Raw genomic sequence first — 919,936 nt, 5'->3', positions numbered from 1 at the left:
TATAAGGCCCAGAGTCATACAAAAATATGTGGGGCTCGATATATTCAAAGGATTGAGTGGATTATTTCAAAACATGGATGACAAAGAAAAAAATGAATATGGTAAGTAAGTTGTTCACTCACTTAAAGGGTTTTATTGAATCATTTTCAAAAATGTGTTTACACTGGATGAAGTAATAACAATCTTTCCAAAAATTTTACATTAGAGAACAATTACGAAAAGGATGGATGCTGTTCGCCGTACAAATGACATGTCGAGTTGCAAACAGGTGCAATGAAAAGACTGCTACACATTTAAAAGGAAACCCTTGTGTGCGAGCTCACAACTCCAGTCTTTAATAAGGCTAATTTGAAACTGTTGTGTTAACAATTATGACAGGAAAAATATTAGCTGCTAATGATGCATCAGGAGGGCAACAGAAAATAAGTGTTCAAGAGGTGTGGAGATCAACTTGTTATGGGATTTATGTATTGTACTTCACAAAACGGACATTGTGCACATTCAAGACATGTTCAAAACAAATCATTAACTTGCACCATGAACACCGAGAGTGAAATGGCACACCACAGTGGTCACAAAGGTTTGCACCATCAAGACTGAAGGCAAACTCCTTGGGAGTTACAAACTGTGTAGGGTGTTCAGGTAGGTATCGACTCTTAAAGAATGCATATAGAATCATATTGGCGCAACGTAGTAATGAGAACTGATGGGATGCAACCGAATGCAAAACTGTATTTTGTGGAGCGTATCCTGAAACTGGCTGTCCTTTAAGGCGTAGCCACAGGCAGTGTGATAATATGTTTTACAGGCACAGAAAAAGCAAATGTCCAGAAGCTCAATATATCCAGTGGTTCCAGGTGGCATGAATTGCAGCAGGAGGAATAGTTTGCTCTAAATAAGTATGACTTTTATATGCAGACCAGGAATCAAGCAAAAGCGAGTTATTTTGACCAGCTATTGGCCAAAACCAGTGCTCATACCATAATTATAATGCTCTTACAACCATTTTCCCATTCTTGCTTACTGATGTAAATATTCCATACTGCCCTTGCAAGATCATGCACACAAGAAAGAATCATATGGAGCAGAGCACCTTCAACTTTTCATAGCACAATAAGTAACTTTACACCGAATTTACCATCCAGTTTAACAACTGGCATAATCGTATACAAATCTGTTAAGGCACTGATCTTACTTGATCTTGATACAACTCTCTTGGCACCTCTAATTTCCAGGGTTCCTTTCATGTGCATTTCCTCTTCAAATTGTCAGAGTTGAACACTAATTCCTTACTGAATGATAGGATAAGTTTGTTTATCTCGCCTACAAATTTTAGGGCTGACTTTGCAATTTGCTGTGCATCATCAAGTTGACCCTTCGGTTGAAATTTTGTTAACTTACATTGTCCAATTCTGTTGCACTGTTTGAAGTAATGCAACCAGTCACTGCTTCCCTTGAAATCACTGTAATCTATATCACACACAATTTGATGCGCATAACATAGTAAGTCAGTATCATGCACATTCTGTAAATTTTATTGAGCTTACTTGATATGCGCAGATACCAGTTTTTGTAACTGTAGTATTGATCATTATCTGGTCAGCCATACTTTCAAATATGCATGCCACCAGTTATGCTGCTGTGTTTCCAGCCACCACTGCGGCATGAGGGCACTGCCACAAATGATTAGGCCGCTGCTAATGAGATACAAGCATTCCCTCTCCAGAGCTACTGCGGGTGGTGTACTTACATGTTCAAAACATTCATGCACTAAGCCATTTTATGTGCTTGCCAGTTCAATAACATTTACAGATTTTGATAGTGGCCAGGGTTCAAAATCCTCTGAATAGACATTGGACTGAAGAGTGACAGATTTATAAATCTTTTGTATATTTATATATTTCTACATTCAGGTCTACTGTTGGCAACTGACACTGCATCTACAGCAGCAAATTTATGTATTATTTTTACTATTTGATATTAGATGTAGAATAAATTAATATCTGAATTTTCTGTTCATGATCAGCATCTGCTCATCACTCCTTTTTTGTCCACTAAAAAATCACACAGGGTGCAAAGAAAGATACAACTGTAACACGTGCATGTTGTCCTTCCTTGAATATCCACTTTTTCTTATGCATTACACATTCATATTGCTGTGTACTTATTCAAAATCTGTTCATAATTGTTTTTTTTACTATGCTGTGAATGATCTTCCATGTACATAATTATGTTTAGTACCCGCTCCCTGGAGAACAATTTCCTTTACTATGTTTCAGTGAAACAGGATTTGTGACTTCTTGTCCAACAACGATGACGAACTACATGGTTCAACACCTGTTGCAATATCACTTTCACTGGTTAAGCATGTATCATCATCATTGTACTCCTCACGTACATTGTTCACACATGCATGACACCATACACTGCATTGACTCATCTTGCACAAATGCTAATATTTCATCTGCCACTCCTTTCTCAGTCAGCGAAATTCCTTGGGTTCCTTTCCAATGAAATGTCAACTTCAGCAACTGTTGCAGTGCATAAAATGCAGTCTGTGATCCCCCCTCTCCCTACTTCTCTGCTTTGTATCGACACCACTAACACTGTCGCACTGTTTGAGCTACTCATTGGCCAAACAGTTCCAGTATGCTCTGTAGCCTCATGCTTTGCTCGCCATTCGATACCTCCAGTCCCACACCATTGCCATTAGCAGCCAATATTGTGGTTGCATGGTAGACAACATGTGGGGTGTTGAGTGCCAGAAACACCATTGGCCTTTTGTGACCTCACACACAAGGGGTTCCTTGTTAGCTTTCAGCCAAAACTTTCTTCAAAAAAGCAGGCCCACCTCGTGTATACGTGGCCACTATCACCTGCCACTACGAGCTGTTGTTGTTCTTCAGCTGAAAAAATGTAATTTAATGGTTATGTTAAGGTAAAAATATTACTCAAATTAATACCTTCTGTCACCTCGGCTGCTTCAGACAATGGTACTGCAAGTGGCTCTTACAGGTCATTTGTCATCTGTATTAAAATTGTCGTCAATGTTGGAGCACGATCCTTTGCGTTGCTGGCTCATGGTTCTCATCCTATCTTTTTAATAGTTTGTGTCTGTATCAGGCTTACCTCACCACAAGTCATTCAAAATATGAAACCACCAGACAAGGGATGCCCAGGGCTCTATTTTAGGTCCCTTGTTGTTCCTATTATATATTAATGACCTTCCATATGCAGTGCCACAAAATGCAAATTTTGTCTTATTTGCAGATGATACAAGTGTCGGTATAAAAAACATTACCCGTGATCTCACTGAGCACTCAGCTAATGAAATATTTGTAAATATCAATGGGTGGCCCACAGCAAATGGATTGTCACTGAATTTTGACAAGACCCAGGACATACAGTTTAGTACCTCACAAAGAATACCTCACCCTATAAGTATAATGTATTCAAACAATGAAATTAAAGCAGTAGACAGTGTCAAATTTTTAGGGCTACAAATTGACCACAACCTAAACTGGAAAACCCACACTCTAGACTTAATTAAATGCCTTAGTTCAGCTACATTTGCAGTACTCATGGTAGCAGAAATAGGTGATTTAAAAATGAAGAAGTTAGTTTATTTGGCCTGCTTCCATTCACTAATTAGTTATGGAATCATCTTTTGGGGAAACTCCTCTCACAAAGACAATATTTTCAAAATTAAGAAACGAGTCATTAGAATTATATCTGGTGTCAGCCCTAGATCATCATGCAGAGACTTCTTTAAGGAACCTGGTATTCTAACTGCTACTCAGTACATTTACTCACTGATGGCCTTTGTCATTTCCAACATGTCTCTTTTTACACAAAATAGTGCAAAACATGATAATAATACCAGAACCAAAAACAATCTGTATAAGGACTATAAAAGCTTAACATTAGTGCAAAAAGGAGTCAAATACATGGGTACTCATATATTCAATAACTTACCAGAGCATATCAAAGTTCTTGTAAGTGATAAAGATCGGTTTCAGAGTGAATTAAAGAACTTCCTGTTGGCCAATTCCTTCTACTCCATCGATGAATATCTTCACAAGGATTATAGCTCATAACTCTGTCTGCATTAGATTGTACATCATCCATGTAACTAAGTTAAAAAAAAAAAAAAAAAAAAAAAAAAAACCACCTTTGACTCTTTCCACATACCAGAGACTCTTCTCCAAGGGATCCATGGAAAACGATAAATGTAATGTAAAGGCACAGTTCCGTGCAGAACAGTCTTACTGACCTATACTCACGCTATCCTTGGCAACCTACCTAACATTTGCTTAAGAAACTGCCCGGGAGCTTACTGCTCTGGATCCAAGTAGATTCCAAACCACTGCCACACATAATGGGAACTGTGGAAGTGTGCTGTTGAGCTGGGACATGTGGAAGCTGTGTTCCCTGATGCCTTGTAGGCTGGTGACATGTATTGCTTGTAACTCAGCTTGTTGAGATTTATGGTTGGGTGTCTACTCCCATAAAAGGCAATCAGAAATTTCCTTTGGACAGTCTGAAAGATCAGCAAATTTTGTAATGTACGATTCGAGATCTGTATTTTTGGAGTCTTCAGTAATTTAACCTCACTGTGGTTGAATAACGCACAAGCTGTGTTGCAACCACTCATTGCAAGTAGGAAGACCATGTGGTTGGGAACACTTCTCGATTGCACTTCCCAGACAGTAGAGGAGCTGTACCTCTCCCTGGTTTGAGAAAATATACAATGCAGAGAGTTTTGAGACCTAGCTTTATGACCAGAAGGTCAACATCTTCCGCCAAATTTCCGACATTCTTATGAGCCGAAGCCAGGGATTCTGCCATCCAAACTATCAATGCATCTGTATCAGCTACCTGCTTGGAGGCAATTCCATTTTCATTGCGTTTTGCCATCAGCATGGTAATATGATTTGGCTCTTATTATCAAACTGAAACCCCACAGCTCCAAAGAAGCTTTTTCAGCTTATATCTTGAAAATGCAAGGCAGATAGCCAAAGTCAGTGTAGGAGTCGGCGAGCAGGAATGTTCTGCACAAAACTAAGTCAGCGATGTGAAGGGTCGTGCTACAATATCGACAACTTTGATACAGAAGGCAAACACACTGGAAGAGCCCCTTGCAGTACCACTGTCTGAAGCAGTATAAGCAACAGAATGTATTAATTTGTGTAATATTTTTTATAACATGTACTATTTTCCACGTTCTACAGGTGAGAGTGGGCATTTCTGACATTTTCACAGAGGTGCCAAAAAATCACTGCTTTTCAGTGCTGCTCTAGCAGCGACACTGCACGGCAAAAAATCAAACCGCACTCCGAAAAATGACACCTGACTAGCGCATTTTCGAAGAAATTTTCTGTGCTTTAATTGTGTATCGAGTAGCCGTCTTCAAAAAATGCATAGTTTTCGAGATATAAACAAGAAACTGAGAAACAGTGCTAAAACGCAGCAAACATAAAATTCAAATTCAGCGCCCCAAGAAAGACATAGAACGCAGCTCCTGCAATTTTGTTATGGTAAAAGCACTACTTGACTGGACTATAAGGCACGCAATGCAAGAAATGCAATGAGATGCTCTTGAGGTATGCACTTTCATTTTCCATCCTGTATCCTGTGCTGTGTACGTCAGGATGGGATCTGAGATCCTGTCTTGTAGGTTGACTGCATTCTCTTCAGTATGTAGAAAGTATTCTTCCAAACATTGTTCACACTCAAAAAAGAAACAAACATCAAAGATGCTGACAGTACTTCATGGTCTTATGTGGTATGATTTTTGTATAAAATTGCTTTATAGTTAACAAACTTGTCAGTTTGACCAAGCAAGATCTATTCTGTTTGAGATTTTGCCCACCACACCTAGAATAGCTTCTCATCACCCTCCCATTCTCCGCAATATCCTCGTCACACTCTATGCTCCTTATGCACCCATCTCCCTACCCTATGGCTCCTACTCTTGTGACCATCCCCACTGCAAGACTTGCTGTATGCACCCACAAGCCCTGTAACTGGCAAAACATATACTATCAAAGGGAGAGCAACCTGTGAAACGACACGTCATATACCAGACATTATGTAAACACTGTTCAGTATTTTGCATCGGCATGACTACCACCAAGTTATCAGTCAGAATGAATGGGCATTGGCAGGGGGTGTATACTAGGAACAAAATATCCTGTTTTAGAGCATGCTCTGTAACATGACAGTCATGACCTCGGTGTCTGTTTCCCCACACGCACCATCTGGATTCTTCCCCCAAACACCAGTTTCTCAGAACTCTGCAGGTGGGAACTACCGTTCCACCACCCACCCGGCCTTAATTTATGTTGATTCCTTCCGTCTCAGCATTTCTTCACAGTAATTACTCCTTTCTTCACTCCATTTTAGTTTTGTATATCTTTCATTTTGCGACCTGTCTGTTTTTTGCCGTCCCCCTCCCACATCTGTTGCGCACAATGTACTTAGCTCTTCACTCATATTAACCCTTAAATGCACTGTGTAGCTGATCAGCTACAAACCATTCCTCTTCGATTCATAGCGCATGAGACGTTTTCGTTTGTGTACCCTCTCAATTCGACACATAGTACAAGAAAATTGCAACAGATGGCACCACAAGGCCGCTACAATTAATATTTCGTACAGTTGTGTCGCTGCTGTATCGCACTTTTTGTTTGCGAAAAAGGAAGTCCAAAAAGTGTATTTGTACGCCGATTACTGTGTTTAAAAATTTTTGGGAAATGAGTAAGGTATGTGGAAACTATTTAAATCATAATATGTTTATATTCTAATGTATAAATACTGTTTGTAGCTAATCAGCTACAATGTGCATTTACCGTATTTCAGAACACAACCTAACATGACAAGAAGAGATCAGGAGAAAGATATATTAGAGTGGGTGGAGATCCCTTTTCGCAGTGAAGATAGTTTGGACTCATCAACTGATGACTCTTCACAAGACTCAACTTAAGCCCGGTCCACACGCAACGATCTGTCTGCGCAGACATCGGTGCAGATGTCTGTACATGCAAAAGATCGCTGCAAATGTGGTGTGTTCACACGACACAAACCCCAATCTACTACTCGCCCGCCATCTGTCGGTGTAGAAAAGAAATATCAGTGGCAAGCGACTACGCTCCCCGTAAACGTCAAACATTTAATTCAGTTATTTTGAAATATAGAAATGGAGGAAGTTCTGTTGTGGTCTGTGTTCGCAACTTGTGTTGCAAAAAACATTCAGACCAACCGCAGGAAACAGAGAAAGCGGGCAAAATGGTGTAGACAGTGTCTGCTAAAGCGAAAGCAGTTTTCTCACGTAAATTTACTGAGAGAGTTGCAGGACGAACCTAACGACTGACGAAATTATTTGCGGATGGATGTCGAAACTTATAATTATCTCTTAAAGCTTGTAACCCTTCATATTACGAGAAAAAAAATACTTGTATGAGAAGGGCAATTTCTCCTCATGAACGGCTGGCGCTAAAATTTGACACTCCAATTTCATCTTCAATTGTACTCCTGCTTGGTCTTGGCGTTTCTTGATCACCAAGAAAGTCAAGCAGATCAAAATACCATAACGTTGGCTGGTATACTTGATCTACTCCTACACCATATCTAGATTTCTGAACTTTGGATAACTCAATTAGAGCATTGTATGCTGCAGTCTCTCTGTCTCGGTCACTATTTTCTTTACTTTTAATCTTCCACAAACATGGGTGGTTTCTACATATTTCAATGAATTCACTTACAAACTCTCGAGAACACTGACGAGTATCAGCCAATTTAATGCCCTGTGCGCACAAATACAAACACTAGACTGAGCAAACAGCTGTTTCGCGCCAGATTTACGGCGATCTCCTGTCCACACGCTCCAACTTGTCTGCGCAGATGTGGTTTGAAGCCACAGATTTGAGAGGTTTCGCTCAAACCTCCAACTCCAACTTCTAGGTTTGCACACACCTCAGGTTGGTGCAAATCTTCTGTCCACACGCAACGATCTGTCTGCGCACATGTGATGTGCGCAGACATTTGCGCAGACAGATCGTACCGTGTGGACGGGCCTTTACTTTATGCAAGAATATGAAGTTTCTGGCAATAGCAATAATAATGATAGACGAAGTGTGGGAACACTGCAGACTTCACAAAGCTTACAATCTACTCCTGGGACAGTGCTACCTACATCTTCCAGGCATAGTGCACCGATAATATCACCATATAGTAAAAGAAATAATCAGGAATCTGCAAATAGTAACAATTAATCAGATTTCACACGTATGAGCGTGCCAAAGAAATGCAGGAATGTTGTTTGGAAAGAGAAACATTTAGTTATTTCTGAAAGCCAGTCAAAATTTGACGGAACCACAGAGTTACCAGCTGAAATAATTAACTTAGACACCCCTTATCAGTTTTTTTCCCACATCTTCCCTCCAGAATTATTTTTGAAACAATTGGTGGTAATTTCCAAGAATGATTGCCTATTGAAGTCGGAGGGGTCCAAACGATACACATCGAACGTGCGATAGTAAATCGATTATGGAAGTTTCGTGGCGGGCGTTATGATCAATTATTTGTGATTGTCATTTTTATCAGTTTCCTTTGTTCATTTAGTTCGTGTATATTGCGTTCGCGCCGTAATTATTTGTGATTTGATTGGGAAACACACACGGTTTCTGTCGATAGCGAGTGTAATGTCTTCTGTTTCTGACGTTTCTTCTGCGGATTGCCTGACATGGAAAACTCTAATTCCATGCATATCCAGCATAGGCAAATGCTTGACTTATTGCGCAAATATGGACTTCTCCCGGACGAGGAAACGAGCGACTGTGTTGACTGTGGTGCTGCTAAGTCTGTAAAACTTCATAAGAGGAATGTCGACACTGAGATACCGTTGCAATTTCATTGCGGAAAGCGAACCAGCATCAGGAAAAATTCGTGATTCGAGTCCTCCAAATTATCCATTCAGACGAACGTAATTCTTGTGTCGTGCTGGATTCGAGATTACTAGCAAGCCACAGCATCAGAAACCGAGTTATCCGCAAATATCGCATGTGACTATTTCGGGTTTCGCCAAGAAATCTGTTACATGGTAGTGACAAATGATAGGCCTAGTGTGCCTTTCCTCGTCCGGCAGATGTTCATATTTGCGGCAAAAAGTCAAGCATTTGTCTATGCTGTATAGGCATGGAATTAGAGTTTTCCATGTCAGACAATCTGCAGAAAGACATTACACTCACTATCAACAGAATCCGTGAGGGTTTCCCAATCAAATCACAAATAATTACGGCGCGAATGTAATGTACACGAACTAAATGAATAAAATTGTAGAAGTAGACGAATCTCATATTGCTAGATGAAAGAAAGTGAAATGGGTCATATCTGGGTATTCGGTGGGATAGAAAGAGAGTCCCGATAGTGTTTCATTGTGAGGGTATTGTCCCAAAACAAGGTGACTTTAGTCTGTCTCATAAAACACTTCATACTGCCTGGAACAAAAGTCATCACAGACGGGTTTCTGTCGTACAAGACTGTAAAAGCTGAAGGGTTCGACCATAAATTCGTGACCCATTCTGTGGAGTTTATCTCTTCAGATGACGCCAGTGTCCACACCCAGAATATTGAGCGGCTGTGGAAGTCTTTCAAGCCCACCATAAAAAGAAAAGGGCGTCCAGGACAGAGAGACGAACTGTACTTGTTCCAGTACCTATACTTCCACAACTTGCGTTTGCAGGGAAAAGTCGATGCATGCGACACACTGCCGATATTCCTGCGCAATATTGGCAGAGTTTACCCCGGCTACGGGAAAAAAGGAATTGCCCCTGTAGCTTATACATCACATGGACTGTCACAAGACGATAACACCAACGACGAGTAAGGTAAATCATCTCCTTTGAATTTACAAGTGCTTCTCTAATGCTTTTCTTTTGTCATTGCTGTATTGACAACTTCAAACATACTCAAAAACATACAAAAACAAGAATAACAATGCCATGTCCTCAGTTGATGAAGTTGTACAACAAACATATGGGGGGGGGGTGTAGATTTATTAGACAGTATATGGGCAAACATAAAATTCTTATGAGTGGTATCTTAGAATACTCTATCACGTGTTAGATATGGGCTTAGTAAATGCATGGATGATGTACAGAAGAGTAGCAGAGTGTAAAGAGAATCAAAAGACTATAAAGCTAAGCAAATTCCGCATTGAGGTTGCTGAATGTTTATGCCTTGCTGGGGCCACACCACCAAAACACAGGAGACCAAGCAGTGAATTGGAACAACAAATCCAAGCAAAGAAGAGTAGGATGTAAGACTGGACCAAGTGTTTTTTTCCCATCTCACTTGGAAATAAGGCAGAGATGTACGTTTCCTGGATGTAATGGATTTACATGAGTTTATTATGAAAAGCATGTAGTACCATTATTCTTTCACAAAAATAAAAATTGTTTTAAGGAATATATGCAATAAGACTGTTGCACATTCCAAATTAAGTTAAAAAAATTTAAATTAATTCTGTGCTACATGTAAATGAATTTTTCTGTTACTTTTGTGACCTACAGAAGCTCATGTAATTTTATTATTATTATTATTATTATTCTTTCCTTTCTCAGACATTATGTCTGGTTAAAAATGGAAAGTAACGTGGACCTTGATCAAGCGTGACTTCCTTTTAACTATACGGTATATGTTACATTGCATTTAGGAACTTTCGGGTAATTGAACATGTATCAACAATTACAGATTTCTGTAGTTGTATATATACGTTTGGATGTAGCCGTATTGCGTTGATGTACTGGTGGATATTGTGTGGTATGACTCCTGTAGTTGATAGTATAATTGGTATAATGTCAACTTTATCCTGATGTCACATGTCCTTGACTTCCTCAGCCAGTTGGATGTATTTTTCAATTTTTTCTCCTGTTTTCTTCTGTATATTTGTTGTATTGGGTATGGATATTTCGATTAGTTGTGTTAATTTCTTCTTTTTATTGGTGAGTATGATGTCAGGTTTGTTATGTGGTTTTGGTTTATCTGTTATAATGGTTCTGTTCCAGTGTAATTTGTATTCATTGTTCTCCAGTACATTTTGTGGTGCATACTTGTATGTGGGAACGTGTTGTTTTATTAGTTTATGTTGTATGGCAAGTTGTTGACGTATTATTTTTGCTACATTGTCATGTCTTCTGGGGTATTCTGTATTTGCTAGTATTGTACATCCGCTTGTGATGTGATCTACAGTTTCTATTTGTTGTTTGCAAAGTCTGCATTTATCTGTTGTGGTATTGGGATCTTTAATAATATGCTTGCTGTAATATCTGGTGTTTATTGTTTGATCCTGTATTGCAATCATGAATCCTTCTGTCTCACTGTATATATTGCCTTACTTAGCCATGTGTTGGATGCGTCTTGATCGATGTGTGGCTGTGTTAGATGATACGGCTGCTTGCCATGTAGTGTTTTCTTTTTCCAATTTACTTTCTTCGTAACTGTTGATGTTCTGTGATATAAAGGGTTGTAGAAGTGGTTATGAAATTGCAATGGTGTAGCCGATGTATTTGTATGAGTGATTGCTTTGTGTATTTTACTAGTTTCTGCTCGTTCTGTAAAGAATTTTCTTAAATTGTCTACCTGTCCATAATGTAGGTTTTTTATGTCGATAAATCCCCTTCCTCCTTCCTTTCTGCTTAATGTGAATCTTGCTGTTGCTGCATGTATGTGATGTATTCTATATTTGTGGCATTGTGATCATGTAAGTATATTGAGTGCTTCTAGGTCTGTGTTACTCCATTTCACTACTCCAAATGAGTAGGTCAATATTGGTATAAAGCATAAGTATTTGTAGCTTTTGTCTTGTTTCTTGCTGTCAATTCTGTTTTCAGTATTTTTGTTAGTCTTTGTCTATGTCTGTCTTTTAGTTCTTCTTTAGTATTTGTATTATCTATTCCCATTTGTTGCCTGTATCCTAGATATTTATAGGCATCTGTTTTTTCCATCGCTTCTATGCAGTCGCTGTGGTGTGGTTATCCAATATGTAATCTCCTTGTTTAGTATGTTTTCCCTTGACAATGCTATTTTTCTTACATTAGTCTGTTCCAGAAGCCATATTTATATCATTGCTGAATACTTCTGTTATCTTTAGTAATTGGTTGAGTTGTTGATTTGTTGCTGCCAGTAGTTTTAGATCATTCATGTATAGCAAATGTGTGATTTTGTGTTGGTATGTTCCAGTAATATTATATCCATAATTTGTATTATTTAGCATGTTGGATAGTGGGTTCAGAGCAAGGCAGAACCAGAAAGGACTTAATGAGTCTCCTTGGTATATTCCACACTTAATCTGTATTGGCTGTGATGTGATATTATTTGAATTTGTTTGGATATTAAGTGTGGTTTTCAAATTTTTCATTACTATGTTTAGAAACTGTATCAATTTAGGATCTACTTTGTATATTTCCAATATCTGTAGTAACCATGAGTGGAGTACACTATCAAAAGCTTTTTGGTAATCAATGTATGCGTAGTGTAGCGACCTTCGTTTAGTTTTAGCTTGATATGTCACCTCTGCATCTATTATCAGTTGCTCTTTACATCCTCGTGCTCCTTTGCAACGGCCTTTTTGTTCTTCATTTATAATTTTGTTCTGTGTTGTATGTGTCATTAATTTCTGTGTAATGACTGAAGTTAATATTTTGTATATTGTTGGTAGGCATGTTATGGGGCGATATTTTGCTGGGTTTGCTGTGTCTGCTTGATCTATATGTTTCTGATAGGTTATTCCTTGGGTAAGTGTATCAGGGAATGTGTATGGGTCTGCAATGTAACTGTTAAATAATTTATCTATATTTTATTTAATTTATATTTATATTGGCTAAAATGGCTCTGAGCACTATGGGACTCAACTGCTGTGGTCATTAGTCCCCTAGAACTTAGAACTACTTAAACCTAACTAACCTAAGGACATCACACACATCCATGCCGGAGGCAGGATTCGAACCTGCGACCGTAGCAGTCGCACGGTTCCGGACTGCGCGCCTAGAACTGCGAGACCACCGCGGCCGGCTATATTTATATTAATTTATATTTAATTTATCTATATTTTTTCCACGTGGAATGTTTCCCTCTGTTATGTTAAATAATTTAGTTAGATATGAATGTGTTGAGGTGAACTTTAGCCAGAAATTTGCTATTTTATCTTTTCCAGGGGCTTTCCAATTGTGCGTAGAATTAATTGCTCGGGTGACTTCATGTTGCAAAATTATCACTTCAGGCATTTGTTGTATCATCTTGTATGTGTCTGCTTCTGCTTGTATCCAACGTGCATGTCTGTTATGTTGTACCGGGTTTGACCATATGTTGCTCCAGAAGTGTTCCATGTCTGTTATGTTTGATGGATTGTCTATTTTAATGTGTATGTTATCTATTGTCTGGTAAAGTTTCTTTTGGTTTGTGTTGAATGTTTGGTTTTGTTTCCTTTTATTTTCACTTTTTTTGTATCTTCTAAGACGTTTGGCCAATGCTTGTAATTTCTGCTTCTTTTCATCTAATTGCTCTATCGCTTCTTGTTGCGAGATTTTACCTAACCTTTTTCGTTTTTTGTCTGATATTTCATTTCTTATAAATTGTGTTAGCTGTCCGATGTCTTTCCTCAGTTTTTCTATTCTGATCTGTAGCCTGTGTTGCCATGTTGGTTTTGTGGGTTTCTTCTGTGTGTTGGTTGGTTCTGATCTCTGCCTAGTGTGTATATTCAGTGTAGCGAGTGCCCCTATATAAACCAGTAGTTGTTATCCTTCCATAGTTGTATTTTCATTTATGTTGTTGTGTATGATTGCGTTGATAGTTGTTATTGTTGTTTCGACTTGTGGGTTATTTGGTGGTCTATGCAAGAATGGTCTAATGTCTGTATTTGTGTCTTTGTATTCTATATATGTCAGCTGAAATTTTTCTTCTATGTCTAACCTGTGTGTCACTTCGTGTTCTATTTGTGCTTGTTCTGGTGGCTGTCTTAAGATTTCGTTTTCGTCTGATTGTTTAATTGATGCGTGTTGTTCTTTGCTCTGGGATGTTTGAGTCCATTACTGTATTTTCTTCTTCTTCTGATTGCACATTATTTTGTTCCAGTATTTGTTGTACTTGTTGTTTGATGTTTTATAATTCTGACTGGGGTATCCTGTTATTTTTTATTATTACACGGATCCGATCAGCTAGCCATTGTTCTGTTAAAAATTTTAGTTCTGGGTATCTGGTAATAAATGTTGTGTATACTTGTGATCTGTATCCAGTTGTGTTGGTTCCTAAGTTTGTTGCTTGGTAATAACAGAACATGAGCTGTCAGTTAACTTCATCTGACCATCTCATCCTCTGCCTTTGTTTTCCTTCTAGAGTGGTTGCAGGAAGCATATCCTGCAAAACACCTCTATTTAGATTTAAATCATTTTCCATGTGGCTAGCAATGTCGTTACCATTGTGGACGGGCATAGGGTTCAAGCGTCGTCCCCAACCATGACACCATTTGTCCGAGGCTTCATTAGTTCTGTCTTGGACCAACTAATCACACTAAAAGGGGGGGTTATCCCTTTTAGTGGTTTGTTCTTTTCGTCGCCTTTTATGACTGGCAGAACATACCGGAGGCCTATTCTTTTCCTGGGCCTCCACGGGGTTTATTATTATTATTTTTTTTTCCTTGCTTAATGTCAATGAATAAGTCTCTGTGAGTGTGTATGGACAATGTTCACTTTTGCAATGGAGCAGAATTCCCAACCACTGTTTGATGTAAAGTTGTCACAGTGGTAAATCAGTTAACTGCTAAATGCATTTTGTAGCTGATCAGCTACAAACCAATAATTTGTATCTGTTGTTGTTGTGGTCTTCAGTCCTGAGACTGGTTTGATGCAGCTCTCCATGCTACTCTATCCTGTGCAAGCTTCATCATCTCCCAGTACCTACTGCAGCCTACATCCTTCTGAATCTGCTTAGTGTATTCATCTTCTACAATTTTTACCCTCCACGCTGCCCTCCAATACTAAATTGGTGATCCCTCGATGTCTCAGAACATGTCCTACCAATCGATCCCTTCTTCTAGTCAAGTTGTGCCACAAGCTCCTCTTCTCCCCAATTCTATTCAATACCTCCTCATTAGTTATGTGATCCACACATCTAATCTTCAGCATTCTTCTGTAGCACCGCATTTCAAAAGCTTCTATTCTCTTCTTGTCTAAGCTATTTATCATCCACGTTTCACTTCCATACATGGCTACACTCCATACAAATACTTTCAGAAACGACTTCCTGACATTTAAATCTGTACTCGATGTTAACAAATTTTTCTTCTTCAGAAACGCTTTCCTTGCCATTGCCAGTCTACATTTTATATCCTCTCTACTTCGACCATCATCAGTTAATTTGCTCCCCAAATAGCAAAACTCCTTTACTACTTTAAATGTCTCATTTCCTAATCTAATACCCTCAACATCACCCGACTTAATTCGACTACATTCCATTATCCTCGTTTTGCTTTTGTTGATGTTCATCTTATATCCTCCTTTCAAGACACTGTCCATTCCGTTCAACTGCTCTTCCAAGTCCTTTGCTGTCTCGGACAGAATTACAATGTCATCGGCGAACCTCAGAGTTTTTATTTCTTCTCCATGGATTTTAATACCTATTCCGAACATTTCTTATGTTTCCTTTATTGCTTGCTCAATATACAGATTGAATAACCCTGTCTCACTCCCTTCCCAACCACTGCTTCCCTTACATACCCCTCGACTCTTATAACTGCCATCTGCTTTCTGTACAAATTGTAAATAGCCTTTCGCTCTCTGTATTTTACCCCTGCCCTGCCACCTTCAGAATTTGAAAGAGAGTATTCCAATCTACATTGTCAAAAGCTTTCTCTGAGTCTACAAATGCTAGAAACGTAGGTTTGCCTTTCCTTAATCAATTTGTAGCTAAGAGCCTCAAATTTTGAAATAATTTTTTTAACTATTTTTCTGGCTTTTAACACCCCTAAACCAAACAGTGGGCATTTTTTTAATAAAAATAAAAAATTCATGCATTTAAGGATTAACTCATGCACGATGTTTTAGTAGTCTTGTAATCTCCGTCTTGCATATTACCCTGTCGTCCATCTTTAAGCTCTCAGGTTTTCAAGTATTGTCCTGAGCAGTCCCCAACAATCAGCCTTTCCTTCTCATCCCATCCAGTAAGTCTCAACCGACCTGGGGCTCTGGCCGACTTTTCTGAACTGTTTCTCTTTCCCTAAACCTCTCCAGTCCTTTTCCTTCACCACTCTTCCTTCTCTTCAACTCTTCTACCAGAAGAAGGAGCCACTGGCTCCTAAAGCTTACAAAAGTTAAACCTTTTTGTGTGTGTGTTCGCCTGCAGCCACTTGATGAGTAGATTTTTTGTCTATACATTTACATTGTATTGTCAATAATTGATTATTTTTGTTGTTAAATTATGGAGTTTGATAATGAATTCAGGCATTACTATTGTAAAAATCTGTACAAGATGTTTTTACATTTTACAGTGTTTTGAATTTTTTGTCTGTTGCTATTGGAAATTTCTTTCTCATCTTAACACCATCATAAACACATAGCATTTTTTTTTCCTTTCAGATAATTGATAATTGTCATTCCTGTTTCATGGTAACTGGAAGTAACTGCCATATTGTGTGCTGATGTTAAAAATGTCTATCTTGAGACAAAGAACCCAGCTGTCATTATTACCCCACAATACACCTCTTATCATATGTTGCTCTGGTAGATTGTAATAATATTGTGCAAAGCTCTGGCCAATATATGTTGAAATCATTGTACTTGTGATAAATTGGTTCATTTCATTCATCAGAAGCTGTACCATAGGAAGCGTGTTACGAATTATTTTGGTAAAAACACCTCAGGGTATACGTGCATAGGCTACAGTGTACAAAACACTTGGAAGATTCCCATTTTCTATCAGCTATGTAGTATCTCCACTGAAGCCACTCTCTTATGAGAAGGCTGGGGAAAGTGAGTGTGTGCATGTGTGTGTGGGGGGGGGGGGAGGGGGTGGCTAATGAAGGAGGAAAAATATATAGAAAATGGTAAAAAAAGAAGGCGACGAACAACAACAGTTGAGAAAAGCCGAGGCAAAATATCTATAACGAAATGTACACCAATCAAGATACTAAAAAGGGAAAGTCCCCATCGCACCCTCCTCAGATTTAGTGGTAAGGGGGACCAGCGGACAGCCCATCAAAACCTGAACACAGATACAGCATGAAAACAGGAAGAAGGTGAACTGTGGAGAAAAAAAAGCAAAATAGAAACAGTGAACAGTCCAAGGACAAGAGCTGCAACATATATCAGTCTGGAATATGTCTGTGTCATGGTGTGATATCTGTCTGCAACAGTGAGGTGTACGGAAGGGACCTATAATGAGGGTTGAATCTGCACAACTCCTCTATTAGCAGCCAAAAGGAAGTGGCTTTCGAATGGGAACTGCAAAGGTTTGATAACAAGGCAACAAGTTAACTGAATCATCTACTGGAAAACATGTCTGGTGTGTCATACATGGCATTAGTGACAGTCGTGTGTCTTTTGACAAGAATCTCTTATCGATGCACCTAATGTGTACGCCTGGCGAGTGAGTGATATATGCCTCCTTGAACAATTTAGGTGTTTGTACAAATGTAAATGTGATCACTCCCAACCAAATGATGAAAACATAACAAATTGTCACATAAGCTGCAACAAATGAATGCAACAGTTTCACAATCATGCAGTTTCTTTGAGCTCTGTCAAAACACGTTTTTAACTTTTTTTGAAGTTGCATTCCATTTTGGAAGTTTTGAGTCTTGAATTGCTTTGTTGTAACTAGTTGACACCCATTTATTTGTTGTTTTCATTGCTGTGAGACATCTATGTGGTCTCATGCTTGCTCTCACTATTCATCACATTTACTTGTGACATTAATTTTATTTTGTTCCACAACTCATGTATAGTATAACTGCCAAGACTACAGAAAGAGAACAGTCATTTCATTGATGGGACAAACAGTTCATAATGTTGTGAAAAAAAATTAATAAATAAAAATAAATATCACAAGAGAGTTTTGAACATGGCTCTTCCGCTTTGCAGTCCAATGCGTGGCTCTTCCACTTCTCTCAGTGTTGGGCAGTTCGCTGTTTCTATTTTTTATTTTTTTATTTTCACAGTCCACTACACCTTCTTGCTGTTTCTATGCTTGATCTGTGGTCAGTTTTTGATGGGCCATCTTACCAATAAATCAGGAAGGGTACGATAGGGTGTTTCCCTTGTAAGCTGTGTTCAAGTGTAGTTCTGTATTAAAAGGTTTTGGTAATGAAATTCTTATTTAATAAATATTTTTATTTAAATGTCACAAAGATGTAGTAATATAGTTGCTGGACTACTTTTATCAGGCATTATTGACTGTATGGCTGTTATGTAACCAAATGCAGTAAGATGTCAGGAAAACATTTTTTGTTAGTAGTTGCTACGGCAGGGTGATGTGAGTTACTTCTTTCAAAGTATTGAAAGAAGCTGTGCATAGACTAGCATCTTTTCATTTAAAAAAGTATAAGAGCTCCAATATGGGTCAAAAGTCAACACTTTATCTTAAATAATGCAGAGTTAAATGTCTTTACACTAATGAATCAAAACCTTATGCTCACCTGCTTAACAGCTTGTTGATCCACCTTAGGAATGCAATAAAGTAGCAATTATGTGTAGCATGAATTCAAAAAGCCCTTGATTCGTTTTGTGAGGGAGTGGCATCAGATACTTCAGCATAGGTCACGCAGTTCCCGTAAATTACAGGCTGCTGGTTTGTGCACATGGAGCTGGTGGCACCTGATAACATTCCAGATGTGTTTTATCAGGTTCAGATAAGGCAAATTTTGTGGCTAAAATATTGTGAATTCACTATTGTGCTCCTCAAACCACTGTAGCACAATTCTCACCGTGACATGGACAGTTATCCTGCCGGATGATGCCATTCCCATCAGAAAAGACATCAAGCATGAAGGGATTCAGATGGTTTACAATAACGTTCATGTAGTCCACAGTTGCCTCTGTGCCTTAATTACACCACACGTCCCACAGAAACCAATGCAAATGTTCCCCATAGCACAGTACTGCCCCCACCAACCTTCATCCAGGGTGCAATATGTTTCGAGCAACCGTTCGCCTCGATGATGGCATGTCTGGAAACAATTATCAACCTCGTGTACAAGAAATAAGAATAATCTGACACTTCCACTGATCTGTGGTCGAGTCCTGATGATCTAATGCAGTTTTAATTGCCACTGTTGTTGGGTTAACATGAGAACATACAGGGGTCATCTGCTTCAGAGGTCAAAAACGTGCGCTGAATGGCATATCCCGAAACACTGGGGCCTCCACTTTCTGTGATGAGACATGCATGTCCAACACTTCTTTGCCTACTCTTATTTTCTCTGTCCTTCAACCATTTTACAAGATATTCACAACAGTAGCACATGAACAGCTGACCAGCTTTGCCATTTTCAAGATGCTCATTCCTGGTGTCAGGCCATAACAACCTGCTCTTTGAGAAAATCACTTATGTCAGTAGGTTTCCTGCTTTGCAGCCAGTACTGTAACTGGAATGATTACTCACTTTGTCTCTGCTTAGCTTGCATGCTCACAGGTCCACTGGGTGGCATTCAGTCTGACAGTGTGGGGGGGGGGGGGGGGTCATAATGTTCTGGCTCATCGGTTTATACCAGTGTGATATAGGAGTGGTTTAAACTGAGACTGACCCTTGGGCATTTCGGATTTAAATTATTTACTTACCTCCTGCAATAACACCGCATAGCTTTTTATACTGGTATAACTACCAACCGGCTGTCCGCCAGGATGAATGGACATTACCAAACTGTGGCCAAGAGCAACGTAGATACAACATGCAGCTGAACATAACATGCTTGAATTCAGTAGCTGCTTCATTATCCAAGCCATGTGGATCCTCCTCTCGAACACCAGATTTTCTGAGCTGCAGAGATGGGAGTTACCCTTACAACACAGTCTCTGCTCCCATAATTATCCCGGCCTCAGTCTACAGTAACATACTGTTCCCACAACCTCCACCCAACAGTTTCCATCACCTCTGTCCTATCACCTCCTTCCCATTCTCGTCTCCCACCCTCTTTGTTTGCTGCCCTTTGCCAACACAATTACCCATCTTTCTGTGCTCCTCTCCTTTTTCACTCTTTTTTTCCCCACACATCCTGCCCCACAACCTCCTGTTACTGTGCCTTTTGGCTGTCTAGTCTCTGCAAATTCTGCCAGACCGCACTGCCTGTTGGCAGTCTAGTCTCTGCAAACTCTGCCAGACAGCGCTCTCTCCAGCTATCCATGCATTGCTCTCTCTTAACCTTCCCTGCTCCCTCCAGGCTGCTGCTTCCATTTCACGTGCAATCTGCTGCATTCTGGTCTGAGCTGCCAGATTTGGCAGTCGTGTGTGTGAGATGTGCTCTTGCTTATGTAAATGAATGGCGTGTCTTTCTTATTATTTTTCTGACATAGGCTGTGGCCAAAAGCTTATGTGTAAGTGTCTTTTAATTGTGCCTATCTGCAACTTAATGTGCCATCTTTATGCTAAGTAGCAATCCATCTTTTCCAAAATTGTAGGTCTTTTGAATGTTCAAAAATAATACATTGGAAGAGGCCACTGAGTGGCTTGCCTTACCTAATTAAAAGTCCATAACCCCCGCCCCCCCAAAATACCAGTTTAAGTAAGGCACCATCCTAAATACAATCATGTAAAAGCCAGTGAATTTCATATGCTAAATTTTTGTATAAAGCAAAACGTGCCGAACACGGAAATGGAATGAAAATTTTAAGACCGAATTAATAATTCATTTTGTAGTTAAAATATTTTAACAAGATTGCGATGAAGACTGTTTTAAATTTTAATTTTAACTACTTTTATAGATTGCTGAATATGTTTTCAAACATTTCAAAAATATTGTATAGTGCAGAAAAGAGCTTATACAATACTACTGTACTACAGTATACGTAAGTTATTCACGACTCTACCACGATGCTACTTTTAACACAAACATTGTATAGTCTTGACAATGCCATTATGTGACACAAAACCAAGAAAAGAAGTTTGGCACAGAGCAGCACTGAAGGTGTGGACATCGAACTGTGCCGCTCTGCACAACAGTGAACAAGTTATAAACAGTGTCAGTACAGCAAAGGAAATGGTTTGTTTGTGAGCACTCTGTTTGTTGACATTTCTCATTTTTGTTACTATAGATGTGCACAGGTGCACAGTGGAACACTGTCGTGCACCTACAAACATTCTGCTGCAATCTGAGCAGTATAAAAGGTGGATGTCGTTCTGCTGAACAATAGTTTAAACGGCAAGGTCAAACATTCAGAAGAAATGCACTATCTGCATTATTTTCTACCAGTTTCAGTTGACTTGTAGCACTTTAAAAAGAGAACATGATGTCAAACAAAAGGTATGAGTCGCAAACACTTACCGAAAAGATTAAGATAATTCAAACACTTACCGAAAAGATTAAGATAATTGAGGCGAGTTAAAAGATAAATTCTCTGTGTGCAAAATAATGTTGCATTTCAAATACAGTAAAACACAAATTTTTAATACTTAAGAAGCAAGAATACATTATGGAATGAATGGATGAAAGGGCACGGGCAAAGGAACAGAAAGGCGAAGAAGACGGAAATGAAGAAATCAACAGGATAGCATGGAAATGGTTCGTAAGTGCATGGTAAAAAACTTACCTTCGCCTGGACTCATGTTGCAGAGTGAGGCACTGAAAATCACGAAACAGATTGGAAATACTGGGATTATGGCATCCACAGGTTGGATGCACAGTTTCAAAGCTAGGCAGATCATCGTGTGGAAAGAAGTGTGTGGGGAAGCTAAGAACATGCAGGAAAGCGTAGCAACAGAATGGAAGACAATACTTCCCACCTAACTGCAAATTATGACCCAAAATATGTTCAATGCCAATGAAATGGGACTGCCCCCTCCCTCCCCCCCCCCCCCCCCCCCTCAGGGCGCTGCCTTCAAAATCTCTAGCAATTCAAGGTGAAAAGTGCACCAGTGGAAAAATGTCCAAGGAAAGACTCAGTGTACTGCTGTATGGACATGTGTTAGTTGTAATGAAGAAGCCACTGTTGAATGGAAAGGCATCAATACCGCATTGTTTCAAAACAGACATCAGTAAGCATCCAGTCACATGGCGCAGCAATAAAAAGGTGTGGACGGTGAGTGGTCTTATGGCAAAATGGCTGGAGTCTTCCAATGCCAAAATGATAACAGGAAATCACCAAGTCCTCCTTTTCCTAGACAAATCAACCCACCATCTGAGAGTTAAGTTATCATGACAAACTGCCTATTGGCTTCTGTCTCGGGTTCTTCGGCCGACGTTCATCTAATGATTTTTCTGACGTTTCGCCAGCACGAGTGGCTGGCATTGTCAAAGCTTCACCCTCCATTGCCGGTGGTGAACTGGAGCCGAGCTCGCGGGCGCAGGCTATATGTACCTGGCGCGCCAACGTCCGAGGGCTTCTCCGCGGTCATTTCCGGTGCGGTTCTCCTCTTGCTACCTGCGACGGTCGTTCGCTGCAGTACGGGAAGCCAGGATCCGTTGACCTTAAGGCTTTCCTCTTTCTTGTTCAAACTGTTCGGGTGTTTTTGTATTTCTCCGTCGCAGGTAGCAAGAGGAGAACCGCACCGGAAATGACCGCGGAGAAGCCCTCGGACGTTGGCGCGCCAGGTACATATAGCCTGCGCCAGCGAGCTCGGCTCCAGTTCACCACCGGCAATGGAGGGTGAAGCTTTGACAATGCCAGCCACTCGTGCTGGCGAAACGTCAGAAAAATCATTAGATGAACGTCGGCCGTAGAACCCGAGACAGAAGCCAATAGGCAGTTTGTCAACAAGTGGCCACGAAAGCCTCAACAATTTTGTATTAAGTTATCATACTTGAAATTGGCTTTGTTCCCGCCAGGTTCAATCAACTTCACACAATCCATCAACAAGTGGGTTATTTACACATTCAAGTCCAGTTGTAGGTGCTTACTGATGCACTCTCTTTTTAGTGCTGATGAAGCTGAAAGTGCATTTGCTCTTGCACAGTCAGTTTCTATCCTGGATACAGTAATTTGGATTGGCTTGTCAGCAAGGGAAATAAAGCCCAAAACTGTTACCAAGTGCTTCAACAAAGCAGGGTTTGGAGGTCAAGAACAAGCTGCTTCTGTGGCCATTGAAGCTCAAAGAAATGCAGCATGAATTGCTGAATTAATTAAAATGCAAAACTTTTCATGAAGTGCAGATGACTACATTTGAAGTGATGACTTTCTGTCAACTCACTTCACTTTAATTCCAACAATAGATTTAATAGAAATCCACAACACAGAAAATTATTAAGGCGGAAACAACGGAAGAAGAAGGGGAGCAAAATGGTGTCCCTAGGCATGGTGGTGTGAGGATCCCCTCAACATACCTCAGTCCCCTCACACCCCCAATCCTCCCACCACCTCCAACAATCAGCCACGAAGGAGTGTCCCCTTCATCATCCAGTACCACCCCGGACTGGAACAACTGAATACATCCTCCGCCTTCCTTCTGAATACATCCTTCACCTTTGCCTATTATCATCCCTGAAATGAGGGACATCCAACCCGAGATACTTCCCACACCTCCTAAAGTAGTGTTCCATTGCCCATCCAACTTCCACAATATCCTAGTCCATAATTATGCCACTCCCAATTCCAACTCCTTTCCACAAGGATCATATACCTGAAGGAGACACAGGTGCAAAACCTGCCCAATCCACCCACCAGCACTTACTACTCCAGTTCTGTCACAGGTTTTTCCTACCTCATCTGTGGCCAGGCCACAAGTGAAAGCAACCATGTCATTTACCAGCTCGGCTGCAATCATTATATGGTATTTTATATTGGTATGACTACAAACCAGTTGTCTACCAGGATGAAAGGCCAACACCAAACTGCAACATGCAGCTGAATATCATCCACTTGATTTCAGTGGCTGCTTCACTACCTGAGCCATCTGGATCCTTCCCTCCACCATCAGCTTTTCTGAACTGCACAAATGGGAGTTACCCTTACAGTCCTATCATCTCCTCCCCATTCCCATCTCCCATCCAGTTTATTTGCAGCCCTCTGCCAACACATCTGCCTGTCTTTACCTGCTCCTCTCCTTTTTTTGCTCCTTTTCTCCCCACCTCCCTGCCCCACAACCTCCTGTCATTGCACCTGTTGGCAGTCTAGACCCTGCACACTCCACCAGACAGTGTTTGTCTCTCTCCCCACCTGTATGCTACAATCACTTCCCCTTCCCCGCCCCCTCCAGATTGCTGCTTGCATCCCATGTGATAGTTGCATTCCAGCCTGAGGTGGCAGTCGTTTGTGCATGAGGTGTGCTTGCTTTGTGTGTGTGTGTGTGTGTCTATTAATAAAGTACATGAACATCTACTGTGTAGGAGTGAAGGGATGTAGACATGCGCATAATTTCAAATTTATACTTTTGTGCACAATACCTGACAAATTTTATGTAGCCTAGTGAGTTTTGTGTAATCTGTAAACTTGTCCAACTTGGAAAATTATTTTAGTCCCATGTAATTCTGTTTTGAGCAAGTTTTATTGTATGTATTTCCATTCATACAGGCACTATGAACCACATGACCATAGTAATAAGTAATATGCTGCATTCATCTTATTGTTGACACTCCCAAATAATGCAATAGCTATAACCTTCTGACGAAAAGGACAGTAAGTGCCTGGAAATGGTTAAGGAAATAAAAAAATTCTTTCATACAACTTGTTGCTGATTATTTTGATAAAAACAACTACAGCTGCTGAAGATGGATAAAATACTAAATTGGCAGTTGTGCTACCGTATATAACTTACCTCCTTTTACTTACATTATATGTCCCAGTTTTTTCTAGAAATCAGAGATAATTGTTACAGAAATATGTGGTGTATCTAAAAATTTCGGTAAATGGTGTCATATCTGAATGGCAACTTGGTGCATGTGTGCGTTCATGCGCATGGGTCTTCAGAGACATGAAAAAGAATTGCTTCTTGGCTTTTTGCAAGATCAGTGTGTGGTTTTTATTTATGTAATATAGTGAAGGATAAAGGCATGGAGACTTTTTAAATCTGTTGGTGATATCACTCATCATTATAGAAATTGAAATAAATTTCCCTTCCTTTTACCTGTCCTTTATCCTTATCTTATTAACGTGGCGCGTGTGCATGTGCATGGGTCTTCAGAGACTTGAACAGAATTGATACATGACATGCACTGCATGTGACTGGCTGTGTTAACAGACTGCGACCAGTTGAACATAGTCAGTGTGAGAGGAAACTTCACAGCACAGTGGAGCTCCAGTCCTGCAACAAATTGGGGAAGACTGCAACAGGGACACATGGAATGTTGGTGTTGATACATGACATGCACTGCATGTGACTGGCTGTGTTAACAGACTGCGACCAGTTGAACATAGTCAGTGTGAGAGGAAACTTCACAGCACAGTGGAGCTCCAGTCCTGCAACAAATTGGGGAAGACTGCAACAGGGACACATGGAATGTTGGTGCAGGTGTACGGGAGGAAAGCTGTGAGCAGAAAATGTGTTTACGAATGGTTTAAACGCTTCTGTGAAGGGAAGGAAACAACTGAGGATGAGCCGTGTTCAGGCCAACCATCGACAAGCAGAACCCCCGCAAAGATCGAGAAAGTGCGACAAACTCTGGCACGAGATCAGCAACAGACTCTCAGATTGATTGCAGAGGTATTGTGCATTAGCAAGGACACAGTGCACACCATCGTCCGCGATGATTTGGGTAAGCAGGAGATCTGCTCCCGATTTGTGCCGCACTAGCTCACAGATGAGCAGAAAGCAAAACGAATGGAAACTTCTGATGATTCCATTTCCATGTGTGACCAGGATCCATTGCCTCAGAACACCATCGTCACAGGAGATGAGACCTAGTGCTACCAGTTCAATACAGAATCAAAATGGCAATCGATGTCATGGTGTTCACTGTCTTCCATAAGACAAAAAAAGAAAAAAGCCGTCTGCAAAAATCCAAGGTGAAAACACTGTTGACGGCCTTCTTCTACAACAATGACATCATCCACAAGGAATTTGTCCCTGCAGATCAAACCATTAATGCTCCATTTTACCAGTCCATTTTGAACTGATTGCAACAACGTATCTGGTGGGTTTGGCCAGAGTTGCAGAGGACTGGAAAACGGATGCTGCTCCATGACAAGGCCCCTGCACACTGCGCGACCCGTGGGTACCAATTCCTGGCACAGAAGATGGTAAATGTTCATGAACACCCTCCGTACTCCCCTGATCTGGCTCCTGGGGACTTCTTCCTGTTTCCCTGCTTAAAGATGGCCATGAAAGGTGAATGTTGTGTGGACGTGAATGCCATCAAAGATCATGTGACAGCCGTCCTGCAATCGATTTCACAGGAAGCCTTCACTGACAGTTTCCAAAACCTGTATGAACGTTGTCAAAAGTGTGTTGTAGTGGGTGGCAACTATTTTGAAGGGCAATAAAGAACATTTGTTTGTATCTTTTGTTTTGTTTGTTATCTTATAGCATTCACCAAACTTCTTAGACACACCACGTAGGTATAACTACATAACAAGCCTTAAGCTGTAATTGTACATATGAAAACTGATAAAAAAAAGAGAGATTAGAAGGGGGTGGGAAGGGAATAGGTTAATATCTGACACACTTAAAATAAAGCACATAAGACCTTCTGTGGCTGTATGATCATAAAATTGTTTTCTGTAAATAACAAACATTGTAAAATGTCATGGAGCAATGAAAAGACGGGGGAGGGGTGGTAAACAAGATTAACCTTGAACTAATAAAAAAAATCCTTTAAAACCGTCTGTCATTCTATGACTACAAATGTTTTATAAAATGAAAACTTTAAATAAAATAACACAAAATCATGGAATAGCTATAGTAGTAGTGCTGTTGGCTGTTTAAGGGGTTTTCAGTTTGCGCCATGTAGCGTCAAGCGCTGAGTAACAGATTAAGAATGCTCTATTGGCCTATGACCAATACAAGCAAATGAGCCTATATTTGTTGTGAATAATCATTTACTCATCTTATGTAAGAAACGAAAAACAAGGAGGATCCACACAAACATGCCAAGCCATGGGGGGTAAGGTACAGAACGGTACAGCACTTGTCACAAAAAGAATGCTGTGTAGCAGTGAACTGTAGTGCGTCGCCAATCTCTCAAGGCCCTACAGAGCACTTATAGTTCTGCCGCCATACTAGGGCCTCGAGGGGCAGCAGTGCACTACAGCTTCCTGCTAGACAATATCCTTTTTGTGACAGACGCTGAACTATTCTGTATTTTACCCCCAAGGCTGTGCACCTTTGTGTGGCTTCCCCTGCATGTTTTCGCTACAAATATAGCCTCATTCGCTGTATTGGTCATAGGCTGATAGAGTACTCATAAATTGTTAGTTAGCACTTGACACTCCAAGGTACAAACTGAAACCGCCCTACAACAATGCTACATAGCTGTTCCATAATGCTTTCGTGTTATTTTCTTTAAAGTAGTCATTTTATAAAACATTTGTAGTCATAGAATTACAAACAGTTTTAAATGATTTTTTTAATACGAGGGCGGTTCAGAAAGTAACCTCCGATTGGTCACAGTGCGGGTTGTGGGGGGAGTAGCGACGCCATCTGTGCGTTCACGCACTCAACAGGTCAGTCGGCATCAAGCCGTGGTCGAGTGAACGTCGTACCTGCGCTAGTTTAGTTTTTGTGGCAGTTTGAAATGTGTGCTGCAATAGAAAACCCCGCCAAATGTGAAGTGCGTGCTGTCATAAGGTTTTTTACAGCCAAAGGATATTCTGCAGCAGCTATTCATCGTGAGCTTTGTGCCGTGTACAGACCAAGAGTTATGAGTGAAGGAGTTGTCCGTGAATGGGTACGTTTATTTAAAAGTGGACGAGAAAACGTTCATGAAGAAGAGAGGAGTGGTAGACCATCATTGGTGACTGACGAACTCGTTCAGACAGTTGATGCAAAAGTTCGTGAAAATCGACGTTTCTCAATGTCGGAGTTGTCTACTGGTTTTCCACAGATTTCTAAGACTCTCTTGTACGAGATAGTGACAGCAAGATTGGGTTACCGTAAGTTCTGTGCACGATGGGTGCCCAAAATTCTTACCGACCACCACAAAACTCAAAGAATGGCCTCTGCATTAGACTTTCTGTCACGTTATGAGGACGAAGGAGAACCATTGTTAAACAGAATCGTGACCGGTGACGAAACCTGGATTAAGTACGTGAACCCTGAGACAAAAGAACAATCAAAGATGTGGGCACATTCAAATTCGCCTACCAAACCAAGAAAAGCCTCGCAAGATTTTTCTGCCAGAAAACTGATGGCAATGGGGCAATGGTGTTTTGGGATGCCAAAGGGGTGTTGTTGGTTGAATTCATGGAACGTAATACGACCATTAATCAAGACGTGTACTGTGAAACAATAAAAAAGTTACGACGGGCTATACAGAACAAACGCCGTGGTATGCTGACTTCCGGTATCGTTTTTTTGCACAATAACGCCCGTCCTCACTCTGCTCGCAGAACAACGGCCCTTCTTGAGTCCTTCAAGTGGGACGTTATCAACCATCCACCTTACAGCCCAGACCTGGCGCCAAGTGATTATCACCTCTTCATGCATTTGAAGAAATGGCTCGGGTCACAGCGGTTTGATGACGACGAAGAGCTCAAAGATGCGGTCACAGGCTGGCTCCAGGCACATGCGGGTGATTTTTATGCAGAAGGAATTTCAAAGCTTGTGAAGAGATACGATAAGTGCCTCAATCGCTATGGAGACTATGTAGAAAAATAGTGCAAAGATGTAGTTGTAAGATGTATATATTAAAATATTTTTATTTAACTTGGTGTATTTTTTTAAATCAACCGGAGGTTACTTTCTGAACGGCCCTCGTATGTCAATATTAATCTTGTTTACTCCTTTCCTCTCCCACCCCCAGCCCCTTTTCATTGCTACATGGCATTTTACAACACTTGTTACTTATGGAAAACAATTTTTGGTCTTAGAACCACAGATCTTATGTCATTATTTTAAGTGAGCCAGTCTTCACCTATTCCCTTCCCACCTCCTTCTAATCCACGTAATTTAAATTTTTTATCAAGTGCCATACCTATAATATAATTACAGCGTATGGTTTGTTATGTGGTCATATCAATTTCTGTAACAGTTATCTCTTATGCCCAGAAAAAACTGTGACATGACTATAAGTGAAAGGCAACAAGTTATGTAAAGCAGCACAGTTGCCAGTGTACCACTAGCACTAATATTACACTAGTTTTTAGATGATTGTATTTTGGATGGTGCTTTAGTTAACCTGATGTTTTTAATCAAATAAGGCAATCTGGAATGGTTGCCATATACTATTGATGGAACTGATGTATGTCATTTAGAGTTGCACCTTTTCAAATTGTTTAACTTTCTTGATGGCGCTTACAAGTTTGCTCCTATTGGCAGGAATGGCAGTGCACGAGTGCCACCTATGCTTCGTGAGTGAGTGCTACAGGTCTCAACTGGTATTTCTATACTTTGTAAATTATTATGAAATATCATTTATATGCTGTATGTTGATAAAACCTGTTTATTAACAAACAATTTGGCTGATGTACCTTAGCACCACTCGGCATCCTCTTCCAATGTATTATTTTTGACCCTTCACAAGATGTTACACATTTTTTTGTAAAAAAATTCGTTTTTGTAAAACACTGTAAAGTAAATTCCATGCATTGTTTACTGATGAAATTGTTTTATAGAATGTAATGATGAAACTATAATTGTGAACAAAAAAATTCAGCATGAACCACATGTCCAGCACTGACTATCAATTTAGTCCACTTGGTTTCCAATTTTTTCCTTGCTAACAGTTTGCACTTGTCTTGTGATTGAGGATGTTGACGAGATACAATGTACCTAATGAACAATTTTATATGACTAACTTAACATTGGTAAGCCAGAAAATCATATTCTACTCATTATCAATGGTGAAATATAACAGTTTTTCATATCTTTTTATATCCATTTTGTGATGTATTTTATAGCCTTTGAAAATGATGCAATGTCAAAATGCTTAAGGTGATTTTGGAAATAATAATAAGTGTGGCCAAGACATCTGAAAGTTAATTGAACATCCAAATGGCCATTTGTCTCATAGAACTTTCATGCAAATTGCAACTGATAGTAACTTGAATGGGATGTTGTTGATGAATGAAGTTTTAGGATTTCAAGAAAAAATCCATGAAAGAAAGGCGATCTGGGCAGTAAGCAGATGCAGCATGAAATATTTATTCTGAAAATTAACACTAGAAGGACCGAGGGGCCAAATTGGCCCCTTTTCGATCTTTTCACTTATTTTCTGAGCAAATCGTAAGTTCGACTGACTTGATATTTTGTGATTTTTCATCAGTCATATGAAATATTAACCACTGCATTTTGGAGTGTCCTATTTTTATTAGGTTGTGAAATATGAAGCTTACCACCTAGAAGGACGGCGGGGCCAATTTGGCCCCTCCAACATTTCTCTGTATTTAGAGGCTACTTCTTTGTAATACTGCGTATGAAATCACATCAACTGTTGTCCCTTTGTTGTTCAAATATGCGACAACACTGTCATTCAATCCAGTGCTGATTGTTGGTTAGTTGATGCAAGGATTTCAGTTATTGTCTGTTGTGACAGTATCTGAGAGTCGTCCCTGCAGTCATGAGCTACAGATGCAAGAAGTGGCTAACAGACGCTGAAATACTAGCAGAACTGAGAAAAATAGAAGATGAAAGTTCAGGTGAAGAATTTGAGTTTTCCGACAGCGATCAGGACAATGAAGAAAATGTAGTAGTTCCAGTGTGTGAGGATGAAGAATGTGATTTGTGCAACGAATGTGATGATGTAAACACAGCTCAGGACAGTTTTCCGCTAAATTTAGGGGAAAATGAAGCTTCTACATCCAGCATGCCTTCTGATGTTCCAAATTCTAGCTCTATAAGATCAACAACCCGGACAACATTTGCTTCCCCCGGAAGTCAGTCAAAAACTGATACCGGGCAACCTACTGAAGAAAAAGAAACAGCAAAAGATGGAACTGTGTGGAAAATTGTATCAGTGGGTTCTAATGCAGGTCAGTAATATTTCTGCTCTTTGTGTAGAGTTTTAGTTTGTAAAATTACAAGAACAGATATACTCATATAATATCAGTACATTACATGTTCTAAAAATACTGTTCTTTTTTCATATGTTTTTAGGTCGTTTACAAAGTCATAACATTTTGCGGGAGAGATCAGGACCAACATCATATGCTAAAAGGAAAATTCAAAGTGGGAAACTTCTTAGTGCTTGGCGGTTAAGTTTCAGTGCTTCCATGATGCACCACATCAAGCACTGTACTGAAGCTGAGGCTTCAAGCACTGTACTGAAGCTGAGGCGCTCGTCGTTGAACAAAAGACGATTCCTGGACAGTAGACACTGAAGAACTAGATGCTTTTGTTGCCATAATGTATGCAAGAGGAGTGTATGGGGGCAAAGAATTTTCCCCTCAAAAGCCTATGGTCAACAGTATGGGGTCCTACGTTTTTCAGACAAACTATGGGACGAAACAGAGTTATCGAAATAATGAAGTATATGAGGTTTGACACCAAGTCCACTAGATCTGAATGCCTCAAGCAAATTTGCTCTCGTCTCAGATACTTGGAATGCTTTTATAGAAAACAGTGTGCCATGCTATAAAGCAGAACCTTATCTTACAGTTGATGAACAACTTTTGCCATGCCCATTCACACAATATACTGCAAGCAAGACAGATAAGTTTGGCATAAAATTCTGGTTACTTGTAGGTGTTTCTAGTAAATACATACTGAATGACAGCTGACCAAGGTGTAGGTGAAAATGTTGTTCTTAGGCTTATGGGACCATACTTAGGCAAAAGTTTGAAAGTCACTACTGACAGTTACTTTACTTTGCTAAGCCTTGCAAACCGTCTAAGGGCAGTATCCACAACTTTAGAAGGTACTTTGAACCATAATTGAAGGGAGGTGCCTCCTGCTGCAAAGACCAGAAAACAACCACTCCACTCGACTATTGTGTATAAAAATGATGATGGAACAACACTAACAGTTTATCAAGGGAAAACAAATGAGAATGTTTTGTTACTGAGTTCACTTCACTCTCATGTATCACTGTCTGATAGTCAGAAAAAGACTCCTGAAACAGTGCAATTCTAGAATGAAACAAAATTTGGGGTCGACATAGTTGATCAAATGACAAGGATGTACTCCACAAAAGCCAGTACAAGACGTTGACCAATGCATGTATTTTACAACATCCTTGATTTGGCTGCCATAAATTCCTGAGTGTTGTATAAGGAAGTGACTGGTATGCGACTTAGCAGGCAGAAGCATATTTTTGATTTGTGTGAAGAGCTTCAAGCGCAGTATGTATCATCAAGAAATAAAGAGCCAGACCAGACTCATGCAGACACTAAAGGCAGACCACAGAGGGCAACTAAGAGAGAGAAGTATAAAATTCATACCTCATGTAAAGGAAACCATACTGCTACTGTTTGTTCAGGTTGTGAGAAAGCAGTATGTGGCAAATGTGAGAAGACGAGTGTGGTGCAACAAGTGCAGCAGTAAACAGCAGTGGACTACGGTGGAGAGAGAGAGAGAGAGAGAGAGAGAGAGATTAAAAGATGCAATGAAACACTGTAGTGTGAGCAAGCGAACTGTGTTTTCCACAATAAGAGCAGCAGTGTGCTATGTTGTTTTGTGGTATTCACTTCATATAGTGTGTGTACAGACTAGCAGGTTTCTTTGTAACCGAAACCCACAAGTTACATTCTCACACATAATCAAGTACACCATTTGGCACATATTGCTATGTTTTTTCTTTCCTCCGACATTGCTCTCGGGATGACAGAAAGTTATTCTGAGTAATGCTGAACAATTCAACAATATGTTAACAATTTTCTTCACTGTAAACCTGAAAACACTCCAATTCTCACATGTGTGACTATAACAAAGTAATGCATAATTCATATGACTACTATGTGATGAGAAACCCTTGTATGTCATTTCCAGATACATTTACTGGCCAGTGTGCTCAACAGATTTATCTCTATCAGATTACTTCACACACAATTCAGGGAAGGGTCTACATAAATTAACAACACAACTGTTGAACTGATGCAGGGCACTCAGAGGTACAATTACTCATCACCATCTTGTACAGCAGGGTCTGCTTGGAGCATAAACCTCTTCAACTCTGATATTCCCACCACCCCTCTGTCGCTACTCTGGCCTAGTCTTCTCCTCTCCTCTGAATACTCGTTTCCACGTCTTTTAACCAACTTTTACTTGGCCTTCCCCTCTTACTTTTGTGTAAGTACTACATAAACTTGTAAGTAAATTATTCATATCCTTTAAGAATTAATCATCATTGAAATGTCTCCGCCCCACACAAAAATAATGAAATGAGTATTTGTATGTCAAAATTTCAAATTAATTTCTCTGTGCTGTATTCATGTTATATAGATTGTTCCAAATGGACACAAATATATCCCATACAAAGCTTAACACAGAATGGAGGGAAAACAATTACAGATGTAAACAAACTCTTGAATCCTCCACTGAAAAATAAACATTGATACACATACAACATTGTGTACAGCACTGTACAACAAATGAGAGTTTCTTTTTTTTTCTTTCATTATTGACTGGATACTGATTAACAGCAGCAGTGTGTATTACACTTTCATTTTCTTTGGCAGCGTCTACCAGTGTGCTACTGTGCACGTAAATCACACAATGTTTCATAATTTATGTTCTCTTACATGTATGGTTTTACAATTCACTGGAACATAAAAGGAGTATTCTTCTGTAACAATTACTGCTTCAATTACAAACTAAATTGTTGTTGGTATGGTGGATTTTCACAAAAGGAATTTGTCTACTTCCAAGGAATTTTAAAAGTTATGATATATGAATATTAACTTTCAGTAATGTGAAGCAAGATTCTGGGGTAAAGAAATGGAAAGAGTCATGAAGATTCATTGCAGAAGAGAAGCACAAGATAAATGCTTATTTTCCATGTATTTTCATTTGTCAATACAATAAAAAAATGATATAACTCAGACAGACAAAAATAATCTTGTACTTGAAAATAAAACAATAAAATAAAGATATACATCATTTGCCTCCTGAGAATGCAATGTTAATTTTTACCACCAAACGTAGATCTCACAGATGCCTCATGTTAAAATTGCCATCAGTCTAGTAACCTCTTCATACATCATTTTGATCTGTGAATTGTAAGGCAAATAACTCATAAATTAAGTTTGCTTACTCACTTTTACCCATTACGGACTTTATTATAGTTGCAGAGATAAAAAATAATAATATCTGAAATTAAGCGACTAATTTTGACTTTTGTGTAGAAAGGGACGGACACGACAAAGTTAAAATAATATTGAAAAATTAGAAAAGCATAAACACATCTTACAAACAAAACAATATTATACAATGCTTTGGTGCAAGAATTTGGAAGCACGTCTGCATAACAGAGCAACATATAAGAGCATAAAGAGCATCATGTAATTTATTTGTGACGAGAGTGAGTAGTAATACAGCATGATACCTCTGCGAAATTAACCTTGTTGTATGAAAGTAGTGTTTAATTCATTTAGTTTTGTTACACAAGTTTGAGATTTTCTCAGTTACCTGGCTGATACTTTTAACACAAAGCTGTTTTGTCCAAAACAAATCCAGAATTAAAGCAGGCTCTGCATAATGGGTACTGTAGACATACAGCTTAAAAGTCCAAAACAAGTTAATTGACTCCCAGTGACAACCAAAAGGCACTGATAAGAAAATACGGTCCTCTGAACAATTACATGCATCCACAGTTTACTTTCACATGTGACAGACAGGCAACGTATTAAATGGTATGAAAATTTAAATGATAAATGTCGGATGTTTATATGACATGTATCAAATGATTTTTAAGATGTTATAGTCTTCAGTGCTGTGTTCATTAGAATACTGGAACAAAGAAAAGTCGGTTATAGAAAGAAATATGTTGTTACAAGATACTCTGAAAGTCTCAACCTGTTGAGACATCAGAGATGATATGTAATCTCTGTTACGTGGAATAAAGAAAGGACAGTTACATTTTACTCACTTTTTAAGGATTCTGCACACAACATTGATACACTTAATATCATTCTCGTGACATACAATTTTTTGCCTACAATTCAATTGGCTTTCTCACCATAAAAAAAGTACACAATACACTTGCACTGTTAAAAAGACAAACCGAGTGTCATTCTGAATACAGATATGCATTTGGTGCTTATGAATAATTTCTGTTGCCATGTGTGCTTCCGGTTACCTAAAGTGTTTGTAACTGTTTGCCAACTTTATGCTGTAATGATGTATGTTGCTGTTAATGTCCACTTATAAATCCTATCCTTGCATTAAATAAAGAAATGCAGTAAAATTATATTTTAAATTTCTTTTGCTTCACAGAGTTATTAATACAGTGGATTTTGTCACATTTCACTGAACATTTTAAACGAGTTGTATATTAGGTTGTGGGGTAAGTAAGGTGTTGAGTATCATAAATTTCTGTAAGAACAAGATTCAGTCACTTGCTAACAGCAAAGCATATTAACAAGTGCTTGAAGAGTACTGAATTTATATTTTCAGTAATTATGTGTGTGTGTGTGTGTGTGTGTGTGTGTGTGTGTGTGTGTGTCACTTTTAATCGGTCTTCTCTTTTGATTTCTGAAAGTTTGTAAGGTGAGACATAAGCTGGTGTTCTGTTGTGTTCACTTTGCATCACAGTCTTCTATTAAATAGATCCACATATTTCAATGTGGAATACACACTTACCCAGACAGGTGTTTTGTGTATTTTGATGCATATCCTACCAGAAGCTTATGATCTTGGAATCATTCGATATTGTGCTGACTTGCCTTTAAAAAATTGCTACTATTTATTTTGTTGGGAGAGAGTTGTGCAATGTCTTTATTCCACGTGCACAGTGATGCAATGAATAAGAAAACAAATCATAAACTTAATAAAGTGCCCTCTCAGTACTATGATCATTATCCATAATGACAAAGTTGATCATTAGGAAATGAGCCTGTCTTAAATCATATCCAGCATCTTTCTTTACTTGTTCACAAATCAGATACAGTAATGGTATATATACATGTCACTTAAAAAAACTTTCATTCCAGTAACCAGAATGAGCACAATGTTTTATCATGGAAAACAAAAATCAATATGTGTTTAACTGCTACTTAGCAGTCTTGTACACATGTATTCATTCTCCTAATTCTTTTTACACCTTATCTGATAAGTTACAAAAAATCTATAACCCATTAAGTATTACGTATCTATGTTTTCCCTCCACACTATAATTACATACAAAAAATACACAGTTTCAACCGCAACAATTCACTAAGGACACTTTACTGAGTAACATTCATTATATGAACATTCCTAATACTAATACTATTAATATTTGATGCCTCCTGCAACAGAAATCGAAGTATAAAAAAGTAGATAACAATTCCCCATATTTAAAACTGTAATACCCTTAATAGAATTTTATCATTCTTAGGCTGCTTCTTATAATACTGTGAAATAAACTGTTCACTGTTATGGAATGGCAAGAAGTAAATAATCTTCCTTCAGGTTTTTCTGCACTAAATGTGCAAACTTTGATTGTGGAGACCACTTATTGTTTTCTATATCAATAATCAGTCTGCATACCTGAGGAAAAGTGAAACCATCCACGAAATGATATGCTCAGGAGTCCAACAAATAACCAGTTTATACTAAAACAACATACCTTCTGACAAATTTAAACAATCTAAAAATAATAATAATAAATACAGTTCCAGTAATAAATAGTAGTGTATAAGTTTTGTATGTTTCTTTATAGTAACTGTTGTTTAATATTTTGAAATCTTACTCTGTTTTCATTTACAATAAAATATTTATAACCAACAATTAACCTAAGAACATTGTTGCAAAAACTATGAAACTATATCTTACTAAGTTTTAAATATTAATCTTAATAACAGGCCACAACTGTTATTAAAAGTAGACTCAGCACTCTCTTTTATTCAGCAAGAAACTGATCAGTAATTCTAAAAATTTTGGAACAGTAACGAACAACAGTCCTACCAAGCCTCTTGCAAATATTTATGCATTATCCAAACAACACATTACACATTAAATTCTCCCTCAAGTGGAAAAATCAACCAATTCAAAACTGCAAAATTTAAAAGATGAAGGCATTTGAGACTATCACAAATGGCATAAGGTATGAGAAGTGCTGAGTGAAAACCATCTGCTCCAATTCCTAAGGTCAATTATTTCTAAATTTCCAAATTCAGTTTTAATTTTTCATGATGCTATTGATTTAGGCACAATCTTTGCATTTAGTCAGAATGGCCTTTCCAATTTTTTGTACAGTTGTGGGTTGGTAAGGTCAACTATTAATCAATGTATCCCAAGACAATCAATATTACAAAACTTTTAGTGAACACTTGGAAACACAGCACAAGTTAACAAAATCTCTCGTCTTTCACAAGACAAAAAAACTGGACGTAATACTATGATGTGTTAATACAAGGTGAAATTGTGCTCAAATTTGTCATATTTTGTTAATGGTCAGAATTATATCCTAGAAGTCTGGAAACTTTAAGGCTGAAACTAATTAAGTACAATTATAGTCAGTTCTACAGTATCAATTAAGTACTATTCATTTTATCACTAATCATAATAATGATTAATACTGTTGATAACAAAAACTACTGCAAAGAAAAAGCAGAGCCTACACAAATACCTAGAAACATTTAAACAGCCTTTATTCCAGCTGTAATAATACACTTATTTCACAAAAGGAACTGCCTTTAGTGTCCGTATTTGCTTCATGGAAAAATGTTTCTCTTTCACTTATAGCAATGAACAGATATGATTATTAAATAAAACAACATAGCGGATCACACTTTTAAAAAACAGAGGAAAATTTCAAATAACAGAGTAAAATTATCTTTTGTTTCCAAAACAGGGACAACATCAAAATAGGAATGAAAGAGATCCTGACATCTGAATCATATAAAAGGAAAATTATTTATTTAATAAACAGAGAGACTGCAAATATTAGGCATGTCAAACTTAAAAATGCATTCTGCTACTGAGCAAACTTTAAATTGCTGGTGGAGAGAGTGTCTTAAAAATTAGAGTGAACAAACTCAGGTAGTCTTTTCTGTGTAACATGAAAATTTTTTCATGGAATTAACACAGTCTTTGCTCTCATAAAAGATCATGATACTCGTTCACTTATTTGCAAACAGACCTGCAAGGACATTGGGCCTGAATATGACAGTGCCAGTAAACTGTAAACCTCATATTTCAGTAATACACTTTGGGACAAAATATTTTTATAAAATCCACCAGACTAGAAGCAGACAACGCCAATTGTCTGCTGTACACACAAAGGAGTAAAACTTCACTTAACCAGCTCTATGGAACACTAGCTTATAGGGACTGACAAAATGTCACACTTTCTCATCACACACTGAGAAAATGATTATGCATAATACTCAAATAACAATGCTCAAATAACAAACCCCAAAACCACGACAGTACAATCCTATTCCAACCTGGATTCGCAGATAGGCGTCTCTAAGGAATCTTTTTTCTTCTAATTAGGGGGCTTCGCACAAATTCATGTATTGGAGAACAACAAACTCTCCAATCAACATTAAATACTCTGCTACTGCAAATCAAACTCTTGCCCAATCATACTAAGAAATACCTGTCGTATTAATAATGAGTCGGTGTTCACACTCTCAAAAGTACATACCCGATTCATTCGAAAAAACTGATTCTGCAGGCAAAATAACTACCACTGAACCAATTATGCACTGTGACAGTCAGTACAGGGTTGAGTCAAAAAGGACTTAACAACTTTGGAATGATATAGAAATTTATTGAGATCACTTATAGAATCGGTAGATGAGTCAGTTTGTAGCAAACAACCTCAAGTTACAGTTAAAATGGCTACTTTCACTGGTTTGGAGCGTGCTCATAGTGTGTTTTGGTTTCATGAAACAAACTCTGCAACGGCTGTTCCACAGATCAATGATGACATGGGATGGTCTACCCCAGCAAGACAGTTCATCACTTCATTTCCCCATGAAAGTTCAACGTTTCCTTGATAATCGCTTCCCGGGTCAGTGCACTGGCCTCGAAGGGCCAATCGCATGGCCAACTCACTCCCCACACTTGACACCACTGGATGTCTTTCTCTGGGATTTCATTAAAGACTGTGTATATGTTCCCCCACCACCAAACAATTTTGCCCGTCTGAAAAATCAAATTTACGCTTCAGTTGTGTAAGTTATGCCGGATCTGCTGCAACAAGTGTGGAAGACATTGATTACCAGTGGGATCTTTGCCACATCACTAATGGTAACCACACCAAACCAAAATGACACTTGACACTTTTACATGAAACTTGAGGTTGTTTGCTACAAAATGACATCTACTAATTCTGTAAGTTATCTCAATAAATTTTTATATCGTTCCAAAGTTCTAAAGTCCTTTTTGACTCATCTTGTATGTAACTGTGTAACTTTAGCAATCAGACATGCAAAGAATATTAGGCACATCCATACAGTCAATGTCCTTACAGGTCTGTCCACATGAAAGGAAACGAGGGAGAGTACTTCAAAGTCTACACTATCTTTTACAGACGAAAAGAACTTTCTTTCCATTGGAGCAGGATGTAACTGCAGTAGTTATTACTTATCACACAGTGGCCATTGAAGAAAGAATACCACACTGAAAAACACAGCATCTGAGTGAAAAATCAAGGCATTTTGGCAAGTATGTGATCCTTTTTTCCAATTTGCTACTGGTAAAGAGCCTGCATTGGTAAATTTATGTTGTGTCTCAACGGATGCCTCCACTTAGCACCTGACCATTTCTTTATGGGGATGAACCACTGATGGCAAAGCAGACATGAGAATGGAGTACACTGGTATGTTACCAGCATCTTAGATCTTCCACTGGAGCCATCAAATACCCTGCCCAAAACACCCAGCACGTCATTATTTCAATATGCTGACAATCTGATACCAATTTACTGTTTCACCTACATTCCTCTGATTGGAAGGTGCAAAATTCTGCATGGTGGGCTAGTAGGCTCTTACCTCTTTGAGACCTTATTAATGAGTTTGCGAAATGACGAGGTCCACTTGGAGCGATGCAGGGCGGGAGGACGATCGGAGCCATCATGCACAGCATGGAGTGACCTGTGGCCCACAGACAGTGCTCCTGCACTGTGTCCACTCGTCTCAAATAGTTCTGACGAAAAGCCCGAGTCAGATGAGAAGGCCCTCGCCCCACCTCCCGAGCTGCCCACTCCTGCAACACTGACACCGTTGCCACCACCGGGGTCAGCAGAAGACGCAGAAGTCAAAGATACATCAGCAGGCACCGAGGCTGAGCAGCGCCGACGTGGATGGTGTTGTTGGCGGCTGCGGTGTAAGCAACAGTGTCGTCCACGTGGGAAGCCGTCGAAAAAGTCATCACAACCACGGCCCGAGTCACTGCCAGAGTCGTCGTCACCTTCGTCTTCTGAGCTAGCTTCGTCAATGTAAGAGATATAGCCGGCGCTGGTACCAGCAACACCCGCTACATCAGAGCACGGTGTGGCCGCACACGATGACACTGTCTCAGATAGTCCCGCAGCTACTGCAAGAATACACATTCAGAGTAAACAAATTATTAATGCCATGTCTGGCAAAATAAATGCACTAACTAAATTAAAACTGTCATCTCATTCCATCAAAGATCACCACATAAATAATACTGATTAGTCAGCCTACATTCTAAGAGAGGGGAAAAGTCAACAGGAAGTACCAATGATTAGAATAGGCAAGGAGATTCAGACAAAAGAATAAGAAAGCTGACAATGTAAGGAAAAGATTGTTACTCACCATAAAGGTGATACACTGAGTTGCAGACAGGCACAACAAAAGACAGTTACACATTTAGCTTTTGGCCAAAGCCTTCTTCAGAGAAGGAAACACACACACATTTATTCACACGAGCAATCACAACTCATGTAAACACAACTGCCATTTCTGGCAGCTCAGATTGGAATGCAGCTATCACATATAATGGAAGCAGCAATCTGGAGGGGATGAGGAAGGGATAGCAGGGTATGGATGTGGGGAGAGAAGAGTGCTGTCTAGCGGAGTGTGCAGCGACTAGACGTCCAACAGGTGCAGCATTGGGAGGCTGTGGGGTAGGGAGGTGAGGACGGGGTTGGGAAATGGAGAGCGAAAAAGGAGAGGAGCCGGGGAGTGGGAAGATGAGCTGGTGCGTTGGCAGAGGGTAGCACACAATGATGGTGAGGTGATGAGAATAAGGAGTGTTGACACGATAGAGGGAGCTGTAAGGTGGAAGGGGCAGGGGACAGTACATTACTGTACTGTCCCCACACCTTCCACTGAACAGTTTCCGCCATTCTCTCCAGTCACCTTCTTCTTATTCTCGTCCCCTCATCCTCTTTGTGCGCCATCCTCTGCCAATGCCCCCATCTGTCTCCCTGTCTGCTACTCAACGTGTTGTTTTCACAGTGAGTAGCAATCTATCATTTCCTTACATTACCAATATTCCAACCTGGAGTTTCCATTGTTTAATAAGAAAGCTGAGTTAAGTACAGTACCCAAAAAAAGAAGACACATAATTCACTTGTAAAAATGCTTTATATCGGCAGGAATGTATTTGTATTGCCTCCATGAACAGAGAATCGTATTAACTTGAGTTGATCTGGAAGTATCACTATTTGCAAAAGTTGAGTTCAAAGTGCCCAAAAATACCACTGATATTTACAAATTTTTCAGTTTTCCCATCTATAACGTACCATAAACAAAAGTATATGCTTTCTACTGAACAAGTCAACAGTTGCCTTATAAAAGAAAAGCATTATCCTTCCTCATACAGCTATCTAAATGTGTCATTTAGACACAACACAAAAATTGTATAACTACACAGCGAGTAAGTATTTTTACTTATAAATTAAGTTGCAGCCACCTAAAATCAGAATACACTAAAATATTAAGAACTGACTTACATTCAATTCCAAATTATAGCATGTACACTTTCCATGTTTTAATTCCTAATTGAAAATCCTTTTTGTAAACAGACAATGTGACCAGTAATAAGAAGCTACTTTGACACAAACACAATGTGACCTAACCAAGTTAAAACCAAGCTGTTTAAAATAATAAGAATTTTATGAGCAATCTGGTGGTGTTGTCATAGGTCCACCCTTGACATCACTAGCAGCTGAAATTTATACGGAACGTTTTGAACATGCACCTCTAAAGCCTTCTTGTTGGCTCCACAACGTGGACGATACATAGATTCCACTATTTCTTAAATGAGATTTACTATAAAATCAACTTCACTTTCAAGGCAGAGAATGAGGTTGGTCTCCCATTTCTAGACATTTTGGTATATAGAGGATCTGACAACATTCTAGGTATGCAAAGTGTATAGAAAGCTAAGTGACACAAATAGGTATTTCAACGCCACCTCGCAAAAGCATCCAGCCCAGAAGAGAGCAGTGCTCAACAATATGTCTTCAATACCAGTTACAATAACAGCTTGGAATTGAGTTTGATTTCATTAAGAACATACTGATGGCCAACGACTAAAGTGGTTTGTCCATTGACAGGGTTTCCACATGAAATATTAATTATGTTAATATGAAGAACAAGGAAATGTCTTTTTTACTCTGAAGCTGCTGACCACATCAGCAGAATTCCACACATATAAAAAAAGTTTTGCATCACCTCGGTTCTGAGAGTTCCGGAACCTGTACAGAAAACTGGAATAGAGACCAACATAAACATCATTTCTGTCCTTTTTACTGCTCATGAAAATCACACATTGCATGTTGTACCACCATATAGCGAGACCTTCAGAGGTGGTGGTCCAACACCCAGTAGGACGTCCTCTTGCATTGATGCATGCCTGTAGTTGTCATGGCATACTACCCACAAGTTCATCAAGGCACTGTTGGTCCAGATCGTCCCACTCCTCAACAGCGATTCGGCATAGATCCCTCAGAGGGGTTGGTGGGTCGCATCATCCATAAACAGCCCTTTTCAATCTATCCCAAGCATGTTCAATAGGATTCATGTCTGGAGAACATGCTGGCCACTCTAGTTGAGCGATGTCATTATCCTGAAGGAAGTCATTCATGAGATGTGCACAATGGGGGTGTAAATTGTCGCCCAAGAAGACGAATGCCTTGCCAATATGCTGCCGATACAGTTGCACTATCGATAGGATGATGGCATTCGTATCGTACAGCCATTACGGCGACTTCCATGACCACCAGCGGCATACGTCAGCCCCACATAATGCCACCCCAAACCAGCTGGGAACCTCCATCTCGATGCACTCGCCGGACAGTATGTCTAAGGCATTCAGCCTGACCGAGTTGCCTCCAAACACATCTCCGACAATTGTCTGGTTGAAGGCATATGCGACACTCATTGGTGAAGAGAATGTGATGCCAATCCTGAGCAGTCCATTCGGAATGTTGTTGGGCCCATCTGAACCACGCTGCTTGGTGTCATGGTAGCAAAGATGGAGGTCGAGAGTGAAGTTGCGCATCATGCAGCCTGCTGCACACAGTTTGAGTTGTAACACAATGTTCTGTAGCTACACGAAAAGCATTATTCAACATGGTGGCATTGCTGTCAGGGTTCCTCCGAGCCATAATCTATAGGTAGCGGTCATCCACTGCACTAGTAGCCCTTGGAAGGCCTGAGCGAGGGATGTCTCGACAGTTCCTGTCTCTCTGTATCTTGTCCATGTCGAACAACATTGCTTTAGTTCACTCTGAGATGCCTGGACATGTCCCTTGTTGAGAGCCCTTCCTGGCACAAAATAGCACCGTAGATACTATCGAACCATGGTATTGACCATCTAGGTATGGTTGAACTACAGACAACACAAACTGTGTACCTCCTTCCTGATGGAATGACTGGAAGTGATCAGCTGTCCAACCCCCCCCCCCCCTAACAGGGGCTGCTCTTATGCATGCTTGTTTACATCTTTGGACAGGTTTAGTGACATCTATTAACAGTCAAAGTGCCTGTATCTGTGATGATATAATATCCACAGTCAACGTCTTTCTTCAGGAGATCTGGGAACCAGGGTGATGCAACACTTTTTTTTATGTGTGTATCAAAATATGGTACACAGTCCACTCTCTTCAGTCAGAACAAAATACAAGAATCTTTCTGAAACAAAACAGGTAGACCTGATTATAGTGCATTGCGAGAGTCTATGAAATGACATACAACTGTGACAGAATGTATAGAGGCAAAATGCAGTTAAAATTAAGTGTCAAATCCGTGGCCAAGACAATGATTTCAACAGTGTTCATGTACTGGCCAAGGAAACTAACATTTATAGAAGAGAAGTCCAAGAAGTAATGAAGATTCCCATGGGTCTAAGTTCAAGAGAGAGGAGGCTATATGTTTCCAGCTTCTTGGCTTCCTGCCATCAAAGAAGTGAATACGTAGCCACGGTGCACGAGGAACACAAAACAACATAAAGGAAACCACCTCCATGGGAAATAATATTTTTTGTAAGCATTTCCCCATCTTGCTCTGCCTGTTTCAATTCTATACAATTACGACGGATCACCAACTGTAGCCAGAAGACTTTTAACCAATAACTCTTTTTCAGCTTAAGACCAGGAAAACTCCCTTTCTATCCAATGACAATGGCCTGCCAATGGTTGCAACAGGAATTTTACATAATAAAGCCATTTCTTCAGAATGAGAATGTGAATGCCGCAAGATCCTGAAGAAAATCCACAGCAGATGGACACAAAGTGAACCTTGGAGGGAAACATGGCGTGGCCTAACAACTTCGAAGATTTTACCTTCCATGACAACAGCCATGAAAGTCTGTAGACTTACACAAACAAATGTTACAGATACAGGTCAGTGTCACAAGAATGTAATACATCATCAGGATAGCAAGAATATAATATAGGTACATCATGTTCTGGGCTTAAGTGACTCCCACACCAGAGTTAGTTAGGCTAATTCAAAAATTACACAAAATTTAACATGCCATAATACTGGCACAGTTATCAAAGTAGAAGAAAACAGATTTCTGAGACTGAAGGTATATGGCTAACTCTCATAGGCAGCAGAAATTCATAATCTCCTGCAATAGCTGCATGCAGCTACCTTTATGATTAGAACATGACCCACAGCCAGATATTTATTATGCATGCATAAATGGGGTAACTAGTCTGGAGGTTCTACCTTTTTTGTTTACCTGCATTAGAAATAGACAAGTTAGAAACACACTGAAGATAGCAAACTGAAACATTTATGGGTAAGAAAGGTTGCATAAACCAAAATCTCCATACCAGTTTCTTTACTTTTTCTTTTTGTAAACATGGAACTCAAGGGGTAAAACATGACTGTCTGCATACATCATTGTTTTTTGTCACTTTCCTAAGTTTCACAACTTCTGTGTCAAAACCAACAGCCTCCCTATTGATTTTTAATAAATGCAGGACCATGTGTGAAATTCCTGTATCATTTAGCAGTGGCATGTTCATTGAATGGGTTTTTACATCTATATAACCACCAGTGAACTGGGAACAGACAAGATGGATACACAAAAATTGTCTGGCCTGTATATATCCAGCACTCTATTGCTAAGAAAACTATACAGCAAGAGTCAAGACACCCTGGCGCTTGCTATGACAGGAGGGTTACATGGATCTCTCCCTCTACACTATTTTCCTTGAACTCTAGAGATTATTCTCAAAGTGAAAGTGGCATAGTACCTACTGATGTATTTTATATGCACTCGCTGGTGTCTTTTCCTTCCTTTGTGCCTCTCATGGTCTACAGACAAGATGGATCCCTTAAGCCTGTGATCTGGGTGACCCAACCTCCTCCAATTACTTCTCTTTTTTTCTGCTGCACAGAAGCATGGAACATCAACATTTCTGCAGCAAGAAGACTGAGTTACACTCAAGCACACACACAAGATGAGACCCAGTCACATGGCTAAATGTACTGATTGTGATCATGTTTTAAATAGATCCTCATCCAAAGAGAAAACAGGCTTTTTTAACTGATCCAGTCATCATAATTTGAGTTTTCCCAAATTATTTCATATGAATTCCATGATTAAGTAATTCCTTACATTGTATGTGTATAATTATTACTACTGCTACAATAAATGGCTCATTGTGAGTGGAAAAATGGTTCAAATGGCTCTGAGCACTATGGGACTCAACTGCTGTGGTCATCAGTCCCCTAGAACTTAGAACTACTTAAACCTAACTAACCTAAGGACATCACACACATCCATGCCTGAGGCAGGATTCGAACCTGCGACCGTAGCAGTCGCACGGTTCCGGATTGCGCGCCTAGAACTGCGAGACCACCGCGGCCGACATTGTGAGTGGAAAATCACCTGAAATACACCATCAGTGTGATTTTTACTCAGACGAAAGTGTGGATGAACAGAGAAATGTTCTCATTGTGGTTACATGAAACATGTATACCAGCAGTCCACCCTCTCAATAATCTGGTCCACTTCTGACATAGCTCAAGCAGAAATGATGTGCAAACCAATGAACTATCATGTGCAGCTATGTTGTTAGTTAATAACATAGTTAAACAATGTTACACATATTTGAAATTATATCTTTCATTACAGTTCAGTTTTATGGCTTCTAAAAGGAAAACATGTTATGCTAGTAGACCCCAAGCAAAGACTGGAAATTCTAGATTAGTTGAACTGAGGTTCAAACTAGAAAGCCATTGCTGTTGGGTATAATGTTTGATGAGCAACTATTTATGACATCAAAAAGAAAGATGATTTTATTTGACAGTATGTAATTCAAATGAAGAGCATGTTGGGAAAATGGAAGGTCATGCAAAAGGGTGAAAATGAAGAACTGGACATAGCTCTTTGCAGATGGTTCACACAACAAAGCAGTAAGAGAATTCCATTAAGTCGCCCAGTAATAAAGGAAACAGCAATTGTATTTAACAAAGAACTAGGCAGGAGAAACTTGATTGTACCAAGCAGAGGCTGCCTATCAAACTGTGAAAAACGACATGGCACGTGGCAGCTGACATCACTGGGGAAAGTTGATAACTAACAAAAAAGATGCAGAAAGGTTTGTAAAGAAGATATGGAAGATAACAGATGCAGCAGATGCAGCAGATTTACCTGCTGATACTTTGTATGGTGCTGATGAAACCAGCCTCTTTTACAAGACACTTCTTTCAAAGCACGAACGAGGAGAATGTTTGCAGGTACAAACAACAGAAAGTGTGTGTTTTGTAATGCAAATTGGAGTCATGAACTACTGTTCATTGTGAGTGGAAAATCACTGTGATCTGAAGACAAATCTTATACTACCTGGCCACCAACATAGTTAGAAAATGCTTTCCTCTTGAACTCTAGCTGCAACAGTTCTAATCATTAGTTCTTCTAGTTCTTGGAAAATATTATATTGTGGACCTGAAATGTAAAATAGAACTTCTTATTTTCAAGTGTTTAATAATAACACCTGGTTCATCATTATATTTGACCTTGTTTTATTTTCAAGAACAGAGACGTAGTGACTGAAACCATTTCGCACAGGAGTTATTTGCATGATGCTCACAAATATAGTGTTATGTAGGTAACGAAGTGATGCACAGTTTCAATGGGGCAGTGTACCATGCAAAGCATCAGCTGTTAGTGTCATTCTACCATGTCTGTCAAACAATGGGGGAAAGTGTAGGAAAGAGAGCAAGAGTTCACTATGGGTGGGCATACAGCAGTCAAAACAATTAATATGTTAAAAAGTGACACTGAGTGTTTTCTGAGCATACAATTTTTTGTAAGGGAGCCAGAAACGGAAACAGTCGCCACACATGGCACTTAACCCAGTGTTGCGAGTTACCAGGGTACACAATGGCTAGAGGATGTGGTGTGGGACACAGACAGACAACACACTGGTGACACTGAAAACTAATCTTCATATCTCTCAGTGCAAAGCAAATCAAGCACCTACCTTCTTCTCTGCATGTCACTCTAGTATTATGTAGATCATAAAAACTGTAAGTAGATCATAAAAATTGGTATGCCATCACAGGGGGTAAGAGATGACATCTCAAAGAATAGCTATAACGTTACACTGATTCAGTACACTAGCACTAATCAACTTACAAGGGAAGTAAACAATTTTTCTCACAATTTGCACAACTGCAGTACATACATATACACAAGAAATGTTTAACGGTGGACTTTTGGGTGACCAGTCGAGTTGTTTCCTTTTCATGCACAATATTTTGTTGACATTTTGCTGTTAAAGAGTACTCTCAGCCTGGTATCCAACCAGAGTAATTGGAGTGCAGGAAATGAGTACACTTTAAAGCAAACCTCACAGCTTCTGGCAAAGGCGACTGAATTGCCCATCAAAATGTTGTGCTTAAAATGGAAACAACAAATTAGCTGATCACCCGGAAGTACACTATTAATAAATCCTGCCCAGAAAATCTGAGAGACTGTATGACAAATGCTGCTGTAGTATCAATTGATTTTGAGGAATCAAGGTTCACGGTTTTATGAGGCAGTTGACTACTGTTTGAGAACATTATCCACTGAGCAAAGGTGTTAGTGGAACCAGCAGTCTACTGTTTGCCCATACTGCATACCAGTCTTGTCAATTTCTTTCTTTCTTTTCCCCTCATCTCCCATCTGTTTCATGTTTCTTTGGAAAGAAACAATAATATTGATAATCACTGTTGTATGTCTGCGAGAAGGCATAATCAAGGTATAATAAGGAAATGTAATGAAATGAGCAATTATTTATCAATATATTCATACATTTATCACAGTGAAGTGATACAGGGCTATACTTTCTTTGAAAATGTGTTGCAATTGTGATATAAACATGAATGTATCAATAAATATATGTTCATTTGATCATGAATCCTTTTTTTACCTCACCATGAGTGTACCACAATGATCATCATCATCATCATCATCATCATCATCATCATCATGTTAGACGTATGTCATCATTTAGCACAGTCTACAAAGTGTTCTTGAAGATTCTCCAGAAAAGATTGGAACTATATCTTAAAAGAGGAAATGGATGAGAAATAAGTGGGGAATTTATGAGAAACAAATCCACCACTGATCAGATGTTTGTACTAAAAGCAGCCATATCAAAATATTGAAAATACGACAGAGCAGTGGTCACATTGTCTGTTGATTTTTTTTAAAAAAAATACAACAGCATAAACAGAGAATTAAGTGGCAGAAATTGCACAAGTTTTGAATACAAAAGAAGATAAAAATTCCTTGTAAAAGATGCACTGGAAGGCTCAAACAGGATCATGAAACTGGACGCAGATTATTATATCACTTCTGATGTAAAACCAGGTGCAATCAGAGAGAAGGAATTTCACCACTCTTGTTCAACATAATAATACAGGAAGCACTGGATACAGCAAATGAAGCAGAAGAGGGAATCAAATATGATAGCACTTGCCTATGGACATGACACGGCATTAAGCTAGATGACTTGAAAATACTGGCAAGAAAGCTATTTAAAAAAGGAAGGGAAGTTGGAATAGAGGTAAATTATGAGGAAAATCATGAAGGTGGAAAGAAATTACTAGACAAACGGGCAGGAAACCATGTGGAGTGTTTGAAGAAGCAGATGAGTTTAAATGTCTGCGGTTGTTAGCAAACAACAGAAACTATGAGAAACAAGAAATAAAAGCAAAGACCAAAGCAGCACCCAGAGCATCATATTCCCCCGACAAATTACTGTTATCCATTTTATTTTTTTCAAGAGAAAACAAACAAGAATATATAAAACCATAACTAGGAAAGTGTTATAATATGGAGAACGGATAAGTACAAAGGAAAAAAAATAAAATGCTGCAGAAGAAAATTGGATCAATTTATATGAGGTAGGAGACTGCTGAAGAAGAAATAACAGGAAGCTCAGGGAGATATATAATGAGCCAGCCTTCGTTTGGGAAGCCAAGATAAGTAATTTGAGATTGGTTGGCCATGTCTATAGGAAAGAGATAGGATCAAGATAGAGAGAAGTGTCAGAGAAGAAACCTGAATGACAAAGACCTTTCATCAGGCTAAAAATAAGATTCACAGACCAGGTAGCCAAGGGTTTTCGGACACTATGAACAAGGGAATAACATCCCAAGCAAAAGATGCTGTGGAGGACCTACTCCACAAGACCAAGAACTGACTGCTGTTCTCAGGGCCAGAAGAGTAATTAATAATATTATTACCAATCCTTTCCAAAGAAACACAATTTGTTATAGCAATACTAGTGTTTGGTGGAAGATTTGGAAAAAAAAATGATGTAACTGACTATCGGTCTACCACTTTAACCAATTGCACTAATGCTGCTGCACGACAGCTGGCACTCTCGTACGGTATTCGACACATATGTAAACCTTTGAACCTCAATTTTTTGAAAATGCTTGAGAAGTGCATAGTGCTAGAACAGCAATTGTTGCGTGTAAGTATGTGTTACAATTGTGCAAAAGATGAGTAAAATCTGTGATCTGTCCCGTGTGTGGCTTCCTCGATTAGTGGACAACATTCTGTGTACGATGACAGTCAGACGCGTACCCCGTCTAGACGCGTCTGCCTCTGCCGGAAGTGACGGTGTCGGTGACGGTGAGCTGCCCGTCTCATCGGCGTCGGCATCTGGTGAGTAAGCACGCCGGAAGGAGTACTCTGAACGCGTGGAGGGCAGTGGCGATGGCAGCGGCAGGCCCAGTGAGTAGCCGGCACCACCAGAGCCACCACTGCGTGTGCGCATACGGCTGCTGCCAGCCATGGTCCGTGCCCCTTCACGTGATAGCTGTGGGCACGACGCACCCTCATCCTCCGAGCAGCTTGCAGACAGTGGCACTGGCCGGATCCAGTTGCGCAGGTCCTGCAGCGGCGCTTGGAAGCACGACAGCAACTTCCTGCTGCAATAACACACACACAACCACTCTCATCGGAACTTCACTTCACAGATTCAAGATTGACATGTACACGGATGGAACATTACGGAGCAGGATGGGATGGGACGGATTGTTAACAGGCTGTGAATATCAGGGTTTCTTGTGAGAAACAGGAGGGAATCACGGAAATGTTGAAAAACCTGGAAAGCAGATACTTGAAGTTAGATGCAATTATACTGTGAAAGACTACTTACAAAGTTTCAGGAATCAGTATTAAATGGAAAAGTCTACAGATATTCTTCACCCCCCTATGTATTGCTCTCGTAGGGAACATCAAATGAAAATTTGATGAATTACAGCATGCACAGAGGCATTTATGCAATTTCTTCCCACAGTCCATACACAACTGAACTGGGAAGAAAACCTAACAAATGGTAGGATGCTAAATACTCTCTACCATGCAGTTCAAAGTGGTTTGCGGAATATGTGGAATAAAGTTTTGAAGTTCATGGGGGGACAGTGGCATCATCTGGTAACATCGGAATTTACCCTATTCTTGCCATGTCAACTTGTGTTATAGTTGTGCATTTTGTGCTTTTGAGTCTTCCTAGTTTTTATCTTGTTGTCTGCTTTGTTTCCGTGGTACACTGTCAAGGTTCCATGATGACTGAGCTACTTTTACACTAAACAGCCCAGATACAGTACTTTATTTTACTTTATCGACCATAAGCTTGCTGTATGAGCCTCTTTCATCTCAGTCTGTCAAGTGGATTGGTTGCTCGAGTAGGTATGCATCCTAATTGTACCATCTCAGAGCTTCTCTCACTACCTAATTCAGAATCTTCCTCTCGGTCCAACTATTGTCCTAGAGAATGCCATTGTATGTATTCTATTCTCCAACATTCTTGTTGTGTGAGCAGCCCACCTCAACTTTCTCTTCTTTACCACTTCAATGTTGTAAAGGTCTTTGTATAACACCCATAGTGATTTATTTTTTCGTATTCTCCATCATGTGTTATTTTCATCGATTACAGGTACAAAATCTTTTCTTAATATTTAATTCTGTCTTTCTTTCTGCATAGTAAAATCTCACATTCATAAATATTACTAGTACAACAGTTGACAGATAAATGTGATTTTTGAGGTTAGTGATCTTTTCTTCAAGATACTGATACAACTGTAAAGTGTTGTATTAGCTGTTGTCAGGTAGGTAAATATTTCTATATTCACTCTGTTGTCTTTACTAAAAAGGGAATCCATCTTAGGATCTTTCAAAAAGCACACCTGTTTTGATATATATAATTAAACTTTATTTTCTTCAAAACACATGAGCAAAATACACAAAAATGTTCACCACCCCTTCCTGTTTCCGGTAAGGAAAATGACATCTGGTATATCACCTCCTATACTAGGCTAGCATGCAAGAACTTTGTAAAATTCGCTTTGACTGCCTAATGAGACTCTTTGTGTTTCGCCAACAACACAATGAATTTCCACCTTTAACTCGCAAATGTTTCAGTGTCTACATACACCATGGTTTTAAGATAAGCCAAAAGAAAAAAAATTGCAAAGGATTATGTCACATGACCCAGGTGGCCTTGTCAATCACCATTATGGAAGAACAGGTGATCCAAGAAACTGCCCATGGAGCAACCCCATTGTTTCACAGGAACTATCACAGGTGGCACCATCCTGCTGAAACAACTCTTTAACATTGATTCCACTGAAATGAAGCCACAAAAATCTCTTGTCATCATATGGTATTGGCTTCCATTACTTGTCATGCATCATTTTCCCTCTCTTGAACCATGCTAGTATTCACTGACCTCTGTTTATTCACAAATCCATTTAAATGGAAGTGTGCCCCTTCACTAAAGATGATGATCCTTGCAAAACTGGCATCTTCTGGGAAACCAGACAACAAAATCTCATTATCGACTTCTTTTAGCTGCTGCATTAACAGAGATCTGTAAGGGTAGTAATGGAGATAATAGTGGAGAATTCACCGTACGAAAGAATACCTTATCCCAATTCTTGGGAATGGCAAAGAACCAGCTTCATTGAACTGTCACACTGTCATGAACTACCACAATGTTTTGCACGAACTGGTCCTGAACTCTTTACATCTGCTGTAGAGCCCATTTCATCGAATGCAAAATATTGATTCATTTGATGCTTCATTGCACCCCAGAGTCACGTGAAGACATCTCACAGTTGCTGCATAACTTTCTACAGTCTGATAAAATGTTCTATTACCACATGCTATGCAATAATAAACCGCTCCATGACCATACACACAATGAAGAATTATGAGAAATTCAGAACAAAGTAATAATGGAATGTTTACAGAAAACAAAATTATACAAAACAATGTGGCCAACAGACAAACAAAAATATACAACACAATTCAAAAGCAGCATGCTTTTTGAAGGTGCATAACTTTGGATTTTCTTGGAGATATCTGAAAGCAAAAAATGAGTAAAGTGTTTCAATACCTGAACAAAGAAATATTTTGGACTGTGCATAAATAAGAACATAAACTGATAAAACAATTTTTATTAAATTGCCTTAGACAGTGATAAAGCCATCTCTCCTGAATGGGAAAAATGCAGTTGGTTCGGACATTATGTGGTTCAGGGCTTCAAAATATGTCCGACATGTGAGTAAGTATATATTTGGTGAAGCAAATATATGTCTTTGTTTTCAAGCATTTGAGTGACACTTTCCCTGTTCTTTCACTTCTCAACAGTTTATCATGCCAACACTGTCAAATAAGTCAAAACCTTGACCGTTAATGAAGCTTACCATAGCTTGTTCCTCAATTATTTATGTTCTGATTTTTTTGTTTCTCACAACCTGACTTTCAGCGTTACGTATTGGGCTAGGTGAAGTAACACAGTATTGACATTTGATCTAGCGAGGAATCACCCTGTATATGGGTATGTGGTCAAAACCGAGGCGCAATCATCCCAATGGAAACTGCTATGACTAAAAAAAAATGACAAGTTCTATCACAGGTGAAGGTTCTTCTCACTGTTTTCTTCAATTACAATGGGACAGTGCACAATGAGTTCGTGCCTTATGGTTGTACAGTCAATAAGGAATACTACCTGGAGGCTATGTGCCCTCTGCATGAAGCAAGCCAGAAAAAAGGACCAGAAATGTGGCAAGACCATTCATGGAAACTGTATCATGATAATGTTCCCACTCACACCTCAATGCCTGTTCTTGATTTTTTGGCAAAAAACAAAACCATTATGTTGCTTCATCCACTGCTTTCACCAGACATGGTCCCCTGTGTCTTTTTATCTATTCCTGAGGCTGAAGAGAACTATGAAAGGATGTTGTTTCTCCACCACTGTCAAGATAGAAACAGAATCGCTGAAGGAACAGAACCCCATATTGGAAACTGAGTTCCAGAAGTGCTTCCAAAATTGAAAAAATGTGCTGACGCAGTTGTATTATATATGGGGGGGGGGGGGGGTTACTTCGAAGGGGACAAAGTTGAGGATGATGAACAAATAAAGGTACTTTGCGAGAAACTAAAATTCACATCACTTTTTGATCACACCTCGTATGGTAATTGGTTATTAAGTCACCTAGTCACACATGTTACTTTTAATAACTTCACATTTTATACAATATTCTTATGAATAATTACATGCTTTTGTACATAGATGTAATGTACTGAATATAATAGAGGGAAACATTCCACGTGAGAAAATATATCTAAAAACAAAGATGATGTAACTTACCAAACGAAAGCGTTGGTACATCGATAGAGACACTAACAAACACAAACACACACACACAATTCAAGCTTTCGCAACCCACCATTGCTTCATAAGGAAAGAGGGAAGGAGAGGGAAAGACGAAAGAGTGTGGGTTTTTAGGGAGAGGGTAAGGAGTCATTCCAATCCAGGAAGAGGAAAGACTTACCTAAGGGGGAAAAAAGGGACAGGTATACACTCGCGCGCGCACACACACACACACACACACACACACACACACACACACACACACACTTATCCATCCGCACATATACAGGCACAAGCAGACATATGTGCAGATGGATATATATGTGTGTGTGTGTGTGTGTGTGTGTGTGTGTGTGTGTGTGTGCGTGCGCGCGCGAGAGAGAGAGTGTGTATACCTGTCCCTTTTTTCCCCCTAAGGCAAGTCTTTCCGCTCCCGGGATTGGAATGACTCCTTACCCTCTCCCTTAAAACCCACATCCTTTCGTCTTTCCCCCTCCTTCCCTCTTTCCTGATGAAGCAACCGTGGGTTGCAAAAGCTTGAATTTTGTGTGTGTGTGTATGTGTGTGTGTTTGTGTTTGTTAGTGTCTCTATCAACATACCAACGCTTTCGTTTGGTAAGTTACATCATCTTTGTTTTTAGATGTAATGTACAGTATTGTTTTAGGCTGTGTGCAAGTACAGCTTTTCGATTGCTGGTAGTCAGTCCCCTAACAGGGTGTTAGTGCAACCTTTGATTAATAAAATGAACTGCATTATGCTGACTGCCCACCGGACCAAATAAGTCACCCTCTTAAAAGAACATGCTGGTCACTTAGGAGTGCCACAGATGGTGTAAAACTATCAAGCAGTCATGTGACCATGCATTATTGATATAAGTCATGACAGTACCAGCTGGTTGTACAGAATTAGTGCAGTAAGCTGTAATGTTTGCTAAAGTGTCCATAGCCACACTGTGAATAAAGTTGCACAATTTGTTGTTATATAAACCCTGACTGTCCAACGTGTATCCCAAGAATGGAGAACCCCTCATCATCAGCGGAAAGTTCCACGGGACTGGAAGAAGGCCCAGGTCATAGCAATCTATAAAAATGGTAGAAAATCGGATGCACATAATTACCGGCCAATTTCACTGACATCAATTTGTTGTAGAAACAGCAGTCATGCGAGACACAGCTGGCCCTCTTTGTGCATGATATACAACAGGCTCTAGATTCCAGCTCACAGGTTGATGCCATATTTCTTGACTTTCGAAAGCATTTGACTCAGTTCTGCACTGTCGCTTGCTTCAAAAAGTGCGCACTTGCAGTCTATTCAATGACATATGTGGTTGGATAGAAAGTTTTCTAACAGACGGAGAGCAGTATGTCGTCCTGAATGGTAAGACTTCAACGGAAACAAGCGTATCATCAAGTGTGCCCCAGAGCAGCATAATAGCTCCACTGCTTTTTACGATTTACATAAACAATCTGGTTGGTGGTATTTACAATGGCATTAGATTGTTTGTCAATGATGCTGTAGTCTACAGGAAAGTAGTGTCACATGAAAGTTGTGAACAAATCAATGAGGATTTGCAGAAAATAAATGTGTGGTGTAATGACTAGAAGTTATCTCTCAATATTAGTAAGTGTAACCAACTGCGTATAACAAGGTGAAAATCCCCATTAATGTACAAGTACAAAAGAAATGCCCAGTCTTTGGAAGCGGTTACAAACGTCAAGTATCTGGATGTGACTATTCAAAATGATCTCAAATGGAATGATCAGATTACACAAGTAACGGGCAAGGCAAACTCCAGATTGCGGTTTATTGGTTGAATCCTGAAGTGATGCAGTCCTTCAACAAAGGAAATTGCTTTCAATATGTTAGTTCGTCCAGTCTTGGAGTATTGTTCGTTTGTATGGGACCCTTAACTGTTGGGTCTCATTCAAGAGATTGAGAAGGTCCACAGAAGAGCAGCAAGATTTGTGACTTGTACATTTAGCCATCGCAAGAGCATTACAAATCTCATAGAAAGTTTGAAGTGGGATGCACGTGCAGATAGATGACACGCTAAACGGAAGGGGCTGCTCACTAAATTCCGAAATCCGAGAGGGGGGAATATGCCTTTGGCGTGAATTGTGCCCTCCACCACACACCACTTGGTGGCTAGCAAAGTATATATGTAGATGTAGACCATGTTGTATGGTGTAAGAATAGTAATTATAAAAAGATCCAAACCAACAAGGATCAGAAGTGAGTGTCACTCCTTATCAATAACAATCAGTTTAAAACCTGACAGGAATTGCTAATGACAGTGAACGCAGGTTTTGAGTGAACACTGCAAAGCGAACTGCATGCAATGGACATTTGCAGTCAGGTACCTCACAGAAGACCACTGATCACAGTAGAATGTGAAGCTGTAGGTGGGGCCACAAATACGACTGGCTGCTGAATCGCCCTATCTTAATCCTACAGATACAGAAAATGTCTGGTACCATTAGGAACAGTGGGTGAAATACAGCAATCAGCACACTAACAATCTCGCAGTTCTGTGGAATGTAATCCTCAATGAATGGCATCAGCTAGATGTAGTATACCTAAACTTGTGGATTATCTTCCCAGCCAGACTGAAGGCATTGCCAAGACTAGAGGCAGTGTTAAAAGATATTAGTATGGCATCTCTCACTTGTTACAACTAACACAATTTTATTTATTGACAAGGCAGATGATTCGGATGCTCGTATGAGATTGCGTATTTTGAGACAATTTTTGTTCTGCCACAAATGAGAATATTATAGGTTCATAAAGAAAGTAGTGGAATCAACTCACTCATTTCGGTCTGCATATTCGCCAAATGTCGCCTTGGTGTACACACAGACAGAACATTTCTTCCTTTTACAAGTGGCCAGATGCTTCATCCCCTTCTTAAATTGGTTGTTTAGTGATGCACTCTGCCGGGCAATGAATTTAAGTTCTGAAACCTTAAAAAGCGAAAACTGAATGCAGATGTCAAAGTTCAACACTAATATGTCATTAAAAAAACAGGTCAACCACAATCATGAAAAATAATAGCTAAGATGTGAATATAAAATGACAAAGATATGTAAATATGAGATAAAATACACGGGCATAAAAGCAGATGAGGGAAAAATACTTACTTCCTTCTCCAAGCCACAAACATTTTGACTAATCCGCTTTTTCTGCTGAGATAGATCAACCAAATAGTGACCAACGCCCTTCCTTTCTTCTTTCAGGGTCTCCTTGAGTTTCTCATTCTACAACAACATCAATGGTTCATTTAAAGCACTAAAGTTTGTTAAACAAATGTCAACTCAGAATAGGATCAGAAGAAAATTTTATTACAGCATCTATTTGTTGTTTAAAGCATCCCAGAAAATTACACCATTTTGGCGAGGGTATATCGTTTATAGCCTGGAATTCGTGTGAAATGGTTTAGACACTGAAAACTTCAAAGATAATGACCAGGCAGGACTGAAATCTGTCTCCTGCATGTTAGGAATCCAATATCCTAATTACTCCACTACTTAGATCACTGAGAACTGCAGCCTATGATAATGGCATTTGTCTGTTGTGAAATTACTTCTAAAGCTCCCCCCCCCCCCCCTTACGCCGAAGTGAACACAAGTGAATGTGCAACAGCAAACAAGAATTCTCTCTGGTGAAACGTTGGTGCATGGTGTTCGGTCATACGCAGGTCACATTCGCAAGTATTTTCTTGTGATTCGCTGGGTGTCAGTTTCAGAGTGTGAGACCAAAGGAAGTTCATGTCCTCTCCGCTTCGGCACTAGTTTCAATGATAGACACAGTGCATCCACTTTGCCACATGTGCCATTTCTTGCACACGAACTGTTGTTGGTGTTTATTGCAACTGGTTTTTGTAGTGATGGTGTACTTCTCTTGATAGAAGAGGACAGATCACACAGGTGCTTGTGGGATCCTAAAGATCCACACAAAAAAAAAGATGTTTGGCAAGAAATTGCTGAAGGTATCTGTTTTAACATTGCAGTTTAGCTACTATTTTACAAAATTTAAATAATGTAATGGAGAGTGAAATTGTTTTCGCTCCGATCTTTGTTTCACATTATATTACTCATTTTTAATAACTGTACCTCTACTGGAATTAAATTTATAGAATCTATGAGTACTTCACATATGGCACTACATACTTCAGAAAATATTTGGAACACAGATGTGGTCGATATACGATTAAATGTTTGAGGCTAGCATAGCTGTGACCTGTTGATAAGAATCACATTGTTAGTGCTCGTTTCTTTCTGCTGCTACGGATCAACAAAGCTTTGTGTCCTAATTTGAAATCTTCAGTTCAATTGCACCTAGAAGAAGGCAAAAAGGATGAGGATGATGTTCCAGAAAAAAGCAAGCGATGGTTGCAGCTGCAAATCGCTAATTAGAGTCAAACCACCACTTCTTTTGCGCCTGCACAAATACTCAGACACACACATTTTTCTGTGTCTATGCTGTTTTGCTTTCATGACAAACAGTGTGCCCGCTATACAAAATGAACCAAGTTTTATGTTTCTTCTCTACATCACACTGTAATGAATATAGATTACATAACTCCACCACGACAACATTTTAGCACCAAAAAACAAAACACACAGTACACTTTCTCTTCCATTTGCTCTAGTGTAAATGCTTATTTGCAGGTACAAGTCAATGACTGTGCACACAAACAAACCCTTGCACATTGCTTGTGAATTTGCATTCGCTTGTGTTTACTCATGTTCGCTTCAGTGTAAAGGGGACTTAATATTACCTGACCCATGATCGTTAAACTGTGCATTTGGTGTTCATTCCTTCCCCCTAGGAAAAAAAAACAGTAATCATTTCCTTGCTATCATTTCATTAGAGTTCTTAAGATGTTAATGAACAAAAACTTTAAGACACCCACAAACATTCTTCCAAGAATGTCAAGTATTTGCTGCCACACGCTGAAAATATTTTGATGGACACCATTGAAAACTAAGGAAAAATGAAAATCTTATACAGAAATACACAGTTTCACATTCACAATCAGAATGCCACATAGGTGGGACTAATTTATTTACACCCATTAAATCAAAATAAACCTCCTATTCCTTCCGAATTAACAGCACGTTCTGTTCAAAAATCACATTCATTTGATATAGGATATTTACATGACTGATTTTCTGATAATGGTGTAATTATTGTTAAAGTTTCAGCAAAACAAATTGAATTAATTTTGTACAAACTATCACTTTTGCTAAACTACACCTACATCAAACGAAAAAGGCTGTGTTGAAGAGCAACATTCACCTGGAGTTAATAATGCTTAGCAGGTGTTAAACTACTACTTTATGATATTTCTATGGTAGAAAGGACTACTCTCATCTAAAACTTATTACAAAATCATGGGCATTCAGCTACTTTACTACAGTAGACTACTGGTATGACAAGCTTGTGTTTGATAATGCTATTATACACGTCTCCCCTTACGTAATGTTAATACCAGCTTAAGCAAACAAATACATAAAAATAGATACAGCAGTCGCAAATTCGCCATAGAAGACATCGCCTGTAGAAGTGAGCTACCACAGAGGAGCTAATGAATATTGTGTGGGCATCGCGTGGAGCAGATGCAAGTATGCCGCCTAGAACAGAAATATAAGTCACAAAACTGAAAGTCACTGCATCAGAATCCTCAAAAAAGAACTATATCTATAACTGAAAAGACAGACTAGCTACAACTGTATCAGAAAGACGAGGTAATTCAGTCGCACATAGAGGATGACCAAGGGAATAACGTAAGAGCATTAAAGAAAGGAGTAAAAAAAAGAATATACAAAGCAGAAATGTGATGCCTCAAAGCAGTTTCTTACTGTTGGAAACGTATATTTAATTATGCCTTGAGCACAACAATTTCGCAGAAATATTTATCATTAATCAAAGCTCCAACTAAACATCGTTGATGGACCCTATTATTGGATAACAAACTACTTTTCTTCCATTTTATAATAGATCTTGCTCAATCTGTCTTCTGTTTTATAAATATGCAAGTTTTGTTGCTAATACTTTTGTCTGATAGTGTATATTATCGTGAATATTACTTCCAAACTTTTTGTCAACATATCACATAAATTTGTTACACAAATGTAAAGTTCTGTGTATTTCTCTTTTCAAAGCAATGAAGTAACAATTTTTTAATCAACTGAATCAAAAATAATATTGTGAAAAAGATAGCAAAATGTGTCATTTGAGGTCCAAAAGTGCTTCAGTCTCTTTTTCACTGCCCTGAGTTATTGCAGTTTTCCTTTCTCTGAAACTGCCTGCAACAGGTAATAAAGAGACACCTTCAGTAAGTATTTCAAAGACCTTGCTGCTGTGGTGATACTGGTTCCCATCAGATCATCGAAGTAAAACACTGTTGGGCTTGGATGGGTGACAGACTGGGACTGCTGCGCATTGTTGGCAAGCAGGGTGCACTCAGCCCTTGTGAGGCCAACTGAGGAGCTACTTGACTGAGAAGTAGCGGCTCCGATCACAAAAACTGACAACTGCTGGAAGAGTGGTGTGCTGACCACATGGTCCTCGATGTCGGCATCCAGTGAAGTCTATTGACCGAGGATGACATGGCAGTCAGTCGGTACCACTGAGCCTTTCCAAGGCCTGTTCAAACAGAGAGTATCTTACAGTAAGTATCAAAAGTACAGGGTGGGCCTAAAGTCTTTGCATAATATCAATATATACTTTACAAAATCTACAGTACTTACAAGTTTGCAGTTTATGGCAAATGAAAAAAAAAAAAAACACCATATTTTTCTTGCAATATCAATAAACTTAACATGTGCACCACCTGTTACTTGAAGAATATCTAATTGATATTTGGTTTCATGCCAACTTTTGGGAACATTCCTTGTTTAACACCAGCAGCAGCATCTATTATCCTTCTTCTTAATGTATCCAGATTAGGTACTTGTATAGTGTAAATCCTGCACTTTAAGTAGCCACACAAAAAGAAACCCAGAGATGTTATAACTGGTGATCTTGCTGGTGAGGCAGTAGGATTGTGACTTGCCAGGAAATGTTTCATCAAGAAAATTTCTAACATTTAATCCCCAATGTGATAGTGCACAATTTGTTGCAAAATCAAATCAGGCTGCAAGTCGCTCAGCAAACCCAGATAAATGTTAGCTGCTACAGATTTTTTAACAAAAAAGAAATGGCCAATGACTGTTATGCATTAAACAGCACAAACATTCATTTTAGGAGAATCCCTAATGTGATCAATAGCAACAAGTCAACTTTTCGAACCCCATACCCTCACACTGTGTTGTGGAAAGCGGCCTCATCTCAAAAGCAAATTCATTGAAGATACTTGTTGCTGGTGTCGATTTGTGCCGATATATCAGTCAGAAAAGCTGTTCACCAAGTTTCATCGCCTGGTTGTAATGTGTGTCTTATCTGGCTGGACCTTATATACATGCAGAGGCAATCTGCCACACAGAATTTTTCACACTGTGGTTCTAGGAATCCTTAATTCATGAGATGTATGTTGAGTAGGTTTGGAAGGGTTGTGCAAGAATGCCTGTTGTACAGCTCTGAAGGCCGCCCTGTTCGCGAAATATCCGACACATTGCTGGTCCGTTCAAACTTCACGTACCAGGGAAAAATACTCATATCAGATGAATCTCTTGCATATTATCTTCAAAAACTTCACAACACAGCAACTAGAGATTCTGTCTCATGATATCACACACTGCACCTTCTTCATATGTGAGGCAATTTTACAATAGTGATTGTAGTGCTCTCTAATCAGCTTCTACCTGTGACAAAGATATGCAAACAAACTTGATGGTTAATCCTTTTATTTGTCACACACCACAAATCTGTAACTTCTACAGTTTCTGTAAAATAAACATCAATAACTGTACAAAGATTTTAGGCCCCACCCTGTATATTTTAAAGCCATCCTGCTATTCTCATATGTGCTTTATTAACCACAGAATACATATCATAGGGTTCATAGGCTTTGGGCAAGAGGTTATGTTCTCCTCTGGCTGTAGTCGCTCATGGACGACCTTGCCCTAGAGTTCTCCAAAGGTCCCTCAGCAAAATTTCATAGAATTCGCTAGGCATATGTTGCTATACGCCACCTACTATCCTTGACCCCTTGCTTTGTCTTGGGAGCTCGAGTACTTAAACTTATCCACACCCCATCCACTCGTCAGTGATTAGTACTTTTGACATACCTAGGTGCCTGTAATGACCTTATGGTTTATTTGATGTAACTGTGATGTTCCACTTTACACTGCTCCGGATTCAATGTTTTGTAAGCATATATCCAGATGCCTGGACTCAGGTCCATATGCACAAGGTAACTGTGGTACTGCAATAATGTGGGGCGTGTTACATTTAATGTGGGGCCTGCCAACAATGTAACACAAACAGAATGATGAGAAGCAAGGTATACTGGAAAGCTGGCTATGGACTGCGATGCAATGTACAGTATGTGTCGTCTCACTGCTGCTGCTGTACAAAAGTCATTACTGTAAAAAGTATGACGACCTTGTGTGACAAAAGCAGCATGCAAAAGAGGTTCCCATACTGTGGATAAGGAATCCAGCATAGTTTGTGGTAATGCTCCCCATTATCAGACAAGCAATTCTGGATATCAGCAACAGTCTATGTTGGTGGTGTCCAGACCATTCTCTGACCTAGAACATCCCACATATGTTCGACCGGATTTAACTCCGAAGAGTGAGCTGGACACTTTAAGCACAAGAAGTCGTCATGTTTCAGGTGTGCTATATGGTAGAACATTACCATCTGTCAAATGAAACCCACATACATACACTTGTACCGTTGCAAAATTGTGTACAACATGAAGGTGGCCAGGTCAAATCCTGGTGGTGGAAGAAATTTTCATAGCTATTATTGGGCCAGAAATGGGAGGAGAGATTGTGGTGTAAAGTTCTTGACGAGCAGGCTTAGTGCCAATGTCCTGGATTAAATTGTACTGTGTCTCACAGAGTGAGGACATGTGATAGTGCTGGTGATGACATGTCTGTCAGACGTGACGTTAACACCAATTTTTTTTATTTTTTATTTTTAGTTATTTGTTCAGGTGTTACATTTCAAGCATATTAATCCAACTACTTTCCTGCTTTGCTGATGCAAGTTGCAACCCTCTGCTGGTAGAAGGCTCTGAACTGTAGCATGTAACAGGGTGGTGTGTAATTTAATTATGTTTGTGCGTGAGAAACATTGTTCTGTAATAGAGTTTATAACTGCAGAAAAGTGCCCCCAACTGAAACAGAAGAGACTGGACACCTGTCAACAATTTCTTTTGCGTTTTAAGCATGAGGACGATTGATTCAATAGCAACAATGAGACAGGTGATGAAAGCTGGGTTCACTATTTCAAACCAAAACACAAGGGGGTCATCAACGGAGTTCCACCACAAAATATCAACACTGGCACAAAAGTTCAAGATCATGCCATCAGCAGGTAAAGTCATGCTCCCAGTTTTATAGGATGTTCAAGGTGTAGCGCATTTGGAATTTGTGCCTAAAGAAACCACCAAAAACTCTGTAAGATACTGCAAGACCCTCAGAAAACTGAAAGCATGAATTTGAAGAGTTAGTCCACACATGGAGTTCATCCTTCAGTATGACATTGGCACAGCACACATGAACTCTGCAACACGTGTAACAGTCCAACCCTTGGGATCATCATCATCGTCATCCATACATTCATGCACTGGTCCCATTCGTACACATTCAAGGCCTTCATTCTTATAATGAAGGAGCAGCGCAAGCAGAGGTGAAGTTGCAGCTGTGTAAACAAAGTCATACATTCTATAGTGATGGTATCCACCAATTGGTCTCTCATTGAGAGAAATGTGTTCATTGCCAGGGCAGCTGTGTTGAGAAATAAATATCTGGACATTAAGAGCACGGGTGTAGGATGATGATAAAGTTTGTTTTATTTAAAAAGCTTTAACGGTTTGCACACAAAAATTTGGAGGCATTACTTTTCAGCACACCCTTGTATTTCTTATTTTGAAATGAGTAAAGAAAGTTATCCAGGACTGTGAAGACCATGCGTCAGATGTGGCTTTGTAGAAGCACAAATCGACTGCCAGCCCTGCAAGAGGGAACTGGGGCTTGGTCCCTAAAAACATTCCTCATCCCTCTGGCCGTCAAGATCTCGTTCGTTAACAGTCATGTCTTACTACAGTGTTTACGTTTCTGCACTGTACTTTATGTACAATTGTACGTGAAAAAATCTAAATGGGATGATCAGGTGGGGATATGAAATTCATTTCTTCCAAATATCTTCACAACTGTGTCATCTCACCTAGGGACACCATGTCAGACGAAAGGACCATACTTTTTACCCACATGTAATATTGTGAGAAAAAAACTGTGCTCATAAAAGTATCTTCAGTCTATCCATCTATGTTTTTAAAATCTATCTAAACAGTGAGAGTTAGTCAAGTTCACAAGTTTTAAATAGATAATAATTGCTTAAACTAAGCAATGATTTTATTTCATTACACACAGCAATTTTTAAAAATTTGAAGCTTTATACCAAAACGTATGTAATACCCTATTCACCCTCTTATTACATTGTTAGGCAAATTATTTTACCTTGCTGTTGTGATGGAGTGTTTTCTTAAATGCTTTTTTGTGTTTGAAGAATGTCACGAAGAGCTTAAATTATGTTAAAAAGATTTAACACCCCACTTCACTATCATCCAGTTTATTAAAATACTGTCAAGTTCCACTATTGTTAGGTGACTTTTTGTCTGCTCATTAATTTTTTCTCTCAAGCTATTTTAAACAACAACAGAAAAATAAACAAGTAAGTTGAATCAAGAAAAAAGGGGGACTCAGTGTGAACAAACTGCAAACAAAATTTTGCCCAGATTGGTGAAGCATCACAAATGTTTTTGTACGCTCACTTTGTTGCTTGCATGAAAACCACTCATTCAATTGTTGGCCACTGGTGCTTATGCATTCAATTGTTGAGTGTGCTGAACCTGAGTCATATGGCCAAGATTTTGGTAAATAATAAAAATTTAATAAATAATTACTAGGGTCATTTTACATGAAACTTACATAAAGTAATGAGGTGAGTGAAAGTATAGAGTAAAAAATTATCAATATGAAAGTATTTGGTATAATGATAGTTTTTCACCTCCCAAGACTCAAGCACTCTTGGAGTGGCAGTCAATTTGCCTTACAGCTTTTCCTTATAGCTCATATGAGCTACCAACATTTGAACACCAAAGCCAGACAGTCTTCTCCAATGTTGGGACACACACTTGTAATGCCTGCTTTGCTGCAGTGCCACAATAAAACTCTACCCTAAACCCTTCGAGGACCACTGTCCACCAACATTCATTTCTAGATACCTGGCAAATCACACGACCATCAGGAGCCAAGGACTACTCTCTGCACACGTCGGCTGCACTCCTCATCACCTTACAATTGCTTTCGTCCATTATATAGCCTTAGAGGCCTAGATTATAGCACTACCTAAAGCAACAATGGACAGAGCTCATGTTGACTGTGCAAGGAGATATATGAAACCTATAAATCAATGGAAGGTGGAAGTAAGAAGTTTTGAACACACAGTAACAGCTTCCAAGGAAAAACGCAGGGGTTGGATAAAATATAGAAACACCAAAACCACAACACACTATCATGAATAGTACAGTGGAGTACAATTGTTGGCATTCAAAACACCTTCCAGCCGTCTCAGAATGGATGGATACAAGTCCTGTACGGTATTCAAGTTAATCTGTTCCATTCTTCCTGCGAGAGAGTAGGAAGTTCAGGTAACGATGATGGATTCAGGCAGTGGTCACGCACTCTCGCTTCCACAGTAGGTGACTGTGGTGGCCAATGGAGATGAAACAGTTTGTTCCCATACTCACAAAACCAGTCCCGGATGATGTGAACTGTGTGAACAGCGCCTCTGTTGCCTCGGAACACAGTATCGTCACTGGTAAACAATCACTATACCACGGACTGGACCCGATCAGCCAAAACGGTCACATAACCCTCGGAAGTAATGCGATGTTGCAGAGTACCCGCAGGGTCCGAGGAATAGCACGATACATCTGCCCAAATCGACACCAAATGACTGCCACGTTTCAGTCTCGGGACGTAAACTCGGCCGTAAGTTGGAAACACGTCCTGCCAAATGATGTTTTCCAGTTAGGGGTATTTGCACCACTAACGTGTGGTTTTCTAATCCCGGCTCGCCCTGCAATTCCCAGCTTCCGGAGCGCCCTTCACCTTGTGGTGCTGACAGAGTTTGCGAGTGTGACATTCAGTTCCGCAGGGACTTTTGCAGCTGTCGTCCCCTTATTTTTCATCACAATCCTCTGCAACAACCGTCTGTCACGGTCATTCAACGCACAATTTCGTCCACATTGTGACTTACTGGACGGTACGTTTCCAGCTTCCCCGTATGCGGTATAAGCTTTCAATCTGGTACCTCCCTAAACACAAAACACTTTGGCTACCTCGGTTAAGAAGCACCCACTGTACAAGCACGAACAATTTTTGCACTTTCGAATTTACTCAGATCAGACACAATCTACTCACGACGACACAGAAAACCGTTCGGCCCGAGACCGATACTCGCAACGTACTGAGAACACCGCTCGGGAGCTGCTCGCGGTCAGTCGCCACGACGCAACCTGCAGTTTCGGCTAGTGCCGGCATTTACGTTCGAGCGTGCATTTCCCACGGTGTTTCCATATTTTTGTCCAAACCCTGTATTTCTTGCGACTAATGGCACATAAACAGACGAAAGTTTGCGTCACAGATGCTACAGAAGATGGGAGACAGGACAATTAAAAACGGCTGTGTACAGAAAACGTTTCCAACTTTAAGAACATCACACACGGACCGGAGACCACAGGGGAAAGCAGCGACAGAGATGCAGACAGTCGGGGTGGAAGGAGGAGAAGGGACGCATACGGGTCTGGGCAGGGGAAGCGGTTGGACGTGCAAGGTGTCCGTGCACTGGTGGCGTGACGTACTGGCGAGCCCAGCGCTTGGGCCTGGCTGTTGGGAGCAGTCGCAGCGGCGGCTAGACGCACCTCCCTCTCGAGGCTGTCCTTCTCGGCGGCGATGGCCGTCACCTGCCGCACCACCTCCTGGCGCGCGCGCTCCAGCCCGCGCCGCGTCGCCTCCGACTCCATCGCCTGCCGCTTCAGCTGCAACACCACACACACCCTCTTCAGCTGCACCGCCATTCGTTCTCAACACTAACAGGGACCCACGTTAACAAAGGTTCTCCCCAAAAGATAACGCAGCACGTAATTCACTCGGCGAATTGTTTATCACAGTTTGGTTAGTTATAGATTATCAACAGCAACGAGAACTGTGAAGAGGGGGGGACAGATAAGAAAAACGTCATCTGTTACCCCCTTATCCGTATCTGCAAGTATTTTTATCCGCACATGAGAATATTAAAACTTTGCAAACTACTTCATCCCTAACAAGTTTGTGTGGCCATCCTCCGCAGCGAGCATATAAATACTTGAATGAGATTTTCACTCTGCAGCGGAGTGTGCGCTGACATGAAACTTCCTGGCAGATTAAAACTGTGTGCCCGACCGAGACTCGAACTCGGGACCTTTGCCTTTCGCGGGCAAGTGCTCTACCATCTGAGCTACCGAAGCACGACTCACGCCTGGTCCTCACAGCTTTACTTCTGCCAGTATCTCTCAGTATACTTGTTTTGCAAATCAAACTGCCTTTTCCTGCTGCTAGTTACTTTATTTATCCCATACGCGTTTCGCCTTCTCCTCTTCGAAGGCATCATCGGTGCAATCTGTAACGATACAGTGTTGTTAGTTATAAATATCAAACAGTTCACTTCGCGATTTTTTGTAAAAAAGTTACAAAAAATCGCGAAGTGAATTGTTTGATAATTTATAACTAACAAAACTGTATCGTTATAGATACCACCGATGACGCCTTAGAACAGGGGAAGGCGAAATGCGTATGGGATAAATAAAGTAACTAGCAGCAGGAAAAGGCAGTTTGATTTGCAAAACAAGTACTTCATCCCTATCTGTACTCTGAAGACGGGCTTGCGCCTAGCCTGAATAGTCATCTACTGAAGTTGGATCACGTAATTCACTTTCAATAGACCAAACGATACCAATAACTCCGCCACCCTCTTGAATTCTTTAAAGAATCAAGCTTCCGTACACAAAACAGCTTCAAACGCCTGATTACGTTACAAATGATTTGTGTGCTAAATATTTTATGTAAAGTATACAGGCGAGAAAAAGTTTGGAAAGGGTTTGAAACTACGTTTAAAGTTTGTTGGCAGTCGCTTAGTGCTTTCGTTATCGACCACTGGATGACAATAGCGTGGGTAATTTGTGCCCAGTTTCGAACAAAAGCTAATTTTCCATACTCTCAATGTCTACGGCGCCATATTTCCTGTAGTGTGTGTCGTAAAATAAAATAATTTTGCACGTGCATTCGGTGGTATCTCTGGCTACTGTCCGCAAAATACGTTGCATACAGCGTTAGTAGCGAATAATTAATAAATTAGAACTTCCTGCGAGATGCTGCAGGTTTATCACATGAACAAAGAAAATTTAGTAAGTCATAAACCTTTCCTTTCAGTTCGAAATTATGTTGTAAGTCGTTAAGTGGTCTCAAGATAAGGTAAACAATATGAAGTTGCGTGTGCAAGCTATTCACGACAAGAAATTTAGGGAACTTACAGATAAAAGCTTCATATCATTCGAAAACATGTGGTGGTGGTTAGTGTTTAACGTCCCGTCGACAACGAGGTCATTAGAGACGGAGCGCAAGCTCGGGTTAGGGAAGGATTGGGAAGGAAATCGGCCGTGCCCTTTCAAAGGAACCATCCCGGCATTTGCCGGAAACGATTTAGGGAAATCACGGAAAACCTAAATCAGGATGGCCGGAGACGGGATTGAACCGTCGTCCTCCCGAATGCGAGTCCAGTGTGCTAACCACTGCGCCACCTCGCTCGGTATTCGAAAACAGTTCCAATACCTAACGTAAAATTTGCAGAACGAGTAGTGAATTTAACATATATCGTTCTTAGTCAACAAGAAGAGGAGTTGCGTAGCAAAGGTTTGCAATACAGTATTCCGCAAAACTGTAGCTCTAAGCAAGTTAGCGAAGTCGTTGCTGAAACGAAAATTGCGTTACAAGTAGCACGTTTAAAAGAGAATGAAGTAAAGGCCACAGCTACCATGGTAGCTAAGATATTGGAAGATAGTACGAAATTCCGGACTCAAGTAAGTAAAGAAAGTGATACATTAAATTGTGTAAATCAAAAATTGATAGAAAATCGCGGTATTGCCGTCCCTGCAGGTAAGTCTAAGGCCACAGTCATCATTCGGGAAGCTTGACTATGTTTCCAAAACAGAGCAATTTTTTCGCGAAAACAACATCACGCAAATGACTAAGAATCCAATTAAGTTTAATACAGAAGTCAGGAAAGCAAGAGATCGGTCGCATTTTTTGCTGGGTGATAAAACTAGGCACGATTTAAAAATGATGTCGGTCGAATTACCTAAGCTTAGGGCACAGGTTAAGACCCACAAAGTAGAAAAAAAGCATTAGGCCGATCGTGGATGGAAGGCGAGCTCCTAATGCCTAGTTGAACAAATATCTTAATAGTATGTTGAAAGAACTACACGTGTTTGAAACCCCGTACAGTTTAAAGAAGAGTTTTGAGTTGGCAAGTTTCCTTAAGGATGTAGCAGTACTAGAGGCCACACGTCTGGTATCTTTTGATATAAAAAAATTTATATACTAACATTCCAGTTACAGAATGTCTTGAAGTGGTAAAGAATAATTTGAAAGCTGAACCAGGCCGAACTTGTGGAATTTGTCGAACTACTAGAAACGTCACTTTCATTTAACTGCTTTCAGTTTATTAACAAGTGTTACAGTCAGCGTAACGGCTTAGCAATAGGCAATTGCGTAGCTAGTACACTGGCCGATATATTTATAAACAGCCTTGAAAGTAAGTTATTTAGGGATAATATAGCGCTAAGAGAGAAAACGGTTTATTATAAGAGATATGTAGATGACATTAAAGCCCACGTGACAGGTGATAGAAAAGACGTCAATGATTATTTAAATGCGCTGAATGCTATGCATAAGCAGATCATATTTACAGTAGAAGTTGAAAGTAATTATAGTATTAACTACTTAGACCACACTATTACTAAAGCAGCCGGCCGTCATACATTTGGCGTTTACAGGAAACCAGTAGCTACAGATCTTATTCATGCGCAATCTAACCATCCATCTAACTATAAAAAGTCCTATTTTTACTCAATGATACGCCGGCGCAAAAAAAGCTGCCTTTGCAACGGAGCAGCGTTAGGCATGCCCTCAAGTATATAGCCGGTAGCAATGGTTATGATGCGGCGATGGTATACGAAAATTTTAAAAAAAGCAAGGATAAGAAGGAAAGGCCATCTAACAATAGCAGGGGTAAAAAGTATGCTCCAATGACATATCAAGGGGCCGGTTTCTGACAAAATAGACCGATAGTTTCGTAAGTCCGGCGTGGGCCTGGCATTTAGCACGAAAAATAGTTTGCGTTCGAAACGTAGGCATACGATTGAAGACAGCACTGATACATTTAGAAACACTGGGGTATACAGATTACAATGTGGTGGGTGTCTGCTAATCGAATACCCATGCAAAGAACACTTGCGCATACACTTACTATACATACTACATATACTATAAAGTACGTCAATTACAGAGTAAAAACATCTGAAGCAAAAGCATTATCCGTATTAGCGCCATACAAAACTACGTATTATAATTTACCCTTATTGTTATATGGAAGTCAGGAATATACACATGGGGCAAACAGGGAGATCGTTTTTTACGCGTTTTCGTGAGCACACGAGTGCCCACTATAAGTCCGCTTTGGGTGACCATCTGCGGGGCTCGAACCATAAAATTACTGATATGCAACAAAGTATGAAAATCTTGCATAAAGCACCTAAAGGAAGCAAACTCAACGTTTTGGAAAACATCGAAATTTACAAAAACAGAGGTTTCCAAGCAAGTTGTTGAACGACCAATTATAATCGGCAGACCATAATTTCTTTGACATTTTTGATGCGGTGCTCTAGAGATACTGGGCGGCCTATTCACACACTAAGAAGGGTGTTGCGTATCTATTATGCTCGGAAAACTACCTATAGAATACTGCTAATGTCATTTATCGGCCACGTTTTTTGCAGGGCGTGGCCTGCCATGTTAAGGTAAATGATTGTTATGATGCTTGACGTGTAGTTCGTCAGCCCCGCCAGTAAATCTTTGCTTGATCATTACCACTGCCCACCAAATGTGTCTTCGTCACGTTTCTATATTCCGCAGATACATCTGTGTATGGCCAGACAGAACGGGTGTTTTCTTGGTATCGTAGTAATATGGTTTTCCATTACTCCCCATTCGGTGAGTTGAATGGACGGAACGAGTGCCATGCCGATGGGAGCGCACGTGGAGTGGCTGTGCATCTTGGTACGTATGTCTGTCCCCCCCCCCCCCCCCCCCCCCAAGTCCCCGTGCCCCATCGGTTTGTTTCTGAGCTGGCATTCCTTACTTTCACATGCCTATGCAAGTATTCATAGTCGGTCCATTTGGTGAGAGCCTTTTATAGCAAGTTAGTACTGTTTTGGAGCTTACAATACCTAAGACCGTAGTGCCCAGACAGGTAAAGCCCAGCATACAGGTTTTAATCACTCGTCACATTGTATCAAAGTCGTGTTATGAACAGCTTACTATGTGTATATTCCTGACTTCCATATAACAATATGGGTAAATTATAATACGTAGTTTTGTATGGCGCTAATACGGATAATGCTTTTGCTTCAGACGTTTTTACTCTGTAATTGACGTACTTTATAGTATGTATAGTATGTACAGTAAGTGTATGCGAAAGTGTTCTTTGCATGGGTATTCGATTAGCAGTAACAGTAAAGTTGTATTGTACGAGGGCAGTTCAATAAGTAATGCAACACATTTTTTTTTCTCGGCCAATTTTGGTTGAAAAAACCGGAAATTTCTTGTGGAATATTTTCAAACATTCCCGCTTCGTCTCGTATAGTTTCATTGACTTCCGACAGGTGGCAGCGCTGTACGGAGCTGTTAAAATGGCGTCTGTAACGGATGTGCGTTGCAAACAACGGGCAGTGATCGAGTTTCTTTTGGCGGTAAACCAGGGCATCTCAGATATTCATAGGCGCTTGCAGAATGTCTACGGTGATCTGGCAGTGGACAAAAGCACGGTGAGTCGTTGGGCAAAGCGTGTGTCATCATCGCCGCAAGGTCAAGCAAGACTGTCTGATCTCCCGCGTGCGGGCCGGCCGTGCACAGCTGTGACTCCTGCAATGGCGGAGCGTGCGAACACACTCGTTCGAGATGATCGACGGATCACCATCAAACAACTCAGTGCTCAACTTGACATCTCTGTTGGTAGTGCTGTCACAGTTGTTCACCAGTTGGGATATTCAAAGGTTTGTTCCCGCTGGGTCCCTCGTTGTCTAACCGAACACCATAAAGAGCAAAGGAGAACCATCTGTGCGGAATTGCTTGCTCGTCATGTGGCTGAGGGTGACAATTTCTTGTCAAAGATTGTTACAGGCGATGAAACATGGGTTCATCACTTCGAACCTGAAACAAAACGGCAATCAATGGAGTGGCGCCGCACCCACTCCCCTACCAAGAAAAAGTTTAAAGCCATACCCTCAGCCGGTAAACTCATGGTTACAGTCTTCTGGGACGCTGAAGGGGTTATTCTGTTCGATGTCCTTCCCCATGATCAAACGATCAACTCTGAAGTGTATTGTGCTACTCTTCAGAAATTGAAGAAACGACTTCAGCGTGTTCGTAGGCACAAAAATCAGAACGAGCTTCTCCTTCTTCATGACAACGCAAGACCTCACACAAGTCTTCGCACCCGAGAGGAGCTCACAAAACTTCAGTGGACTGTTCTTCCTCATGCACCCTACAGCCCCGATCTCGCACCGTCGGATTTCCATATGTTTGGCCCAATGAAGGACGCAATCCGTGGGACGCACTACGCGGATGATGAAGAAGTTATTGATGCAGTACGACGTTGGCTCCGACATCTACCAGTGGAATGGTACCGTGCAGGCATACAGACCCTCATTTCAAGGTGGCGTAAGGCCGTAGCATTGAATGGAGATTACGTTGAAAAATAGTGTTGTGTAGCTAAAAGATTGGGGAATAACCTGGTGTATTTCAATGCTGAATAAAACAACCCCTGTTTCAGAAAAAAAATGTGTTGCATTACTTATTGAACTGCCCTCGTAGTAGTAATGAGTGGTTATACCGTGGGACTGTGTGCACATTGCTTGGACAGCGCTATCTAGTGGCCGGTTGCGAACCATTAGAATCGCAACAGGTATACCTGCGCGGAATAGGGCGGTGCGATGCCGACCGTTAGTCGTGCAGCGGTCATGTACCAAATAGTTTTATGTTGTGGCTGCGGTTTTACATATCTTATGGAAAAGAATGACCATGAGAGCAGTTGTTTTTTATTTTTTGTGACAATGATTTTATATCAGCTGGTCTCCCTCATGTATCGTTATATCCAAATGGTTTACAAATGTTAATCTACATTCAGGTATGTGGTACTGTACTAATAGTAATGTATATAGTGTAACTCGTGTAAGCCCTCCCTCAAACCTGTCATGTTACATCTTCACAGATCCGATGATGGCACCTTTAGAGTGTTGAAACCTGTTATCCAGTAAACAGTATTTAAGCGATCTTGGCTTTTGAATTATTTCTATAACAGTGTGATCGCCCCACTACGCACTGTGTGTTCACTGCAAAAAATGATAATTAAAGTCATTCCGATAACGATTTGAAAATAAAAAAAACCTACTACAACTGACGAAATTCGAGCCCACAACTTCCTGCATGCAAAGCTGTTATCCTATCCATTACACCACGCAACCAGACTATTTACTGCCAACTTTTTAAACGCTCTTGAATATCGCACAGAATTCCGAATTTTTTTTCGTCACATTTTTTGCTCACAAATGAGGGCTCAGCAGGAAGAATAACTGTAGTGAATGACACATGAGTTCTTTACTTACATCACCGAGCAGATAAGTTTCAAAACGTCGATCGCACCGCTGGGAACCTCTCCTTGTATGTGTGAACAACGTACAAAGAAGTACTACACGTTAAAATAGTCTGAGTTGTCACCATAAATATAATGCGTTAACGCCAGTATCAACAAAATTAACAAATAAACATTGTTGTTCTAACCTGCAAATCATGTTGATAATACCGCCAAAGAAATAGGACTTTCACTTTATTAATCGAAATAGAACCACATTAAGAGCACTCTATATAGGTATCTAGTAAAATTTGGTATTGCATCCGTACACATACTATCATCGTCTTTATCAGTATCTCAAGTGTACTGCATAACACACAACCACTGAAACATTATCGAATGTAAATATAACTGACTGGTTGGACTATCATCTATTCATATAAATTAAAGTCCTCCGCCGCGATTTTCTGTATGTGTCTGAAGTCTAGTCTCAGGAACTGCTGTGGGGATTTTTAAACGGTTTCCACTAATTGATAGACTGATTCACGGCGAATGTTGGTGCAGAAGTTCATAGCGTTTTTTCCTTAAGTTTAATAAACACAATAGAGACACATAACAAAGAATTTAGTCATCAATAATATACTGTCTTTCACTATTTACAACCGTCTACCAACGCTGGGGTAACTTTTGGAGTCTGCAACTATAGACAACACGTGGTTTTGAGGTGAAGGACTCGTCGAGACATGTGTGGAGCGCATTTTCATTCGGAAAGGAAATTCCTTGAAGGCTGTTCGATATACAGCGGAAAATGTGAAAATCTGAGGGCACAATATCAGGTTCCCAACCCATTTCCCGTACAGTGTTTTTTATCAGTCTAGCAGAACGAGGGCATCACTTCACACAGTCTTCCTGGTCGTTGTTCTTGGACTGCGCCTGCAAGACGTCTCAGCTGTTGACAGTAGTGATGGTTACACCTCGGGGAAGCAATTCGTAAAACACCACACCGTCGCTATTTCGCCAGGTGCATAACATTATCTTTTGTGGATGCGCGCAGGTCCTTGTATGGGGTGTTGCTGCTTTGTCTGGGCTCAACGATTCCTTTCTTTTCCTCATGCTGGCGTAAAGACATCATTTCTCGTCACCACTAACGATACAGAATAGGAATGGCCAATGTTGTTTACGAGTCAGTTGATGAGGAGCAAGCAGAGATGCACTTATGGCCACCTGCTGATTTTTGTGAATTTGGCTTTGTTCATGCGATATCCATGCACCCGATTTTTGAATCTTCCCCATCGCATGCAAATGTCACATAATGGTGGAATGATCACAGTTCACCACATTTGCCAGTCCTCTAGTACACTGATGCGTATCATTGCGGATTAATGCGTTTCAACGATCTTCATCAATTCCCGAATGTCTCCCTGAACGTGGAGTGGTCGCTAATGTCAAAACGATCCTCCTCAAAACGAGAAAACCATTTTCTTGTCGTGCTCTGTTCAACGGCATTATCCCCATACACGACGAAAATGTTTCTAGATGCGTCCGCCGCTGTCAGCCCTGTATTGAACTCAAACAGAAGAATATGTTCCTATTTCACTACTTAGCATTCCATTTTCTAACGTCCACAGCTCCACCCAATATCTCCAAATGACGAAATGACAACACGTAAACTCAAATAGTGACAGTGACTTACGAATAAAAAATGACCACCGATAAATAACCCCATAGCAACCGGAAGATAACATGCAAAACAAAACCGCTATGAACTTATGCACCAACCTAATAGTTTATTACTGCTATGCCAGACAAGATGTTTGGCCGTAGATATCCCTGTGAATAATTAATATTTTTAAATAAAAACTTGTTTGCAATTGTGTATACTGGATCAAGGCTAAGAAAGGGTGTGTGTGTGTGTGTGTGTGTGCGTGTGTAAAACCTAGTGCGACAGACTGTGAATGCAATACGGTATCTGAATTAGGAGCTTCTGCGTGTTTATTTACCTGTCTGTAGGCCTCGTTCTTCTCCCTCTCCAGCTGGTCTTTCCACTGTTCATATTTCTCCTTTTCAGTCCGCAACTGAAACAATAAATACAGATATTAGATTTTGTTGTATGTTTCTCCTCTGATGAGGTTATTTTTATCGGCTGACATTATTATTCACTTTGTACTACATAAGTAAACTGATGACTGTTATCTTAACTTAGATTTAACGTAACAGATTCTTCTAACAACTGCAACTGAATAAATGCAATTACATTTTTCCAGTCTCGTATCGGCTTCATTTATTAATGCGTCTTCAGTGGCCGAAAATAAGTACACAATTTCACTTAAATGCAACATTTACAAACATCTCAGGTCCTGGCACTTTCTTGTTCAGTGCGTACTGTAAGCAATAAAACACATTCATTTAAAAAAAAATAGTTAGGGGCAGAATTGATTGTAGCTTCTGAGCATAATTGCCACAATATGTGTTATTTAAGTGAAAATGTATATGTATTTCAGGCCACTGAAGACGCTTTACTAAATTAAGGCAAAATATGTCTGAAAAAAAAACCAGATTAAACTTATCCATTATGGATATTGTGGAACTCCGTGACTGCATATTAGCTGAATACAAAAATGATAATTGCGGCTACTCACTTATGAAATACTTGCTTATTTCCATTAACTAGTATACAAGGCTTTTCAGGTTCATCTTTAGAAGAGGGATGCAGGGGGGGGGGGGGGTTCATATTCACGTTTGAAGCATGATTTTGGATACTGGAGTTCGTTTCTTACGGCAGGATTGTAGCACACACTTAATTGTAACATTTGTTGGTCGAAATGATGCAAGACACGAAGGAACTAAAGATCTTAGCTGTCAGTGGGCATTGATTTATATCAATGGAGCAAGTAGAAATTTTGAGCCTGAACAGGATTCGAATCCGGGTCTCCTGCTTACCTGGCAGATGTGCTGACCACTATCCATCAGGACACAATGGTCACCGCAACGACATAGACTACCCTAGCAGGCCTCTCGTCACACTCAAATTCTCAACTTATACCACATATTATTGATGTCGTGCCGATTCCCGCGGGAGTTGGAGCTTGGTGTTCACCTGCACTGAAGGAATCACTGGCCGTCTTCGACTTAATTATGTAAATGTGGTATTTGTTCTTTTGGACATGTCCAAAAGAACAGACACAATTTTGATCCTGAAGCCAGTATGAATCAAGACGCAAATGATTTAAGGACATTAGCTGCCAATGGGCACTGATTTACATTAATGGGGCACCTAGAAAATTTATGAGAGACCGGTACTCAAACTTCCTAGGCAGATTCTCAAACCTCTGGATGACACAATGGTGACCACAACCGCACAGACTTCCCCAGTACGCCTTCCGTCAGACCCAAATTCTCAGCTGATAACTGATGCCACACGCTACTGATGTACTGTCCCTGCTCATTAGGCTCATTACTTGTGGCATCTCGCCGATTCTCATAACGATTCGATTTTGGTTTGCATTTGCACTGCAGTAATCACTAGCACTCTCTGCTTTAATCATACGAAAGAACGGACACTGCACATGTAGAATTAACGCGAAGACAGCCAATGATCCCTTCAGTGCAGATGCACACCAAGCTCCAACTTCTACGGGAATCGGCGAGATGCCACAAGTAATGAGGCTAATGAAAGGGGGCACAACATTTATTGTGAATGGTCTAAGTTGAGAATTTGCGTTTGACCGGAGGCGTGCTACGGTAGTCCATTCATGTCACCACTTCGGAGACGAAGGCCCACTCGTGTACCTCTGATGAATGCACGTTACAAAGCTTTACGCCTCACCTGGGCCCGTCAGCATCGACATGGGACTGTTGAAGACTGGAAACATGTTGCCTGGTCAGACGAGTCTTGTTTCAAATTGCATCGAGCGGATGGACATGCACGGGCATGGAAACAACCTGATGCCCCGCATGTCAGAAGAGGAATGTCCACGCTGGTGGAGGCTCTGTAGTAGTGTGGGACGTGTGCAGTTGGCGTGATATGGGACTCCTGATACGTCTAGATAAGATTCGCAGAGGTGATACCTACGTAAGCCTTCTGTCTGATCACCTGCATCCATTCATGTCCACTGTTCATTCCGGCGGACTTGAGAAATTCCATCAGGCCAACACCCCATAGGTCTACAATTGCTACAGAGTGGCTCCAGGAACACTCTTCTGAGTTTAAACACTTCCCCTGACCACCAAATTCCCCAGAAATGAACATTATTGAGCATATCTAGGATGCCTTGCAACGTACTGTTCAGAAGAGATCTCCACCCCCCTCCCCCCTCACGGTCTCTTACGGATTTATGGACAGCCCTGCAGAGTTCATGGGGTCAATTCCTCCCAGTACTACGTCAGAAATTAGTCGAGTCCATACCACGTCGTGTTGAGGCACTTCTTCGTGCTTGTGGGGGCCCTCCACGACATTAGGCAGGTGTACCAGTTTCTTTGGTTCTTCAGTGTATTATCTCTCATGCGGCAGTACCGTTGTGTCACTTTTCAACAGGGCAGCACTCGTTCACGCATGGCACGATGTTGAGGTGCTCCCGTGGCCAGCAAGGGCCCAGATCTGTCCCCTATGCGGGGCTAGCTCGGACGTCGGCTCCCTTACAGCGGCCGTATTCACAATATCAAAGACCAGTTACAGCAATACTGTGGGCCAACTTGGCTCAGGCGAGGGTACAACGGCTTCATGCGAACCTTCCGAACCGAATCAGTGCATGCATCCGCGCCAGACGGCTGATAATTTGGCTTGCAAGCGGCTGACCTTGAGAAAGTTTGAAAGGTTGCCAGACGAAATACAAGCATAAGAGTTAATAATATCCCAGATGCACTCCCGAAAAATTATGGAATATCACGTAACCAATGACGTTTCGTTTCTTTTCCTCATTCCCTTTTTAGGTCTTCACTTTTTTGCAGGCAGTGCCGTTAATGGAAATAAAGAAATACTGTATTTGATAAGTGGTTGGTGGCAGTTATCAGTACAGGGTGTCCAACTCAAACCTCCCAGTTTTCAAGGACCCAGGAGAGAAAACCCACAGTACATACGCAGTGAAAAATGCACCACATTGTAGAGCATCTCAAAGAATTTATATTCCTGTGTCAGAAGTGCTGCTCGCGTTGGTCGAGATCCAATGAGTGTTAGCAGAATATGGAATCGGTGGGTTCAGGAGGGTAATACGGAACGCCGTGCTGGATACCAACGGCCTCGTATCACTAGCAGTCGAGATGACAGACATCTTATCCGCATGGCTGTAACGGATCGCGCAGCCACGTCTCGATCCCTGAGTCAACGGATGGGGACGTTTGCAAGACAACGAACAGTTCGACAACGTTTGCAGCAGCATGGACAACCAGCTCTGACACCATGGCTGCGGTTACCCTTGACGCTGCATCACAGACAGGAGCGCTTGCGATAGTGTACTCAACGACGAACCTGGGTGCACGAATGGCGAAACGTCATTTCTTCGGATGAATCCAGGTTCTGTTTACAGCATCACGATGGTCGCATCCGTGTTTGGCGACATCGCGGTGAACGCACATTGGAAGCGTGTATTCATCATCGCCATACTGGCGTATCACCCGGCGTGATGGTATGGGGTGCCATTGGTTACACGTCTCTGTCACCTATTGTTAGCATTGACGGCAGTTTGAACGTTGGACGTTACATTTCAGATGTGTTACGATCCGTGGCTCCACCCTTCGTTCGATCCCTGCGAAACCCTACATTTCAGCAGGATAATGCACGACCGCATGTTGCAGGTCCTGTACGGGCCTTTCTGGATACAGAAAATGTTCGACTGCTAGCCTGGCCAGCACATTCTCCAGATCTCTCACCAACTGAAAACGTCTGGTCAATCGTGGCCGAGCAACTGGCTCGTCACAATACGCCAGTCACTACTCTTGATGAACTGTGGTGTCTTGTTGAAGCTGCATGGGCAGCTGTACCTGTACACGCCATCCTAGCTCTGTTTGACTCAATGCCCAGGCTTATCAAGGCCGTTATTACGGCCAGGGGTGGTTGTTCTGGATACTGATTTCTCAGGATCTATGCACCCAAACTGCGTGAAAATGTAATCACATGTGAGTTCTAGTATAATGCAGGGTGGCGCAGGGAAACGGGAAATTTCGAAATAACGTCATTTCCATGAATAAATTCATAAAACTAGTAATTTATTAACGAAAGTGAATGTATTCAGTATGCCATTATTCAGTATGTCTTTACAATGAAAATGTCCAAAAGTGTGTCTTTACTTTTTAAAGATGACATCGGAAAGATGTGCTCCCATTCGGCATTCACTCTCTAACGGGCTGTTATGAAAACTCTGGAATGCAAATCTTGGGGAATGGCAGTGATTTCGTTTTCAATGTTCTCCTTCAGTTCATGGATTGTTGCAGGACGTGTACGGTACACCTTGCCTTTAAGATATCCCCACAGGAAGAAGTCGCACACACTAAGATCAGGGGATCTCGCAGGCCGTGCAATGTCACCGTTACGTGAAATAATGCGTCTTCCAAACAATTGACGAACTACTGCCATCGATTGTCGAGCAGTGTGTGACGTGGCTCCGTCCTGTTGAAACCACATGTTTTCGACGTTAAGATTAAGCTCGTACAGTCTCGGTGTAAAGAACGTTTGAAGCATTTCAACATATCGAGCGGATCTTACTGTCACTGCACTACCATCCTCACGTTCAAAAAATTAAGGGCCGATTACACCATGACATGATACAGAACACCATATTGTGACCTTGGCGCCATGTATTGGTCGCTGGTGAAACTCACAAGGATTGTCCTGTGCCCAATAACGAAAATTCTGTGTGTTCACGAATCCGTTCAGGTGGAAATGGGCTTCGTCTGATATCCATAAGTTACCAAGGAAATTCGCGTCCTCGTTGATTTTAGCCAATATCTGGCTACTAAACTCCATACGTGACGCTGATAGGGATGGAAGTCTAATTCGAGCAGTATTCTTTGTAAGCTTCGTCGCTTAATCCCTTGCGAAGATGCATACTGTAAAACGGAGCGGCGAGGACTTCTCTCGATTGCAGCTCTATCAGCTGCAATGTTCTCTGGGGTACGTACCGTTGGAATGCCACCTGAAGGTTTCTTTTTCAAGGCAGATCCTGTTTCTTCAAAATTGCGCACCCACGTTGTAATCGCATGCGCAGATGGGACACGTCCATGACGTCCAAGCTGGTAACGCTGTCGAAATGTTCTCTGCGCGGCAGTCGCACTATCACCATTTTTGTAAAACGCTCTCACAGCTACTGCACGTTCCGCACCAGTCCAATTCTCTATGATTACTAAATGGCATTGCGTTCACATCAATTGTGCAAAGTTTCGAACATATGCCGGCGCTACAGTGCTGCCAACTGTAACGTTCAAAATTTCCCGTTCCCCTGCGCCACCCTGTATATTTGTCCAATGAATACCCGTTTATCATGTGCATTCCTTTTTGGTGTAGCAATTTTAATGGCCAGTAGTGTAAATTCTTTGATTGCTCTACAATGTGGTGCATTTTTCATTGTCGAATAGACTGTGGGTTTTCCAAATCAGGGAGGTTTGAATGGGACAGCCCGTATTTCCATTCAATTTAAGACTTGGACAGTGCCCTGCGCTGCGGGCGTCTGGGGATGAATGCGTGGCCACGGGCCGTCCTGTAGCGGACCGCTGCCCGGACAGGATCTGATCGGATCGATGGCGGCCGCCCTGGACGCGCACTTGTGAATGGCCCGCCTCTGAATGGGACGCCGCCCAAGAGCCGGCGCGGCGCGCCGCTGCCGACCCACAACGCCCAGCGGCGTCGCCGGGCTGCATGCCTACCTAGGCGCAGCGGCTGCTTCCGCGCTCGGCAACGGCGGTTCTCTTTAAAGGGGACTGCGCCTAGCCATCACCGATTTGCGCCTAGCCATCACCGATTTCGTCCAGATTTATGGTACACGCGGGCCTTGGTCAGAAATTAAAGTGATAGAAGTGAGGGTTCGAGACCATATTTAGAAAAAAAATAGCATTTTTGGCGCGAATCGGAGGACGCATGAACCACTTACGTTAGTTTAACTTCGAGGCAGAATTTGGCACAGCCGAAAGTGTACACAACGGTAATCCGAAGGTCGTGGTACTGCCGTCCATATGGGAAGACTTCTTTTTTTTTTCAATTTTTACGTCACTTGCACTACAAATAAACCGAGGTAATGCTTATTACTTATTGTACCTGATGTGATGAAACCCTATTTGTAGGGCAACAAATTTCTTCCGGTGGTGGTGGTGGTGGTTAGTGTTTAACGTCCCGTCGACAACGAGGTCATTAGAGACGGAGCGCAAGCTCGGGTTAGGGAAGAATTGGGAAGGAAATCGGCCGTGCCCTTTCAAAGGAACCATCCTCAGGATGGCTGGAGACGGGACTGAACCGTCGTCCTCCCGAATGCGAGTCCAGTGTGCTAACCACTGCGCCACCTCGCTCGGTTTTCTTCCGGTAATTGATTCGTGAGGAGAGTAAGCAAATCCACAATTATACCACGACATTTCTCAAAACGATGATGGACTGTCATCGTCAGCTAAGAATTTGATCAAAAAGCTTCAGAACCGTTCTTATCTCGTCTAGAGAGAAAAAGAAAGCACACCCTTAGAAAACTGCCTCAAAATATATTGTACATGGCAAGCTATCCTCGCCAATATTTGGTGAAATGAAGGGTTACTGTGGTTTACTACCAAACTGTAGGATGAGAGGGAACAGTGTATGAATGTAAAACAAGCTTGTTTTTGTTTACCAACTTATCAACTGTAAAATAAAATGATAATCGTGAACGCCTTAGAATCCCTTCCTCGAAATTTATTTTCATCCCAAGTTTTCCTTGGCCTTTCCTTTCATGCCTTTTGTGAAAATATTAATAAATACAATATATTGAGAGTTTTTTGCAGTGTAAGTACAGTAAAAATCGAAAATAAAAAATCTGCATTATGACTGGAACCCGCGACCCTCGGATTACCATTCTGTAGTCGTCCCGCTGCGCCAATCGCTGCCTGGAAACCACGCTAAGATGGCTCATGCTTCGCCCGACCCTCGCCAAAAATGCTGTCCCCCCTCTAAACTCTTGGTCACCTGGAGCGCCTACTTTTTCCGCTTGCATATCTGGCCAAGCCCTGCACAACATTTGGACGAAATCGGTGATGATGAGCACGCGCGGTCCCCTTGTAAGTTTCTTTCCTGTTTTGTAACAGTGGACAGCACATAGCCCTACCGGTTCACAATGGACAAGAGAGTAATTGCGTATTTGGAATGAACAGATCCCACATCACAATTACGCTATCCTGATAACGTTGGAATAACAATGAGTGGTAAAACGGAATATCTGAACACGTCTTGTACCACTGCTTTACTAGATCGCTAAAAATCAACAGATCATTTACTACTAAAAATTAAATTTCCTGAGACTAAATAAAAATGAAACTAACTTGCCTTGCAAGCATAGACACAACGTAAACAAAGCATTAGGTGCAAAACATTTAACAATATTCACAATTCACTTAGAATGCCTTAATATGTAGTATTGTGTCACGTAATTACATTCGCAACATCAGTGTTCAACTGACGGCGGACTGTCATTTCAAAAACGAACTACCCACATACGTCAACAGGTAGCATAGTTATATCGTTGTAGTGGCGATAAAAGCATACATTATAAGTAGACGGACAAATTAATAACAAAAACAGTGTTAGAAAAATGTAAACAGAAGAAGAGAAATTAAAAACGATAGTTAAGAATTTACGAACAAAACTACACGTTTAAATCAAGTAATTCATCTGAGGGCTGAGCGCAAGGGAACGAAGGGGGAGCATATTGGGACAGTCACAAGCCAGTCATAATTCATACATGTGAGAGGTAATAACGTATAGCATGTTACAGTCAATAATGTAAGATGTATTTCATTCGTGTGGAAGTCTCACGGAAATGCTGAAAAATCAAACAGATACAATCTATACTCAACCGATCTAGCGAAATCATATTATCAAATCGTTATGAACCTGTAGCGGCAGCTAGAGAGTGAAAGGTACGACTATATTTTCAAACCAACGGCTGAATGGAAGCCTGGTACGCAGCTCAGTCACCTTGTTAGCTAGGCTGCAGGCTGACAGTTGTCCGCGTTGTGATGGTGATGGAGGTTACGTGTTCACAGCTCCAGGACACCGACAAAAGTGAGGCCGAGAGACCGCGCTAGGTCCTCGGTACCAACGTGAAAACAGCAGATCTCGAATAGCCCGTTGCACTCCCAGGAGTGTCACATGCAGTTCAAATCAAAACAACACTCCGTTCAGAAACATGTACACATACATACAACATACACACACTATTATACAAACGTTATAATTTCTCGCTGAAACAGCGGCCCGAAAAGTACTCCAGAAGTAAATTAATAAGCTTCCAATTCCCCGGTTCCGACCAAAGCTTTTGGGAGGTTTCTCTTGGTTGTAAGGCGTATGATAACCCCAAGTGCCACATTGTCAGTTTGTCTAATACCTGGGGCTGAGTATCACTGCAACTCTTCTTGGGCCCTATTACGGACAGCCCGCTCCATTCCTTGGGTGGAGAATGGAAAGAGATAAAAACATATACTCCATAACAACGATAATATAAATCCTACAAAATTGTTGTGAAAGCAGTAAGTAGTTACGTAATAACCAACAGCAATTTTTTGTACATCATACTTGCCGATCATTACGAAATATAAGCTACATTCACTGTGTGTTTGTAATATTTGGTAACTTGTTGTTTATGCATTTGTATTCGTCCTTCTGGAGTATTGAAATGTGTTGATCCGAGCGCTAGATTAATCAATACTTTCCATAATACATGTCCACTACATTTAGCGCACGACTAAAACACACTGATTCTCATCATCACAAAACAGTCTCTCAGCGTTACCCTTAGAGGATCTAAGAATTTAATTAACGTGTTATTCGACCTATGTTGTTAGTACTCGTTGCATAACACAGGGGTGACTAAAGTAACATCTGCTCACAACTAGTAGGCCGGACGGTGTGGCCGAGCGGTTCTAGGCGCTACATTCTGGAACCGCGCGACCGCTACGGTCGTAGGTTCGAATCCTGCCTCGGGCATGGATGTGTGTGACGTCCTTAGGTTAGTTAGGTTTAAGTAGTTCTAAGTTCTAGGGGACTGATGACCTCAGATGTCAAGTCCCACAGTGCTCAGAGCCATTTGAACCACAACTACACTCCTGGAAATTGAAATAAGAACACCGTGAATTCATTGTCCCAGGAAGGGGAAACTTTATTGACACATTCCTGGGGTCAGATACATCACATGATCACACTGACAGAACCACAGGCACATAGACAAAGGCAACAGAGCATGCACAATGTCGGCACTAGTACAGTGTATATCCACCTTTCGCAGCAATGCAGGCTGCTATTCTCCCATGGAGACGATCGTAGAGATGCTGGATGTAGTCCTGTGGAACGGCTTGCCATACCATTTCCACCTGGCGCCTCAGTTGGACCAGCGTTCGTGCTGGACGTGCAGACCGCGTGAGACGACGCTTCATCCAGTCCCAAACATGCTCAATGGGGGACAGATCCGGAGATCTTGCTGGCCAGGGTAGTTGACTTACACCTTCTAGAGCCCGTTGGGTGGCACAGGATACATGCGGACGTGCATTGTCCTGTTGGAACAGCAAGTTCCCTTGCCGGTCTAGGAATGGTAGAACGATGGGTTCGATGACGGTTTGGATGTACCGTGCACTATTCAGTGTCCCCTCGACGAACACCAGTGGTGTACGGCCAGTGTAGGAGATCGCTCCCCACACCATGATGCCGGGTGTTGGCCCTGTGTGCCTCGGTCGTATGCAGTCCTGATTGTGGCGCTCACCTGCACGGCGCCAAACACGCATACGACCATCATTGGCACCAAGGCAGAAGCGACTCTCATCGCTGAAGACGACACGTCTCCATTCGTCCCTCCATTCACGCCTGTCGCGACACCACTGGAGGCGGGCTGCACGATGTTGGGGCGTGAGCGGAAGACGGCCTAACGGTGTGCGGGACCGTAGCCCAGCTTCACGGAGACGGTTGCGAATGGTCCTCGCCGATACCCCAGGAGCAACAGTGTCCCTAATTTGCTGGGAAGTGGCGGTGCGGTCCCCTACGGCACTGCGTAGGATCCTACGGTCTTGGCGTGCATCCGTGCGTCGCTGCGGTCCGGTCCCAGGTCGACAGGCACGTGCACCTTCCGCCGACCACTGGCGACAACATCGATGTACTGTGGAGACCTCACGCCCCACGTGTTGAGCAATTCGGCGGTACGTCCACCCGGCCTCCCGCATGCCCACTATACGCCCTCGCTCAAAGTCCGTCAACTGCACATACGGTTCACGTCCACGCTGTCGCCGCATGCTACCAGTGTTAAAGACTGCGATGGAGCTCCGTATGCCACGGCAAACTGGCTGACACTGACGGCGGCGGTGCACAAATGCTGCGCAGCTAGCGCCATTCGACGGCCAACACCGCGGTTCCTGGTGTGTCCGCTGTGCCGTGCGTGTGATCATTGCTTGTACAGCCCTCTCGCAGTGTCCGGAGCAAGTATGGTGGGTCTGACACACCGGTGTCAATGTGTTCTTTTTTCCATTTCCAGGAGTGTAGTAACAATAAGTGATATACCGTCAAAGAGGACGTAATTATATTTCTAAAGTTATTTGTGGCTCTTCATACCGCTAACTGGATGCAGATTCCTTACGGAGTAATACTACTCTGCAAATCTGTGTGTCAAATTAGTCTACATAAGAAAGTAGAAAAGCGTCATCATATTAACTTGTATACAAACACTCACCATCTACCGTAAACCGTCCTTTCCGTTAACGCGTCTCGTCGGTGTGTGTGTGTGTGTGTAAACACCGTTGACTGTGGAGCCCAACACGTAACACAGTTTGCTGAACACCATGTTGGTTCACTCCTCCCTGAAATGGACCGACAGCTGTTCCACTACAGCGCTTTTCGTTGACTAGAAGTCTACTTAGTTTGCCATTCATTCACAATACCACTGTTATGAACACTTTCATCAATGTGGCACACAGATCTTTCTCAGACTTCGCCTTTGAAATGCTGCTACCTCTAGAGCCGTGTGATGGCACTAGTTAGCAAATTAGGTTACCAGCGGTCTGTCCCCACAATAGCAGTGGTCGCAGAATGGATCGGTTTTCTGCACACACTTCCATGAGGTTCAAAGGATGAAGTAACAGAGGAAGGATCAAGCGCCATGACACCTCCTCCACAGTCAATGTTGCTGCGAATGTTCTTACCACTGGATGGTAAGTTTGTTTACGTAATATTTCAAAAATTTCGTTGTGGACACGAATACCTTAAATCGAAGATGATGTTATCAGTGCACCAAAGACACGGCCGTGGTCTGATACGCTGGGCGAAAACAATAGAAAAGTCCTTGCAATACAGAGTGTTTTCGTCAAGATGAAGGAAAAGGCAAATACATCAATTTGAGATATGGAACCCTGATTCAGAAACGACCAAGTAGATAATTATAAGGGAAAATTTCAAATCTTCCATTGACATTACTGTAATATTTTTGTCTGCATACGACGTTACGCTTGAAACAATTGTTCAAAATGGAGTCCCTTAGCGTCTATTCACGCAAGACACTGCCGTATAAATTCTGTAGTATCCATCAGTACAACCCCGATGTTAAGTGAATAACGTCACGGGCAGCGAGAATTCTTGCCGAGAAATCCTCTTCGGTCTCGATAGTTATCTCGTACGGAAGACTTTTCACGTAAGCCAACTTAAACAAACAGAGTGGAGTCAAATCAGGCGAACGAGCTGGCCACCAGAAGGGACGTACTCGTCATATCCACTTTTGAGGGTACGCGTCTCGCATTTCTTCACGAGCAAAATGTACAAATTAATCCGTTCTCCATAGGTCTGGAAACATATACCTGGACAGGGATCAAGTGAGGTATGTTTTATCAGCTTGGGAAGCATGTGCCCTATAAACACAGTGTACAGGGGCGCAGATAAGCAGGAAGGTAGCCTCTTAACCATTCTCTGACTACGCCCCTCAAGAAGTCACTACCAGTGGCTCTTGACAACCGTAACGTAGGGACTATATGCTACATATGACTGCTGTATGATGGCAAGAGCTCTGATAGAAGGCTAGTACTAAACAAGAAAGGGTTAAGTTGAAAGACGGAAGGAATATATACAGGGCCTATACAAGTGAAACTGAACTGAAGGTAATGTTATAGAAAAGCAAGAAGAAGTAGATGAGTATGAGATATGATACTGCGAGAAAAATTTGACGTAGCACTCCAAGATATAAGTCGAAACACGGCCCCTGAAATACACATTTCCTAAGAACTACAGATGCTTGGAAGAACCAGCCATTACTAAACTATCTCCCCCCCCACCCCCCACCCCGTGTGCAGAATGTGTGAGGCAGGCGAAATACTCTCAGATTTCAGGAAGACTGTAATAATTCCAATTCCAAAGAAAACAGATGCTGACACGTGGTGCATATTACCGAACTATGAAGGCGTGCTAAAAAGTAATGCCCCTGAGTTTATTCTATTCTCAATATGGTTGATTGTAGTGTGTTAACAGGTGGCGTGTATGTGACTATATCGGTGCGTGATCAACATGGTGCTGTAATCGAGTTTCGAACCACAGAAAACGGAGCACACGCTCCTTCAGAACGACAATACCAGATCACACAGAGCGCTGTGACACCTGCAACAAACTGACGCCTTGTGTTCACTGTTATCTATCATCCTCCGCACAGTGCCGACTTGGCCCCCTCCGATTTTCATCTGTTTCCAAAACTTAAAGAACACCTTCGAGTACCTCAGTTTGTTAGTGGTGGAACGGTGCAAGCAGAGGTGAGGTTGTATTGGTCTCTCGTTGGCAGAGAGATGTTCGTCGCCAGGCTATGTTGAGAAATAAATATGTAGACATGAAGAATAAAGATATAGAATGTCAATGACGATTGTTTTATGTAAAAAGCTTTAAGAGTTTTCACATAAAACTTCGGAGGCACGTCCTCGTATTTTTCTAAGTAACGGCTGCAAAATATCGACACGAATTATTGACAGAATAACGGAAGAACTATTAGAAGCTGACCTCAGGGAAGATCAGTTTGCGTACCGGAGGATTGTAGGAACAGGCGAGAGAATATAGACCGTACGCGTTGGGCTGAAGAAACGCAAACCAACGTTTATAGCACATGTAGACTTACAGAAAGCTTTTGACAGTAGTGACAGGAATGCATTCTTTAAAATTCTGAAGACATCAGGGTAAAATACAGGTAGTTAAAGCTTACTTACAACTTGTTCAGAGAGCAGATTGTAATTATAAAGAGTCGATGGGCATGAAAGGGAAGCAGTAGTTAAGAGAGTGAAACAGGGTTGTAGACTATCCCGATGTTGTTTTGTCTCTACATTAAGCACGCTGTGTGTGTGTAATCAAGGACATATTTGGAGAGGGAAAAACCAAAAACATTGCTGATGATATTTTTAATTCTGGTAGCGGCAGCAAAGGACTTGGAACAACAGTTAAACGGAATGGACGGTGTCTTGATACGAGGATATCACACGAACATCAACAAGGCAAAACAAAGGTAGCTGAATGCAGTCGAATTACATCAGATGATTGTGAATAAATTAGATGAGGAAATGACACACTACAAGCAGTAGATGAGTTTTACGATTTGGGCAGCAAAACAACTGATGATGGCTGAAGTAGAGATGAAGAATGCTGAAGATGAGATGGGCAGATCACGTAACTAATGAGGAGGTACTGAATAGAATTGGGGCACAACTTGACGAAAAGAAGAGATTGGTTGATAGGACACGTTCTCAGATATCAGGGAATCATCAGTTCATACTGGAGGAAAGTGTATGTGTATATGTGTGTGTGTCGGGGGGGGAGGGGGGGGAGGGGGGGAGGGGAGAGGAGGAGGTTAATACTGTAGTTGGAGACAAGAAGAGTAAGCAGATTCAAATGGATGTTGATTACATTAGTTATTCGGAGATGAAGAGGCTTGCACACGTTAAGACTAGCGTGGGGAGCTGTATCAAATCAGTCTTCGGTCTGAAGACAACGGCAACGGCAACGACAACAACTTTCGACTATGTCATTGCGGTTTTTCATCACCCCTGAGAATAACTGTTAAGTACGTTTCCCTGAATGAGCCTAAGATGCTAGTAATCATATATGTGAAGTACACAGGTGGCACGCACATGAAAGTGCGTAAGAATCCTGTCTTATAGCCCTACTGATCAAAGTATTCCGCTTTGTTTACCGGCTGCTGGAGCGGTACACGATTTCCGACAACAGGTGCGTCTGAGACGAGAGAGGCCGGAGGACGGCCACGTGCCGCGCTCGGCAGGACCGCTGGAGCCGGAACACTGGAGCGTTCCGCCGGAAATAACGTCGCCACGGTCACACTAAAAGCGTCGTGTCCGCCGCTCGCATCTAGGTTAAAATATCTGCCGCACCGGCCCGCGACATCGCCGTCTCGGCTTCTGATGCGGGCTCCAGGATCCGCCCGTCTGACGCGACGCGCGACTGAATTATCGCCCGCTACTCAAAGGAGGAAGCTAATGTCAAATCTCTACTTTGAATGTCCTTAAGCATCGGTTCCAAAACTTCTTTGGCTCCCGGCGCTACTAATAAAACAGAGCTTCTTCACGGCAAAAAGAAACTCGAAACAATGGTCTATTTAATGCAGTTGAAGTGCGCATTTGATGCGGTTAGGTTAATTTAACATTACAGCGTCCTTCAAAGACGTTCGTAGTACGAGTTCGCAAGAGTATAGCTTTTACATGAATGAAGATAGAAACGTGGAGTAAATTTTAACATACGCATCGGTATTAGAAGTTTACCTTGGCGCCAGATGTAAGATGCCAGTTCTTGTGATTGCCGGTACGAGTCTCGCTCGTGCAGTTAGCTCTCACGCTCATTCATTCATTTCGAAATGTGGCGGGGACACAGCAAATAAAGGTGACTAGCGATCCCTCGTTCGGAAAGTGAAATCCAGTTATAACTGTGCGGCGTGGTTTTCGTGGAAAGTACGGCACAACGTCCCCTACAGAGCAAGGAGCGTGCATAATGTTGATATTATCAGCCGCTTAAACAATTTGTTCAACATGAGCACCGCAGACATCGACGAGATGTTGTACAGTGCCAGGTCTGGCACTGGTGGCCAAAATAGGAACTATTTTTTTCCAGTGTAAATCGGTTCCGCATTAACGTAGTCTTCCCCCATGAACCATGGACCTTGCCGTTGGTGGGGAGGCTTGCGTGCCTCAGCGATACAGATGGCCGTACCGTAGGTGCAACCACAACGGAGGGGTATCTGTTGAGAGGCCAGACAAACATGTGGTTCCTAAAGAGCGGCAGCAGCCTTTTCAGTAGTTGCAGGGGCAACAGTCTGGATGATTGACTGATCTGGCCTTGTAACATTAACCAAAACGGCCTTGCTGTGCTGGTACTGCGAACGGCTGAAAGCAAGGGGAAACTACAGCCGTAATTTTTCCCGAGGACATGCAGCTTTACTGTATGATTAAATGATGATGACATCCTCTTGGGTAAAATATTCCGGAGGTAAAATAGTCCCCCATTCGGATCTCCGGGCGGGGACTACTCAAGAGGACGTCGTTATCAGGAGAAAGAAAACTGGCATTCTACGGATCGGAGCGTGGAATGTCAGATCCCTTAATCGGGCAGGTAGGTTAGAAAATTTAAAAAGGGAAATGGATAGGTTAAAGTTAGATATAGTGGGAATTAGTGAAGTTCGGTGGCAGGAGGAACAAGACTTTTGGTCAGGTGAATACAAGGTTATAAATACAAAATCAAATAGGGGTAATGCAGGAGTAGGTTTAATAATGAATAAAAAAATAGGAGTGCGGGTTAGCTACTACAAACAGCATAGTGAACGCATTATTGTGGCCAAGATAGACACAAAGCCCATGCTTACTACAGTAGTACAAGTTTATATGCCAACTAGCTCTGCAGATGATGAAGAAATTGATGAAATGTATGACGAGATAAAAGAAATTATTCAGGTAGTGAAGGGAGACGAAAATTTAATAGTCATGGGTGACTGGAATTCGTCAGTAGGAAAAGGGAGAGAAGGAAACATAGTAGGTGAATATGGATTCGGGGGAAGAAATGAAAGAGGAAACCGCCTTGTAGAATTTTGCACAGAGCATAACTTAATCATAGCTAACACTTGGTTCAAGAATCATAAAAGAAGGTTGTATACCTGGAAGAATCCTGGAGATACCAAAAGGTATCAGATAGATTATATAATGGTAAGACAGAGATTTAGGAACCAGGTTTTAAACTGTAAGACATTTCCAGGGGCAGATGTGGATTCTGACCACAATCTATTGGTTATGACCTGTAGATTAAAACTGAAGAAACTGCAAAAAGGTGGGAATTTAAGGAGATGGGACCTGGATAAACTGAAAGAACCAGAGGTTGTAGAGAGTTTCAGGGAGAGCATAAGGGAACAATTGACAGGAATGGGCGAAAGAAATACAGTAGAAGAAGAATGGGTAGCTTTGAGGGATGAAGTAGTGAAGGCAGCAGATGATCAAGTAGGTAAAAAGACGAGGGCTAATAGAAATCCTTGGGTAACAGAAGAAATATTGAATTTAATTGATGAAAGGAGAAAACATAAAAATGCAGTAAATGAAGCAGGCAAAAGGGAATACAAACGTCTCAAAAATGAGATCGACAGGAAGTGCAAAATGGCTAAGCAGGGCTAGAGGACAAATGTAAGGATGTAGGGGCTTGTCTCACTAGGGGTAAGATAGATACTGCCTACAGGAAAATTAAAGAGACCTTTGGAGAGAGGAGAACCACTTGTATGAATATCAAGAGCTCAGATGGCAACCCAATTCTAAGCAAAGAAGGGAAGGCAGAAAGGTGGAAGGAGTATATAGAGGGTTTATACAAGGGCGATGTACTTGAGGACAGTATTATGGAAATGGAAGAGGATGTAGATGAAGATGAAATGGGAGATAAGATACTGCGTGAAGAGTTTGACAGAGCACTGAAAGACCTGAGTCGAAACAAGGCCCCGGGAGTAGACAACATTCCATTAGAACTGCTGATGGCCTTGGGAGAGCCAGTCATGACAAAACTCTACCATCTGGTGAGCAAGATGTATGAGACAGGCGAAATACCCACAGACTTCAAGAAGAATATAATAATTCCAATCCCAAAGAAAGGAGGTGTTGACAGATGTGAAAATTACCGAACTATCAGTTTAATAAGTCACAGCTGCTTAAGAAAAGGCAAACGTACGTTTCTAGCATTTGTAGACTTAGAGAAAGCTTTTGACAACGTTAACTGGAATACTGTCTTTCAAATTCTGAAGGTCTCAGGGGTAAAATACAGGGAGCGAAAGGCTATTTACAATTTGTACAGAAACCAGATGGCAGTTATAAGAGTCGAGGGACATGAAAGGGAAGCAGTGGTTGGGAAGGGAGTAAGACAGGGTTGTAGCCTCTCCCCGATGTTATTCAATCTGTATATTGAGCAAGCAGTAAAGGAAACAAAAGAAAAATTCGGAATAGGTATTAAAATTCATGGAGAAGAAGTAAAAACTTTGAGGTTCGCCGATGACATTGTAACTCTGTCAGAGACAGCAAAGGACTTGGAAGAGCAGTTGAACGGAATGGACAGTGTCTTGAAGGGAGGATATAAGATGAACATCAACAAAAGCAAAACGAGGATAATGGAATGTAGTCAAATTAAATCGGGTGATGCTGAGGGGATTAGATTAGGAAATGAGTAAAGGAGTTTTGCTATTTGGGGAGTAAAATAACTGATGATGGTCGAAGTAGAGAGGATGTAAAATGTAGACTGGCAATGGCAAGGAAAGCGTTTCTGAAGAAGAGAAATTTGTTAACATCGAGTATAGATTTAAGTGTCAGGAAGTCGTTTCTGAAAGTATTTGTGTGGAGTGTAGCCATGTATGGAAGTGAAACATGGACGATAAGCAGTTTGGACAAGAAGGGAATAGAAGCTTTCGAAATGTGGTGCTACAGAAGAATGCTGAAGATAAGGTGGGTAGATCACGTAACTAATGAGGAGGTATTGAATAGGATTGGGGTGAAGAGAAGTTTGTGGCACAACTTGACTAGAAGAAGGGATCGGTTGGTAGGACATGTTTTGAGGCATCAAGGGATCACAAATTTAGCATTGGAGGGCAGCGTGGAGGGTAAAAATCGTAGAGGGAGACCAAGAGATGAATACACTAAGCAGATTCAGAAGGATGTAGGTTGCAGTAGGTACTGGGAGATGAAGAAGCTTGCACAGGATAGAGTAGCATGGAGAGCTGCATCAAACCAGTCTCAGGACTGAAGACCACAACAACAACATTAACGTAGTACAATACGTACAAGGTTTCACTGTCGTATGATAATTACAGTCCACATTGGACTTCTGTGAGTAGCTGCATCTGAATTATAACCACCGGATATGTGACGAGTTCGACAATCTCTGGATGTCTGTCGTGCATGCGATGGTGAGCATATGAAACATCTGTGAAAGATAAACTAAAGCTTTTAACCTACAAATATTTGCAAAAAGCGCCCTACGGTGATTGTGTACGAATGCTAAAAGATATGTAGACGTAGACACCGTCCACAGGCCCTGGTGGGCACATCAACACCGATCGAACAATCGACCGCCAGTCATCCTCTGCAAATGACGTCATTGGATGGAGTACAAGGAGCGTGGGGTCAGCACACCGCTCTCCCGGTCGTTGTCACTTTTCGTGAGCTGGAGTCGCTACTACTCGGTCAAGTAATTCCTCAACTGACATCACCAGACTTAAGTGCATCCCGTTCCTATCCTCGTACTACAGAAAAGACCCCTGTAATATAGAATGGTTCTGTGCAAACCAAAAATTTGTACTGTGGAAGTTAAAATTTACCTCAAGTTTCTATCTACAAGGAGCCATCAAAAAGTTTACGTTTGAGGGCGTTGCTCCAGCGCATATTCAACAAAGCACGACTCCGAGGCGGGTGTATCAGCAGTGACAAGTAGGCAAGGGACCATTGTGGCATTCATGTCTTTCCGACGTGCGTGCGGTAAATGTGGAAACGTGGACTATTGCGGCGTTATTACCAAATACGTCCGAACAGGACCAACGTGCCGTTATTAGTTTCTTGGCTGTCGAACGATAAACACCGATAGACATCCGTCGGAGAATGGAGAATGTGTAAGGGGCAGCACGTCTGTTGAAAACCACCGACAAGGGGTTCTGCTGCTTCGTGATAACACACGTCCCCATATCGCAAATGTTGTAACGCACAAGTTAGGACTACTCAAGTGGGAGACACTCGAGCACCTGCCCTACGGTCATGATCTCTCCCCCAGGCGATTATCAAGACTTCGTCCCGCGAAAAAAAAAAAAAAAAAAAAAAAAAACAACAACCTTGAAGGGTCGACGATTCCTGTCGGACGAGAATGTGCTGTAGGCAGATATTGGTTTCTTCATACAGCAGGACACGATGTTTTATCAAACGGTATCTTCAAACATTTGCGTTGCGGGGATGATTGCTTCAATGCTCACGGTGATGTAGCCTGATTGGCATGCCGATTCTTGACTGTTCGGCCTTCGAACAAAAACTTTTTGATAGTTCCTTATGTATTCATTCATGTAGCGGACACTGATTTGTGAAATCGGGTAAATGTTTTGAAACACCCTGTGTAATAATGCATCGAAAACGTATTATAAATGCACGAAGAATTTACTGGAAATATTGTCATTAATATAATAAATGGGCTGTATGAGCTTGTCTAATATAGAATTATTTCCGCGGTGCGCCTTCCCACTGTGCCGCCCACAAGGGAAAATATAAAAGACATATCCGTGGGACACTTCTGTTGCGGTTATGTGTAACTGGATTTATAGTGAACAACGTAGATATGTAGATTTAGATGACCTGTTTCTCAGACTTGTACGCTCATGACAGTGTCAAGCGCTTGAAGCATCATGGAATCGTCAAATTGGTAATGGAAGCAAATATGTGTGTGTGTGTGTGTGTGTGTGTGTGTGTGTGAGAGAGAGAGAGAGAGAGAGAGAGAGAGAGAGAGAGAGAGAGAGAGCACTATGGGACTTAACATCTGAGGTCATCAGTCCCCTAGAACTTAGAACAACTTTAACCTAACTAACCTAAGGACATCACACATATCCATGCCCGAGGCAGGATTCGAACCTGCGACCGTAGCGGTCGCGCGGTTCCAGACTGTAGCGCCTAGAACCACTCGGCCACTCCGGCCGGCGGAAGGAGGTAAGATTTGTAGGAGACCAAGAAGGCTTGAAAACAATCAGCGGGTTCAAATGGACGCATATTGCGGCAGTCACGCAGAGGTGAAGAGGCTTGCACAGGAGAGCTGCATAGGACGCAGCAGCCAGCAGTCCCGTAACGGCGGTGGACGGGCCTGAAAAACGTTTCTGTCAGCAAGTCGTGGCTAACGAAGCCGCCAAGGCAGGGCAGTGGGAGGGGGGGGGGGGGGGCTGCCGATACGATGCGCCGCCGGCGACCACTGCGGCGCCTTCCCTCTGTGCTGGACCACACAGGGCGCCAGATGAGACGCGGACGCGCGTTTCTTTCATCTGCTTCTGCGCGTGTCGCTTTATGTGAGCCCATCATTGGCTCCGCAATGGAGCCAGTGGCCCTGAAGGAATTCGCTTTGAAAAGGCGGCTTCGTGAAACACTTTTTACAAAGTACACCACGTGAGTTTCTACAGGATATCTCAAAACATTTAGGGTCGAAATTATACATATGGCAGAGCATCCTAAGCTGGGTACTCTCAGATAAGGAGAGAATCGAAATAAGTGCACTTCACATCACCGCGGTCGAAAATACCTCATCCATGGACAATACGAAGTGTCAAAAATTCGGCATTGGGATACTTCGCTGGGTGATCTACTGGTAGAACTGAACTCTGGGTTGGAAATTATTTCGTTCCACTGTTGGCAACGTTTACACAGCGCATTTCAAAAACAGAGTGCATAATTTCATGTATATATTCCCCATATGTAGATAACTAAAAAAATAATGTGTCCGGAAATGCTTCTCTTCCGAGCTATGGACTTTAAAATAACTATAAGTCACCGGAACGTTTCTCTTGCCGCAGGTACCTGCCGTGACGGAGGATACTAACAGGACTTTTATGGTTCAAATGGCTCTAAGCACTATGGAACTTAACAGCTGAGGTCATCAGTCCCCTAAACTTAGATCTATTTAAACCTAACGACATCACACACATCCATGCCTGAGGCTGGATTCTAACCTGCGACCGTAGCAGCAGCGCGGTTCCGGACTGAAGAGCCCAGAACCGCTCGGCCACCGCGGCCGGCACAGGACTTTTAATTCCGAGACAAAGGTACACTGAGTGCTGTGTTTGGCGTTCGACAGGTACTCAAATTAGGAACTGGCAGAAGTGCACTGCCTGTGCGACAAGGCGGACGGCAACGCCGCGCTGGGTAGTCGCTTGTACTGGATTGTTATAATTACTAAAGTGCATCTACTCACAGATGTCCAGTGTAGGCTGTGCAACCAAACTTCGTAGATTTTCAAATCCGTAAATGCGGAACCGATTTATGGTGGAAACCATTAGTTACAATTTTGGTCAATAGATGCAAATCAGGTATTGTGAGTGCAAGAAAGACGTACAGAAATGTTTCCATACGTAGGCCTAACGGAATAGGAAACTAACGTGGGGCAGGAAAAGTTAAACAAGTGAGAGAGACATAATGTTGATTTTATTATTAATTGTCGCTTACACAATTTGTTCAATACGAGCACCGGAGACCTCGAGGAGGTGACGTACAGCGACAGGTGTGCACCTGGTGGCCAAAACTAAAACTAATATTTTTCCAGTGTAAGTCGGTTCGCCATTAACCATTAGCATATCTACCAAGTTTCGCTGCCATATGACATTTACACCCCACGCTGGACCTCCGTGAGTAGCTGCACTTCGATTATAACCACCCGGTACCAAAGTCGCCAGTGAGATGTTTTCTTTCCGAGCGTCGCCAGTTACGTCGCACATCGTAACAGAGCGCGATGCGGGGGGAGGCAGAGGCGCATGGAGTCACGACGGCATAGCGGGAAGAAACTTGTCAACATGCCGCTGAAAACGTAAGCCATCAACGTTTTCACCGCACCGTAATTTCGTGTTGGCGTCGTTGACTCGGCGGTACGACGGCTCTAAATCTGAGAACAGACCAGTTTGACAGCTTTCTAACTGCTTTTCATATCAATGCATTCAGAACCGCAAGTTGCGATGATGTGGGTCAATCTGTGACAAGGTTTACGAAATGTATGAGGACGATATCGGATTCAGGAAAGCGTACAAGAACTGGCGGACAAACAAAGAACAGTATAATTTAAAGCAATAATAATAATAATTATTATTATTATTATTATTATATGCCCTAGACTTGAAGGGGAGCTTAGAGCCATTTGAAGAAGAACTTTAAGGGGAAAATTCGCCAGCAGTCTTCATTTTCATTTGGCGTATTTCGATGTACGCCCCTCAACCAGTTAGATAAAGATTTTTTTTTTACCTAATGTATTTACCTAAAGCGTCCGCTGAAGATTTGCAGTTAGACGATGAATAAAACCATTTAAACTTCTGTAGTCGGTCACCAGATAAAGAAGTAGGTGGTTCGAATCATGCTGACAGACGAAAGGAGTCCCAGGCCACCAGGCGATGTTTGAATGCCCAATCCTCTTCACACTTTCTAAAGAGAGTGATGATGTGTGATATATGATTTTGATCAGTTATTTAGATAGGGCAAGCTCGACAATCCTCAGTATGAAATTGTAAAAAGAAGAATGGTAAACATTAATTTCTCGTCGGAACTGACGTCATTACTGATAGGACACACGCACAGGCGACAGATAAAGGAAGAAGGGATCGGTTGGGTATATTCTAGACAAACCAACCCAGTATTACCCTGAGTGATTTTGGGAAGTTCGTTAGAAACAAACTGTACTAACTGAGAAGCGGAAAAATCACATACCTTTGTTAAAAATCAATGAAGTGTGACAACTGCAGAAAGTGTACAGTATATGCGATGAATTACAACCAAAAATCTGATAAATTGAGTTGATCACGCTTATGAACGAAGTAGTGCTCTAGCATCTACTGAAGCTTAAAAAATCATACATAGTGTTCAAAATAAACATATAAAAAAAAGGTTACACGTTAGGCCAAATTGTAAACGGTCGGTCAAGCATAAATTAAAATTGCATAGAAATGCAGGAAAAGAATTCTGTTTCAGTAACAGCTGATAGTCGAGCCTATGGCTGACGGACTAGTGGCAATTCATTGTACTTCTCAATATTCTGGAGAACACGCTGGCAGTTCAGGTTACGATGCCGGGAAGGGAGCAGCTGACGACTGATTTTTAATTTAGTGAAAAGAACGCGCACCGCAGCTGCTGAACAACAGCTACGAACAAAATCCTACGTCCTGAGACTATGGACTAATTCAGAGGAACCTTGAAAAACTTGGGGTACGTCCGAGAGAGTTGGAGCTGTGGGTGAGACGGACCACTTGCGTATTTCACAAATGCGCCGCTACAGAGCAGCCCCCGCTACTTGCGAGGAAGTTCCTTTATGAAAAAGCGTGGTGCAAACGCGCTGAGTCGTTTTCATGTTAGTTCTGGAGAAAAGTCACAATCTCTGTTCTGGTAACACGAAAAGTTTTATAGTATAGTTGCATAACTTTAGTATTAAGGCTTAATTTGCACAATGTGCAGTTTTTTTACTGCGAGCTTGGCAAACGTGTAGGTACGAAACTAACCTAAAATGGCCACCGAGTTTGCTGCCTGGAGATAGAAGCAGGGGAAGTAGGGATGGTCCATCTCCCCCAGACAGTCGGGAGAGATGGACCAGTGTTGTTTGGGAAAGATGGACCAATTGTTTTAGTTCAAATGGCTCTGAGCACTATGGGACTTAACTGCTGAGGTCATCAGTCCCCTAGAACTTAGAACTACTTAAACCTAACTAACCTAAGGACACATCCATACCCGAGGCAGGATTCGAACCTGAGACCGTAGCGGTCGCGCGGTTCCAGACTGAAGTGCCTAGAACCGCTCGGCCACCCGGCCGGCAATTGTTTTAGTGTGGGAATGATGGGGCACAATTTAATTTAGCTTGACGGCATGTGCAGTAAGCCCACTGAAGGTGGCCACAAACCCAGACTATCCTAACTTCCAAGATTACCACCTCAGAAGTGACTACTCCTAAGCCAACGAAGACAAAGCTTTTGGAAAATTTATAACCTGTTACTTCTACTGATAAAATCATGAATTTTTAGAGGAAGGCAGCAACTGTACCCAGTGGACTACACTCTGTTGAAAATATTGAAACTGTACGAGAAAAAGAGGGTTAAGAAAAGAAACAGAAAAGAAAAATGCTAGTGCAGAGAAAAACAGACACTGCAGAAGATTACGAAAATAACTTTGATGAATTGGATGGAGATGAATGAGTTGGGTGTCGCGGAATCTATTACGAAACTAATACAAATGACGATTGGATTCAACGTGTTTCCTGTTATCTATGGTCACATGAATATTGTTCAACACTTGGTAATAAGTGTAACTGCTGTTCTGAGAGAAAGACTGGCTAACGCTTTAACAAAACCAAGAACTCATTAAAAAAGTCTATGTTCAATTAAGATTTATAATAAACCTATAAAACTGGTTTTGGACTAAAAAATATAGTAGTATAATTCAGTGATCATTACAACACACCTTCAGATAAAACTATGTAACTTTCATTCACTCTTTTCTACATGTATAGCCATTTTTATACGGTCCATCTCTCATTTAGTACATTGGTGCATCTCACCCATACACCTATGGTTGAGATGGAACACGCATATTTATTTTCCATTTTATCATATCTCTTGTATTTTAAGTGGCAGTGCCTCCATAATATATTGCACTTAAGTTTACATGACACACTATACGAACATGCTGTCAGAAGTAAGAGAAAAAGTTAAGCAAGACTCAAATTTTATGCTGGAAAAAATGCGGTCTAACTCTCCCGAACGTACCCTAAATGAAGGAACTTGAACCTGCTCCTTCTATTTTCGAGTCGATAACAAATACTTTGTGATTACATAAAATCGCCGGTGCAAAATTGATAATATTTAATCCACACTGTTACCTAAAGACAAGCTTGTTACCAAAAATCTCGAAACGTCCTTGACAGAATTACTTCAGACTTTCACACGAAAGTCTAATAAACGTTTGGATAAACATTAGCTACATATTTTTAATATACAATGTATATAAACACACATTTTATATACAAGCAGGCAACGTTGTTAATAGAAATCTCGAAAAGCTCTTCGATTTACTTCAATGTTTTACACGATACTCTAATAAGTACTGGGACGGACACGGCTATTTATATTTTATATTATATACAATATATACACAATACACTCTAAAACAAAGAAAAAACGACGCACCTGGAAGGAATTAACCGAATGGGACGGAAATCGGTACATGTGATGTATATGTACAGACAGACAAACGGTTACAATTTCGGAAAAAATGGATGATTTATTCAAAAGAACGAGCTTCACAAATTGAGCAACAAGGCGTTTGTGCACCTCTGGCTCTCTTACGCAAGCAGTTGTTCGGCTCGCATTGACTGACTGAATTGTTGGATGTCCTCTTGAGGGATATCGTGCCAAATTCTGTCCAACTGGTGCGTTAGATCGTCGAACTCCCGGGCTGGTTGGTTTAAGTCCTGCCCGTACTGCTCCAACCGAGGGACCCGACGACCTTGTTGGCCAATGAACGGTTTGGCAAACATGAAGACATGCAGTAAAAACTATCGCCCGGTGCGGCAGGCATTATCTCGCTGAAATGTTCAGCCCAGGATGGCTTGTCATTAGCGGCAACAAAACGCGGAGTACAATATCGTCTAAGTACTGCTGTGCTCTAAGAGTACTGCGGACGACAACCACAGGGGTCCTGCTATGAAAAGAAATGTCACACCCCGGACCATCACTCCTACTCGTCGTGCCGAAAGGCGGTCGAGAGTTAGGCTGATATCTCACCACAGTTCGGGGGGCCTCCAGACACGTCTTCGCTGTTCATGGGGTCTCATCACTGAAGCCAATTCTACTCCAGTCAATGAGATTCCAGGCCGAAGACGCCCTGGACAGCTGTGCGATACCAACCCGACTGTCGCCCGCCCGCCATATGGCCAAAGAACCACGAGTGATGGTCTGGGGCGCCATTCCTTTTCACAGCAGGACCCCTGTGGTTGCCATCCGCGGTAACCTCACAGCACAGCGGTACGTCCACGTCTCGTTTTGTTGTCCTTCGTGGCAAGCCATCTTGGTCTTACATTTCAGCAAGATTACGCCCGCCTTCACACAGCGAGAGTTTCTAGTGCGTGTCTTCGCGCTACCCAAACTCTACCGTGGCCAGCAAGGTCGGCAGGTGTCGCCCCAATTGAGAACATTTGGGGCATCATGCGCAGGGCTCTCCAACCTTCTCTGGATTTTAACGATCTAAGGCTCCAATTGGACAGAATTTGGCACGATATCCCTCAGCAGGACATCAAGCAACTTTATCAATCAATGCCAAGCCGAATAACTGCTTGCATAAGTGCCAGAGATGGATCAACACGTTACTGACTTGCTCAATTTGGGGAGTTCTTTCTTTTGAATAAATTATCCATTTTTACTGATAGGCTATTTGTTGTTTTAAAACAACAAAGTGCTAAAACCGACTACAAGAAAGGAAATGCTGCACTGTGAAAATGTGCGGTTTCGTTGTATTTCCCGGCCGCTGTGGCCGAGCGGTTCTAGGCGCTTCAGTCCGGAACCGCGCTGCTGCTACGGTCGCAGGTTCGAATCCTGCCTCAGGCATGGATGTGTGTGATGTCAAAAAATGGTTCTAATGGCTCTGAGCACTATGGGACTTAACTTCTAAGGTCATCAGTTCGCTAAAACTTAGAACTACTTAAACCTAACTAACCTAAGGACATCACACACATCCATGCCCGAGGCAGGATTCGAACCTGCGACCGTAGCGGTCGCGCGGTTCCAGACTGTAGCGCCTAGAACCGCTCGGCCACCCCAGCCGGCTGTGTGATGTCCTTAGGTTACTTAGGTTTAAGTAGTTCTAAGTCTAGGCGAATGATGACCTCGGATGTTAAGTCTCATAGTGCTTAGCACAGTCTAACGTAACAGTCGCGACACTTCGCCTTGATTTTGTTGCCTTCAGCGCCAGCAGCGCCCCAAGCGGCCGGTAGGTTGAACTGTGAGTTCGGCGCGATCGTGAAATCGAATAGTGACTGTTTATTTTGATTTACACAATGGTTTCTACCATCGGGAGCGTTTGTAGCGCAATAAATTGCAGCAGCAATAGGAAGAAGACACCACAGCTGTCTTTTTCAGGTTTCCTAAGGATCCTGAGAGGTATATACCATCATGTTACTAAAGTGTATCGTCAGGATTCACTTGCAAACTGTATGTGTATAAATGATGAATGTTTCGTTTTAGGAGCAAAAAATGGCTAGTTAATAGCAGACGAGAAGACCTTATGAAGAAAGTCCCGGTTTACCTGTATAATAATATTAGGTTTTGTTCGCTACATTTCGAACAAAACCAGTTCATGAACGCAGACAATAACAAACTCGTGTGGAATGCAGTACTCACACTATTTGACATTCCAAATAAGGCACCTCAACTGACGATGAAGAGGAAACTGCCACAAAGGTTCGACCGTCAATTTAAAGCTGTAAAACAGTCCTATGACACAGAAGCAGCCAGTTCAACTCTCCATGTATTAGTGCCAGATTCGTGAGAATCATCAACACAGACCTGCTTTGACGATGAAGTGGTTAGATTAAGTGCAGCTGTTCGTGTCTTACAAAAGCGTGTGTAGTGTCAGAATGTGCAGATCGCTAGACTTCGAGCGAAACTATTATGGGACAAGGAAAGTGCCTACAGACAGACTGTTTGAAAATTATTCAAATATTTGGTTTTGCCTGAAATGTAATATAATCAGGTCATTATAATGTTTTCAGCATATTTCTCCCACTATTTGTCAGTTGCTTGTTCCACTTACAATAATATAAAGATGAAGGTCGTGGAAACAAGTGACAATGACAAACACAGTAGGCCTACAGAACGATAAACGAGCTGTCCATCGCTTTTGCATGTAGAGGTACATGTCTGTGCTTCTTACATGTGATTCTGTGTGTTTATATTCTTTTGATATCGACGTGGTAAGCTGCAATTCTGTCCAATGTCACAAGTGTTTCTTCACGAATGTGTTGTAGCTTGCCACTATATTCATGGTTTTTGTCCATACTTGCGCTTATTTTAGAATCATTTTTAGAAACATATATGCCTTCTGATACTACACAAACTCTTGGAGGCAAGAAACTAACTCGAATAATTCGGAAATAACGTAGGAAATGGATGCAAACAAACATTATGCTTACGACGCATCTGACGTTCACCTTACCTGCCGCTTGGAGCGCTAGTGTCGCTCCACCTGTCAAACGGCAACAACTTTTACAGCAGTGTGTGTCGCGACTGTTCTATTAGACTGTGGTGCTTAGTGCCATTTGATTTCGTTGTCTTTCTCGCAGTCAGTTTCAACTAAGATAGCAGGTCATTAAAACCATTACAACAAACAGTTTCACCTACATATGTTTCTAAGATATAATTTTAAACAAAAATCGTATACACGAGAATGTGCTGTTTTCTTTCCTTCCTTGCAGTCGGTTTTAATAGAATGCAGGAAAAGTTGTATTTATGGCTTATCAGCTTATGATCAGAATCTACTACGGAATATGAATCGGCAGAAACGCAATCCTACGCGTTCGCAGATGAAAAGCATGCGAAATGTTGTCACTGAAGCTACTATCCTTACACACAGTCTGTTTTATACGCCGTATACCAACTATCGCAACCGATTAACCCATTCATTTTAATCTACTTTAATTCCGAATCAAGGTTTCGTATGCAATAACAATAGCGAAATTCAGAGAGAGGAAGAAGAGGAGATGGAGAGGGTGGGTGGTGCAGGAAATGGACAGGAAAGGGGAAGAAGGATATGGTCAGAGCGGGGCGGGGTAGAGGCGGAGGAGGAGGAGATGTGCAGAAAGAGGGGAGAAGCAGATTAGGACGTATCTGCAATTCCTATACATATTTAGCAATTGCGAAGCACTGCCAGGTCCGCAAGTACCGTATATAAAACAGAGCGTTTTGGTTCCCGCGGTTGGATCCTGCTGTCCCGCAATGCCGCTCTGCAGCGTGGTAGGTTATTGGTGACAGCGGCTCTCAGGCGCAAAATTAAAATCTCAACTTGACGGCGGGGGCAGTTATTTTTTTGTTCTTGTGTCCTAAGATTTAATCTTGCCTGTGCTAGCCTGGCTGGGAAGACAATTAGGGAGCGCACCACTTCCGTACGGACCCGGGAGAAGACTCGGGAACAGAAAGAGCTGCATCGATCGCATAAAACACTGCCGTCCGCCTGGTCTGTGTAAACCGGCCAGCGCTACGCACCTTCTTTTTCTTCCCCAACCGGAGCACGTGTCCGGCAGCAGTGGGCGGACCTACTTAACAATACACTTCCACACTAATACCTGCCATTGTCTGTCTTTTGAAGCGGCAGCGACGCACTCTATAGCAAACAAGTACGACAAGCTTGCATTACGAAACTTACCTTGCTCAGCCTCCGCTACTTCTTGCACACGATAATCTATTATGCCATCCACGTCGGATCTTGTAGAACTCAGCGGCTGTTACTCAATTAAAATCGTTGAGAGAGACGGCAGTCAGCCACAAATAATTAGCTTAATTTCATTGTCATGAGTGTTTGGGCCCACTATGCCCATCATCATAACGCCACACTTATTCCATTACAGCGTCAGATCATTAGCTTTTCCTAACGTTCCATTTTTGTTCTAAAAAAAAATGGCTCTAAGCACTATGGGACTTAACAGCTGAGGTCATCAGTCCCCTAAACTTAGAACTACTTAAACATAACTAACCTAAGGACATCACACACATCCATGCCCGAAGCAGGATTCGAACCTGCGACCGTAGCAGCCGCGTGGTTCCGGACTGAAGCGCCCAGAACCGCTCGGCCACCGTGGCCGGCCATTTTTGTTCTCCACAGCTCACTTAAGCACCCGCTGTTACGACATAACAGGTGTCGGTAACCTCTGGTGACGCATAGGCCTCATTTACATATCGGGTGGTTATAACTAATATATAATTATATAATAATAATTAAAGTGCAGCTACTCACGGAGATCCAGTGTGGGTTGTAATCAGCTATACTAATGCGTTAATGTGGAACTGGTTTACCCTGGGAAAAAAAAATTAGCCCCGATTTTGGCCACCAGGTGCAAATCTGGCGCTCAACAGCTTCTCGTCGACGGCTCCGGTGCCCATTAGCAGCAGTTAGTACTAAAATCAACATTTTGCTTTTCTCACTTGCTTGATCTTCTCTGCCCATGTCTCGTTGTTCCTAATCCATTAAATATGCAAACATTTTTACACATCTTTCTTGCATTCACAGCGCCAGAATTGCATCTGGTGGCCAAAATTTATACTATTTGTTTCCAGCGTAAATCAATTCCGCATTAATGCCTTAGAATATCACAAAGTTTCGCTGCTATACGACAATTACAATCGAAACTGGACCGCTGTGAGTAGCAGCACTTTATAACCAACCAGTACTACGTTAAGTTGTCGGGCAGTCTCGTCAAGTACCGCGACACGACCGCTGCTCGTGCATAATGTCATAGCGTCCGTGACGTTAATGTTTATGGGGCGACGTACCGATATAAACTGCACCCCGCTGCCGTTGTTCAAATGGACATATTTCACAAGTACTTGCCACTGTCGCCTATTACCAACACCACGCGCGCAAACCACCTCTCCCCCCCCCCGCACGCAAGTAAACCAATAACGTCACGCTCAGACTGGAAACATGTTTCTCTCTGCTGTTGAATCTAGCGACGGTGAAATTTCATTACGCAAGCGCGGAGTGAGTAAAACACTGGTCTGTGTCGTCAGTTGAAAATCCGAGGTGAGCCGAGCGTTGGCGAAAATATACGAAAACTGGTCCCGGACGGAGAACAATGCTCACTCTCCCGTGAATTTCTTCCGCAGGTCAATTAAACGAATCAACAGCAGAATGAGCGTACAAACTTTACCAAGGTTAGTGGTCGGCCGTGCGGCAGACAGACAGAGACAGGCAGACACACACACACGTGGAGTGGCGCACGTGGTAGGGGCGTGGCCGCCCGGGCCCGGCGCCTCTGGGCTGGTCGGCGGAAGCCCCGTATGTATTTCCGTGCCCGACACGCTTCGTCCGCTGTCCGCTCTGCAGACAACTCGTGTCTTTCTTGTCGCAGTCTGCCTTACGTATACAAATAGAAAATTTTGTTCCCGTGGCAGTAAGAGTATGTGTTTTCAAATTAATTGTTGCATTTATTTATCGACGTAACGCCTTTCTAGGTCAATGCACGAATCGAGCGTAAATGAGTACATTCCATCGCTCAAATGAGATAGTGGAAAGTCTTCCAAGTTTCCATCTACGGCTGCCGTAAATTCATCGTTAGAATCAATATGTTTTCTGGTCATATTTTTCTTTACGTGTGGTAACACGTGGAATTCGGAGGCTACCAAGTTTGGTGAACAAGGTGCGTGTTCCGTAAAGACTCTTTATTCACCAGATTTGGCGATCTCCGATTCCCACTTATACTTCCATACATAGATGTATCGTCATGATGAAATACCTTTTTTTCATCCAGTTGGTCCAAAATACGAGGGCAGTTCAATAAGTAATGCAACACTTTTTTTTTATGAAACAGGGGTTGTTTTATTCAGCATTGAAATACACCAGGTTATTCCCCAATCTTTTAGCTACACAACACTGTTTTTCAACGTAATCTCCATTCAATGCTACGGCCTTACGCCACCTTGAAATGAGGGCCTGTATGCCTGCACGGTACCATTCCACTGGTCGATGTCGGAGCCAACGTCGTACTGCATCAATAACTTCTTCATCATCCGCGTAGTGCGTCCTACGGATTGCGTCCTTCATTGGGCCAAACATATGGAAATCCGACGGTGCGAGATCGGGGCTGTAGGGTGCATGAGGAAGAACAGTCCACTGAAGTTTTGTGAGCTCCTCTCGGGTGCGAAGACTTGTGTGAGGTCTTGCGTCGTCATGAAGAAGGAGAAGTTCGTTCTGATTTTTGTGCCTACGAACACGCTGAAGTCGTTTCTTCAATTTCTGAAGAGTAGCACAATACACTTCAGAGTTGATCGTTTGACCATGGGGAAGGACATCGAACAGAATAACCCCTTCAGCGTCCCAGAAGACTGTAACCATGACTTTTTCTTGGTAGGGGAGTGGGTCTGGCGCCACTGCATTGATTGCCGTTTTGTTTCAGGTTCGAAGTGATGAACCAATGTTTCATCGCCTGTAACAATCTTTGACAAGAAATTGTCACCCTCAGCCACATGACGAGCAAGAAATTCCGCACAGATGGTTCTCCTTTGCTCTTTATGGTGTTCGGTTAGACAACGAGGGACCCAGCGGGAACAAACCTTTGAATATCCCAACTGGTGAACAATTGTGACAGCACTACCAACAGAGATGTCAAGTTGAGCACTGAGTTGTTTGATGGTGATCCGTCGATCATCTCGAACGAGTGTGTTCGCACGCTCCGCCATTGCAGGAGTCACAGCTGTGCACGGCCGGCCCGCACGCGGGAGATCAGTCTTGCTTGACCTTGCGGCGATGATGACACACGCTTTGCCCAACGACTCACCGTGCTTTTGTCCACTGCCAGATCACCGTAGACATTCTGCAAGCGCCTATGAATATCTGAGATGCCCTGGTTTTCCGCCAAAAGAAACTCCATCACTACCCGTTGTTTGCAACGCACATCTGTTACAGACGCCATTTTAACAGCTCCGTACAGCGCTGCCACATGTCGGAAGTCAATGAAACTATAGGAGACGAAGCGGGAATGTTTGAAAATATTCCACAAGAAATTTCCGGTTTTTTCAACCAAAATTGGCCGAGAAAAAAAAAATGTGTTGCATTACTTACTGAACTGCCCTCGTACATATGTAGTTATTCCAAGTTATTGCTGTACTCTTTGCAAGATAACCAAGAAAAAGAATCTCATCTACGTACCCAAAACACCCGTCAACGTTTCTGAAATATGAAGTTAGGTATCGTTTTCTTCTCAGGTGCACCGGTTTCCCTCCACTGCTTTGTTGTTTCGTTTCCGTCATGAAGTCGTGGAACCGTGCCAAGTATACAGTAATGAGCAGGGGCATAAAATCAGTTCGATTCCTTTCGTAACGGTTGGAACGCTGTTGAGCACTTCGATTCCACATCTTATTTCTTTATGGTCAGCATTCAACACAATAACGTAAGACCCGTCTTGCAGAACTATGGCTCACTGTTAGTTCTTCACGTTTTCTGCTTACATGCATGTGGTATCAACACTATCACACTTCTTTAATTTCCTGTCGTTCAGTACAATAATGTGCAGTTTCATGTTTTCATCTGAGGTTGCTGTTTGGAAATGTTCTTCACGTTTACGCCTAAAAGAAAACTACGAGACGTTGGAATTGACGCATTCATTTCCTAACAATTTGAAAATTACCGGCAAACACGTTTTCTAGTCATATTATTCCTTACATGTTGTAATAGCTGAAAGTCGGAGATTGCTAATTCTGGTGAATAAGGTGCGTGTTCCATAAAGACTTAAGAAACCCCTTCTTCATTCACCTCCGACTTCCACCTATTACTTCATTGTGAAATACCTCCTTCAATAGAAACGAATGCATTTCCAAACTAGATACATTTCCATCTGAGATAAACTGTCCAAAACAAAGAATTTCATATGGTGCATCCATATGAACGAAATACATACAATACAATTAGTTTTTAAAACCCGTATCCACAAACCATTACAGAGCTCAAGCTCACTCTTTCGAAAGAACGCATGCTCAAGTTCTGTATCGTTTGAGTTCATTAGATTGACGGTGTTGAATGTTTGTGTTCACTGCGACACTAGCAAAGATGGTACAATATCTGAGTAAAGTGATTAACTTAAGCCTTTACCGACGACATGGGGCGTCAATGGTAGCAAGACAGCTGGCCAATCACAATTCCAGTCAAGTTAGTGCACTTCTACGGCTGTTCTGTAGTTTTCAAACAGCAAGAAGTTTACGATTAATTGGTAAGGTTGTCCACAATAAAAACGTCGATTCGTAACTCTTGTTTAAAGCGCAGTGGAACTGGCGACACGTGCAACTGGCTACGAAGAACACAGCGAACGGCAATGGAACTCGAAAGATCCACCCAGAATATTCGTAGTCGTCATGGTGACGTTGGGCGCTGTGGATAAAGAATCTTATTGTGATTCCCAACACAGCGCCAAACTATCCAAAGACATGTCCATCTGTTCTCTCCAAACCACGATGAAGTGGCGGAGGGTACGTTCCATTGTACCAATTATTAGGATTTTTGTCCGTTCAATCCACGTCTGGAGCGGGGGAAGATTGACTGTTTAAATGCCTCCGTACGCGCTGTAATTAATCTGATCTTGTCCTCGCGATCAGTATAAGAGCGGTATGTGGGGATAGTAGTATATTCCAAGAGTCATCATTTAAAGCCGGTCGTTGAAACATTGTAAGAAGACTTTCTTGGGACAGTTTACATCTTTATACAAGAGTCTGCCAAGTTCAGTTTCTTCGCCATCTCTGTGACACTCTTCCACGGATGAAGCAAACCTGTGACCATTCGTGCTGCCCTTCTCTGTATACTTTCAGTATCCCGTGTTAGTCGTATTTGGTGTGGGTTTCACACACTTTAGCAATAGTCTAGGATGGGTCGCACGAGTGTTTTTTAAGCAATCTCCTTTGTAGAGTGATTACACTTCCCCAGTATTCTACTAATAAATCGAAGTGTGCCACGTGTTTTACCCACGACTGAGTCTATGTGCTCATTCCATTTCCTATTCCTACAAAGTGTTACACCTAGGTATTTGTACGAGTTAGCCGACTCCAACTTTGACTAATGATATTATAGTCATAGGACACCGCGTTTTTTCGTTTCGTGAAGTTGACAGTTTTACACTCCTCGGCGTTTAAAGCGAGTTGCCAATCTTTGCACCACTTTGACATATTATCAAGATTTGACTGAATATGCATGTAGCTTGTTTTAGGCAGTACCTCACCACAGATAACGCCATCACCTGCAGAAAGTCTGAGGTTACTATTAATACCGTGTGGGACGAAAGATTTGGTTTTAAGTCCCGTAGACAATGAAGTAAAGGAGAAACTCAGCTGAAGACTATCTCGTCGCTGAAGACTATCTCGTCGCTGAACAAACAATACCACGTAACTGACTGTGTCGATTTGCAGGAAGTGCGTACAGGTACAGCACGTTAGTATTGCTTGTTACGTGCTGCGAAACAGTTCTTGCGTCCAGGCTTGAATTGAAGGAAATGGATACAGTTTAACAAGTAGAGCTTTTCACAAAGAAAGAAACCGCTGCTTACCTGCAGGGCCCGTATGAAAGCGGGGGTTAGTTTTTGATAGCGACTGACAGCTGCAGCCATTGCAGCAACCGTCGACCCTCAACAGTTCGTCCTGTATTTCTCTACAGTATCCTCGCGCTGAAACCTGCCTACAGGTAACAGCAGCGCCCGCGAACAGCCTCGAAGAAATTTTTTTTTTTTTTTTTTGCAGTTACGCGGTGTTTACAGGCTTTTCATTGCAAACAACTAAAAATTCGTAATTCCCGAGGCAACATCGAGTATGCGAACCATATATATATATCGGTTGTATTGCGCAACTTTTAAGTACACGAAGATTGCACAAATTTTGATATGTTGTGTGTCAGTCCCTGCGAGAGGCCCGCATGGAGGACTTCCACACATTCGTAGTCTCCTTAATGACACGCAGTTTGTTGTGCGTACGGAGGTTATGCCATTTCGTTTCCCAAAGCCGAAAAACCTGGCGGCGAAATAATGAACGCAGGTCAGATTCAGAGATGTCTATCTCCAGAAGCGGTTTCCGCGTAGCCTGTTTGGCCAGCCTGACAGCAAGTTCGCTGCCTGAGACTCCGACGTGTCCCGGGGTTCCAAGCAAACACCACTGAGCGACTGGACCGTTCCAGGGCAGAGATGGACTCCTGGATGGTCGCTGCCTAGGGATGACTAGGGTAGCACTGGTCGACAGCTTGCAGGGTGCTCAAGGAGTCAGTACACAGAAGAAACGACTCCCCAGGGCATGAACGGATATACTGAAGTGCAAGAGATATGGCCACCAGCTCTGCAGTGAATACACTGCAGTCTTCGGGCAAGGAATGCTGTTCAGTATGGCCTCTGTGGACGTAGGCGAAGCCAGCATGACCATCAGCCATCGAGCCGTCTGTGTAGACCACTTCTGAGCCCCGGAACACGTCAAGGATCGAGAGGAAGTGACAGCGGAGAGCAGCGGGAGTATAGGGTCATGCGAAAGGTCCAGACGAATCTGCGGCCTAGGTGTACACCATGGAGGTGTATGCGGATGGACCTGGTGGGAGGTGGTACAGGGAAGGACTCCAGTTCAGATAGAAGTGGTTCAAATGGCTCTGAGCACTATGAGACTTAACTTCTGAGGTCATCAGTCCCCTAGAACTTAGAACTAGTTAAACCTAACTAACCTAAAGACATCACACACATCCATGCCTGAGGCAGCATTCGAACCTGCGACCGTAGCGGTCGCGCGGTTCCAGACTGCAGCGCTTAGAACCGTTCGGCCACTCCGGCCGGCTCAGATAGAAGTGATCGGACACGAATCGCAATCGTGAGCCCTGACCTGGGCCGCCGATGCGGGAGATGAGCCGCCGTGGGTGGGAAAAGGAGACGGTGATTCGAATGCTCAGGAGAACTACGAACATGTGCAAAGTAACAGGCGAGCAGTTGTGGACTCCAGCCTCCACCAGGACGCTGGTCACCGGACTCGTCCTAAAAGCACCCGTCGCTAGACGAACGGTACACCAGCGAAGACGTATCTGGAGACACCCCAAACAGCGGTGGGATACTAAACTGACTGTCGCGCCAATTTGACATAATTTGGCACGATATCCCTCAGGAAGGACACCAACAACTCTATCAATTTGTGCCAAGCCGTATAACTATCGAAACTAACTGCTCAGGCAGTTAATTTTAATTACAATTTATTATAATATGTTTACTGCTCAGCAATCAAATTTCTTCATGTCCAAAAATTTATATAAAACCCTCAGGACGCCCTCAAAACTAGGACAAATCCGGGGAGACGAAAGGCAGACCTAGGCAAATTCGAAAAATCGGAAAAGACATTCAGACGGTATTGTTTCTTCAACATCGATTTGTTGACGGCGACGAATCCACAGAAATATTGTCAACTTTTCCAGTAGTCACACAGTATGATTTCTGTGGGTTTTTTTTCCCTGCTGCCAATATTCTTAAACCGATTTTGGCACCAGACTGATTTGATGGCGCTGTGTCACTTGGAGATATAAAATCACGATTTAGGGATCATTTTGTTCGTAAAGATGACCAAAATGTGTGTGTGTGTGTGTGTGTGTGTGTGTGTGTGTGTACGAATACATTGAAGACCTATGACTGAATGCACTACCGGGTAGCCTTAAGCAAATGCAAACATGTAAAATAAGGGAGAGATATTTGGCACGAGGGACTGAACTCTGGTAACTGTGTTCTGGGGTGGAAATGTCCAGCACCCAGCCAGTGCAAGCAGAGGAGAGTGCAGTGCTGCAGAGAGCTGCACACACACACACACACACACACACACACACACACACAGAGTGGAGCAGCTGGCAGCGTGCCGGCGTGGCGCGTTAATTACCCAACCGGCTGGAGCGCACTTCCGCAGGGCCAAGGGCGTCAGCCTGGCCCAGCTGCAAGCAGGCAGAGCTGACAAAATGTCTATCCCAAGGCTGGTGATAGGCAAAAGAGACGGGAAAAAAAGAAAAAAAAAACTCTGATTGTTAATGGGCACTAACACGCACAATACAGTGCCAGAACTCTGTATTTTCCAAAGTATTGGATGTACAAATGTGACTGATGCACTAGGAGAACCGCGAACTCACAGTTTATGATTTTGCGCTCTACAAATGTTCTGTCGTTCCATACATCCTGCCACTGATCATCACAGCTGCACTGATGCGTTCTCTGAACAGTTCCAGTGTTCTTGCCAGTGGGGGTACATTAACACTGTCCTCAGTGTACATCCATAGGAAAAAGTACAAGGCGTTCAATCGGGCGATCCGCCCCGACTTGTGCGAAGATGATATTCTCGGAATCAGCAGTCAGCTCTGGAAACAAACACAACTGCTACATTTCAAGATAAGCGGTGCTATTCACAGATTCGTCACAGCATCGTCTGTGCCACTGCACAGAAAGCATTAACCTTGGGCGAATCTAGTTCATGGTCCACAATTTCACGAGACTGTTCAGTGCCTCACATTGCAGACAGTGCTGTTTGAAATGCAAAAGACCGTCGCAAGATCTTCCACACATTTTGCTGCGGTATTCGAGGTTCGTAGTTTGAAGGGACCGTTTGCTTCTCTTTAGACTGCATGCGGAACGTTCCCTCATCCTCTCCACTGTTTTATCTGGCACAATTGGTGCACAGGCCTTTTCTGTTTACAGAGACAACTAGTAACCCAAACTGTCGATAACAACACACAACGATCTATTTACAAGGCAGTTCGTTTCCTTAATTCCTTCTGACTGCACGCTGCACTGCTGTAACAGACAAACATCTCGCATATCCCAACACAAAAAACTCTTCTTGTTTGTCGGTGCACTGCACTCATACGCCAGCTGGTAGGCACAATACAAACACTGTGAGCTCACGATTATATGCATGCATCAGTCTTATTTGTACATGTAATACTTGGGAAAATATAGAACTTTGAAAATGAATGAATCATTTGTATCAGCCTTGTACTGTTGACAATAATATTCTGTCAATGTACTGCGCGTAAGGGCGATGCAAAGACTTAATTTAACTTGTAAATGATAGATTTCAGCTATCAGTCGTCCTTTTGAAATTTTATTGGCAGATTTAGATTTCAGATAGAAAGTAGCCATTCTCAATGCACTATCATTTTTGATCAATGCATATAATGCCTGTTGGTCGGGCTTCATCCACAGTTCATTGAATATTCAATGGCTACTTTCTAGCTGAAATCCAGATCTGCCAATAAAGTTTCAAAAGGACGACTGATAGCTGAAATGTATTATTTACAAGTCAAAATAACAGCCGCTACGTGCAACAGCCTTTTGAATGGAAGGTAACCTGATAGAGACTTAATGTGTGTGTGTGTGTGTGTGTGTGTGTGTGTGTGTGTGTGTGTGTCTGTGTGTGTGTGGAGCTTACAGTCTCTGGACGGCAAGTTTATCAGCGCCCTCACACTTATGAACATAAAAAATGTGAATAAAATCCTTAAAATTGTTGCACGCAATGAGGAGGTAATCTATAAAAGGACACTCGTTCACTCATTTCCACCACACTCGCATTGAGCCGCACGCCAACTGAGAAAGGATGGAAGGTGCTACACCTGGGAATAAAACAGATGGAAAACCGTAGAAGGGCCAGTCACCCAGTTAACACATTAAAAATATCTCCCTAACATTTTCGGAAACGAACAACAACACATCACAAAACCTTGAAAGCCGCACTACATCCGTCTGAACGTCACTTAAAATAGGGGGCAGATCTTCCGGCAAATCCGCCGCTGCTCTCTCGTCCGAAAATAAAATGCAGTCTAGTAAAATATGACGCACCGAGATCTGTACGCCGCAAGCACCACACATTAGGTGGTCCCCACGCTGGAGCAAGAAGCTATGCGTCAGAGGACTGCGGCCTATGCGAAGACCTCATCCCGTCTTCATGGCTGACAGGGCAGCTTATTATCGGTCACTTCCAGCCACTCGTCAAGCCATCAACGCATGATTCTGTACCTAAGCTGCGAGGTAATAGCATGCACGGTGATGGCACACAGGAATAACAGAGAATCACGACACGCTTGACTGAAACATCTGCCCTTTCATTCCCCGCAATACCCATATGCCTTGGTACCCAGTAGAAGAAATATATCTCCTTTCCCAGCCGTTGTAGTTGGAGGAGGACGTCCTGGACGTTCTGGACTGCCTTATCTGCTACGTGCACGCGCTGGAGAGAGAGAGCGAAGGGCACTCAGAGAATCATAACAGACAAGGAATTTAGCACTCGAAGCACATCTCACATGCTCCACTGCCTGCACGATCTCATATAATTCAGCGTCAAAGACAGTAAAATACCGAGGCTGTCGGACCTTGGGGTCAGGCTCATGGAAAACGACAGAGCAGCCAACGGAGTTCCCCTATTTCGACCCATCCGGAATGACAGCGGTTGAGTTGTGGTGCTCATTTAAATTGTCATAAAATAATGTATTAAAACATATGCAGAAGCGCAATCTCTCCTGTACTGCACCAAATCTAAAATCTCTCTGGACTCTTGCAATAACCACGGTGGCAGACGATTAAAACCCTGGATTAAGAGTAATATTTTCTCCACTCCAAGTGACTCCAGCACATGCCACACGCCGATCCCAAATGGCCTTGTTGCTCGTAGATGACTGGAGGAAAAGCGCTCCAGAGGTGGACGACCAACAGTATGGTATGCAGGTGAATTCGGACTGCAAGGAAATTGCATGCCTAACGCACCACGACGAGTTGCCGTCGGATTGTAAGTGGCGATTCACCAGCCTCAGCCAGAGACTGGGTATCGGGATGGTCCTATAAGCACCCGTGGCCAGCCTAATCCCCTCATGGTGGAGAGCGTCAATGATCTTCAAATAAGGCGGCCTCGGCCTCGACCTCATCAATCCATAAACCTTCCACTCACAGTCCAGCCGCGAACGCACGAAAGCTCTATAAAACGGAAGCAGACGCTCCCTGTCTGCTCTCCAAGACATGTGGCTAAGGCACTTTATGACGTTCATTGCCTTCAGGATTCTGGTTTTCAGGTCTTTCACGTGTGGAACACGACACTTGGGGAGGTGGCCACGAAAGCCCCACTGATGCAGTTGCGCGAGAACTGTATCTCCAAATAGTATCATACGCTTTACTGATATGAAAGAATATGCCAATACAGTGATGTTTACATGGGAAAAACTGCTAAATAGCCGCCTATAGCAGGGTCAGGTTGTCAACAGGGAGACCAAAGTCTTTGAAACCCACACTGAGAGCGGCTAAGGAGTTGCCAGATCTGTAACAATAGGCCAGGGTCTTTCCCACACATCTCGTTAAGGCAATACTCCGGTAGCTATTAGGACATGTGAGGTCCTTTCCTGGTTTGATGAGATATATCAAAATTGCCTCTCTCCACGAGTTGGGAAAGTGACCTGTCCGCTATACGAAAGTAAAACATTCGAGAAGGATTTCCTCTGACACTGGTGGCAAACGTCGAAGCACGCAGTACCGGATTGGGTCGCGACTGGATGCTGCGCCGATTCCAGCTCCCACATGGAGAATGAGTAGTTGTAACACCCAGAATTGTTGTATCCGAAGTCCAACTTGCCCCTCTCTACAGTCGCACGGCAGCGACGAAACACCGGACGCTAGCATTAGTTGGCAGTAGTTTTTGCAAAATGCTCTGCCAGCGTCTGAACGACGTCTCTGGGCGTTGTTTGGAGACACCGCTGTTTGAGCACGGCTGCTATTGGTGAACGACTGTGTTTAACGGAAATTCTCCGGATGGCTTCCCATACTTCTGTAAAACAAGTAGAACGATTGATAAGACTCCAGGAACGCTTGACATGAACTTTTCATGCTCTCCTTAAATAAGCGTCGAGCTTTGGTACTCGCGACTCGAACGGCTGTGAGGCATTTAAACCCGCGAAGAGCGCAAGTCTGTCCTGGTCTGTTAAACAGCACTTATCTGTCCACCACGGTACACGTCGCCTCCTAAAGTAAAGAATGTCACAACATCAAGCAATATTTTTGACTTGGAAGCGTCAGTTAGAAATCTCCCCTCATAGCGAACATGTCTGCGCTCGACGATGTGGAAGTAACATGTGTTGCGATTTAATTGTTTGACTTGCAAAACACAAGCAGAGATTATGCAGAAAGGGCGAAACAAGTTTGCAAAGCTTCCAGTGAACATTTCATTTAAGGCTGCATATATTCATCAACAACAACAACGAATTACAAATTAAACAAGTGAATTGTGAAATTTATCGTGCATATGTGCTGTTTAATATGTACTTCTTTAATGAACAACTGTTGCAAACGAAATAAAACAATTATTTTGACAGAGGGCTTACATGAATTTTATGTCTCTGTTGCGACAACTGTTGCAAGAAAAATGTACGCTCACTGAAAGCTGACCTGATCTTATGTGCCTTGGAAACAAGCAAAATAAACATTTTGCTTATTGACATGACACCCCGACCTGCTATTGTGGACAACGAGGTATCCGTCATTTCCTGATCAATAGGGAAATTCATTTATCAGAGTACAGCTTGATGGTTTCATATACATCTTCCAGTCAACTTTCTAATCTTTCGACTTTTACTTTCTTCAGTTATTCGCGTAATTTCTCTCGGAGCGAATTAAATTTGTCTCGGTCTCGGCAGGAACTGCGTTGTATTGTGCAATAGCACTCTTGTACCCCTAACCACACATTCAATGAGAAACGTCGTCGGTGTAAAGGCTCATGCACAGCATGTGGGTTGAAGCCTAGATGACTCCACACGTGAGAGAACACAACACCGCAAGTGAACCCTGCTTCATCTGTAAATAAAATGTTAATGTCAAACTTGTCTGGCTCATTCCAGGAATTTGTTTGGCAAGTCTCCTTGTCGAGTTTCCTCGAGACTGTTCAACTCTTTCCAGCAACACAGGTGTAATCCGTGCATGCTTACCCGCTCCGGCAGCATGTGCAAAACTCCCAGTTTTTCGGAGACACTGATGCACCCTTGCAAAACGTCAAACTGTTGGGTTGCATTCGGGCTAAGTATGCTTCTTGCTACAGGCCTGCAGGCTCCTGTGCATTGTCATTAGACCTATCATACATGAAATGCGTATCTGCATACTCCTCGTTACAGCAATGTTCCATGCTACCTCCAACACAACTGACGCTCCGTAAACAACTGGCATGAATGGTGTTTTGAGTGAGTAATGAACTGTCGTATTCATTCTGTTTACAGCTCTGCGTTTCGAAATTGTAAACAAAGACCACATCACGGACTGGCATGCGATGTTTACACAGAATCAAGCCAGTAGTGGCTGATAACCACAAAACCTGAATTATCTCACAAACGGTTCGTCTGCGGACCAACGTTTACTGAGACTTCTTTTGCTTCTGGTACCGTGTACTTACAGCTACATGCGTTACCGCTATTAATTATGATACAACCCGTATTGGCCACTGGTCATCGACGGAATCAGGAAAAACAGCAGTAACCGTCGGGTATTTCTTCATCATGACAATTCCAGCAGTCACAAAGGATGTCAAACAATTTATTATTTGACGAAGAAAAACCTCGAGTTTATGTCTCATTGGCCGTGTTCACATGACTTATATGTCATGTATGTTCGCCGGCCGGTGTGGCCGTGCGGTTCTAGGCGCTTCAGTCTGGAACCGCTTGACCGCTACGGTCGCAGGTTCGAATCCTGCCTCGGGCATGGATGTGTGTGATGTCCTTAGGTTACTTAGGTTTAAGTAGTTCTACGTTCTAGGGGACTTATGACCACAGATGTTAAGTCCCATAGTGCTCAGAGCCATTTGAACCATTTTTTGTTTGTTCCCTTGCGTCAAAACAAAAAGTGTTTAGACAGCGACTTTTATTCTCAGGATGCTGAATACTTCCAAAACCAAATTTTTCACGTACCAACACCAAGAGGGGGAAAATGTAATCATATGATAGCATGCGGAAGTATATAGATTTTAAAGGCGATAATTTTGAGAAGCAGTAAAACGATCTGTACTAATAATAATGTTTTTCTTCCACTGTCTTTGTAGAAAATTATAAAGCGGTCCTAGTACCTCCAGTGATACCACACACTGCAGTATGTGCCTCATTGCTGTTCGTGCAATTAACATTTGTCTTGATGCTGCTTGTGCTACACCAAACTGACGCATGCATTTAATATATTTCAAGAGTGTTACCAGTTTATCATAGCTCGTTTGTGTGTGAAAATGTTTTCATGTTTTCTTTGTGTGCGTCGTGTGTTCTTCGACAGTTCTGTCGTAATACACAGGGTGATAATAAATTATATTTACAAATTTAAAGTCCGCAGCTCGTGGTCGTGCGGTAGCGTTGTCGCTTCCCGCGCCCGGATTCCCGGGTTCGATTCCCCGTGGGGTCAGGGATTTTCTCTGCCTCGTGATGACTGGCTGTTGTGTGATGTCCTTAGGTGAGTTAGGTTTAAGTAGTTCTAAGTTCTATGGGACTGATGACCATAGATGTTAAGTCCCATAGTGCTCAGAGCCATTTGAATCATTTTTTTACAAATTTAGACTTTAATAGCTTTACAACTATAGTAGATAATGTTATAACCTAGCGAAACTACAATCTTCTGGTATAACGACATGTTCTTTGACTGCTCTGGGAGATGGTGGAATGGAACTACAACATATGAAATATTAGTTCACTTTATTACAATAATGATACAGGAATATGCCAAATATTTACAACTGTCGCTGAATATTGAAGCATCACTTCATGCACACATTTACTAAACTCTTCTCTTTAAGTACAATGTTCACGAAGTTCAGAGTGACAGTTCAATCTAGGACATGACTAACACGTGTGTCCTAACTGGACGATGTTATCTGCTTCATCGTGCTGACTTTGTTACGGCGCCGTGATCTTTGGACGATACCATCGATAACAATAGCTGGTTTTCAGCACGTGGCATGATAACAATAAAGTTGTGGACGCCACAACAGAAAGCTCAGTGCGTAGCCTAATTCACGGTACGAAGTCCGACACCTAAATGCATCCAAACTTTCTGTCATAGTATGGAAGGGAACCGCCATCTCGACCAAATTTGTGTTTGGCATACATCGTTTACGGCAGCAGGCAATATTCCCAATAGACAGAGTTTGGGTCGCCCAACTGCTTCAGACGCCGAAGTGGACCACTGCATCATTGTGTTCGTTTCCCAGGGAGTCTACCTTCAACAGTGCTGTTTACCTCGATATGTTACGATAGTTCGCTGTGCCACAGTTGAAACAACTGCAACCTGACGTCATATCGCAGCAAGATGGGGGATCAATGCTCCCCTATATGTCCGACAATTTCTGAATGAAAAGTTTCCAGATAGGTAGACTGGACGAGACAGTCCGAATCGGTGGCCCAAGGATCACGTGACGTCACACTACTGGACTACTGCTATAGGGTTGTGTAAAAGATAAAGTGTACCGAACCATGGTTACAGACTTACAGGACTAAAAGACACGCAATCACAACGCATTCGAACATGTCGCCGTGGGGTCCTTAAAGCGTACGTTGAGAGGAACTCAATAACGATTGGAAGTCGTCCGTGCCACAAGGACGCACACTTCGAGCATGAAAGATGATACAAAATTTCACGAGTTATCTTTTTACTTACTGAATACCCCTTATTATTATCTATGGGCAATGGCCTTGCCGCAGTAGATAAACCGGTTCCCGTCAGATCACCGAAGTTAAGCGCTGTCGGGCGTGGCCGGCACTTGGATGGGTGACCATCCGGGCCGCCATGCGCTGTTGCCATTTTTCGGGGTGCACTCAGGCTCGTGATGCCAACTGAGGAGTTTTTTTTTTTTTGTCATCAGTCTACTGACTGGTTTGATGCGGCCCGCCACGAATTCCTTTCCTGTGCTAACCTCTTCATCTCAGAGTAGCACTTGCAACCGACGTCCTCAATTATTTGCTTGACGTATTCCAATCTCTGTCTTCCTCTACAGTTTTTGCCCTCTACAGCTCCCTCTAGTACCATGGAAGTCATTCCCTCATGGCTTAGCAGATGTCCTATCATCCTGTCCCTTCTCCTTATCAGTGTTTTCCACATATTCCTTTCCTCTCCGATTCTGCGTAGAACCTCCTCATTCCTTACCTTATCAGTCCACCTAATTTTCAACATTCGTCTATAGCACCACATCTCAAATGCTTCGATTCTCTTCTGTTCCGGTTTTCCCACAGTCCATGTTTCACTACCATACAATGCTGTACTCCAGACGTACATCCTCAGAAATTTCTTCCTCAAATTAAGGCCGGTATTTGATATTAGTAGACTTCTCTTGGCCAGAAATGCCTTTTTTGCCATTGCGAGTCTGCTTTTGATGTCCTCCTTGCTCCGTCCGTCATTGGTTATTTTACTGCCTAGGTAGCAGAATTCCTTAACTTCATTGACTTCGTGACCATCAATCCTGATGTTAAGTTTCTCGCTGTTCTCATTTCTACTACTTCTCATTACCTTCGCCTTTCTCCGATTTACTCTCAAACCATACTGCGTACTCATTAGACTGTTCATTCCGTTCAGCATATCATTTAATTCTTCTTCACTTTCACTCAGGATAGCAATGTCATCAGCGAATCGTATCATTGATATCCTTTCACCTTGTATTTTAACTCCACTCCTGAACCTTTCTTTTATTTCCATCATTGCTTCCTCGATGTACAGATTGAAGAGTAGGGGCGAAAGGCTACAGCCTTGTCTTACACCCTTCTTAATACGAGCACTTCGTTCTTGATCGTCCACTCTTATTATTCCCTCTTGGTTGTTGTACATATTGTATATGACGATAGGTTACCCCTACTTTTTTCAGAATCTCGAACAGCTTGCACCATTTTATATTGTCGAACGCTTTTTCCAGGTCGACAAATCCTATGAAAGTGTCTTGATTTTTCTTTAGCCTTGCTTCCATTATTAGCCGTAACGTCAGAATTGCCTCTCTCGTCCCTTTACTTTTCCTAAAGCCAAACTGATCGTCACCTAGCGCATTCTCAATTTTCCTTTCCATTCTTCTGTATATTATTCTTGTAAGCAGCTTCGAGGCATGAGCTGTTAAGCTGATTGTGCGATAATTCTCGCACTTGTCAGCTCTTGCCGTCTTCGGAATTGTGTGGATGATGCTTTTCCGAAAGTCAGATGGTATGTCGCCAGACTCATATATTCTACACACAAACGTCAATAGTCGTTTTGTTGCCACTTCCCCCAATGATTTTAGAAATTCTGATGGAATGTTATCTATCCCTTCTGCCTTATTTGACCGTAAGTCCTCCAAAGCTCTTTTAAATTCCGATTCTAATACTGGATCCCCTATCTCTTCTAAATCGACTCCTGTTTCTTCTTCTATCACATCAGACAAATCTTCACCCTCATAGAGGCTTTCAATGTATTCTTTCCACCTATCTGCTCTCTCCTCTGCATTTAACAGTGGAATTCCCGTTGCACTCTTAATGTTACCACCGTTGCTTTTAATGTCACCAAAGGTTGTTTTGACTTTCCTGTATGTTGAGTCTGTCCTTCCGACAATCATATCTTTTTAGATGTCTTCACATTTTTCCTGCAGCCATTTCGTCTTAGCTTCCCTGCACTTCCTATTTATTTCATTCCTCAGCGACTTGTATTTCTGTATTCCTGATTTTCCCGGAACATGTTTGTACTTCCTCCTTTCATCAATCAACTGAAGTATTTCTTCTGTTACCCATGGTTTCTTCGCAGCTACCTTCTTTGTACCTATGTTTTCATTCCCAACTTCTGTGATGGCCCTTTTTAGAGATGTCCATTCCTCTTCAACTGTACTGCCTACTGCGCTATTCCTTATTGCTGTATCTATAGCGTTAGATAACTTCAAACGTATCTCGTCATTCCTTAGTACTTCCGTATCCCACTTCTTTGCGTATTGATTCTTCCTGGCTAATGTCTTGAACTTCAGCCTACTCTTCATCACTACTATATTGTGATCTGAGTCTATATCTGCTCCTGGGTACGCCTTACAATCCAGTATCTGATTTCGGAATCTCTGTCTGACCATGATGTATGAAATCTTCCCGTATCTCCCGGCCTTTTCCAAGTAGTTACTCCGGTCAAAGAAAACCATGGTAACGACCAGGGGAGCGGTGTGGTGACCACACGCCCCTCCTATCCACATACTCACCGGAGGATGACCCGGCGGTCGGATGGTCCCGATGGGCCACTTGTGGCCTGGTGACGGAGTGCTTATTATTATCTATAATACTGTTAAGGTTATGATAGTCTAAAGTTGTAGAGATGATTTATGGACGCCCTGTACAAATTTCTGAACTGAAACGTTCTGTGCGCTGGGCTGGTACTCGAACCCATATGCTTACCTTCCGCGGGCAATGCTCTTACAGGCCAGACTATCTACGCACGGTCCACGATCCACCTACATAGCTCTTATAGTTGTTCAGTACATCTCACCTATTTTCCAAACGTCACAGATGTTCTACTGCATACATTCACTGAACTAGCACTTCTGATACACAATTCGGAGCTGCCAGGTTGTTTCACAACGGCGCACTCTCTGTGTAGTGCATATGTACATTCCCAAGCCAAGTATTAGGCATATTTATGTGATCGGGAACGCTCAGCAGCAGCCAGGCAACATGTACATTTAACAATTAAGCGTCATCAAGGAGCATTAGTGATGAAATCATAGGAGGCAACGTTGCGCAACCTTAGTAGGGACAAGATCCGACTATTCGGGAGTAGGATCTTACAGCCTGACACTGTGTCCCGAGACAAACTTCCGTCACAATGTCCTCAAACGTGACGTCAGATCCGCCTAGCAACAGCGATCTGAACGCCCATGCCCATTGGCTGAAAGTTTGGAGATATATATAGGAAACGAGAGAAGTGTCCTTATTGGCTGAGGGAGAAAGAGGGGGGGGGTCTCTCTTGTCCTTCGGGAAGACAGGGCGAGTTAGTCGCGAGGAGCCACTCAAAACGCACGGTCCAGTAACCGGGGCGGCTCTAAAAGAACGGTCACGAGCACATATTTCAGCTGTTAAATAAGATATAAAGTGAAGTTATTAGTTATCATAACGCCACGTGTCGTGGGCAGTGTCTATCATTATGTAAAGTCAGAAAACTGTTAATATGTTGCAAAGGGTCGAACATAACGGCGTAGCCCAGAGCCGCCATATTGCAAATTCTCATTCTATGACGTGTGTGACAAAGAAATTTCTGTATTAAAACAAGTATACCACAAACGTTGTTGACAATTAACAAGTGGCATCCCTAAACACTCCACTTCAGCAGGATCACCACCTACACGAGCCTGGCGACTGAGCGCTACTCCTGTGCTACGAGGGACTTACCGAAGCAGCAAGACACCAGGTTAGTGATACCGCCCAGAGAAGCACTTCCTTCTCGCTACAACGTCACTGAGGGCGTTGTATCTGCTACAGAGCAAAAATTCACTCCGGGGCTTTCCGAGTTATCGTTATTTTTGTGAGTTCTCTTGGATTTGTAGTAGCCAGTGCAATTCCTCCAGGTCTTTTGAGCCACTGCTACAGTGCCGACAGAGATGAAAGCCAAAGTTACGCAGCGGCCGAACCAGTGGCGCAGTGAAACTACCGCGAGGCGGCATCTGGAGGGAGGTCAGAGTGAGTCGCCAGCCGGCTGGTAAGCCCGAATATGCAATAACCGGCGCCGCATTCCACGCCGAGGCCCCAGGCAGGCGACATCGATCCCCCGGCGGGGCACGGCGCGCCACAAGCGTTCTGCTCTGCCCGGTGTCTGCTCCTCACTGCCAGTTTATATATCTACATCTACATCCATACTCCGCAAGCCACCTGACGATGTGTGGCGAAGGGTACCATGAATACCTCTATCGGTTCTCCCTTCTATTCCAGTCTCGTATTGTTCGTGGCCGGCCGAATGGCCGTGCGGTTCTAGGCGCTGCAGTCTGGAACCGCGAGAGAGCTACGGTCGCAGGTTCGAATCCTGCCTCGGGCATGGATGTGTGTGATGTCCTTAGGATAGTTAGGTTTAACTAGTTCTAAGTTCTAGGGGACTAATGACCTTAGAAGTTGAGTCCCATAGTACTCAGAGCCATTTGAACCATTGTTCGTGGAAAGAAGGATTTTCGGTATGCCTCTGCGTGGGCTCTAATCTCTCTGATTTTATCCTCATGGTCTCTTCGCGAGATATACGTAGGAGGGAACAATATACTGCTTGACTCATCGATGACGGTATGTTCTCGAAACTTCAACAAAAGCCCGTACCGAGCTACTGAGCGTCTCTCTTGCAGTCTCCCACTGGAGTATATATATATATCATCTCCGTAACACTTTCGCGATTACGAAATGATCCTGTAACGAATCGCGATGCTCTCCGTTGGATCTTCTCTATTTCTTCCATCAACCCCATTTGGTACGGATCCCACACCGGTGAGCAGTATTCAAGCAGTGGGGGAACAAGTGTACTGTAACCTACTTCCTTTGTTTCCGGACTGCATTTCCTTAGGATTCTTCCAATGAATCTCAGTCTGGCATCTGCTTTACCAGCGATTAATTTTATATTTTAAATCACTCCTAATGCCTACTCCCAGATAATTTATGGGATTAACTGCTTCCAGTTGCTGACCTGCTATATTAATATATAAACCGCCTGTGCTACAGTTAAGTCACACACACACACACACGCACACACACACACACACACACACACACACACACACACACACACACACACACACCAATCCTGCCAGCAGGCGCACGGTTAACACTAATTATGCGAACGTCTGAGAAGTCGCCTATAACGAACAGGTCTGGAAAGACATTTTGATAAACTAAACGCACTGATGACAGTCCATCTATCACACACGTGCGTTACCTAATACGTTCCAAAACGCCGCGCATAAAACCGGGAATTTTCCGGGGTTCAAACAGGCTGTTTCACAATGTTCTGACGATTTCAAATTTGAATAACGCGCACTAAAGACAAGATGCAGCGGCTGGTGACGCCGTCTATTAGTAGTGCGGAGTGTCGAGCTTCATCCCATATGCAGGTCAGAAATCGCGTCGCACTGGGTCGAAGCAACACCGTGCGTTCGAAGTGGAGTGCCATTTTCGCTATGGCGAATTCGTCGAGCGCGTGCAACGTGTCTTTCATAAGCGTTTCAAAGATTCAGCTGCAAATCCAATTCCTGCTCGCCGAACAACATTGAACTGGTTAAGAAATTTCCGTACAACTGTCGAATCGAAAATCAACCGGTTAACGGAAAACCGTCCGAACTCCCTAGAACATGGAATGGGTACGTAGTAGTTTACACGCCAGCCCTCGTCCTTCGTTACGAAAACTTAGTACAAAAAGACGCTGCAAGTTCTCCGGGAAGCGTCCGGTAACCGCACAACTTCCAAACATGCTTGTGTCGAATGGCGGCCATTCTCGCCTCATTTAAGCGTGCCAGACTTTTACTTATAGGGTTATTTGATGTGCGTCCTGACACGCTGAGAAGCTTGCAACACTTAAAAGACTGAATTCACGATGAAATTTCCAGAATTCCTCCAACAGTTACGAAAGATGTGTTCAAAAACTGGTCGAAACGCCTTGGGTATCGTGTAACTGCGAATGGTCGTCATTTGTCCGATGTAGTATTTCATAAGAAAACTGGAATAAATGCTGTACCTTGTGTAAAATGTTCAACTTTTGTTTCGCGATTAGTTTCTGCGTTATCCAAATCTCAAATCGTTAAAACATTGTGAAACACCCTGTACCTCTGGTCCTATTGGCCACAGATTATACAAAATGATTGTTTCAAAAAAGTCACTTGATCGTTGTAAATCGGCGTACCTGAGTGACGAAGTAAATTCGTATGGATGAATGGCTTGGAGTCCCTCAAGAGGGAAGTCAGCCTCCTGTTTGCAAGTCCTTTCACCTGGATGCCACTTCCGCAACTTGCGAGCCATTAGCCTAGCTCATAGCCCCAGTAAGCCTGCCGGAGAAAAAAAAATGGCTCTGAGCACTATGGGACTTAACATCTGAGGTCATCAGTCCCCTAGAACTTAGAACTACTTAAACCTAACTAACCTAAGGACATCACACACATCCATGCCCAAGGCAGGATTCGAACCTGCGACCGTAGCGGTCGCGCGGTTGCAGACTGAAGCGCCTAGAACCGCTCGGTCCCCTCGGCCGGTCCTGCCGGTGAAAGGGAACCTAATGTATAACGTGGAACCCGAACCACGCGTCGTCCCTTACATATTTTCACATCAAAATTCCTGTGTCCGACTACGATTCGATCCCGCGACCTTGCGCCCTCCAGGCTCTTGGATTATAGCCTGACGTGACAGGCGGCCATTACTGCACGGGCACTGGTACCACAAACTCAGCCGGCGGCCGCTGCACACCCAGACGTCAAGAGAAGAGGCCGCCACTCTGACGAAAGCGATGCCGTGGCGGCCGCATAAGCCGCATGGACGCACGGCCGATTCCGTAAACAGACGATTATCGTTTGTTTCTTCCTCCTGTGGAGTGGTGTGGCGGTCTCAGCACACCACATTTGCAACCCAGGAACTGGCAACCCCGTAAGTCATTCTGGATTCCGCAAACAGAGATCATGTGAAACTCAGCTCGCCCTATTTGTCCAAGAAATTCACAGTGCCGTAGACACTGGCGAGCAGATTGATGCCGTATTCCTGGACTTCAGGAAGGCATTTGATACGGTTCCGCACTTACGTTTAGTGAAAAAAATACGAGCTTACGGAATATCGGACCAGGTTTGTGATTGGATTCAGGATTTCCTAGAAGAAAGAACACAACATGTCATTCTTAACGGTTCAAAATCTGCAGATGTAGAGGTAATTTCGGGAGTACCGCAAGGAAGCGTGATAGGACCTTTATTGTTTACAATATACATAAATGACTTAGTTGACAACATCGGTAGCTCCGTGAGGCTATTTGCAGATGACACGGTTGTCTACAAGAAAGTAGCAACATCAGAAGACTCGTACGTACTCCAGGAAGACCTGCAGAGGATTAATGAATGGTGCCACAGCTGGCAGCTTTCCCTAAACGTAGATAAATGTAATATAATGCGCATACATAGGGGCAGAAATCCATTCCAGTACGATTATGCCATAGGTGGTAAATCATTGGAAGCGGTAACGACCGTAAAATACTTAGGAGTTACTATCCGGAGCGATCTGAAGTGGAATGATCACATAAAACAAATAGTGGGAAAAGCAGGCGCCAGGTTGAGATTCATAGGAAGAATTCTAAGAAAATGTGACTCATCGACGAAAGAAGTAGCTTACAAAACGCTTGTTCGTCCGATTCTTGAGTATTGCTCATCAGTATGGGACCCTTACCAGGTTGGATTAATAGAAGAGATAGACATGATCCAGCGAAAAGCAGCGCGATTCGTCATGGGGACATTTAGTCAGCGCGAGAGCGTTACGGAGATGCTGAACAAGCTCCAGTGGCGGACACTTCAAGAAAGGCGTTACGCAAGACGGAGAGGTTTATTATCGAAATTACGAGAGAGCACATTCCGGGAAGAGATGGGCAACATATTACTACCGCCCACATATATCTCGCGTAATGATCACAACGAAAAGATCCGAGAAATTAGAGCAAATACGGAGACTTACAAGCAGTCGTTCTTCCCACGCACAATTCGTGAATGGAACAGGGAAGGGGGGATCAGATAGTGGTACAATAAGTACCCTCCGCCACACACCGTAAGGTGGCTCGCGGAGTATAGATGTAGATGTAGATGTAGATGTACTCAACTTGAAAGTTGGTTGGACGTGACGGTATTACTGGCCATAGTCCTATTGCAGACGATTTGCTCTTGGCTTCTCTGATCTGTGAAATGACTTGATTATCCTGTTGGGGGAGGGGGAGAGGAGCCGGCGGCACAGGTAACAACCACGCTGCTACATGATGGATCACGGAGAGGTTTACTACTGAAACTTCGAGAGAGCACTTTCCGGGAAGAGTCTGACAACATGCTTACTACTTCATCTCACATACATCTCGCGAAATGACCAGGACGAGAAAATTCTAGAAGTTAGAACCAATACAGAGGCTTACCGACAATCGTTCTTCCTATGCGCTATTCGTGGGTGTCACAGGGAAGAGGGATCAGTTAGTGGCACCAGAAGTACCCTCTGCCACAGACCGTTACGTGGCTTGCGAAGTATTATGTAGACAGATGCAAATTTTTCCACACACAAGTAAATCATTGCTGACGAGCAAATTGTGATAATACAGGGAAAAAACCTAGCATCGACAGTGGATCGCGCTATGTATTTATATTTGTGGCAAGGGACTCAATCGTACACCCACCTGGCCGCACGACGGCCTCACCGCGCTTTTTCTTCTGGTAATGTTTTTGTGAAGGGGTACGAGTGCAGTAAAATACGATAATCTTCAATAAGTATAGCAATATTTTTTTTTTTTTCAAAGCAGTGTGGTTCTATTCATGTTACAGTTCCCCAATTCTTTGGCTATAAAATCCTATTTTTCGACGTAATCTTCGTTCAGTTCTATGGCCTTATGCCATCTTAATGTGAGAATCTGTACGCCGTCATGGAACCACTCTACTGGTCTGCGTCTCAGGGAAGTTTCTTCAGCATCAGTAACTTCTTCCCCATCATTGCTGTAGTGCATCCCGCGGAGTCCACCGTTCAGTGGGCCACATGGGATGAAGTCAGAACGTGCGAAATGTGGGCTGTTAGGAGGATGAGGTAAAACAGTCCACCGAACTTTTTTGATCTCCTCTCAGGTGCACAGACTAGTATCTGGCCTTGCTGTATTGCGGGGAAAGATATGTGCGTTTGCATTTTTGCGATCATGAACATGCTGTAATCATTTCTCAAATTTCCTAAGAATCCCACGACAGACTCTGGAGTTCTACGTATGGACATCAGAGAGAACATCGAACAGAATAAGCCCTTCAGAGGCCCATAAAACTGTAGCCACGATTTTACCAGCTGACGTGCTCTTTTGAACCTCTTCTTCGAAAGAGACGTTTCGTGGTGCCACTCCATGCATTGCGGTTTTGTTTCAGGCTAAAAGTGGTAAATCCGTGTTTCAGCGTCTGTTACAATGTTTGACACGAAATTATCCTCATAATGAGCGAGGAATTCGGTACAGATGTTCCCGATTTCTTCTTTATGCTCTTCACTTAAGACTTCGAGCGACCCACCGGGCACAAACCTTGGAATACGCTTGCTCGAGGACAAGTGTGCCAGCACCACAAAAAGAGATTTCAAGTTGAGCACTGAGCTGTTTGATTGTTATTCGTCGATCACTTCGAAGAAGAGTGTCCGCATACTGCAAGATGCAAGAGTCACAGCTGTATATGGCCGAGCTGCGCGTCGTAGGTCAGATAGATTTCTGTTCTGTTAACGAAAGACGCTTCGCCCGGCGACTTACCGTGCTTGTCTCCATTGCCCGGCGTCAGCAGACAGTCTGCAAATGCATATGAATATGTTATGGTCTGATTTTCCGGCAAAGGAAATTCAGCATCTGCTCTCTGTTTGCTACGCATCTCAGTTACAGATACAATTTTCAAGAAAGGTTATAACGTTGCCATCCATCCGGTGTTACTGGAAGTATATGAGTTGACGTGGAAATGTTTAAGAATGTCGCAAACAAAATTACAAGTTTTGGAAATCAAAATTGGAAAAAAATGAGAACATACAGTTGCAAAGAGAAGAGCTCAGAAAGAATACACGTCTGGGTTTAGCGTCCCGCTACCATCGTCATCATTATAAGACAAGGTCAGCTGGGGGAGGGGGAGTCATCGTAAACATTCGGCCCAAGTCATTTGCATATTCGGGCAAAGTATTTACTGGGATGGCTAAATTGGGGCGGTGGGAATCCTGTGTATGCGAGAAATCCAGAGCCAGAACGGTAGCAAAAAGGGAAAAAAGTATTAAGAACTGTGGGATGGGGCGAAGCTGTAGAAACTTTGTTTTTGCAGAAACATCCTGCTAGCGAAAAGGGCTCATTTCGCAGTTGGTGTGCCGCAAAGTGCTTGCTTTAATTAGGACGGCCAAGTTCGCAACACAGCATCGCCTTTTATTCCGCCTCATATCAGTTTCCCTGCGTCTTCCAAAAAGCCTTACTTAACTAAACACGACGGAAGTCATATACTTAATGTGTTCCAAGCAAAACCGGCAGCAATTAAATGCTTTATCATCTCTCTGAATCGAACTGGTAGACCCGGTAACATGGATACAGCGATACGAAGATTGCTGAGTGACGTCGCACGTTAATTCATATCGATGTTACAAATAAACGTAAACGGAAAATCTTTTCTTTTTTACATTCCAAGATTTACAGACAGGAAGATCAAGTTAACGCCAAACCACTAGGTTGCGCTTATTGAGTAACTGTTCAGACTTCGCGTAAGGGTAGCTCATATTGTACTATCGCGAAATAGCGAAGAGTGTCACGAACATGATACGCGACTCGAGATGGCTCTCATTAATATAAAGGCCTTTTTTGTCGTCGTGAATTCTACTCACGAAATTTAAATCACCCTCGCTCTCCTCCCAATGGCGATATATTCTGTTGCCAATCGCCTACCAAGGGAGACACAACAGTCGTAATAAAACAAGAGAAATCAGAGCTCGCAAGGAAAGACCAAGTGATCATTTTTCCCACGTTTTATTAGAGAGTGGAATGGTGGAGAAATAGTCTGGAAGTGTTTCTATGAACCCTCTGGTAGACACTTCAGAGTGAGTTGCAGAGTAGTCATGTAAATGTAGATGCCGGTCCGTCCACATGTATAAAAACACGATATTATGGTACAGTCGGAAAACATCGTACCGTATCAAGCCGAGTGGTGACAGCTACAAGCCGTACCGTTCTAGTAACACTTTGTATTGCAACTGGTGTATTTATTTCACTGCATTAGCCCTCAACACTACTTTAGAAATTTTATACGAGCACTTGAGGTGACAGGCCAGCTCTCAAATTAATCATACTGTTCATAAAAATTTACTTTTTCGTACCTGTGGTGTGTTCACTATATCTGAAAATTGTAAACAGACAATGTTATCGCAATGATGCGTCAAAAAGTTTTGGAATCAGAAGAACAATGTTTGTTTCTTTGTTAGGTCGAGACGTGCCATTGGTGGGGTAGACACTACAATAGTACTGCTATGTGATCTGAAAACATGTTAATGTTGTAACTGTGTGAAATTAAAAAAACGGAAAGAAAGATATGACTATGTAGCTAAGTTGTACCTAGAAACTACATGTGAACTTTTACCTCAAGGTGGGACACTGTTAATGATGATGGTTGGTTTGTCGGGCGCTCAACTGCGCGGTCCCAATTTTTTCGCAGTCCAATTTTGTACACAGTCCAACCTATTCACTGTCACGAAAGATAATGATGAAATGAGGGCTACACAAACACCCAGCCCCCGGGCAGAGAAAATCCCCAACCCGGCCGTGAATCGAACCCGAGACCCCGCTATCCAGAGGCAGCAACGCTAGCCACTTGACCACGAGCTGCGGACAAGACAGTGAATCAAAATAGTTTATTCATATGCGTGTAGACTGAGAGATTCTGCGGCGGTGAAGAGCACACTACACATATGACTGTCACCAAAATGTTTACATACTTCAGGTGAAGAGAGAAGCTGTGATGTGTCGGTCTCAGGAAGACCACGTGTTAACGCATAAAATCGCGTGACCTTTACAAAATCACTGTTTCTCTACGATACTATGGATTCACAGACTATATAAGAGTCTTGTAATTTAAACCAACGGGGCTTTGAAGGCGAAAGGAGAGCAATGAGAGAAGGGAGAAAGAGCAAGGCATAACATGAAGTGAGGTCTTGGTCATTAGAGGCGGAACACAAGTGCACACTGGCCTTCACCTTGTTTACCCCATTCACTACGATTGGAACGTATGTTACCAGAGAAGACGTGGAAGTTTGCTGCATGTTATTGCTCTGTATCAAGGTCCCACAGGTAAAGGGAAGTCTGCTAATGGTCTGTACAATTCTTACAATTACAGTTTGCATCTGAAGGATGTGCTGTCTTCCAGTTTGACTGTTAATCCTCTGCTCCCGTCCGTACTGTCGCATCGAATTAGTTTGAGCCTGGAGATAGGCAACCCAAAGAACAGATTTAAAGAGCGGTTTGCTGTCGCGCCTCCCCGGACAATTTGCGTCGATGAATTGCAGGCACGCACTGACGTTTACCGCGTCACGACCAGTGCCCATATAAAGCAACTGTAATGCGACTTAAAAACTTGTTGGGATGCTATATCCACCGATATGTGCCTGTTATGTATAAATCTTGCAGTTTTTGTGCAGTAGTCTTCTGAAACTACAAAGGTACTGCAGTGGTAAGACCTGAACTTACCTTTCCCGAGTTTGAAAACGGAACTGCAGGAACTAGTTTCTTTTTTTTTTTTTTTTTAATTTATGACGTTATTAACTAAATAATTGTACACTGGTATCGTCAACTCGGGAAAAAATTAAGGGGCCACCAACGAAGCACTTCGGCATCAATGCTCAAGTGGTTTTGGGAAAGCACAATAAAAACCTAATTCACAATGGGCAGACATTTGATGAAGCTTGCTCCTCCTGAATAAGAATCCGTCTGAACTACCGTACCAACTTGATCGCTAGAAGAATAATAGTGAAAAGAGGAGCTTATGGATTGGCCCTCTGCTATTTTCTTCATACAGTAAAAACTCCTGAATCAATAAGCTGCATTTCTCAAAAACACTCAAAAAAAATAAATCTTTAAAACTTGACGATCCGAGCACCGCTAAGTATAAACAATTTCGAGCATTATTTCCGGCCTGTGTGGCCGTGCGGTTCTAAGCGCTTCAGTTTGGAACCGCGTGACCGCTACGGTCGCAGGTTCGAATCCTGCCTCGGGCATGGATGTGTGTGATGTCCTTAGGTTAGTTAGGTTTAAAACCACCGGTACGAACGTCAGCAGCTTTCTAGACTTGAAGTCGTAAGATCTGTAGTTGGATTCTCGTCTGGTGTAATAATTTTTCACGCGATTAGTGATTAAAAAACAAAAAATATTATTTTCTTGGAGGATTATGTTACACCTTAGGAGAATCTTCAAACCTTGAAAGTCGATTTTCCAGAGTGTTTCTGAGGACTGCACAGTACTACTTTCGTAAACTGATGTCCGAGCACTGACCTTCAAAAAGCCTATAGGTGCGAAAAAAATCGCAGAGAACCAGTCCGCGAGGTCTCCTTGTAAGGTAGGTAAGGAAATTACTCGTGTAACTCTAAACTGTCAAAGAGAACCGAATGAAATAATTGTCAACTTTGTTTCTAAGCCTGTTGTCCGGTATTCGCAAGGAGAAGGGAGACTTGAATGGGTTCCGGAGATGCCGGCGGCGGTGCGGGGCGTGAAGACGCATAAGCCGGGCCGAGAGCTGCTTACAGAGAAGGCAGTGCTCGTTAGACGCGACGGTGCTCCCAGCGCCCTCTCGCCGTCATCCCCGGAGCCGCGTGGCTCTTGCAAGCAAGCGATCACACTGCTCGGACTCGTGTTACGAACAAATAGCTCGAAAAAAGTATGCAGGAGAGCTTCCGTGAGGTTTGGAAAGTACGGGAATGAGGTACTGGCACGACGGAAGCTGCGCGAGTGGAACGTGTTTAGTGTCAAGATTACGGATAGCTTACAAGGAGACGACACGACCGTGGGGACGGGGATTTGTCCGCAATTTTTTGTGTTGAAAGAGGATCCCTAACACCTCACGTGGTTAAAATATTAGGACGCACTACTCGGAAAATCGCGAGAAAAATTGACCCAAAGTTTCTTAGGTGCCGTATGAGTATAAAATGTTAGTCGATTGCCGTGCCGCCGTTTGGCCTACTGCCTGTCCGTTCCGGTGTGGAGCCGTAAAAAAAAAAAGTTTGCGTGCGTTTGGACCACTATGCCAAAGGTTTCGAGTTCGATTCCTCCTCCAGCACATTTTTTTCTTCTGTTGCTTGCAAAATTGCAGCGCATTGTTACAGGAGAATCGTGAAATTAATTCCCGGGAAGATCGTAGTATAAAAATTCATTCCATAATTCACCATCAATTATCGTCACCAATATTCTGAGACATGATTCAATATTCCTGGTTTGCCTCAAAATTAACAGAAACTCAAAACATTTTCGTAAATGTTAATGGGGCATGTTTTTGTACAGATTTATTGCAAACGCCCTGTGACTGTAAAAAATCCGTTTTCATATGTTGCGCAGGATGTCGCAAAAACTATTGCTTTATTTGTTTTTTCGATAACTACCACTGCGTTTCTTGTTTATAATTATTATATGTATAAAAATTGAATTTTTCCCAATCGACTTTGTTATTCTGATTAAAAATCCAATGTTTCTCCTCATATACTTTACAATGAAAAATGGAAAACCCATTGCCATGAATTGTGTTGGACAAAAAGAAAACAATTTTTATTCAATAATGTAACTAACTTGTTAAAAGATAATGTAAGTTTGGGAAACTTTCTGAATAAATGGTGGAATAACAAAAGAAAATGAAACGGAAGGAAAAAAAAGTGCCGGAGGAGGAATCGAACCCGAGTCCTTTGGCGTAAGAGTCCGAGCCCTAAACATCTAGGCCAGACGGCGCCTCGGCAATGCACTAACATTTTATACTCATACGGCACCTAAGAAACTTTGGCCCCGACCCCACGGTCGTGCCGTCTCCTTGTTAGTCAGTAAGTCAAGGTTCTGGATTCGAGTCCTAGTTCGGCACACAATTTAATCTGCCAGGAAGATTCAAAACAGTCGTGATCTTTTACGGGTCACACTGAGGCTCACGGGCGTTGTTAAATTGCGCCGCGTGACAAAAAAAGTGAAGCATCCAAAAGTGACGGGGGAAACGAAATGAAACTTCAATGGTTGAGAGGGTATGAGACGTTATTTTAATGATTACAGAATCGTACGAAGAACTTGGCAGTACGAGTCCACTTGTCAGTACGACGTTGTACCCCGTCTGACCTGGATGCAAGCACTCATTTGTTTGGGAAAGGTGTTATAATAGCCACTGTATCCTCTCTTACGGCAAGCTCGCTCGTAACTGTTGTAACTGACGTTCGAGCTGGTTCCACATGTATGGGGTCTTCGGCTGACCACCAGAGTATCTCAACATCATACAGAAAGTTCACAGAGACGCGTGCCATGTGTCCACGGGTGTTGTCCTGCTGAAGATGCAGCACGATACTGCTGCATGCAGGCTGTTCGTGACGATATACTTGGTGCACAATACGGCGATACTCCCTTGCGGTGGTCAGACACTTGACGAGTGTGCCTGCCCTCAACGTTCCCGTGCAATACAAGTCCGGACACCTACTACATCATAATGCTCCACTAACCTGGATACTGCACGATTCGACCAGCCGGCCAAATGAAGCCCCACAATTAGGGCCTTCCAACCGCTGTCAGGTGCTAATAGCGCTGTCTCGCACGAGTACACGGCATCTCCACGTCCTTCCCAGTGATAATTCGACATTTGACATTGTGCATGCCCTCTTTAATTATGGAACATGTTTGATGCAAGAATTATGACGTTCTCGGGACAAAAATCAACATGGATTCCGTAAACAGAGATCCTGCGAAACTCAGCTCGCTCTGTTCCTCCATGAGATACACAGCGCAGTGGACAAAGGCGCTCAGGTTGATGCTGGGAGGAGGAGGAGATTAGTGTTTAACGTCCCGTCGACAACGAGGTCATTAGAGACGGAGCGCAAGCTCGGGTGAGGAAAGGATGGGGAAGGAAATCGGCCGTGCCCTTTCACAGGAACCATCCTGGCATTTGCCTGAAGCGATTTAGGGAAATCACGGAAAACCTAAATCAGGATGGCCGGAGACGGGATTGAACCGTCGTCCTCCCGAATGCGAGTCCAGTGTGCTAACCACTGCGCCACCTCGCTCGGTAGGTTGATGCTGTGTTCCTTGATTTCAGTAAGGCATTTGACACCGTTCCGCACTGCCTTTTAATGAAAAAAATACGAGCTTACGGAGCATCGGAGCAGACCTGCGATTGGATTCAAGACTTTCTTGCAAATAGAACTCAACACGTCGCTCTTAACGGAACTAAATCGACAGGTAATATCCGGAGTACCAGTCAGGGAAGTGCTATAGGACCGTTGCTGTTTACAATATATATATATATAAATGATCTAGTAGAAAGAGTCGGATGCTCTTTAAGGCTATTCGCATATGATGTAGTTGTTTGTACCAAAGTAGCAACGCCAGAAGATAGTAAAAATTTGCAGAACGACCTGCAGAGAATTGATGAATGGTGCAGACTCGGGCAGCTGACCCTGAACGTAAATAAATTTAACATATTGCGTATAAATAGGAAAAGAAAACCACTACTGTACAGCTACACTACTAATCACAAACAGCTGGGGACAGCGACTGCCGTAAAATATCTACGCGTCACTATCCAAAGCGACCTTAAGTGGAATGACCATATAAAACAGATAGTGGGAAAAGCAAACACCAGACTCAGATTCATCGGAAGAATCTTATGGAAATGTAATTCATCCACGAAAGAAGTGGCTTATGAGACGCTTGCTCGCCCGATTCTTGAGTATTGTTCATCTAGCTGGGATCCCTATCAGGTAGGACTGATAGAGGACATAGAGAAGATCCAACGAAGAGCGGTGCGTTTCGTCAACGAAAAGCGGTGCGTTTCGTCACAGGATCGTTTAGATGGCGAAAGAGCGTTACGGAGGTCCTAAACAAACTCCACTGGCAGACGTTACAAGAAGGCATTATGCATCACGGAGAGATTTACTATTGAAATTTCGGGACTGAACTTTTGAGGAGGAGTCAGACAACATCTTACTTCCCCCACACATACATCTCGCGTATTGACCACGAGGAGAAAATTCAGAAATTACAGCCAATACAGAGGCTTACCGATAATCATTCTTCCCACGCACTATTCGCGAGTGGAACAGGGTTGGAGGGATCAGATGGTGATACCGAAAGTACCCTCCGCCACACACCATGAGGTAGCTTGCGGAGTATGATGAAGTAGATGCATATGCCCTACAGGCCTGCTAACAACACTAACACGAAAACACAAGTGCAATCTGGTGGCCATTCCTCCTGTCACAGAGAACTGCAACTCTCTTCATGTACAAGTCCACTGATGGTGTGTACGTGTACAAAGTTACAGTGACATCCGACTATGTCTCCTATGTAAAGTGTCGATACTTCTCGTTCGATGTCGTGTCGGTACTTGAGAGGCCTTGGCAGGTGCAGCCGCTTATCCCGTAGCGGCTGGCAAGTCGTCGGGTCCTTACCCCCTGCGGCCGTGGCGCGTGCTAACGGGCTTTCTAATTGCAGGCCGCGTGCCGGAGCCGCCGATTGACCCGGAAAAGGGGGAGGGTGCTGGCTGCTGGTAGTCGAGGGCCCCCGCACGGACAAACACCATTAGCTGCCGAGCGCATCTGCATGCCGCAGCCGAGCGTAAATAGTCTGGAGAAACATGCTCCATTACTGTCTGCTCCAGTTATAGAAGGGGTACTGCGGTGAGGTCCGTGGTCGGGTGTTAAGTGGCATCGGGAATCGACTTCCCGCTGAAAGTTATGATCCGCATTTTCAGTTCTTTTCCGTTCTGTGCATCGGGATAAACTGCAGTGGCGATCAAGTACAGGGTGGCACAGAAAAACGGGAAGTTTGAAGTAATTACAAAAAATGAAGGAAACTTATAAAACTAAAATCTACAAAAGTGGAAATTTTATTAGGCTTCATTTTTTAAAAATTTCATCATTTAAGTGCTGACCATTCCGCCGTACGCATTGAGTATGCGAATTCTGAAGAACTTGCACAGCACGGTACAGTGTGTTCCAGTGCATGTTGCTAGAGTTTCCTTCAGTCTGAGTCTTATTTGGGGCAAGGTTTGTTGGTCTACTCCGGTGCAAAACGCCCTTCATATGTCCCCATAAAAAGTAATCACTGACTGAGAGGTCTGGAAATCGTGGCAGACAAGTGATGTTAGCATTCCATGAAATTTTCCGATCCCCAAACAAACGTTTCACTGCAGCCTAGACAGTTGGGCAGTGTGTGAGGTAGCTTCATTTTCCTGCAACAAGGTGTGCTGAATGTCAACAGGAGACTGGAGCCCTGGAATCAAGCGTCTGTTGTCACATTAACATTACGTTGAAATTCACACTGACAGCCGAGCCTCCTCCATCTTCAAAGACGGAAGAGCCAATCACACCACGACACGACGCTACAGACCACACAATAACTTCAGCACTCCAGCGGACAATGGTGAAGCGCAGCTGGATTTGTTTGAGCTCAGTAACGCACGTTCTGGTTATTCACGTATTCACTTAGGTGAAAAGGTCTTCATCTAACATCCGAAAAGTTTCAATAATGTTAGAGTTTATTTTAACCAACAGATTTCCACAAAATTGTACTTGCAATGCACAATTATTAGGTTTCAGTTGTTGAGCAATATGAAGCTTCTGAGGATGGAATTGACGGTGATTATTCATGAAACTGACATATATTTTCAGGAGGTACTCAGTCGTTATTTGAAGGTTAATGCTATAGCCCCCAGAATTCACAAGAGCGGAAGTCGTATTTTCCGAATTTGGATTTTTTGCATTGTCAGTGTCCTTTTTCAATTTCTAGAGTTTCTTGAGGAGTTCCACCAATACTACCTTTTTTCCCTTGTTCAGTTATCAGAATCCTCAGTTGTTACATTATTATTTCACTGTAGCATGAGTACTTGTCCAAAGTTTTCAAATGTACTTTACATAAAATTGTAGGCTGCTGCTTCTTTGTTTTCCAGTTTCGAGGGTTATCTTATTCTTTAATAGAATCTTTAATAGTAAGACGGTAGGAGGCTTTTTCCCTTATTTTTAGTCCTCGCCAAGTGAAGCTAATACTTGGTTCTCAGGGCAGCACATTTCAAATTCTTATTCAAATAATGTTTAGAAGCGGCGTTCGATATGACTTCTTTTTGTCTGTAATCAAATATAAATTCCTACGTGCTTTGTCTGCCCGCCCATTCCGAAGAAATCGCCTTAAAGCCTAAGCTCAATACACTACACAACGAAACACACATGGGCCCCAGCTGCCTGTCGTCTGCTAAACAGCGCAACAGACTGTCACCAAACCGAGTAAGCACTGCGCTATAACGCATGCGCAAAGTTGAACATATAAAAGGGATGGTGTGGACGCACCTTGAGATTGTTTCTAAAGCAATAGTCTTAAGAAATCACGGAGACCACGGTGAATTTGCAACTATCAAGGAGCGTTTATTAAACAGGGTACTTGACACAAAAACACAGAGAGAGAGAGAGAGAGAGAGAGAGAGAGCGCTCGATGACTTGGACTATACACAGAAGAAACTGCTACAGTACAGTGTAGCAGAAAGGTAACTGAAAGAAATACGCAATGAGACTAAAAGAAAAGGCACCTTTCATTCAAAGACAATAATTACAAAGAATTCACCGTGATTTATAGTCGTCCCCTGGACATTACAAAAGGCGATACATGCTTCTTAATAGGGTGCTTCATCAGCTCGGACGGCAAAGCATGCTCTGCACCGTGCTCCCTTTCTAGTCACAAGGTTGGCTCGGAGTTGTCGCGGTAGAGCCTTCCATACCTCGACAACTGCTGGATGGTTGTTGGTGCGTGTTGACATGCTGCAGTATGTCTCCCAAACACATCCCACACCTGCTCGATGGGATTTAAGTCGGGAGAAAAGGCAGGCCAGACCATTCGCCGAACATCCTCTCGTTCCGAGGGCTCCTCAACCTACGCTGTCCGATGCTATTGCGGATTGTCGTCCATAAGAATGTAGTCAGGGCCTAATCCCCCCTCAAAAGATGCACATTTGGAGGGAGTACAGTGTCACAACAACGCTGAGCTGGGAGTTATCGTGTTCAAATATTTGGAGGGCAATAAGGCGATGCAACATTACCCCTCCCCACCGAGTAACACCCGGACCACAAAACGATCATGTTCGACAGTGTTTCTGAGTGCATCACGTGTTCCCACCACTCCCCATATGCATTGCCGAACATTATGTTCTTGATGGCCCAGGTGTTATGGTGTGGGGAGGGATAATGTTCTGTGGGCATACTGACCAACAAATCTTTGAACAGGATACACTCATCTGTCAGTAATATTATGACACTGTACTGTTTCCCCATGTGCGTCTCTTCATCTGCACCTACATCTACACAGATACTCCGCAAACCACCGTGCGGTGCGTGGCGGAGGGTAGCCTACACCCACTACTTGTCATTTCCTTTCCTATTCCACTCGTAAATAGAGGGAAAAACGACGGTCTGTATGCCTCCGTATGAGCCCCAATTTCTCGCATCTTATCTATGTGGTCCTTACGCGCAATTTATGCTGGCACCAGTAGAATCGTTCGCCAGTCATCTTCAAATTGCGGTTCTCTAAATTTTCTCAATATTGTTTCTCGAAAGGAACGTCGCCTTCCCTCCAGGTATTCACATTTGAGTTCGCGAAGCATCTCCATAAAAATGGCTCTGAGCACTATGGGACTTAACTTCTAAGGTCATCAGTCCCCTAGAACTTAGAACTACTGAAACCTAACTAAACCTAAGGACATCACGCACATCCATGCCCGAGGCAGATTCGAACCTGCGACCGTAACGGTCACGCGGTTCCAGACTGTAGCGCCTTTAACCGCTTGGCCACACCGGCCGGCGCATCTCCATAAGCTTACGTGTTGTTCGAACCTACCGATAACAAATCTAGCAACCCGCCTCTGAACTTCTTCGATGTCATGAGCGCATTCGGCATAGATTTCATTTTAATGGATGACAGTGGGCTCCCGCATCGAATAGCGCAGGTGGAGCAGCTCTTGGAACGAGAGGATATTCGACAAATGGACTGACCTGCCCTTTCTCCCGACTTAAATCCTATCGAGTACATGTGGTATACGCTACCGAGACATATTACAGCACACTGGACTCGCATTCGGGAGGACGACGGTTCAATCCCGCGTCTGGCCATCCTGATTTAGGTTTTCCGTGATTTCCCTAAATCGCTCCAGGCAAATGCCGGGATGGTTCCTTTGAAAGGGCACGGCCGACTTCCTTCTCCATCCTTCCCCCATCCTTCCCTAATCCAACCTCGCAGTTTGGTCTCTTCCCCCAAACAACCCAACCCAACATATTGCAGCCTGTCCACATGCACCAATGACCATCCAGCAGTTGTCACCCACGCTGGTGGATGTATGAATCGTCCTACCACAAGAACTCCTTATCAAGATAGTGGCCAGCACGTTGTAGAACGTGCACTGCCGTAAGCAATGATCGTATACCCTATTAAGACCCATATGGCGCCGTTCGCAAGGTCCAAGGGGTCGTCGTCAATCACGGTGACTTCAGTGGAATTATTGTCTTTAAGTAAATGTGTCATTTCTCTTCGTATAATAACGTATTTCTTTCAGTTACCTTCTGTACTATACTGCAGCAGTTCTTTCTACGCCAGGCCCCAAGTTTCATGAAGCTATGTTGTGTCGCAATGGCACGTCATGCAAAAGTTACTTTCGTCCTTAAGTTTTGCAAACCGTTGTATAATTTTCCCTTGCTGCTCAGTTTTTCGTCGTTATCCGAGTTACTTCTTGTCCCATAAACAGTTGTATGGCTGACGCACGACAGGACTCTCTCGTGTTTTGTGTGGTGCTTAACTAGAGCGGGCTGTCGAACATATCGGCTGACGTGCAGTGTGAGAGGAGATGCCGGCTGGCGCCGTGATTACAGGAAGCAGGCGACGGGCGACGGAAATAAACGAGACGAGACGAGGAGAGGAGAGGAGAGGAGAGGAGAACGAGCGCTGCTGTCTGCCGCTCGCCGTCGGCTCACACTACACCTCGCCGTCTCCCCTTCAATCTCGTAAGCTTTCTTCCCTGCAGAACAGCGGTGCTCAAACAGCGGATCGCTATCGACCAGTCGATCGTCATGCTTTTGTAAGTCTATCTTCCAAAAGCTTTGTCCGAAATCTATTTAAATGAGCTGTTTTTGTAAAATACCAGTTTGTCGACAATGAGTGTTTCGCACGGTATTTGTAGGCGGTAGGTGTGACAACACTGACTACGTCTCTTTCGTCTCCATCTGCATTTCACCCCCTTTAACGCTCTCGCCACGCAACAGTTATTCCTCCCACATGGTGAGGGCATCTAGTAAGCAACACAAACCTTGAAACGCCTCTTTGGAGTCGTTTCATAAGACTCTTGTCTCACTGGATACTGTGCATCCTATTCTGTCCACCGCCTGATTGCGGTTTAGTTTATCAACTCTCCCAGAAAGACTGAGCAATCAAACTAAGGCTTATTAAATGATATTATGTTTGATTTTTTTTTTGTTTTTGTGTTCCATAGGAAATCATGTCCTGTATGTATTACGTCTTTCCGTTCACACTACCCCACGTGTGCGTGAATGTGACTGAATGAGTGATTTTACGAGTGGTTTCGGTCTTCTTTTGTGGGGAACGCTGAGTTGGTTGTCGTCTGCTAGGAGCAGGTGATGTTTGCTTCTCGTTTGGAGGGTATCAGTGGATGACCAACTTAGGATCCCAGTACCTGGACAGAGAGGTTTACCCCTTTTAGTCTGAGGTTGGTTTGTCTGTCAGGTTGGTGGCGGAAGCCTACCCCTCTGGTACCTTCCGTTGCACCGGTAGTTAGGCGAAGCTGTGGAGAAAGGACACACCGCAGTTAGAGTTTGGTGAGTACAGTTCGTAGCTCCTAGAGAGGGTTTCTGTTGATAGGAAGTAGGTCGAATCACAACTTCCCTATGTTAAATTCATGGCACATTTAAGTACTTCAGCTTAACTGAAGCGTGTGTAGTTATGTATTTTCGGAATGTGGCATAATTATTTTGTTAAAAATCGGCGATGATGGTGGTTGAAATTAAAAGTGCTGAAGTTGCTTTGTTCCTTTCGGACAGTCGTGGGTATGTAAATGGAATGACTGAATTATTGTGTTCCACTTCCCTTTTGGGTGTTTTTCCTTTTTAATTTCGCGATTCTACAAATTTTTTACTAATTATTTAGCTAGACTTTTTTATACGGGCACCAGTCATGTGTATTCATAGGATGTGCATCAAATTCAGTAATGAAATAAATGTGCTACGTAAAAGATAAACTCTGCGTCCTTTATCTTTCTCATTGATGCCAGTTTTCAAATTAATTCTCTATTCCCTGATTTTTTTAGGTTAATCTGCTTGCTTGTGATGAACAAAAATGGGGAAAAAATCAAAGTGTACTGTCTCAAAATTAAGAAATAATCACATTTAATTAAGCTCATTGATACACAACATAAAACGCTGTTCATCTCGTTAGTTTCTTTTAAAAAATTGCATTCTTATAATTAAATTCTTAATTTAATTAAACTGATAATTTCCAGTTCGGTCTTTTCTTAATTGTTAGGAAGGGCTTCGGCTGGTGGCGACCCTGTAATTTCTAAATTTATAATTGTCCTTGTGAGGTGGCTTAAGCAGAAATTGTGCACAAGGGTTACATCTCCATTATTCTTGGTATGAACGTATGTCGAGCCTTGGCTAGGATCCGTTTACAGTTCTTCATACATACTTTACAACCTCTGTTTTCGAGATTTCACAAAACAACAATGTGCACGACGCATGTAATGGTCAGTTAAATCTCCGTGTTATTGAAGCCTGATATTGCTGTTTGTACTCGCATGTCAAATAACAGCCTAATCACTCATTTTCGAAACAGTGAAACAACGCACATCACAGCGACAGCACAGCTCAGGGCCAATGCAGTCAACACCGGAAATTATATGCTGTACAGTTGGCAATTTCGGTGCGAAGTCTCCCGACCGCTGACAAGTGCAACCGATCAGAACTAGGGAGTCCACGCGCCAAGTTCTTACTTGGTAACGTGTTTGTGAAAAATGTGTGCAGCGAAACACACGAAAAATGTTACTTCTCTGACGAGTGCGAAGAATAGCTTTTTGTTATAATGCATATGCCTGATATGTAATGCTACTTTAGCCGTACCTAAAAAGTAAAACACTGTAGGTCGTTTTCTTTACAAAAACGACTTTCATCCAACATACCATCATTTCGTGTATCAGAAGTAATGACGAGCATTTGACGATAGCACAGTTGTTAAGGAGTGCTTTCTTGCAGCTACCGAATCTTTATTTCCCACATTTAAAAACAAGTCTTTGATAATATCAGCCATCAGAGACACGCGTCTGTCAAAGTCTACTATGACAAGAAAAGTAGCATTAACGGCGGAAAGCAAAAAAGGTCAATTGAAAACAGACTTGCAATCGTGCTTGTGTTTCTTGTGGCAGTTAGGCAACTTCGTATATGGAGTCGACTAACCTCAAGTTATGATTTTTGTAAGATTGATATTTTCGGATGTCAGTGTAAAATAAGACTTGTCTACAATTTTGACCTTGAAAGGCCAGCCGAAGTGGCCGTGCGGTTAAAGGCGCTGCAGTCTGGAACCGCAAGACCGCTACGGTCGCAGGTTCGAATCCTGCCTCGGGCATGGATGTTTGTGATGTCCTTAGGTTAGTTAGGTTTAACTAGTTCTAAGTTCTAGGGGACTAATGACCTCAGCAGTTGAGTCCCATAGTGCTCAGAGCCATTTTGACCTTGAAAGGTACTACACGAGGAGACAGTTTTTACAACGCATTCATTCAAATCCTTCATTTCTGAACATGATTTCCAGTTCAGAAGCTTGCGTCTGTTATTACTGATGGAGAGCCTTGTATTGTAGGCAAACACAGAAGAATTTGTTATCTTGTGTGCGAAAGACTAATCTTTCAAATAGTTCAAATGGCTCTGGGCACTATGCGACTTAACTTCTGAGGTCATCAGTCGCCTAGAACTTAGAACTACTTAAACCTAACTAACCTAAGGACATCACACACATCCATGCCCGAGGCACGATTCGAACCTGCGACCGTAGCGGTCGCTCGGTTCCAGACTGTAGCGCCTAGAACCGCAAGGCCACTCCGGCCGGCACGAATCTTTCCCGCCTTTCTGTATCATTGTACAGTGCACCAGCAAGTGCTTTCTGGACGTAATTCGAAAATGGAACATCTCGTGAGTATTGCCACAAAAAATTGTGAATTCAATTCGATTATAATCATCAAAGAGAAGAAAATTAAGAGTGCTATTAGAAGAATTGGACAGCAAGTATGGAGACCTCATATTGCACACCGAAATTCGATTGCTTTATGCTTCCAAATAGATTAAGGGAACTTCTACCAGCGATAAAATGTTTTGTGTTTGAAAGTGGGGAATATTTATCACAAATGAATGATTTGAGCTGGTGGTTGGACCTGCTATTTGTAACTGATATGACAGTTAAATGAGTTTTAAAAAATCTAAAGGATAAACCAAACCATCATAACTCTTATGTCTTCTATGAAGTGTTTCAACGAAAAACTTGACCTCTGACTAGCATAGTTACAGAAACTAAATGCGAAACACTTTCCTCAAATACAGTGAGAACGGCCGGATCGAGGAACACGACTGAACCAAGACGCTGAAAAGAAGTACACAGTCCACCCGACACCACTGACGACTGAATTTGAAAAACCTATTTTCAGATTTCAAGACACTGGAACCTGTTCCAGGTTTCATAGCTCAACGTTTTCAAAAAGTGGAAATGGAAGATATTTCAAGTAAAATGAGTACTCTTCCCTCTTGTAGTGAGACTGAACTTGAAGAGGAAATAATTTGATATTGAAAACGACATATCCTTAGAAAACAATTAACATAACTCCTGGTAGTTAGTGAGTGTGAAACAACATTGTGAAAGTGGCAACATATATTTCATCGTTTTTCGGATCAAATTATCCATGTAAGGCAGCGTTTTCAAAGATGAAGATATTGAAATCTAAGTGTAGAAATAAACTGACTGATCCTCGTCTTTCAGACTGTGTAAGGTTGGCGCTGAGAATTTATCAACGAGATTATAATAAACTAGCCAATGATACGCGAAGTCAATTATCTTACTGAACTTTTTCAACATTTATGGTGGTGTATATTTTATTTTTTTCACAAGTGTAATATCGAGACAATTGAGCGGTAGGCCTACAACCTTTTATGAAATTGTGTGGTTAAAATGGTTAGTTTTGGCTACAGTGTTCTTATGCGCTTAAATCTTTATCAATTTTTAAGTCAGTAGATATCTAAATGGAGTAAGTTGCGTGCAGTAGATCTCAAGCTCAAAAAAAGGTAGGGCGTCCCCGCTGTAGACGGAACCCAACTAGCCGGCCGTGGTGGCCAAGCGGTTAAAGGCGCTACAGTCTGGAACCGCGCGACCTCTACGGTCGCAGGTTCGAATCCTGCCTCGGGCATGGATGTGTGTGATGTCCTTAGGTTAGTTAGGTTTAAGTAGTTCTAAGTTCTAGGGGACTGATGACCTGAGAAGTTAAGTCCCATAGTGCTCAGAGCCATGTGAACCATTTGAACCCAGCTGGTGTGAGGCCACAAACGAAGTGCCCCACTTTTGTTAAATCACGCTGTGTATTTCACAAATGCAAGAATGCAGGAAAGTGATCCAGGCCGCAGACTGTAATTTTTAAGTAGTTGCACAGTCGAAAGTACAGTGGCGGTACCTCGATGTAATAATACTTAACTCTTGTAAGAAGGCTAGAGTGGATACTCTACCGGCTCCGCCGCCGGGATAGCCGCGCGGTCTTGGGCCCCTTGTCACGGTTCGTACGGCTACCCCCGTCGGGGGTTCGAGTCCTCTCTCGGGCACGGGTGTCTGTGTTGTCCTTGGCGTAAGTTAGTTTAAGTTAGATTAAGTAGTGTGTAAGCTTAGGGACCGATGACCTTAGCAGTTTGGTCTCATAGGAACTTACCACAAATTTCCAAAATTTTCTACCGGCTCCTATCTCTCCACTTCTCTAAATTCTACACTGTCTCATTAGACGTACCTAGATACGCTATGTACTGTGGAATTAACTACTAGACCTCGCGAGAGGTGGTGTGTTGTTAGAAGAGATGCAGTAACAGCAGAATGGGTCGGTCTGAAGAGCTCAGTGATTTCGGAAGTGGACTAGGCATTTGATGTCACCTGAGTCAATAATCCTTCAGAGACATTCAACCTCTCTAAGGCAGCTCAAGTGTCGACTATTGGTGATGTGACTGTGAAGTGTAAAGGCGAATGAACATCAATTGCCAGACCTCATCTACTGATAGGTAGGGGCCGTCAAACATTGCAGTGGATGGTTTCAATAAATCGCACGAAACAGTGAAGAAGTCGCTTATGAGTTCCAAACTGCTAACGGCAATACACGTAGCACAGTGACTATGCGTGGTCAGTTAAAAAGTATTTGGCACAATGGTCGAGAAACGTAAGGCACACCTTACTTTAGTCAATGCTAAGAAACGCTTAAGCTAGTGTAAAGAACATCGCTACTGGGCAGTGGATGACAGGAAAATAATAATTTGGAGTGATGACTTACGCTGTACTCTTTGGCAATCCGATGGAAGTCTTTCGGCTTGACGAATCCCTGGAGATCGTTGCCTGCGACCGTGTGTTGTGCCAACAGTGAAATAATGACGAGGTGCTCTTACGGTATAAGGGAATTTTTCGTGGTTAGTGTCTGGTCTCCTTATTGAGTCCCGATCTCAACTAAATGGAAGACTTTGGGGGTGAATTAGAACGTCGACTTTGCTCCAGACTCCAGCGTCCAACATGATTTACTTCCTTCGCAGCGGCTCTTGAGGAAGCGACATACATTCAGATACCTGAAAGTGTCGTCATCAGAGTTCAGGCCGTCTTAACAACCGACATACACGTCCACTAACAAACATCCGTATACTTTTGATCTGGTAGTTTATGGCGGGAGGGAGGGGGGGGGGCAGGGGAGAGGGAGAGGGAGAGGGAGAGAGAGAGAGAGAGAGAGAGAGAGAGAGAGAGACGATTTTTACAAGTTTTAAATAGAACATAATCGTGAAATTAGCCGACACTTTTATTTTCATTACAGATTACAAATTTTAATGTTTTGGAATTTGGAATATGAAACGGCAGAACACATTAATAGAAAAAAATCTGAATAATTCCTAAACGTAAATAAATTAAAAGTTACCCTAACTTACCGGTCACCCTCCGTACAGTCACCAAAAACAATATTTTGTCCCGTCGTTTCGCTGGTAATCTGTAACGTGACTAGGAAAATAAAAGCTCAGAGGGCACTGATGTCGCTGAAATTGTCGGGTATTTACTCGTTGGCTAGTCTATACAACTGATGGAACAGAACTTTTATGTCTTTCCACTGCCCAAAGTGGTTACACTGGTCTTGTCCAAGTAAACAAACAAATAATAGAAATGTAGTAATTTCGTTACTAGGACCATTCGACACTATACCATCTACAAAGTACTGATTTGACAAGTCGAAAGCATCGAGTACAAAAGTATCTGTATCGACACGGTGGCACTCGACACCAAGAACTACCGGAACTTTTTAAGGATACAGGGTACTTACAAATGGTGGAAACATAGAATTTTTTATGACTTTATTAAATTCTATAGTCTTTCCCGATGACATTGAAATATACATTATAAAGCTTCAAATGAAAAAGTACCTATATACTCCAAATTTTTGAAGATACGGTCATGTACGCCGCCATGCCCCCTTTATTTCTGTTACAGAAACTAGATTTATTTCGATAAGAACTAAAACTTTCTGTTTCCAGCGATTATACGTATGACACATTGTATATGTTGGTAATAGTGCAGGTTTCTTGTGTCTGTAAATGTGTGGTATCGGGTCTGTCAGTATTTACTTTTGTTTCGCTGAAGCAGCTTGTTCACGTGTTACTGAATGTGTCTTGCCCAAGTGCTACATATATTTGTGGAGGTACATATCCTTTAGTGCCACACTGTTGAAAGTAACTTATGTATCAGTTCTTCAGGGAACAAACTCCCACATGGCACGCCTCCTGATGATTCAAATTTTTGTGTTAACAATGACTCTGTTTGTAGTGGATTTGTTGTTGTTGAAGTGGGCATCTTATCTCCTTTGATAAAGGAAGTGACGAAATGTAAACAATGTGATGGTGTAGGCTATCTGGAAATAACAACAAAAAAGCAGGAAGGGTTTAGCGCCAAAATTAGTTGTTCTGTGTTGATCCTGCAATAAATCTACCTCGAAAATGACTTCGAACATTGTGCATAATTCATATGATGTGAATTTGAAGTTAGTGTATGCAATGCGTGCAACAGGAAAAGGAAAAATGGCTGCTCGAACTAATTTGTGGTTTGATTGCCCTGCCTCCTCCTCCTCCTCCTCCTCCCAGTACATTCAGCATGTACATAGAAATATTTTAAGGTGCCTTGACGGTTGGGCCTAAAGCACCTACGACACGTGCAGTAGAAGAAACTGTAATATTAGTGGAACCAGGGACATTGCAACGTCTAGGACATCGTTCCTTGAATGGTGTTTTAAGTGCTACTTCTCTGGAGAATGGAAAAGTTGTTGATGTTGAGTGGTTATCTAAGTACTACCACACTTGCCAAGGACATACTGAACATCAGTGTTCTAAGAATAATGATGGTTACAGTGGATGTATGGAGTGTGATGGAGCTCTAAAAATATTTCAGAGGTCGGTGCCCGTTTATAACGTTAGATATACGAAGTACCTAGGCGATGGGAACTCTAAAGCTTTCAATAAAATTAATTAGTTCAATGTTTATGGTGATACCTTGGTAACAATACTGGAGCAATGTGGACATGCGCAAAAGAGGATGGGTGCTAGATTGAGGAAGCTACGAAGAGAAATGAAAGGAAAGTTGCTATCTGATGAAAACTCTGACTGGCCGAGGCAGATTGACAGAAACTGAAACAGACCTTCTTCAGAGTTATTATGGATTGGCCATTAGACGAACTGCACCTCTGAATGATGTTACAGAAATGATAAAAGCGGTATGGGCCACCTATTTTCATTAGTTGTCCACAGATGACCACCCTGTTCACGGACGTTCCCCTAAATGAGCAGCTTCTTGGTGTGATTACCAAAAAGCAAAAGAAAGTGGTCAAATATATCATCACAAGCATTCTCTTCCTGAGCCTGTTATGAATTAAATAAAACCAAGGGGGAAAATGGCACTAGCACACAAAGTATCCTCTACCACATACCAGACGAGAAACCTCTGAGCTATGTTAAAAGCTTGAAGTCTCGATCTCATCGGGAAATGACAGTGGTAAACAAAGTACCTTCTGTTACACGGTAGACAAGACAGTTAGTTAATACTGCACTATTATCCAGTTCTGAGCCATGATTAAAATTTCAAGTCTCTAGCATCAGGAAACTAGTTTAAAGTCAATTGCAAAATTTGTTCCGAACAAACAGATAGATAAGAAAGCGATATCAATCTCCTCTTCCCCCCCTCCCCATCTCTCTACTAAGCAGTGTCCATTCACTCGCATACCGCCTGGTTGGTTGGTTGGTTTGGGGAAGGAGACCAGACAGCGAGGTCATCGGTCTCATCGGATTAGGGAAGGACGGGGAAGGAAGTCGGCCGTACCCTTTGAAAGGTACCATCCCGGCATTTGCCTGGAGCGATTTAGGGAAATCACGGAAAACCTAAATCAGGATGGCCGGACGCGGGATTGAACCGTCGTCCTCCCTAATGCGAGTCCAGTGTCTAACCACTGCGCCATCTCGCTCGGTCTCATACCGCCTGGAATGCATTCCAATACTATCCACACAACACGCCAGTCCAGCAGGGCAGATGAGATGTCAGGCGTTATCAACCTTTTCACACCCAACCCCCAACCCCTATGAATTAGACAAGAAAAGGAGTTAATATTGCACTGTCATCCAGTTCTGAGCTGTTTTTAAAATTTCCAGTCTCTAGCTCATCATCAGAGAATTAGTTTAAAACCAACTACAAAATTTGTACTTCACTGAGAGACAAACAAGAAAGTGACAGATGTGCATCCAAAAGTAGAAGCATGACCTGTGTCATAGCAAAAGATCTGCACGTACAAAAGAAATGAATCCGAAGTCCCTTCACAAATTCTGCGAGTATTTTGCCCACGTCCATGGATATTAAAGTTTTGTAAAGCTTTTTGATCAGTTTGGTGTGGCGGAATTCAATGTGTAACGATCTAACTATACTCGAATTATTTCTGAAACGCATGTTTGCCGCAAATGCAGGAAAGAAGTGATTAAGGAACTGTTAAGAAAGAAAATGTCAATGTGTTACGAGAGATTATTTTATTTTATTTAAATCTGTTCTATATCGGGTACCTTAAACCTTTTTCGATATTTGTCGAGGGACATTTGATCACCCGAAAAACTCAAGAGCTGACAGAATTGGTTAATATATTTCAAATGAACCAGCTTCTGATTTTCCAGATTTCTTAACCTTTTCAGTCTTTTTTTTTTTTTTGTTACTGCTTCTAATATTGTTCATTTTGTAAACTCTAGTGGATACGGTGACTGCAGGTTCTGTATCTTTCAGTTTCTCTAATAACTTTGAGCAAGCTACTAGTTTCCTCTTGCGATCGTAATAATCTGTCATATGCAACGTTCACGACAGTTGATTCCAGTCACTTCTTGGGCATTTGTTTTGGTTTCATGCGCCAGCCCACTGTTTACGTACACACTGTGATTTACCTCAACAGTCCACACGCACACGCTTGCTTGCTTGCTTGTGCAGTTAAGACCGGCGCACTCCAAATTTTTGCTCCGGTCGCCTACGCAGATGAACATACCTTAGCAATGTAGCTACACAATCGTTTAGAAATAACTGTACAGAAGCACTTAGACGGGCAACCCTAACCCGCTTACCCGTAAGTGTTTACCGGTCTTAAGAGGACGCCATTCTTCGCTGAGATGAAGGATCAATTACCATCGAAACGGATGATAGCCTTGTCGAAATGCGGACGCAGCAATAGCGCAGGTTACGGCGGCAGGCGTCGTAAAATTCGACCAGTAAAGGGAGCAACAGCATCAGCAACGGCGAGATGGTCTCCCTCGGGTGCTGTTCAATTCGCGTGTAGTTCCTCCAACTCCACTACGAGCAGCAGTAACTATACCCTATAGCGGAACAACCAATGACTAGAATGCTGTTTCCTGGGCGTAGAACACACGCCTTTCAATAAATTCTTTTATTTTAGATGCCGATACAAAGTAAAAAACAACTCGGGTGAAGGGAGCATTTTTTTCCTGCTATAACTTCTGCCTTTCTGTTATTGAGAAGTTCAATTAAGAGATATTCATCCGCCAGTTCGAGGTACACGAACACATTGATTTCTATTCTCGCATAACAGTTCGGTATAGCTTCCAATCCGTTTACAGGTACCGCGTGGATAGAATGACTATTCGGGAGTTTTTTTTTTTTTCCACTATAGCATCTGCGTTTCTATTATTGAAATGTTTATATAGAGGTTTTCATCCGCCACTTCGGTGTACGTCAACACAGTGTCTTGTATTCTGGTGTAACAGTTCAGTGTAGTTTTCAATCCATTTTCGGGTACCGTGTGGACGGAATGAATGTTCGCAAGCTCTATGTTGATCTTCTAATGCTACCTTTGAGCTGGTTGTATGGAGCCAGTAAGACAGCGGGAACGTTTAGAAAGATCACAGATAACGAATTCCTTGAATTGTGAAACCATATTTTAACAACATAGAGCGTCCCCTATTGGTGAAAACAACAACAGATAACGTGTATTTCTGCGCAATTCCATCAAAACCGCAGTGCATGTCGACTGTACTTTAAACGCTGCGAGTGCCTTTCATTCTGCAAGGTTGCTGTGTTCAAAATGAACACAACATAAACTTGATATTGATGAAGATGTTAAAGTATTACGCCAGTTCAGGATGTGTGAAAATCCGAAACGCGTGTTGGCGAAAATAAAAGTTACGCAACCCGATTTTTCAAAATGGGGGCAAATTGCAAGAAACGACCCATAACAGGATAACGAGCAAAAACGGTCATACAGACATGCGGAAATGCGTTCCAAGGGAGGTACACCCATTTGAAGGTGCAGACAGGGATCCCAGCATCAGGCATATGGTCCGCCAACACAGACAACAATGTGAAACATTCTCCACAATTGTCACTATCTGTGTCACTCACAATGGCTGCACGCCGTATTTCGTACGGACTCGCTTTCACGGCGACAGTTTTATCGCTGACTCATCGCTCAGGCCACCATGATGCTGGGATTTCGATCATTCGTCCTATTCACACGATCGGGCGGCGTTATCAACCTTCACAAAACCCACCTGTAGGGTACGGAGAATCCACACGGTATGGTGGCAGCAAACCATCATAATTAGTTCAGTCTCAATGTGTCGGCGGGGATCATTGGCGAGCGCTTCTTGTGACCAGTGATCTTTCCATAACGCCTCGTATGCGAGTCACATCTGCAGTTCCTGCAGGTGACCCCGCCTCCCATGATGGTAGGCGTGTCTTCTGTGGTACGAAGGGTGATATGGCTACTGCATGTTGGTTGCTCCAGCTCACTGCCCTCTTTAGTGAGGTGCTGAAACACTAGTACAAGCAGAAAATTCCCACCTGCCTGGTCTGTTCACAAGCGTTCTTCCAATCAATGAACCCTACACTGTGAAAAATCTTTTTACATACATCTACAAGTGGGTGTAGCTCTCTTGGAGCGCATTTCCGGCCACATGCCCGTATGACCTTTTTTGCTCATTATCCTCTCAGGGATTGTTTCCTGCAGTTTTTCCCCATTTATCAAAATCATACTGCATATATACATTTCTTCTTGTAATTTAATATACAGCCAATGAGATCAAAAACCACCGTTTGTAAATTAATATTAACTGCATTACCTGAAATGGAAAGAGTATCTGTGTGAAAAGCTAAGATTCCCATAAAATCCCAACCTAGATGAAAATTGTGGAGCGCTTGCCACCTAGTGCCAACGAAAGCTTAACTATTCAGGTATCTTTGATGAAAGGACTGAGGAAAGGAGTGAATCGGGTACATCATGTGCGAGTGTGACAAAGACTAAACCACGAGCCATACGTCTTGTGTTCACTTGTACTGAAGACGAACAGTTTCTGGTAACGAAGAATGTGCACGACACTGTGAACTAATGTTCCAACGTCTTATAATATACACGTATGTTTCAGTCTAATTTTAATTGCGTAAAAATGTTTCCAAAGGAACAACAACATTTAACATTGTTCGCATTTTTCAAGGATTGTGCATTAATTCATTTCCTTAAAGACAGCTTAAAAATGATGTAAACTTCTTTTTCAAACAAATTTTCTATCAAACGTTCACATGGTGTATCCAGCCTGGGATCAATAAGACAATGATAATTACAATAATATAATGTACCTCCTGTTTGGATATAGAGCCGCAACCTCTTTGCTAGAGGCAACTGCTGACAATACTTCAGCCACGACTGCTCCTGTCAAGTGAAGTATGTTTGCGTGTGTAGAATTATACAGCTACGAGTCTGATGGCGCAACGGGAAAACTAGCGCATGCGGGAGGACGGCTGTTAACGTTTTCCGCGGTTTCCTTCACGCGCTTGACGCACATCCTAGTATGATTCCTTCGTAAAGGACATGGCCAATTCTACTCCCGCCTGTGCTCCGCCTACGACCTGGCTGACAATGGGACGTTTCTTCGAACGTTCTGTAGTAATGATAATGATGATAGGCGAGGAAAACAAACGAAAAGTTAACGATTTGTCGGTTTTGTCTGCAGCGTAACTTAGCACGCATAAACAATAAATTTCGAAATTCTGGCACAATCGAAGATTTTTTTATAGGGCATCCCTTGCCCGTCCACACTTTGAATACCTCATCATATACGTTTCCAACTTAGAAATATGTTTGGACTAGATATAGTGAGAGTGTTGCGAGAAAAGTTTACAGCGGTAGGGAGATGCAGCGTCCGTAAAGCCATTGCTCAGGCAATTTCTGGACCGTGCGACTACTTGAGATAACGCTGTGGGTCCTCAAGAGACCAACAATCTGTGTCTACGAGTGCATCCGGTGAAAATAACGGTGCGTTGCATTACGGCCCGGCTGGCACTTTCTCTGCAGTATGAGGGTTCGCTTCGCTTTCTGGGAAAAGACGTGATGACGAAAAGCTAGCAGCCACGCTTTTCCCACCCACACTGTCCGACAAGCGCATTTCGTCGCTCCGCTGGTGCTATTAAGAGAACGTTACCTACTACACTCGTTTTTCTCGTAAGGCGCACACATAGATCAATTCCATGAGTTTTCGTCAAAACGCGGGTAATTACGGACTAAAGATTGTCAATATTCAGAGAAACACTATAAGTGCCCTTCAACACCTCGAGAATTGTTTCGGGATATCACTTCAAAGGTGATACCGGCAACAGATATCATAGTGACGATTTATTCAAATTTACTTTGTAAGCTATCACTATGAAAGTAGATTAATCCACGAAGACGAAAGTATAGCTACATCTACGTGACTACTCTGCAATTCGCCACTAAGTGCTTGTCAGAGGATTCATCGAAGCACTTTCACACTACTTCTCTACCGTTCCACACACGAATAGCGCGCGGAAAAAACGAACACTAAAATCTTCCCGTTCGAGCTATGGTTACTCTTATTTTCTTACAGTTATCATTTCTCCTAAGTAGAAGGGGTTCGACAAAATATTTTCGCGTTCACAGGAAAAGGTTGGAAACTGAAATTTCGTGAGGAGATTTCGCCTCGATAAAAAAAAAGAGTTTGTTTTAAAGATTCGCATCCCAACTCGCGTATCATGAGTGTGACACAAAACAAGCTTACCTTCTTTGAACCTTTTCCATGTCCTCCGTCAATTCAATTTGGTAAGGATGTCTTACTGCACAGCAATGCTCTAGTAGAGGACGGACAAGCGTTGTGTGTGCAGGCTCTTTAATGGATTTATTAAATCTTCTAAGTATTCTGTTAATAAAACGCAGTCTGGTTCGCCTCCCCCCCCCCCCAAAAAAAAAAAAATTACCTATATAATCCTTACAATTTAGGTTGTTCGTAATTGCAATTCCTAGATGAGAGTGATTTATCATCCCACGAAAACTACAATTGAAGAACACAGGATTGTTATCTGACAGGCCTCAGGTACATCTCCTTACCTAAATGCGTTCCTCATTCTTGTCCATCGGAGCTACTAACCCATCCTTAATCGATGCCAAGGTGATTTATAACCTTTCAAACAAAAACAGGAATATCGTCAGCTGTGTTACGTTCGCGAGAATGTGTGCGTTTATAAAAGGACGCGCCTAGTTCCAAGACACGGATGTTCGTCATGTACTCTGCCTATTATGGACGATCACACCTTCTAGACGATGAGGAAATGGTTTCGCTAACCACAGTTAATTTATATGATCGGGACAGCTTGTTGAGGAGTGAGACTGTCGACTATCTTGTGTTTCGTATCTGATGCCGGCCGAGCGGTTCTAGGCGCTCCAGTCCGGTTCCGCGCAGGTTCGAATCCCGCCTCGGGCATGGATGTGTTTGATGTCCTTAGGTTAGTTAGGTTTACGTATTTCTAAGTACTACGGGACTGATGACCTCCGATGTTAAGTCCCGTAGTGCTCAGAGCCATTTGAACCATTTTTTTCGTTTCCGCTATTCAGTCACGTACATGAAATGCGCTTTAACTTAAGAGTATCATTTAGCTGAAGGCGTTTCAGTGACAGTTGACAGTGAACCGAGCGAAGTGCCCAACTATTAAGACACTAAACTTACACTCTGGAGAACAGTGGTTCAAATCTCCATCCCGACAAGGCGGTTTAGGCTCTGCCGTTGTTTCTGCTCCCTCACTAATGACTTCGTCGTCGATGGGACGCTATACCCAAATCATCATTTTTTGTGAGCGGCATAGAGCATATGGCGAAACGTTTTTATCGGCTTTGCTTTGCGCTGTCTTTTCAACAAGGTAACAAAATGTCGACCCGCGGTCTCATTCGGGAGGATGAATGTTCAAACCCGCGTCCGGTCATCCTGATTTAGGTTTTCCGTGATCTCCCTAAATCGCTACAGGCATATGCCGGGATGGTTCCTTTGAAAGGGCACGGCCGACTTCCCTTCCCATCCTTCCCTAATCCGATGGGACCGATGACCTCACTGTTTGGTCCCTCCCCCAAATCAAGCGACCAACAAACCGTGGTCTCCTGGTAAAACAGTGATAACATTTACCTCCTTGTTTCACCATGATGCCGACTAGACACCCACGACGGATAAAATACTACACTATGTGGTCAAAAGTATCCGGACACCTCCAAAAACATACGATTTTCAAATTAGGTGCATTGTGCTAGCACCTACTGCCAGGTACTCCATATCAGCAGCCTCAGTTGTCATTAGACATCGTGAGGAAGCAGAATGGGGCGCTCCGCGGAACTCAATGGACTTCGAACGTGGTCAGGTGATGGGGTGTCACTTATGTCATACGTCTGTACGCGATATTTCCACACTCCTAAACATCCCTAGGTCCACTGTTTCCGATGTGATAGTGAAGAGGAAACGTGAAGGGACACGTACAGTACAAAAGCGTACAGGCCGACCTCGTCTGTCGACTAACAGAGACCACCGACAGTTTAAGAAGGTCGTAATGTGTAACAGGCAGACATCTAACCACACCATCACATAGGAATTTCAAACTGCATTAGGATCCACTGCAAGTACTACGACAGTTAGGCGGGAGGTGAGGAAACTTGGATTCTACGGTCGAGCGGCTGCTCATAAGCCACACATCACACAGGTAAATGCCAAACGACGCTTCTCTTGGTGTAAGGAGCGTAAACATTGGACGACTGAACAGTGGAAAGACGTTGTGTGGAGTGACGAATTGCGGTACACAATGTGGCGATCCGATGGCAGGTTGGTGGTATGGCGAATGCCCGGCGAACATCATCTGCCAGCGTATGTAGTGCCAACAGTAAAATCCGGAGACGGCTGGTGTTATGATGTGTTCGTGTTTTCCATGGAGGAGACTTGCACCCCTTGTTATTTTGCGTGGCACTATCACAGCACAGGCCTACATTGATGTTTTAAGCACCTTCGTGCTACCCACTGTTGAAGAGCAATTCGGGGATGGCAAGTGCATCTTTCAACACGATCGAGCACCTGCTCATAATGCACGCCTGTGGTGAGTGGTTACATGACAATAACCATCCCTGTAACGAGCTGCCAGCACAGGGTCCTGACCTGAATCCTATAGAACACCTTTGGGATGTTTTGGAACGCCGACTTCGTGCCAGGCCTTACCGACCGACATCGATACCTCTCCTCAGTGCAGCACTCCGTGAAGAATAGGGTGCCGTTCCCCAAGAAACCTTCCAGCATCTGATTGAACGCCTGCGAGAGTGGAAGCTGTCATTAAGGCTAAGGGTGGGCCAACACCAAATTGAATTCCAGCATTACCGATGGAGGGCGCCACGATCTTTTAAGTCATTTTCAGGCAGGTGTACGGATACTTTGATCACATAGTGTACCAGTACGGCCACTGAGAAAGTGTTCAAGAAATTTTTTAGGCTATTCAAAACCTAATGTTACTACATACAATCGTTAAAACTAATCTGAGTATGTGTACTATTCTTGCTCAAGAGCCGATACTGACATTAAGGGGCACCACATCGGCCCAAATTCGGATCTTACATTAACTAGTAACCTACATACATTAGCATTGTATAAGCCTCTATAGACTTGCTATAGTAAGGGCATGGTAATTTGGCCACCGACATCACAGATATTTTGTATTAATATGAAAAGTTCGTTAAAATTGGTCATCATTCGGAGCAGTTGGTGTCAACCGTTCTGTTGCAGATTAAGTATTGCTGAAACTTCCTGGCAGATTGAAACTGTTTGCCCGACCGAGACTCGAACGCCGGACCCTTGCCTTTTGCGGGCGAGTGCTCCACCAACTGGGCTACCCAAGCACGACTCAAGACCCGTCCTCACTGCTTCACTTCCGCCAGTACGTCTTTACAATCTTCCAAACTTTACAGAAATTCTCCCTTGAAACTTGCAGGATCAGCTCTCCTGGAAGAGAGGATACTGCGGAGACATGGCTTGGCCATGCCACACCCTGGAGGATGTTTCCAGAATTAATTTTTCATTCTGCAGCGGAGTGTGCGTTGGTATAAAACTTCCTGGGAGATTAATACTGTGTACCTGACCGAGGTTCGAACTAGGGACCTTTGCCACGAAGTTTTACACCAGGGCGCACTCTGTTGCAGAGTGAAAAATTCGCCTGCCACTGTGGCCGAGCTGTTCTAGGCGCTCCAGTCCGGAACCGCGCTACCGATACGGTCGCAAGTTCGAATCCTGCCTCGGGCAAGGATGTGTGTGATGTCCTTAGGTTAGTTAGGTATAAGTAGTTCTGAGTATTAGGGGACTGATGACGTCAGAAGTTAAGTCCCATAGTGCTTAGAGCCATTTGAACCATTCGAAGTGAAAATTTCGTTCTGGAACTGTTGTTGTGAACAGAAGATTAACTGAGTAATAACAGTATTTGTGCTTATATTTAAATACATTATGCTCAACGAATAACGAACACAAATGTGTACGAAATGTTTTGAATGTCAGTTTTCTTCTACACATTGCGTTGCATTACAACACCCCTTAAATCTATTTCATGTTCCTTGGTACAAATACGTACAGCATTTGAAGACTACCATTCACGAATCTATTTTATTTCCGCGTCAAAATTTATATCTTAACAGCTGATCGGTTAGAATCGCACTTACCCGTGAGTTGTCAGCAGTGGAAGCCAAACATTAAAACCTTAACCGTCTCATATCTTCTAACCCTTCAGTGACCGCCTTACTTAACTCTCTGTTCCTGAGGTGTGCGGCCATCTTTACACAGGTCACGGCCGAAACGTCAATTAAAATCAAGTAAATCTTAAAACATTACTGTATTTTGTTGTTGTTGTCGTTGAGGTCTTCAGTCCTGAGACTGGTTTGATGCAGCTCTCCATGCTACTCTATCCTGTGCAAGCTTCTTCATCTCCCAGTACCTACTGCAACCTACATCCTTCTGAATCTGCTTAGTGTATTCATCTCTTGGTCTCCCTCTACGATTTTTACCCTCCACGCTGCCCTCCAATACTAAATTGGTAATCCCTTGATGCCTCAGAACATGTCCTACCAACCGATCCCTTCTTCTAGTCAAGTTGTGCCACAAGCTCCTCTTCTCCCCAATTCTATTCAACATCTCCTCATTAGTTACGTGATCTACCCATCTAGTCTTCAGCATTCTTCTGTAGCACCACATTTCGAAAGCTTCTATTCTCTTCTTGTCTAAACTATTTATCGTCCACGTTTCACTTCCATACATGGCTACACTCCATACAAACACTTTCAGAAACGACTTCCTGACACTTAAATCTATACTCGATGTTAACAAATTTCTCTTCTTCAGAAACGCTTTCCTTGCCATTGCCAGTCTACATTTTATATCTTCTCTACTTCGACCATCATCAGTTATTTTGCTCCCCATATAGCAAAAGTCCTTTACTACTGTTTCTCATTTCCTAAACTAATTCCCTCAGCATCACCCGACTTAATTCGACTACATTCCATCATCCTCGTTTTGCTTTTGTTGATGTTCATCTTATACCCTCCTTTCAAGACACTGTCCATTCCGTTCAACTGCTCTTCCAGGTCCTTTGCTGTCTCTGACAGAATTACAATGTCACTGGCGAACCTCAAAGTTTTTTTACTAAATGTAAAACTGCAGTTAAAGTTTTGAAAAAGTTTTAAATTATGTGTAAAGTTTGTTGGGAGTCGCTAAGCACTGTCATTCTTAAATGCTGAATGAATATAGTCCGAATAATTTGCGCGACAAGAGTTATTGCCTCAAAACACAGCTGACATACTGAAATCGAATTGTTGTTGCTCAGGGGGCCGTAACACAGGCAACCTGCACCTGAAACCGTGCACCGTTTTGTAATAAAGACATAGTGTTTGCTTCGGGTGCTCCTGGTGACGACGCGCAGGGTGCCGGAGCCCTGGCGCCCCTTGGGCCACCGGACGCCGGCAGCGGCGCTGCAATTTCCTGTGTGCCGGCGGGGGCGGCGGGCAGCCGCTGACCACAACCTCTGCCGCGACGCAGGTGCTCCGGACAGCGAGCCGGCACTGCCGGCACCGGTGCTGTTTCTGCTATGTTAGGGCCCTTGCGTCTCCATTCTCTCCATTTTCCGGAAAGCTTTTGACACCGTTCCTCACAAGCGATTTCTAATCAAGCTGCGGGGCTATGGGGTATCGTCTCAGTTGTGCGAATGGATTCGTGATTTCCTGTCAGGAAGGTCGCAGTTCGTAGTAATAGACGGCAAATCATCGAGTAAAACTGAAGTGATATCAGATGTTCCCCAGGCAAGCGCCCTGGGACCTCTGCTGTTCCTGATCTATGTAGATGACCTGGGTTGTTCGCAGATGATGCTGTAATTTACCGTCTAGTAAGGTCATCCGAAGTCCAGTATCAGTTGCAAAGCGATTTAGAAAAGATTGCTGTATGGTGTGGCAGGTGGCAGTTGACGCTAAATAACGAAAAGTGTGAGGTGATCCACATGAGTTCCAAAAGAAATCCGTTGGAATTCGATTACTCGATAAATAGTACAATTCTCAAGGATGTCAATTCAAATAAGTACCTAGGTGTTAAAATTACGAACAACTTCAGTTGGAAAGACCACATAGATAATATTGTGGGGAAGGTGAGCCAAAGGTTGCGTTTCATTGGCAGGACACTTAGAAGATGCAAAAAGTCCACTAAAGATACAGCTTACACTACACTCGTTCGTCCTCTGTTAGAATATAGCTGCGCGGTGTGGGATCCTTACCAGGTGGGATTGACGGAGGACATCGAAAGGGTGCAAAAAAGTATGATTGTGGATCGATGAACCCTCTGCCAAGCACTTAAATGTGAATTGCAGAGTAATCATGTAGACGTAGATCCATCGCCTCCTTCTTAACGCCGCTATGTGTACTGCCGCCCACCACAGCACTAGGGATCTGAAATCTCCGCCTTCCTCGCCTCCTCTTCCCATCCACATACCCCACTAAGACTGTTTTCATAAGATTTCCTTCTTTCTTATAATACAAGGGTCACTCCAAATGAAATGCACATTATATTTTTTTAAATCCATCTTTTATGCTACATGTTTGAAAGTTTTACAGTGTGTAGATACATCCTAAGGAACAATATTTTCATTCCTCCACATAATTTCCATCCATCTCAACTGCCTTACGCCATCTTGGAACCAGCGCATTGTATACTACTGGCCATTAAAATTGTTACACTAAGAAGAAATGCAGATGATAAGCGGGTATTCATTGGACTAACATATTATACTAGAACTGACATGTGATTACATTTTCACGCAATTTGTGTGCATAGATCATGAGAATTGAGTACCATCTCTGGCCGTAATAACGGCCTTGATACGCCTGGGCCGGCCGAAGTGGCCGAGCGTTTCTAGACTGCCACGGGCATGGATCTATGTGATGTCCTTAGGTTAGTTAGGTTGAAGTAGTTCTAAGTTCTAGGGGACTGATAACCTCAGAAGTTAAGTCCCATAGTGCTCAGAGCCATTTTTGATACGCCTGGGCATTGAGTCAAACAGAGCTTGGATGGCGTGTACAGGTACAGCTGCCCATGCAGCTTCAACACGATACCACAGTTCAGCAAGAGTAGTGACTGGCGTATTATGACGAGCCAGTTGCTCGGCCACCATTGACCAGACGATTTCAATTGGTGAGAGATCTGGAGAATGTGTTGGCCAGGGCAGCAGTCGTGACCAGACGTTTCCAATTGATGAGAGATCTGGAGAATGTGCTGGCCAGGGCAGCAGTCGAACATTTTCTGTATCCAGAAAGGCTTGAACAGGACCTGCAACATGCGGTCGTGCATTATCCTGCTGAAATGTAGGGTGTCGCAGGGATCGAATGATGGGTAGAGCCACGGGTCGTAACACATCTGAAATGTAACGTCCTCTGTTCAAAGTGCCGTCAATGCGAACAAGAGGTGACTGACACGTGTAACCAATGGCACCCCATACCATCACGCTGGGTGATACGCCAGTATGGCGATGACGAATACACGCTTCCAACGTGCGTACACCGCGATGTCGCAAACACGGATGCTACCATCATGATGCTGTAAACAGAACCTGGATTCATCCGAAAAAAAGACGTTTTGCCATTGGTGCACCCAGGTTCATCGTTGAGTACACCAGCGCAGTCGCTCCTGTCTGTGATGCAGCGTCAAGGGTAACCGCAGCCATGGTCTCCGAGCTGATAGTCCACGCTGCTACCAACGTCGTCGAACTGTGCGCGCAGATGGTTGTTGTCTTGCAAACGTCCCCATCTGTTGACTCAGCGATCGAGACGTGGATGCAGGATCCGTTACAGCCATGCGGATAAGATGCCTGTCATCTCGACTGCTAGTGATACGAGGCCGTTGGGATCCAGCACGGCGTTCCGTATTACCGTCTTGAACCCACCGATTCCATATTTTGCTAACAGGCATTGGATCTCGACCAACGCGAGCAGCAATGTCGCGATACGATAAACCGCAATCACGATAGGAGGCTACAATCCGACCTTTATCAAAGTCGGAAACGTGATAGTACGCATTTCTCCTCCTTACATGAGGCATCACAACAACGTTTCATCAGGCAAGGCCGGTCAACTGCTGTTTGTGTATGAGAAGTCGGTTGGAAACTTTCCTCATGTCAGCACGTTGTAGGTGTCGCCAACGGCGCCAACCTTGTGTGAATGCTCTGAAAAGCTAATCATTTGCATATGACAGCAGCTTCTTCCTGTCTGTTAAATTTCGCGTCTGTAGCACATCATCTTCGTGGTGTAGCAATTTTAATGGCAAGTAGTGTATACCCGCACGGTAAAATTCTGGACCAACCTGTTGGAGCCACTGTTTGGCAGCGTGCACAAGCGAGTCATCGTCTTCAAACCTTGTTCCACGAAGAGAGTCTTTCAGTTGCCCAAAGAGATGATAGTCACATGGAGTCAGTGTTGTCCATCCGATCGTTTCCATGGTATTTTGATTGACACGTGGCCGTGCAACAGCAAAACATCCTGCTTTTGCCGATGTGGTCTAACACGGCTTAGTCGAGCTTGAAGTTTCTTCAGTGTCGTCACACATGTATCAGAATTTATGTTGGTTCCACTTGGCATGATGTCCACAAGCAAGAGTCCTTCGGAATCGAAAAACACCGTAGCCGTAACTTTTCCAGCAGAAGGTGTGGTTTGGATTTTTTTTTTCTCCTTCCTCGGGTGAATTTGCATGATGACACTCCATTGATTGCCTCTTCGTCTCTGGTGAAAAATAATGGAGCCATCTTTCATTACCTGTCACAATTCTTCCACCATTCTCGTACTGTTCCAAAAGTTCGCTGTATACCGTTTTCTTGTTTCTTTGTGAGCCACTGTCAACATCCTGGGAACCCACCTGGCACAAACCTTTTTTAACGCCAACACTTTCAGTATTCTGCAAACACTTCCTTCCCCTATCCCAACGTAGCGTGACAATTCGTTCACTGTGATGCGTCTGTCATCAGTCACCAATTCGTTAACACTCTGCACATTGTCTGGAGTGTGTACAGAACGAGGCCTGCCGCTGCGAGAACAAGCCTCAATATTTCCATGCCCGCTTTCATCACGTTACCTGCTTGCCCACCGACTAACTGTACTGCGATCGACAGCAGCATCTCCATACACCTTTTTCAACCTCTTGTGGATGTTTCCCACTGTCTCGTTTTCACAGCACAGGAATTCTATGATAGCATGTTGCTTCTGACGAGCGTCAAGTGTCGCAGCCATCTTGAAGACATGCTGTGACGGTGCCTCTCACGGGAACAGGTTGAACTAAGATTGAAAATAAGCAGGAAGGATGTATCTACACACTGCAAAACTTTCACACATGCAGAATGAAAACTGTATTGTTACAAAAATAGTGTGCAATTCTTTTGGAGTGACCCTCGTACATGTCTAATCCAGTTTCTTTTCTTTCTTTTTGTTTCACTCAGTAATTGTCTTTGCTCTCGCTCTCTTCTCAGGGCCACCTCATTTTTCATTATATCCATCCAACTTATTCTTTCCATACTCAACATATCCACATTTCGAAAGCCTCCAGGCTTGCCCTATCTTTCTTCTCCAACGGCCATGTTTCAGTACCATACAGGAGGCCACTGCACACAACATTTTACTAGTCTTTTCCTCAAATCTCTGTCCATATTCCATAATTCTGTAGAAAATTCTCATTTTCCTACAAAACGCTTCTTTCGCCATTGCAACTCTGCTTTTAATTTTTGTGCTGTTCTTCCGAACGGCTTCTATCCGTTCCTTCGTATTTAAAACTTTGCATAGTTCTAATATTTCTCCGTTCAGCACTAACTTCTCCTTTTATTTCCTCCTAGTGTCATTAACGTTTTTTAATCAATTTCCATTCCATAAATCTTTCCCTTAGTTTGACGCCTATCAACTACATACCGCCATTCTTTTTTATCTCTTGCTTAAATGGTCACGTCATCTGCAACCCTCTAACACCAAATTATTATTCTTCCTCCAAGTGGGTAGTGGCCAATCATATTTTCTAAGCACACGCACGAAAGGGTTGGAGTTAAGACAGCAGCATTGTCTTGCTCCTTTTCGTAGTTCTATCCAATTCGTACTTTCTCCTATCCCTTTCGCCGACGCTGTTTCATTTAAATATTAGTTTATAAGTCGTCTCGGTTTCCAGTCCACTCTGTTTTACCTCGTTACAGTTGGAAGCTTATCCTAATCCACATTATCACGAGTTTTTTCCAGGTGCACATACGTTGACGAAAAAGTAACGAGATCGCTCGCCTGTAACCGTATCCTTAGTTTGTGGTAAGTTTCGTGAACATCGATCAGCACAGTGACAATGCAGAAGATCGTGACTAAAGAGTTGCTCTTGCTGCGCCGGAAACTGTCTTGTACAGGACTAACAACAACAACAACAACGCGAGACTGCTGCTGCAAGTTTGGCTATTTATCAAATACACGATGTTTCCAAACGATTCGCCTAATTTTACAGGACTATAGGATGGTTTTTAGGCGGTTTCCCATCTGCCTCGGCGAATGCGGGCTGGTTCCCCTTATTCCGCCTCAGCTACACTATGTCGGCGATTGCTGCGCAAACAAGTTCTCCACGTACGCGTACACCACCATTACTCATTACTCTACCACGCAAACATAGGGGTTACACTCGTCTGGTGTGAGACGCTCCCTGGGAGGGGGGAGGAGGGGGGGGAGTCGACCGGGGGCCGAACCGCACAATAACCCTGGGTTCGGTGTGGGGCGGTGGAGGGGTGAAGTGGACTGCGGTAGTCGTGGTGGGGTTGCGGACCACTGCGGCTGCAGCGGGGACGGAGCCTCTCCGTCGTTTCTAGGTCCCCTGTTAACATAACGTAACTGGTGAACAATCTGTTAGGTGGCTGCCCATATTGTTATGGCGTGTAGTGATTCGTGAGCTTCCCCGATGTAAAGCAGACATTTATATTGGTTACCAAAGCAGAAGGACCTACGTGGGGTCTGATCCTACAGCATCAACGTACTTTTCCACAGAGTTACCGAAAAACAAACATATCTTGAAGCTTACAAAAAAAAAAAAAATGGTTCAAATGGCTCTGAGCACTATGGGACTCAACTGCTGAGGTCATTAGTCCCCTAGAACTTAGAACTAGTTAAACCTAACTAACCTAAGGACATCACAAACATCCATGCCCGAGGCAGGATTCGAACCTGCGACCGTAGCAGTCTTGCGGTTCCAGACTGCAGCGCCTTTAACCGCACGGCCACTTCGGCCGGATTGAAGCTTACAGAATCTAAAAATCTCCACATCCACTTTGGAATTTATGCGTGTCCTTACGTGACTTCGATTTCTCCTTGCAAGATGGTGGAACATCGGTTGTCGATGTTCTTCTGTAGCCGACCATAATTGCGAAAGTGTTGCCGGTACAGGATGTTTTTCGCGAACCGGTCTCTCGGTTATGTCCCATAAATATTCGATGGGATTCATGTCTGGCGATTTGGGTGACCAAATCATTCGCTCGAACTGTCCAGAATGTTCTTCAAACCAATCATAAACAATTGCGGCCCGGTGACATGACATCGTTGTTTGGGAATGTGAAGTCCGCGAATAGCTGTAAATGGTGTCCAAGTAGCCGAACATAGCCATTTCCAGTCGACGGTCGGTTCAGTTGTACCACAGTATCCCACACCATTACAGAGCAACCACCAGCTTGGGCGGTGCCTTGTTGACAACTTGCGTCCATGGCTGTGCCGCTCTCGAATAGTGCCATCAGCTCTCAGCTGAAATAGGGACTCATCTAACTGGTCCACGGTTTACGAGTCGTCTAGGGTTCAACCGATACGGTCATAAGCCTAGGAGAGGCGCTGCATGCGATGTCGTGCTGTTAGCTTATTCACTCACGTCAATCGTCTGCTGTCAGAGTCCATGAACGCCAAATTTAGCCGCACTGTTCTAACGGTTCGTAGTACGTCCCACATTGATTTCTGTGGCTATTTCACGCAGTGTTGCTTGTCTGTTAGCACTGACAACGCTAGGTTAACACCGCTGCCCTCGGCCGTGAAGTGAAGGCCGTCGGCCACTGCGTTGTTTATGGTGAGAAAACTACTACTTCGCTTTCAAAGTCTTTTAATTCCCGTTTTGCAGCCATAATCCCGTCGGAAACCGCTTCAGTTGAATCACCTGAGTGCAAAGACAGCTCCGCTAATGCACTGCCGTTTTATGCATTGCGTGCGCGATACTTAGATTAGATTAGAGATTAGATTAGATTAATACAAGTTCCATGGATCATGAATACGATATTTCGTAATGATGTGGAACGAGTCAAATTTTCCAATACATGAAATAATTAGGTTAATTTAACAACATACTTAAGTTAATATAACAACTTTATTTTTTGTGTTTTTCTTTATTTTTTATTTTTATTTTTATTTTTTTTAAATATTTTTTTCCTTAATTTATATCTAAAAATTCCTCTATGGAGTATAAGGAGTTGTCATTCAGAAATTCTTTTAATTTCTTCTTAAATACTTGTTGGTTGTCTGTCAGACTTTTGATACTATTTGGTAAGTGACCAAAGACTTCTTGCCAGTATAATTCACCCCTTTCTGTGCCAAAGTTAGATTTAATCTTGAATAGTGAAGATCATCCTTTCTCCTAGTATTGTAGTTATGCACACTGCTATTACTTTTGAATTGGGTTTGGTTGTTAATAACAAATTTCATAAGAGAGTATATATACTGAGAAGGTACTGTGAATATCCCTAGATCCTTAAATAAATGTCTGCAGGATGATCTTGGGTGGACTCCAGCTATTATTCTGATTACACGCTTTTGTGCAATAAATACTTTATTCCTCAGTGATGAATTACCCCAAAATATGATGCCATATGAAAGCAATGAGTGAAAATAGGCGTAGTAAGCTAATTTACTAAGATGTTTATCACCAAAATGACAATCTACAAAACAATTGAGAACATTGAATTCACAACATCTGCTGCTGACAAGAAGAAGAACACTGTGAAGAACATTGCTGCTACTGCACTTGTCGACGGACCATGTGTCTTTCGTGGATGTAGACTGAACTTCAGCATTGACATTAATGATTCCTTTACCCATGCCATCTGTACACCTTCATATCGCTATCCCACGACTTCTGCTATCTCATTGTGTATCTAACAGGAGGTGGTGCCATTTTTATCCCCAACAGCTTTTATTATACTCATAAATACCATGTTTTAAACCTGCCGCTATCGTGTTCTGAAATACTGACCCGCTGCCCGCTGTGGTACAAACTGTATGTGAGGAAATGTGGAGAAACGAAAAGCTGATGGTTCGGGGAATACCTGATGTGCGATTCTAGTGGGCGTCTATCTCTTCATTGGTTACGCAAGCGCGCTCTGGCTTGAGAAGCAGAATAACTTCGACGTGGGAAACGCGTGACTGATGGCAGTATCCTTAGGGTGCCTGCCAAGGCTGCGCTGCCGATAAAATTACAAGGCTTTCTGCAGAAAACGATCCAACGTGCGTGCGGCTGCAACCTCGGCCACAGCGGCGCAACCCACACGCCCAGCGGGGAGTACGGAACCCAAGTGCGCGCCGCCTGCAGTATTATGGGCAATCGGAGTGGGTGGCTGCGCCGCGAGGTACACTATACGACACGGCTAACGGGGTTACACGGGCGATTAGTAACGGCGCTCCTAATTCGTGCTGAAGTGCGCCGGCGGCGATATTTTTGTAGCAACCTGTTGCCGCCGTGTTATTGATTAATTAGTGCAAGAAGGTCGGACAAGCTCAGTTGCGTGTTGTGTTTGGAAGTGCCGAGTCTGATGCGCATCCAGCGAGTCTCGCTTGCGAGCGGAGGACTTGGGTTTGATTCCCGGTCATCGTAAGGACAACTGAACGAACTATTCTAAAGAAAAGTAGCGACTCAATCCCGTATAATAGATCTCACACAAAATACACAGGTCTGCAAAAAAATATTTTTTGAAAGTTGTTTGAAATCTGATAACTGACTTTTATGTACTTTGCAGCGCTGATTTCAAAAATACAATCCATTTTTTTCCTATAACATCAGGTTTTCTCACAAAAAAAGGGAGTATTTTTGGGTATAATAGCCGCCCCCCCCCCCACAAGGAAATAATGAAAGGAACAATTTTATCTCTTATCAAATTTTAGCTGGTTATGTAGTATAACTTCAGCATCAGACAAGACGCTATAATTTAATACCTTTTTAGTACTAGCTCTATTTGGAACACAGTATGTGGACAGTATACACATATACCACTGAATGTGCCTGCAAAATTATGTAACTGTAAGATACAGAGTTCAGGACATACAGGGTGTTATAAAAAGGTAGGGCCAAACTTTCAGGAAACATTCCTCACACACAAAGAAAGACAATATGTTATGTGGACATGTGTCCGGAAACGCTTACTTTCCATGTTAGAGCTCATTTTATTACTTCTCTTCAAATCACATTAATCATGGAATGGAAACACACAGCAACAGAGCGTACCAGCGGGACTTCAAACACTTTGTTACAGGAAATGTTCAAAATGTCCTCCGTTAGCGAGGATACATGCATCTACCCTCCGTCGCATGGAATCCCTGATGCGCTGATGCAACCCTGGAGAATGGCGTATTGTATCACAGCCGTCCACAATACGAGCACGAAAAGTCTCTACATTTGGTACCGGGGTTGCGTATACAAGAGCTTTCAAATGCCCCCATAAATGAAAGTCAAGACGGTTGAGGTCAGGAGAGCGTGGAGGCCATGGAATTGGTCCGCCTCTACCAATCCATCGGTCACCGAATTTGTTGTTGAGAAGCGTACGAACACTTCGACTGAAATGTGCAGGAGCTCCATCGTGCACGAACCACATGTTGTGCCGTACTTGTAAAGGCACATGTTCTAGCAGCACAGGTAGAGTATCCCGTATGAAATCATGATAACGTGCTCCATTGAGCGTAGGTGGAAGAACATGGGGCCCAATCAAGACATCACCAACAATACCTGCCGAACGTTCACAGAAAATCTGTGTTTATGACGTGATTGCACAATTGCGTGCGGATTCTCGTCAGCCCACACATGTTGATTGTGAAAATTTACAATTTGATCACGTTGGAACGAAGCCTCATCCGTAAAGAGAACATTTGCACTGAAGTGAGGATTGACACATTGTTGGATGAACCATTCGCAGAAGTGTACCCGTCGAGGCCAATCAGCTGCTGATGGTGCCTGCTCACGCTGTACACGGTACGGAAACAATTGGTTCTCCCGTAGCACTCTCCATACAGTGACGTGGTCAACGTTACCTTGTACAGCAGCAACTTCTCTGACGCTGACATTAGGGTTATCGTCAACTGCACGAAGAATTGCCTGGTCCATTGCAGGTGTCCTCGTCGTTCTAGGTCTTCCCCAGTCGCGAGCCATAGGCTGGAATGTTCCGTGCTCCCTAAGACGCCGATCAATTGCTTCGAACGTCTTCCTGCCGGGACACCTTCGTTCTGGAAATCTGTCTCGATACAAACGTACCGCGCCACGGCTATTGCCCCTTGCTAATCCATAGATCGAATGGGCATCTGCCAACTCCGCATTTGTAAACATTGCACTGACTGCAAAACCACGTTCGTGATTAACAACAACCTGTTGATGCTACGTACTGATGTGCTTGATGCTGGTTCTGTAGAGCAATGAGTCGCATGTCAACACAAGCACCGAAGTCAACATTACCTTCCTTCAATTGGGCCAACTGGCGGTGAATCGACGAAGTACAGTACATACTGACGAAACTAAAATGAGCTCTAACATGGAAATTAAGCGTTTCCGGACACATGTCCACATAACATCTTTTCTTTCTTTGTGTGTGAGGAATGTTTCCTGAAAGCTTGGCCGTACCTTTTTGTAACACCCTGTATAACGTCATAAACATGAGAGTTCAGATTTTGACAGACTCCGAGGAGGGCTTACTGGTGGAAGCCGGCAACTGTGGCGGTAGACTGGCCTGAGGTAACTTTTCGATTCCGTGATTGTGGAAATCACGTGGTTTAGAGGCGAAGAACTCGTCGAGTCATGTTTTGAGCGCATTTTCAACCGGAAAAGAAGTTCACTGAAGGTTGTTCGATAGAGAGCGGAAAAGGTGCAAATCTGAGGGTGCAAGATCAGATGAAAAAGGTTGGTGCGGAATGACTCCCCATCCCGGTTCCTGTACAGTGCTTTTTTGTCAGTATAACAGAATGCTGGCAGGCGTTATTGTGGAGTAGCATCATTTCATCACTTCACGTAGCCTTCCTGGTCGTTATTCTTGGATTGCGTCTGCAAGACGTCTCAGTTGTCGACAGTAAATGTCAGCAGTGACGGTCACACCTCGGGCAAACAATCCGTAGTACAGCACACGGTCGCTGTCCCATCTCATGCATAACGTTTCTTTTGTGGATGCGCGCAGGTCTTTGTACGGGGAATTGCTGCTTTGTATGCGCTCAACCATTCCTTTCTTCCCGTTGTGTTAGCACAGAGACACAATTTATCGTCACCAGTAACAATACAGGATAGGAATCTCGGTGTTGTTCGTGTGCCAACTAGTGACGAGCAAGCAGAAATGCACATGCTTATGGCAACCAGCTCACTTTGTAGTTTTGGTTTGGAGCATACACCCGATTTCTGAGCCTTCCCCACTGCTTGCAAGTGTCGCACCAAGGTGGAATGAGCACAGTTCACCACATCTGCCAGTTCTCGACTACACTGACGTGGATCATTGGGGATTAATGCGCTTAAAGGATCTTCTGAACGTGGAGGGGTCACTAATGCCAAAACGATCCTCCTCAAAACGAGAAAACCATTTTCTGGCCGTGCTTGTCCACTTGCATTATCCCTGCGCGTGACGCAAATGTTTCTGGTTGTGTCCGCCGCTGTCACCTGCCTACTGAACTCAAACAGAAGAATAAGCCGGAAATGTTCCGATTTCTCCATTTGGCACTCCATTTTCTAGCGTCCCTCCCAAATGACAACATGTAAACTCAAACAGTAGCAGAGAACAACAAATAAAAGCGACATTCCATCAATAAATCCATAGCAACCGGAATACCAACGTGCGAAATAAAAGCGCTACGAACTTACGCACTAACCTAATATAATTACCAGGCGGTCACTTGTATCCGTAAGACAGTATGTCTGGGATGCGTTAAAGAAGGTTACGTCCACAAGTTGCAAACAAGGTTTGGCTCTGAGCACTATGGGACTTAACATCTGTGGTCATCAGCCCCCTAGAACTTAGAACTACTTAAACCTAACTAACCTAAGGACATCACACACATCCATGCCCGCGGCAGGATTCGAACCTGCGACCGTAGCGGTCACGCGGTTCTAGACTGAAGCGCCTAGAACCGCACGGCCACACCGGCCAGCAAACAAGGTTTCTTCGTTTATTAGAGAAACGGCTGACTGAGAAAACCTCTCGTGAGTGTTCTCAACTTGAACTCCGCTAATCCACTCTGAGCCCGCTGGAAGTTAACTCACAGTAGTCGAAGAGTTATAGAACGGCCAGCCATCGCCAATTACGCGGAGAAAGAAATGCAGGGAAAACCTGTCCTCAAGAATTTTTGCAGAAAAAAAGAGGATCGAAACCGCCAAAACAGAAAGTATTCCGAAATATGTGGAGTGTATTAAGCAAAACAGTGAAGCGTGTTAGTATCCGTGGAACAGGAACCTGACTGTATACACCTGCTGTGACACCTTTCCCCATAAACAATGCCAGTTACGTACTAATGACACCTCCGGCGAGTACTGGTTCTGTAAGGCTGCAGCAGGAAGTGGGCGCCACTCTGGAGGCCGGCACAGCCGCCCACGCAGGCGGCCGGCGGAGAGGAAAGGACTGGCCGTCAGTCAACGACTGACAGGCGCGAGGTCGGGCTAGTTGCAGGCACTGCCCACATCTGCCGCCATTCTCCTACAGGTTGTGCTTATCTACTCACAAATGAGAACCCAAATGTTGTGATAACAGGTAGGTAAGGTCTCTTTACCAATCTGAACTAGCCGGCCACTGTGGCCGAGCGGTTCTAGGCGTTTCAGTCCGGAACCGCGCTGCTGCTACGGTCGCAGGTTCGAATCCTGCCTCGGACATGGATGTGTGTGATGTCCCTAGGTTAGTTAGGTTTGCGTAGTTCTAAGTGTAGGGGACTGATGACCTCAGATGTTAAGTCCCATAGTGAACCATTCTGAACCAATCTGAACTACCTCTGTGGTATCGATACCAACGATGCCACTGAATAGTTCTCAAGTTGGCACCACGAGAGACAACGACGACAGCACCCTCTAGCCGATGATGTCGAGGTCTACGAGCTCCGCGCCTGCTTCACCCCATTTCATCAGGTGCAGCCAGCCAGGAAACTTCGCTTCAACTTCGCACCACGTTGCAAGTTATGTATTCTTATTGCTTGAGTAAAGGGGATTTAAATTCATACAGCAGTACCGACGTGTTTTGCCTTTTGCTGATCCAACCCACGCGCCGCCTTCCAGGCGGGACACAAAAACCTCCTCGTCAGATTAAAACTTAATCTTGCGGCTTTCTGCTTCCCTCAAATTAATATCTCTGTTGCCGAGCAGTTCGCAAGTCTCATAGACACAGGTATATCAGAGACTGCCCCCCCCTCCCCCCCTCCTCAGCCTCCCGGAGTCGTCTGTTCTTGTGGTTTTAAAAATATATTTTATTTAACATTCTGGCTGTATGCCCTATCTGTCGTCAGCTGACCTACAGGAGGGAAGTCAGCTCGCTCTGTTCCTCCACGAGATCAACAGCGCTGCAAACATTGGCGCTCAGGTTGATGCCGTGTTCCTAGACTTCAGGAAAGCGCTTAACATCGTCCCGCACTGCCGTTTAGTAAAAAAATATGAGATTCCCGGGTATTGGACCAGATTTGGATTAAAGACTTCCTTGCAGATAAAACTCATCACGCCGCACTCATCAGAACAAAATCGACAGGTGTAAAGTTAATTCCCTAAGTACCCCACGAATTGTGATGGAACCGTTACTCTTTAAAATGGCTATACACAGACGCAACAGAAGTAATGGGAAAACGATATGCACATAGACAAACGGCGATAGTATCACGTACACAAGGTATAAAAGGGCAGTACATTCGCGAAGCTGTCATTTGTACTCATGTGTTTCATGTGAACAGGTGTCCGTCGGGATTACGGCAGCGCGACGGCAATCAACAGATGGTGGACGCAGAATGGTAGTTGGAGCTGGACGAACAGGACATTCCATTTCGTAAACGGTTAGGAAATTCAATATTCTGAGATCCACATTGTTAAGAGGGTCCCGAAAGTACCACATTTCCGGGATTATCTCTTACGATGGATAACACAACGGCCGACGCCTTTACATGACGACCGGGAACAGCGGCGTTTACGTAGAGTTCTCAGTGCTAACGGGCAAGCAACACTGCGCGAAATAACAGCAGAAATCAATGTGCGACGTACTAGATCGTATACGTTAGGACGGAGCGTCGAAATATGGCGTTCATGGGCTCTGGCAGCAGACGATCGACGTGAGTGCCTTTGCTAACAGCACGAAAGCGCCTGCAGTGTCGCTCCTGGTCTCGTGACCACGTCGGTTGGACCCTAGACGACTGGAAAACCGTGGCCTGGTCACATGAGTCCCGTTATCAGTTGTTAAGAGCTGATCGCAGGGTTCGATTGTGGCGCACACCCCACGAAGCGGTAGACACAAGTTGTCAACAAGGCATTTGCAAGCTGGTCGTGGCTCCATAATGGTGTGGGCTGTGTCTGCATGGAATTGACTGGGTCCTCTGATCCAACTGACCGATCTTTGACTGGAATTGGTTATGTTCGGCTACTTGGAGACCATTTGCAGCCATTTATGGACTTATGTTACCAAAAATGATGCTATGTTACCGGGCGACAATTGTTCGCGACTGGTTTGAAGAACATTCTGGACACTTCGAGAGAATGATTTGCCCACCCAGGTCGCTCGACTTGAATCCCCTGCAGGGGACTTCCAACGACTTGTTGAATCCATGACACGTCGAGTTGCTGCACTACTCCGGGCAAAAGGAGATTCGACACGCTACTAAGAGGTATCCCACGACATCGTCACGTCAGTGTACATCCGCCAATAATTTGGGCAACCATCAGACAGAGCGATGTAAGCCGTGGAAGAAACTGCTTTCGCCTTTTAGTGGCAGACGCACAAAACGTGACACGGAGCGGACACACGCACAGTTCTGAACCTGCAGTTAAGACAATTCAGTTCAGCGTATTAAGACTACGTTCCGTAATAGGAGAAAATGGTTCAAATGGCTCTGTGCACTATGGGACTTAACATCTATGGTCATGTCCCCTAGAACGTAGAAATACGAGGTGCAATCAAGTTCTAAGGCCTCCGATTTTTTCTCCCGACTGGAAAGAGATAGAAACATGCTCATTGTTTTAAAATGAGGCCGCGTCCATTGTCAATACGTCCCAGAGATGGCAGCACCGTACGGCAGATGGAATTTTACCGCCAGCGGCGAGAATGAGAACTGTTTTAAATACTTAAAATGGCGGCGTTTTCCTTACTTGAACAGCGTGCAATCATTCGTTTTCTGAATTTGCGTGGTGTGAAACCAATTGAAATTGATCGACAGTTGAAGGAGACATGTGGTGATGGAGTTACGGATGTGTCGAAAGTGCTTTCGTGGTTGCGACAGTTTAATGAAGGCAGAACATCGTGTGACAACAAACCGAAACAACCTCGGGCTTGCACAAGCCGGTCTGATGACATGATCGAGAAAGTGGAGAGAATTGTTTTGGGGGATCGCCGAATGACTGTTGAACAGATCGCCTCCAGAGTTGGCATTTCTGTGGGTTCTGTGCACACAATCCTGCATAACGACCTGAAAATGCGAAAAGTGCCATCCAGGTGGGTGCCACGAATGCTGACGGACGTCCACATGCCTGCCCGTGTGGCATGTTGCCAAGCAATGTTGACGCGCAAAGACAGCATGAATGGGACTTTCTTTTCGTCGGTTGTGACAATGGATGAGACGTGGATGCCATTTTTCAATCCAGAAACAAAGCGCCAGTCAGCTCAGTGGAAGCACACAGATTCACCGCCACCAAAAAAATTTCGGGTAACCGCCAGTGCTGAAAAAATGATGGTGTCCATGTTCTGGGACAGCGAGAGCGTAATCCTTACCCATTGCGTTCCAAAGGGCACTACGGTAACAGGTGCATCCTACGAAAATGTTTTGAAGAACAAATTCCTTCCTGCACTGCAACAAAAACGTCCGAGAAGGGCTGCGCGTGTGCTGTTTCACCAAGACAACGCACCCGCACATCGAGCTAACGTTACGCAACAGTTTCTTCGTGATAACAACAGTGAAGTGATTCCTCATGCTCCCTACTCACCTGACCTGGCTCCTAGTGACTTTTGGCTTTTTCCAACAATGAAAGACACTCTCCGTGGCCGCACATTCACCAGCCGTGCTGCTATTGCCTCAGAGATTTTCCAGTGGTCAAAACAGACTCCAGACTCCTAAAGAAGCCTTCGCCACTGCCATGGAATCATGGCGTCAGCGTTGTGAAAAATGTGTACGTCTGCAGGGCGATTACGTCGAGAAGTAACGCCAGTTTCATCGATTTCGGGTGAGTAGTTAATTAGAAAAAAAATCGGAGGCCTTAGAACTTGAATGCACCTCGTACTTAAACCTAACTAACCTAAGGACATCACACAACACCCAGTCATCACGAGGCAGAGAAAGTAATCGAAGAAATAGGAGTGTGTGTAATATTGCTACTAGTTATACTCACTCTTATCATCGACTGCCAAGAGACAGCAATGTTATATAGATATCATGGTATTAGGTTTAGGACATCAAGTGTCACACATCAAACAGTACCGAAGTTAAATATCATTTTGTAACATACTGTTAATAAACGTTTTTGGTTATTTCTTCTGTGTTGCCACGTTTTTGTTATAGTGACGCCCTGTCAGACACATAAGTGTGTAAACTGCCACCTTTAAAGAACTGGGCCTATAGCAGTAAAACCTCTTCTCTGCCACCGTTGATGTTTGCGCTGAATTAATAGTAGCATTCAGTTACAAAATTCGCAGCACCATCTTTGCTGAAAGAAAGGATGATGAGGTACTGGCTGAAATACAGCTGTGAGGACGGTTCGTGAATCGTGCTTGGATAGCTGAGTCGGTAGAGCAGCTGTCCGCGAAAGGAGAAGGTCTCAGTTCGAGTGCGCCGGCCGATGTGACCGAGCGGTTCTAGGCGCTTCAGTCCGGAACCGCGCTGCTGCTGAAGTCGCAGGGCATGTTCGAATCCTGCCTCGGGCATGGATGTGTGTGATGTCCTTAGGTTAGTTAGGTTTAAGTAGTTCTAAGTCTAGGGGACTAATGACCTCAGATGTTAAGTCCCGTAATGCTTAGAGCCATTTGAACCATTTTGAAACAGATTCGAGTCCCGGCCCAGCACATACTTTTAATATGCCAGGAAGTTTGAAAACAACAGCTCCTGTCTGTCATTGTGTCACGTCTCCACGTCGAAGCATTTTACTGCGCTGATTGCATACAATGAGGTGGCCCATACACCACTGTTCTGCGAAAGCCTAGGTCAGCGATGGAGATCCACACGGCAGCCTAACACCAGTTCTACATCACCAATAGTGTTTCAAAGCATCTAGTCTGCTTTTTTAAAGACGCGACCGATATTTTATTCACTAATTTTTCTACTGTTTATTTCGAGTTCTTGCATCGCCCCTAAAAACCTTGACACAGATGAAACGTTAAGCCGTAATTTGCCTCCCTTTCCTTCCTTTCAATTCAGTTTATTACTAGTGTCACAGCTGACGGTAAAAGCAGGTAGACGGACTGAGAAGCGACCGTGAAATTGTCAGCAATAGCGGCGCGTCTTCCGCAGAGAACGACTGGTTAACAGCGATTCGCGACAGAGCCCGCGCGCTCATAGCGGCGTTTCCGCGCGAACAGTTCCCCTAACGAGTTGGCCTGCTAGCTTCGCGATCGCAGCAATTAAGCGAAGGTAGCGGAACGATCGGACGAAACAGGAAGAGAAAGGTAGTGCGGGGAAAGGGAGAGTACTGGAGAGGAGAGCGGTGCCAGACGCCCACGCAGCAGCTACGGGCCTAATGAGGCGTCTCTCTCCTCCGTTTATTCCGTTTCCCGCCCGAGAATACGCTCGCCTTCGACTTCCTCGGCTATCCAATTCGTTTAATGAGACCGCCCCGGCTCGATCCAGTGAAAACCTCGCAAAACAAACAAACAAAGGCAGGGAGGAAAAGTGCTCGTTACCTCACGCTGGAGTGCACTCTGTTGAAAACGCATGTTTCACAGTTCTCGGTTAACGTGGACAAATTATACGGTCGCGAGGTGGTAACAGCTTCAGCAGGTGAGCGAATGGCCAAAAAGCTCCCCTACCCACTACAGTTTGCAAGGCACAGCTACAGCGGTACAGTGTACACTTTCTTTGCGTCTCGTCTTTTTCATTAGAGACTGGAATTATCCCCGGTGTTTCATAAGAAGACTGCACGAAAATTACAGTAGATACAGAAAAGTGACACTATCAGTGGATGGCACATCTCTCCAAGTTTCGGTTCGTAATCGCACTGACGTCAGGGGTGCCACAACATGTGGTCAAACCACCAACTCCGTAAGGTCGCATCGAAGTAGTTCGCACCTGCAGGTAGGCAACCCAATGAGCAGAGTTCCACAGCGGGCTGCTGCCCCGCTCCCAGGTCATTCGTATTAGCGACTTCAATGAACTACACGAGCGTATTTAAATTTTCAGTTCCACAACGGTGCCAATATCGAGCACCTGTAATCTTAGTTAAATAGAGATTCTCTACCCACTGATATACGTCTACTCTATACACGTCTTGGAGTTCTCGCGCAGTCGTCTTCTGAAATCCAAGAGGAACTTACCAATAACCCTGTATTTTATGACACGTAGTGTTCCACATAAATACTGAACTGGATGTACTTCTCATACCATGTAAAGGGTCTAACCATCATTAACAGCAAAAACTAATAGGAATAAAAGAACACAAAAACGGAATGAAAAACGTTTCCATTAAACATGGGTCAACACACTGGCTGTTTGCGAGGTACTTGCGAACAAGCCTCCACCAACTTCCGTATAAAACAATGTCCTAGTCAGTACAAACGTATTTGAAATGTAAACTTTTCGATGAAGTATCCATCTAACTGGCCTCACATATATACGATAGCAGAAGTACAACGCTACTTTAGCACAAGTGTGAATTTGCTCCATGCTACGCCATGATCAATGGCACATCGTTTCCCACTGGATGTTAAACGTGCTGCTAGTAAAAAGCACATGGTTGCAGAAGCAGTGTTCCATTCCCTTCTCTGCGTTACCACGCACAGCACTTTACTGTTTCCATTTCCACATGTAATGTGGCCTAGTTGTAGCTTGCCACATTAGAACAAGGTGCTGAAGTTATGTCAATTCCACAAACCTGGGTGTCTTCATGCAACGTCATTGCCCTAGCACAGAAGTAGTACGTAGGCCTCAAGCTTTTTCGAATTACAGTGAAACTGCTAAGGGTTTTATGTACCGTAATCTAAATGGTAAAGTCGGTAGTTTATAGGGATGCTAATTATTTTTATTATAAACATATTCCGTCGTAGAAAACAGAAAACTGATTTCTACGGTGTTACATAATTTGCGTACGCCTTTCAAGTCCAAACGATAAATCATCTACCAGTTTCGTAAGTCAAAATTCCGTTGTTTACCACTTTCTAACCGAACAATACATATTATTAAGATATCACACAATAAATTAGACAGTCCTAAACACTGATGTGCTTTGCTTTCAGACGACCGACTTCAACCGCGCGCGTCCTAACGCTATCATATAGGATGACCCAAAAGTCCGTTAATATTTTAAAATGCACTACTTCACGGAATAATGTAGGTGCAACGATAAAAATTGACACACATGCCTAAATATTACATGGGGTTTCACTGAAACCAAAAATGAATGCAAGAATAGCGCTGGACAGCAACACGTCAGTGTGACGTCCCACGACAATCGTGTATATAATCTAACTTCTGCACCAGTTCAATGCAGTAATGCGTTCATTGTAAATAAGTATTTAGTAGTTGTATTACACGTTTATTACTTATAAAAAAATAAAAAACTCTTTATTTTAAATTAAGTGCATTGGTATTTGTAAAATGATTCTTTCTTATAGCGTTCATTGAAAAATGACGACCATGCCACTTGGGACCTGTGGAATGGTACATTAGCTTATTTGTTTGAGTTGTAAACATTTGTCATGTATTGTTGTTTTTCTGTCATGTTCTACATCCTGGAGGACCACCTCACTATGGATCAATTGGAATGAAAGTAAATCTAATCTAATCTAATGAGCTAGAGAGAGAGAGAGAGAGAGAGAGAGAGAGAGAGAGAGAGGGGGGGGGGGTTAGGTCATCCCCAACCTTGCTGCAAGGTACCACTTTATGCAAGATGGCGCTCCATTCCATATTGCAACATATGTGAAAGACCTCCTGCACACATCGTTTGGGGAGGATCATGTGCTGAGCCGCACGTCTATGCTTTGCCTCCCAGATACCCACACCTCAGTCCATGTAATTACTGAATGTGAGGTAATACCTGAAGTCGCAAATCCTCAACGATCGTCCGACCTCATTAGCGATGCTAAAGGACAACAAACAACGGCAATTTCTCACATCTACTGATATGCTGTACATTCCTGTTCACGACACTGTCCCTCGACTACAGGTATCGAATGAGGGCTGACATGTTGAGCTTTTGTTATAAAGAATATCGTCTTTGATAAAAATCAACTGTGTGCTAATTATCGCTTTTGTATTATCTGAAGTGCCATCTATTACTCAATTTGTGCACTGTCTTTGGTTTCAATAAAACCTCAGGTCATCTGAAGCAGGTGTGTCAATTTTTATCTCTCTACTTACGTTATTTCCATGTAGTATTGAATTTTTAAATGATAACAAACTTATGGGTCATCATGTGCTTAGCAGTGATTTGTTGATATTACACTGACGATGACACACGAAGTCATTCATATTTTTGTTTATCGAAAAATAACTACAAAATGGTGGTCTGGATACGTCATAATATTAGTAGAAGAGTACACATGAGGATTACCCATTTATTTTGGAATATCCCTAAAGATTAATTTAGTTACAGTTCATAAATAAAAATAAGGGTGTTAGCGCGCTGACCAGAGGATAATCTCCTCCAGCTTTCACTACACCGGCCAATTAGAGCGCAAGTAGTTTCTGCTGGCGCAATTTCCCATGACTGCTGCATCTGTTGTGGTTGCCCCATTCCACCTTGTAACGTCATACGTCTAATGCAACAACTTCGTTAATTTCAGGTGTAATACGTAGCAATAAAGTAATGGCTCTAAGAGCCAGGAAAGCTACGGCACTTGCACTGGTTAAACTGACTGTACTACGTGTCATCCTCGCATTTGGATGCAATACTTCACTCCTCTCTGCAGTAAGTTATGAATTCCGTACAGCACCCCGGGTCATCACTTAGACCGGGAAGAACGTCTAATTCGATGCTCGAGTTCTGCAATCGTATCAACTGGAGAACTGTACAGTTCGCTTTTCTACATCTACATCTACATTTATACTTCGCAAGCCACCCCACGATGTATCCCGAAGGATACACGGACGGACGGCAATTTGATTAAGCCCAGGCGCCAGTATACCATGCAGTAATTGGGGTGGGAGCTTACCAACGGTACGGATGGTCTTTTGGCTTCCGAAATCGCATCGGATTTCCCAGTGGTGAGCCTACACTACGATGCTAGAAATCGCGGATGGAGGTTCTCACAAGATAAAGAGAACTCTTTTTAGCTGACGGTATGAATGAAAACTCTACAGGATAATACGTAGGGACGTAAGCACAACTAAACATCCACGAGTTTGTTTGAAAATCGTCCGAGAGATTATTGCTGTAAATCCGCTTTCATTTCCATGCACCTAGGTGGGCACAGCAGTGACATCTGTGTACCTTAAGATATGTCCTGATGATTTTCCTTGTTTCTAGAGTTGAGGGCATATTCTTTTATGGAATGATGATAATCCAAACTGCGACAGAGCCGACGACAATCAGTGTTAATGCCTCATAAACAAATATAATTCTTATAACACGAAGTGACTAGAGAACACCTCAGTTCAGGACTGCTAACAAGGAACCGCTTGAGTACGAGGTCGCAAAAGACCAATGATGTTTACGGCATTCGACGCCCCACAAATTGTGTACCATGCAACGACAATATTCGCTGCTAATGGCAACAGGGAGCTGGACTGGAGGTATCCAATGTTGAGCACAACATGAAGCTATGGAGTGTAGCTGAAATGCTTAGTCGACGGGTCACAACAGTGCTAGTGGTGTTAATACAACGCAGAACAATGGCAACGATAAACAGAGCAAACAAATGCATTATACCTACAACAACAGTTGCAGAGGTCGATATTTCGTCAAAAAGGAACCCAAGGAATTTAGCAGTGTCACAGAGAAATGGCAGATGCATATGAGTGAGTGGAATGTGTGGTGTAGTACACGCACGATTGTGCGGACAATGTACACTCATGCTCATAAATTAAGGATAATTGCAGAATGTGGTTCAAATGGTTCAAATGGCTCTGAGCACTATGGGACTCAACTGCTGAGGTCATTAGTCCCCTAGAACTTAGAACTAATTAAACCTAACTAACCTAAGGACATCACAAACATCCATGCCCGAGGCAGGATTCGAACCTGCGACCGTAGCGGTCTTGCGGTTCCAGACTGCAGCGCCTTTAACCGCACGGCCACTTCGGCCGGCCGCAGAATGTGGTGCCACACACATGTGGCACTACACATAATTTGCGATAATAGCATAGGCACATAGGGAACACACACGACACAGATCTGTAAGTGCACGGTATTGGTGATAAGTTGAGAAAACCGTCCATAAACACATGTGCTACAAAACGCCAGTTTCCAGCGCATGTACTCCGACATCAATATGGGAGATGATCAACACGCACAGGTACACAGGCCGCACAATGTGTTGGCATACTCTGGATCAGGTGGTCGAGCAGCTGCTGGGGTATAGCCTCCCATTCTTGCACCAGTCCCTGTCGGAGCTCCTGAAGTGTCGTAGGGGTTTGAAGACGTGCAGCGCTACGTCGACCGAGAGCATCCCAGACTTGCTCGATGGGGCTTAGGTCTGGAAAACAGGCAGGCCACTCCATTTGCCTGATATCTTCTGTTTCAAAGTACTCCTCCAAGATGGCAGCTCTGTGGGGCCGTGCGGTATCATCCATTAGGAGGAAGGTGGGACCCACTGAAACTCTGAAAAGGCGGACATACTGGTGCAAAATGACGTCCCGACAAACCTGACCTGTTACAGTTCCTCTCTCAAAGTCATGCAGGGGTGTACGTGCACCAATCATAATCCCACCCCACACCATCAAACCACGATCTCCATACAGGTCCCTTTCAAGGACATTAAGTGGTTGATATATGGTTCCTGGTTCACGCCAGATGAAAACGCGGCGAGAATCACTGTTCAGACTATACCTGGTCTCGTCCGTGAACATAACCTGAGAACACTGTTCCAATGACCATGTACTGTGTTCTTGACACCAGGCTTTACGGGCTCTCCTGTGACCAGGGGTCAGTGGAATGCACCTTGCAGGTCTCAGGACGAATAGACCATGGGTTCAGTCTTCTGTAGACTGTGTGTCTGGAGAGAACTGTTCCAGTGGCTGCAGTAAGGTCCCGAGCAAGGCTACCTACAGTACTCCGTGGCCGTCTGCGGGCACTGATGGTAAGATATCGGTCTTCTTGTGGTGTTGTACACTGTGCACGTCGCGCACTGTAGCGCCTGGACACGTTTCCAGTCTGCTGCAATCGTTGCTATAATGTTGAGATCACACTTTGTGGCACACGGAGGGCCCGTGCTACGACCTGCTGTGTTTGACCAGCCTCCAGTCGCCCTAGTGTTCTACCCCTCATAACGACATGAATATGTGTTCTTTGAGCCTTTTTCAACACACAGTCACCATTAGCACGTCTGAAAACGTCTGCACACTTATTCGCTGCACCGTACTCTGACATGCACCAACACACACCTCTGCGTATGTGGACTGCTGCCAGCGCCACTGTGCGACGACTGCAGGTCATACCCCGAGGTGATTTAAACCCGCAAACCGCCCACCAGAGCGTTGTTTCACCATGTATCAGCATTATCCTTAATTTATGAACATGAGTGTACGTCAGTACAATGATGACGCTACACGACATGAAGCAGGCGTCGGGCCACGTAGTTCATTAGCCTTGTGAGACTGGGAGCCACAAATCCAGCCTCCAGTAAAACGTAGTAAAGGGCAATCGTTATCCAAGGATCGAGTACTAAATATAATTACGTACATGGAATATCAGATTTCGAATAAGTCCGTAGCAATATGACCGTATAGGGCGTAAGAAAAACTACGGATATCAAGGGAGGACAAGGCGCTGAATGCTATATCCAGACTGTGGCTCACTCACTACAAAGTCTTCTGCATACGAAATATTAGTTCAAGTTATTACATGAATGATAAAAAGATTTACTTAACTTGATACAATCCTTTTCCACAAGGGTGTTTGATAATTTACAACTGTCATTGGCTATTAAAGCATCACTTGGTGCAATAATTAACGAACTGTCCTCTTGAAGTACACTGTTCAATTTTTACAAAAGTGCGTTTCCATCTGGGACTTGAATATAGTCCTCTTTGATGATGTTGACTGCTTCAGCTGACAGGTTACGAACGCCGTCAAGCTCGGCTTCATATTGACCTCCTTGGAGGGCAGTGCCATGCTGAGTGAGACGGCCGATATACGAATATGTGGTTTTTCTCTAGCCATTAGATCGATATCGCGGTTTTCTAGGGCCGTTCGAGGCATATCACGACCGAGGAGAGTTATACATGAAAAAACGACGGTTAACAGCGAAACGTCCACACACGGCATGTGCCTCAATAAACTGTGTGGTGTTGAGTTAAGGCCTGGCCAGACAGAATGCGGTCTGCCGCTGCGACGGACGGCGCAGCGGCAGGCCGTGCGCGTTAGCGGCCAGGGACGCCACACAGGCAACGGCCGGCCGCAGCAGTGACTCTTGATGCGTTAGCTGTTACAGGGTGGAAGGGGCCGAACCCCGTTATTAAGCTTGCATGCGTAGCGCGTTTGTTTTGGCGTTAGACGATTTGGCAGCTTCACGCGGGACGCGTTATCTTTGTGCGAGTTCATTTTTTTTTAAGTGCAGAAATGAGTACCTCGGACGAGGAAGAACTCGCACTAGCGATACGAAACGGCACCAAGAACAGGAGATGTTGGATGCACGATATTAATAGCAAGATAGAAAGCTTAGTAGAATACCATCGTCTGTGTATTGAACTAGAGTCTGGCGAAGATAGGTTCGCCGGCCGGGGTGGCCGAGCAGTTCTAGACGCTTCAGTCTGGAACCGCGCGACTGCTACGGTCGCAGGTTCGAATCCTGCCTTGGGCATGGATGTGTGTGATGTCCGTAGGTTAGTTAGGTTTAAGTAGTTCTAAGTTGTAAGGGACTGATGACCGGTTTAAGTAGTTCTAAGTTGTAAGGGACTGATGACTCAGATGTTAAGTCCCATAGTGCTCAGAGCCATTTGATTTTTTTGAAGATAGGTTCTTCAAATATTTTCGTATGTCGCGAGAATGTTTCGATGAACTGCAAAAATGGCTCTGAGCACTATGGGACTCAACTGCTGAGGTCATTAGTCCCCTAGAACTTAGAACTAGTTAAACCTAACTAACCTAAGGACATCACAAACATCCATGCCCGAGGCAGGATTCGAACCTGCGACCGTAGCGGTCTTGCGGTTCCAGACTGCAGCGCCTTTAACCGCACGGCCACTTCGGCCGGCCCCGATGAACTGCATCGCCTGATAAAAAGGTAGCACAACGAACTGGAGAAAGCCATTTGATACAAGGCACAGACTAGCCATTTGTCTGAGGTACATTTTACCATTTGTAGCCTCTTTGTGCTTCCCGAAGTCATATAAATTATTCCATTTCAGTTTTGCTGTATCATATGAAAGGTTCGGCAGAAGTGCTTTCCCACAATGTAGTTACGAGTGGTGTGATAAATTTATCTGCAGTGTTTACGAAAACAGCAAACGGTAGTAACATCTAGTTCCGTATGTTCCGCTAGAGAGAACTTTCTACTAAAAGAGATTGTTTTGTTTCATTGTATTCATAACATTGTCACTGAATTTAAACAAACATATCTTTGGTCGTTAACTTATCTATTCGTTCTATTGGCATAATTTATTTTAATCTTTTCCAGATACTTGACTACAGGTGACAGTCACCAGACCATAGCTTTTTCTTTTCGGTTGGGACGTTCAAGAGTCTCAGAAATTGTGAAACAAGTGTGCCAGGCAATATGGACTGTTCTACAACCCAAGTATTTACCTACTCCTACAACAGAGATGTGGAAGAAATCTGAAGAAGGATTTCTAGAACTTTGGGGGTTCCCGAACTGCCTTGTAAGCATAGACGGAAAAGATGGTTAAAATGCCCGAAGGATAGTGGATCCCAGTTCTTCTGTTACAAACAATTCTTTTCGCTGCTTCTCCTGGCGATCGTTGATCCATTCTACGAGCTTACAATAGTTGATATTGCAAAATATGGACGTCACATTGACAACACTATTTTTGAGAATTCAGCTTTCTATCAAGAGTATATCGAGGGCAAAAGTATTCCACCGCCAAATCAGGATCGCGTGTGTCATACAAAAAGTTGTATTGTCTCACATTCTCTATGAATCTTTCTGTGTCCATGATGCATGCACTACGAGCTGCAAGACAAAAACCGCCTCACGCCGCTGCTTCCAGGTGCCGGTGCGTCAGAGCCGCACTCTGTGTGACCGCCACCATACAATAACGAGCGATTCAACAGTGCGGCCTGCCCGCTGCGGTTCAAGGCCACAGGCCGGACGGCCAGGCCGCATTCTGTCTGGCCAGGCCTCTCCTGTACCCAGGAAGAGCGCCAGATCTGTCCCCGATAGATGTGTGAAACCATAGCTGTGCGACACCACAGTCGGCAGACACTTGCGGTCTAAATACACCACGGCATTCGCTACGTAACCATTAAGAGTCTGCTGCTCGAGTGTAGTTCAGACCAACGTCGCTTGATCGCCTACAGACGAGGACGCCATCGGTGACAGCCTGGACGAGCCGAGCTGCCGGCGTTGCGGCCGCGCCCTGACTCACCTTCTCGCAGTCCTCCTCCAGCCGCACGACCCTCTCCAGCTGCAGGAACAGCTCCTCCTCCTTCTCGTGCAGCTCCAGCTCGCGAGACTCCAGCTTCCGCTCCAGCTCCATTCGCGCCGCACTGAGTCCATCTCGCTCCGCCTGCAAAACAACAGTACAGTACCACGTTAAAGAGTGTCCATACACTACAACACGCAGGAAATGTCTAATTTTTTGCAGATATAACGTGAAAGCCTTCTATTAGGATCACGCATACATTGAGATATTACGTATGAGTTTAAAGGGCTATACAGAATCCCCCCGTAAAAAGGCTCAGTCAAAATGAAACGTGACTGGTAAACAATGCCAAAATGTGGAGCAAAACGAGGACAGAAACTCGGCGGTCGCAGCATCCAGATGATATGTAATCCGTAGCCAAACGATCTCAAACTATTGAAGCTCTTCGCAACTGGACAAAAACTACCGATAATGTAGTTAACAGTAATTTTAGTAACGTAAACATTATTATATTCCTTAGTGACTGAACGTGACCAACAGTGGCCTGAACAAGCCTACACTAATTATGTTGTAGTCTTAAGGCCGAAAATTGGTTTCCTTTACCTCTCCATGCCCGTTTATCCTGTGCAGCACTCTTCATCGCTGCTAACTAATGTAACCTATATCTACCGGACTCACATTACTATAGTCAATCCTCCGTCTCATCTAATTAACTACCCTCACACACACCACCTCCACGTATACACACTTCCCATCTTCCCTCAATCAGGGTGTCCTATCAACCAATCCTTTTTTAAATCAAGTCATGTCTAAATTTCTTTTCTCCACTATTCAATTCAGTAGCCCTCCCTTAGTTATCCGAGCTAATGACCACACCTTCAACATTCTTCTGTAGCGCAACATTTTATAAGCTTGCACTCTCTTCTTGTATGATCTGTCTTTCATCTACGTATCACTTCCGTACAAGGCTACAATCCACACAAGTAACTGTCACGAAAAACTTCAAAAAGTTCAAATGGCTCTGAGCACTATGGGACGTAACATCTGAGGTCATGAGTCCCCTAGAACTTAGAACTACTTAAACCTAACTAATGTAAGGACATCACACACATCCATGACCGAGGTAGGATTCGAACCTGCGACTGTAGCGGTCGCGCGGTTCCAGACTGTAGCGCCTAGAACCGCTTGGCCACCCCGGACGGCCGAAAAACTTCCTAAGGCTTAAATTTCTGTTCAGTGGTATAAACTTCCTCCTCTTGCAAAACACATTTCTTGCAACTGAACATTTGCATTTTATATTTTCTCTACTTACGTCATCCTGACTTATCCTGCTGTCCACAAATGAAACTCGTGCATAACTCCAATGTCCCATTTCCTAACCTGATTTACTCAGCATTACCTTATTCAAACCGACAACATTTCGCTACCCTTGTTTTCATGTTACTGATCTTCACCTTATAACATCTTTTCAATATACAATTCATTCTGCTGAACTGCTCATCAAAGTCCTTTCCCATCTCTGACAGAATTACGTCATTGGCAAACCTCAAAATCACCTGGCGGATAACATCGGAAGTTCCTCGAAATTCTTCGCCAATGATGCTGTTGTATCTATAATACGGTAGCAACCCGCAGCCCTCATTTTGGAACCATTACTACGTAGGGGTGATGAAATAATCGTACAACATTACTGGCCGGCAGACCCCCCCTCTCGGGGTTCTTCGGTTTCCTCGTGCGAATCTTTCTGTTTTTAGGCAGATCGATAATTTGCGATTCTTTGTAATGAAGATGACGTGAAATCATTGGGACAACACAAACATCCAGTTCCTGAGTGAAGATAATAACCGAACCAGCCGGGAATCGAACTCGCGACCGTGCGTCATGCAGGCAGCAACGTTAACTACTAGACCACCAGCCAGTGCCAGATGCTAGTAAGAGAGGCGTTGTGCATTGCAGACAAGTTTAGTGTCAAAATACCGAGAGCTTACGCCCGTAACAGTAGTCAACCTCCTACACATACCTCATGAAAACGTCACGAAGGCAACGTTAAGAGAAAATCAAGTTAAGACGGAGGCTTACCAATAATCTTTCTCCCCGAGCAGCATTCACGACTGCGACAGGAAAGGGGAGAAGTGACAGCGGTACATCAAGTACACTCTTCCACACACCATAAAGTGTCCTCCGGAGCATAGCTGTAGTAGTAGTATTAGTAGCAGTAATAGACCTACTAAAAATTTTCAGCATTAGTAAGTATTTCACTAATAGTTGCCGGCCGCTATGGCCGAGCGGTTCTAGGCGCTTCAGTCCGGAACCGCACTGCTGTTATTGTCGCAGGTTCGAATCTTGCCTCGGGCATGGAGGTGTGTGATGTCCTTGGGTTAGTTAAGTTTAAGTAGTTCTAAGTCTAGGGAAGTGATGACCTCAGATGTTAAGTCCCATAGTGCTTAGAGCCACTAATAGTTCTATACATAATTTTGGAACAATAGCCAGTTTGAACTTGCATTCACCCACAGAAAACAAACAAAAAATCTTGAAACACGGTTACTTGGTAGGCTCAGAAGGAAGGTAGGAAGATTAGGGTTCATATCCTGTCGACACCGGATCATTAGAGACTGAGCACAACTTCGGGTAGTTTCAAGGACGGCGAAGGAAACAGATCGTGTAATGCTTTTACAAGCAAATGTGACAAGATCTATATTGCACCATAGTAATGTCATAGTCAGTTTCCTGAGATCAACATCAGGAAGGGACGGCGACTCAAGTTTTCCAGACAAAGTGGAGGAAGGGCATGGAGAGGGACATGTTCGTGGTCCTGGAGTCACCAGCAGATGTCCATAATGTGAGAAATGGTGCCGAGCAATACTAATTTTTATATTATAAGTTACTTGGTGCAAATTGTGAATTATCAAAATGACATTGTGTAATAGAGATCAACCGCATTAAGTTACTTGGTGTAAATTGTGAATGATCAAAATAGCGTTGTACAACAGAGACAAACCGAATGGGGCAGTGTAGTCGTAACGACATGACCCCAAATTCGAATGGACAGATTTTTATTTCTATGAATGCGTGGTGTCTGTTAGTTCGGACATGCCCGAAAGAACAGACACCACGGAGGATCCGCAGCTGTGATACATATTATGTAAACTGAAGGTGGAGGGGGAGAAAGGAGAGGAAAGGAAGGAACTGATAATACCAGCTGCAACGGCGACGAGTGAAAATAAGTGCCGGACGCGGACTCGAACCCGGGATCGCTTACTAGGCAATTACATTAACCACTGCGCCACCTGGACACAGTGTTAATCGCTGTGGGCGACCCACATTCCCACCTAGCGCCACCTATCCGTAGTCCCTGTCTTTGTTCTCCATCCTCGCTAGTTTTGGATTCCCGCGGAGGTCGAACGATATTGTGCATCCAAACTGAAGGTTGTGGATTCATTGTCCATTGAGGCGAAACAATTATATGAATGCGGGGTGTTTGTTCTTTCGGGCGTCGAACAACGTTGTACATCCGCAACCTTCAGTGTCGATGCACAATATCGTTCGACCTCTGGCGGGAATTTAAAATTAGCGAGCATGAAGGACATGAACGAGGACTGCAGATAGGTGGCACTAAGTGGGAATGTGGGTCGGTTGGGAAGCGTGCCGCGATAGTCAATGCATTTGCGATAAACAATGTGTCCGGATGGCGCAGTGGTTAATACTGCCTAGTAAGCGGGCGATCCCGGCTTCGAGTCCCAGTCTGGCACACACATTCACTCGTAGCCGCCGTTCACGTGTAAAGTACCGATGCAGATGATATCACCAGTTCCTTATTTTACCTTTCCTTTCCTTTCCTTTCTACCCCCTCCACCTTCGTTTTACATAATACGAAAGGATGGAGTTTGCCCTGTCTGGCCATCCAAATATGGGTTTTTCGTGGTTATCTTAAACCATTACAGGCAAACGTTTCACCAAAGCAGCGATCAACCACATGTTGTCGCCTCAGAAAACATATATAAGAACTACACTACTAGCCTATAAAATTGCTACACCACGAAGATGATGTGCTACAGACGCGAAATTTAACTGACAGGAAGAACAGATGATGTTCTACAGACGCGAAATTTAACTGACAGGAAGAACATGCCGTCATATGCAAATGATTAGCTTTTCAGAGCATTCACACAAGGTTGGCACCGGTGGCGACACCTGCAACGTTCTCACGTGAGGAAACTTTTCCAACCGATTTCTCATAAATAAACAGCAGTTGACCGGCGTTGCCTGGTGAAACGTTGTTGTGATGCCTCGTGTAAGGAACAGAAATGCGTACCATCACGTTTCCGACTTTGATAAAGGTCGGATTGTAGCCTATCGCGACTGCGGTTTATCCTATCGCGACATTGCTGCTCGCGTTGGTCCAGATCCAATGACTGTAAGCAGAATATGGAATCGGTGGGTCCAGGAGGGTAATACGGAACGTCGTGCTAGATCCCAACGGCCTCGTATCACTAGCAGTCGAGATGACAGGCATCTTATCCGCATGGTTGTAACGGATCGTGCAGCCACGTCTCGATCCCTGAGTCAACAGACGGGGGCATTTGCAAGACAGCAACCATATGTACCATATGTACGAACAGTTCGACGATGTTTGCAGCAACATGGACTATCAGCTCGGAGACCGTGGCTGCGGTTACCCTTAACGCTGCATCACAGACAGGAGCGCCTGCGATAGTGTACTCAACGACGAACCTGGGTGCACGAATGGCAAAACATCATTTTTTCGGATGAATCCAGGTTCTGTTTACAGCATCATGATGGTTGCATCCGTGTTTGGCGACATCGCGGTAAACGCACATTGGAAGCGTGTATTCGTCATCGCCATACTGGCGTATCACCCGCCGTAATGGTATGGGGTGCCATTGGTTACACGTCTCGGTCACCTCTCGTTCGCATTGACGGCACTTTGAACAGTGGACGTTACATTTCAGATGTGTTACGACCCGTGGCTCCACCCTTCATTCGATCCCTGCGAAACCCTACATTTCAGCAGGATAATACACGACCGTATGTTGCAGGTCCTGTACGGGCCTTTCTGGATACAGAAAATGTTCGACTGCTGCCCTGGCCAGCACATTCTCCAGATCTCTCACCAACTGGAAACGTCTGGTCAATGGTGGCCGAGCAACTGGCTCGTCACAATACGCCAGTCACTACTCTTGATGAACTGTGGTATCGTGTTGAAGCTGCGTGGGCAGCTGTACCTGTACACGCCATCCAAGCTCTGTCTGACTCAATGCCGAGTCGTATCAAGGCCGTTATTACGGACAGAGGTGGTTGTTCTGGATACTGATTTCTCAGGATCTATGCACCCCAATTGCGTGAAAATATAATCACATGTCAGTTCTAGTAAAATATATTTGTCCAATGAATACCCGTTTATTGTCTGCATATCTTCTTGGTGTAGCAGTTTTAATGGCCAGTAGTGTATTTTTTCAATGGTGTTATGATGACAAATCTTACATCATTGTGAGATGAGCCCTGGATGAATAAATAGATTGTTAATTAATGAATTAACATAATGTGAGGCAGAACGGGCAGGGCTCAGTGTGTTTGGGTGGGAAACTCAGCAGCCCGTAGCACGCATTTCGACTGACCTGGCCTCGCTCACACATGGCAACAGGGCAGCTGCAGGCCGAGCGAAGCCGCCGGATATTGGAGTTCCAGTGGGCGAATGTGGGACGGCCGCGTGGCGGCTGTCCGGGGGGCAGCACGCAGCCTCTGGTGTGGCCCGTTACAGGGGCGGTCACGACACGTCACGTCACACACGTGCGAGGGAAACGTTTAAAAGCTGTGTCGTCTGAAGCCATTTGGGACGTTATTGGTAGAGAAGCGATACAGAGTAGGAGCGATGGGAACAGTGGTATGTTCAGATAAGAGCCGGTTAGTTGTCTCATGTCGGACGTACTACTACTTATACAACTGTCACAGAAAAGCTCGGATATCGCAAACTTCATGTACAAGGTACAAACTGAAAATTCTTGCCGACTAACTCAGAGACCAAATGTCGAACACTAGAGTGTTTTTGGACCGTTATTGACAAAATGGAGAAAGTTTCTTTTCCCACATTCTTACGGGAGATGAAACGTGTACCCAACGCAGACAGCAAATGCTGTGACGCCATTTACTTCGGAACGACAGCTTCTGGGACGGAAAGGGGGTTCTTTTATTTCAAGAAACGTGGGTCAAAAATTAAACTCACTTGTACTGCGAAACGCTCCAAAATGAACGGCACGCGTAACTTTCGACAGGGGTAGTGCTTCTCCACGAACATGCATCTCATCATCACAGCGCTGTCCGCATCACGGATAACATTCAGACACGATTCCGAGTGGATCTGGATCTTCCCCAAAGCACAACAAGTAAAACGCACACAATAAACATTTGGTTGATGATATATACATAGACTATTAGAGAGAAATTTCTTCGACACTTGAGCAATACAAAGAAGACCATGTTTGCTGGGTTTGATTTTAAAAGTTACCGAAATGAACGAATCATTGTATGCGGACGAGAGGAAATACTTGCAAAAAAGAAAATACTACATTAGACTTTTTACGAAAAAGTGAAGCATCAGGATTACGGAAGGCGTTTGTTTATTTCGCGTGGATAAGCAAAACACCAGAAAACGAGACTGTTCCTAAACAACAAAAAAGTTCTGTAGATCTTTCCTGAAAACGTTTGGATATAATCGTAACAAGCGTTTCTTATTAATATGTAATTTCACTATCAATATTTTTAAAACAACGGTTAGGTCTAGTAGTACAAAGGTTGCAGAATAGATAAATCACAAGTTTATCGCATGTAGCACGGTCTGTGGTAGCTAGAATAAGAGACACACTGCATCGAATTAATTTCCTTTTCTGCGCTGCCGTACCCCGCGCATTCGCTTGGCACTGGACTTTTTAGGATTTTTGGATTACTTTCTATCCGAGCCTTCCTTCCACTCATTTTTTCTATAATTTCAAGCTTATTCACGAGTCATGTGAGACGGCATCTTTCATATTTCGTAATTTTCAATTGAATGCTTATTTTCACTTTCATTCTCGCCAATATTTTTACTGTCTCACTTCGCGTCCTAGTAGTGTTCCGCAAGGCCTTGACACTAACATCCGACTCAATGTCCTAGCTATCCGACTCAATGTCCTAGCTAAACGAGTTTCGTTTGCACGCTACAAACAGGTAATCCATAACATGTGCAATTGTATGATATCGTCACAGGCAAAATAAACGCTGCGCGACAAAAACTTATAGACATGATTTTACCGGTGCGGATTCAGCAATTGTTTATGCACTGTTAGTGTCGTAGTTATTAGCGATTCAAATCTGACGGTATTTTATCACAAAAAAAGTGCGACCAACTAGCGAGTAATAGTTTTCACGTCAAAAGCACTATGTTCAAATTGATAACAGAAAATTTAGTGCAGCGGTGACGAGAGCTGTCATTACTATGGCGTCATTTGGCAAGGAAGTGTTCTCTTCCTGCCCAGAATCATGTTTTGAAATAATTGTGGAACGGCCAGGTAGTTAGCGGTATCGGCTACGACACAAGTGTCGGCAGGACCTGGGAGGCAAAGGGCTCCTCGGACTCCTGCAGCAAGGGACCGGCTATCCCTGGGTGTGGCGCACTTCCTGTAAACTCGATCTGAGGGGTGGGAGAGGGGGGAGGGGCAGGTGTAATAGGTTTACATTAGCGTGCGGCCGCGGCCAATCACTCCGGAAGAATGAGGGGCGGGACGGATCCCCAGTCCTCCCATCCATCAGGGGGCGGTCTCCTTGAAGTTAAGCAGCAGGGGGCCGCACCCCGCTTGTTGCTGCGCCGTCACAGCAGCCGGTGACGCGCGCCAGGCGGCTGCATTTCCAGCTGCTCTCAGCCTCAAGGCGTTAAGCCTGCTACACGCAACGGAGGTGACTGGACGCTGCAGACGCCGTATTCCGCTGTTTTATATCATAAACTGCAGTACGTCGTTTGAGGGTAAAGGCACATTGGTGATTTACCACCAACACGTCACCCTTACCATTGCCAGATATTGACTGTAATGACTCAAATGGACTTTTAGAGAAGAGATACGTGCTAATCATGTGGCTGGCGGCGCCATCCGCCCTTGAGAATTAATGTATTTGGGGGCAGCGAAAGAAAGTGACTGAGAGAATAACCTCTGTGTAACCGACGTTGGATTAATAATACTTTTAACTATGGCTTGAGATGGCTGGAACAGATGACGTGTTGTTGGAGCGGATCTAAATGTACTGTTGCACGGCAGCCATTATTCAATTAGTTACAGAATTCAGTTTATTTAAACGCTAAGGCGTAATAATTTGTGAACAGAAATACGAAAGTGGTTGTTTTGTTAAAGCAAACTATCATATTAATAAATATTTATTCAAAAGTGGGGGGATCTCATCATTTTAAAAGCTTTGGCAATTTTTGCTCGAAGTTTACATACTGGCGTGATTAGACATTCGTCTCTGCATAACGGGAATGTTTGAAGTGAGTAGTGGCAGCCATGGGCAGGTGGCAGCACTGTGGGTTAGTGACAGCGAGAAAGCACTCCGCCATTACAGAAACCATGGATCAGTGGAACGGACAACGGCGTGCGTTAGCCATAAAAATGTTTTATAAAAACAATGATAGTTTGGTAACGGCGCAGAGGGAGTTTCGACGTTTTTATAATTTACTGCGTCATGATGCCGTTCCGTCGAAACACGCGATAAAATGTTGGATTAATAACTCTGAAGAGACTGCATCTGCCCTCAAAAAGAAACCAACAGAACGACCAAGAAGAGTGGAACCTCCAGTGAACAGTGATGTTGTACGCGAATCTGTCTTAACGGAACCCACGGCGTTCAATTCGTAAGCAAGCAGCAGTGGTTGGAATATTCCAGTATTCGCAGAATTCATCATCTTAATTCGAAATTTCATCCGTACAAACTTCAGGTGGTGCAACAATTGAAGGACAACGATTACCGGTTGCAATCAATGTTTCGTAAATGATAAAGTTGTAGGGTTTCATTTACTATGAATGCAATTTCTTTCCTTCATCCTTCTAGTTTTATTGGATTGTGGAAATGATCTCGTTTTTCTGTGTCACGCTGTACTAGTTCGTGGCTGAAAGCGGTCCAGTTCCATCGATTTGGGTTTTGTCAACTAATGATAACAAAAATAAACAATGACGATGAATTGCTAAACAAGTTGTGGATGTCAGATGAGGCACATTTTCATCTCACAGGTTATGTGAATAAACAAAACTACCGTTACTGGGCAAACACAAATCCTAATGACTTTCATGAGCGCCCTTCACACGCTAGTGAAGTGACAGTATGGTGTGGTGTGATGTGATGTGGTGTTTCGTATATGGGATTATCGTACCGTATTTTTTCGCAAATGAACAGGAAAAGACAATAACTGTAAATGCTGATCATTACGTGGAGATGTTACGAACTTTCGTTACAACTGCATTGAACAACTTTCAAGAAGCCTGCTTCAACAGAACGGAGCGACATCACAAACTGCACGGTAATCAATGGCATATGTGCGAGAACTGTTTGGCAACTGTGTGATCCCACGATTTGGTAAAATTCCCTGGCCCTCTAGATCGCCAGATTTATCCGTTTGTGATTTTTTTCTTGTGGGGTTACCTCAAGAGCAAAGTCTACACGACTCGACCAAGAACCTTGGATGAGTTGAAACAGAGAATTCGGGATACAATTCACAGTATCCCAGCTGAGATGTTGCAGCGGTCAATGAGGAATCTCAACAGAAGATTTCACGAATGTATTCGTACAGGAGGAAGCCATCTAAAGGACGTAACTTTTAAAAAATGATAAATGCCATCAATGTTTCGTAAATGGCAACGTTGTAAGGTTTCAATTACTATGAATGCAATTGCTTTCCTACATCCTTCTAGTTTTATTGGATTGTGGAAATGATCCCGTTTTTCTGTGTCACGCTGTATTAGTTCGTACCTGAACGCGGTCCAGTTCCATCGCAATAGGGCATCTTTGCGTTGGAACTGTAATTTACTTATATATTCTTCCCCGCAAAACTGAGACGGCTACATTCATACATCCCAAGGTGTGCTAGAGTGTAGGTGGCCACGCATGTCTAACGTGAGAAATACACAAGCTTTTCAGGAGAGCAGCGTGCAACAGCAGCGGTGCGGACCGCGCAGGCTACGGCTTCGTATCGCTACCATTTAATCATTACGGCGACTCCACGGACCTACGTATCATACAAGTAAACTTATTAAACATAGGCGTAGCTGCACAGTCCTGAAAGCTTAGATCCATTTAAAGGCCCTCTTAATTAAGGGGAACAACTTCTTTGTGGAGCACATTAACATTTAACTTAACAATCAAGTAACACTCATTCCAACTTTAATATTTCACGTTTAATATTCATTGAAGTACATCGCAATACAAATTTCTCCCCCTTTATTTTTCTGTCGGCATAAAAAATGATGCATCAACGGTATAAGCCTGGCCTGGACGAGAAGATCTCGTACTGGATGACGCAAATGAACCGCGGAATGGTTATATACGCTCCGCACGTCTTCTAAATTGTCAATGCACTCTATACCTAACGACGTTATGCAGGACAGACTAATTAATAAGGAACTGTGTCCACATCCCGGTATAGCCAACGTGATTTAAGGCTCTATTGTTTTCCGAAATCATTAGTGTGAATTTGCTGAATGGCTGTTTAACACCCCGATAGTCATGTCCCCTTTCTTCCTACACATAGTAGCGCTGCGTCTGTGAGGTAGTTATCAGCGCCTCGGCGCTTCGTAAACCCATGGATAAAGTAGGTAGCAACAAATTTTATGTAAATAATAAACATGATTGCATTTTACGACTTAGAACGCATGCACTTACACCCAAGCACCTGTGAAAAAATGGTTCAAATGGCTCTGAGCACTATGGGACTTAACATCTATGGTCATCAGTCCCCTAGAATTTAGAACTACTTAAACCTAACTTAAGGACATCACAAAACACCCAGTCATCACGAGGCAGAGAAAATCCCTGACCCCGCCGGGAATAAGCACCTGTGAGATTCCCCCAACTACGTGAAGGTTAAATGACGTCACAGTCGTTTTTCTTAAGGCGAGCTATTGTGCACCTTCTATGGATTTCAATGTCGGTAGGACATTTTTTCAAATTCCCCTCTAACCGTTCAGCACTTTTACCTCCTAAATCACATATGGCGGATGCCGAAATGTCTCCTGTTATAACATCACCACCGACTTCTTCTTCCATCCCCTTTTTAACGAAACTACTGTTCCGCCTACAATTCACACGGGGTACACACACCTTAACCTTGTCATTTCAAGCCAGTAATATTACGTCAGACCAATCTATAGTCATTACTAGACTTATCTACATTGGAATGGGACTGACCGAAGTGTGCGACCGTCTTACGACATTTACAAAACTTCAGAGGATTAATACTGCAGTCGTCTCTCTCTCTCTCTCTCTCTCTACATTAAGTATTAGTGTGGCACGGCGCGATTCAGCAGAATAATGCCCCCTTAAGCAATAACTATTATATTATTCAGTATACTCTACTTTCAATTCTTTCTGCTGGGTGGCTAGTTGGGTTAGGTGGCAAATTATCATCTTTGATTAGAAATAAATAGTATACATTAATTTATTTCACCCTATTGTAAGTGGGTATGTTGCAGTTTTCTCTCATAATGCATTCACCATACAACACAGTTTTCTTTTCCTGGCCGTAGGTAATATCAAGGTTCAAAAATGGCTCTGAGCACTATTGGACTCAACTGCTGTGGTCATCAGTCCCCTAGAACTTAGAACTACTTAAACCTAACTAACCTAAGGACATCACACACATCCATGCCCGAGGCAGGATTCGAACCTGCGACCGTAGCAGTCGCACGGTTCCGGACTGCGCGCCTAGAAACGCGAGACCACCGCGGCCGGCTAATATCAAGGACATCGTACTTAAAAAAGAGAGACTGAAGCAAAATGTGTGCCAAGTTTTGTAAACTAAGTCAGATCAAAGCTGTCTCGATCTCGACGCCCATTAGATAATACGCAAAGGTCTTTTGCTAACAATACGGTAAGGTAAGACGAGCAGAAAGCCATGTCTCTGTGTCTGATCGGTCGCGGAACGCTATTTTAGTCGCAGACGGTAAGCGGCGCCTTGAAACCTTATAAAGTCTAGCAGCAGAAGCCGCCTGCACCAGACCCCTCTTGTGCGTCGTTTTCCGTCAGCGTTGTTTGCAAGTTTAAATGCGGCCTGCGTCCCCTCCGAGCAGCGAACACCGAGCGTTTAAGTCATTGTGCTACTTAGTCTTGATGACGTGGTTGGTAATAACGCGACGGTGAGGAACACAGACAACGTCTGCTGAGATGAAATGACAGTTCCTGATGTCCCAGAATAAAACACGACAGACAACAGGATAAGTAGTATACTGTATTTGATTCCTATCTAAATTCTTTATGTTCAGTTCCTCATATGCTGAAACAATATTGTAGTTGTGACAAGTATTCTTGCTTCTGCATCCCATGTTTTTGCTGTTTTTGTAAAGACACACGAAATGGTCCACATACATAGCACGTTACCCGTTTGAAGCTTCAGCTGATACTGAAGAAGAGCGTCCAAGGGCACCTTTACTTTTGGCTTTAAATACCTGTCCATGACGTTGACTAAATAAAAGAATACGAGAGAAAGCTCATGTAGACAGCCCTTTTTACCTCACTTATAACATGCAGAAGCGGAAAAAAGTCTCACAGGTGACCGAATTTTCTATCCCTTCGACTCTTTTGACTATTTATGCCAGATTACTTACGTTAACCATAATATGTATCTCGATCCTAATTCTTCGATCAAATGCGGAGAGTGTCGCAGGAAACATTCGACGTATTAATAAGTTTAACCAAAAGCCATAATTCGTCAGTATAAACTTCAATACTCTGGGAACAACCAGTAAAATTTGGCTGCGCTCTATTGGATACCCTTCCCGATGGCACCACTCCTCCTCGGGACGGACACTATCCAGAGGAAAATCTCATGTTCGAGTGTGACAACGTTTCCTCTAAGTGTCTGCGTAGCGTTTATCGGATGCGGAGCGTGGGTACCTGCCTGGCAATCTTCTAGATGTATGTGCGAAACCGCCTAAAAACCATCACCAGGCTGACTGGCTCACCAGCCCCCGTCGTTTATCAGTGAGGCGGATTCGATCCGGGGAAAGTGTCGTGTCGGTTATCTAGGTAGATTGCAACATCCTTTTTTGCAAGTGTGTTAAATCAGCAAGATATGCAGAAGAACATTTGTGCTAAGTTTTGATAGGACGAGAGGTGTCAGAAGTCAATCAGTGAAAACGAGTCGTAAGTTGCGCCTAAATAGCTCAGTAAGAGCCTTGAGCGCGAAGGTAAAGGTTCCGAGTTCCAATCGCGGAACGGCACATAGTTTTAATTCACCATTATCAGAAAAGGATACACCCCGCTGCAGAGTGAAAGATTCATTCCAAAAATTATATGCAGGTATATTATATGCTGTCTTTGAGGCAGGACAAGGAATAGAACAGGGCTGCATTTAAGTCTTGCATAACATGCACAACATCCCCACAGCGTTTGTGAGTGTTCTCCTACATCTACATCGACACTCCGCAATCCCCTACACGGCGCGTGGCGGAGAATACAGCGTACCGCTAATAGTTATTTCCTTTCCTGTTCCACTCGAAAATAAAACGAGGGAAAGACGACTGTCTATATGCCTCCGTTAGAGCCCTAACGTATCTTATCTTCGTTGTCCTAATGCGCTATGTATGTTGGAGGCTATAGAATCGTTCTGCAGTCAGCTTGAAATGCCGGTTCTCTAAATTTTCTCAGTAGTTTTCCACGAAAAAGAATGTCGCCTTCCCTCCAGGGATTACCATTTGATTTCCCGAAGCATGTCCGTAACACTTGGGTGTTTTTTTTTTGTGGTTTTATGGCGCAAAACATCTAAGGTCAAGTATAGAACCATAGAATGCAGGGACCGCGAGGGTAAAAAACCGTTTCGAGGTCCAATACCGAATGGAAGAAAAAACAAATCTAAAACGTCAAGACGTTACGGAAAAATATCTAAAAAACGTCGACAAGACACCGGAGTCCCCAGGTAGAAATCAAATCTCTTTTGTCATATTACCGATTTTAAAAAAACTTAAAACGCCAGCCACAGCTCGCACGTCCTCCACTACAATGTCCGGCAAAGCGGGCGGCAGCCCGACCGTGAGACATAAGTGGCTAAAATAGGGGCAGAGAATCAGGAAATGTCTGACTTAATAGCTGGCTACAGAAAGGACAGCTGGCGGTGACTAAAGCGGCAGTGCCCTATTCGTAACCGAGCTAACACTACTTCCTCACGGCGAGACGGCCGGGAGGAAGTCGATCAAGCTGTTGGGAGAGGTTTGACTTCTCTGAGTTTGTTCCCATCAAGGGAGCACAAATTGTCATGCCAAAGTGACACTTGGGTGTTGTTCAAACCTACCAGTAACAAATCTGCAGCCCATCTCGGAACTGCTTCGATGTCCGACTAGGTAAGGATCGCAAACACTCGAGCAGTACTCAAGAATAGGTGGCACTAGCGTCCTACATGCAGTCTCCTTTACAGATAAACCACTCTTCCCTGGACCGAAATCGACCATTCGCCTTCCCTACCACAATCCTCACACGCTCGTTCCATTTCATATCGTTTTGCAACGTTACGCCCAGATACATAAACGACGTGACTGTGTCAAGCAGGACACTACCAATGCTGCATACGAGCATTACGGGTTTGTTCTTCCAGATCATCCGCATTAACTTACATTTTTTCTACACTTAGAGCTACTTATATTTTTCTACATTTAGAGATAGCGGCTCTTCGTCACACCAAGTAGAAATATTGTCTAAACCACCTTGTATCCTCCTACAATCATTCAACAACGGCACCTTACTGTACACAACACCATCATCAGCAAACAGCAGTAGATTGCTGCCCACCCTGTCCGCCAAATCATTTCTGTATATAGAGTAACAGCGTAACAGCGGTTCTATCACACTTCGCTGGGGCACTCCGGACGATGCCTTTGCTTCTAATGAATACTAGTCGTCGAGCACAACATACCAGGTTCTACGAGGGCTATCCACAAAGTGCATTACGTTTTCGTTTGTGTCCGTTACGAGCGGGGCTAGCGCGGCCATCTCGGTGTCTTGGCATTCCGCCGCTCAGTCGGCATCCTGCCGTGCTAGTGAGAGGTTCGTGCTGTACTCCGCTGAGTTACTGTGACAATTTGAAATGTCAGCGTTAATTGAAAATGCCGCGAAGTGTGAAGTGCGTGCTGTAATAAGGTTTCTGACTGCAAAAAACTGTACTATCGACAGCTTTGTGAAGTGTATGGCGACAACATAGTCACTGAAGGTGGAGTGCGTCAATGGGTCATAAAATTTAAAAATGGCCGAACTAACGTTCACGACGGAGAGTGAAGTGGAAGATCCAGCATAGTGACTGCCGAACTTGTCGAAAAAGTCGATGCCGCGGTCCGTGAAAACTGTAATTTCACAATAACGGAACTCTATGAGTTTTCCACAAATTTCACGAAGTTTGATGCACGAAATCATTACCGAAAAGCTTGGTTACCACAAGTTTTGTGCAAGATGGATACCAAAAATCTTGACAGAGATTCACAAAAATCAGCGAATGGCTGCAGCGTTAACGTTTTTGGACGCTTACGAGAAAGATGGCCGATCGCATCGTTACTGGTGACGAAACATGGGTTAAGCATGTGAACTGCAAGACAAAATTGCAGTCAATGCAGTGGGGGCACACAAATTCCCCCCCAAAAACCCAAGAAATGCATGCAGACAATGTCGGCAGGGAAGGTGATGGCGACTGTCTTTTGGGACAGAAAAGGTGTGATTTTTGTGGATATCCTGGAAAGAGGCACTACAATAAACTCTCAAAGGTATTGACAAACTCTGCACAACCTCAGAAGAGCAATACAAAACAAGCGCAGGAGAAAGTTGGGCTCAAAGATCTTGCTGATTCACGACAACGCCCGGGCCCACACGGCAAATGCCACTCGTGAAGTTCTCGAATCTTTTAAGTGGGAGTTGTTTCCTCATCCGCCGTACAGTCCCGACCTGGCACCGAGCGACTTCCACTTATTCCCAGCAATGAAGAAGTGGCTGGCTATGCAGCGTTTTGATGACGACACACAGCTTCAAGAAGAGGTAACCACGTGGTTGAAGGCGCAGGCGGCCGAATTTTACGACGAAGGAATTTCCAAGCTCGTCCATCGCTACGATAAGTGCCTTAATTTAAATGGCAACTATGTAGAAAAGTAGTATTTAAGTGTGGCTTTCATCTGTATATAATAAAAAAAAATTCCAATACTTTATTTATTTTTAATTCCAAAACGTAATGTACTTTGTGGATAGCCCTCGTATTACTTACGAAGTCTTCGAGCCACTCACATATTTGTGAACTTATTGCTTACGCTCATATCTTCTGCAGCAGTCTGAAACGGCGCACCGTGCAAATGCTTTCCGGAAATCTAGAAATATAGAATCTGCCTGTTGCCCTTCACCCACAGTACGCGGCATATCATGTGAGAAAAGGGCAAGCTGAGTTTCGCACGAGCAACGCTTTCTAAAACCATGCTGATTCGAGGACATGAGCTTTTCGGTCTCAAGAAAACTTATTATATTCGAACTGAGAATATGTTCAAGGATTTGGCAGCAAACTGATGTTAGGGATATTGGTCTGTAACTCTGCGGGTCCATTATTTTGCCCTTCTTATATACAGCTTGTTTCCAGTCGTTTGGGACATTGTGTTGGGACAGAGATTCACGATAAATGCAAGCTAAGTAAGGGACCACTGACGTAGAGCACTCTTTGAAAAACAGAACTGGGACTCCATCAGTACTTCGAGATTCATTTATTTTCAACTTCTTCGGTGGTTTCTCTACGCCAGGGGTGCTAATTACTATGCCGTCCATAAGGGAGTCTGTTCGATGACCAAACGACGGTACGTTTGTACGATTCTTCAGCGTGAGTAATTTCTTGAACGTGAAATGTAAAACTCGTGCTTTCGTTTTGCTATCTTTTGCATGTTGAAGAAACCAATTAATTTCTTCAAATGGTAAAACAAGGTGACTTTTCAAATAGTACAAATGGCTCTAAGCACTATGGGACTTAACATCTGATGTCATCAGTCCCCTAGACTTAGAACTACTTAAACCTAAGTATCCTAAGGACATCATACACATCCATGCCCGAGGCAGGATTCGAACCTGCGACCGTAGCAGCAGCGCGGTTCCGGAGTGAAGCGCCTAGAACCGCTCCGCCACAGCGGCCAAATAAGGTGACTCTATATCTCCAAAACTATTTTCAGCAGTACTAGAGAAAGCAATGTCTAAATTAGATTGGTAAACAAAAGGAATCCACATTCTAGGTAAAATGGCTCTGAGCTCTATGGGACTCAACTGCTGAGGTCATTAGTCCCCTAGAACTTAGAACTAGTTAAACCTAACCAACCTAAGGACATCACACACATCCATGCTCGAGGCAGGATTCGAACCTGCGACCGTAGCGGTCTCGCGGTTCCAGACTGCAGCGCCAGAACCGCGCGGCCACTACGGCCGGCTCACATTCTAGGTAAGAGATTAAATAACTTGAGGTCTGCTGATGATATTGTTATAGCTGAAAATACTATAAAATAACTACAAATGTTGATTATCGAACTTGCGTTAGTCTGCTCTGAAGCAGTCTGAAAATGAAGTATGATAAAACCAAGATAATGACGAATGAATGGACACCAGAGGGAAATATATCTGTTGGAAGTGCGCATCTGCGATGGGTCACAGAGTATGTTTATCTGGGTCAACTTTTGAATATGAAAGGACATCTAGAACCATAAATATTTCGACGTATTAAATTAGGCTGGCAAGCTTATGACACTGGACTCGCATTCGGGAGGACGACGGTTCAATCCCGCGTCCGGCCATCCTGATTTAGGTTTTCCGTGATTTCCCTAAAACGCTCCAGGCAAATGCCGGGATGGTTCCTTTGAAAGGGCACGGCCGACTTCCTTCCCCGTCCTTCCCTAATCCGATAAGACCGATGACCTCGCTGTCTGGTCTCCTTCCCCAATACAAGCCAAACTTATGGAATATAATCTTCCGTTTGCAAGTCTACTTCAGTTTGCAAGTCTAAGATGTTGGTTGAGCTGGAGAAAAATGTTCAAATGTGTGTGAAATCTTATGGGACTTAACTGCTAAGATCATCAGTCCCTAAGCTTACACACTACTTAAGCTAAATTATCCTAACGACAAAAACACACACCCATGCCCGAGGGAGGACTCGAACCTCCGCCGGGATGGAGAAACATGTTTCTGACCAATTTATACAGACAGTACAGTAAAAACTTACGGCTGTGAGTTACGGACATTAAATGAATTCATTGTCAGAAGACTAATGGTACGCCAAAGAGGAATGGAAAGATCAATGTTGGGCTACACAAAGAGAGAGAGAGAGAGAGAGAGAGAGATAACGCATCTGATGTCAGACCAACAACAGAGGTCAGTTCCATAATGGAAAGAGTGAATACGTTGAAATGGTAGTCGGCCGGTCATGTCACTATGTCACTCGAAGATAAGACGGAAGGTTCTATATATATATATATATATATATATATATATATATATATATATATATATATTCTGACACTGACTTTTAATGTGAAAATGATTCCAGGTCTGACAGTTTCTATGCAAGAAAAGGGTTTGCCTGCAGCGACTATGGGAAACCAAGGAAATCTGAATGGCCGGGCGGGGATCATCTACATCTACATCTACATCCATACTCCGCAAGCCACCTGACGGTGTGTGGCGGAGGGTACCTTGAGTACCTCTATCGGTTCTCCCTTCTATTCCAGTCTCGTATTGTTCGTGGAAAGAAGGATTGTCGGTATGCCTCTGTGTGGGCTCTAATCTCTCTGATTTTATACTCACGGTCTCTTCGCGAGGTATACATAGGAGGGAGCAATATACTGCTTGACTCTTCGGTGAAGGTATGTTCTCGAAACTTCAACAAAAGCCCGTGCCGTGCTACTGAGAGTCTCTCCTGCAGAGTCTTCCACTGGAGTTTGTCTATCATCTCCGTAACGCTTTCGCTATTACTAAATGATCCTGTAACGAAGCGCACTGCTCTCCGTTGGATCTTCTATATCTCTTCTATCAACCCTATCTGGCACGGATCCCACACTGCTGAGCAGTATTCAAGCAGTGGGCGAACAAGCGTACTGTAACCTACTTCCTTTGTTTTCGGATTGCATTTCCTTAGGATTCTTCCAATGAATCTCAGTCTAGCATCTGCTTTATCGACGATCAACTTTATATGATCATTCCATTTTAAATCACACCTAATGCGTACTCCCAGATAATGTATGGAATTAACTGCTTCCAGTTGGTGACCTGCTATATTGTAGCTAAATGATAAAGGATCTTTCTTTCTATGTATTCGCAGCACATTACACTTGTACACACTGAGATTCAATTGCCATTCCCTGCACCATGCGTCAATTCACTGCAGATCCTCCTGCATTTCAGTACAATTTTCCATTGTTACAACCTCTTGATATACCACAGCATCATCCGCAAAAAGCCTCAGTGAACTTCCGATGTCATCCACAAGGTCATTTATGTATATTGTGAATAGCAACGGTCCTGCGACACTCCCCTGCGGCACACCTTAAATCACTCTTACCTCTGAAGACTTCTCTCCATTGAGAATTACATGCTGCGTTCTGTTATCTAGGAACTCTTCAATCCAATCACACAATTGGTCTGATAGTCCATATGCTCTTACTTTGTTCATTAAACGACTGTGGCGAAGTGTGTCGAACGCCTTGCGGAAGTCAAGAAACACGGCATCTACCTGGGAACCCGTGTATATGGCCCTCTGAGTCTCGTGGACTAATAGAGCGAGCTGGGTTTCACACGATCGTCTTTCTAAACTCATGCTGATTCCTAGAAAGTAGATTTCTAGCCTCCAGAAAAGTCATTATACTCTAACATAATACAACTTCTACAACTGATCGACGTTAGAGATATAGGTCTATACTTCTGCACATCTGTTCGACGTCCCTTCTTGAAAACGGGAATGACCTGTGCCCTTTTCCAGTTTTTTGGAACGCTATGCTGTTCTACAGACCTACGGTACAACGCTGTAACAAGGGGCAAGTTTAAGCGCCATCCGCCCAGATGCAGCTGCGCCACCTACTCTGACAGCTGATCGCGGTGGCCAAGTAAAACGCAAGCACGCCGCTGCCAGTGGCGCCGCTGAAGCACCGCTATGTTCTCTCTGCGTGGGCAGCCGGTGTCGCCGTAGGTAGCGGCCGCCCCCGGAGGCGCCTACGTCCCCCTAACCGGTCTCTCCTCTGCTGCCTCCGACCGGCGACCTCAGTTAAAGGTCCACATGCGTCTGCGTCGCCGACCGCATTTAAAAGACGCGCCGAAACTTCACAATACAAAGAACACCACAGGCTACTACTAAGAATTTCAATGAAGTTTTACTAGGGTATATGTTTTACACGCACGCACATACAGCTTTGGAATACTTTAAAAAATGGGTTGAGACGAATATTTCGTATTAATCTTTCACAGACATCCCATGTATCCTCTACTGGTCGTACTAGAAACGTCAAATATGATAACTCGCCGCAGGCTTTTGGGAGCATGTCTCTAGTTCCTGGGCACACCGCTGTTGCTCTCAGGCGACGCAGTTCACTCCAAAGTTGTTGGAAGGGGAGGTACAGAGCTAAGTCTTTCACAAACCCTCACAAGAAGAGTCACGGAGAGCGAGCTGAGGTAACCTTGGAGGCCGGTGATGCAATGCGAGATCCGTACACCCCTTACGGCCGATGTACAAGCAGGAACGGCTCCTGTGCAATGTTCTCAGTACCTTGCAAGTATCAGACGTGGTCAGAGCAGCGTTCTGTGTAGTTGCAAGTGCATCATGTCGGACAAAAGTCAGCAAATTGTTGGTGATCGTGTGGTGGATGCAAAGTTTTCGGCGTTTCAAGAGGCACCGCATCGAAAATTTACACCACATAGACGGAAAGCGGAAAAACATCATCAGATAAGTCACGATGCGAACGAAAGAGACAGAGGAGGAGGAGGATATTAGTGTTTAACGTCCCGTCGACAACGAGGTCATTAGAGACGGAGCGCAAGCTCGGGTGAGGGAAGGATGGGGAAGGAAATCGGCCGTGCCCTTTCAAAGGAACCATCCCGGCATTTGCCTGAAGCGATTTAGGGAAATCACGGAAAACCTAAATCAGGATGGCCGGAGACGGGATTGAACCGTCGTCCTCCCCAATGAAAGAGACAGAGAGAGAGAGAGAGAGAGAGAGACAGACAGACAGAGAGAGAGAGAGAGAGAGAGAGAGAGAGAGAGAGAGAGTGGAGTGACGGTAACAGACTGCCACTAAAAAAACATTGTGACGAAAAATAACAGGTATACAGCTGCAGAACTATGTATCACTCGCGTATCCCGTCAGCACCAAAATAACACGAAAGGAGCTCCGTAAGCTGGAAATCACAGAGTGATCTGGAATTCCAAAACGACTCATCAGTTTTGCAAATGCCAGTAACACGAAACCATGGTGACGATCACACAAAAACTGCGCTATGGAGCAATGGAAGACACTCATGGTCAGCCGGTCGCGGTGGCCGAGCGGTTCTAGACGCTTCAGTCCGGAATCGAGCGACTGCTACGGCCGCAGGTTCGAATCCTGCCTCGGGCATGGATGTTTGTAATGTCCTTAGGTTAGTTGTGTTTAAGTAGTTCTAAGTTCTAGGGGACTGATGACCTCAGATGTTAAGTCCCATAGTGCTCAGAGCCATTTGATTTTTTTTGAACTCATGGTCACACTGATTCCAAGTTCTATCCCCGTTCACGGCCGAAAAAGCGAAATGTCGAAGGGATTCGGTGATGACTCAGGCCGCCAAATCGTTCCAAGGATTAGGTGATCATTTTGGCTCATTCCATGCTACAATGTTTGTTCCCCAACAATGATGCTGTGTTCCAAGAGTCTGAGTCCTTGTTCACACAGCTCGCATCGTCCTGGACTGGTTTCGTGAGCACGAGGACAAATTGCTGCATCTTCCTCTGACCTCCATAGACACTACATCTCAATATTATTGAGCCTTTGTGGTGCACTTTGGAGAGAAAAGAACTCGCCACTATTTTGCCGGAAGAGCGGTATAAGTTTCCCTTTATAACAATTCAGGATCTGTATTTATCCATCCAGAGAGGGCTGAAAGCAGTTACGAATACAGTACCTGTATCTATCCATTCCGAGAGGACTGAAAGCATTCCGAATACCAACGGTTTTCCTACACCTTATTAGCCACGATAATGTGTTTTGCTTCTGGTGTTAACAAATTTTTGTCTACCCCTGTAGTTTGTTCACCTGAGAGACAAGTACAATCAAGTTGCAAAGGGCGCCACGGTGAACATTTACCTTCAATGCATTAAAATAAAATTCACTTAGGATTATTATCATCATTCAGGTAGCAGGTATGATCTTGTGAAATCGGATGGATCTTTTGAAACACTGTGTACCGCTTCCACCGTAGTGAACAGCTGACCGTGGACTGTAACGGATTAAGAACGCGTACACAAACAAATAAAAATACTCTGTGTTAGTTACCGTTTCAACACACGTTTGAATGGTAACAGCTTCACCATCACGTTAATTACCTAGATTCTAGGAAGAACACACAACATGCAAGATACTCGCCGCCAAATGCGATGACTTCAAGTCAGCTATCAAATAAACGGCTACGACTCCTTCAGACCCCAGGACATGCATTTACATCTACGTTTACATTCCGGGAGACACCTTTCGGTATGTAGTGGAAGGTATTTTTTCTAACACTGTCACTTCCTCCTCTTCCCGTTCCAGTCACGGATGCTACGCGGGATGAACGATTGCAGGTAAGTCTCCGTGAGGGCTGGAATCTCTCTAATTTTATCTTCATAGTCTTTTCCTGAGATGTACGTACGTGGAAGCAACATATTATATTTTATGACTTCTCTAGGAAAGCACGCTCTCGGAACTTTAACACAGTAAACCACACCGCCATACAGAACGTCTGTCTTGCACCGTCTGTCACTAGAGTTAGTTGATCACCTCCGCGACGCTTTCGTGCTTACTAAATCAACTTGTAACGAAACCACTGCTTTTCTTTGGATCTTCTCTATTTCCTCTATCAGTCCATCTAGTACGGATTACAAACGAACGAGCAACATCCCATTATTTGCCGAACGAGAGTTTTGTAAGCTACCTCCTTTGCTGACGGACAACATTTCCTGATGATTCTTGCAATGAATCTCAGTCTGGCATATGCCCTTTCTGCGATTAGTTTTCTGTGGTCGTTCCACTTTAGGTCTCTCCGTACGCACAATCCATGTTTTAATGAACTGCTTCCACAGATTGTTCTGCAATCGTGTAAACGTATAACTACGGATCTTTCTGTCTATGTATACGCAATACGTTCCATTTTCACTCCCTGCACCATGCGTCGATCCTCTGCAGGTCTTTCTGCATTTCGCTACAATTATCTAGCGTTGCGGGTTCTCTGTATACAACAGCACCATCCGCAAAAAGCTTAATCGAATCTCCGACTTGTCTACTATGCCATACGTACGACACAGGCCTCAGTCATTTTTGCGTCTGAAGGCTTCCCTCCACTGAGAATGAGATGCTATGTTGTATCTGCTAGAAACTCTTCACTTCAATCACTCATTTGGTTTGATATTTCGTACGCTCGTATTTTGTTCATTAGGCGGCAGTCCGCAGTTGTATTGAATGTCTTACTAAAGTCAAGAAACACAGCAGCCAGTTGGACGCTGATACCTAAAGCCTTCTGGGTCTCCGATTAACTAAGTGAGCTGGGTTTCCCACGATTGTTGTTCTCGAACCCATGTTGGTTCCTACAGAGAAGATTTTGGCCTGCAGAGATATCATAATACGCAATCATACAACATGTCCCAAAATTCTACAACTGACCGACGTCGAAGACAAAGGCCTGTAGTTTTGGACGTCTGTTACGCGACCCACCGCGGAACAGAAATAACCTGTGCTTTTTTTCTAATCATTAGGAACACTGCACTCCTCCAGAGACCTATACTGTTGCTAGCAGAGGGGCATATTCTTTCGCATTCTCGGTGTAGAATCGTATTTGTATCTCGTAAGGTGCAGTGGCCTTCCTCTGTTGCTTTTCTATCCCCTGGTCACTTATTTTGATATCAGCCATTTTATGGTTCGTGCAACAACTTAAATAAGGTACTACAGCGCGATCTTACTCTGTGACCAGTTTTGCAAAAATTCATTCGCTATTTCGGCCTTTTCTAGGTCGTCCTTCTTTTCAGCGTCAGTATGGTCCATACCTTAGAAAAGAGAGCAACATTTAATGTAGATGTGAGTACCTGGGCTGTTTAACAGATGACGACAGAAGCAAATGAATCGAGTTTTACAAAAAAGGCTGCGTTGACACCATGCTCCACATTGGATTACAACTTCTGTTCATGACCTCCAAAAACTTTGGTGCGAGAGGCAGAGTACGCGTAAGTCTCGACAGGTCAACTGACCACAAATCTTACCGGTTTTTTTAGCGAAAAAACTGAATAAATCGTATTCTGCTAGTGGACAATATAGCCAAGTCAACTCTCAGCGTAGAGTCCTTTTAGTATTGGTCCGTATTTTTCTAACTTGTTTATACTCTCAAATATATACTGCTACTTAAGCCGTGCAAAATAGAAGTTTGTTTCGATTATGATATTTCATCCGAAAGGAACATGCATTCGCCGAGCCAAAGTAAGAACGAGCGCTTGGCATCATAGACACGTCAGCTACTTGACCTGGTAACGCTCTCTATTCATGTACAAGCCACAACCTTCGGTGCGCTCAGACCATCCACTAAAATCATCGCCACTGGATATCGATGGATCTTATTCGTTGGGAGCGGGAGACAATTAGTACAGATTTTACTTTTCCAAGTGAGCTCCCTATTTTATCTCAGCCGTATGTCTTGGCCGCTTTTTATTTGTATGATATGACACTTGTTGCATCGCGATTAACGCACACGTACGTATCTTCCACTTGAAAATTGATATGTATGCGAAACCGGCCGTGTTTTGAAATATTAGACACCACTGACAGCCTGCACAACGGCCGAAATACATTGAGGTGACAAAGTCTTGGGACACCTCCTAATATCGTGTCGGAACTCTCTTTGGCCGGCGTAGTACAGCAACTCGACGTGGCGTGGACTCAAAAAGTCACTGGAAGTCCTCAGCATAAATACTAAGCCATATTGCCTCTATAGCCGTCCACAATTACGAAAGTGTTCACGGTGAAGGATTTTGTGCAAAAACAGACCCTCGTTATACTCCATAAATGTTCGAAGGAATTCACGTAAGTGACCAGATGATTCACTCGAATTGTCCAGAGTGTTCTTCAAAGCAATCGCGAACAACTGTGGCTCGGTGACATGGCGAATTATCGTCCAACGTTTTCCAGTCGTCTACGATCCAACCGATATGGTCACGAGCCCAGGAAAGCCCCAGCAGGCGATGTCGTGCTGTTAGCAAAGACACTCGCGTAGATCGTCTGCTGCCACAGCCCATTAATGTCACGTTTTGCGCACGAATGGCTGCAAAAGATCTCCAAGTAGCCAAACATAACCACTTCCGGTCAATGATAGGTTCAGCTGCACCAGAGGATCCAGTCCGTTGCACGCAAACACAACCCACACCATTATGGAGTCACCACCAGCTCGTGCAGTGCCCTGCTGACAACCTGGGTCCACGACTTCGTGGTGTCTGCGCCACACTCGAACCCTACCATCGGCTCTTACCAACTGCAATCGGGGCTCATCTGACCAGGCCACGATTTTCCAGTCGTCTATGGTCCAACCGATATGGTCACGAGCCCAGGAGAGGTGCTGAAGGCGATGTCGTGCTGTTAGCAAAGGCACTCTCGTCGGCTGTCTGCTGCCATAGCCCATTAACGCCACGTTTCGCCGCACTTTCCTACAGGATACGATCGTCGTCCTCCCCTTTGATATCTGTGGTTATTTCAAAAAAAAAAAAGTTCAAATGGCTCTGAGCACTATGGGACTTAACATCTATGGTCATCAGTCCCCTAGAACTTAGAACTACTTAAGCCTAACTAACCTAAGGACATCACACAACACCCAGTCATCACGAGGCAGAGAAAATCCCTGACCCCGCCGGGAATCGAACCCGGATTATTTCACGCAGTGTTACTTATCTGATAGCAATGACCACTCTACACAACCACCGCTGCTCTCGGTCGTTAAGTGAAGGCTGTCTGCCATTGTGTTGTCCGTGGTGAGAAGTAAATTTGGTATTCTCGGCACCTTTCTGACATTGTCGACCTCGGAATATAGAATTCCCTAACGATTTCCGAAATGGAGTGTCCTATGCATCAAACTCCAACGACCATTCAGCCCTCAAAGTCTGTTAACTCCCGTGGTGCGACCACAATCACGTCGGAAACCTTTTCACATGTATCACCTGGGTACAAATGACAGCTCCGCCAATGCGCTGCCCTTTTAGTAAATGTGCATATCGCTATCTCATGTGTTGTGCATATCGCTATCCCGTGTGTTATCATCTAATTGCAGAGTTCGAGAAGAGACCTGCGCTAAAGCTGTCGCTACTAACAGTAAGTAGAGCAGTAGCAGGCGCTGACGCTAACGCGGCAGGCCATAACGAAGTTGTGTCCAGCGGAGCGCGTCGCAGTGGGCGTAACGACCGCCAGTTATGGTGGGAGACGCGGCACCGTCGCTTCCTGCCGGTCCTCCCCCAACACGGGCTGCCCCAGGGCACAGTCCGCCACCTGGCTGCCGCTGGACCTCAGCTGACTTTGTTTTCGCCACCTGCGTCTTCCATGAATCAAACAAGCTCTGATCAAAAGCATTCCAAGACCTAAAATGGTCATTAATATGGGGTGTTTCCGCCCATCGCCCATAAGAAAGCTTGAACTGCGTTGGGATATTTTCAATGACGTCTCTGAACGTCTGTGGAGGACTGGCAGCTCAATCTTCTTCAGGGGCTGAAACCAGAGAAGGTAGTGATACAGCACGATGGCGTGTGGAGCGAAGGTGTTCTATTGACTGCAGGCTGGCATTCTCGGCAGGCCAACTCATTTCAGGAATGTTACTGTCCACAGATCACTGCCGCATAGACGCTGCTTATACAATTATCGTCTCCAAAATGATCCTCTACTACACGCAGTATGCAATGGCGTAAAGTGAGCTCATATTCTTCGAAATTTAGCATAAAGACGAAAAACCCTTTAATAGCGTAACGGCATACCTCCACACTTCACCGTTGGCACCTGGCACTACGCATCATGCCACAGGGGATAGTGTGAGTCATTCTCCAAATGATTCGTTTCCTGTCATTCTGTGTCCGGCGCCGTCGCTCTTTTACACCACCTCAACTGTCGCTTAGCGTTATGTGTGGCTTATGAGGAGTTGCTCGACCACTGCACACCATCCGTTTTAAGTCCTTAAGCACAGTCATTGCGGTAACTGGACTGCTTGTAGCACTTCGGAGCTCTCACGAGTGATTCCTTCCTCTGATGTCATGCGATTTTTTGCAACCACCCTCCGTAATGCTCAAAGGTCCGCGTCCTTCGGGACACGGAGTCTGGATCGTCTTGGTTTCGCTTCGGTTTTTCCTCCGAGTTTCCACTTCACCATCGTATCACGAACAGCTGAGCTAGGCAGCTACAGAACGATTCAAACGTCCCTTGTGGAGTTATGACTCAGGTAACATCCAATGACAAGTCCACCTTCTAATTCACTGACCTCTCCTGACTGACCCATTCTGCTATTGCCGCTTCTCCACTGTCAGTCCCATACTCTCCGCCTCCTATTATACTGGCGGTTTCACCTCTCGTGACATGTAATGATCAATTCCGGGTTACATACGTGTGCCCGGGTACTTTAAATGATATAGCGAATTTGCAACCAGTCGGTAAGTTGTCGAATGCTTCTGTAGCTTTATAAATGTAAATTTTGCTCGGTCAATATATGCAAACAATCGCACCACTAAATAACTGGATTTTTATTTTTAACATTGATCTACGGCAAATTTAATAAATGCAAAACAACCACACACAGATCGTATCAATTGACAAATTAATCTACGGTGTAGAAACCAGTTTCTAACTAAAGACTACAACGAATACAGCAACAAGAGTTTACTAACTATAAATTACAATTCTTAAACGTAACTGTACTTGATAAGTGCAACCTTGAAATTAGTGGTACAGGAGCAAATAAGGTATCATCAAGTGACGGGTAGAAGGCAATTTTGTTACAAATCTGAATGTTTATATACAGCACGGTCGGAAATTCAGCAAAAATAATGCTCATAAATCGACGGGAAATTTAACACTAATAGGACAAAGCTTGGATCTTCGAAGACAAAGACTCCAGAAGAAAGCGGATGGTTTCTGGCGACAGAGAGAGCAACAGTTTTTGTCTCAACGTCTCTTGTCGGTGACGACGTAACGCGAAGTCAAGGAAGTGCAGAGACCGTCTCCCTGCGAGATGTGCGCCAAGGACGGGTGCCTAGGTGGCTAAGAGAACGCCGTTATGTCAAGGGTGTTGGGCCCTCAGGGGGGCCAGGAAAGAGGGGCGCGCGCCACCGCCTAGTCTTAACTCTGCCTTCTCAGGCTGCCAGCATTATTCATACGACTGCCCGCCGCGAGCTCAAAGAGAAGACCGTTATTATGGAAATACGGCGCTTATACAGGGAAAACGTCTCCGCACCTGGGGTAATGAGAGCCACAAAGCGCGTAGGGGGAGACTCTCCTTCTGCAATAAAACTGCCGACTAGTCAGCGATAGCGGTTTTCAGCAGCCGTTTTAATTACGCGGCCGGATCTTTGCACCCTGCAATTTTCTCAGACGAAACGCGTTTTTTTCTAAAAGCGTTTGCAAGAAAGACTTGCTACTTTCAACTAGCGACCATGTTTCACCGCTAAAAAGGCATGGGCTACCCATAGGTTTGGAGAAAGAAATAAACAAGGCACCGAGCCCGTATCTCGTGGTCGTGCGGTAGCGTTCTCGCTTCCCACGCCCGGGTTCCCGGGTTCGATTCCCGGCGGGGTCAGGGATTTTCTCTGCCTCGTGATGGCTGGGTGTTGTGTGCTGTCCTTAGGTTAGTTAGGTTTAAGTAGTTCTAAGTTCTAGGGAACTTATGACCACAGCAGTTGAGTCCCATAGTGCTCAGAGCCATTTGAACCATTTGAACCAAACAAGGCACCGAAGCTACATTGTAGGCTTACGATATTATTTTTAGGCTAGAACCGCAACTGAATAAGGGCAACATTGGTTTCGCTAGACGCGTTTCCGCTCAATGTATTTTCATCAGTGACTTGAAATACAAAAATACATTTTCATTTGTACTTCTGCTTATTGTACAAGTAAATTGAGCCTAACATATCTGGAAAAGCAATTAATGCCCTCATTAAGTTGCATACAGACAGTCTAACCTAAAATTCACTAACTTAACATTAATATCAACTGAGGACTGACAGATCGCCGGCCGCGGTGGTCTAGCGGTTCTAGGCGCTCAGTCCGGAACCGCGCGACTGCTACGGTCGCAGGTTCGAATCCTGCCTCGGGCATGGATGGGTGTGATGTCCTTAGGTTAGTTAGGTTTAAGTAGTTCTAAGTTCTAGGGGACTGATGACCACAGATGTTTAGTCCCATAGTGCTCAGAGCCATTTGAACCATTTTGAACTGACAGATCAACATCGTCACAGACGTAAAATTATAGTCTGTTTATTCACCTCTGTGTGCAAATTTCGACAGTCCTTGCCAAAATTCATTCGTCTCTGTCTGGATGGCTCCACTGAATCGTAGACCATAACTCTTCCTTTTTTTGCGAATTTCGTATATTAATTGCCAGCGTCTTTTTTTAAATTACTTTGGTCTATGGACCCTTATCGGGGCCACGCAGTCACATTATCCTTACAGGTATTGTACAAATTAGATGGATTTTATTTTACAGATCTTTACTGTTACGGTATTTCTACACATAAAAACATTTGGGGGAAAAACCACGCATGTTTACGAACTAACAGAACAATTCAATCAGAGGTAGGTATAAGCTCCAGGTTTAGACATTCTGAGAACGGAAGATTAGATTTAATGTCCCTTCGACGTTAAAGTCACTACGAAAGGAGCCTCAACTCGGATTACGGAAGGAATACGACTGTGTCTTTTTCAAAGGAGCTATTCTCACAACTGCCTGAAGAGACTTAGACAAACCAAGCAAAATCTCAGTCTGGATGTGTGTTTGAACCGCGGTCACCCGAAAGCGACTCCAGTGTGCTAATCTCTGCGCCACCTCGCTCAGTTTTACACATTTTTCGTTGCTCAACAGAAGCTAGCCGGGTCAAATACGGGAAAAAATGGTGTGAACATACTGTGTGTGTGTGTGTGTGTGTGTGTGTGTGTGTGGTTAGAGGGGGGGTGGGGGGGGTGGGGGGATGGGGGGGGGGGAAGGCGGAAAGAGCTACGGAACAGGGTGACTAGTGGACAATAAATAGGAAGGATAGAGAAGAGAAGCATAGAAACAAGCGAGAGAGAGATAGATTTCTTATTCTCATCGCGTGTTTAACAAGACCAAACAGCTAAAGTCTTACGTCTCCTATTTACTCCCACCAAGGATAGAAGCAGTGTACCCAACCTGTCTCCATGTGGAAAATTCTGTGTGCAGGTGTACGACAGTGTTCTAAATGTTTGCGCAGCGTGTATCGGAGGCGGAACATGGAAAAAAGACAGGCATACAAAAAGTGAGACGTGGGACACCGCCTAAAAACTATATCCAAGCTGTGCGGCACACCGACACCTCGTCGTTGATCAGCCGGTCGGTCTCGGGAGCCGGCGTAACTCCCCGTCCCGGAAGAGGTGGTGTTAACACGCGCGGCTAACTGGGGGAGAGGGAAAGCGAAGGGGGGAGGGAGAGGGACAGGGAGAGGGAAGGGGGGAGGCAGTGGTAGAGGTAAGGCAAGGGGTGAGGGAGAGGGGAGGGGAGACTCGAAGGGCCCTTATCTGAGCCGTGCAGGCCGCGCAGCTCTGCACCACAGAGACAGACTGCGTGGGATTGTAACAGCCTCTGGAATAAGGGTAGAAAAAGGTATCAATCTGCCACTGGCGAGAAAGTACCTGAGGGATCCGTGCCGCCATTGATCTCTCTTTTTCAGTCATTTCTTAAAAAGAAGGACTGCAAACTATGCAACGGATAAACAGGTTAAAGCCTAGCAAACAATCTGCACTCACTGCGAGTCAAATACATGCCCACAGTTGACTGACAGTAGCAGTTAATAGAACCATATATTATTAGTACTGATGGTCAATAGAAATAAAAATTCACTGTTCAAAAATGGTTCAAATGGCTCTGAGCACTATGGGACTTAGAACTACTTAAACCTAATGACATCACACACATCCATGCCCGAGGCAGGATTCGAACCTGCGACCGTAGCGAAAATTCACTGTAATAGCACATACTGAAGGGAGAAAATTTCAGACGATCCAAACCCTTCGACTATTTCTCCGTTTCAGTATTTTGTATTCTGAAACAACAATCAACCAAGCAGAATCGCTACAGCATCTTCCTTCATTTTAGTTCCCTTTTCTTCCAACATTCCCTCTTCTTCTCTCTACATGGTCCTATTGCTTCGTTTACCATATTCTCGAGTCCCTTTGTTTCTAGGAAATTTAATATTTTATTCGTAAAAAAGAAAAAATCTATTCTTTACGACTCTTTAAAATTGGTTCCATCCAGATCTTTTTTCGAGTGATCCGAAATATGTTCGAGTGACCAGAAATTGTAATATTAGATATGATTTTTTTTTTCATTCATCCTGCAAAGATATCTACGAAAAGAACAGCCGTGATACTGTTATTCGCTTCTGCTGTTTTCTACGTATTTTGCAAAATTAATTTTATCCTTCAGCCTACAGAGAGCTACTGAATTCTCACGCTTCACTTTCAGGAATTATTAATTGCGACATGAATTATAATCGGTGGAGTACTATCACCCATGCTACAGGAACCAATATTTAAAAGAACCTACTCCACTCTCTTTCGTTTACTGGGCGAATGAAAGATAATGATTTTGCCTCTGGTAATTATTACTTCTGTAGCAGCTACCTAAGATTACAACTATACCCAAAGACGGAGGACAAGCGAAACGAACGTAATTCTGCTACACTGTACATTCTGTGTATTTTCTTCGTTTGTTGTTGTTGTTGTTGTTGGTTGTTTTGTCAGTTTCATGGCGCCCTTCACCATCTACCAACGCCGTCTAAATTAATGGGTATATTGCCAGCTAACGCACCAGGTATCCACACCCATGCCCGAGGGAGGACTCGAACCTCCGCCGGGACCAGCCGCACAATCCATGACTGCAGCGCCTTAGACCGCTCGGCTAATCCCGCGCGGCTTTACAAGCCTATTTTAACGTTCTTATTTAAGATCTGTGAAAGTATACAATTGTTGATACAATTTAGAAATCTTTATTTTGCTTAAGAACTTTTGTCTTTCAGATATTGCGTCATTTTAACAGGAGATTAAAATGAGTAAAAATAAGAATTGCAAATATAAACAATGCAACATGTCCAGAAAATAAGGCAAACAACAAAACAGCTATCGACAAGCAAAGGAAGCACAAAAATCCACTAACACATGAGGATAAGCCATTAAGATTAGATCCAGACGAGCAAACGGGCAGTGCTTCTAGCGCTAGTCACGTGATGCCAAGACCAAAACATTCTCACAGAGCATCCTTTGACGTGTGGTGACGACGGTCGGCATTTGTAACATATTCCAGATGAAATCGCCCTTAATAGTGGCGGTATCGTCTGCAGGTGAGGCACGCCTTCGGGAAGCTCCAGACCACACGGGCAGCCAGAGAGGGCTGGGGCGGTCGGTGTCGTCGCGCGTAAGGCGGCCGTGGGAAGAGCCGTACGCTGGCAGCCGCCGCTTCCGGGCTTTCTTTCTGGCCAGGACCGCCGACGGCGCCGCACAAGCGGAACGGCCGGGGTCGGCAGCGCAGCCCGCCACAGCCGCTGACACACTAATCGCACTCTCTAGACACCTGCAGCTCCGCGAAATGTGCCTGTCCACACTTCCGCATCGCACCTCGCAATTCATCTTCACATAGACAGGCAAATATCGAGATTGTTGCTCTGAGAAAGACACCGTACATTTTCTACCTCATTCCGCGCTTATATTCCGTCTCTAATGATCTCGTCGTTGACGGAATGTTAAACCCTTATCTTCTGTCCTCCTTCGCATATCCGAAATCGAGCAGAGACGAAAATTACTGACTTCTGTAAGAAATATTTTACTATTTAAAGATTACGGCGCCCTTTGGAGATATTGCACAGTATCGTCTGACAATTTTGGTTCCCAGTTTAGCAGCATTGCTCCCAGGACAGCAATGACATCGAAAATTTGAAAAATGACCAAAATTTACCTCTTTGAACTGAACATTTGATGGGCGAATAACGTAACTCACTTTCTTGAATTTATGTGCTATATATGCTGTTCCAAGAATTTACATTGTATAATTACCTAGAGAAATCAGCATTCGAATTTTACAGTCCATACGTTGTTTATGAACCGTATGGACGTACATACGAGGTGCGACAATAAAGTAATGAGACTGATTTTCTTTGCAAGATGTGTCAATCCTGCAGGCTTGTGTAGGCACAATACCTTTGACCTTGGTCTGTAAGCTGCTTCTAGTCCAAGTGGCACATCGATGCAGCTGCTCAGTCCTGAGTTGTGCTTTAATAAGTTAACACGTGTTTGTGTCTCTCGTCACTGAAATGGAACCGCATAACATTGCGCAACGGTATGCCATTTCTTTTTGCGTTAAATTGGGTGTAAACGCGACGACAACTTACGGTAAGCTTCAGAAGACTTTTGGAGAGGAGGTTATGTCAAGAGCTCAAGTTTTTAGTTGCATTAAATGTTTAGTAAAGGCAGAACGAATGTTGAAGATGAAAACCACAGTGGACGACCATCAACCTCACGGACGGATGTCAACTTGGCCAGGGTGCGTGAACTCGGACGATCTGATCGAAGATTATCCGTGAAAATGATTGCAGAAGAACTGAACATCAATAGAGAATCGGTTCATCTAATAATAACTGAAGATCTTGGTATGAGAAAGATTTGTGCAAAAATGGTCCCCAAAAATCTCACACCACAACAGCGAGAAACACGGAAAAATGTGGCAGCCGATCTGTTAGAGCAAATGGAAATCAATCCAGAATTGTTGAGCCGTGTTATCACTGGTGATGAAAGTTGGTTTTTTTTTTTCCAGTACGATCCAGAGACAAAACGCAAAAGTTCGCAATGATGCTTAAAGGGATCACCCAGACCAAAAAAAGCTCGCATGTCAAAAGTGAAATGCATGATTGTGTGCTTCTTTGATTCCAAGGGAATTGTTCATAAAGAGTGGGTGCCTCCTGGACAAACAGTTAACCAATATTACTGTGAAGAAATTTTAGAAAGACTTCGTAAAAGAGTTCTTCGTGTCCGTGCCAACATTGCTGATAACTGGATTCTGCGTCACGATAATGCGCCATCCTATACTACTCTGTCAGTACAGCAATTTTTAACCTCATAACTAATTTCAGTACTACCACAGCCACCTTATTCACCAGATATCGCTCTGTGCCACTCTCTTCTATTACCGAGAGTAAAAACGACGGTCAAGGGGCACCATTTTCAAACAACACAAGATGTCCAAAAAGCTTTGACGAGGGTCTTGGAGGATATTACAGAAGATGACTATCAGAAATCTTACCATCAATGGCAGAAGCGCTGCAAAAAGTTTGTGCAATCTGAAGGGAACTACTTTGAAGGAGACAACACTAAACTTGATTAAAAGGGTAAGCAACATTTTTTTTCGCACCCGTCTCATTACTTTATTGTCGCACTTCGTATATCTGAAGTTCTGTGGATGTTCCTGCTTAAAGAGTGTTTCATATTAGGGGCGGAACCAAAGAGGGATGTAATATTTTGGCATGCACCGGTATCCAATATTCACAGCTAACTTCCGCAGAATACAGCAGCACTATAACAAAACTGCTTCGAAGTTGGCTAGGAATTCTAGAAGTTAAAAGCAGAAGTTGTGTTTAGTACGGGGTGCGTTTGAGTTCCGAGAGAGAGGGAGAGAGAGAGAGAGATATTCTGCCGGCCGGAGTGGCCGAGCGGTTCTAGGCGCTACAGTCTGGAACTGCGCGACCGCTACGGTCGCAGGTTCGAATCCTGCCTCGGGCATGGATGTGTGTGATGTCCTTAGGTTTAAGTAATTCTAAGTTCTAGGGGACTGATGACCTCAGACGTTAAGTCCCATAGTGCTCAGAGCCATTTGAACCATTTTTGAGAGATATCCTGTCCACGTGAGTGGGCTTTCGGCGTGACTACAGTAATATTCCGGCCAGTCACATTCACAGGCTGACCGTATCTACAGTCAACAACAAACCCGACACGATTTGGAGTCCACAGGTAGAACCAGAAAAGCAAGTTGAGAAAGGGAAGACTTTCAAATGCAGTTCTCTGAATTACAATTTCTTCAGCATTATGCCAAATCAAACCACTAAGCAATGACGTAAACAAATTATTATTATTATTATTATTATTATTCTGCTTTTACGGCCTCATTGGACCACTTCAGTCAATCATTTCTGGTCCTCTTCTTTGGTATTTTCCCCTTCCGAGTGGCCCAGTATCTCTTCATTCGTTCCGATGCTTTTCGTCGTTCCTCATCTGTAAATACCCTTTTCATTGTATGTCGTTTGTCAATTTTTGGTTTAAATCTTATTTCTGTGTCCCTCAACTTCTTTAAATTTGGCGTTTTGTTCTGCAAATCATCCAGGGTTATTTCCAGTTCTTCCATATCCTCTCTTATTTCCTTAAGCCATCCTCCTTGTTGTTTCAACTTCCAGAGTTTCTCAATAATTTTCCTTGATAATCTGGTTTCTGGTGTCCTCAGAATGTGACCACAAAAAGAGATCCTTTTCTTTCGTATAGTATCAGTGATGGGCTCCAGTTCTCTGTATACCACTTCATTTGGAACTATCCGCCATTGCCCAGCTTTTTGATATTTCTTATTTATGCATGTTCTAGCAATTCTTCTCTCTACTTTTAAAATTTTGTCAATTCTGTTTTTCTGGGTGACTTTAAAAAGAGTTTCACTTCCGTATGTAACCTCTGGTTGAACCACCGTCTTGTAATGTTTTAATTTTGTTTTAATTGATAGACATTTTTTATTGTACGTAGACCACGTTAGTTTTTGAGCTTTTATCATTTTATTAGTTCTTGCTCGCCATGCAGGTTTCTCGTCCAATTTATGTGTTATAATTTCACCCAGGTATTTAAATTGTTTCACTATTTTAATTTCCCTATTATTCACTGTGATGTGATCTATTACAAGTGGATCCGTTACCATTATTTCAGTCTTTTCAAATGATATTTGGAGTCCTAATTTTTGTGCTATATTTTGTAAGCTTGTTATTTGTTTCGTGGCTTCCTGAATATTATTAGCTAGTAATGCTAGGTCATCAGCAAATCCCAAGCAATTTAGGTTTATTTTATCTTTCTTAGTTCCAATTTTAATATTCATAGGATTTTCCTTGTACCATTCTCTCATTACATATTCAAGAGCACAATTGAATAGCAATGGTGATAAACAATCTCCCTGTCTCAACCCTGTTTTAATCGTAAATGGTTCAGATATTTCTCCTCTAAATTTTACTTTGGATTTGGTGTTTGTTAAGGTTAACTGTATCATTTTTATTAATTTAGGATGAAGTCCAAAATTCCTTAATATTTTCATCATTGAAGATCTATGGATGCAATCATACGCCTTTTTGAAATCTACAAAGGTTATGACTAGTTGTTTTTGCCTTCTTTTGTAGACATCCATAACTAACTTCAGGGTGATTATCTGTTCTGGGCAGCTTCTCCAGGATCTAAATCCTCCTTGATATTCTCCCAGTTCCAGTTCTAGTTGATCTTTACAGCGGTTGTATAGTATTCTTGACATGATCTTATACGTGCAGTCCAAAAGGGAAATTCCTCTATAGTTGTCTGGATTTGATTTTTCTCCTTTCTTATGTAATGGATGTATTATAGCAGTAGTCCAATTTTCTGGTAATTTCTCTTCATTCCAGATTTTTACTATGCATTTGTGTAATGCTATCTTTACTGGTTCTGCTGCATATTTCCAAAGTTCAGCAAACGTTTGATCTCCACTTGCTTTGTAGTTTTTGAGTTCTTTCAAAGCTCTGTAGACCTCGTTAATTGTAGGTGGATTTATATTTTCTGCTGGTGTTTTAATTGGGGTTTCTGTGTTTATCTGAAGAAGTTCTGGGGGATCTTCACAATTTAGTAACTTCTTAAATGTTTCTGCTAGAATTTCTGTATTTTTACTATTGCTATGGGCTAGGCTATTATCTTTATCTTTTAACATTAATGTTGGAGGATCATATCTTTGTAATTGTCTGCCAAATATTTTGTAATAGTCTCTTGAGTTTGTTTTTTCACTATTTGTTTCTATCATTAGAAGTATATCTTTTTGGTACTGACGTTTAACTCTCCTTATTATTTTTTGTGTTGTCTTCCTTTGTTTTGTGAGTTCCAAATATGATTTTTCTGTTTTTTCATTTTGATGCCTTAACCAGGCTTGGTGTCGATCCAACACTGCTTCATCACATTCATCGTTCCACCACTGGTGTTTTTTCCTTGGATTTATAGGGGCAATTTGTTCAGCTATTTGTTTCAATTTGGGAATTATTTCTTCCAGATCATCTGTTATTTTTATATCCCTGGTTTGTGCTTCATAATCCTCATTTTGTATCAGTTTATGAGGGTCATAGGTTCTCTTCTTCTTCTGGTGGGATTTTTTCTTTGCTAATGGGGTTAATTTAATTTTAATTTTTATCATGTAATGATCTGATCCGGTATCTGTCCCTCTCAGTACTTTCACATTGTAAATTTCCTTGTGGTAATTCTTATCCATGCAGACATGGTCCAGTTGCCATTCTCCTTTTTTCCAGTCTGGATGTTTCCAAGTTTTAAGTTTACTTGGTCTTCTCTTAAAATACGTCGACTTTGAGATCATGTCATGGTTTCTGCAAAATTCCACTAGTCTTATGCCATTTTTGTTTGTTCTTCTTTGTGCTGTCCATTTCCCTATTATGTCTCTATATCTCTTTTCCCTTCCTAACTGGGCATTGAAGTCTCCAATTAAAATTTTGATGTGATTTTTATTAATGTTATTCGTCGTTTGATCTAAGAGCTCCCAAAATTTTTCTACCTCTTCTCTGTGTTCTTTTTTATTATTTTTATCATTTGTCGGGGCATGGGCATTTATTATTGTGTACATTTTATTTGCAGCTTTTAGAGTTAATATTGAGAGCCTGGGAGATTGTGCTTTAAATTCTATTATGGACTCTATTATTTTCAGACTCACCACGAATCCTGTTCCAAATTGTGGACACTGTTTCATGACTCTTTTTCCTGGTATTCCCTTATAAATCCTATATCCTTGTGATTCTATCGGCTCCTGATCAGTATTTCTCATTTCTTGAAGTCCGGTTATGAGAATCCCCTTGCGATCCATTTCATCCGTCAGAATTTTGAGTTTGCCTGGTTGTATGAGGGAATTTATATTGTGTGTCGCAATGTAGTTTATTTGTCTTGTCTTGAGTTTTGGTCGTCTGTCCGTTTTGGGTATTTTCAGATGCTCCGACTCATCCAAGTTATCTTTCAGGTGACTGCCCACCGTATCCGAGTGCAGTCTTCCTTGGTTATTGCCAAGCGGTGGATTATTCCTTGAAAGATTTCCTTCCATGTTTGACTTTCAAAGGTAGTCAACCTTGTATGGAGCAAGCTCCGAGTTACAACTGCGGTTGTTAGCCGTAGAGGTTGTTTAGTGTTTGGTCCGCGAGAGCTATTTTATTTCGCTCAAGTCCGCCGGTAAACCGGTGAGGACCCCCCTATCCGCCACCTGGGACGCGCCACGTCGGAGTATCACCTCTCCGCCTGCTACGACACCGTAGTAGGTTCGTGTCAAATTATTATTATATTCAAATATTTAATGTATGTTACAGTAGATATTAAGATTAAAATTGTACGCATCTATTGTGCACTAAACGGTGGCGGCCACATTCCGAACATACTCCTTAACAAACGCACGACGCTCATCTAGCCAAACCACTGCGCCTACTGAAAATGGCACGTATACCGCTGTCGATCGACATCAGTCACACAGCTGCCTCTTCAAATACGAGAGGTCTTTTCTCCGGACCCAGTACTAACAAACAGTTACAACTCAATGCAGACGAACTGGAGATGTTTTTTTAGAGCAAGAATGTGCATGTCTTTAATATAGCTTCCAAAGAAATGTTTGTTTTGGTCGAAGAAATAATTTACGCCACAGCTGACTGATCTGATAAGTCTAAGTCGTTTCCAGAGAAACATTCATTTCAGGGACTAATGTAAGAAAGGAAATGGCAGAGGACGCCCTTAGTATTGTGTGCGCTATCATCGCATACTTAACCACAATCTCACAAAATCCCCCAACATTTAATATACTATGGATAATTTATATAGCACCACAAAAAAGAAGCCACTGTTCCGAGGAGATCATATAGGAGACGGCTGGAATATAGAATCGAAACTTCAAGTTCTCGTCAGCAAAAATTTCAAAGCTCGTGGCTGACAAGATGTGAGAAACATAACCAGGATAATCTGACTGCCAGAAATTCTGCACGGGAAATACATTTCAGTCAGATTTACGCCATCAGACACAATACACAAGCAATAATTAGCTTTCAGATTAATGTAACAATATAAAAAAAAATCATTCCAGTAATAAAGTGTCGAATTTACAAGGCACTGGTGGAGGGATGTGGTAACGCAGTTTGGAGCCATTAAAACGTGGACGGGTATATTTACATATGGCAGTAAGACAGCTGCCTACAAAGTACTTTCATCAACAATAACTACTGGCAATTTTGGTTAATATATCGAACACCAGGAGTGCCATCCTGTTTTACAGAAGAAATTATATCTGGAATGAACAAAATTACTTCACATCGCTCTCTAGGATTGTGTCAGGTGACAACATACTAATGTCAAAAGGGTTGACGTGAGCTTCATGTCTTCGATTTCTTGGCAAAAAAAAAATCACTAACAGCAAAAGTCTCGAGGCCGTTCCTACCACTATGTGTGACTTAAGCGCCATCACGGGACTCCAGCAGAAAATGGAACTCTAACAGACGCGCGTCAATCCTCAGACACAACGGTACTGTCATCTTGTAACCTAGAATTTGATAGCATCCTCCAGAGAGTTACCACAGTAGTATGTACACTATTTGATAAGTACTCGGACGCCCCTAAGTAATGCAGAATGGATCACTAGAAGTCACGAGAGGCGGACTAGCCAGTATGAAAGGCTGTGGAGAGAATTGTGCTACCAGCACAGAAGCAGTAACAGCAGACTGAGTCAGTCAGGACAGCTCGGTGATTTCGAACGTGGACTAGTCATTAGACGTCACCTCAGGAACAAATCCACCAGGGAAACTTCAACTCTTTTAAAGGTGACCAAGGTGACTGTTGGTGATGTGGGAACGAGGTGGGACAACCACAACGATGCGAAGAACGGTAGGCAACGTACTGACGGACACGACCCTCGAGCTTAGCGGAGGACGGCTGTAAAAAATCGCACGACATTAGCAGAAGGAATGTCTCGTGAGTTCCAACGTGCTACCGGCAGTCACACAGTACAACTGTGCGTAGGGAGTTGGAAGAATCGGGTACAATGGCAAGCAGCTACTAATGCACCACACATTTCTGATGCCAATGCTAAGCGAAGCTTGAGGTGATGTGAAGAGCGACGCCACTGGGAAGTGGATGACTGGAAATAGGTAATTTGATGTGTTGATCACGCTGTATCCTATGGCAATCCGATGGACGGGTTTGGGTTTGGCGAATGCCTGGAGAACGTTACCTGCCATCACATATAGTGCCAGCACTGCAGCATGGAGAAGATCGTGTGCGATATGGGAGTGTTTTTCGTGGTTAGGGTGTAGTCCCCTTAAGAAGACGCTAAATGCGGAAGAAAATGAACACATTTCACAGCCTTGTGTGCTGCGTACAGTATAGGAACAGTTCGGAGAGGATGGCTGATTATATCAGCATGACAATGCACCATGTCTAAAGCAGCATCTATGAGAGAATGGTTTGTAGACAGTAACATTCCTGAAAGGGGCTGGCCTGTCTAGAGTACCGACCTGAACCCAACTTAACACGTCCGGGATGTTTTAGAGCCTCGGGCTCATTCCAGCCGTCTCCTGGAGGACAGCTGTTCGAGAACAGGAGAGAGCAGCTGCTTACGTCTTGGTGGATTTACTGATGCTGCACGCTCCCTCCCACTGCTGCATGCTGTCTTTCACTGCGAGATTCACAGCAGGTTACCACACCTGCCTTGAACTGCAGGGCCGCGCCGTGACGGTACACGTGCTGCCGTGGACTCTGTGTGTCACCGTTCCTGCCCAGCAGCTGACGTCACGCCTGCTACTGGCTGTCTGTTGCATCAGGACCGTCGCGCTCGCTGCTATCAACACAAACCCAGGGGGTAGTGCCGCCGCCGAGCAACGCTACGAGAGTTGTTGTTTGTTTACTAACAAGAAGCACGACCCATAACGACGTTTCCTTGAGCAATTATGAATCATCATCCTGATGACGATCCACAGTCTCCACTCAACCCAGCCTCTGGCCTCCACAGGTATAGTCTGTCTGTAACTCAAGAGCGAGCAGCGCTTTTGGTGGGGAAAGTGGCCTTTACCGGAAGAACGCTGCCACCGGACTACACGGGCACCCAAAATCAGTTGCCCGATACCTGTCCAGCGGTGTAGTTTGGCGTGCAGTGATATACGTCGTTTCTGTTCGTGGGATATTAGTTGCCAGTGTCAGTCAGTTGTCTTTGTGTACTTACTGATATACTTCAGTATCTGGAAGTGATGGATAATCGCCCTGCATTGCAAGAAAATGTGCAGAATACGAAGAAGAAGAGGTGTTCGCAGAGTAGCGAGCGTTCGATCGTCTGTAACGTTATTACAGCGTGTGTTAAGGAGGCGACACAAAAAGAACTGTTGGCTAATGTTACCAGTCCCAATCAAAACCGAGCGAGGTGGCGCAGTGGTTAGCACACTGGACTCGCATTCGGGAGGACGACGGTTCAATCCCGTCTCCGGCCATCCTGATTTAGGTTTTCCGTGATTTCCCTAAATCGTTTCAGGCGAATGCCGAGATGGTTCCTTTGAAAGGGCACGGCCGATTTCCTTCCCAATCCTTCCCCAACCCGAGCTTGCGCTCCGTCTCTAATGACCTCGTTGTCGACGGGACGTTAAACACTAACCACCACCACCACCCAATCAAAGGGCTGCAGTATATGCAAACGTCAGCCTCGCAACAATAGGACGCATAAGGAAGGAACGCGAAAACAAGCCGCATGGTTTACTGGAATCGCCGCGAAGGAAAACTAATAATTTAGGGAGGAGACCCAACGTTATAGACAGTTTCACATGCCATTGCTTTTTCCAATTCCCAAAACACTTCAGGGACTATTTCCTCGAGATGGTGCATAGGTATCTTAACTGTGCATTTTTAATCTCATCCATTCTTGTAAAACTGCTGCCCTGTTATGGCCTGCTTTGAAATGTTTATACCACTTGTATGCTCTTTGTTTACTCATAAGAGACTCACCGTAAGCAATATTTAACATTCCTAAAAATTTGATACATTTTATTCTATTCTTATAAGAAAATTTAGTACAGGTTCTCTAATCTATTTTTATACAAAACAAATAATAGTTGATGCTACCAAAACCCATATAACCTTTTTGACAGTTGACAACAGGGCAAATACCGAATATGCAAAACATTGCACAGATACTTTTCAGACGGTGACAAAAAAAAGCAGTGCGAATCGAACTAATATAGCACACGAAATTATAAATTTCTGGCTACTTCTTAAACACTCTTCGTGTTCCAAGAAATGTTAAGTTTCAATGCAGCCATTCAAAGCAAACTTCTACCTTTTAGTAGAAACACAAAGTAAGAACAAGCCTTAAATTCAACAGATTGATTGCACTATATCTAGTTCGCCTTACGAATAGAGGAACATACATTCACATGAATGGGCATTCGGTTCTATGTTTATAGTAGAATCCTGACTTCCGTTCTTATGTTAATATTATTTACTCTATACTGTTTTGTTCCGAAGAAGCTATCGTCATTTGTTTTCCTTACACTTTAACGCATTTGTCTAAAAATAAACGCAGCCGAGACGTATGTGTACACGGCGTCGCCAAAAATTTAAAGCGCGTACCACGGCAGAGGCGGTACTAAGTTGTGAAACAGCCTGTAGAAGCGCCCTGAGACGTAGCTGGGTAGGCAGAGTGGGGACTCGCTTGCTCACTCTTCAGTTTGCCGACAGACTATATCCGGAAACGTTTGATCGGAACATTTCGGAGATGATGACTGATCATACCAGTATGACAATGCAGCCAATCATATGGCGGCATCGGCGAGGGAATAGTTTGTGGACGATAGCTTTTCTGAAATGGACTGGCCTTCCAATAGTACCGAGCCGAATCCAATGCCAAACCTTTGGGATGAGTTAGAGCGTCCACTATGCTCCAGATCCCAGCGTTTAACATCAATACCTTATCTGGTTTCGGCTCTCGAGAAAGAATGGGCTGCCAAAACTCCATAGCCGTTCTGACACCTCATTATAGGTGTTCCCAAGAGAGTTGAAGCCGTCATGAAGGCGAGGGTGGACACACGCGGTAGTATTATCCACTAATAGCCGTCCAGATACTTTTGATCAGATAGTGTTGTGTGATGTTTCTTCCACTACGGTTTTCCGTGTGCTCACACGCACTGGCTCGCGCCACCAGTATATAATATACACGGGAACGCTTTACCGTCAGTCTTTTTGCCTCGCAACGAAGATGGATGAGCGGTTAACAGCCGAAACGTTAGTAGCAGATGAAGTTTGATTACTGCTGAATTCCCGCAATTGTATCGATCAAATCAACTCACATTTAAGAGGAGAGATTTCAATACTCCGTGGCGCACACAGCAGCCAGTGGATGCAAGTCATGTCGAACCTTCAAGACCTAATTCGGTTTAACGACTGGTCTTTCGCCGCTAACTTTAAACTTACAGTTTGGTTGGAGCTCAGGGCGCGAACCTCCTGAAAATAATGGGCTGGGAAAGCTATAGATATTTAGAACAAAAATTACAAACTAACTAGACTGTAAATTCGAGAACATGGAGATCATTAGTTTCGGTCTAAGCTCGAAAGAGAACAAAAATATCTCTTCGTAATTAATGGCGAATGCTTAGCTCCAGATGCCAGGCTCAGTTGTGCAGGCATTTCGAAATGGCCTGGACGCGTCATAAACCGTAAAGCGCAAGTGCGCCGGCAGGTACGGGCGAGCTACAAATGAACGAGCAACAGCCGGCTGGATACTGTGCTAACGATACCCGGAATTGATTACGCACGAATAATTCCGGCTCTCATTACCGGAATGGCCAGCTTCTGAGGACACACATGCTCAAAGCAGGAAGCGCAGAAGCCGTTAATTGATTATTGGAGAGGTGGGGGCAGCAGTTGTGGCTTTCAATTAGGCACGCGTACTAGTGCGGTATCCGACGTTCCAGCGGGATCTCACTGGAAGGGTCATTATGCAACCCAAACACTTCAAGATATGCATCCAAGTATGCATGAAAAATGCGTAACAGATGAAACAATAAAAGACGTAGCAGTTACTGCGTGCGATATATCTCGAAGTTGGACCTGTGCACATCGATTGTGATGAAGAACGCCGACACGCGAAAAATCGGGACATTTAGAATGTTGATCTCATGATCTGTATGCTTTATGATAGAGCTCAGGCGGGGTACTTTTTGAGATTAGTTTTTAAAAAATTGCAAATACAATACGGATGCCGTGTTTCGAATACTGTTCCTTCTTTGCTACTGTTGTCGTTAACAAGTTAATGCGATGCGAATTAGTCGCCGCGATACAATCGATATACAAATGTCCAATTTCGAGATATATCGCACTCAGAGGCACATGCATAAGAAATCCATAATATTTTATTTCAAAAACAACATATAATCAGTAATTTTTGAACAACATTAACCATTAATTAATACCATAGAACTAAATTATCATTTACAAATTATTTTACATTTTTCTACTACTGTATACATAAACCCTCAAGCACTGATCCAAATGTTAGGCAGTACGATTGTATCTTCGAGCACTCAAAACATGTTTAATCAGCAGAAAAGGACCGTTCTGCGTCAACTAAGGTAACTGGGCAGTATTTGATTTGGGTGTTATGTCAACATATTGGCACATATTGTTTCTGCCAAAAGTTCACCCGTCTTATTATAAAACTACCAATTTTTGGGACAAGGGGTCAGAGTTTGTGTTATATTCAAGATCTTTTCAAACTTTTCTTTGAGTTTTCTTGGGAATAACTACGGCCATGAGGTGGTCACTGGACTAATATTATTCATTAATCGACTAGATTCATTCACCACCAAACCCTGAGTTTCAAGTTTTTAATACTCGCAGGTATATGGGAAAAAATGAGTGTTAACCACAGCAATGTCATTAAATGCTTCCTTGCACTGGCAAACTGCACTTATGTATCCCGCTACAAAATTGAAGTACGTTAAATCTCCTAAAAAAACGTCCTGTTCATTTCTTCTGTAGGATTACAGTCCGATCCAAGAAAGATGACGATTCGCGCAGGTCGATAAACGGACGGGGATTGCATTGTTACCAGGAAAATTACGTCTCTCACTTGCTTGCGTACAATTTGTCGCTTACCACCACCATCGGCGATAACAATTCAAAATAAATTGAATAAAAATTCACTAAATAAATTACAACGATCACGTTTAATGCTCACATGAGTATGACATTCACAGCAGAGAACTCAGAACTTTAGAGAACACTCATTGGCTGTCGTAGAATGTGTGACGTAGGTGCGCAGAACGAGCCTTAGCTCGACCTCTGTCGTCTGTGGCGCCAACTATAATAGTTTGCACGTAGCCAGCGAGAGAATGTGAAAACCTCTCACATGGTTTCTGAAGGCTTTCCGGGTTACACGAATCCCGGCGGTATGGGAGCTGAATCATCCTGCATAAATCATATACTGAAGAGCCAAAGAAACGTACACCTGCCTCATATCATGTAGTTCCCCGCCCCCCTCCCACGCCCCGTGCACTTAGAAGTACCGCAAAACGACGCGGCATGGACTCGACCAATGTCTGAAGTAGTGCTAGAGGGAAATGACAAGTCCCTGGGGGGGAGGGGGGGGGGAGGAGGAGATCTCTTCTGAACAGACGTTGCAAGGCATCCCAGATATGTTCAACGATGCTCATGCCTGGAGAGTCTGGTGCCCAGCGGAAGTGTTTAAGCTCAGAAGATTGTTGCTGGAGCCAGTCTGTAATAATTCTGGACGTGTGGCGTATCGCATTGTTCTGTTAGAATTGCCCAAGTCCGTCTGAATGCACAATGGGCTTGAATGGATGCAGGTGATCAGACAGTATGCTTACGTACGTGTCACCAGTCAGAAGCGTATCTAGACGTATCAGGGGACCTATATCACTCCAACTGCACACGCCCCACACCATTATAGAGCCTCCACCAGCTTGAACAGTCCCCTGCTGACATGGAGGGTCCATAGATACATGAGGTTGTCCCCATACCCGTACACGTCCATCCGTTCGATGCAATTTGAAGCAAGACTCGTCCGACCGGGCAATATGTTTCCAGTCATGTCCAATGTCGGTATTGACGGGCCCAGGCGAGGTGTAAAGCTTTGTGTCGAGCAGTCATAAAGGGTACACGAGTGGGCCCTGGACACCGAAAGGTCATATCGATGATGTTTCGTTGAATGGTTCGCCCGCTGACATTTGTAGAAGGCCCCGCATTGAAATCTGCAGTAATTTGTGAAGGAATGCACTTCCGTCACGTTGAACGATTCTCTTCGGTCATGTTGGCCCCGTTCTTGCAGGATCTTTTTCCGGCCGCAGCGATGTCGGAAATTTTATGTTTTACCGGATCCCTGATATTTATGGTACACTCCTGAAATGGTCGTACGGGAAAATCCCCACTTCATCGCTACCTCGGTGATGCTGTGTCCCATCGGTCGTATAGGCGTTGCCGACCGCGGCGCAGTCTTCTACCTGTTTACATAGCTCTGTATTTGAATATGCATGCATATAGCAGTTTCTTTGGCGTCTCCGTGTATATCAAGAAAGGGATGAAAAACTATCTATATGCCTAGATGCTACTCATTCACGGACTATTTTCTGTAAAAATGTCTGATTACTAGTATTCAAGAATTCCTTATATTACTGAAGGAGTTGTTTAGCAGAAGCATCTTAAATGAAGAAAAGACAAATTAATGTCTTCTGTAATAGAAATGTTTCAATAATTCATCATTATGACGCGTTTTGTAGGCTTTGTCCAATGTAGGCTGACAGTTCCGATTGCTAGTTGAGTTTTTAGTAATCCATCCCAGGACAATGCTGACGTCGAAAATTACGTCTGTGATCAAAATATTTGATGGCTAATTATGCGAAACTGTCAGTCCGGAACCGCGCGACTGCTACGGTCGCAGGTTCGAATCCTGCCTCGGGCATGGATGTGTGTGATGTCCTTAGGTTAGTTAGGTTTAAGTAGTTCTAAGTTCTAGGGGACTGATGACCACAGATGTTAAGTCCCATAGTGCTCAGAGCCATTTGAAAGAGGCAGTACGAAGATTGGGGTTTATCGTCCTGCCGACGAAGAGTTGATTGAAGCGGAGGACAATTTCTGTTTGGTCAAGGATAGTAATGTATGCTTCTGAAAGATAGCGTCCAAAAACTTTTCCTTAATCGTCCTAAGTAAACCAGAGAAAATGTAACTCTGTATGACAGGAAGGGGTTTTCAACCCCGCAAGTGCTGCTCCATCATGCCACTGACCACGGGGATCACCCTGTTCGTGATTTTACGGTGTGCTGTGTCTTCCCTCGCATATGGAACACGGCGAAACCCACATAGGCTGCCACACGCCAGGTAGTCTCCAATGTGGCGTCACACAATTATCAGTCACTACACAGTGCGCGCACATAACAGAAACCACATTATGCTTCATCCCTCAATAGTTGGATCTGACGCCACAGAGGACACTGACAGCAAGAAATACTTCCGTCATTCGCTAAATAGTTCTCGGTTGAACATTTTTCCGCTGCCCACATATTTAAGCAACGCCCATAATCATTCCGCCAGTTCCAGCTGCATTTATGAAAAAGTTATCAGCAGTTACGAACAAATATCGTCAAGTTGCCACAATCACCGCCGAGTGTTGCGATGTCTGCCTGTTAACTGAACCTGAATTAAACACTGTCTCCAGCAGCAGTGCAGACTGAATTAGTATTAGATTAGTCAGTCATTGTAGGGGTAGACCAATGTTGAGAGTTTCTACTTCAGCGCCACGCCTTCTCATCAAACTTGTTACTCCTTTCGCGCAGGACGATACCCCTCGTACGGCGCAGTGTCACCAGCTGCATAATCAGCAGGCGCGACCATTTGGCAAGGCTGATAGCGACGGCCGCCTGAAGAGGACACAGCAGCCGTACGAAGTTACATTGCCACACCTCGCAGAGAGTTGACGGTACGACCAGTCCACGGTTGAAGTCCACACTAAGTGGCCAGCGATCTGATGTCTACAGCAGTCATCGGAGAGCAAGACCACTCCCAGTACAGTGGATCTCCAGGGGAAGTCACCCCAGAATACAACTTGGTACATATGTATTTGTAAGAGGAACCACCAGACTTGTACTGCATGTCAAACTGAGCACTTAGTTTTTGAAATGTACCTCTTCCAGGAAGTATTATTTGTCTACAATTATACCAGTCTTCTACGTTCCGTTTGAATGTTCCAATAAATGCAGTTATTGTACTTGTATAGTCGCCTCTAATGCTACAATGGCGCAGTAGTAGTGGGGTGACGTGCTATACAGTTGAGTATGATTGTGCACATTCTTTTAACGAATGGCAGTTAACTTTCATTGCCCTGTGGCCAGACAGTTACAGGATGCGAGCACGCCCCTTCAGTATAGCAACTAGTTTTCTTTGATACGGGATTCGCTTCCTATTACTTTTACGTAGGGCGCCACACCAATTGTGTGTTGCCAACAGTGTCATAGTACGAATGGTAGGAGGGGTGAGTCAGGGAGGGAGGGAGGGGGCGGGAGGAAGGAAGATGAAAGTAACGCCTAGGCACACCCGCAATCAATTTTTCTGCCAGTGTTTAAGCATACAGCCTGTTAGATGTACTCTACAGCCGGTACGGCCGCAAGCCCATCCACATGGGCCAGCCCTATTGAAAAGAATCCTGTGATAAACATAGCCTGTAATTTTAAACAATTCCTTGCCATCTGTGAGACCCCCTCAGAAAGCTGATCTGTGAGACCCCTCAGAAAGCTGGATGACAAATTTGGAAACTAAAGGATTTTGGGAGCTGTCCCGCAATGAACCCTACAGCAAGCGAGCAGGGCCATGTACTATGGCAACAGGAATTGTTATGTGTACTGAAAATATCTAAATGTGACCTGCTCTCAATTGGGAACCCGTCCTGTGTGCATCTAGTGGCTACAGACGAACCAGTGGAAACATGAAAAGAAGAGAATAATGAAAGTCACAAATCAATACCATGTACTGTATATAACAAACACGACAGATCTCCTAACAAAATACGTACAATTACGCAATTACACAAAAACTTAACTATTATGTCATTTGAGATATGTGCGTGAACAATGTACTATAGGAAAGAGCAAACTCTCGAGTTTTACATGGTTCCCGCTAGGTAGCAGCAGTGTGCGCCTATTTCAGTTCTAGTAAAAATAGTGTCGGGACAACAGAAACCGTTTTGTGTCACATGTTTCGCGCAGCACGGATTGGTAATAATTTTTCAGCCTGACTTTCACACTAGGTATGGTTTGGATCCACCTACAGCACACAGCATTATACGATGGCATGAACAACTCCGAGACAGAGGTTGTTTGTGTAAAGGCAAATCACCGGGCCGTCCCCGACTATCTGACACACACGTCGAACGCATCCGCTACAGTTTCACAAGGAGTCCGCTGAAATCCGTTCGCCGTGCAGCTCGACATCTCAACATGCCCCCGATGTCCGTCTGGCGTGTGTTGCGTCGACGTTTACACATCAAACAAACAAAATTCAGCTACTCAAAAATGGCTCTAAGCACTATGGGACTTAACGATCTGAGGTCATCAGTCCTCTAGACTTAGAACTACTTAAACCTAACTAACGTAAGGACATCACACACATCCATGCCCAAGGCAGGATTCGAACCTGCGACCGTAGCAGCAGTACGGTTCCAGACTGAAGCGCCTACAACCGCTCGGTCACAGCGGCCGGCCATTCAGCTACTGCAAGCTCTTCGTGAAGGTGATAAACAACAACGTGTGGAGTTCTGTAATTTAGTTCTTGGCAAGATGGAGGATGACAGTTTTCTTCCACGCTTAGTGTTTAGCTGACGAGGCAACATTACATTCTAACGGAAAGGTGAACCGTCATAATGTGAGAATACCAGCAACAATGATTGAACTGAGACATCGCATAACAGCAGCTGTGGAAGCTATAACTCAAAGAGTGTGGGAACAATTTCAATACCGCATTGACATACGCAGTTCATCTCAAGGGGAGCATATTGAACATCTATGAAAAGGAACGAAACATATTTTTTTTTCAGTTTCCGTTCATCAAAAAAAAAAAAAAATTCACTGTATATGTTTATTAGTTTCGGGAATATAGACGCGCCAAATCGGATGATTATTTTTGATGCACCCTGTATTTTAGAACACTATGATGCCTAGAATCAACAGATGAAACATGTTCGGTTAAAAATAAAATAAACGTTCAGACGTAAAAGGCGGAATTTTTCTTATCTATATCTTACCTTTCTTATCTATATCTATCCTCTTATGATACAAATGATAAATGCTTTTAGTAAATTGCTCCGCTGAAGAGGCGGGGGAGGGGGCGAGGGAGGGGCGATAGGGGGCGCAAGTGTCGACCCCCTCCCCTTGGGTGCCTGTTTCGAGGCAACTGCCCTCTGCAAGACGGTGGCGCCTCCCGCCGCCGGCGGACAGCGGCGTCCAGTTTTAACCCGAACAGTAAATCAAGCGGCCGGGCCTGGCTAGCGCCGACACCTTTGAGGCGGCGCGGCCACACAACGGCGACCACTGTGCCCGCAGACAACCCCCAGACTCAACCACACTCCGGTTTCCGGTTTGGCCACAGCGTTTACTGCGGCGCCGCTCCCACGTGTCTGTTCGCCGGCTGCTGTCGCACGGTTCAGCGAACCCACATTCCACGATTCTTCCCGTTACGCAGGTTAACTGGCGTCGATGACACAAGAAAGCCAAGCAGCAATTCCGATTTTTGTAAAAAAAAATTTTTTTATGGTACGTGACGTTCCGAACTCAAATATCAGTCTTCCCGAGCATTTCTATGTGTTACTGCGTAAAGTCAGCGCCAACACGACAGCCGGGAACGAAACAGAAGAGAAGGCTGTGAGAAGAGGCCAGCCTATAGCAAGTTGACCGACTTCCCTCCAGGACGACAACGCGACAGCAGCGATGAGACGATACAAGTACAGACTTGTGTTTGGCTATTCTGAAGAAGACTGATTATTTTGGATGTCGCAGCTCAGAAGCGAAAGCAAGCCCCCCACCCGAATACCCGTGGCACGCGAGCATTCTACCTCAAAGCCACACGGCCAGTGGAAATATCGAGCTTACTTTCGGATCTTAAAGACGCTCGAAAACTTCAAAGTCGATTTTCTCGAAATTTTTAGAGTTGCATCGGACTGCTTTGGAATACTGATATTTGATTTCTGAACTTAACGTACTACAAATATTAAAAAAAAAATTACAAAAATCCTTGTCAGCCGTGAAAGGACGACGCTACAAATTTTCCTCACACAGTACGCCACATTTCAAAGTGCTCGTATAGCCTAACAGCGAGAGCCGTCAACACTCGTGGGTAGTTGAGTATATATTGTGCGTATTACGATTGGGTACAACCTACACCTGTATGTAAAATGGCGAGGCATTCTGCTAAAAGAGAACTATTTTAGTTCAAAAATGGTTCAAATGGCTCTGAGCACTATGGGACTTAACATCTATGGTCATCAGTCCCCTCGAACTTAGAACTACTTAAACCTAACTAACCTAAGGACAGCACACAACACCCAGCCATCACGAGGCAGAGAAAATCCCTGACCCCGCCGGGAATCGAACCCGGGAACCCGGGCGTGGGAAGCGAGAACGCTACCGCACGACCACGAGATGCGGGCAACTATTTTAGTCTTGCGTATTAGCACGTTCGATATCAACCACTGTTAATATCTGTATGACGTATTTTTCTTCTACATGAATACTACATCAACGAGTCACAATTGACATCAGTCAACTCACACAAATACCTGGGTGTACCACTTCGCACGGAGTGGCCAAAGAGGCTAAGTCGCGTGTAAGGCAGGTAGCAGATTTCGGTTTATTGGTAGAGAATCAGTGAAATAGCAATCAGTCTATAAAGGAGATTCCTTGCCAATCACTCGTGCGACCCATGCTAGAATATTGCTCAAGTGTGTGGTATTAACAGGGGATACTGAACTATACAGAGAAGGGCAGCGCGAATGGTCACAAGTTTGTTTTGACCTATGGGAGAGTGTCACGAACATACTGAAGAAAATGAATTGGCACAGACTGTCAGATAGACGGAAAATATCCCTGGAGAGTCTGAACCAGCTTTAAATGACGCATCCAGGAATATACCCAAACCCCTAGACACCGGTGCCGCGCATCTTGGGGACAAGATTAGATTCCTTACAGGCGCAAAGAGGCATTGTTCCCGTGCTCCATACCTGAATCGAATAGGAAGAAGTCATAATAACTGGTACTCCGTCTTCAGGCCACGAGTGGCCTACCGGGACCATCCGACCGCCGTGCCATCCTCAGGGAGGATAGGAGGATCGTGGGGTCAGCACACCGCTCTCCCGGTCGTTATGATGGTATTCTTGACCGAAGCCGCTACTATTCGGTCGAGTAGCTCCTCAATTGGCATCACGAGGCTGAGTGTACCCCGAAAAATGGCAACAGCGCATGGCGGCCTGGATGGTCACCCATCCAAGTGCCGACCACGCCCGACAGCGCTTAACTTCGGTGATCTCACGGGAACCGGCGTAGCCACTGCGGCAAGGCCGTTGCCCATAATAACTGGTACGCTAGAAATTACGCTCGGGCATGCACATCACTGTTCTGCAGAGTATGGATGAAAATGTGGAAACCTGTAAGTCATTTCTACATTTTAATTACTTTTTTGTTGATTAAAATTGAGTATACAGTTAAAGCTATTTGATTAACAATCGTTGTGTGAATAAATGTCCAACTACAAATCCAGAGATCAAATCTCCGCCGATGGTACAATGCAGGCTTTCAGTGCCGGTACTAGATCCTTAGTCCAAGGCATGTTTCTGTTTCTAAAGTTTCCTACTGCTGGAGACGTCGCCAGAGGCTGTACAGTCTCTGACAGTGGTTTCAAACTTAAACGAGCGCGGCAAGCCTAACTGTTTACACACGTCCACTCACTCAACGGTCGTGTCGTTTACGATATCAGACGACTCCCTACGTTCGTGGAGTCGCGAAGACGTCTCTCATGGAACTGATAATGGGGGAGAGTTTGCGCTGTTCGCTTTATTTAGCACTAAGGCCCACAGGTTACCTAATTTCAATCCCCTTACCTTTATGTTACAGTTGCTTCGGTGCATTTAAATTTTCGTGGCCTTTCTGTACATCCCAGCACTGCAATCATTGGATTTTGATAAAACAATCGCATCAATTAGGGCTGAGAAGACACAGTATTGACACATACATTGCACCAACAAGAAAGGTGCGTGAATATTTGATCACTGCAAAGGACCTACGCCCGCCGATTTCCATAGTAGGCCGGCCGAAGTGGCCGTGCGGTTAAAGGCGCTGCAGTCTGGAACCGCAAGACCGCTCCGGTCGCAGGTTCGAATCCTGCCTCGGGCATGGATGTTTGTGATGTCCTTAGGTTAGTTAGGTTTAACTAGTTCTAAGTTCTAGGGGACTAATGACCTCAGCAGTTGAGTCCTATAGTGCTCAGAGCCATTTGAACCATTTCCATAGTAGTAGTACACAAAATCCCAAACACATGCGGTCATGTGTACAAAATGAAACATGACAAGGTTAAGGACTTCAGTGGTTATCTTTTCACTCAGATACTAATTTCTCATCTGGCCCCGCACGTGGTTGAGCGTTGGCGATGTTATGTCCGGAAGGCAACTAGTGTCACGTCACAAGTTCGTTTGGGGACCGTACTTTCCATGGGCCCCGGGCAGTGGTCTGATGACGTCACGACCCGACCGTTGTATAGATACAAATATACAGTTGGTCTTGCTAAGCTTGTATAGCCTCTGATGAAGTTTCCAGCATTAGAAGACGAAACGTCATACGGAAACGTAAAAACTTCAAAGGATGCTACTCTCAGTCGGTCCTACCTTGTTACTTACTTCAGTTCTGGCAAAAGTTTCATGGAGTGCAAATTGCTAGTCTGCACCTTATTCGGAGTCTACCTATGCCTGGCTGGGTAAGTCTCTTCAAAGATAGGCGGAAAGCGACGGCGTATCACCCACAGTGGGATTATGCCTAGTAAAGCATTGTGGTCTTCAAACCACGCCACTGATTAAAGACAGCTTAATCTAAAGAATCCTTACCGTTTAGAATTTTGGCTTCGTAACAGGTACAATGTGACAAGACACAAGAAAATAATAAACTACATCATAGCGCAGCCACAGCGGAATCGTGGTTTTATCGTTTTAACAATTTTAATATTTCGGCGCACTGCGAAAAATGACGTCACCGTAGTACGAAAACATTCGAATACCAATGCGAAGTCACGTCCGCGTATCTAGCACAGATTCATGCGCGCACTAACACACACACACACACACACACACACACATTCTTCATTTAGCGCTCGTACATGGGACTTCTCTTCTCTGCAGAAGCCAGACCATGTGCAGGGAATAATATGTGGAGTCAATACGGCCTTCGAATTCGACATTTCTCTGTGAAACTGTCCTGGGAGTAGGGTGGGAGGGAAACGCTCCATCCCCATTCTGCAAGTGTATATTACAAAATACTGAAAGACGACAAATAAAAGGGGATGCACATGTACTCACAACTCCCAACCTGTTCCTTCCTAGACTAAAGCTGTGGCTTCCTTTTCCCTTTATTCTGGCGAAGAGGGTTGACCGTTTATACATCATTTCCCGGCGCTGCACACAGAGCCAATCGAATTTCTGCAACTACTTGGGGTACAGTATACCTTGCTCATCACTGTTCCTTAACCTGTTGTACGTTTTTCTTATCGCAACAGTACAAATACCACAGACAGGAAGGTACACGCTGCCGTGTTCCAGTTTTTATTTTTCTTGAGAATATGATTAGTATCGCCAATTCTCTCCGAAGGACAACACGGCACAGTGGCTTCCTAGTCAAAGACACGTACTTCGTTTAGGCAAGCTGTAACAACACATAAATTAATGAGATTAGAATTCTACACAGTTGCGGAACCAGGAGTCGGTTCTGAGTGGATAGGGGACAGTTTGTTACTGTCTCCGTCCTTTCTCCTTCGTCTTTTCCCGTTTATTCTACGATGTCGGCATTGCTGTGCGTGTTTGGGCACATTTAGTGCCGGTTGGTGGGCGGATGCCCTTCCTGTCGCAGACACCCTCCCGAGACGGAATGTCCCCCTTCTATCTGCGTCTAGAGTGAAACTGTGTTCAAGCGTGAGAACGTTTTCCAAACGTTTGCGCAGCGTTTATCTACGGCGGCACGTGGTTACCAGCACGGTATTCACTTAGGTGGATGTGGGAAACCGCCTAAAAACCACATCCTGGTTGGCCGGCTCGACAGCACTTGTAGTCAATGCGCGAAGCGAATTCGATCCCGGGCAGGATCGCCTCCCCACATACCGGAAGGGCTCCGCTATCGGGCATGTTCAACTTCCTCCCATCCATTACCACGAAAGTCCACTTTTAACGTGCCATAAATGCCTACCAAAGATAATAATAATAATAATAATAATAATAATAATTCTTATTTGTTTTGTCAGCGTCTAGTACTTCGCTTTAGTACAGCTTCCAACAAACTGCAGTTCAGAGAAATACAGCATTAGAAGAACTTTCATCCCAAAATTTGAGATGTATGTACAATTGATATAAGAATTGACTTACTAAACTTAAACTACACCACAATTTACATAGTATAACAATGTAGTGTGTACTCACAATTGTCAATATCACACTTAGCACATAGCTTATCATAAGGTACAATTCTTTCCATTATCGACAGACTTAATTTCAATACTAGGTATTCTCCTCGTCAGCTGACAAATTTCGAAATTAACTGTTGTAAAAATACGAACGCTTTTTACTTTTTTTTTGGGTGGAGGGTGTCATGGACCCCACCCCTACACTTGGATCCGCATCATTTACAAATAATGATTTACTACATTTGGAGTCACGAACGATGGCTGTTGAATTTACCCTTGTTCTGCGCACCTACGTCATGTATTCTCCGACAGCCAATGAGCGTTCAGTATGTTCTGAGCGGTCTGCTTTGAATGCTGTAGCTAATGTGAGCATTACACGTGGTCATAGCGAGGTGTTTAGTAAATTTCGATTCCATTTGTTGCGAGTTGTGTCGCTGATTGCGGATGGTCGAAATGGCTCTCAGCACTATGGGACTTGACATCGGAGGTCATCAGTCCCCTAGAACTTAGAACTACTTAAACCTAACTAACCTGAAGACATTACACACATCCATGCCCGAGGCAGTATTCGAACCTGCGACCGTAGGAGTCGCGCGGTTCCGGACTGAAGCGCCTAGAACCGCTCGGCCACCGCGATCGGCCGACCGTAGCAGTCGCGCGGTTCCGGACTGAAGCGCCTAGAACCGCTCGGCCACCGCGGCCGGCCAACCGTAGCAGTCGCGCGGTTCCGGACTGAAGCGCCTAGAACCGCTCGGCCACCGAGACCGGCGATTGTGGTGGTAAGTGATAAATTTTGTTTAAGCAAGCGAGATACGTAGTTTGCACGAAATATGCCTTTCTTCAAGTGGAAAGCATGCGCATTCGCGTACCGCAACTGCCGCGTGAAATCGTCAACAATGCAATCTCCGTCCGTGCCCCGACATGCGCGAAGCGCCATCGTTCGTGGATCGGACTGGAGTAGTAGACACACCATTTTTGTATAATATGTTTTTGTGAAACGTAGGCGGCTTTTTGCAAAACATTTTTATATTTTCGTCAAAATGTTTCGGTACATGTTTTACCATCAATTGATATGAGACAGGGAGACTCAAGTATGTGCAGTCGTGGAATTGGATATGTTTACTTCCTTTTATTTGCGAAGTGCAACTGATTAGTGCGTGTACTTTGTTGTAGCTGCTCTTCGTGTTGTTGACATCAATGAAAAATGGCGTCATCTACATCTCTCTAATCAAAAAAGGCCGCAGTGGTTAACGGTCGCACCACCATTTGACGATGTCCTATGTCGTCAGCCCCTGCGACGTAGAGTAGGCACAATGGCTAATCTAAGAGGAACACAGTCACCGTCTTGCGGATAAGTGACATACTCTTTTTATTCCAACCTCGCGTCTCACATATTGTGTCGCCAGCAGTTTTTGATCTCTTCGGTCATCACCTGATGGCAACACTGTCTTCGGAATAGCACAACTGTAGCTCTTGTTTAAGACTACAGCACAAGTATGAAACAGCGCTATTCAAAATCAGACCCGAGGCAACTGTGGCGCAACTGTTGAGCAAAAGATTGACCAGATGAACCAGAGAGCTGCGGATCTCCTCAACGACTGCTCAGCGAACGTTACTCCGCAGCAGGTGCCGGGTTCATGCTGACTTCTGTTCATAGGCAACGAGGGCTGGAATTTGTACGCCAGTACTGCAATTGCGCGTGCACTGAGTGGTGACAGGTGGCCTTTTAACGTTAATCACGTCTTAGGCTCCATCGAGCAGATGTCTCTTGGCGTGAATGGGCGTGAAACAATCATTGGAAGGGCCCCTGTCGGAGGAGGGAGCGTTATGGTCTGGGGAATGTTTTCGTGGCATTCCCTGGGTGATCACGTCATTCTGAAAGGCACAATGGATCGACACAGGTATGCATCTGTTTTTGGGGACCATATCCATCACTACACGCATTTTATTTTTCCTAGGCGTAATGGCATCTAGCAGCAGGGCAATGCAACGTGTCACACAGCTCGCGGGGTGCATGCGCGGGTCGAAGAGCAGCTGTATGTGTTTACCGTACTCCCCTGGCCACAGATTCCTCGGATTTAAACCCAGTCGAGAATCTGTGGGACTACATCGATCGGGCTATTCCCGCCGTGGATCCTCAACCGAGAAACGTAGCGCAGCTGGACACCGTACTGGAGCCGTCATGGCTCCACGTCCCTGGCGGTACCGTCCAGAACCTCACTCCGGCCGCGGTGGTCTCGCGGTTCTAGGCGCGCAGTCCGGAACCGTGCGACTGCTACGGTCGCAGGTTCGAATCCTGCCTCGGGCATGGATGTGTGTGATGTCCTTAGGTTAGTTAGGTTTAAGTAGTTCTAAGTTCTAGGGGACTGATGACCACAGCAGTTGAGTCCCATAGTGCTCAGAGCCATTTTCCAGAACCTCACTGACTCTGTAGTCGCAGTTCGTAGTGATAGACGGCAAATCATCGAGTAAAACTGAAGTGATATCAGGTGTTCCCCAGGGAAGCGTCCTGGAACCTCTGCTGTTCCTTATCTATATAAATGACCTGGGTGACAATCTGAGCAGTTCTCTTAGGTTGTTCGCAGATGATGCTGTAATTTACCGTCTAGTAAGGTCATCCGGAGACCAGTATCAGTTGCAAAGCGATTTGGAAAAGATTGCTGTACGGTGTGGCAGGTGGCAGTTGACGCTAAATAACGAAAAGTGTGAGGTGATCCACGTGAGTTCCAAAAGAAATCCGTTGGAATTCGATTACTCGATAAATAGTACAATTCTCAAAGCTGTCAATTCAACTAAGTACCTGGGTGTAAAAATTAGGAACAAGTGCAGTTGGAAAGACCACATAGATAATATTGTGGGGAAGGCGAGCCAAAGGTTGCGTTTCATTGGCAGGACACTTAGAAGATGCAAAAAGTCCACTAAAGAGACAGCTTACACTACACTCGTTCGTCCTCTGTTAGAATATTGCTGCGCGGTGTGGGATCCTTACCAGGTGGGATTGACGGAGGACATCGAAAGGGTGCAAAAAAGGGCAGCTCGTTTTGTATCATCACGTAATAGGGGAGAGAGTGTGGCAGATATGATACGCGAGTTGGGATGGAAGTCATTAAAGCAAAGACGTTTTTCATCGCGGCGAGATCTATTTACGAAATCTCAGTCACCAACTTTCTCTTCCGAATGCGAAAATATTTAGTTGAGCCCAACCTACATAGGTAGGAATGATCATCAAAATAAAATAAATCAGAGCTCGAACAGAAAGGTTTAGGTGTTTGTTTTTCCCGCGCGCTGTTCGGGAGTGGAATGGTAGGGAGATAGTATGATTGTGGTTCGACGAACCCTCTGCCAAGCACTTAAATGTAAATTGCAGAGTAATCATGTAGGTGTAGATGTTTGCAGAAGCGGTCACATTAACGTGACTGGGCAGTGTATGTTAACGTATTCCACGACTGGAGCGGTGTCACTTCTATCTAACGTGAAAGGGATATGAACACACATTTCGCTCACGGCAACTCGCGAAGCAGGCAGGCTGGCGACGCACAGGCTTGAGTTTCGACAGGAAGGGAGGCGCTCATATTCATTACGTCGCCAACGGATTAAACAAAACAAAACAAAAAAAAAATATGTAGCGAGCGGAACGAGCGCCGCATTATGGAGTCGCCGCGCGCATCGACGCTTTTAATACGCTGCCCGCTTTTAACTAGATCCAGCGGCGCGTTAAGTCGCGCCGGTCCGTATCGGGAAAAGTTCGCCGCCGACTGCGAACAATGCTGCAGAAGCCTTTTGAACGCGCGGCGTTATCACCGCGACACAAGCGTTACACCAACACTCTCCATCCCGCCTCGTCACCACTGCGGCCCGCTTCCACAGTCCGGATACAGGCGACGCGTCCTGTGTTCTACCTCGGCTGAAGAGTCTATATCGCAGAGCAGCGAGCGCACCGACATTTGTTGAAACATGAACGGCAGGACCACTGCAGGCAGAAGAGCTGCAAAATTCCGTTTAACACCCCCCCCCACACACACACACACGCAGGCAGACAGACAGACAGAAAGAGAGAGAACAAATTCTGACAAGGTAATCTCCCATCGCAACCCCCTCAGATTTAGTGGTAACAGGGCCCAGTGGACAACCCTTCAAAAACTGAACACATCTGAAGCATGAAAACAGGAAGGAGGTGTACTGAACTGTGAAATAAAAGACAAAACAGAAACAGTGAACGGTTCAAGGACAGGAAGTGCGATATAGAGCAGCCTGCAACAGCAACGGCGTCGTACTTAAGTGGTGATGGAGTGGGACTGTCAAGCGGGTGAGTCGTGTTCAAATCCCCCTCGTGTCACTTTCGTGTCCGTTTGCAACGGCGAGGTGTAAGGAAGGGACCTACAATGACAGTTAATTCTCCACAACTACTCTATTAGCACCCGAAGGGAGTAGCTTACGAATGGGAACCGCAAACGTTTGATGACAAGGTGACAAGTCTACCGAATGCTCCACCGGAAAACACGTCAGGTGTGTCATACACGGCATTAGTGACAGTACATGTGTCCGCCTGGTGAGTGAGATATGCCTACTTGTCCGCTTTACATATTCATATCAACTTGAATATTATCACTCCCACGGAACTGATGAAAACGTAATAGTTTGTCACAGAAACTACAACAAATGGACGCAAAAGTTTCACATCACACAGTTTCTCTGTGTTCAGCCAAAACATGTGTTTTAACGTTATTGAAGTTGCGTTGCGTTCCGTATTGAAAGTTTTGACTCTTGAATTCTTTTGTTGTAACATAGTTTACACCCGTTTCTTTGTTGTTTTCATTTCTGTGAGACGTCTGTGTGGTATCTCGCCTGTTCTCACTATTCATCACGTTTTTCTTGCGACGGTAACGTATTCTTACGACAATGACTTATATTCTTTAACCAATGCATAGTATGACAACTGCGAAGACTACAGAAGGAGAACAGATTTCAGTGACCGGGTGGACAGTTCATTAAGTTGTGAAAAAATAAATGGCACGCAGAGTTTAAAACACGGCTAGTCTGCTTTACAGTCGAACACCGTGACCACTCCACCACGACGTCGCGGCTGTTAAAGTCTCTTCAATATCGCACTTATTACGCTTGGACCATCCACTGTTTCTAGTTTGCTTTATTTCACAGTTCAGTACACCTTCTTCCCGTTTTCTTGCTTGATCTGTGTGCACTTTTTGACGGGCTATCCACTGAGCCATCTTACCATTAACTACTAAATCTGAAGGGGGTGCGATGGGGACGTCCCCTTGTGAGTACGCATCACATGCGCTAACAGCAGTACACAACTTATCAGAAATCATCGCAATCTGACACCACGTGCGTGTCACGCATTGCAAACGGTTCAAGTAATAGAATATGGTTTTCAGTTACTAATGTTGTGCAACGAGATGACTATGTTGCAATACGCTTGATCTCATGATATTTGTATCTCAAATGGTTCAAATGGCTCTGAGCACCATGGGACTTAACTTCTGAGGTCATCAGTCCCCTAGAATTTAGAACTACTTAAACCTGACTAACCTAAGGACATCACACACATCCATGCCCGAGGCAGGATTCGAGCCTGCGACCGTAGCGGTCGCGCAGTTCCAGTCTGTAGCGTCTAGAGCCGCTCGGCCACCCCGGCCGACTATTTGTATCTATTGAGATATTTCGGTATTCAACAGTTCCTGAAAGTTAAAGTACAGTATTTAATTTTATTCTCATACAGCTCTAATCATTTGGCAACATAACGAAATTTTCACTCTGCAGCGAAGTGTACGCTGATCTGAAACTTTCTGGCAGATTAAAGCTGTGTGCCGGACCGAGAATCGAACTCGGGACCTTTGCCTTTCGCGGGCAAGGGTCGTGAGTCGTGCTTGGGTAGCTAAGATTGTAGAACACTTGCCCGCGAAAGGCAAAGGCCCTGAGTTCGAGTCTCAGTCTGGCACACAGTTTTAATTTGCCAGGAAGTTTCAGTCATTCGTCATGTTTGCAGTATTGGTTTCCGTAACTGTATTACTAAGAAGGTTATATGTACAAACTGCAAACAGTCTCAATGTTTGTGGCATGTTAGTCGTTTTCACCTACCGCCGTTTGCACTTCGTAGTTGAAAGCTGTCAAAAGCGCTGCCAGGTATCAGTGTTATTCTGAAGTTGACTCGCCTGTAAGAGTGTACTGGTAGTAAAGAATGAAGCTGTTAAAACTTTATGCACAATGCGGCAGTTTTCACACATCTCAGTGTTTATGTCTCATATCTCCTGAAGTGTGTGTTTTACCATTACAGATTTTTGTAGGTGCATTCAGAGGCAAATGTGAGTACTGTCTGCGAAATTTATTGCGAATAGAGTTGGTAACACAGAAGTAATAAATTGAAACGTCATCCATGATGTGGCAGTTTTTTTGCACATATTGTTTATGACGTCTTAACTCCTGAACTATAATAGGTGGGTGGCTCTTACCCCGACAGCGATTGCTGCCAAACAGTGAGGGATATGCGTACCACGTTTGGTTGAAAAATATAGGGCGATTCAGCTGCCCCTACCGATTTCCTCCTATGCAACCCGCAATGTTACCATCTGGCCTACGAAAACCACTCACAACATTTTCATATTCTCTCGCTCGCTACAGGCAAACTGTTAGTCCGACAGGGAAAAGGAACAGGATCTTTTTGTAGTAATATTAATATAGTTAAATTTTGTATCGAGATACGTTTTCGCCAGAACGCGTAGTTCTCGAGTTATTCAAGAAAAACGTACGTAAGTGACCTTCAAATGCAAAACCTACTCCCCCACTCAGCCCGCATCGGTCAGGATTTCTATCATGTTGTTCACTGCACTCCCTACTACCACTGTACAAAAATTTGCGACTGCACGAATTATTCCCAATATTCGACATTTTTTGGTCTCCATTGGCTGGCGTTATTACGCCTTCGGCTTAGTCGAGCTCTTAAGAATTGTAAAATTGACGTTTCAGCAAATTTTACCTAAGAATCTTCTGAATTTTAACAGCATAAAAGAATTCAGTATATCGTTGTATTCGCCAGGCCTTAGGACTACGAAACCATTGAGTCTGTAAGGGTTGAGTCTGAAATTGTCAAAGTAATTAGTTTTTCTTTCGTTTCCTTCAAGTGCACGTTCAAATTAAAAATATTAAAGAAATAGCCGACTATGGTGGTGACGTGATAGCCCAATCAAGAGAGACGGAAACAAGTTGAATACCGGGAACAGAACGTATAGTCAGAAATTTCTGTGCAGTGTTAGGAGGGAGTGCTACAAGCAACATACTAGAAACCGTGACTGGTGAGGGGCGAGTGAGGGGCTGAAGGAGCGTTTGACTGTCACTTCTGTACGTTTATCATAAATAACTCGAAAACCGCGGCCTCCAGCGATAACTTATGGCAGTGTAAAACTGAACTATATTAAATTTCCTACAAAAATGTTCTGTTCATTTTTCATGTAGGAGTAACAGTTCGCGTGTAGAAAACTAGAAATGTGAACATCTCGGACACGGCTTATGATAGCCACATAATATTAATTGTGATACACACAGAATTCCACTGATATGGTACAGTGGATCAAAACAAGAAAACATTGCGGGTTAGAGGCAGCTGGATCACATAATTAATGGCGTAAACGCATACAGCTTGAAGTACACGATACTAGAAGCAAAACAGTTTAGTAAACATGGGCTCTAAAATGCACTTTTTTCAGTAGAGGAGATGTGTTTCACAGTAGCGAAGACGAACAAGTGTTAAGGTATCTACTTTACATTCCAAGTTTACTGGACTTTTCTTCTTCTTTTGTTCGGTACTACCACCTCCTAAAAGATATGGAAAGCAAAGAGTTTGCAATAAAAGAGGTTTTTTTCACAACGCCGAAGATGAAGATGTGCTCATAGATCTTATGATGTTTACTGGATTTTTTTTTCTTCTTCTCGTATCGTGTACTCTCGAGTATATGCATTTACGCCATTAACTGTGGCACAAACAGCATTCCACCGATGTGCTCTCCGAAGTGGTAGCATGGATCAAAACAAGGAAACAAATGCGCCGTAAACATGTGATCTAAAATTCATGCCTTAAGAGCTATGAGCACTTATTCAGTACGAGAGATGTTTTTCGCAGTAGCGAAGATGAACCATTGCTTATAAGTCTTAAGCACGCGCTTTAGAGCCCATGTTTACTAGACTTTTTTCCATTTTTTGGTCCACACTACCATCTATCACAGGCGAAGCGAAGACATGTACCTAACAATGTCGAAGATGAACTAGTGTCCAGAGCTCTTCAGGCATACATTTAAAAGCTCACGTTACTACACTTTTTATTTATTGTTTTGGGTCATTCTACCGCATCTGAAAGCTTGTCGGTGGTATTGTAGTTGGTTGGTGAATATGGGGGGGGGGGAGGGGAGACCAAACATCGAGGTCATTGGACCCATCGGATTGGGGAAGGAAGTCGGCCGTGCACTTTCAAAGGAATCATCCCGGCATTTGCCCGAAGTGATTTAGAGAAATCACGGAAAACCTCTGCACCGCCTCGCTCGATAGGTGTTCTTATGTGTGTGTGCGGTGTGTGTGTGTGTGTGTGTGTGTGTGTGTGTGTGTGTGTGTGTGTGTGTGTGAAAAATGTCCTACAGACAAGTGCAGAAATTACTACAAAACGGCGCACTAGCTCGTCTATCCCTTTTGCCAGGTGACATAAAGGTAATAGGTCACCATCAAAATATCGCCGAGTAATATTTACGCATAAACGGGTCCTTTTGCAATAAAAAATAAAAAAATAAAAAATAAAATAAATTCATTTCAAAAAATGGTTCAAATGGCTCTGAGCACTATGGGACTTAACTTCTGAGGTCATCAGTCCCTTAGAACTACTTAAACCTAACTAACCTAAGGACATCACACACATCCATGCCCGAGGCAGGATTCGAACCTGCGACCGTAGCGGTCACGCGGTTCCAGACTGTAGCGCCTAGAACCGCTCGGCCACCCCGGCCGGCCTATCCATTTCATTCACAATTGCTGCACCGAGGAAGATATGCCTCACGCAGCTCTGTTTTGTTCTTGAGACTGCCCGCTTCCATGGTGTAATCTTACAAGTACTTTCGACGTGAACGTGTTTACTGTAAGTTATTTGTTTTATGAAACTTCTTTTCCCGTGTTTCTTTATACTGATGTTTCTGACACATACGAAGTGGAAATGGGAAGATATCAAGAATCGATTTAGTAAAAAGTGGAAAACCGAGATCCCCACGCACCGATTCTAAAAAGGGAAATGAAAAAGCGCGAGCCGGCAGGGGTGAGCGGGTGCCTCTGCCAGCCCGTCAGCCGCCCAAGAGGCGGATATCTCACCACACGACACGATGGCAGGCGGCCGAGGTGGCGGCCGCGGCGAGATTTACTGCCGGCTCCCGCTTTCCGGAGAAAATAAGCTGCGCTCTTCTCCTAATGGCAGCTTACGCGGCCCGGCTGCGGTTCCCGACTCAGCCAAGCGCGCAGCCAGCTGGGTAGGTTGCGGTCAGCAAATTAAAACGAAATCTTCGTCCCTTGTGCCACGATAAAGACGGAGAAAGTAGGCATAATTTCAAACGCAAAGTATCAATGGGCAGAAAGCTTCTTAGTTTTTGCATAAAGCTCAGTTACGGATGGAAGTCCGACTGGCTTATAGGCGAGCGGGGAACAGGGAAAGAATGACATTGCTGCCATGAGGTGAGAGGTCGTAAAAATGGGGAATGTTTATTTAATTCCATCTGGTGCTGACAACTCACGGGTTTGTATGTCTCGTACTGATCGGCTGCTATTGTATAAATTACGACAATAGGGGTATTGTGTAAATAAGACCCAACGACTGAAAAATTTTTAAAACACAGAAATTTCATCGATTATTGCTAACTTTTATTCACAACATACTTTTTGAAGAGATACTGATTTGCAAGTAGGATCCTGAACATGTAATTATTTAACATCACACTCGTCGTGAAAAGTCACATCCAATGTTAAGATTTAAATTTAGTCTTTAGTTTAAATTGAAAAAATTCAAAACAATTATGGACTCTGACAGATCACTAAAATAAATATTTTTTTCAAAATTTTGAAATATAAAGGTCCGACACGATATTAGAAGGTATACCATGGCTTTTGTCAGCTCAGTGTGAAAAAAGAAAGGAAAAATTCAAATTACTAATTGTATGGATAATCAATTAGGTAAAATTACTGACGTGAGAGAAATGTCGGTATATACGTAATACATTAACAGAATTATTCGATTAATCAATTAATTGCAATTAATCTCCCATACCTCGTCTGAGGTCGGGGTACGGACGAGGGTCTCGTGGTCGTGTTAATACATTAAAGTGGGTAGAAAACAGTTTAACAGGAGGGAGACGAAGTGGTATCACGAGTGATTTACGCAGAATGTATCTCACAATTTTATTATTTCATATAACTTGAAGTATTGTTGCTGGTAATGGACTTCCATGTGTGAACGGTAGAATTGTGATTTCAGCAGCGTGCATGGAAGAGCTACAAATCATAGTGAATGATATATTATAATAAATTCACCAGTGTCGCGGTAATTGACTTTAACTGTTATTATTTAGTAGTTTCCCAGTTAATATAGTAGGGGAAGGCGGGGCAAGACGGGGAGGTGGGGAAGGTCTATAAGCTACAGTTAGAGTCCTGCCATCTGTGGATAGCTACGTCAACATCATCAATACACAGGTCCCAGTGTGTTGACATTGCTGAACCTTAGTTTCGCGGCGGTTTCTGTGAGCGTTGCAAGGTACGTACAATTGCTAAACTGATTTGCAATGTTTTACACCTTTCGAGGTCCTACAACATGTGTCTCGCGAACATTTGTCCAAACTGTATATATAGCACTGAACAGTACGTCTTATTAACAGTAAACTGCTGTGTCAGTAGTCAAAGTTCACAAAGTAGTGTTCATGTAGGCGTAACATAACCTGACAGCATGGTAGGGGGGTAAGAGGGGGTAGGGCAAGATGGGGAGCTTCCCCGTCTTGCCCCTACTATTTGTCCAACCATTACGTTCTTATCGTCTCGTGTGTTTATCTCGCTGCGGGTTTTGAACACGTACATTATACGTTACAGAAGAATGCTGAAGATTAGATGGGTAGATCACATAACTAATGAGGAGGTATTGAATAGAATTGGGAAGAAGAGGAGCTTGTGGCACAACTTGACTAGAAGAAGGGATCGGTTGATAGGACATGTTCTGAGACATCGATGGATCACCAATTTAGTATTGGAGGGCAGCGTGGAGGGTAAAAATCGAAGAGGGAGACCAAGAGATGAATACACTAAGCAGATTCAGAAGGATGTAGGCTGCAGTAGGTACTGGGAGATGAAGAAGCTTGCACAGGATAGGGTAGCATGGAGAGCTGCATCAAACCAGCCGGCCGCTGGTGGCCGAGCGGTTCTGGCGCTACAGTCTGGAACCGCGCGACCGCTACGGTCGCAGGTTCGAATCCTGCCTCGGGCATGGATGTGTGTGTTGTCCTTCGGTTAGTTAGGTTTAAGTAGTTCTAAGTTCTAGGGGACTTATGACCTCAGCAGTTGAGTCCCATAGTGCTCCGAGCCATTTGAACCATTTTTTACATCAAACCAGTCTCAGGACTGAAGACCACAACAACAACAACAACAACAACATTGTACGTTGAATAAAATTGCAAATTGAATGGTATTCGTTTTTCCAACGTTTCCTAATTAGTTACAAAGTATGCCTTCGGCTATATGGTGAATAAAAATACACAAAACGTGCAAAGTCAGTATTCTTGCTAAGCTTTAACGACTGACTATTGGAAATATGGTATTTACTATATAATATAGATTACCAGGAATGATCTGACTGAATAGTACGTTCCACGTGTTTTATTTCAGATGGTTCGCAAGTCTCGGCGACAAACGTCTAGGCAAGATTGGTCATTGGAGTCAATGGAAGGCGCTGTAAATGCTGTTATAGAAGGTCATATGGGTTCTTTCAGGGCTGCTCGACAGTTCAACGTGCCACAGACAACGATTGAACGACATGTGGCAAAGAAACGAGCTAATCCTGGCTATACAGTTAGGACCAATCACTAGTATGTTTACCCCAGAACAAGAGGCAGAACTTAAAGACTACTTAACACAGATGGAAGGACAGTATTTTGGCCTAACACTTACAGAACTTTGTGAACTTGCTTTTCAGCTAGCTGAACGAAACAACATCAAACATCCATTTAATACTGCAGCCAAATCTGCTGGAAGAGATTGGTTAAATGGGTTTCTTGCACGAAATCCTACCTTAACAACACGGAAACCAGAGGCCACATCAATCGCACGAGCAATGGGATTTAATCGAGTTGCTGTAGATCGGTTTTTCGATCTGTTAGAAAGTCAATTAGACACATTCAAGTTTACGGGAGACAGAATTTTCAATTGCGATGAGACTGGTTTAACAGTCATTCCAAAAGTTCACCCAAATGTGGTTGCTTTGAAAGGGCGCAGACATGTAGGAGCAGTTACTTCAGCAGAAAGAGGCCAGACTGTGACTACAGAAATCTGTGTTTCAGCGTCGGGATGCTACGTACCACCTATGTTAATTGATCCTCGAAAACGAATGCAACAAGCGTTTGAGACTGGCCTGCCCCCTGGTGCCTGGGCAGAAGTCCAAGAAACTGGTTGGATGACGAAAGAACTATTTTAGACTTGATTTAAGAAGTTTATTGCATTTACTGGAGCGTCAAAGGGACTAATACTTCTCATATTGGACAGCCACAAAACGCACACCAAGAATCTGGAACTGATAGATGTGGCCCGCGAAAATGGGGTTGTCTTGCTGTGTTTGCGACCACACTGCTCACACCATCTTCAACCATTGGACGTGACATTTAAGAAACCTCTCAGTAAATTTTACGAAGATGAAGTAAGATCGTGGCTTCGCACCCATCCTGGAAAAGTTGTTACGCTGCATCAGATCGCAAGTTTATTGAGCAAAGCCTTCATTCATTCAGCTACAACGTCCACAGCAGTGAACGGGTTTCGGAAAACAGGCATTTGCCCTGTAAACAGAAATGTGTTTCAAGAAAGTGATTACCTTCCCTGTTCAACTACAGACATTCATCAAGCTCACACATCTGAAGTTACAGAAACATAAGACCAAATACCAGAGATGTTGTCAAGACGCAAAACACCTGAACAATCAACAACTGACGATCAAGCCTCTGTTTCGTGTAACTTTCAGGTTACCAACCCTGAAATGGTGTTAGCTATTCCAAAGGTGGATAAAAAAAAAGAGGAAACCATCTAACAGGCGTGGAAAACCCGTTGTTTTAACAGAATCTCCTTATAGGAGTGAACTATCTGAAAAAATTAAACGAAAAGGAGTCCCCAAACGTGCTGCATGTAAACGAAAACTCTTCTCAAAGACGTTTAATAAGCCTGGGATACCACCAAAAGGACATAATGACAACGAAAAAGTGACGAACGTTACTGACGTCTTAACCACCCCTTCATGCTCAAGGGATAATAAACTGAGGTCGAATGACAACGAGGAAGAGAGTGAAGAATGTTTATACTGCTACGACTTCTATGAAGGAGGCTGGATACGGTGTATTAGCTGAGGACGCTGGGTCCACGACACTTGTGCAGGGATAGAAAGTGATGACGACGAGGCTGTCCACACTTTTGTACTATGTGAAAGTAAGAGGCCTAAATAAAACGTAATACCTGATTCTACAATTCGCAGAACCATGTTTCGAAACCTTATCGTCACATGATTTCGTTATTTCAGTCCTTATTTAAGCTTTAGAGATGAATTCGTGCTAGTTCCCCATCTTAACCCGCATATGGGGCAAGACGGGGAACTGGTAGTTTATGTTTCAAATCGAGATATTTCAAACTAAATGTAACAAGTTTGCAGGTTTCTTTGCATGCTATTGTAATTCAATGGTTAAGTAAACAAATGATAATCAAACCTACTTGAATTTGTTTATTTTTGTCGTTTTTGTAAGGGTTTAAAGTTAGCTTCCCCATCTTGCCCCGCCTTCCCCTATATACGCATGAAAATGACTTTAACCTCGGGCGTAATGCTCAGGGCTCGTGGCATCATTTACAAACTAATGCGACCAGTGGATGTGAGCTCCACCACAAAACGGTCCTATTGCCGAGAATTAATTTACTAGTAAGGTGGATACATTTGCAGGAGTAATGAGGAAGAGTCTAGAAACTATCAAGTGTTTTCCGCGTTCTGCCGCCAGATGGTTAACGATAAACGACAAGCGTCGGCTCAATGCTTCTGCCAACAAGCGGTGAAGTCAAGATGAGTGTAACTTGGCAAAGAGCAGCAGCGAAACGATCTCCTGTTGTGGAGAATTGCCCGCGCTTTCTCCGGGGCACGTGTCAGAGAAAGTAAAAACTCCGGCGCAGACGGATGTCGGGAGTAAAAAAAAGGGCGCACAGCGGAAAGCGAAACCGGAGCCAGGGCACTCAGCAGCAGCTGACGGGTGGGGCGAGGCAGGTCGGCCGGAAGCCGCGGTCCAGCACTCGCGGTGGCGGGCGCACGCACGCTCCACTACCTGGCGCAGAGTGTTCTGTGCTGGCTGAAACCCACGCCCCTCAGCAGGGTCACGGGACGAGTGCATCTCACACTACTCCATCCGTGCGCCGGGTAGGAGAGTAGCTGGCTACGTGCTAACACTGAGTTTGTCCTCCTCAAAAAAAATGGCTCTGAGCACTATGGGACTTAACATCTGAGGTCATCAGTCGCCTAGACTTAGAACTACTTAAACCTAAGGACGTCACACACATCCATGCCCGGGGCAGGATTCGAACCTGCGACCGTAGCGGTCGCGCGGTTCCAGACTGAAGCGCCTAGAACCGCTCGGCCACACCGGCCGCCGTGTCCTCCTCCATCATCAATAAAATGGCGACATTACACGCTATACGTACTCATCACACTGAACTACACGTAAAGCCGTCGGCACACGAGAGGAGTTAGCTAACGTTGACGTGGAGCTCGACGAGTTTTTTGACGTCACTTCTTGCTATTTTGTGGTGAAGGAGCCATTTGGTCCCCTGAAACATACAATAAGTTCTCCGACACTTCGGCGATGTGTCGGGAAAAGCAGAACCAATAGCAAGCGAGAACGCTTCCTACGTCACAAGCAGAAAGCTTGAGGCCCGCAGAAACCAAGACGCTAAACTGCACTTGTCTTGTTCAGTAGAAGCCTATTTTCGGCGGTTTTATGTTATACCTTAACCCCATGAATGTATGTTGTTTCTGTAGACCAGGACAGTGAATGTATCGAGAACGGTTAATGTTACGATTTGTTGTAATAAAACATCGGGAAACGTCATACTTATTGTTAAAAAAATGTCAAAAAATGATTCTGAGCACTATGGGACGTAACTTCTGAGGTCATCAGTCCCCTAGAACTTAGAACTACTTAAACCTAACTAACCTAAGGACATCACACACATCCATCGCCGAGGTAGGATTCGAACCTGCGACCGTAGCGGTCGCGCGGTTCCATACTGCAGCGCCTAGAACCGCTCCGCCACCCCGGCCGGCTAAAATTTTCAGATTTAGTTGTTATCGTGTTTTAATTCGCGTGTTGTAAGAGTAAGTAGCTTTAAGGTAAAGGCACATTAAAGATTCATGAAAAACATGCTGTTCTTGTTAGGATTTGTTATAATTAAATATAAATTAACAACACATCGGCGATTAAAGCCTAGAGAAGACTTTAAGATAAAGTCAAAGTCTCTTATAAAGAAGCTACAGCATAGTGCAGCGAGTAGAGACACCATATTACAATCCAGAGGGTAGGTCGGTATAGGGTTCGAGTCCTGTTGTATCTGTTTTTCCGTTTTCCAAAAAGTGTGGCACTTTCTTACAAAATTAATGGAAATAATTTCTGTAAAACCTAATGTTACGTAAACACAACTGCGTTATCTGTCGAGAACGATTTTGTTCGACTTGGTGAACTTTTGTAAGCTCATGTCCACACTGACACGGACATGTATGTTTGGGTCAGGGATTTTCTCTGTCTCGTGATGGCTGGGTGCTGTGTGATGTCCTTAGGTTAGTTAGGTTTAAGTAGTTCTAAGTTCTAGGGGACTGATGACCATAGATGTTAAGTCCCATAGTGCTCAGAGCCATTTGAACATGTATGTTTCCTTTTTGTCTTATTTTGGTGAACATTTATAAGCTGATGTCCTCGCTGACCCGGATGTACATATTTCCTTTTTGTCTTGTTACTTGTTCACGTGCACTGAAGTTTTTATTTATGCATGCCACAGGCAGAACGTCAGGACTAGTATTTGGACAAGGGAGGAAATGTGCGTTTTGTAGGAATTTTACGCGCGTTCACTTCAAGGAGCAAACTGTGTCGTTTGCTAGCCAAATAGCTGCATCTCGTGACGTAGGCCATTACAGTACACGTGCAAGTAAACGTTAGCTGCCTCGTCCCGTGTGCCGAAGGCCTAGCGAAGTACTGTGGTGAAAGAAGCCTCATATAGGACTGTGACGTCAAGCTGCTGTAGGCTGCTGGTTACTCGGTACTTTCGCCAGTGACCGTCGTTATGTATGGCGCATCGAACATGCCGCTACATTCCGGCAATAGACGCGCACACAGGTGTTTACCGACAAAGGAACGGCGACACTGCAACAAGTCCGCCGCGGTCCACTGAGCAGAGGCGGCCTGTTAGTTCCCAGAAGGGGGCTGGAAGCGGCGTGTAGCGGAACGAGCGGCAGGCCTCGTCCTGCCAGGCGGACGGCTGTCACGTACTGTTTACCGACCGCGTCAGCACGGGCAGGCCCAACGGCAACACTCACGCGCCGGTATTTATTTACCGCACCTGCAGCCGTGTCATCCTCCGCAGGAGACCTCTAAGGGGATCTTAAAAGGCGTTCCAAACCCAGCGCTCTGCTTTTCTGGCCGTGCTCCCCATTCGTCTCCAGCTGGAAACAACCCCCTTCGAAAATACGACCGTACAAAGGGCAAGTAATGTGGTGGACATGTATAACCTCGATCGTACATGCACTCTACTCCAGACCCCGAGATGCTCTCATCAGCTCTGCCACGATGTTGATTACTTAGCACAACAATATATCTCGGAAAAAGAAATAAAGAGCGGTTTACTATAAGGCCGACAATCAATCAACGCTCCAAGACTCTCATTAGGGTTGCCAGGTGACCGGCATGTCCGACTTGCTGCGGTCGTATCAAATGGTTCAAATGGCTCTGAGCACTATGGGACTCAACTGCTGTGGTCATTAGTCCCCTAGAACTTAGAACTACTTAAACCTAACCTAAGGACATCACACACATCCATGCCCGAGGCAGGATTCGAACCTGCGACCGTAGCAGTCGCACGGTTCCGGACTGCGCGCCTAGAACCGCGAGACCACCGCGGCCGGCGCGGTCGTATCTGGCCAAATATATACAAGATCGGCCTGTCCGGCTGTTATTAGGCTTTTTCCCGATGAAGTTGAACGCGCAACTAAGACCAGTTCCAAGCTAATAACGCAATCGCGAGGAAGTAAGTTCAAAAATGGTTCAAATGGCTCTGAGCACTATGCGACTTAACATCTGAAGTTATCAGTCCCCTACAACTTAGAACTACTTAAACATAACTAACCTAAGGACATCACACACATCCATGCCCAAGGCAGGATTCGAACCTGCGACCGTAGCGGTCGCGCAGTTCCAGACTGAAGCGCCTAGAACCGCTCGGCTACTCCGGCCGGCAAGTAAGTGTGAGGAGAATAAGGAGATGTACCCTATGGATAAATAGATATTACGACCAATACAGTTCTTATAGCCGGCCAGCGGTTCTATGCGCTTCAGTCTGGAACCGCGCGACCGCTACGGTCGCAGGTTCGAATCCTGCCCCGCGCATGGATGTGTGTGATGTCCTTAGGTTAGTTAGGTTTAAATAGTTCTAAGTTCTAGGGGACTGATGACCTCAGATGTTAAGTCCCATAGTGCTCAGAGCCATTTGTTCTTATGCCTGTTTCTTATGTTTTTCGTCGATGGCCGAGCGAGCATGACAACCAGGCTAAGCACAGAACGAGGGAGGCGAAGTAGAATGTGGCGATCATCCGATGCCAAATCGGTTGAAAGAATTTACAGTAACACGAATAAAATGTACTTAACTGCCAAAGACTACTTAAAATCCAGGGCAATGTGAATTTATCACCCGATTAAAGTACTGCCAATGGATGCCATTAGCTGATGGATCCACCTGGGAACTGACATTAACCGTTTACTAACAAACGACTGGAAACAGTACGGCTCTTAGGGCAAAATCTGCAGCTAAATATAACGCCGAATCAGGATTTTCTATTTTTGGACCTTACAACCAGGACCTGAAAACGAGTCCCGAGCGGAGAAAATACCCGACGCAGCCGGGAACCGAACACGGGGCCTTGCAACGCCAACTACGAGAGCACGAGCTGCTGACCCAGCATTTGCCACGAAGGTTACACTGTTACGTTTTCTCATGTCGAGGTCATTGGGCACGGGACAGCCACCAACGGCTCAAACGCAGAAAACACGACAAAGTCTTTGCTGTCATCGGAGAACAACCTTCGATCTGAACCTCAGGACTGCAGTACAGTAGGAAACCGACGAGAATACACTGTAAAATTACCTCAGATATACACGAAATGAAGTTATATTACTAAATTTATAGGATGAAAAATACACTGATCCTCTCTTACAAAATTAATCTTTTTAATACTCATCTCCTTCTTCCATATTTTTCCTTCAATTTCGATTTGTGGGTAGATTTATTAGTCGTAGCTAGTGGGATAGCTTCTGACAGAGGTTGATTCGTCGAAGGCAAGGTAGACAAATGGAGGGAAGAAGAGTTAGGGGTATATTCCCCGCGGCAGCGGAAACGCTGAAATGTGTGAACAGGCCAGCTGGTGCGCAGCTGCTGCGAGAACCGTTAAATCTGCGTAAGCGGCTGCTGCCGGCGGCAGATGCGCGCACAGCCCTAACCGCCTCCTCTCCCTCTCCCCCCCTCCTCCTCCCCCCCCCCTCCACCGTGTTTTCCTACGTGACCTTGCGCACGACCTCCCGCAACGTCCCTCCTGCGCTACGGCAACACCCACTGTCTGTCCCATCAGGACCCCGGAGCAACGAACTTCTTCACGCGGGATTGCGTGACGTGTTGTTGAACTACTGCCTCCAGACAGCTTATTTATTGCGCAATATTTATTACGCAACAATATTCTGTCAATACGAGGTGTGGCTAGAAAAAAACCGGACTAGTACTGGTGAAACAATAAAACGAATGCAATAAGGCTGAAAGTCGCGTGGCCTGTCACGTGACTCTCGCTCCGCCTACTGCTCGAGTTTCATCTGCCTCCTGCACTCAATCTGCCCGTGGCGTCTGTTCGACTTGTTCGACAAGATCGCCGTTTAACAATCAGAGCAGTGTCTGAGTTAACAGGAGTTGACAAGGAAAGTGTCGAACAAGTTTACCGATTTTTTCAATGTTTGCATCAGTTTTTGCTGACAATGGTCTGCCAGTGCGAGTGCCATCACTGGTGTCTTCGCGGCCATCTTTAAATCGTTTAAACCACTCAAACACTTGTGTTCGCGATAACCAATCATCGCCGTACACTTGTTGTAACATTACAAACGTTTCAATTGCAGATTTTCCTAGTTTGAAACAAAATTTGATGTTAAGACGCTGTTCTTTCTGTACACTCAACATTTTCCGACGAACTGACAAAACGTCAACTACTTAAAACAGACGCCACGGGCAGACTGAGTGCAGGAGGCAGATGAAACTCGAGCAGTAGGCGGAGCGAGAGTCACGTGACAGGCCACGCGACTTTCAGCCTTATTGCATTCGTTTTATTGTTTCACCAGTACTAGTCCGGTTTTTTTCTAGCCACACCTCGTATACTGCGTGAACGTTTCGAGGCCAACATTATCGCACACTACTTATGCCCGGGAAGCACTCAGTTGGTATTCTGCCTTCGAAGCGAACATGTCTACGCTCGATGATGTAAAACTCTCATGTATAGCAGTCGCTACATGTTGCGAAAAGAAAGGCAAGAGCAAGCGCGATGGGCGAAAAGTGGCCTGGAAGGCGTTCTACACACGCCCATATCAATATGCTAAGAGAACTTGTAGTAGAGCCGTATGTCTATCAGGGTCAAATGGCTCTGAGCACTATGGGACTTAACTTCTGAGGTCATCAGTCCCCTATAACTTACAACTACTTGAATCTAACTAACGTCACGTGTTGTATCACGATACACTTTTGTAGGTGCATTTAGAGGCATATAAGGATACTGTCTCCAAAATTTCTTGCACATAAATTTAGCAGCGCAGAAGTAATAGTTTAAACTTCACGCATATCAGTGTTTATAACGTCACATCTCCTAACTATCATAGGTGTGTGTGTGTGTGTGTGTGTGAGAGAGAGAGAGAGAGAGAGAGAGAGAGAGAGAGAATGAAGACTCACTGACTCATACACACACACACACACACACACACACACACACAGTAGTAATGTGTATGGATTCCTCCTCAAAGACGCTGAATGAGCTTTAGTGAACATACATCGAGAATAGTTGGTACACAAATAATCCGGTTACAAGGCAGCGGCACAAGAAATTCTTACTAATGTTTTTCATATACTTACTAAGGAGTTCGTTGCAAGTGGACACTCTTTATTAGGGAAAAACGAAGTGTGCGAGGTCTGTTCAAAAAATTCCGCAACATTCGTAATTTCGCCCAATGGTGTGTTGGAGCGAAATGCGGTTGGCATCCCGTGTTTGTCTCATGTTACTCTCACGTGCTATACTGAGTAGAACGTTGAGTCGACAGTTCGCGAACGGAGCAACGCGTCTACATTAAATTTTGCGTGACACTAAAGAAAACCTTTGCAGACACACACCAAATGTTGCAGGAAGCCTACGGTGATGAGTGTTTCATCCGTACTCCATGTTACGAATGGTTCACACGGTTTAGACATGGCCACACGGAAGTTAAAGGTGATCCTTCTTCATAACGCCCTTCGACATCTACCGACGAAGCTCGTGTCAGGAACGTCAACGAAATTGTGCATGCCAATCGAAGACTGACTGCCAGAGAGATATCAGGAGAATGTAACATTTCAGTTGGATCATGTCATGAAATCCTCAGACAGCATCTTGGAGTACATCGTGTTGCCGCCAAGTTCGTCCCACGGCTCATGAGTCAAGACCAGAAAGACCTTCGCCTCGCAATCTGTGAAGAGCTTTTGGATCGCGCAAATGAGAACGAGAAGTTTCTTAACAGAATCATGACAGGTGATGAGATGTGGGTCTAGGTTATGACGTCGAGACCAAGTTTTGATCTTCACAGTGGGTCGGGATAGGTTCTCCCAAGACCAATATCAAGACTGCTTCCGGAAGTGGTTCAAATGGCTCTGAGAACTATGGGACTTAACTGCTGAGGTCATCGGTCCCCTAGAACTTAGAACTACTTAAACGTAACTAACGTAAGGACATCACACACATCCATGTCCTAGGCAAGATTCGAACCTGCGACCGTAGCGGTCGCGCGGCCCCAGACTGTAGCGCCTAGAACCGCTCGGCCATTCCGGCCGGCTCCGGAAGTCGAAACGGCGTTGGGAGCGCTGTTATCAAATGTGCAGGAGAGTATTTCGAAGGAGAGCATGCACAGTAAGTGAAAGGTACGTGTAGAAAAATTTTGTGGACCAAGTCCCAGAATTTTTTGATTAGATCTCGTGCTTCTTTATGTACAACGAACAGAATAACATTAAAAATTGATGTATCACGTGAACATGAGCCTGTGCATAGAGTAAAATGTAGCAAATTTCTTGGTGTACGAACTAATGAATATATGAAATGAAACAAACAAATTTAGCTTCTGAAAAAGCTAATGTCAGAAATTCTTCCTCACTTGCTAGTTTGGAAAATCTTGTAAGAACCTCTCCAACGAGTTTCGCATTGTAACTGCAAACATGTACAAATAGTGCATAAACTGAGTCGCTCTACGTGAAGCTTTGTCGGCCTACACAGGACTTCTGCGCTCTCATTTTATCGCTACAGCTGCACAACTCACCATTTTCGATTTGTGGTTCACGCGACAAATTTCCCTCGATTCCACGTTCTTTACCGGTTTGTTCATTTACAAGCACGTGCAATATTTGGTAAACTCATTAGTATCAGAAGAAGGTACTGAACGGTTAGTGTTGGCATCCGTCCCGATACATCGAAATCGTCACCGTTTGTGAACTTTCTGCTCCCGACGAGAGACAATTTTGTCCCGATTTTGCAAAATACTGCTACGAGCGTGGCTCAAGTGCTGAAGCAACGTCTTCCATAAGCGCAACATGTAAATGCAGCCTCAATTACATTTATGTCAAAAAGTTTATGTTGACAAGTCGTCTCACAGATGATGTTGCATATTGCGTTTTGTAAGTACCTAAAAGGGAAACAAACTTGCTGAAAAAGGTGAAATCTTCCGAAAAATATGGTGTGCCAACTACTTCTGCGCAACAAGTTCCACGTAATTGCGTTCTAAATAAAAGGCGCGAGTAAAGAAGAAGTAGCTATTTACGACTGACCACAGACTGCAGCAAATATTGGGTGCTGCCTTCCTGGTGCTGGCAACACGTAGGCGTACGTTGTGTTTACGAAGACGATCAGCTCCCTCGGATTCCGGTCTTCACATAAGGCAAGTATCGTTCGCTTCGAGCAGATGCCAGAACGGTTCACGACACAAGTCTGCGGCTCACTTATTCGCTGTCGTCCTCGCGCTAAGCCAACGCTCCGTCTCTAGTGTTCTCGGACCCGAAACATCGCAACTGACGAGTTAAAGAAGCCCCAGCTCAAGCACACACCTGCTTTGAGAACCATTGCTTCCTCCACTGCTCAATCCATGGTTCGGTTGGCAGCCGATGCTCAGCCTTCTCATCTTTCTACCTTCCTCATTTCTATGTGGGTGGTCGGTCTTCCTCTGGTTTTTTTCTTTTGAACTATACCCTTATTGTCGGTCTTAGGAACACCTCATGTTTCAATAGAGGACCAATAACCTCAACTCTTCTTTTTACAATACCGTAGTGTTCTCACAAACCGTTACCTGATTTACAGGTTTTTACTTTTTTTTGAGGTTAACATCATCTTCTTTTCACTGAAGTTACTTTCTGCCTACGAAAACTCTGCTTCTCAAATAATCTCTGCTTCTTCTATCTCTGAGAATCTTGCTTCCTAAATAAGTATATGAGTAAGCTTGTTGCAGTAGTTTGCCACATAATATGGCCTTTGTTTTAGATTCCTTTATTTTGTTGTAATATTCTTTTCCCGTTAACTTTATCCATTCTTCTGCACTTTCGGCTAAAAATATATCTGATCAGCAAGTCTACTTTACCCCATAAAGATGAGGCACAATCTTTTCCTAATACAGCATACGTACTCTCCTGCACGAGAAGGAGAAACCAGAAGTGACAGCATGTTGGCTCGGCTGAAGCACTGGGTTCGAGCCTTGGGGCCGCATGCCTCCGCATCGGCCGCAAACGGGGCACCAAGGTGAGCCACTCGGCCGGCTCCACGGACCATGCAATCCCAAAAGGTCTCCAGCATCAGCCGACACGACACGGCAGCGGTTATATTCCCCCTGCTAGGGTGGCGCTCAAGCCAAGTTCTCTCACCGCTGTTAATAATAATCATCGTGCAGCGATGACTGCCGAATCTTATGATTCTCGTCAGCGCAATGTGGGGTGTGGCGGGGGGAGAGCTAGAGCTGCAGCCAAGGAAAGTGATTCACTATTATGGTAAAGAATAATTCTTAAAGGCAGCTAACTGAAAACACGCTATGTTTCCGGAAACAAAACCTACTACTTGCGTGTGTACTTTGCAACAACTGAGCCAGATGTTCGTAGCATTACTGTTAAGACTGACACTTTCCATTAGTTTCCTGTCAGTCTCAACGTTACACACACTACCTGGACCAGTCCAGTGATATGGGCATTTCAGAATAGTGGTATGGACACGTCACGAGCAGAGAGTAGGAATATCTACTGCAGAGAGAATAGTATATGTGGCCAAAATCAAACCGGTATGGTCAAGTGACGCTGGAATGATACTGACGTTTACATTCAGCACGAAGATGGGAACTCTAACATTACACGTACCTACCCTGTTTTAGTACATTTACTTACTAGTAATATTAATGGTGCAGAACCTTTCGTACTGCAGTATGAAATCGAAATTCATTAAAAGAGGATAAGCTACTTTCCATAATACCTCAACGCAGTAATTATAGTTACTATAGCATTAACGGGCGTTTTATATGTTCATTAATACTGAGACAGCTTAATGATGGAGCAAAATCGTAAGAATAATACAAGCCAAGAGTAATTTGAGTCAGGTGCTAAACGAATTCTGTCTGTAGCGTGGGAAATGTGCTGCTAGTCATTCAGTTTTATGTAAACAAATTTTGAGAAATATTTGAGTAACATTTATCGATGACAGCCTGAGTAATTTCCTACGTATTATTGTTTTCCGAACCACTGTTCTTGTTTTACAGGCGTCATAATGTTAACATGATATTGTGGTTGGTTATATGCAGTCAATAATTTAGTTTCCCTAAGCATACACCAAGATTAAACGAATTGTACCAGAAAGAAAAAAAAAGGAAAAATTTCGATTAGATCCATAATGGATAAGAGGTCTTGGTTGTTAAAACGAATGTTAAAATGCAGGCTCAACAACCTTTAATAACGCAAAAGCACTAACAATGACGCGTTTCGAAAGAGCAAGCTTTCGTCAACAGCATTATTATACCACAATCTATTAATACGATGATAAAAAAATATATATTAAAATTTCGTGGTCACTTTCTTCCCCGTCATCCGTCCAGCCAATGAAATGAAAATAAAATGGGTCGGTGTATGCAGTTCTGAGTGTACCTCGCAGCATCACAGTAACGGCTACTCGCGTGGAAGGTCCGTGAACAGCCAGGAAGGACAACCCGAAATACGCAAATAGTATGACTGAGTACTTCATGCGCGTAAACAAGACATCAAGGAGACACCAATGATCAAAGACACCACAGCTCTACGGAGATGAAACTAGTCACAAACAATTTAATCCCCAAAAATATTTCGAAGTGAAATAAATGGCTAATTTTCTGCATTTCGTAGCTCCAAATTCGACACTTTTCTGGACATTCCCACCTTGGCGCGCTAGGAAACCATTTAGCAATTCTCTTCTCAGCGTAATTTGTTGAAATGGAGACGCAGCAACAGGTCAAGTGCAGTACAAAATTCTATAAAAATTGTAGTGGCTACTCGTTCTGTTCCTTTAACAAAAAAGGAGACATATAGCCACATCTGAGCTGTGACACTTGTCGCAAACCGGTGAAATACACTTGCGTTTATCTCTTGAAAGCTTTAAACAAATTTCAATCGAGATATCGAACTCAAAATTGTTAAGATGTCTATGAATAGTGTATACGAAATACACGGTCCTTTTATACAAGCAATGTAATGATATTCAAAAATTCACGGTGATTACAGACAAACCATAAGCAGGACCAAGTCACGTAATCGATGGAATCCATGTTTGCTGCGATGAAAATTCCGTTCTGCGCATGTAAATTGTCAGTCCATTCCTTCTCCGTGATAATGACTCACAGCACACGAAGGATGATGTACATTGAAACATAAGATCTCAGAAAAATGGAAACATTATAGAAGAGATGGATCAACAACGTCCGAGACGATCGGGAAGTAGAAGCAACCGGCATACAGGACAGGATAAGATGTCAATCATACAACAGAAAAAGATCAGTATCTTTTTTTAAAAAATATTCGCCAACCTAAATACAAATTTACATGGATCATGCTTCCAGTTCGGGTGGCACACGCTTCAAGCAGTACGTTACCGTGTTGCTGGGAAGGAATAACCACCGTTCACCTCCGCTTATAGAGAATCCTCAAATAAAACGTTTTGGCGATTCGGTGATTCAGTATCATTTTGCCAGATTATTCTGTTTAATTAATGGAACTCTTCCGCCTTGCAATTCAGTGAGGTTCCCAATGATTGTTTATACAGCTAAGTCCCTCCCGAAACCACAGCGCTCTAATTTATGATAAATGAAATCTTCCACCACGTGCAGTATGTGGCTGACTGCCGGTTTTCTTTCACGAAAAAGTCCACAGCTGCATTATCACTATTAGACAGCTTTTGGTTTACTTCGCGAATCGAGAAGTCGCTTGGAGATTCTTTCATGTACGAGTACTGCGACGACAAACTAGCGCTCATACATTGATAAGCCAAAACATTATGACCACTGCCAACCGCGAAGTTGGATGCAGCCATGTGGCGTTACGGGCACCTGACGCGGAAACAAAAGTACACTATCTGATCAAAAGTATCCGGACACCTGGCTGAAAATGACTTAAGGCTCAAAATCATGAAAAGTTCAATTTTTACTTTTTTGTGTTTTCTGAATCTGCAGACTATTACCTTTTAATAGATATATAATTTATTCAATTCCGAAGACTACAACTATTTTTAAATTTTTTTTGAAATGTGTTCTACATGGGCGTGACCCACTGTGGCGCTGTTAAACTGCTGTCAAATGGTGTTATTATTAACGTCCGTGTTCATCAGGTACATTTTAGTGATGTGAGATAAAGTATGTGTTGTGGCTAACCTGTGATGGTTCAATATATATCGCTGGTGTGATTGTCGATTGTTTCATGTTTATTTACTCTGTCGTTATCTCGAAAATATTAGTAATTAATTCTGTTTCTTGAGTCTCTGTTTTGTTGAAGTATAATAATGAGTAAAAGTAAAGTTATTAAAAATCCTCTGAAGGCTTTTAAGAAAAGGAGAAATGTTGGAAAGCCAAAGGTATGTGTTATTACTGTAAACAATAAAGACGATGAAAATCCCCAACATAGCTTGTGTCCCGAAGGAGAAGACAGTTGGTGTAAATATAACAAAGGATTGCTAACTGGTGAAGTGTACACTCATAAGCATAGTCTGCCTCATGCAATAATGGAGGTGATAAAACCTATTTTCAGAGACTTAGCAGCACCTGAACTGTTGAAAAAGTGTATTCACGGAAAAACTCAAAACTCAAATGAAAGTGTAAATAGTGTTATATGGTCGAGAATCCCCAAGACTGTATTTGTTGGAATAGAAACACTTCACTTTGGTGTGTATGATGCTGTTGCGACTTTCAATGATGGCAAAATTGTAAGGTGCAAGGTATTTAGAAATATGGGAATGAAGATAGGTTCTAACATGGTACGAGCGATGCTTGCTTTAGACAAGGAACGCCTTCGGGCTGCAGACAGGGCTGTAAAGAGTCTAGTAATACAAGCAAGAGTAAACAGGAGGAGGAACAAGAGGAAGCTGGAGGAGGAGTTTGCAGAGGATGAAGATAATCCATCCTATGGACCTGGAATGCACTAAAAAGTTAATCCAATCTTTATCGCTCGATTCCCAAAACTTTTATTTTCTCATACTAATTACATGTTTTCTAAGGATCTTCCAAACATATTTGTTTCAAACTTTCAGTAAATGTTACACAGTGCCTTCTGCATAATTTAACACAGCCTTTTTCCAAAAAACTGTATATTTTTGAATATATAAATAAAAAATTGCAAAAAAATGTTGTGAATTTTCATTAAAATTGAAAAAAAATCATCTTTAATAACTGAACTAAAATTTTGCAAAATCCCTGTGTTAAGTTGTAGCCCATATTCCAATAAATAATCTGTAAAAAGTTCAACTTCCTACCTCAAATACTTTGTGAGGAAAGATGTAATTTATAAGCGTTATTTTAACATTGCAAGTATAGGGCGTTCCGGAGCCCCTTAACACGTTCGAGGCGCCCTCCATCGGCATTACTGGAATTCAGTACGGTGTTGGTCCTCTCTTAGCCTTGATAACAGCTTCCACTCTCACAGGCATACGTTCAATCAGGTGCTGGTAGGTTTCTTGGGGAATGGCAGCCCATTCTTCACATTCTGTGCTGGCCAGTCCATTACAGGGATGTTATAGTCGTGTAACCACTCCGCCACAGGCCGTGCATTATGAACAGGTGCTCGATCGCGTTGAAAGATGCTGTTTCAGACGCCAGCGCGGACAAGATATAGCAGGCGTTTGCATGGAGGCCGACAAAATCGGTGCGTACGGCGACCAGAGTTGGAAATGAGACGATCAACGGTGCACAGTGTCTTGCCCAAGAGGTTACGGCTATATCCATACAAGGTGCAGCTTCTTCAGGCATTGAAGTCTACGGACAAACCTCAGCGCGAACAGTTTGCAGTGGATTTGCAAGGCAAGATTGATGCAGATAAAGACTTTTGGAAAAGATTTGTTTCTCCGATGAGGCAAAGTTTCATTCATTCGGTAAACAGTATCGTCATAACGTTCTTACTTGGGGTTCACAGTATTCTCACGTTACACGTGAAGTGCAAAGTAGTAGTTCCAAGGTTGTTGCGGACAGCAGCATCATTGCTTCATTCTTTTTTATCCCGTCTGCCGTCAACGATGGTGTTTATCTGGACATGTTATAAGAGTCCGCTGTGCCTTAACTGGAACGCCTGCAACCTGACATATTCCAGCAAAATGGGTCACAGGATCTTCTGCACCGAACCAAGGTTAGAGACCTATAGGACTTGAAGGCATCCATTCGCAATTCATCTGAACATGTCACAGTGTTGATCTCGAATTGTAAGTAGAGAGAAATGGAATTCCGACTAGACACTATCCGTGTCACTAAGTAAGGGTACACACATTGATGTGTATGAATGAAGAAACAAAACTTTATGGGTTACCTTACCACAAGTCGAAAACCATTTATTAATATCTAGTTTAGTTTTAAAGGTATTAATCCCTTAAGTTGTAAAGATAATTTATGGTCACAGTGTATATCAATCCTGGTCATCTGATCAATGTGGCCGCCTAAGAACTGGGCTTCGTAGACAGGACCGTTGTCCTCAAAAATGGTTCAAATGGCTCTGAGCACTATGGGACTTAACATCTATGGTCATCAGTCCCCTAGAACTTAGAACTACTTAAACCTAACGAACCTAAGGACAGCACACAACACCCAGCCATCACGAGGCAGAGAAAATCCCTGACCCCGCCGGGAATCGAGCCCGGGAACCCGGGCGTGGGAAGCGAGAACGCTACCGCACGACCACGAGATGCGGGCGACCGTTGTCCTCGGCATATGCTGTTGTGACTGGGGCTATCGACAAAGAAGGCGATAAAAAACCACAAACTTGGTCAAAAATTATTAGACGTAACTACGTGTCTTCTCGGTTAGAGGGAGGAGGTGGCCAGACTGGAAGACAATCGCTTGTGGCTCTGAGCACTATGCGACTTAACTTCTGAGGTCATCAGTCCCCTAGAACTTAGAACTGATTAAACCTAACTAACCTAAGGACATCACACACAGCCATGCCCGTGGCAGGATTCGAACCTGCGACCGTAGCGGTCGCTCGCTTCCAGACTGTAGCGCCTAGAACCGCACGGCTACTCCGGCCGGCCAATCGCTTGTATTTGGGAGGACGACGGTTGAAATCCTTGTCGAGCGACCTTGGTTTACGTTTTGCTTGGTTTCCCTAAATTGCTCACGCCAAATGCTGCGATGGTTCCTTGTAAAGCGCATGGCCAATTTCCTCCCCCACCCTTCCCTAATCTGAGCTTGTGCTGCATCTCTAATGATGTCGACGTCGACAGTACGTTAATCTTACTGTCTTCTGTCGTATGTTGGTCAGTGGGAATTAACAGTCGAATTCGTATTTCGGCTTGTCAGACTGTACAGGGAACGTAGTAAACATATGATGACGCCTGTGCTTGGATCATCATTTTTTGTTAAATCGTAAAGCCGACTTGTATTCTAACTATTGTTTTTCTGTCTGAATTGCAATACAAATGAAAAAATTAAAAATCTAAAGGGGAGACACTTTAGGATCTGTCGACCACGTTTCTGCGCTAGAATTTAGTTCTTCTCCACAACGGTTTTCGCGTTGCTAAGAGTGTATTGCCGTTGTTTTCGCCCAGAAAGACCGATAAAGTTGCGGGGAAGGAAGGGGGGGGGGGAGTGATGGTGGAGATGGTAGCCAACAGCACCTGACGAAAACTGGAAGGAAAGTGACATACTCGGGCTAATAAGTGGTTGCCGACGGAGAGAGTAATTCCAGTAGCAGAGATCGCATCGGAGAAGACAGCGGCGAGAGTGAAAAGTGGGGAGGAGTCCGTAATAAAATTACTCCATCGACTCTCTCCTATAATAACGGTAATAAAAGGGAGTCAAAAGCCGTTTACGGCTACCTATAGCGCAGTGAAAGTCACATACTCTCCGCTACAAATGGTAAAACCTATACGGCAGCAATAACACTGCTGCATCGAGATAAACAATCTGCGTTCAGTGTTCTCAGTATGTCTGTACATGATTAACACATATCTAAAAGTGTATTTCCATCTAGGAAAGGTAAAGATACTGACAAGTAAAACTGATTGCAATGTTATTTTTATACATCACAGTACCAATTTGCGACGGTTTCGTGAAAGGACGTCTTTATTAGTTGTGCCTTCACAGGTACGAAGATGTCGATTTTCTCCTGAACTTCGGCAGTTGCTTGTCTTGATTAACAGTGTTTGAAAACTTTATCAGTATATGTCTGAGTTTGAAACTGTTCATACCGTTATGCTTAAAAATATTTTATGAACGAAAGGTAATATTTGTAGTTTATATTCGAATTTACGACAAAAATCTGAGACACGCATTCGGTCGTCAATTACGCAACGTTCAACTGTAGAGAGAGTGATATCCTGACAAGAACCCACCTTCCAGATGGAGGTTTTCTTGTCTTGTTGCGACGCTTCAGGAAACGGGATGTTTCAACCCACGACAACGCAATCGTCGTAGCACTCGCACAGTCGAAGGTGCCGAAGTGTTCTCGCCCATGTGAGCACACGACAGCTTGAACACGAGATTGGCATTCCTAAAACCAGTGTAAATCGTATTCTTACACGTCACCGATTCTATTCTTACCCTGTACACCACATCAAGAACTGCATGGGAATGATTTCCAGAATTCTGTCAGTGGGCACAGCAGCAAATCCGCGCCAACGCGAACTACTTCTCCTATGTTCTATTTACCGATGAATGTTCCTTCTCAAGCAAAGGACAGGTATTTACAAGGAACCTGCATTATTGGTCCAGCGACAACTCACGATGGCTTAGACAGGTGGAACATCAGCGTCAATGGAGAGTTAAATGTCTGGTGTGGGATGCTTGATACTTCAATTATTGGCCCTTATTTCATCAATGGTAGTCTAAAGGGCACAGCGTATGCCAACTTCCTCAGACGAATTCTTCCTCCTCTCCTGGATGCAGTGCCGCTAAGAACCAGAATGCTCATGGGGTATCAACACGATGGATGTCCAGCAAATAATGCCTTGCGTGCACGTCGTGTTCTGAACCGAAGGTAACCTGCCAGATGGATTGGTCGAGGAAGAACAGTTACTTGGCCTGCTAGGTCTCCTGATTTAAATCCTCTGCACTTTTTTCTTTGAGGATGCATTAAAGACGTTGTATATCGCGATATTCCAACAACTCAAGAGGACATGCAGGAACGTATCAAGCTTGCTTGCTTGTAATTCTCTTCGGCAGGCAACAGTGGAAGCAGTAAATAATTCTTTCCTTCAACGAGTGCACCAATGTATAGGTGTCCAGGGTCATCACTTTGAGCACCTTTGAATGTTCTGCTCTTGGGCAATGGTACAGGACAGTCAAAGTCAATTTTGCGTTATGTTTTTACTTGGTTTTCATTTGTTTTCTGACAACTCCAGCAAATGGACGAGTTTGTGATCCCGGGTTCAAAGTCAGTGTTGTGTTATGTAATTAATAACGTTGTGTTTCAGTGAATGGTAAACTGTGATACATTTTTGAATAGGTCTTTAGGAAAGGAAGTGCATTACCGAATAAGAAATACAGGGTTCCATTTAAAAAAAATGTCATACCGCTGTTCATATCTTTGTAAGAAACAAAGCTACACGAAGGCAATCATGCTGATTGATGTCCCCCTGACGGGTAAAGAACATTTGCTTGAAACATTTTGTAATTTGCATCTGGACAAACAGTTATTTAGGGTGGTCAACATGAACGGGACACCCTGTATGTATATATACTTGCATGATCTGCTACGACAGTTAGGTCAAGAAATCCACCGCTTTAATTTCTCGTTTTTAAATATATAGTTTCTTCACACGAAGATGACTGATGTCACATTTTTTACAACTATTCCTATGCAACAAAGATCTTGTTACTCATTTTTACACCCGAGAATGGAAATATTTCTATTACTCACTTGATCTTAGTTTTTTCCCCGCGCTTGTTTGTACAGATGATTAGAGTAGTAAGCAACACACTAACCATATACTTGACTTACGCACGTTTGATAATGTTTCTTAATAAGAAATTTGAAGTTTCTCCATTAGCTTCTGGGGTACTGCTGCCGCTAATGCTCAGCTGTATTGTAGCGTTTTTGTTTGTTGCTTGTGCACGATTTCAAATGTTTTGGATCGTGAGTAGCTTAAACGAGTGTGTGTGTGTGAGATAGAGAAAGAGAGAGGGGGGAAGGGGGGGGAGTGTTTGAGGAGGTGATGGAAGGGGTTGGTGGGAGGGGGGGGGGGGGTGATACGGACATGAAGAAGAGAACGAACATACAAGGTAGGTTACAATGACTGTCTGGGTGCGAAAACATTGTAGGCGACTGGAGATAGGGGCAATAAACTGGATTCCTCTAGTATGATTACCTGTGACAGAAAAGCAGAGGCCGGCCGCTGTGGCCTAGCGGTTCTAGGCCCTTCAGTCTGGAACCGCGCGACCGCTACAGTCGCAGGTTCGAATCCTGCCTCGGGCATGGATGTGTGTGATGTCCTTAGGTTAGTTAGGTTCAAGTAGCTCTATGTTCTAGGGGACTGAAGACCTCAGATGTTAAGTCCCATAGTGCTCAGAGCCATCTGAACCATTTTTTGAGAAAAGCAAATGATGCGTGTCTTGATTAACGAGGAATTTAGATACCAGTTTTCTTTGAAAGTACGGAAATTAAGAGGACTATAATACCCAAAAATGAATGTAATAAAATAAAACAGTCTACTCCTCTTAGGTGAATTTAAACATTCTTGAACCTGGTTTAAACCTCTTGACCTAATATACACAAACTATGCTTAAGGGAGGAAGGAAATGGTTGATGAATGCGACCCGCGCGTCTCGATGAGTGTAACCCTGTGTCTCAGAGGTACCTGTGAGTCGCCCGTTAAAGAATTTCGAGCACGTTCCAGAATACGGCCACATCCTCTCAGACAACCCACTGCTTTCGCGAATGACGCCGGGAACCTCGAAAAACGACAAGAACACCGTGCGTGACTTGGTTCTACTGCCTCAGTCACGCGATCTTTCCGGTGGAATTCCTGCACAGCGGGTTGAGGTTTCTGAAACTCTTCAACGTGTCCTATTCACGTGATATAGGACAAATGCTGTCTACGAATATTATAGACTTGAACTTGCTGTTTTTCGCACAGTGTCGCTCGCCACGATCATTTATTTTCGTACACTTCTACACACAGACGCGAAATATTTCGAAGGAGGGAAGGAAAATTAGTTAAAAGTCACATCGACGCTTTGGTCATTAGGGAAGAAGCAGCGGGCTCAGCAGGACGGTGTGGTTTTGGATTTAAACGAAAAAAAAAACAATGGTAAGGGGTTATATTGAGCCTATTGAGACACTCAGGTATTCAAGGAACTACGGCGTCCTAATCGAAATACAGTTTCAAACAGAGAAATCATTTAATTTACAAAAAAATAGACACTAAATCAAAGAAGCGATTTTTTAAAAAATAATTTCTGTTCGATAATTTACTTCGTTGTCGACGCGTCCTAGTGTTTATGATGGAGAACTGCGACGATACTTAAGTATGTGTCTCTAGCTGAAAGTCATGAGGTTGTTTATCGCGGCCATAAACCAGAGCGCATAAAATAGCGTTCTGAACCGTATACGACCCCCGACCTTTAGACGTACGCCACCCGTGACCGGGAAACCGATCTCTGTTCGTTGCCAACGCGCGAAAACGAAGCGAAATGGCAAGCCCTTTCCCTTTGAATCCTTAAGCAGCCACCTGTTGGTGTCGTTTAACGCGTGATGCAAAGTAACACAGGCTTTACAGGACACTTCATAAGGTTCATCTAAAGATACGTCGCTGCGATAAAATGCAACAGACTGGACGGAATTTCGCGTCTCAGGCAGCCATTACTGGAAATGAAGCTTGAACGTTACTTTGGCCCTGAATAGGCAAATATTGCTGATTAAGTTGGAGGAATGATTCGAAAACTTACTGGCGTTCTTCATTCAACATATGAATGAAAGTAAACGGAGGGGTTCCATTCCTTTCGGCTTTCGAAATGTTTTGATCTTGCACCACGCCTCCTGGTGGCAAAGGAAATACATTTGTATTGTGTGCGTAATTAAATTTGTGACTGAATATAGTACGGCCCCAAAGGCCGCTGCCTAAGTCGGAGGAGAGTTTTGCACTTGATGTTAGTGGAAGACAGATTTATTCGAAATACTAAGAGAGAAAACCACCATGACTCCTGACCTTGTCACCATACTAGAAGTACTATACTTCAGCTCGCTACTCATAACAACTTTATACGTCGTATTCGGTGATCGACCAACTGCCCCAACATCCGCGGAAAAACTTAGCATCAGCTCCAGGGAAAAACCGTAGTGCATACGATATCGTTAAAGGGTTCGAAAAAGCGCGTAGTGGGATTAGTGACAACGAAGTTGTTGAGTACTCAGATGCTGCCGCATCGGGAGACTTAACTTGAACTGAAACCACCATGTACGAATTAAATTTATGGGCGGTTAAAAGAATCAACGACAAGAACCGCGCAACAATTCACTTGAAGGCTTCCCTTTCCAGTGCACACTCACTGAGTTTCTAGCCACACTGCTACCCGAAAATTGAGCAAGGGGTGCACATCGCCGGGATGTCTTTCTATTACGATGGAGTGACACAGGCCATAATTTCTTTGGGCGTCTTTGGTAAATGGCGGAAACAGGGGCGTAGGGGAGTGTCCAGTTTGTCTTTCATCCGTGCGTCTGAATCACCACGTTGTCGCTAGACGAATTGTTATGGACAGCCTAACTGGGTCTACAGCTGAGCAAGTAGGAAAGTCAATAAGCATCCGCAATCAATTTTTATAATTCATAACAACTAGTCTACACAGTTTTTATTGGTATCGTTTTTCAATATAGTTATCCTGCTTTTCAATGCACGTGGCCACCGTTTGCACAAGCTGCCCCATCCCTCCGAAAAAAAAAAAAAAAAAAGTTTTCTGTTGTGCAGCAAGCTACGTATACAACGCTTCCTTCAACTGTTGATCAGAACTGAATCTATGGCCTCTTAAAGTATCCTTATGTGGGCCAAATAAATTCTAATCCAATGGGGGCGAGGATGCTCCAACACCTGGAAACGCATCATCTGAAGAGTTTGAATGGTGTGGACGGCGGTACGGGATGTGCATTGTCATGCAATAGTCAGTCGACTGTTATCCAGAATAAAGCCACCAACTTGTCCAATACTTGCATCAATTGCCGCTGTAGCTGACGGACCGGTCTCTGCTCATCCTTCACGCTCGTTAGACCACTTCTGAAATATTCAGTTCACTACTGTAGTAAACACTCCGCTGTGACAAAACTTTGTCCCCAGATTGTGTTGGAAGTCTTCTATGGATTGCCGCTCCTGATATACCTTCACACCAGAAAAACCGGATCACTGAACGCTGTTCTTCTATGGCGCAGACAGACTGTGGCACGGGCGTGTTTACGTCACAACAGCGCAAAGTGGATTATGTGATAATGCTGTAACCTACCACTGACAAAGGCAATCTTACGATCTAGTGGCTGGTGAGGACCAAAAGCCGTAGGGCCAACCAAAAGACAGTTAGAGCAAAGTTGGTGATACTTGTTAAGTTACCCTCATATATTAAATAGTAGCCACATAGGTAGACAAGTAGGCGGGAAGTACGGCAGTTCTCTTACACGAACTTTGTGAAGCTTGGTTATCTACTGGCAGACTGTCCGAGAAATTCAGCATCACAGACTTCACAACACGTTTTCGACAGTGTTACAGACATTCACGCCTAATACCAATATTGCAAAGTCGGTGGGATTGCAAAAAAGTGCTTTACAGCACTGAAATTTATATTATGGTAACATCTCATTGTGTTCCGTCAGTCCATCACTATATGCTTTCTTTTAATCCTGGCGAAGATCGCAGGGCTAAGTCCACTAAATACAAGGATTGCAGTCTTCTGTAGACGCCACTATGCCTGCTTCTAATCTGATTTTCTTTCACAGACGTCTAAACGTAGATGCCTAAAGTAAATCACAAAAACAGCTGGAAGCTGACAATGCGTAGTGCATTGCAAACCCTCAAAGAACGAGAGAGAATAAACGCAAGTAAATACGGATAGAATCTAATGGGGCCAGTACTGAATTCAAAGTAATTTGTAGCATGTTACTCACAGTAAGTCTCTGTTCCAGCGTGGGAAACGTCAATGATACACCTATGAGCATAATGTAGAGTTGGCAGATGTCGTAACAGTAGCTCGTTACGTTACGATATAATGTCTGTATTGTCAGCGCAGTGTGTGGTGATAGGTGATGAGAAACGTCTGGGCAGCGCAGCACTGGCTTTTTACATTCTGAAACTACTACTTTGGACGAACAGACTCGTAGACTAGCATTAAAGAGCAAAGGGTTGCGCTGTTTAATACGGACTGACATTGACATTGTATCCGGAAGGACGGAATTCCTATCCGGTCATCGAGATCGAGGCAGTCTACAGTTTCTCTAAATTACCTCGAGAATGTGCCGCGATGGTTCCTATTCCAATGGCATGCTTGTCAAACTAGACCTGTTACTATAAATGCCTGTTTATGTGAACCTGGCATTTTTTCCTCAAAATATGTGAATTTGGCATTTTGTTCTTAAACTGCATGTCTAATATTCTGGTGAAACTGATGAATAAAACTTTATTCTCCACTATGAATTTTGTGTTTCTCTCTTTTTTTACTTGGTTCATGTTTTTAGAAGAACAGGTGTCAAAATAAAAAAGAAAACGAAAACCTGTTGAGTAGTTTAGTAGTACTGAGTTGACGGTGGTGGTTGTTTCTTGTGTGATCTTCAGTCCGAAGACGGGTTTGATGCAGCTCCCCACGCTAGTCAGTCCTGGGGCAAGCCTCTTCAACTTCGAAGAACCATTGCAACCTACATCGAGTTTGCCCTACTTGCTCTCAATCAATCTGTGGTCTCCCTCCTCAGTTTTTACCGCCCACACGTCCCTCCATACTACACTGAGGATACTTGATGCCTTAGAATGTGGCCTTTCACCCGATCCCTTCTTTTAGTCAAGTTCTATGATAATTATTTGACAAAATTCCAGTTTCAAAAGTTCTCGCAGCGAAACTACAACAAATGGTTCCTCGCTCAGAAGTATACCGAAAAGCGAACATTAAGAAGATGAAGCACGATACAACACCACAGTTCCCGAGCTATTCCAATCGCGTACCCACGTCAGTATTCATGTTCCTGAGTAACAACAGTTTGCCGGCTAGCGTTTTGCTGGTATTGACAGTCCCGTTATAATAGATAACTCGGGCCGGGCCAGCTGTGTGACCTACATATCGAAAATATGTATCGAAAAGGGTTGGCGCTATCGAGCACGCGATTAAAATTCAGTATCTGATGCAGTCATTCGTCAGGAAATATACCAATATACTGAACCAACGTCCCGCGACGAATCAGCGGAATGTTTCATACATTACAAAACAAAACGAGCCTTGTATCTGATGCAGTAAGGGAAACTACATCCGTTTTATATTTTCATGACATATGGGTCTTGCGATAACAATATCAATAAATGTGTGCACTTCTGTTAACCGCTTTAAAACAAAAAAGTAATGATGTATGAAAGATATCAAAAAATTGCGCAGGAATACATCCAGCTCTTCGTGTAGGGAGGTTGGGTTTCAATCATAGTCTGTGTTGGAATTTCATAAAGCCACTTTTGCTAAGAGTTCCCTGAAACAGCAAATACTAGGTGAGCACAAAGTCTTGCCCTGATTATAAAAATTTGTAACAGCATAACCATTTGACATAATAAGTGTTCCATAACACCGACGCGGTCTGTTTGGTCACATTAGTTGCTGGCGAAATGGCGTTTAAGCAGGAGAAAGCGCAATGTGTGCTTTGGTTTCACGAAACGAAATCGCCCACCAGTGTTCGGCGTAAGTTTCGGGCTTCTTATGGACGCAGCCCTCCTGACGTTAAATCAGTAAAGCGATGGTGTGCAAAGTTTAACGAAACAAGCAACGTTGAAGATCGTGCTCGAAGTGGCAGGCCTCGTGTGAGTGATGCTACTGTTGCTCGTGTTCGGCAATCGTTTCAACAGTCCGTCTAAATCAACTCGTCAAGCATCACGTGAACTTCAAATACCGCAAGCAAATGTGGTGAAGATTCTTCATGAAAGGCTTAAGTTGCACGCTTACAAAGTACAAATCGTGCAGGCCTTGCAACCGAATGATTTGCTGACACGTACTGAATTTGCAATTGAGATTCTCAACAGGATTGGTGGCGCTAACGATTACTTAAATCGCATATGCTTTACCGATGAATCCACCTTTCATGTCAGTGGAGTGGTTCAAATGGCTCTGAGCACTATGGGACTTAACATCTGTGGTCATCAGTCCCCTAGAACTTAGAACTACTTAAACCTAACTAACCTAAGGACATCACACACATCCATGCCCGAGGCAGGATTCGAACCTGCGACCGTTGCAGTCGCGCGGTTCCAGTGGAGTGGTAATTAGGCATAATGTCCGTACATGGGGTTCAGAGTCTCCACATGCTACTGTACAGTTACAGCGAGACAGCGAAAAAGCGAGTGTTTGGTGCAGCCTCATGCATAACAAGGTTTTTGGACAGTTTTTCTTCGCGGAAAAATCAATTACCGCTAACACTTACTTAGACGTTTTGGAACAGTTCACTGCCCCACAGTTAGAAGAATATCAACCATGGATAATTTTCCATCAAGATGGAGCATCCCCCCACTGGGCTTTGATAGTGCGTGATTTCCTGGATGAAACATTTCCGGATCGGTGGACTGGAAGGAACGGTCCAACACCCTGGCCACCCCGCTCTCCACACATTACGCACCTTGACGACAAGACAAACTCCCGTGCGGAAAAAGGTAGGAACCCTCACTAGCAATAATAATCTCAGATACAGGAATAGTACGGTAAGCTAATATTTCCCGACTTTCAAAGGATTCCAAACCGGCTCTAACTGCATTGTTACAAGCAACGAAAGCTACAGTTAGCCATCCGTTACCCAAACTGGAGGAAGAAGAAACTTTCATTAAAGAAAATTTTAATCTCGCACCACACAATAAAGTAGGTCCATAAATAAGAACAAATTGAGCAGTTTTAGAAACTGCTCTGAAGGCTGAACTGAACTGAAGGCTAGGATACAAGCTGCTGTGGGTACTGTGACAGAACACAAGTTACGAAACACCTGGCGGGAACTGGAATACCGCCTCGACATTCTCCGAGCTACCAAGGGAGCACACGTTGACGTTTACTAACGTAAGTGGTCTTAAAAAAAACTAGTAACACTAACCTATGTAATGGCATTAAATGTAAATTATTATGTCAAACGGTTATTCTGTAATAAATTGTTATAATCAGGGAAAGACTTCGTGCTCACCCTGTATTATGTGACTATCGCTCTGGTATTACTTGAAGTACCAGAGAAGTGCTTTCTTACAACTTCTTTCCTTTTTCATCAGAAAGCAGAACTCTAGTCACAAGTAGTAAAAAAAAAAAACACGTTTCATCTACTTACAAATTACTGTAGAATTTGAACCCTTTAAAAGTGGATATTTTAGAACGAAAATGATATTACTCAGTACCACTCCTACGCTTATTATCGAAAGTACGATCGTATGTGGTATCGAGTGAAATTTCTGACCCGAATGAGGATTTTTTGGTACGGAGCACGCAGTACATTAACTTGTATGGAGAGTCATCCACCAATGTACGAGGGCGTGCTGAACAGTAAAGCCCCCGAATGAACATTCTCAAAGCTTATTAAACAAAACAAGTGTTATAAACGTTCTTCAGGTGTATATATTTCTTTCTCAACGCAGTCTCCTGGCGACGAACTAACTGTTTCCAACAAAATACCATTTTGTTAATACCGTCACTGTAGAATGTTTGACTTGGTTGGAGCCACAACCGAACCTCTGCTTGCACAGCTTCATACCGTCAGAGTGAAGTCCTCGAAGGTGCTCTTTAATAAGTTATGGAAACAGATGAAAATCTGAAAGGGCCGAGTTAGGACTGCAACGAGGATAATTGATGACAGCCAACCCAAGGCGTCTGATTGTTGCAGATGTCGCAGAGCTCGTATGTGGTCTGGCATTGTAAGGCTGAAGGAGCGGGTAATCCATGTGTGGACAAACTCTTCTGCGTTAGAAACTCGATTACAGTACGCTGTTTTTCACGCAGCGACGTAGTTAACACTGCAACTAACGTCGATGAAGCAGAAAGTCAACCGCCTAACATGCGTGATATGTAATACTTCAGTTGATGTTGAGAACACACTAAGAAATTCGGAGGAATTACTTTCCAGCGCGCATTCGTAGAAATTATTGCGAAGGACGTCAATATTAATAGTAACGTCACAAGTTCGCATAGTTATTTATAATGAAGCACTGTCCGAAAAAAATCGAGCAAGTATTTAGTCAGTAAGTCACAAGATTTCGAAGTAGTGACTGGTAACTTGGTTTAAATGTTCGGGAAGGTAAAACTGCGCACAAAACGATTAAACGTGGTATCCTAAGATTACAGCTTCAATCTAATCACTCATGCAAATAACTAGTTGTAAAAATTTGTAGGGGTATGAAACTAAATGACCACAAAAGCTGTGCCGTAGTTGAAGCATGTGACAAACTTCGGTTCATTGGCAAGGTACTAGGGAAATACAATCAGTTTATACAAAAGAGACTTCTTACAAAACACTCGTGTGACCAATTCTACAATATTGCTCGAGTGTGTGGGATCCATACCAAATAGGACTAACGATGAACAGATAAAAAGAAGGGCAGCGCGAATGATCACAGATTTCGTCATGGTAACTGCTGAAGAAACGGAACTGGCAGACGCTTGATGCTCGACGCCAATTATCCCATGAAAGTCTACTTACAAAGCAAAAAGAACTGGCATTAAATGAGGAATCTAGGAATACACTAAGACGGGTGCTCAAAAGGAAAGATACGAAACAACACTGTGGGTATAATTGAAGTCTCCAGAGGCCCGAGCACAACTATTCCACTGTTTCACGAGCCAAAGGATTCATTTTCTCAGAATTCCTGTGGCTGTGACACGAGCAAGTCCTCCACTGTGTCAATTTCATCGTCCGAGTTGAATCGCTCCCCTCTGAGATGGTTTTCAGCAGACAAACATATGGATATGAATACGGTGACAATGCAGCTCTCTTAGAATGAAATGATAATTAAATCAAGACCCTAAGCTGTCGACAGGCGTTGATATACATCAACGGGGACAGTTGAAAATGTGTGCCCCGACCGGGATTCGAACCCGGGATCTCCTGCTTACATGGCAGGCACTCTATCTATCTGACCCACCGAGGGCACAGAGGAAAGTGCGACTGCAGGAATTTATCCCTTGCACGCTCCCCGTGAGACCAACATTCCCAACGTAATGTCCACACACTACATTCGTAGTGCCCCTGCCTATTACACTCATTACTCAATGACATCCTCCTTCTGTGCTGGATGCACACGCGTCACCCGAACTCTTACGGAACTCGGTAAGGTTGTCTGCCGCGAGTAATGAGTGTAATGTACACTCCTGGAAATGGAAAAAAGAACACATTGACACCGGTGTGTCAGACCCACCATACTTGCTCCGGACACTGCGAGAGGGCTGTACAAGCAATGATCACACGCACGGCACAGCGGACACACCAGGAACCGCGGTGTTGGCCGTCGAATGGCGCTAGATGCGCAGCATTTGTGCACAGCCGCCGTCAGTGTCAGCCAGTTTGCCGTGGCATACGGAGCTCCATCGCAGTCTTTAACACTGGTAGCATGCCGCGACAGCGTGGACGTGAACCGTATGTGCAGTTTACGGACTTTGAGCGAGGGCGTATAGTGGGCATGCGGGAGGCCGGGTGGACGTACCGCCGAATTGCTCAACACGTGGGGCGTGAGGTCTCCACAGTACATCGATGTTGTCGCCAGTGGTCGGCGGAAGGTGCACGTGCCCGTCGACCTGGGACCGGACCGCAGCGACGCACGGATGCACGCCAAGACCGTAGGATCCTACGCAGTGCCGTAGGGGACCGCACCGCCACTTCCCAGCAAATTAGGGACACTGTTGCTCCTGGGGTATCGGCGAGGACCATTCGCAACCGTCTCCATGAAGCTGGGCTACGGTCCCGCACACCGTTAGGCCGTCTTCCGCTCACGCCCCAACATCGTGCAGCCCGCCTCCAGTGGTGTCGCGACAGGCGTGAATGGAGGGACGAATGGAGACGTGTCGTCTTCGGCGATGAGAGTCGCTTCTGCCTTGGTGCCAATGATGGTCGTATGCGTGTTTGGCGCCGTGCAGGTGAGCGCCACAATCAGGACTGCATACGACCGAGGCACACAGGGCCAACACCCGGCATCATGGTGTGGGGAGCGATCTCCTACACTGGCCGTACACCACTGGTGATCGTCGAGGGGACACTGAATAGTGCACGGTACATCCAAACCGTCATCGAACCCATCGTTCTACCATTCCTAGACCGGCAAGGGAACTTGCTGTTCCAACAGGACAATGCACGTCCGCATGTATCCCGTGCCACCCAACGTGCTCTAGAAGGTGTAAGTCAACTACCCTGGCCAGCAAGATCTCCGGATCTGTCCCCCATTGAGCATGTTTGGGACTGGATGAAGCGTCGTCTCACGCGGTCTGCACGTCCAGCACGAACGCTGGTCCAACTGAGGCGCCAGGTGGAAATGGCATGGCAAGCCGTTCCACAGGACTACATCCAGCATCTCTACGATCGTCTCCATGGGAGAATAGCAGCCTGCATTGCTGCGAAAGGTGGATATACACTGTACTAGTGCCGACATTGTGCATGCTCTGTTGCCTGTGTCTATGTGCCTGTGGTTCTGGCAGTGTGATCATGTGATGTATCTGACCACAGGAATGTGTCAATAAAGTTTCCCCTTCCTGGGACAATGAATTCACGGTGTTCTTATTTCAATTTCCAGGAGTGCATATGTATCAATGGGACGCGCTCTCGCTGAGCAACGTTTCAATTCGTATGAAAATGTACGAAAATGACTCACCGGCTGGTTCGCTTCAAAAGAAGAACTGTCTTTTTTTTTTGCGTGGCATTCATAGCCTACCGGACAGGTGGAGATATGTATAAATAGCGATGGAGATTATTTTGAATAAAATATTGTTTATCAGTTTCAAACAACAGACGTGTAATTATTGCAACCAAATTCTGGTGTCATACTTCTACACCTGGTAATAACCAAACGGATTTTACACAAATTGCCACTGGCCGGACGAAGCGCCCTACTACAGTCGAGAAGGCGTAAGTCCATTCCTGACAGCTCGCAGCGCTGTTGCCATCTTTCAACTGCGAAGCGCGAACGGTTGCAGGCGAAAACAGTTGCTGTCTACGGTGCTGTGACAACACTGAGGCGTTGCCATAAAGACGTGTACCAAATCGGACTACGCCATCGGTTGAGGTAGGCGCGTGAAGCTGCCGCGCCTGGCCGACTGCAGCTGTCAGAGATCAACTTACGCAGACTCAACTACAGCAGTGCCCCGCAGTGACAATGACACCAAAAGGGTGGCCTCAGTGCGCGCAGCGCTGCAATGTGCGAGTGCCCGCATTAAGTGGGCGCACTGTGGGTCGCGTCCGTGACACCGAGGCGAATGCTGTACAGCCAGAACAGCTTGCGCCTTGTACAGCGACCTGGTTGACAGATTCTCTTTCCCACCATCAAGAGAAAGCTATGTTTTTACGATTACTACATTACAATAATCGTAAAAACATAGCTTTCTCTTGATGGTGGGAAAGAGAATCTGTCAACCAGGTCGCTGTACAAGGCGCAAGCTGTTCCGGCTGTTACGATTACTACATTACAATAGGCTATTTACAATTTGTACAGAAACCAGATTGCAGTTATAAGAGTCGAGGGACATGAAAGGGAAGCAGTGGTTGGGAAGGGAGTAAGACAGGGTTGTAGCCTCTCCCCGATGTTATTCAATTTGTATATTGAGCAAGCAGTAAAGGAAACAAAAGAAAAATTCGGAGTAGGTATTAAAATCCATGGAGAAGAAATAAAAACTTTGAGGTTCGCCGATGACATTGTAATTCTGTCAGAGACAGCAAAGGACTTGGAAGAGCAGTTGAACGGAATGTACAGTGTCTTGAAGGGAGGATATAAGATGAACATCAACAAAAGCAAAACGAGGATAATGGAATGTAGTCGAATTAAGTCGGGTGATGTTGAGGGTATTAGATTAGGAAATGAGACATTTAAAGTAGTAAAGGAGTTTTGCTATTTGGGGAGCAAAATAACTGATGATGGTCGAAGTAGAGAGGATATAAAATGTAAACTGGCAATGGCAAGGAAAGCGTTTCTGAAGAAGAGAAATTTGTTAACATCGAGTATAGATTTAAGTGTCAGGAAGTCTTTTCTGAAAGTATTTGTATGGAGTGTAGCCATGTATGGAAGTGAAACATGGACGGTAAATAGTTTGGACAAGAAGAGAATAGAAGCTTTCGAAATGTGGTGCTACAGAAGAATGCAGAAGATTAGATGGGTAGATCACATAACTAATGAGGAGGTACTGAATAGGATTGGGGAGAAGAGGAGTTTGTGGCACAACTTGACCAGAAGAAGGGATCGGTTGGTAGGACATGTTCTGAGGCATCAAGGGATCACCAATTTAGTATTGGAGGGCAGCGTGGAGGGTAAAAATCGTAGGGGGAGACCAAGAGATGAATACACTAAGCAGATTCAGAAGGATGTAGGTTGCAGTAGGTACTGGGAGATGAAGAAGCTTGCACAGGATAGAGTAGCATGGAGAGCTGCATCAAACCAGTCTCAGGACTGAAACCACAACAACAACAACAACAACATTACAATAATAGCTGCGTCAAGTCACACGTTGTGTAGTTGACAGTAGGTGCCATACGGTTATTCTCAAACCTATGTGTCATTTATCAATATGACAAGTGGCAACGAAATACGAAGAGTACTAGGAAAGTTTTGCAATACGACGCTGCAATAAGTCGCAGGAGGCTGATTGTTGCTGCCTTCTGAGAATTCTTCATATCTGCATTGTAGCCGCTGTGCCAAGTCTGTGGGCGCAGTCGTTCATTAGCAGGGTTATGCTTGAAATGCTTGCTACGGCATCGTGGTCACGAACTGAGATTCGGGCAGTTTTGCGGTACAATTTCACGCGTGGTTTAAACATAGACCAGAGCTCTGAAGAAATGACTCTTCCACTTGGTGATGTGTGTCCACATCGTACAACTATATTCAGGTGGTACAGAGAATTCCAAAGAGGAAAATTCACTCTGGAGGATGTTGAGGAGACGGGATCATCAGTTACGGAGGAAAACATTGATGCTGTAAGCACAATGCTAGGCAAAGACAGGCAAGTGAACTATAAGCAGATAGAGGAGACCTTACGGCTAAATGCACCCGCAATTCATTCGATTCTGCATGATCATTTGCAAGTAAAGAACAATGCACCTGCAATTCCTTCGATTCTGCATAATCATTTGCAACTATGTTGTCTTTGAGTGCTGCATAAACTGACGGAAGAGCAGATTACACGACGTGTGACTTGGTGCCGGGAGACGTTAAAGAAGTTTTCTCAGCGATAATCTCAGTATGTGAAGAACATCGTGGCAGGTGACGAGACTTGGCTGTACTATTATGGCGTGCCGACTAAGACTCAAAAAAAGTTCGGGCCTTTGAAGATGACGAGACACCCGTAGCTGTTAGAAAATCCTCATCAGTAAAGAAGAAAATGATAGCTGCTTTTATCAAATCGAAAGGAATGTGGAGCGTATCGAGTGGAATGTGGAGCGTGTTCTTTTGGACACACAGAATACAGTCCAAAGCTAAGTGGTACACTGAGCAGTGCCTTCCCAAAGTCATTCGACCTTTGAAGAACGTGCGACCGAAGTCACGAATGGACACGTGGCTCTTCCATCACGACAACGCTCCAGCTCACTGCGCCAACGCAGTCCGGAACCGTGCGACTGCTACGGTCGCAGGTTCGAATCCTGCCTCGCGCATGGATGTGTGTGATGTCCTTAGGTTAGTTAGGTTTAAGTAGTTCTAAGTTCTAGGGGACTGATAACCACAGCAGTTGAGTCCCATAGTGCTCAGAGCCATTTGAACCATCACTGCGCCAAGGCATACACCGAATATTTGCGGGGTACACGACTGAAACTTCTTGAGCACCCTCCTTACAGTCCAGACATTGCTCCTTGTGACTTTGCACTGTTCCCACATGTGAAAATGAAGCTGAAAGGAGTGCAGTTTTCAAATGAAGAGGACCTCCCGACGGCTTGGGACAACAAGTGTGCCTTACTTCCTACAGAAAATTGGGAGAACTGGTTTAGGGGCTGATTTCGTAGGATGGAAAGATGTATTCAATGTGGCGAAAATTACTTCGAAAAATTAAATAAATAAAGCTGTACTGCAAAACTTTCCGCTGGCCGGTGTGGCCGAGCGGTTCTAGGCGCTTCAGTCTGGAACCGCGCGACCTATACGGTCGCAGTTTCGAATCCTGTCTCGGGCATGGATGTGTGTGATGTCCTTAGGTTAGTTAGCTTTAAGTAGTTCTAAGTTCTAGGGGACTGATGACCTCAGATGTTAAGTCCTATAGTGCTCAGAGCCATTTGAACCATTTTTTGCAAAACTTTCCTGGTACCTTTTGTACATAGTGTCGACTGATTATTGCGCAAAGATGTCCAAAAACTGTTGTGTGATTGTAGACGAAGATTGTGTTTTGAAAAGACTGAAATCCTGGACCGTGGTAAGAAATTTCCCAAAGGTCTCTTCGAAGTACACTATTCAAAAGATGATTAGCTGTAAAACGAATGCAAGCTCATTTAAGACCAACACGTTAAGAATAATTTAGGGATATCCACTCTTTTTATGCGAAGCAGACTGGTATATTCAACAATAACATAACCGTACAAGAGGTCAAAATGTGGAAAGTTGTACGGCAACGATGCTCACTGTCAGTACTACGTAAATTGGAGAGTCGATGGAGGAAGTGAAGGGCTAGATCGGTGTGAGAATTGTTTGTCAAGGACAGAAAAACAATGTGATGACTTGGGCAGTGGTCGCCGAGAGTGAACAGGAACTGAGATTGGTGCTTAAAAAAGGGGGAACGTGTGTTAGCTGCCGGCTGTAATGTGGAGAAAAAAAAACCCTAAAGAAAAATTGCTGACATTGTAAACAGCAGGTGAACTAGCTGCATGGGAAAACGTTACAGTGGTACAAGACACTGTAGGGGAGATAGGCGAGTTTTGCTATCTGGGAACAATTCTGCTGTCTGGGAAGCAGAGTAGATAAACAAAGAACATGTCAGAACCACACAGTAACAACTATTATACCGGACAAAACGGTTTTCCATAATAAAATACGTGTACCACAGTCCAAAAATATATACCTGGAAAACACAAAAAGATTAATGAAGAACTCTGTTTGGAGAATTGGCATGTATGAGTCAGAAATGTGGGCACAGGTGAAGACAGAGCTAAAGCTAACAGTAGCCCAAAAATTTTGTGGTGCAGGAAAAGGCTACCGGAAGACAAACGCCAGCAGAGTTACACCGGAGAAGAAAAATGTGTGTGGGGGCGACATACCATTGGAGAGGGGTACCGCTGCTTCATGCTGCATAACTGCCATAACGCAGAAGTTACGCAGTTACTGAGTGAGTAATGAACGAAGACGAAAAGAATGTCTAGTAAAGAATCAGAGGAGTAGAATGACTGCGCACGTATAAGGGGTAATCAAACAGTTTCCGTCTGAGGGCGTTGCTGCTGCGTATATGCTACGTAGCGCGGTTCTGATGCGGGTATATGGGCACCGACATGTAAGCAAGGGATTAGTGTCGGATTTGTGTATTTTCGACGTGCGTGCGGTAAATGCAGGAACATGAACTATGGCGACGTTCTCATCAAATGCGTCCGAGCAGGACCAATGTGCTGTTATTCTTTTCTTGGATGGCTACAGGAAGACAAACGCCAGTAGAGTTACACCGGAGAAGAAGAATGTGTGTGGGGGCGACATGTCATTGGAGAGGGGTACCGTTGCTTCATGATGCATAACTGCCATAACGCAGAAGTTACGCCAACTGAAGTGGGACATACTCGATCACATGTCCTACAGTCCTAATTTTCCCCCAAGCGATTATCAAACTATCGGTCCCTTAAAAAAGGTCTTGAAAGGCCGACGATTCCTGTCGGACGAAGATATACAGCAGACATTTACGGCTGTTCCACGCACCAGAACACGGTGTTTTGCCAATATCTGGTGCTTCAGTGGGGATGATTGTCTCAATTCTCAGAGCGATTTAGCCTGATTGGCTACCAATTCTGCACTGTACGGCCTTCGAATGGAAACTTTTTGATCGCACCCTTATTTCTAGGCATCATTCATTGCTGGAAACTGTAGCTGAAGGGATGGTGAAAGGAAAGAATCACAGGGTTAGGCCTAGATGTGGTCACATGTACTAGTTGTTGTTGTTGTTGTTGTTGCGGAAGTACATCAGTGATAATGTAGGAGTAGCATTTATGGCTCAAATGGCTCTGAGCACTATGGGACTTAACATCTATGGTCATCAGTCCCCTAGACCTTAGAACTACTTAAACCTAACTAACCTAAGGACAGCACACAACACCCAGTCATAACGAGGCAGAGAAAATCCCTGACCCCGCCGGGAATCAAACCCGGGAACCCGGGCGCGGGAAAGTAGCATTTATGCTAAACTGAAGGCTGAAATGGAGAACTGCATCAAATCAAACTTAGGGATGAAGACCGAAAAAACAACACAGAACTGAAAAGTCAGCATCATCGCAAAACTTTTTAACAAAACTGCTTTTGAAGAGTAACGCAATATTACTGTCACGACAGATTAACAGGTTGTATGACACAGCTAAAAGTGGAACCGGCGGTAGCGTTTACTTAGACTTCTGTCGGTCTGCTGCCGTAGTTTCATCTGCGAAGTACGTCATCTGTAAACGAAAGACAAAGGGCGCAGTACAAAGGCGCAACGAGAGCGGCCGGAGCGGAGAAAAGCAAGAGTAAAAGCGGAGAGCAAGCCGGAGGAAAGGAAACCCGCGTTTAATGCATGCACGGCTGCGACCTCGACCTAGCTTCCAAGGGACGCACTTACTCCGCAGAGCATAAAGGATTTTCCTGCCCAACTGGGTCACAGCTAGTGCCAGCAGCCTTGTCCACGCCACTTGCCGAGTTCTCAGAGGGTACACGCGCATTAGTATATGGCAAAGTGGAAATTCTTCGGTCTGGCACAGAGACTAAACAGAACCAACGAAAGTTTGTTGTTAGTATGTTCGGCACTTACATAGGTCACGAGTCAACACCATCTACAGAACTCTTACGTTTCTTGTTTACATATTTGTAAAATATGTTGTGTTTTGCTCAAATGGACATACTGGAGTAGGTGGCGCCACAAAAAGGGATTTGCGCTTTGACAGTTCACTGCCACCAAAAATGTGTAACACATTGGATGGAGCTTTATTAAGGAGTCTCCCACTTCACTTTCAAAAGTTAAGAAATGAACCGCAGAATTTTTAAGAAAGGTAATTCTTTTCCAGGTAATCCATGACCAGGACGTCGCAAAATTTGAAATTTGGATAAAAACATCGTGAAAATAGACTGCTGGATAATTATCTATTAGACGTTTACGATACAACTAAAGAAGCAGCCATATCCTAAGGAAGAGTAAGACACATTACACTTTTAGAATTAACTATGAGAAAGCGTTTTGCGAAACACAGACGACATTTACAGAGACCGCATTTGTCGAATGGTTGCCAGAATTAAATGAGCAAAAGAGTTTCTACGCAATGTTTAGATACCCATAAAAAGTAATAGATTTGGAACTGATGCCTGGACGTGGGTCCACCAGTTTAAGCGAGAACCAAAACACCACTTACAGAGGTTGGTTAAAAAAGTTGTGGCTCAATATGGGAAGTGGACGTAGCAATATGCCCAAAAGGTTGTGGCCAGGTTTTAGAAGATTCTTCTTAGTGATTTTCTTGCATAAAGGTCACATAGTGATTGGTTAATACTATGCAGGTCTTCTCGCCCACGTAGATAGCAAAATTCCTAGAGAGTGGCACAAATCATGTTCAGGATCATGCATTTGTTCACAATGATGCCTCGCCAACGGGAAAAATTAGGGATTTCAAATACGTATTGTTGGAATCTCTCTCTCTCTCTCTCTCTCTCTCTCTCTCTCTCTCTGCCGGCCGAAGTGGCCGTGCAGTTAAAGGCGCTGCAGTCTGGAACCGCAAGACCGCTACGGTCGCAGGTTCGAATCCTGCCTCGGGCATGGATGTTTGTGATGTCCTTAGGTTAGTTAGGTTTAACTAGTTCTAAGTTCTAGGGGACTAATGACCTCAGCAGTTAAGTCCCATAGTGCTCAGAGCCATTTGAACCATTTGAACCATCTCTCTCTCTCTCTCTCTCTCTCTCTCTCTCTCTCTCTCTCCCCCCCCCCTCATTTCACCAAAAGAGGCCCTCTCTAACATCCAGAACTGAAGCAGCTTTCGGCTGACGAAGGTTTTATGGCAGCCGTACATGAGAACGTCGCACACCTTCTAGTGTCGAACACCGTGGGTGGAACCCACGCGCTGGAAAAACGTTGGATGTAGTGTAATGACCTAAAGATTGGCCACACAGAACAACAAGTGCAATGTTCACTTAAAAAGTACATTATTTACTAATGGTTGAGAATTTTCACCTTATCTTCGTATTTTCACCTGCAGCGTATGAATTCAGTTAAGATCGACATGAATTTTGTTTAGTGTGTTTGACTATTGTTATTATTATTATTATTACTATTATTATCGCCCATACACTAATGGTAAATATGGAACTGCCTCCTTGGGTTTGCAATTTTTGACTCCGCTATTTGCCGGCCGGGGTGGCCGAGCGGTTCTAGGCGCTACAGTCTGGAACCGCGCGACCGCTACGGTCGCAGGTTCGAATCCTGCCTCGGGCATGGATGTGTGTGATGTCCTTAGGTTAGTTAGGTTTAAGTAGTTCTAAGTTCTAGTGGACTGATGACCTCAGAAGTTAAGTCCCATAGTGCTCAGAGCCATTTGAACCATTTTTGAACTCAGCTCTTTCCCATTCACCCATTCTCCATCGCCATATCATAGTCACGGAAAGACCATGTATCTCATACTATGAAAAATGTTTTTGCAATATTGTAAAATCCTTACAGCCAGTTATGATGAGCTATCTTCGTGTCCTAAAATTCTTCTTCAGTGCAAATAAGAATGCTATTTAAATATCCTTACTGTTCCACTGTTGTTTTTCGGTTGAACTTCACCGACAATCCAACAATAGGCCAAGTCGCTCCCCACCACTTTACCTATCTACGAGGGTAGTCGTAAAATTTTAAATGTCATCTCGAAAAAATGAAGTTGGATAACTAATTTTTTATTCGTTTGAAGGTTTCCACTGTTATCTTTCAAGAAGTCGCGATCGATTATCTATTTATTCTTCGGCATGCCAACTTGTAAGCTACACTATGTGATTAAAAGTATCCGAACACCCCCAAAAACATACGTTTTTCATATTAGGTGCAGTGCGCTGTCACCTACTGCCAGGTACTCCATATCAGCGACCTCAGTAATCATTAGACATCGTGAGACAGCATAATGGGGCGTTCCGCGGAACTCACGGACATCGAACGTGGTCAGGTGATTGGGTGTCACTTGTGTCATACGTCTGTATGCGAGATTTCCACACTCGTAAACATCCCGAGGTCCGCTGTTTCCGATTTCATAGCGAACTGGAAACGTGAATCGACACGTACAGCACAAAAGCGTACAGGCCGACCTCGTCTGTTGACTGACAGAGACAGCCGACATTTAAAGAGGGTCGTAATATGTAATAGGCAGACATCTATCCAGACCATCACACAGGAATTCCAAACTGCATCAGGATCCAATGCAAGTACTATGGCAGTTAGGCGGGAGGTGAGAAAAACTTGGATTTCATGGTCGAGTGGCTGCTCATAAGCCACATAAAGCCGGTAAATGCCAAACGACGTCTCGCTTGGTGTAAGGAGCGCAAACGTTGGACGATTGAACAGTGGAAAAACGTTGTGTGGAGCGACGAATCACGGTACACAATGCAGCAAACCGATGGCAGGGTGTCGGTATGACAAATGTATGTCCGGTGAACGTCATTTGCCAGTGTGTGTAGTGCCAACAGTAAAATTCGAAGGCGGTGGTGTTATGGTGTGGTCGTGTTTTTCATGGAGGGGGCTTGCACCCATTGTTGTTTTGGGTGGCACTATCACAGCACAGGCCTACACTGATGTTTTAAGCACCTTCTTGCTTCCCACCGTTGAAGAGCAATTCGGGCACTGCGATTGCATCTTTCGATGCACGGACTGGCCTGCACAGAGTCCTGAACTGAATCCTGTAGAACACCTTTGGGATGTTTTGGAACGCCGACTTCGTGCTAGGTCTTACCGACCGACATCGATACCTCTCCTCAGTGAAGCACTCCGTGAAGAATGGGCTACCACTCCTCAAGAAAACTTCCAGCACCTGATTGAACGTATGCCTGCGAGAGTGGAAGCTGTCATCAAGGCTAAGGATGGGCCAACGCCATATTGAATTCCAGCATTACCGATGGAGAGCGCCACGAAGTTGTAAGTCATTTTCAGCCAGGTGTCCGGATACTTTTGATCACATAGTGTATATCGCCATATTCCAAAAAACATCATCTGATCCTGTCGTTAGTCTGTGGTACGACTTTGACGAGGCACTAAATCTAACACTGCACTAGCAACATGCCCAGACTTCGCCCGGCCGCACGACTTGTCTGGTATAGTGGTAATAAATTTTAGAGGTTGTCCCAGAAAGAATGGTGAGTATTCAGGGATATGACACGAACGTTCATTCGAAGCAGAAAAGTCTGGTAAACATGGGTTCTGAAACGCGTACTTTAATAGTTATGAGCACTTGTTCAGTATAAGACATATGCTTCACATTACCGAAGACGATGAAGTGCCCATTGCTCTTACGGTATGCATTTTAGAGCCCATGTTTACAAGGTTTTTTTCCGAATGAACGTTCCTGTCATATACCTGAATACTGACCATTCCTCCTCGGACCTTTCTCGTGAATCATTGTAAGTGTGAAAAATATATCAAAATCCCTACAGTAGTTCCAACATGAGGTCACGTGGATGTATCGCCGCAAATACGTTTCAAGCAGGTGTTACACACTAGAATGTAGAGACTAAAGATCTCCGACAGTGTAGGTTCCAATAATTGAAAGAACACAGGAGAACACACCAAACACGTGGGAAAATTCTGTCTGTACTAATGGTTTAGCTCCACACTCAAGAGGGCATTAATGTTGTTCACGAAAGCGGCTCGCACATCGAAACTAGGGGCATCCCCTGCAATGGTGTTGCCGACTCACCAAGGTCGTGGACAACATTACTGCCCCTTTACATTACTGCCCCTATGAGTGTGGAGCTAAAACACTTGTGCAGACAGATCATTCCCATTTGCGTGGTGTGTTCTGATGTGTGTTGTCAGTCACTGAATTCTACACCGTCAGATCTTTTATCTCCACTTTTTATCCCTCCCATTAAACTTAATGTAGCGTTAATCTGCGAGTAACTTACATATAATGGTTCACCGTAGCTAATTTGCTACGTAATATTTCTTATGCATTTTTACGCACGTGTCTATGACGAAGATAGAAGATACCTGCTTGACTGAAACTATTTGTCCGGAAATAAATATTCATTATAACAGTTTTCTGTGGCCCCACGATATCGTTCTTTAAACAGTATATATCGATCTGTTGATTAAAAGGAAAATAGTATGATGACAGATTAAAGCGGAGAATGACTACGGAGAAACGAAATGGCGGGAAAAGTAAACTGTATAGCCGACGGCTAACTGCCAAAGCGCAGTAGTTGGATCCGTGCCAGAGCCGTATAGGTTCCGCAGATGCTCGCTTCATTTATTGTCTTTAGAGAACAAAACTGTTTACGTCTAAGACGGAAGCGGCGTTTTAAGTTTCCCGAGGCCGGCCGGTAGCTGACACCTGATATTATGAGTCCCGGAATGAGGGTGGTCAAAGCCGGACTCAGGGGGACGGAAATAACACGCTGCTGGCGGCGGAGAACTACGGCACGCCACGTCGCTGCTGTCCTCGCCACGATACGATACGATGGCCGGCGCTGAGCGTGGCATCCGAGCGACGCGGCAGGTCCATACGGCGCTCTTAATAATAAAACGACGCCGCGCGCCGGAATGCGCGTTCTCTATTTCTGGTTGTCCAGCGACCGTCCGAGCGCCAAGCCGCGCCCTGAGTTGCAACAGCAGAATACCAGAAGCCCATCCACTACAGATGGGCCTTGTCCGAATTCTACAACATATATCATTATTCGAAAACTATTTTGCTGACTCCCCACGAATGTTGCGAGTATTGGGCAAAATCGCTCTGGATGACGTCAAAATGATCGCCGATGTCCTCAAATACACAGTGCGGAAACAGAAACTTCACAAGCTTTGAGTGGTGAACACAACTAATTAATTATAAAAATCAGAAATAATGAGGCTAGCCCTGCCTTTGCTTTTCACGTTAGCAGGTCAAAACTTCCGTTTTTAATATCTGGAACCAATGAAATTCAAGGATGAAAGACACTGACTTCATGTAAATACTGATTAATTAATTAACTGTTAATGTTTCCGCGAGGGATGTTCATTAAAGGCTTCCCCCACCCACTTCCATTTAAAAAGCTTGAATGCTTAGTGCTCTGGAGCTTATAAACACGAGGTCGTGCTGAAACTAAGCCTCCTAATTTTTATGTGACAAGTCTTAAAGCTTTCTAAATAAAACAACCATTATTAACATTCTACATATTTATTCTTCGTGTCTACGTATTTGTAGCCCTCTGCTCCAAGAGGGCTCCTAATTGTAGCACGTAACAAGCGGGTTGTAACGTAACTATGACGGTGCGTGAGCTGCCGGCCGTGGTGGACGTGCGGTTCTAGGCGCTCCAGTCCGGAGCCGCGCTGCTGCTACGGTCGCAGGTTCGAGTCCTGCCTCGGGCATGGGTGTGTGTGATGTCCTTAGGTTAGTTAGGTTTAAGTAGTTCTAAGTTCTAGGGGACTGATGACCACAGCAGTTGAGTCCCATAGTGCTCAGAGCCATTTGAACCATTTTTTTGCGTGAGAAACCGATTACTGTAATCGAGATTCGTCCACACATGAAACATCCTCTCCCTCAGCAGGACAATGCCAGACCACACACGAGCTCTGCGACACCTACAACAGTCCGACGCCTTGGGCTCACCGTCATCGATCATCCTCCACCCTCCATTCAGTCCCAAAACTTTAGCAACACCTTCGAGGACTTCACTTTGATAATGATGAAGCGGTGCAAGCAGACGTGAGATTGTGGGTCTGTCAACAAATTCAAACATTCTACAGTGACTGGATTAAGAAACTGGTCTCTCAATCGGTAAATGTGCTCGTCGTCATCGTAACTGTGTTGAGAAGTTGATAAGCATACATGAAAAATGAAGACGTGGAATGTTACAATGTTTGTTTTATTTAAAAAATCTTGAAGAGCTTTCACATGAAAATATTCGGAGGCATTACTTTTCAGCACGTCCTCGTATTTGTTAAAGCACATCTTGTAAATACCAAAAGCTTCTCAATGAAAATGGCGATATAAACGTTTTCTGAGTAGGGTCCTGTCTCATAATATAACTATACTGGAAAACCAACTTTTCGATAGGTCTTACAGCGATCTCTTTCTGGGTCTACTGATGTAACCGTTGGTCGAAATGTTGATTTTTCCACAGTAGTTCTTTCTACATTATGGCACGGAAACACAGTCAGAAAACTGGCTCTGGACGCGGAAGCCTAAGCAATGCATTGAAATGTTTAATAGCCAAACCGGTATTCGTGTGTAGAATCCATCGTCGCTGGCATATAGTATCTATCTCTGTATCAACGACAGTTCTTTCCAACGTAACTAACACCGTTTAAGACTTGATAGCATTACGAAATACCTAAACCTGTGTATTGCGGGATGAACATTACAAATAATCTTGATCATGTTGATCACCGCAGCTGTCAGTAATATTGATGTTTAATGAGAACCACCTCTGCAATATTTTAAAGGTTTATTGTGTTAGGACCGGTTTCGTTCGTAGAATACCCACAAGCTGCCAGTTTCAGCGTTGTACGCTAAATTGCAGAGCACATGATGAACAGCCGCCCGGGGGTGGCCGAGCGGTTCTAGGCGCTACAGTCTGGAACCGCGCGACCGCTACGGTCGCAGGTTCGAATCCTGCCTCGGGCGTGGATGTGTGTGATGTCCTTAGTTTAGTTAGGTTTAAGTAGTTCTAAGTTCTAGGGGACTGATGACCTTAGAAGTTATTTAAGTCCCATAGTGTTCAGAGCCATTTTTTTTAACATGATGAACAGTATTTTCTGTCTGCCTCACTAGGCAAAACGAGCGGTCCTTGCGGTTGAACAGACAAGACGAAACCGGTCGTAACACAACAAATGTGTAACAATACAGCTAAGGTAGTTTTCATTAATCATGAATATCACAAAAAATTTATAATTAACACGCATGTCTCTGATACAGAGGTACATTACGTATTCACTGACGATGGAGTCTACACTCGAATACCGTTCTCGGTATTAAACATTTTAAATTCAGCTCATGGTGTTTACAAGCTGTCCTTTAGCAAATCACTTCTCTTTTTCGCAAGACGCTTAAACTTCACCTCTACATGCTATGTGGCAATTTGCGACTGTGAATTGATGAGGATCTATATTTTATTGAAGTAGTGCAAAGTGTTATTAATGGATCCTATGGAATACAAAGCAGTCGTCACACACCGAAGGAGACATTTGATGTGATGATTCCTCAACTTCTGGTGCAGTCAGGCCAATTCAAATGTGTTCGGACTTAGGTAGAAACGACTCCAATTACAAGGCGGTCAAACTGCAGTCGATGAAATCAGCATCCGGGAAGTGGCGGCCGCTTAAACAAAAAAATTACAGCGGAGTCCTTGGCTATCTAGCCGAAAATGTCCTACGAACATTTTCATGTGCATAAGGCGTCCTCTCGGTGGAATCTCTCATTACTGATGCCTTTTCAGGTATGACCTAAATGTTTCTGGACGCTACTGACGAACTGCCACGGGAACCGCGATTGTTTCAACACACTGATGGCACAAGACGAACGCTTCTGGCATCACTTCCAAGGTCGACATCTGCTAAGAAGGCACCTGCCCGAACTGGACAGGTGAGGTCACGCTCGCAGTCTTTTGTGATCAGCACAGAGTAGTCTTGATGGGTTTCCTACCACGAGTGATAAGATTACTGGACCATACTGTGCTTCGCTGCTGCTGAAACTGCGCAATGCCATTAAAATCAAGTTACGTGGTGTGTTCATCAAAAGTGTCCGCATTTAGCAGAGCAATGACCCCTCTTCAGAACTGACATGATGTCCAAATGTACGTAGACTTCAGCGGCCTTGAAAAGTCTACCGCACCACTCTTATTGGCCGGATTTTTTTTATTTTTATTTTTTTTCAAGTGTAAGCATTTGACAAATTCTGACGCTGGTTTCCGAAGTCACGACGTAGTTTTGATTGGGTCTGCAAACTTGTACAAAAGGAGTTTTGATGGTTGCATGCGAAGATCAGTTAAGCGTGTGTACCTAGATGGGCTTATGTACAGAAGAATTAATAAATTTATCACATTTCGTCCCCTCTGTACACAATAAATGAGTCGCGAAAAACTTTAATGACAGCAGTCTCTACTTCTTCTGCACACATAAAACTTGTGCAACCGACTAAAAGAAGCACTGTATTACCTTCTAAAGTACTCCTATTAAATTCCCTGAAGCAACGCAGCGGGAACGACTAGCTCCTTCTAACAACCCACTTAGGCAGCACGCATAAAGGACGAGAAATGGTGCCGTTTACAGTAATGTCAACGTAGTCGGTGACAGAACACTGGCTCAGCTGGAAAAAATCTAAAGAAGTAGCTGTTTAGTAAATAACAACGGGAATCACCTGAACATTCTATGTAAAAAGGAAAAGCGCTAAAGGTGGTCGGCGAGAATTTGAACTCCACTCCTCACGAACAAGAGTCCACTGCCCATTTCTGCACTAATGGCGAGTGGTAAGTTACTGTCAGCTGTGTCCAGACAAAAAGGAAAGCATGAAGGTAGCATACGGAGCGCGAGTTATGTAATTGACACCATTCCTTCTACCTCTGTAAGCTTATACATCAATGGTAAATCTCAAATTTTTCGCTCGATCTGTAAGTATTGTTTGTTGTTTAACTATAATTTTGAAACATCTTTCACCCTTTAAATTATTACCATTAGAGCTTACATGCGTAATCAACGAGCATTCTCCCATAAACGGTAAAAACTCGTAAAAGAATAATTAAAATTGATCGACCTGCTCGGGTCCCGCGTCGCGAGTCCTCGGGCGCCGCCCTGCTTATTTAATTAGGGGGAGATTTCTCTCCAAATGCAACGTGAAAGATTTAATTACGGCGCGGAGCCTTGTCGCAACCACCCTTGTTCCACCGAGGGGCGGGAGCCAGCCAGCTTACGTTTCGTCCCCTCCTGTCTGTCTACCTGCAGCAAGCTCAACCCCGTAGATACGGACCTGCTACTGACAGTCAGCACTAGAGTACTCGTAACCAAGAGATAAAAGAAAACACACACACACGGGGAATACAGTAGTTAGGGGAGGGGAGTATCTTCTGCAGTCAAGTTTTATTTAGCGGCATCTGACGGCAAGTGTCATTAGTTTAGGTCATTACTTTGGAGGTCCCGAGAGGAAATTCTGTGTAATGGAGAAAATGTTAAGATTTTCTTTACTTCAAATAACCTACGGGAAACGCAGCAGTGTGACGTCGTCGCCAGACGCCGATATTTCGACAGGATTACACACTCCCATCTTCAAGGCAAAACTGCAGCAAGTAAGTGCTGTGCAAGGAAATTTAAAGACCTCGGCTTTCAGAGAAACTCCGGTAGGATAATACTCACACACACTGTAAACACTAATAGTCGATCTTCTTTCTTTGGTTTGTGATAGCGCTAATGTTTACAGTGCGTGTGAGTGTTATCTTTCCAGAGTTTCCCTAAAAACGAAAGTTTGTAAATTCCCTTGCACAGGGCTGACTTGCTACAGTTTTGTCTTGAAAATGGCAGGGTATGCTCCTGTCGAATCATCGGTGGTTGTCGACAAAGACACCCGGCTGCATTTCCTTAAGTTATTTGACCATTGTATAGGCCGGGAGAAACTAGCTCTAACATTGTTCTTTACTTGTTATGGACTAAAGATTCAATTGAAACTGCAAGTTTCTGAGACCAGTCACTATTTACTTTTATTTGTAATACGGCTTTCGGAGGTTTGAACCTCCATCAGGTGGATTTGTGTCAATTAGTAAGGCATGTCATGTAATTTATGTACGACTTTCGCGTAGTCTGCGGCTGGTTACTGTAACTTGTGGTTTCAACTGATATTCGTAGGCAACAAATCACAAAATGAATTATTACAAAAGAATATTTCCAAGGGTACACCAAAGACTAGCGATCAAATTGCTGATTTCCGTAATTTCACGGCAACGTTAACACGGCACGGAAAGCTAAAGGTTCACTGCCGTGGATGCAGAACAACAAACGTCGTCATATGTCTCACACCAGAGGTAAAGAAACTGATGAACACATTATTGCATCGTAGCAATGTGGACAGGCAGAGAAACATACTACTGAAAAGGGCAATAATTGGCCAACCAGCAAAAATGACTGGTACAATTGTTTTTAAAAGATTTCTATAAAGCCTATTATTCAACAGATTTTTCAAAATGTATGAATTTCAGTCACCAATCGCAAAACGAACTCTGTACTATGTTTTGGGCAGTAACCAATGCGAAAGGAATTATGCAGTATTTTAAAACCTCTTTTTTATGGTGCCTATAATAAAAGTAGCAATTAAGTAAATCAAAACATATAGTATTACTCTGTGTAATATTGTATTACTATTATGATTATTGATATTCATACATCGGGACAGGATCTAACTTAAATGTTCGCATTAAAAGGTAAAAAATAATCACTAACTTGGAACAAATCACACCAACAGAAGATGACCATTGAATTTAAACGGGGATTCTCGACCATGCGTTATGAACTAATTATCCAAAAACTCAATCTTGCATAGATATAACGGAATACGATTGGCACAGCCACTCTTTAAATGATCCGGTTAGGAAAATCTTCTTCTACACGTAAAATTACCAATGGTGTCATTGACCGGTTACGTCCGACCAGGCTATGAAGATAGACGCATACACTTTTATCACGCATACTATGACAGGCATTATATACAACTGATGATGAGGATGATGATGATGATGATGATGATGATGATGATGAGTCCCATACTTCTTTACAGGGCGTAGGGGAGCGACGCGAAGGCCCGCGTCGCCTTACTATGCAAGGACCTAGTGGAGGTGGTTTGCCATTGCCTTCCTCCGACCGTAATGGGGATGAATGATGATGATGACGACACAACAACATTCAGTCATCTCGAGGCAGGAAAAAATCCAAATCCATTCCGTGCAAGATCGCACAGTCGAGATGTTATAAAGAAACAAGCGTTTCACTTCTCATAATTACGTTAACATACCTGAAAGGAAGAAAAATTGTGAGAGAAGTAAAAACTTTTGAGGTTTGCCGACGACATTGTTAATTCTGTCGGGGGCGGCAAAAGAATTGGAATACACAATGTCTTGAAACGAACTTATGAGATGACACCAAAAAAGTAAAGTATGGGTAGTGGTGTCTTATCAAATCAAATCAGGTAAAATGGAAATGAGCGTATGGCGTCAGTGGCCGGGAGTTTCCGGTCAGGAAGTTCGGCCGCCAAGTTCAAGTCTTACTGAGTGCGACGCCACATTGGGCGACTTGCGCGTCGACAATGGGGATGAAATGATGATGAAGACAGCACAACAACCAGTCCCTGAGGGGGGAAAATCTCCCTCCCCAGGCGGGAATTGAAACCGGGGCCCCGTGCGTGGCATTCCAACGCGCTGACCATTCAGCTTTTTTTTTTTGTTGCTCTCATTTTGTTCTATATTGTTTGTGGAATTTGTCGGGGCCGACGTCCGACACCCGTTTAGGTTCTTTGTTGATCCGTTCACTCAGTTTTTTTATTACAGTTGAGTAGCTAACCCTCTGACCGCTTATTGGAGCGGACATCAAATCAGGTGCTGCTGAGGGAACCAGTTTAGCAAGTAAAACAGCAAGAGTAGTAGATAAGTTCAGGTATTGTCATTGATGACAGTCGAAATCTAGAAACTATAAAACGAAGACTCTCAATACCAAGAAATTGTTTCTGAAAGAGTGAAACGTGAGAACACCGATGTTAAAAGCACACGTCACCGAACATCTTGATGATCAGCTGAACACCACATTTTAAAACCATCTGGAAGAATTTGGGAACTTATGTGTCGACGTTGTGCTTGCTGTAATGTCGGTTTTATGTCTGTGCGAGCACTTCCACAGATACCGAACTGCAACACAGTTGCACAACATGCAACAGATAAAAATGTTTCGTGCTAAAGCTTATTAGATGGAACTAGCGGTGAAAGCTGGGTGTGGTGCCCTGTAAACAGTACTCGCACTTGCATTACGATAATTAAACTCCTTCGTGTCGTCCCACTCTGTACACAGCGTGCAACATGCAAACTGACGTTTCTGAGACACGTTTTTTGAATGCGGTTCTCCAAATGACTCCCAAGGCCTCCATGCTTAACCTGGACTGATTTGAGTGAAGACGTCTGTAAGTGCCACATACTCGTAAGGAGCGAGATTGACCTCCGCTTACTCATGGTGGTTTAGATATCCCGTGACGTTCCAAAATAAGTTTAGGTGAATATTGGGATTGCTGTTTAACAAAGCCAACGCCGATTTCGTTCTCCATCCTCTTCCAACTAGGAAATGCTCCGTCTGTAGTGGTCTGGGCGTCAATGGGACACTCAACTGTCTCCTGTCTTTCTTCACAAATAGTTTCAACGCGCGTAGAGTAGATTGCGTGCGTAATAGCTAATGCCGTACAGTTTTCCAGAAATTTCGCCAGGGACAACAGTACTAAATTCATAACACAACCAGCACACGTTTTGCTGATGAGCAGAATGACTTGGCCACCAATAACTGGAAATGTAGCCGGACCTTGGTTATCCCTACACAAAACAAATCCGCCTATATATGGCGACCTCGTTTTGAACGATTAACATAAATTCAAACGTTGTTGCACACAATCTTTAATAAAGATATTTAATGTGTTATTTCTCTCCCTCCTTATAGATCTTATGAGAGGTTACGCGAGAACGACAGATAGTACTTCACTTTACACGATTCGTTTCAACTGTCTTCCAAAGTGATCCAGTCGATAATACAAGTCGATTAAGAAAGCATCATTTCTTTACAGAGAGGACTTCTAACATGTTAGAGAACTGTAACAAGTAACAATTAACATCATACTGAACGCCTGCAGAGTCATTGAGTATAATATTCGTCCTACAATGTAACGATATTACGCAATGATCTCGAATCAAGAAACACAACATTCCCCAAAGTGTAGTAATATGATCAGCTCACCACTCTCGGCACGAGTCGACTGACGATGCACTCTTACCTGAAACAGAAAGAGTATTCGATATAATCACACACATCGAAGTCATGGCAACGTTTTCTCTAAATACAATACATGAAGGATACCAAAACCGAAAACATTCCAGAACGTGTAGCAAGTGTTGGACATATAGTATAGTTCAGTATCAGTCTTCAAATGTAAGTTGATGGATTTAAAAAAAACCACACACACGCACAACTAGGACACACGTCGTTCTTGAAGAACACAAATCGATACGTTACACCAACGTTTTCTCATATTCAGCTTTTGTAGAATTGGAATGGGTTGGCAACGGCACAATGCATTATTACAAAATATCAAGTTTCAAATTACAAGGGTGTGCTGAAAAGTAACGTCTCCAAAATTTTCGGTGAAAACTCTTTTTATCAACATTCTACACATTTATTCTTCATGTTTGGATATATGCAACCACCTGCCGCTAGAGGTCTCCGACCTGTAGCGTGTAACACGGCGGTGTGTAACTTAACTACGTCAGAGCGTGAGAAACACCGAGCTACAATCGAGTTTCTAACTGGACGAGTTCGTCGACACATGAAGCACTTCATCTTCAACATGACAACGCGACTATACATGAGCGCTGCGACATCTTTAACAACCCTACGTCTTGGATTCACTGCCATCGATCATTCTCCTCATAGTCCCGACTTGGCTCCATCCGATTTTCATCTGTTTCCAAAACTTAAAGAACACCTTCGAACACTTCAATTTGACAGACATGAAGCGGTATGAGCAGAAGTGAGGTTGTGGCTCTGTGAACAAAGTTAAACATTCTACAGTGACGGTACAACAAACTCTTTCTCTTTGAGAGATATGTGTTCGCCGCCAGGATAACTATGTTGAGAAATAAATATGTAGACAGGAAGAATAAATATGTAAATTGTTAATATCACTTGTTTTATTTAAAAAAACTAACAAGTTTTCACTTAAAAAATTCGGTCGAACTACTTTTCAGCATGCCCTCTTAACAGAAGAATTTCACAATTCAAAAGTGCACACACACCACGCTGTAAATGGAATTGCCCTGGCAAGGAGCGCAGTTCGAATTCCTGACCGCTCACTTTCATTTACACACATATTCGCCGGACGATGTGGCCGAGCGGTTCTAGGCGCTTCAGTCTGGAACCACGCTGCTGCTACGGTCGCAGGTTCGAATCCTGCCTCGGGCATGAATGTGTGTGATGTCCTTAGGTTAATTAGGTTTAAGTAGTTCTAAGTCTAGGGGACTGATGACCTCAGGTGTTAAGTCCCATAGTGCTTAGAGCCATTTCAACCACACGTATTCTGATAGTAAAAGTACAGTGCATCGATCATTATTATCGATCTTCGTTTCAATTCCATTCGCACATTGAGCGTCGGAAAATGAACTCATATACAACTCTTATCTGTCCTGACCTCCCGTATCCAATTCTCATGACCAGTACGAGAGATACACCATGGAGGCAGGCAGCATTATGGTCGCTATGTCTTCTACCGACAGAAATACGCCCAACAGTGCTTCGCGGGAACTAATTCGTCTTTCTTGCAAAGACTCCCATTTGAGTTTCCAAAGCATGTCGGTTATACTTTCATATGCGCTATACTGACTTGTCTGGAAAAGGGACCATCAGACACGGATTCTGATGAGTCTTACGTATGTTGTAGAGGGACCTGTCCTGAGTACCTGGCTAACAGCTTTTCACGCAACAGCCCCTAATTTCCGAGAAAATCGTTGCTGGAGTTCCACGCGTACCTCCTATATCCGTAACGTTACACTTGTTTCGACCTAGCATAGCGCAGCGGCTACTGTTTACGGCTACCATATTGGCGGTACGGTTCAAACCCTGCCCATGTCCCTTTTCCCCCTCTTCCTTCAATTTAATCGTACAGGATATCATTAAACAGTGTATGTCTTGCAAAATTATTCAAAAACAGTAATTTTTGCCACAGTAATTTGATTAACAAATCAACAAGCAACCTTCCTTTAATCTGTATTCCGTGTGTTCCAGAATACATAACAGAAGCGCTTGCTGTGCTGGAACAGAACTTCGGATGGTATTTGCTGCAGAGGCAACCCGAACACAAATCCCTAAAGTACCAAGAACATTGAAAGAGAGCTTACTGCCTTGCAGGCACTCGGATGACTGCGAAGCGGTACTGGAAAACAGTTCGTTTAAATTCGAAAAGATTGTTCTTTGTTCGATCAACTTCGATGCGAACCACGCGTAATTGGTCAGTCCTGTGAAAAAAGGTGTACTAAACTGATGCAGATTTAAAGAACGTATTTTTATAGAATCTTCCCTCGACGCAACCTCTGGCGTGCCACAGGGGAGTGCTATGGGACCATTACTTTTCACAATATATATAAATGACCTAGTAGATAGTGTCGGAAGTTCCATGCGGCTTTTCGCGGATGATGCTGTAGTATACAGAGAAGTTGCAGCATCAGAAAATTGCAGCGAAATGCAGGAAGATCGGCAGCAGCGGATAGGCACTTGGTGCAGGGAGTGGCAACTGACTCTTAACATAGACAAATGTAATGTATTGCGAATACATAGAAAGAAGGATCCTTTATTGTATGATTATATGATAGCGGAACAAACACTGGTAGCAGTTACTTCTGTAAAATATCTGGGAGTATGCGTACGGAACGATTTGAAGTGGAATGATCATATAAAATTAATTGTTGGTAAGGCGGGTGACAGGTTGAGATTCATTGGGAGAGTCCTTAGAAAGTGTAGTCCATCAACAAAGGAGGTGGCTTACAAAACACTCTTTCGACCTATACTTGAGTATTGCTCATCAGTGTGGGATCCGTACCAGGTCGGGTTGACAGAGGAGATAAAGAAGATCCAAAGAAGAGCGGCGCGTTTCGTGACAGGGTTATTTGGTAAGCGTGATAGCGTAACGGAGATGTTTAGCAAACTCAAGTGGCAGACTCTGCAAGAGAGGCGCTCTGCATCGCGGTGTAGCTTGCTCGCCTGGTTTCGAGAGGGTGCGTTTCTGGATGAGGTATCGAATATATAGCTTCCCCCTGCTTATACCTCCCGAGGACATCACGAATGTAAAATTAGAGAGAGATTCGAGCGCGCACGGAGGCTTTCCGGCAGTCGTTCTTCCTGCGAACCACACGCGACTGGAACAGGAAAGGGAGGTAATGACAGTGGCACTTAAGGTGCCCTCCGCCACACACCGTTGGGTGGCTTGCGGAGTATAAATGTAGATGTAGCAATTCTTTGTTTGTCTTTAGGAAGACGGGAGCATTTTGAATTCTTTCCGTGAAAGTAAACATCACAGGGATGGCAAAGTGGAGCATAGTTGGGTTGGGGATAATTTTTACGGTGCAGGTACATGCTTGTCTCATCTACAGAGATTTGAAGGTAAAGTGTCTGATGAGTCTGCCCTCCCCATGACTCAAGAATTTAAACAAATTTTTTCCTAACCCATGGACGGAGGGAAGACAGATTAGAAGAAAAAAAAAACTGTCTTCTTACTGCACTTTACTCAACTTCCCTGATTTCTTGCAGGGCACAATTACTTTTTTTTAAAAAAAATTGGCGTGACCTTAATTCTTTTTTGAACATTCCGGACGGTCTTTACATACATACGAAAGCGTACGGGTACATCTTTCCTGTCGGAGTTGTAGTATACTGTGCTGTGAAGGGATGACTAGTGTTTTTCAAATAGGTTTTTGCTCCTTGTTCCGCAAGGAGTTTATTGTACGTCGATTAGTACTGGCAGCCGATTTGATCGATATTAATTACATAATCGAGGTATGTTTCACGCAGGATTTGAACTCATACCGCCAGCGCAGCAACCATGAACCTTAGGCGCTACACTGTGCTCGCTTGGTAGGGACGTAATTAACGTTACAGGTACGGACACAACTTGAACATCGATCTTCTGGGAGCTAGGGACCGTCGTATGAAAAGCCGCTAGCCAGCTACTCATGACAGGTCCCTCTACAACGTACCAAAGACGTATCAAAATTAGTGATCAAAATGCCTGACAGTGCCCCTGCGAGTCTGAAATCGTCCAATACGTGCTGTCATCTCTACTCGATAATGACTGCGAAGACTGGCACAATACAACTGGCCTCAATACTGCCGTATTTGGATTTCCTTTACAGATGCTTTATGTTTCCCCAGAAACCTTCCAACAGATCTCAGTTTTCAATTTGCCTTTCCTATTACCGAGTATACGTGATCGTCATATTTCACATAGCTTCTTACTATTTTAGCCTTTAAGTACTTATTTGAGGTCAAGTGTTCAAAATCTTCACCATTAATCGTTTAATCAGATGCTATCGAGTTCTCTGTCTTTCGTATAAGCGTTATCTTACATTTATCCACATTTAAAGAGAGCTGTTGGTATTCATTACACTTCGAGCAAATTTTGTCCAAGTCTGCCAGCATCCGATGGCAGTAGTTACTTTAGTTACTTGTACAGAGCAGCACTGTCAGCGAACAATGTTATAGTACTGTTGATCCCATTCAATAAATTATTTTTGGAATAGTAATACTCTTAGAGGTCCTATTACCTTATCTTGGAGCACATCTGATATTTCCGTTCTGCAGAACATTCGCAGCCCAGTATAAAGATTCTGTTTTATTAGTCTTTCGGAGATGCCCCTTTTTTCGTATCTCGGCTAGTTAGTTGGATTTAGGATTCTCGGACTTCTCATAAATCGGTTAAGATGAATGCCGAGATGGTTCCTTTTAAAAGTACGCGGCCGATTTCCATCCTGACGTCTCTCTCTTCCAAGCCTGCGCTCCCTCTCCACTTACCTCTTCGCCGGGGCGGCCTTACACCCCACTCTCCCCTTTCTGACCCCTAAGGAGGACTATGTCTACGCTCTGTATGCCCTTGACGTAGCATAAACGGTTTTATATCAGGTCTGGTTCACAATCTATCTTTAAGCTCTGAACACAGATGAAAGTCATCGCTCTCGCCAACGGAACGCCGCCTTACGGTACGACGGCGCATGCATACACATGAGTGGACGGTGCGTACCGGGTGTTACATCTCGGATCTCCCAACACAATGGGCGCAAGTGAACTTTCTAAACGTTACCTTTGTCCTACTTTCTTATCCTTCATCTCCCGCTATTGTGCTCAGAAAACGTTGTACTAACTACTTACTGGCGCTCGGTGTGTGTGTGTGTGTGTGTGTGTGTGTGTGTGTGTGTGTGTGTGTGTCGTTTAATGCACGACAATGTTTACGTTAGTGGAGACGCCGTTCCACGCTACAAGGATAACGTTAGGCACTTGATTGTTACCTTCGATAAGAAATCATTTTTGTTTTCGGTGGTCTAATCGTATTACGTCACACATCCTCCTCGTTAAAGACATTAGTTCATTCGCATTTACGATTAGAATATTCTCTGTATGTTCCATTGTAACTGTTCCCTTATCACCTGTCACTACCACCTTTCCACATTTGTGTCTGATGGGCACCGCGTTACTTTCTTTCAAAATTCAGAACAGGCCTAGACTATTTGAGCAGGCACGGTGGTACATATCTTTCATGGTAATTCATGCCTGTAGTGCCTACCCGAAGACCACTCCACCTCTACGTGTCAAACAAATTCTTCAAGAGAAACGGAACTTAATCCACTCAACTTTTGCAGGCTGAATCGGGTTCTCAAGACTTGTATTACGTTCCAAAATGCTACGATTTTTAAAAATCTATTTATTTCATATTTTCGTTTTCCATATTGAAAGAGGTTGGCAAAGGCCTGCCTGTCACCTTTCAGCCATTGATTAAAAAGAGAGCTCGGGTTTGTTTTAAAATTTAGATGGTGAAATGCCTGACGTGATGTTAGACTTATTTGAGGGTAAGTCAATTATTATCCGCAATTTAGTTATATTTTTGTTTATTTTGGTAGTACTGTCGTTATACGTTAACGACGCATGTTTTGTTTATTTGTTGTTATATCTTTGCAATTTTCAAGCTGCTAGGTCAGTTTCGTTATCGCTGCCGTGCTGTTAATCAAAGCTGCTCCGCTATTTGCACCAAAGAAGAGCAACGTTCAGTGATACGTTTTTTGTGATCAGAAGGCGTATCAGGGGCCGGAATTCATCGAAGACTTTCGGTACAGTACGGGAACAGTGTTTTGCCACAACGGAGTGTCTACGAATTGATTGAAAAATTCCGAAACGGTCCACAAGTGTTACGCACGATGAAGGAGCCGGACGACCATTTACCGCCACAAATGAAGAAACCATTGACCGTTCACGTGAAATGATTCTCTAAGACAGTCTTTTAACTATTGACGAAGTGGCACATCGTGTGCACATTAGTCAAGGTTCTTCCTACGAAATCATTCACAACAGACTTGGGTTTCATAAAGTTTGTGCAAGATGGGTCCCAAAACAACTCACACAGTTGCATAAACAAAAGCGTTGGGACATCTACAAAAAAAACTATTTGGATCGCTATGGTAACGAAGGGGACAACTTCTTAGGCAGGATCAGAACTGGTGACGAAACATGGATCCATCCTTACGAGCCGGAGAGTAAACGGCTGAGTATGGAATGGAAACATCCAAATTCGCCGTGCTAGAAAAAGTTCAAGACCCAACCGTCCGCAGGAAAACCGATGCTTGCGGTGTTTTGGGACGCACAAGGTCCATTATTGGTACATTATGGGGAAAGGGGCACAACAATAAACCGTGTACGCTACAGTGAGATGCATACTGCCAGGCTAAAGCCTGCAATTCGCAGCAAACGCCGAGGGTTGCTGTCAAAAGGTGTTGTGTTGTTGCACGACAACGCCCGTCCGCATACTGCTGCCCACACTGCTGAAGCGCACCAGAAACTCAAATTTGAAGAAGTGGATCATCCTGCAAACAGTCCCGGTCTTGCCGCTCCTGGCTATCACTTGTTTGGGCCACTCAAACAGGCATTAAGGGGCCGTCGACTTGCCTCGGACGAAGCAGTGAAAGAAGCGGTGCATTCCTGGCTCGCAGCTCAACCGAGAACCTGAAGCGGTGCATTCCTGGCTCGCAGCTCAACCGAGAACCTTTTTTATGAGAGCATCAGGAAGCTTGTACAACGATGGACCAAGTACGTTGAAGCGCAAGAAGACTATGTCGAAAAATGATGTTCTTGTAAGTTTCCGCCGCGCGGGATTAACCGAGCGGTCTCAGGCGCTGCAGTCATGGACTGTGCGGCTAGTCCCGGCGTAGGTTCGAGTCCTCCCTCGGGCATGGGTGTGTGTGTTTGTCCTTAGGATAATTTATGTTAAGTAGTGTGTAAGCTTAGGGACTGATGACCTTAGCAGTTACGTCCCATAATATTTCGAACACATTTGAACACATGTTTTTTGTAAGTTTTCTATTAGATTACAATAAAATTTTGTCGAAAACTGACATTTTGAAACAGTGTCTGTGTACAAGAAACAGACTGATTCTTGCAAAGAGGAGAACAGTAACGAGCCAGTATTAACAATGGTAGCTTCATCTTCATACTGCTGTTCACGTTTAGATTACATTTACAGCAGACAACTAATGCAAACGACGATCAATGTAATTTGAACGTGAACAACCTTCTGAAGATGACCCTATCGATCCGAAATAGGTAACGGTGCTACTTGTGTAAATAAGCAACATTATTAACTGCGGAAGGTGGCTGTTTGCTACTTTGCAAGAATACTTGTACACTACCACGAATTGAAAACATTGAAGAAAAGACGATTCTGAAGAACACGCACGAGACTTAAACAAATATAAGTTAAAGAAAAACAATACACCGTAAGTGACGACGAAAGGGCAACCAGTTCACAAGGAAGGAAAACGTTTTGGGAGCAGACGACGAAGCTTAAAAGCCGAATTTCTAGTTTGAAGACTTGGTTACAGCACAAGTCACAACAGAAGCCACACTGAGCGATGCTAAGAGAGACATGTCATTCGAGGTGCTCGTAGATGTGTTTGGGGAGGAGCTGGATCGAGGATCTTGCTGCTCACTGACGTTATGCTAATGGTACGCTAGGAATTGCAATCACTAAATACGTCACGAACTGTCCTCTTTTTGTACAAATACGTACCGTTACTATGCATCGGCTGGTTCAGCCCGATTCCTATCTGACTGGCGTTAGGCAGCTGTTTCACGTTCGACACGTGACACGCCTTTGGATCGGAAATTGTTCCCGTGGCCAGCTGTCCTTCCTGCTGAGACATCGATCGCCTACTCCAAACAGAGGAAAGTCGTGCACGCAATTAGCCAGAGGATCACGTAAATTTTGTCCTGTGCCAAGAAGCAGTCCTACACTGCATGCATGCAAGGGAGTATCTCAAGAGTTTGGAAGCGAACAGAGGTACAGACAGCCGTAGGATGTGATGCAGGTCTCAAGCTGTACCTAGATAGTTCAGCATGGAAGCAACAGAAAAAGGACCGAGTTCGAGTCTCGGCTCAGCTCACAGTTTCAAACGATAAGGAAATTCGTGATATGTGTTTTCATGTTGTTTTTCAGAGATACAGGTGGAAAACAGTCAGCATTCGCCTTAACTGGTGTAGGCCCCCACCCCAAACACACACACACACACACACACACACACACACACACACACACACACACACACACACCGATAAATCGTTAACAAGGCGCACGGATATGATCGTGGTATAACTCATCCATCTTCCTCACAAGCTGAAAATTTTCCGACCGGGTTATCACATAGTGCACTTAGTCGTTCCAATTTTCTTTCCGGTTTCCCAGAAGAACGTTTTGACGAGTAGTCATTACTGCACAAGTTTTCCGTGACGCAGAACGAATACAAAGTGGAACGTGCATGCAACTCCGCAGTCTCACAGAAGCTGAGCTAAGCGGTACGGACTGTCGTGCAGTTAACGCCGCTGTAGCTAATTGCATTTCCATCGACCATTGGCACATTTCGGCGTAGAGGCAGATGGCACTCGCTGCACATGCCCAACACTTTTGTGGGCTCTCTGTACGGCTCGGCTGGTCACTAATAATCAGCTTACTGCCGCGTTCCGCAAATGAAACATGTCATGACGCACTAATTCAATTATACGTCGTTTGCGCCGCGTGGCCTGCCAGCGGAGTAATGCGTAACGGACACCAAACAAGGAGTTCACACTAGAGTGATGGCGTCTGTATGCATACAGTGCAAACGACGGGCGCCAAAATTTGTCTAAATGGTTCAAATGGCTCTGAGCACTATGGGACTCAACTGCTGAGGTCATTAGTCCCCTAGAACTTAGAACTAGTTAAACCTAACTAACCTAAGGACATCACACACATCCATGCCCGAGGCAGGATTCGAACCTGCGACCGTAGCGGTCTTGCGGTTCCAGACTGCAGCGTCTTTAACCGCACGGCCACTTCGGCCGGCCAAAATTTGTCTATGAAAGCGTTTCGCCATCTGTGAAAGAACGCTGACAATGACTGCGAGATAAGTAATAACCGCATCTTTAGGATAATGAATGATCACACACAATGCCCTACAGCGCAGTTAACTTTTAAAACTCAGAACAACACGCGGAAACAAGGCGACTGACTAAATGAATGTCTACCACAGGATCGTGCGCACAAGCAAAAGTAATTAGAAATGTGTGATAGATTGGTCCTGAATTAACGCGCGGCTATCGGAACGGGTCAGGTAGAGTTCTAAAAACTAAGTAAACATCGTAACTACCCTTCACACACCGCTCAATCAGAATCGGTTCACCAAATAAAGAATTTCAGGACACGCAAATACACGCTGCATTCGACAAATCGAGCATCTAAAGAGAAACAAATTGTTTTTAACCACAGAAGCAGCTGCCACTACAATGATTAAACTGATAGCTAAGGGAAATGCGCGAATGCTGTGCATACGTGTCCTGACCAAGCAGCCGCTAACTCTCTTCGCAGGAACATATTTTTGGCCCAAATTAGATCGGTACCATTACATATCACTTATTTTCACAGATGTACATTCAACAGAATTGAAGATCAGGATTTAACTATACTTGTTAAGGTTGCTATCTCTCTTCTCAATACATGGTTTTATCTTCGCAGGGCTGAAGTTGACGGCGTTTCCGTGTTTCGAAAAATCAACAATGACGCTCGACGCAAGCAATGAAGAAATCTCTTTCACACGTGAAATAAATCAGCCCTTGGCATGAACATTAAATTTTACTAGCAAACTATTTTTTCTGAATTGGAAAAAAGACAAATGTTGTAAGAACATTAACAGTGTGTGAATTAATATTTTCGGAGATTGAAATTAATGCGAAAGTACAATTCCTTGAACTTCACGAAGACGTACACTGAAAATGGGATTTAATAAAACAGATTTGATGAAATTTTGGAGAAAGGTTCGTAGCGAGAATCCATTACTATCGGCAAAGCCTATGAATGCTGATTCTATTCGCTACGTTGTACCAGTATAAATTTTCAACTGATGTGGAGTGGCCGAGTTCACGCAGAATATAAAAAGTGTGCTAGAAATAATACGTTCAGCCGCCTCAAGGACCTCTTCACGTTATAAGAGACATCATTTTAAAAACAAGTGTTTTTTAAATTTAAAGTTAAGTTGAATTCTAAACTAGTCCATCTCCGTGGCTCAGTAGTTAGCATATCTGGCTGCTTCACGGAGGACCCGGGTTCGAGTACGGAGAGGGATTTTTCTTTAGTGGGAAGACGGTTAACAGGGTGCACTCAGTAACATCATGCCAAACCAGTAGCTGCTTTAATGAGAAGTCTCGTTTCTAAGTTCAAGAAAGCCGGGAGAGCTTCCACTCTCGAAAAGTGTATGGGAAAAATGAGCATCTAAATCTTCCTTTGACAGTTCTGATTTATTTTATCGCGATGGTCATTTCTCCCTAAGTACGTGGGAGTCAGATTTAAAAGTGTAAATACGTGAAATGATCTCGTCGCAACGAAAGACCTCTTTTTATCTCATGACTGCCACCCCTCAACGCTTATCATATACGTGGCACTCTCCACCCGACATCGCAATAACAGAAAACGAGCTGCCCTACTCTGAACTTCTTTTATTTCCTGCTCAGTGCTTTCCGTTAAGGAAACCTATACCGCGCAACAATATTCCGAAGAGGACGAATAGGCGTGTGTACCCTTCCACCTTCTGAGTGCACTGCCGCGGCAAAGTAAGCTCGCCTTCCAAACATAAAAATTGTTTTAGTTGCATTCCCTAGCTATTTAACTGAATCGAAACCTTTAAATCTGTGTAATTTATTATGTATCCCAAATTTAATGTATTTTTTTAACTCAAGTGCAATAGCGGCTTTATTACACGGTAAACGACAGAATAATCTGCAAAGAATCTAAGAGGGGTGCTCAAATAGTCTCTTAAATTGTCTATACAGAGTGTTCGGAGATTTCCGTTACAAACTTGGAGAAGGGAGTTGTTGTTGTTGTGGTCTTCAGTCCTGAGACTGGTTTGATGCAGCTCTCCATGCTACTCTATCCTGTGCAAGCTTCTTCATCTCCCAGTACCTACTGCAGCCTACATCCTTCTGAATCTGCTTAGTGTATTGATCTCTTGGTCTCCCTCTACGATTTTTACCTTCCACGCTGCCCTCCAATGCTAAATTTGTGATCCCTTGATGCCTCAAAACATGGCCTACCAACCGATCCCTTCTTCTAGTCAAGTTGTGCCACAAACTTCTCTTCTCCCCAATCCTATTCAGTACCTCCTCATTAGTTACGTGATCTACCCACCTTATCTTCAGCATTCTTCTGTAACACCACATTTCGAAAGCTTCTATTCTCTTCTTCTCCAAACTGGTTATCGTCCATGTTTCACTTCCATACATGGCTACACTCCATACAAATACTTTCAGAAACGACTTCCTGACACTTAAATCTATACTCGATGTTAACAAATTTCTCTTCTTCAGAAACGATTTCCTTGCCATTGCCAGTCTACATTTTATATCCTCTCTACTTCGACCATCATCAGTTATTTTGCTCCCCAAATAGCAAAACTCCTTTACTACTTTAAGTGTCTCATTTCCTAATCTAATCCCCTCAGCATCACCCGATTTAATTTGACTACATTCCATTATCCTCGTTTTGCTTTTGTTGATGTTCATCTTATATCCTCCTTTCAAGACACTGTCCATTCCGTTCAACTGCTCTTCCAAGTCCTTTGCTGTCTCTGACATAATTACAATGTCATCGGCGAACCTAAGGGAGTATGTACATAATATTTTGAATAGGAACCTATGTCCAGAAACATACCGCTTCCGTGCTACATCCGTTTGAAAACATGTTTGCAAAGTAGATATACAACAGGATAGCCATGGTGAGGGGTGGTTTCGTCGGATCGGCTGATATCATTTGACGTCTGTCCTACCTCTCTGACCTGATTCGAGCCTCATTCACGTGTGTGTGTGTGTGTGTGTGTGTGTGTGTGTGAGTGAGAGAGAGAGAGAGAGAGCAAAAACTTTGAGTACACGTTTGCAGGACACCCCGACACAATCCTTCAGACTGACGAAGCTCACTGTAATGAAAGAGCTGCTGCTCGCATTTATCAGTATCGTTCCCCACAAATTACGACTCAATCGTATAGTACGAGTTTTCGTCACAATTACGCAACGGCTTCGGGTAAGGGTACCTCCACCCGTCAGCAGGCGTGACCTTAGAGCTACAAAGAGACGCCGCACACCCGAATTGGAAGTGACCGTACTGCATCACGTTGAGGAGATTCTGTCAATGAGTACGCGAACAATTTCTTTCGCCATCAACGAGTGGAAATGTAAAAAGAAGTTATGTGCTGGGTCATGCCTAATCAATTACTTGCAAAAGTGGTCGAGTAACAAAGATGTTTTCAAATGAACCGTTTCCGGACACGGGTTCCAATTCAAAACAATATTTACTCACTCTCCTCTACAAGTCCTAGAAATCTGTGATGGGAATTTGCAGGCACCCTGTACGGATTAAAGAACAGCAGAGCGCCTACAATACTTCCGTGGGGAACGCCACACATCTCTTCTGTTTCACTCTACATCTACATCCATACTCCGCAAGCCACCTGACGGTGTGTGGTGGAGGGTACCCTGAGTACCTCTATCGGTTCTCCCTTCCATTCCAGTCTCGTATTGTTCGTGGAAAGAAGGATTGTCGGTATGCTTCTGTGTGGGCTCTAATCTCTCTGATTTTATCCTCGTGGTCTCTTCGCGAGATATACGTAGGAGGGAGCAATATACTGCTGGACTCTTCGGTGAAGGTATGTTCTCGAAACTTTAACAAAAGCCCGTACCGAGCTACTGAGCGTCTCTCCTGCAGAGTCTTCCACTGGAGTTTATCTATCATCTCCGTAACGCTTTCGTGATTACTAAATGATCCTGTAACGAAGCGCGCTGCTCTCCGTTGGATCTTCTCTCTCTCTTCTATCAACGCTATCTGGTACGGATCCCACACCGCTGAGCAGTATTCAAGCAGTGGGCGAACAAGCGTACTGTAACCTACTTCCTTTGTTTTCGGATTGCATTTCCTTAGGATTCTTCCAATGAATCTGAGTCTGGCATCTGCTTTACCGACGACCAACTTTATGTGATCATTCCATTTTAAATCACTCCTAATGCGTACGCCCAGATAATTTATGGAATTAAGTGCTTCCAGTTGCTGACCTGCTATTTTGTAGCTAAATGATAAGGGATCTATCTTTCTATGTATTCGCAGCACATTACACTTGTCTACATTGAGATTCAATTGCCATTCCCTGAACCATGCGTCAATTCGCTGCAGATCCTCCTGCATTTCAGTACAATTTTCCATTGTTACAACCTCTCGATACACCACAGCATCATCCGCAAAAAGCGTCAGTGAACTTCCGATGTCATCCACCAGGTCATTTATGTATATTGTGAACAGCAACGGTCCCATGACACTCCCCTGTGGCACACCTGAAATCACTCTTACTTCGGAAGACTTCTCTCCATTGAGAATGACATGCTGCCTTCTGTTATCTAGGAACTCCTCAATCCAATCACACAATTGGTCTGATAGTCCATATGCTCTTACTTTGTTCATTAAACGACTGTGGGGAACTGTATGGAACGCCTTGCGGAAGTCAAGAAACACGGCGTCTACCTGTGAACCGGTGTCTATGGCCCTCTTGAGTCTCGTGGACGAATAGCGCGAGCTGGGTTTCACACGACCGTCTTTTTCGAAACCTATGCTGATTCCTACAGAGTAGATTTCTAGTCTCCAGAAAAGTCATTATACTCGAACATAATACGTGTTCCAAAATTCTACAACTGATCGACGTTAGGTCTATAGTTCTGCACTCGCTTCTTGAAAACGGGGATGACCTGTGCCCTTTTCCCAACTTTTGGAACGCTACGCTCTTCTAGAGACCTACGGTACACCGCTGCAAGAAGGGGGGCAAGTTCCTTCGCGTACTCTGTGTAAAATAGAACTGGTATCCCATCACGTGGACTTCTCGTCAATTACTACGAACTGTGGCCTTTCTGAGAGGAAACCACGAACCAGTCGCAAAACTGAAACGATAATGCAGGGATAAGTAACAGTGCAATATACCGAGCCATCCTGCATTACCAAGACTGCTCGTCCTCACTGCTGGCTCCGGCACGCAGCTGTTAAGACAGAGGGAAGGCACGGTGACCCGGCAGGCCGGCCCGTCGGCGCCGCCGCACGTGCGCCCAGCTCCGGGACACGTGGTGGCGGCGATCAATAGCCCCCGCCAGTCGCCGGCCGCCCGCCACCAGCTGGGGACGACGCCCCCTCGGCGGCAGACGGTAACCACCTAGCGACCGTGGGACCGGCTCATGAAAACGCAACAGCTCCAGACCCTCCGGCACAACGGTCGATGCTGTCCGTACGTTCCAGCCACCATGCGTGACACAGGGATACTGCATGTACTGGCCAGGTGTCATTAACATTCACTACCAAATTTAGCACCTTTCTGGCGGATTAATAGTTTCCTAGACGTATCCAAAGTCTGGTCCAACACGGAATGCAGGACAGGTTTTATAGGATTTGGAAAGTACGTTACAAGTAATGGCAGAACAGAAGGTGTGAAGGTCGGTCGCGTCTAGGGACTTACGGATGGTTGTTGGTACAGAATATTTTCACGTCTGTACCGGATACTTCTTTACCCAATACTTTTCAGTTGATACTTTTACCGATATTAGTAATGATATATTACATTTTTCCGGTCAAAAAGATGGAACGAGCCTTTATTTGGTTAACACCTCACCACGGTAGCCTAGTTCTTTACAGCAATGGGAAAACCTGACAGTTTTGCATTTGCTGGCCAACGAGTACCTGACGTTCCAGTAGACTCAGAGTGTCTATTTTCAAAGACAGGCAGCACGTTGTCAAAGTCACATAACAGATTATCAGGGAAAGAAAGAATAAAATAGTGTTTTGATCTGTAATGAGAAAACACTGCTAGATTCAACCCTTGTACTGTTCCGCTTAAAACTTTTGATAATCGACTCTCTCTCTCTCTCTCTCTCTCTCTCTCTCTCTCTCTCTGTGTGTGTGTGTGTGTGTGTGTGTGTGTGTGTCTAGTTGACCGTAAAGCTCAACTCACCCGATAACTGTATTTGTCGTGAAAGGCAAAGAGTTTCTTTCCAGGTCTCGGTGCGAAAGAAAGATTTATCTTCCACAAAGTTTCTTTTTCCAATCTACCATTTGCGTTATAGAGATCAAAGGCAATATTATGTTACTATGGACTGTTACTATCAACATGACTACATCAAATTAACAAAAAAGTGGTAACCAGAGCTTCTCCCACGGGCTTATACGGGAACAATAGCACAGGGGGAACGGATGTGATGGACTGTAACAGCCTGCAGTACCGATGTATTCCAATCAAACTAACTCAAATAAAATAAATGACATAAATGGGGAATAAGATTTATGAAATGCAGTAGCATAAATTTCCAGAAGAACGACCAATGCCGTCGAGATGTTCTAGTCTCCGTAGGTACTACAGTCGCAATGGATATACTGCCCAGACGTAATTCACAGTTGAGGCAGCAAATAATCACTCATTCTGCGTGTTCCAGTAGGAAACACCAAAACAAACTGGAGGAAAGAGGCGATGGGAATACTTAAGCTGGCGATACCACCCGTCTGTTATGATCCATTACGCCATACAAGAGGTGGACGTAGACCAATCACTGAAATCCAGAATATGAGGCTCACCGAAAATTAAAGTTTTTTTTCCGTGACATCACATTTGTTTAATTCGCCAACTCACAAACCTCTCAAACTTCGTCTGTAACGACCACGTTGTCGACAGGATGTTAAACTAAGCTTCCCTTTTTCCTTTACCTGTAGGACTGTACTTCATTACAACTAAGATTTAGTATTTAGACTAGTTGGTTTCGCAAGTTATAACCAGACTGTTACTTCCTAACTCATCTACACCTCGGTCTATGTTACAGATCAGTCTCACCACAACCCTGATCCCAAAATATAGCCTAGAAGCAAAATTAATGTTCTGAGTGTTTTGTTCTACCTCTTGTTTCCTCACGCCTGTATTCACACGCCATATCATCATTACGTTAACGTCAGGTATCGGTAGTTTCTCAACCGAAAATTGTGCAGACAGCGACTCGAACACCGATTTTATACTATCACCAGCGTACTTCTTAACCATTAAACCGTCTTACCACATGCATAAGCCTCAAGCATACTTTCATTGTCACTAGTATTCCACCTACGATATCCTACTGCTACTACATTCATTCATTGATGAATGAATTTCATTCGCGTCACAGAAGGAATGCAGAGATGCTCTGTTACAACCGTTTGAGGTCAAAACAGTATATACGAAAGCGTAAGGGAGACGCTAGGGAAATATACATCAGGAATTTCTGGAAGTTGACGTTCTCGTAAGCCGCTAATTCGACGTAAAGTGTGCAACAACTCTGCTGCCAGAATGGTTTATCTGTCGTTAACATCATGAGAGAAAACAAAATTAGAGTTTAATCTGTTACAGAAATACATACCATAAAACGCGTTACATGTTTTAACGGCAAAGCAGCAACGTAAACATTGCACTTCATGAAGTTCTACATAATAACTTGCGAGTATGCTTCATTAAAAACCATATATCGTGTTTCTGTGTGTATTTCCACAACGGATGAGCACGCAGAAGCGGACACCTATCACGAAACGAATTGTAAGTAACCGCAGGCTATAGCTGCGAAATATTTTCGTGTATCAAAATAATGTTTGTGGATAAAGGGATTTGTTATCTCGCCAACCAACCTCACAATAACATCATTTCTTTGCAGATGGCAAGCGATATAATAATGTAAATAAGGGTCTACAGAACTAAAAAATCCAAGAGAATACGGTTATAATGACAACAGATATAAAATGTTTTTGACCCTAATTTGCGTTCTAATAATTATTACTTAAAACATATTTGCTTTTTACAGACCTGAATACAACTACCTGATAACAATGACACCAATGCGCTGAAACGTGTTAGCGCATTAAAAAGACTAGCCCGATGCATAATAGGCGGACCTTAATTCCTATAATTTAGTCTGCAAACGCGGCTGCTGTGTAATTTTCAAAACCGAAAGAGGATTATTGTTAATTCTGCACATTTTTTTTGTTTCACTGTTGACTATGCATTTATCACTAAATCATCCATGTGTACATGAATAAAATATTCGTACAGGTGTACGTTATTTGTGAAGTTGATATCATTCGATACATATTTGCTGGCTGGAAGCCACGGTGTTCGGAAAATAAACGTTTTTATATTTCGATCTCAACCAAGACACATTTGATTTAATCTTCCTGTTGATATGTAGGAGCGGTTACCGTAATGAGGTAGACGGGGTGTACAAAAATATGGAAACGACAAAACGTAACACATTAACTATACCTAATACGGGGTAGGGAAAGAGTTGACATTCAAAAAAGCTTTCAGTCGTCTTGGACTGGATAATTTTAGAACCGCTATGGTTTTCAACGGAATCTTATACAATTCAAATTCAAATGTGTGTGAAATCTTATGGGACTTAACTGCTAAGGTCATCAGTCCCAAAGCTTACACACTACTTAACCTAAATTATCCTAAGGACAAGCACACACACCCATGCCCGAGGGAGGACTCGACCTTCCGCCGGGACCAGCCGCACAGTCCATGACTGCAGCGCCTGAGACCGCTCGGCTAATCCCGCGCGGCTCTTATACAATTCTTCGTGCACAATAGTGGCACGTTCAGATAACGATGACCGAGGTGCACAGCGAGCACGCACCCTATTCTCCAAAGTAGACCACAAGGGCTCAATAGTACTAAAATCTGATGATTGTGATGGTCGCCGCAGAAGCGACAATTATACTCCTGCTCACAAAACCACGTAGACGGTGCGGACTATGTGAACAGGAGCCCATTCATTTTGGAACACAGCACCACCATTGAGGATCAAACATTGTAGTATGGGACCTGATTGACAAAATGGTCACATAATCTGGGGTAGTAAATGTGACCTTGCACAGTAACCATGGGTCCCACGGAATACCACGATACGGCTGCCCAAATTATCATAGAATTACCATGTTTCACTTTTCGGACGTAAACGCGGCCAGAAGTTGGAAACAGTACGAAACAAAATTCATTCGACCAAATGACATTCTTCCATTGCTGAACAGTTCAGGTTTTATGGCTTCGCCGCCAGGTTTCCCTGCCATGTGCATTCCCATCACTGACGTGTGATTTTGGAATTCCGGTTTGCAAGTGATACGTCAAGTTTTGCAGCTGTAGTCCTCTTATTTTTCGACACAATCCTCTTCAATGACCATCAGTCACGATCACTCAATAGACAAACTGTCGTCTGCTTTGTGACTCACAAGGACAGGACGCCTACTCGTCATCGCCGAATTCGTCCAAATTCATGGTACACGTACGGCGTGGTGAGACATGGAAGTGCCCCAACTGGGAACTTCAGATGGCCAAGCGTTTAGGAAATAAACGGAATTTTGATACGGATCTATTACCATGTGCATTTGAACAATTGTCCCTGTGACAACTTGTTCAGGAAGCTGTGTTTGGTTCAGCGGTAAGAGAACGGTTTCGTATCGAAAGGGTCGTGGGTTCGCATCCGTCCAGAGGCAAATATTTTTGTGCTCCTTTTTCAAAATCCGGTAAACTGACAACAGACTTGTACAAAAAATATTTAACTGATATGATGAAGCCCTACGTGCAAGAGAATAGATGTCTTCTGTTGACAGACTCGTGGGGAGGACAAACAAATTCACAAATATACGACGAACTGTTCCAAGATGAAGGATTGCCAACGTGCAGTATCAAAGTAATTCCCCCCAAATGTACGCCATTAGTGCAACCCTACTGTGTACACTTTTATCGTCTGGTAAAAAATATAATAAAAAATGTCGAAACTGCACTTACCTCATCGAGAAAGAAGAAAAAAATCACTTCCCGATACGTTTACATCAAACTACATTACATTACACGTCACCAGCTATCCTCGCACGTATTCAGCGACATGCTGCGTTACGCGTGGTTCGCTGGAGGACTGTGCGATGAAAGAAGCTGTTTTCAAAACGTCAATCAAGTTTGTTTTTCTATGGAGACATTAAAAAAAACCACGTCACTGAAAAAAAGGCGACTTTTATAACGTGCACAAGATGCGGTCAAAACTATTGCTTCCCATGTTTCTTTGATGAATACCATCCCCATAAATGTAATTTATCAACAGCAAAAGAATGGAAGTATCGATTGAATACACGACGTTCCCGTATACGCGTTAACTAATTCCCTATTTAATGTTTGCCGCCCCGCATTTCATCCTATGCCTATCTTTTTGTGCATATATGAATTAATATCATCATCATCATTTAAGACTGATAATGCCTTTCAGCGTTCAGTCTGGAGCATAGCCCCCCTTATACAGTTCCTCCATGATCCCCTATTCAGTGCTAACATTGGTGCCTCTTCTGATGTTAAACCTATTACTTCAAAATCATTCTTAACCGAATCCAGGTACCTTCTCCTTGGTCTGCCCCGACTCCTCCTACCCTCTACTGCTGAACCCACGAGTCTCTTGGGTAACCTTGCTTCTCCCATGCGTGTAACATGACCCCACCATCTAAGCCTGTTCGCCCTGACTGCTACATCAATAGAGTTCATTCCCAGTTTTTCTTTGATTTCCTCATTGTGGACACCCTCCTGCCATTGTTCCCATCTACTAGTACCTGCAATCATCCTAGCTACTTTCATATCCGTAACCTCAAACTTGTTTATAAGGTAACCTGAATCCACCCAGCTTTCGCTCCCATACAACAAAGTTGGTCGAAAGATTGAACGGTGCACAGATAACTTAGTCTTGGTACTGACTTCCTTCTTGCAGAAGAGAGTAGATCGTAGCTGAGCGCTCACTGCATTAGCTTTGCTACACCTCGCTTCCAGTTCTTTCACTATGTTGCCATCCTGTGAGAATATGCATCCTAAGTACTTGAAACTGTCCACCTGTTCTAACTTTGTTCCTCCTATTTGGCACTCAATCCGTTTATATTTCTTTCCCACTGACATTACTTTCGTTTTGGAGATGCTAATCTTCATACCATAGTCCTTACATTTCTGATCTAGCTCTGAGATATTACTTTGCAAACTTTCAATCGAATCTGCCATCACAACTAAGTCATCCGCATATGCAAGACTGCCAGTCTATTGTTTTCAACATATGATCCATAAATAATATGAACAACAGTGGAGACAGGTTGCAGCCTTGTCTTACCCCTGAAACTACTCTGAACCATGAACTCAATTTACCGTCAACTCTAACTGCTGCCTGACTATCCATGTAAAGACCTTTAATTGCTTGCAAAAGTTTGCCTCCTATTCCATAATCTTGTAGAACAGACAATAACTTCCTCCTAGGAACCCGGTCATATGTCTTTTCTAGATCTATAAAGCATAGACACAATTCCCTGTCCCACTCGTAACACTTCTCCATTATTTGCCGTAAGCTAAAGATCTGGTCCTGACAACCTCTAAGAGGCCTAAACCCACACTGATTTTCATCCAATTGGTCCTCAACTAATACTCGCACATTCCTTTCAACAATACCTGAGAAGATTTTACCCACAACGCTGATTAAAGAGATACCTCTGTAGTTGTTACAATCTTTTCTGTTTCCATGTTTAAAGATTGGTGTGATTACTGCTTTTGTCCAGTCTGATGGAACCTGTCCCGACTCCCAGGCCATTTCAATTATCCTGTGTAGCCATTTAAGACCTGACATTCCACTGTATTTTATGAGTTCCGACTTAATTTCATCCACCCCAGCCGCTTTATTGCACTGCAATCTATTGACCATTTTTTTCCACTTCCTCAAATGTGATCCTATTTCCATCATCATTCCTATCCCATTCTACCTCGAAATCTGAAACATTACTGATCGCATTTTCACCTACATTGAGCAACTCTTCAAAATATTCCCTCTATCTGCCCAAGGCATCCACAAGATTAACCAGCAGTTTTCCTGACCTGTCCAAAATACTTGTCATTTCCTTCTTACCTCCCTTTCGAAGACTGCTAATTACACTCCAGAACGGTTTTCCAGCAGCTTGACCCATAGTCTCCAACCTGTTTCCAAAGTCTTCCCACGATTTCTTCTTGGATGCTGCAATTATCTGTTTGGCTTTGTTTCTTTCTTCAACATAACTTTCTCTGTCTCACTGGGTTCTGGTATGTAGCCATTTTTGATACGCCTTCTTTTTCCTTTTACAGGCTGCCTTGACTGTATCATTCCACCAAGCTGTTTGCTTCATCCTACTTTTACACACCACTGTTCCAAGACATTCTTTAGCCACTTCTAGTACTGTGTCCCTGTACCTTGTCCATTCCTTTTCCAATGACTGTAATTGACTACATTCAACTAACTCGTACCTTTCTGAGATCGCTGTTATGTACTTGTGCCTGATTTTCTTATCCTGAAGTTTCTCCACTCTTATCCTCCTACATATGGACCTGACCTCCTGCACTTTCGGCCTCACAATCCCAATTTCACTGCAGATTAAATAATGATCAGTGTCATCAAAGAATCCCCTGAATACACGTGTGTCCCTCACAGCCTTCCTGAACTCCTGATCTGTTATTATATAGTCAATGACAGATCTGGTTCCCCTGCCTTCCCAAGTATACCGGTGAATGTTCTTATGTTTAAAAAAGGAGTTTGTGATTACTAAGCCCATACTGGCACAGAAATCCAAGAGTTGTTTCCCGTTCCTGTTGGCCTCCATATCCTCTCCAAATTTACCCATAACCTTTTCATACCCTTCTGTTCGATTTCCAATCCTGGCGTTAAAATCACCCATGAGCAGAACACTGTCCTTGTCCTTTACTCTAACAACTACATCACTGAGTGCCTCATAAAAACTATCCATCTTATCTTGATCTATCCCTTCACAATGCGAATATACTGACACAATCCTAATTTTCTTGCTAGACACTGTCAAATCTATCCACATCAGTCGTTCGTTTACATACCTTACTGCAACTACGCTGGGTTCCATTTCTTTCCTGATGTAAAGCCCTACATCCCATTGTGCTATTCCTGCTTTGACTCCTGACAGGTAGACCTTGTATTCTCCCACTTCCTCTTCTTTCTCACCCCTTACCCGAATGTCACTAACAGCTAAAACGTCCAGCCCCATCTTACTTGCAGCCTCTGCCAGCTCTACCTTCTTCCCAGAGTAGCCCCCATTGATATTAATAGCTCCCCATCTCATTACCATTTGTTTGCCAAATCGTATCTTAGGAGTCCCTGGTTTGTCAGTTAGAGGTGGAACTCCGTCACCTCCAAAGGTCCGAGGCATTTTGCTCTGATTGTTGCCAGCATCATATTTAAAGTACCAGGGAAGCAGGTTGCTAGGCTTACTTGCCCCGAGTCCCATTGGGTTTTACCCCTAACGGCTGAGGGACTGACCGGTGGATTTGGTAGTCTTTGCCGTATGAGCACAAAGGTGACCACGACTCAGAATATGTCCAAGATGCCCAACCTTATTCCAAAGTGACTGGTATCCCGACTGTCGGGACCACTTACTTGGTCACTCATACGTTGCCCGTGGTTCATGAACTAGGACATGACTACAGGAACCCACACCATGAACCATGAATTAATAAAATAATGTAAATGATGTTGCGGTTAATTGTGATATCAGTAGTGTACGCATTGCCAAGGAGCACAAAAATATTTGCCACCGGGCGGAGTCGAACCTCCAACCCCTTCAACGCGAATCCGATCTCTTACTGCTGAGCCACACACCGCTAGCTAAACACATTATCACAGGAACAATTGATATGGCGCACGTGGTGATAGATCCGTATGAAAATTCCTTTTGTTTCCTAAACGCCTGGTGATCTGGAGTTTCCACTTGGGGCTCTTCCTTGTCTCACCACGCCCTACATGTATCATAAATTTGGACGAATTCGGCGATGACGATTAGGCGTCCTCTGTTTGTCAGTGGATGATGTTTTCCCTCTTCCCCTGTAATCTTCAGGATGGTGCTTCTTGAAACACGAAACAGTTCTGCTAGCTTAGTTACGGAAGCATCGACAATTTGCCCTCGTTCGAATTTACTTCATTCCGACGTAATGCATTCACAACTACACAGAACAATGTTCTGAGAGACCCTTGTAACGTACTGAGAACACTGCACAGATGCTGTTCGAGGACAGATACAACAGCGCAATCTGCAGGCTTCGCTCGGATCTGCATTTATGTTCAGTCGTGCATTTCTCGAGCTGTTTTCACATTTTTCTCCAGTCCCTGTGTTATCGACATCATATCGCTGCCCGCTGCCCCTACAGATCGTCTTTTTTTTTTTTTTTTTTTTTTTTTTGTAGTGTTCAACAGTGTCGTCTGGATGAGGAATAGTCCTGGACAAACGGTGATGACGAGAGAAGCATTGTATGACTCAGTCCGATGCCGTGTGATTTTGGAATGCGCGGTATTCGCCAGCCGGCCGCGGTGGTCTAGCGGTTCTAGGCGCGCAGGTCCGGAACCGCGCGACTGCTACGGTCGCAGGTTCGAATCCTGCCTCGGGCATGGATGTGTGTGATGTCCTTAGGTTAGTTAGGTTTAAGTAGTTCTAAGTTCTAGGGGACTGATGACCACAGATGTTAAGTCCCATAGTGCTCAGAACCATTTGAACCATTTTTTGGTATTCGCCAACGGTGGTGACGGTCGTCGCAGCGTGGACGCATAGGATGCCACCGGCAATGCGTCGGCTGCGGCAAATACCGCAATGTCATGACTGGTGTGACGTCACGAGGTGGGTGCGGGCCTGGCGTCACGACCGGTCTTGCGAGGCAAGGACACTGGCTCACTTCTCAGGTAGCACAGCGGGGCACGTACAAGCCGGGAAGGCCAGCTGTAGCTCCGCCTCACAGTGCTGGACGAGATTTTCTACGAGCGCACAGCGAAGCACGTCTACATTAAGAGTAACACATTTCGAGACGGCGCTCGAGTTTCACTCGTGCAGTGACACAGCCGATGCCGAAGGACACCCTACTTCTTTTTTTTAAATTTTTGTGGTGAGGACTATGGGGCCAAACTGCTGAGGTCATCGGTCAGTAGGCTTACACACTACTTAATCTATCTTAAAACTAACTTACGCTAAGGACAAAACACACACCCATGCCCGAGGGAGCCGCACCGACCAATACAAAGCGCCTCAGACCGCGCAGCTATCCCGCGCGGCAGGGAGACTCGAGCGCCGTCTCGTGAGGGTCAACATTACGACAAAACGAATGATTCACAAGAACAGAATCACCTTCATCGTTATTGTCGCAATCACTTGAGGACATTGCCACCTTACCCTTCTTCACAGGTCTAATGATGTCACGGTCACTGGAATAGTCCTTATACACAGGGAAAACATTCATTCACACAGCCACTAGGATCTTCATTTTCACTATAAACATCTGAATAATCGTCGTCAAAAACCTCCGAAAGTATTTCAGATTGGTTCATTTTCTTCCGCTTTCTGTACCTCTAAAAAGCATGAGAAACTTCAAGACGGAAATAGTAACTATTTCAATAATCGAAATACAATCAAATCAATCACTAGCAAAAAGTACATAAAGGCACTGAGTAGTCTGAAGCTCTGTCTACTGGTGTAAACGCCTAAATAGCCAGAATAGTTAAAATATATCTGCAGATGACCTACACAGCCTGGAGGAAAGACGAGTTACCTTGAGATCGGTTAGTAACAGATGGCGCGCGAGACACTAATAAACTCTGTATCCGTCCGCAATGTAGCCAGAATTGCAGGTATGATCATGTTTATCACTTTCGAGCAAGTTGACAAATGTGATCGGTGGTCCAACCTCCTAAAATATTGGTAGACTCTTGCGGCAACACTGCATGATGTGTACTTCGCTCCCGTCAATAAAGATAAAAGGGCTTCTTTGTAATGTTCAAGACGATCCAGGTTTCCGAAACCCGACTGTGTACCGCATTCAATGCGATTGCGGCGTGTCTTATGTGTAGCAGACTATTAAAACAGTGGAGGAGAAGTGTAAGAAACATCAGCCTCAGCTACAACATTCTCCGCAATCCCACCTAAGTGTGTAGCGGAGGGTACTCCTGGTAGCGGCCGGCCGTTGTGGGCGAGCGGAAACGCGCGACCGCTACGGTCGTAGGTTCGAATCCTGCCTCGGCCATGGATGTGTGTGTTGTCCTTAGGTTAGTTAGGTTTAAGTAGTTCTAAGTTCTAGGGGACTGATGACCTGAGATGTTAAGCCCCATACTGCTCAGAGCCATTTTTTACTCCTGGTAGCATTAACTGATCCCCCGCGAATGGCGCGTGGGAAGAACGATTCTCAGTAAGCCTTGTATTAGGTCGAATTACTCACATTTTCTGATCGTGGTCATACAGCGAGATATACGTGGGAGGAAGTAATACGTTGTCCGATTCTATCCAGAAACAGTAAACCTCTTTGTGATGCACAACGTTCTCGTTTGTTTCCCTACCAGTTCTACCCGATAAGGATCCCATATCGATGGACAACCCTCAAGAACCTGTCGAATACGCGCTTTACAAGCCACTTCCTTTGTGAATGAGTTACATTTCCTGAAGAGTCTTCCTACGACTCCAAGTTTGGCATCTGCTTCCCTTACTATTTATTTCATGTGGTCATTCCACTTACGGTCGCTCTAGCTTCGGTATATTCTGTTTACGGCAGTTTGCCATGAATAGTGTAGTTGTACAGTAGTGGATTTCTTTTCCCTCTATATGCGCAGTATGTTACACTTATTTACGTTCAAGGTCAACTGTCAGAGCCTGCACCATTCATCAATCCTCTGCAGGTCATTCTGCAAATCTGTATTGTCTTCTGATGTTGCTACTTTCTTACAGACAACTGCATCATCTTCGAACAGCGTCGTGTTGAATTCTGTACATCTTCACGGAATTCTTCAATCCGACAACCGACCAAGCATCAAGCAAATAAACTGTTGACGAACGCTGTCTGGAATATCATCACGAGATGAAATACGACAAGATCAGTATCGTGAAATAAACGTCAATTTTCTTGCACTATATGATTAAGTAGTCTATCGAAATAAAGAGGTCGGAAAAATTAACAAATAGGGACAGAGGTTTGAATTTAACCAAACCTTGGCGTCCGGTACTCAAGTTATTGAGATATCGCTGGCCATCTCATCTACAAGAGCTCGAAAACGCTGAGACAATGTGCGCTTCACCACGCCGCTGCGAGCGCCTGGAGGCGAAATTTACCGTAAATAGCGGCACGGAATTGACAATACTCGGACACTTCCACACCTCCCTCTTTCATGCAACAGCTATAACACTCTCCCTTACGAAGCTATCAACAGGCTGAGCCTAGCCACAATAAAGTAAGTTAATACAACGCACAAAGGATCAAGGTTCTCCATGTGCCCGCCTTTCCCCTTCCGGGTAAGGTATGAAGTATAAGAGGAAAGACTGGTAGGAGTCCAGGCAATGAGTACACATAACTACAACAACTCGGAACACAAGAAGACAACTACATCGTTCGTCGAAATATATTGCATAAAAATGGATCGACAACTGGGATGGATACCCGGAAGCACACCATAAAGTTTACCAATCTTTATCATGAAATAAAGGCTGTATTATAATACAGTAACCAGTCACTAACGCTTGGATTCTGCATCCTGCTCACCGCCTGGATGCGTCACGTAGCTGGTGCACGCTTTGGTTGCATTGCCGGTCTTTCAGTCTATCACTACCCAAGATCGTGTTCTGCTCTTAGGTGAAGAGGTTGGCACAAGAGCGGAAATTGTGGCGGACCACGTCGAACCGGCCGGAAGACCTGAGTCTCAAAGAAAGAAAAATCGTAATTTTTTTCAAACTGCGGTCAGTCTTACTGCGAATAAGGGCTAGAAACAGAGTGTCGCCGCACAATTGTGCCGATGAATTAGAACTGCGTACAGCTACATACGCGAAGCAACAAGTACGAACAGTCAGGAACAAAATCTGCTTGTCCGACCTTTAAGGGAAAGAACTTTGTGTACGTGTGCCTGCGATCAGTTTGAAATCGGTCCCCCGTAACCTTCAATTTTTCTTGGAGTCCAGACAGCGAGCAACCGAGATCTGCGCTCGACACACCTGATGATGGCTGCTGAGTCGGCTGTTGAACCTTCACCCCTGTCTAAATTGACAAAACTATATTCGGAAAACGGAGAACTGGACATTATCTGTCGTATGTCTTCCCATACACTCTGACAAGGGAACCTCCCCATCGCACCCCCCCTCAGATTTAGTTATAAGTTGGCACAGTGGATAGGCCTTGAAAAACTGAATACAGATCAATCGAGAAAACAGGAAGAAGTTGTATGGAACTATGAAAAAAATAAGCAAAATATACAAACTGAGTAGTCCATGCGCAAGATAAGCAACATCAATCAGAATGTCAGCTCAGGAGCGCCGTGGTCCCGTGGTTAGCGTGAGCAGCTGCGGAACGAGAGGTCCTTGGTTCAAGTCTTCCCTCGAGTGAAAAGTTTACTTTCTTTATTTTCGCAAAGTCCGTTCGTTCATTGACGTCTCTGTTCACTGTAATAAGTGTAGTGTCTGTGTTTTGCGATCGCACCGCAAAACCGTGCGATTAGTAGACGAAAGGACGTGCCTCTCCAATGGGAACCGAAAACATTTGATCGCAAGGTCATAGGTCAACCGATTCCTCCACAGGAAAACACGTCTGATATATTCTATACGACACTGGTGACCTTATGTGCGTCACAGGAATACGTTGTCGACCCACCTAACTTGTACACTTGGCGAATGGGTAAAAAGATTCTTCTACCTTGCCCGATTTAGTTTTTCTTGTGGATGCGATAATCACTCCCAAAAAGTGATGAAAATAAAAAATTAAATTTTTGACTTGAGGGAAGACTTGAACCAAGGACCTCTCATTCCGCAGCTGCTCACGCTAACCACGGCACCACGGAGCTCCTGACTTCTCACTATCCTTGATGTTGCCTATGTTGCACATAGACTACTCAGTTTGTATATTTTGCTTATTTTTTTCGTAGTTGCACCCAACTTCTTCCTGTTTTCTCGATTGATCTGTGTTCAGTTTTTCAAGGCCTATCCACTGCGCCTACTTATAACTAAATCTGAGGGGGGTGCGATGGGGAGGTTCCCTTGTGAGACGTAATGTGTGGCCAGCCCAGAATTCACAGGAAACGAGGTGGTAGACGGCCTATAAACCACACCTACGCTTGACAGGAGGTATCTGGCGTGCGGGTTTAATCCATGTTACAGGCTACTGAGCTTTTACGGACACCTCTGCATGCCATTACTTCTTGCACGCCCTTCCAAAGAGACGTGCAACAGCCCAAATGACCGACTACTGTGCAACCGGAGCTCTGCTTTCTTGGACCTGGTTTCTTACTGCTAACATTCCGGCAATTAGTGCGTCGGTACGATGGACGCTCGTCGTCTCATCGACGCCACGAACACCAGATTTGTACAGTTCCGTATGAAGGCGATTAAGAGGAACATTGGGTGCTGGCTACAGGTTTAACTGCTATTCGAGGTGCGTGAGGAAAGTAATAAGACTGACCACACCGCCATCAATCTGGTTAACGCTGTACTGTTCTACTTTTGTTGACGGGTGTGTTCATCCCTTCCAGATGCTCCGTCCGAGTTTCAGCCTCGTACAGCCATTACGTGATTTTTGAGTGCGTCATCAGTGAAGTTATGTTTCTGTTGTGTGTTAGGAAAATATAACAGCTGGACTTGCAACGTAATGCAATCAAGTTTTGATTTTAACTTAGGGAATCCGCGAGTGTGATCTTTGAAAATGTGAATCAGGCCTAAGGCGAATATTCCTTATTAAGATCACTAGTTTTTCGCTGGCACAGATCATTTTTTGAAGGCCGAGAACATACTGAAGATGAACCTCATCGGAGAGACCCTGACAACTTCAAAAACGACGGAAACGTCGAACGCGAGCATGTTCTTGTGAGATAACAGCGGCGTTTAAGGATAAGGATAATGGGTGAACTGTTAAACACTTTCACCGTTCATCAAATATTAACCGACGTTTTGCACATGCGAACTTTTTCAGCCAAAATGGCGCCAAAAAACCTCACAACTCAGTAGAAGGACAAACGTGTGCGTTGATCTTGAAAGGATTGCCAATGAACACGAATGGTTCAGTCATGTGATCAAAGGAGATGGTCCTGGATTTCTGACGAGCAATACTGCTTTGCTTTTCTGCCAGTAGGTGTATCGTACATATGGAATTTCTACCTCCAGGACAAACCGACAACTAAGTATTTTACAAAAATGTCCTTGAATGTGCGGTAGCGTTCTCGCTTCCCACGCCCGGGTTCCCGGGTTCGATTCCCGGCGGGGTCAGGGATTTTCTCTGCCTCGTGATGACTGGGTGTTGTGTGATGTCCTTAGGTTAGTTAGGTTTAAGTATTTCTAAGTTCTAGGGGACTGATGACCATAGATGTTAAGTCCCATAGTACTCAGAGCCATTTGAACCATTTGTCCTTGAAAGAGTCAGGATAAAGGTGACTAGAGTGCGACCGGACATTGCAGACAAGTGGATGCTGCATCATAACAACGTCCCATGCCACTTCATGGAATTTTTTACCTAAAAAGGCATTCCTTGTTTTTTCACAGCGTCCCTATTCATCTGAGCTGAGTCCTTGTGACTATTTCTTTTCCCAAAAATAAAAAGTGTCTTAGAAGGACATCATTTTGGGACTGGAGACCTTTCAAAATAACGTGACTGACATGTTAAAGGGCCTTCCAGTTGAAGTCTTTCAGCGTTGCTACCGAGACTGGGAACAAAATCTCCGCCGGCGTACCGCTGCCGAAGGGAATTACTTCCCACTATGAAGGAGGCAGTACAGTCATTTTAAAAAAACTTCGATGGATAAAAAATCAATCTTATTTCCTTTCTCACACACCTTGTATGAGGGCCACATGCAAAGTTCTTAAGCTACCACTGATGTGGATTTGATAACAATGAAACTTGCGTTTTTAAATGTGATGTGAAATTTTGGAGAGCACGGCTTGATTAAAGTAAGTTGGTTGGATGTAGCCTGCAGTTGTTACGCTGAACTGAAGCAGGTTGTATGCGATAGACTAGCGTCGGGATAGGTAACAGACCAGTCTTCGGTCTGAACGTCGTAACACCACCATGTTCTCCTCAGATAGGGATAAAATGGAATGAAATGCTGTCATTCGACAGGATGATGGTTCCAACACCTGGCCAGCCATCCAGATTTAGCTTTTCTGTGGTATCCTTAAATCATTTCAGGCAAATACCAGAGACGATCCTTCGAAAACGGCATGTCCGATTTTCTCACCCAACAGGAGTTTGTCACGCCTAACGCCGTTGTCCTCGATGGGACTTTAAACCTTGTTCCTTCCTTCTTTTTGGGGCAGTTTACCAGCAAACATGCAAAATTGGTGAAAATGCATAAGAAGTCAACTCCTTCACTATCAAGAAGTAAGAAAGAAATATTAAAAACAGCGCACACTGTGATGGAAAGTAAAATATAGATTCTGGAAAGAAATTTATACTAAATCCAAACGTGGCCGAACTAGTCTTGAAAATGATCCATGCGAAAGACGTCTCAAAGCTGCAAACACAGGCGAAAACATTGAGAAACGGGTCAATATGGTACTGGACGATCGGTGAATACAGGTGTATGAAGTAAATGCCAAAAGCATGTCAGAAGGAAGAGTGTGATATAATGTACAGGATGATAACGGTAAGGTCAGGCTTTTGTATGATTAGAGATGTATACAATAAAAAGAATATATCTACAGATGCAAAAGGTTACCACATTACGAGGCAACAGTGGGGAATTCGGTAGTATACATGCTACTGAGGCGATAACACTAGGATAACATGGTGCATAGCACCTAGAGAAATAAGCGAAAAATAAATACTCAGGAAAATACTGGAACGTAAAAGAGGTGGATGTGGAGACCTGTGGAAGAAAGAGCATGAGGAGAATAGCGGGAGAAATCTCACTGAAAATGGTATTATTTGCGGGAGATGTGATCAGGATGAGTATAGACACACTGTCGAAAATGGCATAGCGAACAGGGGAAAGAATAAAATGTCTCGGGTTTCCAACCGCGTCAATTGCTTAAAACTACACGAGACTTCGGCCAAGCACTCCTTGGCCATTGTCAATTGTTATGACTGCCAGTGGGCTGTTGGTGCGCCCTTATATACGCTAGCTGCAGGCTGTTACGTCACTGGTGCCCGTGACATTGCCATATATGGGCATGTTCGAGGCCGCGTTCGATGTGCCCTTTTCAACAGCGCGATCGCTGGATCCCACGCAGCGCTGAGCTGCAAGCCACCGCCTCTATTCAGGGTGTTTGCGGTAATTTTTATTTCAATAGCTTCCTTTATTAAACTGTCCCAGAAGCCGTTAGCGCGAGCCACGACAGGGGTATCGTCAAATTTTACGTGGTGACCGTTTTCTAACGCATGCTCAGCTAACGCAGATTTCTCTGGATAGCGTAGGTGATAATACCTCTCATGTTCTTTCCTGCGTTGTTCCACAGTACGCACTGTTTGTCCGATGTACTTCTGGCCACACTCACAAGCTATTTCGTAGACTCCAGGTGTTCTGAGACCTAATGCGTCTTTAACTAGTCTCAGTAACTGACGGATTTTCCTTGAGGCCTGAAGATTGATTTGATATTGTGTCTTTTCAACAGGCGGCTTATCTTGCCCGACACAGAGCCACAGAATGTCAGCAAAGCAAGTTTCTTTTCTTGCTCTTCGTCGGTGGTCTTATTCTGATATTTCCCAGAAATCACTTCTTTCACTTAAGGGGCGCTGTAGCCGTTGTTGCTGAAAACCCTGCGTAGGTGGCTCAGTTCGTGGGGCACGTTATCGTCGTCTGATATTACTCTTGCACGACGCACCAATGTTTGTAATACTGTGCGCTTCTGTGCTGGATGATGATGATGGCTGGTGGCGTGCAGGTACAGGTCTGTGTAGGTGGCTTTTCTGTAGACGCTGTAGCCAAGGTACCCATTTCGTTTACGGTGGACAAGGACGTCGAGGAAGTGCAATGCATTATCTTTTTCCACCTACATGGTGAACTGGAGATTACTGTTGATGTCATTGAGGTGTTCCAAAAACTCAACTAGTTTCTCGCGTCCGTGTGGCCAAATGACGAACGTGTCGTCAACGTATCGAAAGAAACACTTCGGCTTCAATGGCGCAGTATCTATGGCAATATCCTCAAAATTCTCCATGAAGAGGTTTGCAAGAGCTGAAGCCAACGGACTACCCATTGCTACACCGTCTATCTGATCGTAATACTGGCCGTTGTACACGAAATAGGAGGAGGTAAGAGTGTGCCTCAATATCTCGACCAAGTCACTTACAAAGTACTGGGAAATTAGGTCCGAAGCGTCTTTGTTAGGCACATTCGTAAACAGCTCCACTACATCAAAACTGACCATAATATCGTCCTTACTAAGGCGTAGACGGTTGATTCTGCTGATAAATTCTGCTGAGTTTTTTATATGATCTTCGCAGTGTCCCACATGTGGAGCGAGGAGCTTGGCCAAGTACTTCGCCAGCTTGTATGTTGGAGAACCTATTGTGGACACAATAAGGCGAAATGGCGTCCCGTCCTTGTGTATCTTCGATAAACCATAAGCAGTAGGTGGTCTAGGCGCCTGTGGGAGAAGATTCTTAACCACACTGTCTTCCACTGAAGATCGCTTAAGAAATTCTGATGTTTTTCTTGCTATTTTTGATGTCGGGTCGCGTGGGAGCTTCCGATAAGGGGAAAAGATAGTAGGAAAGACAGGAACCAAATGGGTTGTTGAACTCAGGGAGGATTCCACGAATTGGTGTCAGGGTGGAAGGGAGGCAAAACTGGTGAAGCAAATACACACTGACAAATACTCCAGAAACTAACATCAGGGAATGATAAATGAAAAAAGGTAGAGCTCACCCGTGGAACAGACAAAAGAAGCGTATGCTAAAGATCTCAAAAGAGGGCGAGAGAAGAAAACAGAGGATGAACAAGCTATGGAGGAAATGAAGAAAACTGAATCAATGAAGCGACTACCCGTTGCACTGTAGGAGCAGTGACGAAAGAAGACGTGTATCAGAAATTCACTCGGGGTCTAATGAAGAAGTTGCGACACCAGTTGATCGGTAGAAAAAGTTGCGACACCGGTTGATCGGTACGTTTCAGAGTTTCTACAATCGCACTCCACAGATAGACTCGAGCCGCAGTAAAACCGTTGGACAAAGCGCACTGAACGTAAGAGGACCACGCCGATAAATGAGTGTATTTCACTCCACATGGAGAAACCGTCGCCTCGTCCTCTTGTGTAAGGCTAGAGAAAGCAGCGCGACGAGCCCCTTCGCGATGCAGGCCGCTACTGCAGCGCCACCGGGCTGTATGCAACGCACGCCCAACCGCACAGCCACGCCACATCACAAACTTGGGGAGCGAAACCGTGCCGATTACGGCGTCAGTGTGGCTACAAGTTCCTACCGGATACCGTCCACATACTCTACAACCCGAACTTCGCGAAATGAAACCCAAACTAGTCCGCCAAAGTTCCTGGGCAATTTAGTTCCACCCGACTCCCCACACGAGCCGCAATTTCCAACAGCAATCTTCCTTGCAGGCCCACAACCCGAGCACACTTATTCGGGAGGTGATTTTTGCGCGAACTCTGAAGTAACACGAGCAACAAGAATTTTTAACTATCCAGTGTGCTGTGAACAGTGAAAAATCGTATCGGAAATGCCTCTTAGATGCAAGTAAAATAAAAAGATAGCTCTGGCTGAAATTAACTCCGAAGGTGCGCATTACCGCGGTTATACGCGCCAAATTTTAAATAGTAAAGCAACGATTAAGTCATATTGAGCTCTGAACGTTACAATGGCATTGTCATAGTAGATATTTTTTTGCTGCCTTCCGGCTCGTGTCTCGAATCACGCAGCTGGATATGAAGCACTAATTTTCATATAGAATACGAATCGTACAGAAACTTTTCATTTGTTACATTCGTTAAGTTATTTTTCTAAGACGTTACGATTGCCTTGTTTTTGACCAAACAAGTTTAGCTCAAGCTACGTTTTTTGCACTTGTTACTAATTTTCTTGCGATCATCCCAACTCTAAAAAAGGTGCAGCTATTACCTTATAATTCATGGATTCGTCAACTACTGTAGATTTCGTTGCCTCCTGACACAGTTTTTATCTTTTGTATGCTGCTTGTCTTGAAGGAGATATTAATTATATGTTTTTTGCTATTACTAATTCTGTGTATGAGTTGTTTGTAGTATGCTGTGGTGTGACTTTACGAGTTTCTTTCCGGTTTGAGTGTGCACTGTGTGTTGTTGGTAAGTGTTGCTATATCTGGATTAAATTTATTTTTGCTGTCTTTCGTTTGTATCGTCCGCAGCTCGTGGTCTTGCGGTAGCGTTCTCGCTTCCCGCGCACGGGGTCCCGGCTTCGATTACCGGCGGGGTCAGGGATTTTTCCTGCCTCGAGATGACTGGGTGTTGTAGTGTCGTCATCATCATCATGATTCATCCCCATTACGGTCGGAGGAAGGCAATGGCAAACCACCTCCGCTAGGACCTTGCCTAGTACGGTGGTGCGGGTCTCACGCATCGTCCCCTACGCTCCTCGGAGAATGAGACGGCGACATCACCACCACCACCACCACCACCACCACCACCACCACCACTATCACCATCATCGTTTGTATCTCAATTTTAATGGTGTTATGTAGCTGGTGTACTATCTTGCTGTTGTATACAATGTTTAATAGCTTCTTTCCTCCCAATATAAATGACGACAGATTGTTTATACACATTGTTGCACGTGCGTTTTGTATGAATACAGGGTGTCCCTGCAGGAATGATTCATATTCAGGGATATAATAGGAAGGATTTTTCCATGCAAAAAGTCTAGTAAACATGGACTCTAAAATGCATACCTTAAGAACTGTGAGCAGTGGTTGAGTAGAGTAGATGTTTCACAGAAGATGAACAAGCGCTCGTAGTTCTTAAGATATGCTTAAGATATGCATTCTAAAATGTTTACTAGATTTTTTTTGCCTCAAATAATCGTTACTGTCACATCCCTGCATACTGACCATTCCTTGTGGGTACAAGAAAGAGAGAAATCTCTGCCCTACTCTGGAGAGCATGACGACATAAAACCGCGACTGGACTTTACACTGTCATATCTGACCCAACACCACACAGCGAAATAAAAATCTAACAGACAGAAGATCACCGAGCGAACAGTTTCTTCCGCAATTACATTAGCACGTTGCGACGATTAACACGTTACCGACCATCAAGACGCCCACTGACTGCTCGACGAGTGTCGCTGCTCCCCACGCAGGCGGCAGGGACAGATTGGGCCCTCTACGAATTTGCGGTCCCTCTAAATGTTAACGACGCCGCGCGCCGCCACGTTCTCGAATTAATATTTAACACGGCAGTAACGGCGGCCCGCAGACGGAGGCTGCGTAAAGATTAATATCTGGAGAGGCAGCGGCGCACGTAACGCAACGCAGCGAGGTCGGCGGTCGTCAAAAGCGGTCCGGACCCACCTTTATAGGAGGGGGCGGGAGACGGGAGGGGGGGTGTTATAAGACGTCTCCGACCTGTCGCGGCCGGCACCGTAAACGCTGTAACGCCCCAGCCGGTGACACGTGTCACCTCTGGCCGACGTCCTGGAACAGCAGACCGCCACGGGGACGACGAATGACTGTTTCCCAGACAGTCGAAATCTGTGTAACACTTCACACAGTATGTCACGTGCAACATACACTAGTAGGTAAGTAATACGGGGTTACTCATACATACCTCCGGGGTAAATACACTACAAAACATACAGAAAAATGACACTTATCGTTGGATGGATCATTTTTCCCAGTTTCGCGCCATGGCATTGTTGCTAGGCGCAGCACTAAGGGCAGACACGTCAGGACATGGAACGATTCTTGGGGTTTTGTGTTCTTAAATTCGCTAAATGTGTCCTTACTGTGACGGTTCAGGTAAAAGCTCCAGAGACAACCTATGGGCGGCACAACATACTGGTTGTTTATGTGGTGGGAACGAATCAGGACTTCCAGGAGCGTGTGCGAGACTCGTTGATCACGTGTCCGAAAAATGGCCATTACGTACAGGCGGACGTATTATTTCTTATGATTATTAATGAGTTTTTGTGTTAAATTTTCAGAATTAGTCTATGGTCCAATTCAGAAGTCTATGCAGAAGGCCCTGGTTCTCACAGTCGCCGATCGGAGGGACTCTGCCGTGTGCAATGGTACCCGGATAGTGAAGCTGGAAGTACTCGTAGTGGCGGCGCCAAATAGTGTTGACCATGCAACACGCTTGTCCACAGCATCCTACATTGTTGTTATGCCCTCACCGTCGTAACTGAAACCTTGACGACTGAATAAAATAAGTAACAGGTTTAATTCTGAGTCTCACCAGAGATCTTTTATTTGACTCCTGCCTCCTAAACAGGTATTTCAGTTAATATGTAATGACGAAAGACCTTTTACCACTCGTCAACAACGTTCTTCATAACTTATCCGGTCTAAGATACAAAACCCACTCATTTCCTACATGGATATGTCACAACACTAGATACCAAAGAGTAACCGGCGCATATTACAGTTAGGAAAATGGCTCTGAGCACTATGGGACTCAACTGCTGAGGTCATTAGTCCCCTAGAACTTAGAACTAGTTAAACCTAACTAACCTAAGGACATCACACACATCCATGCCCGAGGCAGGATTCGAACCTGCGACCGTAGCGGTCTCGCGGTTCCAGACTGCAGCGCCAGAACCGCGCGGCCACTTCGGCCGGCTTACAGTTAGGACATGACAGTCATATAATCATTGGTCAACTAGTGGCGCAATGTCAATATGCATAATTAATACCGTTAGTAGAAATAGTGAACTATCAGATCAGGCAAGAAAAGTTAATACTATGCACAGAACTGCAGATAGGCCAACTACAGTCAACTGTCTGGCACATTCTATGCAAACGTCTGTGATTAAGACCATACCTGCTGTACTTGCTATATGCGCTGACTATCCGGGACAATAAGTCTCGTTCTGATTTTGCTATGACTTGAAGCGGCTGCTGGAGGAATAGTAGTTCCCAAAGAAGTTAGTTTTCAGTGACGAAGACGCGGCTCACGGGCCTTGAAAGATCAACTGTTATAACGTGCGTGTCTGGGGCACGATATTGTACAACACATTCCTCGTTAACTTGAAGTTATCGTCTTTTGTGCAATGTCTGCAAAAGTTTCTTGTTGTTGTTGTTGTTGTTGTAATAGTGGTATTTAGTCCAACACTGGTTTGATGCAGCTCTCCATGCTACTCTATCCTGTGCAATCCTCTTCATCTACGAATAACTACTGCAACATATATCCTTCCGAATGTATTACTTGTGTTCATCCTTTGGTCTTCCCTCTACAACTTTTACCCTCTCCCATAGAAGTTCCTCCAACACTAAGTTTGTGATCCTTTTATGTCTCAGAACGTCTCCAATCAACTGATCTCTTCTTTCAATAAAGTTGTGCCACAAATTTTTTTCTTCCCAATTCTATTCAGTACCTCCCATTTGTTATGTGATCTACCCATCTGATCTTCCGCATTCCGCTGTATCACCACCTTTCAAAAGCTTTCCATTCTCTGCGTGCCTAAACTGTTTATCATCCATATTTCACTTCCATCCATGGCTACAATCCAGACAAATACCTCCAGAAAAGACTAGCCAACAATATTTGATGTTAACAGACTTCACTTTTTCAGGAACGCTTTTCTTGCCATTGCCAGTCTACATTTTACATCTACATTTTACACCCTTTTCTACTTCGGTCATCAGTTATTTTGCTGTCCAAAATAGCAAAACTCGTCTACTACTTTCAGTGTCCCGTTTCCTAATCTTATTTCCTCAGCATCACCTGATTGAATTCGACTATATACCATTATCACCGTTATCCTTTTGTTTATGTTCATCTCATGTCTTCCTTTCAAGACACTGTCCACCGTTCAACTGCTCTTCCGCCATCCGCCTGCATTCACTTAACTATTTGAACATTGTATACGCCGTGAGAGACTCAGGACTCCCTAGGAGAGATGCTCTATCCACTGATAAGTGTATGTTTTCTGTATGTGTTCTAGTTTCCGCATAAGAATCTTCTGAAACTCCAGAGGTACTGATGAATAACCCTGTATTATTATCTATGTAAGTTTTATTTTCTTCATAGTCATGACTTCTGTAAATGAATCATGTTGCTGACCCACGTACAGACGCAGCAGCGTAATAACGGAAAAGGTTTAGTGCGCATCAATCGAGTACATTCGAGGAGTCGTACAGGAAACCGCCAGTCAATATGCACATCTTCCTAGAATTTAAATTTATATTAGATAACATCAGCTACGACACAAGAAAATAAAAGTTATGAGACAAAAAAGCTATTTATCTTTAAGATGTAACATCCGGCAGACTTTACATGTCACAGAGGTGCCGCAGTTGACTTCCTGTGGCGAAACCATATAATGTATCTTTACATGTTAAGAGTTTCTGAACCTATGATATACCATTAATAACAATTTATAGAAGATATACTCTAACTTAGTTGATTCAATATGCGACATACTGACGAAGTTTCAAGAACTAACTTTCAGCGGTGAATCTGTGAATATACTATAATCCCCTCTACATCGTTTCCATTTGGATCGTGAGGACAAGCGTTGACTAAATGCACGTACAGAGACGTTTGAGAAATCATTCCTTCCGCACTTCACACGTGAATGGAACAGGAAGAAGCACACGTAACTGGTACGCTGGAAAGTACCCTCTGCCCTGCGCTCCTCAGTGGTCTGCAGAGTACGCACATGCAGGGGGTTCACAAAAAATGGACACACCAAAAGCACATTATCACATCTAAAACGGGATATCAAAACCGCCGGCATTCAAAACAGCCTCCACTCTCTCGAAATGGATAAATTCCGGCACTGCAGGGTTCTCTGTGGCATATTATAACATCATATCTGGGAACTACTGCTAACGTTGAGGGAGGTGGATAGTGATCACGCATCTTTCTCTCAAAAGGAGACCATAAAGGCTCAATAATATTGAGATCTGGTGGCTGTGGTGGCCAGAAGGGTGCGACAATTCATCCTCGTGCCCACAAAACTAGTCCTTAACGATGCGAGGTCTGTGAACACGCACCCTATCGTCTTGGAACAGAGCATTGCCATTTCAGAACAAATATTGTAATGTGAGGACCTGATCAGCCAAAATTTTTGGCAGTAACTCGACCTTGCAAAGTAATCATGTGGCCCATGGAATACTACGACCTGGCTGCCAGTCATCACCGAACCGTGACAAGTTTCACTCTTGGGACATAAAACTCGGCGAGCAGTTGGAAACAGTTTATTGCTTCGGCACAAAGTTTTCCAGTTACGGGAATTTGCGTCACTGATGTGTGGTTTTGGAATTCTAGCTCGTCCCGCAGTCCTGTGCTTATTGAGCTCCCTTCGTGTTGTTTTTGTGCTGAAAGGTTTGGACAGTGCGACGTGCAGTTCTGCAGTCACTTTTGCAGCTGTCGCCCTCTTTATTTTTCGTCACAACGCTCTTCAACCACCATCCGTCGCGATTACACAACACACATCTTCGTCCGCGCTGACTTAGCGGACGATGTTTTTGCCTCTTTCCCTGTATGTGGTATAGATGTTAAATACTGTGCCTCCTGAAACACAAAACACTTCGGCTTCCTTGATTACAAGCATCGACCAACGAGAACCATCAATTTGCCCACGTTCGAATTGACGTATTAGTCAACCACAATATATTATTACACCTGGGAGTGAGTGTGCTTCGGTCGGCTAATCGGGAGTTTTTATCGTGACATTTCACGAGGAGACACCGCACCGCTTGAAAGTACATGCACAAGTGGCCTGAAAGCATTCGCAGTGCGATGCGTTTTCCTTAGTCACCGCTATACTTGTTTACTGTAACGCATGTTTCCAAATGGCTCTGAGCACTATGGGACTTAACATCTGAGGTCATCAGTCCCCTAGAACTTAGGACTACTTAAACCTAACTAACCTAAGGACATCACGCACATCCATGCCCGAGGCAGGATTCGAACCTGCGACCGTAGCGGTCGCGCGGTTCCAGACTGAAGCGCCTAGAACCGCTCGGCCACAGCGGCCGGCCGCATGGTTCCGATATCGGCCACAGGAGGCCAAGAGCAATGATATAGTGGTCAGGTAGTAGCTCTGATATAATGCACTCAACTGCACAGAACGCCAGTGCCACTTGCAGCGTATTGAGGACATTGCACAAATGCCAGCTGTGGTTACATACAACAGCGCAAGCTGTATCTGCATTTATGTTCAAAGTACCTTTACTGGAACGTTTTTGCTTCTGTTATCGTACAGTATCACTCATATCAGTTGTCACGCAAATAACTGTGAAACACCCTGTATGAACGTGCTAGCTGAAAATGTCCGTAGTTCCAAAGGCCTTCGTTGATGATATTGTATTCAGAAAAATTGCAATGTTAGAAAATTGTAGTAAAACGTAGGACGAACTACAAAGAAAATAAATAAAAATACAATTAACTACTGACCAAATTTAGGTCGTTTTATTTGCGATGTGTTTCGGGAGGCGTTGCTCCCTTATCATGTGAAAGTTCCAGTGTTTATTTGAAGTGGACTACTTTCGGGAAGCGAACGATGTTGAAATATTCCTGCAATCGTGCGCATCTTCATTATGAACTTTCCTAAAGAGTCCTGCATGCAGCCTTAACACATTCAGTATTTACAAAGTTTATCACACGGTAAAACTCATCCGCCGTGGCGCAGTGGTTATAGCAGCTGGTGTGTCACCACATCTATTCCCACAACCTTCCCATTATTTATCATTTAAGATTCTGGGATTTACTTATTTATGGATTATTGTAATTTACAGAATATCCTATGTACGTGGTCATAGGAACACTCTCTGCTGTGCTAGTTGTTCAGCTCCGTCTCTAGTACACCAATGATAAGTGTAACACATGGCGAGGAATTAATAAATAGGATGGAAACTTCAAAATTATTAGGTGTCCATATCGATGATAATTTAAACAGGAAAAAGCACATTTTTGAACTCCTAAAACAACTCAGCTGGCCACATTTGCAATTCTTGGGGAGAGACAAATCAGTAAACTGACATATTCTGCCGGCCAGAGTGGCCGAGCGGTTCTAGGCGCTACAGTCTGGAACCGCGCGACCGCTGCGGTCACAGATTCGAATCCTGCCTCGGGCATGGATGTGTGTGATGTCCTTCGGTTAGTTGGGTTTAAGTAGTTCTAAGTTCTAGGGGACTGATGACCTCAGCAGTTAAGTCCCATAGTGCTCAGAGCCATTTGAACCATTTTGACATATTCTGCTTTCTGGCATTCAGTAACGTCTTATGGAACAATGTTCTAGGATAATTCATCTTTAAGAAAGAAAATCTTCATTGTGCAAAAAAGTGATGTAAGAATAATATGTGGTGCTCACCCACTATCATCTTGTAGGCATCTGTTTAAGAGTTGGACATTCTGACTACTGCTTCACCGAATATTTATTCCCACATAAAGTTTGTTGTGAATAATTCGCTACAGTTCAAAAGGAACAATGGCGTACATAATTACATCAGACGGAAAAATGACATTAATTATTCCACATTAAGGGGTGCACAATGTTGCAACTAAAATTTTTGATACCTTACCCAGTGATGCAAAATATCTGAAGTACAACAGAGTAAAATTTAAAAACAAACTGAAAAAGTTTCTCCTTGACAACACCTCCTATCCCGTAGAAGACTTTCTGTTAGTATAATGCGTAAAAAGTGGTGGGTAGGAATTACTTTCTCAAATCTGTATTTTTTAAAAAAATTGTAAATGTTCAGAATTAGCTTAAAAATTAATCTGCAATGTGGACGTAAAATGACACGTTCCACACCATTACGATTTATGATGCAAATGAGCCGTGGAACATGAAACTAACGTATACCAATACAATTTTACATGCTTTCTGTGTGAAGCGTTAGTCCTTGTTGATGACCCTGCCAACGTTAACTGGTAATCGCTTACGGATCCCTGTTCTTCTTTTGCTTGGTCTTATGCCGTCTAGAACGGGGTCCGCTGCACTCATGATTACGAAAATTCATTTCTTTTAACTTACAAGTGACCGTAAGGACTTCCTCACACAGATCTGATCCATATTGACAGCGTGTGGCCGCGTGGTTTGAGGCGTCATGTCACGGACTGCGCGACCCCTCCCGCCGGAGGTTCGAGTCCTTCCTCGGGCATGGGTGTGGGTGTTGGTGTTGTTCTTAGCATAAGTTAGTTTAAGCAGTGTGTGGGTCTAGGGACCGATGACCTTAGCAGTTTGGTCTGTTAGGAACGACTAGAACTTCAACATACGTTAACAGGAACACGTTACTCTCGGCCGTTTTCGAGAAAATTGAGTTTGAAGATTTTAGTTGTATGGACGCTAGTATTCATAGACTCCGCAGCCGAGTGAGTGAGTGAGTGCTTAGTTTCATAAGCGCGGGGTCTGTGGGTTGAATCTCAGTGGCGGTACTTTATTTCATCCCCATGTAATTCAAACAACTTAGACGAGTGGTAGACCACGAAACTGTGTGAAGACCTAGAACCGTTTATGAATGTTAACACAGTTTTGCAACAGACACACTGAAAAAAAAAACAACCACATTAAAAATTCGGTGTTCACTACAAGTGCTGCAGACTCCTAACTAAGGTACGCGCATATGAGATTGGTTCCCAAGTATGTGAGTAGCTCGAAGATTTCTTAAGTATTAGAACCCAGTACGTTGTCCTCGATGGTGAGTGTTCATCGGAGGTGAGGGTATCATCTGGAGTGCCCCAGGGAAGTGTGGTAGGTCCGCTGTTGTTTTCTATCTACATAAATGATCTTTTGGATGTTTGCTGATGATACTGTGGTGTACGGGAAGGTGTCGTCGTTGAGTGACTGTAGGAGGATACAAGATGACTTGGACAGGATTTGTGATTGGTGTAAAGAATGGCAGCGAACTCTAAATATAGATAAATGTAAATTAATGCAGATGAATAGGAAAAAGAATCCCGTAATGTTTGAATACTCCATTAGTAGTGTAGCGCTTGACACAGTCACGTCGATTAAACATTTGGGCGTAACATTGCAGAGAGATATGAAGTGGGACAAGCATATAATGGCAGTTGTGGGGAAGGCGGATAGTCGTCTTCGGTTCATTGATAGAATTTTGGGAAGATGTGGTTCATCTGTAAATGAGACCGCTTATAGAACGCTGGTGCGACCTATTCTTGAGTACTGCTCGAGCGTTTGGGATCCCTATCAGGTCGGATCGAGGGATGACATAGAAGCAATTCAGAGGCGGGCTACTAGATTTGTTCAAATTCAAATGGCTCTGAGCACTATGGGACTTAACATCTAAGGTCATCAGTCCCCTAGAACTTAGAACTACTTAAACCTAACTAACCTAAGGACATCACACAACACCCAGTCATCACGAGGCAGATAAAATCCCTGACCCCGCCAGGAATCGAACCCAGGAATCAGGGCGTGGGAAGCGAGAACGCTACCGCACGACCACGAGCTGCGGACTACTAGATTTGTTGCTGGTAGGTTTGATCATCACGCGAGTGTTACAAAAATGCTTCAGGAACTGGGGTGGGAGTCTCTAGAAGAAAGGTGGCGTTCTTTTCGTGAATCGCTACTGAGGAAATTTAGAGAACCAGCATTTGAGGCTGACTGCAGTACAATTTCACTGCCGCCAACTTACATTTCGCGGAAAGTCCACAAAGATAAGAGAGATTAGGGCTCGTACAGAGGCATATAGACAGTCATTTTTCCCTCGTTCTGTTTGGGAGTGGAACAGGGAGAGAAGATGCTAGTTGTGGTACGAGGTACCCTCCGCCACGCAACGTATGGTGGATTGCGGAGTATGTATGTAGATGTAATTGTTTTCCATGTTCATATTGTCAGTACCGTCCTAATTCCTGCAGTGCTCCATACATTACAATATTACACTTGTCACTAATGTAGATATAATAATAATATAAATAAAATGAATAAATACCGATTTAATTCAAAGTTCCTGTGTAACCCCTTTTCTTATTTCCAGGCTTCTTAAGAAATTTTTTGCTCAATTTTCAGGATAAAGATTATGAAAATAATAAAGGAAACATTAAATATTGGTAATTTGGATAGTTGTAATAAATCTGTTTTAGAATTACGTGGGAAAAAAGTGCTGGCAGGTACATTCGATCTAAACACTTTGTACTTTAGAATCTAAACGCTTCCACATCCTGTCAACATGAATCGAATCGGCGAGGGAAAGTTTGTACGGTCCCTTCGTTAAGAGGGCTGATACCCTTCGTGTCGCCGCTTTGTTCTGTGTATGATCGTATTTCAGTTGTTCGCGCATCGAATTTTCTGAGACGGGGACTGGGGGTCAGCCCAGCACTTCCCTAAACCAGCGTGAGAAACCGTCTGATAACCACACTGATGGTGGCCGGTGCACCAGCCCGCGGTCGTTAATCCTCCGGGCGAAGTCGTTCAGGGTCGGGCTCCCCTCCCAGTCTCGCAAGCTGCGAGTTACGCTATGTGACCATGTATTCTTCGTCAGCACATTTCTGTCTTTGTGGTTTCGCAGTGTCGCCCCCCCCCCCCTCGAGTAAATCATGAGTTTCACTTCCCGCCAGTTAAAATCACTCTGCGACAGAACAATGTCCGTCGGGTTTACAAAACTTCCGCGTCCAGCGCCACTGGTGGCACTTGAATCGCAATCAGCAGGCGCCGCGCAGCTCCAGTGTTTTCTCTGCCTCCCCCGAGACAACAGCCAGCAGAGACGGCGGCGTGTAATTGCGGACGAAATCTTCCGCCGGGGAGGCCCCAGCCGGCCATTACGGCAGCGCCGTGCTGCCCCCGCAGCTATCCGCAAGGCTTACCCCGTGCGTGGACAGTGCCACGGTGCCAGAACGGTGTCCTAACGACGCCCAGTACGACTGTCCTTTCTCCGCGACGGCGGCCGCCCGCTGCTGAACTCGCAACAACATCGTTCTAGATAAGCCAGCACCTGCTGACCAAACAATAGGCAACGTCAGACTGACAAGTGAACTCTCAAACTGGCAAGTTCCCTGTAAATTTGAATCGATATTGTAATCACTGAAACGACACCCCATACCTTCTCACCCGTGAAGTTTCTTTCCGTCTCCTCTTCCCCTTATGTATCTCCCCCCCCCCACCTTTTTTTTCCTACGGGCAATTTTATTCGACATATCTCTGTATCGCGCTTCGTGTAGCAGATGATTTACATTGATATTATTATTTTGGTTCGGTTATTTCAACACGTATGTCAATTGTCTATTAAGAGCCCTCAAAATTAATGCAGTTTCTCCACGTCGTCATAGCCGCAGAATCACTGAAGCAGTGATGGCAGCTAAGAGTGAGTTCAGAATGAGATCGTGAAAATGAGTGTATTCGGACGAAACATTCCTGATAACAGTGTCACGTAGATGATACACATGCCATAGTGCAAACACTACACCGATGCTGATTTTTACCACACAAATGATTAAAGTGACATCTAATCATACGACACACAGAAACGGCTAACCTAAAAACGATGCAATAGAAATTAGGAGGCTTTTTTACGAATTTACGAAATTCAAAACAGCTAACACTCGCCTGTGGTCTCAGACTTCACATTCGGAGGAGACAAATGAGTGTAGAATAAAATGATACGCAGTTGTCAGCCCTAACAAACATTACTGCCGATTTGCATTGACGCTGGAAATTCAGACATTACTGTGATTAGCTAGCTCGGGAGCCAAACAGAGTGTGTGTGTGTGTGTGTGTGTGTGTGTGTGTGTGTGTGTGACCGCAAAAGTCGTGTGAAAACACTCAGTTTACTGTTATCAGAATTAGGAGCAAAGGACGACGTTAAATCAGCCGTCACATGGTTACAGATTCTGACGTATCCGCGTAGAAGACTGCTCAGAAAGAGTTTGTTAGGCAAGTTTTCGACATACGAATGATTCTATTCACGATATCATCTCGGTTTATTTTCATCATCTGATATCAATCTGAATGTCATCACAAGAAGATCGCCTTGAAATATATATCTTCCGAATATAGAACCTAAAAAAATTAATAAAAGTAGGTAATATAAATAGAAAGGAATAGGAACGGCGAAAGAGGAGAAAAAAGAAAATCGTGTATCCACCACTAAAAAGCTGCTAGCAGAAGAATCGAATTTCCCCCTGTACTGTATTTCCTGGGGTGGTCATGAATTTGAAGTTTATAAGTTTCATGTGATGATAGTTATTGTATGAATTGCTTGCGCAGTGCACCAAAGAGTAATCAAATGCATTGTGTTGCAATGTATTCCATGGACATTACAGATTCTGTGTCTGAACTCTCTATCTTTTGGTCGTCTTCTTCTGTTATTGGACTTGAAGAGAACAGAACGATTGTCTGAAGTTCATCTTGCTGTAATTGTCTATGTAAGTTTAAAACGAAGAAAAAATATAGTTGTTCATAACTTTAAGATTTGTGTACAGGATTCAATAATGTGTACTCTTCAACCTTGCTTGTCCTGAGTAGACGTAGCCTTAACGGAATACTGACCATTGTTAGGCACCATACTAGAAAATAATTAGTAATTTTCTTTCAGCTCATCTTCGAGACGTGCCGCCGGTTAGGACACTAAACTTTCTTTCAGATTCAACGAGCTATGCAGCCTCTATGAATAATTTAATATATTTCACTTTCAGATTTTCTCAAGGTTGCGAGATAGTATCACAGGCAGAAAGGCCTGGTCACAGGATTCTAGTTCTAGTATAAGACTTCATCTGCAAAAGTTTAGGCTTGTTATCTTATATGGTATTCGAGACTAAACCACGATCTTCAGTTACGGGTTGCATTACTTCACATTGAACTGACATACGAAATATTATCGGGTGCTATAAGCACTTGAGTTTGAACTATACTTTGCCTATACGTACATTGGGGAATATCTGTGATGATTCAAGAGAGAGACAATTAATTATTTATAATCCCGTAACCACCCTGAGTACTGAGCTAGTTTGCTGATTGCTGATCAGTGTCGGGCTAAATTAAAAATAAATTACACTGTTCATAGTATTATTAGTTATTTCTCTTTTGTTTTGACGTCACTTTATTAAAAGATATCAAAGCAGAAAAATAAATTTAAAATTTTATTATATGACATCACACCCCGCAATTGCCAGAGATGTCTTGTTCCCGTCCTTGGACGAAGATTAGAAGATGGATACTATGAACTAGGATTAACGGAGTACATCGAGAAAGTTTAAGGAAGAGAATCACATTTTGTATTATTGAGAAATAGGGGACAGAGTGTCACGGACAGGATACAAGTTTTGGGATGGACATCATTAGAACAAAAGCTTTTCAGGTTGCGGCGGGATCTTCACACAAAATTTCAATCACCAACTTTCTCCTCCGAAAGCGAAAATATTTTGTTGACGCTGACCTACATACGGAGAAACTATCATCATAATAAAATAAATCAGAGCTCGCACAGAAACACATAGGTGTTGGTTTTTCAGCGCGCTGTTCAAGAGTGGAATAATAGAGAATTATTACGAAGGTGTTCCGATGAACCTTCTGCCAGGCACTTAAGTGTGATTTGCTGACCACCCATCTAGATGCAGATGTAGAACTTATTACACAGTAAGATGATGTACAGTTCTGCCATACTCTGTGCGCCTGGATAAAGGTAAAGTACGAGATGGTTTCGACGCAAAAGTGAACTGTTGAAGAAACTACTGCACCACACATTTGGAATGTCTTTTGCGGTCCACGAGATAACAATAAACAATGTTACTTATAATCCGTCTTGATTGCAAAAATGTTTATTCACATGACCGGTTTCGGTTCCTCTAGAACCATCTTCAGATCTGCAATTTCGGTTACACATGACGCAGCATATGAAAGTTGCTGTGTGTGGACAGGTTACTCCTGTAACCGAAATTGCTGATCTGAAGATGGTTCTAAAGGAACCGAAACCGGTCATGTGGATTAACTTTTTTGCAATCAAGACGGACTGTATCTGATTGCTTTGGAACGGCGTTTGCTAACTGTTCGTATTCTGTTACAGTGCGTCCCGTCGAGGAAGATGCAGGCATTCTCGCTGACTACGAAACTGACCGCAGGAGAAAGCTTTTGCTTCTACACGGTTGATTAATTATCGGCGAATTTGGCGATGGACCTAGAATATATTCTATGGAATACTGAAGTTATCAAGGATAAAACACAGGATGCGAAACGAATTGAGGAAAGCTGATAAGGGGATGAGGCAAGGTTATAGTCTATCTGCTGTATGCAGAGCAACCAGTAAAAGAAACTAAAGAAAATAATTTCAAAATGAACTTTAGGGCAGAGGAGAAGAAATAAAGCTTTGAGGTTTGCCGATGTCATCTTGAAAAGGCGTTGTAGGATGAGTATCAGTACAAGCAAAACAATTCCCATCGTTTGGAATGGAAATAAGTCATGTACTGCTGGGCGAATTAAATTACAAACTGAGACACTGCAGTACACGGGTTTTGCTACCTGGATAGCACAATAACTGAAAATGGCGGAAGTAAAGAAATATAAAATGCCGACTAACAATAGAAAGAAAAGGCTTCTATGGAAAATAAAAATACACTAATGTTGAATGTCACATTAAGTGACAGTAAATACGATGTATAACACAGCCGACCTGTATGCTCTATATGGAAGTGAAATCTAAACGCTAATCAGTACAGACAAGAAGAGAATAGCTTTGAAATATGCTGCTGATGAAGAATGCTGAAAGTTAGACTGGTACATCGGATGAAAAAAAGGAGGTACTGTTTTGAATTGTGGGAGGAAAGAGTATTATGGTGAAACTAAACTAAAAGAACGAATAGGATGATAGGACACATCCTGATTCATCAAGAAATATTGAATTTTTAATGGTGTGTGTGTGTGTGTGTGTGTGTGTGTGTGTGTGTTTGTGTGTGTGTGTGCACTCGCGCGCGAACTCGGGTAAATTCCACACACTGGAAGTAAATGTGTTTCATTATAGGTCACAGCGAGTTTGAAAAATTATGTTGGCAGCTACATTAATTTCATAAAATTAAATGTTCAGCTCTTTTAGTTTTATATTAAACGCGGAGCAGGAAGCGTCAAAAACATACGCAACGGCGCAACACTGCGAATCAAAGCGGCACCAAATAACGTCAACAGGTGACGACCTTCTGATCTGTGGTGAAGGTGCCGTTAATATCGCGCAGAATTCAGCTATACAACTAAGACTCGTGATGTCATAACCTACCTTTGCCTTTTACGTACATGACTAGAGCAAAATAATTCAACATCCTCATTCGGGATCCTTCTGCAACTGAAACACATCGAGGATAGATAAACGTACAAAATACAGTTACATTCTGTAAGCGAATTAAGTCAGCGGTGTCTCCACGAACACAGTTCGAATTTATTTGGAGTTTAGAGGGTATCAGACAACCAGAAAGCTGTAAGCATGGAACCAGGAGAAGTTAGGAATATGCTTTTAGAAATTAGTGCGTTTAAACTCAGGACCCAAGTATCATACCGTTGAGACTGAGAATCGTGTTAGTAATGCGACTGCGTTAGTTTCGGCCGTTATGTGAGTTTACGAATTTTACCTTTCGTGTATCTCCATACGGCGAAGAGTTCTGAAATGAAGAAGAATTATAAATTTAATATTTATCTTAACCGAAGAAAGAATTCAAATAACCGAAAACTTTGAAATGAGTTCACCATCACTATTCCCTTGTGCTACCTATCACCAGTACCTTCTACCTCCCCCCCCCCCCTCTCTCTCTCTCTCACACACACACACACACACACACACACTAAGGATTCACATTGCGTAAATAAGCCCCCCCCCCTCTCTCTCTCTCTCCCCCCCCCCCCCCCACACACACACACACACTAAGGATTCACATTGCGTAAATAAGCTTGCTGGAGTATTATTAAACTTCACCGCCTAACACGTGCGCAGTGCAATGGAAGGCGTGTGTCTGTGCCACTAGATCGAGTGGTTCCCAATCTGATGGTAATTACCCCCTGTAGGGTAATATTAAATTTTGCGAGGGGTAAAAACAAAAGGGTACGATTGTGTTTTGGTCACGAAACTGAACTGTTTTTAAAAGGTCAGTAATATTATCACTGTTTCGAAAGACTGTAATACTGATTACTTGAATTACTAATAATGTCACACAGTATGGTGTAGGTAACGGTTTGTGAAACATCTGTATGAAAATCATTATCGTCACGTAGCCCAACCACTACACACATACTTTGGACCATTCTTCTATGACAGTAAAATTGAGACATAAAATCACGTAAGTGTGAATATCTCGTGAATATGCTTTCTCCGAGTTGTATACCTAATTCTCGTAACTGACCTGAAATTGCTTTCTGATTCGGAACAAATAAACGAACTAATTAGCAGCGCAACACAACAGTAACAATGCCCTACATTGCTATAAGACTCACCCAATATTATATTACAATCATCATCATTACTGTTATTATTACTACCATTACTGTGACTGTTATTATTATTACTATTTATTTATTTACAACATGCTCCATTACAATGTTTGCAATACAGCGTGTGTGTGTGTGCGTGTGGGGGGGGGGGGGGGAAGTGGAATGTAATGTTCGTGTTGGATGGTGGTGGTGGTGGTAGAAGCGAGAGGGTGAAACCTTGTGACGATACATAGCCTACTCGAATAGCGCAGCCCTCAAGCTTAACGTCCCCATTCGACGGACGGATCACCACCATCACAGTGTCACATGTTCTCATTTCATGAGATACAGCGAAGAGGTTTGGTATTTGAACCAGGACATCGATGAAAAGGTCTGGTGATCAGGAACTTCACACCTCCCTTGCCCTTTCCGACCAAATACTGGCAGTGAAAATTCTTTCCACTACCAGGATTCGAACCAGCTTACCTCCGGGTCGAGCGCCACCGCACAAACGTGCGTTCCCGACCCCGGCCACTGAGACGGGTATTGTTAATAACTTGGTTGATTTTAAATGTGGATGAAGGGCGTAGGTCAAACAAGTGTCGCTACGGAGAGTAGGTGCAGTGCAAGTATGTTTTGTAACGTGTGTCTACCCTCATTATGAATAGTTAGTTTTCTTTTCTCAGGAGGAGTTGTGGGTAGTACCTGCGATGAACTGAGAATTGTATCACCTTCCTATTAAAAAAAATAAGCTATTATAAATAACACTGCCCCGCTGGCTCATTAGTTCGTGGTTTAATAAAACACCTACAAAAACTAAATATCATATATCTTCCATCATCTTAAAAATAAAGTATTTCGAAGAAAATTCATTTTCACTCTAAAATTTAGTTAGGCGCTACTGCTGACGGACGTAGGCAGAGGGGTGAAAGGGGGGTAGCTAATATCTGATCGCAGTAAGGGGGTAATGGTCTCAGAAGGATTGGGAAATACTGCACTAGATCAAGCAGAAGACGGCAGACACTAAGATACAACTCTCGTACTTCTGTAAATGCCATTTTACAATAGGTAACTAATTAATACATGGTTGAGACTTTGTGGCCTGCTTGTAGCTTTCATATGAATTTAAGTGGACTGGATGAGTTGTTAGGCTGCTTAGACCTTTTTTTCCTGCTTATGGTTCAAATGGCTCTGAGCACTATGGGACTTAACATCTAAGGTCACTAGTCCGCTAGACCTTAGAACTACTCAAACCCAACTAATGTAATGACTTTTCTGGAGACTAGAAATCTACTCTGTAGGAATCAGCATGGGTTTCGAAAAAGAAGGTCGTGCGAAACCCAGCTCGCGCTATTCGTCCACGAGACTCAGAGGGCCATTGACACGGGTTCACAGGTAGATGCTGTGTTTCTTGACTTCCGCAAGGCGTTCGATACAGTTCCCCACAGTCGTTTAATGAACAATGTAAGAGCATATGGACTATCAGACCAATTGTGTGATTGGATTGAAGAGTTCCTAGATAACAGAACGCAGCATGTCATTCTCAATGGAGAGAAGTCTTCCGAAGTAAGAGTGATTTCAGGTGTGCCGCAGGGTAGTGTCATAGGACCGTTGCTATTCACAATATACATAAATGACCTTGTGGATGACATCGGAAGTTCACTGAGGCTTTTTGCAGATGATGCTGTGGTGTATCGAGAGGTTGTAACAATGGAAAATTGTACTGAAATGCAGGAGGATCTGCAGCGAATTGACGCATGGTGCAGGGAATGGCAATTGAATCTCAATGTAGACAAGTGTAATGTGCTGCGAATACATAGAAAGATAGATCCCTTATCATTTAGTTACAAAATAGCAGGTCAGCAACTGGAAGCAGTTAATTCCATAAATTATCTGGGAGTACGCATTAGGAGTGATTTAAAATGGAATGATCATATAAAGTTGATCGTCGGTAAAGCAGATGCCAGACTGAGATTCATTGGAAGAATCCTAAGGAAATGCAATCCGAAAACAAAGGAAGTACGTTACAGTACGCTTGTTCGCTCACTGCTTGAATACTGCTCAGCAGTGTGGGATCCGTACCAGATAGGGTTGATAGAAGAGATAGAGAAGATCCAACGGAGAGCAGCGCGCTTCGTTACAGAATCATTTAGTAATCGTGAAAGCGTTGCGGAGATGATAGATACACTCCAGTGGAAGACTCTGCGGGAGAGACGCTCAGTAGCTCGGTACGGGCTTTTGTTAAAGTTTCGAGAACATACCTTCACCGATGAGTCAAGCAGTATATTGCTCCCTCCTACGTATATCTCGCGAAGAGACCATGACGATAAAATCAGAGAGATTAGAGCCCACACAGAAGCATACCGACAATCCTTCTTTCCACGAACGATACAGACTGGAATAGAAGGGAGAACCGATAGAGGTACTCAGGGTACCCTCCGCCACACACCGTCAGGTGGCTTGCGGAGTATGGATGTAGATGTAGACATCATACACATCCATGCCCGAGGCAGGATTCAAACCTGCGACCGTAGCGGTCGCGCGGTTCCAGGCTGAAGCGCCTAGAACCGCTCGGTTACTGCGGCCGGCTTTCCTGTTTAGAAACAGCTCAGAGCCAACAGATACAATGTTGTAGTTCCTCGATTTACTGCTCTCGCCTAACAACTCCTAGACAGCAGTTTCAACTGCGGAAGCCTATCGTTCATACACTCCTGGAAATGGAAAAAAGAACACATTGACACCGGTGTGTCAGACCCACCATACTTGCTCCGGACACTGCGAGAGGGCTGTACAAGCAATGATCACACGCACGGCACAGCGGACACACCAGGAACCGCGGTGTTGGCCGTCGAATGGCGCTAGCTGCGCAGCATTTGTGCACCGCCGCCGTCAGTGTCAGCCAGTTTGCCGTGGCATACGGAGCTCCATCGCAGTCTTTAACACTGGTAGCATGCCGCGACAGCGTGGACGTGAACCGTATGTGCAGTTGACGGACTTTGAGAGAGGGCGTATAGTGGGCATGCGGGAGGCCGGGTGGACGTACCGCCGAATTGCTCAACACGTGGGGCGTGAGGTCTCCACAGTACATCGATGTTGTCGCCAGTGGTCGGCGGAAGGTGCACGTGCCCGTCGACCTGGAACCGGACCGCAGCGACGCACGGATGCACGCCAAGACCGTAGGATCCTACGCAGTGCCGTAGGGGACCGCACCGCCACTTCCCAGCAAATTAGGGACACTGTTGCTCCTGGGGTATCGGCGAGGACCATTCGCAACCGTCTCCATGAAGCTGGGCTACGGTCCCGCACACCGTTAGGCCGTCTTCCGCTCACGCCCCAACATCGTGCAGCCCGCCTCCAGTGGTGTCGCGACAGGCGTGAATGGAGGGACGAATGGAGACGTGTCGTCTTCAGCGATGAGAGTCGCTTCTGCCTTGGTGCCAATGATGGTCGTATGCGTGTTTGGCGCCGTGCAGGTGAGCGCCACAATCAGGACTGCATACGACCGAGGCACACAGGGCCAACACCCGGCATCATGGTGTGGGGAGCGATCTCCTACACTGGCCGTACACCACTGGTGATCGTCGAGGGGACACTGAATAGTGCACGGTACATCCAAACCGTCATCGAACCCATCGTTCTACCATTCCTAGACCGGCAAGGGAACTTGCTGTTCCAACAGGACAATGCACGTCCGCATGTATCCCGTGCCACCCAACGTGCTCTAGAAGGTGTAAGTCAACTACCCTGGCCAGCAAGATCTCCGGATCTGTCCCCCATTGAGCATGTTTGGGACTGGATGAAGCGTCGTCTCACGCGGTCTGCACGTCCAGCACGAACGCTGGTCCAACTGAGGCGCCAGGTGGAAATGGCATGGCAAGCCGTTCCACAGGACTACATCCAGCATCTCTACGATCGTCTCCATGGGAGAATAGCAGCCTGCATTGCTGCGAAAGGTGGATATACACTGTACTAGTGCCGACATTGTGCATGCTCTGTTGCCTGTGTCTATGTGCCTGTGGTTCTGTCAGTGTGATCATGTGACGTATCTGACCCCAGGAATGTGTCAATAAAGTTTCCCCTTCCTGGGACAATGAATTCACGGTGTTCTTATTTCAATTTCCAGGAGTGTATTTTGATGAGAATCAGATAAAATCTCTGACACGACACTCGCTTCCTCTGCGTAAGTGAAAACCTAGAAATTTAATTAGAAATGACGAATTAGGTCTTTTTTCTGTACTCCACAGTGCGAGAGCGGAGAGTTATCGATAGGTTACTGCTAGCTACAAATTCAGTCTTGTATTTACACACTTGAACATCTTTTTGAACACATTAATTGTTAACATACCAAAAAGAAAAAGGTACATGCAAAGTACGCCAATGTCTTTCAAATATCTTAGATGTGTGAACAAAAAAATTCGCAGAATTCTATCGATTGCGGTGTCGTGATAGTGGCGAATAGTAAATCGATTTTCCCAGCAAATGAGTTGAGTATACGGCTATCAGATCTGCTGCTGGATCACACTGTGTAAATTCCACACAGTTTACTCTAAGCAGCTGCTCGTTGCAGCCGGCTCCTGCTGGCAGTTAGCTGCTTAGATAAAGATGTCGAGCAGCTGCGACAAGGAAATATTGTGGAATTAACGTGACGTGTTCTGCCGACAGGCCACATAAGCATACATGCAGTACGTCGGCTGTAATAAATGTCTTGTACCAGTCCCTTCAAATCCAATCATCAGTATCTCTCTATGTGGGATAACAAGTGTAAGTCAAATCACCGAACAATCTTTTTAAAAAAAAAAAAATTCACGGCACTGAGAAGCAAAAGTGAATGAGTCGAAGTGGAAAAGAAGATACAGTTTAACGATCGGCCCGTCGATTGTGAGGTCATAAAGAGACGGAGCTCAAGCAGAGTGGACGGGGAAGGAGAAGTAAACATCTGGCTGCCTTAATTAACGCAAGTTTTAGGGACTCGCCTGAAGCTATTCTGAGACACTTCGGAAAAATCTAAATTTGGAAGGGAGAAGATTTGAACCACACCAGCTCTAAATGAGACTCCAGCGTCTTAATTACTTCACCACCTCGCTGTGTTTGAGACAATGAGCTGGAAAAATCTGTTACTATCGGTAATTGTAACAGACAAAATCGAAACGCAGAGGGAAATGAGACTACAAACGTAATATGTAGAGTTCTATTCTCTGGCGAAAAAGTCCTAGTTGACTAGTAAACGAGAAATAACGTACTACCGGTTAAAAGTATTTACAGCTCGAAGATGTTGACGTCACAACGAATCTAACGCAGGACAATATGAGGAGTAAGTTAAATTCTGAGCTGGAATTAGATGACTGGAGTAACAGGGCATAGCACTATTAGCATTGTTCACTGCCTTAATGATTCACTCAAGAGTGTCACCTTGCGCGATGAGCATATGACGCGAATCACGACATTCTGCGCTTTCTTGCCAGTGGGAAAGAGAATTAAGAAGTGCCTCTCATCTACATGTCCACAAGCTGCTTTATCACAGGAAGTAATCAAACTTGCCCTCGTTGTCCATCAGACGCAGGTAAGTGAGGCCGCTGACAACCAGGAGTAGGCTTTAGCAGCTGCGAACCAGTCTCAAGTAAATTATAGTCTGCGGCCGCACCTGCTGTGAGTTATTGAGGTCACCCAGGCGAATGGCTACCAGCTCTATAAGCTTGCCAGCAGTCAGTGGCGACAACTGTGGTTCAGCTACCGTAGTAGTTTAGACAGTCCTTTCTTTTATTTAATTAAAAAAATTACTACACACATCTGCAGATTCCAGGAGCGCAGTTAGTGAGTGAACATGCACCTCGATCAGTCAAAAGTAGAGTCGCTTAAGAATTTCCGCGATTTTCGATGACGCCGCATTTCCCTCAACAGAGCGCGAGGAAAATCTATGATACAGAACCCAAGTATGCACAACAGTGATGTGTATAAGAGCGTCTGGATAGGTGTGTCTAACGTTTCCACGCATCAAATGTCCATGTGTCTCAAGGTACCACACTAGAACATCCCGCACAGGCCTGTTTAGGGAACTGAGGATATTAACTACTGCTTCGCAAATATATTTAGACCTTAATGAAATTTGTCATTAAAAATCTCTTTCTTTCAAACCAACAGCTCAGTCCTTGGAATCAGTACTAGAAGTAACAATAATCTTCAAAATCATTTAAAGTCATTTACTTTGATCCAGAAAGATGTTCATTACCCAGGAAAACACTTTTCAATAAGTTTCCAGCAGTCATAATAAACTTTATTGGCAATTACAGTCAAGTTTAACAGCAGCCTAAAGGATGTATTGGTGGCCATTTCCTCTACTCAATTGATGAATTTCTTAATAGAACAAAGTGATGTGTATATGTCACTAACAATATCAAATAATGTGAATATTAGTATACTCTTTTCTGTACAATTTCAGTGCAGTAATGCGCCCAGTACAAATAAGTGACCGAGCGAGGTGGCGCAGTGGTAAGACACTGGACTCGCATTCGGGAGGACGACGGTTCAATCCCGCGTCCGGCCATCCTGATTTAGGTTTTCCGTGATTTCCCTAAATCACTCCAGGCAAATGCCGGGATGTTTCCTCTGAAAGGGCACGGCCGACTTCCTTCCCCATCCTTCCCTAATCCGATGAGACCGGTGACCACGCTGTCTGGTCTCCTTCCCCAAAACCACCCAACCAACAAATAAGTGCTGCCAAATGACTTTTCTATTTCATGATGCATAGCTACAATAGCCTAAGAATTATCATATGTGCTTCAGTGTATTGAACGTTTACACATTTGTTTTTATTTCTACATATTTATTGTGTATTCTTATTTCTCTCTGTTGTACGTCCTGGAGAATCTTGAACGGAAAGTACATCTAACGTAATCTAATCTACTAGGGCCATTTCTTTTTCTGATACACATTACCAACTTGCTGTCCCACCTGTGAACCACACCCTCGGTGGTCAGCGAACAAGGAGAACTGTCTTCACTGCACTTGATTCAGGTCTGGCAGCGCAAAGTTACTGTACTATGAGTTAACCTTTATGAGGAAGTCCATTGTACACCTCACCACCACAAAAAAGAATTCGAAAATCGCCTATATCCAATCCTGGAACAGGCTTCTGTGCACTCACTTGTTGATGCGGGAAGATTACCTCAAGCTACCGTGTCTGGCAGTTGACTTTAGGCGGAACAAAATGTTGGAATATGTCCACTGTAAGGAGCTGAAAGAACAATATCTGTAGGGACACTAAAGGAGATATACCCCTCCCGTAATTCAATGACGCTTCGAAATTTCGAAAGTTTTCATGCATAATATGGATGTTCTGTATTTTGAAAAGGGTGTTAATGGGGCAAATTCCATACATAAAACTCCTCATCGATCAAAAGCACTCATAAAAAACCTGCTTGGAAAACTACACAGTTTATTCTGATAATACTTGTTTGGTCGTCTTTGACTGTCCTCACTGATATTGTAAATGGGAAATGACGATGGACTCCTATTGGCATACCAGCACAATTATTTTTTCTCTATCCATTATGTCAGAATCATAAATAACTATCGCAACTGCAGTCTCCTGGCACATGTTGATGACTGAACGCAGTTCCAACGTGCGTCTACCAATTTTGTTTTCAAAAATCCAACGTAATGTTACTCAGCCTTAGTCAATGGGATAGGGTTCAATAAATATTAACAATCAAGAAAACAGGTCATGTCAGTCCCAGGAGAAACTACAGAAAAGTCAGCTGACGTTAAGAGCTTCTTAAGAGGGTAGTCTTCCTGTTTGGTTACAAAAACATTCCAGAGACAGTAATATTTTAAGATGTGCTTGAATTTTAATCGACGCTGGTGAATTTGGCCGTAAGTTAAGTTGGCCGCTTGCCTCAGGGTCACAAGGAATAAGTAGCACGACCACTGCGGGGCTAAAGGATGTGACAGAAGGAATATTTTATTGTCTGTCTTCTGGTAACACACGGGTGTGCGCGACTCCTACCGATCAGCTGCTATGGTATATCCTTCCAACAGCAATAACACAGATTCGTGAATACGCGTTACAGAGACGATCATCTTCAAATGCGATACATATTTGTAGCAAAGAATATGAAATTAAATTAAGGGTATTGTAATATAGCATAAGGAGTCGAAGAAAAATGGCATTCATAACATTTAGTACTCTGAGAGATCGTGTCTCATATTGCATAATACATTTAAATATAAGTACAATTACTGTTATTAATCAATTATTCATCAGCTCACACAGGCAATACAACACTGTCAGGCAATCACAGTGTAACAACCTTGGGGCCGTGGAGGGGTACGGCGGAGGGAGGGGGAGAGGTGGGTGGCAGCAAACTGCAAAACAGAGCAGTCGACACCAAGTGTTACGAATGGTGTCGACTTTCTACGACCAGAAGATTGGGAGCCGGCGGTCAACCTATCGCGCCCTTTCTATAGATAATCTACTGAGGGCTCATAACATAGTAATTTATATAAGTTACCAATTAATAATGAGATAGGCACGTGTGCGCTCTCACAATGTTAGTATTGGCTCTTGAACAAAAAAGTTTGGCGGTTACTGCTGTAAAGAATGATGTGAAAAATGGTTCAAATGGCTCTGAGCACTATGCGACTTAACTTCTGAGGTCATCAGTCGCCTAGAACTTAGAACTAATTAAACCTAACTAACCTAAGGACATCACACACATCCATGCCCGAGGCAGGATTCGAACCTGCGACCGTAGCGGTCGCCCAGTTCCAGACTGTAGCGCCTAGAACCGCACGGCCACTCCGGCCGGCGATGATGTGAAGGTCACTATTTCTGCGATTTTGATTATTTTAACAGCGATATTGGTATCTTCCTCTTTATGAAATATAAATTTTCAATTTTCCGCCTTCTGGAAAATTTTCGTCGTCCGCTACACACCACTACCAAATTCGGACGTCACTTCTCTCATCCCTCAATCCTATTGTACGTATACCCAATTCTTTAAATAAGAAGCGTCGCGTCATATACGCAATCATCCGGCTGCCTCAGCTGCGAAGATGTTTCCTCACCTTTTCGACTATTTCTGCGACTGGTTTAAAGCTCAAAATTCTGCCTGAAAGAACAGTGATAAAGACGCAACTCGCACTACGTCTCCGTGACCCAGGCTGCATAAAGATCAGGCGTCGTTTCTCGCTGCAACGGCTCTTTTCCTCTGAACAACATAAATCGGTCTCAATACTCAGTATATTTCGTAACACTAACGCTAGTAAATTGAATCATACGTACCAACTCCACGAATTACCATCATTGACTTCTACACCACTTTTACGATTGAAATTAGAAGACAAACAGTAAATGTGATATGACTGACGTGTGTGCCGGATAGTAAAATGAGAGCTTATGTTCGACTTCTACAAGGATTAGCACTTTGATAATGGTAGCTCGGCACTGAAAGTAATTATGACTAAATGAATAACTTAAATGTGGGAGTGAAACAGTTATTTCCGGAGGTATGGCTTAGGTTTGGCGATCATGGAAACTAATTTACTACATCGGCTCTTATTAAACTTGATTCTATCCGACGGATCTGTTATTACTTTGATAGTCACATTACGAAATTCTGACGGTTCCATCTCAAAGTTACAAGGTGGGGACAGTGCCACAAACTATGTGGACACTGGTTTTCAGGCTGTGTTCCCAGCAGGACATGGCTTCCGGCAACATCATGATGTCCAGATTCATACAACGAATGGTTTCCCTGGCAGGTAGACGACGCATCTTCGTTCTTCTCGTGCCACACTCGCCGCGTTTTAATACTGCGGTGACATTTGGAGAAGAGGTTCGTTCCTGTCAATCGTATGGGAAGAAAGACTAGGATTTGAGCTCCTGCCGACGACATGATTATTTTAATAGTTGCTGCAGAAGGAAATCGGCCATGTCCTTTTCTAGGAAATCACCCCGGCATTTACGTTTAGCGAATTAGAAAAACCACGGAAAACCTAATTCTGGATGCCTGTCCTCAAGAATAGGCGTCGACAACTAGCCATTGCGCCACATCGTCCGTCTCCCGTATCCATAGAGTGCTTATTAATTCCTAAGCAAATACCGGCTTTCCTCGCGGCCTGAGGCACCCCTCCACTACTCTAACAATATTAATTGCTTTTGTATGCGTTTAATGGATATGTTCACGCCCTACGCACCACTTGAACTCAGGAGAGGGAACAGTGAAACAGAGAGAGGAACAGGAATGGATGGATAGACCGACAGAGCGACAAGTGTTCGTTATGCATCCAATACGAGTTGGTTGGTTGGTTGGTTTGGGGAAGGAGACCAGACAGCGTGGTCATCGGTCTCATCGGATTATGGAAGGAAGTCGGCCGTGCCCTTTCAGAGGAACCATCCCGGCATTTGCCTGGAGTGATTTAGGGAAATCACTCCAATACGATAATAAAGCGCTTACCGAAATAATAACTGATACGAAATCATTCATATTCACGCGTCAGTTCGCAAAGCAATTCACCGCAAATTATATGATATATCCGAGCTACACCACCTTCAACTAATTGCAGCAATTTCATTTTTCAATGACGTAACAAGAGGCACACGCTTAAAGCAATAATTATATCGTTCGATACGTGTGCAATATAACTGCAAATATGAAATAGCTCGGTAATTCGACAAAACAGAAGACCTGCAGCGCAAAATATTATCACAGAGTGAAGGAAGTTACCAGTGACGCTTGAACTATTATCACCATTGTCACAGGCAACACTGTGCAGCTTTTGTTCGTTTTAATAGTACTGTCATGTAACATTTGTTCTCAACACAGTGGCAAACACGAAACACTTTTAGTTCCATTCTGAAACACAAATATAACAGCATATGTCAGAGTGCATTCCGAATCCGTGTCTGCTTATAGTCAGTACTGTGGGAATAGGACGGTCATTCAACAGAAGACTGGCTGTTCAGTTATTGAAACGGAATGTGGAAGAATAAATGCACATTTGTGAATTTTTATTCTGAAACAGTTGCAGATATTAATACCTCGCTGATCAGGTATTGTTTTAATTAAAATATCACATATTCGGGTTGTGGTTGTAGTCCATAAATGAACGCTAACTACTACTCTTCTATAATTAGGTCCGCAGCTCGTGGTCGTGCGGTAGCGTTCTCGCTCCCCACGAACGGGTTCGATTCCCGGCGGGGTCAGGGATTTTCTCTGCCTCGTGATGACTGGGTGTTGTGTGATGTCCTTAGGTTAGTTAGGTTTAAGTAGTTCTAAGTTCTAGGGGCCTGATGACCATAGATGTAAATTCCCATAGTACTCTTAGCCACTTCTATAATTTCAGTACAAACCGACGTCAGCTTGAGTGTAATGTGCAACTGCTTTCTTAAACGACAGTCTTCCTCTACGTTCTGCAAAAACTTGTGGACGTACTCCGCAAATTTTGTTGGTTTCAATATGCATTTTATGTTAATTACTTCAATTTGGCTACAGATGTGTGCAATAGATGCGAGAACTTAAAGTCTAAATGAAGTCTCCGCCTTTATCGCAAAATATTAAATTAGCAGCAGCAAGTGAACTAAGTATTAACACGCGCAGAAGTCGCAAATTTCATTACTTTATGAAAGTATGGTCGGAATCCCGTCAGACCGATGATACAGTCTGTGTTGCCTTTGACTACATGCAAAATTTACCTCTGCCTCATTTACCTGTTCAGGAAATATTCTACCTAAGGCAGCTATGGGTGCATGTATTTACTATACACAACCTCAAGGACAATAGTTCCACAGTATACATGTATCATGAGGGTCAGACCAAGAAAGGGGCCAATGAGGTGTGTAAATTCATATTGGACTACCTCATCAACGAGATTAAAGCAGGCACGTAGAAACTGCACTTTTAGTCTGATGTGTGTCCAGGCCAAAACAGGAATCATTCATTTGTTCGCTTCTGCATGGGTTTGGTCGAAGATAAAAAATTCGAGGAAATTATTCACCGCTTCCCTATCAGATGTCATTCCTTCCTGCCTTGCGATAAGGATTTTGGTGTTTTCGAGAAAAAAATTAAGTGCTGCGACAGAATCTACATTCCAAAAGACTATTGTACAATCATTGATAATGCAAGAAGTGATGTTATACCACAAATGGTGGAAGGAGCTAATATCATTGAAGTGGACACTTAGTGGCCTAAGCATTACAGAGAAACAACAGCAAGTGATGAATCAACAGGGAAGAATATTCCTAGAAGCGTCATAGTGCAGTTTGCTCCCGCATCATTCTCAGATTTCCACTACTCTGCAGATCATTCTGGGAGAGTGGTCGCCCGTCCCCTCATTGGGAGCGTTGTTCAGCACACATTCCATTTGCCTCACCCTGGATTAAGAAATGCACCTTTTATGAACCAACTGAGAAGGGCCTATTACGAAGGAAGAGTTCCAATCAAATCAACGAAACAAGACGATCTCAAGAAGGTTCATCGTTATGGCGCGATTTCCGAGTCGAGTACAGCATTCTTTGATGAAATACTAGAATGGCCTTGTCAGTGAAAATGCATTACCTACTTTTCCTAACGGTATGACTTGTTATCCTAACAGTTTTGTTGTGCAATATATATGACTATACAGTAGCTGTTTTATCAGTAATAGGGTTGTATTCCGCCAAAGAAAATAATAAACAATTCCGTGTGTAGTATGAAAAACTAATTATTTCATTTATGTTACCTTTTATTTTCATACTTCATATGCACATATTCATTTGGAAATAAAGGGAATAGACAAAGATTATGAATGTTATTGCTCGCTTACAGGTTTTGTTCGTTCCGTGTTGAAAAGAACAAAGTCCAGTTACGTAAGATACGTATTTTGTCAATAAAAGCGTTAGTAACATCCGCAATAGAACAACTTTGGCTTTATTGTAACGGCGTGTGTGTGTACTTTGCACGTACAAACAATTGTGTCTCATACTACATTACAAGAGCGAAATGTTTTTTTGTGTTTTCTCAAAACTGTAAAAGTTAGACTTGGTGCGTTTCAACAATGGGCCATTCAATCGTAACTGCGTTCAGTCCTTTGCCGAAATCGCTCACGTCAGCGAATTGCCCCATTTGTGGCCCATCCCTAGAAGGATTCGCCATTCGTCTCTTCACCACTTGTCTACTTTCCTTGTCATGACAGGTGGTCGCAATGCCACATGGCAACATTCAGTCGCTCGGTGGGCAGCGGTCATAATATTTTGGGTCATCAGTGCATTTCATCCCAAATTATAAACTGAACGAATGTATGACTCTACAGTCGTTCCAGTCTAACTCATCGCTGCTTATGTTCCGGTACTTAAACTATCCGACTGAGACTTTAAAATCTTTTAAGTACTCCAAATACAATGTCCACTTGCATCATAGAATGGCCAGAATATCGGGAACGGATTCGAAACCTGGACCTGTTAAGGACTTCCATTTCATGTGAGGGATGGAATGCCAACTCCCCCCCTCCTCCTCATAAGAGTTAAATAATTAACAGTCGCTGCAGTTTCGACAGCCGACATTAACAGCCGTGTCAGTGATGTCCGCTAACACTTCTGACCAATGGCACCCTAGACATGAGTCTGAAACAGTGGTGGGCGGGTCGATAGGCCTATAAATTACAGGGCCGCACGCCAATCGCAGTTTTATTATTATGTCTTTGAATTTTATGTTCACGCTGCTTCAGTGCTCTTGGAAGAATATTCGAGTACTTCAAAACTTTGTAACGACGTGTTGCAATCTTCTGATGGTGGACCTAGTAAACTACAGTTTTCCTCTGTTATCTTAGGACCGATATCGCATGTTCAGTCGACGCTCGCCTAATGCTTTACCTGATGACGGGTGCATATGTACCAGTTGTTAGGACACGGTATCTCCGAACTCACCACGTAAATTCCCATAGACCGAAATTGTTACAGAACCACGGATCCGGCGGTGCGGAACCCGTACACGGCACACAACAGTCAACGTCTCAGAGCCAAGCAGTAACTAAAGCGCGACGATAATAGCATATCGCCTTACCATGTTGAGAAAGGCTTACGGCCCTCTTGTGATACGACAACGGCTGAAGTATCGCAGGCTCCTAAGGAGCGTTATAGCGGCACAATAACGACAGACTTACGAGGCTGCGTATCGATTTCGCAACGGCGGACCACTGATCCTCCAGGAAGGTGTAGGGTTGCAGGACCTGTGTGGGCACGAAACTCGATACTTGTCACGCCAAGTTCTTTGATATTAACGTGTCTCGACGGGCGCCGTAAGTCAGCCGATGAGAAAAGCTATATCAAAAGCCTTGTTTTTTCCACTTTTCTGTCACGTGGTGAAATACTGTACACAGTAAATACATAGGACAAGCATTCTTTTGCGGATTTGGTAAGCTTCAGAGAGGGGAAGGGGAAAAATAGGACAACAACTGAAGAAACAAAAGCGGCACAGCCTGCGTATGTATTTCATAACGGATGACGATAATTATATGGGGGTGTGGAGTCCCTTTCCCTGGCCGGCCGAAGTGGCCGTGCGGTTAAAGGCGCTGCAGTCTGGAACCGCAAGACCGCTACGGTCGCAGGTTCGAATCCTGCCTCGGGCATGGATGTTTGTGATGTCCTTAGGTTAGTTAGGTTTAACTAGTTCTAAGTTCTAGGGGACTAATGACCTCAGCAGTTGAGTCCCATAGTGCTCAGAGCCATTTGAACCATTTGAACCCTTTCACTGTTTCACATATAGTTTGAGCCTGGCAGTTATGTGTTGCCTTTTGGAAATCAGTACAGACAATTATTCTTTCATTAATTCACTTATACAGGTGTCGACTGAAGTCTTAACCTATACTTTTTCGGGCAACGACACAGCCTCCGTTCCACGAACACCATTCTAGCATATGGCACCATACGAAAATGAGGAAAGAAGAAACATTAAAGCAATCTTATTTCAAAAATCTTCGACGAGAAAAAAAAAGAGAGACAGAGAAAGAGATCTAAGACAATGCGACTAAAAATAAAATCATTAGCTTTCAGTGGGGCGTTGGGAAACTGTCCACAAGTGCATGAGCCTGTTTGCAGTCTCACCAGTAGTAGTATCTTCCTAAAACTATGGCGTACAACTTGTTTATCAACTGCAGTGCCCCGCTGCTCTGCATTAGGATTAGTGATCAGAATATGGTGCTCCTTTGTGGCTAAGCAGCAAGCGAACAAGCAAGCTCGACGCCCAAGTCAATAAATCAATGCGTACCATCATTCACTGTTTAAAAGCTACACCAGCTTACTGGCTCCCACCAGTACGCTACACCTCTGCACCTGAACTCAACAGACGGAAGCTTTGTTACATGAGTATAAGAGGATACTGGCTAATCCCGGGCTTCCCGTCATGGCTATATTCCATATGCTTACTCTTACAGGCTAAAATCCAGACAACCGACAGTAAAAACTGCGCCAGAACTTCTTGATGGAAGACTTGATAAATTGGAGAAGCTGATAAAAAAGGCGAAATGCAATAATTTGGAACAGGAACTTACGAGCTTGGAAATCATCTTAAGCCAGTGAAATCTTTAGTATCTCGGGAACAAAACGGACAATCAACGCACACGCGTCGTAAGTTCAGCAAAGACACTTACTGTTTGTGTGCACATACAACTGCTCGCCGCCTCGAGCGTGTTCCGTCTGTTCTATATCAGTTGCTCATCTGCCTTCCACTGGTGAGCTCTGAATTCGGAAGGAAAGCTTTTTTTTTTTTTTTTTTTTTTTTTGGAGGGGGGGTGGGGGATACTTGCAGCGTCTGATGAGGTTCGTGCAAGGCTTTGTGTACTTGGTAAAGTGCATAAAAACTTTCTACGAAGATGTTATGCCTGTATTGAATGTGGTGGTCACCATTTTGAAGAAACTCTTTAATGTACAAAACACTGTTCAGTAAACAGTATATTATCTTTGCTGAACTTACGGTTCGCGTTTACATCAACTGTCCTTGTTATTCTTGACATTACAGAGCTTTTATTGTCCCAATATTGCTTCCAAGACAGTAAATTCCTATTCCGTAATAGTTGTATTTCGACTCCTCTAACAGGTCCTTCATATTGCACGCATGCTTCTGTATCACCCTGTATTTTTTTTTTTTTTTTTGCCCCATATTCTTCATTAGCACCATTGTCTCATACCAGTATAATGTGTTCCGCCATTAACGGAGTCTCACGGCAAGTAACAGGCATTGAACGCTGGTGCCAACATTTGCTCCTCCCTGTTCTGACACGGCTGTGCTATACAAGCACTGGCAGATTTCAGAGCAATAAGCGCACCCAGAGCTCGCGCTAAGACTGTGTGACTGTTCATAGGTCACTTTGCATCGCTCTACGGCCGACATCGGACGTCCAATTTTAGCGACAGTTCGCTGAAAGGACCGCCGAACGCTTTAGGTCGAACAGTGCGGTACACCTGATAGTCGCTGTAGCAGAAGCAAGCCAGTCTCCCTAGGTATGAGACCTGTTCACCTGCTACGTCGCCAACACCACTCACCCAATGACAATGACAATCGACTGCATTTGCAACTTTCAGCGAGATTACAACCAATGGTGATGTACACACGAATGGCGAAGGTTCGTTAACTTATGATTGTGCCAAAGGCAAACCAGGCGTCATTCTCGAGAGCGTAGATTACATCCCGCTGCAAAAGCTGTTCCATTGTTCGATAACGAGGTTTTGATGGAAATGGAGTTCTCCCACTGGCTCCAAAAGGCATTAAGCCAATTCGCTCTCACTCTAATAGCGCTGAGATCAATAGCTGGTAGTCGGCCAACTGCCATTCCACAAGGGGACCGTAGCGGAAAATTAACCGCGATATCTGGAACGAGTGACACGCTACCACGCTGGACATTTTCTGTCATTCACGCCTGAAACTTTAACGCTTCCAAGCGCATGACGTTCGCTGTAATGAAATGATAACGCGGACGGGATTAAAACTCTGTTTTAATAACGTAGGGGTAAGCTGACAGTTGTGGGGCCTGTTAAGTCTACTTTTAATTTAACTCTTTAACAGGTACAGCATCTGTATGCTACACGGAAACTGCCTTCCGTCCTCCCTGACACAAATTTGATGACAAACAAACCCCGCGCTTTCTTATGGAGGAAATGCCCGCAGATTAATTTTCGTTGTGAAACGAGGATGACCTGGCGCTTCTCAGGGTTAGTCACAGATCCATCGTGATACTTAACAAAGATCGTAATTCATACTTGATATGGCGGCAGCTACTTCTCGAGGGTGGCACTTAAGATACAACAGGATTTCATCAGCCACCAGTAACTGGTAGTTACAAAATGAAGCACAGATGAAATGTCACTGATATGCTGCGAGAAAAATCAGTGGATCACGAACTGATCTTATGGAACTCTATACAGAGTACACATTTCCATGACGACTTCACCGACACATAAATGACTCCGATCCACAGACGCCTCTTTAACAGCTGCTTTTGAAGCACCTGAGAAACCGTAGTATTGTACTGTTTGAGAACTTTGGCTATTTCGTTTTCATATGTGAAGTATCGAAATCGACAGCATCAAAAGCCTTACTGAAAATAAACAGTATTAAAACGATAACTTCACTTCCGTACAAGGTATGTTTCACGTCATCAGTCACTTTATTTAATGCGATTGTTATGCTCGGGTGTTCTTGGAAGCCTGATTGATATTTATGCAGGATTTATACGTCTTCATGTAAACCGTCAACTGTTATGAACAAAGTAATATGCTGATTGGCCTATAATCGCCTGGTGATCCTGGGTTATCATTCTTCGGTATTAGTTGAATTAACCTTGTTTTGTAAATAAAACCGCCTTTTCTTGCTGCAACTTAATTTATTTTTTTCCACACGCGTTTCGCGTTTTTCTTACTCTGAGGCATCTTCATTGGGATCTAGAACGATACAGTTTTGTTATTTTTAGATTATCAAACAACTCACGTCGCGTTTTTTTAGGTAAATAAGTAATTACTTACAGTTTGTTGCCGTCTGCGTTTCCTCTCATCTGGAGGTCGCACTACGACTTCACTTCCGAAACATAAGCACATTTTCCTATTCCGAACTTTTTCTTCCACACTGTTCACCATGTTTCTCCTTCTTCTTTCTTCACTATTATTCTTTTGCCACTAGCTATTTGTTCGAACACTGTGCTTTTAAAGATGTAAATATTGTGAGTTCATTATGTGTTTCCTCCTGTTTGGGTTGTTTACCTACAATGTTGCCAACCTAACGAAATATATGTTAAACCTAGCGTGTATTGTGTGTGTGTGTGTGTGTATGTGTGTGTAGAGAGAGAGAGAGAGAGAGAGAGAGGAGAGAGGGGGGGGTGAGTGGGTGTGGGTGGGGCGGGGGGTTTGGGTTGGTGGTCGTTTGATTTATAAAGTGTTGAATATGAATGTAATAGGTGTAGTTGAAAACTTTGGTGATCAGCTGATTTGAGTTTTGGTTTAAATGTTCTGTGGAGGGGTTCATGGACAAGTGGGTGAAAAGTTGTTGGGCGGCATTATGATTATTATTATTATTATTATTATTATTATTATTAATCCTCTTTTGGAGGATAATTTTATCTATTAATGTAAACAATAAATTGTTTGGCATGTGTACTTCATCATTCAGCAAGGTTTTTCTTTTCTGCTTTGGTTTTCTGTATGTGGTACTTTTCTTGCAGGGGTTAAGATGGCCACGAAAACAAACTTGGAATTAAACTTTGCTTCCACTTATTAAGATATGTACCACTAAGAAGAGAGAGAGCCTGAGGACGTCTCTGAGAGCTAGATAATAGTATCGAGAACCTTTTTAGCACATATGCTCTCTCCAACATCACCCGCTGCCTCAAGAGATTCTCTTGTTTGCTTTCCGTACTATGAGTGAATAAACATGCTTTAAGGAAAACGCGTCTGTCAAAAAGTGCTGTCTTGTGGCTGATAAATCATGGCAACTTGAGAGCTGACTGCTATTGAGAAGAAGTCGTTTAATTCGTCTGCATACGTTCATTCTCGACTGCTCGTTCCTTATCTGAAAGTATTTAGTTTTAATGCTCTACCAGCCGTATACTTTTAACCCTAAAGGCTCTTTATTGCGTCGGGGGAAATTATTAACAACATAATTATGCCTTGTCGGCGGATTGTAACCGCTTGCAGTCTCAGAGAGGACGGAAGGCTAGGGGTGTTGGCCTGGGCTGGAGGCAGGTGGTATCGGGTTCCCGCATTCCCCGGAGCGAGCGGCCTTTCCTGTGAGAACCAACGGCAGTTACGTCACCACTACAAGTACCTGGTGAAGAGGCCTCGCGTGTGTCCAGTCGCCGCTGCTGTACTCGTCTACACGTACATTTCATCGGTAGACGCTGTTTCATAAGTAGCCCATGTCATCGTCGTCGGCATTTCGACATCCACACATTGCTGTCTTGACACTGAGACGCATCCATGTTGCTCCACCATGACTTCTACGTCATAAATCAACTCCCGCTACACTGACGTCTCACTCTGCTCTCAACTCTATCTGTGTCTTAAGGCTGCGTTACTCAAGGCGCACTAATTACCAACCGTATATTTATGCAACTTCTCCGCAGTATTTTATGGAACGTTCACATGAGACACAAACGGTAATCAAAAAATGGTTCAAATGGCTCTGAGCACTATGGGACTTAACATCTGTGGTCATCAGTCCCCTAGAACTTAGAACTACTTAAATCTAACTAACCTAAGGACATCACACACATCCATGCCCGAGGCAGGATTCGAACCTGCGACCGTAGCAGTCGCGCGGCTCCGGACTGCGCGCCTAAAACGGTAATCCATTTCGCGAATGACGGTGGTGAAGTCGGTAACAGCCTTGGTGCTGTTCTCGCGGGATACCTATGTGAAGGTACGGTGTTCCATGTGTTCCCTTCTCCCTTATAATCACTAACAACTCGAACATCACACTCTTCATGATCTCATCGTCATCACCTGCAATAAACTATTACACTTACAACATGTGAGACACTAACTGCCGATACTGAGACGACCAATAGGGTTTCCACCAAGATGTCAGCTCCACCAATAAACTTTTTTTTTTAATTTCTATACAAGTAAGCCAGACTGCAAAACCAAAACCTCGGGTTCGATCCCCGATTGGTCCTAGGATTTTTATCTGTCACTTGTTTCTTTCGCGTTTCTAGACGTCAGAAATACCAAGCTGCATAGTGATTTGGAGTTCTCATTAAAATTGGCAAGTAATTCAGTTCAAAGGTGGGAATAATGCTGCGGCATAAGACCTACAACAGTACCATACCTAGCAAAGCACAATGGGTTGATCAGAACGTTAGCTTTTTGTGATAGTCCGCAGAACGGGACAGCACATCACACAAGCTGTCATATGAGTCAACCTCATGAGACAGACACATTAGATGTGCTACGCTGAAGAATACTTTATCAGTATGTCTCACAAACATCCGTCAAAACAGGGTATTGCTTCGAGATCGAACTAATGGTTAGCCACACAAGTAGTAAATTTTAAGATACAGGACTAGTTTATATGCGCATGAATGCGAATTATCGTCGTCATAGTCGTCGTCTTCTCTCAAACAAAATCACTACCGTAGTTTCCGAAGTCTTTCAGTATCTCTTTTTCCCACTCGGCTCGTTCAAGATCTAGACAATTCTATGACATGGCATTCTCGTGAGGTGTTGTTTCCAATTTTCACGATAATTTTGAATGATTTCATTCATGCTGAAGATATTTAATTTTGTTCTAATATTTTCATTTGTAGTGATGTCTCTTCTTGTTGCAAGCCAGCTTTTGATCCCATATGTTACAACAGGAGCTCTGACCACTTTACAGATATTCGTAGTGGTCTCTTTTTGTACTTCTGGCCCATTGCTCTGCTAATGGTCCAACAGACAACTTCGAATTTGTATATTTTACTTTCCAGATCGGAGTCAAAATCATAACTTGTATCACGGCTCAACTAAGAGATTAGAGAGACTTGTTTCAAAACCTATTTATCTAAAACAGTTTTTGACCTGACTGGATATTTTCCTCAGAATGCTATTATTTTCCTTTTATTAATATAAAATTTTTAATTGTATTCGTTGTATGTGTTGTTCAAATGGCTCTGAGCACTGTGGGACTCACCTGCTGTGGTCATCAGTCCCCTAGAACTTAGAACCACTTAAACCTAACTAACCTAAGGACATCACACACATCCATGCCCGAGGCAGGACTCGAACCTGCGACCGTAGCGGTCGCACGGTTCCGGACTGCGCGCCTAGAACCGCGAGACCACCGCGGCCGGCGTGTGTTGTTCATCTGGTGTACTGACCTTTGGAGGTCATCTTCACTATTTTGAATAATAACGATATCATCTACAGACAGAAGGCTATTCAGGTACTCACCATTCGCTTTATCGCACTTGAGAAGGGTTTGGACCGTGTGAGCCATGATAGACTATGGAAGATCGTGTCTGACTGTGGATATCCTTCATCATCTAATATAGTCAGTGAAACGTTTTTATAAAAATGCATTCGCTGTAATAAACAAAAGTAACAATGAACTGGAAATGACAGTTATTAACCGAGGCGTGAGACAAGGGTGCGGAATATCGCCTACTGTTTTTAATATTTACTTTGACTTCATTCATGAAGTATCTACGGGCAAAATTAAGGAATTGCCCAGATGCGAGTAGGACTCGCGCACTGAGGTTTCCGTACAAACTTAACCATGTATATAGACAGTTAATTCATTCCGGGAACCTACGATCTCGACGATTTTTGCCTGTTATCGACATTGAAGCTGGCCACATATCAGCCCCACGGATTCCAAGATTTTCGAAAAGTTTTAATTTCAAGTCTGAAGTCCGGATAAAAAATGACAAAAGAATATTTTTCGCGTGATGTAATCACCATTTAACAATTTTCTGATTATTATTATTCCTTTTTTTTTTTTGTTTGCTATGAAACCTTTCTTCTTGCCAAATCTCATGATTATAGAACAACGGGAAGTACCCTACAGGTTTCGATGAATGAGTTTGTATCACAAAATATGTGAAATAAATGGCCTTATCTTTTGATTGCATTGATTTAGAGGTTTAATGTTTTTTCATCGATAAGGGAACGAAGACCATACGCGACATAACTTTCAGCTCGATACGTCTACTTGTTCCTGAGAAAAAGAGTTTTCAGCAGTCGGACAGACAGAACGGACAACAAAGTGATCGTATAAGGGTTCCTTTTTTACCGATTGTGGTACGGAACTCTAAACCGAGGTAAGGGCTTCCGTGTAGATGGAAAGGAGATTTGGGTGTAGCGTGCCGCTGAAACGAAGTCATTAGAGACGAAGTAAAAGCTAAGCTTAGTCACGAATACAGAAGGAAATCGCTGTGTCCTTTCAAGAGGAGCCACCCTTGTAATTTATATTACGTGATGTATCGAAATCACGGGAGACCTACTTGTTGATAACCGCTCGCCGAGTGCAGCCTCTTACCAGCACGACCACCTCGCTCGGTGTGTGTAGGGGGCGAGAGGGACATTTCTAGCGCATCAGAGCGTTCGGCACCTCGCTCGGAGCCTGCTACTCGGTATGCGGCTGGAGCACATGGCAGGTGCTGGCTCAGAGGAATCAATGCGGGAGCCCGCAGCCACAGCTGCCGCGCACGGCTGCTGAATGGCGGAGCAATTAACGGCAGGTAGTGTGGACGGGGCGGGACGTCGGGCGTCGGCAGCAACCGGCCGACCGCGCCGCTCTGTGTGAAGGGGGGCTCCGCTGATGGAGGACCGCCTCAGCACTGTCGTATGCACGAATCGCGCCATCGCTGACACTCTCAATTCTGTATTCTCCCCAAGATACGATGCCTCAAGGGCGTACATGATACGAGGACAATAACTTTCCCCTGAGCGAGGTGGCTATCGCGCGTGCGGTCGATCGCACGGCAAAACGCTCTGTAGTGGCCAGCTTCAGTCGTTTAGGGGCTGCGTCGAAGCCTCGCATGCTGGGACATTCGGTTTACGTACATATACGGTAAAGAATAACAACCAGATAATGTCAGGGTAGGCATGGCATGTTGCATCGACCCAAATTTTCCAAATACACTACTAGCCATTAAAATTGCTACACCAAGAAGAAATGCAGATGAAAAATGGGTATTCATTGCACAAATATATTATACTAGAACTGACATGTGATTACATTTTCACGCAATTTGGGTGCATAGATCCTGACACATCAGTACCCAGAACAACCACCTCTGGCCGTAATAACGGCCTTGATACGCCTGGACATTGAGTCAAACAGAGCTTCGATGGCGTGTACAGGTACAGCTGCCCATGCAGCTTCGACACGATACCACAGTTCATCATCTGGTGTATTGTGACGAGCCAGTTGCTCGGCCACCATTGACCAGACGTTTTCAATTGGTGAGAGATCTGCTGGCCAGGGCAGCAGACGAACATTTTCTGTATCCAGAAAGGCCCGTACAGGACCTGCAACATGCGGTCGTGCATTAACCTGCTGAAATGTAGGGTTTCGCAGGGATCGAATGAAGGGTAGAGCCAGGGGTCGTAACACATCTGAACTGTAACGTCCACTGTTCAAAGTGCCATCAATGCGAACAAGAGGTGACCGAGACGTGTAACCGATGGCACCCCATACCATCACGCCTGGTGATATGCCAGTATGGCGATGACGAATACACGCTTCCAATGTGCGTTCACCACGATGTCGCCAAACACGGATGTGACCATCATGATGCTGTAAACAGAACCTGGATTCATCCGAAAAAATGACGTTTTGTCATTCGTGCACCCTGGTTCGTCGTTGAGTACACCACTGCAGGCGCTCCTGTCTCTGATGCAGCGTCGAGGGTAACCGCAGCCATGGTCTCCGAGCTGATAGTCCATACTGCTGCAAACGTCGTCGAACTGTTCGTTCAGATGGTTGTTGTCTTGCAAACGTCCCCATCTGTTGACTCATGGATCGAGACGTGGCTGCAGATCCGTTACAGCCATGCGGATAAGATGCCTGTCATCTGGACTGCTACTGATACGAGGCCGTTGGGATCCAGCACGGCGTTCCGTATTACTCTCCTGAACCCACTGATTCCATATTCTGCCAACAGTCATTGGATCTCGACCAACACGAGCAGCAATGTCGCGATACGATAAACCGCAATCGCGATAGGCTACAGTCCCACCTTTATCAAAGTCGGAAACGTGATGGTACGCGTTTCTCCTCCTTACACGAGGCATCACAACAACCTTTCACCAGGCAACGCCGGTCAACTGCTATTCGTGTATGAGAAATCGGTTGGAAACTTTCCTCATGTCAGCACGTTGTAGGTGTCGCCACAGGTGCCAACCTTGTGTGAATGCTCGGGAAAAGCTAATCATTTGCATATCACAGCTTTTTCTTCCTGTCGGTTAAATTTCGCGTCTGTAGCACGTCATCTTCGTGGTGTAGCAATTTTAATGGCCAGTAGTGTAAACGCAAACGTGGCGTTGTGGAGCTACAGCCCAAAAACTGCAGCCCTTCAGCGTCAAGCTCAAGGTTTCTCCGTTAAGCGAATGCGTATGAAGCCGCGACAATCATTCGCAATATGCCGGGAATTTTCGAGAACGTGTGCCAATCATTTCTTCGATGATTTCAACTTTGCAGTGATGCTGGTGTCTGGAAATTTTGAGCATTTGCTGCAAAAAGTGTGGTCTGAGAAAAAAAGTATTTAAAATTTGATGGCAGTTTTCTTTCTCACCATTGTCTTAGTATACATTTCATTATCTACTGCACTGCATTAGCAAAAGCCGGCCGCTATGGCCGAGCGGTTCTCGGCGCTTCAGTCCAGAACCGCGCTGCTGCTACGGTCGCAGGTTCGAATCCTGCCTCGGGCATGGATGAGTGTGATGTCCTTAGTTTAGTTAGGTTTAATTAGTTCTAAGTTTAGATGACTGATGACCTCAGATGTTTAGTCCCATAGTGCTTAGAGTCCTTTGAACTATTAGCAAAAAATTAAAACACGTGGCTTTCGCATTTCATTATTAACAACACTCTGCCTTACAATACCACATGTGCCTATCACACTACAGTGCTGTTTCTACAATACTGCGTATTACTTTAACAAATTCATAGGATTACTGCACTTCAAGCATAGTTGATTCAATAGTTAAGCTTTAGGAACTTTAAGTTTGCTTAGCTTTGACTAAGCAGCTCAGTCAGTCTATACAATTAATACAGTGTGTTTCAGAAAGGATATACGTATTTCAAACGCATATATCTATTAAACGGTAAGACAAGCACTTATCAAACTTGAGATACATATTTACGATTCTCTATGTTTAGATTACGTTATTCTCGAGCAACATGAACAATGTCATATCAATATTCGAATTCTTTCCATATTCGGGTAAGCATTTATATTGTCACTGCTGTTATGGCAGTACGGATCCGGTTCTTCAATTCTTCTCGGTTGCGTGGTAATGCTGGTGTATGGAAGTTGTCCTTAATGAGGCCACGGAGGAAGAAATCACAGGGCGTGGAGGCCAGCTGAGGAGTGCTAAGTTGCCGGCTGTTTGACGAACAAGCCAATGGCTCGGTAGAAGTTTGTTTCAGATATTCACGCATCTGCCGACTCCAGTGAGAGGGTGCCCCGTCTTGTTAAAAAACGAAGTTGTCCTCGTTCAGCCTCGGACGCAACCGGTTGGATAATGTAGCAAGATACTGATGACCGTTAACCGTGTTTCCATCAAAGAAGAATGAGCCGTAAACATTGAGTCGGATATCGCACAAAACATATAGACTTTGGGTGAATCTCGTACATACCTGTAAGTCAATGTGTGCATGTGGGTTTTGTATACCCAAACTTCGAACACGGTGCTTGTTTACTTTCCCATTATGGTGGAACGTAGCTTCATCACTGAACACGATGCGTCGTGCGAAAATATTATCACCGTCAATAACATTCTCAAGCTCGTTAGAAAATGCCACACGTTTGAGCTTGTTGTCATGACGTAGAGTTTGTAATATCTGTAACTCCTGCGTTTTCATAACCAACTGGCGTCTCAAAACACGCAAATTGTTGTTGCAGGCAGGTGGATCTCCCGACTGGCACGAAGAGTTGATTTTGTAGGACTACTGTGGAAAGCAGTTTGAATTCGTGCGTCATTTTCATCGAAAACACGAAGGTGGCCGGGACTCTTTTCTTTACTTACACATCCTGTGTCTACAAATTGTCGATACCATTTGCGAATGTAGCACCCATTAGCAGGCTGTTTGGTACCTCAATCTGAAACGTCTCTGCACCGTAATATCGAAAATATACTTAGCAAACTCGAGAGAACAAAATTATTTCTGCGCGGAATAGACACTGTGCAACATGTGACGGTAACCAAGAAAACAGAAGACAATCGCTACATCTAGCGATAAGGAATATAAACTAGACAATGTGTTCGTTCCTCCAATCACCGAGCCTTGGCGCAGCGATTGATAGTTACAGCAGAATAGTTTCTAAGACCTATATTCTTATACCAGAGGATCTGCAGTACACTTTGGATCCAATTATGTCGACAGAATTAACAACTTGCATTGTGCATGCGAGTCCCCACCTCATGATAGCAACTACTTCCGCTGGCATTTGGCGATTACAACCTAAAACTTGTTACACTATCCTGACACTGGTGGCTTTAATTGATTTATATGGCAAAGACTACTGACCACTTACAACCACAGTCAGCTCTACTTCACGTCAGTGATACTGGAATCTGTCAATTGGTCTTAAAAAATCGGTTCTAAGGCGTCATATCATACACTATGTGATCAATAGTATCCGGACACCCGGCTGAAAAAGACTTACACAAGTTCGTGGCACCCTCCATCGGTAATGCTGGAATTCAATATGGGGCGGCCGCGGTGGCCGAGCCGTTCTAGGCGCTTCAGTCCGGAACCGCGCGACTGCTACGGTCGCAGGTTCGAATCCTGCCTAGGGCATGGATGTGTGTGATGTCCTTAGGTTAGTTAAGTATAAGTAGTTCTAAGTTCAACGGGGCTGATGACCTTAGAAGTTAAGAGCCATAGTGCTCAGAGCCATTTGAACCAGTTCAATATGGTGTAGGCCCACTCTTCGCCTTGATGACAGCTTCCGCTCTCGCAGAGATACGTTCAATCAGGTGCTGGAAGGTTTCTTGGGGAATGGCAGCCCATTCTTCACCGAGTGCTGCACTGAGGAGAGGCGTCCATATTGGTCGGTGAGGCCTGGCACGAAGTCGGCGTTCCAAAACATCTCAAAAGTGTTCTATAGGACTCAGGTCAGGACTTTGTGCAGACCAGTCCATTACAGGTATGTTATTGTCGTGTAACCACTCCGCCACAGGCCGTGCATTATGAACAGGTGCTCGATCGTTTTGAAAGATGCAATCGCCAACCCCAAATTGCTCCGCAACAGTGGGAAGCACGAACGTGCTTAAACCATCATTGTTCGCATGTGCTGTGATAGGGCTACGCAAAACAACAAGGGGTGCAAGCCCCATCCATGAAAAACACGACCACACCATAACACCACCGCCTCCGAATTTTACTGTTGGCACTACACAAGCCGGCAGATGATGTTCACTGGGCGTTCGCCATACCCACAACCTGCCATCGGATCGCCACATTGTGTACCGTGATTCGTCACTCCACACAACGTTTTTACATTGTTCTATCGTCCAATGTTTACGCTACTTACACCAAACGAGGCGTAGTTTGGCACTTATCGGCGTGATGTGTGGCTTATGAGCAGCCGCTCGACCATGAAATCCAAGTTGTCTCACTTCCCGCCCAACTGTCAAAGTACCTGCAGTGGATCCTGATGCAGTTTAGAATTCCTGTGTGATGGTCTGGATAGATGTCTGCCTATTACATATTACGACCCTCTTCAACTGTCGGCGGTCTCTGTCAGTCAACAGACGAGGTCGGCCTGTACGCTTTTGTGCTGTACGTGTCCCGTCACGCCGGCCGCGGTGGCCGTGCGGTTCTAGGCGCTTCAGTCCGGAACCGACCGACTGCTACGGTCGCAGTTTCGAATCCTGCCTCGGGCATGGATGTGTGTGATGTCCTTAGGTTAGTTAGGTTTAAGTAGTTCTAAGTTCTAGGGGACTGATGACCTCAGATGTTAAGTCCCATAGTGCTCAGAGCCATTTTGTCCCGTCACGTTTCCACTTCACTATTACGTCGGGAAAAGTGGATCTAGGGATTTTTAGGAGTGTGGAAATCTCGCGTACAGACTTATGACAGAAGTGACACTCAATCACCTGACCACGTTCGAAGCCCGCGAGATCCGCGGAGCGCCCCATTCTGCTCTCTCACGATATCTAATGACCACTGAGGTCGCTGATATGGAGTACCTGGCAATAGGTGGCAGCACAATGCACCTAATATGAAAAACTTATGTTTTAGGGGTGTCCGGATACTTTTGATCACATAGTGTATATCTTCTTGTACATTGAAAGCGCGCTATGTCCAGTGTCGTTTCAAGTCATCAAAATACCTCAGGGGCTATGCAACCGACAAATTAGTGGACTAGGTGTAATTGCACCCTACAGCCAAAAAATGGCTCTGAGCACTATGGGACTTAACATCTATGGTCATCAGTCCCCTAGAACTTAGAACTACTTAAACCTAACTAACCTAAGGACAGCACACAACACCCAGTCATCACGAGGCAGAGAAAATCCCTGACACCCTACAGCCTCTGATGTCCTGATATCTGTTCGCACTCAAATCAGTCGTTAAGGGGACGAGGAATGTAAATTTTTGTGACAATCTTTGGTTCCAGAAGGTTGTGAAATATGGCAGGCATCGAGGATCGAACTTCGGTGGACAATGGTTGTATGGCCACCTTGTTGAAATATTTATCGGCGGTAGAGGTGGGGGGTGGGGAGGTGATACGGTTGCCTTGGTAAAAGCAAGCTTCACATAGGGATGGCATTACATTAATATAGACTTCAGCTCTATGTCAATGATGATTTACATGAACATCATATGCTTGGCGCTATGGGAATGATCACTTACACAGACAAAATGTGAAGCAGCTGCGGTATCGCGCCACAGTCAACACGTTAGGAGTGACAAAAAGGTTTAAGGCGCAACACGCAAATACATTAAGTAGGACTGAGTTACTAGTTTCGCGTCCACCGAGTAACCGAAAATCACTCCCATCAATAAACACGTGCTCATCATGTTCAATGAAAACATGAGACGTTAAAACGCCTCTGTCTTGTCACAACTGGAGGATATGAATTCCAGTAGCACATATAAGCTGCTGCCTACAGATCGTAATTTGGCCACCAACGTTGGGCTGACAAAAGCAGCCACTACATAATTTTGCGCTCAGCGTGGGGCTAACGAAAATAACTAATTCAGTAAACCCTACGAGATAAATGTGAAAAGCTTCTTGAACCTATCGCTTCGAAAATGTAACGATGCTGCTTGTCAATAAATAGAATAACAAACTGCGGCTGACTGCTGTTCTTACTTTATGCACGGCTGACTGCTGTTCTTACTTTATGCACAACTCTACCTACATTTTCACATGATGACTGTTTCCTTACGTCACTGTTTAACAAAACACCATGACAAATAGGCCCCAAGTCGAACCATTAATACCGCTTCAACAGGACGCAACTGAGTAAAGTGTACTGGTGTCACTGCTGTTCATTTTGTTCAAAATGGTTCAAATGGCTCTGATCACTACGGGACTTAACATCTGAGGTCATCAGTCCCCTAGAACTTAGAACTACTTAAACCTAACTAACCTAAGGACATCACACACATCCATGCCCGAGGCAGGATTCGAACCTGCGACCGTAGCGGTCGCACGGTTCGAGACAGTAGCGCCTAGAAGCGCTCGGCCACTCCGGCCGGCCGTTCATTTTGTATACTAATGATCTGGCAGATTGTGCAGTTACCCATAACGAAGAATTATCTGTAAAAAAGTACAAATATCCAGTGAATTCTTGATGAGATGTAAAACTAGTGTAGAAAATGGGAACTTACATTAAATGTTCAAAAATTTAAACCTGTGCAGTTCTCACAATGCAGAAAAGTAGTAACGTGTATTCTACGACTACAGCATCAATTAGCTGCATATGGAATGAGTCAACTCATGCAAATATTTGGGTGTAACAATTCGTATGGAAGTGAAACAGATCGATAACATAGTCAAGATGTAAGTAAAGTACGTGGCGTAAAGTACGTGTCAGAATACCGGCAAAATGCAGTGAGTTTTACAAAGAAGATAGCTTACGAAACACTAGAGCTCATTTTACAATATTTCATAAGTCTGTGGGACTCATACCAAACAGAAGAACGCAGAGTATTAAATGTATGCAAAGAAGGGCAGCGGTATGGGTCACATGATTGTCTGACTCACGGAGGGTGTGACAGAATGTTGAAAAACCTGAACTGGCACACGCTGGAGGTGACGTCAAGTATCCCTCCAAAGCCTACTTACAAAGTTTCAAGACGAAGAAGAATCTAGAGATGGTTTTCATCCTCGTACGCCGCGCGGAGTAGCCGTGCGGTCTGGGGCGGCTTCTCACAGTTCGCGCGGCTCTCCCCGTCGGAGGTTCGATTCCTCCCTCGGGAATGTGTGTGTGTGTGTGTGTGTGTGTGTGTGTGTGTGTGTGTGTGTGTGTGTGTGTTGTCCTCAGCGTAAGTTAGTTTAAGTTAGATTAAGTGGTGTGTAACCCTAGGGACCGATGACCTCAGCAGTTTGGTCCCATAGGAATTTACCACAAATTTCCATCCCCGTCCGTATCACTCCAATAGGGACAGAAAAGATGACACTAATTAGTTGTCACTTTTACCGTGTTCCATCTGAAAATGGAAAGGGAGGTAACCCCGACATGAGCAGCTATGCCACGCACTTATTTCACAGCGGTCTGCGGAGTGTGTAGGTAGATGGAGATGCCGCGAGTACAGTTTCGCAGAGCGGCGGCGCTGTGCCCCAGGCGCTGGCGACTGGCGTGGCGGAAGCCGTGTGTCCGCCTGCGCAGACCTGCGGACGACTTTCACCGCAGCGCAGGGCGCGGCCACGTAATTAGCGGCAGTGCAAACACACGGCGCCCGCGCCGCGTCCTTACAATACGGCCACAGCACACACACCGCGACGCCTGCTGTCCGCAATGCGTTCCAGCAGACTTGCCGCAGTGCTTTTCAATTTGTGCTGCAGGCAAGAGGGGAGGAAATACGAGTGCGTGCGGCGACGGCCATACGCACAACATCCGAGCCTGTCCCAGGCAAAGGGGTGTGATTCTTCAAAGCACATTTTTAAGGGGGCGTGCGATGGGAGGACACCTCGCTAGTTCAAGTATTACGCATTACTTGCAGTAAACTTAACGAACGGAATAATTGCGTCGGTGCAAGATGTATGCATTCTTTTCCCTAGTATCTGATTTTATTCATTTATCGTAAGCCATATACAACAAAGCTATAATAAAAATACATTACTATAAAATTGATATTTAGGCACATCAGGCGCAAAGAAAAACAGTGTATAAGACAGCAACATAGTGTACAAATAACAAGTAAGTTATTATTGGTGTAGATCCACTCTGTCAGTGGACAACAAGACGTGTGTATTTCATACTATAAACCATAAAACTAAAAACCTGGCACATGAGATGCGGCGACTCGAGTTCTACAGAGTACCAACAAAGTATACAGATTTAAATGGACAGCACGAATGGTTAACAGGAACAGCGGACGCTGTGATTCGAGTTTTACCCATACCGTGGCGGATGCGACATATGCAGGGTGATTCAGCTGCACCTATCGATAGGTTTTATCCAACCTGGAAAGACTTCAAAAACCACGTGAGCGAGCATTTCTACAGCGTGCAATTTTTAGCGATGAAGTGACGTTGCACCTTAGTGGAAAAGTCAACAGAAACAACGTTCGCATATACGGTTTGGAAAATCCACGTTCACCATTGCAACATGAAAGAGACTCACCGTAGATCAACGTGTTCTGTGCCGTATCCCGTACAAATGTTTATGGACATTTTTCTTTGCGGAAAGAATTGTAACGGGAATCACGTACCTCGAAGTTATGGAAAAATCCCATTGGCACCGTGATCTACGAGGGTTTTTGAACGACTCCCTTCCTCAGCGCTAGAGCGGTCGCAGGGGACTTGGAGGACCCCCGCTATGCACTTCTGTCCACCGAAATCTCCTGATATCACACCCTGTGACTATTTATTATGGGGTTATGTGAAGGAAGCTGTTTACGTCCACCTCTACCAACCACTCTGAACAATCTGCGGAACCAGATCACTACTGCCGTGCACGCAGTAACAGCAGATACCCTTTCGCGTGTACGGGACAGGGCGAGTTTGGCTATCGCGTCGATGTTTGCCATGCAGCCAACGGTGGCCACATTGAACATTTGTAACATTTATCACATTTCTAATTATTAAATAATTATTAAAAACTAATTAATTACAAGTTATTAAATTGATATCAAACATCATAAAAACTTTGAAACTTCCTCTTTTCATTGGTATAAAGCTTGTTATTTTGGATTTGTACTTGAATAAATACGAAGTTTTGAAAATGGATCCAGCATCTAAAATGTTTATATATTTTATCCCTGTTAAAACTAAACGCGTCTATGGTACGTTAAAAATGATGGTGATGTAAAGTTATAATTGTTTGTGCGTGGGGGGGGGGGGGGCAGTTTGAAGAAAGTGACCCTCCCCCCTTCCAGAACAGAACTACGGATCGGCTCCTGTTAGTAGCGTACTGCCTGACACCGTCACGTTGATTAAATATCTGTGTGGAACGTCGCAAAGCGATATGAAACAGATCTACACGTAAGAGTGGCACTAGGAAAAGCGAATGGTCAACTTCGATTTATTGGAAGAATTTTGGGAAAGTGTAGCTGATCTATTAAGGAGACCCCGTGCAGAAGGTTAGAGCGACAAATTCTTGGGTACTACTAGAGTGTTTTGGAAGGAAGACATCGTAGAAATTCAGGTGTGTTCTGTTAAATTTGTTATTGGTAGGTTAGAACAACACGAGAGTATCACGGAAATGCTTCGTGAAGTCATATGGGAATACCTGAAGGGAGGAAGACGTTGTTTCCGCGAAACGCTACTGAGACAATTTAGAGAACCAACATTTTCAACTGACTGTAGAAAGATTCTGCCGTCGCCAACAACAATTTGCGTCAAGGACAGCGAAGACAAATTAGGGCTCCTATCGTGTTATAGAGAGAGTTGTTTTTCCCTCGCTGCGTTTATGAGCGGAACAGCAAATGGAATAGCTAGTACCCTCCGCCATGCACCGTACGTTGGTTTGCGGAGGATGTATGTAGATGTGGACGTTGGCGAGCACGCACAGGGCCCTCAGCCTACAAGTCGCAGCAGACCACGGGCGGCACGGCTGGTGTGAGGACGGCCTCAGCGTCACTGAGTGCGGCCACGTCGCCAGCGCTAAACGCGAGCGTAGTGCGCCGGGTCACACAGAACACAGACGCAGCCCGAAGGCCGCCCGCAGCGGCCGCACACACGCGAGTCAGCCGGCACAGGTGTGTGGCGGCCGCAGGGGGCCTAGCGTGGGTGGCCGCCGCAGTACGCAAGGCCACGGCCGCTGCTACACCTCACCTGCCCTGAGGCGCGGGCGTGCGGGTCGCCCGGATGGTGTTCAGTGTCTACGGGATATCCCCATATCGAAACAGTATATTGTTGACTGTCTATGCTTACACTCATCCTCATAAATTAAGGATAATTGCAGAATGTGGTGCCACACTACGTGGCACTACACAAAACTGGCGCTCATATCATAGGCACATAGGGAACACACACGACGCAGACCTGTAAGTCCACAATATTGTTGTGTTGAGAAAACCGTCCCGAAACACATGTGCTACAAAACGCCACTGTTTCCTGCTCATGTACCCCGACATCAATATGGGATATGATCACCACGCACACGTACACAGGCCGCACAACGGGTTGGCAAACTGTGGATCAGGTGGTCGAGCAGCTGCTGGGGTATAGCCTCCAATTCTTGCACCAGTCCCTGTCGGAGCTCCTGAAGTGTCCTAGGGGTTTGAAGACGTGCAACGATACGTCGACCGAGAGCATCCCAGACGTGCTCCATAGGGTTTAGGTCTGGAGAATAGGCAGGCCACTCCATTCGCCTGATATCTTCTGTTTCAAGGTACTCCTCCACGATGGCAGCTCGGTGCGGTCGTGCGTTATCATCCATCAGGAGGAAGGTGGGACCCACTGCACCCCTGAAAAGGTGGACAAACTGGTGCAAAATGAGGTCCCGATACACCTGACCTGTTACAGTTCCTCTGTCAAAGACATGCAAGGGTGTACGTGCACCAATCTTAATCCCACCCCACATCATCAAACCACGATCTCCATACAGGTCCCTTTCAATGGGATGGTATCTGGTTCCTGGTTCACGCCAGATGTAAACCCGTTGAGAATCACTGTTCAGACTATACCTGCACTCGTCCGGGAACATAACCCTGGACCACTGTTTCAATGACCATGTACTATGTTCTTGACACCAGGCTCTCCTGTGAACAGGGGTCAGTGGAATGCACCTTGCAGGTCTCCGGGTGAATAAACCATGTCTGTTCAGTCGTCTGTAGACAGTGTGTCTGGAGACAATTGTTCCAGTGGCTGTGGTCAGGTCCCGAGCCAGGCTACCTGCAGTACTCCGTGGCCGTCTGCGGGCACTGAAGGTGAGATATCGGTCTTCTTGTGGTGTTGTTCACTGTGGACGTCCCATACTGTAGCGCCTGGACACGTTTCCTGTCTGCTGGAATCGTTGCCATAATCTTGAGATCACACTTTGTGGCACACGGAGGGCCCGTGCTACGACCTCCTGTGTTTGACCAGCCTCCAGTAGGCCTAGTATTCTACCCCTCATAACGTCATCAATATGTGTTCTTTGAGCCATTTTCAACACACAGTCACCATTAGCACATCTGAAAACGTCTGCACACTTACTCGCTGCACCGTACTCTGACATGCACCAACACACATCTGCGTATGTGGACTGCTGCCAGCGTCACCGTGCGACGACCGCAGGTCAAACGCACCGCATGGTCATACCCCGAGGTGATTTAAACCCGCAAACCGCCCACCAGAGCGTGGTTACATCATGTATCAGCATTATCCTTAATTTATGAGCATGGGTGTACATGTAGACGGTGTTCAAAAAATTTCAGTAGCCAAACTGACCAAAATTACGACAGTAAATATATTTCTTTCAGCAACCGTGTACAGTGGACGGACGACAGCTTTTTGAGATGCTGAGATAGAGCGGCATAAAGTATAAGCACGGAATAGTAATGCAGAGACTGTATAGAGAAGAACAAACTGTGGTAAGATGTAGAAAACATCAGGAAGAAGCTATTATTAGGCAGGGTGTATGACAGGGCTACTCACTTAGTCTCTCCTGTCCCCTTTAACCGGTAGATTCAGAGGGCAATAGAAGAACTCAGAGGGAAACTGAGAGATCTAGGAAGAATTAAAGTACATTATACTAAAATAGGCACGTTAAGATTTACTGATGATACTGCAGTGTTACGTGAAGATGCGGAACAATTACGAGCGACAATGGCCCAGATGGAAATCGCCCTCTTGTCTTCCTGTAACATGAAAATTAATAAAGCTAAAACAAAAATCTCAGTTGTGAGTAGACAACACCACAGCACATTCCTCACTTAACAACGAAATAAGTGAAAAATGTCGAAGCTTTCGCCTACCTAGGGGGTAAAATTACAGCAGATGGAAGATCAAACGCTATTGAAAGTCAAATTTACCAGGGAAAGTTTGCTTCTAACAAGGCAAAACACGTTTTCACATCCCACTGCATAGACAAAAATGCCAGGAAAGAGCTCATAAAGACGTCTTTTTCGAGTGTGCTGCTGTAGCGAAGTGAAACATGGACACTTCGAGAAGCAGAAAATACACCCAACAATAGCGTTCTAGATGTGGTGCAACCAAAGAATGCTACAGATTGCCTGGGTAGACAAGATATCAAATGAGAAGGCGCTACACAGAATGGACGAAGAGAAGCTGTGTGTCTGGACCTTATGCGACGCAGAAGGGACACGTCGGTCGGTCATCTACTGAGACAAGATGGCGTCATTAAGCAACCACTAAAATACAGCAGAGAGGAAAACCAGAAGAGCCAGACGAGACTGGAATACATCAACCAGATAATGGAAGATAATAGCTGCACCACCTATAACGTTCGCAAAAGGAAGGCCGAAGACAGAAAAGCATGGCTAGCTGGTGCCAACCAACCCGATGGTTGAAGAAAAAAGGAGAAGCAACCAGACGTCGGAAATGGAGACTGAGTTAATACTAGGCATACGTTAAGTATGCCCACCGCGACGGATATAACAAAGATCACCTCCTTGAAACATCTTCACACCAAAGTTGATTTGAGGAATGTGGTGTTGAGACGTTCGCATTCAGCCAGTAAGCACTTTAGTGCTTGCTCGATGGTCATGGTACGTAACATGGAGCGAACTGCGAGACAATTCATAACAATACACTTCTTTTACTGAGGATACATGAAAACTCAGAGAATGAATTAGATGCAGAGGTCACGGACATACAGACTACGCCACACACTGTTCATCGGAAACGGGACGCTCTGCTACAGCAATACCAGATCTGAAGTTAGTGACGCACATTTTGTACATTTATTTGTAACACTAATCAAAACAAAGTGCTGAAACACATTTAACATTGCTTTAATCTCAACCATACCCCGTGACCTACTCGATACTCCGTACTCAATATGCGTTTCCGACATCTAATAGATTAACAAAATGTGTTTTTGTACCAACTTTAAGACAGATGGGAACTCACTATTGCCAATAATGATTTATCTTGCGTGGTGAGGACCTGTTTTCGTGGTGGCCGTTTCAGTGGGGCTGGATATGTTGCTGAACGCCCAATACTGCGGCCTCGAAATTATTCACCAAGGAACTCGCGTACCTAATAACAAAGGGCGTTGGAGCTCCGTCCGGCTGAGTCCACACATGATTCATGATTCCCCTGTCTTCGAACTGATTATGAAGCACGTTTTCATTGTGTCTATCCACACCCCCTTAAAAAAAAAAAAAAAAAAAATTATGGTCCTAACAGGTACCGGCCTGTATCATGAGGCAGGTTTCTTTGCAGGTCTTCCACATAAAAGAGTTTTCCTTACGGCAGAACACAACAGTTTTTCTATGTCACCTACGATATATCGCATAGTTTTCAGGATATAATAATCTTGAGTAAGACACGCAATTTGGATTTTGTGGCCACAAAGCACGGCAGTCTGCAACTTAAGGCTCCGTGTCGTCGTCAGGTAATTCGAGCACAAACAACAGTCGAAGTTCTTTTATTTTATAATACGTTTTGTGTGGTCATGCATTGTTGAGTGTGCTGTTTCAAATTCAGATTTTTTTTTTTTTTCCAGAACTGATTTCAATGCACACTGCTCAATAGATCGAGCGTTTTCTTAAGGGGGTAGCCCTCTTTGAAAATTTCAAAAGTGAGTTTTTTTGCTGGTTTAAGATGTTTTCTGGGATGTCTACAATAAAGTAATGTTAATACCAAGTTCGCCAGAAATCCGTTATCGAGTTACAAGACGATTTATTAGAAAGTGTCTACGAAAACAAACAGCGAAAAATAATCATCGACATTTTATTTCAATAGAAATTATGAACGTGTTCGAATGAGCGAAGCAGCGGATGACAGAAGCTGCCAACGAGGCCCGCAGGGCCACCATGGCCACAAAGGAGGAAGAGGAGGCCTTCCTTTTTGGATCTGAAAGGATTCCTGCATGGTCCAGGGATCGCTGACTACAGGTATGTTTAACTTAACTACAAACTTTAAACGCTTTTCTCTCGAAATCGTACTTTTCTAATTGGCAGGAATCATAATTTGAGAACGGTAATACCATTTTGATTGGAATTTGACGCCGGTATTCTAAACTGAATTCTCTATCAGCGTACGTAACCGTTTTGCGCTATCTTCAGAAGTCCGTTTTCGATGCACGCCTTTGTGGGCGAGGATAATCACATTTGTTTCAACGTGTGACCATTTCCTACCCCCATGAACCATGGACCTTGCCGTTGGTGGGGAGGCTTGCGTGCCTCAGAGATACAGATGGCCGTACCGTAGGTGCAACCACAAAGGAGGGGTATCTGTTGAGAAGCCAGACAAACGTGTGGTTCCTGAAGAGGGGCAGAAGCCTTTTCAGTAGTTGCAGGGGCAACAGTCTGGATGATTGACTGATCTGGCCTTGTAACACTAACCAAAACGGCCTTGCTGTTGTGGTACTGCGAACAGCTGAAAGCAAGGGGAAACTACAGCCGTAATTTTTCCCGAGGGCATGCGGCTTCACTGTATGATTAAATGACAATGGCGTCCTCCTGGGTTAAATATTCCGGAGGTAAAATAGTCCCCCATTCGGATCTCCGGGCGGGGACTACTCAAGAGGACGTCGTTGTCAGGAGAAAGAAAACTGGCGTTCTACGGATCGGAGCGTGGAATGTCAGATCCCTTGATCGGGCAGGTAGGTTAGAAAATTTAAAAAGGGAAATGGATAGGTTGGAGTTAGATATAGTGGGAATTAGTAAAGTTCGGTGGCAGGAGGAACAAGACTTTTGGTCAGGTGAATACAGGGTTATAAATACAAAATCAAATAGGGGTAATGCAGGAGTAGGTTTAACAATGAAGAATAAAAAAATAGGAGTGCGGGTAAGCTACTTCCAACAGCATAGTGAACGCATTATTGTGGCCAACATAGACACGACGTCCATGCCTACTACAGTAGTACACGTTTATATGCCAACTAGCTCTGCAGATGATGAAGAAATTGATGAAATGTATGATGAGATAAAAGAAATTATTCAGGTGGTGAAGGGAGCCGAAAATTTAATAGTCATGGGCGACTGGAATTCGAGGGTAGGAAAAGGGAGAGAAGGAAACATAGTGGGTGAATATGGATTGGGGGAGAGAAATGAAAGAGGAAGCCGTCTGGTAGAATTTTGCACAGAGCACAACTTAATAATAGCTAACACTTGGTTCAAGAATCATAAAAGAAGGTTGTATACATGGAAGAATCCTGGAGATACTAGAAGGTATCAGATAGATTATATTATGGTAAGACAGAGATTTAGGAACCAGGTTTTAAATTGTAAGACATTTCCAGGGGCAGATGTGGACTCTGACCACAACCTATTGGTTATGAACTATAGATTAAAACTGAAGAAACTGCAAAAAGGTGGGAATTTAAGAAGATGGGACCTGGATAAACTGAAAGAACCAGAGGTTTGACTGAACACTGAAAGACCTGAGTCGAAACAAGGCCCCGGGAGTAGACAACATTCCATTGGAACTACCGACGGCCTTGGGAGAGCCAGTACTGACAAAACTCTACCATCTGGTGAGCAAGATGTATGAGACAGGCGAAATACCCTCAGACTTCAAGAAGAATATAATAATTCCAATCCCAAAGAAAGCTGGTGTTGACAGATGTGAAAATTACCGAACTATCAGTTTAATAAGTCACAGCTGCAAAATACTAACGCGAATTCTTTACAGACGAAGGGAAAAACTAGTAGAAGCGGACCTCGGGGAAGATCAGTTTGGATTCCGTAGAAATGTTGGAACACGTGAGGCAATACTGACCCTACTACTTATCTTAGAAAATAGATTAAGGAAAGGCAAACCTACATTTCTAGCATTTGTATACTTAGAGAAAGCTTTTGACAATGTTGACTGGAATACTCTCTTTCAAATTCTAAAGGTGGCAGGGGTAAAATACAGGGAGCGAAAGGCTATTTACAATTTGTACAGAAACCACATAGTTATAAGAGTCGAGGGGCATGAAAGGGAAGCAGCGGTTGGGAAGGGCGTGAGACAGGGTTGTAGTCTCTCCCCGATGTTATTCAATCTGTATATTGAGCAAGCAGTAAAGGAAACAAAAGAAAAATTTGGAGTAGGTATTAAAGTCCATGGAGAAGAAATACAAACTTTGGGGTTCGCCGATGACATTGTAATTCTGTCAGAGACAGCTAAGGACTTGGAACAGCAGTTGAACGGAATGGACAGTGTCTTGAAAGGAGGATATAAGATGAACATCAACAATAGCAAAACGAGGATAATGGAATGTAGTCGAATTATGTCGGGTGATGCTGAGGGAATTAGATTAGGAAATGAGGCACTTAAAGTAGTAAAGGAGTTTTGCTATTTGGGGAGCAAAATAACTGATGATTGTCGAAGTAGAGAGGATATAAAATGTAGACTGGCAATGGCAAGGAAAGCGTTTCTAAAGAAGAGAAATTTGTTAACATCGAGTTTAAATTTAAGTGTCAGGAAGTCGTTTCTGAAAGTATTAGTATGGAGTGTAGCCATGTATGGAAGTGAAACATGGACGATAAATAGTTTAGACAAGAAGAGAATAGAAGCTTTCGAAATGTGGTGCTACAGAAGAATGTTGAAGATTAGATGGGTAGATCACATAACTAATGAGAAGGTATTGAATCCAACTGGGGAGAAGAGGAGTTAGTGGCACAACTTGACAAGAAGCAGGGATCGGTTGGTAGGACACGTTCTGAGGCATCAAGGGATCACAAATTTAGCATTGGAGGGCAGCGTGGAGGGTAAAAATCGTAGAGGGAGACCAAGAGATGAATACACTAAGCAGATTCAGAAGGATGTAGGTTGCAGTAAGTACTGGGAGATGAAGAAGCTTGCACAGGATAGAGTAGCATGGAGAGCTGCATCAAACCAGTCTCAGGACTGAAGACAACAACAACAACAACAACAACGTGACCATTTAGTTAAAAGTCGGTTTTTTGTATACAAAATATAATTGCAATGCATTATACAAAATTATTTTGTTACACGTCCAGTAGGAAGGCTTCGGGAATGCATTAGTTACAGGGAGCGTCCGATACGGACACGAAGGTTATTTCTTAAAGATAAAAGTGTAAGGAATGAAACTGTATCATCAGATTTAGCATTAATTTTTATTTTACTTGAAAAAATAATCACGAAAGTCATCCGTTTTTCATGCGTTCAGAGAGGGCTGTCCCCTCACGGGGTATCGGGATTTCTCTGACAGGCTATGTACCTCATAGCTCCCGCCGGCTACAGGAGTCCTTTTGCTAGAGCAATAAAATAATAAAAGGTTCCAGTTTGTCCACATAGTTAATTCTGAAATAGCAGCGAGTGACGAGACATGGGCATTACTTATGCCGGTTCCCCTCTTTTGTTGTTTATGTCGTTGAAAGAAGCGAAAAACAAATACCAAATACACTTTTTCAACTTTGCTGTCAGACGGTCCATAAGTGAAAATTATCAATACACAGTACCAAATACACTGTTTATTTTCATCGCAGTCGGAGTATTGGAAATTCATACGTTAGGCTTCTTTGAATAGTATAAATAGAAGGAAGCAGTGGCCATCATAGGATCTTAGAATATCTTCGTAGCTAAAACGTACCGAGGCATCTCTAACAGAATGACCTCCATGACCTCCTTCATGTCAACCAGCAGACTCCGAAAACATCGGAACTCGACTCGTCGTCGTCGTCGTCGTCGTCGCCGCCGTTGTTGTTGTTGTTGTTGTTGTTGTTGTTGTTGTTGGTGGTGGTGGTGGTGGTTTTTTTTTTCGCTTTTTTCTTTCTCCTCACACATCAGGTGGCCTTGGAAAGTATCACGAGGCCTTTGCTATTCAGTTCACATATTAATGGTAGGTATTAATATAAAATTTACAGAGAAGCAACTCAAATTTGGAAAAAAATTCCCTGAAAATTCCAGGTGTGAGGAAGATGATGTCAGGGAGCTCCTGATTAATTAATGGTAAGCGGGGCGTTGGGGGTGCAACATACCAGCCAAAAACAGTAGTTTAACAGCGGTTTTCAAACATTGATAATTTATATGGAATAATATTCATACGATTAACACAGTTTGAGACATTAAGTATTTTAAAATTTGTGATTTATAAAACACAATAAAATTCAATTTCAATGTCAGGTCAGAAACGCAGAGCTTCCTGAAACTTTATGAAATTCCTGAAATTAACCTGTGAGTTATACGTTTTTTCTAGGTAAAATGTAATTCTCTGAGAAATGCAGACTTCCCAGAAGAATCGCCACCCTGATTTATTAATATAAAGTTGCATAATAATTTATTTTGTGTATCGTACCTCACACTTTTTGGAAATGCACGAGCAGCTGAATATTCGAGGGTGTGTGTGGTAGAATAGAAATCAATATATCACTTTCCTCATTAAGTGTCTGGTGTGAACTAAGGACTAACGAAGTTCACAGGAAGTATGAAATAGTTCCCTCACTGCATATATTAACTACAGTTACGGTGCAGACCACACGGAGAGGTTTAGTTTACTACAGACGATACTGGGCGTATAACCGTAGCCAATCTTTACCTCGACAACGTAGAGCGTTAACTTACCGTAGCCTGCGTAAGCACTTACAGTTGTATAGGAACAGCGCTTACCTGCAACAAAAAGAAAATTTGTTTTAGTATTATCACAATGCACTAAAAACGCTCAAATTTCGTTTTGTAAGGACACACAATTTTCCTGCGTCAATATATCTCAAACATGTCACAATTCTTAGTGTTTTCTGCACGAAAAAAGTAGACGAAATACATATTTTTTGACGTCTAACATAAATTTATTCTAAGAAAAAGGACAGTCTACAATTTTCTTCGGAACATTTAGACAAGGTGATGCATCGCGTAAAAAGTTACAGGACTGTGCTTCCTTTTGAAATCGAGCAATGAATTCCTACACCGAATACAATACGTCCCAACTGTACACCATCTATTTTCGAAATTCTACACGTGTGATACGAAAATTAAACCTTGCGTTCACTGCATAACCCCTTTAGACTTTCTCGATCTATTGTGGTGCAATTCTCCCTCTCATATTCAGATTGCACTACCAAGCTCCTTGCAATCGATAGGTATCTATCGTATGATGAGTTACAGATGTTGGGTTATATGCCTCTCGACTATCCAGCAAAGTTCCTAATTAACAGATGCTTTCATTAAAGCCTGCTGTTTGGATTACGACTCACGACAGTTAGAATAAAATGGTTCAAATGGCTCTGAGCACTATGGGACTTAACTTCTAAGATCATCAGTCTCCTAGAACTTGGAACTACTTAAACCTAACTAACCTAAGGACATCACACACATCCATGCCCGAGGCAGGATTCGAACCTGCGACCGTAGCGGTCGCGCGGTTCCGGACTGTAGCGCCTAGAACCGCTCGGCCACCCCGGCCGGCCTCAAAATAAAACTGCATGCAATTAAATGTGAAACTTTTACAGTAAAATATAATTGTTATAATGATTAAATGAATGCTTCTGTAAAATGAAAGATAGCGTCAATAACATTATGAACATCTATAAAGAGCCCGAAAAATGAAGAACACTTCACGGCATGGATGATTTGAAGCAGCTTACTTTCATCTCTAACAGTGTAGGAATGGGAAAAGACTTTATGTTAAGAATACTTCTGACGCATTTTGCGTCATTTAACACAGAGGACACGTCTCCTGACATACCGTAGACTGACCTCTTATAAATGAAGAAATTACTTCCTACCATAAGGTGATGTTCTGACGTCATCAACAACTTCACGTGGCCTCATACCACAAGTTACTTCTGAGAGGTAAGAGATTTACAGCAGAACGACGGTGGGCTGCTCGGTGATGCGCAACTGTGAACCATCACTGTTCTAGCCCAAAAAATGGCTCTGAGCACTACGCGACTTAACTTCTGAGGTCATCAGTCGCCTAGAACTTAGAACTAATTACACCTGACTAACCTAAAGACATCACACACATCCATGCCCGAGGCAGGATTCGAACCTGCGACCGTAGCGGTCGCGCGGTTCCAGACTGAAGCGTCCAGAACCGCACGGCCACACCGGCCGGCTGCTCTATCCCCTTGCCAAACAAAGACAGATGACGAACTGCCGACTGACAGGGTTGGACCAGACAACCGGCCCGGCTCCCGCGCCACAGCGCAGTTTCCCTGCCTACAGAGGCGGGCTGGTGGGATGGGGTGTTTGACGCAGATGGAACGCGACAGAGCGGCAAGGTGCGGCGCGAGGCGGCGGTGGGCGTGGTTCTGCGACTCGCGCACCCGACCGTGACACACGCTACACCTGACGTGCAATTCTGCTCTCGCGCTGATGGAAAGCGCCGCCATTCTCGACACGTCGAGAATCTGGTGAGAAACGTTCCAGGACCACGTTGGCAGGGGTGGGGAAATTACCGTGGCGTGGGCTGCGTCTCACGCTGCGGTGGAGCGGAATAGACGCGGAAGCGCGTCGCATGGCGCTTACAATATTCGCTCTCAGTCTTATCACACAAAGTGGTTCACTCATACTCGAGCGCACTGCTTCAATTTACTTTCTGGTGGTCTAAAATAATGTCGATCATAGGCTGTACAATTTATCAAAATAATCAAAAGGGTCTGAATTCCTGAGAGACCAAACTGCTGAGGTTAACGGTCCCTAGACTTACACACTATTTAAAGTAACTTATGATAAGAACAACACACACACCCATGCCCGAGGGAGGACTCGAACCTCCGGCGGGAGGGGCCGCGCAATCTGTGACATGGAGCCTCTAACCGCGCGGCCACTCTGGCGGCTACACGTAATGTGTAACTTTTACTTCAGTATTCATTCTGTACTAGCTGAGACACCCGGAATTGGCTAGGTATTTATTTATAGCTGTGTCCGAGAATTCGTAAATGTGGACTTTATTTTTCACTTATAAAGGTTCTTTGTATACAACGTTTGGTTCAAATGGCTCTGAGCACTATGGGACTCAACTTCTGAGGTCATCAGTCCCCTAGAACTTAGAACTACTTAAACCTAACTAACCTAAGGACATCACACACATCCATGCCCGAGGCAGGATTCGAACCTGCGACCGTAACAGTCACGCGGTTCCGGACTGAAGCGCCTAGAAGCGCTCGGCCACCGCGGCCGGCCATACAACGTTTGAAATAGTATCATTGGGGACATGAACAAAGAGCCTGTTGGCTTCACTAATAAGGCAGAGAGTCACACAGTGTTGGCCGTGCAAAAAGCAACAACACTAAGGTCCCTAGCCTAGTGCTTTGTTTGTAACTGTGCTGTGTTCATCACAGGCAAGGATATCGTCAGGAGTGCCCCAGGGAAGTGTAATAGGACCGCTGCTGTTCTCTATAGACATAAATGTTTTGGCGGACAGAGTGGACAGCAACGTGAGGTTGTTTGCTGATAATGCCGTGGTGTACGGTAAGGTATCGAAGCTGAGTGACTGTAGGAAGATACAAGACTATTTAGACACAATTTCCAGTTGGTATGATGAATAGCAGATAGCCCTAAATGTGGAAAAATGTAAGTTAATGCGGATAAGTAGGAAGAAGAAACCTGTAATGTTCGGATACAGTATTGCTAGTATCGTGCTTTACACAGTCATGTCGTTTAAATGCCTGGGCGTAACGTTGCCAAGCGATATGAGATAGAAAGAGCATAATGAGAACTGTGGTAGGAAGGCTAATGGTCGACTTCGGTTTATTGGAAGAATTTTAGGAAAGAGTGGTTCACGTGTAAAGGTGACGCATATAGGACGCTGGTACGACCTATTCTTGAGTACTGCTCGAGTGTTTGGCATCCGTACTGGGTCGGATTGAAGTCGAAGTAATTCAGAGGAGGACTGCTAGATTTGTTACCTGTAGATTCTAGCAATAAGTGAGTGTTACGGAAATGCTCTCGGAACTCAAACGGGAGTCCCTGGAGATAAGGCGACGTTCTTTTCGAGAAACACTATTAAGAAAGTTTAGAGAACCGGAATTTGAAGCTGACTGCCAAAATATCCTACTGCCGTCAACATACATTACATGTAGGATCAGAGAGATAAGATACGAGAAATTAGGGCTCATACGGAGACAAATAGATAGTTAATTTTCGCTCGCTGTATTTGCGAGTGGAACAACAAAGGAAATGACTAATAGTAATAGTAGTAGTAGTAGTAGTAGTAGTAGCAGTAGTAGTAGTAGCAGTAGTAGTGGTGCAGTGTATCGTCCGCCACGCACCGCGCAGTGGCTTGCGGAGTACCGGTGTAGATGTAGATACTCATGACGTAACATAAGCTCACAGGGAATTGCACACATTTAAGGCGAAATGGTAAACTGTTGAATAAACGGAACTTGGGGCACAAACACTCGCTCGCCGACGCCGCTCCCCGTCAAAATATCCGCTTCCACGATGTTAAGCTATGAGTGAAGTGTTCTAAGGGTCGAGATAAGGCATGACGCCCTCGATCAGAGCTACGTCACACCTCGTTTTCGGGACAAGCTTCTAAGCGCGAGTTAAAGCCTGATGTTCTCACGGAGCTGCTAGTCTCACCTCACTATCTTCACGGTATTTTTGAGACCCCACAGTCTTCAGTCTTTTAGCCGTTTTGGTATAATCTAATGCGTTTCTACTCGTAAACAAAACTAAAAATGAACAGAGAAAGCACCCAATCACAAAGAAAACTTAATAATTTCGTGTTTCCTGGCAAAGAATATAAACAGAACCTATAGAAAGAAGCAAAGGAATGTCGTTAAGTTATTCATACACAAATCGAAGTCATTACAGCCGTACATGCTAGCCAAGTAAATTCGCTGTTTGTTTGTATTTGTAAAAATAAGGTCGCGGTACTTACTTCCGCCAATGACCTAAATTTTCGAAAATACCTCTGTCACTGAGTTAGAACAAACTAACAGCGCAATCTATTGCATCTTTGGTGTGTCATGCTGTGGTGATTAAACAGCCGAACTACTAAGCTGAGCAAACGATTTTAAATTAAAATTTTAAATTACGATATCTTTTTCTCCATATTCCGATTTTGATTAAATAAAACCCGTATTTTGCCTCAACCTACGCTCAAATTACCTGTGATACGTCAATGAAAATTTCTCTACTGGTTTTCCAGATATGTGTCTTCAAAACAGAGACAAGGCTGTTTTAGAGTTTTATTATTAGTATAGATACGGATTACTAGATAGTTTAGCGTCGCGGTCGTTTTCAAATACAGCTGTAATATAAAATCTACGTATAAAGTCTTTCCCCGATTACAAAAATCTATTTCTAAGGAACCTTACAAGATACAGCTATGAAGCTTTTTTTTATTCTATTTTGCCATGTCGAGTTCTCATTTAGGTTGTACGTTATGATTTCACCTAAATATCTGAATTTATCAACAATTCTGATTTTCTGTTTTTGTAGTTTGATGTCCTGTATTGTAATTTTGCTTGCAAGTGGTGGATGAGTTACCACAATCTGTGCCTTTTAAAACGATATCCTAAGGTTGATTTTCTGTGAGATATCATCACATCGAGCTGGCCGCTATTTAACGAGACGAAGGCCACCGAAGAACTTACATTTAATTGTTAAAAGCAATGGTATTGTGAAGTGACTGTCTCAATTTGTTCCCTTATGGTTTTTGGGATTTGTAAATTCAGTTCTGATTTGAGTCGTGCTAGGGAAGCCTACACTAGAGCAGGAAGGTAAAGCTCTAATTAATTATCATGTCTCGGTAAAGACAATAGATCACGGATCTAGGTGGGACCGCAACTAATGAATTGTGTGACAATATTGTCAAGAGGGTTTATCGAATTACTGAGTTGGTATTTCGGCCGATGTTGTAGATCAGAACTTATTGCGACCAAGATAGACATGTTTAGCAGAGTATCTGCTTCAATTTATATTGTTCCGCGAGGGAAAGTAGGGTACGTTAAACTAATTGTTTTGAGTTTATTTTGGGTCATAGGGCTGGACAGATTTTTTGCTACAATCAAATATGTGGAGAAATTGGCTAACTGACTGTGGAATGGCGTAGATAAAGTTTATTAGTGTTCACGTGGTGTAGGAAGACAGTTGTAAAGTTACGCCATTTCTGAGAAACTGAGGTCCATATTTGGAGGAGCTGATGTTTGAAGGCATTAGTCACTGGACTGGAATTATAAGGCGATTCGTGGTATTCCTGGTGCACAAAGACTCTCGAAGTCGTTGTGGTTCAATTTGGTGGATGACGTATACATGCAGGCTCTAATGTAACTGAGCGGTTGCGGTATTGTGTCATTTTTGAACGCCCACTCTCAGCTAGTTGAGTGTTGAGCGTTTTATGTATATGTATTGGAGTACACACTACAGGGTTAGTGGCGTAATAATTGTGATTTTTTTTGCACCACTGAGTTTAAGTCTCAACTGGTGCCTAATAAAGCCAGGAACCAGAATCGGCACGACCAATGTAAAAGAAGACAAAGTTATTGTTGTCCGTACAATTGGTGACACTAATCTTTGAAAATGGACTTGGTACCCTAACGGAACCATTTAATATTATTCGGCGATATTCAATTCATTTGCTTGGTAGTGTGACGAGTGGAAAATTTAATTTAGGGACTATTAGAGGAGACGCAATTGCCAACGCCTGAAGTGGATGAGCCTTAATTGTTGTCTACAGTTAGTACAAAAGTCGTGGTGGCACGTAAGATTTTTGTTTGTGTTTTGTTTTGTCTTTTATATACCGATTTGTGTGGGTTTAGATTTTTTGAATGTCACTCGTTCATATTTAAGCTGTGTGTGAGATATAAATTTGATTCGGATAAAGAAAAGTTATACTGAATTCTGAGTTCGGAGCCTAGTTCTACAGTAAAAGGGTTGAATCCCCACTGAAAGATATCCAAGTGGTGTAAATAATAAAGAGCTACGTTGATGCGATGTAGTTACAGGCCAGTCTCGTAGAGATAAATCAGTTATTCCAAATCCAAGTACTACACTAAAAGAATCAATGTCATACTGAGATTTTATTACGATCTTAAAAATCAGTAATTAGAGAGAAAATATTAAATTAGATTTCATTAAAGAAAAGGCATGGGTGTTAATTTCTTTAGTCACTTAACGGTTATTTTAAGAATTAAAGACAGAAATAAGGAAAGGGGACAACGAAAAATAAAGATTGCAGATCGTAAGAGAATTAATAGAATCGCAGACATAGCTACTGCTATATCGCTGGTTTGCAATGAAATTATAACTTTGAAAGAACATTCGGAATTATCGTAATAAGAAACGGTTTATTAAATTTAACTAAACAAGAATGTAAGAATTGACATTTTCCGTAAGTAAGTGAAACATTGGTCACGGTAAATATTTATTAAGCGTTTTTAAATGATTTTGTTTAAAGTTGTTTGATGTAAGTAAGAGGTTTTAAACGTTTAGATAATTAATAATAACGCCATAATCGGTGCAAGGTTCGAATTATGACCTATGCAATTTAACTGAGAATTCTTGAACTGTTGTTGTCAATAGCAACCCACGTTACGGCTCATTGAACGAGCGTATTTAGGTTTCAGATAACGCGCAGTGTGCACAAGATTAATTAAATCCTACTTAGTATAACGATAAGTACCCGACACTAAAGTGTGTTGATCCTTGACCACTTTAATTCAACACTACTGACGAGTGTAATACTGACAGTGTTTACAATGTAGTAGGGGTATGTTATCTTGTGTACTTATATTTCAGTCGGTTGCGTAGTTCATGCGTAGTTCCTGTTACATTCACTCAATTAAACATCTTGGACTAAAAATTTAACGATTTACATTATACTAGGACGAGGTGTGTCTAATCCTGAAGGCAGGGCTATTGTCAGTACACAGTACACAGATCACGTCTCGACACGCCACTCTGCATACTGTAGATCAAAGTGGCATAGCACAATATGCCTTCTTAATGTCTACAAATGTTATTGACAGAGGTTTGTTCCATTTCTTGTAATATGCCGTAAGTAGATTTTAAACTAATGATCTATGCACAGCATCTCCATGGTCTGACACCTTCCTGGTATTGCCGTAACTCCCGTTCTTTGCTTCTTGATTCTTCCACATACGATTTTGGATAAAACTGTACGTGCAGTCTAGAAGAGAGATGTTCTGCACATGTCTTATAATTTCTTTTTGCACTTTGAGTGTTTTTTCGACTTCTTGGAAAGCTGGGGGCTAATTTGTTGGGTGCGGTTTTTTATAGGGGTATTCATTTACGTAGATTTGTTAGAGCTCTTTGGATTATTCATAGTTCAAAATATTATTAAATCCTTCTGCCTTGATTTCAGCATTTTGACAGACTGTGTGTCACACTTCTGTCTTCATCTTCAGTATTAGCGTAGAAGGATAATATTATTGTAGTTACTTCCCGATGATTTTGTAGTAGCTCTTGGAACTGGTTTTAAGGTAGTTATCTATCACATAACTAATGAGGAGGTATTGAATAGGATTGGGGAGAAGAGAAGTTTGTGGCACAACCCGACAAGAAGAAGGGATCGGTTGGTAGGACATGTTCTGAGGCATCAAGGGATCACAAATTTAGCATTGGAGGGCAGCGTGGAGGATAAAAACCGTAGAGGGAGACCAAGAGATGAATACACTAAGCAGATTCAGAAGAATGTAGGCTGCAGTACGTACTGGGAGATGAAGAAGCTTGCACAGGATAGAGTAGCATGGAGAGCTGCATCAAAACAGTCTCAGGACTGAAGACCACAACAACAACACGTCTTTATGAAATTCTCTCTGGATTATCCTAACGTTTAGCGTCAATTTTTTCGTTTCGTATCCGATGTTTTTCCAAGAAGAAATTTAGTCCAACTCATTCTTCATTTCCCCCTGTCGTCCAGTGACGATACTTTCCTGCGTCAGTAGCATCATCAGCGGTCAATTAACGCAATTAAATCCACGGCGAGTTTCCTATAGGCCTACACCGTCAACTCGTTTGTAACTAATACAGGGAGTTGGCGGCATAATCCTGGCAGCGGCTTCGCCGGCAGCAGAAAGGTTCCGTTATTTCCCTGACGGCAGTTCTCGAAGGCGGGAGGTCGGTTGGCGCGGAAAGAGAAAGTGTCGGGAAGAGGGGCCCGGCTGAATCACGCCGCACCAGCCCCGCACAGCTGGCCTGCCAGCTCGCACACTGCGTGCCGCGTGACAATGGCGGGGCTGCCCATCGCCAGCGACGACACTTTCTACACGAGCGCACCGCAAAAGTGGATTCTGTAACGCCCCTGGGCTTAAGTCGTACGCTTTCATTCCTGCAGACGGCGGGGAATGTGACCTCGGCTACAGTGGACGTCAGCGCCGATTTCCGCTGGCCAGGATGAACCAGGCGCTATTCAGACTGCAGACGAAGGACCGTTCTTTTCGTAATCCCCCTAAGCTGGTCGTAGTATGGGACTACTTTGTTGACTAAGAACGAGTGATTTTTCCCACGATGGCAGATGTTTTCCAGTACCTGTCCGAAATAAACTTTTGAAAATCCCAGGGAAAAATCAGCACTTTGCCGGTGAATGTCATAAGCAGCCGACAAAACGTCTGTATTCTGCTTGTGTGCTTGACTGGCTGCACGGCATTAATGTTAAAATAATTCCTCATCTTTATAATCACTCCGCAGGCCACCTGACGGTGTGTGGATGAGGATACTTCCAGTATCACTAACTGATCTCCCTTCAAATGGCTCTGAGCACCATGGGACTTAACATCTGAGGTAGAACTTAGAACTATTTAAACCTAACTAACCTAAGGACATCACACACATCCATACCCGAGGCAGGATTCAAACCTGCGACCGCAGCGGTCGTGCGGTTCCAGACTGAAGCGCCTAGAACCGCTCGGCCAATTCGGTCGGCTGATCTCCCTTCCCTATTCCATTTGTGAATGGAGCTTAGACATATGTCCGAGAACGTAATATGTTATCCGACTCTTCCCAGAATGTACTCTTTCGGAATTTCAACAGTAAGTTCAGCTTTTCCATGATGCCATAACGTCTCAATTGTAGCATCAGCCACTGAGCATTTTCCACTCTCGACTGAGCATTTTCCGCTCTCGCGCTGACTAAACAGTAACTTGACGAAACTCGCCGCTCTTCGTTGGATCTTCTTTATATCTTCTATTAATTCAACCTGCTAAGGGACTCTGACTTGTCACTCATCGCCGTTCATTCCGCATAAAAGTCCCGATGCAGCTGACCGATAACTCCTTCCGTTTCCTTCCCTTTCTCCCCCTCCACCTTCAACTTACATAATGATGAGAAATACTCAAGGATCGGTGAACAAGTCTTTTGTAAGTCTCTTCTTCCGTGGATAGAGTACATTTACTTAATGTTCTTCCTATCAGTCTCACTCTGGCATCTGCTTTTCTGACAGTTTGATTTATTTGGTCATTTCAGGATTTCGGGGATCGGTTTACGATCTCGCGAATTCGGAGTCAGCGATAGCGATCTCGATTGCTGGAGGCAAGTCTTGCATTCTGTGGGGCGGTTCTTCCGCAGCTGGTAACAATGACGCTTTGTTATGAACGACGTTAGTTTTTCACTACGGGTGACTTAAAAAGAGTTCCTAAGTGCGCTTATAATATGCGAGTGTAAATTCCGTTCAACATTCCTCTGGTCATCAAGGGAGTATTGCGGTTTTACGAGTGTGCACATGTAGGTGGTTAGAGGCCTTCTGTCATTGCGATTATAGAAACCAGCTGGTGGTCGTCTTGCCATGCCCAAGTCGAGACTCTAGCGTCCCGCGTGATGTTTACCCGGAGCGGACCATACACCCATTAGAATCGAGAAACTGGCGGCACTATTAGTGTAGTAGTAAAGGGAATTAATCCTGGTTTAACAATGAATGTTTCATGGTAAATCTACGAAACAACACGCCGCGTAATTTGTCACGTGCGCCGCGGCCTTTAGTCGGACTTCGCACGATGTGGCAGAAGCGTCGAGGGGAAAAAAAAAAAAAAAGACTCTGTCGGTGATAAAGCTTACAATAATTCTCCACCATTCTTTAAGATCTGGAGTAAAACTAATCTGATGTCTATTAGCTGCCTCCTTACGCCTTTCCCTGACTTAGGGTTCCTTCTAAAGCAGCCATTATTGTGTTGCTTATCATCGTAAAACGTACCAGCCATTCCTTTTTCTACTCTAGACAATCCCTGAGCATTATGACTCAAAAACTAAAGGTGAACTCAACCCAAATATTGGTTTTAACGCCACAGTACTTTACTAAGCATAGTCCTATTGGAGGCTTTGGACCTTCCTCCGACCTTTGAACTGATTTACCCAGCCAGTTACAGAGGGACCTTCAGTTTAATATCGACTTCACACAGTGGAAGAGCTTCGCATTCTTCAGTTTACGAAACCGTTGTCAGATCTGAAACAAAAATATCTATGAATAACGCTTCGGAGGGACATAAAATGGAATAACAATATAAGACAAACTGCAGAGCAGACAGGTACCATGCTGAAAATCATTCGAAGTATTTTAAGGAAATGTAACTCATCCACGAAAGTGGCTTACAAAAATAGTTGTTATACTCATCCTTGAGTACTGTTCATCAGTCTGGAGCGCTTACTATGTTATATTAGTAAACCTAGTGAACATCCAACGAAGAGCAGCATATTTCATCATGGGATCGTTTAGAAACCGCGAGAGCGCAGTGGAGATGCTGAAACTCCAGCAGCAGATGCTACAAAGAGGCGGTGTCCTTCACGGAGAAGTTTCCATTTGAAATTCCGAGTTCTGACATTCCGCGAAGAGGAGAACATATTCTCCCGCGTACGTATGTCTCGCGAAACGACTACGGAGAGAAGAGCACAGAAGCTACATCAGCTGTCATTCAACATTCGCGAATAGAACAAGGAAGGGCAAGACGCAGTCGTACCAAAAGTACCCAACGCCATACATCTGAAGGTGGATTGCCAGAGAATAGACGCAGATGCAGGTAAATCAAGTGGTCGACGGGGGACCCTATGATGACACAGCTGGAACAAAATAACCTTCCCCGCGAAATTCAGTGTGGCTTCCGAAAACATAGATCACGAGAACTCAACTGCTGCTCTTCACATCGTATCCTCACTGTCCTGGATGAAGGAAACCAAGTCGATTCGTTGTATCCAAGTTTTCGAAAAGCTTTTGATTTAGCACAACAGTGACGCCTCATAAAGGCGTCCTATGGAATATTTAACCACATACCGGTACTTCCTGTTCAACATGACAGCATTCGCTACGCTATTCTGGATGGTGAATCATCCACACACACTTTAAACGTTCTGGTGTGTCCTAGTGCGGGTGAATTTATGCAGGTGTGCCAATTTATTACCGTAAATGAGATGTGGATACACTATTTCTCACCAGAAAACACTACTTCATGCCAGAAAAGAATCGTATCTTATCCTATCTGTTTAAGTCTATAACTGAATTTCGTACGTCACCTGGCCACTAAATTTGCCTTGGGACTTCGCCTTACCATGTAACTTCTCGAGTACCTTGCATAGATAGACAAATTCAAGAGCTTTAGCAGTTGTTAGAAGCCTACGGCCTTGTATGAACACACCTTACTTCATAGGTCAGAAAGATTATATCCAGTGTTTTCGGGGAATCACAGGGAGTTCTTGTTCCTAATAATCTTGCAAAGCGTGAAACAATAATTAAGTGTCGCTACGTATGTCTTGTGGACTAATTGGATGAACAACACAATGCGAGAAGGAGCTTCGATAGAAAAAGGAAAAAGTTATCTTTCATCTGGGTAATGAAAGGTGTCACGATGATGGAACACCTGAGTAACGATCTCTGTTTAATGTAGAAAGTAGTACTTTGTGAACACTCTGCATCTCTGATGTAGCAGTGATAGCTATGTAAGTTGCGGTTGCAACATTCAATTATCACTTGACGATTGTCTTAGAAATAAAAAATGAATAAAATATTAATAATATTTTGCAGAATATCAAGCAAGTGTTCCCTTTTGATATGATGAAATACCAAGTGTTGGAACATCCATTCTACTAACCATGTTTTACAGCATCCGACTTCCATCTATTTCTACATCTAAAGTAATTTACCGGTGGAAAACATTCACAGTGCAACGGAGACATATTGCAAATTTGACGGGTACTTGGCAAACCTTCCATAATACCACTCCGACGATAGACTCGTTCACTAATCTTTCCGAAGGCTACGTCAAAACGTAAATACATTTTAATCTTCAAAAATAAACTGCAATCTTGTATTTCCAATTGGAGGACTTTCCATCTGATCATCATGACCTGTATTGAGAGCACTTTCGATGCGTTCGCAAACCGCTGTTATTTCGTTTCAGATGGAACAGTCGGATTACCAAAGGCGGTAACACTATCTCTGTTAAAAGACTCAAGTATACAGGAAAGCAACGACATCAGTTCAACAGGCAAGTGCACCTCACGGAAAACAACTTGTTGAGCGCCAGATCGATATATCAAAACGTTTATAAGCTGCTGTCACTTCATTCACTGGCAACTGAGATAAATGACCGTAGCGATTTACACAAAACACGACTGGGATGGCCGGAAAATTCAGTTTCAGAACAGAATAAATGCAACTCATTACATGGTTAATGTCTCTAACGCGGAAGTGGATCTCGTTAGAATTAATGGTCACAACGCCTTTGCTCGTTACTGGTGGTTCAAATACAGACTTCAAGTATGACATGTTTTAGAGTACTTTGCATAATCGCTAGTGACGAAACGTGTAGAAAGTGTTTCAAAGATTCCTCACCAGGCAGCGCATGGTCTGTGTGCCAAGCACTGCTACCCTCTGGAGTTTTAAGTGCTATGCGTCAAGGTCTCCTGTATTTACTGGGGTGGTTTTAAGAGTTAACACAGAGATTTCCGGTGACTGGGCACAGTTTTTTGAGCTCGACCGCAGTTTTGAAATTATAGATAAACGAAGAAACGTACGCAACACCTTTGTTTCGCAAGATTTACACATGGTTTCCGTGTAAGCTAAAGTTATGAACCTGTTCACGTAAATCCAATGCCTACAACAGACTTCCTTGATTTTAAAGATGCTGCTCAACATTGTGGTTAATACCTGCATGTAATATCTCCAAATGCACTAAGATCAAAGTATTACCATAATCATACCTCTCCAATCGCTATTAGAACTTCTTACTCTGAAACAGAAGACTGAGAAATGTCAATGTATTCAGAAGAGGAAAGATCATGGCTGATCTTTGGTGTGACGTCATAAGCGAGTGACTGCGTGTGAGATCGCTCTCTAAGTTTTCATATATTTTTAGGTTCCAGATACATATTTTAACGGTTTTTGTGATAATATTTACTATATAAGTGACGTATTAGTGGTTTCTTCATTCAGCTCTGCCTTTCTTCTGTTGTGACGTGATATTTGTGAGTGTTTCGTATCGAGCAACTTAACCTCTTGCCTGTGTTTACATTCCGCGCTGACCAGTTGCAGCTGTAGCGGCGCATCGAAAGCTAAGTACTAATTAATTGTTTGTGCATAGTGATTTATTTAGGAACTTTAGTAGTCTTCAACCGGTGTTCGTGGTGTTTTCTGGTGAAATAATTTCAGAAGAACCTTTTGGGAACTGTTTACAGCTCGTTACTGTGTGATTAGACGTTTGATTCTCTTTCTGTATTAGTCTTCTGTTATATTCACATTTGTTGTTTATTAATACTGTTAATAATAGTAGTTACTTCCCTTGTAGAGTAAGTTTGTGATTATTGTAGTCAGGTTTTTAGCATCTTCTTATTGTAGTAGCGGAACTTAGAAAAAGTAAAATTTTACCATGAGTGAGAAGTGTGGGCTTTGCCGTAGGTTCGTGAGTAGTGGATTGCGGTGTGACACTTGTTCGAAGTATTTTCACTGGGGGGAATGCAGTGGGGAAGCCAGTGGGCATTCTGGTGAGATCCTCTCCTGGAACTGCAGGTTATGTAGCAAGAGTAAACTGATAGAGGAGCAGGAGCGTAAGATCTGTGCCCTTCAGGTGCAGTTGAAAAACGCACAGGAGGAGCTAGATAGGATGAGGAGGGAGAAGGGGGTTGGGGAATGGGAGCTGGCTGTTGGCAAGAGATCTGCTAGGAGAAGAAGATTTTCAGATAGTTTTACTATTGGTGTTTACAATAGATATGACCAACTGTCGGAGTCTAGTGGAGAGGAATCTCTAGTAGCTGTAGATGTAGGAAGTATGCAGCAGACCTCAGTAGTTACTGTGCCTAGAACAGTTGCAAAGTCGAAGAGGAAGAAGAAGGTTCTGCTGTTAGGTAGTTCACATGGCAGAGGTGTAGGCCAGCAGTTGCAGGAAGTGCTGGGAAGTGAGTACCAGGTCACCAGCATTGTGAAGCCTAATGCAGGGTTGGCTCAGGTGACTGTTAACATAGGGGGGTTATGTAGGGATTTTACTAAAGAGGATCAGGTAGTGATTGTGGGTGGGGCTGGTAATAGTATTGGTAGGGATGGGGAGTATAACATAGATGGTGACCTGGAAAAGATAGCCACTCAGACTGGCAACACGAATGTGCATTTCGTGGAACTGTTTCAGCGTCACGATCGGCCTCATCTTAATACAGCCGTCAGGCGTAATAACATGAGACTCGAGGGTGCGCTGATGACAGAAAGCATGGGTCACATTTCAGTGGTGTCGGTGGAGTCTATCAGCAGGACGGGTTTCACTAGACACGGCCTGCACCTCAACAGGTATGGGAAGGGGAGGTTGGCAAAGCTTATAGGTGACAGCATAGGTGGGGTTGGTGGGATCACTCATGGGAAAATTCCTGCAGTAGTGTGTGTTAGAGCTGCACCTTTTTTAGATTGAAGTCAGCTGATAGGTATTCCTGCTTAAGGGAAGTCTCTCTAACAAGGGAATCACTTTTGACAAAGCTTAGGTATCCGAGTAATGAGGGAATTAGTATATTTCATCAAAATATACAAGGTATTAGGGATAAAGTTAGTGAACTGCTTATAGATGTTGACTCTGAAATTATTGGTATATCTGAACACTTCTTAAATAAGGAGATAATTCAGAGGCTTCCTTTACCAGGATACAGGTTGGCTGGCTGCTTTTCGAGGAGCTCTTTGCGGTGTGGGGGAGTAGCCATGTATGTGAAAAACGGCATCGCATTTGAGTCAATTGATGTTTCAAAGTACTGCACTGAAAAGGTGTTTGAATGTTGTGCAGGTGTGGTTAAATTTAACGGAGATAAACTTGTAACTGTTGTTATTTATAGATCCCCAGACTCCGATTTCACAGCATTCTTGCTAAAGCTAGAGGAGGTTCTTGGTTCACTTTATAGGAAATACAAAAAGTTAGTTATATGTGGTGACTTCAATATTAATTGTATAAGTGATTGTGCAAGGAAGAGGATGCTGGTAGACCTCTTTAATTCATATAATCTTATGCAAACCGTATTCTTTCCAACGAGAGTGCAAGGGAACAGTAGAACAACCATAGACAACATTTTTGTTCATTCCTCATTACTAGAAGGGCATTCTGTTAGAAAAAAGGTGAATGGCCTTTCAGATCATGATGCGCAAATTTTAACTTTAAAAGATTTTTATGCTGCAACTCGTGTTAAATATAGTCATCAGCTGTTCAGGAAAGCTGATCCGGTTGCTGTAGAGACCTTTGTAAACCTTATAAAGGAACAAGAGTGGCAAGATGTTTATAGCGCTGAGACAGTAAACGATAAATATAATGCTTTTCTAAAGACCTTTCTCATGCTCTTTGAAAGTTGCTTTCCGTTACAACGTTTAAAACAGGGTACTAGCACAAACAGGCAGCCTGGGTGGCTGACTAGAGGGATAAGAATATCTTGTAGAACAAAGTGGCAATTATATCAAAACGTTAGAAACAGTCAAAATCTAAATGCAGCAGCCCATTACAAACAGTATTGTAAGGTGCTTAAAAATGTTATTAGGAAGGCAAAAAGTATGTGGTATGCAGATAGAATAGCTAAGTCTCAGGATAAAATTAAAACCATATGGTCAGTCGTAAAGGAAGTTGCTGGTCTGCAGAGACAGGTCGAGGATATAGAATCAGTGCGTAGTGGGAATGTCCGTGTTACTGATAAGTCGCATATATGTACAGTATTTAATAATCACTTTCTGAATATAGCAGGTGAACTAAATAGAAACCTAATTCCAACAGGGAATCATATAGCGCTCTTAGAAAAAAGTGTTCCGAGACTGTTACCTGAAATGCTCCTCCATGATACTGACAAGAGGGAGATTGAGTTAATAATTAAATCACTAAAGACCAAGAACTCTCATGGATATGACGGGGTATCTAGCAGAATACTGAAGTATTGTTCTATGTATGTTAGCCCAGTACTTAGCCATATCTGTAACTTTTCCTTTAGGAGTGGTCGGTTTCCTGATCGATTAAAATACTCGGTAGTGAAGCCACTTTATAAAAAGGGAGACATTGATAATGTTGACAATTTTAGACCTATTTCTATGCCATCGGTGTTTGCTAAAGTTATCGAGAAGGTTGTATATACAAGGTTACTGGAGCATTTAAATTCACATAATTTGCTGTCAAATGTTCAGTTTGGTTTTAGAAATGGTTTAACAACTGAAAATGCTATATTCTCTTTTCTCTGTGAGGTTTTCGACGGATTAAATAAAAGGTTGCGAACGCTAGGTGTTTTCTTTGATTTAACGAAGGCTTTTGACTGTGTTGACCACAAAATATTACTGCAGAAGTTGGACCATTATGGAGTAAGGGGAGTAGCTTACAATTGGTTCGCCTCTTACTTTAAGAACAGAAAGCAGAGGGTAATTCTCCGCAATATTGAGAGTGGTAGTGATGTTCAGTCCCAATGGGGCACTGTTAAGTGGGGCGTTCCCCAAGGGTCGGTGCTGGGGCCACTGCTGTTTCTTATTTATATAAATGATATGCCTTCTAGTATTACAGGTGATTCAAAAATATTTCTGTTTGCTGATGACACCAGCTTGATAGTGAAGGATCTTGTGTGTAATATTGAAACAGTAACAAATAATTTAGTTCATGAAATAAGTTCGTGGCTTGTGGAAAATAATTTGATGCTAAATCACAGTAAGACTCAGTTTTTACAGTTTCTAACTCACAATTCAACAAGAACTGACATTTTAATCAGACAGAATGGGCATGTTATAAGCGAGACGGAACAGTTCAAGTTCCTAGGCGTACGGATAGATAGTAAGCTGTTGTGGAAAGCCCATGTTCAGGATCTTGTTCAGAAACTAAATGCTGCTTTATTTACCATTAGAACAGTATCTGAAATAAGTGACACTTCAACACGAAAAGTAGTCTACTTCGCATATTTTCATACGCTTATGTCGTATGGTATTATTTTTTGGGGTAATTCTTCTGATTCAAAAAGGGTATTTTTGGCTCAAAAACGGGCTGTTCGAGCTATATGTGGTGTAAGTTCGAGAACCTCTTGTCGACCCCTATTCAAAAATCTGGGAATTCTGACATTGCCCTCACAGTATATATTTTCTTTAATGTCGTTTGTTGTTAGCAATATTAGCCTATTCCCAAGAGTTAGCAGCTTTCACTCAGTTAATACTAGGCAGAAATCAAATCTGCGTGTAGAATGCAGTTCCTTGACTCTTGTGCAGAAAGGAGTGCAGTATTCTGCTGCATCAATTTTCAATAAGCTACCACAAGAACTCAAAAATCTTAGCAGTAGCCCAAACTCTTTTAAGTCTAAACTGAAGAGTTTCCTCATGGCTCACTCCTTCTATTCTGTCGAGGAGCTCCTGGAAGAGCTAAAAAATTAAGCAAATTCCAGTGTTACATTGTTGATTGTCTTCATTTAAACTTATGACTTGTCACCTGAATATGTTTTTTTTTCTATATTTCATTTTATCTGTTTCTAATATCGTGTTATAATTTCATGTATTGACTCGTTCCATGACCATGGAGATTTCTCCTTAATTTGGTCCCACGGAACAATAAATAAATAAATAAATAAAAACGTATGCCATTCCGTTCTACGTCTGACAGTCCACCCATGCTTATCGGTTGCACACAGGAAGGTTTACTGACTATGTTGACATTTCTTCCTTAACATCTCCGGCGGATCTACAGTAAATTTCTGAACATCTCATCCCTACAATGGAGTTGTGTATGAAACAAAGTCAATACTGAGAGACTTTTTCCTTTAATTCAGTCTTATTATTCGCTTGTAGAAAAATCTGAAAGATATAAGAAATGATTTTTGTGTGTACAGTTCTAATACTTAAAGCATTACTGTTGTATTTCTGTACTTGTATTATCACCAATATAATTTAGTGCCTCAGAATTACAGGCACGTGAAACAAATACCTTCTTATCGCCACTAAGAACGTCAGTTCCCTGGTGTGGCGCGCTATATTCTAATCTGTCTCGTTTTTTGCAGTGATAAGGTGAGAGGTATAATTCTTTAGCATAATACCGTCTCAGTTGCTTTGGACATAAATAAGTTATGTGCAAACAGAGATAGATTGTTTTTTGATTCTCCACACGAATATGAGATTTGGCACTTAGAACATATGACATTTACACACTCCATCTGTCCAGCGCTATTTTTCTTTAGTTCCCGCCTTCGAGCTTCTTTTCCTCCAAGTATTAGAGAATGATCTTTTATTCAAGTCTCTTTCCCGGTATCCGCATTTAACGGTTTCTGTGTTTGCTCTAAACTGCTTCAGCTGCCGGGATTGGTTCCTTAGCAGCGCGTCGGCTGATTCTCTTCGCAGTCTTTCATAAACTAGTTAGTTCCTGCATCGCATTACCTTCATAACATTACAAACTAATGTTTGTTCTCTTCTTCTATGCTGAACCGCCTCGATAACGGTACAAACAGGACAGAAAGAAAATACAATGGTGATACAACATTCAGTTTACTCCGTACCCCACGCAGTGTATTTATTTATTTGGGCACGGTTTCGTATTCTTGCAACTGTTTCACGGATTTCGAAGAGCGAAACATTGTTCAATTCGTCTCCTTCAGATCTACGAAACTAATACCAAGTCACCACAGCTTTACTGGAACGAACCAAGTTGAAGCCGATTCCCCTTCACTTCATACTATTGTGGCAAAAAGTCTTACATGTTGTTCTGTGATGACTTCCTTCTAATTCACTTAAAACAGAATTACCAGAACACTTCCAGAAACATTTGACTCACACATACATGGGTCCCTCCGTGTCCAGAAGCCTTTGTACTAATGAGCGATTTTCGTCGAGTCTCTATTCCGCTTCCACTAATCAAAGTATATCACTTCGGCGTTCGAGAGATGGTTGAAAGAAGAGACATGTATTATTTCTCTCAACTGTGACTATTTCCGAACAGTGAATTCAGTATTTTGGCCTCTCTGTGTCATTATTAATTTAGGTGCCGAGAACGTAATTCATCGAAATCGACGCTACTACACTGCAATTCACATTTAAGTGCATAGCAGAGGTTTTACCGAACCACCCTCACGTTATTTCTCAACCGTTCCACTCCCGAACAGTGCGCGGCGAAAACGAAACTTATATCTTTCCGTGGGAGTTCTGATTTTATTGCGATAATCGTTTCTCTGTATGTAGGTTGGCTAGAATAAAAGATTTTCACATTCAGAAGAGAAAATTGGTGATTGCGTGAAAAGTTCTCGCCTTTGTTTTAACGATTCTCACTCTAAGGAACTCTCCCTTACTAGGCGATAATGCAAAACTTTTTCGATGTCCTCCGTCAGTCCTATCCGGTAAGACCCAATACCACGCAGCAGTACTACTACAGAGAACGGCCAACCGTGGTGTAGTTTTCTAAGTGTTCTGCCAACAAAATACAGTCTTTGGTTCGGCTTCCCCCAGAATATTTTCTATGTGATCGTTGCAATTCAAGAATTCGTAACTGTAGTCTCGAGACATCTAGATGAACCTTTCGATTTGTGTGATTCATCACGTAACCGAAGTTCAACGGATTCCTTTTAGCACTTTTAGGACTCATGTGTGTGACCTCACACTTTACATTACTTAGTGTCAACTGCCATTTCCGCACCATACAGATCTCTCGTCTAAATCATTTGGCAATTGATACTGGTCTTCTGATGACTTTACTATATGGTAAACGACATCATCCGTAAAATATCTAACTAGGTTGTTCAGACTCTCCTGAATCGTTTACATACATTAACAACAGCAGAGAGCCTATTACATCTCCTTGGGGACAGGAAATCACGAATCCAGTCCCACAACTGAGACGAAACTCCAAGGCACGCAATTTGTGAAGCCTTTTAGAAATCGAGAAATATGGAATCAATTTGAGATCCTCTGTCGATTGTGTGAATAAAGAGCTAGTTGTGTTTCTCAAGAACGATATTACTGAAAATCGACGTTAGCAATAAGGATTTGTAATTAATCGGACTAATACTATTTTCTTTCTTGAATGAAAGCTAAATACGCACGTTTACTTGAGAGTTACATGAATAACGCAGTAGTCGTTAGCAATATGGCAACTTTCGACAGCACCCATACAAGTTACCCTCTGCATTCAAGGAACAGCTGCAGTGTTCTGGGCCAAACACTTGCCATTCATCCTCACGAGCAGCACACTGTGGAATTCCTGAATCAGGAGCGAGGGCCAACCAGATGTGATGGGGCAGCCGGCGTGAACACCTGGCCGGCAACATCTGCTGTTTGGAAAAAGCCGTCACAGGGCCGCTCTGCAGAGACATGCCTGCAGTTCTCAGGCGATCCGGCCGTTAGGCCGGTATTACACTATCAAATTTCTTTGTCAAAGATTTGATCAAAGATGTGATCAAATATTCCGTCAAATATGTTTGACAAAGATCTTTGACGTAGCGCTAGAAGGGGTATTACACTGTCATCATATTTTTCGTCAACGTTCAAGATGGCTGACAACAACAACTTGTTAGTAACCGCAGCAGTTGCATGTACCACAGTTGCACTGTGTGCACATGTGGAAGAGAAGCGGGGGAGAAAAAAGGAAAGATACCTGGGTGAAGCCGAGGGTTTTATGACGACGCGATAAAAGCATTCAACAAAACTTGTTACGTGAGCTTATAGTGGAGGGCGTCAAGTCGTACATCAATTACTTAAGAATGGATGAGCATACATTTCTGCATGTGCTCAATGAAGTGTATCCTCATATCACAAAGCACAATATTCACTTAAGAACTGCTACATCTGCAGAAGACAGGCTCACTGTAACACTCCGATTCCTTGCTACAGGAGAAGGTTAGGTTAGGTTAGATCAGGTCAGGTCTCCAATCTTCTCAATCTATTTTTGTATTCAGCGTGCCTCACGTTCTAAAGCGCCTCATCAGCTTCATACATCTCTATTCATTTTGTAGTTGTCGGCACACACTAATTGTATTTACCGGCAATGTTTATAAAAACACTACAGACGACAGAATGCTGCAGCGATGCTAGCGCTCCAAGTGGTAACATGTCAAATTGCAATGAACAGAAGACAAGCGACTTCTTTGATCAAATCTACAGCGAGGCCCTAGATTTGATCGAATATTGGACGACATTTGACAAAGTTCCCTATTACACCATCAAATATCTTTGACAAAGATATTGGACAAAGATATTTGACAAAGAAATTTGATAGTGTAATACCGGACTTAGCTCGACGCATAAAATGCCGCGGTAAAAACGCGGCAACAGTTCAGAAACATGTCGGCTGAGCTGCTTTACGCACACAGGAGAGCACGATTTTTCTCACTTCTATTAAAATTTCCAGGCTGAGAAGCCGTGATCGAGCCACTGTTATAATCGAGCCACTATTCATTGATGTTTCGTTGCTGTCTGCGGGGGATATCGTCAACCATGCCACACTGGCCCAGCTGACTGTTGTTTCGAATCTGAAGACGTGTCCCGCAGACGATGACGAAACTTTAGCGAATACTTCTATACATCGAATACGGCCTCAACACAGAACTGTTAACAGAAGTAAGCATCAGTCGCGATAGCTTTCACCATATTATTATTATTCCCCTTATTCTTCGTCATTTAGTCAACACAGAAATCATTACTTGTGGAGGAATAACTCAGGTTTATTATACATAAGACGGAGGAAGACGAGACTGTATTTTAGCAATCATCCAGAGTTTCATCAGAAGTATGTACGGAGAAACATCGTTCACTTATATACCCCTGTTCTTAAAATTCAACAGCGTAATACAAACTGAAAAATCATCTGAATGAAGATACTTGCTCCTCGGAACCGGTGATAACCCTTATCATGTCATTTTCAGGAAGTGACAGATTACCGTCACACAGTGAAAAAACTTCGGATTACGGCGAATCTTTGGAAGCACTGTTTTAGGGCAATTTAAGTGAGTCCGTCTGGCCCATCCACTAAATACTTGAAATTTAACCTGGAGAATTTTCAGATCATCAAGCTAATTCGGGAAAGCCCTCGCGCGAAATTTTTAACATGATATCTTGATGTGTACAGCAAGCATGCGACTCGAAATTTTCCGGTCTTCTCATTGTTTTAGCGTGCCTATCTTCTTTTGTTTCTGCAGTTTTCGGCCTTGGTGGGGTCGCCATTAGTGGATCCTTTGAAGACCAGACCTTATTTTAATTCTGCGGTCGTTCGTTTCGCCGTAATAGTCAGTTACTACAAGGTAAAAACGTCCTGTGCGCCATCTGGCTGTAAATTGTGTAAACTTTGATTTGTGTACATTAGTAATTTAACTGGATTTGTTTTATGTTCCTGGTGATGATTTTTAGCGATATGACAAGGAGAGACGAAAACATGTAAGTGATGGCAGTCAAATAAAAACAGAACACTCACCACAACGGGACTATGGAATAGTTCCATTTAAAAGTAATCACACGCGTTCAGACATTTATCCCACTCCAGATCGGCAAAGATGTGAAAATCACATGGAGAAATCCAGGCTTTACGGAGCACGTTGGAGTGTTTCCCAGAAGTGTAGCCTTCGTCCGACTGGCAGCGTGGGGGCGGGCGTTATCGTGTACGGGGGTGAGTCCGCCTGACAGCAGTTTCTGTAAAGTGTCTTTATAGAGTTGCGCACTGACGATGGTTCCACGCTCGGGGAACTCGATGAGAAGAGGAAGCATCACAATCATCTCGATGGAGCAATTCTGCGCATGTGAAGGAAACGCCTACTACCCTACAAAATTTAATTGTGGCCGTAATAACTAGCTTATGGTGAAAGAAGCTGTTGCAATCAATGTAAAAAGGCTTCCCTTACAACTACAACATGAAATTCATAGATCTGGCAGGGCATAATTTATTCAATAAGACAATAAGTGACATTAAACTTGACAATGAAACGAAAAAGAATTAATACGGAATAATATCCGGTCGCCACTAGCAGAAGTCCATGGACAATCAATATCCAAAAATCGTTCATTAAACAAGTGGCACTAAATTAAAGTTTAGAAACTGACAATTGAGTACAAAACAAAAGCAAAGGACAAAATTAACAGTCCCTCTGTTTAGCTTAAGTAACTTCGCGGCTGTTTCCGCCTTTAATCAGTAGCATGAGTGATTATTCGACCTGTTATCCTCACAAGAACAGAATAAGAATGCTAGTGGTGGGCCCCAAAACTTGCAAACTGCACAGGTACTAGGAATCGCCGCGAATTTAACCGTTATACCACAAAGATCCGTCTCCCAACTATTTCACCCTTCCGCGCGTCTCTCGCACTGTAACGCCGTCTTACCACCGTTGGATTCCGTGCCTGTCAGCCGACGGTGCGACTCTGAACTTCGCCAGTGTGTCGCATCAGGAGTGGGCAGGACTACCCCAACAGTGGCGGTGCTTGCGGACTCCGCGCCTCCATAGTAGCAGATGCCGTTCCGAAAGCAAAACTTTAAGGCTCAAAACACGAATGTGCAAGTCACCTGCCGTCCTGGAATAAGACTCCCAGCCCTCGTCTCTCTGGCCTCTCATCTAAACTTGAAGCAGTGCTCACGTTTCTCCCAAGCGACCAATGGCATCTCCAAGGACCCATCTATATCGGAGCCGTGACAACCGCGATTTCAGAAGCCCCTCCACACATAGCAAATTATAATGAACTTTTGCCTACCACCAGAATGTTAATTCTGCACCAACCAATCAACACCTTTTGCACGAAACAGCCGCCGGCTGGCCCGAGACTCACGGCGTGGAGGTCGTTCGTACTGCTCATAAGATTTCTGGAAACAAGAACGGAAAATTTTGAGACTCTGATTCTATATTCCCTGGGTATTCTCGTCAGGGGGTTCTCGAGACGACATTATTTTGAAAATCTAGTGGTGTTCCGCCACTTTCCAGCACAATGCTTGGTCTTCAGGTCAGCTGTTTCCCAATCCACATTCGCTCTGGCTCGGGTCCACTATTGTCGGTCCGCGTTTCGCCGAAACTGGAACCATATGTCCACTTTTGTTTCTGCTATAACCAGCTTAACCATGGTCTGATAAACGCCTCACTCTTCGTATTTCGCCCGGAGGTCTCCCGTGAAAGGATATTATGAGGGCCCATCTATGTCGGAGCCGTGAAAACCGCGATTTCAGAAGCCCCTCCACACATAGGTATAGAGACCGTTTCCACATGCAGAAATGTTAGACAGACAAAAATGGTACTGGAAACATATTAAAGAAAGTTGTAATCAGGATAAAACTAACTACAGCACCTACTTAATCTCCTAGCCACTCGTGTTTCACGTTCTTATTAAAACTGGAATGCACGATTGAACTGTTTACACGTGATGCGATTCTACGTTTAAAAAAATCAAAAGCCAAGACGAAGCCGACGCCTCACAATGTCAGATGTGAAAACTCTACTCCTCGCAAAGTCGCTCCGAGTGCCCCATACGTCCGAACCACGAACTGATGGTATCAAATGCGCTATCAAGCATCCGGCCCATCCTGTGCTCAGCTGTCAGGCGATGATCTGGCGGCGACACGACGTCGGGACATGCAAAACTATTCCTGTCCCCTAGGAACAGTAGTTCTCCGTCCCATACATAACAGCTTTCTCTTATTCAGTTACTCACGAGTCTAGTTTCTTCCGAACGTACTCTGGACAAATTAAAGCTGTGCGCCGGACCGGGAAATCTGACCGGAACGCTGTCTTTCGCGGGCAATTGCTCTTACCGATTCAGCGATCGAGGCTGGACTCATAACATAACTTCGCAGATGTAATTCCCCCAGGAAGCTTAAATGCAGGACGCACTTCGGTGCTGAGTGGAAGATCCATTCTCGGTACTCTGGGTAGCATGATTCGGCAAACAGCTTTGCGCAGTGTCTAGTTTTTCGTTCGCTCGACGAAAGATCCGTACCCAAAGACTGGAAAGTTGCACAGGCCACACCAATATTCAAGAAAGGTAGTAGGAGTAATCCACTTCATTACAGGCCCATATCGTTAACGTCGATATGCAGCAGGATTTTCGAACACGTATTGTGTTTGAACATTACGAATTACCACGAAGGAAACGGTCTATTGACACACAGTCACATGAAGTGCTGAGTGCTATTTACAAGGGATTTCAGATAGAATCCGTATTCCTGGATTTCCGGAAGGCTTTTGACACTGTACCGCACAAGGGGCTCGTAATAAAATTGCATGCTTATGGAATATCGTCTCAGTTATGAGACTGGATTTGCGATTTTCTGTCAGAGAGGTCACAGTTCGTAGTAATTGACGGAAAGTCATCGAGTAAAACAGAAGTAAATTTCTGGCGTTCTCAAAGGTAGTGTTACAGGTCCTTTGCTGTTCCTTATCTATATAAACGATTTGAAAGACAATCTGAGCAGCCGTCTTCGGTTGTTTGCAGATGACGCTGTCGTTTATCGACTAATAAAGTCATCGGAAGATCAAAACAAATTGTAAAAAGAGTTAGAAAAAATATCTGAATGGTGCGAAAAGTGGCAGTTGACCCTAAATAACGAAAAGTGTGAGGTCATCCAGATGACTGCTAAAAGGAACTCGTTAAACTTCGGTTACACGATAAATCAGTCTCATCTAAAAGCCGTAAATTCAACTAAATACCTAGGTAGAGCAATAACGAACAACTTAAAATTGGAAGGAACACACAGAAAACGTTGTGGGGAAGGCTAACCAAAGGCTGCGATTTATTGGCAGGGCATTTAGAAAATGTAACAGACCTACTAAGGAGACTGCCTACAGTCTACACTACGCTTGTCCGTCCTCTTTTAGAATACTGCTGCGCGGTGCGGGATCCTTACCAGATAGGACTGACGGAGTACATCGAAAAAGTTCAAAGAAAGGCAGCACGTTTTGTATTATCGCGAAATATGGGAGAGAGTGTCACAGGAATGATACAGGATTTGGGCTGGGAATCGTTAAAAGAAATGCGTTTTTCGTTGCGACGGAATCTTCTCACGAAATTCCAATCACCAATTTTCTCCTGCGAATGCAAAAATATTTTGTTGACACCTACCTACATAGGGCGGAACGATCACCACGATAAAATAAGGGAAATCAGAGCTCGCACGGAAAGATATAGGAGTTCATTCTTTCCGCGCGCTATACGAGATTGGAATAATAGAGGATTGTGAAGGTGGTTGGATGAACCCTCTGCCAGGCACTTAAATGTGATTTGCAGAGTATCCATGTAGATGTACACTACGATTCCCATCAGCCAGAGACGTTTATCAGTAATACTAATTAATACAAACAGTGAGTCATTGATTATACTCAGTACTACATATAACTATAGCCAAAGACAAAAACGTCAAAAATGAGTGCGAAGATGAAACCATAATGAAGAATTGACGCTATTTGCGAACAAGTGGAGAGGAAGTTTTACAAGGACGACGGGAGGTAGCAGGGTGAAGTGACACATTGTCCGGTAACAGGCACCTTTGGTGTAACTGTTAATTACAACATGAACAGCCACGACCAATAACAAGACGCTTTTCCCGCGCATCTGCAGGTGAAAGACTTCACAAGCTGAGTGTGCAATCCAATCCCATTTACCTCGGCTGGTCTTGCGAGCTCCTAGTAATCCAGCGAGCGTTTGAAAATGAATGCCTCTCTCTACTTTTCCCCGGTATTCGCGAATCTGCATTAAAGGAGAGACCTGACAAAGTCGTTAAAATATCCCGTATAAAGGGCGGTGCTCCATTTAGCCTGCTTCCGCAATTTCCCCCGGCACTTCTCGCCGCTCCTCTGCCGCGCCAAAGCAACAGCTTGTACACAAAGCCGCGGCGCGGCTGCGAGGCCTCTGAAGGTATTCTCCGTGTTTTGAGACCAGCATGAAAGCGCCGCGGAAGAAGCACGGCGGCAGTGCGCTCGCAGGCTGCGGAAACGCATTATGCAGCCGCTGGATTCTGACTGACTGCGTTTCCTAGCCGCATCTGCCACTGCGGTCATTTCACAACCATTAATTACCCAGACATCACAAAAGGGAGGCGCGAGGATTCTCCTGTCTGTCAACAGCACGAAGCAAATGTACCAGCTGTTATTCCATTGCACACTCCAAAAGAACAATGGAACTCTCACAGCTTTCAATTCGGTCCCTAACTCTCCTCTCACCACTAACAGAGTCGAAAGCGAGCCTAAATATTAGCAAAATAAAGAGCTGAAAAGAAAGAATTAACAATAATTGCACGATACTTCATTAACTCTAGAAAACTGCTCAGATTTTAGGTTCTCTTGAAGAAAAAACAACTATGTTAAAGAAAAGAGCGTAATAATCAATATAATGGAAGGCTGGAAATGGAAAACATTGTAAGCGCAGTTTTTTTAACACCCGTTTGCAGAACTATAGGGTTTTTGATACTCTTTTGCATGGCCCTACACTGTGAAAGTGTTTCAAACATGCTTTTGTAGGTGGTACATGGTCTTTGTGCCAAGTTGTGCTTCTGTGTGGAGTTCCGAAATTTAAACGGGTTTTTGTTGACTAAAGTTCAACTACTTAAAAACCTAGTGCTGTATATCTGTACTTCTATTATCACAAATAAAACGTAGTGCTTCAGTTTTAACGGTTTTTGGAACAAACATTTTCTTCCTGCTATTTTATCGAAAAGCGGCATTTCTGAGACTGTGGCTGTGAAAAAAATACCTCTCGCAAAGAAGGAAACAGGACTCAGCCACTGTCAATAATCCCATTCATTTACATTGGCGCCGGCCAGAGCGAGCCAAACACGCGGCCCCGATGTGCGGACCGCTGGCGAGCCGACGTTCGGCGTATCTCGGCTTTGCTCGTTCCTTCTCCGAAGTACCCGGTGCATCGCGCCATCTCAGTACAGCGGTGTGGCATTTTTTTGCGGGAGCACAACTCTGTTCACTTCAGCGGAATCGTGGTTTCAGCACTGTTTACTCTTCTGTATTTGTTCGTGGCACAAAGGATGTTCACAGGTTGTAACGGGATATCCTCCTCTAGCATTAGCTTTCCTCAACAGTAGTTGTCGACACCAATATTATTTTTCGAATTTTGGACAGGTCAGTTGCTTTTCTGGAAACTTTCATATAATTTTATACACAATATGTTATATTTCAAGCAAAAATTTATGAAGCTGAATTACTTTATTAAACGTTTTAGTCACGATGTTACAATCGTCAAGTACTCATTCTGAATCTATTATTAAAATTATTTTTTTACAACCATTTGAAATTACGAACTACTGGCACACTTAAAATTTCTATTATTAATTACGCAATACTGTACTGGTTACTATGTTTATTTTTGGATTCAGTTGTAAAATAATAATCGAAAGTAATAATGTAACAGAAGCTAGCAGAAATTCATTTATTAAGAAAAATTGTAAACCCTTTGGAATATGATTATTTCCGCAGAGTGTGAGAGTCGCAAGCACGCCTCTGACGAGATAGGACGTATCTTTGCATTTTGTGCCAACAATTTAATTTCGGCTTTGTTAATGTGAAAAATCAAGAAACTGTATGATATACTAAAACGTAAAAAAATATATTTACCTAAAAACAAGAATTCTGCAACAACAATCTTCAAATTTATTTAGATCAATTCGACCGTGAGGACCTAATATGTGACGTTTTCGGCTTCAACAACCAGACCCCTACACGTGAAGAACTGGAGCCAACTCTACACGACGATCTAAGCAAACTAGAAAATTTATTGTAATCTTCGCTTCTCGAAAAAGGGACAGTCTAGAGATCTGTGGTCACAGGTCTTTAAAATAAGTATGAATGAAGGACTAGAGGGATGAAAATTAAAAAAACCTATTACGCAGCTGTGCAATCAATGTGTACTGGAAATTTGCTATGAAATGGCATTACAATCCCATTCACAGAGAATACAAATATTTGACACTGAAAAGCGCAAACAATTATAACGATCAACAGACGGGATTCACTGTACTGTACATCAAGAAGTGCTTCGTGCTAAATTTGCATGCATGGAGCACGAATATTAAAATTTCTGGAGTATGCATTATTCCATAGTCACCTGCAACAGTGTTCGATGAAACTGAACGAAGAGTATGGAGACTTCATAGTTTAAGTCAAGGGGCATACATGGAACGATTTTTGGGTTACAACTAGATTATCTTGAATGTTTTAAGAAAATAGGAGAGAAAGGAACGAAAATTAGAACGTCCAGAACGTATTGCAGACATCGCATTTTCAGTGGACTTGATTTCACACTGCTCACAATAAGACACAGCAGGGTGAGAAACAGCTTACTTCTGATTTGATTGGGACGAATTTAAAAAGAAAATCGCCTTGTAAAAGGGACGAAAAAGTACAGTTCCCGAACCTCACTGGTGTCAAAGAAAACGCAAAGTTTGAAAAATTCATTGTAGGCTTGAAAGAATTATAAGGACAGTTTTCTAAACATTTTGCGGACACTATAGATCTTACGTCTGCTTTCAAGACCGTTTGCAGCGCCCCTGTGCATGTGAGATGTAACGGATTGACCTGTAATGTAATTCCCGTTTTAAAGAGAAATCCTTCTACCTGAAAACAGTCCAACTGTTTTCCTCAGTGGGAGCTTCCACGTCTCCATAACGAGATTACGAAAAATGCTGTAACATTTCGATGAACATGTATGTGTGAAAGACCTCTACTCAATTATGAAACTTCATAAGACACGATTACCCGAAATTGTTTGTGTGTGTCCGTACGCCGACAGTTTGTACCAGATAAAAATTATAGTGCCTCGGTGTACCAAAAATCATCAAACACTGAAAATTTGTTCGTTTCTTTATCTATGTTATTCATAAGTATGAAAATGAAGCCAAATCGTACGCAGTGATACTGCACTGCCCTCTAAATGCACCGCGCTCGCAGTTTCCCCTTCTTCCTCCTCCAGTTCAGAAAGCGCGGTGTGTGGTGCTGGGGGAGGTGGAGTGGGGGGGGGGGGGGGGTGCAGCCAGGCTGAGCACTACGGCACGCGAACCGGGGCACTGAAACGTTTTTAATATCCTATTGTCAAATTTGTCTCATTTTTTGAGGTAATGCGACGAGCAGCATGTCTATGTTACCAAAATACCTTCTTAATTTTGTGGATAAAATACAGTTATGTACAAACTGAGATTCAACTTTTTCTTCATTCTCCTGGCAAGTCTCAGATTTGGCACTAACAAGGGAACCTCCCCATCGCACCCCCCTCAGATTTAGTTATAAGTTGGCACAGTGGATAGGCCTTGAAAAACTGAACACAGATCAATCGAGAAAACAGGAAGAAAATGTGTGGAACTATGAAAAAAAAGCAAAATATAAAAACTGAGTACTCCATGTGCAGGATAGGCAACATCAAGTACTACGTGAGCTCAGGAGCGCCGTGGTCCCGTGGTTAGCGTGAGCACTTGCGGAACGAGAGGTCCTTGGTTCAAGTCTACCCTCGAGTCAAAAGTTTAATTTTTTATTTTCACACAATTATCAAAGTTCAGGCACTCACACATAATCAACTTCGCTCTCCAAAATTCCAGGACATGTTCAGATTTGATTGGACATATGTAGGATTTGACGGTCTACACACGGAAAAATTTGAAAACGTTAAAAACATATGTTTTGATAGAGCACAGGGAAAACTGTGCGACTGTGAAACTGTTGCATTCATTTGTTGCAGTTTATGTGACAAACACTTGTGTTTTCATCACTTTTTTGGGAGTTATTATCACATCCACAAGAAAACCTAAATCGGGAAAGGTAGAAGAATCTTTTTACCCATTCGCCAAGTGTACAAGTAAGGTGGGTCGACAACATATTCCTGTCATGAGGAGCACATGCCGTCACCAGTGTCGTATAGAATATATCAGACGTGTTTTCCTGTGGAGGAATCGGTTGACCTATGACCTTGCGATCAAATGTTTTCGGTTCCCATTGGAGAGGCACGTCCTTTCGTCTACTAATCGCACGGTTTTGCGGTGCGGTCGCAAAACACAGACACTAAACTTATTGCAGTGAACAGAGACGTCAATGAATGAACGGACAGATCATAACTTTGCGAAAATAAAGAAATTAAAATTTTCACTTGAGGGAAGACTTGAACCTAGGACCTCTCGTTCCACAGGTGCTCACGCTAACCACGGGACCACGGCGTTCCTGAGCTCACAATATCCTTGATGTTGCTTATCGTGCACATGGACTACTCAGTTTGTATATTTTGCTTATTTTTTCATAGTTCCACACAACTTCTTCCTGTTTTCTCGATTGATCTGTGTTCAGTTTTTCAAGGCCTATCCACTGTGCCAACTTATAACTAAATCTGAGGGGGGTGCCCCCTGTAAGAACGTTTTCCATTTCAACTCTTCAAATACTTCACATCAAAATCCTGAAGATTGCAGAAGCATGAAATCGGTATCCAACATGAAGAAAGAATGAGTAACGATTAGAAGCAATAGACTAATACAAATATGTGTAAAAGCATGAAATGCAGTGATCATATACGCTCAGTCGTAGGTAAATGCAGGTAACAGACGTCCACTCATTGGTAGAATACTGGGTAAATGTAGTCTGTCTACAAGGAAGATTGCTTACAAAACACTTATGCATCCCATTTTAAAATACTGATCAAGTGTGCGGCACACCCATAAAATATTGCAGACCAGGGATACTGAACGTTTAAAAATACAAGAAGCACAAATGGTTACTTTGTTTGTTTGACAAGGAAGCGTCACGAGACGCTGAAAACTCAGAACTTGCAGACGCTGTAAGATATATGATAAATATCCCACGAAATCCTACTTACCAGGTTATGACACTGCAGTAGCCGCGCTACATACCGCTCTGCCCCTGACATAAGTGGCAAACATTACTTGCCTCCCGGCAGAATTCACAAGCGTCAATTAAAATTAAGCACGTCCTATTCTACTGGCCGTCCGCCCTTCGTGGTCTCGCGGTAGCGTTCTCGCTTCCCGAGCACGGGGTCCTGGGTTCGATTCCCGGCGGGATCAGGGATTTTTCCTGCTTCGAGATGACTGGGTGTTGTTGTGTCGTCTTCATCATCATCATTCATCCCCATTACGGTCGGAGGAAGGCAACGGCAAACCACCTCCATTAGGACCTTGCCTAGTAAGGCGGTGCGGGTTTCCCGCATCGATCCCCTACGCTCTGTAAAGAAGCATGGAACTTCATTTCATTTCATCATTCTACTGGCCATTAAAATTGCTACACCACAAAGATGACGTGCTACAGAAGCAGAAATTTAACTGACAGGAAGAAGATGCTGTGATATGCAAATGAGTAGCTTTTCAGAGCATTCACACAAGGTTGGCGACGGTGGCGACACCTACAACGTGCTGACATGAGGGAAGTTTGCAACCGACTTCTCATACACAAACAGCAGTTGACCGGCGTTGCCAGGTGAAAGGCTGTTGTCATGCCTCGTGTAAGGAGGAGAAATGCGCACCATCACGTTTCCGACTTTGATATAGATCGAATTGTAGCCTATCGCGATTGCGGTTATTCGTATCGAGACATTGCTGCTCGCGTCGGTCGAGATCCAATGACTGTTAGCAGAATATGGAATCGGTGGGTTCAGGAGGGTAATACGGAACGCCGTGCTGGAACCCAACGGCCTCGTATCATTAGCAGTCGAGATGACAGGCATCTTATCCGCATGGCTGTAACGGATCGTGCAGCCACGTCTCGATCCATGAGTCAACAGATGGGGACGATTGCAAGACAACAACCATCTGCACGAACAGTTCGACGACGTTTGCAGTTCTCTGCCTCGTGATGACTGGGTGTTGTGTGATGTCCTTAGGTTAGTTAGGTTTAAGTAGTTCTAAGTTCTAGGGGACTGATGACCATAGATGTTAAGTCCCATAGTGCTCAGAGCCATTTGAACCATTTTTGACGTTTGCAGCAGCACGGACTATCAGATCGGAGACCATGGCTGCGGTTACCCTTGACGCTGCATCACAGACAGGAGCGCCTGCGACGGTGTACTCAACGAGGAACCTGGGTGCACGAATGGCAGAACGTGATTTTTTTCGGATGAATCCAGGTTCTGTTTACAGCATCATGATGGTCGCATCCGTGTTTGGCGACATCGCGATGAACGCACATTGGAAGCGTGTATTCGTCATCGCCATACTGGCGCTTCACCCGGCGTGATGGTATGGGGTGCCATTGGTTACACGTCTCGGTCACCTCTTGTTCGCATTGACGGCACTTTGAACAGTGGACGTTACATTTCAGATGTGTTACGACCCGTGGCTCTACCCTCCATTCGATCCCTGCGAAACCCTACATTTCAGCAGGATAATGCACGACCGCATGTTGCAGGTCCTGTACGGGCCTTTCTGGATATAGAAAACGTTCGACTGCTGGCCTGGCCAGAACATTCTCCAGATCTCTCACCAATTGAAAACGTCTGGTCAATGGTGGCCGAGCAACTGCCTCGCCACAATACGCCAGTCACTACTCTTGTTGAACTGTGGTATCGTGTTGAGGCTGCATAGGCAGCTGTACCTGTAGACGCCATCCAAGCTCTGTTTGACTCAATGCCCAGGCGTACCAAGGCCGTTATTACGGCCAGAGGTGGTTGTTCTGGGTACTGATTTCTCAGGATCAATGCACCCGAATTAAGTGAAAATGTAATCACATGTCAGTTCTAGTATAATGTATTTGTCCAATGAATACCCGTGTATCACCTGCATTTCGTCTTGGTGTAGCAATTTTAATGGTCAGTAGTGTAAAATATTGTGGTTACGTATTTTTGTTTGTTACTGAGTAAGCCAAATACACTCTTCAGAAAGTCTTAATGTTAGCTGACGTTTTTGTGTTCCGCTGTTAATTTTTTGATTTATATTAGTATGAGATACGACTGAGAACCGCGGGCCGCACGAATACTTGATTGTGGGCCGCAGCCTTTGGTCTGTCTTCCCCGCGACGGTTTATATGTGATGGTTCCAACTTAAGTTGTTTGTAATTTTATCTCCTAGGTATTTAGTTAAATCCACAACGTTTAAATTTGTGAGATTTGTCGGGAAATTTTAATGCTGTTGCGGAGCGCCTTCAACTTTTTACTGATTAGAGTGAATTGCTACTTTCTGCGCCGTGCCCTGAAGAAGGGTATTTGTTTTTGCTTGAGCATGTGTGCTGTCCACGCCAGCAGTTGGGCGTGTAGCAGGGTGCGATTTGTGCTTTTACCAGTGTGGGGGGGGGGGGGATGTCTTAGGGGGTTAGTAGAATTATATATGTTACTAGCTTGGGCCGTGGCGTTAAGCATGGTTAAACAGCTATTTATAAATAGATGTTACTGCCGAAACTCACTATTCACGTGTATGCACTATCAGAAAAGCCATCCCTTGTTATATCTTTAAAAGTACATTATAGGTAAAGCTTATTTACAAAATCATCTACATACAGGTATACGAGGGGAATTCAAAAAGGCCGGCCGTGGTGGCCGAGCGGTTCTAGGCGCTACAGTCTGGAGCCGCGCGACCGCTACGGTCGCAGGTTCGAATCCTGCCTCGGGCATGGATGTGTGTGACGTCCTTAGGTTAGTTAGGTTTAAGTAGTTCTAAGTTCTAGGGGACTGATGACCTTAGAAGTTAAGTCCCATAGTGCTCAGAGCCATTTGAACCATTTGAACCAATTCAAACAGTAGAGGCACATTTGTGAAAAACTGTACTTATTCTGATGATAGAAAACTGAAACATATTAATAGTATTAATAGGAACACTTATTAAAAACTTTCAGTGTTCGGCTCCACAAATTTAAATTATATGTAAAGTTTTACATCCCAGGTTAGTATGCACAAACTAAAACCAGAGGAGGGGATGGTCTGATGCAGAGGGGGGGAAATCCCCCCTGCAAATCGCACACTGGCGTGTAGCCGCCCTTACAGGGAAGAGGCCACAGACAAGGGACCAGCCAGCCAGACCGGGGCAGTATCTCGGTGCGCGCAGCTGCCGGCCCATTCACATGCATATCGGCGGCTCCCAGCTGCCCCGGCCTGTCTGCGGCTTGAGCCGCAATCCGCCTGAGAGCATCCGACGGCCCTAACAGACCCGCCTCCTCTCCCACCGCCTTACCCCGTATCTCTCTTCCGCACTGCTCTCCACTGACAGTCAGCCCATCGCGCTGTTGGCGCAGCCGTTTCTGTCGTCGTAAAAGGCCTTTTGCAGGCGTCGATTATCAGACTCCAGCACAAATCCCGATAACACTTAATGACGGAATGCTTCAAACAGGTCTGGATTCCAGGGATATTGCCTTATTGGGCACAAATGAAGACGAGCTACCGAAGAGCTTCACCATATGAATCAAATGTTATTAAGCTAATCTATTACGAATATCGTTGAAAGTCGTGACTGTCCAAGGCAACTCAAATTTAATATAGCGATTAAAAACGCATGTAACTATTTAATCCAGAGCGATACATAATACACTACTGGCTATTAAAATTGCGACACCATGAAGGTGACGTGCTACTGACGCGAAATTTAACCGACAAGAAAGAAGATACTGTGATATGCAAATGATTACCTTTTCAGAGCATTCACACAAGGTTAGCGCCGGTGGCGACACCTACAACGTGCTGACATTAGGAAAGTTTCCTACCGATTCCCCATACACAAACAGCAGTTGACCGGCGTTGCCTGGTGAAATGTTGTTGTGATGCCTCGTGTAAGGAGGAGAAATGCGTACAATCACGTTTCCGCCTTTATAAAGGTCGGATTGTAGACTATCGCCATTGCGGTTTATCGTATCGCGACATTGCTGCTCGCGTTGGTCGAGATCCAACGACTGTTAACAGAATATGGAATCGGTGGGTTCAGGAGGGTAATACGGAACGCCGTGCTGGATCCCAACGGCCTCGTATCACTAGCAGTCGAGATGACAGGCATCTTATCCGCATGGCTGCAACGGATCGTGCAGCCACGTCTCGATCCCTGAGTCAACAGATGCGGACGTTTGCAAGACAACAACCATCTGGACGAATAGTTCGACGACGTATGCAGCAGCATGGACTATCAGCTCGGAGACCATGGCTGCGGTTACCCTTGACGCTGCATCACAGACAGGGGCGCCTGCAATGGTGTACTCGACGACGAACCTGGGTGCACGAATGGCAAAACGTCATTTTTTCGGATGAATCCAAGTTCTGTTTACAGCATCACGATGGTCGCATCCGTGTTTGGCGACATCGCGGTGAACGCACATTGGAAGCGTGTATTCGTCATCGCCATATTGGCGCATCACCCGGCGTGATGGTATGGGGTGCCTTTGGTTACACGTCTCTTGTTCGCATTGACGGCACTTTGAACAGTGGACGTTACATTTCAGATGTGTTACGACCCGTGGCTCTACCCTTCATTCGATCCCTGCGAAACCCTACATTTCAGCAGGATAATGCACGACCGCATGTTGCAGGTCCTGTACGGGCCTTTCTGGATACAGAAAATGTTCGACTGCTGCCCTGGCCAGCACATTCTCCAGATCTCTCACCAATTGAAAACGTCCGCCCGTCACTACTCTTGATGAACTGTGGTATCATGTTGAAGCTGCATGGGCAACTGTACCTGTACACGCCATCTAAGCTCAGTCTGACTCAATGCCCAGGCGTATCAAGGCCGTTATTACGGCCAGAGGTGATTGTTCTGGGTACTGATTTCTCAGGATCTATGCACCCCAATTGCGTGAAAATGTAATCACATGTCAGTTCTAGTATATTATATTTGTCCAATGAATACCCGTTTATCGTCTGCATTTCTTCTTGGTGTAGCAATTTTTATGGCCAGTAGTGTAAGTACTTTATAAATAATCTAACACATGCGGCAGTCAAACGGGAGATTTTAAAACCTCCTCCAGCAATACAAATTTATTCAAAACGAAATAAAAGAAATACAAAATGAATTGGAAAAGGAAGGAAGATAGGGTTTAACGTCCTGTCGACATCGAGGTCATTAGAGACGGAGCTCAAGCTCGGATTGTGTCAGGAATGGAGAAGGAAATAGGACGTGCCCTTTCAACGGAACCATCCCGGCATTTGCCTGCAGCGATTTAGGAAAACCTAAATCTGGATGGCCGGACGCAGGGTTGTTGAAGCGGCGTCCTCCCGATTGAGAGTCCAGTTGCTAACCACTGCGCCACCTCGCTCGGTACAAAATTAATTTACAAGGCTTGTAATTTAAAATGTCCTTCACTTGAAAAAGAGATCACGCAGGTGGCCACCATATTCCTTCACACACATTTAAATTCTTTTATGGAAGTTAGACATCAGACATCTTCCAGAACTGGCATTGGAAATCGATTAACTTCCTCTAGAATTTGATCCTTCAGGTCCTCGATGGTGTGTGATGCGCCATACCGAAAGATCCGAGATTTCACACGACCCCAAAAGAAGAAATCACGGACTGGAAGACCAAGGCATTTTGGAGGCCACGAAATGTCCCCGTTCTTGGAGAGGAGATGAGCAGGAAAGAAATATTAATGGATTGCCGCGAGGTATTAGTGGTGGCCCTTCCTGCTGGAAGAATGTGTTTGCAGTTACAGGAAGATAAGCAAGCTGTCGCACTAGGAAATGGTTCTACATGGGAGCATAAAGTTCTATATTTACGGTAACAGCAATGCTGCGTTTATCTCAAAAAAACTACCTACGATTCCAAAAGATGATACGCCGCACCACACTACTTCTTTCTGACCGGTAAGTGGCGTTTCATGAAGCATTTCAGGATACACAAATATTGACCTCACTGCCCGTTATCAGATTCTCACACAGGCCTGGGTTGTCGTTCAGGAGTTCCGACAATTCCCGGCAAAAGTGTCAGCTTGAAGCATTACATGGGTAATAGTCCGAGTAGCCCACGAAATCTTTAAGCAATAATCTTGTCGGGATGTCCATTGTAGTCAGATATACTTTGTGCCACGTGAGAGTAGGAGAGTCGAAACACGTAGTAACGTGTGACGTCATGTCAAAGTCGAGGTTTTTTTTTGAAGTGCAGTCGTTGCTGGGCGATTGACGCTGCATAAGAATCAATTGGTAATGCGTTTTTTTAACATAGCAGATCACAATGCTGCGTTATGCGTGATTTTTTTTTCTTTGAAAAAGATGATAAATTCTGAGTTGATCAAGTGCGCGGACAAATTGTAATCGAGTGCGGGTTCTCTTTAATTTTAAAGAATTGACCTAAAACTGATAATCCATAACACGGAGTTGGTTTGGACAAGATTCTAGAGAGCCAATGCTAAACTTCGCGGACTTTGAAATAAGTGCGCGAAGTTTGAGATACGCGGTAGGCTGTGTGTCTTCCCGCGCCCGGGTTCCCGGGTTCGATTCCCGGCGGGGTCAGGGATTTTCTCTGCCTCGTGATGACTGGGTGTTGTGTGATGTCCTTAGGTTAGTTAGGTTTAAGTAGTTCTAAGTTCTAGGGGACTGATGACCATAAATGTTAAGTCCCATAGTGCTCAGAGCCATTTGAACCATTTGTGTGTGTGTGTGTGTGTGTGTGTGTGTGTCACCCTTATCTCCGTTTTGGGAAGATTGATGACTAAAGCTGCAACATTTCTCTAAAAAGGAATGTGCTCTCTTTTTCAAAAGGTGAAAACTGTAGTGTAGACTACGATTTTTATCGATCCTATAAACTGAAGGATAAAGTTCCAACTTCAGATGAATTTTATTGATCCCAAGGAGCACAAACAAAACTCATCCATTCCAAATGTGATTCACAACGAGAGCAGTTAGTTTTCTGGCTTGCATGTAGTGGTCACCAATGATTGAAATTATCGTTCCGGTAATTCCATCACAATATGTTTATTGGTTGCTAACCAGCGTATCAATCAATCGACTATTCCGTGATTAATATAGGTCGTATTCAAACAGTAAATATATGTCGTATTCAAACAGTAAATCAAACCCCATTTACTGTAAGCACCGAGAACGATCACCATAACCTCCAATAATTCTTTAATAATTATTACCAAGTTAATGTCAAGAAATTACGGGGATTATCAATTAAACCTTCACGCCACTATAACGCGCGATAGCCTACCGCGTATCTCAAACTTCGCGCCGTTATTTCGAAGTCCGCGCGCGATCTCTTTATAACTAAGTTTAGCCGTGGCTCTAGCATGTTTTCCAAACCAACTCCGGATTTTGGATTATAAGTTCTAGATCAATTCTTTAAAATTAAAGAGGACCCACACTCGATTACAACTTGTCCGCGCACTTGAGCAACACAGAATTTATCATCTTTTTCAAAGAAAGAAAATCAAGCATAACGCAGCATTGTGATCTGCTATGTCAAAAAAAAAAAAAAAAAAACTCATTACCTATTGATTCTTATACAGTATCAATCGCTTAGGAAAGATTGCACTACAAAAAAATCTTAGCTTGAGATGACGTCACGCGTTACTACCTGTTTTGACTCTCCTACTCTCACGTGGCACAAAGTATATCTGACTACAATGGACATCCCGACAAGATTATTGCTTAAAGATTTCGTGGGCTATCGATGTAATGCTACAATCTGTTTGAGAGGTTATCCGCATTCAGTTTCTGCAATATCTGAATTTTGTATGGATGGTACTGCAGTTCGTTGTGCAATATTCGCCGTGCACTGCGATACGGTATGTCAAGTTGTAGTGCATTCTTGCATGCAGTACGCCTGGGACTGCTTCCACTCTAACAACATTCTCTGGTGTGCATACGGGTTTTACTCTTCCACCCCTCTTTCGCACCGCACCATCCTTTTCCTCAAAGTTTTTTACCGACACCTTGACAGCATGTGCCGATGGGACTGTGGCATGACGTGCGAGATTGTAATGAACATTAAATTCACGCTGTGCGACCACGTAGTTGTCGTTAGTTTTTGTAAAACTCCTTTCACGGCAACTGCGCATCGTTCACCGGTCCACGACGCCATCCCGACTGAACATCGATATCAGGGTCAACAGCAATGATTTGTTGGCCAGAGGGCATCATAACTCCCGTTTTCTCTCCTAACGAAATGTGTTATTTCCAGGGTTGCCAACTAAAAATGGTTCAAATGGCTATGAACACTATGGGACTTAACATCTGAGGTCATCAGTCCCCTAGAACTTAGAACTACTTAAACCTAACTAACCTAAGGACATCACACATATCCATGCACGAGGCAGGATTCGAACGTGCGACCGTAGCGGTCGCGCGGTTCCAGACTGAATCGCCTAGAACCGCTCGGCCACACCGGCCGGCCCGGTTGCCAACTCGCCCATTTCACTTCCGCATGTTACATGACCTTTCTTGGTCATACGGACGACATATAAACGACAATCCATCGCAAGCTGAAACTTGATTGCAGCACAATTATTACAGGGTTTATAATTTAAACAGCAACCAGCCACAAGTATATAAAAGTTTATTTGAAACAAACCACTACCAGTTTCGAATTTGTTACAAATCCATCTTCAGATGGCTCTTAGAGGTTTCTTTATTTTTCTGTTGGGGTCTCGTTTTGTATTCGTTACTGGTTTGATGCAGTAAGACAAACAAAAAATTATGCGAATCATTGTATAGCCATCGAGACTGGACCGTGAATAAATGGAAACGTGTCGCCCGATCGAATGAATAACATTTCTCGTCACCACATTCGTGTCCAGATATGTCATCATCCAGGCAAATGGCTGCACGAAACATTCATCACGTCACAAACGCAGGATGATAGGGGCAGTATTACGCTATGGGGCACATTCACTTGGGCTTCCACGGGACCTGTGGCAGTAATCGAAGGCACCACGACGGCTGTAAGCTACGTGAAGATTTTTGCGGAGCACCTGCGTCTCATCTTATTTGATGTCTTCCTCCTCAGTGATGGCATCTTCCAGCACGATAACTGTCCCTGTCACAAGGACAGACTCGTGCTACAGTGTTCTGGGAAGCATGATAGTGAACTCACGCTGATGTCTTGGGTACCAAATTCGTCTGATCTGAGCTCGATGGAACTACTCCTGGACACTATCGCGCCCATAAACAGCCGGTCTGTAATTTACGAGAATTTCGTGGCCTGTGTGTAGGTATCTGGTGCCACACACCTATAGGTATATACCACGGAGTTGGCAAATCCATCCATGCAAAATGGCTGATGTGTTCCATTCCAAAGGTGGTCATAATGTTTGAACTCGTCAGTGAATGTCGTACGATAATGAGGAGATTTTCTTTCTTAATTATTTACAATACTATTACTACAAGTTGCTCTCTTTCCAAATAGTTTTGCGTGGTAAGCATACGCTCCTAAATGAAGTGTATCGCGCGCAGCGCTGTCTGTTACCACCCTGCAGCAGCGGTACTCATTCGCTGCTCGAGTTCTTGTTATTCTTCGTGTTTTGCGGCCATTGTTAAGCCACATATTGCACTGACCTCATTTGTGACAGCTCTATCGAACTGACACACAAATTTCCATTTTTTAAAAACATTCTTTCTGTAACAAGACCGGGCGTCGTATGAAACACGGGCTGACCACTATTTGTTTAGGCTGACCCATTTACACACACTAGCACACACACGAGAGAGAGAGAGAGAGAGAGAGAGAGAGAGAGAGAGAGAGAGAGAGAGATAGAAAGCCTAATTTGCCAATATCTGGCGAAATACCACGAAAAGCCCGACCATCGACTCGCAGGGAGGATATTCGGTGTAAGAAAGTGGTGAATCTCTCTAATTGTGAATGACATCATTTTACATCGTGAATAGCCCCACTGACTTATCTATGACGAAATATTTTCACGGAATGGTTACTATCAGGAGACTGCCCTCAAGCTCATGTGATAAATAAGGGAAAAATTGCAGAGGTTTCGATATCCTTTATTTGTACTTGTACTATGTAGGTTGACTATTTTCCCCGTCTTGGATATCATTTGCGAAAGCTTGTGGAGAACACCGCGCCCTGAGCGAATAGCTTCATGTGCCAGCAAGGTGTACACGCTCGATAGCAACTGTACGTATCCCTGGAATCGATGCAGAACCGGAAATTGGGGGGGGGGGGGGGGTTTAGCCGTGATTATGGCTGCGACAGCCACGTCACAACAATGTGTGTGTTAACACTTTGGACACAAGTCAAGCATTAGCCGTTCCTGAATTATGCACAAGTTCCGCAATGCCAACAGCGCATTTCAAATTAACGGGGAAACGTTTTTTCCAAATGTTTAGTACATATACAGACCATTAAGAACCAATCGTGTGTGTGTGTGTGTGTGTGTGTGTGTGTGTGTGTGTGTGTGTGTGTGCGCGCGCGCGCGCGCGCGCGTGTGTGTGTTACAGAGAGGGTGGGGGAAGCGACATTGGGACGAGGAAGTGGCTATCCTCGTTAACAGCCATGTAATTGGTTCGTCATGCGATGGTCTAACTAGCTCGCCATGCATACTGCCTGCAACGTGTTGGTCAGAATCTAGTGCAACCGCATTACGGCTGTGTCGCTACCTACAGAACCAGTTTTTCTGCTAGCTTCCCAACGTTTCTAGAATGCTTTGACCGTGATCCGACAAAATGTAATGTAGTGCAGTATTTACTTTTCTCGCTGTAGGAGAAATCTGAGCACCAGAGGTAACACGGACAGTTGGTACAGCAACTGTTAGCTTCGTAGCCTCTCTTGAACTATGTAGCTTTATAGGATTGGTTTTTATTTATAGATATGAATAAATTCAATGAACTGCCTGATACGATATAAATGTGACGTTTAATCGTGGCTATCATCAACCTACAGAATGACGATACGGTGGAGACGAAGAAACGCACGCACAAGCACAAACGGAGACTATGGCAGCAGAAATGTGATACTATAAAAGCATTCTCTTTTTTCAACAGCGAATGCGTTCAGAGGTAGCCATGGGGTCTGACTAATTTCCTACATGGACAGCATATGCGACCCCACCCGCAGAGCTAGATCTGAGCAAACAAAGATGGTTCCCACTTTTTTTTTCTTTTCCCGAAAAGTATTTTAGAAGAAACATTGAGTATGGCAACTGTTTACTTGTAAGTACACTGTCTGACTAAAAGTATCCGGACACCCCTATGTAATGGGGAACTGATCAGTAGATGTCACGACAGATGGACCCGCCACTATAAAATGTCGCGTGGAGTACAGTGCTGTCAGCGGAGAAGCACCAACAGCTGAATGGGTCGGTCAGCAGACCTCAATGACTTCGAATATGTACATTTTGATCCTTCTAAAGCTGTCCAAGTGACGAGACTGTGTAGTGAGAGAGCGAAGGAACAACCACGGCTAAACCGAAGCCAGCCAGATCACATGTACTGACAGATGGGACCGTCGAGTGTTGCGGATGGTGGTTGTGGTAAGTCATATGAAACCAGTACAAGGAATCACTCGTTAGTTCCTAAGTGCTACCAGTAGTCCAGTTGGTGCAATGATTATGCGTAGACAGTTACAAAGAATGGGGTAAACTGATCGAGTAACTCCTCATGGGCAACATACATTACTGGCCATTAAAATTGCTACACCAAGAAGAAACGCAGATGATAAACGGGTATTCATTGGACAAATATATAATACAAGAACTGACATGTGATTACATTTTCATGCAATTTGGGTGCATGGATCCTAAGAAATCAGTACCCAGAACAACCACCTCCGGCCGTAATAACGGTCTTGATACGCCCGGGCATTGAGTCAGGCTGAGCTTGGATGGCGTGTACAGGTATAGTTGCCCATGCAGCTTCAACATGATACCACAGTTCATCAAGAGTAGTGACGGGCGGACGTTTTCAATTGGTGAGAGATCTGGAGAATGTGCTGGCCAGGGCAGCAGTCGAACATATTCTGTATCCAAAAAGGCCCGTACAGGACCTGCAACATGCGGTCGTGCATTATCCTGCTGAAATGTAGAGTTTCGCAGGGATCGAATGAAGGGTAGAGCCACGGGTCGTAACACATCTGAAATGTAACGTCCACTGTTCAAAGTGTCGTCAATGCGAACAAGAGGTGACCGAGACGTGTAACCAAAGGCACCCCATACCATCAAGCCGGGTGATGCGCCAGTATGGCGATGACGAATACTCGCTTCCAATGTGCGTTCACCGCGATGTCGCCAAACACGGATGCGACCATCGTGATGCTGTAAACAGAACTTGGATTCATCCGAAAAAAATGACGTTTTGCCATCCGTGCACCCAGGTTCGTCGTCGAGTACACCATTGCAGGCGCCCCTGTATGTGATGCAGCGTCAAGGGTAGCCGCAGCCATGGTCTCCGAGCTGACAGTTCATGCTGCTGCAAACGTCGTCGAACTGTTCGTGCAGATGGTTGTTGTCTTCCACACGTCCCCATCTGTTGACTCAGGGATCGAGATGTGGCTGCACGATCCGTCACAGCCATGCGGATAAGATGCCTGTCATCTCGACAGCTAGTGATACGAGGCCTTTGGGATCCAGCACGGCGTTCCGTGTTACCCTCCTGAACACACCGATTCCACGTTCTGCTAAGTCATTGGATCTCGACCAACGCGAGCAGCAATGTCGCGACACAATAAACCGCAATCGCGATAGGCAATCGCAATCGCGGAAACGTGATGGTACGCATTTATCCTCCTTACACGAGGCAACACAACAACGTTTCACCAGGCAACGCCAGTCAACTGCTGTTTGTGTATGGGAAATCGGTTGGAAACTTTCCTCATGTCAGCACGTTGTAGGTGTCGCCACCGGCGCCAACCTTGTGTGAAAGCTCTGAAAAGCTAATCATTTGCATATCACAGTATCTTCTTCCTGTCGGTTAAATTTCGCGTCTGTAACATGTCATCTTCGTGGTGTAGCAATTTTAATGGCCAGTAGTGTATTTCTGAACTCAATGCTATGTAAGCTACAGCGCGACGCCACTGGACAGTGGATGACCGGAAATAAGTGATTTGGAGTTATGGATAACGTTATACACTGTGGAAAACCGATAAAAGGGTTTGTGTTTAGTGAATGCCTGGGGAATGTTACCTGTCATTATATGTTGTGCCAACAGTGAAGTAAGAAGATGGGGTTTCGCTGTATGGAAGGTGTTTTTCGTGGCTCGAAGTGATCTCCTTATAGCGCTTAAGAAAACGCTAAATAAGGAAGAATATGAACACATCTTTCAGCCCTCTTTACTGCGTACAGTAGAGGAACAGTTCGGAGAGTGTCAGCATGAAATGGACAGCAACTGACCAGGCTCGCGACGTGAACTGTGTAGAACACTTTTTGGATGTACTAGAACGTCAACTTCCCTCGAGACCTCAGTGTCCTACACCACTATTTTCTCTGGTTTCCGCTATTGAGGAAGAATAAGCTGCTATTACTTTATGGACATTCAAACACACCTCACTGAAAGTGTCCCAGAGCAGTTTAAGTCGTCATAATAGGAGAGGGTGCGCACACCCTATATTAATATCCAATAATAGGTTCAATTGGTTCAAATGGCTCTGAGCATTATGCGACTTAACTTCTGAGGTCATCAGTCGCCTAGAACTTAGAACTACTTAAACCTACATAACCTAAGGACATCACACACATCCATGCCCGAGGCAGGATTCGAACCTGCGACCGGAGCGGTCGCTCGGCTCCAGACTGTAGCGCCTAGAACCGCACGGCAAAAAAAGAGATGACATTCTCTCTTTCATAAAGTGTACGCGAAGATTAACATTTGTAACAAGTTAAAATTGCGCCCTGTTGTGGGACTCGAACGCTGACACCTTCCTACACCTATTCAACTGTTTAACATGCCACTTGTTTCTCTCCATATGAGCAGCACAGGAACAAAGCCTCTGTGGAGATGGAAAGAAACAAGTAACATGTTGAAGCTCCATGTCGGTGAAGGACAAGGGCAGGGGTCCGTGTTGGAGTCCCAGAAATGCGAACACTTTTCAGTTGTTATAAAGTTCACAAAACCATTAATTAAATTCTAGTCTGTTCGATCAGCCAACTGAAGGGGAAAAAATGTTTCGGTTTTAATCGCACGTCAGAGTTAAAACATAATTTTCTCAATCAAATGGTACACGAAAAACTAGTGCTTCATTTAGTCTTCGGTGTCAAAATGGCTCTGAGCACTATGGGACTTAACATCTATGGTCATCAGTCCCCTCGGTGTCAAATACGTAAAATTCAGATCATTCAGTTTACATTTTAATAACGAAGTACACTGTTCTTGTTTGGTTAAAACATAAATAAGAACATTCTTTGTGGTTGAACGTTTTATAGCAATTAGCAGTGGTTGAAGATTTCAGAAAGTCACTTACCAACTGCATCATGTCATTACATTACACTGATAGTATTCCATGGAGTCCCTGGAGAGGGGTCTGCGGGATTTGGGAAGCACATAAAATGTGCATTTAAGTGCAATACAATATTATAATTTTACATTACGGAAGATTATTGTATTAAATAGCCAATGTTAACTGTACAATAATGTAAAACATCAATTACAAGAGTTTCTATGACGGCACTCTTCAGTGCAGTGGGCAACTCTTCCCACTAGAGTGTCCTCTAATTCATTCTTAAATTACACCATATAGACGAGAAGAAACGATCTGTCACGTTGTTGAAAACACACGGACGCACATGACTATGTCCTTTTAGTACCCCCATGAAATCTTTTCGGAGGTTGATTTTAGTCCTAGTATTATATTAATTTTTTTTTCCTCTACCTTCGGCAAACAGAAATTTCTTGGTAATGAAACATCAATGAAATTTCCTAAAACTACATCAGCTACAATTCTTGTACCAAGTTCCTGTATTTTGAAAATACTATCCCTTTAAAATTTTGTTTCTCCAAGAACTGAATCAATTTATCAAATGGTTCAAATGGCTCTGAGCACTATGGGACTTAACATCTTAGGTCATCAGTCTCCTAGAACTTAGAACTACTTAAACCTAACTAACCTAAGCACGTCACACACATCCATGCCTGCGACCGTAGTAGTCACGCGGTTCCAGACTGAAGCGCCTAGAACCGAACGGCCACCGCGGCCGGCGAATCAATTTATCAACAGTGAAAGAAATATGCAGAACAATCTAGTTACTTCATTTTGAAAATCATCTAAAGAAATTACGAGTTACATAAATCGGCATTTTATCGATGCGACTTATCAAATGTTAGACAACATAGGCAGCTTAGCGGTTAATGATCTTCGTCGGTTAACCGCAATTCGCACGCGAGAAGAGGATTTCATAGTCTCAGCATTTTCTCATAATGTAGCTACGTTTCCATATTCTGAAAAGCGATGGGCGGCGAAGCCAGGAACAAGTAATATACGGTACAACACGAAGACGTCAAAAGAGAAACCGGCGTACAGCAATTTATTTTCAGCAGCTACCTGCTACTGACAGCAGTCACAGAATTCAGTGGCGTCGATTAAGGCAGGATAACTGTCCTTCCCCTGGCCACAACCCATCAAATCCGTTCTCGACCTCACCATCCTAGTTGCGGTCAGTAAATAGAAATGAGAAACGCTGGGGAGACACGCTACCTGTTCGGTTATTTCCTCTCCTTAGCCGAGGAATATCCGCACAACGAAGTGACAGGCTTTTTGCTTCTACGGTGAATAATCTTTCAGATTTATCATCTTGAATCAAATAAAAATAACGTCACAAACTAATTTTTTCTGAATCCTACACGGATGTTATCGCATTGCAGTTATATTGTTGAAGATCCACAATCAGCACAGCTATTTTAAATACCGCCCGCTCACGTAATTTCAATCGTTATTTCTGTGTCCTTTTTTCCCTCCATTCAATCTATCAATCCACTCTTTATTTCACTAGCTCCCTGCTCTCCAGACTTCCTGACGCAAAATGTGCCTCTTTCCCTTTCCACCACACGCAATAATTGTCAAATGGATTGCATTACAGTGACGGTAAAAGACGAAGAAGCAACATAAAATTTATCAGAAATTAGTATATCAATATGAGTTGAGAAATTTAACGATGCAGTTAAATCTTGAAGAATTTTTATCAGTTTTCAAAACATAGGAAGACGTAATACTTGTATTTCAAAATGTGTCGTTGGCATTACGCATCTGGCAGCATAAAACAATTGAAAGCTTCTGCAGGCCGAGAAAAACTGTTACTTGAAGATTCGCTCAAGCCAGTTAAGCAGGAGTAAGAGGCTAACATTTTGTTGGTTGGTTTGGAATGAAAGGGACTAAATTGTAGGGTAATCAGTCCCTACATCGGTTAAGTGGCAAACCAGAAGTAGCCGTCAAAGGAAGGAGGCGAAAGGCAAATCCTGTGTAATTAACACAATAAAAAACAAAGATAAAGCCCAGGAAAAGACAGCACAGACAATTCGTTAAAAAATCAGTCGCGACAAGACATTAAAACCAAGAAATGAAAAAGGGTAAAGAGAATAAAAAGGTGGAAAGGGTAGAGCCAGGCAAGGGACCCTCAGGAGGGGGTGGGAGGAGGGGGGGGGGAGAGCCGGAGAGGGGTGCCCCACCAATCCCACTGAAGTCAATGATGCCAAAAAGCGCTACCTTACAGAAAGGAATAAAAACTACCTTCACGGGCCAAACGTAATACCAGGTCAGTTAAGTTGGCGTCGTCTGCTAGCACCAGAGGGAGCGTGTCAGGAGGATTAAGATGCCGTCCCAAAGCAGCCAAATTAGGGCTGTAAGTGGGCCACCGTCAGGCGGGCTCCGTATCAGCAGTGAGGCGGATCCTCACGCCTGAGAATGTGGCCATGGGTCAGCCAAGTGTGGCCAAGGCAGAGTCTACATAGAATGGTAGATTCCCTGCGAGAAGCAAGCAGCGAAGAGCGCCATGCAGTCGTGGACTCCTTAATTGTCCTGAGGTTGTTTGGCGAGATTGGGTGAGACCATTTTGAGTTCCACACTTCCAGAAATCGATGGTGTATAAACGACCAAAGGTCTGGTTCTGGGATCCCCATTTCCAGAATTGGCATCCTGGTGACAAGCTTGACCAACCACTCAGCTCGTTTATTTCCTGAATCCCAACATGACTGGGGTCCCAACGAAAACGATTGGCCACCCAGCTTGATGGAGGTCTGGGACACGATCCTGGATAGCCCTAATGAGTGGTTGAGGAGAGTAGCACTGATCTATAGCCCGAAGGCTGTTAAGGGAGTCGCTACAGATTAGGATACTCTTGCCAGTGCAAGAACAAACATGTTTAAGGGTCAATTTAATGACCATCAATTTAGCAGTGAAGACACTGTAGCCGTTTGGCAGAGAGTGGAGTTCACTGCACTGTGAATGTGTGTATGCAAAGCCTGTTCGTCCGTCTATTATTGAGCCATCGGTGAATTTCGCTTTCGATCTCGGATACTTCTCAAGGGCAACAAAAAACAGGCGGCGAAAAATCGTGGGGTCAACGGAATCTTTTGGACCAAAGGAGATATCGATGCAAATCCGAGATCGGGGCATAAACCATGGGAGCAGATGCGATGTCTCCCTGACCAAAGGTGACAATGGAGGAAGTTTCAGTTCCAAACAGAGAAACTGGAGGCATGCAACAATTGTAAATCCAGTTCTGGGTCGCTGCTGTGGGAGGTGAAGCTCCCTCCCAGGGAAAAGGACACGGTAGTTTGGATGTTCAGGAAAGCTACAAATGCGTTTAGCATAATTTAGCAGCTGCTGTTGTCGCCCTGTAGGTAATGAAGAGACTCCATCCTCGATTAAGTTGTTCACAGGGCTCCTGTAGCAAGTCAGACCCCACAATGATGAATGGGGTCCAATATCCGCAATGCTGAGGGTGACGCTGAACCGTATGCAAGACTCCCATAGTCAAGATGGGACTGAATCAGGACTTTGTAAAGCCACAAAAGGGTACAGAAATATGCACTCCAGCTAGTGTTACTGAGGCATCAAAGTATATTGAGGTGTCGCCGGTACTTTTGACTAAGTTGGAAAAAGTGGGGAAGACATGTCAGCTGGGAATCGAAGACCAGTCCCAAAAAGCGGTGCGTCTGGACTACAAGAAGTACTTAATCGTCTAGGTAAAGCTCTGAGTGTGGGTGGGCAGTACGATAGCGACAAAGTGCATGAAACGAGTCTTGGCGGCTGAAAACCGGAAGCCACGGGTGAGAGCCCATAGCTGCGCCTTTCACGTGGCGCCTTGTATGCGACGATCAGCGAAACCTATACTAGAGGAGCAATAACAGAAGCAAAAATCGTCTGTATATAAGGAGGGTAATACCGAAGACCTCATAGCCGCTGCTAGACCATTGATGGCCACCCGAAAGAGAGGGACGCTCAGTACAGAACCCTGTGGGACCCCGTTCGCGTGGATATGGAGGGCAATGGTTGAAACGCCCACTTCAACCCGGAACGTACGGTGCGACAGGAAGTTCTTAACAAAAATTGACTTCGGAGACCCCATTCATGTAATATAGTAAGGATGCTGTGACGCCATGTCTTGTCATAAGCCTTCTGTGGGTCGAAAAAGACACCAAATGAGGTGCTGACGGCGTGCAAAGGCCGTCCGGATGAAGGATTCCAAATGAACCAAATTATCTGCAGTATAGCGGCCTTCGCGAAAACCGCCCTGAGATGCAGCCAAAAGGCCCAGAGATTCTAGAAGCTAACACAGCGGCTTGTTCACCACGCGTTTGAGCAACTTACAAATTACGTCGGTAAGGCTGACTGGGCTGTAACTGTCTAGCTCGAGGGGATTCTTATCCGTTTTCAATGTCTCAAAGAGGGCAAGGATGTGACGCTGAGAGAAGTCTCAGCATTTAGTTGCGGATGTGGTATGGCCCTGGGGCCGTAGCGTGGCAACGGGCTAGGGAACTGGAAAGTCCCATTCACCGAGGGAAGATTATATGGCTCCAGGTGGCGGATAGTAGAAGACAAGCACAGTAATTCCTCCTCAGACGCAGATGCGCAAGCGTAATGCTCAGCAAAACACTCGGCGACAGCTTCGGGATCAGTATAAATGGCACCATCTAGGGAAATATTTCGTACACCTGCAGGCACTGGAAGCCGTAGAGTCGTCTGATCTTTTCCCACACCTGTGAAACGTACCGTTCCCAGTATTTGCCGTTTTATGAGTTAGCGAATACGGGCATGGCGCCGTTAAAAAGCCATGAGGTGCTCCAGTGAAGAGTGCCGCTTATGGCGTTGGAGAACCCGCCTAAGATCTCTAATGGCCGCAGCGATCTCTGGGGTCCGCCAGGATACCGTCTTACAAATTGGAACTGCACGGAGGACGAAATTACTAACATCCCAAGATTTATTACATTGGCCTCTACAGCAACGTAGGCCAAACCCTTGACTATAACGATTACACACCAGAAACTAAAACACGTGGCTGAAATATTTGAACACGAAGCAGTGTTCACACTAGGAACTGCAGGCTGTTAATTTAACTGCTAGGCTAACTCACCTCAACAGTAAAAATATTAATTCCTTCTCGTACACACAAGCTACATGTGGTCCACACAACACTCTCAACAATACAATGGTCAGAGGTCACGCCATGTATGCGCAGCTAAACATATTTGTTACCAACTGTGGAAACCGAAAATTTCTAGAGGAACGAAATTAGGAGCGTTGACGACATCAGGGCCCACTACCTTATTGACTTTCAAAAAGTATTAATGTACGAACCAGCTCATTACAGCAAATTGGGCATGGGTCGATTAGTGGCCTCTTGAGTGGCCACGTTAGCTTTCATAAAAAAATAACCTCATTATTAAATGTTTGTGCACTTTACTGTACAAGTATATAGTATACTTAGTCATGGTAGGTTAGTACATCTTTATGGAAGAAAAAAAAAAAAAGCCTATGATCATAATCGACTCAAGCTACATCGAGACGGCAGAAAGGAAACTGCATAGCAAGGTCAAAGGGCACACCTTTCGGGACAACATAAGAAATAAAATAATCAAAGAAGAGCTTACAGATATTAGCATGAAGGATAAAAGGAAACATGGCAGGAATAAATAGAAACAACATGTAAGTACAGGATGTACATAAAGTCCGGGAACATTTTCAATTATTTATTGCACAAGAACTAAACATTGTACAGATGTCTTACATATTGCATTCTGAAGTGAAACTGTTTTTTTATTATTAACAAACATTCTATATGCCAACCATAAGTGACCCAGACGACGTCAATACGGTAATCGAATTCTTGCCATACACGTCCCAGCATGGCAACTGTGGCAGCTGCTTCCCGTATTCTCTCCCGGAGCTCTGCTACATCACCTGGTAGAAGCGGTACATACACCAGATCTTTGTTGGTGGCTTCTTACCGTACTTGGTTCTAAACACCCATTGAACAGCTGTAGCACACTTGTTTTTGTCGAACTACAACACTCAGAAAGCTTGCTCCGCACCTGAACTCGTCATGTTTACGACTAGGGCTGACTATCGGCAAATTACCAAACTACGCTGTGGCAGTATACATGAAGAAAAGAAAAAAAAAAAGATACTTTCCGGGTATACCTTCGAAATGACATATGCAGGACATCTGTACAATGTTTGGTTCTTGTGCAAAAAATAATTGAAAGTGTTCCTGGATTTTAAGTACACCCTGTATAATGCGAAATAGCAAAATAATAAAACAGTTCACGAGTGCAAGACAGCGTTTCGTAGCGGTACTGGAAGAGCTAGAGAAGGGTAGGAATGATGGATGAATGTCGGAACGCGTCATACGGCCCAACATTTCTTGAAATAGAAGACGTTAGTTAATGGACATCTGCTCTACTATCGCCTTCAAATATATTTGCTCTTGTCTCGTAACATTTAGTCGATGTGTCGTAAGTGGTTTAGGACTCAGAGCACTGCAACTTCGTAACAGCTCCTCGAAAGCCGCGTGTGTATCCCGAGCGTAGGTTCCTGGCGAGCTTGCGTCCAGATAAAAGGACGTCTCGTTTCGTTCCCGGAACGTCCTTGGTGGTGACTTTTGCGCCCGCTCCCAACCTGCGACCTCTGTTTTCGGTGTCCTATCAAGGTCAGGGAAGGAATGCACCATGAAACGCAGTCCCTCCGGTGACGTGACAGTAATGCCAACTGTTTACACGGCAAGTATCGGGAGGGGACAGACCTGTTAAAAGCTGGTAGGTAGTATAGGCCATCCCAAAAAGAAAACATCATGTTACCGTATGCTTACTTCTTAACGATTTGTACGAGTTTAACTGTTACGAGAGGAAACGGTCACACAGGGTGTGATCACTGAGTGATCTGGAGGACTCTAGTTGGACTGCCTGAACTCATTACAGACAAATAATCTGTCCCGAGTTGAGGACGATTGCGAATGGCACGGGCGTTATTCCATAAGAAACCACCGTGATACGTTGGCGGAGATAATAATACGAGTATCTAAACGATTAGCAGTCTACCGATATTCGTCTCTGAATTATGGCACTACAGTCTGTGTCCCAATTTTTGTTATCTCTGGCTGTAATAGTTCCTGTCACCCGTTTCAGTTTTCGATCATGCTAACGAGCGCAGTGGTTTTCTTTGGCGGCACTTGTTACTTTCTTCTTCTTTATCGTCGCCTTGTCCCACGTCACGTGGGGTCGGCGTTGCTCTTCTGGATCCTTATCCTCCATAGTACTCTATCCGTTGCCTCTTCCTTCTTCCATCCTTTCTCCTTCAGGTCCCCGGATATCTTATCCTTCCACCTCATCTTCGGTCTTCCTCTCCTTCTCGCTCCTTCAATCTTTATATCTTCAACTCTGTTTCCGGTATACTCTTCCCCTTTTCTCTGTAAGTGTTCGTACCACCTTAGTCTGCCGTCTTGTATCTTTTTCCCCATGGGTCCCACTTTCACAGTTCCTCTAACAAATTCATTTCTAATCCTGTCCTTCCTCGCACTTGCTACTTTGTCCTCCTTTTAAACTACACTGTAGGAACAATACCTACAATTGTTTCTTTGCTTTATTAGTAATGCTACTGCACCGACAGAGGCAAACCGTGCACCTAGAAAAACTTGACCAAATAGGAAGGAAGGTGAAGACAATTGGGATATGGTCAACGGCGTGGTTATCAGTGCCCTTGCAGAATATGAACTAAATGATTAGTGGAAATAAAGTTTTTTCTCGTTAGATGTCTTCTTGGAACAATGCAATGGATGCACTGGAAGGCTGCCTCTGATTATGCCGTTACAACGTGCGACTCACGTTTTTAGTGTCGTCACGTGGTAAAAAAGGGAGACACGAGTCAATTGGCGTCGAAATCAACAGAGCCTAATGCCATTGGAAAATGCTGATTGCCCATTGTACAAGGTATAAACGAATTTAAATGCAAATTTTGTGCGTTTGGCCAGCGCCAGTAATACAATTGGCATAAACGTCGTATGCTGCGTCATTTGAATGTACACAACTAAATGAGCGTAGGGGAACGCGAAATCCAGCAAGCACAAAGCTCCTCTTTCACATGGAACGTTTCCGCCAACAAGCAGTCGATGCGGTGTAAAGCTGAAGGAACGATTTCGTTAACGAGCACCTACGGCACTCATTGAAAACTATTTTCCTGCAGTTAAACCATTTACTTTGTACCTGTATATGATTATCTCCAAATTGGCAAAAAGCTGACGAAAAGTAACTTTTGTTGAACCGATAACCATGCAAGTGTATGTTGACCTGGCGCAACAACCTCACAGAATCTCAAGAAACTCGTGTTACCAGATTTTGTTTCTTACATACCTTTTCATTTTATAGGAATTAAGTATCTATTATTTAAAATTTATTATTAATTGTTGGCTTTTAGTACACAAACATTTTAGCATCATATGTATAAATTTTAAGACACATATTCTTTAATTTATGGCTCGGTTGAAATTATTACAGAAATACAATTATCAAACAAACCAGAAATACCCTATGTAATCAAAAGTATCCGGATACCCCCAAAAACATACGTATTTCATATTAGGTGCATTGTGCTGTCACCTAATGCCAAGTACTCCATATCAGCGACCTCCGTAGTCATTAGACATCGTGAGAGAACAAAATGGGGCGCTCCGCGGAACTCACAGACCTTGAACGTGGTCAGGTGTTGATTGGGTGTCACTTGTGTCATACGTCTGTACGCAAGATTTTCACACTCCTAAACATTCCTAGGCCCATTGTTTCCGATGTGACGGTGAAGTAGAACGTGAAGGGACACGTACAGCACAAAAGCATACAGGCCGACTCTTCTTCTGTTGATTGACAGAGACAACCGACAATTGAAGAGGGTAGTAATGTGTAATAGGCAGACGTCTATCAAGACCATCACACAGGAATTCCAAACTGTATCAGGATCCACTGCAAGCAATATGACAGTTCGGCGAGAGGTGAGAAAACTTGGATTTCATGATCGAGCGGCTGCTCATGTGGCACACATCACGCCGGAAAATGCCAAACGACACCTCGCTTGGTGTAAGGAGCGTAAACATCGGACGATTGAACAGTGGAAAAACGTTTTGTGGAGTGACGAATCACGGTACACAATGTGGCCATCCGAAGGCAGGGTGTGGGTATGGCGAATGCTCGGTGAACGTCATCTGCCAGCGTGTGTAATGCCAACAGTAAAATTTGGAGGCGGTAGTTTTATGGTGTAGTCGTGTTTTTCATGGAGGGGGCTTGCACCCCTTGTTGTTTTGCGTGGAACTATCACAGCACAGGCCTACACTGATATTTTAAGCACCTTCTTGCTTCCCACTGTTGAAGAGCAATTCGGGGATGGCGACTGCATCTTTCAACACGATCGAGCACCTGTTCATAATACACGGCCTGTGGCGGAGTGGTTACACGACAATAACATCCCTGTAATGGACTGGCCTGCACAGAGTCCTGACCTCAATCCTGTAGAACACCTTTGGGATGTTTTGGAATGCCGACTTCGTGCCAGGCCTCAGCGACCGACATCGATACATCTCCTCAGTGCAGCACTCCGTGAAGAATGGGCTGCCATTCCCCAAGAAACCTTCCAGCACCTGACTGAACGTATGCCTGCGAGAGTGGAAGCGTCATCAAGGCTATAGGTGGGCCAACACCATATTGAATTCCAGCATTACCGATGGAGGGCGCCACGAACTTGCATGTCATTTTCACAGTCAGGTGTTCGGATACTTTTGATCACATGGTGTAGATTGACAGCTAACCACTCGTTTGTATGACCTTTTTTAATTTAATTTTATTTTTTTTAATTCGGTCCTTTAATTAAATTCAACGTCCAACTTCCCTTTTAGACTATTACGTCTTCTTGCGCTATAAACCAGCCTTTGGGGTTATATATCTTCCTGGCCCCATCTCAAATTACTGGGAGAGGGAGGCGGTGATCAATGTCCGAGAGCTCCTTTAAGGTCCGCTTTATCTATCAGCACCTGCACTCAAAAGATGTGATTTACATCTCCAGTTGTTACATCATCGCATCGACTGCAGTGTCTGGCCAATACGCCGTTTTTATGCAGTTGGGAGAAGAGAGATCTGCGACGCATTTTCAGAAGAGACGCTACTACTTTCCTTGTTTTTCTGTCCCTTGCACATGATGGCTGCCCTGGTATGAAGAGAGACGATTCGAAAACATTTTCCCACACAAACGACTTACTATTTGGCGCCTCTCTCTCCCCCCTTTTTTTTACGCTCACTATCATCACGCTGTGTTACTTGGCTGTGAGTAGTACACCATTCATTGTAGATACTTTGGACACTCCCCGCTGAAACACCAACAAATTGGGCAACTTCACTCACAGCGTGGGCAATGTCACGCAGTAACGCTTAAGCTCTTTTGCGCCATTCTGTCACGGCGTCGCGTCAGCCCATCTGATCCCGTACAACGGACTTGCACATACCACACCACTTCACTGCCGTGACCTGCGTCAGCGGTGGATAGCCACATCATTGCTCGGTAAAATTTTTAGACCATCTACACCGCCTGTAAAAAACGAGTATGTTCTTTTAATAGGGTGAGTAATTTTCTTGCGGCGAGTAACACTAGATTCAATGACAACCGTTCTTCACTCTTCGGCCGCGTCACCCAACGCTGGCCTCGAAGCGGCTGTTGCAGGGATGGCGGTTACCGGTGGAATGGTTCAAATGGCTCTGAGCACTATGGGACTTAACATCTGAGGTCATCAGTCCCCTAGAACTTAGAACTACTTAAACCTAACTAACCTAAGGACATCACACACATCCATGCCCGTGGCAGGATTCGAACCTGCGACCGCTAGACTGAAGCGCATACAACCGCTCGGCCACTCCGGCCGGCACCGGTGAAAAAACCGGTTTTCTGTTATATCGTTTTTATTTCACGCCATTTTAACCTGACTGTTAAAACCGTTCAAAATAACTTGGTTTTGAAATAACGATTTTCTGTTTTTTATTCCTATTATTTACTGTAATAAACGTAGGCCTACAAATCGAACAAAGATTGCCGGCCGCAGTGGCCGAGCGGTTCTAGGCGCTTCAGTCTGGAACCGCGCGACCGCTACGGTAGCAGGTTCGAATCCTGCCTCGGACATGGATGTGTGTGATGTTCTTAGGTTAGTTAGGTTTAAGTAGTTCTATGTTCTCTCACATGTTAAGTCCCATAGTACTCAGAGCCATTTTTTTCGAACAAAGATTGAAAAATGTTGACTCAGTTTCAAGATACGATGAATCTAAATATTAAAAAAATAAATATGCAAATACTACAAGCTCACAAAGGCTATTATACGGACGCAGCCATCAGATCAGCTACTTCCTATCGTTACTGTATACTATGACTTAATTGTTTTTTAATTTATTACTTATACTGTAATTTCCTTCCTCTTCTATTATTTTATAGAAATCTTTTATTGCAGGCAAACCTTTAATCTTTTAAAGCAAATGAAGCACTTTAGTGCACTGCTACGCCACTTCGCAGAAATATTTTCAGACTAGGCAATGTCATTGTACAATACAACGAATGTCCGGAAACGACTGCGAGAAACTACCCTATTGACCACGTGCTGGCAAGCGTTACACGCACAACAGTTCCTTGAGCCACGACACACGGCAACAGGGACATTTTTGTCTCAGCAGTGGTGGACATGTTGTTATGCCATGTGTTTGTTGCCCGTTTCTGTCGACACTGATATTAAAATAGCACTGATCACTTTCCCCATTTTCAATAACTACACAATATTTCAATGCAAATTGGACGAATAAAAATTGTTCCTTTTTTAGAAAAGGTTTATTTAAAAACGAAAATAAAACTCTTACAACCGAGCCGAAACAAATGCCAAAAAATCCCGGCAATTTAGAACTAAAATACCGGTATGGGTTTTAAACGGTCGATTTTTCCCATCCCTAGGCTCAAGAACGGCCATACGATAGCTCGAAAGGCCGCGGCGGAGGCGGCGGCGGGGAGGGGGGGGGGGAGAAATTGGGGATGGATTATTATTAATACCGGTATTCTAGACGATGAATGGTGACTTACGATTAGCCATAAAAAAGTTTATTAATCCCGACCCGTTAAAAACTTGCGTCAATACTGACTTTTAACTCATTTTCTTGAAAGAAACACCTGTCCACACAACATGTTTTCCTTTTCCTGAGAGCCAGAGGGGAGAGGCGTCCTTGCCTAGGCTGTTGGCGAGAGGAGCAGTCTCCCGCGTTCGGACTGGTCAGCCTGGTTGCTACACTACCTGGCGCCGAGGTGTGAGTTGTCAGGCTGGCGCACTGCTCATTAGCAGCCCGCGCCGCGTGTACACGCAATGCGGTCGCAGCACCGGCGTCTGTTTGGGCTGCCGTCGCCGGTCTAACGAGCTGCTCTAACCACGCCGACGATTGTTCGGGCCGACGCCTGCACACCATTGTTTATGAACGGCCGGTAATTAAAGCGCTCGTCAGCACAGCCGCGACCTCGAGAGCGGGTTCTAAGCGCCGACGTTAAGAGTTAAGCGCTGGAAAAGGTGGCCTGGGGTCTGAAAAGGAACGGCGTGAAAGGAAAATAACTCTAAAAGGACGTCATCCTTATGAGTCTTTTGAGGCCTGAAAGAGCTTACAGAATGGGCGGAGACGGTGACGAAAATTGGCCCCTTCTCTTTTAGTTAAAGCGAAGCTGGAACTCGCAATATACAGCGTGAAGAATTGCTTTAAAAAAATAATAATTCTAAACTCGACTGCTACTCTGCATTTACAGCCTATTTTCGGTTATATTCTGCCGACACCATGTTAACGAAAGACCAGGTATTCATCACGACAAGAGATTGAATACGACGGCACTAAAGAGTTGGTGGGTATCTTACATTTATTTATTTAATTTAGTAGCGATATCCGTGATAATGCATGAAGTTATTTGAACAATACTAGTTATATCGTTGAACTTTGAAAGTAACGAGGTTTGACGAAAACTTGTATTTAATACAATGTGAAGTGCTTCCCACTCACATTATATCCGCGATGTTGTTGTTGTCTTCAGTCCTGAGACTGGTTTGATGCAGCTCTCATATATTTACCCAAGAGGACGCCATCATAATTTAACCATACAGTAAAGCTGGATGCCCTCGGGAAAAATTACGGCTGTAGTTTCCCCTTGCTTTCAGCCGTTCGCAGTACCAGCACAGCAAGGCCGTTTTGGTTAGTGTTGCAAGGCCAGATCAGTCAATCATCCAGACTGTTGCTCCTGCAACTACTGAAAAGGCTGCTGCCCCTCTTCAGGAACCACACGTTTGTCTGGCTTCTCAACAGATACCCCTCCGTTGTGGTTGCACCTACGGTACGGCTATGTGTATCGCTGAGGCACGCAAGCCTCCCCACCAACGCCAAGGTCCATGGTTCATGGGGGATCCGCGATAGAAAACGTATTAATGGACATGATTTGGAGAATGTAACGAAACCAGTGTTCTGCAAAACGTAATAATTTATCTTCACTGTGGAAACTAAAAGTCGTTAATACCTGCTACTGAACATTTTAGTTTCAACCACGAATTTATCAGGAGGTGTACTTTGAACAGCTTTCAACTGCGAAGTGCAATTAACTACAAAAGCAAAACGATCTAAATCACTTTGTGAAACATAACTAGACTCCCCGAGTGTGCTGCAGTTGCGGGACATTTTTAAGCCTCCGGCTGGACGCCATTGTGGTGGCAAAAGTCTAGTAAATTGAAGTGTATTGTGGCTTGTAAGGACACAGATCGAACATTATATATTTTTGGGGCATATATTCTATGTTCGGAACATTTCGAAGGAAGCTGTTTCTTTGCCAACTATGACAAAATTCTGAAGGCTGAAGATGGTACAGTCCTATCTATCTTTCGTTTTCTGAACCACATACAACAGAAGGTAAGTTATTCTTGTAAACTATAGGAACCATCATATTTTATTTTTACTATAGAATTTTAAAAACTCTGAGATGCAAGCAACAGATCGCTATTCAATTTGCCTGACGTTCACCGTAGAAACTTAAATGATTGTGGGGCCTTGGTCTTACACCGTACTACTCTTACGCCGGGAAAAGCCTAGTTACCTGTATTACTAAACAGTTAAAACGTCGGGCTTGCTCGCCAGCAGTAAAGCGCGCGCCTGGAAAACTGAAAGGTCGCAGAATCGAATCCCGGTCGGATCACTGATTTTTCAGTTTATGTTTTAGTTTAGCCTTCACCTCTCAACGACGGGAAGAGTCGTCAGAAACGACACGTGGTTTCGGTTTCTACGTTGAACTGTAGCATCCCCTGGGGCGGGGGGGGGGGGGGATTAGTGTTTAACGTCCCGTCGACAACGAGGTCATTAGAGATGGAGCACAAGCTCGAGTGAGGGAAGGACGGGGAAGGAAATCGGCCGTGCCCTTTCAAAGGAACCATCCCGGCATTTGCCTGAAACGATTTAGGGAAATCACGGAAAACCTAAATCAGGATGGCCGGAGACGGGATTGAACCGTCGTCCTCCCGAATGCGAGTCCAGTGCGCTAACCACTGCGCCACCTCCCTCGGTAAATGTAGCATCCCTTAACTACAGGGTAGGTTAGCGACAACTTAAGTCGGCAAAGTGGTGTCCAGGCAATTGAGGAACACGAAATTATTATTAACAGCTAAAATGATTACAACGCTCGGTTGCAGGTTGCCTAACTAACGGATTCCAGAGGCAACGAAACTTTGGTTTTCGGTAGTTCACATAATTATTGACCGTATTTAAAAATGTAATCGACAACACGATGTACTCGTTTAGGGGTATAATGTTAGGTTAAAGGTTTAACACAATAGTTATTAAAGTTAGAAACTGTGTGTATGTCTTCAGGTAGCGCAATTCACGGCGTGCAAATTATCCACAGAATACGCACCCGGTATTTGACAATGAGAGAACTTAGCGACTTCCAGCAAACCCTACACATAACTTCAAACCTTTTAGAAACTTTTCCTCGCTGACACCCTCCATAAAATAATGAAAGGAAAAAAATGTTTATTGGTGATAACATTAACGCCGTTCGCACAGTAAAACTTCAACAAAAGAAAATGCGTTTCAATTTATTAATCAACTCTATCCACAACATGTTTTGCAGACGGTATCCACATATACCACTGAATGTAACCGCAAAATTATATCATAATACGACAGACAGTTCACGAGATATAACGACATAAACACTGCGCTGTGTGAAAAACTAGGTTTACTTCAGATGGAGTGCAAATGACCCAGACTATTCTCACACTGTTGGCCGTCAAAGCAAATCTTAATAGAGGCTAAGGCAAAACATTTTTCGAAACTAACTCACCGAATAAATATTTTATGCACGTTTTTACTACTACCATTAGAAACTTTACTGGAAATGTGTTAGGATTATTTTTATTTTCCAAATGTACACTTTGTTCTTTCTTAACCTTTGTTACTGTACTTATTTAAATTAAAAGCACAATTAATTTTATATTTAGTATGTATACTATGTAATATACCCCTTACGTACATTACAAAATTGTCACCCTAATATTTACACGAAATTATATTGTTGAATTGCAATTAATTTGCCTTTACAACTTATTTTTGCTGTGATAAAGCCTTTGACACTACGCAATATTTGGAGGAAAAAAAAAAGTCTTACAGGAACATGAAGGTTTATCACATTTTGGTTTTGACTTTTTCCATTAGTCTACGGATGAATAATCCGAAACTAATAAAATCAACATCATTAGGGTTTTGCGTCTTTAGTCACAAACGTATTACACGCGTAACTTCAAATATTTAACATAGTAACGCGAATTCTTTACAGACGAATGGAAAAACTGGTAGAAGCGGACCTCGGGGAAGATCAGTTTGGATTCCGTAGAAATGTTGGAACACGTGAGGCAATACTAACCTTACGACTTATCTTAGAAGAAAGATTAAGAAAAGGCAAACCTACGTTTCTAGCATTTGTAGACTTAGAGAAAGCTTTTGACAATGTTAACTGGAATACTCTCTTTCAAATTCTGAAGGTGGCAGGGGTAAAATACAGGGAGCGAAAGGCTATTTACAATTTGTACAGAGACCAGATGGCAGGTATAAGAGTCGAGGGGCATGAAAGGGAAGCAGTGGTTGGGAAAGGAGTGAGACAAGGTTGTAGCCTCTCCCCGATGTTATTCAATCTGTATATTGAGCAAGCAGTAAAGGAAACAAAAGAAAAATTCGGAGTAGGTATTAAAATTCATGGAGAAGAAGTAAAAACTTTGAGGTTCGCCGATGACATTGTAATTCTGTCAGAGACAGCAAAAGACTTGGAAGAGCTGTTGAACGGAATGGACAGTGTCTTGAAAGGAGGATATAAGATGAACATCAACAAAAGCAAAACGAGGATAATGGAATGTAGTCAAATTAAATCGGGTGATGCTGAGGGGATTAGATTAGGAAATGAGACACTTAAAGGAGTTTTGCTATTTAGGGAGTAAAATAACTGATGATGGTCGAAGTAGAGAGGATATAAAATGTAGACTGGCAATGGCAAGTAAAGCGTTTCTGAAGAAGAAAAATTTGTTAACATCGAGTATAGATTTAAGTGTCAGGAAGTCGTTTCTGAAAGTATTTGTATGGAGTGTAGCCATGTATGGAAGTGAAACATGGGCGATAAATAGTTTGGACAAGAAGAGAATAGAAGCTTTCGAAATGTGGTGCTACAGAAGAATGCTGAAGATTAGATGGGTAGATCACATAACTAATGAGGAGGTATTGAATAGAATTGGGGAGAAGAGAAGTTTGTGGCACAACTTGACTAGTAGAAGGGATCGGTTGGTAGGACATGTTTTGAGGCATCAAGGAATCACAAATTTAGCATTGGAGGGCAGCGTGGAGGGTAAAAATCGTAGAGGGAGACCACGAGATGAATACACTAAGCAGATTCAGAAGGATGTAGGTTGCAGTAAGTACTGGGAGATGAAGAAGCTTGCATAGGAAGAGTAGCATGGAGAGCTGCATCAAACCAGTCTCAGGACTGAAGACCACAACAACAACACAACAACAACACTCTTTTGTAAAGATATCAGACGTTTGAAGCTGCTTTTTACAAGAGAGCTAGATTCTTTCAAGAATCTGGAAAGACGGTGGAGGAGGGGGGGGGGGGGAGTGTTTACCGGTAGCTAAGCTAGTAGGCATATTCCAGAATACGACCACCCTATTCTCCGATGTAGAAATCAGCTTACACAACCAACAGAGAAATCTGCACTTCCATGCAGAATCTCGATCACTAAGCAGCTCTTATTCTGTAATGACATAAAGGCTATTCACGGATGAGGGAATTTTACGGGTCAGCAGAGCGCTTCACAGTTGAACTCGTGACCTATTCTCTTTTTGCTGTCTTACCCAGCAAGGCTGCCAAGCCGTTACGTTGGTTCGCATTTGCTGTGTACAACTCCAGCGTTCTGGAACTGATGACGGGATTCATTTCAAGCTTGTAAGTGCTTACAGAGGTTTTCAAGAACAGTGCGCGGTGGTTCTGAAGGTATTAACAGTGAACGTTCCTCACGTTGCTGCTACTACCAAACATGCGTGTTCACATAATTACATATCCGTAGGCCACTTTCAATATTTGCCACCACCGATGGATTTGAATTTTCTCAAATAAATCAGTCAAACCGAATGCCAGTGCAACTAATTGGTAGGGAGAGGTAAAGGGGGAGGGGCGAGCAGCATTTCTTTCTAAAGGCAAAAAATTCCATAGACGAATTCTTTCCTCGTCCCTGTCCACACACGAAATTGTCTCATCTCGTCGACAGGATTTATCCTGCCTTAAAGGAAGTTGATCCGCATAAGCACAAGTAAACTGTTGTTGCTCAGTACGAACGAAAAAAAAAAAAATCAGCAACCTTCCTTAGAAAATCTCCTCTGAAGCATTAACTGTTACTAAAACAGAATGATTTCTTAGGAATCGGGCATCGACCTTCGGTAAAAAGTTTGAAAAGAGACATTAGGATCCCACAGAGATTAACAAAAATTGGCAGTGATGCAATTGCATAACCCAGAAAAGGCAAGGGTCGGGTTTATAGTGTTGGTCTAGGCCGCTACAAACCTTTTGGTCAGGAGGTCTCTTAACAGCGCGCTGCCAGCTACAAAGAAACATTGTATCTGGTGTAACACTAGAGTCGATGGGCTATGAATCCACACTCATAAGTGCAGACCCACATTAATGTTCAACCTTCAGTGGGAATCTAAAATTTGCGAGTACGGAAGTCAGGAAGAGGTGCGGTGGGTGGGAATGTGGGTCGGCCGAGGAGTGTTCAAATGGTTCAAATGGCTCTGAGCGCTATGGGACTTAACATCTATGGTCCATCAGTCCCCTAGAACTTAGAACTAGTTAAACCTAACTAACCTAAGGACATCACACAACACCCAGTCATCACGAGGCAGAGAAAATCCCTGACCCCGCCGGGAATCGAACCCGGGAACCCGGGCGTGGCAAGCGAGAACGCTACCGCACGACCACGAGCTGCGGACCCGAGGAGTGTACCAAGGCAGTCCGCCCATCTGCGATTAATACTGTCCGGGTGGCGCTGTGTCCACTGTGTCCAGGTGGTGCAGTGGTTAACACTCAACTGTCTAATAAGCAAGAGGTCCTGGGTTCGAGTCCCAGTCCGGCACACATTTCCACTCGTCGCTATAGATGCCGCATTAAGTACTTATGACTCTGATATCATTTCCTTGCCATCCATTTCTACCCCCTCCACATTCAGTTTACCCTGATACTGTGATTTCACTCGAAGAATGTACGACGGAGAGAAAGCATCACTCGACGCAAACTGAAAGGAACGCAATTACCTGAAATTAAGATATCAACTGTTGCACTAATCTGTTAACCACACAAAGGATAACTAAAATTTTCGTGCCCCCTTCCCCTGCCCATACGAGACTTCCCAGCGTTCTCAGCTGTAGACACGCGAGTTCAGTGTAAATTCGAATATTCGCAGTTTTATTTCCATTCACTGCTCGTAAACTGTGCTCCGTGGCTAAACAGTTAAAAACGACTACAATCAGTAATCGTTACCTAGCCGCTATGTTAAGGCAGTGATATAATTCAGCGGTGCACAATGGCCGACAAGAGTGCTGTGTGTAAAACGAACGTGGCGAACTCGAATCAATTCCGCCGCTACTGCACGGGAGGGGACTGTGTAATGTTGTAATCCAGTGCAACGCCGCCTGTGTGCTAACGACCCAACAACAGGAATAACAAAGCCTCCCCTACCGCCAAACGACGCGTATTTGGACCCGCTTGCCCTCACGTGGTGCAATGTGGCATTTCATCACGATTCGAGAACGACAGTAATTTCCGCTGTCTACTGCGGAAATAATGAATCTATTCAAATGTCCCATGGGGCACAAGCGTTCCATTTCACAGTCACTTCTCGTCGTGGGGTAAAACTGTCCAGGAGGAGAATAAAAGATACAATTTTGTGCTAATATTTCACACTAGTCAACAATGGTTCAAATGGCTCTGAGCACTATGGGACTTAACTTCTGAGGTCATCAGTCCCCTAGAACTTAACAACTACTTAAACCTAACTAACCTAAGGATATCACACACATCCATGCCCGAGGCAGGATTCGAGCCTGCGACCGTAGTGGTCGCGCGGTTCCAGACTATAGCGCCTAGAACCGCTCGGCCACTCCAGCCTGCTCACACTAGTCACCGTAATTGTAATTTTTTAATCGACATCGTAAGCAACATACGCACTCTCAATTCGATATATCACACCATTACAACCTTTAAGAAGTACTTTCTGTTGGACAGAGCATATACATGATATTTATAAACATGTCCATAGATGTGGGGATGTGTCCGTGCCACAAAACATAAAACAAAGTCCATATGAACATAGGTCAGAAAATCCTTGGTTAGGGACTTATGAAAGGAATTCTGTACAGTGACCCTGACTATGCAACGCAAATCAGACATACAGTCTTTCTTATATTCTTCTTTACAGATAAGTCTTGGCATTTGTTTATAGTTCGTCTGACTATAATTAGTTCTGTTTTGTGTACATCCGGGTATATTGTTTTGCTTTGACTGACTTTTGTATTATTTTCAGAGTAACCATCGCATTACTAAGCGATGTATTTAGTGAGGGTGGACCGATATAAACAAGCAGACGCACAAAGGAAGGGAGTAAAATGTCACAACAACATTGACCGGTGAGTGTGCCGAGTTCAAACATTTGGAAATCAGTGCGCCCATGCAACATGAGGCCTCCCCACACGATAATACCTGGGCCGCAAAACGATCATCTTCGAAAATGCTGAACGTACCCTGTCGATCTTTTCGGTGGTTCAAATGTTATGGTGGGGAATCTTAAAGCTGGATGGGTGTATTGATCTTGACACAAATGTTTAAGAAGGGTAGTAGGAGTAATCCATCGAACTACAGACCTATATCACTGACGTCGGTTTGCAGTAGGGTTTTCGAGCATATACTGTATTCAAACATTATGAATCACCTCGAAGGGAACGATCTATTGATACGCAATCAGCATGGTTTCAGAAAACATCGTTCTTGTGCAACGCAGCTAGCTCTTTATTCGCACGAAGTAATGGCCGCTATCGACAGGGGATCTCACGTTGATTCCGTATTTCTAGATTTCCGGAAAGCTTTTGACACCGTTCCTCACAAGCGACTTCTAATCAAGCTGCTTATCTATGGGGTATCGTCTCAGTTGTGAGACTGGATTAGTGATTTCCTGTCAGGAAGGTCGCAGTTCGTAGTAATAGAGGGCAAATCATCGAGTAAAACTGAAGTGATATCAGGTGTTCCCCAGGGAAGCGTCCTGGGACCTCTGCTGTTCCTGATGTATATAAATGACCTGGGTGACAATCTGAGCAGTTCTCTTAGGTTGTTCGCAGATGATGCTGTAATTTACCGTCTAGTAAGGTCATCCGAAGACCAGTATCAGTTGCAAAGCGATTTAGAAAAGATTGCTGTATGGTGTGGCAGGTGGCAGTTGACGCTAAATAACGAAAAGTGTGAGGTGATCCACATGAGTTCCAAAAGAAATCCGTTGGAATTCGATTACTCGATAAATAGTACAATTCTCAAGGCTGTCAATTCAACTATGTACCTGGGTGTAAAAATTACGAACAACTTCAGTTGGAAAGACCACGTAGATAATATTGTGGGGAAGGCGAGCCAAAGGTTGCGTTTCATTGGCAGGACACTTAGAAGATGCAACAAGTCCACTAAAGAGACAGCTTACACTACACTCATTCGTCCTCTGTTAGAATATTGCTGCGCGGTGTGGGATCCTTAACAGGTGGGATTGACGGAGGACATCGAAAGTGTGCAAAAAAGGGCAGCAGTATGATTGTGGTTCGATGAACCATCTGCCAAGCACTTAAATGTGAATTGCAGAGTAATCATGTAGATGTAGACCACGGTACATTCACCTGTCAACGTTGTCGTGACACTCCTTCCCTATGTGCGTCTCATCGACCGCATCGAAATGTGCACGTGGAGGAGTTCTTGGAAAAAAAGGATGTTCGGCCAATGCACTGCTCTGATCGTTCTCCCTGACTTAAATCGTATCGACTGCCGGGAGGAACAGGGTAGCAGAAGGAATTGAACACCTTACCTCAAGAACTCCTTGCCAGCCTTGAGGCCAACACTGGAGCACGTTGTAGGGCTTGCACTGCTGTCCCTGGTGATCACACACCCTATTAAGCAATATGTCCCGCCTTTTGTAATGTCCAGAGGACCATCAAGAGTCTGGTTGACTTCAGCGTAATTTTTGTGTTTGAACAGAAGTGTCATTTATGTTCGTCTCATCAGTTCTTTCTACGTATGGTCCACGATTCATTTAGCTATGTTACTTGGCAGCTGCACGTCACGTGAAAGTTACTTTCGTCCTAAGGGTTTTGCACAAGAGCAGGTTGTAAGCGTATTGTCATATCGCTGGCTTACAAGGGAACCTCCCCATCGCACCCCCCTCAGATTTAGTTATAAGTTGGCACAGTGGATAGGCCTTGAAAAACTGAACACAGATCAATCGAGAAAACAGGAAGAAGTTGTGTGGAACTATGAAAAAAGTTAGTAAAATATACAAACTGAGTAGTCAATGTACAATATTAACGAAAATTTGAGCTCAGGAGCGCCGTGGTCCCGTGGTTAGCGTGAGTAGCTGCGGAGCAAGAGGTCCTTGGTTCAAGTCTTCCCTCGACTGATAATTTTACTTTCTTTATTTTCGCAAAGTTATGATCTGTCCGTTCGTTCATTGACGTCTCTGTTCACTGTAATAAGTTTAGTGTCTGTGTTTTGCGACCGCACTGCAAAACCGTGCGATTAGTAGACGAAAGGACGTGCCTCCAATGGGAACCGAAAACATTTGATCGCAAGGTCATAAGTCAACCGATTCCTCCACAGAAAAACACATCTGATATATATTCTATACGACACTGGTGACGGCATGTGCGTCACATGACAGGAATATGTTGTCGACCCACCTAACTTGTACACTTGGCGAATGGGTAAAAAGATTCTTCTACCTTGCCTGATTTAGGTTTTCTTGTGGATGTGATAATCACACCCAAAAAAGTGATGAAAACATAAGAGTTTGTCACATAAACTGAAAATAAAAAATTAAACTTTACACTCGAGGGAAGACTTGAACCTAGGACCTCTCGTTCCGTAGCTGCTCTCGCTAACCACGGGACCACGGCGCTCCTTGACTCCTATTGTCCTTGATTTTGCATATCTTCGTATGAACTACTCAGTTTGTATATTTTACTAATTTTTTTCATAGTTCCACACAACTTCTTCCTGTGTTCTCGATTGATCTGTGTTCAGTTTTTCAAGGCCTATCCACTGTGCCAACTTATAACTAAATCTGAGGGGGGTGCGATGGGGAGGTTCCCTTGTTAGTTGTGGAGTATCTTTGCGGGCAGCCGCGTCTGCAGAGTCGAGCACGGGACACGGAACTGTTACGTTTTGTTGTGAGTAGCTCTGCATGTGAAAGGCAATGTTAGTATGGAAGTTGAAGTTCTTGTAGCGAGCGTGAGAACGTGCGTTCGGTCATCGCGTTCCGCATCATCAACAATCAGTCGCGCCGCGACGGTTACGGGCACGCTCGTACAAGTGAGAACTGAGGACTGAAAAATTAACTTTAGAAACAGTGCTATATCATTACTAGTGTCAAGGAGGACTATTACCAGATATCTGTATGTGTGACGAGCGTAAGAACTTTCGTTCGATCATTCGGCTTCTGCATCATCAACAATCACTCGCGTCGTGTCGGTTACGCGTACGCTCGTCCGAATGATATTGTGGACTGTTAATCATCCATTAATTGGGATAACACTTCTGAATTGGAATGTAAACAGTGCAACCTGTGATTTCTTATCGTCTCAGAATGCAGATGTTCATAGCAGACGTCGAACAGTGTTGTGTTTTAACGTTGAGTGGCTCCCCTAAACCCGCTTGCATATTTCTATAGATAATTTCAGGCAAGCCAGCAGCAGTGTGGAACAGAACAATACGACCGTCGTGGGATTATCAGATACGTGGTGTGGACAGGGCGCACGGTCGAAACGGAAACTGCAGTTGAAAGTACCCCACCCATTTGTACTCCCGGGCGTGTACACATAAAGGTCGGGTAAGTTGAAGGTTGGCTGCCTGTTAACATACTGTTGATTACATACCGAGAGCAGATACCTGGTCAGCGATTCAAACTAAGCAACTGGTCACCGCACCACCTCGTTCTCGTTCGGTGTGGTCAGAGGGTAACTACAGAATTCCTAAACTGGGATGGGCGCTGTTCACTAGGCGACTCTTGCGAAGAATGCACGACTAACTTCCCTCAGACGGATTCTTTCTTAGCAGTACTTAAGCACAACTTGCAGCATGACTGCTCCATTTTACAGTTAAGTGTGACTCGATTCGTCTGCGTAAACTCACGAACAACTGAAATACAAAAAGTGATGCTGCTGCCATGAGGAATGGAGCAGTTCGCCGTATTATGTGACTGTGGTCTCTTCAGAACTTTTATTGGCCGTCTGATTGACAGTCGCGCGCGATGGGCAGAACGCACAGTGTCAGCAGATTTGTTCTCAGCCAGAATTCTAGTAACCTACGCTTGGAACTCTCCATCTCCGACATCATACAGGTATCGTTTCTGTGGTTCGGGTTTACCCTTGCCAGGGGTGGGTATCATCAGAGATACCGGAGCTTTCGCTCACTCTCCCTTGAACTTCACCCCACGGATCTGCTTCCCCAGTTCCACCACCCCCAAGGGTCGGGTCGGAACTTCTACTGAAGAGCGCCTTTTAGACTCCCTGCAGGGTACCCACTGTGAACCGCGTGAAGGCGGCGCCGCCATTGCTAACGGCGACCCTTTGGCCAGCTGTACAGCATCCTTTAACAGCACGTTTGTGTTTACGGGATAGCGCCTTAAGAGACGTCCTGTGCCTTCCAGGCTGGCCGGGCCCACATGCTATACAGTGCTCTCTGCGTGCCACAGGGTGAAGGGAGTGACAAGAGGTCTTTTAGATGTTTTAGTTTCAGAACCTTTTACTTTTGCACTCCGTCTGGAAGCTAAGACGGAGCGTCGTTTCCTGTTATTTGTATGCCTTTCTACTTGCACTAAGATCTATGCGTCAATGAATTATGTAATTTACGACGGGGTACAAAAAAAAGGAATTATATTTAAAAGCTATATATAATGAAACTGTTGACAGAACAACGTTATCCCCTTCAAAGTACTCTCCATTACACTAATACATTTGGCACAACGGTGTTTCCGCTCTTTGAAACAATTTTTGTAGTTATCTTTAGAATTGGCTGATGGATCCTCCCTCGTTTTTTCCTTGACTTTTTCAATGTTGCAAAATCGGTTTCTTTTCATGCCCTTTTCAGGCGTGTAAATAAAAAAAAGTCTCACGGAGCCAGGTCAGGCGAGTAAGGTGCGTGGGGTAATGGAACCATGCCATTTTTAGTCAAAAACTCTCTAACAGAGATGACTCTGTGTGCAGGTGCTTTGTCGTGGTGGAAGAACTAGTCTCTTGTCTGCCACAAATCGGGTATTTTTTTACGAATACTGTATTCACAATACTTCTTAAAACGGTCTGTGAGCACAGGCCTCGAATTTTTTTTTTTTCAATATTTTCGTTGATTCGGGCAGTTGATGGACGTCCAGAACGAGGTTTGCCATCAATCAACCTGTCTCCATTTTTAAATCGGGCAAACAACTCTTACGCTTGAGTTTTTCCCACAGGGTCATCTTGGTAAGCTGTTTTTAAAAATAAAACGGTTTCAGTAGCCTTGGTAAAAACAATATTTCACAGATGCACGTTGTTCAGTTAAACTTGCCATAACAACAAACGAATCAAGAACAAAACAGCGCTAGCGAAAACGATCACTGAAGATGAATGGAACAAGCGAGGTAGACAACAAAGGCGGCACTGAACTGGCAACGAGTTGCGCTGTACACGCTTAGCGGCAGAAATACGTACTACACAGGCTCCGCCCACGGCAATATTATTCGCCGCCCCCCCCCACCCCCCGTATTTGCTGACAGTGACTTACTACTTAATTTAACTGAATGTACAATCTTTTGCTGCGACTACAGAGAATTGTAACACGGATAGACGGCTAAAAGTCAGAAAATCAATGACCAGTTCAGTGTGGTTTTATCAGCTCGGTTTCCGAAAAACAGTAGACTGCCTAAAATCGTGCTATCAACCCTCTAGTGATGATGGCGCCAGCACCTACAGCCACCACACAGACCGGTCAGGAACCTTGGAGTCGCATTCGGTTGACACCCGCTGTGCGTCGTGGAGGGAGCTTTAAAGAAGTAGCAAGCTATCAAAGTATGCAACGGCTGCTTCTCGTTAGCCGCCATCTTGCGGATTTTAACTAAACAATTAACGACTAATGCCATCACACTGAAACTTTGGGCACAGTGAGTGCTATAGCTAGGGATGTTAACGATAGCTCTCCTTGCTGCATGGAATGTAATTAAACATATAAAAATCGATGATATTGATTGAATGAATCTAAACTAATTCGCGTATCAACATTTAAATTATATGACTACCTTTCTCAAATTATAACTGGTTAAATGGCAATATTATTTAAGGCAAGCTTCCGTTCAAATGTGTGTGAAATCATATTAACTGTTAAGGTCATCAGTCCCTAAGCTTACACACTACTTAACCTAAATTATCCTAAGGACAAACACACATACCCATGCCCGAGGGAGGACTCGAACCTCCGCCGGGACCAGTCGCACAGTCAAGCTTCCGTTACTTGCAGTGTTTTTGCAGTGCGCCTTCGCCTGACTAGAAAGCTCTCTGCAGGCGGTCACTCACTCAGCAAACCCGTCCGTGTGGGCTACTACTCCAATGAGCATCTGAAAATTCTCCCATGAATAATATATCTTGTAATGTTCTAACATTCCTTGCCATCTTTAAGCTGCCTTTATGCTACTCTGTTTTCCGAAAACTCTTTAAAGAAGTTGGAAATTGATATACATAAAAATACACCGACAGAAAGAAGGAGTTGTGCGATATAAACGAAAGATCATGTCCATTCAAATTTCGCACCAGTCGCATAAGAGTGGCGCTTGTTGCATCACCACGGGGATGCAAATTAGCTTTCTTTTAATACACGCTGTAACGTTCATCAGCGTTTGAGAATGGAAGTAGTGCGTCAAGAATGCCTTTAAGATAACTAAGATGCCACCATCAACAGCTCGCCGAGTTTGAAGGAGGTCGTGTAATCGGACGGCGAAACGCTGGATGTTCCTTCTGCGATATTGCACGAAGACTCGGTAAGGATGTAGCCATTGTAGATGACTGCTGGCAGCATTGGTCACGCGTAGGTATGGTCGCAAGAGAACTGGGCTCCGGCCGGCTACATGGCATTTCTGAGCGGAAAGTAGGTAGTATTCGGCGGATGGCGACTGCAGCAGCAATCTGAGCAACAGCTGGCAAACCACCGTTGTTTGTAGCTTCAGTGGTGTCAGGCGAGAGCTTATTGGAGGGCAGAGTGGAGGTATGCTGTGTTTCCTGATGAAAGCCAGTTCTGCCTAGGTGCCAGTGATGGCCGTGTGTTGGTCAGGAGGCGGCCAGGTGAGCACCTGCAACCAACCTGCTGTGTGATAGAGACAGCGGAACTACACCTGTGGTTATGGTCTGGGGGTGCGATTTCATATGAAAGCAGCACCACTCTCTTAGTTACCCCACGCACCCTGACTGCAAATTTGTACATCATTCGCCGGCCGAAGTGGCCGAGCGGTTCGAGGCGCTTCAGTCTGGAACCACGTGAGCGCTACGGTCGCAGGTTCGAATCCTGCCTCGGGCATGGATGTGTGTGATGTCCTTAGGTTAGTTAGGTTTAGTAGTTCTAAGTCTAGGGGGCTGATGATCTCAGATGTTAAAAAAGTCCCATAGTGCTCAGAGCCATTTGAACCATTTGTTTGTACATCATTCTGCTGATCTGACTTGTGCTGCCATTCATGAGCTATATTCAAAGGGTTGTTTTTCAGTAGGATAACGCTCGCTGCTTTAGCCCAACATGTTCTACAGTATGTCGACATGTTGGCTTGGCCTGCTCGATCACCAGATCTGTGTCCAATCGAGGAAATATGGAACGTCATAGAATGACAACTCCAGCGTCATCCAGAAACAGCATTATTAACCGTCCCTGTATTGACCGACCAACTGCAACAGGCATGGAACTCCATCTCACAAAGTGACATGCGGCACCTGTACAACTGAATGCATGCTCGTTTGCTTGCCTGTATTCAACATTATAACGGTTATTAATGCACCAACCTTCACATTTGCAGTGCCGTATCTCGCACTTATATTATCCTGTGATTTTGCAATGTTAATCACTTGCATATGTTACCTAGACATATTTCGTTACTCTATATTATTTCTTGGCGTTAGGAGTTTTCCCCCTAGTGTATGAACGCTTTTGATCCCCCCCGCCCTTCGCGCCTGCTGGTCGCTGTTAAATCTAGCAGGCGCCTCCGATCCGTATCTGGCCCACTTCCCCGATATCAAACTCCCAAGTGCTTTACGTTAAGTCAGACAAGTACAGCACTACAAAGAACCGGTCACGAAAAGGAAGCGCCCGCCTCCTCTCCCCCCCCCCCCCTTGCTTAGCTATACCTGAGAACAAAAAAAATGGCTCTGAGCACTATGGGACTCAACATCTTAGGTCATAAGTCCCCTAGAACTTAGAACTACTTAAACCTAACTAACCTAAGGACATCACACACACCCATGCCCGACGCAGGATTCGAACCTGCGACCGTAGCAGTCCCGCGGTTCCGGACTGCAGCGCCAGAACCGCTAGACCACCGCGGCCGGCTCCTGAGAACACTTTGCCCTGATAATGTACGAGGTCGGCTGTTCCATTGCCCCGCAGCCGCAGATCTCGGGAGCGAGCGGTCGGCGTGAATCATTAAGGGGACGCGCCATTATTCGGCAGGGCGGTGGTCAGTTAGCGGGCCGGATCCACGGCTGACCCGACCCCGCTGGAGCCATGCCAAAGCAGGCGAGGTCGTGAGCCGCACCGTTTATATGCAGATACAGCGCGCACAAAACCGGCCGGCTCCGTATCTACAAGCGCGTTCTCGCCGTCACTGTTTCCGAATTCAGATGACATAACTTTTGTTTTGAGACAGAACTTAAATATTTTCATTAAAAAAAGCTGATACATTAGCATTGGACTTCATCACATCACATTACACTGTCTGACAAACAAAACTGAAAGGCACACAGGCGAGGAGGAAACGAAAGGAAACTTCACGGGTTGACAGTGTTTATTATGTTACTGCGGTGATTACAAAATCTAATTTACAAATAACTTGGAATCATAAGCCCACTTACAGCAGGACGTCGCACACTCTCTGGCGTGGATGCAGGCACTGATTCGTTTGGGAAGGTCGTCATAAAGCCGTCGTATCCTCCCCCTGAGGCCAGCAGGCAACAACTATTTTAACTGATCCTTCATACTGGCACTGCGACGGACTCGACGTCCACATTAGTCCCATACATTTTCTGTCAGTGACATCTGGGGGTTTTGCTGGCCACGGAACTACCTCAACTTAAAGCAGAGAGTCGTGTTAAAAAATGGCACCCCTATACTGTCACCTGAGAGGTGAAATATGAAGACTCACAATATTCGTTACGCATCGTTGAGCCGTCAGAATTTCCTCAATCACAACTACCTGTTACCTGAAGTCATCTCCATATGAGATAAATTTGGAGATGAATTAGGGCCGCACCCTGATTTGTAAGCATCGCTGCATTAATGACATTTATCAGCAGCCTCACGATCTCGCAGTGGTGCGTTCCGCCACACACAGTGAAGACATCCACACTTACCTCATGTTATTCCAAGAGGTGTACGCTGGCTCTGTTATAAGGCGTCGTAAACAAGACAAGTGCATGTTGTCCAAATGAGACAGAGAGACTCCTATCACAGATGGAATAAAACAAACTACACTGCGGAACGTATACTTCCTATTCATCGTCCGCCTTCTGAAATACCAACGGAACAGCGATGCTCAGGTAGATAGACCAGAATTCATGCTGACGAACCCCATGCGCTACGTTCGCATATATTTCCTTGAGTGAGACTGAAATCTAAGAGACAGCTTACTGAAAATATCTATTCCCACTGGTTCCAAACTGCCGTAGTACCTATTAAATCCATGTGAGGGTAGGGGGAAACAACACAGATGTGGACGCCCTAACGGGGAAATGCTTATCACTGCGGCACAAACTATGTGCAGGTGTTAGGAGCTCCAAATACAATCTGTCAATAAGGTGTTTCTCAATAGATTCAGTTCCCAGCTCGTGATCTAGTGGCCAGCGTTGCTGCCTCTAACTCGCGGGGTCCAGGTTCGATTCCCGCCTAGGCTGATATTTTCTGAGACTGGGTGTTTGTGTTACCCTCGTCACCCCATCTCACCTACATCGACAAGCAAGTTGACAAAGTGACGGCAAGCAGAAGTACACCAGACGGTCGAAAACCCCTGATTGTGTTTTAGTCCAAACGAAATCTTGGTAGCAGGCGAAAACGCTGTGGATTTGCGTCGTTACTGACTGAACACTATTTGACTAAGTAGTTTAATTCATTGCGTCGTTCTAAACGTTTATCCAGTCATTTTAGTTATTTATTTGTATTCTGTTCTTGCTCCTAGTAATAATTTGGAAAAATTGTTCCCTATTTAAAAAAAAAAAATATTTCTAAGCCTTGTCGTATCAATACTTGTATTACTGCAATTAGTGCTAAAAGTAATACACAGAATTTCATGTATGCGTCTGACACAAATAAAAGTTACAGGTTAAATTTTACGCTCTTATATTACTTGCTGCGAAGGTCGCAAGTCGTAGGCAACGGTTTATCGCCTGCGACATAACCACACTTAGTAAGTCAACGAGCTGTTGACATCAATTTTCTATTTAATAAACTTTTAAAATCTGTTTCCACCAATCATGAAAAATCACGACACATGTATAACTATCGGAAACTTAACGCAAGTGAGACGAATAGTCCGTAAACAGTTACCATCTAGGCCTAATGCTTGTTGCCAAGGGGACCCGATTTCAACTCCTTAGCTGGTACTTAAAATTTTAATTTACAATCATGTGGGGATTACTCTTCTACTTTGTTTGAAATAAGAATTCCACATCTTATATATGTTCTGTAAGCAAGTGAATTATTGTTCAGTGCATGGCGGAGATTACTTCGGTCCATTACTAGTGATTTCCCGTACCATATCATCCGTTTACTGGGAGAAGAGAAAAAAGACTTTGCTCCAGTTCGCACGCTTATCTCTTGTCTTATTCTAACCATACCGATTCGGAAGGGAGACAGCATAAGTTTTGCTACCTTTCGCGATTCGCGCATAACGTTTCTTTAAACGAGAGAGTAGCGTCACCGTTCATCCAGATATTACCACTGAAATGCCTGTGTTCGGCAGGGATTACTCCGAGCTGTTACGATCGGGCAACGCGTCCATAAATTCCTTCGCTGTGTGTCGTCCATTCAACTTGAAAAGGACTACACATGCTGGAGAGTCAGCACTACCATCCTGTATTTGTTGTCCTGTACAGATGCAAGGTACATTCCCTGAAATTTTCCCAGAAAATGTAGCTCTACCATTCGCCTTACCTACCAATGTCTTGGCGAATTCATGTCATTTCCCTTGCACTGCACAGCAGTATTGCTTGCAGATAAGAAACGTTATAATGCATATACGACCTCTATGCATAGGAGACAAGTGCGCGTGTGAGAGTAAGGCGGCAGTTAGTACTGCGAGAGGATACCGGGTGCAGGCAAATCGGTCGACCTTCATCAAAGCATATTATCCGGTAGAACTGGTAACGATGCTCAGACAGTATTAGCGACAGAAAGATGGTTTAGCAACTAAATTCTAAATCGCAAGGATACGTTATTGATAGTGGCGCATTCACTGTCCTAAGAATTCAGTGATACTTAGTGAGTACCCAAAGGAAGTGAGATACGAGGCGGACCGTTACAGTTTGCAATATACGTAAATGATCTAGTACACAATATCGGAAGCTCCACGAGGCTAACCGCAGATGATGCAGAGGATATATGACTGATGTATGGACTGAAGTGGCCCCTGAACGAAAACAAATACAGCGTACGTGCATAAATACACGGAGAGATCCACTAATTTTCGATTATGCTATTGGCAACAAATCACTGGAAACAATAACTACCGCAAAATATCTAGGAGTGACAATCTGGGCCGGCCGTGGTGGCCGTGCGGTTCTAGGCGCTATAGTCTGGAACCGCGCGACCACTACGGTCGCAGGTTAGAATCCTGCCTCGGGCATGGATGTGTGTGATGTCCTTAGGTTAGTTAGGTTTAAGTAGTTCTAAGTTCTAGGGGGCTGATGACCTCAAAAGTTAAGTCCCATAGTGCTCAGAGTTTTTTTTTTTTTTTTTTTTTTTTTTTTAGATTCTGGAACGATCCAAAGCGGAATGATCACATGAAACAAACTGTAGTAAAAGAAGATGCCAGATTGAGATTCATTGGAAGAATCTTGAAGGAAATGTAATTTATTCGTGAGAGAAGTGGATTACAAAACACTGTTCGACCGATTCTATAGTATTTGTTATCAGTATAGCGTCCCTATCACGTTGGTTAACAAAAGACAAACAGAAGATGCAACGAAATGACTCGCGAAATGATCGCAAAAAAATTATAGTATTTAGAGGTAATACGGAGGCTTACCTACAATCTTTTTTTCCCCCCAAGTACCATTCGAAAATGGACTGTGGGAGAGGGGGAAAAGATAGTAATGCCAGTTGAACCCTCCGCCACACACCATAAGGTAGCTTCTGACATGCAGATGCAAAGTATATGTAGGGAGCTATTGTCAGATTATAGGGGCTTCTATCTAAGAGAGGTATATACAGGTTGACTATGGCATCTGTGTCTCATCCTCCCATTTGATGTTCATATCATCTTGACAAAGACGGAAAACTACTGTAAAGCACGTTGGTGATCGACAGTTGCTTTCACACAGTCGAAAGCATAGAGCCTCACCCGTTACTAAGAGTGGTTTGCCCTTGCTGCAGCCTCGGGAGTGTGATGTCATCTAACACTGTGCGTGGGCGGCGTGATGAAGCTGGTATGTATGAGAGGCAAGGCAAGCAGTCACGTTTGTTCGGCTCACCTCTCGTTATAAGACAGCGTCCGCATTGGGCATGTACAGTATACCACGCATCAATGCAGGGCCGCCACTTTGCTGGACGAGTCCGAGTCTTACAGCTCCCAAAGCAACGGCAGACACGTTTAGATCCCGCGACAAGTCAGAACCAATTACCATTTAAGTAAGGTTACACCCTGGAAAATAAACCTAGAGGATTACTCAAGTCATATATGTGCTGCTGTTTCTATTATTCTGCCTCAAATACGGTTATCTGCTTTTTTGTGCTGCCAGTGTCATATAAAAGATATTTAATACAGCTTTTCGACGTTTCTGATGTTCTCATTTTGATTACCGTTGGGTTGGATGGGTTAAGGCTTTATTTTGTTCATGATTTGTTTTAACTATTACGCTCACATTTAATTTCACGAGGGGGAAAAAATAACAATGTTGCTGTGTCAGATAGGGTATCTCCAAAATATGATTACAAAACCGCTTCTCTTGTTAATGGATACTGCGTAACTGAGAGATTTATTTACTACGAAACTTTTCACACAAACATAATTTTGGATAACCAAAAACCGAAATACAGGTTTCAACCATTGATGGCCTACGGGGATTGAAATCTATTATCCATAGTTGCAACTGTTCCGAAAATGTGCAAAATAATAGAACTACGTTCTATCGGAAGCGGTTCAACTCAAGGACGAATACTTCCAATAGCGAATACTTCAGTGCCAACTCGATCTCCGGCCTTCATTCCCACTGTCTGCACTGAGAACGCTGTCCACAGGCGTACTGTTGAATCGCAGTTTCCCTCCCGCACCTATCGCGCCCAAAAGAAGTTTGCAATGCGAATGGGCTTCATTTCCTATGCTAATCGTATACTCCAAATGATATCAAAACTCACACAATAGTTTTGCAAATTTCTAAACTTAGTGTCTAACGTTCAGTCGTCAACGAGATCATTAGAGACGGGGCACAACTTCGTATTATTTTTCAGAAGAACCGTCCCAGCATCTGCCTTCAGCGATTTACGAAAACGGCTGAAAACTTACATCTAAATGACCAGAAGGGGATATAAATCGTAGTTCTCCCGAATGTAAATCCCGTGTCTTATCACTAAGCTGCGCCATCTCGCTTGGTTGTTTGTCCGGAAGTGCCATAAGACGTGTTCTACCGATTTGCTATGTTTAGTTATACTTATTTGTTTATTTAACCTAATCCGATTAGGGTCATCAGACTCTCTTTTACATCGGACTAGGGTTTTACACACACAGTATTCCTTTTACATCACATTCGACTTCCTTTAATTATCGTTACTGTAAGGCACATTTCACTGATCTTCATGTGCTTTCCAATGGCGACAGCCCGTCAGCTGCAACTGTAATTGCACTGACTGACAAAAAAAGTGAAGCAACCAGACGACATGGTCGGGTGTCAATGTAAATTCGAACAGCATCGGCGGGGATGGAAATGATGCTGCATTTCTGTGTTACAGAGTGAAAGGCCAACAGAGCGGACTAGTGCTGTTCGTTTAGCGTTGTTATCAGGCCTGGCAAGGTATGTAAGGGGCTTGAACTACGTCAGAAGTTGAGTTGTCAATGTGAAGATCAAGAAGATGCAGCGTACTCGTGTACGTTAGCGTTATCAAGATCTCCCAGAATCTGAAAGGGACCTCACTGAGGGTCTTTCGCCGGTTGGTCGAAACGTGCAATATCCAGATTTTTGAGGCATTCAAATGTGGCAGTGGCCCGATGTTGGGCTGCATGGGAACATGAGGGTAGGCTCACCCGTTGTCAAGGTCCAGAAGGGAGAATCCCGTTTTGCACACCACGCACATCGTAACTCCTTCACACATGTGCCTGCCAACCGAGAACAAGTAATGGACACCCTGCACCACTACGTGTCGTCTCGCACCAGTGATCTGAGATTAGCAGCAACTCGAATAGGGAATTACCGTCCAATGCGTAGGCTGCCGTTGGCACCACAACACATACGACTGCGTCTGGGATGGGATCGTGACCGGGAAGCATCAACTGTTGATGAATGACGTCGCGTCGTGTTCAGCTATAAATCGCGTTTCTGCACTGTCCCGGACGACCGTCGTCGGCGAGTATGGCAACGACCTGGGGATAGGTTCCACTCTTCCAATGTTTTGGAGAGACACAGCGGTGTTGCTCCCGGCGACGTGGTGTCGAAAATCATGGGATATGATTTCAGGTCACTGGTGGAGGTGATTGGCGGTGCTGTCACGGCACACAGTGAGGATCTGCTGAAACGTTTGAGTTCAGCTACTTATGCTATTAGGTTCATTGCAAATTTTGGCGATATACATCTCAGTAAATTAGCTTACCACGCCTATTTTCATTCTCTGCTTTCATATGGCATCATATTCTGGGGTTACTCATCAATGAGTAAACGAGTGTTCATTGCACAAAAGCGTGTAATCAGAATAATTTCTGGAACTCATCCAAGACCATCCTGCGGACACTTATTTAAAGAGCTAGAGATCTTCACTGTAGCCTCACAATATACATATTCACTTATGAAATTTGTTATTAACAATCCGAACGAATTCAAAAGTAATAGCAGTCTACATGGCTACAACACTAGGAGAAAGGATGATCTTCACTACTCAAGCCCGCATCTCGTGGTCGTGCGGTAGCGTTCTCGCTTCCCACGCCCGGGTTCCCGGGTTCGATTCCCGGCGGGGTCAGGGATTTTCTCTGCCTCGTGATGGCTGGGTGTTGTGTGCTGTCCTTAGGTTAGTTAGGTTTAAGTAGTTCTAAGTTCTAGGGGACTGATGACCATAGATGTTAAGTCCCATAGTGCTCAGAGCCATTTGAACCATTTTTTTTTCACTACTCAAGGTTAAGGTGGCTCAGAAGGGGGTAAATTATGCTGCCACAAAAGTCTTTGGTCACTTACCTAATAGCATCAAAAGTCTGACAGATAGCCATATAGCATTTAAAAGGAAATTAAAAAGTTTCTTAATGGCAACTCCTTCTACTCATTAGACGAATTTTTGGATATAGTAAGTGGGTAATTTCCACAACCCCCCCCCCCCCAAAAAAAATATCAAAAATATTAAGTGTCATGTAATATTTTGTGTAATTTAATATCTTGTATAGACACCTTTTATTACGTTGACACGTTCCACATCATTAGGAAGTGTCGTATTCATCATCTATGGAACAAGTACTAATCTAATCTAATCAAGGATACGTCACGGACATCCTGCGAATGAGGAGAGGAGGATATTAGTGTTTAACGTCACGGCGACAATGAAGTCATCAGAGAGGGAGCACAAACTCGATTAGGGAAGGAACCATTCCGGGATTTGCCTGAAACGATTTAGGGAATTTACGGAAAATATAAATCAGGATGGCCGGACGCGGGTTTGAACCGTCGTCCTCCCGAATGCGAGTCCAGTTTGCTAGCCACTGCACCATATCGCTCGGTAACATCCTACTCTTCATGTTTCGCCTCAAGTTACATTAGTAAGCCACTCAAGTTCTTTGGGAACTGCATACAACCTACTAGATATGGCAACCATAGCTCTGAGTTACCGTCTTTGGTACTAATAAACAGCTTCTCTGTAAATTTGACTCAATATTGTGATCACATCCCCTTTCAACACGTGAAGTTTCATATCGTTTCCTCCTCCCCCTTTCTGGTGTTTCACTCTTTTTGTCAGACAATGTAGTTGGTATCCGACGATTAGTATCCAAAGTTGCGACGCCGTTGTGACGGGTAATGTCTTAGGCAACCGCCACAGCGCTCCACTTCCCGCGGCGATAGTAAATCGTTCCGAGGTATCCATCTGTTATAGAAATCACGTAAAACATCTGATAGTGATGTGTGGTATAGATATCTGCTGCAGTCTCTAACTATATCAAGTTCAAATGTTGAAATGTGTTGAAATCTTATGGGACTTAACTGCTAAGGTCATCAGTCCCTAAGCTTACAAACTACTTAACCTAAAATTATCCTAAGGACAAACGCACACACCCAAACCCGAGGGAGGACTCGAACCTCTGCCGGGACCAGCCGCACCTTTATCAAGTACTTGTTCTTAATTTTAATCAGGGACAGAAGAATGCTAATTTTTACCTCCGCAAAAAGCTTTCAAACTTATATCGTCTTATCTCGAAAAGCATTTAATTCGCTGCATTATTTGTTTATTGTTGAATACAAAAAAATGGCTCCGCTCGGCAACTGATTTTTGTGCCTTGACTTTGATACGTATAAGCTTTGGAAAGTACGGTTCCCTTTTCTTCTCAGTCTTCTGAGAAGTACGAAGTTTAAAGTGTTTCTCCCACAAAAATTTTGAACTGCACATACGGTAAAGATGTCCATAGAATCTCTGAATATGTCAAAAATCTGTTCTTCATTTTAATTATGGCGGGACACGCGTTTTTTGTTGAAATAGGCATAACTTCCGTGCGCGGAAAAGTTTCCCACAGAGAAGTGGCAGTCAGTGTGCAGCAGTACAGTGGGAGCCGACAGGGCCAGAGCAGCAGCCACTGGCTAGAAGGTGAAGCTCGCTACCTGTCAGATGCCAACTTCTTAAACGTGGACTGCAAGCGCGTTGATCTGTCTTAATCATGACTTGTGCAAGGAACTCAGATGCTTAGCGGTGGGGGAAAACGATGTTAGCCAGCAGTGCAAAAGTTGAGTGCACGAGCTGCAACTCTGTCGGCGATGCATCGTAAAGCGGGCAACAACCCGGAGGGTCTGCTGTATAAGGTGGCAACAGTCTGCAGCCTTCCGCCGAGGCGTCATCAGCAAGTACCGTACCGTGCCGTAAGGTTACACGCTCGCGCAGCTCCAACTCCTGCTTTAATTTTCACATGATTCCTCTAAATCGTTTAAAGCGAATGTCTGCTTCGTGCCTTTGGAAATGAAACAACTAATTTTCTTCCCCATCCTTGCCCGATCCAACTCGACAGCGACGGAATGTTAAAACCTAATCGCGTCCTCCCCTACTAAGCTCTTATTTTTTCCCACAGTCACAAGCTTACAATACAGATCTTTTCTCCAGGCGAGGGTCACTCTTCAGTAAAGATTAAGTTAACTGCGTGAGTGCACTGAAGAGTGTCTCCAGGCGATTCGAACATTGGCTTTCTTTAGCGACAATTAGTGAGTGCACTAGTAACGACGAGAAGTATTAATGATACTACGCGTTAATAGGAAGAGACATGAGAAGGAGACAAATTACCTCATATTGCGGAGATCTGCATCATATTCCGACGCTGGCAGCCATAAACTTTGCCAGGGATGATTTTCTACAATTTTAAAGTAAGTATCAATGCAATTGGATATGCTTACACATATAACACGTCAATGTGAACAACAGCAGCCCCTATTCACCTGAATTACAATCATTCAAAACCAATGAATTAAAGTGGACTAAATTAATTTAATACACTCATACGACTAAAATACGTGCAGAAATGCTTAAGCTACAAAGTTATGAATACGCCGAGGTACGAGAATCTGTGCCTGACTGGGATTTTAACTTCAATTTCCTGCCTAGTGCGAACAGTCGTTTTAACCACTAGGTTACTCGACCACGTCTCAAACTTTCATTGTCAATGGCTCTTCCTCCTGTAAGCTCCGAATACTGCAACCACAGTAGCTACGTTTGTGGAAACGGCTCCTCTGCGTGAATCCGTTGAGGGGAGGAACAGTGGCTAGGTAAGATAACGTCCACCACAAAATAGTTCGCCAGCGTTGCTATTGCCACATACTCTTTGGGAGGCTATTGGCTGCAGTGCTCTGAAGCAAAGAGAAGAAACATTACTGATAATGACGTGCTCAAGTGGTCTGTAAGTTACGGCGACTGGACGCGGTAAGAGGGAAATTCAAGTTCAAAGCCTGGTCAGGTACAGATTTTCGTATGGTATGCCAAAGGCATTTCGTGTTTAGTGTATAGCAGAGAGGCCGTTCGCTCAGGTCAGGCCAGGAATAGTTGTCTGGTGTGTACTTTGCAGCGTACTCTTTCCTGGCCTGTGGCGGCAATAACTGCTTCCACAGTGCTGGAAACTGGTCACGTCAGCTGTTCAATATTTTATGTGTGGAGAATAAGGACACTTCCTTCTCCTATTGATATGTCCCCACCGAAATGTGTTTATGGCTTTTTGTCTCTTTGCTGTCGATTTCGAAACTCAAAAGCGTTATCTTCGGGGCCTTGATTTGGTAATCGAAGTCTTACATCACGCGCAAGTACAGCATGAGTATAAAGTCTTTCTTGAGTACAGAAATGAAATATCTAAGGAATTGCGCTATACTGTTTGTTCCAAATGATAGCTTAACTCAAACTTTTTATAGATGTACAGCCGTAACTCTACTACCTTCGAGTTTTAAACTCAGTAACGCGCTGTTTACAAGACGCGCACCAAGTCCGTTACTTATGGATGGTTTAGTAATCCACGGTAATTTCTTTGTCATGTTATTTGTCATTTCACGATTCCTCAGCATAATTAAATAACACTATTTGACTTAGATGTCTATATCAACAAACATTCCTCTACAAGTGAAATCCACAAAATAATTTGGCGTGCGGTGGAGAAAGCAGATGATTAAAATGTTGTGAAAAGATCTCGCCGCAACGAAAAAACGCCTTTTTAATGACGGCCACCATAACTTCCTTATCACATCATTGACATCCCCCCCCCCACCGCTATTTCGCGATAATACAAAACGAATACAAAAATTTAAAAAGGGAAATTAATAGATTGAAGTTAGAAGTAGTGGGAGGTAGTAAAGTTCGATGGCAAGAGGAACAGGTCTTCTGGTCAGGTGAAAACAGGGTTATAAACACAAAATCAAACAGCGATAATGCAAGAGTAGGTTCAAAAACGAATAAAAAAAAAATAGGAAGGTGGATAAGTTACTATGAACAGCGTTAGTAACTGCATTATTGTAGTCACGATAGACATGAAGCCCACACCCACCGCAGTAGTTTAAGTTTATATGCCAACTAGCTGTGCAGATGACGATACTGAAAAAATGTGTGATGAGATAAAAGAAATTATTCAGAAAGTTAAGGGAGATGAAAATTTAATAGTCATGGGGGACTGGAATTGGATAATACGGAAAGAAAGAGAAGGAAAAATAGTAGGTGAATATGGACTGGGGGAAATGAATGGAAGAGAAAACCGCCTGGTAGAGTTTTGCACAGAGCACAATTTAATCATTGCTAACACTCGGTATAAGAGTCATAAAAGAAGATTGTATACTTGGAAAAGGCCTGGAGGCACCGGAAGGTTTCAGATTGATTATATAACGTTAAGACAGATTTCGGAACCAGATTTTAAATTGTAAGGCATTTCCAGGTGCAAATGTGGAGTGGGCATTAGGCAACAATTGACAAGAACAGGGAAAGGAACACAACAAAACATGAATCGGTTGTTTTAAGAGATGAAATGGAATACACACATCTAAAAAATGAGATTGTCAGGAAGTGCAAAATGGTTAAGCAAGGCCGGCCGCGGTGGTCTCGCGGTTCCAGGCGCGCAGTCCGGAACCGTGCGACTGCTACGGTCGCAGGTTCGAATCCTGCCTCGGGCATGGATGTGTGTGATGTCCTTAGGTTAGTTAGGTTTAAGTAGTTCTAAGTTCTAGGGGACTAATGACCACAGCAGTTGAGTCCCATAGTGCTCAGAGCCATTTTGGTTAAGCAGGAATTGTTAGAGGAAGAATTTAAGAATTTAGAAACATATATCAGTAGAGAAAAAAGATTCCCCCTACAGGAAAATTAAACAGACCTATGGGGAAAAGAGAATCAGCTATATGGATATCAAGAGCTCTGATGGTAAACCATGCCTAAGCAAAGAAGGGAATAGTGGAAGGAGTATATAGAGGGTCTATATAGAAGGGACACGAACTTGGAGGCAACATTATAGAAAGGGAACTGGTGGCTGACGAAGATGAGATGGGTCACATGATGATGCGAGAAGAACTTGACCAAGCTCTGAAAGATCTAAGTCGAAACAAAGCCCCGTGGGTAGATGATATTCCATCAGAACTGATGACAGCCTTGGGAGAGCCAGCCATGACTAAATTCTTCCATGTGGTGTGTAAGACGTATGAGACAGGCGAAAAGCCCTCAGACTTCAAGAAGAATGTAATAACTGCAATTCCAAAGAATGCAGTTGCTGACAGGTGTGAAGATTGCCTATCAGCTTAATAAGTCATGTTGCAAAACACTAACATGAATTCTTTACAGATGGACGGAACACTTGGTAAAGCCGACCTCTCGGAATATCAGTTCGGATTCCGGATCAGTGTAGGAACACGTGACCAAATAATGACCCTTAGACTTCTCACAGAAGATGGGTTAAGGCTAAGGAAACCTTTTGACAATGTCGACTGGAATACTCTCTTTGAAATTCCGAAGGTAGCAGGGGTAAAATACAGGGAGTGAAAGGCTGTTTACAACTTGTACAGAAATGAGACGGCGGTTGGTAATAAGAGTCGAGAGGCACGAAGGGGAAGCAGTGGTTAAGAAGGGAGTGAGAAACGGTTGCAGCCTATCCCCAATGTTATTCAATGTGTACGTTCAAACAAGAAGAAAAAGAAACCAAAGAAAAGCATTCTGAACTCGCATTCGGGAAGACGGCAATTCAAACCCGCGTCCAGCTATCTTGATTTAGGTTATCCGTGATTTCCCTAAACGGCTTCAGGCAAATACGGGGATAGGTCCTTTGAAAGGGCACGGTCGATTTCGTTTCCCATCCTTCCCTAATCCGAGCTTGTGCTCCGTCTCTAAAGATCTCGTTGTCGAAGGGGCGTTAAACACTAATTCACAAACTAAAGAAAAATTTGGAGCAGGAATTGATGTTCAAGGAAAAGAAATAAAAATTTGAGGTTTGCCAATGATATTGTAATTCTGTCAGAGACACAAAGGACTTGGAAGAGCAGCTGAGAGGAATGGACAGTGCCTTAAAAGAAGGATATAAGATGGACATCAACAAACGTAACACAAGGATAATGGAATGTAGTCGAATTAAATCAAGTGATGGTAAGGAAATAAGACAAAAAAAACCACACACTTCAAGTAGTCGGCGAGTTTTGCTATTTGGGCAGCAAAATGACTGATGATAGCCGATATAGAGAGGATGTAGATTGGCAATGGCAAGAAAAGCATTTCTGAAAGGGCGAAATTTGGTAACATAGAATACAGATTTAAGTGTTAGGAAGCCTTCTCTGAAGGTATTTGTCTGGAGTATAGCCAAGTACAGAAGTGAAACATGGACGATAAACAGTTTCGACAAAAATAGACTATAAGCTTTCGAATTGTGGTGCTACAGAAGAATGTTGAAGATTAGATGGGTAGATCACTAACTAATGAGGAGGTACTGAATAGAAATGGGAAGAGAAGAAATTTGTGGGACAACCTGAGAAGAAAAAGGAAGGTTGGTAGGACACATTCTGAGACATCAAGGGATCACCAATTTAGTACCGGAGGGAAGCGTGTGTGCTAAAAATCGCAGAGACAGACCAAGAGATGACATCATGGGATCACCAATCTGGACTGGAGAGAAGCGGGGGGTAAAAATCGTAGAGGGAGACCAAGAGATGAATACAGCAAGCAGATTCAGAAGGATGTGGGTTGCAGTAGTTATTCAGAAATGAAGAGGCTTGCACAGTACAGAGTAGCATGGAGAGCTGCATCAAAACACTCTTCGGACTGAAGACCAAAACAACAACAACAACAACAACAACAGTTCCACTTTAAAGTGTTCGTAATTATAATTCATAGATATTTAGTTCGACTGACAATCTTTAAATGCGTTTGATTTATGGTGTAACCGAAATTGCCATTTATTGCACCATGTAGATTTTTGCCTGCATCAATGGTTGTCCAAATAAACAGTTTTTATGTTCTGATAACTTTACTAGGCGGCGAATGACGGCACCAACTGCAAGCAATCTAAAAATGTTGATCCATTTGTCCCTTAAGTCGTTAAGGACGTCCTTGAGCAACCCCAGGTACCACTTACCCCTTCAGTTTCACTAAATGACTTGATCAGCTGCGAACTGTGACTTTTGTGAGCGGAAATCACGATATTCCAGTACGCAATTTGATTAGTAGCCGCTTCTGAGGAACAGTAACAAAGGCCTTCAGGGAATCAAGAAATATGGAATTAACTTGTGATCCCCTACCGATAGCAGTCCTTACTTCGTGAGAGAGACAGTTGTGTTTCTCCAGAAACCTGTTTCACAGCACCATCGCTAAAGAGAAACGCCGGAAAACACAAGACATCTTTTCGCAGTCTTTATGCAGGTGCATAAACTTAACACGACGGGGGAAATTCTCAATTGCCGAGCAAAATGTCAGGAAAGAGAAAGAGCCTATCCTATTCGCTTGAAACTGGCCATGGAGACAACATGTGTGTTCCCACCTCCGGCGCCAGTCGTCAAAAGTGAGAACGCTTTCTGCCGGCTTTTACAGTTTCCGTCTAAGATTATAGCATACCGTTTCCTCTGGCTCCCCTACGTTAGGGTAAAACGGCGCGAAGTATCCTCCTGCAACGTATGTCACATCATTTGCAGAAGGCATATCTGGTTTGATGGAATAGTAAATGAACTGTACAGTAAATAAATGTAATGCAAGCTTCTAACTACGCATATTTCGCGTTTTCTGCACACAGTTAACGGCAGCGAACTGCGGTAAAATTTTATTGCCTTTGACGGAGATTCCACAGAAGATGAAATTAACACTGCTCGCTACCACGAAAGTTACTACAAACAGTGGACGTCGCCACACTATGACACAACCGCACTATACACGCTGCATACACTGAATTTTTCTTATTCAGCCATGTCAAGTTGGTAACATTTAAAAAGATTACATCTGGTGACTGCCGCATATGACATATTAGTCAAGCGACAGAAGCAAGTTTTTTAAATTCCAATTTCTTTCTGTGTGACTGCCGGTATCGTGAGGTACACCTCACAGTCCCTGAAATGGAATAACTCAGAAAGCAGTAAAACTAGCTAGTAGGTAACTTAACACAGGATGACCGCGCGCTCTTTGTCAGGCAATCCAAACGCTAGGAGATTAAAAGAGTTTACCCTCATCAACATCGCACACATATGGCACTGAAAAATTATGACAAAACGCTGCCCTGAAGCATGTCATTACCTCCCACTTTTCATAGCAATGAATTCTCCACAGGCTTTGGAGCATCTCGTTTGAGTCATACGACAAAAGCTCCAGATAAATCGGAATATTAAACACCACACGCTTGTCCTTAATCCAAACTCAATTTCTTTAAACGAGTTCTAAAATATTTTTAAGATGTTCGCGGCTCTCGAACTATGCGGTAAGGTTGAATCATTCAAACTATCTCTGCAGTAGCAAAGTGACTTTCGTTGCAAAGTGGCTTTTGTTGGTGGTCATTTTTTTTTTACAGAAACGGAGAAACGGAAGAGCTTTAAGTTATTGGCATACGCGGTTTGGAACGGTCGCCAAGTGAGGTCTTTATGGTCCAACACCCGATTAGTAAGCACGACGAAAGGATGATTTTATTACAGCATGGGAAAGGGAGTTGCAAAATGGCTCTGAGCACTATGGGACTTAACTTCTAAGGTCATGAGTCCCCTAGAACTTAGAACTACTTAAACCTAACTAACCTAAGGACATCACACACATCCATGCCCGAGGCAGGATTCGAACCTGCGACCGTAGCGGTCAAGGGAGTTGCAGCAGCGAGTATTATATATATTAGAATTTGGTGGTAGCAACTGTATAATTAGAGCAATACATGCACTTACCTCTTATAAGCGGGAAAAATTATTAGAAGTGTGACATTTCTTATCGTCACAACTACAAAAACTCAAAATTATCATATTTTAGCCTGGCCTCAAAATCCAGAACTGTACGACACAACGGACTGTTAGCGACGAGTAATGCTGTAACCCTGGCAAATACTACTATGGAACTATATGTGTTGTTCTTAAATATTTCTAACAGTGTAGGATTGGATGGTCTGCTAAAATAACTACTATAGTTTCTTGGGTTTCAAAAAGTGTACTGATTCTAACACGAAATAAATTAATTACCTCGATATTACATGCTGTTAAAATGGACAGTACAGGCGACGAGAAGTGAAATCATTCAATACTATTCGAAGCGACTACACTCTTTATACAGCGGCGCAACACTGTTCCCAGCTTACGGTATTGTATACGGTTAGCAGTACATGTACATTTCTAGTAGCAGTGTCATAACGACAGCTTACCGAAGGAAGCTCTCCAAATTCCAAATCTGATCGCTACTCACCTGAAACAAAAGAAGGAAAAGATTGGACGTAAATATGGCATTTCGATTAGTTTTGTAAAATTATAATCTAAATGGCACAAATTATTACTCAACGTTTGCAAATCAAACTACAAAGCATAGCAATTAAAAGTAGAAGCAATACTATCGCTTACAGCGGGGTTTTCAAACTGCGCGGCGCGGCTCGCAGGGCGTCGTGGCCTTACAGCATGGCCGTCGCGGCATTTTATAATAATAATAATAATTAATAATAATAATTCAGTTTAATTGCTTTCTGACCAAATGAAAAACGTATGCGCTAGTGGCAATAACCGAAAATTAAGTTTTACTATGACCGCGCTGTAGACGGTAGGCGAAACCTATTCAGTGAATCATTTGTTTTTTGTTCAGTAACGATCAGCTTTTGATTGTTGCTTGTCTTCTGTTATTTGTTTTTCTCTGTCGATATGGATAAGTTTTTAAAATGTAAGTACACTGCGTGATAGTTCAAATCTACACTCCTGGAAATTGAAATAAGAACACCGTGAATTCATTGTCCCAGGAAGGGGAAACTTTATTGACACATTCCTGGGGTCAGATACATCACATGATCACACTGACAGAACCACAGGCACATATACACAGGCAACAGAGCATGCACAACGTCGGCACTAGTACAGTGTATATCCACCTTTCGCAGCATTGCAGGCTGCTTTCTCCCATGGAGACGATCGTAGAGATGCTGGATGTAGTCCTGTGGAACGGCTTGCCATGCCATTTCCACCTGGCGCCTCAGTTGGACCAGCGTTCGTGCTGGACGTGCAGACCGCGTGAGATGACGCTTCATCCAGTCCCAAACATGCTCAATGGGGGACAGATCCGGAGATCTTGCTGGCCAGGGTAGTTGACTTACGCCTTCTAGAGCACGTTGGGTGGCACGGGATACATGCGGACGTGCATTGTCCTGTTGGAACAGCAAGTTCCCTTGCCGGTCTAGGAATGGTAGAACGATGGGTTCGATGACGGTTTGGATGTACTGTGCACTATTCAGTGTCCCCTCGACGATCACCAGTGGTGTACGGCCAGTGTAGGAGATCGCTCCCCACACCATGATGCCGGGTGTTGGCCCTGTGTGCCTCGGTCGTATGCAGACCTGATTGTGGCGCTCACCTGCACGGCGCCAAACACGCATACGACCATCATTGGCACCAAGGCAGAAGCGACTCTCATCGCTGAAGACGACACGTCTCCATTCGTCCCTCCATTCACGCCTGTCGCGACACCACTGGAGGCGGGCTGCACGATGTTGGGGCGTGAGCGGAAGACGGCCTAACGGTGTGCGGGACCGTAGCCCAGCTTCATGGAGACGGTTGCGAATGGTCCTCGCCGATACCCCAGGAGCAACAGTGTCCCTAATTTGCTGGGAAGTGGCGGTGCGGTCCCCTACGGCACTGCGTAGGATTCTACGGTCTTGGCGTGCATCCGTGCGTCGCTGCGGTCCGGTCCCAGGTCGACGGGCACGTGCACCTTCCGCCGACCACTGGCGACAACATCGATGTACTGTGGAGACCTCACGCCCCACGTGTTGAGCAATTCGGCGGTACGTCCACCCGGCCTCCCGCATGCCCACTATACGCCCTCGCTCAAAGTCCGTCAACTGCACATACGGTTCACGTCCACGCTGTCGCGGCATGCTACCAGTGTTAAAGACTGCGATGGAGCTCCGTATGCCACGGCAAACTGGCTGACACTGACGGCGGCGGTGCACAAATGCTGCGCAGCTAGCGCCATTCGACGGCCAACACCACGGTTCCTGGTGTGTCCGCTGTGCCGTGCGTGTGATCATTGCTTGTACAGCCCTCTCGCAGTGTCCGGAGCAAGTATGGTGGGTCTGACACACCGGTGTCAATGTGTTCTTTTTTCCATTTCCAGGAGTGTATATCACGCAGTTTTATAAAGACATAAACTCACGAAAATGCAGGAAGTAACGACGACAACCATTTGAATCACCGTTTTGTGTGTGCTGTTCCTGGAAATGGATGACCATAGTGAATCGGTTTTTTTCCCCAAAGCCCTAGCTACCAAAAACATGTTGCCTAATAAAAGGAAACGTCATCTTCAGTTAAGTTACGGTAATTTGGTAAACATAGTGAAAAATGTTTCAAGTGGCTCTGAGCACTATGGGACTTAACATCTGAGGTCATCAGTCCCCTAGAACTTAGAACTACTTAAACCTAACTAACCTAAGGACATCACGCATATCCATGCCCGAGGCAGGATTCGAACCTGCGACCGTAGAAGTCGCGCGGTTCCGGACTGAAGCGCCTAGAACCGCTCGTCCACCGCGGCCGGCGGTAAACATAGTGAATCGTTATTTTTTTTCCCCCCCACAGCCATAGCTACTAAAAACATGTTGCTTAGTAAAAGTAAACATCTACAGTTACGTTACGGTAATTTGGTAAACATAATACTTCCCCATAACTTTAAAGAAATGATATAACAAACAAATAAGCTTGAACTACACAAGTTACGATTCCGACAAAGGGTCATCTTTCATCTCACAAAGTTGCGCACTCTGTTGCAAAGAGCAAGAAACCTCACACCATAGCGGAAGACATAATTTGAGCCTTCGCAAAGAAGTCGCTTTTGTGAAAGAAAAAGTTGGATGATAAAGATGTACATTACGTTTTCCCTGCTCTTCACAAGATTTCACAACACAATTACTTTCAGCTGTGTGAAGAACTGAGGTCTGTTTTTTTGGATCATTTAACTGAACGTAGTGACTACATCCTGAAAGTTGATCAACACAATTTGATGGAAGATCCTTACAATACAGACTTTCCATTAACAATTACCACTGAATAATACCCCTCTATCTATATTTCTTCAGACTCCACATTAAAATCGAAGTACATTTCCTCCTCATGCATTTGTTTTTGAACTTTGGGAAACAGGAGTACCTGCAAATTGGTAACACCAAGGTCCTTCTGGTTTTGGTACCTTTTACATCATCGTACAAAGGTAAGGCCGGTTTTTTCAGCACAGCCAGTCATCAATATGAAATACAAATCATGAATGAATGTGTAGAAAGAGCTGCGAGTAGCAATTTCCAATCTTTTTCTGAGGTTTGAAGAACTGATGTGAAGAAGCAGGGTCATCCTTCGCACTGATTTCGTTGCAAGAATAGGGTGTAATAACATTAAAAAGTTGATTAACATGTTTTAAGTCAATAGTTAATAAAGAAATAACTAGTATTATTTACTTTTTCGAAACTTGAGTTTATTTACCCCACACTTCGAGTCGGATATCATCTGGGGGAGGAGCCGCGCGAGTTTTTATGGTTCAAATGGCTTTGAGCACTATAGGACTTAACATCTGAGGTCATCAGTCCCCTAGAACGTAGAACTACTTAAACCTAACTAACCTAAGGACATCACACACATCCATGCCCGAGGCAGGATTCGAACCTGCGACCGTAGCAACAGCGCGGTTCCGGACTGAAGCGCCTAGAACCGCTCGGCCACTTCGGCCGCCTGAGTTTTTATGTTCAGGTCAAGAGGCGTGGACGTACGCCTCTGGTGGTAATACGACGCGTGAATGCCATCCTCCAACCGATAGAGCAACCATCTTGTAAATGACTTCCTTCAGGATAACGACATCGTTCAACTAGAGTAGCCAGCATGTTGTGACCCACCAACCACTTTGAGGGATCTACGCCGAATCGCTGTTGAGAAGTGGGACAAACTGGACCAACAGTGCCCTGATAAGCTTGTGGATAGTATGCAACGATGAATACAGGCATGTATCAATGCAAGAGGACGTGCTACTGGGTATTAGAGGTACCGCTGTGTACAGCGATCGCGAGCACCGCCTCTGAAGGTCTCGCTGTATGGTGGTACAATATGCAATGTGTGGTTTTCATGAGCAATAAAAAGGGCGGAAATGATGTTTACGTTGATCTCTATTCCTATTTTCTGTACAGGTTCCGGAACTCTCGGAACCGAGGTTATGCAAAACTTTTTTTGATGTGTGTAGTTAACTTCATTCGTGAAAATATCAGGTTTACCAAGGGGCGGAAGATAAAAGCCTGTCTACCGTTTTTGGGTGTATTAAACCGACGTATGGTTGTTTTTACAGCATTGCATGTATCATAAATCCACACATAACCATTCATACTTGCTGGCGTCCAGCTGCAACCATTCTTTGCAAAATAGGGACGTACTAAAATTTTACTCCACATGCCCCATTCACTGTCACACTGACAGCCTTCCAGAAGAACTGGTCCACACAGAAGATGTATTTAGGTGAAATGGATACACAAAGCACTAGAATTAGTGAGGTCTACAAGAGAAAACACCAGCCAATCACAGGAAGAGGAAAGACGTGGTAAAGTCAACGGCCATAATAAATGTTTCCTCAAGAAGTGCCAGAATAACGAGAAAACATAAATTGGATGTTATCTCATGCCCACCGCCCAAAACAGCAGCTCTTATGTGATCCGTGAAAGATGATTTGGTTTTACGATATGTAGATATCTACGAAACTTCTTGGCAGTTTGTTAAAAGTTATGCACGCCAAACACTACGCACAGTACAACAGCAGTGCGTTGAATATGAACAACGCGCCTCTCTGTTGCAACCCAGTTAATCTGCGGTGGCTGAACATTATTTACACTGGTCATTCCATGGATTCTGGAAAAGTCGAGATACGGGCAACAGCCTCATCCTACTGGGATTCAGTGGTCAAGGAACGTGTGAAAATCCGCAGACAACCGCTCAACCGAGACGACGGCTTCCATCTCGACATTTCACCCGCTTCACGTCTGCGCGCTCCGAGGAATTTTTGATCGGAGTCTTCGGTGCCTGGCATTCCAACACCTACCGTGTCTTTACTGCTTGGCATTCCAACACCTGCCATCCATTTTAATAATTAACCATCTAACATCTAAGCATTGTGGATTTACTGCATCTGCTTGCAACGTTTTTATCTGAGATGTGAAAGTTGTATCTATTGCTAGCAAAAAACGCAACAAGCCATAAATACTTTTAAAAAGCTTTATTTAATGTCATTACTGGCTTCAGGTAGCTAAATCTTCCAATTCCACTAACGTATTCGACAGCATCACGCCGTCCTCTCCTACCACAAGTTTCAGCAGGCGGTGTTTCGTCTTGCTCGGGTGCTCATGTCTTTTCAGGTCGACGCACTAAGGGTTGATGTGTAAACAGCACACAAATGACTGTGCCACACAAATACTTCATAGCAGTCTCTATGTAATTTGCAGCTGCAGATATATATATGTTGTTGTTGTGGTCTTCAGTCCTGAAACTGGTTTGATGCAGCTCTCCATGCTACTCTATCCTGTGCAAGCTTCTTCATCTCCCAGTACTTACTGCACCTACATCCTTCTGAGTCTGCTTACTGTATTCATCCCTAGGTCTCCCTCTGCGATTTTTACCCTCCACACTGCCCTCCAATGCTAAATTTGTGATCCCCTGATGCCTCAGAACATGTCCTCCCAACCGATCCCTTCTTCTTGTCAAGTTGTGCCACAAACTCCTCTTCTCCCCAATTCTATTCAATACCTCCTCATTAGTTCTGTGATCTACCCATCTAATCTTCAGCATACTTCTGTAGCACCACATTTCGAAAGCTTCTATTCTCTTCTTGTCCAAACTATTTATCGTCCACGTTTCACTTCCATACATGGCTACACTCCGTACAAATACTTTCAGAAACGTCTTCCTGACACTTAAATCGATACTCGATGTTAACAAATTTCTCTTCTTCAGAAACGCATTCCTTGCCACTGCCAGTCTACATTTTATATCCTCTCTGCTTCGACCATCATCAGTTATTTTGCTCCCCAAATAGCAAAACTCATTTACTACTTTAAGTGTCTCATTTCCTAATCTAATTCCCTCAGCATCACCAGACTTAATTCGACTACATTCCATTATCCTCGTTTTGCTTTTGTTGATATTCATCTTATATCCTCATTTCAAGACATCCATTCCGTTCAACTGCTTTTCCAAGTCCTTTGCTGTCTCTGACAGAATTACAATGTCATCGGCGAACCTCAAAGTTTTTATTTCTTTTCCATGGATTTTAATGCCTGCTCCGAACTTCTCTTTTGTTTCCTTTACTGCTTGCTCAATATACAGATTGAATAGTATCGGGGAGAGGCTACAACCCTGTCTCACTCCCTTCCCAACCACTGCTTCCCTTTCATACCCCTCGACTCTTATAACTGCCATCTGGTTCCTGTACAAATTGTAAATAGCCTTTCGCTCCCTGTATTTTACCCCTGCCACCTTTAGAATTTGAAAGAGAGTATTCCAGTCAACATTGTCAAAAGCTTTCTCTACGTCTACAAATGCTAGAAACGTAGGTTTGCGTTTCCTGAATCTTTCTTCTAAGGTAAGTCGTAAGGTCAGTATTGCCTCACGTGTTTCAACATTTCTACGGAAACCAAACTGATCTTCCCCGAGGTCGGATTCTATCAGTTTTTCCATTCGTCTGTAAAGAATTCGCGTTAGTATTTTGCAGCTGTGACTTGTTAACCTGATATTTCGGTAATTTTCACATCTGTCAACACTTGCTTTCTTTGGGACTGGAATTATTATATATATTCACAGAACCGTGAGACGCGGAAAGAAACAATGTTTGACAGTACAATTGAAGGAAAGTAACGGAAAGTGTCTAATTTGTAACTACATTTGACGAAAAAGTATCTATTGTGTGAGTTTGTGTAATCCGTTTCTCGGTTTGTATTTGCGTCTTTGAGAGTGTTTTTCCCTGGGAAAGTAGGGGCGTATCGAGTTGAAATTGATATCACGTAGTGAGGTCTGTGGTCGCTTGAAGATGCAGTGAAGATGCTCTCCAACCTCGAACTCTTCCGCGGACTCTACCGCGAGTAATGACTATAATTGACAAGGGGCACTACATCAGTAGCGTGTGTATAAGTTGAGAATTTGGGTATGACGGGAGGCGTTCTAGGGTAGTCTGTGCAGCTGCAATGACTAATGTGTCAGGATGGCTCAGTGGTCACAGCATCTGCCTAGTAAGCAGGAGACTCGCGTTCGAATTCCGGTCCGGCGCCTGCTTGCAGTCAATGTCTGTATTTTGTTTGTGTCGGAAAACTATTTACCGTATAGGTACGCAACTTTATAGGTACGATGTTCAGACTGTGCGCTGCAGGATTTCCGTTGTTAGCAGTGTTAGTGTCATGGCCTGCCACTGCGCGCCGGTACTGGTACGGCGACGTAGTGTTGAAACGCAAGCATAGTGTGCATTACATCTGCAGACAGTCAACATGGATCTGGAGAGGGTGAGTACGGTTTCACTCGTAAAGCTGTTTTATCAAAACAACAGTAACAGAGCTGGCACTCCTCAAGTGTCGACGCTTCAAAGGAATATACAGGGGTCCTCTTTCCGCATCGGGAATGGGGAATATGGTTCGAAAGGTCGCAATGACTGATGATTCGGGAATGTGCTATCTTCAAACAGTGCCCGAGCTGTGTCTGGACAGCTAAACATTCCACGGTCCGCTGTTCGAAAAGTGCTGCCAACAGTTGTGAAATGGTGACTCTAGTGCCAGTTCTAGGCTGTCGTGGATGCAGATGGTCGTCAGATTGGGTAAGGTTTGTAACCTGGAACATAAATATGGTACGCAATTAACAGAATAATGTTACCCCCTAATGTGGTAATTAACAAGTGCTTCATTCAGTGGTTTATTCGTTATTTCTCTTCCGCATGTCCTTACAAATGTTTCTACACAGTTTCATCGTCGTAAAATCACTCTGTTTTCATGACATCCCTCTCAAGTTTTATATGAAGATAGTAACTGTTCTCTGAAGAACAGATACCATTATGACCGTGCAGCTTCTCTAGAATAAGTGATAATTAATTGAAACCCTCAGCTGCCGACAGGTGTTGTTGACATACCTTGATGGGCACAGCTGAAAATGTGTGCCCGACCGGGCTCGAACTCGGGATCTCCTGCTTACATGGCAGACGCTCTATCCATCTGAGCCACCGAGGACACAGATGAATAGCGCGACTGCAAGGACTTACCCTTGCACGCTTCCCGTGAGACCCACATTCCCAACTGTCCACAATCTACATACGTAATGTTCCTAATAGACACTTTGCCCATCCACTCGTTACTCGCTCCCACCTAAGTTGACAATTCGTGTAAGAGTTTACGCAACCTGTGCGCACTCGCACAGACGAAGGTCAATGACCGGGTAGTATTTAACTATATATGAAGATAGTAACTGTTCTCGAAACACAATTTCAGCTGTCCCCATCAAGGTATGTCAACAACACCTGTCGGCAGCTGAGGGTTTCAATTAATTATCCCTCTCGAGTTTAATTATAATCATCCTGTAGCTACACGCAGACTCTGACCTTGTTCGTATGAACTAAAGCGCAGCGCGCTTGCTTATAGAGAGGGAGGTGCGCCAGACACAGATCGAATCCGGATTAACGAGCGCTGGCCCGGTTCTCTCGCCAGCCTGAGTGAGGATTTTCACGCTCGTTTGCTCCCCTATGTTCGCCTAAGAAAATACGACACACTAACAGTTAAAATACGAAGCAGACAGAACAGAGTTTACATATATTCACAGACTTTCCTCCTTCAGATTAAGTCACAATTGTATTGACAGGATAGGCGCTTCCGACCACAAAGTTAACATAAAATAAAATATTCCAAGTTATAGGAAAAAAAAACTGCGAACTCCCTACGACGGGAAAAACGCAACGAGATAGAGAGACTTGTCACCTTTCGTACATGTACTTCGCTCTGATTAATACAGTATGCGCATTTGATGTTCTGCAGGTCCCACAGGACTGAGTACTGCTTAGGTATTCCGGTGAAGCCATTACGCGACACACGCCATTTCACTTCAATCCTTGGCTTTTGGGAAGGTCGACCCCAGCGGTGTAACGAATTCCCCTGCTCGTGGGCGGCCCATCAGCGGCGAGGGAAACCGGAGGCAGGCGGCATAGCGCCGTGCGGAGTTCCCAGAGCGAGCGGGACCCCACGTCCAGAGAACGGCGGAGGTTTTAAGGGCAGCTGCGAGCAAGCGAAGCGGCTGGGGGTTAATCGCGCGGAAAGCGCAGACCGCACTGGCTGTAGGGGATGCGGTGGCTCAGGCAGCTGGAGACGCCAGTGCGTGGCACGCAGCTACTGTAGCAGTGCCAATCTGCAGGAGGCGTTGCGGTGCCTCCTACATAAATCACGAACACGCGTGTGAGTTGCTGTAATTGTGTCTAGGCATGCTTCAGCAGAGCCTTTAATACAAATTACTGTCGCCTTGTAATCACGCTATTTATGAAGGTTACATGAGGATACTATTGTACTAATACAAAGGGAACTAGGGAAGTTTTGCAATAAAGCTTTATTTATACTTGTTTTGTAAATAAAACTGCCTTTTCCTGCTGTTAGGAGCACGAAAAGGCAGTTTTATTTACAAAACAAGTATTTATATGCTTGCTGCGGAGGATGGCCACACAACCAAAGCTTTATTTATTTAATTTTTTCGAATTAATTTTCGCCACATTGAATACAACTCTCCATCCGCCGAAACCAATCCCTAAACCAGTTCTCCCAGGTTTCTGGAGGGAGTAAGGCACACTCGTTGTCCCAAGCCCTCAGAAGGTCCACATCAGTCAAAAACTGAACTCCTTTCAGCTTCATTTTCACATGCGCAAACAGTGCAAAGTCACAAGGTGCAAGGTCTGTGTTATGAATGAGGCGGAACTATGGGCCTCATGGAAAAAGGTGACCCGGCTGAGTCACGCAATTTGACTTAGTCTGATAACGAGGTGTGGTCATCAATTGCACGCATTGATCACGTAGGCTGACGTGAGGATCAATAAACTATTCTTGACGGGATGTATCTGGAACATCTTAGGTGATCAGAAAGTTAGTAGACAGGAATACAATTAAATACTTAGCTTTAATTCAGTATCAGCGGTGAACGTCGATCTTGACTCTGTACAATAATATTTAAAGTGCAGTTATACACTGAACTGCGAATACTTCTTTACAATTCTGATTGCTTCACACATATAGATCAATTGTCAACGCATAAGCTGTATGTGGCGCCTGGCTAGGTAGTAGCTACTGACTTAGCTGAAGGCTATGTTGCCGCGCTGGATTAGCCGAGCGGTCTGGGGCGCTGCAGTCATGGACTGTGCGGCTGGTCCCGGCGGAGGTTCGAGTCCTCCCTCGGACATGTGTGTGTGTGTGTGTGTGTGTGTTTGTCCTTAGGATAACTTAGGTTAAGTAGTGTGTAAGCTTAGGGACTGATGACCTTAGCAGTTAAGTCCCGTAAGATTTCACACACATTTGAACATTTTTTGAAGTCTATGCTAACTAGCGTCTCAGCAAATGAGATCTCTGAAGCTATAACAAGTGAACCATTCCTATTCAAGTAGGATGTAGTACTGGCCAGTGCGCTAGCTCGTCTCGTAAGACCAGCCGAGTGGCGGCGCTCGGTCTGCTAGCGTCGACAGTGGCGACTCGCGGGTCCGATGTGTACTGACGGACCGCGGCCGATTTGAAGCCTACAACATACTAAGTATGGTGCCTTGCGGTGACACCACAGTCTGGACTGTAAGGAGGGTGCTCAAGATAGTTCAGTCCCGTGCCCCGGAAATATCCGGTGCATGCTTTGGCGCGGTGAGCATGTAGCGCTGTCGTGATGGAGGAACCAAATGTCCATTCTTGACTTCGGTCGCAGCTTCTTCAAACACTGAATGACTATGTACAGACATTGCTCAGGGTATCACTTAGCCGTGGCTGTCTTCTTTGTGTCCAAAACGCCGGCCGTTGTGGCCGAGCGGTTCTAGGCGCTACAGTCTGGAACCGCGCGACCTAGGCTACGGTCGCAGGTTCGAATCCTGCCTCGGGCATGGATGCGTGTGATGTCCTTAGGTTAATTAGGTTTAAGTAGTTCTAAGTTCTATGGGACTCATGACCTCAGATGTCCCATAGTGCTCATAGCCATTTGAACAATTTTTTGTGTCCAAAAAAATACCCTCCACAATTTCACTCTATTTGGAGGGAAAAAAAGAGGAAAGCAGCTATCTATTCTTCTTTACTGATAGGAATTTTCTGACAGCTACGGCAGTGTCGTCATCTTCAACGCATCAAACTTTGTTTTGAGTGTTAGTCGGCATGTCATAATAGTACGGCCACGTCTCGTCACCTGTCACGATGTTATTCACATACTGAGATTGTCCCTGAGAAAACTTCTTTAACATCTCCCGGCACCAAGTCATACGTCGTGTCACCTGCGCACTTCCGTCAATCTATGCGGCACTCAGAGACAACAAAGTTTCTTTACTTGCAAATGATCATGCAGAATCGAACAAATTGGTGGTGCATTTAGCCCTAAGGTGTCATCTATCTGCTTATATATTACCCACCTGTCTTCGTCTAGCATTTTCCACACAGCATCAATGTTTTCCTCCAGAACTGATGATCGCGGCCCTCCTGTCCTCTCAGCGTCCTACAGAGTGAAATTTCCTCTTTGCAATTCTCTGCACCACCTGAATATAGTTGTACGATGTGGACACAGATCACTGAATGCAAGATAATTTCTTCAAAGCACTGATCTATGTTTAAACCACGCGCGAAATTGTACCGTAAAAATGCTCGTGGTCACGATACCATAGCAACCTCTTCAAGCACTTCAAACTAACCCCGCTAGTGAACGACTGTGCCCACAGACTCTGAAGAGGTACAATGTTAAGTATGAGGTATTCTCAGAACACAGCAACAATCAGTCTCCTGCGATTTATTGTTGCGCTGTATTGCAAAACTTTCCTCGTACCCTTTGTATACAAGTTTCAATGTTAGCACATCAGATTCTCACAAAACCGAAAACATAAACACGAGATGCCTACCATTTACACCGTACCTAGGTGGGACATCCCATACATCTTTTTAACGTCCTGTGTCAACGTCGAGACTGGAAGGAGAACGCTGATCACAAAACATACAGACGTGTGTATTTATCCCGACGGCATCGGCGCCATATTAATTCAGTAAAATCTTTTGGGTTTACAAGCTGCGTCATTTCAAATAAAACACTCTTAACTTTCGACAGCTGTCTCCGCCATTGTCATCAGGAGTTGAAATAACTGACACACGCGTGATTTCCGCTCCTGATGACGATGGCGGAGACAGCTATCGAAAGCTCGAATGTTTATCTTCCCCCTTTAAAAACTGGCCCTAAACCTTCTAATTGTTTCCACACTACAAAGTAAAGCTGCCATACATTCTAAACGAAAGGTATCAGTACGATCTCTGAACAAACTCATACAGTATGGTGCGGGGGAAATATATAGTTTAATGTGCAATTGCTGTTATGAATCAGTTTGGAATTTGTACCACGCTCAAAGTTTAGAACTGGGTAAGATTCTACATAACTAATAAGAAGCACTAGATCAAATTGGACATTTAACCCCATAAACTAGAACGTACAGAACTATTAAGTGTAGGTGAAACGCACTTCCCCTAAACAGAAGAACAACAGAGTTTCATTTTTTACTTTGAAATACTTTAGTGCTGTTCACACGACCAGAATGCCAGAGACGAACATCTATCCAGAAGTTTCCACATCAGAATCTAATTACGAAATTAAGTTACGAATACTTCGTGTAGGTGCTAGTTTAAAAAGAAAACGCCGAAAGAGAAACTTTACAATGAAAGCACATTAAACACAAATAACGAAGTGGTTCGCGCCTCCTCCACGCAACTACTTGGCAGAAAACTTATTTCGTATCAGATACCTACGGGACACTTTTCCGAATTCATACAGACACGAAACAACGGCAGGCCTTCGTACGGAAACATCCCTATACTCACCTGCCTGAAGATACTGCAGAAAATGTCCATGTGCCTGGATCAAACGGAATTCGAACCAACGCTATCCAATCGTTATAGTCTATCGTTTCGACGCTGCGTCATGTGGCAGTGTAAATACAACTGATGTTATCACTTATCATTGTATTGATTGCATATGATCCGATCTAGTTTTTTGAAGTGTCCTTGCCAATGACACGGCACGCCCGCTTTCAAATCTTATCTCGGGCGGGGTATAACTGCATTCCTTGTTAGATTATCTTATCAGCTTAGTCATCACTAATCACATAAATCTGGGGAACAAAGTGAAGCTAAAGAAATGGAGACAGTGTTTTCAAGAATGTTTTCAAGCGTTCCATTTATCCATTTTAGTTAACGACTGATATGATCGTTCGTTGATGTAGCATAGGGAAGTAGCATAGACTGGTTAGAAGTTGTTCAGTCGTTAATGTCGGCTTTCGCAACTGAAGCCGCAAGTTCTGCATGAAGCAGTTTCATAGTAATCCTTGCAAAGTTGATGGAGCCCTCTTCCAGTCCTCTGACAACAAAAAATTGTAGTCAGTTGTGAGGATCGAAATCGGTCCGTCGTGTGAAAGTCAGTGCCACTGAGTGACCTTCCAATTGCTGAGGCAGATGTTCTATTATCGCGCAACTTAAGCTCGCCAGATGAACATATACTTGGTTAACAGTCCTATCATCCTGCCCCTTCATCTCGTCAGTGTTCTCCATGTGTTCATCTGCACGCCGATTCTCTGGAGCAGTGGTTCCCAACAGGTGGTCCGCCGACCCCTGGGGGTCCGCGAGCTATTCCAGAGGGGTCCGCAAGATGCTATTAGAATAAAAAAATATATTAAATATATTTCGTATCATAACAGATTTTTTTTTTGTTTTGGCCGCTCAATATTTTTTCAATAATGAATATATCAATGTTTTTTCTAAGTACCAAAAATAGAAAACGTATAAAAAGACTCTTAATGTGGCTTTTTTTAGGTGTTTGATACTGTGATATGACAAGGTACCAATCATGATCGATGAGGGGGTCCTCGAGAAAATTTTGTTGGGAACCCCTGCTCTAGAGAACCACCTCATTTCTCATCTTACCCTTCCACCTATTTTCAGTAGCCTTCTATGGCAACAGCTCATCTGCTTTACTTTCCTGGTTTCCCCGCAGTCCATGATTCATTTCCGTACTGTCCTCCAAATGTATATCCGCAGAAATTTATTCCTGAAATTGAGGCCGATGTTTGATACTGGTAAACTACTTTTGAGAACGAATGCCCTCTATAGCTGTGCTAGTCTGCTTTTTATGTCGTCCTCGCTTCGTCTGTCATATGTTATTTTTGCTTCCGTATTAGCTGTATGCCTTCGCTTCGTCTACATCGTGGTCCCCAATTTTAATTATAAGTTTATCGCTAATCGCGCTTCTGTTATCCTTCTTTACTTTGGTGCTTCTTCCGTTTACTCCCAATCCATAATGTATACAGGGTGGCCCATTGATAGTGACCGGGCCAAATATCTCACGACATAAGCATCAAACGAAAAAACTACGACGAACGAAACTCGTCTAGCTTGAAGGGGGAAACCAGATGGCGCTATGGTTGGCCCGGTAGGTGGCGCTACCATAGGTCAAACGGATATTAACGCCGTTTTTTTAAAATAGAAACCACCAGTTTTTATTACATATTCGTGTAGTACGTAAAAGAATATGAATGTTTTAGTTAGACCACTTTTTTCACTTTGTGATAGATGGCGCTGTAATATTCACAAACGTATAAGTACATGACAGTATCACGTAACATTCCGCCAGTGCGGATGGTATTTGCTTCGTGGTACATTACCCCTGTTAAAATGGATCGTTTACCAATTGCGGAAAAGGTCGATATCGTGTTTATGTTATGGCTGTTGTGATCAAAATGCCCAACGGGCGTGTGCTATGTATGCTGCTCGGTACCCTGGACGACATCATCCAAGTGTCCGGACCGTTCGCCGGATAGTTACGTTATTTAAGGAAACAGGCAGTGTTCAGCCACATGTGAAACGTCAACCACGACCTGCAACAAATGATGATGCCCAAGTAGGTGTTTTAGCTGCTGTCGCGGCTAATCCGCACATCAGTAGCAGACAAATTGCGCGAGAATCGGGAATCTCAAAAACGTCGATGTTGAGAATGATACATCAACATCGATTGCATACGTACCATATTTCTATGCAACAGGAATTGTATGGCGACGACTTTGAACGACGTGTACAGTTCTGCCACTGGGCACAAGAGAAATTACGGGACGATGACAGATTTTCTGCACGCGTTCTATTTAGCGACGAAGCGTCATTCACCAACAGCGGTAACGTAAACCGGCATAATATGCACTATTGGTCAACGGAAAATCCACGATGGCTGCGACAAGTGGAACATCAGCGAACTTGGCGGATTAATGTATGGTGCGGCATTATGGGAGGAAGCATAACTCGCCTCCATTTTACCGATGGCAATCTAAACGGTGCAATGTATGCTGATTTCCTACGTAATGTTCTACCGATGTTACTACAAGATGTTTCACTGCATGACAGATTGGCGATGTACTTCCAACATGATGGATGCCCTGCACATAGCTCGCGTGCGGCTGAAGCGGTACTGAATAGCATATTTCATGACAGGTGGATTGGTCGTCGAAGCACCATACCATGGCCCGCACGTTCACCGGATCTGACGTCCCCGGATTTCTTTCTGTGGGGAAAATTGAAGGATATTTGCTATCGTGACCCACCGACAACGCCTGACAACATGCGTCAACGCATTGTCAATGCATGTGCGAACATTACGGAAGGCGAACTACTCGCTGTTGAGATGAATGTCGTTACACGTATTGCCAAATGCATTGAGGTTGACGAACATAATTTTGACCATTTATTGCATTCATGTGGTATTTACAGGTAATCACGCTGTAACAGCATGCGTTCTCAGAAATGATAAGTTCACAAAGGTACATGTACCACATTGGAACAACCGAAATAAAATGTTCAAACGTACCTACGTTCTGTATTTTAATTTAAAAAACTTACCTGTTACCAACTGTTCGTCTAAAATTGTGAGCCATATGTTTGTGATAGATGGCGCTGTAATAGTCAAAGTGAAAAAAGTGGTCCAACTAAAACATTCACATTTCTTGACGTACTAAACGAATATGTAATAAAAAATGGGGGTTCCTATTTTTAAAAAACGCAGTTGATATCCTTTTGACCTATGGCAGCGCCACCTAGCGGGTCAACCATAGCGCCACCTAGTTTCCCCCTTCAAGCTAGACAAGTTTCGTTCTTTCTAGTTTTTTCGTTTGACGCTTATTTCGTGAGATATTTGGCCCGGTCACGATCAATGGACCACCCTGTATTGATCCCTTATAATAGGTCCTTCCTTTCTTTCACTGTGGATAACAATGTCTCACCAGACCAGTGAATCTTACAGAGCAGTTTTAAAGCATGGACTGCACAACTGCCAGCGCATCGCCGCGAAACGGCATCAAGAAGACGCCGTCCCGCGTGCCAATGGAAAGAGCGGCACCGCCACACCTCCAGGAAGACGAGAGTTCAGCGCTCCCTATCAACGCTGACTTAACCAGCCGCCCATCGCTGGACGAGCCCAGTTCGGTCGCAGACATAGAGAGAATCAGTACTGAGTAATAGGAAGATGATACTTCACATGCGTTCTGCGAGTAGTAATAGCGTACGAAAGTAATTGCTTGCAGGAGGCAAAGGATACACGTCAAGCCACCTCGTAACAATGAGTTACGTTTCTTTCCTTTTTAGAAATGGTTCAAATGGCTCTGAGCACTATGGGACTTAACTTCTGAGGTCATCAGTCCCCTAGAACTGCCAGAGGCAGGATTGGAACCTGCGATGGTAGCGGTCGCGCGGTTCCAGACTGTAGCGCCTAGAACCGCTAGGCCACACCGACCGGCTTTTTTAGAAATAAAGTGTTCCGTTAATCTGAAAGCGTTATGAACAGGTCATTCTGGATTCCTGCCACCGGCCTTCGCAACTTCTCTCCTTCCTTGTGCTGACTCTCACAGTAGCGGACATAACGCTTATCATCGACAACCCATTCACCTTGAGTTTTAAATTAAGTCCAGTAACAGTTGCTGCTACTATTCCAAACGTTAGTATAGAGAGCAGAAATGTTTCGAAGCTTTTGGAAAGTTTCCATTCCAAAGTAGCTGACGTATTGAAAGCTTTTTATATTCTGCTTCCAATCATTGGTAGTTGACAATCGCGTCTATCCCATCTTCAACCTTCGACTGTTAGAGGCTAGGACTGCACTCAACAGGACTTCACGCCATGCTGAATTGTGTAAGTTTGGTATCGTGTAGAGACCGCTCATCTGAGTAACAAGCATCCCTCTTGGTGTTTCAGTACAAACATTAGTTGACTGGAGGTTACTGACTTACGTAGTACTCTTGTATAGCATGAACTGAGGGCGATGACACTCGCCCAGGGCCCATCCGAAATTTTTATTACTATCCTCGAGCCAAAAACGCACGAATACACAAACTAATGCACAGACTAAGAATCAAATCGGGAAATAGATCAATTACACTGGGTAAAAGAACACAGTTGCTGAAGTCGTATCTTCACATGTGCTTAGAACCTCAAAATCGCCGAGGGACTCGAATTTGGAATGATTGATATCCTCTGTGCAGGATGTCGGGCACAAGAGGCATTTAAGCTTGTGGTTGGTAGTTTTCTCTTGTCCGCATTCACAGTGTAGTAATATTACAGCCTCATTTGTTCAAACTGTCCTAGGATCTTCCTACTCCGGGCCGTAATCTGTTTAGCGAGTTCCACACAAACGAGCTTTCAGTGTGAGCGGGGGAGGAGGGGGGGGGGGGTGTAACTGCTCCGCTGCTATCATCCGCCTGCGGAGTTCAGGTGTTCTCTCGATCCGAAATTACTGCTGTGATGGCACACGACTCTCCGTTTCTATACAAAACGAGTGCAGAGTAATCTCTGTTCAAGTATCACTATTCGGGTATGAAGTTTCAATTGGTAATTATACAGAGCTGAAGAAGCTTGCCCAAGTTAAGATGGCACGGGCAGGAGCACCAAACCAATCTTCGTACTACTGACCACAAAAACATAGGTCAGAATTTAGTGTGTTTACGGCGATCGGGTTACGGCCATTAGCAACGATCACGACTTCGGTAGGCGGTAGTAAGAGGCGAGTCAGTAAATCAAGAGGCGGACAGCGTGCTGTGTGGGGCTAACGAACGGGAGGCGTTCCACACACATACACAGGGAAGCAGGCGAGGCGAGGCCAGGCAGCGGGGCTCCAGACGTAGACACCGACACCGGCGCTGGCGCTGGGCTCCGAGTTCATCGGCCGCGCGTCCCGTTGCCGCCTTCTTGCTCTAGCACGTCCTCACCTCACCTCGCCTGAGAGCTACTAGAGTCTTGTCTAAGTCTTTCCGTCACCACCTGTAAGCTGATTGTCCCGTGTACCTTCAAATTCGCACTCGTTCAGACTTCCTTACTGCAGATAAATTACCTTATTTCATCCACGTTTGGGAAGTTAAAACGGCCGGAAAGAACAAACACTGTCGTATTTCACTATAACTCTGTTTAAAATTGCAAGATTTTCTCGGTGTCACTGCCACAGGGAGCTGTGATAGGACTGCTACTGTTCTCTGTAATGGTGTCTAAACGATCTGACGGGCAGGGTGGGCAGAAGTCAGAGACTACTGATGGCGCTGTAGTGCACGGGGAAGTGTCGTCGTTGAGTTGACAGAACAATTCAGACAGAATTTGTATGTGGTGTGATGAATGACAGGTACCTCTGTATCCTGAAAAATTCAAGTTAATACATATGAGTAGGAAAAATAATCCGGTAATGTTCGAATGTAGTATCAATGGTGTGGTGCTGGACATAGTCACATCGATGAAGTAGCTAGGCGTAACGTTGCAAACTGATATGAAATGAAACGAGCACATTATTTCGGTTTGTTGGGAGAATTTTAGGAAATTGAGGTTCATCTAAAAGGAGACCGCGTATAGAACACTAGTGACCCATTCTTGAGTACTGCTCAATTGTTTGGGATACCCGACAGGTCAGATTAAAGAAAGACGTGCCTGGTAGTGGAGCGAGGAACTCTCCGCAGTGCCTTGCGAAATATGTAGGTAGATGTAGACGTACTCCCACTCACTTCTCTGGAAGCTTGCTAATTAATTTAATGTTTGCAATATTGTTAATAATGGACCCAACACGGTGCCAGGAGATATTCAGTACCCCTCCTATATTTTTGACGGATATACGTCAGTGCTCAAGAACGGACGTGTCGACAGAATCGCTTCTTGTTGCGTCTGTCGATGTTGTGGGCCACTCACTGTGAGTCTCATCTTCAAGAGTGAAATGTCCAGCCATGAAAAGGGACACACACATTTTTGACGGTACTGTAGGAAGGACTCTTCTTCCCTTGTGTTCGGCGAATGTTAGTGTGAACGTCCTTTGCAGACTTTCCATGCGTAAACAAAAATTTCATGAGACCAGAATTCTAGAACATATTCCGAGTTCGAATACCATAAATTTCCTCGAGACCGAAAAGCCTTTGTCCACCAAGCAGCATGGTTTTAGAAGAGCTCGTGCGAAACTCAGCTTGCTCTTTTCTCACATGATATCAAATGGTTCAAATGGCTCTGAGCACTATGGGACTTAAACATCTATGGTCATCAGTCCCCTAGAACTTAGAACTACTTAAACCTAACTAACCTAAGGACATCACACAGCACCCAGTCATCACGAGGCAGAGAAACACATGATATCCTACGAACCACTGATGAAGGGCTACAGCCAGATTCCTGCTTCTAGATATCCGAGAAGCATTTGACACGGGCAGACTCTTGACGATGGTACGAGCATATGGGATAGGTTCCCAGTTCTCAGATGTGAGTGGCTCGAAGGCTTCTTAAGTAACAGTAACTGTTGGAGGATACAAGGCAACTTACACAAAATTGCACCGAGCGAAGTTAGTACATTGGACTCGCATTCGGGAAGCCGACAGTTCGAACCCGCGTCCGGCCATCCTGATTTAGGTTTTCCGTGATTTCCGCAAATCGCTTCAGGTAAATGCCGGGGTGGTTCCTGTGAAATGGCACGGCCGACTTCCTTCCCCATCCTTCCCAAATCCGATTGGACCGATGACCTCGCAGTTTGGTACTCTCCACCGAATCAAACAACCAATCAACAAAACTGCTAGTAGATATGATGAATGGCAGCTGGCTCTAAATGTAGAAAAATGTAAGTTAATGAGAATGAGTAGAAAAAACAAACCCGTTATGTTCGGACACCGCTTTAGTAATGTCCAGCTTGAGACAGTCACAGAGTTTAAATATGTGGGCGTAATGTTGCAAAGAGAAATGAAACGGAACGAGCATGTGAGGATTGTGGTAGGGAAGGTGATTGGTCACCTTCCTTCAGTTTATTGGGTTAATTTTAGGATTGGTTGGTTGGTTGTTTTGGAGGAAGAGACCAAACAGCGAGGTCATCGGTCTCATCGGATTAGGGAAGGATGCGGAAGGAAGTCGGCCGTGCCCTTTGAAAGGAACCATCCCAGCATTTGCCTGGAGCGATTTAGGGAAATCACGGAAAACCTAAATCGGGATGGCCGGACGCAGGATTGAACCGTCGTCCTCCCGAATACGAGTCCAGTTAATTTTAGGAAAATGCGGTTCATCTGTAAAAGAGTTCACATATAGGATGCTAATGCAACCCACTCTTGAGTACTGCTCGAGTGTTTGGTATCCGCATCAGGTCGGTTTAAAGGAAGACATCGAAGCGATTCTGAGATGGACTGTTACACTTGTTACCGATAGGTTCGAACACCTTGCAAATGTTACGGAGATGCTTCAGGAACTCAAACGGGGATTCCTGGAGGGGAGGCGACGTTCTTTCCGATGAACACTATTGAGAAAAATTAGAGATCCGGCGTTTAAAGCTGACTACTAAACGATCCTACTGCCGTTAACATACATTTCGCGTAAGGACCACGAACGACAAGATACGAGAGATCAGGTCTCATACGGAGGCATATAGACATTCGTTTTTCCCAACCTCTATCTGCCAGTGGAACAGTAAAGGAAACGACTAACAGTGGCACAAGGTACCCTCCGTCATGCACAGTACGATAGCTTGTGGAATATGTATGTAGCGTTGGGTTGTTTTGGGAGAAGAGACCACACAGCGAAGTCATCGCTCTCATCGGATCAGGGAAGGACGGGGGAGGAAATTGGCCGTGCCCTTTCAAAGGAACCAACCCGGTATTTGCCTGGAGCGATTTAAGGAAATCACGTAAAACCTAAATCAGGATGGCCGGACGCGGGATTGAACCGTCGTCCTCCCGAATGCGAGTCCAGAGTGCTAACCGCTGCACAACCTCGCTTGGTATATATGTAGGTAGAGTCGATACCACTGCGATGTAGAAATACCCTTCAGTTTTCACAGCAGGTCTAGAGACAGTAAGGCACCCACACTAGACTTCCGCCAAAACAGCTATGCAGAATCTGTGCCATTTCACAAATGAGCAGTGACGGGAATGGGATTGTTTATATGGCTTTTTAACATGAATTAGATATATTTTTTTGGCATGAATTAGAAGAAGTAAGGAAGACAGGGTTTTACGTCCATTAGAAACGGAACTCAAGCTCGAATTGGGGAGGAAAATTTTCCGGGTACAATTTAAACCAACAATTACGGCACTCATCTCAATGACATTCTATTTCCCTACAGCAGTATTTTTAACTTTTTCTTATATTTGTCTCATGTACATACAATCGATTTCAAGACAATATTGTCTCTTCTTCTGGTACCCGTTAGGCGTGATTCATAACTCCATCGCCCTAAGTGTCGTTCAATCACGGAAAGCGCCTACAATGCACCTGTCACACAATTTGCTCGAACTGTGTGACTTCTGTTGATGGAACGACAGTGACGGTGCTTACTGCCTTCAGTTCATGGAGTACGACCATAGACGAGACAATATTGTCTTGCAACCGATTGTAAGTACATACGAAAATATCAAATACGGTAAGAAATATTGCTCCAAAGAACTTGATTTTCAATGCAATAAATACATTAGAGTTAAAAGTCTTATGGATATTCAATACGCAGCCGACCTGACAAAAAGTTTCGGGATTTGCCTCATGCGATTTGGGAAAAACCACGTAAAACCTAGATTTCAATGGTCGCAGGTCGATCTGAACCGCTATCTTCCTTGCCACTTCCGTCCGCATTAACGCAACTGTTCTATTTCTTAAATCCAAGTCAGTTTTTTAAGATACTGCGTTTCATAATTTATGTATCTGCTTCATTATGTAATTCACAAAATTGTAGCGAAGTCATAAATTTCGGGTTCGAAAATATTCAGTACCTTCATACACTTCAGTTTTACAACACAGATATACACATGCCTCTAACCGCTCGGATGTCTTTCAGCCAACTTCAGATGAGGAGGGGTGGCGGAAACGGAGCCGTTCGAAGAGGAACAGCTTCCTCACTCATTAACAGCCAAGTGTTAGTGACGGCAATTAACTTCCGCGGCACGGAGTGACGGCAAATCTCCGGGGAGACGAGGTGCTTAATTACAGCTTGGGCAAGCGGAAGAGCTGGAATGTAAAACCACCTCCTTGAGGACGAAGTGACAGACTCAGTAATGAGCAGTCATCCGGAAGAGGCACGATTGCGGCGGCTGGCGGTACATCCAATTAGACACTGATGGACAGATACGGCCCCTTGTCACTCTTGCGCAATAGCAAGCTTTTTAAGTACTGCAGTACTGTAAATGCGATGTGAAGGAACTGCACTCCCTTTGAAGTAAAATAACATATGACGGACGAAGCAAGGAGAACATAAAAAGTAAAATATTATAGGCAAAGTGGGTATTCTCGTCAAAAGTACTAGTATGAAACATACGTCTTGATTTGAGTAATTAATTTCCGAGAACTTAAGTTTGGAGCTTAGCATTGCAAGGAAAGGAATCATGAAATGTGGGAAAACCGAAGAAGAATGGAATCGAAGGGATGGAGAAGTGGTGATTTAAGAGGACACTGAAAAATAGATGGACTGATGACGTCTGAAATGAGGAGGTCCTCCGAAGAAACGGCGAGGAGAGGAATTCATGGAAAGCATTGGTAAGACGATGAGACAGGATGACATAAAGTAGCACACGTGTTAAGACACCAAGGAGTAGCTCCTGTGGTATTTTGAGGGAGCTGTAAAGACAAGCTAGGAACTTGTCTGCACGACGTATCAGGTATGCAATCGCGTGAAGGGAACAGTGACAAGAAATTGCTTTGGAGACAAGTAGTATTTGCCAATTCGACGATCTGTGCCTCGCGATGTATTGTCTAGCTGCCTTCTAGAAGCAGTTAGTAGTTGATGGCCGAAGCAATGGAGCGTTCCAAACAAATGGAAAATAAGGTGCAGATCATTCCCATTCATAAGAAATGTCATCGCATGGACGTCTGTAACTATATTCTTTATATTAGGTTGTTGCATAAGTAACGTTGTGGTTTTGCATCTTGGTGTTCCGGTTGCCATGGGTTTATTTATAGGTTATCATTTTTATTTGTAGTTCACTTTTGGTATTTGAGTTTCCGTACTGTTATTTTAGTCATTTGGAGATGGTGAGTAAAGTTGTGGACCATTGAAAATGGAGTACCAAGTGGAGAAATCGGAGTATTTCCAACTTATTCTTCTGTTTTGAGTTCAATATATGGGTGAAAGCTCCGGAGGCAGCAAGAAACATTTGCGCCGAGAATGGAAACAATGCCTTTGGACAAAGCACGGCTATGAAAAGATTTCTCGTTTTGAGGAGGGACGTTTTGACATTTAGTGACTCTCCACGTTCAGACAGACCTTCGGGGATTGATGAAGATCACTTAAACCCATTAATCCACAACGATCAACGTCACTGTATTCGAGAGCTGGCAAATGTGACGAACTGTGATTATTTCACCATGGTGCCACTTTTCCATGCAATGGGGAAGGTTCAAAAATCGAGTGTATTGGTATCGCAAGCTCAAAGCCAAAATAACACAAATCAGTGTGTGGTCATATGTGCATCTCTGCTTGCTCGTCATCAATTGGCTTGTGAACAACACCGACCATTTCTATTCTGTGTCGTTACTGGTGACGGGGAATAGTGTCTTCAAGCTAACATAAGGAAAAGAAACATCTGGTTGAGCCAAAACAAAGCAGCGACTCCGGGTACAAAGACTTGCGCGCATCCACAAAAGATGATGTTTTGCATCTGGTGGAACAGCGACGATGTGGTGTACTACGAATTGCTTCCCGCTACTGTCATTTATTGTCAACAACTGAGAAGTCCTGTAGACGCAATCCAAGGACAACGACCAGAAGGACTGCGTGAAGTGTTGCTACTCCACTATCATGCCTGTCCGCATTTTGCTAAAGTGACAAAAAACTCTGTACAGATGTTGGCTTTCACTTGATGTTTAGCCCTCGTATTTTCGCCTTTTCCGCTCTCTATCAGACAACCTTCAAGGAACTCCCTTTCCGGATGAAAATGCGCTCCGGTCATGGCTCAACGAGTTCTTTGCCTCAAAACCACGTGATTTCTACAGCCGCGGAATCGAGAAGTTACCCCAGCGTTGGTAGACAGTTGTAAATAATGAAGGATAGTATATTACTGATGACTAAAGTCTGAGTTATGTGTACCTTTTGTTTATTAAGCTAACGGGACAACGCCACGAAGTTGTGCAGTAACCTACTACATCGATCTACTGTACAATTACGAGTCACGTTTTATGCTCGTGCATTACAAACCTCTTGGAGAGCGACAATCTTCTGGTAAGATTCAACAAAACGCAAAACGTGATTTAGTGAAACTCATCTCGCTCCATACGTCTCGGTGTCATTACCGGAGAGCTGAACTAATATAGACTTCTCTTCTAGGCAGATTAGTTCGTCGAAATGACACAGAGAAACTTTTCCGGCTGGAAAAGCGGGTAACTTCATGTTAGCTAAGCTCGGTCTGTTGGCCTATAAACCCAGAAGGCAGTAGCATCCAGAGTGATGCCACGCTCCTGAACTAGGAGGACTTTCCATATAGTCCCATACTGACACTGATCAAAATGCGAGTTTATGAAACATTAGCTTTATGACTGGATTGAGAACTTCAGCAGACAGAACTCAGCCGCTCTTTCTCAAAGGGGCGAAATCATCGCTGTGAAAGTAATTTCGGGCGTAACACAAGGGAGTGTTAAGGACTATTACTTTTCACGATATACAAATAAATTAACTGATGGGTAACGAATGAAGTTCGACGAGGCTGTTCGCGGATTTGCTATTAAAAACATGGAATTTGCAACACCAAAAAATTCGTAGTGAAACACAGGACGAGCCGTAGAGCACCGATTATTGGTGAAGGGACTACGAGTTGACCCTTACTATAAATAAACGTAACGTATAGCTCGAAAAAGGCGGAAAATCCCTTTAAGGTTCCGATTACGTGACTGGAGATTAAGCATTGAAAATTTTACGTATCACGCCGTTTGCATCCGCTTGGATTTAAGTCGGAATGACATAAAACCAGTTGTAGTAAAGGTAGGTCGCAGACTAATATTCACTGAAAGAACTTTAGGAAAAGTAGTTCATTCACCAAGGAGAGGCCTCTGAAGTATTGGTCACCAGTTTTGGAACTTTACCAAAAGGGGTTAACGGAGATGGGGAACAACAAAGAAAAGCAGCGAGTTTCGTCATGGCTTCATGTAGTAAGCGGACGGAGCGTCTCGGAAATCCCCAAATCGGGAGGTGGATGCCCCAAGAGAAGTGATTTATGTCACAGACACATTTACTGTTAAAATACAGATTATACATACACCAAGACAGTCGAGTAGCATATTATTTCCTCTTATAAACACCTCGCGAAACGATGATGTTTGATATAGAGCGGTCAACAGCATGTTCATCAGACAAAATACACATCTCGTGGTTTGATTGATGTCTGTTCTCACAAGCGAAATTGCTGTGACGATTCCCTAGGAAGGCATATTAGCAGTTTTCTACACAATATCGGTCTATGTGGGCAAAATTAAGTGGTTTGTCATTGATAAAATCAGTTGACTAGTTACTTTGGCATGTAGTAAAATCCAGCAATCGTTAAGGAAAACGTCCTTATGACACACTGCCTGTTATATGTGAGTGACTGAACGACTTAACGAGAAACCAGGGCCGAACCATACACTGAGAGATAACTGACATCCCCTCCCCAACAGCTGAAGAAGGCACGACATTTCACAAAATTTTAAAGTCTGTGTTATTATATTGTCGTTTTCGGACAGGGTGTGGGACAGATGTCCAGCCAATCTGAGGGTTGACCTTATGTCAGCACATAAAACACATGGCTAAAATACACTCCTGGAAATGGAAAAAAGAACACATTGACACCGGTGTGTCAGACCCACCATACTTGCTCCGGACACTGCGAGAGGGCTGTACAAGCAATGATCACACGCACGGCACAGCGGACACACTAGGAACCGCGGTGTTGGCCGTCGAATGGCGCTAGCTGCGCAGCATTTGTGCACCGCCGCCGTCAGTGTCAGCCAGTTTGCCGTGGCATACGGAGCTCCATCGCAGTCTTTAACACTGGTAGCATGCCGCGACAGCGTGGACGTGAACCGTATGTGCAGTTGACGGACTTTGAGCGAGGGCGTATAGTGGGCATGCGGGAGGCCGGGTGGACGTACCGCCGAATTGCTCAACACGTGGGGCGTGAGGTCTCCACAGTACATCGATGTTGTCGCCAGTGGTCGGCGGAAGGTGCACGTGCCCGTCGACCTGGGACCGGACCGCAGCGACGCACGGATGCACGCCAAGACCGTAGGATCCTACGCAGTGCCGTAGGGGACCGCCCCGCCACTTCCCAGCAAATTAGGGACACTGTTGCTCCTGGGGTATCGGCGAGGACCATTCGCAACCGTCTCCATGAAGCTGGGCTACGGTCCCGCACACCGTTAGGCCGTCTTCCGCTCACGCCCCAACATCGTGCAGCCCGCCTCCAGTGGTGTCGCGACAGGCGTGAATGGAGGGACGAATGGAGACGTGTCGTCTTCAGCGATGAGAGTCGCTTCTGCCTTGGTGCCAATGATGGTCGTATGCGTGTTTGGCGCCGTGCAGGTGAGCGCCACAATCAGGACTGCATACGACCGAGGCACACAGGGCCAACACCCGGCATCATGGTGTGGGGAGCGATCTCCTACACTGGCCGTACACCACTGGTGATCGTCGAGGGGACACTGAATAGTGCACGGTACATCCAAACCGTCATCGAACCCATCGTTCTACCATTCCTAGACCGGCAAGGGAACTTGCTGTTCCAACAGGACAATGCACGTCCGCATGTATCCCGTGCCACCCAACGTGCTCTAGAAGGTGTAAGTCAACTACCCTGGCCAGCAAGATCTCCGGATCTGTCCCCCATTGAGCATGTTTGGGACTGGATGAAGCGTCGTCTCACGCGGTCTGCACGTCCAGCACGAGCGCTGGTCCAACTGAGGCGCCAGGTGGAAATGGCATGGCAAGCCGTTCCACAGGACTACATCCAGCATCTCTACGATCTACATCTACATCTACATCTATACTCCGCGAGCCACCTTACGGTGTGTGGCGGAGGGTACTTATTGTACCACTATCTGATCCCCCCTTCCCTGTTCCATTCACGAATTGTGCGTGGGAAGAACGACTGCTTGTAAGTCTCCGTATTTGCTCTAATTTCTCGGATCTTTTCGTTGTGATCATTACGCGAGATATATGTGGGCGGTAGTAATATGTTGCCCATCTCTTCCCGGAATGTGCTCTCTCGTAATTTCGATAATAAACCTCTCCGTATTGCGTAACGCCTTTCTTGAAGTGTCCGCCACTGGAGCTTGTTCAGCATCTCCGTAACGCTCTCGCGCTGACTAAATGTCCCCATGACGAATCGCGCTGCTTTTCGCTGGATCATGTCTATCTCTTCTATTAATCCAACCTGGTAAGGGTCCCATACTGATGAGCAATACTCAAGAATCGGACGAACAAGCGTTTTGTAAGCTACTTCTTTCGTCGATGAGTCACATTTTCTTAGAATTCTTCCTATGAATCTCAACCTGGCGCCTGCTTTTCCCACTATTTGTTTTATGTGATCATTCCACTTCAGATCGCTCCGGATAGTAACTCCTAAGTATTTTACGGTCGTTACCGCTTCCAATGATTTACCACCTATGGCATAATCGTACTGGAATGGATTTCTGCCCCTATGTATGCGCATTATATTACATTTATCTACGTTTAGGGAAAGCTGCCAGCTGTCGCACCATTCATTAATCCTCTGCAGGTCTTCCTGGAGTACGTACGAGTCTTCTGATGTTGCTACTTTCTTGTAGACAACCGTGTCATCTGCAAATAGCCTCACGGAGCTACCGATGTTGTCAACTAAGTCATTTATGTATATTGTAAACAATAAAGGTCCTATCACGCTTCCTTGCGGTACTCCCGAAATTACCTCTACATCTGCAGATTTTGAACCGTTAAGAATGACATGTTGTGTTCTTTCTTCTAGGAAATCCTGAATCCAATCACAAACCTGGTCCGATATTCCGTAAGCACGTATTTTTTTCACTAAACGTAAGTGCGGAACCGTATCAAATGCCTTCCTGAAGTCCAGGAATACGGCATCAATCTGCTCGCCAGTGTCTACGGCACTGTGAATTTCTTGGGAGAATAGCAGCCTGCATTGCTGCGAAAGGTGGATATACACTGTACTAGTGCCGACATTGTGCATGCTCTGTTGCCTGTGTCTATGTGCTTGTGGTTCTGTCAGTGTGATCATGTGATGTATCTGACCCCAGGAATGTGTCAATAAAGTTTCCCCTTCCTGGGACAATGAATTCACGGTGTTCTTATTTCAATTTCCAGGAGTGTATGTTGCACTGAAAGTGTTAGTTCACAAGCTTCACTTACTGGAGTGTCATCTCGACAGAGGAGGAAACTTTGTGTCAAGTGTCTCATCTTCCCCTAGGTTTGGCTGCAATGAAGCTCGCCACACCTGGATGGCCGATGTTATTGACCGCAGTTTGTTGTTAACCATCTCCAACCAATTGTCTTCCCACTGATACAAGCTTCTTCAGTCCTACGATGAGATTAGATTGCAGGGACAACTACAAAAAGAAGTAAATTTGACATCCTTGGGAGGCTTATCGGTAGTCATCAGTCCTCCTTCACGCGCACCATACGCGTATGGAACATGTAAAAGATGGGAAAGGAAGGACGGCAAACTGTAGTGATACCCGTCATAATCCTTCGCCACGAGTTACCCATATCTTGCTGAAGATATCATCCTGCCATTCCTTTACGCAAGCCATGGAAAACCAAAATCGGCGCAGTTTGACGACAGTTTAACCGCTCCTCCCACAGTGAGCCACGAGTCTTCAGCTTTGCGCCAACTGGCTCGGTCCATGTCTGTGCATTAAACCAACAGCACTAACCGTGCAGAGAAGAACACCCCGGTTAACCATGTAGTACCAAGAGAGTGGGATTCGCCAAGAAGGCTACGACCAGTTTTCTCTTAGACTCGGCGCTGATGGACTGCCCACCGCCAACCGAGGCCGCGTGAATAAGGTACAGCGTTGCGCAACATTGCGTGAGCAATGCCGTGCAATAAAAATAGGAGCAGGCCTTGTTCTTATACATGACAATGTCTGGTCTTACAATGTGCAGCGCAGCGCGCCACGGACACGCAGACCAGCTTTCCTGTGTAACAAGGCCCTGTCTACACACACCAGGCCTGTTGAGAGCTGGGCACATCGCAGTATCCTTCGAGAAGGGAGGCGCCACACGGCTCAATACCTCACGATATGCAACTTGGGACCAAAGGCGTACGATTCCAACAGCAGTCTGAAAAACTAACAAAACGTATGAAAACTGAAAGTTCGAAGCAAATGGATTATTATTAAAGCTTGAGAAGATTCAGTACATACATTTTAGTATTCCTAATAGAACTCCGCTAACAATTATAATTAAATGCAGGATGTAGCAAGTGTTCTGTTTTTTGACTACAGACACATCAAAACCAGATGGACCGGGCGCCGGTTCCAGGGAGCGCCGAAGGCTGAGCGCATGGGCCATCACTAAGGTTCATTCATTTGTACTCAGAACTAAGGACTTGGAAGAGCAGTTGAACAGGATGGACCTGTCTTGAAAGGATGGTGTAAGATGAACATTAACAAAAGCAAAACAAGGCAGTCGGAGTGTAGTCGAATTATGTAAGGCGATGCTGAGGTATTAGATGAGACGAGACACTAAAAAGCAGTAGGTGAGTTTATAAAAAATTGGGCAAGAAACACCCATGATGGCCACACCAGATACGATAAAAAATGTAGACTGGCAATGGCAAGAAAAGCGTCTCCGAAGAACAGAAATTTGTTAACAAGGAATATAAATTTATGTGTTAGGAAGTTTTCCTGAAGGTATTTGTCTGGTCTGTTGCCTTGTACGGAATCGTGGACGATAAACAGTTCAGACATAAAAGAGAACAGATGCTCTTGAAATATGGTTCTATAGAAGAATGCTAAAGATTACGTATCTAATGAGGAGGTACAGGAAAGAATAGCGAAGAAAAGAAATTTGTGGCGTAACTTAACTACAAGGATCATCATTTACTACTGGAGCGAAGAGAGTGTGTGTGTGTGTGTGTGTGTGAGAGAGAGAGAGAGAGAGAGAGAGAGAGAGAGAGAGAGAGAGAGAGAGGAGGGGGGGAGAAGCAACAACATCACTCAAAACTACTATTTTAACGATTTTATTTTACAATATAAACATGGGCGGCTAATCCTTTTATCTGAGTGACGATTCTGAACACTTGCGACTTTCATGTTTATGTGGATCTCCTTTCCGATGACATCATAAAGAATTTCGCAAATAATAAAGCTAGGAAACTAGATTTTCTGTAAATATTTGTATTATTTTTATAATTTTAATGAGTAATTATTTGTTTTTAGTTTTGCATAAATATATGAAGATTCTAGAAAATATATTTTTATATACGCCCAACAACACAATTAATATACCAATAAATTTTTTCGTGCTAGGACTGGATTCGCGAAAACAGCTTCATCACTGCTTGGGGACAGATACGGTAGAACCGTTCCTGATCACGACCATCATTGGAAAACCTGCATCGTACAGTTAATGAAGGGCCTTAAATCAGCTGTGTTTGCACTCCGCAGTTTGCTCCTGTGGGTGATGAAAAATTAATAATTTAGTTTATTCTACACATGCCGATTCATTAATGAGTTAGAAAATGTTTTTGTGGGAAGTTCAATTTATAGGAATATCTTAGTATTTTTAGACCAAGATAGCATTTTATAGGAATTTCATTTGTTGTTATTTCTAGAATGTCCTGTAGAGATCTGTTTAAATAACGTTTTAGGCGTCTATCAACAGCAGAAATATACAGTAGGAAATGCATTAACAGAATGTTGTATTGTATTTATTGTGACCAGATTCGATCTTCGAGCACAATCCAAGAAGAAAGAAAAACAATATAGCTTTGCACTTCATCTATAATGCAACATGAAATTAAAGTCCTTATTACAGTCACAGTTACTATGCACAACAGAATATCAAAGCTTGACATCGAGATGACAGGCCGCGAAAATAAATGCGAATTTACAATACAGCCCTGTGTCATGCATAACCTACGCTCCACAAATAACTTGTCATCTTCTCCAGTGTCTTTTTGTCGCTATCAATATTTCTCTTTTCTCAAAAGACGGCGAAAAGCATGGATCTAACATTTTGCTCTACAAAGAACATAAGAGGTTCATATTACTACAGAAAGGTCTCAGGTCGATGGATAAACGCATATTAAACAAACAATCTGCCATGATTTTATTACATGTCTTGTAAGGAGTTGAAGACTTTATGAAAGATCCTAGTTGGGCAGCTCCTACTCCACTCAACTGTATCTTAAAGGAACTCTTAAACATAACGTTTCGGCTTAGCATGGTAATACAATAATTTCTCGCAATATCAACTCATTTCCTTGTACTTCAGTTCAGTACCTTCAATATAGTTGACTTCTTTCAATGTCCCAGAGACACGGACTCCACACCATGCAGCACGACAGGCTCTCTTGATGTGTGATGTCTTAAAGCAGTCTTTCACATTACAAATCCAGAGAGTTGCGGCTACGAGGTCGCCGAATGAGTCATGCTCCGTTCGTGAATCACATTGCGTTCGGTCAGAGCACTTCCGCTACACAGGTAGACTGTGAAGCATACCAAAAAGTTGGCAATGACTCAGTTCCTCGCCATATACCGATCCATGTGGCACAGCGATTAAGAAGGTCATCGCACATTCGCGAAGAGCCATACCAGAACTATATCGATATCTCGATATTATAGGAATCAAAGCGTCGGCATTGACAGTATTGCAGAGGGTGCTAATTGCGCTTTTAATTCACTTAATTTTTTATTTAACATGGACTTGTTTAGAATGTAGGAAATTATGCTTTGCTTGCATGAACCAACTTCGAATATAAAAACACACACGTGCGTAGTAAAAAACGGACATTCCTACAACAAACAAACAAAACTATGCTCAAATACGTGTGATTATTACAAACTTGCCTCGAGGATACTAGAATTCATTTCAAAGGTAGCGTGCACGTATTATTTTTCATTGCAACAGTATATTGACAAACACTGTTTTCATTTATTACCTTAAGTTCGATTATTTTTCCCAAATACCATTCACTACTTTAGATGTCAGTACTGTGATACGTCTTACAATATTATTATTTTATCCAATTCTAGGTAAAGATAGTAGTCGCATAGGTATCGAGGTTAAAATATCGATACTTAGTCTGTCAGTAACATCATAACTTTCCTGGGTGGAATTTCGTAGTCATTTCGTTTTGTAGTAAATAGTCAAATTTCAAAATTGTGTGACGATAACAGATTCTTTTACTTACAACAGTGGAAGGATGTGTTCAGAATCATCACTTTATACCATTGGTGTTTGTATTTTTCCTTTGGAGAACATTAGAAATGAGCAGTATAATCTTTGAACAATGTAACACGTGAAAATTTACTTTGGACCTGAAATCTACGTCATGCGCAAAGTAACTTGAGAAACACACCTAACATTACATTTCACTGTGTAATAAATACAAAGCTTCTCCGGGAACTCTCAGTAAAGACGATGATAGAAGCATCTACGAGTATATTAAACCGAAGTCCTTACAAAGATTTCGTAACGTCTAAAGGCAAAATCCACCAATTATCGTTTTACATAGTTTTGCCATCTTCAAGAACATTAATATTCAAATATGAGGTATACTGTAAACTGTGAGTAGCGTGTGATTAAACTACTGACAATAATTGTAATTTAGACTTTTCTACATCGTGGTGGAATGTGCTGAGTTCACAAATGCATTCTTCATTATTTAACGGGTGTTTTCCATCAAGCATTTACACAAAAGAAAGTCGTAAATGGACAGGAGAAGTAGCTACGATGTGAACAGAGACACAGCAGCAGAAGGCGAGGTCGGCTTCGAACGAGATGGAAGGGCAACATTGGTGGCGATATAGAACAGATGAGGTAAAAAGCTGAATGGACACTAACTGCCACTGACCGGGAAAACACTGTGAAGGGTACAGCAAGCATATGGCCAACCAGGATGAAGCGGCGAATAAATCAGTTATTTACGCTCATCTCTGTGTAAGACTGAGATTTTCGCTAAACATGACAGCTTTATTTCGAGAGGTCCTGCAAAGTGGTTGAGTGGCAAAGGTACAACATAATGGAGCTTCACATCATCCGGTACGCGAACGCTTAGGATGTCGGCCGTTTGATCCTGGCCTCTGGCTCCCGGTGCAGACAAGATTGCTTCTTCCACTTGGCAGTCCCGCCGGCGTTATCCCGCGACGTGACAGATGGCTACATTAACCAGTGCACTGTCGCTGACCTCGGCTGCGCATGAATAACGCAAAGCAGGTGACTGCTACCGGGGCGAGGTGAGGGGAGGTTCGCAGCCTATGCCTAACACAGGGCTTAACAACTGGCCAGTTTTGAGCGCAAGTACTCGCGTCTGCTCAGGCACGTGCTCGCGAGCAGGTGCAAGGTCGCGGAGTAGGGGGGAGGGGAGGGAGGGGAAATGCGCGCGCACGTTTGAATGTGATCTCGCGTTCTTAGCAGATTTAACTAGCCATCTGAATGCTTTGAACATTTTACTACAAGGTAAAGATCTGCTAATTACTCATTTCATACATCGAATACGAGCTTTTAAAAAGAAATTGACACTTTCGGTGAGTCAGCTGGAAACAGGAAACCTAGCTCATTTTCCTAAATTATCATCCATGCAAGATGTTCACAAAGACTGTGAACATTATTCACATAGTTTAGTTGATCAGCGCTTTCAAGATCTGACAGCACTAGACAGTGATTTTGATCTGTTCTCTCCATATTCAGCGAATATTTAAGAGATTCGTCCTGAGCTGCAGCAGGAAATTATTGACCTGCAGTGTGACAGAGAATACATAGACAAATATCAGAACGAGAAAAACATTTTGGAATTCTACAGACACTTCCCCCAGGACAGATTTCCTCGTTTGCACAAACTGGCGGCTACAATAATATCAATGTTCGGTTGCACGTATTTTTGTGAACAACTGTTCTCTGCAATGAAATGTAACAAGACGCGCTGGGAAACGCATTGTCTGATCGAAATTTAAACTGCACGCTGCGCCTAAAATGCACAAGAACAATTACTCCGAACATAGACGCAATTGTAAAGGGCAAAAAGTACAAGATAACCGAGAATCCCACACTTCAGTAACACCTTTTATTTTGTAACAGTTCACAAATTAATGCGAATGTAGAGGCATACACTAAGCTAATAAAATTATGTGGCATGTGTACATTCTCCTTTATTTGTTTCATTTGTCGCAGTAATAATTCGTGAGTGATATCCCTGCAGGTGGCCGCGGATTTAAATTGACTGGCGGCAGCTGTTGTGTGCCCCACGTGACTTTCCCCACTCTCCACTCTGGTCCGGTAGTGGGGGTAGCGTGCTCGCGCTGCTCCGTGCTCGCACCTTGCTGCTCACAGCTTGCTCCGCGAGCACGTATGTTGGGAAGCCCTGGCCTAACAGCAGGGACAGGTGCTGGCGGAGGAAGCAGATCGCGGCTATCTGTCGGGGCATCGCTCTCGGCGGAAGCCCCGCCTTCAGTCTCCAGGCAAACAAGTGGCTCGACACAAAGCGCTAGATTTTCTGACTTACACCACTTTTAGACTGGCTCACAAGAAATCCGCAAACTTTTACCTGATCAATAACCGAACTCCGTAACTCTGCCCTTACCGCCAGTACACAAACTCCACAATTAGCAGCAAACCTGTGGTTTCCTCGTGGCCACTTCCCACAACACTTCTGAAAGCCATATTGTAGGAGTGTGGCAATGTAATACTAAATATTGCATTTTACGGCAAACATTTGAAACATGCAAACTATTGCAACAGTTCTACTATACAGAGAGCTTTCTTATTTCCCCTGTAAAATAGTAGCACTGAGTCATAGAATTAGGTCTGCAACTTGGAGATCATCATCTCATTAATTGTTTTTGGAAATTTGTTTCACGTTTAGCAACGAGTCGCCTCCCAGCAAATTCAATCCGCCAGGTAGAGTGCACAGAAGCTGTCGCCGAGCTAAACGAATATTCTTTACTCACCTGTTAATGTCAGCCTTAGCACTGTATATATTCCCGAATTATGTAATAGTTTTAGTTGCACCAGGCCAGAATAACTGGTTGAATATACGAGGTGTGGCTAGAAAAAAACCGGACTAGTACTGGTGAAACAATAAAACGAATGCAATAAGGCTGAAAGTCGCGTGGCCTGTCACGTGACTCTCGCTCCGCCTACTGCTCGAGTTTCATCTGCCTCCTGCACTCAGTCTGCCCGTGGCGTCTGTTTTAAGTAGTTGACGTTTTGTCTGTGCGTCGGAAAATGTTGAGTGTACAGAAAGAACAGCGTGTTAACATCAAATTTTGTTTCAAACTAGGAAAATCTGCAAGTGAAACGTTTGTAATGTTACAAGTGTACGGCGATGATTGTTTATCGCGAACACAAGTGTTTGAGTGGTTTTAAACGATTTAAAGATGGCCGCGAAGACACCAGTGATGACACTCGCACTGGCAGACCATTGTCAGCAAAAACTGATGCAAACATTGAAAAAATCGGTAAACTTGTTCGACAAGATCGCCGTTTAACAATCAGTGCAGTGTCTGAGTTAACGGGAGTTGACAAGGAAAGTGTCGAACAAGTTTACCGATTTTTTCAATGTTTGCATCAGTTTTTGCTGACAATGGTCTGCCAGTGCGAGTGTCATCACTGGTGTCTTCGCGGCCATCTTTAAATCGTTTAAACCACTCAAACACTTGTGTTCGCGATAAACAATCATCGCCGTACACTTGTTGTAACATTACAAACGTTTCACTGGCAGATTTTCCTAGTTTGAAACAAAATTTGATGTTAACACGCTGTTTTTTCTGTACACTCAACATTTTCCGACGCACAGACAAAACGTCAACTACTTAAAACAGACGCCACGGGCAGACTGAGTGCAGGAGGCAGATGAAACTCGAGCAGTAGGCGGAGCGAGAGTCACGTGACAGGCCACGCGACCTTCAGCCTTATTGCATTCGTTTTATTGTTTCACCAGTACTAGTCCGGTTTTTTTCTAGCCACACCTCGTACACCTGAATAATCCTCTTAAAGAATATAAGATATTACGAGTGTATTAGGTATTACGAACTGCTATAACTGATGTTTCAAAATCCGAGTAGAATCGAGATTTTTTTTTTCTCGAGCAATTCATTTTAATTAATGACAGCAGTTTTGCATTTATTACAATAGAGCGCACTTTACTTCTCATTTAAAGCTAGAGGTGTCTAATAAGGAGAGCTTTTTATTCTTTGAAATTTTTATGTGCTTGGAGCGACGCAACTTCGTTTATTCCAAAAATTACGAGTACACAGGAAGTCAGTCGAAAATTTAAATCCCCAATAAGACTTTATATACTGGGTTCGTAGCTATAATCGGAGGTTTTACGTTAGGCCCCTTTTTATGGACGGTTCACCAGATCCAGAAAAGCACAACTCATGTTACGCTAAGACATCGTAGAAATTATTTATTTTCACAGTTGTGGTCTAGGCCTTAAATGCCATTATCAAGTGGTATAGCACAAAAGTGGTCCGCTATTGTGGCATACCGGAGCTATTTTTGAAATTTAGACTTCATAAAGCGTATTTTAAAAGTGCGAGAACAATGTCTATACTAGTAGAAAAAACATCCCATGTGCACCAACAATCTTTTACTACAGGTTTTCTTAATTAAGTAACACACTACTACCCAATTTAAGATTTGTTACAAAAAATTACAATAACGTGGAACACAAGGAAAAAAAGACTAGATAAAGTACAATCTAGTCTCCCACCAAGTGGCCATCGTTTTTGATCGTTTCAACCCCAGCAAGAATTCTATCGTACCCCATCTTACAATCTGCAGTTCTGATTTTTTTTAGTCAGAGGTACTAGTACGGAGGCGGGTATATAAAGGGTGATCAGAAACAGTCTGAAAAGCTTGTAAAGGTGTTACAGGGTAGGTTGTGCTTAGAAATAATTGCTAAAAAAAAACACGCCATTCGATACGCTGCGCTGTTTCCCACTTAATTACTACTGACGTTAGCCAATCAGGAAATGCGCGTAAATTCAAGCATTTGCACGCGCTAAAATGCGGCAATTCACAGACATCTTTGGGTCTGTGAGCTATCACTTATTCAAACTCTCTGTATCGGTTAAAATGTGCCTTTTTTTGAAGTGACAGGTTTAAGCTAGGTGGGAAAAGGCTACTTTTGTTCGGCTTCATGAAATCAAAAAAAAAAAAAAAGAAAAAAGGAAGAGCGCGTTTGCCGACACTATCTTTAACAGGCTGCTTGAATTTGCTCGAGCAACGACCTGACTGGTCAAAAGCCCGAGATGGTTCGAGGGCCCTGCCCATAATTCTCCAAACATTCTCAACTGGAGAGAGATCCGGGGACCTTGCTGGCCAATGCGGAGTTCGGCAAGCACGAAGACAAGCAGGAGAAACTCTAGCTCTGTGCAGTCGGGCATTATCTTGCTGAAACGTAAGCCCAGGATGGCTTGCCACGCGGGGCAACAAAAGAGACAGCAGAACATCGTCGACGTAACGCTCTGTTATAAGTGTGCCGCGGATGATAACCAAAGGGATCCTACTATGAAAATAAATGGCACCTAAGGCCATTACTCCTGGTTGTACGGCCATATGGCGGGCGACAGCGATGTTTGTATCCCACTGCTGTGCGGAGCGCCTCCAGACACGTCTTGGGCCTGGGAAATATTTGGAAATTTGTTCCTATGGGACCAAACTGTAAAGGTCATCCCTACTTAATCTAACTTGAACTTACGCTAAGGACGACACACACACACACACACACACACACACACACACACACACACACACACCCATGCCCGAGGGAGGACTCGAACCTTCGACGGGGGAAGCCGCGCACCGTGACAAAACGCCCCCAGACCGCTCAGCTACCCCGCGCGGCTTGCGTCTGGGATCTCGTTGCTGAAGTAGAACTGTCTTCAGTGATGAGTCCCGCTTCGAACTGAGCCTCCCACGTACCGTGTCTGTCCGGATCGCGAAGGCAAGTTGACACTGTGTTAGGAATTTTCGATTCTGTGCAAACGAAATGATCGTGTGGCACTGTTGGCCGGGAAGCCCCCGTCCGGGGAAGTTCGGGCGCCGGGTTGCAAGTCGTATTTCAGATGACGCCACATTGGGCGACTTGGGCGTCGGTGATTATGAGATGACGATGAGGATAACACAACGCACAGTCCAGGAGCGGAGAAAATCTCCAACCCGGTCGGGATTCGAACCCGCGCCCGCTGCACGGTAGGCAAGCACATTACCACTAAGCACGCGGACATCGATGAAATAACTATGGGCAAAACGTGGACAGTCAATTGAATAGCTCAAAAATATCTCACAATACAAAAAAGGACACACAGAGCTACCTAAATATACTGTAGTACAGCCCCTGTAATATATTACAGGGAATATGTGACCGTATTTTACGCTCGCCTCATCAGGATACATAGTGCGTCTATCCAGCAGCACTACGACATAAAATCAGTCACAAGACTTGTGATAAGACAAGATAGAGAATTTGATGTACTGTCTATCTGATTACACAATGGAGCGCCGGACGATGTTATGCACATAGAACGTTCCTGAATTTAAGATGCCATTCTCTTGGTGTTCAGTGAAACATCACATTGCTCACTCTAATGGACCCTTACATGTAAGGAAACTGCAGCAAAGAAAAGACATACAGGAGGAAGGCTGTTCCACAACGACCCACCGACGCCGATGTCATTAATGACGTCAGTAAGGAAGCATCAAGCGGGCAATATGTAACTACTGTAGCAGAAAACGATGAAAATTTAAGTCCGAGAAGCGGAGCTGTTCGTAAACACGAATTTTGACTCCCAAATGTAAATATTCAAACATGTTCTCCCAGAGTTGAATAATTTGAACATGTAGCTTTTAGTTTTAGTATTACATAGAGGCGTTTAAAAAAATCACTCTTCCCATGCACCATGCAAAGGAGGAATGAGAAATAGTTCTAGTAAGTGGTACACTTAGAAGTACCCTCTGTCACGCACATTACAGTAATTTGCAGAGTACACCTGCAGATTTATATCACATTACCCCTAGACTCGTCATTATTGCTTTGGTCAAGCAGATTGTTCCAACATGTTCATCGTGTTTATTTGCAACAATTGAGCCGCGTTAATGATGGCGGTTACAGCGCAGCGCGGAAGGATCAGTTCTTTGTCATGGCCAACACAGTGACCTGAAGACAGAAGATAGCATCTCTCCCCCCCCCCCCCCCATCTCTCTCTCCCCCTCTCTTTGCTCGATGTTTCTCGTGCAGCGCACAGAATTAGACGCCTAGGAACCTATAGAAGCACTATTTTCTTCGGGTAGGGACGTCTTTCCATCAGCTGATTTATGATGGTCGAAAACACTCTACAACTGATGGTTGTTCTCACTCGCAACTGAGAATACATTCAATGTATTTATTTCATAATGGCTCTAGTAGCTGCAGTAGAAAGGAACTTCGCATCGTAATCAGAAAAACACTGGCACTGCAAAATCGTATCGTATACGATATAATCATCATCAGTGTTCTGCCAAAAGGCAGGTTTTCACATGGTAGTTCTCCAGACTGTCCGGTCTTCTGCCATCCTCTTCAGGTCTACATAATTTCCTCTTCCCTTTATGTCGTCTATCATCTTGTATCTCCTTCTTCCTCTCAGTCTCCTCCCACAGACCAATCCTTCCAAAGCACCTGCTAGCAAGCACTCCCTCCTCAACGAATGTACCAACCAATTCTTTTTCCTTTCTCTTATAGCCTTCAGCAGACATCTTCTCTCACCAACCCCTTCCAATACTCTTTCATTACTCACTCTTTCCATCCAGCTTATTCTCTCTATTCTCCTCCACATCCACATCTCAAATGCTTCTAACCTTTTTTCATCCTCTCGTCTCATCGTCCACGTTTCTGCCCCATATAGTGCCACACTCCAGACAAAACATTTGTCAAACCTTTTCCTTAGACCCTTATCTAATTTGCCACATAATAGTCTCATCTTTCTGTTAAATGCTTCCTTCGCTATGGCAGTTCGAGTTTTCACCTCCTTGTGACATCTCAAGTCTTCAGTTATCGTGCTTCCCAGATATTTAAATGCACTTACTTGGCTAATGGTAGATTGTCCTATTTTAATATTGGACAGTCTGCGTCTTGTACTGATGACCATACTCTTTTGTTTTTGCTGTGTTTATTTGCAGCCTATATGATATAAAGGTTTTGATAATGCGGCCCGCGGTTACAAGAAGGCTGCCTATCCCACCACGAGCCAACGTTGGCCAACCGCTTGTAGGCCTACAGCTCACGCCTTGGGCGGACATTTCGATGGCATTAATGGGGGTCCAGATATATACGACAGCTATCCAGCAAAGGCAACATAACCAACTCTTGCATATAGGTCAGTCGCCGTCTGCAGGTTTATTCCTCGGAGAGCTTTTATGTAGCCTCCCCAATATGGTCACGGCTTGTAAAAGCCTACAGGATTGGAGGGCACATGGACCGAAACTTCCGGTCACGGCGGTCGCAGGCGGTGAAAGCCGCACGAAGTCTCCGGTAGAGTCACGCAGTCGCCTGACGCAGTCCAGCCGGCGAAATGTGTGTCAACAGAGCAGGGAGGTGGGAAGCTGCAGCCAGGGGTCAGAGGCGAGCGGCTGGGGTGGCCCTGCCGACCGCGTCCTCCGCGTCTGGGGAAAGTGTCTGGACACGCCGTGGCCACATGTGGTACGTGGGTCCCCTCCGCGTGACACTGTTCCGTGTCTGGCTGCCTCGCCAACAAGTGAATCTACAGGACGGCGCACACTGTACGATCTATCTGCGCTTCAGTTTTCTTTGTCCTCGCGATCCAGTCTCGCAGTCTCAGATCGATTCGCAACCTGTAAGCTGAGGCAATTACAATCAGTTCACTTATATGCCGGTGCGCCCATTCGCTGCCAATAGATCACAAAGGCAGAAGTGTCACTATGGTCGATACTTATTCGCGTTGTGTTGGTAAGAAATTACATTAAAATGCTACGTACAAAGCATCTTACACAGACACATTGTTTATGATACAGACGTCAGTTATAATCCTGGAGATTGGCGAAATTAACTGTGAATGATCAATGAAAAGATCTGTCAACTCAAAGAAAGACTTTTCTCCAGGATATTTGGTTAAAATGAGTACTTGAAGTAGCACTAGTGTGTAAATTAATGTCGACAAAAAATGGTTCAAATGGCTCTGAGCACTATGGGACTTAACTTCTAAGGTCATCAGTCCCCTAGAACTTAGAACTACTTAAACCTAACTAACCTAAGGACATCACACACATCCATGCCCGAGGCAGGATTCGAACCTGCGACCGTAGCAGTCGCGCGGTTCCAGACTGTAGCGCCTAGAACTGCTCGGCCACTCCGGCCGGCTGAATGTCGACACAACCTCCTAATAAGTATATATCAAAAGTACTATAGCTGGGAAGTAGCCAGCAGTAGTACATTAACAACTCATTTTAAGCGAACAGTCTGATGTTTCTTAAATACAAGCGTCCGCCCAGCTTCGCAAGGGTGGCCGGACGACTTGTTTGGCGTAGAAGTAGTAACTATACACAAACCTTCCTCGAGAATGAAGTCTATCTATTACTAAAACCGTATCAAAATCCCTACAGTAGTTCCTGAAAGCAGCCCCAACATGTAGACGTAAAAACGCGGCGCGGGTTTTCAGTTTATAATATGTATACACGGTGATTTTGCTACATGTGGACAAAGTGGAGGAAACCATCTCTCGGAAGATAAGGAGAAGAAGCTGTCATATGGACATATCACCGGAAATGCGTTCGAAACGAGGCACACCCACTTGATGATTGAGATAAAACATCTTCGACAGTATAGATCTCAATGACTGAAAACATGAGAACACAAAAGATAATTGGGAATGTTCTGTCTGTACAATTGTTTGAATGGCATGGTAACAACTAACCGTCAGCACCACCAGTTCAGTCTCAATGTGTGGGCGAGGATTACTGGCGACAGTCTCGTGTCGCCAGTCATCCTCCCACAACTCCTCACAGACGAGGCACATCTGCACTTTCTGCCGGTAGCATTGCTACCCCGCTGGAAGAAGTGCCTTTGGTGGTACATGGGGTAATGAGGCTACTACATGATGGTGACCCAGCTCACTGTCCTCTACAGTGTCGAGCTAAAACACTAGTACAGAGAGAACATTCCCGCCTGCTTGGTGTTTCACGTCTTCTTTCTGTCACTGAAAGCTACGCTGTCGAGGATCTTTTATCTCCACTGCAAGTTGGCGAACCTCTCTCGGTCTGGACGCGCGCGACCGCTACGGTCGCAGGTTCGAATCCTGCCTCGGGCATGGGTGTGTGTGCTGTTCTTAGGCCCCCTAAGTCCCGTAGTGCTGAGAGCCATTTGAAACTCTCTCGCAACTCATTTCTCGCTAGATCTCCATTTGATCTCTTTATGCTCCTTATGCTATCAGGTATTGCTTCCTGCACTTTGTATCCATTTAGCAAAATCACCCCGCAGATTATCGAGGCTGTGGAGCACAGCAAGGAGAGACCAATATAACAGTAAGTTATACACTCTACGACAAAAAAAAGACGCACCACGAAGGAATTATTCGAATGGAGCGGAAATCGGTAGTATGATGTACTTTTACACACAAACAACTGACAACAATTTCAGAAAAAAATTACGATTTATTCAAGAGAAAAGGCTTCACAAATTGAACAAGTCAGTAACCCGATGGCCAATCTCTGGCCGTTATTCGGCTTTGCACTGATTGACAGAGTTGTTGGACGTCCTCCTGTGTGCGCGTTACATCGTCAAAATCGTGAGATGGTTGGAGCGCCCAGGCCATAATGCTCCAACGTTCTCAACTGGGCAGAGATCCGGCGATCTTGCTGGCCAAGGTAGGATTTGGCAAGCATGAAGACAAGCTATAGAAACTCTCGCCGTAAGCGAGTGGTTATTATCTTGTTGAAAAGCAAGCCCAGGATGGCTTGCCACGACGGGCAACAAAAATGGTTCAAAATGGCTCTGGGCACTATGGGACTTAAAATCTGTGGTCATCAGTCCCCTAGAACTTAGAACTACTTAAACCTAACCAACCTAAGGACATCACACACATCCATGCCCGAGGCAGGATTTGAACCTGCGACCGTAGCAGGCACGCGGTTCCGGACTGAGCGCCTAGAACCGCTCGGCCACCGCGGCCGGCTGAAGGGCAACAAACGAGGCATAGAGTAATATCGACGTTTCGCTGTGCTGTAAGGGTGCCGCACATGACAGCCAAAAGGGGTGCTGGTTTGTAAAGCAATGCCAACCTAGATCATCACTCCAGGTTGTCGGGCCATGTAGCGAGTGACAGTCAGGTTGGGATTCCATTGCTGTTTGTGGCGTCTGCAGACACGTCTTCAGCCTGGAATTTCATCGACTGGAGAAGAATTATCTTCAGCGATAAGTCTCGCTTCGAATGGCGACCCGATGATCAGCGGACACGTGTCAGGAGACGCCCTAGACAACGTTGGGAAAACCAACATGGCTGTAGCCCGCCATACGGCACGACAACCAGGAGTGATGATCTGGGGTGTCATTGCTTTTCAAACCAGGAACGCTTTTGGGTGTCATGTGCGGTACCCTTACAGCACAGCAGTACATCGAAGTTTTTCTACGCCCAGGTTTGTTGCCCTACATGGCAAAGTATCCTGAGCTTATATTTCAGCATGACAATGCCCGCCCGCACACAGCGAGAGTTTCTACTGCTTGTCTCCGTACTTGCCAAACCCTACCTCGGCCAGCAAGGCGACGGGATTTCTCCCAAATTCCGAACGTTTGGAGCATTATGAGCAGGCCCTGCAATAAACTCGTGATTTTGACGATCTAACGCGCCACTTGTATGGAATTTGGCACTATACCCCTCAGGAAGGCATCCAACAACGCTACCAATGAACGCTAAACCGAATAACGGCTTGCACGAGGGCCACAGCTAGAACAACGCTTCACTGACTTGCTCACTTTGTGAAGCGTACATATACATCACACCTGCCGATTTACGTCCCATTCAGATAATTTATTCGTGGTGCGAATGTCCCGATTAAAATGTACTACATGTATTTCTCTCCAGTGCCGATTAGTAACTCGTTGTTGTATACTGCCCACAAACAAGGAATTTCATCATTTTCTGTCTGTTTCGCTGCGGTCAACAATCTTCCGTGTTTCCATGAGTTAATTAGATGTCGCGACCATTTTTCCCCCTCAAGCGTTACGTTCTTTACTTTTTACTTTCAACAATCATGGCAGCTCCAGTAAATTCCTATTAATTCTGCGAAAATTCGCGGGACACTGGCGAACACCAGCCGTCGTGAGGAACTTAACAAAATTATAAACTGAAGTTTAGTCTTAAGAGAACTCGCGACCACAACTGAAGTCAGCCTACGCTGCGTTTCGTGAGGTAAATTGTCGGCAATTTCCAGGATGCACGAACTGTGACCGCACAGTCGTAAAAACACCCAACTGTGTGCGCATATCCGCACGAAGGTCATACACCATGCTCTGACTCTGCGCAGTTCACAAATCTCCACAGATTTCTGGTTCACACGTAAAAACGTGGCTCCGCAGACTTTATATCTCAGAAGGGGAGGCCACGACGTTTGGAACGCGGATTTACTGCAAACTTCGTACACTCGTAGTACTCCAAGAGGACAACAAAATGTGTAAGCGGTACCGCGTACTTCTCAAGCGTTATTGAGAAAATCGTCAGATAATTTCGGTCGTCAAATATATACACCTGTGCGTGGCCATTTTTACCATGAAGCACCGGCAGCCGAGTGGTTAGCGTTCAAGCCCCGTAATCGCTGGATCGAGTCCCGTTCGTCAGTTTTTTTAATTTTCAACACAGTCATTTTTTTATTATTTATGTTGCAGTTGATGTAATGGGAAAAATACGTGTACTCGGATGAACTTTTATTAGATTTACAATGTTATTTGGCAGTCTACAAATTTTTACTATCACAAATAATATAATATTCGTAACTACCGACTATTAAACGGTCAAACGCATAAAGTGATACTGAAAATGTATGCTTGTCCGTGATTTGAGAAATTCCTTATACCTGGAAGGAGCCCGAAACGACTTGTTACCTCCGAGTTTTGACCTGCACAGACGGCTTTCGAAAGATGTACAATTAATCGTCGCTTTCGACATTACGAATACAAGTTGCGGGATGGTATTTTTCGTAAAAACATGAAAACAAAGTTAAACGGCACCAGCTGCACTGAATAAATTCTATGTTCCTGCATAGCAAGGTCTTTCGAGGTTTTCCGTGGAAAAACAAACCTCGTTAACATTTTCCAAAACCTCTCTTTCAACCGATAATTTGGAAGCAAACCATGCATAACGCAGCATTTCCATAAATATCGGCGCTGATCATTGGTTCAAATGGCTCTGAGCACTATGGGACTTAACATCTGAGGTCATCAGTCCCCTAGAACTTAGAACTACTTAAACCTAACTAACCTAAGGACATCACACACATCCATGCCAGAGGCAGGATTGGAGCCTGCGACCGTAGCGGTCACGCAGTTCCACACTGTAGCGCCTAGAACCGCACGGCGCTGATCATTGATCATGCAGTATCGAATGTATTTTAATAGTGTCTTCACGAGAATCAATTTCTCGTTCTCTTTCGATTAAATACGAACAATTTTGAAGACAGGGACAAGCATACATTTTTAGTATCACTTTATGCGTTTGGTCGTTTACCACTCGGTAGTTATGAATATTACATGATTTGTGACATTAAAAATTTGTAGACTGCCAAATAACATTGTAAATTTAATAAAAGTTCATCCCATTACACGTATTTTTTCCATTACATCAACTGTAACGTAAATAGTAAAGAAAATGACTGTGTTAGAAATTAAAAAAAAAAAAAAACTGATGAACGGGACTCGATCCAGCTTGAACGCTAACCATTCGGCTGCCGGCGCTTCATGGTAAAAATGGCCACGCACAGGTGTATATATTTGACGACCGAAATTATCTGGCGATTTTCTCAATAACGCTTGATAAGTACATGCTACTGCTTACACATTTTGTTATCCTAATGGAGTACTACGAGTGTACGAAGTCTGCAGTAAATCCGCGTTTCAAAAGTCGTGGCCTCCCCTTGCCAGAGCGTGGGGATTGGTCGTAAGGTTTTGCTTCTCGGTAATATCGTTCTGCAGCGTCTAGGGTAGATGTTACGGTTCCAGTCACCGCCGTTTCATGTCTCTTTTTCCAAGCTTATTTCTTTCAACATTACGATAAAATATGACCTGAATGACTTTGATAATACAGGGTGATTCAAAAAGAATACCACAACTTTAGGAATTTAAAACTCTGCAACGACAAAAGGCAGAGCTAAGCACTATCTGTCGGCGAATTAAGGAGCTATAAAGTTTCATTTAGTTGTACATTTGTTCGCTTGAGGCGCTGTTGACTAGGCGTCAGCGTCAGTTGATGCTAAGATGGCGACCGCTCAACGGAAAGCTTTGTGTGTTATTGAGTACGGCAGAAGTGAATCGACAACAGTTGTTCAGCGTGCATTTCGAACTAAGTATGATGTTAAACCTCCTGATAGGTGGTGTATTAAACGTTGGTATAAACAGTTTACAGAGAATGGGTGTTTGTGCAAAGGGAAAAGTTCAGGACGGCCGAGAACGAGTGATGAAAATGTAGCACGCATCCAGCAAGCATTTGTTCGCAGCCCAGGAAAATCGACTCGCAGAGCTAGCAGAGAGCTGCAAATTCCACAATCAACTGTATGGAGAGTCCTACGAAAAAGGTTAGTTATGAAACCTTATCGTCTGAAATTGGTTCAAGCACTGTCTGCAGCTGATACGATTAAAAGAATCGATTTCTGTGATTTTATCCTTGCTCAAATGGAAACAGATGAATCTTTCGTTTCAAAGATTGTGTTTAGTGATGAAGCAACTTTCCACACTAACGGGAAAGTCAACCGTCACAATGTCTGTATATGGGGCACTGAGAATCCGCGGGAAACAACTCAGTATGAACGTGACTCGCCTAAGGTGAACGTTTTCTGTGCCATTTCAGCCAATAAAGTTTTTGGTCCCTTTTTCTTCGAAGGTGCTACTGTAACTGGACTACAGTATCTCTGGAGATGTTAGAGAGTTGGCTGTTCCCTCAGCTCGAACAAGAAGCACAACAATTCATATTTCAGCAGGATGGAGCGCCACCACATTGGCACTTATCTGTCCGTAACTACCTGAACGTCAACTACCCGAGGCGATGGATCGGCCGCCAGGCAGCCCGTGACAGAGCACTTCATCACTGGCCTCCAAGAAGCCCTGGTCTTACCCCCTGCGATTTTTTCTTATGGGGGTATGTTAAGGATATGGTGTTTCGGCCACCTCTCCCAGCCACCATTGATGATTTGAAACGAGAAATAACAGCAGCTATCCAAACTGTTACGCCTGATATGCTACAGAGAGTGTGGAACGAGTTGGAGTATCGGGTTGATATTGCTCGAGTGTCTGGAGGGGGCCATATTGAACATCTCTGAACTTGTTTTTGAGTGAAAAAAACCTTTTTAAATACTCTTTGTAATGATGTATAACAGAAGGTTATATTATGTTTCTTTCATTAAATACAAATTTTTAAAGTTGTGGTATTCTTTTTGAATCACCCTGTATGTTAACTAAGAAGATGCTGTGTGTCGGTAAGGACTGACATCCTTCTCCAGCAGGGACCCGCAGCTAACCAGTAACTGGTCTGAGGCTGGGCGGGCGGGATCTCCTGTGACCAATCAATTCGTCTCGCTGCACAGAATAGAAGGGGGGGGGGGGGGGGGGAATCAGAAACTGTGTTCCACGGTTACGTTCATTTATTACAAAACTTGGTACAGACTCGGAAACTACTTCTAAAACGAACTCTCGGGGACGCCTGTGAGTACCCTACCGGCAAACTGCTGCCTTTCTCACGGATTTTATAATAAATTAGTTAACCAACTGGACAATGAATTACGATGCAGCTGTCACGAACTGCACGGTACGTGTGGTAGACAATCAGACGCTGTATGAATGCTAGAGGAAATTCATATTAAAAAACGGCTTACGAGCACAAAGCAGAATCTGCAATAAGTGAACCTCACAGAAGACAAAATACAAGAAAGAAACATGATTTTTCAGGCGTTACTGGATCATAAAAGGTTTGAACAAAAGAGATAAAAGCGGCACCTAACTATAGAATGATGAAGTTTGGCCCCACAGAAAACTGAACTCTTGAGGGCTTTTTCACGAGGCAAGTGGTATGAACAGCAATGCATTTATCGAAGAAGTACGATACAGCACATGTAGAAGTTGACGTGGAGTAGAAGGCAGTCTGCGCCTATAGTTAAAAGAGGTTACTGCTTCGTGGAAAAGTGTCGAACATAAATTTCCAACTCTTAATTTTATTAAAGGTTGTCAATGTTAATTATCGTTCTGGATTTATACCCCGAAAACTTTTGGTAGATTGTTTAATATAAGACATAAATGTGGTGATGTGAAGTTAGATACGACTTCATCCAGTTTTGTACCGTCCCATATTTCTATTTATATATATGCTGGAAAGGTTAACTACTATGAACACTATTCAATTCCCATGAGACTGTAGGCGGTACGAAAATCGGTGTCCAGAGTTGCATCCGTCCTGTTTTGAAATATTTTCAGTCCAGTCGTAAGCGCCCCGTCCCGTACCTCGCCAGGCAGCCACTCGTCATGCTGACGGTCGCCCGGAAACACGGGAGCTGGCTCTAAATTAAATGAGATTGCTGGATAATTAGTTGCCGCTCTTTTAACTCTAATTAATGCAGATGGAAATGGGTTGGGCGTGGGTGGCGATAAGATCACCGTCCTCTGGTGGGCGTTTTGTCGGAGTATGCCGCAACATTGAAACCCTCAGCATTTTGTGAAACCCGGATACGGAGACCTTCCTCTAGTGTAGTAATGCGTTCACTTTCCGCAGCTTTCTGTGAATTTGATTTCTTCTTCTGAGGAGACCTTTCCTTCATATCCCTAGGTCCTGCAGTGTTGCAGGAGTCGTTGTACTATAACAAAATTTTAGCAACTGGCGCGAGTACTTACAGCAGAGGGTTTTATACACACCAGTTTGCAGCAACTCACCTGCAACAAAAGAAGTCGGGTATTAGACAATGTTTTCAGTATCCAATCTAAAGATAATGAAATTAACTTCATAGAGAACTACATGAGAAGCGCCGGCCAGTGTGGCCGAGTGGTTCTAGGCGCTTCAGTCTGGAACCGCGCGACCGCCCTCGGGCATGGATGTGTGTGATGTCCTTAGGTTAGCTAGGTTTAAATAGTTCAAAGTTCTAGGGGACTGATGACCTCAGATGTTAAGTCCCATAGTGCTCAGAGCCATTTGAACCATTTTAGATGAGAAGCCTGCGTTGCCCAGGTATGTATTTATTTATTCCAATCTTCTATTAACCCATCTCCTCCTTAGCCCCCCCCCCTCTCTGTCTACCTCCTACCCCCCCCCCCCTTCCGTATCTCTGCCTGTCCATATTATCCCACCCCCTCGTCTCTTCACATTGTCACCCCTAACGCAACAGAAGGTTGCTGGTTCTTATCTCCACAGCATTTCTTTCTAGGAAGTAAGTAGAATTCTCTCCAGATAGGAAGCAGAAAGTGTACCAAGTATCGTTGAAATCGATCCAGGAGTTGCTGTAGGTAGCGCGCCAATCAGGCATTGCCATCTTTTCCACTCTTCAGAGCCACATCCGTTTCAAGTAAAAGCACACTTGCTTTTACATAACACCTATTTCTTACATTATTCATAAGCGTGGCCATTTCTTACAATTGTCAAATTTATATCAACAGGCCGGCCGGCAGGAAGGAAATCGGCCATGCCCTTTCAATGGAACCATCCCAGCCTTTGCCTGAAGCGATTTAGGGAAATCACGGACGCGGGTTTGAACCGCCGTCGTCCCGAATACGAGTCCAGTGTGATAACCTTTGAGCCATCTCGCTCGGTATCGTAGGGTGGTTGGAATTCCACTCTATGAAAGATAAATGATTAAGTCGACTCATTTTCAAGTTGGAGGATGCATCCTGAATACCATCTCCAATAGGACCTTTCCTACTAAAACGCTCTAACGACACAGTCATAGGGTGCTCAAAATTCAAAGTTAGTTTAACGTGTGGATTACTTATTAAGGTAAAACAATTCTGTTCACATCCCGTCGCGTGTATAGTCCTTAATGTATTCCAAATGATGTTTCGAAGAAGAAGAAGAAGAAGAAGAAGAAGGAAAAAAAAAGATTCATTGTGGCAGATAAAGAGATTTTCTACATAATGCAGTAAGTAGAATAAGGTACGTAAGACAAGAGTCCCTTTTCTAATAAACAGTATTTCGATCGAACGATAATTTGCAGAGCAATATACAATCGTCAGATTGAGCACTATTTGGATAACGTATGAACTTAAGTTACCTCCGTCGCAATTAATGCATTGCAAAGCGAGCCAATATGCGTCGACATTTCGAACATAAGTTTTTAGTGAGTGAAAGCGGTTTTGCCTACGCACACGTTATCTGGCGTTCGCACCTGGTACCGCAGGCAGTTGGTCGTGATTATCTCCCACAATAATGACTTTGAAACTCATCGTCGAAAACAAGGGTGTTACGATACAGTGCTGTGAGAAAGTTACGACGGCGTGGCATTACTTTCTCGTCCAGGGAGTGGAGCAGGGTGGTTTTTAAGCCAAGAATGCATACAAATTTCGACTTGGGTGCCGTTTAACTACTTGCACTTTGTCGGAGATTTCTTCAGTGACTCATGCTCTGCAAAGTACCCATCTCCGCTTGTCAGAAGCTTTTCCTTTGACTTATAAGTTTTCAACCAAATCTGTTAACTTGTAAATTGTGGTAAACCAAAAGGCGTCAAACCTGATGTAAAGGGTGTGTGAATCAATAGCTTGTGCTTCGAATTTCTCTTTTTCCCATTGCAAAAGAAATTTCGTAGGGATATTAAGGCACTTAAAGTTGAGTCTTTTTTCTGTGTTTCTTAGCAACCTATGACTCTTCTGAATACTTTTTTTTCATTAACAGTAGCTCCAGATGACAAGCGACTATAAGGAGAATTCTTTTTGCGTTCCAGTAAATACTGACCATGACCTATCCAACAAATAACATCGACTTCGTCGTCCTTGGTTTGGTTACAGGTCACCAGATTACACCCACTGTTTTCATTTCTGTTTCGTCCATGATGTGAGTGGTGAACACTGGTTTCATCAGCGGTAACAAATCCGAGCACAAATTAGTTAAAATTCTTTTAAAACGATCCAAACATTGCTGACAAACTCGTCTTCATATTTGACGTTTGTCACGTTTCAACAAATGCGGAGTCTATCTTGCATAAAGCTTTCTCTGTGTTAATTCACCATGTAAAATGCTCCGAACTCGTTCTTTTGATGTGCCTATGGAGTCAGCTGATTATCCTGCTTTCCCACAGATCCAGTTACATTAATGTGACCACCGCCAATGTTCGATGTCAAAGTGCAATAACCACACACAGACACAGGTTGCAGCATTAGCGGTGGAGGGTATATATGTAAAGAGTCGGGGGGACGCGGAAAAGAGTTCAGCCGTCGTCATAATGCGAAAACGGAGCGATTTATCTGACTCCAAATGGGCATGATCACTGGCTTTCGAGCTATGGGTGGAACATTTCCGAAATGGCTGGTTTGCAGACTGTTCGCGTTCCGACGTGTTAAAGTATGCCGAGCATGGCGCCGGCCGGTGTGGCCTAGCGGTTCTACAGTCTGGAAACGCGCGACCGCTACGGTCGCAGGTTCGAATCCTGCCTCGGGCATGGATGTTTGTGATGTCCTTAGGTTGGTTAGGTTTAAGAAGTTCTAGGGGACTGATTACCTCAGAAGTTAAGTCCCATAGTGCTCAGAGCCATCTGAACCATTTTTGAACCGAGCATGGCGAAATGACGCTATTCAAAACCGGCTCTGAGGCATCAGTGGTGCACCACTGGCCTTAGATGACAAGAGGTGAACGGCGGCTGCGAAGACGTGTACAGACGAATACACGTGCAACTACTGAGCAACTGACCGGCCACATGAACCAAGCGGCTTGCAACAGTGTCTTTTCGGTGAACGTTGCTGCGTATGCAGCTCCGCAGTAGCCGCCTTGTTCAGGAGCCGATGTGACTGCTGTTCATAGGCGACGAAGGCTGGAATTTACACGTCAATACCGCAACTGGACGTCCACTAGCGACGACAGGGGGCCTTTTCAAATTAATCAAGTTTTATGCTCGATCCGACAGATCGCCGTAAGCGTGTACGACGTGAAACGTCTGAAAACAAACTAGGATCGAGCGTCATGATCTGTGGAATGTTTGGTCTCGTGATTCTGGAAGGCACAACACAAGTACATATCTGACCTCGGGGACCATGTCCGCCCCTACCTGCAGTTTGTTTTTCCTCGGCACGAGGGCATCTACCAGCAGGACAGAGCAGCGCAACGTGTCACACAGCTGGCAGTGTACGTGTGTGGTTCGAGGAGCACCGAACTCCCCGGGTTGGACCCCAATCGAGAATCTGTAAGACCACTTCGATCGGGCTGTCTATGCTCAAGAAGTGAATCCAGGGAGCTGTTTCGGATCTGAGGGAAACATTCCTGAATAAAGGTCACTGCGTTACACCTGACAGGTTTCCCTTGGCTGCTGAACTATTAAAATTAAATACGACGCTGCTTGCTACCCCACATTTCAATTAGAAATTCCGAAGGAATTTTTGACAGAAAGAAAGTAGTTAATTCTTCTCAATGTTTGGTTTCAGAAATGACTCGACTGTAGTTTCCTTCGTTTCAAAAAGTGGCAAATCGGTAGCCTTACTGTATACTCGGCACCATGAGAGGCATTTGAGTGACGAAAAAAGTAGATACAATCCTGAAATTATACTCCATTGTAACAAAACCGAAGATGAGGATAATGGAGAAAAAATTACAAGAGAATGCAGCTGTGTTAGAGGAACTAAACGGTGGCCACTAAGAAGGAGATGGTTCATCTGCGTGGAAACTCAACCGAGAAAGGTAGCACAGCTGGCACCACATCCCTATGAGTACCTTCCGTAACCTCACTGACACACTTCCAGCACGTCTCCCAGCGGCATGCGCTGCAAAAGGTGGTTATTCAGGCTTTGACAGGAGCAGTGTAATACTCCCCCGTTCTCGATGTTTTCATCTGTGTTTAAGCTCGTGTTCTGTATGCTGAACGACAGATTGTTAAAAGACCGTGCGTGTGTCTATTGCCTTCTTTAGCCTTCACGTAGATTACCTTCTCTGTCGTTTTGCGTACAGAACACGCGCTTATGGAGTATCAGGCCACATTTGTTACTGGATTCAGGACCTCCCAGTAGACAGAACTGCCAGTTTGTTACTGGATTCGGGACTTCGTAGCGGACAGAGCTAATCATGCTGTTTTTACCATGAAGAATTCAACAGATGTAAACACAATTTGAGGGACCCTCCTGGAAATGTGCCTAACGGGGTGGCCGAGCGGTTCTAGGCGCTACAGTCGGGAGCCGCGCAACCGCTACGGTCGCAGGTTCGAATCCTGCCTCGGGCATGGATGTGTGTGATGGCCTTAGGATAGTTAGGTTTAAGTAGTTCTAAGTTCTAGGGGACTGATGACCTCAGAAGTTAAGTCCCATAGTGCTCAGAGCCATTTGAACCATTTTTGAACCTAGAAATGTATACGGCTGTTATTGTTTATAACGCGTGTAAATTACCCAGTTAGCAAAGTCAGAAGCTCCGCAAGGCTGTTCGCGAAAAATTCTACTCTGTATAGCAAGGTTTACCCGTTTCCGTAGACGAAGTCAGTAACGCACGCCTGTGCGGTGAAGCTGGACTCAGAGGTAAGCCGGTTCGAATCCTAGTGGTGGAGATTCCCCAGTACTTTAACAGCATGGGGAGGAGAGGCGGTGGCGTGAAGTTCCTGACCACCAGCCTTTGAGTCAATGTCCTGGTTTAAATTCCAAACCTCTTCGCAGTGTCTCCTGAAGCAAAGGCATGCGTCACTATTGATGGTGTTCAACAGGCGGATGGAGATGTTCAGCTCGGGGCCCCCCTTGGTGCTATTCGACAGAAGTAGACTGTGTACCGGCGACGGATTTCCCTTCATGCCTAACACAAACCCAACACTGCAATGTACAAACACCCACTCATCACAGTCGTTCACAAGGCACAGATACACACTTGACACTTCGTAATTTCTTCGGAAATTTGTGGTAAGTTTCTATGGGATCACACACACATGCCCGAGGGAGGGACTCGGACCTCCGACGGGGGGGAACCGCGTGAACCGCAGCAAGGCGTCTTAGACCGCACGGCTATCCCCACGCGGCCCACTTCGTAAAAGATAGGTAGAAGGCACTGGTAAACCACGTCCACTAGAACCTTGTCCAGAAAGGCGATGGAGAATTCCTGCATCTGCTTCCCTACATTCGCGTTCCCCGAGTATGACCTGAGGGGAAAATTTCAACCCCGGAATACTAAAGCGAAATGCCTGCGGAGGATTTATGATTGATGCAGATACTACTGGCAGTTGATTCTGAATCGTGGTTACGCGTTGTATGTCGGCAACGTCTGCATGCTCAATTTTCTAGTTCAACGCAAGGTTATTGTTCTTCACCAACCCTCTTATTCTCCAGATTTGGTCCCGGCAGACTTCATTTTCTTTCCCCGTATAAATATTCCTGAAAGACGTACGCTGCGTGTGACCGCGGTGCTTTGAGTGAATCCACCTGAAGTGTTTACTGCAAGTTTCGAACAGCTTTACAACTGCTGTCATTGGCGTGTTGTATCTTATGGCGATTAATTTGAAGGTCAGACAAGGTATTTAATTTGTAGCTCTGGTTTCTTTTATTTTCTGAAAACCATTCACTGAACTTTTCAGGCTCATCTTTTATTATCGCGAAAAAGGAAAGACAGTGTCAAAGATATGACACACGAGTTGAAAAAAAAAATAAAAATAAAAAAGTTCAAATGTGTGTGAAATCTTATGGGACTTAGCTGCTAAGGTCATCAGTCCCTAAGCTTACACACTACTTAACCTAAATTATCCTAATGACAAACACAATCACACCCATGCCCGAGGGAGGACTCGAACCTCCACCGGGACCAACCGCACAGTCCATGACTGCAACGCCCCAGACCGCTCGGCTAATCCCGCGCGACCACGAGTTGCAATGGCAATCATTAAAACAAAGGCTTTATTCGTTGTAGCAAGATCTTCTTACGAAATCTGAATCAGCAAATTTCACTTCCGAATGAGAAAACATTTTGTTGATATGTACCGACATAGGGAGAAAAGACCATCGGAATAAAGTAAGAGAAATCGCAGCACACACGGAAAAATGTAAGAGCTCCTTTTTCCCACGTGCTATTCGGGAGTGGAACGGTATAAAAATACGGCCTGAAAGAGGTTAGATGAACCTCCTGCCAGGCACTTCAGTAGGATCTGCGGAGTGGTCATGTAGATGTAGATGCAGTAGTTCGCCCACAGCAGAACTCGGTAGATTCTGAATATGAGTATTTTAAAACAATTGTTACCACAAATTTCTCTCTCTTCACTGTTTTCCACAGACTTTAAACGAACCTTTCGTACTTCGGGGAGCAACGGGATGCCTTGCCGTGAAACAGGTCTGCAGCGGAAGAGGTGGTGCTTCGACGGAGGCTGTGCACGGTGGGATATGCGTAGAAGGTTAGGCCGACTCGCGCCGCCGTGATTCCATTGGCGGCCGCAGGCGCTGCTATTCAGGTCAACGGGCGTCCTTGGCGCGAGGGTGTTTACCGGGCAAGTGGCCGGCCCGGAAGGAGCGGAGTTAGTCAGCGTCCGCGGTGCAATACGCGAGAGCGGCCACCACAACGCAGCCCGTGTCCGTGGCGCCACAGCTCGGCTAATGTTCACCGCCACCGGGCGTACAAAATGCCCTCTGCGAACTACTCGCGTGCATATTTCTCACTGAAGTAAGCCTGTGTTCAAATAATACAGCTATCACCTACACCTCACCAGGCCGTCACTCCCTTTAAAACGCAGCCGCACAGGGCTATTCGTTATACATACAGAACAAGGTGCTACGAATCATTAGCAATGCTCCACGCTACACACGCACCGTGGATCTTCACCGTGAATACCGCCTTGATACCCTCAAGGAAGTATTCAAGAAACACGCCACACGACTATACAGGAACTCGAGACACTCGAACAATCCGTTCATCCTCACTCTGGGAAACTACGATCACAACCACAGGTGGAAACACAAGCGGCCAAAGACACTGCTTGCTAGGGCATAACCACCTATGGTAAACTAACATACGCAAACAGCGACAAACGTCGGTAAGCCCCTGCATATCAGCAACACTGACTGGTAACTACCAGCTGCTATTAGAGCCGACCAACAGGCCACAGCAGGGACACCGACGAGCTCGCCCACAGACGCACGAACAATCTCCCAACACTCCCTCACACTGTGCCTCCGGTATATGACCATCGGACACGAGACCGATAACAAAACTAACTGTTGCAGGTTGCAGGACGCTGAACGAGGACTCTGTACCAGCGCCAGCCGCCGAGCAGCACAAACGCACGACATCAAGGTATCGACATGCATGATACCCACTACTAACAAAGCCTATCCTTGTAGCCGGCCGAAGTGGCCGTGCGGTTAAAGGCGCTGCAGTCTGGAACCGCAAGACCGCTACGGTCGCAGGTTCGAATCCTGCCTTGGGCATGGATGTTTGTGATGTCCTTAGGTTAGTTAGGTTTAACTAGTTCTAAGTTCTAGGGGACTAATAACCTCAGCAGTTGAGTCCCATAGTGCTCAGAGCCATTTGAACCAAGCCTATCCTTGTACAACCTATCGCAGGCAGCAAGACAACCGCTACTGCTCTTGCCGCCCGACCTAACTTTCGCAGAGGTTTTTTTCCCTTGGCTCTTGCCTTGGCACTTTTTTTCCTCTGCCCTTCAAACCGCTACCCTTCGTCAGACTTCGACCAATCTATCTCCAGATGAGCGCGTATTAATGGTTAATCCTAACCAGACGTACGCAAACATCGCAGTACCCACATCCTGCGACACCTCACTTTAGTGAATACTAACCCTTATGCAGAGATGGCAGTAGACCTTTTGTGTTGGCCATCATGCCGGTGTGGGCGTGGAGGGGCTCCACCTCTATAAAAAAAAAAGGCTATTCGTTAATAACTCCGGGGTTTCAGAAGACGACTATGCGAAGTGGATAAAGCATCTCTGCAAGTTTGAACTCACATTACGGGTGCTCAATACGTACGTCCAATTCACTTAAGTCCCTGACACGAATTGCTGGTAAGGCGCTGCAGCAACCAGCTTTGGAAATCCGCCTATTGAACTGCCCATCTGCAGGCGCGAACTAATTTTTATGGGGCAATATTCTGACACGACTGCCCCCTAATGCAAGTATGAAACGGCACGTTTTACGAATCGGAACTTGGAGAGACGCTCTATGTCTCTGTATGTCTAGTAGTTTACACGCAGCCGTCTGACGAAACCCTGCCGGTACTTATGAGTAATCTGTGTAATTTCTTAATCAACACAACATTACGGTAAAACAGAAGACTAACGTATACAAAAGAAAAGCGGTAACTCCTCAATTTAAAAGAACGATAATTGCGAGACAATACCTACAACTGTATTCGTTTACAAGACTGGAGGTGAAGAGCTTGAGCACATCACATCATATACATATTTAGCGGTAATACTAAAAAGTTCAGAACCCAAATATTAAAGTGCACAAGCTGTTCTTGAGAAATTCGACTTCGAAGTTTTACGAGTGTTAATACACTAATACAAGACTGCTATTTCGCCATGCAGTGAGGGTCTGGGCTAGATTACTAGCTCGTCCTATGGGGGTCTCGTGTTCGATTTCTGGCCGGCATATGCATATTTTTAAACAGTTGCGCATGGTTTAAGAAAATTTCCGTGAAGTGCAAAATATATGTACACCAGTTCCGTTTTTGTGCTATGAAACCCTAAAAAATACAAAAATCCGATTGCTGTGTGGTCTCTTTGTATGAAGCACCGTGAAATGGAACGATCACATGAAGTCAGTATTAGAGAAATTGATTAGACTATTTAGATTTTTTGGAAGGGCAACATTCTTGCAAAGGAATCACACGCACGACGCTTGTGAGATTAGTTCTATAGTACTGTTTCCAACATCAAGTATGATTGACAATGGGCGTCAGATGTATTGAGAGACGCGCAGCTACTATCATACCAGATCACAGGGACCATACTAATGTGTAACATAAATGCTGAAGCAACAATCAATCTTCAAAGGAGATTCCTTACAAATCACTGGTGCGACCGGTTCTGCAATATTACTCAAGTGTGTGGGACCCGCACCAGCTAGGACTAACGGGGATATTGAACGTATACAGAGAAGGGCAGCGCGAATGGTCACGGGTTTGTTTAATCCGTGGGATACTGAAGGAACTGAACTGGAAGATAGACGTAAACTATGCCGAGAAAGTCTGTTAACAAAGTTTCAAGAAGTCTAGGAATATACTACAGTCCCCCACGTATCGCTCACAAATGGATCGTGAGGATAAGATTAGAATATTTGCTGCACGCACAGAGACATTCAAACAATCATTCTTCCCGCGTTCCACCCCTGAATAGAACAAGAAGAAACCCTACTAACTGGTACAATGGGATGTACCCTCTGCCATGCACCTCACGGTGGTTTCCAGAGTATAGACATAGATGTAGTTGCAGAAACAGGGGTCCTTGGAAGAAAGACGACATACTTATCGCGAAACCCTGAGGGATAAATTTACAGTACCTGTATACCAAGAATATTCTGCAACCATTTTGCCGCCACCGTCCGTTATCTCGAGTGGGGATAAGAGAGGGAAAATAAGGATGTATAAACGGTCATTTTTCCCTTGCGAAATACGCAAATGAAGGAGGACAATGATTGTAATATAGGTACGATGTACCTCGACATACACTGTATAGTGGCTTGTGCAGTGCTTATATAGATACAGTATCATGTTTATACGGACCATTACCAGTTTCGACAGACAAAGCTCATTTTCAGATGGCGCAGACGCTTCATTATGCAGCTGAACTTGTTTGTTGGCGGGTCTCAGTACTGATCTAAGAAACCAACAAAATATTGCAGATCACTTTCAGATGATTTACAGAAGATGTGTTGGAAAGGTTGCTGTACATAAGGAAATATGGCAGAAAACAGCGATTTGTGCAACGTTCCTAAGAACCTAGCCGTCGACGTGTGTGTGTGTGTGTGTGTGTGTGTGGAGAGAGAGAGAGAGAGAGAGAGAGAGGGGGGGGGGAATATTCAGTGCACAAATGCGGATCTCAATTATTCGTGCCGTGTGTGCGTGACGCATTCAAGTACAATGAGCAGCAACACATCAAACTGTGATGTATATTCGGCCAGGGCAGTTTGTAGTTGGTTCGACGCGGAGTTCATGTCGGCAGTTCACATCACATCACAATGCCTCTTTTCAAGTAATGGCGTACACCTCTCACTGTATAGTATTATACGCTCGTCGCCGAACTCTCAAACGCGAGACCGCTGACGATTTACGACGTGCATTTGAATTCCATTGAACGATAAGAGTTGGTACAACCACTGGTCCATTTAATGCTCTCTGTTCCTCCACTTAATATTCATTTACAGTGCGCGTGTTATATTACTCTACTGGTGTGTTTGCAATTCAGCGCAACTCGAGGACGAAATGCGACTCAGAGAACCGTAGGCCGGCAGAAATATTACTATTGTTCCCATTGAATACATTTAGATTGTTCTCTCGATTGCTATTGGTCCGTTATTGAATGAACTGTCTGGCAAAACTGAGAACAGGATGCACACGCCTTTCTTAATGCCCCGAGCCAGATTACGGTCGCCGTTTATGGCACACTTCTTTACCTTTCATCACTTCAAGAGGACCAGGTAGTTAAAGACTTGACAAGATCAAACTACCTGCACTCAATACAAAAGTCCGTTCGTTCTGCCACATCTGAGGACGACGTAATATTTATACTCGCAATCGGGGCAAGATGTTGACAATGCAGCAAGGGGTGGCAGAACAAACGTTCATGAACGAGGAATCGATTTCGTTGCAGCGTGCCGCGTCTTAGTACACATGCAGAACGGCCAAAAATAAATATGGCGCATACTCTGATTTTACTGCACGTATTGTACTAAGTTCACACTTCAATGTAAATACGAACATCAACAACACCTTTGATTCTAGGGTAGTAAAATAAAAGCCAAATGGAAACATTTCGAAAACGTTGTATGCCAAGATGCAACCACGGAAATGAACTGCGTAGACGTTTGCTGACAACTACTGTACACGGCAAATTGCCAGGCGAGAATGCCAATACCTGATCCAAACAAGCTTCTTCTACAGGTAAGTACTCGCCTTCCGCTGTTTTTCTACGTAACTGCTTCGCTTATCGAGACTTGGCGTACCGTGAGATCGCTTTTCATGTACGGTCGCTGAACACATTTCCAACCTGCGGTCATACCGACGTCATGCACCACTCCCGAAATTCTGCGACGCATGTGTCGTCACCGCGAATGTCTGTTCCACGCAACGCCCAGTCATGGCTCTATATTAGTTCCTCACCGCGAACATCTTCACATTCTGAACTAAGCTCTAGCTTTAACAGGTTAACGTCTACCGCAGTCTTCTTTAAGGCATTCGAAAACAGCACGATGCTTCGAGTTTCAAACCTTTTCGATTCTGGTGACTGCTAACATTAATCTCTACTCGTATACAGCCCACAAATAAATCATAAAGGTGGCCATTACCAGCACACAACAATACTGTTCAAAATACAATTTACAGCCATATGAAGCACATGAATATTTTCCTAGTTCACGCATACAATTGAGAAGTCTGCATTACATGTTTTGCCGGCCGCGGTGGTCAAGCGGTTCTAGGCGCTCAGTCCGGAACTGCGCGACTGCTACGGTCGCAGGTTCGAATCGTGCCTCGGGCATGGATATGCGTGATGTCCTTAGGTTAGTTAGGTTTAAGTAGTTCTAAGTTCTAGGGGACTGATGACCACAGATGTTAAGTCCCATAGTGCTCAGAGCCATTTGAACCATTACATGTTTTGAACAATGTATCCACAACTGGTTAGTAACCACCTTCCACACGGAGCACGTCCATACCTCACCACTGACTTATAGTATCAGCCGCACGCAGTTGACGTCAACAAGTGTATGGGCCTGAAGATGACGTTGTTACAACGTTGAAACTAGTTGCCAAAATAAAATCTACACCTTAAATACAGCTGGAGGAATTTCTTCATTTTCAATATAAACATCTGCAACAGTCGACTTGGGCAGCTTTAGAAGGGTTGAAATATTGCCGATGTATCTGTTACTCAGGTGGAATCCAGTGACTCGTACATGTTCGTAGCCACTGAGCTCTCCTCCTTCAGGGACATGAAGGCTATTATTTTTTCCTCCCTCCACTAGAAGATCGGAAAGGACAGGAAATAGGTAGCATCATTGAAAGTATTGTCCACCATGCACTGTACAGTTGAATGCGCAGGATCTATACAGATGCTGATTTGTAGAGCAACATATCTAAATGGTATAAGGGTTTAAGTTCTAAGCAGGCAACACAGTACTGGGTTGCAATATAAGGTAGAAAAAGTTATTTACACAGACCTTCTCCAAGATGTGCGATGACAAATCAGAACTTTAAAAAATCATAAGTTGCATCTACCGTAGCAAAACACTACATAGCTTTATGGAAATACGAGAATTGCGCACAACTTTCCCGCTCGAGCTTGCTACTCCTGTGGGACGTATCACAGAAAGTTCCTGGTCACAATCTTTCACATGCGCTTTAACCAGACTGACCTCTCTATCTCATACGACCGATTGACACGTCCCAGTGTGAGTGTGACGCGATGGAAGAACCTCTCATTTATCTTGGCCACCCAAATAACTTTTTGTCCAGAAATAAATTGAATAAAATGTATCGAGCAAATGATGTTTGGTTTTCTCGGGGGTCATTAGCCAGCATGACTGCTCTTCTTCTAATTTTGTTCGTAACGAAGATATGAACACATTATGTCCTTTTTGAGTAGTACCCTTATATTTTTTATTCGGTAACACACTTCTCTTTTCAAGGTCAATTCAAAAATACATGACAGTATTCTTCGTAAACAAGACATTATTAAAAACGTAACAGAAAATTGCATTTGACTCTTCTATACGTGGTGCAGCTATCTGGCATAATGTAACTCGATAACTTGCTGTTGATAATAGTAAACAAACGAAAACAAAAGGAAAATGCACTGCAGTCGTTCAATCAACCGTCTTCGGTTGTAGGTCTGTGTGATTACAACGCACACCAACGTAGAGGGGGTAGAAATGATACTCATCTACGAAGAGTGTTAAGTTAGCAGAACAGTAACTGCAACAGTGCTTTCTCATTTACAATACAGGTTGTATACAGCAGTGTTTTTACTTCAAAGGAAGACGGTTGCCTGAATGACTGGTTGTGTTTACTGTTAGCTCCAGAAAGTGAAAGACTACGTTAACCCGCTAACATCTACTGTGTGCTAATACTGGAGAGTCAAGGTCTACTTTGTGCTACATTTACAACAATGTTATGTATACGTGAATGATACACTGTGACACACCTTTGACAAGGTCTTGGTTCAAATGGCTCTGAGCACTATGGGACTCAACTGCTGAGGTCATAAGTCCCCTAGAACTCAGAACTACTTAAACCTAACTAACCTAAGGACAACACACACATCCATGCCCGAGGCAGGATTCGAACCTGCGACCGTAGCGGTCGCGCGGTTCCAGACTGTAGCGCCAGAACCGCTCGGCCACCAGCGGCCGGCAACAAGGTCTTAAGGAAAGGAAGTGGTTTACCGAATAAGAAATGTGGGCTGCTACTTAAAAAGGACGTATTGCTGTTCATATCTTCAGCACGAACGAAGATACAAGACAGTGTGTGTGTGTGTGTGTGTGTGTGTGTGTGTGTGTGTGTGTGAGTGAGAGAGAGAGAGAGAGAGAGAGGGGGGGGGGGAATTAGACATATGTTTTACTTACTACGACGGATGTACCTCATTATATGTGGGGCATTAAGAAACAAACGAGCCGGAGGCATAATTACAGAAACCAGTACCTGTATGTTAGAAGTATTGACCCTGGCTGTCGAGACATTAGTTCCACTGTAACACAAGGCGGTGAATGACTGCGTCATAAAATTCTCGGGGCTGTGATGTTAACCAGTTCCGCACGTACAGCTGGACGTCGTCGTCCTAAGTGAATCGTTTGCCCCTCATAGCCTTTTTAAGGGGACCAAAAATGGCACCCTTCTGAATCACTTCCCGCTGCACGGGACAACAGTGAATGCCCAGCGTTACTCGCAAACCTTTACCACCCTTCGCCAAGCGATCAAATCAAAACGACCAGGCAATCTCACCCCTGGGGTCATTCTGCTCCATGACAATGCAAAGCCTCTTACGGCCAACACAGTCGCGGCACTCCTGCAGAAATTCAAATGGGAGGTTCTAGGCCACCCTCCATTCAGTCCGTACCTGTCTCCCTGTGATTACGCCACTTTTGGTGCCCTTAAAAAGGCTATGAGGGGCAAACGATTCACCTAGGACGACGACGTCCAACTGTACGCACGGAACTGTTTAACACCGCAGCCCCGAGAATTTCATGACGCAGCTATTCACCGCCTTGTTTTACAGTGGAACAAATGTCTTGACAGCCAGGGTCAATACTTCTAACATACAGGTACTGGTTTCTGTAATTATGCCTCCGGCTTGTTTCTTTTTGAACGCCCATTACAATTTTTACAGTATTACATAACGGAGGCTGTCTGAGTGGATAATGCCTGGAGGCCACAATATCGTAAATAACCAAATAAATTAACAGTTATCCTCGATTTGCTTAGACGAAACCCAATGAAATTACTAATAAAATTCCCAGCCAATGTAAGCTTACATATGCGTCAACGACATCGTACTAGCTTGTGAGTCACAGTTACAGTCCCAATGTCGCAGTGAACTTATTGTAAACTTTACTAGACAGTGGTGAACGTAACGAACCTAAGTAAGGGACAGTATGCTGTTAGCTTACCGAGAAAACTTGTATGTGTAAACAATGACTAACAATGGCATAACAGATACTAGCTGATGATGTCGGGTGGGATTTACAAGGTGAAATAAATACGAGTATCAGCTACGTCAAAGGCCTAGCGACTGGCGTGGGACAACGTCGGGCGGCGGTGTGTGTAAAGCGTCAGAGCCGCGTGCCGCCGTTGCATAATGACCGCTTATCCTGAAGGTTGAGCGGGGTCGGCTATACGGCGCCAACGTGTCCCCTGTCTCTAAACACCGTCTCGTAACGGAGGACGAGCCGTGGAGGGAGCGGCAAGTCTGACCACAGCAGCAAATTGGAGTACCGTCAAACAAAACTTAATCTCCGATACTTTGGACCGAGAAGTGGTGTGTTTTAATGCAACCAACGGGAACATCGACTGTTTTTCTTATTATTGCATTCTGAATCAGTCACAAAAATGGTTCAAATGGCTCCGAGCACTATGGGACTTAACATCTGTGGCCATCAGTCCCCTAGAACTTAGAACTACTTAAACCAAACCAACCTAAGCTCGAGGCAGGATTCGAACCTGCGACCGTAGCGCTCGCGTGGTTCCAGACTGAAGCGCCTAGAACCGCTCGGCCACAGCGGCTGGCAATCAGTCACAAGAATTAGCGAATTGGCCACTACGTTTTTCATACCGAGGATAAACGATAAACATTTTGTCCTCAATTTCTGATTAAATTGACTGTTCACTATTTTCTTCTGTACGAGCAAATAAGACTAACTGTTCTGTCCTCGGTTTCTGGTGAGTGTTGGTTGCGCTTCTTCCGAGAGCTTAACCAACATTATCAACAGGTACATAAATAAACAACAATAGGTTGATTTAAAGGCACTCGCAGGGGAACACAATAATGTAGGAAAGGGATTTACCTTAAAAGTCCGATTGCGTCTATCAGTAGTTCTGTAGTGTATCGAGAGGTTGTTCAAATGGTTCAAATGGCTCTGAGCACTATGGGACTCAACTGCTGTAGTCATAAGTCCCCTAGAACTTAGAACTACTTAAACCTAACTAACCTAAGGACATCACACACATCCATGCCCGAGGCAGGATTCGAACCTGCGACCGTAGCGGTCGTGCGGTTCCAGACTGTAGCGCCTTTAACCGCTCGGCCACTCCGGTATCGAGAGGTTGTAACAATGAAAATTGTACTGAAATGCAGGAGGATCTGCAACGAATTGACGCATGGCGCAGGGAATGGCAACTAAATCTCAATGTAGACAAGTGTAATGTGCTGCGAATACATACAAAGAAAGATCCTTTATCATTTAGCTACAATATAGCAGGTCACCAACTGGAAGCAGTTAATTCCATAAATTATCTGGGAATAGGCATTAGGAGTGATTTAAAATGGAATGACCATATAAAATTAATCGTCGGTAAAGCAGATGCCAGACTGAGATTCATTGGAAGAATCCTAAGGGAATGCAGTCCGAAAACAAAGGAGTAGGTTACAGTACGCTTGTTCGCCCACTGCTTGAATACTGCTCACCGGTGTGGGATTCGTACCAGATAGGGTTGATAGAAGAGAGAGAGAAGATCCAACGGAGAGCAGCGCGCTTCGTTACAGGATAATTGAGTAATCGCCAAAGCGTTACGGGGAATATGGATAAACTCCAGTGGAAGACTCTGCAAGAGAGACGCTCAGTAGCTCGGTACGAGCTTTTGTTTTGTAGTATCGAGAACATACCTTCACCGAGGAGTCAAGCAGTATATTGCTCCCTCCTACGTATATCTCGCGAAGAGACCATGAGGATAAAATCAGATAAATTAGAGCCCACATAGAGACATACCGACAATCTTTCTTTCCACGAACAATACGAGACTGGAATAGAAGGGAGAACCGATAGAGGTACTCAACGTACCCTCCGCCACACACCATCAGGTGGCTTGCGGAGTACGGATGTAGACGTAGACGACAAAAGTCGAAGCTATTATTAATGGAAACTTAGAAGAAAACACCCTTTCGAACAAACTCATCCTCCAATTTTAGAGTTCCGTACCTCAATCGGTAAAAATGGAACCCACACAGAAGCGCTTTGCTGTCCGTCTGTTAAGGACACCTTTTCTCAGGAATGCGTAGGGGTGCCAAGTTGAAATTTGTATGGAATACTAAGGTCTATTGTCCCTTGGCGCTGTCAAAAATTTGAGCTTCTAAAGTCAATCAAAACATTCGGCCATTATGTCACATATTTTGATACTCGTAAACTAACTCACCAAAACCTATTGATGAACTATCTATACATATAATTAAGTTTTTACGGGACTCTTGGAGCTCGAGTCTTACTCGCACTTGTCCAGATGTTTTTTTCTTCCCCTCCACTACCTTATGTCCTGTGGACTTGAGACTGAAAGTGGTCCTACATCTTGCCTACCACTAAGTTGGCTGCAGGCATTACGCCCTTCGTTTTCTGTCTCTCGGATGCCGCTGTATCAGCGCCCTCCACCTTCAACCACAGTATTTTCTGGCCACAGGTCCCAATCAGTTCCCCGTGATCTAGACGCCCTTGTGGACTAATTCGGATTTTCGTCATGTGAAACAAAGGAGTGATTGCCGGTATAGGATCACACCCATCTTTCCTTTTAGGGCGTTTGTCCCCTTTTTTTAAATAAAAAAACAGTACTGAAGGATTTTTTTTGAAGATACACGGACAGGCAGTCTGAATACAGAAGCGTTGAAAAGACCAGTAGAAACCAGGTACTTTCTCAGACCTGTCACAGCTAGGAAAAAAACAATATGGTAAGCCAGTTATCTGTCCGTGTTAGCTTTTCCAGAATCTCACTTGAGGGAATGATCGAGAAAAGAACACAAAAGATTAGCCACGATATGGGCCAATGGAAAAAATTAACGCTGGCGGAATATACGGGAGCGCCACACTAGAAGGAAATACGAGCCAGCCTACCAAACTTCCGACAATGACGACGACTTGGTGGAAGTGGAGGATGAGATACCATGTTAAACCACTGAACTAAGAATGAAAATCGTCACTGCTGTTATTTGAGAATGTTACACAGACTCATCGAAAATTATCATAAGCAGTTCTGTATTGACTATTAAAATACTGCTTTAAAAACCGTTTGTTGCGCATGACAGTACTGGCTACGTTCAACCCACCGGCTTCTCCAGGTGAATAGCGAAACAGCGAGTGCCTCAGACTACAGCAGTCGGAAGAGTTAATTTGTGAACGTGATGTGGGAGTTATTGCTGTACTGCCTGGATGTGGCGACATTGTCTAGCTGTGCACGAAGTCTATTAGTCGTGCGGCTTTTAACGATTCCTCACCAGGCCGATCGAGTGCTGACTTGGGTGTTAAGCACTTGTAATTCTGCAACTGCATCTGATGTTGCTCGTTTCTCGGGCCTTAAGAATGTGTCCACTGGCATCCATTATTGCCACAGTTCTCCACAACATCGAAACTTACGCAAAACAGAATCGGCAATCACTGGCGGACAGAGAAAACGTGTCAATTAACCGTTGAGAATTCCTAGCATACACATTAATTCACAATATCTCGTGCGGCGGAGGGGCCATTGCGACCAGAAAAAAAGAGCATGCCAATCATGTCAAAAAAAAGAATGAAAGATTGACTTACACAATTACATAACAGTATCGCTAACATTAGTATGTTACAGAATCCTAGACAGTATGAAAGTTCCTGAAGGGAAATTATCTTCTCTCTATTAGAACAGGTCGGGCAACCAACATTTTTGTGAAAAGGTCTAGTTTTTTTGTAACAAGATTTGATACGTAGGATATCCGCAACTGAGAGGTATGATAATTAATTTAGAGAGATACTCTTCAGTTGTACTAATATTTATTCAAACCATGACCGGTTTCGGGATTTTAAAATCCCATCTTCAGATCATGAAATTATTATATTTGGTAACACACAACATGCGGTCGTGTCAGTCAGTGCGAGAGTTCCGATCACTGCATGTTGGCGGAAACAGTCCGCCGCTGGGCAGCCGCACGGTAAAACACCAGCCACTGAGTGGTTACCATGTACAGTAATTTCATACAGCTGAAGATGGGATTTTAAAATCCCGAAACCGGTCTTGGTGTGACCAAACATTGGTACAACTGAAGTGGACCTCTCTAAATTAATTATCTTTGGTCATGCAAGATTTCTAGTAAATACCAGACACACGTGAACGGGCAGATGCTTTTACATTGTTTTTAGAAAATCTTTCGTTACTGTATTAGAGTGTCGGCTGAGAACCAAGATACAACCACACACGTCAAAACGTAATACGTCATGTTTTCAGTTCACAAAAATGGTTCAAATGGCTCTGAGCACTATGGGACTTAACATCTGAGGTTATCAGTCCCCTAGAACTTAGAACTACTTAAAACTAACTAACCTAAGAACATCACACACATCCATGTCCGAGACAGGATTCGAATCTGTGATCGTAGCAGTCGCGCGGTTCCGGACTGAAGCGCCTAGAACAGCTCTGCCACCGCGGCCGGCTTTCAATTTACAAAAACGTTTTTAAGATTCAATTACTAATGCTACCTACCTGTCCACTCACTATGACCATTCGAATATGGGACTAACTAATAACTGATACACCAACACCCGCAGATGTTGAAAAGACCGGGGAGAACAGAATGAAGACAAAATGTCAAAGAAAAACAGTACCTCCAAGGGATGTGGTAAAGTTTCTCCTACGTTTTCGGTTACGGGTTAAATCCTTGGGAGTTTAGCCTGTGCATACGGTTATCTTGCAAAGACAGTTAAGTCGCTGGCGCCACGGGTAAACGCAGTTATCTTGCCCTGTGATGTAGCGCCGAGTTTCATGCCTCTCTGACGTCATCCGACGTTGTACGATAACAGCGACCTGTCGCCGTAACAGCGCAGCGAAGTGCAGCACTCAGCTAAGAGAACGAAAAATTCCGTCGGAATCAACACAGAATCCACAAAATTCCGATCGCGCAAAACTGATTGCTCTGTTCGGACTACGGAGTATACGAGCGTGTATGCGACTAGATTAAAGATTTGCTCTCTAATAGAACCCAGAACGTAGGTGCAGAATCCAAAGTGGTATCTACTGTACTTCAGGCTTGTGTTGTAGGGCATTACTGTTTACTATATTTAATCCCACAATTTATTTAGCTCCCTGAAGATGTTCGCAGGTGTTGCAGTGGTGTATAGGGAGTTTAGTCAACAGAAAATTGTTATGAATTGCAGGACCCCAAGCTAAATCAGTCTAAGCCCTGAAGAAGGCTACTACAATACGGCCGAAATATCATGATGCACGGCTGTCTATCGCTGGACTTACACGTCTAATTTTTTATTATTATTATTTACATTAATTCTTTTGGTCGAATGCTCACATTTATAGCAAGAGACTTTCAGTGATGGCGGATATTTGGACGTCAATAAAAATCTTATCTTACTTCTGTCTCTAATACATCAGTGGTAGTTGCAAGCAAATCTTTCTATAATTTCCTTGAATAGTGAATCCAGACGAAGCTTCCACCTCGGGAACTTGTTTGCGAATAGAAAAGCGAAGTCCCGTATTACGATATTGCAGTGCCTGTGTCATTCAGATTACGATGCAAAGCAGTTTTCGAGACAGAGTTTCGTTGTGGAAAGTATTAAAAGCACCTCGGACTGAAGTCCGCGTTACATTTCGAGCTTCAACAAAACTACGCCAATCTTGAGGGTTTTGCGTTCTTTCAAATTTGGCACGCTTTTTTCGTTGTTTCTGCAACAGTGTTCTGTTAGTGTATCGAGGGGGTTCAGTACCATCTCTTATTAATTTATTAGGTATATGTATCTCAATAGCTGTCGATACTATTTCTTTGAATTTAAACCGCATCTGGCCTACGCTTACACATTCAAACTAGAAGGAGTAGAGACTGTCTCTCAGGAACTCAAGCGAATTTTTATCACACAAGTTTCTAACTCCGACCACTCAAACCACATGAATGCTGCCAGCACTCCTCACCACTCGAGCCCGCTACGTCGGTGTCTCTGTATTTCGCTGTCCACACTGAATCGTCGAGCCGATTCGCAGATATACCTCGCTAAGCAGGCCTCTTTTGTACATCATTTATGAGGTTTTTGGACATCAACGATACCATATGACCGATCTGCCCAGTGAAATAACGACGATGTGGCGCGTAATGTCATACAGAGACAGAGCAGATCACTAACAATATTTACTCTGTTTCCACCCCATTTTTATGTATAGGCTGTGGTGGCAGACTAATCTGTATGTAGCGTAGCCCTAGGTTTGGATTAGGTTGGAAGACGACAGTTCATCAACTAATGTGAATACTAAATCTCCCCTCATAAACTACTGGATCGATTTCAATTAAACTTTCTAGACGTGTCACTTACTAGATTTCCTGCAGGAACGGTTTGTTCCGTGGGTAGTACCGGAATTTCTTGCAGGCGATGCACGAAGGGATGGCACGTCTATGCAGAGACAGGGTGGAAGAGGAGATGGCCAGAGTGGGGAGAGAGATGGAGAGCGACTAATAGAAGACAAGAATAAGTAAGCACCAAGCCAACGACTGTTTCTCAGCTGGTCTGAGATATTGTGTCAAACTGATATGTAGCTTACACAGTCCGAGGTATAGGTTAAGCTGAACTGTGAATTTTGGTTGTTAAGTTTCGAAGGAATGGGATATCATAAGGATAACTTCAACTCTTGTTATGATGCGCCTTTTACGCATATCGGATTTCGATGAAAATGATCAACGTATATGGGTGATATCCGCAGGTTCAATATTTCTCACTATAAAAACTCAATAACCCTGATAGAACCATTGCTTGTAAAATTCTGAGGATCGGTAGGCCAGATACGACAGCGCTATCATTAAAATTATTCTGCTACGTTTGCACTGCCAAGCAAAAATACACTGATCTGCTATGACACTCCCACAACCATGGAAAGTCTATCATTATGACTCGCCCTATATGTAAGCCTCAATAAATCAGTCAAGATGTCGGGGTAGTTAATTGAAGTTGGCAGGCTCTGGGAAAGAAGTGTCCAAGACAGCCAAAATTGGTTGAGTATATAAAAATAATGACAGAAAAGAGATCTGCGAACACTATGTTTCAACACTTATAGCTCTGGCTTGCGACATGAGGTGAGCCACAGCAGGATTGAATAATGCCGGACTGAATTACCACATTGCATGAACATCCGTTGGTATGCAATAGGCCGACTTGTGTCTAGTTTTTGGGTGTCATCCTAATCTGTTTAAGCAAATCTTAGGAAGGGTTTCGTATCTCTGCTTTAGAAAATACGTAAAACGAACAGTCAACGCTCTGAGTTCACAAGAAAAGATGCAATACATCTGGACACTTAGACTAAGGTCAGGACACAAAAAGAGGCAAATTCTTGAGCAGCACGTACTCGTAAGGTGGGAGTGCCACGATATTGAAAAATGCCACGAAAATATGGGCAGGTGACGTTTGATTGGGAATTTGGAGGGAAGAGACGTAGAGGAAGACCAAGGTGTAGCTCTGAAGACGAGAGTGACGAGTCTACAAGAGGTGTTTCCAATGCTGGTGGAATGACAGGAAGAGGGAGCCATCACTGATACACATCTCGGGCTGCTTTTAGCTTAGCAAGGAAAAACCCGTATTTGATACGTACTAAGAATTAATGGCCCTCCGTTCCCAGTTAGCACAGACGTTTGAATACCAGATACCTAAAGCTTCTTTAAAATTAGAGTGGACATATGTACTGTTTTAGAGCCTATATGCGCAATGACAGCCTCTCACACCGATGACTAACAATGAATACAATTTTTCTTTGTCCGGAATTAGTTTGACACAATGCATTTGTAAATTCATGTTGTCAAAGCAGAGCAACAGTGTTTTTTAGAGTTTGTAGTAGGGGGCAGGTACCGCACTAACAATGTCACTAACAAACAGAAGACTAACAATTTTTCGCGTGCCTTTTTCTGATATTATCTCCTTTGGGAAATACGAGGGAAGTTCAATAAGTAATGCAACACATTTTTTTCTCGGCCAATTTTGGTTGAAAAAACCGGAAATTTCTTGTGGAATATTTTCAAACATTCCCGCTTCGTCTCGTATAGTTTCATTGACTTCCGATAGGTGGCAGCCCTGTACGGAGCTGTTAAAATGGCGTCTGTAACGGGTGTGCGTTGCAAACAACGGGCAGTGATCGAGTTTCTTTTGGCGGAAAACCAGGGCATCTCAGATATTCACAGGCGCTTGCAGAATGTCTACGGTGATCTGGCAGTGGACAAAAGCACGGTGAGTCGTTGGGCAAAGCGTGTGTCATCATCGCCGCAAGGTCAAGCAAGACTGTCTGATCTCCCGCGTGCGGGCCGGCCGTGCACAGCTGTGACTCCTGCAATGGCGGAGCGTGCGAACACACTCGTTCGAGATGATCGACGGATCACCATCAAACAACTCAGTGCTCAACTTGACATCTCTGTTGGTACTGCTGTCACAATTGTTCACCAGTTGGGATATTCAAAGGTTTGTTCCCGCTGGGTCCCTCGTTGTCTAACCGAACACCATAAAGAGCAAAGGAGAACCATCTGTGCGGAATTGCTTGCTCGTCATGTGGCTGAGGGTGACAATTTCTTGTCAAAGATTGTTACAGGCGATGAAACATGGGTTCATCACTTCGAACCTGAAACAAAACGGCAATCAATGGAGTGGCACCACACCCACTCCCCTACCAAGAAAAAGTTTAAAGCCATACCCTCAGCCGGTAAAGTCATGGTTACAGTCTTCTGGGACGCTGAAGGGGTTATTCTGTTCGATGTCCTTCCCCATGGTCAAACGATCAACTCTGAAGTGTATTGTGCTACTCTTCAGAAATTGAAGAAACGACTTCAGCGTGTTCGTAGGCACAAAAATCAGAACGAACTTTTCCTTCTTCATGACAACGCAAGACCTCACACAAGTCTTCGCACCCGAGAGGAGCTCACAAAACTTCAGTGGACTGTTCTTCCTCATGCACCCTACAGCCCCGATCTCGCACCGTCGGATTTCCATTTGTTTGGCCCAATGAAGGACGCAATCCGTGGGACGCACTACGCGGATGATGAAGAAGTTATTGATGCAGTACGACGTTGGCTCCGACATCGACCAGTGGAATGGTACCGTGCAGGCATACAGGCCCTCATTTCAAGGTGGCGTAAGGCCACAGCATTGAATGGAGATTACGTTGAAAAATAGTGTTGTGTAGCTAAAAGATTGGGGAATAACCTGGTGTATTTCAATGCTGAATAAAACAACCCCTGTTTCAGAAAAAAAATGTGTTGCATTACTTATTGAACTGCCCTCGTAGTTGTTGACAGATTTTCATTATTCAGTCCCGACACAATTATACCATATGTCACACAATGGTGACCTGTAACCTGGCATTAAGTCCTTAATAGCGTAATATACACCATTTTTACACAACTCACTTTGCCACAGCCGCTTTCTCTCGGACACTAACTACGCCGTCAGCCCATCAGCATCCAACGCCATTTTCTTTCACGGCGCTTTCTGCCTTTAATGGACGACGGAGTAGAGCCTTAAGTTGCCTCCATTACTAAAGAGGATTTTGAATGGCCGCTTTGCGTGATGCGCAGCGCGCTGGCGCCACCCCTTAAAGGCAAGTCCCCGCCCGTTACAGACTACATTAATTATGAGCACTATCATGGTCCTGCCACAGTTTATTAGAAAGTTTATCATCAACGAAACTATGTGACTTCCGCACTCTCAACAACAGAATTTTTGTTTGTTTGTGTACTTGTGTACGAGTATACTAGGGCTTAATATTCGAAGAATAACGAATGCCTTTTAAAAAGCCTGCTAAATGTGATGCTGCTGAGCCACATGATGAACATCGCACACTCCGATAATGAATGCCGCCTGGTGGCGATGCCGACACGGCAGGCTGTAAGAAAAACATATTAAACGGAGCAGAGACGAATCACTCTAGCAACGAAAGGGCAGAAAATGGAGAAACCCAATGACATAAGTCCCTTCGACAATGGACAGATTGTTGTAAGTCCAGAACCGCACTATAATGGTTAGGAGATCGACAGTAAACTCACGTTGATGTCTTGGCCACAAAATTCGTCTGATCTAACCCCGAAAGAACACCTCCGGTGTCTGCTCTGTGCGGACAAACCAACAGCCTGTAATTTACGCGCCCTGCCAAATCTGTGCTTGGATATCTTGTGTCACATATCCTCGGACACCTAGCAAGGCCTTATCAAATCCATGACAAGTAGAATGGCTAATGTATTGCGTTCCAGAGGAGGACCAACGCGCTCTTAAGAAGGCGGACGCACTGCTTTGGCTAACCTGTGTATGTTTACAATGAAACGGCGTTGAAAATAGCTGTATCAAAAGGCTTCCGTCTAACACTTAGCTACATTTCATCAAAATTTCGTTTCTCCGGTACGCTTCCCCTCTGAACACTAGCGTGTGGCACAGAACTGAACTCTTATTCCCAAGAGCTATCGGAATATGTCAAGGAAGGGTCGCTGAACAGATATAAAAAAAATATCATAAATTATCGCTACAGCCAAATAATCCTTCCTTGCCTAGCAAACAGCCTCTGTCGTCAGTCTCGACGTGGATCCATAGAAGTTAGATTTCTATCATTTTTTTTATGTTTCTTCATTAAGATTTTACACGCGTGTCCAGTTGTGCTAGTAAGGTGCACGTGTCGCTAAACGATTTCTCCATTAATAGACCGAAGTCTAAGGGCAGTACAGAGCCCATAATAAGATGCAGCACAGTCCAGCATTCTTCAACAAATCGGGAAGCGTGGGAGAGGGACCACGCCACTGGCCGCTGCTGAATGGTAGTTGGTACATCTGTTTCAGACTCTCTTGTATATTAGGCCATCTGCCACAGTTGTCTTTAGTTTTTGCTATTATTCCGCATTCGCTGTGCAAACACAACTGGTCCAGTCTAATATCTTAACTCGGTATACTTCCATCATTTCTGGGGGTCGAATGTAAACTCTGTCAGACTTCTTTGATTGTGTTTATAACTCTGAATCGCCCCTGAAACAGGCACAAAGTCCATGCTAGCCACTATCCATTCGTTGCCCTGTACACTACCTTTTGTGTCGCCCCTTTGTCACTATTGGCTTGAACCATGGGAAGCAAGGAGAGGATGTTGTTCGGTGGCTGGTATCCTCTTCTATAACATAAACTGTGCTACCAGGGTTCTTTATTCATACGAACACGATGTTACTATAGTCCACGTGTTGTGGTACAAGCTCTTCTGCAACAGTCCACATTAGCCTCACTGCTGGTGAAGTACAAGTCCCGCTATGTACACTACTCTGGTTTCTAGGTACTGACTGACTCTGAGCTAGAGGCTGAGCTAACTGCGACTGCGACTCCCACTGGTCTGTGACTGATGACTCGTTGGGTGACTGACCGACTGGGCCCTCCAGTCCGCAGCGGCGATCTAAATACTGGTGGTCGAGAGGGCGTTGGCGGCGCGTTGTTTGCGAGTCTGTCGTTGGTCTCTCTCCTGGTACGCTCGCTTGCTCTGGTGTCTGTTATCGTCTTCTCGCAACCTCTTCGCTGCCTGAACCGCTGGCGCCAGCTTAAACCATCACTCTACCATTGGCCGAGAATATCGATTTGATATTTTAAACCGAATGTTTAATAATGGAAATGTTTTGATTAAAGTGATTAATCTTACTTAAACATTAAATACAGAGGGGCCCAAAAAAATGTATCCACTATTTTCAAGTCCTTAACTGGCAAACTAATTGACGGAGTTGTCTCATCTTTGGTAGTGTAATAGTTTGTAGTTCCGGCAATCGCCACACAAGCGTTGTATTGCGTTGTTTCGTTTTGTCAGATGACAGTCGCCAAGATAGTCAGTGTTTTGTTCTTAGTTGCAACTAGTTACTCGAGTAAACATGGCTGGAGCAAGGCTTACATTCGATGAAAGGAAGTCAGTTTTGAAGTGGTCTTTTAAGTACGAAAACATAATGAGATTCAGCGGCAATGGCGATATGAGTATCAAACAGAGCCCCCGACACGTGTAACGATTCGTCGCATTCGAGACAAATTTGAAGCCGAAGGCTGCGTTAAAGGTGTACACAAACAACGATCTGGACGACGTGTAACAGTAACAAGTTCAGTTAACTCCCGTCATGTGCTACAACAATTCACTCGCTCACCACAGAAGTCTGTGAGGCAGTGTGTGAAGACAGCAAAGTGGAAGTGCTACATCCCACGATTGCTACACGCAATGAACAAGGAAGACCCAGATCGTAGAATGGAGCACTGCGAGTGGTTTACTAACATGGTGCGCAACGATGAAGAGTTTGCAGAGATGATTGTTTGGTCTGATGAGGCACAGTTCAAACTCAGTGGTACAGTAAATCGCCACAATTCCATCTACTGGGCCGCCGAAAATCCGAACGTTCATGTAGATAAAGCCGTGAATTTGCCAGGAGTAAATATGTGGTGTGGGTTGTCTTACCGGGGCTTGATTGGGCCATTCTTCTTTGACGGCACAGTTACCGGTGAGGTGTACCTTCAGAAGCTTCAGGCATCCAATTTACCCGCCGTCCGAGACTTGTATGGAGACGGAAGAGATAACTTTCAACAAGATGGTGTCCCAGCCCACTACAAAATCGTGTTAGGGCGTATCTCGATGAAAATCTACGAGGAAGATGGATAGGCCGTAGAGGTGCTGTGAAGTATCCACCCCATTCCCCAGACCTAAATACTCTGGACTTTTACCTGTGGGGAACACCAGAGGACGTCGTTTACCGACAGAAGCCACGAACATTGGATGAACTTCGAGAATCCATCCTACATTCATGTGCAAATATCCAACTGAACACGTTGCAGTCAGTAGTTCGTGCTGTAGTTCGGCGGCATCGTTTGTGTGTGGATGTTAATGGCGACCATTTCGAACACCTGCAGTGATATCTCTAAGTTCGGCTTTAAGCTACACTTTCACCAAAAATGAGACAACTCCGTCAATTAGTTTGCAAGTTATGGACTTTTAAACAGTGGATACATTGTTTGGACCCCTCTGTATCGTGGAGTGAGACTAATGTGGAAAATCAACTTCTAAAGTTTTCTGCTGCTTTTTTCAGCTGCAGCCGCCGTTGAGTTCTTCATTCGCAATGAGCTCGAGACCCTTAAGGGAAGCTGTATAGTGGGTAATCGTCCTCTCGGACTCGTATCGGCACGAGCTACCTGTCTAGAACGCCCTAAGATGACGGTCCCAACTTGTAAGGACAACATTTAGACCACATCTTCGCTTCAGTCGGTGTGTGCAACGCACAAAGCAACTGTAATGGCGCCCGCATCTCGTGGTCGTGCGGTAGCGTTCTCGCTTCCCACGCCCGGGTTCCCGGGTTCGATTCCCGGCGGGGTCAGGGATTTTCTCTGCCTCGTGATGGCTGGGTGTTGTGTGCTGTCCTTAGGTTAGTTAGGTTTAAGTAGTTCTAAGTTCTAGGGGACTTATGACCACAGCAGTTGAGTCCCATAGTGCTCAGAGCCATTTGAACCATAGCCAACTGTAATGGCTGACAGAGCAACCGCTACACCTAATGAGATACATGCCCTAGTTCGCTTATCTGGAAGTTTCAAACTAGCTATTTCATGCCACAGAAAATTCCGAGCCTGGAAGGCGTCGACTCTAACCAGCTGGCCAACGACCGCGATCGCAGCGCAAAACGCAATGGCGGCGCTACGCACTTGGGCGCCAGACCTGCACCAAGGAATGCCCGAATGACCCGGCCCGGCCCTTGGCCGCCGTCCAAGTGCATCTGGGCTGCGCCAAGTCTACGCGAAGTTCCGCCAGCCTTCTGGCAAACAGAGACGGCGGGTCAGGGTGGGAGGGGAAGCCGTGCAGCACTGGAACAACAAACAGCCGGCGAGGGCCGCGGTGGGCGGCTGGGCGCAGACTCCAGCCGCGCTGATGGGCTCCCGCCGGGAAACTTCACAGCCGCCGGCTGCAGTCTCTGCTGGAGACGAGCCCTCGTGCCTCCAAAACAAACACCACGCAAAATAAAGTTTGCCGAGTCAGGCTCTCTGGGGTTCAACTGCAGGATTAACTTCAAACTTCTGAAGTCAGAGAGCCATCTTTCGCAGATTATCAATGCATAAATACTGGTAGTAGCCTCTATTTATACGTTTCCAGTCTGCTGTGAAACTGAAACACACACAATTTCGTACCTACATATCACAATTTTATATTATTTTACACTTCCTAGGTCACATGTTATAAGTTGGATTTTCTGGTGTTACTGTTTCTGCTGCAAATTTCGTTATACGTATCTTCTGGCGTGCTATGAAACAAAGAATCTACAACCGCCAAAGAAATCAACTTGTAATCTGAAATATGACGGGCGTTTCATACTGATTGAAACTTTACTTTTTCCCATCATTCATGGTGTGCCATTTCACTCTTCGTTACAGTTTCAAGTATGTAATACGTTAGTCAAACCGTACATGACAGGAATATCTTCAGAAGTGTAATCCGTGCACAGCAAAGACCATTTTTGCAATCGCTGTCACTGCGTGAGCGGGTAACATGCAGTAAGATCATCAAGGACAGCGTTGTACGCGACTGGTGGCAGTGTGTGGAGGGTGTGCACCGTCACGAAAAATGCTCCTGTAACACGAGGCTCGTCCCTATGCAAACCGGAAAGCCACGACTGCCATCGCTGAAATGGAGTTCCAGGTACTGCCACACCCACCGTATGCTCTTGACTTGACCCTTCCGGATAGGAACTCTTCGGTCCTGAGAGGAAACTTCTAGGCGAACCCCATATTGCAGACGCTATTTTGTCGAAAACCGACATTTTGAGCACCGTGGATGTAATACTACATCGTACGTAATTGAAACAGAAACCAGCCGCAAGTGTGGTTTCAAAAATGTTCAAATGTGTTTGAAAGCTTATGGGACTTAACTGAGTAGGTCATCAGTCCCTAATCTTACACACTACTTAACCTAAATTATCCTAAGGACACACACACACACACACACACACACACACACACACACACACACACACACACACACACACACACACACACACACACATCCCCGAGGGAGGACTCGAACCTCCGCCGGGATCAGCCGCACAGTCCATGACTACACGGCCTTAGATCGCTCGGCTAATACCGTGCGGCGCAAGTATGGTTTATAAAAGTTAATTTGAATATAATGTTTATCGTTGGTGGTGTAAAATGTTCTGCACCAAACCGAACAGCATCCGCACAGTGCAAAAATGTGCTGATTTTAAATTTCATAACAGAAACACAGGGCGATTTCGTCGCACGGAATCATACAAAACGACGTTTTCATCACATTTCTTTCACATTAAAATAACTTTAAAACTTGTTCACAAACCTTCTGATAGAGATCAAAAGAACTAAACCTCTAGTGCATTTTACCAAACAGTGAACAAAAAACTTTGTCTCTCCTAGTACGCCGGCCGTTGTGGCTGAGCGGTTCTAGGCGCTTTAGTCCGGTTGCTGCTATGGTTGTAGGTTCGAATCCTGCCTCGGGCATGGACGTGCGTGACGTCCTTAGGTTAGTTAGCTTTAAATAGTTTTACGTCTAGGGGACTGATGACCTCAGATGTTAAGTCCCATAGTGCTCAGAGCCATTTGAAGCATCTCCTAGTACAACAAACCAATAACGAATACAACACGAGACCCCAGGAAGAAAACAACAAAACCTGTTAATAACCATATGAAGGTGGATTTGTCAAAAATCCGAATCCTGTTATGGCTTGATTCAAATAAAACTTTTTAAATCACACTTGTGGTTGGTTGTTGTTTCAATTACAAACCTTATCGTTTCTCAGACTTCAGGAACTGCGAGCAACTATCCGGTGGTGGGTGTGGCAGTCCACAGATAAGTGGTTGGAGGAGAGCCTACAAAAGTTGAAAGGGGCAAAGTGAGGACAATGCGGTAACTACGCCGGTTCATGGAAATCCATTTCAGCGATGACAGCCGTAGTTTTCCGACTCGTATAGGGACGAGCGTTGTCGTATTGCAGGAGCACTTTTCATGACGGGGCACACTCTACACACACCGCCATGAATCGCCTGTGAATATCCGCACAGTGTTTACACCACACTTCCACACAAAACACGTCGTGCAGCGCTGTCCTTGATGATTACATTCCGTGTTGTCTGCTCATGTAATGACAGCAGTTGAGAAACTGGGTTGTAATGGCCAGGGATTACTCTCCTAGTGACTGTTCTGCAACCTACGGTTAGACGGAAATACTAGATTTGCAGCTGTTATGATGGGACGAATGGCGCACCAAGAAAATAGGGGAAAAGTGTCAATCAATACGGAACGTCTCCCGTACACTGAGATTTTGTGAAATACGACGCAGATATCATATTACTGACTGAGATACTGACAGTGTAAGATCTAATAGGTTACAGAATAACTAATGAGGAGATACTGAATCGGAAGAGCTAAAAAGAAATGTATGACAAATTGACTAAAAGAAGCGATCAGTTGATAAGACGCGTCCTGAGGTGTCATGGAATAGTCAGTTTGGTAACTGAAGGAAGTGTGTATGTGCGCTCGAAAGGAAGCGGAGTAAAAATGCAGAGGAAGCCCAAGGTTAGAATATAGTGAGCAGGTTCAAATGGATGTAGATTGAGGTAGTTATAGACACATGATGTGGCTTGCGCAGGCTAGCCTGACATGAAGAATATCAACAGACCAGTCTCTGCACTGAAAACTATAACGACAACAACATCAGCGTTGGAGGTTTTGTACAAATCATACAACCAACAAAACAAAAATGTGATGACATTTGTTGACAAAATGTCTACAAAACCAAACGTCACCTTGAAAGCACTGAACTATTCAGTAGTCTACTACATCACAGATACAGTCCGCAAGAATAGACTTACTACAAAGACACACCGTTCCTCACTTGTAGCCGCGTGGTCTGTGGCGCCTTGCCACGGTTCGAGCGGCTCCCCCCATCGGAAGTCCGAGTCCTCCCTCGGGCATGGGTGCGTGTGTTGTCCTTAACGTAAGTTAGTATGAGTTAGATTAAGTGTGTGTACGCCTAGGGACCGATAACCTCAGCAGTTGGTCCCATAGGAACTTACCACTAAATCTAAGCCTTAAGTGTATAAGATATGATGACATACGAAAAATAGCGATATCTGTCTAACCAGACTGAAGAAAACCATTCATGTTGGAAGTTGCAGAAATATACCATTAGAAAAGCAGAGTTTAAAAATCACTCGCAAATATTCCATACATGTCAAAATACTGTATGCTGACAGAGAGGAACGATGTTTTTATGGCCTGAAATAATGAAAATTTTTAAAAACAGAGGGACCTACCAAGAACTGCTACTGAAAGTTTTTACTGCCAGTGTAGTTAAAGAAAAATCTCTCCTTTACTTGTATACGCTCATGCTCATCAGCCAGTACAAATCTACATGCGTCGTTCGCATTCAAGCAATGTTTTCCACAGCTAAAAAGCGAGTACGTGAAATTAAGCCCGCCCTGACGAAGACCGCGAAAGAACAGTAAGTTATCACTTATTACCGCAGCTAACAGCGCAAAATCGGTATCATCCAGAAATAGATAGTATCTTGCGTAATTCATCACTCCAGTACATGATACGCAGAATAATATGACTCTGCTTCAATTTTATTCATAGATTGGCAAACGAACTCGCGATCGTGATTTAACAATTTAAAGGAATAAGCCAGGTCAACCACATTTATAACGTTAATCACAGGTAGTATGCATCTCAGGTAGTATGCATCTTCGGACGCAACCACCCTGCAATCAGATCATCAACATAAACAGCACAAAGCAGTGCGTTAAAGAAAATGGTAAAACTATTCAGACTAGGATATCTTCTTTCCCTTCCCTTGGCAGTCCTCCTGAGGCCACGATCTCCGTTATGACGATACAGTACGTCTTAGGTCAATAGCACATGTCAGAGCTACCAGTCGTTGATTTTCCTGCTAGCCGATATACACTACTGGACATTAAAATTACTACACCAAGAAGATGACGTACCACAGACGCGAAACTTAACCGACAGGAAGAAGATGCTGTGATATGCAAATGATTTGCTTTTCAGAGGATTCACACAAGGTTGGCACCGGTGGCGACACCTACAACGTGCTGACATGAGGAAAGTTTCCAACCGATTTCTCATACTCAAACAGCAGTTGACCGGCGTTGCCTGGTGAAACGTTATTGTGACGCCTTGTGTAAGGAGGAGAAATGCGTACCATCACGTTTCCGACTTTGATAAACGTCGGATTGTAGCCTATCGCGATGACGGTTTATCGTATCGCGACACAGCTGCTCGCGTTGGTCGAGATCCAATGACTGTAAGCAGAATATGGAATCGGTGGGTTCAGGAGGGTAATACGGAACGCCGTGCTGGATCCCGACGGCCAGTCGAGATGAAAGGCATCTTATCCGCATGGCTGTAACGGATCGTGCAGCCACGTCTCGATCCCTGAGTCAACAGATGGGGAGGTTTGCAAGGCAACAACCATCTGCACGAACAGTTCGACGACGTTTGCAGCAGCATGGACTATCAGCTCGGAGACCATGGCTGCTGCTACCCCTGACGCTGCATCACAGACATAAGCGCCTGCGATGGTGTACTCAACGACGAACCTGGGTGCACGAATGGCAAAACGTCATTTTTTCGGATGAATCCAGGTTCTGTTTACACCATCATGATGGTCGCATCCGTGTTTGGCTACATCGCGGTGAACGCACATTGGAAACGTGCATTCGTCATCGCCATACTGGCGTATCACCCGGCGTGATGGTATGGGGTGCCATTGGTTACACGTCTCGGTCACCTCTTGTTCGCATTGACGGCGCTTTGAACAGTGGACGTTACATTTCAGATGTGTTAAGTTACGACCCGTGGATCTACCATTCATTCGATACCTGCGAAACCCTACATTTCAGCAGGATAATGCACGACCGCATGTTGCAGGACGTGTTCGGGCATTTGTGGATACAGAAAATGTTCGACTGCTGCCCTGGCCAGCACATTCTCCAGGTCTCTTACCAATTGAAAACGTCTTGTCAATGGTGGCCGAGCAACTGGCTCGTCACAATACGCCAGTCACTACTCTTGATGAACTGTGGTATCGTGTTGAAGCTGCATGGGCAGCTGTACCTGTACACGCCATCCAAGCTCTGTTTGACTCAATGCCCAGGCGTATCAAGACCGTTATTACGGCCAGAGGTGTTTGTTCTGGGTACTGATTTCTCAGGATCTATGGACCCAAATTGCGTGAAAATGTAATCACATGTCAGTTCTAGTATAATATATTTGTCCAATGAATACTCGTTTGTCATCTGCATTTCTTCTTGGTGTAGCAATTTTAATGGCCTGTAGTGTACTTGGTTGCCATAGGTCATCGATCCATCCGAGACACGATGCCGAAGTCTTTCCTCCAGTGGCAAGTTTCCTCGTTCTAGAATCGTCGTGCAGACGAAAGAGCCATCAGCAACTCCAGTCAGGTTGCCAGACGAGTGTAGTTTAGTGTCCAGCTCACAGCGCCTCGATCACGACGAGCGAAAAATCCGGTATGCGCGAATGGTTGCGTCAGCCGCCTGCAGGCGAGACAAAACGGCACAAAGGGGGGCGACTGCCCGCGGGGGTCAGTCGCGATGCTGCGCGCGCCTCCGGCTGCTGAATATTCACGAGGCCACGCCGCGCCGCTGCGGACGTCTCACGCGCTGCGTCCACTGCTGAGAAGTTCGATCCAAAACGCTGTCCAATCACACTGACGATTTACACTGAAATTCAGCTGTGTAAATCTTGAACCAAAAATAAAAACTTCTGAGGCCAGTTACATTTATTGTGAATTACTTCCCACGACGTGTTTCGAAGGATATATCTCTATCATCAAATGGACTTTAGTCGATTGATCAGGCATTAATGTATGGTATGTTCGACTTCTGGGAAACCTGTGATATTTTCCGACGACGGGAAAAAGAAATATTTTAGTACAACTGTCCATTGTGCTAATAGAGATGAATAGTACAGCGGTGAATCAGAAGTTAAGCAACCCCAAATACTAATCTTTAATATTGTCATTATAATGTGTACAGTCACAATATATATTTTCTCATAATATATGCTGAAATAACCCCCATATGATGCAACACACACCTCAAAACTTTTCCTCGCGTTCGCTGCTACTTCTTGGTTGATCGCTGTACTTTTGCGCGTTATTTCGTCTTAGATGTGCTTAGTTTCTCGATGTTTCCCAAACTGTGTCCCGCGAAATGCTATCAATAACATGGCCTTTTTTTACATTTTGACGATACGAATTACTTTTTAAAAATTTTGTTAAGAATTTTGTGTTATTGGTAATGATTAAAAACTGAAATCACCAAATAAAACAGGTTTTCTCTTTTTAATTTTACCACCCTACCAAATAAGCACGATGTTCCATCGAAGTACCAAGATCCTGCAAGTCTTCCATCAGAGTAAACGTTTGGGAAACCCTATTCCCGCGAAACTGTATACCAAACTCCTGCTTTCCGTGAATGTGATTGGGACCCATGCAAAAGTGAGGGTCTTCTGAACACCAACCAATACCTGTGGTTCTAGCTCTTTATATATTGCTTCATCACGGTAGAAAACATGATCCAACACCCGAACACCGTCGTGAACAAAACACAAAAACCATTGACATTAATGTAATGTTTTCCATCTATTGAGTTCTAGAAGCTCATGCACAAAGTGAATGCGATACTGAGTTTCTGCTTCTCTGTGGCTCTGCGAACACTCCCAAAACACATTCCCGATTTATGACACAATTTTTGTACCGACTTTCTTGGTGAACGTATGGAGGATGTGCTGATATTTTCCAATGAGTCATCACGTAGCACCGAAGGTCGGCCGGAACGTTCAGATTCATTTACATTACCAGTTTTTCTGAAACTACCGGTTGGGCGTGAAATCGTTGATTTGTTACGAGCCCTTGTTTCAGGAAAACCTACCCTAAATCCTTCCTGACTGTGCAAGAAAGACTGCAATTTGAAGTAACTTTCAAGAATAGAGCACACGTTCAAGCCTGAGAAAAATGCATGTTTGTTCCCACACAGCAGTCTCAACACTGACATGAAAAGGGCGGGAAACTGCTTGGATATCAACTGCTATACGTCTCCCACAAGGTCATCCAATGTCAACAAAAACAGTTGCACAGGTAAGAAATTCCATTTCCCACCATACTATTTTTATGAATGTAGGGCTGCGTAACTTCTGGATTAGGAGCTAATAACTACAAGGACACTGAATTTTCTCATTATAAGAGTGCTGAAGGGTGTTCTGTCTTAATTGTTAAAAACCATTCAAAAGCCAAGATCGCCCAAAATATTTTTTAAATTCAAGACAATCGGTTTCAACAGTCTTAGCTGTCGTCTTCAGGTCTTAAACCTTTTTTTTAATGTAGTAAAACATGAATATGACAGCCAAGACTGTTGAAACTGGTTGTCTTGAATAAAAAAATATTTTGTGCGATCTTGGCATTTGAATGGTTTTGAACAAGTACAAGAACATTGTTGTTGTGGTCTTCAGTCCTGAGACTGGTTTGATGCAGCTCTCCATGCTACTCTATCCTGTGCAAGCTTCTTCATCTCCCAGTACCTACTGCAACCTACATCCTTCTGAATCTGCTTAGTGTATTCATCTCTTGGTCTCCCTCTACGATTTTTATCCTCCACGCTGCCCTCCAATACTAAATTTGTGATCCCTTGATGCCTCAAAACATGTCCTACCAACCGATCCCTTCTTCTAGTCAAGTTGTGCCACAAACTTCTCTTCTCCCCAATTCTATTCAATACCTCCTCATTAGTTATGTGATCAACCCATCTAATCTTCAGCATTCTTCTGTAGCACCACATTTCGAAAGCTTCTATTCTCTTCTTGTCCAAACTGGTTATCGTCCATGTTTCACTTCCATACATGGCTATAATCCATACAAATACTTTCAGAAACGACTTCCTGACACTTAAATCTATACTCGACGTTAACAAATTTCTCTTCTTCAGAAACGATTTCCTTGCCATTGCCAGTCTACATTTTATATCCTCTCTACTTCGACCATCATCAGTTATTTTACTCCCTAAATAGCAAAACTCCTTTATTACTTTAAGTGTCTCATTTCCTAATCTAATCCCCTCAGCATCACCCGATTTAATTTGACTACATTCCATTATCCTCGTTTTGCTTTTGTTGATGTTCATCTTATATCCTCCTTTCAAGACACTGTCCATTCCATTCAACTCCTCTTCCAAGTCCTTTGCTGTCTCTGACAGAATTACAATGTCATCGGCGAACCTCAAAGTTTTTACTTCTTCTCCATGAATTTTAATACCTACTCCGAATTCTTCTTTTGTTTCCTTTACTGCTTGCTCAATATACAGATTGAATAACATCGGGGAGAGGCTACAACCCTGTCTCACTCCTTTCTTAACCACTGCTTCCCTTTCATGCCCCTCGACTCTTATAACTGCCATCTGGTTTCTGTACAAATTGTAAATAGCCTTTCGCTCCCTGTATTTTACCCCTGCCACCTTCAGAATTTGAAAGAGAGTATTCCAGTTAACATTGTCAAAAGCTTTCTCTACGTCTACAAATGCTAGAAACGTAGGTTTGCCTTTTCTTAATCTTCCTTCTAAGATAAGTCGTAAGGTTAGTATTGCCTCACGTGTTCCAACATTTCTACGGAATCCAAACTGATCTTCCCCGAGGTCCGCTTCTACCAGTTTTTCCATTCGTCTGTAAAGAATTCGCGTTAGTATTTTGCAGCTGTGACTTATTAAACTGATAGTTCGGTAATTTTCACATCTGTCAACACCTGCTTTCTTTGGTATTGGAATTATTATATTCTTCTTGAAGTCTGTGGGTATTTCGCCTGTCGCATCTTGCTCACCAGATGGTAGAGTTTTGTCATGACTGGCTCTCCCAAGGCCATCAATAGTTCTAATGGAATGTTGTCTACTCCCGGGGCCTTGTTTCGACTCAGGTCTTTCAGTGCTCTGTCAAACTCTTCACGCAGTATCTTATCTCCCATTTCATCTTCATCTACATCCTCTTCCATTTCCATAATATTGTCCTCAAGTACATCGCCCTTGTATAAACCCTCTATATACTCCTTCCACCTTTCTGCCTTCCCTTCTTTGCTTAGAACTGGGTTGCCATCTGAGCTCTTGATATTCATACAAGTGGTTCTCTTCTCTCCAAAGGTCTCTTTAATTTTCCTGTATGCAGTATCTATCTTACCCCTAGTGAGACAAGCCTCTACATCCTTACATTTGTCCTCTAGCCATCCCTGCTTAGCTATTTTGCACTTTCTGTCGATCTCATTTTTGAGACGTTTGTATTCCCTTTTGCCTGCTTCATTTACTGCATTTTTATATGTTCTTCTTTCATCAATTAAATTCAATATTTCTTCTGTTCTATTAGCCCCCGTCTTTTTACCTACTTGATTGTCTGCTGCTTTCACTACTTCATCCCTCAGAGCTACCCATTCTTCTTCTACTGTATTTCTTTCCCCCATTCCTGTCAATTGTTCCCTTATGCTCTCCCTGAAACTCTCTACAACCTCTGGTTCTTTCAGTGTATCCAGGTCCCATCTCCTTAAATTCCCACCTTTTTGCAGTTTCTTCAGTTTCAATCTGCAGTTCATAACCAATAGATTGTGGTCAGAATCCACATCTGCCCCTGGAAATGTCTTACAATTTAAAACCTGGTTCCTAAATCTCTGTCTTACCATTATATAATCTATCTGATACCTTTTAGTATCTCCAGGATTCTTCCAGCTATACAACCTTCTTTTATGATTCTTGAAGCAAGTGTTAGTTATGATTAAGTTATGCTCTGTGCAAAATTCTACAAGGCGGCTTCCTCTTTCATTTCTTCCCCCCAATCCATATTCACCTACTATGTTTCCTTCTCTCCCTTTTCCTACTCTCGAATTCCAGTCACCCATGACAATTAAATTTTCGTCTCCCTTCACTACCTGAATAATTTATTTTATCTCGTCATACATTTCATCAATTTCTTCATCATCTGCAGAGCTAGTTGGCATATAAACTTGTACTACTGTAGTAGGCATGGGCTTTGTGTCTATCTTGGCCACAATAATGCGTTCACTATGCTGTTTGTAGTAGCTAACCCGCACTCCTATTTTTTTATTCATTATTAAACCTACTCCTGCATTACCCCTATTTGATTTTGTATTTATAACCCTGTAATCACCTGACCAAAAGTCTTGTTCCTCCTGCCACCGAATTTCACTAATTCCCACTATATCTAACTTTAACCTATCCATTTCCCTTTTTAAATTTTCTAACCTACCTGCCCGATTAAGGGATCTGACATTCCACGCTCCGATCCGTAGAATGCCAGTTTTCTTTCTCCTGATAACAACGTCCTCTTGAGTAGTCCCCGCCCGGAGATCCGAATGGGGGACTATTTTACCTCCGGAATATTTTACCCAAGAGGACGCCATCATTTAATCATACAGTAAAGCTGCATGTCCTCGGGAAAAATTACGGCTGTAGTTTCCCCTTGCTTTCAGCCGTTCGCAGTACCAGCACAGCAAGGCCGTTTTGGTTAATGTTACAAGGCCAGATCAGTCAAACATCCAGACTGTTGCCCCTGCAACTACTGAAAAGGCTGCTGCCCCTCTTCAGGAACCACATGTTTGTCTGGCCTCTCAACAGATACCCCTCCGTTGTGGTTGCACCTACGGTACGGCCATCTGTATCGCTGAGGCACGCAAGCCTCCCCACCAACGGCAAGGTCCATGGTTCATGGGGGAAGTACAAGAACACATAAAAAAAAATAATAATGCTCCCTACAGTGGCCATTTTTACGTAACACAAAAAAAATTCACACCTCGTGAAAAAATGATTAGTCCCACAAAATATTGCCATAACTTTGCATTCCTTTCAAATAATTCGCTCGCCTTTTTATTCATTTGGTTATCTGCAACGACAGAAAATCGATGCTATCAGCTCACACTATTTCGTTTATCCAGTACTCTACGGAGCAATGCATCTGACTGGGTGATCCAGGAGTTAATTGAATTCCCTGTGCAGGCCGACCTTTCCCACAGACCGAAAACAGCGCACCGCGTCACGACCTGAATCGTGACAGAGGCTCGAGTTCCCGAGACGGAGGAATGCTGGAACAGGCGCCGCCAGCAGCCGTGTCCGGCCGCCGCCTTACGTCACGACCAGCCTTGACTCCACGGCGACACGCTCTCCGGTGACTCCACACGCACTCACCTGCTGCCGCCCACCTGCAGTGCCAACAACATGCTGTACCCTCCAACTGTTAAGCAAAGGCTCGGCGCTCTCATAAGACTCAGATAAGCATTGCTGGTGCACCCTACGTGACCACCAGCAACCGGCTAACATCCAAGAAAAGTGCACTAGATACGGCAATCTAGTACACATACAAGCTCCCGGACAAAAGAAGCGCACTGGTCGTTTTAGAGCACTGAACAGGGTGACCAGAAAGTCCGCTCCACCTGTCTGAATGTAAGATACATAAGATTTGAACCTCTCATCCTGACCATTGATGTGGCAACAGTGTTCCTCACTTCAATTGGGATGTGACTGCCGCGTAACTGGGGACGAAAACAAGTTCTGTGCGTTAACTAGTTTACTACTCGCAATTCCGTGTTTGCTAAAGAATAGTGACACCACTGACTACGCTTTGGTACGCTTTGGAGGCAACTTTGGAGGAGCGCTTAGTGACAACTGTGTGGGTCCATGAACGGAAGCACGATAGCAAAAACATGACACAGGTGACGGACAGGTTCCGTGAACTGTTCGAAATGGTTCAAATGGCTCTGAGCACTATGGGGCTTAACATCTGAGGTCATCAGTCCCCTAGAACTTAGAACTACTTAAACCTAACAAACCTAAGGAAATCACACACATCCATGCCCGAGGCAGGATTCGAACCTGCGACCGTAGCAGTCGCGCGGTTCCGGAATGAAGCGCCTAGAACCGCTCGGCCACTGAGGCTGGCTGAACTGTTCGGTAAGGAGCAGTAAATCTTCACACTCTGATCACGTGGGACAAGGAATCTATTCGCTCGGTGTTTTGGATGCTCCCTGCTCTGGTCGTCCGATAACTCTGAGAGAAACATGTGTTAAAAGGAGCAAACTGCAGCTCCACACGAAAATAGATTTAGGCCTGCAAGTATTACGGCTAATGACCATCAATGAAATAACGGATGACGAATTACTGCCTGAGGCGTTTCAAGCTATGCATACATCTACATCTACATGACTACTCTGCAATTCACATTTAAGTGCTTGGCAGAGGGTTCGTCGAACCACAATCATACTATCTCTCTACCATTCCACTCCCGAATAGCGGGAAAAACGAACACCTAAACCTTTCTGTTCGAGCTCTGATTTCTCTTATTTTATTTTGATGATCATTCCTACCTATGTAGGTTGGGCTCAACAAAATATTTTCGCATTCGGAAGAGAAAGTTGGTGACTGAAATTTCGTAAATAGATCTCGCCGCGACGAAAAACGTCTTTGCTGTAATGACTTCCATCCCAATTCGCGTATCATATCTGCCACACTCTCTCCCCTACTACGTGATAATACAAAACGAGCTGCCCTTTTTTGCACCCTTTAGATGTCCCCCGTCAATCCCACCTGGTAAGGATCCCACACCGCGCAGCAATATTCTAACAGAGGACGAACGATTGTAGTGTAAGCTGTCTCTTTAGTGGACTTGTTGCATCTTCGAAGTGTCCTGCCAATGAAACGCAACCTTTGGCTCGCCTTCCCCACAATATTATCTATGTGGTCTTTCCAACTGAAGTTGTTCGTAATTTTAACACCCAGGTACTTAGTTGAATTGACAGCCTTGAGAATTGTACTATTTATCGAGTAATCGAATTCCAACAGATTTCTTTTGGAACTCGTGTGGATCACCTCACACTTTTCGTTATTTAGCGTCAACTGCCACCTGCCACACCATACAGCAATCTTTTCTAAATCGCTTTGCAACTGATACTGGTCTTCGGATGACCTTACTAGACGGTAAATTATAGCATCATCTGCGAACAACCTAAGAGAACTGCTCAGATTGTCACCCAGGTCATTTATATAGATCAGGAACAGCAGAGGTCCCAGGACGCTTCCCTGGGGAACACCCGATATCACTTCAGTTTTACTCGATGATTTTCCGTCTATTACTACGAACTGCGACCTTCCTGACAGAAAATCACGAATCCAGTCGCACAACTGAGACGATACCCCATAGGCCCGCAGCTTGATTAGAAGTCGCTTGTGAGGAACGGTGTCAAAAGCATAGATAATAGTGATACTACTATGGACGTTTTCTACAAATATCTGTATTATTAAAGTCACTATAAAATAATTTCACGTCCAAAGAAACTTTCTGGACACTCTTCGTACCAGGTGGTTGGTGACTCTCCACCGCTGACATCCGTTATGCCAAATGAAGAGCGACTCTGTCTGTTGTATGGAATCAGTTCAATTAGAAGAATTCACATGGTGATGTGACAGAGTGGTAGATAGGTGTTACCGTGTTCAGATGCAGCCATGACCAAACTGTGAATGATGTTGCCCAATTTCTTGATGTATCAACGCGGACGGTCACAGTCCAGCGTGTCGACAAGGAATGGCGTACTATTCGCAGTCATGTAACACGACCTAATAGAAGGGGTCGTAAAAAGATCCTAACCGACAGGGACCAGAGACGAATACCAACGACAAATAATTTCGAAGATGGCACGAATTTGGTGCTGAGAGGACGTTGATCCCCCCACCTCAGCCGGTTTCCAACTCGCTTATCTCACAAGGCACATAAAGTTGCACGCTTTCTATTGGACAACCAACAGGGAAACTGTACAGTAGCTAACCGAAGGCGCGAAACAAACAATAGGAAACACGTAAGTAAGTGAGAAATGACAATGCAATAATAGTAAATATTACGCTGATGCGAAAGTTCGTAGCGTTTTTCCATTAATTGGCGAAGAACTCTTCGAGCCATGTTGGAGTCCATTCCCATCCCGAAAGGATGTTCCTTGAAAGTTGTTCGGTAGAGAGCGGAAAAGGTGAAAATCTGAGGGCGCAAGATAAAGTGAACAAGGTAGGTGCGAAATGGCTTTCCAACCCAACTTCTGTGCGGTGTTTTTAGTCTCGCAGAATGCGCGCGAACTTTATTGTGGAGTAGTAGTCCTCCTGGTGAATACGATGTGGAATCCAGAATTTCCGGGACTGGTGCTGCCGTCTGGCAAGTAGGAGTAGTAGATCTTTGCACCGCTAGGAGGCAAGAGCTGCATATATATGATGAGTCAGTGTGCGGGGTGGCATTCAGCTGGGAGGACGTGTTGCGTGTCCACAGCGATCTCCGTAATACTCTGTGTTTAGTGTGTGGCGATTTTACGATGGATCCGCGAACAGAACGGCGCGTGTGTATCAAATTCTGTGCGAATCTCGGGAAATGTGCTACGGAGACCCATGCAATGATTTAACACGTGGTTGGGGAACAGAGCATGGGCCGACCCAGTGGAAGAGCCCGGGCTCTCCAAGATCGAAAAAAGAGACAGGTGAAGAGGTAAGTGGAGAGCATGATCATCGCTTTCTTTGATACCAAGGGAATTGTGCACAAAGAATTAGGCCCACCCAACCAAACAGTGAATTCCGCATACTACTGTGACGTTTTGCGACGCCTGACGTGAAAACGTGCGGCGACGACGGCCCCAACTTTGGCGTCAAGGAGACTGGCTGCTGTTGTCACGACAACGCACCCTGTCACACGTCCTTGCTCACCAGGACCTTTTTGGCAAAAAACAACATGGCGGTTGTACCCCACCCACCGTAATCGCCAGGTCTGGCACCTTGCGACTTCGCGCTATTCCCAAAACTGAATCTCCAGTTGAAAGGCCGTCGGTTCGACACTCTAGCGAGGATTCAAGAAGCATCGCTGGCGGTGATAAACACCCTCAAAGAACAGGACTTCCAGAAAACATTTGACCAGTGGCAGATGCGCTGGGACCGGTGTGTACGTGCGGATGGGAACTAGTTCGAAGATGATGATGACCATTAGTCCAAAGGTAGGGTTACCAACAGATGGCAGCACCAGTCCTGAAAATTTTGGATAGCACCTCGTATTCTTGGATAGCGTCTGCGAGGTTACACCTCGGGGAAGCAATTCGTAGTACACCACACAGTCGCTGTTTCGCTAGATCCGTAACATTAGCGTTCGTGGATGCGCGCAGGTCTTTGTATGGGGAGTGTCTGCTTTGTTTGGGCTCAACCATTCCTTTCTTTTCCTTATGTTAGCATAAAGACATTACTTTTCATCACCAGTAGCAATACAGCCTAACAAACAGATGAAAAAAAAAAATACCCACACAGATGCACAGATGGTTACCCGCAGATTTTTGTGATTGTTGGCTTGGAGCATACGGTAGCCGATTTATTAACCTTCGCAATTGCATGCAAATGCCGTACGATGGTGGAATAATCATAGTTTATCGCATCTGCCAGTTTTCGAATACACTGACGTGGGTCACTGTGAATTAACGTGTTTCAACGATCTTCATCAAACCACAATGTCGTCCTGAACGTGGAGAGTCACTAATGCCAAAACTATCCTCCTTAAAACGAGAAAACCATTTCGTTGCAGCGCTTTGTCCAGTGGCGTTATCCGCATACCACACGGCGCGAATATTTCGCCTGCGTAGTTGTCCCACTTCAACTGAATTCAAACAGAAGAATATGCCGGAAATCCTCAGTTTCTCCACTTGGCACTATTTTCTATCGTCTACACCTCCACTCACTATATACAAATGACAATATGTAAACAGAAATAGCAACAATCAACTACAATTAAAAATGACAATCTATAAATAAACCCACAGCAACCGGAATACTAACATGCAAAACAAAAACGCAGCAGCCTCAAGGCAAGATAATCTTTATGCCCTGCCAGTAACTACTACTTGTCTCAAACTACGTATAGTTACAGAATTGTATTTTACGGACCACCGACGATGCTTAATACATACGGTAGAAGCATGTTTGGCTGAAAACTAAACAGATTTTGGAAATTTGTGGTAAGCTTCTATGGGACCAAGCAACTGAAGCCACTAGTCCCTAGGCTTACACACTACTTAATCTAACTTAAGCGCCGGCCGGTGTGGCCGTGCGGTTCTAGGCGCTTGTCTGGAACCGCGTGACCGCTACGGTCGCAGGTTCGAATCCTGCCTCGGGCATGGATGTGTGTGATGTCCTTAGGTTAGTTAGGTTTAAGTAGTTCTGAGTTCTAGGGGACTGATGACCACAGATGTTAAGTCCCATAGTGCTCAGAGCCATTTGAACAATTCTATCTTAAGCTAAGGAAAACACACACACTCATGCCCGAGGGAGGACTCGAACCTCCGACGGGGGAGCCGCGCGAAACTAAATAAACAAACAGTTGCAAACGACGAAAAAATGTGTTCTTAAACACACAAACCATAAAAAGTCTTCATTTTCTGCGATTATATCACGACAATTGCTGTGCTGCCTTCACTATACTAAAACTGCAAAATCTATAATATCCAACGAGATGTAGACATCACAAATATTACATATACTGTTTAACAACATATAAATAAAACAGGACAGAAAGAAGGTCAGCATCGGTCATCTATTCTACTCCAGATCTGGATTTCAGGTAACAGTGCAGTTAGGCAATCAGTGCGTTGTAAGCAGATCAAAGTAATTATAACAAAACATATTCCAAGGTAACTTGGGCACGTACAAACATTATTCCAACTCAGTTGGTGCTAGCAGCACTGTTAGCTGGAATCTAGATCCGCAAAAAAACGACAGATGATATTACGACCGATTCTGACCGCCTCTCTGTCCTGGATTACATCACAGTCTTCGAGGACAATGATTCCTATGGAATCGAACATGATACAGTTAAAACGGTGGAGGACAGAGGCGGATATTTTGATGTACAGTTGGTACTCGTAACGATTTTAACTTAATTTGGTAGTCATCTTGGCATTTTAAACTAGATCTACGTACTTCTTTTACGACATTGGAGAGCATGTTAACTGACTCTTGCTTGGCAAGACAAGTCCTTATTTCAAACGGAAAGCACAAAAACGCCGCTGATTTTTACAGAACATGTACAATTTTGTGCTTTTAGATCACAAAAATTGCAGAGATTCTGAAAGGCGTGCGGTGACATAATGCGTCTGTAGCCTGCAGTGTATCTGTTAGCTATTAAGGCCTGGAAGTGTAGCGAACGAGCCAACACAGGTAAACAGCAGTCACCACAGTGGTTCTCTCTCTTTTGTAAATGTATTGTGGCGCACGTCCCCTTACACAGTTGCAGTAACAGACACACATCAAGTCAGCAAGAAAATCTGTTGTAATTTAACTTACGGTAGTAATCTGAATATTATCTCGTGACTGTGCTATGGTAGTGATCGCGATGGTCTAGCGGGTCCAATATCAGACTCGGCAATGGAAGACCTGTGCTCAATCCCCGATAGAGCCGGGGATTTTTCTCGTTCCAGTGCCTCCAGCAATGCCACATTTCAACTCAGTCTGCTATCAAATGATCCAACTCAGGCTGCTATCAAATGAGTACTGAGGAACTTTATCGAGAGTCAAAGGTGGCTGGGGCGAAGAGCCCGCCATCCTCCCCTCTTAGTACAGCGGCGCAGAAAATCTGAATTCCACCTACAATCAGGCCAACAAACAGGTCATGGGCTTGCGCCACATACTTGGATGCTGATGGCCACGCAGACGTAGAGTTTTTCCTAGCGCGGCGTCGGTGCTGTCTTCCCACGGTTTGTCATCTCGTCTCCAGCATGAGCCTCCCTCCCGTAGAGCAGGAGGGGAGATGCTCGGTTCTCGACCTCAAGTGGTCATACGCGGCTCCAGACTCGTCACGGGCGCTGTGCTGGAGACATTTTTACCGCGTGGACATTGGTTCGTTTCTTCCAACTGTTAGAAGCAAACAAGCCAGACTTCCTCGTTGTAGTCATCTTTCTCGTCTAAAGCAAACGCCTGTGTACGTGAATATTATTTTTAGTTATCTGATCTGTTAATAGTCAGTTTTAGTAAAGCTATGTTCGCTGGAACCAGCCATACGTCAGCGATCTAGTACATCAGATATTCAGCATTTCGAAGACGCAAAATAAACTAGATGTCCACATTAATAAAAACTATTTGCCGTGGTGTATTTGTGCGCGACTGTTCTTTGACCTTCAGTTGCGTCCTCATGTTGTGATAAACAAAATCTAGTCGAAAGTAAGTAACGAATCAGATAAGACACCCCACGGGCTGAGCCACCTGTTCATTATCTTCAGGAACAACGGCCACAACGATCACCAAATAAATATGACGTCGGCGAGCGCGCCAGATGTAGGCAACATCGAGCAGCATACAACAATCTAATTTCTACATCTTTCCTTACTCCACAAGAGATTTTTTCCTAATCAGAATCACGGACTGACTTGTAACAAGACAGTTCAGAACATTTTTTACCAATGAACAGTTCAATCTGAATTCGAGTTTTTTCCCCCAAAAATCCCTAACTTTTTTCCAGTAAATTAAATCTCTCCGTGAATTTAGTAGTCTTCAGGTTTTCCAGACAAGTCAGCATCCTGATATAGCACTGTCAAGCCCGAATGGTGCAGTGGAATACTTATCGTATGAACACTCTGAACTTTTTATTGTCAAAGAAATACTGCAGTAGGATAAGTTTTTAGCGTCATCGTATAATTCTTCTTGCTGTTACTCTGCGAATGTGTCGACGCATTTAGGATGCTACTTGACTTAATGAGAGTTTAATTTTAACCTCATTAACGCTAAGAAAAGGTAGCGTATTGACCAAATATGTTCCTCAAGATCAGTACAGGCTTATCTGAACCCGAAGGGTAGACGTCGAGATGACTCCTCGAAACGAGATGAGCCGAATCTTTCCAAGAATCGAGAATATCTCGAACGTAAACGTGCTCTCTGTTCTGAATTTTGCTACTTGTACCGATTGAGCTTGCGCAGTACAGAGCTGAAATCATATTAATGACGAATGGATTTGAACTGACAGTCACCACATGATTTTATCTTCTGGATTGGTCTTTCCAATAGTCGATTCCTTCCGTAAATTTCTGGTAATGATGATGGATTTACAGAGCTCAGCAGCATGGTCATCAGCACCCTTACTGCATATCAATATGCACGTCTCGTCGTTTCAATGATGTCCGTTCTCACAGGCGTTATTGCTGCGACGATCCCCCAGGAAAACTCATCAGATTTCTCTATAATGCCAACACAAGTTTGTGATATGTATCAAAATCCTCCAGTCGTTTGAATAAAGCCCTTACTGGCGTATTGCCACGATACAGAAGTTCTTGCTCATTCTTTAATAAACTTCCTGATGTTAACAGAGAGTTAAATTTAATTCCGTTCATTAAAGGTCGGATTGTAAGCGTGCAACACACGTGAATGCCCAAGCAGGCGGGATTCCCCGTCTCTTCCGCTTGAAAGTCGAGGCTATCTGCCGAAGGCAAACGTGTTACGAAGAGGAATGATGACATTACTGTGGAATGCGAGGTGAACAACGAATGCTGATGGCTGAATGCTTGATCAGAGATCATAATCAAGTGACAATAATACTAAAGCTGCTAGAAAGAAAGCCGGCCGAGGTAACCGAGCGGTTCTAGGCGCTACAGTCTGAAGCTGCGCGACCGCTACGGTCGCAGGTTAGAATCCTGCCTCGGGCTTGGAAGTGTGTGATGTCCTTAGGTTAGTTAGGTTTCAGTAGTTCTAAGTTCTAGGGGACTGATGACCTCAGAAGTTAAGTCCCATAGTGCTCAGAGCCATTTGAACCATTTGCTAGAAAGAAAAAATTTAATATTGCGAAAACACTAGTTACCGATCAGCCATTTTTTCCTCCCTGTTCTCTTTCCAGCTGTTCGGAATAGTGCCTTCGTGAGTGATTTGTTTCACACTACCAGCACAGTAAGCCCATGACTCACAGTAGTCAGTCATCCATACTGTTGCCTTACAACTACTGAACAGGCTGTAGCCCCTGTCCAAGATCCACGGTTACTTTAGCCTATCCACAGATACCTCTCCAGTGTGGTTGCACTTACGGTACTACTACTATGGCACCCAAGTTACCTCATCTAGTCAAGGTCAACTGTTCATGAGGCTATCTTATATATACGTGCAATTACCTTTAAATATAAATAGTGGTTGCTATTTAAGTATCCTACATAGATTCAGTACTGAATGACATCTCAGAAAGCATTTAAAATGGTGCCGTGCATGGTTTTTTGTCATCTTCTGCTGGTCAGTGGTCACTGGAGAATCGATCGAGCGGACTGTGCGACAGAACGGCTGCGTTGAGTTACTTATTTTAACTTTTCGCTCGGTTTTTAATTATTTTGAGGCGAAAGTTATGTACTTTTACTTTTCACTTCACTTCTTCGTCTTTTCAGTGATTCATCTCGCACGACTCAGAAATTTTAGCTTTGTTTGAGGGATATGTGGCAGCTGTGCACTGTAATTCTGAACAACAGTTGATATTTATATTCTGTATGATATACTTCTTGCATGTTCTTACAGTGGTTCACGTCGCGGTTGATAGTGAGACTATGTAGGAGGGCATCCTGGAAATTAATGATTCCGATTTTTTTATTCTGATCTCAATATAGGTCCAGGTACTCCGTCGACTTTCCCGTTTCGCGGTTCCAAGCTGCAGTCCTCTGCCAGAAGGCTCCAAATTGCAGCGTGTAAGTGTGTAACTTAACTATGTCGGTGAGTGAGAAACAGCGTGCTGTAATTAAGTTTGGAATTCGAAGAGTTCGTTCACGAGCGAAAGGCTATTTACAATTTGCACAGTAACCAGATGACACTTATAAGAGCCGAGGCGTATAAAAGGGAAGCAGTGGCTGGGAAGGGAGTGAGATAGGGTTGTAGCCTATCCCCGATGTTATTCAATCTGTATATTGAGCAAGCAGCAAAGGAAACAAAAGAAAAATTCGGTGTATGAATTAAAATCCATGGCGAAGAAATAAAAACTTTGAGGTTCGCCGATGATATTGTAATTCTGTCAGAGACAGCAAAGGACCTGGAACAGCAGTTGAACGGAATGGACAGTGTCTTGAAAGGAGGATATAAGATGAACATCAACAAAAGCAAAACGAAGGTAATGGAATGTAGTAATTAATTCGGGTGATGCCGAGGGATTTAGATTAGGAAATGATACACTTGAAGTAGTAAAGGAGTTTTGCTATTTGGGGAGCAAAATAACTGATGATGGTCGAAGTGGAGAGGATATAAAATGTAGACTGGCAATGGCAAGAAAAGCGTTTCTGAAGAAGAGAAATTTGTTAACATCGAGTATAGATTTAAGTGTCAGGAAGCCGTTTCTGAAAGTATTTGTATGGAGTGTAGCCATCCATGCATGGAAGTGAAACATGGACGATAAATAGTTCGGACAAGAAGAGAATAGAAGACTTCGAAATGTGGTGCTGCAGAAGACTGCTGAAGATTAATGGGTAGATACATAACTAATGAGGAGGTATTGAATAGAATTGGAGAGAAGAGAAATTTGTGGCACAACCTGACTAGATGAAGGGATCGGTTGGTAGGACATGTTCTGAGGCATCAAGGGATCGCCAATTTAGTATTGGAGGGCAGCGTGGAGGGTAAAAATCGTAGAGGGAGACCAAGAGATGAATACACTAAGCAGATTCAGAAGGATGTAAGTTGCAGTAAGTACTGGGAGATGAAGAGCTGCATCAAACCAGTCTCTGGACTGAAGACCACAACAACAACAACAACAACAACAACGTTCAAGCAAGGAGCACCCTCCCCTACAGTATGACAATGCCACATCACACACGAGCGCTGCGTCATCTGCAACGATCCGCCGCCCTGGGTTGACTGTCATCGATTACCCTGCATACAGTCCAGACTAGGACCCATCCGATTTTCACCAAACTTAAACAACACTTTCGAGTTTGTCACTTTGGTGGTAATGAAGCTGTGAAAACACAGGCGAGGTTTTGTCTCCATCAAAAAAGTCAAACATTTAAAGTGACAAACTGATCTCTCATTGGCAGAAATCTGTTCGTCGCCAGGGTGACTATGTCGAAAAATAAATATGTAAATGTGAAATGTAAAGATGTAGAATGTTAATTAAATTTAACAATAACAATAATAATATAAAAGACTTTAAGAGTTTTCATATAAAAAATTCGGAGGCATCTCTTTTCAGGACGCCCTCGCTGTTTGCTGCTGATTTTTCTGAATCTGTTCGCACGTGTTTCGGAATTAGATACTCGGCTCGCACTACATACATTATTGTTTTACGTTTTTTTTTATTTGAATCCGCAATTGATGTAAGGTCGCCATTCACACACGAGTGAATATTATTCAATACAGACTTATTTACATTAAGGTATAATCCTCTTATTTCGTAAACAACATTAATCGAACGGGTTTTATCCAGTCATTTCACTTATATTATTATTCGATAACTACTGCATTTACTTAAAAGGGTTTGAGGATCAATTTCGTATTAAATATATGGGCTTTAAAGTGATGGTGGATGAACGACCTCTGTGATTCCATAACGAGTCACAAACCATGGGAGGCTGATGCAATGGTTAGTACTCTTGACTAGCATTTGGGAGGACGATAGTTCAAATCATGGTCCGCCTATTCAGATTTAGGGTTTTTTCATGACTTCCCTCAATCGCTCCTGGTAAATTTCGTGAGGGTTCCTCTGAAGAAGGCCCGGCCGATTTTCTTTCCTATCCTTTCGCAGCCCGAGCTTATTTTCCGTCTTTAATGACCGCGCTGTGGACGGAACGGCGAGGAAGGTTTAGTGTTTAACGTCCTGTCGACAACGAGGTCGTTAGAAGGACGGAGCAGAAGCTCGGGATAGGGAAGGATGGGGAAGGAAATCGGCTGGGCCCTTTCAGAGGAGCCATCCCAGCATTTACCTGAAGCGATCTAAGAAATCCCGGAAACCTAAGTCAGGATGGCCGGACGCGGGTTTGAACCGTTGTCCTCCAGAATGCGAGTCCAGGGTGCTAACCACTGCGCCACCTCGCTCGACCAACGGAACGTTAAACCCTAAATCTTCCTTCCTTCATCCCAACATATTACGTCGTGCACTGTCCACTGTGATGATGATATATAAAATCGACCGTGCGCTTGTAAAGGATGTATCTCACATGCAGAAGCAGCAACTAATCAATATATTATAAAATAAACGTCCAACCTTCGTTTTGTGCTAAAGGTCAAACCGAGAAAACTTACCACCTGGCATTCGCGTTATGCTTCAAGCTCCTAATCGGAAAGCATTGCGACATAATCGATTATAGGACAGAGTAGTATACCGAAATCGAAAGAGCTATAAACATATTCCAGTATTTTTTGTTTTAATGGCACTCAAATATTTTGATTCATTTTATCTTTTTTACACTCGATACAAACTTCCCGCATTTAAAAAACCATACCAAAAAAATTTTAATCAACCCTAAAGGATCATTCCCGTTGCCTGTCGATTGGTTTACATCAAGAGATTTTCACCGTTTCATTCAGTCCGGAAGGAGAAGACGCTTTGAGGTGCGGCCTTTTATTGTGAAAAAATGTATTAAGTCCGTAGAAAAGTTGAATAGTAGCATTCTACGTGCTCTTCACTTTTATTTAAAAATGGATACGGTATTATCGTTACGAGTAATACTAGACTATGTTTATATCTTTGCTTCTACTATGGTATTTCTAGAGTAGGAAAAACGCACAGAGCCTGCAAACGCAGATGACAGAAGGTTGCTTCACAAAGCGAAGGCCAAGCAGAAGATCACGAACTAACGGTGCGCAAGCGAAGGACGCAATGCGATCAGATGCTACACCAGGCGTCCACTCTCATCACTTCCCTCTTCCTTATCGTGTGCCGGCCGCTCAGTCCGCAACCGCGCGACTGCTACGGTCGCAGGTTCGAATCCTGCCTCGGGCATGGATGTGTGTGACGTCCTTAGGTTAGTTAGGTTTAAGTAGTTCTAAGTTCTAGGGGACTGATGACCACAGATGTTAAGTCCCATAGTGCTCAGAGCCATTTGAACCTTATCGTGTATGGTGAACCATAATCCTGGAGTTACAACATTAGGAACAGTTACGTGGATCATTTTTCTGTTTCAATCTTCATATGGGAAGAAAAATTGCAATGTTTCTGGGAACTCTCGTTCCTGAGACGGATAACTGCATCCGCACACGCGGTGATGCCACGCGTACTTTGAGAAACAAGACTGATGTGTCCCAAGTGAAACAGGGATATGATTGCGGTGGGCGCTTGCACTCTTAGCATACAATATTGCGTTTGTGTTTTTGGTTATGGAAATGGGAAAAGGAAGACGTTGAACTCATAGCCTACTCTTCTCGAACAGCATCACATGAAGCACTGACGTTGACATTCCTAATGACAAACCGGAGACCATGAACAGATAAACACCCTCACTCCGTGAGACTTTGGCGAGAGTTTTGGGATCCCACTGTAATGCTGTGGTACACCACCACATCTCCTCTTACTGCTGCCCAAATCGCTGTGAAGTCAGCTTCTTCCATCTCTGGTAGTACAAAAGACTAACTTCTTCAGGTAGGGCACCACCGTATCAAAACGTCTCGCCAGTGACAGCAGAGGGTACGAATATTCCATTATAAAATGAAAGGTTAGAGCTTAAAGATTAGGTCATTCAAGACGAAGCAGATGGTCGAATAGGACAAGAACGTAGAAGGAAATTGACAGTATGCTGTCTAAGATACTATGCAATCCATGCCGGCCGGAGTGGCCGTGAGGTTCTAGGCGCTTTAGTCTGGAACCGAGCAACCGCTACGGTCGCAGGTTCGAATCCTGCCTCGGGCATGGATGTGTGTGATGTCCTTAGGTTAGTTAGGTTTAATTAGTTCTAAGATCTAGGCGACTGATGACCTCAGAAGTTAAGTCGCATAGTGCTCAGAGCCATTTGAACCATTTTTTGCAATCCACGATAGAGAAGAACTACGAAAAATTTAAATATATATGGTCGAACAGGAATCCGAACCGAGCTCCTCACGACTGCGAATTCCGTGGCTTTAAACGCTGCGCTAACACAATCGGCAATCCCCAAAATCGATACATCTTATGGGTCCTTGATACGATATCTCTCTCTTACAGACCGGAATCTCTTACTCGCTGGCAGATATTTTCGTAAAACGAATCATTTCTTGTAACGCTGCCACCCGCAGCGGTTATACTGGCGGAAATATTCATAGGTACTTTTTCAGCGCGGAGGCTGATGAATCGGTAGTCACATACCAACCTTACTTTCAGTGACGCTATGCAGATTAACGATCGTAGTGTCAGCTGTACGTAACAAATTAAGGAGAATTGTACAATTTTTCTTCTTTATCTAAACAACTAACCGCAACTAGGAGTTGTAACTAGTAGACTACGTATCTAAGTGCTGCTCGCTGTAAGAGTCGCGGGGAACTCTGTGTCAGTACACGACAGGAAGCCTGCCAGTTGTATCTCGATCAGGGTGTTTTATTACTTTTAAATTCATTCATTATGTAGCAGGATGAGTTTTGAGAGTGATTAGTTTCGTTTCCATAATTACTTGAAGAGCCTAATTGTCAACTTTCATCAAGTACGAGAGTACATTACAATCCATCTTTAGGTAACTGTCATCCGCTTTACGGTAACTGGAGTTGACAATATGTTTCCAAAAGCAGTATGTCAATTCTAGTTGAGTAAATAGGCCTTAAAACCGAATCTGTTTGTTCGTTATTTACTATTTTGCCAGTCACAGGGCGACAAGAAGCAATTTTCATGGCCACAAAAAATCTAATAATAATGAATTCTTATCAAAAATGTTCAAATTATTCAGAACCTCCTAATATTAGGACAAACATTTACAATATTAATTCAATAACACCGCCAAAAACAGTCGAAGGAAACACGAATCATACTGCTTTTATGAATGCTAATTCCGATTATATGTTGAGCGTCATTATCACCAACACCCAACTTCAATGTTTAAAGACGAACAACAAGTTACCACGTTAGCTGTGCACTAAATGGCAGAAGTCATCTTAGCTCAAAACCAATAGCGTTTCTAGCAGAGATAGCAAAACGTAAGCTAGTGTTTGGTCAGGTGATTACAGGGTTATAAATACAAAATCAAATAGGGGTAATGCAGGAGTAGGTTTAATAATGAATAAAAAAATAGGAGTGCGGGTTAGCTACTACAAACAGCATAGTGAACGCATTATTGTGGCCAAGATAGACACAAAGCCCATGCCTACTACAGTAGTACAAGTTTATATGCCAACTAGCTCTGCAGATGATGAGGAAATTGATGAAATGTATGACGAGATAAAAGAAATTATTCAGGTAGTGAAGGGAGACGAAAATTTAATAGTCATGGGTGACTGGAATTCGTCAGTAGGAAAAGGGAGAGAAGGAAACATAGTAGGTGAATATGGATTGGGGGCAAGAAATGAAAGAGGAAGCCGCCTTGTAGAATTTTGCACAGAGCATAACATAATCATAGCTAACACTTGGTTCAAGAATCATAAAAGAAGGTTGTATACCTGGAAGAATCCTGGAGATACTAAAAGGTATCAGATAGATTATATAATGGTAAGACAGAGATTTAGGAACCAGGTTTTAAATTGTAAGACATTTCCAGCGGCAGATGTGGATTCTGACCACAATCTATTGGTTATGAACTGCAGATTGAAACTGAAGAAACTGCAAAAAGGTGGGAATTTAAGGAGATGGGACCTGGATAAACTGAAAGAACCAGAGGTTGTAGAGAGTTTCAGGGAGAGCATAAGGGAACAATTGACACGAATGGGGGAAAGAAATACAGTAGAAGAAGAATGGGTAGCTCTGAGGGATGAAGTAGTGAAGGCAACAGACGATCAAGTAGGTAAAAAGACGAGGGCTAATAGAAATCCTTGGGTAACAGAAGAAACACTGAATTTAATTGATGAAAGGAGAAAATATAAAAATGCAGTAAATGAAGCAGGCAAAAAGGAATACAAACGTCTCAAAAATGAGTACGACAGGAAGTGCAAAATGGCTAAGCAGGGATGGCTAGAGGACAAATGTAAGGATGTAGAGGTTTGTCTCACTAGGGGTAAGACAGATACTGCCTACAGGAAAATTAAAGAGACCTTTGGAGAAAAGAGAACCACTTGTATGAATATCAAGAGCTCAGATGGCAACCCAGTTCTAAGCAAAGAAGGGAAGGCAGAAAGGTGGGAGGAGTATATAGAGGGTTTATACAAGGGCGATGTACTTGAGGACAATATTATGGAAATGCAAGAGGATGTAGATGAAGATGAAATGGGAGATAAGATACTGCGTGAAGAGTTTGACAGAGCACTGAAAGACCTGAGTCGAAACAAGGCCCCGGGAGTAGACAACATTCCATTAGAACTACTGATGGCCTTGGGAGGGCAAGTCATGACAAAACTCTATCATCTGGTGAGCAAGATGTATGAGACAGGCGAAATTCCCTCTGATTTCAAGAAGAATATAATAATTCCAATCCCAAAGAAAGCAGGTGTTGACAGATGTGAAAATTACCGAACTATCAGTTTAATAAGTCACAGCTGCAAAATACTAACACGAATTCTTTACAGACGAATGGTAAAACTGGTACAAGTGGACCTCGGGGAAGATCAGTTTGGATTCCGTAGAAATGTTGGAACACGTGAGGCAATACTAACCTTACGACTTATCTTAGAAGAAAGATTAAGAAAAGGCAAACCTACGTTTCTAGCATTTGTAGACTTAGAGAAAGTTTTTGACAACGTTAACTGGAATACTCTCTTTCAAATTCTGAAGGTGGCAGGGGTAAAATACAGGGAGCGAAAGGCTATTTACAATTTGTACAGAAACCAAATGGCAGTTATAAGAGTCGAGGGGCATGAAAGAGAAGCAGTGGTTGGGAAAGGAGTGAGACAGGGTTGTAGCCTCTCCCCGATGTTATTCAATCTGTATATTGAGCAAGCAGTAAAGGAAACAAAAGAAAAATTCGGAGTAGGTATTAAAATTCATGGAGAAGAAGTAAAAACTTTGAGGTTCGCCGATGACATTGTAATTCTGTCAGAGACAGCAAAGGACTTGGAAGAGCAGTTGAACGGAATGGACGGTGTCTTGAAAGGAGGATATAAGATGAACATCAACAAAAGCAAAACGAGGATAATGGAATGTTGTCAAATTAAATCTGGTGATGCTGAGGGGATTAGATTAGGAAATGAGACACTTAAAGTAGTAAAGTAGTTTTGCTATTTAGGGAGCAAAATAACTGATGATGGTCGAAGTAGAGAGGATATAAAATGTAGACGGGCAATGGCAAGGAAATCGTTTCTGAAGAAGAGAAATTTGTTAACATCGAGTATAGATTTAAGTGTCAGGAAGTTGTTTCTGAAAGTATTTGTATGGAGTGTAGCCATGTATGGAAGTGAAACATGGACGATAACTAGTTTGGACAAGAAGAGAATAGAAGCTTTCGAAATGTGGTGCTACAGAAGAATGCTGAAGATAAGGTGGGTAGATCACGTAACTAATGAGGAGGTATTGAATAGGATTGGGGAGAAGAGAAGTTTGTGGCACAACTTGGCTAGAAGAAGGGATCGGTTGGTAGGACATGTTTTAAGGCATCAAGGGATCACAAATTTAGCATTGGAGGGCAGCGTGGAGGGTAAAAATCGTAGAGGGAGACCAAGAGATGAATACACTAAGCAGATTCAGAAGGATGTAGGTTGCAGTCGGTACTGGGAGATGAAGAAGCTTGCACAGGATAGAGTAGCATGGAGAGCTGCATGAAACCAGTCTCAGAACTGAAGACAACAACAACAACAACAACAACAAGCTAGTGTTGTGGCCCTGTCGCCAGAGGTAGCCAGCTCGGATCTCATGTGCGAAATTAAAAATTGGCGGGCGAGAGGGCAGATGTGAATTTGTACAGTTCCTGATGCCTGCACTGTACGCTAATCTTCTGAACTGAATCCTTAAAGTCTATTCAGTCTTATAGAGACTTGGCGAACGGACTATTGGATGGAGACGTTAAGCTACGAGGTTCCTTACGGCACTATTAGTGAGAAACAGGGTGTGTAGCTGCCCTCAGTTTTATCTTCTCTTTTTGTTTCATTTTCATAATAATTCGTACGAAAATACTTCACGCCACGAGCAAACCCCCCCCCCCCCCCCCGGTCACAAACAACCTCCTGCCATTCCACACAGGGAAAAGACGAAGAGTATCGAAGTCCATACTCTGGCTCACTCTCCACGGCATATCCTGGCTCACTCTCCACGGCACCTCACCCCGCGTCGTGGCAAGCCGATTAGTGTTCGTTACAAGGGAACGCACTTTGCCGGTACGTAAACAATCAGTGACTCACGCTGGCTAGCACCGAGTTTGCTGTACACATCTCATTTGGCCACCTACTAACTGTTAACCTGTCGGTAATCCTACTGCAGTTGGCGTCGGTCGGGAATCTGTTTGGATATTGATTAAGACTCGTGATCCCAATAATACTCCTTCAAAGAGATTATTTAAGGAAGCTCACGTTAGCATTTTTTAAGAAAAAAAAAGACCCGCGCGTGTAACCAGTTACACAGCTTCATCCAACTCAACTGACATATAACCGACGTCATCTTGAGGCCATGGCAGAAAATCGCAGCACCCAATATACCAAAGGTACGTTTCTGCAATCGAATTCTTTCTTAGATTCTTTATTAATTTACGTTCATGGCACTTCCACGTCTTTTCAGGCATTACTTGGTACAGAAACTTTTTCTAAATATTGCCCTTAATATTAAAAATAACAGCAAACAAGTGATGCTTAGCATTACCTGCGCCAACCCATGCTGCTGAGTAGCACGGAGAGCTTTGACATCGTCATCATCATCATCATCATCATCATCATCATCATCATCATCATCATGTCCTCTTGCCTCACATTAGAGCTAAAAATGCTCTGAAAAAATTTACAACTGAAAGATGCGTGGTTCATGGTGTGGGTTCCTGTAGTCATGTCCTAGTTCATGAACCACGGGCAACGTATGAATGGCCAAGTAAGTGGTCCCGACAGTCGGGATACCAGTTACTTTGGAGTAAGGTGGAGCATCTCGGACATATTCTGAGTCGTGGTCACTTTTGTGCTCATACGGCAAAGACTACCAAATCCACCGGTTAGTCCCTCAACCGTTAGGGGTAAAACTCAATGGGACTCGGGGCAAGTAAGGCTAGCAACCTGCTTCCCTGGTACTTTAAATATGATGCTGGCAACAATCAGAGCAAAATGCCTCGGACCTTTGGAGGTGACGGAGTCCCACCTCTAACTGACAAACCAGGGACTCCTAAGATACGACTTGGCAAACAAATGGTAATGAGATGGGGAGCTATTAATATCAATCGGGGCTACTCTGGGAAGAAGGTAGAGCTGGCAGAGGCTGCAAGTAAGATGGGGTTGGACGTTTTAGCTGTTAGTGACATTCGGGTACGGGGTGAGAAAGAAGAGGAAGTGGGAGAATACAAGGTCTACCTATCAGGAGTCAAAGCAGGAATAGCACAATGGGGTGTAGGGCTTTACATTAGGAAAGAAATGGAACCCAGCGTAGTTGCAATAAGGTATGTAAACGAACGACTGATGTGGACAGATTTGACAGTGTCTAGCAAGAAAATTAGGATTGTGTCAGTATAGTCGCATTGTGAAGGGACAGATCAAGACAAGATGTAAAAGGAAAAAGAAGGCGTATCAAAAATGGCTACATACTAGAACTCAGGTAGATAGAGAAAGTTATGTAGAAGAAAGAAACAAAGCCAAACAGATAACTGCAGCATCCAAGAAGAAATCTTGGGAAGACTTTGGAAACAGGTTGGAGACTTTGAGTCAAGCTGCTGGAAAACCATTCTGGAGTGTAATTAGCAGTCTTCGAAAGGGAGGTAAGAAGGAAATGACAAGTATTTGGGACAGGTCAGGAAAACTGCTGGTGAATCCTGTGGATTCCTTGGGCAGATGGAGGGAATATTTTGAAGAGTTGCTCAATGTAGGTGAAAATACGATCAGTAATGTTTCAGATTTCGAGGTACAATGGGATAGGAATGATGATGGAAATAGGATCACATTTGAGGAAGTGGAGAAAATGGTCAATAGATTGCAGTGCAATAAAGCAGCTGGGGTGGATGAAATTAAGTCGGAACTCATCAAATACAGTGGAATGTCAGGTCTTAAATGGCCACACAGAATAACTGAAATGGCCTGGGAGTCGGGACAGGTTCCATCAGACTGGAAAAAAGCAGTAATCACACCAATCTTTAAACATGGAAACAGAAAAGATTGTAACAACTACAGAGGTATCTCTTTAATCAGCGTTGCGGGTAAAATCTTCTCAGGTATTGTTGAAAGGAAAGTGCGAGTATTAGTTGAGGACTAATTGGATGAAAATCAGTGTGGGTTTAGGCCTCTAGGAGGTTGTCAGGACCAGATCTTTAGCTTACGCCAAATAATGGAGAAGTGTTATGAGTGGAACAGGGAATTGTATCTATGCTTTATAGATCTAGAAAGGGTGTATGACCGGGTTCCTAGGAGGAAGTTATTGTCTGTTCTACGAGATTATGGAATAGGAGGCAAACTTTTGCAAGCAATTAAAGGTCTTTACATGGCAAGTCAGGCAGCAGTTAGAGTTGACGGTAAATTGAGTTCATGGTTCAGAGTAGTTTCAGGGGTAAGACAAGGCTGCAACCTGTCTCCACTGTCGTTCATACTATTTATGGATCATATGTCGAAAACAATAGACTGGCTCGGTGAGATTAAGATATGTGAACACAAAATAAGCAGTCTTGCATATACCGATGACTTAGTTGTGATGGCAGATTCGATTGAAAGTTTACAAAGTAATATTTCAGAGCTAGATCAGAAATGTAAGGACTATGGTATGAAGATTAGCATCTCCAAAACGAAAGTAATGTCAGTGGGAAAGAGATATAAACGGATTGAGTGCCAAATAGGAGGAACAAAGTTAGAACAGGTGGACGGTTTCAAGTACTTAGGATGCATATTCTCACAGGATGGCAACATAGTGAAAGAACTGGAAGCGAGGTGTAGCAAAGCTAATGCAGTGAGCGCTCAGCTACGATCTACTCTCTTCTGCAAGAAGGAAGTCAGTACCAAGACTAAGTTATCTGTGCACCGTTCCATCTTTCGACCAACTTTGTTGTAAGGGAGGGAAAGCTGGGTGGATTCAGGTTACCTTATCAACAAGGTTGAGGTTACGGATATGAAAGTAGCTAAGATGATTGCAGGTACTAGTAGATGGGAACAATGGCAGGAGGGTGTCCACAATGAGGAATTCAAAGAAAAACTGGGAATGAACTCTATAGATGTAGCAGTCAGGGCGAACAGGCTTAGATGGTGGGGTCATGTTACACGCATGGGAGAAGCAAGGTTACCCAAGAGACTCTTGGGTTCAGCAGTAGAGGGTAGGAGGAGTCGGGGCAGACCAAGGAGAAGGTACCTGGATTCGGTTAAGAATGATTTTGAAGTAATAAGCTTAACATCAGAAGAGGCATCAATGTTAGCACTCAATAGTTGATCATGGAGGAATTTTATAAGGGGGACTATGCTCCAGACTGAACGCTGAAAGGCATAATCAGTCTTAAATGATGATGATGAAAGATGAGGGTCTTTCCATAAATCACATTATACCATTATTTGACCAGGTTACTGTCACTATCATAGTCTTAACTTAGTCCAGCATAATTTAGTTTAGGGTCAAAAGTCATCCTGCATGGAGAAAGTCCGCTATCCCACTTTGTTTGGAAATGGGCGACTACTGTATGGCAGCTGAAAACCACAAACTATTTTAGCACTTGGAATATTCAACAAATCACTGTTCCAAGTTACGGCCCTGAGAGCGCACAATGTTTCTGCATCGAGATGCTGGGAGAAACTAATTATCCAGTGCGGCAGGACACGATCAATCATTCTTAGTACTTCAGGATATATCAAGAAACTGAGTGACACTTTTCTGGTTGAAGCTAAGGCCTGCGCACAGACACGCATAAATCGCAAACTGAGTAGGCCAGTGACCGCTGCGAAATTTCCTCGACACGTGACCGACGCGCCATCACGTCTTCTCTGCCGCCTAGGACAGTGTCGCCGTCGCCGTGTGATGGGCATCACGTTCCATCCTTGAGGCTGGTGCAGCTTATACGGCGTGCGGCGGTGGCCCTCGCTGAATGCTGTCCAAGCAGCATGTTCGTATGCGGCGGGCCGGCGCTGCATGACTACACACACTCCTACTGTTGACCCCGCCGCTCTCCAATAGGTGCACGTCACTTTAGAGAGCAGTAAACTGACTGCTCGCACGTGCGAGCAAATGTAACACACGCCGCCCAACAAGTTACCACCGACCATAGCATCGGTACTCCATAGCATCGGTACTAAGTCCGATTAAAAATTACTTGGTAGTTGACATTTCACATTTTGTAGATGGTTCCCTCCAATCAAAACGGTCAACGTCACGGTCGAACCGTTCGCCGTCGCTAAACTGACACAAAAATTACTTCATTTCTAATTTCATATCCGGCTTTCTTCCTTGATGTGTTTCGTCCCTGAATCCTCGATCTGGCCCTTGTGTTTCATATTTCATCACACATCACATAACAGAAAACACACACACGACGATGCTAACGAAATACATACGTTTCATATACAGGGTGTAAATTTTAAGTTGACAAACCAGAATAAGTCGAAAAATAAGCTTCACACGAAAATATGTGTAGAATCCAAAGTTGATTATATCCGAGGGGGACATATGCTGGAGCTAACTTCGAGTGAGAACTCTTCAGTGATGAGTACCGCTTCGAACTGAGCCCGATGACCAACGAAGACATGTTTGGTGCAGACAGCAGTAGAATACCTCTCTGTGTCGCCACCCACATGGTCCGACAACCACAGGTGATAGTTTGGGTTGCCAGCCTTACAGCACAGCGGCACGTCGACATTCTACGCCGTTTTTTGTTGCCCTTCATGGTAAGCCATCCTGGGTTTACATTTCTGCATGATAATGTCCGCTCGCACACGTAAGAGTTTCTATTCCTTGTCTTCGTGCTTGTCAAACCCTACCTTGGCCATGGAGGTCGCCGGATCTCTCCCAAACTGCTAACGTTCTAATTGGACAGAATCTGGTACAATATTCATAAGGAGGAATCCAACAATTCTAACAGTCAGTGCCAGCCGAATAACTACTTAGATAAGGGCCAGAGGTAGACCAACGCCTTAATGATTTGGTCCATTTGTCAAGCTCATTCTCTTGAATAAATCATCCAATTTATGTGAAATCGTAATCATTTGTATATGTACGTCACATCCACCGATTTCCATCCCATTTGGATAATTTTTTCGTGGTGCGTCTTTTATTTTATTTATGAGTGTAAAGTCTTGTACAATTAGTACAATTGTCCAGTATATGTACTGACAAAACTTCACTTGTATACAAACATTACAGTGAACTTTTTCTGACCTTTAACTAAGCAGAATCTTTCAAAATAGAATCTGGATCTGCTGACTTCAAGGCTACAGTTGACAGGCCACACAATCGTTATTGGGAAAGTAGCGATCTTTGGTATGTCTTTATCAACCCGAGGTTTGAAAAACTTCTTTCATTCGTAATCTAACAAAGGTATTGCAAAATGTGTGAGTAACATTGCTTTTTGTAATATGAGATAATGAACCTAGTGGAGAACTTGCAGCACGAATAATGAGTGCTAAGACCTAAACATCATTATTTAGTTCCTCAGCATTGATGTCACATTCATCACGACCACTTGATACATTCTAAAGGGCCACGCTTTACCCTTTTAGTTTTCCACCATCCCACGTTTGCATATCATGAATATCATACTGAAAGCTGAAGCTCTTACTACGACTGCCCATAAAGTCAAATCTACCTTCAATGAAATTTGAGCCAAATCAGATGGGGTGTGTTGATCTGAAAGTTTACATTACAAACACTCTGATACTAACTACGGCAATATTTGATACTGAAGTCGGTAACGGTGCGTTAACCATACACTCGAAATTATCTCTCTAACGGATCTTTGCTGGACCCATATTTACTGGGTCGGTTTTGTCAGTTTCCCGCGTATATAAATTTTGCACGGGGACTCCTCTCGAACTGGCGCCCCTCACTGACTTTGACCTATAGCAAAGGTTTGTATTTGAGGGAAAATTAGAAATTTCATCGCAGATCTTTCCAAATGAACTGCATCCTAACGCCCACGCAATTTTTTCATGGTAGCAAGGATGAACTACTTTTAAAACGATCATGCGTACCGCCCGCATCTCGTGGTCGTGCGGTAGCGTTCTCGCTTCCCACGGCCGGGTTCCCGGGTTCGATTCCCGGCGGGGTCAGGGATTTTCTCTGCCTCGTGATGGCTGGGTGTTGTGTGATGTCCTTAGGTTAGTTAGGTTTAAGTAGTTCTAAGTTCTAGGGGACTGATGACCATAGATGTTAAGTCCCATAGTGCTCAGAGCCATTTGAACCATTTCATGCATACCGAAACACCTTTTTTGTGGTAAGTACACGGTTGAAAAATTCCTCCGCTGACGCCAGACACTCGACCTTAACGTTAACATTTAAGTCACTAGGACAGAACAGAAGCTCGAACTGGGCAAGGGTGGAAGCGGAAAAAAGACCTGACACTGAACCTTACCCGCATTTACGCTTCAAGGAATTTAAGGGTACTATCCAGCCAGCGTCAATTACACCATGAACATACTCATGTATTGGATAGATGTTTTTGCTCTTCAACGACAAATGACACTAATTCCAGAAGAGTGCGTTGGAATTCAAAACTTTGTAGAGTATATTGGCAACTTCCATCTCTATTTCAAGTATCTCATTTAACAATTGCAAAACTGTCAGTATTTGTTGCCGACAATGCTGTTTTTAGGATTAAAGGAATGCATGGAGCTGTAACCATCGTAGGCTTCGCCACCTTTCTACATGTCTACCCTTTTGCCTGCGTTAAATACTAAATTAATCCTAGAAACAACATTTCACTATGCTTGGCAATCGGAATCTCTGCTCTAGTGAAGAAGTCAGAATTGCTGCGACAAGCAGAGTGGTATCAGGGTCGAGATCAGTCGTAAATTACATAAAGTTAGTCTGCTAATCATAATTATGTAATTAAAAGTCATAATAGAGTGGAATGAGAGAGAAAGAGTATTGCGTTGCATCTGGACATCAGCTAAGATCCAACTAATCGGCCGTAGATTGTCCATTGCGAACATTGTCAATAGCGAAGACAGCATGGGGAAGAGACGGTAACGTCGAAGGATGTTTGCATAATTTTATAACAACTGTAATTAGTTCCAGTGTAGTGTAGCTAGTATAGGAAGGAACACTTTGGTTTAGTCTCCACAGTTGAAGAATCTACTGGACATGGAACATGAGCTATGGTCGGACTATGGTAAGGCATGGAATCAGTTGTGGAGTTTTGTGCCAAATATGCGCACTTGAAGATCAGCTTGAGCATTCCTCCGTGTCTCTATTTGCTGGCACAGCTATAAAAATATCGGATGCCGAACAGTACGTCATTAGTCGGTCGACTTCACTGAAGACTGCGAAAGTATTGTATGTGGATGCCACAGCTGTTATGTCCTGCTTGTGCACCATATGGCATATAAAGCACGGCGGAGGGAGAGAGTGAGCCACGGCTATCCATTTTAATCTGCGGCTATCTTCTAACACTGCGTATCCCGCCCTTGTGGCGTAGTATATCATAAGAGAGACAGGGAGCTAAGCGTGGGTAACGATGTTTTATACGGCCCGGCTATTCACGATGCGCACTGAACCGGCACGCAAGGGAACAGAGGGCGAGAAAGAAAGAGAGTGGGGGGGGGGAGGGAAAGTCGGGAGAGGGGGGGGGGTGGACCCGGGAAATGTTGGAGCTGAGCGGGCGGCTGTGGAAAGAGTGACGCTATAAAATTTTAATCCCAGGTGATTTACTAAAACGAGGAATGTAGAGGCCGGCGTTTTCAGCACAGCAGCGGACACCTGCGGTGAAACACTCATTACACTTTCGTTTTATTTAACTCTCTAACAGCGTTTCCACTAATCTGTAAAGTAGGTAAATTCACCCAAGTAAGTGAGATTTTCATACGTGCTGCGCGGCAGACTAATTGCTCTTCACTGATACCCCATTTTAGCAGCCCAGTGTGATTCATGGAAGTGCACATACCCCTTAGTTTAAAAACAGTATGCTGAACTTATACACTGTCCTGCAAAACTTACGGACGAGGTAGATATAGTAACATGACATATTACCTACTCGGTGGAAATGAATGAAAGTGTGACAGCATGTTACCAGAGGTCTCCCAGTCGTGTACAGAGAGTTGGACGTCACATGGCGTGACGTCTGCGTGACTATAGCGCCAAATGAGGCTGGTCCCACAAAACGAGGCAGTTACAGGAACGGGTAAAAGACCTCAGCGAGCAGTTACGTTGCCCTGTGGTGGTGTTCTTCACTACGACGTGGCCCCAGGACAACATTTGCGAACAATCATCGGGAATCTGGAATAACGAGGAATGGGGTCGCCTGGTCTTCTCGGATGAGAGTATTCAGTCTGAGCAGTGATTCCGGACGCACCCACATATGGAGAGGTAGGAAAACGTAATGCACGAAGGAACACTGTAGATCGTTTTAGTGGTCCAGGTGCCAGCGTGTGAAGAGATCGAAGTTCCAGGGGCGTACCGACCTCTATATCTTGAATAAGGTACACTCACCGGTGTCAACATTATTGTGGCACCGTACCCCTTTCCTTCGTGTTCTTTTCAGCGGTACATTTCTGTGGATAACAATGCGCGGCCGCATCGAACTGTGCAGATGGACGAGCTCTTACGACAGAAAGAGCGGATATGCGGCGAATGAGAGACCTGCCCGTTCCACCATCGAGCACGTGTGGGACGCGTTGCGGAGACGAACTGCAGCAGGTCCACAAGCACCAACGAGCATCCAGCTTCTGACAACCGTGCTGGTGGAGAAATAGAAAGCCGTACCACGAGAACTCCTTACCAACCTTATCGCCAATAGGGGAGCACGTTTCAGAGAATGCACTACCGTGCATAGTGCTCACACACCCTATTATAAACCATGCCCCGTCTTTTGCAATGTCCAACGGACCACATAAATCACCGTGACTTGAATACAACTGTCTTTGAATAAAAATACCATTTCTGTCCGTCTCACTGAATGTTTCTTTCTGTACTGTACTGGTTCAAATGGCTCTAAGCACTGTGGGATGTAACATCTGAGGTCATCTGTCCCCTAGACTTAGAACTACTTAAACCTAACTAACCAACAGACATCACATACATCCATACCCGAGGCAGGATTCGAACCTGCGACCGTAGCAGCAGCTCTGTTACGGACTGAAGCGCCTAGAACCGCTCGGCCACAGCGGCCGGCTGTACTATACTGTAGCAGTTCTTCCTATGGATGCCCAAGTGTCATCGATATATCTTATTTGGCACTGACACTACTTTCTTTCGTAAGTTTTGCACACTACTGTATACTTGAGTTTTTAAATGTAAAAACTATGTATCCAGAGGGTCTGTATGTGTACCATATTGCCTTACACAGAGATCTACACATCTCCATGTCCTCCTCGACATCTTGTGGACCATCTCACGAGTCGTATTTCGAAAGGCTTCCTCAACACTCTAGTGCAATCCTCAATTAGACTTGTGTACCGACATTGAGTCTTGACCCACATGGGACGTTCTCCATAACGAGCTGTTTGGCATGGTGAGCTCCGGTCTTCGTGTTAGCCCTTCTATGCGGCTGGAGTTGTTGCTGAAACACACTGTGTTCTGCTCAATCCTGTTGTAACCACATATAGTCCTCGATTCCCTTGTCTTCGAGCTTACGTACTAACCGCCGTTCAAGTATGTCCATGTAAGAATTTCCTCTGAGTATCTTCACAAAAAATATTGTCCGAACAGGTATCATAATGACATCGCGGCCCATTTCAAGAGGCACGTTCATTTCCAACTCTCGCAGATAATGGTGCTTTTCCTTGTACTAAAAACACGCATTCATCCAGCTTGACATGCAATATACTGCACATTCATAAAAAAGTAGCACTCTTAAGCGAGACACGGCATTTCGAAAGCCTGCAAGCTGCAACTCGTAGCTCCGTGTCGTTATCAGATAATTACTTCACTAACATTGAACCAAATAACTGCATTTTTAAATTTTTTTAATGTGGTCATACATTGTTGACAGTTGCATTTAAGGTTCAGCTGCTCTTTTGCGAATTGATTTCACTTGGCAGGTTTTCTTGCTAAACTACACGGCCTCTTTTTGACACTGTCTGAAACAAAAGCACATTTCTCTCGTTGTTGCTTTACGAGAGGCGGACTACGCCAGAGCTATCTCTAGAAGCGTTCATCAACTCTCTGACTGCCCTGTCAGCTCCACGTTTGCCACTAACTACGGAGCATACGTTTCACAGCGCTTTTAAAGTTCTGCTGTCTCTCAGAATTTTGCTGCGGCGCGGCAGGATTAATGGCATTCCCTCTACCCTTCTAAACTTGAAAATACTCCTTCAGCGATCAATATAGTTTGTTATATCCGACTGAATAATACTGCTCTGGCGAAAAGTTCACCAGTGAAACATATTGTAAGCATACAGAAGGGGGGAGGAGGGGGGGGGGGAGAATCAGCGGAGAATGTCTGTCTTTCGTGATCTTCAGCTATCCACCAGCGCAGCGTATTTCATTTGGATGGCGCAATATCTCTTAAGCGGGTTAAGTTTGTCATGACGATTAATCAAGCAAAATTATATGATATATTGCATCTTGAGTCGTTATACCGATATCGCAATGTAAAGCCAGTTGTGTACGAAGCAAGAAAGAGCAATTAACTGTGCACTCAGTACGCTTAATGAAATTTTTATGAATACTCTCTTCGATAAGAAATTGTCTGATGATTTCACAGCGGTACTGCATCACGTTACTAACATGATGATGATACGATTATGACTGCGATTTTAAAGGGACTTGACTGCATCGTTATTAGCCCCCCCCCCCCCCCCATCCTCTCATGAAGTTCGATGAAATTAACGTGAGACTTTTTTTAACAGTAATAATGCTATCAGTGTAATACGCGTTAATGGTTAAACTAAAGCCGTTGCGTAAAACAGTTTCGAGCTACTCTTTGTAGTTTGAATTTGTAATGTTCAAATGTTCAATGATAGATTCAGAAAGATATCAAGTCAGATTCAAGAACGAGGAAGTGGTTGGGGAGTGGGTTGTATTAAAACGGTGGCCACTGGCCTCTCCCACTCGCTCCCGCTCACTAAGCCGACAAACAGCGCTGCAGGCTTTACGTCTTGTAACACGCGACTTAGGCTGTTCGTCATCCACTAGAACCGTGTTGGGTGCTTTCCTAGGTTCAAATGACGCCGCATGTCTTGGGTACTTTGCAATCTTCTAGTGTGTAGCGAAACGCTAGGAATGGCCCACAGACACGCTGTGGCAAAACATTACACGACTCAATAAATTATGAACAATAAGAAACGCCACCAAAGTCTGACAGATACAGCTATGAGGCTCAAGAAGAAAAGCTGCCTTATGACGTCTCTGAAATGGATATACGAAAGGTACCATTGATTTATACTACGGCAAGAACTAAAACATCTCCTAACGTGACGCAATGTTTGAAGGCAATGAACCAGTCTCCAGGAGTAGAAGGTACTAAGCCCGGTTAGCTAAGCCAAATGGACTGGTTGATATCTACTACGTCGCGGTGGAACGAGTAACTAAAATGGCACGCATCAGAAACAGGTCTACCAAGGCTACTGCCAATGACGTGAACGCTTCTGCATCGTGTTCGCCAGAATAAACCGAGTTTGTAATCTGGGAGCTGATCGAAATTTCGTTAACTGGCAGCCGGCGAATGCCTATTTGTCCGCCAGGTGGATGGCTGACATACCCTGACTGCTCACTGTCTTCCACAGTTGCGCTACCCTGCAGATGTCTTTGAGACACGTTTCGTGACCGTGACGTAAGACCGTCTATTCTCACCTGCAGCCGCGTGGTTTCGAAACAGTGTTGCAAGTTATCGCATAAAACGACTTCCATCAGTACAGTGCTGACGTCATGAGCGCATCGCGTAAGTGCGACCACCTGGTCTGCTTTACGACTTAAGTAACCTGCTGTGGTTATCGCTGCCGGTACCGACGAAACGCTACGCCTGTTTTACATGGAAAGGTCGCCTGTGATTATCTTGAAGGAACCACTGAGAAGCTACATTAGTGACCTTCCAGTGATTCCTGTCAAACCAAGTTTAGTTACTGCGAACAACAGCGAAACGCCTAAAGTAGAGGGAAAGCAATATTCGCGCAACGGGAGTACTTCATGAAATGTGTGTACACAAGCACATTTCATCAGTTTCAGTAGACGTGAGGTAAAAATATGGTAACGCCTACATCTCGCTCACTAGGTGATGTGGCCTCCTGATAAGACAATGGACTCTAGTTCGAGAGTACGATGACTCAAATCGCCATCCGGCCATCCAGATTTAGGATTTCCGTAATTTCTCTAAATCGCTTTGGGCAAATGCCGGGATGGTTCCTCTTGCATGGCACGGCCGCTTTCCTTCTGCCACTCGAGTTTGCGCTCCGTCTCTAATGAAATCGTTAAATCCGTATCTTCCTTCTAAAACTGGATGACCGAATTACCGAACAGGATTTTGAACCCACAGTCTGCTGATTTGAGTCCAGTAACTGAGATAGTTCCTCCTGTAGCCGCGATCGGTAACGACGACTTGCGCCGTACCACTCGGTCCGGGAATACGGCTATCTCTGAAACGAGTGGTGCGGCAATTTTCGACTCCCAGAGGAGAAATAAATTTGCATATATGGCCAGCAACAGGAAGAAAGGTGGTGGAGTATAGCTCCTGATACGCGGACCATACGGCAGTCCCATGTTAAGTCTCTTCGATGTATTACAGAGTGAGAACATGTAACACCGTTGGCGGCGACCAGATGAGTGCGACATATGGAAACACAAAACCCGGTGCCTCTTGTTGCCATACACAGGACAATTTCGTTTCCTCGTCATCCATTAACAAGAAAAACATCAGACTGCACGAATCTGCGCGATACAGGTACACACCTAAATCCGCATAGGTAGTACGTGGGAGCACGGCAACGGCCTCCACTAGGACATCAACGCATTAAGTGTTTAAAAGTGCCCCCAACGTTCATTTTCTGTGTAAGTGACGAACTTCGATGTTCAGATCACAATCAGTACACCCCCCACCCCCAAACGTTTAAACAGTCGAACTCCAATGGATAAAACTGCCCCGTTTTATGAAAAACTAGTTTTTCGCGCATCTCAATGTTTATTGCATCATACCTACTGAACTACATGTCGTACAATGATATAATTTTGCAAGTTCACTCAGTGGTGCGTGTAGATACCGTCTACAAGCTATGTTGTGAATATCGTCAATAATAAAGAAACAATTAAAAAATAATGCCTGACGATAAAGTTCTGCTGCATGAACAATGAAAATGTACCAATTTTCCTTTCAACGTTTTGTGGAAGGGTGTCAGTGAGAAAAAGTTTCGTGATATTTAAAATTACGTAGAAACTTTGTTGGAACTTGTAAGTGCTCTCATTCTCAAATACTGAATGAGATACTCGGGGTAATTTGCGCGCTGTGAATTACACTATCTAAAGACATATACATATTCTCTAACTGTGGTACTTGACCTTTAACGTAAGATCATACCATTAACGAGTAGATTAGGCCGGCCGGTGTGGCCGAGCGGTTCCAGGCGCTTCAGTCTGGTTCGTTAGGTTTAAGTAGTTCTAAGTTCTAGGGGACTGATTACGTCAGATTATTAAGTCCCATAGTGCTCAGAGCCATTTGAATTCGAGTAGATTATAACAGCATTTTAAATTAGGTCGATACCTGTATGAAACATTGAAACTTAAGTTTTCATTGCCGCTGTAAGCTGTTAGATATCCAACCTGCAAAAGGACCGCGCACCGGGTTAGCCGTTTGAGAGGTCAAACTACAAGACCACAGGTGGCTCTTAGAACCCGACCTTATGGTTTCCTTCATATTTATATAATCTGAATGCAGACTAGACGCTTTCCGAGCGCTGTTAAGTACGAAACATTTTGATTTATTAACATATTTGCTGATAGGCAAATGCGTACCGTAATTGGTTTCTAACCGTAAAGTCAATGGATCGAACCTCCTTAGTAGTATACTTTCTATTTTAATTTACGTTCAAATTTATTAACAAACGAAATACTGAATCATGTTTTTAATAAAAGCAATACTTTCTATTTTTAATAATTATTCGCATGAAAATGTTCTCACAAATAAAATGATTTCGTAAAAAAATGTGAATCACTGAATAGAAAATAAAACACTTTTTCATTTCTGGAAACTGAAAAGTATTACTGATATACATACAGGGTGACAATTACTGAACTCTGTGAAAAACACTTAGTAGTTACAAACTACTGCGTAAACACACTTTATTCATTTATTCAACATGTAAACGTCACTAAAGATATTCGGATTTAGGTTATGACATGTTCGATATGTCTGCCATAATTGCCGATGATGTGGCACAGACGAATGGCGAAATTCTGCATGACCCGCTGAAGTGTCGGAACATCGATGCTGTCGACGGCCTCCTGAATGGCTGTTTTCAGCTCAGCAATGATTTTGGGGTTCTTGCTGTACACCTTGTCTTTAATATAGCTACACAAAAAGGGGTCGTGTGTGTTTGGATCCGGACAATATGGCGGCCAACTGAAGCCCATGCAAGTGGCTTCTGGGTACCCCAGAGCCAGAATGCGGTCCCCCAAAGTGCTCCTCCAGGACATCAAACACTCTGCTATTTCGACGGCGTCTTGCTCCGTCTTGCATGAACCACATCTTGTCGAAATCAGGTCACTTTGGATAATGGGGTGAAATGATCTTCCAAAACCTCTACGTACCGTTCGGTAGTCAACGTGCCATCAAAGAATATCGCACCGATTATTCCGTGACTGGGCTTGCACACCACACAGTTACCCTTGAGGTTGAGGAGACTTCTTGATAGCGAAATGCGGTTTCTCAGTCCCCCAAATGAGCCAATTTTGCTTATTGACGAACCCATTGAAATGAAAGTGGGCTTCTCATAAACGTTATATATTTAACAGTGCTCTGACATAATTTAATCTTCAAAGGCGGTTTGTTTTCGAGTTGTGCTTTCCGTGCCTGGGGGGGGAGGGGGGAAGGGGGAGGGGGAGAGAGAAACCTGCATAGCACTGCTTTAGGTAACGGAAGTTCAGGAACTGAACAACTAATACTTAAGTATGAAGCAAATGGAAATGGGCCACTCTGTGCTTAAGGTTGCATTGTTAGTACTACGTCTAATCGCACAAACTTGACGAAAGAAAACAACCGGCACAACGACAGCGCTATTTGGACAAATGTAAACATGGCGTCTAGCTGATATCTACGGCTGCGATTACCTTAGGTGTGTTTCAGTGTTAAGACTCTGTCTCGACACTCACCTGTTACGTCGTGTTGCACCACACTTCCTTCTACGCAGGAGGCGCCCTGGAGTCCAGTTCCAGCACGAACGGAGCGCGAGCGCTAACCGCGGCGGCCGGCCGCCAATCAGACTGTGAACTCACCGTTACCCAGCAACGGACGCGAAAAAACCAACAATGCCATTCTCCACCAACACCAACGCCGTCTCTTCAACCCGTATCGATCTGTAATGCATCTGTACTCCGTAATGGCTTCCTCACACGGGACGTATTTCTCAACGTGAAGCACGTCAAACGTGGTTTTTAAACATTGTTTGGTACACGCTCACAAACGAGCTGGTACGCCACACGGACAGTGGTCCTCATATTGGTTTTCGTGACCGCAGCGCTCTCCAGCGGCAGTTATCGGCTATATCTGACGCGCAAAGCACATTGTTTGTTTACTAAACTACTACGTCAGTTCTACTGAAACGGTCATTTGCTTCTTTGTCCATATGCTAGTCGTGCTGTTCTGTCTGTACTATACGCTTTACTGAATTGCGAGGGAATCAGCAGGTGATATAGACAGCAACCTTGCAACTCACTGGTCCACGTTCCTTTCACACTCAATACCTAACACACTCCTCATGGACAGGAAGTGCTTCTATTTATACACAACATCGAGTATTCCAAAATGTAGTTTATTTAATTAACGTGGAAGCCCGAGAATCTATATTCTAAACGGCTAATACATACAGGTTTCCTTACAGACATGCTTGATAGCGGTAATTGATTGCCGACAGCGTAGCCAAACTATAAACAACGTTGTCGTCTATTTTCGCAAGTTATATCACATTTATTTACGTTTTAAGTCAGTTTCCAACCTCGTGCTCATGTGGGAGGAAGAACGTAAGATCTGATGCTGCAGAGTAGCACCTAGTGGGCCACCTCGTTTAAATCTGCCCACCTGACAGATGAATCACAGTCAACGCTGATACTTATCGTAATTCTATGAGACACTGCGGTGAGTCACTCATCACAGCGGCGCAAAGTACGGAGATCAGAAGCTTGCTAGCCACAACTGACGATGAGAATGTTTCCGCCATAAGGTTTGAAAGCGGCTCAACGCCGGCACACAAGCGAATTCCGCAACTGCGATGGCGGGATCATCCCTTCGAGGAATCGACCCAGGTGTCAACACTTCCAGTGCGCTGCCTGAGCGGAATGGCAACACAAACCAACAAGAAATTCATTTCCCCCAAGCTGGACACAATTCTTACGACGCAGTCTATAACATTTTTCGTCGTGCTAGACAGCGCAGATTTCCCTCTCCCTCCGCTTCCGTTCATAAACGATATTCACTCATCAGCTCAAACAGCATGCCGGGGAAAAACCTGAGACAGCCTGACGTCTAATCAGTTTTGACGGTGAGCTACGGGTCTTCTCCCAATCTTTTAGTTTTACATGTATAAGCACGTAGCGCTGAAACACATGTTGAACTAAAAATTTATTGTTTTTACCAATGAGGTAGTTTTTCATATTAAGGACTGTTCGGGACATTAATGTTTTACAGTATCCACCGTAATTCAACAGATAACAGATGTTTCTGTCTAGTGTATATACATATACACTTCGCATACGTCCTCGCTATGTCTGTAGAGGATACTTCATACAGCACAATAATCCCCACTGCGGAGAAAAATAAACAATATTCATTTAAAAAATTTTATTTCTAGGCCCATTCAGTTGAATTTTTCGTTTTCCAATTTAACTGCTATCGATTGCGAAGTCCATGTGCACGAGAATTCATGACTCTAAATACATCCGCAAATACATTATTTGATCAACAGTATCCAGTCACCTATTGGTGGACATTCATTTGTGGTGTTCCACCCTTCGCCTTTATGACGGCTTCAACTCTACTGGGGCCACTTTCAATGACGTGTCTGAATGTCTGGAAGAACGGCAGCCCATTCTTTTCAAGGGCCGAAACCACAGAAGGTGGTAGTAATTTTCTTTCTTTCTATTTTTTTAAACTGCTTCAGGCAAAAGACTATTTAGCCTCCTAATTTAAAACAGTGGCGAATATAGCAAACATACAACCTTGGTCAGATACACGTTGTAGAGTATACATTCGTAAATGCGTCTTCGTATTATAATTGTGGCACGTATCCAATTAGAGTACTAAATGCAATTGACAGCAAACAATTTGATTGTGTGGAGACAGTTAATACATATCTTCACGTAAGATCTATGGCCATCATTCATTTTACATCTCATGTATCTTCTTGAGCTATATATTGGGCTTTGGGCTGTGGGTATATACCTCAGATTGTACCTCCATGAACAGGGTACTACAGAGTGTTTGGCAGTGACCAACTCGAAAGCTCCTTTACAATACTGATTCTGCTTTTGTCATAGCGCTTGCACTGAACCAGAACGTGATTTACCGGAACGTCATCAATTTTGCCATCTTGACACTGGGGTGTCTCCGACACGCCGATTCCATGTAAGTGGGCGTGGAAAGGCCCATGAATGTGACGCATTTTCACAATAGATGATATACTTTTCTTTAAGTGTTTGGAGTATATACGCACGTATCACAATTACTCAGTCTAGGCAGTTATACAGGGTGAAACCGGCCCCATTGAGTAAATTTCGTAGGTTTCTCGGATATTTTGATTTAATGGGCCTGCGATCTCCTGTCCCTCGTTACAGAGCAACAACGTAATTATTATCTATTCAGTTTGTCAACTCAATTACTTTGGTTTCTTCGAAAATACCTCTACAATAACCAAAAAGCCTACAATATTTAAATCACGAAAACATTACTGTTCTCCATACAGTAACCATCAGTAACTGTATACAACTCAAGACGATCCAAGCTCAAGATGTGAAACATCGAACTAATGTGAATAATCAGGCCGTTGTGGTTTCGTGGTCACGAAGTTGGACTGAGGAAAACAAGATAAATGTTCAAATCTCTCTCGTGCCTAAATTTCTTTTTTTTCCCACAAAATTCTGAACTGTCCGTCCGGTCATTGACGTGTTTGTTCTCCTTCTGTAGTCTTGACAACTGTCATACTATACATTGGTTACAGATATGAGTCATGTGGTACGAATATATTACCGTCACAAATAATGGTGGGAGCAGGCGAGAGGCCGCATAAACCTCTCACATAAATGAAACCAATAAATAAACGGCTGTGAACTGCAAAGGAATTCATGAGTCAAGACTTGCAAAATCGAACGCAAGAGTCATAACTTGTGCGAAACAAGTAGAAGGTCCTTTGATCTAGAAGTTCCTTTCTTATGCCTCGCTGCTACAAACGGACGTTGCACCAAGAAACATACACAAATTTGAGTACAGCGAACAGACACGTCAATGACCGGATGGAAAGTTCATTAAAGCCAGATTTGAGCATGGATGTCCCCTTTTGCAGTGCAACACCGTGACCACACAACCACGACGCGCTGACTATTCATACTCGCTCGATGTTGCACATCTTAAGCTTAGAGCATTCACTGTTTCTATTTTGTTTCTTTTTTCACAGTTCAGTGCAGCTTGTTCCTTCTTTGTGTTCAGTTTTTGACGGGCTGTCCACCACTAAATCAGAGGTGGGAAAGAGGGGGAGGGTGCGATAGGTAGTTTCCCGTGTTAGTAACGAGCAACAGGAAACGACAGGTCCTTAACACCAAAATATTCTGAGCACATCCCTGAACGACCTCCCCGGATTGTACCTGTAGCTGACTAATCTACAATTCACACTTAGGTGTTTAGAGAGTTCACAGAACTACTTTACAGACTATTCCTCGATTGTTCCTCTCTTTAACAGCACGAGGATGGAACGCAAAAACTTTCTATGCTAACTCTGATTTCCCCTTTTCTACCGTAGGTAATTTCTTCCTGTGTATATGGGAGTGAACCAAATATTATGGCAGTAGGAGGAGAAAGTTGCTGATTGAAATTTCATAAAAAGATCTCACCGAAACAAGCAAAGTCCTTGTTTTAATGATTTCCGCCCAAATACGCGTGTCACATCCATGACATTCCCCCTGCCCTTGTTGCACGATAAAACGAGCTGTTGCTTGTTTGAACTTTTTCGATGTTCTCCGTCAATCTTATCTGGTAAGGATCCCTTACTGCACAGCAATTCTCCAAGAAGAGAACGGATAAGCGTAATGTAGGCTGTGTCTTCAATAGATTTGTTGCACCTTCGAAGCGTTTTGTTAATAAAATGCAATCTTTGGTTCGCCTTACCTTAACATCTTCTGTGGGACGGTTCCAGTTTAAGTTGTTCGAATTTGTAATTCCTATTTCAGTCGACTCGCCAACCTAGTGTAAATAACTAAGTAACTCATTCTGATCTACTGATTAGTTTACAGGACGGTAATCGACAGCATCATCTGCAAACAATCTACGGCCACGCATCGACTAAGCGCGGAAGCCGCCCGTGGCAATGTTCACAACCGTGCCTCGCGCAGTCGATACCACCTTACAGTCAGCAGCTGTTGCGGTCGAACTTGCCGCGCAGCGATCCGAAGCGGAGTGCTCCATCGTCAACGGAAAAGAGATTTTAGAGTGCTCTGCTCGTGCAGACGAGATGGTTGTTCTGCTGTTCACGAGCGGCAAAAATGAACACCGAGATGTGTATTTCCCCGATAGAGCTCTACAAAACGAAATCATGTAACGACAATCGAGTAACATTTTTACTTGTATCTTCCACGACTTTCGATATTCATATCTCGGAAAGTCTGTTTCCTTACTGCAGTCTTTGGCGGTACAATCCTCTCATCCACCAACGCCGTTTTCATTTCGGTTTCTTATCATTTCGATGTTATATACTATGTGATCGAAAGTATCCGGACACCCCCAAAACACATACGTTTCTAATATTAGAAGCATTGTGTTGTCACCTACCACCAGGTACTCCATCTCAGCGGCCTCAGTAGTCATCAGACATCATGAGAGAGCAGAATGGCGCGTTCCGCGGAACTCACGGACTCTGAACGTGGTCACGTGATTGGTTGTCACTTGTGTCATACGCCTGTACGCGAGATTTCCACACCCCTAAACATCAAATGGTTCATATGGCTCTGAGCACTATGGGACTTAACATCTGAGGTCATCAGTCCCCTAGAACTTAGAACTACTTAAACCTAACTAACCTAAGTACATCACACACATCCATGGCCGAGGCAGGATTCGAGCCTGGGCCGTAGCGGTCACGCGGTTCCAGACTAGCGCCCAGAAACGCTCTGCCACTCCTGCCGGCCTTTTGTACGGCTCCACACCGGAGCGGACAGGCACTCGGGCGAACCTAAACATCCCTAGGTTCACTGTCTCCGATGTGACAGTCAAGTGGAAACGTGAAGGGACACGTACAGTACAAAAGCGTACAGGCCGACCTCGTCTGTTGACTGACAAAGAGCGCCGACAGTTGAAGAGATTCGTGATGTGTAACAGGCAGACATCTATCCAGAATATCACACAGGAATTCCAAACTACATCAGGATCCACTGCAAGTTCTATGACAGTTAGGCGGTAGGTGAGAAAACTTGGATTTCATGGTCGAGCGGCTGCTCATAAGCCACACATCACGCCGGTAAATGCCAAACGACGCCTCGCTTGGTTTAAAGAGCGTAAACATTGGACGATTGAACAGTGGAAAAACGTTGTGTGGAGTGACGAATCACGGTACACAATGTGGCGATCCGATGGCAGGGTGTGGGTATGGTGAATGCCCGGTGAACGTCATCTGCCAGCGTGTGTTATGCCAATAGTAAAATTCGGATGCGGCGGTGTTATGGTGTGGTCGTGTTTTTCATGGAGAGGGCTTGCACCCCTTGTTGTTTTACGTGGCACTATCACAGCACATGCCTACATGAATGTTTTAAGAACCTTCTTGCTTCCCACTGTTGAAGAACAATTCGGGCATGGGGTTTGCATCTTTCAACACGATCGAGCACCTGTTCATAATACACGACAATAACATCCCTGTAATGGACTGGCTTGCACAGAGTCCTGACCTGAATCCTGTAGAACACCTTTGAGATGTTTTGAAACACCGACTTCGTGCCAGGCCTCACCGACCGACATCGAAACCTCTCCTCAGTGCAGCACTCCGTGAAGAATGGGCTGCCATTCCCCAAGAAACCATACAGCACCTGGACTGAACGTATGCCTGCGAGAGTGGAAGCTGTCATCAAGGCTAAGGGTGGGCCAACACCATACTGAATTCCAGCATTACCGATGGATGGCGTCATGAACTTTTAAGTCATTTTCCGTGAGGTGGCCGGATACTTTTGATCACACAGTGTAGGTCAGTATGAAGGCAGCCGTTGCACTTGTATTCACTGTGTTCTCGCTGGCATCGTGTAACCTGCGATCATCAGCGAACATCCACCGCGGAGTGAAGTCTCGTAAAGACTGAGCGCGGGGGCCGCGTGCGAAGATCCATAGGTTTTCTGCGCACGAGCTGTTACACGCGGCGGCTGCGCTCGGTCTATACGCGACCTAAGAGGGCCGCTAAGATTGTCTCCTAAATGGGTAAATACAGGGTGACAATCACTGAACTATAGACATAGACAAATGTAATGCATTGCGAATACATACAAAGAAGGATCGTTTATTGTGTGATTATATGATAGCGGAACAAACACTGGTAGCAGTTACTTCTGTAAAATATCTGGGAATATGCGTACGGAACGACTTGAAGTGGAATGATCATAAAAAATTAATTGTTGGTAAGGCGGGTGCCAGGTTGAGATTCATTGGGAGAGTCCTTAGAAAATGTAGTCCATCAACAAAAGGAGGTGGCTTACAAAACACTCGTTCGACCTATACTTGAGTATTGCTCATCAGTGTGGGGTCCGTACTAGGTCGGGTTGACAGAGGAGATAGAGAAGATCCAAAGAAGAGCGGCGCGTTTCGTCACAGGGTTACTTGGTAAGGATGGTAGCGTTACGGAGATGTTTAGCAAACTCAAGTGGCAGACTCTGCAAGAGAGGAGCTCTGCATCGCGGTGTAGCTTGCTGTCCAGGTTTCGGGAGGATGCGTTTCTGGATGAGGTATCGAATATATTGCTTCCCCCTACTTATACCTCCAGAGGAGATCACGAATGTAAAATCAGAGAGATTCGAGCGCGCTCGGAAGCTTTCCGGCAGTCGTTCTTCCCGCGAACCATACGCGACTGGAAAAGGAAAGGGAGGTAATGACAGTGGCACGTAAAGTGCCCTCCGCCACACACCGTTGGGTGGCTTGTGGAGTATAAATGTTTATGTAGATAAGAAATTAAATCGTCATAACTCCAGGACCGTTTGCGTTAGGACGTTCAAAGTGCACTGTTGGCAGCGGAACATGATCGGAATTGGTATGCGCATGCAGGGTTTGATTTGGCGATGAAGCCCACTTTCATTTGAATGGATTCGTCAATAAGCAAAATTGGCGCATTTGGAGGGCTTAGAATCCGCTTTTCGCGATAGGGGAGTCTCTTTACCCACAATGGCGTGCAATGTCCAGTCAGGGAAGAATCGGTGCGATATTTTTTGATGGATCGGTGACTACCGAACGGTACGTGAAAGTTTCGGAAGATGATTTTACCCCATTATACAAAGTGATCCTGATTTCGACAAGATGCTGTTCATGCAAGACGGAATTCCACCCCATCGAAGCAGGAGAGTGTTTCATGTCCTGGGGGACCGGAGCACTCTGGGATACCCAGAGGCCAGTGGCACGGGCCTCGATTGGCCGCCATATTCTCCGGATCCAAACACACACGACTCCTTTTTGTGGGGCTATATTAAAGACAAGGTGTACAGCAAGAACCCCAAAACCATTGCTGAGCTGAAAACAGCCATTCAGGAGGCCATCGACAGCATCGATGTTCCAACACTTCAGCGGGTCATGCAGAATTTCGCTATTCGCCCGCCCAAATCATCGGCTATCATGGCAGGCATATCAAACATTTCATAACCTAATTACCAATATCTGTAGGGACGTTTACACTTTGAATCAAGTGTGTGCGCGCAATAGTTAGCAACTGATTTACGTTTCTTTTTGTTTGTTTTTTTTACGTATATTTCACTAATTGTCACCGTGTAGATTTAGAATACCAAAGGCCCGAAAACACTTGTTTGGGGGACCTCGGAACATGTGATCGCAAGCCGCCCAATTGACGTTAGCTAGGAAGGTTTGCAGGAGGCCGTGAGCCCCACCAGTGAAGAAGGTGCGAGAAGACGGGAGGACGGCGCGTCGACGCAGCGGGTGGAACGGAGCAGATGACCGCTGGCTGGCAGTGGACGCGGGGAGGTCCGCCAACAGGTAACGGACGCGGCGACACCGGCCCAGCCCAGCTGCCATCACGCGCAGGAATAGGCGCTGCCCGCACCGGGCTGGAATGCGCCCCCTGCAGCGGAACTGCAACCGACAGTCTGCCACTGGCGCCACGTACCACGGACACCGCATTCGAGCAACTCGAAAGATCTACCTCAAGAAGTATCCGGTAGGCGTGTAATATGCCACGTTTATCAAATTATACACAACACTGTCCGCAAATGATCTGCTTCTTCGGATATCTTATAGTAAGTTGGTGACCGTCGCCGAAGATGGGTTTTAGTTTTCTGCTTTTCTAATTAAGCTGGCAATATCCTTGATGTCACGCCCCTGTCGGAGATCCGACGACCAAGATACTCTTTCCCGTTTAACTTAAAAAATAATGGCTCTGAGCACTATGGGACTCAACTTCTGAGGTCATTAGTCCCCTAGAACTTAGAACTACTTAAACCTAACTAACCTAAGGACGTCACACACATCCATGCCCGAGGCAAGATTCGAACCTGCGACCGTAGCGGTCGCGCTGTTCCAGACTGAAGCGCTCGGCCACTCCGGCCGGCTTTAACTTCACATGTCTTTTCTTTCTACATACCCTAGAATAGGAAGTTGCACGGAAGTATACCTGCTGCGTCGATATGTGTGCAGTTTTTCTGATTTTAATGATATATATTTCATATACTATTTTAATTAATAATGACATTAAGTTTAAATTTATGTGACAGTTGTTACTCTGGTTAGTTTACGTCGTAGCTGTAACAGCTAGCTGTTTACCTGCCCGTATAGCGTATACTGCGGCAGGCTACCTTGCGAGACAGGGAGGTGATCCAGACCCGTATCAAATCCGCATGGGAGGTAACGAACTTATTCAAAAGTTTTAAGCTAGAAAAACCAGGGGGGTGGGGGTGGGGTAGGGTTGGGGGGGGGGGGAACACTTCATGGCCACTTCTGAAAATATTGTAATCTAGTCAGTTACTTTAGATTTCGAAAAAAAAAAAGTATTCTCTGAATATGCTTTCTTACACAGCAGTAGCTCTCTCGACAGTATGTTGTTAATACAATTCAACAAAAGTTAACGAATTTTGTTTCGTTTTTACAGTTTTTTTAGGGTGGGCACAAAGTGTCAAAAAATAATGGTTCAAATGGCTCTAAGCACTAGGGGACTTATCATCTGAGGACATCAGTCCCCTAGACTTACAACTACGTAAACCTAACTAGCCTAAGGATATCACACACATCCATGCCCGAGGCAGGGAACCTGCGACCGTAGCAGCCGCATGGTTCCGGACTGAAGCGCCTAGAACCGCTCGACCACAGCGGCCGGCCACAAAGTGTCCCCCTCCCTGGTAATTTGCGTTATTGCTAGGGTTACTGACGGCCGTTAGCAGCATTTAGAAACTGGAATGTATCAACGGTAACAGGTGAGAATTTATGCCGGACCAGGACTGGAACTCGGATAGCCCGCTTTATGTTAGCAGCCGCATTAACCGCCTCGGCCCTTCTAGCACGCTTCCTTTCCGACTTAGACTCGCAGCCTGTTGCTAACTACCGACGAAGCGGCACCAACCCATGAACGCCCTACTCGGAGTCTCCGATTACCACAGGAGGTCGGACATGGACTGCATCCACACTGAGAGGATCATTGGGGGTCATCACCTTATACATCAGTTAGGCGGTTCCCCACGCTCGTTTAGACAAATGGCGAATGCTGGGTTGCCCTCCACATTCCGTCACGGAGAATACGATACAAAAACAGTTAAAATATGACAACACACACACATGTCGCGCACACGACTTGCCTCCCTTTTGTTGCCTTGACGACAGTGGCGTCAGGAAGGGCACCAACTCTGGACGTCACGGTGTGGGGAGCTAGGACCTGCAAGGCCGTAAACCTCGTGTTCTTGTTGCGAGAACAGTTCTTGGGAGAAGACGGACAGACCGACATATAATCTAGCTCGCTCTGTTGACGTTCCCCGAGGGAGACATACGAATAAAGTACGAGAAAACACTTCTCGCGCTGCTCAATACAGACCTGCCCTCTAATGACGCGGTTGAGGCATTGTGTGGCGTCTGGTTCTGTCTGTATTACCAGAAATACATGTTCACAATTTTCGACAACAGGTGAAAATAACTCACGAATGTTTTACGTTGAAACTAAAAAGAAAATTTCAAATGATGAGACTTAAGTGTGAAGTAAGAAACTCCATTACAACTAATCAGAGATCACACTTCATGCTTTGACTTGGCTTTCTGAAACTGAAACAACTGAACAACAAGAGACTCTAGTCATAGGAGATTTTAGCGTTTCCATATTCATAGAACCGAGGATACTCGTCCCTGGAAAGGAGACAGCTCGGCTGCTCGTTGGTATTCTTAGTAAAAGATCTAAACAGTGCTGCATTCTTCCATTATACTGACGAGTGGCTTTGTTACTACCCTTCTTCGCATTTGGAAGGAATCGAGTTACTTTCTGGAACCAGTTGGCAGGTTAAAATGTGTGCAAGACCGGGAATCATACAAGGAATCTTGCCTTTCACGGGCAATGCTCTAACCGACTGAGTTATCCAGCCGACTGAGTTATCCAGAACGGATCATGCCCTGAAGAAACAAAAGAGCGCACACTCCCCTGCAAAATGTCTCATTCCGGGCTTATCTATAACCTGATCAGCGGCGAGCGAATGATATCCGTACTTTGTCTTTCACCATCGTCTGAGGCTTGCAATTACCTGCCCCCCCCCCCCCCCCACCCCCACCCCCGGCCGTGCGGGTCTAGGCGCTTCAGTCTGGAACCGCGCGACCGCAACGGTCGCAGGTTCGAATCCTGCCTCGGGCATGGATGTGTGTGGTGTCCTTAGGTTAGGTTTAAGTAGTTCTAAGTTCTAGGGGACTGATGACCACAGATGTTAAGTCCCATAGTGCTCAGAGCCATTTGAACCATTTTTTTAACTAGACCCCCACCATGCCAAATGATTATGTAGATTCGCTTTGTCATGTACTTTCCACATGGATTTAATTAAACGAAAATTCAGTTTATTTTACGGATAACTACTCGTTGAGACAAGTGCACATTACTGATGGGCGAAATAGAATAAAAAAGATATTACAGTTGTCAAAAGATTTGCGTTAGCTCACCAGCTGTTTATAGCGCTGGTGACTTCTGTTTTATGGGCACTAGGCCGTGGTCCAAGGCTGTTTCTGTTCCTAATGTTTCGGCTCCTAATGCTGTAGACAGTATCAGACGCTATAAAGACTCAGAAAGCATTTTCAACCAAGCTGTTTATACGTATCCATGCAATGGTAGTGTCATGACGTCATCGCACCGCTCCGAAGATCGCGGTGTCTTCGTCGACGTGTAGTATGCAGCTTGTAGTGGGGAAGAGCTGGCGCTGTTTGTTTTATGTAGCACTAAGCCCCACAACGTGCCTAATTTTAGTCCTCCTATTAAATTGTTTTGAGGCTAAAAACGATAACAGCGCCAACTCTTTCCCACCAGAAAGAAACAGATTTCGTGACACACATCGGCTCGACACCGCCTATCTTGGGCAACGCCCTAAGGATGTCACGACGTGACCGTTGAGTTTGGCTTGCTGAGTTTAAGTTTGAAACTGCTATTTCTGTCTTTATAACCTCTGATGGCGTCTCAAGCATTAGGAGGCGAAATCTTAGGCACAGAAGTAACCCTTGGACCCCAGTAAAATGGCCATTAAACAAAATTCAGCAGGAATGCAAATATACACTCCTGGAAATTGAAATAAGAACACCGTGAATTCATTGTCCCAGGAAGGGGAAACTTTATTGACACATTCCTGGGGTCAGATACATCACATGATCACACTGACAGAACCACAGGCACATAGACACAGGCAACAGAGCATGCACAATGTCGGCACTAGTACAGTGTATATCCACCTTTCGCAGCAATGCAGGCTGCTATTCTCCCATGGAGACGATCGTAGAGATGCTGGATGTAGTCCTGTGGAACGGCTTGCCATGCCATTTCCACCTGACGCCCCAGTTGGACCAGCGTTCGTGCTGGACGTGCAGACCGCGTGAGACGACGCTTCATCCAGTCCCAAACATGCTCAATGGGGGACAGATCCGGAGATCTTGCTGGCCAGGGTAGTTGACTTACACCTTCTAGAGCACGTTGGGTGGCACGGGATACATGCGGACGTGCATTGTCCTGTTGGAACAGCAAGTTCCCTTGCCGGTCTAGGAATGGTAGAACGATGGGTTCGATGACGGTTTGGATGTACCGTGCACTATTCAGTGTCCCCTCGACGATCACCAGTGGTGTACGGCCAGTGTAGGAGATCGCTCCCCACACCATGATGCCGGGTGTTGGCCCTGTGTGCCTCGGTCGTATGCAGTCCTGATTGTGGCGCTCACCTGCACGGCGCCAAACACGCATACGACCATCATTGGCACCAAGGCAGAAGCGACTCTCATCGCTGAAGACGAAACGTCTCCATTCGTCCCTCCATTCACGCCTGTCGCGACACCACTGGAGGCGGGCTGCACGATGTTGGGGCGTGAGCGGAAGACGGCCTAACGGTGTGCGGGACCGTAGCCCAGCTTCACGGAGACGGTTGCGAATGGTCCTCGCCGATACCCCAGGAGCAACAGTGTCCCTAATTTGCTGGGAAGTGGCGGTGCGGTCCCCTACGGCACTGCGTAGGATCCTACGGTCTTGGCGTGCATCCGTGCGTCGCTGCGGTCCGGTCCCAGGTCGACGGGCACGTGCACCTTCCGCCGACCACTGGCGACAACATCGATGTACTGTGGAGACCTCACGCCCCACGTGTTGAGCAATTCGGCGGTACGTCCACCCGGCCTCCCGCATGCCCACTATACGCCCTCGCTCAAAGTCCGTCAACTGCACATACGGTTCACGTCCACGCTGTCGCGGCATGCTACCAGTGTTAAAGACTGCGATGGAGCTCCGTATGCCACGGCAAACTGGCTGACACTGACGGCGGCGGTGCACAAATGCTGCGCAGCTAGCGCCATTCGACGGCCAACACCGCGGTTCCTGGTGTGTCCGCTGTGCCGTGCGTGTGATCATTGCTTGTACAGCCCTCTCGCAGTGTCCGGAGCAAGTATGGTGGGTCTGACACACCGGTGTCAATGTGTTCTTTTTTCCATTTCCAGGAGTGTATGTCGTGAAAGCCTACAGTGTATTTCCAATAGTCTTTCTTCCATGTGAATTCCCAATTTTTGCCCAACATTCTCTATACAGGGCGTTACAAAAAGGTACGGCCAAACTTTCAGGAAACATTCCTTACACACAAAGAAAGAAAATATGTTATGTGGACATGTGTCCGGAAACGCTTACTTTCCATGTTAGAGCTCATTTTATTACTTCTCTTCAAATCACATTAATCATGGAATGGAAACACACAGCAACAGAGCGTACCAGCGTGACTTCAAACACTTTGTTACAGGAAATGTTCAAAATTTCCTCCGTTAGCGAGGATACATGCATCCACCCTCCGTAGCATGGAATCCCTGATGCGCTGATGCAGCCCTGGAGAATGGCGTATTGTATCACAGCCGTCCACAATACGAGCACGAAGAGTCTCTACATTTGGTACCGGGGTTGCGTAGACAAGAGCTTTCCAATGCCCCCATAAATGAAAGCCAAGAGGGTTGAGGTCAGGAAAGCGTGGAGGCCATGGAATTGGTCCGCCTCTACCAATCCATCGGTCACCGAATCTGTTGTTGAGAAGCGTACGAACACTTCGACTGAAATGTGCAGGAGCTCCATCGTGCATGAACCACATGTTGTGTCGTACTTGTAAAGGCACATGTTCTAGCAGCACAGGTAGAGTTTCCCGTATGAAATCATGATAACGTGCTCCATTGAACGTAGGTGGAAGAACATGGGGCCCAATCAAGACATCACCAACAATGCCTGCCCAAACGTTCACAGAAAATCTGTGTTGATGACGTGATTGCGCAATTGCGTGCGGATTCTCGTCAGCCCACACATGTTGATTGTGGAAATTTACAATTTGATCACGTTGGAATGAAGCCTCATCCGTAAAGAGAACATTTGCACTGAAATGAGGATCGACACATTGTTGGATGAACCATTCGCAGAAGTGTACCCGTGGAGGCCAATCAGCTGCTGATAGTGCCTGCACACGCTGTACATGGTACGGAAACAACTGGTTCTCCCGTAGCACTCTCCATACAGTGACGTGGTCAACGTTACCTTGTACAGCAGCAACTTCTCTGACGCTGTCATTAGGGTTATCGTCAACTGCACGAAGAATTGCCTCGTCCATTGCAGGTGTCCTCGTCGTTCTAGGTCTTCCCCAGTCGCGAGTCATAGGCTGGAATGTTCCGTGCTCCCTAAGACGCCGATCAATTGCTTCGTACCTCTTCCTGTCGGGACACCATCGTTCTGGAAATCTGTCTCGATACAAACGTACCGCGCCACGGCTATTGCCCCGTGCTAATCCATACATCAAATGGGCATCTGCCAACTCCGCATTTGTAAACATTGCACTGACTGCAAAACCACGTTCGTGATGAACACTAACCTGTTGATGCTACGTACTGATGTGTTTGATGCTAGTACTGTAGAGCAATGAATCGCATGTCAACACAAGCACCGAAGTCAACATTACCTTCCTTCAATTGGGCGAACTAGCGGTGAATCGAGGAAGTACAGTACATACTGACGAAACTAAAATGAGCTCTAACATGGAAATTAAGCGTTTCCGGACACATGTCCACATAACATCTTTTCTTTATTTGTGTGTGAGGAATGTTTCCTGAAAGTTTGGCCGTACCTTTTTGTAACACCCTGTATATCCCCGTTGTCGCGCAAGAACTTTGGTGTCCACTGTGTTGCAGCTTTTTGCAACCACTAAAGATCTCCAATACTGCATGGGTGGCCCCCACGAGTACACGTCGCCATTAATGATGCAGACGGACCGGGTCGCTGCTGGCCGCGATCCACTTCCGCTGTTCTCGACGTCTGCACCTCTCTCTCTCTGGTATCGGCGCACTGCTGGCGGGACACAGCGCTCCACAGATTCAGCCCGCAGAAAGCTACTGCGTGCTTAGAAAGACTGTGGAACGGGGCTCCCTTGTGGTGTTACCTCCATACCTGCACACTGACGGAGTGCTCGGTTCCCAAAGTTCACTGTTTGCTGTAGCTACACATACAACGTCTTTGGATAAGGTGTTTCTCACTGCAACTTACAGAATAATAAGCGACAAAAATAATTATTTGTCTACGTAAATGTAGTGAACGTTACTCTTTTTGCCGATTTATGAACATAGTTTATTTAGTTCTTTTCCACAGAGTAACAGCAACGTCTTATACTTTGTAGGGCGTCATCTTAAATTAAACTCTCTCAATACGTAATAGAGCCTGTGTGCTCAGGTTCCTTCTACTACAGCTATCGAAACAACGTCCTCTCGCCTAATATGGCCACTGTACGCTGAGACCGGACGGAGTGGCCGAGCGGTTCTAGGCGCTTCAATCTGGAACCGCGAGACCGGTACGGTCGCAGGTTCGAATTCTGCCTCGGGCATGGATGTGTGTGATGTCCTTAGTTTAGTTAGGTTTAAGTAGTTCCTAGGGGACTGATGACCTCAGATATTAAGTCCCATAGTGCTGAAAGCCATTTCACTGTACGGTGAGTACAACAACACGGCAAAGCACTACTTGAAAATTTACCGGGTTACCTTTGTACTAGCTAACTAGGGAAGCTGTGGGACAAGTAAGGATCTTGTTAGTAGGTAAGTAAAGTCTGTTTTTAACAAAATCTTTATTTACTCTACATTTGAACAAGATGAGTCAAAGATTATATGCCTTAACAGAACCGTAATTATTACTTTTAATTTACACAGAAGTTAATAACGAGTTAGCTCCTTTCGCAGAGATCAGGGAAGAGGTTGCCTATGAACTCCGTCGAGTTCCCGCTCCACGGAATAATATTCCATCTTGTGAAAGGGCTCCTATTCGGTCTCTGAGAGAAAATTGGGATCTAATAATTCTTCCAGCTGATAAAGGTAATGTCACAGTTATTACCTCACGTGAGGATTATGTCGCCAAAATGGACCTTTTGTTAGAGAAATCGGCCTATTGGAAAATCAAAAATGATCCCACGAATTGCATAAAACGGAAGACTCTCTCACTTTTAAAGAAGAGCTTCTTACCTAGTGATGTCATCAAGAAACTTCATCCTGGTGCGGCGGTTCCTCCGAGATTGTATCGTTTACCCAAGATTCATAAGAGTGGTACTCCTCTGCGTCCCATTGTCAGCAACTTGGGCGCCCCTACCTATAATGTGGCCAAATATTTAGCTTCAGTCCTCAGGCCATATGTGGGAAAATGTGAACATCACATATCAAATTCGTCCGACTTCATTCGACGATTAAAATCGTTATACTGTGGTCCTTCTGACTTGCTCGTCAGCTTTGATGTTATTTCTCTCTTTACTCGGGTTCCTCTTGAAGAGTCCCTGTTACTAATCGGTGAGAAATTAGATGAAGAAACCACCAAGTTATGTCGTCATGTGTTGACTTCAACTATTTTCTTTTTAATGATGTATATTTTGAGCAAGCTGACGGCGTGGCTATGGGGAGTCCACTCTCCATCATAGTAGCCAACCTTTTTATGGTAGACTTTGTGGACATGGCATTCAAAACTTCGTTTCTTAAACCAAAGTGTTTTTTTGAGATACGTTGATGACATTTTTATGGTTTGGCCACACGGAATTGATGCTTTGAATCGCATTTTAGGTCATTTTAACTGTCTACACCCGAGTATTCAATTTACTATGGAAATTGAAAGTGATGGTAAACTTCCATTTCTTGATGTTTTAGTTCAAAGAAAGGACGATGGGACTTTTGGACACAGGTTTTACCGGAAACCTACTCATACTGACCGCTATCTTCATGCGACCAGCTGTCATTCACCACACCAGCGTAGTGGAGTTTTGCGGACTCTGGTGAAAGAGCTTATTCCATTTCTGACGAGGAACATTTGAAAGAAGAACTTGATCATTTGAAGAATGTTTTTAAACAGAATGGATATGCGGAACATCAAATATGCCGTGCTCTTCAGTTTGGTCCGTCACGGGAGCCAATAGAACATACTTTTAAAGCTGTTGCTTATTTACAAAATTTCAAGAATTTTAAGAAAATATTATATTAAAGGTGTTTTAACGCCGGTGGCCAAGACTAGAGCCCTTCTTGGCTCAGTTAAAGATGATTTGGGCTTGAGAAAGCCCGGGGTTTATGAAATTCCCTGTCACTGTGGAAAGAAGTATATTGGTCGAACTATCCGGGACCGTTGTGTGAAACATCATCGGCATACTCGGTTGTTCCAGCCAGAGAAGTCGGCAGTGGCGGAACACTGCCTTAACGAAGGACACAGGATGATGTATGGCAAGACACAATTGATCGCTCCTGCTTCTCGCTATTTGGAATGTATTCTTGAAGAATCCATTGAAATTAGATTATCAAGTAATATTATTAACAGAGATAAAGGTTTTCCTCTAAGTAAGATATGGAATCCGATTTTGTTCGACATTAAACAACAACGGTCTTCTTTTCGATCATTGGATTCTTCCAACTAGGGCTGTTGCGAATTATCGTTTCTGCCGTCTTCTCCCACGGGCACGCTACGTGTCTACTTGCCGCTAGGAGGCGCTGCCCATCATCTCGCGCACGCGCGGTGCTTTGTCCGTGGTGTATAAAGGTTTCCGTCGTCGTGGCTGGAATTCAGTTCCGGCGAGGCAGTGCACGAGCATTAACTCACCTGAAGATGTCGATGTGCAGCTGTATTACTCCCACTCATATCTGTCACGCGTTTTTTCGAACCATTTTATTGCGGAGCATGTTATGTATATTTCGCGTTTGGTATCACTAGCGCGTCTTCGTAACTGTGCGAAATAACATGCTAGCTGGTGGGAGAAGTTTTAGTTAGAATTACGTACAATAGTGGTTCTTAGTGTATAGCACATTATTCATACAACACTAAGGTGGAGGATACAACACTAAGGTGGAGGATAGTATTCTGTTTACATTATAAGAATTAATGACTTAGTAACAAATGAACATGCTCTTACGCCTTTGGAATGTTATGACTTGAAAACCGATAAACATTTATGCGAACACGATATTGACATTAATTACAGAGCTGCCGTATGCAACTGATAATTCACACAGCTGTTACGGAGTGAGCCTGTCAATTGCTAACAAAACAATAAATGATAGACTGTTTTAGGTTGAAAAAGCGGTAATGTGTCCAAACGACAGACGTTCTTAGTAACTACATGCCCTACAAGCTTGCTAGTTTGGTTGTTGTCTGAAGTGGGCGCCTGATTCATTGCTGTGCTCCGTCAGAAAGTTTCTACACCGAGCAGAACACGCAAACGCTTTTACCAGACACTCTGCGCCCGTGCACGCTACTCCATGTGCAATACATTCGCCTTAACTACCTCTAGATACGCAGTACTGGTTCACCTGGAATAAACTGAGGATAGCACACAATGAGTTTTGCCTTCCTGAGTAACAGAGGGCCAGTTGCAGGAATTGTTACTACTCTTCAAAGCAGACAATATTATCGAAGACAAGAAAGTCATTCTGTTATACCTTCGGCTTGTATCTTCGCAGACAGAGTGCACCAGTTCTACTGTTATTTTGAAAATAAGAAGCAGATACAGTTTCTGAATTGAAAACATATCGCGAGAAGATGAGAGAAATGTTAGAATTGTTAATACAGCACACCGCATAACGCCGTATAGCTAGCGAAAAATAGAGGAGATTCAGAGGCGTGTCGGATGAAGGCGCCAAGCGAGGTGGCACAGTGGTTAAGTTATGGGACTAGCATTCGGAAAGACTCTTAACCCTTAATTTATTCTTAGAGTCCACACGTCGGGTTAGCGACCATTGGTCTGATACACGGGTTGGGCTGTTTGTGTTTTTTAACGCTGCCTCCCACATCCTACAAATCTCTTGACGTTAACTGTATAGCGAAACATGACAAAACAGTAGTTTCAAAATCAGGAATACCTAAAACATGCGCAACCTTACAGCCCTTCCAGATGTTAGCGGAAATAAGACATACATGTACAGACAAACAAAAATTGCAGTTTCAGAAAAATTTGATGATTTATTCAAGAGAATGAGTTTTACAAATTGCCCAAGTCAGCAACGGCAAGGAGACATTCGGCTTGATCCGACATGGTTGGCTGGCACTGTCAATAATAGTTAAACGTTCTCAATTAGAGAGAGATCCGGCGACCTTTCTGGCCAAGGTGGTGTTTAGCGAGCATCGGCCAATCAGTAGCAACTCTCGCAGTGTGGGGGCGGGCGGGCATTATCTTGCTGAAATGTAGGCCCTTGATCGCTTGCCATGAAGGGCAACAAAACGGGGCACAGAATTTCGTCGATGAATATCTGTGCTGCATGGGTGCAGCGGATGACAACCGCAAGGTTCTTCTGTGAAATGAAATGCCACATGCCACTCCAGTGCATCACTGCTTATTTTCGGGCCGTACTGGGGGCGAGCAACAGTCAGGTTGTTGTTCCACCGCTGTCCAGGATGTCTCCAGACAAGTCTTCCGCCTGGGCTCTCATTGACTGGAGTAGGATTGCTTCGATGATGAGTTCCGCTTCCAACTGAACCCCGATGACCAGCGAAGATGTGTCTGAAGACGGCCCAGACAGAGGAGAGATACAAAATCCTGACTTTCGCCCGCCACATGGCGCGACAATCACGAGCGATGGTTCCGGGGTGCCGTTTCTTTACATAGCAGGACCTCTTTGGTTGTCACGCGCAGTATCCTCACAGCACAGCGGTACGTCGATAATATTCCACTCCCCGTTTAGTTACCCTTCATTTCAAGCCATCCTGGGCTTACATTCTAGCAAGATAATGCCCGACCGCACACTGTGAATTTGTTTTTGTGCTTACCAAACCCTACCTTTTCCAGGAAGTTCGCCGGATCTCTCCGTAACTAAGAACGTTTGGAGCATTATGGGCAGGGCCTTCCAATCACCTCGTGATTTTGACGCTCTAACACGGCAATTGCACAGAATTTGGCACCCTGCAACTCTGTCAATTAATTCCAAGCCGAATAACTGCTTGCATCAGGACCAGACGTCGACCACCGCGTTACTGACTTGCGCAATATGTGAAATTCTTTCTCGTGAACGAATCATCGATTTTTTCTGAAATTGTGAGTCTTTGTCTGTACACTTACATCACATCAATCGACTCCCGTTCCATTCGGATATTCCATCGTAGTGTGTCGTTTCTCCGTCTTTTTTTCCCGTCTCAGGGTGTATTTGGAACCAATTGTTTTTAGCCAACAGAAGTTGTGAATATGTTTTATTCCAGATCACTGACGACGTTTTAAATCAATAATACGACGGTACAGCCGGCCGTAGTGGCCGAGCGGTTCTAGCCGCTACAGTCTGGAACCGCGCGACCGCTACGGCCGCAGGTTCGAATCCTGCCTCGGGCATAGATGTGTGTTATGTCCTTAGGTTAGTTAGATTTAAGTAGTTCTGAGTTCTAGGGGACGGATGACCTCAGAAGTTGAGTCCCATAATGCTCAGAGCCATTTGAACCATTTGAACTACGGTACAATACGCATTTTTCTTAGTAGTTGCAAAGACAGATTTCAAATATTCTTAATAATTGTACTGCAACTATGGACACTGTTTCTACACAAATGAAAATATTAATGCCACACAGCGGCAAGAGACGAGGCACAGCTCGTCATAGACGGGGTTTTGCCGCTCTGTGGTCGTTTCATAATTTGGTACTATCAAATTACTATTCGTGAAGTCCCCCTTCGTTGTGTTCAGTTAAGGATAACATTTACACTCAAGTCTTCTTCCTACAGGCTCCTCTAGTGTTTCATTCAGAAGTCAGCCCAGCGAAGAAAGTCGGCGGTAAGCCTTGGCAAAAGAAACGCTAGCCGGCTAATTATCCTTCAACTTACGGCCCTTCGGAGCTCTGTTGCAACGCGTACCGGGAAGTCGTTTCTCACTGAACAAGCCGTAGACGTCAATTAGGCTCGGTGGTACGTCATGCGCCTCTGGGGGGAGTTAGAAATAATCGTGAATGCCCGAGCTGGTTCAAGATCTGCAGGTAATCGGTCCCTCTAGCGAGGACACGTGCCGCACTGACTGGGCACCTCCCAGACACTGCAGCACGCAGTCGACACCTTGCCCGTACTGCAATCTTCTCCACAGTCGCGAAACGACATTCACCTCACACTGACTGAGACCGGCCTCTAATAGGCCAAACAAGCGTGCCATTTACTCAAATTTATGTTTTCGTCCAGTACGTTAAATATCCCGCACACAGGGTGTTTGTAACTGTTATTATTAATGAACAAACTACAACTACAGAGGCATAAAATTTGATACCGTTTGACGTTTACAACTGGTTTTGGCCACTAGATCTTTCACAAGTGGCCAGGAATTCTTAACACAACAGGAGTCTTCACGCGAGAACATTACACCTCAGAACATTTGAAAATGGGATACAAGCTGTAAGCGGTAGTCCAAAAATCAAGGGTGTCCCAGGAGGGAAGTCCGCAGCTCGTGGTCGTGCGGTAGCGTTCTCGCTTCCCACGCCCGGGTTCCCGGGTTCGATTCCCGGCGGGGTCAGGGATTTTCTCTGCCTCGTGATGACTGGGTGTTGTGTGATGTCCTTAGGTTAATTAAGTTTAAGTAGTTCTAAGTTCAAGACCCTGGTCCTCCAGGTTGGGGGTTGTGCTTAGGGCCAGCGACCCTATCACAGGATCCTGTAGGAGAAAATGGATTGCTACGAATCAGAATGACAAGAATGCTGGGCCACCAAACTTGATGACGAACTTGCAAAATTTAAAGGTTATGAATATGGGAACATGGAATGTATTAAGTCTCTATAGATCAGGATCACTGACAAATGTCATACAGGAACTTGAAAGGTATAAAATGGATCTAGTTGCAGTACAAGAAACCAGATGGACGGGTAATGGAAGTATAAACAAAAATAAGTATACAATAATGTATGGGGGAAATGATACACAAATACATGCACTAGGGACAGGATTTATAATAAACAACAAATTGTTACCTTTTATTAGGAAATTTGAGGCAGTGAATGAAAGGATATCTCACATTACGATTCAATGCAAATATAAGACTTTAAATGTTATAAATTGCCATGCTCCAACAGAGGATAAAGAGGACAATATTAAAGAAGAATTTTACAACAAATTGGAACAGGTATATGATACATTCTCGAAAAATTCAATTAAAATAATTCTAGGAGATTTCAATGCCAAGTTAGGACATGAAACTCATTATAGACCTACAATTGGACCTCATAGTCTACATCAGCAGAGTAATGAAAACGGAACAAAACTTATTAGCTTTGCCACTTCCAAAAACATGTTGATCAAAAGTACATATTTTGCACATAAAGATATACATAAACAAACATGGGCTTCAAGAGATGGCATCACAAAAAATCAAATTGATCATGTATTAATCGAAAAACAACATCATAAATGCATACATGATATCAGAAGTCAAAGGGGAGCAGACTGTGATTCGGATCACTTTCTTGTAAAAGCCAAGTTCAAGATCTCACTCTCAAGACATAAATGGTCTAAATTAAATGGTGTTCCTAGGTTTAATACAATGAAACTGAAAAACCCAAACATTCTCAACCAGTACATTAGAGAATTAGAAACACACAAACCTGAAGTGGAAAGTAAAATTAACAATGATGATACTAATCAAGCTTGGAACGCTCTGAAAGAAAATATCATACGAGCAACTACCTCAGTTTTGGGACATTTTACTACAACTAAGAACCCCTGGTTTGATGCCGAGTGCTCGAACGCTATCGAAGATAGAAAATTAGCAAGGGAAAAATTCCTACAAAAACCAATAACACAAAACAAACTTATTTTTGAAGAGAAACAGAAACTTGCCAGGAAACTCATTAGGAAAAAGAAAAGGGATTTTATGAATTACAAATTAAAAAGAGCTGAGAATGACCGTACCACAGACTCCAGAGGATTTTTCAAGAGCATAAATATGTTTAAAAGTGGGAATATAAAAAATTATGGACAGTTCATAACAGACCCAGATGGCTCCTTGCTAACAGAAAGAAGTGACATTGCTAACAGATGGAAGGAATATTTTAATGAGTTACTAAATGCTCCAACTATAAACGTCTCTCAGGAAGATGACAATGAATATCTTACTGCTGACCCATCGGACGAAGAGCCCAGCTTAGCAGAAATTAAAGAAAGCATCAAGAAGTTGAAGAGACATAAAGCTCCTGGAAGTGATGGTATAGACACAGATATATGGAAGCTCAGTAAATTTCCTTTTGTAAACTGCTTACACAAAATCATCACCAACATCTGGAAGCAGGAACAGGTCCCACATGATTGGAAAGAAGTAGTTGTGTGCCCTATATACAAGAAGGGGGACCCAACAAATTGTTCAAACTACAGAGGAATTGCATTACTAAACACAACATATAAAATTCTGACAAATATACTGTTAGCAAGGATAAGCCCTTACGTTGAAGACTCCCTAGATGATGCCCAATGTGGATTTAGACCTAACAGATCGACTATTGACAATATATATGTCCTAAGGATGTTGGGTGAAAAGAAATATGAATTCAATCAAAATGTACATATGCTTTTCATTGATTTTAAAAAAGCTTTTGACAGTATCAACAGGGAATATTTATGGAAGTGCATGAGGCAGATTGGCATCCCTAACAAATTGATAAACTTAATAAAATCTTGCACTTTAAACTCAAAATACAAAATAAAAGTAGCCAGCAAACTTTCTGAAGACTTTGAGGTTAAAACTGGAGTCAAACAAGGGGATTCACTCTCACCAGTTCTTTTTAACATAGTAATCAATAGAATAATTCAAAAAGTAAAGCTACTACAAATTGGAGCACAACTGGAAAGCAAAATTAATATTGTAGCATACGCTGATGACATTGCATTATTATCTGACAGTGAGAATGATTTGAAGCTTCTTACAGCACAATTAATTAAAGCCACAAATGGCACAGGCCTCCAGCTGAATACAGACAAAACAATGTACTTTATCTTATCCCGTTATCCATCAAATAATAATGTACTGCAAATTAATAACACAGCTTTCACAAAGACAAATGAATTTAATTACCTTGGTACAATAGTAACCTCTGACAACTCCATAAAAATTGAAATAGAATCACGAATTCAGAAGGCTAACAAATGCTACTATAGTCTCTTGACAGTTTTCAAAAGCAAGTTAATTTCTAGGAACACCAAACTACAAGTATACAAATCATTGATTATACCAGTACTCACCTATGGATCTGAAACCTGGACTCTCACAAAAAAAGAGGAAAACAGATTAAGAGTATTTGAACGAAAAATTTTGAGAAAAATATTTGGACCCATAAGAGATAGGATCAGTGATGAATGGAGATTGCTAAATAACAATGAAATTTACAAATTATATAAAGACTCCGATATAGTGGCCAAAATTAAAGCCAAAAGACTGAAATGGATAGGGCATGTCATCAGAGCACCACCAAACAGGACCATCAAGAAAGTGACTGAAGAGATTCCCACTGGAAGACGACCTCTTGGACGCCCACGCATGAGATACTTGGACAATATTCAAGACGATCTCAGAAAACTAGGACATGACAGACAGTGGCAAATTACTTGTAAAGACAGAGCAAAGTGGTTCAACATTGTCCATTCTGCAGCAAAAAGCCTTCATGGATTGTAATGCTTAATAATAATAATAATAATAAGTTCTAGGGGACTGATGACCATAGATGTTAAGTCTCATAGTGCTCAGAGCCATTTGAACCCAGGAGGAATGGTCAAAATTCAGGGATACGACAGCCCTATTCCGAATGGTTTCCGAGATAGAACACATTTAATGCACATTGTTATTTATCTTCTGTATTATTCAATACATTGTCAGATTTACTTATGTACAAGTTAGCAAAGATTACAACCTGCGTTTTAAAAAGTGTCAATTCAAAAATATATAATTTAATACGTTCACCTCTAAGTATTACAGTACAAGTCACATTACAGCTTTTGTACAGTCCACAATAAATGTTCGAATACCCCACCCACCTTCAACTTCAGTGTATTAGTGCACTCTGGGGGAGAACATGATGTGTCGCTTGTCTGAGACCATCTGCACGTTCCCTAACGACGGCAGAAACACCCAAGATGCGACCGAACAGTTCATTCGCGTATTCACCTTTCATCTGTACACCTCGGATTTCATTCAACCCCGCAATCAAAAATGTAATCGCCAAAGAACTGGCGATCTTCGTGATCAGTCAGTTGTGTTACCACCGTCAGTCCAGGAACTAGGTTAAGTTCGGCTGAGACGTTCCCTCACACGTGTGGTACAATGTGGAGCGGTCCAGTCATCCTGGAAATACAGTCCAATCCACGCGGTCGAAGGAACGTCCCCAAGGTGTTCAACAAATCATGTTTCCAAAAAAATGCTAGTTATGCTGCCCAGTCATTCGCTCTTCTAAAATAACTGTATCTATAATCCGTTAATCATAAGAACAAACCTGATGTAAACAAACACAAACGCAATGATTGGTCAGAAGCCGTAGCACACGTACACTGCTGTTGTTACGCTCTTGGAAGTAGGTCTAACTTACGTATTATATATCTATTTACGAAGTTACATTAAATGTAACTTTAACATATTCAAATGTACTTAGAGCCATCAACGTTTTTGTTAGTCACGCCTCAGCTACGTAGTTTTTATTTCAAAAATCGTGTACAGTCACAGCCTATGCAGCGTTGTGCTCTGATTGTCGCGCTGTTAATGCGCACTATGAAAATGGCTGACGCTGCTTTCTGTTCCGTTGTGAAACACGCGCGTGGAACATGGTTAAAAAACGCTGAGAAATAGGCTGTTTTTAATGTTTTTCATAAATTTACGGAGATAATCGGCTTCGAAGTTTTCCCACAGTTGTATGCAATGCAGTTATTAACAAACCTTGATTGAACGTATAGCGCAGGAGGTGAACTATTCGTGCATTGGTTCAAATCGCCACGGTATTTTAAATTTGAGATATCTACATCTCGTAATAATAAAACTCATCCATTTTTATGAATAAAGCTCGTCTTCTTGTTTCTAGTTACATATTGGACGCGGAGTTCCTGTTTCCATTTCAAAGGCAAATTCTTAATTATCGATGTTTCATGAAAGGCTTATTAATAAAAGTTGCTTAAATTAAGAAAACATAACAATTTAATTTTTAAGGCGAAAATGAAAAACAAATTCCTCTTTATTTGGACTAGTCCATCGTTCTATACCACAGAGGTAAATAAGTATTGTAGAAACATGAAAAACAATCATTTTCACAGCATCGAGCACACCATACAAAGGCTGCATTTTTACATTTGCTACTGTACCATTACAATATGAACCCAACAGAACTGATCTGCAGCCAAGCTGCGGGATTTGGCCGGAGAAGTAACAAGACTGTTAAGCTGCCAGTCGTACTGGAACTAACGCACGAAGCTTTTTCACACGTCACTGCCGAACGCTGGCGTAAAAGAAGAGGAAATGCTGCGCCTGGTTGGCTTCGTGGATTCTGTAATTGATAGGCTCGTTATCAACGTAGCAGGTGACACTTACAGAACTGAAATGTATTTCACGGATTCAAAAATGGTTCAAATGGCTCTGAGCACTATCGGACTTAACACCTGAGGTCATCAGTCCGCTAGAACTACTTAAACCTAACTACCCTAAGGACATCACACACTTCCATGCCCGAGGCAGGATTCGAACCTGCGACCGTAGCGGTCGCGCGGTTCCAGACTGAAGCGCCTCGAACCGCTCGGCCACCGTGGCCGGCTTAACGGATTCAGATAAGGAAGGAGCTAAGAAATTACCAGATGACTGACTGTAATACCTTCAATGGCTTCAATATTTAACTATACAGTGTAATCCTTCAATACTCTCTTACGTTACACACAGCTTATGCAGAAAAATTACTCTGTGGTTAAGTTAGGAATTTTCATCGTTCTTGTTTTTTATTACAATTGTACGTTAGCTAAAAACGATAACGTGTTGCGGTTTTCGTCTAGTCGTCCAAGGAGCGTATTGTGGGAGATTTGCAGTGTATTGTTTCATTCTCCTTAAAAATTAAATGACATTCGAAGCTGTACTGCTCCTCTGCTCGTCTCTTTTTACGTGTGAACTGCAGCTGGCCACGTCACTGCAGGCTAGCTGTACCAGCTGACCGGGCAGTGCTGTCCAAGCCAAATGCGCCGGTAAAGCTGTTGTCCCGTATTATCACGAAGTCGATGTGCGCGTAACGCGCAGCACAAAAGGTACAGTACTCGAGACAGCTTGGCTGCAGTCCCACGTGAAACGGAAATCCAACGAGGTTCCAGCAAACGCGGAAGAATACATAGTGCAATGTCTAAATCAGGTTTATTCTTATCATGATCGGATTATACCGACACGTTACCGACCATGTTGTGCCAGACACTGATCGAAACACGTACTTGAAAATTGGTCTGCACTGTAGCGTGTGGATTTTCTTGCGACAGATTGTTGCTGCTCCTGTACAGGTAGCCAAATTACACATTCAGAAGAAAAATGAGATCTTCGAAGAATACTTGTTTCACGCAATATGCTGAAAACTCTGATAAACGTTCTACAATAAGGAATTCGTCGGGTCCGAAAGCGCTGTCGGTATTATTGGACACCAGCAGGAGCACTATCATGGCATTAACCAGTACGTGTACAAACACAGTTAACCCACGCTTCTCTATGATAGACTCTAAATTCCTCTCATTACCTCACACACAACACACCATGGACAACTGCGCGCTCAACGGGCTAGTTTAATGACAGGACATCCCGATGAAAGACGTTGAAAGCAACGGGGTAGGTAGGGCAGAATACAACTTCACACGCACGTGCGCATCCCTAGCCCAAAAACAAATGGACGTTAAATACGTTTTATCTCGCAGGCCATTCGAAATAGGCCGTATGCCCATAAGAAGTTTTTTTGCTCAAATGACCGTTCCTATCATATCCCTATACTGACTATTCCTCCTGGGATACACTGCATATTTTATGCAACTGGAGCTACTATTTATTCAAATCATCAAAATACACTCGTTCTGCTCTTCTGCTGCCCTAGAACAAACTGATGCCGGTCGGTGTGGCCGAGCGGTTCCAGGCGCTACAGTCTGGAACCGCGCGACCGCTACCGTCGCAGGTTCGAATCCTGCCCCGGGCAGGATATGTGTGATGTCCTTAGGTTAGTTAGGTTCAAGTAGTTCTAAGTTCTAGGGGACTGATTACCTCAGAAGTTAAGTCCCATAGCGCTCAGAGCCATTTGAACCATTTGAAAAAACTGATCCACACGCAGTCAGTGCCGGTACACAAAGACCTATGGCCACATAAACTGTCGCAAGCACATTGAACGATCACGTACTGCGAGCCATCCTGTGTTGTGCTGCCACAGTTACGGTCGCACAGTATCATCATGACGCACGCATTAAAAAAAAAAAAATGTATGTATAACATGTCTTAACTCATGGACATCGGTGAATCAACAAAAGGTGAAAGGTCCTCTACATATGTACTAAAAAGAACCCTTTCAGTTTCGGTTGACAATAAACCATACAAATTTTAAAGTTGTCAGTTCAGTTAATCTTACGGATTACAAACGCCAGCAACTTAAATTGGAAGCATCACACGGAGAATGCTGTGTGTAAGGCGAACCAAATAGTGCGTTTTTTTGGCAAACGTCTAAAATACGCAACAAATCCACTAAGAGGCTGCCTACACTACGCTTTCCGTCCTCCACTGGTGTTATGCTGGCCGATATGGGATCGTTGCCAGATAGGATTGATGGAACACACCGACAAAGTTTGAAGAAGGGGAGCTCGTTTTGTACTATCGCCAAATAGGGGATAGACTGCACGGATATTAAACGTGAGCAGAGGCAATCATTACGACATCGACTTTTTCGTTGCAGCGACGTCTTTTCAAGAAGTTTGGACCACCATATCTCTCCGCCGAATTCGAAAATATTTTGTTGATTCCGACCTACACAGAGATGGCGCTGTGCATCATGGGACTTCTGAGGTCATCAGTCCCCTAGACTTAGAACTACTTAAATCTAACTAACCTAAGAACATCACACACATCCATGTCCGAGGCAGGATTCGAACCTGCGACCGTAGCAGGCGCGTGGTTCCGGATTGAAGCGCCTAGAACCGCTCGGCCACAACGGCCGGCAACTACACAGAGAGAAATGAACATTGCAATAAAATAAAAGTAATCAGAGCTAGCACGGAGGATGCAGACGTTCGACTTTCGCACGTGTTAGTGGAGGGTGGAATGGTGGTTCAAATGGCTCTGAGCACTATGGGACTCAACTGCTGAGGTCATTAGTCCCCTAGAACTTAGAACTAGTTAAACCTAACTAACCTAAGGACATCACAAATATCCATGCCCGAGGCAGGATTCGAACCTGCGACCGTAGCGGTCTTGCGGTTCCAGACTGCAGCGCCTTTAACCGCACGGCCACTTCGGCCGGCGGTGGAATGGTGGACAATCTGGAAGTGGTTCAATGAACTCTCTGCCAAGCACTTGTGAATTACGGAGTAGTTGTGTACATGTAGATATATGGACTCTTAAAAAGATCTATCTGACAGTGGACTGACGCACTAAATTACGACCCAGTTACGCAATAAACGAAATCATATAGAAAATGCAGCCCAAGAAAGCGATCAAACCACCTCTGACTACTGGCAGATAAGCTCGTGTAACTTTATTTCAGTTCCTACAGTAGGATGAAACCTACCTGTAGAAAATGGCTCTGAGCACTATGCGACCTAACTTCTGAGGTCATCAGTCGCCTAGAACTTAGAACTAATTAAACCTAACTAACCTAAGGACATCACACACATCCATGCCCGAGGCAGGATTCGAACCTGCGACCGTAGTGGCCGCTCGGTTCCAGACTGTAGCGCCCAGAACCGCACAGCCACTCCGGCCGGCCCCTACCTGTAGACGCTAATTCAAAGTTATGTTGAAGACTTTGGGCATATCACATTCGCAATTCTGAGTTGAATGTGAAGGATAGTCCTTCTATAGGTACTGTTTCTCTGCGATGAAGTCTGTCAAAACATGTAACAATCCGGCCACTGCAGAAACCTTACATATTGCTGGTGCAGTGGGCGTGTTCTAGCTGGAGAGGAGGTGGCGGACGTGTTCCCTGAGATGTCGTCGATGGCCGGAGTGCCCGTGCTGACGCACACACGGTCACCATCAGTTATTCAGGCCTCTCCGGGCCAGAGAACACAATGGGAACCGTGAAACAGTAATAAAGGTCTCCGGTGACGCGAGCAATGCTTCCCTTAAGCTGCCTTAAGCTGGCAAATGAACTCCGTGAGAGAGCAAACAGCAGGTTCGCTGAAAAAATAATCGTGTCTCTGCTAGTTCTTTCGAATTTTCTTGCATTGCAACATCACGAATACAGCGCACTGCAGACTGCATACATTATAAAGCACTGGGAATCGGTTAGCACGAGCTGCCGCTATGGTCGCATGTGCAAGGAAATACCTAAAAAAAATCGGCTTCGCTAAACGACCTATGCTACTGGTCTGGAGTTACCCAAAGAAAGGTCTACAACCAAGTTCGCCCTTACGATTGTAACAGCCTACACCTGCATGAATAAATACTTTGCGAGACGAATGGCAACTTGCTAGTGCTTATAAAAACGTTCCATTTCCGACCCTGTTAAAAATCTGCACAATGCCAACTTCTAAATCATTTTCTTGAAAGAAAAAAACTGATAACACTATATTTTTGTCCTTTCCCTGAGAGAGAGGGGGAGCGGCACGCCTTTGCCCCGAGTACGTGTGCCCTTGTGCGCAACAGAAAGAACTTACTGAGGATTTGAAAATAGCTCATCCAATGTGATACATCAGAGTCATCGCCATGGCTACGTATTCCATCATCCTGCGAGAGTGCATTGCTAACAGTAGGGTAAGGTTGCTATCAATGAACCGGTTCCATAAAAAGATCATCGCTATATTTTTTTGGGCGATAGTGCTGCTATCTAGCTACGTTGAACCGACTTACCAGTTGAGAAACATGCCACCATCTTCGTTTGAAAGCTGTAGGTTACACTGAAGACCTGATGTACCTGCATGACGAAAATTATTTGATGTAGAATCGGTTTTAGATGATGATGACGATTTTTGTTTGTGGGGCGCTCAACGGCGTGGTTATCAGCGCCCGTACAAATTCCCAATATTTTCGCTTTCCAGTCTCGCCATTTCTAAATGATGATGACAACACAAGCACAAAGTCCCCGCGACGTCGCGTTTAAATAGGTTTGTTTATAGTGATAACATAGATTATTCCAGTTCTACTTGACATATAACATTGGTAAGTGAATCTTCTCTACTTTTCGTGGAACATTTACAATTGTATTAATTGCCATAACCTCCTATCTAATGGCGTGCACAGCAGACCTTCCGGTGTTGCCACGACTGAACAACTGCTAGCTCCCATGAATGGGCCATTGGTCCAGTCATGGAAACACCATAAAATTATTTAAGGATATCACCTGTACAAATAGTATTAGGATATATTTATTTTTCTGAGGTCATCAGTCCCCTAGAACTTTGAACTACTTAAACTTAACTAACCTAAGGACATCACACACATCCATGCCCGAGGCAGGATTCGAACCTGCGACCTTAGCAGTCGCGCGGTTCCGAACTGCGCGCCTAGAACCGCTAGACCACCGCGGCCGGCGGTCGGATCCGTTCAGTCTGTATCGCTGACTAGCGCCCACACGCAGAATATCAAGTTTTATGACCAGAAATTGGTTTGTGTGCTACTCCTATAACTTTTCAATAATCCTTTCCTATAGTAAGTGGCCTGTAAGACTAATATTAACAATAACGACAATTTCAAATATGCGCAGTCCCGTGTCGTTTAGAGCCACCACGTCATCTACGCCGGTGGTCGTCAAACTGCGGCCCGCGGGCCACATGCGGCCCCAATCAAGCGTTCGTGCATCCCGTGGTAATCAACAGTATTTTACAATAATAACATGCATCTCGCACCTAGCAGCTGAATCCAAAAACATCACCTAACGTTAAGAGCTTCTTAAGAGAGTAATTTTCTTGTCCGGCACAAACAAAAATACTTACTTACAAAGACAGAAATATTTTAAGATGGGCTACATCCTAATTGACGTTGGTGAATTCGGCCGTGAGTTAAGTGAAATTGGCGACTTGCCTCATGGGGCATAGTGTAAGTAGCGTGGCCACTGTGGCCTTACCGGATGTGAGATGGAGAATGTTTTATTGTTTGTCTTACAGTTCTGACAACCCACTTGCGTGCGCGACACGTAACGATCGGCTACTATCGTATAAATTTTGACACGGAAGTAACCAGGATTTGTGAATGCGCATTACAGAGGCGGCTAACTTCAAATGCGGTACTTATTTGTAGTAAGGAACATTAAATTAAAGCCGTGAGTAGAAGAAAACTGGCATTTAAATCTTGTACCAAACTTTTTTGATGGTGTCTCATGTTAAACAGCACATTCAAATACAAGTGCAAAACTATTATTATTATTATTATTATTATTATTATTATTATTATTCAAAGTCTCCAGGAAGAATTTTCACTTTGCAGCAGAGTGTGTGCATATGCAAAATTTCCAGAATAAAATTGTGGCCCGGATCGGAACTTAAAACTGAAACCTTTGACTTTCACAGGCAAGTGCTCTACCGCCAGGAAGTTTCATATCAGCACGTACTCCGCTGCAGAATGAAAATTAATTCTGGAAACATCCCCCAGTCTGTAGCTAAGTCACGTCCCCGCAATATCCTTTCTTTCCCGAGTGCGATCCTTTCTTCCTCGAGTGCTAGTCCTGCAAAATTTCACACGAGAGCATCATGATGTTTGGAGGGTGGAAGATGAGGCATTGACGGAAGTAAAGCTGTGGGGATGGGTCGTGAGTCGTGGCTTGGATGGTTCAGGCACTGGAGCACTTGCCCGCGGAAGGCGAAGATCCCGAGTTGAGTCCCAGTCCGCCTCATAGTTTTAACCTGTCAGGAAGTTTCATATTAATGAAGGTTACTAACACGTAGCAAACCATCAAGCAACAATAACGTCCAGTCCAACACACAGTTTTAACCTGCCAGGAAGTCTCATATTAATGAAAGTTACTAACACACGTAGTAAAACCATCAAGCAACAATAACGTCACAACTGTTGGAAGCTGAAGTTGGCAGCAATCTGAAACAGATCACAGTCGAGATGTAGGCCTAGCGTTCCGAATGGTGCCGACTTTTAACGATCAGTACTTGGCGAATGGCGACCAACTTATGGAGGCCTTACTGTAGCCTGATGGTGGGGCGCTCATAACATACTAATTTATGTAGGTTGCTAATTAATAATAAGATCCGTACATACGCAGCCCGAGGTGCCGTCTCAAAATGTCATTACTGTCTGCTGAGCAAAAGACTTTCACGACCACTGATCTAGGCAGTTCACGATCGCCATGTACAAGAGGCACGTATTAAAGATTTCGCCTGACCCTCGTACATTTCTCGTTCGACGATGAAACTTTGGGCGAGTAAAGAAACAATTCTGCATACTTTATGTGCCAACTGGACAGTATTGGATCCAGAGAAATACAAAGCAGCTTCAACTTTCCTTTAGCTGAATGGCAGCAAATCAATGGAAACTTTCGGTAAAAGGAAAGGCTTATGGTGACTATCCCTCACCTAATGATGTAGTCAAAAACTGGCATTGTGTGTTCAAATGAGGTGGATCTTCTGTGCACACAGCTACAATTACAGGGCGACAAGCTCAGAAATCGATGAATACACCATCCAGTAAACGGACGGCAATATTTTAGAAAATCGCCGTGAGACTGTTCGCCACCTAGTCCAGCCCGTCGAGACTGGTATGAGCTCAGGGGAAATACGAAGAACATGTTTAAATGCACAAAGAATAAACTGAGTTCTCACGTGTTTGCAGAAGCGGTAACATGTCGAATAGCCTCAGGCTCAACTCGCGATGTACAGGAAACCAGCAGGAATTTTTTCAGCTGACCTGTCGCCCAGGATGAGAACTCGTTATATCACTACGAGTTGATGATTAAAGTACATTTCATGCAATGCAAGCAACCATTCTCAGACATCGTGTTCAAAACAGACACCTGCCTAACAATCGGCACGAAATGTCCCGCTGATATCTTTTGGCCCCAGTGCGGAGTAGTCTTCATGGATTTCCTAACAAAGAGTGATACCATAATTACTGGAAATACTACGCTTTCCTACTGTATAAATTGCCGGAGGCCATGTACCTAAAAAACATGACATGCTCATCGAAGGCGTCTGCCTCCTACAAGACAATAGCTTGAGTTCACAACTCACTCGTTGTCCAAACGCAAAAACATTCCAGAGGCCAAGAAGATTTTATCTCCGCATCAGAGACTTCAAACCTCTTTCCTACAATCAAGCTATTTACATAGAGTAACCACTTCTAAAACAAAGAAACCTTGATTTCCTATGTCACAAACTTGTTTTTCAAACCTGCGAACTGCTATATGCAAGCTTTTTACAGATGCAGAAGAGATCTGAACCTTTGAGTTCACGAGAACAGGGTCGTGGGAATATTTAATGAACACCCGTCATAATCTCGTTCCATGAAATTTCGAGCTAACTGCCAAATGTAGTTAAATAACTACCACTACATTTCAGCGCAGAGTCTTCTCGGGTCTATACGTCTGAAGGTAAAGTTTTTAACGCCACATACTTAATCTTATCGAGCGGATCCTCGGCGCAATTATTTTTGAGATTCAGCTATGGAAAGAAAAAAGATATTCTTTGATACAGAGGAACCGTCAATTTTTTTTCTTTTTTTCCAAGTGAACCATGGATATGACTGGCTTCAATGCCAATAGGCGAGGAGGCATAGATGATGGTGGGGGTGTAAAGAGCAAGGAATGTGCGCGCGCGCGACATTCCATTCATCCTGGAGTACAACCGTGCTTCGCCGACGAGTACGGAACTCCTGCTGAACAACTTAAGCCGTTTGAACAGGGTCGCATTTTGGGACTGCGGGAAGCTGGATGGATGTATCGATAGGTTGCTGCAATTTGGGAAGAATGTATCGACGGTGTGTCGCTGTTTTCAGCTGCGGTGTGTGAAATATTTCAGTGCCCACAGAGCAGGTTCTGGGCGTCCACGTGGTACAGAAATACATCAGGATCGACGCACAGTGAGAGCTGAAGTGGCCGACCGAACATCATCCAGGGAAAAACTCTGGCAGCATGTTGCACCCGCTGTGTCACCAACAACCACTGAGGACCGCCTGCTTGCAGCATTATGAAGATCACGTGTGCCTCTGGTCAGACTATCACTGCCTCCACGATAAGGCCAAGCGTGGCTATTCTGGTGTTATTAAAGAGTTGACTGGAGAGTGGAATGGCACCGTGTCGTCTTCATAGGGCCTGTCTGTATGCGAGTGATGGATGTTCATATGCACGGCGTAGATCTGGGAGGCGGCCCACTCCGGAATGTATCCGTCCACGACACAAAGGTCCCACCCCATGCTTCAGAACTCGTGGTCATATCTGATGTTTCCACGGGGTAAAGTAACCAGTGCCCGTCACATTGCACAGGTTGTTATCCCCGTACTGCCAGGAAGGTGACGTGCTTTTCAGCAGCATACTGCACGTCCAGTACGGCTGCTACGACGTAACATGCTCTTCGTGGTGTGCTGCTGCCCCTGCCACCAAGATATCGGATCTCTCCCCAACTGAACACTTACGGGACATGGTGATGCGTACTCCAGAGCCTGCAAGATCCATTGCCAAACAGCAACAAAAGGTGCAAGGTGCTTGATACAATCTGTTGCAGCACGCCATTCGGCACCTTTACGATCGTTTGGGTACGAGAATACACATGCCTGCGTTGCCGCCAGAAGGGGGCACACTGTGTCTTGGTGCGACTGTTTGGGCAACCTGTACTGTGACGCACGATTTATTTGGTGTGAATTTGTCTCATATACTCTTACAATGATGAAATACCTGGCACATCACTTATCAATAAATAAAATCGCCATGTCCTTGAGGGCGTTGCGTTTTTTTCAGCAGTGTAGTCAAAGTTTTAATCACGGCTTCCCCCCCCCCCCCAAAAAAAAAGGGGGGGGGGTTTGAGTCATTTACTTTTTGATTTATTTTTTTTGCAGAAAAATGTCTGTTGTTGGAGTACACATTGAAAACCCCACTCCACAGTACTGCAGCACACCGCTACAGGAGACAAAACATCAGGGCGCGGCCCATCTGCACTTTCACACTGGGCTACGCCACTTGGTTTCGGCTTATTTAGCGGTGTGCTACGTCACTATTAGGCGAACGTTTTATCGTGTACTAGACCTACAGACATGTCTCTGCAAACAAATCAAAAAATAACTGTATCTTCTCGAAGTGATGATTAAAACTTTACGGCAACTGTCGCATGTCACGTGTACTGGTGCAACCTGCAGCAAAAATCTGTCAGGCTTCGAGTTATGAACAGACGGTGTATTGCAGACGAGTGCGCGGAGTTGCACCACATTTCAGGCAGTAGAACAGCTGTTGCACTTGGTACCGCGTTACTCCATCGCGGCTTACGTGGCCCGGCGCCTGGGCGGGGTGCCACGTCATCTGGGTCTTCCTGCATATGAGAAGTAGAGGACAGGTCCACAGTCGATGGGGAGAGATGCGTAGGCGTTCAGTAACTTGAGGTACTACACGTACGGGCGTTGGTAGCCCCAACACATACCTACCGGTCGCCTGCCTTAGAGACAGGATCAGAGTCACGTTGTCCTGTGACCTCTTTTGCAGAGAATTTAGTCTTCCAGAAAGCAGATGTGACACTTGGGATATAAATAGAGGGTCAGTGAAAGAATAGTCTCAAAGGGGTGTTCTTAGTTACATTGTAAACCCCCTTTGAGGTATGTTGTCTTTCAGATATGTTGTCTCCTCCGTGAAATTATTCCAGCTTTTTGCCTGTAGTCGGTAAGAAGCTTCAAGGTAAGAGTTGGACGAACCCAAGTCTTCAGAACTCCCCAAAATTTTACGGTCAAAATTGAGCAACAGGTAGAAGATCATAAACTGACTATTTTGAGGTAGAGAACTACTAGCCGTGATTAAACATTTGAGTCAGTAGTAGGTATTCAACGAACATTGCGTGAGAGGTATGTTCTTGCAAAGTATTTACGCTTCATCAATAATTATAGTGCTACCTTGAAAAGTATAAGAGCAAGATCAGGGAGTCAATGAAATATTAAAACTTACGAATATGAACATAGAAGATGGCTACAGCCTTTCACCGCCGTGGCTGCCAGTCACTAGAGAGCCCTACAAACCGCACGGACGCATTGAGACACGGAAGTTACAGCTCTGCACCGACAGTGTGCCGCACTGACGACCCCATTCGCCGATGACTGTGAATGGGGACAACGGGCAACAGTAGATGCCCATTCCTTTAACTACAGGAAACCAATCATATCGATATTTTTACTATTGAAGGGTATCGTAATGCTATGAAAACAGAAGTCACGACGACATACAAGTGAACCCTCGCCAACAAAGTACAAAACGTTCTCCATTAGTAGACCCAGAGCAAGGACGTTGCAACCGTGGCCGAAAATCGGTTTCTGCAGCACGCCTTGACCTTATCACTCTGCAGACCCCGACCGAGAACACGATTAAATTTTTTTTCCGCAGGACCATTTGACGGAAGGATACTTGGTTATGGACTTCGCTATTTATATTTTGAGGCTTGGGGTTTACTGCTGATTTTTTTTTTTTCTGTTCTGCTAGAAGCCTACTGAAAACGGAATATACTGAATACATTTCTCTGTAAAATGGTTAAGGAAATCGTTTATCCATAATGTATTCAGCGAATGAATATGGCATGTTTCTTGAAAATGAGTCGATACTGGCAAAATCAAATACTACGATGGACGGTAGAGTTAACGAAAATGGCTCTGAGCACTATGGGACTGAACATCTATGGTCATCAGTCCCCTAGAACTTAGAACTAGTTAAACCTAACTAACCTAAGGACATCACACAACACCCAGTCATCACGAGGCAGAGAAAATCCCTGACCCCGCCGGGAATCGAACCCGGGTAGAGTTAACACTCAGGGGCACATGAACACTGGCCTGCACGAAATGACACAGCAGATCTGCCTTGCTGCGTATTTCTCGGCTTGGAATATTCTTGGTGACTGCACAGATCCCCCAAAATACAAGACCGTACGAAAAAATAGGATGATGGTAGGCAAATTAAACAATCCTTCGCGCTTCAGTGTCAAAGGCAGTGGAGATCATTCTTATGAAGCTAGCAGGATTCACTTTCTGCACTAAATCTTGAACGTGACATTTCCGTACTACTACAATTTAAAATGTTCGACTTCACTGTCTTATTTGGCAACCCAGGGACAACAAAATTTCGCTTTTTCGAGAGTTTCATGTCAGAGACTGAATGCACTGCGTTTGCTGCTGTTAAGCGTTAATTTGTTCTCTGACAGATACGCCCTGGTGTTACTGGCTCTCGTATTTGGTGGATAATTTCCGTCAGCCAATTGCCAGAGCCGAAAGGCGTAGGCCTGCGACGCCGGTGGTAAACCGAGGAATATGACAGTTGTTTTCGATGGCCATCCAGGCTTGAGAGGCGGGAGGGAGTGGAAAAAAGCACGCAACTGAGCCAGAGGCCGTCTTCTGCTGGCGCGGCGCCGCTGTGGACAATGAGCATCTCGGCACGTGGCGGGCCAGCCCACAAAAAGTCGCCGGCTCCTGCGAGGCACTGAAATATACGGCGGTCCTTCTCATGCCCACAACTCAGACCGGCCGCTCTGGCTCTGCCTACCAAACACACGTGTCCTCCATACCGCATTCCTTCTTTAACCTCATCTCTCCTTTAGCTCTGCCACCGTGTCCGCAAATTTCAGTGGCTGGCTGATGCTACTCATGCCACTACCTTGCACTAATTTCGGACGTAATTCGATATTCCTTCATGTCTCCTGTATTTTTGTGATATGTATACATCGTGATGATTGTAAGGCGGACAGGGAAGTTACAGTTGATGTTCTGTTGACCTGGAACGGAAAAAGGAAGGAATATACCGTCAACAATGAAGTCATTAGAAACGGAGCGCAAGCTCGGATTAGGCTAAGGCTGGACCAGAAAACAGACCGCGCTCGTGCAAGGAAAACACCGTGCATTTGCCTCAAGCTATTTATGAAAAAGGATGGACTGAAGTACGTTTTATGTAGGTAGTACCCCACTGCTGGTGAATATTTAAAGAGAGTCCATCTCAAGCACCATATTCGGGTTTCATAAAATTTCAATCCTGTATACTTTCTTCATGGAACACACGCGTCACACACTGTAATTTTGCAAGCCACCAAACGTGATGAACTTTGCTTGTTCACAAACGACTGAACTGTCCAGTCATGCCACGAATCATGATTACGTGCAAGCACATCACGAGGATCCTCTACACTTCCGACACTCTTCAAGATACTCTTTCATGCATGGGATGTATGACAGCTGTATTTTGTTTTGCTTGGAAACTTGTAATCGGAAACTCTACGATGAGTTTACTTTCCAAGATCGAAATCAGTTCTAATCGAACATTTACACTGTTGTCAGCGAATTATTCTATATAACAAAATAAATTAATAAACTGAGAATGTAATTATCTGTGTTTTTGCGGTTGATAACAGAGTTGCATTCACAGATAGTGTTGTTGAATTACCACCGACTCTCATATTCGCAAAACTAAAAGTCAAACATACTTCACAATACTGAGGATGTCTATGATTAATGTTACACATATGACATGCAGTTTTTCATAATTACGTGTAGCATAAGGACTGTGAATGTACTTACCAACGTATAAACATGGAAAAATGTTAAATCAATCTCGGCTTACCTGAAATTAAAACAAATGTTCGGTTAGTTCTAGCAGTACAAATAAAGAATAGAAGCGATATCCTACGTTCTAAAATGTAAGTACGTAATATAGATCAAGTTTGGAATGAAACAATATTACAATCTGTAGCAAACTTGGTGGGATGAAACTTATAATTTTCGGGTGTTCAGTAAGAGCACAAAATATATAAATTACCAGTATTCATTCTTAGTGCATAAACAGCATCTTTTCCGGCAAGAACAGCATTCATGACAAAAACTTCTGCTAATTAACACATAACTAAAGCAATATTTTACTGTCGCGGATTAAGAGCAATTCAGGAAGACCACCAGAGCTCACAGAGTCTATTACAGATCTAAATGAAGAGACATGAAATAGCTGGATAATTAATACGGCATAAAGTGTCGCTGAAAATAAATGAAGTTTAGGGGATAGTGAGGAGAAGGATGAAGACGACTTGCTGTTAAGGCAAAAGAAGAATGGCCATCGTCACGTAATGAGGTCTTTAATTTCGACAGAACTTGGTACGGTGTTCTACAAAGCACGTAGCTCAGAAACAGCACGCCGCATGGCTACAAAACACCTGTTACAATTAATACCCGCACGGAACGGCGATTAGTGTAAAGTTGAATATTATATCGTGCATTTTTATTGGGGTGTCTAAAATATAAAAATACAATATATGAAAGACTTAAAGTTATTAATTACTTCTCGCTCCGAAATGTTATAAGTACTTCGAACTATCGAAACTGAAAGTCTACAGACACTACAAATATATATGTACGCTCTGGAGAAAAGAACACCTACCTGCAATAAGTGTGGAGGTGAGAGCTGAAAAATAAGTATAACTCACGACGCGCGAAAATCCAGACTTAATTCATCCAGTATTTGAGAAGGAGAGCACTTAGAGACTAGCAACAAACTCTACATACAATTTTAAACCTTTACGGAACTTTTTCTCACTGACAACCCACACAAAATGATGAAAGGAAACTATTTTATCGCTTAGTGCATTTTCGCTATTATGCAGTAAAACTGCCTCATCAGGCATGACGTTTTAATTTATTGGTTTTTTACTGTTGACTGTATCCGCGATACATGTACCAGAAAAATTACATCATTATATGACACACAGTCCAGGAATTAAGACGCCTTAAATATTGATCGGCGTGAAAATTAAACTGCAGGACGAAACTCGCTAGACATACAGATGAAATGTGTGTTCAAATACGCGAGAAATATATTTGACATGTACGTACGCAGGCAAAGCCATGGGTAAAAACCTCATTCTAAACCCCTGGAATGATTTCAACCAAATTTGGCACACGTATTAGTTACAATCTGGAAGTACTGTGGTGGTAAGAATCACCAGTGACCTTTTGAGGTGACCTTGAAGAGGGAAAGAGAGGGGGGGGGGAGGACAGACAACGAGGAACGAGGTGAAAGGAGATGGGCACAGATTTGGGGGAGGGGGGATGGACAGAGAGAGGGGGAAGGAGATTGGAACAGATACACACCCGGCAATGCTGGATCTCAGCTAGTGTGTTTATAAACTCATTGGACTCTGGGATCGTAAATTTAATTTAATTTAGTGTATATGACCTGTTTCGTTCCTTAATTTAGCCGGCCGAAGTGGCCGTGCGGTTAAAGGCGCTGCAGTCTGGAAGCGCAAGACCGCTACGGTCGCAGGTTCGAATCCTGCCTCGGGCATGGATGTTTGTGATGTCCTTAGGTTAGTTAGGTTTAACTAGTTCTAAGTTCTAGGGGACTAATGACCTCAGCAGTTGAGTCCCATAGTGCTCAGAGCCATTTGAACCGTTCCTTAATTTGATCTACCGATGGTGAAGTTCAAATACTAATGACAGAAGGTTCCATGTCTTTATGTCCATAAAAACAAATTGTACAAAGATTAATTTTTAAAATTTGACTACGTTCATGTCCAATGGGAAAATAACTACAATTTCATTATACCTCGTGTTTTTGTACCTTGTACTTGGTTATAGTGACCATTACTCTAAACCAGTGTAAATAAATTAAGTTAAAAACTTACGAGGACAGTGATGGATGACTTGATCAAATCAACCGAAAGGTTGAAGGCCGGGAAAAAAAACCGCTGCGAGTACGAACTCGGGACATACAAAACCTCTGCAACTGAAGGGTACATCCATCACCACCTTGATGCGGATCAGCACTTGTGTGAGAGTTATTCCGAATCCACAGTGATCTGTATTCCACGTTGTAGCTTGTACAATCGTCTGTCTAGACTTTTTTCATGATGTTTTCATTGGTATTTGCGTTTTTAAGTATCTCCTAGCTTACACGAACTCCAGAACTTGCACAATACTGTCCACATCAGTATAGGAAGATACATTAGCAGACCCGTAATTTTATCATGGCTCCACCTTGGAACGCGTCAGTACAGCCCTCCGCCACAGAATTTAAGTCTTTAGACCTGGTTTCGACACTTCTATGAGTGCCTTCATCAGAAATTAAATATTCAAATTGGCCTATAATATACGTACATAATTATGAGAGAATTTTTTATATAAAAGTGTAAGTACTGACTAACGGTACACGAAGGCTTTGGTTACAATTTTTTTTTTTTTTTTAAAGGAATACATGCCGATGCTACCTGTGGCTCGACATATGCGAGCAGCCCGTAGTAGCTTGCTTTCCACACATTCTACTTTAAAAATTGTGACTAAAGCTTTCTCGCTTGATATTTATTTTATACGTGACATGTAAGTACTGTTTCTTTCTTGTACTGTTCGTCAGTATTTAAACTTTTATATAAAAAATTTTCCCATAATTTGAATATTTAATTTCTGATAAAGGCACACAAAGTGTCGAAACCAGGTCAAAAAACTTACATTTTGTGCCCGAGGGCTGTAATTGCTTTCACTTTTAATTTGTAAACGGTCGCCGACTACGCAGTCAGCCGGCCATGGTGGCCGAGCGGTTCTAGCCGCTACAGTCTGGAACCGCGCGACCGTTACGGTCGCAGGTTCGAATCCTGCCTCGGGCATGGATGTGTGTGGTGTCCTTAGGTTAGTTAGGTTTAAGTAGGGACTGATGACCCCAGAAGTAAAGTCCCATAGTGCTCTGAGCCATTTGAACTACGCAGGCATGTTTAACACGTCAGTAAGCTATACTGGATGAGCGTAGCAGTGCCGAGCTAAAGAGTGCTATTATATAATTATTATAAAATACAAAAAACACTCTGACAGAACTTACTTCTCCAGCGCTCGCCGGCCCTGTAGTTAATGAGGATAAGTAGAAAGAACAAACCTGTAATGTTCGGATTCAGTATTACTCGTGTTCTGCTTCACACAGTCACGTCGTTTAAATATCTGGGCATAACGTTACAAAGCGATACGAAGTGGAACGAGCATGTGAGAACTATGGTAGGGACGGCGAATGGCTGACTTCGGTTTACTGCGAGAACTTTGGCAAGGAGTGGTTCACCTGCAAAGGACACCGCATACAGGACGCTGGTGCGGCCTATTCCTGAATGCTGTTGCTCAAGTGTTTGGAATCCGTACCGGGTCGAAAACATAGAAGCAATTCAGAGACGGGGCGCTAGATTTGTTACCGGTAGGTATTACAGAGATGCTTCGGGAACTCAAATGGGAATCCCCGGAGAGAAGGCGATGTTCTTTTCGAGAAACACTATTGAGAAACTGCCTATCGGTTTCTGTCTCGGGTTCTTCGGCCGACGTTCATCTAATGATTTTTCTGACGTTTCGCCAGCACGAGTGGCTGGCATTGTCAAAGCTTCACCCTCCATTGCCGGTGGTGAACTGGAGCCGAGCTCGCGGCCGCAGACTATATGTACCTGGCGCGCCAACGTCCGAGGGCTTCTCCGCGGTCATTTCCGGTGCGGTTCTCCTCTTGCTACCTGCGACGGTCGTTCGCTGCAGTACGGGAAGCCAGGATCCGTTAACTTTAAGGCTTTCCTCTTTCTTGTTCAAACTGTTCGCGTGTTTTTGTATTTCTACAGCTTCTCTAAACAAGCGCGTGTGATAGTGGTTCTCTACAGCCAGAACTTCCGTGTCGGCGAATTTTATTACGTGGTCGGTCTCATTCAGTGCGTGTTCTGCCACGGCCGATTTCTCCACCTGCCCCAACCTGCAATGTCGCTTATGCTCCTTGATCCTGGTGTTAATGGATCGTCCAGTCATCCCGACATAAACTTTTCCGCATGTGCATGGTATGCGGTATATTCCCGACATTGAAAGTGGGTCTCTTTTCTCCTTCGCCGATCTAAGACACTCTTTGATCTTCCTTATCGGTTTGAAGATCGTCTTTACGCCATGTTTGCGGATCCTGGCTTCCCGTACTGCAGCGAACGACCGTCGCAGGTAGCAAGAGGAGAACCGCACCGGAAATGACCGCGGAGAAGCCCTCGGACGTTGGCGCGCCAGGTACATATAGTCTGCGGCCGCGAGCTCGGCTCCAGTTCACCACCGGCAATGGAGGATGAAGCTTTGACAATGCCAGCCACTCGTGCTGGCGAAACGTCAGAAAAATCATTAGATGAACGTCGGCCGAAGAACCCGAGACAGAAGCCAATAGGCAGTTTGTCAACAAGTGGCCACGAAAGCCTCAACAATTTTGTACTATTGAGAAAATTTAAAAAACCGGCATTTGAAGCTGACAGCCGAACCATTCCACTGCCGCCAACATACACTGCTCGAAAGGGCCACGAAGAAAAAAATACGACAAATTAGGGCTACTACGAAGGCATATAGACAGTCGTTTTTACCTCGCTCTATTTGCGAGTGGAACAGGAAAAAAAATTACTACTAGTGGTACAGGGTACCCTCCGCCACGCACCGTATGGCAGCATGAGGAGTTTCTATGTAGATATAGATGTAGGTCACGCGCTGCATAAATACAGTCAGTCTCCTGCACTCTGCCTGTTGCTGTTTTCTTCAAATTGACTACATTCATAGATCCCACATCTTTTTTTGCGTCGTCTCCCCATCTGTTTCTTGGCCTACCCAGGATCTTTTTGTTGTAACGTGGGCAATGAAAGCTTGCTTAGGTAGTCGGGACTCTGGTACAAAAATCACGTGACCTTTCCACTGGAGTCGTCTGCTCCTTTGATATTGTAAAACGTTGGGCTGGTTCGTCATTTCACATATTTCATTATTGTGTCTTGCCCTGTAAAAGTTTCTGAATAGTGTTTACCTTGACAGACACCGTGTAAGGTGTAGCCGGTGTAGCAGTTTCTGTCGACTTTGTAACGGTGTTTTTCTTGTTCAATGAAAACTGCTTATGAACTGAAAGAGGAAGTCTTGAAGGTGAGATATTACACACACGTGTTACAGAATTCTTCCCTGTGGCATTTCAAATGGACTGAACTCTGCTGGGAAGAGGAAGCCTAGATTTGACTATTCGATGGCCAAGACGTCCGGAAGATGAAGAGGATTGTACGATATGAAAGTTTGGTCACTGGTCACGGTATGGGCCAAAGGAAGATGTGGGTTTTGCCTTCCTCAGGCTTATTTAACGATCAATTGCGGCAAACGTGGAATTGTTCTGTGCTTTTTACCATACAGGAATAGTTTTAAGACATTTCACAGGGAATACAGTAAATGCAACCAGTTTTGCAGCCGCAGGGACAACGTTATAGTATTTATATTGCAGCATCCCTGCACCTTTTGTGAGCAATGATACAGGCAACATACTGTATTTTGAAAAAATGCTTGTAAAAGATTTCACATGATCATATGCATCTAATTTAAGTAACTTAATATTTTTTCTTCACAAAGTTTCTGTGTGTGTCAAATAGTGGGTTAGGCGGGAGACTACATGTACGCTTTACATGAAACGCACTTCAAAAAGTGCTATCTGTATATATCAAAATTTTGCCATCACACACTTTTTTCCGGACAAATACTTGTCTTTCTTTGGTTTTCTTGCCAGTTTTCGAAACGAACCAGAACCGACACTATTTAGACAGAGGTAAGAGCCTGTTATACGCTTCTTAACTCACCTACATGAAGTTTGGATGAGCCGATACGACCAGGATTAAAACAAGAATGAAAAATTTCGCACGCAATTGTACTCCTAAGCGCACCAGTGCTCATCTACCGGAAAATAAACTCTTTAAAAAAATCACCCACCAACGCACACGAAGGAATTGTCCGAATGGAATGGAAATCGGCAGATGTGATGTGCATGTACAGACAAACGAATGACTACAGTTTCATGAAAATTGTATGATTTATTCAAGAGAAAGAGCTACACAAATTGAGTAAGTCAGTAACGCATTGCTCCACCTTTGGCCCTTATGCAAGCAGTTATTCGGCTTGGCATTGATGTCCTGAGGGATACCGTGCCAAATTCTGTCCAATTGGCACGTTAAGTAGTCAACGTCCCGAGCTCCAAACGTTCTCACTTGTGGAGAGATCAGGCGACCTTGCTAGCCAAGTTAGGGCTTGGTAAGAACGAACACTAGCAGTAGAAACGCTCGCTATGTGCGGTCGGGCATTATCTTGCTGAAATATGAGCCCAATATGGCTTGCCATGAAGGGCGACAAAACGGGACGTAAGAGTATCGTCGACGCAGCACTGCGCTGTAAAGGTGCCGCGACTGACAACCAAAAGCGGTCCTGCTACGAAAAGAAATGGCACCCCAGACCCATCTCTCCCGGCTGTTGGGCCTTATGGCGGCCAAGTCAAGTTGGTTTCCCACCGCTGTCCAAGGCGTCTCCAGACACGACTTCGCTGGTCATCGGGGCTCAGTTCGAAGCGGGACTCACCACTGAAGACAATTCTACTCCAGTCAATGAGATTCTAGACCGAAGACGTTTCTGCAGACACCGCAGGCAGCGGAGGTATACAACCTGACTGTCGCCAGCCATGTTGGCCACCTGCCAGAAGTGATGGTCTGGGGTGCTATTTCACTTCGTAGCAGGACCCCTTCGGTTATCATCCGCGGCACCCTTACAGCAAAGCGGTACGTCGACGATATTACACTCCCCGTTTTGTTCCCTTTATGGCAAACCATCATGGACTTACATTTCAGCAAGATAATGCCCGTCCGCAGACGGAGAAAGTTTCTACTGTTTATCTTGGTGCTTGCCAAACCCTATCTTCGCCAGCAACGTCGCTGGATCTCTTTCCAGATCAGAATGTTTGGAGCACTGTGGGCGAGGCCCTCCAACGAGCTCGGGATTTTCACCACCTAACGCTCCAATTGGACAGAATTTGACACAATATCCCTCAAGAGAACTTCCAACAACACTCGCAATCAATGCCAAGCCCAATAACACCTTGCATAAGGGCCATGCTTCCTTCGTGTTGTGCTGGTAATTTTTTTTTCTTTTCCCAGTGAGGGTAAGTTGGGGAATTTGTGTAGGCGGATAATGGAACCTTCCTCGGTCTTTTCTAATTTGGGAGTTCACATCCGTCCCCTCGCTGATGGCTACGCTATTCCCTTTCAGTCAATTCGTCACCAAACGAGGAGCGAATTCTGCAGCGACGTGATTTATGTCATATTCGCGCGTTGAGATTGCGCGGCCCTCCGCAACGTAAGCCGACATCTGCTCTAACCACTGCACAAACAAGTGTTGGAATGGGTTTCCTCGAAAGGTATCCTTCCCTCTACTAAACGCTCGACTCGTAGCACTACGCACGGATCATGGAATCTTCTCTGTATGCTTGTAACCACTTTGTTGATGTCCGGACAGCTTCACTGTTGAGCGCATCGAACAATTCGCGCACGTGCCCGCTACAACGGCTACAGCTCAAAAGCAAACGAACGCTGCGGAATGCGGTAAACGGCAACCGGTTGGTGATAGGCGGTTCCGATGTCAGCACACAGCTGCGGCAGGTGTGGTGTTTCGAATTGTACGATTTTCTTATGAACCCCCTTAGAAATGTTAGGCAGATTAGTGAACGTACAGGTGACGGTGAAGAGTGAGCTGGCGTGACCGTGGCTGCGAGCAGACGTCCTTGCGAGGCCGCCGGCGGCAGCACACACGTGTTCCGCCTTCCCCAGACAGACAGACAGACAGGCCCCACAGCCACGCGACCCCACCACAGCGCCAACCACGTTTCGTAACGTCGCGAGCTTTCTCTTTCGGTCTAGATCTGCTCGCTCAGCTCTTGATATGCAAGCAAATGCCCGCTGTAAATACCCTCAACTAAGATGTGGTTCAGCGACCTACCCTAGAGATTTCAGCGCCTCATCTTACCGTTGTCAAGTGTTTACTCTGGAAAGCGTTACGTGGCTGAACTATTGGCGTAATGGCGTGCAAATGCGTTAAGCGCTGTAGCTCTCGTAGGAAGAGTATACTCAACGTGCCGGCAGCTCCGCGAAAAAGGTCATCGTGATTGAAGATTGCGAACGTTTCACGGTACTATGACGTCACGTTATCCTCACGAGAGGCTGGCCTAACAGCTACAATGTCTGTGCGTAAGAGAGCGCAGTAGCTAGAGCTCCGAACAATGCCAGCAAACTCTTAATTTGAGCCGTCCTTAAGCAGTTCCAAACGACCGGACTAGAGTTCGTATTCTAGCTAGGCTCCAAACGATCACGAAAAGTGCTATGTTTCAAAAGACAGTTATTCTTTACATATATCCTACTGTTGGCGAAAACTGCGACACCAAGAAGTAGTGGTCTGAATAACTCAAAAATCAAAGGACGTATAAAACAGTGGCCCCATTATATAAGGAATGCACAAATGAATAGGTACGAAACGTCGTAATAAACTGACTGGTTGATATTTTCGAATGCCGCTTTCGGACAACGTAGTTAGACATGTGGAGATGCGAAGCACGCGTTGTCACATCCCCCTAAAAATTCAAAGCTGTGCCCTCAGCAGGCAAGATGATGCTTTTTCGACATCCGTGTCCGATACTCGTCAAATTTCCTGAGCACCGAAAAAGCATTAACAGTGACGTGTACGGGGTGTGTTCAAAAAGTAGTACGCCCTATTTTCTGTACATCAGACAAACTGAAGGAGGGGAGGCCGACATGCTGGGTATGGTGGTGGAGGTGGGTGGATCTTCAGGAACAGAACGCGACCCTCCGCAGTTGCGTGTGGGTCTTTGGAGGGTGTGCATACTGTTTCTCTTGAACGGCTATGACGTAGCGTCGCCAATCGCAGCATGGAAGAGAAATTGAAGTGGCGCTCCGCCGTGAAGTTTTGCTTCAGACTTGGAAAAACCGCCACGGAAACCTTCGATATGCTCGAGCAGGCTTACGGAGATGCTGCCATGTGTTTCTGAACGGCAGAAGCTGTCCTGGGAGGGGGGAGAGCTCGTGACGAATGACCAACAGGCCGGTCACCCGTCAACATCAAGTGTTGACGAAACTGTGAAAAAAGTGAAACAGCTTGTGAACTCCGATAGTTGGTCATCGACTCGACTTATTAGTGAGCAGTTTAGGCCTTTCTTACCGAACCACTCAAACCATCATTACAGGAGATTTGGCGATGAGGAAAAATTTGCCCGAAGTTTGTGCCAAGGTGACTAATGAACAAAAAGCCAATCGTGAGCAAATTTCAACAGAAATTCTTAACTGTGTTCGAGAAAACCCACATTTTCTCGATAACGTGGTTACCGGAGACGAAACATGCTGTTTCCAGTACGACTGGGGCACAAAATGCCACAGTTAGGAACGGCACACGAACACGTCTCCTCGTCCAAAGAAGGCGTGGGTGAGCAAGTCGAGGGCGAGAACCATGCTTCTGGTCTTTCTTGACCACCGTGGCGTCATCCACATACTGTGAGGTACTCGTAGCCTGCTCAAGTCCATCAAGAGCAAACGGAGAGAGTGATTCTGCTCCATATAACGCGCGTCCTCGTGTCTCCATGGTCACATAGAGAGTTGTGGCCAAGCTCAAGTGGGAGCAGCTTAAGCATCCGCGACGAAGTGAAGGACACAGTGGAGGACTGGCTCCTGTCACAGCCATAGGAATTCTGGAACAGGGAATCCTTCGGATCGTGAAACAATCTGACAGTTGTGTTCAGGCTTCTTGTTATTACTGTTGAATAAAGACTTCCGTTATACCCATGGTGTTGTTTCGTAGCTCTTCTTTTGAACACCCTTGATAAAGGATTAAGACAGCGGAGAGCGCACGTAGGCATAGCAGAGCTCTTTTTTGTGTGAGCTGTCAGGTCGCTGTTACGCCACGCTGTCAGCGCAGAGCCTTCAAACGAAGTGGGAATGTGCATGTGCCGGTATGCCTCATCGACGTCAAAGGGAGCGACGTCCGCATCTGAGACAATTAGACGGGGGCTGAAGGAATGGTTCCTGGGAAAGGGGTTGTCGAACCGTTACACTGCGGCTCGAACATGGCACGCTGATACGACAGTAGTGTGTGTGTGTGTGTGTGTGTGTGTGTGTGTGGACGCGGTGGATGGAAGAGGGTCGTAGCGACGATAGGGTGTTGGACCCCGCAGTGTGACTACAGCGCGAGGTGACTGCAATGGTGTCAACACAGCCGTAACTGATAGACTAGCTTGCTCCACCGTCCTGGCTCGAAGCTGCACTGCAATGGAAGTGTCTGCGTCGACAGTTCAACGCCGTCTGCTGAAGACTGGACTCACGGCACCAGAAACCACCAACATCTCAGATTGCAATGCGCGCCTGACTACTGTCACTGGCACGCGAGTGGTAAAATGTGTTTTTGGGCAATTCCCGCTTCAACTTGTCCTACAATATTGGCCGCTTATGTATTAGACGCAAGCATGGTGAACGCAGCTGGGCAGAAGCATGGCAAACAAACGCCATCTGTGACGGTTTGGGGCGCCATTGGCTATAACACGTGAGCTTGCCTCCCACATACTGAGAGCAACCTAAACAGTAACCACCACACCAAAGAGGGTTGCAGAGCCCAGGGCATTGTCCCTCGTACACACAGCGCCACACGCCGAACTTCAAAACGACACAGCCAGAAGAGTACGGCGAGGACTATGCAAGCCTTCTTCGAAGAACGACGGATGCCACTGTTCCCCTAGCCCGCAAATTCACCTCATATAGATTGGACCCTACTAAAACCGACAAAATGCAGGGACGGATTCCTGACTGGAAACGGAGGAAGAAAGGTCTTACGAACATGTGTTCGGAAACACATCGTTGCCACGGTAGATGGCGATGGTAAATGAAAGTTTTTCTGACCACGTGTCGTGTGTTCCAGGCTGTGTGATTGACCCAGCGTACAGTCAGCAGCTGAATGGTCCGGTATTCACGTCGTGAAGTCCGCCTGCTTAGCTGAGTGGTAATGCACAGAGCCCGATCCCCGGACGGGTTGGAGATTTTCTCCGCTCGTGGACTGTGTGTTGTGTTGTGCTCATCGTCATTTCATCTTCATCATCGACACGCAAGTCGCCAAATTTGGCATCGACTGAAATAATACTTGAACTTGTCGGCCGAACCCGAATGGGGCCTCCCGGCGAACAATGCCATACGATCACTTCATTCTTTTTTTTTTTTCCCCACGTTGGGAACAAGTCGAGAAGTTGTTTAGTCCAGCCAAGCAGATGGGACGGGTCGAGAGGCAGTAAGGCTATACCAAAACAAATACCCTCACAGACACCAACCACATCACACAATATTTCAAGCCTTTTTTGGGCGTTTGTGTAGTCATGGCTCCTTTAGGCAGACGAACGTGCAGGGAGGTGGCAGACTGTACGTACACCAGATTTGGATGACTGGCGGCTTCGACACGATATTGAGATGAACCCTAGTACAAGCTCCAGGCAAGTGGCCCGCCAACATAGTATAAGTTCGTAACTCTCTGTTATCACCTGCAACGCGAGTGCAAGCATTATGAGCAGCGTATTCCCCTCTATGGGAAGGATTTTGCCGATGGTTTTTGCACCAGACCACCACGATTATGGGATTTCTTCAACAGTCCTCTTTACTGACGAAGGAACCTTTATCAGAACTGGCAGCAGTATCAGCTCCGCATCAATGTATTGGGCAGGTATTCTTGTTGACCCCATAGTTCGACCGGTTATTATTAGAAAACGGCTCGACGGAGGAACGTACCGGACTTCCTGCAGACTACTTTGCCTGGGCTGCTTGAGAATGTGCCTTTGGCAATACGACAGGTTATGTGGTTTCTGCGTGACGCAGCACCATCCTACTTTTCATTACAGTTTGCTGAGACATCATCTTCCCCGGACATTGGATACGACGTGGAGGCCTGATAACATGGCCTGCTAGATCGCTGGACTTAAGCCCCCTGGGGTTTTACCTCTGGGAGCATCTGAAAAGCGTTGTGTATGCTGAACCACTTCCTGATGTACAGATCCTTCAACAGGGTGTTCAGAATGCCTGTGACGCTAATTGCAGAGAGTGCGTCAATCCATTATGCGACGCGTGAACGAGTGTACTGCATCCCATGGAGGCCACTTTGAACATCTGTTGTGACATGGATGCGATGCAGCTGTGTACTGTGTTCTGAGACGATCTGTTCACGTTGCACACGCACCGTCCTTTGGCGGGCACATGTTCATAGGAGTTTTTTCCTCCATTTCCACTCAGGAATCCGTCACTGCAGTTTGTCGGTTTTATTAATGTCCACACTGTATGTTGCCCATCGAACATGTCCTCCTGCAAGGACTATCGATGCTTTGTGGACGCCCACGAACCGCGCAGCAGTGGGTTCCCCAGCGGCATATTCAGGACCTATTTGATTCCACGCCACTACATGGAGAGACTTTGATTGCAATCAGTACTGAATTCTCACAATCAAAGTGCATGAACAGTTCTGTGGGTTAAATTTCAATATAATCACATGATTCTTTCTAGGTGTTGCAATTTTCACAAACCATAGTGCACTAATGGGAAGAGCAAGTGGCATAGGGCGCTTTTTACTGTACGCTGTATTAACATTTATGCCGTATCATTCACAGTAATGCATGGGAAGAAAGTCTGTACGCCTGTGTGCGAGTTTTTGTCATACCATAAAAGATGTTTCTTCACATTTTCTAAGCAGGTTATACATGATATAAGGCATCTTTGTTCGAGTGCCTGCCAGTCAAGATTTTTCAACGTTTCTGTTACACTCTCTTGCCAGTGAAACAAGCCTGTGAGCATTCGTCACCTCCTCTTTGTATACGGTATACTATGTTTCTCCTACCGAGAGAGGTGGCGCAGTGGTTAGCACACTGGACTCGCATTCGGGAGGACGACGGTTCAAACTCGCATCCGGTCATCTTGATGAGGTTTTCCGTGATTTCCCTAAATCGCTTCAGGCAAATGCCGGGATGGTTCCTTTGAAAGGCCACGCCGATTTTCCTCCACATCCTTCCCTAATCCGAGCTTGTGCTTCGTCTCTAATAACCATGGGGACTGATGACCACAGATGTTAAGTCCCATAGTGCTCAGAGCCAGCCATCTAATAACAACATTGTCGAAGGGACGTTAAACACTAATCTCCTCCTCCAATGTTTCTCCTGTTAATCCGAAATGATCTGGTTTGGTAATTTTGTAGTGTAGTTAATTTTGCAGTATTTTGTTATAAGCGTACTGCGATGAATCCATCCAATGAGTGTTTCCTATTTTTGGAAACAGGTGGCAGGACAATATCTTCTCGAGTTGCTCAACAGCTGCGCTCTCCTGGGGTCAGTTGATCGCACTGACGAAACATGTTGCCTTTGTGTTAGGCATCTAATGGAGGTAGCAGGGTCGTTTGTTCCTTCGTAGTTGTAAATCCATTTTAGAGCTGCGAGAAGCAAGTAATATAAATTTTATTTTTACACAATAAACATGAGACATATAGCGTTGTGTAAATAGTTTATTTATTTTGCGAAATGTGTTAGGACAGAAACGTCAGGAAGTCTCCGCTTGGCGTTACGATAGTCGGTCTCCATCTTGGGTCACTCAGTTGAAGAACTGTTGACGTGGCTCTTACGTAAGTGCTACGCATTTCTGCAAGACATGTACTAGAAATATCACCGGGGGAAATATTTTACACATATAGCTATAAATAAATTAGAATTTCGGACTATTTCTAAATTACCATACCTGCTGTTGTTTGTTGTTGCTAAATTCTCTTCTCTGATAATAGAAGAATTATTTGTTAAATACGCAGCAATTTAAAACTTATTTTATGCTTGTTTCTTAATATATCTTACTTCGAACTTTTCAGGGTTTGTTTCAACATGGCCTCTAAGAAGAACACTATTGATAATGAAGGAAAGGAAGTAAAACCTACAGAAACGATTAAAGTGAAATGCGTGCAGAAATTACGAGCGAGACGCGTGAAACATGAAAATATGGCCATATGCTGAGTATCAAAACTATATAGTGTTCCCAACAACAGTATCAAAAAGTTTTTGTTGAGCTATGAAGACACTCAAAATCCACAAATGCAAACACTAGGCAGACTATTTGCATTATAAGCTGAAACAGAGCACCATGTTGTCAATTACGTTGTTGAGAGCCTGGCTTTGGACTAACTGTGATACAAGTCACAAAACATGCGTACGATTTAGCTGCAACCCACGGAAGGAAGCACACATTTAATCCTGGAAAACAGTTAGCTAGGAAGAGGTGGTGTTCCAAATTAAAAGAACCTTATGATTTGAGTTCAAGGGTTCCAGAGAATCTGTCAACGTATCGTGCATCGATGGCCAATGAGTATGTGATCAGGAAATATCTGTTGAAGGAGTCAATAAGGAGTCAATTCTGCAGAAGAACAGCAGGAAAAAAAATTCATTGGCCACATTTCTCAATGTAACTGGAAGCAAGCAAGATTCCCGTCCATGAACATCCAATTCTAGAACTGTAAACAATGCCCCAAAGGCTGTAACCAGTTCATCCACCAACAACAACGTACACGTAACAGGAAAGATGACGATTGGATCTGTATTGTCTGCTTGAAGACATATTCATCTATTGTGAAGAAAAAAAAAAAAACATGTGCATCATGGACACAATGCTCTTTTTGCTGAACACTTTACCAAGACAACAGCCAAAAACAACCGACAAAGGAAACTGACTAAATGAACGACAACTGTTGTGAACATTAGGTAGGGTGAACGAAACTTTGTATTGCGAGGTTACCATACCACTACTTCAGAATTACCTTACGTACTGCAAAATTACTTCCTGTTTATGCTATAAGCTTATCTACAATTTATTATGAACGGTGCCAAAAACAAGAAGTGTGTAATACGTGTTTAAAATGTGATTCACATATGTAGTTAATTAATACAATTAATTATAACAATTTTTGCTATGGTGCTCTAATAGTTTATTCGTGTTGTTGAAAATACTGCCAAATTACCTTACCTTATCTTATATTTTCGTACACTTAAGCAATATTAAGGTACAGGCCATACATGTGATTAGGTTGCAATGGATTTTGTAGACTAACTCGAGTTCTCCGGCGGCCTACTAATGAATCGTAGCTTGCTACTTGCTTCAAGTAATCTGAGGGACTATGTTGTCGTTCCACTTTCTTTCGCTACACATCGTTAGTCCCAAATATTTGCATCATGTGACTGATTATTTATAGAGTCATTAAACAGGTAGGTAACTGATATTATACTTTTTTAGTGAAGTTTACAGCTTTCTTTTGACTATTTTTTGTTTTTGGGATTGCTATCTAAATCTTCACGAGGAATTACTCTCACTGCGTAGAAAACCTAAGTACAGAAAACCAGTGTAAGAAGTCGGAGTCCAAAAGCTCTCCAATGATTTCAACTGGGACACTGAACGGAAACGTGAGTGGTAAGTCACGAAAACTGGCAACCACGTACTTAATAACAACCCGACTGTTAAAAGTCCCATGGTTTCATCTATCTAGGGACGTGCGCATACAGCTTAATAGATTCCGGTACGCATACAGCTTAACAGATTCCGAACCGGAGAAGGCGTGAGCAAATACAACGTTCACAAATGGGGCATTTGTATTCCCAGTACTCGTGACTGTGGTGATATTCAACCACAATGTAAATGAGTGCCCAAACAGACGTTTCCCTGTTGGTGTCAAGAGTCTAAATGCAGCATCTGACGAGGCACTCCAATGAACTGCGTGTTTCGACTTTCGTTTGTAATCTGACCCGTTGAAAGTTTACAGAGTGTAAGCATTTGTAAACATTTATTTTTGGTTAAGTATGTACAACAATTTTGTTCTTGTAAATGATAACAATAATAAACCTAAACTTTGCAGTGGAGAGTATACGGAATATAAAGCGTGTCGGGGGGGGGTGGGGGGGGGGCTGTCTGGTAAACAATGCAGTCGTTGTGGCCTCGTGCTTTAAGTTGAACCGTGCATGGTAGAATGGCGGTATCCAAAACTAGCGCGGAGGCAACTGTGATGCACCAAGGGCCATATGTGACAGAGGAGAAGGATGGTGTGGAGATGTGCAACTGCTGAGCAACTGACCGACCAGAGCAAGCAACGGGCTACCAACAGTGTCTCCTCAACGAACGCTGCAGCGTATGGGTCTCCACACCAGGCGTCTGGTTCGTTCACTCACGCTAAACTGCTGCTCATCGGCGACGAAGGCTGGAATTTGCACGGAAGTACTGCGACTGGACGTCCAATGAGTGGCAACAGGTGGCCTTTTCAGATGACTCGTGTTTTATGCTCCATCCGACAGTTCGCAAAAACCCCGTGACAATCTTCGGAAGGGAGCGTTATAGTCGGGGAAATGTTTCGTGGCATTTCCTGTGTAGTCTCGTCATACTGAAAGGCATAATGGATGTACACAATTTTGCATCTATCCTTGGGGACCATGCCTACCCTCAAACGTAGTTCGCTTATCCTCAGCACGATGGCGTTTATCAGTAAGACAATGCAACGTGTCACACAGCTCGCCGTGTACGTGCGCGTTCGAAGAACACCGTGGTGAGTTTATCGTACACCCCTGGCACCAGGATTAATTTACCGTACACCCCTGGCCACCGAACTCTCCGGATTTTAACCCAATCAAGAATATGTGCAACGATCTCGATCTGGCTGGTCTCGCCTTGGAATCTCAATCGACAAACCTAGAGCATCTGGCCACGGCAATGGAGTCGGAACGGCTTCACATCCCTGTCGATACCTCCCAGAACGTCAGACCCTCTTCCTGCGCGTCTCGCAGAGGTTCGCGTTGCAAAAGGTGGTTATTCGGGCTTCTGACACATTGATATGACTGGACCGAGTGTAAGTGAATACCAGGACGTATATAGCACACTCATCTATCCTCACCTAAAGTGACCAAACATGTGGTCACCGCAGACTTTCCTTCTCACTAACTAGAACCGAATAGCTTACAGGACACAACTTGGCATCCTTACGGCTGCCTTCCCCAGAAATAGTGGTACTTCAGTCACCATATTAAACCTGTTGCTTACTTGTTCCATAAACAAGAAATAGTTATTCACGTAGTTGGTTATGTCACTTGATTACATGCTCTCCCAGGCGGATTTAGTTAGGAAATGATTCCACATGCTGCTTTACGTATGAACAATATCGCACGCATTTGGCGAACATAATAGAGACCCGCTTTTCATTCCACGCGTTCTGCGGCCCCATCGAGTATGGTGAAGGCAATCATGTAGTTTCTGAGGATTAGCTTAAGCGCCGGCCGGAGTAGCCGTGCGGTTCTAGGAGCTACAGTCTGGAGCCGAGCGACCGCTAAGGTCGCAGGTTCGAATCCTGCCTCGGGCATGGATGTGTGTGATGTCCTTAGGTTAGTTAGGTTTAAGTAGTTCTAAGTTCTAGGCGACTGATGACCTCAGAAGTTAAGTCGCATAGTGCTCAGAGCCAATTTGATTAGCTTAAGCTTGTAATATTATTACTGGTGGAGTAAAAATGGTTCAAATGGCTCTGAGCACTATGGGACTTAACATCTGAGGTCATCAGTCCCCTAGAACTTAGAACTACTTAAACCTAACTAACCTAAGGACATCACACACATCCATTCCCGTGGCAGGATTCGAACCTGCGACCTTAGCGGTCGCGCGGTTCCAGACTGAAGCGCCTAGAACCGCTCGGCCACACCGGCCGGCCGTGGAGTAAAAATTCATGACATGTTTTAGCGTTTGCTAAACAGCTAAATGGAACGTATTGTCTGTCTTGTCTTCGAGAATGCGGAACATTTATTTGATAATGTAATAAAATTTATAGACATCAGTTTTTCAAGTTTTTCGATAAGGTCCGCTATGATATCGTTCAATTCCAAGTCACGCCTTTTGCTTCTAAGAGTGCAGTAACAGAAAAACAATTTCCAATGCAGTATTGGGAAAGCATTGAATGTGGCGTTTTCCTAGTAGCGAGTTGAACGATACAGAGACTCGGCATATCAGCAGGAAAGCAAACTTGGCTGTTGGCTCAGCAGTCGTGGTGCAACCCTATCAACGAAGGCCCTGTGCAGAGTTCCTGAGAATTTGTTTTCCGCGTCGCCGCCGGTATCTGCCTCGGTAATCGCGAGTTTGCGACGGGCGGAGCCAGCTGTGCCCGACCTCCGGTTGTCCTTCCCCCGCAACTGACGTCTCGCAACTTTTTTACTGTTCTTTATTCCTCCTTCGCAGAACGTCCCACCGTCCTTCAGGCGCCCAGTTTAATTTTTTTGACTGCGGTATGGAACGTTCCACCTCCTTGGGCGATGAAACAGGGGCACTTTTAGTCATGTCAAACGGCGACGAACCTGCTCAGTTCGACACCAATAGGGTAGAGAGCTGTGATGATGTCACTATTATGATTCAGAAGCGAGAGGGTATATATATGCCGTTCTGTGTGCAGATCGTAAATACGTGTATACAAAACTGCGTCACTGTAAAAAGTTACCTACGAAGTCTAAAAAAGTTGTTTAGATAGTCGTAGCTGCTGCATCATTAACCGACACACACGCACGCACAAAAACACACACACACACACACACACACACACACACACACACACACACACACACACACACACACAAAATACGAGAAACTTTTGTGCACTAATATCTCCGCCGGCGAAAACAATGGGCGGGTTACTGATCAACTGCTGTATTTTTTTGTCTAATATAAAACACACTCTAAATATGGAACATCGAAACAGATACTTCACTATCACTGTACACTGGTGGAGTCTCCCCACCAAAGAAGGTGACCGACTATTCTTAGTCGCGTTAACATAATCTCTTTTCATTTATGGAACTGGAAGCAAGTAATTCGATAGTAAGGGTGATGGATTAAACTGCGGTCGTTAGTTATTTTCTACGTAGACATTTATAATCCCTGTGGCACATGATACTTCTCCCCGACGACAGGTAATAAAAGCGAAGGCCACAGTATGAGTGGAGTGGTATCACATTGGATTTACTCCGAGCCTTGTCGCCGTGTCAGCTTACTCCAATCCTACGACTTGTGTGTGACCCGTTGTCCAAAGGATTTATACTTCATTGCCTTTGTTTAAGGCCTGTACTGTATGTTCTGTACCATTACATACGTAGACGGATGAGAATGAGTACAGGATGAGTAAGAATTACACTTCGATTAAAATAACTTTGTGGCTTACAGATTTCAGTGGCGGGGAGCAGTGTTCCGGCGTGCATCCAGCCACGCTTGAGATGGCTTTGCAAGTATAAGGGACATTCATGAAAGCCTGGTCACTAGAGTGAAGTAGCGGTAACGATTTTATTAACTCAAAAACGTAGTTATACACAGCACACATACTCAAAAACAGTCGCCAAAATTGTTGGTACAGTTAACCCATTGCGACACTAGCCGTTCGATTGCATCCTTCAAAAGGTTCAAATGGCTGTGAGCACTATGGGACTTAACATGTGAGGCCATCAGTCCCCTAGAACTTAGAACTACTTAAACCTAACTAACCTAAGGACATTACACACATCCATGCCCGAGGCAGGATTCGAACCTGCGACCGTATCAGCAGCGCGGTTCCGGATTGAAGCGCCTAGAACCGCTCGGACACAACGGCCGGCGATTCCCTCCTTGAAGAAGCCAGTAGGCTGCTGTCGGCTCCAGGCCTGGACCCAGTTACACGCTTCGTCGTCCGTTGCGAATCGATGTGTCTCTTCCACGGTGAGTCTCCGGTTGTGCAAAACTATAGCATTCACTTCCGCAACCATTTCAGGTGTGATTACACGATGAACCTGTCCAGCACGAGCATCGTCTCCCAGTGACTCCCGCCCCTCAAGGAATCATTTGTGCCATTCTACAACATTTGAACGACTCAGACGTACTCACCGCACACAGTCTTCATCCGTCGATACATTTGACGGCCTCCAACTCCCTCCGCCGCCAAAAATCGACTCAATCGTCGTCGTTCCTGCTTACTCGCCTGCATGTTCGACAGTGGACGGAAGCTTGTGTGACTACCTTATCTTCGATGTGAAACCACACCAACATCAAACGGTGCGCTCTCATCAGTCTCTCTACCAACAGATGACGCCACCATACCCGCAGTTTCGTGGTGCCATCTTAGGTATAAGGCAAAGGTCGACGCAGACGCACTGACCAAATTTCAATTTTAAGGACCCTCATACATTATCTACAGAAGAAGGCAACAAAGCGAGCATGTGTCGCTAGAGAAGGAACTAAGATTGCTCAGCGGCTGGGTCCTACCACTCGACTAGCTTAAACGTCAAGTCGCAAAGGTAATTTCAATCAAAGTATAAATAATAGTCAGTTACAGCATACACATATTTCGCAGAAACAGCAGGTAGATACATGAATTTGAACAACCGTGTGTGTGTGTGTGTGTGTGTGTGTGTGTGGTGAGGGGAGGCGAAGGAGGGGGGGGGGAGGGGGAAGGGTGGCGTATCATTCAATGAAGAGGTGACACGAAATATAGATATGTGTTCCGCCTACCTTCTAGAATCGCATTCAGGGACTGAATCCACCGACTGAAAAAAGAACAACAAAGTGCATTTATTTCAACGGCCACTTCTTCGAAATATAAGCGCACTTTGGGGATAAAAATACGTAAGTATTTTTCACCTTCTATTCGAAAAATTTTCATTAAAAAGTAATATGTTTTGCACACCTTTAAGAAAAGAAATTACGTACACGAAGACGTATCACATGATATGCAAATTCAGTTGTTACGTAGAACTGCTACTTGTTTGATAACGGCTTAGAAACGGTTGCTGAAATGTGTAAAGGAGCGATAACTGTCTCCACACAAATCTTGTCAGGCCGTCTGTGGTGGTGGTGGTGATGATCGTAGTCATCTTTTACTGCTCAACCTGACGATGAAAGCCTGCAGCTGAACTTCAACCTACAGGGAGCGTCAGTCGCCCGCAAGCTGTAACGCAGTAATACAGGTCAGCCGGAAGCTGTGATGCCGGATGCCTGGCGACCATAGCGCGTTCTTTCTGCAACGGCTTGCCGGATACGCTTTCGGAGTGTACGGATGGAAGTTTCACGGCAACAGTTTTGCACCCCACTCGCGTTTCATTCGCAGTGGCTTTCACTTGCAATAAAGTCGATAACAAAAGCCCGTAAATTAGCTTTTGCCATCTGTAGCTTCAAACTAATAAAGCCAAATGGAACTTATTTTAGCATTTTCATATTTCTCTGTGTCTATCCATTATAAAAAATCTAAATCTATGCGACCAAATCATTAAAAACACATCTACAGTTTTTGTATCTCTTTCAATCCCAGATTTGAGTTTCATTACCAATAGATGCATCATGTTTGTGCCGTTACGTAACAATAACTTGCCGTCTTAAACTACTATATCTTATTCACTATATCCGTTTTGGATGCCGAACTGACCTGTGATTTAATCTAATTTTTTTTAAATTTTAATTCGATTTATTTTCTGTTCCATTAACTAGTTTTCAAGCCACTGCAAGGTAGTCTTTAGATGGAGATGTCAGAGGAACATTATCTGGACCATGTGCAGCTAGGCGCTATGGTCGTGGTGCTGGTGGAAATAACGTAAATGTAGTTACCGGTAACGAAAAGTTTATGAAACGGAAAGATTGTTATGTTCTGGGATACACTGTCTCCTGACATACATGTCAAATTCACTCTGATCATGTACATTCTGCAGGTTGATTTTGCCATGGATAATAGGAGACAGTACGGTGTTAAGTGTTGTAACAATCTTCTCGTTCCATAAACTTTTCGCTATCGGTAACAGAACCTTTGCTATTTCCACCAGCACCACGACGTGAGAGTTTAACAACATGCGCACCAGATATTGTTCCTGTAACACCTCCATCTGATCATTAGCCTGCAGTGGCTCGAAAAACTGAAAACAGTACAGAAAATAAATCTTATCAATTTTTTTTTAAAATGACTGATTATATTTTATGCTCAGATAACTCCCACAGCATTTTGTTTCTGACCCAAAGGTACAGAAATACGTGAATTTCAATTCTTGTTTATTCGTCATTTTCTGAGTGGCCTTCCCTTGATACCCAGGAGTACATCTGAAATAGTATCACATTAATAGCAATTAAAGAAGTACTCTCCTTGGTTATCAAGCTCACATGAACATTTTAACGGAAATTATTCGTATACCATCATCTCAAACATGTTATGTTTATTCCACATAAGTCTCCTTTGAAATCCGTACATTTGGTTTGTGTACATCTACACAATGAAGATTCAATTGGACGATTGGTACTTAGCCGGTGGGTGATCCCTAGACAATGATTTATTATACACTCCTGGAAATGGAAAAAAGAACACATTGACACCGGTGTGTCAGACCCACCATACTTGCTCCGGACACTGCGAGAGGGCTGTACAAGCAATGATCACACGCACGGCACAGCGGACACACCAGGAACCGCGGTGTTGGCCGTCGAATGGCGCTAGCTGCGCAGCATTTGTGCACCGCCGCCGTCAGTGTCAGCCAGTTTGCCGTGGCATACGGAGCTCCATCGCAGTCTTTAACACTGGTAGCATGCCGCGACAGCGTGGACGTGAACCGTATGTGCAGTTGACGGACTTTGAGCGAGGGCGTATAGTGGGCATGCGGGAGGCCGGGTGGACGTACCGCCGAATTGCTCAACACGTGGGGCGTCAGGTCTCCACAGTACATCGATGTTGTCGCCAGTGGTCGGCGGAAGGTGCACGTGCCCGTCGACCTGGGACCGGACCGCAGCGACGCACGGATGCACGCCAAGACCGTAGGATCCTACGCAGTGCCGTAGGGGACCGCACCGCCACTTCCCAGCAAATTAGGGACACTGTTGCTCCTGGGGTATCGGCGAGGACCATTCGCAACCGTCTCCATGAAGCTGGGCTATGGTCCCGCACACCGTTAGGCCGTCTTCCGCTCACGCCCCAACATCGTGCAGCCCGCCTCCAGTGGTGTCGCGACAGGCGTGAATGGAGGGACGAATGGAGACGTGTCGTCTTCAGCGATGAGAGTCGCTTCTGCCTTGGTGCCAATGATGGTCGTATGCGTGTTTGGCGCCGTGCAGGTGAGCGCCACAATCAGGACTGCATACGACCGAGGCACACAGGGCCAACACCCGGCATCATGGTGTGGGGAGCGATCTCCTACACTGGCCGTACACCACTGGTGATCGTCGAGGGGACACTGAATAGTGCACGGTACATCCAAACCGTCATCGAACCCATCGTTCTACCATTCCTAGACCGGCAAGGGAACTTGCTGTTCCAACAGGACAATGCACGTACGCATGTATCCCGTGCCACCCAACGTGCTCTAGAAGGTGTAAGTCAACTACCCTGGCCAGCAAGATCTCCGGATCTGTCCCCCATTGAGCATGTTTGGGACTGGATGAAGCGTCGTCTCACGCGGTCTGCACGTCCAGCACGAACGCTGGTCCAACTGAGGCGCCAGGTGGAAATGGCATGGCAAGCCGTTCCACAGGACTACATCCAGCATCTCTACGATCGTCTCCATGGGAGAATAGCAGCCTGCATTGCTGCGAAAGGTGGATACACACTGTACTAGTGCCGACATTGTGCATGCTCTGTTGCCTGTGTCTATGTGCCTGTGGTTCTGTCAGTGTGATCATGTGATGTATCTGACCCCAGGAATGTGTCAATAAAGTTTCCCCTTCCTGGGACAATGAATTCACGGTGTTCTTATTTCAATTTCCAGGAGTGTATATGGTATTCAGAGGGTGAGGTAATCTTATGGAACAAGATACTTTTTTGCTGCAGGTATGGACCTTATTCAATTGAGGAAGAAACGTGTTATTCGTTACAGCAATGAGTATCTATCGTCATCCAATACATTATATGTGCCAAATATGCCGATACTCAGAATGGCTTCACACGGAGTATGTATGATAAGGATGCAGCAAAGCCTACCATTGAACGGTTGTGCGACAACAGAACACGGGGCATATGGAATCAAAAGTAGTAGACCGAAAGTTAGACACCAGAAAAGTTGATCGACGTGCAGCCTTCTTATTATTTGAGTCCCACGAAGTCTGTCTGAAGCTCATCTCTCTATCGGTAGTGCCCACACAAAGTTGTGCAAATGTTTAAAGATGCAACTGTAAATAGTTGGCGCTATTCGTGAGTTACCAAAAGAGAACGGTAAACGTGGGGAGGGATGTTGGTGTGTTATTTCATCTGCAACGCGGGGAAGAACTGATGTTTGGTTTAGGGATGGCGAGGAATAGATGGGTATGTGAATGGACAGAATTAAGGATTTGGACTACGGAAAAGCCACTTCTACCGCACTATATCTCACTACGTTCACAAAAAGTGGATGTTTGGTGCTCAATGTCACACAGGCATATGTCCATTAAATTCTTTCATTACACAGTGAATACTTAGCGCTACATACAGATAGAAGGTTGTATACATGGAAGAACCCTGGAGATACTAAAAGGTATCAGATAGATTATATAATGGTAAGACAGAGATTTAGGAACCAGGTTTTAAATTGTAAGACATTTCCAGGGGCAGATGTGGACTCTGACCACAATCTATTGGTTATGACCTGTAGATTAAAACTAAAGAAACTGCAAAAAGGTGGGAATTTACGAAGATGGGACCTGGAGAAACTGAAAGAACCAGAGGTTGTAGAGAGTTTCAGGGAGAGCATAAGGGAACAATTGACAGGAATGGGGGAAAGAAATACAATAGAAGAAGAATGGGTAGCTCTGAGAGATGAAGTAGTGAAGGCAGCAGAGAATCAAGTAGGTAAAAAGACGAGGGCTAATAGAAATCCTTGGGTAACAGAAGAAATATTGAATTTAATTGATGAAAGGAGAAAATATAAAAATGCAGTAAATGAAGCAGGCAAAAAGGAATACAAACGTCTCAAAAATGAGATCGACAGGAAGTGCAAAATGGCTAAGCAGGGATGGTTAGAGGACAAATGTAAGGATGTAGAGGCTTGTCTCACTAGGGGTAAGATAGATACTGCCTACAGGAAAATTAAAGAGACCTTTGGAGAGAAGAGAACCACTTGTATGAATATCAAGAGCTCAGATGGCAACCCAGTTCTAAGCAAAGAAGGGAAGGCAGAAAGGTGGAAGGAGTATATAGAGGGTCTATACAAGGGCGATGTACTTGAGGACAATATTATGGAAATGGAAGAGGATGTAGATGAAGATGAAATGGGAGATACGATACTGCGTGAAGAGTTTGACAGAGCACTGAAAGACCTGAGTCGAAACAAGGCCCCCGGAGTAGACAACATTCCATTGGAACTACTGACGGCCTTGGGAGAGCCAGTCCTGACAAAACTCTACCATCTGGTGAGCAAGATGTACGAGACAGGCGAAATACCCTCAGACTTCCAAGAAGAATATAATAATTCCAATCCCAAAGAAAGCAGGTGTTGACAGATGTGAGAATTACCGAACAATCAGTTTAATAAGCCACAGCTGCAAAATACTAACACGAATTCTTTACAGACGAATGGAAAAACTAGTAGAAGCCGACCTCGGGGAAGTACAGTTTGGATTCCGTAGAAATACTGGAACACGTGAGGCAATACTGAGCTTACGACTTAACTTAGAAGAAAGATTAAGGAAAGGCAAACCTACGTTTCTAGCATTTGTAGACTTAGAGAAAGCTTTTGACAATGTTGACTGGAATACTCTCTTTCAAATTCTAAAGGTGGCAGGGGTAAAATACAGAGAGCGAAAGGCTATTTACAATTTGTACAGAAACCAGATGGCAGTTATAAGAGTCGAGGGACATGAAAGGGAAGCAGTGGTTGCGAAGGGAGTAAGACAGGGTTGTAGCCTCTCCCCGATGTTATTCAATCTGTATATTGAGCAAGCAGTAAAGGAAACAAAAGAAAAATTCGGAGTAGGTATTAAAATCCATGGAGAAGAAGTAAAAACTTTGAGGTTCGCCGATGACATTGTAATTCTGTCAGAGACAGCAAAGGACTTGGAAGAGCAGTTGAACGGAACGTACAGTGTCTTGAAGGGAGGATATAAGATGAACATCAACAAAAGCAAAACGAGGATAATGTAATGTAGTCGAATTAAGTCGGGTGATGTTGAGGGTATTAGATTAGGAAATGAGACATTTAAAGTAGTAAAGGAGTTTTGCTATTTGGGGAGCAAATTAACTGATGATGGTCGAAGTAGAGAGGATATAAAATGTAGACTGGCAATGGCAAGGAAAGCGTTTCTGAAGAAGAGAAATTTGTTAACATCGAGTATAGATTTAAGTGTCAGGAAGTCATTTCTGAAAGTATTTGTATGGAGTGTAGCCATGTATGGAAGTGAAACATGGACGGTAAATAGTTTGGACAAGAAGAGAATAGAAGCTTTCGAAATTTGGTGCTACAGAAGAATGCTGAAGATTAGATGGGTAGATCACATAACTAATGAGGAGGTACTGAATAGGATTGGGGAGAAGAGGAGTTTGTGGCACAACTTGACCAGAAGAAGGGATCGGTTGGTAGGACATGTTCTGAGGCATCAAGGGATCACAAATTTAGCATTGGAGGGCAGCGTGGAGGGTAAAAATCGTAGAAAGAGACCAAGAGATGAATACACTAAGCAAATTCAGAAGGATGTAGGTTGCAGTAGGTACTGGGAGATGAAGAAGCTTGCACAGGATAGAGTAGCATGGAGAGCTGCATCAAACCAGTCTCAGGACTGAAGACCACAACAACAACAACACATACAGATGGTACCGCAATTTGTAAACACCGTGCCTGAATACGATATAGAACACATGTGGTTACTACAAGGCGGTACACACAGCCAACAATACTATGACATCCTTGGATCACCATTTTCATAGACATGTTATTTCGAAGGGGATGAGGTACGCTCATTATATTAATTTATCACCACCTCATTTTTTTACTGTGTTAAAACCTGAAGGATACAAATCTGACCCTCGTCCTATTCCCGAATGAGTTTAAAAACACGCAAAGTCTTATTATATTAAATTATGTGATTTGTATAATGAAGAACACTTTCTAGAACTTTCGTAACTAGCGTTATTTTTCAATAATGTAACATTGCTTTCTGAATACCCTGTGTTAATACTGTTCGATTGGAGATTTATTGGCAGACTTAACTGAACACTCCCTCCTATCTGGATTTCTACCGAATATTATATACTGGCGCGATGTACACCTTATGCACAATACTAGACCACAAATATATGTCGTCTCAAGTACTGTGTGCAGGAACTCATTTATGTAACGAGCACCAACAACTGAGAGTGCGCGAGCCCCCTACCCCCCCCCCTCTCTATCTATCTGTGTGTGTGTGTGTGTGTGTGTGTGTGTGTGTGTGTGTGTGTGTGTCTCCAGCTGTTAGGAGAGGAATGTGCGCTCGGATTATTTCCGCTCTGAGGAGAGGGGTGCGCGCACCTTGTTACCGTCTGTAGAACCGGATCGATCCCTGTGGACTTCGATCCACTATCCCGCTTGCTCTGCGAACAAGTAAGCTGCCATACAAAGTTTTGCAGTCTGTCCCAACTGAAACCTTTGGGGTGATTTCGATTTCTCATGTCAGTCACAATATTTGCTCTTCCCACAGAACAATTAAGTATAAGAATGAAATTCTTTTGGATGCAAATAATTATAGGGGTATATCCCTGCTGGATATTACTTATAAAATTTTTTCCAAGGTTCTGTATTTCAGAATTCATGAACAGCTTGATGGTGAACTAGGCGAATATCAAGGAGGCTTTCGTCCAGGACGAAGCTGTCCTGGTCAAATTATTAGTCTCAAATGGATAATGAAACATCAAAAGGTCAGGGACAAGAAACTAGTGATCACGTTCGTCGATTTTTAAAAAAGCCCACGATAGTATCCATCGTGAACCTCTACTGTCAATTCTTAAAGAACTTGGTTTACATCAGAAACTTGTCAACCTCGTTGCAGTCACCTTCGAAATACTAAAGCTAGACTAAGGTTCAGGAATGAATTCTCTGAACCTTTTTAGATTCATATTGGCCTTCGACAAGGCGATGGATTGTCTCCCTTATTGTTCAATTGTGTGATCGAGAAAATCATGCGTGAATGGAACAAGATATGCCCACCATCTGTTAAGATTGGAAGAAAGATTCAACTTAACTGCCTTGTATTTGCAGATGATTTGGCACTGTTAGCAAACAATACTGATGAAGCAAAGGTTCAGATAGAACAACTAGAACGATTAGCGGCAAAGGTTGGATTGCAAATTTCGTTTGAGAAAACAGAAATGATGTCCAGCTTCCCAGTTGACACATCCCATATCATACTCCATAATGATCAAAAAATTAAAGTAGTAAAAAAGTTTAAATATATTGGTGAGATTATTACCTGGAATGTTAATGAAAGACCATCAACAGATAGTAGAACATTAAAACTTCAGCGAGCGCAGAGAACCACGTGGCCAACATACGAAAAACGATCTCTCTCAATGAATGCTAAATTTCGACATTACTCCTCCGTCGTTAAACCGGAAGCAACATATGCAAGTGAAACACTATACACACTAAATACTCAAGTAACAACTGACAAATTGCAGAAAGTTGATAGAAGAATACTCCGAACAATTGTCAGTAAGAAACACCAAGTTAATGGGCAGTGGAGACTTTTGCCAATTCAGTAGTGTATAAAGAAAGTGAATCCATTATTGATACACTGCGGAAAAGGAGGATTGCATTTTTCGGCCACATATCTCGCCTACCAAATACTAGAATCCTGAAGCAACTTTTTGACTACTTCTGGAACAGTAAAACCAAAAACATCTGGTTTAAAGAAGTACAAAGTGATCTGGATGAACTGAACATCACCACACACCAAATTCAACACAGAGAAGAGAAACTGCTTCTGAAGAACAAATACACACGGCTAACATTCAAACCATCAGAACAGAAGTACGTCATATCTGCAGAAGAACGAGCAGCCAGATCATAGCGAATGAAGAAGCTTTGGGAAACGAAGAAATTGCTGACTGTTAAGACCTAAACTTAATCATTGTAGACTCTGTTGTATTATGTTTGATTTTAGTGCTCCAATGTGGGCGTAAACTGTGTAAATAAATAAATAAATAAACTCTCTTCAAAAGCACTGAACGTGCACACCTGTCACAACGCTAGTAACCCCAGGCGACATCCGTGTGGACGCCGCCACTAACCGACGAGTAGACACTCCACGGTGTTCTTCCGGTATACCACTTTTCCGCTGAAATACTTATATCTGTGGGATTAAAATAGGAGATTCAGCAGGCCATTTTCTTCCTCATTCAAGTGACAAGCCGCACTTTGTGCTTTTGAAAAACTGTTTTTCTGAATTCATCAAATTGGCTAATATGCTAAACGTAGACTGCACGAAAGTGCTGAAAACGAAAGGATAACTTAGGGTAGGCAGAAAGCGTGTCAAACCTAAAATGAACGTGACATTTTCGACCAAGGCGACTAAAATTGCGATTTCATGTGGCACATCGCAAATTCTTAACTTGTAACCAGTAGCATTTTCACAACAAGCTTCGCAGTTTACACAACGGACGACAGAGCCATTATGATTTACTTATTATTACAAATTTCACGAGTTACTGATAATGGAGCCACAACGGAAGATTTCAGCTGCAGTAGTATTAAATCACTCTCTCACTTTCTCTCTCTCTTTAGCCCAGGCTAATTTCGTAATTAGTGATGGAATGTCACAGTCGCACAATTGAAGCCACTACACTTAGGAAGGACGAAAGGAAGATTAGGGTTTAATGTCCCACTGATGATGAGGTCGCTGGAGACAGAACATAAGCTCGAGAAGACACATGGCTGGGGCAGAGAAATGGAACACTATAAGTAAAACTGACCCTACGACTTAATAAGATAAAAAAAGAAGGCATATCTACATTTATAACATGAACTCTTGTATGACCTCAAGATGATAATGGTAAACGAGGATCTCATTAGTAGCTTTAATACCACAATATTGCTAATCAATTGCTCCACTTTTTGGCAAACTTTCTGTTCGGATGCCTCCACTAGCGTTTTCTTCGTTTGTAAACGATTACTTTTATCGGTTTTCTTTACGATGTAATTAATTCTTCTGTCGCTGCCTGGTAGAACCACTTCATGTTTATACATCTGTGTTTTTCTTTCATAAATACGATTTCATTTTTTTAAAAGACACGTTCGTTAGGAGCGTCGCGTTTGAAACTCAAAAACTCACGACATCGGTCGTATACGCTGACTTGCACAGCGCAGCGCATGCTTTTTCCTAAGTTTGAACGTAAATTAATTTGTAACTGTTCCTGTCGGACGCCCCCCAAGGCACGAGTGTGTGTTACTAGCATGAAATCCTCCAAAGACTATACGTTCGAAGATGTGTCAGAAACATACTACCGGTTCTGACACATCAACGAATATCGTAGTAGTTCCGTTGTCAATTCAATCTCGACAACTGTCACAATCCCGTAATTGTCTAAAGATAGTTTGATAGCCACCATAACCATCATCTTCAGGTATGTCAAGCGCAGATCTCGACTGCTCGTTGTCTAGGCTGTAAAATGACGAGGCACGATTAATTCGGGTACAGACTTGGATGTATGGTATTATCAATCTCGATGAGGCAACTTAAATGGTACATATTTAATGCAACTGAATAATACCCCACGTTAGTCTCGCTACAGCCAAGTAAAAATTAGAAGAAATATTTATTATTAAGAAGCTAAAGATTAGGAGCTGCCGCAGGTCTTCCACTCCATTGAAACAGGCTGGACAGGAAGACGGCTGGTTAAATGACTAACCACTGCCAGCATCTGGGTCATTAAAAAGGGAGCAACCGCCCGGAGAAGGAAGAGGAGGAGGAGGAGGAGGAGGAGGAGGTGGTGGTGGTGGTGGTGGTGGTGGTGGTGGAGGAGGAGGATAGGGAATTAAAACAGCCGTTGCCAAGTTTAAAGAAATATCCCGACCTTAGCTTCGAGTGGTTCCGAAAACCATAGAAAAGTTAATACTGAATAACCGGACGAACGAGGTCTGAACCCGTTTCCTCAGATGTGAGACAGGATCTTAAGCGCTGTTCCATCTCGCTCGATTCTTTTCCATCGGCAACCACTGTGCAGGAAAGACAGCTGCGAAATTGTTCTCATCGCGAGTAACAGCTGCGTGTAACATTCTAGCACTTAGGTTCTCAAGGCAAGTGTTGCGAGACACGGAACAATGCCGCTATTCCGGGAACGCCAGCCGGCGTCACCACTGTTCTCCGCAACACATCGGCAGCTCCTCATCGCCGTCCGTCACTCTCACTTCCTCCTCCTCCAGACCACACAAGCAAATGTTCTCTGCACCCACAATTCTCTGTAGGAAGCACCAGCTCTAGATGAATGGGGAGTGGCTGCTGGTTCCATTCACCCTGGCCCGGAGCGGAAGGGACCGATAAGATAGCCGCCTTCACGGTCGAGTGGGAAGCGTCAAGCTTCACTGGACCGATAACGACGCGGAACGTTAACACTCTTTCTCCTCACGAATATATTGATTCGTGTGTTCGGTCTGCATACCAGTCTGTGAGGAAAATTAGATAATGCACAATTACGGACGATACTATTTACATATAATGTACAAATATCTTTGCAAGCTGCTTACACCACCTACACATTGGTGACCTTGGCGGAATTCGTTTCAACCTTTGTCTTTTAGGGCTGTTGTCACTTTTCTGACTCTAGCTATTGTTATTTTGGCACGAAGCTTTATCCTGTAACGAATTAACTTATTGCACTACAGTTTTTTCTCCATAGAATACGTTCCTTCAAGAGAGGATGTACGCTTTAAGCTAGAATTGTTACAGCAAGAAGCATAAATTTATTTAGAGGTCTTATTAGACGAAGAGGTCCCGCCTGCGTAGTTGAGTGGTCAGGGTAGGCTGCTGCCATGGCGAGGTCCTGGGTTCGAATCCCTGTACGTCCAAGGATTCTTCCTGATGCGGGGTGCACTCAGCGTCATGATACCAATCGAGGAGTTACTTGACTGAGCAGTAGCAGCTCCACGGTCCGCGAAGTCAGAAAAACGGCGGGGAGAGCGGTGTGCTGACCGCACGCCTGCCCCCTCCATATCGCATCCGCGTGACGCCACAAGGCAGAGGATGAGAAGGCGGTCGGTCGACATCCCTTAGGCCCGCTCGGCCTGGACGAGGACCTCGAATTAGATGAAGAAATGAACAAAGCTTTCCAGACAATAGAACGTAAGTTACAAAATGTTTATGCACACTGCTGGCTATTAAGATTGCAACACTAGAAAGGGTAGCAAATAATGTAATATTTGTTAGCGTGTTTATACAGTATAAAGACATGAAGGAATATGACATGTAGCTGCTAATTGGCACTGATATGCATCAAATGGTAAAACTGAAAATTTGTGCCGGACCGCGATTCGAACCCGTGTCTCCCGCTTTCAACGCAGATGCTCTGACAACTAAGCCATCCGGACAGTGTTCAGCACAACTTCCAGCATAGTGTGCATCTGTCCTGAAGAGATCACTGGCCAGCCACGTATTGTACGAAAAGTAATACCATTAAATGGGTTAGTCATTGGGATCTAAGAGAGTGCGAAATTTAGTACACAGAGCTGCCACATCTGGCAGCAACAAGGGCTCTAACAAGGGCATCGAATCAAAATTGCAAGTTTGTGGGAAGGTCTTATGGGACCAAACTACTGAAGTCATCGGTCCCTAAGCCTACACACTACTTAAGCTAACTTACGCAATGGACAACACACACACCCACACCCGAGGGAGGACTCGAACGTCCGACATGGGGAGCATCGAATCAAACTAAATATGGATGACACATACACGAAGTCATTCCACACTGCTATAATTCTATGCTAGGGTTCATCAACAGTAAGTGGTTGGCGAATGGTGGCCTGTCAAGTCCCTAGGCAAAACATGACTTGTATTTTTCAGTGGCAGAGGGTGACAGAACTGGAGAATGTGCTAGCCATGACAAGAGACGAACACCTTCGTATCGAGGAGGGTCAGGTCAGCACGGGCATCATACCGCCTTGTGTTATCTTCTTGAAAGGTAGCGCCTCTGAGACTACGAAGATGTGACAAATCCACTGTCTTAATGCATCAGAAATGTAACAGCTGCTGCCCAAATTACCCTCTACGCGAACCAGGAGTAATCTTGTTGTGTATCCAACGGCAACCCATACCATCATGCCGGGTGCTGGGTCTATATGACAATGGACCCAATTTGGCAACATTCATTCCTCTCGGAGCCTCTACACTGGATAAGTCCATAGCGATGCTACAGGTAGTATCGAGACTCCTCTCAAACAACGACGCGGCGCCACTCCTGTGCCCAGTATTGCAGCTGTCAGGTCATGTGAAGCCGCAACAATTGCTGCGCTGCCAACAGTCCGTGGCGCATTGTCCGCTAGGCCACTGTCTTGCTGCAAGTAAGTTTACATGGCGTCTTCCACGGCCGCTCAGGCGCTGTACGCGTGGGGCCGTTGGGTTACTACAGAAGTTGAGTACGACTCTCTTGAACCCGTTGACTCCGTATTCGCATAACAGGCGTGGAATGTCAACCAACGCGGGCAGCACTATCGCGGAACGATAAACCGCACTGTCGATACATCACGATACTGCCGCTGTCGAATTCCGACACGAGCTCGTAGATTTTTCTACTTCTTACGCAAGGCGCAATAAGACCATATTGAGAACGTAGACCATCCAAATGCGATTTCAGAACGAGAAACCCGTTGCGTAATCTTTCCTTCTAACCAGAACGTGGATGGCATTACTCCTAGCTGCTTGCGTGGCTGCGCTGAAATGCTGATCATTTGCGTGTCCAAGCACTTCACGCCAATTTCCCGTTTTTTTGCATGCTGTCTTCATGCAGTTGCTACTGTAGTAGCCAGCTGGGTAGAGGCGCAGCTATTTCAATACAAAACAAATGTTGCTAGGACAAATAAATGAATAAAAATAGTAAGTCGATAGCAATAAACCACAGGAGACCCTCTGCCACGAGTAATGTTCACTTTATACGACGACGCTATATTCTGTGCAAGGAAAGTAAAATCAATTACTGCCAACCTGCAAAGTTTGTGGATGTCTGTAAATACCTTCTTACTCGTAGCCAATCAGGAAACAGCTTTCGCTTCTGCAGAAAATACCACACAAAATTTGCCATTTCTCTGAATGTTCTCTAACTGTTCGGTTAGATCAATTTGGCAATCATCGCTTTCCATGGCAAAAAATGGCCTTGCAAATAAAATCTCCCTGCATAAACGAATGTTCGCAGCGGAAGTCACCAAAAATAACATAAATGGCCTTGGTTTGGTCAACAGCAAGCGTACATGATACTGATTATTCTAATAAGAAACCAATAGTACTGTAGCGCCTTGCACTGTTCTGGAAGTACTCAAGACGTTAAGCCACTTAATACACTGCGAAACTCGTATTGTACGAAAGATTCTTAAGTTGCATTCTATCGGGTGTACTTTTAAACAGCTAGCTCGTACAGGATCTTTAGATAGATACTTATTTATCTCAAGACACAGGCAGACACGAACATGCGATGTCTCGAGTACGAGAAGCGTATTATTCCTCCCATGATAGGATCACCCGTGACCTACATATGGAAACTGGTTTATCCGACACACACACACACACACACACACACACACACACACACACACACACACACACAAACGCGAGCGCGCGCGTGGGGAGAGAAGCTAGACAGATAGATAGAGAGAGAGAGAGAGAGAGAGAGAGAGAGAGGCATGCAGTCGAGGAGAACAACTACTTATCCGCAAACGTCTACACAACATGATCTCAATTCTTATTTGCCCGCGCTCTAAACTATAATTACGGATTCACTGCGCTTAGTCTTTTGTCTTAACCCCAACAGTACCTAGCGAAGAGCCCTGGCTTCGCACGACTAACACAAAAGTGTCTACGGCTGGACGATTTGTCCGGCGTAATGCTAATATATATAACATTCCTTGTGAACGTGTCTGTCAATTAATGAAAACCGTATCAAAATCCCTACAGTAGTTCCTGAGATTAGCCTTCACATACAAACAGAAAAACGCGGTGGGGGACTTTAATTTACAATATGTATCGATATGGACCACTACGTGATAATTTTTCTGTTCGCATCCCGACTTCAGAGAAGCGTGCATGTAAAATCAGTAATCTGTAGGCAACAACATCACATCACATTGAATATTACGCTTTGCAGTTAACTAACAAAATATAAGCGTATACCAGCTTTAGACAAAGGCGTCTTCAGAAGAAACAGTGCAATATACGAAGCTTACTTCCAAATTAATACTAATCTAAAATCCAAGACGTAACAACGTTGCCCTGTAACTCGAAAATGACTCTGAGCACTATGGGACTCAACATCTGAGGTCATCAGTCCCCCAGACTTAGAACTACTTAAACCTAACTAACCTACGGACATCACACACATCCACGAACCTAAGGACATCACACACATCCATGCCCGAGGCAGGATTCGAACCTGCGACCGTAGCGGTCGCGCGGTTCCAGACTGTAGCGCCTAGAACCGCTCGGCCACACACGGCCGGCCTGTCCTGTAACTACTGGTCAACTAAAGGAAACAAATGCCAGAACAACCTGTCGCCATTCTGCCAACGACGATCCACCAAGATAACGGAAATTTCAACAAACATTTTCGAAAACATGCTGCCAATTACGGACCACAACTTGAAGCTACGTTGTCTTTGAAGGTGACTGGAAAAACTGCAACGTACTGCTCCTCGCAAATATTTTTTATCGTTCTTTTGTGTTGTTCGATATTTACAAAACCTTTCGAAAGCGAGAGATCACTCTCCGAATGAGGTTGACTGTTACTGCTGCTAGTGTATCTCTTGTATCGTTCTCTTTAACCCACATATGGGTGCTGCATTAGTCGCTAACGCCATATGGTTCTGACATCCGACCATAGACACGAATGCCAAATCTAATACGAGCAAACACTAATCGTATTGAACAAATTATAATAAAAGCGGAAGGAATATTAAGCTCAGTTAACCATCCAATACTGAAGAGTACATCGTCCTGCGGTCAAAGCAGTCATCAACGACACCGTCTCAAGCTCCGGAGGGGGCACTGTTCATAGGAATGTTGACCGAACGACGGCACTACTTTCTTGAGACGACTTATGGAGCGCGCAGAAAAAGTACATCAGGGTGGCCATGTCATTTGAAGACACCTCTTCCCAGATACACTACTGGCCATTAAAATTGCTACACCACGAAGATGACGTGCTACAGACGCGAAATTTAACCGACAGGAAGAAGATGCTGTGATATGCAAATGATTTGCTTTTCAGAGCATTCACACAAGGTTGTCGCCGGTGGCGACACCTACAACGTGCTGACACGAGGAAAGTTTCCAACCTGATTTCTCATGCACAAACAGCACTTGACCGGCGTTGCCTGGTGAAATGTTGTTGTGATGCCTCGTGTAAGGAGGAGAAATGCGTACCATCACGTTTCCGACTTTGATAAAGGTCGGTTTGTAGCCTATCGCGATTGCGGTTTATCTTATCGCGACATTGCTGCTCGTGTTGGTCGAGATCCAATGACTATTAGCAAATATGGAATCGGTGGGTTCAGGAGGGTAATACGGAACGCCGTGCTGGATCCCAACGGCCTCGTATCACTAGCAGTCGAGATGAGAGGCATCTTATCCGCATGGCTGTAACGGATCGTGCAGCCACGTCTCGATCCCTGAATCAACAGATGGGGACGTTTGCAAGACAACAACCATCTGCACGAACAGTTCGACGACGTTTGCAGCAGCATGGACTATCAGCTCGGAGATCATGGCTGCGGTTACCCTTGACGCTGAATCACAGACAGGAGCGCCTGCGATGGTGGACTCAACGACGAACCTTTGTCCACGAACGGCAAAACGTCATTTTTTCGGATCAATCCAGGTTCTGTTAACAGCATCATGATGGTCGCATCCGTGTTTGGCGACATCGCGGTGACCGCACATCGGAAGCGTGTTTTCGTGATCGCCATACTGTCGTATCACCCAGGGTGATGGTATGGGATGCCATTGTTTACACGTCTCGGTCACCTCTTGTATTGACGGCACTTTGAACAGTGCCTTTCTGGACACAAAATGTTCGACTGCTGCCCTGGCCAGCACATTCTCCAGATCTCTCACCAACTGAGAACGTCTGGTCAATGGTGGCCGAGCAACTGACTCGTCACAATACGCCAGTCACTACTCTTGATGAACTGTGGTATCGTGTTGAAGCTGCATAGGCAGCTGTACCTGTACACGCCATACAAGCTCTGTTTGACTCAATGCTCAGGCGTATCAACGCCTTTATTACGGCCAGAGGTGGTTGTAATGGGTACTGATTTCTCAGGATATATGCACCCAAATTACGTGAAAATGTAATCACATTTCAGTTCTAGTCTAATATATTTGTCCAACGAATACCCGTTTATCATCTGCATTTCTTCTTGGTGTAGCAATTTTAATGACCAGTAGTGTATGTCTCTTTCTTCCTGGCTTTTGTCCCGTCGTACGGGGTCTGCTTTTTTCCAGGACTTGGCAAAAGCATTTTAAATTCGTGGGCGGATGCCCTTCTGGTCAGTTACCCAGAACGAGGAATGTCGTATGCACCACCTTTTTGCAAATCGGGTACACTTTGCTATCGTATTCCAACTGTATCATCCGCGACCGCAGAAACGCCTTGCCCTTAAAGGTGCGGCGTAGTCGCGGGCGGATGGCCGGCACCGATGCCGTGCGAGCTGCAGAGCCGCCGAGACCGCCAACCAAGTCATCCAGGCTTCCGGACAAACGCACGGGTCCCGCGTGAAACGTCACGACGGTGTCGTGAAGTATCTCACGCGTGGACTCGCGAAAAGGGGCTTCGACGTCCCAGTGGAGTCCCACCTTCGTACACCAGAATAACTCCGCAAGCCAGACATCGTCGCCGACAAACACCGCATTGTCGGCGACCACCTTCGGCTCGACTGGTGCCACAAGGATAAGGCGACGAAGTATAACATGCAGTCCATCCGGCGTGCCGTCCTCGACCTGCGTCCCGGAGTCACATAAGTATCCTTTACATGGGCGACGCTGAAATGGAGGGAGACATGGTTCCCACAATCCGTGAGAGACCTCTTGAAGCTAGGCTTCAAAGTTCGGGAGCTCGCAGTCATCTCTCCCTGGTACTTACATCGTGCTGTGGATCCTTCAAAATCTTCGAGCGTTGAGGGCACAGCGCCCGATACCCAGGGTCGATGACCGAAGTGCTGGACTTTATGCCTTGACTTCCGTGGACTTGTGGTGTGCGTACTGTAAGACCTTCGGTACACACACCATCAGATTATTTGACTTTTCGCTCTAACGAAGTAGGCGAGTGTCAGCAATATGTCTCGTGGTCTTATCGTGGCGTATTTATCTTCTGCCGTTAGGTCAGACGATAGAAATGCCACTTGCACACTTAGAGTAGCAGATTGACAGTGACCAACTTTAAACAGAACTTGATTAATTTTTCACACACATTTATTAAAATAATAATAATCATAAACCTTACTTAACTTGATTCTGGATGCTGTTTACAATTGACAATCTGAAGTTCCTTTGGTCTTGGTACGTTAATCTTATTCTCACATATCTCTGATACTTGACAAAATGTCTATACATTTCTCTTCATGGTTATGTACAGGAATATGGTAATCTTATTAGGAGCAGACTGAAACTTGACTATAGACTGGTGCAGACTAATGCAGACTGGTACAGACAAATGCAGACTGACTGATCGGAGGTCGTACACTCGTTATAATACCTCGCACGTTCGTGTATCACTGCGCGAGTGTGATCCGCGAGGAGAAAAGGTTCTACGTTAGCAGCAATCTCACTGGCTGCGTTACATATTAATACGCGGATCGGCGGAAGCAGAATTTGGTCCGTCTCTAAGGCAGCGCCATTTCGTGGTGCGGAGACGGACGAGCGCTGCGCCTGCGCTGTTGTGCTTAGCGGGGCGCGCTCTAGTGGGAAAGTTGTGTACGCGCTGACTACGCGGAACTATGTACACAACAGGACTCTACTACAGGAGCAATCCCGTCTTTATTCTTTGTAATAGTGTTGTATTTTATGAAATGGAGACTAAGCCAGCATCGTACTATACGAGTCTGGCCGGTGGACGTTAATTGGCCGGGCGGATTCCATCCAGGTCTGGCTCACCTCTATATCTAGGAAGCTAGCGCGCTGCGCATCAAGCTATACGAGCAGGTCACAGTTCCCAGTTAAGAGCACAGTGTCTTAAAGAGGGATAACGCAAGTAAGAAAAACAAACCCTACAAACACCAAACGACGGTACGTGTTCAGTGCAGCACACTGGTTAAGGAGTTATAGAACCGATTCCTGGAGCAGAAGCAGTTCGTGCCACACATAGAGCTTGCTGTTACTTAACGCTCCAGCCCCTTAAGGAAGCACGGCGAGCGAAAGTGGGGACACAGGAGTGCCGTATATACAGCTTTAGCCGGGAGAGCAAGTACAGCATTTGGCGGACAAGTAAGCAACCCACGCAGCGATCTCGCTGTCTCTCGTTTCGGTGGTAGTTGCGCTGAAAAAGTAGCAAAGAAGACGCATGTCGCGCAATCGGTGATCTCGGTATGGGGAGAAACTGGCGTGCAATAAAAAGCAAGCATACAACTCAACAAAATTGGTGATTCTGGCAAAGACAAACCTGATATACTGCAGTAAAAATACAGCACGACCGTGCCACACACCAAGTACGTTTCCACAAGTGTAAACGGTGAACATTCCCCACTCTAGGAGACGCACAATAGTCTACGTCGCACAGGAAGTCATCCACACTGGAAACAGTTCGGAGCGCCTGTTTACATCACGTTGGACGCTGACAGAAAGCGAACGGAAGAAGCGTAGAAACGAGCTGCGGACCAGTCACAAGAAGGAAAAAAACCGAGACGCGGTGGGTAAGTGGGCGGAAGCGGTGAGGCGTCACTTATGGCGGGAATAGATCGCGCAGCGGGCGGCGCACGAGGTTCCCGGCGAGTGGCAGGAAGCGAGCTTCTCTCGTCCCTCTCCTACGCTTCTCTTCACTACAGTAGCAGCAGACATGTAGCAGACAAAATTACTACATCTGGGAGTGACGGCGTTTTGGTCCGCTAATCGTGAATCAGAGCGTAATCGGGGTTGATAGTTGATGCACAACTGATCTGAAAGCGTTGGCAATTGGTTCAATTGGCTCTGAGCACTATGGGACTAACTTCTGAGGTCATCAGTCCCCTAGAACTTAGAACTACTTAAACCTAACTAACCTAAGGACACCACACACATCCATGCCCGAGGCAGGATTCGAGCCTGCGACCGTAGCGGTCGCGCGGTTCCAGATTGGAGCACCTAGAACCGCTCGGTCACCCAGGCCGGCAAAGCGTTGACAGTGCTCTGCGTCTCCCTTAACTCACCACTGTACTTGGTTACCGTAGCGCTACTGCGTGTTTCCAATTATTAATGGCCAAGTGCAATAACATCGTGGTTGAGTAGTACGCCCCTACAGCATTCGTGCGCTGTCTTTTCTAATATCGTACTATGGTTGAGCATGAAACATGAAATTTTCTGAAAAGGCAACATGAGGAGCAAAAAGAAATGGAAAGAGCATGTAAGAACTGTCGTAGGGAAGGCGAATGTTCGACTATGGTTTATTGGGAGAATTTCAGGAAGGAGGCCGCTGCTACAACCTACTCTTGAGTACTGCTACCGTGTTTGGGATTCCCACCACGTCGGATTAAAAGAAGTCATGGTTCAAATGGCTCTGAGCACTATGGGACTCAACATCTTAGGTCATAAGTCCCCTAGAACTTAGAACTACTTAAACCTAACTAACCTAAGGACATCACACACACCCATGCCCGAGGCAGGATTCGAACCTGCGACCGCAGCAAAAGAAGTCATCGAAGCAGTTCAGGTCAGATTTGTTACCGGTAGGTTCGAACAACTCGCAAGTATTATGGAGACGCTTCGCGAACTCAAGTTGGAGTCCCTGGAGGGTAGATTACGTTCTTTTCGAGGAACACTACTGAAGAAACTTAAGAGAAGCGGCATTTGAAACTGACTCTCTATCAGAGCGATTCTACTGCCTTTAACGTAAATTTCCCGTAACGGTCACGAAAATAAGAGAAATTAGGGTTCGTACGGAGGCAGTCGTTTTTCCCTCGCTATACATGAAAGTGGAACGGGAAAGGAAATGACCAGTAGAGCCACAAGCAGGGCCGGTTTAAGACTCAAGCGACACAAGTCACCGCTTAGGGCGCCAAGGTAAGAGAGCCACCAGAGCGACCGCTTGGTGAGCCATGCTGTGAGGGGGTGGCAGTGGCGTCCAAATGCAATACCTGTATACATTTGTATCACACTTAGTTGCAAAAACTGACATGGGACAAATGAACGCGAGAAAAGGGGACGGGGAGAAGGGGGCGCCAAATTATAAGTTGCTTACGTGAAAAAATGTTCTCGGACCGGCCCTTGATACATGCAACCCTCCGCCACGCACCATACGGTGACTTGCGGAGTATGTATGTAAATGCAGAATTTCTCGGCATGGCGGCCTTTGTGTCACAAGTTTCCAAGGTGTCTACCTTCCTGCCAATACACTCCCTACAACGTGTTTCTATGAGTAGTGTTAATAATATGCAACAAAAAATGAACAATTTATTCTAATAAGAATGCACAAATGTGACGCATCGAGCGGGATAACCGAGCGAGATTTAATTGTTAACTCTCTATTCACCACTTCCGCACAGGCCAGCACAAGTATTCACAGACGGAACAAAATCGTAACACCAAAATATAATTAATGTAGAGTAATAAAATTTATGGATTACATTTGTCTATGATACATATGTCGGTGATTAACACTGCAAGATCACAGGTTAATGTAAGTGCGAGAAGGCCATTGCAAATGTGAAATGCTGATGATACATTAATAACCAGAGTGACCGCCAGAATGTTGAATGCAATCCTGCAAACGTGCATGCTTTGTGTTGTACAGGTGCCGGATGTCAATTTGTGGGATGGAGTTTCATTGACTGTTCCACTTGGTCGGTAAATTCTGTGACGGTTAAAGCTGTTCGTTGACGCTGGAGTTGCCGTTCGATGATGTCCCATATGTGCTCGACTGGAGACAGATCTGGTGATCTGCAGCCCAAGGCAACACACTGTCGAGCATGTTGGGTTACAACAGAGGGCGGCGTTACCCTGATGGGAAACACGCCCACGAATGCTGTTCATGAATGGCAGCACAACAGGTCGAATCGCCAGAATGACGTACAAATTTGTAACCAGGATGAGTGGGACAACCACGAGAGTGCTCCTGCAGTCAATACGAAGTCGCGCCCCAGACCATGACTCCAGGTGGAGAACATACGAGTCTAGACGCAGACAGGTTGGTTGCAGGCCCTCAGCTGGCCTCCTACGGCCGGCCTCAGGGGTCGTGCGGTTCTAGGCGCTTCAGTCCGGAACCACGCGGCTGCTACGGCCATGGATGTGTGTGATGTCCTTAGGTTAGTTAGGTTTAAGTAGTTCTAAGTCTACGGGACTTACGACCTCAGATGTTAAGTCCCATAGTGCTCAGAGCCATTTGAACCATTTTTGGCCTCCACTAGCTAACGCACGGCCACCACTGGCAACGAGGCACAACCGGCTTTCATCAGATAACACAACAGACCTTCACCCTGCCCTCCAACGAGCTCTTCCTTGACACCACAACAGACACAAACTGAGGTGGTTGGGGGTCAGTGGAACGCACGCTGCAAATTGTCTGGCTCTGAGCTGTCTTTTACAGTAACCTATTTGTAACAGTTCAATGTGTCACTGGTGCAAACCGTCGAACACAATGGTCTTCCCTCTCGGTTGTGACCATCCGGAGCCCGGTGTTCTTGCGATCGTACATTCTCGTGACCACCGCTGCCAGCAGTCATGTACAGTGGCTGCATTCCTGCCATGAGTCTACGCAATATCGTAAACTGAATATCCAGCTTCTCGTAACCCTATTACATGACCCCGTTCCAACTCAGTGTGATGTGGATAATGGCGTCTTTTTCGTCGTAAAGGCATTCTTGACTAACATCAACTCACCACGTCCAATCTCAAACATAAATAACGCTCACGGCCGTTACAACGTGTACCAAGCGAGGTGGCGGTGGCGCAGTGGTTAGCACACTGGACTCGCATTCGGAAGGACGTCGGTTCAATCCTGCGTCCGGCTATCCTGATTTAGGTTTTCCGTGATATCCCTAAATCGCTTCAGGCAAATGCCGGAGCGGTTCCAACTCCTTCGTGCTGTTGCGATTTTTTTTCCGTCGGTGTATAATTAGTAATTTCATTGCCCTTCCTCCTCCTCTGCCCCCACCCCCGACGTTGTCTCCAGCTCTTCGCGAAATGATTTTCGTTTTCACTGTTAACTCAAAGAACTGATGCCCTCAGCGCTACCACAGTCCTCTGATAACCTGTCTATGAGTCGTAAACACTTCTTTGTGTCCGCTGTCGTGATTTAACTGTCCGTTTTTTTCTGAGGAGGAGATGGGGACTAGCGCAGCATTTGTAGAAGAGAGCGTGGGTAACTGCCTACAGATCACACAGCGACTGCCATCTGTCCCAGATCCTGCGCGCGCATCCCGTGTGGAACTGGATCACTTGCCGGTCTCGTGAGCTTTCGCGCTGCGCGTTAAGTAATACCTGCAGGTAGTAGGAAAATTACACAGCTACCCTGGGGAGTTATTTCAGAACTCTAAGAGAAATATACACCATCTGATAAAAGCATCCGGACACCCCTATTTAATGCGGATGGTTCAAATGGCTCTTAAGTACTATGGGACTTAACATATGAGGTCATCCGTCCCCTAGACTTAGAACTGCTTAAATCTAACTAACCTACGGATATCACACACATCCATGCCCAAGGCAGGATTCGAACCTGCGACCGTAGCAGCAGCGCGGTTCCATCCTGAAGTGCCTAGAACCGCTCGGCCACTCCGGCCGGCTATTTAATGCGGAATTGACTACTAGATGTCACGACAGACAGACCAGCCAATATAAAAGGAGGCAGGGAATACTGTGTTGTCAGTAGAGAGGCAGTAACAGCAGAAGGGGTCGGTGAGCTCAGCTCAAATGACTCGGAACGTAAACTAATCACTGGAAGTCAGCTGATCAGCAAATCCGCCAGGGACATTTCAACCCTTCTAAAGCTGCCCACGTTGGTTGTTGGTGATTATGTGAAGTGAAGCTTGATGGAACAACCACAGCTAAACCCATACCAGGCAGACCTCGTGTGCTGATGGGCAGGGGTCGTCGTGCACTGCGGAAAGTGGTTGAAATAAAATGAAAAATAAAAAAATTAAAAAAACCGCATGAAATCAGTCAAATGAATCACTCGTGAGTTCCGAACTGCGACCGACAGTCAAGCTAGCACAATGACTGCTTAAGGAGTTCAAAAGAATGAGGTAGAATGGACGAGCAGCTCCGCATAAACCACGTGTCTCTACTCAATGCTGAGTGACTCTTGCGAGCGGTAGCAATGGGAGATGCAGGCAGGCACTGTAGAGGAAATGTCAAATGCTGGTGTACAATTGCCTTTGTCAATATGTAACTGCTAAGGTCATCAGTCCCTAAGCTTACACACTACTTAACCTAAATTATCCTAAGGACAAACACACACACCCATGCCCGAGGGAGGACTCGAACCTCCGCCGGGACCAGCCGCACAGTCCATGACTACAGCGCCTCAGACCGCTCGGCTAATCCCGCGCGACACCCCACCTTTGCTTTGGTTAGTATCTACAGACAATTCCGCTGAAAATGCAACAAAATCTGCGATTTACTTTCACAATATAAGCGAACTACTTGTAACTTTAAGAGAAGCGTCATGGAGTGGAGAATTTTGGGTACAACCTACATTTCTCTTGCTGCCATGTTGAATTTTGCTTCATTTGTCAAAACAGCAGATTTTTGACAATGCCACCGTACTAACACGTTGTGCAGGCGCAATTGTGAGAGAATTCTGAAGCAGTGGTTTACTAAGTGAGGAACTGAGGAAAAGAAAGGTCAATAGCTGATGAAGAAGTTCATCCTCAATACAAAAATAAACATGCAATGTCGTCACTTATTGTTCCCAAACCCAAAGCATTTCTCGTTACGCCAGTCTTTGATGGCTCCTAAAAATTACATACCTTCATGGAGAAAGTCTGCAGTTACTGAAATAACACGGCAATAATGAAGTATTGCAGAATAACCATATGGCAAAATACTCTCTGCGTGCTGACATTTGCCAACACCTCATTTGGATATCTCAAACTGTTTATGAAATATGAGGAATGTTGTGGCCATTTCACTCTGGCTTCATCGCTGGCGCACGCGATCGCAAATGAGAAAGCTACATCAGATCAATTTTCGCGAGATTGATGGAACATAGAGACCTCCAATCAAGTCCAAGGAAAACTTCAGTGTGTTAGCTAAATTTCATTCAAAGCAACATATTATGTAACATGCGCCAAATGTACGAGGGCAGTTCAATAAGTAATGCAACACGTTTTTTTTCTGAAACAGGGGTTGTTTTATTCAGCATTGAAATACACCAGGTTATTCCCCAATCTTTTAGCTACACAACACTATTTTTCAACGTAATCTCCATTCAATGCTACGGCCTTACGCCACCTTGAAATGAGGGCCTGTATGCCTGCACGGTACCATTCCACTGGTCGATGTCGGAGCCAACGTCGTACTGCATCAATAACTTCATCATCCGCGTAGTGCCTCCCACGGATTGCCTCCTTCATTGGGCCAAACATATGGAAATCCGACGGTGCGAGATCGGGGCTGTAGGGTGCATGAGAGGAGCTCACAAAACTTCAGTGGACTGTTCTTCAACAGTCCACTGAAGATTTGTGAGCTCCTCTCGGGTGCGAAGACTTGTGTGAGGTCTTGCGTTGTCATGAAGAAGGAGAAGTTCGTTCAGATTTTTGTGCCTACGAACACGCTGAAGTCGTTTCTTCAATTTCTGAAGAGTAGCACAATACACTTCAGAGTTGATCGTTTGACCATGGGGAAGGACATCGAACAGAATAACCCCTTCAGCGTCCCAGAAGACTGTAACCATGACTTTACCGGCTGACGGTATGGCTTTAAACTTTTTCTTGGTAGGGGAGTGGGTCTGGCGCCACTCCATTGATTGCCGTTTTGTTTCAGGTTCGAAGTGATGAACCCATGTTTCATCGCCTGTAACAATCTTTGACAAGAAATCGTCACCCTCAGCCACATGACGAGCAAGCAATTCCGCACAGATGGTTCTCCTTTGCTCTTTATGGTGTTCGGTTAGACAACGAGGGACCCAGCGGGAACAAACCTTTGAATATCCCAACTGGTGAACAATTGTGACAGCACTACCAACAGAGATGTCAAGTTGAGCACCGAGTTGTTTGATGGTGATCCGTCGATCATCTCGAACGAGTGTGTTCGCTCGCTCCGCCATTGCAGGAGTCACAGCTGTGCACGGTCGGCCCGCACGCGGGAGATCAGACAGTCTTGCTTGACCTTGCGGCGATGATGACACACGCTTTGCCCAACGACTCACCGTGCTTTTGTCCACTGCCAATCACCGTAGACATTCTGCAAGCTCCTATGAATATCTGAGATGCCCTGGTTTTCCGCCAAAAGAAACTCGATCACTGCCCGTTGTTTGCAACGCACATCCGTTACAGACGCCATTTTAACAGCTCCGTACAGCGCTGCCACCTGTCGGAAGTCAATGAAACTATACGAGACGAAGCGGGAATGTTTGAAAATATTCCACAAGAAATTTCCGGTTTTTTCAACCAAAATTGGCCGAGAAAAAAAATGTGTTGCATTACTTATTGAACTGCCCTCGTAAAATCATAGTGACCCATAATTTTCATTGCAAACTTTTTCGAATTTGGCGCAGTGACTTAAATGCAAATACCACAATAACTATGACCATTGACGAAATAGTGGGCACGAAATCATACAGCTATAAGTAACGCAAAAACGACATTCATTTATTGAATAGTTTCTGTAAAATCGTTTGAGAAAGATTGCGGGACGCGCGTCCCGATTCTGTCATCGCAGCGCGTCGCTGACCGGCCGAAAGCGGGCAAACAACACTGACTTCCCCTTCGGAACAAACGAAAGAATTCGCCCAGCGCTTTGAACGAAAGTTGGTCACTGCGCAAGCGCCGCCGTATCCTGTGCGGACTACACGCGCGCCGGACACTGCAATGTTCTCACGCTGGAGTTTGAAGTCACGCGTTAACGGTCAGTGCCAAATTCGGCAGTGACTCAAGGTACTCAAGCTAACTTCGTCCCATCAGCGTGACTGGCATGAGGTATACCTAAGTCACAAAGTTAGTTGGTTTCCCTCTGCTGCATGTTTCTACGCACAAATTATCGTCATTCCAGCGTTACACGTATGGCTTCGTTCCTAGACGTCACACGATGGTCTTGCGGATACTTATAGCAACGGTTTTAGCTTCTATGAACAAACCAAGTGGTTTTCAAAAGCCACATCGTGTGCTCCATAGGCATGCAGTCGGTTCAAGACATTAAAAAAAGATCGTTGACTCGAAGTATCAGACACGGCAGACAACATTTTTTGCGTGAAACTATCTACATGCGACAGTTTTACGGATGAGAATACATGTATTAGCTAGATAAAAGAACTATGACTCACAGTACTTGAACAATGTGTTTGAAAATCCGAGCCCCCTACAGTATTGGGGGAAGTTACGATAAATACATCAGACGCTGTTTACGTATGTTGTTGCTGTTGTGGTTTTCCGTCCAAAAACTGGTTTAATGCAGCTCTCCATGCTACTCTATCCTGTGCAATCCTCTTCATATGCGAGTAACTACTGCAACCTACAACCCTTTGAATCTGTTTACTGCATGCATCCCTTGGTCTCTCTCTCTACGATTCTTAGCTCCCCCCCCCCCCCCCCCAAAGCTTCACTCCAATACCAATTTGGTGAACCCTTGACGCCTCAGAATGTGTCCTACCAACCGATTCCTTCCTGATGTCAGGTTGTACCACAAATTTCTTTTCTCCCCATTCTATTCAGTACCACTTCAATAGTTACGCAATCTAATCTTCAGCATTTTTCTGTAGCACCACATTTCAAAAGCTTCTATTCTCTTCTTGTCTAAACTGTTTATCGTCGAAGTTTCACTTCAATGCATGGCTACATTCCATACAAATACTTTCAAAAAAGGACTTCCAGACACTTAAATCTATATTCGATGTTACCAAATTTCTATTCACCAGAAAAACTTTTCTTGCCACTGCCAGTCTACATTTTATATCGTCCCTACTTCCACCATCATCCGTTATTTTGCTTAGCAATCTCATTTTCTAATCCAGTTCCCTCAGCATTACCTGATTTAATTCGACAACATTCCATTATCCCAGCTTTGCTTTTGTTGATGTTCATCTTATATCCCACTTTCTAGACCCTGTCCATTCCCTTAACTGCTCTTCCAAGTCCGTTGCTGTCTCTGACAGAATTACAATGTTTCAATAATACATGAGTATATCTAGAGACTATTAAATAAACCCGACTCTCATGGAGATCTTCTCCCATCCAAAACCGTGATCGCTTCTGACTGTTGTTCATCAGAAACGGCGCTCTTATTTCCTGGTACAGGCAAGTCTTACAATTGTTCTGTTCTTTCGACTTTACTCCTTTCGCTAGGGTTCTTTTTGTTAACCCATTACTGCTTATAAATGTCTAATAATTACCCTGAAGTCGAATTAACTAGTTTAGACGTACTGTAGTGGGACGCGAAATTGAAGCGTCACCCATCCACCAGTGTCAGCCCAGTTTGCAGGTGAATATAAGTTTAATTTAGTTTTGTTTATGTATTTTTTGTAATATTTGTAATGGGTGTGAATTGTCTAAAGTTTTTGTATTTATTTTTTATGTTTCATGTACGGAGAGGGCGGCGCAACGAACGGAGACAGCATCTTCGCTGCCGGGACCGGAGAGAAAATTGCTGGCCACTATACGTCGCGGGTCGACAGCCAAAGAGCAACAGAAGATCCTGAAACCGAGTTGTTGCGTCGTGCTTCTAAAAATTAAATAATTGAGAATTTGTAATGTTTTGTACAACAATGATATCATAGGAAGTTTAATCTTATTGAAAATGTTAGTCTTGTCTCGTCAAGGCTCAGGTTCACGTCTGTATGTAGGAAGATAATAAACTAGTGGATGCTATTAAAGTTGAAATACGTGTTCCGAGGATTTATTTATGAAGAATTATGTGAATGAATTAATAATATATTTGACAAGATTATTGAATTTTGACAGCGTTCATCGCGACTTTGAATTTCAAAAGTTTATTCAATGTGGTTCTAATATCGATTAAATCAAGATAACTTGTATAATTTCTGAGGAGAAACAAACGAAATCTAAATTGAAAAAGTTTACGCAAACCAATTGGCCCGAGTGACGTAATTCTGTGCAAACGACTCAAATGATGTTTTATAGTTTCGTTCAAGAACCATTCTGAAACAATTTAAAAAGAATATAAATAATTTTGAAGTGGGTTATAACTGACGTAGGTGACGAAGTCTACACATGGTCATATGTCGAAAGAAAATTATTTATAAGAAACTTACGTCGTTACACTACAGTACGTACAACAATCTGAGGTGCGACGAATTCTGTGTTCTTTCGGAGCGGGAATCCGCAACCTACTTGACTCACTTCCTGCTCGAACAGAAGCGATCTATCGCCTATTATTGGAATACGAATAATGCACAGCCGCATGGCTTTCAATATATAAGTTATAATAAAAACCAATGCGACAAAGTCCGTCATACCTCTCACCTTTTAAGGATCTGTACGGCAACCATTTTCAAAATTCTTTCATGTCAAAAACATCAGCGTGTGCAACTTAAAGTCGTCAGACAGCTGTGTCCAATATTCTGACGCTTTATCTCATTGACCTAACATTACCTGATCCGGATACGTAGTTCTTTTTACGTGTTATATAATATTTCACTTGCCTGACTGCCACGCGGAGTACACAAGTTTGACTTCTGGTGCTGCCAACGATATTTTATCTTGGTGAGTTGACGAGAACAGGATGTACCTAGCCTCGTGGAAACTACGGCACTAGCAGCCTGGAACGCGGCATGTTAAAAAAATGTCCCTCTCGACGTGATGATTTTTTTTAATGAATGCTGGATTTTTTTGTCCTTGTTTGATTTAACAAAGATGTTTTGAAATATTCTGCCTTGAGCAAAGCACAAATTTGGTTCGAACACCTACTGACAGTAATGAAATATGACCCAAACATATGGGTGTGAAGAAAGAAAAAATGGTTCAAATGGCTCTGAGCACTATGCGACTTAACTTCTAAGGTCATCAGTCGCCTAGAACTTACAACTAATTAAACCTAACTAACCTAAGGACATCACACACATCCATGCCCGAGGCAGGATTCGAGCCTGCGACCGTAGCGGCCGATCGGCTCCAGACTGTAGCGCCTAGAAGCGCACGGCCACTCCGGCCGGCGTGAAGAAAGAAGGAACTTATTTTTCTCAAGCCAGACTCTACCAAAACAAAAAGTGCACGTCCCTCTATACTGACGTCCAAATGACGCCAATCACAGAGGGGATAAATCGACAGTGGTTCGGTGTAGCGTGGCCACCCGCACAGACGGGTTTTCCAGAGACTGCCCAGCTCTTGCAGCGGCAGTCGTCTACGGCGCCGGTCTCCGTTGGGCAACCCCAGCCCCGGGTTTAGCAGAACGAGTTGCGTGCCTGGCGTACTACTGCGGAAATTGCGAGGCAGCGCTAACCATTCACGGTAACCGACAGCCTCCTTACGAGACAACTTGTCGCCTTATGCCACGACCTGAACCAGTGACACACATCAAACTGCTCCTGCCAACACTTGCGTGTGAAATACAAATGTGGTTTTCAATCTCTGACAAGTCGTTACCATTTGATTCCATACAATGATTTTAACACAAGAGCTCTACCGCGCGAATCATTGTTCCCAACGGGATCACGAAAAATATTGAAAACATTTTGTTTTGATCATGTCAGTTTATGTTACGCAATAACGTGTAAGTCAAGGACGCCTAAGGCAATTTGAAGATGTCCCGGTATTATATACCACCAAAGTATTAAGAGTAGTTTTTTGTCACCTGAAATCCATCTTAAACGGCACATTTTTATGTAACACGTTTGCTACTACACTTTCAACACTAAAGAAATGGCCGAATGCAAACCAGGCCTTCTTTATCTTGAAGACGATTTATGTAAACCATAGCCCAAGGGTACAACCACCGATGAAAACACCGAATGATCTGTGACTTAACAGCAGACAACATAGGCTTATCAGCGAAAAGCTTACTGCACATTCTACATGAACACGTTAGTGTGAAACAGTTTTGCGAAAGGTGAGTAACGCAACTGTTGAATGCTGATCGGATGCAAATGCGAAACCTAATAAGTAACTAATGACTGGATAGTTTGAAACAGATTTGCTACTGTCGGTGCGACACGGCTTCAGCAGTTCACGCCAGCAACCGAACGGGGATGAAACCAATCGGTGAAAACTGGTGGTGCTGCATCCGAAAAGTAGTTTTCATCTGCCGGCAGGGTTATGTATGGTCAGAATTTTAAGTTTCTTCATATTGATCAACTTGAAAATAAATAAATAAAAAATTCAAAAAGTAAGCCACAGGCTGTCGATTAACACAAGTCCTCTGGACCATTTGGATCAAAAAATGCGAGAGAAGATGCCTGGAATAATTGTACACTCCTGGAAATGGAAAAAAGAACACATTGACACCGGGGTGTCAGACCCACCATACTTGCTCCGGACACTGCGAGAGGGCTGTACAAGCAACGATCACACGCACGGCACAGCGGACACACCAGGAACCGCGGTGTTGGCCGTCGAATGGCGCTAGCTGCGCAGCATTTGTGCACCGCCGCCGTCAGTGTCAGCCAGTTTGCCGTGGCATACGGAGCTCCATCGCAGTCTTTAACACTGGTAGCATGCCGCGACAGCGTGGACGTGAACCGTATGTGCAGTTGACGGACTTTGAGCGAGGGCGTATAGTGGGCATGCGGGAGGCCGGGTGGACGTACCGCCGAATTGCTCAACACGTGTGGCGTGAGGTCTCCACAGTACATCGATGTTGTCGCCAGTGGTCGGCGGAAGGTGCACGTGCCCGTCGACCTGGGACCGGACCGCAGCGACGCACGGATGCACGCCAAGACCGTAGGATCCTACGCAGTGCCGTAGGGGACCGCACCGCCACTTCCCAGCAAATTAGGGACACTGTTGCTCCTGGGGTATCGGCGAGGACCATTCGCAACCATCTCCATGAAGCTGGGCTACGGTCCCGCACGCCGTTAGGCCGTCTTCCGCTCACGCCCCAACATCGTGCAGCCCGCCTCCAGTGGTGTCGCGACAGGCCTGAATGGAGGGATGAATGGAGACGTGTCGTCTTCAGCGATGAGAGTCGCTTCTGCCTTGGTGCCAATGATGGTCGTATGCGTCTTTGGCGCCGTGCAGGTGAGCGCCACAATCAGGACTGCATACGACCGAGGCACACAGGGCCAACACCCGGCATCATGGTGTGGGGAGCGATCTCCTACACTGGCCGTACACCACTGGTGATCGTCGAGGGGACACTGAATAGTGCACGGTACATCCAAACCGTCATCGAACCCATCGTTCTACCATTCCTAGACCGGCAAGGGAACTTGCTGTTCCAACAGGACAATGCACGTCCGCATGTATCCCGTGCCACGCAACGTGCTCTAGAAGGTGTAAGTCAACTACCCTGGCCAGCAAGATCTCCGGATCTGTCCCCCATTGAGCATGTTTGGGACTGGATGAAGCGTCGTCTCACGCGGTCTGCACGTCCAGCACGAACGCTGGTCCAACTGAGGCGCCAGGTGGAAATGGCATGGCAAGCCGTTCCACAGGACTACATCCAGCATCTCTACGATCGTCTCCATGGGAGAATAGCAGCCTGCATTGCTGTGAAAGGTGGATATACACTGTACTAGTGCCGACATTGTGCATGCTCTGTTGCCTGTGTCTATGTGCCTGTGGTTCTGTCAGTGTGATCATGTGATGTATCTGACCCCAGGAATGTGTCAATAAAGTTTCCCCTTCCTGGGACAATGAATTCACGGTGTTCTTATTTCAATTTCCAGGAGTGTATATAACTCTCGTCAGCGCAGTGTACACGCGTGATTCTGATATTCTAAAGCTGAAGGATCTGAAGCTGATCTCGCAGGTGATGCAGTTACATGTAATGAAGCACCGTCGGGAAAAAAATGAGAATAATACTGTCAGATCTTGATAAATTTCAAAGTGGTGCAAAGATTGGAAACTTGCTTTACATGTAAAATTTTGCGCTTCACAAAACGGAAAAGCTTAGTATCCTGTGACTACTAAACCAATGAATCACACAGTAGGAGTCAGTCAACTCGTGCAAATACCTCGGTATAACAATTTGTAGGGATATAAAATGGAATTCGCGGGAGATCTACGGCAAAAGTCATCTTCCGAGTAACATTACACGTTCATTTAAAAAGTGACTTGATAATTAATACCCTCATACCTCTGTCTTTTCGTCTCAATATACTGAAACCACCATCTTCGATAAACCGTTTTAGGCAATATGATATTATTATTTTCATAGGATAAGCCCACATTAGGACTAAAGAACCTAGACGTGGACCTCTGCCTCGGTTATGCCCATATTTATTTCTTTTTCTTCCTGTCTGCTTCCTTTCTGTCTTCTATATATGCTGTTCCGTGTTCTTTGGTTTTCCAGTTCGTAATTAGTGAATTTTGAACCTAGAGACTTCGTGGTTCTGGACATCTTCTGGTGTAATTCCTGCTAATTTCAGATCAGTTTTGATCTCGCCGAACCATTTCATCCTGTGCGTTTTGATTTTAGTCCTGCTGTTAAAAAATTAGACTGTTTTGAAAGTATGCCTGGGTTCATATTTTTAATGTGTCCCTGCGTTTTCTAATATCACATGGATATTTTGTGTATTGTTTGATTTCGTTTGCCTCTGACTCGGCCTAGAATTTTTCTTAGGAGTTTTTTGCTCTCAGACAGTTTGGTACTCTCCTCGCAGATCTGTTAACACTAGGGACGAATTTTCGCTGATAGTTACTGTCTGGCGGTCCCTTGCGAGTACTTCCTGAGTGACAAGAGTATTGCCAGAGCAGACGTTGGAAGCGTTTACACACGGCAGGGTGAGTGTGTCCATGAGAGCCGACAGTTCACGCTCCGCGAGATTTTTCTGTTGTTCTGTGTCTGAACGGAAGAGGTTGCGTTGGAAGAGCGTCGGCCTTCAGCTGCACTTTCAGTACTTTTAGCGGAAAAGAAAAAAACGTAAACTCTCTTGTTCGTGTAAGGAGCATGCAAGAATCTCATTGAAGAGCTTGCAAATGAAAGTCCATAACATCATCGAAATTCTGCGAGAATGACAGCGATGGGTAAAGAAGAAATATGCGTAAATCCATTAGTGATAAAGACAGACTGCTTGGGACCTTAACATTTCAAGCACGAGCTTCGTTTATTCTCTTTAATATTTGATCACACCAAATTCATCTTGATACCCACGGACGTTCAAATGCCAAAAAGGCCGGATATCTTATAAATGGACATTTATATGACTTTTTTTTTTACTTGCATTGACTTAAGGAACCACTGGTAAATTCCTGAAGGGCTCTTCTTCAACATCCAATGTAATAATATAATCAATAAATACCACGTCATATAAAATTAAAGATACAACAGTATTACTTGAAGTTAAATGGCAATTTTCCGTCTTCCAGAATGATTACTTTCAAACATAACTTCACTTGTTTCCCTACGTGAATTAATCTGTGTTATAAACTACTTTGTATGATTCCCTGGACTGTGGACATTCTAGTAAAATTCTTCTGTGGAGGCATTAAAAGCTGTAGCCATTTCAGTTAACAAACTTACATAATATTTACTCAGCATACACAAATTTTTGAAGTTGGTCGTTTCTGGGCATTTCCGTATTATTTCTTTGAAATCATTATACGGAGATTTGTAAGCATTTCAATATTATTTGTCGGTTGTTACACAGCAAAGACACATTTAAAACTGGAACTCATGTCAGAGGCAGAAACCAAAGCCGAGGTGATGTTTGGTTTGCGATCATGACGTTTGGTATGTGGGGCGCTCAACTGTGCGGTCTTCAGCTCCCGTACAAAGTCCCAAGTTTTACACAGTCCCATTTTTTTCACAGTCCAGTCTAGACACTGTTACGAACATCATCATGATGATGCCGGCCGGAGTGGCCGAGCGGTTAAAGGCGCTACAGTCTGGAACCGCACGACCGCTACGGTCGCAGGTTCGAATCCTGCCTCGGGCATGGCTGTGTGTGATGTCCTTAGGTTAGTTAGGTTTAAGTAGTTCTCAGTTCTAGGGGACTTATGACCACAGCAGTTGAGTCCCATAGTGCTCAGAGCCATTTGAACCATTTGATGAAATGATGAGGGCAACAGAAACACCCTGACCCTGGGCAGAGAAAATCCCCAACCCGGCCGGGAATTGAACCCGGGGCCCCGTGATCCAGAGACAGCAACGCTAGCCACTAGACCACGAGCTGCGGACCAAAACCGAGTTGTATTGCTTTTGAGACGGTGACGCGACCTCTACACCAACCTTTTAAAATTTTCCCCGTTTACTGCTCATTATAAATCGAAGTGAGCTACTCTTCGATGTTATCGATTAAGTGCCACAAGTTCAGCTGCATTACTGAATTCACCTTGAAGATTCGTAAACGTGCACCCAGAAACTTAAACGCCAGCACGAAGCGTACCGCTGATTACAATAATTTCTACTAGTTACGAAGGCAGAAATAAGCCATCCGTCGGGAAGGCGGAAAGGTGTAAAGTAATGCACCTGACATTCAAGGACACCCTGACATCCGTCACAGAAAATGAATCTCATCCATCACCCAAATGTAATCAACAGGCACTTTGTCTCCCAGCGTTCACTGCCCTTAGCAACAGTCAATGATCGATGACTGCTATTCTCTTTCTCGACATCCATTTACCTGCAGCCGCGAGAAATGTACGACGCCATAAAAGCCGCTCTCTCACAATCTCCTACTCATCCTCGTGAGTCCACTATATTTTTCTCTGCCTGCATTATGCATAATGGATGGGTGAACAACTGTGACTGTCATATTAAACTGAAAGGAAACAGGCCTCAGCCATTCAATTTAATTCCTTCATTAAGATATGCATTCACATCAAACAGGTTTTCAAGCTCTGTTCGCATATTCTCAATGATGAAGCATACATTTAATGTGAAAAAAAAAATCGCTGTTATCACTACTGTAACATGTTTACCGATTTGTGCCCAAGTTTTATGATGAAGAATAATTGGTAACACGCTAATCAGACAAAATAGTACATGAAATAAACACTACGAAGCAAAAAGTATTAGACTACCATAAACCCATTACTATACTTTTTTTGTGATGGGCGATGCATTGATGCAACCATACTAGTCACGTAACGTAAATGTTTTTCACTCTTTTTTCCGAACGACCATCTGTTTCTTATATCAGTTATTCGAAATATGACTGCTTTTTACCTACAAGTTTTACTCCTTTGCTATTAGGCAAAGAACTTTCTTACTTCACTGAACATGTACTCTCCGTCCCACACGGTTTGGTGATTTGGAAAGTATAAATACGTGGATTAATCATCAGAGAATCTCGTCCTCCATATTTCCCTGTCTTCCTCTAATCTCTTTCGTTCATATTGTAGACGGTCAATTTCAGTTATTGTTCTATTTGTCTGGTGGTCTTAAGTTTTGGTCTTCCTCATACACTCTTCCTTCGGTTAATTCCACAATTAAAGGTGCAATGGCTGTATAAACTAAAGTGATAAAAGTCAAGGGGTAGCAATATGCACATATACGGATGGCGGTAGTATCGCGTACACAAGGTATAAAATGGCTCAGCATTGTTGCATCTGTCACTTGTACTCAGGTGATTCATGTGAAAAGGTTTCCGATGTGATTATGGGCGCACGACCATAATTAACAGAATGGTAGTTGGAGCTATATGCACTGGACATTCCATTTCGGAAATCGTTATGGAATTCAGTACTCCGAGATCCAGAGTGTCAAGAGCGTGCCGGGATACCAGATTTCAAGCATTACTTATCACCACAGACGGCCTTCACTTAACGACCGAGAGCAGAGGCGTTTGTGTAAAGCTGTCTGTGCTGATAGACAAGCAACACTGTGTGAAATAACCACAAAAATCAATGTGGGACGTACGAGGGTGGTTGAAAAGTTCTCGGTATCCCCACGAGAGGTCAGCGCTAGTGCAACGAGTTGTTCCCGTGATATTCATTGGACTGTTGCCTGTAAGCACGTGCCATGTCAGCGCTCTTGGAAGAGAGCTGGGGCGGGTAAGTGGCTCTGATCTTGTTCCCGCGTAGTTATTTGCGAAGACGGAAAAAATAGAGATGCGAGCAGAGATTAAGTACTTCGTGAAGAAACGTATGAAGACAAAGGACATTCATGCCGATTTCCAGAATGCACTGGGGAACTCTGCACCTTCATATTCAACTGATGCCAAGTGGGAAATGAATTTAAATTTGGTCGGGAGGGCTTAGATGATGAACCGCACAGTGGTCGGCAAAGATGTGTCACTACTCCAGAAAGCATTGCAAAAGTGCACAAAATGGTCATGGAGGATCGCCAATTGAAAGTGCGTGAAATTGCTCACGCTTCCCAGATGTCTTTGAAAGGGTATGTCAAATTTTAACTGAAGAAATAGAAATGAACAATTCCGCAATATTGGTGCCGCGACTCGCGACGCGACGCACACATGTGTCGCCGCAATGGCAAAATTACACAAACTAAGGTATGAATTGCTGCCACATCCACCTGATATGGCTCCGTCAAACTTCCATCTCTTGCCAAAACTGAAAATTTTGCTTGGTGGACGAAGATTCACTTCGAATGAAGAATTGATAGCTGGAGTTGACAACTATTTTGGAGGCCTGGAGGAAACTCATTTTTGACATGGGATCAAGGCACATAGTGCTCAGAGCCATGTGAACTATTTTGAACCCAGTGAATTAATCTACAAGGAGACTATATTGAAAAATAAAAAAATGTTTCAATGATGTAAGTACTTTTTTTCTATTCCGTTCCGAGAACTTTTTAAAGCACCCTCGTATACGATGACCGTATTCGTCACGACAGTGCGACCCAATTTGGCGTTAATGGGCTATGCCGGCAGACGACCGATGCGAGTGCATCTGCTAACAGCACGACATCCCTGTAGCGCCTTTCCTAGGGCCCTATTCTGTATCATTCAAACCGACGGGTCCGGCAGGTTAGCCTCGGTAGTGACGTCATTTTTAGTTCTTTATCCGAAGTTGCTACTCTGTAAGCTTCTGAGACCTTTTTCCGATCGTCCTCCCGCAGATTTTCGGACAACTGTACTGAGAGGTGGTTAGATTTCGCAATGGCCACGCTTTCGGTTCGGTGTGATTGTTTACAGCTAGAAGTTAGTTTAGAATTACTGAGTGGTTTCAGTTTCGGATTTAGTAATGATGTTTTACTGGGGAATCATCAGGACGCATCCTAGCGCAAAGGGAGTTCAAAACAGACTCTTTTCCTTTACAAAAAATATGATTTGTATTGTTGTTACAGTGAATGATTTTAACATAAAAAACATTTTCTGTCAATATTCTCAGAAAATACCTATTATTCATAAGTAGTTAAGAGTTTAAAAAATCATTAAATTTCAAGATGTCGGCTCTGCTGATGTAAAATAGATGAAAGTTAGCTGAAAATACTAGTGATGTCGCGTACTTTTTCCCGCAAATGGATTAGTTATGAACTATCGAAACGCGTTTATAATTTGTAAGTAACAATGGAAAGAAATTTTGTGAAGCCTTATGGTGAAACCTTCCAAAATTTCATGCATTTACGGCTTACGCCTGCATCATTCGGCAACGGCATTACAATCAGCAGGATAAAGCGATCTCTGCATACAAGTTTTCGTAGCTAAGTGGTTAAGTTAAGGAACTGCAGTGCTAAAGGTCATAGATTCGCAACCTACTGGATACGAAAAAAAAAAAAAAAAAATGTTTTTCCACTTCGTGTTCGAAACACATTCTGAATATTTGTTATTCGTGAAAGTTAAGTATTTTTCTGCAATATTAGTTGTTATTTGCGTGTAAGAGCGTGCTTTCTCAGTAACGAGTATCTTCGATTGCGTGACTTCCATATGTTTAAGAAATGAAAGATGAAGTTGCTGTGCGTGAAACAACTGACACTGACATTTCTATTTTTTCTTGTCACAAATAATTCAGCATATTTTCCGAATATGCACCGGTTTCCGAGTGTATGGTTAGAGAAGAATCTAAGAGCACAAATTAAATTACTGCGAATGAATCTGGCAGTATCTTTATACTCTTGCTTGTCACAAATATTTATCTGCGATCGAACTCTTTAACAACAGCAGACAGACAAGAAAGACCCCCGGCATTATTTTTTAGACTATGACACCACACATGAAACATTTTGATTCATCAGGTGTATATTATAAACTACGACGAACTTCAATAGCTGCACTTGCCACACGCTCTAGAAAAGATGGTTTTTAAATTTTGCTTTTAAGACCCAAATCGTTGAAGTATCATATTGGGAAGTAGGCTACTTCAGCGTTTGGATCTCTAGGAGTGAGTTACAACCACATTCTATGCATCTTTTTATGCTTTGACACTCTCTTAAAGAATTTTTCGGGTGATTTTATAGACGCATTTGTACAATGTAGTACTACACACCATTCCTAACTCATATACCGAAACGTAAAATGCAAAACAAGATGTCAATGTGAACGCGAATAAAATAACATAATTGCAGCATTTATGATAATTTACAGAACACAGTCAAATGCCCTGTTATTATACATGCATGGCAACATGTGGTCAGCGAAATTTTAGCAGTACTATGAACGCTAAACACACCTTTCCGTACTGCGAAGAGTAGTACGTTTATGTCGGCGGCTAGCCGCTTCGCGTTTGTGGCGCTGTGCGTGCTGCAGTGCGCATGCGCGTATCTACGGTGCTTGCTTTTGATTGGTTGACGGTTGCAGAACAGCGCGTCGGTTCACTGGAACCGTGAGGCGTCGCTTCCGAAATGCTTACAGAACAACGGGGGGCTCGCATCTCCTAAACAAGGCCGCTCTATGGACTCACTTATCGATCCGATCGTAACTAACCTAAGGACATCAAACACTTCCATGGCCGAGGCAGGATTGGAACCTGCGACCGCAGCGGTTCCAGACTGAAGCGCCTTGAACCGCTCTGCCACTCCGGTCGGCCAACAAACAGGGCCCTTGGGCTTTCTGACCATATCGGTTGAACCCTAGACGACAAAGAGCTGCTAGTAGGGTTCAACTGTTGCACAGATGAAACAAAGCCATGGGCCCAAGTTGTCGAAAAGGGACTGTGCACGACGGTGGTGACTCTATAATGGTGGAGACAGAGTTTATATGGAATGGATTAGATCCTCTGGCCCATCTAAACTGATCACTGACTGGAAATCGTCATGTTTGGCTACTTGGAGACCATTTGTAGTCATTCATGAACTTCATGTTCCCAAACAACGATGGAATTGACCACAGTTGTTTGCGATTGGTTTGAGGAACATTCTGGACAATTCCAGCAAATGATATGGACGCCCAGATCGTCCGACATGAATACCATTGAACATTTATAGGACATAATTCAGATGTCAGTTTGTGCACAAAATCCTGCGCTGGCAACACTTTCGCTATTATGTACGACTATAGGGGCTCAATATTTCTGCAGGGGACTTCCAACGACTTGTTGAGTCCGTGCCATGTTAAACTGCTACACTACACCGGGCAAAAGGTGGTCTGACATGGTACAGCGTATGTGTCCACCTCTCGCTGTCAAATGATGACTTCACTGGTAACATCACTGGAATGAGGAAGGAAATGGGAAACCATCTCATGAGATTCGCCAGCAAATAAATGCAGCGGCTCGAGCGTGAGTAGTGGTTGCATTGCTGCGCCTTGCCTGTTCGATAGACGGGAGCTTGCGGCATGCCCATCCCACAGGGTGGTGTGGGGAGGGGGGATAGCACGAGGCGCTGGAAGCTTACTGCCGTGGAGCTTCTGGGTCAGCGACCAGGTGGCTTCCGGGCATGCCGTTGGTCTACGCTGACGCTGACGTCAACGCGAATGGCTGCTCAAACAACCGTGAAACCGATCCGGATGGCTGCCTTTTACCTGACAGTTTCGGACAGCCTTGCTCCGAGGACAAGGGAAGTTGTGAAGTGGAAGCTTGTTAGTGGGGCATAATGAGCAAGCAAGCGGGCGGAGTGAGTGGACGAGGGGAAAAAAAGAGAGAGAGAGAGAGAGAGAGAAGAAACAGCGCACTGATGAGCCAGAGCATTATGACCACTACCCACATCGACAATGGATGGCACCTGGTGTCGGCCAGGTCACGAGACGCGTTAAGGAAAGCGTATACGCGGAGCAGAGACGGGCGGGAAATCATTCTAGCGACAACACGAGACACAAATGGGCAAACCAATGACATCAGCCACTCTGACAAAAGACAGAGTGTTATGGCCCAGCACATAGGAACGAGCACCCCAGAAAGGTGAAGTTGGTCGGCCGTTCGCGTTCTCCTGATGGATGATGAAACCACGAGTAGGTGGCAACATGTTCGACGTCCGAGCCTATCGCAGATTGTGGATGTCGGAAGCTTCCTGCACTGTAAAGCAGGGCAGGATGTACGACGGATCAGATCACACAGTACAATCCTGATGCAGACACAGATGTTCCGGAGCACACCGTTTCGGTGCGCATCGTCGAACACGGGGCTCCGTAGCAGACGACGCTACGAGTTCCCAGGTCGACCCAACGATATCGTCAATTACGACTCAGTGGCCGCAGGATCATCGAGATTCGATCGCGGGCCAATGGAAAAGTGTCGCCAGGTTCTTTACGAGGCGTGTTTTTTTGAATTAAGTACTGTTTTGAAATAAAAATTAAAGAAGTAGTGCCATTTTGAAATAAAAATAAATCAAGTAGACTCCTTAGTAATTTTACTTTTGTATGTAATCCTGTACTTTACTTTTCTACAAAATTCCCTCCATATTCTCTTGTGTTTTTGAGTATTTTAAATGCCTTCTCCGACTGAGAATCCCACCGACTGTGAAATTCATCCTCAGATCAGTGAAATGAGCGATGGGATGGAACGAAAATGAGTGAGATCTGTTAAAGATGACCGAACGAATGTGCACGAAGAGGAACGAAGTGGGCGACCTTCAGTCATTACTGACGATGTGGTGGAGAAAGTTGATGAAAAAGTGAGAGTGCAGGCGCTTTACGATTTCAACGTTATGTGATGAGTTTTCTCGAGTGTTAAGAAGTGTGATTTGTGAAACTGTTGCTTAATAGGGCGGGAGATTTCTATGCACATGGTATTCAAAAGGTGGTTGTATGATAGGGTAAGTGCCTTAATACTGGTGGGAATTATGAGAAAAGTGGATTTAAAGTACATGCTTTCATGTAAAAATAAAATTGCTAAGGTGTCTACCTGATTAATTTTTATTTCAAAATGGCTCTTACTTCAATAATACGCCTTTTATCATACCAAGTTGATGGTGTTGTCTGCATATGCCGCCATCCAAGCGAACTGCTGACGGCTGCTCAAAACATGCACCACGACGGCACGGACGCAGGTCGATGGGGGCAGTATTACGCTATGGGGGACATTCACCTGTGCTTTCATGGGCTCGTAAAGGCACCACGGCGGCCATTGACGACGTTAACATTACTGCGGACCACCTGCACCCCATCATGCTTGATTTGTACACCAGCCTGTAATTGATTATCCTCAGCGTACATATCCGGTACGACGAACCTCCGGAAACCTACTACGGACTTGTCAAATCCTTGCCACGCAGAATCGCTGTTGTATTGCGTTCCAAAAGCGAACCAACAAGCTATTAAGCATTTGGTCATAATGTTTTGGCCGATTTAGTGTAAATATGTTATTCCTGTACTGGAGCAATCTAAATTGAGTACGTGCGAGGTTTCTGCAGCCCAGGACGTGAAGCAGTCAGAACAACTTCACCAGTTGTCAGGGATGCTATAACTGATAACAAAAAAGGATAGGTCGGAAATATGTCACATATTCAGCTTAACGCAGAACAAAATAACGAGCAATCAAAAGCGATGCCAAAAGATAATTTTAAAATGTATAATGTGTCAACTTTCTGGAAAAATTCTGAAAGGAAGCGCACACAAATAAGGATCGTAAGTTGAAAAGAATTTGCAATTTCTGATGACCGCGCAGTTGAGCACCCCACAAACCAATCATCATCATCATCGTCCGGTGAAAGCCGTAGTGACACACCATCTCCTTTAGTTTTCGGTGTACGGTAGCTTGTAAGTGCTTGTAACACGTCGTCTGTATGTAATCACTGTTGATGTTTTTAAATTTCACCTAAATTTTTAGCAATCAAGTTGTTTTTTCTACCTAACTCTTATGAGTCGTTAATGAATTTATTTGTATTCTATGACAAGCCTGACGTTTGTATTTGACAAACTATTTTATAATCCGGGAAATCGCAGCTTCTGAAAGGCATGAAACACGGCCGGTTTCGTGGTTTCAAGCGGGTTTTAATAAATAAAAATTTTACCAGCTGTAAGCGGAATTCTTCGTAACATCAAGGTTGTATTTGAGTTTACAACGAGCACGGCAAGTTTTGTTGAATCAAATAATGGTACAGCTAAACGGCGTTAGCGAAGATGATGTCACTCAACACCACTTCGCCGTTTACCCACAAACAATACACCGTTACTAGTTTTATTTCCGTATTTTCATTATTTATGTTTAAGTTTTTACGGAAAAGAAAGTCTGTTTGGAAAAACGCATTAATTGAAGCAAACGCCAATTTAACACTACTGCACAGGAAGCGCAGATGGCTGTCTGCAGCAGAAGTCGTCATCTTCGCTGCATCGGATTACTGATATGGGAGACAGAGAGTACTGTGGAGGACGCAGTGAGCTGACGGAAGCAAATCGCTCACAAGGTACACTTCAGAGGTACGCAGTAGAGCGGGGGAAACAGAATGCTCTGGTGTTGCAACGGCTGTTTACGTCGCTACCGAGGGACATTCCCGCTGTCACGATTTGTATCAGAATAGCACGGTAACGACGTTCCACATCACAACACGGAAAAACACGGGCAGCGATGTGGGATTCAGATCGAACGAGGGGAGCTTCCTCCCACAATCCCTGGCCGGACAATCTCCTAGACGCTAGCTGCTAATTCATGCGGATGACACCCCTGTTATCTCTGATGACCGAGCGAGAATAGCTGTGCTGGTAGCAGCTGGTGATTGCTCGCTAAATTTTCGACTTGGTACACAGTCTCCCAGATACAAAACTAGCTAAAAAAGAAAGAGCTTTCACAACACATTCTCTCTGTGAGAAACCGTAAAGTTATGATTTAAATAAACTTTCCGGCGACATTTTGTTGACAGTGTGTTCCACGTTAGCCGTGTTCTGCGGAAACACAAGAATGATGCGAAATGGTAAAACCGTTAAGTCTGGTGTTGGAGCCTACAATTTTCTCAGCACAAGCTGAGACTCTTTTCAGCGATTTTATGAACAAAACAGTACATATAATGCTTTTTAAGTGTTAAGAACCAGTTTCGACTGTAATTAAGCTTTCTTCTAATTTAAAACTAAATTAAAGGACGACTTTTGCTACCACCGGCTTCAGCTGGTGTGCGTCGTTACAGCGATTGGTGGATATGTAACACCAATTATTCTGTGATAAGTGTTGCGTGTTTCGTTAGAAGTTTGTATGTATTTTGTTTCTGTCAATTCATATTTTAAATGCGTTACTGGGTTTATTTACCGTACTTCATGTTTATTGTGTATTTCATTTCGTCCTCTAATTTTATATGCATTCCGAGTTGTTCTATCTCAGCGTAACTTCATAAATACAGAAAAGTAGTTATTTACAGCTTATTTTTTGTTTTGTTTTCATCTTTATCCACCGTGATCCATCTATGACTAATTACACAGGCCTGCAAGTAAAAAACTGCATAGAATTTTTACACATTTTCCTATAGATTTCAGCTTGGTGAAAACGGAAAAAATACGACGAAATTCCAGCACGTCTTTTTTTTTGTTATTCTCAAGTTTTAGTGTGCACGAGTATTTAGCGTGAAATTCCTAATTAACTTAAAAAAATAATTTCTTTTTCAATTAAAAATGGCCTTAAAACTAAGGCTTTTCACATGCATTCTATCAGTTTCAGGTGAACTTGGAAACAAATGGGAAAAAATTGTTGATGGTTGATCAGGCTAAATAAGTTCAGTATCTCGACGTCCGTCTAACGCCGCACTCAGCGTTCGAACGCTAACGTGTTTGTGTTTTTATTTCTGGAATGTGGCTCGCAGAGGTTGTATAATTTCTCCCGACTGATTCTGTTGCTTGTGGTGAATACATAGCATAACGTAACAAAGAAATGTGAATTTTTAAAGAAGGTTTATTTTGCGTATTTCAAATTGAAAACTGGAGACCAAGTTAAAGTATGGGCTCCACATAAGATGGGCGGGAGCTGCGAGTAAGATCTTAGTTTGTAGTTTAAGGCTAAGAAAAACTCATTTGGTTTTGGCATTCCTATGACATGGCGTGAACACAAAAATCACCCATTCGACTGCTACTTCTGCTCGGTGGTTGTCAAGCTATTTAATATCTTACTCTAACCTTGACTCAGCTATTCCTCTAGCGTCCCATAGCTCTCAAATATCAGTTCCACAGTCACCTTCCGATTTAGATGACGTCCTGAGTCAGTCGGACGACTCCGGCGCATTAGCTTCCCAGTGTAGTGGAAATGACCAATAGAGCTCGTTTGGTTACATATAGTAGTACACGATACTTGAAGTAGTGGACCTCGCGATATTCTAAGTATACAGGGCTATTCTAAATGATGGACCCATTTTCAAAGATTCGTATGTATTTCCAGTACAAATCCAAAATGGACAAGCTTTATACCAAAAGAGGAAGTTTCAAAGTTTTTGGAGGACGCTGATGGTTTTAGAAGCGGACGGTAGAGTTCACGCGGCAATAGGGCCTTCATTCTGTCTCACTGTCAGTTGTGAGTGAGATGGCGACTGTGGAGCACAAGGTTTTCCGCGTTCCTGAGTTCGCGAAAAGTTGAGTCGCAAATTGCAGTGCAGCGGGCATTTCGTACCAAATTCGAAATTCAAACCACCAAATCGCAAAAGCAGGAAGCTGTTAACGTACCGCCTCTACCAATCACTCTGATTGAACATTTATAACATTTAACACATTTCTAATTATTAAATAATTATTAAAAATAATTAATTACGAATTATTAAATTGATATCAAACATTATGAAAAAAATCTTTGAAACTTTCTCTTTTCATTGGTATAAAGCGTGTTCATTTTGGATTTGTACTTGAATAAATACGAAGTTTTTGAAATGGGTCGATCATTTAGAATAACTCTGTAGGAAATATACTAATTCTATTAAAATGTTAATCAAAACTTTTGTTCATTTAAGTTTTGTATTTAGACGTCGACTGTATCAATGTTCACCATAAATAATGTTGTTTATTTCATATTTAAATCTAAAGAAGTGACATAAAAATAGAATATAAAATATAGTTTGAAAGGTTTTGTAAATGTATCTTCGATAATCGATGTATCGCATCATTATCTTTGGACTTTCATGTATGGCAGCTCTTTGTGTATCCTGGCGAAGAGTCACTATGCCCATTGTGCTGTGTGTTCGCACGAAAGATAGATGTATCGAATTCTTTGTTCATCTGTGTTGTTGTTCACGAATGTGCATGTACTAATATAGCTAGCTGACAGTAACAGAAGAAACTCAACTCATATCTGAAACTATTTTTTGTGTGATCAGCATCGTATAAAAAAAGAACATAAACCCATCACATTTTTGCAGCCAAGCAGGGATTAACATGCCCGTAGACAAAAAGAAGCCAACATACCACGTGAAGATGATCTACTACGCTCATCTTGCATTGTTGAGATTCATATGCTGCCAGCAAGCGTTGTGCAATGGTTTTGTAGCCAGTGTTCTTAGTATTCACCAAAAATTTGTACACTACATTCTTAAGGAAGTCCAACGCTTCTTTTTCCTTTTCTCTCATTGTTTCTAAAACTAAGGGATCAGATAAAAGCAATGCCGAAAGCGATCAGTCTGCCGAATCTTTAGACAGCGATGAAGAAAATACCGCCTTCCACGGTAAGAATGGACACTGTTGGACACATCTGTCCCTAACAGAAGAGGCTGGCCAGTTGCCTGTAACTTTGTAGTCCATATTCCAAGAGCATGAAACAATGAATGACTGGATTTATGAATAACTGAAGGCATCTCAAAGCATGTAATATGTGTATTTCATTACATGAGTAGCATCTTCACCTAATTAAGCTACAATCAAAATCTTTAGAACCTTACCAGTTTCAAATTTCAGCACCGAAAAGCTTCCGTGACAGTTTTATCTTTGTCTCGTATTCTGGTTGCAGTAAGACCAATATTGATTGAAAAATTACGTAATAAACGCGAAATAAAATGCGTTTAATACATGAGAGTTCAATTCATTATAAAATATTATATATTCAGGCAGTTTCTCCAGCAGATAATTGAGGGTCACTGTGAAGCAAAATTGATACACACACATCTTACTGCCAGGCAACAATCACTGTAGGGTTAAGGACCGCCTACCCATCATAGTTCTGAAGATATGACGTCATAAACACTGAGATGCGCCAAAAAATGTCGCATTATGCATCTGCAATGCCTAATCGACGTTATTATCGTCACCGTTGTGCCCGCGAGAGCTACAACACCAAGAAGAATCGCTTCTCGGGTTTTGGCCAGATCAATGTGCAGTATCTGAAATGCCTCGTCGACGTTATTATCGTCACCCTGGGTGGCAGAGTGTGCCTGTGTAGAAGTCCTTGAAGGCAATAGACATTGATCTTGCTGGCCAATTCAATAAGCAGCAGCTTACTGTGGTCCTTTTTTATATTTTTTACTTTTCTTTACTACTACTACTACTAAGACAGTCTTGGAGTCCAGTCAATTTAAGAAATCACAGTCGAGTCAATTTAAGGAAATCACTGACATCTGACAGCGCTTTTGACAGCCTTCAACTGCGAAATGCAAATGAGTAGAGGCAAAAACAGAACAGGCGCTTCCACAGATACGTTTACAAAATCGCGTTACAGACACGCGAAGCGGCTGCATCCATCTGGGATCAACTCAAACCAGGTTGCTGCAGGAGTAAATATAAGGTTTCGCTTCTAATAGAAAAACGACAACATGAATAGCCGGGCAACGCGGGTTTTTCAGCTACTAACAAATATATTTGGCGATAAAGTTCAGTGTCCGTCAACTTACCACCTGGACTACTCAATCTGCAATTCCTCAACTCACCTACAAAAGAAAAGAGAAAAATATATTACTTCACAATTCATTTTGCATATAGCGGTAGCAATAATAAAAGAAAGTAGAACAGCGTTAAAATCAAACTAAAATTTTAGAACAGTCGCTGAAATCTGTATCACATCATCACGTCTATTTTAGTGTCTATTATACATAAAAAAACAAGATGACGAAGTTTGAGTTTTTAGTGATAACACAATACCGTTTGTGAAACTCACAAAACAAAAAGTGTGAATGAATCCAAAATAAGGATGCGTGTATTCCGACGACAGAGAAATGGTGACCACTAACAGCCTAGCAACGCGACGATTAGGAACGTCAGTGTTAAAAGCCAGCTTAGTCAATGGAGAGCCGTTAAAAGATGAGTGGTTGTGAATGCAAGGGCTAGCATGGCTCGTCGACAGCAAAGTACGCAATATGTCACATCTTCGGTATGCCAACGGCCATATGCCATATATGGAACCATTTCCGGCAGGAACAACTGCCCGAGCGTGATGTAAGAATAGAACAGACGGATCATGTGAGAAGTGCCGGTGTGTATGGCGTTTATTGTTAGCACTGTTTATCGCCTCTTTGAGCAAGGCGCCGGGCCGAGCGAGTAAGCAGTCGGCTTATCTGCGTCAAAGCGCCTTTCACTCGCACACGCCCGCTAACAACGACCTCGCAAGGACGTAACGAAGGCGGCAAATATCTGGAGCAGCTGCGGCGGAGCGTGCCCAGCCTCAATAACGCCCTCTGTTGCTTCGACAGTGTCACATTCAAAAGCGTAAGCAGAATCCGGGAAGGGGATAGACGTGCAGGAGAGCAACTCATATTCTACATCCACACCTACATACATACTCCGCAGGCCACCTTACGGTGCGTCATTGCTACCAGTCGTTTCCTTTCTTGTTCCAATTGCAATCAGGGCGTGCGAGGTAAGAAGTACTCTATAGGCGTCCGATAAGCCCTGCTTTCTCGTATCTTACATTCCTGGCTCTTACACGTAGACTAATGTATGCCGGGGGCAACAGAATCGTTCTGCAGTCGGCTCCAAATACCGACACACTAAAGTTTCTCAATAGTGTTCCTCAAAAAGAACATCGCCTTCCCTCCAGGGATTCCCATTTGATTTCCCGAAGCATCTCCGTAACATCCGCGTATTGTTCGGACCTGTCGGTAAGAACTCGAGCAGCCGGCCTCTGAATTCCTTCGATGTCTTTCTTTAATCCGACCTGCAGCGTATCCAAATACTCTAGTAGTATTCAAGAATTCTTTACAGACGAATGGAAAAACTGGTAGAAGCGGACCTCGGGGAAGATCAGTTTGGATTCCGTAGAAATATCGGAACACGTGAGGCAATACTAACCTTACGACTTATCTTAGAAGAAAGATTAAGAAATGGCAAACCTACGTCTCTAGCATTTGTAGACTTAGAGAAAGCTTTTGACAACGTTAACTGGAATACACTCTTTCAAATTCTGAAGGTGGCAGGGGTAAAATACAAGGAGCGAAAGGCTATTTACAATTTGTACAGAAACCAGATGGCAGTTATAAGAGTCGAGGGGCATGAAAGGGAAGCAGTGGTTGGGAAAGGAGTGAGACAAGGTTGTAGCCTCTCCCCGATGTTATTCAATCTGTATATTGAGCAAGCAGTAAAGGAAACAAAAGAAAAATTCGGAGTAGGTATTAAAATTCATGGAGAAGTAGTAAAAACTTTGAGGTTCGCCGATGACATTGTAATTCTGTCAGAGACGCAAAGGACTTTAGGAAGAGCAGTTGAACGGAATGGACAGTGTCTTGAAAGGAGGATATAAGATGAACATCAACAAAAGCAAAACGAGGATAATGGAATGTAGTCAAATTAAATCGGGTGATGCTGAGGGGATTAGATTAGGAAATGAGACACTTAAAGTAGTAAAGGAGTTTTGCTATTTAGGGAGTAAAATAACTGATGATGGTCGAAGTAGAGAGGATATAAAATGTAGACTGGTAATGGCAAGGAATTCGTTTCTGAAGAAGAGAAATTTGTTAACATCGAGTATAGATTTATGTGTCAGGAAGTCGTTTCTGAAAGTATTTGTATGGAGTGTAGCCATGTATGGAAGTGAAACATGGACGATAACTAGTTTGGACAAGAAGAGAATAGAAGCTTTCGAAATGTGGTGCTACAGAAGAATGCTGAAGATAAGGTGGGTAGATCACGTAACTAATGAGGTATTGAATAGGATTGTGGAGAAGAGAAGTTTGTGGCACAACTTGACTAGAAGAAGGGATCGGTTGTTAGGACATGTTTTGAGGCATCAAGGGATCACAAATTTAGCATTGGAGGGCAGCGTGGAGGGTAAAAATCGTAGAGGGAGACCAAGAGATGAGTACACTAAGCAGATTCAGAATGATGTAGGTTGCAGTGGGTACTGGGAGATGAAGAAGCTTGCACAGGATAGAGTAGCATGGAGAGCTGCATCAAACCAGTCTCAGGACTGAAGACCACAACAACAACATCATTCAAGAATACGTCGCACTAGCGTTCTATATGCGGTATCCTTTACAGATAAACCACACTTTCCCAAAATTCTCTCAATAAACCGAAATCATACTTCGCCTTCGTTACCACACTCCTCACAAGCTCGTTCTGTTTTATATCACTTTGTAAAGTTTCGCCGAGATATTTAAATGACGTGACTGTGTCAAGTAGGACATTACCAATGCCGTATCAGGGGTATGTTTTTCCTACTCATCCGCATTAACTTACATTTTTCTACGCTTAGAGCTAGCTGCAATCATCACACCAACTGGAAATTTAGTCTTAGTCATCTTGTATACCTCTACAGTCACTCAACTTCGACATCTTCCCGTACATCACGTCATCGTCATCAACAAACAACAGCAGATTGCTGCCCACCATGCTGTGGGTACTTGGAAAATAACACCGGTCCTGTTACACTTCCCTGGGGCACTCCATACAATATCCTTGTCTCTGACGAACATCCATACAATCAATATCCTTGTCTCTGACGGACACTCACCGTCGAGGACAACATACTGGGTTCTATTACTTACGAAGTCTTCGAACCACTCGCATATCTGGGAACCTAATTCCACATGTTCGTACCTCCGTTAACAATCTGCAATGGGGCACCGTTAGGGTGACAAGAAGTCCGGACTAATCCTCCTTTTTAGCTCTTTGTCCGGGGTCCGGGCGGATTTTTACAGTGTCCGGCTTTTTCGCAAAGTCGAGCGTAATACAGTTAAATTTACAATTCGCCCATTCTATTGCTCTTTTCTTTAAATACTTTAACTATTGGCACAGCCTTCGTGATAAACACGCACGAAGGCGGTGTTAGTAGGTGGCACCAGGATCGTCGATGTTATCGTTGATCGATCTATTAGTAAATGCAAATATCGATTATTTAAAATTTTCGTTTCGTATCGTCGCTTTGTATTGGCTTGGCTTCCTGTAGTGCACTTCTGATTTGTGAGTGTAATTTTTAACCGAGTGAGTTACGTAACATATTTGGCTATGCCTAAACGAAAGAGTACATTTTCTGATGTCCTTTCCTGCAAATATCCGGCTTTCAAGAAAGGGAGAAATGAATTTGAAGTGGAATGTAAGATATGTGGAGCTGGAACGTACGTCTTAGTGAGTGGCCAATAAAGGTAAGAAAGAACTCGACAGATTAACTGTCATGATTTTATTTCATTGTTTCATAATCATTCAATTTATTTCTATTCAGGAGGTTAAAGTGTAGTTTACATGTCGTCAGCTGCTGCTTGAATTGTAGATGTTGGTAGCGGTGCGTCGAATGAAGGGAGGTGAACGGTCTTACGTTTTTCGCTTTGTAAACAATTCCGTGTTGTTGACATATCAAAACAATTGACGCCACATGTCACCACAATGTTTTTAATTTTATATTGCTCAGTTAACCACCACCTAACCATCAGTAACAATTAACTACTAGTTTTATCGGTAATTCCCGGCAGTCACGTGACTTGTACAAAGCTGACTGGTGGTATCCTCATCTGCAGTTGACCCGTTTGATGTGTCCTCTTTTTTCTTCCTTTGTCCTCCTTTTTGAAGCTGTTTGTCCTCCTTTTTAAACAATTGCATCTGGTCACCCTAGGCACCGTATCAAATGCTTTCCGGGAATTTAGAAGTTAACTGCCCGTTGCCTTCGTCCACAGTTCGCACTGTATCATGTGAGAAAACGGCAAGCTGAGTTTCGGACGAGTCATGCTTCCTAAAGCCGTGGTGATTCGTGGACGTACACTTCTCAGTCTTAAGAAAATTTATTATACTCGAACAGACAATATGTTCAAGGATTCCGCAGCAAATCGATGTTATCTGTTGCAGAATCCTTGTACATATTCTATATGATTTTACGGATCCGTTCTTTTGCCCTTCTTATATGCAGGAGTCACACGTGCTTTTTTCCCAGTCGCTTGGAACTTAGTGCTGGGTGAGCGATTAGCGATATTATGGGAAGATGTTACATAAATGTAGCACAGTTTTTTACAACATAAAGCTGTGTACGTTAATCACCATACACAGTACTGCTACCACTTTATTGAGGGCACCCACTACCCCAAAAATTTACTTAAGTAACTGTAAAAGAGTACAGCTTCTATGTGATTTGCACATTTTGTTTTGTTGCTGGACAGGTAGCGGCCATATACAGTATGTATCAAAACATGTGGTGCGTGTTAGAAATCTATTCTGTGACAAATCTAAAGTGTTCAGTGAGAAAAATTTACGTGTGCAACGATAAGAATGCAGTGGGAATGTATTCACAGCTGTTGCACGAAAACTATAAAAACAAACACTCCAAACCGACATTTCACGTAAGTCATATCTAATGCAAATCTGTAACGCAGCCATCTCTGTGGTGTGCTTATAATTATGTATTATTTATACTTTAGGACAATTAAACTGTAAAAAAAAACGCACCACATGTTCTAATGAAAGCATTAAAACCTTCTGAAGATGAATCGTAATGATTCGAAACCGGCAACGGTAGCCTTGAATAAAGAAACTGAAAATAAATTTGTGGCTGGTTGCTGTCTCAACACAATCAACATTTGTCTTCAGATAACAGCACGGTCTCCAACCCAGTCATCATATGACAAAATTGCATATACAGGACGTTTCACAATTCATGTTACACACTTATAGAGGTTATAGAGGAGACTTAATAGATCAAACTTCACTTAGGAACCCACGTCCGGAAACGTCATCCAATAACACAGGAAGGCGTCAAACCAACAGGCCCGGGCGCTTGTAAATGTATGTATCTACAGTATGAATCCGCGATGATGTTACAAACTTTCAAGGATGATGGAGACAGATAAGCGCATCAATTTGTGGTAAGGGCACCTGGTTCGGAAACGAACGAGTCTAAGCGAAAACCGGTCTGGAGTACCTGCAGTGTAATACTTACCTCCAAAGGTACTGTTGTTAAGAAAATTGGTTCAAATGGCTCTGAGGACTATGGGACTCAACTTCTGAGGTCATCAGTCCCCTAGAACTTAGAACTACTTAAACCTAATTAACCTAAGGACATCACAAACATCCATGCCCGAGGCAGGATTCGAACCTGTGACCGTAGCGGTCGCGCGGTTCCGGACTCAAGCGCCTAGAACCGCTTGGCCTGTTGTTAAGACTGCGGGATAGGCAACTTCCAGAGGTGGCAGTGTGTACTAATACAAGAAAAAATGTCTAGTAAACAAGGGCTCTAAAATGCATACCTGAGGAGCTATGAGCACTAGTTTATCTTCGCTAGTGTGAAAAACTTCTCATCTTTTGAACACAGGCCCACAGCTCTTAGAGCCCATGTTTACTAGACTTTTTTTGTTTTTGTTTTGGTCCCTACTACCACCTCTGCAAGTTGCCTACCCTACAGTCTTAGCAACATCAGTACCGGTAATATATTCCACTGTTAGAAGTGTTAGAACGGTTTTGGCTTATAAATTTCGACTTGTTCGTTTCCGGTACAGGGACCTTATCTCAAATTGATATCCTTCTCCATTATCCTTGAAAGATTGTAATAACATCACGGTATCACCCTTAGATATATACATTTTCAAGCGTCGACGGCTATACTGGCCATCTGCAGCGTCGTTGTAAGACGTTTCCGTATTTGGGTTCCTATGTATAACTTGATCTGCTACGACCCCTCTACAACCTGTAGAAGCGCCAACTACCGCATCTAATCGGGCCCAAACAGTATGCCGTTCAGTTCAGTGTGGAACGTTGGCCAGTGCAAATACGTATTGAGGCAGCGGGAAAGTTCTGTCGTGAGCAGAGCGCTGCTGCTGTTCAACAAGCAATGCGCCGAGGAAGATTTCCAGACGGAAGGAGAAAATCCAATGGCGTGAGACAGGTTGTGCAAACATTATGAAGCAACTGGGGGACTGAACTTTTAGTTCGAAAGCCGGCGAGTTCGTACAGCTCAGCAACGACGCCCACAGCGATCTATCCGTCGCCCTTCCAGAAAGTTACAAATCCCTGGCACGTCTTTTCAGAGGATTGTGAAACAGGATCTAAAGTTTCTTTCTTACAAGCTGCATGGGAAGAATAGTTACGACAATTTCTCTCTAACATTACCGGGCGGAACTGACCAGGATGATGTTTTTCTGACAACTCTTCTGGTGAAGCAAACTTTCATCTGAATGGATTTGTCAATAAAGAAAGCTTTCGGTATTACTCGGACACTTACACGCAGGAAAGGCACAGTGTAGCCCAAAGGTTGTCGTCGACCGGTGTGCGACTCGACAGTCCAATGGAATCGTACATAACTATGGCCGACCAGTGACTGTCAATTCTGAGCGCTATGCCGCAATGATTAAAATTTCCTCATTCCACAGCCGCAAGACATTGCCGTCGAAACACGATATGATTTCAGTAAGGCGGAGCAACAACAATACATACGGCCCGTAATTCAGTGACTAAACTGACGCGTCACTTGCCACATTCATTACTTTCGCGAGTCGGTGATGTGACCCGAAGATAACTTGCTCTCTCAGTCCAACATTTTCTTCTACGGGGCTATCTCAAGAATAAAGTTTGTTCACGGCGCTTCCACAATGATGAGTTGAAAGCCGCAATCCGGGAAGCCATTCCTCGAAACATGACTGAGGACGTAATGAAGAGCTCCCACAAACGTGTTCAGCAATGCACCGTCAATGATGGAAGTCATTTGTGTTATGTATTTTTTTACGACATAAATGTGTGTTTGGCTTTTCAGTAACGGCAATGTGTGTAGAACATACCGGTGTGGATATACGCTGAACCTCATAATGACCAAGTGAAAATGTACTACTTCCCGTGGGCAAACCCGTGGTTTTGGAATTTTACAACAGCGGCTCTCGTACCCTTGCGGCCATTACAAACATCGGCTTTCTCCAAACTGATACTGAACTGACAAGTGTGTATCTGCGGCGTGGCAGGATGCGTGATTGATTTGCGAATGGTGATTTCCCTTCCCTGTCACTCGGCAACTTGCACGATGTTCATTTCTCAAAGTGGATAAAAGTCATAAAGACTTTGTGGGAAAGCACAACCGCCATAAAACATTAGGTTAATCCTCCTGAATTTTAAACAGATGTCTCGCAGATTCAGATACGCACGGATATGTGTGTAATAATTTCTGCGGTCATGCGGATATTTGCGAAAAAGTTGAATGGCAATGCAATATTTGTACTTGCTTATACACTCCTGGAAATTGAAATAAGAACACCGTGAATTCATTGTCCCAGGAAGGGGAAACTTTATTGACACATTCCTGGGGTCAGATACATCACATGATCACACTGACAGAACCACAGGCACATAGACACAGGCAACAGAGCATGCACAATGTCGGCACTAGTACAGTGTATATCCACCTTTCGCAGCAATGCAGGCTGCTATTCTCCCATGGAGACGATCGTAGGGATGCTGGATGTAGTCCTGTGGAACGGCTTGCCATGCCATTTCCACCTGGCGCCTCAGTTGGACCAGCGTTCGTGCTGGACGTGCAGACCGCGTGAGACGACGCTTCATCCAGTCCCAAACATGCTCAATGGGGGACAGATCCGGAGATCTTGCTGGCCAGGGTAGTTGACTTACACCTTCTAGAGCACGTTGGGTGGCACGGGATACATGCGGACGTGCATTGTCCTGTTGGAACAGCAAGTTCCCTTGCCGGTCTAGGAATGGTAGAACGATGGGTTCGATGACGGTTTGGATGTACCGTGCACTATTCAGTGTCCCCTCGACGATCACCAGTGGTGTACGGCCAGTGTAGGAGATCGCTCCCCACACCATGATGCCGGGTGTTGGCCCTGTATGCCTCGGTCGTATGCAGTCCTGATTGTGGCGCTCACCTGCACGGCGCCAAACACGCATACGACCATCATTGGCACCAAGGCAGAAGCGACTCTCATCGCTGAAGACGACACGTCTCCATTCGTCCCTCCATTCACGCCTGTCGCGACACCACTGGAGGCGGGCTGCACGATGTTGGGGCGTGAGCGGAAGACGGCCTAACGGTGTGCGGGACCGTAGCCCAGCTTCATGGAGACGGTTGCGAATGGTCCTCGCCGATACCCCAGGAGCAACAGTGTCCCTAATTTGCTGGGAAGTGGCGGTGCGGTCCCCTACGGCACTGCGTAGGATCCTACGGTCTTGGCGTGCATCCGTGCGTAGCTGCGGTCCGGTCCCAGGTCGACGGGCACGTGCACCTTCCGCCGACCACTGGCGACCACATCGATGTACTGTGGAGACCTCACGCCCCACGTGTTGAGCAATTCGGCGGTACGTCCACCCGGCCTCCCGCATGCCCACTATACGCCCTCGCTCGAAGTCCGTCAACTGCACATACGGTTCACGTCCACGCTGTCGCGGCATGCTACCAGTGTTAAAGACTGCGATGGAGCTCCGTATGCCACGGCAAACTGGCTGACACTGACGGCGGCGGTGCACAAATGCTGCGCAGCTAGCGCCATTCGACGGCCAACACCGCGGTTCCTGGTGTGTCCGCTGTGCCGTGCGTGTGACCATTGCTTGTACAGCCCTCTCGCAGTGTCCGGAGCAAGTATGGTGGGTCTGACAGACCGGTGTCAATGTGTTCTTTTTTCCATTTCCAGGAGTGTATTTGCATTACATGCGGTCGGCAATAGTTACTACTGTTTTAATTATTCAGAACGGAGTGCTACCATATTGCCTTCAATGTGCGGTATCTTGGAGAGAAGAGAGATGCTGCTGACATCTGCATGTACTGAACATGGCGACATGCTCTTTTTCTTGCTTTCACATACACCAGGATCCTGTTTCCGTCGTACCAGCCTTTTGCCTGAGTCATTCCTGTTTCGTCTGAAGTAACTTGGCCCATTTATGCAATTACTAAAGCCGTCACTAAGCAACATACGTAACTGAAGTTCCCGGACATACCATCCACTGGAATCTACGCTTCACCACCTGACCCCTTTTAGTGGATCAGATATGCTGCAAATAATGTCTGGCATAAAATCCGTGAACCTATCAGCGTTTCTCTCGAATGTATTTACAAATACGCAATGAAACACTTAAATATAGTGAGAGGCGTAGTATGTTAGCATCACTATGGTGAATTACGTATGTAACACGATTTCATTTCAGGGGCCAATTTTGCAGAAATGCACCGCAGAAAATTTTACAAAATCCGTTTCAGTAATTACCACTTAAAGATATAATTTGCGGTAAACATCAAGGATATGATAGGCTACGCTGAATTAAAATATGGTCATGATCTGCGTCTACGTTCTCGGTCCAAAAAATCGTACCCAAAGACGGCAAGCATTTGTAACAGGTTAAAGTGGTTTACAAAATTTTAATATCCGTGGATGCTGTTAGACATTCTCTTATTGGCACAAACGTCTAGCCCTAAATTACAAATACGGCGAAAGCTGCCCTACTTGTTCGTATCAAGTGACAAGAAACGGCCCGACCCGTTCCCGTAATGTGCGTATTTCCGTCATGCGGCAGACGAAAGTTTAATGGCGACGAGAGTTTAATTCTGCCTCGACATGGAGGTCAGCAGAGAAGCGATAGACGCTCAGCTCAAATTATTATACTGTTAACACTGACTGAAACAGCAGGCTGTGTCCGTCCCAATCAGTTACAAAAACTAGGATGAATATCGCGAAAGTTTCGTTCACTGAACGGCCCTTCTGATTAGAATGTGGAGTAATAAGTACTGAACCAACTACCAACCACTTAAACTGATAACATTTAAATGGTCTTACTACTATGGATTTCGAACGTAATGTTCATCATCTGGTGGCTGCAGTATCTTAATGAAACTAGTTACTGTCTTACGCATAATTCTGAATGCCATGAAACATGAAAGAAAAAAAAAAGGAAAATATTCAAAACTGAATTGGAAATTAAGACAACATCTGAACTCATGTCCTTATTTTTGTTGTACTATCTTGAACTTACCTACTATCTTCTTCATTTCCATTTCAAATCCTTATTAGTTAAAATTGCTTTTTACTGTAGCGATCCACGAGATTAACTCACACCCGTAACCAACCGTATCCAACTACATTTATAAACTAGCTTATAAATAAGACGCTGTGTCAAGTTACTGAAACAATTTCGGTGAAAACAATAGCTAGTTTCAAAGTACACACTATGTGATAAAAAGTATCCGGACACCTGGCTGAAAATGACTTACAAGTTAGTGGCGCCCTCCATCGATAATGCTGGAATTCAATATTGTGTTGGCCTACCCTTAGCCTTGATGACAGCTTCCAGTCTCGTACGTATACGTTCAGTCAGGTGCCGGAAGGTTTCTTGGGGAATGGTACCCCATTCTTCACGGAGTCTTGCACTGAGGAGAGGTATCGATGTCGGTCGGTGAGGCCTGGCACGAAGTCGGTGTTCCAAAACATCCCAAAGGTGTTCTATAGGATTCAGGTCAGGACTCTGTGCAAGCCAGTCCATTAAAGGGAGGTTATTGTCGTGTAACCACTCCGCCACAGGCCGTGTATTATGAACAGGTGCTCGATAGTGTTGAAAGATGCAATCGCCATCCCCGAATTGATCTTCAACAGTGGAAAGCAAGAAGGTGCTTAAAACATCAATGTAGGCCTGTGCTGTGATAGTGCCACGCAAAACAACAAGGGGTGCAAGCCCCTTTCCATGAAAAACACGACCACACCACAACACCATCGCCTCCGAATTTTTACTGTTGGCACTACACACGCTGGCAGATGACGTTTACCGGGTATTCGCCATACCCACACTCTACCACCGGATCGCCACATTTTGCTCCGTGATTCGTCACTCCACACAACGTTTTCCCACTATTCAATCGCCCAATGTTTACGCTCCTTACAGCAAGCGAGGCGTCGTTTTGTCATTTACCGGCGTGGCTTATGAGCAGCCGCTCGACCATGAAATCCATGTTTTCTCACCTCCCGCCTAACTTTCATAGTACTTTCTGTGGATCCTGGTGCAGTTTGGAATTCCTGTGTGATAGTCTGGATAGATGTCTGCCTATTATTACATTACGACCCTCTTCAACTGTCGGTGGGCTCTGTTAGTCAACAGACGAGGTCGGCCTGTACGATTTTGTGCTGTACGTGTCCCCTCACATCGGAAACAGTGGACCAAGGGATTTTTAGGAGTGTGGAAATCTCGCCTACAGACGTATGACACAAGTGACACCCAATCACCTAACCACGTCCGAACTCCGTTGTTACATGGAGCGCCCCATTCTGCTTTCTCACAATGTGTAATAACTACTGAGGTCGCTGATATGGAGTACCTGGCAGTAAATGACAGCACAATGCACCTAATACGAAAAACGTATGTTTTTTGGAGTGTCCGGATACTTTTGATCACATAGTGTACCAACTAGTTTCTGCTATGACAGTGTTACACATTGCAGAATTCCTGAGATGCGGGACAGAAGGGAACCGAGCAGATTTGCAGACCTGTACTGTTTAGGTAGCTATGCTTCTTTCTTTCCCGCCTGACGCAAATGTAACACGACCCCTGTTACACGCAACACGTCTCAAATGGCCCTATTGTCCTGCTACGGGTTGTTGTTTAGTTATAGCCTTTCAGCCGTTTTCCAAATGGTACTCTGGTACGTAACAATATAGCACAACTGACTGAATCCTCCAAGACCGACTGTTGTTCATTGCAACCTATGTACCGAAAGCAATAAAACTACCACGCTCTGGATGCTCCTTTCGGATCGTTGCGTGTAAATGAGGAACAAACGAAGATTAGATGTTAATGTCCCGATGATGACGACGAAGTCATTAGAGACGGTGCTCAAACTCGTATTAGGGCAGGAAATCGTCCATGCCGTTCCAAGGAAAGCATCCCATAAGCGATTTGGAGAAATCACGAAAAACCAAAACATGGATTAGCAGGACAAATTTTTGAACCTCCGTCTTCCCGAATATGATTCCAGTTTCTTTCACGGCGCTACCTCACTTGGTGTTGCTTTTATCGAGAAAGCAGACTGATTGTGACTACCTTTTAGTGAATTCATTTAATACACATACCTAGTGATTGTAAATCAAGTGCAGCTACTCACAGAGGTCTAGTGTGGACTGTCATTATCGTATGGCAGCGACGCTTACCAGATATTTTAATGCGGAACCGATTTACGTCGGAAAAAAAATTAGTCCCAATTTGGCCACTAGATGCAAATCTGGCGCTGTGAATGTGATAAAGACATATAGAAATGGATTAGGAACGGGACGTGGGCAGAAAAGATCGAACAAGTGAGAAAGGCGTGATGTTAATTTTACTGTTAACTGCTGCTTACACAATTTGTTGAATATGAGCACTGGCGACGCCGACGAGATTCTGTACAGCGTCAAATTTGCACCTGGTGACCTACAGTGGAACTAATTTTTTTTCCAGCGTAAATCGGTTCTGCATCAACGTATTCGCATACACACCAATTTTCGCTGTAATACGATAATTACAGCCTACACTGGACGTCCGGAGTAGCTGCACTTTAAGTACAACCACGCGGTATATGGAATTCCATTGTTCCCTATCATTTGTCATGTAGCGAGTTTCCACTACATTTTCTGCTGAAAACTGACATGAACAAACCGTGCTTGTGTAAAAAATACACTTAACTACTTAGAGGTGTGTGTGTGTGTGTGTGTGTGTGTGTGTGTGTGTGTGTGTGTGTGTGAGTGTGTGAGGAGGGGGGGGGGTTGGAGATACGCTCTGAACTGTCTGTATTTTCAAAGTGTTTTTAAGTGTTGAATCTTGGTTATTATTCCCCGAAATATGAAAGTCTTCTAAAGCCATCGACATTGCTATAAATCGACGCAGGAAGCTCATCGTAACTTTTAACATGAAATGTCCTCTGATAATGAACCCGTCGGTTTGTAATCGGTAAAGACGCTATTCGTTTTTACTTTTTCGAAGAACTAACCTGGAGTTGCAATACTAATTGAATTCTGGCAAAGACAAAGTGCTTAGAGAAGCCACGACAAAGATGACTGAGTATAGACGGTAGTATGAAGGACTGCCCTCTCAATCGGGAGTATTATCGTCGTACCGCCACTCCTAATGGACAACATTGAAACACTAAAAAGTTTATTTTAATCAATTCCCACAAAATTGTCAAGTGGTTAAATCGTTTTCGACTGTCTAGTGATTATCTATAGCCCATAAATACTGATATTGCGCCTCCACAGCTGAGTGTTCAGCGCGGCGGAATGCCATGAGACGGGCGCGGGTTCGATTCCCGGTTGGGTGGGAGATTTTCTCCGCTTGGCGACTGTGTGTTATGTTGTCTTCATCATCATCGACATGCAAGTTGCCGACGTGGTGTCAACTAACAAGACTTGCGCCAGGCCTCCGACCTAGCCACACGCATTATCATAAATGTTGGTTGGCCGATGGCTGCGCCAAAACTCCTACTATTAGGAGCCTCAATAAAATGTTGACCTCTTGCATGTTTCGACACAGCCACCAGCCAAATAATATCTATGAACTATTGATACTGATTACACACTCGAAAACAATTTTATGTGGGTTTATTGAAATAAATTTTATGGAGGAAAGTAACGCGCTCAGTGATGGTCTCAGGCAATACCATGGCAAACATGAACACGCTGAAGCACTCGTTCTATGGAACAAAAATACGCTACGTAATCTAATTGAAAGGGTAGTGCGACCTGGGCGCATGGGGGCCATCGATCGTCGCCTGCGTGGACGGCCAGCGCATCGGCCCCACGCACTCCTCTCTGCTACTTGGCGTGTCGGAAGCCGTCCACCGCTGCGTACAACATCTGGTCAATCTAGAGCGCTGGCTAACGAGGAGCGGCCAGACCCTGTGCCCCCCCCCCCCCCCCAATTCCAACGAGCTGTACCATACTAGTCGAGAAGCACTCGAAAGCAACACCTGTGATAGGTTTCACGTCACTAAGCTTACGACTTGGAGCGGAAAAATAGAGGTCAAAGGTCGCAAAGTGGGATTCGTTTACAACGGTGCGAAATAGTTACAAAACTCGGCAACAGGAGACTTCTCTGTTCAGACATGTACACTGGCAACAGCTAGAAGCAATTCTGAAAAGGAGAAATTTGTTAACATGGTGATAAATACTAGTTGTGATCATAAAATACGGTGAATAATGTTATTAGAAACAAAGTAATAAGCTTACACGGAATTTGATTTAACCTCGTTCGAATTACAATCCTTGGCTAGCAATGCATTTATCGCACCGTCGAATCCATGAGTGGAAGACATTTTTTGGAAGGGCATTCAGATGCTCTGTCGTGGGCTTCTCAATGAAAGGAATGGTGTCAAGCGCAGAGCCAGAAGTCGCATGGTGCTAAATCTGGTGAGTAAGGCAGATATGGACCGATAGTAACACTTTTCCCATGCAAAACCTGCGAATCAGAAGCGACATGTAGAACGGCGCGTTGTGATAAAGAAGGAAGATATTGGCCCCTCTTCCTCGTCTCTTTCTTCTACACCGTTTCGGAAGCGTTGCAATACGCCTTGTAAAATTCGGCATTTACAGTTATTCCCCTTGAAAAGAACTCTTGATCGCACTACGCTCTCAATATTGGAAACAAAGCATGACTTTGATATTCGCTTTTGACTGACGTGCCTTTTTTAGAGCGGCGAGATACACTGTTTTTCGTTGGGAACTCTAGAATTTCGTCTCAGGGTCATATCCATAAACCCAAATATGAATCCAGTAACCGTCTATTCAGAATCGTCTATTCAGAAATGGAGCTAAATGTGGGGGTAAAGACTCTACAGAGAGACCAATGTTTGTTTGACTACAGTAGCCGGGTTTAAATGGACGAAGGCTGCTGTAGTTATGCAGGGATAAAGACGCTTGCACAGAATAGACTAGGCTGGAAAGCTGCATCAAACCAGTGTCCTTGTATGTAACTGCTGTCAATCCCAATAGTTCACAAAATGTTATCGTATGCACGGTATGCGTCGAAATTAACTGCTAATAGAATTGTTGTTATAAATGTGAAGCAAGTTTTCTTTTCATCGCGTGCTGGAGGGACTGGGATATAAAAGCATATACATACACGAAAACAGCTTTCATCGAATGTGGTTGCAGCAAAGGATTTCTCTGTTTTCCTCGCTTCCATGTAGAAATGCATCCGACGCACTGTGAACGCTTACTGCAGCAAGAAGAAAATAAGCACGCGCGCCTGTGTGTGTGTGTGTGTGTGTGTGTGTGTGTGTGTGTGTGTGGAGAGAGAGAGAGAGAGAGAGAGAGAGAGAGAGAGAGAGAGAGAGAGATTCCAAGAATAACTACGTAACACTTTTGAAAGCATTCTCATCTTCACATTTCCTGTATTTGATTAAAATGTTTTCTGAGAACACACACAGAAAAATATTCAATCTCGTGTCTAAGTTCACAAGCATGTACGCTGAACTTTTTCTCCACCTCTTTATCTTGCCAACGAGTAAAAAATGTTGCAAGGCGTGCGTTGAAAACCCATGGGACTGTGATCTGAACGCAGGCATTATACCAATTTTTTTTTGTCTTCACACTTGGCGACGGCCCCAACAAGCGCTTTCCTCGTCAAGTACAGGAAGACTTCATGATGACGCTATAAACTTTCAGGGATGATGGAGAAGAGTAACTGTATCAGTATGAGGTAAGGGACGCTATTCTGGAAACAACAGAGTCAAAAGTTATACGCGAAAACCGTTCTGATACCTCTGACAGTACTCCTCTCTACTGCAAGCTCTTTGTTTTCCATACTTTGGGAGGAAGTAGTATGGAACAAAACAAATGTCCAGTACGAATAGGCTCGAAAGTGCAAATCTTAAAGAGCTCTGAGCACTTTTTTACATTTGCTACTGTGAAGCACATTTCTTCTACTGAACAAGGGACCGTAGGCCTTAGTACCTGACAGGAATTTCAACTTGGTACCTCTACCCGTTTCTCAGAACTAGAGACACGCACACACACAGACAGATGGACAATAGATGACGAAATGTATTTTTTGAGATATAATTAAAAAATTAACAATTTCGGATTTTTTCCGTTACTTGTACTGCGAAACTTGATTACTGTCAAGTTTCATGATTCTACAAGGGTGGTTTGAAAAGTTCTCGGGACGGGATAGAATGAAAGTACTTACATCACTGAATTTTTTTTAAATTTTTGAATGTAGTCTCCTTGCAGATTAATGCACTTGGTCCAGAGATGTTCCAGTCCCTTGATCCCATGTCGAAAATGAGTTCCCTCCAGGCCTGCAAAATAGTTAACTGCGGCTGTCAATTCTTCGTTTGAAGTGAATCTTCGTCCGCCAAGATAAATTTTCAGTTTGGAAAGAGATGGAAGCCTGACGGAGCCATATCAGGTGCATAAGGCGGGTATAGCAACAATTCATACCTTAGTTCGTGTGATTTTTCCATGGCGAAAGCACATGTGTGCAGGCGCGAATTGCCTCGATGGAAGATGACTTTCTTCCTTGCTAAACGTGCCCTTTTTTTCGCGTATATTTTGTTTCAATTTGTCGAGGAGGTTAGCATAGTATTCTCTAGTAATTGTCTGGCCAGTGGGGAAATAATATACAAACAGAATCTCCTTCGCATCCCAGAACACTGACGCCATGACCTTTCCCGCCGAAGGAATTGTCATTGCTTTCTTTGGTGGCGAAGAATCAGCATTATTCCATTGCTTTGACTGCTGTTTTGTCTCTGAGGTACAGTAGTGCAACCAAGTTTTAATGGTGGTCACAACCCGCGCAAAAAATCTTGTTCGTTTCTCCTAACACGGGCGAAACATTGTTCCGATATGTCCGTTCTCATGTGTTTTCGATCCAGCGTCAAGAGTCGCGGCACCCATCTTGGAGATAATTTTTTGATATCTACTTCTTCAGTTAAAATGAGATTTACCCTTTCAAATGACCTCTGGGAAGCGTGAGGAATTTCACGCACTTTCCATCTGCGATCCTCCATGACCATTTTGTGCACTATTGCAGTGATTTCTGGAGTAGTGACACATTTTGGCCGACCACTGCGCGGACCATTATCTGCTCTCCCGACCAAATTAAATGCATTTGTCCACTTGGCAACAGTTGAATATGAAGAAGCACGGTTCCCCTGTGTATTATGGAAATCGGCATGAATGTCCTTTGCTTTCATACCTTTCTTTACGAAGTACTTAATGACTGCTCGAATCTCTAATTTTTCCATCTTTGCAAATTACTACGCAGGAACAACAGAGCCATGTCAACGTCACAGCTCTCTTCCAAGAGCACTAACGTGGCACATGTTTACAGGCAACAGTCCAATGAATATCACGGGAACAACTCGGTGCGCTAGCGCTGACCTCTCGTGGTGAATCCGAGAACTTTTCAAACCACCCTCGTAGGTTGTGATAAGTGAGGTTGCGGGTACTGAAATATGACAAATATGGTCGTATCTTTTGATTGCACTGACTCAGAAGCTTACTCTTTTACACCGCCAAGGGACAGTAGACATTAGCATCTGACACAAATTTCAGTTTGATAACTACCCGTTTCTAAGAGAGAGGAGTCTTAAGATTAGAGCAGGCAGACTGACAGACGGGCAAGAAAATGATCCTATAAGGGTTCCGTGCTTTAACTGGTAAAAAGAACTGTAGACTAATTTTATTTCTTTCCAAAGGTATAACTACTGATGCTACACACCTGTGAGCCTATAGCGTCCCCAGTGCTATATTACGAAGAGACTTAAAAAACGGTATTTATAAAGAAGAGACATTTAAAAATTGAATAATATATATATATATATTTTATAATGTACCCGTAAAACAATAATTTCTCTGTGTAAGTTTCGAGTGCAAAGAAATATAACAAAATGATATAAAGAGACAAGATACGCTCTTTTGTTAATTTTTTAGTCGTCTTCACTTCTTCTCTTGTCTTGGTTGCGTGTAGACGGACATCTTGCGAGTGCTGGCAAATGTAAGCATATTGGTATTAATTAAGCAGATAATATATTGATTTAATATCATTGTTCACTTTTAATTTGTAAGAGGTGATCCCGATTTCATGTCCGCCTTCCTTGAATTAACCTGCATTCAAGTAATTTACAGTTCAACAATCGCAGCGGCCGATGCAGCCAACGGCGCCATTACGTGGCGATATTAACTTATAAAAAATTAGCGGAAGCGAAAAACTCGCCCGCTATTAACATAATATTCATTTTTCTCCACAGCCGCACGAAGTTGCAGAAAATACGTAGCTTTAAGATTCTTATTTTCAGTACAACAGCCGAGAGCCAGAGCCAGGACTCCGACTACAATGCAATGGTTAACGGAGGTACGAAAAAATACTTTCGCGCGTGTGTGGGCCGCAATTGTAATTAATAACTTAAGATCTTTTGCTTTAAAGTGAGCTGACTAGCCGAGGAAATTAATATGAAAAGTTTATTACATTGTTCAGCTCATATGCTCATGTTTTAAGATTCAGCGAGTCTAACATTCATTAACGTAACAAATAATTTAAGATTAAAATTGTTAAAAAGGAGAACTTCACAAAAGCATTTAATCGTAAATCAAAATTGAATGAAATATAATTTTTATTAAGGCCCACCACGTAAGTCGGCAACAATCAAAGTAATAATAATAATAATAATAATAATAATAATATATTAAATTGAGATGGCCGACGGACGCGAGAAGCCGAACACAAAAGGCTCTGGCACCAAAGGCATGACGGCACTCATTCAATATTTCCCAAAAACATACACGACGAAACTTGAAAATAAGAGGTATTCGGATTCGTAGTAACGATTAGGAACGGATAAGCCGAGTAGCTTTGTTGGACTACTGACAACTGGGATGGAGGAACCTCCGAGGACCGTTACCGTGGAGCAAAAATGTAGCCGCTTGACGCTGCAGCAGATGAGAGAGTTTCTTGCAGACCGTAGACAATGGTCCGTAGGGCGTGGATAGTGTGCCCCCGCAGTGACGCGGCTGGTTCCGAGGACGGCGGAGCAGGAAGCAAACACACTGGGGCACAAAGCACCCGCCTTGTATCTGGGCCGCTCGGCGAGCGTGCGAACCGCCGTCTGGCGGGGACGCCGCACCAGACAAAGCTGAAGGGTGCCAGCCAGCTAGGACGGAGGATGGGTCGCCCTGGGAAGGCCCGCGGCGCCTAACGGGCCCGTCTGTCCGACGGCGGAAACACCTCATCCGTCTCCCCAGCATCCACCTCTTTCCATTGTGTCAGCTGCTCACTGGATGAGAAGCCTTCTGCTCCTCTTTTGGGCCTTACAACTTCGGTCTCGTAACCTCTTTTCAGCCTTGTTGGGGCAGAGTGCTTTCAAGAGCGAATTCTTGGTCGGACGTGGCTATGACTGGGGAAGCATCCAGCCAAAATGATAAATAATCGATGAACATTAACCTCTCGACGTAATCCTCAATCAGTAATCCTAATTCGTTTCTAATCACCTCAAGCAACGCTGGTCTACAACCACATTGAGGCTTAAGTGTTCAGTAACAGACATACTGGTTGTGTTTGATCGTTCCCCAATTATGACACGACGCTATTGGTTTATTTTGAGGCTCTGAGCACTATGGGACCAAGGCCATCAGTCCCCTAGAACTTAGAACTACTTAAACCTAACTAACCTAATGACATCAAACACATCCATGCCCGAGACAGGGTTCAAACCTGTGACCGTAGTGGTCGCGCGGTTCCAGACTTAAGTATTACTTTAGTATCTCACTTCAATATTCGGTCATCGTACTAATACATGTGTCTATGGCATTTCTTGGGCATATATGAAGGAAATAACGTTTAAAGCAGGGTGGTTATAACTAAACTTTCACTACTTGAGTCAGTGTAGACGGAAAATTATTTACCGTACGAGTACCCAACCCTATAGAAATGATGTTCAGACTGCGCACCGCACGATTTGCGTTGTTACTAGTGTTTGTGTCATGATTTGTTATCGGGGGCCGTATTAGTACGCCGACGCAGTGTTGAAACACAAGCATCAGTGCGCACTACAGCTGCACAGTCAACATGGGTTTCGACAATATGAGCAGGGGTTTACTCGTAAAGCTATTGTATCAAAACAACAGCAATAGCGCTGCCGATCTTCGCGAGTATCAAATGGTTCAAATGGCTCTGAGCACTATGGGACTTAACATCTAAGGTCATCAGTCCCCTAGAACTTAGAACTACTTAAAACTAACTAACCTAAGGACATCACACACATCCATGCCCGATGCAGGATTCGAACCTGCGACCGTAGCGGTCGCGCGTTTCCGGACTCAAGCACCTAGAACCCCTCGGCCACCCCGGCCGGCCTCGTGAGTATCATCGATACATTAAATGAATACGGAGAGGTCCTCTATCCGCACCGGCGTTGATTCGAAGTTCGAAATAACTGGCGCTGCTCCTGCGAAAGGCGGACGGCCAACTGCAAATTGTTGAAGAAGTTACTACTGGCTTGGCTGAGAATGTTGGACGCAATGTGCGATCTTCAAGCGGTACACGAACTGTGGCACGACAGGTGTACATGCCATAGTTCATCGTTGTTTAGGGCAGTAGTAAAGCAATGTCTAGTTCAGATCCCAGGTTGTCGTGGATAAAGTTGGTGGTCACGTTGGGCAATGTTTGTAAACTGGAACGTAAACATAGTAGGCAAGTAACTGATGTTACCCTCTACGCTCTGTCAAGAAGCATGGGGCTTCATTTCCATTCCATATCCTCTCATGTGAAAATTAAAATGTGTTTCTTTCAATGGTTTATTCGTTATTTCCCTTCCACATGTCCTTACAGATGTTACCACAAAGTTCATTGTCCTACGATAACCCATTTGTCCTGGGGCCCTCTTAAGTAGCCGAAGTTTAATTGTAACCACCCAGTACATTTCATGATACTTCTACATTGCTGATATCAAGAGAAGGTATGCACGAACAAAATTACCAGCCTACAGCAAAAAAGTAGGTCCTAATATCTTGTCTGGTATCCTTTTAAACGTCCGTAGCAGTTTTCCGCAATTTTTATGTCGTGTTTGATATGAGTAATTAGACAGCGTTCCTTTATTATTTCATTCTTTTTGTCCCGCTCTCCATTTTGGGCACAGGCCATTAGAGCCCCTTATTAATAATTTGAATAAATTTATTCAAATTCCTCTTTTATACTCCTGTTTTTCGCCTGGCTTCTTCATGCACTCTAAACAGGATTGAGGCGGTGTTTGAATGACTCTAGTTGTAAAATAGCTACTGGTTCACTATGGGAATGGAGTTATCATCCTCCTTGAATAGCAATCCAACCACTAGTTTTACACAAGGTTTTTCTTTTTTTTTTTAATTTGGTCGGGTAATCGTTACTAGTAGAAGTATCATTGTGGGCTACAAAGCACTCTCGTACCAGTCCCTGAGATGAATCTCATGTCAGTTCACCTCCATTGTTATTTAAAGCACAGTCAGGTGAGAATTTTCTTACCTCTACCACCAAACTCTTGTGGATGGTCTCTTTGTGGCAGTGCTCATTTCTGTATCGGTGTATGCATGAACATACGATGTCGCTAACGGTAGAGCGGGATATATTTAACAAAACGCAAATTTCATGTTCAAATCACTCTCTTCATATCAAGTTGACATTGTAGTAGATATTAAAATGTATCTATCAGGCTATAAGACGATAAGTGAGATGCACTCGTCACATTCCTTCTTATTCCACTGAAATACGCCCTTGAGGATCGGGTTTTAAAGTGAGGCAAGTTAGCATCATCTAAACAGTAAGAGAATTATTATTTGCAACAGTAAGCCAGAAAATTTTAACACTGAAACTGTGTAACTGAAAACATTCCTTCTCCGTGTTATTAGTACTTTTTACACTGTTTGTGTTTAGTGACAACATTTTTATATTTAGTTGCAGAAATAAATACGAAAACACTGAAGGGACAGTTCCCGTTGAAAACTACTTTTATAAGAGTCCTGTAACTGGCATGTAAACCTGATTACTCTTATCAATGCATTTCTCGTTCCGCTCAGATAGAGGTGCAAATCTGTTTTTTGTTTATTCTGTAGTTTCATGGTTCTAAAACTACAGAGGGAGTGGATTACCAAATAATAAATATTGGACGCTACTTCTACATTCTACTGTTCACATCTTCGTAACTAACAGTGTTACTCGAAACGCAAAAATACTGATTAATGTCCCTTGGTAGCTAAACAATAATTTCTTTTTTTTTTTTTAAATTTTGCTTCTGGACAAAATGTTTACAGAATGTTACTTGGGGGCGGTCAAGATAAATGTAATACCCTGCACACGCAGTTCCCAAGCACACGCAGTTCCCACGCTCCGTCTACGAGATGATTGGAAACTAAGCTTAATACACGGCACTATAAAAGATACTCTCTGCACATACTCTTTGCGGTTATTTGCTAAGTACAGATGGAATGGCAGATATGAACTTCACCCGCAGCGAGTGAATACAAAGAATGGGAAACCTAGATGAAAATGTACGAGTCAGTAATGAAAACGTGTGCTCTCTGTAGAAAGAGAACGTCTAATTACTGCCCCGTCACTCAAGGACGGAAATAATCTGGCAGGAAGCACTATAAACACTGTCGCGAAATTCACTTTCCAGTACAGACAAGGACAACAATAAGTGCAAGTCATGGGAACTGTCTGAAAGATGCTTAAGTGAAAAAAAGAATAAAAAACTTAACAATTCCAATATATAAAGAAACAGAGAAATGCCAAGATATCTCTGAAAACGACATGCATAATGGTTGCGACTGATGTAGCCCTGTGGACGCGAAGGAGTGTGTTCAATTCCAATATATAAAGAAACAGAGAAATGCCAAGATATCACTCAAAACGACATGCATAATGGTTGCGACTGATGTAACCCTGTGGACGCGAAGGAGTGTTTTTTTTTTCCTTTTGTAAAAAGCGCGAAACAACATTGGAAATTACAAGCCCCAGAGTGCTGGTTCAGTTTCCAAAGGAGCGGGATGAAAGCTGCGATCGGGAACTGTATTTGCGTCAAAGGTGGGCGGCCTGTATAATCCTGCTGCGGCAGCCAAAACACGGAGGTGGCGTCATCGTGTCCCCCCCCTCAGCATTGTTCTCGCCTTTCCCGGAACTCATCGCCGGCTTTGATCTGCAAATATTACTGGGCTCAGTACTAGGTCCGCCAACAAAGCCCGCCGTTCTCCCAACTTTCCCCCGGTGTTGCACAAAGAAGCGCCCAGTACAAGTGCACGAACTCTCTAGTGGCAACCTTACAATGGCGTCTGATTACTAATTAGGACGTATACGTCCCCTAGGAATCATATTATAGATGTCTCTAGCTTCTATGTGGGTTCTCAGTTTGGTCACTCTGGCATGGTGCATTTTAATCTCGAGCATTACGAGAGGTATAGCAGGTTATCACGATTTAAGTGAGTTTGAACGTGGTGTTATCGTCGGCGCGCGGGCGATGGGGCACAGCATCTCCGAGGTAGCCATGAAGCGGAGATTTTCCCGTGAATATCACGAATCCGGTAAAACACCAAATCTCCGACATCGCAGCGGCCGGAAAAGATCCTGCAAGAAAGGGACCAACGACGACTGAAGAGAATCGTCCAACCTGATAAAAGTGCAACCTCTCCGCAAATTGCTGCAGATTTCAGTGCTGGGCCATCAACAAGTGTCAGCGTGCGAATCACTGATATGGGCTTTTGGAGCCGAAGGCCACTCGTGTGCCCTTGATGACTGCACGACACAAAGCTTTACGTCTCGCCTGGGCCCGTCAGCATCGAAATTGCACTGTTGATGATTGGAAACATGTGCCGAGTCTCGTTTCAAATTGTATCGAGCGGATGGACTTGTACAGATATGGAGGCAAACTCACGAATCCATGGACTCTGCATGTCAGCGGGGGACTGTTCAAACTAGTGGACGCTCTGTAATGGCGTGGGGCGAGTGCCGTTGGAGTGACATGAGACCCCTGATACGTCTAGATACGATTCCGACAGGTGACATGCACGTAAGTATCCTGTCTGATCACCTGCGTCTATTCATGTCAATTGTGCATTCCGACGGACTTGGGCAATTCCAGAAGGACAATGCGACGCCCCACACGTCAAGAATTGCTACAGAGTGGCTCCAGGAACACTCTTGTTGGTTTAAACACTTCCGCTTGCCACCAAACTCCCAAGACATGAACATTATTGAGGATATCTGGGATGCCTTGCCTCCACCCCCTCGTACTCTTACGGATTTAAGGACAGCGTTGCAGGATTCAAGGTGCCATTTCCCTCCAGCACTACTTCAGACATTAGTCGAGTCCATGCCACGTCGTATTGCGGCACTTCTGCGTGTTCGAGGGGGCCCAACACGACATTAGGCAGGTGTACCAGTTTCTTTGGCTCCTCAGTGTACGACTGAGAAAAAAAAGTATGTAATGAACTTTCTGTTTGCCTGCGATACATATACCGTACCTGTCTGCGATCCTGGTACACACGGGAATCTCTGCAAGTGTCACAGTACTGTAGCGCGTCGGTACAGGGGCCAAAACGAAATGGTGCGGGCCATTGATACGGCAACAACATAAATGTTGCAGCAGTCAATGCACTCCAGATGGCTAAAGAAGTCATTTCGATATGCCTGACACAGCTGAAACAATACCGCTGCCGCCGGAAACGAATTACCGCACTCCATGAAACTATATAAATGGTCTGCGCCATTTCGTTTTGATTCCCAGCGGCGTGTTACTGTACTGTGGCGCGGCGATTTTATTGTGTGCCAAGACCGCAGACAGGTATAGCTACGTGCGAACAAACATTAATTACGTAAGTTTTTTTCGAGGTGATAATTAAAACTTTATAACTAATTCTCGTGTGATGTAGCTGTTGGAAAAGAATCTTAAAGAATCGGAATGAATCGAGGAAATTCAACCGTATGAGAGACAGGTTACTTTATTCTCCTAGTCATCATCATCTCCTTTAAGGTATGGGGCCGTTTACTGCTCTGGTCTTTTAGACTTCTCGATCATCTTCTGCCTCTTGACTGAGGCTGCCCATTGCGGTTGTGATCCAGTCTGTAACTCTTGATTCCTCCAAGAAACTCAATTTCCGTCACTGCAAGTAGTATAAATTGGTGAACTCAGCACCCAGGAGGGACTGTCCTCCACAATAATACTCTCAGCCAGTCAGACGAAGACCCACAGAAAATTTGTGGAGCTCGTATCTCGACCAGATGAACTTCAGTCTCAAGCTATACGCATTTTGTTGCTCTTGCACGCACACGCAATGTTACTACCCAATACAGAAATAATTATTGGAATACTAAAAAGATGATAGGGGTTTCACGTCCCGTCGACGGCGATGTCACTGGAGATGAAACATAAGGTATTATCTGACAAGGACGGGGCAGGAATCTTTCATTGGCCTTTCCGAATCATCCCACTATCTGCCTTCTGTGATTTACGTGCCAGTTACTGATTTGTGCCCGAGCCTCCGGAATATAATTCTGACCGCCTTAACGATGTCTCACCTCGTTCGGTACCATTTACCGCTCATGGAACCCATACTGCGTTGCCATATGGTAAATGAGGCTTTAAGTAGCGAAGCAGACTCGTGTAATGTTGCTCGTTTGTAGACAGCATATTAACACTGAACCCTTTCAATATGCCACATGGACATCACTATTCTCTTTGACGCCGCTGTCCAATCCCGGCAGTTCCCACTAGACGTCAGGTTTTTCCACTTGCAACAGGAGCCCGTCAGCAGTCGGCCGCGGAGCGTTCCACAAGCGCGGGGGGCAGGAACGCAGCTAACCGTACCATTTCGCACATTCGCGCAGGCTCATCCCGCTGTGGGAATGGGGAAATGCGCCGTACGTTTCCGGCTGCTGTACTTCACTGTTTTCTAGAGCAGTCCGTGGGAAGGACGGAACCGGCCACTGCTAGCCAGGGTCACGGTGTTCGCCGGAGCGAGAACCGGGGACGGCCGCTCGCTTGCTAATGGCAACGGAGGCGGTCGCGCCTGCGGAAAGATCGGCACGCCACACGAAAACCTGGCAATAGTTAGCGCCCAAACGCCTCTGTCGAATTAGCATCCTCTTGGAAAGCAACGTGAATCCAAAAAGTGCGAGAGTACTTGTACGACTAGTAGGCATAAGGTTTTCATTATTACCTCCATAAAATAAAGTTACGTAATTAATAATTGTTTGCAGTTACGTGCGTGCAGTCGTCGAACACAACGGTGCCCCTTGCAGCACGCAGTTACGGGTGCCAAAATAAAATGGTGCACCTGTGTCAGGCCAATCAATATGGCTGAAGAGGTCATGTGGATTTTCCTAACACTGTTGCGCAATTTCTGTTGCTGCCGGAAACGGATTACTCCACTTTATCAATGTGCTGGTGCCATTTTTTATGACTGCTCTAGCGGCGTGTTGCGGTACTGTTGTGCGGGAATTTCACTGGGTACCAGCACTGCTGGCATGTACTTGAAAGCATACAAAAACTACCCCGCAAGTATAATTGCACTACATCGGTACTACGTCTGAAGAGGCTACGCCTCTTGCAATGACGGTGGTCATCTAAAAACGAACAAAATAAATCCGTGTCTCCTTGGCTCGTTTAGTCACCCAAAGAGAGGATAAAAAGAAAAGAAAACTAATAGTTCGACTGATGATCTTGTAGTCGGATCTAGTCGGCCAGAATAATCATCTGGCTAATATCCAGCAATCCGCGATACATGGTCCTTCTGAACGTCCACCAAACGCAGATCATACGCATCATCACATGTTGCATTTATTAACAGGAGCGGGTTTTTGAGATGTCAGATTACTAACCAAGTCATGTAGTACAACCCGCTTCCGTCTCATACATCGCACAGACAGAAAATGGCCCATTTTGTAAACCAGACAGCTGACAAATCACAAGTAACAGCCGGTGTTGCTTTTTGAACAAACGAATTACCGAAGTACAACAACCATTGAGGAAAATGGAGCTTTCTTAGACATGTCGATGATTCCAAACAAGGCAAACACTTAATATTTTAGACGAAATTCTTCTAGTATTTTGTGGCAGGTACGATATAGATGGTAGGCAATGAAAACCTCGTATCTCCATCTGTCTATGAAAACTTCGAACTTACAAAATCAATAACGCCATTATCAAGGAGAGATTTGAAAGTTCATCGATTTCTCTAATCTGTCAATAACGAAGCTTCTACTATTTAGTTACGCATGTACCAACTCTATCTGTATACTTTGTATAATTTTTTAAGAAACCGTCTTTGCTTCGCCTGTAAAACTTAACAAAATTGAGTTACGAGGTTTTAATTACTTAGCATCGGTATGCTGATTACAAGCAATAAGTTAAAATTGTGCGGCAAATTAAGATTCATATCCTAATATCTGTCCTTCATGGGCTGCGCACTAGCGATTGCAGTACCTGAGTTTCACGAACAGAATCGAAGTTTCTATTTGCCACAATATAATTACATGTCAATGGGAGCCTCGTGCGGCTTCTCTAGAATAAAGCGATTGCAATCTAAGTTGTATTGTGACAGTATTGTATGTATTGTATTGTATGTTAACCGGGGACCTAGAAACGACGGAGAGGCTCCGTCCCCGCCGCAGCCGCAGTGGTCCACAACCACGACGACTACCGCAGTCCACTTCACCCCTCCGCCACCCCACACCACACCCAGGGTTACTGTGCGGTTCGAGCCCCGGTGGACCCCCCAGGAACGTCTCACACCAGACGAGTGTAACCCCTATGTTTGCGTGGTAGAGTAATGGTGGTGTACGCGTACGTGGATAACTTGTTTGCGCAGCAATCGTCGACATAGTGTAACTGAGGCGGAATAAGGGGAACCAGCCCGCATTCACCGAGGCAGATGGAAAACCGCCTAAAAACCATCCACGGACTGGCCGGTTTACCGGACCCCAACACAAATCCGCCGGGCGGATTCGTGCCGGGGACCAGGCGCTCCTTCCCGCCTGGAAAGCCGGGCATTGTGACAGTACTGATGTCTTAATCTGATCTGTTTCGAGACATCTCGTAACAAGTGCGTACAGTGCAACTGGACACTGATTTAACACCTCGACGTCTGCTAGAAAGGGAAATATAGCGGAAAAACAGAATTAACTGAGCCGCAAACTACAAAATCTGGAGACTATCCGAATATACATCCTGCGTTGTTTCGCTATATAAACTGGGAGCGAATATCGGGACGGGTTCTTCAACAAGGCTGTGGCAGTTTGCCTTCTCCCTCCTGTGTGAAGTTGTGTCCGTCTGCAAGGATCTCTAGTTGGCGGACCGTCAACCTCTAAGCTTTCGACCCGATGCTGTTTTTACAGCTACGCGGATAGAAACGGGCAGCGCGTCGCGCCCGACATGACGGCGTCGCCGCCCCGTGCCTCAAGTACGTCGGTCGGAGCGGCGCGCGCTGCCATACAGAGAGCGGAAGGAAGCAGTTCTCGCCCGGGAGCCAGCTGCCCGACGCATACGAACGCGGGTCGCACTGGTGGTCTAGTCCAGCTCTGGGAGTCAACGTCCAGCGTACCTCCTGTCAATCGGAGATGCACATTTCTGGATTTACTTTTCCAATGGAGTAAAACGATTGTCAACAAAAATGCGCCCACACAGAAAAGTCTACTGAGATAATACAGGGAGTTTCAGAAAAAAATATACAGTTTCACAATAAAATATCTTCTACACGAATGAAGAAAAAGAATGGAGGTAAATTTTAATTTACGCGTGGAAATTAAAAATTTGCCTTGGTGCAAGTTGTAAAACTTTACTTGTGGTAAGGTCCTATGGGACCAAACTGCTGAGGTCATCGGTCCCTACGCTTGCACTTGAACTACCTTACGCTAAGGACAACACACACACACACACACACACACACACACACACACACTCATGCCTGACGGTGGACTCGAACCACCGACGGAGGGCGGGGGGGGGGGGGGGGGGGCAGCCACGCGAAGGCGTCTCAGACCCCGTGCCTACCTCGCGCGCCGGTGCAAGTTGTAGTACACCACAAACTTTATATTTATAAAGGCAAATATGGGATGAAGATTTGGATTTAACGGAATGCGAGGTACGCAAAATGGCAGTTTATTTTTCAAAGGAACAATTTTCACATTTATCAAGTGTCTTGTCAAGGGTGCTGTAGGCAGTTTCTCGCGGGAAAAAAAAAAAAAAAAGACAAGAAAAATCCAGAGAGGGTGCAGGGTGCACTGCAAGTATCCATCAAAACATGTGTTGTGCATATTTGCTGCCGAATGTGCAAAGCAGACATGTTAGGGGTTTCGACAAGTTTCCGTTCACCCTGTTCATGCGCCAGGCGTCCTGTTTGATAACACAGAAAGTCCACAAGTATGGTAAAATAGTAGGCAGTATTTCATTTGTCCCGTATAGAGATGCGTTCCGAACAAGGGATCTCTCAATCTACTCCCCACCGACGTCAATACAACGCTTCCACCTTCCTGGTAACCACCGTTTGTTTGGTGGTATTACGCATACACTAGTGAATACACGCCTGCAGTTGTTCGTTGTCGGCGATCTCTTATTTTGCAGCGCGTCCTTCCTGTTATCGAACGATGCACGATCAGATGGAGCGATATCTGGTGAAGAATATGATAGATGTGCCACAGTGTGGCCTAAATAACATTGCGACTAGTTTGTCTTTGATCTGTACTTTTTTTAGTTCATTATATGTGTGTTACTCTATCTAATTATGTTGTTGTGTATTTGTACACTCTGTAAGAGTAATGAAGGAACAGTGATGGACCTTCTTTTGTGAATAGGCCGCGAACGGAAAAGCAAAGATGATCATTTTTTGTTTTCCCTCCCCCAGCTATTCACAAGAAAAGAAACCTCAATCACTATTCCTTCATTATTCTTACACAGTATATAAACACGCAGCAACATAATTAAATAGACTAACACACATATAATTATCTAAGAAAAAGTACAGGTCAAAGACAAACTAGTCGCAACATTTTGTTGGCAACACTACAAAAAATACAATATACGCTTAGCAGCATAAAATAAAAATAAAACAGTTAGCAGCGGTGTACGGAAATGTGTGCTGTGTAAAAAGGAGGAAATGTTGGTTCTCCAGGGCAGCGACAAATTAAGACTTCAAGTATCAGTGTCTAATCATGAAAGAAGCCAAACACGTGCTAGCAGGCGTCATTTCCTGACGTAGGCGAGAAACCAAGCAGAAATCACCGCAAGTAAAAACCAACAAATTGTTTTAAAAACCAATCGTACTGTAAATATCTTTAGTTGCAGACCACTGATAATGCTTTACCTCAATAAATCGAAACATGTCTGGTGAGAAAAACAGGCATTTTATTTGTAGTTGTAACGATGGAACGAATATATCCTCAGGAACTGCAAAGCATCTACGCATAATATGGCCACACAAATGAAGAACTTTTCCCAGTCTTTTTTTTTTTCAGTTAAATTTGATCGAAGTCTAACACACTAGCGCCCAATTATACCTCTGGAGTTCATAAAGGTTGCCATACATGACCTCTACAACTCAGAGCCTGTGCGTGGTTAACCGGGCCACCGACACGGCGGCTAGCCGCCTGGTAGCACTGGCAATGTAGCCGCCGGACGGCACGAACGTTCTTTCTGCGGCTCCACTGTAATAGTAGACGCAGCTTTTCACATCGAATGTTAATATTCAATATTTTCAGGTTGTTGATTCTACTTACACATCACTATCTCTTTAAAAAGCATCTTGTTCATAAAAGTAAAAACAATTATTGAAAGTTTTTTTTTAATTTTTTGTAGTGGTCACCATTACGATAGTTAATGTTACAGAAAAAAAACGTTGGAATTGCTAGGGTTAAGCAGCTTCGGGAAACCATAGAGAACAAAGAAGTACAGGGTGATACTAAAAAGTCCATTAACATTTGAAAATTCAATAGTTCATGGACTAATATAGATACAGGAGTAAAAACTGACACACATGCTTAAAATGGCATAGGGTTTATCTGAAACAAAGAAATGCACAATATGACCAACCGATGGCGCTCCATATTATACAAAAGCGATAACTAGCATAACAATTGATTTTTAGCAGCCGGCTGTTGTGGCCGAGCGGTTCTAGGCGTCTGGAACCACCTGACCGCTACGGTCGCACGTTCGAATCCTACCTCGTGCATGGATGTGTGTGATGTCCTTAGGTTGGTTAGTTTTAAGTAGTTTAAGTTCTAGGGGACTGATGAACTTAGATGTTAAGGCCCATAGTGCTCAGAGCCATTTGAACCATTTTGATTTTTAGCAAAGGCGGTGTTCTTTAAAACAAATGTTCAACATGTCAGCCGTCATTTATCAAATGGCTCTGAGCGCTATTGGTCTTAACTTCTGAGGTCATCAGTCCCCTAGAACTTAGAACTACTTAAACCTAACTAACCTAAGGACATCACACACATCCATGCCCGAGGCAGGATTCGAACCTGCGACCGTAGCGGTCGCGCGGTTCTAGACTGTAGCGCCTAGAACCGCTCGGCCACTTCGGCGGGACGCCATTTATCAACAATAGCTGTAATCGAGGGACAATGATGTGAACAGCTCTGTATAGAATATCTGTAGAGATAGTCGGAAACTGCCGTTGGATAGTGTCTTTTAGTGTTCCTAATCTAATGGCGTCGCACGATCGCGACAGACATATGACTTTAGGTAACACCATAACCATAATCACATGGACTTAGGTCTGGGGACCTGGGAAGCCAAGCCAGACGGGAATGGCGGCTCAGCACGCGATCCTCACCAAAAGATGTGCGCAAGAGATCTTTCACACGCGGATCAATATGGGATGCAGTGCCATCCTGCATAAAAGTCATATCTTCCAGCAGGTGTTTATCAGTAAGGCTTCGGAAGATGCGATTCTCTACCATATCGGCGAACCTCGCACCCGTTACGCTGACAGTTTGAAAAGCAGCATCTCGCATTTTGTCGAAGAAAAACAGTCCGATCGATTGATGTAAATTCACACCACACTATGACATTCCATTTCAGGCGATGGAATTTCAACGAAAGTTCTTGGATTTTCGGTAGACCAAATTCTGCAGATGTGGGTGTTTACAGACACTCAGCTGGTAAAGGGCTTCGGCGTCCCACACCATGTTAGACAACCAATCGCCATCTTATCTCCCCCCCCCCCTTTTTTTAATTGCCCACACCGCAAATGCTCTTCGCGCCATAAAATCGGCGCCTTAACTGTTTATTACACCTCATTTTATTCGCGATTCTCATGCAGCGCCACTGACGCGTTGCTGTTCAGCACCATCTGTTGGCCAGTTTTTGCACTCGTTTTTGGTTCCAGTAACACCTCATTTCATGCATGTGTGTCAAGTTTTACCTCTCTACCCACATTATTCCGTGAAGTAGTGCATATTAGAATGTTAACCGACATTTGGGTCACCCTGTAGATCGCCAGACGGGGATCTGAACCGTCGTCTTCCCGAATTTGATTCCAGTGTCTTACCAATACGCCAACTCTTTCGATGCAGACGGGTGATTGGGTAGTGGGGTTCAGAAAGAGCAAATACATGTTAGGAGACGGAGAGAGAGAGAGAGAGAGAGAGAGAGAGAGAGAGAGAGAGAGAGAGAGAGAGAAAGTGGCAGCTTGACAGAATAAGCTTTTAGTCTACTGCAAATGGTTCACATGGCTCTGAGCACTATGGGACTTAATAGGTCATCAGTCCCCTAGAACTTAGAACAACTTAAACCTAACTAACCTAAGGACTTCACACACATCCGTGCCCGAGGCAGGATTCGAACCTGCGACCGTAGCAGTCGCGCGGCTCCGGACTGAAGCGCCTAGAGCCGCTCGGCCGGCACTAGTCTACTGCAGCTTTCTCATAAGCCAACAGCCTGTTGTCATCGCAGATCGACTCCCGTACGCAGAGGCCGTCGCTCGCGCATTGCACATTCCGCACGCGGCAGTCCCTCACGACGCGCGCACAACAATGACCATAGCGGTGCCTGGCGCTTGAGAGTCGTGCGCGAAATGCAGGCACCGCATCCAGCGGGTACCGCCCGTTCTCAGAACGCACCACACGGCTGGCGAGGGGCCAGCTTCCGCCATAGCTGGACCCCAACCGGTGTCTCGCCCACCAACAGAATTTTTAGTACTTGCAGTACCGCAACATTACCGTACTACTACGGCCACTACACCATAAGGATTCGTCTTGGTCATTACTCATCTGCAACAACAGAGGGACGCCGACGAAGGCAAGTAAAAGAAGGGAGAGGCGAGTGATCAATGTGCAGAGACAGAACATATACATTGAGTTGACAAAAATCATGGGATAGCGATATTTACACATACATATGACAGTACTATCGTGTACACAAGGTATAACAGGGCAGTTGGGTGCTGTCTTTTGTTAGCAGGTGACTCATGTGAAAAGGTTTTCAGGCGTGATTATGATTGCAGGGCGAGAATTAACAGATTTCGAACGCGGAATGGTAGCTGGAGCTAGACTCATTTCGGAAATCGTTAGATAGTTCAATATTCCAAGATTCACAATGGCAAGAGTGTGCCGAGAATACCTAATTTCAGACATTACCTCTCACCACGGACAAAGCAGTGGCCGGCGGCCTTCGCTTAACGACCGAGAGCAGCGGCGTTTGTGTACAGTCAGTCAGTGCTAACAGATAAAGAACACCGCATGAAATAACCGCAGAAATCTATGTGGACAGCGCGGCGAAAATTGGCGTTAATGGGCTATGGCAGCAAGCGATCGACGCGAGTGCCTTCGCTAACAGTGCGACATCGTCTGCAGTACCTCTCCTGGGCTCATGACTATATCGGTTGGACCTTACGACGACTGGAAATCTGTGGTCTGGTCATATGAGTCCCAATTTCAGTTTGTACGAGCTGATGGTGGTGTTCGAGTGTGTCGCAGACCCCCCCAAAGTCATTGCAAAGGAACTGTACAAGCTAGTGGTGGCTCCATAATGGTGTGGAGGGAACTGGGTCCTCTGGTCAACTGAAACGATCATTGACGGTAAACGGTTATGTTCGGCTAGTTGGAGACCATTTGCAGCTATTCATGGACTTCATGTTCCCAAAAAACGATGGAATTTTTATGGGCGGGCATGTGTCGTGGCACCAGGATTGTTCGCGACTGGTTTGAAGAACGCTCTGGACAATTCGAGCAAATGATTTACCATCTTTCGAACATTTAAGGGATATAATCGAGACATCAGTTCGTGCACAAAATGCTACTTAAGGGATATGATCGAGAGATCAGTTCTTGCACAAAATGCTACACCGGCAACACTTTCGTAATTATGGATGGCTACAGAGGCAGCGTGGCTCAATATTTCTGCAGGAGACTTTCAGCGACTTGTTGAGCCCATTCCACGTCGAGTTGTTGCACTATGCAAGTTAAAAGGAGATCCCCGTCACGAAACTAGGAGGTATTCCATGACTTTTGTCATCTCAGTATTTTACAGCTCTTACTACTACGAATGTATCTATACCTTTCAAATTGCTGGAGTATGAGAATAATCGACCTGTTGATTCATTTAAAATTTGCTGCTGAACACCAGCACTTAGAACGATGCAATAGCATATCCGTCACATATCAGTAGGATCTGGACAGTGAAGAATCACCTCCACGTCGTCTGTATTTTAGGACAGGTCTAAAGGTCTATTAGCCCGAGGTTACAATTCTCCTGTCTCTTCTCTTCCCCACAACCCTTTCAGTTTTGTAGTACCACGGCATCTCAATGTAGTTTAGTAGCTGGTGTCATCCCTGTCTTTTGACCGTTCATCCACTTCGTTGTCAAACATTACGTATTATGCTGTCGCTTCTCATCGAATGCACACGCCAAGTTCTGTTCCTGATCGTTTCTACTTTGCACCAACTTCCACTCATTCATCCTTCTAAAATATCCTCATTCGTTACTTGGCCATTTCATGCACTCTTTCCATCTTCCTCAAAAGGCTCATTTCGAAGGCTCTGAAACGCTTTTATTAGCTTCTTCGCAGTACGTATGTTTCAGCACCATATATGACTATCGACTTGAAAAGACACATTGCACTATTTTTGTGGCTCCTTTTTCAATAAGTTCCAGAATTTATTTTGTCTATTAAGAATTTTGTTTTGCTAGTGCAGCTCACATTTTTACTACTTCTTGGCAACTCATATTGAGCTTATTCTGCATACAAAATACTTAAAACTTACTTCTTGTTTCATCATTGCTCTCAAATTTATCTTCTTTGTTCTTGTCTTTCTACATTTATCTTTATACAATTTTGTTCTCTGCAGTCTTTGATACCTTCGTACTACTCATTCTCTTCTTATCTGCACCTCGTAATGCCATACAATCGACGAACTGTATAAACATGACTTCTCTCCCATCTTTAGCTATTCCTCCGCCTTCGTGAAGTCAGTAGTTCCTTTTTCTCCCAGATACACGTTAAAGGTCGGTAATAAAGTTATTGATACTTCACGTCAGTTTCAATTTCCTCGGTTATTTCTACAAAAATTCTTGCTTTTATTAATCGTACATTCCCTGACTCGGCATACCAGTCTTCTGCAGCACCCTAATACTTCTTGTCGCTTTCGTTCAGTCAAATACTGACGTACACATCTTCCTCTTCCTCAAAATACCATTCTCCCGTTGTTCGTAACAGTCTAATCACAAACCTCGCCCCTTGTCCTTTACTCAATAGAAAATGTTAGTATGTCAATTCTCTTTCAGCTGTACAAACCAGTGCAGGATTCTAGGTACAATTTTGATCATGACAGAAGTAGAGAGAGAGAGAGAGAGAGAGAGAGAGAGAGAGAGAGAGAGAGAGTACTCTAAGAATTTATTTGTCGTCTCTATGAATCTAAGAAAATAACTGGTATAGTTTCGCATAACCTCTTTTGTGTCTGGAACACATCTTTAGTCAAATGCTGTTATTTCAGACCTTATGTTTACTTATGCTACACATAATCAAACTATGTAAGAAGATTTTTCGACTCTGGAGACGCCTTAGAAGTGTTTTGCCTTTTCAGTGAATCAATTTATCACAGTCTCTTCAACCTCGCCGTCTTATGGAAAAGTCTGTCCACCAAACAACTGCTGCAATTGTAAATAAAGGCGGAAGACTCCTGGTGCAGAATCTGAATCATAAATATAAGATCATGTTAAAAAGAAGCGCAAAAGGAAGAGGACAGATCAATTTAAATATGTCGTGGAATTTACAGATGTTATCACTCTGCTCCACACCGTGTGCAAATGGACACGGAATGGACCAAATTATACTGATGACTGAATGCGATCAGTTAAAACTATGCTCTGGATCGAAACTAGAAACGCAATACCTGTCTGCATGTGATACAAGTAGGCATCAACGATAAGTGTATAGGAAACTTCACGGAATTTTTGTTTAGTCAACTGCCCCTCTGAAACTCTCCCAGAAGTAACTGGCCTGCTGTCTTCATCTATTCACATAAATGTAATTTCTCTTTAAATGGAGCACAGCACAGCACCTGATAGTCTAGAGCGTAACTAGCGAAGTCTAAGATTACAAAAGCTTGCCTGAAGAAGTATAGAATAGCATGAAGTGATGAAACAGAGTCGGGACGAGAAAGGAGAGCCCACACAGTTAAAACGGGCTCGACGCGGCTGCTAAGCGCATCTGCCACAACCAATCACGTATAAAGCGATTTTGTATACGTCTCTATGGAAACGAACCAATGTTGCCGCACCGCTATATGCGACTATTGTTTCCAGTCTCGTAGCTTCGTTACCACCAATAGCTTTTCGCACTTCGTAACAGCACGACCACACGTCAGAGCTCGTCTTTCGCAGTATAGCCGCCGCAATCCTGCGCCGACTTTGTAGACAACCAGAAACTAGAAACGTGGTACTTAAGTTCCCAACACGGTTTCCTTCCGTTTCTTCTTCTTTTCTGCTTTCCCGTCTCTACCGCGGGGTAGGCACTGTTATAAGGGTTGAGGCAATATTGGTGGAAACGGTGTGCGGGTGCCCTTCCTGACGTAACCGACATCCTCGGGACGGAATCTGTGTATTTCATCAGTCTGCGTCTGTAGTAAATCTTGTCTGCGTTTGCAATTAATCTGTGTTCAAGTGTGAGAACGTTTTCTAATGTTTGCGTAGCGTGCATCTGAAGCGGGTCGTGGGTACCAGTCCGGTATTTACCTAGATGGATGTGGGAAACCGCCTGAAAACTCCATGAGGGCTGGTCGGCTCACCAACCCTCGCCGATAATCAGCGAGGCCGCTTTGATCCACGACAGTTTCGCTTTCCTGTATCCAAGAACCAGCCCTTTAAAGTTCTCAGAAATACGGGCGTGTCACTCTTCACCATGGTTAGGGGCAGATTTTTCCATTCGGCACTTGTCCGACTGAACTAGTTTCCTATGTCCAACGAACTTTACGGGATCTTCTAGAGTCTAGGAAGCCTGCATACTCGGCTCGCTAGACAAACAATCAAACAAGGTGTATTAATGAGTTTCATTACAATAAGAAAATTACAGATACTTAACTTTGGCAATTACACAGATGTGTCGCAAGCAAAGGGCGACATACGAAGTAATCAGTCTTTGCAGTGACTGCTGATCTCTAACTGACAAAAATCTTTACTGGACTTCTAGCGAAGAGCCTAACGTTGACGCTGATATCCAAGTGGCTATCTTGAAGCTGCCATTGAACTGGGCCGCGGCGCTTATTCGAGGGGCGTTTTAAAAGTCCGTGCAAAATCCGAGAGATGGCACCACTGGCGCGTATCGAGGTCATGTTTAATTAGTAGCATCTTTGGAAAAAACGCACACCAAGTTTCAGCCATATTGGTCTATTTCTTTGTGTTTGGCACTCGTGTGAATCAAGGAAGTCGAGAGACTGTCAAAAAGTGGACGAAAAAGAATTTCGTGTGGTGATTAAACATTACTTTATGAAAGGCAAAACGCCTCAGGACACTAAAGAGAAGCTTGATAAACATTACGGTGACTCTGCACCTTCGATAAGAACAGTTTATAAGTGGTTTCAAAATTTTTGGAGTGGCCTTATGGGTACAAGTGATGCTGAACGTTCTGGACGCCCTGTGGAGGTTATGACTCCAGAAATCATTGATAAAATCCATGATATGGTGATGGATGACAGAAGAGTTAAAGTGTGTGAGATTGCTAGTGCTGTGGGCATCTCGAATAAACGGGTACATAATATTTTGCATAAACATTTCGACATGAGAAAGCTATCCGCAAGATGGGTTCCGCGATTGCTCACGCTTGACCAAAAACGGAATCGTGTGAAGTGTTGCATGGATGGTTTGCAGCTGTTCAGGAAGAATCCGCAGGACTTTAAGCGTCGCATCGTCACTGTGGATGAAACATGGATACATTACTATACTCCTGAGACCAAACAACAATATAAACAATGAGTTACCAAGGGAGAATCCGCACCAAAAAAGGCGAAGACCATTCCTTCGGCCGGAAAGGTTATGGCGACTGCCTTTTGGGATTCGCAAAGGATAATCCTCATCGGCTATCTAGAAAAGGGTAAAACTATTACAGGTGAACATTATTAATCGTTATTGGACCGTTTGAAACCCGAGCTGCAAGAAAAACGCCGGCGACTGGACCGCAAAAATGTCCTTTTCCATCACGACAATGCACCAGCACACACCTAATCCGTTGTGGTCGCAAAATTAATGGAAATAGGATTCCAACTCGTTTCACATCCGCCTTATTCTCCAGACTAGGCTCCCTGGGACTACTATCTGTTCCCCAATTTGAAGAAATGGCTGGTGGGACAAAGATTTTATTCAAACTAGGATTTGATTGCAGCAACTAATAGCTATTTTGCAGACTTGGAGAATTCCTATTATTCGGAAGGGATCAACTAATTAGAACAGCGTTGGACGAAGTGTGTAAGTCTAAAAGGAGACTATGTCGAAAAATAAAAAAAAGGTTTACCCTAAACACGTAAGTAGTTTTTATTTTTGCACGTACTTTTCAAACGCCCCTCGTATTCTCTTCACATAGGCGCCGCTGCTGTCGCGTTGTCGTCCTGGGAGGGAGGTCTGTCAGCGAGCGATTGGCTGACTTCTTCTCACAGCCTTCTCTTCCGTCGTTGACTTTACGGCGTAACAGATCTTCCATCAAAATAATTCCTCACTAGTTAAGGGCGTACGCAGTGAAGAGCAGGGGAAGACAGCTAACCTCAACCTCCTGCCCCCTCCGATTCTTCGTGGTCTGAACTCGCATCCTCGCCTGCCAGACATACATCCACATCAGTTTGAAGAGAGCCAGAACACGCAATGGATGCTGAGTAGTAGCAGGTGTACGCAGAACCACTTGTCTTGAAAACTCTAAACGATTTTGGCATTCACCGCAACATTGACGTTAGCTGATCCCCCCAATCAGACCATGGATACGCCATAATCTTCAGGGGGGGGGGGGGCACTCCACACTCACATACGCCAACAGTTCCGCAGAGAAGCCTACATTTACTGAGCTTTGTACCGACAGGACGCAAAACCGTCAATGTTCCTGCTGTGAGCCAGACAGGCGGGTGGGTCCGCGCTGTTCGTTCACCCTGGAGGCGGAGACCGTGTCCGAGTGCGGGCGCTGGGTACTGCGCGGTTGGTCGTTCACTCGGCTGGTGGCAGCGAGACAGTTGAGTGCCAAAGCACGTCTGCGAGAGCGCTGGCGTGCAAACATTCCGTCCTCTTGCCGCCGATGCCACTTTCATGTCCGTAGAAAACCTGACGTTCTTGCGTTGGATCGCCGTTATACGGGGATACCTTGAACGATGGCGACAAACTGCGGTAGACGATCATTGAAAAGATAAGTTAACCTCTCACGAATGCACGTTACGTGGAGTATCCGGACACCCCAATGTAACTGGCCACTACAGGTCACGAAAGGCGGACACGTTTGTATAAGAGGAGGTGGTAGTATTGTGTTGTAGGTAACTCTTATAACTGACAATTTATAAGACAGTCCAGTTCATAACGACAATACCCTGTAAAGAATAAATGAAAGACTTGAGGTTGGTTGAGGAAATTCAATGAATCTGTTCAGGAAGTTGCATACGAGTACCTAGTACGACCAACTTTAGCCTTGGCCCCGTTTTGGAGTCTTCATAAAGATCGCATGACAGAAAACATGCAACGTATTCTACGAATCGCTGCTAAGATCGTAAGAGCAAGGTATAGAGCATTTGAAAGTGTTATAGAGGCGCTCTAGGAACTTGTATGGGGATCCTGGGTAGAAAGACGACCTAGTCCTCACGAGGCCCCTATTAGTAAATTTAAATATCCTCTACTCGAGGAAAACTGTCGGACTATCCCGCTGTCTCGATGGTACATCTGCCATATAGATCAAGAAAGATTAGAGCGCCTCTGGAGCATTATACTCGTTGTTGCTGTTGCGCTCTTCAGTCCTGAGACTGGTTTCATGCAGCTCCCCATGCTACCCTATCCTGTGCAAGCTTCATCTCCCAGTACTTACTGCAACCTACATCCTTCTGAACCTGCTTAGTGTATTCACCTCTTGGTCTCCCTCTACGATTTTTACCCTCCACGCTGCCCTAAAATGCTAAATTAGTGATCCCATGATGCCTAAGAACATGTCCTACCAACCGATCCCTTCTTCTTGTCAAGTTGTGCCACAAACTCCTCTTCTCCTCAATTCTATTCAATACCTCCTCATTAGTTATGTCATCTACCCATCTAATCTTCACCATACTTCTGTAGCACCACATTTCGAAAGCTTCTATTCTCTTCTTGCCCAAACTATTTATCGACCATGTTTCACTTCCATACATGGCTACACTCCATACAAATACTTTCAGAAAAGACTTCCTGACACGTAAATCTATACTCGACGTTAACAAATTTCTCTTCTTCAGAAACGCTTTTCTTGCCACTGCCAGTCTACATTCTATATCTTCTCTACTTCGACCATCATCAGTTATTTTGCTCCCCAAATAGCAAAACTCCTTTACTACTTTAAGTGTCTCATTTCCTAATCTAATTCCCTCAGCGTCACCCGACTTAATTCGACTACATTCCATTATCCTCGTTTTGCTTTTGTTGATGTTCATCTTATATCGTCCTTTCAAGACACTATCCATTCCGTTCAACTGCTCTTCCAAGTCCTTTACTGTCTCTGACAGAATTACAATGTCATCGGCGAATCTCAAAGTTTTTATTTCTTCTCCATGGATTTTAATACTTACTCCAAATTTTTCTTTTGTTTCCTTCACTGCTTGCTCAATATACTGATTGAATAACATCGGGGAGAGGCCACAAACTTGTCTCACTCCCTTCCCAACCACTGCTTCCCTTTCATGCCCCTCGACTCTTATAACTGCGGTGGTGGTGGTGGTGGTTAGTGTTTAACGTCCCGTCGACAACGAGGTCATTAGAGACGGAGCGCAAGCTCGGGTTGGGGAAGGATTGGGAAGGAAATCGGCCGTGCCCTTTCAAAGGAACCATCTCGGCATTCGCCTGAAACGATTTAGGGAAATCACGGAAAACCTAAATCAGGATGGCCGGAGACGGGATTGAACCGTCGTCCTCCCGAATGCGATCTTATAACTGCCATCAGCTTTCTGTACAAATTGTAAATAGTCTTCCGCTCCCTGTATTTTACACCTGCCACCTTCAGAATTTGAAAGAGTATTCCAGTCAACATTGTCAAAAGCTTTCTCTAAGTCTACAAATGCTAGAAACGTAGGTTTGCCTTTCCTTAATCTTTCTTCAAAGATATGTCGTAGGGTCAGTATTTCCTCATGTATTCCAATATTTCTACGGAATCCAAACTGGTCTTCCCCGAGGTCGGCTTCTACCAGTTTTTCCATTCGTCTCTAAAGAATCCGTGTTAGTATTTTGCAGCTGTGACTTATTAAACTGATAGTTCGGTAATTTTCACATCTGTCAACACCTGCTTTCTTTGAGATTGGAATTATTACATTCTTCTTGGAGTCTGAGGGTATTTCGCCTCTATCATACATCTTGCTCACCAGATGGTAGAGTTTTGTCAGGACTGGCTCTCCCAAGGCCGTCAGTAGTTCTAATGGAATGTTGTCTACTCCCGGGGCCTTGTTTCGAGTCATGTCTTTCAGTGCTCTGTCAAACTCTTCACGCAGTATCGTATCTCCCATTTCATCTTCATCTACATCCTCTTCCATTTCCATAATATGGTCCTCAAGAACATCGCCCCTCTATAGACCCTCTATACACTCCTTCCACCTTTCTGCTTTCCCTTCTTTGCTTAGAACTGGGTTTCCATCTGAGCTCTTGATATTCATACAAGTGGTTCTCTTTTCTCCAAAGGTCTCTTTAATTTTCATGTAGGCAGTATCTATCTTAACCCTAGTGGGATAAGCCTCTACATCTTTACATTTGACCTTTAGCCATCCCTACTTAGCCATTTTGCACTTCCTGTCGATCTCATTTTTGAGACGTTTGTATTCCTTTTTGCCTGCTTCTTTTTATATTTTCTCCTTTCATCAATTAAATTCAATTTTTCTTCTGTTACCCAAGGATTTCTACTAGTCCTCGTCTTTTTACCTACTTGATCCTCTGCTGCCTCCACAACTTCATCCCTCAGAGCTACCCATTCTTCTTCTACTGTATTTCTTTCCCCCATTCCTGTCAATTGTTCCCTTGTACTCTCCCTGAAACTCTGTACAACCTCTGGTTTAGTCAGTTCATCCATGTCCCATCTCCTTAAATTCCCACCTTTTTGCAGTTTCTTCAGTTTTAATCTACAGTTCATAACCATAGATTGTGCTCAGAGTCCACATCCGCCCCTGGAAATGTCTTACAATTTAAAACCTGGTTCCTAAATCTCTGTCTTACCATTATATATCTGATACCTTCTAGTATCTCCAGGAATCTTCCATGCATACAACTTTCTTTCATGATTCTTGAACCAAGTGTTAGCTATGATTAAGTTATGCTCTGTGCAAAACTCTAGCAGGCGGCTTCCTCTTTCATTTCTTAGCCCCAATCCATATTCACCTACTATGCTTCCTTCTCTCCCTTTTCCTACTCTCGAATTCCAGTCACCCATGACTATTAAATTTTTGTCTCCCTTCACTACCTGAATAATTTCTTTTATCTCATCATACATTTCATCAGTTTCTTCATCATCTGCAGAGCTAGTTGGCATATAAACTTTTACTGCTGTAGTAGGCGTGGGCTTCGTGTCTATCTTGGCCACAATAATGCGTTCACTATGCTGTTTGTAGTAGCTTACCCGCACTCCTATTTTTTTTATTCATTATTAAACCTACTCCTGCATTACCCCTATTTGATTTTGTATTTATAGCCCTGTATTCACCTGACCAAAAGTCTTGTTCCTCCTGCCACCGAACTTCACTAAGTCCCACTATATCTAACTTTAACCTATCCATTTCCCTTTTTAAATTTTCTAACCTACCTGGCCGATTAAGGGATCTGACATTCCACGCTCCGATCCGTAGAACGCCAGTTTTCTTTTTCCTGATAATGACGTCCTCTTGAGTAGTCCCCGACCGGAGATCCGAATGGGGGACTATTTCACCTCCAGAATATTTTACCCAAGAGGACGCCATCATCATTTAACCATACAGTAAAGCTGCATGCCCTCGGGAAAAATTACGGCTTTAGTTTCCCCTTGCTTTCAGCGGTTCGCAGAACCTGCACAGCAAGGCCGTTTTGGTTAGTGTTGCAAGGTCAGATCAGTCAATCATCCAGACTGTTGCCCCTGCAACTACTGAAAAGGCTGCTGCCCCTCTTCAGGAACCACACGTTCGCCTGGCCTCTCAACAGATACCCCTCCGTTGTGGTTGCACCTACGGTACGGTCATCTGTATCGCTGAGGCATGCAATCCTCCCCACCAACGGCAAGGTCCATGGTTCGTAAACAGTAGTTTTGCTGGCTCAATGCGCGAATGGAGCACAACAGAATATCAATACATAGGTACGAAGTACCCTCCGCTACTCACTGTGCAGTGGCTTGCGGGGTATATATCCCACCCCGTCCATCCAAAAAATGTTGAGTCTGTTGTATTTGTTGTGGTCTTCAGTCAACCTCTATCCATCTGGTTCTGCTTACTGTGTCCATCTTTTGGTCTCCCAATATGATTTTAGCCCATCCCCACGCCTCCTCCAATATTAAATATGTGATGTCTCAGAGTGTGTCAGATCAACCGACCCCTTCTTTTAGTCAAGTTGTGCCACGAAATTTCTTATCTCCCCAATTTTATTCAGTACCTCGTCATTAGCTACGCCCGTCTAACCTTCAGCATTCTGCTGTAGCACCACATTTCAAAAGCCCCGATTCTCTTCTTCTCCAAACTGTTTACTGGCCATGCTTCTCTTCCACACTATCATACTCCAGACAAATACCTTCAAAGAAGACTTCCTATTCCTAAAATTCCTAACCTGTAAATCTATATTCGTTGTCATTAAATTTCTCTTCTTCAGAAACGCTTCTCTTGCCACTGCCAGTCTAGATTTTATATCCTCTCTTCTTCAGCATCATTTGCCACCCAAGTACTTCTTCTACTTTTAGTATCTCGTTTCCTCATTTAATTCCGTCACAATCACATCATTTAATTCGAGTAAATCCATAGTCGTCATTTTGCTTTTGTTAATTGTTCATCTTATACCCTCCTTTCAAGACGTTGTCAAGACTGTATTAACTGAAAGTAGAGGAACTTTTACATGGTGGTTTTAGTGTTTGAGGTATTCTTAGCCTCCTACAGTTTGGTGTAACACACAGAACGTTCATACAACCACGCGAAAATCTCACGAAAGTCCTCTGAGATATGGGTTCAACCCGCGAGTCACACTGGCTTTAATGTCGGTTACGTCGTGAAAGCGGCGACACTCCACATGAATCTCTGCACTTTGTCGTCTTGTCGCCCGTGATGATTTTTTTCCAGATTAGAATTGTACCGCGTCTATCAAGTCGCAGCAGGCGTCAACGTGTCTTTGTTTGTGCTCAGGAATGAAGGTGCGTGGGACAAACTTCGCGTACACTTTACTCTTCTTCAAAACATTCTGGAAAATGCCCTGCATATTTGATTTAGAGATGTTCCATTGCGATTTGTGAAACAACATTGAAACATTACGACCGCACGTCCGCTATACAACACTGGCTGCTCACAACCGACTGGTCGAGTTCATATCTCTTGTTTACAGTTGTTACAAGGAGACAGTTATTGAACTATAAGAAATAAAATCGATATAACTTCTGAAGGGTTTGCATTTGGACGTTCAAACTGCACGGTTGGCCGCGGGACATGATAGGAATTGGTGTGCGCATGCAGGGTTTGGTTTAGCGATAAAGCCGACTTTCATGTGAATGGGTTCGTCAATAAGCAAAATTGGCGCATTTGGGGGACTGAGAATCCGCATTTAGCGATCGAGAAGTCTTTTCATCCTCAACGCGTGACTGTGTGGTATTCAGTGTCGAGTCACGGAATAATCGGTGCGATATTCCTCGATGGCGTGGTGACTACCGAACGGTACGTGAAGGTTTTGGAAGATGATTTCATCCCCATTATCCACAGTGACCCTGATTTCGACAAGATGTGGTTCATGCAAGATGGAGAGTGTTTGATGTCCTGGAGGAGCACTTTGGGGACCGCATTCTGGCTCTGGGGTACCCAGAGGCCACTGCTATGGGCTTGGATTGGCCGCCATATTCTCCGAATCTGAACACGTGTTACTCCTTTTAGTAGTTCTATATTAAAGATACGGCGTACAGCAATAACGCCAAAACCACTGCTGAGCTGAAAACAGCCATTCAGGAGGTCATTAACAGCATCGATATTCCGACACTTCAGCGGGTCATGCAGAATATCGCTATTCGTCTGCGTCATATCATCGCCAATGATGGCAGGCGTAGCGAAAATGTCATAACCTAAAGCCGAATATCTATAGTGGGGTTTACTTGTTGAATATAGTGTATGCACGTCGTAGTTTGTAACTAATTCACGTTTTTTCAGATAGTTGAACAACTGTCACCCTGTATGACCGAAATCAGCAACTATGACAAGATTTTTGTTGCGATCGTTCCGAATAAATTTGTTCTAAACGAGAATCGCAGGAAGCATGGTGACGGTTCGCCCCAGAATCCTCGCTAGTAAATTTAAGGAAATGTTATTCCTGGTAGACGGTCAAACGCACCTAAAGCCGTCGGCACACGGACCGTGCTGTCGAAAGTTAACGTTGAGCGTGCCAAGTTCAACGTGCTGCTGAACGCTCAGGAACGATGCGACTTGTGCATACGGTAGGTGGGTCCCAACGTGGTATACGCGATCGCAACGCACTCCAGCGGCAGTTTGAGGGATGTTTCTAGTTCGTAAATCACACTGTTTACTCAACGGGCGCGCGTAAAATTCCCACGTTAGCTCTTTTAAAACGCACATTTCCTCTATCGTCCACGAAAAGGAAAGTGCCATGTCCAATCAATAAGGACACAGGCTTATAAAAGTTCCATTACAAACAGTGCGGTACAAATTTAGAATACTTCTCCGAATAAGATAAACATTATTTCATCATTCCCACATTTTAGTAAAACCCCAAGGTCAGTCTTACTTGATCACTGTTCCTACCCAGCAGCAGAATCTCTACAACGTGTGAATTACGAAGCGTAAAAGAAAAAGGAGCAAAATATCTTTATACAAGTAGCGCAAGCTGTCCTGTAGATTAAGCCAATCCAACAAAGTCACCCCTCATAAAAAGGTGAACTTATATTTACATAACATCAAATATTGTAGCATATTCTTATATTAAACTAATAATAAAGTATCAGAACCTAATAAAAACGCGAACGTTGGGAAACAAAATTTGGAACTGTTCAGACGCGAACCACCGCCCCAACAAAAATTCATTACTGGATACAGACGCTACTCATTACGCTAAACATACAACACAATCCTCTTTCTTCATCATATTGGATTACCCCTTCCCAGAAACGTTAATAGTAGATAATTATGTTACTAATTGCAATTTAATTATAACAAATTGTACGAAGAACAATGCGTTTTGGATGGATCTTCAGTGTGTCGCTGCCTTCAAATAGCCTACTCTCATAATACGCTCGTCACAATAATTCTTTTGCCACGACTATGATGTTTCTCATTATTTTATTGGAACGAATCACACAGTTAACAACGAGGTTCCCAGTGATTCTCACTTCGCTGGTGCTCAGAAACGGCATATACACTCCTGGAAATTGAAATAAGAACACCGTGAATTCATTGTCCCAGGAAGGGGAAACTTTATTGACACATTCCTGGGGTCAGATACATCACATGATCACACTGACAGAACCACAGGCACATAGACACAGGCAACAGAGCATGCACAATGTCGGCACTAGTACAGTGTATATCCACCTTTCGCAGCAATGCAGGCTGCTATTCTCCCATGGAGACAATCGTAGAGATGCTGGATGTAGTCCTGTGGAACGGCTTGCCATGCCATTTCCACCTGGCGCCTCAGTTGGACCAGCGTTCGTGCTGGACGTGCAGACCGCGTGAGACGACGCTTCATCCAGTCCCAAACATGCTCAATGGGGGACAGATCCGGAGATCTTGCTGGCCAGGGTAGTTGACTTACACCTTCTAGAGCACGTTGGGTGGCACGGGATACATGCGGACGTGCATTGTCCTGTTGGAACAGCAAGTTCCCTTGCCGGTCTAGGAATGGTAGAACGATGGGTTCGATGACGGTTTGGATGTACCGTGCACTATTCAGTGTCCCCTCGACGATCACCAGCGGTGTACGGCCAGTGTAGGAGATCGCTCCCCACACCATGATGCCGGGTGTTGGCCCTGTATGCCTCGGTCGTATGCAGTCCTGATTGTGGCGCTCACCTGCACGGCGCCAAACACGCATACGACCATCATTGGCACCAAGGCAGAAGCGACTCTCATCGCTGAAGACGACACGTCTCCATTCGTCCCTCCATTCACGCCTGTCGCGACACCACTGGAGGCGGGCTGCACGATGTTGGGGCGTGAGCGGAAGACGGCCTAACGGTGTGCGGGACCGTAGCCCAGCTTCATGGAGACGGTTGCGAATGGTCCTCGCCGATACCCCAGGAGCAACAGTGTCCCTAATTTGCTGGGAAGTGGCGGGGCGGTCCCCTACGGCACTGCGTAGGATCCTACGGTCTTGGCGTGCATCCGTGCGTCGCTGCGGTCCGGTCCCAGGTCGACGGGCACGTGCACCTTCCGCCGACCACTGGCGACAACATCGATGTACTGTGGAGACCTCACGCCCCACGTGTTGAGCAATTCGGCGGTACGTCCACCCGGCCTCCCGCATGCCCACTATACGCCCTCGCTCAAAGTCCGTCAACTGCACATACGGTTCACGTCCACGCTGTCGCGGCATGCTAACAGTGTTAAAGACTGCGATGGAGCTCCGTATGCCACGGCAAACTGGCTGACACTGACGGCGGCGGTGCACAAATGCTGCGCAGCTAGCGCCATTCGACGGCCAACACCGCGGTTCCTGGTGTGTCCGCTGTGCCGTGCGTGTGATCATTGCTTGTACAGCCCTCTCGCAGTGTCCGGAGCAAGTATGGTGGGTCTGACACACCGGTGTCAATGTGTTCTTTTTTCCATTTCCAGGAGTGTACATGTATAGACTCGAAATGAATGCCAATATGGCGCCTCACAACTCTGTGCTGAAGGGAGACGGCGTGCGTGTGACGTAGGTGGCGTTGTACCATCTCCTTGGTCAACGCTCAGACGCACGCTCAGAATATCTGACATGCTAGATATTGCTCTGCACGTTCGTAAAGACTCCCGAGCGTGCTATTCCACGCTATGACGTCAGAAACTGGGCACGCTCAACGCTCGGATGCATGGTCCGTGTGCCGACGGCTTAACGCACTATCGGTCATCAAGTGTCGGACAAGAGAACGCAAAAAGAAAGCTGAAGCTCCGCAGGTGGCGATAGCAATTTCTTCTTGCTCTCTCAACTAATGGGGTGGGACAAGGAGTTGCTAATATCTGCGAAGTGTTCTCGCCACCACGTTCTGCACAATGACTTGCGGAACTTATATATAGAAGTTACAAATAGTGTGACCGTGATTCACAGTTGGCGCTATTCTACGACACCCGTGCTGCTCAAGTGAGCAATGCGAATTCTGAGAACTAGGAGGAACCGCGTAAAAACTTCTTACCGCGCTATTTCATGCCTCTACGTCTCTGACGAACATCTTACGAGGCGCTGCGCGCACAAAAAGAGAACAGGAAGGAAGGAACAGTCTCAACTGGAAGACTGGTTGGCTGTGCGAAACTCCCAAGGGCCATTTGGTTCTTAGACTGGGCGCCGTCTGCCGCGGAAGAAACCAGCAGGATGCCTGCCAGCTTGCTGGTGGTGGACAAAGAATGTCCGGTGACAAAGCGGAGAAAGCGAAGCGCGGCCATAATCACAATGCCGCGCTGCAGAGCCGCCTCAAGGTGCGTCACGATGTACAAGCCCCTGCGGCTGGCACCTGCATTAGCATCTCTTTCATTCGCGCTGTTGTGGCGGCCACGGAGTATTTGTTCCGCGCTATTTCAATCGGAGACTCAACACTTTCCCCGGTTGAACAGGAAACGGGAATTTCAAACAGCCGGCCTACGTGGTCACAGGGTAACGTAGATTCCTCGAGTCTCACAAAGAATACTGACCATTAAAACGGAAACACAAAGACGACGACACGTAACACGCGTGTACTACATGCTTGGATGTGAAAAGATTAGCATTTCAGCGCAATCGCTTAATGCAGTAACGCCATCTGCAGTCTGTATCTAAAGAAAGAGTACAATTTTTAAAACAACATTGTCTGATGCAGCAGGTGTACAGCAGGTGTCGAAATTCGACAGCGGTGGGATCGGGGCCTATGGAAACGCGGTTTATCGTACCGCGATATTGCTGCTCCCTTTATTCGAGATCCCCCGGCTATTATCCGAATAGTCCAGGGTGGTCGTACACAACACCATGCGAGATCTCAACGGCACTACGTGACTAGCGCGTGAGAGGACAGATACCTTTTTCGTTCAGCCGTGCATGGTTATACAGCCGTATATCATGAGATAGTAAACTGTTTGCAGAAGACAAATAGCCAGACGGGCAGTGGTGCAAAAGCGTTACGTTTCGGACACTGCCTATTCAACTCGCCACTAAAAACATCTGGAAAACAAAAATGTAAATACATTTTAATACATAGCCCCCCCCCCCCCACACACACACACAAATAGAAATTTTCATATATATATATATATATATATATATATATATATATATATATATATATATATATATATATATATATATATATGCTTTCCTTTTCGTGCTTGAACATTGTCTTTGTTTGTTGGCTCCTTATCATTGTAATAATCCTTGTGGCATCGTTATATACGACTGGAGAGTTTAGACGTCCCTCCATCTGAGGCGTATCATCGCACTAGTTTTGGCCTTCGGTTTCTGAAGACTTTTACAGATCCGATGTCCGCCTTAGCATATTAAAAAATATTTCTTTTCCTATCAGGGATATAATAACATTAGCTGACAAAACACTCTTGCAAGAACAATTCGCAGACCCGTGGGCTTCAATGTATATGCTTTTGAGTATGATACACAAAGTGTTTAAGCAGACGCAGCGTCAATGTCATAGCTTTCTGAACAGATTGGCGGCGAGCTGGTATGACATGGGCATACAAAAACTTCCACAGCGTCTACAAAAATGCATCGACAGAAATGGTGATTATGGCGAAAAATAACTAGATGTTCAAGCTGTAAACTGATGTAAACCATTGTAGAAATAAACAGGTCTATGTACTTATAAAAAAATGGGAGACCTTACTTTTGGGATTACCCTCGTAAACTAAAAATACGAAAAATGGCATGTTCATGGTCTGTTATAAGCACTCATTGTCTATTAAAATGAAATATTTATTAAGAAAACACAAACTGACTTATCTACATTGCTTGTCCGCTGAAACTGATTCATGTAGACGATTCAAACCACACCCACGTATTAAAATTACCGTATGACCGACGGACGACGAGTTGGTAATATTTTTAAAAAGTTTAGAAACTAATTTTTTCTGTGTAAGTTATCAGAAAGAGCCGATTAATACAAGTTTCTGAAGTTGAGAGAAATCTTGAGCCGATTAATATAAGTATCTGAAGTTGAGAGAAATCTCGTATGAGGGCAGAACACAGCACTCTGAGAGCCAAAAGCTGGCGAATACCTACTCGCTGACAGGAAGAGTTTTCAGTCCCACGCTACGGAAGCAAATCGTTACAAAGCACACACAACACGCAGTATCTGAGGAATTGCTGGGTGGTCCACGTCCATAACTGACCGCCTCTGATTCGCAACACTAGGAGCAGCCAACTGGTGCGTTTATTTGAAGCTGCGGCCAGTGTTTAGAAAACATATGCGATCCTCTGTCAAGCGGTTCCTGTTCAGTTAGTCGCCGTGTTTAGGAAGCCGATACACAAACCATTACCGCACTAAACAGTTTATTTTCAAACAGGTGCGAGCTTATTTGTGCAGCTGCGCTGGTCGGCACTCGCCGACAAAGGGAAGAAAACTCCCCACAAAGAAAATAAAAAATCACAATTCTGAATTTTCTTAGCACGGAGGTGGTGTTTGTGGTTAAAAAACTGCTGTAATAGCTTAAAGCGTCGATATACAGCGTGTTTCAAAAAGACTCTATTCCTTCTCCTTAAATGAGTATAGAAACTAGCCATGTATTTTAACTCATGCATAGGACAACAACGCATTTATTTTAAAAGAAACATCCAATTACAAGGGTATACATTTACATGCATCCATGTACAACTTTCTTCCAAGATGGCCGAGAAGATGCCAATGACGAACCTCTCCCTGGACGCCCCAGTACATCAGCAGATTATAACGTCGAAGCTGCGAAAACATTTCTTTGGAAGATAGTCGAATTACCGTAAGAGAACTTGCTGAGGATGTTGGCATATCGGTCGGCTCGTTTCTTGCAATTTTTTCGGATGTTTTGGGCATGAGAAGTGTTTCAGCGAAGTTCGTTCCAAAACGTCTCAGTTTTGATCAAAAGGACCGTCGCATGACCATCGCTCAGCAGCTCTTGAATGACTTCAACGACGATCCTGATTTGCTCAAAAGGGTCATAACTAGTGACGAAACGTGAGTTTACGGTTATGACGTCCGAAACTAAAGCCCAGTCGTTCCAATGGAAGCACCCCGGAGAGCCAAGACCGAAAAACGCGCGCCAACTTCGATCACATGTCAAAGTTTTGCTCACTGTTTTTATCAATTACCGTGGCACAGTGCATCATGAATTTCTGGATCAAGGTCGTACGGTCCATAAGGATATTATCTTGAGGTTATGCGCCGTTTGCGAGAAGTAATACGCAAAAAACGTCCGTAATTGTGAAAAAACAATTCATGGCTTTTGCATCACGACAATGCACCTGCTCATTCATCGTTGCGTGTTACCAAAAACAACGACAATCATGACACAGTCACCATATTCACCGGATTTGTTCCCAAAACTGATGAGATCTATGAAAGCACATTTTGGCAAAGCAGATTCAAAATTACGGTGCAGTTTACTGACATTTCTTTCAAAGAACATATCTGAACAATTAGGGAATTGTTGTTGTTATTGTGGTCTTCAGTCCTGAGACTGGTTTGATGCAGCTCTCCATGCTACTCTATCCTGTGCAAGCTTCTTCATCTCCCAGTACCTACTGCAACCTACATCCTTCTGAATCTGCTTAGTGTATTCATCTCTTGGTCTCCCCCTAAGATTTTTAGCCTTCACGCTGCCCTCCAATACTAAATTGGTGATCCCTTGATGCCTCAGAACATGTCCTACCAACCGATCCCTTCTTCTTGTCAAGTTGTGCCACAAACTCCTCTTCTCCCCAATCCTATTCAGTACCTCCTCATTAGTTATGTGATCTACCCATCTAATCTTCAGCATTCTTCTGTAGCACCACATTTCGAAAGCTTCTATTCTCTTCTTGTCCAAACTTTTTACCGTCCACGTTTCACTTCCATACATGGATACACTCCATACAAATACTTTCAGAAATGACTTCCTGACACTTAAATCTATACTCGATGTTAACAAATTTCTGTTCTTCAGAAACGCTTTCCATGCCATTGCCAGTCTACATTTTATATCCTCTCTACTTCGACCATCATCAGTTATTTTGCTCCCCAAATAGCAAAACTCCTTTACTACTTTAAGTGTCTCATTTCCTAATCTAATACCCTCAACATCACCCGACTTAATTCGACTACATTCCATTATCCTCGTTTTGCTTTTGTTCATGTTCATCTTATATCCTCCCTTCAAGACACCATCCATTCCGTTCAACTGCTCTTCCAAGTCCTTTGCTGTCTCTGACAGAATTACAATGTCATCGGCGAACCTCAAAGTTTTTATTTCTTCTCCATGGATTTTAATACCTACTCCGAATTTTTCTTTTGTTTCCTTTACTGCTTGCTCAATATACAGATTGAATAACATCGGGGAGAGGCTACAACCCTGTCCCACTCCCTTCCCAACCGCTGCTTCCCTTTCATGCCCCTCAACTGTTATAACTGCCATCTGCTTTCTGTACAAATTGTAAATAGCCTTTCGCTCCCTGTATTTTACCCCTGCCACCTTTAGAATTTGAAAGAGAGTATTCCAGTTAACGTTGTCAAAAGCTTTTTCTAAGTCTACAAATGCTAGAAACGTAGGTTTGCCTTTCCTTAATCTTTCTTCTAAGATAAGTCGTAAGGTCAGTATTGCCACACGTGTTCCAGTATTTCTACGGAATCCAAACTGATCTTCCCCGAGGTCGGCTTCTACTAGTTTTTCCATTCGTCTAAATTAACAGAAAATTGGCAAAAACAATCAGTACAACGTATTCTTCCAAATATTAAAATTCATTTAATAAGCAAAAGTCCTTATTACAGTTTTGGGGTTATTTCTCCGCCTCATATTAAGCTACATGGACACTGGTGCATGTTTTGTGCAAACGCACCGTTATTTAGAAGTGTACATTGTGGTGGTGCCCTCCCTATTGTATATGAGTCAGAAGATGAAGATTCTAATTTTGTTGAAAATTTGCTTGCAGACTGGTAATGGACACCATCGAGGTGATGCAGATGCTGTACACTCTTCTGGAAGCTCAACTTCCGACTCCATCCCTGAAAGCACTTACGTACTTGGTGACGAGATTACACTCCAACATGGCAACAGGAAATGGACTCTTAGGGGAATACGCAACCTTAATTTTGAGCTATCTGATTCAATTAGAAGTTTCTTCGCAACCACCATCTGCCTTTGCTTTAACGACCTTATCACTATTTCTGAAATCTCAGAGCTATGGTATTTCACTGACGTTGCTGTCATCAGAGGACCGGATGATGTTAACGAATTGCGTAGACGAATTAATATTATCTCACAAAACTTCCCTGGAGAAGTTATCATGTACAAACAAGATGGGGACCACTTCCACGTTATCCATGACTGTATCTACTCCTCCAGACGATGCCGATGCCGTTTCCGCACTGACTCATTTATTGCCACCAGAATTAAAAAGCCAATCGACGCACCATAGCAAACGGCCATGTCCGACATCGACTGGTTCAATATACTGTTATATCTCTACTTGCAAAAACGGCCAAGTTGCGGACAAGTATATGGCTTGGAGGATCTACAATTGAGGAAATAAAAATTGCATCGCTGGAAGTAGTCAAGGTTGTACCAAAAAGTTCTTATGAGAACTGCTTCGAGGATTGGAAGAAGCGTTGGCGCAAATGTATTGTATCTGAGGGAGATTACTTTGAAGGGGACAACATGAATATTGATGAATAAATAAGATTTTTTTCATAAAAATATGAAGTCACCTTACTTTTTCAACACACCTCGTACTGCCTCCCTTTCAAGTTCTCAGACGTAACAACTGCAGTCCGGTTTCTGTGCGAGATGTAGATAAGCTTTCGCTCCTTGTGTTTTGCCTTATTATCTTTTCATTGACCTCTGAGTCTGAAACCTGTTTCTATAGATGATGTCCTAGTTTAACCGTGGTTCCTACACTATCAAGGACTACCGGTAAACTGAAAAACACGCTGTTGCAGATTCGGCAAGATTGTGTGCTAGTTCGGTGAGAGATTAGAAGACGTAGAGCAGCCGGTCCCGGGAACAGCGGCATGAGTCACGGGAAGCCCGCTTCTGGCCGCGCCGTTGCTCAACGGCCCGAGCGCCAACCGCCGCTTTTTGCGAACGCTGCCAACGGTCGCGAGGTGCGTCCGCCTCCACCGCCACTTGAGTCAATTAACACTTGCCAGGCGCCACCAAAAAAATTACAAACGCCGGTTCCTACTTCTGACTTTCGGAGCGATGGTGCGCCCGTGGCTCCACAAGCCGAAACTGTCATATTCCGGTGCGAATACTGGTCGATCCTTTCGCAAGGAAGCAACCTCTGTTAAGTGGTCAGTATGAAAGCGATGGAACGTATATGAAGTTACTGTATAACCTCGTTAGCGCGAACTCGCATAAGACGAACTCGCGGTTAACGCGAAAAAAATATTGGTCCCGCGAGGAATACATTAGTTCTTATGGTAAGTTTTATCGGTTAACACGAATTTCGGTTAAGGCGAATTACGAACTCTGTTTCAGTTCAAAGCGTAATTAAATTTCACTGTAACAAAAAATTCCGACCTTAGAGTATTCTAAAGCTTATTTTTTTCCGAAATGAATGTAGGAAATGTAGCAGCATTTAGGAATGTACTCAGTGCCAGATTTGACAGGTCTTCTGTTAGTCGTAGCCGTATCGAATTGGAATACTGAATAAAAACTACAGTTACAACCGGTACCATAGCACGCGAAAATGGCAAAGAGGAAAAGTACAGTTAAAGCTTAAGAAACTTCCCGGCAGATTAAAACTGTGTGCCCGACCGAGACTCGAACTCGGGACCTTTGCCTTACGCGGGCAAGTGCTCTACCATCTGAGCTACCGAAGCACGACTCACGCCCGGTCCTCACAGCTTTACTTCTGCCAGTATCTCGTCTCCTACCTTCCAAACTTTACAGAAGATCTCCTGCGAACCTTGCAGAACTAGCACTCCTGAAAGAAAGGATACTGCGGAGACATGGCTTAGCCACAGCCTGGGGGTCGGGCACACAGTTTTAATCTGCCAGGAAGTTTCATATCAGCGCACACTCCGCTGCAGAGTGAAAATCTCATTCTCTAAAGCTTAAGATTCTAGATGAAGTGGACCATCGTTCAAACGGCTCTGAGCACTATGGGACTTAACTGCTGAGGTCATCAGTCCGCTAGAACTACTTAAACATGACTAACCTAAGGACATCATCACACACATCCATGCCCGAGGCAGGATTCGAACCTGCGACCGTAGCGGTCGCGCAGTTCCTGACTGTAACGCCTAGAGCCGCTCGGCCACTCCGGCCGGCTGGACCGTGGTACCAAGAAAACAGCAATTGCAGAGCAGTTTGGAATACCTAAATCTACTTTATCTACGATTATTAAGAATCGACAAAAAATTATTAATGCTGCGGCACCAGGTTCTAGAAACAAATCTAAACGACTTCGTACCGCCAAGTATGAAGACACTGAGACGTTACTGCTAGAATGGTTCAATCAGATGCGTGCATCTAACACACCTTTAACTAGCCCTGTGATTCAGTCAAAAGCAAATGATATTGCTAAAGATAGCCGGCCGCTGTGACCGAGTGGTTATAGGCGCTTCAGTCCGGAACCGAGCTGCTGCTACGGTCGCAGGTTCGAATCCTGCCTCGGGCATGGATGTGTGTGATGTCCTTAGGTTAGTTAGGTTTAAGTAGTTCTAAGTTCTAGGGGACTGCTGACCTCAGAAGTTAAGTCCCATAGTGCTCAGAGCCATTTCTAGGGGACTGATGACCTTAGATGTTAAGTCCCATAGCGCACAGAGCCATTTGAACCATTTTTGATTGGGCGTAGAGGTGAAAATGATGTGGCTCTGTTCCCTTGGTCCCCCAGGGAGGCTGACCTATCGGCTTGTGACTTTCCTTTAGCGCGTACATTAAGGACAGTGTTTACGTACCTCCAACTGCTAAGAACACTGGAACAACTCGGAGAACTCTTCAAATGCTGCTGTGATGACCAGCGACAGGACGATGCCACGTAAGGTACGGAACGAACTTGAATAACCGTTGGACGTGTGTCATGTCACCAAACGGGCTGTCATAAAACATTAGTACAGTGCAAAATGCAAACTTGGTGAGTTTACGGTTCTAGTCACGCATCAATCACATTTGTTCGTGTAATATTTTGGAAAAATAAAGGTCTCTGAAAACGAATGAACCATTTAATGTAGCCCTTTTGTTGTTGTTATGGTCTTCAGTCCTGAGACTGGTTTGATGCAGCGCTCCATGCTACTCTATTCTGTGCAAGCTTCTTCAACTCCCAGTATCTACTGCAACCTACATCCTTTTCAATCTGCTTAGTGTATTCATCTCTTGGTCTCATTCTACGATTTTTATTTTTACCCTCCACGCTGCCTTCCAATACTAAATTGGTGATCCCTTGATGCCTCAGAACATGTCCTACTAATCGATCCCTTCTTCTAGTCAAGTTGTGCCACAAACTCCTCTCCTCTATAATTGTATTCAATACCTCCTCATTAGTTATGTGATCTACCCATCTAATCTTCACCATTCTTCTGTAGCACCACATTTCGAAAGCTTCTATTCTCTTCTTGTCCAAACTAGTTATCGTCCACGTTTCACTTCCATACATGGCTACACTCCATACAAATACTTTCAGAAGAGACTTCCTGACACTTAAATCTATACTCGATGTTAGAAAATTTCTCTTCTTCAGAAACGCTTTCCTTGCCATTGCCAGTCTACATTTTATATCCTCTCTACTTCGACCATCATCAGTTATTTTGCTCCCCAAATACCAAAACTCCTTTACTACTTTAAGTGTCTCATTTCCTAATCTAATACCCTCAACATCACCCGACTTAATTCGACTACATTCCATTATCCTCGTTTTGCTTTTGTTGATGTTCATCTTATATCCTCCTTTCAAGACACTGTCCATTCCGTTCAACTGCTCTTCCAAGTCCTTTGCTGTCTCTGACAGAATTACAATGTCATCGGCGAACCTCAAAGTTTTTATTTCTTCTCCATGGATTTTAATACCTACTCCGAATTTTTCTTTTGTTTCCTTTACTGCTTGCTCAATATACAGATTGAATAACATCGGGGAGAGGCTACAACCCTGTCTCACTCCCTTCCCAACCACTGCTTCCCTTTCATGCCCCTCGACTCTTATAACATTTAATTTGATACCAATTACCTGTCTGCGTCAGGCTGGCTACTTTTCGCAAACGCTGCCAAGCGTCGAGCGGAGATGTAGGCCAGAGACAGTTGGTTAACGCATGGGTTTTGCGTTTGTTAAGCGCGCGAGCCGGTCAGTACCGGACTGCGGCGAAGTGGATCAGGTGGTCCGCACTGGGCTAAGGCAGGCCCCAGGGGCCAGTCTCAATGAATGGGTGAGGACGGCTCCGAGGCGAGCGCCTTGCGCAAGGCGGCGACGCGTGGGTGACTCAGCCGGCGGCAATTACGGCCCTGCGCCGCGAACCGCGGCACCGGTGCTCTCTGCAAAGCGTCCTCGTTACAGGTGGCACATTGGCCCACACTGGCAAGGACGTATTGGGATGAATCGACCGTTGCATTTTCCTCAGCCATCTTCGTATCTGTCTGAAGAGATTTACGAAATCACCGTAAAATCTTAGTAACGGTAGTCGCGCGTAGATATGAATACTTCTTTTTAAACAATTTATCAGTTGTTAACACTCTTCATATCGGGTGGTTCGTTTGTAGGGGCCCGAAATGTTTGTCATATGATGGGCGTGGGTCTATTATCATTGGCAATGACTGTGGTTAAGCCGGCCGCTGTGGCCGAGCGGTTCTAGGCGCTTCAGTATGGAACCGCGCGACCGCTACGGTCGCAGGTTCGAATCCTGCCTCGGGCATGGATGTGTGTGATGTCATTAGGTTAGTTAGGTTTAAGTAGTTCTAAGTTCTAGGGGACTGATGACCTCAGATGTTGAGTCCCATAGTGCTCAGAGCCATTTGACTGTGGTTACGGAAACGCGCCAGGATAGTCGTGCGTGTTAAGGCGCCACTTTCGGGAGGGTGAGGTGTGCTGGCCCACGATCGAGTCCGCCGAGCAGATTAACTACGAGGGGTGGTGTGCTGACCAGCCTAAATGTGCTTTTCTGGCGGTTACCCACATCCCACTAGGTGAATACCGTGCTGGTATCAAATTCCCTTCCCAGTTATGCGATTCTCAAACATCTCGAAACTTTTCGCTCACTGTCACACGAATAAAACTACATGCAGGCAGTTGGGGCACACATGCTCAGTCTCGAGGGGAGAGATCTGCCCTGGCGTGGCGACAGGAAGCGAATTCAGCCACTCCTCATACTTACCGTGCCAAATCCGTTAATAAACACGCCGATTTTGCTCCTATGCAGGGCAAAGGCACAACAAGAAAAAGAAGAAAGACAACGATTCTGATTAAGGTTTTGAGAACTACAGATTGGGGAGTTGCGTAGATATGGGACTGAATATACAGCACAGATAAGAAGAAAAAAGAAGCTTTGAAATGTCGCACTCCAGTAGTAGAGGGGGAGATCGAGTAACTAATGGAAGGGTACTGAATCGAATCCGAGAAAAAAGATACTTATGACATACCAATGACTAAAAGAAGTGTTACAGTAATAGGATACATGCTGATACATCAAGGAATAGTTAATTTGGTACTGAGAAGAAGTGTGTGTGTGTGTGTGTGTGTGTGTGTGTGTAAGGAGGTGGGTGGTTGTGGGGAGGGGAGTGGATTACAGACGTTAACCAAGGTCTTAGTACAATAAGCTGGTTTTCGGATTGAAGACTACAAAACAGTACTGAAAGGAAAAGTACACAAAAACGATGTGGCAACAGTACATGAACAGTGATCGCTGCAAGCGTGCGCAAGCAAGGTCCTTAAAAGGGGAGTAGAAGGGTCACTAATATTCTAGAACTTTGACGTAAGTATACTTCCTCCGAAACCAAACAGTAAGACGCAGTTTGTGAGGAAACTGCGCTTGGTAACAACAGGATGGAGTCGTTCCTGTCCCTGCGAAGTGGGAGAAAAGAAGTGGTCCTCGCGGAAAAATGTTTTATATAAGATCAATCCTAAAATTACCGCAAGAAGGTTTCCGAGTGAGTATAAGCGTGGATTACAGTTGTGTCTCATAAAAAGTAGCTTAATTATGAATGTTAGGAAAAGTGACACGTCTGATGTCAGCTTGAACAAATGTTACAAACAGCGTTCGTGTTCCCTTGTTTCGGGCAGATCAGGCGGATGTTGGCTGAGGTCAGACCATGTAGCTGGTGGCAAGCAGGACAATAAGCTTCGCTGTTAGTTCACCTGATGCTTGCGAAATATTACCATGCCCAAACGGATAGGAGGTGACTTTGATTGGACTAAGTTATATTTTGATCTATGATAATTTTGAATGCTACGTATAGCAACGCCACCTATCGGAACAACATGAAACTATAAGGGCTAAAGCGAGAATATTCCACCCCCCCCCCCCCCCCCCCAAAAAAACAAATTCCGCATTTTTCAACCAAAATTGGCTAAGAAAAAAAGGGGTTGCATTACTTAATAGACGCCCATCATTTAAATAGATATACAGTCCGCCAGAAAACTGTATACACTCCTTGTCATGCTCTATCGAGATATCGATATTATCGTTCGATTTGAGTTATGAGTGTGTTGTAACATGGTCTTTGGCTCAACAGATGTTAGTACTTTCATCTCAGTATTGAGAAAACGAGATGGCTGGAGCGCGCTTGACATTCGAGCAACGAAAATGTATTATGAAATGGTTTTTCAAGTTTGATAGTGTCGTTGAAGTGCAATGTCAGGGGAGGCGGGAGTTTGAAACAGAACTGCCAACTCGCCTAACAATTAAAGCATCACTGACAAGTTTGACTTGCATTGAACGATTTGTGATATTCACAAAGGAAGATCACGAAGACAGCGTACAGCTACAAGTCCTGCTTCGTTGGCTCTCGTGTTGGAAACGTTTGTTAATTCTACACAGAAGAATGCTACACAATGTGCAAGTGAAGTGGGGGTTAGCGATACAAGTGTACGAAGAATTCTGAAAGCTGCAAAGTGGAATGCCTAGGGGCTTAGTAGGACACTTTTTCTTTGATGCTACTGTCACTGGAGAAGTATACCTGGAAATGTTACGTACATCAATTTTGCCAGGTATACGTGCGCTTTATGGAGCTGATGAAGAGGTCTTCTACCATCAGGACGGAGCGCCACCACACTACCAACTAGCCGTACGAGCTTTCCTGGATGACAATTTTCCGAGACATTGGACTAGACGAAGAGAGCCCATTGAGTTCCCTCCACGGTCGTCAGATCTAACACCTATGGACTTTTACTTGTGGGGGGACTGAAAGATAACGTTTATCGACGTAAGCCACGCACGCTGGAGGAACTTCGCCAGGAGATTACAGCAACACGTGCAGGCATCTCCACTGTGACACTGACTGACGTAGTTGCGGCGACCGCTCGTCGTTCTGTTATGTGTATAGCCGCCAACGGTGAACCTTTTGAACATTTAAAGTAACCATGCGCTAAACTGAAGATCGTACAACATGTGAGATCAATTATTAAATGTAAAATAAATATATAAGTAGTACTTTTCGTTACTTAAAGTGTGTATACATATTTCTGGCGGTCTCTCTATAATTATCGTTATCATGGTTCTGCAATTTTCCGTACGTACACCGTCCTCTGCACACTCACCACACTTGCAGTCGTAGCTCTTCACGTTACCTCTGCCGTAAATTACGTCCGCAGGGAAAGGGGCAGCGAAGGTAAGGAGTAAACAGATGTACGAGTTGGTGGGATAGCCGGGCGCCGAGAGGAGGGGCGAGCGAGACACAAAGCGTTGCAGGGGTCTCCACAAAAGAGCCGGCAGCCGCGCCCGCAGCGGAATGCGCGCCAGGCCTTTTCAGAGTCCGTGGATACACCGCCAGTGCGGGGCGCACTGCCCTCCCCCCTCCCGCCCTGCGAAAGGGAGTCGGCCTGCCGAGTCGCAATCAAAAGCAGAGCCACCCTTCCGGAGGACACGTTCCTCGACGCGACTTGCTGGGTACGCCGGTGCGGGCGCTAACGAGGCAGCAGCTCCTCCGCGACTCTTGCTGCCTCTGCAGCCCCCCCCCCCCCCCTCACTGCTCGTAACTTTTTCATTTCAACTGTGTGTTCATTTCACTGAGTTTCTGTCGACACTGTGGAATCAATCATCCGCAGCATTGAATCAGGCTCTGTCCTGCCCTTATTTTCGGTGGTTTTTCTAAGCGGTAGTGAAGTCGGGAGATCTCGAATCCTGAGTTGGGTCCAAGACCCTTCGTCGTGTATAACATTAACACATGAGGCAATACTAACCCTACGACTTATCTTAGAAAATAGATTAATGATAGGCAAACCTACGGTTCTAGCATTTGTAGACGTACAGAAAGCTTTTGACAATGTTGACTGGAATACTCTCGTTCCAGTTCTGAAGGTGGCAGGGGTAAAATATAGGGAGCGAAAGGCTATTTACAATTTGTACAGAAACCAGATGGCAGTTATAAGAGTCGAGGGGCACGAAAGGGAAGCGGTGGTTGGGAAGGGAGTGAGGCAGGGTTGTAGCCTCTCCCCGATGTTATTCAATCTGTATATTGAGCAAGTAGTAAAGGAAACAAAAGAAAAATTTGGAGTTGGAATTAAAATCCATGGAGAGGAAATAAAAACTTTGAGGTTCGCCGATGACATTGTAATTCTGTTAGAGACACTTACAAAAATTTACTTTCCTTTTCCAAAACAAGGTGGCTTTCATTGTTGCCAGCAATAGAAAGGATCTTGAAAGTGTATGAACCTTTGAAATCATACTTTTTGTCACAGTCTAACTCAAAGTGCCCTGCAATCTTAAAGAGTTTTTTCAGTGATCCTATAAATGAATGTTATTTACTTTTTGTACATTCACAAATGAGTGTTTTCCAACAATCCATTCTGAGCATCGAGAAACAGAATAATTCCATATTCGAAGTATTAGCAGTCTTAAATAAAGCATTGACAAGTCTAAATTCAAGGAAATATGAACATTTTGTACCACTAAGTGTAAAAAAACTGCTGAATGATTGTGATGACCAGTCTGTTAAGAAATTTGACATAGCAGTATCAACGTTTTATGATGCTTCAGTAGACTATTTATCCTCATGGTTACAGGAAATAGCTCAGTTTTCTGTATTCTCATGGATGATGCTCACAAAACCACCAGAATGGTCAGTAGTTGAAAATACTTTAATGTGGCTAAATGAAAAGGGCATTCTAGTAAATGACAGCCTCTTATTTGATGAAATAGTTCATATACAGTCATCTGTAAAACAACAAGTGGAAACAGACAGTGAACAATGGAATCAGTTGATGGCACATGAAAAGTGGTGTAGGTTTTTCAGATCTTGCCAGTGTAATGAACAGTTCAGAGAATCGCCTAATATAGCAAAGTACTTCTTCTCACTCCCTACCCACAATGCAAATGTTGAAAGAGTTTTTAGCTTACTATCGTCACAGTGGACAGATGAGAGGAATAGATTTACGGTGAGGAGCGTTAAGTGTATTTTACTGACCCGGTTAAACTTTAGTAAATACAGTTGCACTGACTTCTATTCATAACTATTAGGCAAACCTGAGTTGCTGAATGAAATTTCATCTTTGAAGAAATATGATTGCAGTGTGGAATCCACAAAACCATAAACCATAGATTCCTTGTGTTCACTAAGAACGTTTTTTGTAGTGATTGTTACTGTATGTCTTTCTACATTCTGTGCTATAAATGTTACATTTCTTAATAAGTAAATTTCTGAAAACTTGAAATGTACTTCTTTCCAGTCTTTCCATTCTTTAAGCCAATGATCATGTCCTTCTAGAGGTTATATAAATAGCTCCGTTTCTTCATTATGACAACGACTGCATTGGTATCCGCGTCCCTCCTCCGGACAAGTTTCATATAGCCTAGACTGCTAGTGCTGCCGCAGGTGAATGTTTACTGCATGTTGATGTCAAACACGTGGTGGTCACATCGGTGTGAATTGACCATGTTAAGCAGCCACTGAAAAAATTATCGGTCCGATGGATGCAGTGATTGATGTCGGTGAACAACAAAAAAGTATGGCTTTCAGATTGGATGCTGTTTCGAACAATTTAGGTGAGATCCGCTGGGCTTTGCGTCGGTTTGTCACCGCTAATGCGACCTGATTCACCAATACACCCCGAAAACAAGGCAACAACTAAAACTATGACTTTCAACCGGTGAACTTGCTACAAAATGTCGATGATAGTACCATCGACTGGAAAATTAATGGTGATACTTCGATTGTGAGCGGCGTCACTAGAAAAAGGAGAAATCGCTCGATAATGTTACAGTGAGATATTAGACGGCTTCGACATGAAATTGAAGGAAACACGGCCCCGTCTGCTGAAGGAAAAAGTGCTGTTTCATCCACAACTCTTTCGAAATCAGCAGAATACACACTACCAACCACAAATTGAGTCTTGCACATGTTCTAGGGTTGACGAGCCTTTTCCGGCGATTATGTGCATTACACAGACAGACATGTTATAACTGATTTTTGAGCTGTGTTAGTGCACTACGTTTTCATGAGGTTCATTTCAACAGACTTCCGCTTATCCAATGCGGATATTGTAGAAAATAGTAACTATTTATTAACTGAATATAATGAATTTGGATCTCCATCTGAAGATGAACACGAAATGGCTCGAAAACTGGTTTATGAAAATAAACAAATACTTCATAAGCGACTGGTCGCAGATACCTGAATATGAATATTCAAATAAAAGGAGTTAGGTTCGACATTAAAATACTCCTCCCCTTCGTTTTCTGACAGTTAAGAAGCGGGTATTGATGAGCTCACGTTGTGGTTAACTATCCAGCAAGACTGAACGCTTCTTTGTCACTTAAAGGGGGAAAGTCAATGTAATAGTGGGTTTCAACCTCCATTTGCATTTCAATGCGAAAATTCGGACGCGCATATTTGTCCTTTCGGCTAAAATTCTGATGCGTCCAAACTGGTACGGCTTTCATACCTTTTAATGACAGACAAACATTCCTAAGTTTAACCGTGTAATGGATGTGCAAGCCGTAAACTTTTCCAGCATCCCTCGCGTGAGCCTTGTAAAACCCTGAGTAAGAGAGGAGCATCGTTGAAATATTAGTGTTTTATGCAGTGGAGGACCATCACGGTTGTCAGTACGAGTGTTGATCGTAAGCAGTTATCTGCAGCGTCAGCAGCAAAAAGCAGCGGGCTGATTACCAATTTCGAAGTTCCACCTCCATTGAGCTGTTCAACAGCATATAGAAACTTGTTTACACTTCATCATTGCTTAAGCACTTTTCAGAGTATGGTCTCCGGGGGCCACATAGAGGGAGGGTGCACAGCCGCCCCACTTTGTGGTCACGCCCCATAGTCAAGGTGAATGCCCGGCGGATCAGATCTGAACTCTGTGCCCCGGACGGGGCCCTACCCTTTTAAAAAGCGAACAATGCACGTACTTCTTGTCTCCCCACGCCAAGCGCACTGTGATCCTAGCCGAGAAACACGCGCCTTTGGGGAACTCGATAGCCATTTAGGCTTTACAGTCTAGCAATGTGCTTTACATTCTAGGATCCAGTTATGCACACCTTCTACACTACTGGCCATTAAAACTGCTACACCACAAAGATGATGTGCGACAGACGGGAAATTTAACCGACAGGAAGAAGATCCTGTGATATGCAAATGATTAGCTTTTCAGAGCATTCACACAAGGTTGGCGCCTGTGTCGACACCTACAATGTGCTGACACGAGGAAAGTTTCCAACCGATTTCTCATACACAAACAGCTGTCGACCGGCGTTGCCTGGTGAAACGTTGTTGTGATGCCTCGTGTAAGGAGGAGAAATGCGTACCATCACGTTTCCGACTTTCATAAAGGTCGGATTGTAGCGAATCGCGATTGAGGTTTAACGTATCGCTACATTGCTGCTCGCGTTAGTCGAGATCCAATGACTGTTAGCAGCATATGAAATCGGTGGGTTCAGGAGGGTAATACGGAACGCCGCGCTGGATCCCAACGGCCTCGTATCACCAGAAGTCGAGATGACAGGCATCTTATCCGCATGGCTGTAACGGATCGTGCAGCCACGTCTCGATCCCTGAGTCAACAGATGTGTGGGCGTTTGCAAGACAACAACCATCTGCACGAACATTTCGACGACGTCTGCAGCAGCATGGACTATCAGCTCGGAGACCATGGCTGCGGTTACCCTTGACGCTGCATCACAGACAGGAGCGCCTGCGATGGTGTACTGAACGACGAACTTGGGTGCACGAATGGCAAAAGGTCATTTTTTCGGATGAATCCAGGTTTTCTTTACATCATCATGATGGTCGCATTCGTGTTTGGCGACATCGCGATGAACGTACATTGGAAGCGAGTATTCGTCATCGCCATACTGGCGTATCACCCGGCGTGATGGTACGGGGTGCCATTGGTTACACGTCTCGGTCACCTCTTGTTCGCATTGACGGCACTTTGAACAGTGGACGTCACATTTCAGATGTGTTACGACCCGTTGCTCTACCCTTCAGTCGATTCCTGCGAAACCCCACATTTCAGCAGGATAATGCACGATCGCATGTTGCAGGTCCTGTACGGGCCTTTCTGGATACAGAAAATGTTCGACTGCTGCCGTGGCCAGCACATTCTCCAGATCTCTCACCAACTGAAAACGTCTGGTCAATGGTGGCCGAGCAACTGGCTCGTCACAATACTACTCTTGATAAACTGTGGTATCGCGTTGAAGCTGCATGGGCAGCTATACCTGTACACGCCATCCAAGCTCTGTTTGACTCAATGCCCAGGCGTATCAAGGCCGTTATTACGGCCAGAGGTGGTTGTTCTGGGTACTGATTTCTCAGGATCTATGCACCCAAATTGCGTGAAAATGTAATCACATGCCAGTTCTAGTATAATATATTTGTCCAATGAATACCCGTTTATCATCTGCATTTCTTCTTGGTGTAGCCCGCAGCTCGTGGTCGTGCGGTAGCGTTCTCGCTTCCCACGCCCGAGTTCCCGGGTTCGATTCCCGGCGGGGTCAGGGATTTTCTCTGCCTCGTGATGGCTGGGTGTTGTGTGATGTCCTTAGGTTAGTTAGGTTTAAGTAGTTCTAAGTTCTAGGGGACTGATGACCATAGATGTTAAGTCCCATAGTGCTCAGAGCCATTTGAGCCATTCTTGGTGTAGCAATTTTAATGGCCAGTAGTGTAATATGCAGATGAAAAACAATAGCGGAAAAGACCTGAATTACAAAGACAGACACGAAACTTACGGCTATCAACTTGCAAAGGCCGTCTGTCACTACACGCCAGTGCGACCACGCATGTCTTATCAACGCAGAATGAATTAGCTTTATTATTGCACCGTTCTTTCCGAAATAGCTAAATCAACGAAACTGCGACAAGTAATCGCTTATCACAACGGGGTAGTCACAAGGACTTAAGTCACATTACTGTTCGTTTTTGGAGCATCACCTACGGCCAGCTTTGCGACAGAAGCGGCGACACTTTCTGCGCAACCCACCCATCATTTTGCACGTCAATGCGCGGGCGCATACAGTGCAAGATGTGGCTGCTCTGCAACCCTGGTACGCACTGGTTCAAATGGCTCTGAGCGCTATGCGAGTTAACTTCTGAGGCCATCAGTCACCTAGAACTTAGGACTACTTAAACCTAACTAACCTAAGGACATCACACACATCCATGCCCGAGGCAGGATTCGAAACTGCTCTTTTCTGTCGATGGGACTGGAAAGTACTGTACCATCCACCATACTCCCCGGACTTAAGTCCTTGTGACGTTGATTTGATTCCGAAGATGAAGGAACCACTTCGTGGCATTCGTTTCAGAAGTGTTCAAGAGATTCGACAGGCGGTAGACCGCTCCATTCGCACCATCAACAGAACAGGCTCTGCTAACGGTATACTACGCCTTCCACATTGCTGGCAACGGGTTCTACACAACGCTGGTGACTACTTTGAAGGACAGTAACAGGTGCAAACATGTAACTCTTTTGTATCGGTTGTGAATAAATAGTTGCCACTATTTAAGTTCCAACTCGCGAAGCAAAACAGGCTTGCTATCGTACAATACAATATGCAATGTGCGGTGTACTTGGAAACGACAGGGAACAGTCAATACTCGGACCCGTTCTGTACTTGAGTAATAACAACAACAGTGTGAATAACGGAACCTATTACATGAGGGGCAAAGTACAAACACAGAGCTGTAACGGTAAGTGAACAAGCGCCGAAGGTCGGATGATGCCTCGGCATTTCACAGCATGCCCGACTGTCCACGATCGCCTAAAGAGATGTCCTGCTGCCTAACGACACTCTAACCATTTGTCCAGAAACAGCGCCTGTTCCAATAAGTGAGAATCAATCCCCACTTATTGATTACTGACAGATGCGAACAGGCACTGTGAGCTAGTTCTTCCATATTCGCCGGTTGTTTATTGTTGTTAATTTGAGATGTACACCAACAAGAAGAAAACTCCCTGGTTTCTTGACGCTCTTGAACCTATATCAAAATAAAAAGTTTCACGCAATAAAGCGGTGTAAGACAGGAAGAATTTATCAATCGCGCCTGTGTCCGTATTGATGCAGTAACTGCATTTATTACAATACAATGTTCTTCAGACATGCATGCTAAAACGACGACACTAAATAGCATTGGCCTTCCTATGCTTAGTTTGACGAAAGTGCAAACTTTCCATTGTGACTGTGTGACATATGGATGTTTGGACCGGCACTGGGGGGCGTGCCCCGATAGCCGAAGTGGTTAAGGGGCTCCGGAACGCCCTATACTTGCAATGTTAAAATAACGCTTATAAATTACATCTTTCCTCACAAAGTATTTGAGGTAGGAAGTTGAACTTTTTACAGATTATTTATTGGAATATGGGCTACAACTTAACACAGGGATTTTACAAAATTTTAGTTCAGTTATTAAAGATGATTTTTTTCAATTGTAATGAAAATTCACATTTTTTTGCAATTTTTTATTTATATATTCAAAAATATGCAGTTTTTTGGAAAAAGGCTGTGTTAAATTATGCAGAAGGTACTGTGTAACATTTACTGAAAGTTTGAAACAAATATGTTTGGAAGATCCTTAGAAAACATGTAATTAGTATGAGAAAATAAAAGTTTTGGGAATCGAGCGACAAAGATTGGATTAACTTTTTAGTGCATTCCAGGTCCATAGGATGGATTATCTTCATCCTCTGCAAACTCCTCCTCCAGCTTCCTCTTGTTCCTCCTCCTGTTTACTCTTGCTTGTATTTCTAGACTCTTTACAGCCCTGTCTGCAGCCCGAAGGCGTTCCTTGTCTAAAGCAAGCATCGCTCGTACCATGTTAGAACCTATCTTCATTCCCATATTTCTAAATACCTTGCACCTTACAATGTTGCCATCATTGAAAGTCGCAACAGCATCATACACACCAAAGTGAAGTGTTTCTATTCCAACAAATACAGTGTTGGGGATTCTCGACCATATAACACTATTTACACTTTCATTGGGGTTTTGAGTTTTTCCGTGAATACACTTTTTCAACAGTTCAGGTGCTGCTAAGTCTCTGAAAATAGGTTTTATCACCTCCATTATTGCATGAGGCAGACTATGCTTATGAGTGTACACTTCACCAGTTACCAATCCTTTGTTATATTTACACCAACTGTCTTCTTCTTTGGGACACAAGCTATGTTGGGGATTTTCATCGTCTTTATCGTTTACAGTAATAACACATACCTTTGGCTTTCCAACATTTCTCCTTTTCTTAAAAGCCTTCAGAGGATTTCTAATAACTTTACTTTTACTCATTATTATACTTCAACAAAACAGAGACTCAAGAAACAGAATTAATTACGAATATTTTCGAGATAACGACAGAGTAAATAAACATGAAACAATCGACAATCACACCAGCGATATATTTAACCATCACAGGTTAGCCACAACACATACTTTATCTCACATCACTAAAATGTACCTGATGAACACGGACGTTAATAATAACACCATTTGACAGCAGTTTAACAGCGCCACAGTGGGTCACGCCCATGTAGAACACATTTCAAAAAAAATTTTAAAGTAGTTGTAGTCTTCGGAATTGAATAAATTATATATCTATTAAAAGGTAATAGTCTGCAGATTCAGAAAACGCAAAAAAGTAAAAATTGAACTTTTCATGATTTTGAGCCTTTCCGGAGCCCCTTAAGGCAACTACTCATCTCCCGGTCCGGCACAAATTTAGATTTGTCACAAGTAGCTGAGGTGACAAAAGTCATGGAATACCTCCTAATATCGTGTCGGGCCTCCGTTTGCCCGTCGTACTGCAGCAACTCGACGTGACATGGACTAAACAAGTCCTCGGAAGTCCCATGCAAAAATATTGAGCCATGCTGCTGCCTCTACAGCCATCCATAATTTCTCAAGTGTTGCTGGTGAACGAATCGTGAACGAATCGACCTACTATTACGTTCCATAACCATTCGATAGGATTCATGTCGGGCGATATGGATGGCCAAATCATTCACTCGAATTGTCCAGAAAGTTCTTCAAACCACTGACGAACAACTGTGCCCAGTGATATCACTTTTTTTTTTTTTGGGAGCATTAAATCCATGAATGGCTGCAACTGGTCTCCAAGTAGCTGAACATAACCATTTTCAGTCAACGACTGGTTCCGTTGAACCAGATGACCCTGTCCAATCCGTATAAACACAGCCTACACCATTATGGAGCCACCACAAGCTAGCACAGTGCGTTGTTGACAACTTGCGTCCGTGGTTTTGTGGGGTCCGCGCCACGCTTGAATCCTTCCGTCAGCTCTTACCCACTGAAGTCGGCACTCATGTGAGCAGCCCACGGTTTTCCAGTCGTCTAGGGTCCAACTGACATGGTCACGAGCACGGAGACGCGCTGCAGGCGATGTCGTGCTCTTAGCAAAGCCACTCGCGTCGGTTATCTGATGCCATAGAACATTAACGCCGAATTTCACAGCACTGTCTTAACAGATATGTCTGTCGTGCGTCCCACATTGATTTCTGCGGTTATTTCATGCAGTCTTGCTTGTCTGGTAGCACTGACAACTCTACGCAAACGCCGCTGCTCTACATTTATGCTCCGCAAGCCACCTGACGATGTGTGGCGGAGGGTACCTTGAGTACCTCTAAAAATGGTTGAAATGGCCCTGAGGACTATGGGACTTAACTTCTGAGGTCATCAGTCCCCTAGAACTCAGAACTACTTAAACCTAACTAACCTAAGGACATCACACACATCCATGCCCGAGGCAGGATTCGAACCTACGACCGTAGCGATCGCGTGGTTCCAGACTGTAGCGCCTAGAACCGCTCGGCCACTCCCGCCGGCCTTGAGTACTTCTATCGGTTCTCCCTTCTATTCCAGTCTCGTATTGTTCGTGGAAAGAAAGACTGTCGGTATGCCTCTGTGTGGGCTCTAATCTCTCTGATTTTATCCTCGTGGTCTCTTCGCGAGATTTACGTAGGAGGAAGCAATATACTGCTGGACTCCCCGGTGAAGGTATGTTCTCGAAACTTCAACAAAAGCCCGTACCGAGCTACTGAGTGTCTCTCTAGCAGAGTCTTCCATTGGAGTCTATCTATCATCTCCGTAACGCTTTCGCGATTGCTAAATGATCCTGTAACGAAGCGCGCTACTCTTGGCTGGGTGGTTGGTTTTGAGGGAAGGAGACCAGACAGTGAGGTCATCAGTCTCATCGGATTAGGGAAGGACGGGGAAGGAAGTCGGCCGTGCCCTTTGAAAGGAACCATCCCGGCATTTGCCTGGAGTGATTTAGGGAAATTACGGAAAACCTAAATCAGGATGGCCGGACGCGGGATTGAACCGTCGTCCTCCCGAATGCGAGTCCAGTGTCTAACCACTGCGCCACCTCGCTCGGTCGCGCTACTCTCCGTTGGATCTTCTCTACCTCTTCTATCAACCCTATCTAGTACGGATCCAAAAGCGGAGAGCAGTATTCAAACAGTGGGCAAACAAGTATACTGTAACCTACTTCCTTTGTTTTCGGACTGCATTTCCTAAGGATTCTTCCAATGAACCTCAGTCTGGCACCTGCTTTACCGACGATTAATTTTATATGGTCATTCCATTTTAGATCCCTCCTATTCCCAGATAATTTATGGAATTAACTGCTACCATCTGCTGACCTGCTATATTGTAGCTAAACGATAAAGGATCTTTCTTTCTATGTATTCGCAGCACATTGCACTTGTCTACATTGAGATCCAATTGCCATTCCCTGCACCATGCCTCAATTCGTTGCAGATCCTCCTGCATTTCAGTACAATTTTCCATTGTTACAACCTCTCTATATACCACAGCATCATCCGCGAAAAGCCTCAGTGAGCTTACGATGTCATCCACAAGGTCATTTATATGTATTGTAAATAGCAACGGTCCTACGACACTCCCCTGCGGCACACCTGAATTCACTCTTACTTCGAAGGACTTCTCTCCATTGGGAATGACATGCTGCGTCCTGTTATCTAGGAACTCTTCAATCCAATCACACAATTGGTCTGATAGTCCATATCCTCTTACTTTGTTCATTAAACGACTGTGGGGAACTGTATCAAACGCCTTGCGGAAGTCAACAAACACGGCATCTACCTGGGAACCCGTGTCTCTGTCGTCAAGTAAAGGCTGTTGGCCAATGCGTTGACCGTGGTGAGAGGTAATGCCCGAAATTTTGTTTTCTCGTTTTACGCTTGACACTGTGGATCTCGGAACACTGAATTCCCTATTAATACACTGCCTCTTTATACCTTGCGTACTCGATAGTACCGCCAAATGTATATGTGCATATCGCTATTCCAGAACAGAGTGGGAGGGAAGGAAACTGCAAACGTTAGTACACACTGACCAGTACGACAGAGATCAACGACAGAGAAGGATACAAGGAAATGATAGAATGCAACCAGTGGAGCCGACAAGAGCATACCGAAAATTTCGGAAAAAGAGGTGAGAAGGAAAGGACGAATAGGTCATGGGGTGTTTGGGGGGGGGGGGGGGGAGAGGAGGATGAGAAAACGTAATCCATGAAGGGGCTACTCGTAGTCATTGCAGAGGCCGTAACGAAAGCAGAAGAAGGAAAACAGTTTCTCATGTGATCCCCTTCGACGGTCCGTACCGTTGTACGGTACAATAATATTAAGCACGCCAGATCCAAATTTAGTTCGAAATGTTGTTTGATCGAGACGCAGCTACTGTAGCAGTTAGCCTACGTTCTTGTATGGTACAAGGAGCAGCAAAAATTCACAAACGACAATCTGAGTGTGTGGCGTGGAAAGAGGAAAATGATAACCACTTTTTATTTAATGTGGGGCACTTTCTTTATATTTTCTAAGCAATAACTAAAACTGATTACTTTTCTCAAGTTCCTTTTCATATTCGACGTATTGTGTAAAGCTTGTAAAGTCTTACATATTACTGTTTATTTTTTAATGGATGGTCTTTCTAAATTTTCTCCCAATCAATATCTGGTAGCGTATTGACCACAGATTACAATATTTCTCATATTGCACAACACATTTAAAAAATTTTTATCCACTCAATAATACTGCGCACCATTTCAACCTTACCAAACTATTCAGTTTTACTATGTAAGAGGAAATATTGTGCAATAAAAGTGACCATCTGGGGACCGTTTGAAAGCTCGGAAATGAGAATTTACGATCACGATGGCAAAGTAGTTCGTGGAGAACATGTTGTCTGCATCCAACAGAAGACCTGTCAAACCTTTGTTGACCTTAAAATGGTGCCATGTCCCGCGAGACCTTAGGAACCATGCATCCGCCTCGCCGTTGTCACACACACACACACACACACACACACACACACACACACACACACACACACCTCTATTTAATGCTAATGCAGTCATCAGCCACTTTGCAACATGGAGTGTAATAACATTTTCCTCGCTTTTTTACAGTAACTGTTAGAGGAACCGTATTAAATTGAGCAGGAACTTTAACCTATTTATTGATGATTAGTTTCGGACGGCTTCTTCGTTATCAAATCATCCATGCCCATAAGTCTTGCGTTACGACCAGACGTGTATCTAAGTTACTGGGCACGAAATATACAAAAGTGGCAATATAGTCACACGTTCTGACAAAAAAAAGGCGGGGTTAAAGATCACAGAAACGTTTTATGTAACTGAACTTGAATTCCTTTAAATTTATTGGCACGTTCAATGAAGATATTTTTTGCGCATAATAGTGAGTGCCTGGACTGGTAGCGGCCTGAAAGAAATGAAAATCTATTCTAAGTCATACTGTGTTTCGACATGTCTCGAAACATCTGCCAGCCACTGCTCCCAGAGTCTTCTCAGAGTGAACAAGTAATACTTGGGTCAGGTCAGAAGGTACACAATGAAATAAGAAGTCGTGTTCAAGTAATACAGCAACAAATTACTTACTCACGAAATGTAAGAAAGCATTTAAAAGTGACGACTATAGCTTCAGGTTTATTGCTACATTATCATGCGCTGGTCAAAGTTGGCAGCAGTAGAACCAGCATATTAGCAGTCTGAATGCTAGCGACATCTCGCGATTCAGTACCATAGGGACTAGGGAGATAAGCCAAAAAATGTGGGTGGACTTTGATGGACTGAGGGTACAAACTGCATTGGCACAAAGGCGAAAACTGAGCTACCTTATATAAATATACGTAAGCAGAAACAATTTCAAATCGCATTTTACTCCGTTTATAGGACACCTATGATTTAAAATGCAATTCTGGCAAAATCAAATTACCATGAGTATAACTGCAGTGTGGAAGATCTCCATGTTCATTAAACATACATGCCTGTGAGAGAGTGTGTCCACACAGAGCTGCAATCGATCGGACGTCCGTGCGCCTCGGATTGGCGGAACTCAAATGTTTGTTGATGACCTTCGTTCTCTGTGCTGTCGTCATTCTTATTGCATTTCATGGTTTTCTTAAGGTTTTGCTGAATGGGGGCGGATACATTCTCGTTACTGTCAGTCGCCCCCTCACAAACTGTTGCTAAGCGATGGCGTGAGCCAATGCAGGGACCCCAGTATTGTTTAGAAGTGCATCACGTCGCTGTATGTTTGTTTACTCTACACCGATATACGGAAAATAATTACCACACAATTAAATAAACTACCCAGAATTAATACAAGGGACGTAACCGGGCTGGTAAGACCTGGGTAAGGTCCTTGTTTGAAAAAAAGGGAGAGAGGAAAAATTAAAATGGCAAGGGAAAGGGGAAAATTGGGTAAAATCGATCAGTAAAGACAATCTCTTGCTCGTTAAAATAAACTATGATTGATTTGGAAACAATTCTCATGTAAAGATATGCGAATAATTTACGTCATTCATTCGGTCAAAGAGCAGTCTGCATTACGATACGAACATCAGTTAACTGACTATATAGAACGAAAGGGACTAGATGTAAGAAAGCGTTTCAGCCTACACCACGACGGATGGCTTGTTCATTATGAGTGGCACATAAAATTATATCCAAAAATGAATCAGTCTACAATTTACATTTAATCCTAAAAGGTGCTGTAAAGGCTACTCACGAAACAGCCCTGTATATAGAATGTAGATATAGAATATCTACAAAAAATTTGTCAACGATGGCAGGGAATAAAAACTTGTTCCTTGAGTACTTCCACGACAAAGCTAAAGACACTACATGCAACGCTTTGGAATCACATAAAAAACAATTACATGCCTACGCTTCGAGATTTGTCGATGTTCTTGGGGCTCTGACATACATAATTCGTAAGCGAAGAAATGCAAGGAAACAGTGAAGCAATAGGCCTTAAAAACTTATCTTGCCCGTTCCAAATTCAGAAAGAATTAATACATCACCTGAGACTTTACAGTCTGGATGTATGTACGCTGCAGATGATTTCTTCAGGCAAGGCGCTATCAAAAACAAAGATGGAAGACTAGAGTTTAACGTCCCGTCAGCGACGAGGTCATTAGGGGCGGGGCACAAACTCGGGTATGGCAAGGCCAGGGTAATGGAAACGGTCGTATTCTTTCAAAGAATTTTGCCTCGAGAAATTGGGAGGGGAGAGTACCGAACACCTCAATCTAGATGGGCGGGCGGGTATCTCAATCGCCGTCCTCCAGAATATGATTCCAATGCCAGTCTTTGCTTTGAGATATTGCTTGCATCAAAATATCATACGACGAACTGCTTGACTAAACTTTCAACACTCTGAAAGATGGACAAGCGAGTGTAAATTGCCTAACAGACGAATTAAATCAGTAAAGAAACGACGAGCTTTGCGAGGACGAGAGGCTGACGGAACCCGTGACTGGGCTTACAATTACACTTTTTTATCCAAAAAGATGCACTGAAGTGTTTCCAAAGACATTTTATGGAGACAATTCTTTTCAGTTTCCAGCTGGTTAACGTTGACAGCAACTTGCTTTTTTGATGCTTCTAAGAGAACCCCTGGTCGCTGCGAAAGCTGAGCGTTATATATTCAAGCAAAACATACCGGATGGTTATAACTGAAGTGCAGCTGCTCACAGAAATCCAGTGCGGGCAATAATTACCGTATGGCAGCGAAACTTGGTAGATACTCTAATGCGTTATTGTGGAACCTAATTACGCCGGGGAAAAAAGTTCCGAGTTTGGCCACCTGGTGCAAATCTGGCGCTGTGAATGCGAGAAAGACGAATACAAATGTTTCCAAATATCGAGCGAGGTGGTGTAGTGGTCAGCACGCTGGACTCGCATTTGGGACGACGACGGTTCAAACCTGCGCCCGGTCATCCTGGTTTAGGATTTCCGGGATTTCACTAAATCGCTCCAGGGAAATGCCGGGATGATTCCTTTGAAAGCGCATACCCATTTCCCTCCTCACCCTTCCCTAATCCGAGCTTGCGCTCCGTTTCTAATGACATCGTTGTCGACAGGGCGTTCTCCTTCCATAGGTAATGGATTAGGAACAGGACGTGGGCAGAGAAGGTCAAACAAGTGAGAAACGCGTAATGTTGATGATATTATTAACCGGCGCTTACACAATTTGTTCAATATGACCACTGGAGGCGTCGACGCCATGCTGTGCAACGCAGGACATGCAGCCGGCGGCCAAAATTGGAATTAATTTTTTGGTTCAAAAATGGTTCAAATGTCTCTGAGCACTGGGACTTAACATCTATGGTCATCAGTCGGCTAGAACTTAGAACTACTTAAACCTAACTAACCTAAGGACATCACACAACACCCAGTCATCACGAGGCAAATTAATTTTTTCTCCAGAGTGAAGCGGTTCCGCATTGCTATCAGACAAAGGACCTCTGTGAGTACCTGCACTTCAACAATAACCACCCAGTATTTTATATGTTCATTCTACGACGACTCAGGAATGGTTATACGGGATGAGGGAGAGGGGCTGTGATACACGATGAGTGGGCGAGGCGACATTTTGTAGAGTTGGGAATGGGGTGGAGTACAGGTGGTCATGTAGGAAAAGGGGGGGGGGGGCAGCCCCATGACTGCACTTCCTTCTCAGCAATTGGCTAACACACAACTACTGAGACACACCCAAGTTTATTTTTTCTGGAAAAAAAGTTATTAAGAACCTACCACACAGGAAAACAGGCTGTAAGAAAACATAATTGAAACAACCTACCGTTGGACTTAACATTCTCTGACTTCCTGTGTAGTGGTAATTACGAGTAAAAATATGCGAATTTATATAAATGAGACAGGTTTTCTCTGCCAGACCGAAAAGTTGCAACTCGTCCTTCTGTAAGTACGCATAAAGTGAAGAGAGCAGTACATGAAGCACAAAATATGTTCTTTGCCTCTTGCTCAATGTAAAATTCGTACAGTTTTAAGAATCGTCTGCAACGAGTCTGATGCGAAGTAGTGGCCCCCTTTCAAACGAGCTGAACCTCGTTACACCTTTAGAAGCGACGTTTTAAATCGCACCTATTAAGTTCTTTCATTCATTCCAATTTGGCCAGCGTTATACGAGTTCCACCTCGGGACTCCATCACGTCTGCTAATGCGAATTTTCATACCTATAAAGATTCACAAAATGTAGAAGGGCCTACAAATACATACCGTCCTAGCAGTCAACAGAAACTGACAGCCCGGGAAGGTCGGCTGGTCACAGTTTCCGTTACAATGACGTCACTTGCGCGGAAAACCGCCGAGCGCAGAGCTTATGGATGCGGCGGTGACATCAAACAAGAGGCATGTTTCACACCAAACTAGCTAACGTTTCTTTAGATGGATTGTATTTATTTCCACTTATACTGTGAAGCTGACATAGTTAAATGTTTTGCCACGTACTTTTCGATTCGAAAAGATGTGAATCAGATTAGTCGGAGTATGGTTGTACAAATAAGCCTGACGAAAAGTTGTGTACAAAGGTCTATACGATTTAACAGGTGAAACAGTTAGCTCAATATTTCAGGAGCTTATGGATGCGGCGGTGACATCAAACAAGAGGCATGTTTCACACCAAACTAGCTAACGTTTCTTTAGATGATGGATTGTATTTATTTCCACTTATACTGTGAAGCTGACATAGTTAAATGTTTTGCCACGTACTTTTCGATTCGAAAAGATGTGAATCAGACTAGTCGGAGTATGGTTGTACAAATAGGCCTGACGAAAAGTTGTGTACAAAGGTCTACACGATTTAACAGATGAAACAGTTAGCTCAATATTTCAGGCTGATACAACTTGGTTGCCATATAAGAGTGAAGATTATTGTTATGTCTCCAAATGAGTGCTGTGAAATAATCGTTAAGGCACTGGACAGTCATTCGGAATGAATGGCGCTCAAATACCCGTCCGGCCATCGAGATTTACTTCTGTCGAGGATTTCCTACACCAACTACAGCGAATGCTGGTATGGCTCCTTTGACAAGAATATGACCAATTTTATTTCCTTTCAAGCATGTGATCCATCTGATCACTTCGCTGTCGACAGGACGTTAAACCTTGACTTTTCAAAACTTAATTATCTATGTAATCTGCTAAACTGTTGTTGCACACAGGAAGGAGACGTAAGTTCACATCTATCACAGAATGGCACACTCTTCGATTGGGTGTCGTGCCATATCAAAAGACTGGGAATCTTTCATTCATTAAACTAGAGAACTTGGTATCATATAAAGACTACTATAGAAATCGGTACTTTGTACATTATTATGTATGTTGGGCTTATTCATTGTAACCCATTAGTACAAGAGGCTCATCCCTTAAACCACCGGCGGGCCTTTCAGGAGAAGGAAGATTTAGGCTCAACTGCAGGATGACGAAAGTGAAGGTCATGACATACGCGTGGTCGTTTACATCTCAGAGCGGTCTCCAAACCGATATCATCAACGTCGTCTGCTGTTGCGCGTATCAGACTGGGCGGTAGATGGTTCAAATCGTAAGCGTTATTTCTCCGGCCTTTCTGCAGAGTTCTCACTGGCAACGCAGTCAGCAACTGCAAGAAACATCGCGTTATATCGGCTGCGGCAATACACCTCAGTGCATTAAATTAAGGCATCGGCTGTGATTAACGATACTGAAGAAAAAAACCTCAAAATTTCTTTTGCTTAATATTTCCCGCTGGACGTGAAAACAAGTTTACAAGCACTTACTTTGTGTGTCTGAGTACATGCAAGAGAGTGAATTAAATCAACTGATACAGTCGTCTCATACAGCGATACATCAAAAAATACTCGGTAATCTAAAGTACACGAAAAAAAAAAAAACTGACAAAGCATTTCACTTTGAAAGATGACCGCTGAGTGTGAAAAAAAAAAGGTCACTGAGCAAAATCTAGGCAACATTTTATCATGTACGACAACTTGACTTTTTGCATTTGCAGGGTAAATGTTTCGTTGTTTAAATGTTCAATGTTCGCGGACGCGGCCAGCAGCTAACTCTTAGCCAAGTTTTCATTACTTTAGAATGATTTGCGATTTTACTATCTCATGTCCACAATCAGTAATGATTACTTACAAGGGAACCTCCCCATCGCACCCCCCTCAGATTTAGTTATAAGTTGGCACAGTGGATAGGCCTTGAAAAACTGAACACAGATCAATCGAGAAAACAGGAAGAAGTTGTGTGGAACTACGAAAAAATAAGCAAAATATACAAACTTGAGTAGTCCCTGCGCAAGATAAGCAATATCAAGGCTGAGGTGAGCTCCGGAGCGCCGTGGTCCCGTGGGTAGCGAGAGCAGCTGCGGAACGAAAGGTCCTTGGTTCAAGTCCTCCCTCCAGCGAAAAGTTTTATTTTTTATTTTCAGTTTATGTAACAAACTCTTATGTTTTCATCACTTTTTTGGGAGTGATCATCACATCCACAAGAAAACCGAAATCGCATAAGGTAGAAGAATCTTTTTACCCATTCCCAAGTGTACAAGTTAGGTGGGTCGATAATATATTCCTGTCATGTGACGCACATGCCGTCACCAGTGTCGCATAGAATATATCAGACGCGTTTTCCTGTGGAGGAATCGGTTGACCTATGACCTTGCGATCAAATGTTTTCGGTTCCCATTGGAGAGGCACGTCCTTTCGTCTACTAATCGCACGGTTTTGCGGTGCGGTCGCAAAACACAGACACTAAACTTATAACAGTGAACAGAGACGTCAATGAACGAACGGACAGATCATAACTTTGCGAAAATAAAGAAATTAAACTTTTCACTGGAGGGAAGACTTGAACCAAGGACCTTTCGTTCCGCACCTGCTCACGCTAACCACGGCGCTCCTGAGCTCACATAAGCCTTGATGTTGCCTATCTTAGGCATGGACTACTCAGTTTGTATATTTTGCTTGTTTTTTCATAGTTCCATACAACTTCTTCCTGTTTTCTCGGTTGATCTGTGTTCAGTTTTTCAAGGCCTACCCAGTGTGCCAACTTATATCTAAATCTGAGAGGGGTGCGATGGGGAGGTTCCCTTGTTAGACGAGGATGGACGTTTTCCTAAAGTTTGTGACTGAAACCAATACCTCAGTCTTTTTTTTCCGTTCACGGGTGGGAGAACTGTCTTCTTGCGGGAATACCTGCTCTCGCGCCTGTATCTTTACTACAGCCGCAACCAAAATGCGTCAAAAATTTGTAGGAGAATCCCTAGATAAATGTTCTGTGGTTGTCCTACCTTTATCTCGTGGTATTTCTCCTCCAAGTAGTAGGCGATGTTTCTGGCTTCTTCGTACTTTTGAGACAAATGTAAGTACTTGTCGTAATGTCTCTTGAACAACACAAATCTGTAAAATAAATGCAGACTATTAGCAGTCAACGTTTTACGCAAGCAATTGTTCAGCTGATTTATTAACAAACTACTTTCGAAATAACGAACCTTACAATGTACGACAACAAATGTTTTGTCATGCAATGTTGACAAACTACATGTTTGTAATTTGCACACTTTACGATTTACACAAGTACAAAACGTTATTTAGACAAATACTTCAGATATTCATGCCCCCATAACTTTACACTGAGCTATTATGTTTACTCCTTATATAACACACAAAACAAAAACCTGAAGATGGTGCCTGCTATATATCAAAGATCCACGTATCAATAAGTAGACATCGAACATCAGTGGCGCAAATAAGATGTGTGATTAACCACCAAATAATAACAACAACAACAAATTTTTGGGACTCACCTGTAAAAATCGTTCTCTGTTATCATATCCCGAATACTGTCTTCGGGATCAACACGGTCGTACAGGCCCACATGTCGACTGACACACCGTTGCAAATCTGATGCAAGCTCGACAGACGCCTTACGGGCAGCCCTATCTGCGGGACTAGGTCGGAAATCCACATCTGCTTCACTGTCACTGAAATACTTCGCTTTCGGAAGAACATGCGTAGACACTAAATCATCTTCATACACAACACTCGCTGTCTTCGGTATCGGAGAATCACATCGTTGTTTTATTTCCGCCTGTATCAAAGGTGGGCTCTGAAGCACTAGATCGTCACTTTTGCTATGTTTCAGTTCTGTAGAGAAATTATCTTCTGATCTGTTGTAACGCGGCACAACGGAAGGTCTGTACCCTTCAAGCAGTCGGCGTGTGAACGTGTCACCCCTTGGAGGAGTGACAGGTGCTGGTATCAGAAGTTCCGTCATCGTCCTGGGGAATGTATCTGAAAAGAAAAGGGAAACACGAGTTACTCCCATTTTGTAAACAACATAACTTTCGATATTTGCTCAAAAGCAATTTTTTCCATGCTTTTAAAGGTGAAATAAGGCACTTTTTCACATACACAATGGATTAGTAGTAGACCCACCACAGTTATGTCAACGAAAAACAAAAGGATGCCTTGAGCACAACAATGGAAAGTTACCAAACAATCGAAAAGACAGTCTTGTTGAACGCTGCCTTGTTGTCACAATATTTACGTAACAACGAATAACTAGAACATAACGCACCATTTCTATTGCAAATTGATAGCATACTTCCCTTTTTACCCTGTTAAAGACACACAGAATGTCATGTAATTTTTTAAAATTTTTTACACAAATATATTTAATAGTAATCCCATAACTTCATAAATTGTGCGTATTATAAGCGGAAACATAATATTATTCCACAATTAACGAAATAAAAATATGTTACCATCGACTTGACTGTCTTGTCACCGCCGATAACATACACGCAAACACAGCACTAGACACCAAGCACAACCTTCCCAATGCACGTCAACACGCGCTTTGAACTGGTAGCGACGGCGGCAAACACGGAACTAAACGCAAGCGCCAGTGATATTCACTTCCAAAGACATCAGCCTATCACACATTACCATAGTTTCATAACCAACTTACCATTGTTCTGTAAACAGAATAAATACCAAACGGCAGTTCTGAATACATCTGCTTTCCAAGAATCATTTTTTGTACTTCTGTCCCTACGAAATAGCTTAAATTGATAATCTGTACGAACTACACTCTTTGGTCACAGCTGACGCGTTGCATTGGAAAAGTAAACATGCTTCGTTCTGGTGGAGGAACAATGTTGTGAAGTGAAAACATATAGGGGAATGACTATGTTATGAAACAGTGAGTGCTGTGATGTGAACTGGTGACAGTAGTCGACACGGAAATCTTTACTAAATGTGTTTCCTGTTAAATCTACGGAATTCCTCTTGGTAAATCGCCGAAATTCGGTAAAATGGGAACAATTTGTAAATTCTGTTTTAATAACATAAACATTATTAAATTGCCCCTCTCAAGACATGGGCACGTTTTAAGAGGAAAACCACCAGGTGTTGCAAGAAGTCTAAAAGAAAGACTTGAAGGTTAGATCAGACAATCACACAGCTTTGTATTGCGGCTTTCTGTTAACAGCATAATTCTCAATGCGGCTCCATATTTTTCAGAAATCAACTACAAAGATCCATCTTTGCATTACAAAGTGGACATTGGCTTTCCAAAACAAAGCTCTAAGTCGTCAACCGATCCTAAAGGGAGACTTAATATCTACAGAGAAAATAAACACCTAGAACCGCTTGCAAGGAAGAAGCAATGTAAGTTTTATTGCTAAATGCTGGATATCTTATTGACTGGAACATGTTTCAAATGAAATATCTAGTAGTATATATACAGTAGACTAGCTTTTGTGTAAGGAAGGATAAAAGTAGTGCAACAGTAATGCACACTGCAATAAAACGTGTATTGGGCAAGGAAGTCCGAAGAAGAGAACAGTTAACAAGTTCAGTGGTAAATATGGAGCTTAAAAGTGTGGCATAAAAGGGGAAATGTGTCTGTATTTCAAGCCTTTGACACATTCACATATTAGGATACACAAAATACAAAAAACTGACATGTACAGTGGTGGTGTTTTCAAACAAATCTTGTCAATACAATATTGTTCCCAGCTGTTACTGGAAAATATTACTTTACATTCTTTCTATAGTGACAACATTACGTTACAATAATTATATACCACACATCCTGTGGAAAGTGGTGTATGGGTTATGGTAAGAAGTTGATGCAAGTTCGATGTACAATACAGTTACACGACGTTACATTGCTAATTATAATTACACACACACACACACACACACACACACCAATTCTCAAACATCCTTTTTGCATGAAATTGGCCCTGCATCTATATTGTTGTACTAAAGATACTGGGAAGCAATCTCTGATCAAAGTAGTTTTACAGTTAAAAATCAATTTACAGTGGCTTCATGTGTTACATCATTTTCATTTCTAAAGCGTTAAATTTAAGATTTTCTGTGTTGAAACATACAGTATGTGAAACATACTCGTATAACTACTGACATATGTGAGCAAAGGATATTTAAAGAATTGTCTAACAGAGGCCAAAGCTGTATCTGAATTTTCTTTTCCTTTTTTGCTGTGTGGATTACAGATGCAGCTAAACTCGTGCAATATATTAAGGCAAAATTGTAAGACCTAAGTTACATCTATTGAAGTGCACAAAGGCATGACCTTAAAATCTTTAATGTAAAGAGTTGTTTTTATGCAGCAGCCGAAACTGTAATGTCCATTTTGCACAGGACTGGTTTTGGAACACTTTAAGTTTCATTATCCAGTGTAGAAAATGAAATCACTTTATCATCTAAGTTCTTCCTCACCCCAGTGTTGCCATGGAACCATTGACACAGAACTTTTCGTTCCATGACAACTTTGGGGTGAGGATGACCTCAGATGATTAAGTGATTTTATTTTTTACATCAGATGACGTAGCTTACGTGTCCCGAAACTGGACATGTACACAATAAGAAGACCGTGGAGTAAGCAACTGTCCTGCAGTTTCTTCAGTATTCCGAATCATTAATGTAACGCAAGGTCATTTAAAACAGCACCTATTAGTGTTACTAAATCTGTTGCTTCAGCTGAGAGTGCTCCATTTGTTTCTATGCCTTCCTCTATTCCTCCACTGTTTCAGTTGGATTTCCCAGAAAAGGTCTTGGAATCCTTAAACTCAGTTCTTGGCTTGTGTGTAATGAGGGAATAGCTGGAACATGATCTGTTTCACAGTGAACAACCTAGATTATGTAGTGTACTCAGATGGAGATAGGGGGTCATTAACATGTGGGAGCTGCTGTGGAACTGTTTTGCGTAGTGACAGTACTGTACACTAGCCTCCCATGTGCCACAAACTCTGACTGTGAAAGTATTTGGAGGCAGAAAAAAATGGCTTTTTTGAAATGACAGCAGCTGCTGCAGTACTGTAAAGAAAGATCCTTTTTTTGTTGCAGCAGTATAAGTCAGGGTCTCATATTACAACGTAACCTCAACTGCAGCCTGGGCTGTGTGTGCCAAAAAACAAAAAGAAAAGAAGGGGGTCCGAAATCTGCAAATATGTTCTGAACTATAGTAAAAGCTTTCGATCTTGATGCTAGATACAGCTCCAGTTTTCTTTCCTAAAATTATCATCAGATTTTCTAGTGAAAATGGTGTGCTACCATTTTATGTGCAATAAAAGGAAAGTGTCGCTGGTGGGCTGGTGCTAGCTCTGTTCGTAACTTTAAGCCTTCTTTGTTGTATTTCTCTCCTCAATTTGTCCTCATTAGGTAGAACATGAATGTATAAATCTTAAACTGTTAAGGCAGTGACTTTAATTTTGGCATATCTGTATTGCCACTGTACTGTCATATCTCATTTTATGTCCCTATTTTTAGCATATATAAAGCACTAAATGTTACCTGTTAATTGATGAGGGGATTATTACTCTTCAGTTCTCTGCCTTGAAATAGTTTTTGTACTTCCACTTCACTTCATTAACCCATACAAGGATTAAAATGTAATCTCTGTCTTTAGATTTTCCACTTCTACTCATCACTTTCACATTTGCTAGCCATTATGCATAACCCTTTAAAGAATTCTCCATGGAATGGTGTAGATGTCATTTCATGGTGATGAAATTATTTTGGTTTATCAGCTGAGTAAAATTGTCATTTTGAAGCGATGTTGGTCACCTGATAATACAAGATTTCAACAGTGAAATCTACTTCCAAAACCTGCATACCTACACAAAATGTATCTTGTTTTCCTAATCACAAGAATAAGAGACTTGGCTTAGTAGTGGCAAAACTATGCAGTGATAAGCAAAACTGCTTAATGACTGGTGCCAATTAATGTTATATACTGAAAATATCTTAACAATATCTTTGTAACTCATAAAGGAACAGGGGCTTTGCAACAACAAATTGAGACAACAGTCTTCCCTTCAATGTTAGTCAATAGTATCCTTAAAGAAATGAAATGATCATATGGGCATTCGTTAGCCACCTAGTGCACGTGCTTTTATTTGTCACCACTTCGGCGATTTGCATGTCGATTATGATAAGGACAACACAACATACAGTCCACAAGTGGCTAAAATCGTCAGCCCAGCTGGGAATCAAACCCGGGCCCCCTGCAGGACAGTCAGCCATGCTAACCACTCGACTATGGAGGCTGGCATCCTAAGAGAAAAACTGCTCAATAACTGATTACTGTAAGAATATGGGTCACTAATAAAATTTCACATTTTCATTGTTTAATTTGATCTATTTCATCATTGTTTGAATTATTATAATAATAGTCTACTTTTCAGTGTGCATGTCTGATGTTCAACACCATCTCTGTGTGGTTAGCAGCAGTCTGTCATAACTCATATTGTTCTTCTGTTACAAATTTTCCACTATTTCATCACTCTGTCATGCTTAACGTTAATCATCTAATTAAAAAATTCGTAAATTTGTTCTAGGTATGAAGTATTTTCAAAACATTCAAAATAAAAACTTTGCTTCATCAGGTATCAATCTGTGGGTGGTGGTGGTGGTGGTGGTGGTGGTGGTTGGGGTAATAGTAGTAATCGTAGTTGGTGGTGGTGGTGGTGGTGGTCTTCAGTCTGAAGACTGGTTCATGCAGCTCTCCATTCTACTCACTCCTGTGCGAGCTTCGTCATCTCTTAATAACTACTGCATCCTATATGCTTTTGAATCTGCTTAATGTATTTATCTCTTGGTCTTCCTCTACGTTTTACTTCTTACACTTCCCTCCATTACTACCTGTAAGTTGGTGGCCCCTTGATGTCTCAGAATGTGTCCTATCAACCATACCTTCTTTTGGTCAGGTTGTGGCACAAATTTCTTGTATTCCCAATTCTATTCAGATTTCTTCAGAAATGCTTTTCTTGCCATTGTCATACTACATTTTATACTCTCTCTACTTTGAACATCGTCAGTTATTATGCTGCGCAGATAGCAGAACTCATCTGCTACTTTATGTGTCTCGTTTCCTAATTTAATGCCCTCAGCATCGCCTGATTTAATTTGACTACATTCCATTATTCTTGTTCTGCTTTTGTTGATGTTCACTTTATATCCACCTTTCTAGACACTGTCCATTCTGTTCAACTGCTCTTCCAAGTCCTTTGCTGTCTCTGAAAAATTACAATGTCATCAGCAAACCTTCAAGTTTATATTCCCTCTCCCTGGACTTTAATTCCAACTTCAGATTTTTCTTTCATTTCCTTTAGTACTTGTTCAGAGTACAGATTGAATAACATAGGGGATAGGCTACAACCCTTTCTCACTCCCTTCTCAACCACTGCTTTCCTTTCATGCCTTTTGTCTCTTATTGCTGCCGTCTGGTTTCTGTAGAATTTGTAAGTAGTCTTTCGCTCCCTGTATTTTATCCCTGCTACTTTCACAATGTGAAAAACAGTATGTTGTCAAAAACTTTCTCTAAGTCTACAAATGCTATAAAGTAAGTTTGCCTTTCCTTAACCTGTCTTCTAAGGTAAGTCGTAAGGTGAGGATTGCGTTGTGTGTTCGTACATTTCTGTACAATGCAAACTGATCTTTCACAAGGTCAACTTCAATCAGTTTTTCCATTCTTCTTCTGTAAAGAATTCATCTTAGTATTTTGCAACCATGACTTATTGAACTGATAGTTTGGTAATTTTCACAACTGTCAGCACCTGCTTTCCTTGGAATTGGAATTATTACATTTTTCTTGAAGTGTGAGGGTATTTTGCCTATCTCATACACCTTGCCCACCAGATGGAAGAATTTTGTCATGGTTGGCTCTCCCAGGCCTATCAGTAGTTCTGACAGAGTGTTGTCTATTCTGGGGGCCTTGTTTTAACTTAGGTCTTTCAGAGCTGTGTCAAATTCTTCTTGCAGTATTGTATCTTCTGTCTCATCTTCCATTTATGTCCAGTTCCATGTCTGTAATATTGCTGTCAAGTTCACCTCCCTTATGTAGGCCCTCTAAATACTCTTTCCACCTTTCAGCTTTCCCTTCTTTGCTTACTACTGGTTTCCCATCTGAGCTCTTGATATTCATACAACCACTTCTCTTTTCACCAAACGCTTCTTTAACTTTCCTGTAGGCAGTGTCTATCTTTCCCCTAATGAAATTCGCTTCTAAATCCTTATATTTGTCCTATAGTCATTTCTGTTTAGCCATTTTACACTTCCTGTCAATCTCATTTTTTAAGCTTTTGTGTTCCGCTTCATTTGCTTCATTTTTGCATTTTATATTTTATCCTTTCATCAGTTAAATTCAATATCTCTTTTGTGTTATCCGAAGATTTGTACTAGGTCTTATCTCTTTACCTATCTGATCCTTTGCTGCATTCACTGTTTCATCTCTTAAAGCTACCCATTCGTCTGATACTGTATTCCTTTCCCCTGTTGTAGTCAACCTTTGCCTAATGCTCCCTCTGAAGCTCACAGCAAATTCTGGTTCTTTCAACTTATCCATGTCCCATCTTCTTAACTTTCTATCTTTTTTTTTCAATCTCTTCAGTTTTAACTATAGTTCATAACCAATAAACTGTGGTCTGAATCCACATCTGCCCCTGGAAATGATTTACAATTTAATACGTGTTTCCTAAATCTCTATTTTACTATTATATTATTAGTCTGAAACCTTCCAGTGTCTCCAGGTCACTTCCACATATACAACCTCCTTTTATAATTCTTAAACCATGTGTTATTGATGATTAAATTATGCTTTGTGCAAAACTCTACCAGGTGGCTTCCTTTTTCATTCCTTTCCCCTCCAGTCCATTTTCGCCTAGTATTTTTCCTTCTCTTGCTTTTCCTACTGTCCAATTCTGGTCCCCCATCACTATTAACTTTTTGTTTTGCTTAACTATCTGAATAATTTCTTGTATCTCATCATACATTTCTTCAGTCTCTCCATCATCTGTGGAGGTAGTTGGCATATAAACTTGTACTACTGTGGTGAGTGCGGCTTCGTGTCTGTTTTGGCTACAATAATGTGTTCATTATTTTGTTCATAGTAGCTTACACGCATTCCTATTTTATTGTTCATTATTAAACCTATTCCTGCATTACCCCTATTTAATTTTGTATTTATAACACTGTATTCACCTGACCAGAAGTCCTGTTCCTTCTGCAATCAAACTTCGCTATTTCTAACTTCAACTGGTCCATTTTCCTTTTTAAATTTGCTAACCTACCTTAAACTAAGAGTATACATTGGTTAACATTTCCCATCATTGATTCCATATATTGCGAATAAATAATCTGCATCTGGAAGTTACATGGTGGTTAGTTATTTTTGTGATCCAAATGGGTAACAAGGCAGGAAAATAATTAAGAAATTGCTGAAAATACTGTTACATAGTCATGTAAGCAGCCTTTGCCATAGTATGTCAGTACATTTGTACATTCCACATATGTTCTTCGGTGTTGTTGTTGTTGTTGTGTAAAGGATGTAAAGAAATATGTTGTACTAAATGTTGACACCAGCGTTTCCGTAGGCTCATTAGGGTAGTATTTTCTGTCAAGCCTGAAACAGGATTTGTTCAAAAACATTCTTTTTAGCACAATACTTGTCAGTATTTAATATGTATGTATCTACAGACTGTAATCTGAGATGTCAATGGTTCAAGATGTGCAATGGTTGGGTTTGGTGTCGGATATCTTGGAACATTGACAAGAAAGATGTTCATTCTCCTATTCAGTATGAAAATTGGTGATACAGCTCTCCATATTAAAGTTCAGTATGTCCACATGATGAATTTTTCCTCATGCAAAGCACATACATGTGGCACAAAAGCACATATGCAAAAATTTGTGGAAATAATCTACAGTACATGTGCACACTTTGGTATCTGCACAGTGCCTTATTGTTCAAGCAGTCTGATTTCTGCATTTATTGTGATAAAAGGCTGTATGTAAAACACAAAAAACACGAAGGCGACTATGCGTAAAACCGTCTCTAAATGAAACAGGTGTACTAAACTGTGATAAATACAAAGCAATGGCTATTTTTTCCAAATTTCGAAAGTGTGTTGCAGCAATATTTTGATTTTCTGTTTGAGAAATGAAGTTCCTAGAAAAATGTAATTAGGCAAGGTACTGTTGTGCATAATGCAATTTCTGCAGCAATAAGACTAGAAATATTAATTATCTGGCAACTAATGACTTTGGTAGTAGTTTGAGTTATTTGTTTTGCTTTCAAAACAAAACATTTTAACAAATATTCCTGTAGGTATGAAATACTTAAGTGTTGCTCTTAGTGATTATGTGGAAGATATTTAGCGATTATGGAAAGTGTAGTTGGCTTACATTATGTTGTTTGTATTTTATTTTATAAAAATGGTTTACATAATTTCACTCAAAAAATACTATAGATTAATGTTCTCAGGCTTGGTATATTTGGAAATGTCATTGACCCCAGAATCTGCTATAATAGAGGTCGTGTTTGTATTCTCAGTGTCCTTTGTGTCAGTTTCTAGTAGTTTGGAAAGGAACTCCAGTTTTCCATTGTCTATTGTCAGTTGACTATTAAGTCACCAAAGCAGGAATGCCAGTTTCCACATTCACTTTTAATAAATTTGTCAGCTGCTTCTTTTCTATTTTCCTACTCAAAGTTTTATCATATTTTTTACAGTAATATGGCTAATGACTTTTTATCTTATTTTTAATTTTTGCCACATCAAGTCCTTACTTGGACTACAGGGCATCTGCACCTTAAATTTTTGTTCAAGTTATCTTCAGAAGCAGAGTTCAATGTGACTTTTCTTTGTTTGTTCTCATAAATAACAGCACACTTTCTTTGGAGTCAAGAGACATCATTTCATATAAATCATCTGAAAGCATAACCATGACACAGTACACAATGAAACATGCATCTGCCTGCCATCTGCTAAACAGCACAAGAGATTCCCACCAAATGCTGGAAACAGTATCCTATGACACATGCCTTCCACTTCCAACTAATTACATATGCTCAAATGTGTATGCAAACAGAAAAAAGGCATTATGTGAACGCACCTTTAGTCTGCCCTGTGCAAATCTCTTCACTGTCAAACTGCCCCCCTCCGCCATTACCAAGTTAACTATTCATTGAAGTCTCAGGGTGTGTTCTATCAATCTGTCCCTTATTTTAGTCAGGTTGGGCCATAAATAACTTTTCTCACCAATTCGCTTCAGTACCTCCTTATTTGTTACTCAATCTGGCTATCTAATCTTCAGCATTCTTCTGTAGCACATTTCAAAAGCTTCCATTCTCTTCTTGTGTGAACTGTTTATCGTCCATGTTTTGCTTCTGTAGGGTGCAGGGCTGCATTCCAAATACCTTCATGAAAGACTTATTTGCATTTAAGTGTATGAGGTGTGACCAAAAAGTAACAGGAGTTTTTGTTTCTCTTAAAGAATCTTTACTTATTCATTAACATCAAGTTTGCCCCTGTCAGAGTAATCCCTCTCAGATATAATGCACTTGACCCAGTACTTTTTTTCGATTGTGGAAACATTTCTGGAACTCACTTTTCATTATAGTGTTCAGCTCCTTCAGCAATTCTATTTTTATCTCATCAGTGGTAGCAAAATGACGTCCTTTCATGGTTCTCTTCAGCCTCAGGTATAGAAAGGAGTTGCACAGGGCCATGTCTGGAGAATACAGTGGCTGAGGCAACAAAACTGTATTTGCTTTTTTTCCCCAAAATATCAAGAACAAGCATTGAGGTGTGAGGGGAGCATTATCATGATGTAATTTCAATGAGTGGTTTTGCCACAATTGTGGTAGTTTTCTTTGGATTGCTTCATGCAAACATTGCATAACTTACAGGTAGTCTTCCTTCTTATGACCATAAGACAGGAACTAATGATCCACTATCCCATTGTAATCAGAGAAAACAGTGAGAAGAACCTTCGCATATGATTAGACATGTCGAATTATTTTCAGTGATGGCTCTTCACGCAGTTTCCATTGGGACAATTGGGCCTCGGTGTTGATGTCATACCCATACACCCCTATTTCGTCACCTGTAATAACCTTCTTTAAAAGGTCTGGTTTGTTGTTGATGTCATTCAGAAGTACCTGAGCAATGTCTACATGGTGTTGCTTTTAGTAAAAAATCAACAATTTCAGAACAAACTTTGCTGCTACACATTTCATGCCCAAAAGACCTGAAAAAATTACTTGGCATGAACCAAAGAATACGCCGACATCATTAGCAACCTCTCTGATGGTCGTTGGGTGATTTTCCAGAAACACTTTTTTTACTTCTTCCAGATTGTCATCAATAATTGATGTGCTAGGACATCAAGGCCGGTTGTTGTCTTCAACATCTTCTCGGCCATCTCGGAAACATTTAGACCTCTCATAAACTCTTGTCTTTCTTATAACAGATTCGCAAAAAATCATTCAGCATTTAGAATGCAGTGCTATACTTTTTTCCATTTTTCATGTAAAATTTAATGCAAATTCTTTGATCCATCTTTTTGAAAGTAAAAATTCGAGTGCTCAAACACACGTGTAATCGTTTTGACTGTCAACAAACTAACTATTCGAAACAGCTGAAAATGCAAGCATACTTCAGGAACATGTGTACAAGATTTTAAAAAAATGAATGTATAAAGCCCGTGAAATTAAAAAATTGCTGTTACTTTTTGATCATGCCTACATATGTATCCTTTTAGGGAAATTCTTTTCTTGCTATTGCTAGTCTGCATTTTACGTCTTCATTACTTTTGCCATTTTCAGATATATTGCTGTGTAAAGAGCAAAACTCATCAATTACTTGTAGCATCTGATCTTCTTGATTAGTACTTTAGCACCAGCTGATTTGATTCAGCAACACTCCATCACCTTTGTTTCAGTATCGTTGATATTTAAGATAGGAACCTTTCAGCCAAGTCAGTTGCAGGTGACATTGAAACCTGACAGTTGCTGTCCTAAGGCTGCACACTACGGGACAAGACCTGAACAGTTTGTTGGTGTTTGAAGGAAAAATTCTTCATAAATCTATGGACAATTTTTTATGGAGAATAGAGAATCCATCAAAATGTTGAACTCTACTCCACATACAATGACTGTAATGAAAATACATAATCATCACTGACTGGGGCACGTTATTTGTGTTCCAGAAAGCCGATGGCCAAAAGTAGCTGGGTGCATGGCAGCAAAGTCCAGTGACAGACAGAGGTGGAGGTGATCTGTCAAGGAAGCTCTTTGTCTACTGTACCTAGTCACATCATATAATTAGCTAACTGGTATTTTTTTTATAATCTCGTTGCAAGGTCATATCCATACCATTCAACTTCTCTACAAGTCCGTAGCTGTCTTTGCCAGGATTACATTGTCATTGACAAGTATTAAAGTTCTCATTTCTTCTCCCAGTACTTTAATTCCCTTTCCAGATTTCTCCTTAGTTTCCTTTACAGCTTGCTTAATGTACGGATTGAATAACATGAGGGGTTAGGCTGCACCACTTTGTCACTAGGTTCTAAATTACTGCCTTCCTTTCATGTCATTTGACTCTTGTATCAGCAGTCTCGTTTCTGCACAAGTTGTATAATCTTTTGATTCCTATATTTCATAACTTCAGAACCCTGAAGCATGTACCGGTATCCAGTCATCTTTATCAAATGCTCTTTCTAAATCTATGTATGCTACAAATGCGAGTTTGCCTTCCTAGACTCTTGTCTTCCAAGGTAAGTCAGAGGGTCCATATAGCTTTGTGTGTTCCTGTTTTTCTCTGAAACCCAAATTAATTTTTGCCAGTGTTGGCTTCTACCAGTTGTTCCATTCTGTTTTAGGTAATTTGTGTTATTATTTTGCAACTGTGGCTTATTAACTGATAGAACAAAAGATTGAAAGCTGGCGTGATGAAGAGTACAACCATTAACGCCTTTGCAGATGAGCTTGTATTAAGGTTGGAGGGCAGAGAGAGACTAATTCCTCCACTCATGAATTATAATGCTTTTATTGCCAGTAACACTTTTTTTGGTCTGGTATTATCTACTGCCTTTCACAACTATCTCTAAATGAAGTATTTGTTATTTCAGTGGAAATACCCCTCAATGAAGTGAAAGAAGTTTGGAAAAGAGAATCGGCAGCATCACAGATAAAAGCAGTTGCTGACCATTATGGCATCTACGATGATCTTTTTGGAGATGCATATTTCTTCCCCTCTGTTATGCTTGATGTGCATTATAAGCAGAGTGAAGACTCATTTGCCGCTGTGCACCGAGGCAATGTCATCAAACCTTCTGAGGTAAAAATATTGAAAAGATAGTGTGATCAGATTTCAGTTGTTTTTTTATTTTACTTTATTCTATTAAAAATAAGAAAACAAAACAAACAGGGGGTCATCTGCCTCACTGCTGTTGTCAACCCGTTGTGGTGTGGACATGTATCAAGTAAGGCAGTGCTGAAAGATGATGACCTAGAGTATAAACTAGGAAGAGACAGATGTAGTCATTAGATAAATAGAGGCACATGGCAATGGACAGGTGGTAGCACTATTGTACCAGTCAACAGTAGTTGCACCTTAAATTGTTGGTAACAGTATGTCATTTGTGTGGGACAGGTTCAGTTATGGGAACGGGTAGCCATGAAGGGCAGGCACACCCAGTACTTACATAAGTCTTGGAGAAAAGAGTGTTGAACACTGTAGAGTATGACCCCAATACCAGCACCACGCAGACAGTCTGCCAGCGTGGAGTAAGCCAGACAACTGCGTGGAACATTCTCTATGACAACTGCCGCTGTTTGTGTCAATGTGTCCAGGATTACTAGGTATGAACTTGCCTCCATGGTGATGGTTTTGTTACTGGTTTGTTGCACAGATCACTGTGTTTCAGGGATTTCTTTCCTCTGTCCTATTTGCATATGAAGCTATCCTTTTGAGGGGCAGTATTATTGTCCTTCACTAAACCCACCTGTGGTCTGCGATGAATCCCCGTGGTATGATGGCAGCGAGTCATTAGTACTGATTCAACCTCAATGTTTTGGCAGGGATTATTGATGACCACTTTGTAGGATGAGTCACTCTTCCTCCACAATGCCCCACTGACAAATCATGTCTGCACTTCCTGTAAGGAACCCTGCCTCTACTGCTGGAAGGTGTGTCTTTAGTGGTATGAAGGTTAATGTTACCACCATATGAGGGTGCTCTAGCCCAGTTCCAGAGTCCCATACTGGTCGCCAGATCTCAGTCCTTTAGATCTCTACTTGTTGGGGCACCTGAAAGAAGTCATGTAATCACAGCCCATCCTGGACATGAAGGCACCGAAATAACACATTCATGTTGTCTGTGATGCCATTCGGTTGCAGGGTGACTCATCTGAACATGTGTGTAGTTACTGCTGCGTTGTATTTGTGCATGCTTAGGGACCTTTAGGGACAACTGCAAACACCTAGTCTAATGGTGGTCTCATCACAGCATGTCATACACTGCATTGTGCTGCACTGGCATGATGAATTTATAAATACCCTCTAACATAGACGCCATGCATTTTGAGCCGTATGTCCATATGACTTTTTTTGCTCCTTATCCTCTCAGGAATCATTTCCCACAGTTTGTCTCCTTTGAGGAAAATCACCGTGTGTAGTTACTTATGAGGAAGTGGTATCTGATAAATTGGTAGTAATGCTCACAAAGTTCATAGCATTCCTAAGCTACATTTGCTTCCAGGGTGGCACTTAAAGGTGAGAATCTAGTGCAGCCCTGTAAGCAAAGGTATAGTTTGAGTTTGGTGGCTGTAGTTTCCAAACTACAAATTGTGCCACTTGTCCATTGTCATAAACTGTTGGCATACTTCATCGGCCATCATTTGGTGTGTCAAAGATGGACACTGTAAGAAAAGCCTCAACAAAAATTGTTTCATGCTAGTGAATTGACAGTTGATGATTCAAAACAGGTGCCAAAGAAGACAAATTGTACTGAACATTGTATCTCTCTGTTGGGTTAGTTCCTGTACCTTTTGCCTATGGAGGGCAGGAAGAATAATTGCTTAAATGCATCTCTACTCACTGTAATTAAACTAATTTTTTCTTCAGGATCACTATAGGAAGAATACATTAGAATCTTAGGATATTTGCAGGTGCCTCACTTAATATTGGTAGTTGAAACTTTGTAGGTAGGCTTTTACAGGATAGTTGCTGGCTACCTTCAAGCATCTGATTTTTGGGCCCTGTGCTAATACGACACTCTTTTATGGACTGAGTGGAGAGTATCCTAATGAAGAAATTAAATGGGACAAGATCTTTTTTTTTATTTTATATATATATATATATATATATATATATATATATATATACAAGGGATTGAATGAAGTTGGTTAGCTGTAATGAATTTTATCTGCCCAGTTTATGGACTATTGTCGCCTTGACTATGAACAATTATTGTACATCCCCCCCCCCCCCCCCCCCCCCCAGTTCAGTCGAGTGCTTCTGTGTGTAGCAACAGTGTGTGTTGTTTCTGTGTTTTTGAGAGGAAAACTTGGTGTTTGTGTTAAAATGGACATTTCATGTAAAAAGCTGGCAAAAATAGTTGCTCTTCATGAACGCACTTCTATGACTATAAGAGAGATTGCATCTATTGTTGGTGTGGGAAAATCTAGTGTTTCAAGACTTATTAGGGCATTTAGTGATAATGCCCCATTGTCTCCAAAGAGAAAAGGCAGACAGGGACAGAAATGAAAAACCACCCCTACAACTGACAAAACTATGCTAAGGAGCAGTAGACTTCATCCTCATGACACAAGTAAGGACCATCAGAGCGGAACATCTTGAACAGACCACAAAATATTCTTCCAAAAAATGTTTTGGCTTTCTTCACTGCAGGTAGGGCTGGGGCATGAGGAATTGAACCATATACATGGAAATTCTTGGATACAGGAATGTGACACTCCTGCAGATCTTTGCAGATGGCAGAGGAACATTTCAATATGATCTAGCCTATGTCAGACTTATATAGCAGTCAAGACATGCGTGAAAAGAAACAACATTAATGTGCTTCAGTGGCCTGGTAATTCACCAGACCTAAATCCCTCCAAGAATTTGTGGAGTATTGTGAAAAGGCATCTTGGTAAAATGGACTGTTCATCAAATGGATGTTAGTAAATGTGATGAAAGTGTGGTTTCATGTCGATGAACTACAAAACATTTGCTTTAACCTAGTTGAATCTATGCCACTAAATGTTCAGAAACTCATTAAAGCAAAATGAGGAGACATTAATTATTAATATTCAGTGAGATACTAACTATAATAATATAGTATTAAGTATGTACAGTTAAAGTTTAATTATCTTGTCCCAGTTACATTGCACACTACTTTAATTTAAAAAAAAAGCATTGTGTGCAACACGTACACATTGAGCTGCATGAGTAGCAGCCTCTGTTGTACAGTGCACCCCCTGAGCTATTTATGGGGACCCTTCAGTACTCAAGCCTATGGCACAAGTCTAGGAAGTCACAGCCTAGTTTGTCACAGAACTTTCAAAATGTCTGATTCAAACCTCCATTTAACCCAGCACCAGGGAGCCACTATCATTTCTGGGCACAGTGCTGCAGATTGTGAGCTTTGTTGAAATTCAGAAGGGAGTCTCCCCATCGCACCCCCCTCAGGTTCAGTGGTAAGAGGGCCCAGTGGACAGTCGATCAAAAACTGAACTCAGATCAAGAATGAAAACAGGAAGAAGGTGTACTGATCTATGAAAAAGAAGGCAAAATAGAAACAGCCAACGGTCAAAGGACAAGAAATGCAATATAGGGCAGCTTGACGTAGCAGTGACATCGTGGCTATGTGGTCACGGTGTTGGACTGCCATGCAGGCGAGTCGTGTTTGAACCTCACTTGTGCCAACCTTTTTTTTTTTTAATTCAAATTTGTGTCTGTGTCATGGTGTAACACCTGTTTGCAACAGTGGGGTGTAAGGAAGGGACCTATAATAACTGTAATGACAGTTGATTCTGCACAGCTTCTCTATTACCAGCCAAAAGGAATTGGCTTTCGAATGGGAACTGCAAACATTTGATGAGAATGTGACAAGTCAATTGAACTATCCACCGGAAAACATGTTTGGTGTGTCATGTATGGCATTAGTGGTAGTATTCGTATCATATGATAGGAATCTCATACTGACGCACCTAATTTGTACGCCAGGTAAGTAAGTGAGATATGCCTCCTTGCCCGATTTAGGTGTTCGAATGAATGTGAATGTGATCACTCCCAAGGAAATGATGAAAACATCATACTTTGTCACATAAGCTGCAACAAATGAACGCAACAGTTTCAAATTCACACAGTTTCTCTGTGCTGTGTCAGAATGTGTTTTTAACATTTTTTAAGTAGCTTTCCTTTTTGGAAGTTTTGTCTCTTGAATTTTTTTATTGTAACATAGTTCGCATCCCTTTATGTGTTGTTTTCATTTCTTGGAGATGTCTTAAGTGGTATCTCGCCTGCTCTCACTGTTCATCACATTTACATGCGATGATGACATATTCTTACCACATGACTCATATTGTATAACCAATGTATGGTATGACAAATGCCAAGGCTATAGAAAGAGAACAAACATATCAATGACCGGGCGGATGGTTCATAATGTTGTGAAAATAAGAAAATAAAAAATACTTGGCATGACAGAGTTTTGAACACAGATCACCCACTTGACAGCCCATCGCCGTGACCACTTAACCACAATGACGAGTCAGTTTACTTTCGCTCAGTATTGCATTTCTTAGCTCATATCGTTCACTGTTTCTATTTTGCTTTATATTTCGCAGTTCAGTTCACTTTCTTTCTGTTTTCATGCTTGATCTGTATTCAGTTGGAGCCCTAGTGACAGGCATAATTCATTCCATTGTGTCACATGTTACAGCTAATTGCACCCCTTTCCCTAAACAACTGCTGGAGCAGCCTCTTCTGTATGTCAAATGTGGCCACTAGGCATATATGATCAGTCTTATCCCTTGATGTCATGCCTCTATTATTCATTGAATGTTCAGACTGCGTGCAATTAACAAACTCTTACCTTCCCTTTACAAGGCCTCTAGAGCTACCACTGACACCCCACTCACACTCAGTTTGATGTTTTGTAATAAGTCATGTATTTACTGGAAAGGAGACGGTATCCGTGAAAGGATAGTACCTGAGGTGACATTGGCATCTCTGCTATGTCTCTCTTGTTTTGCAGATTCATTGGTAGCAGCTTTGAATCATGTGACAGCTTCAGAGAAATTTCCAGCTGCTTAATTATCAATAACATACTTATACCGTGCCCAAGAACAGCATCCACAGTGGGGTTGAATTGTGAGTGATGCAATGTTTTTTTCAGATCAACAAACAAGTAACTTTATATTAATGTCACTAATTCTTATCTAATTCAATGATGTATTATGCTATAAGGCTTACAGCTTCCATTTAAGAACTGAGTTTTCATCAGCTGAGAAACTGGTTTGTTTCCAGAATCAAACTTTAGTTCTGCAATGGAATGTTTGCTGTTGTAAAAAGTCCTGGTGTATTAAAACTGTGTACCAGACTAGGACTGTAATGTCTTTCACAGGTAATGCTCTTGCCAACTGTAAAGTTTAGAAAGTAGAGCAAGAAACAGTGACAGAAGTAATGCTGTGAGGGCACATCTTGAGATGTGGCTGGATACCTGATTAGTGACACTATTGGCATGCTTGTTGGAAGAGAAAGAAAAAAAGAAAAACATATAGGCAATGTGGATGGTTTGAAATTTTTCTTATTAGTTTGTGTGTGATGTTATTGTAATTTTAGAATTCCTTTGTTTCATATTAAACTAATTTTCTAATTTGAATATTTAGGCAGTCACAGCACCGGCAGTGTCATATGAAGCAGATGCAGACACCCTCTGGACGCTGATTCTTACAAATCCAGATGGTCACTTCACTTTAAAGGATGCAGAATATGTCCATTGGTTTGTGTAAGTATTAAGTGACTTACACTGAAATTGATGTTTATAGTAAAAGACTTGTGTACTTACAATTGTAGTGAAAACTTGGTAATGCAATATGTTTGTACGTAAGAAAAATGATGATGAACAATGCAGACAAAATTTATGAGACCACCTAAAAGCATGTTACTGATGGGTTGTTTTGTGTTGCACAGTTATAAATTCCATTAGCCATCAAAATTTAGCATTTTTCTCTGTATTCTTGCTAAAAGAAAGTTAATAGTCATGTTTTTCATGTTGTTGAATATGAGAATGGTCATTCAGATGAAAGTGTATGTATCATTTTCTTAAAGCTATTTTCGCTTTTCAGAACTACCCTTAAGTGTATGAATGTATTACCTTGCAGTTCTCCTTCGTAGGAAGGATACAGAAGTCAGAAGCATTTTGCTTACCATTTGTGTATGGTTGTTAGTGATTCTGTGATGAATCTAGTAATGTTCAGCTAACATCAGTTTGTTCCATTTTTTCTGGACCATTTGTTCATGTTCAGGAGTTTCCAGAGAAAACATATCCCTTGTTCTTCACCTACAGAACAATTGTTTTTGAGTAAGAAGTTCAAGTGCGAAAGTAAGAAGTATAACATGAAAGACATGTTCCACACAATAGTCTCTCTTAATAGTTAAATCTTTACAATTTTATTACTTCATAAAGGTTGTCCTATAAAGAACACAACGTTTGGGTCAAAATAACATACAAATTTATTGATGAAATTAAGGAATTTATATGCTATTGCAGTGTATACTACCTGTGATAGTGTATGAAATATAGTATTATGACTCTGCAGGCACTGTCTTGTCTTTTCGATGAAGTTTTCCATAACTTTTTGGAGTACTTGCACCACTAGCTCTGAATTTACCTGCTGAATCACAGAAGTGATGGGGTTTGTAGGCATACACATGATATTTCAAATCCCCGTACAAAAAGAAATCACATAGTGTCATATCACAAAATCTGGGCAACCAATTTACGTCACCAATGCAGGAAATCACAGAGTCAGGGAAAATCTCTCATAACAGTCAATGTCTGCTTGACTGCACCATCCGCTGACACCAGACCTCTTCAGCATGCACACAATTCAGTTCAGACTATGAAAACACACTTAACATATCACGTTAGCATTCGCCCTCCACTGTTAATGTGTTTCGAGTACCATCTTCAGAGGAATATTATACCATTATACCCTCAGCCGAAATATTATACTACATAGTCACTTGTTGTGGATGTAATGACTTCTCCATAATTATTTGAGGGTTTTTTGTGCCCCAAATCGTGCAATTTTGCTTGCTCATGAAGACATTCAACAGATAGTGTGTCTTATAAATGAACATTATTTTCTTGGTGAAATTGTTGTCCATTTTTTGCTGGGCAAGCACCCAGTGGGCAAATGCTTGGCACTTTTCATGATAGTTTGATCTCACTTCTTGTGTTGATTGGATTTTATAGACCCAGATCTGCAGATCTTTTTTCAGAATTTGTTGCATGCTAATTCTGGGACTATCCAGTTTTCATTAAAGTCAGTGGATAGATTTCGCTGGACTTACAGCAGTGTTATCACTCACAATGGTGATGTTTTTCACAGAATGAATAACTCAAGGATGCTTTGAGGGTTTAATGTCCACAACCGAACCTGTTTTCTCAAATTTAGCAATTGGTCTGAAAAACATCATTTCCTGTATGCAGATTTAGGAAGCATTAGCCCTTTTACAGAAGTAAGTGATCAGGATTGTCTAAAATGTCAAAGCAATTGGACAGATAACTTTGTATACAAACAGTATTTTACTAAAAGGAGAGAGGAGAGGTGTAAGTGGGATTTGAATCTCAGAAATAAATTGTAAACTTTTGACATTGGAATTAGGTGAGAACATGTTAGCAACAACAGTCATACACAGCTTCTTTAAAGTTCCCTAATGCTAAACATGAACCATAGTAATAAAACTTTCCATAGTATAGTGTTTGCTAACAGACCAGCATAATGAACAGAATACCTTTTTAGCGAAAATTAATTAATCATTATCAAATGATCAAAACAATTTCTATAATATGGGAACCCTAGAACTGTTACAGCACTCAACCATACTTCTAGAAGCACTTTTGATGTGTAGAAATGTATAGCACATGAGTTAATCATTGTATTACTGACTTAAGCAAAAGTAATTTCAAACCAATAAGAAAATTTAAACCAACTATTTTCTGCAACAATTTGAGTTTCAGGCCATGTGGAGCAGATAGTATACTGCAGTATCCTTTAGACTAATTGAAGAACGTGACTCAAATCATTGAACACTTTAGTTATTAATGTTATAAAAAAATCAAGTAATTAATTTCACTTTTTTAGATACTCAAACTTTCAGAACAGGACCATAACATAGCCTACATAAATTAGGTAAATGATTTTTCACTCTATACACATGCACAGGAAGTATCTACTTCAATTTCGCGACAAGTTAAACTACTTCTAACAGCAACAAACATGCCACCGCCAACCGTGTTTAGCCTATCCTTTCAGAACACCATTAGGTTCTTCGAAAAAATTTTGGTTGAGCTTATATCTGGCTTTAGCCAGCTTTCCGTGTCTATAACGATTTGAGCATCAGTGCTTTCTATTAGCGCTTGGAGGTCTGGTGCTTTCCCAACTCAACTGTGACAATTTACAACTGTTATACCGATGGTTCCTATATCTACGTTCTTCCTGTGTTCGGCCTGCACCCTTTATGACTGAAGCCCTTCTTGTGTTTTCCCGAGACCTTCTAACCTGAAAAACTGACCAGCCCATGCCACACAGCCCCTGCTATCCATTAGCCGCCTCCTGCGTATAGTGGACACCTGACCTATTCAGTGGAACCCGAAACCCAACCACCCTTTGGCGCAGGTCGAGGAATCTGCAGCCTACACGGTCGCAGAACCGTCTGAGCCTGTGATTCAGACCCTCCACTCAGCTCAGTACCAGATGTCCGCAATTGGTCCTGTTGACTATGCTGCAAATGTTCAGCTCTGCTTTCATCTTGCAAGCAAGACTGGCAGCCTTTACCACTTCTGTTAGCTGCTCTGTACCAGAGGTCCGCAATTAGTCCTGTCCACTATGCTGCAAATGTTCAGCTCTGCTTTCATATTGCTAGCGAGACTGGGAGCCTTTACCACCTCTGTTAGCTGCTTGAAACCAGAGAGACTCTCCTCTGATATAAAGTGACACACATCATTGGTACCGATGTGAGCACTTGCAGTTGGGTGCACCCTGTGCTCTTCATGGCATTTGGGAGGAGCCTTTCCACATCTGGAATGACTCCACCCGGTATGCACACAGAGTGCACATTGGTTTTCTTTCCCCTCTTGTCAGCAAAGTCCCTAAGGGGCCCCATAATGCCCCTAATGTTGCAACTCCCAACTACCAATAATCCCACCGTCTGTGATTGCCCGGATCTTGCAGGCTGAGTGGTTTCCGCTGGAACAGGACAGGCGACAGCATCTGGCTCAGCGAAAGTGTCAGCCAGAGACAGCACGTGGAACCTGTTTGTCAGAGAAACCAGGGCGGCCTTAGGTGCGGCCGCCTGGAAAGTCTTTCACTGCCTGCGTCAGCCCAGGGTGACCTCCCACTCGACCACAGATGAGGGGTCAACCTCAGTGTGAGCAGTAACTGGATTGGCCACTGGTGAGGATTGATTGGAGGACGACGCTTCAATCCCGTCTCCGGCCATCCTGATTTAGGTTTTCCGTGATTTTCCTAAATCGCTTCAGGCAAATGCCGGGATGGATCCTTTGAAAGGGCACGGCCGATTTCCTTCCCCATCCTTCCCTAACCCGAGCTTGCGCTCCGTCTCTAATGACCTCGTTGTCGACGGGACGATCAACACTAAAATCTCCTCTCTCCCTCTTGATTGGAGGACTCGGACATGCTGGACGTCTGTTGGATCCCCACGACCAGCCCACAACAGTGGTGCCCATCCACTGCAGCCTCAAACTGTGTAACCGAAGCCATCACAGCGTGAAGCTGAGAGTGAAGTGTCACCCACTCGGCTCGCATCCGAACACAACAATCGCAATCCCTGTCCATACTAAAGACCATGGAAAACTAAACTATGCAAATAAACAGACTATCGGGAAGTGGTGCGCATCTCTACTGCAGACCCTGCAGTAACTGTGTCCAATAATATGCAGATATTCAAAAACCTAACTACTGAAGCACTCAGGTGAAATTAAATGAAACAATAAGTTCACTGTTACCAGTCACCGTTTTATTTATTTCCACGACGCGTTTCAAAGGTTTAAACCTCCATCATCGGGTGGATTTACATTAGTAAGTATTACATTTGTGTGTGTGTTGTGTTACGATTTTTGGAGGAACTTGTGGCACTGCCTAGTAGAGAAACGAGACACTATTTCAGAATATGGTTTAGGATAACTTTTGACGAAAAATTAAACTGATATCTAATGGTAAATATTAAATAAGTAAACTACAGTACCTTCAGTGATCACAGGTTCCTTTTGCTGTCGTAACACATCACATGTATACTGCCACATTTGTAAACAAATATGGCGTCTGGAATCAGCTGGGTGCAAAGTTCGTATAACAGAAGTGAAGACATACTCGCAAAGTGCAAAGAATATACATCATAACAATATTATTACAGAATAATTGCTTTAAGCATTTGGCGGTGTTTGTTTTGAGGGGTCAAATATATGTGTGTGTACTTCAGGTCGTATATAAATCCAATTCTGACAAGTTAGAACAGCAAACATTCGTACTCGTTTATACAATCAGGTGAAATGTTAAAATGGCTTAAACTTCATTCTTATTGATAACAATTAGGTGAAATGTTACAGACTATAATTACAATGATCATATTGGCTACAACAGTAAAATCATACATACATTACATTCTTTGATTGGGGTTAATAGACAGATGTGAAGTGAGGGGCTAGAGGCAGAAGGAGAGGTAGAGAGAGAAAAAGTGTGTGTGTGTGTGTGTGTGTGTGTGTGTGTGTGAGTGAAAGGGAGAGGGAGAGGGGGGGGAGAGAGGAGAGAGAGAGAGAGAGAGAGAGAGAGAGAGAGAGAGAGAGAGAGAGAGGGGGGGGGGGGGGGGGGGAGAGACAGACAGAGAGAGAGGAAAAAGTGATTATTGAGAGGAAACATTTACATGGCAAGGAGTCTTAAGATTGCATGTTGCATATAGTAGCTGCCTAAAGGTTGGAGTAATACATTGGTTAATGCTATGAAATATGCAGATAGATATACATTTGTGCCAGTAGTTGATGTACATACAGTTTTAAGCTGACAAGGGGTACAAGCTGTTGGTGTGATGAATTATCTGTGAATGAGGTCAATCTCGTGTACTCTTGGCAGCTGTCAATATTTATGGTAAATATTAGGTGTGTGTGTGCGTGTGTGTGTGTGTGTGTGCATTTTATGAGTGTAGGCAGTCGCTGAAAATGGAGATGATACTATTGTAAATATTGTCATTTTTGTCATTTAAGATAGATTCTGGTTGTTTCATTTGATGTTTGTATATTTGGAGTGTTTCAAGGATGTCTAGTTTTCTGCCTATTTGGTTGGATGTGTAGGATGCTAATACTTGTGTTGTTAACATGGTGTTTTGTTTCATGCAAGTGTGTAGCTATTGCTGATGTGTGATATTTTTTGTTTTTTAGTGCTGCCATGTGTTCCTTGAACCTAATCTCAAATGATCTGCCTGTCTGGCCTATGTAGAAGCAGTCACAGTCCAAACATTCAATTTTGTACACACCTGTGTGATGAAGTGGGTTTCGTGTGCCGATGTTGTGGGGTAACTTCTGTCCAATCTTGTTGTCCGTTGTAAAGGATATGCTTATGCCTTTCCGTTTGAAGACATTGGCAATCTGGTATGAAATGTTACCCAGAAAGGGGATTGTATGGAAGATGTTATTTTCTTTTTGTTTATTGTGTTGTGATTCCTTTGCCATTATTGAATGTTTTAGGGTGTCTACTATGGAGCTGTTATAACCATTTTCAATAGCTGTTTGTTTTATTATTTCAATTTCTTTATCACATTTATCTTCTGAGAGTGGTAGTTGGATAGCTCTATTAATCATGTACCGGAATGCTGCCATTTTGTGTGCTGCGGGGTGGCAAGAGGAGTTGTGGATTGTGGTATGTGTTGTGGTAGGCTTCCGATAAATTTCAAATTGATGCCTATTATTCTTTATTGTAATGGTAAGGTCTAGGAAATTTATACTGTCGTCTTTTTGGTGTTCAACTGTGAATTTTATGTTTTCATGGGAGTTGTTGAAAAACTGATATTTACAATAGTATCATCTCCATTTTCAGCGACTGCCTACACTCATAAAATGCACACACACACACACACGCACACACACACCTAATATTTACCATAAATATTGACAGCTGCCAAGAGTACACGAGATTGACCTCATTCACAGATAATTCACCACACCAACAGCTTGTACCCCTTGTCAGCTTAAAACTGTATGTACATCAACTACTGGCACAAATGTATATCTATCTGCATATTTCATAGCATTAACCAATGTATTACTCCAACCTTTAGGCAGCTACTATATGCAACATGCAATCTTAAGACTCCTTGCCATGTAAATGTTTCCTCTCAATAATCACTTTTTCCTCTCTCTCTGTCTGTCTCTCTCTCCCCCCCCCCCTCTCTCTCTCTCTCTCTCTCTCTCTCCCTCTCCCCCCCTCTCCCTCTCCCTTTCACTCACACACACACACACACACACACACACACACACTTTTTCTCTCTCTACCTCTCCTTCTGCCTCTAGCCCCTCACTTCACATCTGTCTATTAACCCCAATCAAAGAATGTAATGTATGTATGATTTTACTGTTGTAGCCAATATGATCATTGTAATTATAGTCTGTAACATTTCACCTAATTGTTATCAATAAGAATGAAGTTTAAGCCATTTTAACATTTCACCTGATTGTATAAACGAGTACGAATGTTTGCTGTTCTAACTTGTCAGAATTGGATTTATATACGACCTGAAGTACACACACATATATTTGACCCCTCAAAACAAACACCGCCAAATGCTTAAAGCAATTATTCTGTAATAATATTGTTATGATGTATATTCTTTGCACTTTGCGAGTATGTCTTCACTTCTGTTATACGAACTTTGCACCCAGCTGATTCCAGACGCCATATTTGTTTACAAATGTGGCAGTATACATGTGATGTGTTACGACAGCAAAAGGAACCTGTGATCACTGAAGGTACTGTAGTTTACTTATTTAATATTTACCATTAGATATCAGTTTAATTTTTCGTCAAAAGTTATCCTAAACCATATTCTGAAATAGTGTCTCGTTTCTCTACTAGGCAGTGCCACAAGTTCCTCCAAAAATCGTAACACAACACACACACAAATGTAATACTTACTAATGTAAATCCACCCGATGATGGAGGTTTAAACCTTCGAAACGCGTCGTGGAAATAAATAAAACGGTGACTGGTAACAGTGAACTTATTGTTTCATTTAATGTCAGTAACAGTCACGGTAAAGCCTAACCTAAAAATGTTCGCATTTAAACTCAGGTGAAACTAAATAATTTGCTCCTGATTAGGCACTTGTAACATGTCACAAAATCGGTTTACTTTCCGATGCAAACAGAAACACGAGAACTGTGGCTATTAGATATTAAATTTACACGCAGAAACTCAAAACTAAACTATTAAAGCACACAGATGATATAATAAAATTTGCTCCTGGTTCGAAACTCATAAATCTCACAAAAGCGGTTCCTTCCCTGTTGCTGCGTCTGTCTCAGTCGGCTACTACTGCGTGAGTCTGGAGTTAGCTACCCTTTGTGATTGACCTAGTTATACTTCTCTGCTATGGAAACCCAACAAACCATTTGAAAGTGAATTCCCAGGTGTAAGAATGGAATTCTGGTTAAGCACGTACTTGTTTTGGCATTAATGAGTGTGGATTAATTCGACAAAAACATGGATCTCACATCAGAGCATGGAGCACTAACTGCAGGTGGTGTTGGATGAAAGTTATGGACTTAGCTTGGACCAATTCATGCCATTGAATGTCATTTGTTTCCACACAAATTTGATAGACCGTTTTTCATGTGACTTTATCTGTTGATAGTGAACAGTATTCCTATTTCACTGTGTCTGTGGTTATTGGCAAGAGTTGCTAGTTCCTGAAAGAGGCCAAATAACTACAGGTCTTTTAATGATTGGCGGTGGAGTTATGAGAAATTTATCCCTGTCATGCAGTTCAAAGTGTGGCTTGCAACCCTTATTTAGACTGATTTGACAGTGTAAGAAAGTTAAGAATTAATTCGGGTCTGCCAATAAATTTTCTCGTTGATCTGTGAGACAGTACATCATGTAGTTTGTCTCGCACATTGCCAAACAGCCGAGAATAGGTGAATTCTGACTGTGACCGTGAATACAATTTCGCATGACATTATGGGATCTCTGTGCCACAGATGGAAGTGTACGTTTCTGTTTTCCTTATGTTTGAACTCATTAAACCACTGGCCAAATGCTACTGTGGGAGAAGAAGAGTTGTGACAATCCTGCCACAAACATTATCAACTTCCTTACACATCTAAACTCCATACACCCCAACATCAAATTCACTATGGAGACTGAAACGGAGGGTAAATTACCTTTCCTTGACGTCTTGGTCAAGAGAAGGGCTGACGGCACCCTAGGTCATGGGGTGTATTGGAAGACAACGCACACTGATCTGTATTTGCACGCAGACAGCTGCCACCACCCTTCACAGAGGAACGGGGTACTTAAAACTCTAGTACATAGGGCGCGCACTATCTCTGATGCAGAGAGTCTACCCCAGGAATTGGAACACTTGAGAACTGTATTTCGAAAAAATGGGTACTCAGAGTGGCAGATTCAACGTGCTCTCTGCCCAACCACTGCAGCACAACCTGTTGAGATGGATGAAGTCACGAGGGAGGAGGTGGGCACTGCATTTATTCCATACACAGGCGCACTCTCGGAGAAAATCGCCCGCATTCTGAAGAAACACCAGGTCGGAACTGTGTTTTGTCCTCCAAATAAAACTCGTGCACTGGTGGGGAGCGCCAAAGATGACCTCGGTTTGAGGAAGGCCGGCGTGTACCAAATTCCGTGTCAATGTGGCAAGTCGTATATTGGTCAGACGATGCGTACCGTCGAGGATCGATGCCGTGAACACCAGAGGCACACTCGACTGATGTATCTGAGCAAGTCGGCGGTCGCTGAACATTGTTTGTCGGAAAATCACGCCATGGAGTATGACCGCACGAGGATTCTGGTACAGACATCGAGATACTGGGCAGCGTTGTTAGAGAGGCCATCGAAATTCACACCAATGACGACCTCATAAACCGTGACTGTGGCTATAATCTTAGCAAGGCTTGGGAACCAGCGATTGGGTTAATCAAGAGTAAATCGAGCAAACGTATAGTTGTGACGACCACGGCGGACAGAGCCATCACACTGACGTCATCTCAGACGCCGTCGCAATCTGTTCCACCGCGCGACCGTGGCGCGGGGCGCGGACGGCGGAGGGAGCGCGCCGCGGGCGGAGGGTATTTAAATCGGCCGCTGCCGCGACCGAACCCAGTTCCCTCTGAGCAGCCATAGCGTACGGATCTCCGTGCCGGCACGTTCACAGGAGCTCAGTCAGTCAGTTCACCTGATGATGGCGACATGTATGATCGCCGAAATATTGTGCCCGTTGGACACTATAGACCGGCAGCACACCTGTGGATATTTTGATTAACATTTAATAACTTCCCATGGTACCTTGAATCCATACAGTGTCACTACATGAAGATGCCCCAGTTTTATGTCAGTTTTGTCACTGTCTATCTGGTGCACATAGTAAAACAAGTGGTGGTTCAGTGGCTCATTCTCAATTGGCTAAGGTGGTTGAAACTTCTGCCGAATCAATGGGAGCCTGTTGACTGCATTTTTCAGAAATTAAATCATTTAATAGTAATGCTAGCAGTCACAAAATTTTCCGAGTGGCACACATATTTTAGGGTTGCATGTCATTTATAGAGACTGGAGGGACACATGTCACAGTCTAATTTTAGAGCTAAGAGTTATAAAATAACAAATGAATCACATTGGAAAATCCTGGATGTCCCAGAGCGTGTTTCACCTGATCTAATACTGTGCGATTTTCACTTTTGGAGTTTCATAAAGGATCATGTGTCTGTGTCTCCACTAGCAGATTATGTACCTGACTTAAGAAATATGATTGAAGAAGTTATTGCAACAATTGCTCCAGACACACTGATCAAGGTTTGGAAAGATATGCCTATCAGCATGGTGTGTGCCATGTGATGGATGGTGCTCATTTGTGACACAAACTGTTTAAGTTGCTCTTTCATTTGATGTATTATTTATAACTATAAGTTGAATGTAATAAATGCTACAAAGTCTGCAAACCCAAATATTTATTTTGAAACACCAGGTCTATGTGAGGAGTTATCCAAATATTCCCAGAATGTGTGTGTAGTTGGTGAAGCCTAGCTAGTACGATGAAATGCCGCCAAGTTGTACCCTGTACATCTTTTGAGAGTTAGTGGTTCAATCAGATTTGTGCTAAGTGGCCGTGATTAGTGTTTATGAATATTTCCTAATTCTCATGTGTTGCATGTCTTGTGAAATTGACAGTGGCGGATGTCTGGGAACAGTGTGTGTGTGTGTGTGTGTGTGTGTGTGTGAGTGTGTGTGTGTGTGTGTGTGTGTAAACTTTTGTAAATGTAAAAATTTACATTTTTGCCCAGATTTTTTTATTAAAATCATATTCAAGTGAAGTGTGGAATGTCAGATCCCATAATCAGGCAGGTAGGTTAGAAAATTTAAAAAGAGAAATGGATAAGTTAAACTTAGATCTAGTGGGAATTAGTGAAATTCAGTGGTGGGAGGAACAGGACTTTTGGTAAGGTGAATACAGACACGTAAGCACAAAATCAAATAGGGGTAATGCAGGAATGAGTTTAATAATGAATAAAAAAAATAGGAATGTGGATAAGTTACTATGAACAGCATAGTGAACGCATTATTTTTGCCAAGAGAGACATGATGCCCACACCCACCATAGCAGTGCAAGTTTATTACATGCCAACTAACTCTGTAGCTAATGAAGAAATTGAAGAAATGTATGATGAGATTAAAGAAATTATTCAGATAGTTAAGCGAGCCAAAAATTTAGTAGTCATGGGGGACTCGAATTCGATAGTAGGAAAAGAAAGAGACGAAAAAGTTGTAGGTGAATATGGACTGGGGGGAAAGGAGTGAAAGAGTATAATTAAACCATAGCTAACAGTTGGTTTAAGAATCATGAAAGAATGTTGTATACATTTAAGAGACCTGGAGATACTGGAACGATTCAGATTGGTTATATAATGGTTAGACAGAGTTTTAGGAACCAGGTATTAAATTTTTAGCGATTTCCAGGAGCATATGTAGACTCTAATCACAATTTATGTTTATGAACTGCAGATTAAAACTTAAGAAACTGCAAAAGGGTAGGAATTTAAAGAGATGGGACTTGGATAAACTGAAAGACCCGGAGGTTGTAGACTGTTTCAGAGGGAGCATTAGGGAAGGATTGACAAGAACAGGGGAAAGGAATACAGTGGAAGAAGAATTGGTAGCTTTGAAAGATGAAATGCTGAAGGCAGCAGAGGATCAAGTAAGTAGAAGGATGAGGACTAGTAGAAATCCTTGGGTAACACAAAAGATATTGAATTTAATTGATGAAAGAAGAAAATATAAAAACGCAATAAATGAAGCAGGTGAGAGGACATGCAAATGTCTCAAAAATGAAATAGACAGAAAGTGCAAAATGGCTGAGCAGGAATGGCTAGACGACAAATGTAAGGACGTAGAAGCAAATATCATTAGGGGTAAGACAGATGCCACCTACAGGAAAATTAAGACGACCTATGGAGAAAAGAGAGCCACCGATATGAATATCAAGATCTCATATGGAAAACCAGTCCTAAGCAAAGAAGGGAAAGCAGAAAGGTGGAAGGAGTATATAGAGGGTCTATACAAGGGAGATGTACTTGAGGGCAATATTATGGAAATGAAGAGGACATAGGTGTAGATGAGATGGGAGATATGATACTGCGAGAAGAATTTGACAGAGCATTGAAAGACCTAAGTCGAAACAGAACTACTTATAGCCTTGGAAGAGCCAGTCATGCAGAACTATTTCATCTGGTATGCATCATGGATGAAACAGGTGAAATACCCTCAGACTTCAAGAAGAATATAATAATACAAATCCCAAAGTAAACAGGTGCTGACAGATGTGAAAATTACCGAAATATCAGTTTAATAAGCCATGGTTGCAAAATACTAACATGAATTCTTTACAGATTAATGGAAAAACTAGTAGAAGCTGACCTTAGGGAAGATCAGTTTGGATTCCAGAGAAATGTAGGAATACTTGAGGCAATACTAACCCTACGACTTCTCAGAGAAGGTACCTGTAGGTTAAGGAAAGACAAACCTATTTGTATAGCATTTGTAGTCTTAGGAAAAGCTTTTGACAGTGTTGATTGGAATAATCCCTTTCAAATCCTAAAGGTAGTAGGGATAAAATATTAGGAGGAAAAGGCTCTTTACAATTTGTAAGGAATCCAGATGGCAGTTATAAGAGTTGAGGGACAGGAAAGAGAAGCAGTGGTTGAGAAGGGAGTGAGACAGGGTTGTACCTATGCCCAATGTTGTTCAGTCAGTATATTGAGCAAGCAATAAAGGACACAGAAGACAAATTTGGAGTATGAATTAAAATCAGTGGAGAAGAAATAAAAACTTTGAGGTTTACTGACGACATTGTAATTCTTGAAAGGATGATATAAGATGAACATTAACAAAAGCAAAATGAGGATAATGGAATTAGTTGAATTAAATCAGGTGATGCTGAGGGAATTAGATTAGGAAATGAGACACTTTAAGCAGTAGATGAGTTTTGCTATTTGGGCAGCGAATTAACTGATGATGTGGTCAAAGTAGAGAGGCTATAAAATGTAGACTGGAAACGGCAAGAAAATTGTTTCTGTAGACGAGAGATTTGTTAACATTGAGTATAGATTGAAGTGTCAGTATTTAAAGTATTTGTATGGAGTGTAGCTATGTATGGAAGTGAAACATGGACAATAAACAGTTTATAACAACAACAACAACAACAACAACAACAACATGGAGTGTAGCTATGTATGGAAGTGAAACATGGACAATAAACAGTTTATACAAGAAGAGAATAGAAGCTTTTGAAATGTGGTGCTACAGAAGAATGCTGAAGATTAGATGGGTAGATCATGTAACTAATGAAGAGGTACTGAATATAATTAGGAAGAAGAGGAATTTGTGGCACAACTTGACTAGAAGAGGGGATCAGTTGCTAGGACACATTCTGAGGCATCAAGGGATCACAAATACAGTACTAGAGGGTAAAAATCATAAGGAAGACCAAGAAATGAATACATTAAGCAGATTCAGAAGGATGTAGGTTGCAGTAGTTACTTGTAGATGAGGCTTGCACTGAGTAGAGTTAGCACGGAGAGTTGCATCAAAGCAGTCTTTGGACTGAAGAACAAGAAGAAGAAGAAGACGATGACAGCAATAACAACAACAACAACAACAACAACTCAAGTGAAATTTTCTTTCAGACATTCATTTGAATTTTTGATATTAAACAGTGTACTTCAAATAAGAAAAATAGTATAAGATTTTTAAATAGTGGGAAGTCGGAGCATATCCTTTGTTTCCATAACCCCGCTGGCCTCAATGTTCTCTAGTCTGTCCTCCACCTGGCCTAGACCCTTTCCTACTCTACTGCACACTCCCTCAGGCGACATTAGTGTCTTGTCCCACTGCTACCCTGCTATCCTCTTCCTCCCCCCTGGATGCCTCCTCCTTACCAACACCACCCACCCGAGATGATTGCTGCTTGCATCACATGCAGTTACATTCGGGCTGTAGTGACAGAGAGAGTGCTGTTTGTGTGTGTGTGTGTGTGTGTGTGTGTGTGTGTGTGTGTGTGTGTGTGATATGTCAAAAGTTCTACTTCTGAGGAAGGACTTTGACCAAAAGCTTAAACATTTCTGGTATTCTTTTCCATTGTATTTGTCTGTGACTCAACACCTCCTCTGCATGGCAAATATAACTTTTTTCCTGTGATTATGAGAACTTTCATTTGATTCTTGATGCCTTTTTCTAGTAAAAGTTTATAGTCTGATATATAATTTTTCAAAATTTTCTATCTGTCTAGCAAAGTTCCTAATAAAGTAATAATCTTGCATTCTAGGGGCAACATTCCTGGAAATAATATCAGCAAGGGTGAAGTTATTTGGGATTACTTGCAACCCTTTCCTCCCCGTGGAACTGGCTTCCACCGATTTGTATTTATTTTGTACAAGCAAGAAAAGAAGATGGATTATGAAATGCTTAAAAAAGATGGTTCTTGGTAAGTTGTAAAGACATTTGAAATGTATTTGGACTGTTAGTACGTACATTTGGCTGCTGCTACTTCATGAATAAGTTGCTGTTAAAATCACAGTTGGCATATTGTAATATGTGACAGGATATATATTTTTTAGATGTGCTTCATGTAGCTTTCTATCATTGAATGAAGGCATGCTTGTAGCCATAAATAAAACAATAGTGTCTTGTGAGGTTAGTACAGATTTCGAATATGAAATAATTGGAGTGAAGAAAAGTGTTAAAGATGGATCAAACATAGTAATTGGATGCTTTCATACACCTCCTGCCTCAGGAGCAATAGTGTCAAAACATTTGAAGAAAATGTGGAGAAAGTTACATCTAAATTTTTTGGTTATGTTATAGTATAACGAGGCAGATTTCAACCTCCCAGCGACTGGGGGCTCAAGTGATTAGGACTGTAGTAGGGTTAGGGAATCGTGCACAATTGCTCTAAATGGCTTAGTCAAAAATTAAGTCGAGGAATTAATAAGAGAACTGATTCATGAAGTTAACATCTGCTGGTTTAAACTGATCTGAACTTTTTGACTCGGCCAATGAAGAACAAAAGTTTGGTGACCACTATGTCTTTACAGTGTCACTGAATATGGGTGTAAATAGGAATGTAAAGAAAAGAAAGAAGTTATTTCTGCTTAGAAAGAGCGACAAGAAACAGATTTCTGATTACTTGAATGTTCAAGGTGAAATATTTATCTCTAAGACTGAAAATGTTGAGTACAAATGAGCAAAGTCCAAGAGTATTATACAATATGCTGTAGACAGGTATGTTCTAAGCATTGTTGTTAGGGAAGTGAAGGACCTGATTTGGTTCAACAGTCTAAAGTAATGAGGACCTCATTGTAGATTTAAATGTAACCAAAGCCACATAGGCAAACATAATTTGAGCAAAGCCAAAATTCCATGTGTCAAGTTTTCAATGAATTCAAAAGTAAAATTCTGTAATGAATTCAAAAGTAAAATTCTATAATGAATTCAGAAGTAAAATTCTATCTATTGGTATGACAGAACATCCTAAGAAGTTTTGGTTTTATGTTAAATCAGTAAATGGATCAAAGTTGTCTGTTCAGACACGCTTGTGAACACAGCAGCATTGAAACAGAGGATGAGAGAAAGAAGGCCAAAATACTGAATTCATTTTTCCAAAACTTTACACCAAAGAGGTGTTGAAACAACATTACATTTCACAGTATATATAAATGCCTAGTGGATAATATGAGGGTTGGAACTTTAATAGTGGCAACTATTTATTTACAGCTTGTACAAAATAGATACATGTTTCAAAGTTTTACTGACCATCAAAATAGTCACCAGCATTGTGTATAACCCATTGCCAGCAATGTGGAATTCGTAGTATACTCTTACCGTGCCAGTTGTGTTGACAGTCCGAGCGGCACGGTCTGTTGCTGGATGAATTTGTAGCTGTTCAGAAGCGAATGCCGTGAAGTGTTTCTTGCAGTTTAGAAATCGAGTTGAACTCACAAGGGCTTAATTCAGAGGAATGCAGTAGCTGGTATAACACTTAGCAGCCCCATCAGTCAAACAAATCAGTAACAGCTTGCACTGTACATGTTTGAGCATTGTCTTGCAAAATGATGGTCAAGTCCTGTTGAAAGTGTCATCACTTCTGTCTCTAAGCTGCTCGTAGGTTGTGTTCCAAAAATGAACAGCATAGAGACAGAAGTGATGACACTTTCTGCAGGACCTGACCATCATTTTGCAGGACAATGCTCAAGCACGTGCAGTGCAAGCTGTTACTGATTTGTTTGACTGATGGGACTGCTAAGTGCTATACCACCTACTGCACTCCCCTGACCGAAGCCCTCATGTGTTCAACTCGATTTTTAAACTGAAGGATACACTTCACTGCATTCACTTCACAACTGCTACAAATTCGTCAGGCAATAGACCACGCCACTCGAACTGTCAACACAACTGGCATTGCTAAGAGTATCCTAAGACTTTCACATCGTTGGCAATAGGTTATACACAATGCCGGTGACTGCTTTGAAGGTCAGTAAAACTGTGAAATATGTGTCTATTTTGTACAAGCTGTAAATATAGTTGTCACTATTAAAGTTCCAACCCTTGTATTTACAGTTCCATTAGTTCATTCACTGAAGATGGTGTTAAATTTACAGGAGCTGCAATGCTAGATCATTATAGCAAAATGAAGGAAAACTTACAGAGGATTGATATTTGTTGTGTATAGCATGCTGTCTATAAATAGGCAGGAAGACCCGTTTTGTGTGTTCACATGATTACAAAACAACCACTGGAAGCAATCTTGTCCATTAAATATCCAGGTGTGTACATACGGACCAATTCAAAGTGAAATGACCACATTAAAATAATCGCAGAAAGGTAGATGCCAGGTTGAGATTTATTGGACAAATCCTCAGGCTATATAGTTGTCCCACAAATGTTGTGGTTTACAAAAACCTCGTTCAATTGATATTTAAGTATTACTTGTTACTCTGGAGCTCTTACCACATACAATTGGTAGAGGATATAGACAAGATTCAACAAAGAGCAGCATGTAGATTCATTTAGTGAATGCACAAGAGTCACTGATTGGGGATTCCCAAGTGTCAGTAAAAGATCTTGATGAAACTTGGTGTGTTTGTAGAGCGGGGTGGGGATAAAGCAATATGTATTTTTTTTGTTTGTGCCCCATTTCAGTTTTATTGGGTAAAGCACACCCCAAAAGGCAATTTGGCGTATTAGGTTTGGTGGGGATCTCTTCAAAACAATGAGATATGATAATGTTTCTCTTCAAAGCAGTGAGATATGGAAAATGTTCTCATATAAAAGTTGATATATAATTAACATTCTTGAAAACTGTCTAATCAAATTTTGTAATAATTTGAAATTTTGCAAAATAGCCCACTGGCATTAATTAATTTTTAAAAATGAAAACTTTTGTTACAGCATAAAGTAAAGAAACGTTCAGGCTGCATAAATCCATGTGTAATAATGCTTGTTGCATAAATACCATTTTTGGAACATAAGTTGTACACAATGTGCTGTCAGAGTATTTTTAACATAACTAATTAAAGTACCTAAACAATCATTATTAGTCTAGTTACTTATTTTACTTATATTTGTTTTGTGTTTTAAATTGTAATTTTACACTCTTCTTCACTGAGACACAAACATGTATTTTGTTGATTGAAGCTAATAAGTAACTCATTATTATGATACAAACTCATTGCAAATATGATATTCTGTAAATAAATGCTTAAAACATAACTTTTTCTTATACCATGCATATAAAATGAATGAAATTTCTTCCCTTAACATACATGACGAAGAACCCAATCTAAAACAAAATCCATCAGGACTTCAGTGGAGGACAAGGAACTTGTTCATCTGGTGATCCCAAAGGGCTTAATGGCACAGGTATAGTCAGGATACATATACAGCATTTGATGTTGGAAGTATTTTGTGAGAAGGTTTTCAGATCTAGTCCTGTTGAACGATCATGACGATGTCAGTCTCCACTTGATTAGATTAGATTTACTTTCATTCCAATTGATCCGTAGTGAGGAGGCCATCCAGGATGTAGAACATGTCAGAAAAACAATAATACATGACAAATATTAACAACTAAAACAAATAAGCTAATGTACCTTCCATAGGTCTCAAGTGGATTAATCGTCTATATACAAGGTGGTCCATTGATAGTGACTGAGCCAAATATCTCACGAAACAAGCATCAAACGAAAAAACTACAAAGAGCGAAACTCGTCTAGCTTGAAGGGGGAAACCAGATGGCGCTATGGTTGGTCCGCAAGATGGTGCTGCCATATGTCAAACAGATATCAACTGCATTTTTAAAAATAGGAAACCTCATTTTTTTATTACATTTTCTTGTAGTACATAAAGCAATATGAATGTTTTAGTTGGACCACTTTTTTCGCTTTGTGATAGATGATGCTGTAATAGTCACAAACGTATAAGTACGTAGTATATCTAAAAACAAAGATGATGTGACTTACCGAACGAAAGTGCTGGCAGGTCGATAGACACACAAACAAACGCAAACATACACACGAAATTCTAGCTTTTGCAACCAACGGTTGCTTCGTCAGGAAAGAAGGAAGGAGAGGGAAAGACAAAAGGATGTGGGTTTTAAGGGAGAGGGTAAGGAGTCATTCCAATCCCGGGAGCGGAAAGACTTACCTTGGGGGAAAAAAGGACAGGTATACACTCGCGCACACACACACATATCCATCCGCACATACACAGACATTTGTAAAGACAAAGAGTTTGGGCAGAGATGTCACTCGAGGCGGAAGTAGAGGCAAAGATGTTGTTGAAAGACAGGTGAGGTATGAGCGGCGGCAAATTGAAATTAGCGGAGATTGAGGCCTGGCCGATAAAGAGAAGAGAGGATATACTGAAGGGCAAGTTCCCATCTCCGGAGTTCTGACAGGTTGGTGTTAGTGGGAAGTATCCAGATAACCCGGACGGTGTAACACTGTGCCAAGATGTGCTGGCCGTGCACCACGGCATGTTTAGCCACAGGGTGATCCTCATTACCAACAAACACTGTCTGCCTGTGTCCATTCATGCGAATGGACAGTTTGTTGCTGGTCATTCCCACATAGAAAGCTTCACAGTGTAGGCAGGTCAGTTGGTAAATCACGTGGGTGCTTTCACACGTGGCTCTGCCTTTGATCGTGTACACCTTCCGGGTTACAGGACTGGAGTAGGTGGTGGTGGGAGGGTGCATGGGACAGGTTTTACACCGGGGGCGGTTACAAGGGTAGGAGCCAGAGGGTAGGGAAGGTGGTTTGGGGATTTCATAGGGATGAACTAAGAAGTTACGAAGGTTAGGTGGACGGCGGAAAGACACTCTTGGTGGAGTGGGGAGGATTTCGTGAAGGAAGGATCTCATTTCAGGGCAGGATTTGAGGAAGTCGTATCCCTGCTTGAGAGCCACATCCAGAGTCTGATCCAGTCCCGGAAAGTATCCTGTCACAAGTGGGGCACTTTTGGGGTTCTTCTGTGGGAGGTTCTGGGTTTGAAGGGATGAGGAAGTGGCTCTGGTTATTTGCTTCTGTACCAGGTCGGGAGGGTAGTTGCGGGATGCGAAAGCTGTTTTCAGGTTGTTGGTGTAACGGTTCAGGGATTCCGGACTGGAGCAGATTCATTTGCCACGAAGACCTAGGCTGTAGGGAAGGGACCGTTTGATGTGGAATGGGTGGCAGCTGTCATAATGGAGGTACTGTTGCTTGTTGGTGGGTTTGATATGGACGGACGTGTGAAGCTGGCCATTGGACAGGTGGAGGTCAACGTCAAGGAAAGTGGCATGGGATTTGGAGTAGGACCAGGTGAATCTGATGGAACCAAAGGAGTTGAGGTTGGAGAGGAAATTCTGGAGTTCTTCTTCACTGTGAGTCCAGATCATGAAGATGTCATCAATAAATCTGTACCAAACTTTGGGTTGGCAGGCCTGGGTAACCAAGAAGGCTTCCTCTAAGCGACCCATGAATAGGTTGGCATACGAGGGGGCCATCCTGGTGACCAGCAACAAACTGTCCATTCGCATGAATGGACACAGGCAGACAGTGTTTGTTGGTAATGAGGATCACCCTGTGGCTAAACATGCCTTAGTGCGCGGCCAGCACATCTTGGCACAGTGTTACACCGTCCGGGTTATCTGGATACTTCCCACTAACACCAACCTGTCAGAACTCCGGAGATGGGAACTTGCCCTTCAGTATATCCTCTCTTCTCGTTATCCGCCAGGCCTCAATCTCCGCTAATTTCAATTTGCCGCCGCTCATACCTCACCTGTCTTTCAACAACATCTTTGCCTCTACTTCTGCCTCGACTGACATCTCTGCCCAAACTCTTTGTCTTTACAAATGTCTGCTTGTGTCTGTGTATGTGCAGATGGATGTGTGTGTGTGTGCGAGTGTATACCTGTCCTTTTTTCCCCCAAGGTAAGTCTTTCCGCTCCCGGGATTGGAATGACTCCTTACCCTCTCCCTTAAAACCCACATCCTTTCATCTTTCCCTCACCTTCCCTCTTTCCTGACGAAGCAACCGTTGGTTGCGAAAGCTAAAATTTCGTGTGTATGTTTGCGTTTGTTTGTGTGTCTATCGACCTGCCAGCACTTTCGTTCGGTAAGTCACATCATCTTTGTTTTTAGATATATTTTTCCCATGTGGAATGTTTCCCTCTATTATATAAGTACGTAGTATCACGTAACATTCCGCCAGTGCGGACGATATTTGCTTCATAATACATTACCCATGTTAAAATGGGCCGTTTACCAATTGTGGAAAAGGTCGATATCGTTTTGATGTATGGCTATTGTGATCAAAATGCCCAACAGGTGTGTGCTATGTATGCTTCTCGGTATCCTGGACACATCATCCAAGTGTCTGGACTGTTTGCCGGATAGTTACGTTATTTAGGGAAACAGGAAGTGTTCAGCCACATGTGAAATGTCAACCACGACCTGCAACAAATGATGATGCTCAAGTAGGTGTTTTAGCTGCTGTCGTCACTAATTCGCACATCAGTAGCAGACAAATTGCGTCAGAATCGGGAATGTCAAGAACGTCAGTGTTTAGAATGCTACATCAACATCGATTGCACCCGTAGCATATTTCTATGCACCAGGAATTGCATGGCGACGACTTTGAACGTCGTGTACAGTTCTGCCACTGGGCACAAGAGAAAGTACGGGACGATGACAGATTTTTTTGCATGCGTTCTATTTAGCGACAGAGTGTCATTCAGCAACAACAGTAACGTAAACTGGTATAATATGCACTATTGGGCAATGGAAAATCCACGATGGCTACGACAAGTGGAACATCAGCGACCTTGGCGGGTTAATGTACGATGCGGCATTATGGGAGGAAGGATAATTGGCCCCCATTTTATCGATGGCAATCTAAATGGTGCAATGTATGCTTATTTCATACGTAATGTTATACCGATCCTACTACAAGATGTTTCACTGCTGTTCTGTTTTAATCGTGAGCCATATGTTTATGACTATTACAGCGCCATCTATCACAAAGTGAAAAAAGTGGCCCAACTAAAACATTCATATTTCTTTATGTACTGCACGAATATGTAATAAAAATGGGGGTTCCTATTTTAAAGAAATGCAGTTAATATCTGTTCACACCATAAATAACTCGTATTGCATGTTTTTGTACCCAGAAAACTTAAGCTTGGGTTGGTGCTTTACCCCACAAAATAATCCCATATGACATTATGGAGTGAAAGTAATCATAGTATGCCAGCTTTTTAATTTTTATCTCCCCTATGTCTGACAGAATTTGCATTGCAAATAGAGATTTGTTTAGGCATTTCAGCAGCTCCTCCCAGTTGAATTTATTATCAAGCTGTAATCCCAAGGATTTAACACTGTCCATTTCTTCTATCTGCTTGTCATTATATGTTAGGCATATACTTGTGGGACACCCCTAACAAGTTCTGAACTGCATGTATGTGTTAGTTTTTTCAAAGCTAAGTGACAAAGAATTGGCTTGGAACCAGTGATTAATGTCCAAAAATATTTTATTAGCCGATATATCTAAGACTACACTTTATTTGCTATTTATTGCAATGTTTGTATCATTGGCAAACGAAACAAACTTGGCATCTGGTAATGTTACTGATGAAAGGTCATTGATATATGCAAGAAAAAGTAAGGGCCTTAAGATGGAACATTGTGGGACCGCACATGTAATTATTTCCCAGTTCGATGATGCCTGATAGCTTAATACATGTCTCTTTCCTAATAGCACCCTTTGTTTCCTGCCAGAGATATAAGATTTGAACAGTTTTGCAGCATTTCCTGTTACACCAGAATATTCTTATTTACTTAAAAGGGTGCTGTGATTTACACAGTCAAATGCCTTTGACAGATCACAAAATATACCAGTTGCCTGCAATTTTTTGTCTAATGAATTAAGAACATTTTCACTGTAAGTGTAGATAGCCTTCTCAATATCAGAAACCCTTAGAAATCTGAACTGTGACTTTGACAGTATGTTATTTTTGATAAGATTGTTATATAGCTGATTATACATTACCTTTTCCAAAATTTTTGAGAATGCTGGCAAAATTGAAATTGGATGGAAATTTGACACTATTTCTTTATTCCCTTATTAAACAGCGGCTTAACTTCAGCATATTTCAACCATTCAGGAAATATCCCACTGATAAATGACTGGTTACACAGATAGCTTAATATGTTACTTAACTCAGAATCGCGTACTTTAATTAACTTTGTTGATATTTCATCATACCCACGGGATGTTTTTGGTTTTAAAGATTTTATGATGGACATTTCTTCTGCTGGGGTAGTGAGGGCCAAATTCGTATTGTGGAAGCATTATCTACAGAAGCTGACAACCGAATCTTTTCAGTAACAGTTAAAAAGTGTTTGTTAAAAAGTTCTGCAACACTACACACATCTGTCACCAATGTGTCATTTACTCTTAATGCTGTTTGCCCCTCTTCATGTCTGGTTCTACAGTCTCCTCCTTCACTATATCCCATATTGTCTTTATTTTGTTATCTGATATGACTATCTTTTCCTTGTAATATATTTACTTTGATGTCCGTATTATAGTCTTTAATATTTTGCAGTATTTCTTGTAATGTGCTATTGCATCAACATCATAACTGTTTTGGATTGACAGATACAGCTTTCTTTTTGTTTTACAAGATACCCCTATTCCTCGAGTAATCCATGGCTTCTTTGTAGACTTTGCTCTAACCTTGGTAAGTTTTGGGGGAAAGCAGTGTTCGAATAAGGTAAGCACTTTATTAGCAAAAATGTTATATTTTTCATTCATGCCATGAGCACTGTAAACATCAGTCCAGTGAATGTCTCTGAGGAGTGTCCTAAAATAATCAATTTTTGGCTTACTGATTACCCTCTTGAGCTCAGATTTAACAGATTTTATATCCTGTTCAGTATTAACATTTAACAGAAGGGACTGCATGTTATGGTCTGAGAGACCACTGACTATTGATTTTGTAATATAATTTTGTTCATTGGACTTTTCTGTAAAGATATTATCAATGGCTGTTTGTGAGCAATTGGCTACCCTAGTTGGGAACTTTACAGTGGGGATTAAGTTGAATGACAGTATCACTAACTCAAATAAGTTCTTATTGGGAGAGTCTTTAAGGCAATCTTCCTTGAAGTCACCAGAAACCACTATTTCTTTGTTTTTAGTTGTTAAATAGGCCAGTACAGCTTTGAGGTGGTTTATGAATAGATTAAAGTTATCTGCAGGTGCTCAATATACATGTAATATGTTGAAGGATTTTTTGCGAAATTCTACTTCTGTTGCACATGCTTCCATATGCTGTCCTAGGCAAAATTTATGAATGTCTATGTTCTTAATTTTTTGACAGTTCCTGAGGAATGTGGCAACTCCTCCTTTGTCAGTGTCTGCCCCACAAAAGTGAGAGGCTAACCTAAATCCTGTAACACTTAAAAGTTCTACACCTGTGGTCACATGATGTTCAGAGAGACAGATTATGTGAGCTGGGTTTGAGGACTCTCATTCATCTATGCAGATAATTAATTCATTAATTTTATTTCTGAGTCCTTGAATATTTTGATGCAATAAAGATAGCTGACATTTCACATTGATTGAGCTAAAACTGGGTAGAGTTGAAATTTCTGCTGATTATTGAAAATTCTTAACCAATAGCTGTTTATGCTGATGTAATAAGCTAGAATTATGTTTTTTGATTTCTTTCTCAAACTGAAGGTTTGTCTCAATCCTAACCTCTCGTGTATACTTGCGCAACTGCATCAGTGGGGCTTTCATGGCCACCTCCCCATTTTCATTCGGTCTTTCCTGTCTCAGCAGTTTTTTCTGACCCGAGTTGGTGCCACTCTCTCTGATCGATTTGAGCAGGAGATGGTGTCCCTCAGGGCAGTGTTTTAACTATTACCCTCTTTGCCAGAGCCATCAACAGTATCATGTCTACAGTAAGGAGTCCTGTACAGTGCTCTTTATTTGTGGACGATTTTTCTGTTTTCTGCTCCTCCTCCAGTGCTGCAATGGCGAGCCATCAGTTGAAACTTACAGTATGGCGATTAGAGGAGTGGGCTGCAAAGATGGGTTTTCGGTTTTCTGCTGATAAGTGTGTGTGTGTGTGTGTGTGTGTGTGTGTGTGTGTGTGTGTGTGTTCATTTTAATCGTTCTCGTCGTCTCTTTAATTTGCAGGCCTTGAAGATGGGGGACACCATCCTACATTTTAGAGACACAGTGCTTTTTATGGGCCTCATTTTTGACTCCAGATTGTCATGTTTGCCATACCTTCGACACTTGAAAGCCCGACTCCTGAAGGCGCTGAACATCCTCAAGTGCTTTAGCCACAGATAATTAACGCTGTCCACCATGAGGGGATTCAGCTCACCATGGGCACTTATTGGAACAGTCCCATACCCAGCCTCTGTGCTGAGGCGGGGGAACCGCCACTTACCATCCGGTGCCAGTTCCTCATGGTGAACCAAGTATGTAAATTACTCGTAGCTCCAACTTCACCCGCACACTATACTGTTGTTCGCCCACATCTGGAGTGCCTTTTTTCCAACCATCCACAAGCCACGATGCCATATGGGATCTGGGTGCAGCGTGTGCTGGAATGACTCGATGAGGTGCCAATCTGACCCCAAATCCAGGGTTTTAACCGACTGCCACCCTGGTTACTGGAGCGGCCCAGAGTGATTTTAGATTTGGTGCGGTATAGGAGAGATAGTACTCCTGCTTCTGTTTTTAATGCGGTATTTTCTGTCATTTTATGCGAGCACCACAACCATTTAGCTGTTTTTACGGATGGATCTAAGCAGGTTGACTCTGTTGGTTGCTCTGTCGTTTTGCCGGATCATGTCCTCAAGAGCAGACTGCCTCCCAAATTTACCATCTTCGATGCAGAATTATATGTGATCTTGCAGGCACTGGAGCAGATGAGACATTCTCCCAGTGTTAGATTTCTCGTCTGTTCAGATTCTCTGAGCACCCCTTACTCTCCGCAACGTTTGTACCCAGCAGATAAAGTAACCCAGACTATCCAGGACACTCTCCTCCAACTACAGGGACTGGGGAATGAGGTGTCTTTCTGCTGGGTACCAGGGTACATGGGAATTCTGGGGAATGAAAGGGCTGCTTGAGCAGCCAAGGAGGCGTGTCGTGACAGTCAGGTCTTTTGATGTGCTATCCCCCTGTATGCCCTCACCTCGCTGTTGAGGTAAAAACTCCTGTGTTGCTGGGCAGACGAGTGGCTAGAAGTGACTGACAACAAGCTCCGTGTCATCAAGCCGACAACTCAGCTGTGGCGTACTTCCTTCCAGCCACATCAATGGGACACAGTCCGTCCTCCTTACTCGTCTTCGTATTGGCCACAGCCCTATGACGCATGGATTTTTACTTCGGCGAGAGGACCTTCCGATGTGTGGTGCTTGTGGTGTGCAGATTACGGTGGACTGCATTTTATTTGCTGACCAGCAGACTGCAGCGGATTTGCTGGCAGATCTGCAGTCTATTTTATGTAATGATCGAATGAATGTGGTTTGTGTTTAAGAGTTTTGTGAATTGTCCCACATTTTTAACAAAATTTTGGGGAGATGTTTTTAATGTGTCAACAGGGAGGCTGGCTAGCCCAAGTCTTTTGTAAGTGGTCAGCCAGTCACATTTTGCTGTGCTGTTCTTGTAGCTCTTCTGTGTTTTGTTTTCCCTCTGTTTTAATTTCTTGAATAGCTCTCTTGCCTCCTCATTGGTTTTAGTTCATGTGAGAGTGTGTGTGCAATAGAGTGATTGTGTGTTCATTTCGAGTGCATGTGTGTACGACAGTTTTCATTCTTATCCACATTTGTTTGTTTTAATAAATGTTAGGGCACTGATAACCTCACTGTTGGGTGTCCATAAGATCCCAAAACACACACACACACACACACACACACACACACACACACACAAAGACAAAGACAAACACGCACGCCAAATCTCGCTTAAAACTTGTTTTTTTTCTGTTCTCCCTACCCAAAACAATGGTCTTTTCTCAACCCTGTAACCACTGGTATCTTATCACTCATGACAGTGCCTCCCCCCTTTAACTTTCCTGCTATTTTCCCAGCCAGTTTACCCTTCCCTTTCCTGTTGAGGTGAATGCCATGCCTAGTATAATCCCACCTATTGAGAGAATCAACAGGAACCACACCAATGTGTGACTCTGCACCCGACATAAGCAGCTGTTCCAACTCCAAAGACAGAAGAGTTCAAATGAGGTTGGTCATGACACCCAAGAACAAATACAAACTCAACACTAGTATGCTTCGATGCTGATGCAATCTTTGCCAGGTCACACCCTATACTGTACCCAGGATCTCTGTCAGTACTATTACCTGACCCACCCACTATAACCACGGTGTCTTCCTTAGTGAAATCTTTGCAAAGTGATCCTAAATCCTCTGTCACCTGCTCCAGACCAGCACTAGGTTTAAAAAAAATTGTGGGCCTGGTATTCTGATCCTAGTTCATCCTGCAAAAGTTGGCCAACACCTCTTCCGTGGGAACTACCTAACAAAAACACTTTTCTTCTCTTTACTGATTTCCCTAAATTCTTACTTTTCGATTTGCTGCTGAAAGTTTGTTGTACCCCGTCTACACCTGCAACTGCTTGAGGCTCACCAGCTTCTAACTGAAGCAACCGGTCAAATCTATTTTCCACACTCATCACGATGCTGTCAGACTGTTGCTCCAGTTGCCTGTTGCTACTTCCCATCTCTCTTTACCCTTCTGCCTTCTTAACCTGTCAAGATCTCCCCTGGCCTTATCTAACTCAACCTGAACGGCGGCAATTTTCCCCTCCTGTTTTAGTATCTCCCTCTCTCTACTACATATCCTATAAAACTACTGATGGGTCTAATTTACTGTCCCTATTCCCACGCCACTACAGCCACCCACATGGAAAAAAACTACAGGACCACACCAAAGCCCCGATCTAACAATTCTACAGCAAGTCAAGCACTTTTCACTCATGATACATGTAGTAGTTCATTAAGAATAAGTCAGTTAAATTAGAGATAAACACAAAAATATGATTCCACAAATTTGGCCTTATACGCAACTGTATGTAAACAAAAACAAAAGTGCAAAGTTTCTGAAACAACAACTTAAACTTTATGCTACTTTCCGAAAATGTGAGTTAAATAATGAAGAGGTTCACTACAGTTAAATTGCTGGAGAGACTAAAGAACAATTAAACGAAATTCTATAGATTTGCTGCGGCAAAATGTAAACAGAAAATACGACTATTACCTGACTGTACGAGCTTTTCGTGTTTTCTGCTATATTATGTAAAGAAAAATGAAACCTTTAATGGTACTCTTAAAAAGCACACTAATACACCTATTTACCACATAATCAGTACTAAACTAAATTTTATTATAATCTAAACTGATTTATCTTTACAAGAACATCAACACTCGTGCTAGTCGCCTGGCTGCAGGGCGTACAATTGAGCTACAGTCACTAGTACATAATCAGTTCTCTTTGGCAAGGCTTATCAATGTACTGAAATAAGCCTGATACAAATCAATCAGGATATTTCAAAGTTCCCCCAAGTCAATTTGAAATCCTGCTGAATTTTATTTTCTGTTGCATTCTCTGTTGTGTGTATTATGTGAAGACATTTCTTTTGTTTTATGTGCATTGTGTAAGAAAACATTATGTCTTCAGCATTTATTTACAGATTATCACTACTGTAATGATTTTGTATCAAAACAATGAGTTACTTGTTAGTTTCGATTAACAAAATACATGTATGTGAAACAGTAAGCTAAAAAGAAAAAGAAAATTAAAGTAACAACTAAAAACGTAAAATAAATATAAATAAAAGAAATAAATAGACTATAAATGAATGTTTAGGTATTTTAATTAAGTATTGTTGAAAATACTCTGACAGCACATTACCTACAGTCTATTTTCCAAAAGTGGTATTTCAGAAACAAACTTTATTAGATGTGGGTCTACATAGCTTGAAAACTTTTTTAATTTATGTAATAGCCAAAGTTTTCATTTTTCAGCATTAATTGATGGCAGTGGGGCATTTTGCAAAATTTCAACATATTACAAAATTTGATTATAGAGTTTCCAAGAATGTTAATTACCCATCAGCTTTTATATGAGAAATATTTTTTATATATCATCATTTTGAAGATATTCCCTCCAAACCAATTACGCCAAATTAGGTTCTGGGGGTGTTTTACAACAACAACAAAAAAGTATTGCTTTATTTTTTCCCTTCTACACACCCACCAGATTTCATCGAGATTGTTTATTGATACTTCAGAATGCTCCTACATGAGACGCTCATCCGTATCCAGTTGCAGACACTACAAGTGAGGCATTGTGCATCGTCATGGGAATAACTGTTAAAATTCTGAGAGTGTAAATTCCTAGAAGAGTTAACTGTTATATTGCTTTGTCCTCAGTATATCTCATGAAAAGGCCATGGTGGCAAAATTGGAGGGATTTGAGCTCACATGAATACTTACCAACAATACTTCTTCCCATGGACCATTCAAATCTGGAACAGGAATATTAGGAAAAAGTGACAGCGGTGCACAAAGTATCTCTGCCACACTATAAGGTGACCTGTGGAATGCAAGCTGTGCCATTTCCCAGTGAACTGAGAGTTACTCAAAAGCTAACTCCGAAATGAATATAAAAATTGTGTTTAGTTTATGTAGATGTGTAATGTAAAATGTGCAGTCTTGTAGTTTTATCTTACATTCTGCTGACAATTACATGAATGCTCTAGGGGAATGAATCAGATAATAGTGCAATGATTCATGATAAAAATCATTGTACACCTTCAGACACAATGTGGAATGTTATAAATTTTTTCTATTGCTCTCATTGTTTGCCATACTGCACTCTACAATAAAGGTTTTGTTTTGAGATGTAAATTAATCTTCACTTTTGTGTGAATTAAGTCATATAATGACTTATCATTTGTTACTGTTGACTAGCAGTGGTTTTTAATCCATCGCAATGTTCATTTTTTTTATATTTATGCACCAATAAAGATGTAGTTATTGAAAACCCGTGTATTAACTGCTTTTTATTTTATGTATTTTTCTTTCTTTTTAGCTTGCGGTTAACAGACAGGACATTTCGCACATTGGATTTTTACAGAGAAAGACAAGATGACATAACACCTGCTGGACTGGCATTCTTCCAATCTGATTGGGATTCAAGTCTGACAAATTTCTTCCACAATACTCTAAGTATGGTGTTCACAACATAAACAGTTTTAATGAAATGTGCTGTTGCTTTATTATTTGTTAGTTTCATTATTTGAATCATTGTGATTTTATTTCAGATATGCAGGAACCTGTGTTTGAATATGATTTCCCACCTCCATATCATCCGCCACAAAAATGGTTTCCTCTGAAACAAGCTTTCAATTTGTAAGTGAAATATTTATATTCACCATAAGATGATTTTTTGTTTCTGTTTTTAATATTACACTTTTTGTGCTCTTTATACTGTTTCAGTTTTGTAAGTTAAAAATACTTTCATCATGTTTCATACACTTTCACTGTAGAGCTCTTATCTATAAAAATATTATTACAACATCTTTTGGTTGTTCCATAATATATTCTATTGACGTGTAGGAGTTTTAATTAGAATGTATTGTTATGTTTTCATAAATTGGCAAGTTGTGTTATTTTTAAAATGATCTTTGGAAAGATTTAATTTTGGTTATGACTGGTTGTGAGTAATTCTGTTATCTCTCTTTTTATAGGTACATGGATAGATATCGTGATCAGAAGCAGATTGCAAAAGAATACTTGCTGATGAAATTAAGCAAAACACATCCATTTGAGAAACCTCCACCACCACTGAAATATCCAAATGCACATCGTTATGAAGAGGGAACACCTTCATGGTTGAAGACAGAAATTAGGAAAAACAGGCTTGGTTGGGGCCGAATTAATGATTTTTAACTATATTATTGTAAACATATTTTTGTGAATAAACTTGTCACTGAGAAAAACTATTTATAATTTATAAGTCAGATGTTTTACGGTATCAAAATTTGTTAAATTTTGAATGTGATGTTCTGTACAGAAATTTATTTGGTAGTTGTACTGTATTTACCCAATTATAAGACGAGGTTCCTTCCCAAGTTCGTTATTTGAAAATTACAGTGTGTCTTACATTCGCAATTTAAACTACTGTTGCTGAGATCACAGTTTTTATGTTTTGTAATTATTTAAGTAAAGCTTTTATATACCAAACTAGCATTTCATGTCAGTTTAGCACAGGAAGCTGCACTTAAAATGACGCGTTTTGGAGAGAACTGTGGGGCAGTGTCTCACTGAAACTGCATACTTTTGTATTACACAAGTATAAATATGAAAACCTTTGAGTGCTATATGCATTAGCTTTGCAAGCGAGGAAATCAAGGTGATGGCTGCCTGATTGGCTTCTTTAGCCAGTCGCAGAACAGGACACATCATCCTGTCAGCCAGTCATACCATAGAACATCGAACATGCATCATAAATAAAATAAGAATAGTTAATGTCTCCTACTGAAGGGATTTTAAATCTGCCATTACAACTATAGGAAAAGTGTATTTTGTCATCAAACACACTTTGCTTTTTCTATAATGTTTATATATTAATTCGAGACATACGCTTTGCAGTGTTGTCCTTAGTTTCTTTATAAGTATGGCAGGTATTTTAGATTCATCTTTACAAGAAAATGCACATTTTTTTCACCAAATGCATTTCAGGTTATTGAAATAAAACATCATCAGTGATCTGTAATGAAAGATATTTACAGTGTGGCTTACTTTCTGTATTGAAAAACAATTCATTACAAAGGTTGTTGATTTTACTTATGGTATTGTATGTCCAATTTTCACTCATATCAGGAAACGCCATCTGCTTGGACATTTTTGAAGTATTTCTTCATTTGGGACTGTGAATTCCAAGCTAATCCCACATTGCTTGCAGAACTGTGCATTTCTTGATGTGAAACACAACATAATGCATCATCACAAAGCAATGTGGGAGTAATCTGGTATCAACAGTGCCAAACAATGGAATTTCCCAGAACATGCAAGCAGGTGTTTCCTGATGTGATCTGAAATGTCTTCACTATTTATAAAGCAACTATGGACAATATGGACACACAAACATCTCAGAATAACATATAAACAATATAGAAAAAGCAAAGCTTTGCCGTCACAAATTATGGTTACTCAGGAACCTAGTAGCACAGCTCACAAGCAGCAATGACATTTATATTCTTGCTTATCAAAAATATTTACCTTTTTATTTCCGAATATATCCCAATTTCCGTCGCTTGTGCAGAGCTCTTAAAGCTGTGACTGCTCTACAGCACTTGATTTTCTAGGTTGGCCACATTGTTAGTCTGAAGTTGTCTGTTTTTTGCCAATTCACCTATAGGGAGCCCCGAGGATACTGTATTCCTGTCAGTGTGCTTCTATTGTCAGTACTGTTAGGAACTGTAAATTGTAGCAATCAGTAATGAATGGCAATTGCAGCTGTTAAGAAATGTGGACTTACGAGGTCACAGTTCCCAACTGGTTCTGGCAGATCATATGACTGCTAATTTTAAGTTGATAGTGATTCATGAAGTAGAAGTCACAAACATCTGTGCAGCAGGAAGAAAATTTGATCTCTCAGAAGTGGTGTCAGATGAAGATTAAATTAAGGCCAGTTCTACATACCAAACTTTCAGGGATCCAAAGCAGGGAAAGTTTCATGATCTGGAGCAGCAGGTTGTTCAGTACGTGCTAGAGAATTGCAATGAAGGCTTCTCGATTACTCAAGAAATTGTCCAAAAGAAGGCACTGGAAATAGAGAACAATATTTCAACTGCATGTGCTGTGAAGTTCAAAGCAAATACTATCTTGTGAGGATGATGAAGAGGGCATGGCTAACAATATGATGCAGAGCTATGCTAGCTCAGTGACCTCCCACAGCATGTGGAGAAAAATTACTTGCATTTCAGTGCCATATAATTGGTCTTATGAAACAACCTGACTATTTGCTTGGCCGTACGGGAATTGCCGATTGGACGCCTGTTGATTCTGATATGCTATCAGTTGTTACTGTTGATGTGATGTGCATTAAAACTGTACCTATAAGGAGGACTGACAATGAAACAGCCAGAATGACAGTAATGCTCAGTGCACTAGCAGATGTAAGGAACCCCTCCCCCTATATTAAATTCTTTGCAGGAAAATGTTACTGAATTAAAAACTACCTGCAGTGGTTATCTTTACATGCCAAGAAAAGGGATGGCTGACAAACTACCTGCTGCTAGATGATTGAAGGTTATTTAGAACGGATTGCCAAGTTCTTTGCTTCAACGGAAGGAAAATGTTGGTGCTGGATTCTTTCAGGGGATACCTCACCCAGGAAGTTAAGGATCTAATAGCAAAGAACAAAACAAACCTTGTAATAATTCCTGGTGGCATGACATCACAGTTTCAAGTAATGGATGTTGTTATGAATAAACCTTTTAAGGTTCACCCGCGACTGCTTTACAGTGGATGGCTTCTTCAAGGAGATCATGCCCCCACTCCCGGGGGGAAGTTAAAAGAAGCCCTCTGTATCCATGATGGGCCAATGGATTCGGATTCGTAGTGCCTGGGCCACAATCTGAATTTTGAAAGGACTCCAAGAGTTCTGCATATCCAGTGGTATGAATGGCTTAGAAGAGTAGGAGGAGTGTCGGGAAGGAAGAAATGCCAGTAGATTTACAGATAAAAATAGTGATGATGATGATGATGATGATGATGATGATGATGATGATGCCAATAACCAAAAAATTGTCACATAAGAGATAATAAGCAAAAGAAGAAAGTGAAATAAAAATTAGTATAACCATTTCTTTTTGTTTATTTTAGCTCACCTTTATCACCAAAACAGATAATAAGTGGCATGAGTTTAGAATATAGACATAATGTTGATTTTTTTTAGGCATATACATTATATCAGTAAAACAGATTGTAATTCTGATTAGTGAAATTATCTTAAAAGTAATATTTTGCCAAGGAGTTGAACTTGAGTCAGTGAGCGTATTTCATCATTTTCCAGGATCATTTTTCACCATTGAGCTTACCAGTGCTTGCACATATTGTTTAGTGATAAATAGTCTCTGATTTGAACCCCTTCAGTGAGTTCCCAAACCGGATATATCTCTAAGAAAAAAACAGTGTGCAAAAGAAAGCTGCACAAATGCATCTTCATCGAGCAAACAAGCTGTGCTTGATCTCTTGTGATAGCACCCTGAAATGGGAGAAGCATAAAATGTACAAGGTTTGCCTCTGTGCTGTAACATCAATTTGACTGTCTGCAACAATTTTGAGGCAGCCTGTTATCTTGTGTTGTATGTAGTCTTGAAGACATGCACATGACACTGCAAAAACTTGAACATGACCAACTACAAAGAGTTCCATAGTCCGTGAGGTTCTGAAGGAAAAATGTTGTGAATAGTGATTATGGTGAGAGTTCCTGAACTTGGTCAAAACTTCTCATTATGTTAACTGTTGCATATAAGGTGATCCAGAACATTTGTGGGAGAAATTGAGGTTGGTTAGTTGAAATATCTGGTCGAAACTGACATACTTGCCTCGGGCACAGCCAGAAAATTTATCCCTAGAACAGGCAAAAGATTTGCAAATCACCTCCAATCATTTTATCAGAAGAAGACAAGATTTTCTCAACTCAGGAGGCTAATTTAGTCTGCATGCTGAAATCAGGAAAGAATCTCACAAGGTTCAGAAGATGTAATATTGTTGCCCTCACCTTGGAACAACCAGTCAACCCCTTCTTTGTCTTGATCTTACTATCCAGGCAGTCATAATAACTTTTAGCGTAGTTTTAGAAGATACATTTGCCTATTGGGAAAAAGACCTTGCTGCAAGAAGCCATACAACAAGCTTTCCTATGCAGATAGCTTCTAAGACAGCTCTTTTTCTTTTTATCTTGAGAGCCAGAACACAAATGGCCAAATCCATAATCGAGCTTCAACCTCTCCACTTTTACACTGTCCACCCTGACCTAACACTATTTTAGATATTGTGTGTGTTCTCCTGTCTAATAATTTTGGAATTGAAAATACCCACTCCTCTCTTTCAAGGTAAGTGTCTTTCAAGACGTGTCTTTGTAATGGCAACTTACCCATTGTGATGTGTGAGAGTCAGTGTCCATGTCTCAAGCGCTGTCTAATTTTGCCTCCCATTGCGTGCTTGTTCTGAATATTCTTAATACATAAGACATTCTCACCATTTCTCAGTTTTGTTGTTTTTGTTCCAGAGTTTGCACAGCGCTCATGGAGAGTTAGTTGTATTTATAGACAAAATTTACTGTAATCTTATAATAGTAATACAGTAAACAGCATAGCACATACGTGCAGAAATGTCGGATATTGCAGACTGTACATAGAAATGTCATTTGTTGGGTTTCAAAAATGGCTCTGAGCACTATGGGACTTAACTTCTGAGGTCATCAGTCCCCTAGAACTTAGAACTACTTAAACCTAACTAACCTAAGGACATCACACACATCCATACCCGAGGCAGGATTCGAACCTGCGACCGTAGCGGTCACGCGGTTCCAGATGGAAGCGCCTAGAACCGCACGGCCACACCGGCCGGCTGTTTGGTTTACAACAAACCGGCCGGCTGTTTGGTTTACAACAAACTATAAAGTATTGTGAAATTCCACCAAAAGTGTGGTTGTTGAACTGAAAGCAGAGTTGTATACTGCTCATTGAAGAATTTTTTGGGTTTGGAGGAAAGGATAAAGTGAAGTGAGATCTGGCAGTAATGCAATCAAATGGACCTCATAACTGATCACAGCTAAATTATAAAGAAGTGTATAACTGGGAAGTCGTACAACAGTGTATTTCACCATGTGCACACCACCACGAAACTGCCGTGGTGCTTAAAGACAGTCAGAGCGTGATACCCTTTGACTATTGTGGCAGTCCACCATGGTTAGAACATTACTGTCGTAGCAACCCCATTACACAGCCCTTCAGAGCTATAGAGTACATACACATCTTTAGAGCTGCAATGTGCCATCTGACTACACTCCAGCTTGACTGTGAGATGAGGGAGGGTTAGAGAAAGGTGGCTGATGGGAGGGAAAGGCTGCAGGCAAGCATTACGCAGTGACACTCTTGAGCTCATTCTGGGTGTAGGAAGAGGAAGTTGTATGCAGCACCTGACAGCATGGTAGAATGGATTGGGAGGAGTAACTGAAACATTGCAAGAGAGGAAAACCACAGACAGGAGGGTGGGAGTGCAAGATGAATGAAGGTATGAGCAGAGACATGCAGAGATAGAGACCAGCAGGATTATGGGATAGAAGGATGTGTTGCAAAGACAATCTTGGTGTAAGTAATAAAGAACAGCTAGAGTATGTGTGTGTGGGGGGGGGGAGGGGGAGGGGGAGAGGGAGGGGGGGGGGAGAATCAAATGTAGACTGGTTGTGAAGCAACCATTGAAACAGCATTTTGTTCTCAGCAGCATGTTCGACTAATGGTTTGTCACCTCTGCCCTTGATCACAGTTTTTAGTGGCTGTTTATTTGGATGGACAAGTAGTTGGAGGCCATGCCACATAAAATACTGTGCAGAAATCACAGCAGAGCTGGTATACAATGTGACTGCTCTTACAGGTGGCTGTGCCTCAGCCTCGACAAGACAGGACAAACCTGTGGTAGGTCTGGAGTAGGATGTGCTAGGTGGAGTATGGAACAACTTTTACACGTGTGTTTTCCAAAGCAATATGAAACAGGTGGCAATAATATGCAGTGGATGTGGTTTAAAAGTGGATTTGAATGTTGTGTTGGTTGGGTAGATGATAGGATACTGCTTTGGGAGGGGTGGTAAGGATTGTGGGTAGGATGTTCCTCATTTCTGAATGTGCTGATAAATAGCAGAACTTCCAACCCATAAACCTCCTACCCTCAGGCTCCACAAGGCTCTTGCCCATACCCTCCCCACTCCTACCCACAATATCTTAAATTTCACTCATTCTGCACTGCACCATCCGTCACTTGTACCCACAGTGCCTTAACTTCACTTATTCTGCACCACATCCCCTTCCTTGGAGTCTCCTTTACTTCTTTCTGTCTCCTCCTCCTAATCCATGCCCCCACATCCTGTGCTGCACGAACTCATCAACACTGATGTCCGTGCGACATTGGTATCCCATGCAAGATAGGAGAAGCGTATTCTGGTACTGGAGTAGACTATGCTGAGTGGGTTTATTGGACAGGTCTTGCATTTTAGTTGTCCACAAGTGTAAGACCCTTGTGGAAAGGGTTGCGATGTAGGTGAGGCCTAAGGGTGGACTAGGGTATAACGTAGATAAGGTTAGCAGCAGACTACTACTTTGGAAAGGGTGAGAAGGCTGTGGATAGGATGTTCATTTCAGTGTATGGTGATAAATAGTCAAAGTCTTGGTGAAGGACATGGTCCATTTGGATCATTCATGGATGATATTGCACAATGGTGCTTTGCAGCTTGTTATTGGACAGAGATGTACGGCATGGCTGTTGATTTTCAGTGACCTTGATGTGGACAGATGTTTGCATGGAACTGTCCAAGTGGTGGAGATAAATGTTTTGGAAGGTAGCATGCTGGACTGAGAATGAACAGCTGAAGTGGATGGGAGATGTGAATTGACACTTTTGGGTAGCTGGAAAGATTTCCTCTAGATGGTCCTTAAACAGTTGGGCATGGGAGGATACATTGTGGATGTACATGGTCATGCCATGGATTTAATTGTGTGTCTACCCCTCAGTGGAGAAGTATTCAGATGAAAGGACCAAAGAATATACACTACTGGCCATTAAAATTGCTACACCACAAAGATGACATGCTACAGATGGAAAATTTAACCGACAGGAACAAGATGCTGTGATATGTAAATGATTAGCTTTTCAGAGCATTCACACAAGGCTGGCATCAGTGGCGACACCTACAATGTGCTGACATGAGGAAAGTTTCCAACTGATGTCTCATACACAAACAGCAATTGACCGGCGTTGCCTGGTGAAATGTTGTTGTGATGCCTTGTGTAAGGAGGAGAAATGTGTACCATCACGTTTCCGACTTTAATAAAAGTCGTATTGCAGCCTATCGCGATTGCGGCTTATTGTATCGCGACATTGCTGCTCGCGTTGGTCGAGATCCAATGACTGTTAGCAGAATATGGAATTGGTGGGTTCAGGAGGGTAATACGAAACACCGTGTTGGATCCCAACGGCCTCGTATCACTAGCAGTCGAGATGACAGGCATCTTATCCAGATCACTGTAACGGATCGTGCAGCCACATCTCGATCCCTGAGTCAACAGATGGGAACGTTTGCAAGACAACAACCATCTGCACGGCTGCGGTTACCCTTGACGCTGCATCACAGACAGGAGCGCATGCGATGGTGTACTCAACGACGAACCTGGGTGCACGAATGGCAAAATGTCATTTTTTCGTATGAATCCAGGTTCTGTTTACATCATCATGACGGTTACATTCGTCTTTGGCGTCATCGCGGTGAACGCTCATTGGAAGCGTGTATCCGTCATCGCCATACGGGTGTATCACCCGGCGTGATGGTATGGGGTGCCATTGGTTACACGTCTCGGTCACCTCTTGTTCGCATTGACGGCACTTTGAACAGTGGACATTACATTTCAGATGCTGTTACGACCCGTGGCTCTACCCTTCATTCGATCCCTGTGAAACCCTACATTTCAGCAGGATAATGCACGACCGCATGTTGCAGGTCCTGTACAGGCCTTTCTGGATACAGAAAATGTTCGACTATTGCCCTGGCCAGCACATTCTCCAGACCTCTTACCAATTGAAAACGTCTGGTCAATGGTGGCCGAGCACCTGGCTCATCACAATACACCAGTCCCTGCTCTTGATGAACTGTGGTATCGTGTTGAAGCTGTATGGGCAGCTGTACCCGTATATGCCGTCCAAGCTCTGTTTGACTCAATGCCCAGGCATATCAAGGCCGTTATTATGGCCAGAGGTGGTTGTTCTGGGTACTGATTTCTCAGGATCTGTGCACCCAAATTGCGTGAAAATGTAATCACATGTCAGTTCTAGTATAATATATCTGTCCAATGAATACCCGTTTGTCATTTGCCTTTTTGTTTTGGTGTAGCAATTTTAATGGCCAGTAGTGTAGTTTGTCAGGTGTATAAGGAATGAGATCCTACGTATGGTGTCAGTAGGATATTTGGAGAGATAGTGTTTGATTGCAGCAAGACTGCAGGCATGGGGAATGTCAGTTTATAGGGGTGTGGCAGCACCATATTATTGTCTTTGTTGTGATGTCTGCTAGTGTTCTTGTGTGTCATGCTGTGGTATAAAGTGTACTCTCATTACATTTCATGTACAGGCGTTAATAAAGTGTTAAAATGTATAATTTGTGGCTTCAGTTCTTCAACATTGGTACTCACTGCCACCCGAATTCCTACATTGGTGATTTGCAGCAATGGTGTGTTTTGTGCAATCTCAGTGAACATGCTGCATGGCTTGTCACTGAGATCATGGATATTGAAATGCATCAGAAACTATTAGGGCGTTTAACCACTTTGGACAGCATGTCCCAAGGATTGCGTAGTGCACTAAACTGTACAGAACCACTCAATTCCAAAAATGTGAATTAACTGACTCTCGGCTGCTTCCCACATGCATTCTTGCATTAGCTGATGCTGTGTGGCAGCATTCAGTGCAATGTACCATTGACGTGGTTGGCTTTTCACCACTCTCAGTATCAGTATACTGTGCGACAACAGTGCCTTACTCCTCCCATCATGACATGCTACTGCATTGGACAGTTGGATGATGAACCTGTTCCTAATCATCGGTGGAGCTCAGCCAGCCAAGTCATAGTAAAAGATTTCTGACATTGCTACCGCGTTGAGACTGATTGACAGGGTTCTGCTTGCTGGTGCCCCAGATCCACAACGTTGGTGCCTTACAGACGCTTTTCCAACAGTTATGCTGTACAACATACTCTTCCAAAACTTCCTCAGCTCTTATCAGATCAACCACATACTTGGTTTGTGAGTGTTGAATCAGTGCTCACTGCTAACAACATTTTCAACAATGCTGCAAAGCACAGTGCATTTCTGTATCACATAGGTGAGCATGCGGCTACACTTGGAAACCATCTTGTGCATTGACACTGCTGATGCCTGCTCAGCACAACTGATGTCTTCCAATGCTGCACGACATGGCATCCACAGAGTAGAGCCAATCATCTCACTCTTCCCTGCAGTACACACCACCCAAACGGTACTGGACACACCCGGCACTATCAATATTGGTCTTTGCCCTCCAGCAGCCAAAATACACTGTATCCAGGTGACAACAAGCGATGGGCACTGCTCACATGTCAGAGTGCAGCCAACAGATGGCATTCATCTGATGCTTCCATGTATGCTTGAGCACCGCTGGACCATAGTGCGTTCCTCCTTGTGAACACTCAAGTGCTGCTGCAGCCTTCACTAGATGTCAGAGGTTGTGACACAACTAAAGCATGCCGTAGAACCTCCAGCATGAATTAAACAAATTTGGCACCACAGTCCGACTATTTACATGACTGGCATACCAATCAACATTTCCTGGTAGACTCTGGCTCTGAGCTCAACACTGTTCCAGTCCACTCTCCTTTTCATCCAACCTCAGATATTTCACCTCACCTCAGGGCAGTGAGTGGATCAATCCTACAACATAAGGTACTATTGTATATGGCATTGATTTCAGCGGTGGACAGACCTTCAAGTGGACCTTCATAAGGGTGGACATGAGCAAACCACTGTCTGGAGTGGATTGTCTTTGCGATTTCCATCTTTTTTGGGTTTGAGAATAACAGCACTCTTTTGTCTAATCTATGGAGTTTGCATCCTGCGCACAGTTGGGAGACCTCTGACTCAGGCTGTCCCACAACTCACACACTGCACCCAAACGCTGGTGCATGTACCTCAGCAGTTACTTTTGTCACTCAAAGAGATGTTGCAGACAGCAATAAATTGTATTTTGCCACCAGAGAAAAACATCTTGCACTAAAAGAAGAGAACTCATGATTACAGATTTCACGTTATGAGTGACGCACTCAGCTAGCAGATGCCAAATGTCAGCTCCCATCATTACCTCCACCTGCCACCAACATGGAGGGCTTAATTTCACAGGACTTCAACTTCACAGGACTTCAACTGCACCGGAATTTAAGGTAACATAGAAGACTGCAAATCAGTATGCAGAATTTCATCCACAACCTTGGGGATAAAGAGTGTGCTCACCTCGATCAGTTACTGACCCAGGCTTATTGAATTTGGATTCCTTACTCGCATCTAACAATGCAAAGACACCCTGCTTCCAGAGAAATGCTGTGAACAACACCAGTCAAAAATCAACATTGCATGAAGCTATTACTCGTAGAATCACTGTGGACTACGGCGCCTTCCCATTGGAGCTACCTGATTTCTGCTCCTACAAGTCACATTCCTATTGTACTTCGACGAAACGTAATTCATAGTCATCCCAACAGTGTTTGTCCGCATTTTGCGTGACATGTTAAAGTCCTCCAGGAGCGTTAGCGTAATGGTTAAGGTGTGTAGTTGCTAAGGGAAAGGATCTAAGTACACACCTCGTTTGGTGCTTTATATTTTCTTTTTTTAAAAACAATATCGAAGTGTCTTACTTCATGAATTTTATTCGTTTGAATGTAATTTTTTGAAATTTCTAGTGCTTTGTTTCTTCATTATAATATTATAAGTTTTAGGTTTTTCTAATTTTGTCCTCCAATATTTCTTTTTACAGCAATTAAAAACAATGAAAAGGCACACATGCAATATTCATGTTATCTGTTTTGTTTGTATATCTTCTCTTCCGCAGTCGCTGTTTTACTATTCATATTGAGATATATTCTTTTGCGACAGTATTAAAAGTATTATTTAGAGCAGAATTTCGGCTCGTACGTTGCCGAGCTACTTGATTGTCGGACGCAATTCATTGCTTCGCTGCTTTGGCAACATCATCATATTCAATGTTTTCGACGACTGTTCTATTTTTTGGCAAGTATTTGCTGTCCGTTGTGACAAAAACAAATTGTTTGCGCACTGTGCCTCACTGACAACATATTTTAGTTTTTTCTCTGTTTATTACGTCCACAATTCAGTTTTGTGTACTTCGCCAACATTGTTTTAATCAGAACTTTTTAGAAAAAAATCGAAATGACTCTGGTATAAATAAAACTTTTATTGCAGTCGCGAAAGACGGAATATTTCTCAATATTACATACGACACCTATCTGGTACTTAAATTAAATGAGATATTGTTATACAGTAAATTTCATATGAAATTTAGGTACCTTGTCCACAATTCATTCTCAACATTGTGGCAACTAAAATCGACCATACGGAAAGTAATACGCTATGGACTTTTACCTCTGCAAACTCTTCAAAATTTCGTGGAATGGTTTACTACATTTAATGCTGCCAAATAACTGAGTTGAACATCGAAACAAAATTAAGTCATTTATGGGGGGAAGGTATCAGTCAAGAAGATATATGTAAAAATCAAATTTTTGGGCCAAATAGTTTTTGAGAAATCGAATGATAAGTGTCAAAGCAGTCGGAACACTGTGTGTCAGCACAGGCGAGCAGTGCAGAGATGACAAAATCGCGCACAGCGCGGAATGCGGGGGGCACGTCTCTGTAGCAGCGAAAGGGTTAATCTGGCCGTGGTGGCTTTACTTCATAAACTGCGCCCCCCCCCCCCCCCCCCACTAAACGTAAGTTTGCGAACTATACTATACTATGGTGCTGCTTCTCTTGGCGCGTGCGTCGTTTGCAACTTGGCAACGCAGCAATCTCACGCGTGTGGGCGGGCATGCGCGAGCCGCCAAGATAAAAGAATTGAATTGCATTCCAGCACCTTAAACCATGGTGGCGTTAGGGGTAGCATGTTCCACTGAATTGAGTCCAAAGAGGGACCTCCAGTCTCCTACCTTCCCCGAGACAAGTTAATGATTGCTAAAGCAGCTGCACTTGAGTTGCTAAGTAAGAGCATTGTCCACCCCTCGAACAGATCTTGGGGTTCATTGATCCATTTGACCCCAAAAAGGATGGCACATTTTGTATGTGCTGTGACTATAGAACCCTCAGTGTGAGAACCATCCATTGTCAATATCCATTATGCAATATCTAAGACTTCTCGTGTTCAGTATCAGGTGCCTCCGTTTTCAGTGCCATAGACTGCAAGAAGGCATACTTGCAAATACTGATGGCAATAGAGGACATTCCTAAAACTGTTGTTATCTGAATTTTTATAGGTGCTATTCAGGCTGAAAAATGCAGCACAAATTCATTGGCCCCACACTGTACGGGGTTCCCTTTTGCTTTCCAGATCTGGCCAATATACTCATTTTTTCTTCTCCACAACATGAGCAGGAATATCACTTTAAACAGCCGTTTAACACCCTGCAGTGGTCAGATGTAACGTGAAAACTGAAAAATGTCACTTATGACAACAGGAAGTAGCATTTCCACGTCACTCCATTTCATTTGAGGGGACCAGACCAACGGAGGGAAGGAAAATGATCAGTTTCTATTGGGATCTCATTCCGCAGGCAGTAGCTATCCAAGTACCTCTCACTAATGCCCTTTCTGGTATAAACAATAAGGGAAACCGAACTGTTCTGTGGTTAGAGGATATGTTATGAGCTTTTGAATCTACCAAACAGTCTTTACTGAAACCCATGACTTTGGTTCATATTCCACATTCAGGCTGCCTTCTATCACTGCTAACTCTAGTGACACTGCCATCGACATGGTATTATGACAGACAGTGAATAATGGCCACCAGCCACTTCCTTCCTTCTCCTCTAGGTTAAAAGGATCCCAACAACTGTGGTCGGTGTACAACGACAAGCTACTTGGCAGTGAACTGCTGGAGGGAAGACATCAACAGCTGACCCCTCACGCTTTGCAGATCACCATCCGTTGTTCCATGCCATCTGCAACACTAGTAGGGATGTTTCTCCACTGCTTCCAACACCTCAATTTTATTACTCAATTTTCAACACATATCCAACATTGTGAAGAGGGGAGAAAACATATTGGTGGACTATATGGCTCGCATTAATGTTCTCCATGCATTCACTGATTTTGGTGATTTGGCTGCAGCACAAGAACAAGAAAAATAGTTATGTGGCCTCTTACAGGAACCTGCATATAACAGGGCAGATGACAACCACTGGTCCTGAAGTCATTCAGGAAAACAGTCTTTGGTAGTTTATGCAATCTGTTCCAGCCAGCAGTTCACTTTACCATGAGACTGATTACAAAGCACTTTGTCTGGCCCGGAATTAAGGTAGGCTGCAGATAATGGTCTTGCACCAGCATTCCACACCAGCACAGCAAAACTGCATGCACCTTTAAAATACCAAATGGGTGTTTCTAGCATGATGACCTAGATTTAGTTGGACCTTTGCCAGAATCCAACGCTATAAAAACATCCTGCAGGCTATTGGCCATATAACTCTTTGCATAGAGACCGCTCCACTGCTGGATATAATGGCAGAATCTATGGAATTGGTGTTTACAGGCTTGCAGATATCTCACTTTGGATCCTGTTGTCCATTACGACTGACCAAGGCTAACAATTCGAGTTGCTTCTCATTACAGAGATGGACAAATATTGTTGCAGTGTGTGGTGCTTTAATAAAATTGCTTATCATCTGCAAAGCAGTGGGTTAGGAGAAAGATGACACTGCACATAAAGGCCACTTTGATGTGCCGTAATGCACAGTGAACTGACATGTTGCTATCGTATTACTGGATGTCCGCACTGCATACAAGGATGACCTCATTTCCTCCCTCACAGAGGTATCGTGAACCCCTCACACTGCCTGTAGGCTTCCTCTTACCTTCACTGCCAGTGTCCACATCAGAATTATCATCTTTGTGCAAAAAGTTGAATGTCCGCAACCGCCATCCCATCCTCCCCGCCAGTTTTTGAGCACTGAGTATTATGTCATGACATTCACATTGTGCTATGTGATGGCAGTTTGTGTAGCATTACAAATTTCGTATTCAGGGCCCTACAAAGTCCCACAGTATGGGGAACAGACGTTTTCAATCCTATAGAAAGGTAAGTCATCAACAATATTGGTCTAGCACCTCAGACCCACTTGGGTACTGGATGATGATGATGACTATTATCTGTCTTTCCTCTCTATGGAACCAGCTTCTGATTCCAACACCATTGCTGAGGAGTGTCATGCCAATACGAAATTCACCAGCCAGCACCATGCTGAGCATCAATGTGCCTGCTTCGGCAGATCTATCAACCCGGCAGCATTTCTACAAGGCTACGTGCTGGAGTAGGACCTATCTTCTATGCACTCTACAGTGCACTGCCCTGGATGGGGGTCTTCTGTGGTGGCATCGACTGCAGGCATTGACAGTGACCGCATGTACCAGCACAAAAAACAATGAACAAGCGTGCCTCTTTCGAAATAATTGTCTTTGTTACATTGTCTGCTATTGTTATCATGTGGTGTAAAGTGTACTCTGATTACATTGCGTGTACAAGAGTTAATGAAGAGTTAAAGTGCATAGTTTGTGGCTTTAGTACTTGAATGCTGTTAAACAGGTGGTCATAATCTTTTGGCTCATCGATGTATTATAAACGATGTATTGGATACTGTCCTGAAGAGATTAATGGGAAGGGAAAGAATGAGTGCCTATTACTTAAATCTCGTTATTTAGTTGGTCCACTTGATTTTAATGATGTGCGGGACAGACCACAAGTGACATGTGGTCTTCTCGGAAGCTGGCGGATTACAGTATAATAGCAAAAAGAATAAATCTCCTGTATCAAGAGCCATGCTCTTCAGCAGCGCTTGTAAGCAGGCAACTTGATGATCATACTTCGACCTTCAGCTGCCTAACGTCGTGTCCTATGTGACCGACTTCTGGATACGCGACACTCCAGCGACTAGCAGCAGCATCGGGCGAAGAGCTCGGGTAACCTGCGTGCAAGCGACCATGTCGCGCCCACTACAAGATGGCTGCTTAGAGCCAATCAGCTGTTTCTATAAAACGGCGGCCCTAAACTGTAGAATACTGTAGCTGGAGAGTAAGGCTACAAAATTAGGTTCACTTAAGAAAATAAAGCGAAAAGGAATGCTGTGCATGAAATTTACAAAGGGTGGAATCTCCATGTAGAATTTCATAAATATCATCAACTGCGGAGATCACCAGACAAGTTCTTCAAATACACGTGAATGAGCAGAGGAGCGTTCTACCATATCAATAAATTAAATACGAATGTTTTTAACATGATCATGAACTTTTAACAACCAATAAGTGCAGAAGAATGACTGACTACATAACTAACTACCCTAAATACGCAGATAAACACATTGTTTGATAATTGGAAATAACAGCTAACTGTGGTGTAGCGGTAGCGTTACAGATCATGATTATGCGCTTCGAACATTTCTGGTTTCGGTTGTGGGGACTTTTTATATTTCAACTGACTCAGCTACATTTCTGTACACTAAGTTGTATGTATACTGTTTACACTGCACCGGTAAGTATATTTTTAAGGTCTTACCAAAGAACTTCATCTATAAGTTATACACACCCATTGCGAATGTAATTCATCAGCAGTCAGTGTTAAGGCCAAGCGGTTCAATTAATCTAAATAGTCCGTAAATGTAAAGCAAACAAAACTTTTGAAAAGAAAGTCAAACGTTTTGTGTAATGATTTGTCTAAAAGTATGAAATACAAAAATATTAGGGACGTTTGGTGCACCTCATTTTCTGTTCATGCTTTCGAGCATCATTCAAAGGCACATAGAACGTTTCTCTGATCTACTTATTTCTTTTACACAAACCATTTCATAAAATATTTGACTGATTTCAAAATGGTTCAAATGGCTCTGAGCACTATGGGACTTAACAGCTGTGGTCATTCGTCCCCTAGAACTTAGAACTACGTAAACCTAACTAACCTAAGGACATCACACACATCCATGTCCGAGGCAGGATTCGAACCTGCGACCGTAGCAGTCGCGTGGTTCCGGACTGAGCGCCTAGATTTGACTGATTTCTTTCATTTTTTATTTTCAGGTTTTATTTAGAAAGCATGATCTTACTGACTTCCCATTTGCCTTCCTAACGTACCTGATTCGAAGGAAGCCTTTTTGACATTTAAATATCGCACCAATGTATCTTTTTATGTGCAAAATAGCTAGGCCTTGAACAGATGAAATTTTTGACCTTTCATTTACATAGCTTGGCAGCAGCTTTTCGTGAAATATTACAATTTTTCCTCAACTCATTAATTAAGTTTTCGTTGATTATCCCAATTACTTTCAAGCAGTTAAATATTTTCATGCAAAACTAAACCTCATGCTGGTCACTTCGATACCCCGTTTACCTGTTCCTTTCCCTTTGTTTGGCTATGAAAATTCGGACACAACCTCATGGTGTAATTTATAGGGACTCTTGTTTTCGCTCTGTTCACGCGTTTACAAAAACGTATCGAGTGTTAATCATACGATAAGAGAGTCCTTTCTGCGTGCTGTCATTTCCAAAAATCATCGGTTCGATATCGTGCACCGTTTATGAGATACGACGGTTTTTACGACCACTTGATTCCCGAAGCGCAGGAAAGGTTCGGACGCACCGCGAGAGACCCGTCCGCGAATATAACAACCAATATCTCAAGAATGAAAAGAGATATAATTCCGGTCTCAACTTTAAATACAATTTAGATGTATTGGTTACATTTCATACGCAATAATGTATGGGCTTAAATGAACTTTACGCAAAGTCTACGCCATGTGATTTTATCACCGCAAATTCTTTAAAATTTCGTGCAGCCATGTAGGCTACTCAATTTCGTGCAGCACAGTAACTATGACGAATAACGAAAATGAATTCAGACCTTTATGATTTAAAGATATCGAGCTATAAGATGCGGAAGAATCAAATTTTTCACCGTATAGTTTTCTTAAAATCGGATGATAAGTATTTCATACCTGCCGTCGCGTCCTCTCCACTGATTTGTCGAGAAAGCACGTGGCTGTCGCTCTATGTCACGCGTGCTGCAGCGACAAGATTCAAACACCTTTGAATTCAAACGTCGCCAGCCGCAGCGGGAGACAGGCAGCGACACAGATGTCGTTCACGTAGGACACTTCCGTAACTAAACCTGCGATTGTGTTTTGTCGCCTGAAGCTGTCGCGTGCTGCCGGTTGCTTACGTAGGACGCAGTCTAACTGTTGGCATATCGATAAACGAAAAGCACATTCTTCCATATAAATGGGAGAGGGGGACGGGGGGGACGAGGAGGAGGAGGAGGAGGAGAAGTAGCAAGGTGCTAATAACTATTACTGCATTTAAATTAATGTCCTGATGACCTAATATTAATGAATATGGATTAATGAGACTTAATTACGAGACGCTCCTATATTGTTTGTTCATCGCGTGACTAGAGGACGCAAAGTGGCACAACAGTGTCAAAACTAATTTCGAAAGAGCAATGTGAAACAACAGGCTTTAGGAAATATCGTAATCCGGCATTTACCTTAAATGACACAAGCGACATGCCAATTACAGATCCACTGAGATTTTATGCAAGCGTGTGAAACATTTCCAGAATGCAGAACAAACAAATTATCTCGCAGGTCCCATTATGAGCATTCCAAATACACGCTTGAAATTAAAGTGTCCCATTGTGGGAGACGCTCACACAAGCCGAGAAAGAAGCACAGGTACCCAAGAACAAAAGAATTTTATTGCTACGGAGAGGTCCACAATAATGCGAGCGACAGAAAACAGCTTACAAGTGAAGCAACCATTTGCCTTTTCATAATTCATAACAGCCATTGTGAAATGACGCTATTTGTCAACTACGTGCACTTGATTTACAAATCTTGTAGTGAAGAAGTGTGATAGCGGGTAGCTTGCGGTTGGACAGGTTTTAGACAATACATTATTGCGAGTGAAATATAGCTAAAAGAGCAAAAAAGGTTTTTTAAATAATGGTGAAGCTGATATCTGTTTCCGTTCACTAGTAAATGCAAGCTACCGTGTGGCGTCAATGCCGCGATCGCAAGCCTACGGAATTTGCGCGGGCTTAGCTTGGTTCAAAGTAGTGTCAGACACTGCAGGATACAAAAAACGAATTGATAGCGATCACTTCAGGCCTCGTGTCGGTTCTTTGTGTTATTTTAATAATAAATGTCTGGAAAAATCAAAATATATACGAATTTCTCCCCCGACAACATCAGATTTTACTGGACAAACACATGCTATGGTTTTACAATGCGTCACACCGTACATTACAAAAGGCTTACAATTATTAGTTGTCCACGTCCCACAAGTAGTAGAATGTCCATTTCGTATTTGGAAGTAGAAGAGAAGAATAAATTAATTTAAGATGAGACTTCGCTATGAATGGACTGTACTAAAAGCTTGCAGCATTCTACTTAATTTCTTTCTTGGTGGAGATGAAAAACGGTGGATTCTGAAAAACACAACCACATTTACAGATGCTTCTACGTCTAAGTTTGACTAAGAGGCAATATGTTCATTTCTGACATTTTAATTTTAAATAATTACACACATTAGGTAGCATTCACATCCACTTTCAAATAACTGTGCGTAGCTCTTAGGAACAGTATTTACTTTAGGCAGTTAATGTAATGAAACCAAGGCTAATTAGAACTACGTTTCAGCTGACATTTTTCTGGATTGTTTGATGACAAAATTATTAAGTTTTCTTTGTCTCTAAGGTGCTTCCATTTCGATTTTTCTATTTTAACTGAAAGAAAAATACGCGGATTCAGCTTAGCCACAAACACTGCAGGACAGGTAAATGAATTACATCCTCATGTATTTCAAATCAATTTATAAGGAATGAGATCTGTGTGTTACTGTTTGTTTCTGTTTCTGTGTAACTTTTTTCCCTGCTTGGTGGCTTGTCTACAGCGGCAACGGATACTCAGTCTTTCGCAGCGGAAGGGCGAAAATAACAGAGGTGCAGCAAGAAGTGTTTTGTATCCCGCCTGGAAGGCGGCGCGTGGGTCCGCTCCTGAGATCTGCAAAATAGGCCGAATGAAGGAAGCGAGTAGGAGCAGGTGAGGTAAAGCACTTCAGCACTGCAAGTAAAGTTAAAGCACCTTTACTGGTGTATAAACATATACAAACACATTACTTAACTTTTGGTACAGATGAGCAAGTAGGTGCGAAGCCGTTCATGTATCAAAGCTAACAGTTACCAGAAGTTATAAAGGCAAAGTCTATAATGGCTAGCCCCCCTACAAGTAGAAGCTAAGTTGCTAGGTCGTCTGCTCTTGATCAGCTGGGCCGAAAGCAGAGCGGCGCTAGTTGAGCTCCACAGCGTCGGCTAGAGGTCGCTGTCGGTCGGCGTAGTTCTTCCGCTCTCGTAGTGCCAACCTACGAGCGTGTACCTACGCTGTGGCATCGGAACTATCGATACCACAAAGTGTTTCACCGTTATGCAGTTGGGGTCTCTTAGATAACAATGATATCTCTGTTCTGTTGGTTTTGTTTTCAAATTATTGTGAACCATCGACTTTTGAAGAACATAAGAAATAGTTGATTATGGTCTCTCTCCAAGAATATCAATCAAATTATCGCGACTCGTCAAATTTTGAAGCATGTACGAAATAGTTGATTGTGGGCTTTCTCCATGAATATCGACTGACATTTAGGAGAGTTTTTTCCTTATATGAACTAAAAAACGTCCATGAAAGACTTGTATCCGTATTGCAAAATGAGTAATAATACATTTCAGGATAAGCTGAAGAACATTCAACATCAAAATTTCAAAACAGATATTTTCACAGAAGTGTAACAAGAATCAAAGTTATCTATAATAGCGAACTAAGCGGAATTAGTGCAGAGTCGTTGTTTTGAAGGAGAAATTTGTACTGAACTCACTGCCTCCAATTTATTATACACAAGCTCTTGCTTTTTAAGTTTCACAAACATTTGCCTCTGAAGAGGAAGATAGCTTATTTCACTCTTGAGACTCATCAGCAAGTGGTAAGCATCGTCAGTTTGGATGATGTTTTGGGTGTGCCTTAATCACAACTAATTTGTCCTTTTAGATCTTCAGAAATTCTTCTTTAATATTTTGACCCCTACTTCACTTCTTTTTTTCTTAGTGATGCTGTGTTTCACAGCGCATTGCCATCAAGTGGGGACACTTTTCCCTCCCTCACGTATGTCATCAAGTACAGCATGAGTGAATGCGTAACACTTAAAGTGTGTGTGTGTGTGTGTGTGTGTGTGGAGGGGGGGAGGGGGAGGTTTCCATACACATGCAAGAAGAGAGAGTCTACGCCAGAACATTACACGCTGGGGGTTCATGTAACATAAACTTTACTAATGTATTATAATCAGTTCGTGATATCAGAGGAAGCTTTCCAATAAATGATAGCACGCAAAGAGTATTGTTTTTTAGTGTATAGCTAATACCTGTAATTGTCCCTTCACTGAAATGTTAACGAATTTGTCAAAAAATGGTTCAAATGGCTCTGAGCACTATGGGACTAAACATGTCACCAGTCCCCTAGAACTTTGAACTACTTAAACCTGACTAACCTGAGGACATCACACACATCTATGCCCGAGGCAGGATTCGAACCTGCGGCCGTAGCAGTCGCGCTGTTTCGGATTGAAGCGTCTAGAACCGCTCGGCCACCGCGGCCGGCACGAATTTGTCCTTCAAATGAAATAAAATAAAACACGAAGTGTTTCTCTCGACCAGTGAGAGGTATTGCCGAAATCGGTACAATGACAGATACTGATTAACATTTGTTGCGATACTTTTGATAGAAACAGAAGGGTGCGGTCTGATACGTTTACTGCAGAAGCTCGCGCCAGGAATAAACATTCGGAATGTCGCCGACGCGCAGTGTGAACACACCCTCGAGAGAAAGTCACAAATACGATACGGTTCTTACAGGTGCAAGCTGAGCGCTCAGGCTGCCATTGTTGAGAAACGCTGCCGTAGGCACGGTGAGTGTAAACTGCACTGACGGATAACACAATTCCGATAACATGCGCTGTACTTGGAGGAATACACTTGCGGCATTTCCACAGCTGCTTGGCGGTGTCCTCTAAAGACTGCCTGGCAGGGGAATACCGGGCAGTTGTGTGGCTTCATGCGGTGAATGCGGCGCCCACATCACAGCAGCTGTCGCAGATAGTGAAGAGCTGAGCCAGCTTGCAGGCGCCTGACGGGCGGCAACCCGCAACGCTGTATTGTTTGGCGTGTAGCTGGACCGTAAGGGACCAGCAAGATGCCACACAAATCACGGATGCCAATACGGAACAACAGCTATAGAGCGGAAATCAACAACGGGCTAAGTGCCTCTTTTCTGTTACGCCCTTAAAACCAAGCTAAGTCCCGTGGCCAACAACCTGAAGAGTGGGCTGAAGGCTACTATCATTTCTAGTAGTGCATATAGGGCGTGAAAGGTAGCACGAGCGGTATGTGTCGTCCCGCTGGGGAGGCAAAAGATGGCTAAGTGCCGCAAAGCTTTGTAAATGTTTGCAGCGTGTGACAGAGATTTGCCCAGATTGAAGAACGTTAAGAGGTTGGAGGAATGTCAAGCGTCTAAGGACCCTATAAAACGTGTGGAGAATGCGACACTTGTGGTTACTATGCTCCAGACTGAGGACTTCTTTCATTAAAAAAATAAATAAATAAATAAAAGCAGCTGGCACATATTAACACAAAGAAAATAAATATTTCCAAATGTAGTTGGATTCAAGTGGAAAAAAATGCACCTAATATCGTCAAGATGAGAATAGTGTTTAACGAACTTTAAGACTGGAGCACCTATAAGATTTTCAAAAAGGGGATTACCACTGACGTAATCAAGAACTTTATTTTGCAGTCACAACGATATAAAAACGACTTGTCAGCTGAAAAGAAAAAGAGTCTTCTACACATGCTGCTGTATTTGAAAGCAGCTGATGGAATATTTTTCAAACAGTTAATCAATTAAAATTGCTTTGAGCTCTATAAAATTAAAAGAAGGATTAAAAATAATTTAATCACAGGATAGTGTATTTGCAACATGTATCTGTAGAATGTTTATTATTACCAAAACTGACAAATGCTTGAGGTTTCTTTCATTGGTGCTTACGTCGTTTTTTCCGATACCTGTATGGCGTTTAGCACGTTCTACACTTTTCATAATAAAATATTTATTTCCATTGATAAAAGGAAGGAAACTAAAAACAATTTGCAATAGTTGTGTGACTCTTACTGTAGGCAATAAATAATATATTGTTGAGATACGTTCATTAAAATATTTTTGTCAAAACACAAAAAAAAAAAACAAAAAAAAAACTGAATAACTCGGTACCAGACTTTTGGCGCTAAGCCCGTTACTGATTTCCTGTCTATAGTTATGTAAGAGGACAGAACACTTTTAACCTAAGAGACACGTGGGAAAAGGACTGGGAGAACTCAGCTGGATATCACCATCTTACCGATGATCCCTCAAAAGCACTGTAATGACTCAACTTCCGAACGTATGACTGGACTAAACTCAACCTAATCTGAAGCGGCCAACCAAGATGCAAGGCCATTCTTTATAAATGGGGACCTGTGGACAGCCGAAGCTGTGTTTAGGAGTCTGAACAGACGCTGGACCTTATTATAAAAATGTGCACTATAAGCAAATGCGGTGGATGAGCTGAGGACTTTAAAGAAGCCATACCTCACGATAAGAAGTGGATAAAGCATCTGGACATCGATGTGTAGTCAACAACTAATATCGCGTGCTACGTATCTTAATCTGTGCGTTTGTTGTGTGATAGTTCTGCACATGTGTTGCACATTTGTATCCTTGGTTATTACTGTAGACTTGCTTCTGCCACGTGTAGCATAAATAAAACTGCATTGTGGTAGTTTATCAGCTGTAACGCTGGAGGTATAAATGGTGAAGATGGCGACGACGACTAAGAGAAAGGGCGAAGAGCAATGCTTCAAAACTTTCTCACCTCAACAAGCGATGTAATAAATGTGCTCAAAATACGACCATCTTTGGAGAACGTGACTTTTTATACAGCGCACGGTGAAGCTTAAGTTTAATTTTTTGTCTATGATAGCTGTCTGAACAATCAGTTATACAATCAGTTATTAAGATTTTCGAGAAAAATTGACGAAACTGATTGTATATGGAATTTCCTATATTTTTCTCTCACCAAGCTAAGCCAAAATGTAGTTACTTGCATGCCGATTTGGGAATGTTATTACGCTATTATCAAAGCTAAAAACTACCATAAGTTGAAATGTGAAATATTTGAATATTATGCACACTTTTCATGTTCAAGGGCTGCAGATTCAATTCCGTCCACTGAGGTTTCTTTTGGCCAATGTCGAGTCAGCCACGCAGCAAGGGTTTGTAATTGCTACTGGCTCCGCGCATTGTGTGTGAAAATATCTGTCAAGTTAGATATAAATAGTATTCTACCTGCCGTCCAATGGAAAGACAGTCATGTCCAAATCTACATGAACAGTAACAATGTTAGCTCATTTTTAAATGTGAGCGCAGGCCACACCATACATTGTGTGCCATAAGCTCACAACACCGCTAAACATACAGGGGAATACCCTAACGTTCGATACGTCATTGCAGTGCCTAGGTTGTTAAGAATGACGATGCAATGTTCCTTCGGACACGCATGTTCGTTGTAATTGTAAACTACAGACATGTAAATGAAACCTATAGATCTGTATATCTTATTGTGTAACCGAAGTTTAACGGATTCTTTTGGCAAGAAGTCAGTTCTAATAGTTGTAAGGTAATATTTGCTTGTATTTAGAGATTTCTGCACGACAAGCTTTTCTGTTTCGGCTTACAGTGCATTCATTTTTAGTGCTCATGTGAGGGGGCTCAAACTATTTGTTGCTCAGGGTCAACTGTCACTTTTTGTATCATACAGATATCTTGTGTAAATCATTTCGGAATTCGTATTGATTTTCTGGAGAGTTTACTAGAAGATAAACGACACCATAATCTGCAAACTATCTAAGAGGGCTGTTCAAATCGTCTCCTAAACAGTTTATGTAAATTAAGAACAGCAGAAGAACTGTAACATTTCCTTAGGGAACACCAGATGCCACTCATTTTTATACAGCTCCTTGAAGTGTTCATGGTGGTTTCGGGTAAAGTGATTGAATCTTTTATGAAAAATCAGCTTTTGGATTACTTTGAGGAAAACAATCTCTTTGAAGAGGGAGAGAGAGAGAGAGAGAGAGAGAGAGAGAGAGAGAGAGAGAGGAGGGAGAGAGAGAGAGAGAGAGAGAGAGAGAGAGAGAGAGAGAGAGAGAGAGAGTCTGTGGCAACCATACTGTATGATTTGGGCAAAGTATTTGATTCCATTCCCCATTGAGCTTACTCAAAAAATTAAAGTGCTATGATGTGGAAGTTGTTGTTCTAGTACCCTTCACAGCTACTTAGTAAACAGATGGCAGATAGTTTCAGTACAAGGAGCAACATCACAGAAACAGAAGTTAGAACACGACATACCACGAGGCAACGTCGTAGCTCTCTCCTGTTTCTTATTTTGTAAATGATCTAAGCCAAGATGATAACACACTGCAATTTGCCGAGGACACTACTCTTATTGCTAAGGGGAAGAATCCAACTCACAGTCCTGGAATCAAACGTGCTTTTCGAAAATGCTGAAGAAACCTTCACAGAAATAGTATCGGCAGCAATTGAGAGATTTATACCAAATAAATTAACAAACGACGGAGCTGATCCTCCTTGTTACACGAAACTGGTCAGAACGCTGTTGCAGAAACAACGAAACAAACATGGCAAATTTAAACAGACCCAAAATCCCAAAGATTGGCGATCTTTTACAGAAGCTCGAAATTTAGAGCGGACTTCAATGCGAGATGCTTATAACAGTTTCCACAACGAAACTTCGTCTCGAAAGCCGGCAGAAATCCAAAGAGTTTCTGGTCGTATGTGTAGTATGTTAACGGCAAGAAACAATCAATGCCTTCTCTGCGCGATAGTAATGGAGGTACCATCGAAGACAGTGCTGCCAAAGCAGAGTTACTAAACCCAGTCTTCCGAAATGCCTTCACAAAAGAAGACGAAGTAAATATTCCAGAATTCGAATCAAGAACAGATGCCAACATGAGTAACGTAGAAGTAAATATCCTGGGAGTAGTGAATCAACTTAAATCACTTAATAAAAGCAAGTCTTCTGGTCCAGACTGTATACCAATTAGGTTCCTTTCGGAGTATGCTGATGCATTAGCTCCATACTTAACAATCATATACAACCGTTCGCTCGACGAAAGATCCGTACCCAAAGACTGGAAAGTTGCACTGGTCACACCAATATTCAAGACAAGTTGTAGGAGTAATCGACTTAATTACAGGCCCATATCGTTAACGTCGATATGCAAGCAGGATTCTGGAACCTTGTGTTCGAACATTATGAATATCGTCTCAGTTATGTGACTGGATTTGTGATTTCCTGTCAGAGAGGTCACAGTTCGTAGTAATCGACGGAAAGTCATCGAGTAAAACAGAAGTGATTTCTGGCGTTCCCTAAGGTAGTGTTATAGGCCATTTGCTGTTCGTTGTCTATATAAATGATTTGGGAGACAATCTGAGCAGCCGTGTTAGTTTGTTTGCAGATGACGCTGTCGTTTATCGACTAATAAAGTCATCAGAAGAACAAAACAAATTGCAAAACGATTTAGAAAAGATAACAGAGGTTTGGGAAAATTGGTAGTTGACCCTAAATAACGTAAAGTGTGAGGTCATCCACATGAGTGCTAAAAGGAATTCGTTAAACTTCGGGTCACGATAAATCAGTCAAATCTAAAGGCCGTAAATTCAACTAAATACCTAGGAATTACATTTACGATCAACTTAAATTGGAAGGAACACACAGAGAATTTTGTGGGGAAGGCTAACAAAAGACTGCGTTTTATTGGCAGGACACTTAGAAAATGTAACACATCTACTAAGGAGACTGCCTACACTACGCTTGTCCGTCCTCTTTTAGAATACTGCTGTGCGGTGTGGGATCAATACCAGATAGGACTGACGGAGTACATCGAAAAAGTTGTAAGAATGGCAGCACGTTTTGTATTATCACGAAATATGGGAGAGAGTGTCACTGAAATGATACAGGATTTGGGCTGGACATCATTAAAAGAAAGTCGTTTTTCGTTGTAACCGAATCTTCTCACGAAATTCAAATCACCAAGTTTCTCCTCCGAATGCGAAAATATTTTGGTGACACCGACCTACATAGGGAGGAACGATCACCACGATAAAATAAGGGAAATCAGAGCTCGTACGGAAAGATATAGGTGTTCGTCCTTTCGCGCGCTATACGAGACTGGAATAATAGAGAATTGTGAAGGTGGTTCGATGAATCCTCTGCGAGGCACTTAAATGTGATTTGCAGAGTATCCATGTAGATGTAGCTCAAATAACATGAAAATAAATACAGACAAAACTCAGTGTATGGTAAGCCGCCTCAGCAAAAATACCTACCTGGAAAATGTAGAAGCTGGGAAACTGCTGGATTTTGTAATAGACCACAAACTCACATGGGATGGACACACAGATCATGTATACAAGAAACTGTCGCGTATAGTATATCTCCTAAGGAGCTTATAAAGCTTAATTACAGACCAATATCTACTAACTGTATATCATGTCCTCTTCCATGACCATATTATCTATGGACTACAGCTCTGGGGTCATTCATCAAGCTGCAAAAGAAGGCAGCAAGAATTATTACATCGCGTAGGAGACAGGCCAAAAATTCCACAATTTGGCAATAATGACTGTTTATAGCCATTATGTATTTTTGTGTCTCTTTCATGTCACGGAGCCGGCCGGTGAGGCCAAGCGGTTCTAGGAGCTTCAGTCTGGAACCGCGCGACCGTTTCGGTCGCAGGTTCGAATCCTGCCTCAGGCATGGATGTGTGTGATGTCCCAGGCACTGGTTCCGCTTTTCCGCCTGTTACACTATGTCGGCGATTGGTGCACAAAAACTTTCTCCACTTACGCGTACACCATAATTACTCTGCCACGCAAACATTGGGGTTACACTCGTCTGGTGTGAGACGTTCCCGCGGGGTCCACCGGGGGCCGAACCGCACAATGACCTTGGGTTCGGTGTGGGGCGGCGGTGGGGTGAGTGGACTGCTGTAGCCTGTTGTTTGGTTGTGAACCACAGAGGTCTACGGCGGGGACGAAGCCTATCCGTCGTTTCTAGGTCCCCAGTTCCATACAATACTGACGCCTGGACCATGTATTCACACATCCAACGTGATTATCTACGACAGTGCACAACCATCCACTTCCACTTTAACAGCAGCTACTGCTCACCACTCGTGCGTTATACACGCTGTGTTAGTGCTTTTGACGTAGAGCTGTGGTTGTGGCGCAGTGTAAACGTTACCGGGACGTTTCTTGCACAGTCACGAGTGGATCCACTTTATGCGAAGCAGACCACCACGACGGCAAGCATCGTCGCCATGCAATGGCTGTGGCTGCGTGTGGAATTCCTCATATAACTGCAGCATTCGCCACTGGCAGCGCTGCGAAGGAGCTACGTTTTAACTGATGTCTCAGTGTGCGTCTGCGTTGCATCTGTCATAAACAAATGATAGTGTGTCGAAGAGAGCAGCCAGTGAAATCTAGCGCGGCTGTTAGCTTTTATGAAACGTTCGCGACAGGGCTCTGATAAAAATGTTGAGCCGACTGTTGAGAGTGTATTCGTTTTATCCTTGGAATGGAAACGAAGATAGTCTCAAAATTTATCTTCCAAGCTTTTCCACTTAAGCTGTTAAGTTGACAGTACTTCGTTTACCGCAAATTTCTGTGCGTAACCGTAAATTTATATGAATAAAAATGTACCATAAATGTTCGTTTGTTCAAATCGTATATCTCTGAAAGTTCTGGGGTACAGCAAATCCACTATTCATCTCTGGACGCCCACGGACTACCACAGAGGATGAAGACAAGAGTATACTCCGCTGTAGTGTTGAGGACCCTTTCAGGAGCAGCAGAGGAATTAAAAACATCCTGCACCTAACAGTGAGCAGGTCGACCATACGTCGACACAACGTTGTATTCGAACACGCGCGTGTTTTTATGTATGTACTTTCTCGAGCCCCACGTATAGCGTATAGTACTCCAGTAAGCATATGAACACCCGCGTATTCGAATGCAACACTGTCTCAAAAGAACTTTCGGAGATTTAAGATTTTGAACAAACGAAATCTACAGAAATAAAAATGTGAATATTCGTTTGTTCAAAATCATGTATCTCTGAAAGTTCTTCACCGATTGCTTCGAAATTTTGAATCAACGATGCATGTAAATACGCGAGCGGTTTTATGTACAAATTTTTAAATATACACTCCTGGAAATTGAAATAAGAACACCGTGAATTCATTGTCCCAGGAAGGGGAAACTTTATTGACACATTCCTGCGGTCAGATACATCACATGATCACACTGACAGAACCACAGGCACATAGACACAGGCAACAGAGCATGCACAATGTCGGCACTAGTACAGTGTATATCCACCTTTCGCAGCAATGCAGGCTGCTATTCTCCCATGGAGACGATCGTAGAGATGCTGGATGTAGTCCTGTGGAACGGCTTGCCATGCCATTTCCACCTGGCGCCTCAGTTGGACCAGCGTTCGTGCTGGACGTGCAGACCGCGTGAGACGACGCTTCACCCAGTCCCAAACATGCTCAATGGGGGACAGATCCGGAGATCTTGCTGGCCAGGGTAGTTGAATTACACCTTCTAGAGCACGTTGGGTGGCACGGGATACATGCGGACGTGCATTGTCCTGTTGGAACAGCAAGTTCCCTTGCCGGTCTAGGAATGGTAGAACGATGGGTTCGATGACGGTTTTCATGTACCGTGCACTATTCAGTGTCCCCTCGACGATCACCAGTCTTGTATGGCCAGTGTAGGAGATCGCTCCCCACACCATGATGCCGGGTGTTGGCCCTGTGTGCCTCGGTCGTATGCAGTCCTGATTGTGGCGCCCACCTGCACGGCGCCAAACACGCATACGACCATCATTCGCACCAAGGCAGAAGCGACTCTCATCGCTGAAGACGACACGTCTCCATTCGTCCCTCCATTCACGCCTGTCTCGACACCACCGGAGGCGGGCTGCACGATGTTTGGGCGTGAGCGGAAGACGGCCTAACGGTGTGCGGGACCGTAGCCCAGCTTCATGGAGACGGTTGCGAATGGTCCTCGCCGATACCCCAGGAGCAACAGTGTCCCTAATTTGCTGGGAAGTGGCGGTGCGGTCCCCTACGGCACTGCGTAGGATCCTACGGTCTTGGCGTGCATCCGTGCGTCGCTGCGGTCCGGTCCCAGGTCGACGAGCACGTGCACCTTCCGCCGACCACTGGCGACAACATCGATGTACTGTGGAGACCTCACGCCCCACGTGTTGAGCAATTCGGCGGTACGTCCACCCGGCCTCCCGCATGCCCACTATACGCCCTCGCTCAAAGTCCGTCAACTGCACATACGGTTCACGTCCACGCTGTCGCGGCATGCTACCAGTGTTAAAGACTGCGATGGAGCTCCGTATGCCACGGCAAACTGGCTGACACTGACGGCGGCGGTGCACAAATGCTGCGCAGCTAGCGCCATTCGAAGGCCAACACCGCGGTTCCTGGTGTGTCCGCTGTGCCGTGCGTGTGATCATTGCTTGTACAGCCCTCTCGCAGTGTCCGGAGCAAGTATGGTGGGTCTGACACACCGGTGTCAATGTGTTCTTTTTTCCATTTCCAGGAGTTTATGTAAACGTGTTATATAAAGGGGAAACGTTATTACCAAAAATCTCGAGAAGTTTTATAACGATTTACTTCAGTTTTTCACAGAATGCTGTAAGGAATATTCGAACAGGCATACGCTATATATTTTAATGTATATAATATATTAACAAATGTGTTCTATATATAGGTGAATATATACATGCAGAGTGACTCACTAACTATTGCCACCTAGAACAACTCCGAAAGTATGATAGTAGCTGAAAAGTTTGTGGGACAAATGTTGCATGGGACAACGGGGGCCATAATATGACTGGTTTTCTGTTGCTGAGTGGGGTCGTGTCAGAGATGTGGGGGTCAACTTTGTTTTTTTAAATGGGATGCTATAGTTTGGTACTTATTTTCTGATAACGGCTATCGAGAAGGATCCAATGACGTGTAACAGAAAGGTCTTTGAAAGTCAACGAAGGTCAAAAAGTTGGCTTGAACGTCCATTTGCAGAAGGTGTTCGAAGTAATGATCATTGGTATCAATGCAGTGCTGCAATCTTCTTATCGTAGATTGCGTGGTATTCCTTATCACTTCGGCACTTGTCGAAGAACATGCTCTGACAATTTTCTCTCGTATATCGTGCAAATAGTAAATATTCGCCGAATACGGCGTATCCATCTATCGTACCATTGACATTAAACACCATTCGACGGTTTCGCAATACAACACTAATAGGAACGTTGAGACTAGTACCGCCGAATCAAGCGAATGTGAATGATGTATTCCTTCGAAGAACAAGTCGATATGCTTTTAATTTACGGAGAATGCCAACGAAATTCAATGAGAGCTAGTGACGTATACGCTGAAAGATATCCTCAACGTACTCACCCTACACGTAGTACATTTAAATATGTGTATGATAAATTGAGAACAACAGAATCTTTAACGCATCGTAAACATTTCTGGCAAAGGAAAGTTACTAACGAGGAAACGAAAATTGGTGGCTCTAAGCACAATGGGACTTAACATCTCAGGTCATCAGTCCCCTAGACTTAGAATTACCTAAACTTAAATAACCTAAGTACATCACACACATCCATGCCTGAGGCAGGATTCGAGCCTCCGGACTGAAGCGCCCAGAACCGCTCGGCCACAGCGACCGGGACGGAAACTGGTACTCTTGCCACTGTGGTTCGAGATCCTTGTGTTAGTTCACGTCAAATCGCAAGCGAATCTGGCATGAGCCAGAGTAGTGTTGTTCGTGTTCTGCATCGCCATAAATATCATCCTTACCCTATCAGTCTCCACCAAGAATTAACTCGTATGGATTGTACGCGTCGCACTGAATTCTGCCGAAGGGCTCAACTTCAGATTCAGTGGGATGACACATTTATTAATTAGATTTTATTTACTGACGAGGCTACATTCACGAACCATGGAAATATTAACTTGCATAACATGCATTATTGGGCAACTGAAAATCCATGTTGGCTGCGGCAAGTTGCACACCAAAAACCGTGGTCGGCGAATGTATGGTGTGGGATTCAGAAGGACAGAATTATAGGCCCCTATTTCATCGAAGGAAATCTTAATGGTAGGAAGTACACCACATTCCTGCAAGAAACATTAGGTCTGTTACTGGAAGAAATGCCTTTAGCTACAAGGAACAGACTGTGGTATCGATACGATGGGTGTCCGGCACGTGTTTTGCTGATGGCTAGAAATGAGTTGCAGAGACAGTTCCCAAATGGTTGGATTGGACGCGGAGGAGATGTGTCGTGTCCTGTTCGTTCGCCAGACTTGACGCCTCTGGATGTTTTCTTGTGGGAATTGGTAAAAGACATTGTTTATAAAGACGTTGCAACTACACCTGAAGATATGCGAGAGACAATTGTCAGAGCATGTGCTTAGATAAATGCCGAAGTGATAAGGAATACCACTCAGTCCACGATAAGAAGATTGTAGTACTGCACTGATACCAATGGTCATCACTTCGAACACCTTCTGTAAATGGATGTTCATGACACTTTTGTGACCTTCATTGACGTTCAAATACCGTACTGTTACACGTCTTTAGATTAGTTTCGACAGCTGCTATTAGGAAATAAATACCAATAAATAAATCCCATTAAAAAAGGTTGACCTTCATATCTCTGAAGCGACCCCACCTAGCAACAAAAATCCAACATCTTACTATGGCCCCCGTTGTCCCATGCAACTTTTGTCTCACAAGCTTTTCAGCTCCTATCGTACTTTCGGAGTTATTCTAGGTGGCAATAGTTAGTGACTCACTCTGTATATAAAACGTTGTCAGCAAAGGGGAAAGTTGTATCTATGACTTATTGGCTTAGTATTACAATATAACACAGAATCTGAATTTGCAATAACAATAAACAAGACTCAAAGTCAAAGAGAGGGGGCAAGAGGAGATGGAGGTGGGACGAAATGGACATAGAAAGCGAAAAGGAGGAGATGGACAGAGAGCGGGGATTAGAGGAGACGGAGGGAGGGGGGGGGGGGAGAAATGATCATAGAAATGGGGAGTGGGTGCTGGAAAGAGACGGGGCAGAGGAGGGGTAAAGGAGGAGGAGACGGACAGGGAGAGGGGCAGAAGGAGATAGACAGACAGAGGGGCTGAAGGAGATTAGGAGGTATTTCCAATTCCCATATATAGTACAAACGTGTGCTTTCCTTTTTCTTTCTTGTCCATTTAAATTGACGGACCACAGCTACATATGGGCGGAAACAGATAGTATACGGCAACCTTTTAAAAAATGCATATGTTAATGACTTCTTGTTTTTTAAGACATCTGTCTTTTATCTGCAAAGAGCTACTTTTTACAGTTGCAACTCTCGCGAAAATTATTAATGTTTTATCGAATTTCGGTTTTTTAAGAACTTCTGTCTACTGAACAGTCGGTTATGAGCCTAGTGTTTCTTTTTCAGTGCTGGAGTTGCAGCTCTTAAGAAATGTAATTAAGTTATATGGGAAGACAGTCAAAAAAGAAATTTACAAACGTCGTGATTACACATAAGTAGTGAATGACTGCTAAAACATTTGGAGTTTTCCAACAGCTTAAGTAGTGCAGATGGGAATTATTTACCCTGCCCATTCTGGCTCTTCTCAGCTATTACAAATATAATGTTCCATTGTTACAAGAATGGTTGATGCTAATTATAAGCGCAAAAACAGTGTAACTAGCAGAAGGCATCAGTCAGATGCTGGCAAAGAATATTACGACACTGGATTATCAAGGGCATGAAGAATTGTTAAATATTCCTTTGGTATAATATATTCTCAGTGGAGAACCATAACCACATAACTAGAAAATTCTGTAGATGTATACGGCGATACTGTTAAATTCATTTGCTTACTGCATGGTTTAGCGATTGACAGATAAAGTGTTGAACATTATCTTAGAGTGAAAACAGCTTTACAACCAATAAACGATGCGTAACCAAGCTTATGCCGGAAGATCACAACGCGATATCTTCAAAATGTTTCTCTGTCGGGCCACGCGGGATTAGCCGAGCGGTGTAGGGCACTGCAGTCATGGACTGTACGGCTGGTCCCGGCGGAGGTTCGAGTCCTCCCTCGGGCATGGGTGTGTGTGTTTGTCCTTACGATAATTTAGGTTAAGTAATGTGTAAGCTTAGGGACTGATGACCTTAGCATTTAAGTCCCGTAAGATTTCACACACATTTGAACTTTTTTTTTCTCTGTCTGACTCCGCCGTTACTTACTACACATCTCATTGTTGAAAAAACGGAACTCTTACACATACCTGCTTTTTTCCAGTTTAGCTGTCGCTTCAATCCTAAAATTTGTCTAAAGCTAACCTAATAATGATGGCTTCCAATTTCCTAGTTCGGCAAGCATTTCACCAGAAACGCGTCCATCATTCATCCAGGGTAATAGTGATGAAGACGCAAGCAGGGATTTCGAATGTTCTTGTCGATGATTCAATATTAAAAGGCCCATGGGAATGGTGCTAACACTTGTCGCCGCTACGACAGAATCGTCGCTCTTTTTTATCGCAACTACAACATACACGTACCGGGTGGTTAGAATTAAAGTGCAGCTAGCCACGGAGGTCCATTGCGGGAAGTAATTATCGTAAGGGAGGGAGACTTGGTAGATATGCTAATGCATTAATGCAGAACTGAATTACACTGAAGAAAAAACCAGTTCCAATTCTGGCCACAATGTGGAAAACTGGCGCTCTTATTGAACAGATTGTGTTATTGATGTTGTTGTTGTTGTTGTTGTGGTCTTCAGTCCTGAGACTGGTTTGATGCAGCTCTCCATGCTACTCATACTGTGCAAGCTTCTTCATCTCACAGTACCTACTGCAGCCTACATCCTTCTGAATCTGCTCAGTGTATTCATCTCTTGGTCTCCCTCTACGATGTTTACCCTCCAGGCTGCCCTCCAGTACTAAATTGGTGATCCCTTGATGCCTCAGAACATGTCCTACCAACCGATCCCTTCTTCTAGTCAAGTTGTGCCACAAACTCCTCTTCTCCCCAATTCTATTCAACACCTCCTCATTAGCTATGTGATCTTCAGCATTCTTCTGTAGCACCACATTTCGAAAGCTTCTATTCTCTTCTTGTATAAACTATTTATCGTCCATGTTTCACTTTCATACATGGCTACACTCCATATAAATACTTTCAGAAACGACTTCCTGACACTTAAATCTATACTCGATGTTAACAATTTTCTCTTCTTCAGAAACGCTTTCCTTGCCATTGCCAGTCTACATTTTATATCCTCTCTACTTCGACCATCATCACTTATTTTGCTCCCCAAATAGCAAAACTCCTTTACTACTTTAAGTGTCTCATTTCCTAATCTAATTCCCTCAGCATTACCCGACTTAATTCGACTACATTCCATTATACTCGTTTTGCTTTTGATGATGTTCATCCTATACCCTCCTTTCAAGACACTATCCATTCCGTTCAACTGCTTTTCCAAGTCCTTTGCTGTCTCTGACAGAATTACAATGTCGTCGGCGAACCTCAAAGTTTTTATTTCTTCTCCATCGATTTTAATACCTACTCGAACTTTTCTTTTGTTTCCTTTACTGCTTGCTCAATATACAGATTGAATAACATCGGGGAGAGGCTACAACCCTGTCTCACTCCCTTCCCAACCACTGCTTCCCTTTCATGTCCCTCGACTTTTATAACTGCCATTTGATTTCTGTACAAATTGTAAATAGCCCTGTCGCTCCCTGTATTTTACCCCTGCCACCTTCAGAATTTGAAAGAGAGTATTCCAGTCAACATTATCAAATACTTTCTCTAAGTCTACAAATGCTAGAAACGTAGGTTTGCCTTTCCTTAATCTTTCTTCTAAGATAAGTCGTAAGGTCAGTATTGCCTCACGTGTTCCAACATTTCTACGGAATCCAAACTGATCTTCCCCGAGGTCGGCTTCTACCAGTTTTTCCATTCGTCTGTAAAGAATTCGCGTTAGTATTTTGCAGCTGTGACTTATTAAACTGATAGTTCGGTAATTTTCACATCTGTCAACACCTGCTTTCTTTGGGATTGGAATTATTATATTATTCTTCTTGAATTGATAGTTAGTATTAAAATCAACACTATGTCTTTCTGACTTGTTTCAACTTTTCTGCCCACGTCCCGTTCTTCATCCGTTACGTATGGAAACATTTCTATATGTCTCTTGCATTCACAGCGCCAGATTTGTACTTGGTGGCCGAAATTGGAACTAATTTTTTGCACGTAAGTCGTTTCCGCATTAACGCATTAGAATATCTACCAAATTTCGCTGCAATATGATAATTATGGCCCACACTGAGCCTCTATAAATAACTGCACTTTAATTATAACGACCCGGTACATTACCCGCACACCAGTCGGCTCCAATGAGGGTACGACCACTCGGACAATTCTTGAAAGCCACTGTCCGTGGCTCGTGAATGTATGTGTGTGTGTGTGTTTGTCCATGTCAACCAGCTGAGTCTAATGCCTCTCGGATGCTGTCCGGGGTTCTCTCCAGCATTACGCACGTCTTTGCCGGCGCTGAAGAAAGTTGTGTAAAGAGGTGGTCTGGTGCCTCGTGGATGTAAAGAAAGCTAATGCGGCGAGGCTGTTTGTGTGGGTGAGGGATGGGAGGGGGGAGAGGGTATAAGGCGGGGTGCTCGGCGGCGCGCCTGCGCAGTGAAAGTCTCCGCGCAGTCCTCGCCGGTCCAGATCACCTCAGCGCAGCGCGCCGCGGGCTCCCAGCACGTGAGTACCACGAACTGTCCTAGGCGCGGGCCGGTGGGAAAGCCGGCTGCATCCTTCCCCAGAGCTGCTGGCGTCTGCGCCAACCTCCATTCCATCTCAGCCGTAGCAGCTCCATAACACGCATTACCAAGCAAAGAGGGGGAGAGGTACTTTATGCCCACCCGAAAACAAAATTTAAAACAATCGTTAACTGTTGTTCAATTATATCAACAACATACTTTATAAAGCAGTACTGATGAGTAAGTAAGGTCCAGAACCTGAAAGTACCTTTTAGCGCACTGTTAGCAATGTCAGTGCACTTTCAATAACGTGTTCAACCGACTTCATGACCACCACAAAAAATTGAAAAAAGCATATTTCGCTCATCGTTGTGGAGTTCTACTCTCAACATACTTTCTTAAAGAGAAACTGGTGTATGAATAAGGCCCTGAACCTCGAAATACTGAGTATGACGTTCTTTGGAAAAAATAATGTCTGCTATAGACATTTAATTTTTTAGCCTAAGTTTAACTGAAAAATTTAAAAGATGTATGGAATATGTACCGAGACTCGATCTCGGGACCTTTGCCTTTCGCGTTCAAGTGCTCTACCAACTGAGCTACCCAAGCACGATTCACGACTCGTCCCCACAGCTTCACTTCCACAAGTACCTCGTCCGCGCACTCCGATCAGAGTCAAAATTTCATTCTGGTGACAATATAACGATTTTTTCAAACGCTCGGCACGAAATACCCCTGCTCCCTTGTGAGGGCTAAACTGCATCGATAGCGTTTCTGTTGATACGATGAGCAGTCGTTAAGTTTTAATTGTTGTTGTTATTGTTCTGTTCTCAGTTCGAAAACTGGTTTGCCGTGCCTTTCCGCACTAGCCTATTTTTACATCCACATCTACATCCACACTCTGTATACCACTGTGCAGTGCATGGAAGAGGGTACGCTCCATTGTCCCAGTGATTTCGAATTTCTCCCGTTCTATGCACGTGTGAAGTACGGGAAGAATGACTGCTTAAAAGTCTCTGTGAGCGCTTTAATGAGTCTAATCCTGCCTTCGCGATCTCTATGGAAGCCATACGTACGGGATTGGAGATTCTAATATATTCCTCAATTCTACATTTAAAGTTGGTTCTAGAAACTTACTAAGTTGGGTCTCACGGGATTGTTTGCGTCTATTTTCAAGCGTCTGCCAGTTCAGTTCTTTCAGCGTTCTCGTGACACTGTCTCGTGGGTCGAATAAAGCTGTGACCATTCGTGCTGCCCTTCTCTGTATGCGTTCAGTATCCTGTTAGTCCTATTTGGTACGGGTATCACACATGAGCAATATTTTAAAATGGGTCGCAAGAGTGTTTTGTATGAAATCTCTTTTGTAGACTGATTACATTTGCCCATTATTCTACCAATAAACCGCAGTCTGCCATGTACTTTACCTACAACCGAGCCTATGTGACCGTTGCATTTCATATCCTTACAAACTGTCTTGCCAAGGTGTTTGTATTACTTGATAAATTCCATCTGTGGCTCATTGCTGTTATAGTCAAAGGATACAACGTTTTTATCGTTTTTTGAAATACACAAATCTACATTTATGAAAATTCAAAGCAAGTTGACAGTCTTGGCTCCACTTGGAAATCTTACCAAGATCTGACTGAGTATTTGTGCAGTTTCTTTCAGACACTACTTCATTAAAGATTACTATATCACTTGCAAAAGTCTCGGGCTACTATTAAGACTGTCCGCAAGATCATCAATTTACAATATGAACAGTAAGGATTCAAACACACTTCCTTGGGCACGCGCGAAGTTACTTCTGCATACGTCGATGGCTCTCCATCCATTATAACTTGCTGCGTCCTAAATACCGGAATATCCTCTATCTAGTCACAAATTTCGCTTAATACTCCAAACCTCTTCACCTCTGCGTAACTACTGCAACCTACGTCCATTTCGCCGGCCGCTGTGACCGAGCTGTTCTAGGCGCTTCAGTCCGGAACCGCGAGCTGCTGCTACGGTCGCAGGTTCGAATCCTGCCTCGGGCATGGATGTGTGTGATTAGTTAGGTTTAAGTAGTTCTAAGTCTAGAGGAATGATGACCTCAGACGGTAAGTCCCATCGTGCTTAGAGCCATCTGAACCATTTTTACGTCCATTTCAACGTTTTTATTGTATTGCATAAACCGCGAAACGTAAATATGTAGTATCTTACGCATAAATATCAATAATTCACAGTTAAATTGAAGGACTCATACAAGAGCTTTGTTGTAAACAAATTGTCAGTATATGAAATGGAATGACCATATAGGCTCAGTTTTAGGTAGAGCAGGTGGCATGGATGTAAATGCATTCAAGCCTCCATCTTATAACGGACTCGTCGGGATTTACTATAAAAGTTGTTAATTATTTGAATACGTGACAATCAAGACATGAAATCAGCCATTGCCGTGTTATAACGAAATTTCAGTACGTGCGGCAATAATACTCCACATGTATATTTACGTACTCACAGTTTATAATCAAATGTAAACAACACAACTTGGACAAATGGAAGGTCGACATGGAGCAGATAGATGTTGTCACTGGTTATAGTCTCAGAGCAGTGGTGCAAATTTTGAAACGTACCAGATTGTATTATGGACTGGAATTATTAAACTCGCAAGCAACATTTATGTTATGAAACTTCCTGGCAGATTAAAACTTTGTGCCGGACCGACACTCGAACTCAGGACCTTTGCCTTCCGCGGGCAAGAGCTCTACCAACTGAGCTACCCAAGGACGAACCACGCCCCGTCCTCACAGCTTTACTGCCGCCAGTACCTCGTCTCCTACCTTCCAAACTTTGCAGAAGCTCTCCTGCGAACCTTGCAGAACTAGCACCCTTGCGGAGACATGGCTTAGCCACAGCCTGTGGGATGTTTCCAGAATGAGATTTTCACTCAGCAGCGGAGTGTGCGCTGATATGAAACTTCCTAGCAGATTAAAACTGTGTCCCGAGTTCGAGTCTCAGTCCGGCACGCAGTTTTAATCTGCCGGGAAGTTTCATATCAGCGCACACTTCGCTGCAGAGTGAAAATCTCATTCTGGATTTATGTTATGATTTTTATGTTTCGATAGCGAGTGACTTTAAGTCTTGACATAACTGTGTCGTTACAGTCTCTGCGTCTAGAAGTTTTACCCTCCACATTTTCCTACATTAACAATCGGACGATTCCTCGATGTCTCCGGATGTGGCGTATCAACCGATGCGTTCTTTGTCAGGTTGTGCATTAAAATTCTTCTCCCCCCCCCCCCCCACCTAATTCGATTTCCTCACTAGCTATACAATATTTGGCTTGCTTCTGTAGCTGTTTGGTCAAGGTGCCTGCCAGCCAAGTGGAAGAACCAGCTTCGATTCCCTGCACTGTCAGGAAGTTTTTCTCATGGTGGGAGGACTGGAACAGGGTGCAGTGTCGTGTTGCCAGATGAATAGCGGCAGGCGTGTCTGCTAACCCGACAGCGGTCAAGAGTGCGGTGTTCTGAACCCGACCCATCCAACCACCATCTACATGACGCTATTGGCTGACGGACGATACGGCGATCGGTCGGACCCTACTGACCCGTCTGTAGTCAACTGCAGCGCTTATTACCTTATTTTATATAATCTTCAGCATTCTTCTGTAGTGACACATTTCAAAAGATATTACGTAATGAAATCCAGATTGCTGCTGTAGTAGTTTAATGGTGTAATTACTGTGATGAATCCATTTCGGTTAGAGTACGATCTTCAGACCGTCAGCGAATGTTACCTACCTTTTTTTACTTTACTATAATGTTGGTTAATCATATTTTTGGATATACAAATTTGGTACTTTAGTCCATCTATCATCAGTGGGCCGGCCGGAGTGGACGAGCGGTTTTAGGCGCTTCAGTCTGGAACCGCGCGACCGCTACGGTCGCAGGTTCGAATCCTGCTTCGGGCATGGATGTGTGTGATGTCCTTAGGTTAGTTAGGTTTAAGTAGTTCTAAGTTCTAGGGGACTGATGACCTCAGATGTTGAGTCCCATAGTGCTCAGAGCCATTTATAATCAGTGGTCTCTGTCACTCTGTACTGTATTACTACCTGGTGCAAGTTTAGGACTCTTTGCTGTAAGTTGTGTTGTGGTGTGCTACTGTTGCTGCAAATACATCATTAAACTGCTATAGCAGCAATCTGGACTTCATTACGTAATGTCTCTAAGAGATACCGTCGTCGCTGCGGGCCCATTGGATCGTAAATTACATTTCAAACGCTTCTGTACTCCTCTGCTCTGAACTGTTTATCTTCCACGTTCCACTTCTGGGGAAACCTACGATACAGACCAGTACCTTCAGAAAAGATTTCCTAACATTTAAATTTACATCCGATGTTAAAAAAATTGTCTTCTTCAGAAATGCTTTTCTCCCTGTTACCAGTTTGCATTTCATATGATCTCTACTCGGACCGCCATCAATTACTATTTTGTCCAAACAGCAAAAGTCATTTACGACTTTTAGTGTCTCACTTCCTAATCTAATGCCCTCAGAAACGCCTGATTTCTTTCGACCACACTCCATACCCTTATTTTACTTTTGTTGGTATTCAAAAAGTGAAACTGCGTATTTTTTGTTTGTTGTAGGTACATGTCTGCACTCCAGGTACACAGTGACATCCCAGCACCGATGTAGGCCACTAGGCGAGTCAGAACATTACCGAGCAACCCATTGACATAGTGGAGTTAGGCCAAGCCAAACGGCTGAAGAAGTCGTCTCGATTGGCGTGACACAGCTGCTATATTTCCGCTGCTCCTGGAAACGAATTACGCACGATATTCCACTATATCAATGACTTGCGTCATTATGTTTTGATTCGTCTAGTGGCCTACTACGGCGCTGCTGCGCTGGTTTGTCAGTGTGTACCTGTACCAGACACACGTATCGGCAAGCAAACTTTACTTTTTTGAGGTGTCAATTAAAACTTTGGTTGTCCGTCCTAGTAGTTTCGTTCGTGGGCGGCCCTTTCACTAGGATATTGGACAGCTCACGGTGTTGCATATAAAATTAATTTGCCCCCAACCCCAAGGTTGGTTTGAACGCCTCAGCAGTTAACTAGGCGTGCTACTTTTGGAGGTGGCATTCATTGCTCTTCTTCCGACCTTCGAACTGACCTTACCAGCTAGATATGGGGTGAACCTACAGCTGAACGTGGTCTCCCAACAGCTGAGCAGCTGACAAAAGAAAATAAATAAATAAAAAAAAAAGTTCAATTGTGTATGAAATCTTATGGGACTTAACTGCTAAGGTCATCGGTCACTAAGCTTACACTCTACTTAACCTAAATTATCCTAAGGACAAACAGACACACCCATGCCATAGGGAGGACTCGAACCTCCGCGGGGAGCCGCCGCACAGTCCATGACTGCAGCGTCTGAGACCGCTCGGCTAATCCCGCGCGGCAGCTGACAAAAAAGAAGGGATAGATTGGACCAAATGCGGATCGAACCCTAGAACTTTTGATCTGCAGTCTGGCAATTTGCTTTTTTTTTTAATCAGGGGTCCTTCCTCCCCTTCAGTCATCCATGTCACTCACCGATTTGTCTGCCATCTCCTCCTGCCGTCATTGTCTTTTTTGAACGCAAAAACCTAAGTAATCGCTTTCCGATTTTAAATTAGAAATTCTTACTCATAATTTTTTTTCTAGATGATTTTTTTGAAGAAGGTCTTTCGTTAAATAACAGAAAATTTGATAATAAAATTGTTCTTTTCTGTCTGTCCTTTATTTCATCAAACTTCAAAGTACAAAGTACAAGTTAAAAGCTGTGAACTGCATCACTCCCCTTTGTAATAAGAACTATCAAAAAAATTTTATATAAATAACGGTGAAATGATATAAAGATTTTATGTAGTTCCCTCTCTTCGTCTTCTTCCTACCGTTACACTTATAAATCCTTAAATAACCGAGTCACATTCCGGATTTAGAACGAAAATCGTTTGACAAGGCTGCTCTTATGGTAGGAACCATCCCGGAATAACATGAATTAATTTAGGGAAACCACGGTAGTCGGATGGAGACTGGGGCCTCCACCCTCACGAACGAGAGACCATTCTGTTAACAAAAGCGCAAGCCCATTCGGTTTATTCCAAGTGCACAGTACTGTCTTCATAATGTAAAAAGCCAGAGTCACATTGTTGATTCAAATGAAGGTTCAAATGAAGGCTCTATAAACTGTCACGTATTTGTTTAGACGGTGACAGTTAAAAACTAGAGACACAAAGACAAAGAACGACCGTTACGATTAAGGTGAACCTCAGATCGGAACCCACGGTGGTTTTATTCTGTTAATTTACTTTTTTGCTGCGTATGGTATATTTGCATTGCTGTGATGTTGGAAACTTCATATGTGTTGAATAATCTGCCTTACTATTTTTAAAGCGTATCTTTTCTGTGTGTTTTGAAGACTGAATGTGAAATCAGCATACTTTTGCTCCGCTGTAATGTTGTAGACTAGGTAGACGAGTATGTAGCCGTTGCGCGGGGTGGCCCGAGCTCTCGCGTATAAGACAGCTTCAAACGCGTGATTGCTTTAGAAATGAGTTGATGTATTAAATATCTGACGTTAAACGTGTAAAATCTTTACAGTTAAAAACACAGAATCCCAATTACGTTAAACGTTTGTTGGAAGTCGCTAATTGCTTTCATTATCAAGCACTGGTTGAGTACATTGCACGTAATTTGCGCTACATTTTAAGAAAAGTTCGTCTTTCACTCATCTCGATGTTTACGACATCATATCTCGTGGACTATATTTCGTACAACGTTATGATTTTGCAGGTACATTCAGTGCTATATGCCGACACTGTCTGCAAAACGTCTTGCAAACATCAGTTGTAAAAAAGTATTAAATTAAAAAAATTATGCCTGTCGCTGAAGTTGTACTGCTTGAACAGAGAAACTGTAATAATCGCTAAACTTTCTTCTTTTCATTGCTTTGTGTCGGGTTTCAGCGAGACAAAGTTTCCAAAAGGCTTGAAAAGACCACATAAGAGCGCTACCACATCTGCGATAGTCCAACGCCTTGCGTTCACTGTCATCGATCTCCTCCATATAGTCCCGACTTGGTCGCTTTCCACTTCATCTGTTTTCAAAACTTCAAGAACATCATCGAGGTGTAATGGAATGGTACAAGCAGAGGTGAGGTTGCGCCTCCGTCAACGGAGTCAAACATTCTACGATGACGGTATCAACAAACTGGTCTCTCCTTGGGAGAAATGTGTTCGTCACCAGTGTGACTATGTTGAAAAATAAATATGTAGACCTGAAGAATAAAGATGCAGAACGTTAATAAAGTTGGTTTTATTTAAAAAGCTTTAAGAGTTCTCACATAAAAAATAGGGAGGAGGGCCATTACTTTTCAGCACGCCTTCGTAGATCTAAAGTTTTTTAGAAGTCGATAAGTGCTCTCATTATCGTATACTGGATGAATATAGATTGCGCAATTTCTGGACCGTGAATTACAATCCCTCGAGACGTACACACAGTTTCTACGTTTAATACTTTTTGTGTTTAAATTTTAACGTGAGATTATGCATCTTAATGAGTAAAATATGAGAGCATTTTAGATTTTCTAAATTTGGTCAATAATTGTATGAAGTACCGAAAATCACATTTTTATTGCCCCTGGAAGTCGTTAGATAGGCAACCTGCAGCAGAGGCTGAATGACTTCTAGGCGTTTAGATATCTAGATATTTCTCGCTACAGATCACGCGAGGTTTCTGTCAAGAAAGAAACATTTAAAGTCATGCTGCATGTGTTAGTGAAATCCTGTCTTTTTTTTTCAGAGTTCTTGCAAGTACCAGGAAAACGCGGAGTAAAGAACACGCAACCTCACAGCTGCGTCCTTTTATAGTTCTGCGTCCAGCGTGTGGCGAAGTGCATAATACGAGCGCTAGTAAGTGGGTATAGCGCGGTTTCTACGTCTGCATCTATATTCCGCATGTATGAGGCCAAAGGTACTGCGAGTACAAATATAATTTCATTCTCCGCCCCCCCCCCCTCACCCGCATACATTCCATGCCACCATTCACCCTCTTTTTTCCATCAGCGAATGCTCAGTGGGAAGAACCCTGTTGGTAAAACTTAGTGTGGTCTCGAATTTCTACGATTTTCTCCTGTCATGTCGCGATGTGTAAGCTGGAGAAAGTACTTTGTTGTCGGACACTTGTTGGAACCCAAGCTCTCGGAATTTCAGCAGGAAACTTGCTCGTGTTGCACAACGCCTCTCTTATAGCGTGTGCCACTCGAGTTTGATGAGAATCTCGGTGACGCTCTTACCATTATTAAACGAACCTGTCACGTAAAGTGCCACTCTTCTTCGAATCTTATCTGTCCAACATGTAAAAAAACATTTCAAGTTTTTCTAAACCACTTTGGACGATCGCTCTTTCAACAAGACCAGAGGCAATATGTTGCCTTATCCTTGTGCCACTGAATAGCCAGTCTTTGACACCCCCTGTTATCATTTTCATATTGACGATACAACTCTTCCTTCATTGTTCGACCTGTAATAATCTCAATGTCAAGGACACGGTTAAGTCTAATCAGTCTTCATTGTAATCTCTCTTCGTTCCGTAGTCGTGTATTTCATAAACAGTAAAAAGATCACTTGTGTGCTCATAGAGGGTAGTGTTGACGTGTTGTAATAATGCATCACGATTTTCGTACCGCGTTAAATTTGTATGTAACTTCAAACTTTCCATCATTCGCTATTTCGTCATCGCCAGGAGAATGGATTTCAGTACGCCGTTATGTACTTCACCGAAGTTACGTGCTGCGGGGCTGGGCTAGCACTTGGATGGGTGACCATCCGGTCGGCCGAGCGCTGTTGGCAAGCGGGGTGCACTCAGCCCTTGTGAGGCAAACTGAGGAGCTACTTGATTGAGAAGCAGCGGCTCCGGTCTCGGAAACTGACATACGGCCGGGAGAGCGGTGTGCTGACCACATGCCCCTCCATATCTGCATCCAGTGACACCTGTGGGCTGAGGAAGACACGGCGGCCAGTCGGTACCGTTGGGTCTTCATGGCCTGTTCGGGCGGAGTTTAGTTTAGTTAGTATGTACTTCAGTTGGCCGAATTATATCAGACAGACGTCACGAAGTCGCGGAACTTCCATATGCTACCACAGACTATAACGATGTCTACGACGGAAGAACATTCGTAGCGATGCTGATTTCGTTACGTGGTGGAAGATTCAATTGATTTGCCTGTCGCCTTTCAGCATCAAACGCCGTTTCCATTTACCACTGAGAGTGAAGCCCTAGCTCTCTTAAAGTAGTTGTTATAAGTTATGATCTTAACGGCTTCTTTGATGACAGAGTCCCTGTAGGTAGATGCTTGGGAGAAGGTTTCCGTTTCATCAAACATAATAATCGTATGTTTGCTCGTGAAACTGTGTTCGACAACAGCAGATCTCCAGAATGAGATTTTCACTCTACAGCGGAGTGTGCGCTGATATGAAACTTCCTGGCAGATTAAAACTGTGTGCCGGACCGAGACTCGAACTCGGGACCCTTGCCTTCCGCGGGCAAGTGCTCTACCATCTGAGCTACCCAAGCACGACTCACGCCCCGTCGTCACGGCTTCACTTCCGCCAGTACCTCGTCTCCTACTTTCCAAACTTTACAGAAGCTCTCCTGCGAACCTTGCAGAACGAGCAGTCCTGAAAGAAAGGATATTGCGGAGTGCTAGTTCTGCAAGGTTCGCAGGAGAGCTTCTGTAAAGTTTGGAAAGTAGGAGACGAGGTACTGGCGGAAGTGAAGCCGTGAGGACGGGGCTTGAGTCGCGCTTGGGTAGCTCAGATGGTAGAGCACTTGCCCGCGAAAGGCAAAGGTCCCGAATTCGAATCTCGGTCCGGTACACAGTTTTAATCTGCCAGGAAGTTTCACAACAGCAGATCTGTCAGAATCGCGATATTTAAAGTGGTTGACGGTACTCTGTGCAGAGCTTTGGAATCCTTTGTATTGACGGACGGAAGTGCATGGTTCCACTTCCACAAAGCATTTTACAAATTCATGGATTGCTGATACCAAGGCTGTCTTTTACTGGCCGGAAAGCTGATTGAATACTCTGCCCAAGGCTCTGCCTATTTTATATGTTGTAGCTCTGAAGAAAGAAATGAGTGTTATATACACCGACCGAGCGAGGTGGCGCAGTGGTTAGCACACTGGACTCGCATTCGGGAGGACGACGGTTCAATCCCGTCTCCAGCCATCCTGATTTAGGTTTTCCGTGATTTCCCTAAATCGCTTCAGGCAAATGCCGGGATGGTTCCTTTGAAAGGGCACGGCCGATTTCCCTCCCCATCCTTCCCTAACCCGAGCTTGCGCTCCGTCTCTAATGACCTCGTTGTCGACGGGACGTTAAACAACACTAACCTAACCAACCTATATACACCGGTCATCTTCTGTTGCTTGAGTACATCTGTTGTTCGTTTCTTAGAGGGATTAATGCAGGGATCCACATGAAATTCCCCTGATTTCCAAATACAATTAACAAAAAAAAAAAAATCTATGACACGTAGAAAATTGTGGTTTGCGGCATTGTGTAAAGTAACTCAAAAAGTTTATGCAGGAAATCAATATACTCATACATAGGCTCCTTCCGTAACAGGTAAAATGTCTACATGATACTCTGTCTGGCCCGCATCTCGTGGTCGTGCGGTAGCGTTCTCGCTTCCCACGCCCGGGTTCCCGGGTTCGATTCCCGGCGGGGGTCAGGGATTTTCTCTGCCTCGTGATGGCTGGGTGTTGTGTGCTGTCCTTAGGTTAGTTAGGTTTAAGTAGTTCTAAGTTCTAGGGGACTTATGACCACAGCAGTTGAGTCCCATAGTGCTCAGAGCCATTTGAACCATTTGATACTCTGTCTCATCGCATGTTCGTAGAAGCATGTCACGGGTGATAGAGGCTATTGCATTTGAGGTAACCTTAGCCACGTGGTGTGACTGGTAGAGATTGAATTGACACGTTGCAGTAATAACTCTTTGTTTATTGATCTTGAACTAGAAGCCGGCCGCTGTGGCCGAGCGGTTCTAGGCGCTTTAGTCCGGAACCGCGCTGCTGCTGCGGTCACAGGTTCGAATCGTGTCTCGGGCATGGATGTGTGTGATGTCCTTGGTTTAGTTAGGTTTAAGTAGTTCTATGTCTAGGGGAATGATGACCTCAGATGTTAAGTCCCGTAGTGCTTAAAATCATTTTGAACTAAAATCAGTACTTGTCCAGAGGACGACGGTCCACACTTCAGTACAACTAAAAAGCCTATCTTGACGATGTGTAGCAGATGCCCCCTACGACGAAGTCGTAAGTGGTGACGAGCCGGCAGATACCGCTGCTGATCAGCGGCACTTCACAACTCGACTGCGAGCTCGGGGCCGTCTAGCCACAGGTCGAGGCGGGGTGTAGTGGCTCATGATTCCGTCGAAGGCGTGAAACGGCGCTGTCTGGTGGGTAGCAGCAGCGGCAGGCGCTGCGCTGTGGTCCGAAGCGTGGACTCGACGCGGCTGACAGTCGGTCTGGAGTCCGGAACGGGACTGGCTGTGAAGGGCTGGTTCGAAGGAGTCTTCTGAGTAGATTGCTCCTATTGGCCGTTTGAGTGCAGTGTATTATCTGAAGGTATTGCCTGTTGCATGTGATCTATGATGACAAGTGGTATGGATTTCTAGGGTTCAAAATGGCTCAAATTGCTCTGAGTACTATGGGACTTAACATCTGAGGTCATCAGTCCCCTAGAACTTAGAAATACCTAAACCTAACTAACCTAAGGACATCACACACACAGCCATGCCCGAGGCAGGATTCGAACCTGCGACTGTAGCAGCCGCGCGGTTCCGGACTGAAGCGCCACCGCGGCCGGCGATTTCTAGGGATACTGGTTTTATCCAGGGTGCCTTAAAGAGATACTGATAGTAACAATAAACTCACATGGGCTTGCTGCCTCTCAAGTAGGACCACGGGCCGCTTAAAGCGGTCAGCTGCTTCATTATGCTGTCCTAAGCTTCGTATGAGGGCGTTTGATGATGATCGTGTATTCTGATACAGGTTTGCTGCATGTTCCTGAAATCGAGAGAGTACAGTTGGTTCCCTCGCTGCCTCGTGAAGGTGACAGGCTGGGAAATTATACGGTACATGGAAAATGAGCCGAAGCGCTGTACTCTGGAGGGACTGCAATTTCGCAATATGTGTGTTAGCGGCTGTCCCCCACACTGGACAGGCATTGTCTGTGATAATCCGGAGAGACACTGTGTATATTCGAAGAGCACAGGGCACCGACAATGTAGTCCGTTCATTCAGCAGGGAACAGAGAGCTCCGAGCGCAGCTGACGTCTTCTTCCACGTTTCGTCAACGTGATGCTTCTAGGTTAACTGCCGGTCAAGGGTGGCTCCCAGATATTTGGCTTTCGGTGCCCGAGGAATGGGGGTATCATATAACGCGATGTTGCCAACTACCACACGCCGTCGTCTAGTACTTAGTAGTTCTTGGCTCTTAGCGGCATTAAACTGAATCCTCGAGTTAGAAGAAGCCCATTCCTCGATGTCACGGTAGGCAGCTTGGAGACGGCGACGAACCGCTACCGGACTTCGGCGACAACAGAACGGGGCAGTATAGTCAACGTAGATATATTTTTCAACTCGAGTTGCACGCGGCTGCTACGGTAGCAGGTTCGAATCCTGCCTCGGTCATGGATGTGTGTGATGTCCTTAGGTTAGTTAGGTTTACGTAGTTCTAAGTCTAGGGGACTGATGACCTCCTATGTTGTCCCAGAGTGCTTAGGCCCATTTGAACCATTTTGAACTCGAGTTGAGGCAGGTAAGTCAGCGTTGTAAACACTCACAGGACAGGGCCCAAGACCGAGCCCTGCGGGACTCCAGCAAGAACACGGGGAGTTTTGCAGGTGTCACAGACAAGTACAACGAAAGTCCTACCCTCTAGATAATTAGCGAGTAGGTGCACCAAGCGGTTCGACAAGCCATACGTGAAAAGCCTGTAAATCAGTCCTCGGTGCTACAGGCTGTCAGAAGCTCGTGAGCTATTGAAGAGAATAATGCCACAGATCTCCCTATTGTTGTAAGCTTGGATGACGTGCCCGACCATCCGTAAAAGCTGGAGAGGAGTGGAATGAGCTTCACGAAAGCCAAATTGTTCATCTGGAAACACTGCTTCAGTAATAAGGTGTGCTGTTAGTCGGGGCAGCGGAACTCTCTCAATTAAGAATTGAGAGAAAGCCGATAGGCCGATAGATGGTAGATTCTGCATGATTGTTTCCCGGTTTGGGCACCGCAACGATGACTGCTTTCTTCCAGATCTCAGGTTTCTTTTCTGGGACAGTATAGCATTGAACAAGGGGGCGGCTTGCACGATAGTTGTCGGTGGTAATTCTCAGATCACTATAGCAGTGATGAGGCCTAGTGCGGGCGCCTTCCGGCGGAGAAGACATTGAAGTGTCCGCCGGGCTTCTTCACTGATATATACGAGATATACCTGAAGTCTGTCTTCAACAATCTGGAGCCCGGCAAGGGGCCGAGCAGCGACCTATATATCAGTCCGAAGAGGGATACAGGCGCTGCCTCAGGTGGACACGTGACCGTGTGGACGCAGATACGTGTCTACGACTGTAACGCTCGTTACGACGACCTGCGCGTCGCATATCGGGGCAGCTTGCGCCCACAGACGCTGTGGCAGCTGCACGAGGCTTGGCGGTAAACAGCTCAACGATACCTCTGTTGGCAAAAAGCGTCCCGAGGTAAAGTAGGGGCGGTGCCGGGTCCACGAAGCATATCCGTGAGTGTGGTGGCCCAATATATAGGAGCCCAGCCCTCCGCAAGTCTTCAGCGGGGATCGCCAAGGTCTCTTACGGGCGAGGCACATACAGTGTCTTTCATATAATTGCACAGGAATAAGTCCAGAAGGATTATGTCTGGAGATCGTGGGTCCACTCGGTTGGCCCACTGCTGCGGAAATGTTCGGTTCAGGGAGTCATGAACATGTAAACTCCAGGGCAATGGTGCTCTATTCTGCTGAAAGGTCACACTTGGCTGAAGGGAAAGAAGCTGACACAGCAGTTTGTACAAGCATGTCCAGGTAAATGGCTCCTGTTACTATTTGCTTAGTGAAGAAAAATGGTCCAACTATGATGTTCATCAGCGCACACCTCACATTCACCGTTTCACTGTCTGTGACGTGTGATTTTTCGAACCCCATATCTGAATGTTGTGCTGATTAACCATCCAACATGTATGGAAGGTTGCTTCGTGAGAGAAAACATTTCCTTGGTGTTTCGGATTTTGCACAGTCTGGTCCAACATCCCAATAACAAATTCATAGCGAAGCTGCTAGGCATTTCGCTTCAGTGCTTGCACTGTGGTATCGATAGCTACGATGACACGGCGTAGGTGCAAGTTCTTAAGTTGGCACTACGACAGACACCGATGACAGCGCCCTCTAGCTAGTGCTGTGGAGCTCTACGAGCGTCGCTCCGAATTCAGACCATTTTGATTGTGAGGAGACGACCTAGGAACATTGTTTGTACTTCATAGGGGGCCACAACTGACTTTGTTACTTCAATGATAGTTTGTCCTACTACTAGTGGCTATTAACGTTGATGCCTATCCAGTCGCAACTTACGGGCTCTTCATTGTAAAATTACGTATGTCATTGACTAATAATTAAATGTACTTTCACGTAAAAAGCTGTACCGAGAATCTTACCTCACCTGCTCCTGCTCACTTCCTACATTCGGCCTACCCATTCAGTTTACAGGAGCACACCCACGCGCCACCTTCCAGGCGGGATATAAAAATGCACAATTTGAATTCTGTAAGAGTGTGAGCGAGGTCGTTTATGCAGCACCTTGACACCGATTGAGCGAGGGATGTTTACCTATCGTGTTGATCTACGAACTGACTTTGATGGGCTTCTGCAGAAAGCCTCTGTTATCCCCTCTACTACTACATTTGAAGTTCATTCATGCCAGAATCTAATTGCTTAATGAGCTAGGAAGTGATCGCAACAAGCCTTAATCGTAGCATTCGGGAGGACGACGGTTCAATCCCGCGTCCGGCCATCCTGATTTAGGTTTTCCGTGATTTCCCTAAATCACTCCAGGCAAATGCTGGGATGGTTCCTCTGAAAGGGCACGGCCGACGTCCTTCCCCATCCTTCCCTAATCCGATGAGACCGATGACCTCGCTGTCTGGTCTCCTTCCCCAAACAACCCCCAACCTTAATCGTAATAAATTCTGATGGCTCGCTTTGAAATTCACGCCGGAAATTTCTTTGGGCAGCAATAGCAGTGTAGCACACCATGCATTGGGCTTTCTTGAGGTGTACCGATTTCTGATAATTATTTATCACCTGGAACAAAACAAAAAGAACCGTTCAGAAAAAATGTACACTACTGGCCATTAAAAATGCTACACCAAGAAGAAATGCAGATGATAAACGGGTATTCATTGGACAAATATATTATACTAGAACTGACATGTGATTACATTTTCACGCAAATTTGGTGCATAGATCCTGAGAAATCAGTACCCAGAACAACCACCTCTGGCTGTAATAACGGCCTTGATACGCCTGGGCATTGAGTCAAACAGAGCTTGGATGGCGTGTACAGGTACAGCTGCCCATGCAGCTTCAACACGATACCACAGTTCATCAAGAGTAGTGACCGGCGTATTGTGACGAGCAAGTTGCTCGGCCACCATTGACCAGACGTTTTCAATTGGTGAGAGATCTGGAGAAAGTGCTGGCCAGGGCAGCAGTCGAACATTTTCTGTATCCAGAAAGGCCCGTACAGGACCTGCAACATGCGGTCGTGCATTATATTGTTGAAATGTAGGGTTTCGCAGGAAACTAATGAAGGGTAGAGCCACGGGTCGTAACATCTGAAATGTAACGTCCACTGTTGAAAGTGCCGTCAATGCGAACAAGAGGTGACCGAGACGTGTAACCAATGGCACTCCATACCATCACGCCGTTGTGATACGCCAGTATGGCGATGACGAATACACGCTCCCAATGTGCGTTCACCGTGATGTCGCCAAACACGGATGCGACCATCATGATGCTGTAAACAGAACCTGGATTCATCCGAAAAAATGACGTTTTGCCATTCGTGCACCCAGGTTCGTCGTTGAGTACACCATCGCAGGCGCTCCTGTCTGTGATGCAGCGTCAAGGGTAACCGCAGCCACGGTCTCCGAGCTGATAGTCCATGCTGCTGCAAACGTCGTGGCCGGCCGAAGTGGCCGTGCGGTTAAAGGCGCTGCAGTCTGGAACCGCGAGGCCGCTACGGTCGCAGGTTCGAATCCTGCCTCGGGCATGGATGTTTGTGATGTCCTTAGGTTAGTTAGGTTTAACTAGTTCTAAGTTCTAGGGGACTAATGACCTCAGCAGTTGAGTCCCATAGTGCTCAGAGCCATTTGAACCATTTTTTTGCAAACGTCGTCGAACTGTTCGTGCAGATGGTTGTCTTGCAAACGTCCCCATCTGATGACTCAGGGATCGAGACGTGGCTGCACGATCCGTTACAGCCATGCGGATAAGATGCCTGTCATCTCGACTGCTAGTGATACAAGGCCGCTGGGATCCAGCACGACGTTCCGTGTTACCCTCGTGAACCCACCGATTCCATATTCCGCTAACAGTCATTGGATCTGGACCAACGCGAGCAGCAATGTCGCGATACGATAAACCGCATTCGCGATAGGCTACAATCCGACCTTTATCAAAGTCGGAAACGTGATAGGTACGCATTTGTCCTCCTTACACGAGGCATCACAACAGCGTTTCATCAGACAACGCCGGTCAACTGCTGTTTGTGTATGAGAAATGTTGTAAACTTTCCTCATATCATCACGTTGTAGGTGTCGCCACCGGCGCCAACCTTGTGTGAATGCTCTGAAAAGCTAATCATTTGCATATCACAGCATCTTCTTGCTGTCGGTTAAATTTCGCGTCTGTAGCACATCATCTTCGTGGTGTAGTAATTTTAATGGCTAGTAGTGTACATAAAACTTTTTGAGTTGCTTTACATCATGCCGCAAACTGCAGGTACAGGGGGTTTACAATAATACGGAAACACTAAAAACAGTAAATTACCACGTCTAATACGATGTAGGAAAACTGTTAGCATTTATAACAGCTTCCAGACGTCTCGGGATGGATAAATACAGCTCCTGTATGGTTTTCAAGAGAAACTTACGCCATTCTTTCTGCTCAATAGTGACCAGTTCACGATACGATGACTGAAGCGGAAAGCGATCACGCACCCTTCTCTCGAAAGAAGACCGCAAAGGCTCAATAATGTTGAGATCTTGTGAGTGTGGTGGCCAGAGGAGACGTGCCAGTTCATCCTCTCCCTCACAAATCCAGTCCCGGACGATGCGAGCTAAGAGAACAGGAGTCCTGTCGCCTTGGGACACAGCATCACCACTGGGGAACAAGAACTGTACCATGCGATGGAGTGATCAGCCAAAATAGTCACATAATCCTTGGCAGTAATGCGACCTTGCAGAGTAACCAAGGAGTCGATGGAACACCACAATATGGCTGTCCAAATCACCTCCGGGCCCCGCCATGTTTCACTCTTGGGACGTAAACTCGGCCAGAAGTTGGAAAGAGTGTGAAACAAGACTCAAACGGCCAAATGACTTTCTTCCATTGCTACACAGTCCAAGTTTTATAGGTTCGGCACCATGTTTTCCTGTTACGGACATTTGCATCACTGATGAATGGTTTTGCAATTCCAGCTTGCCCTGCCATTCGCACCTTGTGGAGCTCCCTCCGTGTTGTTTTGGTGCTGACAGGATTCGCGAGTGCAACATTGAGTTCAGCAATGACTTTTGCAGCTGTTACCCTCTTATTTTTGTCACTGTCCTCTTCAATTGCTGTCTGTCACGACCACTCAGAATATAGTGTAAGAAGGCTGTTTAGGTTTCTATGTTGGTAATGCCGTGTAGTGCTGTGTATGAAAATCACTGACTGCGCTGTGTGCAGTCTGTGGCTGGTCGGACTCGTTGTTGGAATATTCGCTTGTGTTTGGGCAGTTGGACGTGAACAGCGCGTGGCGTTGCGCGTGGCGTTGCGCAGTTTGAGGTGAGCCGCCAGCAGTGGTGGATGTGGGGACAGAGATGCCAGAGTTTAGTGCGGACGATCGGGACGCGTGTCCGCCAGAAAAAAGGACATTTGTTTGATTAGATGTCACAAAATTATATATATTATGACTTTTGAACGCTATTAAGGTAAATACACATCCATACTGACATTGATTAAAACGTGTTTGTACAAGCTAGAAGAGTGCTGTCGATATCTCATTAAAACATTGTCGCACGTTAAGTGAAAGAGCCTGCGTTGTATTAGGGCACTGTTTCTTGAGTGAAACAGCTTACATCACTTACTGTATTTAATTCGACTTATATGAAGCTAAATTCATACGGCATCAATAACTAATGAATTGAACTTAGTGTGCAACCCCATAGCCACTTACAGAATATTAATTGGCTATCCATCTCTTCTGATATTAGTGCCTAGTTATTTAGCTTTCAGCAGTTTAATTTTGTCATCTTGTCTCTTTTCCTCCGTTTTTTTCTTTTTCCTTTCCCTATTTCTCCCAGTGCATCAGTTACTGATTATAGTCAGTTCTACATTCTTCTTATTATCTGCTGAAAATTCTATTAATTTCTACCACCACTTTTTAGTTCTTTTTCATTCTTAACTACTTCTTTAAAGGTTGTCTTTCCCAACTTCCTCCGTATTCAAATGTCAAAGGTCCGCAATCTCTTTTCATCTTTTTTATCCTTCCCGTAGAAGCCTGCGCCCTGCAGAAAATCAGACTAGGCACAAAGCAACTAACAAGTGTTTTTCTCAGTTCTAAGTTCCGTTTCCCACAAAACAATTATCTCTTCCTGTTACTTCTTTTTTTCGTTCTTGGTTACACGCCGTGTCCTCATTGATCACGGTATTTAGAGTTTTGAATTATTTGACTTGTTCGATGTAGTGGATACACTCTGGACGCCCCACTTGCTATGAGGAAATTAGCGAGCAGCTACGCAGAGCAAGACATGATAAGGAGCGTTAAGCAACAATGAAAACGCTTGTTTTTGTGGTCACAAGAGAGGTTCGTGAAGGAAATAAAGATGAGCACTGGTATCGTTGTTAGGAGATATCGAAGTCTAATCGCCTCTTTCGGTGTCGTGACGCTTTCTCCATTAAGAAAGTAATTTTCTTCGCGAGAGAAAATGCAGATGAGATGATTTATTGTGTTGCAGCAGACTACACCGCGCGGCGAGAGAAGCATTTAGAAAACGGAAACCCGGAATTGCTAAAACAACCGTAACCACTTTAATAGCTCGTCGCTACCAACTGTCTCTCGTTTTTTTTTTTTTTTCTGTGCGTGAAAGTATTACAGTGTACTGGAGGGTCGAAAAGTTGTCTTGGCGTTCTTCGCTACGTCAAACTCATAGCGATACGTAGATCAGTCTCAACACTGCAGCCAATTCCTTTCAGAAAAATAAATATTGACTGGAAAGTATTTCCAAGTACCGTACCAGAATTAGAACAGCGTTGGACGAAGTGTATAAGTCTAAAAAGAGACTATGTCGAAAAATTAGAAAGGTTTACCTCAAACATGTAAGTACTTTTTATTTTTGCACGGACTTTTCAAACGCCCCTCGTACACTGTACCGTAAAATGTGTTCATAACCTTCCACATTTCATGTTTTTTTCAGCACAGTAAGTGGACCACACCGTAACCGCGAAAAACACCCCCCCTCCCCCTCCCAGTACCGTAACTCTACCTCCCTCGCACTACGCCAAACCCAAAATCTTCAGTCGGATTTCCACATAGTACAGAGTCATTTATCACTTGTTTGTGGTCATCCACTGTCAAGTTGCGTCGCCGTTTATACCGAATCGAGCATCGCTTATCGCTGACCACAGAAGCGTCTGGCTGATGAGAAGTTGCTCAAACATTGTATCCCATTCTTTCTAATTCCCTATGCAAAGTCACTTCGCTAACTGGACTGCTGATAGCACTTTGGAACTCACGAGTGATTCCTTCCGCTGATTTCGTGCGATTTTATTCAATCACGCTCCGCAATGCTGGACGGTCTCTGTCCATCAGTCCGTGAGGTCTGTCTGGTCTCGGTTTACCTGTTGTTGTTGTTCCTTCACGTTTCCACTTTACAGTCTCATAATCTACAGTCGGCTTGGGAAGCTCTAGAAGGGAAAATGTTCAAAAAAATAGTTCAAATTGCTCTAGGCACTATGGGACTTAACATCTGAGGTCATCAGTTTCCTAGACTTAGAACTACTTAAACCTAACTAACCTAAGGACATCACACACACCCATGCCCGAGGCAGGATTCGAACCTGCGACCGTAGGAGGCGAGCGGTTCCGGACTGAAGGGCCTAGAAACGCTCGCCCACAGCGGCCGGCGGATGAAATGTGTCTGATGTATTGGTTCAAATGGCTCTGAGCACTATGCGACTTAACTTCTGAGGTCATCAGTCGCCTAGAACTTAGAACTAATTAAACCTAACTAACCTAAGGACATCACACACATCCATGCCCGAGGCAGGATTCGAACCTGCGACAGTAGCGGTCGCTCGGCTCCAGACTGTAGCGCCTAGAACCGCACGACCACACTGGCCGGCGTCTGATGTATTCCCTACTTGGATGATATGCAGTGATAAGTCCACATTCGAAGACATTGACCTCCCATGACCCACTGGTTTTGCTGTTAGTGCTCCTCTGCTGACAACGCAACTATACTCTTGGATCCGCCTCTCGCGACATCTAGTGGTAAGTTCCGCCTTACACAGAGATGTCCGGATTCAGCATTTTTCTGTGGCACCACATTTCAAATGCTACTATTCTCTTCTTCTCTAAACTGTAACAGTATTTAACTCCAGTGAAGAGCGCAAAGACAAGATTACACTAATTACGAGGCGGGTAGAAACATTTAAACTGTGTTTCTTCCTGTACTGCTTATATAAATGGAACGTTAGGAAACCCTAGTATTTAATACAATGAGAAATACCCCCTGCCATGCACTTCAGAGATTTACAGAGTTTGGATGTAGATGTTGGTGACCAGAACTAAAATTTAGGACATACGCCTTTTTAATGGCACTATTGGGAAAACCAGACCAACCAGCACCCGCCAGTTTCCGTGTCCACTCTTTTCCAGTCTGCACTTGTACTTCGTCTCTAATGGTGTCGTCGTCGGCGGGACGTTGAGCCCTTGTTTTCCTTCTTCCTTCCTTCACAATATGGCACGAATACACTCGTAACGTATTCCTCCGTCCACGGGTAATGTCTAGAGTAAAGTTTTACCTATGTTTCTTTGAAATGTCATTAATACGAGCTCCCAACTGATTATGTAAATTCCAAACACACAATTCCTGTTGATTACGTCATCCTGTGGCTGTAGATTGTCCAAGGTTACTGATTCATGCATCTATTTTACATTTGACTTAACCTTAACTGTATAAATAACAAACAAAACATTCGAGTAACGGCAGTGTATCATTTTTCACTACGAAAAGAAAACAAGTGAAATTCACTGAAATAACACACATAATCAATTTTGGCATCTTAATACTAGGCAAAAGCAGTACAACACCAGCCTGTAAATGTGACAATTGTAGCTATCAAAGCGCCTGTCTGCTACACCCGTCCAACTTGTGGCAAGGCTTTAACTATCTTCGCTGAGACCGTGAGAGTATTTATTCTGTAGCTAGTGACGTCCTTCCCATGGCATCAAAGAAGCGCTACGTCATAATTACGACCTGTCTTATTGTTGTTGTTCTAGTCTTCAGTCCGAAGACTGGTTTGATGCAGCTCCCATGCTACTCTGACCTGTGCAAACCTCATCTCCGAATAACTATTTCAACTTATAGCCTTATGAATCTGCTTCTGTATTCATCCCTTGGCCTCCCTCTACGCTTGCCACCCCCCACGCTTCCCTCCAGTACTAAACTGATGATGCCTTGATGTCTCAGAATGAATCCTGTCAACCGATCCCTTCTTCTAGTTACGTTGAGCCATAACTTATTTTCTTCCCAATTCTGTTCAGTACCTCCTCATTAGTTACGTGATCTACCCTTCTAAAATTCAGCATTTTTCTGTGGCACCACATTTCAAATGCTTCTATTCTCTTCTTCTCTAAATTGTTTATCGTCCATGTTTAACTTACAAACTATCAGAAAAGACTTCCTGACATTTAAATCCATGTTTGATGTTAAGAAATTTCTCTTCTTCAGAAAAGCTTTTCTTGTCATCACTAGTCTACATTTTATATCCTCTCTACCTTAGTCATCATCAGTTATTTTGCTTCCCAAATAACAAAGCACATCTACTACTTTCAGTGTTGCATGTCCTAATGTAATTCCTTCAGCATCACCTGATTTAATTCGGCTACTTTCATTACCCTCGTTCTGCTCGTGTTGATGTTCATCTTATATCCCGCTTTCAAGACACTGTCCATTCTCTTCAATTGCTCTTTCAAGTCCTTTTCTTTCTCTGACTGAATTAAAATGTCTTCGGTAAACCTCAAAGTTTTTAGTTCTTCTCCCTGGACTTTAATTTCTACTCCAAATTTTTCGTTTGTTTCCTTTACTCCTCGCTCAATGTACAGATTGAATAGCATTGGCGATAGGTTACAACCCCATCTCACTCCCTTCTCAACCATTGCTTACCTTTCATGACCCTCGACTACTATAACTGCTATCTGGTTTCTGTACAAGCTGTAAATGGCCTCTATTTTATCCTGCTGCCTTTAGAATTTCAAAGAGTGTGTTCCCGTCAACCTTGTCAAAAGCTTTCTCTAAGTCTACAGATGCTAAACGTAGGTTTGCCTTTCCTTAATCTATGTTCAAAGCGATGTCGTAGGGTCTGTATTACATCACGTGTTCCTACATTTCTCCGGAGTCGAAACTGATCTTCCCCGAATCGGCTTCTACCAATT

General features: G+C 43.6%; 3 protein-coding genes and 2 pseudogenes across 3 annotated transcripts; 3 read left to right on the top strand and 2 right to left on the bottom strand.

Annotated features, from left to right (window-relative positions):
- Positions 1 to 30,473: 30,473 nt before the first annotated feature.
- LOC126259307 (uncharacterized) lies at positions 30,474 to 34,266 on the top strand. The gene is made up of 2 exons (XM_049955979.1): positions 30,474 to 31,259; positions 31,384 to 34,266. The coding sequence occupies exons 1-2, from the start codon at positions 30,848 to 30,850 to the stop codon at positions 31,605 to 31,607; spliced, it is 636 nt and encodes a 211-aa protein (XP_049811936.1). The 5' UTR covers positions 30,474 to 30,847; the 3' UTR covers positions 31,608 to 34,266.
- Positions 34,206 to 812,707, bottom strand: LOC126259306 (uncharacterized). The gene is made up of 11 exons (XM_049955978.1): positions 812,622 to 812,707; positions 811,662 to 812,148; positions 811,146 to 811,254; positions 361,168 to 361,197; positions 191,084 to 191,224; positions 77,099 to 77,173; positions 68,017 to 68,193; positions 58,112 to 58,228; positions 57,783 to 57,934; positions 50,893 to 51,239; positions 34,206 to 40,911 (listed from the first exon to the last, which is right to left on the bottom strand). Exons 2-11 carry the CDS (start codon positions 812,129 to 812,131, stop codon positions 40,364 to 40,366), a joined length of 2,166 nt encoding a protein of 721 aa, XP_049811935.1. The 5' UTR covers positions 812,132 to 812,148; positions 812,622 to 812,707; the 3' UTR covers positions 34,206 to 40,363.
- Positions 122,897 to 123,014, top strand: LOC126261325 (5S ribosomal RNA; annotated as a pseudogene).
- LOC126261219 (5S ribosomal RNA) lies at positions 244,518 to 244,635 on the bottom strand (annotated as a pseudogene).
- Positions 812,708 to 812,961: 254 nt separating the features above from the next.
- On the top strand, positions 812,962 to 860,788 carry LOC126259369 (39S ribosomal protein L38, mitochondrial). The gene is made up of 8 exons (XM_049956108.1): positions 812,962 to 813,300; positions 813,382 to 813,528; positions 824,299 to 824,507; positions 830,068 to 830,186; positions 844,526 to 844,684; positions 859,876 to 860,012; positions 860,108 to 860,195; positions 860,534 to 860,788. The coding sequence occupies exons 1-8, from the start codon at positions 813,174 to 813,176 to the stop codon at positions 860,733 to 860,735; spliced, it is 1,188 nt and encodes a 395-aa protein (XP_049812065.1). The 5' UTR covers positions 812,962 to 813,173; the 3' UTR covers positions 860,736 to 860,788.
- The last annotated feature ends 59,148 nt before the right edge of the window (positions 860,789 to 919,936 follow it).

Source organism: Schistocerca nitens, chromosome 5 (genome assembly GCF_023898315.1).
Source record: "Schistocerca nitens isolate TAMUIC-IGC-003100 chromosome 5, iqSchNite1.1, whole genome shotgun sequence".
In the NCBI taxonomy this organism is placed as follows: Eukaryota; Metazoa; Arthropoda; class Insecta; order Orthoptera; family Acrididae; genus Schistocerca; species Schistocerca nitens.
This window is presented reverse-complemented; position numbering and strand designations above follow the sequence as displayed.

What these genes read in the sequence shown, in the direction of transcription:
- LOC126259307 (XM_049955979.1), top strand. Translation starts at nt 30,848, where the DNA reads ATGAGCTACAGATGCAAGAAGTGGCTAACAGACGCTGAAATACTAGCA. An exon ending in ATCAGTGGGTTCTAATGCAG is followed by an intron (nt 31,260 to 31,383) that starts GTCAGTAATATT and finishes ATATGTTTTTAG; the next exon opens with GTCGTTTACAAAGTCATAAC.
- LOC126259306 (XM_049955978.1), bottom strand. Translation starts at nt 812,131, where the DNA reads ATGACGGAACTTCTGATACCAGCACCTGTCACTCCTCCAAGGGGTGAC. An exon ending in AGAAATACCACGAGATAAAG is followed by an intron (nt 361,198 to 811,145) that starts GTAGGACAACCA and finishes TCTTCATTTCAG; the next exon opens with AACTCTTCGCCGTATGGAGA. An exon ending in TGGAGGAGGACTGCGAGAAG is followed by an intron (nt 77,174 to 191,083) that starts GTGAGTCAGGGC and finishes TTATTGTTTCAG; the next exon opens with TTGCGGACTGAAAAGGAGAA.
- LOC126259369 (XM_049956108.1), top strand. Translation starts at nt 813,174, where the DNA reads ATGGGAACAATTTGTAAATTCTGTTTTAATAACATAAACATTATTAAA. An exon ending in TCTAAAAGAAAGACTTGAAG is followed by an intron (nt 813,301 to 813,381) that starts GTTAGATCAGAC and finishes CATATTTTTCAG; the next exon opens with AAATCAACTACAAAGATCCA. An exon ending in TTTCTTCCACAATACTCTAA is followed by an intron (nt 860,013 to 860,107) that starts GTATGGTGTTCA and finishes ATTTTATTTCAG; the next exon opens with ATATGCAGGAACCTGTGTTT.